Source organism: Pleurodeles waltl, chromosome 2_2 (genome assembly GCF_031143425.1).
Source record: "Pleurodeles waltl isolate 20211129_DDA chromosome 2_2, aPleWal1.hap1.20221129, whole genome shotgun sequence".
Classification (NCBI taxonomy): Eukaryota; Metazoa; Chordata; class Amphibia; order Caudata; family Salamandridae; genus Pleurodeles; species Pleurodeles waltl.
The window spans coordinates 645,565,330-646,718,762 of NC_090439.1; the positions used below are offsets into that span (position 1 = coordinate 645,565,330).

General features: G+C 45.1%; 2 protein-coding genes across 4 annotated transcripts; one reads left to right on the forward strand and one right to left on the reverse strand.

Moving 5' to 3' along the window:
* Positions 1-277: 277 nt before the first annotated feature.
* LYN (LYN proto-oncogene, Src family tyrosine kinase) lies at positions 278-266,054 on the forward strand. 2 transcript variants are annotated; one of them, XM_069220197.1, is made up of 13 exons: positions 278-495; positions 112,656-112,726; positions 159,481-159,529; positions 159,619-159,724; positions 172,161-172,259; positions 172,371-172,474; positions 176,257-176,406; positions 179,068-179,220; positions 204,937-205,119; positions 212,543-212,619; positions 241,811-241,964; positions 249,349-249,480; positions 264,093-266,054. In XM_069220197.1, exons 2-13 carry the CDS (start codon positions 112,661-112,663, stop codon positions 264,293-264,295), a joined length of 1,476 nt encoding a protein of 491 aa, XP_069076298.1. In that variant the 5' UTR covers positions 278-495; positions 112,656-112,660; the 3' UTR covers positions 264,296-266,054. The 2 variants fall into 2 exon arrangements, with proteins under 2 accessions (XP_069076298.1, XP_069076296.1); XM_069220195.1 differs by having other exon boundaries at positions 282-495; positions 112,656-112,789.
* A 115,216-nt stretch (positions 266,055-381,270) lies between these two features.
* Positions 381,271-912,951, reverse strand: LOC138282516 (kinesin-like protein KIF20A). Of its 2 annotated transcripts, XM_069220198.1 has the most exons (19): positions 912,707-912,949; positions 851,122-851,205; positions 834,754-834,873; positions 821,100-821,238; positions 820,803-820,987; positions 809,501-809,591; positions 686,873-687,064; positions 686,681-686,792; positions 626,489-626,560; positions 605,822-605,968; positions 589,257-589,422; positions 563,956-564,126; positions 555,776-555,915; positions 499,612-499,777; positions 493,565-493,661; positions 491,995-492,105; positions 476,686-476,753; positions 390,223-390,354; positions 381,271-381,799 (listed from the first exon to the last, which is right to left on the reverse strand). In XM_069220198.1, exons 1-19 carry the CDS (start codon positions 912,824-912,826, stop codon positions 381,518-381,520), a joined length of 2,595 nt encoding a protein of 864 aa, XP_069076299.1. In that variant the 5' UTR covers positions 912,827-912,949; the 3' UTR covers positions 381,271-381,517. The 2 variants fall into 2 exon arrangements, with proteins under 2 accessions (XP_069076299.1, XP_069076300.1); XM_069220199.1 differs by lacking the exon at positions 626,489-626,560 and having other exon boundaries at positions 912,707-912,951.
* Between the last annotated feature and the right edge of the window lie 240,482 nt (positions 912,952-1,153,433).

Consider the following 1,153,433-nt stretch of genomic DNA (forward strand, 5'->3'; position numbering starts at 1 on the left):
CTGTCGCCCTTCGGACCAGGTGCCATCTAAGTCTAAAATGGAAATGTTTATGAACGAGATTAGGGGTAAATTATGTTTGGTTGAGAAGTGAGGAATTCCTACTCGCAGTGAGAGGGGGTACCAGCCAGCACTAAAAACTAAAACTCGGCAGTAAAGTGCCCAACTAATCTTCGCATACAGACGTGCCTCCCTCGGGCATTAACTATGCAAATGTCCATTGTAGGTATCACACCAGGAAGTAGAGCTCAGAAAATATCCTGCCCAGCTCAAGCAACTTCCTCAAAGTGACCGGTGGCAGCAGAAACCCAGCCTCGGACTGACGCTCCCCATTCTCCCGCTTTGGTTTATTTTTCTATTTTTTGGTGCCACCACTTTTAAAGCCCGGGGGTCTCCAGTCGTACTTCCTGAGTTGTGCTGGAGGGAGAAGAGGCAGGCGCTGGGTCTTGGAGTGTGACGCCGCAACCAGTCTGCAGACTTCACAGAGCAGCTAGAACAGTAGGTGTTTGTTGTCTCTTTATAAACTGCGCCTGAGAGGAGAAAGCAAACACCAGAGAGTGGGCGCTCTCCTCAAGCAACTTTCTAGCATTAGAAATGCTCTTTCTTGGCTGGGCGGGCGCATGTGTGCCGGTACTGTGTCTGTCTGCCGGGGTGTCTGCTTGTGTTGGGCGGGTGTGTATATGTCTTCCAACGCACAGGGATAGCAGCGGCTGGAAGAATTTGAGAACGATCGGCTTTGCGCTCAGATTTGTTTCGTGCGAGTCGTCTTTCACCGGTGTCATTGGCAGGCCCTGCACTCTGCCCCGGAGCCGGTTCGGTGCCCCAGGTCCCCAGTGGCGGGGGCAGCCCCTGGCCGGTCAGATCCCGCTCGGAGCAGCTGGAGGCGCGCACAGCCCCGACCCCCAAACAAACAGCGAGCCCTTTCATTCACAGCGCAGCAGCTCCGCGGACTGTCAGTACCGGCCCTGGCTGAGCGCCTAGCAAAGGCAGGTGCGTGCATAGGGGGTGAATTACAACAAAGTGAGAGCGGCAGTGCCCAGCAAGCTGTCCTCGCGCAGAGGAGGGCATGAGCTGTCTCGTTTCACGGATCTATAATGTAAGGCACCAACCCAGTTCAGCTTTGGTTTGCATTTTGGTACTTTCGGTAAACAACGGACCACAAGCCATAGAAGGCAAAGTAGAAATCTGGACTGGATGCGATTCCAGAGCATGGATTTCAGGAACCCGAGATGCTCTATGCAAACAGCGCCTTGGCCTGGGGCAGTAGGGCACACGAGCACTTTTGAGTGCGTAGAGGAGATGTGACAAAAGGCAGTACATGCCTTCTGTGAAAACTGACACTACGCACCCGCTGTTTCATGAAGCGTCAGGATAACGTCGCGCTAAACTTGCCCTTGGCCACGCATTGTATCGTACATTGTGAAGTCAGCCTAAATATATCTTATATTCGTATCATACCATGCACCTGCTTCCAAATCTGCCTGGCTTCTGTTCTATTTGGTACGACTGAAATATGTGGTGCCAAAACACTTTAAAAAAAACAAAAAAAAAACTTAATGTTTAATCACCTGGCGGTGTTTTCGCCTTCTTGTTCCGAGGATCAAAGCTGGAGGCAAATGTTTAAAGTTATGGTCTCAGATCGGAGTCACAGTGGTTAGCAAAGCCTCTCAGCCGATAGGGGAACCACAGAGGGGTCCGTGACACCTGGACACCACCTATCTAACCTTAGACTTTGCTACTATGGGAGTAGTCCTAGTCTATTTTGAGCCAATTGGACCAGCCCACCAGAAAACGTTATGTGAATGCAAACTCCAGGAATGGAAAGTGCTGTTCACCCTAGTAAAGAGCAACCTTGAGTTTGGTTAACAAAAAAAGTATACATATAAATTAATGTGCCAAAACCCACTTTGACAGAGCTATAAAAGGGCTGTTTACTTTCCTGCAACCGTATCTTGACAACCTACTGCAGACCACCCCGTGACTGCCAAGGGTTTCCCTTTCTCTCTTCCTGGGTAGTACTGTACAGCTCTCGCTTCCGAATTAACCGCCCCTTTGTGTGTTCGAGGATATCTTTTTTTAACCTATGGAGTCTGGTTTGACATATGTGAAGAACATGTCTGCGAGTATAGGTTTTTGAGCGGAAAAGGGCGAGTCGACAGACTTCCCCTAAAACGGCGCTTACCTCAGGGGCGCGTGCTTAACCAAGGATATTGCGCTGAATTCCCAGAAGGTGCTCCACGGTCCTTCTGAGGGTCTTCAACTCCATGATATTGCCAGGGGGATTTTAGTTAGTGCCGACATAATTGTAACTATTTTTAATGTTAAAATATCCGTTGCTTTTTTTTTTTTTTTGCATCGTGAGGCTTCGCTGTGTACCCTTTTACTGATTTATATTGTGCATTTTAAATGTTTGCGTTACGTTTTCTGAGTTTGACACTGGTATTTTCATGTTGACCGTGTTTCATTTTTCCGTCGGTAATACCTGGCTGTCACTGAAGTGAGAGCAGCTACAGGGCGAGGTCCTTTCACCTAGATGCACTCTCTTTCTCTCCCTCTCCCAACACTGACCGCAGCCACAGCACTGTCCCGATCAGCTATGCACTGCGAGCAAACAGAACAAGCAACCAACACAGGGATAAGCCAACAAGTGCCACACCTAGCAGGCGTGGGTAGAAACAAAAGCAACGAAGGCTGCAGTAAAAACAACATTGGAACACATTTTAGATGGACTTCAACGGTCGGTAGTGTGGGAGCAAATGGAGGGTACCCCAAAACTTAGACACCCCAAAATTTACATCAATCAGGATTTCCACCATTACTGGATTGGAGCCTGTGCTAAAACCTCAATTTCATGAAGCAATGTGTCCCTGTTTTAAAGCACTCCCCACACACACACCAAAATCAAGCAAAATACAGTACATTAATAGTTTAGGGTGAAATTGAGTGGACCCACTCAGTAACTTTATAAATCAATGAAAAGGTAAAGGGTTTCATTACAATATTAAAAAAAGAAGTGGTACAGGGTGAGTGCCATTAAGGCTTTAAAATGCAGAGTTATATTTTAAATCTCAATGAACAACAACACCAGAAAATAATTGGACAGCATTCCTAATAGAACAGAAATGTCTTTTTACCTTTCCCCTAAAATGGAGGGTTGAATACACAATTCTTGCATAAAAAATTAGAACTCTTGCAATTTAATTGTGGTATAAGTGAATGTATAATTTCTGCAGCGAATCGGAACACAAGAAAAATAAATGTCACTTTACCTTAACACCTAAACACAATCACACTACATGAATAATATGTCAGCACCCTCAATGCTAATGTCATCCAGAAATGTTTGAACAAACAAATTACATTCAAACGCTCACACTAATTGAATGAATACGTCTCAGTAAAGAAACAGAATATGGCAAGCACCGCGGAGGTGCTAGGAGAGATGGGACTGCTGCCTTCCCCTCATTGGCTGACCTTATGTGAGCCAGTGAGGGGAAGGCAGCAGTCCCTTCCTCGTCACACAGTGGGATGGATTCAGTGATACTGCTGACCCCACCCCAGTCTGTGACGAGGTGTCACTGATTGACACTATGCCCTGGGCTGCTCAGGGCGTATAATTGAAGCACCTAGGTCAAAGGCAATCAGTGACGCTCCCCCTTGTCACAAGGGAGAGGGCCTTGAGGCACTTTTACCAGGCTGAGGAGGTGAAACCCACAGCTCTGTGAAATCCTGAGCCTGGCAGAGTTCAGCTCAGGAGTCAGGAGCCGTCACATTTATCACCTGTAGAGCTTCTGGCTGCCTGACCTAAACAAGAAGGGTGTCAGGCTGCACTTTGCTCAGCCTGACAGACACTCTGTCTGCCGGGTGAAAAACATACGAATGAGCCACAGCTGACTCATTTGTGTAGTAATCTGTTACATTTAGGCTTTTCCAAATGTGCATGCAGGTCACAAAGAAGTCAAGAAAAAGCTTCCTGTTGAATTGTCTACAACTATATTGGCGCAACAGGGTTGACATCGCTAATGTATTTGTGTGGCCCTGCTATAAAAGTAGTAAATGAGAGCGAGAGAGCCTCTTTAGAGAAGGTTGCAATTACAATCCTTGAAACGAAAACCAAAGTACCCTATTAGGTGGGAAGAAGTTGACAGAGATGTGTCTTTAGCTGTTTCCAGAAGGTGAGGAGGTCTTCTTGTGTATTGAGTAGTGCTAACCGGAAGTTTTTTAAACTGGCAGAATAGTTTGTGCCAGGTTTATATTCAGCTTTGGTGTTTCCAGTGGAAGTCCCATAATTCTTTCAGAGATGAGCAGTCATAACTGGTGAGGTGGAATCAGTGTCTCTTAAGGAGTTTTTGGCCCTTTGTGAGATAGATTTTGGGGTCCCCTGTTCGGAACAACTTTGAATTTTGATACCCATTTTCAGCTCATTTAAGCCCGCTTGTTGCCAAACAAACTTCCAGAAATGGGGGGTCAATCAAAAACAGTCTAACAATGCCTTGCCAGGATCCCAAAAATCCTCTAGATGACATTGGGCAAAGAAAGGGAGAGGTAGGCAGAGAGGAGGAAGGTTTACATACAGAAATGGACAGAGGTGAGAAAGTTCACTTTCCCAGGGGACCCCTTGGAAGGTGCGGGCCCTATAAAAGTTGAGGACCCATGGTAATTGTCCACTTTCCCTATGCCTTGTAACGTTTCTGGGTGGAGTTCCCAAGTTGTGGGTTTTATATGTTGTCCAGCACATCTCAATTTTTATTCTGGCTTGGATAACAAGCCAGTGTGCTTCATGTAGCGCTGGTGAGATGTGGTTGAATTTTCTCTTTGTAGCTGTGCGTCTAGCCATAGCATGATAGATGACCTTGATCGGGGTTAACAATAACTGGGAAGCGTAAGGTAAATTTGTGTTGTCAGGATCTAAAACGGAGATAAGCACCTGTTTTCAGCTCATTTATGTGTTGAGGGATGTTTAATTTTCTTTGGACTCTAGACCATTTGGTACGGGGTTCTAATTTATAGATGTGTGGTTTTAATGATGGCATGTGTTCAATAATTGGTGAAGCCAGAGATCTGACAAATGAGGAAAAGGATGGATGGAAATAGTCTAATTTGAATTGATTCAGGAGAACCATATCCCATTCGTGTGTATTGTTGGAATGACCACATCTGTGTTGTGAATTTGTTTTTTGTGTTTGACAAATTATTTAATATAATATTGTCCTTTGTGTAAACACCAAAGTGTAGTGTGCTGTTTAAATTTGTTACTATGTCACTCATCGTATTCCTCATCACATTTATGTACTTTAGGTGTAGAGTGTTGATGGTACGGATTGTTTTAAAGTTCAATCTAAAATACATAGATCAGGGCCAAAAGACTTGAGTGGTGGCCCACTAGTTGTTAGAGATATGAAATGTGAGTTTAAGCAACTGAGTAAGCCCATTTCAGGTACATTTTGGCCTGACTAAAATCCTACCCCCACCTTCCAGTCACTGCTGACCATAATGAAGTGTTGCTTCATGTGGGGCCTCAGGACAACTTAAATGCTCGAGGCCCCAAATGCAATGAGAGCTAAAGTATAGAAGCACAATTTACCAAAAGGGGAAATAATGTGATGGATAAAGGGGAGATGCCCAAAACCACAAAATGCACGCTGTTATTACAAATATGAACATGTTTTTGTCTCTAAAATCAAATAATGCCTTAAAAAACAAGACAGGCATTTGGCCCAAGTATTCACTAAGCCCTTGTGCAATTGAGATGCAGGGTATACAAACTGTCCTCAGACTGCAGATCAAACCTAATATTCCATTTGCTGATGAGATTCTGGGGTCTAGGAATGCTTGCAAGTATACCCGGAGTTCGCAAGAGAGCCAAACTGTTTTATTTTTATTTTTAGCATCAATCTGTATGAGTAAGCCCCACTTTGGGAGCAATGTGGGCATCTTGCTAGGCTAAGTTTGAGATTATTCTCGTGTGTTGCCTGAAGGTAGAAAACTGCCTTTCTTTATGAGAGTGGCAGACCAAGTGATGTTTCAAATTCCCGAAGTTTCCAATTCCTTTAATAAATAGCCAACGAACTAGAATTGAAAACATTTACAGCACCAAAATCTCCCATCACTGTTTGAGGCGTTCCGGGTTGCTTGAAGGCGAGAATTCCTCAAGGTGCCTGTAAGTTGTGCCTTAGTTACGTCAGACATCCTTATCCAGTGATCGTGCTGAGAACGAAGATACACCAGAGCCCCAGTCTCATCCCAAAATGCTCATTTGCTTGTCTAGCAAAGTATCGAACTAAGAAAGCCAATTTATGTGGCTCATGAGTGTGCATCCTCCCATAGACTGGCTGCTCAACCTAAAACAACCTGCTTCCAGAGGCAGTTCCTGCATAAGGGCACTGCCCCTGGCTTTTTGTGTCTTCCCTTTATAAAAAAAATATATATATGTATATTAACTACCTTTTAAAGTAAAATGTTAAAAATACAGTTTTATTTAATGGCAAATTGCCAGATGCTCGCTCAGTTAGTGTCAGGCACTTCCAGGAGCTACATGCCGCCCATGTTAGGTGTACCTGACGCTGCACTGCGACATCAGTAGGGCTTGCCAACCCATAGCCCTTCTATTTAATCTTAGAGCAGGTGTTGTCACCTCCCTGTCTCCTCCTCTTTTAACCGGCACAGACCGAAGACAGCTTTGGGCATTTTACTTTAAAGCCCAGGCTTTTCAGAACAGCATTGTTAGTCAAAATAATGTTTTCCCACACCGTTTCCATTCACATGACGGAGTGGGGTGAGTTCAGAATGCCTCACCGACTCCACCTCACTTTGTGACGAAGCGGGAAAGGATGCGATCAAGGAATTTGTAACCAGGCGTCAGTAATAATGAACTCGTGTTAGTTTCTGATGCCCGGTCGCATCCAGCTTCACCTTTCATTTATGCATACACATGGCACTGGTTCATAGCTTAGGCGCCAAGTGAAGGGAGGGGAGTTCAGGCTCGCGTGTCTGGATTGCAAAAATGGATGTGTCGAGGCGCTAACTGTTGGAATAAAGACCTCATCGCACCGCTTTGAAACGCAAAAGCAAGAGATTTTGCCTCAGAAGTTTTGAGACTTCATTTGCCAACAGACTTTTTAGTGAAGAAAACATGTAGGAGGGCAAAATCAATAAATGTTATGGTCTGTAACAATTTATTTAAAAAAAAAGGGAAGTTTCGCGTTTGCTAGATTACTTTAAGAGTTCGATGCAAAATGTGATGCAGATCGTGTTAGCACTAAGGTATTACTTATTCGATGTAATTGACATTTTTCAGGGCAGAGACCCTCCCATGCAGGCACTGGATTGGTGTGTTTCTTTTCTTTTCATGCAGTGCATATAATGTGGCTGCTCAGTGAGCAGTGCTCACTAGTGTGATATGCTGTAGAAGCTAGGTGACGCTGTGGAAGGTGTAGGCCTGAAGGCTTGTCTTCCTACCCAAATTGTGACACATTTTTTATAGTGGCATCTCTGTGTGTGTTGAGATGTGTCTGTATTGCGCTGAGATTGCAGGCGTAGTATTAAGATAGCACTTGGGAAGTCCTTTCACTTCTGAAACTGTTGACTGTACCGGCTACTGCATTGTTGTTGCATATACTTAAAGTTAAATTTTTTCTTCTGCACACCATGGCACTACACGACCCAAAATGCATTCTAGTTTTCTTTTTAGTACAACTTGTATACATGTTGCATATGGTTTTATAGTATTCACTGCTTGATATGCGCATATGTTGCCTTCCTTGTGACCTATCTGTGTAACTGTACTTCTATGTATATATGTTTATGCACACTTACCATGCAGACCATTTTTTATTCAAATGAGCTCACTTTAAAAACATTTCTAAGCTTGATTTTCTGTTACATTTTGTTGTTTTTTTGTTGGACCTGTCCCTTGTGGAAGGTTCACCCCCTGACTTTGTGCCTAATCCATCCTATTTTTTCTGACCTCTCGCTGTCGGCTCTAGGACTCTGAGCACTCTAGCACTGCTGACCAGTGTTAAAGTGCAGGTGCTCTCCCATCTAAAGTTGGTTAGATTGGCTTATACCTAATTGGCATATTTAATTTACCTGTACGTCCCTTGTACAGTGGTATCTCTATACCCAGGGCCTGTAAATTAAATGGTACTAGTGGGCCTGCAGCACTGCTTGCGACACCCACTGAAGTAGCCTTTCAAACCTGTCTCAGACCTGTGTGTGCAGTTTTCTGTCACAGGGACCTGGCATCTAAATTTACTTGCCACCCCCAGAACTCCTGTTTTACTACATGTAAGTCACCCCTAAGGTAGGCCCTAGCTAGCCCTATGAGAAGGGTGCCATGTATGTTGAAGGCAGGACATGTGCCAGGTTGTGTGGCCTGTCCTAGTAGTGAGAAACAGCCTAACTTGGTGTCTCACTGCTGTGAGTGCTGCCTTCTCCTAGGATTGCATTAGAAATGCCCTGCTTTATATGTAGGGGGTATTGTCTGATTTATGAGGGGTAGCATTGGCATGTTTGGTATGGTTGTAATGGTGGTAAGAAATGCTGCTTACTGGTGTAGGTGTATTTTATTACTATTACAGAAATGCCACTTCTAGAAAATGAGCATTTCTCTGTGCTTATGACTCTGGTATTTTGCAGCTTGACTCCAATCCACGTGTGAGCAGAGTGGCAATTGGGCTTTATCCATACTTTTCAGACAGCCTGTCACAAGGAGGGTGGAGGTGTCACAGAGGTGCATCTCCATGCTGAATATTCTTTCTGGGCTGAGAGAAGGGAGAGGCGGGGCACACCTACATTTGTAAAGGTTGTGCCCTGGCCTCACACAATAGGGTCGTTTACCACCAAATGGTGTTTGGAGCCTGTGCTGGAGGAGAGAGAGGGCACTCCCAGGACCAGTTGTAACTGGTTGGAACCTCCTCTCCCCTACCATTGTAAAACACTGTAAAGACTGAGTATAAGTACAGGGGAGTTTTACCCACAATTTGGAGACATCTTGGAACCGGACACAGAATGCTGGAAGGACTCACCAGGGACCGCCATGGACTGCTGCTGCTGTACTGACCTCTGACCCCTGACCTGCTTGGTCACTGTAAGGGACTGCCACTTGCTTGCATCCTCCTTGTGCTGGCCTTGAAATTTGTCCCCCAGGGGCAGGGTGCTGTGGCCCCTGACCCCTGCAACCATGGTAAGCAAGAGGAGTGCTTCAGTACTCGACCCTAGCACCTGGAGGGTGCTCTCCTCATTTCTTAAAGAATTGGCGCTTTGGAAAAGAGCTTCGCCTTTATTTCTTCAGCGCTTGAGAGCACTTATTGCTGCCGATGGATTCACCACCGCGACCCAGCTTTGTTTGGTTGAGCGTGCCGGAGTTGCGCTGTTTCTGTGCCCTCAGGGCACCATCGACTGAAGATCAGGAGTGAGTGCGCGTCTGTTGTGCCCCCGGGGTGAAACGCACTCTCAGAAGAGCCCCCAGGGCACAGGCAGGCACCTACTCTGGTGCCTGCCCTCTCTGGTGGCCGGGCGGGCCGCCGCGTGCACCAGAAGCTGGGCGGGGGAAAGGAAGCCTCATCAGAGGCTCCCCATGCCCAACAAAACCCTTGGCCTGTCACCAGAGACCTTGGGCGGGGCGGAAGCCTCGTCGGAGGCCCCCCTGCACCACAGGTCTCCCTTGGGTGCCCCGCGAGAGTCGGTGAGCCCCCCCCCACCGGTGGCCCCACAAATTGTTCTTGGTTTAGGGACCCCCTGGTTGAAGGGCCAGTTGAGGCCCGGCAGGGCCCACAGTGATCGCGGGCCCCAAAAGGGGCCTGTCCTTAATCCCAAGGGCGGTGTGTCGTCCCCCTCAACCCCAGAACTCTTGGGAGGCCCCCGTTTGGCACAGAGGAGTGTCAGGAGCCACATTTTCCGTTCTACAGGCACTGGAGGTGCCTTCATCTTAAACAGGTACTTTCTATAGGATGTACATATGGCATATGTTCTTTTTAGAGATTTAGTGATTGATATGTTGCCTACCTGTTTTATGATGTTTCATATGTGTATGCAAATGTTCCTTTTATGGGCATAACATGCTAAAATGTTTTTCTGACTTGCCATATGTTTTATAATGTTCCTAATATGGGTGTTTATGATATTTTATGAGAAGTGCTTTGGTGTAATAACGTGTTTCCTGACTACTGATTATGTTGTAGATTACTAAGTAACCTGTGTGTTATATGTGACTATTGTTAGTTTTGCAGAGTAACTAACGTGTAACGTTGGGACAACTGCTAAGGTAGCAGGATATTACTGATATGTGATGTTTGGTCTAATAATTGTGTTGTGTACAATACAGTATATTTTCATAAAACTTGGTGTTGTGTTTCGTTTGTGGTGGGGATAGTGCGTCACGTGTGTTGTGCAAACGCTTTACACATTGCCTCTGGGTTAGGCCTAGCTGCTCGTTCCAAGCTACCAAGGGAGTGAGCAGGGTTTATCTTGGACCTGTAACTCCCTTGCCCTGACTAGAGTGGGTGGGTTCTGCCTGACATAGTTGCATACCCTAACCAACCAGAAACCCCATTTCTAAAAGTGTTAATTATCCTGCATCTGAAACCAAGATGTGCTCCTAAGTGCATTATTCAAATCTGCTGAAAGTGACATATGCACTAGCAGTTGTCCAAGTGGGCACCACCTTACTAGAAAAATCTTCATTTATCAAGTACCCCTTAAGAATTGCTTTTCAAAAATTCAGTCTCCAAGTCAGTATGGTAAATTCTGGCAGAAAATGCACCAATTTTCAAGTCCCCGCATCCTTCCCCCCTCGGGACCGTCTTTGATAGAGTTGCGCTTTGCTCGGTTCAGTTTCAGGCATGTGCTCGTCAGGGGTGGCACCTCCAAGAGGGTGGAGGAGCGTCACCCCTCTCTCCCCCGCCAGCAGCGGCAGCTGCTAAACATTTCCCCAATTTCCACCAGTTTTTGGTGAAAAGGGGCGGGGCCACGGGGGTGATGAGCAAAGAGGGGGAGTGCTGAGCGTTCTGTCTCACAGTGCATGTATATTTCGCCAGCTGGCTCAGGCTGGCCAAACACACATGGGCAGAAGGGTCTCTCCAGCCCAGCAACACGGTTGCTAGGCTGGAAAGAGCCTGCACAGGCTCCCAGTTTGCATGGGAGTGCCCTGGCTGGGTGCTGATCTGAGCAGCATCAGGATTGGCTTCAGGGCAGGCTGGGAGCTTGTGAAGGAGCAAGACAGAAGAGGAGAGGTACGGTGCACGTGGCACAGGAGCGGAGGTAAAGTTTTTCGTTTATTTTTTTTATATATATATTTTTTATGTTGTGCCGCCCCCTCGGAGACCCGCAAGTCGCGACTGGTGCTCATGCCCCACCACTTTGAAATTTCACCGGCCGCCACTGCCTGCTTCTGAGGAGCACACTGAAGGAAGAGCGTGGAGTTGGGAATCCTCCCCTGTTTGATCCGATCTTACATTGCTAGTGTGACTGCTCCTGGAGGTTCTTTCCTTCTTCATTTGGGAGCCTATGCCCTGTGCATTCTGCTCAATGTGGAGCTCTCCGCCACATATCCAGTTTCCATGCGCAGCAAATTGGACTCCCATAAGGGGTAGCCTGATTGGCTATTGAAGCTGCTCGAGCAACGAAATGTCACAGTAGTTTAGTTCATGCCCCTTGTACCACATAGTACGTTTACATTGGACTGGCACCATGATTTGGTTTTAGTCAATCTTTTACTTACTTGTGTTTTTATCTGACCTGCAACCCGTACCTTATTTTATTATTTTGTTCATCTTATATTATTCGAAGACCAGTTCGCTGTTTATAATTCTTGTTACTGTAAGTTTGCCTCTTGAGGTACCGTAGCTAATACTCTTGTATTTCTGGCTATGCACCAGGTATGCCAACATTGCTATTTCTTTGTTTCAGTTGTTTTGTTTTATTTCCTTCAATGGGATCTTTTGTGCTGGCCCAGCTACCAACATTTTCACCCTTTGTGACTGTAAAGAAGAGATTGTTTTCCTTGTGCATGTGATTGATGTCTTGGGCGACGCTCCCCTGCTGACTCACAGGTGCCCTCGTATACAAGCGCTCTCAGTGCCTTGGTGCACCCAATCATGTTTGCATTTCCCTACCCTGCCTCCTAGGCTTGCAGGATATGCCTTGTTACCCTGCTTCCACGATACCTCAAACGATGAACTGTGAACCATACCGTGGAACCCAAGCTCGCCCTCTTGTCACGCGCGGCAGGTTGCAGGCTTGCTCACTGCACTAGTTCAATGATGGCTGTTCACTGTCTTCATACTCTGTTTCTCTATGATACAATTAAATGTCGGAAGCCTGTAATCTCCAAGAGTAATGGGCCAATTTTTGTGCAGTGTTCCGATGCCCTGAAGCTCTGATCTGTGCTGTAACCTATCTGAATTTTGGAATGAGTCACGGATAAGGGCGTACAAAGACTATTTCAGTCCTATTACTGAATGGAGTTAAGGAATCCCTTTGTTCCGTGGGGACACGACTGCTACAAACCACTCACCAGCTTTACTGCTGGGTACCACCAGGGAATCCCTCTGACTCTAGCTCCCTCTCTCACTGCTCCTGCCCAACGAGTATCTTCCTTCTTCGCTTGGACATGCAGGATGTGATGAGGAAGTGCACATACACATCACGCCCTATGTTCTTCATTCCTGCAGGTATCCTTCAGCCTTTCCTGAAACGAATGAAGAGCCAAGTTTACACGCTGAAAGGCGAACAATAGTTTACCTGTGTACACCTTTATCCTCCCAGTATAAATTTCACAAGCAGAGATTTCAGTGAGTTTTTCTGGTGTCCGGTTAAAAAATACAAAATGAAACCTCCAACACGTTTTTATATTACAAACATTGGGAAAATTGATTATATTAAAAACATAAAATGAATTACTGGTTAGTGGAAGCCACATGAGGAAATCAGAAGGCAGGACAGTTGAATTTAATTTAGTTTTTACGTTCACTGCAGAGAAGGTCCAGGAACCGCGAGAAGCACCAGCACACTCTCCCTGCGGTACAGCAGCCTTTAGATCATCTTTCCTAACCAGGAAAGGTGAATGTTTCATCTTCTGTTGAATGATGCACTGCTTATCGCCAGGTTATTCTTATATTCCTGCAAAATTAAATACATTTCTCAAGAAGTGCGCTTGTTGATTTATTGTACAATTTTAGCATCAGCCCCAACAGTACTGATGCTCATGGTACAACTCCCTTTCAAGAGAGTAACAAGCGCAGGAACAACAGGACTCCAGCGCTGCAAGAAGGAGCCTTTCATGGAAGATCCGAGCATACGCACTGGCTCCTGCTCACTCATCCGCCATGACTGAAAAGATGCCATAATATATAACTGCCAGTGTGTGTGTGTGGCCTTTAGTTTAGGTGTTAATCTCCTTGACATAGAATGACCAACCATAGCCGTTCCTGAGATTGAAGATCGCATGATGGGTCTTCGTGGAGTTTGAGCTATCTCGTTTACCTAGGGCTTTAATTGGGATGACAAAATTGAGGTGGGGGTGTGGGAGGTCCCTAAGGGGAACATGTAACTAGGAATCTATTCCAAGGGACCTGCCTTTGTCATTAAGAGTATGGCTTGGAAGATGTAAAGTAAAACCCTGTGCTTTTAGTAATACCACCAAACCAGTGTTTTGGCGTGCCTCTGAGATTCCATCATACATATCACACAGTAACAGACATACACCTAACACAAGCCAAACCTATTGGCTTAACCAATGGCTGTTACCAATATCTGTTAAATTAGTAAAAACAATAATTGTTGTTTATAGCTAGAATTGAAAAATGTTTACATTTTGAAAATATGAGTGAATAAAACATACGAATCTCCGTGGAGGGGTTGTTGGTCTTCGGAGGATCTCAGCTATGCCCGTCCTTTCAGTCACACCATTTTCCTCGGTAGTCTCTCGTGGACACCTATGCCTCTTCTCCTCACATCTTTCTGAAATCCGCTGTTTTCACCACATCTTCTTTCCTCTTCAGCACCCTCTTGTCAGTCTCTCATACATGTATTAATTTGCATTTCCTTCACTTCACCGTCATCCTACAGACACAATTCTCCCATTCACCTGTCGGCACCCCATTCATTTTCCTTGACTTTTGCAGTTTGCGCTATCATTAATTCCTCAGCTGTGTACCTCCTCCCTACACTTTCACATAGAATGACAATTGGCACATACCATCATTGCTCAGTGGTTACTGCAGAGAGGCCAAGGATTGGATGCGTAGACTGAACCCCTTTATATCTCCCTAACAGGCACTATGAGAAATTCGTACTGCATTCAGCCTCCGCTTCAGAACTCTCAATTGTGGTCTGTTATGAACACCCATCCTTAAGCTGAACTCACACAGTCACCTAGAGCGAACTCGGTTCACATTAAGCACTATACAAGATTAACGTGCTGCGCAAAAACACATTATTAAAAAGAAAAAGGGGAATGCAAGATTAAGTAAAACCCATGAAATGTGAACAGAACTACAATGCTGACGTAGATTACTTAACCATTTTTACAGTCATTTTTCACCCGATCGATGCTTTTTGCCTGCAAAGTTAAGAACATTATATTAGGGCTCGATAGGGTCTTGTTTGAATGTCTCTTTTTAATTACTACTTGGTCTAAGACACAAAGGGACCCTGCTCGATAAAAGCCCTGGGTGATCCTAAATGGGCATGAGTAAAAATACTGATTTTGGTCCCCAAAATGTGTCTGAGAACAAATCATAAGTGCTGTATATCAGGAGAGGCGCGGAAGGGGCTGGGTGGGGCGGGGTGGACGGTGTGAAATAAATGTATTAAATAAAAAACAAAACACTTACCTTCTCTGTCGCCCCTCCGTTCCTCTGTCCTCGTCACTGCAAGCACTGGATCACAGCCTGCCCTGCAGCCAATCTGGAAGCTGCTCAGACCAGCGTAAGGATTAGCTGGTAGTGCCCGGCCAGGGCGCTCCCAGCAGACAGGTAGACTGGGAGCCTGTGCAGGCTCTCTCCAGCCCGGCAACTGTGTTGCTGTGCTGGAGAGAGCACACTGTGCATGTGTGTTTGGCCGGCCGAGACGGCCAGCCAGACATACATGCGCAGTGAGGGAGACTGCTGTGCACCCTCCCTCACTGCTGGTAACCCCAGTGGCCCGCTCTTTTAAACGAAAACGATAATAAAGTTTATTATTGTTTCTTTTAAAGGTTTTGCAGTTACCGCTGCTGGCGGGGGGCCCACTCCTCAGCCCTAATGGAGGAGCTGCCCCTGCTGTATATGTACATCCATTTCAGACACTCAAAGGTTCCCCAGTTTGCTTTTTTGTAAAAAGTTATTTTTAATAGTCGCATCTTTGTACTACTATGAATGAGCAGTTGGATGGCACTGACGAAGCACACTGCCGCATTATTATGTGGTATTTGCGCTTGTAGTTGCAGTAGTGATTGCAGGAGTGGCTCCTCTGGTGGGTGGATGTAGGAGGATGCAGAACTAATCATTAAAAAAATAATTTGAAGCCGCGGCCACCACTGCACAGCTCCTCTTTCCTTTGCCGTAGGCACAGGCTCCCCGCCTGCCCTGTGGTCAATCTGAACGCTGCTGTCAAGCTGCCGGATTGGTCGGAGCACCCAGCCATGGCGCTCCACGGCCGATTGGGAGAGTCTGCCTGCTCTGTCCGACCCGGCACTGTATTGCCAGGTTAGACAGAGCTTAGTGGGCATGTATGTTTGGCCGGCCTGAGATTGAGATGCGCACTGAGGGGGGAGTGCTGAGCACTCCTCCCTACCCACCCTGTGCTCATCACAGCCCGTGGCCTAGCCCCTTTTACAATACAACAATAATTAACATTGTTTATTATTGTTGTAGAAGTTTGGCAGCTGCTGCTGTTGGGTGTGGGGGGGGCAACTCTCCTCCGCTCCGCCCTGGTGGAGGAGCCACCCCTGAGTGATTTAAATTCCACAGTGAAATTACCAGAACAAATTGTGTAGCGTGTTGAACTGTCACCAATACAAATAAACTTTGTTGGGCAGGCACATACAGTGATGAGTGAAAAAAGCACAGGTTCTTAGTGCTGCACTGTTATCTTTCGTAATCGTTGACCAATATGTAGTTTGACACATACTGTGTGTAGCATTGCAAATCCTATCCTTGGACACTCAGTGTGCACATTTGTGGGTGAATTCTGAGACTAGTTCTGAAAAAACTACATTTTCAGGCCAGTTGCTCAGCACTCCCCCCTCAGTGCGCATCTCAATCTCAGGCTGTCGATGTTCCTTTTATAATTAATGCAAAGTGTGATTATGGTATGCAGAGGAAAATACCATGAGTGCAAGACTTCATGCTGTCTTGAAAATGGGACAAGCATTGGCAAAGTCAACGGGTTTCTGCTCTAAAAGACTTGGCTACTGGATTTCCTAATGCTTTTTTACCAACCTATGCACACATATGGCTGGCAATGTTGGAACGGGGTTTGTCTTAAGGAAAATACATTCCAAGATGACTGCCAACATACACAGATCTGTCTTTTAACATGCTTACATATGTGTGGTGAGATGATCAATCATTTTTAATTTATTGATCAAATGTGGTAGACATCCATGGTAGAACTGTAAATTAAAAGAAAAAAGTCATACCAAAAAGGAGTTAGCGGCCTGACAGCACTTTGCAGCTGCTGGAACGTTGTTTTATATATATATATATATATATATATATAATATAATATAGTTACATAAAAACCCTTCTGCACAACAAGTAGGTGAGAAGTTGGATATAGAGCAGGGAAGGCAGCACTGGAACGCAGGGGAGGGGCTGAACAGAAAGTGAACTGAGATGCGAGGGGGGCTGTAGGAAAGACGACCACTCCCATGGATCATTATATGTTAAAAGGGAAAGAGCCCCCTCTGGTGTGTAGCAGAAGGATACAACTCAATCAATCAGAGCACTGTGAGAGCAAATGCTCCTGGGTTGGACAAACACGGCAATAGAGAGGAAAGCCATCAAATCAGGAGCAGGGAAATGGGATAGACAAATAGCTCATCAAATCTTAAGAAACCGGCCGCCCCAAAGCTCACTCTTTGTATATGTAATGTATTAGAAACGACAGGTAGACCAACAGACACGTTTTTTCTGTAAATGAGACCTAAATCTAGTGCCTATGTCAGTCGAGATCACATGCACTGTTTTGAGGTGATACAGGCGATCCAGTAACCATGACATTAACCAATAGACTGATATTCTCTTAAATCCACACTGAAATCATTGGCTCGGCCTCCATTTAAATTGTGCAGCTTCCTGAACCTGCATGATTAATTCTTAATTTAGCATTGTAGGTTAGTAAGTTATGATATTTGGTTTCTGTGCCCAAGAAACCACGCTGGGAGCTTTGACAAGGTTACTCTCAGAAGGTCACATTGTGTCCTAAATTCCCCATCAGAACTTCCTTCGTGCAGGTGTTGCGTTTTTGTCCAGTAGTGCTGAAAACCAAAGCACCACCCTGCACGTCTGAACATGGACTTGTGACAACTAATTCCATCTTTCACTCAATGCTCCCATGTCCAGCTTATTCTACAACCACTCTTCTATGAAGTCTGCCAGGTGACAATCTTGTGGTTTTTGTGGTTTTTTTATGTTTTTTTAATCTATACTTTATGGACAAACCTGTTAAGCCAGCGCTGAATTCTAGTCCTGGCCCTACACAATGCTGTGGGAGATGACAACTTGGTCTTGGGTAAAACATGTTTTTGCCTAACGTTTGTGGACCTGTTGCAAGAGTCGACGCCGGCCAGCCATGTTTTATGTGGTAGTTTATGCAGATAATGATAACTCAGGCTGGGTAGTTTCACTAATTCCTAGGAGGCTACCAGTTTGTTTTAGAAGGGATTTACAGGGCTCGTTATTTATCCTCTGTGGTGTTGTACGTAAGGGGTTCTTCTCCCATAGGCTTTGCTAATCACCAGATAGGACCGCTTAGCCTATGATATCGCTAACAATACTCACCACTGAGAAACATGCCGAGTGGATTGTGACTGCAGTGCTGGCTTCTTTTCCTAGATGTATATGGTAGTTAACAGAGGAGAGATAACTGGGTGAACTGGTTGAACTTGAATGCCTCCTAACAGCAGGTGTTCTAAATTGGCACAGAGTCAAAACGAAAATCTCTGAACACCTAGAACTAATTTATCATGCGATGCCACGTCACTTGAGATTAAAGGTTAGGAAAGCATTTGAAATATGTCTAGGAGAGCTCTTTAGCACTGAAGTTTCAATTTACTGCACTACTTCAATTTGGCTTTTTTCCAACCTCCCTTTACATTAACTTATACATGGAAAAGCAGCACGGAAGAGAGAAACATGCGCACCGAAATACAACAAATGACACTTGTTTCCTCAGCATGAGTAAATATACCTTCCTGAACTTTCGGGAATGATCGTAGAGTGTTGAAAATGCCAAAGAATATTTACATTGTTGCAGGTCAGTGATGGTGAGCTGCTATCATTCGTTAAAGCTGCATTGAGGAAGAAAACTGGAGAAATCAAATCTGGGTTATACAGAACTATATTAAATATCCTGCTGCCTCCTGAAACCCATGGTCTGTCTAAAGCAGATGACGTCCACCTCGCTTCCTCTATAAATGTAGGAAGCTTTTGCCTGTAAAGGATGTAGATTTTTTAATTGTTGTGCGACTCCTCAAACGAGAGACCTATATGGGATTGAAGACTACTAATTTACCCTAAAGAAGGGATGTAAACTGTTAGCTTGATATCCTGATTCCTGCATTCACTGCACCCTAAAGATGAAGCAGAGGGCGTGTGAGGGAGTTGGCGTGGGTTGTGTGATGTTGGAAGTGGTGATGCCTGACGTTAGAAGCTACTGTTGGTAGCTTTTCACTAATCCTATATCCAGACCCTCCTTACACTTTGCTGGCAGGCTGGCTAGTCCATGTGTGTTCAAACAAGAATATGCCAGCGCTTCATGATCTTGACAAGCGCTAAACATGCCAAGGCTGTTAACAGCTAGCTGGAGTACGAAGAGGGAAAACTTGTGGTTCTAATCAATTGATCTCCATGTACCATAACTACACAGTAAGAGAGGACATTTTATCATTCGATATAACAGATTAAAAAGTTAATCTAATACCGTCATTAAAAGTATGACTACCTGTTCTGCATAACAGGCGACATCTGAGCCTGCTGCTTCAAACACAAGTTCTGTGGTACTTGTCAAAACAGAATGAATTAGCGTGCAAGCCTGGCAATTGAGAAAAAGACCTACTCATAAAAAATGCATTGTTCACCCTCTCGGAATTTTAAGATTATAAAAGGAAGGATTGTGAAAACTGTTCTGATATAAATTAACCTTGTGGGGTTGTGACTGTCCTACAAATTAACACACTACCCAATGTATTTACCCGTTGTAATATTTGTTTACTATAAATTTGAATAACAACACATTTGACTTTGTAGTAACCAATGCAATTGTCTTGCAAGTTCAGATTGAGAAGTGACTGCTTGGATTTCGTGGTACCCTATATTTATTTATCATATGTTACGTGGCAACTCTACAGTTCAACATAAACATGCTCTTTCGGAATACCTTGATATCTTGAGACATCATCTATCCTTGTCGATATAGATATTGTCACTATGCAGTATTTAAACTTGTTAAAAAATGTATTCGACCTAATGAACAGAGAGGGACAAAGATTTGACATTTTGAAATTAGTGATTGCAGACCTGCTGAAGCCCTATTTTCGAATAATCCTACTCTGAATTCTGGTTATGTGTTATGTTTCTGTGAAATTATATATTATTGCATTATGCCATTGACGTTCACTTATTTACAAAACAGAAGGATGAGTGGTCCTCAGAAATGAGTGAGCACGTAGGGCCTTAATGTTGTAAATTTAGTTTCAATATTTTGTTTATCACGAGTTATCTCTCACTCAACAAACATGCTCTTCAAAGTGTTGGTCCTAGCTAAATTTTACCAATTTGGCATCCATGAGTGGAGTCTACAGTTTTCCAAATGTCTCCTTTGTACATTTACTTTAGTATTGTCTTTGGATGTATATAGTCCTATGAAAAAAGATAGAAGATGCACATGTTCTAACTGATGAATGGGAGATAAATTAGGGGTTCCAGGAAGTTGTGCTTTGGAGGATGAACAAAACCATGGCATACTTGTGTTTGTCACGTTGTTAGAACGGTTCTTTCAGTAGCGAGTACAACTATTTTGAGAGTTTAACAATACAAATTCTTAGACCGCAGGCAGCTCACTCTTTGACCTGTGCTCGCATGTGGCTCGGTGAGACTATAAAGTAGTTATTATGAGTTTATTTCCTTGAAATTTCCTTGAAATGTATTCCAACCAAGTATTTCTGTTGTTAACTATGTATTTTTCGTAAATTGTCTGTTTTCCCTTTGTTTCCCATTTTTCTGTTTGGATGATGGTTTATAAGTTTTATGTTACTTTTCATTCCTGTTTAAATTCAGGTAGAATTTAGACTTAGGGTTTAGACCTCATACATTAAAATCTTTATTGATCTAGATAAATCAATTGTATTTTTTTTTGTAATGTTATTTTAAAATGTACAATTGAATGAGCTATAAATTAAGATGAAGTTGTTTTTGCACTTATTATAAGTTGTTATTCGTTTACTCTGATATTGTCAAGGTCAAATGTCATTTGATGACACTTCTGCTAGGCCTATAATTTAGACTCCTGCTAATTAGATGTTTTGGATCTTAATTTGAGGTTAATTTACAAAGAGTGCGAGGGTCTGAACATAAGTATGCTTTATAGATGACAGAGAAGAGTTTGAACTGTACCCTTCGGAATGGAAGAAGTGGGAGGCTCCTTTTAGCTTTTTTTCCCCAAGATGGTCTGCTTTTCTAAAGCCCTAGAGTTGGTCTGCCTACTTTATATCATGCTAATCAGTTGTTCAATGTGGGTTTCCGGTTTGGCATGTGATGGCATTTGCACCATTTGTGGTGGACATATTGTATTCCTTCAATAACATAAAGACTTTTAGTTCCTGAGCCAAAGAAGCAACTGTCTTGAGGACACTGAACCATCAGCCATTGTCTTGAGACACTGTCCGTATTTTGGATTAGGCCACAGAAGTAGTTTAATCTCAACTTCTTTCTGCTGACTGGGTCTGTGTCCTTCCATTTCCATTGGAATGCATGAAGGTACATTTTACTGCTGAAAAGCTCGTTTTTCATCATACATTTATTTATTTCTCATCCATACACTGTAAACACAAAGCAGTCCTTATTTTATTGTTTTGCACTGCACAAGGGTTTTTTTTTTTTAATTGTTTTGTGATGGCTCGAGTTCAAGTCAAAAACGTATTCGTTTTGCCAAAGCAAATTTCTAGTACATTGGATGCATGTGTGCATTGTATGTTACTGAATGTTGGAGCTTTACCTCTGACAAATGTATGGTCTAGGTGAAAAATGACCTAATTTTTCACAATATATGAATTTTGGAAGTAACTATATTAGTCTTTTATGGGAAGGATAACGGTGAGTCAAAAAAGTCTCCAACTTTTCAGACGTTTGACTGGCACAGTTTTTGAAAAGGAATATAAACTTAAGGGAAACATCCTTAACAATGCAGACATTTCCCACGCAAGTGTAACCACACTTGCTGAAACAACGTATGGCTTTCTCTGTGCCTTACCCACGCATGTGCTAAACTACGCATATGCGTGGTTAAGGCACAGAAAAAGCCATGCGTTGTTCGGGAGAGGATGTGGAAGACGCTGTGAAGTAAGTAGGGCTGGGGCAGGGGTGGGGTGGTCAAGACAGGCTATATATTTTTTTAAGGGGCCGGAGTGGGGCGTATTTTTTTTTTTTATTTTTTATTTTTTTTTAGGGTTTAGGGTGGGGTTCGGGAGATATATATATATATATATATTTTTTTTTTGGGTTTGGTTGGGGTAGTTTAGGTATTAGGGGTGGGGGTAGTTTTGGGGCCCAGGGCGGGTGGGGGGGATGCATGAAAAAAACAAGCGGGCAGGTTCCGCACATGCCTTTATTAGACAAGCTTTATAATGAAATTCGTTGCAAAGGCATGCGTGGAAATAACGTGGTCGTTCCAACCGTAGTGTTAAGGCATGCTTTGTTCTGGCATGCGTGGAGCCATCATACAACCAAAACCTAATATTGCTGGAAGAAACAGTTCATGCTACTATCATTATCTGACCTAATGATTTAATAGGATTTTAATAAATTAGTCTTTGTTCAGATCTGCCACTTAAGGTGCACAAGACCTAGAAGCAAAATCCTTTACTACAAAGCCCATTCCCAACTTTTCATGCCATCTACTCATGGGACATATGGTTATCTCCTATCTGTATTTCAACAAGCAGGGGGCTTCAACCATATTTTAGCTAGGGTTTGTATTGAGCAATGAGAAATAGATATGATTTTATGGGTGCAATAGGGATTGAAGACCTTCAACAGAAGGTGGTGGTTGCAAACACTTGCTTTTATTAATTATATTTTTCTGTGCTGTCAGCAAAGTTTTACGTAATTATGTGAATGACATCATGTTTCATTCTAGTATTTCAAAACTGAATGAAAGAAGGTTAATGGGTGGATGGGCACAAAAGATTCAGTTAAAGATACCAAAACTAATCTCAAATAATCTAACAAACATACCATCAGAACTAAATGCATTTGCGGTTACAGCACAATTGCCACTTTCCCCAGGCATACCGCAATAAAAGGGTATGAATACAAGAAACAATAGAAATGGTTTTCTTGTTTTAGAAGCCAAGAAAGTGAATTAGGATGCTCAAGGGCTCCATAATAATATTGTTTGCTTTACTCTGTATCTGTGATCATCTTTGAAGTAGACAAAGGGTGGAAAGGGTGTGACTTGGCAGGAGCTTTGAGACTCTTGCTTATAGAGTCTGGAATGCCAGCAGCACTCTCTGGATGGGTAGGTAAAGCTCAATTCTTGCAATTATGATTGTTGTTTGGCTCTGTGGACTTCTGTCCAAGTATGGCTGGATATGTTTGATTTCAGATGAGAGCTGCCGTTATTGTGGGTATGGGATTCGCATCTGCTCTGTTTTTATGAGCAATTAATTACCACACACTAGTTTATACTTGTTATTTTGAAATAATCGGAACTCATAGACGTTGGGACAAATTGTCCTCCCCAGCAGAGGATACACACCACCCGTAAAGAGAAACCTTGATTGTGATGTTTTTCCCTTTATATTGGACTTCAGGCTTCACCCACTTGCAGGGAAAGTCTTTGTGAATTTAGACTGCCACACTGATAATACAGCCTTTGGATTATTATGCACAGGGTGCTCTGCCCTGATTTGACCACACATCTTCATTTGGGTCTAAGTGCCCCAATATAGTTTAAGCAGTGCCTACAGAACAGCTGCAATATTGTGCCAGCCTGGGGATAGCACATTATTGTAATGCTGACCTGCTATCTGAAGCTGTCTGTGAGAAATTTGGTTGTTGGTTGACTGGAATGTGAGCCCTGGTCAAGCAGCAATCCCAATCCCTGTCCGGGTATGGCACAAGCAGATACTCACCTGTACCTGAACATAGTGACAAGCTTAATGGAATGCAGGTCGGCTACAAGGACCCAGTTAGGCTTGCTGAAGATAGTGCCTTAAATCCTGGTGGATCCCATTGGTGGGGCTTGCAATGTGAAGACTGGCATCGAGGATGCAGCGTGCACTCGGGGCAATGTGTCGATTCAGCGGTGCGATGATGTGGATTTTGACGTCCTTGTTGAGGCTGCCATCAACAAGAGATGTGAAGGCTTGAGCTGAGGATGCATCACACAGTGGTAGTTCTGAAGGTGATGTAGGCTGTGCCGGCAATGTGGATCTTTGCTACAGGTCCAATCCACGCATCATCTGAGATGCATCGGTTCTGTTTGGGGTTACGCAGTGCAGCAGAAGAGATGCGTCATTTCACCTGGATCCACAGAGGCTGGCAGAGCACCTTACACCCGCTTCCAAGGGTCCAGGACTGGGGTGGCACCATTTGGCAGGGTAGACTCACAGTTGACAGAGTCTAGGTACAAGGCTGTTGGAAGCCTTTATGTCCCTGAGGCTTCAGATCAGACGGCCAGCCAACTAGCTACTGGAGTCACCTTGGATTTTGGTTCAAGAGATGCAGGTCCAGTCCTTCTCACCCATGCAAGAGGGCAGAAGGCAGCAGATCAGCACAGCAGGTCAGAAGTTACTTCAGAGTAGAGTATCCACAGGTCTAGAAGTGTACTGAAATGGTGGTGTCTAGGATTCAGTATTTATACCCAGTTGTGCCATTCAAGAGGGTGAGAAGCTTCTAGAGATTTTCCTTTGAAGTCTCCAAGCATTCTGCCTTCCCGGTCCTGGCTCCAGGCCAACTACAGGAGGTATGCAGCTCTTTGTATGGTGACTACGACTGGATCGATAATTTGCCAAGGGAAACCTTAACATGTCTGTTTTATTTGCTAATTATAGGGACACATTACATAAATGATATTTTTTATGATTAAAACAAATACTACTCCACCATGCTATATCACAGTTTTGTATGATATCTCCAGTTAAGATTTATTTGTGCAACAGTGAAAATATATACAAATTATTTAACCTTTCGATTAAAGGGTATGCTGGTCTTAATGTAGAATAAAATAGAAAGATTGCTTTCATAGGATTCATTTAGTATATATAGTATATTGATCCAACTTGGATACCCAGCAGTTTCATTCCAGAAATAATGCATTCATCACTACAACATGATTAAATAATCTGTTTGCTCACACATGCAAACCCCTGTACTAGGGCATATAATTGAGAGGAAAATCTCAACAAGTATATGCATTCCTTTCAAATGGAATGTAGATATAGCATCGACTGTGTACAAGTGCGTAAAACACAGAACACAGTGAAAGGTGAGAGAGAAAAAAAGAATATGCAGCGTGAGACCTAGAGGGAGGAACAATTACAAGAATTATGGCAGGAAACAGTCTCAGTTTTACACGGGGATTTCCTAAAGCTCTCAGCAAACTCACTCCTGTAGATGGAATTGATGTTTGATCTTATTGTGGCAAATATCCTATGGTCTTATCAGGACATTGGGCTTGCACCTGTCAATATATATCATTATTTAATAAAGGGGAAATCAAATCAATGAATGTACATGAGACACACCCCAATGTGTTATCAGGAAATATGGAAGCATATCATTAAATAGTTAATAGAGTGCACATTAATACTTTTTTAATTGTCCTGAGGATCGATGTGGCACAGGCAGCGTACCATCCCTGTTCTTCACATAGAGATGTCTAAAATTAGATCTACTAATCAGATATTCCTCAATGATACCTAATCATTAGATTTTGGAATAACATGAATATAGCTCCAAACTTGAATAAAAAAATAGACTGCCTACACAACATTCAAAACACGTGTGGACTAGACTTCCAATGTGAGAAGAACCTGACCAACATTGCTCAGATAATGAGACATTTATTTTATGAAGAGATAATGGAGAACAAGATAATTTAGAGTACAATAAGTGTAGTGTTGGCAGCGGGAAGTAAACAGAATTTTTTTTAAAGTGTTCTTCCACAATTGAAGAGGAAAACTGACATTGAGATCTTCTTCCCATTCTAAATTGATTTGAAGATTATCCTTACTAATGAACCTAGATTTAACGTGTATTCCACTAACATCAAAGTAGGTTCATTAATGCAGCTATTTCACATAGCAATGGCTTGACCATCTTGTAGGGCATTCGAACACTGAAAGCACTAGTAGCAGGCACAGTCACATCAGTAGCAATTATCGTACATTATACAAAAACATAGTGGCGAAACATTAGCCCCCCCCCCTCCCGACCTCCATGAGGAATTAGCAAGTGCAACCAGTTAATTTTTTTTTACACAAAAGCATTTTATGTGACATCCCGACTGACCCTCCCTTTTTATCAAATGTTCAATTAGTGGATTAAGACAGCAATTACTGCACATCATAAAAAAACACAGTGGTGTAACTTTAGCCCACGCGGTGCAGAGGTGCAGGGGGTCCAAAGCTCCACGGGGCCCCCTGAGCAGCACAAAGTCTTGCACCGCACACTGGCCGGCACTGTGCACGGGTTCCTGACTAGGTCAGGGAGAGCCCTTCATGTACTTCACAGGGGGACCCCCTCAAGTTTTGTTAAGCCACTAGAAAAACACAGCTTGGCTCATGATTCTACATACAAACAATTGTGAGACTGTACAGATTTCTTTTTCTATTAAGAAGTCTACACATTTAAGAAATATTTAAATTAATTTATTAACCTCCATCATAGAGCACGAGGTCTGAACCCTGGATGATTCAGACAAGAGCTTCATCCACTTGATGGTCCAGATCTCACACTCATAAATGACAGTTGGCAGAGCTGCATGTGTCCACAGTAGCAGAAGCAAAGTAGGGCTATTTTACACCATTAACCAATGTAAAATACTCTCATCTTTTGTTAACACATCTGCAAAATACTGTGGTCAAGTCTCAAAACTGATGGACCACCCCAAATGCCAATACCCGCAGAGTGCTTGCTCAAACAAGTCAATGGCTGTCAGTGATTGAAGAGGCCTGTACTAAAGCTTAATGCTGTATGTATGTGTGTATATATATATATGTTTGTGTGTATATATGTTATGTATTGGGTGGTAAAATTAGGTCTTTCAGACATCAAGAGCTGCCTGTAGTAAGACCTTAAAAGCAGGATACACACTGCTCCCCAATGAACGTTGAGTACATTAGATGTTCCAACTTTTACAATCCTTTTTCACATCTTAATGGATGAAATCTCAATGGTGGTATTAAACAGTCAAGGATTTTTTTTTCCAAGTCAGCTGGCCATCACTCCTCTAGTGTCAAGTCAGCACTTTGCATCTTTATCAATAGTGAGCTGAAGTATACAATTTAAAACACCAAGTTTACTGCCCATTCTTGTGGCAGGGACCACTGAGACTGTGTACTGTGTGAGGGTCTTTATTTGAGAATATGGAAACAAGTTATCCTTTCCCTTTTGTTGCTGAAGATAATTTTAAGATTTAGTAGACAAAGACATTAAGTTGTCCGACCTGCCTGAAACCAACTTACGCAATTACCAAGTTGCTTCTGTTTTCTAAACATAGCTTACACACTCTAATAATACCTCTTTGCTTAGCATGAGTGTCAGGACAGAAAGGATTGGCCATATCGTAGAGCTCTCCTTTTCATGGTATGATTTGACAGCGCAGCTGTCGCAAGGCAATTATGCAAGGAAAGCTACAGAGGGGCGTTGGCTTCACTCACATGACAGGAGTTTGTTTTGTTTCAGCAGAATTATTCTCCCAGAAAAAAGTGTTTGCCCTCCACACAGATGTAATCATTTATCTATTCAGCTTCCTGAACTTCAACATTTAGAGGCACATACATGACATTGTCGAGCTATTAAGGTGTCTTAGATAATGAGACACTCTGCTAAGGGCGCTGGTTTGCAGAGTTAATAAAAACTAAAATGGTAATAATGTTTATTACTATTTTATTTTTCATCAGGAGCATTTTAATTAGTGGGGTGTGATGCTCCTTTGCCCTAATGGAGGTGCCGCCCATGCCTCAACAAGCTCCATGGTTTCCAAATAAAATAAAGTTTAGGTTCCCCAGGCGTTCAACTTTTTAGAGTTCTCCTCCAGTGACCACACCGCATCCATCAAGTGGTACAAGCATAGCCAGGTCATTGGGAGCCCACAGGTACATGCTATAGAAGGGGGCTGTAAAGAGGCCACCTTTCATTTTGGTCCCTTTTGACAGTCCTGTAGAAAATTGTTCAAAGTACTATGATATCTCTTGAATAGTTTCAGTTCATGAATCTTGCACCTCCCAGTTCTAGAGTCACTCAAGGGCTCAGCCGAGCATCTGTTTTTTAAGTTGAGGTTCCTTAGTGTAAAAATAAAATATTTACATATCCATGTGTTAATGAGATATGCTCTGTTATGACTCCCTAACAATTATATTGAAAAGGTAAACTTTATACCAGGGAAGAGATCCACCCGTCGAGGCTATTGTTAAGTGTGTATATATATATCATGAAATAGTAAAATAGAGGCTGTCTTGCTTGTGACTAAAATTTGCAATAATCACAAAGCAACTATGTAAATAACCCAGTTATGTGAGCGGACACTGAATTTGAAATACAAATGCTGTTTTATGATTTATACTACAAAAGCATTCATAATAACTGAAAGGTGTTGATGTTCTGGCTCCTTTTTGAGGGTAAAGGTCAATGTTGAACTAATAGTAGTGGAATGTTGTGGTACAGTTTAAAACGGTTATTTTTATGATTAGTCCTCTAGCACCGAATTGTGATCCCTGTCAGGTGTATATATCGAGTGTGTTAAATATGGTAAACATGTTTGCTTTTTGGGTTGCATTGCCTCTAAAAAAAAAACGAGTTTGAATACTGGGGACAGCAGACGTTTTGATGGCTGGTTTGATTTACCGATGAACTGTTACAAGCGGAAGGTACTCTGACTTTGGGGAATAACGATGAATTGCAATGAAGCACATTACTCCTAAATTGTTACCATCCACTATTTTAAAAACGTCATGTGTTCTCCCAAGCTCTACCCCCTCGCCTCATTTTCTAAGTAAACCTCGTTGTTAGAATAGTATGGGGTGTATCCAAAAATGTACAATTAAAAGGGGGAGTTCATATTTGCTTTCCACCTATTCCAAATGGGCTGCACATTGTATTGTGATGGCTTTCACTAAAAGATTCCTAGGGCAGTGATCAAAATAAGAATGCAACTACCTATTACAGTTAATATGGGTAAATACTTCATTGTCACTTCTGCCAGCCATACATAACTTGTTCTGGGTAGATATAATGCGCCTTTTGAGCTATTTTGTTTGTGTTTCCTCAAATTCACTTTATGCTTTACTAGTTTGTTCCCTATTTTTTCATATGTTCCCCTATTTTAGTAAAGGTTTCGTCTGAGTATTTCGTATTACAAACCCAGGTGTATTCAGATGTAGTCACTCTAGTTATACCTATAGAATAGGATTCATTGCTACAAAAACGTTTTCTGCCTCCTACATATTCGGGCATAACTTATTGAACATATTTAGAATAAAAAAAACTTTAAAAAGCTGAATTGGATTCCCATCAGTATAATACATGCCTCGAACTAATATCACCCTTATTACTACTACCTGCTGACATTACAAAACGCGTTACCTGACTCCCGAGTCCCCTTACGAGTGCACTTGCTATTACCACCAATCCCTGCTTCTCTGGAGGTGGTACATTTAACTTCAAGTAAGTAAGAAATTGAGTTGCATTTCAGGAGAACTCATTCGGTTTACTAATTTTGGGCTCGGTTCACAAAACCATTGCTTGAAAAACGGGAAAAATGTACACATTCAGATTTTTCTAATATGAAAAGGAAAAACACATCTCTTCACACTTTGAGTAAATATGAGAAAGTTCCTTCCAGATTCGTATCCTGAAAATGCCCAAATTCCTTCCATTCCCTAACTTGATCAGATGAATGCCTTTTCAGCATTGGAAGCAATCTACAAGGAGTATGTGGATTCAGTGGCATAGCGTGGGTTGTCAGCACCCGGGGCAAGGCAAGTAATTTGCGCCCCCTAACCCGGGGCAAGGCAAGTAATTTGCACCCCCTAACCCGTGGATTTTAGCACTCAAGTCTCTTCCAAGATGTTGCGCCCGGTGCGGCCGGCCTCCCCTGCACCCCCCACGCTACGCCACTGTGTGGATTCTCTTAAATATACAAGTTTTTGAGAGTTTAATTGCATTTGAAAGTGCCCCACCCTGCAGCAAGCCTCCTCCCTAAATATGCAATGAGATAGTTCTGCCCTAGTGGGGTTGAGTGCAAGTTATACATCTAGAATTGTGAATTGGACCCTGTAAGAAATATTGGAAAGATGAGGATACTTAGCAAAATGACTGAGGCGTGCTATGTAGGGATGGGTGAAGAATTCCACTCCACTGGCAGAGTTTGCTGAGATTTCCCCAATCCACATGGAGTTCTGAAAAACTCAGCAAAGTGACACAGAGCGGAGACTTTAATCTTGCAACGTTAAGTTGGCAAGCAAGAGAAATCGCTAAGTTGGTGAGCGAGATTTCTGAACGTAGGCGGTCACAGCAGATCACGGCCGTTCATGTTGAGAAAAAAATAGCACCCTTTGGTACTCCGCGTGATGTCATTCGCGCAGATTTTTACAGTGCAGAAGAAACTCCTTGTGCTATAAATCAGCACGACTTATCCAAACTCCGCCGCTCATGGACCTCCACTTTGTAGAGTTCTGCGTAGCAGAACTCTGCAAACACCACCCAGGCCTAGTACTATGTAGGGAGTAAAATGCCCTTATGTGTTGCTGTGACTGACGCTACACAAGTCAGAGATGTATCCAAAGATATATTTACAAAGAGATAGGGCCTGATTTAGAGCTTTGGGGCGGGGTTACTCTCCCACAAATGTGATGGATATTCCGTCTGCCTTATTACGATGTCCATAGGATATAATGGCATCATACTACGTTGGGCCGGATATTCGTCACGTTTGCGACAGAGTAACCCCATCTGCGAAACTCTAAATCAGGCCTATAGTATTTGTCGTATGAAAGACGCGCTGTCCAACGAAAGTGAATTAAATACCTTGCGATATCTGATCTTCTCAGAAGGTGGATATAATTTTTCCTATGGGTCCTTGCGCTTTATCTATTAATGCTATGAAATTGTAGGATTATTTGGTTTGCCCATTATTCAACTCTGTTTGCATGAGACTAGCTGATAACGTAAAATTATGATGGTCATGTTGAAATGTTTGTGTAATTAACTATCTCGAATTCCTGCTCAACATCTTTTTCCCATGACTGGCTCCCAAAATGATTAATTTTGCAGTATGTACAATGCACGTGTAAACATTCTGGCATAATTCACAAAGCATTATCAATTAAGAGACGTCATTTAGGCCCTGATTTAGAGTTTGGTGGATGGGTTACTCTGCCACAAAATGACGCCTATCCTGTCCACCGTATTACGATCTCCATAGGCTATAATGAGGTTGCAATATGGCGGATCGGATATCCGTCACGTTTGTGATGGAGTAACCACCACTGCCAAACTCTAAATAAGGCCCTTAGTCTTGTATTATATTTGAATGTCTACTGGTTATGTAGACCTGATCCACTCAGCATTTATTTTCAGGGAGTATTTTAGTCTCACTCGGGGTTAGGTGTGTTTTATGCATGAATTTCTTGGATTAAGACTGCTTACTTACAGAAAAAGGTTTTGTGATTCACAACATTTTTCATATGAGCCTATTCCTAACTTTAGGAAATACACCAGCGAGGCACAACTAAGAGGAGTAAAAAACAACTACTAATAGCAAAAGCTCAGTGAATCTCCTTGTTTAGATCTATTTATTTTATTTGGATCAAGTCAATTTTTCTAGCATTTTGCGTTATTCACTCAACAACAATTTTACCCTTTGGCTTCTGCTAAGTTGTCACACTTTTTTTTGACCCACTTATAGATTAAAATCCTGTACATATCTTCAGTTGCATGTAATTTGATAGACTTGGTTTCTTCTATTCCCTACACCTTTCCTTTTGTCCCTTTATGGAGGTGCTGGGTTTCTGGGTAGAGTGTTTGTTCAAATATCTAGCAGATCGTGCATTGCGAGTCTGCAGTTGGTATAGTTTTGGGTAGTTCACTCATATGATTCTGAATACTGACTTTTTTTTGCCAAATCTTCACTAGTCTGTGAATGCTCAGCAGCTCGTCTGCTACAATACACCAGTAGGAGGCCAGACTTAGTCAACAGTTAGTGGTCCATGACCTGAGACCGTGTGTATTGTAACCCACAGGCACAGCATTGTTCAACCTTTGTGATTCAACCCCAGTCTGTGGGATCCCAGTTATTCTACTTCCTCTTCCCAGACATTTTCATAAACCCTTTTCAATGCACTTTCACTGTTGCTGTTTGTTGAAAGTGCTTTCTGACCATTCTGTCGGGCGAAGGAATTCCAAAGGCGCATTTGGTGGGACAGTTTGCATATTCGCTGCCGTTGCAGCTTAATGTATCTCTGGGGTGCAAGAACTTTGAATCAATCTGCTGCTAAAGGTTCCTATAACCCTAGTGCTTTAGCATCTATAGTGGATCCCTGTCAGAAAAGGGTTGCGTTGGCACATACATTAGTTTACGACAATGCATCACAACTCTTAAGAGTGGAGGGAAAAAAATCTCATGCTTTGGAAACGATTGAGAGCCAGCAGTGACAGAGGCCCGAGTGTGCCTAGATCAGTGGGTCCAAGCAGTGGGCATGTCCTGATCCCTTGATTGCATTCAGTGTGGCTGCCTTCAGAAAACTGGAAGATAGAAAATCTCATTAGCTTTAAAACATTTGGGAAGACCCATTTGTTTTTAACTTAACATCTATGTAATGTTAAATACTTACATTTTAATTGCCGCATTTTAGTACTGTACAGAGTCATGCACAAAATTATGTTTTTAAGAATTTGATTCCCTTTGCCCACATCACCGCTGTAAGAGGTGCTTATTCGAGGTTTTTCTGTTGCACCAGAAACGCTCTCTGGGTCTACAATACAGATGTGAAAAAAACAATTTGGGGGTGTTTAACATCACAGGATTGCTTGGCGCTTGTACGCCGTGGCACGAGCGAAGGTTGGTGGAGGTGTTACTTCATCCTTAGGAGTTTTACACTAGTTGGTGGTGATGTTGGGTTTAAAAATAAAATATTTTTTTCTGATTTTGAGTGAGAGTTTAGACCCATTTGAGGCTGTACACCAAAGACGAAAGTCTTCACCAGCCTCGGTTATTGACATTAACCCGAGTTTTGGATGTAGGGCCTCCTTATTTTTTTAGCCACACAAGACCTGTGTTGTTTAAAACAGTAATTTTCATCCGGTTTTTAGAAAATTGATATGCAGATCGTCACAAAGTCTTCCGAAAACAATTCACCTTTATTGCTCTGTCAGGCTATTTCTTCTGCCAGTCAGAGAGATGCCAGGCTGTGACAGTTTTTATCTGGGGTTATGGCAAAAGCAACACATATTTGACAAATTGTAAGAATTTTTAGTGGCATCCAAATTAATGGGACATTTATAGCTTTTCTTGAGTTGCAGTTGAAGTTTTGGTGTAACTATTTCCATTGTGGAACAGTGCGTCGTTTATGATGACGTAAGCAAGGTCGGATATAATGCACCTAAAAAACACAAGTGCATACCATATTTCTCACCCCTAGGCTGGGGTTACTATGTTTAATTCTATTTTGTGGGGTATGGTAAGACTAATATGTGGCTGTGTATTTTCACTGCGAGACTTGTAAGTGCTACTCCGAGAAGCTAGACAGAGAGACATTGTTTTTGAGAATAAATCTACAATTGTAGAAATTGTTTCCTACTTGTCCTCGTTCGATTTGTGAGCTCAGATCAGTTGGCAGAAATGTCATGCTATTTTGGTAGCTGAAAAAGAGGTACTTTATAGACTTCCTGATAAGCAGGTTTAGTTCCTCTTTTCTTATTGTTTCTTTCCACTTACTCCCCGGAAAAGACTCTCAAACGAGGTTTCAGTTACTGTTTGATGTTTGCTTATGTTGCTAATTATTGTCAAATGATGCCCGACGACCATGTTTAAGTTAGAATTTAGGTGTTGTCTTCTTTCGAAGTGTATAGATACATGGATGGTCAGTCGTAAATATGTATTTCTCTCTTCGTAACCCTCCAACCAAAGCTCCAGTTTGTAGCTTGAGAAGAATATGTATTCAGATAGCGCAAGCAAAGCGCATGAAGATGGTACTATGTACTACTTCAAGAAGAGGCTTATACATTTGAACTAGATTTCACAAATTTCGATTATTTTTTTGGTGCTGGTAGATTGTGATTATCCTAGATTCACCTGCTCATCAGTTAAGTGCCTGAGTCGGGATTAGAACCCCAAGTAGCGACGTAGCCACTAGACCACTTCTGCTGAGTGGTAGATGTTTGTGGCCCACTGCAACTTAGATGAAAAACATTATTTCTAACCTTCTAAGTATGTGTGCATGTGTGAGGGTGTATGTAAATACACACACACACTTATCATCAGTGTTATAGAACATGCAATGAGTAATGTAATGTGTGAGCTAATAAGCAATGCATGGTGAGGGTACAAGTTAAAGTTAACAATAACTGATGAATTTCAGTGTTTTATTGAGTTTAAAATATAAAATTGTAAATTATGTTTTCACCCAACTGTCACTTTAAATTTTGTTTTTTTTCCAGTGAATTTCTGAGTTTTTTTTTTTAATGCAAAGTAAGATATTATTGTCATACCCAACTATGACATCACTCTAATCTTTGTTTTCAGTGACTTTGTGTTTTTTTCTTCAACTTAATGTAATATTTCATTCCCATACATAACTATGCCACCGCCCCAACGAAGCAGGGCACGCGCCTATGTTAAACAGGTGTGGTACAGTTTAATAGGCAGTATATAAGGAGGATATGGAAAGGTGTGTACGTTTGTTATCAGAACTTCACAGTCAATTTTGATGCACTATAGAGTATTCAACAAAGTAGAAATAGGGGTGTCCCAAATAGTGGTGGGTTATCTCACACTGTTTAAACATGGCTATAAAGTAACAGGTCATTGTACCCCCTTTGGGAATGTGTGTGGTGCATTTGTCCAATGAACTTTGCAGAAGAAATACAATACCTGTCGATTTCTTGACTTACAATGACTGCTCATGTGACATCTTTACAAGGGGTGATCATGTTAACTTCAATAGAATACAAATTAATTTTTGCATGGACTTTAAGAATTAAGAGGGGTGACATCTATAGAGACATTTTGTTTCTTAGCTTAGAGAATATGAAAAAAAGTGGATAACATCTACTGAACGCAGATAATTTACCAGATATGCTGTGTGTCCAGCATGTGTTCAAAGATTATGTCCATTATCATGATTGGTGATACAAAATTGCCCATAAATACAAGTCAAATAACCTTATGGGATGCTGTCCGATTGACTAGATGATCTCATCAGTAAAGTAATCTATGATGTCATTAGGATGTCATGAGTGATATATATCAATGATGTAATTTAACATGTCATGAGTGGTGTAATATGTGAGATTATGAGCAGCGCAAGGCAGAGGCGTAAACTATTGTTAGCTCAGTAAATTATCATTGGTGAATTTCAGTGTATATCATCGCTTTTACCTTTTTTTTTTTTTCTATGAATGTATATAAGTACACACATACAGATGTAATCTAATGTTCTGCCACTTAAAAGCATAAAAAAAGATTTACCTACAATCTAAACGACCACGGTGTAAAGCGTGATCCTAGATGTGCTTACTTGCCAAGTAAAAAACAAATGATTTAAATCAAAATCAGAGCAATCGTGAAATGATTATAAATAAATATGAATAACTTGCACTAAGTAATTAGCGATTGGAAGTTTTTTTCTTGTATTATCCATTATACAGATGATGAGGAGAGAGAACTACATGGGACACACCTTCGGAAATGTAGGCTTGTGAAACAATGCCACTTGTCCTTAGCTGCACATTTCTGCAAAATTGCATAATTAAATTTCAATTTGTTTCAACAGTAAATGTTCTCGTAGGCCTTTTCCTCTTTTAGGTAAGTCTACGTTCTTACTTCCATATTTACAGAGTCATTTTGTAAGCAACCACAAGTGCCCTATTTCTAAATTCTGGCTTTTCATTTCTAGTCCCTAGGTGTTTGCAATAATTTACTTGAAGCTACCTAGAGAGATTCTTTAAGTTTGCTACCTCTTAGCCACTTTATCTTTTTCAAAAACACATTTCCAGATTATTTTGGTCTATGACCGTCTCAATTCACTGGGCAACCTTTTTAACTTGCCAAAGAACCACCAAGTTGTGTTGTCTGATAGCCCCCTTTCCCTTTATTTTCGAGAAATTATTTTCCAGTGGGTGAATCTGAAGTTCAGACAACATGGCACTTGAATATTTTGGTGACATTCACATTACATTTGACAACATAATATATCAAATGTTTAAGCGTGTAGACCAAGGCACCCTGGGAGTTGCATGGTGTAAGAAATTCCTGCTTCAGTAATACAACACTTCTAGTTTCAGGTTTTCGGCCATATTCCTGATTTATACTTTGTGTGTTGTCTCGAGTATCTTTGAGACATGCTGAACAAGGCTCAAAGATGAATGTTCTGTTTAAAATGATACATGCTTCAACTCACTTTGAATCCAGCTCCTCTAAGGTGCCGGGTTTTCACAGGCTTGACGTCAGGCTCGGGAATATATCAAATACATGTCAGAAAACTATTCCAAGCTAGCCAGAAAAAGCAAACGGCCTAGCTAGTAATGTGAACATTGTGACTTGGTGCAGCAGGACAAGGTTGTTCCTCAATGAAGATGTCCGTTAATTCGGATGTGACAAGGCTGGCAGCTTAAACTGTAGTCCCATCTCCTAAAACTGTCACATCTAATTGCCAGAGGGATTATTCGTTTTCTAATGGTGGCTGTTGATGAGACTCGCTTTGTGGGTAGATACACTTTTGCAGGTAGATACATTTTTGCAAGAAAAACGGAGAAAAAATATATATGGTATCTATTTCTTACTGTTTGTGAGATGTGGGAAAAGTTTGTTCACCTCATTTTTCAGCTCAGGGAGTAATAAAGTGAATTGATACTCGGCCTGGGTGAGGAAACGTTATTATGGAACGCACATACTCCATGCAGCATCTTTCAGGAAGACCCATTTGTGCAAGTTCAGGACAGCGAGGAAGACTAGTTGGCGTTCTGTTCAATGGACTCACTAAGTGCAGCCTTTCCTGTGTGTGCCATTCTTATCCAATGCCAGCAGCAGGCATGGGTTCTGGCTCCAACTGACAGGGAGTATGTAAAATGTCCGTCTTTCAAGAGGTGCCATGTCAGAGGGTACGGACACATATATTCTGTTGCAATAAAGGATGGAGTTTTGTGGGATGGGAGTTTTGGAGTGATTCAATAGTAGGTTTCAAATGGTGTATAAGTTTGCACCCTTTTTTCCCGGGGCTAGGCCGCAGCTGCAGTACAGTGCTTGAAATGGAAAAAAGAGTACCTGCTTGTTTCTGAGAAGTGCCGATACTCTCCAATGAAAAGTATTACGTTTTTCTTCAGAAGTGCAGGTACTCTCCCTCGAAAAATAACAAAAGTTACGGGACACAGTACCAGACAGTACCTGCCCATTTAAAGCACTGAGTACAGTTCACCATTAAAATTGCAGTTTCAGATTTGTGCTAATGGCTTCAAAAAGGTGTGCACACAGAAACCACTGCCTGCCAGTAAGGTTCAAAAGTCCATTCTGTCTCACCCCTTGCTCAGGGGCGAAGCATCAGGGGGTGTTTGGGGTGTTACAGCCCCTAATAAATTTATTTTCTGATGAACAGTTGGGTACAGGTGCTTTTAGTGGGGTATGGCGAGATGTCTGTCGGATTTCATCATGAACTTTTACATACACGCAGACAAAAATACACACACACACTCCCTCTCTGTTTTGAAAGTCCTCAAAAAGGTTGGTTGTTTTACAAAATATTGTGTTTTCTTGTACTTAGTACTCCCTTAATTCACGTTTCTTTCCCTTTTTGCTGTCCCTTAGGCCTTCTCATGCAACCTGCTTGTCATATATTGTATTTTAATATTGTATGCCATCATGATTGTTGAAATATCTGAAACTCATCCCCCAACCCAGTCTTACTGACCAAGCTACGCCCCTTCTGTTCCTGGGAGAGAATGAATTCCAACACTCTGAAGATCACCCGCTCTGGAGATACTTAGGACTCGAAGTTATCTACTTGACTGCGGTCAGTGTATGGATGCTGTTTGTGTGGCAGAAAATGACTGCTAATGGTCGCCACACACCAGGGGTGTCTTAAATAGTGACTGACAAACACAGAAGAATAACCCGCCCAGTGCCACAGCCTGACAAACACTAGTGGACATCCTGCTGGAAGCAAGTAATCCCACGTGAAGAAATACATGCATCCCTTCTGAAGTTGCCATTGATGAGCTGGGCAGAAATACAATTTCTGTAAGCTACAAAATGGACGTACATAGTGAGGTGTGAGTCGTTCTTCACTGTGTAATCTGTGTGGTAAAAGCCCACATCTGCACCTTTTGAGCAGTGCATTCTGTAGGAGGCAGCACAGTAAACCTGGCAGTCTGGTAAGAGTAGTGTACACAGCAAAGTAACTGAAGCAACGAGGTCATATTCTAGAATGGAAGGTAATAAGCATGCATTGGCATTGGTTTATTTTTATTTCCTGCAACAATGGAGATTTTAATTACTGGTTTGATTTTGTCACGAAAGGCCATCACAGAAGATAATAACCATTTGTCTTTTACTTTGTCCTACAGACCACATTTCTGTGTATCCAATGCCGGAACCCACATAATGTTAGATCCCAATTTATGGTACTGAAAATGTATTAATGTGCTGATTCAGTTCTACTGAACCAGGAATTGCTCTGTAGGTGGAAGGCTCACCCTTCCATCTCAACGTTATAAATAATAGAATAATGCCTGGTGAAGCAGTGTAGAGTATATAGCGCTTAGAAATGGCAGAAGTGTAGAGTGTATAGCAGATTCTCCATTGCCTTACGCATGCAAAACAACCTGAACCTTTGCATGCTTACCACCAGTCCTTCTGCTAGTGATCCTGCCCACCCATTCTTCCCAAGCATACAGGATTCATCTTTCAAATAGGGTTGTATGACACAACCACGGATGCTTTAACAACGCGGTCAGAACCACAACCGTGTCTTTACTACGCATGCCTTTACAACAAATTTTGTGGTAAAAGCGTGCTTAATAAAGGAATTTGTGGTAAAGGCATACATCGTTGTGTTACACAACCCCCCCTTCTTACCAAAAAACTACCCGACCCTCCCCACCTGCCCTGTTGCCTAAAACTACCCCCACCCTCAAAACCTGACCCTAGCCTCTCCCCGCCCGAGCCCTAACACCTGACCCTCGTATTAAAAAAACTACCCCAACCCCCAAAACTCTGTCCCCTGTTATTAAAAAAAAAAACTACCTTGAATGATCCCTAAAACCTTCCACCACTCCTAAAAAATAAACTACCCCGACACCACCTCACCCACCCTAAGCCCTAAAACCTCCCCTACTCCTAAAAACTCCCCCTTCCAAAAACCTGGCCCCAGACCCTCCCTGCCCCCTGCCCCGAGCCCTAAAACCCTGCCCCTATAAAAAAAAAAAAAAAACTACTCCACGGCCTCACCCTAACCCTTCAATCCACCCCACCCCTAAAATATACTCACAAACTCTGTCCCAGCCCCACTTACCTCACCGCGTCCTCTCCCGATCCTTTTTTCTCCGCCCATTCGCACGACTAGACTGCACTTTGCCTTAACCACGCATATGCGTGATTTAGGCATATACATGGTTAAGGCAAGCGTTGTTGCGCGTAAATGCTAAATGTACGCATGGCTTAGCCTGCGTTATTTAGGCCGTTCCCCTTCAAATAGTATGCTGGTGATCGCAGAGGTATCTGTGGATTAACATTATCATTTAGTTTTCCACAAAAATGTCAGTATACGTTATCAATGTTTGGGTGGGAAGTAGGTAAACGTCTTCGGAAAGCCAAGGTAATTGTAATTAATGCATGTGCACAGCACATTAGTGTGCATTAAAACATTAAAGCCAGACATGTTGGTTTTTCCAGTGCTTGTTCATATTTGCCTCTCCAACGCTAAATTCGTCGATCATTGGAGATTTACTGTAGTGGGTAGTGTTAGCTCTGGTTAATTAATGTACAGCATGATGCAATAAAGGCTAATGCCCTCTCAATATGTCTTTCAAAGAAACTCCGAGGAGGTTAAAAAGATGGACGAAACAAACCTCTGGCTCCTAGCACTTTCAAAAGCAAAGGCAAGAGTTTACAAGTTTTGCACAACTTGAGTTACCGCTCACCTGGATTTTCAGTCTTTGGCCTCACTGTATGTCTTTTGGAAGTGATAACAAAGGCTCCACATTTTCCAGATGTTGTCAGATCCCTAAAAGCCTGGATATTCTTTGAAGAAACTCTAGTATTTCGTTCAGAGATGTGCCAAGTTGCAGCAGTTGTTTCAAAAGCCACTCAGCATTTTAACACATTCAAAATTGCAAATGGTAGACACTTTGGAAGAATGAGCATCCTTTAACTAAGTTGGTTGAAGATATGTCATGTGCCCCAGACCCTCCGGACTCGCAGTAACTGTAGTGGACATTGGTGCGGGTCTAGGAACCAGCAGAGTTTAAATCGTGTCTGGATTCAGTGCATAGTGTCAAGTAAGATGGATTATTTTTTCACCTAGGCATTTGGCTCTCAAGGATTTTGATGGCCATCAGGACAGGTATGTAGGTTCTAACATGCTGCAGTGAACCTTTTCTGATGCCAGAGGATTCCCTTGGGGATGGAGGCATTCCCAGGCTGGAAGGAATCTTAGTTCCAGAGTCTAGTTTCCCCAAACATTCAACCAGCAATAACATAAAACTGATAGGTTTTAGAGGTCGTACCACATGGATTGTGTGTTGTACAATTTCCTTATGGCACGGCATCCGCCAGTTCCTTGGCCGCATCGCTTTTGGTTCACAACAGCATGCTATGGTCTGCAATTTATGGATTTTTCAAGTTTATATCTAGGAGTGTCAATTATCACTAACTTCAAACATACTCTGTGTCAGCGTTAAATATAGCTTTAATTTTTACTGCTCTAAATGGTGAAAATGAATCAGGTGTTGTGAAATGGGCTGCAATTTTTCCAGTACTTAATTTGTGCCGGTAGTGTGGTGGCATATGTTGAATTAGGTATGGTATCATGAAGTGGGTGTAGCATATTGTGGTACAGCGTGATGGTGTATTCAATGGTGTGCATTCAGAGCACACAGGCTGTGTACTAATGACTTATAATGACTTTCAAAACAAGGGGGGTTCCTGTCTGAAAAGTGTCTCAAGTTCTCGTGAGGCGGTCCACCGTTTTGTTTGTCACAATGTCCCACACAACGTAGCCATAAGAACTGAAAGTACCGCAATTCTAGTGAACTGAATTGATTTTACCTATGGGACCAATAGACTTCTTTAGCCAGGGTGCAGCTTATAAGGACCATACCCAAGGCTAAGAAATCACTTGCATCAGCTGTCGGTATCTACACAGCCTGATGGCAAGGAAAGTGGGAAGCAGGGCTCCCTAATTTTTTGTGGGTGGGTTAACTTTGGTGTATTTCTTGTCAAGCAGAGTGGAGAACTGCTGGGAAAAGCAAATCTCTGCAACCAGCCTGTCAGGACTCTCAAATCGAGACCCCATTAGTGCCAAAGCATTCCTAAATCAGTTAAAAAACTGAACAATGATTCACAGACATATCCGAGCCTTTTACTTTTCTAATACCCTCAGATAAAGTGTTACATCAGAAAGTTAGCGCTTGATGGCTAGAGATGTTATCACAGGCGACTGTATAAGCTGTGATGGGAAGAAATCCAAGTATTCTTGTATACCCGTATGAAGTAAGGGATGGAAAGGTTCAAGTACCTCATGCATAAAAAAGGTGTGCCTGTGAAGCCATCCACACATGCCAGCGAAGTCCCCATATGTTGAATTTACAGTTGCAGTACGGAGCTCTTTTACACTCCATGCTGATTGTTACTTCTTAGACAGGGTGTATATAGTCATGATATGGTTTTAAAGCTGGGACAAAATAGCTATTGCATTAAAAAAGAATATTGCAGAAGAGTTTGAGATTTAGTAAAAGAAAATACTTAGGCCATCATTAAGAGTATGGCGGGCGGCAGAGGCCCCCGCCCGCCAAATCTTTTACCGCCCTCTGACCGCCAGTGCAGCCAGAACACCACCAGCCCTATTACAAGTTTCCTGCTAGGCGGAAACAGCGTTACCGCCCAGCGGAAAACAGGGCCTTAACATTGGCGCCGGCTCATAATCGAACCAGCGGCAAAGTGGCGGGTAATTTGGGCAGTAGAAAGTGCAACAGGGCTGTCCATCAGGGCACTGCGCATGCCACGGCCTCCCAAGGGGGTCCCGACACCCCCATTCCGCCAGCCTTTCCATGGCAGTCCAACCGCCATGAAAAGAATTGCGGAGTGGGGAGTCGTAATCCCCAGGGTGGTGATGCATGCAGCGCCACCCTGGCAGATTACAACTGCTGAGGCCGCCAGGCCATCGACTGGCAGTGTCGGCGGTTGTAATGTGGTGGTCGGACCGCCACCGCGAGACCGCCAGACTCTTAATGAGGGCTTTAGTACCATATTTCGGTTCTTTTGCTGTGCAGTAATGTGTTCCTTGTGCTGACAATCCAAGCATTTTCAACTGTATGTTTTTATTCCTCAGGCCTTTAATTAATATTGGCTTTTCAAATACAAGTGCCTGCATAGCAGCAACAAGCAATCATGTAATCTAGTGTCATTAACAACAAACATTTGCTAAGACTTTGAAAGCGTATTAACTTCAAAGTAAAAATGAGCTGGGACTCGCTTTGTCTTTGTTTTAATAAAGCTTTCAGTTCTTGGCCATTAAAGTAAATGCGTGTCATTGAATGACGCTGTGTAAAGCCCTATGAAAAAAATCACAGTAAATTCCTCTTGAAACAGGAGGATGTCAGCATGTTTTGTACGAACTGTCAAAATAAACAATTTCTTAGAAGATGATAAACAGAAAATTTAAATACATTGAAATCCAGCTGGGGTTATCCAGAGAGCAGGGCCTGCCCCACTGTTATGTATGCTGCAGACACCAAGAGGGGTCATGTACTACCAGGAAATGATATCCTCACAGGGTGAAACTAGTGAGACCTACAGGCTAAACAGGAGAAGGCCTGTCCAGGAAAGGCTTTGTTGTTTGGCACGACGCTTGGAAGAATGCACCTCGCTGGATACCACACCAGGGCACGCACCCTAGATGTGAGGGTTCATGATGCACATTCTTGTTCCAGTTCCCCGAGAGCCTGCTTCGGTCTGACGTCTGCCTTTCCTGAAAAACGAATTTGTTGAATGCAAAGATGAAGAAGCCAGACTGACGAATTTCAGGCACAACGAAAAGTCATAAGTAGAAATGCCAACAAGACGGGAAAAAAAGAAATAATTACCCAGGCCCAGCTTCAACCAACATCTCAAGTCGTCTTTTTTTTCTTAAAAACGTTTTTAAAAAATAGTAGCACAAAGAAAACGGGCCAGCAAAAAACATAAAGAAGAATACCTTTGGTAGTCAGTCTTCCATTACAACGGAGCTTAAAGAAGAAAAAAAAATTCAAATAGCAACTGTTTTAGGTGTTAAGCAGTCCGTTTTAGCAAAAAACTATTCAGTTTAAATACATGAAGAATCTGCAAATAGCGTCGTTTCCTCTAACATTTTGTATTTGCATTGAAGACTAAAACACCCATTTTTCTACCAAAAGTTTACTCTTTTACTATTGAGGGGGATTTAAGTGACAGAGGAGATAATTCTGAGGAACAAGATGCCAGACATAGGTTGGGGATTTCTGTGATTTTTCTTTTGTCATTTTAAGATTAAGCTATAAACAACAATAAAAACCTGTGCTTTCCATGGCATTTCTGGAAACCGCTTATGTCATATCTGCATTAGTATTGACAAGTACAATTAAACCCTTCATTCTACAATGAAGCCTGCTTCTTTGGGAATTCAAAAATTCTTATACCGAGAGCATGGGGGTACAGGTGTACCTTTCCTGTCATAAAGGTAGAACGTTAATACTCTAGTTATTTAATGGATGTTTGTGCTTTAGCTAGAGTAGAACAATGATAAGTCAAATTACAGACTGCCACTGCTGTTGAATGTATATATTTCACCCAATCTTGTGTAACTTTGTTTTTTAACATGGATGAGAAAAATATTTATTAATTGATAGAAAATGTGTCCACATTTCAGTTTTCTGGAGCACCAACCATAGTTCTAGGAGGAAAATTTGAGATGCGAATGTATCCTCGCAAAGACTCATCAAATCCCAGTGGAGGTCAGCTTTTTTCACATGGTCCACCACAATTCTCAAATTGTGGTACCACCAATAATTAACTTAATTTGTGACCAGATACGGATGTCACTCATATACATTTTCCTATTTCTAAATGACAAAAACATACATTCAGGCGGAACAAGAGTATGGCCTCATCACCAAAAATAATTCAGCAGCTATGATTCATTTAACCTTCCACCTTTATTGCATTCTGAAAATGCACAGCAGTTAACAAATTATTGTGTGACTTTACTCCTCGAATATCAGAATAAAAATAGAAACACAAAGGGAGGTGTAAAATCATAATGTACTGATTCTGCTGTTGTTGCTGTGTTTCCTCTGCCACACTTGGTTTCTTGGATTTGTGGGCATCATTGTTTAGAAAAAAAACACTGGTTACGCTGCTATCTTTTGTCCTTCAGGAATAGTAAAGAGAAAGACTAGGCCTGAGTGGAGTTCCACTCCATAGAATTCTGTGGAATTAAATATGGAATTCCACGGAGGCGGAGTTCTGTGACCCGCTGAGTCCTGAATGCACCTGACCTCTTAAGCACTAAGCAGGGTCGGGCCTGGTTAGCCACGTCTGACCCTGCTTAGCGCTTTAGAGATCTTGCACATTCAGGAGAGGGCCGTAGGCAGTGAAAGCTGCTGTTTCAGGCCTCTTGTGCACCGGCCGGTTCTGTATGCAGTACACACGGTGCAGGCTGGTGCACAAGAGGCCTGAAATGGCAGCTTTCGCTGCCTATGGCTCTGGCCTGAATTCAGGCCAGGGCAGTATGCAGTAAAAGCTGCCAGGCCTCTTGTGCACTGGCCTGCTCCGTGTACAGTGCACACAGGACAGGCTGGTGCACAAGAAGCCTGAAATGGCAGCTTTTGCTGCCCACGGCCCTGGTCTGAATTCAGGCCAGGGCCGTTTCTGTCCTTGTTTGTGCACCAGTGTGCACAAACAAGGAAAAAGAAGAGACAAGGACTTAACTGGGTCTTCCAGGGGGTCCTCCTCTCCTCCTTGTCCTCAGAGTCTGAAGGGGCCTGGGCTCCGGTGCGCACTGCAGCGCAGTTATGGGCTACACAGTGCAAGCGCAGACTGTCTGTGCTTCCACTGTGCTTCAATGTGCACTGGGTGAGCTCTGCTCTGCTGGCCAGGCTAGCTGAGTTTTTGGACGAACTCTACACTCCAAGCTGAGCATGGAAATCCCAAAACTCTGTTAGCTCCGCCAGTAGAGCAGAACTCCTCGTACACTCTTAATAAAGACTTCACATCAATCAAATTACATTTTGCAATAGCACAAAACAGTGGCAACCTCTCCTCCTCCAAGTGTGACCTTAGGCTAATTGATCAAGCCATTTTCCCCAGACTGGACTATTTTTGCAAAGGTAGCCCCGGTCTTTGTAAACCTGTTTCTCCTGATGTGCACACCAGTCCACCCCCAGCGCCATTGGGAGATGGTGGGAGAAGGAAGAGTTTTCCAGTGAGTGGCAATGTTGGCAACGTAAGGTCCGTGCCCAAAAATCGGCTGTCGGCCCTCGTACCCCCAGAGCCATCGAGGACCCTAGCAGAAGCACCAAAGGGGGAAGGTGGACCTTCCACCCAACACCTCAGTCAGCTCTCCCATTGCTGCGAACCAAAACGTTTTAATCCTAGGACATAGCCAAACCACATGATAGAACCACAGTAGCGTCGGCACAGCAGGGGCAGGTGGGTTCAGGGAGGAGGTCCACTCCGTGCAGTCTAACTGGGGAGAGGTAAGCGCTGTATAGGTAGTATGTTTTCGATCAGGTGCAGTTTAGAAGATATGATCGTAGTCATAGGCGCCATAAGAGCATACCTCCAATCATTATCTCCAAGGGGACCTATCAGTTCTCCCATCTAGCTCTAAGGTGATCTAAGTTGCCCAGGGCCTTGATGATCAGTACGATAAATTATGGAGACCCACGGGCTGAGTTCAGGGAGAGGGCTGGTGTGGGAGATATGGAATTGACGAGAGTGCCTCAGTTGGAGATATTTGTAAAATTGTGTGTTGGAGAGGCCGTAAGAGGTCTGGAGTTCTTGGAAGGACTGCATGTGTGTCACCGTGCAGACGTCAGTCAATAGTGAAATCGTAATATGATCCCACTTCCCAAAACCCTGCAGTGACACTGCCTCCCACAGCCAGGTGCCGTGCCAGAGGGGTGTTTGTTGCGTGAGTGTCAAGTTCCAGCACATGTGGCTTAGGGCTACTCTCCAAGCCAGAAGAGCTGTATTGGTCACTGGGGTGTGTCCTGGGGGATCGGAGAGCCGTACAGCATGGCTAATATTTGGGAGAATCCTAGTTGGGAGAGTTCCATCTGGTAGGCGGGATCGACCATCTCCCATTGAACTAATCAGGGATTCCTAGGAGGTGGGAGGCCAGACAATAGAGATGGAGGTTGACCATACCCAGGCTGCTGTCATATGGGGTACGTTGACAGTGAGTAAGGGTGAGGTGGTGCCTGGATCCGTGCCACAGGAAGGAGGTTGCAACCCTGTCCTTGGCTTGAAACGAAGGCTGAGGTATGAGGTATGAGAAGTGGAAGATTTTGGAAGATGTACAAAAACCTCGGCAGAATCATCATTTTATATAGCGCTATACAACCCATAACATTTAAGGGAAGTGACTGCCATTTGATGAGGTCGGCCATGGCCTTTCGCATCAGAGGCTTGATGTTAAGAAGCCAGGTCAACTCAGGGTGTAGAGCCACCAAATATCCAGGTATTTGAAACTAAGTCGACGGATGGGAATGGTCTCTTGCCAATCAAAAGAATCACAAGAGGGGGCCAGCAGCACCAACACAGATTTGGAGGTGTTCATCCGGAGTCCTGAGGTCTCCCTGAAGCACTGAAGAAGGCAGAGACAATGAACCTACGGGCTGTGGCTCAGGATAGTCGGGGCGGGAGTTTCTCATTAAGGAACCAGGAGGAGGAGTCTGTGTCTTTTGCAGGGGTGGCTGTATATAAGTGGTGATAATATAGGGTGGATGCCTGTATTATTACAGGGAAGGTATTGAAGGTGTTACCGTGCTCTTCACCAATTTCAGGCACAATTCTGGTTGCCTAACTGCGGGAGGCTAGCCAATACAATTGCTTCCTGTTCTTGTCGCTCCACCCGTAAACTCTGGACGTTGTGGCTCGCCATAGATACTTGGCGGCTTCCAGGGATTGAAGACGGATTTCTGCATGTAAGAGACCAAGTTGACGGGAGGTGTCACCACACGATGTGTCACAAGGCTACCCTCCAGTCAGAGGGCACAGGCCTCTAGTTGAATAATCTTGAGTGAACGGGCACAGCCCTGTGCATGGATGCACCCCTGAGCAAATCCCCTCATGGTTGCCTTCGTGGTGGCCGATAGGGTGCCAGTGAAGGTGACTGAGCCGTTGTTAATGTGAAAATATGCTTGGGGCCTGAACAAGGGCCTGTACATAGGATTTTTCTTGAAGATACCAGGCGTTGAGGAACCACATGGGGCATGGACTATTCAAGGGGGAGCAGGGGTAAAGAAGAAGGGTGGCATGGTCCGATATCCCACAGAGATGCATATGAGTTTGGGAGATGGCAAGACACTCAAGAATAGGCATATAGAAAAGATCTATATGCCAGTGGGTGTGATGTGCAGCTGAAGTGTGTGTGAAATGGCAACGCCGAGGGTTCCATAGCCTCCTCGCATCACAGAGGCCAAGAGTGTTTAGTCCAAACAAGGAGGCAACGAGCCTCTGAATGTCCAGATGCAGTGGGGGTGCCCAGTGGAGTCAGCCTCCACCTCAAAAACTGCATTAAAATTGCCACCTATTGCAGTTAGCCCATTTGGGAGGTCTAAGAGGATCTTGGAAAGATCATGAGAAAGGTGGTGAGGGCTGCTGGAGGAGCATATACACTCAATAGATTAATGGTCTGGCCCTCCAACATTCTGGTGATTGTAAGGAAGCGACCTTTTGGGTCCTGAACCTCACCCGAAACTGTCAAAGGGCAGGAGCGCCACTGCAAGACTGCCACCCCTTGAGACCCACAAGAGTAACACAAATGAAAGACCCTGCCGCAGCCCTTGTGTGCCAAAAAGTGTACAGCGGTTACCCAGGAGATGGGTCTCTTGGAGCAGTAGGACTTCTGGAAGATGCGAGTTAGCGAAATTGAGGACTGACTGCGGTGCTCTTCACATGATCTAGTAGACCGTTAACGTTCCAAGACCTAATTTCAAGGGCGTCATCGTAGGGGTAGAAGCACCTCAGGAATCAGGGGAAGCAGTCAGGATGAAGGAACGCAGGCTGTTTCTTTGTGATTGGGGGCCCATATATGTGCCTGTCGTTTAAGGTATTAAGGTGTCTCAGTTCTCGTTGCTTGGGATATATTACAGATGTGTGTCTGAGTCAAATAAACACAATTGAGCAAATGTGAACAAAACTAGTAATAAAAATTAACATTAACATTGTACAGAGTCCTCAACACCCACTCCAACCCATACGTCCACGAAAGAAGCATCTGTTTCCCTGAAAAAGAAAATGGCTGTACAAAGCAACACAAAAAGGAAAATGGAGTATTGGGTGCCTCCTTAATCAAGGGTAAGTATCGGCCATCGAAGTTTTTGAGAAGGTTATGCTATGGATGCCTTTGTGCCCCATTAGAGTAAGTGGCTTATGACCTAGAGCGGGACTTTGAGAGAGGTCTGTAGCCGCATGTTCATCAGTGGGTAGTGGTTATACATCGACCAGAAGGTCTTCTTGAACTGGATGGTGTTCTTGAACTCTGGAGGCCTGGTAGGGGTGTGATAGCGAAGAAGATTGACCTTGTGCCTGTGGTGATTGCAAGGGAGATTTAGAGTGGTTAGGGTGTTGATTTTTCTGTGAGCGAGTGCAATACCATCATGGTTTGGGTGCTATTGTGTTTCGGACAGTCTCTGTGTTTTTGGACCCCTCGAGGAGAGATCTCGGTTTGAGCGTGGAGCAGATGTTCCTCCATAGGCCACAACCTTATGGGTTATCGAAAAAGTTGAATTTGTTAGCCTGGATTACACAATGCCTGATGGGGGTATAGGAGGTGATACTGAAGTCCCATCGCCCTGAGCATCTGCTTGATCTCTAGGTACAAGCGGCATTATTGCTGAACCTCCCGTGTGTAATTAGGGAAAAGGAGAACCTTAGCATCTCCACAGCAGAGGTCTACCCGAGAGTGGGCCTCTTCAAGGATGGTGTCACTGTTCCTGAAATTGAGGATATGAGCAATCACTGGTCTGGGAGACATGCCTGGGGGAGGTCTGTGGGTCAAAGCCCTGTGAGCCATATCTATTGTAACCAGGATGACAATGGGTCTGGAGCATTCATGATTTGGTCCAGGTTTCAAGGCAGCCAGCAACTTGTTGAGGTTCTGTGCTTTCAGGGATGTTAGTCACTTGCATGTTATTGCGCTAAAAGCGATTCTCCGCATCTTCGGCACGGTGGTGTGACTCCTTCATGTGCATAAGGATGTCAGATACCTAGGATTTGGGAGTAGTAACTTCATCCTCCACTGTGGATGTAGCGTTTTGGAGGTCTTAACACCTCTCCGATCTTGGCCTCCACCGTGCCTTGGAGAATCATCGCAAGGTCACTGTCCAAGGAGAGGGACTATGTGTGTGCCTCTTTCAAATAACTAGTAACGAAAAGGACACTTGTTCACACTCTAAAACCATGTGCTTTTATTTGGAATTAGCATTATACCACTCCTCCAACATGTCTCTTTAAAAAAGAAATCACTCCCCTAACCCTATGGCAATACCACGGTGATACCCCCTATCGATTGCGTTCTCCTAACTCATAGCGCCTTACACCTACTCTATTCCACTAATGTATGCGCTCCTGATTCGCCCCTTACGCATGCAGCACTGTCTCTTTCCAGATTTCATGCTTTATAAATACAAATACAATTAGTCCCTGTGAATGGCAAAACATAGAAACAGTGAATTGTGTCCTATTCAAAACCGCACAGAACGATTAGAATGATAACAAAGGCCTCCATAGACAAACTCTACGATACGTCTGAACAAATCACACAGGGAGAACAGTCCAAATACGAGAAAATGAAGCAGCCATCAGAAGAAAACGAAGTGTTGTATTGAAGCAAACATGCAAATGTGGCCAGGTGCACCAGCTGCGGCCGTCAAGGGCTTAGTATAATGCAATAAACAGACAACAATTAAAGTTCCTTGGTTGCTTGCAAGGAATACAATTTTCAAGAGTATTAACTTTTATATTCCCTTTTTTCCTCCACCAGTAAAATGTTTTCCTTCGTGATGAAATCAGTCCGTCTGCTCTCTATGCGAAATGGGGATGTTTGAGTGCCTTTCTCACTATATTTGTGAACATAAGTCTAGTGGTTTTTGGTAAATGAGCCGTGAACCCCAGTGTTAAAGATTGTTAATGACCACAGCCTACAACTTGTTGGGTCATTTTCAAAATCACCACCACTTACAAGTTCATTGAGAGCACCCATGATTCCTTCCATAATTATAAACTTACTAAAATATAAAAGCTATTATACTGTTCAATATATAATGCTACTGATTGTGATTTAAGGTCAGAAGCATGTTGAAATTCTGATTCCCAAAAATAGAATTTGAGACATACAACCCCATATCCATTTTTTGTGCATTGTTACCCACTTTTGTTGAGGGCATACTGGCTGCTCTCTTCCTTTTTGAGCTTTCAGCCGCTTTTGATCTGGTTTCTTATACAGTCCTGATTAAACTGCTGTACGAGATAGGACTTTCCCCTTAGGCCCACAAATGGTTTTGATACTCCCTATCTGGAAAATCCCAGTCTCTCCATCTTTCCTCCCATTAAAATCAGTATCTGTTTTGGCTGCTTGTGGTATTCGCCAGGGCCCCTTCCTGAGCCCCACGTTGTTTAATATCAGTGGACCCTTTGGCAGCCGTTGTACGAGCTAATGGTTTTGACCTAGTTATCATACGTAGATGATAAGCAATTAACAATATTGGTTGCCAGTAATGTTGAAACTACCAGATGTAACTTTGTGGACTATCTAACCAACATAGCCACATGGATGCAGGACCACTTCCCTAAACTAAATGGTGAAAAGACAGAGGTCAGCCTTTTTGGGAAAGTTAACTTCATTTGATTGGACAACTGGTTGCCTGTCAGTTTTGGTCTTTCCACAGGAGCAGTAACCCTGGGTATCATCACTCACCACACAATGTCAATGAAAGTGCAGGTTACACTGTTTGTGGGCCCTCCTATGGGATTTTGGGCTTGCTTTGCAGAATGATCAACTGGCTTCCGTTATGTTTTAGGAAAATTGTTATTTGTGCACTGATCACTAACAGCAATGCCCAGTATGTTGGCATGGCAGAATATTTGTCTACATGTCTCCAAATTATACAAAACAGAGCTGCCCACATGATACACAATCTTCTGCCCAAATCTCCTTCAACTCCCACTTTGAGATGATTACATTGGCAGCCAGTCTGTAAGTGGACAATCTTCAAGCTTCATTGCCACGCATAGAGCTCTTCACTCTTCTGGAACCTTAGGCCTCAACAGACAAGTGACTTTCTATAGAGCTTCCAGGACCCTTCAATCAGTACATCGGACCCTGGCTCATATCCGGTGTGCCCACCTGGTCAGACTGGAGGGCCATTCTCTCTCCTACCTTGCTGCTTACCATTGGAATACTCTGCATTTAAATTTGCATCTCACTAAAAGCATGCCTGTTTTTAAAATATTACTCAAGACCTTGTTGTTTTAATTTCTCATTGTTTTCTATCACTTCCTCATACATAGTACCTTAGATCTTCTGATTGCATCAAGATACCCCTTCAGGGATGGGTTGATGCATTATAAATTCTGTTGCATAACACAATCCATGTAACTGTAAACTGCTTGTGAAATGTGGTACTTCTGTTAATCCTATCATTATAATTGTTTTCTATCCATATTAAAATATAGTGGGCGCACTGACATTCAGAGTAACATTTGAGCCTTTCAAAGTCAAACTGCCTGTCAAAACTCCATTAAATTACGTTAAATTTCCTAAATCATAAGTGCCTTAAAGCAAACCATTTAATAGACGACACTGAATTATCCTCTGAAAGAGACCTTCGTTCTCTGCTTGCTTTCTAGACCCACGCGGAAAGATGAATTTGTGGTTGTTGTCTTTAGAGACTTTGCGATTCCACTGATCCCTTGTTCTGCATTCCCAATAAATATTACGGGATTAGGTGGTATTCTCCCGATGAATTTCTTTTGAGACCCCAGCATGTCCTAAGCAATTCTCCTCCTTGCCTCTCCTAATGCTACACATGATTGACAGAGTTCTATAGAAAGGAGGCAAATATTCTCTGGACAAGCCTAAAGTGCATCTGGGATAAGTGGCCACTTTGACTTCTCAAGGTCCACTTCCTTTCCTCTAGGCCAAAGCCCTTCTTGCAGGTGAAAGTATTGACCTCTCTTTGCAAATCAACCTGGCTGTCGTACTTTCGGCGACCATGCTGGATAGAGCATCTTTAAGGTCAAGCCTGCGACTGCATGCAAGACTCTGTAGTGTTCAGTAAAGGGCTTGGAGTCAGCCTGGCGCTCACCATTCATTGGTTTGCGTGGGACTCTTCTTTACAGCCTCGTAATTAGTCAAGTCATGTCTGGCATCATTTCTGTTCATCTGTGTGGAGCAGGGATCAAGCACTAATTGTTTTCAATTAAATCAGTGCCCATCCTCTGCTCCCAACATGATTGAGGTACTATTTTGATCTAACTTCCAGTGCCCTGCAAACAGAAGGCTTGTGACTGGCAAAAGCAGGCCTAGCATTTTTTAAAGCTAACCTTATTTTATTTTGTTAAGTCGTCTTTCCTCAGTTTCCACTCATGTTTTTTTTTTTTTTTTTGCTCGTGGGCACTGTTAACAGATGACAATTAACTTGTTTGAAATATGTGAGACCCATTGCATTGCAAATGCTTGTTGTTCTTGACATGTGATAGGCCAACGGTAAGTGCTGCATTTCTGATGTCCTGAGGCACAGTGGCATGTAGGTGAACATACTAAAAAGCACTTCCTTGGGAACTGTTACTGAGTTATCACCTACTCACCAAAAAAGGACAGGTGCTGAAACACCCAGTAGATAGTTGTAGAAGAAAGTATTTACGTCCATTCGAGCAACAAGTAACACTAATATTAAAGTAAATCAGAAGTGCAAGGACTCTGTCCTCAAAATCCTGGGTCAACAAAATATGGAGTGAAAATGCCAAAGACCAAATATTTATAACTCATCTGAGTAATGAGGACAAGCACGTGTTTTTAGAAGCCCAGGGACTGGACCCTGTCTTCACGATGCAACATTCCTCTTAAGTCGCGAGAAACTTCTGGATGGTCCGTCTGAACTAGTTTTCATTGGCACAAGCCTCAAAATCTATATCTTAAGTGTACCGTCCATGGTGAATCAAGATGATGGAACGGGCCTGTGCTGATTTTCCGATTTGATTTTGATATCCTGAGTGTATGGGACTGAACATATCCGTTCATTATTATACTGCATTAATAAACCCTACCTGGCATCTATAGTCCTTTCACACCCTGAAATCAGGAGACGGGGGACTGCAATTAAGAGATACCTGGACTACAGTGAAGGGAATAGGAACGAAACACAAAAATCATATGAATGAACGGAATGTTAGTGAAAAAATTGTTTGTTTCCCTTTTCTTACAACTTTGAACAAAACGAGCGTAAATTGACTGCTATTTTACTTAGATTTTCTGCAAGAGTTGTTTTTGGTTTGTCCTCTTTGTGTTAATTGTGAAGATTAAAATCCAGGTCAGGTCCTTTACTGAGGTCCCCATGGATGAGTTTATTGAAAGAGACTGTATTACGTGGCCCAGATGTAACCTTTGTATTCTGGTTGTTAGTTGGCAACCATCAAGCACCACACTGTGTGGTATCCTCTTACAGTGAAGCGAGAAGCCGTTCTTGAAACAGCCTCTCTCGGTGGTTAACATTATGAGGAGACATTCTTGAATGGCTTTATCAAATACAGATGTATATTCCTTCCTCCCTCATCAACTCACTTCAAATCTTTGTCAGCCCCACCTGGTCAAAGTGTTAGATGTAACAGAAATGGCTGAAGTTAGGTGCAGGTAAAATGGAGTTTTTGATGCTGGGAGATAAGGTCAGTACACATTTATGAAAAGAACTGTAGGACTTTCATTACCCAAAGTGCAGATCCTCACATTGCTCTTTGACTAGAGGTGTAGTTGCTACCTCAGTTGCTGCGGTGGTGAGTCCCAAGCACCATCATGACCGTATAATCGTGAGGCTGGCCACTTGCTTGTCGGGTTGCATGGGTTCATGTCATACATTTGGAAGCTGGAGTATGTACTACATGCCAACAGGTCTGCCTTTTGAACTAGTGCTGATGTCCGGCTAAGGCTGAGCATGGCGCAAATGGTACTCTCTGTGGAGAACATCATCATTTCTCAATCGTATTGGCTCCAGTCTGGTTTTGCTTTCAGTTTGACTGTAGCCTTTATGTCCTCTAAAGTCCTGCAGTATCTACAGCAACAATTACAGCTATGAGTGCATCCCTGTATGCTGCAGGATCTTAAGAGTGGGTTTGCGTGTGTGCAATATAGATGAGGCCGTTGTCGAAGGGACCTTCATGGCATGCAGGGCCTACAGGATAAATCGCCCGCTTAACGGGTTGTCCAATGTGCCTTGGATGACCATCAATCCAACAAACATTTCAGGGCTCGTTTTTCCACCGTGCCTTCCCTAAACAATCTTCACCTTCTTTTAGCCTAAAAAGGGAGCACCAGAGCATTTCATACAATGCACTTACATAAAACGGATAATTTAAAAAAAAGTACAAATACCTTGGCAATTAATTACATTTCATAAAAAATAGATTTTGTTTAAATTGACGTGCAAAATATTCCTTCGCGTTTAAAGTTAAATGATTACTTTACTTTGTTTTCGAGCTACTTTCCTGGCAGGGACTGTTTTTAGGTTACAGGACATCTTCTTTTTTAACCTCTTCATTTCTTAATGTGAAAAGGATCTTCATCGCACTGCACTTTGGTCTGCCCTCACCACCAGCTTCAACAACAAGTTTTTTTGTTTTTTTAACTCGAACAATTAAGGATACTTTCTCACACCACGTGCCTAGACGCTGATTCCAGAGGATCTCTGCCATTCCACCCTAGCTGCACCCCTGTATGAAGTCTGTTTCGTCACTTTGCTAGTTAGCATGTTGCCTCTGGGCTCCTCTTTTCTTTCATGCTTACAACCAGCAAGTCAATTTGGAGATTTCTGCCTCTTAAGGTCAGCTTACTCTGTCATCTTCATGCACAGAGGTTCTTTATTCAGGTGCCTAGAAGACCACCTTCCGGTTCTGTTGCTTTTCAGGGGCCGATCATACATTCTGATATGACCATATTGTTTGCAATAGTCATATATGCTTTAGTGCTATTCTGTAGTTCCTTAGGAACAGATGTGCAAATTGTTTTCACTGTATTTTGCTTGGCAGTATATGTGAATAAACCAACCTCTGCAGGCGCACACTGCCCACAAGCTCTACTGTTTAACGCAAGGCCTCTGCTGATGGCTTTGGGACACCAACAGCCTAGAGAAGTCCCTCCAGTGTGTCCAGTGTGTACGCTGCCTCTGGTGGGAGGGGTGCGGGACACCATGGAGACTCAAACAAATATGTTTTTCCTATATGCTGTCTACAGTGGATAGATGCACGTTCATGGGCTCTTCTACTCAAAAAAGACATCTGCCCCTGCAGATCTTCATTTCATGTCATTAGCATGGTAATGGTTCCACCCACCAAAGCACAGAGAATGGGCCGATGGGTCCGCCTACTTCAGCTGTTGGCTTTCTTGACCTGTGAGTGACTTAATTTTCCCTGATGCATATGTACATCCCACAAAAAAGTGCACTTCAGTGCCAGGGCTGGTGTGCCAATACTCTGCTTTATTTTTTTCTTTACATTCTTCATACTTATTGTTTTTTTGCCTATTTTTTGTTGCTTAAGTTATGTCTTAAGTTTGTGGTATTTGAAAACGTGTAACACTTCCTTATTCACTAATAATATTTTTGTGGCATATTCTTGTAATCATAAAATAACCGTGCAACACTTTGCCACGGCTTTATCAATGCCTGTTCTTATTTTGGTGACGGGGAGTAGCTGTTTTCTTTCTTTTAAATTGATTTCATTTTTTGCTTTACAACTATATATAACAACAAATAAACACAATATGATTATAACAGCTCCTGCATTTTATACAAAAAAATAATGATTTACCGCAGCCGATACATATTTACTTCTAAATCTGATCCTCTATAAAGATGTGCAGTAACGAACCCTATAGCAGATATTCATTCTAGAAATCTAGTTTTATATAATTAATTTACGTCTGTCTCTGACCCAGGCTTTTAAAAATATCTTCAGTATTCAGTACAATACAAGTGCAAGAGCCGCCATGGGTTTCAGATGTGAAAATATAAATGAGATTGGCCTTGTATCAGCTGGAGACTTAGTCGCCTCTTTGTCGTGTTGGAGTAAACGGTCTAAATGAAAGAAAAGATAAGATTGCATTGGAGCAGGGGTGCCTCCTCCGCTCTGGCAGAGGAGTCGCAAAGCCCCCTAACCCCCTCCCCCGCCAGTAGTAGCAGCTGCAAAACCTTTACTATAAAACAATAATAAACTGTTTATTATTGTTTTATAGTAAAAGAGGTGGGCCATGGGGCTGTGATGAGACAAAGGGGGAGTGCACAGCACGCCCCTTCAGTGTGCATGTATGTTAGGATGGCCGTCTCGTGCTGGCCAAACACACAATGGCACTGGGCTCTCTCCAATCCAGCAATGAAGGCAGTGCGTTGCTGGGTTGGAGACAGCAGGAAGAGACTTCCACTCCGGCATCAGATCGCCAACACTAACACTGCTTTCATGCTGCCAGCAGCATAAAAGCAGCGTTAGAATTGGATGCCGGGCAGGTTGGGAGCCTGTGCCTGCAGTCCCGTTGAGGAGCGGATGAGAGTAGCGCGGCGGAAAAGGCATGTTGTGTTTTTTTTAATTTTATTTTTTTTAAGTGCAATTTTTTTTTTTTTTTCGTTTCTCTCCTCCCACCACGTGCCGCCCTGCCCCTCCCTCCCCCCTGCAAGCCACCACTGTATTGGAGACGGAAAGCAAGAAAGATGCACAAAATAATGCCAGCAAAAGATGGAGCAATGCAGAGACTGTGTCAGTCGTTAAAGGCTTAGATGTTTTGGGGTCCCCAGTCCAGATCTTTGCAAGGCTCCAGTTGGTCCAGAATGCAGTGACCAGGCTGCTATTGGCCCGCTGAGAGTGAGACCGCATTAGCTCTATGAAAAGTGTGCACTAGTGGCTGATTGTGAAGCTGAGAGTCTTATTTAAAGCTTTGGTTATTAATCATGGCGTGGTATACCAGGGTACTTCTGAATTCACACCATTTAAATTCAAACTTTTCTCAACTGTTAATTTAGCTCTGTGCTAAAATTGAGGCTGTAGTTGCAGGTGGGGCCCACCGGCACTTATGTTTAGGCACCAGCACTTTTCGTCAGCAGACTTAGACCCAGATCACGAGACCACGGGAGAGAAAATCATAAAAAGGGGAAAGAAAGAAGACTACAAAACAGTGACAAGGGGAGCAGTGACATCTTAAGGATTTGCGTGGTCCTGGCAAGATATAAATTTGGGACCCCCTTTTTGAAACATTTAAATTAATTATTCTTTGTTGCTAATTCAAGCCATAGTGATGCCAAACTATATTGAATTAAACATTTATACTTTCAGAAAGGCCGAAAGTTTAAACTCCCTCTTGTCCACAGTCCAAATAGTAGCAAAAGAAAGCATGAATGAGAATAGAATAAGGTATTGATTTTGGCAGCTGGATCTAGTATTTTTTTAAATGGTGTTAGCCAAAGACTTTTGATTTTTTTTTTTTTTTTTCTTCTAAAATGATATGTATCAAGTACTTATAGCAGCTTTCAGGCATCCTTCTTCGGTGTTTGATCAGACTAGCAAAGAAAAAATATTGCGTGACAAAATTATAATTGCAAAAATATCAGAAACAAAAATATTGTGAAGGTAAGTTTATATCGGTAAGCAAGTTTTACTACACTTAACCTATATGTAGCTTCATTATTTGTATGTGTATATATATATATATATATATATATATATATATATATATATATATCTTGAAGGAACGTAGATGTAGAGTTAGGAATAGTAAATCTATACTTCTCTATATGCACTTATCTTAGATTGTCGTCTTTGATATTCTTGCACCTTTATTTTTGTCACATGATATTTTTATACTCGTAGTTCCCTTTGTGCCAGGGGCTGCTATGGCAATGTGTATTGTTTGACACCAAAAATATCTTTGCTTATTGGTTGTTCCATTTTAAGATTTATGAAGGCTTTGCACCTTCCCATACCATAACTTTTTGCAGAACTCATGACAAATCAAGAACTTACAAAGCAAAAAGGCTGGCAGCCAGCAACAGACTTGCTGACATTGCTAATGCTTGTTTTAACTTGCCTTATGTTTTATGGGGAATTTAGTGTTTAATTGGTCTGTCCTTTGCATCGCAGGAAAGACACAGTAATGGTGACTTAGAGGATGTTTAGTGGATTCATACACACTATTACAATAATATCTGTGCAAATAGCCCTTGAAGGTGTAGCCTTAATTCCGCAGAATGTTTGTAATCACAAATTAAAAAAAACCTTCACAACTGCTGTTAATCCACAGTACTGCACTGATGATTTGTACCCGTTCATCAGGTGAAGCCCGATAACTTTATCCTTATTTCTCTGCAAGTGCCTCGTCCTCATCTCGCGTTTCTATGTGTGAATGTATTTGTGCCCCCAACTCTGCTGAGTAAGAGAAGTTGGAGGACTTGGGAGACGGGAGAAGGACAGAGATGCAGAAACAGAGTAGCAAGAGTGATGGCATAGAAGTAAAAGGGGGTTGGAGGTGAGGAGACCGATGAGGTAGGGAGAGACATAAGGTAGAGTGAAAGGTGGGACACAGAGCGCTAGTAAGAGGAAGAAGAAGGTGGAGCAAGGGCGCAGCAGTTTTCAGGTCCCCCCACTCGCCTCCAAGACTGAAGGCGGGAATGGCTTTCCGTATGCACTTGCACACACTGATGGTTTTTGGGGATGCTAATTTACTCCTATCAGCAGAAACTGAGCGCACATATGGTTTTAGAGTGCGGTAGAGGGGGTCAGGGATGACTAGGAAGAAATGTCGGGATGGTGAAAGGACTGACTGAGTTTGAATGAGGGATGAAGTAAAGACAGAAGGAAGAGAGAGAGTTGCATTAGAAGTAAGTAAAGACAAAGCAAGGTTGAGAGATACCCGAGGTGTGCTGGGTGATCCATAGAGGGAGGCAAGGTAGAGAGAGCTGTGTGGGAGAAGGTGGAACAATGCAAGAGATGCTTTCTATTTTTAATTTAATTTACATACATTTAATTTCCTGAGTCAGACCTGCACACTACATTTCTGTGAAGCATGACCAGTTTTAAAATTAAAAATGTAAATTTTTTATTTTTTTATTCAGTCCATTATTATGAAGGAAATTTTGACTGAGACCTTGTGTGACTTCTTCTTACAAACACACCCTGGTAATTAATCTTGGCATCTATGAGTTCATAATTATGCCAAGGTTGCTTTAGTTGTGCTATATCTTCTGCGCTACAAGGACAAACCCCACTGGTCAAGGTTTGTGAGTACAGACTCCATTCATGACTGTACCCTTGTGCGCTCTGTTGCCCTTTGCATAGGCATGAGCTTTACTGCTTTGTAAAGCATGTTGAAAGAATATACTTTTTGTACAACCTATTCATTTGTATTTTTTTATTTTTTTTATTTATAGTAAAAGTGCCACCTTTCACTGCCTGTGAAAAACAAATTCTAATGAAGTTACTATTGCAACAGCTCCCTGTTTGACTATCATATTCCGTTTAGGTCATTGGTATATTTTTCTGTGCATTTTGAGTAAGATAACTCTCCATCAGGATGCTCCTTCAATGAGCTGCTACGATTTTACCTATACATCTGTGGAGACAATCAGTAAATCAATTAAAGCTTTACAAATTGTATGGATTAGCTAAATCTTATATGGAACAATTTGACTTAAAAAAGGCACTCTAGCTTAAGGAGTGCTTCCGATTGTGAAAGTTATTACTTTTGGAATAGATTTATAGATCAAAAAAACGATTTTGAGCTCACAACTATTCCCAGGGTAAGAGCGCGCAGGAGCACATTCTGTAATAAGGGGCTTTTGACTTTCCAACCCACTTTGTCACTGCGGTCTTTGGATGGTTAGGGCCTGGGCAATTGCCTTAAAACAGAGGTTCCCAAACGTAGGACTTCTGTGGACCCCCACGTTGTCATTACTAGAACCCGGGGACCCCCACTGAGTCATTATTGGAACATGGGGACCCTCCACTGAGACATTAACTGGTAGCCTAGCCAGGGGCCTCGAGCTAGACACTACCCATGATTTTTACCGCAAAACAATACACAAAAATACATAAACGAGCATTTCATCAAACACATAAATGATAACACATTTTATTTAATTTGCAAACAAATATAAATAAAACAATAACATTTTTAATTTTAATATGCAGCTAGTAGTTTTTCTAAATTCAATTGAAGCCACACATCGAACATACTATATTCTGTTTGATGCACCTGCGCTGCTCCCACGAATGAATCTGAGGAAACTAATTTCATGTTTAGCCTCCAATTTCAAATTCCTTGACACTTAGTGTACGTTTTAAAATTCTCAGTTGTGTACTTAGCTACTTTATTTTTATACACTTTATTAATCTGTTAATATTATTTAATTTTCTAAGTAGTCATAGACCACCTGAGGAGGCTTTGCGGAACCCCAGGGGTCCCCGGACCACAGGTTGGGAACCTATGCCTTAAAAAATCTCTGAAAAGGAGAAAGCAGGATCGAAAAACAATCTACATGGGAGTGAGACAGAGGGGCAGAGAGCGTCAGGGTGTGGAGTTATCTTGACAGCCTGAAAGCTGGAAGCAGAGGGAACTCTGCACCAGGTGCTTTTAAATCATAAGTTTTTGCTAAATACAGCCCCTTTGAGGCCCCACCATCCAGGTCCGCTCCTAGTGTGGCCGCCCCAGTCGCACCACCCTAAAGCCAGCCTTGCATGCAAGCTCTGTGTCCCCAAGGCCTGCACTGAGACTCTTTGCAATCGAGCCGTTTTCATCACTACTGCAAAGCTCTGGATTACCCAGCCCCTGCAATGAGGGTAGTAAGTCGTATTTACTTCTGCTGCAATGTCAACCGAGCTCTTCACGTCGCCAGAATAAATTGGGGTCACTCAAAAATAGCACTTTAGACTCGAACTCCGTTTTCACCCGTATTGTTTGTTTTTTTGCAGTTTTTTGCAGGTTGTTTTAACTAGTGTCGTGGCACTTTTAGGCAAGGCCAATAAACTTTTGTATGTGGGCGCTATAACAAAACACCCCCACCGATTTTCATATTATACGCAATCAACCTAGAAAATGAAAACTCAAAGTACATGGTAACTTAAAAGATTGTGGGTTGTATTCAAACTGTATTATCTGTTTATGCCTTTACGATATTACATATGAATATACTGGGTAATCGCTGTTTTGTCCTCTGTCATTCCCAGTTTTAATGGTTTGCATACAACAGGGGCTGCATGAGTCATCCAACATCTTTTTATATTATTGTAAAATGTCTGGGACGCGTGACGTCAGTCAGTGGAAGAAGGTATTTTCACTCATCATTTGACACCCTGTGGATGGTGATTGGCCAGAGGCAAAACTTGTTCATGTGTCAGTTGACAAATAAGGAAACGGTTAAGATAGTGGGTAGCTTGGGCACAAAGTACTTCATGGTTTGTGATAGGCTACAGCTCTTGGCCTCTTGTGTGGTTACAGGTGTGGACGCCCTTAAACGTCCTTGTAGTTACCGGAAACTACGCAGGTTCACGGTTGAGTTCCTCATAACCAAGGCATTTAGGTTTTCTTTGTGCTACTTTGGTTCTCCCTATTTCTTAGTTTTGATAATACACTGATGTAGTGTTTATTTTACTAATACAGTCAGTATTTCAAACTGAAGGCCTAAGGAGCGATCACGCACGTCTGTCAAACTAATCACTATAAGACAAGAAACCAGGTGAATGATCAGACAAACAGGGTGGCCTTGCTGTCTGTTTCCGGAGCTCCATGAATATGTTCTCTAGTAAGTTCTGGTCAAGCATTTCGATCAAGGCAAACACGTAGGGCCACACCAGTAATTGTACTCTATACCAGACAGACAAAATCATTTGCGATGACAGCCGAAATGCAAACCAGTCCCTCTGCAGAGAGGACAGTGAGTGTGAAAGGTAATTTTATTCAGAACCTCTAAACCAGATGGTCTATGTGGTTCATAAAATCCTGTAGAGTGCATGTGTGGCCAAATATTTACGATACAATTAATTCTGTGGATTACAATGCCTATGAAAAGCCTATACATGCATTTTTATGTGTAGACTACAGACACACTTCGATGTTTAACCAGACTTCTGTTTCCTGAAAAAAACATAATAAAAATACATACAGTCATATATAGAGAAAAGCTTTTGGTCAGCCCTCATGATTTGTCTATTTAAGTATTATTCACATTTTCCTTCTGCCTACCACGGCCTTGAGCATCATGGGGCAGTGGGTCAGTCCACTTCAGCCATTGGCTGTTTTCAGCGTGAGTGACAGCATTTAGCTCTTGCAAATGTGCTCATCCACCTAGAAAGTTGTAGATTTCAGTATCAAGGCTGGTAGATCAATCTCCTCTTTTAATTCATTTTCTAAATTGTTTCACAATTTTTGTGATGGGTTATTTTTTATTTAAGTTTTTATACTAACACACTGTTAAAAATTGTGTTACTGGTTGACTGGGGTGTGAACCCTGGTCAAGTAGCAACCACAATTCTAGGCAAGGAGCAAGGGTGTGAGCAAGGCACAACCAAACCCCAAATGAATCTGTGCTCACTGCCTGGTAGCTTGGCACAGAGCAGTCAGGCTTAACTTGGATGCAATGTATAAAGTTAAGTGAGCAACACATAAAACAGTAAAAGATTGAAAACACCACACACAAAGATCCCACACCAGGTTAGAAAATAGAGAAAAATGTAATAAATAAAACAAGAGCAAAACAACAAAAATCCAAGAACCGGAGTTATGAATTTTTAAAGAATAAATTGTAAAATAGCACCTAAAAGCATAATGCACCAACCGCGTCCTTCTGGTCGTGCTGGACCTGGTCGAAGTCAAAAGTTCAAGCCGACCTTAATGGAGCATGGTTCGAGAACAGTCCCAGATTAGTCCAGCTGAGTTTTACCTTGTCAAGTTTTGTGCCAAGAATCCCTTTTGCTTTGAGTAGGGTCGCAGAGAACAAGGAGAGCATTGCAGGTCGTAGTTGTCATGATGCAAACAGCAGGGACTTGCGGGAGGTTGGGCTAGAGCTTCCTGGTGGTGTTCCTCCATGGGCGATTGATGCTTGCCGTGCAAAGAGACGGGCTGATGATGGCTTGCACTGAATTTTGGTGCGAGCTGCAGGGTTTCTGGGGTGAACAAGCCCATTCACTGTCTCCAAGATCACAAAAGCTTGATTTTCAAGAGGCCATTAGCCACAACAAGGGTCTAGGACCTGAGAGCCACCACTTGGGGGTCAGGATCTTGCTGCAGCTGGATCCAGGAGATACTTGGAGGAGCCTTTTATGTCCCCAAGGCTCGGATCAGGAGGCCAGCACACTAGCCCTTTGAGTCACCGGGGGTCCTGGGTTCAAGAATCGATTGTAGGTTTAGTTCTTCTTCCTCAGGCAAGAGGGCAGCAGGCATCGGGTCAGCATAGCAGGACAGTCATTTCTTTAGGGCAGCAGTCCAGCAGAGTGGCAGAACTTGTAGAAGCACAGCAATCCTTCTTCCTAGCAGAGTATCCACAGGTCCAGAAGTATACTTAAGAGTTGGTGTCTTAAGTCCCTCTTTTATACCCCAGAGAGCCCTGGTTTTGGATGGTGGAAGAAGCTCCTAGAGAGTGGCTTTGAAGTGCTAGCAATTTCCTGCTTTGCCTGCCCTGGATCCAAATTGGCTGAAGTGACAATGCCCGTTGTGTGAAAGCAGAGCACAAGCTATTCAGGTGTAAGTAGGGCTGTGCTATGCTCTGCCCCCTTCCTGCCAGTGGATGGCCCATTCAGGCACACCAAATTCCTCTACTGAGTGATTGTCTGGGAACAATTCACAAACTTTAACTGTCAGTTACACCCAGTCATGTGACTAAGGCCACGCTGTAGGCACAAAAGGACTAAGGACATAAAAATGGCAACATTCTAAAAGTGTGATTTTGAAAATAGTGATAAAAAACCTGACTTCATTACGAAAAAGGGCTTTTCACCCCAATTCCAAAGACACGAAACATGAACCGTGGGATATCTTTCAATTTGTAAATTACACTTATAAAATGTAATTAGGCTCCTCCAATGTTACTCTATGGGAGAGCTAAGTCTTGCAGTAATAAAAAACACATTAAGAGTTTTTTACTACCAGGATATGTAAAACCTAAAAGTACATGTCTAACATTTTATATACACTGTACCCTTCCCTTGGGGCTGTCCAGGGCGTACCTTAGGTGTGACTTTTATGTATTTAAAAAGAAGGTTTGGGCCTGGCAAATGGTTTGCTTTGCCAGGTTGATAGGCAGTTAAAAAAAACTACACCCATATGGGCAGCAGTGGCATGCCTGAGAAATGTTTAAAGGGCTACATACATGGATGGCATAATCAGTGCTGCTGCCCCACTAGTAGCATTTCATTTACAGGCCCTGGGTACATGTAGTACCACGTTTTACTAGGGGCTTACCAGTAAATTAAATATGCCAATTGGGTATCAGCAAATCAAACCTGTTTTAGAGAGAGAATAGAAGCATATTATCACTGGTTAGCAGTAGTTAAGTGCCCAGATTCCTGAGACCAACAAAAATAGGTTAAGCAAAATGGAGGAGAGGCAAAAATATGGGGGAATTAACCAAACACTTATGCACACCAACGTTAGACGTTTATTCAGTTAAAATTTGTATACGTTTGTTTCTGGTGAAGTCTTGGTTTCTGCAGAGGAGTCTATGCAAGGCTCTATTTTTAAACCATTTACAACTTTAATTGCAGTGTGGCCAGGTTTTTCATATGCATCCCACCTAGGAACTGCCTATAGCTCTGTGTGGATGCAGTATTTTGATTGGGTTTAATAGAGAAAATGTGGCTGCCTGCATTGCACGCAGTGTGAGAATTTGGGCAGGCGGAAACTTGGCACAGCATTTTCTTGCCAGGCTGCCCTCCTCCGCTATGTCCCACCCATAGGACTTTGGGGCAGGATTCACATCCAGGATTGCTGGCTAAGCCTCTCCCAGTTAAGTCCTGTCCGGGGCAGGGCTGGGCTCCCTTAATACCCTGTTTCTTCCTCTTTGGGCAATCCTGTTCAGCGGAGAGTTGTATGCCTCAGCAACTAGGGCTCGCACGGTAAATCTACACCACTGCTTATGGGTTTCAGACCACATCTGGACTCCATAGTCCAGGAAAATTAACTCAAAGGTTCAGTATAAGGTATTGTATATTCTTAGCTAATCAGTCAAGCATGAGGCTTAGGTCATAATATATCATCGCTGGCTGCCCTTTGATTGCCTATAAGTTAGCCCCTTACCTTACCAAATAAACCTGCAACATAATTTTCTCCTAACAAAACTGGTCTTAGCCCCATGCATGTGGACTTTTCATCTGCATGTTCTTATTCAGTGTGTTAGGTCTGGGTGCAAGCCTGGCTATGGGATATCATGCTAACCAAAGAAGGGAATGATCTTCAGCTTTGAGGGTGGTGTTGCACCCTTTGAATATTTCAGCCCTTTTAATTTTTAGACCCAGGATTTTATAGCTGCTTCGAGCAATTGTTATTCAGTTTTAAAGGCAAACTGAGTGAAAGTGCCTGCTACAAAGATTATCACCTTTAGTAATGTGATTAATGTACATTATTATCATTGCTGGATATATTAACTTTTGGTATATTATTTTGGTTACTATGTCACCATTGTTGTTACATGAGGCATTAGCATTATTAGCTTGAATTGGGTGTGTGAGAACTGTGTAGGCCACAATGGAGACCCCAATTAGAGCTGGCAAAATACCCATGATAGCCAGGATATTGGTGAAGATGTACTCCCAGAGGTTTTGGGGGTTATTCCTCTTCTAAAATTCTAAACAAGCAATGGCAAAGTCAGTATATCTTGCATCAACTGTGTCTTTTATAGGGCAATATTGAATACATTATAAATATGATAAATGGAGGATAATTTTTTATGTTTCATATGTAGTGGTGCTTGCATCATTTAGGCAAACATTGTATTGAATACATACTCCATACATATAAAACATAGGCTGCAGGTTAGCCTTCATCCATTATTGGCTTGAGACATTGTTTAACAAAGCTTGGATCATCACTAAGGAGCATTTTATTATCGTGTTTTTCTATTAGCTTAGTTGTGTCATTTTGGTTTTTTGTGGAATGCAAGAGGTACTATTTTATATCTGAAAATCAAACTTTCTTTTCACACATTTAATTCTTTATTTCATTCATCTATTCAATTTTATATAAAATTTTGCTTTTGTTTTATACTGCAGTAGGATTCTTTTTTTTAATTCGCTTTAGTCATCCACGGACTAGGGGACCGGAGTCTCTACACAACCCAAAGATGTAAATGATAGGTCCTTAATTTACCCAGAGTGCCATTTAAAGTGGCAACCAGCCTAGAGCCAAATAAGATTTAGTTTTACTATACAGCTGACAGGTGTCCTTTAAGGGAAATGCAATTGCCTAAAACCTGAAGTTGCACTATTTATCCAAAAGAAGTCCGCACAGAAGAATACAATAGGGATAGAAGATTGCAGTTTCACTTTACTACCAATAGAGGTCCTCAAAGAAGAGTAACATGGATATAAATATAGAAAGCCGCAGTTGTGCTTTACTACCAGGCTAAATCCTCACAGAAGGGTGAAATCGAGAGGGAAAGGTACAGTTGAGGTACTTTGCCCACAGTGGGCCTCACAGAAGGGTATAATGGGTATCATACCCCTTCCGGATATTTACTTACACTGTGGAAGAGTGAGTTATGCAAAAGGCACACAACGTTCACACAGTATGAGAAAATATATACAGCATTGCTTCACTTGTAGGCCCAAGTTTTCCTTAAGTGCAAAAACAAATATTTTGCCTTCTGCAAGATCACATGTCCCATGAACTCACTTCTGCCATTCAACTGTGCCTTCCTTTTTATGAATTAGGATGTGCATCCCAATGGAGAATGGCAACTGAACAATAATTCCCTGATAACTCAAACATCCTGGAATTGTTTTCACACTATGAATACATGTAACAGCAACACCACTGCATTTGAAAGAAGTGCAAGGGCTGCAGGCTGCTGTAGTTCCTCAGTTTGCTATTAGAGGTCTTTCTTAATACTTATTCAATTGTTTCAAATGTCAAGCACAAAGCTTGAGGGTGTGTGGCTTCAACCTAGAAATTTGCATATACACTCTTGTTACTCTAGTGCCCCGTGCTCATTTTTTTCATAGGATAAATATACCAACATTGGTTGATAGTGAGGAGTCAACATTGTAATGTACAACATAACTTGAGTGTTATGTAAATAGCCATTGACACCCTACCATACTTGGAGTCTAGCAGTTACTGAGGAGAAAAGCTGCCTAAAGTTTATTCTTGTGGAACTATTTTTTAGGTGCATACATGTATACATGCTGCGCCATTCTGCCAACAGAGATTTTCACGGAAGAGAAGTACAATGTAGATGGACATTTTATTGCACTCTACTACCAACAGAGGTCCTCGCAGAACAGTACAATGGGGATGGAAGGCTGTAGTGGCGCTATACTACCAGTAGAGGTCCCCACAGAAGAGTGCAATTGAGATGGAAAGATGCAGTTGTGTGATAATACATATAGAGGTTTTCACAAAAGAATGCAATGAAGATGGAAAGATGAGGGTGTGTGGCTACCAGCTAGAAATTTGCATATACACTCTTACTACAATAATGTCTTTTACTTTTTTTTTTAGAGGAAAAATAAGTATACCAAAGCTGTCTGATAGTATTGAGTCAACAGTGCAACTTACAATAAATATCTTGAATGTTAGATAAATGTTTGACACCCTACCATGCTTCGGGACTAGCTCTAACTGGGGAGAACAAGTGTCTAAAACGTTTTATTCACGGGAACTGTTTTTAGGTATATGCATACATGTGCAAGGGAAAAATGCAGTCTCTCAAAATGAAGGTATCCAATGACTGACGTGGATTGGCCAATTACCTATATGTTGTACTGTTGTAGGAGGGAGCGTGATATGAGTGAAATTTGAATGGACCAATTGCAAAAGAGTGTTGGCTGAGAGTCTCTGTATATGTATCCATATTTGTATAATATTGTTTTGGAAAACATTAGGCTGGCAAACAGCTAAAGCGGTCTTAAGCCAGAGATTAAAAAAGAGGCATATTTAACAAACAGTTGCTTAGTTTTAGTGCTAACACAACTATAAAGGATGCCACATCATTCATAAGACCAGCATGCACGCAAAACAGTAAAGTGAGTTTAGAAACTCAGATAATCTGTATACTTTTAACTCAAAAGTGATCAAACGTTACAAAGTGTTGTTGATGAGGTTGATGAACACTTCTGTTATATTATGCTGATAAACACATACAGAGCATCCTATATAAAAGAGGTCTCTAGGGACATGTCAAGTTCAAGTCTGCAACTGTCAAGCTTGTGAGAGAGTTGAGCAAATGGTGTATAACAATTGCAACCTCCAGTTTTCAGGCTCCTGTGCCATTAGGATAGCTTAGAGAGTTCAGCGTCTGCAGTAGTGATCTGTGTGTAACCTACAAGCCAGATGTTCCAGTGACAAGTAAGATGGTTTGGTTTGCAAATTCACTTGCTGCAGAGATGTGTGTATAACACAATTACAAATAGCATTTTGAGTAATGCACCTACTGCACGCTTTGTGTGCGTAACTCCCAAGTCATACCATCTGAGGCAGTTTGCGCATGCACACTTGTTATAATAGAACTGGAGTGGGGCTTTTACTTTCTGCTTTTGTGGTTAAGCCAACCTGAGCCCTTATTAATGATGCCAGACACAATGTCTTTAGAATCAAATGTTTTCATTATGCTGAAAGACTGATTAGTGAAATTCCTCCAGTATGGTTGTGTATACCTAGGCACCAAATAGACAAACAAGCAATTAATTTTAACTGAATTATTACCTTAGACCTATGCATCTTTCAGGATAATGAAAAACTGTGCATACCAGTTCAATATGGTGTAAAAGGTCCTATTTCATTCATGAACAAAGTAACACCTGTTATTCACTTGAATATTCTTTAAGTAAAATATACCAGTAAGATCTCTTTAGATGTATTATCTCAACAATTCTATTTTTTTTCAAACTAAATGAATGTTTTAACTTACTGCTGTTTGTATATGCAGAAGTAAACATCTCTGGTTTTTCTGCGAGGGGCAATCCCGTTCAGCCCTGAGGAAATGAAACTACACTGAATTAGATGTACTGTATCCACCTTCCAATATGGGTTTACATTAAAGCAGAATAACTTTTTATCTGCCATGGACTAATCAAATCAATCAATCGGGTATTTGTTGAGCTAGGCTGGTCACCCGCGAGGGTATCCAGGTGCTTTATGTGGACCAGGTTTTGAGCTCCCTTCCTGAATTCGGTCAGCGAGGAGAAGGTGTGAAGGTGGAAGGAAGGGTGTTCCAGGATTTGGTGGCAACATGGGAGAAGGCGTGTCATCAGGTTAGGCAGAAGCGTGTGTGAGGGATCTGTTCGAGGGCTAGCTGAGCAGAGCAGAGGTTCCTGCAGGGGCAGTGGAGTGTAGGTCCTGGGTCAAGTAGGCAGATCCTAGGTCGTGGGGGCTTTGTAGGCATGGGTTATGAGCTTGAAGTGGCATCACTTCTGGACAGGGAGCCAGTAGAGGTCTTTTAGGTGCTGGGTGATGCGGGTTTTCTTGGGCAGGTTGAGGATCAGTCTAGTGGCTGTGTTCTGGATTGATTGGAGCCTTTGCATGAGTTCGGTGGTGGTGCCTGCATGTAGTTCATTGCCGTAGTACAGTCAGTTGGTTATGTGGCAATTTGTTACCATCTTCCTTGTGTTGGTAGGTATCCACTTGAAGATTTTACAGAACATGCAGAGTGTGTGGAAGCAGGCTGAAGAGATAGCATTGACCTGGCATTTCATGGAGAGCTCTCTCTCTAGGATGATGCAGAGGTTGCATATGTGGTTTTTCAGTGTGGGGGTGGGTCAGAGCTCAGACAGCCACCAGGAGTCGTTCCAGTGGGCAGTGTGTTTGTCAACGATGAGAACTTCTGTCCTCCATCGGATGTCATCTGTTGCAGTGATCAGGGATGTCATGGTGCTGTGGTTGGTCCTGAATCCAGATTGGGAGGAGTCTGGTAGGTTGTTTTCCTCCAGGTGTTCAATGAGTTGGAGGTTGGTGGCCTTCTCCAGGACTTTGGCTGGGAGCATGGAGATGGGTCAGTAGTTCTGGAGTTCATTGGGTTTGCCGAACTTTTCATGAGGAGGGGTCTGACCTCCTCGTGTTTCCAAGCATCGGGGAAAGTGGCCGTGTGTTGATGATGGTGGTGAGTTGACGGCTGATCTCGTCTTTTTCAAGGTTGAAGAGTTGGTGGGGGGAGGGGTCGGTGGGTGCTCCGGAGTAGATGGAGTTCATAAGAGTGGATGTTTTAGATGAGCTGGGTTGTTTCCAAGCAGTGAACGGGTGGACGGTAGCTGTAGATTGGAGGCTGGGAGTATTGGAGTCTTTGGGATCGAAGTTCTTATATAAGGGTGCTATCTTGTTGTGGAAATGGTCGGCGAGGGCGCCGGAGTTCCTCTTAAGCAGGCATTGAATTTTCAGTGATTGTAATCTGTTGATGTTAGTCATTGAGGGCCGATTTCAAAGAGGCTCTGTCGCTTTCGGTCCTGCAGTTGTGCCATCTTCTTTCAAGTTGTTTGCATCTGCGTTTTGACGTGCTGAGCTCCGGGGTGTAAAAGTTGGCATGTTTGGAGGATCTTTGCCTTTTGACTGGTCTGGTAGGGGCAATTTATTTGGCTGCGTTGGTCATCCATTCGTTGAAGTTCTGCACTGTGAGGTCTAGGTTGGGGGAGTGTTTGGGTTGTGTGGTACATGTGAGTAATAACAGCATGCTTAAACCACTAAGGCCCTCATTTCAAATTAAGGGATAAATCGGGTGAGACAGCGCAGTCATAGACTACGAGTCAGTATTAAATGTGAAAAAGGTTGCTTTAATTAAACAGCTGCAAAATCTTCAATTAACCAATCCTTGGCAATAAGCATACAAACGACCATTAAAGCCCAGCCTCACTCGACAATAAAAAATCCTAACCATCCATCTTACCCCACCCCTGAATAACCCTTCACATCCAAATCATGTATGACCTTTCTTCACTCGCAACTTTCAACATCCATCACTGTGAATACTCAATGTTGCCTTTCTCCTGGCTTCCAAATTCTACCCCTCCCCCACTCAATTTTTAACTGGTTCTCAACCTTACCAATTTTCTTTGGCATAACTTGAAACCAACCCACCTATTCATCGGTAACAATCAAAGCCCTTCCGATAAAAGTCTGCTACCTGTCTCACAAAAAAGGCCCAAAAGTTCAAAACAATCATCCCTGACTGTTTAAGTCCCCGCACTAATTTGACTGGAAATATGGGGGGTGGATCTCCAACTGTCCTGCTGCCGGCGTGCCTAAAGACCATTGGAAGTAAAAAAAAAAAATAAAAAAAAAAATAAAAGGGGGGTCACAATCAACTGTCCCCTCCCTTGGTGGTCCTGCCCCCGTCCTGCGCCCTGCAATCATTTCCCCTGTGGTCCACAGTCTGCACCACTTGTCCGACAAGCCTAGAGGGTAGGGCTCAAAACGTCCACCCACCCAAACCACCATTCAGATCCTTTTGAAAACTCGTGTTTGCACAGAGATCGAAATTTCGATTTGTGTGATAATCATCACACACAGGCAGTTTTCCTCTCATAAATTCTCGCATGTCAAACCAGCTGAAATTCGTCAGGGAAAAGGCCCGAACAAAAGGGCGAAACCTGGGGGATTCCATGAGTTAAAAACAGATTCCGCAGCCTGGGCATTGTTTTCCGGCATTAAACTTGGAATAGAAGGTGTTTACTACACATAGTGAATACCTCACCCTGGGGTAATGGTATTTACAACATGTGGTAAATACCCCATCCTATTCCAACAAGCTTTTAATGAGGGCCGTAGTATAGCTATTGAGTCTAATTGCACCACCACCTCAGGTTCTGAAGCATTAAATGCACACACTAAACGTCATGTCTTTGCTAGACTGCATCTACTTTTACATATTCACCATCATTCAGCTTGCACCAATCTGGTGCATCTTTTTACAAGGCCTATCCTATTTCACGTACAGCCTGTGTGTTTTAGGATCGTAAGGACTATCTCTTTGTAATATGTTCTACTAAAAAGACAAACGTAAAATATATTGCACTGAAAAGCAGTACTCCATTTTCTTCAGCAGTTCTTGTAGTAAGTTACAACTTTTTGGCCAATATACCGAGGGCCAAACAAAAAAAACTCTGCCGTATGTGAATCATGGTGTTCACTTACTTCATTTTCCCTCGGGGTAGTATTATGTAGCAAAAACTATTGTCTCCTATAAATTGTAATCTCCAATGCTAAGCATGCCCCGTTTCCAAAAGACAACATAGACACAATCCATTCTCTCAAATATTAAGCCTGGAGGAAATAATGCACTGTAAAATGACATTTAACTTGGGATCTTGTAGTTCACGAGTTATCCTGTGATGACAGTGCCCAGCTCTCTCCTCATAGTGCCATAGTGATGTAAGGGGTTTGACTCTGTCTAATTCAGGTCAACACAGGAGCCTGGGACAGCTATCCTCTCTATCTTTTCCTTTCCAGCTAACTTCCGGACATAAAGCTTTAAGTACTCTGCAGCCTCAACTTCTGTGATTACATCACAGGCACTCTGCTGCTGTGGCTGGCACTGGAATGAAAGCGCAAACATCATTAAAATATGCAGTCCCCAGCCTCACCCAGTTCCTCTTCTGACAAGCTGCTCTTGGACAGGAAAAATCTAAATTTACACATTCTATTAGCTTCAATTGCAAGCCCCAATTTTTGTTTTTGTTTTTGTTTTTGTACTTTGTGTTTTTTCAGATCTTTGTTTCAATAAGCCCTACTCTTGCACCAGTATTAGCACAGGTCAGATGAGTTAACCCCTCATCATCAACCAACTCATGTACAGGTTGTTAGGTTGGTGGAACAACAGCCCTCTGTGAACACATCCTTGTGTTTTTGAAATTACCACCTAGTCATTGATACTGAATCTCCATTTCATTTGATTTCAATCAAATTTGATTTGATCTAAAGAATTGGTAACCCTGATTTGGAATAAGCTACAGGAACACACATACATTTGTGCACTACATAGCCTGTAATTAGATCTACTACATTTGTGATAACCAAAAATCTATTGCTGACGCAAACTTAAGGTGTCATAGAACAACACCATGAAGAGTTCATGGTCTATAAGGCTCGCAAAAGGCAAAGAAGTATTGCTGATAAAAGGTCTAGACTTTCTAGATAGTAGTAACCGTGTAATCTGTGGAACTGGCAGATATGGCCATTTGCCTTTTTTATCTTGCCCAAAGATCAGGAACAATTTGAAGCGAGAAGAGAACGATTGGCACCACTGTTCTGAATGTTGGTGTATGTACCAGTGGACTTTGACCATTGTGAGTGCTGCATTTACAAAGATTGTCAGTCAGAATGAGATGCTCCTAATTACCAACTGAACACAGGCTAAAAAAAAAGTAATCTGAACAAGCTTGGATACCAAACAGACACTTGACAAATTCCACAATACAGTGTTGATTAGAGGGATGACAATGTTAGTAGAATGTCTGTGAGCCTTGAAAACCCCGACTGGGCTAAAAATCACACAAAGGGAAATGGTGTTTGTTGTAAGTACTAGGAATAGTCAAAGTAGAAGAGAAGCTGTGATACAAAAAATGGTTCTAAGAAAATGAACCAGACATTTGAGTAAAATATGCAAAAAATGGAAACTAACAGACTTGCTACTAAGTAATATGTACATCAATATTAAACAGAGTGTAAGCTGAGTGTGCAAACAGACAACTGAAAGGGACTTTAAAAAGCTCTGGTATTTTAGAGGCCATTCAACCTCAACTTCAAAGAAAAATGAAAGCAGGGAGGCGATCCAAACAGTGAAGTGGAGTGAGGCCTGGAGCGGGTGTTACAGTACTCAAGTAACTCCTCTGAGTCTGCCTTAGTTGGATAGGAGGTCCTCTGTAGTCATGTGGCATGTGTGTGTGACAGACATTGGTCAGCAAGTCAACAAAAGTGTGGCCTGCCATTACCCATACTCTCTCAATGGATGCAAGCTCTAGTGCACTGGCAACATAATATAATGTGTCCTTCAATAACGACATCGACTTTACTAGACTCTCATGTACGTCAATTCAAACCCCACTCGCCCAGTGTTGCGACCCTAAGTATATGTTCTAAGAAACAGTCCTGTGCTGGGCCTTGCTTCTCTAGAATCAGAAATGTTGATTTCTATAACTAGACCAATCACTCTAGCTGAAGTCTTCAAAGCAATCGGGTGCATTGCCACATTGTGCCGCAGATTCTGCCTTCCCCTGCAGGGCTCAGACATGCATGGCTTGGACCACCCTTCTTGACTGTACAGTTCAGTATGCCATTCTGGAGGCCAAGTGGCTCATCAGACTGTTATCTGGAATCAACCACTTTTCACCCAGGATTCCTGAGATCTGGCACATTGCAAAGATATGCACATCCGTTCTTCCACATTAGCTGTGCAATGCCAGTAGTGTGTTTTATTTAATGGAGATACTTTTTACCAAAGGCATTCAGACTTCTCCATGAGCTAGAAGTATATCCGTAACATTGGGAAACGGCTCTAGCGTGCCGCTCTGCCCGCCAGACTTCCAATCCCATAATGTCTCTTGGTGGCTAGTAGCCAGTATAGAAAAGGCAGAAAGAACAGTTGCTTTTCAATGTCGAGTGTGGTCCTGCTCACTACTTTGGTAGCAGCACAGCAGTGTTTGGCAAAGAATGTATCTATTATAATGACAGTGCGGGCACACTAAGGTCCTAAACGCAGGAGCAGAAGTCCCCACAGATCTCTCAAGCATGTCTCATCCACCGCCCTGGCTACAGCAGAAATTTCAGCATTCCCTAAGAACAGGCCTGCCACCACAATTCATCACCAGCCATGCAGTCCACAACAACGGGAATCAGAAATGCATTTCTGGCAGCTGCACCGACCCACATCCTGCCAGAGAGAGAGGCCCCACCAAAGAAAGTATCTTCAGCAGTGAGAAACCGCTGAAGTCCTCGGGTTAATGGTATCAGAGCACTGGAGGAGGAACACTTATTTTGGCCACATTAATTGAGGTACGCCTTTTAATGGGGGGGCATCTGGTTGATACAACAATTAATGCTGTGTGACAATTTTACCTGTTTTTTCCAAAGAATTCTGCATCTCACGGTCGATCTCTGTCCCTTATAAGTAAGAAATGTCACAGTTCACTGAATTCATTAACCAATTGCCCAGAAGCCCAATTTGTAGGTACAGAGAAATAAAAAAAAAAAAGAACAAATTAATTTAAGATTTATCTATACATTGCATTACAAAAAAGGAAAATGTATATTTAGGTGTTGGATCAAGGCCGTATAACCACTGCTTAAAGTGAAACATTCAGGCAAAGAATACTACCTAAAGAAATGTCTTTAAAAAAAACCTTGCTGTAAAAGGGAAAGCAATTATTAAATATTTCTAGGCTTCTTTGGATATAAAACCCTAAAGAGGCTGGTAAAATAAATGGACCACTTGCAGGGATTGGAGTGTAGCCACTTTCTTTTGATTGGTTCAGGAAGAGCTGTGGGGGCATCTTAGCTACAATGGAATTTAGATGCTGTGCCCATAACACATGACATGCACTCATATCGCAGGTGCGTTATGTCAATAAAACTACTACTTTCACATGGCAGGTCTTAATTTTGAGTCTGGCATATAGTCTATGTAACCTTGAGCATCCGCTATTAGCATCAACGCCTTGCTTGCCTTTTGGTACTGTGTAACTGCCCCTGCCATCCCTAGAGTCCAGGGTCGACAAAGTGAATGGGTCTCTTGAGTCCTGCTTACTTTCTGTAGGTTCTATTCTTTGCTGTCCCCCTAACTCCTCAGAAGAAAATAAGACAGTTGAGGGATCGACGTAGGAAATGGGGAAAACTATAGGATGTTATCAAGTGTCACAGGATGAATGATGTCACTTCTACTACCACTGGCGTTTTGGTAAGTCAACATTTGTAAATTCAATGTGGTTTGTCCACTAGCCTATCTTGAGAACCATTAGTTTGAATTCTTTGCTCATAGCCTTCCCAACCCACAGGCTGTTAGTCTGAACGATGGCCTGGCAGGATGAAAAACATTACATTTTCATATTACACTTACCATCCATTTTAGATTAACTATAAGACGCAATACCCACTTTCCCAATCTAGTATTCCTACTGATGTACTGTTGATTCAGGGGCCTAACTCTTTAAGCATTACACCATGGGTGAGAGGAGTGTGACTTTTGCTTTAGGTTAACAAACGTCTGTCACCACTGTTTAGTTGATGTCTTTACAACAGCAATTTCTGTCCCGTCAGCCTGTGCTCTACTCAGAGACTGCTTGCTGGATTCTTACTTCTGGATTACATCTGTTTCTACTGGTCATCAAAACAAATCCACAGTTCATAAGGTAATAGCAAATGTAAAACTCAAAGGAAGTGATAAAAGAATCCCCACAGACCCTTAATACGGAGCATAACCAAACCAAGCATTCCACTCAAATGTAAAGCATCAGATGGATATTTTGGAAGGATGTAGTTAGAAAACACATATTTGGACTAAAAAAAAAGAGGTTAAAATGAGGGCCAGTCTAATTAAATAAGGCTGACTTCAGGGCTACTGATCATCATGGACACCTAATGTAATAATATCTGGGACTGGAACTTCCAAAAATACCTGTCTGGGGGCTGCCCCCAAAACATTTTAAGATCTGGAAGGACTGGACGGATTATAGGGGGATACAACTGAAGCCGTTTGCTAGAGGGCCTTAGACACTTCAAAAGGGGTCGACAGCGCAGGGTTGGGGGCACCATGTACAAGATACAATGAGTAAGCAGGATATGCATAGATCAACTGTTCTATATGGCCCGAGGGGTCGGTATGATGTGAAGCTTCAATGGACTTACAGGGGACTGTGAGGGAACCATGGCATTGTACGTTTGATACTGTTTGGCACCCCTACTTGCTCGTGTGTTGTAATATTGATGAAATGCCTTTAAAATAAAAAAGAGTATACGTTAAGAGCTATTCCTAAATTATATTTGCCTTTTTATTAACACAAACCTATGTTACTCCTGATATTCCGATGTAGTAGATCTGTTTGCATAACAGTGTAATTATTTGGGTGTCCTATTACATAAAGACTTGCATCTGCTGGAGTGGGGATTGTTGTATCTCAATCGTCAAGTATATTCATCAAATAAGCCCCGCCATTGGTTGTATGGATCTTTATTAATTGACAAAGAGAGATAGTAAGGAGCTATTGTGTACATCAATTCTCATGAACATTGGAAGCCAATTGGGTTTTAACAAAAATTGATAAAGAGATTTAGAACGAGGGTAAGGGGATTTATTAACAAAATTATTTCAAATTAAATCATTAGTGCAATAGGAATTTCAGTTTTAATCACCAATGTTAAAAATCTAATAACCCAGAAGCTATTCTTTCAGAGCAGATAATAGCACATAGTTAAGAATTACAAGCAAAATGGAGAATATGCAGCAAGTGTGTTTCGTAATGTGCAATCTCTAATATAAATAAATGAATTTTAGGCATAAGAGCATTTGATTTCAGCAAGCAGGGTCAGGCGTCAGTTTCAAGAAACCGAAATGGAGGGTTCTGATGAGAGAATAAAAATTCATTGGAGTGAAGCCTAAGAACTCAAGCAGTGGAGGCCAGTCAGAGACTGGAAGGGTATACTCGACTCAAAGTCAGTAAGCATCCCTAAGGTCTGCTTCCTAAATTCTGCTGCAAGCTCTCTCCTACCTAGTCTAAGAAACACATGTTAATATAATTACCAAAACATTATTGACAACACTTTCCCATTCCCACAATGGATTGCACAACCATGTCCTTGGTTTGTTTCTTTTAACATATCTTGTGGTCCAGACAGGTCTTCCCATGAGTCATGTTTCCTGCCATCTCCTCTCCTTCCGGTAAGAAACTCACTATCTGTTGTGTAATACATAGCATGCATATTCCCTAGCTAGCAGAAGACTTCTGGAAAGTTGCAGCAACTGCAGTAGGAAGAAAGAGAAAAACATATTGTGTAAAACAGTTTAAACCCCAAAACAGGCCTCCTAGCCCTAATATGTACAGTTAACATTCAAAATGGCACCAGCAGTTAGGCTAACTAAATTCATTACAATATAATAATTCATATTTTTGAAACGATTGTAGTAGATAATTTATATTTAGGTATTATAAGCACTGTGTGTGCATATGTTTTTGAGCATTGAAGTTCGCACTTTACAGTTAAATGCATTTAATTTGTAAAATGAGGACATTGGCTCTATCATGCCTGTCAGAAACCTTGGAACCACTCCTTCATTGGGCTTTGAAGAGCATCCCATGTGATGACCCTGACTCAATCACTGTGGGGCATCAATCTGTCAACATATATGTCGAACAAAAAAATCCTAAACCAGTGGGCATAAGCTGGATACTCCATCCCCTTGATGATAAAGGAAGTGATTGCATCATAATCAAACAAGTGAATAAGGCTTCTCTGGTATGCACACTATATCATGCCACTAAATACAACCGAGTTATGCTTTGAGGGAATTAATGTAAGTGTACCAAAACAGAAAGCGGATAGCATTTCTATAGCACAATACCACCCCCAGTCTCTCTGGCAGCTTTAAATTAGCACTGACAGAAACAATACAATAGATTTGATATTTTCCAGTTGAAGTTTTTTTATTTTTTTTATATGTAAGTGAACCATGCAAGAGAGAACAAGCTCGCTACTGCCCAAACTTGCCATCAATAATGTCATCTACTCATTTCACAAAAATAACCTTTTGGCTTTCTTAAAAGAACCCACCTACCAACCTACTTGGTGGCATGCATCATCATCGGGTGACCACCTCTGATGCTTAATGCATCTAAGGTGTGCTACAATGAGTGGGTTAAAACTACCTCTATGGTGTAGGAATAGTCATTTAAGTTAAGGGATCCTTAAACATAAGCTGCTGCACTTATTTTCAACAAGAAATAATTGCTGACAGGCAGAGGCCCAAGTGTCCTCCCAGCTGCCTCTCTTGCCCTTTGTGTGGTAATTTGCACGTTCCAGCTCATCCCTTCTTTGGTTTCACTTCCTTTTTAATGGTCTGTTTTACTGCTTTTGCTTACTTCAAGGGGAAGGCCAGCCAAGACTATTTTCCATGTTGCAAAACATCGTACAAAAGTCTACAGCTCTGCAAAGTTTAGAAGAAATATTTTAGTTGTTTAACATATTGCTTTTGACATTCAGTGAATTTTCCCAAAAGGTCCCAGTGTGATGACACCCGTAGAGCTGGCATTTTTTTAAAGCAGAAACCTTTGAAAAAAAGAAAGCAATGTGTCCCATTACAATAGTAGCTGATATTTTAAAATGATACAGATTTACAGAAAATCTTTTCAAATGCCGAAGCCTCATCCAATCTGTTGTATTAGTCAAACCAGCAACATTCCTGCACCAGTAATCTTTATAAAATTACTTATTTTGCCTTTAGCTGCTTGTCAAGTATAGTTAAGATGTACTTTTACTTAGGAATGGCGTTTTGTTTGCTAATAACGTTGGTGCAGTTTGTGATGGATATACACTACATTTGTCAGATTGCTTTTCAAAAATGAAACATTCTCTTGTTTTAAAGCAGCTCAATTTTCTTTAAATGAAATGGGGCGTTTTTTGAAGAAAAAAATAAAACGGTTTAAACTTTTTTTAAAGTTTTGGTGAGTGTTAGCAGTGGTTCCCTTGAACACGGCATGCTCTCTCTCTGAAGCAGCCACCCCAATTTGCAAAGGTGAAGGAGTTCAAAGGGGACTGTTACCCTTTTGTAAATTAATTACAACCCCACCTTGAGAGTCAGTAACTTTTTCAATAATTTGCAACTGGAATTATGGTCACAAACCATTGATAAATCTGAGGTTGATCCCTCTTTGCAATGGGCACCGAAAAGCACCCTTTCTAAATAACGATTCGGAAACAGTTTCTAAATCTACTTAGCGATTCAGAAAAACGTTTCCGAATTGCTGAATGAGTTTGGCACACAAGAAATTGTTTCTGTGGTAACAAAACCTTAAATTTAACAGTTCACAGTTTGGCACCACTAAAACACTTAGTACATCTGGCACTTAATATCTTCCTACTTCTGATCACAAAAATATAAGATGGTCAAAATGATTCATATTAACTACATATATATTGTATCTTTCTGTATTTTAGCAATCAACGACTGCATGCAAAATTGAAACTTCGACTGTGCTAAAGTTGTATTCTATATTAAACAAAGTATTACAAGTGCAAATGGTTGTTGTTAATCGGACAAGGCTATGGGACTAAATTTGAAATGTGGTAACAATCCGCATTCTGCAGTGGTGTGAGAGCATATTTCAGTCATAGTTTGGCAGGTCACAGCTGTGCTGGAAGATGATGCATTATGCTTGGGATATCAGTGGATGACTCTTGTTTCAGTGCGGGTAAAATGAGCACAATTTTGACTCTTCCACATGGTGACCATGGAGAAATCAAAAGATGCTCTTCATTCTCTCTTTTTTTTTTTTAATTGAGAAAAAGTGGAAAAAGAATTGCAAATTAAGTACAAAAATATAGTTCTGATAGTGTGTTATTGTATACATGCATATTATTATCTCATTATATCGTAAATCCGTAAAAGGGGCCTATATGGACACAAACTGACACTGCCCCTAACAGACATTACTCAATATACGGCAGCTGTAAGAACAAAACATGTACATAATAATATCCCCCATTGCTACATGTTGGTGGTCATAAGTAATGTGTTGACTAGCAACAGACAATAGAGCAACTAACATTACGATCGTACAAAGCCCAATATGTGGATACGGAATGTTATTGTCTGTTTGAAACATAATTCTGGGTGTTGTCAGTATGATGTCATGTTGTGCAACATTAACCAACTTCTCAGTCATTGAGTCCCGTAACCCTTTCAATGGATTACAGTTGGTAAACCTATCTCAATTGCTAGCTTCCTTGAGCCATATATTGGGTATTTAGAATCGTTTCAGCATTTCCAGATAAACACTTTTAAAAGAGTATAATTCTATAATACAGGTTATGTAAGATCTTAAATGCTATAGCTTTAAAATCAAAGATCTAAAATATAATGGCCCACATTTATAGAAGAAACATAGAGCATATTTTTCAAGATCTCTGTATTAAAAGTATCAACTATCTGGTGGCGAGACAATCGAGGCCTTTGTCAAATGTTTCCAATAAGTAATATAAGACCTTTTTAGTGAATTCCCTGTATTGCCTTGAAGAATTTCCCAAACAAGATCATATTCATATAAAGAATCCATGGGTTTATTTTATGTAAGAAGTATCTCCTTAGTACATATTTGAAGAAACCGGTCAGAGTAAATTAATGTTCTTCCTGTAAATCATTTAATGAGCAAAAAGTTCAATTGTTATACAATTTGCCAATTGTGCCCATGACCTACACATCCAATCTCAAAACGACCGATTTGCTATCGGGGAAGTGGAAGTTTTTCTTTGCGTTTCTGTTTGGAAAGTTTTACAATCAAGATGCGCGCACCGAGATGGATTATTAGGATGACGAATTTGGAATAATTCCTCGGACGTGCAGACTTGGTCAAGATAATGATCTCTGTGTAATGAATGATTTGTGTAGCTAGAGGCTCCACTCCAACAGATTAATTGTGTTTTGAAAGAAAGTTGAATGTAGTTTAATTAGCTCTGAAGAAAAGTAATAATAACCGCGAAACACGTGTTGGCACTAGCTGGATTAATTTGAGGTCAATTACTTTCAAGCAATTCATGTATCATTTCAGTACCAACATTAATGGAAGGATTTATATAAACGAAATGGAACTGGGAAATAAATATGATGCTGTACATCTACATGTTTCACTCTAAATGTGGTGCTTCAAGATTATTGAACATATCAGTAAATGTTTTAGAACGTATTTGACTTTGCTTTTTGTTGTTTGTTTGTGATTTTTAGATTAAATTCCCGCTTCCCACCCCCCCATCTCAGTACTAGATGTTGTAACTTGTATGCCTGATGGATAACTAGCATTGTGAATTGAGAGCCCAGTGCCATTTTCCTGGATTATCCGTAACTTTATGATGCAATAAACAAATGACACCAGTCCTGTCAAAGCTGGAGCCCAGTATGAATGGTCTTATACTTCACAGTTTTTTCATAGTTGGAATCTTTAACTGTAAGAATGCAACCAGAGGCATTTTCTTGCTGGAGTATGCCAGATAAAATGCCTAGAATCTTTTGGACCAATAGTCACATTAACAGTGTCTTCCTGCTGCCCAGAATTAAATTGATAGTCCGGTAGCGTCACAGCACCCTCTGTAGAATGGCAAAATGCCCGTTTTGTTTTATGTAATGGCCAGTCTTGTTTTTTTTTTAATAGTTCCAAATAAAGCAAACTGCAGAGTCTAAACTTCAAAAAGCTAAGCTTGGAACTAACAAAGGGAAAGAGAAAAAAAAATACGAAATTTAAAAGAATGGTCTTTTTGACAGTGTTAGGGCATCCAACCAGGTTAACAGGTAACAATAAAAATTCCAAATCAATGCAATACAATCTTTCCAAGGTACTTAGTAATTCCTTTTCACGACCAGCCCTACATCACTGGTTATTTTAATGACCAAATAGACGGCTTCATTACCAATGCAATAGTCTTGTAAACATACGTGGCAGCATTGAATTGGTAACTTCATTTTACAGCCTCATCTTCATTGTATGAGGAACCTCGTGTGTGCGACCCGCCCGCCACCCACAGCAGGTCCTGTCTGAGCCCTGAGGTGCACTGCACCAAACCAAACCACATCCTATGACTGCGGCCTGACTAAACCATGTCTGGTACTTGGAAAAAAGTCCGAGAGGACGAAACACGTGTTGGCTGTTTTGTTGCTCATCTATGCCTGTTCATTCTGAGGAGTCAGTTTGTTATTGTAACCTGCTATATACTTTCTCATATGTGGATTCAAACAATTTTGAACTATGATTCAACGACCAATTACTGAGGATTAAACTTTTCCACACTAAGTCACCCGACTTTTGGACTCTCTTTGTTTGGAGTGCCCCGGTTTGCTCTTTTCTTAAACTAGGCCACATCTAGTGTACTAACGGGTTGCTGTTACTTGGTGCAAGAATCTGTGGCTGAGGTGGTGTCTCCATTTATGGAATGAGGTTTGCTGTCTCTGTGAAACTGAGACCTGGGGCCAGTCACCAGCTTGACCGCAATCATCTGCGCTCCCTCACACAACTCGAGAAGGAGATTTTTTTAAGTCCTTTATTTGTAATTTTCAACCAACAAACAACCATTTACATGTCTACAATAAGTCAGATATACATGTGAGCGTGTAGCACAATACAGGTGAATGATTTGAGACATGCAGTGAATCATACATTAAAGCACATCACGGTGATATTTTACATGTTTTGAAACCGAGTCCCCTCAGCTACTGTGTCTTCATGCCCTACTGACTAATCCCTTCTCCCTCATCTGACCGAAACCTTTCGCTCTCATTCTCAGAGCCACTAACTTCTGACCGACTCTGCACATTTTCTTTGATGCATTTGCACAGCTCTCCCCAAGCTTCTGGGTTTGCCTGCAACTTGTTGGCCATTCTCACCTGCTTAAGATGTATTTCCTTAGCCAGGGACCATAATGAGACTTCCTGGACCCAAGAGCCTCGCTGGGCAGCCCCTCGCCCATCCAAGTGATGGTGATCCATCTCTGGGCCAGCACCAAGGCCAACACTTAAAAGCGATATGACATCTTATGCTTATTAGGTTTTGGTATGCTACCCAAGAAGCAGTGTTGTGGCGTTCGCTCACATCTCAAAGTTGTGGTCCTGTGTAATCTGTCCACCACTGCCAACCAGAAGGACCCCACTACTACACAGTTCCATGCCAAGTGCACAAAGTCTGCCTCTCCACTCTTACTGAGGGGACAGGGTGAAGCCCGATCTGCATCATACCTGCATAACTTCACTGGAGTCACATATGTGCAATGTAAAAAAGGTAAAGTGTATCAAATGGAAGCAAGCATTGCTAAATATGTTTTTTAGTACAGTGCAAATCCTAGCCCACTCCATGTCTGTGAAAGGTGCACCCAAGTACTCCTCCCAGCTCTGCTGTACTCTCAGATGTCCACCCATACTATCTGCATGGAGCACTCCATACACCTGGGAGACTAAGTGGTGGCCCGTGCCCATCTTCAACATTGTCTCTAGCACTGCAGATTCTGCAGGCGGAGCCAAAAAGGAGACTAAAGCTGTCTGACTATCTCTGCAAAAAATGCCAAGCTCCCAAGCCAAACTGTCCTCAAGGGCCCTCAAAGGATATGAAGGACTCTTCAGGATACAGCACCACCCTCATGCCATCCCTTGAATGTCATGGCCTCTTCCTCTTGATGGACCAGGTTCAGCACCCACAACAGAAGCTCCCCGTGGAACCGGGCCCTCCTGATCACAACCATAACCACCCTCTGCTTGATTGGTGCAGTATGCAGCACAATGTAGCCCTCGGGGCACTCCTGAGCCTGCCATCGGCATCTGTGGGAGGTCACCATCCTGCTCGGAGGTCCTTTTCCCAATTGTCCCCCCTCAGCTAACCAGTGGGCTGCCTGCTGGAGATGGGATGCATAATAGTAATGCTCCAGATTAGGGGCCACCAGACCCCCCCCATCCAGATAACCCCACATCATGGTCATCCAGGCCACCTTAATCCTCTTCCCCCTCCCACAAAAGAGATGTGAGAAGGGTACTCATCGGCCAAAATATCCCCACCCAAAGCGGAAACAGTGCGTTCTGAATAGTATAGAATCAACCTGGTAGTAACACCATTGTGGCCACCGCTATTCTGACCATAACCAAGAGTGGAAGAGTGTTCCAGAACTTCACCAAACTCTGAAGCAAAGTCAAGATACGCTCCCCGTTATGCTGGCGTTGTTCCACGTCCGTATGCACCACCATTACTCCCATGTACCAGAACCGGCCTATTTCCCCAGATCCTGAAGGATCTCCGCCAGCACCCCCACCCGCGCCAATAATGGGAACAACAATATTTTCGCCTTACTGAGCCGAAGGCCAGAAATCTCCCCAAAGTCTTCCAGAAGCCACAACAGTATTGGTAAAGATTCCCTTTGGAGCCCTCAAATAGAACATTGCATCTTCAGCATAGAGGAAGACTACATTTGTGCTGTGTCCCAACGTTATACCATAGTCATGCATGACCCACCGAACCTGAATATCCAATGGTTCCATGGCCAGGGCAAACAATAATTGTGACAGCGGGCAGCCTTGTCGGGTCCACCGCTCAATGGCCCACCAGATGGTTGGACAATACTTTACACAGGATCTTGATATCAGAACTAATCATTGTCAGAGGATGATATGTTGTAGGTTCTGACCAATACCCCCAGCCCCCGGTTTGAACATCATGCAGAGGAGCCATTCTCTCATACTAGGTGGAAGTTGTCCCATTTCCTCCACCTCCAAGAACACACCTCAAGAAATTCCTGAGTGAGAGCTGCTGGGAATGCCTGAGGGAATTCTGTGAGGAACCCATTGCCGGGTGCCTTCTCCCATGGGAACATCCGAAGAGCTGCACGCAGCTCCTCGAACATAATGCTAACATCCAACACTTCTGCTATAACACCTCCCACCCTGGCAATCTCTACTCACGATCGATGCCTCCACCATGCACCCTCTCCAGATGACCCTGAAACACCTCTACTACAGCCATATGAGTGCTTGCAAGTGCTCCTGTCTATCCCTCAGATGAAGAACCAGAGGTACCCCCATTTCCCTATGAAGCAGCTAGACTAGGAGCCTGCCAGGCTTGTACCTCTTATCAGCAGTGCTCATGCGCAGACTCAGCTTTTCCGCTTGGACACCCCAGTCCACCGCTGCACGACCTTGCAATCTCTGCAGCTCCATCTCTTCCTGATGCAATTTCCACTGTAACTGCCTACGCACCCTGATGGTCAGCCCAGGACAACCTCTTTCACAACTGGCTCCCATTCTTCTTGACATAACCCGGCTGTGCCCCAGTTACCCTCCAGATAGTCTGTGAAAGCTTGCAGCAGTGTGTCCTTGCCTACTGCATCAGTTAGGATTTCGGCTGGGAGTCTCCACAGCCCCAGCCACGCCCTCCCACCCCAAAGCCAGAACACAACACACCAGTATGTAATCTGACAGAAATTGTGTCAGCAGAGTCACCCCCTGAAGATCACCCACCTTCACATCCGCCAATAAAATCATATCCAGCCTACTGTGTGTTGTGTGTGGACGAGTAGCAGGGGAAGTCCTCATCAGCCGCCCAGTGAGCACTCCAGGCATCTCAAAGCCCCAAGTTGTCCATCACCTCTCACATTCCCTTCGGCATGCAAGGCTTTGTGTCTGACCTAGGGTTAGGTCGGTCTACTTCTCCTTTCAGGACACAGTTATAATCCCTCAACCACAGCATCCGACCCTCCAGCCCCGCTCCCATCACTTTGTGGAGCTTATGATAAAGTTTGGGATCATCCACATTGGAGACATACAGATGGACTAGGGTGCTAGGCATTCCATCCAGTCTCAATATAGTGCTCCTCAACATCCACCTCCACATACATAAGCATAAGCGGTGGTAACTGGGCCACCCGTAAGATTATCCCCCTAGCATAGGTGGAATAGGATGTGTGGAGCACCTGCCCCTTCCACTTCTTCCACACCCTCTTAACTCCCTTGTTACTTCGGTGGGTTTCCTGGAGGCATGATATGGACACCTCATGGTGCTTCGAAAATGACAGAACTTGGTGTCTTTTGATGTATGTACCCAGACCGAGGACATTCCAGCTCAACATTTTAAGCCCTACACTCATATGTGCACCTTCCATAAGCTGCTCGTTTCACTTCAGCGTCATGCAGGATTATCACACCATGCATCCATGGTACTAAGAACCAAACCTACTAAAACAATTAACAGAAAATGGTGCTCCCTACCCCCTAATAAGCATAGAGATAGCATTTTGCTATGTAAATCCATATTACCTATGCTGGGACTACACACAAAACCCCAATTGATCCAACCGGGCTAGCAACCCTCCAGCCTCAACACTCACATTTAGGGACAGCCGCTACCCCCAGCTGCGCTGCAGTACTGTGTCCATGCACTGCCCTCTCCGAGGGCCTTAGCAGTCTCTGCTGATGGGTAGGGTCCCCCAATGCCCCACACACAGGGGAGTGCCCGTCCACACTTAAGTCTGATGGGGATCAAATGTTGCAGCAGTTTCCCGAGGTCCTGCACTCCTCAGTGCTGCTCCAAATATTACTGCAGACTGTGGGTCTTCTCTCAGCTCCCTGGCACTGAAGTGCGCAGAGCCCCAGGGAAATCCTGTGGTGACTGGGCTTCACTGGACCATTTGTGGAGAGATAGGGCCCCCTGTATCCATTTGGAGGTGTTGGGGGCCCATACCAGCACCATGAGACCTATGAGGAAACCTGGGAGAGTGCGCAGGGCCGCAAGTGCGGCGGCATGGGAAGACACGGCCTGGGTTCAGTGGCCATGGATCTGGGCCAGCAGTGCGACGTTACCACTGCACTGAACTGATCTTCATGACCCTCTGTGCACCTGCCAGAGCTCCTGCATGTATACTCACCTGCCATTGCAGCCTGCGTGAAAAGGTGCTTTTTTTTTAATTCAATGATCAGAGCTACTAGCAACTTCCTAGTCGCTGCTTGCTTTTCCCACCTTAGGAAGCCCTATCCACTAAACAATTCAAACTATTTACCCAGCAATTCTGTTTCTTTCATCATAATTTGGTAAATCTTTGTATAAGATTGATTTACCCCTGTTGTTTTCAATGCTGATGCCGACCAAAAGTTTGTAGTTATAAAACAAAGCAAATTACCATTCCATTTCTTATACCGTCTTTTTACACTTTAAACTGCAGTATGCAGAAGGATCTCCGAAAAGGCAGCAGGGATATTTACTTAATATACAAACGGTTATTAAATATCTCTTATTTGCAGTATGAGAACAGACAGTAAAAGCAAACATTACTTAAAAGTTCACGTGTATGAGGAATGGGATCAAATGCGCCAGTGTTGAGACTGGCTTTAAATTATGCTTGGCTCAAAATTGCGTACATTTTGTTCAAGGGAGTGGAAATTCGTCAGTCTGGTGAATTTTTCACTGTTGTGTATAGGTGGGAAAACTGATCCCCGAAAAAGGTCAGGAAAATGGCCATCAGTAATGTTGGTAACATCCTCAAAGTTGTGATTTTGCGGGTATTCACCAATGCTCGTGTGCACGTAGCACTCACTACTCTAAAACGGCAGTAGTTGTGCTTATATGGTGTGGATGCACCTCAATGCAAACCTGTATTTCTGGCGCGTATGGGCAACAATTCTCACCATGGAAAAATGATTTCCATGTCTTAAGGAAAACATGTTGGGGCTGTGTGCAAGTGGGCATTTCCCTCAGTGCTGACCTGCAGACTATCCATCTTCACACAAGCTGGAAAGTAGGTTTGCCCTGTGCCTTGGGACTTCGGTGACTTTCCAAAAAAGAATAAGGCCCTCATTCTGACCTTGGCGGGCGGCGGAGGCCGCCCGCCAAAGTCCCGCCGTCAGGTTACCGTTCCGCGGTCGAAAGACCGCGGCGGTAATTCTGACATTCCCGCTGGGCTGGCGGGCGGCCGCCTTCAGGCCGCCCGCCAGCCCAGCGGGAAAGAGGCTTCCACAATGAAGCCGGCTCGGAATCGAGCCGGCGGAGTGGAAGCTGTGCGACGGGTGCAGTTGCACCCGTCGCGTATTTCACTGTCTGCGCAGCAGACAGTGAAATACATTTAGGGGCCCTCTTACGGGGGCCCCTGCAGTGCCCATGCCAGTGGCATGGGCACTGCAGGGGCCCCCAGGGGCCCCGCGACCCCCCCTGCCGCCATCCGGTTCCCGGCGGGCGGACCGCCGGGAACTGGATGGCAGTAGGGGGGGTCGGGATCCCCTCGGCGGCGCAGCAAGCTGCGCCGCCTTGGAGGATTCAAACGGGCAGCGGAAAACCGGCGGGAGACCGCCGGTTTTCCTGCACTGACCGCGGCCAAAGCGCCGCGGTCAGAATGCCCTGCGGGGCACCGCCGGTCTGTCGGCGGTGCTCCCGCCGACCCTGGCCCCGGCGGTCTAAGACCGCCGGGGTTAGAATCACCCCCTAAGTCTTCAAAAACCATATGAGCATTGACTCAATGGTTCTGATTTTTCGGATGAGGCAACCCCTCTTTTAGCTCTTCGCTGCCCTTGTATGTATGTATGTATGTATGTGTGTGTGTGTGTGTGTATATATATATATATATATATATATATATATATATAGATAGATAGATATCGTTTATACTGTTAGTCATGTCACCTAAAACAATAAGTAGTAAAGACCTGCAAAATCAAAAGCTGAACTCTTGCCTCTGATGTAAAGGCTCCAGATCCAGCTGTTGTGAAGACATTTAAATAAAAAAATCTTTGGAAGCGGCTTTAATATATATCAAAACGTTTTTGCAGGACGTTCATATTTATCAGAATTCAAACTGCATGGTTTTAAACTGCAGACAAAAATAGGGGACTGCACCAATACACTTGGTGACCTTCCTCAAGAGTGTGCTGCCTTTAAAGCCTTTGTGGAACCTGAGTGGAAATGTGACTAATAGAAATTGCGCAAATGCAGCAGTTGAATTTGTTTTTTAGGTCTCGCCAGTTACAAGGGGCTTGGAGCCCGTACATTGCTTACCATTCATTGGCTTTGTTGTCACTCTAATTTTTTGCCTCCTAATTGGGCAGCTCCTGCCAGCTTCACTTTCTCTTCTTTCCTCAGGAGCATGAACAAAGCACAGAACGATTTTACGATTTTCTTTGATTAGTGGCCTTCCACTGCTGCTTGTGCTGGGATTTAGGCACTTATTACTTCCCTCATGTCAGTCTTTCCTGTGTTGTTCTCTGTCGTCTGGCCCCCATCCTATTGTGCTTGCCGCTGTGCTTCTTGGTACCCGTGTCCTCTGTGTCTTTCCATCCTCCCCCAAGTGGATTTTTTTTTAAACTTTTTGTTTTTTTTAGAGTCTTATATAGTGCAAACTTAACCCAAAGATATTGGGGTGCTTTGCATTCGCAGCATTTCTATTACACAAGGACACTTTCATTGTTTTAGGACATGCTCATTTGCCCAGAATCACAGGATGTTAAGCCATGCCAAGACTCAAACCGGATTCCCCAGTTCTAAAGTCGCAGCTCTGGCCATAACACAACATCCTCTCCACAAACTTGCTTTCGCGTCCATCCACATATCCGTGCTCATGTTACTTCCACTTTCTTTCCCTTTGTACTCCCATCCCCTATTATCTCTTCCACTCCCATTTCCTTTTACAATTCCACTTAATTTCCCCCCCCCCCCACCAATGCCACACAATTTGTGCGAACCCCTGTAGGTGAGACCTATTGGGCTTGCCATGCTTGTTTCACAGGTCACCATGTGAAGGTCGGATTAAAAATCAGCTCTTCAAATATGTTTGCTCATTTTTTGCTGCTGTTTACTTTCGGAAGCGTTTGATTTTAATTTATCTTTCTTTCTGCATTTTAACATACAGTCGAGTTGTGAGGTTGCAGTCTTGACTTTGTTCTTGGAGCATGGAAACAGAAATCTTTTACTTATTACAATTATATTGTGGACGTTCCCCGCTGCGCTGTAAATCTTGGTCGGTTGTGCATGAAACATACCTTTTACCTCGGTCAGCCACTTTCTGGTGGTTTGGAACCAGGCGCCAAGCCTTGCGGGTGGGTTTTTATTTTTAATACAATTGAAGAGTCTTGAGATTGAGTCTCCCACCTCTGGATTTTTAGCCTCCCATCTTTAACTCCCTCCACGACTTTTACTGTCTCTTTCTCCTCTATGGTTACACTAATGTCTCTTTTTCCTAGTTGTTAACATTTCTGGATCCACGAGAGCGTGTCCTCCTGTCTCTGTTTTCTTTTTCTCTGGATCCTCCTGTGCGTTTGCGAATTCTTGGGTAGTGGTCGCTGCCCCGCACACGCTTCTTTGCCCCCCTGTAAAGGGCAATGCGCTGAAGACAATGATCTCACCTTTGAACTGTTCCGTCAGTGGCCACCCTTCTTCCTGCAGCAGGAATTGTGACTCTCTCAAACCTTTGGCATCCAGAACCTGGTGTTAGGTGGGAGAATTTCTCTCTTGGACCGAAGAAAGGAAAATGTCCCTGGGAGGCATGGAGGCGACAGTGGCCAAAGTTGCCATTGTGGTCACCTTTCTATAAGGGCTGATGCTTCTGGGGCAACATTTTGCACAATATAAGATGTGGATCGACCAATGCATATATGAGATGGGCATCACATAAAACTTCAGCAAGCCTTCTCTGCCATAAGCCTCTCCACAAAACTCACAAGCAACCTTAAAACGTTGGCAAAGAGAATACTGTACAGTCAAATACTATGCATTAAATAAAATTACGTTGTTCCTTTAAAAAAAAAAAACATACATTTAGAAGTCTTCATACAGCTTTAATAAATGGAAAACTATGTTTTGGATACTCATAAGCATGGCGATATCCCTAACCGTGACTCCTTCACTATTAAGCTTTGATCCTCTGACCATCACATATTCTGTTTAAGTAGTATGTAAGAAATTTTTGGAAATAGCATGTTAGAGCAAAAACTCTTATTTGATAATAGAATAAAAAAACTGGAGAAAAATAAAATAGCTCCTAATTCTCTGTTACAGCAAACAGGCTCTAAAAGCAATAACAAAATAAGATACTGCCCTAGCGGGTTCTTTGCTTTCAACATGTTAGTATATTTTATATAAATTGGTAAATAAAAATAATTCAGTCGAATTAAAAGTATTTAGTACATTTTTGAGTAGTAATCCATAATTATGCCCATTCAAGCCATTTGAAGTGTCCCAAATGTAAGCCAGGTCAGTGCCGTGTTCTACAAACACCTTTAATTCTGTGATGATGTCCATCCAAATCTACCTTAAACTTCATGAGAGTGCGGGAGCCTATCCTTCACAATTTATTTCTAGTGATTTACCCAAACTCATGTGTAACGTAAAGGTATTCTAGCGTTCTGGCCAATTACCACAGTATTTTTTCTGATCTCTCTACCCCAGATTGAAAAAAGGCAAAGCTGATAAACTGGTCGAAATCCCAAAATGAATGTATGCCTATGCCAAAATGTACTACACAATTGCAAGCAGCCTTGCTGGAAATTTTCAAGACCATCTTAATTTTTCTGACAAACGCGTAAGCCACAAACACAGATCATTGGAAGCAGATAGGTACAGGTAGAGGTATTTAATCGCATTTCACTTGGTTGAGTACACTGGCTAGGTAAACTGGTTCTTAGAGTAGTGCCCACCTGGAGAATATTAATGGTAGATCAGTACCTGGAGAGCTTCTCTGTGGCCCCGTAGTGCCGCCCTACTAAAGTGAAACTCCACACTCAATCACTGGACACAGAATCAGGGCAAAGGAAGGACTACAGTGACCATCAGACAGAAGCCACAGCACAGTGAATCCGTCACTGCATTTTTACTATTATGTAGAATGTCTTTATTTACATAGTTTTTTTTTTTTTTTTTTAGCCTGTTTCTTATTTAAAAGAGGAGAGTGTCCCCATACTTTTTATACTTAAATAAATCAATTTTGTAAAAGGGGGTAGGTAGAAAGAAAAACATCTCTGACATGAACTTCTGGTCGGCTCTAAAATAGCAAAAGGTGTACCACTGCAGCATCTTCATTCTGTTGTCTAAACCTTTGTATTTTTTTTTTCTTATCCACCATCTCAGGGGCTGAGCATCTGCCATGGCAATGAAGCCATGATATAGTCTCATATCTAGTGTTCATATGTTTTAGCTTGTATTGTGTTGTATTGCTATAGGGCTTGTCCCTTTTCTAGCTTGAAGCAATTACATTAGTTTTTTTCAGGGGTATGAAATGACGTGATGTTTGAATAAAGAGATTGGTACAATGAGAGTATTTCAACCACCAGGTGATATGCATTTCTGTTTCATATCATATGATATTGAATAAACTATTAGTTTTTGTTGAAGGTGGAGGTGAGATTGATTGGTTTTGATAAGTGAGTTCCTGGGTCTTTTGAAGCTCGTCATACAATCTGTGGTTTTACACGTATGATAAGCAGTGGGCGAGGTTACTATGATGAAATATTTCTAGTGCTGTAAAATCAAATAAGATTACACAGGCACTTTGAACAGCTCAGTGAAACATGATGACCTCAAAGAGAAAGTATTGTGAAGTTTTCTATTGTGCCAAGTCGACAGATTGTTGTACAAAGATCTAGCATACCTAAGGGACAGTGAAAACTGCAAAATGACTCGCACACCATGGGAGGAAGCTCCCGTGGTGCAGCGGGTAGTCATTAGTTTTTGTATTTTCAAAAAACAAAATCCTGCTCTTCGATTTTGTTTTTGAAAATATCAAAACAAGTTAGACTTTAACAGATGGTACCATCACGTTAACGGAGCCGTCCGTCAAACTCATAATACATTGACAGAAACTGCTGTGACAGTGGTTCCTGCCAATGTTAAGAGACGTCAGCTGATCTAGCAAACATCCTTTAATTTACAGTACGGTTACTCTGAACTATAAATCAGGCCCTGTGATTCTAAGGCACTTAGAACTGCTTTGTCTGTCTTGCTATTGCCCAAATTGGAGTCTTAGTAGGGCCAATTAATGCTACTGTATTACCAGGCTGTTGGTGGACACCCTGTGATTTCAGATCAGACAAAGTAACAACAATATGCAAATGTATGACACAAACATGAAATGGTAATTCCGAGCTCTTAACTTTGCATTATTTAGAAATATGCTTTTCCAAAGTATTTCAGAGCACCCATCACCTCGTCATCATGAACCTTCATGAAGGTCTTTGTTGCATTGACAGGCACCAGAAGTATCAGTGGAAGATGTTAAGTAAGGGTGACTCCTGAGGAAAGAGTGCAGAACAGGAAGGGGTAGAATAATGCTTTGCATATTGAAGAACATAAATTAATGTCAGCTAATGGAAATCAAGCTGACATCTCTGTAATAACTAACACATTTCAATATATGTGGCAGGATCAAGGCAATCAAATGAAGTGCAAGTGATTGTTTTGAGCATTTAAGTAAATAAATGTATGAAGTGAACCTCTGGTCCTTAATGAATACAAAATTGTATTTGTGTGTGTGTGTGTATATATATATCACTGAAATAAACAAGGGTTACAGGGACAATATAGTTGAGTTCAGATTTTACACACATAAAACCATAGAAATTCAGCAGTTATAATCCTGGTTATCAGAAGAACCATACATCATGCCCTAAGTTAACTGATACTCACACCCCTGCCATGCACAGTTTTTTCATCAATAACCTTGCATTGCAAATATTGCAGTGATATTCTCAATTGTGAGAAATTGGGTTGTTGATTGACTGGTGTGGGAGCCCTGATCAAGCAACAACCACAATTCTTTTCCGAGCAAGGCACAAGCAAACCCCAAATTCACCTGTGCTCACCCTTTGGTAGCTTGGCCAGAGAAGTCAGGCAATCTAAGGTATTTTTTGCAACACTTCAAACAGTAAATCAGTGACAACACCATACAAAAAGGATCCCACCCTAGGTTAGAAAAATAGAACTTAATTTAATAAATAAAACAAGACCAAAATGACAAATATCCAATGAGTAGAATTTGAGGTCTGATTTGTTTTAAAGAATAAACTTTAAAATAGCCCTTAGAAGCCTAAACGCCAACCGGGGATATCTGGTTGCTCTGGACTGGGACAAGGCGAATGTTCAGGCTGACCATGATGGAATGTGTGTTGGTTACATGGACCCACCTGGACCTGCTGAACCAAAATACCTTAAATCAAGGTTCTGGAGCATGCGTTGGTTCTGAAGCATGCAGTACAGGGGATATGTTGATGTTCTCAATGCAACAGTGTTATACGTGGGTTCTGATATGCAGTGTGGCTGCAGTGTGAGCTACTGATGTGTTGATGTTGAGGACCCAGGCTCCAGGGCTTGTGATGCGAAAGCCAATGTTGAGGATGCAGTGGGCAGTCGAGGAGATGCGTTGGTTCTGATGATTGCAGAAGCTGTGATGCAGAGTATCGGCGCCATCGTAGAGGCTGCTGTTGATGGGGTGCAAGGACCATGCACTAAGAAAAGCGCAGTGTCTGTCCCAAAGATGATGCACTGGTTCAAGATGCGAGGTACAGCAATGATGTGATTCTGGGTGCGCTGGTTCTGACCTGTGTTGTAGAGGTGGTATCGATTTTTCTCCACGCACTAGCGGTGATGCATGGATTCTGCTCCCATAGCAGAGGATGCATTGGTTCCACTGGAACAAGCATCTTAGTCCCACTTCCAAGGGTCCAAGGCTGGGGTGGTCCACTTGGCAGGAAAGACTCACAGATGGCAGAGTGCAGGAGCAGGGTGGTTGGAAGTCTGTACTGTCCCTAAGACAGATCAGGAGGACAGCCAGCTAACCCTTGGAGTCACTTTGGGTTCTGTGTTGTGGAGATGCAGACCCAGTCCTTCTACCTCCCAGGCAAGAGGTCAGCACAGCAAAGCAGGAGTCCAACAAACAGCATTCCAGCAGAGAGGAAGGCCTTCGGCAGCACAGCAGTCTTTCTTCCTGGCTGAGTATCGACAGGTCCAGAAATGTACTGATGTGGTGGTGCCAGAGATCCAATACTTACACCCAGGTGGACCTTTGAAGTGGGGGAGACTTTAAAGCCATGCTTTTGAAGTGCACAGAGTTCCTGCCCTGGCTACAGACTCACTACAGTGGGTTATGAAGCCCTTTGTGCATGGACAGGACACATCTTATTCAGGTGTAAGTGAAGCTGTGCCCAGCTCCCCTCCCATCCTGCCCCGGGTGGCCCATCAGGACCCATCAGGTCAGACATAATCTCCCATTGTCTAGGGCTGTCTAGGAGGAATACACAAAGTCCAGCTGTCACCCTACTCCAGACATGTGATCAGAGACAGTCAGTAGGCACGAAATAGGAAAGTAAGAAAATGCCACCTTTCGAAAAGTGGCATTTTCAGAATTGAAATTTAGAATCCTAACATGGTTTAGTCAGATTTTAAATTGCAATTCCATGCACACCAAACTCTAAAAGCCTGTCTCATCCAGTTTTTGAATTGCAGTTCTAAGATGTAGTAAGGTAATCTGTATGTTAACCTACAGAAAAGATGAGTCTTGCACTGGTGAAAAACAAATGTAAGAGTTTTCACCACCAGGACATATAAAACTTAAACGTACATGTCCAACATTTTAAATACATGGCAACCTGCCCTTGGGGCTTCCTAGGGCATACCTTAGGGGTGACATATGTATTAAAAGGGAAGGTTTGGGACTGGCAAAAGGTTTACTATGCCATGCTGAAATAGCAGTTCCAAACTGCACACACAAGCTCTGCAATGTCAGGCCTGAGGCATATTAAAAGAGCTAGTTAAGTGTGTGGCACAATCCGTGCTGCAGGCCCACTAGTAGAATGTAATTTGCAGGCCCTGGGCACATGTAGTGCACTTTATTTTAGGATTATAAGTAAATTAAATATGCCAATTTGGTGGATGCCAAGGTTGCCATGTTGTACGGAAAGAGCACATACAATTTAGCTCTGTTTAGCAGTGGCAGGAATGCTGAACAATGTCAAACATTCACCCCCAGTACAGAGATCTGGGCATAAATCCACTATTTGCTTGTTGCACATGCCATTCCAGGACCCAGCCATATGCAAATCAGTCTTGACCATGTTCCCCATGGGAACATTCCAGCCCGAACTGCCAGACCAGGTCTTCCCTGGACTGGAAACAAGCATCCTGTGACTGGTTTCGGGTTATCACCCCTCCTCAGCCAGGCTAGCTTGATTCCAGGGGCATGGGGAGCACGGCACCCACGTCTGGGCATACCCTTCCCACATAGGGCGACAAATGCAAAAAGAACAAGTGATTGACATTGTTCAGCATTCTGTCCAACATTCACCCCCCAGTATAGAGATCTGGACCTAAATCCATCGTTTTTTTGCTGCCCATGCCATTCCAGTTTGGACCCAGCCGTATGCAAATCAGTCTTGACCCTCTTTCCCATGGGAACAGTCCAGCCTGAACTGCCAGGCCAGGTCTTCCCTGGACTAGAAACAAGCATCCTGGGACCGGTTTCGGGGTATCACCCCTCATCAGCCAGGCTAGCTTGAATCCAGGGGCATGGGGAGCACAGGAGCCACGTCTGGGCATACCCTTCCCACTTACGGCGACAAATGCAAAAAGAACAAGTGCCAGAGTCCTAAAGGCAACAAAAACGAATTCAGCAAAAAAAGGGAAGGAGAAAGGCAGTCTGGGGATGACCCTGCATATAGGGCCATTTCCAACATCAATGATGTCATGAGTAATGTAATATGTGCGGTAATCAGCAGTGCATGGCAAGGGTGCAAGTTAGTTACCTTAGGGCATGAGCTGTAGTTACTTAAGATAACTGCAACTGCTGAATTTCTATGGTTTTGTGTGTAAAACCTCTGAACCTATCTATAACATCCCTGTAACTTTTGTGTTTTTTTTCAGAAAATTTCTATGGTATAATGATATTTCCGAACAATAACGTCCCTGTAACCTTTGGTTCTTTTAGTGGATTGCGCCATTTTTTAAAATAAAAATTGTACTACAATTTGACCCATTAAGTTCAATTTACTAATCTACATTTTCAGACGTTTAGAAATAAATTTTATTCACACATTCATTCTTATTGTATATTTTAAAACTAAACATTATGGTAAGGTAACTTATGTGGTCTTTCTATAAACGCAAGGCACCAAGTCTTTTTTTCTTTTATTCATTTTATGGCTCTGCAGATCCATTCCCAACCAAAAGCATACATTCAATACTAAACAACACATTTAATACAAACTATTGCTATTGCAATTTCTATGAGTTTATCACTGCCTGTGTGTGTGAATGGATGTGTGATTGGGTGTATGAGTGGGTGTATGGATGTGTGAGTGGGTCAGTGACTGGCTGTGCGGGTCTGTGAGTTGGTGTGTGAGTGGTCTTGCGGGTATGTGAGTGGCTGCATGGATATGAGAGGTGTGGTTGGGTGTGTAAGTGGGTGTGGAAGTGGCTGTATGGTTGTGTGTGAATGGGTGTGCAAGTGGCTGTGGGTGTGTGAGTGGCTGCATGGGTGTGTGAGTAGTGTGGCTGTGTAATAGGGTGTGTTCATGGGTGCGTCAGTGGCTGTATGGGTGTGTGAGTGGGTCTGCCACTGGGTGTATGTTTTTCTTTTTTTATTGCTGTCTGGAGGTGCAGATCTGCCATGGAGCACAATGTGGGGTCGCGCTGAGCGCCGCAGTAAATCCGCGGATCCTTGTGCGCTCAAAAAAATAATCATTTTTTTTGACAATTTCTTGCCTATGAGAACTCGATCATAGGCCCGTTCATCAGTGCCATGGGTTAAGGGTACTTCTACCCTGACCCCTTCTATCACTTTTAATTTTTTATTTTACCCCTTAGAACCGAGTCCTGATGCACAAAATGGCAGGCACAACTTTCCAATCAGGATGTGTCCAGCCAAAAACAGCATTGCTTTTGGTGTATGGATCCACGGGTCTGCATTTCTAGATATACATAAATATTTTTACTTTAATAACTCAAGAACTTCTAAACAGATGTGCACCAAATTACAAAAAGCACTTTCTCTGGACCAAGAGCTAGCTTTTGGCCAAATTTAATGTAATTCCGTTCAGTGGTTTGAGCTGTAGTTGTGCCTAAAATCCCTATGAGAAATTGCATAGGGAAAACACTTTTGCACCCCCCACCCTTTAATTGGTCCCCGCTTGACAGATCACCCTGAAATTTTCTAGACGGCTGCTGAAGTAATTAGCAAACTAGTTTTGAAAATTTTGTGAAGATTCATCAAACAGTGCAAATGTTATTAGCAAAATAAAACAGTTCTTCCTATGGAAAGTAGGTCCTAACTATAACTACCTACTGGCGAACGGCCTATCTATCTCTATATATCTGTTTGTCTATCTCTTGCCCCATCTCTCGCTCTCTCTCTCTATCTCGCTTTATCTATCTATCCATCTACATGTAGATCAAACGTGCATATCAAAATAAATACATAGGGTGCACTGAAGTGTTTGACTGCTAACTATAAATTATAATGCATTTGCTTCTTACTTTTCTTATGACTTCAGTAGATCTATAAAACGAAGTAGGTTAGGCTATTACATATTTCAGATATTGTTCGAAACGTTGCCAGGTCTTCAATGGCAAGTGCCTGTCTCCAAACAACATCTAGGGGTACCTTGTCCTCATACAGGAAGTAATTGGAACACGGAGGAATTTAGACTAAAATACTCTGAATAGTTCCAATGCTGTCATATTCTTTAGTCCAAAAGTCCTTAATTTGCTCCCACAAAGGAATTTTACTGTCGTGCCATAGACCAAGGTACAAATATCCAGACAACTTTCAGTATATGATACCTCCGATACCAACTCTACTCGAAACAGTGGGAATCGGAGTTGTAGGTTTTTCTATGAAAACAAGGACACGTGTGTTGCGATCTGATTCTTGAGATGCCTAAATCGTATTATTTCACTGATGCGCTGACCGTTTTTTTGTAAACGACCTAGCAGAGTTGGTCGAGTAAAATTGCATCATCTGCAAATTGTATAACCAGGACAAGAGGTTTAGCAACATCCGTGGCTTCGTTGGTTTTTACAGAAACAGGAAGGCTAACGTCACGGTTTAATGAAAACTTTATCAGTAACCTTTAAGAACCTCAAACATTTTTTGATAGTTTGCCAGAAAAAGACAAGGGAGCTTTCATCCAGTTTTCAGAGTGAATATTAAGGGAACCTTTATTCAGGTTTCGGAGTGAATACTAAGGGAACTCTGAACCAGGTTTTAGAGTTACTATTGAAGAAACTTATATCCAGGTGTCGGAGTGAATAGCCGTGATAGGAATCAGTAAGTCTGGAGGATTTTCTAGGTTACAGTTTTAGCCCACACTCTTTCTAATCTGATCAGCAGAAGCGCAGCATTAACATCTACAAAACTCAGTATAGCAAGATCCTTTTTAGGTCGAGCGCGCGCAAGCGCTCTGACGTGTTGTAATCTCTGTGGGCCTTTAACCACGCCCACCGCACGCCCATCACTATCACTTGTTCATGGGCTTCCCTTTAAAAATCCTTTATCCTTGATAAATGCTTTAAATGTGTTACTCCTTGGGGCAGTCTTGTTACCGCCTTGGCCATCGACCCTCTTACATGGATGATTTCAAGTTTACTGATATGTTTGGCTACGAGCGAACTTCTTTTCAATTTTTCGTCTCTCCTTTGCACTCATGTTCTTTGGATTGCAATTACAACTGGTATTTAATTCCCTGGTTTTGCGAACAACATAATTTATGATGAAAAAATAGTTTTCCTGTCAGTTTAGACACACCTTGTATGAAGAGCGCATGCGTGGTAGAGCACCATAAGTACTTCAACCGAATGCTAGAGACAATGTTTGGTATTTGGGTAGCATAGAGACCTGATAATACATTATACATTAGATGGCATTTTGAGCAGTAAGGTATATGTATTGTAGCCTCCAATTCCTCAAGATCGGCATAGTGCTGAAAGGGGCCTTCTTGTTGGCACCAGTAACTTTGCTTGCTGTGGTAGCACTGAGGATTGGGGTGGCCAACCGAGGGGAAGGGAACCTAACAGAAAGACACCTGAAATTACAAAAGGGGGTTGTTATTCTCGTTCCTGTCTAGATTGCCCTGGCAAATAGGACTGAACAGTGACTGATGACAGTGTACCCCCAAAATCCCCACTCCCAGGGGCTCAGACGTGAGCAATGCCACCTTCAGGAGTCGTGAAATTAGTGATAGGTAAAAGAAACAACACGCACAACCATACTCCATATTGTGTCATTGAACTCTGACTTTATCTCATCAAATCATCATACCTCCACCCATAGCATAACAGAGGGTTTCTTGGGCAAGGCCCGGAATGTGGATTCAGCAACATCAGTGAGTTTCTGCAGCATTTTCTCCACCTTGCTTAAGAAGCTTATAAAGTAACACTGATGCCCTCACACCGTTAAACGCACAAGTGCCTGGAAACCCCTGTTTTACCACAATGTTCGCCAGGTTGCTCTTAGTGCTTAATTATAATCGCAATTTCCTGTTCTCTTCCACTTCTCTGTCACTGATCGTTTAACAACCACCGATACATGGTTCAGGACACAACATTCATGTCCCAATGTCAACAACAGGTTTCATAGTCCGTTACCATGGCACAATGCATGGGGTACAGGCTGGGCTGGCTTTAGCGCTGGTGGCGCCCTGTGCGACAGTCTTTTTTGGTGCCCTCCACCCCATGACCACCTCCTCAGACTCCCTCACTACCATCCCCGAATGAGCCCCTCATTGCTTCATAGCCCCACTTTCACATACTTTCATTTGTTTCGAAGCGCTGGTAAAGACTGGCTACTAATCCTCTCAGGTTCCCATAAAATATAGTCCTGTTCTTTGCAGCCGGCTTATTAACCCTCTACCCTACTTTATCGCGAGTCAAAGTTGCCAATAGACAGAACCCACATCTCGCTCCCTAGCAGGAACATTAATCATAAGAGGTATCTTGACATTTGAATTACCTGCTGGAGGCTGGACGCACAAGGAACTTTTCAGCTGGTGCTTTTAAATCGCAAGTTTTTAAATTCTTGCTAAACACAGCGCCCCCATGAGGTCAGTGCCCCCAAATTCAGGCCAGCACCCGATGCAGACGCACCACTCGCCCTGCCCTAAAGCCGGCCCTGGCTACAGGGTTCGTAGCTGAATGTAACTAGTAGGTTTCTCCCACACAGCAAGGTAAACGGCTATCAAGCTTGTATGTGAGCAAAACATGGCCTTTCACGCCCCTACTTGTGAAGGCCAATAAACTTGAATATCGGAAGCAGCAGTTCCCTGTCCTCAGGACCTAGTGAGTGCAACTCCGTGGCTAGACTGCAGAATACTGAGGAAGATTTCTTAGGTGGTGCTCCCTTTATAGCTTAACCTGCCCAAGACGGCCACTGAACGCTGCAGTCTGGGACCTGTAGTTTCCAGGCTTGTACAGGTTATTGCAGTGGTCTCCAAACTTTTTAATGCCGCGCTCCCCCAGTGGAAAAATAAAAATCATTGCCCCCCTCGGAATTTTTCACAATTATTATGTAAAGATGGCAATGTTTAAATATGTCTAGACCTATTTAAACATTTCAGTTAAGAAATGTTGCCTTTTTAAAAGGGCAATTACATGTCTCTGCTTAAAATAAAGGCGTTGTCTCTGTATAATGCTTCTTTTGGCCAGAGTCTGGCGCCAACCCCATTTCCCCCCCCCCCCCCCCCCACCACTTGAGGGCCCCTAGGGGGACCCGCCCCCCGGTTTGAAGACCTCTAGGTTATTGTGTGGCACCCTGCTTGTAGCACCGTCACTAGTGGTGGCCCCAACCTGCTCCCAAACACGGGCAGACCTGTAGCTAGGCCCTGGTGTCTAGGACAATGAGATTGAAGCACTGCAAAGAGCGTTGATTGTGGTCAGTGTGGTTTAATGTGTTTCTCTTCCAGACCTTTAGAGCATGGCGGCGAGAGTTTTAATGAGTCGTATATGTTGGAAGGATGTTTTGTAATACAAATGGTAATGTCTGACTAGAGTTAGTGTAAAACCTAATTTTCCCTGATCCATTCGATTTCAGTAGGTGAAGACAAGAGCTTGAAAGTAGCTCTATTTAGAAAACAATACACAATTTAAATTTATTATAGCTTTATAATAGTCTTTGTTTTGGAAGTTTTTCTAATTGTGTTTTCCGTGGAAATATAGATTTTATGCTCGGATAATCGAAGCGACATTATCATACACGGCTGGTCAGTTAGTGATCATTAACTAAACTGACGGCCTGAACAAGGACCACCGGCGTACCTGCTGATGACGCTGCACGTGCACACTGCATACACACTAAAGTCATCCGGGTCACACCACAGACCTTCCCCCACCCAACCGGACTGCATGCAGCGTGCACTCCAAACATTTTGCCTGCCATTACTGAGCCAATGACACACTAAACCTCTTTCTTCTCTGCTGCTTCACAGAGGGGGTGGGACTAGGGTAAGGTACGATTAGTATGAGCTGTCATGACTTGGCAGCTTCCGCATTTCTTGCTGCCATGCTCCTGCTGGGCCTTTGACTCAGAGTCCAAAGAGCACTTGCAGGAGCAAGTGGGAGAGACAACAAAGGAGACTGAGAAAAAAAAGTGTTTATGTCACCTTTTGTGACTGGGGTGGTTTGGGTGAGGTCGGGAGGGAGGTTGGTTTAACGGTGCCTCAAACTGATCTTGCTTGGCATTGTAGTCTGTCCCTGGTATAGCTGTTGCCAGTTTTTTAAAAACAATTCTTCATTGGTTTTTAGAAATTGAAAGCCCCTTAAGGCGCACCATCAAGAGTATACACAAAGCTGCATGACATCATAACACACGGTAAAATCTGAAAACAAAAACAGGGGAATAACATTCACCACCCCACGGACTTATTAGAAAACTGGTAGCCATTTCACCTAGTATGAGGCTTCTTCCCTTTATTAAACATTTTCCCTTCCCTCAACTCCACATACAGACATCAACATGCTAAAAATACACAGCCGGCTTCAAGTTCTCAAACCCACTCAGTATTTCTTCAACTTTCATTACCCGATCATTCAATTTATAAATAAATCTCTCATATGACACCATATTGACCATGTCTTACAACCGTGAATTATTGGCTGGTACTGTTGATGTTTTCCGCAGTCCAATACAGGGAGTGCAGAATTATTAGGGAAGTTGTATTTTTGAGGATTAATTTTATTATTGAACAACAACCATGTTCTCAATGAACCCAAAAAACTCATTAATATCAAAGCTGAATATTTTTGGAAGTAGTTTTTAGTTTGTTTTTAGTTTTAGCTATGTTAGGGGGATATCTGTGTGTGCAGGTGACTATTACTGTGCATAATTATTAGGCAACTTAACAAAAAACAAATATATACCCATTTCAATTATTTATTATTACCAGTGAAACCAATATAACATCTCAACATTCACAAATATACATTTCTGACATTCAAAAACAAAACAAAAACAAATCAGTGACCAATATAGCCACCTTTCTTTGCAAGGACACTCAAAAGCCTGCCATCCATGGATTCTGTCAGTGTTTTGATCTGTTCACCATCAACATTGCGTGCAGCAGCAACCACAGCCTCCCAGACACTGTTCAGAGAGGTGTACTGTTTTCCCTCCTTGTAAATCTCACATTTGATGATGGACCACAGGTTCTCAATGGGGTTCAGATCAGGTGAACAAGGAGGCCATGTCATTAGATTTCCTTCTTTTATACCCTTTCTTGCCAGCCACGCTGTGGAGTACTTGGACGCGTGTGATGGAGCATTGCCCTGCATGAAAATCATGTTTTTCTTGAAGGATGCAGGCTTCTTCCTGTACCACTGCTTGAAGAAGGTGTCTTCCAGGAACTGGCAGTAGGACTGGGAGATGAGCTTGACTCCATCCTCAACCCGAAAAGGCCCCACAAGCTCATCTTTGATGATACCAGCCCAAACCAGTACTCCACCTCCACCTTGCTGGCGTCTGAGTCGGACTGGAGCTCTCTGCCCTTTACCAATCCAGCCACGGGCCCATCCATCTGGCCCATCAAGACTCACTCTCATTTCATCAGTCCATAAAACCTTAGAAAAATCGGTCTTGAGATATTTCTTGGCCCAGTCTTGACGTTTAAGCTTGTGTGTCTTGTTCAGTGGTGGTCGTCTTTCAGCCTTTCTTACCTTGGCCATGTCTCTGAGTATTGCACACCTTGTGCTTTTGGGCACTCCAGTGATGTTGCAGCTCTGAAATATGGCCAAACTGGTGGCAAGTGGCATCGTGGCAGCTGCACGCTTGACTTTTCTCAGTTCATGGGCAGTTATTTTGCGCCTTGGTTTTTCCACACGCTTCTTGCGACCCTGTTGACTATTTTGAATGAAACGCTTGATTGTTAGATGATCACGCTTCAGAAGCTTTGCAATTTTAAGAGTGCTGCATCCCTCTGCAAGATATCTCACTATTTTTGACTTTTCTGAGCCTGTCAAGTCCTTCTTTTGACCCATTTTGCCAAAGGAAAGGAAGTTGCCTAATAATTATGCACACCTGATATAGGGTGTTGATGTCATTAGACCACACCCCTTCTCATTACAGAGATGCACATCACCTAATATGCTTAATTGGTAGTAGGCTTTCGAGCCTATACAGCTTGGAGTAAGACAACATGCATAAAGAGGATGATGTGGTCAAAATACTCATTTGCCTAATAATTCTGCACTCCCTGTATGCCTAGTTTTGCCACGACAATAGTTTCAGAGCAATCTCCTCCATTGTTGTGTGATTTCTGGGATGCATAGCTGCAAAGGTTTTAGGTTGCTATGTGTGACATTTTCATAATTTCAGTGTAATTATGAGTGACATTTCAGTGACTGTGAGTGACACTTTCTCGCAAGCAAAATCAAGCAATGAAGACGAGGCTAAGCGCAGACGCACTGGGAAAGGCTGACAGCGAGAGGCACTCATTTAGGTCACAGCTAGGCAGGCAGATTATTTAAAAAAAGAAATTAGCTTGCCCGGTGCTGGGGAGAGCATCGTTGTCAGTCTGGCGTGCCACCCGTGGTGCTATAACCAGACGAGAAGTTGCACAGTAAGCCACAGTCTGCTCAGTAGTAAGTCGTACCCTCTAGACCCAAAACTCCTCAAGTTAGTGTGTTTGTGAGTAAAGCAGCTGAAAAACTGAGCAGAGACTGCATGACTCTGCGCAGGCAGCACAGCCTAATAGCAGCCTGATAGCAAGTTAGCACTACACATTGTGCCATTGACACTCTCAGTACACTTCTTTCGAGGGAGTCACTGGGAGTAGGCTCCTGACGACCTGGTCTGACACTGTGGCAATTGGCAGGCCTACACTGGCCGCAAGCAATGACTGCCTCCGTCTCCTGCAGCAGTGGTTCTGCTGTGCTCAGCCATAAGCTGCACGCTGACGGCTCTGTGTCAGAATACCACAGGAGTGCCAGTAGGGAACTCTGGCAATCGATGCCTGCAATGATTATGTGCCCAGGCAGCAAGTTCACAGTGAGGCCAGTGGGAGTCAGGTCTGTCGCGGATTGTATACCGCACGATGCACTGTAAGCAGCGAGCTGTGCTTCCACAATCCATTGCCCAGCAGCACAACAGTCAGTACACTGCCCGCCCGCTCACAGCCAACCCTAGTCACACTCCGTAGCCATTGAGCACACCGACTCCAACCTGTACTCCTGATGTCATATCGTTGGGCGCAGTATTGGGTGTCCTTTGTTGCACTGTAGCACTATGGTGCAGCTGAGCTCAAGCAGCTGAGCCAGACAGCACTCAAGCCCGCTGGGAGCAGCACGCACCGCACGCGGACACTGCAGCTTGCAAGGTGCTTTATTAGAGCAGCGCTCAGAGCTTGACAGCTGACGCGCTGTGATGCGTGACACTACATTTCAGTGCAGTGATGCGGACCACCACAGTGAAATGCGTTAGTCTAATGCCTGATGTGTGGTACTTGGCAGGGCTGGGAGTGTTCTGATAGATAGGCATCATGTAGTAGTACTGACTCAGAAAATGGGGTCCTTGAATCTCCCATTCCTCCTTCATTCCATCCTAGGTGTGTGCTCTCAGTATTGGCTCAGCTATTAATGTCGACATTCGGACAGGATAGTGGGTAGAATTTGCAAGCAATATTCTCACACAAACGTGACTTCTCCTTGAGATATAGTGGTGGTATTTTCTGATATATTAGTTGCCCATCCTTGAAATATAATAGACATTTTTGATTATTGTCTGGATAGTCATGACCTAGCCTTGACATATTGTGGGCATTCCTAACGACATTTTGGCTGTTCATTAAATAATATTGTGTTATGGTGGCACTAGCAAAATGGACGATTTATATTTGTGTCCTTTCTTGAGGGACAACTGTCTATATCGCTTGCATAATAATGGGGAAAACTCTGCCATATGATAGTATTTGATGATGATAAATAGACATGAAAGGACGAGTCCGTTTATGTGCAACTATAATAAATGTGAGTGCTTGATTTAAGATTACATGCTGTTGCTTGGGGAACCACACATCAATTTACTACACATGTAAATCTAGCATTTCAGAACAAAAGTGCAGTTTTTCTTGAAAAGAAAAAAAGCCTCGGTTTATGTGGTTTGAGATTATCCAAAATAAAAAACCTTGAATTTCATTGTAATATGTCTTTATTTGCAAAAAATTACCAGGCGGATGTTGTTACATTTTGTCAACAACATCAGCTTGACAATTTTTCAGAGCTCAGAACTCAGTAACACATAATAAAACTACATAGATCACTGGCTAGTCTGTACTTTTACTTGAAAATAAAAGGAAACGTACTTAAATGCACACAGAGCCAAATACTACACAAGATCACAACATAAATTACAGGTATGTACAGTATATATAATTTGAAAAACAGTCAATCAAATTGTGAATTCGTTTTTAGTGGGAATAACAATTTTTAAAACTGTTCGTAATGGAAGTTCTTGCAGAACAATCAAGATGTAAATCAGCTACCATAGATAATTTTCCTATGCTGGATCCTACCCTTCCATTCTAGTCTACTGGCATTATCTCCTCGGTTACCTAAAACACATATTGCCAGGACTGGTATTTTATCATGATTCATCATCTTTATTGAAAAGGTTTTCAGTGATATTATCACTGCTGCTATTTGGTGCCCCAACGTTGATGAAACATTTTTGCAGTTCTATTCTGTACCCTCTGCTTTCTATTGTCTGTTTGTGAAAAATGAAGAACATTGGAATTTTAATTTGTCAAAATAATTGGCCACATAACATTAGAAAATTAGATTTATACATTATATGTTATGCACGGAAGTCTTTGTGTATGGATGTGTGCTTATGTGTGCTAGTATTTCTGAAGCGAAAACGTAGCTGGCTAGAAACTGTTAAAAAGGATGAAGCACATTTAGACAATTTTTAGGGCAAAGGCGTTGGAAAAATCCAGTTATGTCTTCATTTTCCTATGTTTTCTTAGAGAGGGCAAATCACCAACACCTCTTGGGAGAGTTTGGTGTTACATTAATTAAGTATAATATTTGGTTCCGTTTTACTCGGTTGTTTTCTAAGGGTGAGAACCCCCGAACCTCCACAATTGAAGTTCCCGCCATTCTCTTTATTTGTTTACTTTAACATGTCAAGGCTAATATTTATTCTTTACCACTTCCAAAGTACATCGGCTTCTGCCAGACTGTGTACCTTTGCACCCAATGGCACGTTCTGACAATTAACTTGGCAGTCTTAACTTTCTCCCTGGGTCTGTCAAAGGGTGGTGTTTGTGGGTTCTGTCAGAGAAATTCAATTACCCAGGACTTTTCTTATGTGGTGCTTGGTAACATTCTACATAGGAATACACTTGAATCAATATGAGCTGTTGCAGTGGGATTTTATTCCCCAATTTATTGTTTTTCCCAATCATGACTTAGACGTAGTTGCAAGTATGTTGTTTCAGAGGCTATAACTTTGTAGGCCGCTCTTTCTTCCAGTCACACTGCACTGGTTTATTCGGATATCTGATTATTAGTCTACCATGTCCGATCAGGCTCCGAGCAGCAAGAGTTTAAGATGAAGATTTATAGAGACAGTTCTATTTATTGTATTGGGAGCCTACATCCCAATTCATAAGTGTGTGCATTGAAAGTGGGTTTATTTGTTATTATATTTTCTTGCTTATTTTCTTTGTGCATCTCAGAACTTGACATCACGTTTAAGATCTTTCATTGTCACTTAGTACTTTAGTCCTGTCTTCTAGTTTAGCATGTTATACTTTTCTTTCCACTAACGCGGAATCTTTACTTCACCCTTCTCTTTAATATCACCATGTTGAGGGAAAAGGCCTTAACTTGATTCTTAAACCGATAAAGGTATTTCCAGTAAGCATATTGTAGATACTATATAAAATATATAAAATAGCCAAATGGATGGACTACAGAAGGTCTAACCTCACTGCAGATGAAACATTTATTTTTTACTACCAGGTCACCACCTAAACTGAAATCTCCGCAGGATTCACTCTGTCCACTTCTTCGGCAAGAAAATGTATATAGTTTGGGGGCATTTGGGACAGCTAATTGAGATTCAGTGTGCAAATAGAATCTGTGACTGTGAGGTGAAATGTGTTCTTCCTTTTATTGATACGACTGTCATGTTGTGATTGTGAAGTTAATATTGAAAGTGACTTTTGAATGCCATTTCCACGAGCTTCTGACATTTAAAATGTCTTTTCTTCAAGGGGATTCAAAATGTGGCCATTGACCGAGTCTTGGGGTCAGAAAGATTGACTGTATTTAAAAATAAAATTGGGAGAGGTTCACTGGCATCCAGTGGCCAAATGAGTTGTCTTCAAACTGCTGTGCCTGATTTCCTCCAGAAGCTGGGACTTCATCTTACATCTGGCTACCAGGCTCGCCTTTCGTTTCTCAAGGCCAAGGTGAAGTGACGGGAACATCAGTTTTAAGCCAGCGTCATCACTCCCCAAATTAAATTGGATCTTGATTTTTTGACCTTCCAGTGAAAACTCTTTGCTACACACTTCTCTTTAATTAATCGATGGTGATTCCTCATCTGTCTTTTCAGTGGTGTGGTATGTCAATCTTGAAATGTCTAGTTTTTGCTGACTTGCTACTATAGCATGTTAAAACTTTACCGTGCTTCTCACTGCCAGAATGTCAGTGATGAGGTCTGTAGTGAGGGTTACAATTTAGAATATTTTTGTGATGTGTTGTATAGTTATTGGATGCCTCTTTTCTGTGTTCTAGCTGGGTGTTTAGTGGTTACTTACGGGTTTCCATATTTTTGTAATCGGACCACTGTGAAGTTAATTGTCTTGTGGCACCAGTTGTTTCTACCTCTGTTGCTGTTTGTTTAGTTGTGATCAAATATGTGTCAAAACTGGACCCTCTATGCACTTTAAGTACATGGGACCTGAGTCAGTGTCCAGATCCATGGCTGTATGGAGCCTAAATCACATTTAATTACTAAAGATGGGTTTTGGAAGGGAAGACGTCACTTCAAATGTGCAGCCAGGCCATAGGGTAGGTTAAACTCCTGTTTGATTCACTCTACATTAATGTTTTTGCTACTTTGTAGCCTCTTGCTGCATTTTTACTCAATGTGCCCAAGGTGTGTTTGTAAACTCAGTACGACTCGTCCATGGGACCTGGGGCCAGATGTAGCAAAGGGTTTTACCCATTCTGTGTCTATGGAAAATTTGTTGGTACATATGGCCGCTAGTGACCACTAGGTCACATACCTTTTATAAGGGCCCATATGAATCATATGCCAATGAGGGTACCAGAGAAAACTCTGGCTGTCTTAATGGCCCATAATAGATTTTTATTTTTCCCCTGAATAATGTAGAATGAATTGTAAAACTGATCTTAATCCATATTTGGTTCTGGCATCTGACTGTTAATTCTCAGACAAATTATGAAAATAATGTCCACTGAACAAGTATTGCCAGGGTCCATATGTTTATTTTGTAAATATACAGTAAGTGGAGGAATTTGCAAATATTTTGTTTCATATTTACTCTTCACATTTTGCGTCAGCATTCGTGCTTTCCATTGAAAGTAGCTTTATACATACTTGTATTTATGTCCCATGTTCAGCTACTCAGCATGAACAATCAACCAAAACCAGAGAATTTAAAATACCTATTGCAAGTACTGTTGGTATTAACTTATAAAAAATCTCCACAGCTTTCATCTATGCCTATTGAAACAGATGAACTAAACAACATGTGCTGTTACTGCTTTTATAGGTATAAATTGTACCTAGGAAAATGGGAATGTACAACATAAAACCAAAAACAGGTTCGGCATTTGAGGGGATGACATATCAGTTGTTACCTGTGCAATAGTTGAATCACGATAAAATAGCCATAGTCTTATCTGATTTTTCAACAAATGCTTCTTCATCGCATTAGTGTTTTGTAAAGGCAAGTTTAGGGTTTTTTCCTTCTAGCTCTTAGACTACGAACTAGTCTTTTGGTCACAGTCCTGTTTCATCACTTGGCTCAGTACTTTCACAGGGCTGCTATGTCTATTAAAAGTGTAGAGAACTTGACATTTTACAGGCATCCCAGCTCTAGGTACTCCATTACATCAAGAAGTGAAGAAAGCATTAGTTGACAAGCAACGCCTTCAAGAATTTTAGTCATAAAAACAATTATTGTTATGGCTCACTTTTTTGGGAGTCAGTCTCGAGGGGGTTATGTAGCAATACTTCCTGTATAGTTGTTATGTATATATGTGTAATACTAGATCGGTCATCATTAACATTTGTAGTCCTTCACCAATGGAAAACTCTTGTCTCCCATTCGCCAGGCAATATCCAGAAAATGCTGTATTCAAAGGCAGACCGACAACACATCCAATGGCCCAGAGTCGCCTCCATGCACAATGCTGAGCCCTTTTGAAGTTCACGTCTTTTCTTAGCGACTGTGGCCGAGTGTTTCTTCATTGGAACTGACACTATGTATCGGGTACTATATATACACTCCCATTTAGGAGTTTGTCCCCAAAAAAGAGAATAACATGAGGATTTTGGTGTGTAGGGCTCCGAAAATCGGCATTTCCTGATAATTATGGAGTAATTCTTACCTGTTACATTTTGGCAGGATTGACCTCTAGTTGAATTACCTGTAGGATGCGATGTTAGCCGCCAAACTCTTAATTGCCAGAAAGTTAATGCAGATATTGCAATTGACCAGGCAACTTGTAATGATGGCTTTAATGTAAAGAATTGTGTTCTCCAGTAATGTTTCTAATGCTTTAACGTTTAACCGATCTTCTCTTTGCAGAAAATATGGGATGTATACATTCAATAAGAAAAGGTAACCAGCAAGAAGACGGGCCGAATAAGACTGAACCAGTACGTAAACCTGAGCGAACTATTTATGTCAGAGATCCAACGGCCAATGCATCAAAAAGGCCAGTAAGTAGCTAGTGACCTGGGAGCAGTTCCTGCTGCCAGATGAAGGCATGACTGGCATATCCTCCCTCCCCTCTCCCTGATCCCACATACATGCATGCATGCAAAGAAGCTATTACTGTGCAGTGGAGAGTGCTGCCGCTTGGATGCCTGGCAATTGTCAGAAATGTTTGCAACGTAGAAGACAGCACAATTTTGTCTTTTTAGGAGACCCTTGTTTTTAATCTTTTTCATTGTACATATTAAACACAAAGAAAGACACTTTCAAGTATGATACTGGAGAATGATCCCCCTTCCTAAACCGTTGTAGATACCTCTGCCTCTAGTCATATATGCTCCAAAGTATGTGAATCAGTGCCAACATATGACCGTCAATGTTGGAACACAAACATATATTGGGACACTAGACCACTCCATGTCGCAGGAGGTACAAAGTTTTGATACTTGGAAAACCCTTTGTAACCTATGAGCCCAAAGCAACAAATTACAACCACTCTACTGCATCATAAGGACTGCAGTTCTTGTTCAATTGAAAAGTCAGCCCTGGAGCATTGTGGTCCCTCTAATGTGGGCTCGTCTGGTAACCTTACCTTAATGTATTTTACTACCTCTTTGATAAACCAGTCATTATAGCTGGTAGTTGTCCCTGAGAACGCATGACTAAGGTCCCATGCATCACAACGGCCTGAAGTTCCTGCCCTAGGATCAATTATTTTAGATGTATTTTCACTAGACGTACAGTTCTTTGTCTCTGCTGCGAGAAACCTTGATGGTAAAGATGTTAAATTGGTGCATCTAGGCAGGGCTCATTGTTTCCAGTCCTCACCTTTTACACATAATTTTATCAAGTGACTGACAGCCCTATGTACTAAGCTTTAGTCGCAAACGGAGGTGATTGTGCCAGCAAATGAAAAGGGTAAGCCAAGGCTCCGGCTTGCCTCTACAAGACTGTGTACGAGTCACACCATGAAACCATTTGCAATGCATATTGTGCAACAAGTATTATGCAAAAATATGATGCACTCTCTTCAAAATAAAAAAAAAGTGTATTTCTTTAAAATGCAGCATTTCACCTTCATACTTCATATTATATCACTGCATAATCAGATATTTATTAAATGTGGTAGTTTTTAAACATGAACTTAGAAACATGAATGACTTGACCCCCGTCCCCCAAACGACATTCGCATTAGTGAACCAAGAGGCAAATGAGTAGTCATGTAAATCTTAAACGTGGCCTATATTCTAATTATAGATTAACTAACATTACTGTCTATTCAATCAAATGTTTGTGAAGGGCACATCCTGAACTCAAGTATTTAAAAGTAATCTCCTTTGTGATAATAAAGAAAAAGGGGGGCTCTGTGAAATAAAATATGCCCTTAGTATCGCACAATTATGACAAGCAGGGAAGCTAACATTTCTAGGTCCTCTGGTTTCACATTTTGAAATTCAGACACCTGTTGGGTATCTGTCTGTCTCGCTCGATCATGTTTACACAAAAGGTCACTGTTTGGACTTTTAATATTGAACCATGCCAAGAAAAACTGACAGACATAGCAGACCCAACTCAGGGCTCTCAGACCCAACTACCAAACCAAGAATGCATTTATTTGGGGGCGTCCCACCTCAAATACCTACTCAAAGCTAGACCTTTGGGTGTACAGGTACATTTTGCGGCGATTCGTTATACGGGTAGAAATATCACAGCCATCACATAAATGTAGATAAGTAGATTTTGGTGGGAGAGCAGGAACCAGATGATGGTGACCAGTCTTCAGTGGAGCGTGGACCTTCACAAAGGAAGAGTATCTGGTGTCCACTGCAATCCCTACATGTTTTGGTGGTGTTGGAGAGCTACTTTTTTCACCTTTCATTACTTCACCTTAGCAAAGCATGAATTATGCCCCTGTATTTAAGGTACACTTTAAAGTAGTTACAGGAGATGGTTAAAAAAATGTCAGTGGATTAAGCTTCTAAATACTCAAGATGGTGCAATGAGTGAGTTGATTTCTGTGCCTGACCTGCAAGTCATAAGTCTCAGCCTTCACTGTGGTTGGTTCTTTTATAAAAGTCCTTAATAATAATAATAATAATAATAATAATAGTAGTAGTAATAACTCTGCCTTTCATTCTTTTGTAGTCGATAAATTGGGTAACAGTGACAATTGTTTATAGGGCTCAGATACAGAAAAGGTGAGTTATTAAGTGATGTACAACAAACAAGTTAGTCTTTTATACAGTGGTAAATACAATGCAGGAGCATTTGGGTTTTCTCACCCAAAATGTGTTTCCCTAGGTGGTGTAATGCTCGCCTGACCGCAAGATCCCTCACTGACCCTAAGGGTAGCTCATCTGAGCACAAGATTTATTAGTATTTATCGGCCGGTAAATTTTCATGTAGATCGGGCAGGGACACAAGCAGAGCCTGGTCCACACTCAACCATCTTATGCTGCACGTGCTGCCCTTTGCCAGCCCACAGCCTTCCTTTCTCCCTGATATCCTACCCTACATAGGTCACCTCACCTCCCCTTTAACAATTTTCACTTTACAGAAGCTGATGAGTGGCAGCAGAATTTTCTGCAGAATCAGAAATCCACATGCGGACAAGTGCCCATTAATTCCTGGTAAGTATGTTTCTTCCCCTTTCCCAAGACAATAGCTCTTAATTACATGGTGCAGAAATACCAATCAAAAACTAGTAGGCTTTCAAGATCTTTCATTTTGGGGGCTGTATGGTGAGGGTGTGGGGGAGTTCTCATGTACTGGATTTCTGAGAATACAATACAAATGGTGCATTATTAGGTAAATTAGGCCAATAACGTTAATTAAATGTTTGTATGATTTAAGACTACTTTACAAGGGGCTTTAGATATGCTTCCTCTGGGATATATTTTTAAATGTAGTGGCACATATTAAACACAGTATGGAAGTAGTATTTAAAGACCACGTTTCATGAGAGCTTCTGTGGCCTATTCTTCATGTCACAGAGAATCCCTGTCTCGACACAGCAAGGTCTCAAGTGCCCCTGCTTTCAGCTCAGCTGTCATTGTCTTGTCAAAAATGCCTGGCGCTCCGTTAAAGATTGCGCACAGCAAAGAAAAAGTTTTCATTCAGTTCATTGTACTTCAGTGGAATTTGCTAGTTGGACTAACATTTCACTATCGAGGACCGTATCATTTTTCTGCCCTTCTGCTGTTGTGTACAGCAGTTTTCAAACTGACTAGCGGGAATGCAGGTCCTATTATTCATAGAATTGGCCAAGCCCTACTGTTGCATCACATATCTGATATCAAACAGTGGCCAAGGTTGGGAACATGTCTTTACAATCGGCGCGAGAAGTTATGTTTTGGGAAAGATTGAGTTTCACAAGCGTCTTTGCAAAGCTTCTATCAGAGAAAAGTTTAGGACTGGCATTACCATAAAGCAAGTCGCTTCATGGACCCATAAGTATAGGGCAGTTGGGATCCTCTGTTTATGACACCTCAGAGTTGAAAATATAGGCCCTCATTACAACCCTGGTGGTCGGTGATAAAGCGGTGGTAACACCGCCAACAGGCCGGCGGTAAAAAAAAAATGGATTCATGACCACGGCGGAAACCGCCAACACAGACAGACACTTTAAAACAAGACTGCCAAGGCGGTAGCAACAAACACCGCAACGGTAACCGCCAACAGCCAGGCGGAAGACAGTGTACCGCCCACAGCATTACAACACTCCTATCCGCCTGCTTTTCCGGGGCGGTACCAATGCCATCAAAAGCACGGCAGAAACAGAACACTGGAGGGAAACGACTCACCGCTCGACACTCCAGGAAAAACCACGACGCCATGGAACCCGAGCTGCACTTTTTCCCAATGCTGGTGTACCTTTTCATACACCAGGAACACGAATGCCGACGAAGACGACCACTGTGAGTACTGCACCTAGCACACAAGGGAGGGGGGAGGAGAAAGAGAGTAACACACACACACGCAACACGCAACAACCCCACCCCCAACAGCATACACACAGACAGATGCAACAACATTACATATACACCCCGTAACCCTCAGGAATAACGCAAGGACAAAAGGAATGGATTAAAATGAGTGTAATAGTACAATTTTAGATAAATACGTCTTTAAACAATAAACAGTATGTACAATATATACAAAAGGAGGGACAATACCCACTCCAAAATGTCCGTGGCCCACTGGGCCATAACACATAGGCCAAGGCCACACTTGATTCTTGCCTCAATACGGAGAGAACACTGCAGGTACCTCAGGGGGATGGGGAATGAGGGGGGCACCTCAGCCGGAAGATGGTACAATGCCACTGGCCTGGAGGGGGCTCCATGCCCACTGCTTGGTCCTGGGGAGTGCAAAACCACAGTCTCTCTAGTGGATGGCTTCTTCCATTGGTTCTGGAGGGGACCTTTTGCCTAGTGTGCTTCATCCAGGATGGGGCAAGGTCACAGTCTGTCACCTGAGTGTCACACCGACAGGTGTTGCAGGGGCCAGGATGCACTGCAGCCCATTTAGCCACCTCTACACACTGCTCACCGGCGGTGAAGGCTGCTCAGTGGATGCCAGTTGCGCTAGAGGTGGCGGTGCTGGCAGTGGAGGTGGTAGCCTCCAGGCCTTCACCTGCAGCCTCGGATGGCTGCCCACTGGGGCTGCTGGTGGCGGTGCTGGCCTCGGTGCAGGTGGCGGTGCTGGCAGTGGTGGTGGTAGCCTCCAGGCCTTCACCAGCAGCCTCGGACGGCTGCCCACTGGGGCTGCTGCTGCTGACAGTGGTGCTGCTGGCGGTGGTGCAGGTGGCGGTGCTGGCCGCGGTGCAGGTGGCGCTGCTGGCAGTGGTGGTGGTAGCCTCCAGTCCTTCACCTGCAACCTCAGACGGCTAAAGTGCCATGGCTAGTGTTGTGTGCCCCTTCCTGCCCTTGACAGATGGTGGTGCCTCCTTGCTTCTGCCAGCTGGTGACATTTTCTTCCCCTTGCTGGCTGGTGGTGCCTCCTTCCCCTTGCTGGCTGGTGTCCCCTTCTTGCCCTTGCTAGGTGGCGGACCCTTCTTGGCCTTGGCAGGTGGTGCTGGCACACTAGCTGGGCTGACGGGTGCCTCCCTGGAGCCTCTCACACCTGCAGTTGCTGCAGAAACCACAGTGGCGTGTACTGGGTGGCTGAGGTGCTGGACTGTGTTCTGGCCAGCCTGCCCTGAGGTGAAGGAGGGGGGGAGAGGTAGGGAATAGGTCAATGGTGGTGAGGAAAAGCTTCTTAGGGACACTGGGGTTGGAAGAGGGTGAAGGCTTGGGTGTGGAGGAAGAGGGAGTGGTTGTAGGAGGTGTCAATCTGCTGTGTTTGGGTGCAGGTGCATGGCTGGATGCAGTTGTGAGGTGGATGGCTGTTGGGTGTCTGAGTGCTGCGTTTGTGTAATTTGGGAGGAGGGGGCACAGACACAGTGGGAGAGGACACAGGGGACGTGTGGATGGATGTGGGGTTGGTGACTGCCAGTGAGGGGCGTGTCATGATAGGCGTGCTAGTGATGGAGGTAGTGGATGAGGATGTAGTGCATGCAGGTGTGAGTGGAGACGCTACTGGGAGGGAAGTGGATGACGAGGAGGACAGGGGACACAGTGGAGGCAGTGGATGTTGGTGTGGCTGCATGTGGATGGTGCTTGTGTGAGTGCCTGTGAGATGAAGTGTGGTGCTTGTGTTTGCCTGAGCCACTTCTTTGTGTTGATTTGGGTGATTGCTGTTCTGAAGGTGTGCTTGGGATAGGCTGGGGTTGAGGGGATTGTGACTGGGTAGAGGAAGTTGGAGGGGGGAGGCTGGAGACAGGGACAGTGGCTGCCATCAGTGAGTTGGCCAGCCCCTGAGATGCTATTTGTTGGGCCACCACGCCAGAGTGAATGCCCTCCAGGTATGCATTTGTTTGTTGCAAATGCCCTGCTACACCCTGGATGGCATTCAGTATGGTTGACTGCCCAACAGAGAGGGATCTCAGGAGGTCAATAGCCTCCTCACTGAGGGGCGCAGGGCTGACTGGGGCAGGGCCTGAGGTGCCTGGGGCGAAGGAGATGCCCGCCCTCCTGTTTGAGCGGGCACGGGAAACATGCTGAGGGGCTGCTGGGAGGGCGGTACTGGTACGGGGTGGCAGCTGTACCTGTAGTTGGGGTGGACACAGAGGTGTCCGCCACTGCCAGGGAGCTGCCATCAGAGGAGGTGTCGCTGTCGGTACAGTCCCCTCATATCTCCGTCATGGTGCTCCCCTTGCACTGTGTCCCACTGGTGCCCTCGCCGTCGGTGGATTCGGCCTCCAGGCCCATGCGGGATGCAGCTCCCTCCGTCGCCGGTGCCTCTGCTCCTCCGCCAGATGATGCTAATGCACACAAGGACAGAGTGACAAAACAAAAAGGGGGGGGGGAGAGACAGAGGATACACTTGGTCAATGCCAGCAACAACACTACAGTTGGCGTACACAACTCACAGGGAACAGCCCTATGCACTAAGCCATGCACTACCAGTTACAATGCTAGTCACCAGCCCATGGGGTACAATGCCTAACACCATTAGCTGCACACTTGAAACCCACAGGACCCTGCCCAGTAGTAGATGCCCACTAACACTATTGGGGTTGGAGTGCATCTGAGTTTGCCCATCATTGAACATACCCTGCTATGTTCGCCCTGGCCTAGGGGCAATCACAGCCCACATTCCCCCATCCAGGTAATACCTTAACGCGCGCAAAGTCATGATTCTGAATCTGTACTCACCCCCTTGTGGCTGCTGTGATGCCTTCAAGCACCCATCCAACTCTGGATAGGCCACCGCCAGGATGCGGAACGTCTGGGGGGGGTCAGGGTACGATGGGGACCCCTTCCGCGTTGCGAGGCCAGCACCAGCTGGGCCTCCGCTGTCTTCCTTGCCCAGTGGTGCAGGTCCTCCCACCATTTGCGGCAGTGGGTGCTCCGCCTGTCGAAGACCCCCAGGGTCCGCACCTCCTTGGCTATGGCACGCCAAATACCCTTTTCCTGATGGGTGCTGACCTGCAGAAAAAAACAGCAGAAAAGGTATTAGTTATACCGTCCGGACTGTTATACTCCTGGCCCAACATATCTCCCCATCCCCTTACACACATACATTGACCACCATACATGCAGTACTCTGCCCAGACCCCCCTACACAAGGCTTACAAACACAGCAATCCATACATTCATGACCCACGCATCATGCTCACAGTGTACTCACCTGTTTGTCTGGAGGACCATAGAGTAAAGGGTACTGGGGTAGGACCCCATCCACAAGTCTCTCCAACTCCTCCGAAGTGAAGGCAGGGGCCCTTTCCCCAGACACTCGAGCCATTGTTGCTTCCAGACACAGGTCACAGCAGCACTTGCAGTGTAGGTCCTCTCCTGTTGAAGGTCAGTTAGCAAGTGAGTGCACAGGTAGAAAATGGCGGCGATGTCCACGGCGGTGTGTACCGTCACCGCCGGCGTACATGGCCATTGGCTCCTGGAACCCATAGGGCCTAATGATAACCAATGCGGTGTTGCACGGGGGTCATCGACCGCCGACCGCAATGGCGCACAACGCCAGCGGAATTACCTCATTTCCACTTGTCCCTCCTCACAGATCAGGTAGCCGCCATTTCAGGGGGGCACAGGCCATGCCACCTAACTGCGTCACAGCAGACACTTGCGTATCAACTGACTTACGAGTTCACATACTGTTTCTGTAAAGCAAAAATTGCATATTAATGTTGAAATATGTGTGAATATGACCTTCTGCTCACCGTTTTTCATCCTAGAGTTCAACCACTGAGGATGAATAGAGATGGAGACATCCCCCCGTGTACAGACCCCTGGTGGACCTGGCGATAATGGAGGACAGGCACATTATCCCGACCTACAGACTTAATAGGGCCACAATCCAAGAACTGTGTGCCCAATTGGAGCCAGACCTAATCTCAGCTATCCGCCAACCCCGCAGGTATCCTCCCTCTAGTGCAGGTCCTGTCAGTGCTCCATTTCCTGGCAAGTGGTTCCTTTCAAGCGACCGTGGCCATGGCATCAGGGATGTGTCAGCCTGTGTTTTCAAACGTGCTGACCAGAGTGTTGTCTGCCCTGCTGAAACACATGCACAGCTACATCGTATTCCCCTAGGTGGAGGATTTGGCCACAGTGAAGGCTGAGCTCTATGCACCGGGACATATCCCCAACATCATTGGTGCCTTTGATGGTACACATACTGCATTTGTCCCCCCCCCCCGGAGAAATGAACAAGTATTCAGAAATAGAAAAAGCTTTCACTCTCTGAATGTGCAGATGGTGTGTTTGGCGGACCAGTACATCTCCCATGTGAATGCCAAGTGTCCTGGCTCTGTGCATGATGCCTTTATCTTGAGGAATAGCAGCATCCCATGTGTGATGGCTCAACTCCAAAGGCACAGAGTGTGGCTAATACGTGAGCCCAAGGTCCCCACCCATTTTATGTAGGTATATGGGTGTAGGTTTGGCCTTAAGGGTGAGTGTGTGGCTAACAGGTATCCCTCGATATTTGCAGGTGACTCTGGTTACCCCAACCTCTCATGGCTACTGACCCCAGTGAGGAATGCCAGGACATGGGTAGAGGAACGTTACAATGAGGCACATGGGTGAACAAGGAGGATCATTGAGCGAACCTTTGGCCTCCTGAAGGCCAGATTCCGGTGCCTCCATCTGACATGTGGATCCCTGTACTACTCACCCAAGAAGGTGCGCCAGATCATCGTTGCATGTTGCACAACCTAGCCGTGAGACACCAGGTGCCTTTTCTGCAGGAGGATGAGCCTGGGGATGGTCGTGTGGCAGCGGTGGAGACTGTGGACAGTGACAAAGAGGAGGAAGAAGATGTGGACAACAGAACTACACTAATTCAACAGTACTTCCAGTGACACACCGGTAAGACACTGTAACTTCACCTTCCATTGCAGTTTTGTGTTGGACATTGAACATGGAAGCCTGATTTCCCTATTTCTATGGCCACTTACTGTACCCTTTGGCATCTCTGTTTTCAGATCTCTGTGCCCCACTCTGGCTCCTGGTGTGTTTACTGCTGCCCATTACAGGTCATACCTATGTAAATATTACAGTACATTTGAATTGCAATGTTTACAGTTTGTGAAACTAATACATTTGTCAAACAATTGCCAGACTCCATATTTGATTTTGTTCCAAGGGTGTTTATTTAGGTGCTAATAAGTGGAGGGGATATTGCAATGGGCCGGGTTGCTGGTGGAGGAAAGTCCAGGGTAGAGTCCAGTCTATTTGTATCACAGGTGCATTGTCCATGGGGGCATAGGAAGGGGAGCAATGGCAGTTTAAGGTGGTCAGGTGACCGAGTGGGACAAAAGGGTGACAATCAGGAGAGTCTTATTTTCTGGCGGGGGTCTTCGCAATGTTCTCTGGCTTCCCCCTGGATTGCAGGGACCGTTTGCATGGTGGTTCTCCTTCTGCAGGGGGTGGGGTGCCAGTGGCCTGTTGTTCCTTTGGCAGGGCCTTGTGTCCAGTAGCGTCAGCGGAAGTGAAGGGCCGTTCTTCTGTGTGGCTAGTGTCAGGGGCCCTTTGATGTGCCACTGCCTTCCTCATGGTGTTGCCCATGTCTGCCAGCACCCCTGCAATGGTGATCAGGGTGGTGTGGATGACCCTCAGGCCCTCCCTGATCCCCAGTTAGTGTCCCTCCTGCAGCCGCTGGGTCTCCTGCAGCTTGGCCAGTATCTGGCCCATGGTCTACTGGGAATGGTGGTATGCTCCCAGGATGTTGGTGAGTGCCTCGTGGAGAGTCTGTTCCCTGTTGTCCTGTGCCTCTGTGCCCTGAACCCTGTGCCCACTGCCACTGACCCCAGGTCCCTGATCGTCCTGTGTTTGAAGGGTTGCCTGGGTTCCCTGTAGTGGTGGACACACTGCTGATTGATGTGTCCTGTGGACAGAAGGATGGGCCCGCTTGGTGGGTGCTGTGGTGGTGTTTCCTGAGGGGGGAGGCTCTGTGGTGTGTTGGGACTGTGCCTGGGTAACCGACTGTCCAGAGGTCCCTGATGGGCCATGTTGGTTCTCGTGATCCGGGCGTGCAGAGCTGCTGTCATCACTTTGGACCTCTTCTAAATGCAGTGTCATTGTGTCTGCGTGTACCATCTTGTGCATGGGTATATTTCCCGCTATGGTTGTAATTAGCAGGCAGTTTTGGCTTTTGTGAGTTGTGACTGGTTTGGCTAAGTGATTGTCACTAGTGTGCAGGCTGTGGTGATGGGTGTCCACCAATATTTCCTGAATAAAGGACAGGTAGGGATACACATTAATAACTGGACAGGACGAAGGTCCTGATGAAGGCCTTATGACCCGAGTTGGCAGATTTAAATGGCCGAAACATGTTGACCCTTCACAGACATTGAGGTGTACAGGTAGTTAGTCCCTGGTAGCACCACCTCTGATATACTTTTAATCCTGCCCAGGCTACACAGGAATAAATTTGATAAGTGATCAGCCTGAGACAGTTTTATACATTTTCTGTTGTTCGTCTTCAGTCCCTGTGCAATTTTGTTGTTTATGTCTGATGTGTTTCATGTTCCCCTACCCTCACTGCTCCACTCCGTATTGAACATATGCCGGAGCGTGTTAGCAGGGCCCTATGATGAAGCATGTCACAAATTGTGGGTGAGGGCTGTTTTTACATATGAGTGTATTACCCTATGGGATTCTCACTCAGTATTCCTTTTTTCTGTCCTCTAGTGTGGTTTATGAAAGAGACCTCAGACACCAACTACTCAGTTAACTTCTGGACCTGTGGATACTCTGCCAGGAAGAAGAACTGCTGTGCTGCCCTGTTGCCCTGCCTTTTTACTGCCTTCTTCCTGGGTACAAAGACTAGATCTTCATCTGTCCCAGGACTTCCAGAGTGACTCGCAAGGGATAGTTTGCTGGCCTCCTGCTCAGAGACACAGGGACATAAAAGGCTTCCTCAATCTTCAACCCACACCTGGACCCAGCCTGAGAGTCTTCCAAGTGAGGCTTCTCCAGTCCTGGACCCTTGGAAGTGGTGCTAAAAATGCCCAGATAGTGAAAATCCCAAAATAGGAACAAGTTGGCTAAAAACTGCTCTGAGAACCAATAGGCAATCATGACCAACCTGCTTGTCTATCCACCCGCAGTGCATTGCTGGTCGGATTGACTTTGTGGGTTCTACTGCTGTGTTCTTCTCCGCAGCAGCAAATCATTTTCAGCAGTCCTTTGCCAAAGGGGTATTTAGCCTCATGGAACTGTCTTCAGCTACAGCCCTTTGCTCGTCCCGCAGGACATTTTTGACTTTCAGTTCAGTGACTAATGGCCCGAAAAAGTGTATGGTGGTCCTAGGACTGGCGTTCTTGCGGTGGCAGTCTGACCGCCGCACCCTTGGCGGTCCGATCACCAGATTAGGACGCTGGCCGCCGGACCGACACACGTCTGCCGCCATTGCAAGGATCATGGATCCTGCTGTGGGAAACGCCATGGTTAGCCGAGGCGTTGCAGCGGCTTGCACTGCTGTGCAGATTACTACATGCCATTTCACCTAGCTTTTCATGTCCGGGACCCACCATGAAAAGCTAGGCAGAGTAGCATGGAAGAGGCCCCAAACAGCACCCCTGGGTGGGTTTGCCCATTGGGCAGTGGGCCTGGGGGCACATATTGTCCCCCTATGCCTGTACTGTTGGTGCTCACTGTCTGCCATACACAACATTGTGAATGGCACACAGTGAGGCAGAGTGCTTCTGGTGCTACACTGCAGCAGCAGGTTTACGAGGCACACTTAATGTGCTGAATCATGCTGCTGCAGTGCTACCGCCGCAGGTTCTCTGCCAGCATGGCGGTGAGATCATAATAAGAAAATTTACCTCCTCAAAACATTCTCAGAAATGTTTTCGTCTGAAGATATTCTCTGACCGGACTTAATCCACTTCTTGTATCTGAACCATGCTCCGTCGCGTTCAGCCATATTTTTCGGCTTTGGCCCAGTCTCGCATGACTAGATATCCATGTTTGGAGCTTTGATCTTGCAGGCACTATTTTTTACTAAAAACTTTTTAAAAGATCAAACTTGGGTTCTACTGGTTGGATGTTTGTTCTTTTAGTGTCAAATACTTTATCAAAATGTACTCTATTTTTCCAAATTGGATTGGGATTTGTATTATGTTGTGTTCTCACATTATTACTGCTTGTGTGCTGCATAAATACTGTACACATTCCCTCTAAGTTAAGCCTTCCTACCTTTTGTGCCAAGCTACCCAGGGATAAGCACAGGGTACTTTAGTGACTTATTGTGGTTCACTCTGCAAGATATTGTGTCTGTTGCTTGAACAGGGTGCATACCCCAGTCAACCAACAACCCAATTTCTCACAATACCATTATATGTTAAAAGCAGACCTACAGCTAGTATGTACCTAGTGTTGCATAGCTGTTGGCTTTCCTGTTTTCAGTGTTAGTCTGTGGATTTCAATGGTATTTTCCAATTTTTTTTAAATTGGTGCTTCCCGGTTTTTATTCATCTGCCCCCTAAATAAAACTGTGTTTTTCCAGTGTTTAGAAAAATTTTGTTTTTTCACAGTGATTGTTAAAAAGCACACATTTAAGTTAAAGCAGAAGAAATGCAGAGTATGTATTGTCTTCCCATTGACAGTATGTCCAGTGAAGTTCTATTAGGCAAGGTGTCTCCAACCAGTAGCTCACAGGCACCTTCAGAGTAGCTCACAGCCCTAAGTTCATTTTAAAATAAGCACTGGGTCACATTTTCCTTTTAAAGTTAAGGTAAGGATGTGATCTTTTGACATTATTATCTTCACGCTGCTGACAGCACAGCCTGGTAATGAGCAGTGCTGGAGTCAGATTTATGACTTGGGGCACAGCGGTGAAGAACTGAAGTACTGAGCTATATAAATCTTAAATAAAAGTCCTTGTCAACTTAATTCTGGAGCATGAGAACAAAATGAGGTTTCAGAATGCTTTTAAATAGGAGAAAATGAAGAATTAACAGCAGGCCTCTTATTCTCAGTGGCCAGTAGACTGTGCCATATTTATAACTGAAATACTACTGTCATGGTTTTTCAAATGGGAGAAATCTAAAGTGAATAAAAATATTTCCATACAACACATAGAAGTTGTGGTTCTGCCGGCGTACACCTGACTGCTGGGGGTGCATGTAAAGGCACCGATTGCTGGTGCTTAAGAAATCTAAACTGTCTCCCAACTCCCTTAGGAAGAGAGCACACACTCGGAGGCTGGAGAAATAGACCTGTTTAATGAGGTGGGCCTCTCATGACCCGGTAGCTCAGAGATATGCATTTCGGCTGTACAACAGCCTTTTTCAATCTAAAACAATGCCATTTGTGCACCCTCTTTATACATACAAATATCATAAACATAGAAGAAATACTTTTTCTTTAGCAGTTGTAAATATGCCTGCAATGTCATAGCAATAAAAAAAATCACATTTCAGCCTACTCAATGACAATATCCACATGGTTGTGTTAATTAGAAAATTAATTAACATTTGCATGCAGTCTCGCTAAAATGCAATGAGATCATGCACTGTTTTTTTAATACAAAAGTGGTTAACACTAACTCCAACCGTTCATGCAAATGTCTGCGCTGGTTCTAATAATCGTGATTCTGTCCATGTAAAAAGTTTATATAAACTTTCACAGCTCAATGGGTTGGGTCTATTGTTGGTATATGAAACTCTATGGAAAGGAGAACATATTTCGGCACGTAAGAACAACTGCATAGAAAGGCACCTTAAGTCTTAGGAAGTGATCAGCGGTGAGTCATGCTGTGCCAAGCCGATAGTCAGAATGAAAACAGATGTAGTGACAGAGGGATGTCTGCAGATCTTCCTTTCAGACATACCTCTGTCGCTGTGCCTGTCACTACCTTCAGAAGGCTGGGTGCATACTGAAGGAAAGTAAGTGCAGTGTCTCTGTCAGGGGATAGAAGGAGGGAAGCTGCAGTAACGGGGAAGCACACCAAAGAATGGCAGTTGCATCCCAAAGGAATGTGGACAGATATAGGGCCTGATTATGACCGTGGCGGGCGGCGGTCGCCGCCCGCCATGCGGTTCCCGCCAAATGACCGCACCGCGGTCACAAGACCGCGGCGGCCATTCTGGCTTTCCCGCTGTGCTGGCGGGCGACCGCCAAAAGGCCGCCCACCAGCACAGCGGGAAAGACCCAGCAACGATGAAGCCGGCTCCGAATGGAGCCGGCGGAGTTGCTGGAGTGCGACGGGTGCAGTAGCACCCGTCGCAAATTTCAGTGTCTGCTAGGCAGACACTGAAATTCTTTTTAGGGCCCTCTTACGGGGGCCCCTGCAGTGCCCATGCCATTGGCATGGGCACTGCAGGGGCCCCCAGGGGCCCTGCGGCACCCCCTACCGCCATCCTGTTCCTGGCGGGAGACCCGCCAGGAACAGGATGGCGGTAGGGGGTGTCAGAATCCCCATGGCGGCGGAGCGCGCTCCGCCGCCATGGAGGATTCTCACGGGCAGCGGAAAGTCGGCGGTACACCGCCGACTTTCCGTTTCTGGCCGCGGCTGAACCGCCGCGGTCAGAATGCCCAGCGGTGCACCGCCAGCCTGTTGGCGGTGCTACCGCGGTCATTCACCCTGGCGGTTTTTACCGCCAGGGTTAGAATGACCCCCATAATGCCAAAGAGCTATCTAGAAACAATGGACGCAAGCAGTGCCAGGCTTGTATCACCAAACAAGACTAAAGGTCTTACTTAGTTTGGTGAATGGGATACTCCTTTGCAAAAAAAGTACATATATTGTCCACTGTATTACAAGTTATTGGACCTGGCCCTCTGTGCAGGGTCACCCCCAGACATTTTGCCTTCTTCCTCTATTTTTTGCTGAATTCAGTTTTGTTGGCTTTAGGACTCTGTGTACTTTACCACTGATAACTAGTGCTAAAGTGCAAGTGCTCTGTACTCTAAAACATGGTGATATTGGCTTCTCCACAATTAGCATATTTAATTTACTTGTAAGTCCATAGTAAAGTGCACCATGTGTGCCCAAGGCTTGTAAATTAAGTGCTACTGGTGGGTCTGCAGCACTGATTGTGCCACCCACTACAGTAGCCCATTAAACATGTCTCAGGCCTGCCACTGCAGAGAATATATGTGCAGTTTTAAACTGCCATTTCCACCTAGCAAGTGAACCCACTTTCAAGGCCCAAACCTTCATTTTTAGTACATATAGGTAACCTATAAGGTAGACCCTGGTTAGCCCCAAGGGCAGGGCACAGTGTATTTAAAAAGTTGGACATGCACTTTTAAATTTAACCTGTCCTGGTAGTGACAAACTATTACATTCATTTTTCACTACTGCAAGGCTTATCTCTCCCATAGGGTAAACTTGGGGTTACCTTGAAGCAACCTCTAAGTGTAACTTTCAATTCAGACAAGATAGAAATCGTGAGTTAGGTGTCTCTGGACTCACAATTTAAAATCCCAACTTATGGTGAAGTCAGACTTTAAATTGTAAGAATGAAAATGCCACTTTTAGAAAGTTGGAATTTTCTTACTTTAACCATTCTGTACCTCTGCCTGTCTCTGAATATATGTCTGGGGTAGGGGACAGCTGGGCTTTGTGCATTTCCTTTAAACAGTCCCACACAAAGGGAGCTGGGGTGTGACATTTGTATCCTGATGGCCCTTCACCAGACTGATGGGTCTTCCTGGACTAGATGGGGGGAGGTGCTGACACGCCTGAATAGGGCTGTGCCTCTCCCCACACAAAGGGTTCCTTAGCCCCCTGTAGAGTGCCTGGAGTCAGGGGAGGAAGGGTAGGAACCTTGTGCACTTTAAAGGCCTCTCTTCAAAGCAATCCCGTGTCCCCCCACCAAACCCCACTTCAAAGGTTCAACTTGGTATAAGTACTGGGCCCCAAACAACATCAAATCAGTAAACTTCCTAGTCTGAAGGACACACTGCCAAGAAGAAGGACTACTGTGCTGCCAGGAGGGACTGCCAGTCTGCTCAACTGCATTGCTGTGTTGGCCTGCTGCCTCTTGCCTGCGAGTGAAAAGGGCCAGACTTTGCTCTCTACATCCTCTATAGAACCTAGTGACTTCAAGGGCTTACTGGCTTGCCTCCTGTCCTGCAAATCGCAGGCCCATCAAAGAATCCCCTTCAACTCTAGTACAGCGCCTGTACCCACCTTCAGCCAGCACCTGACCCCCTAGACTTTCCTCCAGTCCTCGGCCCTTGGAAGTGGTTTTTGGCTCCTGAAATCAAACTTTTGGGCTCTTAGTGAACGGGCCCGCTGTCAATGGACCTCGCCGCTCACACAAAGGATCAGCGCAAGTTAATCTCTTCACATAACAACGATCATCACTCATGATGCAAGGTTCCAGCTAGTCTGGCCGCGACGCCGGGCAGCTCTTCTCACCCACGGACCACCGCCAGGGATGCTCTCCTTGCTCCCGGCGAACTGGACTCTTGCCACAATTCTTGAGAGGATAAAACTTCAGCTGGGCTTTTTTTGGGACTGTGTCTGACCTGCGCTTCATCGCGGTCAGGCTGCACTTTTGAATTTAACTTAGGTTAGCATGACCAGATATCTCTGTTTGGCAGTTTATGTTTCTAAGTACTATATTTCAGTTTAATATTTAAAATGTCCTATCTTCAATTCTACTCATTGGAGTTTTGTTGTTTTGGTCTTGTTTTACTAAGATTAATATTCTTTATTTTTTGTGTGGAGTGTTTTGTGGTATTTTCACTGTGTTACTGTAATTTAGGTGTTGCACAAATACTTATTACATTGCCTCTTAAGTTAAGCCTGACTGCTCTGTGCCAACCTACCAAAGAGTGAGGACAGGTTAATTCAGGGTGTAAATCTGACTTACCCTGACCAGGATTGTGGTCCCTACATGGACAGGGTGCATACCTCTGCCAACTAGAGACCCAGTTTCTAACACAAGTATACAAAATGTGATGGATGGATTGCTTGAGCTAAGTCCATCATTACTTTGCACACCATGCCACCTCAGTTTGGACCCAGCCATATGTAAACCAGTCTTGACCCTGCTCCAATAGGAACAGTCCAGCCCTAACTGCCAGGCCAGTTCCTCCCTGAACCAGAACCCAAGCAGCCTAGGGCCAGTTTCTCCCTAGATTGTGAAGGAGGTTCTTGACATGGAAGATATACTCAGAGATTGTGTTACCTTCATGTCTGGTGACGAGTGGTAGGTGTGACATTTGTTTGAAAGTGTATGTACAGAGAGGCCATAAGTCCACATATCAGTTCATGCAAAATGGGCATATCTGACATAATATAGACCTTTATTTAAAAGAGATGGGACTTGAGCGAGGTACAGAAACTAAGCTTTTCAGGGATATCTGATATGGTCTCCCTCACATGGTGTCTAAGGATAGGCTTTGCAGGGGAGCCCAAATTGGGAGGAATAGGTCAGCTCCAAATCCTTCTTGACTGGCCCCAGGTGCAGTTTGTACAGAAACCGTTCTGATGTTCTTATCACTGATGTTTAGCTAGAGGTAGGCTATGCTCTTGTATCACAATACAATTCCAGAGGGGTACAGTAACTTGAGTTGTGTATTCTCTAGCACTTACAGTCAGTGCAGACTTCATAGTCCTTCATAAATATGCTGTTTTAAGATTTGAAATGGATCTTGCTATAATTTGCCAAGTTAACTAGAGTTTTTGCAAAAACCCCAGAGACAGCCCTTCTTACAGGACAATTCTATATCAATGATTGACCGCCTGATAGCAGGTGATGGCAAAGCTTGATATTCTCCTGAGGACAAGAAAGTAGTTAGGATTCTAAAAAAAAAAAAAAATGGAAGACCAGCTATCTACAGAAAAGAAGAACCCCTGTTACTCAAATAAGACACGGAAGCCCTAAAATTACTCTAGCATTACTGGGGCAAGTGCATTGTCCAACATGCTTATCAAAAATGAACTACAAGAGAGTCTACATGTTCCGAAGTCAATTCCCCCTAATTCCCCATAATTCTCCATAATTAATTTATAGATTTGAGCTGGAAAGGCCTGACTGGATTGGAGAGTGCACTGTCTACTTATAACCTCTTCAAAGACTACATGTGACTTAATGTAAAGAACAGAAAGTGTCAGACTCTCCCATTTATTTGGACAACAAATCTCTTAGGTAGAGGAAATGTTCTTCTGGTGCTGCCATGGGTTTGGTGGGAGGTGAGTGAAGCTATGTGGATAGGGCTTTCTCAGAGAAGCTTTCTTCACGATCTGATTCTTCTCCTAGGTGAGAGTACTCACTAGGCTAACAGATTTAAGGACTGTCATTGCTGACCTGCGACCAGGGTAGCAGATTTGAGACTACTGAGGTGAGTCAATTCCCTAGACTAGCAACTAGCGTCCTGGTTCCATTTGGTTTCCTTTGTTTCCCAGCAATAGGACTACTGAGATGTGCTTATGTTTCCCTAGACTAGCAGCTAGCATCACAGTCTCATTTGGTATCATTTGGATCCTAGCTACATGTTTTGTGTAGTGCCAGATACACAATATAACAATAGTGCATCCAGGCATTTATACTTGGTACTATATTTCTGGAACAAAATGTAGTGTTTCCTTGTTACACAGAATCCATAAATGCCTAAATGCCAAAGTACATAGTAACCGATATTAAAACTATTCAACCACGGTACCACATAGGTAATGCCATCTTAATTATTTACATATTTGAACCTAATCAAATAACAACAAAATCTGAAATAATCACTAAATTGCTTTTAACCTCTTAGCTGCTGGGCCTTCCCCCAAAAAAACACGGGGGATGCTGGGCCCTTTTTTTGGCTATTTGGGGTAGTTCGAGCTTAGGCCTTCATAATTTTTTGTCCATATAAGCTATCCACGCCACATTTGCGTCCTTTTTTTCCAACATCCACGAGTTTGTGGTTTCCCCTGGATGAGACCAAGAAATTAGCCAAAGTACAGTGAAAATTTCATTTGTTTAAAAAAAATGGGGAAAAAGGGCTGCAGAAGAAGGCTTGTGGTTTTTTTCCCCTGAAAATGGCATCAACAAAGGGTTTCTGGTGCTAAAATCACCATCTTCTCACCTTTCAGGAACGGGCAGACTTGAATCAGAAAACCACATTTTCCAACACAATTTTGGCATTTTACTGGGACATACCCCATTTTTACTATTTTTGGTGCTTTCTGCCTCCTTCCAGTTAGTGACAGGAATGGGTGTGAAACCAATGCTGGATCCCGGAAAGCTAAACATTTCTGAAAAGTAGACAAAATTCTGAATTCAGCAAGGGGTCATTTGTGTAGATCCTACAAGGTTTTCCGACAGAAAATAACAGCTGAAATAAAAAAATGATGAGTGAGCTGAAAAAAACAGCCATTTTTCTCCACGTTTTACTCTGTAACTTTTTCCTGCAATGTCAGATTTTTTAATGCAATATACCGTTACGTGTGCTGGACTCTTCCGTTTGCGGGGATATATAGGGCTTGTAGGTTCATCAAGATCCCTGGGTACCCAGAGCCAATAAATGAGGTGCACCTTGCAATGGGTTTTCATTCTATACCGGGTATACAGCAATTCATTTGCTGAAATATAAAGAGTGAAAAATAGGTATCAAGAAAACCTTTGTATTTCCAAAATGGGCATAAGATAAGGTGTTGAGACGCAGTGCTAATTTGCACATCTCTCAATTCCGAGGTGCCCATACTAGCATGCGAATTACAGGCCATTTCTCAATTAGACATCTTTTTTACACACTGTCTTACATTTGGAAGGAAAAAATGTAGAGAAAGACAAGGGGCAATAACACATGTTTTGCTATTCTGTGTTCCCCCAAGTCTCCCGATAAAAATGGTACCTCACCTGCATGGGTAGGCCTAATGCTCGCGACAGGAAACGCAACAAGGACACATCACATTTTTACATTGAAATCTGAGATTTTGGCCTCTAGCTCACCTAGGGAAGCATACCAAACCTGTGCATTTTTTTAAACTAGACACCTATGGGAATCCAGGATGGGGTGACATGTGGGGCTCTCACCACGTTCTGTTACCCAGAATCCTTTGCAAACCTCAAAATGTGGCCAAAAAACACTTTTTCCTCACATTTTGGTGACAGAAAGTTCTGGAATCTGAGAGTAGCCACAAATTTCCTTCCACCCAGCGTTCCCCCAAGTCTCCCGATAAAAATGGTACCTCACTTGTGTGGGTAGGCCTAGCGCCCGCGACAGGAAATGCCCCAAAACACAACATGGACACATCCCATTTTTTGACAGAAAACAGAGGTGTTTTTTTGCAAAGTGCCTAGCTGTACATTTTGGACTCTAGCTCAGCCGGCACCTAGGGAAACCTACCAAACCTTGGCATTTTTTAAAACTAGACACCTAGGGGAATCCAATATGGAGTGACTTGTGGGGCTCTGACCAGGTTCTGTTACCCAGAATCCTTTGCAAACCTCAAAATGTGGCTAAAAAAACACTTTTTCCTCACATTTCGGTGACAGAAAGTTCTGGAGTCTGAGAGGAGCCACAAATTTCCTTCCACCCAGCATTCCCCCAAGTCTCCCGATAAAAATGGTACCTCACTTGTGTGGGTAGGCCTGGTGCCCGCGACAGGAATAGATCACACAACGGTCAATGTTGGTCCTTACATAAGGCAGCTGTTGACCCTGGGGTGATCCATTCCTGACGCAGGCACTAGGTGTAGGCACTCAAGTGGGGTAATGTTTTTATCAGGACAGGTGAGGAATCACTGGGTGGTAGGAATTTTGTGGATCCCAGCATATTCCTGTAGTTTGTGTGACAGAAATCCGAGAAAAATAGTTTTTATTCAACATTTCAGATTTGCAGGGTATTCTGGGTAAGAAAACTTTGGGGAATCCACACAAGTCACACCTCTGTGGACTCCCCCGAATGTCTAGTTTCCAGAAATGTTTGGGTTTAGTATGTTTCTCTATATGGCCGCCAAACCCAGGAACAAAAACACAGGTGCCTGCCTTACAAAACCAGTTTGTTTTGTGATAGATAATTTTGATGTCTCCACAATACGGTTTGGGTGGTGGAATTTGGGGCTGAACTAAATTGAGGAGTTCCCAAGAGAGCACTCTCTCTCTGCTTGCTGCCACATTCACCTGCTCTCTGGGTTGGGCTAACCCACTATTACACCGTTGCGCAGACTGTGCTTGCGAAGGGACAGCAGAACTGTCCTCATCACCTCCCTCATAATTTACTGGAAGAGGAGTTATTGAATGGGACTCCTCCGACTAAAAAATCACTCCCAGAGTCTGCGCCATTGTCCTATCCCTCAGATGCTGTCTCAGTATCGGATGTCTCAGTCTCTGATCCTATGTCAGAGCTGTTCTCTATAACCCGAGTGACGGCAGCAGTCATCCATCAAGATGCCATCTCTGCTATTGGCTAGACTGTTGCTCTAAAACACTAGCCTCCGTAGACAGTCACAAAATCAATGGTGTGTGTGAGATACGTGCAACAGTAGAGGCCACCTTACCTGCACTTCTTCCCTCAATGAGCACGTTCTTTCAAGACACTCAAAAAACACCTTGTCACATACCATTCGTCAGTCTTTAGCACCTCCTGCGCCCAGTCTAACAATCATTATTGGTGCTCCCACTCCCTGCTCCTCGGATTCCCTCATTACCACCCAGCAAAAGTGCCCTTCATCTCTCCATAGCCGCCCTCCACCCCGCACATACATTTCATTTGTATTATAGCGCAGGTAATGGCTGACTTTACTAATGTACTCAGCTATTTACATAAAATTCCGATTTGCTCTTTGCAGTAGGCATGTAAACCTTCTGCGCTTCTTTATGGCACTAAAACTGCCACTAGACAAAAGTCTGAAACTTTTGTATCAGAAACATAATCACAATACTTACTTGACTTTTTTATTGCTGCCTAAAAGCTACAGTAGAAATGCGTCAGTTGAAGTATGTGCATTGCTTTGAAGACGCAAGCTGCAACTGCAAGACAACTGGTGGCAAATATATATACACACATATATATATATATATATATATATATATCACTTTTATATGTGGGTCTGGTTTTCCTGGGGCCCGATCGCAGCCCTCAGGGAAACCACACATGTATTGACATCTATATATATATCTCTCTATATATATATATATATATATATATATATATATATATATATTTTTTTTTTTTTTAAATAGTTGTATGGTTTCCTTTGGGGCCAAAATGGCCCCCAGGGAAACCCTACAACTAAAAAAAAATATTGCCCCCACAGGGGGTCGCCCTGCCCACGGGCGACCCCCTGTCCATTTGTTTTTATTTATTTATTTTTAAATAAAATTTAGCCCCGGGGGGGGCGCTCGTGATCGCACAAACCCCCCCGGGGAATACCTACTTTTTTTTTTTTTAATATGCCCCGGGGCCGACCCCCCCAAGTGAAATCCCTGGTGTCTAGTGGTGTTTTCTGCCCCCCGAGCCTCGTCGCACACTGACGTCACAAAGGGGCGGGCGGGGGGAGACACGGAAAAGCTTCCGTGTCTCCTGGAGTTTAAAAAAAATAAAATAATAAATTATAACCCCCTCCCTGGTGTCAGCCACTGGTCGTGACCCGCACCAGGGGGTTAATATTCCGAGAAGGCAGAAATTGCCTACAGTTCATCTCTAGCCAACTATTTTCATAACTACACACCCGTTCAGTCTTAAGGAATGCATAGTTTACATACAAGTATAAATGTCACCTCCACTTCATATAGAGGACACTCGGAGTACTTTTGAATTATAGCTTTGGTGGATGCATAGCCACACAAACAAAATTAACCCTCTATGGAAAGTATATGCCCAGTCCTAGCAGTGTCTGACTTATTTGATAAATATTCACCGGTTTTCAGATGTATACTAGGACCTGTGTGTTTTTCTGCAGTTTAAAATCTTTATTCATAAGCTAAGACAATCTATTTCTTCAATATAAATATTTACAGAAAAAAGTAACTGCCGAAGGACACTGCTTTGGTTTCATGAATCCAACTATACAGGCTGTTTTCTCTTGAATAGGGTGTTACCTCATTGATAAGCCACCGAAGGCTGAAAGCGAGTTATTATTTGAGGAAATGGAGACTATGTTTTAGACTAGTAAGCAAGTTATTTGGTGCTCATTTAGGAGGTCTAGCCTCTGTACGATACCCCATCATAAGCCATGAAGAACCTCATGTTTAGGTTGACCCTACCAAGAGGTGTAACCTGTCTGGTTGCGAAGGCCTATTGTGAACTTGCAGTAGGCTTACAGCCCACCCATTGGTTACTATTAGGTTGTTTATTGTCACTCTCATTTGCTTGCTTCTTATGTGATGGCTTGCCTTTCTGCCCTTGTTTGTCCCGCCCTGAAAGCATTGCCTCTTTATCACCCGCCAACTTGTCTTGCCTCCGTTCCCTCGTACGAAACTTCTTTTTCATTCAGCACTGCATTAGTGTGTATGTGTATTCTAGCTCTCTCATTGTGGGCGGCTTCCCATCTCACGTACATGCTTTTTTTTTTTTTTTTAGCTCTCACCCTAGTTTAATGCTTCTCTGCTCAAACCCATATCCCCTGCAGTCTGTTGGTCTCCCCCCTGCTCCCAACCACCACTCATACCAGCTGTTCTAGGTAACTTTTGTTCTGTTGTAAAGGCCCTCTGACAGTCATGTCAGTTGGTCATGCACCCGTTTGTCCACACAAAGTACAGCTGCTGCTGATTTTGTCCACCTCATCTTCTGAAGACAATAAAAAGAGCAACCTGGGGTCAGAGCAAGTTGGTACTGTTTACAAACATTTGCCCTCATATCCAAACGAAGTGCCCAGATCACATTGTGTAGCAAGGATATAGGCTCTAAAACATAGCTTTAGTATTGGTCACAAAAACTCCATCATGGGTTTATACGCTATATTCCAAAAGTCACAGACCCACCTGTTGGACTTTTTGCCTTACGCAGGGTCATCCCCAGTCTTTTTGCCTCCTTCCTCCTGGTTTTTTCTGACCTCTCGTTGTTGGCTCTAGGACTCTGAGAACTTCATCACTGCTGACCAGTGCTAAAGTGCAGGTGCTCTCCCATCTAAAGTTGGTATGATTGGCTTATACCTAATTGGCATATTTAATTTACCTATAAGTCCCTTGTACAGTGGTATCTCTATACCCAGGGCCTGTAAATTAAATACTACTAGTGGGCCTGCAGCGCTGCTTGCGCCACCCACTGAAGTAGACTTTTAAACCTGTCTCAGGCCTGCTAGCGCAGGGCCTGCGTGCGCAGTTTTCTGCCACAAGGACCTGGCATCTAAACTTACTTGCCAGGCCCAGGACTCCCCTTTTACTACATGTAAGTCACCCCTAAGGTACGCCCTAGCTAGCCTTATGGGCAGGGTGCCATGTATGTAGAAAGGCAGGACATGTGCCATATTGCATGGCCTATCCTGGTAGTGACAAACAGCGTAACATGGTGTCTCACTGCTGTGAGTGCTGCCTTCTCATAGGATTGCATTAGAAATGCCCTGCCTTATGTGTAAGGGGTATTGTCTGATTTATGAGCTGTAGCGTAGGCGTGTTTGGTATGGTTGTGATGGGGATAATAAATACTGCTTACTGGTGTGGGTGTATTTTTTATTACTTTCACAGAAATGCCACTTCTAGAAAGTGCACATTTATCTGTCTTATGACTCTGGTGTTTTGCAGCTTGACTCCAATCCACGTCTGGGCAGAGTGACAGTTGGGGCTTTGTGCATACTTTTCAGACAGCCTGTCACAAGGAGGGTGGAGGTGTCACAGAGGTGCATCTGCATACTGAATAGTCTTCCTGGGCTGAGAGAAGGGAGAGGCGGGGCACACCTGCATTTGTAAAGACTGTGCCCTGGCCTCACACAATAGGGTTGTTAACCCCCCACTGATGTTTGGAGCCTGTGCTGGAGGAGAGAAAGGGCACTCCCAGAACCAGTTGTAACTGGCTGGAACCTCCTCTCCCTACCATTGTAAAACACTGTAAGAACTGACTATAAGTACAGGGGAATTTTCCCCACAATTTGAACACTCTTGGAAATTGAACCTGGACACAAGACGCTGCTGAATGGACTCACCAGGAAACCGCCTTGGACTGCTGCTGCTGTGCTAACCTGTGTCCCGCCTGGTCACTAGGAGGAACTGCCATCATCTGCACCCCTTGTGCTGGCCTGTAGCTGGACCGACCATCCTTGTGCTCCTTCCTGCTTCATTGTTCCCAGGGGCAGGGAGCCGTGGCCCCTGACCCCTGTAACTTTTCCCTGCACAAGGAGTGCTGCCTTGATATCCCCTTTGCGCTGAGAGGGCGCTCTTCTGTGCCCTCAGGCTCTTCGAGGCACCTGTTTCATGCTGGAATCACCGCCGCAACCCGGGCTATAAGTATGGCCTTAGCGCTTTGAAAAGCGCTTCCTGGATGGCCCCCAGTAATCACGGTCCCCGGAGGGGCCCGTCAATGGTCTAGAGGAGGTGCGTGCCGCCCTCTTCTCCTCAAAAGGATGTCAGAGGCCCCCATTTTGCGCATAGGAGCGCCCGGGCCCCCATTGTTCATCTTCTAGGCACTGGAGGTGCCTTCATCAAGCCAGGTACTGTTAAAGGAACAATATATAGAACATAAGTTCTTACTAGAGACTTTTTCTGATTTATATGTTGCCTACCTGTTTTTGATGGTGTTTCATAGGCATATGCAAATGTTCCTTTTATGGGCATGGCTTGCTAATATGTTTCCCTAACTTGCCATATTTTTTCTAATGTTCCTACTACGGGCGTTTTATGATATTCTTATGACAAGTGTTCTAATGTGATAACGTGTTTCCTGACTACTGCTTATGTTGCAGAATACTGAGTAACCTGTGTGTTATGTGTGACTACTGCTAATTTGCAGAGTAACTAATGTGTAACGTTCTGACAACTGCTAAGGTAGCAGGATAGTACTGATATGTGATGTTTGGTCTGATAATTGCGTTGTGTACAATACAGTATATTTTCATATAATCTGGTGTTGTGTTTCCTTTGTGGTGGGGATATTGCGTCACATGTGTTGTGTGTGTTGTGCAAATGCTTTACACATTGCCTCCAGGTTAAGCCTGACTGCTCGTGCCAAGCTACCAAGGGGGTGAGCAGGGGTTATCTTGGACATGTAACTCCCTTGCCCTGACTAGAGTGGGTAAGTTCTGCCTGGCTGAGGTGCATACCCTAGCCAACCAGGAACCCCATTTCTAACACCACCCAATTCCAGATGTATGTATATTCATATTAATGCTTTCATCATCGGTAAATAAAACTGTATTCAGCAGAGAAGTGCACATTTAATTTTCCAGTTAGCTTGAGGCCCTCAGAGCGGTTTGTGCCAAGCACTGATGAGGGTAGCAAAATAAATCAGAAACCAAGGTGGCTTGGCCATTTTACTTGGCAGAAAGTCCACTTAGCCAGCAGTTCACACTGGAAGCAGACCATCAATTTCAGGGAAACACACTGCCATGGCAAAAGAACCTCCACTTTGGCAATCGGAGAGGCAGGAGTACAAAAGCAGGTTCAAGCAGGAAGTTCCACTTCGCTACATTGAAAAACACAGATTGTGTAACAGTATCATTGCTGCTTGAAGTAGTTAGAAATGGCAGAAAATACGACGTGAAGAGCTACATGAAAACACAAGTTGCTATAGGTGGATTTTGCAACGTTGCATTGAATTTCATGCCCATAGTGCTCAAGAATTAACACAGAAGGGCTTTAATCAATGTAACAAACTTAAACTTCTTATAAAGGATATATTGGAATTTAATGTGAAAGAACAAAATCACAGGACCATAGAGAAAGTTCGTTAACAAAGGTAAAATGACAATATGGAAAAAGGAATTTTCTGCAATCCATTATTTATCCACAATTTTCAGTAAACACCTTTTCAGTGCAATATGGAAGACAAAAATGTCAACGAGGAGTGTGGATATCTTTGAGTGATTTTGAGAAGAAAAGTACCTGAATACTAGATTTACAGGATGGATGATTTTTTCCTTGCCACATGCAGGTGTTAAATGGAGCACATTTTGATTACATGCCGTTCTAAAGTGATTTTTATGTGGATTTACTTGGTTGATGGGGCAGTTGAGCAAAGTTATTTGTGCTGAGAGCTTCATTCCGCTATTGGGTTTTCCAGTGCTTGTTATTTTTATCTTCAACAATAAATTGTTCGTGGATTTTTCAGTATCTGCACTAGTACTACACCTGGGATTTTTTTATTTTAGTCAAATACATTGCCAGATTGAACACAGCATTTCTGCTTTCTTATTTAGGAACGTATTAATGTTGCTTCTTGTTTGGGTGACTTCCTGTCTCATCGTTTCATTGCTTAATCATTCTCACAGCTTTGGTCCATTTTCCTGTGTTAAAGGTTTGGCAACAGAGTTCTTCCTGTCCGCAAACTATCACGCAGCTGCCTTTTGTTCTCCCAAACCATATTCATGTTACCTTTGAATATTTGAATTATTCATATTAAGTGGAACTGCAAGTTGCTATCTACCATGGTTGTTCCATAGTTTGGTAGTGCTATTTTCTTAATCATAACTATTGAAGGTTTTGTTCACTCAAAGATGAGAAATTCTTGAAGGAGTTATGAGGAGAAATAGTTGGGTTAAAGATTTTCTTAATAGCTGGCAGCCTTAAAGCGGTCTTTTATACTCCCAACATAGATCTTGCCCTACTGTTGCTAAGTAAGAAGGTTACTTTGCTCCAGTAAAGGACGAGCTTAGGTGTTGAAGTCTTCAGCACACGACTGTAATAAACTTGAGGATCCTGTATTTGCTAAAAGTTTTTTAAAGACATACGTCCCTTACAAGCCGTTTGAGTCATTTTAGAAGAATCTTTGCAAGTAGTCATCTACCTTAGAATTTCCCTTGATATACACTATATTTCCATTTCTTTAATGAGCAAAAATATGGATCCCCTTGTTTTTTTTTTTTTTTTTTTTTTTTTTTTTTTTTTCCACTGTAGGAGGCTAGCCTGGCTTACAGTGGGTACCTGATGGCACTTACACCTTGTGCCAGGTCCAGTTATCGCTTATTTGTAGAATAGAAGTGTTCTAGCAGCTTAGGCTGATAGAGATAGCTATAGCAGAGTAGCGTAGGCTGAACTAGGAGACATGCAAAGCTCCTACTATACCACTTATATCATTTAGCACTATATCATAAGACACACATTACTCGGAGTTACTAAGAATAAAGGTACTTTATTTTAGTGACAATATGCTAAAAGTATCTCAGAGGATATACTCCCTTAGGAGGTAAGTAAAATACACAAAATATGCACACAAACCAAAATCAGGTAAGTAAACAGTTAGAAAAGTAGTGCAAACACTGTAGAATACAATAGGATGCAATAGGACACAATAGGCCTAGGGGCAACACAAACCATATACTCCAAATGTGGAATGCGAACCACAAATGGACCCAGGCCTAGTGTAGTGTGTAGAGGGTCGCTGGGACTGTAAGAAAACACTAAGGGTGTCCAAGATACTCCACCCCAAGACCCTCAAAAGTAGGAGTAAAGTTACCCTACTACCCAAGAAACACACTAAAGTTGTGATGGGGGATTCTGCAAGGACAACAACTAAGTGCAAAGCACTGAAGACGGATTCCTGGACCTGTAAAGGAATGGGACCAAGTCCAAGAGTCAAGCAAGTGTCCGGGGGGGGCAGGAGCCCACTAAACCCCAGATGAAGGTGCAAAAGGCCTGCCTCCGGGTGGAAGAAGCTGAAGATTCTGCAACAACAGAACATGCCAGGAACTTTTCCTTTGCACAGATGTCCCACAGTGTGCTGGAGGATGCAGAGTTGATTCCACGCAGAAAGACTGCAAACAAGCCTTGCTAGCTGCAAGAGTTGTGGTTGAAGGAAATGGTTGCTGCCCATGCCCAGGTAGGACCAGGAGGTCGCCCCTTGGAGGAGGAGACAGAGGGGGCGCTCAACAGCACAGAGAGCCCAGGCAGAAGCAGGCAGCACCCGCAGAAGCACTTGAACAGGCGTTTAAGAAATCTGAGCACGGTGGTCATCTCAACACTACAAAGGAGGGCCCCACGAAGTCAGTGGTCAACCATGGATCATCAAGCGAAGAAAATATCCTCCTCCTGTTTTGGCATATTCAGACATATAAGATTTTCAAAATACTTCCGTTCATTGCAAAGAGGCTCATCATACAGGCCTTAATAATCTCTTGGCTGGATTATGGGAACACCCTGTTTCTTGGTGCATCAAAATATGTTATGAAGAAATTGCAGGTGGTGCAGAACACTGCTGCCCGCCATCTCTTCAATCTACCCAGGTATGAATCGTCCAGAACAGCTTTATCAACGTTGCACTGGCTTCCTTTGGAGCAACGGATACAATTTTAATCTTTGTTACATTCATAGAGCACTATATGACAAAGGCCCACCAATATTGCGAACCCTGGCTTCTTTTTACAAACCTACCAGACATCTTAGGCCAAATGGGGAGGAAGATCAATATTGTATCTTGGAGCTAGACTGTGGAATTCATTACCACTGAATCTACGTCAAACCAGCCACGAACTGTTGTTCAGGCGGCTATTAAAAACTTGGTTATTTTAGTTTGTGTCCCAAAGCCTTATATACAAAGGTTTTTCTGTGTAGCGCTGGGAGGCCTTTGGGTAGCTATGCGCTCTATAAATTTTCATAACATAACATGGGTCCTCCTTAATAGGATGGGTGGAGGTGTAGTTGTCACCTATCAACTTTGCACTTCAATAGGGGGCCACCTTCTGCACTCACAAAGAAATTAACACTAGCCTTTTGGCACCCCCAGACATCTTGGCACTAGGGAAGGGAAGGAGGGAATTCCCAGAAACAGATGTGGGAGAAGTCTAGAAGTTTCTCCCATTTCAAAACTGGCCTCAGGTTTAAATTTTGGACCCTAAGACTAACTCTTCAGATCATTTCTGGATCTTTGGAAGACTTAGAAGGAGGACTCCTCTGCTGCCCTGCTTCTGGAAGCACTGCCCTACTGTAAGAAGGACTGACCTGCTGCCTGAGAAAGGAAGACAGGATCTGCTCCTTGAACTGAGAACCACCAGAGTGACTCCAAGGGCTAGCTGAATGACGGCCTGTTCTGAGATGCAGATATATAACCTACTCCAGAAACTTGTTCTGCATCTGCTGAGCTTCCCAGATTCAACTGGATCTGCCTGTGTCCTGCTGCTGGCCTGCTGGAATGAGTCGTGATCCCCCAAGAGGTTCATCCCTGGTCCTAGACCTTTGCCTGGCATCAGAGTGTACTATTTATTGGCCCAACTGTGGGTTTCCTCAGAACCGATGCATTCAACACAGGGCCTTACAATGCAGCACTTCGCAGCTTACGATTGACGGCCTAATTGGAACTGACACACCGTGACATATCTTGATGCAGGAACTCCCATTGCACAACCTCGTAGTTTCTGATCAGCATTCTCATCGGAACTAACGCAACTTGGTGCAGCATGATGCAGGACCTCGCATTTCACTCCAAGTACAAGCAGGTACATTGCCCAGCAGGCTGAACTCTTCTGTATCCCGACGCGCTCCATTATGGTTGGCTTGAACTTGTGACTTTTTCCTGTTCTGGCACGATCAGGTAACCCCATTTGGCACTTTGCACTTTTTGGTGCTACTTTTAGCTAAGACTTTGTAACTGCATATCTCTAGTTCTACAGATTGGATTTTTGTCATTCTGGTATTATTTTATTTATTAAAGTGTACTCTATTTTTATACTAGTATGGGCTTTTTCTTGTGTTGTTTTTACTTTTACTGTTTCAGTGTGGCACACTTCATTACACATTGCCTCTAAGTTAATCCTGACTGCTTTTGTGCCTAGCTACCAGAAATGTAAGCACAGGTTAATTTAGTTACTTTATTGTGGTTCACTCGGATGAAGGTTGTGGTTGTTGCTTAAGAAGGATTGCAACCCCTCTCAACCAATAACCCAATTTCTCTCACAAAGACTGAGAATAGAATTACCAGGATGTCTACTCCCAGACAACTTTTGTAGACTCTTTGGGACTGGCGCTCACAAAATGCAATGCCAAATTGTGAAGAGTTTCACAATTTTCCATTCTTTGATGGCACATCTTGAAAAACAGGTGAATGTTTCTGCTGGTTTCCAAAGTTTGGTTGCTACTGTCAGTTTACCACCTGGTGAGTATTTTGAGGAAATGTTAGAGAAGCACTAATGTTGAAGCATAGGACTATAATTAATTTATCTTGTAGAGTCACAAGTGTTTTTCTCTGGTTACTCAAGCCACTACAAAGGACAGGAGCATTATTCTCTCATATCAGTGTGGGGTTACAAACAGAAGTTGATCCCACTGAAACCAGTTGGAATGTGCACCTAAGTCTTACACTCATAATTTTATCCCTGCAATAGTTTTTAGTGATTGGAATAGTGGCAGGCAGCTGAGAAGGAATACGCCTGTCAATGTGCATGTATGCATGCAAATGTGGTTTAAATTTGATAGGTATTTTGTAATAATAACAGTGAACAATAGTTTTAGCAAGTAAGTTGGGTGTCACTAAAACAAGTACTTCTTGCAATAATGAAGTGCTGGTACTGAGTCACTTGGTTAGCTTTGACAACTTTCGCTTACAGCCTGCAAGTTAACTTTCCTTTGGTGAGGACTCTGACATCTCTGATGGGACAAAGGTGGAGGTAATTGACTGGCTTGATTCACAATACTCTTCAAAACAATGAGGAGGTGGGGTTGACCTTATGACCTGGTAGAGGACCTATGTCCCAATACACCATCCTGTGGCCATCGCTATGTGTTGGCTGCAGGCATTTCTAGAAAAATGATGAGAAATAATTTTCCCCATTATTTCTGCCCTGTTGTAATCTGGGCTTAGCCTTCTCCTGTGTTCACTAAAGAAGGCTGAGGCTTTCCAAGTCAATGTGTAGCATTATTATGTAGAGTGTCAAAGTTATTTTCTCTTAAATATTTGCTCCTTTTAAGTGTGCAGTGTAGTTGGGGCCCTCTTCATTTACATTCTTTATTGCATAAGTGCTGCCTACTATAGCATGGGATATTTGGTCTACAATGTGGAAGTGGTTTCTGTTAGAATCTTATGGGGCATCAGTTGGCACTTTACCTCACCTCAGACAGATGCAACATTAATATGGTGACATGACCTGCCCATCTCAATCTTCCTCTGTTTTGTTGTTTCTGAAAGCATATTGTAAAGACTTTTGGTTGCAGAATTTCCATGATTAGCATACTTCTGTAGACTTCCCAGTGTGAACCTTAAGCTACAGAGATGCAATATTTATTGTCACAGTCTAGGTGAGTGGTTTCTCTGAGTTACTTGTTATACCATCTTCATAAACATTTGTGAAGGGTCCTAAATGAGTCATTTTCTTATAAATGCTTTGCACAGCTATGGTTAGCGCTTGTAGTTGATGTCTTCTGTGCCAAAGTTTCAGGCCACTTCAATAGATTTAAGTTACGTGCAGCCTGCAGGGTAATCTATACAGTCAACAACATCATGATGGTCAGGACACAGTGGTATGTGGGTTGTAGTTTCAGATTTTTTTACCTGGTATTGTCCTTCAGGACTACCCCCAACTCAGTCAATCAATCAAGGATTTATAAAGCACAGCAAATCACCTGTGAGAGGGTCTCAAGGCGCTGGAGTTGCCAACTGCTTCATGGTGATGTATTCATTCGAACAGCCAGGTCTTGAATCCTTTCCTGAATTGCTGGAGCAATGAGGTGGTCCGGAGGTGCAGGGGAAGGTAATTCTAACATTTGGCCTCCAGGTCAGAGAAGGAGTGTCCTCCGCTATTGACTCAGTGGATCCGGGGGGTGTTTGCGAGTAAAAGCGAGGTGGATCGTAGGTGACTGGTCGGTTGGTGGAAATCCTGCATTTGCTGATGTATGCTGATCCTTCATTGTGCAGGGATTTGTATACCTGGGTCAACATCTTGAAGTGCCATCTTTTCCGGATCAGGAGCCAGTGTAGCTTTTTGAGGTGGGATTTGATGTGGGTCCATCTGGGGGAGGTCGAGTATGAGTGTTGCCGCTAAGTTCTGTATAGTTTGTAGTCTCTTTAGGAGGCGTGCAGTGATTCCTATGTAGTGTGTTCCCGTAGTCCAGCCTGCTGGTGACAAGGGCCTGTGTGACGGTCCTTCTGCTGTTAACTGGGAAACACCTGAAGATCTTGCTGAGAATGTATGGGACTTGGAAATAAGTGTATGAAACTGTTTACCTGTTTCTTCATAGATAGCTTGCTGCCCAAGATGATGCCAAGGATGCAGGAATGGTCTGTCGGGGCGGGGGACGAGCTGAGTTCAGCAAGCCACCATGCGTCATTCCATGGCAGGGTGTTATTCCCGAAGAGGAGGGCTTCTATGTTGAGTTTGAGATAGTTGTCCTTCATTCAGTCAGCAACATTCATCATACATCTGTGAAAGTTGGCTCTGGTGGTGGAGGGGTCTTCTGACAATGAGAGGATGAGCTGTGTGTCATCGGCATGGGAGATGATGTTGAGTCTGTACAATCTGAAGGTGTTGGCCTGGTGGGGGGAAGGAGAGTCATGTACGTATTGAATAGGGTAGGGCTGAGGGACGATCCCTGGGGAGATGCCACAAATGGTCTCCTTTAGTTCCAAAATGAATGGTGAGAGATGGATTCGCTGGGTTCTTCCGGTGAGATATGAGGCGATCCATTTGAGGCGGACTCAAAAAGAAAGTTTCCCCTGCATTGTGTTCTCATGTTCTCCTTTATGCACTAAATAAGATTGTGGCCTTATTTAAATCAAACCTTTTCACAAATTTACAAGCGTTTCTGTACGTTCCTGTGGAGTGTCTGGTGTGGCCCAACACCCACCACATGTCTTGTGCACTTCACTTTCTCCCACACGCACTAGATAGTCAATTTACATGGTTACAGGAACTTTTATATTTTGTATGCAAGGTAGTCATGGAAGCTAAGCAGATATGGTCTCACAAACGCTTATGTCTTTGCAGTATGTCTGTTGCCACATTTTTTCCATTCCTAAAAGTAAGACCTAAAACTCCAGCAGACAGCAAAAAAAGTTTTAAAACCAATACGACAATATTCACACACTAACTTTCAACACTATAACAGACCTGCCAACCTTAAAGAAAAAATCACTGTGTGAGGACGGGGCGTGGGCTGGCAGGGAGCGGGGTTTTGTGCCCAGAACTACCTAGGAGGCACTTATGCGCTGTCCCCCACCGAACACCCTCCTCCTAAACACAGCCTGCTGAGGCTGATGGCGATGAGGTTTTGACACCCCATAATGGACGTCGGATTTAAAAGCCTTCAAAAACAAAAAAAACAAGCTGGAAATCCAGTCTTTGCAGTGGTTTCCAGCTCGCTTTTTCTGCCACCTTGTGATAGGCTCCTCACCGGGTGACTACGTGAAGGTAACCGATATCGTGTGACACACGGTGGCACCACCATGTAAGTTGTCAGGTCTCCTAGAAGTTTGTCATATAACTGAAAAAACTGCTGTTGACTGGAATGATTTGAAAGAATTGCTGCTCTGGCCATTGAGCGTGGGACTATTTTTAAACAAAGTTCAAATGAGTAAGTAAAGTTTAAGACATTAGTAGGGTGACCGTCAAGGCCTTGCATTGGTGAGATTAGATAGAAAATACCGCGATACAAAGATTATAACAGCTGCAAAGAGCTCCTCGTTGAGGAAGTCAGTAGCTCGAAATACACTTGACAGGAATGTTGTTAACCACGTTTGCTGGAGATTAAAACAAACGGCAGAGAGTCAGCTACAAACTTGAGCTGAGCTGATATGGTAAAGAACACAGTAAGCAAGTTTAGCCTGAAAATGAACAACTACGTGACGTAATTATGGGAAAGGCAAGAATGTCTCTCTCACGCTTTTTTCGGGAACTAAGACCAAAATAATTTATTTTGGTAGACCAGTTTTCATGATTTTGAATTTCAGGTTTGCAAGTGTTGCAGAAATAACTTCCTCCAGCAGAAAATAGAAAAAAAGATTCCTCTTTTCATATTTGTTGACAGAAACTTGTAGTAGGATATCAGGCGCAGGCAGGAAAGCCGATCCGTAATATGACTTCCCGCTCTCCGGCCTCCCTGGCTTTGACAGTAGCTGCCCGACAGCGGATGTCTGGAACCGGGGAAGGAAGAGGGAAGACGATACATCATTAAAATCAATTTATACAAGTTTCCTCACCTTGGTTGTGAATCAGTCTATATGATTAAATATAGCACCTATTTCTAAACACATTGTAAATACAATGCGTTATGAATGTAGAAAATTACAGGGAACTATTCCATCTTCTCTCTTTCATTTATTTTGCATTTCTATACAACAGTTCTCTAACAGAACACTGTCAGGATGCTGTACACATCATCAGCAATGGGGGTAAAGTATCCTATATAGCGAAACGATACATAATAACAAGCAAAGCCATCAACGTCTCCACACAGCAAGCATTTGCAAAGTCAATATGTCCCACCTTCGATACAGGGTGCCGAACTATTGCCTTTGTGTTTTTCATGTGCATGTACGGCAGTCTCATGAACACTCATCGGTTATCAATCAATTAATTTTTAAGCTAAACGAAAAATCATAACAACGGCTGCCCTGTATGTATGCTGACTTTTCAAAAAGCTATAGAAAAATCTTTACAGGTTAACACCACGCAGGCGTGTGGATGCTTGGCAGCCATCTTGGGATGATTATGTTTTATTCATTCCAGATGGCTGAATGGCGCTATTGGCTTAACAGGTCTTGTGAAGCAATCAACCAGTCATTGGTGTAGTCAAATGCTTGAGTGCTAGGAGTTGGAGGGGCCCTGCCTTGCATGAACGGGGCACAGGCAGCAAGGAGGTGCACAATGATCTGTTGTGAGAAGGCGGTTCCGACTATCTGGTCCGCCCTGATTTGATTTGATTTTTTATTTTTTTTGCTATTGGATCACCTGGCTTTTGACCTTTTACTTGGGGGAGCCTCAGGGACTGGGTATCACCCACAGTAAACTCATGGTAAAATGGACTGCACATGTATACTGCCAGTGCAGCCTGGCTAAGATGTGGCAATGCTGCAGGGGTAGGAGGCCCAGGATTGGTTGCACGTGAACCCATGTGCACATGCATGTCCACCCGTGTGGGGGGCTGCGTAGAGAAGATTCCTTTCGTGGGCAAACCAAGAACCGCGCCCAGATAGCCTAGCGCAGAAGGGACAATGTAGAGTGGGTGGTGACCTGGAGTAGGCCTTATGAGATGGGTGTACACATGTAAGGGATAGATAGTGTGCTTACTGTCGTTTCATTGTAGTGGCAGTCCAGTAAATGTCGATGGGAAAGGCTGGTCAGGGCACAAATTCACTTCCCTGGGGTCTACAGACTAAAGATTCGCACTAATGTACACTGTAACCTGTATGAAAAGAAAAATGCAGTAGATTACAAATGCATATTTGTACAACTTATGGGTCATCCAGGAATTACATTTTTCTGTGACTCAGCTCAGGATTAGGGCCAACTACTCTGTCCAGTTGCTTGAGCAAGGCCTTGCATCAATCAGCCAGCTGCCATTCCATGACAGGAACGGGCCTGAGAGGCCCAGAAAGGAATGTCAGGGAGAAGGGGTCGAGACTTTCAGAGTGCATGTGGCATCCAACTCATGGATGACGCCATTTTGAGCTACTGCAGAAGACTGTGCAGGAAGGAAGGGAAGGGGGCAAGGAAATGATGTGGCATATCTGGGTATGCCATAAGTACAGGCCTGCTGGTCACTTCTTCACCCACTTAAAAGGACTTGCACAAGGGAGGGCTCTCTCTCTCTCGGCTGTGCTTCTCTGCAGGACACTGGGACTGGAGGCTGACGCCATGTACAATTGGAAGGAGGATTCCCCTAACTGTACCCAGGACCAAGGACTCTGACTTTAATTGACCCCAGGGTGGGTGGGGAGAGACTGGGCTCTACACCAGGAGGTGAGAGGCCCACAGGCAGAGGAAAGTGGAATCTGGCACAAGGAGCCTGTAAAATCAGCTCTCTGCCAAATTCATCATCCCTTCAGGCCAGGAAGGCCTGCTGAAAGTATTCATGGTGGCTAGGGCTTGCCACCGGGAGCAAAATGAGCCAAAGATCATTGAAACTGGCACAACCGGGGCCTGAGAAATCTGCATTTAAAGTTTGGTGACCTTTGACCCTTGATCGGCTGGCGACAAAGTGTGTGGGGCTCTGCCGCCAACCTACAGCCTGCCACCAGAGTGGGCCAGGGCCTGGGGGCTGCCCCAAAAACTACTGGCATGAGGGAGCTCTGTTGCGCTCCCTTGAAGGTGTGCTAGAGGGCCACCAGACCCTATCTTTGGGCTCCACAAGGAAGCTAAGCTGAGTGATGCCATCGAGCCCCCCCCCCCATGAAAATGCAGAGAAGGGCCTGGACCCCATCCCTGGGACCTGCAAAGAAGGTAACCTTGGGAGAGCTGTTGCTCTTTCCACGAAGATTGCTGCCAGCTGTGGGCAGGGCCAGTGGCCGAAGAAGAAGCCGGGAAGCGCCATTGCGCTCCCCATGAAGATGTAGAGGGACCCCATCTCAGGGCCTCATGCAGAAGTAAAGTTAGGGGGCTCTGTTGTGGTCTGTGTGAAGATTTGTGGGGGGGGGGGGGGGTAAGGCCTGGACTCCATCTCAGGGCCCCGCGAAGAGGAGAAAGTTGGGAAGGTAGAGGAGGGGAGGCCAGGACCCCATTCCTAGGCCTCGCTGGCCAGAGGGAGGAAGGGGGAGTGCCACTGCACTCCTCCCTCCTCCCCCGCATCCAGCCCAGCTGCAGCAGATCACGCATCTCCCTTAGGAGCAGGCAGACACCAAATGCAAGTCCGGCTCCTGCTGCAGTACGTGGAGGCTCTGGCCGGGTGGAAAGCTGGCGGAAGCGGCCAGGGATGTTCTTTCTGTGCCACTCCCCAACAGGGAACCACTTACCTTGTGTGTGAGGGTGTCCAAGTGGGACCGGGCACCCCCAAGGTGGCGATCCATCCAGGCAGCAACGTGGATCTCCCAAGCACAGAGGGAGAGCTGCCCATTAAAGATGCATGGTCTAGAGGGAGGGTCCCATAATGCTTTGCAAGGCCACCTTTCCTGATGCCTGGAAACATGCAGATATCAGACCCCTCCTCAACAAATAATCAGCTGACCCCAACAAATACCAGAACTAATATCCCGTCACTCTGCTCCCATTCCCAGCCAAATTCCTGGTGAAGGCCATTAACCTCCAACTCACCAAACACTTGGAAAGAAACAACCAAATGGCCCCCTAACAAATAGGATTCAGAGCCAAACACAGCACGGAGACTGCCGTAATCGCCGCAACTGATGACATTCGCACCCTGCTTGACGGAGAAGAATCAGCAGCCCTGATCCTGCTCGACCTCTCCGCAGCCTTTGACACCGTCTCCCACCAGAAACTCATCCATTGACTGAGAAAGATCCGAATTAGAGATGACACGCTCAAATGGATGTCATCCTTTCTCCCTCGGTGCACCTAGAGAATCCATCTCCCTCCCTTCACCTCGCAACCTAAGCACACCATCTGCAGTGTCCCTCAAGGTTACCCCCTCAGTCCTACCCTCAGCCCATGACATCAACATAGTTTCCAGCTCATCCTCTCCATTTCAGCGGATCCCACCATGACAAAAAACAATTTCCTCAGCTGCAAGAACAACGTCTCAGCCTGGATGAAGAACTACTGCTTGAAGCTCAACATGGACAAAACCAAAGTACTGATCTTCGGCAGACACACCTCCTTCCGGGATTGACGACTGTGGCCATCGGAACTCAGGCCCACACCCAAGCCAAAAGACCATGACCACAACCTCAGCATCATTCTGGACAGCGAAATCTCTATGGAACGCCAGGTCAACGCAGTTGCTTCATTCTGCTTCCACACCCTCTTCTTGCTCCACAAAGTCTTTAAGTGGCTCCCAGTCAACACTAGGAAAAAGGTGACGCAAGCTCTCATCAAAAGCAGACTGGAGTACAGCAACACACGCCACCAAACTCATGAGGACACTCCAGACGACCCAGAACACTGCAGCCAGACGGATCCTCAACCTGCCGAAAAGGACCCACATACCCCAGCACCTGAAAGATGTCTACAGGCTCCCCATCCAGAAAATATGTCAATACAAGCTCCTGACCCATGCCTACAAAGCCAACCATGACCAAGGACCCGCCTACATGAACAATCGCCTGAGCTTCCACCTACTTCCCAGGAACCTACAATCCACTCACCTAACCTCGCTCAGATATCACTCATCAGACACAGCCACACCGGAGGTCTTTCCTTGTCCTATCTCGCCGCCAAGTACTGGAAACTCCCACCCCCTCACAGGCCCATTTCAGAAAGGGGCTCAAAACCTGCCTCTTCAACGGACTCAGCAGTACAGTGCCTGGATACCCGCTTGGGTGATAAGCAGCAGTATATAAATACAGTTTTATTAACGATTGATAAGTGGATAGAAGACTACTGTCTGTGTCATGGGTATGATGCATAAAGTGATTATGGCACAAAACTTTGTATTTAGTAATTGAGAGTGTGACCAGACCTCTTTATATGTGTTATTGAGAGTGTGACCTAGAGGCCCCTCTTGTTTACATCTCTATGGCCATAACCTTATGGTGGCACCTAGTGTGCATATGGAGTCCATGTGGATGTGTTGTTTGTGTGGTGCGACACAAAAGAATGGTGCACCAAGGGGAGACCCTACTCTCGAGCGAGAATGTACAGAGTTATAGATTGAGGGTAGTACAAGTGCAGCAGCAAGGCTCTGTGTGTGAGTGAGCCTAAGTACTGGTGACAAGGGCTCTATTTTGAATGCCTCTAGCTTGGCATAGCACAAGATGGAGGTTGAGTGCAGCTGGCCCAAACAGTGGCATGTATTGCAGCATTCCTGTGGCTGGAGGGTGGAGATGTAAATGTTCAAGAGAGGGCTCTAGAAATAGTGTTCTCTTTAGGAATTCCATGAGTTTGTTGTTAACAGAAGGCTGCTGATTAATTCTTCATGAACATTGTTATTTCGTTGATGAGAGGGACAGGAATGTTTTTTCTGTTGTGCAAAGAAGACATTTCTAGGTTAGGCTAGCCCTTTTGTCTGTCCCTAATTAATGCTTAAAAGAGGCTGGTGATAGCCAGATACAGAATCTCCATTCTTCCTTGTCCTTTTGTTGTGGGTGTTCGTTTTGACATGTCCCAGTTCTGCCTGCTGTGAGAGGCATTACTTTACACAATGGGTGTGTATGGAGAGCAGCATAAGAAGGACATTTAGATGAGAACCACTCCAAATGGATTTTTGAAGTCTGAAGCAGTATATCTGCATGCCCTTTCCAGAAGTTCTGTGTAAAGGCTGGCCCCATACCACCCCACTTTGTTACAGTAGCAAGTCCTTCTTGACCAAGGAAGGCAGTTCTCTGCAGAGTTCTCGAAGACCTGTTTTGTGACCAGGTTTGGAGTATGCCTGACAGTCAGTCTCCCAGAGGTGAGGAGTCATCACCTGAAGTCGGTTCTTTCTGCTGGAGGAGCTGAGGGCCTGCCCTGCAGAAGCAGAGACTGTCTAGGAGGAGAAGCCCAGCATGTTCCCAGGGATCTGGGACATCCACAGGAGCTGGCTACCTGATAGCAAGCTAGAAGGAACTGAAGCTGCAGAAGGTCCCCTTTTTCTGATGATCGTATTTTCTGGCAGGGAGTGCTTTAAGCACTTCCCATTCTGTCCCAGTAAGAGCTTCACCTACCATATTAACCATATTAGCCTGATACGGGCTGCAACTACCTGTACCGGGCTGATCAGACTGCACCTGCAGTGTGGATGATATCTAACCAACTATGATTGCATTTGCTGTAATCACTATCCTAAGTGGAATCTGTAGTATTTAGTATTCCTATCCGATTAAAAAGCGCTTTCTATTCCTGAAAGACCGGCACTGGGCAGGAAATTGAAGTTATTGTGCCTCTTGGCCTATTGCTGAGTTCTGATTGCTTGTGCACCCTACACTTCCTCCTTGAAAAGCTGGTGGCTGCTCCCTCTCGCTACCCTCAGAGTCAAGTGTGGAATGGGTTGTACTTGGGCCAGTTTCCAGAGCCTTAGTAGGTGAGTCGCAGGGCATCAGTGGCACAAGACCCCAGCCACCATGGTAGGGGCCCAGTCATCCATCTCAGCTCTGAGCAACTCTGCCCCCCACCAATGAGGGGTGACAGAGTGACATACCATGTAAGCAAGGGAAGTGGTTTCCCTGACACCCTAAAGAGAAGCAGAAATGTCTCTTAAAATCCAATAATCTATTCCCAGTTTGAAAACATTGTGTGATTAAGGGCTGTCTCCCTGAATCTCAGATTGCAACCATAGCTACAAAGTATGATGCCAAAACTAAGTGTAGAGTTTAGTGCCTAGTAATGTTTCCTATAATAATTTACTATCTTCCATCCCCTAATCACTTTCTTCTGTTTATATTCTGGTTTCAACTAGTCTTTGTACATACAATACTGTTAAGTGGGGAACAGCCTAAATTTGAGATGCTAACTCTGTTGATAAATGTCATCTTACAACCCGCCATTGCTCCTTTGGTTAGGTTTACACTCCATCAAATAATTATATTGATAATGACCGTTTCCACAGCTCAAAATGCAAATTGGACTGTTTTTGGCAACTACTAGTCATACATTACTACTGAACCTAGTGGCAAACATTTTACCAACTTTAGAAGGTTTCATCAACCTTCACGTATTCAAATCTATGCTGTGCTGGTTGCATGTAGATTTTTCCCCTGAGTCCACTGAATTGAGTAATCGGCTAGGAATGTTTGATCTACAGGCGACAAAAGGATGCTCTCAAATAATGCTGGCACCTTTTGTTCTTTATGTTAGGAGTTTAAAATTTGACCTGCAAATTACAGGCAATGCTGTACCAAAGGCACATGAACCGTCGAAGATATTTTATGATTATTCGGACCCATGACCAGATTATTACACACAGTTCTCTGTAACAATTACACTGTATGTGTCCTATAATGCCGGTGCAGATATTGAATAGTAATTAAAGTTAAATACCCTGTCATTAATGGAAAAACGCCCCTCCATTTATTTATTTTTACAGCACAAAAAGTATAAGCAGTAATAAAAACTTGTTTTAAAAGCTTACAAAACACCGGAAAAACACCCCAAGAGTTCACAAAAAAGAATAAATTAAAACTCTAGTCATTGTGTTCCAACTTTGAAAATCTGAAGGCTTTAGGTTGCATGCATAATTGATAACATTGACAGTATTTGATTTGAAAGAAGCACCAGGGCATTCAGCGCATATATCTGATTTAGGCTCTGATCCTGGTAGTGCTTTAGACACGTAAGGATATAACTATTGGGTCACATGATTGGAATGGACAACTGCACAGTTAGTGCCCAATAAGTGCCTTATTTCTGCAGACGGGCGCATTGAGCTGAAACAAAATCATGGATGAAGCCGGTAGAGAATTCTGCCACATGACCTGGTCCTGGGCATATATGCAGGAATTTTGAATGGCAGTGGTGCATAGGTTGAATGCCACACTGAACCGCAACATACCCTGCACCCTGGAAGTGTGTTTCTTGGTCCAGTACCCCCGCCCACCACCCAAGAAAGTAGATAACTGCTTCATTGACCTGTCTCTTATATTGACCAAGAGGCAGATGTCCATGACATGGAAGTGTGTATGGAGGGGACAGTGCTGATAAGATGGAAAACCACTGTTAGAAGGTGGGCCAGGATGGAATTTCAGTCTCTTCGCACAAAAGAAGCCCAAGGCATTTGAAGGTGGTCAATAGCCCCGCTATGGACGGAGGTGATGGAAATGTTTGATTGAACCTCCCCACCCCAGAGAGATGAACCCCGCCACCCCCTCCCCCCCACCCCCCAATTTCCCCCATATGGAGGGCTAGGGATCCAGGGATGGGCGATTGAGAATGTGCATGTAGAACCGCCTGGACTCCTGGGGAATGCCATTTTCCTAATGCGTGCTTGCCAGTAGCCATGGTTGTATGATGTGAAATGGGTACCACGTGGGACGCAGTTGAGACACAGGCAATGTTTTCTTGCTGGAGGGGGGGCGCCGACCACCCCTCACCTCCCTCTGCACACTCCTAACTGAGACACCAGAAGCCACCTCACCTGGAACCCACTGTTTAACCAGTTAAATGTGTTCATAAGTCACTGTAACTCCATTATTATAGATATTTGGAAAGAAGTTCATATTCTTTAAAACATAACAAACATCTGTAGCTTAATTTTTTTTAAATGCATTATTTTCTCAGTTTTAATTTAGAAAGAAATTTCATCCTGATTGTCACCCTCATGACAATGATAGATCTTTTGGTTTAAGCAAATGATTTATTGTTGTAACTCGGAATTTGTGGCAGCACCTGATGGTTCATTTTTTAATCAGTTTATAACTTTCTAAGGCACAGGTTTTATGCTGAGTAACTGTGCATGGTTGCCTCCATCTGCTTTCTTTTCTTTGAAGTATAGTCAGCCCTTTGCTCAGAGCTTTCAGGGACATTCTCAGAAACATGTTTAGCTTTCAGAGCTTTATGTGAAGGTGTATGCAGACAGGTCCTTAATTTGTTCTCAGAGTATGAACCAATTGTGGTCACATTCAGTACACGTGGATGAATTGTCCCAGATCTCAGGATCTAGGATCGTTCTTTGTAAGAATAAGATCCATCACTGCAAGACAGTTTTCTTGCCTATAAACTGGGATACCCTGCCGGACCTATCTGGGTCTGAACCAGTTTGGGCGTTTGGGTATTATTACACAAACATGTAACAATTCATTGAAAGCTAGTTCTGGTTTAATTAATGCAGGTACCGGGAATTGTTAATCAAACGCATTCAATTTTAGTTTGTTTGAAAACACGCATTACTTGAAATAGTAGCTTTACATAAATTTCTGTTTTGTTTCAGAACCTGAATCTCTTTCTAATAAGAAGGTTCAACAGATGCAGTCTGCCAAACCTACATTAATGACCGAGTAACACATGTTTTTACGTAAATTGATGTAATGAAAAAGAAAGGTGTGCAGGACTCTAACTTTTAGTCCTATCTTATGCCAATATTTTGTCTCATATCTGGTCCCCATGCCGTCCCAAGTTTGGAAGTCCAAGTTAGTCTGACACTATTGCTTCTAGATAACCTGCCTTTTGAATTGGCCATCTTCATTTTTCATCATAAAATTCACATATAGGTTATTGGTTGCCTGATCACATTTCACGTTATAACATCATGCAACATTTACAAAAGGGGATATGTAATTCTGAGATAAATTAGATCCTGCTGTATATCTCATCAAGGTTGGGAATCTTGTTCAGGAAGTGGAGGTTACCCCATTTAGTTAGTTCCTACTTGCCTTATAATCCAAATCGTCTTTATGGGCTGTTCCATGACAAGGGATTTTTGTGAATCACTTTGAGTACTTTGTACAAGAACGGATTTCTTCCCCAAAAAGCTAATTACATGGACACAGTGCTTAATTTGTGTTTATTGTTTCCTGTGCTGAGCACCGGCATTTATTTTTGCAGGCCGGGGCTCATTCTTCTGCCTCAAACATTTGTTGCGCGCTCTTGTAGCAAAAGACACATATGGGAAAGACCGAGGAAGAGAAAAGCAAATAAAGTCACAAAGTTAGAAAGCTGCAAGAGTGAGCTGGAGTGGCAGAGAGTGCCTGTAAGTAAATTAAAGAGGCCCGAGATGGCTTCAGGATTACTCTTCCTCCGTATCTGTGCACATTCAATTGCAGCAGCCGTGTATTTCAAAGGAGAACTTTGAGCACCGGCACGTTTTTATTTACAAATTAAGCACTGCATGGACACATACACCCAGGTACTCTGATGTTTTGAATGTTTTTGTTAGTATGATTAAAAAATCACACGAGTTGTTAGTTGTAGTCATCCAAATTAAATCTGATTTAGAGGTTGCAGTCCCACGTATGGTAGCACGAAAATTGAGAATTCTTTTGCATAATTATTTGTTCTACTGTATTTCAGTAGTGCCTTCCTTCTTTCTGCAGTTTTCTCCCATTTGTAAACTGCAAGTATTTTCTGAGATGCAATTAATTGTTTGGGTATTGACGTGGATACCATGAAATGGCGTGCTTTTTTCTTTTTGTTGTTAGAATTTGAGATAAAATTACAAATGTTGTTGATTCTTGGGAAATTGGGTTGAGGAGCAATCTGTCAGGCATTTGAGAGAAATATTGTTATAAAACATGGGCACTTCTAAACGCATATTGTTGAAATATAAATACAGGGAATTAACTGGCAGAGTTTTGCTGTGTTTAAAGTTAGTCAGTTTTTATCTATTCTAACATGAATTATCATTTTTGTGGTGATTCGTTCACAATTGTATATATTTTTAAATAAAAATGTAAACAAGGCTGATTCTGTATATTGCAGAAGAGTAATTCAGAGCATAGTTGTATTTATTATTTCAATCTGTAGCCATGAAACTTGAATGTTACACGATTCCCTTTACCAATTGTACTATAGCATAGCCTTAATATAACGCTCCATACTCCATTGTGGGGTGCGAAGCACATTATCGGATTTGTAAAGTCTGCTCATATGCGACTGAAAAAAGCAATTGGGATTTACAAAGCCCGGATTGCTATTCGGTAACTTGATACTGAATCTCAACTTAGGTTCGCGAAGGGTATGTTGAGGACTTCCCTTCCTAATACCGAATCTGAAAGGTATGTACAAGTGTTTTGCAACCAAACTGTGGTCCAAAATGCGGTCGCAAAACATTCATAATTTATCACTAATAAAAAGTTTTTGGTAACCCATGCGTAAATACGACCCCTTCCCCTTTGTGAATGGTTGGGAAAATATTTTCCTGCCTACTCTTAAAAAATGTAACTTAAACTTTTCCTTTTTTCCTTTTTAAATGCATCCCATTTTCCTTTCAGGAAAGCGGGCTGCATTTAAAAAACAAAACAAAAAAAAACGATTGCTTTATTTAAAAGCAGCCCCAGACATGGTGGTCTGCCGATCCCAGCAGGCCACCATCCCTGTGATATATTGTGAATACCAATGGGTCGCAAATTGAGACCTACCTCATTAATATTTGAGGTAGGTCTATTTGCGACCCACTGGGAATCACAAAAGAAATTCAGTGGAGTTTCTTACTTTTGGAACTACGATTTCCTAATTGCGATTTGCATGGAATCGCAATTAGGAAATCACAACTTCTAATGTATTTACATGTGGCCCGAAGTCTTATGATACACTCAGTTGAAACTACCTAAACACACTACAGGAACGGTTCCTCATAACGCACCAGTCCTCACAAGGATAATGTTTGTCTGGGCCCAACAGTGCGGATGCTATGAGGACCGATCCGATCCACACATACAGCTATTTTTTCCATCCCATAAATGAGGCACAACTGTGGTTGCCATTGGCAATAATTAGCCAAGAGACTTGCGTCTTTCAAATAGACTTTAGGAATACAAACGTATTTTGATTTTGTCGAAAAACATCAATGGCTGATTTGTGTAGGTCTTGTCTTCTATACCTTTAAAGCTTGCATTTACAACATGTTCTGTTCAGCAGACCAGTAATAGAAAAACATTGCAGAAAGGACATTCCATATTACGTTAATAAGACATACTTTCTTTTGTTGTAGACTCAAGGTTCAAACCTTTTACCGGGTCAGAGGTTCCAAAAAGATGAAGGTATGGTATATTTCTTTACAAAAATGTCTGCAACCTCTGGTATCCCACTAGTGTACTTTAATAGGTCTTTCTCACCTCATTCTGTGCAGAAGTAGAAGAAACTGGAACCATTGTTGTAGCCCTGTATCCGTATGATGCAATCCACCCCGATGATCTGGCATTCAAGAAGGGAGAAAAACTTAGGGTTCTTGAAGAGTAAGTATTGTGCCGGCAGATAAATGTCATCTTGCATTTGTTGTTGTTAATTTGTTTCCTTCATTGCATTGTAGGTGCATTTGGTTATTTACTTTATAAGAAAACTAGGTTGAATTTTTGCAAGATGCCATGAAGAAAATGGTCTTTGTTAAAAAAAAAAAACAAAAAAAAAAAAAAACAATTACATCCTATAGTCTTCCCTTTCACAATACCTGTACCCCAGCGAGATTGTCAAATAATTCACTTAACTTTTCTTTCCCTGAATGCAAATTTAGAGGAGTTTGTAAACACCTATCCCCATGTTAAAAATAAATAAATAAATAACCAGCAGTTTGTCAGAAGGCATAGCTTTACATTCGACCCCCGTCTTTGACTTGAAGCAAATGTGACATGATAAAAACAGAATTTAAATACAACATGTTTATTTATTGCTTTGACTTTTGCGATCCACTAAATATCCGCTCATGGTCAACCAGTGGGTCACGACCCACAGTTTGGAAATCATGCATGGCTTTGTTATCATATAATTGTAGGTGAATATGTAGACAATGCAAAGATCCTGAACTTAGAATTACACTAGTTGCTAGCAAAGCCGGGCTGCTTGACAACCCTCGAGTCCTGTCTGTTCCATGTATCTGTTTGCTGTTACAACACACACTATGCGTGACCATCAGTTTTAGCTTTACTACCTAAGTAGCATTACCCTTCTATGTCTTGTTTTTGCCTTTTTCAGTTATTCTATTGTTTTTGTTGCCTGCATCTCTGCTGTAGAGTTTTCAGTGTATATTGTACATTTACTTTAAATACACATCGTCAGATGTTAGTTCAATGACAGGATAGGCAGACGGATCCATGGAGCAGTAGTGCGTAGTAGTCTCTTGTGCAGGTCCACCTGCAGGAGTAGCACTCTCCAATGTGCCAAAAAGAGCCAGATCATTCACCAAAGGCAACTCATAAGTGGCCTCATGAGTCAGCCTTAGTCTCAAGGGGCACGACCGTGAATGAGCCCTCATCAGGGACATCAGCAGTGCTTGGTTCACAGGAGGCACTGGCGTAACAGCAAGACACACTGTAGGCAAGTGTTTGAAGAGGCACCATACACAGCGAAAGACTGGTTGCATGCACCATAGGAGTGGTCGGAATGACAATGACAAATCATGCTCCAATTCATCCAGCAACGGAGCATTAAAGGCCTGAACCATGCGTTCACGGCACAGTTGAGCTAGTGGCAGTGGCTCCATTGCTTTGCATAGCTAAGAAAGACACAACCACTGCGAAACAGAAGTAGTAGCAGTAGTATTCTGCCTATTAATGCTAATATTATAGGAAAGCCACCAAACACACTTGAAAAGAGTGAACGGCTGGCCAATGGAATGACTCAGAAGACAGTCTGGAAGATGGTCACAAATTCAGACCCAACAGCATTAAAGAAATGGACAATCCACGTAGTGCTCGAAGCATTGAAAATTCTGGATACCAGCTCTCCAAAGTGCTTGGGGAAGTTGGTATTTAATAGTGATTATATCTCGGCTGATGATCTCACTGTCTGGAGAGCATACGTCTCTCTAGCTGATGTCAACGAGACTTGTTTTTGGAACAGTAGCGCCTTTTAGTCTGCTCAGCTTGTCATAAATTACATTAGCAGTATCAATGCGAGGCCACATTTCTGATACTTTTATCTCTTTTGTGGGGGCGTGGGAATAAAACTTGTCCACAACACGTATCAACCTTAGGGACTGAAATTGCATAGGCAATTCCTGGTCCCATACCGCAACAGCTTTGGTCGCACAGCACCACATAACTTCCATTTGAAAGTACATGAACTGCTGGACAAATCAAAGGGTCAGAGTACCCTTCAGAAAACAGGCCAAGTTTGTGACCCCTGAATTGCAACGGACGTGAAGGGACAGCTGCATGCAGATCATTGAATGACTAACAGTAGTCCCACATTCGCTTCCGCTGAGAAAGATCTCTGTTTTGCCGTTCAGACATTTGTATTCAAAGGGCAACTCCCACTCTTCTTTAATATAGCTATCGCCTAGCTGCTCGCACCTGCCAATGGCAAGATGTTTCAGGCATTTCAAAAAATGAAAAGCGGAAATGGGCAGATGTAGGAGGTTGGCCTGGCTTATAGTGGGTACCTGATGGTACTTACACCTTGTGCCAGGTCCAGTCCCTTATTAGTAGATTAGTAGTGTTCTAGCAGCTTAGGTTGATACAGGTAGCTATAGCAGAGCAGCTTAGACTGAACTAGGAGACATGCAAAGCTCCTACTATACCACTTATATCATATAGGTACTATATCATAAGAAACACAATACTCGGGGTTACTAAAAATAAAGGTACTTTATTTTAGTGACAATGTGCCAAAAATATCTCAGAGGATATACTCCCTTAGGAGGTAAGTAAACTACACAAAATATACACACAAACCAAAATCAGGTAAGTAAACAGTTAGAAAAATAGTGCAAACACTGTAGAATACAATAGGATGCAATAGGCCTAGGGGCAACACAAACCATATACTATGAAAGTGGAATGCGAACCACGAATGTACCTCTAGGCTAGGGTAGTGTGTAGAGGGTTGCTGGGAATGTAAGAAACCACTAAAGGTGTCCAAGATACCCCACCCGAGACCCTGGAATGTAGGAGTAAAGTACTACTATTTCCACAGAAACACACTAAACTTGTGATAGAGGATTTTGCAAAGACCACAACAGACTGCAACGCACTGAAGACGCATTCCTGGACCTGAGGACCTGCAAAGAAAGGAGACCAAGTCTAAGAGTCGTGGAAGTGTCCGGCGGGGCAGGAGCCCACTAAACCCAAGATGAAGGTGCAAAATGGCTGCCTCTGGATGGAAGAAGCTGAAGATTCTGCAACAACGAAAGATGCTTGGAACTTCTTCTTAGCGCAGAAGATGTCCCACAGAGTGCTGGAGGATGCAGTGTTGTTTCTTTGGCGAAAGACCGCAAATAAGCCTTGCTAGCAGCAAGAGTCAGGGTTGAAGAAAAAGGGTGCTGCTCAGGCCCAGGAAGGACCAGGATGTCGCCACTTGGGAGAGGAGACAGAGGGGGCCCTCAGCAACTTAGAGAGCCCATGCACAAGAAGGTAGCACCCACAGAAGTACTTGAACAAGGGTTCAAGAAGTCTGAACACATCGGTCGTCTCAACACTGCAAAAGAGGGTCCCACGAAGCCTAAGGTCAACTCAGGGAGTTGAGCAATGCAGGACAGAGTGCTGGGGACTTGGGCTTGGCTATGCATGAAAGATTCCATGGAAATGTGCACAGGAGCCCTAGCAGCTGCAGTTCACGCGGTGCACAGGATTACTGTCTGGAGAGGGGAGACAAGAACTTACCTCCTCCAAATTTGGACAGTTGGACCACTAGACAGTCTGGGTCACTTGGGTCCACCACCTGTGTTTCAGGGGCCACGCTCGTCAGGATGAGAGGGGTCCCAGAGTACCGGTGACGCTGAAGTTTGATGTCTGCTGAAGCAAGGGGAAGATTCCGTCGACCCACAGGAGATTTCTTCGTGGCTTCCAGTGCAGGATGAAGGCAGGCAGGCCCAAAGCATGCACCACCAGGAAACAGTTGAGAAAGCCAGCAGGATTAGGCGCTACAATGTCACTGGTAGTCTTCTTGCTACTTTGTTGCAGTTTTGCAGGCGTCCTGGAGCAGTCAGCGGTCAATCCTTGGCAGAAGTCGAAGAGAGAGGTGCAGAGGAACTCTGGTGAATTCTTGCAAGTCGTTATCTGAGGAAAAGCCCACAGGAGAGACCCTAAATAGCCCTCAGAGGAGGATTGGCCACCTAGTCAGGGAAGCACCTATCACGAGGGGTCTCTGATGTCACCGCTGGCACTGGCCACTCAGAGGCCTCCAGAGTGCCCTCACACCTCTGGATCCAAGATGGCAGAGGTCTGGGACACACTGGAGGAGCTCTGGGCACCACCCCTGGGGTGGTGATGGACAGGGGAGTGGTCACTCCCCTTTCCTTTGTCCAGTTTCGCACCAGAGCAGGGACTGGGGGTTCCCTGAACCGGTGTAGACTGGCTTATGCAAGGAGGGCACCATCTGTGCCCTTCAAAGCATTTCCAGAGGCTGGGAGAGGCTACTCCTCCCCAGCCCTTAACACCTATTTCAAAAGGGAGAGGGTGCAACACCCAGTCTCAGAACATTCTTTGTTATGCCTTCCTGGGACTGGGCTGCCCAGACCCCAGGAAGGCAGAACCCTGTCTGTAGGGGTGGCAGCAGCGGTAGCTGCAGAGAAAACCCCAGAGAGCTGGTCTGGCGGTACCCGGGGTCCATAGTGGAGCCCCGGGGATGCATGGGATTGGCACCCCAATACCAGATTTGGCATAGGGGGACAATTCCACGATCTTAGACATGTTACATGGGCATATTCGAAGTTACGATTGTGAAGCTACATATAGGTATTGACCTATATGTAGTGCACGCGTGTAATGGTGTCCCTGCACTCACAAAATCCGGGGAAATGGCCCTGAACTATTTGGGGGCACCTTGGCTAGTGCATGTGTGCCCTCACATTTAGTAACTTTGCGCCTAACTGTCAGCAAGTGAAGGCTAGACATATAGGTGACATATAACTTAAGTGCAGTGAAAATGGCTGTGAAATAACGTGTGCGTTATTTCACTCAGGCTGCAGTGGCAGTCCTGTGTAAGATTTGTCTGAGCTCCCTATGCTTGGCAAAAGAAATGCTGCAGCCCATAGGGATCTCCTGGAACCCCAATACCCTGGGTACGTAGATACCATATACTAGGGTATTAAAAGGGCGTTCCAGTGTGCCAATTAGAATTGGTGAAAATGGTCACTAGCCTATTGTGACAGTTTTAAAGGCAGACAGAGCATAAGCACTGAGGTTCTGGTTAGGTCAGTGACCCAGTTAGTCACTACACAGGTACACACATTCAGGTCACAACTATGAGCACTGGGGTCCTGGCTAGCAGGATCCCAGTGAGACAGGCAAAAACAAACTTACATACATGTAAAATGGGGGTAACATGCCAGGCAAGATGGTACTTTCCTACAGCAGATTAATAATGCCATGTAGGAGCCATACTGCTGATGGACTTTCTGCAACTGTGAAAGGCAACTTCTCTAACTTTTCCATATGAAGCATGGTGAAACTCACTTCCCTCTTAGCCATCGTCTGTTGTTCCTTGGATAAATTAAAAGCATTAAACAAGTCACTACCATAAATGTACCTCCATGGAACTCAGCCATTTTTCAAGGTCTGTAACGTCCAACCTAACTGCATGATGGAACGCAGCAGACTTTGCCAAGATATAAAAGGGACATGTCTGTCTGAATGATATCAATCGTAGACGACACTGTTTGTTAGGGAATAAATCCTGTTGGACAGAGTGTTCATGCAGTTATCGACAACAGCTAAAGCCTTTTCTAAGTTGTCCTTGTCTGTCTGCCTTAAACGCGCAGCAGCTTCTATCTGGGAAAGCTTCCAGATCTCAACATATATTGCATAGATGAATCTTTTAGAGAGGCAGGGAGTGTCTGTAAATGGATTAAAGAGGCCCGAGTTGGCTTTAGGATTACGCTGCCTCAGTATTCAGTGCTTGCACATTTAAATGCAGCAGCTGCGTTTTTGAGGACAGCTTTGGACACCAGCACATTTTTATTTACAAATTAAGCACTGGCTTTTACTCATCTTCGACCTGTACCACGTCTCTACATTCATAGTATGTGGGAATCACACCCTGAGGTTATTGCAGCACCAACTTAAAAAACAATCTTAAAATGTGAGGGTATTTTAATAGTATGCACATTGAGGAAAAACTATTGTTAGTTTTACAATAACTTCCTATAGCAAATGAATTGATTGCTTTCTAGATGCTTTCTCAGTTCCGATTCAACCCAGATTATTTACTCCAAAACAACTGACCACTAGATGGCATTATCTCAACATTCCATACAACTTATGAGAAAAGTGGAGCAAGCATTGACACAGCCAAAATGCTGCACCTTTAAAATTCAAGGGCTGAGCTGTTGGCTTTGCCATTGTTTGTAAAGTATGGCTTCAAAATGGTGTCTCAAATTGTACATTGAATTAAACTTTTCAATATTTGTAATGGCATGGTTTATTTTTTAAATACATTTCACTCAGGAAACTCTTTACAGATTTTTTAAAGAAGTCAGAATTATTCAAATGTAAAGCGAAATACTCGCCAAGGTGTAGTTTACTTTCCACATGATTCAGCCATTTGATCCTTTGTAGCAGCTCAGGGACCTCCATTAGAATTGCCATGTTAAGTACACCAGATGCCTCAGACACCAGCAGAGTGAGAGCAGCTGTTGGCTTTTCCCTAAGGGACATCAAAACCTAACTTTTGTGTGCAAAGGTATGCACTTTCATGCAATATCTAGAATGCAGGAGATAAAACAAAAACAACCCTTAAACTCCTCTCTTTAGTCATGCCCTGGCAAAAAGATATTTGTTGCTATGCTTTTACAGACAAGCTAGGAGGGGTGGGAAACAATATTGAGAACACTGGGAGCAGGTATTTGGGAGGGAAACAGGACACAAGGGAGAGAGGCAGATAACTCATGCTCTCTTGTGGAGTGCTGAATGAAAAAGTTGACTGAATGTGAGCAAAAGAATACAAGACGTCCATTAACATCTGCTGATCAGCCATCCCCCAGCAAAAAGATCCCTGTTGTAGTGCTTTTATTGACTAGGAAGGGTTAGAATTTGGGTGAGGGGTTAAACAGTGTGGGGGTGAGGATTGTTTTGAAGGGGGCAACATTCAAGGGAGAGAGCAAGGAAACACATGCACTCTCATGGAGCGCTGAATGAAAAAGAAATAAGCAGTTCCATAGATGTGAGCAATGGAAGGATACAAGTCATTATATCAAAAGGATCACAAAGAGACTATGCTATTTAGAAAGACAAACACACGAAGAGGAATGTAAACCATTAAATAAGAAGCAAGCAAATGACATAGACTATAAAGCCACCCAATAATAAGCAATGGGCAGGCTGAGTGACTGCTTAAAATTCACAATAGATCTGTGGTGGGCAGACACCTTACACTGTCTGGTATGTGAGACCTACAAACCTGGCAAAATAATTCTTATTTTTCTTACTTTTAGATCAAACAATACTTTTCCTGGAAAGAAGTGTGTTGGATTTGGTTAAATCGAAATATATTATTTGTATTGTGTGTGTGTTTTTAATTGTTTTCATTGAAGTTTAAGTCAGTACTGGAAGATGCAGCATTCAGTCCATGGCGAGAGAAAGAATACATTAATTCAGTGAGGTATATCAAGTATACATTGGCAGATAAGTTGCATTGGATATGTGGTTTTCTCGAGAGAGAGAGAGGGAGAAAGGAAAGCGAAAGGAAGCCACTCAGCAGAAAAAAAGGTCTGGCTAGTGATCAGCTGCTTCTGCCCTGGAATAGCAGCCACTTCTTCTTCTGAGGAACATCTCCAAGGGGGACCATAAATCTTTGGGATGCAATCTTACAGGCATCGGTTCCCAAAAAGCAGTCAGTTGTTCCTGACAAAAAACTGCATTGCAAAGCCATTCCATCTTCTACAGCAATGGCCACCACCCCAGAGCATTGCAACCTGACACTTTGCAAGAAATAGTAAAAGCGCAGTCAGCTTGCTCACTTCCTGAGGGACAGTCTTGACATACCCAAGTAGCGCAACTCTTGGGGAATGCTCTAGGGTGTGCCCTATGATCTTGTCAACAGTATCATAGGCAGTTAACCAAAGGGACCTCATTTTTGGGCAGGTCCATGCTAAGTGAATAGTCGGCGCAGCGCATACAGCGTTCATCCTCAGTCAATCAGGCCCATTCTGGAATGCGGTAGCGCCTGTACAAACACTTGAAATGGACTTGGAGCAGCTCGTAGTTAGGAGATAGCACCTGAGACCGAGGGCAGCAAAACCTCCACTGGTCTTCAGTGATGGTGATCCCAAGGTAATTGCATGTGTTTACTTCTGAGAAAAGCAAAAAGTGCTTGCCAGGAAATTAAGGGCAGGAAAAAAGAGACATCTTCCTCATAACAAAACCGCTAGGGCTGATGACTGAAATTAAAATGCATGATACCAGACATATTTAAGAACAAGAAGGATTTTCCTAAGGTGTGGGTCCATCTCCTCGTAGTTGCAATATGATACTTTGGTTAAACGTCAATTGTAAGATTCACTGATGTGCCAGCACATTTGGGAGCATGCATTTGTTCACAAAGGAAATGGTAAAGCATTTTCACTGATTTATGAAGAGCTCTGCCAAGTTTGCAGGAATGCCCAGTGCACATGCAGGTGCGGGAAATGTGGAAAATTCCCTTTTGCGCTTCGTGGTTGAAGCCAGCAGGGAATCCAGTATTCAACTACAAATATCTGACTGACATGCGCAAACAGTTTCTTAGGAGACGAGGAACAGTGGGTAGTGATATCAGATAAGGGTAATTTCTCTTGCTGTACACAGGTCTGGCCCTACACTGACAAACCTAGACATTTGCCTGGGGCCAGGAGATAAGGGGCATAGTTTTAAGAAACGTTAATGGTTTTGTTGTCTATCTCTCACTCCTACGGCGCCAAATATTACCTTTTTAAAAGTCATAAACAGTGTTTTTTTATTTACACATTTTACTTACTCACGGACACTGAAAAGTGTAAGTTTTAACCAAGGTAACATGATGTTTTGACTTGAAGTGACTTCTGAGCTCAATTTTTTTTTGAAGTGTGAAATATATAGTTGTGACTTCCAATAGGCGAACATGCAATTGGATCTGTGTGTATGCGTTGTGCGCGTGAGCCAGTGGAGGGGAGGGGAGGAGATGTCTGGTCTTACTTGGGCATTTTTGCTTAGGGAAGCAAAATCTCTAGGGCAGAGGTTAAAAAGTTTGGGGACCTCTGCTCCAGGGCCTGGACAGGCTGTGCATTCATTTTCTGTACTTTAGAGAGCAAAATCCTAAAAGACATCTTTACAGATGGTGTAAAAGTTATGATGCCCAGGAAAGGTTTCTGGAAGAGGAAACAATCCATTTTACTATAGGTGACCTTGAGCAAACAGACAGGTGAGAAACATCCAGTGGATACTTTTGGGCCTCTAATCAAATAGCAGGAGGAGGGTAGAAGAATAAAAGTGCAGCAAGATGTCCTAGTAAGAAACACTTCTATGGTGCTTTACATCTTGACTTTGCGGGCAGTATGTCAGTGGTATGTATGTGCAAATGGTCAGGCAGTTGCTGTTGTGTTATAAACGCATTTGTTGTATAGAACAATCTTTTGTTTTCTCTCCGACTACATAAAATCTGTACAATATTTTTGCCGCCTGACTTTGCGTGCCCCACAGCTGCGAAGTAAAGCAATTAACAACGACTTTAAACAAAAATAAATACATTAAAAACCAGCTCTGGACTGATCGAACTACTTGTTCAGCTTCTATGCAGTGTTCAGCCTTGCCCAATTAGCGAGTCTGGAATATGGCGGTTCATGTTCCTTTATTATGGAGTGTTACTGCACACCTGTCATTTGGTGGGGGGCAGGGGGCGGGAGGGGGTCAGTTATGCTATCATTCACCAACCGTTTCCAGCTTATGAAGATTTCAAGCCAGTCTCCTTTGATCAACAATGAGCAGAGGTCCTGCGATCTCCTGGGGCCTCTCATTCAGGACTCGTACCTCTCTTATAAGAGGGGTTCACCCTGAAAGAGGAGGAGGGGGAGGGCATACATGCAGGGTCCCTCCCGTCCACTGAATGCCCCTTTTACTACTTCACCTTCAGAGCCAGGGCTTCTTCTACCCTCTTCCATACCGGTATCCATGGGAGGGAGAGCAGAAAGCTTGAATCGGTGAAGGATTTCTCAATTCCAGTGCATTCCGGTCACGGCGGCTTCTCTCCTCTCATGTGCTCTTAGGGCTGTTCTTTGCCCGCCATAAAGGATTGGTTCTGGGCACTTCATTTCCCACCCCTACATCCAGGGATTGGTTGTGGAAGGATCCCTCTATTGCAGGCCACGCTATCTTGAAAATCCATCCCTGCCCTTCTTCTTCTTCTGTCATGATGATTGTTGGGAGTGCGCCTCAAACTCTTTGCTGATGCGGTGAAGAGGGCCCCAGACAAATACTGGCACTTGCTCCAGTTGCCCATCTTGTGTCTGCAGAACAGAGTTGTTTACCATTTTGTGGCAGGAGCAGCCAAATTGTTCTCCGCTGTCCAAAAGCTGTATCCTAGCTACTTTCAGGTGTGTGGCAGTCTCATCCTGCATTGTTCTGCAGTGGGAGTTGTATCATGTAGGAAGTGTGTGTGTGCATGTTACACTCTCCCCTGCCATGTCCCCTGTCACTAACCTGACTGTTACTCTGGCCTGCAATGGCTGTCTGTTCCAATGGACCTAGATGTGCTTTGAAATCATCCCACAACCTGTCTTCCTCAGTCTTTCTAATGTGGTCAACACGTAAGTTTCAGACATCCGCAAAAATATGGATTAGGACCTGAGAAAAACTGTAACACACCTGTTTGTTGGAGAGGCTCTCTGTTGTTTAGTAGGTAATTTATGGAATAGACAATCAATTGAAGCTAAAGAGCTCTTCTAGTGATCAGCTTGAGCTGACAATTCAGGCATTGGAATTGTAGGATAGAAAGGACCTTTGAATGTGCAACATTTCTTTTTGGCTGTTTGTTTGGCGAGTGCTTCGGGTAATCTATGAAGATACGAGCATACGGAAATAAAGGTTCAAACTGGATTATAGGAACGATGTCTGAACATAATTAATACAGTTCATTTTGAATCGTTGCTACAAAAGAAAACAACATTCCCTGATGAAGTCTCATGTTGGGGATAAAATGCGTTGGCTGGTCTGAAATCTCTTTTGATCTTATGTGAAGAGAAGATCTAAGAATAAAGGATTGAAAATATCTGTCTTGGAAAGCCTTTTTTAATCTCAGATGGACTAAATATGGACATTCTGTGTGACCATCACCTAAAGTACAATATATCAATCATGATATAGGATACAAAAACTATTAATCAATAGGTTGAGCTTTCCCTTGATTTTATAGTGAATTTAAAGGTATTAGGTAGGTTTTTGCAGGCGCTCAGACCTCTGGGAGCTAGTACCCCTAGGTATGGAAATTACTGATAAACCAGTGCAGTGAAATATGACCATTGCTGCCGGTTCCTCTCATCATTTAATTCGTTCAACACTTCCAGTGTATCATCGAATGAATTCTTGCACCATAACATGTTTCAGCTTCCTTGTCCCATGGCTCCTGATGTCAATGAATGAAACACTTTGCTTGGCTGTGCATGCAGTTGTACCTGGCCAAGGCAGAAATTGTAATTCAAACACAATAGGTGCCGTGGAAGGAGGGAAGCGTAAAGCTATTGCAGTCACTACCTCTTTCTCTGCTTAACAAACTGCTTCAATCCTTAAATGTGGCATGGCAACTGGAGAAGCAAAGTCCTCTCCATCTCCTCCTTTTTCCTCCAGTAGTCACTTGGGTCACTGCATAAGAGAGACAGCGGGAAGTGCTATTCTAGGGAGTGGGAGGCTTCCTTGCCCCTTGTCAGACTGGTCAGCCTTGGGGTGGTCTTCCCCTAAACATTTTGCCTTCATCCCCTTATTTTTTCTGCTCTCGTTTTTGCTGGTCTTAGGACTCTGCACACTTTACCAATGCTAACCAGTACTAAAGTGCATGTGCTCACTCCTTAAAACATGGTAGAATTAGCTTATTACCAGTTGGCATTGCAAGTCCATAGTAAGTGACACTACCTTTGTGCATGGACTGTAAATTAAATGCTACTAGTGGGCATGCAGCACTCATTGTGCCACCCACTTAAGTAGCACTTTAAACATGTCCTGGGCTTGCCATTGCAGCCTGTGTGTAGAGTTTTAAACTGCCATTTCACCCTTGAAAAATAACCTGTTGCCAGGCTCAAACCATCCTTTTTATTACATATGTCACCTGTAGGGTAGTCCTTGGACAGCTGGAGAGGAGGGTGCAATGTATTAAAAAAGCAGGACATGTGCATTTAAGTTTTACATGTCCTGCTAGTGAAAAACTCTTAAATTACTTTTCAGAAATCTTGCAAAATTTAGATCTGTAAATGCATAATTAATTGTGTTTTGGTTAGTAGGCTATGTATTGAGAGTTAAGACTTTGCTCTACAGCAGCTTTCTTGTTTTAAATCATATTTTGCCACTGGCAGGTCGTTTTCTGATTGTTTATGATTATTAGTCATGAATATACAACTTCATTAAACAGACACAATGCACTTCTCTCCATGTGAAAAATTTAAGTGTTGGTGGAGGGGGATATGATCCCTTCTCAAACAGCTACAATCCTTGTCAGGCTGAACCTCAAAAGTGACTTAATTAACCTGTTCTTACACCTTTGGTAGCTTGGCACTTGTTATAACATTTCTTCTCTATTTTTCAGGCATGGTGAATGGTGGAAAGCAAAATCGCTGTCAACAAAAAAGGAAGGCTTTATTCCCAGCAACTACGTCGCACAAGTAAACACGTTAGAAACAGAAGAGTAAGTACTTACTATAGAACGTTCAAATCAAGTGAATTTTCAACTTGGCTTTGAAAGCGAAAATGCATTTTAATGCAAATAAATATATGTTTTTTAACTTGTATATTTCAGATGGTTTTTCAAGGATATTACCAGGAAAGATGCAGAAAGGCAACTCTTAGCACCAGGAAACCGTGTAGGTGCATTCCTTATTCGAGAAAGTGAAACATTAAAAGGTACTGTAATGCTTATGTCTATAATGGTTTTACTTATAGATGCCTTTATCAGAGGCAAATGTTCACATGCAGCCCAATTTGCATCTTTTTTTTTTTTTTCTTTTTTTGGAACGCATGTCCAACTATTTTGTGTGTGTGTGTGTATTATTTATATATATGTATATATATATATATATATATATATATATAATACACACACAAACTTCCGGTCATAAAAGCAAGATTTGCATTGGCAAAGTCAAGATCTGTGCACATTTATGTATGCCCACTGATGGCCTTTGGTACCAGTGTGGCAATAGGTTTGCTGATGGGTAACGTAGCCCTTCTCATGGTGGCGTTAAGAAGTGGGGGGGAAGGTGAGGAGGGAGTAAGTCTTTGTGAAGGTAAGTGCCTTGCTCTGTTTGTGGGGATTCAAACGCCTTCCCAGCGGTTTTTCTCCGCCTGATTTATTTTATGTGCATAAATACACTCGCAAAAAACAAATAAATGTGTAGCTAAAGTTGTCCATTGGTTTCACGTGCTAATGTCCATTTTTATCATAATACTCTAACAGATAGTATGCAATGTGGGCAGTGCATAACCGTGGTCATTCTCGTTTTTTCCAATATTTTTATTTGAGTTTTACATTGTATACAACTTACAAGTAGAGCAACACGACGTCAGCAGTAAGACATCACGTTGAGGGTTAAGCTGTAGTCATGCTTTTACATAACATGCATTCATTTACTGGGGTACCCCTGGGGATTTTAAATCATCTCCAAAAAGTTTAAAAACTGTTCACTAATTAGAGGAGACCTGCGTTGAGTATATTTATTAATCCTCTTTTAAGCAATCAATGTGATGATGTTTTTTTCCTAAAAATTTACCGCCATCGACCTAGTGTGCCACATCTATTGGTGTGAACCCCAGATATGACGACCTTTGAGGAACTTTATCCTTTCATTGTCTTGCAGCTGTGTTTGCGCACCTTAATACACATGCCCTTTCTGCTAGAGAAAAAGCATATACACTCATGGAGGACAAGACTGACTTGAACGATTAGGCTCCAGTATTTGGGTGATCCTTGGGCAAGTTTAACAAGCATATGCAATGCAATGGGTCTGACGTTTGCTCGAATAAGAGCTATTCGTGTTGTAAATTCTGAACTAGACATTTCTTGCCACATAAATTGAAAATAAAAAGTAAAACAGAAGTTTGTTTGCATGTCAAACGTGTGATTGGCAAAAATGCCGTTATCCATGTAACAGGGTCGATGTGATGCAAACCTTTGGACTACTGCCCAGCGAGATCACGCTGCATAGGAAAAAAGTAGAAAAAGTAGTCCAGAAACCATACGGAAAACATGGAGCCTCGTATGTTTTCAGTAGTTGGCCGGTGCGCTTGAGGCTGGGTAAAGACCGGAAAAGGCATGACGTATGCATGCCTTTCACTAATGAAAGCAAGCAAATTTTAAAAGGCAAGCCCACAAACCAACCAAACTCATTGGCATGCGGTGGGCGTGATTACAAGCCCATAGAGAGATTACAGCAGGGACATAGCGATTTGCGCTCAACCCTAAAAATTAGCTCAAGCAGAGTAGCGTTACAAATGCACCCGATAATTGTAAGAGTTCTGAGTCTAACGTGTGTGAATATATTTTAATGGTCTCAGATTTGTGCCTAAGGGTCATGTGTGTGCGTTGGTGCTGATCTGAATTCATAGCGCTGGAGGGATAGCTCAATGAGCTGAACGCTCACCCCTGCACTCAAGCAGTGAGAGGCAGGTCACAAGCTTGACAAGGTCTTCCAACCTTCTGAAGGTCCATAAATTGAGTATCATAAGCGGGTAGTACTAATACATGTTATTTAAAGCACTTAGAGACTGAAGATGTGTGGTATGTAGTGCTACATAAAAATCTTATTATCTGTGTTGAGATTGGTGTCAAATAAAAGGAAGTTGTGGCGCTTTAAGCAATTACCAGGTTATTGGAAATCGGGCACTGCTTACTATGGCTTCTGCCTTTCGAAACCGATTTCACATAATAGTGAGGTGATTCCGTGCAATGGGAGTATGGGCTAGATGTAGCAACATTGAGAATTGCAACCCGCAAATTGCGAGTCAGAGTGACTTGCAATTTTCGAGTCGCAATTCTCAATGTTGGATGGTGTCCCTGACACCATCTGCGATTCGCAAGGGGGTCGCAAATGCCCACATCATGAATAATCATGAGGTGGGTTGCAATTTGTGACCCCCTTGCGAATGGTGGCCCTCACAGGGATCGTGGCCTGCTCTGGACAGCAGACCACCATGTCTGTGACTGCTTTTTAATAAAGCAGTTTTTTTTTTGTAATGCAGCCCGTTTTCCTTAAAGGAAAATGAGATGCATTACATAAACGAGAAATGAAACGTTTTTGTTTCATTTTTATAGAGCAGGCAGTGGTCCATAGGACCACTGCCTGCTCTGAATTTTTTTTTGCATTGCCATTCACAATGGGGGAAGGGGTCCCATGGGGACCTCTTCCCTTTTGCAAATGGGTTACCACCCATATCAAAAGGATGCAAAATGCAATTGGTTTGCGACCGCGTTCGCGGTCACAAACCAATCCTGCTTTGCACTGCGACTTGCAATTAGGAAGGGAATACCCCTTCCTAATTGCGACTTGCAAAACGAGGTTTGTGCATTGCGATGTGCTTTTTGCATTTCGCAAACAGCGAAATTCGCTGTTTGCGACTTGCAAAAAGCTTTATACATCTAGCCCTATGTGTATTGTGCAGAATAACAAATGTGATAGCTTGTGTAATCATACTCCTCTTTAAATTTAAGTCATTCGGGCAACTCTGTCAATGCTGACTGCATTGCGAAACTTCTAATGGTTTTAATCACCTTTAAGTATTGCCTCTCTGCCATTCATTGAAATATGATGCTGGACACTTTAAGACTGGTTCCTCTCAATTAATTCAGTGCTTAAACATAAAGTCAAAACTGCATCCAGCTTTTGCCAGAATTATTCCTTGAACTTGAAAAGCCCAAACCTCCATTTAGCATTTCTATGCACCGTGACCTGTATTGGGTTCTTAAAAAAATGGTAGTCTCTGCAAATTTAAAAACATATTTACCCCTGTCCTTCAAAGGAGTACATATCGAACAATCCTGACGATGGGAATGAGGTGCGAACAACTTTATAACTACTCACAAATATGCATGTTTGTAACTGATACACATTTCCCTGCCCGGAAGGTGCACTAACCGTCTGTTGGAGGAAATGTAACCACCCACATAGAAGTATGCACAAGTAAAATCTTTTTACAAGTATAGAACCGTGGTTTTTAAATTTACTCTTTTAAAATGGTGATTTGCACACTAACACACTATCCGGCTCTCAGTCTCACAAATAAGTGGCTAGCTATTTCTTGTTCTCGAGGACTCCCCCTTGTGGAGAGGGGGAGGGTGTGGCGGGATGGGAGACTGCCCTGAATGTGAATGGCTACGAAGAGCTTGCAAATTTGTAGGCACACTTTGTACATCATCTTAAGCAAGTTGAAGGGTGTCACTTGTATATGTTCATTACTTTAAGGCACCATTAGCTTCAGATCGCCATTTGTCACCCACTTCTTCAAGACCTCAGTTTGTTCTCTTTTTAAGGAAATGTTGTAAGCGGCGACAATCTCCTATTTACTTAGCACATTTACACCTAAGATGAAGAATGCTTTTAGGTCGGTCTTAAATATGGTCATATAAACCCAAAGTATGAACTATATGTCTAAATAAAACATGCATCAACTTGTTCCTTCTGTCTTTGCAGGAAGCTTCTCGTTGTCCGTCAGAGATCAGGACCCCGATCATGGTGATGTAATCAAGCACTACAAAATTCGATCTTTGGACAATGGAGGTTATTATATTTCACCAAGAATTACCTTCCCTTCCATTAGTGAAATGATAAGACATTATCAAAGTAAGTTAAAGCTGGATTGTGTTATTTATTGATTTTGTATTTGTGTGTAAATAAAATAAAAAGGAAAAAACGTTTTTAACTAATTGTGATCCAGCATCTGACATTCTTTTTGAGCTGGTCCTTGCTAAACAAAACCTGCTTTGAGAATGACAACGAACAAAACCTTCCCCCCTTCTCTATAATTAAAAAAGAAAGCATGCAATATTCAGATTAGCTTGGGTGTAGACCATATTGTTTCAGCTAATTTCAACCTAGCTTTTGAGAAAGCTCCAATCTCAAATGTTCCTGCGGGATCAAATCATTAATGCGCAAAAGATGTTTCCAAAGAGAGCCTGGATTTTATCCAGGTCTTGAGGAAATGAAGGGATCCATTCAGCTTCTTCATACACAAGAACATGATTAATCATAACATGATATGCTTTTTTTAAGAGCTGGAATTTGGAATCTGCCAGGTTGTGTAGCTTCACTCTCCAGAACACTCATAGTTGTAAACTCGGATCACTTCTTTTCTTCACCCATTACCCCAGTGGAGTTTGGAATCATTCAAAATCCCAAAATATTGAGAGGTTGTTACAGCCTTAAATTGACAATGCCCAATATGAGATCCTCTACCCAGAGTACATATTAAAACACATGACATACATTTTGCTCGTTGTACTCCAGTGAATTCTTGCTAATGCTATTAAGACGCCGTTGCATCCCCTACTGGAGGTAAATTAATCAACGAGCATTGGCAAAGTCAATATATCTAACTTTAGCAGCCTATATGCTTTGCCAGTGATTTTAGCCATGCTGGACAGCATTGGTAATGCGCAGTGCAGCATGACAAAAAGATAAGGCATGAGAATGTGGCTTCATCATTTGTAGGAGCATGCATGATCTATTACACATGTGCCTACAAAATGACAAGGCACCTTTTTCTTATTCACCAATCCGAAAGGGGATTTAAAATTTAAAAATAAATTAGAATTGTCGCAGAAGAGTGTTACCAGTAAACATGGCAGGTATGTTATCATTCACCAGTTATGGTGGCATGATCTTTCCACATCAGTAATAAAGATGTCAAACATAAATCTGCACACACCATCTCTTCTGAACGTTTTGTGCCTGAAATCTTATCCTCTAACTATGTTCTTCTAAGATGGTATCATCCCATTTAAGAGCTCCTCCCATGTTCCTATTAGTCCGTAACTCACCTGAATGCTTTTAATAAAAGTATTGGAGACGTCTGCATTGGCAAATGCAAGGGCAGAAATCTGGGTCTCATATTGTGCCTAGTAGACGTCACCACTTAGAATCCGGTCTCTGTTTTAGGGATGTTCGTATTTAGTAGCCTACTCTAACATGCAAGTTCTCTCAACTTTAGTAAATAAATTGGCACATGCACAGAACATAGCAAATAGCCTTTTGTTTCCGTCATCATCCTTCCACCATCTTTTGTGAATTTCAACCAATATTGCACTTATCCAAATGGTCGGGATCTGACTTCTTGAAATGACAGCTGTAAACTGTAAAAAAAAATACAAAGAAAAAAACAAAACAGCGCTGCTCACTGTCCAATGTGGTCTTTCATTGAGTCAGTCAAATCACTCATCAGGCTACAATGATCATTAATTGTTGAAACTGAACAAATTCAATCATTTCTCCTTGTTCTGAATACTTAATTCTCTACTATCATCTAAACCAGGTAACAGTCCAATCCTATCATGATTTTCATTTTTGGACAACCATGTCGTACAATATTAGGACGGTATGAAGACAGTAAAGTGGAAATAGTTATTGTTCTCTTGTCTACTGTATTAAGAAATACGAGTATAGAAACACTTTGCACTCTACTGAGCTCATCCATCAGGCCACTGCTCCTAACGTGACTGATGTATCTGCCATAGAAGAAGAAGAATCTCACACCCTCCTTGCTCATATGAGGTGTATTCAAGAGAGCCTTTTGCCGTTAACCCATGAAAAAATTAGAAGAGTATTAGCAGCCCAGCCTTGATGATGCATCAGTTTTATTGTAAAACGTGATCCATCACCATCTCTTCTTTACAGTACATGACCATCCCCTTGGTAAAAACGTCCTTTGGTTGCTAGATTCAGTTTGTTGCTAATCACTGAATTCACATCTGTGAAATGCAACTCTGCTTTGTACCACAGAGACAGAATTGAACATTTATCCAAATGATTCACACTAATCGTCTTGTCTAGTCTGTGAGTGAACCAGTGTCTACACAGAGACACGCTGCCCACCACACACCCATCATACAGGCTTTAAGTGATGTTAAAACACATTTTCCACCATCCGCTTACCATTTTCTGAAATGCACTAAATTCGTCTGTCAATACCAGCTTTAAATAAATGGACTCATTTCTTACCAAATACCAGCTCATCATTTTCAGTAAGTACACTTTTACTACTACTCCGTGTGAGCTGATAGCCTCCCATGCCTGTGCAAGGAGCACATGAGGATGTGTGTCCACCTTATTGCATGGATGGCCATCATATGCCAGGAAAATATTATCATCAGCCAGGGATGGCCACCGGATATCAGCTATGCAAATCCATCAGTCGTGATACATACCTTAATTGTGTAAAAAGACATAGCAATCCTAATCCTCAATCAAACAACATTTTCGAAATCGTTTTTATTTTTTGCAAACCAGAGGCTGCAGATGGACTTTGTAGAAAGCTTGAAAAACCGTGCATCAGCCAAAAACCTCAAAAGCCATGGGATAAAGATGCATGGGAGATTCCTAGAGATTCAATAAAGATGGTGAAGAAGCTTGGAGCTGGCCAGTTTGGAGAAGTTTGGATGGGTGAGTTTATACATTTCTTACTTAGCATTGTTCCCATTAGTAGACTATTATTATTTTTTTTTTAAAATATTTGCACTGTAGAAGAAAAATATATGTATTTAAGGAATTCAGCCTGAACACCTCAACACTGTTCAATTATGGCATTCAAACATTATCACAGAAACGTCTTAAACTTGGTAGAATTCGAGGTTGTGTTTTTTAGGGTAAGTCCCCTTCCACTTTGAGACAGTGTTGATTATATTGTCAATCAGCCTAAAGGAGTAATTCTGCTCACTGCCATGCAAATGATTGTTAGATGCACTACAGGGAGTTGTTCCATCGCAATCCATGAGGAGCAGGTGAGGTGCAGCATCGGCAGCTGCTAGCGATGCATTGCAAATTCAGAAGTAATCTTGAGATGAAGCCTTACAACACTAGAAGCAACTCATGCGTATCAACCAAAGCATGGTGTAGATAAGAAGGTAAACTCGCAATAATATTTGGCAGGTCCTATTTTTCAAGAAAATATTTTTGTGTGCAAGACAAACATATAACAGTTGATCTAATTGAAAAAATAGATCCAACAGTCTTTATTGTGTGTTTCCATACTTCTGGTGATTTTAGTTTAAGTAAAAAAAAAAAATCTTATTTTACTGCTTTTGCCGCTTTTGCGTTTATTCCGGTGGGGCATATGGTGAGTGCTGAACAACAGTGAAAAGGAAACATCAGTTGCATTCACGCAGCAATGAAAGATTCACTCTGTGATGGAGCTGAAGCAATGGCATTTCCCTAAGTAAGAGCAGTGTCAAAAAAACACAAATCCTTCCCTAATTTCAAAAGATGAGAAAGGACCTCAGTCCTACTTTGATTTCCATATCACCTGTGTCTGAACATGTGCAAAGAATATGCTCAACAGTGACTTGTCAATTGCTTTCAATGCCATGCCACAGTGCATTCTTAAAATTGGAACACAACTGTAAAGTCCCACACCAACAACAACTTATATAAAGTTACTGCTTGTGCAGCTTCCAAACACAGCTTTTCTAGAAGCATGGAGGAGGATGCCAAACATTTATGTTAGACCTGCCATCTACTTACCACTCCAAGGCAGAGAGGATTATTACCCACTGATGGAGCATTTTCGCAGAAATTAATGCTCATCAATGTCAACAGATCTTTGGACCCTGCATAGGATGTGGTATAACCGTACACCAAAATTTAAATACAAATCAAATATGTTACACAGTATGAACAATGTGGCCAGGAAAACTCCAGTCAGGAATAAAGTTAAGGGGTTTATTACAAGCCTCAGTCATATAGACAGTTCACAAGACAAAGTTATAAAGATACAGAATTACCAAGGGTTGGCCAGGGTGACAAAATATATTAAAATGCACTAACATTAGGAGAATTAGACATTTGACAAAGATTATACAAAACATACGAAAGATAACTTGATGTACCAAGAATAAATGTTGATCAGTTTTAATAAGCATTAAGGCAGTTCAAATCATCAAACTTCAATTTAGCTGGGCACAGGGTAACCCTACTGTTTAGCCAAATCATGGGAAAACATGTGTGAGGCGGAACACGTGGAAAAAGGGCAAAAAGAATTTGGAAAAAGGTAATCTCAGGCAACAGGTTACTAACTAAGGTGGGCAAAAAGTAGGTAAGAAGTGAAGACGTCAGCATGTCAGAAGGTCAGCCAAGAGTCTCCTGTGGGGGCTAGGGAGACAAATATATTTAAAAACAAATTCTCTAAGTCTCAAAAAGTCATGCCAAATGGGCAAAGGCAGAGAGGAAGATACCTCTCCAAGGGGCTCAGGATTTGAGGTTCTCCATGTGCAAGGCATCTGTCTTGATCCTGATGGCAATTTGATCATCTTCTCTGACCAAAGTCTAGTTGGGCACTGTCATATCAAAGTTCATATGGAAATCTGATTTATCAGGGCAGCCGTCCATTTGACGTTAAAGGGCCATCATCCAATAAAAATCGATCACATGACTCCAAGTTGAAACATCCTCAGGTTTGCCAAGTCTGTCATGAGAACATCATCCACCCAAGTAGCTCCCCGCAAGATTGAAACAAATTTTTAAATTGCTAGTCCACAGTCTAGGATGTTCCACACCAAAGGTCGAATTCTTAAAACTCTCTATGTGTAAAACAATAGACATCTATTACCAAAGTAGCCTTCTAATGGGAAAGAAGTCTGAAAGAAAAGTACAAGTTAACAAGATGACTTGCCATTTTCTGCACAGTCACGAACTGCAGGGGTTAGCATGCCTCACTTAGGCTAATGCAAGTGAGTTACTACTGCATGTTAATACGGTCAAATAAAACACATTTTAGTACACAAACTGTAGTTTCTGCATTAATAATTCTTCATTACCATTCATGTTAAAGTAACTTTAAATGAAATTATTCTGTTAATACAGGTCAGTGATTATAATATGGAACTGTATTTCTCCATTTTTTGTATCTGTATTTAAAACATTAATCAATTGAAATTCAATATCATTTCAATACATACTATTAGGTTAGAGTCTAAATTAGAATATAATGTCAGTTTATTCCTTCAAACATTTAGTTAAACTGCAATACCACCAAAGTGCAAGTCATTACTCTAAATCAATGCACATTTAACAAGCATTTGCAATACAATGGGTCTCGTATTTGCTTGAGTTTGAGCTATTGGCGTTGTAAATCCATAACTGGACTTTTCTTTCCACTTAAACTTGTCAATCCAGCCTCATAATTTGGTAATTTCCTGCCACATAACTCCATTGGCCCTGCATATAACTAAAGCACTTCCATTTTCCTTAAACCTCTATGTGCAGCCAAAAATTTAAATGTTGCCATTTAGTATCCTAATTTAAAACTGCAATGGTAATTCCAACAGAATACCACTTTCACTACCCCACCATCAGAGTTGCTGACTGGCTAATACAATTCCCCCAAAAAAGACAAAAGACAGCCACGAAGAAGTAATGAGAGAAATAAACTAGAAAGGAATAAGGATGTTAAGTTGGCCTGAATCATGGCCATAATTGCAATAAGGAGAGATTAATAAAACATACAATGATCATATACACCCAATAAAAACCTTTATCAGGAAAAAACGTTTAGCATTAGACTGTAATGCTCAGAACAGCCCCTAGAGGACACCACAATGAAAATAGCACTTGTAAGAAAAAGTCATGTAACTGTATAGTAAGCCCCTAGAAGGCATAACCACCTAAAAACAAATGACCAAAAGTAATGCAGTGTAACCATAAGTGTAGCCTCATAATGCAGTACACATTTTCAGGGCTAGCAGGATTATTACAATATTACAAACATTATCCGAAAAACACAATTTACTTTTCGCTGTAAACCTAAGCATCCAGCCATGAAAGAGGTTAAAAATACACTGAATGGTGGGAGGGGTTATTATTTTGGGATCCCCACTAACCTAGTGTGGGGACCCAAGGATGTTCTTGAAAGAAAGAGCAGGTTGTGGTGAACATTTTTAAGGTGGTCCCATTGTCCACATGCTGAGGTGTGAACAACATTTTGTTGTGAAAGAATACTCTGCAAAGCATTATGGGACAACCAAGTGCAGCCTATATTGTAATATGTTGACGGTAATGCTCAGAACAGCCCCTAGAGGACACTACAATTAAAATAGCATTTGTAAGAAACATTGTGATGTAACCATATATTTAGCCCCTAGAGAACATAACCACTAAAAACAGAATATAATGCAGTGCAACCATATATTTACACCTATAGAATGTAAAGCCTTATTCAAGTCAGACCTAGCACACTTACTGCAATACTAAGACCCTTAAAACACAAACAACTTCCAGCTGTAAAACAAAAGCTCTAGCCATGAGAGAGGTTAAAACATGCTGAATGGGGGGATGGTTTATTATTTTGGGGTCCCCACTAACCTAGTGTGGGGACCTGGGCATGACCTAAACAGAAAGTGTGTTGTGCTTAATGGTTTGGTGGTGGTCCCATTGTCCAGGGACCACATGGGCTGAGTTATGGGCAAAAATGTGAAAAAGAATGCTTGCAATGCATTATGGGTTGAGTTTTGCCAAGTGCAGTAAATACTGTAGTATCAGCTCTACTTCTGTGCCAGGGGAGCCTCCTTACAAATTTTTGTTTTTCAGTAAAGCATTTATCAGCTTTTTTTGGGGGGGAAAGTTATGGAGCAGAAAAGGGGAGTGCCAAAATAAATGACTGTAATTAGGTAACAGTGTGACTAATGTGACCAGCACTCCAATATCGCCTTGGAGTTCATGCTGTTGGTGCTATGAGCGCCATAGCTGCCATGGAGCACGAAGAGGAGAGACAAAAGAAAAAAAATAGTTTTCCCACACTGAAGTATATCTGCAATCATGCAATTATCCATGTAACCGGGTCAGTCTGCAAGGCTGTAATAAAACTGCCCCAAGGCGGGACAAACGTAAAGCATTTACCAATGACATCACAGGATTTTTGAAAGGCAAGCCCATGAACGAGTGAAGGTGATGGGAGTGGTTAAAAGTCCACAGATAGATAACAACAGGTTGGAAATCGCTTGCGCACTCGACCTAAAATGACTTCACAGTGCATCACTCTACAATCAAATTATTAGTACTTTGACTAATATAATGCATAGATTATCACTTATAGATGATACCTGTTTGAGGGACAGCACTGACGTTTCTGCTGCATGACCACTAAATCTACACTTGGAGACTGCTGATGACAGAAATAGAAGTTCAGTTCTCTAGCACTCAGTTCATCACAGTACTTAACTCTGGCGACTTCCTTGTAGCCTCAGATACCTCCAACAAGGGGGTCCTTTCCTCAGCAGCCACAAGTCACATATTATTTCACTGCAGGTGTCTGTCTGTCTGCTGTTCGGGTGCAGGAAAACTGGTGCAAGTCCCTAACGGTGTCCCCTGGTGCATGTTTCACTTCCATTATTAACAATAGCTCCCTTGTTACTTAATGCATACACACTCTAGTTAGGACTCTACTATGACTGTACAAAAGCAACTGTAAAAAAATAATAAAAAATATCATACAGTATACTTCGTGCTAGTTGAATACCATTTCTCTTTTATATCAGTTATTATAACATTGAAATGTTCCCATTCACTCACAAACATAGGAACGTACTATGACAAAAACTGTGCAAAGTTTGTCGTTTTAGTCTGACAAAATAAAACGAGATCACTTTATCATCCGTAATTTACAGTTCATTTTCTCCACCTTCTTCAGGACTAAAGATACACACTAATGCACTCTCAGCCGCAGGGTGCTCTACTTTTTAAAAGAAGTAAGGTAATTTCAATAGGACCTCTTTTTGTTCAGAAGCAGTCTCTTTTAAGGCAGAAATATCCTAAAACGGACAACTAAAATGTGGGAACTGTACCACCCCCCTCCACCCCCTACTGGACTTTCTTTGCTGTGTAGTGCTGCACAGGCCATGCACCAAGAAGCAACACTGCAACTCTTCCACTGGCGTAACGAAACTGGAGGGGACCCCACTGCAAAGAACATGGAGGGCCCCCCCCCAGCTGCCTCAGGAGCTCCCAGGCCAGGGTGCTGTGCTGAGGGGGGCCCCTGGAGCTCTGGGCCTGACACACCGCTGGGACTGCAGGGACCTTTGTTATGGCACTGAACTCTTCCATGTATCTTAGCATTGTTCACGAGAAACATGCGGTACATATTGGTGCGCACTGTCGACTAGTCTGTGGTCCAATAAACCGTCTGCCAACCCCTGCTTGCAAACTTCAGGCGCACGAGTCAAAACCCAGCGGTATCCCACTCCGCCTTTTATCTTCTTTTGAGGCTGATAACATAAATATCTTTTAGGTGCGCAGCCGTAACACCCTATTACTAATGCTGCAATGCAAAAAGCCTGTCAGTGGCGTAACAAAACTTGAGGGGGACCCCCCTGCAAAGTACATGGAGGTAGCCCCCGCCTAGCTGACCCACCACCTGCCAATTTTGTTGAGGGGGCCCCTTAGAGCTCGGGCTCCCCCCTCTCACTGCAGGGGCTGCGGGGGAATTTATTTTACTCCACTGAAGCTTGTGTAGGCAAGCACAATATAGAACTAATTATTAATTTAACATCTCAACTAGCAGAAAGCCTAGAAAGTGAAGAGAAGCGATGTGACTTCATGGTTGTTACCAAAATCCCCTTATATTGATTAAGCATGCAATTCTCATTTTGCAGTGACCTGATCCTTAGAATAAAAAATGGTCTTCAGCATCCTTGTATTAAACATTTCTCTTCATGAGTAATAATGAGTAATTAATGTTACCTAATGAACCCTTTGAACTGGCAGATCATAATTGTTATTAATATTTGTGTCTTTTACTTTGTTTGGGTAGATCCCCTGCATTTATGATTAGTTCTGTATCGGTGCTATGTGACTTAATGTCACAATATTGCTCTTAAACTGCAATAGATAGGTGCCACTGCCAAACACAAAATCAGAAACTCACACCAACACAGTCACACACCTGTCCACACAACGCCACACAATCACAACATATTACACTGGTAGTAACCGTTAGACTGGAGAGCTCCTCATAACTTGATGGTTATTATTATCAAACTCTACCAGGACACCGGGCAATGGCGAGACTGTGGCCTTGTTGGAAGGTCACTGGTAAAATTGTGCATCGTGTTGATTTGAAGCACTGACGAATACTTGTACACTTGTTCCGTTTATATATCAGTGATTTTGGTAAGGAGCTAGCCTTGGCTTTATATATCCGTGATTCTGGTAAGGAGCTAGCCTTGGCTTTATATATCCGTGATTCTGGTAAGGAGCTAGCCTTGGCTTTATATATCCGTGATTCTGGTAAGGAGCTAGCCTTGGCTTTATATATCAGTGATTCTGGTAAGGAGCTAGCCTTGTCTTTAATATATCAGTGATTCTGGTAAGGAGCTAGCCTTGTCTTTAATATATCAGTGATTCTGGTAAGGAGCTAGCCTTGGCTTTATATATCAGTGATTCTGGTAAGGAGCTACCCTTGTCTTTAATATATCAGTGATTCTGGTAAGGAGCTAGCCTTGTCTTTATATATCGGTGATTCTGATAAGGAGCTAGCCTTGTCTTTATATATCGGTGATTCTGGTAAGGAGCTAGCCTTGTCTTTATATATCGGTGTTTCTGGTAAGGAGCTAGCCTTGGCTTTATATATCCGTGATTCTGGTAAGGAGCTAGCCTTGGCTTTGTATATCGGTGATTCTGGTAAGGAGCTAGCCTTGGCCATCTTCGGTCCTTGATGTTGATGGAAAGCCTCATGTCTGATTATACTGGTGATATTGTGCTCTTTGGGTATTCTCATTTGCCTTCAAAGGTCCGACCAGTGCAATCAGGCTTGCCAGTGTACAAGAAGAATGGCTGATCCAGGCTGTGGCCCATGATGTGAGGTGGAGGTATGATGAAAATTGTAGATTCTGGGGCACAATGGTGTCTGTGAACTTGTAGTCCGGTTGGAGTAGGAGGTAACTTAAGAGTTGGCTGGAACCAGGATTTGGCCAGGAGTAAGGCTAGATTTCTTTATTTCATTGAGATAGAGTAATTTTCCACTTCATCCAGGATTGATGGATATAAGAGAAATGTAGCTGTGCGTGCAATTATGAAATGCTGATAGGTAATGTAGTGGACCGAAAGACAATTATGTAATATCCACGAATGGCACAATTTCATGTCTGATTTATGTGCTGCAGCTTTAAGGTATGGTGAAATGCAACAGCTCAGGCTGAGAGAAAAGGGTACAGTCCATAACTACAGGTCCCAAATGCCTGCGGCGAGTCAGTGAGAATCCTTTTGGACGAATTACCCAGCAAAACAGCGACAAACCTGAAATGCATGACCTCTGGCACTTGATTTTTAAATAGAGAAAATGTTGTTTTAAGGCTGCAACGTTGGGATGTTCAGTTGCTTGGCAGTACTGCAAGCTGCTAGGTTATGCTCCTTTTTTTTGTTCTTTTTTTTTTTTGGTTCACCTCTTATCAGTGCTTAATTTGTAAATATGAACGTGTCAGTGCCCTGAGCTCCCCTCTGAAACACTCGACTGCTGCAATTGAATGTGCGAGCACAGCCATCTCTGGCCTCTTTAAACCATTTACAGTCACTCCTCGCCCCTTCAGCTCACTCTTGCAGCTTCTCCTTTTGCCCTTTGTGGCGCCCTTTCATTTTTCTCTTCCTCCCTCTTTCCCATATGTGTCTTTTGCTCACGGTAAAGGCAGAAAAATAAGTGCCAGACCTCAAAAATAAGTGCCAGTGCCCAGCACCGGAAATCACCAACACAAATAGAGCACTGCTTCCCATATATTTTGTCTTCATTTTCTGCCTTGTCCTGGCAGCTGCATGTATTGGTGTGTGTTTACGTACCTGCCTGCCTTCCTTTCTTTTCTTGCTTTCTTTAGACCCTTGTATTTTTCATTCGTTCTTTAGATCTTTGGCTCTTTGTTTTGTGCCTAATTTCTCTTCTTTCATGTACTTCTGTTCTTTCTCTTCATTCTATTATTTATCTAAATTGTAATATTTCTCTTCATTGACTTCTTTTCTTCTTTTCATTCTTTACACGCTCAAGCCAGAACATGTCCGTCTTTCTTGTGGTTGGTGGTGCTAATCCGTGCAAATGCGTTGGTCTTCCAAGATAAAATCAGTCTCCTAACTAGCAAATCCTGCCTGCATACAGCAGCATGTTACTATATTCTGGTCTCCTACAGTCCAATCAGTTTACACCCCTGCTTGTAGCTTCAGTGAATTTTAACAGAGTCAACCTCTTCAGTGCTAAGTTTCAGAAGGGCGTGGCCAGGAATGGCACCAGTACGTTTCCTTTACTTAATAGCAATACTTTCCTTGAGGTAAGATAGTTATGTTGATATGCTGTAGGACGAACCGCAAGAAACCTAATCTGGAACTAGTGAATGGAGACTTAACACCATGAGCTGTCGCCATTGGAAGTGAATTGTTACAGCCTGCGAAACCCAGAAGTCATTCTGATGGGTTCCAAAGTATTGGTATTTGTAGAGCGCCCTTCTGGCTACAACAGAGGGTAAGGAGGATGAGGCAGGCTTGGAGGGAGCCAGTTTAGTTTTATACGCATGATGTGTTTTCTTTTTATTCTTCTCTGTTAGGGTCATTCTGTTTTTCAATAGCCAAACCCGTAATTTGTATTGAAGTAAACTCTTGTTAAGCTCTCATGCGTTGACTGTTACTAAATTGCAAAGTAATACCACAGGCATTTCTGCGAACAAATGCTGGCCCTGAGACAGTGTGAGCTTGCTGAGTGCAAGGTTATGTTTTAGGAAGTTACTGTATCTTTCCTGACCAAAAAAGAGGGGGAAGCGATGGAACAGTGTCTTTTTTTCTGCTTCAAGATGTTTCCTCCTCTTTGTGATCTGGATGACGTTTCTACAAAGAGAAAAACATTTTCCTCTGACTGTTGTTGCATGACGCAGGAAGTTACTGGACTGTGAAGCAGTGTTAAGGTTTTCCACTCAATATTTGTCTCTTGCTTTGACACGGCAGCTGCTGATCTGCATGCTCGTGATTCATCGTGCTACGCCACAGTGCCGGTCGGATTCTGTATATGAATTTTGCAGGTTGCCTGAGAGATCTGAGAGCAAGAAGTCCTTAGAGGGGGTGGAAATTGAAGTACCTCAATGAGTGGTGATTGACTGCACCCACCTGCAGGGGTTTGTCTAGGGGACCAAGGGCCCTTAGGCCGCAAAGCACAAATGCAAAAAAAAAAAAGAAAAATCGTGGCTCACCAACTATTTGTTGGAACAAAAATATGAACTTATGGTTGCCTTGAAAAATTATAAAAAGTTGATTAGATCCACAAAAGAAGAATTCTTCACTAAAGATATTTTAGCAACCCCTAAGGTGACAACGATAATTGTCTCTATTGTGCCCACCCTGATTAACCTACCCAGCACTTAGCAACTGTTTATTTGTGTTGGACTTGGCCCTTTCTGCAGGGTCATCCCCAGACTTTTTTTTGCCTTCCTCCTCCTGTTTTTGCTGGATTGTTCTGTTGGCCTTAGAACTGTGTGCATTCTAACTTTGGCCCATGACACCCCCTAGCTGGGCATCTGGGACAAACAAAAACATGGGGTAGGCTTCTGTTTGCCCAATATGTCGCAGAGGGTGAAGGAGTTTTGTAACTCATGTGTCACCTGCCAAGCCAGTGGTAAGGCAGGTGGCCACCCAAAGCCCCCCCCCCTCATTCCACTTCCTGTGGTGGGGGTTCCCTTTGAAAGGGTTGGTGTTGACATTGTGGGTCCACTTGAGCCACCCACAGCCGCAGGGAATCACTACATACTTGTAGTAGTGGATCATGCTACCAGATACCTTAGGTCTACTACAGCTCCTGCAGTAGCCAAGCCCTGATTGGTATTTTTACCAGAGTGGGAATTCCTTAGGAGGTGTTTTCTGATAGCGGTACAAACTTCATGTCAGCTTAACTAAAACACATGTGGAATGAGTGTGGGGTGACTTATAAGTTCACCACATCATATTATCCACATACCAATGGACTTGTTGAGAGATTCAACAAACACTGAAGGATGGCACCCGGAGCAAAAGAGAAGATAGCATTCACCACACCTGACGGGCATTATCAGTGTACTGTTATGCCCTTTGGTTTAAAGAATGCCCCTGCCACCCTCCAAAGTTTGGTGAATCAAGTCCTTGCTGGCTTATTTAGATGATATTGCTGCCTTTAGTTCCTTCTGGCAGGATCACTTGATCCACCTGAGGAAGATGTTGCAGTCCTTGCAATCAGCAGGCCTCACTGTTAAGGCATCAAAGTGCCAGGCAGGGCACTGTTGTATACTTGGGCCACCTTGTAGGTGGAGGCCACATGCAACCCTTACAGCCCAAGATCCAGACCACTCTGGACTGGGAAGCTCCAACATCCCAGACTCAAGTCAGGGCATTCCTTGGCTTGACTGGTTATTATAGGAGGTTTGAGAAGGGGTATGGATCCATTGTGACACCCCTCACAGTATTGACCTCAAAGAAAATGCCCAGAAAAGTAAACTGGACCCTTGACTGTCAAAAGGCCTTTGACCCTTTGAAGGAGGCAATGTGCTCAGCACCAGTTCTCAAAGCTCCATATTATTCTAAGCAGTGCATTGTGCAGACAGATTCTTCTAAACATGGGATAGGAGCAGTCCTGTCCCAAAACAATGAGGATAGCCATGACCAGCCTGTTGCTTTCATTAGCAGGAGGTTACTTCCTAGGCAGCAGTGTTGGAGTGCCATTGAGAGGGAGTCCTTTGCTGTGGTTTGGTCATTGAAAATGCTGAGACCATACTTGTTTGGTACTCACTTTATTGTTCAAACTGACCACAGACCTCTCAGATGGCTGATGCAAATGAAAGGTGAGAACCCTAAACTTTTGAGGTGGTCATCTCCCTACATGGAATGGACTTTTCAGTGAAACACAGACCTGGGACCGCCCATTCCAATGCAGATGGCCTTTCCAGGTTCTTCCACTTAGACATTGAAGACTACCTTGGAAAAGGTTAGTCGTATCCTCTTTTGTTTGGGATGAGGTTATGTAGGAAAATGCCTCTTTTGGCAAGGTTACCACCCACTTTTTGCCTGATATTGATGCTGACTTGACTGAGAGTATGCTGGTATCCTGCTAACCAGGCCCCAGCACCAGTGTTCTTTCCCTAAAAATGTACCATTGCTTCCACGATTGGCACTCCCCTGGCACACAGTTAAGTCCTATGTAAAAGGTACCCATGGTACCAAGGGTCCTGTGGCCAGGAAAGGTCCCCAAGTGCTGCAGCATGTATTATGCCACCCTGGGGGACCCCTCACCAAGCACTTGCACACTGCCTTTGCAGCTTGTATGTGCTGGTGGGGAGAAAAAGGCAAAGTCAACATGGCATCCCTCTCAGGGTGCCATGCCTACAAGCCACTGCCTGTGGCATAGGTAACTCACCCCTCTAGTAGGCCTTACACCCTAAGGCAGGAAGCAGTATGCCACAGGTGAGGGCATAGCTGCATGAGCAGTTTGCCCCTAAGTCAATTCTTAGACACTAAGTGCAGTGTGGCCATATAAAGTATACGGGCTGGGAGTTTGTCATTACGAACTTCACAGCTGCATAATGGCTTCACTGAAGTCTGGGAAGTTTGGTATCAAACTTCCCGACAAAATAAACCCACACTGATGCCAGTGTTGGATTCATTGAAAAATTCACAGAGAGAACATCTTAGAGATGCCCTCTGTATTTTGGCCAAACGTCTAGCCACTTCCAGATGAGTTTCTGACCCCATGGGGTTGAGAGCCTTTGTTCTATCTGTGGCCAGAAACAAAGCCTGCACTGGGTGGAGGTGCTTCATACCTCCCCACTGCAGGAACTGTAACACCGCTCCCCTGGACAAAGCCCCATTTTTGGCAGCAAGTCCGGCAGGAAATTGGGGAAAACAAGGAGGAAGGGACCACTTCAGCTCTGGACACCTTAGGGGTGGTCCCACCTGAAGTGACCCCCTCCTTGCAAAATCCTCAATCTTGGTTTGGAGGACGGGGACCAATATGGTAAGGTCTGTGTCTCACTTACCAAAGGGAGTGGACACCGGAAAGGTGTAGTCACTGTGAGGGACAGCTGCCATTGACTACTGCCCTCTGACCCCTGTAACACCCCTAAGTCCAGGATTTAAGGGCTCCCCTGAACTTAGCTCATCATATTCCTGGTGACCTCAAGAAGAAAGGAAGGACTGCTAAGCCGACCCCCAGCAGAAAAACCTAAAGATACCAACTGACTTGGCCACAGCCCTAGGCCTGTCTCCAGCTTCTGAAACCCTGCAACCAGAAGGCGATGCATCCTGCAGGACCAGCAACCTCTTAAAAGCCTCAGGAAGACGGCCTGCACCCCAGAGGACCAAGAATTCCCATGGACAGCGGCTCTGTCCAGAAAAAGCTCTAACAAAGGACTTGAGAAACGCCCTGGATCTGCGAGTCCTGCCCGCTCTGCACCTGACGCCCACGGCCGGTGTTCAGGTGGCCCAACCGATGGAGCTGGTCCCCAGGCGATTTCGACCTAGTGTCCATCCTGGGTTGACCCCTCCTGTTCAACACAAGGATGCCTTCAGACTGAATCCAGAGGACCTCCCCTCACTGCGACAGAACCAGACGAAGAGTCCCAATGTCAAAAGGTATCCCCACAACTACAACCCCCTTGCCTTGGGGAATCAGAAATTTGGTGGAGCAACGTCCAGCAGGCGGCCCTCCTCATTGTCCAGCCTCTCGTTTCACGGAACCAACCCCCTGGACTTCACCTGCAGCATGTTTGTGACCCCCGGGGTGCTCCTAAAGGAAAGCATTGGGAACCCAACGCTGTGGTTGCTCCCTGCACCAGGCCACCCCTGCACTGCTGAGGGTGTGTTTGGTGCCGCCCTGTGCCCCCGGTGCTCCTCTAAACCTCCCAGGTCTGCCCTCTGAAGACACAGGTACTAACCTGCAAGCAGGCCTGATTCTGAGTGCCCCCAGTCTCCATAGGAGTCAAGTTAAATTGACCTCAAATTTGACCTCTGCACCCGGCCGGCCTGTGTTGCTGGTGGTGGGTGTTTTGGGTTAACATGAAACCCAACCTGTGGACATCCTAAACCCCAGAGATTGGAACTGTAAGTCTTGTGCTTAACTTGAACCTGTGCTAACTTTTCTCCCCCCACCCCCCAGAACTGTCTTTGAAAATTGCACTGTCAACTTTTAAAACAGATTATTGCTATTTATTCAAAAACTGTTCAACCTGCCAAATTAAAACAAAGTGGTATTGATACATATGTTGGATACTTACTAGCAAATGTATTTACCTGCAATTTAAATCTTGTGGTTCTAGAAATAAATTAACAAAATATAATTTTGCTATATAAAAACAATTGGCCTTGAGTTAGTCATTGAGTGTGTGATTAATTTATTGTCTTTGTGGTGTGTACAACACATGCTTTGCACTACCCTCTGATAAGCCTAACTGCTCGAGCACAATACCACAAAAGAGAGCATTAGTATTATCTACTTTAGCCTCTGTTAACCCTCTGGGGAACCCCTAGACTCTGTGCACACTAGATTTCATTTTGATATAGTATATACAGAGACAGCTTCCTACAATAACCAGTTCACGTTTGGTGTCTTTGGAAACACAATGTAAAATCCTAAAATGGTGAAGTCGGATTTTAAATTGTAGGTCTGAAAAAGCTACGTTTAGAAAGTTGTCATTTTCCTGCCTCAGCCATTTAATGCCTGTACTTGGGTCTCATCACTGGGTGTTGCTGACAGTTGAACTTTGTGAATTCCCTCTAGACATCCAAACACAATAGGGAGCTTAGGTGTGCCTGGGATGGGCTATCACTGTCAGTATGGGAGGTAGAAGCTGGGAACACCACCACTTACACTTGAATAGGCTGTGTCCTACCTGTACACAAAGGGCTGCATAACCCTTGAAGTTAGTCTGGAGCCAGGACAGGGGAGTCAGGATGCCTTGGGACTTCAAAGGGAAACCTCTAGAAGCTTCTCGTGCTCTTAAATCACGTTTTGGGCTCTTCAGAACCACAAACGGCCCATTTGCACTAAGGAGACACCGCTCGCACCAAAAACATGCACAAACCGCCCCAGCCCGTATCTTTGCACAACAGTAACTAAGTGTGGCATACTTTGTGTGATGTTTTTACTGTCTTACAGTTTGAAGTGTTGCACAAATACTTTACATATTGCCTCTAAGTTAAGCTTGACTGCTTTGTATCAAATTACCAGGGGGTTGAGTAGAAGTTAATTTGGGGATTGCTCGCGCCTTACCCTGGCAAGGATTGTGGTTGCTACTTGATCAAGGCTCACACCCCAGTCAACCAGTAACCCAGTTTCTTACAATACTACCATACACACGCTATGTGACAACTTGCCATTTTTTTAAAATTTTGTTTTAGAATGAAGTTATTTCTACTTTTAATCCACAAACAAACATACTCCTCCCCTGTTATACTTCTGCCATATGTTTGGCTGATGACAATTTTCTTTAATGCAAGTATTATCTTTGCAACATTGGAAGACCTGGGTCAAATGTCATAAGTTGACTTCCTCACTATTGCAAACGCCATCTCACCTGGCTCTCCTCTAGACTGGCTTACCTCCTAGGGTCTGGAGGAAGCTATCAGACCACTAGGCCATTCCCTTATTATCAATCTGTAATCATTCTTTGGATGCGGTGGTCGTGCATTCTGAATGGAAAAACACCCTGGTGATTCCTCTTCAAAAAAAAAAATACTGCGGACCCCTCCATTATTAGCAATCACAGACAGATTTCCCTTTTGCCTTTTCCTGGTAAAATCCTAGAAAAGCATGTCAACAATAGATTATCTGAGTTTCTTCAAGAACGTTCTTTCCTGGATGAGTCTCAGTGTGGGTTTGCCTGCTACTCCACCCCAAATCAGCCCTGGTCATGATGCTGCACGGTCTCCAAATGACAATGGATAAAGAGTCATAAGGTAGCCGTTGTACCTCTAAACCTATCTGCTGCCTTCAAGACACTTAGCCATGACATTGACATCTTAATTTGTAGGTTAGCTGAGGCGGGAGTTGGAAGAAGGGCCTTGCACTGATGCAAGTCCCATTTAGAGGACAGATTTCAGCAATTTATCTTCTCCCCTTCTGCTCCCCTTTTAAAGCAGCCAGCTAGTGGGTTTCTCAGCACTTTTTTCGAGCCCAACTTGTTTGTCTACCTCAGACCACTTGCTCTTTTATTAACTATGTTGTTGATACTTAGCTAATTTGTACAATGAATCATTCATTTCAGTCATCAACTGTGCCTTTTCACAAATGTGCATGCATCATCTTCAGCTGGCTGTGCACAAATTCCCTTAAATTCAACAGTGACAATACCAAAGTCATATGCTATTTTATAGGAAAACCCACGCACCCACTGCTGATGAACATGTGGTTTCTTGAGGGCATTTTGAACCCAGTAGTAAGCCTTAATGTCTGGAAAGACTAACTTCCCATTGTAGGGGTTAGGTTAGGGTGAAGTGTGGAGAGGACTATTCTGGGGTGCCCACCACCTCTTAGCAGGGAGTGCAGATCGCTCTCTAGCTTAACAAACATTACCTCAGGGAGCAGCTAGTAGCTGTTCTGCATGGTGTACAATAGCTTTGGGAGTGTAATCATTTTAAACAAGGTAGCCCGCCTCAACAAGGTGAGGGAAAACGTACGCCATCCCTCCACATCATCCCGAAAGGGCTGCATCACCCTTCCCATATTTCTACGGAAACACTGCTCTTGGTTAGGTGTTACATATAAGCCCAGGTATTGAAAGCCTTCAGTCGCCATCTGAAGAAGACTGGCAGTGTCCAGGGGAGTGTAGGGATGACAGAGTGCCGACCTGTTTCAATTGATGTGATAGCCCAAGTGAGCCTCGTTGGACTCAAAAGTATGAAGGATTGCAGGAATAATAACCTTCGGTTTGGCGAATGTCATCCGCAAAGAGAGATTTTTTTTCCTCCTCCCTTGCCATGTCTGAGACTCTGAACGCCCGAATGTCTGGGTGGGAGCGACTCACAGCTGACAAGTGTTCAATACTGAGAGCAAATAATAAGGGAGACGGGGCAGCCCTATCGGGTGCCTCGCTCAATTGGAAATGTTGACGAGAGAACCCCGTTCACTGGGACCACTATTCTTGGTGCCTTATACAGTAGAGAGATCCATTGTTGAAAATAGGGGCCAAACCTCAATTTTAGGAGCGTCTGGTGGCGGAAGGGCCAGTGGATAGCATCAAGCACCTTTTCTGCATCTAGTGCCATGATAATGTGGGCGTCCTCTGTGGACAGCCTCCGACATTGTTATGGAGGCGCCAAAGGTTGAGTATCATAGAAATGCCTGGCATGTAGCCAGACTGGTCTCTATGGATGAGCGGAACAATAATCTCTGGAGTCTCGAGGCTAAAATGGTAGCCAGTACTTTCATCTCAATTTATTACAGAGAGATGGGGCGGTAGGAACCGCAGTCAGTCACAGGCTTATTGTGCTTACGGATCACGACAGTGGTTGCACATTGTAGATCCAGAAGCAACACACAATGATCTCTTACCTCCGGAAAGAGGTCACATATATAGGGGGCCAGTAAACCCATTTATTTTATGAGGAGTTCTTCCGGAAGGCTATTGGGCTCTGGTGTCTTTCCCGTTTTCAGCTTTGCAGTGGTCTCCGTGATCCCCTCCAGGTTGATGTCCTCATCAAGTGCCATGAGGCCTGCAGAGGGCACCACTGGCAAGTCCACCATCTCCAAGTACTTGGCTATTTGGGAGTGTTTGCAAACGGATGGGCCTTATAAAACTTGGTATAGTAGTTGGTGAAGGCCCCAGCAATGGCTTCATCGGCAGAGTGTGGGTTTCCCATCTCTTCTGTAATGCTATGTATCGAGCGAGACACAGTTTCCTGCTTAGCCAGAGAAGCAGCTTGCCCGCTTTGTCTCCTGCATCATAAAAGCGATGGTGCGTAGCCAGAAGTTGCCTGTGGACCTTCCCTGCGGCCAGGTCCCAATATTCTCTCTGGAGTACCTCTAGGGAGCACAAAACTTGAATGTCCTTTAAATCTCCGGTGGAGCATTCAAGGGCTGTGATCTGACATTCTAAGCATTCTATTTCCACCACCTCCCTTCACCTTTTATGGGCCAAGATATTCTGCACCTTATTTCTAAGTACTGCTTTATAGGCCTCCCAAACGACAACCACCAACTCAGCCGTCCCCTTGTTCTCTTGGAAGTAGAGCTCCGAATCAATCTGCATTTTGGTGGGTGTTCAGTCACCAAATCACACCTCATAGACAGCCCGTGCCTGTATTGTAATTTAAAGGGGGGAATAATCATACAAGCCTAGATCAAGGTATTCTGCTCAGTGGACCACAGTCACATCACTTGCAGGCAAAAACAGGTAATCTAGCCCAGAGAAGACCCTGTGGACTCTGGAAAAAGTAGGAGCAATTCCTATCTTTGGGGTGCTGGTGTCTCCACAGATCGCAGAGGCCCAGGGAATGTGCAAACTGTACAAGGGCGTGACTGCCAGACTCGAGTAATATAGCTCAGGGAGAATAATGTTGTTGAAATCCTCACCCACAACATGAATGGCTGAGTCTGCCTCCATGAGTCAAGGACAGGCTGCTGTCGTGGAGGTCGCATAGACATTGATCAGTGTAACGGACGTCCTGCCCAATTGGCCCTGGACTCCCTCATAACGTCCGCTCTTGTCTATTCACGTTCGGGATACCAGGAACAGGAATTTTTCTTAATCAGAAACTCCACTCCCCTCAAGCTGGAAGTTTACTCTGCATGTGCTAGCACCATGTAAGTCCCCCTACCTAGAAAATGACATTGAGTCCCCTTCAGGTGTGTTCCTGAAGCGGGACAACATCAGCTGCAATCGTCGTACCTAGTGCTTGCCCAGGCCGCCTTAACCTTACAACTTAGCCCGTTGATGTCCCAGGATGTTATAATGTATGGGGCTTCTGGAATCCTATCCCGCATCATATGGTGGAGGCCGAGCAGTGCAAACGACCTCATCTATTCTCCTGATAGGTGTGCCCATCTGTACCCCTCCTTCTGAGTGGACCAAAACTAACTAAAACACCACCAAGTGAGTTCAACTTATGTCATACCCACACCACACCACTCCCCTCCCCCTACCCCACCACCCCAACGAGTGTAGGAATAAATGTCAACTGGACAACTACTCATGTGTGGGGCAAGAGAGATCTGTCGCTTATCTGCAAAACCCTAAATTACCAACTGGTACCCAAACTCACACACACTCCGCTCTTGTCTCGCACACACCCATCCATGATGCACAGCAAAAGGCTTGCTATTGTGTTGCACAGAAACATCAGTGTCCAAAATGCACAGTAATAAGCAGTCAAAGATTGAGAACCTCCTCTATAACAAATTAACAAAACCCAGAAAATGGAAAATTGCAAATGCAAAAGGAAAACCAATTATTTGGAGGGGGAGCAAGTGGGCTGTCCCATGTTGCACAGGACATGCCACCCATCTGCCCACCTTCGCAGATCTTACTCACACCATGTTGTCAAGTTTATTAGTCTAATGCAGTGGGATCTCCAGGGAAGTCAGGCACAACCTCATGTTTCTCCCAACTCCCAATTTTCATTCCATTTTCCTGATCCACAGGGGGTTGGGATCCAACCATCACCCTGAATATCCAGCCAGTCCCACCCTGCCTCAGGCTTAGTGGAGAAATGTGAGCAGTCATTGAGGGGCACTTTTATTTTTGCTTGGGAGGGCATGCCCATAGCTTTCAACTTTTGTTTCATTCCCCCCAAAAGACATCTGCTGCACATGCCTTGTATAGTCTTGGAAAATACGGATCACATGGTTTTCATTTTTGTGGTCTCCACCTTTTCTGACCATGCAGAGGATAGCATCTCTGTCTCTATAGTCAAGTATTTTTGCTATCATAGTTCATATGGGGGCTCCCATCGGGGCCTCAGTGCCAGGGCACAATGAGTCCTTCCAACCACAAAGAAGGGGGACAACTGGGCTGAGGGGATAGTTTCTACAATCCTTCATTCAAGAAAGAGCTCTGGGCTTTGTCCCTCCATGTCTACTGGGAAGCTTACAAAATGTAGATTGTGTCGGCGGGAGTGGCCCTCCACATCTTCAGCTCTGGTTTCCAATGCGAATGACCTTATCAAGAGATCATTCAGCTGGGCAACCTCTCCCTGCAACTTTGAAGCACCCTGTTCTGTGGCCAGGGAGTGCTCCGCCACCTTACAGAGGTCCACTCGCGGTAGGCCAACATCTTGCAAGACTGTCTCAATCTCTGCCTAGGCTACCGCACTGGAGGCCTCTATTGCTGCCAATATCTGGGCTTCTGTCAGGCCCTGTGGTTCCTGCTCTTTCTAACCATTCTGGCAGGGGGGGAAGGAGGAGGGGAACAGCCCTTGCACCCATCCTCGGGGCCGTAAACTGGTCCTTCTTAGTCTGGTGAGCCCCTCATTGCAGCCTGTCCTTCCCCATGTCGGCTTTTCCCTGGCAAAAGTGTAGGTGTGAAGATCACCTACAGCTCCCAGCAGTCCACCTCCAAGAAGAAAGAAGGCACTATCATGGGCGGAGGGTTTTGCTACATTTTGAGGTCAGCCACCACCCTGCTGAGCCATAAAAATCCACCACAAAGCAACTGGTGATGTGAACACCAGAAGGGCAAGAGGCCTCAAATTCCGGTCCAGGCACCCTTACCTCCCTGTCATGTGTGTACTGGTGTGCTGGGCATCCGTGCAGCCCTAATATCCAGTTTGCACAGGGCCACTCAGCACACTACCACGTTACATGGAGCGGCGTGCTCGAGGCATCGACCGCCCCAATGCAGGCGAATGTTGGAATGATGAGTCGAGCAGCCGAGAGGGCGGGCACCCACACAGTTCGGCTGCCGGGCACTAGGCACTAGGCAGTGGGCAGCCACAGGATCCAGTTTACTCCTGATGGGGGAAGTGTCATTGCCAGGGCAGAGGAGGCAAGAAACAGCCTCCGAGCCAAGGGAACAAGTCCCTTCACCCCCCCAGCCAGCCGTATGTAAGGCCAGCTTAGCAACAGTCACTCGAGTGACCTGCTGACAATAGATGTGGGCAGCAGGTTGCCTGAGGCAGTCCAGAGCCATTGACCCAGGTACTTGTCCAAGTGGGCCTGTATTGAGGACATCAGACAACAGTCGCTCGCTTCCCTAGGCAGCAAAAGTGGGCGGCAGCAGGGATGGGTAGAAAAACCAGCTTCTATAATGCTGGTAATCAGACAGGGATTCTGCCACCATGACCACCACTGCGGGCCCAGCTTCCCCTCACCCCTCCCGGTGCCACCCCCACCACACCCTTTGCCACTGCCAAGTGTGGCCACTGGGGCCCCAGGATTGCACTAGTCCAGACTTCGCTACCCTGACATTTGCCTCACTAGATGAGGCCTCCAGGCAGTCGCTGCAGTTGCTGGCTCTCAGTCGCTGGGCTCTTCTCCGATCCCGTTCTGCTAAGCCTCGGACTCCCCCAGTGCACTTCAGTCTCCTACAGCTACCAGTCACAGGTGCAGGGCCCGCTGTAATGAAGACAGAGCCACCCTTGTGACACTCAAGACCTTGGCTCCGGCCTTGGGCTCCCAATGAAACGACGCTGTGTGGCCTGCCGGGGAGCAGGCTGCGGATGTGACCCAGTTGTCGGGCTCCGACTATGGCCCAGGCTCCTCCTAAGAATTCCACATGGAGCAGCAGTCACCCCAGACTGCATGAGAAGGCCCCAACAGCTGCTCCCCTCACTTCAGAGGCTGGTTCACGGGGGGCCATAAGGATCACCACTACATCAGCTGTTGATTGAGTGGTGTTTCATGTGGCTACTCACATGGATGTTGCAGGATTTTCACAAGCCAGCCCAGGAGCTAAGCAAGCTACGCCCCGGCGACCCTGATGCCAGGTCACGCCTACTGTGGCATACATAATCAAATATGAGTACTAGATTGTCTGTTGGTTTATATGCATAGTTGCCTTTATGTATGTTGATCTATGTGCAGGTTTAGCCTTTGCATGATCAGTGTATTTGTGCGTTTGTGTTTGCACATTTGTTGTTGTGTTTTGCATAAGTGTTGGAAAATCTGTCTTTTTTCCTAAAACGTGCATTGTTGCTTGGTGTTTCTTTGCCACATTATGTCCTCCACACTGATGATTCCAAAACCCATATATTTCTGTATGGTGGGTTGCTTCTTTCCGACAAAACACAAATAACAATACGCTTTACTTGACACAGCATTCTACAGCATGCAACATGGCAGGTTTGGCGAATGGTTGGCTACAACCATGGTACAAACACCCAATTCGAACATACACAACACACTCCCCCGTCAGTTTTCAGGTGATAGGCTCTACTGCATGCACCAAATACACCTCCAGTAAGCCACAAGTTGGTAATATTTACATCAAAGATCACTTTGTACCCAGCACTGCCTATTGAACGTTACTGTTCCAATTACTCATATAACCTTATTTTCCAAAAGGGAACATGCAAGATGGAACCCTAGCATAGTCATGCATACTACAAGGCATCATGTCCCAATAGTTGCCAAAGTGCTGTCAGCTCAATTGCACTTCCCCATACCACACTAGCATACACCATAGAACTAGTTAGATAAAGTTAATTTAAATGTACCACCTCCTCAAAAACACAACTTGCATCATAGCTAAATAGCTAGCTAACAATGCCTGTCCAAAGCATTCTTAAGTGACTGAGCAATGGACAAACGATCGCCAACCACAACACAAAATGGCGGAGTGTTTCAGCAGAACCTTCCACTCTACTAACAAACTCCAAAGGGCCAAAGGGCCAGATTGATAGTTTGACAGACGGGGAACTCTATCGCAAATAGGACAAATGACCTTGTCTGCCAAAGTGATGGTCCATCCACCTCAAAAAGAGTCTGGCTGACCATCAGCTTTTCATTGATGGTTCCCTCACTCACTCAAAAAAAAAAAAAAAAAACGGACACCCACTCTATAGGGGAAAAAACATCTGGGTGTCATTGGTTAGTTTTGTTTCAATGCAAACTCCCACATTGGGAACTTTAGAAAAAAAAAAAAAAGAAAGAAAGATAATGTTTGTAAAGTTTGGAAAATGGCTGTCAAAACTGACAGCAGCTGACCATCAAACGTTTTGTATCGTAACAGAAAGCATCATGACAGAGGTTTCTGTCAAGGTACAGAGATCACCAGTAGGCTGGCAGCAAGCTCTAAATGTGACTAGCAGTAGTCCTTCAGGTTGGTTTGTATTTTACTCCGCCACCCTTATACACTCTACTTTGTCTGTCCAACTACAAATTTGGTCCCAAGATATTTATCTTGAGCAAACTCATTTTACTTGCACATTAAACAACATGAACCATTAGTAAACTAAGGGCCTGATTTAGATCTTGGCAGTCGCACTGTCAAGCTGCGTCAGCCGCGGACTTAAGAAGACAGTCGAGTGAACGATCTTCCATCTGCTGTATTTAGATGTTACAGCTCTGCAAGAGGATTGACTGGCGATGGATTGCTGACAGAGGGAGACGACGATGAGACCCAATGGACTTTGTACAATGGCAGGGGCTGTGGAAAAGATGTAAGTGATACATACACACACACACACACACTCTGTCCCTGAGCCATATGTGTACCCCCACACTACACACTATACAACATTCACACAATAACCCAGTCATTCTGACACAACACAACCCGGACATGCTGGAAACACATTGACATACATCAATGCCACAACATAAACACAGCATTAACACTGCACCCACACATGAAACAACCACAACAACCAACACACGTATACACACACACAGAGGCAAGCACAACTACACACATCACAACAATGTCTGCCACACAACAATATTCACCTGAATGTTCCACACAGTAACACAACATACACAACAACATTGGTCTCACATTCAAGTGACGCACATACAGGCCACACCACCCACTCCAGCTCCCTCCCCCTCAACCAACAAATCCACACACACAGACACGCACTCACTCGCATACACAACAGATAGAACAAACCTGCCCATACAGGTTCCCTTGCAATGCACACACATGGACACCATTGTCCAATGTGAGTGTACTGTCATTGTGGTGTCAACATGCATTTTACAATGAATGACACCACAATAACAGTTGTGTATGTGTGCAATTGCGTATGTATCCTCTGCCATGTGTGACACCATTGTGTACTCCACATATGCATGTCAAAGCAATTTTAAAAAAAATGACTGTGACATGTATATGCCTGCAGTGTTCCCAACCTCCCATGCAGTGCCCACCCAATGTCCACTGGCAATGTGGCGTCCCTACCTTCGAGTCCGGCAAATGAGGGGGTTGTGTTTTCTCCAGGGGTTGGTGGCAGCAGTGACAGCAGCTGTTGTCCAGTCGTGTCCAGTTGAAGACGCGGGTGGAAAGTGGAAAAAAGGTGAGTTTTCAATCCCTTTGCCCCCCAATCCGCCAACTCAGACAAGGAGGTCTGACTGCTGTTTTTTTGCTTGGCGGTAGGGCACATCCAAATCTACGCGGCGGAAAGGGCGTGTTTGGGTTCCCGCTGGCATCCACTTTTCCCTCTGCCGCCGTTGACGCAGGCAGTATTTCTTGCAGAGACGGCATTTCTAATGGGGACTTTCATCTATGGGTCTACCAACATCTAAATATGACAGACATACCGTCATGGCAGCAGACGGGTTTTCAGTCAGTCGATGGTGGGACTGTTACCGCCAAGATCTAAATCAAAACAAACAAATCACTACCGAATGTCCACAATTCAAATAACCATACCCAACTGCTTGATGGAATTCCCACAACCCTACAATGAAGGTCCCACATCAAGAAAGTGCAACATTGTCCAGTTGCTAGACAAAGGCATATTACCAATGCCATAAAATATGCTCTGTGGTTCCATGATGTAGGATGAAAGGCTCATTTAGCAGCAGAGTGCCCATATGTCTACTATCGATAACACACATATAGGTTTTATTTATCCAATAGTTAGTCTTTTTGTACATATAAATTCTTTGCACTGAACATGTTCCGAGGCTATAAACCTCATCCTTCAAAACGGACTTCTCAGCCGACTGTTGCTTATCGCCCTCTTTGGGAAGTATTTCAAGGTTCACCCTAAACTTTAAGTCCTTTTAAACAGGATACATTTTTAAACAATAGATTAAAACAGCTCCACAAAGGGCAACTTGTGGTCGAACAAGGACTTGTGATGAAGACACCTGTACATGTTTGATTTTCTTTGGATACAGGAGAGAAACTGTGAATTATAAAATATTTTCTCAGTGATATGCAGCTGTTTGGAAAAGTGGGCGGTCTCTGCCGACCGGAACAGCGTTAAGCAAACAGCAGTTATCTTGGTGATTTTAAACGCTGCCTGTCGTTGTTTACAAAGAGTAAATCATTTATTGAGGAACAGACGGATCCTCCAGACAGGTCAGCTGAGACAGCACTTAACTTGTGTTTTCACACCACCAATTAATATCTACTTTAGGAACCAATGAACAAACGACATATACAGGTGTGACAAACCAGCAAGGAAATTGGCAAAAGCGACGGGGGGAGATCAGGAGGCTTCTGTACTCCAAAATGACGCGGAATATAAACGTAATAATCTGCCGACACACGGAAAAGAGTTGGAACTGAGTTTATTCACACCTTTCTCTCCCAGTGTTACTCTTCCTGCAGGGAATGTGCCTTGGCCAAAGATACTACAAGCAAATGCTCGATACAAATTATTAATACAGTGTCTTCTACAGGTCAGATACAATTTTTTTTATGCAAAAGTGATTATTAGGGCCTCGATCTGAGATGCCTTTTTATTTCAATCCAATGTTACCACCCCATGAAAAAGTGAAAGGCCCTCGGATTTATCGTGGACATGTTAGTGTCCCTAGAGTATTCAAGCTGCTAAAAGCAGTCTAAATCCGTGAATAAAACTCTTCGGGATAAATAAAGAATTGGCATCTCTTGGGGGAGTCTCAGGGGTCAACCTTTAACCCCCAGTAATTCAGGATCCTTGGATTTACTGGTGTTACCAGTATCGATAACACCAACAGTTCAGAATTGCAAAAGACATATTTGGGAAACTTTTAATGGGGTTTTGAGGAGATTGTCAGTGTGCTGTAATCCTGTTACATTGAACTCTATTGTTTTTCAGGTTTCTACAACAACAGCACCAAGGTAGCAGTGAAGACCTTAAAAGTGGGCTCTATGTCAACTGAAGCTTTCCTCGAAGAAGCTAATCTCATGAAGACCCTTCAACATGACAAGTTGGTGAGGTTGTATGCTGTGGTCACCAAAGAGGAGCCGATCTACATTGTAACGGAGTACATGTCTAAAGGTGAGTAGTGCTCTTATTTGTGTTAGTCAACACTTGAATACACAGGTTAGAAGTATAACTAGGTAAATCCTGCATTCAGTATCTGCTTTGTTTTCAGTGTAAATCAGTTGTATCCTCTAGCTGTAGTGTCATCTTATGGTCTACCCACTTTATGGCCATGCAGGAGAATGTTAAAGACTTGTGGCTGATAATGCAGTCCTATTGCTGCACAGTGCAATAGTAAGTCCACAATCTCCACAGTTGAGGCAGAGCATGTTAGTGAATTTTATTTGCATCTCATCTGCCTTAGACCTAGCATCCTTAGGGTGGTGTCTCCCTGTCTTTTTGCCTCTGCCGCCTGTATTTTTGACTGTATGCTGAAATTAATTTTTGCTGGTTTTGCTACGCTGGGCACTTTATCACTGCTGATCAGTTCTAAAGTGTAAGTGCTCCCTGTGTAAGTTGTGATTATGACTGGTTATCCATGTTTAGCATACTTGATTCACTAGTAAAACACAAGTAGGCTGCACCCTGTGTGCCCAGCGCCTGTAAACCAAATGCTAGTAGTGGGCCTGCAACACAGGTTGCCCTGTAAACATGTCTTGGACCTGCCATTGCAATGTCTGTGTGTGCAGTTTTAAACAACCATGTTGACCTGGCAAGTACACCCACTTGCCAGGCCCAAACCTTCCCTTTTAGTACATGTAAGGCACCCCTAAGGTAGCCCATGGGCAGGGTGCAGTGTATTTAAAAGGTAGAACATGTACTGGTGTGTTTTACATGTCATAATAGTGAAATACTACCAAATTGGGTTGTCACTATTTCCTACGGCCTATCCCTCCCATAGGCCAACATTGGGAGTGCCTTGAAATATCTTTTAAGTGGAATTTCCAGCTGGGACCAGATAGAGATATGGAGTTTGGGGTCTCTGAACTCACAATTTGAAAATACATCTTTTAGTGAAGGTGGTTTTTAAATTGTGTGTTTGAAAATGCTACTTTTAGGAGGTGGGCATTTTCTTGCTTAACCATTCTGTGCCTCTGCCTGGCTGTGGAATAGACGTCTGGGTCAGGATGACAGTTGGGCTGGTTGTGAATTCCCTCTAGACAGTCACACAAAAGGAGCTGAGGTGTGCCCTTCTTATCCTGATGGGTCTTCCTGGGCTAGAGTGGTGGGAAGAGCAGACACTTGCACCTAAATAGGGCTGTGCCTGTCCTTACACAATACAGTCTCCAACCCACTACAGTGTTTCTGGGACCAGGGAAGGAAAGGCAAGATCTTGTGCACTACAAAGACTTTCCTTTGAAGTTTGCCTGCTTCAAAGGCAGAAATTAGTATAAGTATTGGACTCAAAATCCCAGACTTTAAGAATACTTCTGGATCAAGAGGACACTCTGCCAAAGAGAAGAGCTGAAAAGCTGTGAGGAGGAGTTCTGCCCCTTTGCTGTGGGTACTTTGCTGGGTTGGCCCGCAGTTGTTGCTTCTGCTTTGAAGAGAACAAAGACTGGACGTTGTTGTGTATAATGCTTGTGAAGTTTCTCAAAGGGTTTGGACTGAGCTTGCCTCTTGTTAAGAAGTCTCAGGGACATCAAACTTCACCTGCCAGCCCCCTGGGTTCTCCTGCTGAGGACCCTGACTTGCCAAGAGGTGCCCACTCCAGTTTCTGGGCTTTTGGGAGTGAAGTCTGCCAGAAAAATAAGAAGAACCAGGCACACCGACTCAGGACGACTAGAACTGGCACCGCTGTCCAACTCTCCGCCACTGCCTGCACTGGAAGCTGTGGTCCCCACTGAAGTGAAACTACTGCGACCTATGCCACAGGCTCGACGCTGCTGCAGTGCCTCTGAAGTCCCACAACATCGTGGTCGAGAGTGTTGTGTCACTAATGTCCGTGACACCTGACTCTGCCACAGCACCTGTGGCCCCGTTGTGTGACCTCAACACTGCAAAGTCACCTCATCATGTCTTGACCCTCTGGACTCATCGACCCCCGCTGGATCATAAAAACTGGCGCCTCGCTGCCATCGCCATCTCACTGCCGCCGCCTTCATAAGGAACCAACTCCTCACCTTCCCTGCTCAGCAGTAAGAAACTGGCGCCTCACTTCCTGCGTAGCAGTACGGAACCAACGCCGTACCAGTTGCAGGGACACCTCACCTCCCCAGCTTCGTGTCACGTCTTTGACTCTGCCTTGTTTCTAAGGTATTGTACCTTGGGGCCGTGCAGCTCTGTGACAGGCACCGCACTCCCTCGCAAGTGCCGTTGGACTGTTGGGAGCGACTCCATCATGACGCTGTGATAATACCAGTTGGAGCTATTGCGATTCTAACTGCTTTTATTCAAATGTAATCTTTTAAAAATTCATATCCTTGCTTGTGTATGTTGGGTTTTTGTCATTTTGGTCTTGTTTTACTTAGAAATATATTGTCTAAACGATGGTGTCTATTTGTAGTGTTTTCACTGTGTTACTGTGTTTGGGTACAAATTCTTAACACACTGCCTCTGAGATAAGCCTGACTGCTCGTGCCAAGCTACCAAGGGGGTGAGCAGTGGTTATCTTAGGAGTGTGACTCCCTTACTCTGACTAGAGTGACGGTCCCTACTTGGACAGGGTGTTAACTGACTGTCAACTAGAGACCCACTTTCTAACAATCAGGCTTTTAGTGAACTGCCAAGGCGGATCGATTCAAAGGATATTAACGAATATGGCTTGCAGTTTTGATTATTTCATGAGGTTCAGATATAAAATTTATGGAAGCCTCACTAAGGAGGCTATATATTGCTTGTATTCAGAGAAAAATATATGAAATATATGTGCAGGAGGTATAGCTGAGGGTTGTGTACCACACTCTCATAACCTTTATAAGTATGCATGCATGCGCTATTTGTATAAAGCATACCTAACTGGAAGTCAGTGGAACACTGTATAGAGTTAGAGGTTACGATACAGTCAAGGATGATTGTCGGATTAGTGGTTTCTAAGAGTGAGGAAGAATGTTAGTGAATCATTCTGGAGTGCTCTTCAGCTCTTTCTTAAGCAGGGTTGAGGATGTTGTTTCAGATCTTGGGTGCAAAGAAACAGAATCCCTGTTGCAGTGAGTCTTTTTTTTCAGCTTCTTCAGTCTGTGTCCTGGTTGCAGGTGTGCCTAGAGCCATCAGAGTTGGTGAGCTTGTTACCCTGTTGGGGGTGCTGGTCATATCGGCTTATAGATGAGTCAATGAGTTCTGAAGATGGTACAGGCTACCAATTCGAGCCCTTGGAGTTGCATTGAGTGAGGGTAATGTCATGTTCCTTCAAGCCCTTGATGAGATATTCTACAATATTTCGGATGCCCACAATTGTGGCCTGGGTGGAGTCTGGGAGGCCGGGGAGCATTGTCACTATCCAGAGATGCACCAGTGGGAGGCTTGATGAGCAGTTTTGAAGTGACTTTCTGGGAGGAATTGTTTCACTTTCTTTAATAGAAAGAGCTGGTGCCAGACTTCTTGGTCAAGTGTTTCTTGACGGGTGATGTTGATATTCATTGTGAAACAAGGGACTTTGCATACTGTTGTGATTCAAAACAACCCAGGTTGCCAAGCCAGCTTCGGCGTTTGCTGGCCACTTTTATATGGATGTGTTCCACTCTGCACTCCGTGTAATATGCTGGTTTTAAACCGAAGGGCTGCAACTGTGCCTTTATCACTCTTTTGTTTGCTTTTCATGTTTTCTACCTAGAATGGGAGGTGAATGACAAGGAGAAAGCATGAGTAGACACTGCTTCTTTTAGCTTGTGAAGATTCTTTCTGTCTTTTCAAAACTGTGGCAAAAAGATTTCACAATGTGTGCCGGACATTTTGTCATTTCTCAAGACATTCCCTATCCATGGTCCCATCCTGCCTCCATCCCTCACAATTGCTACTGATCTTTCCTGGCTCCACCCAATCAATGAAAGTGTAGCATATCATTTGTTGGGGGGGCAATTTTACTTTGTTTTGACGCTAGACACGATGGACAATTCACCCTTCAGGCCTTCCCTTTCCTGCTTTTACGGAATTCCTGTTTCACACCATATCATAACAAAATGTATATAATAGATTTAGAGGGGAAGGAAAACGGAGGTATATACATGAATCAAGTTTACTGGTGACAGATGTAACCAAGACTGCTTAAATTGTTACTTAGTAAGAAGGTCTGTGGAAACAGGAAGTTGAGAAGTGGGCTAAATCAAAATGAATTGTGAGGTGAAAATGACTGCTCATTCGCAATAACTCAGGAGGAGTGGAGCAATGAGAAGGCATGTTAAAATGGGTCAGCAGGGTAATCCATGCAGCTAGAAGGTATACACCTACATTGGTACTTCTGGTAATTAGTTACGCTCGCACTAGGAGCTGTATATTCAACAAGGATTTAGGCTGCTGATCCTAACGGTGGTTCAGTGAGGCTCCCTATCCTGTTAAACAGTAAAGGCCCAGAGACTGTGTCTAGCACACAGAACTAGACATAGTAGGTGACTCAGACAACTGTTTGACCTGGGCTGGGCTGTTTACATCTGCAGCTTTGTTTATTATGCTTAAAACTACAAAGGTGCACTCCATTCCTCTCTTAGATCTGCAACTGATTCTCTTGATTTAAAGACTTGTGATTGCAAGGCAGTTTGTAATTGCACATTCTACATAGCTTCCAAGACCCTGTGTGGTGAGGGAAACCTCAGCCAGTGCTGGCTTTTACCCATCAGCACTTTGCATGCTGGAATTTGTGAGCCAAATACTATAATCCTAACTACAAAGTACATGTGCAAGAGTGCAGCGTGTTGTTGCCAGAAAAGAATGACCGCTGAATCAATAGGTATACCGTATCCTGGTTTCTGAGTTTCATTTGGAATATACTTCAGTGTTAGAAGCAAGAAGTGGTATATTCAATAGTAAGACAAGTTACTTTCTACAGTGGAATGAACAGTTTTCACCGATGATTTGTAAGAACATGACATTTTGGGTGTGGTAGACAGCAATAAACTGGCCCACATTAAAGAAAGAAGGTTCTAGAAGGGTTGGATTTGATGTGTTCTCCAGTTGAGCTTGTCTCTCAAAAGATTTCATTTTCTTGTAACAATGAACGTGAAAATATCTGGGCGGCTTTTTTAGAAGGGCGAGATGATGCCTCCTTATGTAAACTAGAAAGACCATGGATCTATGGAATGTAAAGGAAGTATCGGGCTCGCTTGGAGGGATCAGCACAGTAGATTCCAATGGGCCTACTCAGTTTTATCCGGCCAGGTTAGCATGTTATTAAGTGCTACTTGTCTCACACTCACACTGGGTATGGTCTGAGGCATGATCTCACTAAGGATCACTTGACTGCCACTCATCTGTCTTTGGGAGCCTTCAGGACCTTAAAAGGGACTTGGGACACAAACACCTGCTTAGAATTTGGCCTCCTTCAGGCTAGGTGGAGAGGTCAAGGTCTAGAACTAGCTTCAGCTCAGGTGGCATACTTTGACTGCTCTTCAGCTGCTCACTTTGCTCCTGACATCTATAGATAGAGCAGTAAGCACTATTCCTGCCCTTAAAAAGGCTGCGCACCTGCTCAAGTCAATAGCTTTGGTTGCTTTCACTCAGCAGTATTCCTGCCTAGTTCCTATTACCATAGGGATTATTGGACCTTGAGTTATTACCTCCCACACAGCTCCCCCTCTGGCAGAGTTGGTGCTCTGTAGATGCCTACATGTTTTAAACACCCCCCCCCAACTGGATAGCTCAACATCAAGAAGGTCTTAGAATTCGGGGTTGTGCCTCTTTTTGCTTCCGACTGGCCCCAAAATGACATATACCTTGGTTGCTTAAGTGCATCCAGGGGTTGAGTCTCTCACCTCTGGCTGTACTCATATAAAATTCGCCTTTTCTGGACGATTCAAACCCTATGCAGCTTTCCCTGTAGGATAAGGATCGCAGGTATGCATGGCTGCATCTATTCTTACACTCCTGCAACACCTCATGCCTGGGTAGGCTCACTGCCATTTGACACACCCCATGTTTAAAGAATGTCTTTGAACCCCAAGGCCCTTAATCAACACCTCCCGAATAGAGCAGCCTGCATGCAACACCCTGCCAACTATGCTGTCCGAAATGGCATCAGGAATCCGATGAAAATGAGAGCGCCTCGTGACCTTATCAGGGGCATGAAGTGCTACATACCTATGACAATACAATGCACCATGCATCTGTGCCCCAGCCTTACTTCTACTACTTAAGTGCCACGCTTTTCTTAAGGTTGCTGGATAGAGGGGCCTGTCACTTTGTCAGAGGGAGAAAGCATAGTCGCGCACAGTAGGTATTCAAACATTTTATCAGTGTTCAGCATCAAGTCGTTCACATGGTGGTGACAGCTGAAGAGAGCAGCTCATGGGGAAAATTATGGTACGTCATTTTTATGGATGAGCGCAAAGCGCTCCGTCCCATGCTGTAATCTCTCTGGGCTTCTAACCACACCTATGTCACGTCAGTCACTTTCATTGGTTCGTGGGCTTGCCTTTTAAAATCCACTGGCTTTCATTTGTGAAAGGCATGCATAAGTCATGCCTTTTCCGGTGTTTAGCCCACCTACACAGCACCAGTAAACTACTGAAACCATTTGAGGCTTTATGTTTTCAGCATGGTTTTCGGACTACTTTATCTTTTTATTTTCCACGCAGCGGTTTACATAGCGCAGTCCCGCTTGGTTTTTCCGTTTTCAATTTCAGCGCAATTGTGCTGCATTTTACATAGCGCAATTGCGCTGTGTTTTTTTTTCTTGTAATTTGTGTGGCAACAAAAATCGAGTTAGGAGTTTACAATGCTAATAGCTCTAACTCGAGCAAATGCGAGACTCGTTGCATTGCAAATGCTTGTTTTGTTGAAACCTATCAGGCCTGTTCTTCAAGGGTTTAGGGATTCTGTGGGTGAGTGTTTAACTGGTTAGCAAGAGGCACTTTTCATCCCACACTAAACCAAACTCCTCACCCCCTAACACACACATTCGTTCGCAGCTGCCCTCGCTGGCCATGCCAGTCCTCATACGTCAGATCTCCAGCGTCCAGTTCATTGACGTTTGTTTCTTGGGATGTCAAGTGGGAAATTAACATTAAAGCTATTTTAAAAATGCATCCATTGAGAGCGAGGTGGGGACAAACAGGAAAGGGATGTAAGTAAAAGAATAAAGGGCCGGGAGCAGGCAACGTGCCAGCAATACTCACACTGTAAACAGGAGTAACCATGGGGTGCAGATCTGCGACGCATATCACATTCGACTGCCATTTGTTTATATTGTCTGGCCTATGACGTCACGTAGATGGCAGATTTGTCATGCACAACCTACCACTTATTTATGATCTATTCCAATATAAGCTGTGTTGATAGCTTAAACTGTGTTCAAAATGAGGGATTTTTATTTTCCTTATCTCTACACATTTTTCTTGTTCCTAACCAGGCAGTTTATTGGATTTTTTGAAGAGTCCAGAAGGACTGAAAGTGCAACTTCCAAAATTAATCGATTTCTCGGCTCAGGTAATCCATTTCAAATTGAGATTTTGCAATTTATGTCTTATTTGTTTTCAAATGTGGTTGCAGTTTTTCACAGTTCACATTTAATTAAATATACAAACTTACTTTCCTGGTTTCATTTTGTTCAATAATGAAGTGAAATGTATAATTCTGGAATTAAAACCAGTCCTGCAGTTCCACCACGCAGCTTACACTGTCCACCTTAAAGGAATTTCAGAGAAAGGAAAAAAGACTGAAGAGAAAAAAACAATTATTGGTAAAGGCAATAGGTCTATCCTTTTATAATGCAAGTGCCGAGCAATTGACCCTGTAAATGCTTGCTTGTAAATCATTGTATAAAAAAGTAAAACAAAAAGAAATACTTCGAGACACAAAAGGAAATGTAAACTCCAATTAAATAAATTTCCAAACTGCACATAAAATTCAATATTTTGAATCTTCATAAATGGTCTGCCTTATTTTCAAATATGTTTTATTCAGGAAACTCTAAACATAAATGAAAAAGAAAAGTTAAGTATCAACAGTTAAAGATAAATGCTTGCAAATGCCAAATGTACTTTCCACATGTCTCAACTGAAGCCTGCTCCAGTCCTTGTCCTGTGCAGTAAAGTAATGGGCCTGCAGGAGAACATCTATCTCCTTTTCAGTCATGATAAGTACACCTTCTGCCTCAAACACCATCTTCGGAGCCATGAAAGTCTTTGTGTGCCAAGGCCTGTGTATTTATGCTACATGTAGAATGCTGATGACAACAACCCTTAAACTCCATTCTTTAGTTATACCCTGGCACAAACATACCTGTTGCTGCGCTTTTATAGACAAGCTGGAAGGGATGGGGCGCAACACCAAGAATGTAAGTATTTGGGGGAAGAGGGACATCGCAAAGAAAGATAGTCCAAAAATGCGTCTACCTTCAGGAAGTGATGAATTAAAAAGAATAAAAGTAGCTGCCTGATTGTGAGCACAATAATACAAGTTATTCAATCAAAAGGATGGTGGAAGGGCTACGCTCCAGGGTAGGCACAAAGACAAGAAGAGGAAGGAAAGCCAAATAAGAAATGAGCAAATGAGAGTGACAAGAAAGCCAACCGATGGCAAGCAAGGAGCAGACTCTAAGCCTACTGTAAGTTTTTTGTATGGTAAGCAGGAGCTCTTTTGGCAACATGCACCTAAAAGCTATCTGTAGAAGAGTCCTGAACAGTTCTCTTTAACCAGTCTGAAGTAAGCGAGGGAAGCCGAAGTTGTAGGCAACACGGTAATTTTATTTAATGTAAAATTGTCCCCGATCTCCAAACGCGTACCGAGGCGGCACACGAGCAGCAACCGTTTCATCTATCACGGCCGCGCTCGCTCCGGTCTTCTGGTGTCGCGCTGGGCAACACCAGAACGGCCGCCCTCGCTCCGCTCTTCTGGTGTCGCGCTAGGCAACACCAGAACGTCGCGAGTACAACATTGAGTTTTTTTTTTTTTCACAAACAATACAACCCCCATCTCAACACAAAAAAATACCCTTATTTACAAAAGCTATAAACCACAATAAAAAAATAAACACATAAGAAATTAACGTTGCCAGAAAATACATCGAAATTACCCGTTGTCTAATAAATGCAGTTTAGAAGACACAACTCATACAGTAACTCATTGACGCAGTTTCCAAGACAATTTTCTTACTCTGTTACTCCTGCGCACGACCAAACCTTCACCAGTACTGTCACACAAATCAGACTGTTTCACTAAACCAGCCCCACTTACATTCGAGTCAGACTGTCTTACTAAATCACCCTTAGTTACAAACTGAGGATACGATCTCCCTTTCAGTTTGACAACCTTGGATTTGTTCCACCACTTATCGCCCTGAACCCTTACAGCATTACCCAAAACAAGATCAACCCTAACCGGTTCAGAAAATTTGGGATTGCCCTTTTTAACAAAAGTAGGCAATTTTACTGCAACCCAATCGCCTACTGCAATAGATGACTCTTTTGCCCCTTTCTTGTTGTCAAAGTATCTCTTTTGTGCACACTGTTTGTTATCCACGTTAGTTTTGATAATGTCAGTACGGTCCCCAACATGCATATTTTTGAAAAACTTGGACATCCACCCAGGTTTGATTTGCGTATTAGGCTTTCTTCCTTTCAAAGCTTCAAAAGGAGATACCCCCGTGGTGGAATGAGGAGTAGTTCTATAAAACCACAGCATTGCTTGGACCGACGCCTGCACATCACACCCATTCTTCAACGCCCACCTGACACAATCCCCCAACACACGGTTGAATCTCTCCACCAAACCATTCGTTTGGGGTTGATAAAGAGAACATCTCAGATGTTTAACATGCCCTTGCTCCAAAAATGTTTTAAACTCTTCAGACATAAATTGAACTCCACTGTCCGAAATGATTTCCTCTGGAAACCCTTCACTCATGAACACTTCCCTCAGGAATAGCACAAGAGTCTTGGCATTCGGGTCCTGAACAAATTTGACATAAGGCCACTTTGAAAAATAATCAACAATAACATACGCATAGCGCAACTTACAATTTAGTGAGTGAAAAGGTCCTACCATATCAACCCCCAATTTACGCCAAGGACCATCAGGACACATTATGGGCATTAAGGGTGGTGTTACAGGTTTCAAACACTTGTCAGAGTTGGAACACACTACACAATTCCTTACTAATTGATCGATTTCATTGTCCATGCGAGGCCACCAAAAACTGTCTCTCACTCGTCTTTTTGTCAATGTGGCCCCCAAATGACCATCATGCGCTTTCTTCAATAGAGAACACCTCAAACCTTCCGGGGGAATTAATTTGTCGTTCCTCAAAAGAATACCATCCTCAATTGTCAACTCATCAGAAACCTTCCAAAATGGCTGAATGGCCGACGCCAACTCCCTCTCATACGGCCAACCCTCAACTATACACTTCATAACTGTTCACAAGTCAATATCATCAGCCATCTTCTCCTTTCACTCTGACTCAGAACATACACATACTTGTTCAACCTCAACTGCTGCAATCATACTACATTCGTCATCCACAAAATCATCAACCAACGGGCTACGCTCACTGGGAAATCTTGACAGAAAATCTGCCCTCACGTTACGCCCCCCAGGTATATGCGTCACTTCAAAATCATATTGCATCAATCTCGCTACCAATCTAGCAATTCTGGGTGTACCTGTTTTGTCATTAGTCCCTTTCAAAATTGAGCCTAACGGTTTATGATCTGTTTTCAACAAAAAGTGTCTCCCCCACACATAACACCTGAATTTTTCAATGGCCCAAACACAAGCCAACAGCTCCTTTTCGATAACAGAATAATGCACTTCTGGTGTTCTTAATACTCTAGAGGCAAAACCAATGGTGTTTTCAACACCATCAATCATTTGAGTCAACACTGCACCCAAACCAACATTGCTGGCATCCACCGTAAGACAACATTTAAACCGAGGATCATACGGCTTCAGTACCTTAGCCTGTGTCAATAGGATCTTGATGTCCTCAAACGCTTTATTACATTCTGAACACCACACAAAACTGGTCTTGTCTTTCAATAAATTGGATAAAACTCTCACTCGACTCGCATACTCCGGTATAAACCGAGAGTAAAATTCACACATACCCAAAAACGCTTTAACTCCAGCCTTGTCTGTAGGCTGAGGAGCGACTGAGATCGCATCAATCAAACCGGGTTTGGGACTAACACCCTCCTGACTAATTACATGACCCAAATACTCAACTGACGACTTCATGAAATTACATTTCTCTCTCCTAAGAACCACGCCATGAGTCATAAATTTCTGTAAAACCTGTCGTAAAACATTGTCATGCACTTGCTGGTCAGGTGCATAAATTAATACGTCATCCTGGAAAACCACCACGTTGGAAATCCCTTTTAACAATGTACACATGATTCTTTGAAACACAGAAGCCGCCGATGCCAACCCAAATGGCATACGGCAAAACTGGAAAACACCAAAAGGCGACACAAATGCTGTTAAAAACCTGGACTTCGGATCAAGTTCTACCTGATGGTACGCACTAGCTAAGTCTAACTTCGTAAAAATCTTCGCACCTTTGATAGTGGACAACATTTCATTGATATTGGGGAGGGGATGTGAGTCTACCCAAATTTCCCTGTTGAGTGCTCTCAAGTCCACACAAATTCTTAAATCCCCATTCTTTTTCCTAGCCACTACTAATGGAGAGAGCCACAAAGAGAATTCAATTGGTTCTATAATCCCCTTGTTCTGTAAATTTTCCAGTTCCCCTTCTAAATCTTTGTGCTTGACTGGAATAGCATTGGCTTTCACTTTTATTTTATGTTTAAACCCATGCAACTTTCCCAATTCACCTGAAAAAACCTTAGGGAAATCATTAAGAAGGACCTCAATCTCCCCCGAATCTCTTAATACTGCAATCTGCTCAGAAGTACCCGGTCTCAACACCATTCCAAACAGGCCCTGATGGAACCAGCCTAAAATATTCAACCCTCTAGCCGCTACATAGACTTTACCAAATATGCGTCTCCCCTTAAACTCGAGAATGTCCTCAAAGAAACCTTGAAGTTCAATCTTTCTCCCTTCATAGGACATTGGAGCCCTGTCTGGCGGTTCAAGAACACGCTCTCCCCAATTCAACTTGAACAATTCCAAAGTAATCATGGTGATCCTAGCCCCTGAGTCCGCTAGCAACCGCAACGACTTGTCTCCCACTCTGATGCACACATAGGGATCCACACAATTATCCGGATCACCAATCTTAACCGCTCCATCAACCACACTCAAAACCATGTCCTGAACCTCTCCCATAAGATGCTCCACCGCTTCATCATTCTCTTCCAACACCGTCATGACAGAATCTCGTTTACCACCTTGACAAACTTTTGCAAAATGCCCCAACCTGCCACAATTCCTACATTGGACACCCAAAGCTGGGCAACTCCTAAATCCTTTTTGATGCATAGAATTACCACATCTAAAACACACATTTTTTTGTTTAAAGAACACATTGGAATTGGCAAACTTGTTGTTTTTCTGTCCACAAGACTTGATCCCAGTCTTTTTGTCATCCTTGTTGACAACCACATTGACTCTGCTGGACATTGCCAATTCTATTTCCTTAGAAGACTTGATAGAAGATTCTATGCTCTTAGCAATCCTTATCGTCTCCACCAATGTTGGATTGTCCAGTGATAACAACTTCTGTCTGATAGACTTGTCTGTCCCTTGACAAATAAACTGGTCTCTAATAAGTTGATCACCCAGTACTCCAAACTGGCATTCTGCAGCTAGAACGCGCAACGCCAAAATATATGTGTCTACATCTTCACTTGAGCGTTGTACTCTTTTAAAAAACTTGTGTCTAGCCACTACCAAGCTGGGGGGAGCATCAAATCTGTTGCTCATTTTCTTCACTGCAGATTCATACTCATCCATTTCATCATCCTCCATCAGTACTTCAGGTAGATGCTTGAAAATCGCTCTTCCCTCAAAGCCAATAGAATGGAGCAGCAGACATTTTTTCCATTCTGGCCTGTAACGTGATGCACCAATTGCCCCTAAATATGTTTCGAAGGCATCAAACCATTGTTTCCAACATATAGCTGGTTCACCTGGACTGTCTAGAAATGGCGGTGGGGGCAGAACCGATTGCATGGTGAGGCTACTCAAAAATATTTACAAAATAAACAATATAACTGTACTGAAAAAATTATTTTGCTGAATTGTCCGCAACACACCAAAATGTAAATGTTTTTTTTTTTTTTCTCTCTCACATCAAAAGTTAGATTTCCAACAAATGTTCGCTACACAATCTATAAACCTTCTGAGAACAGTTGTCTTAAGTCTGTAAAACGCTGTTTGTAGACATATACTGTGACAACGTAAAGTAGCGTAGGTCAAATCATCAGTAGACCAGGTCCATACCTTGTTTTTTTTTTTATTTAGTAGCAAATAAACTCCTTAGTTTGCGTTTGGCTTATTTTTGCGTGCAGTTGGAGTATTTCCTTGAAGCAAAACCACTCCCCCGAGTGCTGAAAACTCTTTTTTTCTGATTCCAACGTCGTCACAGCCTCAAACATAGAATAGCCACCGACAAGAGACTTTCCGCGCAGGTCCGCAGCGTCTGGAGATAACCCTCGTCGCCAAATGAAGTAAGCGAGGGAAGCCGAAGTTGTAGGCAACACGGTCATTTTATTTAATGTAAAATTGTCCCCGATCCCCAAACGCGTACCGAGGCGGCACACGAGCAGCAACCGTTTCATCTATCACGGCCGTGCTCGCTCCGGTCTTCTGGTGTCGCGCTAGGCAACACCAGAACAGCCGCACTCGCTCCGCTCTTCTGGTGTCGCGCTAGATAACACCAGAACGTCACGAGTACAACACAGTCCTTCGTCCCTAACAATCGCCAACAATAGGCATTCCAGAATGCAACTTTGTTTAACATTTGCTTGGGTTTCAACACATTCTGGCATCCTTCGCCAGATGGCTCTTTAAGGTATTCACAGAGCTAATCTTTGAAACTCTAACCCCTTCATTTGAAGAGTGATCCTTGTTAGTTATATCAAAATCCACTATTGTGAAACCCGTCCTAAGGAACTGAATACCTTACTGTGGCCAGAATTTTGGCATGTCTGTTTGTCAGGGGTGAGCTTTATTAAACATTCCGAGGTACTGCTACTGCCTTCTAAATGGCCTTGCTCCACTGGGAAGCCACATTTGATTAAGGTCCTCCCCCACCATTGAGTGCTTCCTCCCTCATCCACACTTCCCTTGCTCTTCCTCGTCACTATGCCCTTCCGTCCCTCTATACCCTGACTTGCCTCTATACCCTTCCTCCCCATGCTCCTCCTTCCTCCTGTGCTGCTCCTTCCTCCTACGATTCTCCTTCCTCCTACCCTCAATCTCCCTTTGCTCCCTCTTCCACATTCCACTCCTTTCTCCCCAGTTCCGCAACCTATTGTACTAAACCCCCAAATGCATCTTGTCGCTCCACAAATGCTTGCTGTTTTATCCTTCTGCAACTGTGAGCTGCTTGCCTATTACAAATTAATACAGAATAATTAGGGAGTGCAGCCCTCCCGAATCACATACGCAAACACCCCCTCAACTATAGTAAAGGCCAGCTTGGACTATTTTAGCACATCATTTACAGCTGACTGTCCAGTGGATAGGGAAACTACAATTGTTGGACTGAACTGGGTTGTAAGGCTCCAAGATCAATGTAGCTAAAGAGGAAGATAAAATGGGACCTATTCACCGAGAAAGTACGGCCAGAGATGTCCACTCCCATCTGCACATATTTTTCTTAGTTTGATATTCATAAACATTCTCCAAACTACGCCTGAAATGCTGCACCAGATAGAGGGTTTCCAGGCTTACTCTTCGGAGGAAGGTCATGGGACTTTTCATGGAAGGGCCTATTCTCTATCTACTGAGTTCTTCATAACGTTGACCTCCTCACAAGGGCAATATGATCCCTTGTGTGAATGCATGCTTTTCTTTTCTCTGCTGGAAGAATGTTTCCTCTCTGAAAAATGTCTTCCCCCTACAGCCTGAGCAAATCCAGGAATGATCCATTTCCTTACATAGCATAGAAACAGATTTAAACTAGCCCTTAGCTGGAGTAAAAATCTTATCATTTACATGGTGGAAAGTGGAATTAGAGGATTTTGTGAATGCCCACAAACATACATGCTTGTGAGCATTCACAAACTTCCAACGCTAATCATGCTTCTGTCCTTTTCCCAGCACAAACCTAATGGGTTAAGATGAAATAGACGGTTATCAACAAAACGCCTCACCCTGTAGCCAATAGAGAATATAAATGGACTTCATCAAAGGTAATGTTGGTTAAGGAATTTAGTAACCCCGAGAAGAATAGCTAAACATATATTATACTCCAAAACTCATTAAGTCATCCAGCTCCTGAGAATAGTTTTTAAAGTATTTATTCCTAAAAAAAAAGTCAGATGTAACCCTCACCAAGGTTACAAGTGGCCCCATTATAATGGTGTATGTAGTAGGTATGAATACAGCACTCAGTAGTCTTCCACACCAAACATGAGAAATCCATTAGTGATGTAAACTGCAGTTTATTCCAAAAACAGACCCACAACTCTTTAAGCGTCCGTCAGGTTCTCAATTCTCAGGCAACTGTCATTACTACAGAATTCCAGAATCCACCAGCAATTCCAGAGAATGCATAAACCATCTGTAGAACATAAGTAATACATGGCATTACCGTAAGTGGTACGAAGAGAGGTAACAATACCATAAATGATGTAAAGGAAGGTTATGTAAAAAAGTACATAGATAATAACATGCAGCATACTACATCACCACCCTCCTTAACACATAAAACAGGAAAGTTCAATATCCTGCAGTTTGATAGGTAGTTTAATGGCCCGGGAACACCGAACCTGTGTGTGGACACATTCTTTTTCCACAATAGCCTGCTCTTGGTGTACCGCTACTGCCCCATTTTTAAACTTGTTGATGCACCTCAGACTGAGGGTGTGCCATTTGGACTGCCTGGACATGATTAGGTTGAACTGGAATGTGTACCTGTAGGGAAATCTGCTTTGAAACATCTGTTGTTAACATAGTCAGAGTCATCTTTACCAGAACACGTGTTAAAATAAATTTTCACTTGAGTATCATTACTTGGTATTATACTACTTCTATTCCACCTCCCTCTTCCAGACACCAAAATAGAAGCTTAATTTACTTTGAGAATTCTTACTGGTTCAGAAAACTTAGTCTCCCCTTTCATAGTTCTGACCGGTTTTTAATCAGTACCCATCTACCTTCCTCAGACTTTTTCTATTTCACATTGTTTTTCTCATAAAAATATTTCTTTTGATACTCTTGTTTCTTTAACAATCTTTTTCTCACAGAACTCAACCCTTCATGTTCTACTTGGCCTTCTTTTTTTAGGTACCAAGTTAGACCTGGCTTTCCTTCCCCTCATCAAAGTAAAAGGAGAAATTCCTGTGGTGCACTGTGGGGCTGTTAAATATGCTTAGACCTTTCTTTCTAGAATTTCATATGCATCAAGACCTGATGAGAGTTCAGTTTGTACTCCCTCCTTTAACAAGTGAGATGCCCTTTGTACCAGACTGTTGGAAGAGGGACTACACAGTGCAACTTGCAAATGTAGAGTATCAAAATCATCTAGAAATGTTTTAATCTCTTTGGAAACAAAATGTAATCCATTGTCTTTAACAATGCACTTGGGAGCTCCTTCCACTTTAAAAACTCTTGTAAGAAACAGTAGTACATTCTTGGTGTTAGGAGCATCCACAAAGGAAAAATATATCCAATTTGAGAAATAATCGATTAAAAAAATGAGAAACTTCAAGTCCAACGATAAAAGATAGATTGGACTAGCTAAGTACACTGCAACTTTGTCCCAAGCATTGAAAGAAAATGACAGCGGACAAATAGGTTTCTTACTTGACTTCCAATGCTTATCCAACACAAGACAGTGAGGACACTCATTGATATGACCAGCTACCTGCTTGTCCGTCCCTGCCCGCCAATAATTCTGGTGAATCTTTTTACATGTGGCAAATATGGTCAGGTGCACTTCATGAGCAATCATGACAATGCAGCAATGCAAACCTGAGGGAGGTATGAACAACCCATTTTTCAAACAAATTCTGTTTTCACATGATAACGTGTGAAATCTGAAAGAAAGACCACAGTCAGCCATGGACTGTCCTTTAGGGTGGAGGGGCCCCACCCCCCACCTTTTGCCTCTCATGAAGAGAGCCAGTCAAGCTGACCAAAGGTCAGCCTCTCAGACACTCTTCATTTTCACCTCAGGCAGCCAGGAGCGATACATGTACGATGTGCGCAGACATCTGGCTGCCTGAGCTGAACTTTGCTGGGCTGAAGAGGTGACAGCTCCTATGGGCGTGACGTCCCCGGCTCAGCAAAGGTGCCTCGAGGCCCTTCCCCTCGGTGATGAGGGGAAGTGTCACCCATTGACTTCGACCTGGGCGCATCAGGTTAAAGCACCTGAAGCGCCAAGGGCGAGTGTCAATCAATGACACCTCATCACAGAGTGGGGTGGGGTCAGAAGTCTCACTGACCCCATCCCACTCTGTGACGAAGTTGGGACTGCTGCCTTTCCTCACTGGTTGACCTAAGGTCAGCAAGTGAGGGAAGGCAGCAGCCCCAACCCTCCTGGGATCTCCTTGCTGAAGTTAAGTGTGTGTGTTTTTTAAATGGATGTGCGTGCGTGCATGTGTGAATTAATGAGTGTGAGTGTGCTTCCCACCTGCCCCCTCCCTCCTAAAAGTACCAGCCACCACTGATCTCAGTTATCCTGATAAACCCTTTTCACTATGCCAAGAGTGTAGTAAAATAAAATGCATAAAACTAGATCCTTCTCTGAGGCTTCCAGTCATTCACTCTCAGATATGGGGCCCACACACCCCTGGATAGCAGCAATTGTTGCAAAAACACACTCACCTTCAAGTTCATCATCCCTAGGTTAAGAGTAGTAAACAAGACAGCTAGTCTACCCTAACGTTTTTACACCCTTGGATGTACTTCACTGTCACATTATACTCATGTAATTTGGACAAATGTGTCATTAGGCAGATACAGGCTTTCCCAAATCCTTTGCCACTTAATAAGTACACTGAAGGTTTGTGATCTGTAAATACATCAAATGCTGTTCCCCAAACATATGGTTTGTATTTTTGTATCAGCCAAACTCATGCAACGGCTTCTCTCTATGGTACTGTAGTGTACCTCTACTTCCTTCTTCATCCTCAACACAAACCTCACTGTTTCCCTTTCCCTTCACCCATTACTCAAACACTGCACCTCTACCTCTCAAACTGGCATCCACAGTGATAAAAGATTTACCATTAGGTACTTAGGCATTCAGTATAGAGGCATTCACCACCAAACTTTTCACTTTGTCAAACTCTTCATTTACCTGAGATGACCACTGAAATGCAGAACCTTTGTTGGGCAAGGATCTCATAGATGGTACTATTAATTAGCACATACCCTGGAACAAACCGGCATAATATTCACACATGCCTAAAAAGGAGCACAAAGCATCTTTGTCACTATGAGGAGGTGCTTTAATGATGGCTTCCACATTGCTAAATTCTGGCTTGATACCATCTCCAGGCACGGTATGCCTTAGATATTCAACCTGTTGAATCACCATTTGACATTTTTCATGCTTAACTGTCATGCCCCTTTCCTTGAAAATATCTTATACTTGGTGTAAAATCTCAAGATGATGATCTTTAGTTTTGATGAAAATGAGAATATCATCTTGGAACACTTGAACATTGGGAATAGTTCCAACAAAAGCATCCATCATTTTCTGGAAAACGCTGCCCACTGATGCCAGGCCAGACAGCAGCCATAAATATTTAAATGCCCAAAAAGTGTGACAAATGTGGTAAGGGCTTGAGAGTCCTAACTCAGAGCAATCTGGTGGTAAGCAGCACGTAAATCTATTGTGGAAAAAGTTTAGATTTTCCAATATATCTTTCATCCCTTGTATGTGTGACAAAGGATGGTAGTCCACAAGAATGATCTGTTTAAAAGATCACAAATCAACACATGGTCTAAAATCGCCAGAGCATTTTCCTTTTTGTGAAAACGACTGGCGAAACCCAATCTGATAAGTCAGTGGGCTGAATTACTCCTTCAGAGCATAATTGGTCTAAAAGAGAATGAGACAAACCTTATATATCACACATAGTGCATCTTTCTTGAGTTTAATTTTATGTTTGAAACCCCTGACAGTCTCAATTTCATTTTTGAACATGTTGAGAGATTTGGACACCAATGCCTGAAAAACATCATCACCATTGGAACTAAAGGACAATAGAGGCAATTCTCCCAAAACTATAGGCGCATCACATCCTGGAAGCAGGTGGATGCCTAACTTAGCTAGGTCCACCCAACCCACAGTATTGCCTCTTTTACTGCCACATAAACCTTGGTCCAAATTTGTCTTCCCAGACATTCTAAACTGGTTTGAAAATAGCCCAATAAATCTATGTCCTGTTCACAAACGCTTTTGGGCTTCTATCTGGTTTAAGTAACTTCATTGAATCAGACCATATTTTATAAAATGTGGTGTCTGCTAAAAAGGTAACTGGTTCACCAGAGTCGTCTTAACCATCAATGGTCACTGACACCCTGGCCCTTTGATTTTCTTTTCTTTCCTTCCAAAGTCAGGAGTGTTGATAGTCAGCCAAACATTGGTGAACCTATCCATACACTCCTGCATATCTCGATCCTCAATCAGACTCACATTGCTGATCTTGACCTTGTCACCTTCACTCAGATTTTTGCAAACTGCTGGAAAATGACATATTTTCCGACAGTGGTTGGCCAACAATGAAGGCCGTAGCCGACTGGATGAAGGACAGCAGACTGAAGCTGAACTCAGACAAGACGGAGGTCCTCATTCTCGGACCCACCCCATCAGCCTGGGACGACTCTTGGTGGCCCACTTCACTAGGCACAGCCCCGGAACCCACGGACCACGCACGCAACCTGGGGGTCATCCTCGACTCCACTCTCTCCATGACCAGGCAAGTCAACGCCGTCTCCGCATCCTGCTTCAACACCCTCCGTATGCTCCGCAGGATCTTCAAATGGATCCCCCTCGACACGAGAAAAAACGTTACCCAGGCCCTCATCACCAACACACTCGACTACGGAAACGCCCTCTACTCAGGAACTACAAACAAGCTCCTGAGACGATTCCAACGCATCCAGAACGCCTCGGCCCGACTCATCCTCGATGTCCCCCGCCGCAGCCACATCACACTCCACCTGAGAGGCCTGCACTGGCTCCCCATCAACAAAAAGATCAACTTCAAGCTCCTGATCCACGCACACAAAGCACTGCACAACACCGGACCCACCTACCTCAACAACGACTCAGCTTCCACACCCCCACCCGAAGCCTCCGCTCAGCCAACCTCGCCCTCGCTACACTCCCTGCATCCGAAAAACCACCGCCGGTGGCAGATCCTTCTCCTACCTCGCCGCCAAAACCTGGAACACTCTCCCCACCATCCTACGACAGACCCAGGACCTGCTGGCCTTCAGAAGACTCCTCAAGACCTGGCTATTCGACCACTAGCACCCCCCCTCCCCAGCGCCTTGAGACCCTCGCGGGTATGTAGCGCGCTTTACAAATGCAGTGATTGATTGATTGATTGATTGATTGGTTATATTTCTTGCCCTGTGCAGGGCAAGATACCCTGTTCCTCAGTGCCCTTTGGAGCCCCACCTAAAATAAGTGTACAGATTCCAACTAGGTTTAACATTTGTAAAATTCACTGTACAAATTGGCCTTTTTGTGAAACATAACTAACTGGAGATGTACCCTCCTGGCATGAAATAACGTATGATGATAAAAATCGACCTTTCAGTATTTTTAGCAGTATCTATCACTTCAATCAGAAGTAAATGCTCCTGGACCTTTCAGTAAATTAAGGGCAAAATTTATCAAATTAGAGAGATTAAAAAAGCAGGAGGTATCTAAGTGGTGGGATGGGGCTACGCTCAAACACTATATCAAGCTTAATAGAATACCCAGGGGTTTGAGGTCTCATTTATTTCCCACATTTGATGACTTAGACTCAGATCTTTTGGACAGTTGGGAACAAGAGTTAATTTCCAGTTCGATGAGACTCATGAATATTCTAATTGAGAACTCCGAAAGGAAAGTGAACCTACTACAGAGAGATATTGAATGCTTAGAAACTGAGATTAAGGCTATGAATTTGGAAGAGGCAACCTCTAAAAACTATGCGATTTTAAATGAAATTGTGAACCAACATCAGTTGGAGGTTACGAGGAGAAAATCCCGGAAACTGAAGCGGGACGAGCTTGACTACAGTAGAGGGAGAGTCTTTACATTTTCTCGAAGATATGATCATTTAATTCAAAATATACAGAGTCAACAGTCCCAACGAATAAGTGCTCAGTCATCACTTAACAGTATTTCAGCTACTAGCAGTGAATCCAGTGACGTGTCTAGTGTCTCAGATCAGAATATATCAAGTGAACAGGGACCATCATCTTTTTTAGCCGAAGTACAAAGAATAAGACAAGGACAGAGAGAAGTAAACAGACGTATAGAAGACCCCGGAAAACAAGGAGAAGTAAGAGAGGAGGGACCCAAAGAAACAAGAGTAGGGGTCCAAACCAGATCATGGAACAGGCGCAAATGAATAATATGGAGAAGAAGACAATTAGCATTGTCAACCTATCGGATGTAGAATTATCTGAACAGGCCAATGCATTACTCACTAAGGGGCTTGGTTTTTGCCCATTTAGTTCAGGGGATTTTCAAAGGACCAAAATAGACTTTTTCAAATATGTGAGGAGACTTAAACTTAGGAAACATTTCGGTATGTCTAGTAGCACTTCTAACAGGGATATCCTTTCTTTGTGCACTAAAGATTATTACCCTCTTTCCATTCGGGACATACAGGATACAGCTGTACTGCTCTCTATTACAGACTTTGAACAGGATCCATCTATAGTTTCCAATATTTTGGATGACTTGGACATAATGCCTGATACTGTGTCAAGTGGTTTGAAATCCAAATCTAGATGGACGCCTGTCCTTAGTGGTGGTAATTGTGTGGATACTTTTTTCAAACTAGTGTGGCAGGACCTTCTTATAGCGGAAAACAAAAACAAGTTTTACTATTACAATTGTCATAACAATTTGTCGGCTGGTGAACTTGAATGCCTTAAAAGTTTACGCACCAATAAGGACATTATAATTAGGGAGGCCAATAAGGGCGGCAATATTGTGGTTATGAATATTGCAGATTACGAATCTGAAATCATTAGACAGCTTAGCGATTCTGAATGCTATGAGCAGATTGAGAATAACCCTATACCTGCTCTCTCCAATAAAATTAACAACTATTTGAAACTTTGTTTTGATCAAAGATTGCTTAAGGAGGATGAATATATGTACTTACGGGTTTTCAGACCCAGATATCCCTGTATTTACACGCTGCCTAAAATTCATAAAGACTCTCGCTCGCCTCCTGGCAGACCCATTGTATCTGGAATGGGTGGCCCGACTGAAAAACTATCAGAGTATGTAGACATTTTTCTACAGTCTTTTGTCATCAATCTTCCTTCCTATATAAAGGATACCAAACACATCTTAGGTATACTTGGTGATATTACCTGGGAACAGGGCATGAAGTTAGTAACTCTGGATGTGACTTCATTGTACACCAGTATTAAGCACGATTTGGGTATGATAGCGATACGTCATTTTTTACATAATCAATCAGCTAGTCTATACCAACACACTTCGATGATTTTAGATATGATTAGGTTGATTCTGGACAACAATTTTTTTCTCTTTAAGAATAAATGGTTTCGACAAAAAAGAGGTGTTGCAATGGGATCCCGCTTTTCACCATCTTATGCGAATCTGTTTATGGGTTACCTCGAACAGAAATGGATATGGGGGCCTGAAGCAAGGACCTGGAACTCTAGTATTCTTTATTGGGGTCGATATATAGATGACTGTCTTATGATATGGACGGGGGACCTTATCCTATTGAATGAGTTTGTTAATTTCCTTAACTCGAACCAATTTAACATAAAGTTCACATGGGATTATAGTGAAACTTGTATATCCTTTTTGGATGTTGAACTTTTCATCCGCAACAACAAGATTGAAAGTCGTTTGTTTAGAAAAAGTACAGCCTGCAATTCCATACTGCACGCCAGTAGTGCACATCCGAAACACCAAATCCATTCCATTCCCTATGGTGAAATGGTACGTGCCAGAAGGAATTGTAGTATTGATAATGATTTTATTAATACCATTCAAGATATGTCTTCTAGATTTGAGCTTCGAGGTTACCCTACAGATACTGTGACCAAAGCACGCAATAGAGTAGGTCGTTTGTCCCGGACTGACACTTTGAGAAACAGGGATAAAGTATCTGATAACAAAATAAGATGTATAGTCGATTATACCCCGGCATCATCAGCCCTGCGTAACAGTATGAAGAAATATTGGCATATATTACGGGCTGATACTACTCTGAAGGGTTCACTATCTGAATCACCAATGTTCACTTACCGTAGGGGCAGAACCCTCTAAAATATTTTGTGTCCGAGCTATCCTACACGATTGCAACAAGAGAATTGGCTCTCAATCCACAGTAAGGGTTTCTTTAAGTGTGGTCGATGTGGTATGTGCAGGTTGAGCAGATCGGGGATCTCATCGTTTGAAAGTATGTCGGGTGAGAAATTTCATATTAACACCCACATAACATGTGATAGTTGTTTCGTGATTTATATGATTATTTGTAAATGTGGTCTATACTATATTGGTAGTACAATTAGACCCTTGAAAGTGAGAATTAGTGAACATTATAGGGCTTTGAAACACCTTGATGAACGCTATCCTATTGTTACACATATGAGTCAATGTTCTAGGCAGACTAAAGTACAGAACTTTGAATTCTTTGGTTTTGATTTGGTACATGCTAACTCTCGTGGTGGAAATAGAGAGTTACAATTAAGAAAGAGGGAATGCCTATGGATTCTTAAACTTAGAGCGGTGGAAACAGGACTCAATTCGAACTACGAAATGGAATATTTCTTGGATTAGTTATCTAATCAAATACATAAACTGTTGTGTTGTATTACTACTAATTATTGAACCATGGAATATGGGTTATATTTTCAAATATTTGTAGTATATAGTTATACATATTTATGATATCGTGTATTCCATTTACACTTGTATAAGATGCTATTCCCAACTTGTCTTTGTTATAAACTATATTATTTTCTTTATTATGTAGTCTATTAGTTTGTAATACCTCGCATCCTGAATTGGGAGGTGGTCACCATGACGCGGACGTGCGTTTGACTGCAGGGTGATGGATACAGCCTTTCTGATCAGTTACATTTTTTTAATATAAAATTATGTATTTCAATTATTGTTACCTTTTGTGTAAATTGCATGGTTAATTGCTGTTCGTTTATAGTTTCTCACATTAATTAGCATTTTCATTGTGTTGTTTATGGACAATATGTCGTCTATTGTCATTGTGTTAACGTATTATATATATTTGTCAATATATAGCGTCTCACTCTAAGATGGCGCCCGTGCTCTGCCGTAGGTTAGCAGTAGTGCTGATCTGTGGACGCGCTGTAATTCACATGCGCGTACCAGTTTGCTTTAATAGCGTTTACCAATGGCGGCAGCGGTAAACGCTTATCGGGCAAACGCGGGACCGAATATTCGGACTCCTGCTCTTTGAAAAACTTATGTGGGTGAGTTTGAGAGGGGCATTATTATTTCAATTAAACCCCGTTTTGTCTGTAGTGGTGGTGACTTGAGTGCTATGTTTGATTATTTCAGGTTCATTTTAGGTTTTGAATGGATTTGCGAGCCTTATGTTTTGATGATAGTAGTTTGCGACGTACGGGTAGGTTATTTGAATATATTGCACTTTGGGTTTTTGGTGGTGCACATATAATCCTATTTTGTTTTTTATTTCGATTAACTTTTTATATGGTAAGTTTGATATTAATTACATCTTTTTTGCACAACAGTGTTCCTCTAAACGCCTATTGGTTGGTGTATTTGAATCAATTTTGAATGTCAGCGAGGTATGTTTTCTTGTATTGTTGACTTTAGGTGATGATATGGGGATACACACATTATTTGGTTGCTGGTGATAGTCACTTGTTAATATTGACAACTATTTATTGATATTCACCATTTTGCAGTCATTCGCGCTTTTTTTTGTGGTGTGGTTGATCACTTTCACCTTTCGGATGTGAGGTTTAATTATCAATTTGTACATATAAGATATAATTAATTACAAAGTGGTGTATATATAACTGCTATTGATGTAAATTTTGACACCATTGAGTTTTGGGAGATACCTATTTTCAGTTGTCTGTACTATGTATATGGATGTTCTTTCTTATCATTATTTTGTTTTCAATGGTAAATGTTGCTTTTTGTTATGTTTTATAGCCTTGAAAAAGTCAAAGGGAGTATACTCCCCTCGACGAAACACGTGTTGGCTGTTCTTCGCTGCTTTTCGCCATATTAAAGACGGATTGATTATGCTTATGGGATCTTTTTTGTTCTTTTTTCTATAATGTTTCTTTATCCATTATGTATTGTTGGATTGTGTATTTCTAAAAATGTAATGGTTAGTTTATTGTTATAGTGTGCCTAGGTCCTTTCTTTTACAAATTTTGTTAGCTGTGTCTTCACAGATTTTGGAGGAAGGGAAGAATCCTCTGGGGCCGGGAGCACCTAAGTTTATACTATAGGGGACAGTTGGGAGCGCTTTCTTTTCCCCTTAAATTGTTCTTCCCATTCTGTTAATCCTTTCAGTAAATGCACCTGGACCTTTTAGGAGAAAAAACAGAAAATAAATTTACCCCTCTTATATATGTCAATGTTATTTTCTAACTTGCATGTAGCTGCCAGTACCTAAAGGGCTCCACTATATTCTTCTACAGATTCGTCATTTGACTGTTTGCACTTAATTTTCTTTCCAAAAGAACGGCAGACTGCTCCTAAATCTGCTTGGCCAGTCTTGCTTTATCTTCCAAGTACACATTCCATGCTACTCCATCCTGAGCAGGTGCTGGTGCCCTGCTGTTCCACAAATGATTAAAAAGCAGTGCTGATTTCCTTGAAGGATTGTAGCTTCTTATGTCAATTGCAGCAAGGTAATTCACAAAGATGTAGATCCATTCTTTCCACTTGATTCTGGTTTGCTCGCTTTCTGACAGAAAGGAGGTGGTTGTATAGCCCCTTGCACTGCTGCCATTATATCACAAATTAATACACCTGTCGTAGTTTGACTCTTGCTCTAGGCAAAACTGCTGGTTTAAGGATAACAGTACTTATGTTTGTAGGCGACTATGCCAATCCGACAACAGTTTGCAACTGTCGTCCCAGTCAATACAAAGACCCCCACCATCTTGCAATGACATAACATGACCTGAGATGTGAAATATGTCCTAGTACCCTAATAATGGGAACCTAATCTCTAACCTAAACGAGAACTAGGTGTGTTAAACCTAATCTGCCAATGCTATGTCCATGAGAAGAGCCCCCCAATGCTCGTTAACTTGGAATGAGGTCTCTAGCTCAGACTCCCTAGGGGCACGAAGACTCGGTCAGCGTCAAGGTGACGTGCAGCAGTGATGGCATATGGTCGGAATCCCTCTGACTATCTGTCTAAGTGAGGTGCATTTATACAGATCTGCTCGGACCCCTGTCGTATGTCTGTTCCCAAGCAATAGATAACAATACATGCTTGGGACAGCAATTTATGTAAACAATTCCCTGGAAGGCGTGAAGAGGTAAAGTGCCCAATGTGAACACCTACAGTTTGTTTCTTTGTCGCTTGATATTGACGCCTTAGTATGGTGGCACTGATAACGTGAAACTAAAACATTGGCCTAACTAGAAACAAGGCAGCCATCTTGGAAAAGTATATAATTAAATAAATGTGCTAAAGCAGAGCAAGCTAAGTAGGGTAAAAGTCAATGGGCGACGGGGCACGAGTCTGCAAGCTAAAGGCTAAGCTAACTCCTGTTTCCCATTAAAACAAAATAGGATTCACTACACACCCACCTGAGACTCGAAGAGCCAATCAGGATACTAATATGAGTTTGAAATTTGATATATTATTAGAACATCTCATCAGGCTGAGAACAAGGACTAATCAGTTAATTCCCTACACAGCAGGAGCTTTAAGACTGCAAGTTGAGCTAACTTTTCACATTCAGCATAAAGGACATGAGCTTATGGCTACTATGCCTAATCCAATATGGTGCCTACAGCCACGTTCGACGTAGTGCATCGATTTTCCATAAGACCGAATGAGAATGCGAGGTGCTTTCCCTTTGGCGTGTCTCCAGCATCACAGAGCACATTGATTCAGCTGTGACCGCTGCTGTGGTGCTCGAGTCCAACATCTCCCACTCACACCAAGCACGCTCAACCTGCTTATTTTATTTTTAAAAAATGACTGTGAGTCCAAGGGATTTACTGCTTCAGTGTGACAGAAACAAATCTTGACAATGCAGTCTGAGTCTTGTGCTGCGCCCGTGCACAGGGTTCTATCTGAGCTTCACCATGCGGATGCAAAGCAAGTTGCTGCCACCTATTGGAAAGTCAGGTGAAGCTGCCTCCAGATGAGCAATGTAGGGGCAAATTCTGAGAGACACAAACCAGGGGTTCAAGCACAGGCTTCGTCGGCTGATCAAAACACGACGAATGCATTTATCAATTTCAAATTAATCTGCCTCCATTCTTTCATGTATATAGCTGGATATATGGTTGCGTGGGCCGTTAGAGTAGATTATTTCTGTACAACCTCTACTCCACCAATGACTTTTTAACACCCAATTACACTGCTTTAGACACTAAGAAAGCAAGGGCATAGGACACAATAAAAGAATTTAAAAATGAAATAAAAACAAATTAAATTCTCTTAGCGTGCTGGTCTCACTCAGGGGCAGTATGAGGTGGCCCTCGCTGAAACAAGAGGATTACCTTCAAGTTAACTAGTGAATTACAATTGGAGGCGCATCGACAAAGTTAATATAGGAAGTAATCATCCAACTATGTTCCTCTAATGGGATCTTTTATTCGCTTCAATATAACTGACAACAGCCAACGCATTTTGTTCACCACCTGTGAACTTCCTCAGGGCTGTAAAATAAAACATACATAAAGTATACATACTTCTCATTTAACACATCAAAAATATGATTCCAATACATAATAGAGCATAGAAACATGACATCTAAAGCTTTGAGCTCATCATGCTCATAGAAAAAAGTGTCTGTCAAATGCAATCATTACACTTTTAAAAACATGTGCACATGTATCTTTTCCCCTATGTATTGTTGGTTACTACTAAGAACATTAAAAAAGCACCATCTAAAGACATTAAAAAGGAAAGGAAAGGACTGAACCCTGCCCCCTTTTCCATAATGCTGCAGGAGCAATCCAAATTACGACCAAGACCTAGGTATAGATAAACTCCTAAGTTCACTTCACAATGAAATATTCTGGTTTTAAATATTGTTCCTCTACATGTTGAAATCTTACCATACATATTAATAAACAGTTCTTCAATGTAAGCGTAATATTTAACAAGCATTTACAAAGCAATGGGTCTCGCGTTTGCTCATGTTAGAGCTGATCGCGTTGTAAACTCCTAACCCGACTTTTCACCTATTGGGCAAAAGTGCATTTATGTACATAACCCGAAAAAGTGAAATCAAGTATGTAAAGCGCCCGACTTCTGCCAAGCGAGATCGCGCTCGTAAATTAGAGAAAAAAAAGTCCACGAGCCCGATGGAAAACAGCTAGCCTCGCATGTTTTCTGTACTTGGTCGATGCGCTCGATGAGGGCTAGCCACCGGAAAAGGCATGACATATGCGTGCCTTCGACTAATGAAAGCAAGCAGATTTTATTAGGGAAGACCACGAACCAATAAAAAACACTGACGTGAAGTTGACAGGGCTCCGAGCCCTTTTCTAAATACAAAAGAGTCTTGCTGCGATACGCATGCGAGAGCGCATGCAACTCAGGCTCGACCCTAAAAATGTCTCCTCCCTGTCATGAACATTTTTATGTTCCATTAGGAATATAAGTCGAACAGGGATTTAAATACAATACCATCAGTATTTTTATTTGCGCAGAAGGTTGAAGTTTCCCATTACACCACATGCAAGTTCGCAACCACATACATTCCATTGTATTATTCCTTTGGTCAAAGTATATTAATTTCTAAAAATGAATCTAAAATATGTGGACATAGTAACCGCTAGCAAAATATTGTTGCAGGCAACCACAATTAAGGCCAAACTCAAACATGTTTGTACCCATACATGTTGAAATCATGTTCGTAATTGAAAGCAAAATGATAACAAAAAACTCCCCTAGCTTGTAGTTTGTTAAAATGAATTTTGAGCTGAATCAAAGGCCAAGACAGAAAAGTCAAAATACGGATGCCAGTCCACAGTTAAATTTGCGTAAATTAGTTAATTCCCCACCTAACATTATCCCTTCCAGTTTAAGAATTAAGAATTGAGAAATAGAGATAATTACAACCTTGTGAGCATGCAGGATAAGGAAGGTCAAGAGGTGAAGACCAGCAAATACATTACACTACTTCAACAAATAAACCCTGAATCTCATTTAGCCAGAAACGTATTCAAGCTTTTAAAGAAAGAACCCCTAACTTCATGACAGATTACTTACAAACATAATCACCGCTACAAAAATAACTCACCAGTTCCAATCAAATAACAGAAGTAGTGTTGCAGAGTGGCTTATTATGGCTGTTTCCAAACACATAGACAAATGCCATGATGAGTTGTCCTTGCCGCCAAATCTACTTCTATTTGAATACTCTTCCAGGGTCACAAGGCTAGGGCCCCTTAAAGTGAAATGCACATGTCCTTATTTAAAAACAATCCAACATCTAGTGACAACACCATAATTTAGCCTGCCCTGGAGGAAAAATTGGTCTTTCTGTATCATAATTTATTGTATGTCATATTTATAGTGACAAGAACTCATCTTACCCCTTATCAGTCACAACAAAAAATGTCCATTTCCTTCATGGAGGTTTAATCCAGTTCCAAATCAGAAAAAACGACAGAAAGATGTGATCCAAAAATCGAGTATAATCCCATGCATAATTTATACCTAAATTGGTCCAATTTACATTATAACGGACTTCTCCCCGTGACGTACCCAATTTTTAATTCACAAAGACATACAATGTGACATCATAATCGTACGTCAGATTCAAACCCAGTGCTATTATGGGAATCCAACCTGGGATTACGGATGTTAAGCCCACTACTCCACTGAGTCCCTGAGTGTTTGTAGTCAGGTGCATGGTGACAAGTATGATTTAAAAGGAGTTGTTTGAGTGGCCAATGCGTGGTTCTATTTCAACATGTTTCAAAATATTATTAGTAGCCAGGAATGAATCGCAAGGTTGCAATTAAAATGTAGCAATATTTGTTAGTCCAAAAAAGGAAAAACCAAAATGATACAATTGGAAATCAAATATAGCCACACACCAGATTCAAACCATGTGTTGGTTCAACAGGCCAACACTAAGCAACAGGCGTCTAGCCCACACCTCCACGTGGTCCCTGAATGTTTTATAGCCAAGTACACAGTGACAATGAATCATCAATTAGAACCTACCCTGATGTAATTTGACAGGTGTTATTTCCATGATGGACAAATTATCCTGTATTACATATTTAAAAAAATACCACTTAAAATTATAGTTGGTATGGTAAGTGTGATCATTTGTCCTATTCAAGTTATATATAAATCTCACAATTTTAGCCCAGGTTGGAGAACATCCCAACCACCGTTCCACTGGAATCTCTATGTGTAGGTATATAAATATATCCATTTCTCAGTCATAAAGCACCATAAGCACTATACAACGAGAAGCACCAAAAATCACCTCAAGCAGGAGCAGGTGACATATTTAAAGAAAATACCTTCAAGTTAACTAGTCTTAATAAAATCTGCTAGCCATCTCTGTTCTGCGTGGGACCTTACAAGAGTGAGACATTTTTAAAAGTTTTTCGGCAGGTGTGCAGCTGCTTGGAAGTATATGGACTTGATGTGCCTTCAGGATCTGGGGAATGAGTTTATCCATAAGCGCTCAGGAATCGCTATGGAAGTAGTACATGACATTCCCCAAAAGAAGATCAAAGTAACCATTTCAAAGTGTCCGTTCAGCTTCTACAAGGCTTCGAAAGTCCTTCCATGAGGTATAAGGTTTAGGTGGGTTGAAGTTAGTAACAGTCGCAGATGGCAGCTTGGAAAAGTAGCAGGGCGGAGGGGATAAAAATAAATCAAATATAAATTTACAAAACAAATAATACATCAACGTTGCCGCCTCTCTTTGCTGCACTGCAGGCTCCCAGCCTGTCATGCGGCCAATCATGATGCTGCTCAAAGCAGTGTTATGATAGGCTGGAGCGCTCTGGCTGGGCGCTCAACACAGACTGGGAGCCTGGGACGGCTCTCTCCAACTCGGCTACACAGTGCCGAGTTGGAGAGAGCCCTTGTGTGCATGTGTATTTGGCCAGCCCGAGTCGGCCGGCCAAACATACATGCATACAGAGGGGTGTGCTCTGTGCACTCCCCTCGGTGCTCATGGCCCCACCCCCTTTAAAAATAAAACTATAATAAACAGTTTATTATAGTTTTATTTTTAAAGGTTTGCAGTTCCTGCTGCTGGTTGGGGGGAGGGAGGGGGACGCTCCCCTGCCCTAATAGAGGAGTTGCCCCTTGTTAGTAAAGAGGTCGAAGGTTGGGTGATGCATTTCTTTAAATTTGAAGGTTTTATTCAACCTCAGCATTTGATCAATTAAGAATCGTCAGTGCTTAAAACTTTTTTTTTGCACACTGTACCCAAGGGTGAGCTGACCAGGCAGTTGAGATTAAGCATTCTTTAGCCCAGAGGGGTGTCCTGCATGCAACACTCACATCCGGGAGACAACATAGGCATCAAAAAACAAAGCAAGAAACTAATTTCGAAACAAATTTGGTTGAAGTATGGGAGGTGTAAAAACGACGTAAGAAAGGGCTGAAGTTCATTTTTTCAATATTTTATTTTCAGTTTTCCTAAAAATGGCACTAGATCGCACAGAGCAGTGCAGCATACATTATTGCAGTGCTACAGGTAGCATAAACATTGTCGAGGTTAATTTGTCCGAAGACCACTTTGTCTATTTGTTTTTTTCCTGATTTAGGAAAGAAGCTGCCATTTCTTAATATCATCAATAATTGAGTGGCCATTCTTTGAGAAAGTCCCTAAACTGTGAATGTTTTCTTTCTTTCCGTTACAACAATGTAACTATTTCTTTCTTCCTCTTTGGGTTCATTGGCCTCAAGGCTACAGAAAACTATTACAAAATCTGTGTCGGTCTCAACCAAGGTCCCGTAAATAGATTGTCTGTAATCGACCAAGAGACTCATAGTGATTGTAAGCACAGTTGAGAGCGAGAGAGATGGAAGAAAAGACTTTTGATGCAGTAGACTGATATTTAAAGTTGCAACAGAGGTGATCTACCCTGGGAGAACTGCCGGTATAATGAGCGGGGGGTAATGGCAAGAAGAGGCGTACTGTTAAACATGGGCATACTTACTCTGTCCTTGCTTTGGGTAAGCTCTCTCTCTCTCATCGATTCCTATATTCAAGTCAACAATGTGTAATGCTGATACATTATTAATAAATCTTTCTGTAACCAAGTTTTCCTGGCCGCATATTTAAGTGCCACCAAAGGACAATAGTAATTGGCATTTAGAGGAGAGAGTCTGTAGTTTTTTCGGGAATTGGAGGAAATTTGAAGTGGTTCGCAAGTCAGCAGGAAGCACATTCCATATATAGGAGCCAGTACAGAGACAGTCTACACCTACACCTTTTCTAAGTAAGTGTGTTGAATAATCGGGGCTCAAGTAGTGACCACGATGCCAACGGCTACAAGGTGGCAATTTGATCTGTCACAGTCTAGGCACATAATCTAGGTGGTGGTTGGGGGGACTAGTACAGGCCGTAGCAGCCCAAGGCCGTCTTCCTCTTTTCAAGCCCCCCCCCCATCTATCCTAAGGCATATATATTTATTTGAAATGTGGGAGCCCCAGAGGTCCCTCAGTGCATTCTGCCGAAGGACGCACTACAGAATATAATGACTGGATTCCTTTAGTGATAGTTGTGAAACAAGTCTTGTGGTGATGAAGAGGGAGTTGATGTCTGTGAAGCTACGCTGCCTCTTTATTATCTGCTCTTATAGGAAAGCCTCTTGTGCAAAGGGCCTGCACTGTGTGCACTGCACATGGGGCAGGCTGGTGCATAAGAGGCCTAAAACTGCAGCTTTCTTTCGCTGCCTATGGCCTCAGCCTGAATTCAGGCCAGGGCCATAGGCAGTGAAAGCTGCTGTTTGGTTGTCTGCACAAGAGACCTGGGCAGGCCGGAGCACAAAAGGCCTGAAACGGCCCATGACTGATTTAAGGCATGGCCGTTTCAGGCCTTTTGTGCACCACTGTGCACAGGCAGCACAGGAAAAAAACTAAAAAAAGGACTTACCTCCAAGGGGGGTCCTCGTTGCCACGTACCCATCTTCATAGCTCCTGATTGTCCTGGCACAATACTCACTAGCCCCCCTCCTTCTGGTAAGGATTCTAGGGACATTATTAATATCCCATGAAATAGTGGGGTAAGTATTCATCTGAGACACCTTAATGCTTCTTGCACTTTATATATCGGATAGTGTTGCCGTTTTCACATGTATCCCCGAGGTAGGATTCTTCTGTCCAACCAAAGGTGTTTATTGGTTTGAACAGTCCATGCTGTGATGAACATCTCCTCCTCCAAAGACACACTACTTCATGTTAACTACTTATCTAAAGAAACTACCTGCCAGAGGAACAACTATAAACTAGTGTTAGAATGAAATATAAGGCTAACATTTTGACCTTATGAAGAAATCTTTTGGAATTATTTGAACAATAATATTAAGTTATGCATAAGGCTTCTCCTCAGAAGACCACTGAGTGTCAATGATTGGTACATGCTGTGCTTTGGAGTAGTCTGTCACTTTTAGAAGAGTGAATTTTCTGAGTGTTCCCTGGTTGGTCGGTGGGACTGCTGATGTCTGAAGTGCACTGCCTGGTTATGGGGTAGCCATTGCATATCGCTTTGAAACTGAAGGGAGGGAAGTAAGCGACTTCCTAGCTGGGCTTGAAATTAGTATGGGTGTAGAGTTGTTCATAGGGAGGGATAGGGGGAGAGAGTGTGAGAAAGGAGGAAAGAGAGGGAAGATGGGGAGAGGAAGCGAGAGAAAGTGAGTGAGTGTGAGACTGAGACTACCAGCTGTCTGGAGAAATCTTTTTGACTCTGCTAAGAGAGATGTGACCCAGAGTATAGTTCCCTGGAATTAGGTTAGAATGGCAGCTTGAATCCTTTCTAAAGGGCTTAAGTAGATGGCAGGAGATTTCCAAGAGCTGAACAAATGCTTCCCTTAGCCTCTGGATGTCAGTAACCTGCAGCATGCCTACAGCCGCCAATTGAAAAGGGCTATGCAAGGCCTGGGCCTGCTGGCTACAAGAAGCATAGCAATCCAGGACGAAGTCTCTCAATGTGATTCTCGAATATTAAGCCTTGTGAAGGTTAAACAAAGCATTTGTAGCAATTATTCACAGTAGTGAGAGACTGTTCTCCTGCAGTGAGATATCTTGATCCGTGCTGGACTATTCACCTGATCCTTACTTCAGGCCAAATAAAAAAAACCTTGCCCAAATTTGCCCCAATGCACCAGTGAATTTGAACCTTCACAAAGGCTTAACAACGCTTAAACCTCCGGTTAGGGGTACTGAGCTTATGGGAAGTTAACAGACCTCAGGTAGACTCATACCTTTGTCCCGGTAGCAGCTTGCCCCATGAGAGGCAACAGCTACCTGACTTTAGCACATAGATTCCCCAGGTCAAGGGTCTTAGCACTTAGTTTTGAGTACACTCCAATAATTGTTGTGAGGGAAGGGCATCTTTTAGGTAACCACAGATCACACAATCTGGGTTCTCGTACTTGTTGCAAACCTAGCTTTTGCATTGAGCGACCACACGTTTTAAGCGCTATATGTGCTTAACAGGCATGTATGAATCCTACTTTATAAGGTGGGCAAAGGGTAATTTTCTTTCTCTCTCTTTCCAAGTAAAAGGTCAAAAGCCAGAATGTGTGACAGCACGGCTGATATCCATCTGTGAATAATAGGGCATGTGGTGGGACATATGTGCTCCTCATGTGATTCATGCTTGCTACGAGACTGAATTGAATCTATTGAAGCTGAACCTCTTAAAGTCTGAGGTGAATGCTTCCTAGGAGTAACGAGTCTTGAATAAATGAACAGCGCTCTCTATGATGTGCATCTGGTGGTTTCCAAGTTATATCATCTTCTGAATTCTCTAAAGGGAAACGCACTCCATTGATTTGTTCTCACAGGCAGAAGATTAATGATGTTTGCAGCATACTCTACATTCCACAGTTCATGTGTATACATGTTTTATGAAACGGACTCTTGTTTAGCATGCAGATTGCGCCACGTCTTGCTCTGTCCTTGTAGGAAGGGATAAGCACCCGTCTATGCAGTCAGTTTTTTGACGCTGACCTACTTATACATTTTTCTTCAGTCTTGCGAAAGAGAGAAAACCACTGAGACCTATTTCAAATAAAAATTCAGAGTAGCAAAAACAAAATATAATAATTGCCAGACTAAGTGACCAATAGAACAACCAAAATGTGTTAGCGCATTGAAGGCATCCCAGCAAGAGCACGCGTCTTTTAATCTGTGCATAACCTGAAGAATGTTGCAAACCTAGTATATTTGTCTGTGTATGTGTATCGAATACTGATTGTTCAAAATATCCCTACTAAAATGTCGTCCTTTGAGTGCCATCTTACTTATTTGTGTACAGACAGACTGGGACAACGAATCGACATTCCGCACCCAGTAAACAATACTCCTGTGTTGTTTTCCAGATTCCATTACTGACAAGGTCCTCATTGCAATCCTAGTTAAGCTTCTGTAGAGGGACAGTGTTTGCTTTACTACCACGCCCAGCACCTTAGCTCTGTTTCCTACTTGCTCCCTTTAGGACCACAGCATCCGTCCTTATTGCTAAAGTACATTATAGTTACTTGAGGGATGTAACTTGGTCTGGACCACGAATTGAAAACATTTCAGTTCAGTAACTGTAATACGATGCACTTATCCCCATTTTTTAAGCCTGGACTTGAAGGTCTCTCTTAGGTCCCTTCTAGCATGTCGAGGACACACACAATTGATACTTCACTCTGTCATCTTCTATACCTCGTCCATGTCGGGCACGGCACCCTGTTTTAAATAAATGATATATATATCTTTCCTAAAGGTGTTACATTTGTTAATCTAGAGCCATTTATAGTTCCTCGCTACCTTAAAGTGTACACACTCCAGCTTTTGATGCCCTCAAATACCATTTCCTTAGGTCTATAAAGCATGATTCTGCAGTGCTAATGACTTCTAGGAATAAACACCTACACTTTACCCTTTTCCTGTTACAGATTGCGGAAGGGATGGCCTACATCGAGAAAAAGAACTACATACATCGAGATCTTCGGGCCGCAAATGTTTTGGTTTCAGACTCCTTGATGTGTAAAATTGCTGATTTTGGTCTGGCTAGAGTAATAGAAGACAATGAATACACTGCCAGAGAAGGTAGGCACAAAGCGTTGATGATACAACTCATTGTAACTCTGCACTTTCCCTTGTGTGTAACCTCACCGAGTCCAACGAATTAATGCTCCTCATCTGATTCTTGGGCAACTAACTTTGTTTGTTTCTGTCTCTGATTTTCTCTGCAAACAACTGTTGCATTTACCATGATTTCGTTACGTTTGTTACTACCAGGATGGAAGGTTGAAGGGATTTTCCAATCCTAGTTTTTCCTATTTATATAAAATATTTTTCAGAGCAATCATCACATGTGATATTTAAGTAGTCCCTATCCATGTAATCAAATATTTATCTACTTAGGCTGTGCTAACAGATTTAAACTTTTCTGAAGCGTAATAATTATTTGAGGCCATTCAGGATAAACTTCTTGTAAAATGAGGCAACATATCATCTAGAGCATTTTCAATACAAAGAGGTAAGCGAGTGTGAGGGTTGTGGCCCATCAACCCTCTCTAGTATTCCAGCCGAGAATGAAGCAAGAATGGAGTCCAAGCTCCCAGCCTTTTTTTTCTAAAGCGGTGTTCAATTTAGAGTAGATGTTTTCTCCCTTTCAAATATCTTCTGAACTACCAGGCATTTTTTTAAATGTTCTGGTTTCTCTGGAGCAAATGCTCTTTGCACCGCACATGCCACTTTTGGTGCTTGCAGCGATCTTTGAACTGAATCATAAATTAACATTTTGTCAAACCATCTAGTTCTGTTCTGAGGGAGAGAAGACCATGTCTGGACGCAGCAAAGGAGGACAGGATCCTGGCAAAGGGGACGTCAAGGGGCACATGAAGATATTTCAGGACAAGATCTAGGGCATCACTAAGCCTACCATTCATCAAAAAGTCATGCTCCCTAAAAATGTTTGGTGCATCGTGTTCCGCAGTACATTAGCGGAGTTTGTATGAAATAATCACTTGCATTGTGGAATGGGAGAATAACAATTTCAGATATCATACCCAAGTTTCCAAAACAATTTACTAACAGGTGACTTGTAGCCTCTCCAAGTAGCTGGTGGCTCTCCTTTTGCTTACTGGGTCAAGCTTCAAGCTCGATCTGCAAGAATAAATGAAGATGCAAAACACAACACTGTTCGAAATTGTCAAGAGATAAAGGGCTAGATTTAGCAAACTTTCATCAGATGTAGGAAGACAACTTGCTCTACTGCATAAAATGGAGAGGGCAGGAATGTGCCATATTTACCATTATATGACACAATCCTGCTCTCTGCTTGAGCTGGCGTGCAGTCTTGTGACTGACGCTAACACAAGCTCCTTTGCATCAAGGAAAACCCATGCTCCACCCATGGAACACCTTTCAAGGCAGTATCTGTCTGCAAGGTGGCCTTGCATTAGTTGGTAAATCTAATTTGGAGATTGCATTACCCTTGCAACACACTGCATGCTGCAAGGGCAATGAAATCCCTTGATAAATCTGTGCCAAAGTATATTGATTTAAAACTAGCTGAAAGACACTGAACTATGCAAAAGGGATATGTAGATGGGGGCCCAAAACTCAGTGGAGGAAGAAATATGTTCCACTTTATTGTTAGTTGTGTTTGCAGCTGAAAGACACTGAACTATGCAATAGGGATATGTAGATGGGGGCCCAAAACTCAGTGGAGGAAGAAATATGTTCCACGTTATTGTTAGTTGTGTTTGCAGGAGTTTAACAGTGTCAGGCTCTGAGGCTTTGCTCAGCTCGGTGGCACACTTAACTGAAGTGCTAAACAGGTATGTATTGCTGACAAAAATGAACTATGCACTTTAGGTTTCTGGTAGAAAAGGAAGATCTCAAGTGGAGTAAGTTGCAGAAGTGCCCATTAAAGTCTCATTATCCTTTCAATGTGATTTCTTTCTAGTGGTGAAGAACTCTAGCCAGTGCTCAATTTGAGCAGGTGTTTGCCTGGGCTCAAACTCTGAACTTAAGTGAAATGCTTGTATTCATGAAAGCACTGATTGTAATGGCCAGACAGTTGGACACTTTACACAAAGTAAGTTTTGGCTGCAATAGCATTGCAAACAGTGAGCCAAATAAACACCCATTTGTATTTGAAGGATGCTACTGGTACTACTGCAAAGGGACGGTAAGGTCAATGGCACATATGAGACCTTTCCCATCTGTGCCATGCATTCAAGCAGGAAGAACCACTGGCTTGCTTCCCATTTCAGAAAGTCATCTGGTCCAGTGCTCTGCTTCCTGCAGGCCTTGCACTATACACTGCTTGGCTAGTAATTAGGATCCAAGATTTAGATTTACAACATCAACAAAAACAAATTATAACATTGGAATGTTTGGATCTCCATTGCAGACAATGGAGTGCTCCAGGCTTTTACTGGCCGGTAAAAGTCTGGAGCATCAACATTCCAGTGTTCTCTTTGTTCACAGCAACAGCAGTGAACAAAGGCCTCGCGTAGCTCCGTGAGGACTTTGTTTTATTTATTAGAATATTCTGACCTCTAGCGGCAGAGTGTTGTAATAGCCTTAGAGCACAACATACTGGGCTCCACTGGCCATTAAAAGCCCGCTCCCTTGTTAAAAGCCCTTGCCTTTGGTTCTGGACTTTAACGCTGTAGCAGGCCCTTAATGGCCGATAGAGCATGCTGCAGCGGGCTGTAAGGCTATATAGCAGCTCTCAAGTTGATTCATGGCAAGCGGGTAACCTCTACGGTCATACGTTTGTGTCTGAATTCCAGTACTTGTAGTTTGTTTTCTATTATAAATCCTAGATGGTCATGAACGAGCTACTCAGACCAAACATAAGAAAGCTCCAAATCCATCTGCCTCTGCATAAATGTTCAGCACAGATCTTTTAAAACATTGTCAAGATGCAATGTAGATAATGACATTTCTAAGGTGCTGCACAAATCCAGCTCTAGATAAATGAAGAGCCGCACATAGCAATGGAGCTGACATGGAAGCTAATACAGATGACAGGCTGACACAAAGCTAGTAAAGGTGCCCCCTTCCCCCTCCACAACTACCTTACAATCCATTATATTGGAGGCACTACATTGTAGCTTCCACTTCTGGGGATGCCACTTTATCAAATACAATAAATTCAGTACTGTTCAATTTAAATTCGAGGTTATTTAGTTTAAGTTAGGGATTTATGGTTAACTTGAATCAAAGGTTATGGTTGACATTAGGGCAAGGTTAAAGTTAGCGTTTATATAATTTAATTGAAATAAAAATAAAGTGAGAGCATAGTTAGGATTAGCATTCGGGATAAATTAATGTTACTTAATTTGTTTTAAATTGCTTAGGGATTAGGCTTTGGGTTTATATCAGCATTAGGTTAAGGTTAGGTTGAAATCAAAGTAAATAATGGGGTTAGGTGCTGCATTAGTATTAGGTTAAATTAGTTATTACACGTACTTAAGTTTGCTGTAAGGGGAGAGCTTTGTAAAGATTAATCATATGAAATAGTTTAATTCAAGTTTAATCTAGGGTTAGGTCTAGGGTTAGGTTTGCTATTACAGTTAATACAATGAGATCCAAGAAGCTTTGAAATACATTACAAACTTACCTTATCAATGTAGTTCTTGTCCCAGTTGTACTTTACTTGCAGCAGGAGGTCGAGATTGTGGACATTCGGGTTGTAACCTTGGGCCAGATGTACAAAATGTCTAGTGTTTGTAAATCAAGGGGTTAGCAAAATTACACCACAGTATTTGAAAATGGAAAAAGGGTTTTTAACAATGTAATAAGTCTGGAACGTTTTTCCATTTGGCAAAAATGGTTTAGTGACCCATACCGAGTGGCAATTTAGAAGGGGTGTAAAAGGGATGTTCCTTCCCAATTTTCCTTTGGAGAGTATATGTCAATGGTTTGACACCGCAGTTGTGCAGGAAGACCATTGAATGTTTACCAACACCTCAAAGGCATTAATGACTGAGTCACCAAGGGATGTCGTCACCTAGACACACTTTTCCCCTTTGAGAGTCTTGCCTGCTTCCCCAAATGGGCAACTTTTTTTGATATTGTAAACACAGGGATGGTGGTCTGCTGTTCCTTCCAGGCAATATCTGTGTTTGTAGCCAGTCGCAGAGAGTCGGAAAAAGTGACTTGCCTAATTAATATTAATTAGGCATGTACTTCTGTGACAGGAGAGTTAGCAGTGTGACCGGTTAGTACAAAGGTCACATTACAAAATCAGACAAGTCTAAAAAAATTGGTGCACCATTTGTGGCGACTTTTTGGGACTTCTCGTCATACAGTTGGCCCATAAAAGCCTATATCAGATAACACAACAGAACGATATGGGCAGCACTAGTAATTCCAGTGAACAGTACCCCAGTGTTTGGAATTGGGAGATACACCTTAAGAAGAAAATCTTAGTTTTTTGGGGTGTGCCAATTCGAGCTGCAAACTGGCTATATATATATATATAGTGCAAGGGTGACACTGTTGAGCAAGGGTGACACTGTTTATATGGGCACTGCCTTCAACAGTATTCTTAGCAGACATTTCATCAATAGTGTTCCTAAAAATTACCTACCTCTTTTATGAAGAGAGAGTCTAATTTTCAAATAAAGGATCAACTGGAAACGTGTCTTCTATATAGGATTAACTAAGAATAGAATGGGCGGAAGTCCTCCAAATTATTTACTTCCTACTACTAATTTAAACTGTAAAAAGCCTGCATCTCACGTTTGTTGGTCAGCTGTTTCTAAATTTAAGCCCAGCTATTGCATCTAAATGATCATAAGAACAGAGAAACTCAAGTTTATTTTTTATCAAGTGTTACATATGAAATTATCTTAAAGGTTCGTACATTTTTCACCGAATGTACCACAATTGTGATTATATATATATATATGTGTATATATATATACACGGTGTATAATGTATTAGTTATTGTAAAGCTAATTGTGTTAACATTTTAGAACTGCTGTACTGCAATGCATTATGGTAGATTGATGTCTCTAGAATGCAGCCTAATGTGTTTGTGAATCCCTAATGTGCAGTACTGGGTAATCTACTGGTGTCCTAGGATGTCATACCGTGGCTAGGGAATCTAAAATCTAGTGCAGTGAGGTGTGTTCATGTTTCTTATTAGCAGTGTGGTGGTGGGTGTCCCTATGAAGCCATGCAATGTACAATTTTAGTGCCCTTAAAGGGCAGCGCAATGGGTTTTGTATCTACAGTGCAGTGTATTAAACTGGATTAAGACCCCTTGGTTACATTGCAGTATGATGGGCTATTGCTCCTTAGGATGCAGATATGTGTGGGGAGCTAGTGGTCCTGTATGTAGTGTTATTGGCTAAAGTAATAGAGGGCTAATAATTCGTAAAACACTTAAGATGCATTCAGTGTCCTTGGATAGTTTTCCAAAATGAAGTTCAGGATGTTGGAGTGCGATGCTAAAGCACAGTTGGGGCAGAAGTGGTTACTGCACCTATGGTGTACTTCAGTGTGATAGGTGCATGTGTTGAATTAGTTTCTGTAGAATGAAGTGATTCTAGTATCCCTAAGACACAGTGCTATGCAGTGGGTGAAAATCTCTGGGATTATAGTATCTGTTGGTTAGTTACCCCTTCTAGGATGTAGTCTATTGTGGTGGGATAATATCCCTAAAATGCAGTGTAGGGTGGTGGCCTAGTGCTCTTAGGATACTGCGTAGTCAGTACATTGAGTGCCCCTTGATTTGGAGTTTGATGGTTAGGTATCTCTAGTGTTCCTTCAAGAGTGTGGAGTTATTGTTCCTTGGCTGTGCAGTGATATTGGATACTGAACCTAGAATGCAGTGTTGATGCAGGAGTGGCCCTAGGCAGGAGTGTAGTGTAGTGTTCCTGGTAGTTGCTGTGCCTAGGATGCCATGTAGTGTTGGATTAGACATTTGAATTAAATGTATTTGGTTGGCAAAACTACATTGTAGATCATTGTGGAGAGGTAGTTCCACCAATAATGCATTGCAATTGAATGGAAGTAGGAAGCCAGGTACTCATTTTATTTGGCTTGTTGGGGAGAAGTAGTGGTCAGATGGGTGGTAGTGATAGGTAGCAGGACACCATGTGTAAGATGGGGCAAGGGGATGAGACATGCGAGGTGATTCTGTGCATGGCTACCCCATAGCTCACACACTACTGCATAGTTGCTGAAAGCAGGGCCTGAGGACTTGTCTGGGCCCTACATAACATAAAATTGTAGATGGGTAACAGTGGCCAATTAGGATGTTTTTCGCCCTGGGGGTTCTAAGTATCATCATAGACAACCACAGGATCGCTCTTGTTCTCTAGTCCATGTTATTCAAAACTCCTTGGTGAAAATCATATCCATTATTCACTGTTACCCGTCTGTAATTCTGTATATTTCCACCACCAAGGAGTTATGCGTGACATCGCAGACAATCATTGTGACGTTTGAGCTTTCTATGATATCACTGTGATATCCACGGTAGAAAGCATTGGTGTGTTGATACTAACCCAGATGGAGCATGTTTCTGTTCCTTCATAGGCTACTGATTTATTGAATAAAAATATAGCAAATATATGTCCCAAAAGTTATATGAACCTATGAGTAGACATAGAGAAAGACAACTGTATAAAGCTGGGAATCCCTACATGAACGCCGCAGTTGTCTATTCTTATGTGCAGTCAGCACTGATTCTGATTGGATAATAGCTCTGACTTGTCCACTCTTACTTAAATGTAAGCTTCAGAGAACTGTGCGCGTGTACATTCTAGTGTTCCTTCTGTGCCTGAGAGAGCGAGTGTATTTCATGTTAACGTGGACATTGTATCAGGGCCAGGAGGATACATCAACCATTCCCAACAGTTTCTTAATCATTTGCCCCAGATTGAGTTGGAGTGCTTGGCAAATAATTAATTCTGAAAACTGAGATTTGTCAATCTATTGATTCATTGTCCTGCATAACAACTGCAGGTGGCTGTTCTTGAACCGGGAGTCAGTCTTGGACTTAGAGGTCAAATGTAGCTCCTGGTATAGTACATATAAATCATGGTAAGACATCTTTGCCCCTTGCGTGGTTTTTCACAGAAACATCTTGCTTTGGTCACTGATGGTTCCCAGGCTTCCTTTCCTAAAGTATATCCTTCGAACATTTTGTCATTTGTAATCCAAACCCATCTTACATTTCTTTTGCAGTAATACGCATTATTTATTTCAGTCTTTCAAGTTTTGCTGTAGTTTACTACCATGTTCGGGTAAAATACGTTTTATGCGAGGCGAACCACAACTGCCAAAAGTGTCTCAATTGAAGAATTCTTGCTTTCCAATGGTAAATCGGTACAGCATAATATTGCACCACGTCAGAGGCTTCTGACTTTGTTTCGTTAGGCGCTTCTTTTAAATGATTGTCAATTCCGACGTCTTGGATGTAAAGATTTTTTTTACTTTTTATTTTTTGTTGTAGGTGCCAAATTTCCAATCAAGTGGACAGCACCGGAGGCCATCAATTTCGGCTCATTTACCATTAAGTCTGATGTATGGTCCTTTGGAATCCTATTGTACGAAATAATCACCTTTGGAAAAATCCCCTATCCAGGTACAGCAAACTGATTTAAGTTGCATTGGAATAAAACAGCGTTCTTCCACTTAAACGGAATAGCCTTGCTTATTGACTCTCTTGCGTCCTTCTGTTGGTATTTATCTGTGGCTCAAATATATTCCAAATTGTTTATGCATTCGAAGTGACCTTTTTTTTTTTTAGAACTGAAAATGTGCCACTTGTGTACTGTCAAGGATCCGCGTTTTTAAAGGTGTTATTTTACTGGTTCATGCTTTAGGTCTAGTCAGTGCTTTCAGAGCTATAGGAACAAGGTTTACTGTGTTGCTCAGGAGCACCATGTTGCATTTGCACCCATAATGCAAAGGGATTCAGCATTACAAGGTCACCAGATTTGACCTGGTAACTCCACCCCTGCTACCTTGCAGTTACAATTACTGTAGTACCAGTAACTCCAGTTGGGTGAGGAGGTTAATTGAGGATTATGAGCTGAATTTAGAGTTATCGCGGACCTTCTAATTTCAAAAGGGCCGTCAACTCTTACTACTAGTCCATTCGGAATTCATGAGCAACTTATAATGAGGTTGTTAGAGGGGATACCATTGATAATGATTTTAGAAGAGTAAACTGAATACTGTTATTGCTCAAGTTAAGTAATAGTTGACTAAATGACTAACACCTTTTACGTGTGGTATAAGATGGGTTTCCACTGGACCCTGCACCTCCCTGTATTCTCTTCCAGGGTTTGGACATAATTGCCCCATCCTAACTGACTTACTTAATTTATCATTTACAACTGGCCTGATTCCTCATCAATGGAAACACGCAATGGTTAAACCTCTGCAAAAAAAAAAAACAATCTTGACCCTGCTCTTCTGAATAATTACAGGCTGATTTCCCTGCTTCCTGTTGCCTCTAAGCTCTTGGAAACGCACGTTAACAAATACCTCTCTGGTTTTCTTGAGGATCATTAGATTTTACATCCCACTCAAATGGGATTTAGACATCAACACAGTAATGAAACAGCTTTACTGGCAGTGGTGGAAGAGCAAAGGTGTTATCTTGATCTAGGAGGCTCTGCTGCCATCATTCTCCTGGATCCTAGTGCAGCCTTTGATACTGTGGACCATAGCATTCTTATCCAAAGACTTTCCAAAGCTGGTATCAATGGCCTGGTATTAAAATGGCTTACTTCTTTTCTGCAGGATTCACACCTTTCAAATTCTTGATTGGTCATACCTTTCTGACAGTTTCTGTCTGAATTGTGGGGTGCCACATGGGTCTTCCTTCAGCCCCACACTTTTTAACCTTTATATGCACCCACTGGCAGAGATGGTGTGTCCTTATGGATTGTCATTGGTTTCTAATGCCTACGACACCCAGCCGGTTATTTTATTCTCCTCAAATTCTAACACAAGTCAATCTCAACTAATGCCTTGTCTTCAGTACATAGGCAGATGGATGGTGGAATGCAAGCTAAAACTGAATGAAGACAAGTTGGAGGTTATGTTATTGGCAACAGCTTTCTGCATAGGTCCCTGACTCTCGTTCGGGAAAGTCTGGAGTCTTTACAATCTCCTTAAATGCAAAAAAAGAGTCTGGGGGTGTGGTTGGACTCCAGCCTTACTATGGACCATCAAGCAAGAAAGTGTGCTACCACCTGTTTCAAAGTATTCAGGTTGCTGAAGAAAGTCTTTGGCTTTCTTTCTTAGCCCAAAAACGTATTGTTCAGGCCCATGTCATCTCACATTTAGATTACGGTAATGCCCTCTACTTTGGCTCACCTCAGTATGTGGTGAAGACGCTGCAGGTTGTGCAGAACACTGCTGTTCACCTCATGAAAATCCCAAGGCATCATTCTGCTAAAACCTCCATACCTTCCCTCCACTGGCTTCTGGTGGAACAACATATATGATTTAAGGTCCTCTGCATCATGCACAAAGCTCTTCATAACAGAGGTCCAGCCCTTTTAAGGCCCGTGGCCTCCTACTATAGCCCTCATAGGATGAAGAGACGTAATTTTCAGAGATCTCAGTGGGGTGGACAATCTATGGCCTACAGAGCTGCCAAACTTTGGAACTCTCCCCTACTGGAGCTTTGCCAACATAGCCAGGAATTTTCCTTTCGTAAGGATTTGAAACCATGGTTGGTTGGGGCCTAATTAGATGATCCAGCAGTCTACACTTTCCATTTCAGAGCTGGGAGGCCTTCCGGTAGCCATGGGCTATATAAATCTCATAAACTAAACTAACACAAGCCAAATGACTTGTGGGGGAGGGGGAGGTGGAATGAGAAAAACTCTTGAAATAATAAAAAAAAAAAGGATGACCGATTTAACAAAATGCATAGCATGCACCAAAAAAGGGAATAAATCCTGAGAAAAAAATTGAAACCTAAAAAAAAAATAAACAACGGGCAATGTAGAAAGATTAAGAGCTACTTCTCAGACAAGGGCAGCTACAGCGAATCTTTTCACTTTAGACATTGTGGGAGGTGTAAATAAGTAAATAAAGCAACTCTTTTGTCTATGTCCACAATAATGCAAAATGGTGTGTCTGGGAGGGTGAGGCCCATTACAGATACCAGAGAGAACAAGCATTTGCAATGCAATGGGTCTCTCATTTGCTCGAGTTAGAGCTGTTAGCATTGTAAACGCCTAACTGGACTTTTCTTGCCACATAAATTGAAAATTAAAAGTAATACAGTTTCACATAAGCAAGCCAATTCAAAGCTCCACGGCATCAGCGTGAAGCAGCACACAAAAGGAAAAAGAAGTTCGCTTGCAGTCAAACTAATTGGCAAAACTGCAATTAGCCATGTAACAGGGGCGATGTCCAAGATGTAACTAAACCTCCCCAAGGAGGGACAAGTGTAAAGCATTTGCCAACAAAAAGAAAGGACCTTTGAAGGGAAAGCCCATGAACGAGTGATAGTGATGGGCATGCAGTGGGCATGGTTAAAAGCCCAGATACATAACAACACGTCGAAAAAGAAGCGCTTGTGCGCTGCAATGCTCGACCTAAAAAACAGATGTCTGCCTAAATAGGATTCCCAAGGGTGTCTTTGCTCTAACTAGTCATGCCACCAATGTTTGTGCTTTTCTACTATGGTCTTCTGTAAACAAACCCTGGAGATCCAGTAGTATTTAGAACCAGTCTGCTTATTACAGGTCTGGCACTGTTGAAAGAGATATTCTCTCCTTCTATTCAGTCACCAGCAATTGCGTTTAAATGCAAAATGTACACCTTGAAACTTGGAAGGTAGGAGAACCATGGTAGCCTCACAGAACCACATTTCATGCACAAGAATGACCAACACAACCATGGTATAAAGATTTTGTGCAGTACAAACAGTAAAGTGTGCTTATTTTTGTATAAGGAGACGCTTTCGAATGACAGCTGCTTGTGAAACAAATGAAACTTTTCTTTTAAAACATAATCCTTTCTTCCAAAACCCTTGCAACCCAAAACATCTGTTGCAATTACACAATTTTGAAAGACTGTCAAATGGCTTGTGAATTGAATTGTACACACATATTCCATTCACCAACCAAAGTCCACCGACCAGTGAAAGTAAACTACTAATTTGATGTATGAAGATTCGAGCAGCACATGTTAATAATATCTACCCTCTGTTTAGAGATTTGACGAGTAACTTGGTGGAAAGTCATGTGTCTTTCGTGTTCTGCGTGTGGTTGCACGATCATGCAAAAAAGAGTTCCCAATGAGAAATTCAAACCACGTAATGGTCTGCAATGAAAATAGCAGTGTACACTCAATCACTGCATGTCAAGTACAAATGCAAGTCCATTCACACTGCTGCCACCAATGATAGAAATGGGGTCTCTGGTTTGAAGTAAGTTTGCACTCTGTCCAAGCTGGGACCCTCACTCTAGTCAGGGCAATGGAGATACACAATTAGGATAACCCCTTGGTAGCTTGGCACAAGCATTCAGGCTTATCTCAAAGGCAATGTGTAAAGTATTTGCACCAACATACACAGTAATACAGTGTAAAGTATGTGCACCAACATACACAGTAATACAGTGTAAAACATTACAAAATGGACACCACATCAGTTTACAAAAATAGGTAATATTCAACTAAATCAAACAAAACCAAAACAACAAAAATCCAACAAACCCAGTTAAAAATATGCCTTTTTGCAATTAAAAACAAATTTGATGCTAAACAGTGTCGTGACTGAGTTGTTTTCCACAATGCAACACAATTGGTGCCGTTTACGGAATCGTTTGGACCCCCAGGTACAGTACCTTAACGAGTGTGTAGAAAACAAGCCGGTGCACGGAGTCTCGGAGCAAGGCATTGCTGATTCCAATGCGGCATATGTTCCGGTGCTGCGGGGCGAAAGAGCGGAGGCTTCATGAAGAGGCATCGGGTCTTTGCTGCAGAGCGGTAAGGGTGAAGTGGCGTCGGTTGCGAGGCTTCGCTCCCGGGACACCTCTGGTAAAGTTGAAGTCCAGCAAAGTCACAATGCTGTGGGGCGAGCTCACGGGGTCGCGGTCACGTCACTGGGTCACAAGCACTGCGATGGAGTCGGGTGTCAAGAACGTCTGGTGTACGACACTCCAACTCATGAGTTCCAGTGGATGTCAGTGGCTGCAGCGACGTCGGGCCTGCTTTGATGGCGAGGTCGTCGCGCCTCGGTGAGGTCCAGGTCCAGGCAGCACTTTCGGGCAGCGGTGTCTTTTGTGAAGTCGTACAGTATCATCCAGCATCGTTTCACTTGATTTTCACCAGAAATTCACTTCCAGGAGCCCAGGAACTGGAATGGTACTCTCTGGCAAGCTAGAGCCCACAGCAAGCAGACTCAGAGACTGGTTGGTGAAGTGTTTGCAGTCCCTGAGGCTTCAGAACAAGAGGCAAGCTCAGCCCAAGCCTTTAGAGACACTTCTCAAGCAAGAATATACCACAAATTCCGGCCTTTGTCCCCTGGCCACAGGCAGAAGCAGCAACTGCAGGATAGCCCAACAAAGCACAGTCACAGACAAGGGCAGCAGTCTTCTCAACTCTTCAGCTCTTCTCTCCTGGCAAAGGCTCCTCTTGAATCCTTGAAGTGATCTAAAAATATGGGGTTTTGGGTCCACTACGTATACCCCTTTCTGCCTTTGAAGTTGGCAAACTTCAAAGGAAAGTCTCTGTTGTTCACAAGTTCCTGCCTTGCCCAGGCCTGGCTCCAGACTCGCACCAGGGGGTTGGAGATTGCATTTTGTAAGGGCAGGCACAGCCCATTCAAGTGTAAGTGACCACTCCTCTGTCCACACTAGCCCAGATGGCCCATCAGGATATGCAGGCTACACCCCAGCTCCTTTTGTGTCACTGACTAGAGGGGAGTCACAAACAGCCCAACTGTCGGTCTGACCCAGACAGGAAATACACAAGTAAGCAGAGTCACAGAATAGTTTAAGCAAGAAAATGCCCACTTTCTCAAAGTGGCATTTTCAAACTGACAATCTAAAAACCAACTTTACCAAAAGATGTATTTTTTAATTGTGAGTTCAGGGACACCAAACTCCATATTTCTATCTGCACCCAAAAGGAATCTGCACTTAAATATGATTTAAAGGCAGCCCTCATGTTAACCTATGGGAGAGATAGGCCTTGCAACAGTGAAAAACAAATGTGTCAGTATTTTACTGTCAGGACATGTAAAACACATTACTACATGTCCCACCTTTAACATACTCAGCACCCTGCCCATTGGTCTACCTAGGGCCTACCTTAGGTGTGCCTTATATGTACAAAAAGGGAAGGGTTGGGCCTGGCAAGTGGGTACACTTGCCAGGTCGAATTGGCAGTTTAAAACTGCTCACACAAACTCTGCAGTGGCAGGTCTGAGCCATGTTTACAGGGCTACTAGTGTGGGTGGCACAGTGAGTGCTGCAGGCCCACTAGTAGCATTTGATTTACAGACCCTCAGCACGTCTAGTGCACTTTACTAGGGACTACTAGTAAATCAAATATGCCAATCAGGAAAAAGCCAATTACTCATACAATTTACACAGGATCACTTGCACATTAGCACCAGTCAGCAGTAGTACAGTGCCCAGAGTACCAAAAACAGCAAAAACAGTCCAGCACACAGTCTAAAAATGGGAAGCAGAGGCAAAAAAGACAGGAAGACCACACCAAGGATGCCAGGTCTAACAGTGAGGCACAAGCAAACCCCAAATTAAACCGTGCTCAATCCTATGGTAGCTTGGCACAGATTAGTCAGGCTTAACTTAGAGGCAATGTGTGTTTATTCAGCACTTCCAACAGTATTAAAGTGAAAATACAGCACAAGAAAAATCCCACACCAATTTAGAAATATAGGGTACATTTTAGTAAATAAAACAAGCCCAAAACAACAAAAATCCAAATCCGTAGAATCAAAGATATGCAATTATAAAGACTTCAGAGAAATGGTGTCAAAAGCACCAAGTGCCATCTGTGGATATCTGCTCTCACAGGACTGGGACAGAGTCACAAGTTCAGGCCAAAAGTGATGGAGAATGGACCAGCTACAGGGACCCTTTTAGGCCATCTGAACAAGAGTACCTTACGTCCTGGTTACAGAATGTTGCGAGGTTCCATGTTGAGGATGTGTGGTGCAGCAGAGCTGAGGCATCGGTTCTGAGGAGCTGGAATGCACAGTCCTGTATTGTCAAGGATCCCAACAATGAAGGCTTGTGATGCGAGAGTGTGGCATTGAGGATACATTGTGCAGTCAGGGCGATGCTGTAGTTCCAAACAGCTGCCAGGCTGTGATATGAGGTCCTGTTGTCAAAGCTGCTGTTGACAAGAGGTTTGCAATGCAAGGGGACCTGCGTCTATGAAGTTTCTTAGAGTTGTGGTTCTAATGCAGTCTGTGTGGTCGATGCGGAGTCCTTGCGCTGGGAGAAGACTTGCAGATGCATTGGTTCTGCTCGGGGTTGTGCCACAGAGGAGATATGTTGGTTCTACTGGATCCACAAATGGGCTGGCAGAGCACCTTCAGGCCCACTTCCAAGGGTCCAGGATTGGGGTGACACCACTTGGCATTGTGGGACTTATGTATGGCAGAGTATAGGTGTTTAATTCAAAGTTGTTGGAGCTTTTGTCCCTGAGGCTGTAGTCAGTAGGCCAGCCAACTAGCCATTGGAGTCACTTTGGGGCCCTCGATTCAACGGATGCAGATCCAGTCCTTCTCACCCAGGGAAGAGGGCAGCAAGTCAGCACAGTAGGGCAGCAGTTCTTCAGAGCAGTAGTCCAGCAGATTGGCTCATCTTTCAGCTGAACAGCAGTCCTTCTTCCTGGCAGAGTATCCACAAGCCCAGAAGTGTACTGATGTGTGCTGTGTCTGGGGTTCAATATTTGTACTTGGGCCGTCCTCTGAAGTGGGAGAAGCTTCTACAGGCTTCCCTTCAAATTCCACAGGCATCCTGCCTTCCCTGACCTGGCTTCAGACTAAGGACAGGGGGTATGCATTCCTTTGTTTAGAGGCAGGACAAAGCTTATACAAGTGTAGGTAGGGCTGTGTCCAGCTCCAGCATTCCATCTTGCCAGTGATGGCCTATCCAGGCACACGTAAGCTCTCTATTGTGTGTGGCTGACTATGAGGAATACACAAAGTCCAGTTGTCAGCTACACCAAGACATGTGATCCAGAGACAGGCTACGGGCACTAAATGGCGAGGAAAGGAAAATGCCAACTTTCTAAAGTGACATTTAAAAAATGTTATTTAAAATCAAACTTCACCACGAGAGAGGACACCAACATTAACTGGTTACATGCTTCAATTTGGAAATGATCACTTGTTAGATGTAATAAGGTAACTCCACTATTGGCGTATGAGAGAGGAATTTCTTAAAGTAGTGAAAAAGAAACATAAGAGTTTTTTATTACCAAGACTTGTAAAACAAAAAATTACAAGTCACATTATTTAAATACACTGCACCATGCCCTATGAGCTGTCGAGGGTCTACCTTAGGTGTGACTTACTTGCATTAAAAGTTTTCAGCTTGGCAACATTTTTATTTTGACAGGTCGAAATGTCAGTTTAAAAATGCGCCCACAGGCGGCAATATCAGTCCTGAGACACATTTATAGGGACATACAAGTACATTAAATATACCAATTCGGTATGAGTCAATACTACCATGTTTTAAGGAGACACCACAAGCACTGATTAGCAGTGGTAAAGTGTGCAGAGTCCTAAAGCCAGCAAAAAAGGAGAGTGGAAGACAAAATGTTAAGGGGAAAACCACGGATAGAATGCCAAGTTTAACAATGATATTAACATAGTATAATAAGGTATTTTTACACTGGAAATGTCAACTCTTGAAAATTACTACTTGAATTTTCTTTCTTTATTTAGGTCAGAAGGTAACTTTTGGGAGAGAATACTGAAACAATTCTCTGGGCTCTTTATTTTAGGCTACATACATGAGATGTGTAATGATATCCATTCAAAGGCTCCAGTTTACTTTGTTTGCAAATGTGCTCACACTATGAATAATAGTGCTTATTAGTGCAAGTAGTAGCACTAATTGACGTGTATGGAAAAAATATTTAGCACTAAAATGTGAAACACACAGCATTGAAATGGCTTTTTGCTGTAGAGCAACCCTCCATGATCTACCAGTGAAGTAATGAGGCAATAACAGGGCAAAACACCCATAGATGTTAGGCAAAACCAGATATACTAAAACCACGTGTCCTGGCGATCCATGAAATTCTAGACTAAATGAAACGAGGTTCGATCAAAGAGCAAGCAATTGTGTTTTATTCCTACACTTCACATGTGCAATTACTGAGTAATTACATGGTATATAGCTTATGCTTGGGCAGTTGTCCTTGTGTTGAAATTTGAACTGAGGGAGTACCGTGGCTAAACATTTCACACCAGCCATGACTAGCTTATCTTAGTTTCCAAGCTCAATGTTTAGCCACAAACTACTATGGCTTTTTCTTAATGAATGCATGGTCTATGATTTCATCGACATATGACTCATGCCAAGTCTGGCACTGAGTACTGTTTTCCCTCTCACACACAGCACTGCATGAATGTTAGTTAATGTGGGTGAAAGTTTTCAAAGTTAGCACACCCTTTAGATGAAGGGGACTCGACATACAAGTAATGTCTTAACTAAGATGGCTTGAAGGCACTCTGTAGTACCTCATTTCATTCCTGGTGCGACTCCTGACTTTCACTCTGTAGTGACTGCTTGCAGGGCTCTGGCGAGGCACAGGTCAGATGATGTAGGAAGTTTGACCAACTTGGAGTTCTGTACCCTCCTGTATAATGAAGCCGAAAGGCACTCCATGTAAACGAAGGTTCCAATCAACACTCTAGATGGTAGGCAGAGGCAACGATAGGGAAGGAAGAGAGCAAAGTGTAGGTCTTCCCTTAGTGCCGACAAGATGCCATACACCTTTCCTATCAGGTCATCCTCCCACCAAAATTAATATATTTTACTTTAAACTGTTTTTTTTGAGACACTATAGGTTATTTTAGAAGACACATTTGGGCTTCCAGTTGCTATTCTAGAATCACCTATAGCTTGGCGAGGAGTCTATTTTAAGATAATTTGAATTGGTTTCTTTGCTGGATGTAGTGCCTATTGGGCATCTAACTGACTGTAGTCCCCTGTTTCAAACAGAGCACAATTTAACCCCTTGGGTGCGGGCGTCGGCCACTGGCCGACGCCCGCACTACCTCCCTGATGCGGGTTACGACCAGTGGCCGACACCAGGGACGCACCTGAGGATTTTTTTTTTTGTCCCCGGGAGACACAGAAGCTTTTCCGTGTCTCCCCCCGCACCCCCACCTGCCCCTTTGTGACTGACGTCATCATGTTTACGGCCGCTTCCTGCTCCGATGGGGAAAACGGCCCCAAACGGCCTTCCCCACATTCAGGAAGGCCTCGTAAGAAAGGGAGACTCTTCCTGAAAGTGTTTCCTGGCCCCCCCCCGGGGCTAAATTTTATTTTAAAATAATAATAATTTAAAAAAAAGAAATGGACAGGAGGTTGCCCACTGGCAGGGTGACCCCCTGTGGGGGCAATATTTTTTTATAGTAGTTGTAGGGTTTCCCTGGGGGCCCCCAAGGAAACCATACAACTACTAGTAAAAAAAAAAATATATATATATATATATACATATGTATGTATATATATATAGAGAGAGAGATAGATCTATGTAGATATATCTACATGGATATATCTATAGATAGATCTATATATATAGATCTATCTATGTAGATAGATATATCTATATAGAGATAATTATATATATATATATATATATATATATATATATATATAGATATAGATCACTTTTGTCAATACATGTGTGGTTTCCCTGGGGGCTGCGATCGGGCCCCAGGAAAACCAGACCCACATATAAAAGTGATCTCTCTCTCTCTCTCTATATATATATATTTTATATATATACATATATTTGCCACCAGTTGTCTTGCAGTTGCAGCTTGCGTCTTCAAAGCAATGCACATACTTCAACTGACGCATTTCACCTGTAGCTTTTAGGCAGCAATAAAAAAGTCAAGTAAGTATTGTGATTATGTTTCTGCTACAAAAGGATCAGACTTTTGTCTAGTGGCAGTTTTAGTGCCACAAAGAAGCGCAGAAGGTTTATATGCCTACTGCAAAGAGCAAATCTGTATTTTATGTCAATAGCTGAGTACATTAGTAAAGTCAGCCATTACCTGCGCTATAATACAAATGAAATGTATGTGCGGGGTGGGGGGCTATGGAGAGATGAAGGGCACTTTTGCTGGGTGGTAATGAGGGAATCCGAGGAGGAAGTAGTGGGAGCACCAATAATGATTGTTGGACTGGGTGCAGGAGGTGCTAAAGACTGTGACGAATGGTATGTGACAAGGTGTATTTTGAGTGTCTTGAAAGAACGTGCTGATTGAGGGAAGAAGCGCAGGTAAGGTGGCCTCTACTGTTGCACGTATCTCACACACACCATCGATTTTGTGACTGTCTACGTAGGCTAGTGTTTTAGAGCAACATTTTAGCCAATAGCAAAGATGGCTTCTTGATGGATGACTGTTGCCGTCACTCGGGTTATAGAGGACAGCTCTGACATAGGATCAGAGACTGAAACAGCATCTGAGGGATAGGACAATGGCGCAGACTCTGGGAGTGATTTTTCAGTCAGAGGAGTCCCATTCGATAACTCCTCTTCCAGTAAATTATGAGCGAGGTAAAGAGGACAGTCCTGCTGTCCCTTCGCAAGCACAGTCTGTGCAACGGGGTAATAGTGGGTTTGCCCAACCCAGAGAGCAGGTGAATGCAGCGGCAAGCAAAGAGACAGAGTGCTCTCTTGGGAGCTCCCCAATTTAGTTCAGCCCCAAATTCTACCGCCCAAATCATATTGTGGAGACATCAAAATGATCTATCACAAAACAAACTGGTATTGTAAATCAGGCACCTGTGTTTTTGGTCCTGGGTTCGGCGGCCATATAGAGAAACATACTAAACCCAAACATTTCTGGAAACTAGACATTCGGGGGAGTCCACAGAGGTGTGACTTGTGTGGATTCTCCAAAGTTTTCTTACCCAGAATACCCTGCAAAGATGAAATGTTGAATAAAAACTCTATTTTTCTCAGATTTCTGTCACACAAACTACAGGAATATGCTGGGATCCACAAAATTCCTACCACCCAGTGATTCCTCACCTGTCCTGATAAAAACACTACCCCACTTGAGTGCCTATACCTAGTGCCTGCGTCAGGAATGGATCACCCCAGGGTCAACAGCTGCCTCATGTAAGAACCAACATTGACCGTTGTGTGATCTATTCCTATCGCGGGCACCAGGCCTACCCACACAAGTGAGGTACCATTTTTATTGGGAGACTTGGGGGAACGCTGCGTGGAAGGAAATTTGTGGCTCCTCTCAGATTCCAGAACTTTCTGTCACCGAAATGTGAGGAAAAAGTGTTTTTTTTAGCCACATTTTCAGGTTTGCAAAGGATTCTGGGTAACAGAACCTGGTCAGAGCCCCACAAGTCACCCCATCTTGGATTCCCCTAGGTCTCTAGTTTTCAAAAATGCACAGGTGTGGTAGGTTTCCCTAGGTGCCGGCTGAGCTCAAGGCCAAAATCTACAGCTAGGCACTTTGCAAAAAACACGTCAGATTTCAATGTAAAAATGTGATGTGTCCATGTTGCGTTTCCTGTCGTGAGCATTAGGCCTACCCACGCAAGTGAGGTACCATTTTTATCGGGAGACTTGGGGGAACACAGAATAGCAAAACAAGTGTTATTGACCCTTGTCTTTCTCTACATTTTTTCCTTCCAAATGTAAGACAGTGTGTAAAAAAGACGTCTATTTGAGAAATGGCCTGTAATTCACATGCTAGTATGGGTACCCCGGAATTCAGAGATGTGCAAATAACCACTGCTTCTCAACACCTTATCTTATGCCCATTTTGGAAATACAAAGGTTTTCTTGATACCTATTTTTCACTCTTTATATTTCAGCAAATAAATTGCTGTATACCCAGTATAGAATGAAAACCCATTCAAGGTGCACCTCATTTATTGGCTCTGGGTACCTAGGGATCTTGATGAACCTACAAGCCCTATATATCCTCGCAACCGTAAGAGTCCAGCACACGTAACAGTATATTGCTTTAAAAAATCTGCCATTGCAGGAAAAAGTTACAGAGTAAAACGTGGAGAAAATTGGCTGTTTTTTTCAGCTCACTTTCAATATGTTTTTATTTCAGCTGTTATTTTATGTAGGAAAACCATGTAGGATCTACACAAATGACCTCTTGCTGAATTCAGAATGTTGTCTACTTTTAAGAAATGTTTAGCTTTCCAGGATCCAGCATTGGTTTCAGACCCATTCTTGTCACTAACTGGAAGGAGGCTGAAAGCACCAAAAATAGTAAAAATAGGGTATGTCCCAGTAAAATGCCAAAATTGTGTTGAAAAATGTGGTTTTCTGATTCAAGTCTGCCAGTTCCTGAAGGGTGGGAAGATGGTGATTTTAGCACCAGAAACCCTTTGTTGATGCCATTTTCAGGGAAATAAACACAAGCCTTCTTCGGCAGCCCTTTTTTCCAATTTTTTGGAGAAAAAAAATTTTTTTCACTGTATTTTGGCTAATTTCTTGGTCTCCTCCAGGGGAAACCACACACTCTGGGTACCATTAGAATCCCTAGGCTGTTGGAAAAAAAGGACGCAAATTTGGCGTGATTAGCTTATGTTGACAAAAGGTTATGAAGGCCTAAGCACGAACTACCCCAAATAGCCAAAAAAGGGCTCAGCACTGGGGGGGTAAAGGGGGGGGGAGGCCCAGCCTCTAAGAGGTTAACAAAAATGCTTCATACAATGAATAATTGCCATATTGAACATCTCTTGAAAGATTCACATCACATGATGCGCATGCAGGGAAAACGTTTGATCATTTTGTTTTATAATTGCAGAATTGTAAACGATTACCCAGTGGAATGAATAGAAGAGATGCGAGTAGGAAATGAGGGAATGGATCAAAGATCGAGCTCGGATTGTAAACAGTGGTGGAGAGTAGAAGGGAAGCATGGAGGATCTAGCAGCGGTGAAGGGATCTCTGTTTACAGGGTTGATATGGAGAGAGTGAGATCTGGGTTGAGAAAGCCGTATTATAAATAACACTACTCAGTGATGACTCCTAGGAAAAGAAGACATCAGACATCTGGCATTCAGCAGCATTCAAGGAAAGAGAAGGCAGAAGTACCATACTTCCAATATATTGGAATTTAAACTTAAGGCTATTCATACCAATTGGATTCTGAAGCCCTTACAAGATTTTGATGAGGCACCCTTGGAAAAGACATATATCAGTTGTCACTATTATCTGGAGAAGTCCAGACATCTTTAGGCTCTCCAATAACTGCACCTGTACCAGAGCGTGTGGCTAGGAAACAAAATGGTAGATGTTCATTAGCAACCGCCGTATTTTTTACTGGTCTCTGTCGCATATTTGGTTGTGAAGTGTGGCAGCCTTTATTTGATGCTTCAGTCTTGGGGCCTAGGCGTTTAAAGAAACATTCAAGGTTGTGTAGCCAGATTACCCAATTTTCTTAGAGACAAATCTGCAAACCAATGTTTCCTAAACATTGAGATTTCCTCTGGATATCATCCCATAACCGATTTTTACATTTTTATTTGTGTTCTTCCAGCAGGTGCTCAAGCATATGCAAGACAGTACAGGCCCAACCAAAAGGAATCCCCAATTGCTAGGATACATCCCTCATTACAGAAACGTAACAAACTCATGGTTTGTGTAAAAAAAAAAAAAAAAAAGGCCTGAAAATAAGTTTAAGTAGAGTCCCTAGGCATGACAAGCTTAGGCTCCAAACCATAGAGAAAAAGTGCTAAAAGGATTTGCTTGTGCTAGTTCTTTGAAATCGTGTTATGACCTGTAATTGCCACTGTCTAGTGCTTAATTTATAGGAAAAAATTATTTACTAGAACACATACGGTTAATTGTAGCCATTTTGACCAACTACCCAATGTTTGCTGAATGTCTAGCGCAGGAACTGTAAGAACATGCGTATAAGGTGCAGCACTATTTCACATCGGTCTATTTGTGGAGAGAAGGTTGGACATTGGTCATTTTCTAATGATGTGTTTGTTTTCTTCGTAGGCATGAGCAATGGTGAAGTGATGACCGCCCTTCAGCGTGGCTATCGGATTCCACGCATGGAAAACTGTCCAGAGGAGTTGTATGAAATCATGCACTTGTGCTGGAAGGACAAGGCTGAAGAAAGGCCCACGTTTGACTATTTGCAGAGTGTGCTGGATGACTTCTACACAGCGACAGAAGGGCAGTATCAACAGCAGCCTTAGGACAAAGACATTCAGCTGAAAGTCACTGCAGGGTGTGTCTGCAGACCGGACAGACAACTAACTTCCTAATCTGTGCTTCATGTACTTGAAGACTTTATGGATTGTGCTTTGTGGAAAATTCAACATGAAGGCAAACCATCCTGGCAATTAGAACTGCTTTTCTTCTGGCAAAACTAGCTCTTCCATGAAAAATTATTTCTGCACTAGTGTTCACGTCCAGCTCTTTAGTATGACCATACCTGGGTGAGTAAAAAGTACATTTGTCAGACTAAGAAGTGACCAAGTACACCTACAGCATTGTTTAGGACCTTATAAAGTATCCATCTCCATGTGGGCAAAGCCTTACGTCCCAGCTGACCAGGTTGATATGGAAGCCCTAAGCAGCCATGGCTACCATTGTATCCCATTTGAAGGCCAGAGGCGACTTGTCCACAATAAAGGAGGCCCCTGCAGAGGAGAGTATTGCACTAAATCCATATTGGATCTGCTTCACCAAAAGCAGGAGCTCCGGCGTGCTACCCGGGGTGGTCCCCATTTCATCAGCAGATGAACTAATACGGAGGTTGTGGCAGAAGAATGGTGCATAGTGAAGGAGTCTATCTATGCCAGAAGCGATAAACTGCACAGTACTGCAGTAGGATAGCTGTTCCAGCACAGGGCTGATATGTGCTTGAGTAACTCAGGCATGACGTGCGTGACTCTGTAGTAAGTTAATTTCGACAGGTGCTGTTTCTACAATTCATATAAAATGTAAGATTCAATCTAGGCTTTCATGTAAGGCAATGAACACAAACACGAGTAGATGTGCACATATAGATTCATATTTCGACTTGGGAGAAATCAGAGAACGTTTCAGTGTAGTCTATCTTTATCCAAATAATTTTTTTCTCTTTTACTGCAACAAATTGAACCAGCCATTTTTATATGATTTTTCTTAAAGATTTTTAGACTATCACTTTGTTAGTTTTTGACACCTTTTACAGAGCAACCAAAAAAAACACATTTCACAAATTTTCATGTCCTCAAGTTTCTTTTTACGACTGTCGCAACAGTGGTGTTAGCCTAAAATATTCCTATACAGTAACTCCTTTCTGTTTTGTAGGCCTTCTCAAAGTATTGCTCAATCCACAATAAAATAATTTTTATTGAGCGAAAGTAACTGCAAACAGCCTTTGAGTAGTCTAAGCAGTGACAATATTTTCACTTTAGTCAATAATCTTTTTACATCTTTGTAATGAACTGGGGAGGAGTCACGCAGTGATTCGTGATTGCAATGAGCTAGCATACTTAATAAAATGTATAATTACTATATAGTGGTGGGAAGGAAGCGACTCCTAATGTAGATGAGTGCTTTAAGTGAGAGTTCATGCTCCCTCGGTACAAAAAGAAACCGAACCTGCGGATCCATAGACTACTCCGAAATTTATTGAAGGATGTCTAACATTTTTAAACACAACACCAAATGTTGGTTCGAATGTCTGCACAGAAATTTAGCGTAATGCTATATTTCTAAAGGCTGTGCAACCTTAATTTACAAAACAACACAATTATGATTATATATTACATTTTATTGTATTGTTTAGACTTGAAAAAATTCCAGTGGCTCACATTTGAGTGTTCTATCAAATTTTCTTTTGTGGCTTTTGAGAGAAAAAATGTTCAGGTACAAATGGCAGAATATTTATAGCCGTAGTTTCTATTTTGAAATTGATTGGTTTTTAAACATGTTTTAAATAAAGCAATACTGAAAGAATAATGATTGTATGTCCCTTTTGTGTAGAAAAAACATTCTTGCCTGAGTATAACCAAAAAAAAGTTTAATAAAATAAAAATCTTCTAGGGTTTCATTTAATTTATATTTAGGTGCCTTACATAGTAGTCCCAAAATAGAAACGTTTTCTTTAAGAAAGTCGTCTTCATTTTATTGTAGTCCACTTGAGCTAAAAGCCAATGGCTTATGGTGCGATTTTAAAACGTATCACTCAGACATAAGTTAGAAAGCTGTATCATGATGCAACAGTAAAATTGGTGCAGGTTCTGGATTGGGTCACATCGGAACAAAAATACTTGGATCACAAAACTGTACATGGAGGAGTGGTGCACAGGTGTGGCACATAACAGAATTTCCCCCTCTCCTTCCTCGTGGAGGTGCCTGAACCCCAGAAGGGATACCCTTTGGTTAGTGGACCTTTCTCTATAGACTAAGGTGCTGCAGTTGTTGATTTACAAGCATTGCAGTTCAGAGAGGGGCCTTCAGTGCCTCTGTGGGCTAGAGGAGCTGGACCTTTGGCAAGGGCAAATAACTATCTGAGGTTTTACAGTAACCATGGGCTATTCTTTACTTCCCTGACACTGTTCCATCAGAGGAGGAGGATTTCTTCTTCTTCCATTACCAGAAGAAGTAGCCCAAGAGCCTGACCTTGTGAGGTGCTGTATCGAGGGTCCTCTACTGTGAATGGATAACGGTGGATTTGGAGCTCCCTGTCATTACTCTGTGGCTGCTTACCAACATATTTTAATGTCATGGAAGGCAAATAATTCCCAGAAGTCCATTCTGATGCACCTTTAAGTGGGGCTTCAGCACCCATTTGGAAGACCTGTGGAAGAAATTGCCTGAGAATCCAGACTGTTAACACCAGTTAGCCCTTCTGTCCTGTGGGGTCAGGGGATCCTTTTTTGGCATCCCTCAGCTCCTAGGGGTTCTGGCAAGGAGGGTTGGAGCAAGAGGCCATGACCGGGGGCTCCATTCACTGTCAGTTTCTCCTTCAAACCTGCCAGCTGTCTGTCCACCTCCAGATTTTCCAAGGCGAGTGGGGGCTAACTTTAGGATTCCTTTAATGTTTGGCATGCCTCAATCTCGGACACCAAGGTGCTCTAGACAATAGAGATTGAGCACAAGACCCAATTTCAGAAGGCCCCCCTGGAATTCTTCCACTCTGCTACATCTCTTCAGTGCCCATATTGTCAATGTATTCTTCTGTAGAGCATCCAGGACTTATTGGACAAGGTGACTGCAATTCCAGTGCTATGTTTAAAAGGGAAGCTAGAGTGCTACTTCATCTTCAACCTTGAGGCAGGCATATCCTGAACTTAAAAGGGATACAAGTATCCTTGCCACTTTCCTCCCTCAAGATGGAAACACTGAAGTTCAGACTGGCCCTGATCTTCAAACTCTCAAGGTTTATGCTAGTAATTGGCAAAACGTTGAAGTCTGAGGTTCTTTTAAGGGAGGACGAGATGTATCCATCCGTGGGTGAGTGGCTATTCAGCCTTTTTTTTTATTTATTCTGATAGCTAGCCACTGGGTGAGTGGGTTGTCTGCCTCCTTCAAAGTTTTTTTTTTTGTTCCTTTCCGAGTTAGATCTTGGGATCATCCTTTGATCCTTCACAGACCTCAGCTCCATGCCTTTCAGACACTTGATTCCAAATTTGAAATTTCTATCAGCCAAAGTTATTTTTCTGGTGCCCATCTGTTCTGGAAGTGAGATAACTGAAATATGTGCTTTGCTCTGCAGTGCACCCTTTCTTAGTTTGTCCCAGAGACGTTGATCCTTTGCAGTTTAGGTAGAGTACTAGGATCTGGACAGTCAGATTGCAACTGCTTGCAGAATATGGTTCTGACAGTTTTCTTTCTTCTCTTAGATGAATATGTGGAGCCAAATACTTTGGATGTGCACAGAATACACTCCATTTATTTGACCTGAACGACTCTTTCCCATACTGTTAGAATGGGATCTCTAGTTGGCAGTCAGTTTATAACCTTCCCAAGTAGGGACCCTCACTTTAGTCCGGGTATTTGGGATACCCAACTCACATAACTCCTGCTCACCCCCTTGGTAGCTTGGCACAAGCAGTCAGGTTTATCTCAGAAGCAATGTGTAAAGCATTTGCACATAACACACAGTAATACAGTGAAAACACTACAAACGGACACCACACCAGTGTTAGAAAAATAGCCAATATTTATCCGTGTAAAACAAGACCAAAATGAGAACAATCCAACATACAGTAATAAAGATATGCAATTTGCAAGAATTAACTTAAAAATACAGTTCCTTGAAGTCGATAGCTCCACCAGGGGCTATCACGGCATCATGAACAACAAATCCAACAGTTTAGGCTGACCACAGGGTTGCAGGTCAGCTACGGGAAGCCCCGCAAACAGTACCTTGGAAATGTAGGGCTTTGTGATCCTTGCAATGAGATCCGGAGTGAGGCGTCACCAGCATCGGCAGGCGTTGGCGGGCGTTGGTTCCAGAGGCCAGAGCAGGGGTTGTTGGGCCCTTGAAGTTGCATTGCAGCTTGAACTTCAGGCTGATGATAAAGTCAGGGGCGCTGGTGGTGTTAGTGTCTGGGCTGCGGTGCGAAGCAGGATGATGCGACATGCGGTGCTTACAGGTCCCGGTACAGGCAGCAGCTTGGTGACAGCGTTCTGCAGCATCGTTGAGACCAGGGCTGTGGTGTGAAGCGGGGCAGTGTGACGTGCAGTGTCTCCAGGGCCATAACCAACACACACTTTATTATCTGTCACTTTTAGAAAGGCAGACAGAAGACGGTGTTTAACAACAGCAAATCTGAGCTGTTAGATCGGTCGTGCCCTCTTCCATTTACCGAAGGGAGGATGTCCTATTGCCAGTTAATATCAAGGGCAAATCCATGGCAGGTGTGTGTGTGGGGGTGGGTGAGGTGTGAGGAGTTGTCATTTACTTGGTTGCTACAAGGGTGCTTCCTTGAAGGACAAATGCAGTGCAGCCACCTGAATAACCTGCCACCTATTGACTGGTGGAAGATGGTGATTGTCCTATATTGGCCACAGTGGGCTCCTGAAATTTTTAGGTATCCCTTTCTAATATTTCACTTTGTCCTGCAGTATCCACTTCACTTGGTCCAGCCTCTTAGGGTATTTGTTTTCACGGCCCAGTTGTTGTATTTGTACTTTAGTACATCTGGTAGAACAATGATGAGGAAGGTGAACAAGGAACTAATAGTCCACTTACTTACAGGTAATCATTTCTTCGAGTCCTAGTCTTTCTGGTCATAGTCCCAGATTCTTGCCATTCAGAGGCATATAGGCTGTGCGGAGTTTGGTGAAGCTGCCCTGGTTTTAAGCATCAGAAAAAGGATCAAGTGTAGGGTAGGAGCAAGGGTAAAAAGCCATTTTCCTGTTTTTTAGGTTGTGCTTGCTTAGGTAAATCGTGTCTCTAACACAAAGCAAACCTTGGTTTGTTAGGACAAGAAAGACCAAGACTTTTAGTAGCGAAGATTACCAGTGAATAACCAGGTTATTCATGCATGGGGTATTCTGGGTTGTCTTATTCAGTGCTCTGGTTTCGTTGGGTCTTACCTGACCTTACGCTTTCTTCACTTGTTAGATCTATAGGGGCATATTTATACTCTGTTTGCGCCAGAATTGCGTCGTTTTTTTTTACGCAATTCCGACGCAAAACTAACTCCATATTTATACTTTGGCGTTAGACGCGTCTAGCGCCAAAGTCCATGGAGTTTGCGTCATTTTTTAGCGTGGACACCTACTTTGCGTTAATGATATGCAAGGTAGGTGTTCCCGTCTAAAAAATTGACTCCGAGGCATGTGTGCCGTATTTACACTCCCGGGCAAAAATCACGCCCGGGAGTGGGCGGGTCAAAAAAAATGACGTCCAGCCGCTTTTGCGTCGTTTTTTAGCACCTGGTCAGGGCAGGCGTTAAGGGACCTGTGGGCTCGGAAGGAGCCCAGAGGTGCCCTCCCATGCCCCCAGGGACACCCCCTGCCACCCTTGCCCACCCCAGGAGGACGCCCATGGATGGAGGGACCCATCCCAGGGAACATAAGGTAAGTTCAGGTAAGTAATTTTTTTTTTTTTTTTGGGTGGCATAGGGGGGCCTGATTTGTGCCCCCCTACATGCCACTATGCCCAATGACCATGCCCAGGGGACAGAAGTCCCCTGGGCATGGCCATTGGGCAAGGGGGCATGACTCCTGTCTTTGCTAAGACAGGAGTCATTTCAATGGGGGTTGGGAGTCGAAAAAAATGGCGCAAATCGGGTTGAGGCGATATTTTTGCCTCAGCCTGACTTGCTCCATTTTTTGGCGCCCAAGCTCCATATTCCCCTACACCGGCGTTGCCTGGTGTAGGTCATTTTTTTTTTACTCACACCAGGCAGCGCCGCCGGCTAACGCCAGCTAACGTCATTGAATAAATACGGCGCCCGCATGGCGCTTCAGAATGGCGTTAGCCGGCGTTAGATTTTTTTGACGCACAACTTCGTTGGCGCAGTTGTGCGTCGATAAGTATAAATATGGCCCATAGTGTTCTGGGAGAAAACGAAAGATTGAACATCGCGGTAAGGGTTTCTAGCTAAATGTCCTGCCAGTTCAAGGAGAGATACTTTTCCCACAGCCTATGGCAAGTCGTGATTTGTGACATTCCCTTTCTCTGATCAGGGTCATTTTTATGGGTTTCGATCTTGGGGCCTCTCAAATCCTGCTTTTACGTAGCAATACTAGAGTCTTATTCCTGAGCGCGTCCCTGGGGTCAGTGGCGTAGCGTGGGGGGTGCAGGGGGGGCTGGCAGCACCGGGCGCAACATCTGGGGGGGGCGCGCTCGTACTCGCGAGTGCTAAAATCCACGGGTTAGGGGGCGCAAATTACTTGCCTTGCCCCGGGTGCTGACAACCCACGCTACGCCACTGCCTGGGGTTGTACTTTTGCACTTTGGGAATGTTCATAATCAGTATATTTTAAATGAGAAACCGTAATTTGCATTCTACACAGATGGCAAAAAGCCCCTTGGATATCACAGAGAGATTTCTATCGGTATCAGAACATGGCGTGCTTTGGTTAAGTGGTTGAAGAACGTCAGGGAAAAACAAAAAGGTGATGAATGTAATAGTTACATTAATTTCAGCGAATGGTAATTACTCTCAGCCGCATCCCAGGCCATGCTTTTCTTGCTCACTGTCATTTCTGTCAGACACCAACCACACATTTACGGGCATCTTGCTAGTAAGCTGGCTCTGACCTGCTGGAGGTTATAGACACAGTGGGCACTTAGCCATTGTTTTGTTACTAGAGACCCTATGTTTTGTTTAAAGCCTTTAGCTCACATACTAAAGACTTGGTAAGGGGAGGTTTTACAGACCTTCGGTTAGAATCATTTGGGTCGTCTCCTGTTTGCAAGACATGCTTTCTTCTTTGCTTAGACTTTTTAGGCTCCTAAGAGCATGCAATCTTTGCAATTCCACTAGGGGAACCTTCTCCTGTTTCTTCTGTGCACTCTTTTCAGGAGCGTTTGAGTCTGAATCTATTCCTTGCATGTACTTTCCTTTGCCCCGATGGTCTAGCTGCCTCCCAGACTGTCTTGGAGAACTTTATTGGCTTCATTGTTGGTTAAAAGAACATTCTCAGTCTAATTTGTGTTCTGGAGCATAATGCTTGGAGTGTTAAGATTTGGTGCTTTCATTAGCCATTTTCCCGATTCTCTTCCTATCTTTCTCTTCTACTCTTTATCCACCATCCCAAGAATCCAATGTTTGCTCCCTTAATCCTTAATGCACTTAAATCCAAACTAGGAGGCTCTGCTATTCTGAAAAGCTCCCTTGACTTGGGTGTATTCCCACTTTTGAGGAAGCTAAGAAAATGAGAGATGTAGAGTTCAGTGCCACCTTCCCACCATGGGTGTACATCATCCTGAAAAGGACTTTCATAAGCAGATCATACTCTGCACTAGGGTGGGAGACTGGCTAGACACTAGCAATAAATGCATTGTTATCATTTTGATTCTTTTTTGGATTCCTTACTCTACTTTTAATCTATGACCTCACCCAGATCCTTCTTAGATTTAAATCTGTTTTATTAGTTTTTAAAGAGAATCAATACAACACTCATATCGCCTACATCCATTGGCTGGTGAGGGACAATAGGAGGCGAGGTGGCAACAAACAAGGGTGATGGGAGTGCATGGAAGGAGAGGGGGAGGACACATGCTTGACAACCCCCCAGTGAGAAAGTATGCAGGATGCCTAGGCCATTGACCAGGAAGTGTGTGAGAAGTCATAAAATGGATATCTCAATCAGCATTATATTCTGCGTGGATAAGGCATAGTATGCACAGATATCCTGGGCATGTTAATTTCCTGAGTTCATGGGAGAGGAAATGTACACACGGCCCCCAACATTTATCAAATTGTGGCATCTTTCAGTCCATGACTGCCATCAGTGTTTCCAAGCCAAGGAGTTCCCATTGCTTACACAGCCAGTTGAGTCGGCATTCTGGCCGTTCCCCACCTAGACAGTATGACATTTTGTCTGCACAGAGGGCCAGGGTAATAGCCGAATTCAAGGTGTAGGTCAGGGCTCTGGGGAGACCTAGTAGTATAGCTGGGGAACCTGGGGTGGTCAGTATCGTACATTTCATAAATGTCAGCTAAGACCTCTGTCCAGTGTTGTTGTAGTTTGGGGCAATGCCAGAAAATGTGTCAGTGTACCCAATTGACCGCATTTCCCCCAACAATTAACGCCTCTGCCCGGTTTCCACTTAGCACGTCTAGCTGGGGTGTAGTATCAGTAGTGTGTGCTTTTGAGTAATGTCTCTTTGCCCAAAACACTGCAAGCAGAGGTACGAGCTTAGTGTATGTCCGATGACTCTTTAGGGGTAAAGGGGCATTCACATTCCAATTCCCATTGTTGCTGTGCCGTCAACTTGGTGGGAGATGGCGGAGTATTGAGGATAGCGTAAACGTCAAAAATGAGGTTTTTGTCTGTGTTGCAGGTGAGAGGTCACTTCTCAAATGGTATGAGGTGTCGGCTAGCATGTGAGCGTATGTGAGGCTCTGTAACCCAGTGTCGAATAGCAACATATTGCCAGTGTGTGCTGGGGGGATGTCAAAGTTGCAAATTAGCTGCGCAAAGCCCATTAGTCCATCCTGGTTGAATAAGTTCCCTATTCTCTTTCAGTTGGCAGTCTGCCACGGTGCAAATGCAGTCTCCTGGTGAGTGGGGGGGGGGAGTTAGGGTTCCCCATTATTAAGGTTTGAGGTGAGATGTGAGTGGAGTGCTTCTGTGATGTTTTCACCTTGTCCCAGGTTCCTATCTTCGCCCTGACTACAGGTGAAATATAGACGCTGGTTGGTCTATCAGGTTTGAACAACCACAGGACTTTCAAGATATAAATCTCAGCCACTGCCTGATCTAAAAAGCACCAGAGCTTCTCTGTAAGAGGCCTAGACCACTCCACCAGATACCAGAACTGGGCTGCTTGGTAGTACCATGTCAGAAGTGGAATGCCCTGGCCAACCTCTGCAGGGGCTAGATAAGCCAACTTTTTCACCACAAAGGCCTTTTTACCAGTCCAAATGTAGTCTTCAATAAGGTGTGGCAATTTACTAAATATGTGCAGGGGAGTTTGTAGTGGCAGCATCTGCATAACAGATTATCTTGGGCAGGAAAGTCATTTTGGTTGCCGTGAGCCATCCCAGCCAAGAAAGTGTGTGACCCTTCCATGAAAGGAGATCTGACCACGCAGTGGAAACAAGCGCTGAATACTTACTTTCTGCAAAGTGTGCTGGTGTAGGATGAGTGTGCAAGCCCAGCTATATGAACGGTTGGGTAGCCCAGGCAAAAAAGTAAGAGGTGCGCAAGTTGAAGTTGGTCAGTTTTTGGGATTGCAAGATTAAGTGCTTGGCATTTCTGGGGGTTGACTTTGAACACAGATGCTCTTCCAGATGCCTCCAATTCCCGCATCAGTGGGGACAAGGAGTTGTGTGAATGTTTGAGAGCTATCATGACATAGTTGGCGTATAGGGCAGGTTTGTGCTCCCTTCCCTCTCCATCATGATGCCCTTTATGTTAGTCTGTCTGCGGATTAATTCTGAGAATGGCTCCATGCTCCAGAAGCGCAAAGAGGAGCGGGGATATGAGGCAGTCCTGTTGGGTACCTTGGGCAATTTCAAAGGGTTGCAACATCAGTCCATTTACTCTGACTTTCGCTGTGGGGCCAATATAGCTACACCAGATCCAGCGGTGGAACCCCTCCCCAAGGCCGATCTTATCGAGTACCAAATGTTGATACAGCCAGTGCACTCTATCAAATGCAAGTTCGACATTGAATGATAATAGAAGAGCGGGTATGTGGGAACACTGGATTTTGTCAAGGAGATGGCAGAGGTGTTTGCTATGGTCGCTGCAGCTCCTCTCGGGTAGAAACCCAGCCTGGAAGGGGTCCACAAGGCCTTGCATATACAGGGCAAGGTAGGCCGCCAAGATACTGATGAAGACCTTGGCAGTCAACATTTAACAGGGAGATAGGCCAGTACAATGAACAGAGCAGGGTCTTTGCCTGGTTTAGGGAGCACCGTAATGGTAGCTGCTTCATGAGTATCCATGAGGGAGCCACGAGTGCTAAATTAATTGTAAAGGCGAGTAAGGATAGGGGACAGGGGAGCGGCAAACCTTTTGTAAAAGTCAGAGGAGTAGCTGTCTTGACCAGGTGCTTTGCCTGGTTTCAGGCGATGGATGGGTGCAAGTACCTAGTTAGTGTGGATGTCCCTATCTAATTGGAAAGCATCATCTTGAGAGATACGGTCCAAAGTGACATGCGTCAAGTAAGATTCAGGGGCATATCTATAATTTTTGGTCCAAAACTGCACTAATGCAGTTTTGCATCAAAAAGTTTTGCACTGGCCTGCACCATTCTTGAGCGCCAGCCAGGCACCATATTTATGGAATGGTACAAGCCGGCGCAAAGGGTAGGCCAGCGTAAAAAAAAAAAGACTTTAGCCGAGTGGGGGTGGCAGTATGGGAGAAGGGTGTTTTGCACCAAAAAGTGACGTTACACAAGTTAGAGTAAAAAAAAATGACTCAAACCAGCCTAGTGTCATATTCTGACGCAAAAACATCCATACACCATGACTCCTGTCTTAGAAAAGACAGGAGTCATGCCCACCACCCCAATGGCCAGCACAGAGACCCAGTGCCATGTAGGGGGGCCCAATTCAGGGCCCCCAATGGCACTAAAAAAAAAAAACACTTACCTATACTTACCTGAGATGGGTTCCCCATCCTCCGGTGTCCCTTTTGTATGGGTGTGGTTGTTCCTGGGGCCTGGGGAGAGCACCTGTGGGCTTATTCCCACAGTTCCCCTAACGCCTGCCCTGACCCAGGCGTGAAATAATGGTGCAAAGCAAGTTTTGCACCATTTTTTGATCCCTCATCCACCTTGCATGATTTTAGCACAGTGGATAAATATGGCGCTAAGGCCATAGTCATTTTTTGCACGGGAATGCCTACCTTGCATCTCATTGATGCAAAGTAGGTTTCCATGTCCCAAAAAATGACTTTAATTCCATAACTTTGGTGCTAGACGGGTCTAGTGCCAAAGTATAAATGTGGAGTTAGTTTTGCACCGAATTTGCATAAAAATAATGATGCGAATTCGGTTCAAAACAAGTATAAATATGCCCCTCAGTGTCCCCAAGCTCAAGGGCATCCGCTGTGTATAGGGTAGAGTAGAAGCATTCACATTCCAGAGCAATTTCCTCAGCTTGGTATACACTGTTGCCTTGCGATCCCTCTATTTCAGCCACTCTTTGTTTAAGGACTTGGGCCCGTAGGCAATGTGCCAATAAGAGGTCCACTTTATTGTCCCCTGCATAGTATTTTTGTTCCATACACAGGAGGGCATATTCCACCCTATTTGTGTCTAGGCCTTAAATTGTCTGTGCACCATCATAGGCTGACACTCTAGTTTATGGGAGCCTGATTGTTTGTGTGGTTCCTCGAACTCCCTTTCCCGTCCACCTAAGCAGGTTCACTTTCTCTTCTGTCCCTATTGAGTCGGTCTGCAACAGCTATAAAGCAGTCCGAACCACTGCCTTCAGGATGTCCCATAACAAGGCTACAGGAGTATCAGGGGTGTCATTGGTGTCCAAGATGTTATGAATGGGGTCAGTAATTTTGGATATGGTGGAGTTTGTGGTTGAGGTGTGAGCCTGGCAAATGGAGTGTGCCGCAGACAGGTGAATGATCTGAAAGAGCAGCTACATGAGGAAGAAATCAATCCTTGTGTATGTTTGGTGTATCGCTTAGAAAAAGGCGTAGTCTTTCATGGTTGGGGGTCGCATTTACCACACATCTGTTGGCACCAAGTCTACCAGCCACTGACGGCTTGTTGGTGTAAACGCTCCCTTCTGTCCCATTCTTTGAACTAACTGTCTAGGAGTGTGTCAGGACCGGATTATAGTTGCCCCCTATAAAAATGTCTGCATCAGTGGTGGCCATCACCTGCCCCACAGCATACAAGACGAAGGCCTCTAGGTGTTCATTTGAAGCGCCTATATTAGCTAGAATGAATGTATAGTTCTTCATGGCAATGCGCAGGGACAGGAGCCTGGCAGGTGACTCTGTGCCTGTGTCTGAATGTCTTTTCCCAGGTAAGTGCTTGGCCAGTAGCATGCCACCATCACCCGCTTCCCCAGACCAGATGGTAAATACTGTGATCGAATCTATGGGATCACAAGCATTTCCAAACTGCCTTGAGGAGGTCTGTTTCTTGGATAAGGCAGATATCACAGTTCAATACCATAAGCATGGGGAGGGCTGCCAAGAGCTTCACAGGGGGATTAAGGCCCCTGACATTGTAACTGATTATTTGAATCATTCATTAGAGCATAAAAGCAAGTTTGGAAGACAGGAGTCCGATGAGAGCTGCTGCAGTGCCCCCAGCAGGGCAGAATAAGCCAGAGTGTCGAGAAAGGGGGTATAACATAGAACAACACAACTTAAGCTTTCCCCTCCTGGGATCAGTTACTAAAGTAGGCAGGGTCCATGTCATTGGCAGTCAGGTGCATCTGTGCACAAGTCGAGGTACATGTGGAGCTCCGCTGCTAGAAGATGAAATGACCATGTGGGGGGAGCAGGACAACTGGGATTACCCACTACTGAGTCACGAGAACGCTCAGTCCTGTGCATATCAGATTAGGGAACGGTGAGGCAAAGATATGCTATCTGCTCCATCTTTAGTCATTCTGTGGATCTAACGTGGTATCCTAGTGCTGAAGCTGGTGCATAAGGGCCGCCATGTCTTTACTGCTCTCTGTCTCTGTGGGTTGGCTAAGCTGTTTTATCTCTGGCAGAGAGGAGCACTGCACTTCAGTTGAAGAATGTGCAGAGCTCCATGGAGTGGGTAAGGTGTTGTCTTCTTCCTGCAGTTTGTCCGTGGCCAGTATGGAGCGGGCTTCTTCCAAGATGTGCACACTGAGGCCCATATTTATGCTTATTTAGTGCCGCATTTGCATAGTTTTTCGACGCAAAAGTGGCGCAAACTTACAAAATACAATTAGATTTTGTACATTTGCACCACTTTTGAGTAAAGAAATTACGCAAATGCGACGTGAAAAAAGTATAAATATGGGCTTGAGTTTCATTGTTCTACACAAAAGTGAGTCTGAAAGGGATCCCCACCTGTATCGGATTCCTTGTTCGCATAGGAGCTCTGTGATGGGCTGTATGATTCTACAGCATTGGAGGGTGACCGGGGTTCGATCCTGATACAGCCACACCTTTGCACCCTAAAAGTCAATGGCACTTCGGTCTCACAGAGCTGACATGATGGCTTATTTTTGTCAATAGTTGTGGAGGCAAATCAGGATGTCTTGTGGCATGCCAGGGAGCATCACTGGTTGGTCTGCTCTGTGGGTTTAATCCAGTATAATGCCCTGTTTCGCAAGATTTGGGGCATGTGGCAATCAGTCTGACATAATCCTCCAGTTTTCCTGAGTCTGCCTGGAGAGGGACCCCTTTAATACTTATTTTGGAGCGGCGGGTTCTGTTTTCAAGGTCTTCCAGCGGATAGCACAGTTCAGCATTTTTGCCACTTAGTTCTAGCAACTTGTGCCGGTGTTCCAATTCCTCCTCGCATGAGTCACTGGCTTGTTCAAGGGTGCTGTCCCTCTGGCTCAATTCTCCCATGTCTTTCTTGATGTCCTTGACATCTGCTGCCTTTTCATGTTTGAGGGCAACAATGTTGTCCCTCAGGGTACCAAAGAGACTCTCTAGGAAGATGTGAGTCTCGAGGGCAATCCTCATCCTCTGGGCCTGAGGCAGACACAATCACAGAGTAAGGCACTGAAGGGGAAGCGTCCCTGTGCTGATCAGTCTTTTTATCCTGGAGCTTAGTGAGCATGTCTTTGATGGTGTTGTTTTTTTAATTGCTGTGGTGGGTGGCCATATTAGCCCCAGATATCTGACCAAGGCCATTGGGGGAGTAGTTAAAAGTCTATGATCACCAACCCCTGTCACTTGATTCAGTCGACCAGCCTATTTCTTGTGGAGAGACACCTCCAGTGTGGTAGCTCCCCACAGACATGAAGGGGGTGGCAGCGAAGGAAGGGGCAGGTCCTGTGCTTCTGGAAAGCCAAGAGCCACCAATTAATGCCTGGAGTCGAAGTGGCCACTAGACTCAGTCAGGACTGGGGCCCTCATTTTATACCGTCGGCATCATGTGTGTTGTCCTTGTAAGGTGGCTTAGTCCCAGCTAGTGCATTTCTCCGCTGTTCAAGTGCCCCGATGCCACAGTAGTTGCCTTTCCCGGGGCCGCACAATGGTGAGGTACCATTACAACACAATACAGAGAGGCCACAGAGTGTATGCCACAGGAAGGTGGGAGCCTTAAATCATCTCCTGTTGCAGCCCTCACCTACTCTCAGAGCACCCTCCGGTAGGTTCCCACTCACCTTTGGGAACAGCTGGGATCAGAGGACAAGCCCTAGTGTTTCTCCTCTCTTGTCTGGGTTGTGAGGCCTGTTGCATTCCCAGAACCACCACCAGACATCTTCCGGCCCTGATTAGTCATGTGTCACTTCCACTGCACCAAGGATTCCAACTTGGGGCTGTCCCTGAGTGCCAGGCCAGAGGGCAGCGGTAGCACATGGCAGTCCAAGTCCAGCAAGGCCACCTCAGCCCCACAGTGCTGCTCCTCCCACTCGGGGCCTGTAGCAGGTCTGATGCTGCCGGTGCGCTCCTGCAGGTGTTGCAGCTATTTGTAATGAGCAGTCCTTGACACAGGCTGCCCTTTGGTTACGGATATGGTAAACAAATGAATTGGAGGCCTGCCACAGCCTCCCTCGGTCCACCTGATCCCCAGACATAGAGAACTGCAGCGCCTGCCATTTTATAATTGGGTGCTCCTGACCTCGTGGCCGCTGCAGATACTACCACGAACTCTGCTGGTTAGCGAATCCTTATTCTGCATGTCGGGTGCTCCTCCAGCAAGGTTTGGTTTAAGAAACAGTCTGTGGCAAGCCACATCACCCGCTAATATCAAAACAGACAGTGGAACTCCGTGAGGACACTACTGCTTGGGCACCATCTTGGACACGTCCCCCTCCATGCTTCTTAGAGAAAAGAAAAAGAGAGCATGTCAGAAATTTGATCCAAGGTGGAGATTTAGACATTTTAGCCAACCTACCACAAGCTTTTAAGACAATTTACAAAATAATTCATAGGTTCTGGCAAATTGATTGTGCACTATTATTCTATGCATCCCCTCCTCCAACGTTTCTCCTTAGGATAATTCAAAGTAATACCAATATGTCCCTCTGGCAGTGTGCATGAGTGAAATAGCCCTCCCAAGTATCCAGCAGGGTGGAAAGTGGGTGCCACTAGTGCCAAGTTGTGGTGGTTTCCCACAGTTCGAGTGCTAGCAGGACCATCAGACCTGTATCATTTTTAGAGGACCTCCAAGAGCCAGGCCCATATCCTCCTTCTCTATTGCCTCAATGAACATGCTCGAGCCTGGCTTAAAGTAGGATAATACTGTTAGATTTTTTTGAAATTTGAAAATTAAGGCACATTTAGGGTGTTTAAACCAATACCATTGATAAACAGTGCATTCACAAAACTGGTAATTTTTGTGACATAGCATAGGGATATGCTTGCTTAATTATTATATTGCAAGATTTACATACTACTTGCTAACCCTATGTGGGACATTGAAGTGCTTGCCTACATGAGTGGCATGCTACACAGTGCATCCTATGTGGGAAAGTTTCCATGTTATGCGTGATGACCACTGACTGAGGTTAACGTGTCATGATACACAGCACTTAGCAGTGTGATGGATGAATAAGTGTTAGAGGCACACAGTTATGTTTTCAGCAGATTGGCAGCTTTGAACAGCTCTGCAGGTCCCTTTACGGTATTTCTTATGATCCTACACCATATAGTTGGTTACTGCACCAAGATATCCATTGTGAGATTTTCTTTATATAAAATTTATCGTTCTGAGTCGGCATAGGTTGGATAAAGTGATACATATTGGAAATGAAGGTCCAGATTAACAAACATATTGCACTAGGTGTATTTCACAAAAGTAACAAACCTACACCCATGGTTTTTACACAAACCCCATCTACTAACGATAACAGCACCTTTAAAGCAGGCGTTAAAAAGGATAAATACTTTTATTTGACCTAATATTTTTCGCTGTGCAGCACACATCCGAAGTGGGAAAGATTTTAAAGTCTGTATAGGCATAGCATTTTGTACTGGCACGGTACCCTTCCAGTACAAAAGTTATGCTTGCCATGATGAAGACACGTTTAGCACTATGATGCAAATATGTGTGCGTGGCACTCATCAGCCTGATTGTGTGCCAGCGCTATGGAGAGAGAGAAGGACAGTGCCATATCTTTGTAGATATGATCCTTTTCTGCTCTCTCCCACTTACACAACACAGCAACGTTTGGTGCTGCACTGTGTTGTGTGAAGGTTTTGTTATCTGGGACTAGGAATAAATATGATCCCAGCTCATTGAGGAAGTCCCTCTGTCTTTACCTCCCGGCTTTCACACCTGATTCAAGATGGCCCTTCGCTTTCTCTCACAGCATCTTATCCAAACAATTACTCAGGAATCCACAGACCTTCCAACTTCCAAAAAAAACAAAAACTCAGAGTGTAAAAGAAGAGGTCCTGGGGAAAGGTCAGTACTTTGGGAGAGGTAGGGCCTTGATTCCATTACCTCCCTGGTCATGAAAGTGCTTCTGAGGGTGGGGCTTTGTGGAGGTCAATCCCCCTGAGTCACTCTAAGCCCACCCCTAAAAAAGAAAAAACAAGGCTTCAAACGCTGCAACTGATATCCTTAGGAGATTAACAAAACCCTGATGGACATTATCTGTGCTCCTCCACAAAATGTGTATGGAAATGCCCATCTGCAGAGGTTTTCAACTTACATTGTCAGCAACCATGTGATAATGGCTCCTCACCGGGTAATGTGTGAAAGGTGCTAATATTGTGTAACACACAGTGGCATCGTGTGAGTTAGCAGGTCTGCAACCATCTCTCAGACATACGCAGGGAAAGACAGGATTTCCTCTACTGGTATTCCAGACATCACAATGAGCCCAGTCCATGAATATCCTGTGTGAGACCACTCCATAAGGCCCAAATAGCTAAGAGCTAAAAGCATCTACCTAGAATCCAACCAGGCTCCAAAACTGAGAGAACCATTGGGCGATCACAAACTGGAACGTCAGCTCACCACAACTGACAGAGCCTATCTAAGAGTTAACCCATGTGACCAAGTGTATTGGTGACAGGATCGTCATTTTGACTGAACACAAACCATGTGAAGCTGGGAAAAAGCATGTGGCACACTGGTACCATGTCTGGACTAGGGAGACAAAAGCAAAAATGCTCAAACCAGATGCTCCCTTCATCTCCTGTCACACTCACTCTCTTTCCATTGTACATTCTCTTCTTCTCTGGTTGCTTTCGCTCTACCTCACTCTCTCTGTTTTGAAACGTCCTTATGCCTGGTGCAATTGACTTCAGGGAGTTGAAAAAAGTGACATATGCGCATGGGTACATTGGAGTGGGGGGGCAAGGGAACATAAGATTTTCCCCTCACACTTCTATGATTTGCAGAGCCATTTCGTCCTGATGTATTTTGACATTTTCAGAAGCACCTGCACACACTTTCAGAAGTGCTTTCATTCCTTCTGGGCAGCATGGGAGAGGGTTTCTGATTTTAAATTTCTGCTGGCCCTGGACAAAGGTTGAAAGTAAGGGGCCATCAGGCCTCCTTTTGTTTGATTATTCTAGCTGGAAGCTGTCTGGAACCTCACACGTAACTGCTATTTAGGAAACAAAAGCACACAGCTTGCTATTACTTCAAAGGTATCCAAGAGAGACATGGGCCAGATGTATCAAGAAAGGCCTTTGCGAATCGCAAATAGCGATTTTTAAGAAATCGCTATTTCCGAGTCCCAATATGCGATGTAACATATTTGCAGTTCGGAATTAGCGATTTCCTAAAAATCGCTATTTGTGGTTTGCGAGGCCCAAATATCGAATCGCAATTTGCGAGAACGCAATTTGCAATTCGGTAATTGAAAATCGCAAATTGCGAGAAAGCACACCTGGCAGAGCCTGATGACATCACAAGCAGGAAGTGAGTCATCCCAGGCAGTTTGCAGGTGCCACACCCAAAGGAGCACTGAGAGAGAGACAGACCAGCCACAGTGAGCAAGTCTGGAACAAGGCAGGACTGCACAACCACCATGGACACCTCTGCACAGGGAAAGGAGAAGGGAGAAAGGAAAAGGAAACTCCGGTTTAGTGAGCAGGAACTGGAGGTGCTCACTGAGGAGGTGGTGAGGAGCCATGACCGTTTGTTTGGGAAAAGCTCACTCCAGGTCCCTGAGAGTGAAAAGCGCAGACTCTGGGCAGACATTCAGACAAAAATATGCGATGTGGGAGTTGCGCAGCGCTCTGTGGTAGAGATAAAGAAGAGGTGGTACAACCTGCGTTCCCGTGCAAAGGAGAGGGTGGCAAGACGACTGCAGGAGGCAAGGAGCACAGGAGGCGGCCCACCCACAGACACCCTCCACCCCGATGGAAGACCTGGTGGAGTTGACACTCCTCCCAGAAGCTGTCAGTGGGGTCACTGACATCAACACATCCGGCACACCAAGCACCAGTAAAGGTAAGTGCAACACTGAAATGTAACCCCATATGTGTATGTACAAATGCCCCTTAGGAATTAGCAAGTAGTGCAAAGCATTGTGAGAAGTAGTCCATTCCACATCTTAGAAGCGACACAACAATGCCTTTTGGGACTGGTAGTCCACAACCCAGAGCTGAAGGTAGCACATAGAATGTAAATATGCTGAGCGACACCCAGAACACAACACCCACAACATTGTGATATGAAGTAACTGTACATTTATTACCATTGTGTGACCTTTGGTGATACATACATAACTGACATGCTGCACATTGTCGTTGCAGGTGGCCCAGGCCCAGCAGCTTCTGCAAGTGCTGTTGCAGGGGGTAATGAAACCCACCCTGCATCTGACTCAAACACCAGAGAGTCACAGAATATAGCGCCCATCAGATGCAGGGCTATGGCTGTACCGCTACCTGAATTGAACCAGGACTCTGATGACATGCGGGATGACGGCCACACACCTTCCCCAGATGGCAGATGCACTGGTATGCAAGAATCCCAGCCCCAGCGTAGCACAACACCCCGCAGGAGGCCTATGTATGCAGGTGCACAGCATATTGAAGCAGGAGAGGGACCATCAGTCTTCGTGGCCTGGAATCTGCTATGATGAAGCAGCAGCGCCTGCAAAACAAGAAAATCTCTGCTTTAGAAAGGCAGATGCAGGCACACAATTCAAACATGGGGGGGGCTGCATCAGCAGTTGGAGTGCCTCAATTCCAACCTCACTAAACTGCATGAGGGACAGATCCAAGCTTCTGAGAACACCAGGGAGCTGACAAGTGCAGTGAGGGAACTGTGTACTGAGCTGCACCACGACAGTGTCAGCCACCGCAGGCAGGAGAGGCGTTTTATTGGGATGTTTGTTGTTTTTTGTCGCTCAGTCAATCGCCTTGCAAATTCAACAGTCCTCATATCGTGGCGTGCTGTGGCCGCACAGGTGGAGGCAGCGCACAGCTGTAGGCATGTAGCACAGGGGCTGGTGCAGATCACAAATGTGCTTGACAATATGCTGGGTAACCGCTCCGCCACACCCAGTGAACTGGGACTGGGGGACACTGAGGACACATCTAGCCTCAGCAGCGTAGCAGTGCCCACAACTGATGCTAGGCATCGCAGTGCCAGGTACAGCACTGCCACTGAAGCAGAAAACAGAGGTGCCAGTGAGGCCACTGTGCACTCGAGTGGCTTGCGTAGCCGTAGAAAGTGACAGTAATGGCCACAGGGGACTGTTTATCTTTGTGTCATACAGTAAACTATGATTGAATAGTGAGATACTGTTATCTGCTTTTGTTTTAAGTAACATAGGGGCATATTTATACTCTGTTTGCGCCGAATGTGCGTCAAATATTTTGACGCACATTCGGCGCAAACCCTGCCCAATATTTATACTTTGACGTCCGACGCAGCGGGCGTCAAAGTTCCACCATGTGCGCCATTTTTTGGAAGGGTGAACCAGCCTTGCGTTAATTATATGCAAGGTAGGCGTTCCCTTCCAAAAAATGACTTTAAGGCCTGTGCGCCTTATTTATACTGTGACGTCATTTTGACGCACAGGAGGGGGCAGGCCTTAAAAAACGGCGCCCAGCCTGATGGGTGCCGTTTTTTAACGCCTGGGTCAGGGCAGGCGTTAAGGCACCTGTGGGCTCAGAAGGAGCCCAGAGGTGCCCTCCCATGCCCCCAGGGACACCCCCTGCCACCCTTGCCCACTCCAGGAGGATACCCAAGGATGGAGGGACCCATCCCAGGGAAGTTAAGGTAAGTTCAGGTAAGTTTTTTTTTCCGTATTTTTTTTGTGGCATAGGTGGGCCTGATTTGTGCCCCCCTACATGCCACTATGCCCAATCACCATGCCCAGGGGACATAAGTCCCCTGGGCATGGCCATTCGGCAAGGGGGCATGACTCCTGTCTTTGCTAAGACAGGAGTCATTTCAATGGGGGTTGGGCGTCAAAATAAATGGCGCAAATCGGGTTGAGGCCAAAATTTTGCCTCAGACCTGACTTGCCCCATTTTTTGACGCCCAAGCTCCATTTTCCCCTATGCCGGCACTGCCTGGTGTGAGTCATTTTTTTGGACGCACACCAGTCCGCAGCGCCGGCTAACGTCATTCAATAAATAAGGCGCCCGCATGGCGCTTTGGAATGGCGTTAGCCGGCGTTAAAATTTTTGACGCACAACTGCGTTGGCGCAGTTGTGCGTCAAAAAGTATATATATGGGCCATAATCTTATTTTTGCTGCTAGTGAAATTGATGTTACCTGACATTAAGTTAATAAATTTACTAACTACAAGTACAAATGTCAGTGGAGATGTGTTGTTGTTACTTACATCTGAAATGGTTGTGCGTGATGTCAGCACGCCTTTGCCTGCCCTCTGCTGCATTGGTCCTGTCTGCTGGCTGTAGGGGGGGGTATGGGATCATCATCCTCATCCTCATCAGAGTCAGAATCAGATATTTCCACAGATATGCCCCTGGTGGTAGCTGTATAAGATTGCACAAGTAGCCACTATTCTACGTGTCGTCTCGGGCTGTACTGTAGTGCCCCTCCACTTTTCTGGAGGCACCGGAAGCGACTTCAGCAGCCCAAAGGTGAGCTCCACCACATTGCGGGTTGCCCTGTGTGCTGCATTGTATCTCCGTTCAGCAGGTGTTGTAGGATTGAGGTAGGGCGTCATCATTTAGGTGCGCACTGCGGAGGCACTGTCTCCTGGAAGGAACAGAGGGTATGATGAGTAAGTGAGCCATCTGACGTCACCACGCCATCAATGCGCCACTGTACAGAAGGTCAATACCTAGTAGATATCCTTCTCCAAAGTCCCCAGCTAGCAGTCTTATGTGAATCCCGCTGTGGCAAAAGATGTATGAATCATGTGTGCTCCCTGGGTACCTGGCCACGAGATCAGTTATGATTAAGAGGCATTGCATATCACCTGTATATTCAAGGAATGTTGGTATTTACGGTTGCGGTACATATACTCTGTGGCTGATGGTGGACAGATTGCAACATGTGTCCCATCTATGGCACCTAGGACGTGGGTGAACTGTGCTATCTGGTAGAAATCAATTTTTGTCTGCTGTATTTCCTATGGGGTGTGGGGGAATCGGATGTACTGGTGTATTCTGCTCAGCATGGCGTTGATAAATGCATTGAAAAATCTAGAGAGGGCACTCTGTGATACCCCCCAGCTGCTGCTATGACCCCTTGATAGCTCCCTGAGGCAAGTAGGTGGAGGGAGCATAATACCTGCACATGGGTGGGTATGCTATTTGTCCTCTGTGTTGTGCGCTGCAGTATGGGTTGTAACTCAGCTATCAGGTCAAGTATCATTGCTGAGTTCAACCTGTACTTTTCAAATATTTCCTCCTCAGTCTGGTCAAAAAGGGTAATGCGCACTCTGAAAATGCACTCCTGTCTCCTCCTCCCTCTCCTCAAACCTGCCAAGATCCTCATTCTTCTCGCCATGACGTAGAGTGCAGCCATTGTGGAAAAGAGTCTGGGGCATTCTGGGCCTCTTTATATAGGCTGCACCTCGTTACCACCTGGTTTCACTTAGTGGTATTTTGCATGTGCAAAAGGCCATTCTGCGAAAAATCGCAATTTGCGATTTTTTGGTGCATCGAATTGTGACTTAGTTTTGCGTGTCGCATTTTGCGTCTCGCAATTTCCGACTTGAAATACCGAATCGCTAATTGCGATTCGGTATTTCATGCGCAAATTGCAAGACGCAAAATGCGACACGCAAAACCAGGTTGCAACGCAAAAAAAATCGCTATTTTTGCAATTTCTTATTTTTGGTCTGCGAATGCCTCTCATGCATCGCAGACCACGTTTTTGCATTCGCAAACGGCCAAATTTAGCGATTCGCACCGTTTCCTAATGCAATTCCGTTTGATACATCTGGCCCATGATTTTAACTTTGTTCAGTCCCTACATATAAGACATAAGTACACGCTGTAAGAATGTCAGATGTGTTTGGATGCCCCAGTATTTACACAAATAACATTTTAAATACCACTATTTTGTTTCATTTCTTTTATAGTGCTACTTAATCCAAAGCAGGGTGTCCAAACGCTTCACATCATATACATTATTAATAATTATTCACTGAGCTATACTAGGCACACAAAGTTCACTTCAGCAGATACCTTAACCCCCAAGAGATGTTTTAAAATGCAGACCTTGCACCAATTAAGCAGACCTGATTTACTACCACATTCCTCCCTTATGCCAATTTCTTTGTGGTAGAGCGTCTAAAAAATAAATTTATAAATTGAGGCACAGATTTTGTGTCAAGATTGCCTAACTTTTTTGGCACAACCCCAAAGCAAAATCTCATTTGTTAAATATAGTAAAGCGCTCAAATGTACTCATGATAGACCTGCTAAACATATGTCTTGAGGTGTTAAGATCTGATGCCACTTTCTTTGAGGTCATGGGTTATGATGCCAAGTGCAATGTCACACACCATGATGTCATGTTTTTTTATGTCACTTGCATACTGCCTAACTTGGTTGGTCCCCCCACTTTTTTTTTTTTTTTTTAGGACTTGTGACCTGAGTATTTGCAGTTGCCTAGGATCACACCATTTAGTGAAAATGGGAAGGTGAGATCTTACTTTTTCACACTATACAATTTAGCTACTAGAAGGGTATCTCTTTCTAACATTTACACGTAACGGAGATCCGCCCTAAATGCAGACGTAAAGATGCTACTTGTAAATGCCCTTCGTGAATTCCCAAAAATTGTAAAATGAAGCGTTTGGTCTAAATTTAGACCAAACGTCTAAGTTTACCTTTGTGAATCAAGTCAAATATTTTATGTAAGTAATGAAGGGTTAGATTACAGTGTGACTAACAAGGAGAAGTCATGTTTCATTTTAGGCAGTTTACCTAGCGTTATTAGTTATGTTGTTATTGTCACATACTTAAGCATATTGAAGTATATTATCTTACTGTATTTAACATTCTCGTTTGACTTGTATTATATATATTTTTTAATTAATTTTTAATTTTAATGAGTAGAGACAGAATAAATGGCAAATACAGAATAAAAGTTACATGAGGATACATTGGTGATAGGGCCACTAGAGTTATGGGCCAAATTATGTGGCAGGGTTGACTACTTTATGTAGGCAGAAGAGGCAAATTATGCGACATAATGTGATAGTATTTCATTATTTTGTCATTTTTATACTTGTTAACACACTCTGGGCTTAGGTTTTGCCTCATCAGTACCAGCTTAACACCTAAATATAGCAACAAGCAAAAGAAAGGTTAACAAAGGGGCCTTCCACTGTGCACCAACATGTCTTGTTGTGCAGATTATGCAGCAGATGTTAGATTTTGTGGCAAATGTGGCAAATCCATAACTATGCGAAAAACACTGCAGTGCACAATCGCATATTTCCAGTGGCCCTGATGATAGCCAGCCCAGGCATCAGAAATACAGTGTTCATTTAATGTATTTGCATAAATCTGCACACATTTCATAATGTTACAGGACAATACAGCAGTCCTGGCCCATAAGAGCCTGTGTAAAAGGCCCTAAATTGCAAGATACAGTTTGACTGTCGCAGTCACAGAGGAGTTTCGTAACAACATATAGGAACCAGGCTGAAGGCTGAGTTCATTAGATTGAAGATGTCTGGTTTGCTAAAGTCATTTGGAAAGCTTCCCTGGTAATGTATTCTACCCATTGCCTACCTTTGGCTTTGTAACTTACATTTGCTTGGTTTCTATTTGCTAGCTGTATTTGATTTAGGCTGTCCAGCTTTAGTTTGTCCCTCTGGTAGAGCATCTCTTGTATACTGTATCCTTCCACCAGTGTTCGATGTCTGTAAACAGGCCTTTATATATTGTTCTTAGTTTGTCTCATTTGCTCTGCATTCAGAGACCAAGGTCAAATTACAGTCACTGTTTTCCCGTGGAGCTTGGTGTTTATCTCTCTTTCTCTGGCTTCAAAGTGAGAGAACTTATGTGACAATCATGCTATCTACTGGAGGTGTGGTGGAGGAAGGCTTTAGGATGCTATTTTTATCTACCACACAACAAACTTCAAATGTTTGTGCATGAAATGTGCAGATACTTAAGAATATAAGTGCAGTGGAAACAAATATTTAAAGATGATCGAAACAAATCAATACACTAGGTAATGACATTTCCACACATTAACATTTGTGTACTGTATGTTTTTATCAGTAAAACTGTAGTTGTTTGCAAATGTAATGCTCATTTCAGTTGAAGATGTGTTGCCTACAATGTAGTGCGCTACCACACTATGCATACTCCACTTTGTCACTCCACTCTACTCTGGATCACTCCATGCCTCTGCATTCTACTCTGCAGCACTCCATTCTGCACCTCTCTACTCTGTGCCACTCTACTCTATGCCAATACACTCTACCCCACTCTAGTCTAGGCCACTCCACTCTGCACCACTGTAGTCTACATCAATGCACTCTAAACCACTCTAATATACACCATTGTCCTTTACTGCAGCACTCTACGCCACTCTATTCTACTCTGCACCACTGCACTTTACACCACTGCTCTCTGCATTACTCTACACCACTGCACTCTATGACCCCCTCTGCTCTGCAACACTGCACATTATGCCAATCTATTCTACTCTGCACAACTGTACTCTATGCACTTTGTGACTGCATTCTGCGCCAATGCACACCATGCCACTCTACACCACTGCCCTTTATTACACTCTACTCTGCAACAGTGCACACTTTGCCACTGAACTCTACACCACTGCACTCTACTCGCCACCGTTCAACTCTGTGCCACTCTACTGCAGTCTTCACAAATGCACTCTATCCCACTATACTCTACATCCCTCTATGCTGCATCACTGCACTCTACGTCACTCTGTCTTGCAGCACTGCACTCCACCATGCACCACATCACCCTATGACACAGCATTCTGCACCACTGCACTCTATGCCACTGTAATTTATGCTGTACCACACCACTCTGTGGCTCTACTCTTCACCACTAGAGTAGTGCACTCTACTCTAAACCAGTGCACTCTACACCACTTTACTAAAAACCAATGCACTCTCTGCCAATCTACTCTGCACCACTTCATTCTAGACCACTCTATGACATTACACTCCATAATACTCCGTTCCAACACTCTACTCCATTAAACTTTACTCCACTCTGTACCACTATACAATACTTTACTCCACTCTCTGACTCTCTACAGAATTGCCTCTACACCACTCTATGCCACTTTACTCTACTCTATTCTATGACACACTACTCCACTCTATGCCACTCCATGACATTCTATTCCACTTTAATCTACGATACTCTACTCCACTCTGACATTCCATGCCACTGCACCATACCACAATGTACTATGCTCAACGACACCCTATTCAACTCTCTTTATGACACTCCACATTATTTACTCCCACTCAACTCTTCTTTATGCCTCTCCACTCTACACCACTCTGACACTACTCCATTTTACGACACTCTACTCACTCCTCGACACTCTATGCCACACCAATCGACAACACTTTGACATGTCCTTCTCCTTTATGCCATTAACTTTTAGCCATGCTGAACAGCAGCCATGCTAGTTTACAACATGGCTAAAACACACTAGCAAAGCCAATAGCTCTGCCTAGGTGCGACCTACTGCCTTTGCCAATGCCTGTTTATAAAGTATGGAACTCCAAGATGACTTGGAGTATCCTTATTATCTACGCCAAGGGGTACAATAGCCCATATAATACATGGTCACACCATCAACTTACCCACAAGCCACTTAAAAACTTAGTGTAGCAGTTCCCAAACTGTGGTCTGGGCCAGCAGAAAGGCACTTCTCCAGCTGGGGCCCCTAGAAACACATGTGGTTTTATATTTATTACTTCCTTTGTGCAGCAGATTTAAAAGCACTGTAAAGTTCTTTGTACATCCAGCAGCAGTGGCTCCTCCGCTAAGGGGGAGGAGCGTTGCCCTACTGCTCTGAGCAGTACATAAAAGGAAAAATAAAATGATAATAACACATTGTTATTATGATTTTATTTTTCAGTGCAGAGCCAAGTTAGGGCGGGGTGGACTGGGCTGTGTCACATGGAGGAGTGGCATGTGCACCATAAGTGCGCATGACGGTTTAGCCGGCCATATTGGGCTGGCCAAACAGACATGTGCACTTAGGCCCATTTCTATACTTTTTTAGTGCCGCATTTGCATTGTTTTTTGGCGCAAACTTACAAAATACAATAGTATTTTGGAAGTTTGCGCAGCTTTTACGTAAAAAAATTATGCAAATGCGGCACTAAAAAAGTATAAATATGAGTCTTAGTATTTCCTCACACTGCTGTATTGCACAGCCAGGTGGAGAACATGAACAGGCTCTCACTCTCTGTCTGAGTGCTGAATCAGTCTGCTCAGACCAATCACGATGCTGCTGTCATGCTGGTGACAGCAGCATTTTGATTGGCTTAGGGGAGTCTGGGTGCTTCCGTGCTGCCGGGACTCAGGAAGAGAAGAGGACAAAGGAGATACTGCAGACACACACAGATTGTGTTGTTTTTTTTTTGTTGTTTTTTTTTTCCACCCCCTCGCCTCGCAACCCCTGTTTCTTAGCAGTCACCAGTGGCTTTTGGAATAAAATAAAAGCATCAAGAAAACTCTGGTGATTTATGTACCTGTGGGAGAGATGTAGGGATTTTGTCTAGTGGCAGTTTTGACTCATCTAAGGTAGCGAAGATGGTTAATATGCCTGCTGCAAAGAATGTGTATCATGCAAAGAACAGTATTTTATGTGCCTAGCACAGTGGGTTACTACTTTTGTCACATAAATTATTTTGTTACTGTGCAGGTCATGAGTTACAATCGTAATCTAGCACAGTGATCTATGAACTACATTCAAAGAGCTGCATGCAAGCTGCATGGCACAAATTAGAAAGTTATGTTTTGTTTTCCCAGTCTTTAATTTTTCTTATGCTGCTAATAAAGTTGTGCTTACTTAGAAATATTTTCTTATTATTAAAGTCAGAGCTAACCATTGTGTTATGTTCTGAATCAAGAGTGTTTGCTTCTCCACACCAAGCACTCTTAGAAAATGCCTACCAGTGTGGGTGATGTGAATCCTACACCTTGTAGTCCCCTATTAAGTGCACCAATGCCCTACACTGGTATGAGAGGTGCTATTAAACAAATGAATTACACATGACAGAGAGGCTATGGAGAGATGCGAGGCCCTTATGGCTTACCTCCTTTCCTCACCACATATTTATATGAAAAAGCCTTTTCATATCTTACCTACATAAAAATAAAAAGAGAAATCGCTTGGGGAAATGTAGAATCTGACCTGAGGATTCAGCTTTCCTAAATAAGACCAAACATTGAAAAGTTAGTCACCTGAGATGCAGCGCCAAACTTCCCATTAACATTTTTCAGTTCTTGGATATTTTTCAATATAAAATAATTAGATCTTTAGTAATTAAAGTATTTGTTTGGTGTGAACTTGCTTGTGTATATTTTGTGAATTACTGAGTTTTCAATGTTTGAAATTTAAATCATACAAATTGCTTGGGGGTCCCCGGCTTCCAGTGGAGGTCCTCAGGAGTCAAAAGGTTGGGAATCACTGCCTTAGTGCGTAGCTTCAGACATTTTAAGGGAAAGAAAAGCAACGTTCCATTTGTTGCTTTAAACAGCTGGGTTAATTATGTTCCATTTCCTGACCTGCCTTTCACCTTGGCTCTGGCAGAAGGCAAGTCAAAACTGGACTGTAATAACCATATAACAGTTGAGTTCTGAGTTGTCTTTATAATGGGTGGCTTGATGCATCAGAAGTAGCCGATTATATAGAAATTAATGTCTACTGTTTATACACAGATGATAGAATCCCATGTATTAAATAGTCTGTAACTCCAAGAGCTTCTTCAGTGTAAATGCTCCCAGTTTTGACTGATGTGGAGCCGACCTTCCCAAGATTGCACAGAAGAGCAGAAGTGTTATTAAAACTACGTTTCAGAACACAGTTTAGAATTATTGTACCAGATCGCTTTTGATATCTCTTGTCCGGTTTCAATTTGCATGAGGTGAGAGGCATGATCGGTGTGGGGTATGTTCTTCCTTTTCTCCCTCCTACCTTTATTTGCTTCCTGCATGAAGATGCAAGATTAATTAACATGTTTTTTCACATTTGGGTCCATATTTATACTTTTTTAGCGTCACATTTGTGTCATTTTTTTACGCAAAAGCAGTGCAAACTTAGTTAGCACTGATTTTGCGTGAAAAGACGACACAAATGCGGTGCTAAAAAAGTATAAATATGGGCCTTGGTCTAAATACTTTGTGAATGTAAATAACAATAAAACATACTTTCAAACTGTGACAACATGCCTTCTTTTCTCCCTATATTTCACGTCCAAACTATATGACTGTGTACATTTATCGGAGCCTGCATTTCGCAAATGGGCGATTTGTCTATGGTCAACTGAAAAGTCCCCAAGGCAGTCGCTGCATCCCCCCCATGCAACACCTCCCCCCCCCCCCCCCCCCCACCCCCTGACGAGGTACGTTTGTGTATTCTGCGTGACTGTTTCATGGATATCAATCAATATTAAAAAAACAAAAATGAGCGAAAGAGGAGGATATTCTCTGGTCGTTCGTAGTCGTCGTGAGTGCTGTGAGTTAATATAGTCGTGCATCAGAACATTAGCCGTTTGCTGGTACATAAATGAAACTCCCCTCCCATCTAGCGGTGAATTTTAAGTACTACAAATTACATTTTGACAATGCATTAGCGTAATGCTCTTGACAGTAGATTAGTACTAGATGCCAACACCCTTTATCACCATATTACGAAGGCTGATTTATGGAGCTAGTAAAATGTGATAACAATATGAGTGCATTGTTGTGCACTCTAACTGAGGTATTACGACAAATCAGCAACATTATACCACCCACACAAGAGGACACCACAAGCACACAACAAAATAACTGCAATACAAGAACACGCAAAATACAACTGCATAACAGCAAGCACAAAGCTATAACTCACAGAAACCAAACCCCTATAATGCAAGAGCGAAACCATGTTTCTATTTTTGAATTGCAATGTTTTGTTTAGTGGTACATTATTGTGTTGGTATAGTAGTAGTCGATTTTTCTATGATTTTTTTTTATTTTTTTTTACATCTTGTTGGTGTTATGGCAGTTTAGTTCTATTATGTTTCTTTGTTATATTGTGTTTTTCTGATGCGTCACATTAGGGTGTGTTGCATTGTGTTTTTGTGTTGTGTGCTAGTGTGTTGGGTTGGCATTGCATTATGCATAGCCTTATGGTATTTGTCTTGTATGATGCTGTTTTATTATTGTGGTTTGAAGTGCTTTTATTGTACTGTGGCTATGTTATTATTATGTTGTAATTTTGCTGTGCTGCACTCTGTTGAGGTTGTTTTTGTTGTGCTGATTTTGTTGTCTTCGTTTTTATTTTGTTGTGTTTGTTTTATTTTGTTGTGCTATTGAGTTTTTGCATTTCTTAAGTCCTTTACAGCTTTTAACAAATGCTGTAAGTCTTCAGACGAAAGCAATACTGTCCACTTTGGAGGCCAATGAAAAAAGACAATTTACCACTACCAAGGGTGGTAACATACTATGTCCCTACCACTTTGTTTGACACCACTCATTCCAAAACCATAGGTTATGCTATGCCTATTCACTAAAAAACACAGGGGAAAGTAAAGGTGTGATTTTAATTTGTAAATTCCACAGAAATACAACAGCAGTCGTTAACTATAACTCCTCTCCAATGCACTGCTCAAGACTCTACACACAGGGATATACACAGGGCCTTATGCAAGGTCCTCTGCATACCGACAAAGGCCTTGTGCATAGGGCTCCGATAACAGCCCTCATGAACCATAGTTCGCTGAACATGGCCTTTGCCTGTGTGCATCAGGTTCCGGAGGTGGGCCCAGCCCTAGCCTCATGTCAATGAGTCAGCTACTCACTTCAAAGGCTGTCCACATTAGTTTAGGCATTCAGGTCTTGTTCCAATCGCAGCACCTCCGTGTCCACTGGGCACGGGCTTTGGGCACACTTTAAGTGTATTTTTTTAAAGTAACTTTATTGTTTTTTTATTAAGCATATGTCTATGTGTTTTAACCAAAGTTGAACACGACTTCACCTTATCCTCTTTTTTCCAATGAACTTTTGGGGTTTTCTGAACATATTCTACAGTTGGTTGAGGGTCCATGATCCCAACGTGCAGCAGTCACCCAACACCTGCTACAAACTGTCAAAGGTCATATGAGTGAAAGTGCAACAAGTCCTGCACCCAACATGCCACAGGCTGCCTGTCCTAGCTGCCAAATTCAAAGGCCATATGGAGTAGAGGTTGACGGCAAAAGGCCAACCACTGTGAGACACGCAGTGCCCCTTGTATTGAGTTTCGTAACTATCCATGGCCAAGAAAGGTTCTAAGTACCCAGCCTCTGTTGTCTGCAAAGCCCATGGCAAAAACATTTTGGGGCATATTGACAGGGAACGGGCTCGGCGCGGCTCTGCGTCAAAATTGGCAGCGCCGCATTGCATCAGTTCTGAAATGCAGGGTTGAACCGTGTTTACAAAAATACAGCGCACCCCTGTGTTTCCACTGACACTAAATTTAGCTACAAACGCAAGCATCCTTGCACCCTATACCAGGTATCCCTTATTAATGCAGTATAGTCAGTGTCTAGGAGCCTGGCTTTCTACAGGTAGCTGTAGATGAGCAGCCAAGGCTTATCTAGGAGACATGCAAAGCTCGTGCAATACCACTGTAGTCACACTTAGGCCCATATTTATACTTTTTTAGCGCCGCATTTGCGCTGCTTTTTAATGCAAAAGCGGTGCAAAGTTACAAAATGCAATTGTATTTTGTAAGTTTGCACCGCTTTTGCATAAAAAAATGACGCAAATGTGGCGCTAAAAAAGTATAAATATGGGCCTTAGTACTTACACACATGAAAGAAAACACTCAGGTCCCTATTTATACTTTTTGATGCAAAACTGCGCCGGCGCAGTTTTGCGTCAAAAATCTTACTGCCGGCTAACGCCATTTTGGTGCGCCGTGCGGGCGTCATATTTATACTTTGACGCACAGCGGCACAACCACAGGTGGGAGTCATTATTTTTGACGCACACCGCAGCGTCAAGTCATAAAGCAAAACGACGTTAACGCGGCGGAAATGACTGTGGGTCGATTTACGACATCGCAAACCGGATATGCGCTGTTTTTTTTTTACGCAATAGCGTAAAAAAAACCAGCGAACACTGCCATTTCACCAGAGGAGAGCCAAAATGGATCCCAGATGCCACTACAGACCCCAGGGAGATGACAGCAGACCAGGAACCAGCCAGGATGACCCACACAAGAACCAGGACACTTTTAAGAAGGAAAGAAAGTGTCGCTTCAGTGCAGAGGAACAGGAAATTCTGGTTAAAGAGGTGACTGAACACCAGCACCAACTGTTTGTCACCTCGAAGTTGCCAATCAGTAGGAGAGAGGCTATATGGCAACACATTGTCGACAAGATTAAAAGTGTGGCTGAAGTACGCAGAACTGTCATTGAGTGCAAGAAACGCTGGCATGACTGCAAGCGCAGGACCAAGGAAAAGATGGCCAGGAACAGGAAGGCAGCACTGCAGACTGGATGGGGGAGTCCAGCACACCAGGAGGCCCTGGACCACATGGAGGAGATGGTCGCAGCCGTTATCCCTGAGGAGATCGTCACAGGGATTCAAGGACAGGACAGCGTAGACTACCAGGAGACAACGCACATGCAGGGTAAGTCGCATGGGGAATTAAAATGCAATAATGTCAACTGGGGGGGGATACCGACCACAAAATGCATGGAAGTCATCATATACATGGAGTGGCATGGGTAAAGGGGCACGGCATGGGGGCATGGCCTGCACAAACAGAAGCTGGGGCACACCATTACACTACACCAACCACAGTCCCATGGGGCATGCTGTCATGCCAACGATTGAGCAAAGGGAAAGCAACGCCTGGAGGGAAGGGCACAACGTCAAACTGACATCCCTGCACACGTCAGCCACCATACCCCCTACATTAACCAGGGCCCTATTAACAACCTCTAGCCATACTGACAACTGGAATGTTACTGCGACAACAGTTGCCACTACCACCTCTGCTCTGTGTGCAGCTCAAGTAGCCAATGGCAGTAACCTCCCCATGGATCATAAACACCTAAATTAGGGGGTGAGGATGACAACTGCAACAATCCCTAGAAACAAGACAAATGCCCCAGTACTCTCAAATGTCAATGCCCATAGTTCGTCGCAAACATCAGCCAATGTAAACAACAACAGGAGCTTCACAGCACTAAGGACACAACCATGCTGCATATGTCAGAGTCCATCCTGTGCCTGGGTAACAATGCAACATCCCAAATGTCATACTGCTCAGACAACAGCATTGAGGGGGGGGCACATGTAACTAGTCACTGAAATACACCTGCACAGTCAGAGGAGGAAATAGGACACTGATACGATTATCAGGGCAATCCAATGTAACACACATTCCCCAACATCAGCAGGACACATTACCAATGTCAACATCCATATCGGATCATAACATTACCATGCATAGGATATGCCACATGTCAATTACATTTAAGTGGATGTGAAAGATCAGAGATTGGGGCAGGTCCAGATTGTTAAGTGTGCTGCCTGGGCCATCAGTACACCCACAGCTAGTGAAAGGTCTCACCATGAGAATGGATGTACACGGAGGCATGAGTAGGAACAGAAAGTGGCAATTCTCTATTTGGCATAAACCAACACCTAGAGGCGATGAGGCTGACAAGTCTGATAACTCAATAACATACATGTGACACACAGGTGGGCCATAGGCCTGGCAGGATGCTCATCTGAAGGACTGGAGAAATTAACACAAAACAAGATCACAAAGTGAATTCATCAAAAGGCAGGCACGTGACATCAAAATTGCCACAAGCCAGACACACTAATGCTATCCTGTTTCATTGCAGAGGAAGATGGATCTCCTGCCGATATGCCTGTCCCAGATTTCCGTGATGACATGGATGAAGAGCCGATAAACATTCCCCAAGAGACTATCCAAAAGGTCCTTGAAACCCTCCAGACCTCACCTTCAGTCACAAGGAGGAGCACAGAACAAGCAGCCATCGCAGAGGATCCACCCACCACCCCAATTGTAAGACCTGCCAGCTCCAATACAGCTGAGGACTCAGACGACACTGGCACCAGCTTTGAGAGAACTTTAGTTGGAGTATAGCAGGAGCTGGCCAAGGAGGTGAGGGTGGGGATGCAAACTATGGCAGCCAGCCTTGAGGGGATGCATTCGTGCATGATGTCATCTGCAGATCAAGCAGCAGCTATGCAAGCCCTAACATCCATACTGCAAGGACTACAAGAAACTGTCAAGGAATTCACCACTGCAGTTAGGGAGTTGCCACAACACCTCGCACCCCAAACTTTCCACTGCATGCACAAATGCAATCATGACTCCCTCAGGGCCGACCTGGCTGCCTACCATCGTGATGTGGCTGCTATTCTCAAGAACCAGCAGACCCTCCTTGCTGCAGTACTGCCCGTAAGACCTTCACAGGGAGCAGCGACCGGGATGTCTGACTCCACGTCTTCTAACACTGAGGTGTGTGTTGCCCCTTCAAAACCAACAACAAGGACAGAGCAGGCAACACACACATCAGAAGAAGAAGACATGGAACAGATCACATTCACAAGGAAAATGACCCGGAAGCACTAGTCCCTGCATCATGGCCCACATTTACCAATGTCCTGCGCTTTGTAACTTGCCAGTCTTGCAACAACTTTACTCAAGCACTGTTCTGCAAACCACTGTATATCTTGTCACCCAGCCCAGTGATTGTCTCTCTCCTACTCATTGCCAAATCCTGTCCCTCTGCACTGTCTGAAACATCAACCCCAGCATGTCAAAAGCATTTCCGTAACCCCTTGTGTTGGATCACAATGTAAGATGTCACTATAATAGACTTACAAACATGGACAATGTACATATAGCACTATAGCACGTTTCAGTAAATAGCACTTACACAACAAATCTGTCTCTGGGTAATGTGACACATCAACTGTGAAGTAGATAACTGAAATGTGCCTACTGTCACATTACGTAGCGTGTCAATACAACCGTCCTGATAATATGTAGTCAGAGAATTCTGCACAGTGCCCATGATTGCATCATACTCTGCCCATCCTGAGGGACAAATCTGATGAAGTGGGAAACCATACACCACCATGCTGTGTTGGACAGAAGAATGCTTCCTCAGGGGATAACTAAGTCATCAAATAGTGGCCGCAAAATGTTTTCAACATGCAAAAATAACACAAATAACATGCCACACTAATCTAAGTAAACACTAAAAAAAACTGAATAAATGAAGGTGTCTGAGTTAACATACAAATAGGTAATCATGCCGAACTGTGTCACAAATGATGTATGAGGGTCATGAAGACAAGAATACAAGATTGCCAATGAGAACTCATCTTATAAGGGTGTGCATGATCATCACATTGCAGTCAGACCTAAAACTGTTTCCCCAATATCAAGTCTGGAAGCACTGTTAGTGACTTTCAAAACACACTCATCAACAGAAACACATTGGGAGCCATATTAACTGTGATTGGTGGTTGCAACGAAGGGTCGACACTTTGCAAGGTAGCTCTGGGCTAGCTGGCAAACGTACAGCTCAGTTGGGATTTGTTTGTAGTATAGGACACAGATGTTATAGTACAAAATTGATGTACACTGAATCCAAACCCACGATCAAGTACCATTCAACACATACTATTTAGGGTTAACCAAATATTTATTAAATGCTAATCACAGATGAGGAAACTGAGGGAAAAATCTTACCTACCCTAATCCACCCCGACTACTCATTACCCACAACTGTCCCTAAATAACCTAAGCTACACTTAATTTTTACATGTAACGAAACGTTCTAAACCCCCCCCCGTCACCCCTTATGAGACGGGACACATGGAGGACAACACATACTATACTATCCTATACAAATATATATATTTTTGTATTTTTTGGAGATTCTTTTTTGTTTTTATGGATTTTTATTTTTTATTTTTTAAACACACAAGAACCCCAACATAGCCTAACACATGTAATAAGTAAAAATAGAAACAAGCAGGACCCCCACTAACACTAACTAAACTAACAGCCTATACTAACCTAACACTAAGCCCCCTAAGCCCACTTACTATAAGAACAAGGAAAGAGGAGGGAATCATGTCCATAGCAAAAAGTCTAGAGGTTGGCCCTCCGGAGGGTCCTCTTAATGGACTTAACCCGCTGGTTAATGTGCCGCACATCCCGGCTCAGGTGGCTCAACTTGCGCAGCACTTTGTCCATCTTACGTTCCATTTGGTTGAAGGCTGCAGGGTCAACAGATGGAGCAGTGGCAGTCTGGGTACCGGTGGAGGAGGTCTGTGTGGGAGTGGTGCCAGGCCTAGTGGGCTGTCCTGCACAGGTGGCAATGCTGGGGCCTGGAAGTCAAGCAGATGTCGGACCAACAGTGGCAGCTGTGGGTGGGGCCACCTGGCTCTGATTGGTGGTTGAGCTGGTGGTGGGCAAAGTAGGCCCACCCTGTGGGAAGGCTCTCCATGCCCCGGAGGCATGTTCATGGCGATATCGCCAGGCCATCCTCCGGAACCCTGACTCCACCAGCAGGATGTGCTGATATATGCGATGGAGTGGCCCAGCGCTGAAATTCATGGACCTGGTCTGGAGTCATGTTAGCAGCTGTGAAGACAAATGCAGATATTCTACATTAGTAACTGCATTGTGTGAAATGGCACAGCAAGTTTATCAGACATTACATCTACTGTACTTGTAACAGCTCATATCACAATACAGATCATTGAATGTCCCTGAGGAAGTACATGGCAGGCCAGACTACAAAGGTCACATCACACAAAGCACATCGATAACCTACAAGATGGGTAACAACTGGCTTTGACTTGCAATCTGAGTTCTGCCAGTTATCAGCTAAGAATCATGCTGCAAATCCTCCGCCAAGACCTGGGCTACAAATGTCAGTGTACGGAAAGCAAAACTAAAGCCACATGGTCTGCAAGTTGTAACTGGACTTGCCAGTATAGTACCAAGTGCCAAACCTGAGTGTGTATACTAGTTTGCAACCAAACCGTCACTTATTCACATGTATGTGTAACATACTGGTAGCATCAGTACTAGGTACCCCATTCACAAACCCATGCCCGTGTTTGAGGGGGGGGGGTGGATACACAACTATAAATTGCCAACAACATGTACACCGAGGAGTGTATAGGAAACTCCACACATGTTTGTCTCTACAGACACACCACAGGTGAGGTCTATCTACAATTAGGAGTCAGCAAACCCTAGAGCACTCCTAGGGTCAGACATGTCAGGAAATGCAGAACTTGGTACACAACATATACTTCCAGTGAGGCCTGACGTACATCAGACACAGAGTTGCTAGAACACCCATGATCATGAATTGCATGCACACCTAGGCCATTGCACTCAAGTTCCACATACTTGTAGCACTACATGTGGAAGTACATGCTGCTAGGAGGCTCTACCTACTGTTTCAAAATAACGTAGGTAAATAGGGAAGCAGATGTCTATTGGAAAGCTATTTGCTGTACCAATCTTAGAGAATGTGGGTCTGACAGGCTGACTAAATCGGGGCTGACTTCCATTGCGACTCTTGGTGATACAAGTGTCATACACATGACTAACCCCTGTACTCACAGTGGGGCCTACAGGAATGTCCTACAATCCCTACATGATACAATTGGATATGCATTGGCCAACTCAAAACATGTGAGAACTGCATTCCCACTCATGGAACAAGAGAAAAGCTTGCCCAGCGCATCACACCTTGCTATGCGTCCAACTCACACGAGTCCATAACCAGCAAACACAACACATAACAGACATATCAACACTTACTGGAGAGGTCGGGGTCCTGAAATGTCGCCATCTCTCCCACAGTGTAGGGTGCCGGTCCACCTGTAAGGTATGGAAGGAAGAAATGTGCTAAAAATCTGTGCACAGCGCAACAATTTCATAAACATATACAATGTGTAGGATGAATAAGGAAATGGCAGCCATTCAGACATGATGGTACTGCATCTGATATATCACGGCCAACTTGTACATAGCATGGGTCTCCTGTGACAGTTACACACATATCTGCACACATACATTGGACCTAACTGTCATGTGGTTGCAAATATGCCCCGTAATTGGTGACCAGAAAAAAATATGGAGTGTAATCGTCTCATCATGTGCATCCAAGAGAGACATCCAAAGCCTGGTTATTTGAGGACTGCATTACCAGTCAAACATGCCTTGTGGCCATTACACATTTATTGCACATAGGTCCAATGTACAGAGGGAGGGGCATGGACTTTTGTAAGCCATCCTGTTGTTACAGTTTATTCAATTGATGTGGCCCAGCTATGGTGATTTGCACCAACCATGGAGATGTGAGGCCATGTGCATACACTTGGACTGCCATCCATATTTGGATTGTGGCACAACGAACTACAACAAACATTTTAAGATGTTAATTGAGGGCACCTTACACCTTTTCACAATGTTTTCAAATCCAGAACTGACATGCATCAAAAAAAGACCAAGGAACACAATAATCCCACACATTCATAGTACTTCCGTGAACGTTTTCCTTCCACACTCACCAGACTCACATGAGACATATGTCTGAGCCACTTTGCTATTATTAATTGACGTGAAGCCAGCACTCATTTTCTGCATCATGTAGTTAATCTAAAGTCAGTCTAGCAATTGCGTCAACAAAGTTGGCCTAAATGTTGCTACATCTGTACTTCTCTGTCAATAGTACCCTATATAGACATTATTGGCTCCTATTTTGTTAGTTTTTATGACAAAAAGGCCGCACCAATTTCCTTCATGGAAAAGTAACCTGTAAGTTTGCTGAGCACGTGCTCCCTGACAGCTAGCAATTGTGATCCTTGCCATAGTGCATCAATGATCCCTTTATATTTCCCCAGAATTACACACAGTCAGCAAGTTAGCTGGCAGACATTGTACTAATCCCCTTATGTCACTAGAGAGCATTTAATTGTGCACATTAACATGATTCGTACTCACCAATAGTGCCACCAATCAAGATTCCCAGGTGGTCCAAGAGATACTGCTCCCTGGTGATGAGGTCAGCCCACCGGTGCTTCACCTGGTGGTCACTCCTCTGGCTGGCATACACACGCTGCAGGTGATGCAGCACCTTTCCCCACCGGATTCTGCGCGCCTCTGTTGGATACCCCTGTATCACCCTGCCCCCTGCCTGGATCATGAGCGGCAAGAAATGCGTCACAAGCCAGATGAAACCCCTCAACTCCTCTTCCCCCATCCTGACAAGATGTGGCCTACCATACATACTTGGAAGTGAAATGGAATAGGGGTAAAAGAAACAGAAAGGGGAAAAGGGGGAAAGTAGGGGTACAAAGACAGAAAAAAAGTAAACCTAAACACTAAAAGAGACCAACTATCCCCAAACTAACACTACCCGCAACAAACTCCCACAAACAACAAAAACACAAGATAAATGGACAAATGTAGACAAAACACAGTAGTACAGTATACACCAACAATATTTAGTTCACAAATTGACAACACAGATAGCACACAGGACAAAAACAGCACAAAATCTCAGGACAACACTCTCTACACAGGCACACTGTCTAGAAGGATCATAGACTGCAAAGTGAAAGTGAAAGTACAACCACTGTACATGATCTGTAAACAGGATATCCTATTACATCACTTCCTGTAGGAAAAGTCCAGCCTTTTCGCTTTATGCGTAATTGTTTGTTTACTAAAACTGTATTTGCGTCATTTATTTTGACACACAGAAGTGAAAATTAACCTGCATCCACATAATAGTACATGGACTGTACAAATATCTGGATGCGGGCCAAATTTCACTCCTCTGCTTAAAAAAAAATGACGCAAATACAGTTGTGGTAGTAAAAAAATGACGCATAACGCTAGGGACGTCAAAATTCCAGTGCATTGACTGGTTTTGAGCATTTTTACTTATTTTTTGGTTATGTTACATTTGGGACACATGAGAGATAGGCTGATTGAAGACAGTATGGTGTTGATGGGGTATGTTCACATGTGTGACATCATACTGCAGCGGAACATGATCCACTACTCCCGTCACAGTATTTTTACGGTTGGCTGATGCAATAGATGGTCATAAGTGTGGCCTACATATATGTGTTGCACAAATTGTGCATGTTTGGCATAAGGAGAGGATAGCAATGTGACACACATATGTGCAATACCTAAATGCCTTTGGCTCAAATTGTGTGCTTTGGCAAATAATGTGTTCGTTGACCAAGTGTGTGTATCACACGAAGCATAATTGTACATATGCTTGTATGAATGTGACGTCCATGTGTCCAATCCTTAGATGCAAGTCATATTGGAAATGAGCGAGGGCATGTGTTAGTCATACATGTAACAACACCTGTAAAGTGTACTTCCAAGTTTTAGGGTCAAGTAGACACCACATGTGACATAGCATGCACCAGATGGATGGCAGACGCTTGTTCATGTCAATGGTCCACATTTTCTACATCCTATGTCCTACAGTATTGGTGAGAGCTTCCTAGGCACTAGTTGGTGAATCCCACAGTGAGTCATACACATGCATTGAGGAAGGGGGTACCATGTTGTTTGCACAGACAGACAAGGGTGAATCTCAAATGTATGATGACACCACAGTTGAAGCCATAGAAGTGAGCCCCAACTATCAAGTGGCTGTGGAGGACCAGCATACAAGACAGCACGTGTCCACTTATTTCCAGTGATCAATTGCACATAGGTGTCTTGTTCATGTGTGTGGGCCAATAATGATCCTGTATATTTTTTGGGGTGTAATTTGTCACAGTTCGGTCCAGGACTCATCATGAGTCAGTGGCAGCTATTCCTGTATCCACTGAGTATCCTTGGTTGATCAATGTGAGTAAAGTGGATGTGGACATGTGAACCAACATGTGGATGGTCCCATCCTGTCACTAAAGACGTGTAATGAGACACTCAACAGGGCAACCTTGGTGTGCTGAGTAAGATAATGTCTCAGGTGTCATGTTCCGGCAGGTGTTATTACAACATTTGTACACAGGTTGGCCTCTGCACTTCCCACTGCATCTGGGAACATCATAGCCTCTGTGCTGATTATTCTCGCAGCTATTCACCACACATGGCCCATCACTATGTTGTGCGCACTGTGATTCTGTGTGTGAACTGTCATGGTCCTGACATTTGTGTATTATTCATGGACAGTATCAGAGGTTGCTGGTTGTGCTGAAAGCCCCGTACCCAATCCCTGCCTACGGCCCTGGGACACTGTCACACTTTGTCATTCATGCATAAATGCAACCCAGACAAGGGATGGGCCATGAATTTAGCTTTTCCAAGAGGATGTAACTCAAATGGTACAGTTAAAAGGCAGATGATGCTATACAATGTATTTGTGTATGCATGGAAGAAGCCCATGCCCAATGCCCCCTGATGAATGAGAGGTTTGCTAACGCAAGTGTGGTACATATGTAGACACAGGGATACTTTAGTTGCCAGTCAGGCTGACAGAATGCAAGGTGATTCAGGATCCAGCTACTTGACAAGTTACGTAATCAGTGGTCTGACTGAAACTGTTTGGAGGACAAACTAGATAGTTGACATATAAAACTGTATGTCCTGTGTTTTTTAAGGTGACAAATGAACCCAGTGGCTGTGTTACACAGCTTAATTAGTATCAATGCTTAGCGGTGTATTTGACAGAATGGCAACTCCTATGCTGTTCCAGGCATCATCAGGGGCAGTGCTTTTTGAAATGGGTGGTGAGCATGGAGGTGATCACAGGTGTGGGCTGCATCTGTTTCTCACCAGTCCTGTAGGTGAGACTTGCATTCTAAGGGCCAACAGACATTTTCACAGGGGAAGCAATCTACAGGTGCTAACAGGGCTTTGAAACTAGAAGACAGTGTATAAATTGACCTGACGTCCTTGCAGTCAGATGTTCTAAGACAATGGCATACCATAGGAAAGGGTGTAGCACACTGGTTTGCTAATGTTGGTCTGTGTGTTTAGAGGAGGGTATATCAGGGTACACATCTTAGTATTCCAGGGACCTATTCTGACAGGCGGGTTGTGACCAGGTGCATGGGTGTGTCAGGAGTTAGGAAATGGGCTGACATGTACATGGAATGTCATGTGTGCAATGCTGCTCATATGTGTGGCACTTGTGCTGTCTCTGTTCTGCTTGTATGGGACTCTGGTCACAGATATTCCTTGCAAATATTGGATGCAGTTGGACTTACTGCTGTCAAGGGTCTGGTCAGGCATTGCTGTTACTGATGCCAAAGCACATGGACTGCCTCATGAATGAGGCTTGTTTTCCCCTTATTGAGTGATGGTGTCTTAGTTGTGTGCCATATGCTGCGTTGGAACTTGATTTCAACTTGTATGTGTGAAATAGTTGTTGTCCTCTGCTATTGGCCTTCAAAGGAGAAATTTACATGATATATGTCATTAAGAGTGTGTGTGTATGTGACCACTGTATGTTAGGCATCACATTAGCTCTGGGATGTTCAGTGTCCTACTCAGTATCTCAGCAATGCTCCATGAAGCAACACTCTTATAATGATAAGTTGAGATGAAGTTGTGCAAAAAGGAATAGCCAGACCATGATATGGTGATTAGAATAAGTGTTTATTTAAATTAGTTAACTAAAGTGGTGAAGGTGATCATATTCAAAAGAAATTGTTGACGATCTGTTGCCGCCTGCGTCTACCAGCAGCCGTGTTCTGTAGTTCCCCCTCCTGTTGCAGGCCAGCATCCTCCTCTTCCTCCTCTTCAGGCATGTGTGGCTCTGATTCCAGGAGGGGAATGTTTCTTTTGATACAAATGTTGTGCAATATTGCACATGTGAGGATGATCCTACAGACCATCTCCGGGGAATATAGGAGGCTACCACCATTGATGTCGAGGCACCGGAACCTTGACTTGAGGATGCCGAAGGTCCTCTCGACAATGCTGCGTGTCCTCCTATGGGCGCCATTGTAGGCACACTCTGCAGCAGTACTTGGGTTGCCAAATGGTGTCATAATCCATGGCTGGATGCCATACCCCTGATCAGCTGCAAGAGAAAATGATTGGGATCATGTTGATGTAGGTGGCACTATTGAAATGACCTTGCATGGCAGTAGTTGTCTTGTGTTGTTTGTGACTCTTTTGTGTAATAATGTGGCATCCTATTCTTGTAGGATGTACCATCTGCATTGTGTAGTTTCCTTGGCAGAACGAGTGTTTGTCTGCTAACCGTTTGTCAGCAGTATGTTTTGGGATTTGCAGTACAGTGTGCCCTCCCTAGCATTGTGACTTGTGATACAGGTGTCCGTGTGTCTTCACTGGGGGTGAGATGATAGTTCCATGCACAGTTAAAATTGACAGTGTTGTTAACACGTTCATATCAATGTACCCTGGACATCCCATACCTTTAGACTTAGGCAATGGATTAATTTAAAGATCATTGGGACACTTACATTTTGCAAGGTGACATTTAGGCAACCCACTCCACACGTTGTGATCTTTGACGTCTTAACATTAGACTGTACACTAATTTCCAATGTGTGACAGGTTCAATGGTGACCTAAGAAACATGGCTAGTGATGTCACGACCTCAGAGTCTTCCTGTTCACATGTTGCTGTTGTGGTGTATGTGTTGTGTGTCCTAGAGGGTTGCTGTGCAGTGTGTATATAAGTAGGTTTTTGTACTTACCAACAAGTAGTCCATTGCCATACCGTCCATCCTGGAAGTGTTCATTGATGGTGAAGTGATGGATGATGTATGAGTCATGTACACTCCCAGGATATTTAGCCACGATGTTGGTGATCAATCCCTGGTGATCGACAATGGCCTGCACGTTGATGGAATGTGTGTGCTTCCTGTTGCGATAGAGGTGTTCAGTTGCAGCAGGTGGCACAAGGCGTACATGTGTGCAGTCGATTGCACCAATGACGTGTGGGAAGCCACTGATGAGGTAGACCCCTGTTTTGTTTCCTGCTGCTTCTGCAGTGTGTTAGGGAAGCAGATGTGGTGGGTGTCAGTCCAATGATGGCATCCAGTACTTTGGGCAAAAAGGCGGAGAATGATGGTTGTGATATTCCGCCAACCAGGGCACCAGTTGTTTGGAAAGAGCCACTTGCCAGCATATGAAGTACGGCAAGCAGCTTTGTTTCTGTTCGGATGGTGCGGGGTGTCACCAAAGTGGGGGCCAACTGCTGTTCAATGTTGCGCAGCAGCAGCTGAATGGCCTGCCAGTTCAACCAGTACCTCTGGATGATGTTGTGTTCCCTGAGGCCCTGAAGGGTGGTTCTGGAGCGGAATATCCTCTCCTGCCTTCTGCGCTGCCTTTGGGGTCCCTTCTGGTGTTGTTGTTGCTGCTGGGCTTTGCGTGCATGCTGGATTAGTATCACCTCCATGGCTCCCTGTTGCTGCTCTGCTGATCTGCTGTTTGTTCTGTGTGTTCTGATTAAATACAGGTGTGTTTGTCCCATTTTAACGCCTGCCCTGACCCAGGCGTAAATTTTTGATGCAAATCGGGCTGTGCGTCATTTTCTGGCTCCGCCTCCCGGCCGTTCATCATTTTTGCCCGAAAGGATAAATACGACGTACTGCCGTTTAAGCCATTTTTTGGACGGGAATGCCTACCTTGCATATGATTTACGCAAGGCGGGTTGCCGCATCAAAAAAATGACGCACACAGCGGAATTTTGTCATCTGCGGGCTCGGGCGTCAAAGTTTAAATACGGGGCAACATTTGCGCTGATTGTGCGTCAAAATGTTTGACGCACAAATGGCGCAGACAGAGTATAAATATGCCCCTCAGTGTTACAAAAACCTTAAAGTATGCCGTCTCCCATACCATGCAAAATACATACAGCATGTCTTTACAAAATCATAACAGCCCCAATCTGCAAACATAGGCACTCTTTTAGCTTTCTAATTCACTAAGGGGACACTTTTATTTTGGTGCAGGGGCCTATGTCCTGCCCCAGACCAACCCCAATGTACCTGGCATGGCACTTCAATAAGAAAGACGGGCGCAGCCCTCGAAATTCACACGGCCTTATTTATTAGGAAATGGGGCAGCTCAGTGCTGCAAGCAATTTTGCTGCGCTGAGCTGCGTAGTTTTCCAGAATGCAGGGATGCACAGTATTTACAAGAATATGGCACATCCCTGGGTTCTCCCCTGCATTAGCACTAAATTAGCTGCCTAGTGCCAAGCAGGCACCCTTGCACCACAGTGCAAGAGTGCCATTGTTGCATAGAATGATTGTTTATGTGCAGGAAGGGTCACCTTCACATAAACAATCAATAATGGTAATCTGTTACTTCTATGTGTGCTGCAAGATGCAGCACACATAGAAGTAGAGTAGCAAATCTGCATTATTTAATGATTGTTTATGTGCAAGAAGGGACACCTTACTGCACATAAACAATCATTAGTGGTGTTTTGCTCTTTCTATTTGTGCTGCAGAATGCAGCACACATAAAAAAAAGCAAAAATGAAGAGAAATACGTGTGTCCCTCAGGTGGCATTACTTTTTGGCGCTGCCTCAGATTTACGATTTCTCAAAAATCTGGGACAGTGTCAAAAGCAATGGGTAGTGCATGGAAACACTCACAGCTACACCATTGCACACCCCTCTGCCGCAGAAAACTCCATTGAGGGGCCCATATTTACAAGGTGGGCTAAGACACACAAAGTGGCTTTGTGCTGCCTTGTAAATGTGGAAATGGGCGCAGCGCCACCGGAGTGTTGCTGAAAGTGACACTCCCATGGCGCGAGGGGCTTGTAAATAAGCCCCACAGTGTCATAAGCAGGATTCCACTGCCATGCGAGATCAAGCAACTAGGCAATATAAGCAAGCAAACACTTACTCACTAAACAAAAGAAAGAAAGAGATGATCAGGGCTCTTATATGCCAGTACTATGCAGGTGTACACTCCCCATGTGACTAGTGCTGTTGGTACATGCATTGGCATCTTGGACAACAGACAGTATTAAGGGCCAGATTTACAAGGCTCTTGCGCCACCGGAGCGTCACTTTTCGTTACACATCGGTGGCGCTCTGCAGTGCACCACATTTAAAAGGTGGCGCTAAGCCACTTTTTGTGGCTTAACGCCACCTTTTATATATAGGCCCCTCTTATGCAGTTTTCTGCATCAGAGGTGTGTGCCATGGGTGTTGCTGTGGGCATTCCACCGCAACACCCATTGCTTTTGATGCTGCCCCAAATTTACAAGACTTCTCAAATATATAGTAGTGCCAAAAACTAACACTACTCTGGGGATGGTGTTAGCATGGCTAAACGAGGAGGAATACTTTTACTCATCCTAGTCTTTGCTTTTTCCGTGTGTGCTGCATTTCTGCAGCACACATAGAAAGAGCAAAAGGCCATGAATGATTGTTTATGTGCAGGATGGGACACATTCCTGCACATAAACAATCATTCAAAAATGACGATTTGCTACTTGTATAGGTGCTGCATTCTGTAGCACACATAGAAGTGCAAATCACCATTGTAGATTGTTTATGTGCAGGAAGGGACACCTTCCTGAACATACACAATCATTCCCTTCAACGCAGACACCCTTACACTATGGTGCAAGGATGCCTCCTTTGGCGCTGGCAGCTATATTTAGCACTGGCGCAGAGGGAAACACAGGGGTGTGCCGTATTTTAATAAATATGGTTCATCCCTGCATTTTTAAAGTGGTGCGACACAGAAAATTTTGGCACAGCACAGCGCAGCGCCACTTTGTAGTAAATCTGGCCCCTAGTTCTGTGGCCGCTGCAGTGACGCATGAGAAGAGGAAGGGCTTGCTGGTGATGGAGCATCACGCTGAGTCTTAGGACCATGAAGAAGTAGCCTGTAAGGGTTGGTGGTATTTAATAGCTCAAAAGATGCAAGGCCAGGCTGGGGTAAACAAGTGTAAGAACATTGGTTTGGACCATATGACAGGTTGAGATGCCGGGATAAAGGGCGGGTGAAGCACAGAATTCTGAAATACAACAACCCTCTAGACCATGTTATAATAAACACAGCAGTTTGACAGTCTCGGTTCAGGTCTGGAGGTAATTCTAGGGCAGATGGTCTAAAGCCCGTAGAGAAACAGGAAGCAGGGGTTCCTGCTATAAAAGCCAGTCTTTGGATGAGCTGCAGCAGAATGCAGGCAGGATTAGGACAACAACCAGTATACACACTGAGGGAAGAAGGAGCTCTGCCCGTAGGAGGTGAAGGAGGAAGAGTGTCCTATCACAATACTGAGAATGCCCTACCCTCCACAGGTATCCTTCCAGCTTCTGGATAGCAGCATCAGGAAGCCCTACAGCACAGGGGAGCAGAAACACAGCTTTCTGCTGAGTGAATCCTTTAAAATGAGCACAAACTCATCTCACCCTCAGGTTGAGTACAAATCAACACTGAGGCGCTTGTTTAGATTTTGATGGAAGGGATACTCCGTCGCAAACTTGGGTAATATCCCTTCTTCTATTTACCAAGTTCATCATAGGCTACAACACTTGTAATGCAGCAGATGGATATTCATCACATTTTGACAGAATATTACGTTCCCCAAACTCCAAAGCCCAAAATCATGATTTAACACCCTTAAAATACTCCATATAAAATGCAATAATTTCAGTGTAAACGCCTCTCTTGGGCGAGTACAGAAAAGTACCCTTCAGTCCAGGAACAATGAACCAGATATGTTAAGTTCACCCTAAACTTAGAATGTGTCTTCTGGCAGACAGTTTACCAACTGATTCCAAGGGTTGTCTCCATATTTTACCAATTACACAATGTTTTCACTATTTTACGTTCTTCACAGAATGAACATGGGTGAGTGAGCATTGGCATTAACCAATACTGTATTTCTTGTTTTAATTCATCACTTCGTATATTTCATCCAATTATGCTTATTGAATGCCCCAGTGCATTTCAGGATTTTGGGGGTGGGGGGGGCTTACAATTAACCAAAGGGACAAGATATCTCTCCTGTCTTTAAGAAAATCTTCTTTGAGCCAGTCATTGCCATTTGACTAAAGAAAAGGGCAAGAGAATGGTGTGTTAAAAGCATATCTCCATCCATACACATCCTTGACTTGGGGTGGAAATTACATGCAGGTAACAAGAGTTTGAATGTTCAGGGTGAAAGAGGTCTTCTGACAATGTATCTTTTCTTGAAGCGATTATGGTTAACATTTAAATTCCATGGGAGAGTTATTCACAAAAGCTCGTAGTTAGGCATGTTGCACCGTGGTGAGAATGGAAATCCTTGCACCATGTTCACTGAAATGTCCATAATAGTGCAGGTCAGATGCCATTTCTTCTCATCCTGGTATAAAACAGGAAGAGCAACCAAGGAAACGAAGGCCAATCCTCAAGAAAACCTGGATGCCAATTTCTCAATCCCCATTTCCCATCCTTCCCAGTGAAGGGCTCAGAAAAATTCTGCTATTGAATTCTATCCATGGTATGAAAGATCACCAAGCTTTAGAAAATAATCGAGGTCTTAACCTCCCCTTTCCACTCGCTAACACTAAAATTGTGGAAAATAAATTATACTGGCAGACATTTCCCAGTAGTAAGTGGCATTTATGGTCGGGGGAAATACCAGAGCGGTGAGGCAGTTGTACTCCTAAGTCAGTCTTCACTGAGTTCTGCTTCTGTAGCCTCATGGTGCTAAAATAAAAGAATACACTGGAATCTCTAATAGGAGGTGTCATGGGTGAATAGTACAACAGATGAGTGATTTAAGAAGTCCATGCTGCATTCAGGTAAGCTAAGCACTTTGAGGGCCAATGGCCTGAAACACTGGGAATTGCAACTTGATTGACCGGTAGACACAATGCTCCCGAACTCAGGAAGGTAACAATCTTAGGAATTGCTGAAGACTCAGGATGTCTTTCAGCAAACAAGATTCCTCATGATTATAGATCATGGGGCACCAATAAGCATGAGCAGCTATTAGCTGTGAAGGGAGGGCCTCTTAGTACCGGGTGCAGGTTTAGGTTTACACTACAAGTCCTTCCCTTTTCAGTCAGTCCATATTTCTAGAGTGCAGCTTATCACCCAAGAGAGTATTCCAAGCATTGTACTGTGGGTCTTAGGCGAAGAGCCAGGCCTTGACTCTGTCAGCGACTTGGATGTGCAGAGGTGGAGGGGAAGGTGTGTTCGAGGACCTGTCGGCGAGGTGGGAGAAGGAGCATCCTCCGGTGTGGCACCTGCAGATGTGCGGTATCTGTGTGAAGGCAAGGTGAGTGGAGGTTTCTAGATGGTAGGTAGAAATTTAGGCAGTGGTTCATGTAGGCAGGTACTTGGTCATAGAGGCTTTTGTAGGTGTGGATCACTAGTTTGAATTTTCATTTGTCTTCCAGATGCTGGGTGATATGGGTTCTCTTGAGCAGGCTGAGAACCAGTCTGGCTGCTGCATTCTAGATCATATGGAGTCTTCTCAAGAATGCGGTGATGGTGCCTGCTTGCCATAGTCCAGCTGGCTGGTGATGAGGGCCCAAGTCACTGTTTTCTTGGTGTTGGTGGATAGCCACTTGAAAATTCTGTGGAGCACGTGGAAAGGGTGGAAACAGGCTGAGGAGGCAGCTTTTATCTGATGTTTCATGGAAAGTTTGCTGTCCAGGATGATGCCGAGGTTGCGGGTGTGGTCTTTCAGAATGGGGTGGGTCCAAGTGGGTTTACAGACTAGATCACATTTTTGTAAGGAAGAGAATTAATCTGCCACAATCAGAATAAAGGTCAGTACTTGGGCCGTGAGAGGGCACAGTAGAGACTGCTAGCTAAGATAAATAATTGAATGTTCTGGGAGTCACAATGTATGAAAAAGTCCATCACATCAAGATGCAAAGGGTATAAACATGAAAGGAATCAAGCTAAAATAATGCAAATGTACAAATTCAACAACTGTATATACTCTTCTGATGTAACCCATAATGTGGATCTTCTGCACCACAGCACAATGTACTGCAAGGGTGTCTGAGGTCCGTCAAAGTACTGTATTGTGGAAGCTGGATTCAGACCCAATTCCTTAGAAAACACAAATTGGTGCCAGCCCTGAGTGTCAGATGAAGAGACTGCTACACTTAGGTTATCAAGTTTTTGTGGAATGGAAATTAGCAACAACAAAAAAAAGATGGAGTTATATATTGTTTGATGGCCAGCCTGTCAGGTTGGCTGAAGCCTTTGCCTCTACCTACACCTACACCGCCTCACCCCCAGTGGAGGATCAACTGTCATATTTAGATCACCCGCAGAGAGGTCTATGAGGAATGTTCATCCGTTGCTGCCTTTTCATCGCTGTTGAATGCACGGTAGGCCACGGTGTTGTTTTGTCCTGCTCATCACCTGCTTTGAAGCAAAGGAAAAAAAAAAAGAAGTTCCACAAATGTAAAATCTGTGATGGTAGCCTCACCCTAAAGAAGCTGGAACTACTGTTAACATTACCTTGCGGCCAGTAAGGATTTCAGTCAAAGGAGCCAACTGTCATGAGGCCCAGGCAATCCAGTGCCTAACAGTCACGGTGCTAGGCAAGAACTGATGCAAGGGCCACCTGAGTGGGAAACAATGCAGGAAGTGCATGTGTGGTTCATTCCATCTCCCTGCAAAAAGGCAGGCAAACTGCTGTGCCTCCCAACAATGTTTCTAGTGCTAAGCAAGCAGCTGTATGCGTTTGTATGATCGCACAGGAACAAACAAAAGCCTTGCAACACAGGAGCAAATCAGCCATTTCTAACACAATAATGTAAGGTACCCAAACAGCTTCATCTCAGTGTTCCTAGCGAGCGGTTCGGTTTTTCAAGTGTTGCCTTAGTATCTCTTGCTCAGCAAGGTGATTGCCCCGGTTTGATGGAGTTTGGTTTCTTGACCCATTTCTTGGCATATGCCTACGTTTCCGAGTCTGTTATGGCGTGGCAGTTCCTTTTACTTAGTATTTTACTTTGCTTCTAACTTGTGTTGCCTTTACTACAATTTTGACTTTCTGGCCATGTTTGGTGGGCGCTGATAAAGTTTGAAGTCTGCACCATAAAACGTGTAGCATCACTGTGTACACATAATACACCAGAGAAGGTCAATGTTCATCAGTCGTTGTGTAGCACGTAACACAATAAAAACACACATTGCAACTCTGTTAGTGTGCTGTGAAATCAAATGCACAGTTTAAAGTAGCACTGCTCAGTGTCTGTAAACGGAGCTCGAATGCAACTATTAACGCATAAGTGAACATTTTACACCTTTTGTTATATGTAAATTGGGTAGCCGTGATGTAATCAGCAAGGATTTAAGTAGATTACTTCGCGTGAATAACACAAGCACACCCCGCTTTGAAGAGTGGTTATCAACACATGACCACTGCCTACCAAGAAGTAAGAATTGCTATTGACCGTGAATGGTATTAGAGTGGTCTTAATGCTTCTATCAACAAACATTGATCCTGTGTCTATCTTGTTCCAGATTTCCTTACTCACTGCTCGCTCCATGAGTCCCTCCAATCATTTTACCATTCTAATTATCTGTACTACTACAGACCAAGGGGCATATTTATACTCTGTTTGCGCCGGATTTGCGTCAAACTGAACGCCATATTTATACTTTGGCGCTAGACCCAAAAATATGTTGTTTGCGTCATTTCTTGGATGCGTGAAACCGCCTTGCGCTAATGAGATGCAAGGTAGGCGTTCCGTCCAAAAAATGACTCAAACACCCGTGCACCATATTTATCCATCTGGGTGAAAATGGCGCACAGGAGGGAAATGGAGCTAAAAAATGACTCAAAAGCCAATTTGGGTCAAATTTTAACGCCTGGGTCAGGGCAGGCATTAAAATGGGGCTAAAACACCACTACTACTAAGGGAAAACTCACACAAGCAACATCATTGACCAAGAAGGAGGACATGGAGGTGATATTCATGCAGTATGCCAGAAGACGCCGAGTACAGGACCAACAGCAGCAGCCACCACCACACCAACATGGACCCCAAAGGCAACGCAGAAGGCAGGACAGGATATTCTGGACCAGGACAACACTCATGGGCCTCAGGGAACGTGAGATCATCCAGAGGTACAGACTAAACCGGCAAGCCATACACCAGCTGCTGTACAACATTGAGCCACTGTTGGCACCCAGCTTGCAGACACCCCACATCATTCCACCGGAGACCAAGCTGCTAGCTGTTCTGCACATGTTGGCAAGTGGCTCATTTCAAACCACTAGTGCCCTGGTTGCTGGGATCTCACAGCCCTCATTCTCCGCCTTCCTTACCAAGGTACTGGATGCCATCATCTCCATCACACCCGCCACATCTACTTCCCCAACACACAGCAGAAGCAGCAGGAGACCAAACAGGGCTTCTATCAGATTAATGGCTTCCCGCACGTGCTTGGTGCCATAGACTGCACACATGTCCGGATTGAGCCACCTGCTGCAACGGAGCACCTATACCGCAATAGGAAGCACACACACTCCATCAATGTGCAGGCCATTGTGGATCACCAAAGATTGTTCACAAATATCATGGAAAAGTATCCCAGGAGTGTCCATGACTCATTCATCTTTCGCCACAGCACCATCAACCGCCACTTCCAGGATGGACGATATGGCAATGCCCTCCTTGTTGGTAAGTACAGAAACCTAATAACTTACACACAGCACAGCAACCCTGTACGACACACAATACATACACCACTACATTGACATGTGGCCAGGAACACACTGAGGTGTGATACTGCTAGTCATCTGGGATATCCTGACCCATTGGGACACACACACCTATGGACAAATGATGGATGCAAATAACAATCGATGCCACACTAGAGCCACACAGGACCAATCTCAAACCACACTGTGACAATGACATGGCCTTAACTGGCAGTACAACTTGGAAGATGAGTCTTTCAATATCACATAAGGCTACAGTCAATCCCACACACTTACAAGCAATACGTCCTGTGTTAGGGCTGTGTAATGTGTGTTGCTGCAGCTCAAACACCATGACACACATAGTATGATGACATTGACTCAAATGAAGGTGACATGGAATGATGCAGGCATTAACAAGATCTCACATCACTCCTGGGGTGACATTGCCAGGTAGCAATAAGGGAGTGGACTGTGCCATGAAAATCTGTGGATGTGACACTAATACAAAATGCACACTGCTACGCATACTGATTGCGACAATTACCCATACACATAACAGATGTACAGGGAGATGGACCTCCTAACACTGAAACCATCACCCCCACAACCAAGTGAGCCAGTTCACCTGGAGCAAGTTCAGGAGTGTAGGCGCACGGTTGCACATGAGCCAACTGGCTGAGGGTACTAAAATAGCTTTGCAGAGAACTTGTCACACATGGGATAGTTGTGCATTATGAACAGTGAACACTTCTGTGCTGCCAACGTATGGACATGTGTCCTGCATTGTCAGCTAGCCAGATCACAGGTCCTCACTGTTGCATTCCACCTGCAATTACATATGTCGAATTGGATGGGATGTCCAGACTATATAGTGCAACCATGTCACCACCACAGTGGAACCTTTTGTGTGTTTGGACGTATCGTGTCACCTCCAGTGAAAGCACACAGACACATCTTCCTCACTACATAACGCATGGGAGAAACACACTGAATAGAAAGTTTACAAATATAACACGGATACTAGCCCAATCTCCCAAACTCCAGTTTTGCCAGTCAAACAACCCAACGCAGAAATCACATCACAGAAGCCTAGGATCCCACACAATACCACAAACACATATGAGTCACAGACTATACAAGATAACAACTGCCATGTGACCTGACAATCACTGTGCAAACAACAACAAAATACTTACACACAGTTTCTGTTTCAGCTGATCAGGGTTACCGGATCCAGCCATGGATCATGACCCCATTTGCCAACCCAAGCACAGCAGCAGAGGGGGCCACATCGGAGGACACACACCATTGTTGAGCGGGCCTTTGGCATCCTGAAGTCCAGATTCAGGTGCCTGGACATCACCAGAGGCAGCCTCCTATACACCCCAGAATTGGTCTGCAAAATCATTCTGACCTGTGCCATCCTGCACAACATTTGTGTGAGGAGGAACATACCCCTCTACGAACCAGAACCACAAATGCCTGATGAGGGGAAGGAGGAGGATGCTGTTGGGAACATGAGGGGGACCAGCCAAACACAGCTGCAGGAATGCGGCGCAGACAACAGATTGTACAGAACTTCTTTGAACTCTGATCACCATCACCAATTTGTCATCATATGTAATTAAACACCTCACTTCATCACTAAATCATGCTCTGGGGAATTATTGATGCATCACATGATCTCTAGGAATCAGAATCAGGGTATTACCTCATGGAGCATTGCAGGAATACAAATTTGCATACTCCAGATGCCACTTCACATTTGAGGGGTATGGATGTACAGCAAACATCATACACAGCTTCAATGACATACATCATCTCCATATCACATTTGAACGGCAACATCATAGGTACACAGCTATGAGACACTTCCTTGTTGCCAACATGGTCCATTGCAGCATATGACACCCAACTAAGACACCATCAATCCTAAGGTAGAAAAGTACATCATACATGAGGCAGTGGATGTGCAATAGCATTGGCAACAGGAATGTATGACCAGACCCTTGACCACAGTAAGTGTGACATCAGCTATCTCTGCAAGGAGCATGTGTGACAACAAGTGCATCAAACATGGAAATGGTTAGCACAAGTGCCCCAGGTATGACAAGCATTGCTCACAACACATGCCCTGTACAGACCATCCCAGGTAATAACTCTGGCCACTTCCATGTATTAAGTCCCTGACCACTCTTCTCTAGGGTGAGCTGCAAATGGACTATCTGGACTCTGAGAATCATCACCTACACTCACCCAGACTCCCATTCTCACTCCTGTGTGCTTACCTCTTCAGTATGGCATGGTATAGTTAGAGCACATCAGTCTGCATGGACTTCAGGTCTGAGAATGCACTGCCTGGTAGTTGGTAAAACCTGTTATCTGCTGTCCATTGCTTCCCATGTGAAAGGTCCGGTTTGTCCTTTGAACTGGATGATCAACTCCAGGACTTCCGAGAGAATGAAGCTACACACATCTGTGAGCACTCTCATGTAGCCCAGTCATTAGACACTGCCCTGCCCATGTTGATGCCTGGAACTGCTCAGAGGCTGCCATTTCTTCAATCTCCTTGTTGTGCATTGCCGTTCAAATCATTTGTGTACCAGAGTCCTTGGGGGATTGCGTAAAAGTGCAGAGTCATGTACAAACTGATCTCAGTACCCACAGTGTTGTTCCTGCTTGTCCCTGTCAGACTCTGCTCACTGTGTATTTGCCTTCTCCATGTTCCTACCTGACAGAGCCTGCATCCTGTTAGCCAGACTGCTCCCAGTCTTTGCGTGAACCAGAGACGTTTCCTGTGGGTACATTTGCCTCATAGTTGCATACCATGCCTGCTGTTTCCTCTTGGGGCATTGGGTCTGGTAGGTCTGCAATGATCCCACAAATGTATAGTACAGTTAAATTAGTTAGCTAATTGCATCATGTTATGGGACATGTATTCAAATGGGCTGATCCTGCCCCCATCCCTTGTCTGGTTTAACATGTCTTCATGAGTGCCAAACAGTGACAGTGTGCAATGGCTGTATGCATGGATTTGGTACTGTGCCTTCCCATGTATGCTTTCTGCTGATCTTTGGCCATATCTGCTTTGAAGGAAACTATGATGATTCAAGGTTTGGCTCCACGGGCTCATGACTAGAACTGCACGTAACTGTGACACCAGGGAGGCCAATGATGACACAGGGTACACATGGCCACACCCTTGAACTGGACACCTTTGTGAAAAGAACCAGTGCAAATATGGGAACACATGCATCATGGTCTGCTGGTGCTCCACACCCAGAGGACAGACATTGGTCAGTTACATGAGTCAAACTGTGGTGTACATAACTATAGGATTGGCTTTGTGACTCTGTGTCACAAACACTGTACCTATGTATCATGGTCAAATGCCTGACTCATGGTCAGTAGACACACAAGTGACCATGAAGTGGTAGTCAACATTTCATTATGTGTGTGGGTTAACATATCTGACATGGCCATAATCAACCGTCTCCTATCTAACATGTGTAAAGTCAGTCATGGGAAATAATATGTCCATGATATCCAGCAAGTACATACAGCATAAGAGGCAACAGATCTTACAAACACAGATCCTGACTGATGTACCTCATTGAATGCCATCTGATGGTTATACCCATTTGTAACACATACATACCTGCACATTACGCCAAATGTACAGTATGCTGGTCACAGCGAGTCACAACAACAATTTGAACAGAAAATACACACACATAAACACACAGGCCATGAGTCTATCTCATTAGCAGCGTAGCCTTGCTGTCCTCTATTGATGCAACACCTGCTCAACCTTCAAAAATCTTTTAAATTTTGAAAGTTTTTGCTGCTGTCGAGTCACTGAAGAGAGCCCATTGTGCCCAACAACATGAGTATCATGGGCCGCAGTAGTAAGGTCTGCCACATGTGCCCAAACACTAGAACACACACTGTAGGTCAGACCATCATAATCATGTATAGTAGTAGGCCACATGCATGTTAAGAAAATAGTAAAGTCACTCAAACACAGTGTAAGTCAGAAAATTTGACGCAAACGTGTCAAAATTAGATGCATATGCGTAAAAATTTGACACACATACGTTAAAAAATTACGCTTGCACACATTAACCACCAATTGGTCCCTAGAGTGATTTCCACCAACGCACACCAGGCATGCGGTCAACCAATGCTAATCTATTGAACCTTGAATGCGTGTGGATTTTGACGCATATGCTTCAGAATTTATTGACGCGAACCCTGTTAGCGTAATTAAATTTTTACGCAATACAAAAAAACGGACGCGAATGAGACAGGAAGTGATGAAATAGGATATCCTGTTTCCTGAAATGGTACAGTGGGTGTACTTTCACTTTCACTTTGCAGTCTCAAATTATTTTAGACTGTGTGGCTGTGTTTTGAGTTGTCTCTGTATGGAAATTGTGGATGTGTCTCCTGTGTGCCCTCTATATTGTATTCTTGTCTTTTTGTAAGTGTCTCTGGTAATCTGTGTAAGTGTATATCTGTAATTATTGTATTTGTGTTTGTCTTTGTACTGTTGGGAGTTTGTTTGTGGGTAGCATTAGTTTGGATAGTGTTGGGCTGTCTTTGTGTTATATAAGTTTCCTTCCACAATCCTTCTTTCCCTGTATCTCCCTCTTTCACCTGTCCTTTTATTGCTAGAAATGTTGCGTGGGCCACGTCTGGGGAGAATGGGTGAGGAGGAGCTGGGTGGTTTCATTTGGCTAGTGTGCCACTTCCCCCCCCTGATGTTAGAGGCTGGTGGCAGGGTGATAGAGGGGTATCACATGGAGGCGAGGAAGGTCAGGTGGTCCAAGGTGCTGCATCACCTGAAGCGTGTCTACAACACCCAGCGCAATGACCACCAGATCAAGCATCACTGGGCTGACAGTGTTGCAAGGGAGCAAGACCTGCTGGACCACCTGGGTGTGATGATTGGTGGCCCTGTTGGTGAGTACAATGCAGACTAAGGTGCACATTTAAATGCTCTGTACTGACAGTAGCAGATTTGTTGATATGCAGCATGCAATTTTTGGGGACATGTGGAACGCAAGTAAAACATTTAGCCCCTGATTCATAATTATTTTTGCGCCGCATTACCGTCATTGGTTGATGCAAAAGTTGCACAAAATTACAAAACACGACTTGATTTTGCAGTTAGTGCTGCTGTGACATCAATTGATGATGGTAATGCGTCTCAAAGTAATGGTTTCTTCATGGTCTGTGAGTGTACCAGGAATGAGATGTGTTTCACATGCCATAACAAGTAATGAATGTAGTCCACAATATTTCAAATACTTGTCAGAACTGTATTCATGGACATACTTACAAAGTTCTCCCTATCCTCTGGTAAAATCCCAGGCAGATATCTCTACTTGGTCTGTGCAGCATTTACATGAGAATTCGATGGCAAAGGAATGCACACGGGCAAAAAGCTAAATGCTTGCTGCTACTTTCCATAGCTGTAGTGTAAAACATGAATCAAGTGCTACACATTGAAGGATAAAATATAAGTACTAGGCCTCTGTTCACTGTTTTTGTGTGTTCAAATTTGCATTCGGCACAATTGCTGGGACAGAGCTGATGCATTTGCCATCTGTGTAAATTAATAGCCGTGCAGTTCTCATGAGTCTATGGGTCATCATGGGATACCTGAATTTTGTGAATGCATGGTCACAATTTCTTACTTGCATGATGTTGTGCAAGTGACCCCTGCCACTTCCATCATATATATTAAGTGAGGAAATAGTTTGCTAGGTTACGTTTGGTACACCCCTGCTGAACTAGTGCAGCATATGTACAATGGTAAACTTCACAGTATGTAGGGTATCACAGACATGGGTGTACGCTAAGGTCAGCAGGTCAGCATTCCTGACACTGCAGCCATTCCGAAGGGGCATAAAAATATAGACCTCCCTGATCAAGATTGCCGCTGTAGGACTTTCGCGAAACCATGTTTCAATTATGGGACAGTGTCAGTTACTTGTTTACCCACAGATCACCCAACTTGGCAAATGTGAGATGATGGATGTGGCTAACTGTGATTTGCAATTCCTGATTTAGGTACACAGGGCAATGAGTAAAACTTTTCTGGTGCAATGATTACACCTGTGCCCCTGCATTCTGTAAAGGATGATACACATAGGCACTGTCAGCATATAATTCTATGTCATCTAGATGTAGATAATTGGCCAATCCATGTCTAGCTTAAGATTGTCATCATGTAACACAGAGGATCCCTGCCATCATGGTGTCATAGGGGGCATATACGGCTCTGGGTACACTGGCAATGTGGCATATGTAACCAACAGACAACACAGGCACACATATTATGGACCATGATAAGCGTAATAAATCATCTAAACTCAACCCACATGAGCAAGACACAGTAACTGATTGTCCCTTGTTGCACAAGCCACAAACCCTGAGCGACTGGTAGAGCAGTGCACCGGGAATGTGGCTTTGCATGTCTCTCATGACAACAAATGGAGAAATGGAGTACCCTCTATCAATGATTCTGCACCCAATGGAGTCATCATGTTTGCCACCACATGATTGTTAGGCCCACTACATGTGTGCTTATGTGTGTGTATCACTCACTGGAGTGACAGAGTTAATACATGTGTGCAGTGGTAGGTCTGTTGGGGTGTGTACATGGCTGAGGTGCAGCTCTACCATGTACAATGTCACACACAGTGAGTTTTTTTTCCAAGTGTTGTACAGCGCGCAGACATTGATCACATTTCATCCTTCCATGTTTTACAGGTGGACCAGCCCCCTACACAGTCGGAGAAGTGGCTCGATTTGTGGACCCAGACACATACAGTAAGTGTTAATTGTTAGTTCTGTGTTGTGTTTGCAGCTGTTGTGTGAATGACTCCTGTGTGTCGGACACGTAGCAAGGTACGATGTGCTGGGGCATGATCTGAGATGTGACTTGACTGGAGTGTGACTTGTTTTTCCATATGTGATTTGGACAATCTGTGGTGTGGAGTCATATTTAGGGAATCTAGTGCTGCACTGTAGGCATGGGCAGGTGAACAGGGTGATATTTGTTGCTACATCTCTGCCAAAAGAAGTTTTGGAGCTAGCCATTTTAATGATTCCGTCAGCAAGTCATGCCCTGAGTGACACAGACCAGTGATGCCGAAGTATGACCCACAGACTCGGCCCTCCCTGTTTACTGATGAACATGTAGGACTGTATGCTTGACTTCCTATCAGCATCTAGCTTCACATGTGGTGCCACATTTATGTGGCACTTGAGTAGAATGTCATAGGTGTACATGCAGCTCAAACCCAGATGGGTGCTTGCAGCTATGTGCTTGTGTTTTTGGAAGGTATTAGTGATATCCAATGATGTGGACAATTGTCCGTAACTGGGAACATAACTGTGGATGTGATTGTCCAATTTTTGTGTCTATCCTAGTTGGTAGCTCTCCTTAACTGTGGTGGACTGACTAAACCCAGGGACAGATGTCCACAGATCCATGGCTGTCCTTGATGTTTGAAAGTATGTTTTGCATGTCCATCACCCCCTGAGGCACAGGGTTAGGCTCATGAAAGACAGACATGTAATCCCAACAATCATTTCTTCCAACCTAGGATACCCCTCATGCTTAGGAAATGCATACCGTCCTGCCAATTCCATATTGCAGTCACAGATGATGTGGCCTTTGATTGTCATCCATAAGTCAGTAATTAGTTGGCCTGTCACATGTGGACTACTTGCAACATTTGTTGTGTGACTAATATGCCGAACAATGATGCCTAGATCATTTATGTGGATACACACCTTTTAGAGCATTCCTGTGCTTTTAGATAGGAGATGTGTAGGCTGTGTTGGCATGTAATTCCTCATGGACAATTTATGATCTGTACTGTGATTTGTACAGTTTAAGCGGGTTTGAGGAAGTGTTTGAACGTCATCAGTAGATGTATCACACAATGATGGAACTAATGTTTGGCTTCCTCTCTTCTTTACAGCTGCCAACATGGATGCCCCACAGATAGCCCAATTCCAGAGGAGGGCAACGCGTTACCGCCACATTCTGGAGGTTGAGTCTGGGTTCCGCAACATGGCACGGCGTCATCGCCATGAGAGAGCCACAGGGGGTCTGAAGGGCATTTTCCAAAGGGGCGATATCTGCGCCCACAACAGCTGCCACCACCAGCACCACCACCACCCAAGTAGCACCAAGGATGGCAACCAGCATTGCAGGTCCCTCAGCCTCATCTGCTCCTGATCCACTGACAGCAGCTCCTGCACCTCCACCTCCAGCAATGGCACCAGCACAACCAGCCATTAGTGGCACACAGACCACCCCTGCTGCAGTCATTGACAATGGGGATTGGCAGGACATGAGCCGTGACACAGAACAGATGTTGCGCAGGATGGACAGGCTGCAGCAGGAGGTGGCCAAAAATAGCAGGCGACTGCGTGCAATCAAGAAGATCCTGCAGAGGGCCAATCTGTGACTCTTGGACCCTCAGCCATGATTCCCTCCCCTCCCTCCTCTTTCCTGGTTTTCAAATTTTGTGGGTTTAGGGGGCATAGTGTTAGGTTAGTATAGGCTGTTAGTTTAGTTAGTATAAGTGGGTTGGGGTGGGGGTATAATATTTTTAGCTGTGTAGTTTTTTGTGGGTGGGTGGGGGATGATGTTGGGTTTTTTGTGTTTAAAAAAAAATATATATATATATCAAAACAAAATATCAAGAAAATATATATTTGTTTAGGATAAGATAGTATGTGTTTAGGTTAATATGAGGGGGTGGGGGGTTGATGTTTAGAGTGTTTAGTTAAATGTGATAAGTAAATTTAGCTTAGTTTAGTTAGGGCCAGTTGTGGGTAATGTGTAGTTAGGATAGGTTAGGTTAGTTAAGGTGTTTCCCCTAGTTATTGTATCCTTTTTTACTGTTAAATAAATATTTAGGTACTCCTTTGCAGTATGTGTCATCTGCTTGGGGATCAGGGCCTTGGCATGGGTGAACAGTGTTAATTTAGTATTAGCAATAGTGTTCCATCCTGCATCCAAATCCCATGATTGACATGGTTATTCCCAATTCCAATTGAGCTGTCACATTGGCAGCTACACCAAAGCAACTTCTCATCGCATCTGCAATCCATTGCAGCCACCACTCAAGGTAACTAGGGTTACCACTGTGCTGTTTAGTTTGGATGTGTGTTTTCAATCTGTCATCGTTGGAAACCTGATTTGGAATCTTGGGCAATGTGGTACGTCTGCCTGCAGCCTGATGTTCATGTGAACCCTGATAAGGTGAGTGATGGTATAATCTTATGTAGTATTGTATACATTACTCACACCTATCATGTCTTACATTGAATTTCCAGGACAAAGTTTTATCCATACACTCATACACATCCATTCCTGCTGTATGGTGTGTGTGTGATGAAAGTTTATAGTCAGATGTCACATACATAAAGATTGTTTTGAAGGGATTTTGGAACACATTGATTTTCACCTTGAACAACCCTTGAAGCCGAGTGTTTCTGACCAACACAGCATTATACAGTTAGATTCCTGTTTACTACAGAAATGTCCCTCATGGAGCACAAATGATGATACCATCCAGACCCCAGTGCATAGTTATCAGCCCACATTGTTTCAACACTGTTGTATGGACATTCTATAGCCCTCGACATGTGACATACATCACTCATCTCCTACACAGTTGATGTGTCACATTACACAGAGACAAAGTGGTTGTGTAAGTTCTATTTATCGTAAAGTGCAGTAGTGCAATATTTACAAAGTCCAGGATTGTGAATCCATTAGTGTGACGCATTTGATTGTAATGGGACATATCATTGGACATGGTGGGGTGAAGTATCATACAGTGCAGAGGAACAAAAATTGCCAATGAGGTAGTGAGAGACAATCACAGAGCATAGTGTCAAGGTAAACAGTGGGCTGGAGAACAGTGCATGTGAGCAGCTGTTGCATGACTGGCATGTTAACAAGCACAGGACCTAGATTGTAATTGGCCATTTGGCATGGTGTTCGGCTACCGGGTACTTTTACGAGTGATTGTGATCTGTTCCACGTCTTCTTCTTCTGATGTGTGTGTTGTCTCCTCTGCCCTTGGTGGTGGTGGTGGGTTTGAAGTGGCGACACACACTTCAGTGTTTGAAGACGTGGAGTCAGTAATCCCGGTAGCTGCCAACTGTGGAACAAAGTAGGGCATTACTGCAGCAAGAAGGAGCTGCTGGTTCTTGAGAATAGCAGCCACATCACTGTGGTAGGCAGCCAGGTCGGCCCTGAGGGGCTCAATATTACATTCGTGCACGCGTTGAGAAGTATGTTGTTGGAGGTCTTGTGTCAACTCTCTAACACCTGTGCTGATTTCCTTCACATTTTTGTCAAGTTCATGCATGATTCTAGTTAGCCCTTGCATGGCTGCTGCCTGTTCTGCAGCTGACATCATGCGCGAACGCACCCCTCTAGGCTGGCTGCCATATTTTGCATACCCACCGCACCTCCCTGGCCAGCTCCTGCTGTACTCCAACTACCCTCCTCTCAAAGCTGGTGCCACTGTCCTCAGAGTCCACATCAGGGTTGGAGCTGGTAGGTCGTACAATTGGGGTGATGGGTGGGTCCTCTATGATGGCTGCTACTTCTGTGCTCCTACTTGTGACTACAGGTGGGGTCAGGAGGGTTCCAAGGACATCATGGTGGGACTGCTGACTGATGTTTGTCAGCTCGTCATCCATGTTATCAGAGAAGTCCAGGACAGGCATATCCCCCGGAGAGCCAGCGTCCTCTGAAATGGAATAGGGCACAATTAGTGTGTCTGTGTTGTGGCATTTGTAATGTGACATGCCTGAGCTCCTATTAGTTGCGCATTGTGATCTTGGTTCCTGTTCATTGCTACTGTCATTAAGATTAGCAGTCTCCCAGTCCTATGCCCCACCTGCATGTCACATGTAGTGTGGGCAGTTTAGTGAAATGTGTGCCTCACATCCTCTAGGTGTATGTTTTGGCCAAGTTGTATGTTGCCACCTGTTGTCCTACTCAACCCTCCGTCTGCTTCCATTATCATGGTGTGGCCTTGCAATGGCTGTGGGTGTTCTGATGTCACTTCCACCACACTTCACAATCTGGAAGTGACCCAGTCTCTGATATTTCACATTCACCTATATGTTGCTGAGACCTAGCATGTACTATGTACAGTATAGCATTGGCATGGCACAATACAGGTGGTGTCAGCATTGGTAGTGTGTACTGCTGATGTTGGGAAATGTGTGCTAAATTGGATTGCACTGATGGTCCTAGCAGTGTTCCATTTGCTCTTCTGACTGTGTGGGTGTGTTTCACTTGCTACACACATATGCCCTCCCACTCAATGCTGTTGTCTTGGAAGTGTGAGAGTTGAGATGTTGAAAGGTGACATTGCAGCTATTGTGACGCAGGCACGGGGTAGACCCTGGAATGGGCAGCATTGGTGTGACATTACTGCTGTGTACTTCATCATGTTAGTGGCAATAACTGATGTTTCTTGCACCTATTGAGATGTGCATTTGACAGGAGCTACACTTGGTTAGGAATTGAAGGGGGTTGATCAGATAGTCATCCTGATACCTCATTTTGAGTGTGTTTGTTCCATTGGCACCTAACTGGTTTTTCAAAATGTACCTGCACACACAGCACAAGGGGCATGGGCTGTGCAGGGCGAGTCAGGGGCACAGCACACCACTACACCTACAACCTTAGCATGGGGGTACACCGCCATGCCAAGGCTGCTGGTGATACGGTAGCAAACCATGAGGGTAGGGTGGAACGTACAAATGGGCTGCCATCACAGGACTGCATGTATTGTGAGGATGTGAACACAGGGACAGTACCCAGGACCAGGCCATTGCCTCAAGCGGCATTCACAGGCAAATGTTGTGAATGGTGGATGGCGCTTGAGGCGATGGCCTGGTCCTGGGCATTGTCCCCATGTTCACATCCTGCCAATGCCAGCTGTCCTGTGATGGCAGCCCAGTTGTACGTTGTACCCTACCCTACTGGTCTGCTACTGCATCTCCAGCAGCCTTGGCATGGCGGTGTACCCCCATGCAAAGGTTGTTGGTGTTGTACTGTGTCCCTGAATGTCCCTGCACTGCCCATGCAACCGTGAGGGCCCCTTTGCCCTTTCCAGTGGCTGATTTCCATGGCTGACATGCATTGTGTAGTAGGTATATACCTCCCCCTGCTTGCAATTACATTTAGGCATTTTTGTCCCCCATGCAACTTACCCAGCATCTGTGTAGCTTCCTGGAAGTCTGCGCTGTCTACTCCTGCAATCCCTGTGACAATCTCCTCTGGGATGACAGCTGCAACCATCTCCTCCATGTCATCCAGGTCCTCCTGCGGGGCTAGACTCCCACCTCCAGTCTGCAGTGCTGCGGCCCTGTTCCTGGCCATTTTCTCTTTGGTCCTGCGCTTGCAGTCATGCCAGCATTTCTTCAGGTCAGTGACTGTTCTCCTGACCTCTGCCACACTGTTTACCTTGTCGGCAATTTGTTGCCAAATTGCCTCTCTCCTCCCAATTGGCAATTTGGAGGTGACGAAGAGTTGATGCTGATGCTCCGTCACCTCCCTGACAAGTATTTCCTGCTCCTCTGCACTGAAGCGACACTACCTTTTTTTCTTCTGTCTCCCCTGTGTGTTGTTTTGTTTCTCCTTGCTCGGTCCTGCTAAGTTGGGGTCTCCCTGTGGTGTCTCCTGTCTTCTGGTATCTATTTTGGCACTTCTTGGTTGTTTATGCCAAAATTGCGCCGCTTTTGACGCTATTGCGTGAAAAAATGGCGCATATCCGGTTTACAACATTTTTTTCTGTCTTAAACCGGATTGGAGTCATTTTTCCCCACGTTAACGTCATTGTGCTTTACGACGCGGCGCAATGTTTAGAGCCAGAAAAAATGACTCTAACAGGTTCTTAGCTCCACCGTGCGTCAAAGTATAAATTTGACGCACAAGTGGGGCTGAGAAATGATGTTAAGCCGTGGTAAAATTTTTGACGCAAAACTGTGCTACCGCAGTTTTGCGTCAAAAAGTATAACTATGCGCCCAAGTTGGTGCTTCCTTAAGGTGGGCTTCTGGAGGTGTGCTGTTCCAGGAGATCATGAGTCGGACATAATACCAGACCCATCCATACAAGCCTCCTGAACAGTACCCTCCAGAATGTCCACCACTAAACACTTAGTTAAATGATGGCTGTTATGAAACAGAACTTAGCAGCCACGAAGCCAGATACAGCTGCTTTGACTACTTATGTCTCCCAAATACAGCTGATAGAATCCCACCCACTGCACAGTCTATTTAATATGTCAAGGTTAGGTCCTGGGAGTTGAATGCTCCCTATTCATTACAAGCTGTTGGTCTCAAGCTGTCTGTACACTGCCCACCACAGTCCCTCTAGATCTCCCAGAACAATTTTAGGTTGTTGTTAGAAATGGGGTCTTTGGTTGGCAGTCAGGTTACCCCAGTCCAAGCAAGGACCCTCACTCCAGTCAGGGTAAGTCACACACAATCCAAATTATCCTGTGCCCACCCTCTGGTAGCTTGGCACTGACCAGTCAGGCTTAACTTAGAAGGCAATGTGTAAAGTATTTGGGCAATAAATCATACAATAACACAATATAGCACCACAAAGATACACCACACAGTGTTTAGAAATATATATAATATTTATCTGGATAAATGCAGGTCAAAACGATCAAAGATGCAGTAAGTAAATGTAGAGATATCACTGAAAAGTGATATAAAGGCTCATATTTATACTTTTTGATGCAGAACTGCGCTGACACAGTTTTGTGTCAAAACTTTTACAGACGGCTAACGCCATTTACTTGCGCCACTCGAGCGTCACATATATACTTTGACGCAAGGCGGCGCAAACCACTGGCGTGAGTCATTTTTTTTTACTCAAACCAACGCGTCACATTGTAAACAAAAATGATGTTAACGCGGCAAAAATGACTGTGAGCCGTTTTACGACACCGCAAACCGGATACGCGCCATTTTTTGGCACAATAGCGTTAAAAAGCGGCACAAACACTGCAAAATGTGCTAAGGAGAGCCAAAATGGATCCCAGATGCTTGGACAGACCCCAGGAAGATGAAAACAGACCAGGAACCAGCCAGGAGGACCCACACAAGACCCAGGAGAGGGAGAAGAAGAAAATAAAGTGTTGGTTTAGGGCAGAGGAGCAGGAAATTCTGGTGAAAGAGGTGACGGAACACCAGCACCAACTTTTTGGTACCTCAAAGTTGCCAATTAGTAGGAGAAAGGCAATATGGCAACAAATTTATGACAAGATAAACAGTGTGGCAGAAGTACGGCGAACAGTCATCGAGTGCAAGAAACGTTGGCATGACTGTAAGTGCAGGACCAAGGAAAAGATGACCAGGAACAGGAAGGCAGCACTGCAGACTGGAGGTGGGAGTCCAGCAACGCAGGAGCCCCTGGACCACATGGAAGAAATGGTGTCAGCTGTCATCCCTGAGGAGATCGTCACAGGGATTCAAGGAGAGGACAGCGTAGTCTACCAGGAGACAACACAGATGCAGGGTAAGTCGCATGGGGAATTAAAATGCACAAATGTTAACTGCGAGCGGGGGGGGCATACTACACAATGCATGTCAGCCATGATATTCAGGTATTGGAATGGGTAAAGGGGCACGGCATAGGGGCATGGGCTGTGCAGGGTAAACCTGGGGCACAGTACTACACTAAACCAACAACCTTTACATGGGGGTATGCTGCCATGCCAAGGATGTTGGAAAGGTAAAGCTAGTCCAGGAGGGTAGGGTACAATGTAAAACTGGCCTGCTGTCACACACCAGCTGGTATTCTCTCTACATGAACTAGGGCTCAATTAACAGTCTCAGGCCATATCTGCAAGTGGAATTTTTAACACCGACAACAGTTGCCACTACCACCTCTGCTGTGTCTGCCGGTCAAGTAGCTAATGGCAGTAACGTCCCCATGGATCAAACACACCCAAATTAGAGGGTTCAGGATGACAACTTTATCAATCCCCTGGAATCAATACAAATGTTCCAATCCTGTCAAATGTGATTGTCCATAGTTGCTACAAACATTAGCCAATGTCAAACATTATGAGGTACACAGCACTAATTTCATACCCATGCTGCATATGTCTGGGTCCACCCTGTGCCTGGGTCACAATAGCTGCAATGACACCATGCAACATCCCAAATGTCATACTGCTCAGCCATCAGCATTGAGGGGGAGGACATATGTCACCAGCTAGTGAAATTCACTCTCACAGTCAGAAGAGGAAATGGAACACTGCTAGTACCATCAGTGCAATCCAATGAAGCACACATTCCCAAACATCAACATTACACACTACCAATGCTGACATATGTGATGTGCCATGCCAATGCTATACATAGTATATGCTAGGTCTCAGCAACATATAGCTGGATGTGAAATATCTGAGAATGGCTCAGTTTGAGATTGTGAAGTGTGGTGCTAGTGCCATCTGAACAACCACAGCCAGTGCAAGGCATCACCATGAGAATGGAAGTAGACGGAGGGTTGAGTAGGACAAGAAGGTGGCAATTCACAATTTGGTCAGAAACAACACCTAGAGGATGTGATGCTGACAAGTCCACAAACTTACCACAATATATGTGACATGCAGGTGGGGCATAGGCCATGGAAGAATGCTAATATGAAAGACAGGAGTAATGAACCGGAACCAAGATCACAATGTGCAACAAATAGGAAGGCAGGCACGTCACATTACAAATCCCACAACACAGACACACTAATTGTACCATATCTCATTGCAGAGGACAATGGCTCTCCCTGGAGATATGCCTGTCCTGGACTTCCCTGATGACATGGATGATGAACTGACAAACATCAGCCAGCAGACCCTCCAAGATGTCCTTAGGACCCACCAGACCCCGCCTTCAGTCGCAAGGAGGAGCACAGATACAGCAGACATCACAGAGGACCCACCCACCATCCCAATTGTATGACCTGCCGGCTCCAACCCAGCTGAGGACTCTGACGACACTGGCACCAGCTTTGAGAGAACTGTAGTTGGAGTACAGTGGGAGCTGGCCAAGGAGGTGCAGGTGGGGATGGAAAATATGGCAGCCAGCCTAGAGGGGGTGCGTTCATGAATGATGTCAACTGCAGAACAGGCAGCAGCCATGCAAGGGCAAACTTCAATCTTGCATGAACTCAAAAAAAGTGTGAAGGAAATCAGCACAGCTGTAAGCGAGTTGACACAACACCTCCAACAACAATCCTGTCAACGCATGCACGAATGCAATATTGACCCCCTCAGGGCCGACCTGGCTGCCTACCACAGTGATGTGGCTGCTATACTTAAGAACCAGAAGCTCCTCCTTGCTGCAGTACTTCCCTTAATAGCTCCACAGTTGGCAGCTACCAGGATGTCGGACTCCACGTCTACAAACACTGAGGTGTGTGTTGCCCCTTCACAACTACCACCACCAAGGGCAGAGGAGACAACACACACATCAGAAGATGAAGACGTGGAACAGATCACCTTCACCAGTAAGAGTACCCAGTAGCACTTGTCCCTGCCACATGGCCACCTATAACCAAGGTCCTGTGCTTTGTAACATGCCAGTCTTGCAACAGCTGCTCACTAGCACTGTTCTCCAGCCCACTGTTTATCTTGTCACCCTGCCCTGTGATTGTCTCTCACTAACTCATTGGCAAAGCCTGTCCCTCTGCACTGTCTGACATTTCACCCCACCATGTTCAATGACATGTCCTTTTGCACTTGTGTAGGATCACAATGGAAGGTGTCACACTAATAGACTCACAATCATGGACAATGTACATATAGCACTACAGCACTTTCAAATAAATAGCACTTACACAACAATTTTGTATCTGTGTAATGTGATATATCAACCGTGATGGACATCAGTGATGTTTACCTCAGGTCAATCATTATAGATTGTCAATACAACTGACCTGAAAGAATGTTGGCTGATAACAATGCACTGTGGTCTAGATTGTACCATCATCTGCCCTTCCTGAGGGTTAATTCTGAGGGAAATAGAAACTATACAGTATAATGCTGTGTTGGACAGAATAACGCTTCCTCAAGGGATGTCTAAGCCAAAAATTATTGCCTTCAACTTTTTCTTCGAGCCAATATTTACGTATGTGACATTTGACCCAAATTTTACCTAACACACACCATACAGCATGGATAGATGTGTATGAGTGTACGCACAAATATGTAACTTGGCTGAACAATGTAACAAATGATAGGTGTGAGTTATGTATACCATACTACATGAGATCATACTACCACTCACCTTATAAGGCTTCACTTGGACATCAGGCTGCAGGCAGATTTAACACAGTGTCCTCAATATAAATTCTGGTAGCAAAGTATGTGAGATTGAAAACATACATCAAAAATAAAACAACACTTTGGGATACATAGTAACCTTGAGTGGTGGGTGCAATGGATGGCAGATTCTTAGCAAAGTAGCTTAACAGCTCAATTGGGATTTGGTTGCAGGATGGGACACAAATGCAAATACTAAAGAGACACTGTTCACCCATGCTAAGGCCCTGATCCCCAAGCATGTGGCACATACTGTAAAGGATTACCTAAATATTTATTTAACAGTAAAAACAGAAGCTAAAACCAGGGGAAACACCTTACCTAACCTAACCTATCCTAACTACACATTACCCACAAGTGGCCCTAACTAACCTAAGCTAAACTTACTTATCACATTTAACGAAATGATCTAAACATCAACCCTCCTCCCCCTTATAAGACGGGACACCTGGAGGACAACATCTACTAACCTAAACACATACTATCTTATACTAAACAAATATATATTTTTTAGTATTTTTAAATTTTATATATATTTCTTTTAGTATTTTTTTTAAAACACCAAAACCCCAACATCATCCCCCACCCTCACACATAATAAAAAACAGATATTAAAAGTATCATACTGCCACCCCCCCAACCCACTAGTATTAACTAAACTAACAGCTATTCTAACCTAACACTAAGCCCCATAAACCCACTAATGAAAAGAACCAGGAAAGAGAGGGGAGGGAATCATGGCTGAGGGGAAAATGTTTACAAGTTCGCCCTCCGCAGGGTCTTCTTTATGGCACGCACCCTCCTATTAACTTGTGCCACCTCCTGCTGCAGCCTGTTCATTTTCCTCAACATACGGTCAATGTCCCGTTGCATCCATTGAAAATCTGCTGGATCCATGACTTCAGCAGGGGTGGTCTGGGTGCCAGTTAAAGATGTATGTCCCATTGTCGGTGCCATGCATGTAGGAGGAGGTGCAGGTGGTGCTGTGATAGGTCCGGGAGCAGTGGAGGTTGACGGTTCAGCAGTGGTGCCTGCTATGGTTGGTGCCACCTGGGTGGTAGTGGTGGTGCTGGTGGTGGACACGGGAGGGCCCCCCTTAGGCAAATGCCCTCCACACTCCGGAGGCTCTTTCATGGCGATAACGCCTTGCCACGTTGCCGAACCCAGACTCCACATCCAGAATGTGGTGGTAACGCATCGCCCAGCGCTGAAACTCCAGAATCTGGATGGGATTCATATTGGCAGCTGTTAAAAAAGATATTAAACCAAACATTAGGTACTTCATTGTGTGCTATGGCTCCAGAAGTAAATCAGACAATACATCTAATGTACCAGAAACAGGCCATATCGCCATACAGATCACTGATTGTCCCTGAGGAAGTACATGCCAATGCAGCCTACACATGTCCTATCGAACAGCACAGCAATGCTCTGAAAGATGTGTAATAATTTAAATGACCAATGCATCATTGTTCAGCCATTTGTCACGTGACAAATGCTGCAAGTCCTCCACATGTGACAGGTCAACTAATGACTAACTTCTGGATGACAATCAAGGGCATGAGTGGGTATCCTAGTTTTGGACAAGTGATTTACAGATTTGCATGCCTGTGTACTAAACTTGGATAATCAGTCCTAGGTACACATTTCATAAGGATGTCCAACTAGGATACACCCAAACTTTGGACAATCCCATCCACATTTATGTTTGGAAATGCAGACAATTGTCAACATAATTTCATACCAGTAATACATGACTTACAACAAGCAGATAGATGCAAGCACACATCTGGCCATGAGCTGCATGCACATCTATGTCATTGTACTCAAGTGCCACATACACGTAGCACAACATGTGGAGCTACATGCTGCTAAGAAGTCAAACATACAATCAAACATGTTCGTTAGTGAACAGGGATGCTCACGTCTGTGGGTATGACTTTGGCATCTTTATTCTGTGAGATTCAGGGTCTGACTTGCTGACTAAATCATAAATATGGTCCTCTGCTAAATTTTCTTAATAAAAGTTTTATCCACAAAAGTCACCCTATTCACATGGCCATGCCTACAGGGCTGCACTACAATCCTAAAATATGACTATACGCTAATGATTGCCCAACTCAAAGATGGAAAAAAAATGATACTCCACTCAAGGAACATATCCGATCTTTTACCAGCGCATCATACCTTGCTATGTGTCTAACACATAGGAGTCAATCACACAACAGCAGCAAACACAACACAGAACAGAAATATCAACACTTACTGGAGATGTCTGGGTCCGAAAATCGAGCCACCTCTCCGATAGTGTAGGGGGCAGGTCCACCTGTAAAGCATGGAAGAGAGAAATGTGCTCAATGTCTGTGCACTGTACAACACTTCCAAATACAATTACTGTATGTAAGATTAAATCAGAAAGTCAAGCCTCTTAGGCATGATGAGACTGCAACTGACATACCACTGCAAACATGTACAGACCTGGGCACTCCAGTGAGTGATACACACATATCTGCACACATGCAGTGGCCCTAACTATCATGTGGTGGCAAACATGCTCCATCATTTGTTTGCAGACTCATTTATGGAGTGTATTCCTCTCATCATGTGTATCAATGAGAGACATGCAAAGTCACTTTTCTGGAGGACTGCAATACCAGCCACTCAGGTATTGCGGCTTGGACATCAAAGGACAATCCTTCATTGTGTGAAGCACCTGTGGGTTGAATTAAGGGCATAATGTATCATGCTTTCTATGGTCCCTTACATGTAGGGCCTGTGTTGTGTATAGGTTACATATGCTACATTAAAAGGGTACCCTGAGCCACATATGCCTCCTATGACACCATAATGGCGGGGATCCTGTGCATTATTTGGTGACAGTTTGAGGCTAGCCATGGATTGAGCAGTTTTCATATTGGGATACAACAAGGAGATATATGTTGACAGTGTATATTGTATTCATCCATGACAGACTGCATGGGCACAGGTGTAGTCATTGCACCTGAAATGTGTTTCTCATTGCCCTGTTTACCCAATATGGGTTTTGGAAATCACAGGTGAGCCACATTCATCATCTTACATTTGCCAATTTGGTTGATCAGCAGATATATAGCAAACTGACACCGTGATATTATTAATACATGGTTTAGCAAATGTACCAGTGTGTCAATCATGGTGATGTAGTTTTCAATTTGTGTGTACCTTCGGAATGAGAGCAGTCACAGGAATGCTGGTCTTAGCATACACCCATGTAATTGATAGTCCCCATACTGGGAGGTTAGTTATTAAACATATGCTGCACTTGATCAGCATGGGTGTGCCAAACCAAACTAGCTAAGTATTAGTCAACTTTATATGTATGATGGAATTGGTCAGTGGTCCCTTGCATGACATCATGCACTTAATCCATTGTGATCATGCATTCCCCAACATCATGTATCCCATGATGATCCCATAACTTATGAGAAGTACATGGCAATAGAGTAACACAGATGGCAAATGCATTAGCTTGGGCCCAGCTATTGTGACTAAGACCAATCTAAAACACACAGGTACAATGTACAGAGGGCCATGGATATTGCTTCATTTTATGTGCCACAGCTATGGCAAGTTGCACCAAACATTTTGATATGAACGCGTGTGCATTACTTTTGGCATCCATCCCTAATTTAATTGTGGCACAACCAAGTCCAAATATCAGCCTAAGATGTTACCTGAGGTCAGATATAACTTGTTACGTATGTGTCAGAATCCAGTTCAGACATGTATCAGAAATAATTGAGGGACACATTATTTCTTGAAAATATCTGGATTAAAAACATGTCTTTCCTGGTACACTCACAGACCATGCATAAAACATATGTTAGAGCCACATTTTTATCATCTATTGACGTGAAGGCTGCACTAATTTACAGGCTCCTGTTGTGTTTTGTAAGTTAGTGCAGCTGTTGCGTCAACAAATGACAGTAATGTGTAGTAATTATTGTGTAACTCACGGCAACTGTATGTTTAACTTGCATTCCACATGTCCAAAAACATTGCCTGCAGCATATGAACAAATCTGCTACTGTCACTACAGAGTATTTAAATGCGCACATTACTCTGAATTGTACTCACCAACTGGGCCACCAATCACAATCCCCAGGTGGTTCAGCAGGTCTTGCTCCCTGGCAACCATGTCAGCCCAACGGTGTTTCAGCTGGTGGTCATTGTGCGGTGTGTTGTAAATTCTTTTTAGATGATACAGGACGTTTGCCCACTGGAGCCTCCTTGGCTCTGATTGATACCCCTGTATCACACGGCCACCTGCTTCAATCATTAATGGGAGGAAGTGGCACACCAGCCAAATAAATCCCCCCAGCTCCTCCTCTCCCATCCTACCAAGATGTGGCCTACCCAACATGCTTGAAAAAAAGATGTAATAAAGGGGTACAGAGGATAATGAAGGGAAAGTAGGAGAGGGAAATGAAAACTAACAGTAAAACAGCCCACCTATCCCAAAACTAACACTACCCACAACAGACTCCCAACAGTACAAAGACAAAATTAGACACCAGAAATGACAAAAATACACTTACACAGGATAACACAGACACTTAGGAAACACCAAAAGACAATTTAAAGACCACACAGGAGACAAATTCACAATATGCACAGAGAGACAAGTCCAAACACAGCCACACAGTCAGGAAATATCACAGACTGCAAAGTGAAAGTGAAAGTACACCCACTGTACCAATTCTGTAAACAGGATATCCTATTACATCACTTCCTGCCTCAAATGCGGTGTGTTTTTATTCTTATGCATCAAAATATTATGACGCTTACAGTCTGGGTGTCATTTTCTTTTACGCACATGCTTAGAAATTACCCTGCATCCATATTTTCAATTATTTTTCATACTTAACCAATTTCATGAGGAACAGTGTGGGAATTACCGCTCAGGGCCAATGGAAGTATCATGGCAGTGAGCGTTATTTTTCCATGCATATGCAGCATTTTTTGATGCATGTGTGTCTTTTTTGACGCGAATGCTTCAAAACTTCTGTCTTTTACTGGGGTTGGGTAATTTTTCAATTTTAATAGTACATGACAGGTGTGACTATACAGAGATAGGCTGTTTGCACCTACATTGTGCATTCCGGTGTATGGGCACATGTGACAGAACATACTACTGCGGACCATGATCCTCTAGTTGTTGTACCGGATTTGCACTCTTCACTGACGCAATAGATGGCCAAATGTGTGGAATACAAATTGGTATTACCCAGTTTGGGCATGTTGTGCGTCATTAGAGGATAGCAAGGCTACGCAACTGAATACAGTAACTCATTTCCTGTGTGTCAATGTGTGTGAATTGGCTCTTATTAATGTAGTTGTCCCACTGTGTGACCATCACAAGACGCGTTTTCTTAAATGTGCCTGTAGGCATGTGTTCTCAATGTGGCCAACCATCAGATGCTATTCAGTGTGGAAATGAGAAAGGAAATGTGTTTGTCATACACGTAGCAACAAATGCTGTGTGAACTTCCCAGGTTTTTTGGGACATAAGCATCGCCAATGACAAACCATGCACAGGATAGATAGAAGACGGTTGATCATGGCAAAGTTCCAAGACTAGGCCATCATATGTCCTGGAATGTTGGATACCACTTCCTGGGCACTTGCTTGTATACTACCCATGAGTCAGGCTTTGGAAAATGCTATGTGGGTACGATGTTTTTGACACAGAGTCCCAAATCCAATCCACAAATGTAATGTCACGCCACAGTTTGAGTCATATAAATGACGTACGTTTCTCCTGTGGCAGTGGAGGACCAGCAGACCAAGCAGCACGTGTGCACATATTTCCAGTGGTTAATTGCACAAAAGTGTCCAGTTCAAGTGTGTGGGGCCATGTGTAGCCTGTGTCATTATTGGGGTCCATGTTGTCACAGTTACGTACAGGTCTACTCATGAGTCTGTGGAGCCATTTCCTGCATTTACAAAGTATCCTTCACAGCTGAATTGAAGGAAAGCCAAAGAGGAATTGACAACACACATGGGGATAGTCCAGCAATGGCAATGCAGACATTTTATGAGACTGACAACAGGGCATCCTTGGTGTGCTGACAAAGTTAATGGATCAGGAATTTTAAACCAGCAGGTTTCATCACAACATTTGTACACAGGGTGGCCTCTAAAATTCCCACTGCAACGGGAACATCAGTGCCTCTGTGCTGATTAATCTCGCAGCTATTCACCATGCAAGCCCCATCTATATGTTGGGTGCAATGTGAATCAGTGTGTGGACTGTCAGGGTACAAACATGTGTTGACATTTCATGCACATTATCTAAAGTTGTTTGTTGTGCTGGGGGCACCATACCCAATCCATGCATACAGCCATTGATAAACTGTCACTATTTGTCACTCATGCATACATGAAATCCAGACAAGGGATGGGCCATGATTAGGCTATTTGAAGACAAGTTCCACCCCATGATACGATAAGTAAACTGATTATGCTATATAATGTATTTGAGTATTCATTGTAGACCTACATGAGACAATACCCCAGGAGGAGAGTGAGGGCATGGAAAGCAATACGAGACCAATGTAGCCACAGGGAACCTTTATGGTGATGCAAAGACAGGAACCAGTCAGGCTAACAGGATGCAGGGTCAATCAGGAACAAAAACGAACAAGGCAAATACACAGTAAGCAGACTGAGACTGGTCAAAGCTGGAACAACACTGTGGAAAATGAAAACTGTATTTGTCCTGTGTGTTGGAACCTAACACAATAACCCAAGACCTGTGTTACCCAGGTGATTTATACGGCAATGTATAACAGTGTTATACATAGAATGGCAGTTTCTATGCCGTTCCAGGTAGCTGCAAGGGCAGTGCATGTTCAAATGGCTAGTCTGCATGGAGATGCACACAGGTGTGTGCGGCTACAGTCTCTCAAGTCCTGAAGGTGAGAATCAAGTTCAAAGGGCCAACAGTACCTTTCACATGGGAAGCAATGGACAGGTGATTACAGGTCCTACAGACTACAAGTCAGTGCATTATTCGACCAGAAGTCCATGCAGACAGAAGAACAATGACTATGGCATACCATACTAAATAGGGAAGCACACTGGAGTCAGAATGTGAGTCTGGGTGTGTGTAGATGAGGGATTATCTGGGTACAAATATTCCATTTCCAGGGCCCTCTGAAGAAGAGTGGGGTGAGACAGGGAACATGGCAGTGACAGGACTTATGACCTCAGATGGCATGTACAGGGGATGCCTTGTGAGCAATGCTAGTCATACCTGGGACACTCGAGCTATCCATTTGCTGCTCATATGGATTTCTTGTCACACATACTCCTTGCAAAGATAGCTGATGTCACACTTACTGCTGTCAAGGGTCTGGTCATACCTTCTTGTTACCAATGCTATAGCACATTCACTGCCTCATGCGTGAGGCATTTTTTTTTCCTTAGTGAATGATGGTGTCTTAGTTATGTGCCATATGCTGCAATGATCCATGTTGCCAACATGTTTGTGTGAAATAGCTGTGCTCCTCTGCTATTGCCATTCAAATGTGAAATGGACAGGATATATGTCAGTTACAGTGTGTGTGAAGTTGGGTGTACATTCATACCCATCAAATGTGATGTGTTTTTTTTCTATATCCTAATATGTATTTCTGCAATGCTCCATGAGGCTACACTGAGTATGATTCTTAGGGATAATGTTATGCAAAAATGATTACTCAGACCATGATATAGTGATTAGAATAGGTGTTTATTGACATATGGTAAGACAGTGGTGATGGTGAGTAGAGTTAAAAGAAACTTTGGACAATGTGTTGTCTCCAACGCAATCCTGTAGCTGTGTTTGGATGGTCCCCCTCATGTTGATAGACAGCATCCTCCTCTTCCTCCTCTTCAGGCATTTGTGGGTTGGGTTCATATAGGGGAATGTTCCTCCTTACACATATGTTGTGCAAGATGGCACAGGTCAAAATGATCTTGCAGACCATTTCTGGTGAGTATAGGAGGCTGCCTCCAGTGATGTCGAGGCACCTGAATCTTGACTTCAGGATGCCAAAGGTCCTCTCGATTATGGTGCGTGTCCTCCAATGTGCCTCATTAAAGGCACGCTCTGATGCTGTGCTTGGGTTTGCAAATGGGGTCGTGATCCATAGCTGGATCCCATACCCCTGATCAGCTGAAAGAGAAAATGAGTGAGAAAATGTTGATGTTGCTTGCACCATGATTATCACTTTGCATGGCAGTTGTTCTCTTGTGTTGTCTGTGACTCATCTGTGTTTGTGTTATTGTGTGGAATCCTAGGCTTCTAGGATGTACCATCAGCAATGGGTTGTTTCATTATCTGAACTGGTGTTTAGCTGATTGACCGGATGTCAGCGGTATTTTTGTAGAGTTGCAGTACATTGTGTACTCCCTTGCATTGTCATGTGAAACTGGGGGTGACATGATACTTCCGTACACGGAATTAATTACCACAGTGGTGGTAACACGGTTGCATCTATATGGCCTGGACATCCCATCCAATGTAACATATGCAATAGAATTAGTTAAACATCAGTGAGGCCCTTAGATTTGGCAAGGTGACAACGTACAACACATCTCCATAAGTTGTCAGCAGTGACGTGTTGACAATTGACTATGCACAAATATCCCATGTGTGACAAATTCTCTGCAGACCTATTTTTCTGCCCTTGCCAAGTCGATTCAGGTTCAAACGTGTACCTATACTACTGAACATGTTCTAGTTCAGCTGGCTAACTTGGTTGTGAGGTTGTCATTTACAGTGTCAGAAGGTCCATATGCTTGTACATCTGTTGTGTATATGTGTAATTGTCTCAAACTGTATGTGTAGGAATGTGCACTTTTAATATTGTCACATCAATATGTGTTCTTAGCACAGTCCACTTGCTTATTGGTAGTGGGCAATGTCAGAGCAGGAGTGATGTGAGATATTGGTACTGCCTCAATGAATCCATGTCTCCTTCATTGTAGTCATCATCATTATGCTATGTGTGTCATGGTGTTTGACCTGCAGCAAAACACATTACACACCTCTTACACAGTACTTATTGCTTGGAAGGGTGTTTGATTGAGTGTTATTGATGTGATATTGAAAGATTAATCTTCCAAGTTGTACTGCCAGTTGAGGCCATGTCATTGTGTTGTTTTAAATTGTTCCCTTGTGTCTGTGGAGTGGCACCTGTTGTTATTTGGATCTGTCATTTGTCCATAGGGGTGTATCCAAATGGGTCAGGATATCACACATGCCTAGCAGTGTCACAACCTGAGTGTCTTCCTGGCCACATGTCAATGTAGTGGTGTATGTGTTGTTTGTCCTAGAGGGTTGCTGTGCAGTGTGTATATAAGTAGGTTTCTGTACTTACCAACAAGTAGGCCATTTCCATATCGTCCATCCTGGAAGTGTTGATTGATGGTGCAGTGGCGGAAGATGAATTAATCATGTACACTCCCAGGATACTTTGCCACGATGTTTGTGATCAATCCCCGGTGATCGACAATGGCCTGCACATTGATGGAGTGAGTGTGCTTCCTGTTGCGGTATAGATTTTCGGTTGCAGCAGGTGGCACAATGCGTACATGTGTGCAGTCAATGGCACCAAGCACATGTGGGAAGCTGTTGATTTGGTAGAAGCCCTGTTTGGTCTCCTGCTCCTTCTGCTGTGTGTTGGGGAAGCTGATGTGGTGGGGTGTGAGGGAGATGATGGCATCCAATACCTTAGGTAGGAAGGCAGAGAATGAGGGCTGTGAGATCCCGGAAACCAGGGCACCAGTGGTTTGAAAGGAGCCACTTGCCAACATGTGGAGTACAGCTAGCAGCTTGGTTTCTGGTGGAATGGTGTGGGGGGTCTGCAAGCTGGGTGCCAACTGTGGCTCAATGTTGCGCAGCAGCTGCTGAATGACTTGTCAGTTGAGTCTGTACCTCTGGATGATATCTTGTTGCCGGAGTCCCAGAAGGGTTGTCCTGGTGCGGAATATCCTCTCCTGCCTTCTGCTTTGCCTTTGGGGTCCCTGCTGGTGTTGTAGAAGCTGCTGTTGTTGGTTCTGTGCTCTACGTCGGCGTGCTTGCTGGATGAAAAGCACCTCCATGTCTTCCTTTTGGAGCTCTGCTGTTGGTTCTGTGTGTTTTCCTTAAGTACTGGTGTGTTTGCCCCATTTTAACGCCTGCCCTGACCCAGGCGTTATTTTTTGACACAAATCGGGCTGTGCATCATTTTCCGACTCCGTCTCCCAGACGTGCGTCATTTTTCCATGGTAGCATAAATATGGCACATGAGTGTTTAAGTCATTTTTTGGACGGGAACGCCTGCCTTGCATGTCATTAACGCAAAGTGGTTTCCTGCATCCAGAAAATGACGCACACAGCGGACTTTTGGCGTTCACGGGCTCGGGCATCATTGTATAAATATGGTGCACGGTTTGCGTCAAATGTGCGTCAAAATATTTGACGCACATTCGGCGCATACAAAGTATAAATATGCCCCTTATAGTGTCTTAAGCCTTTTTAAAGCAAAGTCTCTTTCAAGCACAAAGTACCTGGTTCGCGTGAAAAATCTCCGCAAAGGGCCGCAGAGGAGGAGAAGCGTGGAAACAAAAGGGTGTGTGTCGATTTCTCAGGCCGCACACGGTGATGCGTCATTTAGTTTCCATGCAGGGATGGCTGTGCGTCAATTTCCGGTGCTCGGTCGTGGATCCTCTTCGTGTTGCGGGGTTTTCAGACGCCTCAGGGTCTGTGTGTGGAATCCTGGGCTTGCGAAGCGAAGTCACAAGCGCTGCGTCGATCTGGTGGGCATTGCGTAGAATTTTCTCCTGCATGGCAGGCGCCATCAATTCCCCTCTGGAAGTCAGGTTGCGTCATCCCAGGTCAGCTGTGCATTGATCCGGTGGGCCGTGTGTCGAAGTTCCGGTCGCAACGCAAGCGCTGCGTCGATCTTCTCCTTGCGAAATCGCACTGCGTCGTTCTGGTTTGGCGTGTGGTGAATTTCTCACCGTGGGGCAGGCTGAGCATCGGTTTTAGCAAGCTGTGCGTCTCATTTTTGCCGCACAAGGAGTCCAGTTGAAAGAGAGAAGTCTTCAGGCTACAGGAGGCAAGCTCTATCCAAGCCCTTGAAGAGCACTTCTTCACCACAGCCAAAGAGCAGAAAGGCATCAGGGCAACAGCAAGGCAGTAGTCCTTCACAGAAAGCAGTCAGGTGAGTCCTTTGGGCATCCAGGCAGTTCTTCTTGGCAGGGTTCAAGTTCTGGTTTCAGTTTTCTTCTCCAGGAAGTGTCTGAGTTGGAAGGGGCAGAGGCCCTGATTTTATACCCAATTGTGCCTTTGAAGTGGGGGAGACTTCAAAGAGTGACTTAGAAGTGCACCAGGTCCCGTTTCGGTGCAATCCTGTCTGCCAGGGTCCCAGTAGGGGGTGTGGCAGTCCTTTGTGTGAGAGCAGGCCCTCCACCCTCCCAGCCCAGAAAGACCCATTCAAAATGCAGATGTATGCAAGTGAGGCTGAGTATCCTGTGTTTGGGGTGTGTCTGAGTGAATGCACAAGGAGCTGTCAACTAAACCCAGCCAGACATGGATTGTAAGGCACAAAAAGATTTAAGTGCAGAGAAATGCTCACTTTCTAAAAGTGACATTTCTAAAATAGTAAAAATAGTAAAATAGTAATATTAAATCCAACTTCACCAGTCAGCATGAGTTTGTATCACCATTCTAGCCATACTAAATATGACCTTCCTACTCCTTTCAGGTCAGCAGCTACCACTCCAACAATGTGTGAGGGCAGCCCCAATGTTAGCCTATGAAGGGAGCAGGCATTACAGTTGTGTAAAAAATGAATTTAGGTATTTTACACTACCAGGACATGTAAACTACACAGGTACATGTCCTGCCTTTTACCCAAACAGCACCCTGCCCTAGGGGTTACCTAGGGCACACCTTAGGGGTGACTTATATGTAGAAAAAGGGGAGTGTTAGGCTTGGCAAGTACTTTTAAATGCCAAGTCGAACTGGCAGTGAAGCTGCACACACAGGCTTGGCAATGGCAGGCCTGAGACAAGGTTAAGGGGCTACTTAAGTGGGTGGCACAATCAGTGCTGCAGGCCCACTAGTAGCATTTAATCTACAAGCCCTGGGCACCTATAGTGGCTTCTACTGGGGACTTATAAGTAAATTAAATATTCCAATTGGGTATGATCCAATGTTACCATGTTTAAAGGGAGAGAGCATATGCACTATGGCACTGGTTAGCAGTGGTAAAGTGCGCAGAGTCTAAAAAACAGCAAAAACAGTGTCCAAAAAGTGGAGGGAGGCAGGCAAAAAGTTAGGGGTGACCACCCTAAGGCTGTCAGGTCTAACAATTGGCTTACATGAAAAAGTGTGATCACCTTTGGCAAACAGTAAGCCCTAGAGCAAAGCACCACGTTGTCAGGATAGATCAACAGACATGTCTGCGCACCATGCTACAAATTTATTCTAATGATGTGTATAACATTTTGGTGGAGGGATGCCTGAATGCCAAGATAACGTTACAAACTTCAGGCAGAAGGTCAAAAGCTGTCAACTGCCACCGCTCAATCCCCACCCAAGAAGGCCGAGACTGGACAGGTTCAGTGGAGAACCCTCCCCTGCTGCTGAAACAGAGGATTCTCCCAAAGAGGCAGTATGATGGGATGATTGATGGCCAAGCTCAACAGCTCGGGATACCAAACTCTTCATGCCCAATCCTGAGCCACAAGGATTACTTGGACCTGGTCCTTCTTGATTTTCTTGAGAACTCTGGGCTGAAGTGGTATGGGCGGAAAGGCATACAGGAGGCCTGAGCTCCACTTGTGATGAAAAGCATTGCGAGCAAGTGCTGCCTTGAAAACTTCAAGACGGAAAACTGCTGACACTGCATGGTCTCAGCAGAGGTAAACAGATTTAACCACCGCTCTTCCCACTGCTGAAAAAGGCCTTGCACCACACCTCCAGATGGAGATGCCATTCATAATCAACCAGGCATTGTCGGTTGAGTTTGTCTGCTTTGGCGTTCAGAGAGCCCACCAGGTGTTGAACCACCAGGGAAATGTCCTGAGTTTCCAGCCATACTCAGAGGTGCAAAGCCTCCTGACCAAGGGTCCACGATCCCACCCCACCCTGCTTGTTGCAGTACCACATGGCGGTGGTGTTGTGCATGAACACCTGCACTACTTTCCCTTTGAGAGAGGAAAGAAATGCTTTTAATGCCAGTCTGATTGCCCAGAGCTCCAAAAGATTGATGTGTATCCCAGACTCCAACGGCGACAAGATTCCTCTGATCTCTACCTCTCCCTGGTGGCAACCCCATCCCAGGAGCGACACATATGTCTCTTCTGTCAGATCTGGTGGGGGAAGAGAGAGGGATCTGCCTCTGACCCAATCGTGGTGTGTTAGCTACTACTGCATATCTCTCGCAGCTCCCTCCTAGATCTAGCCCAGAGATTCCCCTGATGCTGCGCCCACTGTAACTTCAGGTCCCACTGCAGAGCCCACATATGCCATTTGGCATGATTCACCAACATGATGCAGAAGGCCATTATGCCTAGCAGCCTCAGAGTCATTCTCACCGAAATCCAGGATAGAGGTTGAAACATCGGCATAATGGCCTGAATATTTTGGACTTGCCTCTCGGGAAGATAAACCCGAAACTGTACTGTGTCCAGAACAGCTCTGATGAAAGGGAGCATGTGAGAGGGAGTCAGGTGTGACTATGGCACATTTATAGTGAACCCCAGTGAATGCAGGAGGTCCTCCATAGTCTGAAGTTGGAAGGCGGCAACCTGGGGCAAGCCCGCCTTCAACAGCCTGTCGTCAAGGTAGGGGAAGACTGAAACCCTTAATTGGCGCATATGAGCTGCAACCACCCCCATCACCTTGGTGAAAACCCGAGGAGTGTTGGCAAGGTTAAAGGGGAGCACGGTGAACTGAAAGTGCTTGTGGCCCACAGTGAACCGCAAGTAACAACTGTAAGCAGGCAGGACAGGGATGTGAAAACAAGCGTCCTGCAAATCCAACACTACCAATTCAGCCTCCTGGGTCCTGGGCAGATGAGAACTGAGCCAGAGTGAGCATTACAAACTTCTCCTTTTTGAAGAAGAGATTGAGGGAGTGAAGGTCTAGGATAGGGTGCAGGCCCTTGTCCTTTTTGGGAGCCAGAAAGTAGCGGGAACAACAACCTGTAACAACTTCTGGCACAGGGACTCTTTCTATGGCTACTTTGGCCAAGAGGGTAGTAGCCTCCTCGCAGATAAGTGCCAAGTGATCCTCAGTCATCCGATGGTGGCATGAGTGGAGAGGTAGCTTCAAAGGGGAGGGAGTAGCCACTTCGGACTATTTGCAAAACTCACCTGTCTGACATGATGTACTGCCAGCAGAGCAGGTGAAGGCGACTCATGCCTGACTGGTCCCTGGTGGGGAATCGTCAGACTAGGAAGGTTTGGAGGCAGCTGCACAGGGAGGGCGTGGAATAGGCCACTGGCTCCTTGATCCACAGGGATGGTGGATCTCATGTCCCCGGCCACACAGAGGCTGGGCAGCATGCATGACACTGTAACTGGAGGGGAACGGATGTGATGGGATGCCCCTTCTGTGGCCATGAAAAAGGGTGAAAAGCAGACTGAAGGGGTTAGGGGCAGCTGTGAGGTCCAAGGAACTGCTGTAGCATGAGAATCCTTGAAGTGCATGAGCACCGAGTCTGCTTTGTCTCCGAAGAGATGAGTGCCATCAAAGGGCATGTCTATAAGGATAGATTGGACATCCCCCAAAAAGCCAGACGTTCTCAACCATGTGTTGTGCCTCATGGCCACTGTCACTGTAACCACTCTGCCCACTGAGTTGGTCATGTCCAGCCCACATCTGGTTGTGAACTTCGCTGCCTCTCTCCCATCAGCAACAGGTTGGGAGTGAATGGCCCTGGCCTCCTCCGGGACCTGTGGTAGCACTTACACAACTGTGTCCCGTAGAGTATGGGTATAACAGCCCAAAAGACATACAGTGTTTGGAATGCAATGCCAAGCTGGAGGAATAAACCATTTTATTACCAAGTTGGTCCAGCCTCTTGGATCCCCTATCCAGGGTTGCAGAAGGGAATGAGCCCTGGGACATAGAGGCTTGGATAAACAAGCTTTCAGGGGTGGGGTGTTGCATCAGGAACACTGGGTCATTTGGAGTAGGTCTATGGCAGTGGGGGATTGTCCTGTTCACAGGAGCCCCTGTGCTGGGTTTGGATCAGGTACCCAGCAGGACATCTGTAAGGGCTTCATTAGAGGGCAAGAGGGGTTCAGAGGATACAGCCCCAGGTTGAAATATCTCTGTCAGGAGGTTAGTCCTGACGATCACCAAAGGTAACTCGAGGTCAAGGACCTCGGACGCTCTTCGCACCACCATTACTGGTGACTCTGTAGTCACGGTAGGGGGAGAAAGCATGCCAGTGTCAGGGGGAAATATCTAAACCACTGGCCTCACCCAGGTCCACCACTAGTGCAGAGGGTCTTGGAGCGGGAATGCTAAAGGGTCCCTCAACCCCTACCATCCCACATCATGCTCCTACCCACAAGAATTAGGACCAGGATCTGACATAGGGGGCAAGGCCCCTGCCAAAGTTGGAGTTGGCATTGTGCGATGCCGACCCAGGTCCTTGTCAACAATAAGGATATGGCTAACGCCACACAAGGGGTAAGGGTGGCGTTGGGAGCGTTGATGTCAGAATCGGCATTGGGGAAGGTTGAGGTGATACGACTGTCACCAGTTCATATCCAGGAATGGATTTATGAGTACCCCCTGGAGTAGAGGCTGAAACTGCCACCATGGCACCCAAGGGGGTCCCCTGTGCCCCCACTGGGCCCAAAGGCGCTCCAGTAGAGTCGGACAGCCCAAAGATGAGATGCCAGGCCTCAAACTTTCTCAGTTGGGCAGGGGTCGCTCTGGCTTCCAGAAACTCGAAGAGGAATGGAGCTGACCCAGATGGAGGCTCCGAGGACAGAGGCCTATAGCGAGGATGCTCCCTTTCCCTCATCTCGTCAGCCCAAGGACGGGGTGAAGTCTAAGAATGCCTGTGCTTCAACTTTTTCTTGTGCCTCAGTTTACGCAACCGTCCTGAGGGCTTGGAGTGGGACAATGATGAATGGGGGGCTCAAAAACCACTCTTGACGGAGATCAAGAGCGACACGGAGCCGAGCACCGGGCCGCAAGGAGCATTAAGGAAAGATCCCTCAAAGGTTTCGGATTCATGGTCTGACACTCGGAGTACAACTTTGAGTTGTGGTCACGATCCCAACACCACAAGCACCCGAGGTGCGGCTCCATCACAGACATCGCCCAATGACAGGATCTGCAGGACTTGAACCCAGTCTTATGTGACGACATCCTCGATGCACCAGGAGTCTAGAGACTCACAAATCTTCGACAAAGTCGAAAAAGAGCAGTCAAAAAGTGACTGAGGGGTAACTTTTTTGGATCAGAGCTGGCTGACGTGAAAAGAAAAGAGCTGACATGAGTGCGCCGCGGTGGCATCTATATAGGATCCGCAAATCATGTCTGGCGCACACGTCAATGGACGTGGAGATGATCAACGCCACCTGATGGCATGCAGGGGTACTGCTCGAGAAAAATCTCCAGATCCAGACTGACACCTGGGGAAAATTCTAAGGTAAGGAATCTGCAACTAGAAGTCTCTGTCAGATAGGGACTGTTGAGGTAGATGGCTTTCTAAACCATGCAGCAGTGTTTAAATTGAATCATAGCCATGCTAGAAAAAATAAATTAAAAACAATTAAATCATAAAAGATTAAGAGGAGCGTTAAGGGATGGGACTCAACAGATAGATAAATACAAATAAAAAAATATTGTTGGGGATTATGGTTAGAACAAAGACAAAAATTACCTTTCATACCAATTAAGGTGGAACCATGAAAAACACAGTAAAGCAGTATGGCTACAATTCATTTAAAATAATATTTTTTATTACAAATAGTTAAAATAAATACAGATGTAAAGTAATGGTAGATTTAATGCACTAGGGTCAAATAGTGATACATTACATTAAAAACGTTTCTTGACGATGTAGTGGTTAACCATGCAGTGCCCGTGCTTGCACACTGACATGGTAATATATAAATACTGGAGTTAGAATACACAGATAAACCACTGATCTATACTAGCCCAAAGAAAACCCTGCTAACAAAGGGATGAAGAATAACGCTAATGCAGGAGAATGCCAGGTTAGGGTCAAGATCGGAAAATCTACAGCCAAATATCGAGGTTTGTTTAACCAAGCGATAGACAGCAGAGCAGGTGAAGACGTTTTTAGTATACACGAATGACTAGAAGACTGACGTTTCCTGATAAAGCAGGATAAAACCCATACTCGGATCTTTAAACCGTTCTGGCACATTAAACAAACATCCCTTTTGAAAGAAAGTCGGTGGAACGCGGTTAAAAGAGGTGCAGCGTGCGAAGTTGAGGGGAACCGGTGACTTTATTGTCGGCTTGGCTTTGTCACCAGGAGCTATGGAAGTTGTTAGCCATCTACCCTTCTGACAGATTATCATCTAAAAATAGAAAACATATCGGGCTTCAGGTTTGCTTATGCTAAGGATTACCTGGGTCATTTAAAATTGGTCAGGTAGAACTACATAGAACAGTGAAGTACTGAGGAAATGTTTTGAATGATTAATGGTAACTACACTAAGCTCTTTGAGGATGGAGAAAGGAGGGCGATTCATAGGATAGCTCTATTCAACCTAGCTAAGGGGCCAGGGGTCAGTTTAAAGCCTGAAGTGAACAGAAAGGAGGTGGGAAATCTCACTTTAGGATAAAGCTGAAAGCACGATTTAATCTAGTGACAGATGGTAGTGATCTTCTTAAAAAGCAACTAATCCAGTTCTCATACTCCAGACAGGAGTAATAGCAGGATAAAGGAGGGCCAGTAAGTTATTCTGCAGTATGGAGGAGAGTTTTCCGTTTTGTAGTGGCAGGGATCTCTTTATAGATGGATCAAGGGAAGGAGGCATTATGTCACCTAAGGTGCTCAATTGGTAAAACGTTAGTTTTTTTTCTTTCTGCAGTTAGAGATTAAACTATGGGACAAGGCTGTCTGCACCATTATTCTGTTTCAGCTGGGCAGATAAAACAGCATCATCAGCTCAGGTCATCCAGGTTCTGAAGGTGTGGTATACCTCGGACAGTGGAACCTTCTGTAAGCTGAGCAAGTCCACCCTTGTACTTAGCTCCTTGAAGCTGCGGAATGAGAAGGCTACACTTACAATCTGACTGTGTGTCTTTGTTTTTAAGCTTCCACATGTTAAGGAGGTGGGGGGTCTAAAAAGCATTTACATTTGTTGTTGACATGGATTTTTGGGGGATGTTTAGGAAGGTGGAAGCTGAAAAGTATTAGCCATGCAGCTAACAACCATATGGTCACTCCATGCCATCGGAAGGATATTTAAGTGAAATAGACGAGTCTTTGCTGCCCAAGGAGGGTCTGGAGAGTGACCTTTCATATTATTGTACCGTTAGTCCACTGAAGCATGTTCAGACCAGTTACTAGTTCGATGAGGGATTCAGATGATGAGTCAGTTAAGGTCATCACATTTGCTAATTAAATTAAATAAGTGCCACTATCCAGTCAGAGCAGAGCTTTAAAAGAATATAGTTTTTTATTGCAACAGGTCTTACTTTTTAAGATGTTCTTTGCATATATGCAGGGTAATCGTCATTGTGGAATCAGGTATTTTATGGTTCACACTAATCACTCTGTTGCATCTTTTGTTTACTATAGTGCCTATTTGGAACATCTGAGCTATTACTACATCCATTGACACCTAAGCATGCATATAAAAAATACATTACATTTTGAAATACAGAGGATCCCCTCTATTGCCAACTTAGTGAGGAATCCAGCTTATGTTCCATACTTTTTTTTGGTATTTTTACTATGAACGAAAAGTACACTTATGTGGTTCCTTGCTGTGCAAACATACTCAATTACAAATGTAAATTTATGTTAGTGATTCACAAATTGTGAATATGTCGCATACGTGGTTTGCAGATATGTATAATTACCAGTATGGTGCACTTATGCATGAAAGTAAATCTCCTCAAAGGGTGGCTGTGGTCATTTCATTACTGGGACAACTGCATAGGATGGTGCCCACCAACATCTCACAAGTTTATGCATACTCACAAATCTCTTCTATGCAATCTGCCACCCTATTTTGATTGGATTTAGGATGTGTAACGTGTTACATACACCCGAAAGACTTCTTGATGGTGTAGAACATTACAACATTGCACATCCAGAGGAAGAAACGAAATAAAGAACCTGTAGAAAACAAAATCAGCTAATATGCAAAGATTTGCAAAAACATAAAAGTTTTCAAAGGTACCCTATAAGCAGGATGTTTTTGAATGAGCAGCCAAATGTACAACACTGAAAATGGTTACAAATATACTCCCACATAGGCATAAGGAAATCCGAAAAGGGTCGAAAGCACCCTAACATTTGGTGAGCGAGTACAGGAAACCACGTGGTGAAAGAAAAAGAACATTTATAACCAGATCCCTTTTGCGTTACGTTGCGTTTCTTATCAAGTAAGCATTTAAGTATACTATTACTCTTCTCTTGAAACCTGTAGCAGCTTCTCAAGATTACTAAACAGAATTGTTTGATAAATCAAGACTCTAGGAAGCTTCCTTCAAATGTAGAAGAAAGCCTGTAAATCAACATTTAACCTTGTTTGTCAATCTTGCCCTTAGTGAAGGCTATAACAGCATTATTAAGAATGTACAATGCATGTCAGAGAAGCCCTTGAGCATGCGCATGCACTTTCAGAGAGCTCCCACTGAGCAGACCTAAATCTATCAAACCAATCACAAGAGATGTCATCTAACCGTGAGGCCCAATCCAAAGGCCTCGGCAGACGCTGGGGGGTCACAATACTGGCTCTCTTCAGAAGCAATAAAAAAAAATGAAAACATGACTCTACAGGCTTAGTGACAATATCCACGGGCTCAAAACACACAGAAAAAGTCTGAGGAGTTCATTACGAGTTCAACGGTCTCATGACCGCCATGTTAGTGGTGGTGGTCATACCACCAACAGGCTGGCGGAGAAGACCACCACATTATGACCATGGCGGAATTCCCAACAGAATAAAGCCAATCCACCGCCGGCACTGCCAGTGCGGTCAGGCTGCCATGCATGACCGGTAGCCACCTGCAGGCTGAGGGAGACCATGTTCCCACTGGACAGATTATGAGGTTGCACACCACCAAGGTTTCCGCCGCGGTCGCACCACCATGGAAACTCTGGCAGAAACCAACTCTATAAAAGGAGACACCCACCTTCAGGAACACATACCCATTTGGAGCCGCCATGGAACCTGAACTACAAGTCTTCCAACTTCTCCTGCTCGCTCAACGACTCTGGAACCCGCGACGACGATGACAACAGCAACCATGAGTACACAGCCTTACATGTCACTGTTACAAAATGCCAATTTACCTATGCATACACAACATACATATCCAGAACAGGTGGTCAGGGCAACACACACAAGTAACCTCACACTGACACACACCCACAGACTGCCACATAAACCCACGCACATACATAGTACACACACTACGGCCATCACACACACACACACACACGCCAAAAACACACACTAATCTCCAGATACACAGCACCGACACAGTCACACACAATACACACCACCAAACGACAACTACACCACAACCGCGACACCTCAAAAGCACCCTTAAGCATCCACAATACACACCGCAACTTGACAAACCATACATACAACACAACATAAATACACAAGAGAACGAACACACACAATCACACATCCATACAATGAGGCATACGTCATACTCCGCAAATACATATCACAACGGATCTGACATACCAATCACCATAACACACTCATGCACACAGTACAACTGCACAAAGGTACACAACACTGCAAATAACACATGTCGACACAATCACAACACACAATACAAACACAAATACATGTCCCCAACTTATACATGCCCCTCACACGATACACACCCATCACTGCAGAACAAATGCATGGCACACACCCACATGTGCTGGCCAGACACAACTGGTAGCACAACCACCACACACAGAAAACTTACTCACACACACACAAAAGCCGCCAAGACCTAATCAGCCCTAAGAAAAGAAAGACAGGACAAAGATGTAACCTTCAAAACAACAACAGATTGGCCCAGATATATGTAAATAAATAAATATACATAAACATTTACACAGATTAAGGCCATAGGCCAGTCCAAACACATTTGTGAAACATGCACATATGGCACTTCCAAGTGACCAAACTTGACTACTGACTGCCATGTAACCTCTATAGGTAGGGGCATCAAGGGGGCAGGCAGGCACCTCAGGGATCGGGGTGGAGGTGGGTTTCAGCTTAGGTTTGGGAGTGGGATCTTTGGGCTTGGGCTTTGGGAGGGGGCTTAGGTCAAGGCTTAGGGGAGGGCCAGAAACTCTTGGGAGGGGTCACCTTCTTGGCTGGGGGAGGGGCATGGGTACTTGCAAGTGGTCAGGGGAGGTCTTTGAGGTGGAAGGGGTGGACTTGGGGAGGGACACAGAGCGTTTTGGGGTATCACGGGTGGGAGAGGAGTAGGGAACAGGGAAAACTCCTAGAGGAAAGCCTTCTTTGACACACAGGGAGGGTCATGGCAAAAGGGTTTGGGAGTGGAGGGAGTGGTTGTAAGAGGTGTTTTGGTGGATGTCTTGGATGCATATGTGTACAAGGTATGCCTCTGGGTGTTGGGTGTCTGTTGGGTGGGTGAGTGTGGGCGTTTATGTGTCTTGGGAGGACGGGGGTAGAGGTGCTGGGAGATGCCATGGTGAATGGGTGACTGTCTGTTGGGATGGTGACTGCAGGTATTGTGGATGTGCTGCATGTCGGCATGTCTGTGATTGTGTTGTCTGCAGATGTGGTGATTGGGATGGATGTCTGATGGTCTGCTATTCTGCTGACTGTGGGTAGAATAGGTGCAGTGGCTGGATCTGTGAATGTTGGTGTGGTGTCTGCAGGTATGTCCGGTGTTGTGTCTGTGATGCTAAGGGTGGTGGGGGAGTCAGTTCAGGTAATGACTGTTGGTGTGTCTGCAGGTGGGTGTTGTTTTTGTGCATGCCGGTGGTGGGTCTTGTGGTGCTTGTGTTTGTCAGTGGTACCATTGGATGTTGAGGTGAATGTGTGCTTGTCTGTTTGTGTGCCTTGGCTGGGGAAGAGGGGTTTGGGAAGAGGAAGGTGGAAGGGGGACGGAAGACAAAGGGTGACTGGCTGCCATCAGTGTGGAGGCAGAGCCTGAAAGAATCTCTGTAAGCCAGCCAGTGCACCGGGAATGCCATTCCGAAATGCATTACTCTGCTGGACTTGAGTTTCCAATCCCTGGATGGCATTCACCATTGTCGACTGACCCACAGAGATCGACCTCATGAGTTCAATAGCCTCCTCACTGAGGGCAGCAGGGCTGGCAGGGGCAGAGGTGCCTGCCGCAAAGGAGACGCCCACCCTCCTGGGTGAGCAGGCATGGACAACTGGGTGGGGAGCTCCTAGGAGGGTGGTGGTAGTAAGGGGAGTGGTGGACAAAGATGGTGCTGGGGTGGTCCCACATGGGTCCGCCACCTCCAAGGAGTGTCCACTGGATGATGATCTTGTCTCCCCTGTGGCACTCTTCTAGCCCTCCGGGCTACTGGGCCCCTCGCTGTCAGAGGTATCAGCGCTCAGGGTACCGTGGCCAGCAGCATCCTGACTCGTCTGTTCCCCATCTTCTTTACCTGCCGATGCACACAGATAGAGAGGGTCACCATTTTCTTCACATACACACATTACAACATGCACAGCTGTAGGTATACATCTCCTGGCTAGGCAATCCCATACAGAAAACCACATACCCTACATCATGTCACAACCTGTCACTTCTATCCACCGCTTAATGTCATCTCTCTCACCAACATCATAATGCATGTAAGGTAGCACAACTGGAGCATTCCATCAAATCACTTGTAAAGCTATGTCAGAATGCTCATCATGTCTTGGCTAAAGCTGAAATTCTGTCCTAATCCTGGTCATAACTCTCCGTACACCTATCACCTTTAGGAAAATCAGTTGACTGATCACACCATATTATGCATGTTCCAATTCAACACCTGACATGACCTGTCCATGTCCATAAGTCATGTCCCATGCAAGGAAAGACAACTCTATTCACAGATGAGACAGCATCTGCCATTCCAATCACATGCCTAGCTTAACCCTCTGTACATATATGCCATTATGGAAACAATCTCTGATGAAGACACAACATGTGGCAGTCCCATACAGGTGCCATCTGATGTTTAGAATCCATGTCTGGAGAACAGCCATGTCACTACATGTACCAAATCCCAGAGGAATATCTGCAATCACTATACACAGATACACCACATCACACTATACATGCATGTACAGCTATAGTGGCCTACATAGCACACAAGACATCCACTGACAATCAGAGAGCAGTGTAAGAACAACTAAACCAAGACCACCCATTTAAATCCTAATGTGGCACATTAAATTCCCCCTGACATGCAGATACAGTTCCACGACACAGCAACATGAGTAAACCAAAACTCTCACCACTCCTGACGTGATTTCCTGTACCTAAATCCAGACAACACACATCCCACTCAAGAGACATGTACACATGATGATGGTTCTACATGACTGCCATTGCACTTATCCAACAACACCTGTATAACAAAAAGTAGTTCAGCCAAACCATAACATCTCAAAGTAAGAAGTGACCCAAAACCATTTCCAGTCCAACCTGTCCACATCAGCTAGGCTAAGGGCGGCAATGATTGTCCCACTCAAAAACATCTGCCCCCCAGGTAACCATTGTGACATAATGTATGTGGCTAATACCCTATGTTGCACCAATATTGGTAGGCTATTGGCACTTATAGAATGGACATTGCACATCGTCAGATGGTAGGACAGCCTAAACACTTACCTCCTCTGAAACAAGGGCATTGGGATGATAGTGAATCACCTACGGTACAATGACTTGGCAAAGAATGGTAAGGCCAAATATGAACAATCAGACAGCCACAGTTGGGTGTCCTTCCATTACAACCTTCACATACCCCATAGTATGAATATGAAGGGACAATGGGGACACCTCCACAAACCTATATGTAGAGTCCTATACTGGCCATATCTGTTGACTGACTGAGATGCCAGCCACACATGGAATCAATACCTATACCAGGACAAAAGGTAACTAGGTCCTGTACCAAATATGTCAGGCACTCAGTAGCAAATACAGGTGATCTACAGAGATGGGAGTGGTCTGACACCTTAGAGCTACATATTCACAAGTATGGACCTGGAAATACTAGATGGGTAGGATGATACAGCAGCTTACATACATATAAATGGCTGGGTTGGGTCACACATGTGGCAATGTCAATTGTGCATCTCCACATGCAGTCATAAATAAACATTGACATAGTTGACCTAAACGTACACATGGCCAACCCAATTGCCAGATCTCCATCTATTAGTCAGACAATGTGAGTACTATGTATTCCCACTAGTCTACATACATATAGCACCTCCTACATTGTCACAGCCGCTAAAGTGTGACAGTAGACACCATACTACAAAAGCCAAGTACAAGGATACAGTCAGTACTTACTCCCCTTGTGGCTGCTGTGCTGCCCTCAAGCACCAATCCACCTCAGGGTAGGCCACCGCCAAAATTCAGCCCATTAGGGAGGAGTCAGGATCCGACAGGCACCCCTCCCTCTTTGGGAGGACATCCCCAGCTGGGCCTTAGCGGTCTTCCGGGCCCGGCATGCAGGTCCTCCCACCACTTTCTACAATGGGCGCTTTGCCGGCTGTGAACCCCTAGGATCTACACTTGCTTTGCGATGGCACACCAAATCCCCTTCGTCTGATGGGCTTTGACCTGCTTGGATGACAGAGACAAAAGGAGGAAGTCATGTACACATGCACAATACCAATCAGAGTGGTCAGTACACAGCAATCACAGCAAGTAGGCACACATACCCATCCTCTCTGCTCACATGCCGTCACATTATGCCATCTGCATACATCTACACCCTCACAAGTTCACATGCCCGATGCAAAGTCACACACAACAACTATCACACATGGCTAGGGCACTGGACTCACCTGCTCCTCTGGTGCCCCGTCCTGTCCATCACCTGGTGACCATCTCCTTCATACAGAGGCAAGGGACCCAAAACCTGGTGCTATCAGGAGACTGGTCATTCCCTTGCGGTATAGGGAATTCCTCCTAACAGTGGCACATGACATTCCACTTGTTGGACATTTGGGGCAAAGTAAGACTTGGGACCGACTGGTCCCTCACTTTCACTGGCCTCACATGTCAGAGGACACAAAAGAGTTTTGTTGCTTTTGCCTCACTTGCCAAGCCAGTGGCAAGACTGGTGGCACTCCAAATGCCCCCTTGATCCCACTGCCTATGGTTGGGGTGCCCTTTGAAAGGGTTGGGGTTGACATTGTTGGCCCCCTTGACTCTCCTATTGCTTCTGGCGATAGATTCATCTTAGTGGTAGTGGACCATGCCACTAGATATCCAGAAGCCATTCATCTAAGGACCACTACAGCACCTGCAGTGGCAAAGGCCCTACTGGGAATATTTCCCAGGGTGGGCTTCCCTAAAGAGGTAGTATCTGACAGGGGTAGCAACGTAATGTCTGCATACTTAAAGGCAATGTGGAAGGAATGTGGTGTAACCTATGAATTCACCACACCCTATCATCCACAGACAAATGGATTGGTTGAAAGGTTTAACAAAACTCTCAAAGGTATGATCATGGGACTCTTAAAAACTCAGGATGAGATGGGATGTCCTACTACCATGCCTCCTTTTTGCCTACAGGGAGGTACCCCAAAAGGGAGTGGGCTACAGACCATTTGAACTCCTTTTTAGTCACCCTGTTAGGGGTCAACTTGCATTTGTGAAGGCGGGGTGGGAGCAACCGTTGAAGCCCCCCAAACAAGACATTGTGGATTATGTGTTTGGCTTAAGATCAAGAATGGCTGAGTACATGAAAAAGGCCACAAAAAACCTTCAGGTGAGCCAAGAGTAACAGAAGCAATGTCATGACCAGAAAGCTGTCCTTAGCACCACCCAGGACAGAAGGTGTGGCTATTGGAGCCAGTGGCACCAAGAGCACTCCAGGACAAATGGAGTGGTCCACAACTGATAGCGAAAAAGAAGGGTGAGGTCACTTGTTTAGTGGACCTAGGCACTCCCAGAAGTCCTCTAAGAGTACTTCATGTGAACCGCCTAAAACCCTATTATGATAGGGCAGACTTGATCCTACTCATGGCCACTGATGAGGGGCAGGAAGAAGAAAGTAAACCTCACCCTGACCTCTTCTCAAACACTGCAGCTGATGGCTCAGTAGAAGGGGTTGTCCTTGCAGACTGCCTTACAACAGAGCAAAAGGAGGACTGCAGGAACCCCCAGGTAAATTTTCTGAGCTCTTTTCTCTGACACCTGGTCAGACAACTTGGTGTGAACACACCATAGATACTGGAGACAGATTGCCTGTCAAAAGTAAGATTGATAGACAGCCTGACCATGTCAGAGACTGCATTAAATCTGAAGTTCAGAAGATGTTAGACTTAGGATTGATTGAACACTCAGATAACCCCATGGGCCAGCCCATTGGTGCTAGTGCCAAAGCCTCATTCTCAAAATGGGAAAAGGGAGATTAATTTTTGTGTTGATTATAGAGGGCGCAATACAGTCACAAAGACTGATGCTCACCCTATACCCTGTGTAGGTGAGCTGATAGATACACTGGCATCTGCCAAGTATCTGAGCACTTTTGACTTGACTGCAGGGTATTGGCAGATCAAGCTATCAGACAATGCTAAACTCCATTGGAGGGCATTACCAATGTACAGTTATGCCCTGTGGTTTGAAGAATGCACCTGCCACTTTCCAAAGGCTAGTGAATACAGTCCTCCAAGGCCTGGCAGTTTTTAGTGCAGCATAGCTAGATGATATTGCTGTATTTAGCTCCACCTGGGGTGACCACCTGGTCCAACTATGGAAAATGTTAGAGGCCCTGCAAAAGGGAGGCCTCACTATCAGTGAAATAAAGTACCCTCTTTTTGGCATATTACCCCCAATTTCTGCCTGAAGTCTTTGTGTTTTTGACTGTGCCACTGGGATCCTGCTTGCCAGTATGTTTTACTGTTTTCTAAATTGTCACTGAAGTCTTGCTAACCTTGACCGCAGTGCTCATGCCCTCTCGGGTTCCAAATATGTCCTTACATACTGGTAACCCACTATTTCACTCCAAATTGGCATACTGATCAACCCTTATAAGTCCCTAGTATATGGTACTTAGGTACCCAGGACATAGGGTTTCCAGGGGATCCCTATGGTCTGCAGCATTACTTTTGCCACCCATGGGGAGCCCATGCAAAGGCTTCTATAGGACTGCCATTGCAGCCTGTGTGAAATAGTGCATGCACTATTTCACAGCCATTTTCATAGCACAAAGTCACTTATAAGTCACCTATACGTTAGGTCTTCCAACCCTGAAGGGAGGGTGCAAAGTACCTGTGTGTGAGGGCACCCCTGCACTAGCAGAGGTGCCCCCACATCATCCAGGCCCATTTTCCCAGACTTTGTGAGTGCGGGGATACCATTTTACATGTGCACTGGACATAGGTAAATACCTATTTCCAGCTTCCGAATGGTAACCACAAATATGGCCATGTAAGGTGTCTAACAACTGGGAATTGTACCCCAATACTGATTCCAGTATTAGTTACACAATCCCATGCACTCTGGGAGCTCCACAGTGGACCCCCAGTACTGCCATACCAGCCTTCTGAGGCTTTCCAGGCAGCCCCAGCTGCTGCCACATCACAGACAGGTAGACCAGGGAGGCAGAACAAAGGATTTCCTTTGGGAGAGGGGTGATGCACCCTCTCCCTTTGGAAATAGGTGTTACAGGCATGGGAGAGGTAGCCTCCCAGAGCCTCTGGAAATGCTTTGAAGGGCACAGATGGTGCCCTCCTTGCATAATCCATTCTACACCGGTTCAGGGACCCACAGTCCTTGCTCTGGCACGAAACTGGACAAAGGAAAGGAGAGTGACCACTCCCCTGTCCATCACCACCCCAGGGGTGGTGCCTAGAGCTCCTCCAGAGTATCCCTGGGTTTGCCATCTTGGATTCCAAGGTGGTGGGGCACTCTCGGAGCATCTGAGTGGCCAGTGCCAGCAGGTGACGTCAGAGACCTCCTCTGATAGGTGCTTACCTGGTTAGGTGAACAATCCCCCTTTCAGGGCTATTTAGGGTCTCTCCTCTGGGTATTTCTTCAGATTCAGATTGGAAGACTCCAGTAGGAATCCTCTGCCTCCTTTTCTTCATCTTCTACCGACAGAACCGCAGCTGAACCCTCCAGGAACCCTACAAACTGCAACAAAGAAGCAAAGATGACTTCTGCAACATTGTAACTTCAGCTCCTGCCAGCAACTGCAACAGCTTCCAGGTCGTGCATCCCCAGAGGACTGTCTGTCTTCAGCCTGCACTAAAAGAACCAAAGGAATCTCCCGTGGAGTGATGGAGTCACTTCCCTGCTTCAGCAGGCACCTCTCTGCAGCGACGACCAGTGGTGTTGGTCCCCTCTCCAGATTACGAGCATGGAGCCAGCAACACGGGTGGTGGACTAAAGAGACTCCCTTTGTCCCAAGGTCCAGCTGTCCAACTTTTGTGGAGGTAAGAGCTTGCCTCCCCACGCAAGACAGTACCCCCGTGAACCGCGTGACTTGCAGTTGCCAAGGCTTGTGTGCGACCTTCCAAGAAGTTCTTCATGCACAGCACTGCTTGGGCCCCCAGCACTCCATCCTGTGACGCACAGCTTCCTGAGTGGTTCTCCGGCGGCATGGGATCCCTTTGTGTCATGCTGCGTGGGCCTCCATTTGCACCTTCTTTTTCCCGTGCTGTGGGACTCCTGTTTATGCTGCCTGGTCTTCTGAGGGCTCTCCGAGTTGCTTAGAGCCCCCTCACCCTCCTGGGTAGAGGCCACCAGGTCCCTCCTGGCCCCGGGCAGCGCCATTTTCCGCTAACTGCGAGCTTTGCGTGTGCCAAGGCTTGTTGGCAAAATCTAGCGACGCAAACCAGACTGCAATCATCCTTCCGGCGTGGGACATCTTCTGCACCAACCAGGAATCCGCATCTGTCTTCTTGGGTGCATAACTCACTTAGGCCATCATTACAATCTTGGCGGACGGCTGAAGCCGCCCGCCAAGGTTGGACAGCCGGGCGGCCGCCAATGCGGCTGCACTCCCGCTGCGGTCATTTTTAGATCCCCGCTGGGCCGGCGGAAACCTGGTTTCCACCCGCCGGCCCAGAGGGGATCACGGCCGCAACACAGGAACCGGCTCCAAATGGAGCCGGCAGTGTTGCGGATGTGTGACGGGTGCAGTTGCACCAGTCGCGCTTTTCACTGCCTGCATAGCCGACAGTGAAAAGCTGCATGGGGCCGTGTCAGGGGGCCCCGCGATTCCCCGTACCGCCAGCCTTTTCCTGGCAGTGCAAACCGCCAGGAAAAGGCTGGCGTAGGGGGACTCGTAATCCCCTGGGCTCTGGGCACTTTACCACTGCTAACTAGTGCTAAAGTGCATATGCTCTCTGTGTAAATTGTACTGTTGATGGGTTTATCCATGATTGGCTATTTGATTTACTGGTAAGACCCTAGTAGAGTGCACTATATGTGCCTAGGGCCTGTAGATTAAATGCTACTAGTGGGCCTGCAGCACTGGTTGTGCTACCCACTTCAGTAGCCCCTTAACCGTGTCTCAGGCCTGCCATTCAAGGCCTGTGTGTGCAGTTTCACTGCCACTTCGACTTGGCATTTAAAAGTACTTGCCAAGCCTAAAACTCCCCTTTTTCTACATATAAGTCACCCCTAATGTGTGCCCTACGTAACCCCTAGAGCAGGGTGCTGTGTGGGTAAAAGGCAGGACATGTACCTGTGTAGTTTATATGTCCTGGTAGTGTAAAACTCCTAAATTCGTTTTTACACTACTGTGAGGGCTGCTCCCTTCATAGGCTGACATTGGGGCTGCCCTCATACATTGTTGAAGTGGCAGCTGCTGATCTGAAAGGAGCAGGAAGGTCATATTTAGTGTGGCCAGAATGGTATTACAAAATCCTGCTGACTGGTGAAGTCGGATTTAATATTACTATTCTAGAGATGCCAATTTTAGAAAGTGAGCATTTCCTTGCACTTAAATCTTTCTGTGCCTTACAATCCACATCTGGCTAGGTTTAGTTGACAGCTCCTTGTGCATTCACTCAGACACACCCCAAACACAGGGTACTCAGCCTCACTTGGTTATATCTGCATTTTGAATGGGTCTTCCTGGGCTGGGAAGGTGTAGGGCCTGCTCTCACACAAAGGACTGCCACACCCCCTACTGGGACCCTGGCAGACAGGATTGAACTGAAAGGGGACCTGGTGCATTTCTTAGCCACTCTTTGAAGTCACCCCCACTTCAAAGGCACAATTTAGTATAAAACAGGGCCTCTCCCCTACCTCATCAGACACTTGCTGGAGAAGAAACCTGAACCAGAAACTACATCCTGCCAAGAAGAACTGCCTGGCTGCCCAAAGGACTCACCTGTCTGCTTTCTACAAAGGATTGCCACCTTGCTGTTGGCCTGCTGCCTTGCTGAACTTTTGTCTGGCTGTAAAAGTGCTCTCCAAGGGCTTGGATAGAGCTTGCCTCCTGTTCCCTGAAGTCTCAGGACCAAAAATACTTTTCTTTTTCATTTGGACTCTTCGTGCGCCGAACATTTCGACGCACAGCTTGCTGCTTGATGCAACGCCTACGTGGCGGCCGGAACTTTGCCGCATGGCCTCGCATGGACAACGCCGCCCGACTTCCAGAGGGGAAATCGACGCAACGCCTGGCGTGAGAAAGAAAATTCCACGCATAGCCTCGCGGAACGACGCGCAGCTGGAAAACAAGCCGAAGAATCCACGCACAGACCCTGGGGCATCTGGTAATCCCGCGAACCACAGAAAGAGACTGTCCGCGTGCCGGGAAACGACGCACGACTTCCCCGCATGAAAAATAACGCAAGTCCGTGTGTGCAGGGGAGAAAACGACGCACACACCATTTTTCCATGTATCTCTTCTTCTGCGGCCCTTTGCAGAGATTTTCCACTCCAAACCAGGTACTTTGTGCTTGAAAGAGACTTTGTTTACTTTCTAAAGACTTAAGACACTTTATATCACTTTTTAGTGATATCTTTACAAATTCATATTGCATCTTTGATCGTTTTGACCTGCAAATACCCAGATAAATATTATATATTTTTCTAAACACTGTTTGGTGTATTTTTGTGGTGCTATATTATGTTATTGTATGATTTATTGCACAAATGCTTTACACATTGCCTTCTAAGTTAAGCCTGACTGCTCGTGCCAAGCTACCAGAGGGTGGGCACAGGATAATTTTGGATTGTGTGCGACTTACCCTGACTAGAGTGAGGGTTCTTGCTTGGACAGGGGATAACCTGACTGCCAACCAAAAACCCAATTTCTAACAGTGTGCTAGTGATGTGTGTATTGTGTGTAGTTGTGCTGATGTGGGGTGTGTGCTGCGTGTGATGTGTATGTGTGCCTATTGCGTAAAAGTGCTATATATTGTTGAGCCCCACCTGTTCCCAAAATTTTAAGACATAAGATGTTCATGTCAGCATCATCCTTCTAAAGGCTCTGGGTGATAATCAAGGCAGGGAAACAGCCTTTTCTTCACGCGCAGCTTCACACGTGTCATAAGTACGCCAGCGTTACCACGCATGTGCCTTAACCACACAAATGAGTGGTTAAGGTACCATGCACATGCGTGGTTCAGACACACAGCAGGGAGAGAACGGAAGCTCCAGATGCAGCGGCCAGGTAAGTGGGGCTGGGGTGGGTTGGGGGGTATTTTAAGGACAGGGTGGGGAAGGGGCAGTTTTGGGGGGGAGGGTCTTTTTTTTTTTTCTTTTTGCAGGTGTTCGGTGTTAGGGCTCAGGGTGGGGGGAGGTCAGGGTAGTCCGGGATGGGTGGGGTTGGAGGGCGTGGAGGAAGTGGCAGTTTTGTGGGACTGTTTTAGGGCTCAGGGCTGGGAGGCAGGCAGGGGGGTGAAGGAGCAGTTTTGCAGGGCAGTTTTAGATGGCAGTGTGGAGGGGTGGTCGGGGTTCTTTTTTTGACAGGGGGTCTGTTTTACGGCTCAGGGGGAGGGGAAGGTAGTTTTAAGGGCAGGGTGGGGTTAGAGGGGGCAGTTATAGGAGGCAGTTTTAGGGCTCAGGGCGGGTGGGGGTTGTAGGTATAATTTAGTTTTTAGGGGTGGGGGACATTTTTAGGGCTAAGGGGGGGAGGGTCTAGGGCCAGGTTTTGGGTGAAAGGAGACGTTAGGGGTGGGGTTTAGGGCTCAGGGCAGGTGGGGTGGTGGTATAATTTAGTTTGTAGCGTGGGGGAAGGTTTTAGAACTCAGGGCAGATATAAGAGGGTGGAGTTTTTGTTTCAAAATAGGGGAGAGGGTTTTAGGGTGGAGGTTGGGATAAGTTTTTTTTCCTTTCAGAGGCAGGGTTTTAAGGCTTAGGGTGGGAAGGGGCTTGGGGGTCTGGTTTTGGGGTGTTAAGTTTTTAAAGTTAAGAGGGGGGTTGTATGACAGAACCACACGTGTTAACCACATATACCTTTACTAAGCATGCTTTTACAATGAAATTGGTTGTAAAGGCATGCCTGGTAAAGAAGCGGTTGTGGTTTAGACTGCGTTGGTAAGCCATGCGTGGTTCTGTCATACAACCATCAAGGCCATAGAAAGAAAATTCTTGTGCAACTGTAGCATTTTCCAGGTACATATGAATTTGTAGCTCTTGCAGATTTCTAGCTCAAATTATTATATTTGTAGCATGTGAACTGCAACATTGAGACAAACAATTTGCCAAAATTAACAGGCCACTTTTTAGGCTGTTGGTAACAGTAATCAGGCACTTAACCTGTTCGCTGCATCGGGTGGCTAGGAGCCATCCGACCACATGCTGCCCGTGTGCATTGGATGGCATCTGACATATACCACACTGGAATTCCCTCTGGTGCGGGCACCAGAGGGATTTCCTGCAAAAAAGAAACAGCCTCAGGAGGTGGGAGAAAGCTTCCCCGCCCCAAACGCTGTTTCTGTGTTTTCAGGGAAATTATATGAGCATGCGCAGCACACTGAAGTAATTTTCCCAGAAAACGAACGGCTCATTTCATTTTCTCAGCCCCTGAACACCGATCCAGAAAGGAGAAGTAGCATTGGAAAGGGGCGAATTCCCCCCCCCCTTTGCAATGGCCCCCCAAGTGGATCCCTGCTTGGGGATTGCCCAAGGAGGGCGATTCCCAGGCAGAGATCCACACCACTAGATACCAGGGAGGGGGATGGGCCCTTGAACAAAGGCTTTTTCTCCCCTATGTTTTTGCTACATTCAGTCTATCTGGACCCCTTGATGGGCAGATGGGGGATATAGCCCCCAATATGCCCCCCTAGGGGGCAGAAAGCCCACAAGACACCAGGTATTTTTATTTCAAACTTAAGCAGGGGAGGATGCCCAAAATGGGCCTACTGAAGCAACTCCCAACCACCCTAAATATGCAAAGTCTTTCTGCACCTCAGAGGGCATATGGGGTAATTACCCCCGATCTGCCCCTCCCCAGAAGGGCAGACAGCCCACAAGACGGCATGGAATTAAACAAAAAAAGAGGGATGGGCGTGCCCACCACCATGGGGGTGTGCCCTACCCCAACTGAAGGGGGTAGCAGTATTTCAGCCGCCCCTTGTGGACTAAAGCATCTCATACCAATGGCAATCAAGAGGATACTTGATTCTTTTTGGTTCTGGTTTTACATATTGCCCAAGAGAGCTTTGCTAGCTCTCAATAACGTCCCATTTGCAAAGGTGAGCAGCTGCACTTTATGGACTTGGCTATGCTGCCACCTGGAAATACCTACCAGACCCAGACACTTCTGAAAACTAAACATCTGGGGGGAGTCCAGGGTGGTGTACTTCACATGTACCGCACAACATTTTCTTATCCACAATGCCCTGCAAACCTCCAACTTTGCCTGAAATTACACATTTTCCCTACATTTCTGTGATGAAAGCTTCCGGAACCCGCAGGAATCCACAAAATTCCTATCACCCAGCACTGCCCCATCTATGCCATTAAATATTCTGCTGTACTTGTGTGGGTGCCCAAAGCAGAGTCAGACTAAAAACATATGAAACAAAAACCTGCCCATTTGGACCCGCTTTGGTTCCCCCTCAATTTCTACTTGTTTTGGCACTTCCCTGCCCCAGGCACTTGGCCCACCTACACAAGTGAGGTGTAATTTTTATCGAGCGACTGAGGGGAACGCTTGGTGGTAGAAAATGTGTGCCTGTTCGGTGATCTCACACAGAAATATGAGGAAAATTAGATTTTTTAGCTCAATTTGAGGTTTGCAGGGGATTATGGGTATGAAAACGCTGGGGGACCCATTCAAGTCACACCTTTGTGGACTCCCTCAGGTGTCTAGTTTTCAGAAATGTCTGGATTTGGTAGGCTTACCTAGATGGCTGCTGAGCCCAGGACCAAAACCATAGGTGTCCCCCTGCAAAAACAGGTCATTTTGTGATAAATAATTTTGATGGCTCCACAATACATTTTGGGCCCTTCCCTGTCGTGGGCACCAGGTCTATCCACACAAGTGAGGTACTAGTTTTATCAGGAGACTCAGGGGAATGCTGGGTGAAAGTAAGTTTGTGGTTCCCCTCAGATTCCAGGACTTTCCATCACAGAAATGTGAGGAAAATGTGTTTTTAGACACATTGTGAGGTTTACAAGGGATTCTTGGTAATAGAACCTGGTGAGAGCTAAACAAGTCACCCCTTTCTGTGTTTGCCTGAGTGTCTAGTTTGACAAAATGTAGAGGTTTGCCAGGTTTCCCTAGATGCCGGCTGAGCTAGGGCCCAAAATCCACAGTTAGGCATATTGCAAAAAAAAAGGGTCAGTTCTGGATGGAAAAATGTGATGGATTCTGGTTGCGTATTGGGCTGTTTCATGTTGCAGGCACTAGGCCTATCCACACAAGTGAGATACCAGCTTTATTGGGAGACCTGGGGGAACTATATTAGAAACAAGTGATATTACCGATTGAGTTTCTCTCTATTTGTGCCTTCCAAATGTAAGATGTAAGATAGTGCCCCACCAGCCTCAGGACCACCCAGGACCACTCCGCTTTCCAGAGACTCCTAAAGACCTGGATGTTCGAGCAGCGTTAACCCCCCCTTTTTTCCCCTAGCGCCTTGAGACCCGCACGGGTGAGTAGCGCGCTTTATAAATGTTAATGATTTGAAATAAGTCATTTTGAGAAATGCCCTTTAATTCACATGCCAGTATGGTTATCCACTTCATAGATGTGCAAATAACCACTGCTTCTAAACTCCATATCCTGTGCCCATTTCGGAAATACATAGGTATTTTTCACTGTTTATATTTTACCTAATGAATTACTGTATACCTGGTACACATTGAAAAACAAAAACATTGGAAGGTGCAGCTTAGTTTTTGGCTCTGGGTACCTAGGGTTCCTGGTGAACCTACAAAGCCTCTGGAACCAGAAGGGTCCAGCAGAAGGAACAATTTATTTCTTTTGAAAATCTGCCATAGTTCGAAGAAGTTACAGATGAAAAACGTAGACACAAATGGGTGTTTTTTTCCAACACAATTTCAACTTTTTTTACTTCAATTGTTACTTGTTATAAACCTTGAAGGATCTACACAAAGGACCCCTTGCTCAAGGAATTCAAAATTCTGTCTACCCTTTAGAAAAGTATAGCTTTCTGCGATCTACCATTGGTTTTATACACATTTCTACCAATAACTGGAAAGAGGTTGAAAGCACAAAATATAGGAAAAATGGGGTATGTCCCAGTAAAAAGCCAAAACTGTGTTGAAAAATGTGTTTTTCTGATTCAAGTCTGCCTGTTCCTAAAAGTTGGAAAGATGGTACTTTGAGCACTACAAACCCTCTGTTGATGCTATTTGCAGGGAAAAAACAGACACTTTCTTCTGCAGCACTTATTCCCATTGTTCCCCCAAAAAGCTAAAATGGAGTTGTATTGTGACTAATATCTCAGTCCGCTCCAGGGAAATCCACAAACCCTGGGTACCTTTATAATCCTCGGGATGTTGAAAAAAAGACACAAATTTGGCATGGATACCTTATGTGGACAAATAGGGTTGGGGGCCGAAGCGTGAACTACCCCAGATAGCCCCAAAAGGGCTCAGCATGGGGGCTATCCGCGAAAGGGTTAAAATGTGACAATGGCCAGAGTCTGCAATCATCCCCATTTGATGAAGTGGGGAAAGGGCTTTTGTCTGCAACGGGAAACTAACGCCTGTATAAATTAAATAACATTCAATGAGGATGGAGTGAATGATTGTTTCCTCATCATTTTTCCTATTACATACAAATGTATGTTCACTTCAGATACTGTTCCCAAAGGAGCAGTTATTTCAACAAATATTGGAGCAATCTGAAACATGTCCCTTCTGTTTTTAGTGTCTTGAATGATAACTTACTTCATAAAAAGACATGCATAATAAGTAGAAATGTACTAAAGTGTTCTGCATAGCTATTTTTATGGAAATGGGTACTTTGTGAAGACCTATAGTGTGAGCACAGAGTTAACCAAAAACAGATGAAGAGTTTTAGACCATAAGGGGAATACACCAAATACATGGGGCACACCTTCTATTACAAGTAATGTGCAAATGTAGGCTTCTTTTCTGCCTAGGGCAATTGTGAATTAGTTTTACACAATCTCTTTTACTATGCAAGATGGAAAGAATAGTTTTAATTAAGTGGTGCTCCTGTGCTTCCATGCAAGATACAATTATTAATCTGTGATGAATAACATTTTAAAAACGATCTGCCAAACAGCTCTTGATTACGAAACCTATCAAGTTGTTCAAGGATTCGCTATTGTATTGTGATAAACTGTTAAACTTGCAAAATAGCTATACAATAAAACCAGTGAATATGCTGCATACATTTATTTTAACATTATGAATGCAGAATAATTTTTCTTTTGACAACTGTTTGTAGGAAACTGGTCCTTGTTGCAGTTATACCCCCTCACTTTTTGCCTGATATTGATGCTGACTTGACAGAGTGTGCTGAGATCCTGCTAACCATGCCCCAGCACCAGTGTTCTTTCCGTAAAAATGTACCATTGTCTCCACAATTGCCACACCTCTGGTACACAGGTAAGTCATTTGTAAAAGGTACCAGTGGTACCAAGGGCACTGTCACCAGGGAGGGTCCCTAAGGGCTGCAGCATGTGTTATGCCACCCTAAGGGACCCCTCATCAAACACATACATACTGCATTGCAGATTGTGTGTGTTGGTGGGGAGAAAAAGGCAAAGTCGACATGGCATCCCTCTCAGGGTGCAATGCCCCCAAACCATTGACTGTGGCATAGGTAAGTCACACCTCTAGCAGGCCTTACAGCCGTAAGGAAGGATGCACTATTCAACAGGTGAGGGCATAGCTGCACGAGCAATATGAACCCTACAGTGTCTAAGTCCATTCTTGGACATTGTAAGTGCAGTGTGGCCATGTTAAGTATATGGTCTGGGAGTTTGTCATTAGGACCTCTGCAGTTCCATAATGGCTTCACTGAATACTGGGAAGTTTGGTATCAACCCTCTCAGCACTATAAACCCACACTGATGCCAGTGTTGGATTTATTCTAAAAAGGCACACAGACGGCATCTTAAGAGATGCCCCCTGTATTTTACCCAATCCTCTAGTGTAGGACTGACTGTTCTGTGCCAGCCTGCCACTAGCAGACAAGTTTCTGACCCCATGGGGTATGGGCCTTTGTGCAGATTCCTGCCGTCCTCACAAGGAGGACTGCATAGCTGAAACCCGCCCGACGCAAACTGACTTGGCCCCAGTCCTACCGACATGAATCCTGCTTCAGAGAACCTGCACCAAGAAAATGATGTATTCAGCGGGACCAGCGACCTGTGCCAAGCTCCAGATGACTGCCCTGCACCACAGAGGACCGAGAACTCCTGAGGACAGTGGCCCTGTCCACAAAGAACCAACACCCAGGGACTCCAGCACCCCTCCGGATGTGCGAGTCCTGGCCACTCTGCACCTGACCCCCACGGCCCATGTCCAGGTGGGCCAACCAGCTAGAGAGGATCCCCAAGTGATTGCGAGCAAGTGCCCACCCTGGATTGACCTCTCCGCCCCTCCACGACGACGCCTGCAGAGGGAATCCTGAGGACCAACCTGACCGCAAAATCTTTGGACGAAGATATCCAACGTCCAAAGACCCACTGCGCCCGCAGCCCCCCGGCCTTGGAGAACCTGACCTCCAGTGGAGCTACATTCAGCATGTGGCCCTCCTCCCTGTCCAGTCTGCGGTTTACCCGAGATGACCCCCGGACCTCGCCTGCAGCATCTGAGTGACCCCTGGTATTACCTCATAGAGAACCATTGGAAATCCGACGCCTTGTTTGCACCCTGGACCTGGCCGCCCCAGTGCCAGTGAGGGTGAGTGTTTGGTGCCTACTTGTGGTCCCCCCAGTCCTCCTCTAAATCCCCATGTCTGCCCTCCAAATACACAGGTATTTATCTGCCTGAAGATCTGATTCTGAGTCCCCCCCTGTCTCCAAAGGAGCCCACGTTAAATTTGCTTCACTTTTGACCTTGGCACCCTGCCAGCCCCCTGTTGCTGGTGTTGGTTGTTTGGGGTTAACTTGAACCCCCAGCAGTGGACTTCCTAAACCCCGGAGACTGGAACTGTAAGTCACGTACTTACCTGTAAAATGTTCTAACATTTCTTTCCCCCAGGAACTGTTTCTGAGAATTGCACTGTCAACTTTTAAAACAGATAATTGCCAATAATTCAAAAACTGTATGACTTATTGATTTCAAACAAAGTACTATTGATATAGGTGTGTGAAATACAAATATATTGAAGTACTTGCCTGCAACTTGAATCTTGTGGCTCCAAAAATAAATTAAGAAAAGTTATTTTTGCTATGTAAAAACCTTTGGTCTGGAGTTAAGTCATTGAGTGTGTGCTTCCTCTATTGTCTGTGTGTGTACAACAAATGTGTTGCACTACCTTCTAATAAGGCTAACTGCTCAACCACACTACCAGAAAAGAGAGCATTAGTATTATTTACTTTAGCCTCTGTTAACCCTCTGGGGAACCACTGGACTCTGTGCATGCTATATCTCATTTTTATAAAGTATATACACAGAGCCAGCTTCCTACACTGTTGCACTTTTCTTGCTGCATAATTTGGTTCTCCACTGCTGCATAATACCTGTGGCCCTGGTGATATTGTATCCAGAGCATTTCTGGACAAGATCACAAAAGGGATTTGATAGTGTGCAATCTAGAAGCACTGATGGATGCTGGTCTTACAACGGAAGAGGGGTTCAGAAGTGTGGTTGAAGATCTTATTTACAGAAGGCTATGCAAGAGCCATACTTTAGAACTCAAAGAGGAATTAGCCTTCTATCAGGTGGCAATGAGCGCATCACAATGGGATGGATTTTACATAAGCTGTGACTGGTGGCAGGGTGGAATGGTTTGCATTAAGAATTTAAGAGTTGGGTCCCAAGGGCCATAATGGTATGTAAGAAATGTAGCAGGCATTGAGGGCTGACATTTAGTGGCCACATCTGGTTAAGTCTGTGGACCAACACTTTTTCAGGCAAGTGATTGTCACGGAGCTCCCTTCATGTTTTTGATCGAAACTGGCCTCCTATATTACAGGTCAATTTAGTGTCTTGGGTGGGAGCATACAGCATGTACTGGTAATCACAGTATTATTTTCATCATAACTCTCTCTCTCTCTCCTCTCAGGCTTCCGACTTTTGAATTATACATTTTGTTTATTTAGGTGCACTTTTCAAATATAAATGCACGTTTTATTGTTAATGATTTGCAACATGATGCCTGCTTGAATATATTCATGTTTTTTCTGTGTGGTTTGAATTTATTTCCAGTGACTGTTTTAAACAAACAAGGCTTCATAGAAATTAATATCTTGACTTCTCATTTTTTAAACAGGAAGCATGGTTTCACAGATTGCAAGTGTAAAGTTAGGAGAGCTTTACTACTGTTTATTTTGAAAATGCTCAAAGGAATAGCTAAAATAGAACAGACTTATTAGACAGAGAAAAACTCCGTACCAGGGATTCAAGACATACAAACATAATTCACAATATCTGCCAATTTGCGGGACCGGAATAGCAGCTGCTGTTTCTTTGCTAAAAAGTGGTTCTGTAGTTCAGATAAGGTATGCAGGTGTGAACAATTTATGAATATCAAATAGGCCTAGTACCGTGTTAGCTTGGTTAGCCAAGAGAAAGGATGGGTTGGGGACATGTAAGTAAGGAATCTTTATGAAACAGTCAATGTTGCAATGTTTTTTATTATTATGACCCCTTGAAAATATATTCTCGGTTTCATAGTGATATTGATTGCGCCTATTCAGGATGAAGGAGGGACTTTTGTTACACGTTTGTAAAAGAAGGCTTGGATTCCACTAACTATCAAAGTGAAATCTCACAGGACTGATCATTGCCAAGAACAGACCTCTGTAAAGTAATTCTCAGTGGATTATAGTGTGGCTGTAGTCCACTATGTTCTCCTTCTTGGGTTGGCTTTCTAACTAAGTTCTTCAAGCCAGAGCACCTAGAAAACCTATTTGCAGGCAGTTTTCTGGAGGAAATCCAGGGAACACTTCAATGGAGTATAATTTTAATTGGCCAGAACGGAGATTTGTGGCTTCAGTGGTAACACATTTGGTAGTGCACTTTTTAAATATTGTCCTAGATAATGCAGTGCAAGTTACTTCTACACAAATAAGATATTTGATAATTGAAATTGGAACCCAATGCATAATTATATCACCCTCAGACTAATGGCAAGGTGAAAAGGTTAACAAATTGATAATCAAGGAAATTATAGAGCTAAACTTGGTTAAAAGAGTAAACTGGAGAAAGACTGTGTGAGTTATTGTGGGCATACGAGACAATGATGCAACTGTGTACTAGAATTATTCCACATAATGTTACACAGTCCTGTTCCAGGTTCAAGTGGAATCAGTCACTGATAAGTGTAGATCAAAATGCTAAGCATTAATGGGGAGAATACAGTGTATGTGACACAAGAGAACATGTAATTCTAAGAGAAGTGGTGCCTGTGAAGTATGCAAATCTGAAGAATGGAATTTCAAAAATGTTAAAGCTGTTGTCGGTGAGGTAAGAAGAAATATGGCTGTGGTCAATCTTGCTAAGGTTTGGAATGTGCATAACATGGCAGAAACTGAATGGAAAAGTTGATGGTGATCATGAACTAAAGTTAGAAACAGTCAACAGTTAAAGAAAACAGATTATTTGTGGGTAATTTGCACAACAATTTCCTTTTATTTGCTTTTTGTTTTGTTAGGGGTTTTAAAAGAAGGTGGGGTGTGTATTGCTTTTTTCTGTGGTAAAGGTTAGGTTCTATGGTGTAACTTGGAATGTCACATTCTATGGGATGTTTTCTGGGAGCTGAGTCTATGTCTGGGATTTGCATTACTTGTCTGCCTGGTGAACAACAGCTGCATGGTGCCCTGGTCTTTACAAAAAATCCTAATATTAGGTCTACTTCTGAAAGTGATTTTTTCCACTAACTTACCCTTCTCTTTAAATTCTATATACTATGTATGATAAGTACAAATGACTTACCTTTGGTAACAATATATCTGGTAGAGACATATTCTAGTTGCAGATTCCTTACCTTAGAATTTCTCCCAGGCGTCAGACTGGATCCAGAGTTTTTTCTTCGAGCAATCAACTTGCGCGTCGTTAGGTGGTGTCAGTCGACTCCGCAGGTGTTGTAGGCAGGGAGTATGGGTGGGTCAGTAAGGAATCTGCAACTAGAATATGTCTCTACCACACATATCATTACCAAAGGTAAATAACTTGTACATCTGATAGAGAATTCTAGTTGCAGATAAATACCCAAACAATGCCAATCCTCTGAGGTGGGCTGCAAACCAAGATCATACTAGAAAGCCCTGCAGGACCGAACTACCAAAGTAGCAGTCCCTACGGACCTGATTGTCTAAGGAGTAAGGTTTAGTAAACATGTGCAGGGATGCCCACATTGCTGTCTGGCAGATATCCAGGACAGGAACTCCCCATGATAACGCTGTAGAACCAGCAGTTGCTCTTATGGAATGAGCGTGCAAGCCCTCGGGGTTGCTTCTTTGCCAAAGTATAGCACATCCTGATGCAAAGAAAAACCCATCACGTGATAGTAAGTTTTTGCACCGCCTTCTTTTCTTCCCACCCAAAGAGTTGATCAGTAACCCGGAAATCTTTAGTACGATTGAGATAGAATGCAAATGCTCTTTTTGGATCCAGGTGGTCGAGTCTCTCCTCCTCATGAGAAGGATGTGGGGGTGCGCAAAAAGTAGACTAAGTGATGGACTGGCCTACACGAAAAGGTGTAACAACTTTGGGAAGTAATGAAGCCTTAGTGTATAACACCATTTTGTCAGAGTAAACAGACAAAAATGGGGGCTTAGAAGACAGAGCCTGAAGCTCACTTACTCTGCGAGAAGAAGTGATAGCAACAAGAAAAAGTTTTGAAAGTAAGTAGCCGTGAGGGACAATTGTGCATCGGCTCAAAGGGAGTACACTTTAATTAGTTTAGGACAAGATTGAAGTCCCACTGAGGCATGATAAATGGAGTGGGAGGAAACAAATGGGTGGGACCCTTAAGGAATCTACTAACAATAGGAGATTTAAAGAGTGAAGGCTGATCAGGCAACCTAGGAAAGGCTGAGATATCCAATAAATAATCTTTAAGGGTGCCCAAAGCAGAGCCCTGCTGGGCCAAAGAAAAATGAACAAAAGAACCTCAGAAAGAGGAGCAGAGAGGGGATCAACAGATTTGTTGGTAAACCATGCCACAAATGTATGCCAATAACTGACGTATACCATTTTGGTGGAGGGACGCCTGACTGCCAAGATTACATCACAGACTTCGGGGGTGGAAGGTCAAAAGCCGTCAACTGCCACCACTCAATCTCCATGCATGAAGGCAGAGATTGGACAGGTTCAGGTGGAGAACCATCCCCTGTTTCTGCGACAGAAAATCCTCCTGAAGGGGCAGTCTGAGAGGAGGATCGGTGGCCATGCTCAGTAGCTTTGGATACCATACTCTCTGTGCCCAGTCCGGAGCCACCAAGATTATCTGGGCCTGGTCGTTCTTGATCTCCTTGAGAACTCTGGACAGAAGTGGTAGAGGCAGAAAGCTAGAAAGGAGACCGGAGGTCCACTCGTGACGAAAAGTGTCACTGAGCGAGTGCCGCCTTGGAAACGCCAACGCACGAAGCAGCTGACATTGCACATTCTCTTTGGAGGCGAACAGATGTAACCAATACTCTGCCCACTGCTGAAAGAGACCTTGTGCCACTGCTGGATGGAGACACCATTTGTGATAGGCTATGCATCGAAGGCTGCGTTTGTCCACTCTGGGGGTCAGAGAACCCACCAGATGTTGAACCACCAGGGTGATGTCCTGATGTGGCATCCATCTCCAGAGGCGCAGCGCCTTGTCACAAAGGATCCAGGACCCTACTCCACCCTGTTTGTTGCAGTACCACGTGGCGGTAGTGTTGTCCGTGATCACTTGCCCCACTTTCCCTTTTAGAGAGGGAAGAAATGCTTTCAATGCAAGCCTGATTGCCCGTCGCTCCAAAAGATTGATATGGAGTCCAGACTCCACCGAAGACCAGAGGCCTCTGATCGCTGCCTCTCCCATGTAGATGCACCATCCCAGAACTGACACATCTGTCACTATGGATAGATTTGATTGGGGAAAGGGGAGGGATCTGTTGTTGACCCAATGCTGATTCGAAAGCCACCACTGCAGGTCTTTCGCAGTCCCCTCCAAGATCTGGACCACGTCGGAAAGATTTTCCTGATGCTGTGGAACTTCAAGTCCTACTGCAGAGCCCGCATATGTCATCTGGAATGTGTCACCAGCAGGATGCAGGAGACCATGAGGCCCAGCAGCCTTAGTCATTCTCACCAAAATCCAAGATAGAAGTTGAAAGAACGGAATCATAGCCTGAATATACTGGACTCGCTTTTCGGGAGGATAGGCCCAAAACTGCACTGTGTCCAGAACAGCTCTGATGAAAGGGAGTGTCAGAGAGAGTCAGGTGTGACTTTAGCACATTTATAGTGAACCTCAGCGTGTTCAGGAGGTTCAACGTAGTCTGAAGGTGAGAGACAACCTTCTTGGTGAGTCCTCCTTCAACAGCCAGTCATCAAGGTAGGGGAAGACTAAAACCCCCAACCTGCGCAGATAAGCTGCAACTACCACCATCACTTTAGTGAACACCCGAGGGGCGCTGGTAAGGCCGAAGGGGAGCACGGTAAATTGAAAGTGCTCATGACCTACCACGAATCGTAGGTAACTTCTGACCAGGCAGGATGGGAATATGGAAATAAGCGTCTTGCAAGTCCAACACTACCATCTAGTCTCCTGGGTCCAAGGCAGACAGGACCTGACCCAGGGTGAGCATTTTGAATTTCTCCTTCTTGAGGAAGAGATTGAGGGCCCGAAGGTTTAGGATAGGACGTAAGCCCTTGTCTTTTTTGGGGCACCAGAAAGTAGTGGGAATAACAACCACAACCTACGTCTGGCTAAGGGACCCTCTCTATGGCTCCTTTGGCCAAGAGAGCTGCGACTTTCTGGTGAAGACGTGACAAATGATTCTCTGGTATACAGCTGAATGATGGAGGCATGGCTGGTGAGCAGTTTCGAAGGGGAGGGAAGAGTCGTTCCAGGCAGGCCGAAGGCGGCATGCAATTGTCCTGTTCACAGGAACCCCTGGGTCGGGTCTGGATCAAGTACTCAAAGGGACATCGGTGAGAGCTTCACTGAATGGAAGAGGCGGCTCAGAGGTGGCAGCCCCTGGTTGAAGCCTCTCCGTCAGGAGATTAAACCTGAACAGTAGGCAGCTCAAGGCCGAGGACCTCAGCCACCCTACTGACCACCATGGAATAAGTAGTTCCCTCCACAGTAGCCACGGTAGGAGGAGGCAGCATGCCAGTGTCTGGAGAGGTTTCCAGACCACTGGTCTCACCCACCTCCTGTGCCCATTCCATGTTAGGATCATCCTGGTATTCATAAGGGTCCAGGGACCCCCCCCCCAATCCTTCCCCGTAGTCAAACACATAAGAATAAGGGCCAGAATCCGACCTGGGGTGAATAGGCCCCATCGAAGGAGGCGGTGTCGGCTGACGCCGTTCCGACTCATCAGGATTAAGACTGGGTTGACATCAATAGTGGGCAGATTTGGAGGGGACTTAGGTGGCCGGAGCTGCTGGCATGGAACCCGAAGGCCCTCTAACCTAACCCCTTTGGTCCGAAGGTGCCATAGCCGGGTCAGACTGCCCAAAAATAAGGTGCATGGCCTCATAAAATTTCTTTAATATGGCAGTGGCTGCTCCAGCTCCCTGAAACTCGGGATGGCATGGAGCAGACCCAAAAGCAGGCTCAGAGGACGAAGGCCTAGAGCATTGACACTCCTCCCGCGTCACATCAGCCGAGCAACAGGGAGAAGTCAAAGGATGACAAGAATTCTTTGACTTCTTCTTACCTTGACCCGAAGACAGAGGAGGATGAGTGGTGGTGGCTCCGTGAACGGTCTCGAGACCTTCCTCTCGAGTGAGACCGGTACCAATGTGGAGTCGAGCGCCGTGCCACCATAAGCTTGAGGGACCGCTCCCTCAAGGCCTTCAGGTGCATGGCCCGGCACTCGGAGCATGGCTTCGGGTCCTGGGCCGCTCCAGGCACCACAAACAGACCCAATGCGGATCTGTCACCGACATCATGCGGTGACAGTCCTCGCAAGGTTGAAGCCGGTCTTTGGGGACATCTTGACACACCAAAACGTAATAAAAAAATCTGACAAAAAGGTCGAAGCAATCAAAAAATGACTAGGGTAGCTCTCTCCAGATCAACGTGTGGCGCAGAGAAAATAACTGACGTCACTGCACTGAGGCGGCGTCTATGTACCACTCTCGATGTCATCACAGTGACTGTGATGCCCACGGAGTCGACCGATGCCACCTAACGACGCGCAAGGGTTTTGCTTGAAGAGAAATCTCCAGACCCAGTTTGATGCCTGGGGGGAATCCTAAGGTAAGGAATCTGCAACTAGAAGTCTCTACCAGATTATAGCAGCACAATCATCACCTTAACGTCTTGTTTCTACCTGTTAAAATTCTTTGTTGAGAATATATCCTTGTGTGCCCAGCTGATGCTAAATTTTGCACAATATCAATGATCAATCTGAAGTTTCTAATTATGGTCCAACTGTTTTGTGCCATTAATACCTCCTGATTTTAAGATATCAGTAAATTTAAATCTTAATTCCTAATACTAATTAGGAACACTACCGAGCACGTACAAGTTTGTGTTGATATTCTTTTATTTGTATCAAAAATAATTTAAGATTTACTGCAAATAAGTACAAATGTACGACGCAAACTGTGACGATACATATTTACATCCACATTTATGCTCAAAACACTAATGTATCAATGTTAAAGTTTCGTAAGTACAATGACATGGCTCCATCGACAACTTGATTACAAAGAACAGTAAATGTACAATTGTCTAATAAAGTATGTCCACAATGTCACAGAATACATTGCCACAAATTCAAAATGCATGTTCTTACAGTGTCAAATTGAGGTTTATTCCTTCAGTTTACGTGACAACTTTGATCGTTTCCTGGATGATGATTGTGATGATTCTTCATCAGGCTTGTCCTTTATTTTGCCATGACCCGACCTTGGAGAACCAGTCACTGTCGCTTTTAAGTTTGAAAAGAGTCCTTTTTTAGGTTTTGGCGGCTGGCTGTCTGGATTAGAGGTATGCTTTCTACTTTCATTCTGCTCTTCTTGAAAGTCTAACACTATATTTTCAAGTTCAAGAACACGCTTTCTACAATGTTGAAGGCCTTCTATTTCCTGGTCCTAAAATGTAAATGTTCATGAAAAGGTAACATTACTTAGCTGAATTTGCAAAATAATTTGATTTTGATCACCCTCAATAGACCCCCTCATTCAACAGGCCACAAAGCACTGAACAGATAATAAACATCCTCTCAACACTCATTGTCTACATTTGAGGAATACCAAAAGTATTGGTCTGGTGTGGCACCTCAGGTAGCTAATGAATCTACTGCATGTGCTTAGTTTCAATCTGTATCCTTACAGTCAAACGTAAGTCAGATCCCCTCAGGAGGTCTTCCTTCAAAGGGTTTAAAAAAACAGCACTATTGAGTTGCGTCAGCATGAACTTTGGTTATTTGTCAAAGATAATTCCCTGGGTGAAGAAATACTTTCATTTGGTATAAACCAAATCATAAAACTAATTTGCACACTTATGAATGCAGTAGAACATAACTTATTTTATAAAGAACATTCATACATTCAAATAATTAAGTACTGATTTTGATTTCAGCATATAAATATTCTATCAAGATCCACTGACATAGGCAGCACGACGTGTTTGCTAGGCACTTACAAGCAAACAACATGTGCACAGGCAGTTCAAAGTACACACAACACAATCTGCACGCTCAGCTCCTGGAGCACTTGCACAACAGCAGTCAAGCAATTGCAGATGTTCTCACATGGGATCCATGGAAATCCATCACTACTACACTTGGACACTGTGCAAGAGGGTAATTCAAGAAAGCCTCTTTGAGATTGTTTTTCAAATGTACACAGGAATCTGAGCTTAGTGATATGGGTAATTCACACCACTCCAAATGTTGTGTTTCCCGTAACGCCAGGTTATTCTGAGGGTGTGTTTTCAAAATGTGTTTTTGTGGAAAATTTCCTACTGTTCTGTGTTCTCACACTTACTTATAAAAAGCTGAACATCCAATGGCTGGATGGGCTTATGTAATTGAGTAGAAAATGACCAAAAGCACAATCATGTTAAAAGGAAGTAATGTTTGAATAAGAAAGACTTTTAAAGTAGTGTTTTCTTGTCGTATTTGTAACTGGGGTCAGGGTCGAGCTAGCCTTTAAGGCAAACAGGTGGTGTCCAGTAGACCGGTCTGACAGATTAGTGCGTGGAGGTTTTTTTTTTTTTTTTTAAGGTTTATTTTTAGCAGTTGTGGGCCAGTTTTATGGCCAGATGGACCGGATTGTCCTGTTGATTTCCCTATTACCACTTTTTTTTTTACTGGGGAGCACTTTTATTTTGGTGACTGGGTCTACTTTTTGTCCCATTCTGACGCTGGCTAGAGTCAGTCTACACCCAAAGAATCCAACCATCCCGGAGATTTCTGAAAATTAGTAACCCTGGGATGTACATGGTGATATGGCTTGTGCGGACCCCAGTGCTTTTTCTTACTCAGGGTGAAATTCCACAATTTACTCACATTTCTGTGCAAGAAAGGGAATGAAAAATCTCTTCCACACAGTACCCCCGCACACATCAGGAATTTTGCTTTGCAGTTACAGTGATTCATGGTATGTGTTTAGCTGAGATATTTGAGCCCAGGATTGTCTGGCACCCAGGGAAACATACTAACATTGGACTTTTCTGAAAGAAAAAAAAAAACAGACACCCAGGGAAAACCATGTTGGTGTAGGCTGCCTGGATCTCAGTAGAATTTTTGTACCATGAAAATCCAGCAGACACCATAACTAAAATACCCAATTTCAACAGGCTGCAGTGTTTGGTGTAGGGGTTGACTAGCACCCTCTGAACATTACCAACTCCAGGAAATTTACCCCTAATATCCCAAACCCAGGCAGTCAGGAAGACCACAAGGCTACCAGGGAAAAAAGCAAGAAAAGGAACAGGGTGGGGCAGTTACGTATCCTGGCACTGGGATGCTTCTCCCAATTCCAGGTACCAGACATTCTTTCTAAAACCATTAGTGGGGCAGATTGGAGTATTTACCTCCAATTTATTCTCACTTGCCATTGGGATGGCTACAGTGTTCATGCTTTGGGATCCATGTGGCAAAAAGACTATCTTGAGCCCTGAGTTTGGGGTGGGGCAGGTGCCCAATACCAGAACGGGCAGGCCCTCAACCTCATTCCTTTTCTTTTTTAAATTCCCTCACCGGTGTTTTGGTATGTTTTCAATCCCTCTGGGGAAAATAGATTGGGGGTAAACCCCATATGGGTTAATATACTGTTGTTGGCTCTGGAGCCCAGAGCGGTTCAATGGCAGAATGGGCCAGCCCTCGAAACCCATTATTTTTCTTAACTCATTCTTTCTTCCCATGATCTTTAATGGGCTTTCTGCCACCCTGTGGGATAAGTTAGATTTGTCCTAGGTAGCCTTGGCCCACACCGAGGACTGTGTTACCTACTTGACAGCATCCCTGGTAATCTAGTGGAGTGGATTCCTGCTTGGGGATTGCCCTATTCCAGCAATTTGGTGCTCAGGGGCTGAGCTGTGACCACGAACACCAATCAAACTGAAAGGAGATGTAGCTTTTTCACTCCAGTTGCTTTTAGTTCTGCATTCACTGATGTATGCAAGGCTAGGAAGACTGCAGAATGCAGAAGCAAATAAGACTATATGTGACTATCTGCCTGACCTTTAGTTATTTTTCGCTCAAGACAAAGCATAAATTCTCTCCACTTGGATCACCACTTTGCCAAACTTGGTAGGATGAAAGAAGGCTAATTTGGAGAGAGAAAGTAGAGCTATGGAAAAGGGTTGTGAAGGAGTTCAGCGGTAACAGAATTATTTTTTTTTATCTAGCCTTCTTAGGTAATCATCTGAATAGGCCCATACCTAAACCTTTTTCTCCCTCAGTCGTGCAGGTGCCATTGTCTTTTAGCTTTAAAAATGCAACCACAGTGCTCTGTTCTTCCTAAAACAACGAGATGCTTCCAAGTTATTTATCTGTTTCGTAAAGCATTGGGTTGTGGAATATTACCAATTGTAGCATTAAATAGGGCAAAAACAGCAGTTCATATTGAATCTGTATTTCCATATTTTCTAGGAACTTCAGTCTAAGTTGTGAGAGTTAGTGCCACCAGACATTTCAGCTTAGATGCTTTTTGGGGCCAGAAGTGCACATAGAGGAGTATTGGTCCCTCCAACATGCGATGAGTGAGCTCTCGATATGGTAATGGGTGGTTGGGAAGAGCTCTTTAAAGAGGTTTGTTGTCAGATATTTTTGAATGTTGCTATATTGATTCGAAAGATTAGGATACAAAACATTTCATATCTAGGCATCTATGATGCAAACTGATGTCACTTCAGACGATTTGCCTTATTGGTTTTCAGAGTACACCTAGGAGGATAGTTTGCAAACAGTGACTGAATATGTTTTGGCCAATGTCTCCTCATGCTTTGAGGACTCTACATAGAAGACGCAATGTAAATCAGTGTGCTAATGGCAGACAGTCTAGTTCTTAATTGGCCGTTATTTTGTGGGAAAATTTGTTAGACCTGGCACCCTTAGCGTGGTACATCCCTGTCGTTTTGCCTTTGCTTCCTGTATTTCTGACTGTGAGCTGGATTTCGTTTTTGCTGGGTTTGGTGCTCTTGGCACTTTACCACTGCTGTTCAGTGCTAAAGTGCAAGTGCTCCCTTTGCAGATTGTGATAATGATTGGTTATCCATGATTGGCATATTTGATTTACTAATAAGTCCATAGTAGAGTGCACCCTGTGTGCACATGGCCTGTAAATCAAATGCTACTAGTGGTCCTGCAGCACTGATTGTGCCACCCACATGAGTAGCCCTGTAAACATGGCTCAGACCTGCCATTGCAGTGTGTGTGTGTGCAGTTTTAAACTGCCATGTCGACCTGGCAAGTGCACCCACATGCCAGGCCTAAACCTTCCCTTTTAATACATGTAAGACAACCCTAAATTAGGCCCAAGGTAGCCCCATGGGCAGGATGCAGTGTATTTTAAAGGTAGGACATGTAAGGTTGTGTTTTACATTTCCTTATAGTGAAATACTATCAACTTAATTTTTTACTATTGCAAGGCCTATGCCTCCCATAGGTTAACAACATAGGGATTGCCTAGAATTATCTTTTAAGTATAATGTCCCATTAGGAGCAGATAGAGATCTGGAGTTTGGGGTCTCTGAACTCACAATTTAAAAATACATCTTTTAGTGAAGGTGGTTTTTAAATTGTGTGTTTGAAAATGCCACTTTTAGAAAGTGGGCATTTTCTTGATTAACCATTCTGTGCCTGTGTTTGGCTGTGGAATACATGTCTGGGTCAGACTGACAGTTGGGCTCTTTGTGAATTCACTCTAGACAGTCACACAAAGGGAGCTGAAGTGTGCCCTGCATATCCTGATGAATCTTCCTGGGCTACTTTAGTGGGAGGAGCTGACACTTGCACCTGAATAGGGCTGTGCCTGTCTTTACACAATGCAGTCTCCAACTCCCCCATGGAGTGTGTCTGGGCCAGGACAGCGGAATGGTCTTGTGCACTACAAATACTTTCCTTTGAAGTGTGTCTACTTCAAAGGCAGAAATTAGTATAAGTATTGGAGCCTACAACTTCGGAACACTTCTGGAATAAAAGGAGCCTTTGCCAAGGAGAACAGCTGAAGAACTGTGAGGAGGAGTACTGCCCCTTGATGAGTGTGCTTTGCTGGGCTGGCCTGCGGTTGCTGCTTCTGATTTGGAGAGGACAAAGACTGTACTTTGCTGTGTATCCTGCTAGTGAATTTTCTCCAATGGCTCGGACTGAGCTTGCCTCCTGTTAAGAAGTCTCAGGGACATCAAAGACTTCACCTACAGGCCTCTGGGTTTGCTTGCTGAGGACCCTGACTCGCCAGGTGGTGCCCACTCCAGTTCCTGGACCCTTGGGAGTGAAAGCTGGCCTAAAACCAAGAGCCAGGCACGCTGACTCTGGACGACTCCAGAACCTGCACTACTGCCCGACTCCTCACCACTGCCTGCACTCAAAGCCGTAGTCCCAGCTGAAGTGTGATGACCTTGACCGACTCTGCTGGCCGGATGCCGCCGCAGTGCCACTGAAGTCCCACAACATTGTGAGCCCCGAGTGCTGTGTCACTGACGTCCGTGACACCTGACTCCACCGTGGCACCTGTGGCCCGTGGTGTGACCTCAACCCTGTGAAGTCGCCTTATCGCGTCTTGATCAACGGGACTCATTGACCCTGCCGGCTTGTCAGGAACCACTGCCTCGCCACCGCCGCATCACCTCCGCTGCCTCTATAAGGAATTAATGCCTCACCTCCATAAGGAACCAACACCTCACCTCCTGCGTAGCAGCATGGAACCGACTCCCTGCTAAGTCTTTGACTCTGCCTCATTTGTAAGGTACTGTATGTGGGGTCCGTGCGACTCCGTGACCAGCGCCACCCTCCTTCGACAGTGGCGTCAGACTGTTGGGAATGACTGTCAATGACACTGATGGCCCGAGTTGGAGCTATTGTGTTTCTAAGTGCTTTTATTGGGATTGAATCTTTTAAAATTCCTATCTTTGCTTGTGTATGTTGGATTTTTGTAATTTTGGTCTCGTTTTACTTGGATATTGGCTACGTTTCTAAACTGGTGTGATGTCCATTTGTAGTGTTTTCACTGTGTTACTGTTTGAGTGGGTACAAATACTTTACACATTGCCTCTGAGATAAGCCTTACTGCCTGTGCCAAGCTACCAAGGGAGCGAGCAGGGGTTATCCTAGGAGTGTGACTCCCTTACCCTGACGCGAGTGAGGGTCCCTACTTGGACAGGGTGTAAACTGACTGCCAACTAGAGACCCCATTTCTAACAGTCTGGTTGCTTAAGCTGACAGTCTCTGGATTTTCAACAGAGTTCAGTTCAGTTTAGTTACACCAAGGCTGTAGTCAATTTAATGTGATGAGGCAGTTGAAGAAGCCAAATGGTCTTTCGCCGCAGCATGAGATGAAATAGTTTTTTAAAATTATTATTGTGACATGAGGACAAAGAAAGGCCAAACATTAATGTGGTATTTTGCTGCTTTGCAAGATCTCTCTGAAACACCCAGTTCCTCAGAGTGTGTAGGGGAAGCTAGCAAGAGAAGTGTCCCAGTCTTCATGAATTTTTGATTTTACTCATTGAACCAGACTTCTTTCAGGCAGGCAACGATGTTTTAGCACTGTTCATTTGGATGACTCAAATGAAAAAGAATCTGGAGATCAGAAGCATAGATCTGGAACTGATGATGATATTGTGAGAAGAGCTCTGTGAAATACCTGTAATTTGCTTTCCTATAATTATGTGAAATTTCACAAAATTATATGGAAATGAGCTAATTGCAAATCCAGCATTTAGTGGTATATTATGGAGTAAAATGCATCCTTTTGTCCATTTTGGACTCAAAGACGCATTTCATGTGAAAAGAATAATGGCAAAAATACAACAGCCGGAAAAGACAGCAACTAACATTGTGGTTGTTCACGCTGTTCCTGTGCTATTATTTTGCTGCAAATGTGGCATAATTATGTGCCATGGTATAATGCTGTAATTTCAGGAGTTTCACATAACAAGTGTAAAGTGAAATTTTCAGAATTACCCCAAAACTTCCAGAGTAATTACAATTTCTTCCAAGCCTAGAGGTGTGAGGTGAACTGTGCTGTGTAATGTATAGTTTAACTGAAAGGGGAGACAAGGAAGGTATCCTTGGGAACCCACATAAGATGAACGTCAAAGTTCATAACTAACAGCCAACTATAATTTGAAGGCTACCGTCTGACAAGAATATCGCCACCATTTGAAAACCTTTCAACGAACCCTGCCCATTTCTCTCAGTGCCCCATTAAAGTGTTGCCAACCATGGTGCAACTGCCCACTGACAGATCACACCGGATTAAAATCTTTGATTAACAGTGTTGAAGGATGCTATCTTGTCCTCCACGATGTCAACATTTGGGGATCCAGATTGACTATTATGAATAACTGAATTATTTTTTTTAATTCTTGTAATTGTTGTGTTAAAATAGTGAAGCACTGAGTGTTGTGGAGGTTAATGTTCTGTTAAATGATGAAATAACTTCTTTCCCTCTTCTTTTTTGAAAATGTACTAAAAATGAATATTAATATGTACTAAAAGGATTAATAGTTTAAACATTATGAAATGTCCTTAACTGTCTTAGCATTGGTTTTAAAAGGCCTCCTGTTTTAGTCATTTTCCAGAGGCAATGTTTTAAAAGTGTTAACTCTGCAAACTGATGTTTCTCTAATCATCCTATGTGACTCTTGCTCACTGTGGAAAAGTTATGTTCTTATGTTGTAACATTTGTCTGTCTTCTGGAGATGAGATAATGTGTACTTGGGAACAATGTATGACCTGCAACAATTGTTTTCTACTGCGGAAACTGGTGACTGCATTGAGATAAGATGGTCCAATTGTGAACAGAGAAAAAGAAGAAAAGATACTTCTGAAACGTGGAATAATTATAATTGGTTCTGACCTAAACCATCCCATAGTCTGACAATAGAAACTTAACTAATTGCTTTCCAGGGTTTTAATATAGCAAAGTTTAGGTGATGTAAGCTCAGATTTTCCTTTTACTAAGCTAGTGAAATGATCTGTTCCCATTTCTTAGCTCTTTGCCTATGATTCTGTCAGTTCAGATGCATTAAAGCCAAACATTACTGAACTGTTCCTTATTATGCCATTGCCCAATGAAGAAGACCACAAGATGCTCCACTGATGAAGATATCGCTGCTTGCTGATCCACTTAGGAGAGGTGTAACCAAATGTGCATTTGTCTTTCTTAAAGATTTTTTTATTTTCTCTTTTTAGAAAATTCAACTACTATTTTTGGTTAGCGCCATAATCAGATATTTTCCAAATTAATTTTTGTCCTCTTTTCTTTTTGCATATAGCTAAACATGCATATTGAATTAGAGTAATAGGATGCCAAGTCTAAAATCAACTGTTTCATATAATTTGATTGTAAACAATTTATCTGTGATAACTAAATGTATTAAGTTTCTATCATTCATCTGTTATTGTTGTTATTCTGCATGGTGGTTCTTGAATGTTTAATGACAAATATTCTGTCAAGGTTAAGATTATTTCGAAGATTTGGTTGGCCTGTATTATTTTCTGTATTTTTATCATTTGGTCTGCGTTTGATTTATGTGATCTTACCACTGTTATGCTAAATGGCAATAAAAGTTTGAACTGTGTTAAATTGGTGTGGTCATTCATGGTCACATAGGTCATGGTGTGTATAAATTAATCACTCCAAATTGAAAGTGATGTTTATTGATTTAATATTGTTAATGCTGTTTGTTAGGACGTTATCACACTCTTATCTGAGTGCAAAGATTTGTGTCGACCTCCAAGAGTAATTGATGGTTACCCTATACGTGTCACCTTATAAATAAAATATCAAAAGAAATATAAGGCTGGACATGCCCACAATTTTTTTTTAGAGGTTGGACATACCTTTAGGTCTAGCAAGTGTTTTGCTGACTGGATTTCTCGCTGCATCGATTGGTTTTCTTCTTTCAGTTTCCTAAGGACTTGATCCCTCTCCTCTTCTATTTTCTGCATCTGAAGCCTCAAAAAATTCACCTGCTACTCCCAAAACAAAAAATGTGAAATCATTGTTTGATTTTCACATCTAAAACAAAATGTTTTTCGAATAAATATTGTATGATGCAAATTTACATGTTAAGTATCATAATAGGACTTCTATCAAACATCAGTACGGAAGTCACTAATGTGAACAGTTGAGAACGTGTTGAAATTATACGTAGATGTGAGGTCTCATAAAAAGCACTCTCATTGGGTCAATAATAGAGGCAGATGTTTTTGCTACCAAATAATCGATGATGAAAGACAGAGCTTTTTAATCTGAGTTATCTCGAAACAGACATTTACAACACATGCAGAGGCGGGGAAGGTGGGCAGAGAAAAAAGTGAAAGAAAGAAGATGCTATATACCCACCATGAAGAAGAACTGGCACAACCATTATGCTGGGATTTTTCCCAGGGGAAGTGTTTAGTAATTATTGAGCAACTGTGTGTGTTCATCTGTCCAAGGAAGATAGTCGCATAATAAAGCAACATCTTTGGCTACAACATTATAGATGCCTGAAGCCGGACCCCTTTAATCAACAAACTGCATTAGCTGACGTAAGATCTACCCGCACAAAAGAGTGCTGTGAAAAAGATTCAAAAGTTAAAGATTGAGTTGTGGGAGGTGAAGTTAAAGGGCATGCAGAGCAAAATATAACACAGTAGTTACTATTTTTGGAAACAGCCATCCAATGAGATCCCCACCTAAGGTAATGCGCATTGGCAGTGAAAATAATTTTATACACGGTGGGTCTTCTTCAGTGTTCTTTTAACTCTGTCCTGCAGCATGGTTTTATGGATACCGGAGGTGTCAGCAGCTCTAAGAGGACAAAGTTAATGGGGGGTTATGGGTGGGACCCTTAGACTTCCCAGAGAAATTAGGAATTACCAGGGGAAATCAGTAATTCTGTATCAGATTTCTCTGGTAGCTCCTGGTTTGACCCCGTTTTCCTTGTGGAGATTTCAGTTGCTTGGAGTAGGTGAGATTCCTGATACAAACATGGGTACGTGGTAAATCCACAGGTGTTGTAATTCAAATGTATCTGGTGCGAGGGGTTACTGGCCCCATAGGAAGTCACTGGACGCTCCGAATGAGGTCCTGCCTGGTGAAAACTGGGTACCCAAAAACATGAATGAACTAGTTTGCCAATTACATGCTATAAACAGGTTATGTCCACACTGTCCTTCGGTAGCTGTTACTAATATCCGTACAGGCCTGTTTTTATGTGCAAGGCTATATCAACATGTTTTAGCTTTGCAGAACTCTGAATAGACATTTGAAATGAAAATGAACATGAAGCACACAAGACGGCAAATAACCTGTGAATGGTTGTCATCAGCATGTGGGAAACATGAGAAAATAATGTGCAGTGTGCAGGCAGTAGCAAGCAAAACAGGGTTGGGTGAGTTTGCAAACCCATCCTCCCCCTCCCTACTTCACAATCCTTTTTCAGAAAAGAATGAAAGGGCATATACTAATATTGAAACCTTGCCCTGCAGATGTTAGTATAGAGGAGTGCATCACAAACAAATTTGCTATTAGGATATTATGCAAAGGTATATAAATGTACCAAGAAATACTGTATACCACATGTACATGAACAGGAGTGCTTCTATTTTGTAGTCAACAGATATAGTGGTCTGCGCTACAAAGTAATATCTGATATATAAACAAAGAAAAACAAAAAAGCTAATAGAGTTGGTTTGTAATTTATTGTTTATTGTTTTTTTAAATTGTTACCTCATTTGACATATAAACCCATGTGCACGGTTTCATTAGTAGAAAAAAATTCAAAAGAAAAGTGACACCTATACAAAATAAATAAAAAAAAAGACATTTTGAAAGAAAGGGTGGGTAGATACAGTATTATGTAATTCTTCAAATATGAATGCATATAGGTATATTAGTGAGAGGACTTTTTAAATTAAATGTCATATTAGTATGAATGTAGTGGCAAAGCAGGGATATTAGTTTTAATATGAATTTAATACTCTGTTATAATAGCATGTGTGCAAAAGAATGGAGGTAGAGATAGATAATGATTTGTTAGTGTACTTTACAAAGGTTGCCTGGTGATGTGGTTAGCATGCGAGGGCTTGTGGCGGTGAGCTCCCTCGATTGTCAATGCCAGGTTGTGGTCCAGGCATTCCAGCCCCTTCAATAGCAAGTTCAACAGCTGCTCTCGAGTAGCGAAACACAGATTTTCCAGAACTCAAAACAGGGGAAGTAAGCCTGGAATGACGTTTGTCTCACGTCACCCACACTCCGCATAAAAACTAGAACTGATCACCTATAGCTGTAAAAATAACTATAAGGTATCTCTGTGTAATTAGTAACTATCCTCATCCTCCTTCACTCCTATACCTTGTCTGTGATCCCCACATAATTCGCTACTGAAAAACGTTATTTATTGATGTCCATACTTCTTTATAGGTAGCAATGACTGGTGGTAAATGTGTGAAAGGAACTAAGGAGGTAAGAAAATCCAAATCTGCAGCTCACAACATCTTTGCCTAGAGGCACGGATTAAGCTCCAGAATAACCGGAGACATTAGGATTTAAAACTAGGGACAATAAGACAAGTATAACAGAGCTATTCAACAAAATGTAAACATTATTAAGAAGTCAAAGAGAATAAAAAGACCAGTGAACGTGCAAGCCGCAACACCTATACCAAATATACCCCTAATAGCACTCCAGTGCTCCGTGATTGCTCAAAGAAGCCATGCCTCAATTCCACTAGGAGAGGAAGAAAGTGGCAAGCACAGCGAACACATTCAAGGAATTAGATTTATAGATGGAAAATACAGTCCCAGCAAGAACACACTACTATACCAGCATTTTATGAGAAATGTAAATGTAATGCACTCCATGCTTGAGAAGACCTGGAGAAAACAGAGACGAGTCACAAGGAGGGAGACCCAGAGGTATCCTAACTGAGCATTCAAGAAACGGAAAAAGGGACACTTGGCCGAAACTATTGTTGCCTTGGATTACCAAAAGTGGCACGATGTACTGGAGAAAGGCAGGATGTTAAGGCCTCAACCTTGGCTCTGCCAATCCCAAAAGAGGCCCATTATGCGCAGAAGGAGTGCAGGCACATCCCAGTACCTGTTCTATGCAGTGGCAGCTTGTGGCAAGGAAAAGGGGCGGTGGGAGTACGGGGGTAATAAAATACCGTCCACTGCAGGCACACGCTCCCCAGCCTGCCCTACGGCCAATCCTGACGCTGCTTAGAGCAGTGTCAGGATTGGCTGGGTGCACCCACCCAGCCAGTTCGCTGCCAGGCAGACTGGGAGCCTGTGCCGGTTCTCTCCAGCCCGGCAACAGTGCCAGACTGGAGAGAGCCTACTGAGCATGTGTATTGGGTCGTCCCAAGTCGGCCGGCCAAACACACTCCGCTTTGAGGGGAGTGCACAGTGCACTCCTCTCAGTTCGTGTCACAGTCTGTGGCTCCACCTCATTTAATACAAAACAGTTTATTACTGTTTTGTAATAAATATACTGCAGCTGCTGCTGGCGGGGGGGGCAATGCCCTTCCACCCTAGCGGAGGAGCCACCCGTGGATCTATGGCAATTTTGGGGATGCATTATGGAAAGTGCCCCACCTTCTGCATTTTGGGGCACTTTGGTATTACAGGAGGGGCACATACACTTGCACATCCCCTTCTGTAATTTAGATAGCACTGGCGAAAATGTAGGACTAGTATTATCATACACTGCAGTTTCTTAATTTGCCTGGTGACGTGACCCCAAGCAAATATGGACGACCATTTGCCTCTACATTATGGATGTGGATGCAAAGGCAAAAAGTCTGTTAGGAGAGGCACTGTCTGTGTGCATAAGGATGTGGTCACAGTCAGGGCGGCACCCATGGGCGACCCTCTGGAAGGGTGAGAGAGGTTCCCATGGACCTCTCAGACATCCTACTGTAGGCGCGTGCAGTCACTCACTGCACCCACCCTCAGGGGGATATCTGTCTCCCCTGGGTGCGGGGTTGTTGGAGGCTGGCCTGGTTTGTAGTGGGTACCAATGATACTTCTACCTTATAACGGGTCCAGTTATCCCTTATTAGTGAAATGTAGGCAGTGTCTAGAAACCAGGCTCTCTAGAGGTAGCTGTAGCTGAGCAGCCAAGGCTTATCTAGGAGGCATGCAAAGCGCATGCGATACCACTGTAGTCACACAGTACTCACATACAAAAGAAAATTCTCAGTATTCCAAAAATAAAGTTACTTTATTTTGGTGAAACAAATACCAAACGTACCAGTGACTATACTCCCGTAGGAGGTAAGTAATACACAAATGATATACACTAGTGTGGAGAAATAGGCATGAAAACAGTTAGAAAATAGTGCAATTAGTGAAAATCACCATAGTTAGAAATGGGCCTGAGGGAACACAAACCACATACTAAGAAAGTGGAATGCGAATTTTGATGTCCCACCTAGGGAAGTGTAGTGTGTAGAGGGGTGCTGGGAGTATTAGAAAACACTAAAGGTAAGTGCTAGAACCTACCCCGGAGCCCAGGAAAACAGTAACTTTCCTAGGAAACACGAGAAAGAAGATTATGCAAGAACCAGAAGAGACTGCAAGATACCAACAGTGGATTCCTGGCCTGAAGACTTGTGGAAGAAGGGAACCACGTCCAAGAAGCACAGAAGACTCCAGGAAGAACAGGAGCCCCTACTAACCTGGATGAAGATGCAAAAGAAGAACCACCGGTGAAGAAGAAAAGTCAGTACTGCATCCAAGAAGACGGATTTGGGTTCCTGGACGGGGCAAGTGATGTCCCACGCCAGATGGAGGATTGCAGTCTGGATGGCGTCACTGGAGTTCACCAACAAACCTTGGCACATGCAAAGCTTGCGGTTAGGGGAAAATGGTGCTGCCCAGGACCAGGAAGAGACCAGGTGGGCTCTACTCAGGAGAGGGAGACAGAAGGGGCTTCTCAGCAACTCAGAGAGCCCACAGAGGGCCAGAGAGCAAACACACAAGTCCCACAGCACGGGGACAAAGGAGGTGCAAAAGGTGGCCACACAGCACTACGACAACAGCTCAGGAACCACTCAGGAAGATGTGCGTCACAGGATAGAGTGCTGGGGGCCCAAGCTGCACGGTGCATGAAGAACTTCATGGAAGGATGCCAACAAGCCTTGGCATCTGCAAAACACGTGGTGCAAGGGGGGGTACTGTCTTGCATGGCGAGGCACGCTCCTACCTCTACCAAAGTTGGACAGTAGGACGTCAGGACCATCGGGACCACTTCAGTCCACCACCTGTGATGCAAGATCCACGCAGCTCAGCAGGAGAGGGGATCCACGCAGCCAGTCATCATTGCAGTAGGTGCCTGCTGAAGCAGGGGGGTGACTCCTTTACCGCAAAGGAGATTCCTTTGCTCTTCTGGTGCAGGCTGAAGACAGACTGTCCTCTGAGGATGCACGACCGGGAAACAGTTGCAGTTGCTGACAGGAGCTGAAGATACAATGTTGCATAAGTCATCTTTGCTTCTTTGTTGCAGTTTGTAGAGTTCCTGGAGGGTCCAGATGCAGTTTCTTCGATGAGAAGGGGAAGTGGAGGATGCAGAGGATTCCTGCTGGAGTCTTGCAACCAGAATCTGAAGAACCACCCAAAGGACAGACCCTAAATAGCCCTGAAAGGCGGATTGGTCAGCTAAACAAGTAAGCACCTATCAGGAGAGGGCTCTGACATCACCTGCTGGCACTGGCCACTGAGATGCTCCCAGAGTTCCCTGCCAACTTGGAATCCAAGATTGCAAAACCCAGGGACCCAGGGACCCTCTGAGGGTGGTGATGGACAGGGGAGTGGTTGCCAGAGCAGGAACTGGGGGTCCCTGAACCGGTGTAGACTGGATTATGCAAGGAGGGCACCAAATGTGTCCTTCAAAGCATTTCCAGGGGCTTTGGGAGGCTACCCCTCCCAAGCCTGTAACACCTATTTCCAAAGGGAGAGGGTGTGACACACCTCTCCCAAAGAAAATCCTTAGTTCTGCATTCCAGCGCTTGAACTTTAAGCAACAGGAAAGCAGAAACCTTCCTGAGAGCTGGAAAATCTCAGAAGGCTGGAATGGCAATACTGGGGGCCCTACAAGGAGCCCCCAGAGTTGAAGGAATCATACGACCAATGCTTGCAAAGCCTTGGGGTATGATTACAACATGTTTGATACCAAACATGCCAATGTTCGGAGTTACCATTATGTAGCTGGACACAGGTAGTGACCTATGTCCAGTACAAGCGTAAAATGGCATCCCGCACTCACGAAGTCAGGGGAAATGGTCCTGGAGGTCGTGGGGGCACCTCTGCTAGTACTGGAGTGCCGTCACACACAGGTACTCTGCACCCTGCCCTCAGGGCTGGAGGACCTGCTATAAGGGTGACTTAAAAGTGACCTGGTTCAGTGTAAATGACAGTGAAAAGGTGTATGCACCTTTTCGCGCAGGCTGCAATGGCAGTCCTGCAGAAGCCTTTGCATGGGCTCCTTTTGGGTGGCAAAAGATATCACCTGGAACCCCAATGCCCTGGGTACCTAAGTACCATGTATTAGGGACATTAAAGAGGGCACCAGTATGCCAATTGTGGGTGAAATACTGGGTTACTGGTATGCAACAACCATATTTAGAGGAGAGAGAGCATAATCACGGGGTCCTGGTTAGCAGGATCCCAGTGAACACAGTCAAGCACACTGACATCAGACAGAAAATGGGGGTAACTATGGCAAAAAGAGGGTACTTTCCTACATGGGTGCTACCTGCACTGTTAAAGATGGACCAGCTATTCAATCAGCCAGTACATTTTTCACTAATGTGTCTTTCCCCAGGGCACCATGCCCCAGAGGCAGTGCATTATCATTAATTGGGCACACTGTCCCAGTTTTGCATTGTAGGACACAGTTAAATGTGTCCTACAATGCAAACCCCGACAAAGCGCCCTTTGTATATATAATATGGGTTCTGTTAACCATAGAACAGGCATAATCAAAGGGTATTGCCTGCTTCCTGGGTGAATAGTCGAGTGTGGCAGAATTATCATGAAGAATTGGCTCAAGGAGCTAAAATGAGCCACCACCGGCATGTAAACCTAGAACTAAAAGAAGTGAACTGCGCAACCTAGATTATTTTAACATGATGATAATCAAAAAATATCTATATTGAAAACAGCCAAGGTTATAACCCCTCCCACCACATACTGATATCCTATCAACTAATATGGTCATATGAGTGACTTGGACAGGAGAGGTAATGCTCACTTCAATGTAGTTTTGATCCAACAGACAGACCTGTCTGTGAGAAGTGAAGCAAATCCCAACTCACTGCATCTCTGAAGCAAAGTAGCTTCAGATATCTGTCTTCAAAAGACCAGATAAGGAAAAATACAGATTGATGACAGTTCACTGTCAAGAATAAAAGATAGAAAGCCCACACACAGCTAACACACTTGAACACTTTTTCAGAGCCTCAATATCAAAGCAAACAAATCCTCTTATTGGAGTGAGTAAGGAACAAAAACCATCAGAGGGATGATCAAAATATGCATTTTAATATTTGTAAAAGTGTCAGAAGTGAAGAGTCAAGCCTAAAAACTGTATTAAAATGGTATGTGGGAGAGAACATTTTAAGGATACACTAAAGAGAAACCAAAAATGTAGCTAGCATAATCCATGCCCCCAAGAATTCAAGCAATTCTTAATGTCTCTATTCTGGTCCCATACAAACAAAACTCTAGCTTTTTTGCCAAGTTCTTCATGCCCATACATAAGATCTGCTAAAATGATAACATTTACATTTTCTTTTTAATCCTGAAAAAGTCATCTGGTTGAGATCTTTCACTAGAAGATTAAGTGAAAACTGACATACCATATATTTTTCAATGTGTACTTTTTCAATCTCATAGATCATGGTACAAAATATAAAATAATACTGCAACAAAAATCGGTGTTTAACCACATGCAGCAGTAAGAAAATGAACATTCACAGACATCAGCTGTCACTGACAGACCAAACAAAGCCTTTACTAGATTAGCAGCATCCCCAGTCCAATCTATACATTTCTCACCTAAAGCGGTGAGCCCTTTTTTAGGTCCCAATATGCAAAAGACATCTTGGAGAGTTTCAGAAACTTGACCTGGGAATGCATTCTGCACATTGCTTGCCATTGGCTTTGTGGTTTTTAACTCACATTTTTTTGCTTTCCATTTGCTGGCTTAGGCTTTCCAGGTTCACTTCCTCCCTCCCATGCCGAAACCTTATTTACCAGTATTGTTTTGTGAGCTCCCTTTCTGTGAACAGGCCTGTAAGTCTTTTTCTTATCTCGTCACATTTGCTGTGCATTCAAAGATAGAACTCAAATATCAAGCTGTGTATTGGAGGGAGCCTAGCATTTACTTTGCTTTAGGCTGACTTCACATGAGTGTGTTTCCATGAAAGAGGAATGTAGATTACTCTCTCGATGGAGTAGGGATGTCACAGTTTTTTTAATGGTTTTCCCATTAGAGAAAAACTTGTTGCCCTAGGCAAATCGCTTTTACCCATCATCTGGTTTATTTAATCTTGTCGTATATTGGACTTGGCTCGAGTTGGCAACCTGGGAGGAGCAGTCGGATGCTTGAGATCTTCCGTGGAGAGAAAGGAGGTACAGTCAGCATTGGGAGTCCTGACACCAAATTTAACGAGCGGGAGGGTAGGGACTGTCAGGGTGACAAACATCCCCCATGGATTCATTGCAGTGATAGAGGAGTTCTGCACTCCACTCCACTATATGCCCCAACACTCTACCTGATGTTTCTCTATTCCATTCCATGGCACTCCACAACATGCCATGCCACTCTACAACACTACACATCCCTCCACGCTATTCTGCAACACTCCACTTTTCTCTATGCCAGTCTATGCTCCCCCACCACACTCTAGTTCTCCCACTCCAGTCTACCCAATTCCACTCCAATCTATCCCACTCCACTCTATTTCACTGCAATCTACTCCACTCTACGCCAATCTACTCTAATCTACCCCAATTCACACCACTCCAATCTACCCAGTCTACCCCACTCCACTACAAACTACCTCACGCCACTCTACTGCACTTGTCTACCCCACTCCATTCCAATTTACCCCCACTCCACTGTCTACTCCACTTCACCCCAATCTACCCCACTCACTCCAGTACAGTATGCCCCACTCCATCCCAAAATAACCCACTGCACCCCAATCTACCCCAACCCAAACTACTCCACTCCAATCTACCCCACTTTATTCCAATGTCCCCAATCTGCCCCACTCTACTCTAATCTAATCTACCTCACTCCAGTCTACACCAATGTACCCCAATTTAAACTATTCAACTCCAATCTACCCAACTCTACTTCAATCTACTGACCTCCACCTACCCCACTCCACTTATCTCCAGTGTACCATAATCTACCCGACTCCAATCTACCCCAGTTTATCCCGCTGCAATCGACCTAATCTACTCCACTCCACTGTAACCCATTCTCCCACAATCAGCCCCACTCTAACCCACTTCACCCCAATCTACTCAAAGCCAATCTACCCCACCCCAGTCTATCTCACTAACTCCCCTCCAACCTGCTCCATTCTACCCCACTCCACCACAATCTATCCCACTACAATCTACATCACTTCACTATACCCCACTCAATCTAATCCACTGTACCCCACTCATTCCGCTCCTATCCACTCCAATCTACCTGACTCTACTCCAACCTACCCCTCTCCACTCTTCTCCAATCTACCCCACTCCATTCCAATCTGCCCCACTTCAAATATCCACAGTCTACCCCACTTCAATCTATCACAATCCACTTCAACCTTTCCCAGCATAACCCACTCCAATCTACCACAATCTATTCCACTCCAGTCGAATCTTCCCCACTTCAGCCTACCCTACATCACACACCCCTTTCTACCCCCACTCCATCTCAATACACCCCACGTCTCCCTATCTCACTCCAGTCAACTCTACCCAATACAATATATGCCACTCCAGTGTATCCCACCCCAATCTACCCCACTCTGCCCCAAATTTGCCTGACTCCATTCCAATTTAATCCACTCAGCTCAGTTACATCCATCTCAACCACTCCATTCCATACTATCCACACCAGTCGACTCAATCTACCCCGCTCCTCTCCACCCAACTCTACCCCAACCCAAACTACCCCACTCCAATCTATCCCACTCCACTCCAATTTACCCCACTCCACCGACTCAAATCTACCACAACCTAAGCCACTCAATTCCAGTCTACCCCACTCCAATCTACTTCACCCTTCTCTACCCCACTCCATTTTACCTCACTTCACTCCAAACTACCTCACTACACTCTACTCCAATCTACCTCAATACACTCCCAATCTACCCTGCTCCAATCTACCCCATGCAACCCCAGCCTACCACAATCTGCCCCATTCCAATCTGCCCCACTCAATTCCAACCTTCTCTATTCCACTCCACCACTCCCCACTCTACTCCACCCCGTCCCACTTCAATCTAACCCACGCAACTCCACAACACAACTCTACTCTACTCTACTCCACCTCACTCTACCCTACTCTACCCCAATCTACAACACTCCACCCTACCACTCTCCATGCCACTAACTTTAAGCCATGCTAAACAGCCCCACTGGTGTACCACATGGCTATAATACATTGCCAAAGCCAATAGCTCTTGCCTAGGCGAAAGGTATTGGCTTTGCCAAAGCTTGTTTCACTTCTTATTTAAACGTGCATCCTTCCTGACTTCCTACAACTACTCCTAGTTTAATGTTATAGCCTCAGAACTCTGAGATTGTGCTCACCCTGTTCTATTACTGAGGAGGCAACCATGGCTTGGCTGTCCAATCCCTAGCCACCATTTTCTCAGGCTCTCCCTTCTTCAGTCGAATCGATTATCTGCAGCTTTTCTGGCACCCGGCCTCTTCCCGATACCTCATCACCAGTTTTTACGTTGACACATCCAGTGCTTACATTTAAGGTGGTCTAGTATCTGGGGGCCACTTGCCTGTTGAATTAACACTATCCAATTTACTAAAACCTCACAAGTCTCTTAACACTTCTTCAAAGCTTCAAATGAAGGTTTATGCCTGCAATTCTTTCACCCCAGTCACTGAGCTGTGATTCTCTTAGCCTTGTCCAGTGTATGGCTATGCACCTTTACTAGGACTGGAAACAATGACGTGGGCTTACACTGCATCCAGTGACGTCCTCTGTGGGTCCGGAGGAGTATTGCCCCCCCCAACACTGCTATGCAGAAAGCGTAAAAAATAAAATAGTAATACAATTATTTTGTTACCATTTTATTCTTGACACTTTCTGCACTACAAAGTGCGAGGGCAGGGCAGGGCTAGTGCCTCACTGCTGCCGAGGAGTAGACACTTTGTTTGAAGTGCACATGAATGTTTGGCCGGCCACCTTCCTATGGCTAAACCGACATGCACATTTTAAACCTCTCTAACCCGGCTGTCTTGGACAACTTGGTTGGAGAGAAGACACAGGCATACAGTGCCTTTTGAAGCGTGGAGCCGATCCACTCCAGCCAATCAACCTTAACAGCATGAAAACAGTGTTTTGATTGGATGAGGAAGCTGGCTGTGGGATTTGCGATCCGAGGACGTGCTGCATAACAAGGATGTGCTACAGGACATCGAGTAAGTTAAGTGGGTTTTTAAATATTTATATTGGTGTGCATGCTATGTGTGTATGTTATGTGCTTATGTTATGTATGTTATGTGTGAATGTAGTACCTTTTTGCGATCCTGCAATTTATTTTGGTGCCAGCCACCACTGACAGCATCTTTCTTTTTTTTTACATGCAGGATTATTCCTAGTAAGCAGTGGATGGTTGTCACTTGTGTTACTGGTCGCATTTTATCTAGACTTGAGAGTTCAGTACCTCTGTAAAAACTAGTACAGCCAGATTGTGTGCAAAAAAAAAACTCTTCTAGAACACCCAGGTAAATCTGAATGTTGTTCTGGATACGTCTTGTGTAATTTGACAGGTCAAATATGTTCTGCGGGAGGCAATTAAATTGTACTAGCTTAAATTTGCCATAATTCACTGCCTTCCTTACTTGAAGACACATCACCTTCCACTCTTTATCCGAGAGTATTTCGGGACAGTCCTCTTCCAATTTCTCCATAATCTTGAGTAGGTCCTTGTCTTATCTCTCTGGATGAGTGGATTCCCAACTCTGCTTCCACACATAAGTTGCAAGCCAACACTGATGAAGGTTGTGCATTGATAAAAGTTAGCAACGCTCAGGAGAGAGTCATATCTCCACAAGGAGAGGGCTGCACCAGGAGTGAAAAGGTCACTTCTATTTATTACACTGTATGAATATAAATACTTAATTGGAACCAATAGATTTTTATTCTTTATTTGGAACTGCAAAAAGATTCAAGGAAAAATAGTAGGGCTGAGGGTTCACAGCCAATAGCTACTGCTTATTGCTTTTCAAAACAGGAGGAAAGTTCCACTACTCCGCCCAGAGAGATGTGCAAGAATTGTGCTTACTTTGAGGACAATGAGGATTTTTAATAGGAAGCCCTGGTTGTACCCCTCAATGATATTTGAGTGGTTAAGGGTTTTACAGCCAATGTTGTAAATGCACAAAAAAATCAACGATCCTCATCAGTATACGTGTCTATGGACCTTTCACAAAACTGGTGACTTAAAGTGAAGGCATCCATAAACAGTGAATTGATAAATGCTCAATTGTCCTGCTATGAGTCCAAAGTAATAGGCATTGTGATAGGCAGGAGCCTCCCAATCTTGCTCAGTTAGATTGGAGTGGGGGAGGCTTCAGACTTTCCAGCAATCCCACCGGCATAGAATGTTAAATTATATTATACGCCAAGCAGGGTGTATGAGAGGAGATGAAGGAACAGTGGAATGGAGGGCAATGCGGATTGGAAGGGGTACAAAGTGAGAGAAACACTATTATAATATTTGAACATTTTCGAGAGAAAGAGAGAGAGAGAGAGAGAGAGAGCGTGCGTTTTCGTCTGTGTGTATGGAGCAATTTCAGGTGAATTCTAACAGACACCTCACCATATGCGACAAAGAACCTGCACCCAGCTATTTACCAGAAATGATGGCCCTCATTACAACATTGGTGGTAAATGCCGCTTACCGCCGTGCAGAAGACCACCAACACACCGCTACGTCCGCGGAATTCCGCCACAGCTATTATGACCCACAGCTCGGAATCTGCCAAAATCTAGAATCCCACACAAGTATGCCACACCAAAGGTCAGTGATAAACTGGCGATAACAAAACCTCCACCGTCACGCCAACAGGAATACGCCCACACTATCATGACCCACGAATCCACGCAGTGGTCTTTCAACCACGGTAAACCATTGGCGGTACACACCTCCGCACTCAAAATCCACACACATATACAAAACACAACCACATTGTATGTGTATCAGGTGTGTGTATTTGGAATTGTCCACACACCACTCCCACACACCCAATACAATAAAAAACACCTGCCCACATCACCCACAAACCCTTAATACCAAAAATGTTGACGAAGGCCAGAGACAGCACAGCAAAGACAACACCAGCGCACAGAGACACACAACACCATCACACATACACATCCACGCACAAAACACCACACACCCCTAAACATCACCCCACACATCACAACACACAGCACCTCACACATCACCCACACCACCCCATGGCACCGCAAAGACACCCCAGGTTTTCTGAGGAGGAGCTCAGTGTCATGGTGGAGTAAATCATCCGGGTAGAGCCACAGCTATTCGGATCACAGGTGCAGCACACCACCAAAGCTAGGAAGATGGAGCTATGGCGCAGAATTGTGGACAGGGTCAACGCAGTGGGACAGCACCCAAGAACACGGGATGACATCAGGAAGAGGTGGAACGACCTACGGGGGAAGGTGCGCTTGGTCTCAAGACACCACATCGTGGTTCAGAGGACTGGCGGCGGACCCTCACCTCCTCCCCCACCACTACCAACATGGGAGGAGCAGGTCTTGGCTATACTGCATCCTGAGGGCCTCGCAGGAGTAGCAGGAGGAATGGACTCTGGTAAGTCAAATGTGAACTATTACATCCCCACCCTACCTGCAAGCTATCACATAACCCCACCCTCACCCTCACCCCCATCACTCCAACTCCTTACATATGTCCCACTATCACAAACAACACATCCCAACACCAGCCCCGCATGCAACAACAAAGCATCGACACCCATCACCAATTACACATACCACAAAGACCCCTAAACAATTAGCACTCAAGGTCCTACACAGGAATGCAAGCACTGGGGTACAGGGTCACCCACCCATTGCACACCATGGCACACACACATGCAATAATCATGCCTTTATATCCCTGCAGGACCCCTACCCAACGTCACCGGACAGGAGGTTCCAGACATGTCCACTCCACCCAAAGAAGAGGCCCACAGTGATGACAGAAGCTCTGTCCAACTGGATCTTGATGACCAGCCCGGCCCATCTGGGACCTCTGGACAGTCGGTTCCCCTCACACTGGCACAAGCCACAACAGAGCCTCCCCCCTCTGGAAACACCAGCACAGCACCCACCCAGCGGGCCCATACCTCTGTCCCCAGGACACGTCAAGCTGCAGTGTGTCCACCAATACAGGGAACCCAGGCTAACCTACCACCCTAAGAACAGCAGGGACCTGGCGGCAGTCGTAGTGGGCACACGGTTCAGGGGACAGAGGCCCAGGAACACAGGGGAACTGGGAGGGCTGCTGTGTGACAGGGATAGGACAGGCCCAGGGAACCCACTCGCCACGAGGCCCTCTCCAACATCATGGGAGCCTACCACCATTCCCAGGAGACAATGGCAACAGTACTGGCCAAGTTTCAGGAGACCCAGCGGCTGCAGGAGGAACAGTATTAGGGGTGCTGAAGGAACTCATGAAAACCAGGAGGGACACTGTGGCACAACAAGGGGCCCCTGACACTAGCCTGGACGATGAACTGCCCACCACCTCCACCTGCGCTAGAGGACAGGAGGCACTGCCACAGGACCACGACACTAGCACCCCACCTCCTGCAGATGGAGAGCCACCCCGCAAGCGGTCCCTGAGATACAGGACAAAGACAGAGAACAATGCCAAGACCCCCGCCAAGAAATTAGACCACACTGACTGTCATCCTTTTGTCCCACTTTGTCACCCTGTCCATCCTTAAACTGCCCCAGCTCCACTTCTTATGCCCCTTTGGACAATGCACCTGCAAGACTAATAGACTGGACTCTGCCATGGACATTCCTCCACCATCATCCCTGACCATTTTACAACCCCCTCCACTATTTAGCACTTAACTAAACACCCTTAAATCACAAAACTATCTAGAGTCAGTCTGTGCTTTCACAAATGTGTATTTGCAATAACTGAGGGAAATATCAATGTCCATTGTATTGTCAACATACCTATGTCACACAGCTCTAGTCCATGTGGAAACATAGCAGAGGTAACACAGTAGGACCCACATCTGTGAAATCGAAAGGCAAAGTGACAAACCAGGGTCCATACACTGGGTGAAAGTGATAGACAGATGAGACGTAGAACAAATGTATCAGATGTAGGAGGCAGTGATGTCTTCTTACCTGTGTCTCACTGGAAGTATTGATGAATCACGGTATTTGTTGTCGATATCCTCTTCTTCTGCCTCCTCTTCTTCACTGTCCACAGGCTCCACAGCTGCCACAACACCTCATTCTGGACCATCCTCCTGCAGAAAAGGCACCTGTCGTCGCAAAGCCAAGTTGTGCAGCATACAGCAGGCCACGATGATCTGGCACACCTTCTTTGGTGAGTAGAATAGGGAACCACCTGTCATATGGAGGCACCGGAACCTGGCCTTTAGGAGGCCGAAGGTCCTCTTTATAACCCTCCTAGTTCGCCCATTTGCCTCACTGTACCGTTCCTCTGCCCTTGTCATGGGATTCCTCACTGGGGTCAGTAGCCATGACAGGTTGGGGTAGCCAGAGTCACCTGCAAATGTCGAGGACAACTGTTAGACACACACTAACCCTTAGGGACAACCCCAGACAAATATTTACACTGTATAGGGTCCATGTCCTCACCCAATAGCCACACACAGTGCCTCTGGAATTGCCCCACCACATAAGGGATGCTGCTATTCCTCAGAATGTAAGCGTCATGCACTGAGCAAGGAAACTTGGCATTCACATGGGAGATGTACTGGTCAGCCAAACACACCATCTGCACATTCATGGAATGGTAACTCTTCCGGTTTCTGTGCACCTGTTCACTCCTGCGGGGGGACCAGGGCCACATGTGTCCCATCAATGGCACCTATGATGTTGGGGATATGTCCCAAAGCATAGAAGTCACCTTTTACTGTAGGCAAATCCTCTACCTGAGGGAAAATGATGTAGCTGCGCATGTGTTTCAGCAGGGCAGATAACACTCTGGACAACATGTTGGAGAACATAGGCTGGTACATCCCTGATGCTATGGCCACTGTCGTTTGAAAAGACCCACTTGCCAGGAAATGGAGTACTGACAGGACCTGCACTAGAGGGGGGATACCTGTGGGATGGCGGATAGCTCACATCAGGTCTGGCTCCAACTGGGCACACAGTTCATGGATTGTGGCACGGTCAAGTTGTCAACACCAGAGCAGTACGCGCTCTATTGGCGACAACAATGCAAAAACCCAGCACGCTCAAAACAAAGTAATTTATGCATTGTGCTGATATGTTGTGGTTTAACCTTTTGCATTGCAGAGTTTAATCCTGAAAACTTATTTTTAATATGCTTACAAATACTGTTCCTTTGCAATGTATTGCTGCAGGTTTTCAGAGTGTGTTAGGGTGTGGCCCCTTTTCAGGGCCTTCCAGAGACTTTCCCTGCAACATGCCTGGGCGTGGTTCTGGGCTGGGCCAAGACTCTTTAAAAGAGAGCCAGCCCAACTCCCAGTGCTCACTATTCAGAGGTCCCGGTGCAGAGCAGCAGCTTCTTCCTGAGCTCCTGTCCCGGTGGCCTATTTGGATCTTCCAGTCTTCTGCCCTAATCCTTCATTGGTGATCATTGTTCCAGGCGGTAAGACAGTGGTTGGACTGTCCCGACACCGTTATTTGTATTTGTTATTTAGAATTTTCATATTCTTGGTTTAAATTCTTAAATGAGTAACAGATTACTTGCGCGCTACCATTTCTTGACATTTATATGGTAGTTTACAAATAGGCAAGACGCGCAATTTATTTCATAAAGGTTTGACTTTGTTATTCATTGCGCGCTACCATTTCTTGACATTCACATGGTGGCTTAAGAATCGGCAAGACGCGGGATTCGTTTTATGGTGTTTAAACATTGTTGTCCATTGCGCGCTACTATTTCTTGACATTGACATGATGTTTTACGAATTGGCAAGACGCACAACTCGTTTCATGAGCATTTAACTTTGTTGTTCATTGCGCACTACCATTTGTTGACATTTTACATGGTGGCTTAAGAATCGGCAAAAGAAGCGCAATTCGTTTCATTGTACTTTGATCTTGTTATTTATTGTGAGCTGTTATTCCTTGACATTTACATTGTGTTTTACAAATCGGCAAGACGCGCAATTCGATTAATGATGATTTGACTTTGATATTCATTGCGTGCTACCATTTCTTGGTATTTTACATAGTAACACTCGAATTGGCAAGACGCACGATTCTCTCCTCAAGTTTAATTCATGTTGTTTATTGTATGCTACTATTCTAAGATATTTATTATGTAATATTCGAGTTGACAAGTTATGTGATTTGTTTCCTGAATCCATATTGTGTTATTCATGGTGCACAATCCTTTTATGGTCTTTAATATATATATATATATATATCTACAATATGCGCAATTTATGTTGAAACATTTTAAGAGTACACAGAAGGCCAGAGTTTCTAGATGCAATATTGTATGGTCCTAGCATACATTCTCAAAACAGGATTTATATGACTAGTTTAAAATTTAGTCAGAATGTTTTTTCTGATTCTCATGTAAAGGAAAGTACTTGAATAAGAAAGTTTTCATTTAATTCATCTCGATTCCCCTACAGGTATCCGGCCATCTTGAAACTTAGTCATTTTAAACTTAACTCTTAGATTGTTCATGTTTTCAGAGTGACTAGGCTTAGAATCATAGTCTAGTATAGATTTCAGGAGATATAATTTTCATATTGTGTGTTCTAACCTTTTTCTTACTACAGGTCTCCTTCCCAGCTGTTCCCTTCCTAATCCCCTCGTCCCCTCTTGAACTCTCTCAGTCTCTGTGATTTATCTATCAGAGTCTTGGAGCTGTTCAGTGGTGGATGTGTTGGGAACGTGCACAGACCCCGAGGATCTGGTGACTCTGACACAAGTCTGTAGGTGACAATTACATGTCGCTCTTCCATGGTCGACAGGTCCACCAGCGGTCTGTACACCGGAGGATGCCGCCATCTCCTCACCTGCCCCAGCGGACGTGCTCTATGGATGAGAACAGCGAGCAGAGGGTCAGCCAACACTGAGGTACGAAAACACAACTTTATTCCACACATTTGTCAATCCGCTATGTGCCTGTCTTAGTGTGTATGCAAGGCCTAGATATGTGTAACGCATTTAAAATTAATGCCATGTGGCCCCCTGAAATGGCGGCTGCCTGACCTGTAAGGTGGGACAATGGGATATGAGGTAACTGCACTGGTGTTGTAAACCGTCGCGGTAGGCGGTCGAAGACCGCGGCGTAATCCTGAATTGGTTAACATTGGACCTTATGGGTCCCAGGAGCCAATGATGATGTACGAAGGCGTTGACGGTATGCACCGCTGTGGACGTGACCGCCATTTTCTCTCTGTTCACTCACTTGATACCTGATCTTCGACAGGAGAGGACCTACACTGCAAGTGCAGCTGTGACCTTAGTCTGGAAGCGACAACGGCTACAGTGTCTGGGGAAAGGGCCCCTGCCTTCACTTCAGAGGAGTAGGAGAGACTGGTGGATGGGGTCCTCCACCAGTACACGCTACTCTACGGTCCTCCAGACAAACAGGTGAGTAAACTGTGAGCATGCTGTATGGGCAATGCCTGTTTGGAGTGGTGTGGATGGGAGAAGGGGTGGGGGATGAGGCCTGCAGGAGCAGACGGTGAGTTTATGTGCATCAGAGCAAGGGTGGGAACGTGGGCCAATGACAGTGATGGTCCGGACAGTTATATATTCTCCTTTTCCCCTGTACTATTCCTCTAGGTCAGCGCCCACCAGAAGAAGGATATTTAGCGTGCCATCGCTAATGAAGTCCGGACCCTGGGGGTCTACCACAGACGGAGCACCCACTGCCGTAAAAGATGGGAGGACATTCGCCGCTGGAGCAAGAAGACGGTGGAGGCCCAGCTTGGGATGGCCTTCCAACGTGGGAAGGGTGCCCGTCGCACCATGACCCCCCTGATGTTCCGGATCCTGGCGGTGGCGTATCCGGAGTTGGATGGGCGCTTGAGGGCATCAAAGCAGCCACAAGGGGGTGAGTACACTCTCATTCAGCTGATTCAGCGTGCATAGGAGGTGTCTGGGTGGGGGAGGTGGGCAGTGGGTTACACTAGGCCAGGGCGAGTTTTGCAGGCAAGGACCCTTTGTGAGGCAGGCTCAGTGGCACCTCATCCCCACCAGTGGTGAGAGCCATCTACCCCTAGTCAGGCTCCTGTGACTTCTATGTGTGCAGCAATCGGGCATAGGCCTTGTACCCCATGGCCCTGTGATTAATTAGGGAACTCTTAGTGCATGGCGTAGTGCAGAGGGCTGCTGTGTCTGTAGTGTCTGCCAACGGTAGCGGTATTGCATGCACTGAACATGTCTTTCTACTTTCTTTCTCCCCCTTTTTGTGGTCTCCCTGTTCTTGTGTGCATTAGCATCACGCGGAGGAGCAGTGCCACCGGAACAGGAGGGAGCTGCATCCCACATGGCCCTGGAGGGCAAGACTACGGACTCCGAATTCACCAGTGGGACGGAGGACGAGGGGAGCTCCACGGCGGGGACAGGAGCTGAGACCAGCGACACCGACTCCTCCTCTGATGGGAACTCCCTTGCGGTGGCAGGCCAGTCTGTGCCCACCGCATCTACAGGTACAGCCACCACCCCCGTACCAGGACCGCCCTCCCAGCAGCCCCTCAGCATGTATCCCGTGGCCACTCACCCAGGAGGGTGGGCATCTCCTTCGCCCTAGGCTCCTCAGCCCCTGCCCCAGTCAGCCCTGCTGCCCTCAGTGAGAAAGCTATTGACCTCCTCAGATCCCTCACTGTTGGGCAGTCTACCATTCTGAATGCCATCCAGGGTGTAGAGAGGCAGTTGCAACAGACCAATGCATACCTGGAGGGCATTCATTCTGGTCATGCAGCCCAACAGCGAGCTTTTCAGACTCTGGCCTCAGCACTGATGGCAGCCATTGTCCCTGTGTCCAGCCTCCCCCTCCAACTTCCTCCAAGACACAATCCCCAGTACCTCAGCCTATCCCAAGCACACCATCAGACCAGCATGCACACGCCTCAACACACAAGGGTAGCTCTGGCAAACATAAGAACCACACATCCCACAGGCACTCACACATGCATCATACCCATGACAACATCCACTTCCTCCACGTCTCCCTCCTCCCTGTCACGTCTCCACTCACACCTGCATGCACTACATCTTCAGCCACTACATCATCACCAGCACGCCCATCACCACACACCGCTCATGTGCACTCACCACCCCCACTACCATTCACACATCCCTAGTGTCCTCTCTGTGTGTCTGTGAGCCCTCCTCCCAAACTACACAAACGCAGTCACACACCCACCCAACAGCCATCCACCTCACGACAGCCTCCAGCCCATGCACCTTCACCCAAAGTCAGCAAACGTACACCTCCTACAACCACTACCTCTTCCTCCACTCCCAAACCCCCTCCATCTACCCGTCCCAGTGTGTCTAAAAACCTTTTCCTGTCAAACCTTGACCTCTTCCCTACACCTCCCCCATCCCTTCTGTCCCCTAGGGCCCGCCTGTCCAGGTCCCAACCCAGCACCCCAGCCACCACATCACCGGGATCAGTGGTGCCAGCAGTAAACAGCTTCTAGAGTGCGCCAAGCAGCAGGGCAGCCAGTGTGCCAAGAATCCAGCACAAGGACATCCCCACACCTCAAAAAGTAAAGAAGTTGGCCACAGCCCGGAGGGAGAAGGCCAAAACACCTGCCACCAAGGGCTGTCCCAGGACTACAGTTGTGAGTGGCAAGACAGCTGCGCCACCATCCAAGGTAGGGAAGGGCCAGAGGAAGAAAGGGAAGTCGCCGCCAACCTGCACGGCGGACAAGACCGCCACCGGCACCTCCACATGCACCGCTGCCATAGGCACCGCCGCTCAGGACACCGCCGTCCGCAGCATGCTCACAGAGCTAGCCACCAGCACCGCCGCCCAGGACACCGCTGCCAGCAGCACGCTCACAGAGCTAGCCACCAGCATCGCTGCCCAGGACACCGCCGCCAGCAGCACGCTCACAGAGCCAGCCACCAGCACCGCCGCCCAGGACACCTCTGCCAGAAGCACACTCACAGAGCCAGCCACCAGCACCGCCGCCCAGGACACCACCACCAGCAGCACGCTCACTGAGCCACCCGCCAGCACTGCTGCCCAATGAGCGCTGCAAGCACCGCCGCCACCAGCACCGCCAGCGGCCACGCCACATCCTGTGCCAGTGGCACCACCGCAGACATGGCTGCCATCCCCATTGGTCAGTCGTGCGTGGCTGGTTGTCAGTTCCAAGGGCCTGGACAGCTTCCATGTTGGCCCACCGTCAGTGGAGAATGACATCCTCTACCTCTGTCCTTGGCAGGATGAAGCACTCTGGCACAAAGCCCCCTCCAGAACCAGTGGAGAATGACATCCACTTGAGAGACTGTGGCTTTGCACTCCCCAGGATGCAGCAGTGGGCAAACCACCCACTTGAGAGACTTGAGACTGTGGCTTTGCACTCCCCAGGATAAAGCAGTGGGCAAACCACCCACTGGAGAGACTTGAGACTGCGGCTTTGCACTCCCCAGGATAAAGCAGTGGGCAAACCACCCACTGGAGTGACTTGTGAGACTGTGGCTTTGCACTCCCCAGGATAAAGCAGTGGGCAAACCACCCACTGGAGTGACTTGTGAGACTGTGTCTTTGCACTCCCCAGGATACCTCAATGGGCATGGAGCCCCCTTGTAGAGCTGGCGTCATGCACTCACCCGGCTGAGGTGCCCCCCTTCCCTTCCCCTTTCAGGTGCCTGTTTTATTTCGATCTGATGCCCCAGCAATGTTCTCTCCGTTTGGATCGGATATCTTGTGTGGTCCTCGCCCATGCAGTTTGGGCCCAGTGGTCCACGGACTATATAGGTGCAGTACATGGACTTGAAATCTTGGTGTACATATTTGTTAATAGTGTATATATATATATATATTTTTGACTAATGGATTTTTACTCATTACAATTGTTCAAATCATTTCCTTTTGTCCTTGCGTTCTTCCAGGAGGGGTTGGGGGGTGTAAATGTAATGTTTCAACATGTATTTGTGTTGTGTGTGAGGGTGGGGGTGTTTCGTGTTGCGTGTGTGTGTCACTCTTTTCCCTCTCCCCCTGCCCCCCTCTCCTGTGTCGTAGTTGCAGTACTCACTGTGGTGGTTGCCGCCGTCGGTTGTGCTTCTGGCAGAGGAGCAGGTAGAATTTGGAGTTCCGGCTCCATGGCGTCCTGGTTCCTCGTGGGGTGTGTAGAGGTGAGCATTTTCCCTTTCAAGTCCTGTTTCTGCCGTGTTTATGTTCACATTAAATCCGCCCCAGAAACTGTGGCAGATTGGCCTCTCATAATGATGTGGGCGGTACATTGTCTTCCACCTGTCTGCTGGCGGTGACCGCCATGCTGTTTGTTTCTACCGCCATGGCGGTCGGAGTGTTAAAGTGGCTGTCTATGTTGGGGGTTTCAGCCATGGTCATAATTCCATTTTTTTTTTTTACCGCCAGCCTGTTGGTGGTCTTACCGCCGCTTTTGGTTGTAATGGGGGCCTATATTTATTAGTAGGGCGTAACATCATAAAACACCCCTTCTGGAAGCTATGCCCCTGACAAGTATATGAAAAGCTAGTAAAAAAAAAAAAAACATGTAAATAGTGAGTTTCTGATTATTATTTTGCATTATCTTTATTTTTAATGATCTTACACACAATGGTCTTTCTTTTAGTGGGTTGCATGTGTGAGTAACATGGCGGATGTGCTGTTCAGAAATATTTATAATGATAAGTAAGGGGTTTGAAGTTTTTGAGGTTACGCTTCGATGTGTCTAGGCTGAATAGAGCTTGTTGAAAAAACTCTAATGAAGGAGTGGTTATCTGTGGATGATCTGTATTCTCTATCTAAACCTCCTCTGAAATGATTTCAGCGAATACTAACAGTGGCGAACACCACAGACTATCAGTGAATGGCAGATCTAACCAGCCTTCAGAATTCTGTTAAGCATATTTATGCGGCAGACTTCCATAGATGTAATGTCCAAGTACACCTTTGCAAAGGCGTTAAAACACAAGACCGGTCCCAGAGCCACTGCCCTTCAGCAAAGGACGAACATCTAAAAAACTGACAGATATTGGGATAGAATTTTTAAAACAAGCCCTTTCAGAGATTGATGAACTAGTACGTAATTCACACAGCAGTAAAAGTGCCAGTAAAAGAGCACTTTAAAAGAACCTTAAAATCTAACATATGGAAAGTATTTTCCAGCTTACAGTACTTCCAGCTACATGAATGTAATACAGCCATTTATAGGTATTTATAATGCTTGTGGACACCTGGCTATGAAAACTAGACCTCATTTAGATATACAGCAGAATTATTTAGCTGCATGTAAGACGTGTACATAATCTATTCCTGGAGGAATAGATAACTCTTTCCAAAATAAAGCGAGCAGGTTACTTACTAAGGTGAAAGATTTATTTCCAACAGAATATGAGTAGACTTTTGATGAGATTTATAGTGACAAAAGATGAGCTTACAAAAGGCATTTATATTCACCCTTACAACATTATGATGGTGAAGCAATTTCGGGGTGTTTACAAAAAACCTGGATGATCTGTTGCATACCTACAGGGTGGAATGATATCAAAATCGAAGGCTAAAGGTGCAAAGAAGCAGCTCTAACGAATTTGGTTGAACCTCCCGATAGGTTTAACAGTTGGGTGGAGGCTAGCTCTCTGAAAGGCAAGCAAGACTTTTTTTTATTTTTTAAAGTTCCTTTATTGATACAGAAATTATATGCACAAACAAACATAGTAGGAATTTAGAACCAGTACATGTAACAAGCATTGTTAATTTTTGTTGTAAGTTGTAGCTCGGTGAGCATTTGAGCAATATATGTTACTGAAATTCTGTTAAACTTTAATAACTTGTTTATTGAGAAAGGCAATATATTGTGCTGCTACGAGTGGTACTATAAAGCAGGGGTATTAGGTGAAGGGTGGAGGACAAAAAAATAAAATAAACATTCATCCCACAAGTAAGCTTGAAATGGATCCTGTGGTTCTAAAAATTCTGGACCCATGTAATTTACTTTGCCACAGCAGTACGATTTTAGTATCAAAAGACCGATAATGACTAGTACACTAAGCATGAGCATTTTCGCTCAATTCCAGCAGCGTTTTCACCTCGAAATCGCCATTTTCGTCTTGCACTCGTGGCTCCCATTTTATACACGGCAGCCATTTTAAAAGTTGCCCTCACATAGGCTTATAATACAGTCGGATTTGATTCCAAGGACACGTACACCTTGATTGACTTTTCTCTGACCTGGGCAAGCTGGAACCATTGCCTCAGGCCAAACCTGTTTGGTCAGTCCCTCTCCCAGTGGCCGAATCAGATAGCATCAAGGCACACCATGCCATAAAACCCTTATTATCGCTCACACACCCTGCCTAATCTTGCTCACACTTGCGCCTGCTCTTTTCTTCTTCTTACTTTACAAGGGGGAGGTGCCCGTTTTTATTGGGGGTCCACACTTATCTGATGTGAAATTCTAGGCCTTGCCGGGTAATTTATTATGGGTTGGATGACATGAAATATGAGGTTTCATCATGTCACTGTCTTTTCCTTTGTAGTGAAGACATGTGAATGACCAACCAAAATTTCAAGAATGTTTGCCTGAAGCTTAAAAAACTGTATATAAGGAAACCTGATTTTGCATTGACACACAGTCTCCTGAGAACATACAAACCGTGCTGTTGTACTTCTAGGACGCTTGTTACTTGGTTGCAGCCAATAAATTTGATCTTTGACTTCACCTAGAAGACTCTGAGTTTCTGTAGTCTGAATCAGGAAAGTACCCGAGGTCTTTGGGTGTACCCTGGCACTGCTGGGTTACCGGATCAGTACCGGTTCTGAAAAACCCAGTACCTCAGTTGGCGCCCAACGTGGGGTGATACCAGCGGTACCGGTCCAAGCCTGAGGTCCGTGGGGAGCTTCGTGTGAAAATTCTGGAGGAAGGCCGCCACTTCATCGACCCCTGCATGTCAACGTGGTCCGAAAGTCTTTGCTGCGAGGTTCCCCGCTTCCCGACGGCTACGAAGGACTGCTGCCCTGGCTATCGCCCTGATTTGGACCCTTGATGTTTGGTAGAGCGAAACGATAAGACGAGTCTTCTGGTGACGTCATCGATATTTTCAGTTAAGTATAAGTGGAGCGTCTCCCAGTCCTTAGTTGGACACTTGGTTTGGTCCTTAGTTGGACATTTGGTTTGGTATCCCTTTGGGATCACTTTGATTTGGAACTTGCAAGTACCAAAGCCGAAGGACTCGTGTATTCACGAGACTATCGTAAACTATAATCCTTTGAAGTTTGAAGCTAGACTAGTGAGCGAAGATGCCTGGTCTTAACAGACTTGGAAATTTGTTTTGTCTTGGTTGTAAAAGGGACTCCCGGTTGGAGGACTCATGTCCGGTTCCTCCGATTGGAACTCCAACTTATGAACTATATGTGAAGCACAGAGTAGGCCCCATCACATATAATGAAGTATGGATCCGTTACACCAGAAAAGATGGTGTTTTAAAATGGCCCCAAAATGGTAGCTTTGACACAGAAATCTTAGATAACCTCGAAGTTAGACTTTTTAAGAAGAAAGCCCGGCCGGCAATGTTTGATTCTTTCCGCTTATGGCGTAAGGAAGCCAAGCAAAAGGAAATTAAATTAGCTAAGAAAAATAAGAGAGAAAAAGGTATTTCGATTATGCAAGCTGCTATACAGTTTAAAGATAACGAGGTAGAACAGTTGAATGAGCAGTTGCATAGGCGACATAAAATGACAATAGATAAATGCTATCCAGTTTTGCCGCCTCTTCAGCAAGATGCAGCAAAAGACTCTGAAAAAGATCCCCTAATGTCGCATTTGCTAAGTTCGCCACCACCCTATGCGCAGAATGCAACGGCACCTCCGCAACCTCTAGTTGCACAAGCGGTGGTTGCATTGCCTCCTGCTCCTCCCCAGCACCCACCAGCTATTCCTCAGTTGGTTCCTATTTCTCCGGTGCAGCCTCCTCAAGGGCCACCAGCTTTGACATCTGCTCTGCCTTTACTTCCTACAACTTTGACTACTATAGCGACTACTACTCCTGGTATTGTTTCTGATACTGCTTCTGTCTCTGCCTTGTCTCATTCTGTTTTTCCTCCTGTTCATTTGTCAACCTCTCCCTCTATCCATCAGAGAATGACAAACACTGTGACTAGTCTTTTATCCCCTCTCTTTGGGTCATTAGCTGCGACCCCAGTTACAGAGCGTAAACAATTGCGTAGCCAATTGCCTGATGGTATGGAGAAAGAGACACTGAATTATTTGGCGCATAAATGGGTTACTGAACCAGCGAGATATGAACTAGAGTCTGTTATGGATCTCTTCCATCAGTGGGAAGAACCGAAACAGAGATACGTTTTTGAGAAAATGTGTACTTTTCTTTCTGAGGATTTAGAGGAAAATGGTTTGGAGCCCAATCCGCCTAAGTTGTGTCGTGTACGGTTTGATTTTTCGACAGGTTTGATTGTGGGTTCAGATGTCGAGAAAGCAGTTTCGATGTTATTGTCATTTAGGACTGAAGGCGTTTCCAGGTTATTATTTAAATATGATTCTTCTGCTAAAAAGAAAGTGAAACAGTACCCCATGAGAGAAGTTCCCCCACAGTGGAGGGAAGGGGACCCAAATGCTAATCCACCTGTCCTGCCTCATCTCTAGCGTGTATGGGTACACGTTCCATGGAAGCGAGCTGAAGTTTTAGCCCTTAAGCAGACATTGCCTGATCCCCGTAAGAATCCTACAGGGTATTACAAGGAATTGTCACAGACTGCGGGATCTTGCCTTATGAATTTAGCTGACAGACATGTTGTTTGGGAATGTTGTTCCACAGCCTTTATGGGGAAAGATTCGCCATACAGACCATGCTCAAGAGTTAGGTGACACATGGGCTAATATTGCTGCTGCAGATGCCCGACAAATTGGTGGTGCTAAACCTGAGCCTTTAGTGACAGAGCTTCCTGGTAGGATTATTGATTACATGAAAACCATAATGCCTGCGATGCGTGTAAACTGGGATAAATTGTCTGCATGTAAGCAAAAGAAAGAAGAAACGGTATCAGATTTCTTCACCAGGTTTGAAGAAACGTTTGTGGACCACAGTGGTCAAGATATGAGCACGGAAGGTGGTCAACGTTTGTTCGTCGATAAATTTGTGCATAATCTGCTTCCTGAGTTGTGTAAAAAGTTAAAAGACTCAGAAAGTTCTTGGGCAGTTTCCTCTTCAGCACAGATATTGGCTACTGCACAGTACTACGAAAATAGAGATAATGATGAGAGAGATAGAGTAGAGAAGAAAACAAAAGAATTGAAAACGAAGGTTCTGTTACAACAAGCGTACCCGCCACGTGGTGGTCAGAATAGTGGTGCACAGAACAATTATCAGAATAACTATCAGCCCCAACCGTTTCAGAGAAACTCGCAAAGAACCGAGTATGCTCAACCACGTATCCCAGTAGGTCCCAATCAGTGTTCATATTGCAAGGAAGAGGGTCATTTCAAGTATAGTTGCCCTGCTTTGCTACAGCGCGCAAATGGTACTTCTGGGTTAAGAGGTCGAGGTGTTCCACAAGCACCTAGAGGAAGAGGACGTGGATATGTTCCCCAGAGCGCGCGCCCATTCCTCCCTCAAAACTCAATGAACAGATTTGATCAACAGGTTAATGCATCTGGTAGGACGACTCAGTACTATACTGATGATTACTATACAGAGGATGAGCATTTGGACAGTAATGATTGCTAGGACAGCCATAGACAAAGAGAGGGAGTTGTTTCAGTTCCAGTAGATCAGAGTGGGCCTTATGTTCAGGTGATTGCATCAGGTGTGTCAGAACCTTTTCTGTTGGATACTGGTGCTACCAAGAGTTCTATTATGCACTCAAAACTCCCTGGCGCACCTTTGTCTGGCGAAACAAATGTATCAGTAGGGTTTTCCGGCGCCCCAGTTAGAAATCCGATTTCTAACCCTATATCTCTTTCTGTTGGACCTTGTAAATTTGAAACACCCCTTATTTTGACGACAGGTTGTGGCGAGAACTTGTTAGGATTAGATTTGTTAAAGAGATTGTATGCAACACTGTATTGCTCTCCTTCTGGAGTGCAACTCACATTGGGTAAGAAAGTGGTTTCACCAATGTATTTGTCAAAGGACAGATTTCCACCAGAATTTTCGTCTCTTCCTAATACTCTTTGGGCTACTGGACCTAATGATGTAGGTCTTTTGGAAATTCAGCCATATGTGATAACATTAAAAGCCAATGTTAAAATGCCACGTATTCCCCAATACAAGATCTCTAGTGAGGGGGAAAAAGCGTTGTTGGCAATTATTCGTGATCTGATTGAGAAAGATGTAATTGAAGAGACAAGAGGCAACGTTTGCAATAGTCCTGTTTTGCCTGTCTTGAAGCATACTGACCCTACTGAGCCACCTGTTTATAGGTTTGTAATTGATCTTAGAGAGGTGAACAAAATAGTTGTGCCACAGTTTCCAGTCGTCCCCGATATCACTGCATTGTTGACAATGATTCCAGCTTCAGCCACTTGGTTCTCAGTAATAGACCTGAAAAATGCTTTCTTCAGCATCCCTATTGCAGAAGAGAGCAGGGACATTTTTGGCTTCAATTTGGGAGGACGAAGCTTCAGATTTAAGAGAGCTCATCAAGGCTATTGTGAAAGCCCATCTATCTATAGTCAGGCTTTGAAAGCACAACTTGACACTCTTATGTTACCTGATGGCGCCACTCTCATTGTCAACATTGTCATTATTGCGTCATTTGTCTGATTTACACCACAAAGTGTCCCTTTCAAAGTTACAGTATTGTCAAAAAGAAGTGACCTATTTAGGTCATCTCTTTTCGAAGGAGGGAAGGCAACTGACCCCAGAGAGAGTCAGGGCTGTTGCAGCAATAAGTGTGCCAAAAACACAAAGAGAAGTGCGTGCTTTCTTGGGTATTACATCATATTGCAGACAATGGATACCTAATTTTTCGTTAATAGCCAAACCCTTGGTGGCATTAACTTGTAAAGATATACCAAATCCCGTCCCATGGTCTGAAGATTGTCAGAAAAGTTTTGTCGAATTACGTGATGCATTATGTTCAGCTCCTGTGTTGGGTACCCCCAACTACAGCAAGCCTTTTACATTGTATGTCCATGAGAAAGAAGGTTGTGCGTTAGCAGTTTTGACACAACAGTTTGGAGACAGGGAGCGTCCATGCGCCTATTTCTCTTCAACCTTAGACCCAGTAGCTAAGGCACTACCGAGCTGCTTAAGAGCGGCAGCAGCAGCTGCTGTTTCTATCCGTCAGTCTGCTGGTTTAGTGATGAATAACACATTAATCGTAATGGTTCCACATGCAGTGGACACGTTGTTAAACAGAACCAAGACACAGCATTTAACTAGTGCTCGATTGTCAGGTTACGAGTTGACATTGTTAGCAAGCCATGTACATATAAAAAGATGCACTACACTTAACCCAGCTACGTTATTGCCAATTGTGACGGAGTTAGATACTTCTGAACAACATGATTGTCTCCATAGAACAGAAGAAGAAACGAAAGGGAGAATAGACCTTCTTGACACTCCCATTGCAAAGAGTGATGGTACTTTGTGGGTGGATGGTTCATGCTTTAAGCTCCCGAATGGTGACACGACTGCGGCGTATGCTGTGACAACTTTGTGTACGATTGTTGAAGCTGCACGTATCCCACATAATTCAGCCCAAGCAGCTGAGTTAATAGCCCTAACAAGAGCATGTACAGTATCAAAAGGAATGAAAGTGACTATCTATACCGATAGCCAATATGCGTTTGGTGTGGCCCATAGTTTTGGGCGTTTGTGGAAGGAACGTGGGTTCCTGACCTCGCATGCAACTAAAATACAGCATGGTCAGTTGGTAAATGAGCTTCTTGATTCACTTACTTTACCGTTGCAAGTTGCGATTGTGAAGTGTAGTGCACATAAAAAGGTGACTGATGATGTTGGTCGTGGGAATGCATTTGCTGACGAGGTCGCAAAAGAAACGGCAAGGAATGTGATGAGCCGAATGTATGTCGCGGGCCCTGCAAGATGGATTGGTGATGTTGGAATGTGTGAAGACACGATAGAAAGCGTGAAATCGATTCAAGCTGAAGCCACAGAGAGAGAATTGAGTGTGTGGAGAGAAAGTACGGGTAAATTGGATGTGAATGGTTGTTGGGTCCAGTTGTCAGAACATCAAAGATGGTTGCTACCCGATGCGTATGTGCTTGCAGTAGTTACAATGGCTCATGGAATGGCTCACATCAGTGTGAAAGGGATTTGTAAGTTGTTGGCCCCAGTATGGCAAAATGCAGGAATTCCCAAGTGCGCAGAAAATGTGGTTAGAAATTGCATGGTATGCCTGAAACCCAACCCTGGTAGAGGAACCCCAACTCCAGCTGGTCATTTTGCACCTCCTACGTATCCGTTTGAGGTTTTGCAGCTAGATTTCATCCACATGGAGAGGTGCAACAACTTAAAATACGTACTCGTTGTTGTTTGTGCCTTTTCAAGATGGGTGGAAGCCTATCCCCTAAAAGACAATACTGCGCTATCCACAGCCAAAGCCCTTGTGAAAGAGTTCTTCCCTAGATTCGGAATGCCGAGAATGATCTGGAGTGACAATGGAAGTGAATTTGTGGGTCAAGTGATGAAGAAAGTATGCGAAGGGCTAGGCATAAACCAAAAGTTTCATGCTGCAAATCACCCCCAATCAGCTGGATTAGTGGAATGCTATAACGGCACTCTAAAGCTAAAATTGGCCAAGATACAAGCGAGCTCTGGTCTCAAATGGCCTGACGCTCTACCCTTAGCACTCCTATCAACCAGAATGACTGTGCATTCACGAGTGAAACTTAGCCCTTATGAAATAATCTTTGGCCGCCCGGCCAATATATGGGGAGTGCCTAGGCCCAAGAAGTTCAGCGAGATAGAGCATCCTGTCTTGCTTGACTATCTGTATGAATTGACAGCTAAATTGCGTGTCTTACATCAACAGGTCCACGACACCCTGCCTCCGGTCTCTGAATCTCCAGGTCATACCATTGAGCCTGGATCCTGGGTTTTAATAAAGAACTTTCAGCGAACCAAAAACGAGCAGCCCAGGTGGACCGGACCGCACCTCGTTCTTCTCTCCACAAGATCAGCTGTTCGAGTAGAAGGGAAGAAACACTGGATCCATGGGACCCATTGCAAAAGGGTACCCCTACCTCTGCCATATGACCGGTGGGTTCAGGAAGGTGTCGCCGACTCAGAGACTGAAACCGTGCCACGTTTTCTGCCTTTCAGCGATGCACGAATAAAAGGAACACTCACTGAGAAAGAAAGTGATGACATTTTACAATCAGCAGTATCACCGTCAGTTCGATTGGACACTACAGAACCTGAACTCCTTTTTCAGGACCACACGATACCTGGGACTAACCGTTATAATCTACGACCAAGAATAAAGGACAAATAAAATAGTTTACTTTTCTTCCCTTTAGCAAAGTTCTCCAATATGGAAAATTATTTTTGAATGACTTTTTGCTTTTTTTGTATTTTTTGAACCTCCATCCGGGTTCAGCTGTAGGATTGTGGCTGAAAAGACTTAGGGGGGTAGCCTGTGGACACAAGGTCTACAGGTCTAGTTTGTTCTAGGGCGGCCTGGAACATTCAGAACACTCCTAAGTGAAGTAAACCAACCGCCACGAACGGCAACGGTTAGAGGATGGAATCTTTCCAAAATGGAGAACATGTTAAAAGACTGAGTTTCAAGAAGAGAATATGTGAAACGATAACCAGGAAACAGTTTTTGCTGCTGTGCATTTTTATGTTATTTAGTATACTTATGTTTTTTATAGGATATATTTTATTCTGTTTTAACGTGATATTGGCACCCACTACCTCGTCTACACCTCCTCCTTCCACTGTTTCCCCACATTCTTTTCAACTCCTCCCTAAACATGAATCTGCTAGGAGACTAGAGTTCATTAATAACTCCTTCATCCAGCTTTTGCACCAACACTAGCTAGTGATAAATACAACTAACTGTTGGGTGTGTGGCCTTATGCCTCACACAGCAGATAAAGGTATCCCTTATCTGATCCTGCCTTTCAGCCACAATGGTTCCGTGTGGGCATTCAGAACGATATTCATCTATGCACACTACCCCCTACGTTTTGCGGAAGACAACCCTAAGAAAAATGCTTTAGTTAAAGGTATCATAGACATGATGAAGGACAATATCCTCTACGAGACTATCCCCAGAGATGAGACAATGGCATATATAGGATGGAACATGACCGGATATGAAGCCACAATGAATGAGAAACAGCAAGCTAAGATATCTTCCCTGATTTGGGTTGTACCCCATCAGGGTCACCTGTGTCTGCAAGGTACTGGCAAGAATCCCAGAGCTCAGCTAGGGGAAAGCGTCTGCACTGAGACATATGTCTTCGCATCTCAGACCTCCCCTCCGCTCTTGGCAGCTAAGGGCACCTATTTCATCTGCCATGATAGAGCCTTTACATGATTGCCCCCTGACTTTTCGGGCACATGCTTCGTTTCGTTCCTGTTGCCCCCTACCTACACAGCAGCGGCAGATTACCACAAGACAAGGATAGTTAGAGGCGTCTTCAGTGAAGAAGACACTGCAGGACAAGAATTTGGGGACTTCGTAAAGGGTTTTCTGCCGTTCTGGGGACAAATAAGTAACAGCAGGAGCATAAGGCAATTAATAAGAGTGGTTGAATCCACCGTGGCTGAAACCGCTGGTGCCCTTGGTAACTTGACTGCTGAGCTCCAGTCGGATCGTCTTATGACCCTTCAGAACAGGGTCGCATTAGATGTCATACTTGCAGACCGGGGTGGAGTATGTACATTGATCCAGTCGAGTTGCTGTGTTTTTGTCCCAGATAACGCTCCAACAGTATACCAGGCCATCTCCAAATTGCATAGAATTTCCGAATCTATTCATTTAGATAAAGGAGATTGGTCATTAATGGGATGGTTCTGGGAACTGATATCAGCATGGGGATGGAAGATTCTGATGGTCATTGGGATGATCTTGGCCATTATTTTCCTGTTCTGTCTATGCGTGCAGTGTGCTCCTGCGATATGTGGTTTCTGTGTTACATCATGCATAAGGAAACCTGCACCAAGAGACGAGCTAAATACTAGGATGATGTTACAGCAACATCTCAACGACTTTAGAAACATAGACCTGGACTCAGATTAGCATGAGAATAGGTATATTGCCTATGTAAGGGCAAAAGGAGGGTTTGTGGTTCTAAAAATTCTGGACCCATGTAATTTACTTTGCCACAGCAGTACGATTTTAGTATCAAAAGACCGATAATGACTAGTACACTAAGCATGAGCATTTTCGCTCAATTCCAGCAGCGTTTTCACCTCGAAATCGCCATTTTCGTCTTGCACTCGTGGCTCCCATTTTATACACGGCAGCCATTTTAAAAGTTGCCCTCACATAGGCTTATAATACAGTCGGATTTGATTCCAAGGACACGTACACCTTGATTGACTTTTCTCTGACCTCGGCAAGCTGGAACCATTGCCTCAGGCCAAACCTGTTTGGTCAGTCCCTCTCCCAGTGGCCGAATCAGATAGCATCAAGGCACACCATGCCATAAAACCCTTATTATCGCTCACACACCCTGCCTAATCTTGCTCACACTTGCACCTGCTCTTTTCTGCTTCTTACTTTACGAGGGGGAGGTGCCCGTTTTTATTGGGGGTCCACACTTATCTGATGTGAAATTCTAGGCCTTGCCGGGTAATTTATTATGGGTTGGATGACATGAAATATGAGGTTTCATCATGTCACTGTCTTTTCCTTTGTAGTGAAGACATGTGAATGACCAACCAAAATGTCAAGAATGTTTGCCTGAAGCTTAAAAAACTGTATATAAGGAAACCTGATTTTGCATTGACACACAGTCTCCTGAGAACATACAAACCGTGCTGTTGTACTTCTAGGACGCTTGTTACTTGGTTGCAGCCAATAAATTTGATATTTGACTTCACCTAGAAGACTCTGAGTTTCTGTAGTCTGAATCAGGAAAGTACCCGAGGTCTTTGGGTGTACCCTGGCACCGCTGGGTTACCGGATCAGTACCGGTTCTGAAAAACCCAGTACCTCAATCCAGCCAGAGCTGACCTTTGCTGAAAGAGCGCCACAGGCCAAAACCACACTTGGTGCCCCCTCCACATGTATTTTGACTGAAATCATCATAGAGAGCCAGCTGCAGGGACCTCCAGCATCCCTCGGGTGGACTGCGCCCTGGGTGTCGGCCCAGCTTCCACATGCCAAAGGCTGGTCCTGGGTGCAGCTATAGGGAGTTTCGCTAAAGGGCAAAGGAAAAACCAAAGGAGCACAGCGTAAATGCTGTGCAGGCAAATCCTACAGCCCAGGGCTTTCTGAGGTGGTTTTTAAATCAACTCACTCTTATGAAAAAATGACAAAAGTTTTAAAAGCTCACTGGTTTTTCTGTGAACATCAGGCTAATGTCTTTTGGAATGCAGCACAAAAGATGAAACCTATTGGCTTTGCCAATGCTTGTTTTATTGATTCTGCTTCTCGTGCTGTTTCACTTCTAGCAAAATCTTGTCTTTTGTGTAATCTTTCGAACTTTTCTTACTACCTTTTAGCTCTACTGCTCTTCTTTAAATAGACCTCTAAGTCATTTTCAAAGTTCTACATCAAACAATACACCTTCAAGATGAGTGACAATTACACTTTATTTGTTGAAATTTTGTTAAAAATGCTTATATTAATACTAAGAAAATAGTCCACATCAATAGATTTCGCAGAAAAACATTCCTTTCACCTACATATGACCACCAGGCATGGACAAGCTTAATAAATTTAATCTTCCAGAAAAAAAGTATGAATGCATTTACTCCTGTGCATAGACATGCCATGCATAAGGTAATACTCTACAGAGAAAGACTACATATATGTTCCAGCTTTTACCGAGTGAACACCATACATCCATGCGCCAGGAAGAAACACTTTGGCACCAGGTGAAGGCCTTCTGGCGGGTGCGGGGTTTCACACTCATCAACGTGTATATCCTCCTGATCGGCTCAGTCTCCAACCGCTGTCTGGATACAAGACCCCCAGCACTACCGATCAGGCGCTCTACAGTCGGCACCGCCTTGCCGGGGGGAAGAAAACGTGTTCTTCATGATGTGGGCTTGAAGGCTCAAGCTACACTAGGAATGAAGTCAGTGGGGTGTCAGAGCGTGAACCACCTGGAGGGTAATTGAAGGAGTTTTGCATCGATCTGTATAGGAGGGCGCCTCACAGCTAATATATACCCTGCCTCACATAGATTTATACACAAGTGAAAATACCCAGTAGGTTTTCTCTATAGGTTCTGCTCAAGAATGAGAGGTTCCTTAAGATCTACCAGGAAATAGGTGGGTGCGACCCGATAAGCAAATAAAAACTAGGCAGGAATAAAATAAGTAGTGAAGTGGATGCCTGCTTGTGCCTCGGGGAGATGGTAGAGTGCACATGATGACAAACGCACTCAAGTGGGTCCTTGCTTGTGCCCGGGGGCGGGCGGGGGGGGGGGGGGCACTAAGTAGTTTATGCTTCATCCAGGGCGTGGAGAAGAAACAACAGCACACTGAGACCACGGCACTCGGGCAGCACTATAACTTTAAAGCAAGGGTGTACCTCTGGTTAGGTTTTATTTTGGTTTCCGAATTAAAGCTTGAGACACTTAAAAGAAGTTCCACCAAAGCGGATTAACACAGTAGTTTGCAGATGGGAAACTGATAAGAGAAACGTACACCGAAGAACAGGAAATAGAACACCTACAACCAAAAAAAACAAGGAAGAGTAAAGTAACAAGCACAAGTGTATATTTAATACTATATATTTCACATGCACAGCACAAGCACTGTGCAGGTGAAACCTAAAAAGCACGATACAATTAAATCCACCATGCCCAAATATTAACATTGGCCTCTATACTATGTGTGTAGTGATATTATAGAAGTGCACAGGGTTTGTAAAAAAGGACTCCACTTGCTGAGTTGTGTGCAAGTGAAGTGAGACAATAACACAATTGCTAATACGCAATGTTAGACTTTTCATCCTTGGCATGATCTCCCTTAACTTTTTGACTCTGTTCCCCAGGTTGTTGATGTGTGCTGGACTCTGATTTTACTGGTCTTGTTACTCTGAGCACTTTACCATTGCTAACCAGTGCTAAAGTGCAAGTGCTCCTTTACAAAATGTGTATGTAATTGGCTTATCCATGATTGGCATATTTGATTTACTAGTAAGTCCCTAGTAAAGTGCACTGGAGGTACCAGGGCTTGTAAATGAAATGTTACTAGTGGGCCTGCAGCACTGGTTGTGCCACCCACATAAGTAGCTCTGTAGTCATGTCTCAGACCTGTCACTGCAGTGTCTGTGTGTGCAGTTTTAACTGTAAATTCGACTTGGCAAGTGTACCCACTTGCCAGGCCTAAACCTTCCCTTTTCTTACATGTAAGGCTCCCCTAAGGTAGGCCCTAGGTAGCCCCAACGGCAGGGTGCAATGTATGTTTAAGGTAATGTGTTTTATATGTCCTGACAGTGAAATATTTCTAAATTCGTTTTTCACTGTTGCATGGCCTGTACCTCTCATAGTTTAACATGGGGGCTATCTTTAAATTGGATTAAAGTGTAGATTCCCTTTGAAAGCGATGGACATGTGGAGTTTGCGGTCTCTGAGCTCACAATTTAAAAATACATCTTTTAGTAAAGTTGATTTTAAGATTGTGACTACATAAAAACAGAATATATATATATATATATATATATATATATATATATATATATATATATATATATATATATATATATTACCTACTGGCAGTATGGTTAAGACCATGTAACCATAGGAAAACTGTTTTTTGACATGCCTATATCTTTGCCCCTTTTGACGAATCTTCATGAAATATTCCAAAAAAAGTGTTGCTTGATTCTTGTTGTGCAAGGAATGTTTCGGGGTGATGCGTCAAGCATGGTGCGAGAAAAAGGAGGGCTAAAAAAACGCTGCATTTCCCATGTTAATTCCCTTAGGATTCTTTAGACACAACTACAGGCCAAATTTGGCAGAAAGATAGCTGTCGGCACGCAGATCATGCTTTTGCTTATTTGGAGTAAATCCGTTCAGCAGTTTGAGAAATTTAGGGAAATTCTAATTTGTATAGCCCAGGGTACTGCCACCTTCCAATGGCTTCAAGTTTTATATATGGGGGACCCACAGGCCCCTCCCCACACCCTGAGGACCACCATCTCTCAGGGATTGTACTGTATCATATGCGGGGGGCACATGCCCCACCACGCTGCCCCGGAGATAGCCACCTCCCCAGGGCTGCCTTGTTTATAATATGTGGGGGGCCCACAGCCCCCCTGTGCCCTGGTACCACTACCTTCACCCCAGGGGCATTGGTGAAAGCATATGCAGGGGCCCTGGCCACCCGGGGACCACCCCCCCCGGGCAAAGTGTAAACAACAGAAAGGGGGTCTCTATGGGATCCCTGTGCCCCAGGGACCCCCCACCCCCTGGGGTTATGTCCTGTTGGAGGATGGGGCCACGCAGCCCCGCTCATGAAGCCTCGGATAGCCCTGGGGACCGCCACCCTTGGTGTCACTGTTGGGGGTGCCAACCCCCGGGATATAGCTGTTTGCTGTGACTTGGCTGCAGCCAAGCCACAGCAAGCACTTCGGGCTTTAACAGCGAAACCTTTAAAGCAGGGCCTGCTGTCAAAATCCTAAGTTTCATCTCTGTCGACAGAGACAAAAGGCTTCAGCAAGCACACAGCTGTTGTCAAAGCAGCTCCGTGCTTGCTGAAGCATTGGCACTTAAGGCTTTTCCGCAGTGCCAGGTAGCCCATAAAGGGCATTTTATGTGTTAAAAAATAATAATATTAATTATTAATAATTAATTAAAAATATATATATAGGGAACGCGGGGGAGACCTTAATGCTTCCCCGCGGTGCCAGACAGCCCAAAAAGCACTTTTGATGAATTTGTTTTTAAATTATTTTAAATACATAATATGAAAGCCCATATAGGGCGACAAAAAGAAACAAATGAACCCCTATAGCTCAGTGTGAAGGTCACTGAGCTATGTGTGTTTAAGTCCAGCTGGACTAATTTCCACTTTTTGATTATTAACTATATTTTTGAAAAAAAACAAATACATTTTTAAAATTTTACATTTGAGACAAATAACTCATTGTAAGTATATCAGACATCAAAGCCTTAAAAACTCTCCCCCTCTCATTTTCTTTCTCCCACTCACTTTCTTTCTCTGACTCTCAATCAACTCTCCCACTCAGACACTTATGCACCCCACTCACAGACCAACTCATCACTCGCACACCAACCCACAGACCCACTCAGACCCTCATTCACTCACAGCCCCAGTCACACCCTCATGCACCCACTCAGACACACACTCACTCACCCACTCAGACTGTCCCACAACCACTCACACACCCACTGATACCCTGATGCAACCACTCACAGACCCACACACATATTGACACACCCACAAAAACACTGATGTACGCACTCTCACACCCAGTCACTCTGACAGCCACTCTTACCCTCAGATACAGCCTCTCAAACCTATTTTCACACCCACAGAGGCCGTGGCTAACTTGCACTGTGCATCTGCAAAGGGCCGTGCACAACATCAGGTTGGGTAGTTGGGGGGCAGAGAGAGTTGGCTGCAGGGACTGGCTGCAGGCCAGCCTTTGCATGCAACCCCTACTGTGCACGGGAGAAGGCAGTGCATGGTGCAAGGCTGGGTGCTTATAGGGGGTTGGCCCTGTGGCTAACCGTTTCAGCTGTGTGCAGCGGTGGTTGGATTCATGTATAGCAATTAAAATTAGCATATGTTAAAAAAAAACAGAAATTCACTGAAAAAAAAAACAAAGGTTACAGGGACGTTATAGTTAGGTTCTGAATTTACCCGTACAAACCATTCAAATTCAGTAGTTATATTTAGAATTCTTTCAGGTAACTAAAAATCGCGCCCTAAGGTAACTATTAACTCTCACTTCTGCCATGCACAGCTAATTACTCTGCATATTATATCAATGATGAAATATTCTATGCCATCTTTCATACTCTCAATGTAACATTTGCAATAACTTTTTGATGAGACTACTGTGCATGGCGAAGGCGCTAGTTAAAATCCCAGCAATCTAAAAATACAGGTGACTCTGTCAAACGTCTTTTCTGCATCTAAGGCTACAGCTGCAGTTGGGAAGTATGGAAATGTAGCTCTTTCCAGGACATGGCAGAAAAGCCAATCTACTGTTAAGAAAGCCAGATCGTGGCGAGTAATATAAATTGCAACAAGATTCTTTCCAATCTTGTTGCGAGTACTTTGCCATGTTATTTACAGTCAATATTTATTGATGCAATTGAGCACTAGTTCTTGACATACAGGTAGTATTGATCAATCTTTGATATTAGAAAAATTATTGTTTTAGCTGCCAAGCCTACTCTGGTGCCTGTTTTTTGCAAAATGTAAGAATAGGTTGTGGAGTGTGACCAGAAGACAGAGTGCAAAGCTTCTGCAGAATTCACTGGTGAATCCTTCCAGGCCAAGAAGCATTCCCTATTTTTAGTTTAAGGATAGCTTTTAGTATTTCTGAATGGGACATGGTCTTTTTTAGATCTTCCATTGGTTTTCTTCTAAAGAAGAAAGGTAAAGTTTCCCTAGGTAGGCTACGCACTCATTTATTTTTATTAATTTCATTTCAGGATTGTAAAGCTTTTCATAAAATTTCCAAAAAGCCTCCAGGATATTATTTGACGATGTAATAAGCACACCATCCTTATTTCTTTTGGAAGAAATTGTTTTGCTTTAATTTAAATAGTTTGCAAGGAATCGTCTACCTCTTTTTTTTTTTATTTCAACTGTTTTCTTGGCTTTTTTGATGGAGGCAACATTATGCACTTTTTCACTTACTAGATTATTATTTTAATACGCAAGATTCTTTAGTTCTGACATTTTTAATTTTAATGTTTGTTTAGATGCACATGGTCCTTTATATTTTTAGCCACCATTAGGTTAATCATTTAACTCCTTATTGAAGCTTTTAATTAATGCATTCCAGTAGATTTCTGGAGAAGGTAAGTCTGTTTTATTCTCTTTTGTATGGAGACTGAATTTCTTTTTTTAATCTATTCTCGGACTTCTTCAGTCTACCAAAATGTTAATTCTGTGCTGTTTAAAGATAGAGCTAGGCACTCCCAAGTTCCAGTTCAAAAGAGATACCTGCATGGTATGACACTATAATATAATCTATTTTAGGGTTGGATGAGTAGTGCATGAGTCGACAGTCACTGAGTAAGTAATTGATCTTAGAAAGACAGTTGTGTGGATTTAAACAGAATAGAAGTCAGTATCTGTCAGATAGTGAATACGTTAAACATCTATCAAGCAATGCATTTTACAAAAGTTAATTAATTGGTCATGGGACTTGTGATGTCTGTATTTTTCTTTAGAAATTTTATCAAGGTCCCCATCCATTGGTATGTTAATATTGCCTCCAAGTATTATACCCATGTCCATGGGTAGGTCTGCAATGATTTTAAGGGAGGACCAAAATTCACTCTCTTCATCTTTTTTAAAGTGTCATTATTGCCATTTTTCAATGTGCATAACATAATATTGTGCACTTTAAGGAGTAATTTAAATCAATGCAACAGATATGCCCAACATCAACCTGCACACTCGAATTTGCCACAGATTGACCCTCATACAAGTACTGGGGCCTCCTGGACTTCTAATGGCACTGGAGTAGTTGTAATTGTGGTTGTGTTGGCCAATCCAGTGAGGGATCACCATCTTGTTCTGTCGATAGTCTGACCCATATTTGTAGGATAGGCCCTATATTGAACTTTAAACTAACTCCAACTGGGTAGGAGTTAGTTTAGTTCAGGATTTCAGCGGTTGCACTGGTGGGGTCCCCCTACAACGGATGTCTAAGGGTGAAAAGGAAAGAACGGGGGTACAACCCTATGAGAAAATCTGGCAACCTCTCTCCCATTGGCTGCAAAGGAAAAAGCAGGACCATCTAATTTGGGTATCGCAGGTCCCCACATTGGAGGGAGACCTCCTGTACCCCTGGCCATAGCAGCCCTGTAATTTCCCCACCCCCCACGGCCTATTCCAGAGCCGGATCCCCAGGCCTGCTGCCCTCCCGTGAACTGTCAGCTAAGCTCTTCACATTAGAAGGCGTTTTCCATTTGTCCACTGCCTCCGACCAGAAGAGCAGCTATCGGTCTCCTTCACAGCCCACAGACCTCTTCCCTCTGCAGGGCTCTGTCTTCTACATGGGCCCATGCAGTGACATCTCTCTCCCTGATCTCCATGCCAGGCCTCCCACTGGTCTTTCAGGCCAGCGCTATGCACCTAAATCCAGAAACCAATTTCATACCTTCTTCGGTTTAGGGCAAAGGAAGACTCCCAGTATGCACACCTTAATGATGTTCATTAAAGTGTGATTCAGGGTCACACCCAGCTGCACCAGGATCACCTCCCAGTACAGCTGGATTTGAGCGCAACCCCATTTCATAGGACTAAAGCCTGCATCCAAGTGTGAGCACTGGGGACATCTTGTGAGCTCACCCCATATATAGCCACAATCCTATGCGGGGTCAGGGATGTTGTGTGTGGTTTAATTGAATGTTCTGAAGGTGACAATTGTGGGACACCTTCTGCAGGTATGCCAGGATTCTGCTCTGTTCGGATTGGGGATGTCTCAGCCCATCACCCATTCCCACTTTGGTCTAAGGGCAACCAGGGGCTTCCTAGCAGTGATTGCAACACCACATGGGTCAGAGATTAATCATCGTTCATGCCCAGAGGTCACAGAACAGTGCCTCATAGGTGAGAAACAGGCCCAACAGCAGGTCAGTCTGTGCGGTCAAGTCCTCTAGCGACATTTGGGTGCCAACTGGTAGCAATCGCTTACCCTCATGGTCTCTACTCCGATCCATGCGGCAAGCTGTCCTGTTGTAAAGTAGTCAGTGGTTCAATGTGTGGGAAGCACACCAAAGGGGAGCATAAAGAACATTACTATGCAATCACCTGATGCAGCTCTGCCCCCAGTGTAGTGCAGTGGACAATAGAAACCCCGGCTATTGAATCCTCAGCACCGGTGCAAGCATCTTGGCCAGCAACACTCCCGGATTTGACTCTGACCCTAACCGGCCCAGTTCCATCTGATTGGTCCTATTGACCCACTGTGTAACCAACTGGAATTGCGCCACCGTAAAATACAACTCGAAGTCCAGGACTCCCAGCATGCTCTCTAATGGTGGGCAGCAGAGAGTCTGAAGAGAGACAATGTGGCAGCATTCGTCATCCTAGATTAACTTCCAAAGCATGGAATCTAGCTGCTTGAACCATGGGGCAGGTACCCCCACAAGAAGATTTGCGAAGTAATACAGGAGCAACAGGAGCATTACTATCTGTTTGAGACCGCTATGCGAGCCCTGAGGCGAGTTGAAGCGATCTCCAGAAGGGGACGCAGGACCTAAGGGATCGCAGCATCACTCCCCAATTTCCAGTGGCGGCCCGTCCTTTAGGGCGGAGGGGCCACGCCCCCTCACCTTTTGCCCCTCATGAAGACTGTGTCAGGCTGAACAAAGGTCAGCCTGACAAACACTTCTTGTTCAGCTCAGGCAGCCAGGAGCAGACATGCGTGATTTGCGCAGACTCCTAGCTGCCTGAGCTGAATTTTGCTGGGCTGAGGAGATCACAGCTCCTATGGGCGTGACCTCCTCGGCTTGGCAAAGGTGCCTCGAGGCCCTCCCCTGGGTGACGAAGAAAGCGTCACCAATTGACACTCTCCCTGGGCGCTTCAGGTTTAAGCCCTGAAGCGCCCAGGGCGAGTGTCAATCAGTGACACCTCGTCATAGAGTGGGGTGGGGTTAGCAATCTCACCAACCCCATCCCATTCGGTGACGAGGCTGGGACTGCTGCCTTCCCTCATTGGCTGACCTATGGTCAGCCAATGAGGGAAGGCAGCAGTCCCACCCCTCCTGGGACCTGGAGGTTGAAGGTAAGTGTGTGTGTATGTATGTATGTGATGTTTTAAACTGAATGTTTGGTGCGTGCGTGCATGTTTGAGTGTTATGATTGTTGGTAATGGATGTGCGTGAGTGTGTGTGTGAAAGAAGGAGTGTGTGTGATCTTTTAAAATTAATGTTTAGTGCATGCACGCATGTTTGAATGGTATGAGTGTTAATGGAAGTGCGTGCGTGTGTGAAAGAATGAATGTGTGATGTTTTAAAATGAATTTAGTGCATGCGCGCATGTTTGAATGGTAGGAGTGTTGTTAATGGATGTGCGTGCGTGCGTGTCTGTGTCAAAGAATGAGTGTGCATGTGTGTGTGTGTGTGTGTGTGTGTGTGTGTGTGTGTGTCTGTGCTTCCCGCCCGCCCCCCCCCCTAAAGCTGCCGGCCACCACTGCCAATTCCCCTCCTGCAAGCCTTCGACATCATATAAGTTCTGGATACCCAAGTACCTAAAAGTGTTGGGCACCCACAGCACTCTCCAGTGGAAGCCCAGCAGGGCATCCAGGGCACCGGTCACCCACATCTTTGACAAGTTCACCCTGAGTCCCAAGTAAGTTCCGAATTCTTCCAAGAGCTGCACTGTGTAGACCACATCTGCTTCCCAATTCACTAAGAAGATCAGTAGGTCAGCAGAATAAAGGGATGTGATGTGTCTGCTTCCCTCCACAATGTTTCCTCTGTCCTCACCCATAGACCGAATCTTCTCTGCCAATGGCTCAAGTGCTCAATGGTGATGCCTTGCGCCCCGGTGAATGTCACAAAGTTCTGATATTGTGCAACCTGTCTTTACTCTTGCTGTGGGGGCTAGCACATAATAGCTGCACCCATCTGGTCCAGTGCTTGCCCCAGCCTCATACATAGCATAACCTCCTTGTAGAAGTCTAACCTGACCGTGTCAAAGGCATTCTCCAGGTCTACTGACATAATGACAGCCGAGAGTTGGATTGCAGTTCCTGGTTATAGATAACATGATATAATCGACAGAGGTTAAGGGAAGTATCACGGGCTGGGATAAACACATTTTGGTCTGGTTGCATCAGTAACTGCATGTATAGGGCAGACGTCTGGTTGCCATTGCTTTGCTGAGTATTTTAAAGTCCATGTTGAGTGTGGTTTCCCATTGGGAGCAGATAGAGACATCGTTTGGTAGATTTGTTTTTTAGATTGTCTATTTTAAAATGCCACTTTTAGAAAGGTTTGAGGAGGACCTGCCACTCTGCCTGTTGCTTTGCTGTGTTGGCCTTCTGCTTCTGCCTAAGGGGGAAAGGAACGGACTCTGCTTTCTGCAATTCCACTTGTGAAGTGTCTCCAGGGACTTGGACTGAGCTGGCCTCCTGTTAAGTCTCAGGGACATCAAAGACTTCCCTTGCCAGCACCTGGGTTCTCCTGCTGAGGACCCTGACTTGCCAAGTGGTGCCAATTAATTTCCTTGGCTCTTGGAAGCGTGTTCTGGTGAGAAACAAGAAGATCCAGGAACACAGACTCTGGCCGACTCTAGAGCCGGCACCGCTGCACAACTCCGTGCTGCTACATGAAACCCGAAGCCGTGGTCCCCACTGGAGTGCGACAACGTTGACAGACGTCTCAGGCCAATTGCCGCCACAGTCTCGCTGAACTTCTGCGACTCAGTGATTCCCTAAGTGCTGTGTCACAGACGTCTGTGACACCCGTCTCCTCTGCAACATCAGAAGCCCCATGGTGTGACTGCTACCCCGTGAGGTTACCCAACGTGTCTTGACCTGTTTGATTCATCAACGCCAACAGATCGCCAGGAACCAACGCCTCACGCTGACACCGCATCACCTCCCCTGTTCCGCAGTAAGGAAGTGACGCCGCACCAGATCCAGCGACGCCTCACCTCCCCGACTCCATGTACCGGCTTTGCTTGTGTATGTTAGATTTTTGACGTTTTGGTCTTGTTTGATTTAGATAAATATTGGCTATTTTTCTAAACTGGTGTGGAGTCCTTTTGTGGTGTTTTCACTGTGCTACTCTGAGTGTTTTTACGAATACTTTACACATTGTCTCTGAGATAAGCCAGACTGCTTGTGCCAAGCTACCAATGGGGTGAGCAGGGGTTATCTGCGCTGTGTATTTCCCTTACCCTGACTAGATTTAGGGTCCTTACTTGGACAGGGTATAAACCGACTACCAACTAGAACCCCAATTTCAAACAGGGGATATTATTGGAATGTACTAAGATGTACCATAGTTTGCTTTCTTTAGATGGTGGACTTGCCCTTGACCTTGCCCTAAGGCAGGCACAAAACTGTCATCCAAATAAGGTTCAACTGTGTCCACATCGATGATAACTGAAAAATATTTAAGATTTTGTTGTTGCAAGCCAGATTTTATAGAGGAATAGTGGTGGTGACCATTCTGTGAGCAGCTCAACATATTGCACTTCACAAAGCTCTATCTTGATCTGTATCCCACCTGGTGAGCAATTTGGTCATTGGTGCTGCTTACTCTAAATGATATGAATGTCTTAGCGACACAAACATGGGCCATTACAGGTCTTTCAATAGTATACTGAAGGATGAACAAGTTGTATTTTCTTGATGGGTGGTGAGACATAGAACCCCCTTTGTTTGGCAAGTAACAACTGATTACTGAGCAGCTTGTGTGCTACTTGAGCCTGGTGAAACAAAATTTGCCTGGCACAGTGATATCGCATGCATTACATAGTCTTACAATTGGGTCTCAGATAAAAAAATCTCTGGTGTCAGTCATCATTTTGTGTCAGTCTGTGGGTGCCCGATCTTCCTTTTGTAAACCAGAATACTCCATTTTAATTGGGAGGGATGTTGGATCTACTTCTTGTCAAAAGTGTGCAGGTTAGCCAGGTCGACTCTTCATATTCTTGCGGCTTTGCCTTGTTAAAAACTCACTGGAGCGTCCAAACCTATCTGGCGGCCGCATTGCACATATTGCTGTGTGGTTCAAGAGTGCAAAGTCTTTTGGCCTGCAGCTGGGTTCTATGCACATTGAAACTCCTCAAATAGCAGGTCAGAATGTTGGCTCTGTATCAGCTAATGCTGTTTCAGAAACTCAAAGGCACAGAATAATATCTTTAAGCAGCCATCTTGCTCCGGCTCTAGCCACACTAAGCTTTTTTAACAAGATGACACTTCAGAACTGGGATTGGATGAATTTATAACTAGGACAATAAGTTTTTGTGTGTCTAGAAACCAATTAAATTGAGGCCACTAAATCACTGGAAGCAGAGCACAAGATAGCCTTTCTTTGCTGTGGGCTTGCTGTGACTAACAGCTTTAGAAGGACTAGATTTAAATATAGTGGTCTTTATGTGATGTCTGGATTGGAAATGCTGTTACAGACTCTTAAATATTTTCATAGGCTTTAGGCTTATTTTTCAGAATGTGGTTCAACTGCTGGCAAACTCCCAGGTTTGCAGGAGTCTTAATGTACAGCAAGATCATAGACCAATATTGAGTTCAGCACATGGGCCTTCCACGGAAGACCAAGAAAACAGCAGTAAAACCCATTGTCTGAACCCACCAACTGGCTATACATTCACTCTAAATTAAAACCCCTGGGAACCCAGCTAGTCAGGGAAAACCGCAATAATCAAAAGATGAACACAGCAATGGGCTATGAACTCACCATGAATTAAGATACCCATGAACTTGGTTTGATGCCAGTAGCCAAACCATCCAAATAACACTCTGCTTGGGAACAAAAAGACAGTACAAGTTCAATTACAAAAACTAATTGCCAACAATTGAGTTTTCTCTCACTCTAAACTAGACAGCACCAACTTGGGCTCTCTCCATAAAACATGGTAAAATTGACTTACATTCAACTGACACATTTAATTTACTTATATGTCTCTAGTAAAATGGTACTACATGTATCCAGGGCCTGCATATTGAATACTACTACTGGTCCTGAAGCACATATTATGCCATCCACTTAAATAGCCCTTTAAATCATGTCTCCAGTCTGCCATGGCAGCCTGTGTGCAGTTTTAAGCTACCAATTCTACCTGGCAAAATAACCCTTTTGCTAGGCCTAAACTCCTCTTTCTAGCACATATACTTCACCACTAGGTTAGGCCCTAACCAGCCCTTAGGGCAGAGTGCATTTTATTTGAAAGGTAAGACATGTACTTTTAAGTTTTCACGTCCAAGTAGTCAAAAACTCTTAAATTCATTTTTCACTACTGCAAGACCACCCTCTCCCATAGTAAAACATTGGGTTACCTTAGCACATTTTTGGGAGAAAGAAGGAATGTTGAGTTTGGTGTCTAAATATTTGTAATGTAAAACTCTGTAATGGTAAACTTCGATTTTGAAATGTCAGGGTAATTTAGAGACTTTTGTGGTTCACCTTGAAAAGGATTTTGGTTGTTGCTTGGATAGGGATCCCACCCCCTCAACCAATAATCCTAATTTCTTACAAACTCTTATCAAAAGCACTGGCAATTAACTGCTGCTAGTATACCTCTACAACTCCTACGAACAAGAGGGAACGGAAAGGAATTTCACATAGTGGTAACTATGCTGATTGATTATACAGACTTGAATTATCAAAATGTCTAATTTCACCAACTCCTTCACATTCACCAAGCACTATCACTTCTTTGCTGGTGGTTCTAAACAATCTCTTAATTTTGACTGTGGAAAACATACAAATGCATATTAATGAATATTTTTTTTACTATTATAATACTCTGGCCCAACACAAAGATGATAAAAACAAGTTATGCTGCAAAGCACCGATAAATTAATGAATAACTGATGAACCACCAAGCTATTTTTATAACTTAGTTTAAGTGATACAATAGAGACTCACAATTCATACACAGTTTAAAACTGCTTGAGTGGGTCCTTTTGTCTGCAGTAGCATTTCTTACTGAGAATCCAACCTACCCACCACCGGGTTTTTAAAAGTGCCCCATCCCATTTCAATCCACTGTCAATACCCGTAGGGCAGCATTTTGTAGTCTTCTGTCCGTACCCAGTTATCAAACTACACTTAGGTTCTGGTTTTAATTTCCCATTGTTGTTTTAACCTAACAATACCAGCCTACTCTATCACAACATATTAATCAAATTTATGGGTAGAGGCCCTTTCAGGAGCATAACTATCGAAGACATCCTTTATGCTATCAAAAGTAATTTTGATTCTATTGTTAACATTCAGTCACTGCCTCTGAATTTCATGTACACTACATGTTTGGATAGTCAATCAATCAATCAAAAATATTTCTTTCTGACTCCAAAGTGATCATAAAAGCATACATTAAAAACAGCTAAAAAACAAACTAAACATTCTCTGTTGTTACAAAAACATGCATAAAATTAAAAAACAAAGTTAAAAAAGTATCAATCTATTATGTGAGATGGCCAGCGAAACCATGTGTTAAGCAAACACCCTAACAAAAATACAATCTAAAATTCTGCATAAAACTTGTGACTACAAGGTGAATGGTTGATCTGTCACTTAAAACATTAAAGAATTTCTTCTAGTAATTGCACATTTAAGAAAAGAACACATACTGGCACAGTCAGATGGAGAATGAAGCTGTTGTAAATACACCAGGGCTAGTCTTGAAGATCTAAGCCCTTGCTTACATAAAATTGGGATTAAAAACCTATAGGTAAGATCATTATAAAACTTGCAGAAAAGAACAAAATGCAACAGACTTTGTGGTGTAGACTCATCAGAAGGGCATAACAGGACTTTGAGGATCATATTCGCCAAGAGGAAAACCAAGATGCCACCTTACGAGGCCTAGCCTAAACACAGTGAGTAATAACCTATCCCAGGAACCTTCAGTCCACTTCAGATATGGTTTCAGAGATGGAGTGGTTTGAATCTCCACATGCTTATGTTGGACCTTTTAAGTTCTATACCCTAAGAGCAATCGACCTTTCTTTAAATGCAGGTTTTACCCAAAGCATGTCCACTTTACAAATTGACAAGGTATTAGTAAAGAACGCCGGCCTACACAGCTTTGTAAGTTCAATACATATATTTTCAAACCACGAGTTGTTCATGCCCTTCTCACACTTGAGGCAGTCGATTATAATCTCTCCATTTAGTGAAGCATGAGGGTTCTCCCAGAATGAGCACCACAAAGTCAAGGGGGCAAGTTTAATAATATCTTCGACAAAATAAATCCCTAGCTCCTGATGTAAAATATAAGTGGAGCATGATGGAGGGACACCCAGAAGACGCCTGAACACTATTTTGTTCCACCTGGAGCAAACTTATATTCTAATAGCCTCAAATCCCTGCGCCACAGGTGAGAGACAGATGACACTTCCTTGTATACATTTCTAAGAGGGGGGGGGACAAACATTTTTTATTAATACGTTTGACCAGGTTAAAAATAAAGCCCACTGCATCTAGAAATTTCTACCTCACTTTGGCTAAACAGGGGCCCCAATTACCCCAAGCGTCCATAACAATACTCAGATATGAGAAGTCCTCGGTCCGGGCAACCAGCTGACCATGCAGGCAAATTCTCTGCATCTTACAATTTCTGGGTTTACATACCATAAAAAACGTCTTAGCTTGGTTGGTGGCCAGGCCGAGGGTCCCCATTAAAGACACAAATTCTTGGAACAGCATGTTAAGGCCATTTGGGGCTTGGGATAAAAGAACTTCATCGCCTGCGTATATCAATACGGGGGACCTTTTTCGTGCCCACAAGTGGAACGTCCAGAACTGTTTCAGGAAGGGCTGCGCTTAAACCACTAATATACAAAAGAAACCAAATAGGGTCAAAACACAACCTTGCCATACCTCCCTCCCAAGCTTGAAACTCCCCGTGCATTCACCAGATGGACTAAACCTCACTGATGCTGACAAATCATAATGCAGTGCCCTCAAAAACTGCACCAGGTCAGCCTCGACTCAAAGGTCAGCAAAAATCTCCCATAATTTTGCCCTGACCATGCTTTCGAAGGCGCAAATGAGGTCCATGAAGGCCAGGCAGATGGTACCCTGCCTTGCAACAGTGTATTTACTGACAAGCAGATGGAGGTTTAGGCATTACTCCATTGTGCCAAGGCCCTCAAGGAACCCATATTGCAACTCAGATAGCTTGTCGGACTCCTTGATCCAGGTAGAGAGGCGCACAAGTACAGTTCTGCCACCACCTTAACCGCTGAATCCAGCAGGGAAATGGGTCAGTAACACCCAGGGGACTGTGGGCTACACTTCTTGAAAATTGGTACAATAAAAGCAGAGTTCCAGCTCTGCAGAAGGCCCGCTTTGCACATGGCATTAAAAGCATTAGAAAGAAGAGGCCTAAAGGTCAGGAACAGATTTATAAAGATCCATTGGGACACCGTCCGGGCCCGGGGCTTTATTTGGGGGGACTCTTATTAATTGCATCCAGGACCTCAGTGAAAGATAATTCCAGGGCTAAAGGGAATGTCACCTCCCTCCTTCCTCTTCATAAAAATGGTTGGCGTTCAAGCAATAAACCACCTAAAGATGACCTACTCAGATGTCCGGGCTGATGGACAAGACAACAGAATTGGAATTGGGGCATACTGATCTAATCCTATTAGCCTATGTCCAAAAAGCCATAGTATCCTTTAGCCTACAGGCCCTAATTAAATTTCCCCAGGCCTCATTTTGCAATTCCTTATTCCTGTGGCACATAGGTGCCTTGTACTCCAGCATATATCTACGTTTTTTATGTAAATCTCTGGGAACCTCCTTCAGGGCCTCGTGCAGCAATGAGGATGCCTTTCTACACAGCTGGTCAAACCACCAGGTCTCTGGGGGAACGGGCCTACATGGCTTCATTAGCAAATTATTAACCTCCTGGTTCAGCCACACGAATGAGTTAACCCTTTCCTTATAAAAACAATATTAATGTCCTGCGGCCATCTTAATAGAAGTGCACGGAAGGAACTAAACTGATACCTTAGTTGAGTGAGATTCTGGCCCAGGACAAGAGCCCAGCCCTGAGACTGCCTGCCAAGGATGGAACAGCAGGTACAGAGAAAGTGTTACCCATCAAGACAATTTTTACACGTTGATGTCTCCTGAAAAAATACATCATAAGTCTGGTAAAAATTGCCCCACTCCTCACAATCTATTTTGTTAACAAGACCAACAATGTTCCAAAAAAGAACCTTAAACTCATCAGGCGGCAATGGGAACCCCCTGTGAGGTAATGGTGACAGAAGGATAAAACCACGCCCAGGTGGCCTTCCATTCTCCAGGGTTACTGAGTAAGGGCTAGGTCTAGGGGCTGGTGAGGGCTCTTTCAGGCTCGGTTCCATAGCTAACCGCCCTTCAGACATTCTGGGGTCTTCAACATGGTGCTCCTTAGGCAACCAGTGATTGCACAGTCAATAATTGTCAGATGGGTCTCCCAGTGAAGAAAAGCAGTTGTGAACCGGCATGCTAAATAAGGAGGACTGAGTTGGCTTGAAAAGAGGGGGGCCTCTCCCACTAGTTGGGTAGTAATAGCAGGTCCCTATAGAAATATCCCAAAGGGAAAACCTGAACTCTGCCATATTTGGAATGACCTTGTCTTGAGGCCCACAAAAGATCAAAACCAACCCTATGGTTTTGAAAAGTAGCAATAACACAGTCCCCCTCAAAGTCCTTACTCATCTTCCCCATCTAGCCGACTCACCTAGCCATCAAAATCTCCGAAGATATATAGTCTGTACATCTATTATTGACTTGGTCCCAGTGTGCCGTTTTGGATAGACTTGACTGCAGACTCACTGACTTCTGGGCGCAACACCAGGACATTAGCCAAGATCATTACATACTGGCAGGTTGCAGGCAGTACGTCACAATAGAAAGAGTTTTATTGTTGGGGATAGCCTTGGTACAGCATTGAGGAAGGGTATTTCGCACCTTTCTGGTCTTTACAGAATGATCCTCAACCAAAGGTGCGTGAGGGAAGGGGGACAGGTATACAGTGCTCAACCTCAGCCTATGGGACAACATGGGGGACAACTGCCCCTATGGGATTGCTCTTACAAGAAACCCTCACTTCCTTCATGCTCCCCCATAGAGGGTATCACTGGAGAGTTATTAGCTACAAGTGGAATAGTTAAGCAGCTTATTTTTGCCTTTATAGCATACAGGCTAGAAATAATAGAGTCAAGCTTACTTAAGATAGAGGCCTCAAGGTCACATTAAAGAGTATTCATTTTCTCAATTATAGCATCTTCCTCAATGATCTTCCATGCAGGCTTAACAGGCTTTGGGGCAGGGGTAGGGGTAGGATTAGACTCACACAGCCTCTTAGCTTTAGTGTTAACAGACACCTTTATTCGTTTAACGGCCTGCCCCCTGGTGACCATATCACCATCACTATTGTGGATTGTAAACTTGTCCCCCTGCAATTGGGTAAGCGGGGAAACATCAACATAGACGTCTACACCAGCATCAGCAACTTCCCGCATCTCTGCATCAAAACGGGGCTCCATAATGGAGGTGGCCATCTTTCCACCGCTAACAGGGCGTTTGTCAAAAGTTAATAGAGCTGAGGCAAAGGCAAGACTAGGACTAGAACCAGGAACAAAAGTCAGGTGGTGAATAAAGGGATAATCAGCGCTCAGCATGTTTAATCTCATTGGATATACCATTCATGGCTCACTTTGAAAAAACATCAATAGCTGTACCAGGAACCCTCATAGGGGCTGCAGCAGGCTTACGCTTGCCCATGTTAATCAGACAAACTCTTCTTAGGCAATAATAAAATTAGATGCAGCTATGACAGTAACAATGATAGTAACAGTACAGTGCCTGTGAGGGGCTAGATGAAGAAGAGCAAAAACCATTGGTTGCTTAATGCAGCAGCAGAAAGCAGAGCAGTTGAGGGGAGCCCTCCTCGCAGGGCTAAAATGCAGACCATACAGTACTATAACACTGTAGCACTCCGGGAACCAACACTTACCTCCCCTCCCGGCCTCAGTAATGGCCTCCGCCTTCACCCTCACGTCCACATACAGGAGCAGCAGAAAACAGCACTTGGTGGATTGCAGATTAATTGTAGTAGGATTGTAGGTTGTAAACAATAGGTGCATGAAAGCATTAAGCAAGGATCAGGGTTCTAGAACACTCAGTTGAATCTACTGGCCATTGTTGAGCCTGCTGGCCATTTTTTAAACTATTGGTAGTTTGGTGGGCTGCAGAAGCACTCTCAATGGCTCCAGGGCTCAACTGCGCCCTGGGCCCAGAGCTAACTCAGGACCCACCAGCCCTCTAGTCTCCATTAGCCAGACTGCAATAATGTACAATAGTCCTCCTCCTTCAGCCTGCACCTATTGGCCCCCACTGCAAAGTGCCCTGCTGTTTGCCAACACTCACCCGGCTCCCCGCGAGAGTGTAGCACAGTGGCAGCTGCAGCACAAGCAGTTAGGCGTTAGTTAGCCTCAATTGGGCATTGGGCGGCATCAGGGGGCATCAGGAGGCCATCAAAATACCAAAGGTCTTGAGGTCTAAGCAGCAGGCCCTCTGAGAGCTAGAGGCAATGAGAGACCTCCTCCTACGGCAGATTAGCAGTATCACCAAATGAGTAAAACTCCCACCAAAATCCCATGCTCCAGGCTCCCAAAGTTTGGTATCCGACATTTGGTCATGTAGCCATCCATCCAACCGAGTCGGCATGCATGCCATGTAAGACATGGTGTGGCGTGTGGGTGAACACAAGCATGGCACTAGGGGAGGGATCCTGAGCTAAGGAAAGTCAATATGAATATGTTTTAGGACTTGCCAATGCAAATTCTCAAATGTGTTTATCAGGATCTAACTTGCAGGACAAATCACACAAATAATCCCCATGTTGAGGGTCTTCATCCCTAGGCCTGCTAACTGACTGAGTCAATATTGTGGATGATCACTTTGTTTATCCATAACTTTGTAAAGCTTTAAACAATGATGAGGGGTTGTGAAGCATACTATAAAGATACTTATATTGTTACAAGTGGCCAGTACTCTGACTATTTTTCAACACAAATAAGCAGTTTCATCATCCATGAACCTATAACTGAAGACCTCATGACATGAGCCCTAAAGGTATTTATACAACTCATAAGGATCGGTGATGATCTTAGTGCTTAATGTTTCTCCGTTGTACAAATATTCTGCATAGAGACTTGAGAATGACTTCAGCTAACTCAACTCTAGCGAGGTTAACTTAGATGCAATCAAGCACCTTTGTGCATTAAGTAACCATAAATATAATTTTGCTCTGTGGCCTCATTGATACACCAGTTTGAAAATTCTGAGGCCTCCTGCTCATCTCTGAGAAATGATATAATATACTTAGACACAAGTTCAATTGTAGGAAGCTCAAAATGCTATATTGGCTGTACTTTTCCAATCTTGTAAACTTTCTCGAAGGCTGCCTTCACCTCTGTAACTGGGGTTGCTCTTTCCTCATCAGTGCGTGCAAACATACTAGCCTGTTACTTTAATCACACATCTGGCAGGAGGAGAACATTAGCTTTTTCCCATTTGTGTGGGAGAACAAGAACATAATGCCCCCTAGGAGGGTAGACCTGGCATTCAATTAGGTTGCATTATTCATTGAGGTCATTAAAATCCTAATACAGGATGCACAAGTGTCAGGGGTTGAGGTAGATATGTTTTCATCGTGTTCACATAAAGATGCAGACTTGTGAAGCCATAGTTGTGTATCTTTTTACTACTATGCAGAGTCATGTAACTGTACAGCATTGGGAGGAATCCCTAAATAAGGCAATGGATTATAGCGAACACAGCATCCATCAGAACCAACAATGCTAAAAATAACTTTATTGTTAGTGATTAGTGTTCACTTCAGAGATTGTTGGTAGACATATTAGCCAGTTATACCAACATCTTGAAGGGAGGTTGTCAGATAACCCCAAGTATGTCAGCCTATCCACAAATGGGTAGAAATACTGAACATGCAAATAGTGTAGACAAATAGGACCTTTGGACAGAAGTAGGCAGACTGCAAACATCTTCCAGAGATACTTACTCAAAAAGAAAGCAATAGCTTTAGAAAATGCACAATAATCCATTTGAGAAGCTTCTTACAGGCTGCTTCACAGAGATAGCTGATGCAAGACAATACAATAAACGCTAAATCCCAGGAAGCACTAATATAGGCAACAAAGAATGGTCTGTCCCTCCGATACTCAGATACTCATCATTCCTGATGATGTAATGGCCAAGAATCCTCGTTAGATTGCAATAGAATGTAATAAGTCCCAAGTCAGACAAAGGCTTTCTTTGCTCTGAAGTGCTGATTTAGTCACAGGTGTCACAATATATTGACAGTTCTTCACAATGTGGCAGCCAACACGTGTTTTGTCCTATGGACTTTCTCAAGGCTGCAAATACACATACACAATAGCTCATATGAATAAAGATGTACTGATGATAAACATTGTGATAAAGTCTGAAAAGAAACATCCAGCCACATCCTATGTCTGGTTTGTATAATAAACAACCGCAGATGCAAGGTTGTAAGGAAATGCCTCCTTGGCATGGTTACCCCCTAACCTTTTGCCTTTGCTGATGCTAAGCTATGATTTGAAAGTGTGCTGGGACCCTGCTAACCAGGCCCCAGCACCAGTGTTCCTTCCCTAAACTGTACCTTTGTCTCCACAATTGGCACAACCCTGGCACTCAGGTAAGTCCCTTGTAACTGGTACCCCTGGTACCAAGGGCCCTGATGCCAGGGAAGGTCTATAAGGGCTGCAGCATGTCTTATGCCACCCTGGGGACCCCTCACTCAGCACATGCACACTGCCTCTCAGTTTGTGTGTGCTGGTGGGGAGAAAATGACTAAGTCGACATGGCACTCCCCCTCAGAGTGCCATGCCATCCTCACACTGCCTGTGGCATAGGTAAGTCACCCCTCTAGCAGGCCTTACAGCCCTAAGGCAGGGTGCACTATACCACAAGTGAGGGCATATATGCATGAGCACTATGTCCCTACAGTGTCTAAGCAAAACCTTAGACATTGTAAGTGCAGGGTAGCCATAAGAGTATATGGTCTGGGAGTTTGTCAAACACGAACTCCACAGTTTCATAATGGCTACACTGAAAACTGGGAAGTTTGGTATCAAACTTCTCAGCACAATAAATGCACACTGATGCCAGTGTGCAATTTATTGTAACATACACTGAGAGGGCATCTTAGAGATGCCCCCTGAATACCTACCCGACTTCTAGTGTAGGCTGACCAGTTTCTGCCAGCCTGCCACACACCAGACATGTTGCTGGCCACATGGGTAGAGTGCCTTTGTCACTCTGTGGCCAGGAACAAAGCCTGTACTGGGTGGAGGTGCTTCTCACCTCCCCCTGCAGGAATTCTAACACCTGACGGTGAGCCTCAAAGGCTCACCCCTTTAGTTACAGCACCCCAGGGCATCCCAGCTAGTGGAGATGCCCGCCCCTCCGGCCACTGCCCCCACTTTTGGCGGCAAGGCTGGAGGAGATATTGAGAAAAACAAGGAGGAGTCACCCACCAGTCAGGACAGCTCCTAAGGTGTCCTGAGCTGAGGTGGCCCCTGCCTTGAGAAATCCTCCATCTTGAGTTTGGAGGATTCCCCCAATAGGATTAGGGATGTGCCCCCCTCCCCACAGGGATAGGCACAAAGAGGGTGTAGCCACCCTCAAGGACAGTAGCCATTGGCTACTGCCCTCCCAGACCTAAACACACCCCTAAATTCAGTATTTAGGGGCTCCCCAGATCCCAGGAATCCAGATTCCTGCAACCTGAAGAAACAGGAAGGACTGCTGACCTACAAGCCTGCAGAGAAGGAGGAAGACGACAACTGTTTTGGCCCCAGCCCTACCGGCCTGTCTCCAACTTCGAAAACCTGCTCCAGCAACGCATCCGACAGGGACCAGCGACCTCTGAAGCCTCAGAAGACTGCCATGGACTAAAGGACCAAGAAACTCCAGTGAACAGCGGCCCTGTTCAAAACCAGCTACTTCTTTGCAACAAAGAAGCAACTTTCAAAGACTGCACGTTTCCTGCCGGAAGCGTGAGACTTCACACCCTGCCCCCGGCTCGAGATCCAGAGAACAAACACCTCAGGGAGGACTCCCCGGCAACTGCAAGCCCGTGAGTAACCAGAGACGACCCCCCTAAGCCCCCACAGCGAAGCCTGCAGAGAGAATCCAGAGGCTCCGCCTGACCGTGACTGCCTGTAACAAGGGACCCGACGCCTGGAACCAACACTGCACCTGCAGCCCCCAGGACCTGAAGGAACCCAACTTCAATGCAGGAGTGACCCCCAGGCGAACCTCTGCATAGCCCAGGTGGTGGCTGTCCCGAGAAGCCCCCCCCTGTGCCTGCCTGCACCGCTAGAGTGACCCCCGGGTCCCTGCATTGTTTCCTACCTGAAACCAGATTCCTGCTTTGCACACTGCACCCGGCCGCCCCTGTGCCGCTGAGGGTGTGTTTTGTGTGCCTACTTGTGTCCCCCCAGTGCTCTGCAAAACCTCCCTGGTCTGCCCCCCGAGGACGCAGGTACTTACCTGCTGGCAGACTGGAACCGGAGCACCCCTGTTCTCCATAGGCGCCTATGTGTTTTGGGCACCTCTTTGACCTCTGCACCTGAACGGCTCTGAGCTGCTGGTGTGGTAACTTTGGGGTTGCTTTGAACCCCCAACGGTGGACTGCCTATGCCCCAGAACTGAGACTTGTAAGTGTGTTACTTACCTCCTAATCTAACATTTACTTACCTCTCCAGGAACTGTTGATTTTTGCACTATGTCCACTTTGAAAATAGCTTATTGCCATTTTTACAAAGACTGTACATGATATTGTTTTCATTCAAAGTTCCTAAAGTATCTAAGTGAAGTACCTTACATTTATAGTGTTTACTGTAAATCTTGAACCTGTGGTTCTTAAAATAAACTAAGAAAATATATCTTTCCTATTGGCCTGGAGTAAGTCTCAGAGTGTGTTCCTCATTTATTGCCTGTGTGTGTACAACAAATGCTTAACACTACCCTCTGATAAGCCTACTGCTCGAACACACGACCACAAAATAGAGCATTAGAATTATCTAATTTTGCCACTATCTTACCTCTAAGGGGAACCCTTGGATTCTGTGCACACTAATTCTTACTTTGAAATAGTATATACGGAGGCAACTTCCTACAAAGGTGTAATAATATGTACGTAGTTAAATGATACATAAACCGGAATATGCACAAATCAGTGCACACCATATCAGGCACTAGAAGTTACACGAGTGAATTTAAACCTGGAGCACATATTCATGCACACCATGGTGTGCGTCAACAACTATCAGATGATATATATCACAGAGTGATCGATCACACATCCAAAATATCACAATACCAACAAAGCCAAGAGAAAGTAAGTATGTGACAGGTGAAACGAGAACCAAATTTAAAGCCCAGCAGTTGAGTGGAAAGCTGCCCCAAGAAGTGATAAATTATGAAGAAAACGATATTGAGTACCTTAAAGTACCGTAAATCAAGGTACATAGTAACACAAAATAGAAACCAATTTATGGCCATGGTAAGCCTAGAAATTCAAAGTAAACAAAGGATCAGTATGAAATGCGGGGTAAAGGGCACATTTAAATGACCCTTAATGAATGGGGATTCTCATCTAGGATGCTAGGATGTGGGATACTGAGAAATCCCCTTCTCTATGGAAATGAGCAATGCAGTAAAGTATCAAACCGTGTATAGAAACTTGGGTAGATAGAGGTCTAGGCTCAGACCATGTTAAGCCTGGAATTTCAAAAACAAAACAGTATTAATCCACCTATAAGAAACCTAAATACCACAGGATATTAGCCTATCAAAATGCAAAACAAAGTGACACATACCTCCGCCGAGCAACGGTAATCCAGTAAGCATAGGAACCGAGGAAAACGCCTGTGCATTGCATTTAAATATGCTGCAGAGAAAGGTATAACAATAAAGGATGACCTGAAAATATAAGGGGAGGTGTAAAGGAGAAAAAGACGGACGGCCATATTTAAGAGGCCTGCCCTATGGCGTGAAACACAGACAAGTGGGACATCCTATGGAAAAAAGTAAGCATGGAAATCTCCCTGCCGTGAGCCCAAAAATGGGCTAATGCTTATCCGATGACATAATGTCTAATGCCCAACACATGTCGGGCAAAGAGAATCCAACAACATAAACCCCACAGGACACCCACTGCGGTGTATTAGTCCCTGGAAACAGAAGGTGGGCAGCTGAGGGGGATAGCCCGAGGGTAAGGAGCATGCAGCTTTCTTATTGCAATGGTCATCAGTGTAACAAGACAACCAAATAGTAACTATGCATAATCAGAAAGAGGCAAAGGGGAAAAGCAAATCACCCATTAATCAAACAACCCGAAATATGTAAAAGAACAAGGAAGAACCATAAATGATAACCGTATCCCAGTACTAGTAAGATAAATCATAGAATCCAAACTCATTCCATAATCATTCAAGACTAAGTAAATGGTACCGACAAATTAGCATAACAATGGCATGAGCGGGAGACACTTGGCAGAAACCTGACGGAAAGAGAATGGTGCAAATGGAACAGTTTCTAAAGGCAGCAGCTTTTCTTAGCGTGGATAAAGGGAAATTGTCGGAGAGGCCAAAGAGTGCTGTACAAATATTAATCGTAAAGGAGTCAAAAGAAAAAGGAAATATGAAAAATAGAAAAAACAAGAAAACAAGACGTAGTAAGACCAGAGAGTAAACATCATAGATCTCATGAGAGCCCTTGGACGCATAAGAGTGATAAATCCACATGGGTATTCAACAAAAATCTACTGCCAAGGGAATGTTGTATTAAATGATCAATCAATGCTTCAGGATTTATAAAGTGATGCTTATCACCAGAAAGGGTATTCAGGCGTGTGTCCAGCCGTACAGGCTTATTCGAACAGCCAGCCATTGAGGGCCATTCGGAATTCTGAAAGGGAAGTGATGGTCCGGGGGTGCGCGGGAAGACCGTTCAAGGTTTTTGATGAAAAAGAAGAAGCATACTCCTCTTCTGCTTCAGTAGATGCAGGGAATATGGGCAAGAGAAAGGGAGGCAGGGTATAGTCTGACAGTTGGTGGAAGTTCAGGCCGTGGTGAATGTAGACGGATCCTTGGTTGTGTAGAGCCTTCTATGCATGGGTCATTAGCTTAAATTGGCATCTCTCCTGTACAGGGAGCAATTGGAGATACCCGAGGTGGGGTGTGATGTGAGTTTGTCAGGAAAAGCAGAGGATGAGTTTGGCTGTGGTGTTCTTTATGATCTGAAGTATCTGGAGGTGTGTGTGCTTCCTACATAGAGGGCATTGCTATAGTCCATTCGGCTGGTGACGGGGGCCTGTGTCACAGTGCGTCCCATGTGTATCAATCAGTTTTTGTAGAGTGCAACTAATCACCCGTGAGGGTCTGAAGGTGCTGGGGGGGGGGAGAGTGGTCAGGGGCGGACAGAGCCTTATTCGAAGAGCCACATCTTGAGGTTCTTCCTGAAGATGGTGAGCCATGGGCTTTGTAACTTGTTCAAGCACTTTGCTGGGGGGGGGGTAGGTGAAGGATCTTCCTCCGGAGGTGGTTTTCTGTATGCGTGGCATGGTGGCCAGTGCTTGCTGGGCGGAGCGGAGGGATTTTGCGGGGTTGTGGAAAAAGACACAGTGGGTCAGGTAGGCCAGTCCGATGTGTATGGCTTTGTACATGGGGGTGAGTAGCTTGAAGGTGATTTGTTTTTCTATCAGGAGCCAGTGGAGGGTCCTCAGGTGCTGGGAGATATGTTCTTGGCATGGGAGGTTGAGGAAAAATCTGGTGGCAGTGTTCTGGATGAATTGCAGCTTTCTTATGTTTCTCGTCATGGCGCCAGCGTAGGGAGCATTGCCGTAGTCAAGCTTGCATATGACTAAGGCGTGGGTGACTGTCCTGCGGCAGTCTGCAGGGATCCATTTGAAAAACTTCCAGAGATTGCAGAGTCTGTGCCAGCAGGAGGAGATGACTGAGTTTACTTGATGGGTATAGATAGGGAGGAGTCGAGGATGATACGTGCTCAGTCAGTGAGGGTGGGGTGCTGCGAGATGTGGGCCACCAGGAGTCGTCCCATGCTGAGTTGCCGTTTCCGAAGATGATGAGCTCTGTCTTGTCAGAGTTGAGCTTGAGGAAGTTTTCTCTCATCTAGCTGGCGATGGCTTCCATTCCCCGGGTGGAAATTCCTTTTGGCCGTGTCTGGGTCTTCAGTGAGGGAAATGATGAGTTAGGTGTCATTGGCGTATGACACAATGACCATTCCGTGGCTTCTGGCGATGGCTGTGAGTGGGGTCATGTATATGTTGAAGAGAGATGGGCTCAGAGAGGATCCTTGGGGAACTCTGCAGCTGACTCCTGTGGGTTTAGATGTATAGGGAGGGAGCCTGACCCTCTGAGTTCTTCCAGAGAGGAAGGAGTAGATCGATTGCAGGGCTGATCCACAGATTCCTGCGTCGTGGAGTCTGGTGCATAGTGTGCTGTGGGAGACCATGTGGAAGGCTGCTGAGTGCGTATGAGTGCTGCGGTGTGGCCGCAGTCTAGAAGAGATAGTATGTCGGTGGTGGCAGCAAGAAGAGCTGTCTCCGTGCTGTGGTTGCTGTACTTCGGCGTGTTTCCAGTCCTCAGGGAAGGTGGCAGTGTTGATGGAGTGGTTTATCGTGTTTAAGAGCTTGGGGGCGATGGATGTGCTGGCTCTGACATAGATGTGGTGTAGGGAAAAGGGTCGCTGGGGGCTCCGGAGTAGGTGCTGTTTATGATGCCCTCTGTTTCCTCCGTGGTGAGCGTGGACCAGCTGTGGATGGTCTGGGTGGGTTCTGGGGAGGTGGGTTGGTCATAGGTTCTGGTGCTGGGTTGATTTTCTGGGACGAAGCTGTCGTAGATGTCTTGGATCTTGCGGTGGAAGAAGGTGGTGAGTTTGTAGCAGAGGTCTTGATACAGGGGGATTTGTGAACTCATTGATGACTGAGTAAAGTTCATTTGTGATGTGTGAGGAGGAGTTGATGCATTCCCAGAGTGCGTTCTTTCTTGCATTCTTGATGTGTCGGCAGTGGATGGTGGTTGTGGCTCTGAACGAGGTGAGAACTTTGCTGGTTTGGCTATTACTCATTTTTTTCTGTATGAGCCTGCGGGTGTGTTTGGATTCTTCGAGTTCGGTGGTGAACCAGCTGGCTTTCTTTGGTATTCACTTGGCCGATGTCAGACGAATGGGGGCTTGAGTGTCGGCACATTCGGTGATCCATGCTTTGAGATTGTGTTCTGGGGTGTTGGCGTCATCGGAGGTAGAGATTTGGCAAGAGTTGTGGTGAGTTGCTCACTGATTATTTTGTTCCATTTCCTGTGGGGTCTCCTGGGGGCACGGATGCGGCTCCTGGGTGCCGTGATGGTGAAGTGTAGGCAGCGGTGGTCGATCCATTCTGGGGTGGAGATGGTCTTGATGGTAATCTGGATGCTTGAGGTGAAGTTAGGGTCCAGTGTGTGTCCTGTGATGTGCGTGGGCGCGGTGATCAGCTGTCTGAGGCTGAGGGTGGCAAGGTTGGTGAGTAGAGCGTTGGTATCATTGTGGTCCTCGAGGAGGAAATTCAGGTCGTCGAGGAGGAGATAGTCATCGGACGCCAGGGCCTACGTGGCTGCGATGTCTACAATGTTGTAGATGAAAGCTGGAAGGGGGCCGGGTGGCCTGTAGACCAGTGTGGCACAGGTGGAGGAGTTGTGATCGGTGTGGAACAGGAAGTGAAGGTGTTCCATGGTGGTGCACTGTTCTTCTGACTTGGCCTTGATACGTAGTGAGGACTTGTGTACAATGGCAAGTCCTCTGCCCAGGCAGGAGGGCCTGTCCCTCCTTAGGATGCTGTATCCATCCAGGATGGCGATGGCAATGTCCGGTCCCGAGGTGGGGTTGGTCCAGGTCTTTGTAAGGAAGGCGATGTCCGGTTGGGTGGTGTCGATCAAATCCCAGAGCTCTGTGGTGTGCTTGTGGAGGGAGCAGATGTTCAGCAGGAAGCAGTTGATGGTGTTGTGGTGGGTCTTGGTGTTTCTGGGTATGGGGAGTGCCTTCTGCTTGTTATGGCCGGCACTGAATTTGCAGTTCCTCCACGAAAAAGGTCCATGGGTGACCTTGAGTCATGAGGTGCAGCAGTTGCTTAGACATTCGGTGGAAAAGCGGTGGAGGGTCACGGCATCGTAATGGATGCTCGCCAGGGGGTGGCTTGATGGAGATCCAGGGTTTCTGGCGCAGGGCGTGGTCAGGCACACCTTTGTGGGGTGGGGGCACAGGGGCAGGAGCGGGAGGGAGATGGTCAGAAAAACAAAAAAACAAAAGTAGAAAAACACGTGAAAGAAAAAAAAGGTAGAATATAGAAGCAGGAGTAAGGGGGAGAGTAGAGGAGAGATAGAGAGGGATACTTACTTGTTGATGGCCACTAGACCACCAGGGATGAGGCGCAGGCAGGAGCCTGTGGGTGGAGGAGGGCCTCAAACTCGAACTGAGAGTCAGGCAGACTCTCAGTTCTTCCCAGGCATGGCAGAGGCAGCAGCAGCCAGAGGAGCTGGGGACGGCAACAGACGCTGACCAGGTCAGCCACTTGAAGATCTTACGTAACCGCATTGATCTAGGATTTCATTGTGAGCTTCTTGTCAATGATGATTTCGAGGTTTCTGGTGTGGTTGGAGGGAACAGGTGCAGGTCCTAGGTCTGATGGCTACCAGGAGTCATTCCATGTGTTGGTTGCTGCTATTGTCAAAGATCACTACTTCTGTCTTGTCTGTGTCCAGCTGCAGGCAATTGGTTCATCCAGTGAGCAACACTTGTCATGCATCTGTGGAAGTTGGCCCTGGTGGTAGAGGGGTCATCGGTGAGTGAGTGGATGAGTTGGATGTGGTCTATGTAAAAACAATTATGTTGAGACCATGGGATCTGAAGATGTTGGCCAGCGGGTGTCATATGTGTATCAAAGAGCATAGGAATGAAGGATGAGCCCTGGGGGACACTGCAGATGATCTCCTTGGGTTCAGAGGTGAAAGGTGTGAGGTTGATCCTCTGGGTTCTTCCAGTGAGGAAGGAGGTGTTTCATCTGGGCGCCCCTCTCAATCACCATGTAGTGGGATTCTGTGTTGAAGGCTGCCAAGAGGTCAAGGAGGATCAAAGCTGCTGTTTCTTCTCGGTCAAGGAGGATTTGGATGTCTCGATGGCTGCCATCAGGGAATTTGTGGTGCTATTATTGCTGCAGAAGCTGGATTGGGAAGCTATGAGTAGCTGATTCTGCTCAGGTATGTCATGAGTTGCTTGTTGATGATCTTTTCCATTACCCTGTTATAATCAGGGGCTAGTGAAGCCCTACCGGCCACTCATTCCCTCAGAACCTCAAATCAATTTCTGTTTGCAGTACTGAGATTTCATCTTGCACGTATGAAAGGACGAGCCTTCTCGTTTTTGGGCCCCAAAGTTTGGAATACTTTGCCAGAAGCCCTAAGGAACTGTAACTCCCCACTGTCCTTTGCAAAGGCCTAAAGACCTGGCTATTTTTTTTTTTTTAACCTTTTCTTCTAAATTAACTGCCCTCTTAAACATTAGATCTGTTCACCCTACCGTACGTCCACCTGCGCCCTGAAACTCTTTCAGGTAGATGTGTGCATTATAAAACTCATAATAATAATACCTTTGCTGGGAATGGGATATGGGATCTGGCCGGTAGATTTTAGGTTCACTGGGGTTGACAGAGGTTTTTTTGAGTAGTGGTCTCACTTTGACATGCTTCCAGGCATCAGGATATGTTCAGGTGGTGATAGAGGTGTTTGAGCAGGGCAGCGACTTCCTGAACAATCCTTTGGTTTTCAAGATTGAAGATGTGGTGTGGGCATGGTCTCCCGAACGTATGGATTTCATGGTGGAGGTGATGTGGGTGGAGCGGATGTTCCAGGTGGACAGTGTTTGGTTTGTGACGGTTACAGTAGTGGCATATCTGTCAAGGAAGTTCAAAGGTGTGGGTTGGGGTTCGAAGTTTCTGTATATAGTTGCGACCTTGGCATGGAAGAAGTGTGTGAAGTTGTCGCACAGTTCCTGTGAGGGTGTGATGATGTTTTCGCTGGCAGCCGGGTTGGAGAATTTCTTAGCGGTTAAAAAGTTCCTTGGTGGTGTTGGCACTGGTTTTGATGCATGCGGAAAGGGCTGTCTTCTTTGTTGCCCTCAGGAGGTGATAGTAGAGGTTGAGTGAGGGATTCTTGCTGGCACCCCATCTCCTCTTCAGCTGTCTGCGGTCTAGTTTCTCTGTTCTGAGTTATTGGGTGTACCCGCTCAGCCTTTTTGAAGGATTTTCTCTGGATGCTGCTCTTGATCAGAATAATGCTGTTGGTGTAATTGGTGATCCAGGCATTGAAGTTTTTCCACTCCCTTTTTGAGGTTGGTGGTGGTAGCGGGGTTGGAGGTGTTGAAGGCGTCCGCCAAGATGGTCTCTGAGATTTTGTTCCACCTCCAGTGGAGGGTGCTGGTCATCTTGGAGGTGGAGGTGCAAAAGTGGACAATGGAGTGATCGGTCCATGCATGTTTTGTGACATGGCTGTAATTGAAGTGGTTGCCAGAGGTGAAAATAGGGTCTAGCATGTGTCCTGTGGAATGAGTAGGGTCATGGGTGATCTGGGTCAATCTGAGGCCTGCTCATACCGTCGTGGAGGTGTGCAGTGTTGTTCTCACTGGTGTTGTTGATGTGGAAATTTAGGTCACTGAGTAAGATGCAGTCTTTGGAGTCTAGGGCTAGGGGCGCAACGAAGTCAGCAATGGTGCTGCAGAAACTGAAGCGTAGGCCTTGGGGTCTGTATGCAAGGGTGCCTCTGATGGTTGTTTTGTTGTTCGTGTGGATCTTGAAGTTTTGGTGTTCCATGGGATGGAGGTATTGTCGGTGGTGCACTCTAAGGTCTCTTTGTGGATAATGGCTGTTCCTCCTCCCACCTTGTTGGTGGGGTCCTAGTGAGTGATTTTATATTCATCAGGGAACACTGTAGTAATGTCTGGGGTGGATGCGGGGTTGAGCCACTTCTCAGTGAGTAAGACGATGTTGGGTGCGAGGGTGGCGATGAGGTCCCATAATTCGGAGGAATACTTCCATAGTGAGCATGCATGTTTGGGGTGGGGCTGGGCAGTGGGCTGGTGTGTGTGCTGTGGCAGGTAAAGTGGCAGTGGTTGCAGGTAAAAGGCCCTAACGTAGAGTGTGGGTCAGCACGGTGGCGGTGTTTGTTGTGGCATCCCGGGTCAAGGGTGTAGAGCTCTTCGATGGTCTATCTTAGGGGTAAGGGATGACCAGGTGTCGTGGTGCTGGGTGCGTCCCAGGCATGGACAGACACAAACAAGCTTGCCTTTGGTGCACCAGTGGCGCTGTAGCACTGCAGCCTGCATTAAGTAAGTCCTGGGATGGGTGGGGCTTCTGCTAGCGGAAAGAATGGGGAGTAGGAAAACCCGGTCGGAAAACCGAGTTGGCTGCAGTGTCACTCGATCACTATGGAAAAAGCAGGAACTGGAAGCCACAAGCAAGTGGCAGGCTAGGTGTCCAGGTGCCTACTGTTGTGGTTGTGCTGAGGCCTCTATCAAGGAAGTTCTGGGGTGGGCAGGGCTCTTGTGGGTGGGAAAAATAGTGAGTGAGAAAACCCCGGCGGGAAAAGCCAGGCAGCTGCGGTGACACTGGATAAGTCTGGAACAGGCAGGAACTGGAAGCCACAGGCAAGTAGCAGGCTAGGTGTCCAGGTGCCTGATAAGTGAGCAAAAATACTCGCATATAAAAGGTTGACAGTAGTGTGCAAATGTGAGCTACAGTCTATTCGAACAAACATGTAAAAACGTCTGTCAGTATTGTATTGAAAAACTGGTAATTTTGTCTATAGCTAAACAGCAAACACTGCAACGGCCACACTTGTAAAAGCCCTTAGGGGGGTGGTGGTAACCATGTATTGTTATGAGGTTGTTGAAAAGACCCACACAAGATGTTTCCAATGGTTTTGCCTCTGCTATGTGTAGTAGTTAGTTTCGTAGCAGTATAGCTACAGAGAAGGGGATTTCTCACTATCCCACATTCCAGGTGAGAATCACCATTTTTATGGGTCATCTATATGTGCGCATTTCACACAAATCTTGTTTACTTTGAATTTCTAGGCGTACCATGGCCATGTATTATTTTCAATATTATGTTACTTCGTACCTTGACTTACAGTACTTTAAGGTACTCCATTCATTTTCTTCAAAATGTATCACTTCTTTGGGCAGCTTTCCACTCCATTGCTGGTCTCTGAAGTTGGATCTAATTTCACCTGTCACATACTTACCATAGCTTGGACTTCTAGGGATTATGGCACTTTGGATGTGTGATCGATCACTGTGTGATACATATCAATTGATTTGTTTTTGGACGCACACCATGGGTGTTAGAAATTGGGTTTTTGGTTGGCAGTCAGGTTACCCTCTGTCCAAGCAAGGACCCTCACTCTAGCCAGGGTAAGTCACACACAATCCATATTATCCTGTGGCCACCCTCTGGTAGCTTAGCACTAAGCAGTCATGCTTAACTTAGAAGGCAATGTGTAAAGTATTTGTGCAATAAATCATACAATAACACCATACAGAACCACAACAAATACACCACACAGTGTTTAGAAAACTATAGAATATTTATCTGATAAGATGCAGGTCAAAACAATTAAAATGCAATAAGTAGATGTTGAGATATCACTGTAAAAGTTCCCTCACTACAACCCTGGCGGTCAAAGACCGCCAGGGCTGTTTTGTCGGATTGCACCGCCAACAGGCATCCTGTGTATTACGTATAATCACTAAAGGTGTGGGGTAGTAGGAACTGAAGGTAGGACTAGGTCAGTCTTCATTCAGTGCCCGTTATTAGTTAGGTCGCTTTAGATCCTAAGGTGGGGAAATCATGGTTGGAAAATGTCCAAGCAAGGGTGTTGCGGCCCACATCCCCGCCGGCCCAGCGGGGATCTCGTAATGGCCACAGCTGGAGTGCGGCCGCACAGCGGTTACAACTTGGCAGGCGGCAGTTGCCGCCTGCCAATGTTGTAATGAGGACCAAAGTGTCTTAAGTCTTTGCAAAACAAATAAATGTTAACCTGCAACTGGCTTTCCAGCATGGGGTTTTTACCTTCAGGTTGGATTCGGGCTAGAGGTGAGGTTTCCCTCCCCCTGCCCTCCCTTTTGGGGTCCTGCACCCCCCAACTTGGAGTGGACCCCCAGAGGACAACATGGTAGGGGCACTGTTAGCAGTAGCCCCTTCTTCCAGGTCGGGGGGACACCCTGAACCTGGCCTTCCAGTCCAGGGCCTGTACCCTCAGACTGGACCATTGCCTGCAAACCAGGACTTTCTAGGGGGTACACTTACCCCCCACCAGGTCAGAGTTTACCCTCTGAACCTGGTCCTTCAACCCAGAGTCACCACCCTGAGGTTGAACTATTGCCTGGCACACCAGGACTTCCTGGGGGCGCATAGACCCCCCCACAAGGAACACACCACCCCAAGGGCAACACAAGAGTCTGGTCGGCACAGGTCTCCTGATCCCTGCCCGTCTGGCAGAGTCTGGATCCCCTCCAAACCAGAAATGGTCTCACTGAGGTCATTCCTGGAGGGCTCGGCTCTCAGAACTGAGCCCTGACCGTCCAGGTCCTCCACTGGGGTCAGTAGCCCCCTCTCAACCCTCTGTCTGGACGTCTGCACCCCCTCACTAGGAGTGGTACTGCCAGACACCATAACTGGTGGGATGCTGGCTACAGCCACCCCCCAAGTTCTCCTGACACTGTGGGATCCCCCTCAACAAACGGCCCTACAGTGCAGGCTAGGCTCCCTTCCTGGCGTTCCCTCATGGAAACCTCCAGGACCTGGACTGGATTTCGGGCACCCTGGGCCCCAGCCCATCCCCATTCCCTATCCTCTGAGACTGGACATGGGGTCCCTCACCCATTCCACGACATTGGGGCCTTCCTGGGACACTGCAATCCTTTCCCACCTCCCCTGGTTGGGAAACACCTAGACCACTCCCTTCAGGAGCACCCAAAATGCCTATTCAGACTCTCTGGTACTCACCCAGAAGTCTGCCTCCATTGTAAGCTCCCTAGGTTCAGAGAACTCACACTCCACCTGGTGTTGGCGTAGCTCTGAAAAATAAGGACTAGACATATGCTCTCCAGCAATTACATCACTGAGCCCCTCACATGTATTAACCAAAGTACCCTTTACCCAACCATCTAGTAACTCAACCTTGAAAAAGCACCCCATACCACCCTCCTGAGACTGGTGAGACAGTGCACGACTGTCCCGGACACTCAACCCGCACTCTTCTGGGATGTCTCCACACTCCATAACCAGGACTTCTACCTGGGGGGAACCCTGCTCCCTGTCACTCTCTCCTAGAGCCAGTAAAGTGTCCCTCCCCTTAGTTGGAATATGACTCCCTCTGCCAGTTCCTCAATCCTCCTCAGGGACCTTGTGCATTACGGGAACTACCTCATACTCCTGAACCTCCTAGTGTGTCAACTCCCTCCTTCAAGTAGGGCACCACATCTCTGGGCATGCACAGGTCTTCAGCAGTACTGGATACAAGATTTTTGCTGCCACCATCTGAACTGGACTCAGCCCTTATGGCTTCCAGTTTCAGCTCTTCACAGCTCAGCTCCTGAGCTGTAATCCTTTCATTTTCCTCGGCTAAGGTTCTCTCTGCCTCAGCCATCTCAATCTCTTCATCTAGCTCTTCCATCTACCGCTCCTGAGCTATGGGCCATTCATCTCTCACTGGTTCCCTTTCCTCATCCGAGTAGTCCTCCTCAGACTCATCTGTTAGTGTTGCTTGCCAGCGTACCAACACATACTGAAACAGGGCTGACTCAAGAGCCTCCCTTCTGGATTTCCTCATTACAGCCCGTCCCCTTTCCTTACAGAATACTGTTGGCTCCTTCTGTTTATAGATAAATAGGTGCCAAAAGTTGACTTCCATTCTGCCAAGGCCTCACAGGTGCAACCCAAAACCAGAGTTAAAAAATATCAACAATATAATCAGGGGGACATCAGAGAACCAAAAGCAAAAAGATGAAAAATCAAGTTGATCTTCAACTGTGGGTAGGTAGTGAATATTTAGCTACTGTATGTCACTGCACAAATACAAGTCCTATCCTCACCGCTGATCACCAATGTTAGAAATGAGGTCTTTAGTTGGCACAGTCCGGTTACCCTCGGTCCAAGCAAGGACCCTCACTCTAGTCAGGGTAAATCACACACAATCCAAATTATCCTGTGCCCACCCTCTGGTAGCTTGGCATGGAGCAGTCAGGCTTAACTTAGAAGGCAATAATATAGAAAACTTGTGGGATGTGTTGCTAGGAATGGCGCTCACAATGCTTCCACCCCAATATTTTTTATTGTAATAGTGTCTACAAGGTGCCCCTGGAAGGACACACCCTACTCCCCCACAAAATCCTAAAGGAGAACGCCAATAAGCAGTCCAAGGCACTTGTGTAAAATAAAAAAAAAGAGAAAATAGTTTGTATCTCAGTGTCCAGTCAATCCACTTGTTTTTATTGGATATCTTCTTCAATCTCAATCAATCCTGTTCATCCAGCCAACACGTGTCATCAAGCGAACAATACTCGATTTGACTTTTTCAAGGCTGAAAATTGACAATTCAGTATAATTAGGACGCAAACCATAGTTAATTTTGTAATAAATGACACTGATAACCGATCTGAAAAGGTATATAAAAAGGAAGCACAAGAGCCAGTGTAAAATAAAAACTTAACCTTAGAAGCCAATGTGTAAAGTATTTGTGCAATAACTCATACAATAACACCATACAGAACCACAAAAATACACCACACAGTGTTTAGAAAAAGATATAATATTTATCTGATAAGCTGCAGGTCAAAACGATTAAAATGCAAGAAGCAGATGTTGAGATATCACCGTAGAAGTAATATAAAGTGTCTTAAGTCTTTGCAAAACAAATAAATGTCTCTTAAAAACAATAAAGGTCTCTTGCAAGCACAAAGTACCTGGTTCACATTAAAAATTTCTGCAAGGGACCACAGAGGAGGCAATGCGTGGAAAACATGGAGGTGTGCGTCGGTTTCGCCCCTTGGCACACCCGAATTGCATTGTTATTTTCCACGCAGGGGAAGGCTTTGCGTCAATTTCTGGCACGCGGAATTGGTTCCTCTTCAGGTTGTGGGCTTTTCTGGCATCTCCTGGACGGTGCGTGGAATCCTGGGCTTAAGGAGCGAAGTCACAAGTGTTGCGTCGATCCAGTGTGTGTTGCGTGGATTTTTCTCCCGCCGGCACGCACTGTGTCGATTCCTCTCTGTAAGTCAGGCTGCGTCGTCCCGGGTCAGCTGTGCGTCGATCCGGCGGCCCGTGCATCGAAGTTCTGTTCGCACCGGAGGCGCTATGTCGACCTTCTCCATGCGAAGTTGCGCTGCGTCGGTTCGGCATGGGGTGACTTTCTCACCGCGGGGCAGGCTGTGCATCGTTTTTAGCCAGCTGTGCGTCAAGTTTTCGCCGCACAAGGAGTCCAGTTGCAGGAGTGAAGTCTTTTTGGTCCTGAGACTTCAGGGAACAGGAGGCAAGCTCTATCCAAGCCCTTGGAGAGCACTTCTCAGCACAACCAGAGAGCAGCAAGGCAGCAGGGCAACAGCAAGGCAGAAGTCCTTCTCAGAAAAGCAGTCCCAGTGAGTCCTTTGGGCAGCCAGGCAGTTCCTCTTGGCAGGTCTGGTTCAGGAATTCTTCACCAGCAGGTTTCTTGTCCAGAAGTGTCTGTGAGTGTCTATCCCAGGAAGTGTCTAAAATCTGTGGTTTTAGGTCCTGTTCTTACACCTATTTTGGCCTTTGAAGTAGGCTTACTTCAAAGGAAAGTCTCACTTGTTTGTGAAATCCTGCCTTGCCCAGGCAAGGCCTCAGACACTCACCAGGGGGTTGGAGACTGCATTGTGTGAGGGCAGGCACAGCCCTTTCAGGTGCGAGTGGCCACTCCTCTCCCTCCTAGCACAGATGGCTCATCAGAATATGCAGGCTGCACCCCGGCTCCCTTTGTGCCACTGTCTGGAGAGAGGCGCACACAGCCCAACTGTCAAACTAACCCAGACAGGGAATCCACAAACAGGCAGAGTCACAAAAATGGTTTGAGCAAGAAAATGCCCAATTTCTAAAAGTGTCATTTTTAAACACACCATCTTATAATCAACTTTACTAAAAAATGTATTTTTAAATTGTGAGTTCAGAGACCCCAAACTCCAAATGTCTATCTGCTCCCAAAGGGAAGCTACACTTTAATCATGTTTAAAGGCAGCCCCCAGGTTAACCTATGAGAGAGATAGGCCTTGCAACAGTGAAAACCGAATTTGGCAGCATTTCACTGTCAGGACATATAAAGCACATTAGTATATGTCCTACCTTAACTATACACTGCACCCTGCCCATGGGGCTACCTAGGGCCTACCTTAGGAGTGTCTTACATGTCGGAAAAGGGAAGGGTTAGGCCTGGCAAGTGGGTGCACTTGCCAAGTCGAATTTACAGTTAAAACTGCACACACAGACACTTGCAGTGGCAGGTCTGAGCCATGATTACAGGGCTACTTATGTGGGTGGCACAATCAGTGCTGCAGGCCCACTAGTAGCATTTGATTTACAGGCCCTGGGCACCTTTAGTGCACTTTCCTAGGGATATCCCAGTAAATCAAATATGTCAATCATGGATAAACCAATTAACAGTACAATTTACCCAGAGAGCATATGCACTTTAGCACTGGTTAGCAGTGGTAAAGTGCTCAGAGTTCAAAGGCCTACAAAAACAGGTCAGGAAAAATAGGAGGAAGGAGGCAAAAAGTTTGAGGATGACCCTGAAGAAAATGGACAGGTCCAACAATAGGGTTCCCTGAATATGTGCTCAGAGTTCAAATTCACTCTTGTACCGTCTGGTGCCTGATATGGTGTGGACTGATTTGTGAAGATTGCTGTTTATGTACAATGTATCTATGTACACATTAATACACCTTGCATCTACAGCTGTTTGTTACACAAGCCAGATATAGGATGTGGCTGGGCATATCTTTTCAGACTTTATCACAGTGTTTATTATCAGTACATCTTTATTCATAATGGCTAGAGTGTATGTGTATTTTCAGCCTTGAGAAAGTCCATGGGATAAAACATGTGTCGGCTGTCACTTTTTGAATAACTCAACATATTGTGACACCTTTGAATAAATCAAAACTTCAAAGCAAGGAAACCTTTTGCCTGACTTGGGACTCTTTAGATATTATTGTAGTGTGCTTTGGGTTCCTTTTATGCTATTGGCTTCTAATCCTGTTTCCAGGACAGGTTGTCTTTCACGCACAGTGGCAGGGTGGTTGTACCCTAACAGCACCTGTGTTTTATAGACTTAGGACAATTGAGGACTTCCCCAAATTATAAGGTCATTGTTTAATGTGCAGGCATTGACACCATATTTACCCTTGTTAGATTATGAAGGCTCTTCTCCCGTCTGCCTTTGATGGGTTAGGCAAAGGAAAAAAGAAAGCAAAAGGCAGATTTAAGTGAAGCACCATCAGTACACCAGACAAAAAAAAAGCTTCAACTTCAAACGTTCTCCGTCTCTTGAAAAAAATATCTACACAAGTTAAACAATAGGGCCTGCAATGCACTGATCTTTCTAGCCAAAGTTATACCCACCAAAAACATCTTTCATGGTCAGGAATTTAAACTCACAACAAGCCCAAAGTACAGATAAATACATTTAGACAGTACAAAATTTAGGTTCCACAGTACAGAATTGCAGGGCACAGGTGGAGCCTTCTTCAAACCCTTAAGAAGTTATAAAACTACTGCAATATTAAAAAGAGAAGGCTTTATGAGTTGTAACAAGAAATCATGCACCAGAGGAAAGTCATTCTGATCTCATCCATCTACAAAACATTGTGCTTCAATAAGGGAGCCTAGTGCTCTGACTGGCACCCACCATGACATCCAATTTCTCATCTGATGAAACATGTCCAGCAGACAACAATTTCTTAGGAGCCGGAATTAACAAGAAACAACCTAGATAGAACACTCTGCCTTCTTCCTGGATCAAAAGCAATGAAAAGTCAAAGTAGCAGACCACCCTCTGCTGAGAAGATCTGAATAAATAGGTGTTACTAGTGGTCAACTTAATGATATGAAATATCAGGGTTGAGCACTTACCTCAATAGATTTAAAAAAAGTTTTAATTCCACATAGTTTGATTACTTAACAACAGGCATAGACATAATTTAGGGATTTCTAGGGGTCACAGCTGCAACACATGGCTCGCCTCTTGTGACCCCTGGCACTGCCTTTGCAACCCCTGGCCTCAGAGGTGGCAAAATCAGTTGCAAGAGCACAGAAGCAGGTCTGTATTTCTTATTTTCGTCCTGTTTGTCATTATAATAATAGTATGCTCCAAGATTCACTATTAGTGTAATAAAAATAGAGCACGCTTTGCTGAATTGGGATCTTAGCTGTCAGCTATGGTAAGTAAAAATAGTTTTAAATCTATGTTGTGTGCATGTTTGTGGGGGACATTGTTTTTATGTGAGAGATCATGTGTATGTGTGAGAATGCATGTATAAGCATGAAATGCTTGTATGAATGAACATGAGTGAGTTAGTGACAGGCACCGAGTGAGATTGGTTGAGATTGGGCCCAGTTTTACTATTCTTTAACGCAAGACAAAACTGCACAAATGTTGCTGCACTACCTTCCATCAAGGGGAGATGAAGATATCTTGCATTATTTTCTCTACCTCTGCGCTGGAGCACTTTTGGCAGTCACATGCCAAAGCACACACCCTTGCGCCATAGTGCAAGAGCTCTCTGAAACATAGGTATAGTACTTGAAAGGCTCTCTTCCAGCACAAAAACTATGCTTTAAGGCTTTTCCAACTCTGTATGTGTGTTGTACAATGCAGCGCAGAAGCAAAGTTTAAAAAAATGAGGAGAAATTAAAACATTTATCCTTTTTATGCCTGCCTCAAAGTGTTGTATGATTTTGGCATCAATTACAGTCTATCAGTGTTTGTAGGTAAGGATTTGTATCAAAACTCATTGGTGGTTGCACGGGAAGGTACTTGCACTTCCCATGGAACATCCCCTCTGGATGTAAAATAATGCAAAGCAGCTCATAGCACAATTTTGCGTTACTTTGGGATACTATCTAAAGCAAATCAGGAATTGCATTGGATAGTAAAACCCAAACTAGCACCTTGGTCCAGGATTTACAGATTAAATCTAGGCATGATTATCAGTAAGCATCAGTGAGTATGAGTGAGATTAAGTGTGAATGCAAATGAATGAGTAAGAATCAATATGAATGAGAGTAAGGGGGTATAAGTGTAATGTTAGGGTCATTTGATAAGCCTCCTTGGAGAAACCCAGGGTCAAAGGTCATATGAAAAAACTGTGTGTGATGTCATTAAGGTCAAAAGATATGCAATGTCACTTCTGTTGCCCAACATCCATATATAATGCAATACTGAGTTTGAAAAAGCATGTCTCTTATGATCAAATAACCTATATGCAAGCAAGGATTTCTGAAAGTGCATCATCAACATCTATCACTAACAGCATCATTTTGTATACTTTTTATGTGTATCTGCAACAAAAACAAATACAGTAAAGCCCCAAGAAAGTGAGGTGGAAGATTTAGAAAAAGTGTTTTACAACAGTATCAAACAAATTAGTTACTTAGTATAGGTGTAGATATTTTTTCTAAATGTGCAATTTTAGGTGATAAATAATTTTTGAATACTAATAATGTTTATGATGAATGTAGTCATAGCAAATGATGTAATAATGTTCCACTTGAAACCATTTTAATAAGGTGTTGAGAAGTGTCCTTATCAATGTAGCTAAGTTATGTCGCATTTTTGCGGAGACTCCATTTTATTAAAAGTAGTTTTGGTGTTCCTTTGATTTTTCTCCTACTCATTACCCCTACCAATGTTCCCTTGTGTCTTCTTCTCTCCCCACAGTCTTGACGGGGCACTTGATACGGTGATCTAACTGGTTGTTTTTATTCAAATGCATGTATTATGAATAGACTTTTCTTTGTGTACTGAAATTATCAACTTTAGAAGGTCCTTCCGCAGGAAACTGATGTGGGCCTGTTAGGATACTTGTGTGTGGGTCTTTGCTTGAAAAATATTTCATATTGTGTTGTGCTTCTTCAGTCTATGCTGCGGTCAGTGCCGGAGTGGATACGTTTTCCTTTCGGTAGAAATGGGTTAGTGTTATATGTTTGTTAGTGGCAACTTTTATTCTCATTTACTCAATATGTGTTATCCCTAGTCCTGTCATTGTTTTGCAGTTTTTGCTTATTATTTATTCATAAAATGTGTATTTAAACCCCTTGGTTTTGAAAGTGAGCTAGAGACCTTCCCCCGGCTTTGAGGGATGCTGTCCGTTCCCATTTATGATTTTGCTGCTTATTGGTACTTAGAATAATTCTGATTTTCTGACTAAGTACTCTGTATCTGAGCCTCCATGACAATTATTTGCATTTTTCTGTAATGCTGATTAAGGCTTTTGTAATTGTAATAGTAATAGTATTTATATAGCGCTTACTACCCCTGACGAAGCGACTAAGCGCTTTTCGGCGAGAAGCACGCTACTCCGGAACCCAACAAGAATTAGTGATGGATTAGTATCGGGAAATATGAGTACAGTTTTAGTATTATTATGAGTTAATTTGAGCCATGGATATGAGAGTTTGTTAGTTAGATTGACTGGAGTAATGGAGGGGTGGAGGAGGAAAGAAGTCCAGAAGTGTTAATTGGGAGTATATCCCTCATTTACTCATCCCAAAGGCTTGTGATGAGTAAAGGGGGATGGAGGAGGGAAGAGTCTGTGGAAGGGTTGGGGGGGATCATAATAGCAGGGTAAGATAAATGAGGGAAAATTTTGTAGGGTTGTTTGGGAGGTCATGGTGGTAGAGTGAGGTTTGGTGAGTTAGATGTGGAAGCGGATGGAAGAGCTTAGGCAGAGGTATTTAGGAGGTGAAAGTAGTAGAATGGATTTGGGATGAGTCAGAGTTGGAATGGAGGATAGATTGATAGAGACAGGACATATGATGATGGGTAGATAAGTGTGATAAGATGAGAGCAGGGATTCATAGATATCTAGTATATAACAACCCACCCATTAGCCATGCAATGACCCACGAACATGCCAAGCACAGAACAACATACACACACACATATATATATATATATATATTACACACTTCTCTTCCGTGGATATAGGAAAAAGGCAGCACTCCACAGCCATAACGAATTCAATCATGTTTATTCACCTACAGGGACGCGTTTCGGCGTTGCCGCCTTCATCGACCTGTGAGCCGCCATTTTAGCTCGGTTTTTATACTCCAATTACAATGAACTCAATTATCATATATCATATATCATGCGAAAAACTGTTTTAGTCACAAATTTTCACCATACATTTCAATTAAACAGCAATTAAATACAATTAACGTGTTAATGTGTTTAACACATTTTATAAACACTGAAGAATTGACACTCGACAAGCTAATGCATTTTTACATTGTATATTTTCTAATTGTATTTAATTGCTGTTTAATTGAAATGTATGGTGAAAATTTGTGACTAAAACAGTTTTTCGCATGATATATGATAATTAAGTTCATTGTAATTGGAGTATAAAAACCGAGCTAAAATGGCGGCTCACAGGTCGATGAAGGCGGCAACGCCGAAACGCGTCCCTGTAGGTGAATAAACATGATTGAATTCGTTATGGCTGTGGAGTGCTGCCTTTTTCCTATATCCACGGAAGAGAAGTGTGTAATATAATACGCGATGGCGTGCGTATGAGGAATAGCACCGTTGACGTTCAGGTGCCGAAAGGGAACGCCTCAAGTGGAGTGTTTATATATATATATATATATATATATATATATATATATATATATATATATATATATATACACACACACACACGAATACACACATATGCACACATATATATACATTCAATACAAAATTAGAAACATGGGTAAATATACTTAGTCAAACAGGTTTAAAGAGTGTGAGTGTATTTTATTGTTATGACATAGTAGCGATACATATTTTCTAAAGAACTATAAATAACTAGAAATATACACATAATCAGAAAAAATATTTATTTATCAATATAGGCATATGCAGTCCATAGTAGTTTGAATATGGTGGTTATGAAGGAAAGAGCCAACTCTTGAGTAGTTTTCTGAAGACAAGAAAGTTATCTGTGGCTCTTATAGTTGGGGGTAATGAATTCTATAGTTTGGCTGCTTGAACGGAGAAGGATGTACCACCTATAGTCTGTTTCTTGTATGGTGCGGGGTGCCAAAACCACCCTTTGCAAGGACAATTATCCTTTAGCTTATCTCCTACACTTGATTATCGTGGAGGTTAACACTCTAAAATATAGTTCAAAATAACTTTTTAGGGGGAAAAAAAAAAAACCTTGTACTTTAGGTAAACATCCAAATACAGCAATTAGCAACAGAAAGGTGCCCGGTCAAATGCGTTAAGGGCCTTCCACTGTCAACCAACACATGGTGCTGAGTGTTTAGTTACTTTTCATCCCACTGAGGTAGAAACAACATTCTTAAATCTAAAAATTATACATCAGACGATTGTGGCAAATCAATTGTTAGGTGGAACACCACAACTGTAAATAAAAAAAAAATAGAACACAAATTCCGACACAAATGTATTTTTAGTCAACCAGATAAATCTCGTTAAAGACTCACTACCTAACCATACTTCTTGGTCCTCTCCAGGACTAAAACTTCAAACCCACTACTTCACCCATAGTCTAAACTTTGAAAAGCACAAAAAAGGTCAAATCTCTATACAGAGAATACTTTGAGAGCACCAGAATGTGAGGGAAAGCTGTTTTTTGGGAGCTCAATCAAATTAGACATACCATTTCATACATTAAACACACTACTTAAAAAAAGAAAAGATAATAAAGCAAGTTAACGGACTACCTTAATGATATTATATGTTACAATTCTAGACTCCATCCAACAGGAATCAGACAACATCCTCAAACATTTACAGATAGATCAATCTCCTGCAATGAAAAGAGCGGGTTCCTTAATGCTTGCGCTTTCGACCACAATCCTGTCTAGTGAAAGGTCTTGGAAGAATCAGATCTTGTAGGTTTCATCAGGCGCTCAGTGAGAGAGTTCAAGTTACTATCATCATACATCCCAATTCTGAAAGTGAACACTACCAACAGAATAATTCTCTCACCTGATGAAGGATCTGCACAGGCAAGCTTCAGAAATCCTCTGCTCCAGACTACCAAGAACTGACATTTTCACCAGCTGGCCCTTTTAACACCTGGCTCATCTGTTTTCCAAGAGTCACAAACAATGCAGCCTTGTCCTGCAGAGTACCCCATGCGCCATTAAGCGGCGTCAATTGGCTCAGCGTCCGTCATCAGCGGGGGGTATGACGATGCGGCTCCCACACAAATGCCACCCCCAAGTCAGTTTCTCTTCATGACTTTCTATGCCAGAAGCTCAGAGCCATGAAAAACAGACTACTGGAACGCTAAATCTAAGGCTCTGAAAGGGGAGTCCCTGCCCCTAGAAATCAGTTTGCAGCGAGGGGAGGATGGGAGGGTCAGTAAGGAATCTGCAACTAGATACTGTTTCTGTCAGATAAAGCATAACAGAAGTTAAGTAACTTGTTCATCTGATAGAGACTTCTAGTTGCAGATTCCTTACCTTTGTATCCTCAGAGATGGGTCTGCAGACCAAGATCATACTAGAAAGTCCGCAGGACAGAACAGGAAAAGTGCCCGTCCCTACAGACCTGACTGTCCAGGCAGTAGTGTTTGAAAAACGTGTACAGAGGAGTTCACGTTGCTGCTTGACAGATGTCAAGGCCTGGAACTCCACATGCTAATGCAGTGGTCAAGCTGTATCTTGGGTAGAATGAGCACAAAATCCTTCAGGTGGTTGCTTTTTGGCCAGTGCATAGCAGATCGTAATGCAGAGTACAACCCATCTGGAGATGGTCCGCTTCTGAACTGCCTGACCTTTCTTCATACCCACATTACAGACAAAGAGTTGATCATCCACCCAGAACTCTTCATAAAATCAAGGTAGAACGCCAATTCTCTTTTTGGGTCCAGGCGGTAGTCTCTCTCCTCTTCCTTAGAAGGATGCAGGGGTGCGTAAAAAGTAGGCAGGGTGATGAATTTGCCTACATGAAAGGGTGTAACAACTTTTGACAGAAAAGAAAGCCTAGCGAAACACCACTTTATTGGGATACATGAAAGGGAGGGCGGCTCAGATGACAATAGCTGCAGCTCACTCACCATACGGGCAGATGTAATAGCTACAAGGAGGGCTGTTGTTTTCAAAGTGAGAAGCCTGAGAGGACAAATATGGAGAAGCTCTAAAGGAGCACACATCAGAAATGTCAAGACCAAATTCAGATCTCATTGGAGCATAACGAATGGGGATGGAGGAAAAAGATGGTTAAGACCTTTGAGGAACCGATGTACAACAGGGGACTTAAACAAAGAAAGTTGATCAGGCAACCTCAAAAAAGCATATATAGCAGTTAAATAACCTTTAAGTGCACCCATAGCAGAGCCCTGCTTGGCCAAGGAAAGGATAAACAATAGGACCTCAGGGAGCGGGGAAGAGAGGGGTTCAACAGACTTGTCTGTGCAACATGCTACAAATTTCTTCCAACGGCAGGCATTTACCATTTTGGTGGAGGAACACCTCTCTGTCAAAATTAAGTTAGACTTCAAGAGGACGGTCAAAAGTTGTTAACTGCTGATGCTCAATCTCCACGCAAGAAGGCGGAGAGTGGACAGGTTCGGGTGCAGAACCCTCCCCTGCTGCTTCAACAGAAGACCCTCCCGAAGGAGCAGTCTGATCAGATGATCCATGGCATGCGCAGCAACTCAGGAACCCAGACTCTCTGTGCCCAGTCCAGAGCCACAAGGACTACTTGTGCCCAGTCTTTCTTGATCCTTGCAAAAATATAACCCTTTAACTAGTTCCTGATCTAGAAGTCAGAGTTGAGTGGACCAATTAATTCTTTCTCTACTTTTTTGTTGGGCCTAATGTTGAGGATGGTGGTGACTCATTGTAAGAACAGGGGTGTAGGAGCTGAGCAGCCAAGGGTAAATTGTGGGATATTCTAAAATATTGGGGTGCATTGGAATATTGGGGTTTGGCTCCTACAAAGGTTTCAACCAATATGCTTGAGTTCTTTTACAAAAGTGTACTTTGGTCTCACTGTTTTCATAGAACTTTATTTTTAATCCAGTTGCTAGTTTTCTCGGTTCAGTTTTTGAGTACTATTGCTAGAGTTAAACATTTTCCTTGCAAATATCATTGGCTGAAGGCACCATGGAGTCACTTTTATTTTACCTGTTTAATCATATTTTCTTTCCATTCATCCACCCATCTGCTTACTAGTCTCTGTCATGGTGTTGGAACTCCAACCCCTTTGTTCTGGGGACTTCCAATAACGTGGCAGACTTAAGCTAAATTATATATAGCCATGGAAGGGCTAGAACGAGGCTTAATAATTATGTTTTAAGGGCTTTCTGAAATGGGCATATTTGATTGATTAAACTATCACAGTCCTTCCCCAAGAGTGGAGGACTGAACCTGGTTTCCTTGTATATTTATTTAGATATTTAAAATAATGGGGGTATACTTGCCCTGGTGGTCAGTCTGTCAACTGTGAACCTGTGATCCTTGGTTTGAATCTTACCCTTTCATGCTTGATTGAAAAACACATGAACCTGGGAAAAACACTTACTCTGCATGTGCCTAAAATCTAGATATTTGAAATGCATTTGTAGATATTTGAAATGTAATCTAATTGTTTAATTCTAAGATGTAAATCCGCCTTTGGTTTACACAATCTTGTAGGTTCTCCCTAAACCATTTAGATGAACAGCCCTTCCTTTGTTTCCAGGTAGATTTGTTCTACATAAATATTAACATCTATGTGCAAAATTATAGTTTTAGGTCAATGGCCAAATAAACTTCATACAATAAACAAAGTGTGAAATAATACTGTTGAATGGAGCTGTAGAAGGAAAATACAAAATTGATAGTTAAAACATTATTTTAAAGCATTTCTTAAAAACCTTCCCACAGCTAGAGGGAGACATTGAGGGTAATTCAAGAGTAAACAAAAATGTAATAACATGAATAACTCTCCTCACCACACCCATTGAATAATGTCTTGGCTTTCTTCTTTAGTCAGAATGATTTAAGCTTCAGAGTCAGACAGTCTAATTTTTAATAAGAGATGATGGAGACTTGTATTTGGGGCAAATCACAATCAGACAAACTTAGAATAGCCCTCATTTCACTCAGTAAGTGGTCTGATTTCTTGTTCACAATGAATTAAGATTCCCCGTAAAATGAGTTAACTACAGACATTTTTTAAATCAATCACCTATGAAGTATAGTTAGTTAATTTAGCTCCCAAACATTGTCTTTAATTCTTTGTTTGTAAAACCTATTTAACCTTCATAGAATATTACAAGTTCTATTATAACACCCTTCTAGAATCTACTTCATACAGTTATGCTGTCTGGGAGACCTTTCCTTATGGAAGTATAAAAATGGAATTTAATGGCAAAGTGTCAGCTACAACACTAAAGGAACAAACCAAAGCTCAAGACGTAATGCTTTTAACATTGAGCTGAGCATGGGAGAAAGCGGCCTTGTCCAACATTTATCATCAATAGTGGAATTGAAAGATTTGAGATTTGCAACAAGACAGCTCCCTTGGTTCCACTTTCACAACTATCGCTCCTTCTGTGGGCTTCCCTCCCATCCCCCAAGGCAGGGATGGAAGGGGAAGCCCTTCCCCTTCCACCCTGACCCACCTGACCACCCCAGTGACGTCTGATGAAGGAAACACTTGTAGGATCTACACAAATGACCCCTTGCTGAATTCAGAATTTTGTCTACTTTTCAGAAATGTTTAGTTTTCTGGGATCTAGCATTGGTTTCTCACCCATTTCTGTCACTAACTGGAAGGAGGCTGAAAGCACAAAAAAATAGTAAAAATGGGGTATGTCCAGTTAAATGTCAAAATTGTGTTGAAAAATGGGGTTTTCTAATTCAAGTCTGCCTGTTCCTGAAAGCTGGGAAGATGGTGATTTTACCACTGCAAACCCTTTGTTGATGCCATTTTCAGGGGAAAAACCACAAGCCTTTTTCTGCAGCCCTTTTTTCCATTTAAAAAAAAATAAAAAAATTGTTTGCTGTATTTTGGCTTATTTCTTGGTCCCCTTCAGGTGAACCCACAAGGCATGGGTACCTCTGGAATCCCTAGGATGTTGGAAAAAAAGGGCGCATATTTGGCGTGGGTAGCTTATGTGAACAAAACGTTATGAGGGCCTAAGCGCGAACTGCCCCAAATAGCGAAAAAAAGGCTCGGCACAGGAGGGGAAAAGTCCTGGCATCAAAGGGGTTCAAATAAATATCCATGTAATTTTAATTGCTCACAACCATGAACTTCAGATTCAGTCAATTATATAGGCTTCTGATGATTATTTACAATGACTGCCACTTCTGTTACTCTCATCACAAAACTTAGTTAAGCAGATAACTTGACATTGACAGCTGTATCTTCTTGTGTATTTAATTGGAAGCAAAGTTCAGAAAGAAGCAGCTTGAAAAAAAACATCTTGATATACCTCAGTATGAGGGCTTCATTCAAAGGATGGCACTGTTAACTACGCCAAATGCTAACAAATCCAGAACGCAGATGTATAATGCACTTTGCTAAGTACCAGAGAACAAATGCATGAGCGGTCATGTTCATGTTTAGGTGAGAGCTTTCTTATTAATGCACCAATACCAAGCACATCATTACAGGCTTCCTACAGATGAAAGGAACCATTCAAAACATTGTCATGGAAAATGTATTTTTTAAGGCTACAGTCTTTTCGACATCCAGCTTGTATACAAAAATGATGAAATTTAAAAGAAAACCTGTAGAATATTGACTATGCATTTCTCAAACATTCTAGGAATGTTCCTGAGGTTTGTCCTGCCTTTCTGGTGTCTGAGGCAGAGGACTCATAAGAAAGAAAATTGACCAAATTAAGGATGAGAGGTGACTAAGAAGCTACTCACAGAGATAATAACCTAGAATGTTTAGCATTCGGGGCACTGTATTTCAGGGGAACTGTCCAGGGATTAAAGGCAGAATAAAACAACCAAAATGGTATATGAGACTTTAAGCCCTAATGCACCAACACACAATCACTTGCAACTGATAAAACCCAGGGAATTCCAATCATCCAAATTATGTTTATAAATGGGTAACAGGAAAAGGATGTTGACAAGAGCATTACCCATTTCTCCCAAATTGAGCTTTTTGTTGATTGGAATACAATCATTTTAAAGGATTAGGAGGCCTTTGTCCTAAACTGGATCCAACCAGTTCCTATAGCAGGGGTATCCAACCTTTTCTGTATCAACAGCTAATTCTGATAAGTAGAAATCATTGTGAGGTACCGAAGGCTAAACAACTTGCGCATTATTATAAAACATCCCCAAGCCCAGCTTCCTTGGCTTTAAGCCTAATGCCCATAGAGGCAGATACTATGTTTTGAACAAAATACATTAACTAGGGGCACTGTGAAAGGGCTGTTATGTGTGTCAGTGAGAGCATGGTCTTTGGGGATGTATGAACATGTGTGCATATGAATGGGCTATATGTGTATTGGTAACTGAGAGCCTGTGTCATATGTACTTGTGGTAAAGGACATATCTTTTGCCATTTGTGGCACTGTTACATGTATAGCACAAACATACAACCATTTTCCTTTAAATGGGAGAAATTTTAAGTACAAAAATGTTCATAATGTGGAACTTTTTATCACACTTCAATTTTCTCCCATTTAAAATGAGACACTATTTTTCAATTATAAATATGGCACACTGTTCTACTGGCCACTGCGAGCAAGTGGCCTGTTTGTGAATGCAACACTTCAAAAACATTAAAATGTGACCCTGTGCTTATTTCAAAATGAACTCCAGGCTGTGAGCTACTTTAAAAGGATCTGGAAGCTACTGGTAGCGCACAATCGACTGGTTGGAGAAACTTTTGCTTCAGACTAGATCAACATATCTGGCTATTCTCCCAATGTGAGTACATCATTCTACATTGCCAACAAGATGTGGGCTTTCTGTTCTTGCCATATCTCTGGTGTATTAACCTTTTATTTTTTCCGCATTGGACTTAGTACCTAATTTCATGTATATAACTTACTGCTCATTTTCCTCCATAAAAGTGACCTCCTATGGTGGAGGACACAGCCCTTCCACAGAGCTCCAAGTGCCTGCTCCTGCTGTGCATTTCTATGAAGGACTGTGCTTCCACTGGTTAAATATACACCAAAGATGTAATCTCCAATCACATTTGCTGATTAATGTTGTTTTTGTGTCTAGCAACATCTGATAAAATAATTTGGGTTCAAGAAGATAGGGTATACAAACATGTATATCTACCTCTTCTTTCTCCATGCACTGCTTCTTCGAATCCTCCAGCAGACTAGCCATCTCCTTGTTTTGACGATCTAGACAGGATTGTTTAAAAAAATATATATATTATACTTGGGCAAAATGCAAGATATTGATCACTGTTAAGATTCCTAGTTAATTGTCGTCTTCAAACGTCTTAACTCATTTGACTATCTTTGTGCCAAATATCTGGAAATCATCATGAATTGTGAAAATGAGTAGCGGGCTACTTTGGCAGGAAACTTCAGCCAACTTAAGTACTTAAAAAAAAAAAAAAAAAAACTTAGAATATTGGAATGTTGGGAGCTCCATTGAAAACAATGTAGTGCTCCAGGCTTCTAATAGCCGGTAGAAGCCCGGCGCTCCAACATTCCAATGTTGTCGTTCACAGCTGTTGTTTGAACAAAGGTCGCACAGAGCCTGTGGGGATTTCAATCTCCTTGGTCTCCATGATGCCTTTTTCCTATTTATTAGAACATTCTGCCCTCCAGTGGCAGCGTGCTCTAATAGTGTTACAGCCTTTCGCAGCTGGGGCTATACTGGCATTAAAGTCCTGCTCCCTTGTTAAAGAGACTCGCCTTTGGCGCGGACCTTCAGTGCTGGATCAGGCCTTTAATGGGCAGTATAGCCCACTACAGCAGGCTACAAGGCTATATTGTTTTGGGGCTTACTTGTGTTAATGAAAATATATGCACTACTATAAGCACATCATCTGATATAATAATTACCTAGCTAGAAAAGATAAATAAAAAACTATTCTAATTAAACTCTTTACTGCAAATGTGTGGCTTATGAGTAAAGCAGATGCCTTACACTAACAGAGCAAGTTTACATAAGTCAGTATACAAATTCTCTTCTTTTTTAGACAAGCAAAACAATTCCACAAGGATTGTACTCCAGGTATAATTCAGAGTGATGACTTTGTAAATATAAAAACTTGAAGCAACTGGTTCCAATCGCAATGATACATGGCATGTATGCAAAATCACACAGAAGCAAACTAATAAAAGAAACAAAGTGGAATTACTTAAAATGACAAGGAAAACACTTCAAACAGAATACATCAGATTATTTAGGTGAGCAATACCTCATGAAATAAATGTTTAACATATTCAGATAAATCCAAATGAGTCAATTCAGTATATTGCACATTATTTTTCACAGTGGGGTTATCTTGTGTTCTGTTTTCATTTTATTACTGGTTGTGTGCTGTATAAAATCTTTACACACGGCCTCCAAGTTAAGCCTGACTGCTTTGTGCCAAGCTACACGAGTGTTAAGCACAGGTTAATTCAGTGGTTTATTGAGGTTGTTATCTGTGTGAGGCTTCCACCCCCTGAACCGATGACCCAATTCCTTACAGCAGCTGACAGCTTACTTTTTACAAATTATTGTGCCAATGGTAAACATGCTGTTGAAAAGTGCAAACCACATGAAACTAGAGCAGTGACAAAGACTAGCTCTCTGTATATGAGTTAAGGCAAGTGTAAACGTTTATGTAGTTAAAAAGGTGTGTTTAAATGTGCATGCAGTAAATACTTGGATTTCTGTACAGCTGCTGTGTAATTATACTAGGGAAGCTGAATCACAGAAACAATAAGCAAAAGTCAGCACATCTTCAAGTTACTCATGGGACGACAAATTTGATTCTACTTTGAGGTATTCAAGGCTGTCAGTGCTAAACCGACACATTGTTATTCTTTAAGAAAATACAGAAAACCTCAGCTTTCTCCATAGTGAAATTTCAGACTACATCTCAGAAATGGGCCAAGACTTGCTGCAAAGAGGTTAGAATACAAGATACTCCAAGACTAGGCCCTGGGAAGAATTGAGGAGACAGGTGTGATACGAATGTTTCTTTCAGCATCTTTCCCTGAGCATGGAACTATATAGCCTGTGGTTGAGGGCAACACACTGTTACTGTACGAAGGACTACCCTAGGGGTAGCCAGGATCCCAGTTTTAATGCGTGGAATGACAATGGACAGTGCTACTGGAGGGTGGATTTTGGTGCCAATTCTGCTGGATGCCCCTCTAACTCTATGTATTGTATCTAGGGACAGACAAGTGTAATTGCGGGACATTTTAAATATACCAGTCAGGAAAAATAATCTCACTAGCCTGTGAGCACACCACATTTTATTTTCCAAACATAGATCTAGCTACATCCTAGGACTCCAGACAGTAAACAGGCAGTGAGTCTCAAGGTCGTTGTTGATGTTCTTAGTTACGCCGGGGCAGGTGTTGGAGACTTTGGAGAACTTGACAGTGGAGGATAGGAAGAAAGGCTAAACCAGTAACTGATGAGAATCCATTCTCTTTGGTATTGATAATGAAAGCAAGAATATTTAAGTCCTGTCAAAGAAGAGGACTCAGAGGAGGGAGGATTGGGACTCAGTCTGGGTTTAGGGTTGCTGTGCTCACAAGCTACTGCAGTAAACAGGGCCCACACTTCAAATGATTGGAATCCTAAAGTGCCGATGCACATATACAGGTTTGTGGGCCACATTTTCAGTAAATATAAATATTCGGTAGATGAAACCATCCGAGTGCAAAACAGGAACACCGGTGAATCAAACTCAAAGCTTGACAGGCAGGTCATCAACACTGTAAAAGATTTTGTGACTTTGTGATATCATAGGGTAAATACGGGAACTCCAGGGGTGATTGATTCCTTTATTCTGAGATACTGATCCATGAGAAGAACAAGTTACGTACCTTCTGCAGCAACATTTCTGGAGACTGCATAATCTTACTACAGATTCTTCGCCTTTAGACTATTCCACAGGCATCAGAATGGTCTGTGAAAAGTTCCTTCCAACAGGAGTAGTACACAGCCATGTGTCACAAGGCAGCTCCACCCATAGCTCCACCCACTGGACATGATGCCAGGGTTGTACAAAATACACCGACCTGCATGCTGACATTTTACTTTTCCACATCTCAGCAAGGTATGCAGGAAGCATTTGAGAGAGCATCAGCGACAGCAACAGTATCAGCACAAAGAACATTTGCATGCCTTGGGTTCTTGTATATGAAATACAAGCTCATCAGAGAATGATGGAAACTAGTGTTGAATCCACATGAAGATTAAATGTCCACAATAATTATCACTACCAAAGATAGTTCACTTCTACTTCTAATGGATACATCTTCCTGAAGATTCCTCACCCTTACATTCAGTCTCAAATTAACCAAGTCAGGCATGTGTCACAGCCCTGTCAAAGTATTCATCACTGTGTGCATGGAATGTGAGGCAGTAATCTGTACCACCCATACACAGGGGTGACCACATAGCTACCCAGAGATTTCAGCCACTAGAACATTTCTGGTGCTGGCTGTGGCAGGTGCTGCGGCCCCAGTGGAGTATGAATGCCCTACTGAAGGTCAGTCTTGGCCAAGGCGTTAGAAGACTGATACAGAGGATGATCCAGGAAATGGCGTGTTCTGGCAAACCCCACAAAAAGCCAAACATCCACTCTATCCTTTTGATTGTGGTTGACCAGGTGCCTAGAATTCAGTCAATGGATTCAGTCCTCTTTGTTCTTGGGATGATGGTAAGGAAAGAAAGTTGAAATATTAATAACTGGGTCCTTTGAAAGCCTGAAACCACCTTGGACAGAAGACTGGACCAGTATACAGGGCAAACATGAGTAGAAAACAGCAAAAGATGAATTAATCCTATGTGCTGAAGTTATTGCAATCAACAACGTCACTAAAGTAAGAAGTTGAATGGAACAAATGAGCATCAAAAGGAGGTGCCATGACAAAAGTCAAGGCAAGATTCAAATCCCGCTGAGGAATAATGTACAGACGGGGAACAGATAAAAGACACTTCAGAAGATGAACCACTAAAGCAGTGATACCTATCCTGCTAGCCTTCTCTGGGATGAAAAACAGGCCTGGGAAACCGTGAACTATGACTGTTGGACTTTTTTGCTTATGCAGGGTCATCCCCAGTCTTTTTGCCTCCTGCCTCCTATTTTTTTCTGACCTGTTGCTATTGACTTTTGAACTCTGAGCACTTTACCACTGCTAACCAGTGCCAAAGTGCATATGCGCTCTGTGTAAATTGTATGTAATTGTTTTATCCATGATTGGCATATTTGATTTACTGGTAAGTCCCTAGTTAAGTGCACTAGAGGTGCCAGGGCCTGTAAATCAAATGCTACTAGCGGGCCTGCAGCACTGGTTGTGCCACCCACATAAGTAGCTCTGTAATCATGTCTCAGACCTGCCACTGCAGTGTCTGTGTGTGCAGTTTGAACTGTAAATTCAACTTGGCAAGTGTACCCACTTGCCAGGCCGAAACCTTCCCTTTTCCTACATGTAAGGCACCCCTAAGGTAGGCCCTGCGTAGCCCCAAGGGCAGGGTGCAGTGTATGGTTAAGGTAGGACATATAGTAATGTGTTTTATATGTGCTGACAGTGAAATATTGCTAAATTCGTTTTTCACTGTTGCAAGGCCTGTCCCTCTCATAGGGTAAACATGGGGGCTACCTTTAAACATGATTAAAGTGTAGATTCCCTTTGGGAGTGGATGGACATGTGGAGTTTGGGGTCTCTGAGCCCACAATTTAAAAATACATCTTTTAGTAAAGTTGATTTTAAGATTGTGCGTTTGAAAATGCCACCTTTAGAAAGTGAGCATTTTCTTGCTTATACCATTTCTGTGACTCTGCCTGTTTGTGGATTCCCTGTTTGGGTCAGTTTGACAGTTGGGCTGGTTGCACCTCACACTAGGCAGTGACACAAAGGGAGCTGGGGTTTAGCCTGCATATCCTGATGAGCCATCTGTGCTAGGAGGGAGGAGAGGAGTGGTCACTCACACCTGAAAGGGCTGTGCCTGCCCTCACACAATGCCGTCTCCGACCCCCTGGTGAGTGTCTGGGGCCTGGCCTGGGCAAGGCAGGATTTCACATTCAAAAGAGACTTTGCTTTGAAGTAGGCCCACTTCAAAGGAGAAATTGGGTATAAGAAGGGCACCCAAAACCACAGACTTTAGAACACTTTCGGAAACAAGAGGAACCTCTGCCTGGAGAAGAGCTGAAGAGAAGTGCTGCCCTGCCTGTGACTGCGCTTTGTGGAGCTATCCTGCTGTTGCTGCTTCTGCCAGAGTAAGAGGGCAAAGACTGGACTTTGTGTGCATTCCATCTTGTGAAGAAATCTCCAAGGGCTTGATTTAGAGCTTACCTCCTGTTGTTTGAAGTCTCAGGGACAGCAAAGACGCTGTGACCTTCGCTGGAACGTGACGATCTTCGCAGGCCTAACGCCGCTGAAGTCTGCGAGTCCGTGGAAGTCGCCGCACTACGTCATGACTGACGCCACCCGAAGTGCGCGGAATCAACGTTTCGCACCGACGCCGCGATCCCCGACTTCGCGCATCGACTCGTTTTCACTCTTCACCAAAGGTACTGTACTTGGGGGTCTACGCGACTCCTGTCCGGCACCGCTGGTGTCGGCTTGTTGGGAACGACTCCGTCACGACTCCATGTTAACACCTCATCGAAGCATTTTGTGTTTCTAAGTGCTATTTTTGAGTTTAATCTTTAAAAATTCACAACTTGACTTGTGTATGTCGGAGTTTTGTCATTTTGGTCTTGTTTTGTTTAGATCAATATTTCCTATTTTTCTAAACTGGTGGTGTGTCATTTTGTAGTGTTTTCATTAAGTTACTATGTGTGTTGGTACAAATACTTTACACCTAGCACTCTGAAGTTAAGCCTACTGCTCTGCCAAGCTACCAAGAGGGTAAGCAGGGGTTAGCTGAGGGTGAGTCTTTTATCCTGACTAGAGTGAGGGTCCTTGCTTGAAAAGGGGGTAACCTGAGTGTCAACCAAAGACCCAATATCTAACAATGACTATCATGGCAAGGCAAAATGATAGACATGGCAGCGACACAACCCTTGACTGTAGCCACTGCCAACCTCTGTTGGGCAAAGGAAATGCATAATGTCAAAAAGGTGCAAGTTAAAGGCATATAAGACTTCCGACACTCACAAGTGCACAAATTTGTATTAAATTGATTTTTTAGTGGTTTCTGGCAGCAGTGTTAGAATCTGCAATTTCAAAACAGAGACAAAAGGATTCTAGCTGGCACTGTTCAACCTGCACATGTGGGCACACTATGTGGGGGCTGTGGTGGAGGATCTGACCATACAGCTGCAGGAGCAGATTTGTCCTGTCTCAGAGAGGAAGGCGTCGTTCAGTGCCAAAAGATCAGATTATGAGATTCACTTAACCCAATCAAGAACAATGAGGAACAAATGTATTTGATCTTCCCACACGTTTGGCAGGATTTTCAGCAGAAGTGAATGGGTGGGAATGTTTACAGCAGGCCTTAAGACCAGCTAACCCTGATGGCATCCTCCAAGGATCCCTTCAGACCAGAGTATTTAGCATAAAACTAAGCGCTATAACAAAGACGTAAGTAGATGCACACCTGAATCTGGAGATACCTAGGTCACTTTGGGCGTGGTTTCCACTCACTGTCCTTCAGTAAGAATCGTTTAAGAACATCTGTTCTCGTGTTGAGAGATCTGCCTGGACTGGCTCTGTCCAGGAAAATTCCCCTTTACTACACCCACTGCCAGTGTTGAATTGCTTTCCCTTAACAAAGCCCACAACCTCACACCATCGTCTCTGCTGATATGGACAATGGTGTCGTATGACAGGATCTAAATAGCATATACCAATACTGAAGGGAGGTACACCTTTAGAGCAAGGAATCGTGCCCACCGCTCCGGCACATTTATATTTAGACAGTGGTCTGATGCAGACTAAAGAGCCTGCGAGGTCATAACACCCAGATTAACTCTTGAGCGCAGTGAAGAGGTGTTCCTGTCCTTGGTAGCCTGAACCTTCAGAGGACACCAGCATCCCTACATTAGAGGGGGTTCCTTCCACCACTGCAGATTTGGGTGCACAGTCTAGTACATTTTCAGCTGAGCCAAGAAACTCATTTGCTATTGAAGCCACTGTTGTTGAAGCAGCACTGCAGGGCCTTCTTCTGCTCTCTGGCATGAGGAACTACGAAGATGCATGAGGCCATGAAGCTGAACCAATGTACCCGATCTATAGGACTAGACTATAAACTTGTGTACGAAATATGGAATAATCTATTGAACATCCATTATACTCTGAGGGGGAGAAAAAACTTTCAAGTAAGTCATATCGAACACCACACCTATGAGGGACAACCTCTGCACTGCAGTGAGGTGAAAGTTTGGACATTGGTGGTAAATCAGACATCGTGGATGAGTCATTGTGCATCAAAGACGTTCCTTGAGTAACACCGTTGACTCTGCTTCCCTAGCCAGTTGTCCAAATAAATGAACTGAGGACCACCTCAAGGAAGCCTTAATCACCAACACGATTTAATGAAGTCAAAGCACAGCCATCAGCCTGATCTTCAGGACATCAAACTGGTAGTATTGGTAACCCACAGTAAACCTTGAAAATATCTTTTAATTTCCTGTGTTCAAAGCTAGTAGGGCTCGACCCAGAGGCAACATTTTGACCATGTCCTGTCCTAGCGAATGAACAAATTAATTGAGTGGAGAATTAGAATGAGTCTCATATCTCCATCTTTCTCAAAGACTAAAAAATAAAGGATAGAAAAACATGTGCTCTTTTCCTCCAGAGGCAATGCTTTCATGCCATCTTTGCTCAACAGCGTAAGAACTTCTACCTCTAGAATCAATGTGAGGGTCAGACAGCACGTCCTGATGGAGGAAAACAGTGAGGAGAAGTGCATTTGCCGAGTTGTCCAGGCCAACTGGTAAGGCAGTATCTACCAGACTGATTGGCACTGGAGTAGTCTCTGAAGCTTTTGTATTGCTGACGGAACAGCCTTGCAAGTAAAGCCAAGGTGGCAAATGGGCCATAACTTTCCTATTTTTGAAGTTCACCATGCGGGAGTCAGTTCTTCCAACAAAAAGCCACTCACCATAAATTAAGCATGCCTTCAAAGAAATGCATCCAAGCATGCTGGCCTCACATAATGGCCGTGCCCATGGATTGGGTTATCGTATCTGTAGAATTGATCCACCCTTTATTATATGTGTTGAAACATCCATGCCACTGCTACCCAATATTGAAAAGGGTTTCTAACCGAGTTGTGGTATGCTTACAATTTCCAGTTTAGCCAATTAGGACAAGATAATGGCAGAGTGATCCAGCAGACAAGTGTTATTTGTTGTACGAACATTGAGACTGCCTGATACAAAAAAGTTCCTTATTTCTCTGGAGGGGACATAAGAAAGGCATTGCGGTTCCGTTTGGAAGATGAAGCCTGAACCGCAAGGTCTCAGGAGGAAGATCTGAGGACAAGACCAGAGTGGAACATAGGAGGTCTGCTTACTTGTTTGTGAACTGCTGGACCTGAGGAAGGTGTCTCCAAAGATGCCAGGACAGGTTCCAGAGAAGCCTAGTTAAATAGGAACAAAACCTTTACAAGTGAAGAAGAGTTGAACATTTTTGTGAAAATGTTACAATTGGGAACCTCAGAAGGCAAGGTCAACTTTAGAGCAGCATTGTGTATAAGGATACTTCCCCCGATTGGACCTCAGAGGGGTAAAGGGTTGGGCCCATCTGAAGACATACCAAGGAAATGGCATTTTGTAAATTAATGTAAAGGTTTGCATCAAAGTAAGAAGACTGGCAGCTTTAACATTGTCATCTGTGTGCCAGTAATCATTATCAAGCAAGATAATCGTGTCTGAATCTGAATAAAACAACTCCTCCATCCCAGAAAATGTCTAGGCCCTTGGAAGAGGTTGTTCTTGGAGACAAGTCATGTTCTTTTCCTGCCCCTGGATAATTTCAGCCAACTCTGAAGGGTGGTGTAGAAACCAGTGGCACTGTGGTCATAGCTGGCAAGAAAGAAAGAATGTCTCTGCCCCTGAGAAGTTTCCTGCGGGTAGTGAAATGGTCCTATAGACATAAAACATGGGTTGGCAGACACTCGGAAATTTCAAGTTCGGAATCCGCACGGAGGAAAGACCCAGTTTCTGGGAATGGTGCCATGACTCTGAATGGTCCTGGGACCGAGACTGTTCACTCAAGAAAGAAAAGTATTTATTTTTAAATGCTGCTTTTTGTGTATTTCCTGGAAAGATCTTTTGGGAGAGAGTTCCCTAACAGGAGAATTACTTGTAGGAGAAGAGGTTCACCTCAGAGTGACTCTCCACGCCTTGTCCTAGAATACCTTGGCCTCCCGTTCCCTGATGGCCTTCGGGTGTCTCAGAGAGCATGAATCTCTGTCAGATACAAGATACAACATGTAGATTTCTGGAGGATCCAATAAAGACATCCACTTGCAGCATTTAAGGCACAGCTTAAACCATCAGACCATTGACGAGGCAGTTTAACTAGTCACAGTCAAAGCTGAGAAACAATATGTAAGTGAAGCACTGAGAGAGCTCTGGACCACGTTGATGAAACTAGGAAAACAGGAACTAAGAAAATATCCAGATTGGCACCTTTTATCATCCAACAGTTGGAGTGGTGTTGTAAGCCACATGACTCCATCTGGTAGTGCTGAAGAGCTACTGTTGGGAAATCTTCTTTTTAGAGCAGTCTGACACCTACTGGTGAGCAATCTACAAAAAGATAAATGAGTGGAAAGCTTTTGTACACTAGACTTCGTGTCAACAGTTGCCAATATTTACTTGACCTAATAAGATCTCTTTGTAGTGATTCACTGTAGAAATAAATATAGACTTGACTACATTTACTAAACAACAACAGTGCAGGCGAAATGAGTTCATAAATGTTGCTTGCATTCTGTGGCCAAACCACAAGAGTTTGGTAAAAGGCATATGGGATACAAATTTGTTACTGTGTTTTTGAAGAAACAAAGATGTTTACTCTCTGCAGATAACGGAAGGCTTTATTTACTTAGCAGCAATATGTGCTATTGAACATTGTTAAAATATCCTCAAGGGACTTGTGATGTTTTCAATGGATATCAAAAATAGAAACGGATTGTTTTTTATTTCCTAAGTGAATAAAGAAAGTATAATAGAAAATATTTTTCAATTTGTTGTTCTGGTCTTAGAATTATGTTTGAAATGTGCTAACATGGCAGAACTCTTATTGGTCTTGGATCGCTAGAATAGAGTGGGGCCTGTTACTAATGTAAATGTGGTTCTACACATGAGCAAATTTACCTCACGTTCACTTTACATCTGCTAGGAATTCCCAAAGCAATTCCTGGCTTGTGCAAGCTCTTTTATAGGTGAAGCAATTTGCAGCCTTGTGGCGAGAGTATTCTTGGGCATTTCAAACTGTGGGTAACCCATGGAATTTGTGAAAGTCCACAAACAAAACATTTGTGCCTTTCACAAACCACTTTATTTCACCTTTCAAGGCTAGAAATGGCCTTATTTTTACTGCAGACAAGCGCTGGTGTAAAAACATTTTCCAGGATAAGAATCCCAGGGGATTCTCCACAGGAAAATCCTTTTCTCTCATCACCGAGAATGCTGTACACAGGGAATGTTTTCCCATCTAGGAACCATGTGATTTCTCAAGGAATGTGCATGGAACTCTGCACCAGGTACAGCTTTCTTTGCAGATTCCCTAGAAAGTAGGTTATCTACACTTGGATGCGATTATCTATATTGGAATACAGACTTGCCAATGCTTGTGCATATCTTGTGGATTCCAGTGAGTCAACCACTGGGATCTTAAAACGTGGAGGGTAGAGTGCTTTGATATTCACCCTTAGCTAACTAAGTGTGGACATTTGCATAGGAGAGAACCATAGGGTTCTTCTCCATAAATTTGCATCGGACCAATCCCTCGTAAGTAAGATATATCAAACTCACCTGCCCCCCCCCCCCCCAATCCATGTAAGAAAAGTATATAATTCATCCTCAAATCCACCCTCATCTATAAATAAATCCTTAACAGTGTTGTCCTTGGGGAATGAAAAACCCTGTTTGAATGTCCCCAAGGTAGACAGGAGCTACTGGGCTCCTATTGTGGTTTGTTTGTTGCTGGTGTCCTGTGTCCATCCTATCATGTCTTTGCAAACAGGGGCAAGTACGGTCTATCTGCACTTGACCCTCAGGAGTAGTGAGGGCAAAAAGTCAAAGGATTCTCAGGAAGGTAGTGTGGGGGGCAAGACCTCAAGAGTCAACCAACAGACACAATATTGTATCATCCAATATTCATCTTTTATTATCACTTATGTGTAACACAGGACAAGGCACTGGTTAGGCACAGGAACAGTTCACCTGAAACACTCAAAGGCATATATGTGCACAACAATTCAGTTCACTTACACCTCTGAGCTCAATTGATAAAAGTATTAATTTAATATAACAGATTTTTGTCTATTTTCTCAGTGTCGTCTTTTCCACTCATTTTAAGGCATCATGGTTACCGGTCTTCTTTTTACAGTTTGAGCAGTGCTGGACTGATGGATGCAGCGGTTCTGTAGGGAAGGCAATGCTTGTAAATACAGCTGGGAGAGGTCCACATTGCAGCGGACACCGCAGCACTCATCTTCAGATAGCTCCTTGCAGCCTCCAAGTTGATCAGGGCTCCCACCTTAGTAGAGAAGAAGTAGCCAGACTCTAATGTTGGCAGTGGCAACACCAGTCTTTTGATAGCACAGCAAGTGAATGTGTGCACAAAAAGCCTGGCCCTTTCAGAATTCTTTGTGAAGTTCACAGCAAGAACTACTCAAGGATAATGGGTAGGGCCCTCCACACACTAGTGGTTCCTGGCTTCACTCCCTCCTTCAAAGACATTCACTTTCTCTGGTTGTTGTCCACTGTGCTAATGCTTCTTCTGGACAGTATCTACTGCTGCAGGGGCACTCATTCACTTTCTCAAAAAGGCAGGCAGTTTTCTTGATGTCTTACCAGATCACTTGCAGGACACCTAGCCACTTTAGGGAGACCCTCAGCTCCTGCAGCATTTAAACTTTAGGTGATGTTCCATCACCTCTGGACGTCCGATCACCTCTGGAAGACTTGAAGTCATGCAGTCACCAGCCCTAATCACACAGCAGCCCTAAAAGAGCACTATGGAATACTGCTTTCTTCAGGCATAAAGAATTTGGGACTTGAACTAAGTGTGGTGGTCTGGATCCTACTTTTATATGCATTTTCCAGACCGCAATGTGTACATACACTGATTAAGACTCTAGAATCAGTTAAGGTTGATTCTTTTTCATATAATTTTCTGGCTGGTCTTCAGATACAGTCTTTGTGCAGGCTGAGGACTTCACAGCAAGTAGCAATGACGTGGACGCTAAGAATCCAAAACAAGACCATAATGAAGCATTAGGTATCTGCACCCGATATCATCAGGCTCCTGAAACAGTAATCTGGGGATAGACAAGATTGCAGGCCTTGCCTAGACATCTGCTCATCTTGAACAGAAAGTGCTAGAAAGTGCTGCTCCACCTCTCATCCCTACCATTTACCAAATGGCACTGCTCAGGAAAAAATAATCATGAGCCCTTTGCTGAAAAGGCCCTCACTGGATTTTTAAGAGAAGCCCGGTCTCCAACCTTCTGTGTTTGGGCCTCCACTCTTTAGCCACAGGAATGCAGTCAATACATTTCCATAGTCTGGGGAAGCTGTATCCACTCTCCATCATGTGCCATGCTAAACCAAGGACCATCTACAAAGGATCCAACTAGTCCTAGACTCCGCACACACAACTTTGGATTTAATATGATTCAATCTTATAAAATAAGCTCCCAGAGAAAAGGCACTAGGAGAATTTTCAGCATAGAGCTATCCGCACAACAATCTATTAATGCTTTAGGATGATTAATGTATTTGATCATATAACAACCCAAAGCTATAACTTTAGGTTATGTGCTTTAACTATTGGAATATCATTATTCTGAATGAATTATTGACACCATCTAGGCAACCCTTTGTTCAATGTAACAAGTCTGTTATAATCATGTACATGTTTAGTTACAAAAGACAACTAAACTGTCTGCACTAATTTCACTAAGAGTTACTTTGATGTGTATTTTTAATATAATATGAGCAGACTGCACCTGAACAGTGGATCCCATGTGTGTTTTCCAACACTTCCATAAGTGAGTTTGCTCAATGTGTTTAGGAATGAAAGTGCAGTTGCTTGATAAACATCATCTAAATGATTCTCACATAACCCTTGTGAGCCTACTAATGTGTACAACCCAGATTCCGATATAGATTAAGGTTTTGTCCTATATTTCATCCTCAAACTCAAATGAGCATCCTGAAAGTCTGCAAATGTCTCAATGCTGAAAGTCATCTCAGGGGCTGTTTTCTGGGAGTTAAATGGTTTATGAGGAATGATAGAATTAATCATCACTTGATCTCTTGGTACTTAAGCATGCCCCATAATAGAGTAGAGCTTTGTCCTAATCTAGATCATGAAATGTTCCTTCTGCACTGTTTTAAGATTATTCTTGAATGCTGTGGAAAAGCATATAAATAGAATCCTTCTGGAAGCCAGTTCACACCCCTTGGACAGACTTCAGGTCCAATTTAATTAGGACCCATGTATCCAACTTTTATATCTCAAAACACAGGTAACGATTAAATTAGGCTAGAATATATACTTGTCCTGTAAATTTATCATCAATACAGGCCATAACCAGGGTTGCCTTCTGGCTGCCCTATTTTACCTATATTCAGCGGATATGGGAAATGTCATCACACAAGCCCAGAATTTTTGTGGGGCTCTTTTTGCCCATCTTCCACATTCTGCACCACAATTCCATATATGGCTGGAATTTAACTTATTAAAACAATCAGTGGCATTGAAATTGCACTACCTTATGTATTAGGCAGCAAAAGGCAAGCAAGGGTTCTATGAAGTATGTTATGGCCCTTGTTCTTAAAATCTTTGGGTTTAATTTTTAAAAAAAACATTGGAAGCACTTAATAATGGCCTAAAACAGATTCAAATTTCAAATTAGAAGCAACTTTTGAGAACTCAAGATTGGGTTGCCTTTAATCCGCACAACAAATCTGTGTCTTATAATGAATGCCCAGTCTCATCACTATATTATTTAAAAGAACATCTTCGTTAAGTCAAATTAGGGAAAAGTATCTATCGAACAGGTATTGCCTTCTGAGTGTTCTTAAGTTAAGGAGACATTGGAAAGAAATTAAGGACATATCGAGTGATTGTTAGCTGTGTGGTCAGATGCCTCTAATATTACCTTCCCAGAATTGTTGCAATATAGTTTTCTAACACGAGCAACTCAAATGTCCATGTGAACATGGGTATCTAATGTAAGTTTTCACATGGAACTCATACACAAGGAAAATATAATAAGATAGACAATAACTTTCTTAAATAAATAAGAAGAAAAACATATAGATAAAATACAGTTTTCATGTTAAGTGTACTGCGGTAAGCACTATTGCACCTTTCCAACTCAACATGCCACTCACCAATTGAGATATATAGCTCTTGTGCTAACTTTGGGATTTCCCCAGTGTTATTGTATTTCGCTTATGTTTTGAATGAGTGAGGCTGTCTATTTAATATCAATGTACTGGTTATTTCACATACTTTGCCACTATTTTCCTTTTTTGCTTATGGTTCTTTTAATTGGGGCTCTTTCAAAACTTCCCACACCTATCACAACAGTGCGTATTTTTGCTCATGCATTTTGCCTTCGGATGAATTTCCTGCTACTACTTCATACTGGTTGTTATCTATATGTTTTTCGTCAGATTTATTCTCGACAGTTATTGTCTGCCTTATTATATTTTTCTTGTGTACGTACTCCAGAATTGTTGCAAGCCAGAAGAGATTACCAGGTCTTTTTAAACCTGGGTACCTGTACCTGCCAAGAGACACTGGGTTTGGTATTCACTGATGAAGATTTGAGAGCAGTAAGCTACTTTATGAAATAAGATGATTTTATGATTAGTTGCAAACGCAGGTGACCACTTACGTAGACTGAAAAAGTGGTATTAGTTATTAACTGCATTTCAGCTTCTGTATTATTAGGAGTGAATCACAGTTTTTGGTCAGTCTACAGATTTATTCATATTTTCATCTAGATCTCCAGATAGCTGTTCAGCTAATATCAGGACCATCAAGTTACAGGTGTAGTATGCCATCATACCATCGTGTTCTCCAAACAAACACATGCCAACTGCTCTCAGTATTTTACAGAAATATAACAGTTACCCAAGACAGAGTGAAACTTCAGGCTACTGTAACAAGTTACAGAGTCCACCCTTTCCTCAGCAGACCTCACAACTCAAAAGAAGCAAAAGCTGGTAAGCAACATTTGGATAGCAAGTTCAATTACCTGCAGCTTGAACTGTATAGATATCATCTTCATTGTCTCTGCTCCTTGGATCCGGCGGGGTGGCAGGACAAGAGAAAAAGGTGCGCTGCAGTGAGCCAGAGGCAGGGGTTACTGTGCAAAAAAGAAAGAACAAATAAGTGGCAACAGTTCCTGAAAAAGAAAAAAGCATTGCTAACAACCACTCTATTGTGCAGGCAATGTATCACCCAAAAGATTGCAAGGGGGGATCAAAGGAAGAGGTGGGAGCCCCGTCAACTAGTGCAGGACAAAGTGGGCTTGCACTCATAGGCAATCACATGGGCTTCCCAAAGTTTGACAGGTGCAGAATGACTCCTGTCCAATCCCGACTACCAATTTACCTACAATGTCAACCCTCACTCTCGTATGCTGATGTAGTTTGTTTACCAAACACAGTAGCACACGCCACATTACCTCATGTACAGAAGGTATGAATGAGTGGGAGGGATCTAGAATTTGTGGGTTTGGTATAACAAAGTACTGAGTATGAGCTGCTGTGAGCACAACCAGAGCAGATGCCAGCAGTGCACTATGCGAGGCCAGAATCGGGGTTTGTGGATGAGGTTCCCCAAGATACGAGGAGTGTAGCAACCCTCAAAGATTAGTTAACACGCATGCACACGATGAAATTGTCATTTACAGAAAGAGACAAAGAAGAAAAGAATCATACAGCAAGTGAGCCAGCATCCATGTTTTAAGGGAGGCCATTTAAATATTGAAATGATTTTACATCAGCTAGTTGGGTTTGGGTACCAGGCCAAAACAGCCACCAATGAAACAGAAAGCCTTCCGTGTCACACATTACATGAATCCCGAAGTATAAATAAGTAGTTCTGCTTAGACTCATAAATCCTACTGAAAAGGCAACTGGTACATAGTATTTTGCTAGAACTTCTCCGTTACTGAACTTCAGGAATCTGTTCAGAAACATATAAACATACCTGTAAATCTGAGCCAATATAATTTGCTTTAGCTTTCAGACCTCCATGCCGCACTGGAGGCCGCAACATTCAAAGATTAAATAATGACCAACTGGAAGACTTTGTTAAAAGGCTAAACCTCGTCTTCTTTATGGCTTATCATTAAAAACGATTTCACAAGTAGCTATGAATCCTTACCGACATGTGTCCTCAAGGACTCACCGCATTGGTGTAAAATGTGCACACACGGACTCCTAACGTTTCAAGCAATATCCTTGAAGCATGTGTTAAGGCTGGCCATGAGAAATGTTTGTGAATGAAATAAATGTTACAACTTTGACAGTGTTCAAAACTCTTGGCATGCCTATGGGTTCTGTCCAGCCAACACTTCCTAATCTTCTATCCCTGTCACTACCATTAAGAGTACAATTGCAAAGTAACGTGCCATAACTGCATACGTTTGCATATAATGTGGGGGAAATGGAGTTTTAAAAAATCCTCAAATTCTTACTCTTTTAATTTGGGTTTTCTGCATGCAAGCTCAACTTTGGTGTACACAGAAACACGCAGGTCTAAATATTTCTGGTGGAATTAATAGCCAAACTAAGAATAAAATAACTTTGCGGTCCTACCTGCTGCAATTTCTGTTGAATTGAAGAATGACAATTCTTCTGGCTTTCTGGGAAGGTTTAACGCCATCTCCAATTCCAGTATTCGTCTATCTCTATCCTACAATACAAAAACAGATGTGCAGTAAGACAGAAAAGTCCATATATTTGCTTTGCTCAGAAATGACAGACGATATCTGTTTTGCATGCAAAATTACTTTTGGGCATTTAATTGCCATCCAGTCGAAAAAGGGAAACTCATGAATTGCAATGTGCAAGACATTTTAGTATAGATGCAAGATATTACACCCCAAAACAATCTTCGCAGAGGCTCGCCATGCGCGCAGGCGAAAACGATGGGGGACCCTCCGGGGGGAAGACACTGTGGAGCCCACAAGAGCAGACGATGCATGCCATTCAGTCTCTGCTCAGCGCTGGAACAACAGATAGATAATGTATCCATCGACATTAACTTACTGAGAGCAGACCTCCGCAAAGTCTCAGAGAAAGTCGACAGGGGAAACTAACATAGGGTTCCTCCAAGGGGAAATAGCCTCACTGAAGAAGCAGATGACCACTGTAAACGCTGAGGTGGCCGAGCTTGGCAGGCAGGCGGAGGATGCAGAAGGGCTCTCCCACCGCAGCAACATTTGGGTGTTAGGATTCACGGAAAAATCAGAGGGGACCGCAGTGGAGCATTTCCTAGAGGATTGGATCAGATCATCACTGAGGCCCGTGGTCTGTCGGAGTTTTTTGTCATTGAGAGGGCGTATAGGGCCCTTGCCTCTCCGGGGGCCCCTCCGAGAGCCATTATCGCGAAAGTCCTTAACTACAGAGATAGAGACTGTATCCTGAGAGCAGCCCGTGGGCAGCAAGTCCCGCAATGTGGAAATTGCACTATTGCCATATTCCCTGACTACACCAAACAGGTGCAGGAACAGCGCAAATCTTTCTTGGCAGCAAAACAGAAACTAAAGGCCATGGGACTGACATATATGTTGTTGTATCCTGCCAAATTGAAAGTCCTCCACACTGGAAAGGCACACTTCCTTGAGATGCCGCAAGAGGTATGGAAATTGGGGTGTGGGAAACCGTGGGTCACGGTCGAGAAATCAAGAGAGGGAAAAGGACACGAGATGAGCGACCAGCTAGAGCTCCTACCGATCCAGGCGGTGAATCCCACAGGCGCGAAGCATCGACCACGCATGGGATCCATATAGAGGAGGATGACGCTATGCACAGGTCGCAGTGGAGTTCACAGGGGAAGACGAGCTGGTCGCCAGAGCGGGGGCCCTTGGGGGAGTCTGCCTCATGCAGCCGGAGCTCCGGCCCGATGATGGCATCAGATGTGGGCACCCGTGGGCGTGTCCTCCTGGAGAACTGAGGGCCACGGCGCTGGAGGATTAAGGTTGCCGGTTTGGAGCACTGGGGAGTCAGCCCCTCAGTAATGAACAGGAGCGTGCCAAGCAGCCATAATGGAATGGCTTTTCCTGGGTTTGATGGGTCGCGAACTGCCACACTGCAATGCTGAGATAATAAGTAGAGTTTCATTTATGAACAGGTCGCCACAGTAAGCAGACAGCAGGATGTCAATGTTGTAAGAAATCGGTTTGGGGGAGTGGACACTTTAGTGGAAAGGTCCCGGTTGGACCGGTAAGGGGTGTGTCAATGTCAAGACACAAAAGTGGGTGGGCTCTCATAGACTCACGTTCATGCTACGGGTGTCCATGGGATGGGGGAGGTTATTGGGAAGTTTTGGTTTCGGTTCTCGATGTTACATAGGTTGGTTCCACTTCTTAGGGAAAAGGTATTTTATAAATATCGCTTTTTACCTGCTTAAAGCCTCAAAAGCATATTTGTAAGTATTCCAACTGGCTCACCTGCAATGGAGGTGTTAATTTCTCTCAGGACTGGGACAAAGGGCCTTGGATGCAGCAGGTATTGTTGTTCCCTTGACAGGATGACCTGGAGGCTGTACGCAGGCACTTGAACTTCAAAGGAGGCCTACCCTGTCATATGCAGAGATAGCTCACATTTGGACCTGCACCCTCTATTGTGCTTCTAGTCAGACTGGCACCAATCCCTGTAGGAGAGGGACGGCCCACAGAACCAGTTGTGAGTGACCCCATGAAGGGTTTTCCAACTATCATAGCCACACCTGTAGGTGGGCAAAGGGAGCTCTGCACAAGGGAAGAAAGGTTTTGCTTTGTTGATTTTAAGGACAGGGAGCACTGTGGGATACTTTACAGTAAAACACACAGCAAGTGTTGCAAAAGTCTGGCCTCAAGAAGCACTGTTCGGCTACAACTTGTAGCATATTCCTGCAGGAGGAATCTGAGCTCCAAAACAGTAAGTAGGTATTAAGGTACAAATGATTACCAGCTGAAGGCACCAAAAGTATCCAGCCAATGAGGGACCTTCCTTTGACGTGAATTTTCAGTTTCACTCACTTAGAGCATTCTGGCCAAAACGCAAGGCCTTCAAAAGGACTCCGACTGACGGCTATCTGGCCTCTTGTAACCCATCTAAGCCACAGCCTGCTGCCTTGCACTGGTGAAGATTTTTGGCTTCTATTTCAGAAGGTAAAACACCCAACCGGATCAAACCTGGTCTCTGTATGCAGGCAGCCAGCCTTAACTTTCGACTTTGACCTGGTCTAGCGTGACCAGTTACCTCTGGGGGGCACTTTGTTTTTTTTGGAAACGTAATGTAAAATTGACTAATTCAGATCGCAGGTTGCCCTTATTCGATCTTTGCAATCTTGGTATCTGCTTGTTCAGTAAAATGTTCTCTATTTTTATTAATTGTAGACCAGTTATCTGTTAAAAAGAAAGCCTACACGCTGTCAGACTAAGTCAAGACTAGCATTCAGGCAGAAGTTGCTGCCTGACCTTCAGAAATAGTTTGTGGTCCATACAATTGTAATGTGGGATTCAGGCATTGTTGTCACACCTAAATGATGAGGACAGGATCAGCCAGTTGTGTTTATTAGCAGGTAACTCCTTCTCAGAGAGCAGCATTAGAGTTCCATTAAGAGGGAATCCTTTGCTATGGTTTGGTTCCCAATGAAGCTGAGACCCTACCTGTTTGGGACTCACTTGAAGATTCAAACTGACCTCAGGCCACTGATGTGGCTAAATTGGAAGAGAGGGGTGAAATCTTCAAACTGTTGAGGTGGTTCATCTCCCTACAGGGGGTATACTTTACAGTGAGAAAAGGACATGCGACTGACCCTGCGACTGAACATGGACTTTCCAGATTCTTCTGCTTAGATGATGAGAACTACCAAGGGAATGGTTAGTTGCTTCTCACCTTTCCTGTGGAATGGGGGCCATTTAAGAAAGTGCCTTTTTGCATGATCACCCCCATTTTCTATGGGCTGATGCTGTTGGTGTCTGGACTATGTGCACTGGGACCCCGTTAATCAGGCTTCAGTGCATGTGCTCTAAAACCCCTGATTAGCATATTTAACTTGCCAGTATGTCCCTAGTGTAAGGTTTCCCTCTGACCCAGGCCCTATAATTTCAATGGCAATAGTGGACTGCAGCACTTGTTGGGCTACAACCAAAGTGACCATATAAAACATGACTCTAGGCCTGCCACAGCAGCCTAGATAAACAGTTTCAAAAGTGCCAAGTCGATGTGGCAAAATAACCCCTTTGCCAAGCCACAACCTTCCTTTTTAATACTAATAAGACACCACTAAAAGCCCTAAGGGCAGCGTGAACAGTGATTACAAAGCAGGACATGTGTACTTACTTTTTACATGTTCAGACAGTGAAACCTCTTTCACTGTGACCAGATTGGCTTTTCCATTGAAAAGAACTCTGCTACATTATAATACCTTGTAATGCATCACTTACAATAAATAGCTAGAAAAATGATTCAAGGGCTTAGTTAATAGTAATTTAAAATCCAAGCTAATGAGAAAGTCAGATTATAAAATACTGTTTTGAAAATGACACTTTCAGAAAGTTGGCATTTTCTTGCCTATGCGAAATGTACCTTTCTGGTAGTGTTCAGTGTCTCCTGACTGTTAATGTCTCTCTTGTGCTGAGATGTGTATTGCTCCCAGACAAAGGGCATGGGTGTGAGGAGGTGTTTTCCCCCTTACAGGATGGCGGTCTGGGCTGTTGCCAGGAACTTAAACATCAGACGGTGCCTATCCTGTCACAAGTGAACGTAACTCAGTTATGTTTGCCCCTTTCATTGTCCTGCTAGCCAGCCAGGCACCAATCGCAGTGGGAGAGAGGCTGTCTCCAAACATTGTTTTGAATTACCACAAGGGTTTATTTTCCTATTATCACAGCCGCAGCTCTGGGTGGGCACAGGGAGCTGTGCATGAGGAAGAAATGTTCTGCTATACTGGATTAGAGCGTAAGAGATGGGCACTGTGGGATAGCTTACAATAAACAGCGATGACGTAGGAGGGTCAACCCTAGGAACTTTTAATCCATAGGTTAGTGAGCTACCAGGGGTTCTCCCCACCCACAGTCTGCCATTGGGATTTTAAAAAAGGCACAGGCAGGGCTGTCTACTTGTTCATTACTGCTGATACTACTACATACTGATAAATGCTTTACACATTTTTCCTAAATTAAGCCAGTCTTCTCTGTGCTACAGTTACCAAGGGTAGAAGTCAGGTTTAAACCTAACTGGATCTGGAATCCTTCTATTATCCCTCTACTTCAGGTGATACATTTCTGGTGTTAAACCAAACAATGGCTTCCTTCAATGGGGCATATATCATCTGGTTAGCTTTCTCAAAGGCCAATAAAGGAAAATGGGCCCTGTGGTCACTCTAAAATAGTTCTGGGGCAGCTCCCTTCCCAGATAGATTGTGCCAGCCTGATTAAGGGGACAATAGAGGGGGTATGTCCAGATGTGAGCTACATCTGCCTGCAACAGAGTAGACCTCTTTTGAATGCCATCAAATGCTGGGCTATCCTTTAAGGGAAGGACAACACCTCCCCAACACCCGAGACCCTTTGTCACTGTACTGGGAGCAATTCACATCTCATTGCAGGAGAGCATCAGCTGCCAGGTGACAGATAGAGTACTTACCAAAAGGACTTTAAAGCTTTAGGCCGGGAAAGGGTGATTAGAATGAAATATATTTTCCTTACTATTTGGATACAATTAGACTTTACCATTAAATTGGATTTTGTCTATCAAAAAAAAGCCCTTCAAATATTTCTCCAGCTGTTACCAAACCAAAATTAGCATTGTAAGGGGTAATACTGTAATGCATTGTCTATGGAAGCAGATAGCCTTGTCATAGTGAAAACATTTTAGGCACTTTCATTGTAAGGACATGTGGAACATTACATTTTGTATACATTATACTCTTAAATACCATGCATGAGGCCCTTATAGGCACTAAAAGGAAGGTTTAAGTGTGTCAAAAGGATTTCTGTTGATAGGTCGAATTGGCAGTTTTAACCTACACTGCAAGGCTACAATGGTAGGCCTGGGGTCTGGTTTGCTGTGTCACTGCTATGGGGGGCACAATGAGTGCTGCAGCCCACTGCTGACATTTAACTTGTAGGTCTAGAGCACACGTTGTACAATACACTAGGAATGTATAGGTATGTTAAATGTGCCCAACGGGTTTATACCAATTTCACCATTTTTAAAGGGGAAGAACAAGCACTCTACCCCTGCTAACCGCTGGTAAAATATACTGACCTCTAGGGCCAAACAAAAACAGACAGACAGGGCAATAATCTGGAGGAACACCACACAAAAAAACCCACTTCCAACAGCTAGAAAACAGAAAATACAGTTTAAAGATCTGAGTTTATCAGGGAGAACCCATTTGTTGAAAAATGTTAACTGAGACTAAAAAACAAAAGTACAAGCACAAATGTACAATATTTTACTTTATTTTAAAATATATAGGTGTGCCTAATAAAAGGGCATGTTTGCTGTACTAGTTTAGGAGTAGAGCAATACTTTTGAACTATCCTTGTTTCAGATCAGGAACATTTCAGTTTTGCCCATTTCTATGTATCGGAGATTAAAATCAATGGAAAACAATTACTTTTAAAGTGGACAGAAGGTGACCATACCTTGACTTTTTCTTTTTCTGCTTCAAGCTCCTCCACTGGAACATGACTGTCCTCCATTTCTTCCAATGCACAATTATGTGCATGCTTTTGGATTGCCTTTTTGTACATTTCAAACCGATCTTCAAATTGTTCTTCATAGGTTTCCTTCAAACCCTCACAGCGTTTACTGTAAAAATTAACATTGAGAGGGCAGAACATTTAGATGAGTTGAGGGTGAGACATACACAATTAAAACAAGTTAAAATATTTAGCTGAATTTAAAAAAATAAGGCCACGTGAGAAGAGAGCTGTAGAGTTGACGTTGCATGTCAAATGAGCACTACAGAAAAATGAATAGAGATGAAATCTAAAAATAAAGTATATTCCTTAAGCATGTCCATGGTGGTAGGCAAGAAACTGTAATGTAGATATTCACCAAGAGCAAAGACCAGTGCATAACGTCTTCACTCTGAAATATCAAACTTTCTTGCTCAAAAAAAAAAGCTTGCTATGCATATATTACGACCCCCGCAAGATGCACACACATGGATTCTCTATCCATTTTTATAGTATAGCCCCAGAAGTTTACAGAACAAATAAGCATCTAAAATGGCTTAGTGTTCCGAGCTTAATAGGTCAACTTGTTTAACACTCTCTTATCAAACTATAAGAAAACAGAGACAATGAACCTTTGACCAAACCTGTTTTCTTCCTTCTCTCACTCATTTTATCATTCTCATAGAAACATAGGGTTCCTTAATGTTCACTTATGTTTTTAACACTGAGATCTCTTGAGATAGCCTGCTTGCCTTTTCCCCTATACTTTGGATGTTCTAGGCCTTACTGAGACACGCCTTAAAGAATTGAACCATTTTAATTTAGCTTCCAACAATTCCAGATTATATCATTCTAAAGTATCGAGAGACAAACAAGGAGAATTAGCGTTAATTTATAAATAAGCCTTTAAGCTCTTAAAATTCCACACTATTAGCATTGCAAGGGCTAACATATTGATTACTTCATTATAGATAGCCAATAAACATACTACAGCATTTATTCACATATCTTCCTCTAGATATACCTGCTGTATTTCAATATGAAATCACTGATCTCATCTTTACCTTCCCTACAGATAACTGGCCAGTGATATTAAGAAACACCAATCCGTATTTTGATAATGAAGCTGATATAGTACCAGTCACTAAGTAAACATTGCGAAGACTGAACCTTCATAGGTGGTTAGCGATGCTACCCTTAATGCTGGTCATACCCAAGACATGACAGGGACTTTAGCTCTGGGTAAACCATCTACTGCCAAACACTGTCCTTTGTCTCCATCTTTATTTATTAAGTAGGACAACTTCTTAACTGCACTTTGGGCTCTGCGTTCAATCAAGGTACAATCACTACACACTTCTAACTAAAGCTATCTCTAATATCCTCCGTCTTTTGACAAATACCAGTATTGTGCTGATAGAACAAACATGTTTCGCGTCTATCGGTCCAACCGTATCCATTGACGCTTCATCAGGACCAATCAATAAATCACCTCTTCACAAAGGTCTGACCACCTATAACCACATTCTGGGTATTTTTGGTGTGTTGTTTGTTCTACATGTTTGTTTTCTAGGGTGACCTGGCGTAACCAGTGTACTTAAATGTAAGTGACCGGTTTCTCTACCCTAATAGAGGTGGTTTTTCTTTTCTTTTTTGTTTGTGAAGAGGTGATTTATTGATTGGTCCTGATGAAGCGTCAATGGATCCGGTTGGACCGATAGACGCGAAACATGTTGACCCGCTCTTAAAGGCCCTATAAATATTTGGAGTCCTTAGAGATTGTATTTTGTGAAAGTAACATGAGCATTATACTCTACATATGACTTTCAATTTTTGTTTTTAATCTTGGTCTTCATCTTCACTACACTGATTAAATTATGATGTTGACTGTGAGATGAATAATCAATTTTAACCATTTTTTGACCTCTCTTTTTGTACTGGTGCTTGAATGTAAGCATCATTGACTGCACAGTAGATTTTACCTGTCATGATTAGATGAATATGGTCTAGAGCCCCCCGTTTGGGGTGCCCACCTGGTATTGCAGTACCAGCCTGGTGTGGAGCATTTCCCGATGATGATACTAGTCATCCATTGTGATGCTTGAGGGCTCTCGCTCCTGAGACCAGTGGTCCCCTAGGACGATAGTTTAATTTTTGGAACAGTGTACCTTAAATATTTGTATCTGTTCAATAACCGAATTCTTAAAAAAGATCCACATTTCCTTTCGATATTATTACACATTTGATTCTGTGTGGATGAGTGCCTGTATATTTGCCCAATTGTGTGCATTTACGAATGGCTGTTTACTCTGCATGAGTGTTCATTGTCATGTGTGCATTGATGCCTGCCTACATTTCTTTTGGTGTATGTACACAGTGCCTGTATTTAGATTCTATACTGCTTATGGATGTCTATTTAATTGATGTTGCACTTTAGGTGCGTGCATATTTGTTTGTCTTTTGCATCAATGCTAGTATGCATTTTGGTCCATATACAAATGTGTCTGCATGTTTCTTTGTTGGAGTGCATGTTTGTATGTTTGCATGAAACAGAATAGGTCTCTTGGTGTGTGTGAATGCAAGCTCATATATCGGGCCACATCATCTACGTTTATGAACGTATGCAGTGTATAACTACTTAAACGCAGTGCAGAAAATCCTGATCTGTTACCTTAGTCATGGCACAAACGAAGAGTTTTCACCTCGTCAAAACCGCAAACAGTAAGCAGAACGATCGAATAATCTAGCAATTTGAAAGCAGTTTCACTGAAACCTCTATGCACGTTTGTGCATTAAAGCTTAAGGTTTCGTCTGTATGCAAAGGTGACATATATTTGTCGTACGATTCCCAGTTATTTTCTTGTGTGGTGTTTCACGTTATTATTGTTTAAGTGCTGTATAAATATTTCACACATTGCCCGACTGCTTTTGTGCCTCTGCATTTGTGGGGTTGTGTGCCTCTCCATGGTTTTTAGATACTTTGTGGTCTAATGTGTGCGTATAGGAGGCTAAGTATATCCGTATGTCAAGGACATGATGCTTGTATGAAGGCCTGTATGTCTGTTGGCAAATGCGAATGGGACCTTCATGTTGGTGCATATAGGTCTTGGTGTATGCGCATATTCTGTATGTGATTGCTTTGGATCAACACAGAAAGATTATACCTGGCTCATGGATTATTGTGAAAACGTTTTATCTAGCAATAACTGAAAGCTGTAAGCAGAATATTTAAGGTAGTATCTTGAAAGCAGTATCATTAAAACTACGTGACTGAAATATGTAATCAAGATTTAAAAGGCATGTACAACAGTTATACAGGTCTTTAACCTTAATTTCTAATTTGGCGAAGTATATATGTTAAGGACTTCATCCTAGTAGTCAGTCAGGAAGCGGGGCTGGAGATACTGCTTACTGCTTGGTCGATCGTGAGTGGGGAAATGGTACTGAAAACCCACTAAGGCTAGTTCCTTCCAGCAAAATAAAGGCTGGTTGTCATCACTTTGTAATGATGCGGTCTAGGCTGAGGTTGCACACAGAGATCGAGCTACTAGGCAGCATGCAGACAATTAGCTACGATCCCCAGCAGCCCCCTAGCTCTGACGTGTTCTGGACCGCCGGCAGTCATCTTGGATTAGTGTGTATATCTTAATTTATGGTTCACAGTGTCCCTTGCAGTCGCGATACAATATTGCTGAAAGTGAGACTTTGCTAATTGGATCTCGGATTTTTCTTGTGAAAGATCTATTTCCCTTAAGGTTTTCTACTGATGGACATTAGAAATACAGCATATTTGTGGTCTTGGTGAAAGCAAACTTTGAACTATTTTGTTGAAAATGTAGCTCAACTCTTCTAGGAATGGTGTTGGTACTTTATACTAAGGTTTCCTCTGATGAAACAAAGTTTTATTGAACAAACTGGGGTTTGTGTACGCCATGCATAAACACATATGCAACAATGTACTGAGTCCAGTTTCGGCCACTTGTCAACGTGGGTGGCGGGGCATAAAAAAAAAAAAATAATAATAATAATAATAATAAACACCTCTGTGTTGGGAGAGACCGTTCCGTCTCAGACTCCCGGAAGCACAAGGCTTCCAGACTCCCCTCCAATCATGACACTGCTGTCAAAAGCATGATAGCAGCATCATGATTGGTCTGAGCACCCTGCTTTGGCCCTCAGACAGGGAGTAGGGCCTTGTGCACTTCCTCTTCCCGGCTGTTCAATACAGCCAGGTGGGAGAAATGCAAAGTGCACATGACTGTTTGGGGGCCGAACATGGCCAGCCAAAGCGTCATGCGCATTTATGTGCACTCACCACTCTGCCTCCAGCCCTCCTCCTCCTCCTCCTCCTCCTCCTCCTCCAGCCCCACCCCAACCTGACTACCCTAGGAAAAATATAATGGTAAAAACGTTACGTTTTTTAATAATTTTATTTTTCCCTTTTGTCCACGGCATAAAGCAATGGGGCAACGTTCCTCCACCTTAGCAGAGGGGCAGCCGCTGCTGGAGTTCTAGAATACATAAATGAATTGCTAACAATAGAGAATGGTAGAACGTTAATATTGTTGGCTAATTTCCAGATCTACAGAAGTCAAGCAGAAACAAAACTCATATTCAACAAGACAGTGTATAGTGACAAAGCTTGGACTAGTTATTTCAACTATAGGGCGAGGTGCTCAAATATATATGTATGTGTATTTTAGGAACTCATTGTTTGAATGTTTAGTTTTCAGAAACCATCAGTCATATATCAAAGTACAGAGAGTCGGTTGAAAAGAAATATAGCTAAGGTACCCCAATGCACAATTATAGTTAAGCATAGAAACCTAAATAACACGTTACTTAAGATATCAGTTTCTCTCAAATATACCCCCTTCACCCTCCAGACATCCTTCACCAAGGGAGTGACAAGTCAGAGTGATTAACTTCTCTCTCTGTTTTCTCTCATCCTATTCATCTTTCCCTGCTGGCCCTCTTACCCCTGTATTTGGTGTCACTGAAGTGGGTGGTGAGAGACGGAGAAGTGCATTGCTCCTATTGGATCCCATGTACAAGGTAAATCAAGCAGTCTCCTTTTTATAGGTTTTTGCACACTGCAAAAATAAAAAAAAGACTTCTGTGTTGTATGAATCATTTTGTGTGCCATTGGTTAAGAGCAGAACATGAAATGTCTCTTGTGCCTTGACAGTAACTCTTAACAAACATATTTTAGGTATGTTATTAGTCCTGACCCAATACAACAGATTATCTTGTACATACTAGATTGTCTTGGATAATGTGGTTTGGGAGATTATAGGGGTTTAATAGTAGATCAGTACTAGCGACAAGCTAGTGCTACTAAAGAGGTATGATTATGAAGTATATTTCACAGTCAACTATACTCATACACAGCCATACTTTAAGGACGCAGGCTTCTTTCTACAATTGTGCTGCAATTAAAGTGTTTTCTTCTTTGTCTACGTGTGCAGAGATGGATCAGATCACATGGATCAGATATCAGTTGACTGTGTAGCTGGATTGCTAGCCTTTTCCTATTTTATTTAAAGGTGGACATTCCAGGTTTTACTTAAAAATCAATGTCAAGCAATGACAAATACTAACTTGTGCTGCTTGATCCTGCTGAAGCGAGAAGGGGCATGAGATGCTGGCTCCCAATTCCACTCTGGTCCTCCTGCCACCAGTGTCTAAACCTGTATTTAGAAGTTACATGGCAAGAGAAAAGGAAATTGGAAGAGAGAGGGGGCGGGAGAGAGGGACAGAGAGAGATAGACCTGGTGCCTGGGCTCCAAAAATAAAGTCACTGGAGATGCTGCTCAAGGAACTTCTGTCACTACTTCTCATAAGCAATTTCTCCAGTTTAATTGCAATGAACAAGGCTCATTAACTTTTAGGACAAATCGTATTATTGCTAGCTTTAGATCTTAAGTCTTCAATCTGTTCCACCTTTACCCTCTGTCCTCCGTTTCCCTGCTCTTAGAATGTTCTTGCAGCCCTGTGTACCCAAATAGGTTGTCCAAACCCTTGCATTACAAATGCATGACTGGTGACTTTGTACTACCTTCCCAATGGCTACTCTCCAGAACATCTTACCCAGATGACCTAGTTCATCAACTGTGGCTCACTGAGATTCCTCCGTGAAATCTGCGTTTACAGCACAATCAAAATGAAAATGAACACACACATACCCAGTTTTTGCCACTTACAATTTTCGATGCTTAAGGCTTTGTCTCTCAAAAAATCCTCAGAAGAGTCTAAATCACAGCACTTTTGAAAAAAGGTCTATAAACTCTTGTGCACTCGCACGGCAACACTTTATAGTGGGTCTAGTTCATTTTTTAGGTGAAGTCTGGGAAGCGTGCATGCACTGTCTGGAAGACATGTTGTACTGAATGAGGGACTTTGCTCCCGCCTGCTTCTTACCATTGTCTTCATTGCTGACTCCGAACAGGTTTGCAAACCCCATAACTCACTTCCGGCTAAATACAGTTTCCTTATGCTTTCAATTGTTTATCTGTAGTTTTTGGTAACTCATTTTTTAATTGCTTCCTGCCTTGGCTCCTGTTGGTTCTCATTTGCACAGCTGTTCCTCCTGCCTTTGGAATTCCAGTGTGGAACGCTCACAAATGTACGTGTATTGTTCCAATTTTAGTATATGTGCTGCCAAAGCAAGCACCACTTAGAATGGTAGCATGCTGGTATATATAGGATGAATATCAGATGATTTTAAAGTTAGACTGCTTTTAGAATATCAACATTTTCAGTTAATACAGTTCTCCTTTGCCACTTTTCACAAAGTAGTTTCTTTGTATCAAAAAGAAAACAAAATGCTGTGGAATAAAATTGTCTTGTCAAGTTTATGAAAATTGCGGAGGTCGAGGATATTCAAATCAAGTCAGTGACGTCATCGTTCGTGCTGGACGTTCTTTACCGCATGCAAATCAAGTGCATTTGATAGACACATATACAGGACTGTCTCTAGAAGAAGCGTTAGTGAAATAATGGGCATCTTGTAAATGGATGTGTTCGGGCTTACACCAAATGTAACGAAAACAACTAGAACCATTTTATTGGTATTTTATTCACCGATATTTGTGTTTGAAGTGATCGGGTTGACAATTATGTAGGAATGCTGGCTGCAGAGAGCGGTTCTGCAAGTGGACACTTTCAACTTTTAGAGCGAAGGGAAAACATTTGTCTCATGGAAAAAAGGGGAAGGAAAAGGGAAGCAGTCAGATGCATGTTTTCTAAGTAGATCAAGGTTTCATTTCCTAGTGGGGGCGATTTACTGCATTTGCCATTTGTAGGTGCACATTTCAGATGCTTGTGCAGTAAGGAAATTGCTTCAATAAAATTGTATTTTCTGTAGTTTCTTACTACTCATGTATGGTACTTTTTTGTTTCTTTTAACAGTGTACAGTTGGAGTACTGTCTATTTACCTGTTGCAGTTTCCACTGGTGTTGTGGGGGAACATTCTTTAATTTATTGATTAGATTTGTGAGCAGCATAGCCCCAATTTTGTCCACTCTTTTGGAGCTGTGCGGTAAAGTATCAACACTTATTTTTTTGTGGTGCATTTATACCTCATGGAAACAGACGCTCTGTAACCATTTACCACCATTTAATTTTTTTTACTGATGGGAATATGTGCAAAACTTCTGATGAGTTAGATGGCCATGCAGTGGTACCTAGACGGTCGCAGTTGTGACAGGCAGCAGGTTCGGTGCCAGGGAGTGATGACCTGACCTAACCTGATTGTGTCCTAGAGGGGAGCAGTTCTTCGTCAGTGCATCACCATTCACCGGGAAGCTACTTCAGCAGCAGATGACACAAAGCAGCCAGGAGAGTGAGACACTTGAAATCAATCACATTCGGCTTTACAATATTTTCACAGCTTTTCATTTTTCTACATTTCAGTATCATGCTAGTGGCAGCAACGGGCTGACTTGCTTTTCAGACTGCTGCACACCATTCTAAGCTGGTATGTACATTGCTGACGTCACTGATATGAATCCAGTGTATGTGAGGAAATCAGCATTGCTGCAGAACGTCCAAGATGCAAGAGAAAATGGGGCTGTTTGCGAATCCCCTCTAGACAGTGATATAAAGGGAGCTGGGTTGTTGCCTGCATATCCTGATGAGCCATCTGGGCTAGAGGGGAGTGAGGAGTGGTCACTTACACCTGTATGGGCTGTGCCTGCCCTAACACAATGCAGTTTCCAAACCCCTGGTGTGTGTCTGGGGCCTGGCCTGGGCAAGTCAGGATCCTGTAAACAACAAAGACTTATGTTTGAAGTTGGGCAACTTCAAAAGGTAGAAAGGGATATAAGTATTGGACCCAAAACCCTAGACTTTAGATCACTTCTGGGTTCAAGAGAAACTGGACTGTACTTTGTTGGGCTATCCTGCAGCTGGTGCTTCTGCCTGTGAAAGGGGACAAAGACTGGACTTTGTGGTATATTCCTGCTTGAGAAGAATCTCCAAGGGCTTGGCCTGAGCTTGCCCCCTGTTCTGAAGTCTCAGGGCCATCAAATACTTCCTCTGCCAGCACCTGGACCCTCTGCTGAGGCTCCTGCCCTGCCAACTGGTGTCTAATCCGGTCCCTGGGCTCTTGAAAGGAGAAGCTGGTGGGAAAACCAAGAAAAAACAAATGAACCGACTTCAGATGACTCCGGACTGACACCGTTGCTGAATCCTGTGACGCCGCCTGCACTCGAAGCCATGGTCCTCGCTGGAGGGCAACAACCCCACAGGCCCGACAACACTGCTGCAGACCCACTGAAGTCCACAACTCCGTAGGAGTCGCCATACCACGTCGTGACCGCCAGACATCGACCCCGCCGGAAGTGCACAGATCCAATGTTTCACACCGACGCCTCCTCACCTCCACCACTCCACAGCAAGGACCGGACGCCTCTTTGCGACACCTCTGCTCCTTTGCTCCGCAGCACTGGAAACAATGCCGTCTTGGATCCAGCGACCCCACGATCCCAGGCTCCGTGCACTGGCTTCTTTCCTCATTTTCACAAAGTACTGTACCTAGGGCTCCATGTGACTCTGTGACAGGTGCCGTTGGCGTCAGATGGTGGGGAATGACTTTGTCACGATTCCGTGATATCACCTAGTCGAAACATTTGTGTTTCTAAGTGCTATTTTTGTGTTTAATCTTCTAAAAATTCAATAACTTGACTTGTGTATGTTGGCTTTTTGTCGTTTTGGTCTTGTTTTGTTTAGATACATTTTGGCTATTTTTCTAAACCTGTGTGGTGTCCATTTGTTTCACTGTATTACTGTGTTTGTTGGTACAACTACTCTACACATTGTCTCTGGGTTAAGCCTTTCTGCTTGTGCCAAACTACCAAAGGGGTGAGCGGGGGTTAACCAGGTGTGTTTCTCCTTTGCCTTGACAAGAATCGGGGTCTTTGTTTGGACAAGGGGCAGCCTGACTACCAACGAAGGACCCCATTTTTAACAGGCTGCATGCCAGAGGAATGTTCCCTCTCTTTTTTCCCCAAAGAGATTTTCATGCAGAAGGTTTTACCCTATGCAAGTTTGTCTGGCATGAGGTCCTCGCATGTACTGAAAAAGATGTTGTGGGTCTGCCCTGTTTGCTGTCTTGCTTCACATTTTTACCTTGGTGCACTAAAAAACATGCAAGTTCTCAGGAGCACATGACACTAAAGCATATGCTGTATAAGTTAGGAGGTGCACTTAATGCATACCACGCCCCTTCACTGCACCCTACTGCCTTGTCATGCTACGCCATATCTGACTGTTTCAAGCCTTCTCACATGCACTTCTGATGGGAATCCGTTCATCTCTGTGCAAATTCTAACTTGTTCTTCATTACTGGTGTCCTTGTCTTCCAAAGAGTGGGTGTGGTGTGTTATTTGTGGTCCGCTTGCTTGTTAAATATATGCAGAACTAGGAGAACACTAGGAGAACACTTGCAGGGCACGCATAACACTATATGTGGTCGGCAATGAATGGTAGTTCTCCAGAGCTGACAAGTTGCATGGTTTGTTTTCATATAAATACTTTCATTAATGTCATGTGGACTCAAAGGTGCGGTAGCCCTGTACCATAAAGCACAACAGAAAGGAACAAAAAACCTATTGGTAAGTACTATTAACTCATAAAAACAACACAACACAAAATAAAAAAAATCACCAAGAAAAATCATCCTGGATAAACAATAAATGCTGTCTTTTCAAGTTTTTATGGTCAATCATTAGAGAAACTTCCAGTCTCCGAAACATTGGTAGAGAATTCCACACAACGGTGGCCATATCCATAAACAAGTGTTTCAAAAACTCTAAAATCTCAAGGCCTAAAATTCGGTTATTTATTTTTTTTACTTTTCATTTCAGGTCAGTGAAAGTGGTATTCTGTTCTAATTAGCATGCCAGATTTAAATTAGGATGCTAAATGGCAATATTTGCATTTTTGGAGTAGATAGAGGAAGAAGGTAAATATAAGTGTTTTAGTTATATGCAGGGCCACTGGAATTATGTGGCAGAGAGGATCAAATTATGCAGCAGGGTTGACCAGTTTATGTAGCAAGAAAAGTCCAGTTATGCATTTACAACGCCAATACCTCTAACTCTCGCAAATGTGAAACCTATTGCACTGCAAATGCTTGTTCTTTTTGTTTACAGTTCTGCCAACGACGAGTGCTGCTGTGCGAGACAGAGGAGCTGTCCAGTGCTGAATCTTAGGGTGCCATTGACTGCGATGCGTAAACTCTTTCCCAGGCAAGGTCTCCAACAGGAGGCACCTTTAGCCACGGTATAAATAGTACCACACTCAACATGGCCGCTTCTCTTGTGAACTTTGGTAATCTCACTTAGGGAGCCCACAATATTGAAACGCAAAGGGCATTTTCAAATGCCGCACTGATTCACATTAATCCTCTAAATTGGGCGGGGAGCATATTTAAGGTAGGCATTTAATTAACCAAACACGAAAAGAAGTATCGGGGGCATCTGCAGAGAGATTAGAGAAGAAGTATGGAATGAACAGGGTGCCAAATGAGCATCCTTGACAGTAAACCCCTCCCAGGGGCATGGATAGAGACAGAGCGTCCCCACGTCCTATTTCTAGGCCTCATCGTTCCAACTGGGGCAACAGAATAATCTCCTGCGTACAGTCATGGAATGAAGAAACGTTTTACTTCGTATCCACGCCGCGGCACACACTAGATTTAGAACCTTAAAAGATTCACTTGGCCTGAAATTTGGTCTAGCCTTTCAACATAGATAGTAGACAACCAAGCTAGATCTCCAGGCTGAAATTGTGTACCGTGACAATGAATACCTGCATTGACCTTATGCTTTTGTCTGGGCAAAGTCGAATTCTCTTGAACAGATATTTGAATTTTCACCAACCTTCTTGGTCCTTTACAAACTCTACATTTTCCATTCATTTTTTACTTTTCTTTACTCGAGACATGAAGTCAGCAACAGTAATAGCTCATTAAACTCTTTCTTGTGAAATAATTAAAGGTGGCTAGGATTTTACCTCAGCTGCTACATTTCCATAATAGACAAGGCATCTGCCTCTCCTTCCTTTTACCAGGTAAAAATGTAAGTCATAGTTACTGAAGAATTGAGCCCAGTGTACGCGGCTTCCATATATGGCTGGAACGGCTTTAAAAAAAAATCAGGATCTGCTGATCTGTCAGAATCGTTGCTGTGTAAAGGGGGCCCAGCAGGTAATGCATTCATTCCTTGAAGATCACCATAATTGCTAACAGCTCTCTGTCTGCCGCAGCATAACTTTCCTTCTGTGGGATTCATTTTTTGTGAGAAATATGCCACAGGGTGAGCTCACAGTCACAAATGATGCTGCGACAGAAAGCCTACCAGAGACACGTGTGAAGCATCAGCTTTTACAAGGATGACTGGGCCCTCGAGGGGGCACTAATTAATTTTTTGAACAGCTGAAAGGTTTGCTTTGATTTTCCACCCCATTTAAGTTTTACCTTTTGTATAGTATTCTTTATAGTAATTCTATTATAGGTGCACCTGTGATGGAAAAGTGGTCAATAAAGCACCTATAAGATTTTATGAACTCCAAAACTGTATCGCTCGGACACCTTGCTGGCTCTTTTAATGTTTAATAGCCTCAACCGTTTTACATTCATGTAAATTCTAGAGCTATTATGAAGCTCAGAATTTCAACCTATTTGGCATGAAATATGCACTTTTCCAACTTCGCACACGTAGTTTTCACATAGTTTTTTGAAGAGTTAAGTGCACCTGGATAACATGTTCAGATTTTGAATTGAATTAGATTAAGTGTATCAACTATGTAAATTACAGCACACCAACCTTTGAACTCATCAGTTACCTCTTATTGAAATTCTGGAAAGCTGTAGGTGCGTTGTTCAGTCCAAAAGGCATAACAAGGGTATCTGACGTGTTTGCCTGGGAAGTAGAGTGAATGACACATGAAATGTATCTGACATTGAATCAGAAAGGTGGCAAACCCTTATGGCTCCTTAAAGAAGTGCTGGGGGCGGAGGGCGCTGGGGCATTGTGAATGGAGTAATGACGTGTACCACCGAGTACTCACCCGAGATCCCACCAAGGGAAGTGTGTGGCACTGAAGCTCTTGGAGAATGTGAGAAGACCCCTGGTTTGTGGAAAGTTCGAGGGCTAGCCACTAATTAGGATGGCATTTCCAAAGGATTATTTGACTTGGAGGTTTATATTTCTGTAAACTAACCACTTGCCGAGAAAACAGACGAGTTTTGTTTTCCAAGGCCACTAGCATTTTTGCCAAGTCCACTAAAGCGAGATCTTGTGGATCCAGCTGGCATGGACAGGATTCTAAAAACTGACATGTTATTCTGTCAAGCTATGATAAACACTCACTTATGGCACTTGATCTAGCGGAAGCGAGCTGGGTGCACAAGATGTTGGCTCCTAATTCCACTCTGGAACTCTTCCGTCTTAATAACCAGTAGTTGCAATGTGCCCTATAGGTGAAAGGGCATCACTTGAGATACTGCTCAAGGTCCTTCAATCCCTATTTTTCCAGCAACACTCTTCATCCTACCTGCAATGAAAAAGACTCATCAACGTTTAGGGTTTAGTACTGTTATTATTCTTAGCCTTAGATCTTAAGAGATTTTTTTCATTTCTTCCTTCACCTGGCGTTCCCTCTATCTCCTCTCAGTAATGTCTTTGAATTTTGGTTTGCAGGCCTTTGTACCCAACTAGCTTTCCCAAGCCCCTGCAATACAATTGCACAGCTTTTACTAAGTTTCTGGTTCTCCACTGCTACTCTACGGCATATCTTATCCATATCACCTTGTTCGAGAACTGTGACTCAATGAAATTCCGTTTTTGGTAACAGCTAGACTGCGCTTGGAAAGTTCTTTGAGACTGTTGGAGTGTGCCTTTTAAAATTAATATTAATTACGTAATCTTGCAAATATATTGTGTGATGAAGCTGCATAGAAAATGTGTTAACATAGAAAATAATGCACACGTTTGAAATGTGTCCACGGGGAGTGGCTACCAATGTATACGAAGACTAATGAAAAGCTTATTAATTACTGTGCAATAATGTTTTGTATTTGAATTAGTATATCATAATTAGAGTTATATGTTAAGAGTTTTGCTTTATTAAATTAGAGGGCCTTAGCTTAGCGAGGGTTTGGGCCTAGCTGCCTGGCCCCATATTGAATTGTATTTTTCTAACGTGTAAATGTGCTGTTTTCCTGAAGGACACAAGGCTGTATTTTTCCAGGGGCTATATGTGTGTAGCCGTAGTAAATTCTTTCTCATGAGAACCAACTTGCTCAAGGCGACATTCTTGCTGGATGCAACAGTGTAATTCGCAACAGGTGCAAGGTTAACTGTACTAGGAGAAGACAATGAAGACACTGACTGGAGCATAAAAGTGTAACATTTTCTACCTGACTTTCCAACCGTTGAAGACTTCAATAACATGGACCAATCCACGACATGGGAACTGTAAACAGGGGAAAATTCTAGTAAGGTGCGTACCGAATTATTGGACAGAGATAACGATGCACCAAATTTTATCCAATGAGGAATTAGAGAACAATTAGATGGTTTTTGATTTAACAGTGTAACCCAAGGGAAACACACACTTTTCTCCTTCTTCCACTTTGACGGGGACATTTGCCATTTTCCTTTGCCATAAGACTTTTGTCATTTGCCATTCTTCCGGACACTTCAAACCCATACTTTGGAGTTAAATTGTCCTTCCACTTCAAACCATCCTCTACCCCATTCTTGTCTGATATTAACTTCACCTCTATCTGAGGGAAGAAATTTGTTTTCTGAACTATGCTATGTTGAGACTTTACCCCGTCCTATCTCTGCTGATGGTGAATCGACTGATGTCTTGAGGACGAAGACTGACGCTGTTTGCTGATCTGTTGGATTGGTAACTATCCTATGCAACATTTGTGATTGTCTGTGTGCCTTTTCTTTCTAGGTACCAACTGCTATTTTGATAGAGGCCTTAGTTTAGATGTTTTCCAAATTTGTGTTTACTAAAAAGTTTTGTATGAGGTCCAACATGCTAATGCTAATTTGTGGTTGTTGGACTTTTTGCCTTACGCAGGGTCATCCCCAGTCTTTTTGCCTCCTTCCTCCTGGTTTTTCTGACCTCTCGCTGTTGGCTCTAGGACTCTGAGCACTTTATCACTGCTGACCAGTGCTAAAGTGCAGGTGCTCTCCCATCTAAAGTTGGTATGATTGGCTTATACCTAATTGGCATATTTAATTTACCTATAAGTCCCCTGTACAGTGGCATCTCTATACCCAGGGCCTGTAAATTAAATACTACTAGTGGGCCTGCAGCGCTGCTTGCGCCACCCACTGAAGTAGACTTTCAAACCTGTCTTAGGCCTGCTAGCGCAGGACCTGTGTGCGCAGTTTTCTGCCACAGGGACCTGGCATCTAAACTTACCTGCCAGGCCCAGAACTCCCCTTTTACTACATGTAAGTCACCCTAAGGTATGCCCTAGCTAGCCCTATGGGCAGGATGCCATCTATGTAGAAAGGCAGGACATGCGCCATATTGCATGGCCTGTCCTGGTAGTGACAAACAGCCTAACTTGGTGTCTCACTGCTGTGAGTGCTGCCTTCCCATAGGATTGCATTAGAAATGCCCTGCCTTACATGTAAAGGGTATTGTCTGATTTATGAGGGGTAGCGTAGGTGTGTTTGGTATGGTTGTGATGGTGATAATAAATACTGCTTACTGGTGTGGGTGTATTTTTTATTACTATCACAGAAATGCCACTTCTAGAAAGTGCACATTTATCTGTGCTTAGGACTCTGGTGTTTTGCAGCTTGACTCCAATCCATGTCTGGGCAGATTGACAGTTGGGGCTTTGTACATACTTTTCAGACAGCCTGTACACAGGGAGGGTGGAGGTGTCACAGAGGTGCATCTGCATACTGAATAGTCTTACTGGGCTGAGAGAAGGGAGAGGTGGGGCACACCTACATTTGTAAAGGCTGTGCCCTGGCCTCTCACAATAGGGTCGTTAACCCCCCACTGATGTTTGGAGCCTGTGAAGAAAGGAGACAGGGGGCACTCCCAGAACCAGTTGTAACTGGCTGGAACCTCATCTCCCTACCATTGTAGAACACTTTAAGAACTGACTATAAGTACAGGGGAATTTTCCCCACAATTTGGAGACTCTTGGAATCATCTTGGAACTGGACACCAAAGGCTGAAAGGACTCACCAGGAACCACCATGGACTGATGCTGCTGTGCTGACCTGTGACCTGCCTGGTCACTGTGAAGGACTTGCCACTTGCTGCCTTTCCCTTGTGCTGGCCTGTAGCTGGGCCCTCCACCTGAGGAACTTGTCCTAAGATTCTGCTCCCCAAGGGCAGGGTGCTGTGGCCCCTGACCCCTGCATCCATTTCTTCACGAGTGGTGCTTCTCCATGGTTGCGGCTGCCATAGCGCTGATTGCAGCGCGCTTATGGAGCCTTGGGAGCTCGTAGGCTCCATGCTGCATTGTGCCCCTTTAAATAAGATCACCGCAGTAGCCCGGGAAGCTGGAAGAACACTCGCGCACCGCATCGGGTGAAGGCGAGTGTCTGCTCGGGCCCCAGGAGGGGTCTGATCTTCTTGTGGATTCACGGCAGGACCAGGGGAAGGCGCGGGGAGTGCCCCCTGGCCTCTGCGTTAGGAGCAGGACGCTCCTTTTCTGCTGTTAGGTAAAACGGTCATTATTGTGGGCCCCCCCCTTGATGGAAGGGCCAGTGGAGGCCCGGGGGGGGGGGATGGGGACAGAGATCTCGGGTCCCAGGAGGGGCCTGTCATTAAACCGGAGGGGGTGTGTGGTGCCCCCCTCCTGCCCTAAGTTGTTTTTGCTGGCTTTGGCCCCCCTCATGAGGGCCGGTTGAGGCCCTGGGGGGGCTCCAGTAATCACAGTCCCCGGAGGGGCCTGTCTATAAAAGAGAGGAGGTGCATGTCGCCCTCCTCTGACCCCAGAGTACAAGGGAGGCCCCCGTTTTGCGCATAGGAGCGCCGGGGGCCCCATTGTTCGCCTTCTAGGCACTGGAGGTGCCTTCATCCAACCAGGTACTGTTTAAAGGACCAATATAGTTGCAATCCAAAGTTCTTTCTACAGACTTTTGTTTGATTCATATATTACCTACCTGCGTTTGATGTTTTTACATATGTGTATGCAAATGTTCCTTTTATGGACATGCTTGCTAATATGTTTTTCTAACTTGGCATATGTTTTCTAATGTTCCTACTATGGGCGTTTTATGATATTCTTATGACAAGTGCTGTGATGTAATAACGTGTTTTCCTGACTACTGCTTATGTTGCAGAATACTGAGTAACCTGTGTGTTAATTGTGACTACTGCTAATTTGCAGAGTAACTAATGTGTAACATTCTGACAACTGCTAAGGTAGCAGGATAGTACTGATATGTGAGGTTTGGTCTGATAATTGTGTTGTGTACAATACAGTATATTTTCATATAATCTGGTGTCGTGTTTCCTTTGTGGTGGGGATATTGCGTCACATGTGTTGTGCAAATGCTTTACACATTGCCTACGGGTTAAGCCTGACTGCTCGTGCCAAGCTACCAAGGGGGTGAGCAGGGGTTATCTTGGACATGTAACTCCCTTGCCCTGACTAGAGTGGGTGGGTTCTGCCTGGCTGAGGTGCATACCCTAGCCAACCAGAAAGCCCATTTCTAACAGTGGTTAGTTAAGGAATTTACAAATATCCTATGCAAATAGACAAATGACTGAGTTCTTGCTTTGTTGAATCAATGTACTAATGAGAGTCTGCTAAGTTGCTTCATATTAATGATGTGCTTAAATATTGAATGAATATAACTGAGGCATTGATCAAAGTCGTGTTTGATTACTAATTAGGATTGTTTAGCGTGGTTTATTGTTATTAAGATTAACAGACATGATGTTAGATTGTAACCAATAGGGAAATAAATATCGTAACTTTTGACTAAACTGGTGTGGTTATTCGTGAACTGAGGAGGTATGGTGAGTTCAATGATTAAGTTTTATTAAATGTTTATTGATTAGATTTTTGTTATTATTGATTGTTTATTGATTCAATGATTGGAGATGCCAAGAAAATGTTTCGTGCTGGGAAGTCCCCAAACGTGGTCAAACGGTTTGTCGACCTAAACGCGTCTCCTTGTAAGTTTACTTATTAAGGTACTGACGCGCTAACAGTTTTTTGTAGTAGAGGTGATGGTTTGGGCCTTTGGGGCCCCAATACGAAGGATTATGGTTTGATAGAGTTGATGGTGCAAATTACAGTTTGGTAGTAGAGGTGCTGGTTTGGCTTTGGGCCCGGCGTGAAGGGAGTGTGGGTTGGAGGTAGGCAAGGTGTCCCAAATATATTTTTTTTCTTTCAAGGATGCAAATTGGAGAGATGAAGTGTCCCTAAGTCCCATGCGACTTTGCCGGAATCTCAGAGCTTGCTGAAGGGAGTTCGAGTATGTTCTCGGCGTTCTACTGACAGTGTGAATTAAGTAGGGTTTTGCGCTTGCACAGCTTATGCATATCGCAGGTGAATTGTGATGTTTGTGAGGGTTTTAGGCCAGATGATGTTTTAGTAGGAGTGGGCGTACTCCGCAGTATGAGAGTAGGGAAGTCGGCGAACTTCATGTGAGTGTGGCGCTTCGTGCTCAAAAAAATTGTCCACCACGTGGTGGTTGTTGATGTACGGACCCTGCGTTGTCTAAGACTCCGGAGTATATTGATATGTGTTTGAGACACTTGGTTTATGTTGTAATTTGTGCAGTTTAATAGGTCGATAGTGAAGTTGACTAGTCGAGTTTGAGTCAGTGAGTGAATGAAAACTTCGATGGAGATTTGGCGAGTTCTAAAGTGCACTAGAACAATAATCCATTGACAAGTCGAGAGTAGAATTTGCGGGTCAAATTTTGCTTGCGGGTGCGGGATCTGAGAAAGAGAGAGAGTAGCGGCCGAGGCTAGGCAAAATCTCTGTAAAGTTCTGAAGCAATTGTGTTACCCTTTCCTGTAGTAAACCGGCAAATTTTGAGTTTATTTTGGTTGGTGCTCGCAATATATTGCATTAATTTGTGTGAAGTGAGTGTGGGAAGACAAGCCGCAAGACTTTGTCAGCCGCAGTGTGTGAGTGTGACGTCATTTTGAGCCGCGCTGGGATAGGTTTGTTAGTGAGAAGGGTCGCACACGGATTGGCAGCCGTCCGTGAGAGGCAATTGGTTGAGAAGGTAGGCGAAGAGAGATCTGGGAACCAAAGTCACTTCCTGATTTGATTGTGAACACAATAGAACACGTGAAGATGAAATGTTTCAAGGCTTTGAAGAGCACTTTGAGGAGAGACGTATATATTACCGCGAGTGTAGGGGAGGTTACACCGCCAGAGGGTACACCGGCTTCTATTGTAATGGAGGAAAAGGGTGTCGCGCCATGTCTTTGGCTAAAGCAAAGGTGCAAAGCCACCAAGAAAGAGGGGTGCTTAGCGTTTCCTGAAAACGAAACGTTCAATTTGGGGGTTTTAGAAAATTTGCGGAGGGTGCTAAATGATATGAAGCCACCTCCGAGACCAGCACAGTTTGAGGCTTTAGCAATCTGGAACTAATGGCAATACGGCAACAGCAATAGAAATTTGAGAGGAGAATGAGGAAAGCAGAAAAGACACTAGCGGAGGCTAGGTGGGATAGTGGGAGAGTTTGGAGGAGAGAAACAATAGATGGAGTTAGGCTGTTTCCAGCGATAGCTCAAGAAGGTGAAGACAAAGGGAGGAAAGCTACTTGTAAGAATGACAAAAGTCCTTCCCAAGACAAAGAGATCAGGAAGCCCTGGTCAGAAGTAGATGACTCAGATGATGATGAGTTCCTTATTCAGTTACAGAATGATCAACCACTGCCTTATGCGATAGACGAAAATAGACCGAGTGCCAGTGCATGTCCTACAGGTTTGACACAAGAGAAGGTGACAACAAATCCACCACAGGTTAGTCCTGTCTCGACACAAGTCCGGGTGCAGAGTAGTTTTGGCGTGTCCACTGCCCAGGTTATTCAACCTCAGCTGCAACCGCCACAGGTTCAAAGACTTTACCCTGATGTACCCATTTTAGAGACTACCACTAATCTGATGGTGCCGACAGAGCCAGCATATGGAAGACCAAAGTTGATACAGACGGAGCCAACTCCACCTTTACTGCCCCAGGTGCAGCCGCAAATGATTCCGAGATATACTTCGGTCGCAGGACCACAGTCAGACATGACACCAGTGATGAGCCAGAATATGGAAGTTAATCCTCCATAGGTTTTGGGGAACAGACAGACATCATTTGTCATATCTTTGCCTATTACAGTTGGTCCACCAGTGCCATTGTATGCACAGGCGAGGCCTAGTGTATGTGATCAAGGAGTAATGACACAAAATATGACAAGAGGAGGGTTCGTAGGAAGCTCCCAAGGAACAACTCCAGTGGAACCGACGTTTGAAGGATGTAGGTCTTTGTTAGATTTCAGTCCGATTGGGGCTCCTCCAGAGGCCATGAGACAGACAGGGTTGAGACTGCTGACACCGCAAATCTCAAGTGCGAATGTACCACAGACACCTTTAGTGCAGGCTGGGAATATGTCATTACAAGGTTTAACAGCACAACAGCTGACCGATTGGTTAGACAAGCTTAATACTACACAGACTGCTCCTGTAGCCGCAGGGAGGGCGGAAGGAGAAGAATACCTGAACCTTGTGAGGTTGGGTATGGAAGCCAATGAACTTGTGGAAGGGAGCATGGGTGTGAACAGGTTAGAGTCATACATGGAAGCAGAATTTAGGTGTGTGTGTCCAAAGATAACAAGAGAAGTGAGCAGGGTGCACCAGACGTTGGCAAATTTGGCAGACAAATATGGCGTAGATTTAGAAAATACCAAATATTTGAAGAGAAGTTACAGGTTAGATTTTGAGCCCAAGAATTTCGAACACATGAGGTCTACTGGAATGAAGGCGCACCTCAAGGAGATACTGCAGAGTGCACAAGTTTGGGGAGCCTTAGAAAAGTGGGAAGGCAGATGGTCGAAGAAAAGAGACAAGAGGAAGAGTGATTGCATAGAGCAGTCAGCTAAAGCATTACCGGATGCAGGTACGGTAAAGATGTTACCAATCAGAGAGACTGCAGGAGGGGTTCATGTCCGTGTACCTCGGACTAGAGGGGATATTCTGTCTTTTACAAATGACTTCCCCAGGCTGAGGCAGAAGCCAATAGAGTGGTATCAGCAGACGGACAGGTTTGTGAAACTTGCGAAGTTTCTTTGGGAAGACCTGAATACTCTCTTTGAGATCATAGTTCCAGCTGATATGTGAATTGAGTGCAAAAGGAGCGTAGATTGGCCAACCGAGGAACCGGCAAGGGACAGAAACACAGGGGGACCGTCTCCTGATATGATGAAGTATTATTATAAGGTGATTGAGTTTCTGAAAACGAGAGTTTCGCCTAAGAATAATGATTGATCGAACGGCTCAGGAAGTTAAGGAGTCAATACATGCCTATTATTAGAGGTTGTTGAAGGCGTTTAAACATTACAGCGGTACAGAGGTTATTGAGGCAAAGGACATGAATCACCTTGTGTCAGGTTTGTGGAAGTGTTGAGACCTGAGATTGGCCAGATGATTAAGAGTCACTGGACTTGTTGGCAAGCAAAGCGGATTGACGAAGTAATGCAGTATGCGAAGTACTACAGCAATGAGATTGAGTTGAAGCAGAGAAAGTTGAAGGAGAAAGTGATGGTGATGCAAATTAAGGCGGCACAGACGGGGATGCAAGGAGGTTGTCTACAGCAGACGGTGCAGCAGCCGCAGGGAAACAGGATGTTTCAGGCGCAAGTGCGAGGTAGAGGTCGAGGAGGTTTTGTGAACCGCAGTCCAGATTTGAACACTGTAGTAGTTCAAAACGATGCACAGGGAATGAAAAGGATATTACCTTGTCATGCTTGCAGGGTCGTTGGACACTGGAAGCGGGAGTGCCCAATGATGGTGCAGGATGGTGTTAATCAACAAAGCAATGATGTCAGTACATTCCAAAATGTGAAAGGACCAAGACTGAGGGGTCCAAAACCCAAATTTTCAAAATTATGTGAATCTAGATGGAGGGTTTTCAATCCATGCAGCAGGTGCAGATGCCACGTATACAGCCAATACAGTTACAACAAGCGCAAGAGCAAGTCCCCATGGTACTTAGACAGCAAATGCAAGTGCCCTTAGCAGGTCACAGGTCAAAGAGTGAGTCAGAATCACACAGTGCAACAGTACGCATTGCATGGTGAGAATGGAATAAACGATGAATGGTTAGATGAGAGTTCAGACAGTGAAGAGTGTAGGCTTGCAACGTCCCTAGAGGTAGATCAGAGAAGACCCTATGTTCAGGGGAAGGTAATGGGTCACAAGGTCTCTTTCTTGGTTGACACAGGAGCTACACGCTCTACAGTCAGAAGCGCAGAGGTTCCAAAATTGCCCCTTTCAGGATGGACAGTTAAAGTAGTGGGAGTAGCAAACCAACTCCTGACTAACCCGATCACAGATCCGGTTCAAGTTGAGCTTGGCACTTTCCAAGGATTGCACAGATTTGTGGTTTGTGATTCAAGTCCTGTATCCTTACTGGGAAAAGACTTATTGTGCAAGACAAGGTGTTCAATCACCTGTTCCAATGAGGGAATTGAGGTCCAGACAAACAGTGATGATGAAGGGGAGGAACAGGGTTCAGAGCCTGAAACAGACAACGGATGAGGAATATCCTCTGATTAACTTCTTTCCGATGTTCACAGTAGCTGATCTCCCGGCAGACTTACAGGGAACAGTTCAAGAAAGGGTGTGGGACCTGACAGGGAAAGAAGTAGGGTTAATAAAAGGAGTAGAACCAGTAAAAGTCAGTGTGAAGCATAACGCTGTGTTCCCCCAGAATCATATGGCGCAAGATGTCCTTATAACGGTTGCGCAAATCATTGCAGATTTTGTGAAACAGGGAGTCCTGAAAGAGGTGTTGAGTAGTCCGTGCAATTCACCAATAATGGGACTGAGAAAGCCTTGTGGGAAGGTTCGGATTGTCCAAGATTTGAGGAAGATCAATGACATAGTAGTGAAGTGTTTCCCAATAGTGCCAAATCCAGCTGTGATTATGTTTCATATCCCACACGATGCAGAATGGTTCACAGTAATTGATCTGTCCCAAGCGTTCTTTTCTATGCCTCTTCATGAGGACAGCCAATTTCTCTTCAGTTAAATTTTTTTGGACAAGGTCTACTGTTGGTGTCGAATTCCTCAAGGGTTTTCGGAATCACCTTCCATATTTAATCAGATATTGAAGAGGAATTTGGAGTAATTGGAGCTGCCTTTCCAATCGACTCTAGTGCAATACATTGATGATTTATTGATTGCATCTAATACAAGGGACGAGTGCAAGTACGATTCGATTGCTTTGCTAAATCACTTGGGAAAGAATGGGCACAAGGTGTCCCCGAACAAATTGCAATATTGTCAGAAAGAGGTGAAGTATTTGGGTCATCAGATAGAGAAAGGGTCCAGGAAATTGTCCAGAGAGCGAATAACGGCAGTGTTACAGATGAATCCCCCAACAACACGGAGAGATGTTAAGGTGTTTCTAGGAATGGTGGGTTACTGTCGTCTATGGATCCCAAATTTTTCAGTCATTTCTAAGCCATTGCAGAGGCTGACGGTCAAGGAGGACCAGGATGCCATAGTTTTGGGAGAGAAGGAAATGAGGTCGTTCACTGAGTTAAGGGAGAGCATGTGTAGGGCTCCAGCTTTAGGTATGCCTGATTACACGAAGTCCTTTTTTATGTTTTGTCATGAACGTGATGCATGTTCTTTGTCTGTCTTGACAGGTCCATGAAGGTGTGAACCGACAAGTAGTATATTTTTCAGATACTTTGGACCCAGTTGCAGCAGCCTTACCAGGTTGTCTGCGTGCAGTAGCAGCAGTTGGACAAAGCCTCACACAGTGTGAAGGCATAGTGATGGGACATCCTTTAACAGTCATGGTCCCTCACTCAGTTGAGATCCTCCTAACGAAGGAAAACACAGCACATGACAAATGCGAGACTGACCAAATATGAAACAGATATATTGGGGTCACCAAATGTAACGTTAAAAAGAAGTACAGTGTTGAACCTGGCAACTTTGCTTCCAAGTGAAAATACAGAGGTTGAAAATGTGGAAGATGTAGAACATGACTGTCTTGAGATAACAGAAATGTGCACCAAACCAAGACCTGATATTAAAGACATCCAATTGGAGGAAAATGACCAGATTATCTTTGTTGATGGCTCATGTTTGAGAGACTCAGTAGGAGTACTCAGAGCCGGATATGTAGTATGCACGATTTCCGGTATCCTGGAAGCGTCCTGGCTTCAAGGAGTATATTCCGCTCAGGTAGCTGAACTGGTAGCTCTTACTAGAGCTTGTCATGTCTCTGCTCAGATGAGAGTGACTATCTATACTGATAGCAGATATGGATTTGGAATTGTCCATGATTTTGGCCAACTATGGTCACAGAGGGGTTATTTGACCTCTTCTGGTTCGCCAGTGAAAAATGGTGAAAGAATTAAGGAGTTTTTTGCACGCGATTCAGTTACCTCATGAAATTGCCGTGGTGAAATGCAGTGCACACCTGAAGTCACAAGACTTTGTTTCAATGAAAAATGGATATGCGGATCAACTCGCAAGGTTTTGCGCATTGAACTGTATATTGTTTAAGGATCAACGGGAATTGTTGCCTGAAAAGGAAAGTGAGACATGTACAGGGTATGCATTGAGGGCGATTGATACGTTAGAAGAGCTGAAATTGTTGCAGGGTCATGCCAGCAAAGATGAGAAGCGTTTTTGGGTCAGGATGCAATGCGTACAAAGACCAGATGATTTGTGGGTTTCAGACGAGGGGAAAATGGTCTTGCCGAACAGTCTCTTGTCACAATTTGCAAGGCTTTACCATGGCCAAGCACACATTGGGAGGGATAGCATGATCAGGTTGTTCAAGATTGACTGGTTTAATCCAAAATTTAGACAAGCTGCAGAGGTGATATGCCATTGTTGTATCATCTGTCAACAGATGAATGCGGAGAAAGGGACAGTGGTGAATTTGAGCCACATTGGGAGAGCCCGAGGTCCATTTAGCAGAATGCAATTGGATTTCATTGATATGCCTGTGTGTGGAGGTTTGAGATATGTGTTGGTGATTGTGTGTATCTTTAGTCATTGGATTGAAGCTTATCCTACACGCAGGAATGACAGCCTCACAGTCGCAAAGCTGCTGCTTAGGGAATTGACACCGCGTTTCAGTTTTCTGATCTCTTTAGAATCAGATAGGGGAAGTCACTTCAACAATGAGGTGGTTAGGTTACTGTGTGCAGCACTGAACATTGAGCAGAAGTTGCATTGTAGCTACCGCCCTGAGGCATCAGGACTAGTGGAACAGATGAATGTACCCTGAAATCGAGAATGGCGAAAATGTGCGTGGCCCCGAATTTGAAATGGCCCGAAGCATGACCTTTAGTGTTAATGTCAATGAGAAATACCCCTAACAAGAAGACTGGACTGTCTCCGCATGAGATTCTCATGGGTCGAGCTATGAGACAGCCCGCAGTGCCTGCAAATGCTCTTGTGAATATCACAGATGATATGGTGTTGGACTACTGCAAGGGTCTGGCTGATCTGGTCCGCTCTTTTTCTCACCAGGTGGAAGCTACCACCCTGCCACCAATAAATGATCCAGGACGCAACCTGAAAGCTGGTGACTGGGTTGTCATCAAGAGACACGTAAGGAAGACGTGCTTGGAGCTGCGTTGGAAGGGACCCTACCAAGTGATACTAACGACTACCACTGCTGTGAAGTGTGCAGGAGTTCCGAACTGGGTCCATGCCAGTCACACAAAAAAGGTGACGTGTCAGACTGATGAGGAAGTTGAGTTGTTGAAAGTACCAACAACAGAAAAGGAAGTCTCAGGGCCGGAGAGTAATCGAAGGGGAACTGAGACAGAAGCAGAGCCCGTTGAGGACGGCTTGGTCACCCCAGTAAGAGACAAGGGAGAAGAGATCCAGAGAGGTGACTGTGAGCCTATCTCAACAAAGCAAGAGGGGAACCTAGTCAAAGAGAGGTTCTCTCAGAAGTCGACGATTTTGAGAATGAGCCAGAGCACTTGACAGACCCAGAAGGTAAAGGAGTTGAGGGAGAAGAGAGTCAGAGTGTCCAAACCCCTCCTGAGCAGAATGCAGGTCCATCAAGTGAAAACACCATAGAGTCAAGAGAGAAAGAAGGGTTGCCACAGGAAGGATCAAAGGCCAGAGAGATACTGAAAGGAGACAAGTGGCCAGAGTTGCAAGTGAAAAAGGGGAAGTGGTTGTCGAAGATGCTATAGAAGAAGAAATTGACACAACAAGGAGAGAAGATCTAAGTGAAGGAGAGTTGCAAGGTGGTCGCAAGTTGAAAAGGAAGAGAGTAGCAAATAGAAAGTACGCAGGTCCTGAATGGGCGTATGCAACGACAGCTGAATGGCAACAGGAGTTCCTGGCGTTCTGTTTTGATCGAGAGATCCCAGGTCAATATTTTGGCTCCCGAGTCTGGCTGAAGGATCTGAAAGGGTGTAAAGATGAGAGCTAAGATCGAACTTGATAAAGAGACTGAGACATTACCGGGTGGGACTTTGAGAACCTGAGCTGACTTTTGAAAAACGATTTAGACAAGATGCTAACCTGAATTGACAAAGGAAGTTGTAAATAATTGCTGAAAGAAGATTTGCTTGTTCTGACTTTTGCTGCGGGAGATAATTATTAACCATCCTCTGTTGTTGTTGTTTTGAATTAACTATCCTTCCCTTTGATTCTTTACAGATCATGGCTAACATTAGGCAGGAGAATGAAGGGAGTAGGCATTGTAAATACTTGAGTGTTGGTTTAGGTATTGTGTGTATGACATTGATTGTGGTTGTGATTGTGATTGTGGGTACGACACTAATGGATAAGAGTGGGACTAACAATGCTACAATTCCTGAGACCACCACTGCACTAACAGCTTGGGAGAGGTTTGAGCTGGATGAGAGATATTTGCATGAGGGAACTAATGCAAAAGGGGAACTTTCTACTAACGTTTTCTATCGCTTCCTGAATGAGTATGTTGAGACAATGGAAGCAAAGGATTGCTTTGTGTGCACACAGATTTCTGTTTCGGTACAAGAGGGGGGTTACCTATCATAGCTTGCCGTTAACATATGGGATAAGCTGTAGTCTGCTACTAACAAGATCTTATAATCAGGAGGAGGTCCAATAATTCTATTCTAATCATGATCTGGTGTTTTCTTATGTACATATAATAGAGGATTTGAGAAGTGTAGCTAGATACTACAGTATAAAGTTAAAGGATTCTCTGAGCCGACATTGACAATTAGTACTTCTTATGCACATCGCAATAATATGACATAGTTGCTTACACCTGTAGAGAAATGCTTTTTAGATCACACAGAGGATAGAAGGAGGGCATTAAAGGGTAAATTGGAAAAAGGATTGCAGCAGCGAGCTTTTGCTAGTAGTGAAAGTTATGGTGCAATTAGAGAGCAAGGGAAGCTAGCTTTAGATGCATTACAAGTAGGGAAGCTTTGTATATCTAGGCCGAAATCATATTATGACGATGTGTTTGTGGAAATGGGTGAATGTAAGCATGTGTTTTTGTTTCAGAGTAAATAGACGTTCATGTTAAATGGGCAGGATCCAGCGATCCCAGGGTTCTATTACATAAGTGGGCTTAATGCTTATTACTGTCTTCCAAAGGGATGGTATGGGACATGATACTTGGGGATAGTTTTCCCAAAGATATATCAACTTGATGATTTGAAAGGGTTTCTGAAATTGTCTGAATTACATCGTATTAGACAGAAGAGAGAGACCGCCGCTGGTATAGTGGGAGACATATTTGGGGCGATAATTCCTTCAGTGGGAGTTATCTTAAATTCAATAAAGATTCGAAAGTTGTCTACTATTGTGGATAACATGCTGACAAATTTTTCGGGAGCTATACTCCTAATGGATACTGAACTTGCTGCGGAGAGGGCGATGACTCTCCAAAACAGGCTTGCCTTAGACATTCTTTTAGCAAAAAATGGCACAGTTTGTAGGATGCGTAATGAGCGTCATTGTTGCGCCTATATACCAGATAATAGTAATGAGACTGGAAATATGCTTACTAACTTGACTAGGGATAGTACAGACTTGAAGGATTTGAAAGAACCTGGTGTTTGGGAAAAGGTTGGAAGAGGTTTTGCTTCAGTGGGGAATTGGCTTAGCAACATTTGGCATGGGATATTGTCTAAAATAATACAGGGGATATTGATTGTTATAGCTTGCCTAGTTGGATTATGGGTGGCATGTAAAATTAGCCAAAGGATAAAATTGAATAAGGCGAAAAATAATAGGAGGAGGGAAGAAAAAGAAAGGGAAAATTTGTTTAGGGAAAAATCAAGTGAAAAGCCAATAAGTGAAGAGATTGAAATGACTAAATTCGGACTGTGTTTTGTGTGATAAGTGTCATCAGAGGAGCGATTGTTGGAGTGTGTCTTTTAAAATTAATATTAATTACCTAATCTTGCAAATATATTGTGTGATGAAGCTGCACAGAAAATATGTTAACATAGAAAATAATGCACACGTTTGAAATGTGCCCACGGGGAGTGGCTACCAATGTATACAAAGACTAATTTAAATCTTTTTAATTCTGAATTATTGTGCAATAATGTTTTGAATTTGTATCAGTATATCATAATTAGAGTTATATGTTGAGAGTTTTGCTTTATTAAATTAGAGGGCCTTAGCTTAGCGAGGGTTTGGGCCTAGCCGCCTGGCCTCATATTGAATTGTATTTTTCTAACGTGTAAATGCACTATTTTCCTGAAGGACACAAGGCTGTATTGTTCCAGGGGCTATATGCGTGTAGGCATAGTAAATTCTTTCTCATGAGAACCGACTTGCTCAAGGTGACATTCTTGCTGGACGCAACAGTGTAATTCGCAACAGGTGCAAGGTTAACCGTACTAGGAGAAGACAATGAAGACACTGACTGGAACATAAAAGTGTAACATTTTCTACCTGACATTTCAACCGTTGAAGACGTCAATAACATGGACCAATCCGCGACATGGGAACTGTAAACGGAGGAAAATTCTAGTAAGGTACTTACTGAATTATTGGACAGAGATAACGATGCACCAAACTTTATCCAATGAGGAATTGGCGAACAATTAGACGGTTTTTGATTTAACAGTGTAACCCAAGGGAAACACACACTTTTCTCCTTCTTCCACTTTGACGGGGACATTTGCATTCTCCTTTGCCATAAGACTTTTGTAATTTGCCATTCTTCCGGACACTTCAAACCCATACTTTAGAGTTAAATTGTCCTGCCACTTCAAACCATCTTGTTTGATATTAACTTCTCCTCTATCTGAGGGAAGTAATTCGTTTTCTGAACTATGCTATCTTGAGACTTTACCCCGTCTTATCTCTGCTGATGGTGAATCGACTGATGTCCTGAGGACAAAGACTGGCGCTGTTTGCCGATCTGTTGGATTGTTAACTATCCTATGCAAAATTTGTGATTGTCTGTTTAACTTTTCTTTCTAGGTACCATCTGCTATTTTGATAGAGGCCTTAGTTTAGATGTTTTCCAAATTTGTGTTTACTAAAAAGTTTTGCATGAGGCCCAACATGCTAATGCTAGTTCGTGGTTAGCTAAGGAATTCACAAATATCCTATGCAAATAGACAAATGACTGAGTTCTTGCTTTGTTGAATCAATGTACTAATGAGGCTCTGCTAAGTTACTTCATATTAATGATGTGCCTAAATATTGGATGAATATAACTGAGACACTGATCAAAGTCGTGTTTGATTACTAATTAGGATTGTTTAGCGTGGTTTATTGTTAATAAGATTAATAGACATGATGTTAGATTGTAACCAATAGGGAAATAAGGGCCATATGTACGAACAAATTTTCCCATTGACACAGAATGGGAAAAACCCTATGCTACATCTGACCCTAAATATCTTAACTTTTGACTAAACTGGTGTGGTTATTTGTGAACTGAGGAGGTATGGTGAGTTCAATGATTAAGTTTTATTAAATGTATATTGATTAGAGTTTTGTTATTATTGATTGTTTATTGATTCATTGATTGGTGATGCCAGGAAAATATTTTGTCCTGGAAAGTCCCCAAACGTGGTCAAAATGTTTGTCGACCTAAACACGTCTCCTTAAGTTTACTTAAGGCTCTGACACGCTAACAAGACATGTTGTATAGACATGTAATGATTTTAATTACACGAACAGAAAAAAAAATAACTGACTTCAATTACACCACTTGAGGGTCGGATCTGAATTGATCTGCAGCCTATGATCATTTGGGGGATAGAGGGGCCACTGTCACAGTACTGTCAGCCCATTACCATGACTAGAAGACGGCACATCCCTATTATGTACAGACATCGCATTACACTGTTCGGTAAATATACATTTTTGTTACGTTACTTCTCAGTACCTGAAGCCAGCCCCTTTTAATTACTACTGTTGAGAAAACAAATTGTAACCATATCGTATTTTACCATTGGCATTTGAAGAGCAATTTGTTGCGTTGATTTTTGATTTCAGTGAATTACAGAGAGCTATATTAAAATGTATCGTCCGCCTTAATGGGCCAAATGATGTTGTTGAAACGTATTAGTAGGAGGTGTGCTGTAGCTCTCAAGCACCACAACGTTGCGCAGTTTACTTGTCACCCTTTTTTACTGTTCAGGAATGATAGATTATTTCATTTGCACTATGTATTATTCCAAATCAAAAAATATGAATGTAAATAAAAAATGTAAGCCTATTATTTGTCAGCCAGAAATGCCCGATTATCGGTTGTGATGCACTTGTGTTTTTATACATACGGGTCATATTAGCAGCTGCAATAATTTAAGTGAGTTGTGTGCTGCCTTGGTAATCGGACATTCAGATTGCACTGAATTTTAAAAGCAAGCTATCTGGCTTTTACGCATTCTAGACTGTGAGATGTTGTAGGAGGCTGGCCTGGCTTATAGTGGGTATCTGATGGTACTTACACCTTGTGCCAGGTCCAGTTATCCCTTATTAGTAGATTAGCAGCTTAGGCTGATAGAGGTAGCTATGGGAGAGCAGTTTAGGCTGAACTAGGAGACATGCAAAGCTCCTACTATACCACTTATATCATATAGCACTATATCATAAGAATCACAATACTCAGAGCTACTGAAAATAAAGGTACTTTATTTTAGTGACAATGTGTCAGAAATATCTCAGAGGATATACTCCCTTAGGAGGTAAGTAAAATATACAAAATATACACCAAAAACCAAAATTAGGTAAGTAAACAGTTAGAAAAGTAGTGCAAACACTGTAGAATAAAATAGGATGCAATAGGAGACAATAGGCCTGGGGGCAACACAAACCATATACTCCAAAAGTGTAATGCGAACCACGAATGGACCCCAGGCCTAGTGTAGTGTGTAGAGGGTCGCTGGGAGTGTAAGAAAACACTAAGTGTGTCCAAGATACCCCACCCCAAGACCCTGAAAAGTAGGCGTAAAGTTAGCCTACTTCCCCAGAGAGACAGTAAAGTCGAGATAGGGGATTCTGCAAAGGCAACAACTGACTGCAAAGCACTGAAGATGGATTCCTGGACCTGTAAAGGAAGAGGACCAAGTCCAAGAGTCACGCAGGTGTCCAGGGGGAAGCGGGGGGTGGCAGGAGCCCACTAATCCCCGGATTAAGGTGCAAAAGGGCTGCCTCAATGTGGAAGAAGCTGAAGATTCTACAACAAAGGAAGGTGCCAGGAACTTGTCCTTTGGTAAGAAGATGTCCCACGGCGTGCTAGAGGATGCAGAGTTGTTTCCACGCAGAAAGACCGCAAACAAGCCTTGCAAGCTGCAAGAGTCGCGGTTGAAGAAAGTGGGTGCTGCCTGGGCCCAGGAAGGACCAGGAGGTTGCTCCTTGGAGGAGGAGACAGAGGGGGCTCTCAGCAGCACAGAGAGCCCATGCAGAAGCAGGCAGCACCCGCAGAAGCACTTGAACAGGCATTCAAGAAATCTGAGCTCGGTGGTCATCTCAACACTACAAAAGAGGGTCCCATGAAGCCGGTGGTCAACTCAGTGAGTTGAGCAATGCAGGACAGAGTGCTGGGGACCTGGGCTGTGCTGTGCACAAAGGATTCCTTGCAAAAGTGCACAGAAGCTCTAGCAGCTGCAGATCAAGCAGTACACAGGATTAATGTCTGGCATGGGGAGGCAAGGACTTACCTCCACCAAATTTGGACAGGACCACTGGACTGTGGGGGTCACTTGGATCCAGCTCCTGTGTTCCAGGGACCACGCTCGTCAAGATGAGGGGACCCAGAGGACCGGTGATGCAGACGTTTTGTGCCTGCGTTAGCAGGGGGAAGATTCCGTCAACCCACAGGAGATTTCTTCTGGGCTTCCAGTGCAGGGTGAAGGCAGACGGCCCTCAGAGCATGCACCACCAGGAAACAGTCGAGAAAGCCGGCAGGATTAGGCGCTACAATGTTGCTGGTAGTTGTCTTGCTACTTTGTTGCGGTTTTGCAGGCATCCTGGAGCAGTGAGCAGTCGATCCTTGGCAGAAGTTGAAGAGAAAAATGCAGAGGAACTCTGGTGAGCTCTTGCATTCGTTATCTGCAGAGAAACCCACAGGAGAGACCCTAAATAGCCCTCAGAGGAGGATTGGCCACCTAACCAGGTAAGCACCTATCAGGAGGAGTCTCTGACGTCACCTGCTGGCACTGGCCACTCAGAGGCCTCCATTGTGCCCTGACACCTCTGCATTTAAGATGGCAGAGGTCTCGGACACACTGGAGGAGCTCTTGGCACCACCCCTGGGGTGGTGATGGACAGGGGAGTGGTCACTCCCCTTTCCTTTGTCAGGTTTCGCGCCAGAGCAGGGGCTGGGGGATCCCTGAACCGATGTAGACTGGTGTTGGACCTGGCTTTTTGACAGGGTCATCCCCAAACTTTTTGCCTCCTTCCTCCTATTTTTTCTGACCTGTTGTTGTTGGCTTTTGACCTCTGGGCACTTTACCACTGCTAACCAGTGCTAAAGTGCATATGCTCTCTGTGTAAATGGTACTATTGATTGGTTTATCCATGATTGGCTATTTAATTTACTTAAAAGTCCCTAGTAGAGTGCACTATATGTGCCTAGGGCCTGTAGATTAAATGCTGCTAGTGGGCCTGCAGCACTGGTTGTGCCACCCACTTCAGTAGCCCCTTAACCCTGTCTCAGGCCTGCCATTGCAAGGCCTGTGTGTGCAGTTTCACTGCCACTTCGACTTGGCATTTAAAAGTACTTGCCAAGCCTAGAACTCCCCTTTTTCTACATATAAGTCATCCCTAATGTGTGCCCTAGGTAACCCCTAGAGCAGGGTGCTGTGTAGGTAAAAGGCAGGACATGTACCTGTGTAGTTATATGTCCTGGTAGTGTAAAACTCCTCAATTCGTTTTTACACTACTGTGAGGCCTGCTCCCTTCATAGGCTAACATTGGGGCTGCCCTCATACACTGTTGAAGTGGCAGCTGCTGATCTGAAAGGAGCAGGAAGATCATATTTAGTATGGCCAGAATGGTAATATAAAATCCTGCTGACTGGTGAAGTCGGATTTAATATTACTATTCTAGAAATGCCACTTTTAGAAAGTGAGCATTTCTTTGCACTAAAATCTTGTTGTGCCCTTCAATCCACGTCTGGCTAGGTTTAGTTGACAGCTCCTTGTGCATTCACTCAGACACACCCCAAACACAGGGTACTCAGCCTCACTTGCATGCATCTGCATTTTGAATGGGTCTTCCTGGGCTGGGAGGGTGGAGGGCCTGCCCTCACACAAAGGACTGCCACACCCCCTACTGGTACTCTGGCAGACAGGATTGAACTGAAAGGGGGCTTGGTGCATTTCTTGGACACTCTTTGAAGTCACCCCCACTTCAAAGGCACAACTTAGTATAAAACAGGGCCTCTGCCCTACCTCATCAGACACTTGCTGGAGAAGAAACCTGAACCAGAAACTACATCCTGCCAAGAAGAACTGCCTGGCTGCTCAAAGGACTCACCTGTCTGCTTTTCTACAAAGGACTGCTGCCTTCCTGTTGGCCTGCTGCCTTGCTGAACTCTTGTCTGGCTGTAAAAGTGCTCTCCAAGGGCTTGGATAGAGCTTGCCTCCTGTTCCTTGAAGTCTCAGGACCAAAAAGACTTCTCTCTTCCTCTTGGACGCTCCGTGCGCCGAAATTTTCGACGCACAGCTTGTTCCGCGGCAAGAAAAACGCCGCACACCGACGCTGATCGACGCGACGCCTTCGGGACGACCGAAACTTTGACGCACGGCCTCGCAAGGACAACGCCGCCCGACTTCCCGGGAGAAATCGACGCAACGCCTGCCGCAAGATCGAAACTGACGCACGGCCTCGCAAGGACAACACCGCCCGACTCCCCAGGAGAAATCGACGCGACGCCTGCCGTGAGATCGAAACTTCGACGCGCAGCCCCGCAGAACGACGCGCAGCCGGAAAACAAGCAGGAAAATCCACGTACAGACCCGGGACATCTGGTACTCCCCGCGAACCCCAGAAAGAGACTGTCTGCGCGCCGGAAAACGACGCACGACTCCCAGCGTGGAAAATAACGATGCAAGTCCGTGTGTGCTGAGGAGAAATCGACGCACACACCAGTTTTCCACGTACCTCTTCTCCTGTGGCCCTCTGAGGAGATTTTCCACCAGAAACCAGGTACTTTGTGTTTGAAAGAGACTTTGTTTACTTTCTAAAGACTTAAGACATTTTATAACACTTTTCAGTGATATCTTTACAAATTCATATTGCGACTTTGATCGTTTTGACCTGAAGATACCCAGATAAATATTATATATTTTTCTAAACACTGTGTGGTGTATATTTGTGGTGTTATGCTATGGTGTTGTATGATTTATTGCACAAATGCTTTACACATTGCCTTCTAAGTTAAGCCTGACTGCTCGTGCCAAGCTACCGGAGGGTGAGCACAGGCTGATTTTGGATTGTGTGTGACTTACCCTGACTAGAGTGAGGGTTCTTGCTTGGACAGAGGGCAACCTGACTGCCAACCAAAAAACCAATTTCTAACAACTGGTTTATGCAAGGAGGGCACCATCTGTGCCCTTCAAAGCATTTCCAGCGGCTGGGGGAGGCTACTCCTCCCCAGCCCTTAACACCTGTTTCCAAAGGGAGAGGGTGTAACACCCTCTCTCAGAGGAAATCCTTTGTTCTGCCTTTCTGGGACTGGGCTGCCCAGACCCCAGGAGGGCAGAAACCTGTCTGAGGGTTGGCAGCAGTGGTAGCTGCAGAAAAGAAAACAGAGAGCTAGTTTGGCAGTACCCGGGGTCCATGCTGGAGCCCCAGGGATGCATGGGATTGGCACCCCAATACCAGATTTGGCATGGGGGGGGACAATTCCATGATCTTAGACATGTTACATGGCCATATTCGGAGTTACCATTGTGAAGCTACATATAGGTATTGACCTATATGTAGTGCACACGTGTAATGGTGTCCCCACACTCACAAAGTCCAGGGTAATTGCCCTGAACAATGTGGGGGCACCTTGGCTAGTGCCAGGGTGCCCTCACATTTAGTAACTTTGCACCTAACATTCACTAGGTGAGGGTTAGACATATAGATGACTTATAAGTTACCAAAGTGCAGTGTAAAATGGCTGTGAAATAACGTGGACGTTATTTCACTCAGGATGCAGTGGCAGTCCTGTGTAAAAATTGTCTGAGCGCTCTATGGGTGGCAAAAGAAATGCTGCAGCCCATAGGGATCTCCTGGAACCCCATTACCCTGGGCACCTAGGTGCCATATACTAGGGAATTATAAGGGTGTTCCACTGTGCCAATAAGAATTGGTAAAAATTGTCACTAGCCTGCAGTGACAATTTTAAAAGCAGAGAGAGCATAAACACTGAGGTTCTGGTTAGCAGAGCCTCAGGGATACAGTTAGGCACCACACAGGGAACACATATAGGCCACAAACTATGAACATTGGGGTCCTGGCTAGCAGGATCCCAGTGACACAGGCAAAAACAAACTGACACACAAGTAAAAATGGGGGTAACATGCCAGGCAAGATGGTACTTTCCTACAGATGTCTGTTAAAGAACAAGTTTCTCTCGTAAATTCGCGCTGTCCTGCTGGTTTTCAATACGACCCCTTGGGTGCCTTCATTGAAGGGTAGGACGACGGTGGACCTGCAGCCCAAACTGTTTAGTATACAAATATTTGAAACTATTTCGATATACAGAAGTGATTTGATAGTGAGGGGGGGCTCCTGTGTTTTAAGACATATGCCTAGCGACTTTGAGGAAATGCTGGTAGATCTCTACAAGCATGCAGATCTGCCATGCACGGCCAAATATGAACTAGATGAGGGTTTATTTTTTCTGAGCCAACTTCCAGCCAAGGAGCAATCCATTGCAAGTGGGCCACCGGGGAATGGCGTTCAGAGCCTAGGACTCCAATGCCTCCACAGTGGCGAAAATAGCTTTCTAAAAGTGGCGCTCTTCTTTTCCGTGTCACACACTAGTCCCAGCAATAAATAACCTATTGTGCCAAAAAAAACATCGGTGGCACTATTGTTATATTAACAAAATAATAGAGGAGGCATGCAAGCATAGCCATCTTTGATAACACCACATACAACTCTCTACACAGGGCACGAGATGCCACCCAAATGAGCACAAATCATAGCAATTCTGATAAAGTCCTCTTTCTCCTTGCAGTCTTCGACAACAGTGTTTTGCGTCCGGCCATTCCACAATAACCAGTTTTCCAATGTTGTGTTACTGCGCTGTAGTTCTCCATTTAGAACGGCGATCAGTTCCATGTTTTTGTTTCTCATTTGTTTTTAATGTGAATTCAGCTGAACGTCTAACGTTTATTCTACTAGGTTTACCGTATTTTATTATGATTGTTTTTACTGCAAACCAAAATAATGGACTTGTAGGTCTCATTTTCATGACTAATCAGTGAAGCACACTGATAAACAGGCAACATTCTTTCTTAGCCTCCAAAGGTTAAAAGGCTAAGTTAACCCATAGCTATTATAACCAGTGACCTACAAGTTACCCACAGCGACAGATGCATTAACCGCAATGAATTATTCACATTTTCTAAAATTACATATATTTTTTTATAATTCTTTATAGTGTTGCCCACTTTGCACTTTCATCATCCATCTGCACAGGAAGTGACATCACTCCTCTCACTTCCCAGGTCCTACTTAATTCAATGGCTGTCACAGCATGGACGCCCAGCCAAAAGAGCAAAGGCATGCCCGTTGGGCCTGTCCGTGCCTGGACTGTGCACAGTGCCAGGAACCCTGGTCTTACCCACTCCCGCAGTTACCATGCGGAGACCCTCAGCACCCTTAATTCCGGGTGCTGCTCCACATGCTGCTGCATCCCACAACACCGAGGGAGCATTTTCCTGCATTTATTTTGTGTTTTCATGCACTTACAGCCAACACTCACTGCAGTGACAGCACCCAACACCCCACTCTCCGACACTCACAGTCCTGCAACCACTCATAGAACACTCCACACTTTCACGCATGCTCCTCAGCATCCGCGCACTCACCAAACACACCCCAGAGATCTTGGACCTGCTGCACAACAATGCCCCTGAAAGACTTTCTCACGGAAGCCTGGGCCTCACCTGATGAGTAAAGGGACCTACCCACATTGCCGGACACCTCCTGGACCCTATTTTCACCAACTTTGCCAACATCCGAATCGACAAGCCCACACTAGTTGTGTGGACAGACCATGTCCTCGTCCAGTTCAGCATCCCCGTCCCATTCCAATGCACACACACCACCACCAGACCAGACCACCAAAAGTAGAAGAGTATCACTGCCACGGACTGGACCACTGGTCTCAACAACCACTGACCCCAACACAGCAACAGCCATCCTAAAGCCATCAAGAAGTTCAACAACTGGATCACCTGCTGCACCAACACCACGGTTCTCCTCAAACTCAATAAAAGATCAGACGCCAGCCAGTTGATAGACAGACGAACTCTGAATGATGCAACACCTCTGCAAACAATTAGAGCGCAAATGGAAAATAAGCCAAGACAATGAAAGTAGAGGCATGTTCAAATCCGCATTGAGACGCTACTACTAAATGATCTGGACCAACAAACGTGCTTCTCTGGCTGACCACATTGATGCTAAAAAAATTAATACAGAAACAAAGAATTCTTAACCATTTTAAAAGATTTCAGCTCAATATCAGTCACCTCTGACTGGATCACTCTTTGTTGAACCTCTGCAACAATCTCACAGTACTTCAGCAACAAAAACTGCACCATTTATAGCAATTTCAACACGCAACCAGACATGACAGACCTCACCAAATACCTCCCGGTGTTATCCAACGAGCCAATGCTAACCACATGGCCTGTCATCACTCCAGAATCTTCCAGCACCATGAATCCAATCACAGGACCCTTTGGAACCCTACCCCCACCATGCCTACTCTAGAGGTCTGCAACAAATCAGTGCCATGCTCACACACATTCTGAATGCCTCCACCTCTTCTGCAACATTACCAGATGCTTGGAAACACTGACTGTCCTCCCATTGCTAATGAAACCCTCTGCAGACCCTTCAACTCTAACCAACTACAGACCAATCTCCCTGATACCATTCCTGGCCAAGGTCTTAGAGACAATCATCAACAGAGACCTCACTGAATACCTCAACAACCACCAGCTCCTTGACACCTCTCAGTCTGGTTTCAGACCAAACCACAGCACAGAAAGTGCCCTAATTGCTGCCATGGATGACATCCACAAGGACACACACTCCGATATATCTGTTCCTTCCTGACTTCAATGACCCAGTCAGTCAGCCTGGCACCTTACAACTCGGATGCCCGTGACCTCATCTGAGGAGCTCTGCAAGGATCCATCCTGAGCCGAACCCTCTTTAACGCATACATGATCCCTCTAGCCCGCATCATCAGCTGTCAGGAAATAAATGTCTTCTCCTACACTGCCGACACAATTCATTCTCTCCCCCACAGCCTCATGCTGGGATCAACAAAAAAAACTCATCATTCAACACCTACATGACATTGGAATCAAGGACACACACTTAGATACATCTGCTCCTTTCTGACTTGAAGGACCCAATCAGTCAGCCTGGCACCTAACAACTCGGATGCCCGTTACCTTATCTGAGCAGCTCTGCAAAGATCCTTCCTGAGCTGAACCCTCTTCAATGCATAAATGATCCCTCTAGCCAGCATCACCACCTACTCCAATAACCTCTGGATCATCATCAACAGCAAGCTCAACATGACCGCAATACCATCACAGCCTCATGCCGGGATCAACAGCCTCATGCTGGGATCAACAAAAAAACTCATCATTCAATGGCTACATGACATTGGAATCAAGGACATACACTTCAGTACATCTGCTCCTTCCTGACTTGAAGGACCCAGTCAGTCAGCCTGGCACCTTACAACTCAGATGCCTGCAACCTCATCTGAGCTCTGCAAGGATCCTTCCTGAGCTGAACCCTCTTCAACGCCTACATGATTCCTCTAGCCAGCATCATCAGCTGTCAGGAGATAAAGGTCTTCTGCTACGCCACCAGCACTCAATTCATTCTCTCCTCCACAGACAAGATGCCCAGTACCCAGACCAAGTTTAATGCCTGCATGACCAAAATCACCAACTGGATGAAGACCAACTGTCTAGAACCAAACAGTGGCAAGACTAAAAATTGTGATCTTCAGTAAGAACACATCACAGTGGGACTCCAACCGGTGGCCCACAGAGCTGGGACTAACATCCACCCAACCACTTACTCCAAAAACCTCTGGATCATCGTCAACAGCAAACTCAACATGACCGCAATACCATCACAGCCTCATGCTTCCATACCCTGAAGATGCTGAAGAAGACTTTCCAATGGCTCCCAATTAGCACCCGGAAAACGTATGTACACCCTGGTCGCAAGCAAGCTGGACTATGGTAGCACCCTCCATGCTGGGATCAACAAAAAACTCACCAGAAGGCTACAGACCATTCAGAACTCAGCAGCCAGAATCACTCTCAACCTCCCACACCGCACTCATCACACACCTGAAGGAGCTCCTCTGGCTCTCCAATTACAACTGAGCACAATTCAAACTCGTCACCCACACTTCCATAGCACTACATAAGACTGGCCCAGCATACCTCAACAATCTCCACTCATCCAGACTGCTACTTGCACAAGTCCCACACATATGAAAAACCAGACCTGGCAGCTGAGCCTTCTACATCGAACCTAAAGAGTGGAACGAACTGCCACTGAACATAAGACCCACCTCCTCACTTCTTAAATTCCTTAAGAATCGGAAGACCTGGCTTTTCGAGTAGTCCCACTAGGCTCTAGATGTGCCTAGATTTACGCCTGCTCAGCACCAGGATACCCTACTGGGTGATAGGGGGTCTACTTATCTGCATAAAATAAAATAAACAATGTTAACTACTTTATAACTTACAGCAGAGGCTGTCTTTTGGTGACCACAGAAAAAAGTATCATTCTTTCTGTGGACCACAGTAAGAAATAAATTAATAAGGTCAATCTGTGACCTGCAGGTGTTTGTATGAAAGGTGGACAGGACGCCAAGTAGGTTTTAGGGTGGCTTTAGTCCATGAGTACCAGCCACCAACCAAAGTGCAGTCATCCCGCCCTGAAGATCCACAGCAAATGCCTAGCAGCTATTATGGAGAACCTTCACGAGAGAATGTTCTATGCTCCAGAATGTGTGTAAACCATCTACAGTAAAAGAATGCTTCACTGCATATTGAAGAAATAAAAACATTAGAAAATGTGAATGCTCGGAGCTTTATTGGAGGATGTGAAGTGGCTCAAGACCAATTATATCTGGTATTAACCTTCTGCTTCATCATTCCAATGTTTGTCTTTCTATTTACCCCCTATTAATTTAAATAATTCGACCCCCAGTGGGTGAAATGTTCTAATAACCGTACAACCCTTCTGCCTCGGGCTATACCGGTTGTTAAGACCCTCTCCCTCATTATAGACCCTCACCTGCAGGTCAGGCCTATAACTTGGGTTCGGGGCCATAACCGCAATAGCCCTCATCAGCAGGCTACAAGGCTACTACAGAGCAAACTATAGAATAGAGTAACACATCACTTATAACAAGGTTAGCAGCAGACATTTGCAGCTTTGTCCTAGCACAACTTGTCATTTTGCTATGTACAGTTTTCATTCACAATTGCACTAGTGGTTGGGGTTGGAAGGGGGAGAGCGGCATATATATCCCAATACTAGTAACAAGAAATCAACAACAATGGTTCTAACTTTAACAATGCCCTTAAAATTATTGTGCTCCTTCTCAATACATATTTCTTGCAGATTGTTTATAATACAGAGGAAAAAATGTAAATATTATGACCAAAACTATCCTGCATTTCACCACTGTTGACCACTGCAGCCCTCCTCTAAACTAAAAATACCAGAAACCGTCTTTGCAGATACTAAAACATTTCACAAAACAAGCACTGACAAAGCCAATCGGTTTGGTATTGGCTGTGAACCTTTTGGCTTTGCCAGTACATGTTTGTTTCACCATTGATTTTGTAAAATTCTATCATTGAAGGAGATTCCCAGGCCCCTCGCCAATATAAAGAAAATAACTCAATGCAAAGGTATGAAAGGTTTTATTTTTTAATTATTTATTGACATGGTTAATTGAGACCATTGCAATTCCAAAATACATGACATAAAACTTTGCCTTCTCATTATGTTAATGGAGACCAGTAAAAACATAAAAGCTTAAAACTAAAAAATGGCATGATAAAGAGTTGTGCATAACTAAAATGTTCTCCACTGATTCCAAAACTTGGTCTTAAACTTAACTTTAGGACTTTCTTGCTCCCTTGCGAACACTATAATAGTAGATGAGTGAAGCTGAGCGAGCATCTTAAATAGTGCCTAGGGCTGTTTCCTGGCTGTAACAAAGCTTTTGGAGCTTTACTAATCATAAAATGATGGCCCTTGCACACTCTGCTTCAACTTTGTTCACTAATTCTTTCTGGGCCTGTACCATGAATTTGGTCCCTAAACAAGAAAACGGGATTGAAAGTCAGCTGAGCCAGCTAGTAATGGCCGGTCTACATGAGCGTAAGTTCAGTGTCTTAAAAATATTTTTCAGATAAAATGTCCTGTGGTTTTGCAAGGCCAGGCACACACACAAAATATGTTCTAATGACTCTTTACTGTACCCACACAGTCGACAGGAGTGTGTCAGGTACTGCTTTTTCCATGAAGGGACCATATCCTTTGTTTCCATCAACCCAAAGCGGAAAAGCATGAACCGATGTTTCAGCGACTGGTTGAAGGTTGCTGCTAGATATTCCTGTGCCTGTAAAGTTTTGTATGATGTTATTGTCCAGGCGTGCTGTCTACTTGCCAGTTTTTGTTTGTCAGAATTTAAAGATTTCTTCTTAGTGACAGCGTTTGCCTTTTGAAAAAAACTCCTTTTTGTCTGAGTTCAGGTCCCAGGCTTCTAGCAAACCTAGTGCTAAGATGCATTTATTTGGTCCTGGAATTCATGCTGTTGTGTTGGTTATGTAAAGGTGACATCTTAAATCGATGTGTGCAGGGTATTCTGGATACAGCTCATACAGATGGGGCGTGAGGATACCTAGCTGATGGACATCTATGCACTTCATAAAGATTTGTGGATTTAGGTTTAGAACAATAGGTATGTATGGTTCCTCGTAACATTTAAATGGATGAAGGCCCAGAGGAGGCTGGCAAATTCTGAAAGGGGTGGAGTGTGTAAAACGTAAATGTGCTCATAACGGATGGTAAATGCTTTATAAATAGAATGTGCCCCGATCACTTCCGGAATATCAACTCCATTTTGCAGCAATATGAAATTGATAGTGCAGAGGTAATCAAGGCACATTCTATTTATAAAGCATTTACCGTCTGTTATAAGCGTAGACACTGAAAAAAATAAACATAATTCATACCTTTGTGCCTGGATTCTCCCTTGTCGTGCTGTCTGGTTGTTAATGTGCGCATGCTGGTCCAACAGAAAATAAGCCCCAACCATGGCAGCCAATCCAAGCGCTTCTCTAATTGTTTACAATACTAAATAGCATAAGAGCAGTGCCAGGATTGGCTGGGTCAGACAAAGACAACGTTCCATCAGAGACTGATGGGGCTGTGACTCAGCTGTGTCACCTCCCTCATAACATTGCTTCTGGATGCCTGAACTGCGCATGTTAGGCTGGCCACAGTAAAAACACCGGTCAATCTGACAAGCGCAATTCAGTTTAGAGTGCCTCAGCTTCTAGCGGACATCCCTGCCTGTCCTTGCTGGGAAAGAGCAATGTAGCCCCTCCCCTAATAGGAAAAGAATGACTGCCGGTTCAGGGGAAAGATTTAAAAGGAAGGAAATGTGTTAAAAAGGACTGTCTCAGGTGCGGTGGCACGGAGTGGGGGGCCGGGGGTCAATGTCCCCATGCTCCCATAGAAGAACCGCCCCTGTGAAGTTCAAAGACAGGAGTAATTGCTTGGTTCAAGTTTACCCAGCACCTTGCATACCTAACGACCCAAAGTCACACATGCTAGACAATATGGCTGCAGATAAGATGCTAACCCCAAATAACAAAAGGTAAATTACGTTTTTTTAAAGACCGTGGATAATTCAAACGATCTTATTCCCATGAAGTGGTTCCTTTCCATGCTGCAATTAATGAGCACACACTTGCATTATCCTTATCAAAAATAACTGAAATGAGAGGACCTGTTGGGCAGAAACCACTTGGGGCTCTAATGAAGACATACAAGAAAATGATGCCACACTGATCTTATTAGAAATGCAGACTACTCCACGCAACAGTTATCTGCAATAGTTGTAGCAGAGATCATTCCTTTGGTGCAGTTGCTAAATGTCTCTGCGTCTGGAGAATCCAGATATAAATCCCCAAACCACTTTGTAAATAAAATTGTAATAACTGATGAAAATACTGCCTTTGTGAAAATAATGGCTGCGAGCCTCAGTCACGCGGTTAAGCTTGGAGTATCTGGGCAAGCTGTGCTCACTGAATATCACAGTCATTCTAAGACACAAAATCCTTCCCTGGAAAATGTTGTTGAGATATTAACTAATTATACTTGAAGAGAACGCAAATTAGTTTCGTTTGCATACAATTATCCTTAATATAATGAGTATTTGGACAAGAAACTACATACATTTTGTTAGACCTGACAGCCTTAGGGTAGTCACCCCTAACTTTTTGCCTGCCTCCCTCCTCATTTTTGGATACTGTTTTTGCTGGTTTTTAGACTCTGCGCACTTTACCACTGCTAACCAGTGATAAAGTGTATATGCTCTCTCTCTGTAAACATGGTAACTTTGGATCATACCTGATTGAACTATTTAATCTACTTATAAGTCCCCAGTCATGTGCACTCCAGGTGCCTAGGGCATATAGATTAAATGCTACTAGTGGACCCGCAGCACGGATTGTGCCACCCACTTAAGTAGCTCCTTTTCCTTGTCCCAGGCCTACCATTGCTAGGCCTGTGTGTGCAGTTTCACTGCCACCTCGACTTGGCATTTAAAAGTACTTGCCAAGCCTAGAACTCCCCTTTTTCTGCATATAAGTCACCCTTAATGTGTGCCCTGGGTATCCCCTAGAGCAGGGTGCTGTGTAGGTAAAAGACAGGACATGTACCTGTGTAGTTATATGTCCTGGTAGTGTAAAACTCCTAAATTCGTTTTTGCACTACTGGGAGACCTGCTCCCTTCATAGGCTAACATTGGGGCTGCCCTCATACACTGTTGAAGTGGCAGCTGCTGATCTGAAAGGAGCAGGGAGGTCATATTTAGTATGGCCAGAATGGTAATACAAAATCCTACTGACTGGTGAAGTCGGATTTAATATTACTATTCTAGAAATGCCACTTTTAGAAAGTGAGCATTTCTTTGCACTTAAATCCTTCTGTGCCTTACAATCCACGTCTGGCTAGGTTTAGTTGACAGCTCCTTGTGCATTCACTCAGACACACCCCAAACACAGGGTACTCAGCCTCACTTGCATACATCTGCATTTTGAATGGGTCTTCCTGGGCTGGGAGGGTGGAGGGCCTGCCCTCACACAAAGGACTGCCACACCCCCTACTGGGACCCTGGCAGACAGGATTGAACTGAAAGGGGACCTGGTGCACTTCTTAGCCACTCTTTGAAGTCTCCCCCACTTCAAAGGCACATTTGGGTATAAAACAGGGCCTCTGCCCTACCTCATCAGACACTTGCTGGAGAAGAAACCGGAACCAGAAACTACATCCTGCCAAGAAGAACTGCCTGGCTGCTCAAAGGACTCACCTGTCTGCTTTCTACAAAGGACTGCTGTCTTGCTGTTGCCCTGCTGCCTTGCTGAACTCTTGTCTGGCTGTGAAAGTGCTCTCCAAGGGCTTGGATAGAGCTTGCCTCCTGTTCCTTGAAGTCTCAGGACCAAAAAGACTTCTTCCTTTCACTTGGACGCTCCGTGCGCCGAAACTTTCGACGCACAGCTTGTTTCGCGGCGAGAAAAACGCCGCACACCGACGCTGATCGACGCGACGCCCTCGGGGCGATCGAGGCTTCGACGCACAACCTCGCAAGGACAAAGCCGCTCGACTTTCCAGGAGAAATCGACGCGACACCCACCGTGAGTGCGAAACTTTGACGCACGGCCTCGCAAGGACAACGCCGCCCGACTTCCAAGGAGAAATCGACGCGACGCCTGCCGTGGGACCAAACTTTCGACGCACGGCCTCGCAAGGACAACGCCGCCCGACTTCCAAGGTGAAATCGACGCGACGCTTACCGTGAGATCGAAACTTCGACGCGCAGCCCCGCAGAACGACGCGCAGCCGGAAAACAAGCAGGAGAATCCACGCACAGACCCGGGACATCTGGTAATCCCCGCGATCCACAAAAAGAGACTGTCTGCGCGCCGGAAAACGACGCCCGACTTCCCCGCGTGGAAAAGACCGACGCAAGTCTGTGTGTGCTGAGGAGAAATCGACGCACACACCCCTTTTTCCACGCATCTCTTCTCCTGTGGCCCTCTAAGGAGATTTTCCACCAGAAACCAGGTACTTTGTGCTTGAAAGACACTGTATTGCATTCTAAAGACTTAAGACACTCTATATCACTTCCCTGTGATATTTCTACAATTTTCCATTGCAACTTTATTCTTTTTGACCTACAATTATCCTGATAAATATTATATATTTTTCTAAACACTGTGTGGTGTATTTTTGTGGTGCTATATGGTGGTATTGTATGATTTATTGCACAAATACTTTACACATTGCCTTCTAAGTTAAGCCTGACTGCTCGTGCCAAGCTACCAGAGGGTGGGCACAGGATAATCTTGGATAGTGTGTGACTTACCCTGACTAGAGTGAGGGCTTTTGCTTGGACAGGAAGTAACCTGACTGCCAACCAAAAACCCCATTTCTAACATTGGTGATCAGCGGTGAGGATAGGACTTGTATTTGTGCAGTGACATACAGTAGCTAAGTATTTCACTACATACCCACAGTTGAAGGTCAACTTGGTGCTTATCTCTTTTTGAAAATCCGTTTTTTTCCTGACAATTTTCAAAAACTAAATCCTCACTCAACATGTCTCTGACTGGGTCTCAGACAGGGGACTTTGACCTAGTCCAGTTGGATACATACACGGTCAAACAACTAAGAGGATTCTGCAGGGCATTAAGGGTACCCACCCAAGGGGCCTCCAGAAAGGAGGACTTTCAAGTGGCGCTGAGGGCCTGGGCAGAAGCCCATTTAGAGGATGATGAGGAAGAGGAGCCAGAAAATGGCCCCTCAGAAGGATTACCACTATCTATGGATGGTGGTACCACTGCAATTGTGCACCCTTCCAGACCAGGGAGCAGTGTCTCCATGCAAAGCCTGACCGCAGAGGAAAGGAGAGAAGAAAGGGAGTTCCAATTGCAAATGGCGAAACTGAAAATTGAGGCACAACAGGAGGAGAAGAGGGCAGAAAGAGAAGCCAAACAAGCTGAGGCTGAAAGAGCAGCCAAACAGATTGAAGCTGAAAGAACAGCCAAACAAGTGGAAGCTGAAAGAGCGTTGGCTGAAAAGAAACTATTGTTGGCTCATGAACTGAGTCTCAAGGAGCTGGAGATCAAGGCAAGACAGTCTGAATCCAGCAATAATGGTGGCAGCATACAGACAGGACCTGCTGGAGAAAAGAAGGTTCGTATACCCAAAAATGTGGTGCCCAGTTTTGTGGTGGGAGATGACATAGATAAATGGTTAGCTGCTTATGAAGTTGCACTAAGGGCTCATGAGGTTCCTGAAGGGCAATGGGGGGTAGCTATGTGGGGTTATGTGCCGCCATTGGGGAGGGACACACTTCTCACATTGGATCCACCGGATCAAAACACATACCCACTCCAGAAAGCCACTTTAATTGCCAAGTTTGGGCTGACCCCTGAGGGATACCGTCAGAGGTTCAGGGACAGCACCAAACAATCCACACAAACATGGGTAGATTTCTTTGATTTCTCTAGTAAGGCACTGAATGGATGGGTGCGGGGCAACAAAGTAGCAGATTATAAAGGTTTATATGACTTGATCCTGAGAGAGCATATGCTTAATGTTACTTATACCGATTTGCGCCAGCACCTAGTGGATAGTAAGCTGACTGATCCCAGGAAGCTTGCTGAGGAGGCGGACCTCTGGGTTAGCACCAGAGTGTCCAAAAAGGTACCTGGGGGGGGACTCCCACAAAGGTGGTCAGGGTTCCCAACAGAAGAAAGAGGGGGGAGATAAACTTACAGATAAGGAACTCTCTAAAGGCCCCCAAAAGAATTCCCAGGGAGGGGGTGGCAACCCTTCCTTTTCCAAATTTGGGAAGAAACCAGGGACATTTGACAGGTCAGGAAAATCTAGCCCCAAATGCATGGAGTGTTACCAATATGGTCACTACAAAGGCGACCCACAGTGCCCCAAGAGGGCACCGTCCACTACCGGACAGGCGCCTGGGTTGACTAGTGTAGCACTCGGGGGGGAGATGGACCCCACTAGCTTTGGGGAGCAGGTAGAGATTTCCCTAGTGTCCCTGGGGGAAGGAGAAATGATGTCCAAGGTCCACATGCCTAAAAATACTTCCAAGTACCGGCAGTGGGTCCTCATTGATGGGCAGAAGGTGGAGGCTCTGCGTGACACAGGAGCCAGTATGACTACTATCAAGAGTCAGCTGGTGTCCACAGAGCAGATAATCCCGAATACATTCCACCAGGTCATAGTCGCTGACAACCGCGAGAGTCACCTACCGGTGGCTCGGGTTCCCTTTGAGTGGGGGGGGGGTCTCTGGTACTCTGAAAGTAGCTGTGAGTCCTGCCATGCCTGTAGATTGTCTGTTAGGCAATGATCTAGAGCATACTGCTTGGAAAGAAGTAGAGCTCAGATCTCACCTGGAAATGTTAGGGTTACCTGAGTGGGTCTGCATGACCACCCGGTCCATGGCTGACCGAGAGGGAAGTCAAGGGCCCCTGGAGCCTGGAACGATGGCCCAGAGAGCTGCCAAGAGGAGGGACGAGGGGCGCGGGAAACCGGCCCCAGAAGTTCCCACAGTGGCTGACGGGGCTCCTGAGGAGGAGACTCCCGAGCCAACTGGGGAAGACATTGCCACCCTAGGTGACTTACCGGAGCTTGCTGGCTGGCAAGTTGAGGGTGGACCCACCAGGGAGGAATTCTGCCAGGCGCAGAAAGAGTGTCCCACTCTAGAAGGGTTGAGGAAACAAGCCTTAAACCAGGCAGCAGGTGATGCCTCTGGCAATCACCACCTATATTGGGAGAATGATCTCCTCTACAGTGAGCCTAGGGTTCCGGTCTTTGGGGCAGCACGTGTGCTGGTGGTCCCCCAATGTTACCGAGCCTTCCTACTGGGTCTGGCTCACGACATTCCCCTGGCAGGACATTTGGGACAAGACAAGACCTTCAACCGGCTTGTCAACCACTTTCACTGGCCCAAAATGAGGACACACTCAGACAAATTCTGCAGGGCTTGTCCTACCTGCCAGGCTAGTGGTAAAGCAGGAAAGAGGGTTAAAATCCCCCTGATTCCACTTCCTGTCGTTGGCACCCCCTTTGAAAGGGTGGGCGTCGACATTGTTGGCCCCTTGGACCCCAAAACTGCCTTAGGCAACAGGTTTATCCTGGTTTTGGTGGACCATGCCACCCGGTACCCAGAGGCAATCCCTCTGAGGACCGTAACTGCATCGGTGGTAGCCAGAACCCTGATGGGGATATTTACCCGTGTGGGGTTCCCCAAGGAGATAGTGTCTGACAGAGGCACTAACTTCATGTCCGCGTACATGAAGCATCTGTGGGATGCGTGTGGTGTAACCTACAAGTTCACCACACCCTATCACCCCCAGTCTAATGGGCTTGTGGAGAGATTCAACAAGACCCTGAAAGGCATGATTGGTGGCCTCCCTGAGGCCATGAGGCGTAAATGGGACGTCCTCTTACCATGCCTTCTCTTTGCTTACAGAGAGGTCCCCCAGAGGGGGGTAGGGTTCAGTCCCTTTGAGCTTCTCTATGGGTACCCCGTCAGGGGACCCTTAAGCATTGTCAAGGAGGGATTGGAGAACGCTCCAAAGACACCCCCTCAGGACGTGGTCAGCTACATGTTGGCCTTCCGCAATCAGATGACCCGCTTCTGGAAAGAGGCCCAAAGTAACCTGGAGGCCAGTCAAGAGGTGATGAAACAATGGTATGACCAGAAGGCCACTCTGGTAGAGTTTCAACCTGGAGACAAAGTGTGGGTAATGGAGCCAGTAGAGCCCAGAGCTCTCCAAGACCGCTGGTCTGGCCCATTTGAAATAAAGGAGCGGAAAGGGGAGGACACTTACCTAGTGGACCTCCAAACCCCTAGGAACCCCCTAAGGGTGCTCCACGTGAACCGACTAAAAGCTCATTTTGAGAGGTCGGAGATCAACATGCTTCTGGTCACAGATGAAGGAATGGAAGAGGAGAGTGAACCTCTCCCTGACCTCCTCTCTGCCCAAGAAGGTGATGGGTCCGTAAGCGGGGTCATTCTGTCTGACTCCCTGACTCTAAACCAGAAAGGAGACTGCTATGAGCTGTTGGAGCAGTTCTCCCCCCTCTTCTCCCTTACTCCGGGACTGACCCACCTCTGTGTTCATGATATTGACACCGGTGACAGTCTCCCTGTGAAAAACAAAATTTACAGGTTGTCAGATAAGGTGAAGGCCAGCATCAAGGAGGAGGTCTCCAAGATGTTGACGCTAGGGGTTATTGAGAAGTCCAGTAGTCCCTGGGCCAGCCCAGTGGTGTTGGTCCCCAAGGCTACTGCCCCAGGCGCGAAGCCAGAACTCCGGTTCTGCGTGGACTACCGGGGTCTCAACTCAGTCACACGGACTGATGCCCACCCCATCCCCCGAGCTGATGAGCTCGTGGACAGGCTAGGCGCTGCCCAGTTCCTGAGTACGTTTGATCTTACTTCAGGGTACTGGCAGATCGCCCTGACTGAGGGGGCTAAGGAAAGGTCCGCCTTTTCCACCCCTGACGGCCATTACCAGTTCCGGGTGATGCCGTTTGGATTGAAAAATGCCCCCGCTACCTTCCAACGGTTGGTTAACGGGGTCCTGGCTGGCAAGGATGCCTTCTGTGCAGCCTACCTGGATGACATAGCTGTCTACAGTTCCAGCTGGGAGGAACACCTGCTCCACCTCAAGGAGGTGCTTCAGGCCCTGCAACAGGCAGGCCTGACCATCAAGGCTAGTAAGTGCCAGATTGGGCAGGGTTCCGTGGTGTACTTGGGACACCTAGTAGGTGGTGGCAAGGTGCAGCCACTCCAGGCCAAGATTGAAACTATCAAGGCCTGGCAACCACCTCGAACCCAGACTGAGGTGAGGGCCTTCTTAGGCCTCACCGGCTACTACCGCAGGTTTGTCAAGGGCTATGGTACCATTGTGTCCCCCTTGACCCAACTCACGTCCAAGAAGCAACCTAGGTTGGTGAATTGGACAGAGGCTTGTCAGAAAGCCTTTGACGCCCTAAAGGAAGCCATGTGCACGGCCCCCGTGCTCAAGGCCCCTGACTACTCCCAGGAATTTATCGTGCAGACAGACGCTTCAGAGCATGGCATAGGGGCAGTCCTAGCACAGCTAAATGAGGAGGGCCAAGATCAACCGGTAGTCTTTATTAGCAGAAGGCTATTACCACGGGAACAGAGGTGGAGTGCTATTGAAAGAGAAGCTTTTGCTGTGGTCTGGGCACTGAAGAAGCTGAGGCCCTACCTGTTTGGGACTCACTTCCTAGTTCAGACAGACCACAGGCCCCTCAGATGGCTCATGCAGATGAGGGGTGAGAATCCAAAACTTCTGAGGTGGTCCATTTCCCTACAGGGGATGGACTTTACGGTGGAACATCGCCCAGGGGTTGACCACGCCAATGCTGATGGTCTCTCCAGGTACTTCCGCCTTAGCGATGAGAGCTCCCAGGAGGTCGGGTAGCTCTCCCCACTTTCAGCTGGGGGGGACACATGTTAGACCTGACAGCCTTAGGGTAGTCACCCCTAACTTTTTGCCTGCCTCCCTCCTCATTTTTGGATACTGTTTTTGCTGGTTTTTAGACTCTGCGCACTTTACCACTGCTAACCAGTGATAAAGTGTATATGCTCTCTCTCTGTAAACATGGTAACTTTGGATCATACCTGATTGAACTATTTAATCTACTTATAAGTCCCCAGTCATGTGCACTCCAGGTGCCTAGGGCATATAGATTAAATGCTACTAGTGGACCCGCAGCACGGATTGTGCCACCCACTTAAGTAGCTCCTTTTCCTTGTCCCAGGCCTACCATTGCTAGGCCTGTGTGTGCAGTTTCACTGCCACCTCGACTTGGCATTTAAAAGTACTTGCCAAGCCTAGAACTCCCCTTTTTCTGCATATAAGTCACCCTTAATGTGTGCCCTGGGTATCCCCTAGAGCAGGGTGCTGTGTAGGTAAAAGACAGGACATGTACCTGTGTAGTTATATGTCCTGGTAGTGTAAAACTCCTAAATTCGTTTTTGCACTACTGGGAGACCTGCTCCCTTCATAGGCTAACATTGGGGCTGCCCTCATACACTGTTGAAGTGGCAGCTGCTGATCTGAAAGGAGCAGGGAGGTCATATTTAGTATGGCCAGAATGGTAATACAAAATCCTACTGACTGGTGAAGTCGGATTTAATATTACTATTCTAGAAATGCCACTTTTAGAAAGTGAGCATTTCTTTGCACTTAAATCCTTCTGTGCCTTACAATCCACGTCTGGCTAGGTTTAGTTGACAGCTCCTTGTGCATTCACTCAGACACACCCCAAACACAGGGTACTCAGCCTCACTTGCATACATCTGCATTTTGAATGGGTCTTCCTGGGCTGGGAGGGTGGAGGGCCTGCCCTCACACAAAGGACTGCCACACCCCCTACTGGGACCCTGGCAGACAGGATTGAACTGAAAGGGGACCTGGTGCACTTCTTAGCCACTCTTTGAAGTCTCCCCCACTTCAAAGGCACATTTGGGTATAAAACAGGGCCTCTGCCCTACCTCATCAGACACTTGCTGGAGAAGAAACCGGAACCAGAAACTACATCCTGCCAAGAAGAACTGCCTGGCTGCTCAAAGGACTCACCTGTCTGCTTTCTACAAAGGACTGCTGTCTTGCTGTTGCCCTGCTGCCTTGCTGAACTCTTGTCTGGCTGTGAAAGTGCTCTCCAAGGGCTTGGATAGAGCTTGCCTCCTGTTCCTTGAAGTCTCAGGACCAAAAAGACTTCTTCCTTTCACTTGGACGCTCCGTGCGCCGAAACTTTCGACGCACAGCTTGTTTCGCGGCGAGAAAAACGCCGCACACCGACGCTGATCGACGCGACGCCCTCGGGGCGATCGAGGCTTCGACGCACAACCTCGCAAGGACAAAGCCGCTCGACTTTCCAGGAGAAATCGACGCGACACCCACCGTGAGTGCGAAACTTTGACGCACGGCCTCGCAAGGACAACGCCGCCCGACTTCCAAGGAGAAATCGACGCGACGCCTGCCGTGGGACCAAACTTTCGACGCACGGCCTCGCAAGGACAACGCCGCCCGACTTCCAAGGTGAAATCGACGCAACGCTTACCGTGAGATCGAAACTTCGACGCGCAGCCCCGCAGAACGACGCGCAGCCGGAAAACAAGCAGGAGAATCCACGCACAGACCCGGGACATCTGGTAATCCCCGCGATCCACAAAAAGAGACTGTCTGCGCGCCGGAAAACGACGCCCGACTTCCCCGCGTGGAAAAGACCGACGCAAGTCTGTGTGTGCTGAGGAGAAATCGACGCACACACCCCTTTTTCCACGCATCTCTTCTCCTGTGGCCCTCTAAGGAGATTTTCCACCAGAAACCAGGTACTTTGTGCTTGAAAGACACTGTATTGCATTCTAAAGACTTAAGACACTCTATATCACTTCCCTGTGATATTTCTACAATTTTCCATTGCAACTTTATTCTTTTTGACCTACAATTATCCTGATAAATATTATATATTTTTCTAAACACTGTGTGGTGTATTTTTGTGGTGCTATATGGTGGTATTGTATGATTTATTGCACAAATACTTTACACATTGCCTTCTAAGTTAAGCCTGACTGCTCGTGCCAAGCTACCAGAGGGTGGGCACAGGATAATCTTGGATAGTGTGTGACTTACCCTGACTAGAGTGAGGGCTTTTGCTTGGACAGGAAGTAACCTGACTGCCAACCAAAAACCCCATTTCTAACACATTTTTAATAATTCTAGATAGTAGGCGATTATGTACTGAGGCCCTAAAGCAGTTTCATTGTTTTGGCTTCACCAGCGCTTTGTGATCGTGCTGTGCAGCACTGCAAAAACAGAATGAAAAAAGCGGGCATGTGGACGAGAGAGAAAGAGAGAGAAAGAGAGAGAGAGAGAGAGAGATTTTGTTTACTTTGTATTTACCTGTTCCCAGATGGAGTGCCAAGCACTTTAAAAAAAAAAAACGTGGTGGATCAGCAACAAACGATCGTAACAGAAAGGTTGCAGAAGCAAAGAAGAGAGGGTGGGGGAGAAGAAAACATGGGAGGGGAGGGGGTTGAAGAAATGTGGAGTGAAGTGGCTAGGAGAACAGCAGAGGAACTTGTGGAGGAGAGATATAAGAAAAGAAACAAGAAAAAAGTCAAGTCGAGGAAAGCCATGTACCAGCAAGGATGAGTGAGAGGGAGCAATGTTAAGCTCATGGATCTGGGCTGTGGGGCTATTCGCAGAGACGCGCAGCACCAGAGGAAGAGAGCAAAGAATATACACGAACTCTCATGGAATGCTGGTGGCAAAAGAAAAAAAAAGCTCCCAAAATGTGAGCAGTTGAAGGATCCAATTCTCCAAACAAAAGGATCGTTAAGAAGGTATGCTCCCTGAGAGAGGCAAACACAAGAAGAGTAAGGGACATTATTGAATAAGATGCAAACAAATGAGGCTGACAAGAAAGCCAAGCAGTGGTATACAGTGGTCTGGCTGAAAGCAAACTAAGTTTTGGTATGGTCCACAATAGGTCTATTTGACAACAGACAGCTAAAGGCACTTTTAGGCAAAAAGTAAAACCATGCTTCTAAAAGAGGACAGACATACTTCTCTGGAAATCCCACACGCTGCCCCAGCAAAGCAGCAGAAGAGCTTGATCCATTTTATCTGCATTTCAGCCAGTCCTGGAGCTTACTAGCCTCCGGTCGCCATTTGTAATGCAAGATGCAGCTTCCTAGTCACTGCACACAAACAAGATGTGTAACCTTGCTACATACATCTCTTAAACACATTATTGATGCACGCAAGAATCGCCTTACAAATTTTATTTATACTTCTGAGGATGTGGCCAAGCACCAGGCCAGCAGATGCTTTTCGCAGCTGTACTGACCAGGGACCTCCTCAAGTAAAGTCCTGACAGCAAACGTAGGATGCTGTCCAACTGCAGAGTGTCACTTTCATTTTTGAATCCCCCCTCCCACCCTTTCCCAGACATCCAGCTACCTGTACAAAAGTTCAAGGTATGAGTGACTGGGCAGATTTACCAAGATGAACCAACTGGCCCCAGGTACCCAGCACTACCATGCAGGTTATTTCCAGATCCCTTAAACAGTAATGCTGAGATTTGTAGAGGTAAATGTACCGATGGAATCACGAATCAGGAGGGTTCCAATGCTGCCTTTGTGCCAAGCTCCATTCCTGGACCATTCAATGCTCGAGACCTGCTGTAGAATGTATGAAGGGCACTGCTGCACTGTAGAAACTGATGGCTGCGTGAGAGGAGTGACCCTGCAGGAGGCTGAGAAGTCAACGAGCGTGGCCAGGTGGCCTTTTGCAGCTACCATGCCATGTTTTAAAAAACAAATTAAAAAAAAACAAGCAGGCGAAGGACCACCAGAGTTGCCCAGGCGGTTTTGAGGGTCGAGGAGTCTATTCCAGATACGAACTAATTTTTTAAGCTGTTCACATCTTCAAAATGCCATGGACTGATGCTACCAAGACTGATGGGTAAACCTGTCAGCCAATGGGTAGAGTAGGCTGTCAACATAGAGAGTGGGGGTGAGAGAGTAAGTGAAGAGTGACAGAGAAAGAAGGAGAAATATATAGTGTAAGTGTGTGTGAGTGAGTGTGTGTCTCTCTCTCTATCTCTCTCTCTCCCTGGTCCGACACAATAGTTAAAGTTATCAATAGAGGAGACCTAAAACAAAAATGGCATAGTCACTGCTTATTCAACATTTGGTCCATTGCACATCCCTAACAACCATTTCAAAATATCTGCGCTGAGGGGACGGACGGTGGATATGCAATCTTGCACTTTACAACGTTAATGTTGTGAACCACAAAATCTACATCAGGCCAGTAACCAATAAAGCCGTGGATTCCAGGGTAGCCACTCACTGGCCTAATTCTCACCCAGGCTGTGTAAGAAACAACTCACTCATGGTTGTCCAATAACTACTCAGAACACAAGACTTCAGCTGCTCACCAGCACACGTGCTCCCTGGAAAGTGTGCCACGGTCTGTCCTCACAAAACTTGTTAATGGCAAAGTGTAGAATTAGAATTTCAATTCAGAAAGTAAAATTTTGAGGTGTGTCACTTAGAAAAATGGCAGGCTGGAAATGTGAAAGTCCGTTCCTGGATGCAGGCTTAATCTTAAGGTCTTGCAGCTCAGAAAATATACAGGAAACACTTTTCACATATACTTATAGAAGGTATTTCATTACCAATACAAATGTACTTTTACTGATTTCATTACAATGTAGTGCAATGCTCTTCTGTTTTAGGGCACTGGGTGGGGCCCCAGGTACTGGATTTAATATTCTGTGAGCCCCACCAACAGATATACATTTAGGAAGTGCAATGATTCATACCTCCAGGTTTCTTCCAAGTCCACCAATTGCTGTAGCATTTCTTCTCCAATTTCCTTTCGAATTTGAAGCTCAAGAACAAATTTGCTCTGTCTTTCAGCCAACAACTTCTCTCTTAAATTTGTGATCTTTATCAATGCATCCTGTAAAATATATATGTACATATATAATCCGTAAATGCAAAAGCATCTGACAATACATGGACTCAAATGGCCTCACCAGCTACCAGCTACTGGGTGTAAGTGCACCACATAATATTTGTATCCCATTTAAAACTATAATATTCACTGAACACCTTTAACTTATCCAACGTACAGCTATTATTTGACTCTGCTTCCATTCTGCAGGTTATGAAAGGGAGAATTTAAGACAATATCTTCTGTAGTAGGTCTACACTCAGGGGCTACAAGGCAACAAACTAACATGCACCTATGTCCTTGTTCAATACATTCTCATTTTAAAGGGACGAGCCACAGAGGTGAGATTATGCTCAAAGGCACGTGCTGATAAAAGAAATCAAATGCTTCAGGACGCAGGAATGAATGCAAGAGTACAAAAACAGACATTACAGGCCTAGTACAAATGCGGTACAATCAGGGATGCACTATTTTTATTTTTAAAGTACAATGCAGTACAAATGTTATCAGTAGGAAGGCATAGTGCTGAAACCAAGTAAATGTTCAAAAATATATAGTGCAGTGGAACCTGCTGGATGGGCACCTATGTTTTTCCTTCATTCAGAAAATATTGATTCCATGCGGTGACAAGGATAGGCAAGGCTTCTGCACTACAGTTTACCCTGGCTAAACAGTGGCAGAAATTCTATTGCGAAAATGGTGTGGCACCAACTGGGCCTGGTAATGACAGTTCACAACTTTTACTCACATTCTGTTTGTTGCAGAAGTGCACAACAAACTAAACAAACTAGTAGTGGATGGGGGTATTCAAAATCTATGTTAGAGAATATTGAATATCCTAGGCAGTTGAAACTAAGAGGATGCCCAGCTCTGCTGAAGGGAGAATCAAGAGAATGGAGGTAATGATTCAACATCTGAAGGAAGATAAAGTCAACAGTTTTTGAAAGCTGTGCACTGATATCAATTTTCCAGCTGATGAACAAGTGGAGGGCCCAGAGAACCGACATAGGACCAGAACCATGAGAGCACAGGTGTGGGAACTAGGGGGATAGTTAATTTGATCTTAAATCCTAACTCTAAGTATTTCTTTGCCATGAAGTTCTACCCAATTTTGGTGAGTGTTCCCAGAGTAACAACAGTGACAAGAATTCAAACTAAAGGAACTAGCGCCAGTGAGAAACATCAGAATCACAACTCTAGCGACCTTACTGGGAAAAGATACATGAGAAAAGCTTGAAGGCTGAGCACGTAAAAATGGAAATATTTATCAAAAGAACCAATAAATTTATATTTCCAGGCTTGATCCCAATGAAATTCAGGAGTTACGAATGAAAGCAGAGACACTGGAAGGCCAGGCCTAAATCTTATAACTTGCCCAGCTGAAGGTTGCCGTGGGAGAAAGAAAAAGTAGATACTGTGTTGAATTATGTAGCGTGTCTTGAATGAGTAAGAGATGCACATTCAGGTTTGAAGTATCTACAGCACGAACCCTGACGTTGGTGTTATTTTGGTACTGTTAATATTATTGCCCTGTGCCTGCTTGGACTGATGCCTCGTCATCAAGAGCTCCTGTTGCCCTAAATCACTGTAAGAGTGGTGCTTCCTACATGTTGAAGCCGTATGCAGCTATGGTCACCGCAAAGACCAAGGTAGGGACATTAGAGATGCCCACTGTCTTCGGCACTATTTGGACTAAGGGTGCACCAACAAGTTCAAGCACAAAATGAGGCACAACATGGGGTCCACAGTAGCAATAAAAGCTTGCAGGATAACGAAGATCACAGCAACTGCAGTGGGGACAACAGGAGCGGCCCCAGATCACCCTAGCAAGGACAATAACACAAACATCATCTGTCAGCAAGGCAACCAGAGAAGGACAACAACAACAGCATTAACAACAGCAGCAATCATATCTGATATTACATGTGCAAGCACAGCAATAACCACATCTAAAATGACAGCAGCTTCACTTAGAATAGTGCAGATGTGGTCACTCCTGTGGTCCGTCTACCACAAAAGGGACAACCCGTGATAACAATTGTCAACCCCTCTTGGCTTTGCTGAGCCTCTTAATTACAGGCCTGCACTGTGTAGTTATTTGTGTAGTTTTGTCAGGATACTGTTTTACACCTGGTCTGTACTTGCTGTAATAGAAATGCCTGTAGTAGGCTTCTGGCACAGCATTTACTTGTGCAGAACTGACCACACTGAACTTGGCACATCCCAGGATCCTTGATTAAGGCACTGTGAAGGGGATGATTGAGGTCTCAGTTTACACAGCAGCTGGATAGCTAAAGACTCAATGGGAATAGTGCTGGATGACTAGTCCAGAAACTATGTAGTGGCTTTGGCTAAACTGGATGATCTCATGGAGTCAAGGAGAAGCAGTTTATCACGAGACCATGGCACAATTTTAGACAAGCGACAAACACGAGACACCTCAACACCATATCCATGCCATGGACATAATTATCATACATAAAAAACAGATTTCTCAAACACTCTCGTATGCTTAATGAACTACTTGCTACATAAACTGCTAGATATATGAGGAAGGGACAACACCTGTACCTACTGAGATGCGTTTTCAAACCGTTCTGTTATTCCTTGCATGAAAACCGTTAACAATACCGAGAGATTTACAAACCACTCTGCATTTTCTTGTATAGAAAAATGTTAAAGACTGTTCTACAAAAAGGTCTATTTCTTTACATTAGCTCAAAGTAAGAAGCATGCCATTTGGTGTATGCATCCTGGTTATGGTAAATGTATTTTGGGAGACTTGGCTGATGCATACAATTATGGTTAATCATGGCTGCCGCAACAAGAATGTACCCGAGCACCATACCTTTTTAGTCCAATATACTGTGTATTCAAGTGAGAACCACCTTGTTGTAACAGACGTAAGATAACCTGAAACTAAACTCAACTCAACTAATTTACTAACTTTTTTTTGTGGGGGGGGGAGAGAATGTACATGTAGGTGATTATGTAGATTTGTGCAGCAACCCACCTCCATACGAAACACCCTCAAAATCACTAGCACACATTTTATGTAAGAGCAGCAGCCCTTACAGGTATTACGGTTTATGACTGTAAAAGTCTCCCCACAAATAACATTTTCCACAGTGGCTACCGCAGTTCGCAATACAGTAGGAGTTGCCTGTAGTCTTGTTAAGGGATAAATACAGTGCTTTTGACTAGTAAACCATGATATAAAAACACACTCTTCACATCTGAATATAAAACTCACTGGTGGTACAGGAATGCCCCCTGCTTGTTAAACAAGTGCAGTCCCCTGGCCTTAGCACTTGACTGCATGTGACATTGGTATTCTTATTTTTATCTTTGACACTGGCATTACACTAATCTAGCACACTAATCTAGCACTGGTGCAGAGGGCTAGGCATGTCCCTGACAATGTGAGGTCATGGACCAGTCCTCATAGTAAACAGTGGACTGCTGTCACTTTCCTGGGTGAAGTACATCAAGCGGTGGCGTCAGAGTACCCTGTTTTGTGAATCTTTAGCATTATCAGTCCTTTCTATCTGTGTCGTTCAGGGTGGGGCTATTGACCCATCTAGCGGCAAGCTCTGCTGTTAGACAAAAGAGAGAAACCTTTCCTTACATCTCATGCACATGTCAAGTGCCTGTGCATGTACTGGCAGCGTGTCAAGTGCATGTGATGCATATTTATGTACGACTCAGTGGGTTTATTAGTCTGAGTACTGAAAGCAGTGTGATCTATTTTTGGTGCCTCTGGTTGTAGCATGGCAAAAGATGGAGGGTGAAAATAATTTCCCAGACTGCGGAAGTGCGTTGCCTGCATTCCTGTGGCTAGAAGATGGAGACTGACGCACTGAAGAAAGATAGGTGTGGATAGGGCTGTCTTTAGAAATTCCATAACTGCTTAGTTAGCAAGGGGTTATTTATTCTTCCTAAGCACTGCTATTTGGTAGATGGTAGGGGTTACACGTGGAACAATAGCTTCTATTGTTTAAGGTGTTGTTTAAGGTGAGGAAGTTTCTAGGCCGGGCATGTTCTGTTGTATGTCTCGGATTACTGCTTCGGGGAGGAAGATACAAGCCAAGTGCAAAAAAAAACAAAAAAAACTTCATTATGATCATGATGTGGTTTCTGCTTCTTTAAGCCTTGGAGAACCATCACTTTACAGAAAGGCTGTGTCCAAGAGCAGCCAGAGAGGACACTTCAAGACAACCAGCCTACACCAGTTCTGAAGCTTGAGACAATGTATCCACCTTCCCTGTTTGGAAAATGTATATTGAAGTTGAAGTTATATCACCCCACTTTGTTCCAGTCCCAAGTTCTTCTTTCTAAAGAAATGAAGTGCTACACAGAGTACTCAAAACGCAGCTGGAATCTGCCCGAGAGCTAAGGGTGAAGGAATCACCTCAAGTCTGCACTTTTTGCTGGAGGAGCTGAGGGTTTGTCTAGATGTCTGTCAATAGGAAAGGAGTGTGCCTAGCTCTGCAGTACTGTCCTGTAGCACTGTCCAGGCGGAAAGGCTCTTTTGTTCCCAGCAAGGGGAATGTCATAGAAAACTGATAACCCAAGAAAGGGTTCCAGGAGACCCATGCTGTGAGTAGTTCAATAAAAAAAGGTGTGTCAAGGTTGTGCTATTTGGTTGCAGGTTTAATCACCTGGTAGACTGTCTCACCCAAGTCTGCATGTTCTGTATGTTCCCTGTTGTCACAACTATTTTCCAAATAAGCAGGCGTCATGTACTTTTCTATGTACTTTATTTTGCATGTTATGCTAAACTCAGTTTAAAAGGCATGCCATGCACACTAGTTTGTGCACACTGTAAACAAGTCTCTTTAATGAAGCATGTGCATTCCATTTATTGTTCAAAGAAAATGCACTTCTGAGCAATCAATTAAAAGTATGTTTCCAACTGCACTTACTTCCTGCCTGAATACCTAGCATTTTGTTTGTAAAATGGCTAATGATATATTGCTGAGCAATTAAAGATCTGTTTCCTGCAGGGCCCCATTTCATTCTGGAGTGTCTGGAATGCTGCTTTTATTTGTACAGTGGCTGCTGACTAATGCCACACTGCTATGCCATTAAATACTTCCTTCTGCTGCCTTCATTTCCTGCCAGTGTCTGATATTTTGTTTTGATTTTGACAATGATGGCTGACTAATTAAGGGCTTCTCTTTCCCGATGGAGACCGTCTACTAATTGACAGACCGCACCCTCCATGTGCATGACAGACTAGAAATACCATATTCAAAGTGTGGCTTCTAGCTTGGCTTCATCAATCCCACCAGCACCAATAGTGGGCTTGAGCCCTGCCAACTGTGATAAAATGAACCCAGACAATGTAGTTTCTTAGTTTGGGGCTTGCAACCTCTCCTGGAATTCCTGCCTTTCAACAGGACTTTCTATAGCCTTGAACCCTGGTCCTTCTGCCTCCGCCTCCTTAGCCTTGACTCCAACCATTATTCTCTCACCACTGCTCAGTACTCTAGCTACTTTGGTCCATTACACAGACGTCATGTTAAAGCACTAGCCGTGTGTCTCTTGTTTTTGACGCCTCCTTTCTTCAAGAACACCCTTACAGGTTGAATGTAATGAGGAAGTTTAAGCAGAAAAAAAAAAAGACAAACAGTGTGAGTTAAGCGAAGTAACATAATGTAAAAAAACAGTTAATGGGATTGTTATCATAGGTGAAGAAACAAAAGATTAATATTTAGGAGTTAGTGCAGGGGTCAGTCTTCAAAGGAAGCCCAAGTGGACTCATTGTTTCAGTAATTCTCAGTTTTATCCTTTCTCAAGGAATCACACTAAAAAGAAACTCTCTAAATGAACCTTTTTTTTTTCCTTTTACAAAAAGGCAATTTTTCACCCAAGTTTAATTTTACCTTGCAGAAAGTAGAAGGGAAAACCCGATGGTGGTCTTCACAAGTGGGTTTAGGGACTGTGAGCGTAAGCCACAAATAACTGAAAGGGGGCAAGAAAGCCATACACAAGCTGACTGTAAGGCATTCATGAATGGTTGCCTAAAGTGATTGTGTTCTTTTGTTACAGAGTATTTCTCCTAGAAGAATCAGCATGCCTTACCCTCTAGAACTTAAAGAGCCCTGCTCAAAAGGTTCAACACACACCATTGTTCTTTTTATGGGTGCTCCCGGCACACCAGAACCACCACTCTTTCTCTCACACCTCGATCCCACTTAATCCCAGGGTCACTTGGGGAATCAGTCATCTCTTCTGATACGAAGGGCATATTCACAAGCCCCCTGCACCGCTGGTACATCGCTTTTCTTGACGCTCTGGCTGTCCAGAGTACAGATCCATATTACAGGGCCATGTAAATTCACTTTTGCATGGCTAATCATTGCTTTGTATATATGGTATAAAACAACACAGCACAAGTCACTCCATTGCATTTCACTGCGTCGGGGGGCATTCCATGGGCGTTGTGGTGGGTTTTCCCATGAAACACCCATGGTTTTTGATGCATTCCCATATTTACAAGACAGTGTGAATCTGGGAATGCATCTAAATCTTACACCTCCCCAGGGTGGGCGCAAGGAGGAGCACTGTCTTTCTTTCTCCTAATTTTTTCGTCTTTCAATGTGTGCTGCATTCTGCAACACACAAAAAGAGGAAGCTGCCTTCATGGATTATTTGTGTGCAGGAAGGTGCTCTTCTCCACAAAAACAATCCTACTTGCAACGCAGGCACCCTTGCACCATGGTACAAGGGTGTCTGCATTGGCACTAGGCAGGAAATTGTGCACCAGTGCAGGGGGAAAGGACAGAAATGCACCATATTTTGTAAATACAGTGCACTGCTGCCCTTTCCCTGTGGCACACGGCAGCAGAGCAAGGTCACTTTACCGTAAATATGCACCTAAGGACTAACCCCAGGGAGAACTTGAGGAAGAGCTTTGGTTCTCCACAAGTTCATCCGCATTCATGTGAGTGACCCTTAGTGTGGCACTGATGCCACTGTGGAGGAATAAAGAACCCCTGACCAGAGGGCGCAATCTTCCCAGAAACTGCCAGTGCTCAAAGATATTGCTCTAACAGTTTGTCTGGAGGCTGCAACAATTGCTGAGCGTGTGCTCGCAGCCAACCAACGGGCCTCTGCTGCAGAGCTGGGCATGGCCGCAAAGACCCACATCCTTGAATTAATCTTGCAGCATCCTCCAGAAATGTTGCAGCCACAGTCCAGTAACAATAGAGTTCACACTGCAAAGGTGTTAAGGTATACTGGCTCTGTTGAGAGAAAAGCTATGGGGGCCAATCTGCCATGCCTCCTTGAGACTGTTTGATGCTAAAGGATGAAAAACTGTTGAACTGCGCTACACCCGATAACAATGAGTTAACTGCATCTGAGCCTAATCCTTCTGAAATGCAGAGAACCGTGCAGGTGGTAATAATTGCAATTCTGACCCTAGCAGGAAGAGGACGATTCCCACAAAGAGAAGGGGTTTGTTGCACCTCACTGATAGAATGCAGCATTTTTCAACTCTGTACGTCGCAACCATAGAATTGTGAAATATTTTTGCTGCGAGATTACAAACACTTTCTTTGTCAAAGATATTCTCTGGACATGACATACAATTTACTTTTATCTGTTAACTGATTGTGGAGTTCTGAGCTTGTGCCACTACATTACCCCCTGGAGAAAAGTGACTGCTTGCCCATCAGCAGCCAGAGTGTTAAGTACATAAAGGGTTGCTCTTGGCCCAATTTGCAGAGCCATCATAAGATAGGCCCTAGGACACTAGTTCATCAGGATAAAAGTTCCCCAGCCACCACTGCCGGGGCCCAGTAGCCCCTGAACCCCCATTTTCACTTTCAGCCCCATAATCCACTGAACCTCTAAGAAGTAAGTGTTTACATGGTATTTCCTGTAAAGAAAGTAATAATCTGGTGACACTTCTAAAGGCTCAATATGCATAAATCCTAATAAATTAGAATTTGAGGCCTACAAAACACAAATTTGAACAACAATGGAATAATCAACATTCTGTTGGTTTGTAAATATAGGCAAAATGTTTGCGAATACCTCTTGACTCAAAGCCATAACATCCAGTTCTTCTTCATCTTCAAGGAAATCTTCATCAGAGAGAAGATCCTCAATGGACGTGTTGGGGTCGACCTTTATCGACTTGCCGTCCTTTCCAACCAATTTTGGTGTTAGAAATTCCAACACTCTAGGGTTGATTGTTTGAACCACCTAAAAAATGAACACTGTAAAAATAAACTGAACTGCAACATATACTTCCTCAATTGAGATTGCTCAAGCTTATATCAGTTTGTGCTTTCTCAAATAATCATCTATGAATATTCTTAGAAACAAAACTTTACTCATAAGATTAATAACAATGTACATTTTTAATCATGTCTTGGCATACTCAGATTTTTCTCAATACTAGAAAACCTCAGCCAAGGGGTCATGATGCTGCAGCTACTTACTGGTTGAGAAATAAAGCTTTGGTAATAAAATAAAAAAAATTCTAATATTTTATTTTATCATGGTGAAGAATTTAAAGCATTTCTTATCAAAATCATAAAAACGTGAATACACAAATATTTAAATTGCTTGAATTGGTCATAGTATACAATCATAAAAACCATCATATTTCTGTGATAAGTGCTGTTTTTAATTTCTCGCATCTCACTTTGCAAGATGTTGAGGAAAAGCGGTAACATCCCCAAAAAAATACATGAAGCTCAACGCTAAAGATGCCAGTGACATTACAGAAAATTAAACAAAAGAAATGTAGTAGATGGAAAAAGGGACTGGGAAATGGCATCAGTTAGATGTGTTGAAAGTATTTACTTTATGGCTTAGCATTACCCTGTTAGTCTAAAGTAGTTGTGCAACCAGAACCTTTGCTGTTACTCGCTGCCATTTCAGTAATCTAAAGACCTTTCAATGGTGAAACAACATGTACAATATTATATGTATCTATGACGTTATGGGCGAGCATCCAAACCAAAGAGATACAAACTCAAGGCTCTTCGATCAATGACTCCTCTAGAATAGCAGCTTTCTGCTCATAATGAGAGGCAATTCAAGTATAATAATATGAGGATAGGCTAGCAAGGAAGGTACAGGATAGATGGAGAGCCATTAAGATGCAGTACATATGAAAACTCTGCAGTGCTCTCTTCACCTAGAAGACCACGACGGACGGAATTAAGAACTTTATTCATACACTTGTTCACTCTGATACAGGAAAGGTCTTAAATTCTACTAAGGAGGTAGAGGGGGATATCATGAAATACATGGGATTGCTGTATAGAGAAAACATTTATCCAGAAATACATGGCATTAAAAATGTCTGCTAGATAGAGAGCTCCCAATGTTAAAGCTAAAGGTTTAAGCTCTGGGCTCGGACATCACCGAGGAGGCAATATGAGGAAAGGTCATGAAGTCAGATTGGCAAAGCAGCTGGGACTGATGGTCTTCCCACCCTTGGTTCAAGTGCTAACAGTATTGTTTAACTCAACTTATCTATAGGGGGAGAACATCCCATCTGCTTGGTCGGAGGCACCATTGTAATGGTGTTGAAGTCACCTAAGATCCAACAAGAGTGGATTCTTACAGACCAATATCGCTGTTAAACTCAGACTACTAGACCTTTGCAGGTACACTGGCTAACATAGTTGCAGTTGTAGTTAGAGCTTTAGTGCACTTTGATCAGATAGGCTTCATACCAGGACAACAACTGAATTAACTGGCTAATCTTCTGATTGGTGCCATTGATTTTGCGGTTGCTCAGAATACACCTTTGACAGTAGCAGCACTAAATGCTGCCAAGGCTGTTGAGAGGGTGAACTGGACGTGTCTTTGGGAAGTCTTAAAGATACCTGGGGTTAATCAAGTAATGGTCAGGACATTACAGAGCTTATACAAAGCGCCAGTCAAGTCACCAGGATCTTAGTGAATTACATCCTAAGAAAGAGAATTCCAATCACCAGAGGTACTAGGCATGACTATTCCCTTTAACTGGTATTAATGAACTTCTATAGGGAACCTTTCACCCAATGAATAAGATGTGATAGCACATGGTCCTGTTTCGTGACCTGGGTTTTGAGGTAAAAACGACCCTGTATGTAGATGATATTTTGTGGTACACTAGCAATCCAGCCTACTCAGTACCTGACATAGGAGGGGGGGGGGGGGGGGGTGGCCAAGATCGTGCTCATGTAGGAACAATTTCATAGAGCTCTGCTGTCGGACATTGACGGGGAATGAAGCGGGCCACCTAACCACTGTTTTTTGTCAGAACTGGGAGCAGCAAAAGCATGTAAAGGGACTGGAGTCCACTTGGAGCGCCTGTGGGGCCGAGCTGTGAGGTGAAACACTGATCAAGAGTGCGGCCCTGGCAGCCTCGGAACGTTGAGGGCTTGGTGGCCATGTGACGTGGGGAGACTCGGAGTGAGGTAAGCCCAGAGGAGGCCCTGCGGTACTGCCTTGGGTGTAGGACGATCAAGGCATTGCTGCTGCAGGAGAAAGCACAAGAGTGGACCAGGTGGGGGCCCTCTGTTTCCTGCGGCCCCCAAACACAGCGACAGCCGGAGAGTGGGGAGTGCAGGCTGCACACACTGGACTGGAGCACCATAAGGTGATGGAAGTCCATGTGGAGCTAAGGTAGGCCGTGATATTGGAGACTGAGCATGGGGATGGCCTGAAACGAGCTGCAGAGAGGACATAATGCACAGAGGAACACACGGACTAGCGGCTGCACCCTCTGCAGGGACCTTTCACTAGCAACTGGCCTCCCCGTGGCCTATTTAGTGTTGAGGTGAACTGCGAGCCAGGTGGTGGTGCAACTGTGGGGAAGACCTCCCCTCATGCAGTGGTGGCACTGTTAGACATTCATTGGTGTCCCGACCGGCTACGGGTACAGTACCTGGCCCTGAGAACACATGGCAGAAGCAAGATAATGGCCGGGGGTGCTTAACAATGGTGACTACACCACCATTTTGATAGTGTGACTGCTGGAGCCTGCTCGTGGTGCTGGTGGGCTGGGCCGGGAGGACCAACATGTGTGCTGAGGTCTAGCACCAGGAATGGCGCAGAGCCCCTTCTACTTTTGGCGAGTCTCTTCTCTCGTGGTTGGCTGAGTCAGCCCAGGAAGCTGGGGGGAGCTCTCTGAGATGTCAGTGGCCACCTTGGTCTAGCATAGTGAAGTTTTTGAATTGCTTCCTTGCCGGCTGGGCTCTCCCTGTCCCAGAGACATGACCTCGCAGCACCACAACAAAAAGGAGGGCCCCCTTAAGGGCCTCTTCAGCAAGACCCCTGCAAACAAAATGGATCCCCCTCAGGGAAGACCACTGGATGCCAATGGGACAGAAAGCAGAGGGTGCCCGGACTATGACACCATCCCTATAACAAAGGCCTTTTTGGAACAACTGTTCGGGGCACTGCGTGAAGACTTTGCCACTCTTAAGCAAGAAATCACGGCAGATGTGAATGGCCTTAAAAGGGAGATTGCAGAATTTGGGCAACGAACTGACACAGAAGAACGCACCCATGATGCCCAGGAAGAAGAGATCGACCACCACAGGAGGGAGATACTAGCCCTACAGGACAGCAATAGAGAGCTGCAGTACCACTGGGAAGACATGGAAATCAGATCGAGACACTCCAATATCTTCATTAAAGGGGTGCCGTTGCAGGCGACTACCAGTAAGCTGGAGGACTTTGTGATCCACCTCTTTCGCCATATCGCTCCAGAGCTCAAAGATCAAGAAATCATGCTAAATCGCACCCATAGGGCAGGCCGGCCTGCTCAATTCCTAGGACAAACGCAGGATATACTTATGTGCCTCCACTACTACCATCAGCAAGAACTTATTTTAGCTGCAACCAGAGACCTGAATGCAATTGAATTTGAAGGGCAAAGACTATGGGGGTCATTATGACCCTGGCGGAAGGCGGAGAACCGGCGGCAAGACCGCCAACAAGCTGGCGGTCTTACTTTGTGGAATTATGACCATGGCGGTTACCGCCATGGTCATCCGCCAGTTCTCCGTTCCGCCCGCCAGGGCGGAGATCACCGCTGGGGTGGAGACCTGGGTCTCCAGCCCGGCGGCCGTCACTATACCGCCGGCGGTATTTGGACCCGGCTTACCGCCGCGGATTTCCAGCGGTTTGAACGGTAAGCACTATCAGTGCCATGGAATTCCTTCCCTGGCACTGATAGGGGTCTCCCCGACCCCCCCCCACCCCGACTCCCTCCCCTAGACCCCCCACCACCCCCCAAAGGTGGGATGACCCCCCCCTCCCCACCCCGACCCCCAACATCACATCACCCATACCCACACGACACGCACGCAGGCACCACCTACACACTTACACGCACACACGCCGACATACATGCCTACATCCACACACAGAGTCAGACACGCACACCCACATTCAAACATACACGCACACATCCATACAGACATACCCACAGACATACACGCACTCATTCCCATACACACAACACCCCCGCAAGCATACACGCACTCACACACCCCCTCTACATACACACACGCACACCCCCATGCACCCACACAACACTCCCCCACCCCCCTCCCCTCACGGACGATCGGCTTACCTGGTGCGACGATCCTCCGGGAGGGGACGGGAGCCATGGGGGCAGCTCCGCCAACACCACACCGCCAACAGAACACCACCACGGCGAATCACAGGACGTGATTCGCTGGGCGGTGTTCTGTTGGCGTGGCAGTGGAGCGACCTCCACTTCCCCACCTCCTGCCAGTATGGCTGTTGGCGGCTCTCCGTCCGTAAGAGGACGGAGAGCTGCCAACGGTCATAATAGGCCGAGCGGCAAACCGCCACCACTGGTTGTCTTCCGCACGGCGGTACCTCGCCGGTCTTCAAAAAAGACGCAAGTATATATGCGCATCCCTAACAGGCCTACCAGGAGATGGTATAGATCTCTCCCTACACGGACAGATAGGACATTCCCAGACTACTTTAAGGTACATATGTGACTATCACCATAGTTAGTCTTAATGTAAGAGGACTTAATGTGCAACTGAGGAGGTTGGCCCTTCTTTCCCACCTTAAGGAATCCAAGTGTGACATATTTCTGTTACATGAATCACACCTAGCTGGGGCAGAGTGGAGGAGATTGAGATCTGGATGGTTTGATAGACCGTACCACCGTGCGGACCCTGGGTGGAGGGCGTGGATAGCAATACTGATGGCCCTGCACTTCCCGGGGAGGATATTGGGAATACAGGCTGAAGTAAAAGTATTAGCTCTACGTGTAGACACATATGAGTTTAAATTCAGATTAGCATGCATTTACGGCCCTAATGACCACCAAGAACAATTTCTTAGAGTAGCAACTGGTCAAGTACTTTAAACAGCTGACACTGATGTACTTATAGGGGGTGGACTTCAATATAGTCCCAGACTCCCATCTAGATAGATCAGCTCAGCGCCACGGCCAGGCCGGAGCCTCCTCCATTGACTTTTGGGAATGGGTGGGGGAGATGGGTTTGATGTATGTGTGGCAGGTGAGGAATTCCACAGTTTGAGGATATACTTATTTTTCAGCTGCCCAACAGAATTATGCCCGCTTAGACCTTTACCACGCCACGCATTTTTAGCATGGTGGCCCAGGTATAAATTGGGGTGGCGGCAGCATCAGATCACACCCCAGTCACACTGTGCCCCCAAACACCTGGCCCCCACTCAGGTCTGAAACCCTGCCGCCTGAATGTTAAACTCCTTCAGTAGGAAGACATAATAGTAGAAATTCAGAATACAATAGAGGCATACCTTACTGTTAACATCTTGACAACCCTGGTGGCTCTTGTGTGGGACACAAAAGCAGTTATTAGGGACCAGTTTATTGCCATTGCACTGCGCTTTAATAAAAGTAGGCGTGACAAGAGCCAGCAACTGAAAGACAAGCTCAGAGAATTAGAGAGGACGCATTGGAATACTGGCTCGATGGTGATGCGCCAAGAGCTTACGGTGACCCGTAAACAACTAAAGACCCAAGACAGACAAGGCGGAGTATGCTTTCCTGCCACAAAGCAAAAGTACATATGGGGGGAAATAAAGCAGGGCGCCTTTGGGCATACCGTCTCCATGCCCAAACAGCGCAACAGAGGGTAAATTAAATAGGATTGCAAGACAGAACTGTGTCGGGCGAGGAGGATCAGATTCTTAAGAAGTTTGAGTCGTTTTATACCTCCCTTTATGCAGCAGAGGTGTTGCACCCTGCTGAGATTGAGAACTACTTGGAGTCAGTCCCACTGACCTGTCTCTCACAGAGTCCCCGTGACGCATAAGACAAATGTGTCACCCCCACTGAGGTGCTTATGGTCATCCAACGCCTCCGGCCAGGGAGGGTACCAGGGCATGATGGTCTTGGAGCAAAATCTTATAAATCATTCAGGGTCCTCCTAGCGCCTATTTTGGCTTGACTATAAAATGACTTTGTGACATCCGGCAATCTCACCCTTATGATGCAAATAGGCATGATTATAGTGCTCTCTAAGCCAGGGAGGGACCCCCAATTGTGCTCATCTTACTGACCGATCACACTGTTAAATACTGATGCTAAGCTCATTAAGGCAATCTTAGCATCTAGGGTTGGGCCCTATAATCAGGGCCGGTTGGACCCAGACCAAACAGGCCTTATCTCAGAATGAACATGCATGGATAACGTTAAAAGGCTCTGTCATAATTTGGACAAAACCCAGCATGCTAAGAGGTCTTCTCTGCTTCTGTCTTTAGATGCAGAGAAGGTTCGACCGTACATTGGGGATTTTTGTGTGCAATCCTCCCCCACTATGGGCTTTTTTGGACGGTTACGCCGCTGGATCTTGTGTAATTATAAATCTCCATAGGCAATGGTAAGTGTGAATGGCTCCGTATCTAAGCCAGTTCTGATCTTTAGAGGCACGCAACAGGGTTGCCCCGTCACCACCTCTATTTGCTTTGTATATGGAGCCATTTGCCGAACTTGTTCGCTAACATCCGAACATGCATGGTATTCCAATGTGCGGTCGGTCTCGCCAGATAGCACTTTACGTGGATGACGTGCTGCTCTCTGTGTCTCAACCGCAACAATCACTCCTGACGATTATGGAGGATCTGACAGCATTTGAAACAGCGGCAGGGTTCAAAACAAATTTAAATAAGTCCTCTATCCTAAATCTCACAGTGCTGGAAACGTACGGGGCACAGCTGCAGAGGGATCTGCCCTTTGCCTGGGCTACTCAGGAGGTAAATAACTTAGGCCTACTTAGGCTGAATGCAATTACTCCAGCTGCAGAGGGATCTGCCCTTTGCATGGGCTACTCAGGAGGTAAATAACTTAGGCTGAATGCAATAACTTAGGACTACTTAGGCTGAATGAAATTACTCCATGTTGCTAAACAGTGCACGTATGGACTTGACTAGATGAAAAGGGTATGGCCTCTCCTGCCTAGGCTGTGTGGCAGCAATCAGAATGACGCTATTTCCCAAAGTGCTTTTTATTATGCAAACCCTCAAGCTGCAGCCCCCTTGTGGACTCTTAAACTGTAGAACCTAATCTAAGAGTTCATCTGGGTAGGGAAAAAGGCAAGAATGGCGAAGGCACAGGCCTACCTGCCAGTGTCTGAGGGAGGGCTGGAGGTACCTCACCTGTGGAGCTACTATCAGAGAGCGCAATTGCAGTATTTAGTGGAATGGTCATGTGTGTGCACTGAGAAGTACTGGTTCTCCACTGATCAGGCAGTGGCAGGGCAAGATATATGGAAAATTTCTTGGCTTCTAAAGGCATCCTGACCACAAGGTGTTTACACATCCCCTGTCTTGCGCACCATGATTGAGGTGTGAGACAAGGTGTTTGTGAAACAGGGATTATCCGCTCCTATATCTCCACAAAACTCACTCATTGGCAAACCAGATTTTCTGCCAGCACTCTCTGGATCCTCATTCCAGATCTGGCCGAACTCCAACTCTAAGACAATTGGAGACTTCTTTGACTCTGATGGCGTCACAGACTTCCGGCAGCCTCAGGAGGAATATGGTACACCAGCAGCAGCGTTCTGGCAATATCTGGCCATTCACCACTGGGTGACTTTACCCACCATCCGTCCGCATGCGAGCAGACCCCGTGCCCCTTTTAAGAGATGGTTGCTTACCTGCACATCTGATAAAAAGCTTACTTCAGATCTCTACGCCTTTTTGGTGATACCTTCACTCCTGGTAAAGACCTCAGCGAGACTGAGGTGGGAAAGGGAGTGTGGACGCTCTTTTTCTGATAAAGAATGTTGAGATGCCCTGCACCGTGCAAGGGTTTCAGCCTGTAATATGAATACCAAGGAACTTTTCCTAAAAATAGCTCATTACTGGTACTGTACACCCGACGGGGTTGCCGGATGGAAGTCATGTAGCACAGATCGCTCCTGTTGCCAATGCGGTCAGCAGGACACGTTAACACACTCTGTGGCACTGCCCTAAAATTGCTTCCTTCTGGGACTCTTGTTCTACGCACTAGAGATGAAATCTAGGAAACTACCATTCCACGGGTTCCCATGCTATGTACTGTTAAGGCTATTGAACCCACTGACTTATCCTCTTAAATTCCCGAAAAGGAGGGCCATCACACTGGTGATAGGGGCAGCTAAACATTTGTTACTGACACAGTGGAACTCGAATGACATCTCCACACACATGGATTGGCTACATAAATTATGGGACATTCTGGGCATGGAAAAGATCACGGCGAGAGTTGCAGGCATGATGCTGCTGTTTGCTAAGACCTGGGGCCTCTGCGTCGACTACCTCTCCGTTGAGTTTAAATAGCTCACCTGTTTCCATTATCTACGCATCCTTAACTTGACCGCTCTCAACGCCACCTCAACAAGACGGCACTCACCTTTATAGAGCTTCATAGCTAGTCCCTATTCGCCCCCTGGTAAAGGACCTGTTGGTATGACCTGGAATAGACATAGGTATCTTATGTTGTTTTGCCTTGTTTTTTCCCCTGTTCACTCCGTCCCCCTTTCTATTAATGATGACCACCTGCTGATGGTTGTTTGTGACGTTTCTGTACTTGTCTTAGCTCTAAATTCAATAAAAAGATCTTAATCCTAAATTAGAGGAGTATGCTGAGGAGTTTGGCAAAATCTCTGGGTATCAAATCAACAAGGAGAAAACAGACATTATATCATAGGGGGTGAAGAGCAAAGTTCAAAGAAGCAGATGAGATATCTGTGAATTCAAATAGTACAGGAACTAGTGTATCCCCTCGTAAATTTGAAAAACGTTAGCTGTGAAGTGGAGAAGTTTCCTATGAGATATGATAATCTGCCACTGAGAAACTATAAGAGGGTCAATTCGTTTAAGATGATGGTGCTCCCAAAAGTCACTTGCTTATATAACACCATACCCCTTATGTTCCCAAAGGAGTATATGAGTAAGATACAGGACAAAGCCTAATGCCCAGACAAAGCTACTTAAAACTTTCATGAAAAAACTTAGGAGGAAGCTGGCTGCCTCGGGCTTGGCACTACCAGTCCTTAATATATATCACTACGCCTTTCAATTAAAAAATTGTTGAATATTAGTTAATGAGCCAGATAACTCACTAATGGGCATACTGTGCGCAGAAATGTTAACTGGCCTTGCACAAAGTCACTTCCTGTACAAATCTGGGACTTAAAAAAATAAAAAATAAAAAATTAGACCAAAGATCCTAGTCGCCGCATTAAAGGTATGAGTACACATAAGAACCTTTAATATCCCCTGTTGTACATCTTTGGTCCCAATTTTGGATTTGCTTGGGACTTCAGAATGTTTACAAGATTTCCTCAGTAGGTTGCCGAGACAAGCAGGATTAAACTATTAGGGAGACCTAAGGGAAGGGATGGGCCTGGTAGATAATGGCAGCACTTACAGGGGTTAACTCTCCATTTTTAAGTACCTTCAGTTGAAATTGTGATGGTGATGACGCAGAAATGAAGGTTTTACATTTATTAGCGCTTAAACGTAGTACTGCAATAATCAAGTGTGACTTTAATCGAACGAATAAAGATTGTACGGGGACAAATGTGCCCTCAGAGTAGTTTGCCAACATTTATAAGCGTGCTTTATATAACGTGATGTATTAGAATTGTACGAATCTGACATAATCGTAAACGTGTGCCATGATTTGCTTGTTAGAAATGTTTTAGCTTAGCATAACTTTAGTGGAGGCTTCGGCCTAGTTGCCTTGTCTCACGGTTTAGATGCTCGTGTTTTTCTAACGTGCTAATAAAACGTGTATTCTTGCTTGAAGCTGTACTTTTCCAGTGAGATCGGTTCACATGCTTATCTTTAAGGTTTCGTGCCAGCCTGGCATCTTCTTCTTTGCTCCAAGGTCAATCTGCAGGTGCAGACAATGGACGCTATGAAAGTGAGTTAATTGGTCAAATATGTTGCAACTTACGTTCCCGACTCCAAGGATTATGTATGCTTAGGTAGAAGCTTGTGAACTGTAGTTTTGATTGGACAATTTGAAGCCAACCTATGAACTCTCCAATGGAAGACCCTACTGGATTTGAACTGTTGTCTATTTAAACCTGGTGCACAAGAAGGAAGTACGACATGCGCCTTTACCAGCCCATTACCCGCTATTGCCGACTTCGTCATTTTGCCATCTTCTATGATGCCAATTGATGTTCGATGAGACTTTGATGCTTTCTCTAATCGAGAGAAAGAGACTTTAAGTAATTCTCGCCCTAGAGTCTTTAACTTTGATTCGTCCCTTTGCATGAAGTAATAGTTTTGTCCTTTTGCCGCTGTGAGGCAATTGCCCCGTCCACCCTGCCCCTTTGCCCCGTCCCATGCTGATCGAAACCGGTACCTGTGAGACGAAGACTTCCTTGAATGCTGATTGAACTTGGTAAATATGAAAGAAAATGTACAATTGCATTGTGTTTCTTTTTAGGTAACCAACTGCTGATTTTTTATAAGAGCCCTAGTTAGGAGTTTTCCAAATTAATGTTGCTAAATTGTTTTTGCATGAAGTCCCACATGCAGATGCTAATTTGAGGTTAGATGAGGATTCATCTGTTGCACGATTAAATTTGAGACCTTGTTATGCTGACCAATGTATGCAATTAGCTCATTACAGATTATAGTTTTAGTGGTTTGCATTGCTATTATCGAATGCATTGTTATTCAAATGCTGCATAGATTGAATCTTTTTCGCCGTTATGGACAGCTATTAATGTTCATTTACATATATCATTTGGTGTTGAGACACATTTATATTGTGCTAGCTTTGTTAATATAGGGAAATAAATTCATTAACTTTGAATAAACTGGTGTGGTTATTCATGGCCGAAAGGTCATGGTTCGCCGAAATGTTTTCTGGATTAATTGTGAAATGTTATGTTGATCAGGGTATTGCTTCTGTTCGTTATTGATTATTGATTTGATTAAATTGATTACTCTCAGGTGAAGAGAGCCCCACTTGGTCAAAAGATTCATCGACCCAAGAGCGTCCAAATACAGGTAATTTATTAGGTCGGAACGCTCAATCAGTAGATGGTAGCAGAGGACGGTTACGCCCTTTGGGACCCCATTCGAGAGGTATATGGTATTGAATTAATGGTTTGGCATTTTGGGACCCCACTCGAGAAGTATATGGTGTTGAATTAGATTTTTCTTGGGTAAAACAGATTGAGAGAATGATGATGGGCTAAGTCCCCCGCGACTTTCCCGGGATCTCGGAGCTTGCGAATGGAGAGAATGGAGGTGTGAGATCGGCGTTGGCGGTACTAGTGACGGTATGAGTGAAGTTAGGATTTTGCGCTTGCACAGCTTATTGCCGCAGATTGTTTGAAAAGGTTGCGAGGATTTTAGAGAATAGCGGAGGTGCGACTCAGAGTGTGAGAGTAGGGAAGTCGTCGAACTTCATGTGCATGTGGCGCTTTGTGCAGAAAAAGGTCCACGTGGTTGTTGTTGTTGAGACGGGCCCTGCGAGGTCAAGAGACTCCGGAGTATGTTGAAAAGTGTATGAGACACTGGTTTTATGTTGTGGTCTGGTCGGTTTAATAGGTTGACCGGGCGTGGTCAACGAGTCGGTACGTGTGTTAAGGGAGTGAAAGAAAACTTCGACTTCGGGCTTTGACAAATTCTAAGTGCACTAGAATAGATCACTGACAAGTTGAGAGCAGAATCTGCGGGTCAGATTTGCTTGCGAAAGTGGGGACCGAGAAAGATGGAATAACTGCCGAGGCTAGTGAAAAATCCCTAAGGTCCTGAAGCGATTGTGTTACCCTTCCTGTAGTAAACCGACAGATATGTTTTATTATTATTTGGTTGCTCGCGATACATGCTAGAAGTTGTTACGAGAGGAGCTGAGTGAAGGAGGACAAGCCGCGAGGCTTTGTCAGCCGCAGTGTGTGTGAGTGTGACGTCACTAGGAGCCGCGCTGGGATAGGTTGGTTGCAGAGAAGGGTCGCGCACGGATTGGACGCAGTCCGTGGGGCTCGATTGGAAGGGGAAAGGCAAGCGAAGAGTATTCCGGGAATTAAAGTCACTTATTGATTACAAACTTTGTGAAATAAAAGACGAGAAAATGACATTTTTTAAAGCATTAAAGAGTGCGATGAAGGGGGAGGCTTACATTAAAGCGAGCGTAGGAGAGGAGACGCCACCCGAAGGTACACCAGCTTACATTGTAATGGAGGAAAGGGGGGTAGCTCCATGCCTTTGGCTAAAGCAATGGCACAAGCTGACAGAGAAACATGGGAGCGTAGCGTTCCCGATCCATGGGACATTCAATATAAGGATCCTAGAGAATTTGAGATTCGCGATGTACGACATGAAGGTACCTCCAAGGCCAGCACAGTTTGAGGCTCTAGCGATTTGGGAACTAATGGCTAGACAGCAACAGCAAAAGAAGTTCGAGACCAGGATAAGAAAGGCAGAAAAGACTCTAGCGGACGCTAGGTGGGATAATGCACAGAAGGTGTGGAGGTCAGATATATTGCAGGGGATAAAATTGTTTCCCGCAATTGCTAAGGAAGAAGAGGCGACAGGCAAGAAAGCTACCTGTAAGACAAACAGGAGGTGTTCCAAAGATAGAGAAGACGAGTCAGATGATGAGGAGTTCATCATGCAATTGCTGAACGACCGTCCACCACCTTATGTAGAGAGTGAACAAGGTCCAAGTACCAGTTCTGCCCCTCCGGCACCGGTACAGAATAATGAAACTCCGAATTCAGAAACGCCATCAGGATCTAAGGACCCGAGTTTACTGTTCACCCCGCAGATACCGCAGGTTAGGAGAATATATCCAGATGTGCCTATATTGAAAACAGCAGAAAATTATCAGCCGCAGGTCCCAAGGTACTACAGCAGTGACAACAGTACGGGAATGATTCTAGATCCAACCGTAATGGGAGTACAGAATGGTCGCAACCCAACATTGGCACAAGCTGAATAAACCCAGTTTTTGATGCCTCAAAATCAGATGCAGGGGGGAACCGCACATGCTAAGATGACGGGGAGTCAGACGGGCATGCCGGCAATGATGACCCATAGTGTGGGAATGAACATGCCTCAGAACCTGGGGAATGGACAGAACGCAGATGCGATATCCCTACCCATTACTGTAGGTCCGCCGGTACCTTTGTACATTCAGCCTAACTCAGGTATGAGCGGTCAAGGATCAATGGTGCAGAATGGGACGGAAAGGAGGTGCATAGAAAACCCTCCAGAGACAACTCCGATAGCGGCTCAGCCAACTGGATCTGGGTCCTTGATGGAGTTTAGTCCCATATGTGCTCAGTCAACAGTGGTGAGGTCGAGTCCCCCACTGATGATACTGCTATCATCGAACACTGAAAAGTTGCCGCAACCATCAATGGCAGTCAATGTGAACGCTACACTGATGGGGTTGAATGCTCAACAGCTGACACAGTGGTTCAACAGTCTGAATTCCACACAAAGCTCAGCCAGTGGGAAGGGAGAAGACTATCTGAATAGGGTAAGGTTTAACATGGAAGCAGAAGAATTGGTGGAAGGGACTATGGGTGTGAATAGGTTAGAGTCCTACTCGGAAGAAGAGCTGAGGTATCTATGTCCCAGGATTACGAGAGAAGTGAACAAGGTACATAGAAGCTTGCAAGAAATAGCTGACAAAAACGGGGTTGAGATAGACAAGACAAAACACTTGAGCAGGAGCTATAGATTGGATTTCAGGACCACAGACTTTGAACACATGAGGTCAGCAGGCATGAAAACGCACCTTAGAGAATTGCTGCAAAATGCACAAGTGTGGAGGTGCTTAGACAAATGGGAAAGCAGGTGGGCAAAGAAAAAGGAAAAGAAGAAAGACAGTGTCCCAGAGCACAACGAGAAAAGACCACAGAGTAGTGATGCAATAACCATGTTACCAATGAGGGAGACAGCAGGGGGAAAATTAATACATGTACCGTGGCACAGAAGCGACATTCAGTCTTTTACGGATGATTTTCCCAAACTGAGAGAGAAACCGATTGAATAGTATCAACAGACTGATAGGTTTGTGAAGCTTGCAAAATGTCTTTGGGAAGACCTGAACACCCTCTTTGAGATTGTGGTTCCGGCAGATTTGTGGGAAGACTGCAAAAGGGCTGTAGGTTGGCCGACAAGTGAACCAGAGAGAGACAGGGATACGGGTGCACCGTCACCTACGGTAATGAGCTTGTACTATAAGGTGATTGAGCATTTGAAGACGAAGGTTGCCGCGAAAAATGTGGATTGGCAGAAGATTGATCGAACTGCCCAAGAGGCTAAAGAGTCGATTCATGGTTACTATGAGAGGTTGTTGAAGGCGTTCAAGAACTACAGTGGTACGGAAACAATAGAGGCAAAGGACATGCTTCATTTTGTGTTTAGATTCGTGGAAGGGCTGAGACCAGAGATAAGTCAGATGATAAAGACGCATTTGATTTGTTGGCAGTCAAAACCGATTGATGAGGTGTTGAATTATGCGAAATACTGTAGCGACGAAATTGAAGTGAAACAGAAAAGGTTGAAAGAGAAAGTGATGATGATGCAACTTAAAGCAGCTCAGACAGGTCTGCAAGGGTTGCAAGGGTTCCAACAGCAGATACCGCAGCCGCAGGGAAATATGGTGTTTCAGCCACAGGCGAGAGGCAGAGGCAGAGGAGGTTTTGGGAGTAATGGTCCGGATTTGAACACTTTTGCGATTCCGAATGGTGTGCAGGCAATGAAAAGGGTGATGCCGTGTCACGTGTGCGGAATCGTCGGACATTGGAAACGCGAGTGCCCGATGGTGGTGCAGGAAGGTGCAGGTGTTGGTCAGCAAAACAATGATGTCAATGCATTTCAGACAATGAGGGGACCGAAAATGAGAGGTCCAAACCCAAATTTTCAGACCATAAATCAGCTGCAGGGATTACAGCCCATGCAGCCACAGCAGATGCAGATGCCCCGTATGCAGATGACGCAAATGCAGCCAATGCAACAGCAGTATCCCATGGTACCTAATCAGCAAATGCAAATACCTTTGGCACCAGTGAGTCAGCAGCAAGTGATGGTTCCTCCACAGGTCTCGGGTCAGGTGATGAGTACAAATGGCACAGTACAACAGTTCCCACTACACAGTGAGAATGGAATAAACAATGTATGGGAGAGTGAAAGTTCAGATGAGGAGGGAAATTGTGTGCTTGCAGCATCCTTGGAAGTTGATCAAAAGGGTCCATATGTGGAGGGAAGAGTCATGGGTCATCGTGTTTCATTCTTGGTTGACACAGGAGCCACACGTTCAACTGTTAGGAGCATTGAAGTACCAAATTTGCCACTCTCAGGGAGGACAGTTCAAGTAGTGGGAGTAGCGAACAGGCACCTGACGAACCCAATCACAGATCCAGTACCAGTCAGCATTGGTAACTATCAAGGGTTACATAATTTTGTGGTATGTGACTCAAGCCCGATAGCACTGTTAGGGAGAGACCTATTGTGCAAATTGGGATGTTCGATCATGTGTTCGCACGATGGAATTAGAATTCAGACGAGCAGTGATGGGGAAGAAGAGGACAGTGTAGAAGGGGATGAGATGGAAACTGTTGATGAAGAATATCCTCTGATTAACCTTTTTCCGATGATAACCGAAGCAGATATTCCAGCTGAATTACGGGAAACAGTCGGAAAGGAAGTGTGGGATATGACAGGAAAAGAGGTGGGATTGGTGAAAGGAGTGGAACCAGTGAAAGTGACCGTAAAACCCAATGTAACCTTTCCCCAGACCCCACAATACCACAAGGCACAAGACACCCTCATGAAAGTCGCCCAACTCATTGACGAGTTTGTAAAACAGGGAGTATTGAAAGAAGTGTTAAGCAGTCCATGTAATTCACCAATCATGGGACTAATAAAGCCGAGTGGAAAGGTCCGAATTGTGCAGGACTTGAGAAAAATAAATGACATCATAGTTAAATGCTGCCCTGTAGTACCAAATCCAGCTGTGATAATGTTTCAAATCCCTTGCGATGCCGAGTGGTTCTCAGTCATCGACTTGTCACAAGCATTCTTTTCGGTGCCTCTTCACGAGGACAGCCAATTTCTCTTTTGTTTCAAATTCTTAGACAGAGTTTACAGTTGGTGTCGAATTCCTCAAGGGTTTTCTGAGTCACCGTCAATTTTCAATCAGATTCTAAAGAAAGACTTGGAAGCGTTAGAATTGCCATTCGAGTCAACCCTAGTACAGTACATTGATGACTTACTGATTGCATCTAAGACAGAAGGTGGCTGCACAGCCGATACCATTGCTCTATTGAACCATTTGGGAAGGAATGGACACAAGGTGTCTCCTTCAAAGTTGCAGTTCTGTCAGAGGAAAGTGAAATACTTGGGTCACCAAATAGAGAAAGGGTCACGGAGAATAATGAAGGAAAGAATAACAAGTGTACTTCAAATGAGTCCACCAAAGACGAGGAGGGAGGTGAGGAAGTTTTTGGGGATGGTGAGCTACTGTCGCCAGTGGATTCCCAACTTCTCAACTCTAGCAAAGCCCTTACTGAAACTGACCCAGAAGGATGCCTTGGATGAAATTGAGCTGAAAGGAGATGAGATGGATGCTTTTATTGAATTGAAAGAATGCATGTGCAGGGCTCCAGCTTTAGGTATGCCTGATTACACAAAGCCTTTCACATTGTTTTGTCATGAACGTGATGCATGTTCTTTGTCTGTCTTGACCCAAGCCCATGGTGGCATAAACAGACCAGTAGCGTATTTTTCAGCTACTTTGGATCCGGTCGCAGCAGCACTTCCAGGGTGTTTGCGCGCCGTAGCAGCAGTTGGTATCAGCCTCACTCAGAGTGAAGGAATAGTGATGGGACATCCATTAACAGTCATGGTCCCTCACTCAGTTGAGATACTTTTGACCCGCTCCCGAACGCAACACATGACTGGAGCAAGACTCACAAGGTATGAAACAATAATTCTGGGCTCACCGAATGTGCAGCTGAAAAGGTGCACTACGTTGAATCCAGCAACCTTGCTTCCCGGTGAAAATGCTGAAATTGAGAACGCTGAAGACGTCGAGCATGACTGCTTTCAGGTGACTGAATTTTGCACAAAACCCCGACCTGACATCAAGGATACTAAGCTTGATGAAAATGACCAAATTGTTTTTGTTGATGGGTCATGTTTAAGAGATGCATTGGGAATATTGAAAGCAGGATATGCTGTATGTACTGTAACAGGTGTCTTGGAAGCGTCCTGGTTTCAAGGAGTCTATTCCGCACAAGTAGCAGAGCTTGTAGCCCTTACAAGAGCATGCCAACTGTCTACATTGATGAAGGTTACCATTTACACTGCCAGTCAGTACGGGTTTGGAATTGTGCACGACTTTGGGCAACTATGGTCACAGAGAGGTTTCCTGACCTCTTCAGGGTCCCCAGTGAAAAACGGGGAGAGGATAAGGGAATTGTTACATGCCATTCAGATGCCAGCCGAAATTGCAGTAGTAAAGTGTAGTGCTCATACAAAAGGACAGGACTATGTTTCCCTGGGAAATGCATATGCGGATCAAGTCGCAAGATTTTGCGCCTTGAACTGTATATTGCTCAGGGATGAATGGAATTCGATAAATGAGCCAGAGCTCGAACCAGCTGAAGCTTTTGCCTTGAAGGTCGTGGATACAATGGATGAACTAAAAGCATTACAGAATAGCGTCAGGGAGGATGAAAGAGTTTCCTGGATTAAGGCACAATGCACAAAGAGACCAGATGAGTTATGGGTTTCAAATGAGGGAAAATTTGTCTTACCAAATAGTCTCTTATCGCAGCTAGCGCGGTTCTATCATGGGCAGGCTCACCTAGGGAGAGATGCCATGATAAGATTGTTCAAAACTGATTGGTTTAACCCCAGATTTCGTCAAGTTGCAGAAGCAGTTTGCCATTGTTGTGTCATTTGTCAACAGATGAACCCGGGAAAGGGAACGGTTGTGAACGTGAGCCACATTGGTAGGGCGGGTGGCCCGTTCAGCAGAATGCAGATGGACTTTATTGAGATGCCTGTGCATGGAGGTCTGAAGTATGTGTTAGTGATTGTGTGCATTTTTAGTCACTGGATTGAAGCATACCCCACACGTAGGAATGACAGCCTTACAGTTGCAAAACTATTGTTGAGGGAGTTAATACCACGTTTCGGATTCCCGATCTCTTTAGAATCAGATAGGGGAAGTCACTTCAATAACGAGGTGATAAAGTTACTTTGCGCAGCGCTGAACATTGAGCAAAAACTGCATTGTAGCTATCGCCCAGAAGCATCAGGACTGGTGGAACAAATGAATGGTACACTGAAATCGAGAATGGCGAAAATATGTGCATCGACAAATTTGAAATGGCCTGACGCATTGCCCTTGGTGTTAATGTCAATGAGAAACACCCCTGACAGAAAGACTGGATTGTCCCCGCACGAAATTCTCATGGGCAGGGCCATGAGACTGCCTGCAGTTCCCGCAAACGTGCTTTTGAATATTACAGATGATATGGTGTTAGACTACTTCAAAGGTCTGGCTGACGTGGTTCGCTCTTTCTCTCACCAGGTGGAAGCAACCACCTTGCCACCGATCCAAGGTCCAGGACACACACTGAAAGCAGGTGACTGGGTCGTGATAAAGAAGCACGTGAGGAAGTCGTGTTTGGAACCCCGTTGGAAAGGCCCTTTCCAAGTGATCCTGACGACCACTACCGCTGTGAAATGTGCGGGAGTTCCCAACTGGATTCACGCCAGTCATACAAAGAAAGTGTTGTGTCCCACAGATGAGGAAGTTGAAGCGCTGAAACTGCCAGTACCTGATAACAAAGTGCCAAGCGCTGAGACAGAGCAAAACAGAACTAGAAGCGAACAGGCAGAAATAGAGGAGAGAGAAATATTCTCCGAGGACGAAACAACCGATTCACTTGGGGAAGACCAAGGAGAACCCTCAGACAGTGACGAAGCAGCTGAAGGTAACAAAGAGCCTGAAGCAGCTGAAGGTAACAAAGAGCCTGAAGCAGCTGAAGGTAACAAAGAGCCTGAAGCAGCTGAAGGTAACAAAGAGCCTGAAGCAGCTGAAGGTAACCAAGAGCCTGAAGCAGCTGAAAGTGACATAGAGCCTGAAGAAAGTAACGGTGACAAAGGGCTCGAAAGAGGTGAAGAAGCAGGAGAGCCTGATCAGAGGAGGGCTTTCCCAGAAGCAGACGGTACAGAAAAAGAAAAGGAAAACGTGATTGACTCCCCAGGAGGAGGGGACAAGGCAGAACGGAACGAAACTGTTCCAACTTCCTCAGAAGAGATCGCAGGTCCATCAAGTGGACACAGTGCAAAGAAAAGACAAAGTATATCACCAGTAAAAGTAAGGACTAGAGAAAAGTTGAATGACGGTGAAGGGCCAAGAGTGAAAGAGAAAAGAAAGGAAGTGTCTGTCGTGGTACCAACATCAAGTGAAGAAAAAGACTTGGCCAAAGAGGAAAGTACCAGTGAGGCAGAATCAAAGAGAGATGCAAAATTGAAAAGGAAAAGAATACCAAACAGGAGATATTCCGGTCCAGAATGGGCATATGCAGTCAATGACGATTGGACCGACAAATTTGTATCTCTTAGCCTCGAGAACGAAGAAGAAGAGATACCAATAGAAAAGAAAAGTTTTATGGACACTATTGACTGAAAAAAAAAAAAAAAAAAAAAAAAAAAGCTGATAAATGACATTGCTTGCTATAATCTAACGTGATACAACCAGCTGAGACATTGCTAAACCGGATGAGACATTTGCTAACTTGATAAGACTTTGATAACCTGATTGACTCTTAAACCCGATTTGAGACAACGTTGCTAACTTTGAGAGAAAAAAAAAAAAAAAAAAAGAGACTGAGTTATTGCCGAATTGAGACAAATGCTGCTAACCGATAAGTGTCTGGGCTCCTGAAGAAAACTGTGTGAACATTGCACTTGTTCAAGCTTTGTAACTAATTGCTAAATCGTTTCTTTATAAGTGCTTCTAGCTCTCTGATTCTATACAGATCATGACACAAAACAGTAGAGTGAAATATTGTAAATATGCGTGTATAGGCTTGATAACTGCATGTGTACTAATAATAATGGCAATAGTGCTTGCAACGCGTGGTAAGGGTGAGAATGAGAAAATTGATGCTTCTACTTCTGCTCCTGTTACTGTCACTGAACTAACCGCATTGAAAAGACTAGAATTAGATGAGACACTTGCATGATAAGAAGGAACTTTCGTATAATGTTTTCTATCGCCTACTAACAGAATATGTTGAGACTATGGATGCGAAAGATTGTTATGTGTGTACACAGATACCGACATCGGTAAAGGAACGGGTGACTTATCACCACATGCCTCTTACATATGGGATTACATGTAGTTTAGTAACTTCTAGATTTTATGGTCAAACTAACATACAGTATTTGTACTCAAATTATGATGTTACCTTTGCATATGTTCCTATAATAACGCAGCTAAGCCAGATTGCTAAAGATTGGGATGCTAAAATAATGAGGGAATTTTTCGAGCCAATGCAACCTTTTGAAACAGCTCACGCTCATAGCGAAAATCTTACCTGCTCGCTCACTGCAGTAGAAATAAGCTTTTTAGATCGCACCGATGATAGAAGGGCACAAATGAATGCGAAATTAGAAAAAGAGCTAAGTAAGAGGACTTCAGTAGATCATTATGCTTTTGCCGCAATAAAAACACAAGGGAAAATAGCTTTAGATGCTTGGCATGTAGGAAAATTTTGTATATATCGTGGTGAGTCTTATTATGACAACATTTTTGTGGGAGCGAGTGAATGTAAACATACGTTTATCTTTAAGGCCAAATGGACATTCATGCTGAACGGACTTGACCCTGTCATACCGGGTGTATATTACATTTGTGGGCATAATGCCTATTATCGTCTTCCAAAGGGATGGTGGGGGAGATGTTATTTGGGTATAGTGTTCCCAAAGGTTTATCAACTGGATGACCTATCGGTGATTCCAAAGACGTCTGGATCTCATCGTATCCAGAAAAGAGAGACCGCAGCTGCTGTGGTAGGAGATATATTTGGAGCCATGATTCCTTCATTGGGAGTTGTGTTGAATTCCATCAAAATAAGAAAGTTGTCTACTATAGTGGATAACATGTTGACAAAGTTTTCAGGTGCTATAATCCTGATGGATGCTGAACTTGCAGCAGAAAGAGCTATGACTCTTCAAAACAGGCTTGCCCTACTCATTCTTTTAGCAAAGGATGGCGGCGTTTGCAAAATGCTTGGTGCGCGTCACTGTTGCACGTATATTCCAGACAACAGTGTGAAAATTAAAACAATGCTTGCAAATTTAACGAAAGAGAGTGCAGACTTGAAGGAATTGAAAGAACCAGGAGTTTGGGAGAAGGTTGGAAAGGGAATTGCTTCAGTAGGAAATTGGCTTGGTGGCATTTGGAATGGAATATTACTAAAAATAATACAGGGAATATTAATAGTACTGATTTGCATCTTTGGAATTTGGGGAATAAAGAGGGGAATAATAATGATTATGGCAAGAATTAAAAGAAGGAAGGAAGAGAAAATGATGAAAAGAATGGCAGAAGAATACAAGGCAAGAACAAGGGGAACTAAAAGGCAAAGAGAACTGACAGAATTTTAATGGAATAAAATTTGTGGAAATAGTTTTGTGTGATGACAAGTAGTCATCAGAGGAGGGATTGATGACGCAGAAATGAAGGTTTTACATTTATTAGCGCTTAAACGTAGTACTGCAATAATCAAGTGCGACTTTAATCGAACGAATAAAGATTGTACGGGGACAAATGTGCCCTCAGAGTAGTTTGCCAACATTTATAAGCGTGCTTTATATAACGTGATGTATTAGAATTGTACGAATCTGACATAATCGTAAACGTGTGCCATGATTTGCTTGTTAGAAATGTTTTAGCTTAGCATAACTTTAGTGGAGGCTTCGGCCTAGTTGCCTTGTCTCACGGTTTAGATGCTCGTGTTTTTCTAACGTGCTAATAAAACGTGTATTCTTGCTTGAAGCTGTACTTTTCCAGTGAGATCGGTTCACATGCTTATCTTTAAGGTTTCGTGCCAGCCTGGCATCTTCTTCTTTGCTCCAAGGTCAATCTGCAGGTGCAGACAATGGACGCTCTGAAAGTGAGTTAATTGGTAAAATATGTTGCAACTTACGTTCCCGACTCCAAGGATAATGTATGCTTAGGTAGAAGCTTGTGAACTGTAGTTTTGATTGGACAATTTGAAGCCAACCTATGAACTCTCCAATGGAAGACCCTACTGGATTTGAACTGTTGTCTATTTAAACCTGGTGCACAAGAAGGAAGTACGACATGCGCCTTTACCAGCCCATTACCCGCTATTGCCGACTTCGTCATTTTGCCATCTTCTATGATGCCAATTGATGTTCGATGAGACTTTGATGCTTTCTCTAATCGAGAGAAAGAGACTTTAAGTAATTCTCGCCCTAGAGACTTTAACTTTGATTCGTCCCTTTGCATGAAGTAATAGTTTTGTCCTTTTGCCGCTGTGAGGCAATTGCCCCGTCCACCCTGCCCCTTTGCCCCGTCCCATGCTGATCGAAACCGGTACCTGTGAGACGAAGACTTCCTTGAATGCTGATTGAACTTGGTAAATATGAAAGAAAATGTACAATTGCATTGTGTTTCTTTTTAGGTAACCAACTGCTGATTTTTTATAAGAGCCCTAGTTAGGAGTTTTCCAAATTAATGTTGCTAAATTGTTTTTGCATGAAGTCCCACATGCAGATGCTAATTTGAGGTTAGATGAGGATTCATCTGTTGCACGATGCAATTTGAGACCTTGTTATGCTGACCAATGTATGCAATTAGCTCATTACAGATTATAGTTTTAGTGGTTTGCATTGCTATTATCGAATGCATTGTTATTCAAATGCTGCATAGATTGAATCTTTTTCGCCGTTATGGACAGCTATTAATGTTCATTTACATATATCATTTGGTGTTGAGACACATTTATATTGTGCTAGCTTTGTTAATATAGGGAAATAAATTCATTAACTTTGAATAAACTGGTGTGGTTATTCATGGCCGAAAGGTCATGGTTCGCCGAAATGTTTTCTGGATTAATTGTGAAATGTTATGTTGATCAGGGTATTGCTTATGTTCGTAATTGATTATTGATTTGATTAAATTGATTACTCTCGGGTGAAGAGAGCCCCACTTGGTCAAAAGATTCATCGACCCAAGAGCGTCCAAATACAGGTAATTTATTAGGTCGGAACGCTCTATCAATGGTCTTCACTAACATTGATTGAGGCAACTGGGGAAGAGTGGGAGGGCTGTATGAACACTAGTGCAAGCTTGAAGAATGAAGTAGCACTATGGTACGGGATCTTCTTGAAGATGAAGATAAATGTCAGCCAGGACCATATCTTATATGGAAGCATGATCTTCTAGGGACCAATATAAAACAATTTTGGCAAGTATCTCTCCATACTCTATACTCAGTTGTAAAATCTGCACCATTAAAGAGAAAAACAAATTTAAACTATTCATAGGGCCTATTGGACTCCATGCAAGCTAGCAAAAATGATAAGGTGCGAGGATGTTTGAAACACGATGCTCCACAGGCAGATTACATGTTTCTAGACTGTCCTGTGCTGAGGCGTTTCTGGTGTGAAGTGAGTGGAATCTTAACTGAAATCACTGGTTGCCAGGTTAAGGTAAACTGACCATTATTTATTTTTGGTAGCGATCCGGAGCTTACCACAATGGTTAAATAGACCCTGGCGAAGCTTATATTCTATCTGGTTTTGTTGGCGAGGACAGAAATCTGTAAAGTGTGGGTGTCATCAGGCCCAACATCTCACAAGGAATCGCTGATGTATGCTAACTATGTCTCGCAAATGGACATGGCGTGTGATCCACAAACCGACGAGAAAGTTTGGAGGAGCTATGTCGATTGGCAATAAGTTTTGATAAGTCCAATGCTTATCCTTCACAAGCTGGGTTATCAAGCTACTGGCAGCAAACTTACTTAGCCAGTTTCCTCGATAGAGGAAGCCACGATATGAGAAATGGATGGTGTAATGAGAACAATAAAAAAAAAAAACACATACATTACCGTATCTAGGACCTCCAGGCTATGATTAATTTGACTACACAGTACGACTTGAATTCTTTAAATAGGCAGCGACTGGAGACCTTGGTTCAATATTACTGAGGACCAACTAGGATATACATTAACTGGGCCTGAAGTTGTTCCACAATGTGGAAACGAAACAAGTTGGATGCTATCTTTCTACTGTGATTAAGGACAAATATGAAAAATATATTTTTTAATATAATCAACCATCTGAATCGTCTCTGAGCAATGGACACTTTGTACCTATTTTCGAAGCCGACTACTCTATGTCCATAGCCTAATTAAAAAAAAAAAAACTTTGCTTCTTCTTTTTGAAGTTTAATTTATTATATAAGGGCTGTAGACAGCCGGCCAATGGGGGTGGGGAATGCATGTCATGTAATAACTATGTACTTTGATGAGTGCGATTTTTCATGACACAACTACCTTTGCGTTTGCTTATACTATAATTCAGTGTTTACAATACAAGATGTAAATTACATATCGACAGGTTCCACTATAATGCACAATGGAAAAGAAACTTCCTTCTGCAAAAAACACACATACAACACAATCGTATATGCTCCTGAGACACCAATATGACCACAAAGAGAACTACTACATCGCTGTCAAACAATGAAGGCTGTCAACTGAAACATGATAAACCAAATACGTTATATTGATAGTCATGAAATCGAGACTAAAGAGTCCACTTACTTCCTTGGCCACGGCTGAAAATTTCATGACATGTAAAGTTTCATCATAGTTGGAAGCACACTGGTTTATGTTCACTATCATGCAAGCTTTTCCTTTGCCACAAAAGAATGGCTGAAATAAGCGAGTCAGTTTACTCTCTCTGAAGGGAATATAATTCTGCTTCATTCTGTATGGATAAAACCAGAGAGCAATTGCTGAAAATACTCTGTTAGACTGGATTCATTTTGCTATCACTTTGCATCTTTTAATTAAGCCCTTTGGTGCTCATACCTTGAGTGTACACTTCACATTTCATTTTAATGAAACAGACACATTCTACAGGCAGTCGGCTTCAATTGGGTTGCAGGTCAAGGTTAAGCCAGGTTTCTCTGATACACTAAAGTATTTTTTGTGTACTTTAGTGTGCCACCCTAAATGGAAAGGCTATTCCCAGATGTCTTTTTTTTTGTCTACTTTAGTGTGCCACCCTAAATGGGAAGGTTTTGCCCATACGTGGGTCCTGTGCATACTGCGTCACTAGAATCAAGCTATACCTGGCTGATGAGCCCTACATAGAGTGAAACTGGTCCTGGGTTACTTATGTTCAGGGAGGATTTGGGAGTTCAGGCTGGACTCTTCTCATTAGAGCAGGGTCAAAACTGATTTGCATATGACTGGGTCAAAACTTAGTGTGGAGAGAAAAATAACGATTGGCTGGGATGGCTGCCCTAGTAATTACCAGTGGCTGATGTTATTAATTCAAGTATTCCATCCATCACACGTTTGTATACTTTAGATTTCTCCAATAGTCAGATCACAACTGAGATAAAGAGTGGGAAGCTGAGTTTCAGAAGGGCAGCTGACCATGTCACGAGAGGGGTATACGTTAGGTTACGTGAAGTAACAATAGAATGTCAGTGTATGTGACAATTAGCTATTTTGGTTAATAGGACTTTTTCCTAGGTGGCAATATGGAGATGTGGCTAGGTGCTTGTGTGGGAACACCTACTACAGACGAGTCAAAGGTGGACACAACTGAGGAGAAGTGAAGATGTTGTCAAGGTGGGTTTCGTATTCTTTAGTGGCAACAGGGGTGGTTGGTTATGAATGTCGCTGGAAATATGTTGGTGTTGTAGCAGACTCCTGCAAATGAATCCTAGCAAATTGAACCATCTGCAAGGTTTTAGTTCACATTTGATGGGTTGTCCGAGAATTGTTTGTAGAGGTTATTAAAGATGTTTAACACATCGAGGTACAAAGCTGACCTTGATCAGTTACCTGTTCATACAGGGGCAGATATTTATTCTAGTGCAGAAACAGCGAGTCACTGCGGGTATAAACACTCAGCTCCACACTGAGATATTGGAGGTGATACTGTCATTTCATAGACTTAGAGCTCTTTCCTCCTGTTAGACCTAGCACGTTTGGCATGGTCTCCTCTAACATTTTGCCTCTACTTCCCAGTTTCTTGCTGTGCTGGACTCTGTTTTTGCTGCTCTGTGAACTTTACCACTGCTGACCAGTACTAAAGTGCAAGTGCTCCCTATGTGAAATTGTATGCGTAATTGGCTTTTCCATAATTGGCATATTTTATTTATAGGTAAGTCCCTAGTAAAGTGCACTAGAGGTGCCTAGGGCCTGCAAATCAAATGCTACTAGTGGGCCTGCAGCACTGGCTGTGCCACCCACATGAGTAGCCCTGTGAACATGTCTCAGACCTACCACTGCAGGTGTCTGTGTGCAGTTTTTAAACTGCCAATTCGACTTGGCAAGTGCCACGCCCAAACCTTCAGTTTTTATACATTTAAGGCACCCCTAAGGGAGGCCCTAGGTAGCCCCATGGACAGGGTGTAGTATATGTTAAAATTGGGACATGTACTGATGTGTTTTTCATGTCCAAACACTGAAATATTTGATTTACTAGTAAGCCCCTGGTAAAGTGCTTGAGAGGTGCCAGGACCTGTAAATCAAATGCTACTAGTGGGCCTGCAGAAATGATTGTGCCACCCACATGAGTAGCCCTGTAAACATGGCTCAGACCTGCCACTGCAGAGTCTGTGTGTGCAGGTTTAAACTGCCAATTCGACCTAAACCTTCCCTAACAAGTAAGGCACCCCTACCCTAGGCCCTACATAGCCCCATTGGCAGGGTGCAGAGCATGTTAAAGGTAGGACATGCACTGATGTGTCTCTACATGTACTGATGTGTCTCTACATGTCATAACAGTGAAATACTGCCAAATTCGTTTTTCCACTGTTGCAAGGCCTATATCTCTTATAGGTTAACATGGGGGCTGCCTTTAAGTAATCTTAAAGTGCAGTTTCCCTTTGAGGACAGGCAGGAATATGAAGTTTGGGGGTCTCTGAATTCACAATTTAAAAAACATATTTTAGTGAAGGTGGTTTTTAGGTTGCTATTTTGAAAATGCCACTTTTAGAAAGCAAGCATTTTCTTTCTTAAACCATGCTGTGACTCTGCATGTTTGTGGATTCATTGGCTGAGTCAGACTGACAGTTGGGCTGTTTGTGCATCTCCACTAGACAGAGACACAAAGGGTGCTGGGGTGTAGCCTGCATATCCTGATGGGCCATCTGGGCTAGGCTGGAGGGATGTGTGGTCACTTACACCTCAAAGGGCTATGCCTGCCCTCACACAATGAAGTCTCCAACCCCTGGTGTGTGTCTGGGGGCCAGGCCTGGGAAAGGCAAGAGCCTGTAAACAACAGAGACTTTTCTTTGAAGTTGGGCAACTTCAAAGGCAGACAGATGTATAAGTATTGGACCCAGAAACCCAGACTTTAGAACACTTCAAGGATTCAAGAGGAACCTATGCCAGGAGAAGAGCTGAAGGAGAAGTGCTGCCGCTGCCTGTGAATGTGCTTTGTTGGACTATCCTGCAGTTGCTGCTTCTGTCTGAGAAAGGGGACAAAGACTGTACTTGTGGTATATTCCTGCTTGAGAGGTATTTCCAAGGGCTTGGACTTAGCTTGCCCCCAGTTCTGAAGTCCCAGGGCAATCAAAGACCCCCTCTGCCAGCACCTGAGTCTCTGCTGAGACTCCTACCCTGCCAAGTGGTGCCCTATCCAGTCCCTGGCTCTTGAAAGAAGCTGGTGGAAAACCAAGACCAACCAAGTGCACTGACTTCGGATGACCCCGGACTGACGGCGCTGCGTGGTCCTCGCTGGAGTGCAATGATCTGGCAGGCCGGACGCTGCAGCAGTCTCGCCGAAGTCGCGACTCCAGGAGTCCCGAAGGCTGTGTCACAGATGTCCATGACACCCGACTTCGCCGCACTACGTTGTAACTGCCAGATATCAACACAGCCGGAAGTGCGCGGATCCAACGCTTTGCACTGGCACCGCTTCACCTCCACCGCTCTGCAGCAAGAACCCGACGCCTCTTCGTGACGCCTCTTCTCCTTCGCTCCGCAGCACCGGAACTGACGCTGCATCGGATTCAGCAATGCCGCGATCCCCGACTCCGTGCACTGGCTTGTTTCCTCGTTCTTACAAGGTACTGTACCTGGAGTCCGTGTGGCTCCGTGACCAGCACCACTAGCATCGGAGTGTTGGGAATTACTCGGTCATGATGCCGTGATATCACCAATTCGAAGCATTTGCATTTCTAAGCACTATATTGAAGTTTAATCTTTTAAGAATTAATAACTTTGCTTGTATATGTTGGATTTTTGTAGTTTTGGTCTTGTGTTGCTCAGACAAGTATTTCCTATTTTACTAACCTGGTGTAGTGTTTTCACTGTATTACTGTGTGTTGGTACAAATACTTTACACATTGTCTCTGGGTTAAGCCTTTCTGCTCGTGCCAAGCGGGGTTAACCAGGTGTGTTTCTACTTTTCCCTGATTAGAGTGTGGGTCCTTGCTTGGACAGGGGGCAACCTGACTGCCAACAAAGACCCCATTTCTAACACCTTCTTATTCACTAATGGGAATGTAAAAGCATGCATCTTGTAAATTCAATGAACAAAGCCAAGTACTCTTTTAGAAATCCTCTCATGATTTGTGGTAGACACTCCACTGAAATTCTCTGAAACTAATACCTTCTTTTAGTGTGACCAAATCCAAAACTGGCATTAGTTGGTCTTTTCATTTTTAATTACTGTGAAATGGAGTGGACGCCTCTGAAATTAGTTCCAACTGGAAGAACAGGGGCAGCACTAGGACCATGTCGAACCTTTTTGAGCTATGGGGAATCAGGCTAGGATATGGTGCCAATCAAATGTCCCGACACGAGTTCTATTATGGTTTTAATCTAGTAAGATGTGAATTTCCTCATCTACTTCTCATTGAAGGTGAATCCGAATACTCTTGTCAATTCATCCGCAGGTTTTACTGTTTCATTTAGCGTTATTTGAAAAGATCTGAATTTTCCAAGACAGTGGCACAGCTGTAGATACTGTCTCATAATATATGCTATGCTATGTAATCCTGGGATTCATGGCAAAAAGCCCAATGATTTGGGCAGTTAAATTGCTGAGCAAATTAACCTCATACACGTGTATCTCTTTTCATGAACTTACATATATAAAAGTGATAATTTCTTCAAATTTCGCCAACTTTTCTGCAGGATTGCGTGCTTCCCACCTGAAGTATGTTACAGTTGAGTAGTTTAAGCATGGGCTCACCCTTTGTTTTGTCATACTCTGCTACACACATTATTCTGCATATTGCCCACAATCCATTAAAAAAGATGGAAGATGTTTTCTTACCTGCAACTGTTCTGAGGCGGTTTCTTTAATCTATTTTTTTCTGTCCTGAGAATTTATTTTCCCAACCTCTTTATCATCGATCATATACATGCATTTTATAATCTGTTGAAATTTAATCTGCTTCTTCAATGCCTTGTTTTGCCATTTGTCAGACATCTGATTATGGTTCTTCAGAGTTTTTCAGTATCTCCGATTTTCCACTCACTCTAAGATTGTTCCTTTTGGCATTAGAAATCAATACAAAGTCATTATGTTTTGTGCTTTTGCAAGACTTGACCTTGTAATGCACAGGTCCAGAGATGTGGCACATGTAGAACAACTTTGTTTCCAGCGTACTGGCTTGCCATCTTTTCTGTCTCAATTGTTCCTTTCAACGGGTTTTCATATGTAGTATCTGGTTAGCCATTTTGTTTCTCGTAGACTCCATGCCTAATGCATGAGCTTTTACTCTCAATTCAATCCTTGACAGTGGCAAGATTTGTGATAAAACCTCTGGTTCTTTTAGTGGTTTGACTCTAAATTCAGCTGAAAACACCCTTCCACTACTCGCAACCTCACAGCTTCTTCATTGTCGAATGAGTGGTAATCACAACATCACTAGGTTGCTTAGACGTGTCACAAATAGTCCATTTTGTTTTCTTCATCTTTGGGATGTTTTGAACATCTAACTTTTGTAGTCCATTTTTCTCTATGGATCAAATTGTTCTTTCAATTTGCTTTCATATGTTCTCCCTTTGTTACTCTGGGCAGGCTATTAACAATTCCTCCACATCATCCTCCTACTAAATTCAAGTTATCTCGACCTTGTTCAACAGGGTGCCTTTTAGACGTTTCTTGAAAATAGTGCTAGAAAATCTATACTATAAACTGCTGTCACAAGCCACCAGGACCTGGGAAAAGTGGATGAGGGGGCTACATCTTCCACAGTGGGGGTTGGTCCTACCTGCCGATTCTTGGGCATACCAAAGTTGTCATTCTTACAGGTCACTAGAGCTGCAGTCTGGGCAGTTCTTTGGCATTGTTCCCAGACCAAAATGTGCTACCAGAAACACCCTCTCTTCTCTTTAAAGATCCACTGTTATGAATCAAGTTCCGTATATTCCTGTATCTGGCTCCTCTCAGTTTACTCAAGCATTAAAAAAAACTGCAATTTATTCTGTGAATAGGTCCTGTCAGTGGTTGCAACCTTCTTTTCCTTAGGAATTAAAGGAAATATTCAGGGACCATTTTATGTATGCTGCTGTTTGTTTCACAATTCCTTAATCAAATATACAAGAATAAGTGGAGCACAAACATACAATAAGCAATACAATGCTACAAAGCAGCGACCCCAAGGCCATCAGAGCGCAAGGGTACATACTACAGAAACAGTGCAAAATACAAGTGGCGGAGAGGACCCGTAACAATGGAGAGAAGGTGGGTGACCTGAGGGTGGGCTCGTGGGTATCTAGGGGAGACAGGTGATGGGTAAGGAGCATAGGCAACAGGGAAGAAGGGACAGGAGGTGACAGGGAGGGGAAAGGAAAAAGAGGGGGAAAAAGAAAGTGAAGAGGGAAAAGGAAAGAACAGAAAGAGAAAGGGCGGAGAAGAGGAGTAAAGAAGAAATAAAGAGAAGAGTAGAAAAAGAAAACAAACACAAAAAAAGGAAAGGGTACGTTGGGAAAAAGTGGCGGGACCAGACCACGGGAAGGGAGTAGGGGAAGTGTGGCAAGAGTGTAGAAAAAGCATGAGTGGAAGTAGAGGGGAGTGAAGTGACTGGCGGGTTTGGTGAGGATGATGTGGGGCCCCAAGCAAGGTCCAAGGCAAGGAAAACGAAAGGGATTGGGGAGGGAAAGGATAGGAGGTCCCTGTCACAGTGGAAAGACGTGGGCACCCCCAGCAGAGCTGCCAGGACGTCATCCAGGCCGGCAGCGCAGGGCACCCCAGGACACCCAGCCTGATCAGCCCCCTGTCCCATGTAGGAAAGGGGCCCAGGTGTGAAGAAAGGTCTCAGCGTTATCCTGCAGATTGTAAATGCCACATTCATAAGAGGCAGTCTAATACAAGATTGTGAGCCACTCATCATGCATGGGAGATTGCGGGGAGCGCCAGTGACGAAAGACACAGATTTTAGTAGTTGCCAATGCTGTATGAAGCAGTCAGCACTCACATTTGGGAAGGCTCGGGAAGCCCAGGAAGTCATGGAGAAAGATCGTGGGGCGTGACCATGACTAAGGGATCGGTACAGACTTGCCGAGTGCTGTGCCAATCACCTCCCAAAACTGGCGAACAAAGGGACAGTTACAAAGAATGTGCACCAAGTCACAGTGTGTTTCTCTGCACTGCCAACAAACAGAATAGGACCACATTGACAGTAGCTTCGCCGGGGTCCAATGAAGTGACTTGAAGAGGCAGAATTTCAGCCGGGCTTCCCTGGCACTGTCGCTGAGGGCCACCCGGAGCGATGTCCAGTCCATGGGTTCATAGTCTGTCTGGAGATGGCCTATTTGGTGTACAAACTGACTTACAGGGGTTTGGAGTAAAGATGATGTGTCAAAATGCTGCAGAAGACGGACATCACCCCGCGGAAGTGAGCCCACGTCTTGAGATACAAGACTGCTGGTGAGGGCCAAAAGGGTTCAGGGCCGCTTGTCAAGGTGTGGGTGAGGCAGTGTCGCAATTGCAGGTACTGCCAGTGTTGACCAGGAAGGAGGCCAAACTCCTCCTGCAACACCTCAAAGGGTTTGATGGCTCCCTGGGCATAGGCCTATTGGAGTGTGAATATACCCGCTGTCTGCCACCACCCCAGTCAAGAACCTTGCCCCAACCCGGAGGTTGGTGTTGCCCCATAAGAGTGCTCTGTGGAACATGTAAACAAGCTGTGCCAGCTGTAGGGCCAAGGCATAGTGGTCCACCGAAGGTAAACCCAGGCCGCTACTAAAAAGGTGCTCCACCAGATGACTACTGGCCAGACGGGGTAGTGAGGAACCACACACGAAGGACCGAACAGTCTTCTCCATGGAGAAGATGAGTGAAAGGGGCAGAAGGAGGGGTAGCATGCCCAGGATGTAAGAAAAAAAAACCACAGGGTCAAAATCTTGACTGCTTGCACCATGCCCTATGTCAAGAGGCCAAGAAGGGACCACTTCTCTAATTCCAGCCCCTTGCAGTCTAAGAGCGGATCAAGGTTATCTGCCACCATGCGATCCATGCCCTTGCAGGTACTTGAGGAAAGGGGTCTTCCTCTGAAAAGGGTAAGCAGAGATGACTGTGCAGCTGGACACCCGTGAAAGTGGAAGGGCCTCACTCTTACCCCAAATAATTCTATACCCCGAGATCACAGCAAAATCAGAGATGACAGACATGAGCACCAAAAGGGACTGGAGAGGTCAGAGAGAGTGAGCAAAATGTTGTCCGCATAGAGATAAAGGGCTGACACTCCCACAAGGCAGGGAATGCCCCCCCAACAATGGGGACTGGCAAAGGGCCGCCGCCAGAGGCTCCATGGCCAGCAGGAAAGGAAGAGGCAATAGCGGGAAGCCTTGGCAGGTTCCCCAGCGGATCGGGAAGGGATCCGAGAGAAACCCTCCACAGTTGACCTGCATGGAAGGGGAGTTCTAGAGCCATGGCAATTAAATCTTCACCGGGGGTGATCGGCTGAAGCGTCGCGAATAGGAAATCCCACTCAATGCTGTCAAACGCATTTTCAGCATCCAGGGAGAGGGCCACTTCGGGGAGGTCCCTTGCTGAACACAGCATGTGGACCAGTGTGCAGAGATGGTTGTGCGATGAGCGCCCAGGTATGAACCCTATCTGCGAATGATAGATGAGGATTGGGATCACCTTCAGAAATGGGCCACCAGTACCCCTGCAAGAATCTTGATGTCCTTGTTTAGCAGGCAGATAGGTCTGTAACTGCTGCAGAGGGGGAGCTAGTTCCCTGGCTTGGGGAGGACCGCTATCAGGGCCCTGTCGGAGATGAGGCAAAGGGAGCCCATCTGTTCTGCCTCCTAGAAGGCCTCGTGGAGGTAGTCCATTACCTCCTCCTTTGTCCACATGTAGAACTTTGCCTCTCAGGTCTCAGACTTGGTGATTTTACCTTCAAGTAGATCTCTACCGGGGTCATTGAGGCAGGGGAGGCGCACCTTATCAAAGAAGGTATGGAACCCTGCTGGGTCTGCCATGGTGTCTGGGGTATACAAGTCCCAGAATAAGCTACAAATCTGTCCTGGTGTGTGGCTCTCATGCCGCGGACTGAATGGCTCGGATGGCTAGCGCCGCCTTTTTTTGATGCAGTTGAGCCAACAGTACTCTCCCCGCCTTCTCCCCTTGCTCATAGTGGCAGCCCCACACATGTTGCAAAGCTTACGCCGCCTTGGAGGTGAACAGTGCATTAAGATCCATGGAAGCCCCCTCCAGATGATGCTGGAGGGGAACCAATGGAGTCTCCATCTAGATGCAGGTGAGGGAGGCAATATCGGCCTCCGGGGCCTTTTGCTGATCAGCTTGATGCTTGTTTGCGAGGGCCATGTCCTGCATCAGTTGACCCCAGATTATTGTTTTAGCCCAAACAGTACATGAGGAAGCCATCATTCCCCAGTTGTGCTCCAGATAGTCAATGACGTGAGACCAAAGCAGTGCTTTGCCCGAGAGGGGAGTGATACAGGTAGATATTAGGATGCAAGGGCTTTTGACCTGGGCTGGCGAGCTCCAGAGAGAGCATTACAGGGGAATGGTCAGAAAGCTCACACTCAAGGATCAAAGTTTCCCAGGACACAGCAACCACGGTGTGTGAAAACACAAAGTAGTCTAACTGAGACTGTGTGGCGTATACCGGCAAAAGGCATGTATACTCCCGATCCACCAGATGAAAGAGACACCAGACATCCATGAGGACATGGTCAGCTGCAATGCCCTCCAGGAGGGCATAGTCCACATTGTTGCCCACATCAAGCGGGCCAGGGTGATCCAAGACTGTCTTGAGCCAGGTTCCAGTCCCCTCCCGCAATCCAGTGGGTAGCATCAATGTCCGTGAGGACATGGTTAAGCCGGTGGAAGAACAGCCATTTGGGCCCTGTTGGCTCAGACAGAGCCTTTTGCTGCCAAGGAGGATTTTCACAAAGGCATAGTGACACTCCTCGCTGGTCCACATCTTGAGCACTATAAATGGCAGAGATTTTCGCAAGAGGATCGCCAAGCCACATTTGCGGGGCTGCGTGGTGTCATCAAGCAATAAAGGGTGGTGGCTAGGCTGAATAACCCTCCCCACCCAGTTTCGGCTGATCTTCTCTGACTCTGCCGATGAAAGATGGCTCTCCTGGAGGAGGGCAGTATCCACACGCTTGGACTGGACATACATCAGGATGGTATTGCGTTTGATAAAGCATGTGAGGTCAAGCACGTTTCAGGAGATGGCGCGGAGTGGTATCGGGAGGCACTGTGCCTTCCTGGGTAGCACGGAGCAAGCTAGAGGTGGCTGGGGTCAGAAAGGTGCAAGAACCATGGGGGGGCAGGGGAGAGGAGAGAGAGCTAAAAGCAAGGGGACAGCTGAGAGGAAAAGGATAGAGGAAGAAAAGAGAAACCTCCTTGTGCAGGGGTAGGAGAGGGTGAAAGGGGCAGTAAAAGACTGATAAGGAAGAACAAAATGACAGGAGGAAAGGGGTGGGGGGGAGAGTGGCTTACCTAGTGGCCAGGCCTAGGACAGAGGGGGATATCAAAGGCAACGGGGTATGCAAGGGCCAGTCGGAGGGGAGAGTCCTTGACTGAAACCATGAGAGATCTGGACTGGTAAACCTTGAAATGCGGGTCCGAACGACGGACCCATGTGGCTGGGGAGGCCTGCAGCAAAGGCAAGACCGAATCAGGAGCCGTGGGGACCACCGGAGGAGCCATAGGACGAGAGCGACATGGGAGGGGTATAAAGGAAAACAATGAGGGAAAATAGGCCTCCGAGCCCGGGAGATCAGGGAGCAAAAGCTGGAAATCTGAAAGACTGAACGTACTGCTGTTTGAACTGCAACATTTAGATCCTTGGAAAAGGTTAAATGAGACTGTTCTTGTTCTTTCAGTTTGCCATACACGCTCCTGACTCTATCGCCTCTAGGGTGACCACCCGTCCGTAAATTTCACGGACTGTCCGTAATTTCGCCCTGCTGTCCGTTGTCTGTGATAAAAGCTTTAACGGACAGCATTTGTCCGTAATTTTAGCCTAGGGCAACGGAGGCAGGGCGAAATTACGGGCAGATCAGTTTCCCCAGCTGGACTGGAAGGCAGGAAGTCTCCAGTGCTCAGAGGGAGGGGCAGACAGATAAGAATCAGACCTTCTTGCCAGGGGGTCTCCTTCCCTAAAGACATGCAAATGTGCCCAACTGGTAAATCTGCAAATACAAAAGGGCTTGAAAACCTGCATTGACTTTACTAAAAAAGAGTTACTTGAAGTTTTCTGGTGGCAAAGTATTTCTTTTAGAGAGGTATTGTAATGGTGTTCCAAGGTGAGCTGTGGACTGTCTGGTTTTAATGGAGTGTTATAATTTTTTTTAGTACTAGGTATAAACTGTATATTATTCAAATCTGTATTTGAGAAGCACTTTTTTTTTAATTTAACCGAAATGTATTTGCGCATTTTGTAGCAGCCTTTATTATGATGTAGTTGTATTTCTCACAGTTCTTTCAGGTACTTCGGTACCTCATAGTACTAACAAACATTGGCAAAGCAATAGGTCTCACCTACGAAAGAGTTATTGGCTTTGCTAATGTGTTTTAGCCATGTTCTACACCAGAGTAGCTGCTGTTCAGCATGGCTTAAAGTTAGTGGCATAGTGGTGTGGAGTGGAGTAGAGTAGCGTAGCATAGGAGCAGTGGCGTAGAGCCCAGTGGTGCAAAGTACAGTGCAGTGGGGTACAGTGCAGTTGTTTAGAGTGCGTTAGCGTAGATTGCAGTGGTTTAGAGTGCAGTGGTTTAGAGTGCAGTGGTTTAGAGTGCAGTGGTTTAGAGTGGCGTGGGACAGAGTAGAGTGGCAGAGTGCAGTGGAGTAGAGTGGCATACATTAGAGTGGCAGAGAGAGCAGTAGTATAGAGTGGTGCAGTGGCATAGATCGCAGAGTAGACTCAAGTTGCAGGGAGTGGAGTGGCGTAGTGTAGAGTGGTGCAGAGTAAAGCAAAGTGCGGTAGAGTGGAGTGATAGAGAGTAGAGTGGCATAGAGTGCAGTGGCATAGAATGCAGTAGTACATAGTACATCGGTGTATAGTACAGTGGTGGAGAGTGCAACGCTGCAGAGTAGAGTGTCCGGCAGTGATGTAGAGTGGAGTAGAGTGGCACAGAAAGCAGTGGCGTAGAGTACAGTGGTACAGAGTAGAGGGCAGTGGCGTACAGTGCAGTTGTTTAGAGTGCATTGGCGCAGAGTGCAGTGGCATAGTGGCATGGGGTAGAGTTACATAGAGTGCAGTGGAGTAGAGTGGCATACGATAGAGTAGCAGAGAGTGCAGTAATGCAGAACGGTGCAGTGTCAGAGTGCAGAGTAGACTCATGTGGCATAGAGTACAGTGGTGTAGAGTGGTGCAGAGTGGAGTATTGTAGAGTGGTGTAGAGTAGAGAATAGTGCCTAGAGTGCAGTGGCATAGAGTAGAGTTGTGTAGAGTGCAGAGTAGTGTCAGTGCAGTGGTGTAGAGTGGTACAGAAAACAGTGGCAAAGAGTACAGTGGTGCAGAGTAAAGGGCAGTGGCATACAGTGCAGTTGTTTAGAGTGCACTGGTGTAGAGTGCAGTTGCATATAGTGGCACTGGGCAGAGTAGAGTGGCATAGAATGCAGCGGAATAGAGTATATTGGTGCAGAATGCAGTAGTACAGAGCAGAGTGGTGTAGAGTATAGTGGCGGCCAGTGCAGTGTTGCAGAGTGTCAGCTTGCAGTGGTGTAGAGTGCATTGAACTAGAGTGCAGTGGTCAGAGTGGTATAGAGTACAGTGGCGTAGAATAGATTGTTTCAGAGTAGAGTGCAGTTGCATAGAGTGGAGAGGTGCAGGGTAGAGTGCAGTGGAATAGAATGCAGTGGCACAGAGTGCAGTGGAATAAAGTAGATTATTTCACAGTAGAATGAGGTGGCTTAGAGTGGAGAGGTGCAGGTTATAGTGGAGTTGCATAAATTGGCATAGAGTGTGATGGCATAGAGTAAAGTCGTGTAGAGTGCCGTGGCATAGATTGCAGAAGTACAGGGTAGATTAGAGTGATGTACAGTGTATTGATGTAGAGTGCAGGGGCATAGAGTTGAGTGTTACAGAGTAAAGTGCATTAGCATAGAGTGTATTAGCTTAGAGTGCAGTGGCGTACAGTGCAGTGGTGCAGAGTGGCAGAGAGTGGAGTTGTGCGGATTAGATTGGTGTTGCCTAGACTGGAGTGGTATGGCGTGCAGACGAGCAGAGCGCAGTGATGTAGAGAGGCATAAAGTGCAGTGGCATAGAGTAGAGTGGTACAGAGGAGAGTAGAGAGGCATAGTGTGAAATAGCATAGAGTGCAGTGGCATAATGTGGAGTGGTTCCGAATGGAGAAGAGTGCAGTGGCATGGAGTGGAGTAAAGTAGAGTGATACAGAGTAGGGTGCAGTGTCGTGTAGTGGTGCAGAGTGGAGTGCAGTATGGATGATGTGCTAACACACTGCCATTACAGACAACACATTTTTGATTGAAATGACCATTACATTTGCACACATATACAGTTTTTCAAATCAAACTATACTGTGCACAGACGATGATGTGTGGAAATTGCATCACCTAATGCAATGATTTGTTTTAATCAGGTATTTGTTTCCAACATAGTTCAGAATTAACAAAAATGTGCTTGATTTGTACTTCTAATTCTGATATATTCTGAACTTTATTTAAATGTTGTCATGTGATAGAAAAAACTCTTTCCTAACCCCAGTATCCAGCAAGATTGTCGCATAAATCCTCTCACTTTGAAGTCAGAGAAAGGAAAGTAAACACTAAGGGCCAGATGTAGCAAGCAGTTTTGCCCATTATGTGTCTATGGGAAAATGTGTTCGTACATATGGCCCTAAGTTACCACCGAAGACAGAGCCTGACATTTGACTTTGTTCTTTGAATGCACAGCAAATATGATAAGATAAGAACAAGATTTACAGGCCTGTTTACAGAAAGGGAGCACTCGGCAGGATACTGTAAATAAGGTTTTGGCACGGGAAGGGACGAATTCAAGCTGCATAGCCTAAAACAAATAAAGCCAGCAAATTAAAAGCAACAAATTGTGAGTTACAAACCACAGGTCAATGGCAAGCAACGGGCAGAATGCATTCACAAGGAAGCACTATGTATTTGCTTAAAGTGACAGCTGTGGGATACTTTGTGGGGAAAGTCCAGTATTTTAGTCCATATCTTGCAGAGGTTTGGCTACATCAATCACCCAGGTAGTATGACGAGAAGACCTGGAGTGGTTTCCATGTTGCAGGATAGGTCTGTACACCCATTCTATCAGTTTGCCACCATTTCCTATGGTACCGAGCTTCTGTAGGGTTAGTGCTAGGTGGCAGACATGAAATAGGGCATTTAATGATTATTTAAGGTGGTTGTAAGTAAGGAGTTGACCGGGGTGAAGATGGTAGTCTGCCACAAGGGTTTGGAAATTTAGTAGCTCACTGTTCAGAAACAAAGTCCCCAATTTTAAGACATCTGTAACATGCCACTGATGGAGTTGCTCTGAGCACAGCCATCCCGTGCGAGTGAGAAGGCTTAGCAAAGGTAGTGCAGGAGCATAGGGTTTCTTTGTGTCAGTTTACAGGTTCTGGCAAGGCAAGAGAAAGCCGTGCATGATAACCCCGGATGGTGATCCGTAGAATGGTCAGTAGGAAACAATGAGCAGTGCATTAAGCCTTCCTTAAAAGTCTTTACTGCTAAACCCTATCTCATGCAGGGAGGTGGGCAGAAAGCCAGTGAGCCACCCATTGGACCTGTGCAGCTGAATAATAGCATTCTAAGTCCAGAAGACCTAATCCACCCGCAGTCACAGTTAGTTTTAGAGTGGAAAGAGCTCCCGATGGCGCCGCAGTGACCAAATCAAATGTGTGGCCTATCTGAAGAAGGAATGAAGGACGAGCAGGGGAACGTTTGCAAAATAATACTATCATTGGGGTAGCACACCATCTTCACTAGTGCCACGTGGCCTTTACAGAAAGCAGAAGAGAAGACCAAAAAGCTAACTGGGCTTGGAGGGACCGTTCGCTCTGCCGAGATTTTCATCCTGGAAATCAGTGTAAGAATGGTAGATATTAATCACTAGGTATCAAAAGGTAACTGGTTCCCAGTTCAATCTGAGACCTAATTGTATATGAAGGCAAAACCAGTCCCATATGTTAAAGAAACACTAATTAAATTTCAAAATTTGTAAATTTTGTTTGTGCAATTTACATCCCAAATATTTTGAAGATTCTATGTGTACTTGACACTTAGGGATAACCCAGATCTCTAGTTTGGCTTTTGCTCAATTTCAAACCCTTATAAAGACATGGACAAAGCGGGCAATTGCCTTGCACAACCTTGCAAGGGGTCTGGCCCCTGCTCAAACTTCAAAAGCACTAACAGCGGACCATTGCACCAGAAGAGTTTGCCAAGGTGGATGGGTGTTCCTTGTTTAACCACTTGACAGTGCCCCTTCTGTTTCGCTCCTGTGTGCAGAGACAACTTCCCAGGTACCCAATACCTTCGAATAGTCTTGGTGGACCCATCTCGTATGATTTTAGGAACTATCCCACTTTGTTCTTCTCTTCTTTATTTATCCAGTTTTTAGCAACAACCCTTTGAATTACTTGCCGTGGATCTCCCATTTGATCTCAATTTCATCCTCCTCTTTTATTATCTTTGATTGGTAGTCCGGGCTCCCGTTTCTGAGATAAATGTAGAGTCCCATTCATACACTCTAGTGCAGTGAGACTACAGACAAGTTATGGGTACATCACATCCTGACATTAGGTGTGAGACTGTCGCCCACACCATCTGCCCTGCCTCTTTAAAAATAAAATTAGGTTGAAAGTCCATGGGCTGTTGGGGTAAGCAAGATTTTTTTGTTAAATTTGTTTAAACTAGCATAAGATTAATTACCTTAATGTGTCCTGAACTGTTTGCCAGGGGTTTTAAAATGTTCAGAAACATAATCAAAATGTTGCTGTTACTTTCTCTTCAGGAAAGATCGGGTAGATTTGGGTAGCGGTGATGGCCTTGCCGCAGTACTGAAGGGCATTAATTTACTACTGAACAAGGACGTAATGTGACACCTGAATGTAGCATACCAGGAGGCAATCACAAAAGGTCCACAGTGAATAAATAGTGCTCTGTTAAAAAAAGAGTAAATAAATGCACTGACAACATAGTGAGGCATGGCCTCTCTTGCGTGTGTCTGTAAAACTGACGTTTGTTCTTGAATTTTTGTCCTGAATTTTGACCCTTTGTCCTGATTTTGTGTCCTGAATTTTGACCCTTTGTCCTGAATTTTTTAACAGTCCTGTCCAGAATTTGCCTCAATGCCAGTTGGTCACCCTAATCGCCTCCCAACTGTTTCACGTGCCATCATTTCTGAGAAGGGCTAATAGGAAAATTGGAACTGCATAGTAGTGGCCACATCACGTGTGGCACATTCAGGTTGTCCTGGCTTTTTATTCAGCAAGACTTTGTGATTAGAACTTGTTTGTTATATATTACAAAGGGGATGTTTTTTCCACATTACGAGATTTTTTAAAAGTATTTGTTTTGAGGACATTTTAGATATTTACTAATAATATCTAAAGCTGGCTAAAAACGCTAGTATTGGCTGAAGGTGTCAAAATGGTATGGGATTACACCGTAAAGCAGTCAATAGTGAGAAAATCAGGAACAAAAACTCACTTGAGATTCTGGTTGTGCTTCAAAGCTGCAATGCATTTTCCAAGAATTAGAAGAGAATTATTGATGTTTCCAGCTTCTTTTAGCCTGTCGCCAACCGAATCAGTTTTAGTGCACCGCTCGGACCCAGCTAAATCACACAGAGACATCCTGCATGAGAAATCAAACAAAAAAAACATCTGTTCAGGCACAAGCAGACCACTTAATGTTTCAAATGTCTGAGCATTTCGCACCATTTCATTTTTACGAGTTTAACATTCAAATATATCTTCTATTTTAAAGAGAGGAAGCATCAAGTGCACCAAGAACAAAAGTAAGCTCCATTAATGTACTCCTAATAATTCTATAAGGAGAAAGCGTCAAAGGTGTTATGTTGCACGATGGATTAGGGAAGAGGAACGATGATGTATTGGAAAGCTCAGATCCAGCAAATGTCTGCGATCTAATTCAAATGTCATCAAGTGCATGTGCACAAAATCTCCGAAGAAGCTATTCCAGTCTTTGAAGCCGATTTCCTGGGATGCGTCTGAGCGCTAAGAAATGTAAGATGGCCTCAAACAGGCCCAAATATCTGGAGATGTAGCTCGGCTCCTTTCTAGAGCGCTATTATTTTGCACTATTATCCCAGTAGTAAAGCTGCAGACACTCAAACAATGAATGGTGTAGAGGGCTAGTATTATTGATAGAAAATCACTATTAGACAGAGTCTCTGGAATCATCAGATTCTCAAATATACCAATTGATTCCGAAGGGCCATCAAATTCTTACAAAATTGTATACGATTTTTTAAAGAAACAGCATGTTTCACGAAATCATTTTGTTTTCTCAAGGCTGTAATTACAATCAGGTCAACAAACTAACTTCAGTGGTACGTATGCAACTATTATTTGGTTTCACGATGTATATCAGTTTACCATTAAAACAAAATGCTATGGTGGGATACCACTGTCACATAATGCCCATCATGATTTATCGAGGAGGGCTGGCTCAGGCAGTTTAGGCTCCATGGATGGCCAGTTTGTCGTGTCCACAATCCTAATCAACATGAAGCACTACAGAAGTGGACCACCACTGCGTCCATCAGTTGCCAAGCAACAGACTCACCCTCTTCTCTGGCTGAATGGTAGTTGGACACTGGGCCCACCGAAATATTCTTTATGGTGCCTCTCAGTTTTCGTTTTTGACTCCCAAGACTCTCGCTAGAAGCTAATAAACGCACGACAATACTGTGGGAGAGCTATATGACGGGGGCCTGAGAGCTACAAAAGATAAGCAGGGTGGAAGAAAATAAATTATAAAACTGTCAAATAAAATCGCGAGAGAGGCAAATGGAGGTAGCGTGTGAAAGGAAGACTGAAGGAAGGAGATGAGATTACATTTCAAAGGAAGGAAGGACGGCAGGAAAGATTCAGGATAAAATGAAAGATGGAGGGGAAAAGAAAAAAGGAAAGGCAGAATAAATAAAACGGAAATAAAGATGGAAGAAAGGAGATGAAAATACATCTGCAACAAAAGAAGCAAAGATGGAATGGTGGAAGGATAGATGAAAGCACGAGGGACCCAGGTAAGGAAGGATGTCACAAGGGAAGGAAGGAGGAGAAGAAAAACAAGAGAATTGAAGAAAGTATCCAAGGATGGAAGGAAAATACAGCAGGAAAGATTTAGGCATGTAACATGCATCATATTGTGCACAAGGTGAGGCTTGTTCACTCCACTTACTCAAGGAATGTCACTTGGGATTTGATTCAGAGTTGGGGTATTTTATTTTTCCGGCTACTCCCTTGTTGCCAAAATAACCATCTAGATAAAGGAACCAAGTCTTAGCTCAAAGAGCAGAAGACACGGTTTTGGAAGGAAGGCAGGCCATTTAGTGCAAGGATCTTAGCAGTGCAATCTGCTAGTGAGGCCAGCCAGTGCCAATCTCTCCTAGAATGTGGGATGCTTGCACTCATGCTGCCCTGCTCAGTGGCACTCCTGACCAGGGCTCCCCTGGCTCTCTGTGTGAATAGAACATGCACTGCTACGGGTAGTGCAGCACCTGTTCTGAGGAAGCCTAATGAACTATTCCATCAGCACCCAAAGCACGGCAAGAGACCCTCACATAGAATAGTAGCAGCAATGAAGGAATGTACCAGAGCATTGACACTTGCAGCTGTATTAAGTTAATACTGCCTTTGTTCTCTGTCAGAAGTGTATTAACCAGTGTTCTTGGCCGTGCATCTCTATTTCTGAGAGACTGAGGTTTGCCTTGCTTTCATCTGTGTTGTTCCTGCTCTGTGTGTAGCGGTTCTACTGTAGAGGCCCATGTACTTCAAAAGGGACTTTGGCACTACTGTCAGCGCTGCCCGGTTCTTTCTGGAACAAACACTTGAACTTTCTCTGTCAGTGCTATCCCTGTTTTTGGTGGGGAGAACAATTGCACTACTAGTGCAGGTCTGCACCTGTTCTTTGTGGGAGGAACACTTGCACTTGTTGTGTCAGTGCTGCACCTGTTCTTTGTGGGAAGAACATTTGGACTTCTTTTTGGTGCTGCACCTGTTCTTTGTGGGGGAGAACACATACTACTAGTTCAGGTCTGCACCTGTTCTTTGTGGGAGGCACACGTGCACTTAGTGCAGGTCTGCACCTGCTCGTTGTGGTGTCGCGTAGGCTCTCATACAAATGAGACTACTGGATTTTGAGCGGCAAAATCGCCTGTGGTGTGGGAGATTGAGTCTGACCCACTACAGGTGACACCTGTTGCCCCAATCTAGGTTTTGCTTCGACTAGCAGTGCCTCACCTGGACCCCAGGGCAGGGATGATTGGGCAGCCGAGCGCATGACATAATTGATTTTTCAGGGAAACTGGGGTCACTCAGGTCTCATCCTTTTCTCTCAGTTACATTGGTCTCACATACACGACAAACAGACGCAGTATATGTTTCAATAAGATTTTAATGAAGCAACTGCACCTAAGATAGCAAAGCATGTGCTGCAATAACCAGGACGATACAGCATGACAAGATTAAAATTGGGACAAGGAGAGTAAAGCATAGAAACAACACTACCATATTGTCACTAGAGTCAACTGACTAATTCCTACATAGGTTATGATAGAGCACAGTGTGTTAAGCTCTAATTCTGCCCTTCAGGTTCCCCTGGGAAGACATCATCCCCCATACCTGAGCAAAGGCCTGAAGTCTGCATCAGCAGCCATAGCAAAGCGCTCAGCAATCAGCATACAGTTGTGGTTCTCTGGTTGGAATCTCCCTCTAATGTATAAGGGACAGGGAAGTGTTTTTATAATAAAACAGCTGATGTTCTGAGAAAATGTGCCTACATAAGAATGTGTGTTTTTCTATGAATGTCAGAGACAAAACCTGTACCACGTTCACTGGCAACCTATCTTACTACAGCCGTGAAAGAAGCACAGAGTGAACAAGAATGTCTTGTTTGAGAACGCAGTGCTGGCCTAAGTAAAAACAGCTAGATAGAGAGAAATAAAACAAGACCGCAAAAGTGGCTATTGTAAGAATAATAAAATGAAGCTGAATAAAATATATCTAGGGTAAAAGTGCGCAGCGGCAGGCCTAGTATGCTGAAACAACGTGCATGGAGCTAGAACTAAAAAGGCTATACAACACCCTCCCTTTGTCGGTTGAAGGTGGTTCAAAGCCTGAATGTATCACAAAGCTACTAAAACTCAACCTAAGATATGTATGTAAAAAATATCAATGATGAAAAGTTAAAGGGACACATGAGCATAAATAAAAGGACAGTTTAAAATATTAACATGTGGTTTAAAAAGGGACCGAATTTCAAGAGTCAGTGATTTTGAAAATTGCCAATTCAATCCGAGACAATGGAGGAAAGGAAATCTTCCACTTCGGCAGGGGTTAAAATTGGAAAGTCATCGCCGAAAGGGACCAAGGAGCAGTCATGTTCCATAGCCTGAGCCTCAGCCAAGGCAGCAGAGTTATGTGGAGTGCCCAGTAATGAATTAAGAGTCGCATCCTCCAGGAAGGGAAATTCATAAGCGGCTTCCCGTAGCAAACGCACCCTCAACTCACATGTCCGGTAATGAACCCTCAACGCGAACATCAACAGATCAGCGTCCGATGAAAGCAAGCTCTGCGTAGAAAGACAAACTTTCAGTGCATGTTCGAAAGAGCACCAAAGGCACCGAAACAGGGACTGCACACAATGCAAAATCGGTCTGAATGGCAGGGACTAGTCACACTCCAATCGCTCCAGGAGTGTTGCTCCAAAATACTGTATCATGCGTTCACGACATAGCTGCGCTGATGGGAGCACTCTCATTCCTCCTGTTGCGACAGGACAGCCACTGCACATGAAAAGTAGCAACCGCAAAATGCTAACTATTATAGACAAAGTTATTCGAATTCTCCCGAAAATACTGGAGAATATTGAGTGGATGGCTGATGGTATCAAACTGAATATGGAGGAGAAGGTGTGAACGAAACCAGAACCAACAGCTTTAAAGAAATGTGCAATTCCAGTTGTACTGGACGCATTAAATATTCGTCCCACGAGTTCACCAAAGTGTCTCGGAAAGTTAGTACTTAAAAGGGCCTGTATCTCTGCTGACGACTTTGCCCCCTGAAGTGCGTAGGTCTTGCGTGGAGATGTGAGGTGCCACATGTTTTTGAAACAGTAAAGCTTTGAGTCTGCTCAACTTGTCAGAATTCATATTAGAAGTAGCAATATTGAGCCAAATGTCAGCTACTTCTTTTAATCTAGTTGGTGGAAAAAGTACGTTCCCGCAGCATGTAACAATCTTCGAGACCGAAACAACAAACTATTTCGCATCGCATACCACAACAGTCTTCACCATTGAGGAGAACATAGCTGCCGTTTGAAAGCACCTGGAACGTAGGTCTAATCAAGGGGACTGGAACTCCCTTCATATAACAAGCCACATTCCCCTGCAGACCCGTTACACGCCCCATGCAAGGACAGCTGTTTACAAACCATCGAATGGCTGACAGAAGTCTCGCATTCACTACCGCTAAGAAAGACCTCTTTCATGCCACTGAGATTTGCACGAGAAGGGTAGCTCCCACACCTCATGGATGTAACTATCTCCCAGCCTTTCATATCAACCCACCGGAATGTGCTTTAAAAAGGACGTGAATTGTAGTGTGGAAATAGGCAGATTAAAGACCCCGTGTATTAACCACTCAGCAGATGGTATTTCAGCCACAGTAAAAGGCAACTTCAACTTTTCAATGTTTAGCATCACATACGTCGCTTCTTTCTTAGCTATTAGTAGTTATTGTTGCATTAAATTAAATGTAGAGAATATTTCCCTTGCGCTGACATGTTGCCAGGGAACGTGACCCACCTTCAGTGTTTGAAGTGTCCAACCCAACTCTATAATGGACCTTAGTTGACTCTGTCCATGGTGTAAGGAAGACATATCTATTTGTATGATGTCTATAGCAGAAGAGACAATGTTATTTAAGCTGTATATCCGGTCAGACAGGTTATTAATCCCATTATCTACAACAGCTAATGCTTTCTGTAAGTTTTCTTGGTCAATTTGCCTTAACTGAGCAGCGGCTTCCTTTTTGGAGAGCTACCAAATTTAATTATATATAAGAAGCGCTTTCTGCATTGTTTTCTGGGGTCTGACAGGATGTCCTGTAAGTCGGTGTTATTGGACAGGAGACTGAGGTGTTCTCTAACTGCATCTAGTGAGGAACTCTTTAACCATTGTGGGCATAGTTTCCCTACACTGTATGTTGTTACTATACTCGCATGTTCGGACGATATATAGCGAGGGTCTAGTGTAGGAGGCTGGCCTGGCTTGTAGTGGGTACCAGAGGTACTTACACCTTGTGCCAGGTCCAATTATCCCTTATTAGTGTAGAAGAGGTGTTTCTAGCAGCTAAGGCTGATAGAAGGTAGCCTATATCAAAGCAGCTTAGGCTGAACTAGGATACATGTAAAGCTCCTACTATACCACTGGTGTCATATGCACAATATCATAAGAAAACACAATACACAGATCTACAAAAAATAAAGGTACTTTATTTTTATGACAATATGCCAAAAGTATCTCAGTGAGTACCCTCAGTAAGAGGATAAGTTATATACACAAGATATACATACACAAACCAAAATTATGCAGGTAATAGCAAAAGGAAGTAATGCAAGCAGTGTAAAGTTACAATAGATTGCAATAGGAGCACATAGGTATAGGGGCAACACAAACCATATACTCCAAAAGTGGAATGCGAACCACAAATGGACCCCAAACCTATGTGAGCTTGTAGAGGGTGGCTGGGACTGTAGGAAAACAGTGAGGGTTAGAAAAATAGCCCACCCCAAGACCCTGAAAGGTAGGTGTAAAGTGCACCTACTACCACCAGAGAGCACAGAAGTCGTGATAGGGGGATTCTGCAGGAAGAACAAACACCAGCAATGCAACAACAGTGGATTTCCGGACCTGAGTACCTGTAAGACAAGGGGACCAAGTCCAATAGTCGCGAAAGTGTCGAGAGTGGGCAGGAGCACAGGAAATGCCAGCTGAGGGTGCAAGGAAGCTTCCACTGGTTGGAAGAAGCTTGGAGTTCTGCAAGAAAGAAGAGGACTAGGAACTTCCCCTTTGGAGGATGGATGTCCCATGTCGTGATGAAGCTTGCAGGGGTCTTCCCACGCAGAAAGACTGCAAACAAGCCTTGCTAGCTGCAAGGGTCACTGTTAGGGTTTTTGGGTGCTGCTGTGGCCCAGGAGGGACCAGGATATCGCCACTTGGAAGAGGGGACAGAGGGGGTGCCCAGCAACGTAGGGAGGCCTCACAGAAGTAGGCAGCACCCACAGAAGTACCTGAACAGGCACTTAAAAGAAAAGTGAACCAGAGTCCACCCGAAGTCACAAAAGGGAGTCCCACGATGCCGGAGGACAACTCAGAAGGTTGTGCACTGCAGGAAGGACTGTCGGGGACCCAGGCTTGGCTGTGCACGAAGGAAATCCTGGAGGAGTGCACAGGAGCCAGAGCAGCTGCAAATCACGCGGTACCCAGCAATGCAGTCTAGCATGGGGAGGCAAGGACTTACCTCCACCAAACTTGGACTGAAGAGTCACTTGGACAGAGTTGCTGAGTTCCAGGGACCACGCTCGTCGTGCTGAGAGGGGACCCAGAGGACCGGTGATGCAGTCTTTTGTTGCCTGGAGTTGCAGGGGGAAGATTCCGTCGACCCAAGGGAGATTTATTCAGAGCTCTTGGTGCAGAGAGGAGGCAGGCTACCCCCAGAGCATGTACCACCTGGAAACAGTCGAGAAAGCCAGCAGGATGAAGCGATACAAGGTTGCTAGTGGTCATCTTGCTACTTTGTTGCGGTTTTGCAGGCGTCCTGAGCAGTCAGCGGTCGATCCTTTGGCAGAAGGTGAAGAGGGAGATGCAGAGGAACTCTGATGAGCTCTTGCATTCGTTATCTGGTGAGATCCCCAAAGCATAGACCCTATATAGCCAGAAAAGGAGGTTTGGCTACCTAGGAAGGAGGATTGGCCACCAAGAGAGGTAAGAGCCTATCAGAAGGAGCCTCTGACGTCACCTGCTGGCACTGGCCACTCAGAGCAGTCCAGTGTGCCACAAACACCTCTGTTTCCAAGATGGCAGAGGTCTGGGACACACTGGAGGAGCTCTGGGCACCTACTCTGGGAGGTGCAGTTCAGCGGAGTGGTCACTCCCCTTTCCTTTGTCCAGTTTTGCGCCAGAGCAGGGCTGGGGGATCCCTGAAGCGGTGTAGACTGGCTTATGCAGAGATGGGCACCATCTGTGCCCATCAAAGCATTTCCAGGGGCTGGGGGAGGCTACTCCTCCCCAGCCTTCACACCTATTTCCAAAGGGAGAGGGTGTTACACCCTCTCTCAGAGGAAATCCTTTGTTCTGACCTCCTGGGCCAGGGCTGCCTGGACCCCAGGAGGGCAGAAACCTGTCTGAGGGGTTGGCAGCAGCAGCAGCTGCAGTGGAGACCCCGGAAAGGCAGTTTGGCAGTACCCGGGTTCTGTGCTAGAGACCCAGGGGATCAAGGAATTGTCCCCCTCAATGCCATTCTGACATTGGGGTGACAATTCCATGATCTTAGACATGTTACATGGCCATGTTCGGAGTTACCATTGTGACGCTGTACATAGGTAGTGACCTATGTACAGTGCACGCGTTTAATGGTGTCCCCGCACTCACAAAGTCTGGGGAATTTTCCCTGAAGGATGTGGGGGCACCTTGGCTAGTAACTTTGCACCCAACCTTCACCAGGTGAAGGTTAGACATAATGGTGACTTATAAGTTACTTAAGTGCAGTGGTAAATGGCTGTGAAATAACGTGGACGTTATTTCACTCAGGCTGCACTGGCAGGCCTGTGTAAGAATTGTCAGACGTCCCTATGGGTGGCAAAAGAAATGCTGCAGCCCATAGGGATCTCCTGGAACCCCAATACCCTGGGAACCTCAGTACCATATACTAGGGAATTATATGGGTGTACCAGTATGCCAATGTGAATTGGTAAATTTAGTCACTAGCCTGTTGGTGACAAATTTGGAAAGCAGAGAAAGCATAACCACTGAGGTTCTGGTTAGCAGAACCTCAGTGAAACAGTTAGGCATCACACAGGGAACACATACAGGGCGCATACTTATGAGCACTGGGGCCCTGCCTGGCAGGTCCCAGTGACACATAGACTAAAACAACATATATACAGTGAAATATGGGGGTAACATGCCAGGCAAGATGGTACTTTCCTACATGTAGTCTACTATTTCTAAAACCCTGTGGAGTTTATAAAACATTTATGACACTCATTGGTATCTATTGGCCACAATAACCACCCCCATGACATGACAGTGAAGCATTAAACAAGCCATTCTGCACCCATTCATCGAGCTGATCTTCAGTTGCATTTATATATTTTTGCCATTTATAAAATTTTGCAGGGGCAGGAATACTGGCCGTGTTTAATTCCTTATTCTTTGCTAAGCCGAAACAACTTGTTTGTTGTACAGTTTCATTTAAAAATATCATTTGAACTGGTATCAGGCATGCATAAAGCTTCCTTCCCCCTTATTTGCCAATGTCTAGTTCCCCACACACTTTTTAAGTCAATCGACTTCAGCCAATATTCATAGCCTTCTATAGTCAATCGGGAAACAAAGGAATCTGAATAAATAAATTTCGTATTTGTCAATAGAATGCGTACATTTGCTGTTGGTGTCAATTTCAAATAATATGACACCGCAATTTTAACATTGTGCCCAGAAAAATATGTAAACTTTTCAGAATATATTTTAGAATTCCCTTGCGGTGGAGTTGGACAATGTTCCCATTGTGTGTAATTAAAAACTGTCTTTGGGGTACTTGCTCTGTGGATGAAATCGTGCCCATAATAATTACATCAAAACATATCACCATAATTCTCTTTAGACTGATAAACATCTTCGTTTTCAAAGACAGTGTAATACTGCAATTCAGTCATCATAGAATCAATTGTTTTCACATCCCAATCATCATAAATAACTCTGTGTATTATTATATCGTTCATTGAAAGTTTAAACACATGGTATTTGAATGACTTCTGGGGAGCCGCATATATCAAATGTTACTTGATCCCAAACAATCCATCCAGGAATTGGTATGGCAGAAATGTTCACAAAAGACAAGTCTCTACGGACCTTGTGAGAAGAAAAATGTGGTTTTAGGATCACATCCACCAGTTCAACGGCTGATTTTTCAGGAAGAAAATGACCATGTATTAATAAAAAGAAAGTTATGACAAACCCAATCCAAAGCAGGAAGGCTCGTACAGTGAAGGAAAGCCACAGATAGTTCCATGGAAGAATAAATTAAGTTATTTTAAGCCAGTTTATCAGCTTACAGGTTTTTGACAGTTAAGGTGTCGAAGAGGCGAAGGAGTCCAAAACGTTGTTGATGTCGGCAAAGTATCCAGAAGCAGTTTGTGCATAAACTGGAGCCGTATCCGTCGCTGGCGTGGGTATTTCCCTCGGTGGCTCAGAATAATTGGTGCCATCCGTCTGTGTTGAAGTTGTGTCAAATCGATCAGTAATTTCTGTATTATTTGATGTTAATGGAACTAATGCAAGATCATTTTCCACCCTCCCCAAGCTCGGAGAGGTACCAGTGTTGCTGCTGCTGGTAGAGGAACTTCTTTACCGGTAGTGAGAGGGATTCTGAAACTACTGCCTGTTCATTTTGGTCTGCTGTGCAGGATCGGCCACATGGTGTAGTTTGACACTGTTGATAGATACAAAGCGGTTTTCTTTGGCACCAGCCAACGGTGGTAGAATGACAGTTCTGGTGCTGTGTATTCCCAAGACTGGGACTGGTGCACGATAAGAAGGGCCAAACTCCTTTTTCACAGCAACCTTTTCATGTACCACATCCCCAACTTTAGGAATCCAGCCTGTAGGCGTTACATGTGCATCCTTATTTCCTGTGGAGGTAGCACTGGCAGAAGCGTTGTGGTCACGGAACTGTTGCAAATCCTGTAAGACAGTGACACGTTCATTTATGTCAAAGGGTGTTTCAGCCACCTCCACGCCAGGACCATCAAGATCTGGAACATACATTTGAGTTCCAAACAGGCATGCATATGAAGTACGACCCCCCCAGGGACCTTCTAGGCAGATTGTTAAGTGCTCTGGACTCCATACAGGTGGTTAAGCCAACTACGACCCGTACCTAAGACTCTGGCTGTTAAGGGGTGTTATAAATCACGGTTTAATAGCTCCACAACACTATTTCCCTCGGGATGAAATGGAGCTGAGTACTAGAGTTGGACCCCCAACAAAGCCATGGCGTCCCTGAATGCCACTGAGGCGAAAGCAAGGCCCTGGTCTGAGTGGAAAGCCGCAACTGCATATGTACCGATAAAGACTCGCAAATCTTTAATAATAGTCCGAGCGTCAGCCGAGTGTTGTGGCCACACCCATAGAAATCTGGAGCAAGAGTCAGTGACTAAGATGTATTTGTATGCACTGTCCGGTGTTAGGGGACCGCAATGGGCCAAGTACACACGCTGTAAAAGTTTGTTGTAAATTAGGAGGGGTGTCTGTGGTGGGCGCCTAGCAGTGTAAACTTTAATTTGTTGGCAGATGAAACAACTAAGGACATACTGCTTCGCCTCTTTGTATAGGCCTGGCCACCAAAAACGGGCTTGTAGCAATGATATTGTAGCCGCCACACCAGCATGGGCAGATGTTGCCCCCTCATGCGCTGCTTTAATCAACTCTGGTCTTATATCTTTATTGGGAATTTCTCGAACCCCTATGTCTGGTATCTTAACCTCAGCGTTTAGGCAGCCTCCCATTAGGTAGGAATATTTAGCCGGAAAGGCTTTTGGATAGGGCGTACTATCAGCCGTAGCTTTCACGGTCGCCCATATTTCTTCCTCCGGTTTCACACTTAAGTGGGTTACTGCAGTAACAGTGGCCATATCGACTGCTGACTTTGCGGCTTCATCAGCCACTGTATTCCCAGCAACGTGTATTCCAACGCGCTGGTGTCCAAGTGTATGTACAACATAGACATTTGGTAGCATTTCCTTAAGATCTGCTACTTTCCCCCACAGAAGTCTGTGTTTTATGGTGTTGCCTTTAGAGTGTCTGAACACATTCTGGCACCAGTAATGCAGGTATTCATTGAAGGACTGGACATAATAGTATGAATCGCAAACAATCAGTGTTAACTGTGCAGGATCCATATGTTACAGTGCCATCATCAGATCCTTTAGCTCTGCTAGCTGTGCTGTGCAATCCCCTAGGGTTTGCGTGTATGTATGTTGGGGACAAAGTTTATTATCCTCCATGTAGCCACTTGCGACTGCGCAAGCAGCGGAGTATTGAAGCTTTATGCCAATTGCAGGTTGCGCTGAGCCATCCGTGTGCATGACTCTTTGATGCTGATCAATAGGCAGTGTGTTTGCCAGAACTGGGTATTCTAGTTCATATTGCAAAAATTCTTGAGTTTGTAATTTTGGGTCAAAAACGTAGTCTACATCAGTGGCTGTCAAAGAAGTAGCCCACTGTTTCCAATGTGGATGTAATGCTTTAGCGTTTGGAACGCTGGCTTTGGTGACAGACTCAAGGGCTAGAATTGGGGAGACAATAATGCGTTTGCCCTGAGCTAGAGGTCTTTCTTTAATGACAGCCATCTGCACAGCAGTGAGATTTTTCTCAGTGGGAGCAAAGCGTTGTTCTGCTACTAAGTACAAGTGGGATGTATGCAATCAGGACAGTATCACCCTCATTAAAGGTTACATAGGTGAAACCAATGGCACCAGCAATTACTCTGATGACCAAATGTGTTTTGTTGTCCCTTGTTTCTAAACGTTGTGCTGCAAACATGTCTGTCTGCAGGTCTCTGAGAATGCGTGTATGTTCGGCACGAGATTGGCATGTTTAAGTATATTGATATCTGTCAGGCGTTTTTATATTATCTCTATTTCTGAGATTATATCTATTCTACGGGGTCCCCGTACGCGGAGATTCTCCCCTTTCTTTTTTAGGAGTTTGTTACTTTTTATCCCAGCATTTATTACCCTCAGGAGCTTGCTTAGAAAAATCTTTATTAGATTTACCCTGAAATTGTGGTTTTGTTGGTCTGACCCCCAGACTATCTCGACCAATACTAGAGTAGGCCTCTGCGATAATCTTTGGCAACTCATGTTCATGATCCTTTTGAGAAACATCCCGGAGCCGCATGTGCACCGCTAATGCGACAGCTTCCCCTTTAAGGTTACTTAAAATAATTGAGGATACAGTGGCAAATTTGTCCATAAACTGCATCCCCATGTCTAGGGCTGGGCAGCCCCGTATTCATCTTGAATTTATTTCAACACTTTCGGTAAGTTGGCAAGTGTCGGTGTACCGTGTGCAGTAGTATAGAGCGTAGCAAATACCATGCCCCATGAATTACAGTTATCTACTATGGGAACAATCCCAAATGGCAAGCACATTGTTAGTATTCTATGTTTTTCCTGAGGTCCCATATGGGACAATACTGCTTCCAGGGCATTAATTTTTTGAGCTACCCAAAATGGAATTTCTTCTCGTTTGGCGGGTACTTTACCCATGACGGAATGTACAGTTGCAGGGTTTATGCCTGGTGTTACTGCATGTGGTTGTGCTGGGTTTGTATTTATTGTTTGCATTACAAACTGTAATGAACCTCTGTATATTGCCGTCAGCTCAGTATGTACGTGATAGACTTTAGCTACTGCTTAGTTTGCTACTGCAGGGTGAGGTGTATAACTGCCCAATAAAGGGCAGGTAGGACCATCATTACTTAGAGGACCTAACCTAACAGGTAAAATCGTGTGGGGTAGGGCGCCATCAAGCCAATTATGTTCTTGGTAAGATAAAGGTATTTCTAAATATGCGTATGCCCTGTATTGTCCAGGTACGTTTGTAGGTATATACTGCTGAAATGTATTTGAGTTCCCATCAACTGCTAGAAAAGTGACCCAAGATGGTAGATTTGTTCAGGGATGAGCACACCAAATGGGGATTTTTCTTTTAGAGTTCGAGCTTGAACAACCTCCAGCATCAGATAGGTATTCCCTACTTAGCTGAGGAGGAAATCCTTAATACCACGGACGTCTCTGTATATAGTACTGAGGTGTCTTTGTATGTAGTAAGACCGAGATACTCAGGAGGACCCGAAAATTAGAGCCTGACCAATCGTTGGCGGCGCCATGTCGTGTAGGCTCTCATTATACTATTGAGACTACTGGATTTTGAGCGGCAGAATCGCCTGCAGTGTGGGAGACTGAGTCTGACCCACTACAGGTGACACCTGACGCCCCTGTCTAGGTTTTGCTCCGGCTAACTAACAGTGACTCATCTCGACCCAAGGGCAGGGATGATTGGGCAGCCGAGCGCATGACAATTGATTTCTCAGGGAAACCGTGGTCACTCAGATCTCATCCTTTTCTCTCAATTGCATTGGTCTCACATACACAATGACATACCGAGGCAGTATATTTTTCAATAATATTTTAATGAAGTGACTGCATCTTACATAGCAAAGCATGTGCTGCAATAACCAGGACGATACAGCATGGCAAGATTGAAATTGTGACAAGGAGAGTTAAGCATAGAAATAACACTACCATATTGTCACTAGAGTCAATAGACTAATTCCTACCTCGGCTACAATAGAGCACAGCATGTTAAGCTCTAATTCTGCCCTTCAGGTTCCCCTGGGAAGACATCACCCCCATACCTGAGCAAAGGCCTGAAGTTTGCATAAGCAGCCATAGTAAAGCGTTCAGCAATAAGCATACAGTTGTTGTTCTCTGGCTGGAATCTCCCTCCAACATATAAGGGACAGGGAAGTGTTTTTATAATAAAACAGCTGATGTTCTGAGAAAATGTCCCTACGTAAGGATGTGTGTTTTTCTATGAAAGTCAGAGACAAAACATAGACCACATTCACCAACAACCTATCTTACTACAGCCTTGAAAGAAGCACAGAGTGAGCAAGAATATCTTGTTTGAGAATGCAGTGCTGGCCTAGGCAAAAATAGCTAGATAGAGAAATAAAACAAGACCTCAAAAGTGGCTATTGTAATAATAATAAAATGAAGCTGAATGAAATATATGTAGGTCAAAGTGTACAGCGGCAGGCCGAGTGTGCTAAAATAACATGCATGGAGCTATAACTAGAAAGACTATACAACAGTGGGAGGAACACCTGCGTCGGTGCTGCGACTGTTCTTTGTGGGGAGAACATCTTCACTTCATGTCGTTACTGCATCTGTTCTTGGTGAGACGAACACATGCACTACTAATGCAGGTCTGCTCCTGCTCTTTGTGGGCCGAACACTTGCACTACTAGTGTAGTTCTACAATTGTTCTTAGTAGGAGGTGCTGCACCTGTTCTTTGTGGAAGGAACACTTGCACTTCTTGTGTCTGTGCTGTACCTGTTCTTTGTGGGGGAAACATATGCACTTCATGTATCGGTGCTGCACCTATTCTTTGTGGGAGGAACACTTGCACTACCTAGTGTAGGTCTGCAACTGTTCTTAGTGGGAGGTGATGCACCTGTACTTTGTGGGGAGAACACTTGTACTTCCCCTGCTGGTGCTGCATCTGTTGTGCATGTTCAACTCTTGGACTGTTGATGCTTCTGTTGTATCTGTTGCATGAGGGACCCATGTTCCAGAGGCTTGTGCGACCAATAGATGTGTTGTGAAGGAACTAAAAGTGACGGATGTTTCCAAAGTCAATTTTTACATTTGTATACATTGGATGAGCGCACACATAAGGAAATCTCAATTGATATTTGGAGGCAAATTTATGTTATCTGCTGAAAATGTCAAGTTGGTATTTCGAAGAAAAATGATGAATTTTCAAAATATTTCAAGCATATGTTTGCTTAAAAATTCAAGCATGCTAGCCGATTTAGGTATATCCATTTTAGATATAAAGGACCCATTTGTAAACATTGGTGTACTTCCAGAAAATGGCAAGCTAGTACTTAGGGACAAACAAAACACTTTTATAATATAATAAAGCTGGGTTTTGGGATATAAGACAGTATTTTCAGGAAGTAAGCTAATATGTGGGGAGTTGGTAGGTCTATTTAGGAAAATAGAAACGCTTTGCAAAGTGTGGTTCTACCCAAAATAGCTCAAGATGTATTTTCAGTAATAATTCATAGTGATATGAGACACTTCTTGTCAGTGGTGGCTGTCTCGTATTTACAATTGGGGGGTGGGGCGTTTGGGGGATACAATAAGAATATATATATTTTTTAAAGGCACTTACCTAACGACGATCTTCTCTCCTCTTGCCGTCTCTCCCAGCTCCGACATGCAATTGTCACAGAACCCAGGAAACTGCACAAGCCAATCCTGATGCTTGTATCATGCTGATTACCAGCATGAAACCAACATCAGGATTGAGGGAAGCGGCCTCTCTGCACTCACCAGAGCGCTGTAGACCATTGCTTTATCTAGCACAGCTGTCTTAAGACAGCTGGGTTAGAGCTTTTTAAAGTGTGCATGTCAGCTGGCCGTGGCAAGATGGCCGGCCAAAGGGACATGTGTACTTTAAACAAGTGCGCAGCTTCCTGCTGCCACTCGGCAGAAATTGCCCTGCCTTGTCCTGACACATGGTTCAGGTCGAGGTGCTGAAAAATAAAAAGGTAGTGAACAAAGGTTATTACCATTTTATTTCTCCGTTTGAGGGTAGGGGCATTTTTTTGGCAGGGCGATGCTCCTCCACCCCTGTCAAGGGGCCTCCCCTGCTTCTTGTCGATGTTAGGGCACCATGTACTTACTCCAGACGTTTTTAGTTATGCCACTGAACAACTACTACTGCCACTGCATGCCTCTTACATGTCATTTCATAATGCATATTACTAGCTTTCAAAAGGTCTTATTGCTCTATACACCTGGGCTAACACCCATGCCAGTTCATAAATTAAGTAGGCCTGCAGTATCAACATGTTAGAGCTTTGGTGTCAGCTTAGAAAAGCTTTGCTGCCTGATGCAACAATCTGGGTAACTTCATTTTCCTATCACGTATTTTTAAAGTAGACTTTCACTCGTGATGCAAGTTTAAAAAAAAATATATAACGCAAACTTGACCCAAAGGTTTTAGGGAGCTTTATATGAGCACCAGTTACATAACACAAGATCAGATTGATGTTTTATGTTTTTAGGCACGGGGAGATTAAGTTATTTCCCAAGAATCAATGACTGCAGTCCATGTACGATGTAGGCAGACCAAGTCACTTAAATTATCATACCCTTACCTCTTGCTTCAAATAGTTATAGAAGACGAGATAACCAGGTAAGTCTCTTCAATGAAGGTAAAGTCTTCTCATCATTACAATCAGTGATTACTTGTTACAAAGTCTGCTCTGCTTTCCACTCACACGCTTTCTCCCTATTCCGCCTTCCTAAGCCCTCGCACCCCCTTAAGCACTTTCCCAGCACATGGGTGGCTCCTCGCAGCACTAGGAAGTGACACCCAGGTCAGATGGAAGCCATGACACTAAAAATTATTTTACTTTCACCATAGGACAGTCTACTTGAAGGATGTTGGATTCAAAAATTGAAGAAAGTAGGCTGCACATGGAGGGCTGAGATTCTTTTACATTTTGAATGTATTTACATTTTGAAAAATGTACAGAGTGGTGATAACTTAGCAGGCAGTGGGCCATTTAGAACAATGATTGTTACACTCAATGGAATTATGCAAGTCAAACTGAATACTCTGAAGACTCTGTAGTTCAGGCTGCAGTTAATGAAGTCACCAGTTTAGCTATGATGGGATCTTGAAGCCTGGTCAAATACTACATCAGGACAATGTGAGATGGGGGTCTTTTTGAGAGCACTTACACAACTATATGAGGTTGATGGCCCAGCTACAGGTGGCACACACTCCTGAAAAAGCATGCATTGCACAGATCTGACCACATCGACTTACAGTACCGCTTTCACTTCTGGTTCAGAGAATGGGATTTCTAGGTCACATTCAGGATCTCAACAAGAACATCCACACTTCTTTGTGCTGCACGCCTTGACCTCATTCTCTGTAGTTCATCCAGTGGCCTTTGGCTCCTTCTCTTTTTTGGGTTTTCCTCCCTATAAGACCTCGATTCCTGACATAAGTATTCTTGCACTTTGACCTTGTCTGGTTTTCTTCCTCCGGCTTACTCTTTGCAGCTTACATGCCTTCTGATGTAGTTACTATAATTTCACTGCTGTCCTCAAACAGATTGCCATTATCATACTGTGGCTACAGGAAATGCACTTTCCACTGTTATAGAATACGTCTAAAGCATACAAAGTAAACCCAAATGTGAAAGTTGGTGTATTCCCAGGCTGGAGTCATGCCACGCTCCTAAGAACACAGTAATTACGAAAAGTGAAGCATTAGTCTGTCAACACGTTTTCATCCTTCGCAGGAATCAAACACTTCACTGAGGTCCATGGACCTTTTGACCCACAAAAAAGTGTGGCAAACCATACACAAATTTACATCAACACCACCCCAACAATTTAGACACCATGACCAACGTGTCCACAGAAGGAAAACTCCAATCAGGGATAAAGTTCAAAGCTTTATTTTACATCCACGAAGTTAGTGGCATAAAGATAATGCACAAAATCAAAGTGTAAAGATAAACGAGTTAGCATTAACACAATTAGGTATTCGAGAAAAATCAGATATATTAATGAAATTATTTGAGATACAGAAACATATCTCAAGTCAGACTGTATCAAGATTTGTCAAGTTCAATTAAACAAAGCATGCAAATTTAGCGCGGGACAGGTGTAGTTCCTACACCTAACCAAATTAGGAAAAGCATTTATGGGGACAAACAAATGCGGGCAAAAATACAAAATAACACAAAAATAATCTGAGAAAAATATATATCTCAGACTACAGAATACTGGCTAAAAAATTAAAAAGAGTGAGTGTCAGCATGATAGATTATATCCTAGGAAAAGGGACATGTCAACAAGGGTCAGGGGTCTGAAGATCTGCAGAGAGACTGCACTAATCTGTAAATGTCCATTCCTAACATAAAACACACAAATCTAATTGATTTGTGTCGGTTTATTGGCATCATGTCACGCAAAAGGGCCGTCAGCCAATCAAATTGTTAGGCAAACTTCACATTGCAACAGTCCGTTAATTTCCCAGGTCTAGCATTAGATCATTTCCTCTTTCTGTAGGACTCCAAACAGTTGAAACATTTATATTCCTTTGCAACAGTTCATTTAGTTCCCAGGTTTTTACCATGGGATCTTCTCAGTTCCGTGTGAGTCCATACACTGCTAGCAACAATTTATTCCACCGGCTTGGATGTTCCTTTCCAAACTCAATAAACTAAAAGACTGTGCAACTGAACAATGAATCTATTGCTACTTGCAAAGCTTCACATGTGAACAGAACCTAAAGAAAGCTCACATTAGAAAAAACAATGATTCCTCACTTTTACATGACTGCAAAATACGAGCTCTGCAGACCCAAGTTATGTTAACAAAAGAAAAATCAATTGCATTGCTGTAAATCATTGCAATTCAATAAAACATATGAAACATACACTTAAAACTCATTTACATTAATAGTTCATTAGTATGAGCAATACATTTTACTTTAAAAACTTTGACAGTACATTTCAATAAGTATGACAGAGAAGTGCAAGTACTTCATTCTGCGCAGAACTTTAAATTCATAAATCTAACATTAAACATTAAAGAATACAATTTGTTTTGATACTAGTTTAGGGTTAAAATACACTAACATTCCTTTTTACAAGCATATTGTTTAAGAAGGAAGGCACAATTGTGTTCACTGACCAATAAAAACATAAGCACATTTAAAATACATGTTAGTGCAGCTATCTAGGCTAGGCTGTCAAACATGAGACATAAATGGTCACCTTATGCTGACGTCTGGGTCAATAAAAGCCTTATTAATTTTACACTCCAAAAGGCTCCTAAAGAAACTTAAAGATTTCCTGTGGTGTTCTGCAAACCAAAACAAGAAATTAAACTACAGTCAAAGGGCTTAGCGGAAATTGCGGTTCACAAGATTGCGCTTTTTGTTTCCTATCCCAAGCTGGTACGGTTAGTAGTTCTGTTTGATTTTTTTCTTCTTACCTAGCATAGGGAGGGTGATTATCTGTAGTTTGACCTATGATCAGGGGACACAATTTTGAGATGGCTTTACAGGAGTGTCTGCTCCATGTTTACAGAGCTTCTGCGACTTTGTTTATGTATCCCTCTTCTCACTCACCAAGCCTTTGAATGAGAGAGTAGTTCTTGTGGCCCCAAGGCACCATTTATGAGTCATAAAAGGAAGATGCATAGAAAAGAATGTGCAGTTTTATCTATTATTGTGTGTAGTTTGCGTAGGATTGTGTGTGAATACTTTTCTTTACATTGATGTGATATTTTACTTTGACTATGAGATTTCCTTTAAAATGCTGCTCCAGTTAAGGTTATTTAAAACTAGAAAACGCCTTTGTGTCACATTTTTCCAAATATTTCTTGGAGAGGGAGGAGAAGAGAGATCAAACACTTAGAGTGGGTCCCACTCACTTTGCTTGTAAGGTGCTATGCATCCTATGATGAGTGAAGCAAGTGTGTGATGCGTAGCAATGGTGACCATGACAACATGACAATGTGATGATAAGGGCTGTGAGACCGTGATGAGTAGTAATGTAGAGAAAGATGAGGGTGATAGCCGGAAGTCTGCCTGTGCATTTTCTCAAGGTCCCTTCGGCACCCCCAGAAGTAACCAGGAGAAAGAAGACAGCAGGCATATGCTCTACTCTTGCCCCCTTGACGCGCTAAACAGAGAAGGGCAAACATTATGAATCTCCTAACACAATCAATGTAAAGGCATGTATTCCCACGAGTGCTGCAAAGCCAAGGCCCTAAGTGGCCTGCACAGAAAGAAGGACGGTTTAAACCAAAGAATAACTGACCCAATGCCTGAAGGTGCTCCCCCATAAAAACCAATAGGTCAATAATACTGATTTCAAGTCACATTCTAGAAGTGAAGCGTTGTGTTTGCATGAAGTCTTGCAAAATGTTAGGCTGACCACAGCCAGACAGAAAACCTTCCTTTTGCCAACATCTGATAGTAGAACTATACATTTTTGAAATATAGAAAAACTTACTCAGAAATGCCAAGAACACAAGGTTCTTCATCATCACTTATTCGAAGTAGTCGTACTGAAAATATACTGTGACTAAAAAAAAAAAAAAAAAAAAAACATTAATTAATCACTTAAAATATTCATACAGCACAGATTTTTTCCTGTAGAGGAATTTGCTATTTTTTTTATATAAATGCCAATCTTCAATAAATCTTTGATATCAAACATATATGATCCACCTCTATGCAGGTAGCTTATAGTACACCAGAAAGTACATTTTTCTTATAGGCTTTCCATCTTCTTTGAGAAAGAAAACAAGTGGGAAAAGTAAAGTCATTTGTTACTTCTCCTACAAGGACTCACTTTGTTTGGGGGGGGGGGTATGAGGGTGGGGTTGGGAAGCAGTGTTTAAACCAACTAGGCCACCCCTATGTCTTTGGTTTTATGTGTAACAGATTTCCCTACAACCATTATCGGTCTCAAGTGCTGAGTGTGGTAGACCCTGTCAGGCGTGGGCTCATTGAATGGATGTAGTGCCCTTTAAAACTTGCTGCTAGTTTACTAACCTTATTGGAGAACTTATCTAGTGAAGGAGAAGTGTGATCCTAGGAGAAATGCATGTCACTGGGTATCCTGCTTTGTGAGTTTGGTTACTTCGTTCAACCCATGGGGACCTAAATGAAGCAACATGCACCCACAGGGATCAGCCTTCACATTCACATTCCTCTGGATATAGTGGATCTGGAGGAATTGCAAACCTCATGCAAGTTAGGTCCATCACAAGACCCTTTGTGTGTTTGCCTGTAAGAAAAAGTTCACGGTGTCCCTCTTTTTAAAAAGTTTGTTTTTGACTGACAGTTTCCACACACAATACGTTACCAACAGATGTTGTAGAGAAAATGCACAGAAGGAAATTATAACAAAAGACAATCAAATAAATTCACATATTCATAATAAGCCATATAATATCACATTGAGAAATAATACATAGGCCCTCATTATGACATTGGTGGTAAATCCCACTTACCACCATGCCGAATGCCGCCAACATACTGCTGCCGCGGATATCTGCTAACCATAATATGACACACACACACACCAATCAGTCACTATTCAGACACACACACAAATCCGCCAGCCCAAAGGTCAGTGATCAAGTGGTGGTAGCAAAACCCACACGTTACGCCAACAGAACAACACCCACAACATTATGATCCACGAATCACCACGGCAGAAATTCAATGTCGGTAAACCATTGCCGGTACATACCGCCGCACTCAAAATGCACACACACTAACAAAACAGCAACACATTGGACAATTCAAACTACACACACGTGACACACACACACACACACACACACACACACACCACAATAAAACACACCCACAGTACCCACAAACCTTTACGAATACAAACCATTGCCAACAGACTGACATCACGACTACTGACAAGACCAGACCCACACACCACCATCACCTATACACCACCCACGCACCTTACAACATACACCCCAACACATCACCCTACACACCCTCACACACACCACTCACGGCACCACAACGACACCCCAGATTCTCTGAGGAGGAGCTGTGGGTCATGGTGGAGGAAATCATCCAAGTAGAGCCACAGCTACATGGATCACAGGTGCAGCAGATATCCACTGCTATGAAGATGGAGCTATGGCAGAGAATCGTGGACTGGGTCAACGCTATGGGACAGCACCCCAGAACAAGGGATGATATCAGGAAGAGGTGGAACGACCTACGATGGAAGGAACGTTCCATTGCAGCAAGACACCAACTCGCTGTACAGAGGACTGGTGGTGGACTCCCTCCTACTCCCCCACAACTCACAACATGGGAGGAGCAAGTCTTGGCAATCGTGCATCCAGAGGGCCTGGCCGGAGTAGCAGGTGGACTGGACTCTGGTAAGTTAACACTTTACTACTATCACCCCCCCACCTGCATGCCATCACATACCCCAACCCTCACCCTCACTCCCATTACTCCACCACCTCCCACACATCACTCATCCCAATGCCAAGCCCTGCTTGCCATACCAATGCATGGATACCACTCACAGACCTGCATGGACACCTATCACTAAAGCAGCACACTAGAGCGAATCGGCTAGCCCACCACATACCAACTTACAAAAGTGAAAGCTGCCAGGGCAAATACAACCAAACAGGTCAACCCCACTGATGCACAAGATGTCACACACAGAAACAGTAACACTGCATTTGCATCCCTACAGGTACCCCTAGCCAATGCCAGTGGCGAGGAGGTGCCAGCACTATCCAGTCCCCTAACAGAAGAGGTCCACAAGGATGAGAGCAACTCTGGTCGCCTGGATCTGGATGACCAACATAGCCCACCAGGGACCTCTGGACAGTCGGTTACCCAGGCCCAGTCACAAACCACCACAGTGCCTTCCCAATCAGGAAACACCACCACAGCACCCACCCAGCGAACCCATGCCTCTGTCCCCAGGACACGTCAATCAGCCGTGTATCCACCACTACAGGGACCCCAGGGAAGACCGCATCCCCAAGACAATCAGGGACTTTGGGTCAGTGGCAGTGGGCACATGGTTCAGGGGACAGAGTTGCAGGACAACAGGGAAACTGGGAGGAATCCTGTATGCCAGGGTGAGGACAGGCCCAAGGAACAGACTCTCCAGGAGGCATTCACTGAGATCCTGGGAGCATACGAACATTCCCAGGATGCGCTGGGAAAGATCCTGGCCAACGTGCAGAACAGGCGGCTGCAGAAGGGACAGTACCAGGGGATCAGGGAGGACTTGCAGGCCTTCAACAACAACCTGGTCTCCACTGCAGGGGTGCTGGCTGACATGGCCAACAGTATGAGGGAGGCAGTGACACCACCGGGCCCCTGCCACTAGCCAGACATCTGAACTGCCATCCACCTCTGCTGGCGCTAGTGGACATGAGGTCCTGCCAGAGCACCAACAGGCCACCAGCACCCCTCGCCCTGTAGAAGGAGAACCACCCTGCAAACATTCCCTGCGATCCAGGCAGAAGCCAGAGACTATTGCCAAGACCCCCACCAGGAAATGAGACTCTCCTGATTGTCACCCTTGTGTCCCACTCCGTCACCCTGTCCACCTTGAACTGCCATTGCTCCCCTTTCTATGTCCCCTTTCGACAATGCATCTGCGCTACCAATAGACTGTAACTATACCCTGGACTTCCCTCCATCATCACTCCAGCCCATTGCACTTGCCCCGCTACTTCTTAGCAGTTAAATAAAGATTGTTTGAAAAAAGTATGGAGTATGTCAAACTTATTTTAGTATATATTCTTTAGCCAGGTTCAAACATTGAATTTTAACTGTAGAGTAATGTTCAAATAGGAAAGACTTGTAGTTGGCTGCAGTTATCACACCAGCAGCGATAGTGGGGCACCAACATCTGCTAAATGAGTTGCCAAAGGGTACAGTGAGTGGGCATAGACATGGGAAAGAACAGCATGCCGTGACAAAAATAAACCATAAAATGACAATGAAATATGAAATAACACTGTCTTACCTGTGTGTCATTGCAAGTATTGTCAAAACACTGCAATTCTGTTGTCCTCATCCTCACTGTCCACAGAGTCCACTGCTGCCACACGGCCATCTCCAGCCTCCTCCTCCTGAAGAAAAGGCACATGATGTCTCAGGGCAAGGTTGTGCAACATGCAGCATGCCAAGATTATCTGGCAGACCTTCTTGGGTGAGTAGCACAGGGATCCACCTGTTAGACGGAGGTACTGAAACCTGGCATTCAGGAGGCCAAAGGTACGTTCGATAATCCTTCTTGTTCGCCCATGTGCTTCATTGTAATGTTCTTCTGCCCTTGTCCTGGGATTCCTCACAGGGGTAGGTAGCCATGATAGGTTTGGGTAACCAGAGTCACCTGATAATATCGAGGGACAAAATTTAGCCACACACTATCCCATATGGCCCACACCATACCGATACACCAACATATACTGGGTGGGCAGGGCTCACCTCTTAGCCACACCCTGTGCCTCTGTAGTTGGGTCATCACATTTGGGATGCTGCTATTCCTCAGGATAAAGGCATCATGCACCGACCCTGGATACTTAGCACTGACATGGGAGATGTACTGGTCCGCCAAGCACACCATCTGCACATCCATGGAGTGAAAACTCTTTCAAATTCTGAACACCTGTTCACTTTGTCGGGGGAGGGGCAAACGCAATTTGTGTACCATCAATCGACCCAATGATTTTGGGGATATGTCCCATTGCATAGAAGTCAGCTTTCACTGTGGCCAAATCCTCCACCTGGGGAAAAACAATGTAGCTGCGCATGTGTGTAATCAAGGCAGACAACACTCTTGTGAGCACTATTGAGAACAGTGGCTGTGACATTCCTGCTGCCAAGCCCACTGTCACTTGGAAAGAACCAGTTGCCCAGAAATGGAGCACAGATAGGACTTGCACAAGAGGCGGGATCCCAATGGGGTGACGGATTGCAGATATTAGGTCAGGCTACAATTGTGCACACAGCTCTGTGATTGTGGCCCTATCAAGTCTATAGGTGAGGATGATCTGCCTGTCCTCCATTATTGCCAAGTCCACCAGGGGTCTGTACACAGGGGTATGTCTCCATCTCCTATTCATCCGCAGCTGTAGCAATCTATGGGGCAAAACAGTGAGGAGCCGGTCACAAACTGTAAATCATAGCCACAACAGTGCAATGCATGATTTTAATTTTTAACGTATAAGTGGCGTTTGTCCTGTATGTCCAATTTTGAACTGTAACGCAGTTACTATCCAGGGCCACCCCCCCACCCCCCGAAATGGCGAACGCCTGTCCTGTGTGGAGGAACAGGTGGAAGTGAGGTAATTCCACTGATGATGTGCGCCATTGCGGTAGGCAGTCGGGAACTGCCGTGCAACTGCTCATTGGTTATTACTGGGCCCTATGGGTTAAAGTGGCCAATGGTGATGTACGCCCGCGTTGACGGTATGCACCGCCGCGGACGTGACTGCCATCTTCTATCTGATCACTCACTTGCTACCTGACCCTCAACAGGAGAGGACCTACACTGCATATGCTGCTGTGAAATGTGTCTGGAACCTACCATGGCTCGTGTGACTGGGGAAAGGGCAGAGTTGGAGCAACTGGTGGATGGGGTCCTTCACCAGTAAGGACAGCTATATGGGCCTCCACACCAAAAGGTGAGTACACTGTGAGCACGATGCACGGTGCATGAATGGATGGAGTGGGGTGTGTGAAGGCCTTGTGTAGGGGTGGGTTGGTGGATGTCCCCTGTGCAGCGTGCAGCTTGTGTGCTGGGCCCTGTGTGCGCAATTGGCGATGTGAAGGGGTATGGTGGGCCATAAGTGTAACAGGCAGGACGGTCCAAGTGATACACACAGGAAAAGGTATTTCCCTGCAGGTCAGCACCCATCAAAAGAAGGGTAGAAGACGTGACATCGCCAAGGACGTGCAGACCGTGGGGGTCTACGGCAGGTGGAGCACTGACTGTCGGAAACGGTGGGAGGACCTTAGACACTGGGCACCGAAGACGGTGGAGGCCCAGCTGGGGATGGCATATGAAACGAGGAAGGGGTGCCTGTCGAACCCTGACCACCCTGATGGCCCGCTTACTGGCAGTGGCCTATCTGGAGCTGGATAGGCGGTTGAAGGCATCACCACAGCCACAAGGGGGTGAGTACAGTTCCCATCATAACAACTTACGCATGGTAGAGGGGTACCCTGGTGGGGGATGTGTGTCAGTGGATGCCTCTAGGTCAGGCCAGACTTTGCAGAGTAGGTCCGATGTTGGGCACGGTTCTGAAGTAATAATCCTGCTACCTAGCTTGTAGGCATCCACTACTGGTCAGGGCTGTGTGGGTATCAGGTGTGCTGCAGTTGGCGGTATGTGCCCCTCTCCATGCCCAGGTGGCTAGCATTATTACTGGTAGTGCATTGCCTAGTGCGTAGGGCTGTTATCAGTGTGTGACGGTGGTGTTGGTGCTGCAACTGACCAAGTGTATCCTTTGTCTCCCCCCCCCCCCCCCTTTTTGTTTTTTTACCCTGTCCTGATGGTCATTAGCATCATCTGGCGGAGGAGCAGAAGCACCGGTGACGGAGGGAGCTGCATCCCAAAGGACCCAGGAGGCAGAGTCCACCGACAGTGAGGGCACCAGTGGGACGGAGGGCGAGGGGAGCACCATGGCGGAGACAGGAGGGGACAGTTCAGACACAGATACCTCCTCCGATGGAAGCTCCCTAGTGGGGGCAGACACTTCTGTGACCACCCCAGCTACAGGTACAGGTACAGCCGCCACCCCCGTACCAGCACCGCCCTCCCAGAAGCCCCTCAGCGAGTTGCCCGTGCCCACTCACCCAGGAGGGTGGGCATCTCCTTTGCCCCAGGCACTGCCCCAGTTAGCCCTGCTGCCCTGAGTGAGGAGGCTACTGACCTCCTCTGATCCATCTCTGTAGGTCAGTCAACCATTATAAAAGCCATCCAGGGGCTTGCAGCCCAAATGCAACAGACCAATGCATTCCTGGAGGGCATTCACACTGGCTTGGCGGCACAACAGAGATCAACCCAGGCTCTGGCCATGTCTCTGATGGCAGCCATTGTCCCGGTTTCCACCCTCCCCCTCCAACTTCCTCTTCCCAGTCCCATTCCCCTCAACCCCAACCTATCCCAAGCACACAGGCGGACTAGCATGCACACAAGACAAAACACAAGACTGGCACAGGCAAACACAACCCCCCACATCATACTACAGGCACTCACACAAAAAACATCCAGATGCAGACATACCAACATTCACAATTTCCACTGTCTCCCCCTCCCCCTCCTCAGCCTCCTCCTCCTATTCCTCCTCCTCCTCCTCCTTCCCCCCAGTTCAGTGTACACTCATGGTCTGTAGTCCTGCCTCCATAGGCTGCTGTGTGGCCTGCCCCCTGCAAATCCTGTGGGAATGACACCAAGCTGAGAGAGTGTGACCTTGCACTACCCAGGATCAGAAGCACAGGGCACGATGCCCCCTCCAGGACCAGTGGTGTATTTCCATCTACCAGCTAAGGTGCCCCCCGTTCCCTGTCCCCCTGAAGTGCCTGCCTGTTTTCCAACTGATGCCCCTGCAGTGTTCTCTCCGTGTTGGTGCAGGTGACAAGTGGGGCCTTGGGCTTTGGCCCACGCACATTGAGGACTGGGCAGTGTCCCTTGAACAGTACATATGTATATACCATTAGATAGAATTTTTGTATTTCTACTGTATTTGTATTATTACACTCACTTTCAGCAATTCCTGTTGTCCTTGCATTATTCCTGAGCGGTATGGGGTAAATATGTTGTATTACTGCATCTGATTGTGTGTATGGTGTTGCGGGTGGGGGGGTGGGGGGGGGGGGGTGTTGTGCGTGTGTGTGTTCACTTTCTTTTCCTCCCTCCTTCCCCTGTGTGCTAGGCAGCTGTACTCACCGTGGTCGTTTTCGCCGTCGCTGGTGTTCGTGGTGGAGCAGGACATAGAAAATCACTGGAAAGATCTGAAGTTCAGGTTCCATGGTGGCGTGGTTGTTCCCTGTGTTTCCAAAGTGGAGTCCTTTCCCTTCTGTGTTCTGTTTCCGCCGTGCTTTTGATGTCGTTGGTACCGCCCCGGAAAAGGTGGCGGATTCGTGTCTCTTAATATGGTGGGCAGAACATTGGCTTCCGCCTGGCTGGAGGCAGCTACTGCCGTGGTGGCTGTTGCTTCTGCCCTGGCGGTCAGTGCGGTAAAGTGACTGCCTAACCGATTTCGCACCGCCATGGTCATAATTTGGTGGTAGTTACCGCCAGCCTTTTGGCGGTATTACTGCCACTGTATCACTGACTGCCAGGGTTGTAATGAGGACCATAGTGTATTTCGTTTTCATACCACTGAAGTAAGTAATCAGTGCAGAAATCGCTTTCATAGATAAAGTGCGTAATTAACACATATGATTTATAACAGTACTGGCGCCTCCCCAGCCTCACTCAAAAAAAAAAAAAAAAACGATGTATCTCAATTTCGAGCTCTTCTTAATCCTGTACAAATTCATTCAACCTGCGTCAAACTTATGCATAAACTGAGTTTAGGAAATAAAGTGCATTTTAAAATTCCGTTTAAAAAAATCACAAGCTTCAAGCCACATTTATTACCGATCTGTCTGTTGCACCAGCTGATACTCAATTATCTTATCCAAATTAATTTTATTGAAATCCGTAATCAAATACAAACTCGTTTTGGAAGATAAAGTGCACAGTGAAGTTCTTTTTATAAAGCGCATAGTCAGAATTTGTTTCTAACATAATACAGCTTGTCCATTAAAACATCACTCAAGCAGATGCACATCCCCTGTCCAAGATAGTTCCTGTGGCTATGGTGAGTTTGACAAGGGAGCGTTCAGAAAGTCACAATACTTAATAGAGATCCATGTGTGTCATGAAACGTAAGGAAGTCAAGATAAGCACTCACGGACCCTGGGGAAAATATATAATCCCATATAGTCATATTAAGCAGGGTGACATTGGTGCCACATGTTACCCAGACTCAAGGAAGCAGCAAAATCAGTCAGGGGTTATGGCCTGTATGTTTCATGTAGGGCGAACTGTCCCTATCTAGTGACACATCCATTACTCTGTTAAATTCCCCATTAATGACAGTAAAATCGGGAAGGCATCCCCAAACTCTCCATCCTACGTCTCCGATCATGGAGGTGAGGCATATACTTTCGAGACTGTTGAAGGCTGTCACCGTAAGAAACCAGTAAACAATAGATTCCTGCCCTGCAGAACGGCTACCCTCTAATGAGGCTTGCTTGTAGAACTGTGGAGAACCCATATCTACCAAGGAAAAATAAAATGAATATCAGCAAATGCATTTTCAGAAATAGCGGTAGGTTGCCTGTTGCCTTAGAAAATGCCCCTATTTTGATTTTGTCTTTCATACTGTTATCATCCCAGGAGAGGATATGGAGTGATTGCAAATAGATTTCATAACCAAACTATTACAAAATTCAATAACCACAAAAATGCCATTGCCAAAATTATTTAAAAAAAAAAAATATCGGATCACAGTTAAACAAACAGAAAAAACAAACAAAAAACAACAAAAAAATTTGCTCTCCCCCAGCCCTACGCTGAATTTTCTGACGCATAAGTGTTCACAAGTAACTACTCAACCCCTGAAAGGGGAAAGCAAATGATCAAGTAAGCTAGAACACAACTCCAAGAAATCACCTTACGGGTCAACATAAAAAGGGTGTAAGCAGCTACTGCAGGGCACCTACAAATGAAACGGCCAACCTGTCCCTAATAAGTGTGGGCACATCAAATACAGGGATGCTGACAGACAGATAAGTACTCCTGGAACCGCATTCAAAAACAGATCCGGTGCAGTGGTACACTGAGCAGATACGTAAGACCTTGCTAGCCACCAAATATGCAGCTAATAACAAAACACACAAAGCTATTCAGGAAGCATCCGTTTGTCAGATTTCCAGATTTGAACTGTTCCAGGGTTCCTCAGAGTTAAGATACATTTGTTCTTTAACCATGAATTCCAATGGACCAATCTGGACTACAGCCTCTAGCTCCAGGATTCTTCTCAATGGGCCTCTGTGAGCCTAAGTGAATCCTGGGGTTCTGCAGCTGCCAGTGCTTTGCACAGAAGTGCTTGTGCTAGTCCACCAAATTCCACAATTCCTCTAGAGATGAGAAGAAATATTTTTTAAATAATGATAACCTTCAGCTTGGCAGTAAAAAGAAGCATGTATTAGAGTATCGTCTTCATTGCTGCTCACCCAGCTTTGTGCAATCTAAGATGATCATGGCAGAAGAGGATTCAAATTTCACTCACCTGGATGATGTACAGCTTTCTTTCAGTAGGGTATCACAGTATTTGTAGCTTAGACGTCTGGCGATGAAGTCTCGGAGGACCCTCTGGAGGCAGCTCCTCAATCAACATGAGGTGGGCATTTTCAATTGTAAAACATGATTCTTCTCTTCAAGAGTATTAAGGCTCTAAAAATCGGTTTTAAAGCACCCATTCAGAGACGTTCCCATCAGTACAATAAGGGACTCAAAACGTTGGTTAATCTTCCACATCTCTCTGCTTGAGGTGGAGAGGTGAATCAACAACCCTTGACCAACAGTCCCCTCCTCCACTGCTGGGCCAGCTTTTTCACAGCAACAGCCATTCAAACCACCTCTCTCCCCCGATACCGCCTCACTACCCTCACGGGGACAGCTCAATATCAACCACAGGCTTACAAGCTCGGCTGCATATAGCTCCCACAATGTTGCAAAGCTTTGTCACTAGGAGGAACAAATTCAAGGCCCCCAGCAATGTCAGAGCCCACCAGCTCTGTATACAGCACAGCACCACCAGGTAACTCACAAAGCCCAACAGACCAGGTATCATGGGCTCATGTGCCTTGCACACCCATCAAGACAATGTTAGCCACTGCAGTAAGGGTAACCTCCTCACCCTCTCACTCCAAATACCTACAGCATTGTTTGAAGCCTGAGCGATTGTTAGCGCGTCTGACCTTAATAAGTAAACTTACAAGGGGACACGAATAGGTCGATGAACCTTTTGACACATTTAAGATGTTCTCGTCATAGCTCCAATACATGAACAATAAACAATAATCAATACACAATAATAAATAATCATTAGTCAAAATCAATAAACAATGGAGTCCGTAAATATCACGCACCATGACCTCATAGCCATGAATAACCACACCTTTAGAATAAGTTTAGTATTTTTATTTCCATTATATTAACAATGCTAAAGTCATGTAGATTAATCTCAATATCAAATGAAACACATAAGAACAATACTTGTTGACCAAAGCGGCGGAAGAAATGCAATCTAATCAAAGCTTGAATCACGACACATTCTAAGGCAACGGTGCAAATCAAAAGCAGAGTCATCTGCAATAAAGATTAGTGATACATAGAATTCAGCAAAGATAACTCATCAAAACAGTAGTCCCCGTAATTCGGCAGTCGTCATGTGAATACCTCATCTAACCCAGATTAGCATCAGCATGTTGGGCTTCATGCAAAACAATTTTAGAACACAAATTTAGAAATAAATCTAGCTAGGGAAACTATCAAGACAGCGCAGTTGGTACCTAGGAAGGAAAGGCATAAAAATGCAATTCAGTCACATTGTCATATCTACCTATCCACGGTATGGGTCAGCAAGCAGAATCAGTCTTCATCCTGTTGGCGTGTCAGTCCTTGATAAGTAAACTTACAAGGGGACACATATAGGTCGATTAACCTTTTGATTTGTACAGGGTGTTCTTACCATAGCTTCGACACAGAATCAGAAATCAATGCACAATAATCAATAACCATCAGTCAAATCAATAAAGTCAGTAATTTTCACACACCATGACTCTTCAGCCATGAATAACCACACCTTTAGGTGTAAGTTTAGTAGGTTTATTCCCTATTCGTTAACAATACTAAGTCATGAATTATAATCATCAACTCTAATCGAAACAATTCTCATAACACTTGTTAATCAGCAAGCCGCAAAAGATGTGATCTAATGAAAACTTGAATCAAAAGACATTCTAAGGCAACAACACAAGACATTAATAAAAACCCAATTTAGTAAAACTATGACATCCATCAAGTTCAGCAAGATAGTCCATCAACTATTTGTCCCCGTAATTTGTCAGTCGTCATGGGAGTAACCTCGGCAAACACCAATTAGCATCAGCATTTGGGGCTTCATGCAAAACAATTTAGAACACAGATTTGGAAAACATCTACCTAAAGAAAAGTATTAAGTCAGCACAGTTGGTACCTAGAAAGAAAAGGCATAAAAATGAAATTCGGCCATTGTCATTTCTACCTATCCACGGTATGGGTCAGCAAGCAGAATCAGTCTTCGTCTTCAGGTCAGCAGTCGATCAGCAAATCCTCAGGCTCTCAAAGAGTATAAGCCCAATGACAGAATCTCAAATCTCCTCTCCTCAATATCGCCTCACAAAATCAGGATAAGTCTGACTAGAATCTCCTCAAATCTGAGTCTGGTCTCCTCTGTCACGTTGTTGTATCAAAGTTCCCCAAACCATCACCCAATTTCCAATTGGTCAATTAATCGCACGTTTTTAATCTATCCAATAATGTCCCTTTACCAAATCTATGAATTCTAATATTTCACAGTTCACATGTCGTTGATTGGTCTGCTTTACAATGTTCTCATCATCCGGCTCGTCAGGAATCAATTTTGTTGCATCTTCATCTCCAGTCAGTGTCTTCATTGTTCGCGTTCTGGAAAAGAACCCTTTGCACATTTTACACACATTTAGCTACTTTACTAGAGACCTCATCTCCTGTCCGTCGGTTCCACAAGAAAGCCTCTGCTAAGAAGTTTATTAAAACAATGAGCATTTTACAGTTAGTTCACTATGACAGAGTTTTTCATTAAACACTAAGAAATACAGCTCCTGCATGAGGCCTGGCAAAACTAGGCCAAGACACTCGCTAAGTTAAGGCCTACAATTAACAAGCTAGAGCATACTTCAAAACTCCAAATATGACATGTTACTACATTAATCTAATACATTTTCAATATTTCATAAGCATTAATCATTAATTAGTACATTTTATGAACATAGGTGGCCATTCTCCAAGGTCACATTTTCCAGTCATGTGCATTATTTTCCTCTACGTTATTCATTTTCTACAAAATTCAATGTCCAAACACAAACATTCATTAACACTTTCTAATTAATACAACTGCTTCAGCACAGTCGAGTGCTTCTTTGTGTGGTTGCAGCTGTAGTGTTGCCCCTTCCACTGCTGCCAGAAATCCTCCTCAGCTCCACTTTGCTGTCGTCCTTAGCAGGCCCAGCTAGGAACATCCATAGCAGCCAATACAGGCTCCCGCAACAAGGCCACTCTTCAGCACCGCACTGCTTGAAATGGCCTATACCCATCACAGCATGGTGTAGGCATGTTGGCTACCACTCAGGATTAAAGCTCTTCAAGGACATCTTCAGTGAATGCCATTGTTATCTCATCTACGCTATGGCATTAAGCCAAGAGCAGAGGGGAGAGGGAAGGCCGGAGTTTGGGATTTGAAGATCAGTGCAGTCCAAAAATATAGAGCTCTTACACAAGCTTATCAGGCCATAGCTTCCCACTACAGGAACTCAGATGCCACACAAATACCACCACTTTGGAGGTTCTCATGTTACAAAGACCAAGCAAATCTTGGATCAAGACTACTTATATCAGCTTTTGGACATGGGAGGTGGCCAGTGAGTGACACCAAACTAAAGGCATTCATGTAGGCCCTTCAGATAGGGAATATATGGAGAGAAGGAAGTCAGAAATTGGGCCACTTGCATCACTTCAGTACACATTCATAGTGTTATAAGCTGGACTACTCTTTTCATGGTCAGAATATGCAAAGCGTGAAATGGTTTGAATTATTGATTTTCAGGCATTCGTTGTCTGCCATGATATTAGACATGAAGGGGACCAACCTCAGCGCCTTTTGACAGGTCAAATTCCATTCATGGATCCACAACCATCAAATACTTGTAAATAGTGACAGACAAATGTACCTGGAACAGAATGTGACAAACATACAGCAGGAAAGTCCTCCAACAAGCTTCTAAAACAGGCCATGTCCTTTGCCATAAAGTAATGGTCTTCATTCAAGTTTAAGCTAACACTAATGACAGAAAAGTAGTTTAAGTATAAAAGCACCTTAGGAAATGTGAACATACTGTGTTCTTAACCACAAAAATGGCAGGTATTTTAACTGGGTATTGTTTGAAAATGGGTTATTGGTAAGGGCAGGTAAGTACCTACACTTAGCAATAGGCCACTAACCTCCACTTAGGTCCAGATAAACCTCAGTAAATTAAACTCAGCTCAACCCTTGGTAGCTTGGCAACGAGCAACAAGGCTTAACTTAGGAGACCGAGTGTAAAGCATTCAAATATCACAAAACAGTAATTAAATAAAACACAGGAAACAGTTTAAAAATCCAAAACCACTTTATACAAATAGATTATATTTTTATCTTTGAAATGACACAATAACGAATAAAATCAGATAAAAGGAACCGAAGATATGAATTTTAAAAGAATTATTGTTTTCTAGTGCCTAGAAACAAAAAGCGCCAATCTGGTCGCACCTTGACCGGGGCAAAGTCAAAGTTTAAGGCTGACCACAATGGAGCCCGGCTCGGCTACAACCCGCGGGAGGCCTCATTCAAAAGTTTACCTTCGCACTTAGTCGTTGTTCTGAAGATTTTCTTCAGCTGGATGAACCTGCCAGCCAAACAGACTTCCTGGAACTCTTCTCCGGATATGCATCGCGGGAGCCCTCGTGGAGATTTTTACCTTCGGACTTAGTTGTTTTTTAGAGGTGAAAATCCTTCGACCGGGGTAAACCTGGATTTTGAGCCGACGTCCTTAGAGCCCTCCTCGGATAAGCTGGGTGGGAGGTCCCAGTCAACTTTCTACATTCGGGCTTAGGGGGTCATTACAACCCTGGCGGTTTTGGCAGATTTCACCACCAGCAGGCTGGCGGTGAAATCCTTGGTATTACGACCACGGCGGAAGCGCCGCAGTCGCACCGCCGGGACCAGCGGTTACCCGCCACTTTAGTCCCAGCGGGAGTAATCCTCCAGGGCAGCACTGCTTGCAGCGCTGCCCAGGGGATTACGAGTCCCCCTCCCGCCAGCCTTTTTATGGCGGTTTGCACCACCATGAAAAGGCTGACGGAAAGGGGAGGCGCGTGGCCCCTGGGGGCCACTGCACTGGTCCCCTGCCACGGCCCCGTGCAGCTTTTGACTGTCTGCTATGCAGACAGTGAAAAGCGTGACGGGTGCAACTGCACCCGTTGCACGGCCGCAACACCGCCGGCTCAATTTGGAGCCGGCTCCTGTGTTGCGGCCGAGATCCCCGCAGGGCCGGCAGGCGGAAACCAGGTTTCCACCCGCCGGGCCAGCGGGGATATCATAATGGCCGTGGCGCGAGTGCGGCCGCATTGGCGGCCGCCCGCCCCCCCTTAGTCTCTTTTTTTTTGAGATTTTCTTCAAAGGGACAAACCTGCAAATCAGGCCAGGTCGCGGTTGAGGCAAGCCGGCTAGAGTTGCCGCGGCGGGTCAGTCCTTCTATGGAGCTTTTTTTCAAAACTTCTCCAAACTCCTGGATCTTCTCCCAGATGTTCTTTTAAGGTTCTTTTGGGGTCACGATATCGATGGTCCAAAAATTCCCTTCCTGTTAAATGCCCAATTAGGACAAATAATTGAGTGGGAACTCAGTGTTTAAGGGGTATGGACCATAACCCTTTCATAAATTGATCCAACACAAGTAAAGGAATGAGAACCCACGTTCATCAATTAAGTGTGTATAGTCTTTATTTAGAATTTCATAAGTCCAATTTGGTGCAAAGGACAGAAATTGAGCCAAAAGACGATCACTGTGGTAAGGTAAATCCAATGTGTTTAAAGAGTGTAGAACAGATTGCAACAGCCAACACGTGTTCTGCCCCCTACGGTAGTACCACCTGTGGCTTTTTCAAGGCTGGAAACAATTCAAAGTAATTAGAATGAGGCCACTTATCGACCTATGAAGTCTAATTTGTTCAATAATTAGAATCTGAGCATGCAGAATGTTATGCAAGGCTGTGACCATTCGATTCTTCCAGTGGACTGAATATAAAGAGGAAAAAAATAGTTGAAATGAAAGGTGAAGAGGCACTAGGGATCCCATTACCCCGGTGTATAGCAAAGAAAATGTAATTATTTAACGAAAAATAGGAAAAAAGGAAGATATAGTGAAACAATTCTAGTCCAAAATAGACTAGTTGTGACTATTTAGTCCCGCAGTTGAAGCGATAGTTCAATAAGATCACCAGTAAGAGAAGTGCAGTTCTAGAACTCGTCTAATTATTAGTAAAATGCTAGTATTTGAAAGATCAATAATTAGTATTTTTAGTGGATTATAATCAAGCCTGAATATTGATGAACATTTTATAAAGACCACCAAGAGAATAACGAAGGACATAGATTAATCATACCAATGTAGTATTCATATTCATTCATCACATCATCATGATCATTGGTCTGAGTTTAAAAAGAAAACATTTGGCTAAATAAGGAACTTAGTAAAAATCGTCTCCTAATTTAAAGGCAAATATAACATTTGTACAGATACCTGGCTTATAGTGCAACAAATAATATGCAGTGTTATAGAATTGTTGAGAAAGATAAATACGAAAAGTACAAGTCAAATGTAGCAAAATCATTTAGCAATATATTATGTAGTTGTTAATTTGCGATTATGCATTTTCCCCGAAGATTATTCATTAATATGTGAGTACCCGAGTACTCGACATTATGAGTGAAATATTAGAGGTATGGTGTAGAAATTAATTAAAATACGGGTAGCAGTGATATCCAAGGCTTTCAAGGACAGAGTAAGTGAATATGATCATGATGATGTGATGTAAAATGTTCATCAACATTCAGTCTGGATTATAACCCACTAAAAATACTAATTATTGATCTTTCAAATACTAGCATTTTGCTAATAATTAGTCGAGTTCTAGAACTGCACTTCTCTCACTGGTGATCTTATTGAACTATCGCTTCAACTGCGGGACTAAATAGTCACAACTAGTCTATTTTGGACTAGAATTGTTTCACTATATCTTCCTTTTTTCCTATTTTTCGGTAAATAATTACATTTTCTTTGCTATACACCGGGGTAATGGGATCCCTAATGCCTCTTTATCTTTCATTTCAACACATTTTTTCCTCTTTATTTTCAGTCCACTGGAAGATTGGAATGGTCACAGCCTTGCATGACATTCTGCATGCTCAGATTCTAATTATTGAAAAAATTATATTTCATAGGTCGATAGGTGGCCTCATTCTATTTACTTTGAATTGTTTTCAGCCTTAAAAAAGCTCCAGGTGGAACTACTGTAGGGGGCGAAATGCGTGTCGGCTGTTGCAATCTGTTCTACACTCTTTGAACCTCCAGAATGCACCCAGCGCAAACTCCTTTTTGGCCACTGGACAGTGGTCAGCTGGTTGATTTCTTCAGGAGTTTGTGCAGGGGGGCTCTGGTTAGCAATTTTTCACCTGTAGCAAACAGGGAGTCCCTCCTTGCACCAGCTGAAGCCAGGCAAAGTCCTTCTTGTGGTGAAGCCCAAGTGTGCAGCTAGTGCAGTCCTTCAGAGTGCAGGGTCCAGGTGCAGGCCAAGGGTCCAGCAGGGCAGTCCTTCTCCTTTGGTTCTTCCTTGTTGGAATCTGATGGGGATCTGAGGTGTGGGTGCAGGTCTGCCAGTTTTATCCTTGCTCCTGGGTGAAAAACAGGGGAGTCCTGATTCTCCAATCAGGTGCAGGGTCCTTCCCCCCTGAGATGACCACTTCCTGGGAAGTGTGGCAAAAATCAATCCCAGGGAGCAACATTCATCAAAAATCCATCAAGCTGAAAGTGATTTTTGGAGGTTACATCTGGCTGAGCCCACCCACTGGTGTGGCTAAAAATCCTAAACACACCCCTCTCCTACTCTTATCAAGGGGGCACCTAGTTGTCTGGGGTTGCAGGATGTGGGGGTGTTGCTGGGTTGCTCCAAATGGCCTTCTCTGCCTTTGAAGACCAGTTTGGCAGCCCTCCCCCTTCCTGCCTCACCATCTGTTGAGGGAGAGATCCCCTCCCACAGGCACATCTCTTTGTGTGAAGCCAGGCCACTTCACACCTCATCAAGGCAGCCTGGCCAGGGTGCCAGAGGCTGGCCAATCAGAGCACAGCAGCAAAAACAATGCAGGGCTGAAGTTGGCAACTTTTCAGGTAAAGTTTAAAACTCTTTACCTGAACAAGTTATATTAAATCCAACAACTGGAAGTTGTGGGATTTATTATAACAATTAATTTGATACCAAACTCTCTGTATCTGTCATTTAAGGGGACTATTAAAATTAAAATAAAGCCTCCCCATTTTAACCTATGAAGGCCATTCACTACAATGAGGGAAAAACAAATGTGGCTGTTTTTACCTCACCAGGGCTTATAAAACTATTTTATAAGGTCACTGCCATGGGGGCACATAGGGCACACCTTAGGGGTGATTTATATGTAAAAATAAGGTAGTTTAAGACTTTGGAACAACTTTTAATTCCAAAGTCGAATTTGCATATCACTTTAACTTAAAAGCAGCCAGCAAGGCAGGTCTGCCTTTAAAATGACACTGGGCACCTCAGCAGTGCACCTATGGGTGCACTACCTAAGCTGTGGTCCCTAAACCTACATGCCCTACCATATACTAGCGACTTATAGGTAGGTTGACTTAGCCAATTATAATTAGCCTAATTTGCATATCCACTTTACACAGAGCACTGGCCCTGGGACTGGTAAGCAGTACCCAGGGCACAGCCAAGAGTCAGTAACCACCAGTACCTGTCCAAAAAGTGTGCGGGTGACCAGGGCAAAAAGGAGGACTTTCCTACAGGTATTTATTGGTAAAATCAACAAACATAATGACTAAGTAGGCAAGCTCCTCCCCTGTCTTGTCATGAGGGAGAACTAATCCAGGAATGTGGTCAAGACTACCAAGAACAATTGTAATCTTCCCAAAAATTCTACGATAGGGGACCAGCAGAGGAACCTGTACACATTTCATAGGGTGTAAAGATGCATCTCTCACCATCTGGCCTGACTTATAAAGGAATCAAAGATTTCTCCTAAAGGTCTTGAAAATAGACTAGAGTCACTGCTCTAAATATGATGGGCTCATACTAAGGAAACTTTGAGCTTCATTAGGAGTTCGGCAGACAGGAAGATCCATTCGCCAAACTTCCTACAGGGAGGTTGCTGCCACACTGACAACCTCCCCGCCAGACCCATTAAGAGTTTCCCGCTAGGGTGACAGGCAGAAAGCAAGGTTTCCGACCGTCCGCCTAGCAGGCAAGTGGCAGCACCATTGTCTCCGACTTGTAATCGAGCTGGCAGAAATGCTGTCGCCTGCAGGGTGCACTAGCACCCTCGCAATGTTTGCAGTCTGCAGACTGATATATTTTGAGGACCTTTCTAAAAGGGATCTCTTAGGAGATGTTCTTCAAAGCAAGAAGCAGCATATGCCATTCTATTCAACCCAACACTGAAAAGGAACATTCACTGCATCTAATGTGCTGTAAGCATGGCACTCTAACTTTGAGCACCCAATGAATAAAAGCACAGCTTAAAAAAAAAAAAAAAAAAAAAGATCCCTTTCGTAACAGAAAGCCAATGTAGATTGTAAAGGTATTGAGTAACTTAGGGGCCAGATGTAGGTAGACAGCAAATTGCGACTTGCGAGTCCGAGCGACTCGCAAATTGCAACTTGCTATGCAGAAAGGTGTCTCAGACACCTTCTGCGACTCGCTATGGGGTCGCAAGGACCCACCTCATTAATAATAATGAGGTGGGTCGCAGTTTGCGACCCCATAGCGAGTCTGGGCACTCACGTGGATGGTGACCTGCTGGAGACAGCAGACCACCATGTCCGTGACTGCTTTTAAATAAAGCAGTTTTTTTTTTTTTTCCTATCTGCAGCCCGTTTTCCTTAAAGGAAAACGAGCTGCACATAGAAAAAAATACCGAAACCTTTTGTTTCGTTTTTTTTCCAGAGCAGGCAGTGGTCCATAGGACCCCTTCCCGTTTGCGAATGAGTTACCATCCACATCAAGTGGATGGTAACTGCGAGTTGATTTGCGACCGCTTTCGCAAATCAACTTACATCACGGTGCGAGTCGCAAATAGGAAGGGAACACCCCTTCCTATTTGCGAGTCGGAAACGCATTTTGCGAGTCAGTTCTGACTCGCAAAATGCGTTTCTGCATCGCGGGCGGGCATTAGCGCCTCGCAAACAGCATTTTTCGCCGTTTGCGAGGCGCTAATGCCTTGCTACATCTGGCCCCTAGCCCCGTTTGTGAATCTGGTGAGATTCTGCATTTTGTACTTTTACAATCTTTTGACCCATGTGTTCAGAATCCCCAGATAAAATATATTCCAGTATGCCAGCCTGACAGTAATTAATGCATAGACAACTGTTTTGAGGGCAGATAAAGGGATACAATCTATACATTTTCTGATTGACTGCAATACACCAAAGCAAGTGCCAGCTATAAAGAGGACCTAGGGATGAAAAATCAAGCTTGTTGTTAATATTGACCCCGAGATTCAGCATATTTGCTTGGCATGTCTGAATGGTGGAGCCTGTGTCAGTTTACTTGGGGTTGAACGTCAAGACTATCTGGGTGACATCAGATAGGAAATAGTAACCACATTAAAGGATTCAATAAGTTTTTCCAGGGGTGCCATTTAGATGTTTAACAATGTGGTGATAGGTGATGAGCCCTGAGATACTCCTAATCTTAACAGCTTGCAAGCCGAAGTATAGGGTGGTAGCCAGATTACCTGACCTCTTTCCTCCAAAATATGTAATCCACAACGCCAGCCCTAAGATCCCAAACTCCACCGCCAGCTGAATGAAAATTGGGTAGGAAATGATGTAGAATGCTGTAGATAAGTCTAGCAGTACAAGTGTAGTACTCTTACCTTAATCGACTGTAAGATTAATAGTCTGAGATACTTCAAACAAAGCTGTCTCCGTACTATGCTGTGGACAAAAGCCTGATTGAGTGTAGTGTAAATGGTGGTTCTCTTCCAGCTATTCAGATAACTGCGCATCAGCCAATTTTTCAGCAATTCTGTGCAGGCTGGAAGAAGCGAGAAAAGGTGAAAATGGTCAGATGACTATTTCTTTAATAAGGGGAGGACTTCAGCGGTTTTCCAACTCAAGGGCACCACTGCAGACTCAAATGAGCTGTTAAAAAGCTTCGTAAAAAAAAAAGCCAGAACAACTTCAGCCGAGGCGGCCAAGATGGCAGAAGGGCAAGGATCACTAGGAAAGATTTACACTGTCTCAGGATTTGTTCCATTTAAGTGGTAGAGAAAGACCAAATTTGTCCAACCGGACATCAACCTGCCTGACGGGTACAATGGTTATGTCCTCTGCAAGCAGCTGGCCTGACATCTCTTGCAATAAACCCCATTTGGATCTTGAGACTTTTTCCCTTTAAAAAAAGGCTAATGTTTCACAGAGTTCACCCTAGGCTGGGTTGCCCAGAGTGATAGCCCAAAGATTCATAAACAATTTGGTAATTTTGAAGATCTTTTTACGGGAATTCTCAGCACTACTGATTTGAGCAATATAGCATGTGCGTTCTGCACTTTCTTAATTTCCCTACGATGGTGTCTCACGGCTACTCTATAGTTTTCCTTCTCAATCAGGCTATAATTTGCGCGCCATTTGCACTTCCACTGTTTAACGTATTTCTTAAGAGAATCCGAAGCTCAGGATGAACCAAGGCGCTGGGGGACTACTTCTCTTCTAAAGGCATTTCCTAGTAGGGGCCAGAGCATTGCTAGACTGAAGTACCCAAGCATTAAAAGACTCGGCATCCTGGATAGTGTCTCCTGTAAAGTGAGGCAAAGAGTTTCCCATGTAATTACAAAAGTCGGACAGAGCATCTTTTCTCCAGGCCCTGAATTCCCCCTGTTTTCGAATGCTGGCATTACTCACCCTCTCACCAAATGAAACAAAGCCTTCCTAGAATAGGAGTGAAGAATCACCTTATGAGAGGTGCAACAAGCAAAGTGTGTGGTATCAGATGCGGAAGGAAGGCAGATGGGCACAGATGGGATTGCCTTCCGCGTGCCAGCAGTGAATCCACTGCTCGTCCTCACTGCGACCTGCATTCAATAGGTTAGGAAGAGCTTGAAAACTAGAGCGAGCCCTTGCACAAAATGGTGCCTCCGGTGGTCCAAAAAGTCAAAAAGGCGCACAGAAAAAAGCACTCCCTTCACAGAAAGAATTAGAGGACCAAAAAGTGAAAAACAAAGCCTAAAGGTAAATTAACAAAAAGCTCTATCTAAAATGCTCTAGAAATGCTAAATATTTATCACACAGCCTGTCCACGAGGTGCCAGTCCACAGTAGTACAAAAAGAGAAGCCGCCCGCTATCTATATAATAAAAAAGGAAAAGCACTGTAGATCCAACAGGGTTGGTGGGAATCTGTAAGGCTGTTTGCGCAGCCTGTGTGTGTGACTGCATTTATGGTTTAGTGAGCATGTGTTTTCGTGTGTGCTACGGACTGCCTCTGTTTAACTATGTGGGTTGTCAGTTTAAGGGAGAGAATGCGAGTGTGAATTCCTCAATCCAGTGCATGCAGTATTTTCAGTCTACCTCTGCATCTATTTTAGTTTTACTTTCCCATTGATACCTTTACCAGTCCCTTCTTTCTTTCAGCCTCTTTGCCACTCATCACTTCCCTCTTCTACTTTCCTTTTCTTGCCTGAACTACTCAACAAAAGACAGCCCCCGTAGTCTATATACATCTGCCACTGGAGGGTGCAGCAAAGGATACTGTGGAGGTACTGAAGTGAGTGTGGATCATGGAGGCATCCAAGATAATTACAATTGCCATCAACGGGAAAACTTCACAAATGGTACAGCTATCAGTGGCAGGGGAGGTGCAGTGGCACCGTGGCCCAGGACTGAGTGGTCCTCCGCACACCAATTATGGATCTTTGTGACCACCTGACAGGGGATAAGGGTCTTTTTACGTTTGCATTAGGGTCTAGCACCCTTGTTATGCCACTGACTCCAACCACCACCCAGAGAGGACATCATCCCCGTAATGCACCATATTGGGATGGTAAAGTCCCCTGCATGGATATAGACATGCACCCCTGCTCTGAGTGCCCAAGCTGCATCGATGTCTGGATCGCTGGTGAACACAAATGATGAGTGTGCTCGATGACTGTCTTCTTTTTTTTTTTTGTTGATAAAGACATTTTATTAATTTTCGGGAAAGAAAAAGGTAAATGATACAACAATTTAACAAGGAGCCAACGTGGCACCTGACATTGGTCCGTCCCGATTCCCAGCTCCCAGGCATCACAATATAAGTAAGGTCAAACACTACTTAGGCATCCACAGCTGCCTCCCACTTCCCCCATATCTTGTCATATTTATTCGGGTATCCCCTGGCCTCATATACCAATTTTTCACGTTGTGCACACCAGTCCATCCCCCGCCTCCACTTAGCCAGAGCTGGGGCACCCCTAGATTTCCAATCTGCCATTATATCCCTCTTAGCCACCAGGCATGCCACCCCAAGGAAGGTTCGGTCTGATCTTCTCAGTCCGGTGTCTCCCATGATCCCCAAAAGGAGGGGCAGTGGGTCCCTTTCTATGTTTTCCTGTAGGGCTCCCGAGACCTCCCGTAGGACCATTCCCCAGTAGGTCACTATGACTGGACACGTCCATACCATGTGAAAGAAGTCGGCTGCGGGGTTCATGCATCGCGGGCACTCCGCTGTAGGTTGGAGGCCCACCCGGTGTAGTTTGGAGGGAGTGAGGTATGCTGTGTGGAGGTAAAAAGTCTGTACTAACCGGAAGCGGGAGGCCATTGATAGAGTACGGGGGCCATCAGTGCTTCGTTCCAATCCATCTCTTCCATGGGGCCCACCCATCCCTCCCATCTCTGGCGGAGCCCCCCTAGGGAACAGGCGGTGTGAGTGATCAAAGTACGGTATACCTGGGAAACACCACCCCTACCCAGGCTCCCCATCAATACCTTCGCCTCCATGGGGCTATATTCGGGTATGTTGTCTCCTACTTGCATGTGTACTAGTAGGGCGTGTCGGAGCTGGAGATACTTATGAAATTGTGTCCTGTTTAAAGAGAAGAGTCTCTGTAGGTCCCCAAATGATCGCATGTGGGACCCTTCCCAAACATCGCCCAAAGTGGAGATTCCTATACTGTCCCACTTCTGGAAACCCTCCAGGTTCGCTGCTTCCTTTAGGTGCTTCCCGTGCCACAGTGGGGTCCGCTGGGTGAGGCGCCCCCACCACCCCGACAGTTTCTGGGCCGTCCGCCAACCCACCAAAATCACTCTAGTCACTTCCGGGATGTCCCGGGAGATCGGGCCCCCATATAGGGTGTCAAAGATCCGCGGGTAGCCCAGCGACCGGAGTTCCAACCGATACGCCGGGTCCGACCACCCGCCCCCAACCCAGTCATTGATCACGAGCAGGTGCATCGCAAGGAGATAATAATGAATGTTGGACATGCCCAGTCCCCCGTCGTAAACATCTCTTTGACAGGTTTTCAGCGCTAGGCGTGGGCGGGTGTCGTTCCACAAGAATTGACGTGCCAGTGAATCCATCTCACCAAACCATCTCTTAGGGATGGGATGAGGGAAGTTTTGCAATAAGTAAAGGACTCTGGGGAGGATCATCATCTTGTAGAGTGCTATTCTGCCAAGCAGATTTAAGGGGAGAGTCTTCCAGCGTTGTAGGTCGGATCTAATTCTTTTGGTTAGCGGCGTCACGTTAAGCTCCCAGGTCAGCTCAGGGAGTAGTGAAATATATATTCCCAAATACTTAAAACTGTTCCTTCGCACTGGGATGGTGTGCTGCCAGTCCACACAGTCCCGGGAACAATGTAAGGGGACCAAGAGGGATTTATTAGGGTTTAGAATCAGACCCGAGGCCTCTGTGAAGAGGCTCAGAATTTGTACGACGCGGGGACCGCTTTTAGCAGGGTTGGAAATGTACAGTAGGACGTCGTCCGCGTATAGCGCTATTCGGTCCTCTGGGCTGGCGGGCCAGGGCCAGCCCTCAATCAAAGGGTCTTCCCGTAGCAGTATCGCCAGGGGCTCTATTGTTAGTGCGAAGAGCAGTGGGGATAGCTGGCATCCTTGACGGGTGCCGCGACCAATGGGAAACGGGTCGGAGACCACTCCATTCACTTGCACCCGGGCCGTCGGGTTAGAATAGAGGAGCTTCACCAGGCCTCGGAATTTAGGCGCGAACCCATTTCCATGCAGCACTTGGTGTAGGAAGGACCAATCTACTGTGTCAAAGGCTTTTTCAAAGTCGAGCAGGAGTAACGCCAGGGGGGTGTATGACAAGGTCTTGCGATGTGCTAACGCCAGATGTAATCGTCTAATGCAATGTCGGGTACTACGGGTAGGCATAAAACCGCATTGGTCAGGGTGAACCAGGGTGGGCATCACCTCCCTCAATCTGGATGCAAGGATCGTGGACAGCACTTTGATCTCTGTATTCAAAAGTGAAATGGGCCGGTATGCCGAGCAATGTCGCGACGGGGGTTGGGTCTTGGGGATCACTACAATTGTGGCTTGGTCGATCTCAATGGGGAAGCGACCCTGCCTTTCGGCTTCTTCGTACATATTGAGCAAGTGGGGACCCAGAATGTCGCCGCATCTATTGTATAGCTCCGCAGGGAATCCATCCGGTCCCGGGGTCTTGCTCGGTGCCAGGTTAGCGATCGCGTTTGTAACCTCCGCGAGGTCGATAGATTCATCTAGTCTGTTCCTCATCGCAAGGGGAATTTTTGGAAGAGCTATGTCGTTTAGGAGGGGGGACTCTCTCTCGGCACTAGGTCGAGGGTGCTCTGCGTATAGGCGCGAGTAATAGGAGGCGAACCTTTGCGCGATTTCAATGGGTGTTTTGGAAAGCGAACCTGAATCCTCCGCAATTTCAGGTATGACCCTGTTGGCCAGAGGGCGGGTGGCCAGCCAGTGTAGGATTTTCCCGTTTTTGTCCCCCCAGCGATATATATTCGTGCTGCCGAGGCCCTCCAGATATGTTTTGCTGATTCTAGTGTTATGTGTTTAATTTCTTCTCTAACCATAGTGAGCTGTCTTAAAGTAGAGGCCGACGCTAAGGTCGTTTGTTGGCGTTCCAGGGTTAGCGCCCTGGCCTCCAACTCAACCAGTTGTGAATCTCTGGCCCGCTCGCGTGAACGCAGGAGGTATTTGGCTTGTTCTCTGAGAGTAGCCTTGTAGGCTGCCCATATTGTACCTGGAGATCGGACCGATCCCACGTTCAGCTCGAAATATTGGGTAAGGTGTTTCCTGATCTCCTGGGTATAGTCGTCGTCCTGTAGGAACCATGCGTTCAGGCACCACATCGGGCATCTAGCGGGGTCCGTACCACCCAACCGGACGCGCACTGGTGCATGATCTGAGACCCCGCGGGGCAGCAACTCCGCACCCGTAACGCTGGTAATGTCTAGGGCGGGCATAAATACAAGGTCTATTCTGGACTGTGTCGAGTGAGCAGCCGAGGTGTGTGTATAGCGGCGTTCCCTAGGATGCCAGATTCTCCATACCTCGCATAGGCCAAGGCTCTCAGCCCAACTGTTAAGACTCGAGGCCCTGGCGGATCTACTAGCAGTGATTTCGCCGGATACATCCAGACTAGGGTTGAGAACGGCGTTGAAGTCCCCTCCCAGCAGGGTGATACCCTGGGGGAGACCCGTTGCCACATGGCGGAGCGAAAGCAGGAATGCGTCAAGTCCTGCCGGAGGCCCGTACGCACAAACCAGGTTTATCGGTGACCCGTGAAGAGTCCCCTGAACTACTACAAATCTGCCCTGGGGGTCGGATTGTGTGGCGGTAACCACCATGGGTAGTGAGCGGTGGAGCAGAATGGCCACTCCCCTGGATCCTCTAGAGAAGCCCGCATGAATCACCCTGTCGTACCCTCCTCGTGCGAGCATGGGACACTTGGTCCCTAGGAGGTGGGTTTCCTGTAGTAGGACTACTGAGGGGGAGTATCTGCGGAGAGTATTGAATACTGCGGATCTCTTGATCTTATCTAGTAGGCCATTTACATTCCATGAAATAATCTGGGTCAGTGAGGGCCGGGCGTGGGTTGCATGGGTGTTACAAGGTTTTGAGTGCCTGTCTGTGGACCCCGGGACGACTGTTTAAAACACAACAATGAAATGTTAGAGTAATAGAAAAAACTAATCAACATTTTACTATCTAAGCCCATTTTAAACTCTTTACCCCCCAACCACCCCCCTCCCCATACTCCCTCCCTAGAAGCATCTGTCGCCCAAATACCCAACCAGAACCTAACAGCCAAGAGGACTGTCGTTGGGGTGGAGTGGTGGACCCCTCCATTTAGTCGGATCAATTACAATTTAGCAGACATGGTTCAAATTCAGCGCGGCTTGCGCTGAGGAATGGTAGCGCCAACCTCAGTGGCTCCTCCAGGATCTCCAGGCGCGCGCCGACGCCCAGGACCTCCTAATGTAACCCAATAGGGATCCAGTGGTTCAGTCAGCCGAGCACCGGGAACTGGCTCAGGCGGTTGTCATCCGTGGCTTGTGTTGTGTCCCGGGGTCCCGGGGGTCCAGCCGGGGCTTTCTCGGTCTGCACATCGGAGTCGCGAGCCATCCCGTCGTTAATGGGAGTGCCCGAGTCTTTCTGCCCCCCTCTGCGGGATCTGGTGCGCCTCCGGCTCCTCCGGGGCTTCCCCAAGGGGGGGGGGGGCCTTCATGGGGGGTCCCCCCTACTGGTTTCAGGGGACCCCTCTGGGCCCCGAGGCCTTCCTCTGTTAGCCAGTCCCACGCATTCTCAGGAGATTCGAAAAAGTACGCTTTTCCGGCCATGAGGACCTTAAGTCTCGCGGGGAAGAGGAGCATGTATGAGAGCTGCATTGCTCTGAGCTTTTGCTTTACCTGCTCATACGATCGGCGGCGAGTCTGAACTTCTCGGGTGTAATCTGGGAAGATCAGGATTTTATGATTCTCCCAATGGAGGTCTTCGGTGCGTCTGGCTTCTTTAAGGATATTGTCTCGGTCTTTAAAGTTAAAGAAGCGTGCAATCATCGGGCGTTTAGGGCCGCCCGGAGGGGGCCGCGGGGCAAGAGCCCTGTGTGCGCGCTCAACTGCGAACCAAGGTGAAAGAATTTGATCCGGCATCCAGGTCTTAATCCACTGCTCCAGAAACTCGGAGGCCTTATCTTCTTCCACGCCCTCAGGGAATCCCACAAAGCGCAGGTTGTTGCGCCTCGAACGGTTTTCCGCATCCTCTGCGCGGCGGTGCAGCTCACTAGTTCGAGTTTGTAGCTGGGCTACCCTGGTTCTGAGATCGGATAATTCGTCTTCCGTCTGGGAGACGCGGGCTTCCACATCGGTTATTCGGCTCACCGCATTTCTGAGGTCCTGACGAATAAGGCCCATGTCTTCTCGCACTTCCCCAATTTTGGTCTCTACGGCTACTTGCGATGATTGGATTGCAAGGAGGATGGCAATCACCCCATCCGGCGCGGGACCTCCACCAGTCGCGTCTCCTCCTCCCCGGGAACCCGCCGGTGTCGTGAACTGGTCGATCTTTTGCTGGGAGGCCGGGAGTTGTTTGTTTGCTTTGTCTTTCCCCATTTTGGCGTAAGAGACAAGGGTCAGTTTTGTAACTTATTGGGGTGTTCCAGGCCGTGTCTCCGCAGGGCTTTTTGTGGCGGCAGGTTTGTGTGGTCGCGGTCTTTTATTTGGGGCGCAAGGACGTAAGTCCACTCCTCCCCCCGGGGAAGCTGGGTCGTCGGTGCAGCGGGGGGACCCAGGGGGCCTACTCCAATGTGCCTGGGGCCTCGTCCAGCGGCCACCAGCCCAGGATCGCTGAGGCGTGAGCCAAGGGCGCGGCGTCCCGGCTGTAGGTCCGCCACCGCTCCAGCCGGACTACTGGTCCCAAGGCTGTTGGTGATGAGTATGTGTTAGTTGCGTTGCGACCGCACAATCTGATGAGGCCCAAGGATTTGATCTTGTCTGTTGGCTCGATCAACACCTATGAGGTGCTCTGCAGTAGGCCCCACCTGTTCCGGGGCCCAGAAGGCAATCCGGATCGCCGGGCTCCCCTTTCTTTTGTGCCTCTTCCCCTGCCTTTTATTGGGGGTGTTTCGTTTTCAGTGCCTGGGTCCCATCACATCTGTCTCCTCTCCAGCCCGCCCCGCGCTGCACTATTAAGGTGGTCTTCGACGTTACAGAGCGAAGCTGAGCATATTTAAAGTTTACTAAGATTAGGTGCTGAGTCAGACAGAGGGGCAGAGAATGTCTCAGTGGAGCGTCCGAGCCCCCTCTTGGCGCGTCTCTCAGGGCCCAAGCTGATTTGGTATCCTGCTTACTGCTTAGTCACCGTACACGGCCCACTGTGAACCCTTAGCATCGGAGTTGCCTTCATTCAGGGGGGCCAGGGGGGGCCTCGTTACAAGGATGCCTCGTCTGTTCCCGTTCGGGCAGGCCCCGGGGGGGCTCCCTCCTGGAGCATCTCGGAGCCTGGGTCCTAGCTCCACTGTCGCCCTCGCGGCCTGCTGAACATTGCTCACCTCATTTAGGAGCCCGGGGGGCCCCCACCGCAGGGGGCGCTCCCATCGCGGCTCCTTCACCCCCCGGGTGGATCCGGCGGCGATCAGCTCTTCAAAGCGGCTCGGACGCCGCAGCTCCCGCAGCCAGCGCCGCCGGACAGGCGCGCGGCGCAGCCCTGGACACCGGGAGCCCCGCTTACCGCCCAGGGCCGCGCGGTCCCTCAATCCACCGGGACCCGCACTCCAGGGCCCAGCGCCGGCTCCCCCTCGCCACCGCCGCACCCCCGGTCCAAGCAGCTACGTCAAGGAGCAGGCAGCTCCGAGTCAGTTTGCCCGGGGGGTTCCGGCTCCGACGCCCATTTTCTTGCTCCGGCCGCGTCGCGTGAGCGGGGCTCCGCTTCACCACCACTCACCACCCTGGGACCCCAACGGGACGGGGAGATCACAGGGATGGTCGGCACCGCACCGTTGGGTCGCTAAGTCGTGGTAATCTCGGGCGGATGACGGAGGGGTCCAGAGCACTCTCAGAGTGCGACCGCCATCTTGACGCCCGAAGCCACGCCCCCGATGACTGTCTTCTTAGATCAGGAGGGGCTCACCAAGTGTTACCCTGGTGAAAGTAAAGGGCAACTCCTCTTACCTGAAACCAAGCCCACACAAGCTCAGTGGTGGCAGCATACATGTTTTGTGTTCAGTAAAATCAGTAAGGGGAAAGGCTTTTCTACCTGTGTCACTGGAGTGGGGCCTTCTGGCCCACTCTGTAAAGGTCTGTGGCCACAGACTCAACTCATCCTTGGCCTGCATGGACTGCTTGCAGCACTAGGCACTTTGTGATACTTGGATTTGTGTGCTGGGTTTCATGTGTATATCTGTAGATGGTACATAACATGGAAGCCTGTAAGTTCCATTTTGGAACCAAAGGGCCTGGAGAGGTGGGGACTACATCCCCCAGACAGGAAAGGTGTATTGTTAACATTTCTGAGGGCTGGGGTGGGACACACAAATTGAAGGAGGAGGAAGGAACATTCTCTGTGCACATCAATGGGCTCTGATTTCAGGAATAGTTACTGGTCAGTGTGATCTGGGCTTGTTGTCAGGGGGCTGGTATGGACTAATGAGGTTGGCACTACCAAGGAATCTTAATTCTTTGACCCTTTAGGGGGCACATTTCAGTGGAGGCCGACAGCCAGGTGTAATTCTGGTTTGCTTCCTTATTCTTTGTTGTGGATCACTCAGAATCTGAGCCAATCCTGCCGTGGAAGAATGTCCCTTTGACAAAGGGAAGTGCAGAGGAGCGAGCAGTTCAAAGGAGCTGACACACCCAAAATGAATTTCAAAGCCAGAAACTATACCACATGTTTCTGGGTGTGGACTCTAAAAGTGGGAGGAATAACTCTAGCTCCATCTCAGGAAAGGGAAGATCCCCAAGAATTCTTACTGTTGGAACTAGGAAGGGGACTAAGGTTGGCTAGTTTCCAATATGTGTGAGGGGCCGTCACCTAGTGACCAAGAACACAATCTGTGCCTAGAGCACCAGCTTTCTACCTCCCTGCCAAGACCAGTGTGCCCTGTGAGGAGGAAAAAGCCCAAAGAAAGAGAGGCCTAGAAGTGATTCTGGCACATGGATCCCAGTGAGCAAAGTGAGAGACCTGGTCCAGTCGGGACAGTGTTGTGAGAGAGCTCTATCACAGACATCGGAAACCGCCGTTGGGGCGGTTGTGAAGTTGTGGACTGTCATTCAGGGATGCAGATCTCTTTGGGGCAGTCGATGTCTGTGATCCACATGTGCCTGGAGGGGGTCACTGGGACAGTTTGAGCTGTTACCCGTTGCCACTTAGACTGTTGTTGCTTTGCAATTGAGACTACTGGCCGCCATCAGTGTCTGTGATCCCGTTTGCCAGGGGGAGGTCAATCAGGCAGTTGGGGCTGTCACCTAGGGGATCTAACCTAATTGGGAATGACCCCTATATGCCAGGAGAGGGTCATTAGGACCACTGGGGTCATCTCCGTTTTGGAGCAGTCCGAGCTACCCGTGGAGACTCCGGAACAAGTCCAGAAGTCACCTAAAGCAGTGCCAGTGTTTCAGACCAGTCAGCTTTTGGCATGGTTTCCCTGGTCATTTTGGTTTCTGACCTCCTGTTTTTGATCCTGTGCTGAATTTAATTTTTACTAGCTTTAGGAGTTTGGGCGCTTTACCACTTCTGACTAGTGCTAAAGTGCAAGCGCTCTTTGACTAAATAGTATTGGTGATTGGCTTATCCATGATTGCCATTTCTGATTTACTAGTAAGTCCCTAGTACAGCGCACCGTGAGTGCCCAGGGCCTGTAAATCAAATGCTGGTAGTGGGCCTGCAGCACTGATTGTGCCACCCATGGGAGTAGCCCTATAAACATGTCTCAGACCTACCACTGCAGTGTCTGTGTGGGCAGTTGTAAACTGCCATTTCAACCTGGCAAGTGCACCCACTTGATATTCCCAAACCTTCCCTTTACTACATGTAAGTCAGCCCTGAGGTAGGCCCAAGGCAGCCCCATGGGTAGGGTGCAGTGTATGTAAATATAGGACATGTACTAGTGTGTTTTACATGTCCTGATAGTGAAATACTGCTAAATACGTTTTTCACTATTGCAAGGATTATATCTCCCACAGGGTAACATGGGGATCACCTTAAAATATATTTTAAGTGCAATTTCCTACTGGTAGCTGATAGAGATATTGAGTTTGGGGTCTCTGAACCCACAATGTAAAAATACATCTTTTGGTGAAGGTGTTTTTTAAACTGAGTATGAAAATGCCACTTTTAGAAAGTGAGCATTTTCTTGCTTAACCATTCTGTGCCTATGCCTGTCTGTCTGTGGAATACAAGTCTAGGTCAGGATGACAGTTGGGCTATTTGTGAATTCACCCTAGAGAGTCACACAAAGGGACCTGAGGTGTGCCCTGCATTTCCTGGTGGATCGTCCTGGGGGAAGAGTGGTAGGAGGAGCTGTCACATGCACCTGAATAGGGCTGTGCCTGTCCTTACACAAGCAGTCTCCAACCCTCTTGATTGTGCCTGGGGCCAGGGCAGGAAAGGCAGGGTTTTGTGCACTACAAATTCTTTTCTTCTAAGTTTGCCTACTTCAAAGACAGAAATAGGTATAAGCACTGGACCTCTGACCCCACAAAGTTAGAACACTCCTGAACTGACAACATTCTGCGAGGAAGAAGAGCTGCATGCCATAGGAGGGACTACCTGTTGCTTTGCTGCGCTGAGCCTGCTGCTTCGTGCTTTCTTGTAGTGAAAGGTCTGGACTTTGCTTTCTACATCCTACTTTCCAAGGTTCTCTAAAGGCTTGAACTGAGCTTGCCTCCTGTTAGAAATCTCAGGGACATCACAGACTTCATCTGCCAGTGCCTGGACTCTTCTGCTGAGAGTCCTGAATTGCCAAGTGGTACCAACTCCAATCCATGGGACCTTGGAAGTGTAAGCTGGTGACCTGAAGGAGAAAATCCATGCACCAAAGAGACGCAGCAGAAAAATCAATGCAGGGCCTGTCTCATGGTTGCAGAATCGACGCAGCACCTGTTTCCCCATGGCTCCATTGACACAGCACATCTGGATTTTCCATGCATCATCCCCGGGGCATCAATTCCTCATCGACCCTGCACCACAGTAAGGGACTGAGATGGATTGCCCAGAAATCAACGCATCGCCTTTCATGCCAGTAAGGAACTAATGCATTGCCTCTCCTGTAAGGCAAAAATAGACACATCATCTCCCCGTCACAGTATGTAACCGATGCATTGCTTTGCTTTTTGGCACCTCCCTTGTGGCCTACATCATCTTTGTTTCTGATGCATCCCAGGTATTTTGTGGTGAGGGTGGGTGAGGGTGTGTGTGTGGGGTGTGGTGTGTGTGTGTGTGTACAAATACTTTACACATTGTCTCTGAGAAAAGCCAGACTGCTTGTACCAAGCTACCAAGGGGGTGAGCCGGGGTTATTTTAGCTGTGTGACTCCCTTACCCAGACTAGAGTGAGGGTCCCTACTTGGACAAGATACAAACAACTGCCAACTAGAGTCCCCATTTCTAACACACTACTTGGCTGACTTACCATTAGGAACAGAGAGGGAGCCACTGCACCCAGAATCTGATGCAGTCTGCGACAGCCTCAGCACACTAACCCTGACAATGGTGGGAAGAGCGTGGTGCAAGCTGCTCATTGTGGGGGGGAGAGAAACAGCCCGGCTCCTGGCCTCTTTTCATGGCAGCGTTTGGGGTAAGATGGAAGCAGGGCCCAGGACCGTGTGAGTCTTGGTCATGCTCTGTACTTTACTGCCTGGAGGCACCAAAGGTTTCAAAGACAAAGCTAGACTTTGATGCACATAACAAAAACAGGGCAATCCAATAAACCTTGTGAGCTTGGGTATCTATAAACAACAGCAACAAGGTGTGGACAAGGGAATCACTTAATACATTGCTTTAAAGTCCTACTTGTCATGAAATGAATTAGGCATACATCAGAAAACACGGATGAACAATTTACAGAACAAAAAATACAAAGGAAAGAAAATTCTTTAGAGCAGGCATACAAAATCGAAAACCTTCTTCCACAATCGAACCAACTCAAAACAATTGGCTTAAAAAAGTTAAATAAAATGGAATTGGGAAAAAGGTGGTTAAAAGGAACCAAATTAGTAGTTACATTAACATATTGGCAAAGGTGGATTTAACCTATTTTGGAAAATTAGCTTTAGAATCTTTACTTTTCTACATTGCCCTAAAGGCTATTAGTAGCTTTTCCAATTGGCCCAGCCGCTAGGTCTGCCTTGTGATTAGATGTGTAATGTTCTCAGGAGCGGAGAACAAAGAAGCCATATGCTAAATTTGTAAGGCAAGTAGCCCTTCAAGAACAGATGTCATGGAGCCAGTGTCTGCCTAGAGTCCTTTGTTGGCCAACCTTTACAGCTGCACTTTATCCTAAAGGTAGGAGTTGTGTCCAGGTAGCCAAACCTCTGGGGTGGGCTAGGGAGCTCCACACGGGGAAGGCAGTAAATGCAGTGGGCATAATAGTGCATTCTGGGATACTTAAATGCCACAAGTCCCAGGAAGTAGTCACAATGTGGGTTACTACTGGGTGAATTACACAGGGGAGCAGTAGCTATAATGTCTGGTCAGTCCTCCCTTTCCACAAGCTTGTGCAAAGGATAAAATTGGCAACCTTACCAGGAGAACTCAGTTCACTGATTGATTTGTACAAAAAAAGGACTGTGCCTGCTAGACCTCTGACCTGCGTCTAGAGATACCGCACCAAGAAGGACTGCATTTGCTGCACCATTGATTTCACCAAGGAGGACTATGTCTGCTGTCTGACCTGTGAGAAGTAACCTCAGGGCTTGACCTGCTCCCACTTGTACTGAGGGCAGAAAATTGTTCTCCAAGGACTAGTTTGCTAGTCCCATGTACAGCCTGAAGTCACCTGCAGCCCAAAGAATAGGAATTTTCAGTAGACCAGTTTCAACTGGCTTTGCACTGAACCCTGCTGGTGCATCTTGGGAGAGTGTGTCCTGACTACTAAGTGGTGTCCGGGCGGTCCTGGGGCACCAATAAAGAAGTCACATTGGAATGCCTCCAGTGTAACCCTAAAAGTTAGAACTGAAATGTTTTCAAGGATTCTGCCAATTTATGACAGCTTGATAAAAAGGAGCACATGGAGCTCTGTGGTGAATTAAGAATGACCCCCAGTGCAGACCACTGCCAGGTGATGAGCATGTTTTAAATGCCCTGCAAGGGCTTTTATTGGGTCTGATTTATTCTTCATGGTCCCCCATTGAGGGGCAGAAGGACTAACAACAGAATTACAAAGTGGTGTGGGGTTGCAGGAGGTGCAGCAGCTGTCAGTAACATTTATAAAAATGTAGAAAGTATCTGGGGGTCAGAAAAATTATGACCCATAAACAAAATAACCTAATTTTCAAACTCTCTCAGAGCTGGGGCTTAGTGCTCTTCCACTCAAGAGTATAGGGACATCCAGTCATTGGTCCTAGGAATGCAATATTTGTTCTGAATTGGGGAAGGACAAGGTACTTACCTTCTGTACTGTGCTTCTTCGTAGGTGTTGTTGGCCCACTTAGAATGTGGGGTTTAGAATGTTTGGGGAACTGTGTGGGAGAATGATGCGAAGATTCGGAGGGCTGAAGGTTGTGAAGATAAAACCGGGGGAGTTAGCCATTTTGTTTGGTCTGTTCCTGTATTTATAAATAAACATACTTTTCCATTTGATTTCTACACATTTGGCAATGAGCAGGAACAGACAGACGAGAAACCAATGCTGAAGTATCTCGGGAAGCGGTGACAGAAGCCTCTAAGCGGATAAGATGACAGAACATGGATGTTCATAAATAAAATTTAAATCTTGCTCATGCACGCTTCACAATAAGATTCTGTAATGCACGTCCATCAGCATAGCAGAGGGTGATCCCATTTTACAGGAGCAGTGTGGTTCTCCTGTTCAATGGCCATATTAAGTTGAGTTTGTCGTGTTGTAACAAGCCCAACCAACCTTACAAGCTGACACACTTACAGCAGGCATGGCGGCCATCTTAAATCAATAGAAGTCACTACGTCAGAGTGTGGCCATTTTAAAGGATGTTTGTGTTACAGAAAGCCCAACTATCTTAAAAAGCAAACACATAGGAATGAAAGGCTGCCATCTCAGAATTTCTGGGAAAACTGATTTCAGGCATCTGTAATGTAAAATACCTGCTGTTTTTTAAGTAACATCGCTTTTTTGATTTATGGAACATTAGAAACTGAATCAAAAGTAAGTTTTGACAAGTATGCATGTGAAGTGGCAGTGAGATATCTCTTTGGGTGGTATTTATTTGTGTGCTGGTATGCATTTTTACTTGTCCCACCACTAACAGTTTATAATTAAAATGGCCAGCACTGCTCCACCACTACTATTCCTGCAATCTAAAAGGAGATATGCCAATGGAGTGGGAACTCTGGCATCCAGTATTTTTAGCTTACACAGATGTTCTGGAAGGCGATAATTGTCCACCCAAAAGGACACTTGCCGTTTTCAAATATAACTTGAGTGGGGCAATGTCCGTGTGTGACTGTGTCACTGGGATCCTGCTAACCAGGCCCCTAGTGCTTATGCTCACTTTCCTCTAAATGTTGTCACTGCATATTGGTAACCCAGTACTTCATCCCAAATTGGCACACTGGACCCCCCCTATAAGTCCCTAGTATACAGCACCTAGATAACCCATGGCATTGGGGTTCCAGGGGATCCATATAGGCTGCAGCATTTCCTTTGCCACTCACAGAGAGCCCATGCAAAGTCTTCTACAGGACTGCCATTGCGGCCTGTGTGAAAAGGTGCATTCACCATTTCACAGCCATTTACACTGCACCAGGTCACTTATAAGTCACCCATATACCAGGCCTTCCAACCCTGAAGGCTGGGTGCAGAGTACCTGTGTGTGAGGGCACCCCTGCACTAGCAGAGGCACCCCCATGTCGTCCAGGACCATTTTCCCAGACTTGAGTGAGTGTGGGGACACCATTTTACACGCGCACTATACATAGGTCACTACCTATGTACAGCTTCACAATGGTAACTCCAAATATGCCATGTTAGGTATCAAACATGTTGGAATCGTACCCCAAGGCTTGTGCAAGCATTGGCTGTATGATTCGATGCACTCTAGGGGCTCCTTGGTGGACCCCCATTACTGCCATTGCAGCCTTCTGGGATTTTCCAGGCAGCCCCAGCTGCTGCTACCTCACAGACCAGTTCCTGCCCTCCTATTGCTTGAGCAGCTCAAGCCCAGGAAGGCAGAACAAAGGATTTCTTTTGGGAGAGGGATGTTACACCCTCTCCCTTTGGAAATGTGTTACAGGCATGGGAGGGGCAGCCTAACAGAGCCTCGGGAAATGCTTTGAAGGGCACAGATGGTGCCATCCTTGCATAATCCAGTCTACACCGGTTCAGGGACCCCCAGTCCCTGCTCTGGCGTGAAACTGGACAAAGGAAAGGGGAGTGACCACTCCCCTGTCCATCACCACCCCAGGGGTGGTGCTCAGAGCTCCTCCAGAGTGTCCCTGGGTTTTGCCATCTTGGATTCCATGTTGGCAGGGCACTCAGAGCATCTGAGCGGCCAGTGCCATCAGGTGACGTCAGAGCCCTCCTCTTTACCTGTTAGCTGACCAATCCCCCTTTCAGGGCTATTTAGGGTATCTCTCCTGGATTTTTCCTCAGATTCGGATTGCAAGACTCCAGCAGGAATCCTCTGCATTCTTTACTTAACGTTCAACTGACAAAACTGCACCTGGATCTTTCAGGAACTCAACAAACTGCAACCAAGAAGCAAAGATAACTTCTGCAACATTATATCTTCAGCAACTGTTTCCAGGCCGTGCACTCCCGAGGACTGCCTGTCTTCAGCCTGCACCAGAAGAACGAAGGAATCTCCGTGAAGGAGTCACTTCCATGCTTCAGCAGGCACCCCTCTGCAGTAATGACCGGTGGCTTGGGTCCCCTCTCGTGATGAAGTGCGTGGATCCAGCAACACGTGTGGTGGACTGAAGTGACACCGACATTACTGAAGTCCAGCAGTCCAACTTTGGTGGAGGTAAGAGCTTGCCTCCCCACGCAAGATAGTACCCCGTGCACACTGTGTTTTGCAATTGCCAAGGCTTGTTGCCATTCTTCCACGAAGTTCTTCGTGCACCGTGCAGCTCTGGCCCCTAGCACTCCTTCCTGTGATGCACAGCCTCCTGTGTGGTTTTCCGGCGGCATGGGATCCCTCCGTGTAGCGCTGTGTGGGCCTCCTTTTGCACCTTCTTTGTCCCAGTGCGATCAGACTCCTGTGCACTCTGCCTGGTCCTCTGAGGGCTCTCTGAGTTTCTGAGAGCCACCTCTGTCTGTCACTCCTGGATAGAGGCCACAAGGTCCCTTCTGGTCCCAGGCCTCGCCATTTTCCGCTAACCTGAGCTTTGTGTGTGCCAAGTCTTGTTGGTGGAATTCAGCAATGCAAACCAAACTGCAATCATCCATCCGGCGTGGGACATCATCTGCACCAACCAGGAAACCACATCCATCTTCTTGGGTGCAGTACTGACTGTTGTTCTTCACCGGTGGTTCTTCTTTTGCACCTTCATCTGGGTTAGCAGGGGCTCCCGTTCTCCCTGGACTCTCAGTGATTCTTGGACTTGGCCCCCTTCTTTCACAGGTCTTCAGGTCCAGGAATGCATTGTTGGTGTCTTGCTGTCTCTTCTGGTTCTTGCAAAATCTTGTATCACATGTTCTTGTGTGTCCTAGGAAAGTTACTGAGATTTACTCCTGCTTTCCTGGCCTCTGGGGCGGGTTCTATTACTTACCTTTGGTGTTTTCTTACACTACCAGCACCCCTCTACACACTAGACTTGCCTAGCTGGGAAACCAACTTCCGCATTCCACTAATTTAGTACATGGCTTGGGTTTCCCCTTGACCCATTTCTAACTATAGTGATTTTCACTATTTGCACTGTTCTCCAGCTGTTTTTACAGCTATTTCTGCATTCTGGTGTATATTATTTACCTCCTAAGGGAGTATATTCCCTAAGGTATTTTTGGCATTTGTCTCACCAAAATAAAGTACCTTTATTTTTGTAACACTGTATTTTCTTTCACGTGTGTGAGTACTGTGTGACTACAGCGGTATTGCATGAGCTTTGCATGTCTCCTATTTAGGCCTTGGCTGCTCATCCATGCTACCCCCTAAAAAGCTTGGCCTTTAGGGGCGTGGCCTGGCCGCCGGGCAAGATGGCCGACACCGCGTGAGGCTCTGCTGGGCCCCAGGCTATTGATCTTATTTAATTTATCCTACAGGTGGCTACGGCGGGTGCGGACCCCCGGGACGTTGCCCGGAGACCCCAGCGACTTTTTTGTGGGCCAGGGAGCGGCCAAGACAGACGCGGGGAGACTAGTTCCGCGTGAACTGACCTGACGCCGACAGATTCCCGCGCGCGCTAACGCTGGTTGCACGCGTGGGAGAGAGGAAGCGCTGAGGCTGCTCCCGGCCAGAGAGAAGTGCCGGGAGTGTGGGGGAGTGCCGGAGGGCCTGTTCGGTGGCTGCATCGAGCCGCGTCCCCCCCCCCCTCCCTGGTGTGTATCGCGGCTGCTGATACTGGCCCCCCCTGGGTCCCTATCGTCCTGCGGCTGGAGGACTTGCCTGGGCCTTCCGGTCCTCGGGCTCCCGGCTGGTGTGTGCTGCTGCGGGGACTGGGCCTAGACGGCTCCGAGGCGTGCAGAGAGCGCGCCGGAAGTGGAGAGCTGCCCGGCCTCGGGACGAGGAGACGGCCGGAGGGGGTGATGGCCTGGAACTCTTTGCCTTGGTGAAGTGACTGCCGGACAGGGCTGCGGCTTGGCCCTGAGGTGCTTCCCTGCGGATTCTGCTGGAGGAGGCCTGTATATCGTACTGGAGGCCCTGAACTACCTCTGGCTGGGAGGATCGAGTGGACACTGGTGCAGGCGGTGAGACGGGGGTCGGAGGCCCGGGCTGGTGCAGCGGAGTACTCTTGAGGGGTCTCCTGGTGGCTTGGGGCTGTGAAATACCCTGGCTCTTGAATTTGGAGCCTGCCTGGTGACCTTTCCTCCCCCCTCTTGTGCTGCGCGGATCACTTTGCTGTTGGCAGTGTCGGCGGAGTCCCTGTAAAGGAGGCTGGTTTGGTCTGGAGGGGCTGGGCGGCGGGCCGGGGTGCCTGGAAGCTGTCTGGTGGCCCTGCGAGGTGAACTGAGCTGCCAGTTGGGTGATTTTCAGAGGTGTGGACCTGCAGTCTTCGTTCCTTTTCCCAGAGTTGGCGCTAGCTGCGATCACACGTGTCGTATTGAATGATGGGCAATGCAGATAAGCGACAAGCTAAACTCACCTTCGCGGGTGGAGGAAAGCGTGGTACTCCCTCCGCCTCCCAGCCTGGAGACGCAGAGATTGAAGAAGAGACTCCAGAGATGTCTGTGCGGTCCATGTTCTTGGAACTTAAGACCAGCTTGGCAGGCATTGATGCTAAGCTGGACCATGTGTCGGAATGGCTTGATCGCATCAGAGCCCGGGTTGATGACCATGATGCCAGGTTTGAGGTTCTGGAGTCACGTACGTCTGAAATGGAGGATGCGCGCAGTGGTGACAGAGAACAGATTGCGCAAATGGAGCGTCTCCTAGAGGTGATACGGAATAAAAATGAGGACTTGGAGGTGCGGTCCCGGCGCAATAACATACGCAGTGTGGGGCTGCCGGAGTATGGAAGACTTCGTGGAGAGTATGTTGCAGGAGCTGTTTGCTGGCGAGCTCTCACGGATGTTGGTGATTGAGAGGGCACATCGATCCTTGGGGCCTCGGCCCCCGCCGGGAGCACCTTCACGTCCAATTATTGCGAGACTATTGAATTACAGGGACCGAGACGCTGTCCTCCGTTTGGCTAGGGAGAGAAGGCCTCTAGTATACAAGAATTCAGAAATAAACTTCTTCCCTGATTACACCCCAGGAGTACAGGCCCAGAGGCGGGCCTTTCTGCTGTCGAAGCGTCTACTGAGCCAGGCTGGAGTTGGGTTTGCCCTGTTATACCCGGCCAGACTGAGGGTGCGGCACGAGGGCAAGGTGCTGTATTTCTCGGATCCAAAACAGGCGATTAAGTTTGCTAGACGATTACCAAGACAGCCGGGGGCTGCGGGATCTGGAGGGGCGGGTGCAGAGGATGCCGCTCTTAGCGACAATGACTAACCGGCTTGTATGGGATACTGCTTTGTTTGGGGCTGCGGGTGCGCGCGGGTCTGCTCCGTGATCGGGCCCCTGATGTGTAGCTGCTGCTTGGCCCAATGGCCCCTCTTCCCTAGGATATTCTGGGTGGAGAGCTGTCAGGCAGGCTTCTGCCCCTAGGATGAGTCCGATTATTGCTTGCTTTAAGTTTAGGGGGTGGGCTTTGGGGTTGGGTGGGAGGGTCACTGCGAGGGTCCGATTGGGGGGCCTGTGTGGGTGGTGGGGGGCTTGGGCCAATCTGGGAATGTTTCAGGTTACCTTTTCGTTAAGTTCAAGGCAGGTGGAGAGGTGTGTTTACGTGCAGCGTTGTATGGCTGTAGTTCTGGATGAGGGGTGATGTTACCTCTGCTGTTAGATGCTTGACATGGAATGTGCGGGGGCTCAACGATAATCCGAAGGTTCGGCTGGTGACTGCTTATGTTAAGCGACATGGTATTGACATCTGTATGATACAAGAGACGCATCTGATGGCGTCTGCGGTGGGCAGACTGAAAGTTGGCTGGGTTGGGGAGGCTCATTGCTCTACATATTCTAGCTACGCGCGCGGGGTAGCAATTATTATCCGCAAAGGATTGCAGTGGCGTACGCGCGAAATTATTATTGATCCTAACGGCAGGTATGTGCTACTGAGCGGAACGTTACTGGACAGGGCTTGTCGACTTGTGGCTGTGTATGGGCCGAATGATGATGACCCAGAGTTTTTCCTGGAGGTGTGGCACCTTGTGGAGTCGTTGGGTGCCGGAGCTGTGATCTGGGGCGGTGATTTTAATGTAGTCCTAGATGCTAAGTTGGACCGCGAGAGTGTGGCCAGGGTGCAGCATGTTTCTTCGGCGAGATCTCTGGCGGCAGTGATGAATAGCGGAGCTCTGGTGGACTTGTGGAGGCAGAGGCATGTAGGCGTGCGAGAGGGCACCTGCTTGAACTACGTCTATAGCAGTTGGTCTCGTATTGATCGATGGCTGGGCACCAGAGATGTGGAGGCTTGGACTAGAGCGGTAGACCATCTCCTCCGTATGCTATAGGACCACTCGCCGGTGCTATTAGAATTGGCGATACCTAGTGAGCTGCAACCGATGGTTATGTGGCGATTGTCCAGTGGAGCGCTCCGAGACGAGATCTTTCGGGAGGAAGTACGGGAGGCGATTCGGCTGTTTTTTGCTGAGAACCGAGGATCGGTGGGGTCTCCCGGCACCGTTTGGGAGGCATTTAAAGTGGTTATTCGTGGGGTGTGTCTCGCGAAGCAGCATGGGATTGTGAAAGCCTTAAGACGGGAGATGACCGATATTGAAAGGAGGCTCGGTGAGCTGGAACAACGCTTGGCGGCGACATGGTCAAGTGAGGTCCTTGCGGAAATTAGGCGTGAGGTGTCCTTGTATGAGGAGGCCTCCCTAAGAGAAGTTTGTTTCCTTGGGAGATATGCACAGGCTCGTAGGTACGGGGAGGGCGAGAGAGCCGGGAGAACGCTAGCGGGATTACTGCGTAGACCCTGGGCCAGTAATTATGTTACTGAGGCGACTGACGCTGAGGGCGGCAGGGTGACCGGATTGAGTGGTGTGATGCAAGTATTTACAGAATATTTCACACAGCTATATGCGTCCCCGGTGGGTCTGAGGGAGCTAGATATGCAGGAGTATTTTGAGAATATTGCGCTGGTGTGGTTTGAGGAGGCACACAGGGCGTATCTGGATATGCCGTTTACAGTAGAGGAGGTGGCAGCGGCGATTCTAAGTTTACCTGGGGATAAGTCTCCAGGCGTCGATGGACTGACCCCTGTGTTTTATAAAGAATATGTGGATATCCTTGCTCCGTGTTTGCTGGAGGTGTATGCGGAGTCTCTAGAGACTGGGTCGCTCCCAGCCTCCCTTCGGGAGGCTTTAATAATAACAGTTTTGAAGCCTGGGAAGGACCTGACACAATGTGATTCGTATCGCCCACTCTCCATGATAAACATTGATAATAAAATTCTTCCAAAGATGATAGCGGCGCGCTTGCAGCCACTTCTTTCCAGGTTGGTGCTTCCGGATCAATCAGGTTTTGTTCCTGGGAGATCCACATGTCATAATTTGCGCACCTTCTTCGCGGTGGCGGGTTCATTTAAGGCTGGCGATGATGTAGCTGCGGTGTTTCTTGATGCAGCCAAGGCTTTCGATTCCCTGGCCTGGGAATATATGTTTGCGCTTTTGGGCCGAGTGGGACTCAGCGCGCGCTTTGTGAACTGGATTAGACTGCTATACACTCTGCCCACTGCCAGGTTGCGCCTTAACGGAAGTGTATCAGCTCCATTTCCTGTTTCGCGGGGTACACACCAGGGGTGCCCGCTGTCTCCGCTTCTTTTTGCGGCTGCTATGGAGCCGTTGGCGGGGGGACTGCGGCAGAAATATAGCAGCAGTGGCTTACAGTTTCGGCAACGCCCGGTCTTGATATCTCTGTACGCGGATGATGTTGCGTTATACGTGCGAAACCCAGGGCAGAATCTAGATGTTTTACTAGATGAAATTGTGCGCTTCGGGAATTTTTCTGGTGTCACTATTAACTGGTCGAAGTTGATGATCCTGCCTCTGACTTCCAGCGTGGAGAGATTTGATTCTCAATATCCTCTGGTTTGGGCGGAGGGCCCGGTGCGCTATTTGGGCATACACCTGTGTTGTGATGAGGATGAGTTATGTCTTGCTAACTATGGGGCAGCGCTGACATGGCTGGAGGAAAAGGTGGAGGTCTGGAGTACTTTGCCGCTTTCACTAATCGGGCGCATCGCCATTGCGAAGATGGTGGTTCTCCCTAAATTTCGGTATCTGTTCATGAATCTTCCCCTTCCGCTTGCTGGGGGCTACTTCCGACGTCTCAGATCTGCGCTCATTCGATTGGCGTGGGCGGGGCGTCAGCCGCGTATTTCCTGGAGAAAATGACGTTGCCATTTGAACTGGGCGGGCTGGCGGCCCCGGAACTGGAGCTATATTATCACTGTGCTCAGGCGCATTTTGCGTACTACTGGCTGAATCCGACTCGCTATATGCCGCATATGGCGCCTGAGAGTGACTGCGTGTGGCCGGACGGCTTGATGCGTGTGCTTGGAAGTCGGGTGCCATCCCGTTCTAGGGGAATTGACACGGTGGCCTGCACGGCAAGAGCGTGGAGGGCGCTGATGCAGCGTTCTGGGGTTTCTGTACCATTCGCCCATTCGCTGCCTGTTATGGCGATTGCTGATGCTCAGATGTTCTGGGATGGTGGGGTGCGTGGTTTTCTTCGAGACGCTGGCCTGATGGTGCTGGGAGACTGGTTAGTGGACGGCCGTTTGTTGGATATTTCTGAGGCACTTTCGGGCTGTGATGGTACTGCGTTGCAGCGATTTTATGCTCTCCGGGTCCATGCTTTGCTGCGAGATCTACTTTTTGGTGTGCCTGGAGCTCCCTTGGAGTTTCGAGCCCTGGAGGTGCTCTGTGGTGCGCGATCCCCTTCTAAGCTGATAACAAAGCTGTACAATTCTATGCAGGAGCAGGGGGGTGGCCTTGGGGTGTCCTCTAGGACTGCATGGGAGAGAGATGTGGGAGAGCCTATCCCGGAGGCAATGTGGCGCAGCTGTTGCGCTCACATGAAAGCATTGTCCCCAAATTATAGGTTACGTCTGTTGCACTTTAAGTTCTTGCATCGACTATATTATACGCCCAAGAGACTTAATTTCATGGGGCTGCTGGCGGTTGCTCGCTGCGGGACTCAGGATGCGGGTTTTTTACATCTGGCGTGGGAGTGTGCGGAAGTATATAATTTTTGGGTGGAGGTATGGCAGTCGATTGCTGAAATGGTAGAGCTGGAGCTGCCTCTCTCCCCTAAGGTTGCACTGTTGGGATGTATGGATGAGATCCAGGGGCCGCATAGGCGTCTAGTAGGCCTCCTCATGTTGTTGGCTAAGCGCAGGGTTGCTCTGTGTTGGGGTCGGGGGAGAGCTCCGCGTAGGTCTGAATGGCTGCGAGATGCGGCTTTCTGTCATGATTAGCTGTCGGTCTTTTGGGGACTTATGCCAGAGGGGTCCCGTCCCAAGGGTATTTGGGCCCCTCTGAATGAATACTTGGCGGCACGGAAGGAGTGTGCGTCGTGATGGGTGGCTCCCATCCGCGAGGTTCATCCCCCTACGGATCATGTGTGTTACCATGTTGTAAGATAAGCCTGCGCGATGTGACTGCGTGCTCCACCTGCCTTTTTAGTAGTTTTAGCAATTTGTTTCTCCTGTAGTTCTTTCCCCTCGACTATGATATGTTATGACCTTTGGTGTGTACGTTTTTCTCCTGCACCGGGGCTGCGGATCTCTTCGCTCCGCCGGTGTGGAGGATTTCTGAAGATGGATCCCTTGATATTGCAGCATATAGGGAGAGACTTTAGCAGAGAGCTTCTTGTGACGTGGGATATCGTTGAAGCTGTATGGTTTGCAATTTTTCTCTTCTCTCTCTGATTTTTCCTGTCGAGGGACTTGTTTTGTATTAATGTATGTTTTTGTTTTGTGTTTAAAAATTGAATTTAAAAAAAAAAAAAAAAAACCTTGGCCTCTAGACACCAACTTCATTTCTCTAATAAGGGCTAACCTGACCTGGTATAAGGTAAGTACCTTAGGTACCCATTACAAACCAGGCCAGCCTCCAACAGGCGAGCCTCAAGGAATTAAAATCTTTACGACCATCGGATAACCAGGGAAATATTAATGTTTTTGATTATGTTGTCGAGCTACTAAGTAACATAAATGGCAGAAAACTTCATACAGTCACGGAAAGGTTTACATTCTATTCAAGAGCACAAAGATAATGATAGTATTGAGGGATATGTATTGTCTCTAAGGGAACTAGCATCATCTTATGAATTTGAAACTAATCTACGATTAGGCTTTGAGAGATCAGGTCATGATGAAAACTAAGAGTAAAAAAAGTTCAACAGAGGTTTTGAGTAGTAACAGAAATGACACGTAGTGATACGATTAGAAGTTCCAAAAGCATTGAGCAATCAGAGAAGTTTGCACAAGTGATCAGAGAAAGTGGTGGCAATGGTGGTGGGGGCTGGCAACATTCAAAATCTGATGTAAGCATTAATGGCCTGAAGAATGATAAGGAAAATTAATTTGGAACTAACAGGAAAACGTTTCCAACTAGTTGTTATAGGTGCAGAAGCAACTTTCACTTGGGTAACTTTAAAAGGTGTGCCACAATTGCAATATCCTGTAATCGCTGCACGAAAAAGGGACATTTTGGCTGAGTCTGTAAAAGTGAAGTTCAAATGAACATTAACTGCGTTGTGAAAGGGGATGGTGAAGGATTTAATTATAATGGAATACTTTGTTTTAGAGGTGTGGAGGGGAGGGATTAAACAGTTTTCCTAAATGTACAAATTATATTGATGGAAAAATCATGAAATTATGGTAGATTCCTGTGTTTGGTACAGCGTAATCAGTAAGACCTTATGGAAAAGCAAAAGTAGTTATGAAAGACTGATACCTCCTGATGTACATTTGGGGGGGGGGTATGGGTCACAAGACTAAGTTATCTCTGGGCCATCATTCCATTTGGTGATAGAGTAACTCATGGTAAAATATATGCTGCTAAAGGTGATACTATTGTGGGGTGGCCTCATTAACGGTAGTTAAACAATGATAGGCCCCACTGCTGTGCCACCAGTGTATACCATGTGAAGTATTAATGACAAACAATTTGTGAGCAACTTTAAGAGTGAATTTCCCATTTTCCCAAATTTTGTATAGGGTTTAAGCACAAAGTAGTTTTACTAGACAATGCTGTCCCAGTTAGGCACAAAGTTCCTAACATATCCCTCATGTATAGGTCAAAATTGAAAGCAGTGTTAAAAGATGTATGTGACAAAAACGTTATTCAACCTGTTGAGCCATCACTGTGGGTTTCTCTAGTTGTTTTAGCATTAATAATTAATAATTAAGGAGAGCTCAGATTGTGTGTGGACCTTAGGAGTCTAAACAGTGAGATATGGATTGATAGGCATCCATTGCCAAAGCTGCATACATGTGTTTCTATGTTGTCTGGGGCTACTGTTGTCTCCATGTTAGACCTAGTTAGTGCTTATTACCAAGTTGAATTTGAAGAGGGGTCTCATCAGCTAACTCCATTTGTGACCCCAAAAGGTATGGTTCATTTTTGCAAAATGTCTTATGGATTGGCCACCGAGGTGTCAGTATTTCAGAAGGTAATGAAAGAAACCCCTGTTGGTGATAATGGGGCCATCACATTCCAAGATGACATACTGATCTTTCGGTGAGATGAGGCAGAATATTTATCTAATTTGAGAAATGTTCTTCGTCACTAAGGACAGAAGGGTTTAACGCTACAAGAGTCGAAAAGCAGCTTAAACTGCAAGAACGTTAACAATTTGGGACACTGCATTTCCAAGAATGCTATTAAACCAAAACAAGATCATGTAAAGGCTGTGGTGAATGCTCCAGTTCCGAAAACCAAAGAGCAATCCCTGATGTTTTGGATTTAACAGAATTCTATTAAAAATTAATTGATAATTATGCTACCAAAGTTGAACCTTTAAGGAATAAAAGTAGAACCACTCTTTGGCTGACCACAAGGCTGAATTATTCAGTGCCCTTTTCTTAAATACTCTGAGTTGAACAGTGAGTGTATTATTGCTGTGGATGCAAATGGTTGTGGGTTGGGTGCCGCTTTGTTGAAGAGATAAATCCAAAGAGTAGGTGGTGGTGCCTACTAATAGTAGGAGGGTCTGTGATTGGAGTCAAACTAATATGTCTTGCAGGACTGAGTGGGCACAATGCCTCTCTGCAATCTAGCTGCTTCATGAGCTTATGGAAGGATGCCCAAGTAGCTGCCTGGCAGATGTCTAGTACAGGGACTCCACGTGCTAATGCAGTAGAAGCAGCTTTGATTCTGGTGGAATGAGCCCGCAGCCCATCTGGAGACTGCTGCTTTGCCAGTGTATAGCACATCTTAATGCAGAGCTTGATCCAATACAGGATGGTAGACTTCTGAGTGGCCTTGTCTTTTCTGCTTCATCGAACACCACAAAGAGCTGGTTGTCCATCCAGTGTTCTTTGGCATGATCTATGTAGAAGCTGAGTGCTGTCTTGGGATTAAAGTGGTGGAGTCGCTCGTCCTCCTTAGAGGGGTGAGGCAGAGCATAGAGCTCATTCAGGGTGATGGTGTAACCGACATGGAATTGAGTTACAACTTTTGGGAGAAAGAATACCCTTATTCACAGAAACAGCTTATCCGAGAAGAAGTAGGTGCACAGTAGATGAATAGACAGAAACTGAAGCGGAGTCACATGCTGTGCTCAGTGAATGGAAGCTAGGAACACATTTTGAGGGTGAGGATCTGAAGGGGACAGCTGTGGTGTAGCTCATATGGGGTACACATTAGAAAATGAAGGACAAGCTTGAAGTCCTATTGAGGCATCACAAAAGGAGAAGTGGGAAACATCTCACAACTGGTGATTTAAATAAGGGAGGCTGATCAAGCAATCGAATGAGGCCAAAAGGGCCAAAAGATATTCTTTACCCATGCCAAAGCAAGGCCCTGCAGGGAAAGGAATAGAAGTAACCTTACATCAGACAATTGGGCCTGGAGGAGATTCAACGTGGTGTGTGGTGCACCACACCACAATCCCGTCTCAGTGACAGGTACATACTGTCTTAGTCGAGGGATGCCTGGCTGCCAAGATGACATCCACCACCTCTGGAGGGAGATCAAAGGCATTCAGCTGTGCTGCTCAATCTCCATGCATAAATGTGGAGATTGTGAAGGCTGAGGTGGAGAATCTGATCTTTCTGCTGCAACAGCAGATATTCCCAAATGGCAGCCTGATCACTGGACAGATGCTTAAACCCAAGAGTTCTGGATACCATAGTCTCAGTGACCACTCCGGAGCCACTAAAATTAACCTTCTTGAGATCTTGATGCAGAACGAACTGCCAGAAATGCATAGAGGAATCCAGAGTTCCACTCAAGGTAGAATGCATCTCTGACCGAAAGAAGTCTTGGAAACCTTAACACACAGAAGAGCGGACATTGTGCATTTCTTAGCATTGGCGAATAGACCAAGACAAGGTCCTTCCCGTTCACAGAAGGGACTCTGACCCACCTCTGGGTGTAACTGCCACTTGTGGTCCTCAAGTCACCGACAGCTCAGCTCTTCAGCCCTGGAGTTAAATTTGTCTGCCAAGTTGCTCACACTGGAAAGATTCCCTGGTGGTATAGCCATTTCCAGAGGTGCAAGGCCTATTGGGGGTCATATACTCCCAAATTACCCTGTTGGCTGCAGTACCAAATAGCGGTGGAGTTGTTCATGAACACCTGTACCAGCCTTCCCTTGAAGAATGGAAGGAAGTCTTTCAGCGCCACATGGATGGCCCTCACCTTATGGTTGATAAAGAGCCAGGACTCTGATGGAGACCAAGGGATTCTGATCTCCACTTCTTCCAGACAGCCACCCCAACCAGGAAGTGACTTATGTCACCACTGTCAGTAAGAAAGCGCGAGGAGTCTGCCGCTGACCTAATCATGGTACAGAAACCACCACTGCAGATCTTTTGCAATCTCCTCAGAAATCCTGACATTGTTGGAGAAGTCCTTTTGATGTTGGGCCCACTAAGACCCCACTGGACAGCCTACATATGTCATTTGGTGTGTTCAACCAGCAGGATACAGGAGGCCATTAGTCCCAGCAGCCTTATGGATGACCCCACTGAGACCCAGGACCAAGGCTGAAAGATCATGATCATAGTCTGAATGTCCAGGACTCTTTCCTGGGGGAAGGGATGAAATCAAAGCATGTAAAGAACAGCTCCTGTTAAACCTGGCATATTTGGTGTGATTTCTCCGGACGACTGCTTGCCTTCAGAACTTCTGTTTAGCTGACCTCAATTTTGATGGTTTGGGCACTTACCACTGCCAACCAGTGCTAATGTGATATGCTCTCTACTTAAACATGGCAACATTGGCTTATCCACAATTGGCATATGTAGGAAGCTGTCCCTGTATGTGGTATATGGCTACCATGTAAAGGGTCCAGGGGTTACACAGTGAGTGGACGGGTCTTGCAATGCAATTCCACAATTTGGGCTTCTTAGCTCATCAGAATTTGCTTCTCTGGTGCCAGGAGCTCCCCTAAATACTGAATTTAGAGGCTTTAGGGGGCATGTAGGGTATTAGCCAATAGGCTACTGACCCTTGGGGTCGCTAAGCCTTCTATATAACCACTTTCTGTGGGAAGTGGGCATAACTGTGTACCAGAATTCTTAAGTATGCCATCACCAAGATGGCTACTTCTGTAAAGTCGTGTCTACCTCCCAGTAGCCTGACTTAGGGGTGATACTGGCCTGGCGGTGGCATGCCTACCTGACTAGCTAATTTTCCCACCTGTCCAGGTGTCAAATGGGCTCTGGGCTGGGGGGATGACTTCTACTCGTGAGGAGAGCCAGATTTGCATTTCAAAAGTGTCAGCCCTTTGAGGCTTGGTGCTTTAGGAAGACTAATCAGCAGGTCTTCCTATGGGTACCATTTACTAGGGACTTTGAGGGTGATAAAGGGTTTGCCAATTGGGCAGTTTTGGTGGAAAGCACGCTGGCTCTGGGGACCTGGATGGCGGGGCCCTGGTTGGCAAAGTTGCATCAAATACCAGGCAAAAAACATGGGGGTACTGCAACAAAAAGCCAAGTTCCCTACTGCATATTTAATTTACTTAAGTCCCTAGTAAAATGCACATGTGGCCAGGGCCTGCAAATTAAATTCTACTAGTGGGTCTGCAGCACCAGTTGCAACTGTGCCACCTACTTAAGTAGCCCTTCAACATGTCTCAGGCCTGTCATTGCAGAGTCTGTGTGTGCAGTTTTAAACTGCCATGTCAACTTGCCAAGTTAACCCTCTTGCCAGACCCAAAACCTTTTTTAATACATATAAGCCACCCCTAAGGTAGGCCCTAGATAGTTCAAGTGCAGGGCACAGAGTATTTAAAAATTAGGACATGTACTTTTAGGTTTTACATGTCTTAGTAGTGAAAAACTCAAATTTGTTTTTCACTAGCGCAAGGCCTAGCTCTCCCATAGGACAACATAGGGATTGCCTTATTACATTTTATAAGTGTAATTTCCAATTGGGAAGAGATGGGACTCCCAGGTTTGTGTCTCTGGAATCACAATTTAAAATGGTGAAGTCAGATTTTAAATTGGAATTTTGAAAATGCTACTGTTTAGAAACTTGGCTTTTTTTTTTACTTCAGCCTTTCAGTGCCTTCTGCCTGCCTCTGAATACACATTTGGGGTGGGTGACAGCTGGGCTTGTGTATTCTCTCCAGACAGCCACACACAAAGGAAGCTTAGGTGTGACTGATGAGCCATCCACAGCCTGATGGGCCATCCTGGGCAGGACGGGAGGGAGGAGTTGACACTTACATCTGAATTGGCTGTGTCCTGTTCCCAAACAAAAGGCTACATACCCACCCTGTAGCGAGTCTTGAGCCAGGGTAGGGACTTCTCTTTAAAGTCTCACCCACATCGAAAATTACACCTGGGTATATGTACTGGACCCCAGACAGCACCAACTCAGTAAACCTCTACCATTGTGGGAGTCTGAACTGGTGAATCAACACCATTGAGAGAATCTGAACAGGCATATCAATTCCACTGTGTGGATCCATCCCAGCGTATCGCACTCAGAACCACTGCATCTCACTCAGAATCTACGCCTCTTCTGCTACAGGAGCTATAGCAGTGCAGAAAATTCGGACCCAGTGCATCCCACTTGGAACCGATGCATTGCCACTATTGCGAGAACATAGATGCATTGTGTCCACTAAATGGCCCAACACCAATGCATTGCTGTAGCTGCACCACACATCTCCTCGACAGCAACGCAACTCAGATCACAGTACTTGTTCAGGCGGCCAAGGCTGGTCCGTGTGTCTGACCTATGCTCCACTGTGGTCGACCTGAACCTTTGACTTGGTCCTGGGCTAGCACAACCAGATACCTCATATAGGAGCTTATTGCTTCTAAGTGCTATATTACAATTTACCCGTTCCACAGGTCTTGGAGTTGTGGCCTGACCGCAGACACCACAGGAAAGTCTGATGGGTGAGGTCTTTATGTGGATATCTGCTTGTGACAGTCCTTAGAGGGTTTAAAACCGGTCGTCTTAGGAAGTGACACCTTGTACAATAGAAAGGTTTTTGGAAGGAATGAGGCAATCGAATGTCAGAGATGAGGGAAGCTCCAGCTCCTCTTCTGGTGGCATGGAAAGAAAAGAGAAGACGTCAGCACATGGGAATGGTGTTGATATAGGAGTGGATCAGCATCAGTTCAGTGCAGCATGGCACCAACTTCAGGTGTGCAGAGATATTATGGAAAAGTTTCCTGATCTTGGCTGACGCTGGGGGGATTATTCAAGAGGCGAGGAAGCTGTGGCTAGCAATGTCACTCAGAAAGATAGATTCTAACTCAGTTCAATGTTGTTCTGAGTACAAGAGATTTACTGACAATTTTGCTGAACAATGCAATTCTTATCGATTATGAATGCACTTAAGTATGGCTATTGACTTCATTGATGTGGTAATGACTTGTAATCTGTGATTATCATCCTTGTAATATTGTGACCCCTTAACATAGTCAATAGGCTTGCCTTATGTATTATTGTGGTGAACCCTTGTCAAAGCCAATAGGCTTCCTTTATTTGAAATGACCCCCCACCATATATTGATGTTACATCTGATATGAATGGGGATATTATGATTATGGGGTTAGGGACCCACTAAGGGTCTAATGTGATTTCAGCATGTTACCAAAGGTATTTCCATCTATGTTAAGTGTATATATGCAAATTAATGCATAGTATTTAATGGAGTGTGAGTAAATAATGTACGTTTCCTTTTTCAAAGGCTGAACAATCATTTCTTGAGTGTTGCTGTGTGCCAGTGAATGAAGATTACTAGCCCACACCACCTTCCCATGAGTAGTCCTTGGAATGCTCTCCTTCGCTACTGAGAGACCCAAGCGTTACAATGGGGTACTTGGTTTTCACTCAGGTCTTATTTGAGCAGGCCTCACATCCTGCACAACTATTCACTCAATTTCTTACAATCAGACATTCTTTGGGTGTAAGAACACCATTATTCTCTCCAACCTGGCAGTTATACTCTGTCCCAAACCCTGTGAATGGATTCAGTCACCATGGCGCAATCGTCAAAAGCACAAGCCCATTTAACTAACAGTCTTCATCAACAATGTCCCTACCACAGACATGCCCACTAATTCTATCACAGATGACATTTCAGACCCTTAGACACGGCCATTGTTCAAACAGAAGAAAAGCATTTCCCACAGGGTTCATGCCATGAACAGTACACAGATTTTCAGAGAAACTATTACTTTAAGTATTTATGGAGCACAAACCAAGCTGAAAGGGCAATGGAACGCTTAACAAAAGAGAGAGTAACGATAAAGATAACAAATAACAATCCAAGAATAATGTAATTAGAAGGAATAGAAAAGCAAGATGGTCTTCGCATGAAGAACACGGGGCTATTGTTAGTTTGAAATAGACAGAGAAGGAGGCAGTGACTAGCTTGGAAAATGTATTTTGAACAATATGTCTTGGGGGGTTTCATGGAATACAGCAGGTTCTGGACAAGTATTATAGTCCAGGGGATGAAGTTCTAAAACCTCGGGGCTTGGCAGGAAAACGTTTGATTTGCGATTTTGATTGTTGTTTAGCATCCTGTAGTGTGAGGTTTTCTGGCTGACCTGGGAGGCTTTTGGGTTCTGCAGGTAACTTAATTTTTTGGTGCCTGTAAGGGAAGACAGAACAGTTGCCAGCATAGTAGCCATGATGTGGTTCGATTTTTTATTTAAGTACAGTGGAAGCAACATGCTGCTACAAGAATGGTTACTGTGCCAACACAGAAATGATGAAATTCAAGTACTGATTGAAGCCATTATTGGTAAAAATAACTTCCACTACCTGTATGGTCTGGATCTGAGATTATCTGGTTAGACAAACAGTTTCATTATATTAGAAAATATATCCCCTTGGGGGCAGATCAGCAATATTTTTAGGCCCACATGGCCCCCAGGGGGACAGAAAGTCACTAGACACCAGGGATATTATTTTTATGTTGGGAAGCATCCCCTTTAGCAAGGGTCGCTCCCCTTTATTGGGAGCATGTATTTTGGCTGTTTCTGCCCCCCCCATCCCTCTTTAGGAGCAGATTTGCCATATTTTTAGGTTCATCAGTCTCCAAGAGGGGCAGAAAGCCACTAGACTCAAGGGATTGTATTTATTTATATGTGGTTAGCGGACTCTTTGGCAAGGGTTACTCCCCTTTATTGAGGTATGTAATGGGCCATTTCTGCCCCCTTGGGAGCAGATTAGCCAAACATTTAGGCCCATGTGCAGGAGGTGTGTTTGAACTGGAGATTTTGTTGGCAGTGTGTCAACTTGGAGCTGGTTGATGGTGAGTGCTGACTGGCTTCTGGCTGGTGATGTGTGTGGCTGGCATTTGGATAGTGATGGGCAGACAAAGTGTTTTATCATGTTAACCTTTTATTTCATGTCATCATTTGCATTTGTGATCATAATGTATTGTTTCTCCTTTTTATTCTAATGCAAAACTTTTGATTTTCTTTGCTGTGACTCCTGATTGCAGTTTCAGCACTGGTAGATCTGCAGTTTGTGCAGATGCATGCCTTTGGTAAGAAACCCTGTTTTATACTGGTTACTCAAAATGAGTATCATTGCCTGGCATGAAGGCATTTTTGTAAATGGTATAATAGCAGGATATTTAGCTTCTGTTTTTTGTGTGTGAAATTCTTCTTGGATTTGTGCAGGATGTGTAATGTGTAGTCTTGTGTGAAATTTTCTTTTGTTTTTCCTTTCTAATGGGATATTGTTGGTGCTTGCTGTGTCTGTGCAGAGGAGGTGCAGGTGATTCTGAGGCTAGCTGTCTGTGGCAAGTGAGCGATATCGTCTGTGAGTATATAGGTATTTGTGTGTTCTGTACTTATTGAGTTTTCCTTCCAGATTACAATCTGTATGTAGCTTGACTTTCTGTTTGATAAAGCCACAGTTTGTTTATTACTTATTTTAAATAGGGTTGGTTACTGTTGACTTATTTGTTGTGTTACTTTTATGAGTTAAGAATATGGTTTGCCGCAGGTTTATCACTCAGCAGGTTGTTGGTATGTTTTTTGATTCTTCTTCTGACCATGACTATGAGACGGAACCTGCATCTGAGGCAGAAGAGAAAGTCCAAGATTCTAGTAGTGAATTTTCTCTCCGAGAAGAATCATCTAGTAATGAAGTTATTCTCAGTGCAGAGGAAGTGCCTCTTTTAGAGGAGAGCACTGATGTGCTATTAGTGCAGCAAGAGGCATCTGGTTTGCAGCCTAAGGCGGAAAGGGTTTCAATTGGAAGTGCTGAACTCTGTGCTGCCTCAAACATGGTATAGTCGGTGATGACTGCCTTTACTGGTGTCACAGGGTGGAGAGTGAATACTGAAAACTTTGTAAATTTATTTCAGCTGTTTATAGACGATGTATTTTTGGATGAGACTGTTGAGCAGACTCATTTGTAGGGTAAACAGTATTTGAGGGACAACAATTCAAGACTTAAGACCAACTCTAGCGCTATCCAGTGGGCTTCCACAAATCTGGATGAGTTGAAGAAATTCTTGGGTTTAATTTTGATGATGGGCTTGATAAGGAAGCCGCTGCTGTCTTCATATTGGCCTATTAGCCACTTGATGGCAACAGCTATATTTTCTGCAGTCATGAGTAGTGATTGGTATATGTTTCTGCTTCAGATGATGCTAATACTTCAGCAGTGCCACAAAATCACCCTGGTTGTGACCTTCTTTTTAAGATTTGGCCTGTCCTTGATCACTTTGTACTTCGATTTCCAGAGATCTATGACCAGTGAAAGAAATAGCTGTGGATGAGTCTTTGGTCCTGTTCAAGGGACGTTTGGTTTTTAGGAAGTACAGTCCCAGCAAGGACTTTATGGAAATAAGATGTATATGCTGTCTGAAAGTAGTACTGGATGTGTCTATAATTTCAGGGTGTACACTGGTAGGGATTGTTCTAGTTACCCCCTCGGTTGTCCGTCCACTTTGACTTGTGGGGAAAATTGGTGGAGAATTTTTTATAACAAAGGTCCCAATTTATACGTAGATAATTTCTATACTGATGTGCAATTGTTCAGGGAATTGTACCAAGTAGACATTGTTGCTTGTGGAACAATCCACCCTAACTGTAAAGGTTACCCTAAAGAGCTTGTAAGTAAAATGTTTCAGAGGGGACAGTGCCTTGCATAGTGATGGACTTTTTGCCATGAAATTTGCAGAGAGGAGAGATGTTGACATGCTGACAACCATTTATGATGAAGGTACTTTATCTGTGACTGTTTGGGGACAGGTTGCTGAAGCACGCAAAGCTGTGTGCATTTTGGACTACAATAAGCACATGGGAGGTGTAGATAGAGTAGATCAGAAGTTGGAGCCTTACACTGCTTTTTGTAAGGCTTACATCTGGTATACAAAGTTGGCTATCTATTTGTTCCATTAAGTAATCTTTAACGCTTTTGTTGTATTCAAGGATTGCTTACCAGAATCAAAGATGAAATGTGTGCAGTTTCAGCTGTCTGTGATAGGCAGCCTTGTGGTAGTGGAACAGGCAAGTGTTCCTAGAGTTGGAGTGGTGGAGGATGTGGATTGAAAGATCTCCACTTTCCTGAGTACACTCCTCCAAAGCCCCCAAAACAATTATCCCTGTAGGAGATGTAGAGTCTGTGTTCAAAGTGGCATGTGGAAGATGAGTCATATGTACTGCCCCGAGTGTCCTTCTAATCCTGGGCTATGTTTGCCACGTGTTTTAAATTGTATCACACGCAACTGAGTTATTGGGAGCAACCGTGAGCGTAAAAGTGAATTGAATGGTCTGTATGGCTTTATATTTCTTTGTTCAGATTTCACAGTTGGGATCAGTGGTATGTATTAAGTTGGAGCTGTTGTGTTTGTAATTAGTTTTGCATCTACTTCCAATTGGTTTAGATTTTCTTTTTTGTTAAAAAAAATGCAATAGTGGTGTGCATGGACTGGCGCTTGGTTAGCAGTGTGCATGAACTGGTGCTTGTCTGGCGGTGTGCATGGACTGGTGCCTGGCTAGTGGGGTGCGTGGAATGATGCTTGGCTGGCAGTGTCTGTGGACTGGCGCTTAGCTGGTGGTGTGTGAGAGCTGGCATTTAACTAGCAGTGTGTCAGTAATCACTTGCTGTTGGTCACTACACACAGACAGCCACCAGCCAGTGTGACTGCTGTGTGAGTCATGTGGGTGCAGGAAAGTGAAGGGTTCTTGAATAGTGCTGTCTGTTGATGCGAGTGTTCTAATGTGTGGATGGGGGTGTGAATGGTCTTGTTTGTGCCATGCCTGAAAGGTGTGTGAATGGCCTGTAAAGTCGTTGGTGCCTGGTTACAGCTTGACAGTTCAACAGTTCATGAGCTGTGAATCATTGGTTCTGTTTTTTTTAACCTTTCAATTGTTAACACTGTATTTAATTTTTGTTAAATCTGTTGCTAATATAATTTACATTTTGAACCTTTCCCTCACTCTGGTGCCAAATCCAACCAGTATGTGTGTGTACTTGAGGAATATATGGTTGTGCACTATTTGTCTTTTCTGTATTTTTCTGCCAGTGTGCACATTGACTCTATGGAAAATCTAGCAACTCTATATATTTTTGCAAACTAGACATCAGGGGGCTCCAGGGTGGCTCACATAGATCCCTCAAAGTACTGGAATCTACTGGGAGCCTCAAATGTCCTGCAAGCCAGAGTTTCCACATACCTCCTGATAAAAATGGTACCTCACCTCTGTGGGTGGGCCTAGTGCCCACAAACCTGTGGGGTTCAAGAAGCAATGTGGCAACATCAACAAAAGGGGTAGCTGCAGTTTTTTCAGCTTGGGTTTGATAGCCACCCAGGGAAACCTACCAAACCTAGGCATTCCTGAAACTAGACACCCAGGGGACTACAGGGTTGTGTGTGTGTCATGGATCCAAACTCGTTTTTGTACCCACAATGCCCTGCAAACCTCAAAATGTGCCTAAAATCACACATTTTCCCTTGCATTTCTGATCCTTTTTCTTAACGAAACCAGAAAATTCTTACTGCCCAGCATTTCCCCACTTGTTTCAATAAAACTGCTTCCCCACTTGGGTGGCTGGGTCTAGTGCCCACGACGGGAACTGATCAAACTAACATCATGGGAGTCCTCGCAAAGGGACTCTCATTGACCTTGGTTTGGTTTGTCCTGGTGCATGCACTAGGCCAAGCCACGCAAGTGATCTCAGGAGACTTGCAATGCCAGGTGGAAGGAAGTTTGTGGCTCCCCACAGAATCCAGAACTTCCCATCACAGAAATGTGAGGAAAAAGTGTTTTTTAGTCTAGGTTTGCAAGGGTTCTGGGTAAAGAAACATAGTGAGAGCCACGCAAGTCATCCCACTATGGATACCCTTAGGTATCTAGTTTTTAAATATGTACAAGTTGGCTAGGTTTCCCAAAGTGCCAGCTGAGCTAGTGTCCAAACTCTACAGCCACCCACACTGGAAAAAGAGTGTCAGTGAAAACAAAATGTGTTGCCTCTATGTACCCACAAATTCAGAAATGTAGAAATAATCAATGTTCCTAAACTCTATATTTTGTGCCATTTCATAAATACATACGTTTTCTTGATACCCATATTTCACTCTGCCTATTTTGCTATACGAATTGGTCTATACTCAGTACTCAATGAAAAACCATTGTACGGTGCAGCTCAGTCGTTTGCTCTGGGTACCTTGGGTTCTTGGAGAACCTACAAACCCTATATTCCCTCAGAACCAGAATGGTCTGGCAGATGTAATGGTATATTGTATTGGTTAATCAGTCATCGTGACAAAAAGTTACAGATGAAAATGTCTCAAATATCTGTTCCTACTCATTTTCAATATTTCTTTATTTTAACAGTGTTTTTCCTTGGGAAAACTTTGAGGGATCTACACATGGCCCCTTGCTGAGTTTGGAACTTTGTCTAGTTTTTAGAAATGTGTAGCTTTTCTGAATCCCCATGGGCTTTACACTGGTTTCCACCAAAAACTGGAAGTAGGTTGAAGGCACAAAAAAATAGGAAAAATAGGCCACCTCCTATTAAAATGTCAAACTGTGGTAAAAAATTAGGGTTTTTGATTGAGCTCTGCATGTTCCTGAAAGCTGGGAGGATGGTGGCTTTAGTTCACAAACCGTTCATGGATGCCATTTGTATGGGGAAAAACCAGACATCTTTATTTGGAGCATTTTAAACCTATTTAAAACACACTACTCAAAATATTGTTATATTTTGCCTATTATCTCGGTCCCCTCGAGGGAAAAACCACAAAATCTTTAGAATGCTCAGGATTTTGGGGGGGTGGGTGAAGGGAAAGGACACCTTATCTAGAATAAAAGTCATGGAGCCAAAAAGAGCTCAGCGCTGGGGGTTGAGGGAAGCCCTAGCAGCGAAGGGATTAGGAGACTCTGCTCACCTAAACAATTTTCACAGGTTTAGCAGCAGTCATTTGTTACTCATGAGGATAACTATTTGAAGGCTTGAAAACCGGATGTTACCCTGCTGTCACAGTCTGTTGGAAGAATAATTAATAACAGCACCAATTATAGGAAGCAACTGCTGAAAAACCTATCTTACAAAAACGTAAATAAGAAGATCTGTTATTTATGTTATCTGAAGACGGTATGTTGTACCCGAGACTTACTAAGCAGAGGAACCCTTAGCAGCCATCTTGATTACTGTCCAGATTTCACAACGAGACAGTGGTTGTTAAAATAGCTCCTGCATTACCACAATGTGGACATGGTGACTGTTGGCCACTGGCTAAGCAGTGAAGCATCAAAATAAACTAAATAACATAGTGCCTGGATAACAAAAAACACGTAATCATTTGGGTGACCCTGACCTGAAGCTATAAGCCTGAGGTATAGGAGGCGTGATGAAACAACCTTGTATGAAAAACGGAATGAAGAAAATCATTTTTAAAATGTAACCACTAAGGCGTGTTATTTTTTTTTTTTTTATGTACTTGGAAAAATTATCAGTGCAAAAAATACTAGTCTACAGCGATGGATTAAATTACGTACCTTCTGCTTGACTGCTGGTTCATTCTAGTGCTTGCCAAACTCCGGTTCTTGTTCCCTATTTTTAAAATCTTACACGCTTCTTCGGTGCTGGAAACATTAAACCACTTTAAGTCTGTAAAAACATTGTCTTATTATAAACAGAACCACGGGTAAATTGTGCCTTCTAAAGGATGCAGAGACGCTGATAGTTACCTTTCAAATAACTGTTGCCAGCTTGATCATCACAGACCTTTAAAACAGGACGTTTTTGCTGTTTTGTAGAAGAAAATACATCCAGCAGGTCGTAGACATATTCATTGTAAATTTCACAAAAAGACACCCACACTGAATACAGGCATTTGCTGATCGCGTCATCGTTTGATGAAATAAGGTTTTCCGACAGTTCTAGAACAGAAAGAGGTACAAATAGTGAATTAAGTTTCCAAGGAATCCGTATTACTTGCAATCACGTTTTCAGTAGCCTTAATTTGAGTCACAGCTTGGGAAACTTGAGTACATTTTGTACTCTGGGGAAGTAGCGACTTACTCCTATTTAAAGGGGTTGGGCGGGACATTTAATATAAAAAAAATTAAATAAAGGGGTAAAAAAAAAAACAAAAAAAAAAACACCTCCTCCATTGCCACCGCTCCTCTGTCCCTCGATGCTCCAGCTGCAGGCACAGTCTCCCAGCCTGCCCTGCAGCCAATCCTGATGCTGCTTTGAGAGTGATCCTAGGCAGACTGGGAACCTGTGCAGGCTCTCTCCAGCCCGACAACTGTGTTACTGGGCTGGAGAGAGAGCTGCGCATGTGTGTTTGGCTGTCCCGAGACGAAAGGCCAAACACTCACGTGCTCTCAGGGGAGTGCTCGGTGCACTCCCATCCAAGGCGGTCATCCCTAATTTCCCGCCCCTTTCACCACAAAGAGATAATAAACATAGTTTATTATCCCTTCGTGTTGAAATGGTTGCAGCTTCTGCTGCTGGCAGGGGAAGGGGTGTTGGGGGGGTTGACTCTCCTCTGCCCTTATGGTGGAGCTGCCCCTGCTCTGGGACCCTCATTCAGACTGATGAGACATTGACTAGGGTTTCCTCACCACCCCGACCCCCAAATGACCAACACCGGGGGTACCAGAAAATCGAGATGTAGGGAAAAATCCAGGTCCTTATAACTTGGACCTTGAGGGTCCACTCATGGACATCAGTCATTCTGGGAGCGATTTCTCAGTTTGCCCCAGAGTTTCACCCCATCTGAAATCTCTGGGTGAAAGTAAACAGATGAGCGCTGTTCCTGCAGATCTCATAGTTCCTATGGAGGCAGTAAATGCAGCTACCAGATCATCAGAGTCAAGTGCCCACTTTTAACAAGAGCCTTGGTCTTAAAGACCTTCCGGTAGATGGAAACGGGCCTCAGCACCTGTCACAGAAGCAGTTTGGAAACTAGAGCCTATGAGTGGCCCTAGCCTAGAAAACCATCCCCCAGACCTGCTGCATCTCGTACTCCGTTCTGTTTTTCCACCATCTAACAAGATGGAACCTTTATGTGCAGTCTAGTAAAGAGAATGGGAGTAGCATTCATTTATATTTGTGAGAATCAGAGTGGTGAAGTACACATGTGACTTTGAGGCAGTAAGGTAGGTATACCCATGCATGGTTACTGCAATAAAGGAGGCCAAGTAAGGAGTAAATAAACTAATAAAAGAACATCACAATACGTTTGCATTTTAGCAATAGATGTATTTACAGACATGGATGTATCGATAAACCTGAAATTTAAAAAGAGAGGAGCAGAGTCTCATTCAACACCAAACTCAGGGATCCGTCTAGCCCCAGTGAAAAATACTCCCAGCTTAATTGCCAACACAGGGATACAATTCAGCAGTACCCGCATGTTGTATGCTTTGTGGTAGGTGCAGCAACATACAAGCAGTGAGGGGGGCTTTCTTATTTTAGATACCAGCTGGACCCAAAACAAAGCCCGAATTTAAAGGGCCATCAGCCCTCCTTTTGTTCGAGTATGATTCTGTCTGGGAGCTATGAACAGCCTAGCACTTAGATGCCACTACAATGGAGTGGAAACAAAGTCATAAATCTTATCATTTCACAAGCACTTTAAAGAAACTACGATTTGGAGGCAGCCTGTTGACTTTGATTAATCCTTGCATATGCACTGTTCATGCATTCAGAATCTCAGATATATTGGTCTGTACAAGTATTTACACAAATAGCAATTTAAGTAGCATCTACTATTTTTTTCTTCATTACAGAGCTATCCCAATGGAGGATGTCAGAGCGCTTTACATTACTCACAGCAGAGCGTAAATCAATGTGTTGGATATTACATAAGACAATGAGGGTTAAAAAGAATAGGAGTCACGCATTGGCTTTACATGTTAACAGTGTATGGCCAGGCATGGCCAAGACGGCGGAAAGGTCAGATGCGTAGTTAAATGCTCTGCCACAGCCAGCAGACTTCCTGCAAAGATATTCTGAGCAACTCGTTGTGGGGATGCCAAATTATCATCCCTAAGACACCCCACCAGCAGTGCTTAACTCCTTAACGCTCCAGATTCATACCATGGACACAAGATTACATTGTCCATGAGGAGTGACTACCACATGGGTAGGCTCAGTAGCACCTGACCTGCGCAAGTCTGAAAGGTGAGGTCGTTGTGGAGGCCGCGGCCAAGACGAGAGAGCTTAACTTAGTGCCAGCACAGCTGGACAGGGAAGCTGTGGAAGCTCTGCTCCCTGAAGACAATGGGGACTGCACCCGAAGAACCCTGGTGAGGATACACAGAATGGCGGAAGCAGTGCTCTCCTTGCCTGGAGGAATCCCCAAAAGGGACCGAGCATGAAGGCTGTGGTGCAAAATAAAGCTGCAGAGTGCGGACCAGCCTCGGAGCCCCAGGCATTCGTAGCATGAGGGGGAGGAAATAAATCAGGCCACGGCCTTCCATTGCGTTCTCTATGCCTGGCAGGTATGATCCCAAGTAACGCAGCCTAGCCAGCCTATTGGCCCAGATAGAGATAACCAGTTTAGGAAGCGCAGAGGCTGTATAAAAATCAGAGGCCAACAGCAGTTCCATACACCTAAGCGCCTGCGGGGCATAGCCCATACTGCAGGCAGAGACTGAGTGGATTGAGGCCCTCTCTCTCCCCCCGCTTACCATTAAGAACCCATTTTCATCGGACCTGCTCATTGTACCTTGAAGGAAGAACAGACTTGCTTATTCAGATGCAGCACTTGTGCTACAGATTGCGCACATGATCAGCGACCCCAGAGGGACAGCCATGTGGAGTGGGGCTTCCACTCCATAATTGAGCCACCAGCGACGACCTGAATCGTCTTAAAAGGAACCAGGTTACAAGTGACTAGCACACAGGGGATATCCTGAAGACAAATTCAGCACCCACAGGGTGGTCCCTGGCCTGGGGTGGGCCGCTGTAGTGGACCTTCATGAGAAGCTGACAGTGAGTGGTGACTCCACACCCAAGTTGGGCACACCTAGCTGCAGAGCTAACCAGCTGTCCCACTGAGAGGAGCTGATCAGTGAAACCCAATAATACCAATCCTATTCTACGTGACTGCAATATACCCATGGGTAAATACACCAAATGAGGGACCTGGTAGCTGAGCAGCCTCCAGATCCGGGGGCCTGAGATGAAAGAAAAGCCACTAACAGAGAGATTGAAATCCTCAGAGGGCCTCACATTGCACAATATACTTCAGGTGCAACCAGGAAAGTCCTAGAAACCAACATTGATACCTTGGGGGCCATATTTGAGATACTGAAGGACGACCATCAATGGCTTGTAGACCGCATCACAACTGCAGAACAAACACTTTCGGAGATCCCCCATGACCTTCAGGATGTCTGGGAAAGGCTATCAGGCATGGAGAATACGGTCCGCATCTTCAAACAGCCAGTGGAAGATGCTGAAAATAGTTACAGATGGAATAACTTACATATCATTGGGCTTCCTGAAAAGGTGGAAGGATATAATACGATAACCTACCTAGAGAAACAGATCTGGGAAGAATTAGCCCCAGAGGACCTGTCGCCCTTTTATGCCCTGGAAGGGGCAGATAGAGTGCCATCCTAGCCGCCCCGACCTGGAACCCCACCACGCCCTATGGTGGCAAGATCACTTTACTAACAGGACAGAGACTATATACTAGTGCAAGCTTGTAAAAGAGGATACCCTGTAGTAGACACTAGTAAAGTATTGATCTTTCCCAATTTTACTGGGGAGGTACAGAAACAAAGAGCCACCATCCTAGCTGCGAAGCACTATCTCTGACAAATGGGGATGTCCTATGCTATGCTCTTTCCAGCCCGCCTCAGAAAGCTAACACCAGGAGGGACCCAATTCTTCAACTTCTCACAAGATGCATGGGATGGGATGGGACTGAGTGGCAACCGCAGGTGGGACTTCACTGGGAAGCAGTGGACCAGTTGGCAAAACAGCAAAACAGAGGACCCCGAGGAGCAAGGAGAAGGTCTCCATCAGCAGCGGAGGCACAGCAGGGCCAACGATAGGCACTGGAAGCGGTAGCTGCCCTGAGTAATGATAAACCCCCCGCCCCCCCACATCAGGGAAAGAAGAAGTGAAGGAGGACGAAAGCAGCTCCGATCCAGAAAATGATCTTGTCTCAGCTGTGCACTCAGACTCTGCTTCTAAATTGCCAAAAGTAACACCTAGAACAGGGGACGACCTGATCTGAGTGAATAGTGCTCTGTTGACCAATTGAATTGCAACTGAACACACCTGTTGAAGTAACCAGAGTTGTGATGTTTACTGGAGCCACAAAAGGTCATTGAACAAGTGGCACCTGACATTAAGGGTCCCATACGACCCTACCCATACTCTTTGATGATGGGTGTTGTAATGGGTATCCCAATAGCTAAAAAGTAGGCCAAATTGATTGCTTGACATGCCTGCTTTTGTTTTGTGGTGGATCTACCCACTATATTTCCACGTTTAGTAAAGGTTTGGACAGGTAGGGCACTCTTACCTGTCCTGAGGTTGGGGAGTTGTGAATTTAGCTTTTTGCATATTGGGGTACACTTGGTTCATCAGGCACTAGGGAATTACATTCACTTCTACTACAAATGATAGTGGGTAGACTCAATTGAAGAGCCCCATAGGAGGCACCTGAGATCCTCCTTTACACAACTACAATGGTTGCTCCGGCACATTACAAAATAATATTTTAGCATGTGAGAGGGATACACACTACATCCACAAGATACAAGGTATTTTCCTATTTACCCAGGCATGGAGTACGGTTGGCACTCCTTCATAAGACCCATATCATAGCTAAGAATGGGGCTACATTACACCACCGATGGCAGGGCCAAGCATATTACACAAGTTATTCAACGTTTGCTTGAGGGGCTCTGATTTGGATCCTGCCAGGGGTACCATTTCAGCATATGAGACATCTCACTGATCCAGACGGTCGATATGTGGCTGTTTCAGGCTGGCTGAACGGTAGAGGCATTACTATAATAAATATCTACTGGTTTAATGTGCGTTACAAATACAAACACAGATCAGGTGGGATTCTGATGGACCTATCCAGACACCTTGCGCCCTACCTAGTGGGGGAGGTAATAATGGGAGGGGACTTTAATTGCAAAGTGGCCCCTGCAGAATACCACTCTCACGCACCGTTAGATGACTCACCAGTCCTAAGAATTGCCTGTTTCTTCTCAAGACAAGACAGGTCAGCTTTTAGCATGATTTGCAAACCCTACTAGGTAAGGCACTTCTATAGTTGAGTTACAACCAGACCAAGGCACAAGGATGAATAGGCAAATTGACATCAACCAGGAATTTCATACTAACTATTCGACCCTCTATAAAAGCAAGGTTCTGGTCACCGAGGGGGAGGTAAGGGACTCTCTACAATGACAACTGATAAGTCAAGCACCTAGGGAATGACATAACTCCAAAGAAGCTTTGAGCGGCAATGAAACACGTAGCATATGGGAAGATGCCAGGGACCGATGGCTTCCTGGTAAAGTTCCATACCACAGATGCAGACGTTCTAGCTCTGAAACTGGTAGACATATACAAGGAGGCTCAGAATGGGTATTCTTCCTGATACTACACATAAAGCTCTTATAGTACCCCTTTTGAAACCAGGGAAATCACCCCAAGACATGCAAGCATACCACACCCAGCCCCCATCCATATTGAATGTAGACTATAAAATACTTAGCAGGATCTTAGCTTCCAGATTCCTCCCTCATATGCCCAAACTGATCCAACAGGATCATGCAGGATTCATTCCTGGCTGTAACACAGCCTTAAACATCCGTAGGCTATTGACGATCCTGGAATTAATTCCTAACACAGATTTACACTCTGCAATTTTTGCAGTAGATATCGAAAAAGCATTTGATAGCCTGGAATGGGGTTACCTCTATGGCGTCATGGAAGGCTTTCACCTGGGTGAGGGGTTCCTGAACTGGGCCAAACTATTCTGCACCTAGATCCAGGGTCAAAAACGGGGTAAACACATTTTGGAGATGATATAGCATTGCTGGCACAGATGCTTGCAAAAAACAAGAACAAAAGTCCCGTACACCACTGACCTACCGATAGACCTGCAAAAGGTCCTCCCAAATGGAGGAGATTGGAGGACAATAGGAGTCTTCAAAGATGCAGGAGTCATCACATTGGGAACCTCTATAAAGATGAGACGCTCCTACCTTTTGAGGACTATAGTGCAGAATACACTACACCCCAGACACTTCCTTTTACATAGGGCTAACAAATGCAATACCAAAACACTGGATTTTGGGAATGTCAGAACCCCCTCCTCACAAAAGCTGCACTTATATAGCAGCCACAGCAGCAGGAACGTTTACCCCAGTCACTTGCTTATATAGAGCAATAAGAGGGGATATCAACAAGCCACTGACCTCTTAGTGTGCTAGGTGGGAGGAGGACATAGGGACTCCAATAGATGACAAGAGCTGGACAACCATATGGGAAAGAATACTCAACATTTCTAGGAAAATCAGGTTCAAACTAATCAACTTTTACGTACTGCACAAGGCATACCTCATGCCTCAGTGACTTATTACATTTTTTAAACATGACTGATGCGAAATGTCTGATGTGGGATATTAGGGGCCGAATTTCTCCATAGATATGGACCTCCCCGGTCTTTCATACATATTGGATGTGTGTCATAGAAACACTTGCGAAGGTAGTAGAAAACATTATACCCCATGACCCTGCCTATTGCTTACTGAGCAACTTCCCACACACAGCTAGGACAAAAATCACAGTACATTTCAAGATCTGGGGTTCCCCCTGGCAAAGAGGCAAATTACATGTAATTGGAAGTCAGAGGGTGGGCCGAGACTGGCCACTTGGAGGTGGGAATTGGAAAGGTGGGAAGGTTAGGAGGGGGAATTATTGCTTTGCGAGGCCCACCGTGGCCAGTGACCCCTCAAAATGGCCAGGACATAGTAAGGGCTGGTGGAGGTCCTTAAGCTCCCTGATACCCCCATGACATGATTCGCATCCAGTAAACAATGAGAATCTGATACTGGGGAAGAATTGACACCAACTCAGGCACAATTGACAGGTGGCAATCACTTACACGGTACTACATTTCCACAAAGGAGAGGACAAAGGTCATAAGGAGTCAGTGACTTCCCACCTTGCGCTACTCATGATTCCCTGGAACCGCGATAGGGTGGAGGAGAGGGGAGAGACCTTTTATGATAGCATTGCTGAGATGATGTTTTATTTGACATATTGACAGCTCCGGCTTTGACTTAGGGATATTTCTGACAATGCTTGTTGAGTTTTGTGAATATCAAAACCATTGGTTTACAACAACAAAAAAGCGCACAGCCAGAAAAAAAAAAAAAAAAAATCAGGATTTAAAATTCAACAGTTCCTGGGGTTGTCTGTACTTATAAAACGTTATTACTACAAAAACAATCCCTTTTTGGCAGCCTTATAACAGATTGAAGAACAAAAAGGTTCTAAACCCATGCCTTGCTGTTTGCACACAGGTCGTTCATGCTGGTTCATAGCTGCTATATTAGAAGATTGCAATTCATGAACAGCAAGTAAAAAGATCTGTGTCAAAAGCAGTAACCCAAATACCTATGGACATGAAATTAGTGTCATCTGCATGTTACATGATTTTCTTTGCAGGAGACACTTTAACTCCCTAACTTTGATGCAAAACGGTGACTAGACAAAACAGATCTCTCCAGCAAGTGTGTTAACCACCAGAGTTATTTTACCATTATTATTATTATTCTGTCAGATTTACTGGGAAAACACAAAGCTCTCTGCAGCAGGTGCATTAACCTTATAAGGTGCTTTAAAATGCAACATTTGAAACCAATTAAGCCAGAACAAGTTTACTGTGACTTTTCTCCTAGTTGCCAATTTCTCTGTGGCAGAGATTTTAAACAATAAATGTGCAAGTTAACGGCCAGACTGCTGTTCAAGACTGCCTCTTATCTGTATGCCCTTTTTCTTGCCACACCTTAATCGCCAATTTTTGGGCTCCCGGTGTAAAATTTTGCCAGTTCCAGCACTGACACTATGAGTGAAACATGAACATACACAGGACTCGCACAAGTCCAAGTCATACTTTCCTGGTATCTCTTGGTACACTGCCAATGGGTTCCCAAATGCTGCTCATACCTGTTGGCCAGTCATTGACACAGACTCTCCCCAATTCTGAGGTTGTCTAGTGGCAATGGCGTCCATGTGCCTGCTTTCCATTTCAATCTGGGCTCCTCAACATTGTGTCTTTTCTGTTTTTTGTTTGTGCCTTTGGTTTAAGGTCTGGCCTACATACTGGTTCAGATGTCTATTGGTAAACAGAACTGTTGATTCAAACATATGTTTAGAATGGTCTTTGTGTCCAGCCCTTGCTCAAGATTCAATGGGTTTCGTCTCTATTCTTGAGTTTGTCCCAACTGAGGAGCATTTCATCCCTCCTACTACCATCAAACCTTGCACTGCAATCCATGAAGGACTGTTCTCTTCTTCTGTCTCCTTCTTTGCTCCTCCAACTTCTTTCCAATACCTGCTCTCTTTATGAAATAAACAGCTGCCTCCGTCAGTCTCCATCCAATCACTTGCGACTTTATCAACACTCGCTGCTGTATTGGCAGCAGGCATCTTAAAATGTTTTTAAACCATTCCAAGATGGCTGTTCACACGTGCAGTGACCATCTTACAAAAATTTCTTATGCTTTTAGAAAATTATTCAAAGAAGGTTGCTGTACATGCATCTGTAATGTCCCTGGTACAATTGATTTCTTAAAGCATAAGAAAAAAAACATTCCAAGATGGACATGTGCCTGTGTGGACATGCATGTTGAGCATCTTCGAATGATTTCATTTTGCTTGTAGAAAAATCTTTCAAAGATGGCCACTGAGCCTGCATATGCTCGCACAGTGTCCATCTGGGGGGAAAAAAAAAAACACTGCCAAAAAAAAATAAGTTTTACAGTAAGAACTTTTGGCTTCATGGATGCTTGTTTTCTTTAAGGGTGAACGTTCAGCCAATCACATCCAGTATGCTGCACAGCATATAGAAGTAATAATGCTAGAGTGGAGAGGGAAAACATACCCTTTCTTGAAAGGTCTGGTTTATGGCCCCAAGTGATCAACATTTTAACTGGAGGGATGTGCAGGACATTCTAAATCAGGCAGTAATTGTGAAAATGATACTAAGGACTAGGACAGGGAGTGGCTCTGTGGGTGGTGGTGCAGGACCCTCTCACTTAACAAGCATTGACATTGGCATTGCCAAAAGGTCTGTTTTATTGCGTTAACTCATCCATCTGTCACTCATCTATCCATCCTTGCACTCAGTCATTCATCCATCCATCCATCCTTGAGTTCATCCACACACAAACTCACCAATCAATGAAGAGACATCCTTAGATATTAGCCATAACTGTTGGCTTTGCTGTAGTTTGAGAAGGGTCTGAGATCATTGTTGGTGGCGTCAGTCTGCTGATTTGAAAGGGTTTTGAGTGTTGTCAGTAATAGCAGATTAATATATAAATCAGGGAGACAAAAATATCTGTGTTGGCATTCTTCAATCACAGTTTTCCCTATGGGGCTGTAACCCCACCTGTATCTGGTGCAACAGCACAATGTAAGGGGGTGTCTCCTAAACAAAGCAGGCCTACGGGCTCTGTCAAGGGGTCACTAAAATACTAACAAGAATAGTCACATATTCCGAACAACTATAAAAAAAAAAAACAGATCTAATAATCACATTTAAATGCAGTCTTTTAAACTAGGCATTCCATTCTTCATCAACAAAATTAACAATACAGCATTTTAATCCAAAATGATGTGTCCGAGTCTTTCATTAACCACTTCAGGCCCCATAATGTAGCCATGGGACCCATCACCAGGGGGTCCCTGCATCAGGAGCTGAAGAACCTTAAGCCCCAGCAGGAATGCTTGCAACCTGTGCAGTCTTGCCTGGGGGTCAGAACTTCACGATCCCCAGCAACTAAGGGTGCATTTATAAATCTCAGAAGCGGTAGGAGCTACTGCAAGTAATGGAGTATTCAACAGTCAGTCCTTAATATTCATGTTGGTAATGTCACTGCCACCTTCCTTGGGGCACACTAAGAGGGTGGCCGAAAGTGATAGCAGGCCCATGCAGGGCATTGAAGATGAGCTCCATAGCCCAAAGCAGTGAATAATTGAGCAGCTTTGTCAAAGTCTATGGCCTCGCACAGCAGACATTCTTTTGTTTTAAAGCTACCCCAGTCCCACACAGGGCACCCTAATGCATGTTTGATGTTGGGGGTTGCTGGGGGAGCCCCAAGGCCCCTGCAACCCTGGCCAGATCCCCGTATGCAGCACCTGTGCTGCGCAGGATCGGACAACCTCCAATTGGCTCTCACTGTGGCACAAATAGCTCATTGTCTGCTCCTGCGGTGGAAGCAGCAACTGTTGTTGGCCCCACTCTACCAGAGTGGTCTTCGGTCTCTTGGAACTGGGGGCCCCCGGGGACCAGAAAGAGTCTTCAACTGCAGCACTTTAGTTTGCTCTTTCAAGCCTGCCCTTGGGGAGATGCCCCCCCCCCCCCCCACCGACGCTTAGACTTATATAGGGAGGGAGCCATCCCTCCCACCCCCACCCCCACCCTGTTCCCTCAAGAACTAAAAATAAAGACAAGCCAACCCCTGGGCCTTGGCCCACACTGGTGGTATCAGGAGGAGATGCAGCAGAGTATTACGTGCTCCATTTTCTGTCACAGGCAAGTTAAAATGGACAGTTTTCAAAGGTGCATAACCCAACTCTGCTGAGCTGATTTTCCTGATCTTGAGCATATTTAGCTTCTGGTTGCAAACTATAGCGACCAGGAGCTTTTTTTCCACAGACCTTCTGGCCTCTAAAAGTGCACGCTTTCCAAAGAGCTGGTTTTACTGGCTTTCTGCACTAGTCTTTTCTGTCCTCTCTCCCTAAGCCCCGAGGCTATCACTAGCCCTGAAGAGACCCATTTAGTATGGGGGGCTGGCGGGTGAACTATAGACAAAGACATTAGTAAATCAGGGTGATACTTCTTCCAGCTCTCAATGTTTCTTTCATTGATGCTCTCCACATCCAGGGTCGTGCAGTCTGGATCCCTCTTCTGCAGGGGTTCATATGGGTGGTAGCAAGTTCTCGATGCTATGGCACCCCTAACCAATCCTAGGAGGTCAAATCATCCCTGCACCCCTGCCCCAACCACACTGTACAGCATTCTGGGACACTCTAATATGGCAGAACCCTACTTCCCCGTGCCCACCCTTAGGTGTGGGTATGATAATGGGCAAACCTTGTGGTTACTTCAAAATCTGTCCTAGGTCAGCTTCCCCTTCCCACTGGTTTTGGCGCTAAATTGTCTAGTAAGACAAAAGGGTAGCAGGCCTCGGTGCGAGATACATCTGCAGGTGACCAGGTAGGCATCTTTTGAAGCTCAGAAAGGGTCTAACCCAGAACAGGCAATCCTACTCAAAGAAGAAAAACGTCTCCACACGCAAGCCCTTTAATTTTTTTTTATTGTATTAATTGTTTAAATTATACTAAATTATTTTTTCAGAAGTTTAAATTAAAAGCAAATTTCCACTTGAAGAAAAACATCTTTTTTTAAGAAAAATATAGAAATATTTTATTTTTAAAGATGCCAAGACCAAACTCAGAGCTACTCGTAGATATGTCATGACCTAAATGGCACCTCGAACTCTAGATATCCACCCTTCTCTTGTACATGTAAAGTATGAGTATGTGTTCCATTACCTCAATTTTTTAAATTAAATGGACAGTTGTACCAAAAATGGCTACCACTGTAAGTTTCCATATCATGAAGTCACGTGACTAAATAAAAAACTTGATCTTTGCATGATTCTATTTCCCATCAATGGAAATGTAATATGCTACAAGGCGGCATCTTTAGACTATCCAATAAAGAATTATAATGAATGAATATTTTTTTTTCCTTTTTTTATTTTAACACATGAGGTGCAGTACACACAAACAAATACTTATCGATTACCTAGCCATGTGCCCAGTACTCCCCAGATATCTTGACCTTTCCGTCTCGCCTTCCTCCCCTTACGTTCATACAGTGCATGTTCGAGCTGATAAACCGAAAAAAGTCGACCCAACCACGACTGAAATGTTGGAGGTTGCTGGTCGAGCCACGCTGAGGCGATGCAGAGTCTATATATGGCCATGGATACAAAAATAAACCTAGACGCTCGAGGCCTGGTTGCATCCGATACCCCAAGCACTATCACCCCGGTGGTCAAATCCACATCCTGATTAACTACTCACCTGATAAACTGTCCGACATCCTGTCTCAGGGATAATACTGTGCATGTAGCAAACATATGAATATTAGATCTGCACAGTGTACCTGACATCTTGGGCAATTTGCCTCTGCCCTGCCCAACTTAGCTATTTTCCCTGGGGTGAAGTATAAGTCAAATATTGTTTTATAATATTGTGCCTGAAGTGCAGCAGACAACAAAATGCTACAACCCAGCCCAAAGGATTCATAAAATTCTGCCTCGCTCACATTACGTTGCGCTTCCCACTTCTCACAATGCTTATGCAGATCATCTGTCAGCTCATCGTTGAGTCTGGCATAAGCTGTCTTTATAGTAAACCTATCTCCATTTACCAACATCTCCATCATGGGGCATTTTACAAATCCTGCTTCCCCCCGTTATCTTATGTGTAAAATCCCTAACTTGTAAGTATTTAAAGAATCCCCTCTGCTCTAGACCGAATTTCTCCCGCAGGTTCTCAAATGTACATACTGTGGATCCAACAAAGAGGTCCCCTAGCCTTTGTACCCCTTGTCTACTCCACCGCTCCATGTAGTTGTCCCTAAATATCTCAGGAAGCGATGTGTTATTTGCAATCATCGTATAATAATTATATCTACCTAGTCCCATTCTTTTCTGCCAGGGGATCCAACATTTATATGCAGCATTTAAGACCTTAAACCGCATCTTCTTATAATAACTGGGTTCCGTGAATGTCAAGAGTACACCCCTAGCCAAAGATCCAATTAGTAATTTGTATATATCTGGGATATACCCTTCACTACTCGTGGGTCTTCTAGCGTTAAACAGAGGATGTATGAAATATAATGCAGCCGCCAACTGGTATAATTTAAAGTTTAGAAGGGACCAACCCCCTTCTCCCTAGATAACGTCATATCTACCCGCCCTCCTGAACTTACCATACGACCAGATGAACCGCATCACCATTTGATCCAGCATGTTAAACCAAGATTTCTCAAACTCCAGCGGGATAGCCCGGAATAAATATAAAACCTTACGGAGAAACATCATCTTCACCAAATTGCACCGTCCCACAATTGACATATACAAGTTATTCCATCTACCAAAATTATAACTAGCTTTTCATACAATCGGTAATAAATTAGACTGAACTATCTGCTCCACATTGGGTCTAATATCGATCCCTAAATATACTGCGTGGTCGACACTTCGAGTATCGGTTGTCCTAGCATACTCATTTACCACTATGTGGGTCTTATCTTTATTGAGCAAATAACCAGATACCATCCCAAAAAGATGTGCAACCTCTTCTATTTCTTTAAGGGCCACGTCTGGATTGGCGGTGACAACTGCAACATCATCAGCATAAGCTAATATTTTGGTGCCCCTATCCATTACGAATCATGGGCTGAATGGCTATATTCTTTTCAAGTTGCTGAAGGAATGGATCAATATATAAAGCGAAAAGCAAGGGCGAGCACGGGCATCCCTGCCTTGTACCGCGTTCAATCCGAATATCACTGGATTGACCGCCTAACATTTGCATTCTAGCACTTGGGCATCTATACAGCGCCTTGAGTGCTATAATAAAGCTGTCTCCCAAGCCATAGACCCGCAATATTTCCCACATATATTCCCAGCTGACTCGGTCAAATGCCTTCTCTGCATCTAGCAGAATCATTGCCATATGCTCCTCTGAGACATGGGTGGCATCAAACAAAGCAATGACTCTTCTGATGTGATCGATTGTATCTCTCCCTGGGACAAACCCATGCTGGTTCTGCGTTACCAATTTACATATGCAAAAAGACAAACGAATAGCTAGGATTTTGGAATAAATCTTTACATCACTATTGATGAGAGTAATGGGCCTATACGCGCCCAGGTTAAGGGCATCTTTACCCTTCTTAGGAAACACTGCTATAGTAGCAGTGCCCCAGGATGGGGGAGGATTGCCCCCTTGCTGCACTTGGATGAAAAGTTGTAGCATCACTGGTAACCATAATGTCTTAAAATGCTTAGATAATTCTAAAGGGATACCATCCGTCCCTACCGCCTTACCACTTGGGAGCCCACACACCGCCCCTTCCAACTCCTCCACTGTGATCTTTCTAGCCAATGCCTCTTGTTCCTCAGAGGTAATCTTACCCCCAATGGTCTCGTTCAAACAACTGTGATGAGCTTGTTCCCCTTCTGTAGGAGTAGCTTTGTAAAGTTCAGCGTAATACTCCCGGAAAACTTCCCTGATTAGGTCGGGGTCTGACTACCTTCCCCAGCCTGTTTTTAATCTTCGAGATTGAGCTACATGTGGCCCTTTGGCGAGCCCATAAAGTTAATAAATGACTCACTTTCTCACTGACTTCATAGCACACCTTCCACCTTGCTAAATATTTTTCCACCGCACTTTCCACCAAACGTTCATTGATTAGCATTTTGGCTATTGCTATTTGCTGTAGGGCATCCTTAACATCGGTACCACCCTCAACCGCCACAATAAGTTGTTTTTCTGCTTCGTAAAGCTTTTTGTGGAGCTCCTGTATCTGACCTGCTTTTTGTTTCTGTCGCCTCATACTAAAGCTGAGCGTTTCCCCCCTTATTCTAGCTTTCAATGTATCCCACACTATCTCCGCTGGGGCGGCCCCCTGTTGACTTCCAGAAATTCCCTCAACCATGTTTTCATATGCTGTAAATAAGCGGGGTTATTCAACAGTCCTCTCTCGAATGTCCAGCCTTTGCTATCACTCCACCTGCCCATGCTCTTAACCCCCAAAAGTAGAAGGTTATGATCTGACATAAATCATGGGAATAGCTTAATTTCCGCCCCGCCAAGAGTTCAGGCGAAATTAAAAAGTAATCTAGCCGGGCCAATTTCCTATGAGGAGCAGAAAAGTATGTATATCCCGGATCCATCCCCTTCATTGTCAACCATGCATCTACCAGACCCACTTCCTTTAACAAATTCCTAATGGCCTGAAATACTCTTGGTTTCCGTCCCGAGTACTTTTCAGTCTTAGCATCCTTCTCCTTATGTGATCTATCCCATGCCCCATTGAAATTCAAATCCCCACACACAATGTACGGGGCAGGCCATACTGCTAATTCCGCTGAAATGAAGTCTAGCAGAGATGGGTCATCAAACAGCGCCATATAGTGAGCAAAGTGTAAACTTTCCTTTATCCAGCAAGCACTCCACTATAGCCCATCTTCCTAGCTCATCGACCCTCCTCCTGGTAACTTTACATTTGGGTATTACTTGCTAAGATAGCCACCCCTTTCGTCTTAGTCCTCTGTTCGGTACATGCCAGAAGCTGCAAACCAAGGGACTCCAGCAATTTTTTATCAGAATATTCTATGTGTGTTTCTGGCAGGCAATATATGTCTGCTTTTAATGTTTCGAAGTCTTCTGCTACTTTCCTTTTCTTCCTGCTATTGCTAGAGGCCGGACATTCCACACCCCCATCAATATTGGGGGGTGGGTCAAGCTTGGAAACTTTCTCCAATCCCATCAATCTGGTCCCTGAGTAGTCCCATTTGAATGAGGGCTCTAGTCCCCCCCATTGATCTGGACCGGGTTTTTAAGCATCGATGATGCCGTCGCTGAGGCCGCACTGTGGACCCTTCTGCTGAAGAGGCACTCTCGGACTCTGAAGGTGTGCTACATTCCCCTACACTCTGGTTGCAACCACTGCTGGAAGCTTCAGAGTCCTCAGTTAACGAATAGAACTTATCTCCACCGTCCCTCAACGAGTCAGGGACCTTTTTGCTCCTTCCGGTTTTCCTGGCTTCTACATGTAGCAATTTACCATCGCTAATACCCTCCATTAAGTCCTTTGAGCATGATGCAGGGGATGTGTCCGTGAGACTATGATCAGCCTGAATCCCACGGTTTGTCTCCACCATTGGTAATTGTGCACTGTCCCTGCTGGATACCAAAGCATTTGCGCAGTTTGCCACCGTTTGCTCCTCGCCATACCCTGGTTCTGGTATTGACTGCTCCTCAGCATTTTGTGGCCAGATCGGGGGAAGATTACTCAGAGGGCCCTTCCTTGTTTCCTTTACCTTGCTCAGTCTCTTCTTTAACTGCATTGGGAATCTCTTTGGTAGAGTCTGTCATACCTTGAGGAAGAGATAGAGAGCTGTCGACACCATTCTCTTGGGCCCCGCTGGTTAGAAAGTTTCGTTATAGTGGGCTGTGACTTGCCCTTCCCCCTGGAATCAAGCGGGGCGATGCTGGTAATATCCTTGCCATCTTTGGTATCTTTATTGGTTCCACCTCTGACTCTACCACCCAATTTAGTTCCTCCTGAGATAGGCCGCCTGTTGGTCGGGCCTGTATCCCGCTGTCTTTTCAAGTGCGTGTTGGCCGGGCCCCCTCCCCTTTATCTCCAAGGTTCCGTACAGTTTTGGGAGCCATAACTCTTATGTGCCACGGGAGAGTCCCAAATGTTTTAACAGGCCTCCAGTACCAGCAAGCTGTACTCCTTGCGACAGATTTACTAATATTCCTTAATAATATGGCCAGTGCGCGCGATGAGCCATCACGGGAGCCAAACCGCTCTCCTTCAAACCCACCTTCCTTATCCTTATAACAAAGCCCGGTCGGCATTAAATCTACCAACCAGAGAACCCCTTGCTCATTTTCACTGCCCGAATAGTCACAGTTTACAGTCACACCTTACGATTCATTACTGTGCCTAGAAAGCAGCTCTTCCTACCTTCCGTGGGCTTTCCATGACATCACCATAAAATCCCAACTTTGATACAAGCGTAGCACTGCAATGCCTCTACTCCGCAGTGCCTCTGTTCCGTAGTCTGCCGCCTGTGCCGCTTCCCAAGAACCGAGTGCCGATTCAGGAGTCTAGCCCCCAGCGCCTGGCGCTCTCAGCCAGAAAAAAGGGGGGGGAGGGGGGGAGGTTTGCCGGCACTCTGCGCTGCATCTGCTCCTCCGCCGACAATGCACCAGTCTCACCGCCGGCGTCCGGGATGGCGGGGCTTAACGGCCGTCACTTACGCGGCCACCATCTTGCTCCCGCGCATCGACACCCGATAGATAGATAAAATTGATTTAATCATTAAATTGGATTTTGAATAGCTATAAAAATGAGTCATTGAAGTGTTTCTCTAGCTGCTACCAAACCAAAATTTGCATGTATTAAATGTAACAACGGAGCCTAGTGTTTCCCCTTGAAAGACATCAGCCTTCCAACAGTGAAGATCACTTTTAGTAATATTTCACTGCAAGGACATGTTCAACAATCATTTTTACATGCCCTACTTTTAAATATAATGCATCATGCCAAAGGGCAATGACGCCTATTTGGGACTGCCAATATGATTTACAAGAAAGGATTAGGTCTGTCAAAAGGGGTTATTTTGACAAGTCGAGCTTGCAGTTTAAAACAGACACAGGCATGTCACACCTGTGTGCAGCTACCAGGTTGTGCACAAAGGGAGTCTCTTATGCACAATCTACACATGTTTGTGCACACGTTTACATGAAACCAGCTCAATGCCCCTTTACCCTAGCTGCTCTGCAAAGGCCTCATCGGAAAAGGCGGACACTGGTGGTAAACATGCTCAGTCAAATTACCATGAATTTAAAGCGAGTTACATCCAGGAATGCAGCTGGTAACATTATAAGAGGTGGAATTCCTTATCTGCAATCCCCAATCTGGAGATTAAGGACAAAACTCCCCACCCTCCACCCAGTCACCCCCCCACCATATACCACTCTCCACCACAAATAACCTGTTCAATGTGGCCAGTTAAGGTCGTGAAAAGACATACTAGACAAAGTGTTTTCATACGAGGGTTTTGCGGTCATTCAAGTACAGCCTAAAAGTCTAAATACTAAAGGACTTCACTCCTTGTACTGGGCGAACTAAAGTACAATTCCCGAATTAAAAAACAAAGCACAAGCTTTTTAAATTCCACAGACTGCTCCACGGGTAATATATCAATGGAATTTTAAGAGCTCACAAATTAGGCTTGAGTTAGAATATTTCCAGTACATCACAAAATCATAAAGGCCCTGCACCACCATTAATCAGTCTTGGGTAGGAAATTATGTTTGAATTTGTTGGCAGTTTGCAGGGGTGTAGCTTCAAGGGGGCACCTGGGGTGTGACACCCCCCAAATAAATGCATACTTGGTCTGGTATTTGGGTTAGACAGGGTCTGCTATGTCTGTGTTGTTTTTTTATTGTGGCCCAAGAATAAAAGAAAAAACAGTGAACTTTCATAAAACAAGATTATAAACATATATAGACATATATCTTCACTGAAAAAAAAAACAAATGTTATAGGGACGTTATAGTTAGGTTCTGAATTTCCTAGTACAAAACCACAGAAATTCAGAAGTTAGAGATCTTTCAAGCAACTATAATTCGCTTCCTAAGGTAACTATAACTTCTATTTTTTTTTTTATTCTATTTCCGGACTATAACATCCCTATAACCTTTGTTTTTTTCCGTGCATTTCAATATTTTTTTTTAGTGAATTTCTATGTTTTTTATGTCTATTTGTGCCACTCTCCCCATTTTGTGAGCATATATATATCACATAAAGGAAGTCCTGCTATTCTTCCTGCGCTCGCCTGTCGAGGTGGGTGCTCAGAAAATGGGCACAGGACCCATTCAATATATGCTCCAAATAAAATTCAAACGCTGGCACTCCATGCAGATTACTGTCCTTTATTTATATCCAAAATTCCATAGAAATCCATATGACTCAACAATCACAGATTTAGGGCGACGCGTTTCAACCATCACGGTCTTCCTCCTTGGCCCTACAAGTATTCAAGTCATGTGATCCATCCTACTCTTTATATAACCACTAATCCATTACATAGACATAGAAAAAATATATATTTTGTTGTATATTATTCCTAATTCTAAATTTTGTTTTTACTTCCAATTTTTTCCTTCCCCCAGTTACCATGTACATTCTATGTCTATTTTGGTCTTGAAATATTAATTACCCAAATCATCTCTGGTATTTGTAATTTTCATCCAACCGTCAAAATTAACCTGATAAACAATATATCAATATTTTCATCATTATTATCGAACTAGTAAATTTCAAAATAAACACTAAAAAATACAAAACTCTGAAACCCTAACCCAATTCTCCCATTTCTTAACAATATCTGACTATCCAATATGAACATGAAGTTCTTCATCCTTGTTCAATCCCCAAGGGAATCGACAGTTTAATCGAATAATGTATTCCAATTCTAACTTCCTCAATTGTTTCTCTCTGTCACCCCCCCCACTCGGGGTACCCACTACCCTGTCAATACCAAAAAAAGTCATCTTATCCAACTTCCCATCATGTGCTAAGTTACAATGGCGCGCTACTGGGTACGGGGTGTCCTTATTCACTATTGCTCTCCAATGTTCTAGAATGCGTTTTTTGAGGGGAAAAATTGTGCTTCCAACATATTGCAGCTCGCATGGGCACTCAATAATATAGATAGCAAAGTCTGAAGTACAATTAATGAATTTCTTAATGTTCTCTTTTTTGCCCGTGGGTAATGTATACTGTTTACGACTGGTGCTGTATCTGCATGCTTTACATTTGGAACATTTGTAGAAACCTAGTTGTGTGTCTGAGAAGGTTGCCTTCTTTCTCCTTACATAACTATGTACCAGGATATCTCTCAAGGAGCTGCTTTTCTTATATGTTACCATTGGTAGAGGGCTGACTAACTGACCAATCACTTTATCAGCCTTACTTAGATGCCAATATTGAATAAGAGTCTTTTTAACTTCCAATGAGTATGCATTAAAGGTTGTCACAATCTCGGGGAATTAAGGTCGCTATCCTTCTTTTTTGGAACTAATAGCTTTTCCCTTTGGACTTCTCCTGCCTTACGGCAGGCATTCTTAACAATTTTATACGGGTATCCCCTAGATCTGAACCTCTGTATCATTGTCTCTTGTTCCCTGTCAAAACTTTGTCGTGTACTGCAGTTCCTCTTTGCTCTAAGCAATTCCCCATAGGGAATGCTTCATTAGACACTGGGTGGATGGTGACTTGCGGCATGCAGGATGCTGTTTCCCGCTGTAGTTTTCCTGAACAATCTAGTGTGTAAAGTACCTAACCTCTACATCTAAAAATTCCATGATCTGTCTGTGTATTTTATATGAAAATTGTAAATTCAAGTTATTTGGTAAAGAATTCAGAAATTCATATAACAATGATTCAGGACCATCCCAGATCATGAATATATCATCAATATATTATGTCCAGAAAATAATGTGCTGGAACCATTTCAAATTCTCATCCGCCATCACCCATTGTGTTTCCCACCACCCCATAAACAGACAGGCATAGCTTGGAGCAAAGCAACTCCCCATTGCAGTCCCGGTTGTTTGTTTGAACCACTGATCCTCAAATATAAAAAAATTGTTTTCCAAACAGAACCTTAACATACTCAGAAGTAACTCAGAATGTTCCAAGAGTCTAATAGGTTTGTCTCTGAAAAAATGTCTACATGCCTGAATTCCCTGCTCATGTGGAATACACGTATACAGTGATACAACGTCTATAGTCACCATAATGTAATGAGTTTGCCACGGGATGTCCTGTATTTTTGTCAAAAAGTCTGTAGTGTCCCTGCAATAAGAACTCAAACTAAATACATAAGGACTTAATAAATGATCTAAATAAATAGAAGCATTCTCTAAGAGGCTTCCTCTTGCTGACACTATAGGTCGGCCTGGAGGATTACAAATATCCTTGTGTATCTTAGGTAACAGATAAAAGCAAGGTGCCAATGGTTTCTGTACCAGTAAAAACCTATACTCATCCTCAGAAAGCAGGCCTCTGCTGACATTATCAAACAAAAAATCATGAAACCTACTTATAGATTGCTGATACGCTGAAACAGTGGATATCTCATAGCAATTTGAATCTAACAATTGTCTCTTGGCTTCTTTTTGATATTTAAGTGCATCCCAGAACACAATATTACCCCCCTTGTCCGCTGGTTTAATAACAAAGGAAGATGCTTTGTTTAGGATATTAATGCTGACCTTTTACCTGGGGTTAAATTTTGTGCAAATACATTGTTCGCTTTCTTCCACAATTTAAATAGATCGAAAATCACAGCTTTGTGAAAAGCGTCAATATTATCATGTGGCAAAATTGGATTATATCTTGATTTAGCTTTGAAGCTACTACCACTGGTACTGTCTGTTTGCAACCCCAGATCATCCAATAACTCAGTGTCTGTTGCCCATGTTTTTTCACCTATATCTAATTCTCGTAGGGCAGCTAGACCTTCTATAGGATATGACTGATCATTAGTCCCAAAGCACCATCTGTATTGTCAACTCTCTCTGTCTGTGTTGTGACTGCATCTTTTTGTTGCGCAAAGATTTTCCTTAACTTCAATTTCCTAATTAGATGGAACATATCAATTTGTGTTTTTGTATAATCAAAATTGGCTGTGGGGCAAAAAGATAACCCTAATTCTAATATACTACGTTCATCCTGCGATTAAGTGTGAGATGAGATATTCACAACTGTCAGCTTTCTGTCATTCATTATTTCTTCCTCCTGTTCTGACGTGTATTTTTGCCAGTTGGTGTTTCACTTCCTTGCTGACATGCCACCTCTCCTGATCTTTCTATTCCTACGCTTTCTCCCCTGCCTCGCGGGGGGTTTCTCTGTGGTCTTGAACTCATTTGTAAAAAAAACGATATTCCTCCAAGGTTGTAAAGGGTTGTCCCGCCAATGCACTTGGGCCCGGTGCCTCTTCAATATCTGAAATGTTCTCCACACTAGATTCCGATGAGGACAACTCCTGTTGCTGTAGGGCTTCACCCTGTCTATAGTCCTTTCTAGCTTGATCAAATCGCCTACTAAATGTCAGAATACGTCCCATTGCATAGTCATTTTTATCCCATAGGAATTTTCTCCTCTTCCTCAGTTTAATTTCATCTTCATATCCTGTGCCCATTTTATGAGCACCCACCTCGACAGGCGAGCACAGGAAGAATGGCAGGACTTCCTTTATGTGATTGATTTTCCCTGGAGCTTGCCGCTCACATTGCTTACTGAGCTACTTTGAATGGTGGATGTGAACTGAAGCGAGCAGAAGTTCCGTTTCGTTGTAAATGGCAGACGGCGTGCAGTTTGATTTTCTGTTCTTTTTACAACAAAGACATTTCATTTTCTGAACCTCTGACAACATCTTCCCTCTAATGTTGTTTGTGAATGTCTAAGACTCAGGCTGTTTATTTAACTTGGAACACAGCCAGTAACTGAGGGTTTGCATTCCCTCGAGGGTGCCTCTGCCCTGGAGCTACAAAATCGGAGGCTCCAGATGAAAGCAATTTGGTTTTGGAGCCTTTCCGACCGTAACCGACATAACAGGTCGTCACGCACGAGTGGCGGTTTGTGTTTTCTTTGCCGCAAACGTCTCGGTTCACGGAGACGATATTGACATAAGTGGAGAACAACTGGATTGTTTGGAAGTGCCTTACTGCCGCAGCCAAGGTAAGCTAACTTATTTTGGTTTGGAGTGGGAAGATTATTGATTTTTCAACCGCAGAACAGTTATTTGTCGGTGCCGGTTCCCACTGCCGTGTGATTTAAGAAGGGACACAAAGGTTTACGGGCACATTTTTCAATACGGATTGCTATATTCAGAGAGAATATTATGCAGCAAATGTTAAGATGGACAGCACTGATATTTCTTTAGTAATTGGAACCTCAATGCAGTGACTCGAAACTATGTCATAGGCTGTGGAGTCCTAATTTATATAAACAAAAGGAGGATAACCTTTTATTGGCCAACAAGACTTGAATGTAGTGATCAGTGCAAGGCTTTGGAAACAATTATAAATTATTTTTTGTGCTGCACTCATGGATATGTATTAATTGTGTTTTCTGAGGTGTGCCTGTAATGAGGGGTTGTTAGGGTTGGTTGACAACAACCCAACATTAATCAAGTACTATTGAGAATAATACAACAAATGTTTTTGCTTAAAACAACTACATATACGGCATAATTTTCAGGGGATTTAGCGTGCTGCAAATATGAGTGAGGCCATGCGCCAGAGGATGGAGGAGGCAAGCAACTTATTTGATGAAACTGCGACGAGTACTGTATCTGAAATGTATGGTAATAAGGATGGGGGCCCTAAAGGGACGGTGCCCCTGAAGCAACAATTGTGGCATTTTGAGAAATTAAGGAGGAAAGAAATTAATAGAGCTGGGGAAGTAATCTCATTCAATAATTATATTGAGGTTGGTCGGGTCCCACGGGGCCTAAGAATTTTGATCACCCCAACACATATTAACCCACATTCCAAACTACTGGAAGAATGGTTGCTTCTGATGGCATCAACATGCAAAAGTATGTTAGAACTTTTATCTAAGTATGCAGCGATAGAAAATAACACAGACTAGCAAAGAAATTGAGAAGTTAAAGGCTAGTTTGGAACAGCATGAGGCACAGGATGAAATCAAGAAATTTTGCTAATCAATGGAGGAACGACTTAAAAAATATGAAGATGAAATTAAACTGAGGAAGAGGAGAAAATTCCTACGGGATAAAAATGACTACAATGAGACGTCTTGACATTTAGTAGGCGATTTGATCAAGCTAGAAAGGACTATAGACAGGGTGAAGCCCTACGGCGACAGGAGTTGTCCTCATCGGAATCTAGTGTGGAGAACATTTCAGATATTGAAGAGGCACAGGGCCCAAGTGCGTTGGCGGGACAAACCTTTACAACCTTGGAGGAATATAGTTTTTTACAAATGAGTTCAAGACCACAGAGAAAACCCCCGCGAGGCAGGGGAGAAAGCGTAGGAATAGAAAGATCAGGAGAGGTGGCATGTCAGCAAGGAAGCGAAAAACCAACTAGCAAAAATACACGTCAGAACAGGAGGAAGAAATAATGAATGACAGAAAGCTGACGGTTGTGAATATCTCATCTCACACTTTATCGCAGGATGAACGTAGTGTATTAGAATTAGGATTATCTTTTTGCCCCACAGTCAATTTTGATTATACAAAAACACGAATTGATATGTTCCATCTAATTAGGAAATTGAAGTTCATGAAAATCTTTGCGCAACAAAAAGATGGAGTCACAACACAGACAGAGAGAGTTGACAATACAGATGGTGGTTTGGGACTAATGAACGGTGATATAGAAGGTCTAGCTGCCCTACGAGAATTAGAAATAGGTGGAAAAACATGGGCAACAGACACTGAGTTATTGGATGATCTGGGTTTGCAAACAGACAGTACCAGTGGTAGTAGCTTCAAAGCTAAACCAAGATATAATCCAATATTTCCATATGATAATATTGACGCTTTTCACAGAGCTGTGATTTTCGATCTATTTAAATTGTGGAAGAAAGCGAACAATGTATTTGCACAAAATTTAACCCCAGGTCAAAGGTCAGCATTAATATACCTAAACAAAGCATCTTCCTTTGCTATTAAACCAGCGGACATGGGGGGTAATGTTGTGTTCTGGGATGCACTTAAATATCAAAAAGAAGCCAAGAGACAATTGTTAGATTCAAATTGTTATGAGATATCCACTGTTTCAGCGTATCGGCAATCTATAAGTAGGTTTCATGATTTTGTGTTTGATAATGTCAGCAGAGGCCTGCTTTCTGAGGATGAGTATAGGTTTTAACTGGTACAGAAACCACTGGCACCTTGCTTTTATCTGTTACCTAAGATACACAAGGATATTTGTAATCCTCCAGGCCGACCTATAGTGTCAGCAAGAGGTAGCCTCCTAGAGAATGCTTCTATTTATTTAGATCATTTCTTAAGTCCTTATGTATTTAGTTTGAGTTCTTATTGCAGGGACACTACAGACTTTTTGACAAAAATACAGGACATCCTGTGGCAAACTCATTACATTATGGTGACTATAGACATTGTATCACTGTATCCGTGTATCCCACATGAGAAGGGAATTCAGGCATGTAGACATTTTTTCAGAGATAAACCTATTAGACTCTTGGAACATTCGGAGTTACTTCTGAGTATGTTAAGGTTCTGTTTGGAAAACAATTTTTTTATATTTGAGGATCAGTGGTTCAAACAAACAACCTGGACTGCAATGGGGAGTTTCTTTGCTCTGAGCTATGCCTGTCTGTTTATGGGGTGGTGGGAAACACAATGGGTGATGGCAGATGAGAATTTGAAATGGTTCCAGCACATTATTTTCTGGACACAATATATTGACGATATATTCATGATCTGGGATGGTCCTGAATCATTGTTATATGAATTTCTGAATTCTTTACCAAATAACTTGAATTTACAATTTTCATATAAAATACAAAGACAGATCATGGATTTTTTAGATGTAGAGGTTAGGTTCTTTACACACTAGATTGTTCAGGAAAACTACAGCAGGAAACAGCATCCTACACGCTGCAAGTCACCATCCACCCAGTGTCAAATGGAGCATTCCATATGGGGAATTGCTTAGAGCAAAGAGGAACTGCAGTACACAACAAAGTTTTGACAGGGAACAAGAGACAATGATACAGAGGTTCAGATCTAGGGGATACCCGTATAAAATTGTTAACAACACCTGCCGTAAGGCAGGAGAAGTCCAAAGGGAAAAGCTATTAGTTCCAAAAAAGAAGGATACTGACCTTAATTCCCCGAGATTTGTGACAACCTTTAATGCATACTCATTGGAAGTTAAAAAGACTCTTATTACATACTGGCATCTAATTAAGGCTGATAAAGTGATTGGTCAGTTAGTCAGCCCTCTACCAATGATAACATATAAGAAAAGCAGCTCCTTGAGAGATATCCTGGTACATAGTTATGGAAGGAGAAAGAAGGGAATCTTCTCAGACACACAACTAGGTTTCTACAAATGTTCCAAATGTAAAGCATGCAGATACAGCACTAGTCGTAAACAGTATACATTACCGACGGGCAAGAAAGAGAACATTCATAAATTCATTAATTCTACTTCAGACTTTGCTATCTATGTTATTGAGTGCTCATGCGGGCTGCAATATGTTGGAAGCACAATTTTCCCCTCAAAAAACTTATTCTAGAACATTGGAGAGCAATAGTGAATAAGGACACCACGTACCCAGTAGCGCGCCATTGTAACTTAGCACATGATGGAAAGTTGGATAAGATTACATTTTTTGGTATTGACAGGGTAGTGGGTACCCCAAGGGGGGGTGACAGAGAGAAACAATTGAGGAAGTTAGAATTGGAATACATTATTCGATTAAACTGTCGATTCCCTTCGGGATTGAACAAGGATGAAGAACTGCATGTTCATATTGGATAGTCAGATATTGTTGAGAAATGGGAGAATTGGGTAAGGGTTTCAGAGTTTTGAGTCATATGTATTGATATGGAATTTTGGATATAAATAGAGGACAGTAATCTGTATGGAGTGCCAGCGTTTGAGTTTTATGTGGAGCATATATATACATACACACACACACACACATATATATGACTCAATGTGAGACGAAACATTAGCTTTGCCTATGTTGTGCAGTATTGTAAAAATTGGCTATGATCCTACAATGATAGTGAATAAGTCAGTCCAGTTTAAAGTATGCATAGTGAGCTAATGGCACACTCCTTTTTACTCCCGGGCCCGATCTTCCATCTCGGATAAAGGCTGGGTCCTGCATGGTAGTCTGTAGCATCCGGGGCAGAAGCAAACTAAACCTTCTCAGTTGAAGACTGGGTCCTACATGACCCTCTGTAGTGTCCAGGGAACACTTCATTTAAAAATGACCTTCACCCCTGAGACTTTAACCCCTCGCGTGCCCAGTACGAGCTGGTCTAGTCCTCGGCCAGGGTTGCCATGTGCCGAGACCAGCTCGTCCTGCACCCGACCCATGGGTCTTCCACCCACACCCCCCAGCAGGAATGGAAGGGGAATTGCTTCCTCTAGCACCCCGATCCCCACACTCGCAAACTGAAACCCACTAGGCCCCAGGGATTGTGTTGTGTTTTTTGTGTCTTGGGGCACCCCTTGGGCAAGGGTCGCCCCACCCCAAAAGGGGGCACATTAGTGACGGCCATTTCTGCCCCCCTTGGGGGCAGATCGGCTTATTTTTTTAGGCCCATTTGACCCCAAGGAGAATCCACTTAGGCACCAGGGATCTTGTGTGTGTGTGTGTATGAGTGTGTTTTGCGGGGGGCACGTCACTGATGGCCATTTCTGCCCCTCTTGGGGGCAGATTGGTCTACTTTTGTTTGGCCCATCTGCCCCAAGAGGGGCAGAAGCCACCAAGACACTAGGGATTTTTTTTACTGTGTTTTTTTTGTGCTGGGGGAGCCCCCTTTAGCAAGGGTCGCCCCCCCAAAGGGGGCACAGAACTGCTGGCCATTTCTTCCACCCTTGGGGGTAGATAGGCCTATTTTTTGTAGGTCCATCTGCCCCCAAGGAGGGCAGAATCCACTTAGGCACCAGGGAAAATTTCTAAATGCTTGGTGGCGCGGTGTTTGTCAACTGGCGAAGTACTTGCATTTGTGATTATAACAGTAAAAGCTTTGAACTAGAACAAAAAGGAGAAATTAACTTCCTTTGCTGTGGCTCCTTACGGTTTTGGCAGGGGTTGACCTGCAGTATGCTTCATTGCATGTTTTAGGTAAGTAAAATCAATTTACTCTAAAGGAGTATTGTTGCCATGCATGAATGACATGTTTGCAGGTGGTGTACTAAATGCAGGTTTGTGTGTGAAATTGTCCTTGGATTTTTGCACAATGATATTTGTGTTGTCTTATGTCTAATTTGCTTTTCTTTTTTGTGGGATATCATTGGTGAATGCAGAGTCTAGCTTTTTCAGGCAAGTGAGTGGTATAGGTTTTGAGTACATAACTCTTTGTGATAAAGCCAAACTATGTTTAACACTTATCTTAGACAGTGCTGGTTGCTGTTGGCACATTTGTCAAGTTACACTTCTTAGAAAGGATCATGGCTAGTCGCAGAGTGACGGCTTAGCAGGTTGTTGGCATGCTTTTTGAGTCATCTTCTGACCATGATTATGAGACGGACTCTGCATCCGAGGCAGAGGAGGAAGTGAGAGATTCTGGCAGTGAGTTTTCTGTCTGAGAGGAATCTTCTGATGAGGAAGCCACTCAGTGCAGATGAAGGGCCTGTTTTAGAGAAGGAGACTGATGTGCCAATAGTGCAGCAGCCTGGGGCTGAAAGGTTTCCCATTGGAAGACCTGACACCTGGGTTGCCACAAACATGGAGCCGCCACAGCCTGCCTTTACTGGTCTCCCAGTTTGTAGAGTAAATATGGAAAAAGTTTTGCCTGTCAATTTCTTTGAGTTGTTTATGGACGATTTAATTTTGGAAGAGATTGTTGAGCAGACTAATTTGTATGCAAATCAGTATTTGAGTGACAATGCTGCCACACTTAGGCCTCAGTTTAGAGCTATCTGGAAGAGTTGAAAAGGTTCCTGGGTTTGACTTTTTTGATGGGGTTGATAAGGAAGCAGTCACTGGCTTCTTATTGGTCTACTAGTCCCTTGATGGCAATGGCTATATTTTCTGAAACCATGACTCATAATCGGTATTGGCTTCTTCTTCGGATGCTTCATTTTGTTGACAATGCTTTAGCCTTGCCTTGAGATCACCCTGATTGTGACTGTCTTTTTAAGATTAGGCCTGTCGATCATTTTATAGATCGGTTTTCAGAGATCTATGTTCCAGGGAAAGAATTATCTGTAGATGAGTCTTTGGTCCTGTTCAAGGGGCGTTTAGTTTTTAAGCAGTACATTCCTAGCAGGAGTGCACGGTATGGAATTAAGATGTACACTCTGTCTGAAAGTAGTACAGAATATGTGTATAACTTCCAGGTCTACACTGGTAGGGATTCCAGCATTGATCCACCCCCCCCCCCCCCCCCGGTTGTCCGCCCACTTTTGGAGTTAGTGAGAAAATTGTGTGGGAACTTGGTAGACAACAGTTTAACAAAGTCACCCTTTGTACGTAGATAACTTCTACACTGGAGTGCAGTTGTTCAAGGAACTATTCAGAGTGGACACTGTTACTTGTGGCACAATCCGTTCTAACCACAAACCTTATCCAAGAGAGCATGTCTGTAAAAAACATGAGTGGGACAGTGCAGTGCCTTTCATAATAATGAGCTGCTAGCTCTGAAATGTGCTGACAGGAGGGATGTGTACATGCTAACTACCATTCATGATGAGAGTACTTCCCCTGTGACTGTTTGTGGTCGGGTTGCTGAAGTGCGCAGACCTGCGATAATTTTTTGACTACAATAAGCACATAGGAGGTGTTGATAGAGTACATCAGAGGTTGGAACCTTACACTGCTGTTCGTAGGTCTTACATGTGGTATAAAAATTTGGCCATCCATTTGTTTGATTTAGCAACTTTTAATGCTTTTATTGTGTTCAAGGATTACTCCCCCAAGTCAAGAAATTTGTTAAATTGCAGAAGTCGGTGATAGAGAGCCCTATTGTGGTGGAACAGGCAAGAGTTCCTAGAGTAGCAGTGGAGGAGGAAATGGGTAGATTGAAAGATTGCCACTTTCCTGATCACATTCCACCCACTCCCAAAAAAAGACTTGCCCACTAAGAAATGTAGAGTCTGTGCCCAAAGAGGTATCCGTAGGGAGCGCCGGATGTACTGCCCGGACTGTCCTTCAATGCCTGGGCTGTGTGTGGCTGGCTGTTTCAGGAGTTACCATACCCAGAAGAATTACTGGGAACTACCGTGAGCGTAAAGTGCCTGTTTTATATTTTCATATGTTCAGTTTCACGGTTGGCATTACTGTCATGTATTCAGTTAGAGCTTTTGTGTTTGTAGTTTTGTCCTTATTTATAATTAACTAGTGGTTTCTTTGTTTAAAAAAAAAAAAAAGTGATGGAGGTGTGCATGGAGTGGCGCTTGGCTTGTGGTGTGCATGGAGTGGTGCTTGGCTGGCGGTGTAAATTAGTGACTTGCTGTTGGCCACTGCAACACACTGCCAGCCAAACGCCAGTCCACACACTCCCATAAGCTGGTGTGATTGCCATCTCAGGCATGTGGGCGTATAAAAGTGATGGGCCCTTGAATGGAGCTGTCTCTTGATGCGAGTGTTGTAATGTGCTGGACCCACGGCTGCCGGCGTGAATGGTCTTGTGCATGTCATGTATGAAAGGTGTGTGAATGGACTGTAAAGCGGTTGGTGCCTTGACGCAGCTTTACAGCCCACGAGCTGCAAGTCACTGGTTCAGTTTTTTGGCCTTTGTTATTAAGAGTGCATTTCATTTTTGTGAAATCTCTTGTAAATAAAACTTGATCTATGGAACCATCTCTCAACCTTGTGCCAAATCCAACCAGTATGTGTGGTAAAATTGACAAAACCTGCTCCGCTGTAATCAGGTGTAGCAGCACACCCATGACATGTTCGGTGTCTTGTGTGGGATGATTAAGCATGCCACCAACTTTGTTGGTGAGTGAGGGGTCTTTTTAACATAACCTAAGTGCGTTTCTTTTCACAATTTTAGTGTTTGGAACATCACAGAAGGATGTGGCTACATCAAAATAATCTATTACAAAACTACCTCTTTTTCAGGGGGGGGCACCTCTGTTTTTAGTCCTGGGTGCAGCCTTCATCTAGGGAAACCTATCAAACTCAGACATTTTTTTAAACTAGACACCCGGAGGAGTCCAGGGAGGTGTGCTTGCGTGGATCCCCCAATATTTTCTTACCTAGACTCCTCTGTAAACCTCAATATTTACTTTTAAAAAAGCATACTTTTCTCACTTTTCTTTGTAGGATCACCACGCCGGCACAAATTTCCTAGAGTCCGGGAGCCCCCCAAGTCACCCCATTCTGAATTCCCATGGGTGTCTATTTTTCAAAAATATCTAGGTTTGCTAGGTTTCCCTAGGTGTCGGCTGAGCTAGTGGCCAAAATCCACAGCTAAGCATTTTGCAAAAAACAGTTCAGTTTTCTTTGGGAAAATGTGATGTGTCCATGTTGTGTTTGGGGCCATTTCTAATTGCGGTGTTGGAGTGTATCTTTTATAATCAAAATTAACATGAACTACTTGCTAAATAATGTGTAATGAAGCTGCATAGAAAACGTGACAGACTAATATTAACATACACGTTTGAAATGTGCCCACGGGAAGTGGCCACTAATGTATGCGATGATTAATGAAATTGGCTAATAATGAATTATTAATGTACTAATGTATGATTCTGTTTTAGCATCAGGAGTTATATGTTAAGGTTTTGTTGAATTAATCATTAGGCCTTAGTTAGCAAGGGTCTGGGCCTAGCTGCCTGGTCTCATATTAAATGTGTTTTTCTAACGTGCAATGTGCTGTCTTCCTGAAGGACATGAAACTGTACTTTTCCAGAAGCTAGAGATGTGTGTAACCGTAGTAAATTCTTTCTCATGAGACCGACTTGCTCAAGGAGACATTCTTGCTGAATGCAACAGTGTAATTCGCTACGGGTACAAGGTTGCCCAAACTGGTAAAGACAATGGAGCTACTGACTGAAACGAGGAGTGTAACTTTTCCGTATCTGACATTCTACCTGGTGAAGACGTAAATCACAGGAGCCAATAAACTGCATGAGAACTGATTTAAGTGAAAATTCTAGTAAGGTGATCAACGGACTATTGGATAGCGATATTGATGCACCAAATACTGACCAATTGGAAATTAGAGACTTGTCTGGCAAATTTAATTTAACGACATGTCACAAGGAGAAATCAGCCAATTTTCTGCGAGCCATTGCGTGCCTTTTATCCCGCCATTCTGCCCTGCCTTGGGACTTTGTTGCCTGATATAGTAAACCATCCAATCTTCCCTTTTGCCCTATAGCGTACTTCCTCTCCTTATGGGGGAAGTGTCCCTTTCTGCCCAGTCTTACCAAGACTTTGCTGTACTGTCCTGACTGATAGCGAATAGACTGCTGTCCTGAGGACAAAGACTGATTCTGTATGCTGACCCATTACGGAGGGTAACTATAGGATGGTGAAATTGTAATTGACTGTTTGCCTTTTCTTTCTAGGCACCAACTGCTCTTTTGATAGAGGCCATAGTGAGATGTTTTTCTAAATTTGTGTTACTAAATTGTTTTGCATGAAGCCCAACACTCTGATGCTAATTTGAGGTTAGTTAAGTTGTTCACTAAAACGAATGCAAATAGACAAATGACTGAATCTTTGCTTTGTTGAATAACGTGCAAATGATACTCTGCTAAGGTTAATTCATGTTGACTTCGTGCTTTGTTCTAATGTTCATGATCTTTGCTTGTGTTTTCTAGTATTGAGACTAATAAAATTGTTAGTAGAGTGTAACTAATGGGGAATAAATCTCATAAATCTTACTAAACTTGAGTGTGGTTATTTATGGCTGAAAGGCCATGTTGTGTTTCAATTCTTATTAATGCAATTAACTAATTTGATTGATCTATTATTGCAAATATTGATGAGGTTATTGATCTAGTGATTGAAATGAAGAATAGATACCTCGTCTTAAGGTGTCTCCAATCAGGGTCAAAAGGTTCATTGGCCTAAAACGAGTCCCTGTGCAAGTAAAATACCTAGATCGGGACTCGTTATCAGTTCTGGTGGCAGAGGATGGTTTTGGCCCTTTGGGGCCCTAAGACGAGGGACCACTGTTTTAGAATTGTTTTTGAAATAATGCAATTTGGAGAGATGATGCACCCCTAAGTCCCAAATGACTTTCCCGGGACCCCGGAGCCTGCCGGAGTGAGTTGGGTATGTTCTCGGCATTCTAGTGATGGTATGAGTGAAGCAGGGTTTGCGCTTGCACAGCTTATGCATTACCGCAGGTGAATTGTGAGGTTTGTGAGAATTTTAGGCCAGGTGGTATTTTAGTAGGAGTGTGCGTACTCCATGGTATGAGAGTAGGGAAGTCAGCGAACTTCATGTGAGTGTGGCGCTTTGTGCTCAAAATTGTCCACGTGGTTGTTGGTGATGTACGGACCCTGTGTGGTCTAAGACTCCGGAGTATATTGATAAGTGTATGAGACACTTGGGTTTATGTTGTAATTTGCGCAGTTTAATAGGTCAATCAGGCGTGGTTGACGAGTCGAGTTTGAGTCAAAGTGAGTGAATGAAAACTTTGATGGAGATTTGGTAAGTTCTAAAGTGCACTAGGACGAACCATTGACAAGTCGAGAGTAGAATTTGTGGGTCGAATTCTGCTTGCAAGTGCGGGATCTGAGAAGGAGAGAGTAGCGGCTGAGGCTTAAAGTGAAATCTCTGTAAAGTTCTGACACGATTGTGTTACCCTTCCTGTAGTAAACCAGCAAATTTGAGTTTTGTTAGTGCTCGCAATATATTGCATTAGTTTGTGTGAATCGAGAGTGAGGGAGACAAGCCGCAAGACTTTGTCAGCTGCAATGTGTGTGGGTGTGACGTCATTGGAGCCGTGCTGGGATAGGTCGGTTAGTGAGAATGGTCGCGCACGGATTGGCAGCCGTCCGTGAGAGGCAATTGGTTGAGAAGGTAGGCAAAGGGTGTTCGGAGGGTTAAAGTCACTTCCTGATTCAGTCATAGACTAAATAAAAGACGCAAAAATGAAGTTCTTCAAGGCTTTAAAGAGCGCTTTGAGGGGAGATGTGTACATTACTGCGAGTGTGGGGGAGCCTACATCGCCAGAGGATACTCCGGCTTATGCGGTAATGGAGGAGAAGGGAGTTGCACCATGTCTTTGGCTAAAGCAATGGTGCAAATTAACAGAGAAAGACTGGTGTTTGGCGTTTCCAGAGAATGGGACGTTCATCATAGGGGTTCTAGAGGATTGGAGGAAGGCGTTAATTGAGCAAAAGCCGCCTCCGAGTCCAGCACAGTTTGAGGCGTTAGCAATTTGGGAATTGATGGCCATACGACAACAGAAGTTTGAGAGGAGGATGAGAAAGGCAGAAAAGACACTAGCAGAGGCTAGATGGGATAGTGAAAACAGAATGTGGAGGAGAGGAATAATAGACGGTGCTAGGATGTTTCTGGCGATAACCCAAGAAGCTGAGACGCAGGGAAGAAAGGCCACCTGCAAAACAGACAAGGGCTATAATAAAGGAAAAGAGAATAACAAGTCTTGGACAGATGCAGATGACTCAGATGATGATGAGTTCCTTAACCAGTTGTTACATGATCGTCCACCGCCATATTCCATGGATGACAATAGACCAAGTACGAGTGCAGGTCCTGTAAATTCAACACAGAACCAGGGGACAGCGAATACAGCACAGGTAAATGCAGTCGCACCACCAGCCCCAGTACAGAATAGTGTCAGTGTGTCCACTGCTCCAGAGATGCAGACCCAGTTACAGCCACCACCCGTTCAGAGGCTCTACCTTGATGTCCCAGTATTAGAAACCACTACGAATTTGATGGTGCCGCCAGATCAAGCATATACAAGATGAAAGCTGGTACATGTGGAGCCAACTCCACTTCTGCTGCCCCAGCCGCAGCAGGGATGGTTCCGAATTACACTTCGGTCACAGGACCGCAGTCAGTCACAGCACCTGTAATGATAAGAGGAGGGTTCGCAGGAAGCTCTCAAGGGATGACACCGGGAGAACAGACAGCAGAGAGATCTAGGTCCTTGTTGGATTTCAGTCCGATTGGGGTTCCTCTAGAGACAATGAGACAGGCTGGGTTGGGACTACTAACTCCACAGATACCCAGTACGAACATGTCGCAACCACCAATGATGCAGTCTGGAAATATCTTGTTGCAAGGTTTGACTGTGCAACAATTGAATGAATGGCTAGACAAGCTGAGTTCGCCGCAGACTACTCCTGTGACAGCAGAGCGGTCGGAAAGGGAGGAATACCTGAATTTTGTGAGGTTGAGCGTGGAAGCAGCTGAATTAGTTGAAGGGAACATGGGAGTGAATAGGCTAGAGTCATACAATGAAGCAGAATTGAGGTATCTGTGTCAAAAAATAACTAAAGAAGTGAGCAAGGTGCACCAAAGGTTGGCGAATCTAGCAGACAAATATGGCATAGACTTAGACAATAGTAGGCATCTAAAGAGGAGTTATAGATTAGACTTCGAACCCAAAGATTTTGATCACATGAGGTCTACTGGGATGAAGGCACACCTTAAAGAAATTCTACAGAGCGCAAAGGAAAGAGAAATGGGAAGGCAGTTGGGCAAAGAAAAGAGTTAAAAGGGAAAGTGACTGCTTGGAGCAGCAGCAGGCAAAACCAGTGCTGGATACCGGTACCATAAAAATGCTACCCATGAGAGACAGCTGGAGTGGTTCTTGCACATGTACTGTGGTCTAGAGGTGACATTTTGTCCTTCACAAATGACTTCCCCCGGCTGAGGGAAAAGCCAATAGAGTGGTACCAGCAGACAGACAGATTTGTGAAGCTTGCAAAGTGTCTTTGAGAAGACTTGAATACATTGTTTGAGATCATAGTTCCAGCTGATTTGTGGCTCGAGTGTAAGAGAAGTGTGGATTGGCCGACGGAAGAACCGGCAAGGGACAGAGTAACAGGAGCGCAGTCTCCTGAGGTGATGAGGTACTACTTTAAGGTGATTGAGTTTTTGAAGCAGAAAGTGTCGCCACAAAATATTGATTGGCAAAAGATTGATCGAACGGCACAGGAAGGCAAAGAATTGATACATGCTTACTATGAGAGGTTGCTGAAAGCATTCAAGCATTACAGTGGTACAGAGGTCATAGAGCCGAAAGATATGAATCACCTTGTGTTCTGGTTCGTTGAAGGGCTAAGACCAGAGATTAGCCAGATCATTAAGAATCATTTGATCTGTTGGCAAGTGAAGCCGATTGATGAGGTGTTACAGAATGCAAAATACTGTAGTGACGAGATTGAGTTGAAGCAGAGAAAGCTTAAAGAGAAGGTGATGGTGATGCAAATTAAGGCAGCGCAAGCAGGGATACATGGAAACGGAGTACAACAGATGGTACAACAGCTGCAGGGAAACGGAATGTATCAGACGCAAACGAGAGGCAGAGGGCGAGGAGGTTTTGTGCACCGTGGTTCAGATTTGAATACAGTAGTGGTTCAGAATGATGTACAAGGGATGAAGGAGGTGTTGCCATGCCACGCATGTGGGGGCGTGGGACACTGGAAGCGGGAATGTCCGATGATGGTGCAGGAGGGTGTTGTTCAGCAAAGCAATGATGTTAATGCATTCCAAAATGTTAAAGGGCCAAGAACAAGGGGTCCTAATCCAAATTTTCAGAATAACATGGTTCAGATGTAGGGTCTCCAACCCATGCAACAAGTGCAGATGCCACGTATGCAACCAGTGCAGATGCAGCAAGTGCAACAGCAAATTCCAGTGGTACCTAGACAGCAAATGCAGTTGCCCTTAGCGCCCATGGGACAGCAACAGGTGATGCTGCCTCAACAGGTCACAAGTCAAGGAATGAGTCAAAATAACACAGTACAAAAGTTCCCATTGCGTGGTGAGAATGGAATAAACGATGAATGGTCGGATGACAGTTCGGATAGTGAGGAGTGCAGGCTTGCAGCGTCCCTAGAAGTAGATCAGAGGGGACCCTATGTGCAAGGAAAGGTGATGGGTCACAAGGTCTCATTTTTGGTTGACACAGGAGCTACACGCTCTACAGTCAGAAGTGCACAGGTTCCGAAGTTAGCCCTTTCAGGACGTACAATAAAGGTAGTGGGAGTGGCAAACCAGCTCCTGACTAACCCGATCACAGATCCAGTCCAAGTCGAGATTGGTACCTTTCAGGGATTGCACAGGTTTATGGTCTGTGTTTGAAGTTCCGTGTCCCTACTGGGAAGAGACTTAGGGCCAGATGTAGGTAGCATTTAGCATGGTGCAAACTGCGAAAATCGCAGTTTGCGCCATGCAAAATGCGCATTGCGATGCTCATTCCCATTTTGCGAGTCGGTACCGACTCACAAAACGGGAATGCGACTCGCAAATAGGAAGGGGTGTCCCCTTCCTATTTGCGAGTCGCATCGCGATGCTAAATTGCTTTGTGACCGCGAACGCGGTCGCAAAGCAATTCGCAGTTACCACCAGGGTCACACTGGTGGTAACCCATTCGCAAAAGGGAAGGGGTCCCCATGGGTGAATGTTGCCAGAAATGTTTTTTCAGAGCAGGCAGTGGTCCAATGGACCACTGCCTGCTCTGAAAAAACGAAACCAAATGGTTTTGTTATTTTTTTTGTATTGCAACTCGTTTTCCTTTAAGGAAAACGGGCTGCAATAAAAAAAATTTAAAAAACTGCTTTATTTAAAAAGCAGTCACAGACATGGAGGTCTGCTGTCTCCAGCAGGTCACCATCCCTGTGAGTGCAAGGAATCGCTATGGGGTCGCAAAATGCGACCCACCTCATTAATATTAATGAGGTGGGTCTTTGCGACCCCATAGCGATTCGCAGACTGGGTCAGACACCGTTCTGCATCCGATATTGCGACTCGGAAATTGCGAGTCGCACCGACTCGCAATTTCTGATTCGCAATATCGGACATTGCTACATCTGGCCCTTACTGTGTAAGACGAGGTGTTCTATCACCTGTTCGAATGAGGTGCAGAAAAACAGTGATGGTGAGGGGGATGATGGTCAGATCTCAGCGCCAGAGACAGAGACCACAGATGAAGAGTACCCCTTGATAAGCTTCTTCCCGATGTTCACGACTGAGTTGCCCACAGAATTGCAGGGGACAGTCACAGAGAAGGTGTGGGACTTGACAGGAAAGGAAGTGGGATTGATAAAAGGAGTAGACCCGGTCAAAATTGATGTGAAGCCAAATGCAGTGTTTCCCCAGGTACCGCAGTACCACATGGCACAGGATGTACTCATACAGGTGACGCAGATAATTGCAGACTTTGTGAAGCAGTGAGTTCTGAAGGAAGTGATGAGCAGCCCATGTAACTTACCTATAATGGGTCTGAGAAAGCCCTGTGGAAAGGTCCGAATTGTTCAAGACTTATGAAAGATTAATGACATAGTGGTGAAGTGTTGCCCAATAGTGCCAAATCCAGCCGTGAGTATGTTTCAAGTTCCATGTAACGCAGAATGGTTCTCAGTTGTTGATTTCTCCCAAGCGTTCTTTTCCGTGCCTCTTCATGAGGACAGACAATTTATTTTCAGTTTAAAATTCCTGGACAAGGTTTACAGTTGGTGTCGAATCCCTCAAGGATTTTTGGAGTCACCATCTATCTTCAACCAAATTTTGAAGAAGGATTTGGAGTCATTGGAACTACCTTTACAATCGACTCTGGTGCAGTACATTGACGATTTGTTGATTGCTTCCAAGACAAGAGATAACTGCAAGTACAATACTATTGCCTTGTTGAACCACTTGGGAAAGAATGGGCATAAGGTGTCCCCAAAGAAGCTGCAGTACTGTCAGAAAGAGGTGAAATATCTCGGCCATTTGATTGAAATGGGGCCGAGGAAAATATCTAAGGAAAGAGTAACTGCCATACTGCAGATGAATCCCCCGACATCTCAGAGAGATGTTAGGATGTTTCTGGGAATGGTGGGCTACTGTCGTCAGTGGATCCCAAATTTCTCGGTCATCTTCCAAGCCCTTGGTGAGACGGACAGTTAAGGAGGTTAAGGATGGCCCAGATACTCTAGTTATGTCCGAGAAAGAGATGAGGGCGTTCATTGAGCTAAGGGAGTGCATGTGCAGGGCTCCAGCTTTAGGTATGCCCTATTACACAAAGCCTTTTTTCCTGTTTTGTCATGAACGTGATGCTTGTTCTTTGTCTGTCTTGACCCAGATCCATGGAGGTGCAAACCGACCTGTAGCATATTTTTCAGCTACTTTGGACCCAGTCGCAGCAGCCTTGCCAGGTTGTTTGCGTGTAGTTGCAGCAGTTGGTCAAAGCCTCACACAGTGTGAAGGCATAGTGATGGGACACCCTTTAACAGTCATGGTCCCACATTCAGTCGAAATTTTGCTGACTAGAACCGAAACTCAGCACATGACAAAGGCCTGACTAACAAAATATGAAACCATTATATTGGGGTCACCAAATGTGTCATTGAAACGGTGTACTGTATTAAACCCGGCAACTTTGCTTCCAAATGAGAATACAGAGGTTGATGATGCTGAAGAGGTAGAACATGGTTTGGTGCACAGTTCTGTTACCTCTAGACAAAGACCTGACATTAAAGATACCCAATTGGAAGAGAATGATTACATTATCTTCGTTGATGGCTCGTGCTTGAGAGACTCAATAGGAGTACTGAGAGCCGGATACGCTGTGTGTACAATCACTGGTATCCTAGAAGCATCTTGGCTTGAAAGAGTATACTCTGCTCAAGTGACTGAATTGGCTGCTCTTACTAGGGCATGCCACGCCGCTGACAAGCTGAAAGTGACTATCTATACCGATAGCAGATATGATTTGGAATGGTCCATGATTTTGGCCAGCTATCGTCACAGAGGGCTTATGTGGCCTCTTCTGGTTCTCCAGTGAAAAATGGCGAAAGAATTAAGGAGTTGTTGCACGCGATTCAGTTACCTCTTGAAATTGCCGTGGTGAAATGCCGTGCTCATGTGAAATCACAAGACTTTGTGTCAATGGGAAATGGATATGCAGATCAAGTCACAAGGTTTTGCGCATTAAACTGTATATCATTCAAGGATCAGTGGGAATTGTTACCTGAAACACAAAATGATACATGCCCAGGTTACGCATTGAGGGTGGTTGACACAATGGAAGAATTAAAATAGTTGCAGGGACGTGCCAGCAGAGAGGAGAAACGCTCTTGGCTAAAAATGCAGTGTGTACAAAGACCAGATTTGTGGGTTTCAGATGAGGGGAAAATGGCTTTGCCGAACAGTCTTCTGTCACAATTTGCAAGGTTTTACCATGGGCAAGCACATACTGGGAGAGACGCTATGATCAGGTTGTTCAAAATTGATTGGTTCAATCCAAAATTCAGACAAGCTACAGAAGTGATTTGTCACCAGTGCATCATCTGTCAGCAAATGAATGCGGGTAAAGGGACTGTGGTGAATTTGAGCCACATTGGGAGAGCAGGAGGTCCATTTAGCAGAATGCAATTGGATTTTATTGAGATGCCTGTGTGTGGAGGTGTGAGATACGTGTTGGTGATTGTGTGTATCTTTAGTCACTGGATTGAAGCTTACCCCACACGTAGGAATGACAGCCTCACAGTAGCGAAATTGCTGCTTAGGGAATTGCTGCCACGTTTCGGGTTTCCAATCTCTTTAGAATCAGATAGAGGAAGTGTCAGAGTCACCAGATCCTCGGGGTCCGTGCACGTTCCCAACACTTCCACCACAAGACAGCTCCAATACTCTGATTAGATTTATCACAGAGTCTAAGAGAGTCCAAGTGGGGAAAAGGGGATTAGGACAGGAACAGCTGGGAAGGAGAACTGTAGGAGGCAAAAGGTTAAAAAACAACATCAAAATTACATCTCATGAAATCAGTACCATGCTACAACACTAAGCTTCGTCTTTTCTGAAAAAACATGAACAACCCTGGAATAATCCTAAAACTGACTAGGCTTTAGATGACGGAATACCTGAGGAGGAAACAGGAAAAGTTAAATAGGACTTTCAGATTCAAGTACTTTCTTTAGCATGAGAATCAGGAAACACTCTGAGCAATTTCTAAACAACCATATGAATCTCCTTTTATGAATACATATCAGGAACACACAGCATTACATCTAAAATTCTGGTATTGTTGTGTTCATCTCAGAAAAAACATTTGGAAGTAAATTGCGCACATTGCAGATTTTTATATGAGTATTAAACACCATAAAGGTTTGTGCACCATGAAATCACACAACGTAGATTCAAGGAATAAATCATGCAACGTGTCAACTTGAAATGCTACCAAGAAAATGTCTTAGAATGGTAGCGCACAGTAACTTACATTATTTACACACGAGGAAAGAATTGCGCGTCTTGCCGATTCAAATGCCACCATACAAATGCCAAGAAATAGTAGCACACAATGAACAACATGAAAAAACACTCAAGGAAAGAATTGCGCGTGTTGCCGATTCGAATGACACCATGTAAATGTCAGAAAATGATCGCGCACAATGAACAGCATGAATTACGCGCGAGAAGTGAATCGCGCGTTTCGCCGATTCGAATGCCACCATGTAAATGTCAAGAAAAGATAGCGCGCAATGAACAACAAAGTTAAATGCTCATGAAACGAGTTGCACATCTTGCCAACTCGTAAAACATCATGTAAATGTCAAGAAATATCAGCGCGCAATGAACAATAATGTAATAACGAAGTCAAATCTTTATGGAATAAATTGCGCGTCCTCCCTATTTGCAAACCACTATACAAATGTCGAAAAATGGCAGCGCACAAGTAATCTGTTATTCATTTAATAATTAAAAGCAAGAATATGAAGATTCTCAATTACGGTGTTGGGAAATGTCCAAACACCGTCTTACCGCCTGGAAACAGTGATCACCAATGAGAGATGAGTGCACAAGACTGGAAAATCCAAATAGGCCGCCGGGACAGGAGCTCAGGAAGAAGCTGCTGCTCTGCACCGGGACCTCTGAATAGTGAGCACTGGAAGTTGGGCTGAGTCTCTTTTATAGAGTCTTGGCCCAGCCTAGAACCACGCCCAGGCATGTTGCAGGGAAAGTCTCCAGAAGGCCCTGGAAAGGGACCACACCCTAACACATTCTGAATGTCTGCAGCAATACATTGTAAATGTACAGTATTTATAAGCACCTTAAAAATTAATCTTTTGGATGGAATTCTGCAATGCAAAAGGTTAAACAATAACATATCATCACAATGCATAAATTACTTTATCTTGCAAGTGTTGGGTTTTTGTATTGTAGATGCCCGTAGAGCGCGCACTGTCCTGGTGTTGACAGTACTCCCCTCTCCCAGGCGTGCTCTAGGGCCTGGTTTATCTGGATTGAGACGATTAAAGTGTCTCACAAGTACTGGAGCATGAACATCAGATGCGGAAACCCATGAATTACTCTTAGGGCCATAACCTTTCCATGAGATTAAGTACCATAGGTTACGCCCTCTCAGTTTAGAGTCCAACACTTTCTTGACTTCATATTCTTCTTACCCCCTGTACTAGAACAGGAGCTGGATGAGGGCGGACCTTTTGGACTGCCTTTTTTAAGAGGGAAGTATGGAACACTGGATGAATCCGTAATGATTTTGGCAATTGTAGTTTATAGGTCACAGGATTGATTTGCTGAAGAACAGTGTAAGGACCTATACATTTGGGGTTGAACATGTGCTTCGTCTTGAAGTCTATATGTTTTGTGGAAAGCCACACTTTGTCACCAGGTTGATACTGCGGTCCCTCACAATGTTTCTTGTCATAATGCTTTTTGTATTTTTGTTTGGCTTTTTCTAAATGTTGTTTAATCGATTTCTGAGTTTGATGCAAATGTTGAATGATTTCTGACACAGCTGGAGTGAGAGAGCTTTCTTGAGGAATTGTGATGGGCAAGGTGTCAGGATGATAGCCAAACAAACCAAAGAAGGGTGTAACGCCAGTAGACGTGTGGAAGGAATTGTTGTATGCTAACTCAGCTAACCAGAGCATTGATGTCCATGAATTAAGTGCTTTTTCAGCGTAAGCATGTAGGTATTGCTTCAAAGTCTGATTTAGTCTCTCCGTTTGACCATCTGTTTGAGGATGGTGGCTAGTAGATAGGGTAGATGTCACTTGGAGTGTTTTACACCATGTCTTCCAGAAGTTGGAGGCAAATTGAGATCCCCGATCGGAGAGGATCACTTTTGGCAGTCCATGATAACGAACCACTCTATTCAGTAAGATAGTTGCCAGTTCACTAGAGGTGGGTAATTTCTTACAGGCAATGAAATGTCCATATTTCGTGAGACTATCTACTACCACCAGAATTACTAAATGCTGTTGAACCACTGGCAGACCTGTAATAAAGAGATGTGTTCCCACGGACGAGTTGGGGTTGGGAGTGGGTGTAACAACCCTTTCGGTTTTGAATGACTTGTTTTAGTGCGAGCACAGACTTCGCAGTTGTTAACATTGTTTTTACATCCTTTGTTAAGGTAGGCCACCAAAAATAGCGTTGGATTAACTCAAGAGTTTTAGGAGTACCAGGGTGACCTGCTGTAGGTATAACATGCAACCAATGAAACACTATCTTGCGAAGTTTGGTAGTGGGCACGAACAAACGAGCATTGTAAAAGGGTAATCCTTGCTTGATTTATCTTTTTGGATCTGCTTGGGCCCACGCCTGCCATTTTTCAACAGTGAATGAATTGCGGATGTCTTCAAAGAAACGTTCTGTGTTTATGATACATAGGACCTTGTCAGGAGCAATGATAGCTCTGGAGGTTTGAACTGCAGGCAATGTGGTAGACTCTTGGCGGGACAAGGCATCAGCTTTGCGATTATCTTTACCAGGCCGGAAGGTTACCACAAAATCAAACTCGGCAAAAAACAGCATCCAGCGCAATTGCCGAGGAGTCAAAAGTCTGGCAGAACTCATGAATTGAAGATTGCGATGATCAGTATATACTGTGACAGTATATTTAGCTCCCAACAAATGATGTCTCCATTCTTTAAAGGCGTCACGAATCGCCAGAAGCTCTTTTTCAGCAATGACATAATTCTGTTCGGCTTCGTTCAACTTCCGAGACATGTAAGCTACAGGATGAAGCTGACCAGTGTCTTTGTTTCGTTGTGACAAGACTGCTCCTATCGCCACATATGAAGCATCAGCTTCCACTATGAAAGGTCGATCCGCATCTGGATGAATCAAGACTGGGGCAGTGGAGAAAGCTTCTTTCAAAGTTGAAAAGGCTTGGTCTGCTTCTGGGGACCATACAAATTTTTCTTTTTTTCTTAATAACTTAGTAATTGGAGTTACTGTCTGGGAGAAATGATTGATGAACCTCCGGTAAACATTTGCGAAGCCCAGGAAACATTGTACATCACGAACAGTCTTTGGGATGGGCCATTCAGATACGGCTTTTACTTTCCTTTCTGCCATCACCATAAATTGAGGGGTAAGGATAACCCCTAAAAACTCAACTGTGGTAACATGAAACTCACACTTGGTTAGCTTGCAATATAAATGGTGTTTACGAAGGGCTGTCAAAATTTTCTTGACATGTTCAACATGTTCATTCTCATTGTCTGATTAGATCAAAATGTCATCAATGTAAACTATGGCAAAGATATCGAGGTACTATCTAAGAAAGTCATTTAAGAAAAATGTAAATGCTGCTGGAGCATTGCACAGACCAAAAGGCATGACAGTGTACTCAAAAAGGCCATATCTTGTTTTGAATGCCGTTTTCCATTCGTCACCCTCTCTCATTCTGACCAAATGGTAAGCACCTCGAAGATCAAGCTTCGTGTAGATTTTTGCTTTCTTTACTTGTTCCAGTAAGACCGGAATTAGAGGCAAAGGATATTTGTTCTTGATGGTGATTTTATTCAAGCCCCTATAGTCGATACAAGTTCGAAGCTCTCCGTTCGCTTTTGAAACAAAAAACAAAGGAGAAGCTGTGGGAGACTTAGAGGGGTGGATGAAACCATTCTCTAAGAATTTATCCAAGTATTTTCGTAAATGTTGATTTTCAAATTCTGACAGGGCATACACACGACAGTTGGGAAATATCCCCCCTGGGACTAGATCAATTTGACAGTCATAAGATCTATGAGGAGGTAAGTTCTCTGCTTCCTTCTCATCAAATACATCTTCATAAGACGAATACTGTTTGGGCAACTGAACTTCTTTCTCTGCGGCCATAGCTACGTAAGAATGGCGAACTTCCGATTCTTGAGTCCATTGGAGACAATGTTCTTTACATAGCACTGATGAGAACATGATTTTTCGTTCAGCCCAATTAATCTCTGGATTGTGATGAGACAAGACAGCTCCAATACTCTGATTAGATTTATCACAGAGTCTAAGAGTCCAAGTGGGGAAAAGGGGATTAGGACGGGAACAGCTGGGAAGGAGACCTGTAGGAAGCAAAAGGTTAAAACACAACATCAAAATTACATCTCATGAAATCAGTACCATGCTACAACTCTAAGCTTCGTCTTTTCCGAAAAAACATGAACAACCCTGGAATAATCCTAAAACTGATTAGGCTTTAGATGACCGAATACCTGAGGAGGAAACAGGAAAAGTTAAATAGGACTTTCAGATTCAAGTACTTTCTTTAGCATGAGAATCAGGAAACACTCTGAGCAATTTCTAAACAACCATATGAATCTCCTTTTATGAATACATATCAGGAACACACAGCATTACATCTAAAATTCTGGTATTGTTGTGTTCATCTCAGAAAAAACATTTGGAAGTAAATTGCGCACATTGCAGATTTTTATATGAGTATTAAACACCATAAAGGTTTGTGCACCATGAAATCACACAACGTAGATTCAAGGAATAAATCACGCAACGTGTCAACTTGAAATGCTACCAAGAAAATGTCTTAGAATGGTAGCGCACAGTAACTTACATTATTTACACACGAGGAAAGAATTGCGCGTCTTGCCGATTCAAATGCCACCGTACAAATGCCAAGAAATAGTAGCACACAATGAACAACATGAAAAGCACTCAGGGAAAGAATCGCGCGCCTTGTCGATTCAAATGCCACCATACAAATGCCAAGAAATAGTAGCACACAATGAACAACATGAAAAAACACTCAAGAAAAGAATTGCGCGTGTTGCCGATTCGAATGACACCATGTAAATGTCAGAAAATGTTAGCGCACAATGAACAGCATGAATTACACACGAGAAGTGAATCGCGTGTTTCGCCGATTCGAATGCCACCATGTAAATGTCAAGAAAAGATAGCGCGCAATGAACAACAAAGTTAAATGCTCATGAAACGAGTTGCACGTCTTGCCAACTCGTAAAACATCATGTAAAAATATCAGCGCGCAATGAACAATAATGTAATAACGAAGTCAAATCTTTATGGAATAAATTGCGCGTCCTCCCTATTTGCAAACCACTATACAAATGTCAAAAAATGGCAGCGCACAAGTAATCTATTATTCATTTAAGAATTAAAAGCAAGAATATGAAGATTCTCAATTACGGTGTTGGGAAATGTCCAAACACCGTCTTACCGCCTGGAAACAGTGATCACCAATGAGAGATGAGTGCAGAAGACTGGAAAATCCAAATAGGCCGCCGGGACAGGAGCTCAGGAAGAAGCTGCTGCTCTGCACCGGGACCTCTGAATAGTGAGCACTGGAAGTTGGGCTTACTCTCTTTTATAGAGTCTTGGCCCAGCCTAGAACCACGCCCAGGCATGTTGCAGGGAAAGTCTCCAGAAGGCCCTGGAAAGGGACCACACCCTAACACACTCTGAATGTCTGCAGCAATACATTGTAAATGTACAGTATTTATAAGCACCTTAAAAATGAATCTTTTGGATGGAATTCTGCAATGCAAAAGGTTAAACAATAACATATCATCACAATGCATAAATTACTTTATCTTGCAAGTGTTGGGTTTTTGTATTGTAGATGCCCGTAGAGCGCGCACTGTCCTGGTGTTGACAGTACTCCCCTCTCCCAGGCGTGCTCTAGGGCCTGGTTTATCTGGATTGAGACGATTAAAGTGTCTCACAAGTACTGGAGCATGAACATCAGATGCGGAAACCCATGAATTACTTTCAGGGCCATAACCTTTAAACAATAACAAATCATCACAATGCATAAATTACTTTATCTTGCAAGTGTTGGGTTTTTGCATTCTAGATGCCCGTAGAGAGCGCACTGTCCTGGTGTTGACAGGAAGTCACTTCAACAATGAGGTGGTTAAGCTCTTGTGTGCCGCCCTGAACATTGAATAGAAGTTGCATTGCAGTTACCGCCCTGAAGCCTCAGGACTAGTGGAACAGATGAATGGTACCTTGAAGTAGAGAATGGCAAAAATGTGTGCAGCTATGAATTTGAAATGGCCTGATGCATTGCCCTTAGTGTTAATGTCAATGAGAAATACACACAACAAGAAAACGGGACTGTCTCCTCATGAAATTCTCATGGGCCGAGCTATGAGATTGCCCGCAGTGCCTGTGAATGCTCTTGTGAATATCATGATGATATGGTGTTGGACTAAAGCAAGGGTCTGGCTGACGTGGTCCGTTCTTTCTCTCACCAGGTGGAAGCAACCACTTTGCCACCGATAAATGATCCAGGTCACAACCTGAAAGCTGGTGACTGGGTTGTTGTCAAGAAACACGTGAGAAAGTCGTGTTTGGAGCCACGTTGGAAGGGGCCGTCTCAAGTGATACCGACAACTACTACTATGTGTGGGAATTCCAAACTGGATCCATGCCAGTCACACAAAGAAGGTGACATGTCCAACTGATGAGGAAATTGAGTTGTCAAAAATAACAGCTACAGAAAAGGAAGTCTCAGGGCTGGAGAGTAATCAAGGGGAACTGAGACTAGAGGAGAGCCCGTTGAGGACGGCTTGGTCACTCAAACAGCAACAGAAATCCAGAGGGGTGACGGTGAGCCCATCTCAACTGAGGCACCAGGAGGACCGACCCAAAGAGAGGTTCTCCCAGAAGCATACGGATACAGGTTTGAAGTTGAGCCCCTGACAGACCCAGAAGGCGAAGGAGTTGAGGCGGAAGGAAGTCAGAGTGCCCAGACTCATCCTGAGCCGCTTGCAGGTCCAGCAAGAGAAGGCACCATAGCACAAGAGGAGGGCGTTGAACCGCAACCAGGAGAGCTGAACAATAAAGGGACACTGAAAGGAGCTAAATGGCCAGAATCACAAGTGATAAAAGGAAAGGTGGTTGTTAATGAAACAGTAGAGGAAGAGGTCGATACCACAAGGAAAGAAGGCCTGAGCGAGGGAGAATTGCAGGGTGACCGCAAATTGAAAAGAAAGAGAATAGCAAACAGAAGATATGCAGGTCCTGAATGGGCTTATGCAACGTCAGCTGAGTGGCAAAAGGAGTTCTTGGCATTCTGTTTTGATCGAGAAGTTCCAGGTCACTACTATGGTACCCGAGTTTGGCCACAAAGAAAAGAGACTGTGTTTGAGTTGAAATTGAGTTAAGAAACGTGAGAAAAGAGACTGATAAATTACCGGATGTGTCACTGTTAACCTGAATTGACTTTTGAAAACTGATTGTGACAAGCTGCTAACCGAATTGACAAGGACCCTGTGAGCGAATGAAAAAGCTGTAAATACTTGCTAAAGAGAGACTTTGCTTAGCCTTGCCAAAAAAAAGAAAGGGAAAAAAAAAAGGGAGCTTTTAACCATCCTCAGTTGATTTGTTGTTTGCGTTTGTAGCACTTTACCTTCTGATTCTTTACAGATCATGCCTATTACGGGAGATGATAGTGAGGGGAGTAAGCTTTGTAAATATTTAGGTGTTGCTCTGGGTGTTGTGTGTGTGATATTCATTACAGCTTTGTTCGTGGAGATACAGTTGGTGGATGAGAATGAAGCTAACAATGCCACAGTTTCTGGGACTGCTACACTAACTCCTTGGGAGAGGTCTGAGCAAGATACGAAGTATCTGCATGAGGAAACTAACACAAAGGGGGAACTGTCTACTAATGCTTTCTATCGCTTGCTGAGTGAGTATGTTGACACTATGGATTCAAAAGCTTGTTATGTGTGTACACAAATTCCTGTTTCGGTGCAAGAGGGGGTTACATATCACAGTGCCACTAACTTATGGGATAAGTTGTAGTTTGCTACTAACTCGTTTCTATAACCAAGAAGTGCAATATTTTTACTCTAACTATGATCTTGTGTTCTCTTATATGCCTATTATGGAAGGCTTGAATAGTGTAGCTAAATATCATGCCATAAAGCTGATTAAAGGATTCTTTGAACCTAGAGTAACAATTAGTACGTCATATGCACACCGCAATAATTTGACATGCTTGCTTACACCTGGAGAGAAAAGCTTTTTAGATCAAACTGAAGATAGAAGGAGGGTTTTAAAGGGGAAATTAGAAAAAGGCTTGCAGCATTGATCCTTTCTTAATAGCGGTGGTTACAATGGAATTAGGGAACAAGGGAAACTAGCTTTAGACGCTCGACATGTAGGTAAGCTTTGCATAACACGGCCAAAGTCATATTATGATAATGTGTTTGTGGGAACGAGTGAACGTAAGCATGTGTTTTTGTTTCAGAATAAATTTACATTAATTTTAAATGGAATGGATCAAGCGATACCAGGGGTCTATTATATTTGTGGACTTAATGCTTATTACCGTCTTCCAAAGGGATGGTATGGGACATGTTATTTGGGAATAGTTTTCCTAAAGATTTACCAGCTAGAGGATTTAAAGAAATTCCCGAAAGCGACTGAATTACTTCGCGCTAGACAAAAGAGAGAAACTGCCGCTGGTGTATTAGGGGACATATTTGGAGCGATAATTCCTTCAGAAGGGGTTGTCTTAAACTCTATTAAGATTCGGAAGTTGTCTACTATTGTGGATAACATGTTGACTAATTTCACAGGAGCTATACTCCTGATGGACACTGAACTTGCTGCGGTGAGGGCTATGACTCTTCAAAACAGGCTTGCTTTAGACATTCTTTTAGCGAAAAGTGGCGGAGTCTGTAAGATGCTTAATGAGCATCACTGTTGTGCCTACATAACTGACAATAGTAATGAGATTAGAAGTATGCTTACTAACCTAACAAGAGATAGTGCAGATTTGAAGGAACCAGGAGTTTGGGAAAAGGTTGGAAAGGGACTCGCTCATGTGGGAAGCTGGTTTAGTAGTATTTGGCATGGGATATTGGGAAAATTAATACAGGGAATAGTGATTATTCTGGCTTGTTTATTTGGACTATGGTTATCATGCAAAATTAGCAAAAGAATTAAAGCAAATTTGGCAAAAAGTAATGCGAGGAGGGGAGAAAAGAAAAGGGAGAAAATGTACAGAGAAAAATATGAAAAGACAAAACAAAGGGAAGAAATAGAAATGAAGGAGATAAGTAATTGAAAGAATTGTGAAGGAAGGATTTGTGTGACGACATTTTATAATCAAAATTAACATGAACTACTTGCAAAATAATGTGTAATGAAGCTGCATAGAAAACGAGACAGACTAATATTAACATACGCGTTTGAAATGTGCCCACAGGGAGTGGCCACCAATGTATATGATGATTAATGAAATTGGCTAATACTGAATTATTAATGTACTAACGTATGATTCTGTTTTAGCATTAGGAGTTATATGTTAAGGTTTTTTTGAATTAATCATTAGGCCTTAGTTAGCCAGAGTCTAGGCCTAGCTGCCTGGTCTCATATTAAATGTGTTTTTCTAACGTGCAATGTGCTATCTTCCTGAAGGACATAAAACTGTACTTTTCCAGAAGCTAGAGATTTGTGTAACCGTAGCAAATTCTTTCTCATGAGACCCGACTTGCTCAAGGAGACATTCTTGCTGAATGCAACAGTGTAATTCGCCCTGTAAGGTCGCCCAAACTGATAAAGACAATGGAGCTACTGACTGAAACGAGGAGTGTAACTTTTCCATACCTGACATTCTACCCGGTGAAGACGTAAATCACGGGAGCCAATAAACTGCATGAGAACTGATTTAAGTGAAAATTCTAGTAAGGTGATCAATGGACTACTGGATAGCGATAATGATGCACCAAATACTGACCAATTGGAAATTAGAGACTTGTCTGGCAAATTTAATTTAATGACGTGTCACAAGGAGAAATCAGCCAATTTTCTGCGAGCCATTGTGTGACTTTTATCCCGCCACTCTGCCCTGCCTTGGGACTTTGTTGCCTGATATCCTAAACCATCCAATCTTCCCTTTTGCCCTATAGCGTACTTCCTTTCCTTATGGGGGAAGTGTCCTTTACTGACCTGTCTTGCCGAGACTTTGCTGTCCTGTCCTGACTGATGGTGAATCGACTGCTGTCCTGAGGACGAAGACTGATTCTGTATGCTGACCCATTACAGAGGGTAACTATATGATGATGAAATTGTAATTGTCTGTTTACCTTTTCTTTTTAGGTACCAACTGTTTTTTTGATAGAGGCCATAGTTCGATGTTTTTCTAAATTTGTGTTACTAAATTGTTTTGCATGAAGCCCAACATGCTGATGCTAATTTGAGGTTAGTTAAGGAGTTCACTAAAACAAATGCAACTAGACAAATGACTGAATCTTTGCTTTGTTGAATAACGTGCAAATGATACTCTGCTAAGTTTAATTAATGTTGACATCGTGCTTTGTTCTAATGTTCATGATCTTTGCTTTGCTAAAGTCATATTCAAGCTGCCACATTGTGACATTGTTAATGTGTTTTCTAGTATTGAGACTAATAAACTTGTTAGTGGAGTGTAACTAATAGGGAATAAATCTCATAAATCTTACTAAACTCGAGTGTGGTTATTCATGGCTGAAAGGCCATGTTGTGTTTCAATTCTTATTAATGCAATGAACTAATTTGATTGATCTGTTATTGCAAATATTGATGAGGTTATTGATCTAGTGATTGAAATGAAGAATAGATACCTCGTCTTAAGGTGTCTCCAATCAGGGTCAAAAGGTTCATTGGCCTAAAACGAGTCCCCGTGCAAGTAAAATACCTAGATCGGGACGCATTATCAGCGGGCACTAGGCCTACCCACACAAGGAGGTACTATTTTTATCGGGAGACCTGGGGGGGAACACCGGGTAGAAGGAAATCTGTGGTTCCTCCTAGTTTCCAGAACTTTCCATTACCAAAATGTGAGGAAAGAGTGTTTTTTTTTTGCCACATTGAGGTTTGCAAAGGATTCTGGATAATAGAACCTGGTGAGAGGCCAACAAGTCACCCCATCCTAGATCCCCTGTAGGTCTAGTTTTAAAAAATGCACAGGTTTAGTAGGTTTCCCTAGGTGCAGGCTGAGCCAGAGGCCGAAATCCACAGCTAGGCACTTTCCAAAAGGCACATCAGATTTCAATGTAAAAATGTGATGTGTCCATGTTGCGTTTCCTGTCGCAGACATTAGGCCTACCCACACAAGTGAGGTACCATTTTTATCGGAAGACTAGGGGGAAACACAAAATAGAAGTGGTATTGCTACTTGTCTTTCTCTACATTTTTTCCTTCCAAATGTAAGACAGTGCGTAAAAAAGAATTCAGAGATGTACAAATAACCACTGCTTCTCAACACCTTATCTTGTGCCCATTTTGGAAATACAAAGCTTTGCTTGATACCTATTTTTGACTCTTTGTATTTTACCAAATAAATTGCTGCATACCCAGTATACAATGAAAACCCATTGCAAGGTGCAGCTCATTTATTGGGTCTTACCTAGGGTTCTTGATGAACTTCCAAGCCCAGAGGAATCCAGCAGACGTAACAGTATATTGCTTTTGAAAATCTGACCTGGCAGGAAAAAGTTACAGAGTAAAACGTGGAGAGAAATGGCTGTTTTTTCCTCCTCAATTTTAATATTTTCTTTAATTTCAGCTGTTATTTTCTGTATAAAAACCTTGTAGGATCTACACAAATGACACCTTGCTGAATTCATAATTTTGTCTACTTTTCAGAAATGTTTAGCTGTCTGGGATCCAGCACTGGTTTCACACCCATTTCTGTCACTAACTGGAAGGAGGCTAAAAGCACAAAACAAATAGTAAAAATGGGGTATGTCCCATTAAAATGCCAAAATTGTGTTGAAAAACGTGGTTTTCTGATTCAAGTCTGCCTGTTCCTGAAGGCTGGTAAGATGGTGATTTCAGCACCGAAAACCTTTTTTGATGCATTTTTTTTTGGATGGGTGGGGAGGGGGCGGGCGGGAACACAAGCTTTCTTCTGTAATTCCTTTTTTCCCCCTATTTAAAAAAAAAAAAAAAAAAAATCACTGTATTTTGGCTAATTTCTTGGTCTCTTTCAGGAGAACCCACAAACTCTGGGTACCTCTAGAATACCAAAGATGTTGGAAAAAAAAAAGACACAAAATTGGCGTGGGTAGCTTATGTGGACAAAAAGTGCCTAAGCGCGAACTGCCCCAAATAGCCAAAAAAAGGCCTTGCACCTGAGGGGGTGAAAAGGCTTGGCGGCGAAGGGTTTAAATGACACATTGACAGAACATCGTGAAGGGGCCGTTTCCATTTATAAATCAGCTGCAGTTTGGGGTTGACACTGCAGTGATTATCTGTAGCCTGCTGCAACAAAACCGCTTCTCAATCTTGCTTCCAGAAACACAAAACTAAAATGATATAATTAATCATCTGTGTGGCTAGTTGGGAGGGTAAAACAAAACACTGAGGAAACGAGGAATGTTGCTCTTCTAGTGCTTTCTGCAAGGTATATGTTCTGGCCAATGTTGCAGCTTTTCTCTGCGCAGCGTTCACAGGAAGCAATTGTTATGATACTGCTAATGTGCTTTTTATTCTTAGAAAGACCTTGCTATGGGAAGCCGTTCATGTCAAAATTACAGCTCCCTATATAGGACACCAACTGGAATGCATAGCATGTTGCAAAATGAATATGACATATACCAGAATGAATGTACTATGTGTCAAAATAAATATGATACTTGGCAGAGTGAAGCTGACTTGAACCAAAACAAATATGAAACAAGGCAAAGTGAATATGCTACTTAGTGATTATGAATAACTCACACTCATAATTGAATAAGAGATATACTGAAATATATATCAATCATACTGAAATAAATATGTCCCTCACTGTAAATAATAAAGCAATCACTGAAACACATACAATATTTGTCAAAAAGAATGAGACATTTCTTGAAATGACTGACATATGCCAAGAGGAATATGACACACATTGGAATGAATATGACAGCTTAAAATTAATATAAGGTACTGAAATGAAAATGCATTATTCTGAAAGGAATATAATGTGCAATGAACATTACATTTATAAAAAAATGAATATGGTTTGCATTGAAAATAATATGATACACATTGACATGATTATGATGTGTTGCAATTGGTATGAGTCATGAAATCAATATCATGCGTTAATATGAATGAGATCTGTTGAAAGGAATATGACACATGCTAAGCCGAATATGACATGAAATGAATATGAGCCCTTTTGAAATTAATTCCACATGGCTTAAACTGAATATGACCAATGATGACATTAAAATGAAACTTGTCAAAATGAATGTTATGCTTCGAAATCAATATGATACACATCGGCATGAATATTGCATGTATTGAAATGAATTTGACCTATGTTGAAATGGATATGACCCATGTTAGAATTATAATGTCAGGTGTTAAGATGAATATGACATCCACTGACACGAATATGCCATTCATTTAAAGCAATATGACACATGCTAAGATTTATATGAACCATTTTCAAATGAATATGACATCTGATGAAGTTGATATGACTCATATCAAAATGAATATGACAGTCATTAAAATGAATATGACACTTATTGAAATGGATATGAAACTATATGAGATAAATAAAGCAAGCTTTGAAATGAATAAAGCACATATCGAAATGAACACAAGCCATGTGTAAATTAAAATGCTCACTGTTTAAATATGGCTTGCCTTGAATCAATGTGGATTTGCTTTAAAATTAACAATACATATTGAAATTAATATTACATATTCTGAACGGATATGATATGAACACAAATTAACTAAAATAAATATGTGTTTTCGACTATGTGCTACATTTAGTTTTTGCCGGCTTTCAGACCCTGAGTACTTTATCACTGCTGGCCAGTGCTAAAGTGCAAGTGCTCTCTGTCTAAATTGACCGGATGATTGGTTTATCCATGATTGGCATATTTAATTTTACCAGTAAGTCCCTAGTATAGTGCAACATGTGTGCCCAGGACCTCTAAATCAAATGCTACTATTGGGCCCGCAGCACTGATTGTGCCACCCACATGAGTAGCATTACAAATGTGATTTAGACCTGCTACTGCAGTGTCTGTGTGTGCAGATTTAAACTGCCCTTCAACCTGCAAGTGCACCCACTTGCCAGGCCCAAACCTTCCCTTTTACTACATGTAAGGTACCCCTAAGGTAGGCCCAAGGCAGCTCCATGGGTAGGGTGCAGTGTATTTAAAAGGTAGGACATATACTGGGGTATTTTACATGTCCTGATAATGAAATACTACTGTGGAAAGTACCATCTTCCTTGGCATGTTACCCCTATTTTTACATGTATGTCAGTATGTTTTGCCTGTCCCACTGGGATCCTGCTGGTCACGACCCCAGTGCTCATAGTTTATGGCCTAATGTGTGTGTCTGTATAGTGCTTGACTGTGTCACTGATGCTCTGAACCTCAGTGCTTATGCTCTCTCTGCTTCTAAATTTTTCACTGTAGTGACTTCATTTACCAATTTCAATTGGCACACTGGACCCTCCTTATAAGTCCCTAGTATATGATACCTAGGTACCCAGGGAATTGGGGTTCCAGGAGATCCACATGGGCTGCAGCATTTCTTTTGCCACATATAGGGAGCTCAGACAAACCCTTGCACAGGCCTGCCATTGCAGCCTGCGTGAAATAGTGCACACACTATTTCACAGCCATTTTCACTGCACTTAAGTAACCTATAAGTCACCTATATGTCTAACCTTCACTTGCTGAAGGTTAGGTGCAAAGTTACCAAGTATGAGGGCACCCTTGCACTAGCAAAGTTGCCCCCATATAGTTCAGGGCCATTTCCTGGGACTTTGTGAGTGCTAGGACGCCATTACACGCGTGCACTACATATAGGTCAATACCTAAATGTAGCTTCACAATGGTAACTCCGAATAAGGCCATGTAGCATGTCTAAGATCATGGAATGTCCCCCCATTCTAAATCTGGTATTGGGGAGCCAATTCCATGCATCCTGGGGGCTCCAGCATGGACCCCCAGTACTGACAAACCAGCTCTCTGAGGTTTGCACTACAGCTACAGCTGCTGCCACCTCACAGACAGGGTTCTGCCCTCCTGGGGTCTTAGCAGCTCGTCCCAGGAAGGCAGAACAAAGCATTTCCTCTGAGAGCAGGGTGTTACACCCTCTCCCTTTGGAAATAGATGTTACAGGCTGGGGAGGGGTAGCCTCCCCCAGCCTCTGGGAATGCTTTGAAGGGCACAGATGGTGCCTTCCTTGCATAAATCAGTCTACACCGGTTCAGGGACCCCTGCTCCTGTGGGTTCTCTTCAGATTCTGCTTGCAAGTTTCCTTCAGGAATCCTCTGCAACTACTACTTCATCCCCTGACCTCGGATCAACCTCAACCTGCTCCAGGAACCGCTGTAACAGCAACAAAGTATCCACAAGGGATACTTTTCTTCTGCAACTTCAGCTTCAGCCAGCAACTGCAACAGTTTCCATGGTGTGCACGCTCTGGGGACTTCCTGTCTCCATCCTGCACCAGAAGGACTGAAGAAATCTCCTGTGGAGTGATGGATTCACTCCCCTGCTCACGCAGGCACCTTCCAAGACTATGACAGGTACCCTTGGACTCCTCTCACAGTGACGAGCGTGCTCCTAAGGACACATAGGGTGGACGCCATTGACATAGGCTGTCCTGAGGTCCTGCTGACGCAATTTGGAGGAGGTAAGACCTTGCCTTTCCTGAGAGCGACGGTACCCCTGTGTACTGAGTTTTCTTCACCTCCTGAGGCCTCTGTGCATTATTTGCAAAATTCCTTTGTGCACAGCATGGCAGCCCACCATCCTGTGACGCTCAACTCACTGAGTTTTTCTCTTTGTAGGTTAGAAACATATGTTTAAAGGAGGGTTTTGTGGTACAGGTACATACCACCGAAACCTACTCTGAAGTGACATGAGTCTGCATTTGGTAGGCCACATGTCCACACATGCACAGGGAAGATACTTTCCGTTCCCACCATGCCAGCCCTTTCATTGTCACTCAAGTGTAAGAGTGAAGTCTGTACTATGATAGTTGCCTGTAGGGACTGTATGCATTGAGTCAGTGTTGCAGAGTGTAAATGTGTTTGTCCAGTCAGGCCTAATGCGTTTACCCTTCAGAAACCACATTGCTGTGTGGTGTTTCGTTGTGGCTCACATCACAGTACATGTTGCTGGAGAATCGAATACCTGATGTCATTAGGCTTGCTCAGTCATTGTAGGCCTTGAGCAGGGTAGTGGGTTAGTCTGCAGATGAATCCAAAAGTGTGTACTCATGTCCCTGTACTTATTGGCATGTACTTCACACTTGTGGTGTGTTGACAAATTGCCCATTTTATGCTTGGTGTTTCTGATGTGTGTGACACAACCATTTGAGCAAATACTTGTGTTTGTAATAGCTTGATTTGTCTCTTGCATCCAGATAGGTAAACACCCATCAAAAGAAGGAGCTTTGGAGAGCCATCGCCAAGGAGGTGCAGACCCTGGGGGGTCCATAGCCAGCAAAGTGCCCACTGTTGCAAGAGGCGGAAGGACCTGAGGTTCTGGGCCAGAAGATCTCAGAGATTCAGATAGGGCTGTCCTCCCAACGTGGGCAGGCACACCTCAGAGCATGACCCCCTTAGGGGCCCGCATTCTGGCAGTAGCATACCCGGACCTTGATGGGCATTTGCAGGGAGCACAGCAGCCACAATGAGTACAGGACAAATTACTGCCTGTCACACAACCAAATTAATGTGTTAGGTTTTGACATCTCCTCCTGATGACTGGGGATGGACCATGTGTGACACACAAGATGAGTAACTGTTTGTGTAGATATGTAACTTGGTGCATATTGATGTGCCTTGCCTAGTAGCCCAGGGACCTAGGACACAACGGAGTACAATCCACAAAACAATTGCTCTCTAGGAACAACACATTGCTTTGTACAGTGATCAATCAAGGAAGGTTTGTTGTTGTAGTGGGTCTAAATTCTACGCAATAGACCACTACTCCTAAGTGATACAGTCCAAAGAAAAATAAGTGATGGATCACTGTCCTCAGCCATGTGATTGGTCAAGTAAGTATATTGACATCTGCTCCCAAGAGGCCACTTGTTTTCAGTGTGTGAAGAGTGCTGGTGCCCCACTACTGTCTGACATGTGAAGGTGGCATCACACATGTGACAGTGCATACATTGTTCTTTGGGTGCAGCTACAGATCAAAACTTTCCTTTGGTAAGGGGGAATGTCCATTGATTGACATGATTTATGGCCCATCACGGTTGCCAAAATTCCTTGTGCTGACATGTTAGCATGTGTCCCATTCTCATTTAACAAAATGTGTACACTGCTGTTTCATGCTTCGTCGGCCTGTGTTCACAGGAAGATTTCTGTATTCCCTCACAAATAGTTGCATACCAACCTGTCTTTGGAATTGGACACATGCAATAGGGCTACAGACAGGAGTGTGTCACCATTGATTGTTGGCTCATACATACTCTCACCCATCATTACATGTCATTTGGCATGTACAACTTCAGTAGCAATGAGAGATATGACATGTAGGACTAGAGTTTTTATACACAATGGTGGTCATACAACCCTGGCGGTCGGTGTTAAAGCGGCGGTAAGCGCCAACAGGCCGGCGGTAAAAAATGTGCAATTACGACGTGGCGGAAACCGCCAACAAAGACAGCCACTTTAACACTCCGACCGCCACGGCGGTACAGACAAACAGAACGGCGGGCACCGCCAACAGACAGGCGGGAGACAGTGTACCACCCACACTATTATGACAGGCCAATCCACCACCTATTCCGGGGCGGATTCACCGTGGAAAAAAACACGGCGGAAACAGGAATACCGAAGGGAAAACGCTCACCTCTACACACCACACAAGGAACGAGGACGCCATGGACCCAGAACTCCAAATTCTCCCTGCGATAGTCTTCCTGCTCCTCTCCTAGGAGCACGAACGCCGGCGGCGAAGACCACGGTGAGTACTGCACCTACGACACAGGGGAGGGGGAGGGAAAAAACAAGGACACACACACGCAACACCCCCACCCTCACCCACTACAACACACACACTAATGCATATCAACATATCACAGTTACACCCCCCAAAGAATACAAAGACAATAGAAAATGAGTGTAACCATTGTTATATTAAAAGAAAGTAGGCAGAAATATGTATATACATCATGTACATAATATATACCAAGCATAGTAGTCCAGGTAGTGCTCTAAGAGAGTCTGTGGAACACTGGGACCACACGGTATGGGCAAGGCCCACACAAGATCCCCGACCATGACAGAGAGAACACTGCAGGGGCATCTGACAGCAACTAAACAGGCACCTCAGGGGGAGAGAAGGGGGGGGCACCTCAGCCGCTAGAGTGCATGACGCCAAATCTACAAGGGGCCACATGCCCACTGTTCCATCCTGGGGAGTGCAAACCCACAGTCTCGCAAGTCTGTACAGTGGGTGGTTTGCCCACTGTTCAATCCTGGGGAGTGCAAAGCCACAGTCTCTCAAGTCTTTACAGTGTGTGGGTTGCCCACTGTTCAATCCTGGGGAGTGCAAAGCCACAGTCTCTCAAGTCTCTACAGTGGGTGGGTTGCCCACTGTTCAATCCTGGGGAGTGCAAAGCCACAGTCTTACAAGTCTCTACAGTGGGTGGGTTGCCCACTGTTCAATCCTGGGGAGTGCAAAGCCACAGTCTCTCAAGTCTCTACAGTGGGTGGGTTGCCCACTGTTCAATCCTGGGGAGTGCAAAGCCACAGTCTCACAAGTCTCTACAGTGGGTGGGTTGCCCACTGTTCAATCCTGGGGAGTGCAAAGCCACAGTCTCACAAGTGGATGCCTTTCTCCACTGGTTCTGGAGGGGGCATGGTGCCCAGAGTGCATCATTCACCCCGTGACGGACTCAGTTGCGTCAGTGCCCTTGCCGCTCATGGGCCAGCGGTGATGGAGACGGCCGTGCCCTGTTCAGCGGTGACTGAGACGGCCGTGCCCTGTTCAGCGGTGACTGAGACGGCCGTGCCCTGTTCAGCGGTGACTGAGACGGCCGTGCCCTGTTCAGCGGTGACTGAGACGGCCGTGCCCTGTTCAGCGGTGACTGAGACGGCCGTGCCCTGTTCAGCGGTGACTGAGACGGCGGTCTCCATTGCAGGGTCTCAGCTGCTGGCGGCCCTTCATGGCCCAGTGGGGCTAGTGCTGGCGGTGGCCTCCTGGGCAGGTGGGCTGGTGCTGGCAGTGGCCTCCTGGGCAGGTGGGCTGGTGCTGGCAGTGGCCTCCTGGGCAGGTGGGCCGGTGCTGGCAGTGGCCTCCTGGGCAGGTGGGCCGGTGCTGGCAGTGGCCTCCTGGGCAGGTGGGCCGGTGCTGGCAGTGGCCTCCTGGGCAGGTGGGCCGGTGCTGGCAGTGGCCTCCTGGGCAGGTGGGCCGGTGCTGGCAGTGGCCTCCTGGGCAGGTGGGCCGGTGCTGGCAGTGGCCTCCTGGGCAGGTGGGCCGGTGCTGGCAGTGGCCTCCTGGGCAGGTGGGCCGGTGCTGGCAGTGGCCTCCTGGGCAGGTGGGCCGGTGCTGGCAGTGGCCTCCTGGGCAGGTGGGCCGGTGCTGGCAGTGGCCTCCTGGGCAGGTGGGCCGGTGCTGGCAGTGGCCTCCTGGGCAGGTGGGCCGGTGCTGGCGGTCCTGTCCTGGGCAGCTGGGCTTGTGCTGGAGGTGGACTCCGGGGCATCGGGGATGATGGCGGTCTTCTCCGCTGTGCTGCTCTTCCCAGACGTGCAGGGTTTCTTGTGGCTCTTCCCCACCTTGGAAGGTGTCACAGCTGACTCCACACTCCCACCGGGACCCCTGGGAGCGGCTTTGGTGGCTGGAGTTTTCCCCCTCTCCCGCCGGGCACTGGCCAACTTCTGATGCTTCACAGGTGGGGGACTGTATGTGCTGTGGCTCCGTGCCACACTGGCTGCTCTGGTGGCCGGTGCACTCCAGATTCCGGTGACTACAGGCACCACTGGTCCCGGAGATGATGTGGCAGAGGTGCTACTTCGGGACCTATGAGACGGTGGGGGAGGTGGGGGAAAGAGGTCAAGGTTGGACAGGAAAAGTTTTTGGGAGACACTGGTACGGGTAAGCTGGAGGGGGTTTGGGAGTGGAGGAAGAGGTGGTGGTTGTAGGAGGTGTACGTTTGGTGACTTTGGGTGAAGGTGCATGCGCTGGAGGCTGTCGTGAGGTGGATGGCTGCTGGGTGGGTGTGTGCCTGCGTTTGCGTGCCTGCGTTTGTGTATCTTGGGAGGGGGCGTCACAGACACACTGGGAGAGGACACAGGGGACGTGTGAATGGTAGTGGGGGTGGTGACTGCACGTGAGCGGGGTGTGGTGATGGGTGTGCTGGAGAAGGACGTAGTGGCTGTAGAGGTAGTGCATGCAGGTGTGAGTGTAGACGAGACTGGGAGGGAGGAGGGAGACGAGACTGGGAGGGAGGAGGGAGACGAGGAGGAGGGGGACACAGTGGAGGCAGTGGATGTTGGTGTGTCTGCATGTGTCTGATGCTTGCGTGAGTGCCTGTGGGATGTGTGGTGCTTATGTTTGCCAGAGCTTCCCTTGTGTGTTGACATGTGTGCATGCTGGTCTGTAGGTGTGCTTGGGATAGGCTGAGGTACAGGGGTTTGTGTCTGGGTGGAGGAAGTTGGAGGGGGGAGGCTAGAGACGGGGACAATGGCTGCCATCAGTGCTGAGGCCAGAGTCTGAAAAGCTCGCTGAAGGGCCGTCTGACCAGAATGAATGCCCTCCAGGAATGCATTGGTTTGTTGCAACTGCCTCTACACCCTGGATGGCATTCAAAATGGTAGACTGCCCAACAGTGAGGGACCTGAGGAGGTCAATGGCCTCCTCACTGAGGGCAGCAGGGGTGACTGGGGCAGGGACTGAGGTGCCTGGGGCAAAGGTGATGCCCACCCTCCTGGGTGAGCGGGCACAGGGCAAAGGCTGAGGGGCTGCTGGGAGGGCGGTGCTGGTAGGGGGGGTGGCGGCTGTACCTGTAGATGCGGGGGCACAGATGTTGCCGCCACCACAAGGGAGCTCCCATCAGAGGACGAGTCCGTGTCGCTGGTGTCAGCTCCTGTCCCCGCCGTGGAGCTCCCCTCGCCCTCCGTCCCACTGGTGAACTCTGAGTCTGTAGTCTCGCACTCCAGGGCCATGTGGGATGCAGCTCCCTCGTGCTCCGGTGCCACTGCTCCTCCGCCTGATGATGCTAATGCACACAAGAACAGGGAGACCACAAAAAAGGGGGGGACGACAGAAGACAGACATGTTGAGTGCATGCATTACCGCTACCGTTGGCGGACACGACAGACACAGAAGCCCCCTGCACTACGACGCACTCTTGGGGTCCACAGTTCAATTCCTGGGAAATGGCCTACAAGGCTATGGATGACATCTGCACACATAGATGACACAGGGGCATGACTAGGTGTACTTGGCACTCTACAGAGGTGGGTTGGGGTGCCACATGGCCTGCCTTAAGGAGGGGCCTTGCCTACGGAACTCGCCCTAGCCTAGGGAAACCCACAGCCCACCTCCCCCACCCAGTCACCTCCACTGCGTGCAAAGTCAGCAGAATGAGAGTGTACTCACCCCCTTGTGGCTGCTGTGATGCCCTCAAGCGCCCACCCAACTCTGGGTAGGCCACTGCCAGGACTCTGAACATCAGGGGGGTCATGGTGCGACGGGCACCCCTTCCACGTTGGGAGGCCATCCCCAGCTGAGCCTCCGCCGTCTTCTTGCTCCAGCGGCGAATGTCCTCCCATCTTTTACGGCAGTGGGTGCTCCGTCTGTGGTAGACCCCCAGGGTCCGGACGTCCTTGGCGATGGCACGCCAAATATCTTTTTTCTGGTGGGCGCTGACCTACATGAAATGTACAGGGGAAAAAGAGAAGTTATTACCAACTGCACCGTCAAAGTGATTGGCCCCCATCCCTAACCTTGCCATGTGGCACATGCATTCACCGTCTTTCATGCACGCAGCACTCTCCCCCCCTTCCTTCTTACATCCAGCCCTCTCCACACAGGCATGGCCCATGCAACATGCTCCCTATGTACTTACCTGTTTGTCTGGAGGACCGTAGAGTAGCGTGTACTGGGGGAGAACCCCATCCACGAGCTTCTCCAACTCCTCCGATGTTCAGGCAGGGGCCCTTTCCCCAGACACTTGAGCCATTGTCTCTTCCAGACCGAGGTCACAGCAGCACTTGCAGTGTAGGTCCTCTCCTGTCGAAGATCAGGTATCGAGTGATTGAACAGATAGAAAATGGCAGTCACGTCCACGGCGGTACGTACCGTCACCGCCGGCGTACATCGTCATTGGCTCCTGGGACCCATAGGGTCCAATGTTAACCAATGCAGCATTGCGCCGCGGTCTTCGACCGCCTACCGCGACGGTGTACAACGCCAGCGCAGTGCCCTCACATCCCATTGTCCCACTTTAGAGGTCAGGCAGCCGCCATTTCAGGGGCCCACATGGCTTAATTTACCTCTGCGTCACACATACCTAGGCCTAGCCTCAACACACAAACAGGCCATATTTTGTGTATGAATGGTGTTCTGTGTAAACTGTGGGTACGTACCTCTGAGTTGTTTGACTCTGTGCTCGCTGTTGTCCTTCATAGGCACCGTCCGCTGGGACATGTGAGGAGATGGCGGCATCCTCCGGTGTACCGACCGTTGGTGGAACTGTTGACAATGGAGGAGCGACATGTGATCATCACATACAGGCTTGACCGTGCCACAATCCAGGAACTGTGTACCCAGTTGGAGCCAGACCTGATGTCAGCAATCTGCCATCCCACAGGAATCCTCCAAGTGCAGGTGCTGTCAGTGCTCCATTTCCTTGCAAGTGGGTCTTTTCAAACAACAGTGGCCATAGCATCATGGATGTCCCAGCCTATGTTTTCCAACGTATTGTCCAGAGTGTTGTCTGCCCTTCTGAAACACATGCGGAGCTACATCGTTTTTCCTCAGGTGGAGGATTTGCCTACAGTGAAAGGTGATTTCTATGCCTGGGACACATCCCCAACATCATAGGTGCCATTGATGGGACACATGTGGCTTTGGTCCCTCCCCCACAGGAGTGAACAGGTGTACAGAAACCGGAAGAGTTATCATTCGATGAATGTACAGATGGTATGTTTGGCAGACCAGTATATCTCCCATGTGAATGCCATGTTCCCTGGCTCAGTGCATGACGCCTACATCCTGCGGAATAGCAGCGTCCCTTATGTGATGGCTCAACTCCAGAGGCACCATGTGTGGCTATTAGGTGAGCTCCTGGAAGCAAGTCAGTGGGAATGGTTGTCTGGGTCTGGGGATATCCCTCCAGGTTAGTGCATGTCTAACAGTTGTCCCTCCCCATTTGCAGGTGACTCTGGTTACCCCAACCTGTCATGGCTACTGACCCCAGTGAGGAATCCCAGGACAAAGGCAGAGGAACGCTACAATGAGGCCCATGGGCGAACTAGGAGGGTGATCGAGCGGACCTTCGGCCTCCTGAAGGCCAGGTTCCGGTGCCTCCATATGACAGGTGGATCCCTATTCTACTCACCAAAGAAGGTGTGCCAGATCATCGTGGCCTGCTGTATGCTTCACAACTTGGCTTTGCGACGACAGGTGCCTTTTCTGCAGGAGGATGGTCCAGATGGCGGTATTGTGGCAGCTGTGGAGCCTGTGGACAGTGAAGATGAGGAAGCAGAGGAAGAAGACATGAACAACAGGGACTCAGTCATCCAGCAATATTTCCAGTGAGACACAGGTAAGAGTACAGACCTGCCCACTACATGTACTTTAACACTACTACCTCTCTACTGTCTGTCGTTTTCACCCAGTGTATTGTCACTGAGTTGTCACTTTCCCTTACGATTTCACAGATGTGGGTCCCACTGTGTGACCTCTGCTTAGATTCCTCATGGACTAGAGCTGTGTGACATAGGTATGTTGACATTACAATTAAAAGAGCATTTTGCCACAGTTATTGCTAATACAGCATTCCGAAATCACAGACAGACTCAAGATTGTTTTGTGCTTTAAGGGTGTTTATTTAAGTGCTCAATATTGGAGGGGGTAGTGAAATGGTGAGGGGTGATGGTGGAGAAATGTCCATGGCAGAGTCCAGTCTATTAGTCTCACAGGTGCATTGCCCATATGGGCATTGGAAGTGGAACTGGGGAGGTTCAAGTATGGACAGGGTGACAAAGTGGGACAGTAGGATGACAATCAGGGTGGTCTCACTTCTTGGAGGGGACTTGGCATCGTGCTCTGTCTTTGTCCTGGATCTCAGGGACCGTTTGCGGGTGGTTCTCCCTCTGCAGGGGGTGGGGTGCTGGTGTGGTGGTCCTGTGGCGGGGCGTCCTGTCCACTAGCGCCGGCGGAGGTGGTGGGCAGTTCATCGTCCATGCTAGTGTTAGGGGCCCCTTGTAGTGCCACAGTGTCCCTCCTGGTGTTCACGAGTTCCTTCAGCACCCCTACGATGGTGCCCAGGGTGGAGCTGATGGTTCTGAGTTCCTCCCTGAAGCCCATATACTGTTCCTCCTGCAGGCGCTGGGTCTCCTGAAACTTGGCCAGTACCGTTGCCATGGTCTCCTGGGAGTGGTGGTAGGCTCCCATGATGGAGGAGAGGGCCTCGTGGAGAGTGGGTTCCCTTGGCCTGCCCGCCCCCTGTTGCACAGCAGCCCTTCCAGTTCCCCTGTGTTCCTGGGCCTCCGTCCCCTGGACCGTGTGCCCACTGCCACTGCCCCCAGGTCCCTGTTGTTGTTGGGGTGGTGGGTTATCCTGGGTTCCCTGTAGTGGTGGACACACAGCTGATTGACTTGTCCTGGGGACGGAGGTATGGGCCCGCTGGGTGGGTGCTGTGCTGGTGTTTCCAGAGGGGGGAAGCTCTGTGGTGGCCTGTGACTGGGTGAGGGGGACCGACTGTCCAGAGGTCCCCGATGGGCCGGGCTGGTCATCTAGATCCAGTTGGACAGAGCTGCTGTCATCACTGTGGGCCTCTTCTGTTGGTGGTGTGGACATGTGTGGACCCTCCTGTCCGGTGACGTTGGGTAGGGGTCCTGCAGTGGTATAAAAGGATGGTTATGACATTTGTGTGTGCCATGGTGTGCAATGGGTGGGTGACCGTGTACCCCAGTGCTTGCATTTCTGTGTGGGACCTTGTGAGATGATGGTTTAGGGGGTTGTATGGGTATGTGCATTGGGCATGCTTTAGTGATGTGTGTCCATGCTTTGTTGTTGCATGCAGGGCTTGGTGTTGGGATGGGTGGTTTGTGATGTTGGGACATATGTGAGGAGTTGAGGTGCTGGGGGTGAGGGTGGGGGTATGTGCTGGCAAGCAGGTAGGGTGGGGGATGTAATAATTAAGATTTGTCTTACCAGAGTCCATTCCTCCACCTACTCCTGCGAGGCCCTCAGGCTGCAGAATCGCCAAGACCTGCTCCTCCCATGTTGTTAGTTGTGGGGGAGGAGGTGGGGGTCCACCATCAGTCCGCTGAACCGCCAGGTGGTGTCTTGAGACCACGAAATGCACCTTCCCCCGCGTAGGTCGTTCCACCTCTTCCTGATGTCCTCCCGATTTCTTGGGTGCTGTCCCACTGCATTGACCCTGTCCACTATTCTTTGCCATAGCTCCATCTTCCTTGCTATTGAGGTGTGCTGCACCTGTGCTCCAAATAGCTGTGGCTCTACCCGGACGATTTCCTCCACCATGACCCTGAGCTCCTCCTCCGAGAACCTGGGGTGTCTTTGCTGTGCCATGGGGTGGTGTAGGTGATGTGTGGGGTGGAGTGTGTGGTGATAAGTGTGCTGATATGTAGTGGTGTGTTGTGTGAGGCGCGTGGAAGTTCTGTGGATGATGGTGTTGTGTGCCTGTGGATGCTGTTGTTCTTGCTGGTGCTGTCTCTCTCTGGCCTTCTTTTGGAATTTTTGGTCGTAGGGGTTTGCGGGTGAGTGTTTTATATTGTAATGGGTGCGTGGGAGTGGTGTATGTATGTGTATCAGGTGTGTGTATTTTGAATTGTCCAATGTGGCTGTGTTTTGTAGATGTGTGTGTATTTTGAGCGCAGCGGTGTGTACCGCCAATGGTATACCGCGGTTGAAAGACCGCCGCGTGGATTTGTGTGTCGTGATAGTGTGGGCGTATTTCTGTTGGCGTGACGGTGGAGGTTTTGTTTTCGCCAGTTTATCACTGACCTTTGGTGTGGCGGACTTGTGTGGGTGTCTGACTTTTGGCGGATTCCGAAATGTGGGTCATAATAGCTGTGGCGGAATTCCGCGGCGGTGTGTTGGCGGTCTTCTGCACGGCGGTAAGCGGCTTTTACCGCCAATGTTGTAATGAAGGCCAATGTCTATTTCCATGCCATTGATGTGGCATCAAGTGGCAAAGTGCACTGCACATGTGAAATGGGAAAGATGTGTTGCCTGACTGTTGGCACACATCATGGAGTGACTTGCAGTTTTGTTGGAATCACATGTGGTTGTGTAGAACCATTCATCCACGGACATCTGGGTTTGCAGGACCAAAATGGAGACAGTGATGTAGCTTCCCATTGGGCAACATGTCTAGGGCCTTCTACAAGTGCTTGTATATCCCTGGGCCTATCCAATATACAAATAACTAAAGGCTTCTACTGATGAAATCAGATTTTGTCATTGTAAGGGGTGCCATATAGTAGTGGTGATTTTCCGGGGGCTAACTGTTTCATTGTGTTATGTATTTTAGCAACATATCTCCCTGTCAATTTGCACATTTTGACTACAGTGTACATTTCCATGCCAAATATGTAGTGTATCTGAGCAACATTAGTACTACCTTCATGACTCAATTAGGACAATTTACACATGATGAATTGTGCATTGTTGACATGTTTTCAGTGTGACGTGAGTATTTCCATGTCACCTTCTTCAGGATACTGTACTGCTGTCAGCAACATGGCAGGATATGGAGCATCATTTCTTATTGTTGTGTTATTGCGTATGTGACAAATAGATGTCTGCATGACTATGCAATCCAGGGCCAAATTCCCGGGCATCGTGAGTGCAGGGACCCCATTACACACATGCACTACATATAGGTCAATACCTATTTGTAGCTTCACAATGGTAACTCCGAATATGGCCATGTCAGGTGTCTAGGATCATGAAATTGTCCCCCCATTCCAAATATGATATTGGGGGGCCAATCCCATGCATCCTGTGGGCTCCACCATGGACCCCCAGTACTGCCAAACCAGCTCTCTGAGGCTTGCCCTGCAGCTACACCTGCTGCCACCTCACAGATAGGGTTCTGCCCTCCTGGTGTCTGAGAAGCACAGTCCCAAGAAGGCAGAACAAAGCGTTACCACTGGGAGGAGGGTGTTACGCCCTCTCCCTTTGGAAATAGGTGTTACAGGCTTGGGAGGGGTAGCCTCCCAGAGCCTCTGGAAATGCTTTACAGGGCATAGATGGTGCCCTCCTTGCATAAGCCAGTCTACACCAGTTCAGGGACCCCCTGTCCCTGCTCTGGCGTGAAACTGGACAAAGGAAAGGGGAGTGACAACTCCCCTGTCCATCACCACTCCAGGGGTGGTGCCCAGAGCTCCTGCATTGTGTCCCTGGCGTTAGCCATCTTGTTTTCCAAGGTGTAGGGACACTCTGGAGATCTCTGAGTGGCCAGTGCCAACAGGTGACGTCAGAGACCCCTCCTGATAGGTGCATACCTGGGTAGGTAGCCAGTCCCCCTCTCAGGGATATTTGGGGTCTCTCCTGTGGGTTCCTCTTCAGATTTGGCTTGCAAGTTTCTACCAGGAATCCTCTGCAACTCCTGCTTCATCCTCTGACCTCGGATCAACCGCAGACGGCTCAAGGAACCACTGTAACTGCAACAAAGTATCCAGAAAGGCTACTGCAACTCTGCAACTTCAGCTCCAGCAGCAACTGCAACAGTTTCCATGGTGTACACACTCTGGGGACTCCCTGTCTTCACCCTGCATCAGAAGGACCAAAACAAATCTCCTGTGGAGTGACAGAGTCACTTCCCTGCTCCAGCAGGCACCTTCTAAGACGACAACCGGTTCTCTGGGACTCCTCTCCTGATGACGAGCACAGGTGGTGGACCCCATCGACACAGACTGTCCTAAGGTCCAGCTGTTCAAATTTGGAGGACGTAAGAGCTTGCCTTCCCCATTTGCGACAGTACCCCTGTGCACCACGTCATCTTCCCCTCTTGAGGCCTCTGTGCACTATTTGCAAGAATCCTTCATGCACAGCCTGGCCCAGGTCCCCAGCACTCTATCCTGTGACGCTCAACTCGCTGAGTTGTTCCCGGTGCCGTGGGACCTTCTTTTGTAGTGCTGCAGCAACTGGAATTTTCACCTTCTTTGTCCCCGTGTCCTAGGACTTCTGTGGGTGCTGCCTGGTCATCTGTGGGTTCCCTCCAGTGTTGGGAGCCCCCTCTGCATACGCAGTCTGAGTTGAGGTCCCCAGGTCCCTCCTGGGTCCAGGCAGTGCCATTTTGACACAATCCGTGACATTGCTTGAACTGAGGCTTGTTGGAGTAATCCAGCGCAACAACTCGCCTGAATCCAGCATCTCCATGTGGGACATCCTTTACATCATGCAGGAACCCACAGCCATCTTCTTTGGTGCTCTTCTGCAGACTTCTTCCAACCTGAGAATCCTCTTTTGCACCATCTTCTAGGTCGGCAGGGGCTCCGGTCCTTCCTGGAATCTTCTGCGACATCTGGACTTGGTCTCCTCTCTTTACAGGTCTTCAGGTCCAGGAATCCACCATTTGTTGCTTGCAGTCTTGCTTGGTTCTTGCAATAACTCCATTCACGACTTTTAGTGTGTCATGATGAAACTTGCAATACTTTACTCCTCCTTTCCTGGGCTCTGGGGTGGGGTATTTTACCAACCTTTGTGGTTTTCTTACACCCCCAGCGCCCCTCTACACACTACACTTGCCTAGGGGGGGGATTTGTGATTCGCATTCCACTTTCTTAGCATATGGTTTGTGTTGCCCCAAGGCCTATTTCTTCCTATTGCATTCCATGGTATTTTCTATTGTTTGCACTATCCTATGACTATTTACGTATCTGATTTTGGTGTCTCGTGTATATATTGTGTATAATACTTACCTCCAGAAGGAGTATTGCCTCTAAGATAATTTTGGCCTTGTGTCACTAAAATAAAGAACCTTTATTTTTGGTAACACTGAATATGGTCTTTTATTGTGTACAGGCTCTGTGTAACTATAAGTGGTATTGCAGGAGCTTTGCATGTCTCTTAGTTCAGCCTAAGCTGCTCTGCTACTGTTACCTCTATCAGCCTAAGCTGCTAGAACACTACTACATTTCAATAATAAGGGATAACTGGACCTAGTATAAGGTGTAAGTACCTAAGGTACCCACTACAAGCCAGGCCAGCCTCCTACAACAGCTCACAACCCACAGCCCCACACACCTCAGTCACCATACCCCCAGACACCACCACAACACCCACAGACACATCCACCACATTTGCTGTTGTTTTTCAGTATCTGACTTTGTGGGAAGTGTTGGTCACCCAAGACAAGGGTAGATGTTCACTGTATGGATATGTGGGAGTTGATCCACTTGGGGTATCATTGCATTGTGTTATGCTTGCTAGGGTAAGTATTGCATCTTATGTTGGCCAATGTCAGCATGTATGGTGTAGATTTGTCCCCTGATATAGATTGTACTTTCGTCTCATGTGTGGGAGCTAGAGTTTTGTTTGTCCACACATTTAAAAGTGTTAAAGTGTGGTAGCTTCCTTTAGATTTGACTGAACATGTGTCCACTTTGATGTGTGTAGCTTACAGCTACATCATCTAGATGTCTGGACCATGCTGTTGCCGTTGTATGTGCTTTCTTGACTTGCGCTTACACATTTGGCAGCTAGGCATATCACTTGGCTCAAATATTGTTTGTCTGTGAGATACATGAAGGGTCAGTTCCTATGCAAGTGCTGTTTTAGGGGCATGTGCAAAGTGAAATGTGTCCATGAATGCTCCTGATGTCGCCATCACTACTATGCAGGTATTGTTTGCGTTGTGAGCTTTGGATATTTGTTTCACAACCGATTGTGCATCCCATTGACCTTCCATTGTGTTACAATGTGAGTGCTGTGTGGGTCCATCGATGAGCAGCACCTGCGGCAGGACGTGTGTGTGATGGGCTCCATGGCGGCACAGGTCATGTAACTCTGCATTCAAGTGAGTTGCTTCCTTTATGCTTTCCGTTTCCACCTGCTGGGGTCTGGTGGTTGGACTGCCACGGTCACGCTGGCGGTAGGCAACATAATAATGTTTCCATCCGAAACACTGGCTCCGTCGGCCTTTTTGACCTGCCTTGCCATCGCGGTGGTCTGCGCTGCCTGGTGGTGCTGGCAGGACTGCAGCAGTCTTTCCCTATGGGACTGCCAGCATCGTAATACTGTGGTCTGACTGCCAAGCAGATGGCGGTCACACCACCACCATGGTTGTGCACAAACCGCCAAACTCGTAATGCGACCCTTTGAGAATATGTAACATTAATTTCAATACGTCATATTAACTTTAAAGCAAATCAACATAAGTTCAGAGTAAGCCATATTCATTTAAACAGCAGTCATATTCATTTAAACATGGCTTGTGTTCATTTCAATATTTGCCTAATTCATTTCAAAGCATGTTACATTTATCTCACAGTTTCATTTCAAAAAGTGTGATATTCATGTTACAGAATGTCATATTACTTTGTATGTGGGCCATATTAATTTCACCACATATCATATTCATTTCAAAGTGGCTCATATTCATCTTAACATGTGTCATATTCCTTTCTATGAATGTCATTCATTTCAATGGATGTCATACTCACCTAAACACCTGTCATAATAATTTTAACACGGGTCATATCCATTTCAACATAGGTCATATTAATTTCAATATATGCAGTATTTATTTTGCTCTGTATCATATGAATTTCAAAGCACCAACATATTAATTTTTACAAGTTTCATTTTAATTTCATTGGTCATATTCAGTTTAAGACATGTTGAATTCCTTTCGGTGGAGCTCATATTTGTTTCAATGCATGTCATATTCATTTTAGCATGTGTCATATTTCTTTCAATGGATGCTTCATTCATATTAACACATTTTAATTTTAACATGAATCATATCCATTGCAACATATATCATATTCATGTCAATGTATATCATATCACTTTCAATGCAAGCCATATTCATTGTGATAAATGTCATGATCATTTTAACATTACTCGTATTAATTTTAAAACATGCCAAATGTATTTCAATGAAGGGCATATTCATTTCAACTCATGTCATTCATTTTAACATGTGTTATATTCTTTTCAATCAATGTTAAGTTTATTTCAATGGATGTCATATTCATATTAACACTTGTCATTAATTTTAAGATGCAACTTATCAATTTTAACATATATCATATTAATTTGAATATGTATCATATTAATTTGAATGTGTGTCATTTTAATTTCAAGGTGTGCCTTATTCAGTTTAACAAATCTCTTGTGAATTTCAGCTGTGATCATACTCATTTGAAGACATATCAAATTCAATTCAATGGGATTGCATTAATTTCAACACAAGCCATATTCATTTTCAGTCATCTCCTATTCATTTCTGTGCGTCTCATATTCATTGCCCTCTCGGTAATATTAATTTCAACACAATTCAAATTCATTGCAACATGTTTAATGTTCATTTCAATGTACATTGTATTAGTTTCAATGTGCATTGTTTTCTTTTCAGAATATAATATATTCATTTCAATACTTTATATTATTTTCAATCTGCCATATTAATTTCAATGTATGTCATAATTCTCTTGGCATAAGTCAATCATTTCAAGAAATGCCCCATTCTTTTTGGTGAATATTGTATTCGTTTCAGTGATTGCTTTATTCTTTACAGTGAGGGCCATATTAATTTCAGTATGATTTATATATATTTCAGTATATTTCTTATTCATTTTGGTGTGTGTGTTATTCATATTAATCACTAAGTAGCATATTCATTCTGACAGGTTTCCTATTTGTTTTGGTTCAATTCAGATTCACTCTGCCAGGTATCATAATTATTTTGACACACAGTACATTCATTCTGGTGTGTGTTATATTCATTTTGCAGCACGCTATGCATTTCAGGAGGTGTCCGATATGGGGAGCTGTAATTTTGACATGAACGGCTTCCCATACCTTGCTGCCGCAGGAGGAAGATTTGCGTAACTCTCCACGATGTGGATTGGTGAAGATGTCTGTTCTGAAATAGGACGACGTGCCCTACTCCATTAATTTGCACACTGTGATCCTCGACAAATCATATGTCCTTGTACCTCCTGCACTCCCTATCTTTTAAAATCTAATAGCATATGTAAAATAATTAGAACTGTGCAGAAAACGGATCTGTATATTTGGAAGTATTTATTTGTACACACATCACGGGAAAGTTGGGATTTGAGCTACACACAAGCCTGCACTAGTAGCCTTTAAAAAAAAAAAAAAGTTTCGGTCACTGTAAGAAGGTCACTACGCGAAAAGCACGAGTATGCAACAAATTAGGCAAAGTTACTTCATACTGCATCCTGTCTCTATGGCATGCGTTTGAGCAGTCGAAGTCAGGTGAGCCCCTGAGCCAGGTACAGCCATTTGGAGCTGATCAATGGCACTTACACTCCAAGACGCTCACACGTGTTGAGACTATAACTGGGCAGGAAGTGTATGCGATCAAAGATGCGAACATTCATCCCCGCACCCGAGGTATACACATGCCGAACACGCAAGCAAAGTAGTTTAGAGAGACAGAGGAAGGAGTAGATTGGGAAGGCAAGGGCAGAGGTCAGGAAAAGAGAAAAGTGATAATGAACAAAAAGAGATAATCATGTGAATAGGACACATGGAAACAACCAAAGGATGATGAAATGTGGATCCACCTGCAATAGAGGAGCACCCCAGAAATAGGAAGAGGGACCTGGCCCACCTGGGGGCTTCAGTACAACCAAGCACTGGAGACCGTGCATTTTTTCTGAGACTCAGCTGAAGCAGAGTCACAAGATGGCTGCCAATACTTCCTGGTTTCAAGTGTTGGCAGCCAACCAGAGCTGTGCATTTCCCTGCATGAGCTCTTAATCTTCGCAAAGTCATCGTGATGAATCTGCTGCTCTAGATATGCAAATGTATTTTCTCTTTATTATCTCCAAAACTATAAAATGGATTTACACCAAATAAGCGAAAGCATAATCTGCGTACCGAAAGACAGCTTTCTGCCAAATTTTATGTAATTTCGTCCAATGGTTCAGGCTGCAGTCGTGCCTAAAGGTCCTTTGGGAATTAACATGGGAAACACAACCTTTTTACCCCCCACCTCCTTTTTATCAGCCCTGCTTAACTGATCACCCCAAAACTTTCCATGCGCAGCAAGACTCTCCAGCACACTTTGTTTTGAAAAGTTTCATGACGATCTCCAGCACACTTTTTTTTGGAAAGTTTCATGAAGATCCGTTAAACAGTGCCAAAGATATAGGCAAGTCAAAAAAATGCATTTTCTATGGAAATATGGCTAAATATCAATGTGTGAAACCATTAACCTGAAATCAATGGCAGCTTTCCTGCCTGTCCAAATTGTGGGATTGTAGGTAAACATTTTATTTCAGAGCCTCCTTTTACTTACATATGAGAGCACTTTTAAATACTCAAGTTTAGCATGTGCGCTTCACATGCACCTCTATGAATACTTTAATAGACTAAAATGTTGCTCCATCTGCGATGAGAATCTAGGACACATTTAGGATATACAATACTACTTCTGGGTTTATGTAAAGGGTCTGGGGGCTATTCAGAAACTGCATTTTGTAGTTCTACAGTAGCAGTACAATCATACTACAAAATGCTACTCACAATCTGCACTTTTTTTAGTAGTAGTTTAGAAGTGCAGTTTGTGAATAGAAGTTTGTAGTATGTGTATAACACTACAAAACATACTACAATATGCAGTTTGTGAATAGCCCCGAGCCCTTTAATCTGGTGTTCACATGTAAGGTACACTTAGAGTAAATTTACTCAGATTTTGTAAACAGCCAAATAGTAGTTAACGTACTCTAAAGTATAATAACTCAAAAGTGTATGCTAAATTTGTGAATCAAGACAATATGCTCACTGGTTTACCAGAAAATAGTAAATTTGCACCAATAGAAGTACTCCTTGAATGAGTGCAAATGTACTACTTTTTGGAATTCACAAAAATTGGCAATAGTAATCTTGGAAAGCTTCTCCAGTCTCAGGTTTCCAGGCATACCACTTGCAATCAAACACCCAAAAGGCGATGGGATAAATGCATGCAAATAGTCTAACCAGCTGCAATCGTATGGAGTATCATTCCACCCCATCATTTCCACCTACTGTGCTACTCTAGACAGAGGACCATCTAAAGCAAATCAGTACTGACCCTGTTCCTCATGGAACAAGTCCATGTCGTGTCTTGGTCATCTCACCCCTCCACCCACCCTCCACTGTGTTTTTTGTTGACCAAGCAACACTGGCAGCTTGACTGAATCGCATAAACCGAAAGGTGCTGCCACTGCTTGAGTTGGTGGTAGTGCAGGTTTGTAAACTGTATGTGAGTGGTCAATACTGCTGCCCTGCACTTCAGACTCTCTCATGCATGAGTTATGTCACAGATGGTGCGCTGCCGCCCACCAACCCCTCCCAGAGTTAAATATTTTTTACCCTCAGAATCAGCACTGACAAAGAAAATGGTCTATCCGGCAATGGTGGCCGTTTAAATCACTTTCCCTGTATCTAGGCCCCAATCTATTATGAATCTCTGGCCAGAAGAACACAGATACCTATTTCAGACTAAATAGAAATTACTCCTCACAATGTCTTTTCACCCCTTCTAAAACAGTAAGGGCGTGTAAAAGATACTGATTTACAATCGCAAAATAATTCTGCCTTTCCTTTAAAAGCAACAGCATGCATCATTAAGTGTCTCAGCAAGTCTGACAGAATAAGCTATGCTCAAAGATAACCACTGGCTCTTCCTGCCTACCCTCATCCTTTGCAAACTCAGCTGCATCATCTAAAAGGATATCAACAGGGGTACAACACTATGACTTGCACCAAAACTGAAGACATCAAGCAGGTTCTGGCAAACCTGCAGCAACAGCATACGCAGACTTGGAACCAGGAGATGCAAGTAAGATAAAACCAGGTGTCATGTCTTCTCCTGCTACACTTAAATAGTCTAACCAGTCACAATCATTTGGCGTATAGTCCTGACACATTTTCACTTCACAGAACAGGATCCCCTCTTGCTCTCCAAAATCCACCCTCAAAGTGTAATCTCTGACCACATTTACCCAAAAGCAATGCCTTCTTTATCCTCTCCTCCTCCTTTCCTGTGACCAATTGGGTTACTTCAATGTCTTCCTCCTTTCAGCCTTTTCCAATGATCCTCCATACTCTAGCCTCACCAAACTACTTCATATGTACTGTACACCCTTTTCTGTATAGCATTTTGTTGCTTTAGCAGACTAGAGAGACGGCTTACTGCCACAGTTCCACTGCCAACCAGCAGATCTGTAGCGAGTGAACAAATCCTCCGTTTTCTGACAAAGAAGAGGGCAACAGCACTACTGGTGGGAATCATGACCACCTTGCACCCAAACAATGAGAGAAATGTCTGGGTCAAAGAAGAAGCCTTCAACAAGAATATGTGGCAAATGTATTGGCGGTATCTTATTAAGTGCCTCTGAAAGGGCCTCAGTAGGTCCTACATTCATTCTCAGGTGAGACTCCTAACAAACCAACAAAATGAGAGAAAGAGATGCATATACCAGAGCAGGCTCAGACTGACTGTCCATGAACTGATTCCAGCGTTCCACAAGGTACACTGGCAGAGATTTTTGCAAGACAGCTTAATGAGGGACAGCCCCCATTCAGAGCTTGTATTTCAAAAACCCACTAATACTACAGTCCTTCAGGAAGAGTTCCACATGATTCTCTTTCTGAGGTTTCTGGGGCAGTGTAGGAGGCGGCCTGGTAAGTATTGGGTACCTATGGTCCTTACACCTTACACCTTATACAAGATCCTGGTAACCCTCATTAGTGTAGTGTAGTCAGTGTCTAGAAGCCAGGCTCTCGTTAGCTGTGGATGAGAAGCCAAGGCTTATCTAGGAGACATGCAAAGCTCATGCAATACCACCGTAGTCACACTTAGTACTTACACACATGAAAGTAAACACTCAGTGTTACAAAAATAAAAGTACTTTATTTTGGTGACACTAATACCAAAAAAAAACATAGAAACTACACTCCCTTAGGAGGTAAGTTATACACAAATTATACACACTAGTATGCAGAAATAGGTATAAAAACAGAACACAGTGCAAATCGTGAAAATCACAATAATTAGAAATAGGCCTAGGGGGAGCACAAACCAAATACTAAGAAAGTGGAATGCGAAAGTCGGTCCCCCACCCAGGTAAGTGTAGTGTGTAGAGGGGAGCTGGGAGTACTAGGAAAGCCCAAAGGTAAGTACCACAACCCACCCCAGAGACCAGGAGAGCAGGAGTAAATCACTGTAAACTCCCCTGATCACACACAGAGAAGAGAAGAATTATGCAAAGCCCAGAAGAGACTGCAAGAAACCAACAGTGGATTCCTGGACAAGAAGACCTGTGGAAAGAGGGACCAAGTCCAAGAAGCATAGCAGAGTCCATGAAAGGCAAGAGCCCCTTTCCACCAAGATGAAGGTGCAATAAGTGAACCATTGGTGAAGAAGAGTCAGCACTGTGCCCAAGAAGACGAAGTTGGGTTCCTTGAGGATGCAGGTGATGTCCCACGCCAGAAGGAGGATTGCTGTCTGGTTTGCGTCTTTGGATTACCCCAACAAGCCTTGGCACATGCAAAACTCGCGGTTAGCGGAAAGTGGAGCTGCCAGAAACCAGGAAGCACCAGGTGGACTCTACCCAGGAGGGAGAGTCAGAGGGGGCCCTCAGTAACACAGAGGCCAGAGAAGCCCAGGCAGCACGTACAGGACGGGGACAGGAGTCGCAGAAGAGGCCCACGCAGCACTACGAACAAGGCTCCTACACCGCTGGAGAACCACTCAGGGAGCTGTGCGTCGCAGAAAGGAGTGCTCAGGGGTGGAGCTCCAGGATGCCTGAAAATCTTGGAGAAAGGACGCCAACAGACCTTGGCAGCTGCAAAGGACGCGGTGCACAGGGGTACTGTCCTGCTTGGGCAGGCAAGGGCTTACCTCCACCCAAGTTAGATAGTTGGAAGAGAGGACCATCGGGACCACTTCAGTCCACCACCCGTAATGCAGGAACTACACAGCTCAGCAGTAGAGGGGATCCACATAGCCGGCCGTCGTTGTAGTTGGTGCCTGTAGAAGCAAAGGAGTGTCTCCTTCACCCCAAGAGAGATTCCTTCTGATGCAGGCTGAAGATGGGCTGTCCTCAGAGGATGCACGACCGTAGAAATGTTGCAGTTGCTGAAAGGAGCCAGAGATACAATGTTGCAGAAGGCGTCTTGCTTGTTTATTGCAGTTTGTAGAGTTCCTGGAGGGTCCAGATGCAGTTTCTTTGGTCAGAAGTCGAAATGGAGGTTGCAGAGGATTCCTGAAGGAGTCTTACAATCCAAATCTGAGGAACCACCCAAGAGAGAGACCCTAAATAGCCCTGAAAGGGGGATTGGTCTCCTGGCTGGGTGACCACCTATTAAGAAGAGGCTCTGACGTCACCTGCTAGCACTGGCCACTCAGATGCTCCCTGCCAACCTTGAATCCAAAGTGGCAAAACCCAGGGACCTGCTGGAGGAGCTCTGAGCACCACCCCTGGGGTGGTGATGGACAGGGAAGTGGAGTGGTCACTGACCTTTCCTTTCTCCAGTTTCGCGCCAGAGCAAGGACTGGAAGTCCTTGAACCAGTGTAGACTGGTTTATACAAAGAGGGCACCAAATGTGCCCTTCAAAGCATTTCCAGAGGCCTGGGGAGGCTACCCCTCCCAAGTCTGTAACACCTATTTCCAAAGGGAGAAGGTGTAAGACCCCTCTCCCAAAGGAAATCCTTTGGTCCGCCTTCCAGGGTTTGAGCTGCTCAAGCAACAGGAGGGCAGAAACCTGTCTGGGAGGTGGCAGCTGCTTGGGCTGCCTGGAAACCCTCAGAATGCTATAATGGCAAAACTGGAGGTCCTCTAAGGAGCCCCCAGAGTGCCTGAAATCATGCAACCAATGCTTGCAAAAGCCTTGCTGTATGATTCCAACATGTTTAATACCAAACATGCCTATGTTCGGAATTCCCATTATGTAGCTGGACATAGGTAGTGACCTATGTCCAGGACACAAGTAAAATGGCTTCCCTGTACTCAAAGTCCGGGAAAATGGGACTGGAGCTTGTGGGGGCACCTCCGTCACTGCGGGGGTGCCTTCACACACAGGTACTTTGCACCATGCCCTCTGGGCTAGAAGAGGGCCTGCCATAGGGGTGACTTATAAGTGACATGGTGTAGTGAAACATGGCAGTGAAAGGGTGCTTGCACCTTTTCACGCAGGATGCAATGGCAGTCCTGCAAAAGCCTTTGCATGGGTGCCCTATGGGTGGCAGAATAGCTGCTGCAGCCCATAGGGATCCCCTGGAACCCCAATGCCCTGGGTACCTAGATACCATATACTAGGGACATATAATGGGCCACCAGTGTGCCAATTGTGGGTGAACTACTGTGATAACAGTTATCAACAACTAAATTTAGGGGATAGAGCAGAACTACTGGGGTCCTGGTTAACAGGATCCCAGCAGACACAGTCAAACACATTGACCAACAGGCCAAAAGTGGGGGTAACAGGCTAGAAAGAGGCTACTTTCCTACAGGAAGTGAATCATTCTTTATGGAAAAAGAGAATACTCTAGAAAATTCATTAAGACTCCTAGATCACAAATGATCCAGAGAACTAGGGTCAGAATTGACTCAGTTTGCTCCTTAGGAGATGTTTGTTCCACACAGTCATTAAGGTAGGAGATAGTAAGGGACAGTTTTCAGTCATTTTCAGTTAGAAAATCCCCACTACAGTAGCTAAAGACCCTTTGGGCTCGGTGGAAGCTATAAGGCATTTTTCCATTTAAGTAAATCTTTTCTCTCAGGGTAAGCCAAAAATTCAACCTGCGCTCACAAATGACTGTCAAATTAAAGGGCAGTAGTCTACAAACTATAATCCGTCAGTTTTTTAAAGAAATGCCAGGACATGGACCAAAGTCAGAATTTACAACTTCTCACAAGAGAGAAGCTAGTTTTGATATTATAAATCCAGTATGGGTTGAAGGTCACTTTTCTTTTCTTCACTAGGAAGCAGATGCCCTGCACCCTCTTGGGGAGTGGGACGTACATGATGCTTTCTAAGAGAAAGTTAGAAAATATAAAGAACGACTGAGGCAGAGAGACTTCAAACAACAACTGTGGAAGCTGGACCTCATTAGTTTCTGATAATGGATGGCCCCTCCTCCCATAAGAATCTTTGTCATCTGGATCAACTTATAGCTTGGAAGAGAGACTCTTGACATTAATTGGAAAAAAAGTGTTACCTGAAGGTGTGTGGCCCATCAGGGCACTAAAAATGTTACTGAAAATGTATAGCCTCTTTCAAGGCCTGTGGGAAATCTGCTCTTGGACTGTGATGCCAAGGTAAAGGATGAGGAAGTGCTGGCCAGATGTTTGGGGCACACACTGTGATTTTTCCTGAATGGCTGAAAAGCCTTGGCTGATTGGAAGACTGGGCTCGGACAACTACCGTATGGATGAAAAAATCGTCTGTTTGATTGTGTTCATATCGGTTTTGTAATTTTGCACCATCTCATTAACTGAGGACACCAAAGAGATTTTTCCAGTCAAAGTGAACAGTTGATGCATTTGTTCTGCCTCAAATCTGAATACTTCAACCATGACTTTTGGAGCACTACAGAGCCCACAGCAAGATAGCCGCACTCTAATACAGCTCTGACAGCCAGGAGACAATATCTGTCACATATCCCTCCCTTTGGCTACCATCCGCCTTGCAACTGGGGGACCCAATATGTAGGAAAGACTCTGTGGGACCGTGTTCCCTAAAAACAGAAACTGGTGCAGAGGTGTGACCCCGATCTGGCCCATGAGAAAAACCAGTGTGTGAAGCCTGTCATGGAGGAGAAGGTGGCTGCGTGATCTGGTGTGGCACAGGGCCGATCAGCAAGAGAGCCCTACGTATCCTGAAGAGGACCTGCGGCTGTGGCTCATTGTTGCGAGGGGTCTCGAGAATGCTTTCAGCCGCTGCCAGGGGCCATGTGAGGTGTCGGCAGAAACATGGGTGGCCTGCGGTGTCAGAACCTTGACACTAGAAGCCATGCTTATAGCCATGAAGCGGAGCCTACAATCCATAGATGGCAAAATCAACAAGCTGAGCCTGCGCATGGATCACATGATGGCTAACTTAGACAAACAGGCAGCACGCTTCACGGCGGTGAAGCAGCACACATCGACTGCCGAAGATGACCTGCAGTCAGCGAATACGAAGTCTTTGAACATGGAGAAGGTGCCGGCAGTAATACAGGCTAAGAATGAGGTCTTACAGGCATGTTCCCACCATAATAATTTGTACATTACCGATACCGGCGTTCACAAACACCAATAAGTTGGAACACTTTGTGGAAATTATGCTGAGGGAGATATTTGGAGTTGAGAACCTGTCAAACGTGCAGATAGTGGAGAGGGCACATAGGTCTCCCATGGTTCCGTTGCCCACGGGAACACCGCCAGGCCCAATTGTAGCCAAGGTACTCAATTACTGAGATAATGATACGGTGCACCGTCTATCACAGGAGAAGAGCATACAATATGAGGGAAGTTATATTGCCTGCTTTCCTGACTTTACAGCGGCAGTGCCAGACGCTCACAAGGAATTTCTCTCTGTTAACCTAGCAAGATTTTCTGGGGCGCAGAAAATGTTCGCCACAACCAAAGCAGTGATTCATTTTGTCAAAAACATTACCTCAAACCTCTGTGAACAGTCAGAGTCTGAGCTGAGGTATAATGGTAACTGCTCCCCATATTGATAAGGATGTCTGAAAAGATTTGGCGGGCATCTGATGCACCTGGGAGGTTGTGGGATGTCAATGATGCATATAAGGATGCCTCTCCATGCTGCCAGAAGATCACTATACCTGAATGGACCATGTTTGACATAGCCTGTCCTATGACCTTGCAGGTTACTTGACGCTCTGGTCTGTGGGGCTTCCAGTGTCTGGGAGGACTGTGTGATTCTTCTTGGTGCAACCAATCTTCTACCCTTCCTATGAAATACTATTGCTCAGCCATTATCTTGATGTTCTCCTTGCCACCTCCAGCCACCTGGAGGGGATTCAGACCTCTAGTTGCCACCACAAGGGTACATCCCAAATGCCTTTACACTGTGATGTCGCACTTCTTGTTGTGCTTTTTGATGTTTTGTTGGTACATATGTCATTTTTTTCTTTTAGGCTGTCGGGATGTCTTTGGCATGATTGGAATGCTGAAGTGGGTAGGGGGTTGGATTCTTATTAACTGTACTGCCAGCAATGTGCTAATATTTGCTTTTTTCATAGGAAGTGGTCTCAACATCAGGTCCAAACTGCACTTCTACACGAGACATCTCACACACCATTCAGAGAGTGTTATTAGTGCTCGATGGTCCGGAGTTTGGGTGGCCTCATCCTACTCCTCATATTCCATGGGGGTATTTTTATTGGTCAAACAAAGGAGTGCCATTCACTATCACCCACTCAGAGACTGGTGATCAAGGCTGCGATGGGATAGTGCAGGGAACTGTGTGGCACCTTGGTGACCATCATTAAATCCTACGGTCCAAATATTGACAATCCTGAATTCTACACCCAGCTTTGGCGCCACCTGCATACAATACAGCCTTCTGCCATCATGTGGGGAAGAGACCTCAACACATACTTAGACCCAGTGCTCGACCGGTCTGCCACAGCAGACTGGTAGGGCAAACATTCCGCACAAGCCCTCTGCGAGGTAATGGACGATCACGGCTTTATTGACATGTAGAGACTGCAGAACCCAGTGAGGAGGGAGGGCACTTACTTCTTCGGTGCATGGCTCGTGGTTCAAGTCGGACTATTGGCTGCTGACCCAAGAGGTGAGCACTTGGGCAGTTGATGTACGACATATGCCCAAAACACAATGTGACCCATGCACCACTGCACCTGGTAGTTTTGATCCCTACACTCACCTCAGCACAATTTCAGTGGAAGTTCCATGCCATAGCCCTGTTAGATTCAGCATTACAGAAGGGCCTACACACGGTTATCCTTGAGTACCTTGAGAAAAATATGGGCTCTGTGAATCATCCAAGGTGTGTGTATAGGAATACAGGCAGAAGTTGTGAGAGCCATACGTTCACAGTTGCAGACTCACTGCGCAAAATATGCTCACTCTTTTTGCGGTATTACATCAACTAGACCCCCTCCACACTGGCAGCAGCAATCCTATGGGTTGCCAATAGAGCCTTTGATTCCATTGAGTGGACTTATATGTTCACAGTCCTACATTGCATGGGAACCCCCCAGACCTTTCTGTGGTAGGTGCCCCTGTTGTACACTAGTCCATCGGCACAGGTGCAGATAAAAAGCAACGCATCTGGCATACTACATATATACAGGGGCACGCAGCAGGGGTGCCCTTTGTCACAGATATTATTTGAGCTGTCTCTGGAACCCCTGGTGTGTATGATTTGCCAATGAGACACTGCCTCCGTAGAACGCTTTCGTCTGTGACCGCTATCCATATAGTTATACACAGATGTTTTGGTGCTGTATGTCCCCAACCCAGCCACACACTTGGCACCAGTCATTCGTGAATACATCAGATATGAAAGTTATTTGGGACCAAGCATCAACTGGTCGAAATTGGCTGTCTTTCCTCTGACCCCGAATCCTCTGCCACATTCGTTGGACTCTCCTCTGGAGTGGAGCACAGAGCCTACTAAGTATTTAGGAATTTATGTACATAGAGCTTCAGCGTTGATCACTAGATATTTTTATGGTAGGGCCACTTTAAAACTTGAGGATCAAGTGACAGCTCATATACATTAATCTATTATTGAGTTTCTTGATTTGAGGTTGGAAGTTCAAGGTTCAAAGTTGGTGAGCTCTCTATTCCGTAACAAAACAGCAGGAAATAGTCGACTTTGTGCAAAGAGTTGTCATCCTAAGAACCTGATACAGAGAATTCCATATGGGGAATTGCTCAGAGCCAAAAGGAATTGTAGTGCAGAGACTGATTTTTTACAAGAAATTGAGATTATGAGGATTAGATTTCTTGAGAGAGGTTACTCTCGAAAAGTCATTGAGAGTGCATGTAATAAGGTCACGACAATCGATCATGAAAAGTTGTTGATATCACAAGTAGAAGAAAAAAAGTGATGAGATCTAATCTATAAGGTTTATTACAACCTTTCACAATCAGGCTTGGGAAGTGAGACACAGTTTAAATAAGTATTGGGATATATTAATAACTGAAGAACATTTGGTTACATTCATAGGAGAGAAACCGCAGATGACTTTTAGAAGATGTACCTCATTAAAAGATAAACTTTGTGAGAGCTTAGTTCAATCTACACAAATTGGTAGACAAACATCCATACAAAGTTTTTTTACATGTGGTTCATGCAAAGCTTGTAAATATAGTAGCAACTGCCATGAAATTCAATTTTCTAAATAAATAAGACCATATATTTAAAAAAGAAAAAAACATTTGACTTGCAATTCGGAATACAGTATCTATGCATTAGGCTGTCCATGTGAAAAATACTACAGCGGCAGCACAATCCATCAAGCTAAAAAACAAGGGCTTAAACACATGAGAGCCATAGTGAATGATGAAAAACAGTAACCATATTGCTAGACATTTTGCTATGTACCATCATAAAAATACCAATTTGTTAAAGTTCTGTGTTTTGGAGATTATCCCTATTTGTTTGAGAGGAGGAAATAGGGAGCAGGAATTAGGGAGATTGGAATCTAAACTCATTATCAAATATAGAACTCTTCATCCAGGAGGATTGAATCTGGATGAAGAATTATCCGTGCATTTAGGTTGAGTTTTTAATTGCAATCAAAATTTCAGGTGTAAAAAGGGTATTTTTTTTTTAATGGATAGGAAATGTGATTTTTTTAGATTTAAGTTTGAATATGAATTTCATATTTTTCATTTATCAGGGTGAAGATGAAGCTGAGATTGAAGCACTCTAATACAGGAGAGCTATTATAGCTGAACCCTTTTGTTGGTCTGTGTGAGTTCAATAATTTTGATTTAAAGAGTGATTTTGAAGTAGGAACTTCTTTAGGGGAATTCCCTTACTATAGTGTGAAATTGAACGACATTCGTTTTTGGAATATGAGCAATTAAATTGTATGGAGATGAATAAGTTAAAAAATGCATTCATAACTTTGTTAAATAGTGCAGGCTATACAGCCAAATTGGATGTATTATAATTAATGTAGTAATAGACTAAAATGTATTAAAGAAAATAGTTAAATGTAAAGGATGTTGAGCGAAGATTGAATGCCTTTATTCGTGGTGATATGAATGAAATTTCAGAATAATGTTAATTTATAAACTGATTATTTGAAGTTGTTTAAAAAATAATTGCACTAAGATAAGAATTCAGATAGTAAGAGCATATATAATGAAATTATATACACATTGTTTTGCTAGTCAAATTTATAACAGAATCCTAAATGCTCCAAAATGGCCAACATGGTTTCCATAAATGTGTGAGTATTTGTTTGTCATTTATATTAGTCATCACATCGAAGTTTACTTTTAAAAAACGTCATTAAGAGGAAATGTTTTGGAATTACTTGAACACGTGAGCAAGGAGCGAGGACTCCTAAACGCGTTGAGTAGTTTGCGGATACATGCTGTCAAAATAAATACGCTGTGTGGACTCGAGCCACGGTGCGTTGTCTATGTGGCGCTTGCACTGTACTCACGGATGTGATGCGTTTGGTTTGATCAAAACGCTCCTGTCTCAGAGCGCTCAACAGCTGGTGCTCGCGTCCGAGATGGACCATTTCTCTGTAGTATAGTTTTTCACAATGGACAAGCAAGTCAGAAACGTGGCACTCCCAGGGTATGAATTGACTTTTTCTTTATTGCATGAGATTCTGCAAACAACCTACGCATTTCGAACACCAGGGTCTTGTTCACGGTCATATGTCAATGACAACATTAACGTTTTAAACTAGGAAAAAAAAAAAACACAGAAATTCACTAGCTATAGTTAGCAGAGCTAACAATAACTTGCACCCCCGCCATGCACTGCTTGTGACCTCACATATTACATCACTCAACACTTCCTATGAAATAATTTATGACATCTCAATTTACTTCAATGAGGACATCATCCAAAAGTCTTTTTTTATGCATTACTCTACAAACTAGTATGTCATTAGAGGCCTGAAAGTAAGTACAAAATCGCTCAGAATAATATAGAGCATCATTCATGCCATCACAGATACAACTCTGTTAGGTGTAGCAGGCATGTGTTATGTGCAACACTGACCCTACACCATACACTTCACAGGTAGACTAGTTCACATTTACAATCAACCACAGATATATGGGGAAACCCTCACTACACACAGTGTTTCATATGTATATAAAAGTTCCTCAAGCTACTCAATGTCTGTTCCAAAATGAATGCCCTACTATAGGACAGCTTCTTTCTGTATCAAACCCCTCACAGAATCTACATTGAGAAATAAAGGATGGTTTTACAGGACAAGCCCTGCAGCCAACCCTCCGGCATGCACATAGAAGGTTGTGTGTGGTGAGGGAGCTTAACAAATGGTAATAAACATTACTTTGTTAAAAAAACACTAGAAATTCACTACCAAAACAAAGATTAAAGGAATTGTATAATTAGGTGAATAACTTGCAGCCCTGCTGTGCACTGCTTATGGTTGCACGTATTACATCACTCATTACATGTTCTATGGCATAATTTAAGACATCACTGATGACTTCACCCAACCAGTGTGCTACTTTATTTTATATTTTACATAGTGGCAGGTAACTACCATATTACTTTACTACCTAATTTTCTACAGCCTATGACCAGCTAATGGGTGTGTCTACCAAACACATGTGCTCCTAATGCATCATAGGTGTGTAGAGGTATTGGGCACTTATTTAAGAGTAACCCGGTGTGCAGGTGACAGCTGGCAAACATGTGTTCAGCATGCCCCACACAATTTTGTTTTGGATCTAGAGAAAAAGTTTCCAAAAGGGCAAAGATTCTATGTTGTAGGTACCAAGTATTAAAAGCAGCCTTGAGTTATTAGACAAAATCACAGCGTGACAATTTCTACATAACATACTAACCTATGTAAATGTACTTCATTTGCTTCAGAAGATGGGCTATCTGTAAAAATGTCACCACAGTATAAAGGCTGCAGGTAGTATGATTCTTAGCACCTTCAGACCTTGGCTCTTTTAAATGAAGAGTGTATTTTTTTTTTTTTTTTTTTTTTACAAGTGTTGCATAGAGTGTATAATATTTGTTTAACCCCTTCTGTGCCCAGGACGTAATGGTTACGTCCTGAGGCACAGTGCTGCTGTGCCCAGGACGTAACCATTACGTCCTGTGCACAGAGCCCAGAGGGTGCGCTAGCGCTCCCTCTTTGGGGTTCCCCCCCCACCACCCCAAGTCAGGGATGGAAGGGGAAGCCCTTCTCCTCCCACCCCCGACCCCCCCCAACCCCCCCTGTGACGTCAGCGCGCGAGCGCGCGCTGATTAGTCACAGGGTCTCCCCCATGCGATTGAAAGAGAAATGCTTTTTCATTTCTCTTTCTATGCCATGGGGGAGGCCCGAGAGGCTTCAAAGGGAAGGAAATTTATTTCCTTCCCTTTGAAGTCTCACAGGTTTCAAAAGCCGGATTGCTTGCAATCCGGCTTTTGAAACCCCACTAGACACCAGGGATTTTTTTTTTTTCAATGAAATTGGCAAAAGGGAGCAACCCCTTGGGCAAGGGTCGCTCCCAGGGGGGGCATTTTTTTAGGAAGGCCTTTTCTGCCCCCCCCCAGGGGCAGATTGGCCTATTATTAGACCGATCTGCCCCCAGGGGGGGCAGAAACCTCTAGGCACCAGGGACCTTCTTTTTTTTTAGGTGGGGAGCGACCCCTTAGGCAAGGGTCGCTCCCCTAGGGGGAAAATTATATTTAGGCCATTTCTGCCGCCCTTGGGGGCAGATTGGCCTATTTTGATGAGGCCAATCTGCCCCCAAGGGGGGCAGAAACCATTAGACACCAGGGAGTTTTTTTTGCGCGCGAATTTCACGCAACGGGAGCGACCCCTTGGGCAAGGGTCGCTCCCAGGGGGGGCATTTTTTTGGGAAGGCCTTTTCTGCCCCCCCTGGGGGCAGATTGGCCTATTATTAGGCCGATCTGCCCCCCGGGGGGGGCAGAAACCTCTAGGCACCAGGGAGCTTTTTTTTTTGTGATGTTCTCTTTTTTTTTAGGTGGGGAGCGATCCCTTAGGCAAGGGTCGCTCCCCTACGGGGCAATATATATTTAGGCCATTTCTGCCCCCCTTGGGCCTATTTAGGGGGGAAGAAACCATTAGACACCAGGGAGTTGTTTTTTTTGCGCAAATTTCATGCAACGGGAGCGACCCCTTGGGCAAGGGTCGCTCCCAGGGGGGGCATTTTTTTGGGAAGGCCTTTACTGCCCCCCCCGGGGGCAGAAACCTCTAGGCACCAGGGATCATTTCTTTAATTTTTTCTTTTTGTTATGTTTTCTTTTTTTTTTTTAGGTGGGGAGCGACCCCTTAGGCAAGGGCAGAAACCATTAGACACCAGGGAGTTTTTTTTTTGCGTGAATTTCACGCAAGGGGAGCGACCCCTTAGGCAAGGGTCGCTCCCTGGGGGGGGGGGGGGATTATTTTAGGCCATTTCTGCCCCCCTGGGGGGTAGATCAGCCTATTTTGATTCGGCTGATCTGCCCCCAAGGGGGGCAGAAACCACTAGGCACCAGGGATTTTTTTGTTTTTTTGTTTTACAGATGGGGAGCGACCCCTTGGACAAGGGTCGCTCCCCTGGAGGGGCAAAATGTATTTAGGCCATTTCTGCCCGCTTTGGGGGCAGATCGGACGATTTTAGGTCAATCTGCCCCCAAGGGGGCAGAAACCACTAGGCACCAGGGATTTTTTTTGGCGCCATCACGCAAGGGGAGCGACCTTGTAGGCAAGGGTCGCTCCCCGGGGGGGGGGGGGGGGGGAGGGAGGGCTTAGGGGGGGTCAAAATTATTTTAGGCCATCTCTGCCCCCCTGGGGGCAGATCGGCCTATTGGTATTAGGCCGATCTACCCCCAGGGGGGGCAGAAACCTCTAGGCGCCAGGGCAATTATTTTTTTGTTTCTTTTTTGTTTGTTTGTTCTTTTAGAGATGGGGAGCGACCCATCAGACAAGGGTCGCTCCCCTGGGGGGCAAACTGTATTTAGAGCATTTCTGCCCCCCTTGGGGGCAGATTGGTCGATTTTACGTCAATCTGCCCCCAAGGGGGCAGAAACCACTAGGCACCGGGGATTTGTTTTTTGGCGCCAATGTCACGCAGGGGGAGCGACCCCGTAGGCAAGGGTCGCTCCTGGTGGGGGCGTGGGGGTTGGGGGGGCAAATTTATTTTAGGCCATTTCTGCCCCCCCCCTGGGGGCAGATCGGCCGGGGCAGAAACCTCTTGTTGCCAGGGCAAATAATTTTTTTGTGTTTTTTTTTTTTTTGTTTGTTTTTTTTAGAGATGGGGAGCGACCCATCAGACAAGGGTCGCTCCCCTGGGGGGCAAACTGTATGGTCTATTTTAGGTCAATCTGCCCCCAAGGGGGCAGAAACCACTAGGCACCGGGGATTTGTTTTTTGGCGCCAAAGTCACGCAGGGGGAGCGACCCCGTAGGCAAGGGTCGCTCCGAGGGGGGGGGGGGGGGTGGGGGTTTTGGGGGGCAAATTTATTTTAGGCCATTTCTGCCCCCCCTAGGGGCAGATCGACCTATTATTAGACTGATCTGCCCCCAGGGGTGGCAGAAACCTCTAGGCGCCAGGGCAATTTTTTTTTTGTTTTTTGTTTGTTTGTTTTTTTAGAGATGGGGAGCGACCCATCAGACAAGGGTCGCTCCCCTGGGGGACAAACTGTATTTAGAGCATTTCTGCCCCCCTTGGGGGCAGATGGGTCGATTTTAGGTCAATCTGCCCCCAAGGGGGCAGAAACCACAAGGCACCGGGGATTTGTTCTTTGGCGCCAATGTCACGCAGGGGGAGCGACCCCGTAGGCAAGGGTCGCTCCTGGTGGGGGGGGTGGGGGTTGGGGATGCAAATTTATTTTAGCCCATTTCTGCCCCCCCCTGGGGGAAGATCGGCCTATTATTAGGCCGATCTGCCCCCAGGGGGGGCAGAAACCTGTAGGCGCCAGGGGAATTTTTTTTTGTGTGTTTTTTTTTTTTTTTTAGAGATGGGGAGCGACCCATCAGACAAGGGTCGCTCCCCTGGGGGGCAAACTGTATTTAGAGCATTTCTGCCCCCCTTGGGGGCAGATGGGTCAATTTTAGGTCAAACTGCCCCCAAGGGGGCAGAAACCACAAGGCACCGGGGATTTGTTTTTTGGCGCCAATGTCACGCAGGGGGAGCGACCCCGTAGGCAAGGGTCGCTCCCGGGGGGGGGGGGGGGTGGAGGTTCGGGGGGCAAATTTATTTTAGGCCATTTCTGCCCCCCCTGGGGGAAGATCGGCCTATTATTAGGCCGATCTGCCCCCAGGGGGGGCAGAAACCTGTAGGCGCCAGGGCAAATTTGTTTTTTGTGTTTCTTTGTTTTTTTAGAGATGGGGAGCGACCCATCAGACAAGGGTCGCTCCCCTGGGGGGCAAACTGTGTTTAGACCATTTCTGCCCCCCTTGGGGTAAATTTTAGGGCAATCTGCCCCCAATGGGGCAGAAACCACTAGGCACCGGGGATTTGTTGTTTGGCGCCAATGTCACGCAGGGGGAGCGACCCCGTAGGCAAGGGTCGCTCCTGGGCAGGGAGGGTTTGGGGGGGTGGGGGTCAAATTTATTTTAGGGCATTTCCCCCCCCCCCCCCCCCCCCCCCCGGGGCCGGCTGAGCTAGAGGTCAAAATCCACAGGTAGGCACTTTGCAAAAAACACCTCTGTTTTCTGTGAAAAAATATGTTGTGTCCACGTTGTGTTTTGGGCCATTTCCTTTCGTGGGCGCTAGGCCTACCCACACAAGTCAGGTACCATTTTTATGGAGAGACTTAGGGGAACGCTGGGTGGAAGGAAATTTGTGGCTCCTCTCAGATTCCAGAACTTTCTGTCACCGAAATGAGAGGAAAAAGTGTTTTTGGGCCAAATTTTGATGTTTGCAAAGGATTCTGGGTAACAGAACCTGGTCAGAGCCCCGCAAATCACCCCATCTTGGATTCCCCTAGGTCTCTAGTTTTCAGAAATGCACAGGTTTGGTAGGTTTCCCTAGGTGGCGGCTGAGCTACAGGCCAAAATCTACAGGTAGGCACTTTGCAAAAAACACCTCTATTTTCCTTCAAAAATTTGGCTGTGTCCACGTTGCGCTATGGGGCGTTTCCTGTCGCGGGCGCTAGGCCTACCCACACAAGTGAGGTATCATTTTTATCGGGAGACGTGGGGGAACGCTGGGTGGAAGGAAATTTGTGGCTCCTCTCAGATTCCAGAACTTTCTGCCACAGAAATGTGAGGAACATGTGTTTCTTTAGCCACATTTTGAGGTTTGCAAAGGATTCTGGGTAACAGAACCTGGTCCGAGCCACACAAGTCACCCCATCTTGGATTTCCCTAGGTCTCTAGTTTTCAGAAATGCACAGGTTTGGTAGGTTTCCCTAGGTGGCGGCTGAGCTAGAGGCCAAAATCTACAGGTAGTCACTTTGCTAAAAACAGCTCTGTTTTCTGTGATGTGTCCACGTTGTGTTTTGGGGCATATCCTGTCGCGGGCGCTAGGCCTACCCACACAAGTGAGGTATCATTTTTATCGGGAGACTTGGGGGAACATAGAATAGCAAAACAAGTGTTATTGCCCCTTGTCTTTCTCTACATTTTTCCCTTCCAAATGTAAGACAGTGTGTAAAAAAGACGTCTATTTGAGAAATGCCCTTTAATTCACATGCTAGTATGGGCACCCCGGAATTCAGAGATGTGCAAATAACCACTGCTTCTCAACACCTTATCTTGTGCCCATTTTGGAAATACAAAGGTTTTCTTGATAGCTATTTTTTACTCTTTGTATTTCAGCAAATGAATTGCTGTATACTCGGCATAGAATGAAAACCCACTGCAGGGTGCAGGTCATTTATTGGCTCTGGGTACCTAGAGTTCTTGATGAACCTACAAGCCCTATATATCCCTGCAACCAGAAGAGTCCAGCAGACGTAACGGTATATTGCTTTCAAAAATCTGACATTGCAGGTAAAAGTTACAGAGTAAAACGTAGAGAAAAAGTGATGTTTTTTTTCACCTCAATTTCAATATTTTTCTTTTTCAGTTGTTATTTTCTGTAGGAAACCCTTGTAGGATCTAGACAAATTACCCCTTGCTGAATTCAGAATTTTGTCTACTTTTCAGAAATGTTGCGGTTTCTGGGATCCAGCGTTGGTTTCATGCCCATTTCTGTCAATGACTGGAAGGAGGCTGAAAGCACAAAAAATCTTAAAAATGGGGTATGTCCCAGTAAAATGCCAAAATTGTGTTGAAAAATTGGGTTTTCTGATTCAAGTCTGCCTGTTCCTGAAAGCTGGGAAGCTGGTGATTTTAGCACCGCAAACCCTTTGTTGATGCCCTTTTCGGGGGAAATACCACAAGCCTTCTTCTGCAGCCCATTTTTCCCATTTTTTGAAAAAAATGAAATTTTCACTGTATTTTGGCTAATTTCTTGGCCTCCTTCTGGGGAACCCACAAAGTCTGGGTACCTCTAGAATCCCTAGGATGTTGGAAAAAAAGGACGCAAATTTGGCGTGGGTAGCTTATGTGAACAAAAAGTTATGAGGGCCTAAGCGCGAACTGCTCCAAATAGCCAAAAAAAGGCTCGGCACAGGAGGGGGAAAAGGCCTGGCAGCGAAGGGGTTAAAACTTTCTAATACTTTGTGATGTATTTCTCATGAGAGTTTCTCTGTCTGCAAACAGCGTGATACAGAGTAAACTCTATACATAGCGTAAATACTGTTTACCATACCCACTTTTCTACTTCTATCAACTTAATTTCTCTTTTGCATAATTTATGAGCTACTCTATGCCTGAAGGGATATTGTTTTGACTTATACTGGGTGCTCCCTTGTGTCTGGACAAAGCTAAAACTCTCTGAAGCGCTTCAATAATAGGGAAACACATGTCACGGGTTGCCTTTGCTCATTCTAGGTTGGCTTGGATGGTATTTTACCAATTCAAAGCTGTAATATTGTGCCCGGAGTGATGAAATGCTTTTGTCATTTATAGTTCGGCAAGAATGGCACTGTGCTAATCCTATGCCTGAAGACTTTTCTGTATCAATGACAAAAAACTTTGTTTCTTTTTAGTTTGGCGTGAATGGCACTGTGCTAATTCTATGCTTAAAAACTTTGCGAGAGAAGCAGACATTTGAGGTGAGCACATTTTGAGTGTCATTGATGTTGTAGAGTGCTCTATACTGGAGTTGCTCTCCTCCTAAACCTGGTAACTCCTGGTCAGTATCTGTTGCCCTCCCCTGTGCAGCTCCACCTGTGAACTGAGAGCCTGCCTGACTCAGTTCGACGCCCACCTCCACCCGCAGGCTCCTGCCTGCGCCTCATCACTGGTGGCCTAATGGCCATCTTCAAGTAATTATCTTCTGTCTCTCTCTACTCCGGTCTTTTACTTCTACTTCCGTTTTCACTTCCGTTTTCACTTCTGTTTTTATTCCTGTCTTTTATTCCTTTTTTTCCTTCTTGTCTCTTTTTTCTGTGTTTCTCCCCATGCCGCTGCTGCCCCTGCAGAACACCCTCCTCCCCCGTGAAGCGCTTTTTCTGCCTGCCCACTTCCCAGCTGACTGGACCCCCTGCCTCCCTCCCCTTCCTAAAGGCAGCTACTGCATGGCTGCACCGCTCCAGCACCCTCCAAGGACCAAATTGTGATCCCGCATCAAGCAGGGACAGCCACCTCAAGTGCATACTCCTCAACACGCGCTCCCTCATCAAGCATGCAGTAGAAGCCTGGGACCTCCTTCCGCTCCTGCAGTAACTGGAATGGAAATGGATGATCAGCAAATCAACCGAAGACCACACAGCCTACAAGAATGCAAGCACCACGCACCACCAGAATATCAGAGCTGCCAAAACAGCTGTCTTTCAAGCACACCTCAACACCAGCACTCACAACAGCAAAGACCTCTTCACCATCATCACGGAGTTCACGAACCCTGGGACAGGCATTTCATCCATCCTTCCCAAGACCTCTGAAATGAGCTCGCCACCTTCTTTCACTGAAAAATCCAGGACATTTACGAAGGCTTCAGGAACCAAAACCCACTAGCATCCCTCACCACCACAGACCTATCACCTCATCAGATAATGAACTCCTGGACTTCCATCACCAAAGAGGACAAGCAAAGACTGATGAACTCCATCCACTCAGGAGCACCCTCAGATCCGTGCCCTCATCGTATCTTCACCCTGGCCAGCACCAACACAGCACAAACTATCAACCAATCCTTCGAGACTGCCACCTTCCCCTCAGGCTGGAAGCACACCAAAATCGACCCGCTGCTCAAGAAACCTACTGCCAACCCTAGGGAGCTGAAGAACCGCAAACCCATCTCTCTGCTCCCTCTTCCAACCAAGGTAACAAAGAAGGCCGTCAGCCAGCAACTCACCGAATTCCTCAAAACACACCATCTCCTGGACCCATCCCAATCTGGATTCATAAGCAACCACAGCACTGAAACAGCACTCTTAGCAGCCACCAACGACATACACACACATACTGGACCACCAAGGTACGGCCGCACTCATCTTCCTTCACCTCTCCGCAGCATTTGACACCGTCTCCCACTCTCCCCCCTGTGACAGAATACATGATGCCATCATCCAAGATAAAGCACTGGATGGGATCAAGACCTTCCTCACCGGAAGAGCACAGTGTCAGACTACCACTGTTCACGTCAATACCCAAAGACATGTTGAAGAGTGCCCTAAGGATCTTCACTCAGTGCAACGCTTTCAACATCTACATGGCCCGCTTGCCAAGATCAAACAACACAGGCTAAACATAGTCTTCTACGCCTACGACACCCAACTGATCCTCTACCTGTCCAAGGGCTCTGAAAAGGCCAAGAGAAATTTCCACAACAGTCGCCGCCTGGATGGAGACTAGCTGCTTAAAACTCAACACGGACAAGACAGAGATCCTTGTCATCGGCTCCACCCCTTCTGCCTGGAAAGATTCCTGGCGGCCCACTGCTTGGGAAACACCCCTGTGGACCACACATGCAACCTGGGCATCATCCTGGACTCCTATCTCTATGACCCGCCAAGTCAACGCCATCTCTTCGTCATGCTTTCACACCCTCCAACTCCTGCTGAAGATTTTCAAGTGGATTCCCTCCGACATGTACAAGACAATAACCCACACACTCATCAGCAGCAAACTGGACTACGGGAACACACTCTATGCCAGCATCAATCAAGACTCCAAAGAGTCCAGAATGCAGCAGCCAAGCTCATCCTGGACATCCCCTGAAACAGCCGCATCTCCTCCCACCTCCGAGACCTACACTGGCTCCCAGTCACCAAGCGCATCACATACCAACTCTTGATCCACACCTACAAGGCACTGTACAACATAGAACTGGCATACCTCAACCAATGCCTCACCTTCTACCTACCAAATAGACAACTTCATTCCTCCCAGCTTGCCCTTGCGGCCATCTGTTAAATTTGGAAAAGCACAGCAGGAGGAAGATCCTTCTCCTACCTGGCAGCCCGGATACGGAACGCGCGACTTCTCAAGCTCAGGCAGATTGCACCACTGAAGCGGTTCAGGAAGGACCTCAAGACCTGGCTCTTCAACTGAGCAGCACGCCCACAGACAGCGCCTTCAGACCCTATGGGTGATTAGCCGCGCTCTACAAATCTATGATTGATTGAAATACCCAGAGTTCTCATTCGCTCATTTATAGATATATATATTATTACACACACATACACCTATATAAACACATATATACATATATATATAATTAAATATTCACTGAAAAAAAAAAAAAGGTTAAAGTAACATAGTTAAGTGTGATAAAAAAAAAAGAATGGGTTTTCCTTAGAAATTCACTGGAAAATAAAAGGTTAAAGTGACGTTATAATTAGGTTATTATCTCAGTGACAACATTAACATTTTGAACTCAAAAACAAGACAAATCACAGAAATTCACAAGTTATAGTTAGTTAGCACAGCTAACTATAAATTGTGCCCCACCACGCACTGCTTAGGACCTCACTTTTTACTGCACGCTGAATTTTTATGTATTTTGGTCCCACAGGGTCCTCTATGTCCCCCTAAAAAGGCCTTGTGTGGATGAGTGGATTTGCACCAAAACATAAAAAGCACAATCTGAGGACTAAGATCTAGCTTCCTGAAAAATTTGGTCTAAGTCTGTTCAGCACTTTAAGCAGTAGTGCTTCTTGAAGAAGGCTCTGTAAAAATGCATGGGGAAATTTGCTTTTGGGATCCCTCGTAACGGATCACCCTGAAACTTCCCAGGAAGAAGCTCCACAAATATTCTTTGGTTTTTGAAGATTCATCAAGTGGCGCAAACGTTATTAGCAAAAGAAAGAAAATGCCTTGTCCATAGAAGTACAAGTTACTTACCTTCGGTAACGAAATATCTGGTAGAGACATATTCTAGTTGCAGATTCCTTAGTATTTCCCCCAGGCGTCAGACTGGATCTGGAGATTTTTCTTCGAGAAATACCCTTGCGCGTCGGTAGGTGGCGTTGGACGACTTCGCAGGCGTCGTGGTCGCCGTGATGACATCGGGAGTAGTACATAGACGCAGCCGTCACACAATGACGTCAGTTTCTTTGAACGACTTTCCACGCCAGAGCGCAGAGCCGCTAAGAACACCGAGATTGGTGCGCCAGAGCTAAGGACCTAAAAGGGGGAATCCCTGTCCCTAGAAATCAGTTTGCAAGCGGAGAGGATTGGTGGGCGGTAAGGAATCTGCAACTACAATATGTCTCTGCCAGATATTTCCTTACCGAAGGTAAGTAACTTGTACATATGATAGAGACTTCTAGTTGCAGATTCCTTACCTTAGAAGAAAATACCCAAGCAATGCCATCCTCGGTGGTGGGCTGTGAACCAAGATCATACTAGAAAGTCCTGCAGGACCGAACGACCAAAGTAGCTGTCTCAACGGACCTGACTATCCAGACAGTAATGCTTAGCAAACGTGTGCAGGGATGCCCACGTAGCTGCTTGACAGATATCTAGGACAGGAACTCCGCGTGCTAACGCAGTGGAAGCAGCAGTTGCTCTGGTGGAATGAGCACGCAAGCCTTCAGGTTGCTTTTTAGCCAAAGCGTAGCACATTTTGATGCAAATTAGCACCCATTGAGAGATGGTACGCTTTTGCACTGCCTTCCCTTTCTTCGCACCCACATAGCCAACAAAGAGTTGATCATCCACCCAGAAATCTTTAGTACGATTGAGGAAGACCGCCAATGCTCTTTTTAGGTTCAGACGGTGGAGTCTCTCCTCCTCATGGGAAGGATGTGGGGGTGCGTAGAAAGTAGGCAAAGTGATGGACTGGCCTACATGTAATGGTGTAACCACCTTAGGAAGGAAGCTCTAGTGCTTAACACCACTTTCTCAGGGTGTACAGACAAGTATGGAGGTTTTAAAGAAAGGGCCTGAAGCTCACTCACCCTGCAAGAAGAGGCGATAGCGACCAGAAAGACAGTTTTGAAGGTGAGGAGCCGCAAGGGACAATTATGCATTGGCTTAAAGGGGGTACACATCAAATAAGTATGTACAAGATTAAGATTCCTCTGAGGCATGATAAATGGAGTGGGAGGAAATGAGTCGGTGAGCCCTTTTAAGAACCTATCCACAATAGAAGATTTAAAGAGTGAGGGCTGATCAGGTAGCCTAAGAAAGGCAGAAATGGCAGACAAATACCCTTTAAGGCTGCCCAAAGCAGAGCCCTGCTGGGCTAAAGAAAGAATGAATAGAAGAACCTCTGACAGAGGGGCAGAAAGGGGATCAACAGATTTGTTAGTACACAATGCCACAAATTTATTCCAACGACAGGCGTATACAGTTTTAGTTGATGGACGCCTGGCTGCCAAGATAACTTGCAGACTTCGGGTGGAAGGGCAAATGCCGCCAACTGTTGCCGCTCAATCTCCACGCATGAAGGCGGAGGTTGGACAGGTTCGGGTGGAGAACCGTCCCCTGTTGCTGTAACAGAAGATCTGACCGAAGAGGCAGTATGAGTGGAGGATCGATGGACATGCTCAGTAGCTCTGGATACCACGCTCTTCAAGCCCAGTCCAGAGCCACCAAGATAACTTGGGCCCGGTCGTTCTTGATTTTCTTGAGAACTCTGGGCAGAAGAGGGATAGGCGGGAAGGCGTAAAGGAGGCCGGAGCTCCACTCGAGACGAAAAGCGTCTCCGAGCGAGTGTCGCCTTGGAAACTCCAACACGCAAAACAGCTGACATTGCGCGTTCTCTGCGGAGGCAAACAGATCTAACCAAGGCTCTCCCATCTTGAGAAAGAGACCTTTCGCCACCTGCAGATAGAGAAGTCATTTGTGATCGACTGTGCGTCGGCGGCTGAGTTCGTCTGCTCTGGCGTTGAGAGCCCGCCAGATGTTGAACCATCAGGGTAATGCCCTGATGTTCCAGCCATGTCCAGAGGCGTAATGCCTCCTGACAAAAGGGTCCAGGACCCTACCCCGCCCTGTTTGTTGGAGTACCACATGGCGGTAGTGTTGTCCATGAACACCTGCACCACTTTCCCTTTGAGAGAGGGAAGGAATGCTTTCAACGCAAGCCTGATCGCCCGGAGCTCCAGCATATTTATGTGGAGCCCCGACTCCGCCGGAGATCTCCCCCTCTCCCATGTGGCTGCCCCAACCCAGAAGTGACGCATCTGTCACTATAGAGAGATCTGGTTGGGGAAGGGAGAGAGATCTGCCATTGACCCAATTTGGATTTGAGAGCCACCACTGGAGGTCTTTCGCAGTCCCCTCCGAGGTCTGGAACATGTCAGAGAGATTTCCCTGATGTTGTCCTCACTGGAACTTCAGGTCCCACTACAGAGCCCGCATATTCCACCTGGCATGTGTTACTAGCAGGATGCAGGAGGCCATGAGTCCCAGCAGCCTCAGAGTCAGTCTCACCGAAACCCAAGACCGAGGCTGAAAGATTGGAATCATAGCCTGAATGTCTTGGACTCGCTTGTTGGGAGGATAAGCCAGAAATTGCACTGTATCCAGAACAGCTCCAATGAAAGGCATCGCCCGAGAGTGAGTCAGGTGTGACTTCGGCACGTTTATATTGAACCCCAGCTTGTGCAGGAGGTTCACCGAAGTCTGAAGGTAGGAGATGACTGTCTGGGGCGAAGGCGCCTTCAACAGCCAGTCGTCGAGGTAGGGGAAGACTGAGACCCCTAACCTGCGCAGATGAGCTGCAACCACCACCATCACTTTCGTGAACACCCGCGGGGCGCTGGTAAGGCCGAAAGGGAGCAGGATAAACTGAAAGTGCTCGTGACCTACCACGAATCGCAGGTAACATCTGTGGGCAGGCAGGATGGGAATGTGGAAATAAGCATCCTGCATGTCCAACGGTACAATCCAGTCTCCTGGGTCCAAGGCAGACAGAACCTGAGCCAGGGTGAGCATTTTGAATTTCTCCTTCTTGAGGAAGTAGTTCAGGTCCCAAAGGTCTAGGATAGGACATAAGCCCTCGTCCTTCTTTGGTATCAGAAAGTAGCAGGATAACAATGACGATCTACTTCTGGCACAGGGACCCTTTCTATAGCTCCCTTGGCCAAGAGAGCTGCGACGTTCTGGCGGAGAAGTGCCAAATGATCCTCTGGAAGATGGTGGCATATGTGGTGGTGCAGATTCGAAAGGGAGGGAGTAGCCCTTCCTAATGATCTGCAAAACCCACCCGTCTGTGGTGATATGTTCCCAGTGGGGCAGGTGATGGTGGATCCTGCCACCAACTGGGTGGGAGTGAGGGGACGGACTAGGAGGGTTTGGAGGCTGCAGCAGGGACAGAGGTGGACTGGACAGACCTCTGGTCCCCTGTCCCACGGCCACGTGGGATTCCTCATCTTTGGTCATGCACAGACTGGAAAGCGTGCGCGGCACGGTAGCTGGGTAGAGGATGCAACAGGGTGCACCTTCTGTGTCCACGAAAGGGACGAAAAGCTTACTGTGGTGGGCGAGTGGCGGAGGAAAGACCAACGAACCGAGCCATAGCCCGGGAATCCTTGAATCTCTCCAAGGCCGACTCCGCTTTGGCTCCGAAGAGATGGGTGCCATCAATGGGCATGTCCATGAGTGAATGTTGGACATCCCCCGAAAAGCCAGAAGTGCGTTACAAGGCATGGCGCCATAAGGCTACTGTCACTGCAACCGATCAGCCAAGAGAGTCGGTCGTATCCAGCCTACAACGGATAGGGAACTTCACTGCGTCTCTCCCATCGTTCACTGCTTGGGAGAATATAGCACGGGCCGCCTCCGGTATCTGCGGTAGGACTTGCGCAACCATGTCCCACAGGGTATAAGGGGCCAAAAGGCATGCGGTATTCACAGACCGCAGCACGAGGCTGGAGGAAGAAAACAACTTCTTGCCAAATTGTTCCAGCCTTTTGGATTCCCTATCCGGCGGTGCGGAAGGGAACGCACCTGAAGAAGATGAAGCCTGGGTAACAAGACTCTGAAGTGTGGGGTGTCGGGGCAGGAGTTTTGGGTCATTCGGTGCGGGCCGACGGCGGTGAGCGATAATCCTGTTCACAGGAGCTCCTGTATTGGGTTTGGACCATGTACCCAAAAGGCCATCTGTGAGGGCCTCACTGAATGGTAAAAGGGGCTCTGAAGTAGAAGCCCCAGGCTGAAGCACCTCCGTCAGGAGATTAGACCTGACTTCTACAGTAGGCAGCTCAAGGCCGAGGACCTCAGCTGCCCTACTAACCACCATACTGTAAGTCGCTCCGTCCGCCGTAGCCACGGTAGGAGGAGACAGCATGCCAGCATCAGGAGAAGTATCCAGACCACTGGCTTTGCCCAAATCCTGTGCCCATAGCAGTGTCATCCTGGTATTCATAAGGGTCCAGGGACCCCTCCAATTCCTCCCCATATTCGTACCCATAGGAAAAAGAGGCCGATCCGACCTCGGGCGAATAGGCCCCACCGAAGCCGAAGTCGGCTGACGCCGCTCCGAGTCGTCAGGATAAGAATTGGGTCGATGTCGAATGTGGGCACTACTGACGTCGGGAGCGTCGATAATCGACCTGGCGCCGGGGAAGGTCTCAAAAGGTGCGACCGGCACTGATCCGCGCACTGATCCAGAGGTGACCTTGTGGCCGGGGCCAAAGCCACCGGCGCAGAACCCGAAGGCCCCTCAGCCGAACCCTTTGGGCCTTAAGGCGTCGTATCAAGGGTCGGCCCACCAAAAGATGAGGCGCATGGCCTCGTAAAACTCCTTCAGTTGGGCGGGGGTCGCTCCGGGAAACTCGGGGAGTCGACCCAGATGCAGGCTCCGAGGACGGAGGCCTAGTGCTTGGGCACTCGTCCCGCGTCACATCGGCCCAGCGACGGGGTGAAGTTCGGAGAGCGATGGGACTTCTCCGACTTCTTCCTACCTTGACGAGTGGTAATGACTCCGCGACCGATCTCGAGACCTTCCTCTCGAGTGAGACCGGGACCTACGTGGAGTTGAGTGCCGGGCCACCATTAGCTTTAGGGACTGCTCCCTCAAAGCTTTTGGGTGCATGGCCCGACACTCGGAGCATGACTTCGGGTCGTGGTCGCGCTCGAGGCACCACAGACAAACACGATGAGGATCCATCACGACATTGTCAGATGCCAGTCCTCACAAGGCATGAACCCCCTCTTCGGGGACATCGACGCACCAAAGTCGTACACAGAAACTTCGAGAAAATGGTTGAATTCGGCCAAAAAATAGCCAGCGTAGCTCTCTCCGGATCAGTGCGTGGCACGGAAAGAAAAGAACTGACGTCACTGCGCGAGGGTGGCATCTATGTACTACTCCCAACGTCATCACGGCGACCACGATGCCTACAGAGTCGACCGACGCCACCTACCGATGTGCAAGGGTATTGCGCGAAGAAAAATCTCCAGATCCAGTCCGACGCCTGTGGGAAAATTCTAAGGTAAGGAATCTGCAACTAAAAGCCTCTATCAGATAAGCAATGATAATTACCCACCCACTGGCGGCCGCCAATGGATAACATATTATTTGGGGACAATACTGACAGCATGACAACATCCTCTGTTTCACAGAGAAGTGAAGACAACACTGAGCAAAATGCTAGAAGGACTAGAACAAGTACGATTATGAAAATAAACAAGTGGTGGGAGCTGACCACTTTAAAAAGATACACTGAATGGGAAAGAATCCCAAGAGGACTTGGGATTTTTGTGCTGAACGATATGGATGCAGATCTATTAAAATAATGGCAAATGGACACAGATGAGTGTTCAGTGAAACAGATGAGCACATCAGTCACAAGTTAAACGCAAATTGGCAGTGTCATCAGAAAAGATAAGAGATTGCACAAGCTCTGGAATAAAACTGAGGAGATGGCAGATGCATTAGTGGATATGGAAAGAAATGGAAAAGCAGGAAAATGAAATACAAGGTTAAAAAAAAGCTAGGAAATTCAATAGAGACCAGGCGGATTACACAATGAGAAGGGTGGATACCTTTGCAAAAAGGTTTAATTCTCTCCACAGCAGACACATAATGGATAAGACATTAGAAAAGAAAAGATTCCTTAGAGTGTGGAGAGATCGGAAATCAGTTCAGGGGACAAGGGCCCCTCTACATCAATGCCCAAACTAAACCTCTCAGGGGAAATTAGATTATATTAAATGAACATGAGGAGGTAGGGCAGAGGGGCCCCAAACACAACGTAAACCCAAAATGACAAGGCGATCCAAGAAAGGCAGAAAGAGGAGGGAGAGGAAAGAAACAACAAGAACATCAACAGTTAATGATGATTTGGTAATCAATCTCTCCTCTAAAATAAACTGCAAGATAACATACTAAGTTGTTAAGTAAGGGACTAATATTCTGCCCTGTCATAAGTATGGATCTCGCCACTTCCAGAAATGACCTATATAAATTCTCCAGGAAGCTTAAACTTGAAAAATATTTTGCACATATACAATGCAAGCAAAAAACTGGGGAATTTCAAAACACCTCAACGATCACCACTAAAGACGTGGTGCACCTTAGATCTCTAGCTCTAAACGACCTTCAACAAGACCAGAATATAATAATAAAGGCCTTTGATAATGGAGGAAACATCATTATAATGGATCAATAAAATACATTAAGGAAGTGAAAAGACAGTTGAATGTGAAAAGACATTATGAAATGCTGTCAAAATATCAAGCTGAGGAATTCATTAGCATCTGTCAGCGAAAAATTAAAGAACTAGCATGAAAGATGCCTTGCAGATGATGAGATGTCTATCTTAAAAAAAGATTGCCCAATGAGATCTAGTATAAATTTTTGTACCAAAGGTGCACAAGAACATTGAACAGCCCACCCCCCAAAAAGGTTGGTCAATTGTGTGCTCAAGAGGCTCACTTTGGGAAAATACAACTAGGTTTGCTGACATTTTCTTATTCCTTTATGTTTCAAATCTTCCATCATATGTGAAAGATTCTCATGAAATGTATATGAGATTCAAAGACAAGCGATACCCCACAACGGTACTGTGGGAAGCTTTTAAAAAAGAGCTAAAGAAAGTCAAAGAGAAGACCTCTTGGATTTAAATACGTCAAATTATGAGATGAAAAAGCTTCTAAAAAAATAGGAAAATCCTTAAGATGGATGGAATCCTAAATAAATTGCTTACAGAACATCTAAATGTAACATATAAAAAGAAGGCATCCTTGAGAGATTGGCTAATGAGAAGCTTTATGATGAACCATAAACTGGAAAAATCACACACATTGAATTGGTTGACAGGAAAAAAAGAAGGGCTTCTGGAAATGGCAAGGATGTAAGGCATGCCTGCATGGCCAAAAAAAAAAAAAAAGCATTGAGCTCCAACATGGACAAAGAAAAGAGATAAAGGAATGGATTATATGTGAAACTACACGTTGTTTATGTGCTTGAATGTGGATGCGGAAAGACATAAGCAGGAAGTATAGTAAACAAACTAAAACTTTCCATCCTACAACATCTATAAGCCATCACAAATAAAAGCTTTACGTACATGATGGCTAAACATGTATGGGAAATACACAGTGGAAATAAGAGGTAAAATTTTATGAAATACAACATGTAAAAAGAAAGCGCAGCGGAGGTGATGGGGAACTATCACTGAGAAGATCCAAATCCACATGTATTGTCTTAAGGGGGATGGAAACCCGAAGGGGTTTGAATGCAGATGCAGAACTACATGTCCATCTATAGATTATCCCTATGTTTTACAAAGGGCAGAAATAAGACGTGGGACTTCAGATACTCCGTTTGACAGTAGGAAGAAACTATATGCCTCTGTTAATGCGATTGAATGGTTTATATGGCAACTATGGTTCGAATGTCCTTTTTTAAACCTATTGAGCTAAGAATAATGTATACAGAGCCTATGTTTTTTTTTTTACTTTTGGCCACGTTCATCTGATCCTACTGTAACATAGGAAGCTGCTAAAGAAAATTCCTGATAGCACTTTAGAATTTATAATCCCTTCACTTGATAGGAATATACTGTATATATACGATATATAGTTTTTGAACTTTGAGAAGTCTTTATGGGATTTTATTGTGATATTTGATGTTATTAGAAGAACCTCCCTGGGAGGCATAACAGCCCTTTAGAATCAATAATCCTGCAACAAAGGGTACAATATTCTACACATTACATTAGGAATGTTTTGAAAAATGGATGGGACTAGGAACATGGGTCAAAAAAATCAAAGTGTGATGAGGTACATACAAGGACTCTGGTGATTGCATAGATGATGAGAACAATGACATTACATGTGTGATTAGAAAGAAAGATCCAATGCACAATGCACTTTATTGATGCTGTTTATAAAGTTTGCACTTTATGACGGATGCCACATACTTTACAGGCATTCACGTAAAATGGGCACTTGCACTTTAAATATAAGTGATGGCATACTGCAACTTATGGTCGCACTTCATAAAACATCATGCCATACTATGTACACCGTTCCGTTTACAGACAAGCATGAGAACAAGGCTTTTGAACTTTAAAAATGAAAATAATTTCAAGATTGTTCCTTTAAACCGAGCTGGTTACAAGACATCTAAACCATATAAGTACAGAGAATTCAAGACCCATATGCCAGACTTGGGAAAGAATATGAAAGGTGTATAACAGCATACTTGATGTTACAATAATGCTCGTTTTAAGAATGTGAACTGAGGTATATGTCATGTCTCCACATAAAATGGGCTGTATATTACAATAAGTTGATGACTGGAAATGGGATAAATTGGAAAATTTGCACTTTTCAATGCCAACACATGATTTTGAAATGAAAACAGTATTATGTAATCTTTGTCCACCATTTAAATCTCTACATTGTTTTACGGCTTAAACTATGTGTTGAAAGTATCAAAATAGCTGATGATGTGAGACTGAATGACAGGATACTGAGCAGTCGGGTTGTTTTTAAGTAGATGGTAATTAATGGGCTTTGTCCCTTTAAATGGACACTGCACATGCAAATCTTTCGACCCAGCAGAAGGCTCAAGCCGAAACGTGTCAATCATGAACACACAATTCACACTTTAGTAAAGGAGAAAATAATGGTTTATCAGAATGAAATGCTGTGGCACTTACTTCTTCAAAGTCGATATTGCAACCAGGGTGGCTGCTGGTGTTACTGGTGCTTGCCTCTGGGTAGTTATAGCTGGGATCACATTTCCTTTCAAATTGATTTTCTGGTTTGCTTATAACATTGCCTCAGTTTCTCATCTACCCCCTCTCCTTCCTGGAAAGCTTCAGGATTATCCGTCAAGCGGTGGCAGAGAAAAAGGGGAGGAGGGGGGGGGGGGGGGTCGCAAAACAAGTTTTACCCATTCATTTTTCCATAGGAAATTAAGATGCATGCACAGCCCAAATGACTGAACAGACTTCCAACAAATTTGTCAGAAAGCTAAATCTTTGTCCAGAAAGTGTGCTTTTTAGGAGTAGGTGTAATTGCGTTCGGTGGTTTTCTGAGAAATTAGGGCTTCAAAATATAGATATTTCAGATCGTGGATGATCCGTGGAGCCGACAGATCTCAAGATGAGATCAGACTAGCTACCACCTTATCAACAAAGAAGTGGCAGCAGCCATTTTAGGACCGGGAACAGAGTCTCCAATTCTGACAAAAACCATAAAAAATATACAAGGAAGAACCCCTCTCACCCTGGTACCAAAAACATATATATTTTTTTTAAACACTGTTCCAGAAAATTTGCCAATCTGCAGCAAATTTTAAAAGAAGTGTAGCCTCCCTTGTTCTGAAAAACTGAATCCCCCCTAGGTGGGCGAGGGCCCGGAGGTAGGGGAAACAATACATTTTATTTTAATATTAGGGGAGGGGCTCATGCAGCCACCTACCTGCGCCTCTTCAGGGCCTGGGGACTCCATCCCTCAGGGCTGTTTAAAAAAATATATATATATCAAGGTGAGGGGGCACAAACTTCATTCGGGCCGGAGAACCCCATCTCAAGGGACCATTTTGAAATATAGGGGAGGGGGGTTATGGCCTCCCTCCCCAAGAAGAGATCAGCTCAGGGACCCCATCCCCTGTGGCCTCATACTCTAGTGTCTTGGGGACCCCCTGCCCCAGACACTGTAATTTTCTACACAGGGACAGTGCAGGCATAACCAGCCCGCACTCTCCTGGTCAGGGAACAGAAGTTTGCTCCTGCCTGGTGGGCGCAGTTAAAAAAAAAACTATGCTGCCCTAGGTGTCAAGTGTCTACTCACCTTAAACCCAGAATCTGCAGGAGCAAAGGTAATCGTCCCAAACCCTCCTAGGAACAACTCCAAATACCCAGTAAAATTAATAGGCGTCTGTGGATTATGCTCAAGGGAAAACAGGGGGTTAGGGAATGGAAGTGGTAGGGAGGAAGAGAAGACAAAACTCTTGAACTCAACACTTCAGCAGATATGCAACTCAGTCTGAGGACCCTATCTCCCAAAGTCTGTTGTTCCTGTAAGAAAGCATGAACACAATCAAGGGTTTTATCAAAATAGAAAATCATGCATTCAAAAGTGTGAACCTGGTTACTTAGTCTCTGTAGAGTTACGCAATTTATGCAATACATTTTGTTGGTGCCACAGGCTCAGTGCACTGACCTGACTGTATGATGGTTATTGTTGTATTCTTTGTTGTAGATGCAGTGTTGTTGTATAAAAAAGAAGGCATGCCGATTACAGAACTCCCAAAAACAAAGCAGAGCAATCTGTGGAGCCAACTGAGGAGCTGAGAGAAGGTAAGGGACTCCAGGTAGGTACTGGTTGTTGAGTAAAAATAAGATGTGGGAGGGGAGCCAGCTGAGAGAAAGCAAGGGATCCCAAGTAGATATTGACGGCTGAGAGAAAACAGGATGCAGGGAGCAGAGCCCATCTGAGGAGCTGATAGAAGGTAATGGACTCCAGGTAGATACTGGAGGTTGAGGGAAAACAGGATGTGGAGAGTGGGGCAACGAGAACTGGACTTAGTAGGGAAAAAGCTCAGAGCAGAGCCTCCTGCTGTAAGACTTGAAGTCAAGCACAACTTCTGAATCGGACATGGCATGTGAATACTGCTGCGTCAAAGGTGGATGCGTGTGAGAACGTATTCTTGCGATGACTTGAGCATGATCTTGGCACTCGACCTGGAAAGGGAAGGAATTCCTTAAACCAATAATAGACCTAAGGCCAGCGAACAGTGCAAGCACAGCTCGGGTGGGCTCTAACAGTATGAGAAAAGTTTTTTTTTTTTAAAGTACTCCGAGCTGGAGCTCTATGCTGTTTAGCTGGAGCTCTATGCTGTTTAGCTTAAAAAAAGAGTAAAGGGATGTTAAAGTTAGGTGAAAACGTCAGTTAAATCATATTGTTTAAAACACACAGAACCTATTAAATTCACCAGTTATAGTTAACTCAAGTAACTGAAACTCATGCCCTAAGATAGCTATAACTTGCGCCCCTGCCATGCACAGTGCTGTCATGAATTATGTCATTTCGGATGTTGCAGTGATGTTATCAATGATGTCACAGACATTTCACAAGTGATGTAATATGGGAGGTAATTAGCAGTGCATGGTATGCGTGCAAGTTATAGTGAATGGTGAATTTCAGCAATTTTGCTCGTTTAAAACAATGTTTTAACTGACATTTTCACCCAACTATAAAATCCCTTTAACCTTTGTTTTTTTAGTGAATTTTTAAGGTTGGTTTTTAATGCAAAGTAAGACATTATTGCTGTACTCAACTATAACACTTTAATATTTACTTTTTTTTGTGAATTTCTAGAGTTTTTTCAATGTAAATTAAAAAAAATTATTATCATACAAACACCCAACCCTTATGGCATGCCTGGGGTTAGCCGCAGGGCTTGACCTGCAGCCAGACCCCGATTCCAAACCCTCACAAGAAGCCAAACCCTTGCGAGCATGGCCTACAGCCATGTACAGAGCCACACCCTACTGGAAACCCCATTGGTGCCAAACACCCACCCCTCTGTGCACAAACCATGCACAGCGAAGAGTGGCCCAGCGCCTAGATGTCATTTTAAGTGAGCCATACCTTCTGACTTTGTTAAAGGGTCAGTTTGCAGTTAAACGTTTCTCAAAAAATATGTTTTTGAGATTCTTCCCTCCCTCCCCCCCCCCCTCCAACAGGTCTGGGTGGGCAGGGTATCCCTACACTGCTCCTTGTATCTTTTTTTCGTGTTTTTCCATGACAAGGGACTGAGTCCAGAGTCCTGGGATGGCGGCCATCAAATAATTTTGATGCAGTGGCTACCAATCAGATCTTATCATATTGCAAGATCTGCTGGCCTGTGGAACCTCCATCACGTGAAAGTTTTTGAGCCTTAATATTTCAAAAACTACCATATGTATTTACACCAAATCACAAAAAGCATGCTTTCTGAACCAAGGTCTAGCTTTCTGGTATAGTTGGTGAACATCAATTCAGCCGTTTGGGATGTAGCTTTGTCTAAATTTCATATGGAAAAATGAATGTGGAAGACAAGTTCTCTGACCCCTCCCCCCTCCTCTCTTTTTTTCCCCTCAGTCCCAGCTTCACAGATTACCCCAAATCTTTGCAGGCATGAGCAGAGGTTGAGGAGTCTTTTTGTGTAAAGTTTCATGAAGTTTCGCCAAAGGGTGCCAAATTTATTATCAAACCGAAAAATTTATTTCCTATGAAAATGTGTGTATAATATATAGGAAGGTCCTCAGAACACAAGGAAGTATCAAGATTTTGCATTTCAAGATCACTCATTTTGGTGACATGGGTAGCTGCTATATTTGAGTCAGGGCTCAGGCATCACCAAGATCTTTTTAAAATATATTTTATTTATATTCATATACATATAAATAAAATATAACAAAGTTACATGCATCGAAACCCACATTCCTTGAATACATTTAAAGACAAAAACAATGACGTACACTGGTTAACAGTTCCTGGGAGAACCTACTTACGGGGTAGGAATCTTACGGATGCCCGAAGATGCCAGAACTGTCCCTTACCAAAGTATGAGGAAAATGTGTGATTTTAGCCAAAGTGTGACCACACAGATCACACCGCAATGGACTTCCCTTGATCTCTAGTTTTTAGAAATGTCTGGGTTTGGTAGCTTTTGCTTAGAACTGCCTGAGCCCTGGCCCAAATATAGCAGACATCACCAAAATGAGTGAGCTTAAATTGTAAAATCTCAATACTTCCTTGCTGTATTTTGGGGCCTTTCCTCTCACACTTGATAGGCCCAGCCACACATGCCAAGTACCATTTTTAACCAGAAGAAGTTTGGATACAATAGTAGAACATTTGCTATAATCAATTTAATGTATCTTTATTTTAGGGGTCCAAATGTAAGCCAGTGCAAATAAAAAAAATAAATAAAAAAAACAACATACTGCCCTCTGAATTGCATAATATTGTGGGGAATTCTAAATTCAGATTTGTACAAGTAACCACTATTCATAACCTCGATATTTTGGGCACATTTAAAAAATGTACAGATTTTCTTTATACCCCTTTTTCATTTATTATATTTTACCATGTTAGTTGATGGATAGTCTAAAGACGAATGAAGACATTGTAAGATGCAGCTTATGGCTATCGGTATTGTGCACTTTTAAACAACCAACAAAAATTATCTATCTATGCAACCAGAAAAGTCTGAAAGACATAACAATATATTGTTTTTGTAAATTGGCCATTAGGGAAAAAAATTACATATGAAAACGTAAGCTATTTCTCTGTTTTTGCCAACTCATTTTCATTCATTTTTTATTTCAACATTCTGTATTTCTTCTACATTTCAGAAATGTATACCTTTATGGGTTCACGGTTTGGTTTTACACTTGCTCAATCATAAACTGCACTTAAGGAGAAAACACAAAAAATAGAATAAAAAAAAACAAAACAAAAAAAACAACCACCACATACAGTTTTTTTGTTTTTTTAAACAACTGTCTATTGCTGAAAGATGTTAAAGAGGATGATCGTAGCACAGCAAACAGTTTGCTGAAGATACTAAAAAAAAAAAAAAAACACTTTCTTGCAGAGCATGTTTTCTTCATAAGACCTCCATCCGCACTCCCCTAAGAAAAAATAGTACATTCTGACTATTTTTTTGCTTGTCCTTGGGCGAATCCACAATCCTTGGGTACATTTACAACACCAAACATAATGGAAAAGAGATGCAAACTTGCTCTGAATACATTTTGTAGAAATAAAGTTGTGGTTTAAGTGCAAACTGCGTCAAATATCAAAAGAGGGCTCAGCACTTAAGGGGTAATGTTCTCAATTGGTGGCATGGAAGGAAGCTAACTGTGTACATTTGTAAATGTTAGACCCCTTCCCTCTTCCTGTCTAGCTTGACCTCATTCAGACTGTTGCATGTGGTACAGTTCATGGTACACATATTTGGATTGTTGATAACTCCAACATTTCCTCTGTATTCCAAATAAATGAAGCATGTGTAACCTAAAACATCTTAGATCTACTGAGAAGTTGACAAGAAGCCTCTTGGGTATTGTGGCCTTTTATAATCAGTGAAACTACCTATGCTGGCAGAAGATTGGTGGAACTTCCATTTAAGCAGAAAATGTTTTTTACTTTATTAAAATACTTACTCAACATCAAGAAGGATCCAGACCCTTGCAGTGATTATCCACCAGCCTCTGCTCACATGGACTTCTCCAAGATAAGTGAGCGTGAAGCAATTGTCAGTGTTTTCAGGACAGGGTGTGTATAATCACGGAGATGATCAGTGGCAAGGGAGGGGCAGCATTATCTCAATCCAGAAGAAGGTCTGACAAGACCCATTCCAAAATATCCTCAATGGAGGGAAAACTCACAAGGCTAGGGTATGATAAAATTTAAATTCTTGCACCAAAGAACTTCTAAGAAGTTGGACTGCAAATGCTGATGAAGTGTTAGAGCACGTGCCCACGGGTATTTGAGAAACCAAGATCTGCGAGGACTGGGGTTAGCATCTGAAGTCTGGTGAATGATAAACAGAATGCACAGTCATGCAATCACCACTATGTCAAAGTTGCAGACAAAATTATCACAAATCTGGACTAGTCACAATGATGGATGAATGGAATTGGCTTATCTGCTTCCAGCACTTCATGTCTCATGCACATCTTCTAATGGTGACTTTATACAAATGGGCATCATTTGCAGTTACAAATGTGATATCCATAAAAACAGGCAGAGATGTTGTGTGTTCCGAATGCAGCAGGCACGTAGATCTAATATTGCCAGACATTCATCAATGGAACAACTCAAATGGGCTCAAACATTAACAATCAGCAGCATGATACATCTACAAGCAGCACCTGAGTGATTGCAGCAGCATATGTAAAAGACCGTGGCAAAAACCAGACCATGGAAATAAGTCACACCACAGACATCCTAATCAATCTCTGCACCAACACAATTTACTTTTAATAAATAAACCAATGGTGGAACCATAATTATTTAAAGTAATGTAGCCAGTTCAGTTCACAAACTGTATTCGGCTAATTCAAGATAGCCATACAATTATGTAAAACATATAAAAACCAATCCACACAACAGGCATAAATACATATTTGAAAAAATAGCCCATCATTTCCATATAATCGATATAAAATTATAATACATGACACTTTTCTGCACATTAACAGCCTTCAGAATATAAAGTGCAACATTAAAACATACACATGGATCATTTACTGCAAGTAGAAACTTCAAAGCAGCTTTGTAAGATCTAATATTCTAGGTAATAAAGGTGGATTTAAGATAAAAGCACCTGTAATGCAAATAAAATATGCAAAACAACAAAGTGTGTCATGCTACATTTACTCAGACCATCACACAGGCATGGGACCGTATACGCAGGGCAAGACTTCCTGTTGAGAAAGAAACCAAATGATGCACAATACGAAGTCTATATCTTGTCAAAACAAAAAGATGCTGCATATTGGTAACACAGGATAAATAGCTTGTGCCGCCCTCCTCATGAGGGAGAGACATATAGAAGACAACTGTTGCTTCATCATTTTAATACCCATTTGGAATTCCATCCTATGCTGCAAAAACGTTTCTTTAATGGACTTCTTGGTAAGTGATAGCACTTGGAGGGGATCTGACCGTACTGCTAATTTAAACACAGTGCTAAAAGAGGAGTTAATATAAACTAGCAAAGGGATATGCAAGACGTTATCCAGTTTTAAACAATCCAGGATAATCAAATTAGTAAAGCTAGTTTCCTCTTTTGCCCATACGGAAAACCATAATAACAAAGGTCTTACCAAAGCACATCCTCCAGATGCTGTAAGTCAACCTCCTTGTGTGTTATCACAGTCGATGCAGAGTTAGGTAGGCAGAGTAAGCATTTGAAAAAAAAAAAAAACCTTCAACTTGTAGAGGTGTGCTTACAGTAGAACACCATAGACCAGACCCATAGGTAGCAGTAGCCACAACTCTAGCCTTCTCTACAATTTCTCTAATGAGTTGACATAATTAGCTTGAAAACCTAAAAATCTCAATCATTTCTACTCATTTTGGCTTTACAAACTGAGATCTGATGTGCCCAGGACCTGTTGCACAAAAATGAAACCCCCAGATAATAAAAAGAGTTTACATTAACAATTGGTGGGTTATCGATAAACAAAAGTCCACAAATCATTGTAAAAGTTTTATATTCGTTCATCACCATTCCCTTAGAGGACAAAAACTCCCTGAAGGCACTCATCAGCTTCTGTAAACCGTCCGGAGTCCTAGATAGCAGGACGACGTAGTCAGCATATAACACATGTATAGGATTCCTTGCAGCACTAGAGGTATCTGCCTGCAAGAAATTGTCCACCTTATTAATAAATAGTGAAAACAATACAGGGGCTACAACACAGCCTTGTCTAATACCCCTCCCAATTTTAAAGGAGGGTGAACACTCCCCCAGAGGGCCAAAAATGAACTTTGTAGGATAGATACATTTTCATATAAACATGCCAGAAAACTAATAGTTTCCCTCAGGGCACCAAGGTTAAGCAGCGAAGACCAGAGTATAGTATGGTCAACTAGAACAAAGGCAGTGCATAAATCTGCAACAAAGAGATAAAGGGCACCTGGTTTGGTTCTAGTATATTTACCAATCAATAGATCCAAGTTGACACATTGCTCAATAGTACCAAGGCCCTTTCTAAAGCCAAATTGAGGCAGCAATGAAATAGAGAGGTCTTTAACCCACTCCTCCAACCTCTTCAATAGGATCCTACTGAACACCTTCAAAGAGGAGTCTAAAAGTGAAATGGGGCGGTAATTTATAGGGTCAGATTTCTCTCCTTTTTTTATAAATAGGTACACTTATAGAAGTACACCAGGAAGGTGGGATCGCACAGGCAGCTACTGCATTAAATACCCTAGTGAGAATAGGTCCCCATAGTTTAATGGCTGATTTAAATACATCTACAAGCACCCCATCCGGACTAAGGCCCTACACAAAGCGCTACCATGCAAGGCTGAGAGGACCTCTTTGTTATAGATAAAGGGAGGGATTCCATTTACACATCACCTCACAGCCTTCTAATCCACAAACCCTATTACTTTGTTTAAAAATTTCTGAGAAATCTTCAAGGCCTCGTTATTCTTCAGACGAAGGAACTTGTTACCATGGTATCCCGAGGGGTGCTACATAAGGCCAATTTTAAACCCCTGGCAGCCTGGGAACATGCCTGAACAAACATCCCCTATTATTTGACCTGGTGGCCTTCAATCGACATGTCAAAAGTGTCTCAATAGAGCAAATATTAAGATCAAAGCTTTCCAGCAACATAATAGGAGTCACTTCATCCTGTAGGGGTTCCTAGTAACTATTTTGTGTGGGATAGTCTCTGGTTCAATATCTGCCCACTTAATCCGTACACCACTGGGCATAGCAGGAACAATAAAATTGTAGAAAATACTACACTCTTACCCCAAAAAGAAAATGGGAGTACAATGGGCTCCTGGTCACACAATATGGTTTTTAACAATGCTAGGGGTACCACAAATGCCACTTGCAGAGGTAGACACCTATACACGGTCTATAACAGAAGAGGCATTTTTCCCTGTAAGGGCTGGCATCTGTTCTCTACTGGCATCACATTCGCACTTTAGCAACAGTAGGTCATATTTAAAAATAATGGAGTTAAGGGTGTCCCCATTTTTCATTATGACTAAAGTGTACATGGCCCACCTCATCTTGATTAGAATATCCACAAACCTGTGTCACTGAGAAGGGGCAAGTCTGGATACTGAAATTGCCTGCCCATAATAATAAAACATTTGTGTGGCTAGAACAAAAACATTTCTAGATCATGTTCAAGTGCATTAATTACTCTACTATGTGTAGTATCAAAGACATTATATAAACGTTAAGCAGCAGCAACTTACACCCCCTTTAATAGTTAACCACAACAAGTTTATTAGGAATGAAAGTCTGGAGCCCATCCTTAGCCATCCCAACTTGAGAAGGAGTAGCACGAAGGAAGTAAGATGAAAACCCTTGCATATGTATCTGATTCACACACCAGGTTTCTTGGGTACAGATGATATCAAAACCGGATATGGTGTTGGACCAATCAAGACCCTAGCTTGTTCATTAACCCACCCACATTCCAGGTTCCAAATTTATAGCACCCGTCCAGAATCGGGTTAGTATTACCCGTACTAAACTCATTAATATGCGGGCAGGTAGTACCAAGATTCTCTGCAAAAACATTGACATTAAGCATATTGTTACCGAGATTAGGGACTTTTACCAGCCCAGGAGTACCCAAAGAGTCAGCAGAAAGCAACCCATCAGTAGTAGCCATCGTGATACCCCCACATTTATCAGCACCACCCCTCAAGTTATTGTGCCTGCATTGGCTTGGTCAGTCATTATCATGTAGATAGCTCAGAACCTGGCACCTATTAGACACGACCAATGGAGGGTAAAGATGGTGGCTACGCCAAGGAAGTCTATGTAGGATAAATGTAGCACCATACAATTGTACAGGAGGCCGTAGATGATGGTAAAAAAAGCCCAAAGGGAGACTGAGCAAACAGAGAAGGTGGCACTGCTCTTGCAAGGATTTTCCCAACAAAGCTAGGGTGTTTAAAGTTAATAACTACACAACCCCCTTTAGACTTTTTATTAAAGGTCCAACCCATCCCACTGTCCTTGTGAGCAAAATTTGATGTACTCCATCACATGGAAACATACGATTTGAACTAAGCCAACGCACTACTTTGTTCTGCAAAGATTCAGGAGTATCACTTTGACCCGGTTTCAGAGGGGGAACATTAACCAGGACAGCTGCATACAAGGCAGCAAGCTGGAGGCAAGTTAATTGTGAGGGGATCACATGGAGGCATTTGGACATTAGATCCAGCATGACTCACTAAAAAAGACCGGGGCTAACACCAAAGATAGGCAGAGGCCATAGCCACGAACTGTGAAGGATGCCCATAGTCCACCTCCTGTACATGCCCTTCCCTAGAGCCCTCAAGAGCGTGCCTGGGGCAGGACAAGTCCGTGGTACGTCCAGTTGGAAGCCTGGGTCTGGAATAGTAGTAGAATTATCCTGCCCATGATATAATAAAGGGGTCCCTGCAGCGTTGGAATTTTTAAAATGCATGTTAGTCATTTTCTGGCAGAATGAGATAACTTCCAATTTCACCTTCCAGCCTATCCAATTTTTCTCTAAGAGGTAGTAACAAATCTTTAATAGTGACTAATAATTTGGTTCTAAATGGACTCCTGAGAAATTCATCCAAGGGGGAGGAGTGGTTAGCAGCCCTTGAACAGACCAGCGCAGAGGAAACTGGGGGCCTGAGTTAATGGCTACAACCTTTCTGCATTTCCTCTTACGTTCAGCTACAGGTGAATGAACTACGAAGGTAGTAGCCACAGTTTCAGATAGTTGATAGATATTAGGAGCATCCAATGTATCATTAGAAGTAATGCTATGCCTTATCACAAGCCCCCCCTCCTTATCCTTGTCTGTGCCAGGATCTATTCCTTGATAGGCGTCACAGTTTCACAAGGCCGAGCCATTACCAAGGATAAACAACATTCAGCCAAGTCTATTTTCTTGGAGGGGACACCCACAGCCTGGGCTACGGAGTCGTCGATGGTGGTACAGTTTGTGTGACTATTTGGCTTAGCACTTCCAGACTTGCGCTTAGCCATACTGTCAAATAGAACTAAAACAGAACATTGGAGTACAAAGGTAAGAGCCCCCAGCACAACAAACCTCCCGCAGATTAACGAGTAATGTAGCAAGGCTAAATATATAGTTCATCTAGGCACGCATAACTAAGCTCAGTTACTTGGATAACCAATGTAAAATTTGGCCTGATACAAAGAGAGTAAAAAGTTGTCAAAATACCCAGGCCTGGTAACTGGCAGCAAAGCCAGAGAGAATCAAGACCAAAAGAGTGGGCCTGGCCCAGCCCATCCTTCTCCAACCACGGACGGACACAGACAGGCCCGCTCTTGGCCTGGTCTTCTCCTGGGTACGTACCCAGGCACATCCTGCAATTTGGGACCCCTGTCCTGGCTTTAGGTGCCTCTGGGCACAGTGATGTTGTCTGCGGCATTTGCCGCAGTTTCCCAATGGTTGCTGTAGGCACCTCCCCTCTTCAGCTAGTGCAACCTGTGCTGCAGGAGACCCAGCCTCGCTTTATGCGCCTCTAGGTACAGTGATGTCATCAGTGGCGCCTGCCTCAGTTTCTCACTGGTTGCTGTAGGCATCTCCCCTTTCCTCAGCCAGCGTGTCCTCTGCTGTGACGCAATCCTCATGCCTGCCACGCTTGGAAGTGTCCTCAACTCAACTCAAATGTGGTCTAGTTTTTTTTCTTTCAGTATGTATGTGTACAAAACAAAAATCCACCTATGCCCTCGCCAAGAGATTCCCTCTCACTGTGCTCTTCTAAACCAACCATGCTCACTTTGTGCTTGGTAAAGGGGACAAGGTGAAAGAAGGACAATTTTGTCCTCTGTGTGGCTACTGGGTTTTCCATCTTGCAATCGGTCGCAGCTTTGGTGTACTGCACAGTAACCTGAACTTGCATGGGGGGGTAATGAAAGAGGTAAGATGCTGACTCCCAGGTGCATGGACTCAGTCATCTGCTTGACTACCTATGTGCTAATTTCAAATGCGCCAAGCAATACCAGGCTCATGCTAACTCCTTGGGAGTACCTCAGCTATAAAAGAGCACCCATTTTCCAGACATTTTAAGTTGGTAAGCTGTTAGGATGATGCTTGTGCCCCCGCCCCAAGGGGTTTTCATGAAGGGCCTTGACAAACAGATATGTGCCTGTCACAAAATCACCACTTAGAGCACCACAAAGACTGCATGCTACATAACGAGAAACTAGAACAGTGACTAAGGCAACATCTAGGTAATGAGACGTATTGGTTTCTTTGGGACCATGTCATATTATAGGCTTAATGCCCCCAGTGGTTTATGGACCGACTAGTCAACCACTCATGGACATCAAAGAGACTTCTCTTCAGGCTGTTTGCTCCATAGATTGTTGTTAAATATATTATTTTCACTTGCCTCATCCCATTTATCATGATTTTTTTACTGAATATATGTACGTAAATTATAAAGCCAGATCTTCTGCATGAAAGCCTGTTGCAGCTCAATGCATTTCACTAATAGGTGACCAAAATTCAAAACTAGTCTCTCGTTCATCAATTTTCAAATAAATGTCTTTGGGTGGTCCAAAGTGTATCCTTGACACTGCTACTAAGAGAAGAGTTGCAAAATGCTGGGTCAGTCAATTATTCACATTTGTGGCTGCAGCAGGCTTAGATAGCCACTAACTACGGTTCTCAACGGTTGGCAAAATAAAAACAAATGCATGATCCATCCAGACAGATGCGTAGTCACTACAATACAGTTTGACAAGTCACAAAGCCTACATTTTTGGGCTTTTTCCTTGGGTGAAACACTACATACTTCTAAACTGGATAACTAGCAACAACAGATAAATTCTAATAAAGTGTTCTGGGTGATTGTTTCATTCGTTTGAGACGATTTAGGAGTGAAATGTTTTCTAACAACATTGTATCCAAATAGTCCTACCTTGCCACATGTATTCATCCATTTCTAGCCTCCTTGAGGACACTTACCCTAAATCAGTGTCAAGCGTCACATGGTGGCCGAATTGTGAATTAGCTTTTTATCCCTCATTTTCCCTCATGCCCTTGGTCTAATTGTGTAGTACTGCAGCATTTGTATAGTGCATACTTCTCCTATGTGGAGCACTGAAGCACTTGCCTACAAGGGCTGCAAGCTATGCCTTGCAAGGTGTGTGGTTGGAAGAGTGATGTCATTGTTTTTTTATCCTATGTGAAAAGTGTTTCCATGTTGTGTGTGATGACCACTGAGGTGCAGTTATATTATCAGATGCAGAACTTAGGAGTGTTGTGGATGACAAAATGAGAGAGAGATGTGCAGTTTATGGTTTTCAGTAAACCAGCAGCTTTACGGGTACCTTTACAGAATTTTGGATCATCATAGTCAATTTAGCTAGTTACTGCACTAGGTTGTCGAAACACCAACATTCTATTACATCATTAACTCTCAGCATTCCAGACACAAGCTCAGATATGCAAGAAAAGGAAACTCCCACAATATTAGAAAAGGAAACTCCCACAATATTACAAAAGCATTACACATCTAAAATAATAATCCTCCAAAATCCATATCTTGGTACACACGGTTTCATCTCCATGCCAAAGTGCTTCACAACTACTTTACAATACAAACAGTGCTGCTGCGGCCATGAAAAAAGTCAGCTTTGAAAAGACTGAGCATGCTACTTCAACTAAGAACACAAAACAACAATGCAGTGAAAGGGAAATGCAGCCTAATTACTTACATACAATAAAGAACTGCCTGTAAACTTTTATTTGAGTGTAGCAGCTATAGCTAAAAGGACTCGTTATGCATACGTTGGACACCGGATTTGTTGGTATATTGATATCCTTAAAGGGATTGAGGTTATGCATATGTCTTGTTCAGATATGGCTTTGGCTTTACTTCTCTTGGGAGAAGAAATGGTTTCCCTTGTCACCTGCACCGAAGCCTGAGTTCCTACACTGCATTTCGGATGGCTCTGAAGAGGAAGGACACAGACTAGATTGAGTGTGTCACCAATAAATCTGAACTATGCTCACTAGATCTGGAATCAGAGTCTAGCAGCAGCCCTAGTGCTAAGCTTGGGACTTAGTTTACAGCAAAGACCCTGCTATACTATGAGGAATAAGTTTCAGAGACTGCAGTCTCACCATCAGGGGACATCACCTCTGATTGCCTGTGGATTTAGATTTGAGCTGCCCCATCATGGTTCATAGTAAAAAATAAAAAATAAAAAAAACAACGAGTACAGGTCTTTGTTTTCGTATCCTTTTGGCGTATAATATCCATGTTCCACCTCACCCCTTTCCCTGAATGCACGTCTGGGTAAAAGGCAGTGGTAGATTTATTTGAAATGACGCAACTGACGAAAACAACAGTGTGCTCAAAGTTTGAAGTGGGGAAGGGCATATGTTGGTGTCCTCTAAGCTGGGGACAGTCATGCATTGTCAGTTACACACTGAGCAGCTCATCCTCATCACTGATTTGATGATTGTAATTGTCAGTCATGGTAGTTTTTCCTCTTCCAAGTATTTCATTGCAAAAGCATCCCCTAGTGTGCATAGTAAGAAGTGCACTTTTTACTTTTATGCCACACATGTATTATCAATAGCAATGTGACACCAGATCACATCACCAGCACAGGAGGCATGTATTACACCATCTGTAGTACACCCATATGAGCTTCATGGAATGCAGCGACTGCAATGCAATGCTCTCAGTCAGACACATTGATTCAGCAACTCTGAGATTGGGAAGACAGGGCAGCTTGGAAGCAAAGTGGCAACCAACACTCCATGTTTCCTAGCTGTGAGATCTGCAGCGCATGAGTGAAATTCTTGAGTTACTGACTTGTGCATGCTGCAGATGAGGTGATTCTACTTAAAACAGCTTTGTGGGCCCCTTGTGCACCTATTTACAGGCACAAAACATGATCGTGATCCAAACCCCTTATGGGCCCAGGTCTAGGTTGCGTAGCCACGCAGAGGGTTGCACTTAGTCAACGGTGCGTTGTGTTTGAAAGGCTCAGAACAGTGGCCCCACTCTTCTCATCAATGTGGGTGACTGGACACTTAGCTCTTTGCTGGTAAGAGCTGTGCTTGTTTGCAGATGCAAGGCTCACTGCTGCGTAGGGGAATTGATTGATAGTCATTCATACCTGGGGCCAATACTGGTGCTTAATACGCTTTGGCCCAATTGAGACTTGCTAATGCCCTGGACAATATTTGTAACATGAGGTGTATTTTGAAGCACAAGTTCACAACTCGAGGTATATTGGTGCAGAATAACAGATGCTTATGTTTATCTAACTGAAGGGTAATTATTTAATTGACCTAAAACAGGGAGAAAGACTGAGTGGACCTGCTGAAAATCAAACAAGTGACAATGAAGGCACGCATATATCCTGGAATGGATGCACTAGTCCTTTTAGCCATTAGACACAGCTGACTGCCTAGGGCCCCTGAGGACATTACCATTCGGAACCACTAATGATTGTTAAGCCTTGTTAAGCCTTGTTAATAATTGGGAGCCCCAAGCACGTTGTTGGTGGGGGCCACTGAGGTTCATTACTGGTGGGGGCCACTGAGGCTCGTTACTGGCAGGAGTTATTGAGGCTCGCCGCTGCCTGAAGTCAATGTTTATGACTGACTCTAGATATGTGCATATGGGTATTTTGAGGAATTTTGGTCTGTGTGCATATGGATATCTGTAGCTCTTGCTCTGTGCATAGGGGCCGAATTTTTTTTTAATCTATGCCCATGTATGTGTTGATATTGTGTTCCAGTGTACATGCAATATAAAAAGTGAAACATATTGGATTTGTAAAGGCTTATTTTATTTAAAGACAAGATACATTTGAGAAAAAGCTGCAACTGGTTCCAGCGCGGGGTGCGTTGTATGACAAAGTAATTATTGGCTCACATACTAAAAATGAAATGTAATTTAAAATGTTTAAAGTTTGAGTTACCCAGTTCTCCAGGCTGAGTCATCGACAATGTAGAGGACTTGTTAGAGTGCAGGCTACTTTGGCTAGCCGATCTTAAAACGCGATAAGTATCCTGAACAAAAAAAAAATGACAATTTCAAATTAGAAATATTTCACAGACTTTTAATGAATATGTTCTGGTTCTTACTGTTAATGTCATGCACATTTTAAGAAATCAGCAATTATATATTAGAAAAATGCGAATGAAGCCTTATTTATTAACTGTTTTTAGGAAACTACTCTGATATATATATATATATATATATATTTATTTTTTTTAACGTGAAGCATCTTTATGGACTACTTTCCCCATATTTATTTGGAACACCTGATCTTATCTTAGAGATTCATTCCTCCGTTGTATGTGTTTTCATAGAAAAAAGACTTCATGGAATACGATTACTGAGAAACTCTTCCATCTAAACTGCTTAGTGATCATTCGCAGGATGAATGGAATTTACGATTTCATGGAAACCCATTCAAAGCATTTTTGTATTGACTTTTGCATTCTCAGTTTTTCAGGTGTAAATGCAATTGTTGTAGGCGTTACTTTCAGAAACATTTTTGTGAGAAGTATTTCAGTGCTTTACTTGATAGGACATTATTTTGGATTTAAATCGTGTGCACTGTCCAACAATTACTTTGTATGCTTTAATTTCACTGACCCCTCAACCACTCCTAAACACCACCCTCATCCCTCAAACCCACACAACCCCTAAAAACCATCCATCCCTGCTGCCAAAAACCCATCACTACGGGTAAACTTCCATTTCTGATCCCTAAACTGCACCCATCCCTGAAACCTAAAAACCCAATTCTACATCTAAACTGCACCCATCCCTGAATATTAAGCTCTACTCATTCATAAACCCTAAAACTTCACCTCTAAACTATACCATCACTGAATCTTAAAAACCCTCACAACCCTAAACTCTGCCCATCTATGAACTCTTAGAGCTCCTCAACACTCACATGCAGCACCTCTAAATTCCACTCGTCCATGAACTCTGAAAACCCCTCACCACTAAACTCCACCCATCCATGAACCCTAAAAATCCCTTTCTACGCTTGAACTCCATCCATCCCTGACCCCTCAAATGCCATCAACTCTGAACATCACCTATCCCTGAGCACAAGTACCCTTCACTACCCCTAAACTCCACCCTCATTGAGATTTTCCCCTAAAAATATCTTTCCTTTAAAATGTTTTTCATTTTTTATTTTTTTTATTTCCTTAAAACTGGCTTTACTTAAAATAGGTTTTCCATGATTTGGTTTCCTCTGATGTGGTTTCTGGTTTTCATTGTTCCATTAAATCACATAAATCATCATCTCTCTGGGTTCCAGTCAATCTCGATTCATCTGGTAAGCAAGTCATTCGATACATTGCTTCATCCATGTGCAGAAAAAAAACTCTACTTCTTCCTATTTCTAGGATGCACCCTAAGAAACAAATCAACGTTTGTTTTTGCTTTCTCTGGACTTGACAATAAACATGCTCCAATCGAACATGTTATAAAAAGTAAGCTGGGTCATTTGCCCTACAGTGAGTTTTCAGGAGCTTCCTTTTTGCACCAACTGTAGTTTCAGAAAATCTCAATGTTATAATGAAGATTGTTTTCAATTGTTTATCAAGAGATTCGGTAAAAATAGCGCTATGTAAAAAAACTAAAAACTCAAAGGATGGTAAACATAAATGAACTCAATCATACCAAATAAATATGTTCACCAACACCTTATCATCAATATACGAAAAATGTATAAAAAATAACCTCAGATTTCAATTATATACAGATGACATCAGATCTTGTTCCTCATTAAGACCTGTAGAGTTTATCAAGTTTAATTCAATCAATCAGGACTCAGCTTGTGCAGCCATTATCTGCTGGCTCCACTGGTGGTTGTATTATTATATGTACCATTACAAACCAAATATATGCATTCAGCACTGTTCTGATACTTTTCCCTTCTTTTATGTGAAAAAATGTTTTGGTTGAAAAAAAATCAATAACACTATTTACAAACATCCCATATGCATTTTTTTTAATTGATGGATTTGATTTTAGCAATACATAGATGAACACTGCATTTTTTTTATCTGGGCTGAGGTCTCAAAAGTTAGTCTTTTTTTACTGTCACAACCCTGTTATCACTTTAAAATGAAACAAAATCAACGTAGTCTGTACGATTTTTAAATTCATTTTCTTCATTCCCACTGTGAAAGTTTGCTCTTTGGATGTCATTATCATTCTATTTAGTCACTTCGATCAAACTAAATGTTAGTTGACATTTCATATAATTCGTCTTCCTTTAGAAAATGTGTACACATTTGCATTCTCTTTGTACATTTTAATATCCAAAACGTATCTTCATTTCTTTCATATAAGGATGAGAAACACATTCTTCCAAGTATTATATATATATTTTCACACACTTCGGTAGTGTATATATTTAAATATACATCAACTCTAGTTATGGTTTGGTCGGTTTTCCAGTGTAAAGCTGTTTTTGTGTTTATAAAACATTAGTGCACTTTCATAAATCTGCAGGCAACATTGAAACTTTCCAAATAAATAAATGGTTCATGTATATCTGCCCATAGAGAGAATAACCGGCACCGGGTTCAAAAAAAGATTCTCAGTTTAACTCATGTAGGTCACCTCACGAAAAGCATACACTTTAACAGGTAAGATTATGAATTCTGTAGATTGTATGACCAAAGGATTTAAGGACGTACTTGCCTCGTCCAAAGAGATTACACATGAGCCCACCATGTAATTGAGGTATGCTGGTGATGAGAATGAACCCAGTGATTCTGTAGGCCACGTAATGAATTACAAGTTCTCTAGCAATAAGAAGGTTTGCCCATTCTTTGAATATTTTCAAGAGCTTCTGGTATGTAGGGTGTCAGTTATGCTAGTTCTGGGAGATATATCAGAGCTAGATGAAGATTCAAATAACCACTCACTCACTCTCCCCTGTGTGGCTACATAAGGTCACCAATTAAAAAGAAAAGGAGGGTGAAGTGAGGTTGGGCAGTCCATCACATCTTCTATAGACATGAAACACCAAACTGAAAGTGTGACATTTGGAATCCTGAAGTTTGTCTGGCTGCTTCAGTGAACCTGAACAATAATGATGTGGTGGAATAGTCCTAAAAATAAGGAGCATACTTTTTTAGCATACATGGACCATCACCCACCAAGGTTGTGTGCTTTATCACTGGGTCCGGCTCCTTGTCGAAGAAGGGGTGCATTACCTGACTATCATTAAATGAGCTAGTTGAAGAGATATTTTATCCTTCGTTCTCTACCTAGACTGCAGGTGCTTTCCCCACAGTGAGATGATCTCTTGCGTGCAGATGACCTACTGGATTGTAGATTTGGCAATGTGAATTGTTACAAGTCTAAATTACCTATGGAAACCCAAGTGACTAGTTTATTCGGCAAGTAGGTTCCATGCCACGTTTTAAAATAAGGGGACTCTCTGGACACAATCATTCTTAAAGTCACAAAAGGGTTGACATATTTTTTGACTTCAAATGGCCCTGAAGTGTCCATGGTATTCCTCAGGACGGGTAAATAGCCCTAATCTATCCGTAAACAGGAGGCACTATAGTAGTGGCAAACCCCTAAACGCTTGATGTAAAAGTGTGATACTAACAAGTCATTTACATGTAGTATCCATCCTGTCTGGTCAAACAAAAAGAGCAGACAAGACAAAAAAATAAATAAATAAATATTTGATATTGTCCGTAGATACAGGACTTTTTAGCCCTGTGCCCTGAACCGCATTTAGGGAGTGACAGTGTCTGTAGAAGACTGCCTGACAATGGACTTTTAAAAAATTCCTTCTTATTTTTTCTTTTAAACTGATTGACTGCTTTCCTTCAGTCAGTCTAGTAAAGGCAGTCTAAATACCAAAGCCCGAGCTGGTTAACAAAATCTTCATAATAATCCCATTTTATGCATGGTGAGGCCTTTTTTTACTTCTTCGTTCCTTCCATGTGTAATTTAAATGTAATGCACACTCCAGGAATCTAATCAAACAAAGCCACCACATCCAAATAATGGCGCTCACCGACTCAATCAGCCTACAATATAAAGTACACAATAAGCTCCATGTTGCATGTTGTTCATCTAGAGTCAGGTCTCTATTTTGAAGTTTCACCTAAATGAAAAAGTCTAGTTCTGTAAAGTCTCTGTGCCTGGGTATCCAGTTGAGCACTGGATGGCTAGGTGTGATGGGGACACAAAGGTGTAGCATTTGTCTGGCTACTCCATTTTCTATACTTTGAACAGTCTTGAGCAAGCAGAGTGGTGCTCCTTTCCATAATACAATTATTACAGAACTACGTCAATAGTACAAATCAAAAAGATACACTGTTCCACATGAAAAAAAATAGTCCACAAAGCCCTTCTAAAGCTAGAAGCAAGAGCCCTCACACATCCATTTGGATGCCATGCTTCATCATAGGGCTTGCTCCTTGTCAGACTGGCGCTGCAATGTCGGACGGGCCCCACAAGGGGGCTCTTTGCCAGAGATCTTAATTGGTAGTGTGTGCTGTGGGTAGAATATGTAGGGATAAATTTAAACCTACAGGCAAAGAAAATCTGAAGAGAAAAAAAATAAAATTGACTCAAAAACCTCCAAAACTTATATTTTATTGATTGTGAGGGTCTCGGTCGAGATTAAAAACAATAGGGAGAGGAATGGAAATAACACTCTACCAAAACACAAGGGGGTAAAGGAAAATTCTTCCTTCAACCACTAGTCAAGGTCAACTAGTCCAGGTCAACACAAAGTCACTAAATGAACCTGTCCTTTTCTCTCCCCTGGCTTGGCACAAAGCAGTCAGGCTTAACTTAGAGACAAAGTGTAAAGTATTTTTGCAGCACACAAACAATAATAAAGTGAAAACAACAAAAGAAAAATCCCACATCAATTTAGAAAAATAGTAGACATTTTTGTAGTATAGTACCCTCTTTCTTGGCATGGTTATCCCCTTTTTCTGCCTGATGTCGGTGTGTTTGACTGTGTTTGACTGTGTTTACTGGGATCCTGCTAACCAAGGCCTCAGTGATTATGCGCTCTCTCCCCAAATTCTGCATTTCACCCCAAAATTGACACACTGATGCCCCATTATAAGGCCCTAGTATACGGTACCCAGGGCATTGGGGTTCCAGGGGATCCCTATGGGCTGCAGCATATATTTTGCCACTCATAGGGAGTCCAAGCAAAGGGTTCTGCAAGACTGCCATTGCAGCCTGCTTGAAAAGGTGCAAGCACCCTTTCACTGCACCAGGTCACATATAAGTCACCCCTATGCAGGCCTTCTAGCCCAGAGGGCATGGTGCAAAGTACTTGTGTGTGAGGGCACCCCTGCACTAGCAGAGGTTTCCCCACGAACTCCAGGCCCATTTTCCTGGACTTCGTGAGTGCGGGATGCCATTTTACATGTGTACTAGACACAGGTCAATACATATATTCAGCTATATAACGGTGACTCTGAACATAGGCATTTCTGATATCAAACATGTTGGAATCATACCCCAATGCTTTTTGAAGCATTGGTTGTATGATTCCATACACTCCGAGGGCTCCTTAGAGGACACCCAGCAGTATTGCCATTACAGCCTTCTGAGGGTTTTCCAGGAAGCCCAAGCTGCTGCCACCTCCCAGACAGGTTTCTGCACTCCTGTTGCTTGAGAAGCTCAAGCCTTGGAAGGTAGAACAAAGTATTTCCTTTGGGAGAGGGGTGTTACGCCGTCTCCCTTTGGAAATGGGTGTTACAGGGTTGGGAGGGGTAGCCTCCCCAAGCCGCTAGCAATGCTTTGAAGGGCACATTTGGTGCCCTCCTTGCATGATCCAGTCTACACCAGTTCAGGGACCCCCAGTCCCTGCTCTGTCGCGAAACTGGACAAAGGAAAGGGCAGTGACCTCTCCCCTGTCCATCACCACTCCAGGGGTGGTGCTAAGAGCTCCTCCAGAGGGTCCCTGGGTTTTGCCATCTTGGATTCAAGGTTGACAGGGAACTCTGTGAGCATCTGAGTGGCCAATGCCAGTAGGTGATGTCAGAGCCCCCTCCAGATAGGTGGTCACCCAGCTAGGTGACCAATCCCCCTTTCAGGGCTATTTAGGGTCTCTCTCTTGGGTGGTTTCACAGATTCGGATTACAAGACTCCAGCAGGAATCCTCTGCAACCTCTGTTTCGACTTCTGACTGAAGAAACTGCATCTGGATGCTCCAGGACCAGACAGGCTGCAACAAAGAAGCAAGACGCCTCCTGCAATATTGTATCCGTGGCTCCTTCCAGCTACTGCAACATTTCCCCGGTCGGGCATTCTCTGAGGACAGCCAGTCTTCAGACTGCATCAGAAGGAAGTAAAAAATCTCCCTTGGGGTGAAGGAGTCCCTCCCCTGCTTCAGTAAGCACCAACTGCAATGACCACCGGCTAGGTGGATCCTCTCTCCTGCTGAGCCGATTGGATCCTACATCATGGGTGGTGGACTGAACTGGTCCCGATGGTCCTCTCTTTCAGCTGCCCAACTTGGGTGGAGGTAAGCCCTTGGCTGCCCACAAAAGACAGTACCCCTGTGTACTGCACCCTTTGCAGCTCCTAAGGCTTGTTGGCAACTTTTCCACAAGATCTTCAGGCATCCGGAAGCTCCAGCCCCCAGCACTCCATCCTACGATCAACAGCTCCCCGAGTGGTTTTCCGGCGGTGTGGGAGCCTTTTTCGTAGTGCTGTATGGGCCTCTTTCTCGAATTTCACGTCCTCATCCTGTGGGTGCTGCCTGGTCTTCTGTGGCCTCTGTGTTGCTGAGGGCCCCCTCTGACTCCTTCTCCCGGGTAGAGTCCACCTGGTCCTTCCCGGTCCCCGGCAGCTCCACTTTCCGTGAGTTTTGCGTGTGCCAAGGCCTGTTGGTGGAATCCAAAGACACAAAGCTGACTGCAACACTCCTTCCCACGTGGGACATCACCTGCATCCTCCAGGAACTCAACTTCGTCTTCTTGGGTGCAGTGCTGACTCTCCTTCACCGTTGACTCACCTCTTGCACCTTCAGTCTGGTGGATAGGGGCTCCTGCCCTTCCCGGGCTCTGCTGTGCTTTTTGGACTTTCTCCCCTTCTACCATAGGTCCTCTTGTCCAGGAATTCACGGTTGGTGTCTTGAAGTCTCTTCTGGGTTTTGCATAATTCTTCTCCTCTTCCCGGTGTGTGATCTGGGGGATTAACAGTGATTTACTCCTGCTCTCCTGGTCGCTGGGGTGGGTTGTGGTACTTACCTTTGGGCTTCCCTAGTACTCCCAGCTCCCCTCTACATACTGCACTTACCTAGGTGGGGGACCAACGTTGGCATTTCATTTTTTTTTTTTTTTTTTAGTATACAGTTTGTGCTCCCCTAGGGCTATTTCTCTCTATTGTGATTTTCACTAATTGCACTGTTTTCCAACTGCTTTTATGTCGATTTCTGCATAGTAGTGTGCATAATTTGTGTATTAGTTACCTCCTAAGGGAGTATAGCCTCTATGGTATTTTTGGTACTAGTGTACCCAAAATAAAGTACCTTTATTTTTCTAACACGGAGTGTTTTCTTTCATGTGTGTAAGTACTAAGTGTGACTACAGTGGTATTGCATGAGCTTTGCATGTCTCCCAGATACACCTTGGCTGCTCATCCACAGCTACCTCTAGAGAGCCTGGCTTCTAGACACTGACTACACTACACTAGTAAGGGATACCTGGACCTGGTATAAGGTGTAAGTACCATGGGTACCCACCACACACCAGGCCAGCCTCCTAAAATTGTAATTAATAAAATTATACCAGAACTACATAAATACCACCAGTAGACCCAGAGATATGTAATTTCAAAAGTGTAGATAAATATAGTGCCTAAAAGCACAAAACGCCAATTGCCATGCTATACGCGCATGTAGTTCTGGAAAGTTCTTCCCTTTCCCCGTCAAGGCTCCAAAGAGTCTGGTGTGATGAACGTCTGAGAAAGCGTGAGGTCAGATACCTTTGTGTGGGCAGGAGGCAGGGTCGTTAGAAATTTAAGTGAGGCAGGGCACAGCTCCGCCCCAGCCTTCCTGGTAGAATGGCCCATCCTCCCCCAGCAAGTCCCTTGGTGTTCACAATTGGTGCCCAATAAGCATTCTTAATAGGGAAGGTCCTAGAAGCTGGAAACTCTCCTGTTCCAAAGCTAGTGCTTATTAAATGTAATAAGGTGACCCAGTGATTGGGAGTTTTTCCACTGCTAGGACATGCAAAATGTAAACAAATGTCCTAATTTTTAAATCAAGTGCAGCCTGCCCCATGAGTCCTTAGGGTCTACCTTAGAGGTGACATATAGGTATGAGAAAGGAAGGTTTAAGCTGGCAAAATATTTATTTTGCCAGGTCGAAATGGCAGCTTTAAACTGCACTACAGGCTGCAGTGGCAGGCCTGAGACAATGTTCTAAAAGGCTCTTTTAGTGGGTAGCAAAATAGCGCTACTGATCACTGGTAGCATTTTATTTTATTTGGGTACCCACAGTAGCATACACCAGGGACTTGTAAGTAAATCAAATGTACCTATCAGGTGTAGGCAACTTTTCCCATGTTTTGTGGGGAGAGCAAAAGCACTATAATACTGGTTAGCAGTTGTAAAGTGCAAACAGAATCATAAAAGTCAAAACAATGCAGGTCCAGCAAAACAAGGGAGTGAAGTAAAATAGGCTGGGGGCCACTCGGAAGAGAGGGCCAGATCCAATAGTGGGCAAGGAGATCCTGCAATTTGAAGGACTCACACTGAGAAGAACCTTCCTATTCTACAGAAACTCAAGTCCCAAGTAACAGGTAATGTAAATCATTCATTGTTGCTCACTCTACTGTCATGAGTGTTATATGCAGTGCTTCATTTTAACCGGTGATTGCTGGTTGGCCCCACCCGCAGCCACTTGGAGGGAGCTGGATTTATTTTCCATCATTAGACCTTAACCCAGAAAAAGAGAGAGAAATGTGAATAGAGAAAGATGAGAAACTATGAGAAGAGAAAGATGGGAAACCATGCCAAAGAGAGAAAGCAGGGGTAAAAGAGAACATGCAAGAGTGAGATAAAGGAGCATGGAGTGTAGTGTGGTGGATGAAACAGGGAGGTAGTGGATTCAAAACTAGACAGTCTTGATAGTCAGTAACAGTGATAATTGGTGGCAAACTCCTAAGTAAACCCTGAAGTCCCTGCACTTATTTACTTACAAATTAAGCACTGAATTTATGGGTAAGGTAGAGCCAGTTTACAATGGTTTTAGGAAACGAGTAATGGCCATTCCTTAAAACAAAACAGACAAGCTCACCACATTAAGGGAAACAAGCAATCTTCTTTCTTTCATCCTTACAACAAAATTACCACCAATTTCATTGGGCGGTCTAAATACGTTTAGGATGTGAATAATACAATACGTGTGTGAGCAGTAGCATCTGAATGATAAACCAATTATACTGAAGCAGCTCTAATTAAAAGGCAATTCAAGACAAGTGCAGAGCAAAGGTTTGAGAAATCACAATCGGCGTCTAGTACCCAAGAGGTCAGATTATGGACAAAGGTGGGGGAGGGGGAACACCATCTCCGCTACGTGCCTTCTGCAGACTTGCTGGCAGTAGAGTGAGAAAAGTGATTTCCTGTGCTCTGCCCCACCATAGATATAATTAGAGGAATAGGTAGTTCTCGTGTCTCTACAATGCCCCTCTGCCACTCATGCTGGTGTGACGACACAACTTAACATGGACAAAAGGAAAGAGTAAATGCAGCAGCAGAATGATGCCAGAGGAACAAGTGGGATGATGAGAAACAAGAAGATACTGGCCTGGACCTATTTTTATAGCGTCCTCACACAAAATACTGTAAGAGGAAGAGGAAATAAATGTAAACTTTCAAATAAGGTGCGCGTGACTCGAAGAAGTATGTTTAGCCTATGAATTTGAGAAGCTGTAGCTTTCCACTAGAAGTTATGGCTTCCTGAACACAACCTGTTAAGCAAGATTCTACACATGATGAGTCTTTGAAGAATATGAATTTAAGATGGTACAGAAATATTGAACGCACCAGGTGGGGACCTTAGGAAAGTTTCAGTTAAGGTGGGTTGACTTGGTGGAGGGGTCCATGGTGCCAAATTGCGGCAGGTCAAGAAATTAAGTGCAAGGGTAGGTTGGTTTGCTAAAAGGTAGGGGTTCTGACCTTGCTCTCCAACAGGGACTATGCCAGAGGAAGTTCCCACAAGAAGATGCGCTTTACCAGGACTCTAGGGTTGGATACCATTGGTGGAGGGGTTAAATGGGGCCGGGTTTACATGAAAGGTCAGAAAGTCACATGACCAGTTGCTGGGCAGCTGCAGCAAGAGACTAAAAAAGAGCAGGGACCTGTTGTAGTTCTAAAGGGATGAGGAGCTGCTGATAAGAAGCCAGGACCGGTGGGGTGGGCCCAGAGAAATAGAGGTTTTTAGTGTGCTTGGATCTGATTAGAAGCCACAGCTTAACATTCCAAGTCAAGAAGGATGAGACAATGGATAAATACAATGAATTTGTGAAAAACGGGGAACGCAGATAGTGCCACACCTAGCAAAACCAGCTCACACACAGAAAAAAATATATATATATATTCACAAAGAACAAGTGCACCCTCTTACCACAGGATTTGGGTAGTGTCCAGATCAGGCAATATTGTGTGTCTGACCAGTCCAATCAGGGCTACCTCAGGCAGTAAGCAACTTGCTCAATAATAGAATCCAAATGCTTAGGGGTTCATAAACCCAGTTGATTCAGCATACGTTTGGCAGTGCTTTTCTACTAGTGAACTCCCCCATGAGGCAACACACATTCATTATACTGTATTGTGTTAAGTACTTTTGTTCTTGGACTTGCAGTCTTCTTACACATTAGTAAATGCACCTTAACTTTACCACTGAAAGGAATTCCAATTATCAAATAGAATACCATTATATGCTCGTTACTGGATGCTTTATTCAAAAGCGAATTGTACAGCCATTCCAGACTGAATTAAAATGAATTAAATTATAGCACCCTTAAAGATGCACCAAGCAGAGATACTAGCACAGTAAACCCAAACGACTACTACTGAAGATAGTCTCGCTGAACATAACTGCCCATATCCGGGAAAGTAACCCCGGACTACACAGGTAATCTTCATAAACTAATCACAAAGTTTTTAAAGCCATGCTTCACACTTCACAGAAGATAATCAAAAGCATGTGAATCTAGTATGTAGTAAACAATACTACTAACCTCTTTCAGTGAAGCAAGAATGCTAGCTTTCAATGCTTCCTCCTGCTTTACTTGTGCATCATCCAACTTCATTACATGGCTGCTGAGGAAAGGCTTAAAATTCATCTTCAAATAATTCTTTCCTCTTATGCGATTGAAGATTACATCAAGCGAACGGGGTAAAATTCCACCATCCTTTGGAGTACCTTGAACATTATAACAGAAAATTCTGAGCATATTACAAAGTAAATACTTGAGTGTATTTACGAGTGCATAGGATATCTGGTGGTGTACTAATCACATGCCACCATGTCTTACCTTGAATAGTGAATGTTTTTCCTGAGTTGGTCACGCCATAGGTAAATACGAGAGCATTTTTTCCATCAACCAAATAATTCACCAGGTCATTTACAGTACCTTCAAAAAATTCTTCTTGGGAAGTGTCTGGTCCAAAGATCTAGACAGTCATAAATGTTTTAAGAGACATTTTATAAAGTGAGGTCATAATTACTACACATGTACCAATATAAAAAAAGAAGGCCAACTTTAGGAAAAAGGGAAATTATATCCAAATATAAACATTTTAAGAGAAGACATGGCCAGCACATATGGGAAGAATAGTTTACGATCGAGCATAATTAATTTCTTGTACTCCTACAACTCGGAGCTCTCATTTCCAATATATATTGGATTACGCCTACCACTTCAAGCTCACATAGGGAACGCGTGAGCGGCTACTGGATGGCGGCCTAGCATAAAACACACTACACTCTCCGGTAGCAATCAGATTAATTTAAAAGATGCCAACGGTAAGTGTGCAGCAAAACTGTAGCTCGATTTAAGTAAGTTTATTTAATAGCGAATAAAAACCGTAACGGGGATCAACAGTCTGCCTACAAGACAGAACATTCAAAGGTTCAGTAATCACGCAGTTAGTGTTACTGACAAGTCACGAATGATTACAATCATGACTAAATTGCGTTAAAAACATCTATTCTATATGGCCAAGTGCTATAACACAATGCCAGTTGACACAATGCTTATCATAATCATATCTTGACCGCTTTGCATAAAATGTACTACCTAACTACAAACTGTGATGGTAAATGTGTTTACTAAGGGTTTCAGTAGCTTTTTAAATTTCTAAAAATGCATAATTTGCGTGTCAGGTTCGCTGTGAACTGTATGTGTGGCCTACAATTAGATCTAGCTGACAGCTTCTCTCTAATCTCTTCTGTGTGCCCACATAGATAACAATAGGAAAAATACTCAAAGAAAAGCTTTTCTTGTAGGTAGAAAAATATTTTATTAGTTAATAAAAACGCATCAAAAAGATACAATACAAATAAGTATTAACCAAAAATATATACAAACACTAAAATGCGAGCAGAAAACTAAAGTTGAAACGAGACCCTCATAATTAGGGCAAGCTTTTCTTGTAAACTTCCTGACTGGGGAGTATAAGTATGGTGTAAACTGCTGGTGGCATAGGACATCTCAAGGTATGTGGCACCCTTCTTCCTGCTAAAACTTTTGAAATCGCCAGTGTGATCGAAAGCCTTCTGGTATTATTTCGCAACAACCTTCCAATCCAGAGTAGACCTTACAAAGGACCAGGTCTTGTCCAGTTTCAAGGTAAGCAAAGAGTCTGAAAAATTGGTGAACAACAGAAAAGAGATCTCTGCGGAAAAAGACAGTGACTTTTACCACAATGTTTGGAGGGATTCAGCGCAACATAGCTACTAGAAGTGTTAAGTCCTACTAAGATTTTAAGAGGCTATGTTGAACATTAGCCATAACCTGTCATGGGAAGTCTATTGGAGGTGGTTAAAAAAAAAAAATCTCTTGAAGTCAAGTACTGTGCTCAATCCAACCAAGGGGCATATTTTGATGGGAAAAATACAAAGCCACACAAAGTAGTTGGGATGAATTTTCCTTAAATAACTGTCAGGACTGGGGACACCTTTGGAGATTCGAGGCAGTCATAAAGTCTCCTGAATCCAAATATCAATGAACTGAGTTTTGGTCTGAGGCTGTTGAAACGGACAACACCCAACCTGCCTTACAACGCCGCACAGGATGAAAACCACATCAACTGACTGAGTTATTAACCCTATTTAGTAAGTGGTTTAGCATCCTTGGGCACCTCTGAAATTAGCATCTTTTGAGATAATCAAGGATCACATTAGAAATAGTTCACAACATTTCAGTACACATGGGGTTCTCCTGGTTGAAAAACAGCAGGCGTGCCACTTCTGTAATATTGAGTTATAATGGAATACGGGTTAGTGATGGTCTTTCTTCTGCAGAATCTGTTCTTTTTAATTATTTACAAATAAAAAGATCAAAGTAATCTTCATATATTGTCAAAAATTGGTTTATTAATTTTTTATCAATACGAACATATACAAATTAAATATACATATAGGCATAGTTTATGTAAAATGTGTGTGTGGAATATGGACAGTGGAGCCTTTTGGGAGCAACAGCCTCTATAGTGTATTATACCGATTTAAGTAGACGTACTGTATATACTCTGCAATGATACAGTGCAGAAATGGAACCTTATGAAACAAGAGCAGAGATTTCTGAACAGTCCTTCGCGGATATATATATTTACACACACACACACACACACACATGCGCACACACACACGCGCGCACACACACACACACACACGCGCACACACACGCGCGCACACACACTACTGGCGTTTTGTCTTGAAACTTTCAGGGTGATTTGTCAGGTAAGGGCCTAGAAAAAGGGGGTCTCAACATGCTTTTTCCCCATGCAATTTCCCATAGGGATTTTGAACACAATTATAGCCTGAACCCCTGGACGGGATTACACCACATTTGGCAGAAAGTTATCTCTTGGTCCAGAAACAACCATTTTTAGGGTTAAGCATGCAAACCGCTCTGTCTCTGGTGTAATCTCTATGTGGGCTTTTAACCACACCAATCAGTTTGGTTGGTTCACGGGCTTGCCTCCTAAAATTAGTTTGATTTGATTAGTGAACGGCATGCATACGTCATGCCTTTTCCTGTGTTTATCCCACCTCAAGCGTACCGGCCAACTACTGAAAACATACAAGGCTCCATTTTTTTCTGTATTGTTTCTGAACTACTTTTTCTCTTTAATTCGTAGGCAGTGAGATCTCGCTGGGAAGCAGTCGACATCGACTCTGTAACATGTATATTTGCACTTTTGCCAGTTACATGGATAATTGCACTTTTGCCGACACGTTTCTCTACAAGCAAACTTCTGTTTCCTTTTGTGTGTCTGCTTTGTGCTTATGGCGGCCGTCAGCTCGCATATGTGAAACTGTTTTACTTTTAATTTCCAGTTCATGTGCAAGAAAAGTACAGTTAGGAGTTTACAACGCTAACAGCTTTAACTCGAGCAAACGCGAGACCCATTGCGTTGCAAATGCTTGTTATTTGGTGTCAATCCTTTCAGTAGTTTCTGAGATATTAAATATCTAGGGATGTGGAGGCTTGGCAGATCAGACAGTTCCTGTGGTGATATCTGATTGCCTGCCACCACTTTAACCAGGAAGTGCTGGCAGCAAATTTGGACTCTGACCCAGCAGAGTCCCATAAAAAAAAAATCATAAAGTAAAAATGAAAAAAATAAACAAGGGGGCCTGGTGCTGGGGTTCCTCTGGGATCTGGCTGGGGGTCAGAAATCTTATTTTTTTTACCCAATTTTGATGCAAAATTGTGGAGGATCTGTGAAACTGCTGGAAAACTGAAAGAAGGGAAAAAAAAGTGCAGTCTTTCCAGGGCTTGTTTACAGCTTAGCCCCCATGTGGGCTAGGTCCCGGGGTCATGCAGGATATAAAAAAAAGTATGGAGGAGGCGTATGAGCCCCCCCTTTAAGTTTTTTTGAGCCCCAGGGACTACCACTTCCCCGGGGCTTTATTTACACATAGCCAGGGGAGGAGGGCTGCAAGGACCTCCCTCCATAGGCTCTTTAAAGCCCTGTGGACCGCCACCTCCTCGGAGCTTGATTTACGTACTGGAGGGGTGCCACGTGGACTCCCCCCTCCTGTGGATCTTTAGAACCCCATGGACAACCACCTCCCTGGGGCTTGATTTTAAAAAGTGATGGCGGGCTGCTTGGACCCCACTATTTAGCTCTGTATGGCCCCGGGGACCACTACCACCCCAGAGCCGGAAATCAATTAAAGAGTGAGGGGGGCCATGTGACCCCCCCCACCCCTTCCAGGGCATATACGCCCCTAGGGACCACCACCTCCACGAGGCGGGCCCATGCAAACTGAAAGGTGGGAGTACATGCCCCCCCCCCCCCCCCAAGAGTCATTAAAGGCCCTGAGAGCAACCCCTTCCCCCTCACCACAGGCCAGCTCCCTATCTCCCGAAATGCCCACCCTCGGGAAATAGTTTGCTTTAGCTTGGCGGAAGCTTTGATAGTTCCCGTCGAGCAAGAGCAAACTGTAAATCTGCTCACAGTGGGCGGTGGCAGAACTACTGCTCCCGCTCTTTGGGAGTGGACTTTTCATCTGTTTTCCTGCCCACTGTCAAGGGGACAGAAAACAGATGAAAGGATTGCTCTCCCAAGCAGGGAGCAGCTTTTCTAGCTGCTCCCTGCATGCAGGAGCAATGCTGGCTCCCACTGGAGGAGGGGAGCCAGCAAAGACGACAGGGTCCTTGAGGCTCCCCCACTGTTCCCATCTGAAATCTATAATGGAGGAGTTTGCATTGTTACTCTTTCAAGCAAAATATTTATGCAGTGACTGTACGGAGTGGGTTCTTTCATGTATTCTGCTGTTGAGACTAGAGATTGTTGTTCTCACTTTTAACCACTACAAGTATGTAAAATGGCCTGAACGGCCCGCCACATATACCTTAGTGGGATGCAACATCTTCCCGCCTTTTTCCAGGATGATGGACAGCTTTCTAAAAAGCTCCAGTAGTGCATTTCCTGCTGATTTTGGAGATGCGTTCTTGATGCACAGGAATATGACACATCTCCACCAAAGAAGCACTACTTATTATATCAAATTAAGAGGACATTTCCTTGTCTGGTGGAGATTCAACTCTTTGTAGTCTTGTTGTCTTCTCTACATGAGGATTCATGTTTTTGGAGACTTCTGTATGAAGACCCTTGAGGAATATTCACATTGACAAAATTACAGGCACACAAGGTTACTTGAGACATAACCACATGGTCCTTGACACAGCTGTAGTATGGAATGTGCACTATAAATCTGACCAACAAGGTATCACTTACTAATTAGGCAGTGAAAAGTACTCCAATTGAGTAGACGTTTTGCCCAAAACTGTAGCCTCTTCTTGGATAAATAAGCAGTTCAGGATGCATTCTGGCACAATGCTCATTTCACAGAAATTATACCTCAACCATCATATCGGGTGCCAAATGGAGGTTGGCTACAGGGCCTCACCATAGGCCAGGCCCTGCGACCGACCCCCCGCTCTTAAAAAAAAAAAATAATAAGAAGAAGAAATAATAATAATAATAATAATAAACATATGGAACTATGCTAATCCTATGCTTAAAAACATTGTTATATAAATGGCAAAATACTTTGTCATTTTCTAGCTCAGCATGGACGGCACTGTAGGTATCTTATGCTAAAAAACTTTGCCAGAAAAGCAGACATTTGAGGTGAGCAAATTCAGAGTGTCACTCGTGTTGAAGGGTGCTCTATCTAGGAACTCCTCTCCACTTAAACTTGGTAACTACCAAGAGTTCTTTGCTTCTTTTTTTGCATAATTCATGAATCACGTAAAGGGTGATGCATAAATTATGCATCGCCCTGAAAGGGTATTGCATTGATATATAAAGATAGCCCATACAATTGACCCTGGTGACTGTTTCAAGGGTCTTCATCAGGATTTGGATCCAGAATTGTTTTAGGAGAAGGATGGAACGCATGGTGTGATAGACAGAAGAGGATTTTTTACCACGGCTGATGTGCAAGAGTGGTGGGTGCATTTCTGAAAGGCTTGTAGAGTCTTTGCATGATGAAGCATCAGCAGGTTGGTTAACAATGAAGACTTCTGCATTCAAGCCGGATTGTGGTTTCAGTCAATTATACAGGTATGCATGCTTGTGGTTTCCTTCAAAATGGGGCTGCAGTTTGTAATTTCTGTGCTTCATGTTTACAGTCCAAATGACAGTGGGGGGGTATATCTTAATTTATGCTTTTTTTAAAATTAAATTTGCTGATCAATAAATGTATCACTCTCTAAACACATTTTGGAACATATAAAGCCATGAAGCAAATTGCATCTCTTTGACCTTTCTTTTTGTAAATAAATGTAAAGAATACTTATTATAACGATGAAGGATCACTATTAACCCATATACCCTTTTCTTTTTGTCACAAGGTTTAAACAACAGTTAAAAAATACACACAATCATAAATAGGCCACACCTTTTGCCATAGACCTGGAGCACAATTTTCATATGTAGCAAGCAAAGTTGTGTCTTCTCACTAGAGGTCTGTTAGTAGGCCTTTATGCAGCTCATATTTACTTAAGGTGTTGGAGAACGCAGGTGCAAGATATATACCACCCTGGGAAACAACCCAACACTAATTATTATGGTTATGACTGGCATGCAGTATTTTGTGGCTCAAAAACAGGCACATATCGTAATGCTTGACGGTAAAGGTATCATCCTGCCATGGAAATGAAATTTGTCCCATAGATCCTCTAGAGCCCAAGACTAAAGTGGCACTCTCACTTCTAAGTGTTAATGAAAATATTTTGTGGTCGTATGAGACAGAAGCAATATTCAGGAATGAAAACAGTGGTAGAAACCCAACACTACTACACTGCATGATAGACAAAACCGATGCTGTTAAAAATTGGATAAACTTTTATGAAGGGCTCCAACCACATGGATCCATTAAGCCGCACCCTTCCATCCCTGTCAAAACCAATCCCACATGCACCTCCCCAGTTATAAAATGGTGGTTGAAATCTGGCAATTCTCCCACCCACACTGTGTTCCTTCCTTTCCTCTCCCTACCTGTAGTCCTGTTCTCAGAATCTCAATATGAGGCAGAGTTAAGACACCACACTGACTATTGACCAGTGAAAGTCTCTTGTCAGAGTAGCTTGGTTTTCCACATCGGCATGGGCCTTCAAAGACCCAGTGTGGTAAAGAAGATGATGGTTCATGGTGCAAAGGCTCCACTCAGTATACCATGACTACTTCAGGTCGTCAGAGACACGGGGGATGCAGTTGATCATGAACTGCCAGTCTAAAAAATAATGTAGGTGTCTCAGAAGAGTGTAGGTACCCCAATATTAAGCTTCCCAGCAACTCTGTTGGTGACCTTATAGAGGGAGAGAACATTACTTATTGGTGAAATCCTATGAGGAGGGAACTCTGGCGATCTTGCAGACCATTGTACTGGACCTATTGGGCCATCCAGATACACAGATGACAACACAAATACATTTAGGAGCACCACAGTAATGGATTTATTGATTAGTGGGTGTTCTTTAAGTCTATGGGTTTCAAAAAGAATCTTAGGTAGCGCAGCTCAGGAGTCCACTGAGATGGTGCAACCCATTATGGATCATACAAACCAAAGTTGTGGGTGTAGGTGGGCTGTCTAGATGGTGGAACTCCATATGATGGACAGACACCACAGTAGTGAGTATATGGTGTCCACTCAGAAGCATAGTCTATGGCGTTGGTCCAGAAACAAAGATAGTGCTACCCATAATGAGCACCTCACACCACAGTAGTGGATATAGGGATAAATTAGTGCACCCTGAGTTTTATGAGGTCCACTAAGAGAGGAGTGTTGCACCCCTTGTAAACCAATGTAAGTGTGTGAGGAGTTGGGTGTTTTATGTGATGTGGCTGTGGGGCCTTATTGTGCAGTACACTCAAATACTCTGTTGGGTCCAGTCAAGCTTGTTTACTTAACCTCAAGCTTAACCCTGAGTATCTGTGCTGGGAGCAGTAGAGCTTAGTAAAGGAACTATGTGTAAAGCATTTAACAGCACCAAATGACAAAATAAGAAAGCAACAAAACACAAACTAAGACATCAATTTATACAAATAGATTGTATTTTTATAAATTTTTAGAGACCGGAGGGTTCTGGAAATACAGATTTTAAAAAAGGTATTATCACTTTTAAATGCAACAGCAAACAAGCATTACTCAACAATAATTTTGGAAACTTTAAAAAAGTTTGAAAGAGTTAATTTTGCTACTCTAGTCCAGGTTGGGTGATCAAGTACAGCAGGACAGAGGTCTATGAGGCCAGAGTAGACAGTTCTATAGCCACCAGAGCATTTCTGAAGAAAAATCCAAACTTTACAAGACAATTGCCATAGACGACAATGTAGTGGTCCTGAGGCTGAGGGATGCAGGCAAAAGATGCTCCGGTTGTGGTGCGGTTGATGGGGGGTGTCTTTGTGGGTGCTTCTCGGTCCGCAGGAAAAGGGGGGGAAAACTTGGCCAAAGAGACTGGGGTATCTCAAAGTTCTCTACATTGATGCAGCAGGCCAGCCAATGCTGGGCTACTGGTCAGTCTGCACCGCGGTTGGGACAAAATCTTTTGGTGGGGCTTGTGTCCCTTGGGTACAATGAATGCAGACTTGGATAGTACTCCCGTGTAAGGCAGACTCCGGTGCAACTTTTGGCTACCCGGGATTTGTCTTCCTGGGTGCCCGGCAACTGGTAGCGGCAAAACATCTGCGGTGGCTACTGATAGAGCTTACATTTTAGTGCTGTCTCTCATGTCACAAAAGTCATCGGACTGTGACAAGTATAGGTTTATGAAAAAAAGAGAGACAAACTAACATAGAAAACTTCACTGACACGCATTTTAAATGTGCAATTGCTTTTATTTCAGAGGTGCCTTTAAAATTAATCACGTTAGTCTAGATTCTAAATTATATTTTCACATCAGTTTTATCCTTCTAACTGTGCATATAGAAACAATATTACATTTCTTGTGATTAATGAAAGTTTGAGTTTGAAAATATGTCCAACCAAGAGAAACGCTCTTCTCGGTTATACTTAATAGAAACAATAACAAAGCTTTATCATTTGAAATGAAATGTATTGCTCAAACTAGTAAAATATAAATGATGAATTTATAAGTTTCCATATTATGTGTTTAACTAAAACGTGTTAATTAAATTCATTTTATATTTTCTCTTGTGTTAGCTTAAGTAAGGCCTATAGAGCTTGCATTTTGTAGTACTGTACTCATGCAAATAGTCTGCGCTGAAATTATAGCATATGCACTGCATATACTAGTACGTTTCACATGTGCAGTGTTGCAGTGAAATTTCACAAGTATGCCCACCCGACACACCTTTTTATATGAATACTCGCATAGGGAAGCCTTAGGATAGTTCGCTGGAGGAGGACAGATTTATTTAAGTAATTCCCTCTTATTTTCTGAAAATTGACTGGATAATTTCCAGTTCCTGCACTCTGGTAGGGCTCACATGGGTTATTTTGTTATATCTAGCTTTTTTTTTTTTTAAACTCGGCACTAGTATGCAAGAATAAACCAGGAATCCACAGCCCTGATGAATGCCCCAGACCTGCTAATGCTAGATAGATGGGCAGAAGCATGTTGGCTTAGGAGGACTGATTGAGTCATTGACCTCAATAACTGTCCCAATTTGGTTTTTAATCATACCGGAAAACCCCACTATTAAAAGGTGAAATACATGGATTTCTCAAGGCATTTTTTAGTAACCTGGATCCTGCATATGTCCAGTATCCTTTACATAAGAACTCCCTTCAGTCACAGCCCGCCTGGAGGTTTGAGTCCACCCTGGTGGCATTGTCCTACCAGGGTGAGGAAAGGTTGCAAAGGATGAAGCATGACACTATTAAGTGCATGAGGCTTTCTCTTCCATAAGGATGCTCCTGGGGGAGGAGGTAACACCTCACTTTACGGCAACTGCCTTTGTTCCCGAGCTGGGGAGTCAATCACACATCTCCTTAGGTGGTCAGAAAGCTCTGTGTGTGCCAGAGGGAGGCCACTGGCCAAGCTGGGGCACAAAGTGGCAACTTTCTAAAAGTTGCTCAACTTTAAAAGTGACATAAAAGTCGACTTGACCATTAACTTGCATTTTATTTCACAATTTGAGACCATACATAACCCAGTTAGGTAGTCCCATTCAGGAGTTAACCAGGTTGGGGTGCTAAACGCTAAACATGTGTTAGCCAATGGGCTATTAACTTTATCCACAGCAAAATGACAACTGCTGTATTGCTGTTGAACATAATAAAAAGTAAATCTCTTAACAAAATATCTCTCCCCGTCATTAGGCTCTATAGACCTTCCTTTAAGGAGACTTACATATAGTGTCAAGGGATAAGGTGGCATTGCCATTAGGGTTAATGGCAAAATCAAACTGGCAGTGCAATACTGCCCTTACAGTCTGCAGTGGCAGGCTGGGAGCCATTACTTTTTCACACACAGGGTGCCACAAACAATGTTCCAGCCCTGAGTGAACACGGTCTTACACGCCTTGGGTACCCTATGCACCATATACTAGGGACTTATAAGTAAGTCTACATAACTTTTGTAAAGGGACTGAACATGGCCACTGAGGTCTGGGCAGCAGACCTTGGTGCGCTCTCAGTCGAAAAAGCAGCAGCTAATAGTCCAAATGGGTCCAAAAGTGGGGAGAAACCTGCAAAGGACCAGTTTCCTTACACACTGCAGTTAAGATTTGGGGGAGTCCACATTGGAGCCATGGTACAACAATCTAGCAATAACCACATTAATGGGTATGTGAACTTGGAAGCACTAAAATGCGACCCACAAGATTGGGTGGACTATGAACAGACATGGAAGGTGTTAATCTGTAGCACTCTCCTGTGGGAGAAGATACAGTTAGATTTGAAGGGATGATTTGGGACAGGAAGAACAAGGATTGATAGAGAAAAGGACATGGGTTCTGGCCCTCTGCCCAAATAGGATATGGTCAACAATTAACAGTATCATACTTGATCAAATCCTATAAAAATGTGAAGCTCAAACTACAATAACCTAAAAAAAAAAAAAAAAACATTTTATTTCTGCTTGTATTGCGTGACCTCCACTTAAATATTGAGAGTAGATGTAGGAGATCATCTTTCGTTTTGTGAAAAGATGAAGTTGAAAAACATGGAACATGAGAATGTAAACATTTTATGTATGCAGTCAAATGTTATTGTGGTCTATTTCATGTTGTAATGACAGCCCATAAAGGTCCAGTGGAACACAAATCACAAATATTTAACTGAAAATATGAAATCAACAGTCAGGCATTTTAATCAATTGCCACATAAGCAATCAGAGATTTGCTGTCAAATATGGAAAGTTTTTTTAGAGTAGGGAAGAAGGGATTGGAAACTCATTTAAAGAAGAAACTTTCTTATAGAAATGCCAGAATCCGTATACTCAAGAGGTTGAATGAATCTCAAAGTTTGCCATAAATCTTTGTAAAGTTGGCTACCTATGGGAAGTGAAGAAAATCTACAAAAGTGGAAGATGTGACATACACATAGCATTTGAAAAAGACGAAGGCAGGCTTTACTCCTCTGTCAGCTGGATCAGCTTAAATTAATTGTACTGAGAAAGCAAGTTTAAAACATTCATGGGAAGCATGTTGGACCCAAGAGAACTTATTTTGCTCTTCAATACAAAATGGAAATTAGCTTTAGTAAAAAGCCTCCTGTTTATGTTACAGAGAAAAGACATATGCGTTTCCTCCCGATGAAAGGGTTTTATACTTTCAAATCCACTGAGGAGGATACAAATTTTTATTTTAGGTGTAAAACATTTAAACAAGTTAAACAAAGAACTATGAATATGATTAAATAATTTGATCAATTACAAATAAAGTGACTCTGTAATTCTTACTAATTAGTAGGATGACAAGCCCAAGGGGAAAAGAGAATTGACTCCTTTATAAGCTGCCTTTCCCTTACCTTGATCCCTGGTTTGGACACCCTGGGAGCAGCGGTACAGCCAGAGTAGGAAGGAAGGAAGGAGTGGGGCAACTTCTTGATGCACCTAGGGGCAAGAGGCTGATAGCTTGGTTCATAGGTCAGACTAGGCGAAGGATCAAAGTCATCAAGAGAGGAGAGCAGGATCATGATTGGGTGTTGGCAAGAGCAGTGACCATGGCCCAGACAATTTGTGTAGAGGAAATGGCAAACATATGGCACTACAAAGTAACAAGCCTGCTCAGGATAGGCACAGTGACAATTCAAATAGAAATTGAAGCTTGTCTACCCAGAAGATACAGTTATCTATGTGTGGGCTTGAGTCTGTCAGATGATCTGAGTGTGTAAGGTGCATCCGGTGTCTCTTCCTCACCTTTCAGATTCATTCATCAGGGCCATTGTGACTAGGAAGTGACATATATCCATCCTCGGAAGTCATGTCAACAACTGAACGTTACTTAGGGGGGAGAGAGAGAGAGAGAGAAAAATTACTCCTTGACCGATTTACCTAACTATCCAATGAGTGGCCTTATCCTGCATGAAGATACTTTGTGGTCCTCACGAGTCCAAAGTTGTAGCAACCTCACTATATGTGCTGCATGTTGGATAGGTCGCGACTTGTTTTCTGGAGTAATTCACAATCTTTCCATAGCAAATGTGTGCATTTTTATGGGGTTGTGTATACACTTTCCGTCCTATAGATGGAATCAGTTATGTCTGCAAGAAGGGGTTGTGCATAAACATAAAGAGCTAGAATTTTGACTGGTGGTCCAAAGGCACCATGAACTACTAGGCTAACTGAGCTTGTAATGTGTAAGACATACCGGGAGCATCTGGAGAAAATTTGGAAGGAGGCTATATATGGATTATGTCCTGTGGTATTAACTACTCTGGTGCTTTCACCCAGTGCTCTCTTGCACAGAAAGGCAAATGGCACAATCTCCTAAAGCACATACGAAAGCAGCATTGTTTGCTGGGAGCCAGAAAGCGGACTGAATGTTGTAATCCATATGGCGTTCATAGAACATGTTTCATCAGATAAATGTAGGTATATGTAACACTGAAAACATAATGAATCTCTGTAGTGGCTAAAAAAAACAAGCCTTGTTCCTGTACTACAGAACAAATAGGCCAGAAGAACAGTGGAGGCAACGTGGCCTGTACAGGGGGGGATGCATAAAGTCACATTGCACATCTTGAATCGTTTGAACTACTAAAGTACAGTTTTTAGTTCAGTCAAAAGGTGGTTGAGAGCTTCCCAAAGAATATGTTAGCATTAGGCTGCGGGGTGAATTGTAATTATTCCGGCGTAATTTTGCATTACGATATTTATGGAAAATTAAAGAGATAACAGCATGCTTAGTTTCAAGGAGAAATTGTAGTGTGACATGTACTCCTTGGCTAATTGACTGTGAGCGGCAGTGTTTTATGCGCGAAGGCAGTTTCGTTACTGCAGCCAGTCAACAATCATTTTAGGTGTACTTTCTAACCAAGTGGACCGTTCAGGTAACTTTTAAGCTTAAAACTAGAAATCTGAATGTGGGTGGCTGTGTTTTGAATAAGAGTGACCAGAAACCAAAACAAAATTACATTTTCAAGTTGAAATGCTGCCCTTAATGTACCGATCGTCTATTTTTTTTCAGTGAGATGCATTTCGCACAATTAGACATAATTTCACAGTAATTTTGCGAGCTACCCCAGTAAAAAATAAATAAAATGCTGTGAAACGGTGGCAGTTGAGAACACAAAATCTAGGCAAAGAATTCATAATAGCCAAAACTTAGGAAAAAGATAAAAGCTATCACAAACGTATACGAAGCAGACACAAGCATTTTTAAATTCATACGAGTAACATAACACTGGAATGATCAACGAAGCTTATGCTTGAATAAATGGAAAACTTAAATATGGTGTAAAATGACATATGGGTACTTCCAGGTAAATGCTTCCTATGAACTTGGTGGCCTTAAGCGAATGCTAGAAGACGCACATACCTTGGTGAATGTGAATTTGTGCATAGACTGGCCAATTCCCTTCTCACTGTTTTTCATTGCACTGGATTCCTTTGGTGCCTGCAGAGTTACCATCTCAGAATGTTCTATAGTAATACAATCCTAAATGTAAAATGTTCAGAAAAATGACAAATTAATACACCTTTTTTTAAATTTGAAACTACTGTAATAAAACTGCAAATTATTTCACGATCACAAAGAAATAAATGAGGATGTAGATTCAGATGGATTTAGATTTGTATCTTGGAAAAAATGGCATGTGATTTGAAGCCATCTCCAGAAAGTACGCAATGCCCATTATCTTAAGATAAATGTAAACCAATAACCACATAGAAGAATTCAGTTCGATAAAAAAAATGCTTTATTTAAAATATATTGTACGAACTAAAACATTTTCCTAGATCCGGAAAAACTACCTCCACAGTCCATCCACTCGAACACAAGACAAAAAAGTGGAGGGTATAAAACCACAGACAAATGAATAGATCAAGAGTAGACGGAGACAGAACTGCATTCAGTTAGTAAAAAAACAATTTCTAAATCTTTCCTGAAAGCAGAGTCTGATTGAATGAGCGCAAATAGATTGGCAACGAATTCGAAGCTGGATCGGCAAACAAAGAAAATATCCGACCCTCTATTCGGGCCCGAAAAACCATGGTATCACAAGAAAAGGAGTGTTCTTAGACTAAAGGCTGCATGAGGAAAGGTAATGGTGAAACTTCATTTGTAGATCAAAAGGACCAAAGCTCCGGCTTTGGGAGTTTGTTTTAATAAACGAAAAAAAATGCTGGAAAAAAATGCATGACGGAGTCATCCGTCAAACTTTTCCTGCTAATGTATATCGATGTCCACTGAGCCAGCAGACAAGCTTAAATTTGGTATGTGGGGTAAAGGTAGGGTAGTGGCATTAAAGCCCTGCACGACCCTGTCTGTTGAGCTGTAATCAGGCCCTTTGTCTAGTGTAAAACAGTGGGCGAAAAGCTATGGTTTGGATCACGACCCCAAGTGATTTCCAATGGTTAGGCTACTGGCATGCATTCAGCCCGTCAACTTTTGAGTGTCTGATTGCGGGCAGTATGTCTGAAAATCAGACTGGCACAGCTTTCCAAGCTCACTATTGACAAGTTCATGAATTTTAAAAAGTTGTGAATTTGCATCTGTTAAAGGAGTACTTCTACGGATGAAAACTGCTACATCTTTGCTAAACTAGTCACAATATATTTTAGTGTCTGATCCAAAAAATGAACAAGTTAAAACCACTTAGTGAAAGCACAATGAAGAAAGAAAAACAACACAGACATAGCAGACCCAATTCAGGGTGCCCAGATTCAACTACCAAGCCAAGAATGCATTTATTTAGGAGTGTCGCATCCCAAATATCCACGTGAAGCTACACCCCTGCTTGGAACCCGAAAGCCAATTGAGATCTGTTAGGATGGATGACACTGAGGAACGTGGAGAAAGATTAAGGACCAGATAAATCACTGCATTTTGAAGAGGCCAAATGGAATGTTACCTTTTTGGCAACCAGGATGATTGCTGGTACAATGGCATAAGAGAATAAAAATGACTTGCTATCTAATTGGTAGGAAACTTATACGTCTCCATTGGGTATAAAAGGGCTTGAGGTAGTGAAACTAAAAGTAAATATGAAAAATTAAAAATAATGAAAACATTGATTTCTACCCTTGCAGAAATAAACAATAACATGGATGGCAGTAAGCAATTCGGAAATCAGATGTCATCATAACACAATAAATCAGTAAGTGTTATGAGATTTTCAAGAGAATGTTACTTCAGGGGCTTGCGGGCACTTGAAAGGGATAATAGTAAATTAATTGATCACCATAAAAGTACTCTGGGACTCAATAGAGTAAACCCAAATAAACATTGTATTTGTAATAAAGATGTCCTGTTTGTAATTTAAGGAATGGAGAGATTGTTTGGGCTGATGTTTAGCCGTTGTTAAACCCTAGTGTTATATAATATGGGTTGTAATACCCAAAACATTTTTTTTTCTTTTTAGCGATTCGTTGTGTATAAAGTATTCTTTGTCCTGTTGAAGGTGGGGTGAACCATCGAAAAGACCACTGAAATGCTGCATCAACACTTCTATATAAACACTTGTATATGAGTAATTGTAATTTTTTTTGCATAATGAACTGTGCAATAGGTTTTATTAACAAACGTTTTTATGCAAAAATCAATTAAGGACACATATAAACATTTTTGTATGAGCAATTGAAATTGACTGTGTAGTTTTTATTGTATAATATTGTGCATGAGGTTATATAAACAAAAGGTTTTATGTAAATAATTAATGGAAAAAGTAAAAAATATGGAGAGACTGATTTGTGTATATGTGTGTATATTTTATTAAGCTAATGTACGAGTACAATAATAAATGAAAGTATTATTATAAATAAGAAAAGGGTTGAAACAGGTGTGTTTATTACTGTATGAAAGGTTTTAATATGGGTAGAACATAACCCCTACATTACAATTGATAAATAGTAGCGGAGTGCCAGCAATGCTCTTTGGGTTACATACCAAAACATCCATAAAGGGAGCTTTGTGTTTGTGTATATAAATTAACTCTGTTCCTTTATTAGTATGGGGATTCCGCTCTTAGTTTTTGGTGAAATCTTTTTCCAGTCATTAAGATACAAGTTAACCATGTCTGTGCATGGGTCAGCCAGGAGCTGACCCATGCCACGGCGCATATGTGCGGCAGACGGCCCATGGCTGTCCAAGCACACGGTACAGGAAAAGCCTCTGGTGCGGGCACCAGAGGGATTTTATTCCGCCAATAAACAGCCTCAGAAGCTGGGGAAAAGCTTCCCCAGCTCCTGAGGCTGTTTTTGGTTTTCAGTGAAATGACAACCAATGTGCATGGTGTGCTGACAGAATTTTACTGAAAACTAAAGTGTAATGAGCCGATCGGCTAATTTCACTTTCAATGCCTCAGTGATCAGGGGGCTATCTCAGCCTCCCCGAGTACCGAGGCAGTCAGAAGAGGGATCACTGGAAGGTGGAGAATCTCCCTTTGCAATGGTACCCTTCCCTAGTGGATCCCTGCTTGAGGATCGCCGCAGGAGGGCGATCCCCAGGAAGGGATCCACTCCACTAGATACAGTGGGGGAGATGTTTGCTCCCCCAAAAATTCAGTCTTTCAGCCCCTTCGGGGGTCAGATGGGGGCAATAGCTCCCGATCTGCCCTACCCTGTTGGGGCAGAAAGACCACTAGGCACCAGGGATGTTTTTTTAATACATAGGGGTGAGGCTGCCAAAAATAGGCATGCCAATGCCCCAACCTGCACCCCATAAACTAATGGGAACAGTCTTTCTGCCCCCCGGGGGCAGATGGGGGTTATTACCCACGATCTGCCCCACTAGGGGGGGGGGGGGGGGAGGTGGGTGGAGTCAGGAGCAGAAAGTCTACTAGGCATCAGGGATTTTTTTTTTTATATACATAGGGGTGGGGGTTGCCCAAAATGAGCATGCCAGTGCCCCAACCCACCCTCAAACTAACTGGAACAGTATTTCAGCCCCTCCCCCCCAGGAGGCAGATGGGGGTTATTACCCCCATAATGCCCCAGGGTGCAGCAAGCCCACTAGACACCAGAGATTTTTTTATTTTTTTTTATACGCAGAGATGGGGCTGCCCAAAATGGGCATGCCAATGACCTCATCCCCTTTACACAAATAGGCACAGTCTTTCTGCCCCCCTTTGGGGCAGATGAGGGTTATTGCCCCTGATCTGCCCCCCCCCCCCCCCCGGGCCAGAAAGCCCACTAGATACCAGGGAGTATTTGTTTTGTTAGAGTAGGGGTGGGGGTGCCCGAAACTGGCATGGCAATGATTTCACCCCCCATGAAAATGGGCACAGGCTTTCTCCCCCTTCCCACCAAGGGGCAGAAGGGGATTTGTACCCCTGATCTGACCCTCAGGGGAGTAAAAAAGTCCACTAGACACCAGGGAAGAATATTTAAAAAGAAAAAAAAAAAAAAAAAAAAAGAGAGAGGGATGTGGGGCATGGCCATTTCCCCTACCTTCAATAAATAGGGACAAAGTCTTTCTGCCCCCTGTGGGGCTAAATGGGGGTAATTACCCCCCAATCTGCTCCCCAAGCGGGAAGACAGCCTACTAGGTGGCAAGGTAGGGGATGCCCACCATCATGGGCATGGTTATACCCCCACAGGGGTAACAGAATCACTGTTGCCCTGAAAAGGGGGGGTGGGGGGGGGGGGGGAAACAGTGTTTCTGCTTCCCCTGCAGACTAAAGCATCTCATCCTAATGGAAAGCCAGAGGACATTTGACTCTTTCGGGTGTTGATTTTATATATGGTCCAGGAGAATTTGGCTAACTCCCAGTATTGTTACACTTACAATGGTGAATGGCTGCACTTTCAGGGTGCTTCAGTAACACCCCACAACATTTTTTTTTATCCACAATGCCCTGTAAACCTCCAACTTTGCCTGACGTCATGCATTTTCCCTACAGTTCTGTAATGGAAACTTCCAGAATCTGCAGAGCTCCACAAAAGTCCTACCACCTAGCATTGCCGATAAAAACTCTGCCCACTTGTGTGACTGGGCCTAGCTCCAGTGACAGGAACTGACGCAACAGAGGTCAATAGGAGTCACCACGCTAGGGCTCCCATTGTCCTTGGCTTGATCCGCTCCTACTGCAGCACTAGGCCCAGCCACACAAGTGGGACAGCAGTTTTATCAGCAGAGGAGCGGAATGCTGGGTGGTAGGATTCCGGAAGTTTCCATCACAGTAATATAAGGAAACTGCGTCATTTCAGGCAAAGCTTGAGGTTTGCAGGGCATTGTGGATAAATAACCTTAGTGGGATCCATGCAAGTCACAACATCCTGGATTTCCCTAGGTGTCTGGTTTTCGAAAAGGTACAGGTTAGCTAGGTTTCCCTAGGTGCCGGCAGAGCTAGGGTCCAGAATTTAGAGTGAAAAAAAATAGACACTTTCAATTGGAGCACCTCTTCCCTATTTTTCTAAAAAAAAGAAAGAAAAAGAAACTCTAAATTTTGCGTGTTTTCTCAGTCCCCTTCAGAGGAATTCACAAACCCTGGGCACCTTTCGAATCCCCAGGATGTTTGGAAGAAAGGACACAAATTTCGGTGTGGATAACGTGCACAAAAAGTTGTGGAGGCAGGGATATATAGATCTCCTACCATTTACCTTGGCGTGAAGAGAAATATTTCTTCAGAATACTTTGTATTCTACTTAATATTCTAGGATAAGGTAATATGTTTTCGCTCCTTTGGGGTGGAAACTTATCCTTGACTAGCCCATCCCAGGGGATTATTTTGTTACTGAGGAATCAGTCCCCCATTTTCCGAGAATGGTGTTTACTCATTCTTGTATTTCCACTTGAGGTATTGCGGACAGAGGAACTTAAGTGGGGTTGCCGCATGGTAGACAGGAATTTTCAAATATCTCTGTAGTTGATGCTGTTTTTAGTGAAACATCATTGTGGTTCTATAACCAATCAGTTTAGGATTACAGACAAGAGGAACAAGAAGCTCTGGTTAGAAAAACTGATCTTTCATTTTCCCAAAGGAGGAATTATCAGAGAACATTTCTGCACTAATGTTGTAAAATCTATAGGAAGCAATTAGGAAGAGCACAAAATAGTATTTTCCAGTAGAAACGGGCTATACCCTCTCCTTTCCATGAACGATTTAACTACAAGGTTTTAGCTGTGGTCCCTTTGTATTCCAAATAAAAGTGATGATTTTAGAACTATTTTGTCAAAAAGTGAGTAGTAAGACAGGAAGTTCGTGCAGTAGAAAAGAACATTATTTAAGGGTAAACCATGCATGTTAACAATTGCTACTCTTCCTATAATGAATATGGGCAGCATCTTCCATCTATTTAGTATAGACTTAAGCTTATGTATTAGAGGGGTGTAGTTTATTTGTGCAGCGTAGACCTCTGTGATTTTGATCCCAAGGTATCGTAATGATTGAGGCAGTACTGATTTGTTGGTATTGGAAAGTAAGGCTTCGGTTTTATTGGTGTTCCCCTTGTAAACGTTTAGGGCCATCATTTAAGCTATGAATTCAAACACTTTTGCAATCACGAAGTTGTCGGATTTGAGGTACAACACTGGATCATCTGCATAGAGTTTCCAACTAGGTGCCCCTGGAATTGCCTCTTCGGTATTCTCAATAGCTCTTAGTGCACACCGCTAAGGGTTCAATAAATATCGCAAATAAGGTCAGAGAGAGAGTCACACCTGTCTAGTACCTCTTTTTGTTGCTGTAGATTCTGTGACCTTCTGAGAACTAGGGTTGTTATTTACCTGATGGGTTGGTCAAGGAAACACATTCTTTCCATAACTTTCAAAAGACATTTCTAACCCACCAGGTCAAAGGCCTTCTCTTCATCAAGCTATATAACTGTTGGAGGGAGTTTTGCTGATTGTAAAATAGTCTACTGGTTCAATCACAATATGTACATTACAATGTAATTGGTGAGTGACTATGAGCCCATTCCAATCTTTGTTCATTTTTTTCCCCAGTTTTATTTATGCAATGTAAAACAACTTATACATAATCACACCATACATTAGCATCACTTCATAAACAATACATCTCGTCTCGCCCTACCAGATATGATATCTATTCCATGTCAGCATTTCAATCCGCACCCTTTTACAGAGTGCTATAGTACAGTGCGTATGTTCGAGCTACACAGAAGTGACTGCATAATAGCCCATTACAAGACGTAACATATTTGAATGTAGTAGAAGTGAGCAAGTCTATAATATCAATCATAGTGCATAGTACATTGAATTTTAACAATTAAAGGGTGATACTGCAATGCATGTTACCAGGTTCAAAACATGCAGAGAGAACAGCTGTCGCGTTCCAACGGACCAGACAAAAGCATTCGTGCGGTACTTGCTCTTAGAAGGGTTAGCAGACATCCAGCACACGGTTATACATGGTAAATCTATCGAGGAGGGGCAGAGGTCCCATAAAGGAGAGTAGAGCAGAAGGGAGAGGGGCAGGTAGTCTTCCAACCACATTCAGCCTCACATCCACCACCACCACCAATTTACCGCCCAAAAGGGCATGTCTGCATCTGCACCCAGCTATTGGGATTCATCTGCTGAGGAGTCCCCCATCTTTCCCCACGGGCTCTCCATGCAGCCCCTCAATCATCCCACACCAGGCTTCCAAATCCCGCTCAGCGTGCTCATCCATACGTATCTTATGGAAGCAACATTCCTCCGCAGTCTCCCACTCAATGAGATCAGACAGCCATTATCATGCATCGGGGGGGGGGGGATTGGGTTTGCCCACCGGATCGCAATGCGCACCTTGGCCAAAACAAGCCCCAGGTGCGCAAATCTGTACACCATTTTACACCCTTTTTTTAGGAATGGGGAGTAGTTCCAGCAAGCAGTGACTCATTATTACCTTCGCTCTCATAGCCGTCACATCCTTCAGTGTCTGCACTATCTGGCACCAAGAGGGTAGGATAGAGTTACATGCCCATGTGACGTGCCCAAAAATGGCTGGGGACGTGCCGCAGTGAGCACATCTGTCAGGTCGTGTTGGGAATAGTCTGAAGGCATTGCGGTGTCAGGTATGCTCTGTGCAGATAGTAAAATTGTGTCAGTTTCAATCTAGCATTGCTAGTCCAATCCCACACTAGTGAGCAGGCCCTGATCCATTCCCCATCAGTATGTGAAGTTCCCAGGTCCCCATCCCACATAGCTCTTGTCCCATTTATGTTTATCTGCCTATCCCTTTTTAGAGTCTTGTAGATGTGGGAGAGTAGACCATTGTCGCAACCCGTGTCAATAAGAGCTGTCACGAGGTGGGATTCAGTAGGCTCTGCATAAAAATTCTAATGGAACTAATTTCATATTAGCCTGTGTTTCCTAGCAGTGCATGTAAACACATTTTGGGACAACAATGCAAATGAATAACGGTTTTCATGAGAGAGGGTGAGGGAGGTACTAGCCCAGATGAGAACTATTTGAAATGAAGTACAGACTGAGAAATAATTCCAGTGATATTGTAGACAGCCAGTTTGGTCTTTTGCCTGGCACTAGGTCCCATCTGTGGTGTGACTTTTGCCTCGGTCTTTAAGAACTTGTGCTCTCATCCTTTAAAGGGTGCTGCTGGAGGTTCTGCAATGCTGTTGCTCTGGGTTTTGGTAACAAGTGTCTTTGAAGTAGGGGCGTGAACTAGGCATTGTTAAAATGCTTCTGTTGTGTCCTCACCAGACCTGGTATGGTGCTGGGCTGCAGCTTGGCGCAGGGTTTCGAGAGCTAACAATAAAGTACACACATGTGGCACTTTTTAGGGTACGGGGCATGCCTCATTGGCCCCACCCATGTATTTTACTTCCTGGGGTCAGGTGACCCTTTGGGCAAAACCACGTTTTTTTGCATACACTGTGGTGTGGGTGGGGGCGTTGGAAATCGAAATATCCCCCTCTGGCTTAACCAATACTACACTTCTCCCCACCTTAGATAGAAAGAAAGTCTCTGTAAGCAAGCCTATCATTCAAAAATGTTTGGCATTTTTCGGTTGCAAAAACATTTGGATCAATATCAAAACATTTGTATTACACCATTTAAAGGATATAGACTTTCACCGGCTGGAGTTTTCGGCCTGCAGTGGTCATCAAACTACCATTACATAGTTCTGGAACATCTATGGCTGGCGGGCCTGGACTGCGGAGTGTCTGCCGGGACTTACAGCTGCGTACTCACAGTTCAATGATCTGGTGTCTTCAGGGGCACTATGTAGAGTCTGGACCGAAAACAACAGTCTGGGTTTGCTCAGGCACCTGTAGGGCAAAGCGAGTGGCACATCAGCTCCTTCCAAATGATCATAGTCTGGATAATGTGAATCAGCCGGAGGTAGTCCACTTCCCCACACATCCTGTCGTCTGTCAGGGTGGCACAGCATTGTTTAAACTATGAAGCATTACGGGTGACTGTTTCCTCGCTTCTTCCAGCAATCAGTATGGTTCCTTGAACATGGGTGATGCATCACTGCCGGGGTTTGAGCGAGAGTCAGAATTTTCTTCCAGGGTGACTGTCTTTTATGAGCACCTGCTCCCCTGTTTGGAGGGTGGTAGGGTTGGCACTCTGGCATTTTGAAATATTTTGATTCTGAGCACACCTCGGAGAGAGAGCTTGATTGCCCAGTTGGTGTGCCTCTGCCTATATGAGGTGGTGCTGGTTGGCGTCTTTAGCTCACCGCTTGAAACAGAGCAGGCTGGGGGATAGACATAGGTTGGTGAGGGGGCAGTCAGGCAATAGTCTTTCAGGAAAGCATATTTTGTTTCTCCACACAGTTTTGTTCTGCCTGTGCAATACAAATTGTCTTGATAATAGTCCTCATGAAACTTTTCACTTCCCCATTTGTCTGGGGCCATCAATGGGTAGTTTTGCAATGTTTGGTTCCTTGATACATGAGGTGGCTGGCAAATTCTTGCTCATGGTCTGTTCTTTGATAAGGCTGTGGGTGGCCATGATCTTTTCTTGCTTGGTACTACGCCTTCGGATGAGGTTGATCCAAACCACCTCCACTTCTGGGTATTTGCAATGGTCATCAATGAGCAGGTGATGACCATCGAGGAGGCTTTTGAAGTCCAATATTGCATGGTGCATGGGCATATCGGGGATAATTTCTGTGATGAGTGGAGGAGGGTCGGGCCCGCCTGTCAGTGTTAGAGACTGTACTGCCTGACAGTTTTCCAATTGGTCATCCAGGCCTTGGAAACACACCATGGGGTGGAGCCAATTCTTTGTCTTTACTATCCGCTGGTGGGATCCATGCACAAGGTCAGTGACTGGTTGTGTTAGGCTAGACAGTATGCGACTAATGTGAGATGTAGACAAGTGGCTGCGCCAAATGCATATATCTTCGTGGTTGTGGGGTGAAGTATCGGCAGCGTGGGTAGAGCTTGGTGCATTGTTAGCAGCATTATGTTAAAGGATGCTCAGGTATCGATGAGGGCCATGAGGGTGTAGCCTTCAATGGTGAATCAGCAGCAGGGTGCTGTGTGAGTGCTGCTTTGGGTTGGCTCCACAGAATGGATCCCATGTACCATACCTTCTGAAGGGTCATAGTCAGTATTGTCCTCCTCCTGCAGCATGACGTCGACTTGGTTGGCTGGCTTCATGTTGGGTCCTTTAGGAATGGGGGTTAAGCACATCCTCCTTTTTGTTGGACAGTGCCCTGTGGAAGAGGCACCACTTGGGAGATATTTCTGGTAAGCGCCTGGGTGACCCGATAGACGGGGTCAGTCTTTATGGTACATTGGAGTGCTGTTTCCATATGAGCTGCTCTGGATTTCCAGAGCTCCTTGAACCTGCCCAGTGTGAGGATGTCTGCCATAGTCATTCGGGGAACCTGAAGAATGTGTTCCCAAAGTTCGGCCGATGAGCACCCCCAGATGAACTGTGCTCTGATTTCGTCCTGGTCATCTGGGAAGTTCAGGTGCTTGTAAGTTCTCGTAGCCAGGTGTGGACTCATCTACGGACTCTTTCAGGGCATCCTGAGCTTGGCGGATTAGAAATTGCTTGTAACGTGGTTAGTGAGTGGCTAGAAGTGTGCAGTGAGCACTGCTTTGAGGGCGGACGGTGGGCCTGCTTCCACTACTGTCTTGCTGAGTTTGTGTACGGTTTTGCCACCTACCTGTAAAAGCACTGGGCGTCTCATGTCTGCCTCTAATTTCACCGCTGCAAAGTATGCCTCAAGGCATTCTATCCAAGACTTCCAATTGGCTGCTTGGGATGAGAGGGAGTTGGTAACAATGAACCATTTGAGGGCCAGGACTGACATCTTAGAGGCACATTGGTACTATCCAAAACACGTTTTTGCCAACAAACAGCCAAAAGCTATCTATAGATAAGACCTAAAATTAGGCTGACAGGAAACCGTGGAGTTGTAAACTTCAGAGAAGTCAGAAGGCTTGAAATGGTTTATTTTATCTACTGCATCCACATCAGGGGAATATAAAGCCTTGCACCAAGGTACCCACCAATGGGCAGCAGTACCCTCCAAAAGGAAGATAATAGGTCTTACAAATGAAAGCATTAGTATTTCGTAAAGGGGCAAGGGATTATTTCCTGCCACTTTACAGGCGGGAAATGAAGAGATAGACACAGGAGGAGAGTGCTAATAGTGAGTCAGGGTGAATGCAGGATTTAATATGCCTGAAATCAACATAAGGCATTTAACTCAGGACTTCCAAGATGGTTGCCGATTATGGTCAGTAGAAGAGGATATCCAAATTCAGTAACTTCCTCTAGATGTAAAGTTAAGGAAGGCTGTCTGGTTAAAAACATGCATGCAGTGCACAGTTTCAGGCCCTAGTGCAATAGAAGCACTAAGGAAAACTGGGCTCTTAAGAGAAACACAGAAGTCAGGAGGAAAAACTTTTATTGAAGACAAAGGATACTATAGAAGAGGGGCAGGTCCTCCCAAAGCTGAAGAAGAGTGAACGGCACTTAAGGGGTGTAGATGATGCCAGGCCACAGTGAGCACTTACAGAGCATACCTTTAAACTTCCTAAACTAGCATTGGCAAATCCAATAGATCTCCTCTGTTTAACCTATTAGCTTTAGGGACAGCTTTTAGCAATGCTCTACAGCATCCTCGAGCCTGTACAGCATGAGTAAAGAATGAAAATGCTACGACACAGCCACCTGCATCAACTTTTGGATTTTCTTTGTGGGATCAATAACTATAAAAAAACATACAAAAGCATTTATTTTTTTAAAGAAACGAGGACAGCAAAATGGGGAGGTGGGAGCAATGCAGGGTATGGGATCAAAGCAACATGGATGGCTCACATGAGAGGTGGAGAAAAGCAAGCAGGAAAGAAAGTACCATGGAGCACAGGCTAGCAGAAAAGCAAATGGGCAAGAGAGCGCAATGTTGAGCTTAGAGAGAAAGAGGAACCAGGACAAGAAGCAACACCAGAAAGAAACACGCAAGCAAATCACAGAGGGGGCAGGAGAGAAGCACATGGATGAGATCGCAACACAGCATGGGGGGAAGAAGCACACTTAAGAGACAGCTAGAAATCAAGGAAAATACAAAAGTATTTCTTAAAACTGAGCAGTGGAAGAACTACAATTGGCAATGCTCCAGTGGAGGGACAGACGAGATGGACAAGACAAGCCATCCAATAATGTAACAGACAAATGGGTGGCAGTAAAGTCATGGTAAGCAATGGGAAGACTGTAAACCCCCTCTAGGTTTATGGTAAATCTACAATTTGTCTTTCACAATCGGACAGCGGCGCGGTGTGGTAGGCTCGACCTAAAAATGGTAGTGAAGTAAGGTATTTAAGAATTAAATAAATACTCTTTTTGAGGGTTATAGAGATTTGCAAAGCAGGTGATCCCATTAAAGTCTATAAGGGTATTCACAAAGGCAAACTTACACATAAGTAAATCTAAAGATGTAAGTTTACCTTTACATTCTTTACTACTTTTGGCTAGAGACTATGTACTACTTTTGACTACCAACCATTTGTGAAAGCAAAGCTACTCAATAGTATAGACTGGCATGACCCCACTCCCTGAACTCAGGGGGTTGAACTTAGTTTGCAAGTGTAAAGTTGCCACTTGTAACTATTCACACGTGGGTGGGGGGTATCCTCCATCGGGCTGCTAATCTCCCTATGTAAAATATGGGGAACATTTTATTAAACTTAAAAAGATAAATTAGTATCCAACAGTAAAAAGGGCTTTCACTTATGCATTTTTTTAATATTAAAAAAAAATAGTGTTTAATTAAGTATTTACTTTTAAATATTAACAATTTTTCTTAAGATTTAAATAAAAGAAAATTCCATCTCAAGTATAAAATTCGTTTTATGCAGTAAAACAATTAACGTTAGGTATAGAATTTATTTAAAATAATTAAATATTTCTTTTTTTTAAAGTTACATTAGGGGTTAAATTTCAAACAAGGTTTCAAACGACAATTAATAAGAAAGTGACATTCAAGTTTTATTTATAAATACTTCAAAATTAAATGCATTTATAATGTTAAAATAAGTTAATTTAACATTAGTTGTTTTGGGCTTTTAGCTTAAGTTCTTACCGCTGTTATTTTCTATAGGACAGTGTTGTAGTACCAGTGGTTGGTGGTGCTGGAATTACTCCAGTTGTTAGCTGTATTATATGTACAAATGATTTTGGTCTTTATGGCTGTAGTAACTACATAAGTGCCATTTGTGAACAGCAATGGAATTATTATTTGGATGCATGTCCCTTCCTAAATCCCCTTTTTAGCCCTTTATCAATCCCTCCTTATTGCTTTCTAAACCCCTTCCATTTATTTGTAAACATTCCCCATTTTCCAGCCACTCCCTATGTCCCTCCCTCATTTCCTACTAAATCATATATCTACATGCATGGAGATCTCAGCAGTCAGGACAGAGATCTCCGCACATAAACGAAAATAGAAGAGGCCGAGACATAGAACTAAGCATCAAGATTAGTGAGTAGCATTTTATAGTAAATTAGTAGTACTATCTTAGTACTGTTTTGGTCAGAGTTTGTGAATAGGATCCTATGAAAGCACTTTGATTGTCAGCTGGGTGAATAGAAGTGAAAAGAGGAAGACACCCACCAATTGTGGGCAATTTGAGCGATATAACAGAGGCAGCTAGTACTTCTATTCGGCAATGCTGAGGGCCAATCCAGACTTCAGAAGGTGGTGATGCACTGCCACAAACAGCAAAACCCCAGCACTAGGGAGATCAGGTTTTGACAACTAAAAACAAAGGACATTCCATAAACACAGATGTAGGACTGCTATTTTATATCCATCAGGGAGCACAGAATGACTATTGACAGCACTCCTCAACACAGAACCTCTCTGCCATATTGGCTGTGTGTTAAGTATCTATGTTAAATAAATTGCATTCTGTGTTAACTAATCATACACCAGAGCACATGACAACTTGCATTCCTCTATGTTCGTTATCTGAAACCCAGGGCATATGTTAATTTTATTGAAAACTGTCTGGGAAAAAGAGTGAAACTTAGAACTGTCCTGGCTAATCTAGAAAGGCTGGCCATCCCTACCTAACACATCAAGCATCAAGGAGAGGGCAGCTCTCCAAAAGCAGGAGCTCAGGCCCAGGGATGACCGAGCCCACAATGCTATTAAACAGGAATGTTAGTGAAGACCAGCAGCACAGAGTCAAGTGATTCCTAAGTTGGGGGAAAGCTGCATTGCCACAAGCTCCTCTCCACACGGTATAGACAGCTGCTTATATGGTCTTCCCAGGTAGGTAATTTAGCATGCAACAGGTGCCCTAAAGTGGGAGAATGATCTCCTTAGTTTCCGCCAGCACAAAGCAAGGAAAGTAAAAAAAAAAAAAGAAACTGGTGTAGGGCTTATGTTGGGTTACATGAATAAGGTTGAAGATGTGGAAGCCAGAGGCAAGGCCGATCAAACAAACACTGATGTAAAAACCTTGGGATTAAATAGGACCCTTGGAGATTATCTGCTTTCAGTAATGATAAAATACACCAGCCTTTTACAAAGAAAGGGGATGTGCTAGCCCCGGGGCAAGTGAGGCCTAAGTAGCAAAGGAGCCTGGGGTGGAATTGGGCCCAGAAGGCACTAAAGGAAAAAGCAGGGCAAGGATCCTGTGGGAGATGAGTTAAATTCATTTTCTTCTTTTTAAGTCACTGGTCCTTGATTCTCTCTGATTTTGTATCTTTTGGACCGCACGGACGTAGCTGCGGAGATTCGGAATTCTCTTGCCATTATGTATTTTCAGTTCATACACAGATAGCTTGCTTAGGCCCACTACAGCTCCTGGTCAAGGCTCAGTCAATGCCACTAAGTGTGTCTCTTCTCAGGTCTCTTTGCCCAATACATCCTTCACTGACAATCTTATCTCCTTGATCTAATCATGGAATCATTCAGAGTTAACCCCACTACCTCCGTATTCAGAATACTTTAGATTATCTCCTTCAGATCACTTGTGTCTGTGGGAAACATTGCTCCCACAATCTATACAAACCTGTCTTACTACTACAACACTCGTTAGCTGGGAAACTGAAGAAACTGCACATTCATCCTGGCTTTTACAATACTGGAACTCTATTTTAAACACTTTCGCAGATCTTGTGATTCGTCAGACTAACTTCAGGTTTATTTTTTTGCAATATTCCCTTTAACTTCTATCAAAGTGATGTGCACAGAAGCCATCTGCATACTTAATCCTCTGCATTACCTTCTTCAAACTGGTCACCGTCACTAATAACCTGGACTTCCCTGTTACAGCAGGACTACCAGAATCAACGTCCTCTTGACTATCCTTGTGCACCCCCACCAGTTAGATGATCTTGAGGTGGAGTAAGAAAATCCTGTATCTCCTTTGCATTTTTTGTCTACTTCCTTAAGGTGAAATCAAAAAAAAAAAAAAAAAAAGAGACGGTCAGAATCACTGCTTTGCTGAGGAATGGCGCAGCTAATTTGGGCCGCAAATGTCACTAACCAAATGCATCATATACAACTCCCATTAAGTGGCTGTCATTGTTCATTCTCCGAGGGATGATTTGTCCCAATGCAGCCAGGGGGGCCTGCTCCTAATAGCCCTAGCATGAAACTCCCCCCCCCACCTCTCGGGTGCCACTGCCTTGTCAAAACATCAAGGCCCTCGCACCAGTCCCAGTCCCATGCACAAGGACCCCATGTTATACCTCCAGTCCCCTTACCAGATCACTCGATATTGAAGAGAAGAATGGAGTGGCATCTAGGAACTAAAATTAGAAAATGTAGAAAAACAGACTGACATTTCAAGTGGACCTGCCCAGGAGGATTTTGAGAGGCTCAAACCCTCAGGAAGTTTTTTAGGCCATCCTGTGCCTCCAAAAAGCAAAAATCCCCAGGAAGGCTTCTGCTTTTGCCCCTGGGTATATAAAATTCGCCAATCCCCCTTATGTTCACGGTGCGTAACACACTGTAATTGAGGTAAACTGAAGCTCACAGAGATGGGAAATGCCCATCTCATCTCTGTAAAGTATGATAAGGCAATTGTTGTTTTAACTGTGCAGGTAATATCGAAAGTAATAAATGCTATTTTCATTCAAAAGCAGAACCGAATGGTTTTAATGGAAATACGAATGCATGCACATATATCAAAATAGGCAGTTTTAATTTCAACACATTTTCCATCAACAAAAGTCCTTTCTGCCTTCCCCAGGAAATGCTCCGTGTGAGGTAATATTATAAACTTGAACATTTCATTTTAGTATGCAGCTAAAATTGAAGTTCACACTAAAAAAAAAAAAACTAAAAAAAACACAACTTACCTGAGATTCATTATTTGCAATTTCGTTCTTTGAAAACGGCCTCACTCTCAAATACACCTTAAGTGGCTGACTTATTTGTTCGTTCTGCATTAAAAAAAGAGAAAGAACCTTAATTTAGAATTAATAAAGTAAAAAGAATTAAATCTCGATTTGCAATAATTACCTTAAGGTCAAGGTCTGTGTTTCAGAGGTCTTCCTAATAAAACAAATTTAAGAACAGTAATTTATAGTTTCTAAAGCACTACTCCATACAAGGATGCTTATTATAACAGACTGAAATACTGGGTTAAATTAATCAGGTGTTGGGACGAAGAGTCCCTTTCAGGGTGAGGGGCTGTTCACATGCCTTGAGTTCCAGACTGCAAGCATCTGGTATTCTGTTTTGTAATCTCGCCCCAGCCTCACATTAATCAAGCGCAGTGGTCTTCAAAGTTTTTAAAGCCACGGCCATCAAGAAAAGAAAAATACATACCCCAACCCCCCCACTCCCGGCATTTTTCACAATTATTTTGTTAAACTGGCAATGTTTAAATGGGAAACATCCCCAACCACGACTCCAGAAAAACAAAAGTGGAACGCCGCCTATGTTAACCACGACTTCGTTGTTTTGTGCCTTAACCACGCATGTGCTGAACACACGTGTGGTTAAAGCACAGAAGAAGGGACTCTGCTTCGTCAGAGGAAGTGTTCAGGTAAGTGAGGCTGGGAGTAGATTAGGTTTTAGGGGGGGCACGGTAGTTTAAGGGGCTGGGGGTAGGGTTATTTTTAGTTTTTAGGGGTGTGGCGAGGGGGTCGGGGTAGTTTAGGTTTTAGGGGTATAGGGGATTGCAGTAGTTTTAGGGACAGGGTGAGGGGTGGGGGTGGGGTCGCTGTAGTTTTAGGTGCGGGGTGGGGTGCATGGTATTTTTTGTTTTTAGGGGCCGGGTAGTTTAGGTTTTAGGGGGGGTGCGCAGTAGTTTTAGAGGGCGGGTTATTTTTGTTTTTCAGGGTGGGGAGTTGGGATAGTTTTAGGGGCGGGGGTCGCTGTAGTTTTAGGGGTGGGGTGGGTAGGGTATTTATTGTTTTTCGGGACGGGGTGGGTGGGTTGGGGTAGTTCATGTTTCAGGGGGTGAGCAGGTTGCAGTAGTTTTGGGGGAGGGGTAACGGGGTACTTTAAGGTTGGGGGGGTGACATACTTTTGTTTTTAGGGTGGGGTGGCTTGCGACAACCACGCATGCCGTTTCCACACATGCCTTTACTAGGCATGCCTTTACAACTGAAAATTGTTATAAAGGCATGCTTGGTTGCTGCATGCCTGGTTCCATCATATAACCTGTTTAAATGTGTCTTAAACATATTAAAGTATTACAGTTAAGTTCGGTTACCCCTTTCAAAAATGTAATCAATACTTGATTGCCAAAACTACTATTCTGGTCTGCGAGGCCTCACTAAAGTGTAAATGTATCCACAGTGTGATTATCAGTAATAGTGGGGGTGAGGTATCAATGACAAATGAGGTATCAATGACAAATGAAAGTGATTAACTGACGATTATTTTTTCAACTTTAAACACTTATCAGCATGATGTTTCTTCAAGTCAAAGCCTAGCCCTGCTTCCCCCCACCCACCCCAGTTTGAAGACCTCTGATCTAGTGTGTCGGCAAAGTACTAGGCCGGTCCCTTGAAATGAGTGAGTTCCGGCACCCGTCTTGGACCACAAAGAGGTGTGCCAAGTTTGTCCTCATTTGCTGGAATGTGGACTACTGTCCTAGATATCGTTCTGGCATGTACAGAAGGTGTGGCAGCGTACAAGTTTTTTTAAAATCAGTTGTTGTGAGCAAACCTTTTTCTCTGTATCCCTGAATGGAAGCCTTCTGGCCCACTCAAAGTTCCTCGTCTCTGCGCTAACTCAGGTCCTAACGCAAACATCATAGTGCATGGTATGCATACTCATATGCATGTAGCCAGTGTGATACAATGACTGCATGCATGAGTGAGCCCCAGTAATAAAGGCTTGTGGGATCCATTTTGGAAGCCCCTAGGCTGTCCACGGGCACAGGATGGATGTGAGGTTCATTTCACAGACAGGATGTCATTCCTTAAGTTGGAGGGAGGAGACAAAGAGTTGGGGAAAGAGGAGACGGTCTCCCTTTAGAAATTCCATTCATTACAGCCTTTTGCTGCGAAAGGCTGCTGATTAGTCTTCTTGAACACTGCTATTTGTAAGATGGTGGGAATGAATTGTGGGACTGCAGTCTGTAATGCTCAGGGAACGAAGGGTCCCTTAGGTGCAGACAGCCTTTTATTGCTTTCCTGATCACTGTTCAGTGTGGTTGGTGATCGCCAGATGCAGAAAGCTCACATATTTTTGTCCCTGTTGCAGGTGCTTCAAACTGGTGATAACTCAGCTGTTGTGTAGAGTGATGGTACAAACAGCAGAGTCTGGAGAAAAGCCAGGAGAGGACACATGAAAGAACCACCCTAAAACTGGTTTTGACTGCTCACACAGAGAATCCACATTCCTTGTCTGCTTTCACTGTATAAAAGTGGGAGCTGCTGGCCCACTTGTGCCAGTTCCAAGTTCTCTTTGATCAATGAATGGAGTGCTCCTCAGAGTAATCGGAGAACAGCTGTGCAAGCAGAGCAGGTTTCTACCTCGTGGTCACCCCTCTAAAGGTGAGGGGACTTCACATGGAGTCAGACATGAAAGGAGTTACCCAATCTTGCTGGAGGTGGATTGTATGGGACGAGCTAAACATAGCTGATCCTGGATGAGAGGGTCTGTCCACTCACAGAGACTCAGGAGAATGATCTGCATGATCCCAGATCAGAGCATTGTCTCCCAATCTGAGTAGCCTGCACGAAGCACGGTCCTAAAGTTATACCTAAGCACAACATGCCACTGTGAAGTTCTGAAGTTGTTCTCAAGCGAAGTTGGTCACTATAACTGAATTTTAGCAGACAGCACCACCATCTAAACACTGTGACCAGAGGTGGGCTCATGCAGTCTTTGGAGTAGCATATCAAGGCTGCCCTGTGCTCTCTCTCTGGATCAACACTCAACTTACCTGAAGGCCAGAAGCAGGTTGTTAACCAGCGATAGACCTACATTGACCCCCTATGCCTGCACCAATGCAGACTGTGGGTTGCGGCATCGGTTGCTATTTTCTGTGAACTTGACCCAAAAGCTAGAACACTTGCAGCTGGCCTATCTCCTACCAGAAGAGGGAGGGAGAGTCAGCTGTATGCTGTGGGTGCATGCCGTTGACAGAACTTCAGTGAAGCTCCACAATGGTGACATAAGCAAACCGCTGGGCTTATTAAGAGTAACTGAGTGTTGGGAATGTCCCATGCTGGTCTACAGTCATCTTCCCTGCCCAGAGTGCCCAACTGAGAGTATGTGGCATCCCAGTGTCTGGATTTTTGGCCTCAGTCCATATTTTCACGCAAATGCCTAGGAATGATCTTGACATGAGACTGATTCATGACATGGACGGGTGCACCAAGAAAGCAGTCAGAAGTGACAATGGTCTACTGCCACGGGTTCATGCGTGTAGATCCTAGTGTGACCAGGTCATCTAAACTGGGTTGCAAGAGTGGGAGCATACTGGCCCCCTCGTATAAAATCTTGCAGATAACGACGAACACGGAATCATAGTGCCAGATTACTAAGCATATAGATGAATGTTGTGTGAGAAGCATATTTCACACTCTTGAGTGAATCAGTGACACAGGTCTGTGGATTCCATTTCAGAAAACCCTGGCCTATTTGTGTGCACAAGATGGAGGTGAGACTTATTTTCCGAACAGTGAAAGTGTATTGCTGCCATTCCTGACACTGAACATTCCAGACATTGAAGAGGGGAAAGACGAGACAAACTTCCTGTTAGAAATGCAATTAGATAATTTCTGATACAAAAGGCTGCTAAGTTGTCTTCTGGAGCTACTTGATGGATAGAGTCATGCATGAGCAAGAAGGTGGGGTTGGCGGGGGGAGAGGGAGCACGGCAAGCCAACTCAGCAGGAGGATCTGGCAGTTGGTGTGGACAGAAGAAGTTGATCCTGGTGCTGTGATCTTTCAAACAGAGATGTGTTACTACCATGCATTCTGTGGCCTGGACCCCGTCACAGAATTACTCAGAGTAATAGCAGCACTTCCGAAGAATGTCTAAGCAGCATCCTCCACCCATCCAATTGTCACAGTCTTGGCATTTGCCCAAGTGTGCTCACTGGTCTTCCAAACAAGAGATTGATCCTGCTGTGTGGCACTTGCTGAAAAACCAGTGACTGTGGCACCAATTAACTAGTCCCCGAGAGGTCCCTGTCATCCAGGAATAAGAATCATGCAAAACTGTCATGCTCAGATCATCGTACTCCACCCTCCTGTCTCAGTAGCTAGCCTAGCACTGTACCAGTGTGTGCCGAATGGACTATGCTGCTCTGAAGGACAAAGCTGTTGCCACATGCCACGTTGTGCCAAAGCACAGATTGGCTAGCTTTGCGTGTCTGATGACCACCATCAGAGGCCAGCCCATCCCACTGCTGTGTTCAGGATCCTACTGGGCGGTCTGCACCAGTCCGACCAGAGTGGTTCTGTTTAGTGACCCAACAACAGCCCAGTACAAAATCAATAAGCCAGACTGAGTGGAAGGCCCACTGCAGCTCGCTGCTGCTCAAAATAATGGGTTAGAAATTATTTGGCTGTCCCATCCAGAGAGGATTATTAAATGCTAACTGAGGGTAGGGGGGAAGGAAGGCACTGCCCCCACTAACTATTATTGTACCAGGCCCTAGACTCTAGGAGAAGGTCCGAGTGAGGAGAAGGGGACAAACTTGAAGCATAGTGGACTTTTACTCGCAGGTATAACATTTTGTGTAATGTGCCGTACTACAAAATCAAGTACTTTTTACTTCTAAAGACAAGCACTGAACTCGACAATTACATTATTGTGCTGCTGAGTGATCTCTGAGCCTGCTACATTTACGAACTAACTTTCCAGAGAAGCCTGTGACCGCTTGTCATCATTAACACTCAGAACAACTGTTGAAGGGGAGTTGTACTTGGCCCAGTTTACTTCTACTCTCCTTGGGTCATCCTCATATGGATCTGCAAACAACCCCAACCTCCACAGCTGTGACCTAATAGCCCCTGCCTGCCCGGTGGCCTCCCGAATGGGGTCTGACACTGAGCACACACACTCAGTGGGGGGCAGCACTGCACCTGTGCTGTTGCATTCACCTGTCCAAAGACAAACTCAACCTCTGGAAATTCTCATATCCTTGTAGTATTATATTTTCTGTGCATATTAAAGTACTTGGGTTGGACATTCTAATTCTTGTGCTGCAGGAAGTGAAGCACCCCTGCACAACCTCCCTGAGGAGGCTGAGACTGCTGACCATCATCTCCATTGACAGTCAAGTGCCGAAGAGATTTCCTTTGGCCAGTTTCTACAGCCATAGTATGACAGACCCAGGGTCATCAATTGCAAATGACCCCAGCCCCCTTCGCTGAGGCCCAGTATCCCCAGCTTGTTTCTTTAAAACATGTACCTTTATAGTATTTTAAGAAAATAAAAAAAAGACTTAAGTGAAACCTTACTCAAACACAGAGACCATCTTAAAGCAAACCCAAAGAAGCTTGACACTAGACCACGGACTCCTGTAAAATCCAATTATGGATGCTGAGCAATAGTCATTAACTTAATTTTTAAAAACAAAGATTCTGATAAGCAAAGACTGGAAGAAACACTAGAATGATGATCTGTCCTGGAAACTTACATGTAACACAGACATGGTGGCATAAGGGAGAAACTTTGGAAAGGTCATAAACGTTAACCTAGTGCTTGATTTGTTAAAATAAAATAGCACATCAAGGGAAACAAACTTTTTCTTTGGAACCCACCACCTGTGCTGACCAATGTGGAGGTAACTGATTACAAGGAATGCCTAGCTGATATTCCCTCGCATGCCTCATTCTTCCACCCATCTACACTCCTGCCTCTTTCACACTCTTGCAAGTTATTTTCATCCCTGCTTTCACAATGTTTCCCTATCTTTTTCATACTCCCTCATGTGTTTCTGCCTCTCTTGCTCTAAGTTAAAGCTTGATAAAGGAAAATGGCACTGGTTCCATCTAATGACATTGAGCAGTCTTAGCGCTGACACATAAGAACCAAAGGCCCATGATGACCTAATCCATGGATGGAGTTTGGCGCTCAGGCACTTTGATAAGCCACACACAGTTTATGATCCCTCCATGCACAATTCAACCTAAATTGAGGAAAAAATGTCCCATTTTAATGTTTACCACTGGCAATGTTTGAATACTGTACAAGTGCAAATGCTTAATCTCTGGTGTTTTATTGTGAGAAAGTGTAATTGTTTAATTAACTATGCACATTGGTAATACAAATTAATGAAAAATAAATCCTAGTTTAAAAAAAATAACAAATAAAAAAATGGAGTGCTGGTGTCCACCACCGGCAACCACAGACCTTTCCCTGGACCCCCAAGCAAAAGTGCTCTCTACACAAAACATATCAAAGGAGAATTTACCCATCACTAGGCTTCCTATAGAAGGCCTAGAGTACCATGTCCCTCATCCTATCTCATGCTAACTAGGCAAACAGACAGCGTGTGTGCTCTGAAAATTTGACTACGCTCACCAGTAACCCCAAATGCTCCACTTCTAAAATATTGATTCTTTAAGACTCTGCATAAGTTTCAGGGACATCCATGACAAAGGACATTCATTCATCCACACACACTGGCAAAGATACTTATAAAAGAGAACCCTCCATGCAAGATGGGCGTCATATCTGATCATTTCTCCTTACAAAAGGAAATACATTATTGGGACCACCTCATGCCCCGCAGAATCTGCAAAACCTTGGTACCATTCCATTTGCCTTCAGTTGTTTTATTTCAGCTACTTAAATGTGGATGTTGCTTTTTTGCTGCCTGCCACAGTCTATTTGTAACGTGTTGGTAGGTTCAGGTTTGGCTTGTGTTTTGGATCTAGTCGTTTTTGTTCACTATAGATGGTGTACTTTCTCTGGCACTTTCTTGGGCCTCTTTCGTGGTCTTAAATAGTCTTTTTTGGCATCCATGGGACAAAAATGTTTCTTGGTAGCCCTTTCTTTTATTCTCGACTTTCACTCTCTTGGGTCAAGTCTTATGCATCACATTTGAGTGCACGGTCTTGGTGAGTCTCTGTGCTATTGGGTTTTCACTTACACTATGCATCTTTGTGGCATTAGGATGTTGCATTTTTACAATATGTATGTATTCTGATGTATATTCTCTGTACTTTGCAGCCTTGAAAATGTCACTTGTTGTGACAAAACACGTGCTGGCTATCAATGAGTTGTTTTATGAAGGATTGGTCTTCCTTGATTGAAACTGACAATACCAATGGAATGTATAAGAAGAATATGGCATTCATCAATTAAAGAGTCTGGAACACGTCACGTTTTCATTATGGATTGTACTATAGTGCAACTACATTGAAAGCTGTGGTTCCATCTTGATTATTGTTCTGTATGTACTGGATCAGTACATGGTTATGCCTTGGGGTAGAACCTTTTCTTTAAAAAAAAAAAAAAAAAAAAATTTTGGATAAACCATATTGTGTACCATGTATGTACTGCTTGACACCATATAGGATGTGTAGTCAATATACTACAACTACTCTGCTTGGTTTGGTATTGCATTATACCTCGAAAGGTGTTGGGGATAGGGAGTGGTGCAGTAGCAGTTCGAAGTTTGGAAGAGAGTGTAACAAGATGCGGGATCATCCCTGCAGCAGAACTATAACTGGCAAGAAGATGATAGAAGAACAAGATGTGCAGGGATGGAATGCATTAATCAGACAATGCACAGATACGATTTGGGCGCTCAGGGGCTAACAGTGAGGGGAATAGGCAGCTATAGGTATTGAGGGTGGTTTCAATAGGTGTCAATTTGGTGACAATTCACTGGATGACAAAGGAAGGGGGATGCATAGGGAGTTGGAAGGAGGAGGGGGGTCAAGGTTTGTTAGGGCAAGAGAAGTCAAAATCTGATACAGGAAACAAGAATAATACGGGGTACTGCAGAGTTGAGGACATACTGCCCTGCACTTACATTATGTGCCCTACAGCAAGCACCAAGGTGTTGTCTCTTTACACATAATCTGTATAAGGGCCCACAATTCAACTATATCCCAAGCCCCAGTCCCCCCGATTACTGACTGTTAGTGGGAATCGATTGCCGATAGTCCTCCTATAATAGCAGGAGTTGCTTAAGGAGGGATGCTCTGACAGAGAAGAGCTTGGCAAGCACTAGAGTTTCCCATCCTAGCCAGTCTTTGCATAGAAGGGTGTTTTGGGATGGAGGATTGTTTTGCACAGACCTATTTATCCCAGGACCCTGGGGTGAGTCAGAGACTGGTATTAACAGGATGTCAAAGTTTTAGTGCCCTATGCATGCACATACCGCCAATTTTTCAGGGCACCCTTCAGTCAAGCAAGCCAGTAAAGGCTATCCCTGAGTTTGTATTAGCCACGTAGAGGGGGGCAATGTGGATAAGTTCTGTTCCCATTTGCCACATGTCTTGCATGTCTATAAGACCATACTTCTCATGGTGCAACTGCCAGTGGCCAGGTTTCCCTTTGAGAGACTTGGGCAGGGCATTGTTGGCCTCTTGCGATAGGCCATGCTACCAGGTACCCACAGGCAATTCCCCTTAAAAAGAATGACTAACCCTGTGGTGGCCAGTACCCTAGGATGCTTTTTTCACTCAAAGTAAGTTCTATTGGTATAGATCAGTCTGAGAGCATAGCTAGCCAATCAGCATATCCACCTTACCATTCAGAAAGCACTTATTTGTGTACTGGTTACTAACAGCCAGGCTATCGCAGCTCTTCACCCCTGTTCCCTAGGGAGATCCTATTGTTATTTCTTTCCCCTAGGCAGAGCTGCGCAACAAAGCCTGATCATATGCAGTTCAAACAAAGACATATTGTATTAATGGATGAGAAAGTGTCAACTGCCCTGCAACATGTAGAAAGAACAACTAAAACTAAGACGTTAAAACAATTCCCAAAAGCTCCAAGTGGTGACTTTTATAACCATGCAGTGGAGCAAGCAGGAGACATAATATTAAGTGCTGATAGCCCACAGACAGAGTTTTTTTTTCAAGCGGGCCGAATGCAATCTCTTTCAGAGTTGCCACTTCACAGACCAACCTATGGAATGCTGCCATATAGATACCTCTATTATAGAGAGATACAGGATGAACCTCTAACAACTTAACAGTATTTTTAGCATGGTCTCACGTTGACATTTGAGGGATGCACTAGAATTCATTGTACTGAGAAGAAGCTGTGAGAACTAGATGAAGGACAACAATGTTGTTACTTAAATGTCCGGCATAGAGCACTGTCTGACCCGTGGCAAATTGATACCAGTCAACTTCCTAACTTAAAACCGCAGGTCATGTGAAGTCTCCAGGAGGGTGACCAACTCTTTTTTTGGAGGCTTTTCAAGATTTAAAAGGGCTATGGCCCCATCAAAAAGTCTATGGAGATATTTTTGTTGTTAGGTGGATGAATAACAGTCTAACTTCCACCAAATGTGGGTGACCTGACACATTATGTGTCGAGCATGTGGCCAAAAGGTATGCTCTTTATATCTTGATTGGCAATATGAAATTGAGCACAGGTGTAGCTTGTTGCATTACTTTAAGACTACAAACTCTACAGAACACCGACACAATGGCTGCATGTTGCCAGTGATGTCACCAATGATGTCATAAGTGATGTAATGTGTGAGGTCATAACTAGTGTATGATGTGTGCAAATGATAGCTCGCTAAAATATAACTGGTGAAGTTCAGAGTTTTTTTTTTTGAAGTTAGTTCTTAGCTCATTCAAAATGGATACAAATATATCAAACTGTAGCTGCTGCTCTTTGAAGGACTAGAGTAACTGACATAACAGTTCCTAATTTTTGGTATGGAAATATTATCCCAGCATTCAAATCCCTGTAAATTGTGAACCTGCCCCAGCATGGTTCCCACCCATAAATGGGTTTCTCGTGAGCTTACCCCATTATCAAATGGCTAGGACAAGATTTGCGCCATAACCTTTGTACCTTGGTGGTACAATGGATACGTCTCACTCATCAACCACCTTTCAGTTGCGAAAAGGGAAACTAATCTTGAAACCAATCATTTATCATGGTTAGATGACAGGCACAACAGTAATGTATAATGTCAGCAATGACTAGGCCTCTGTCAAATGGGAAATTAATGTGTTTATTCTTCGCATTTCTAGAAGAACCACCATTTCATAGGAACTTTTTCAAGGATCAATACAGAGATTATGCAGAAGTGAATATGAAACTGGTACAGGGGTGTTAGGAGGGAGACTATCCTGACAATGGCATTCAACCCAATCAGCAACATCAGAAGCAGAGACCAAAATACCAGATTGTTTCACTGTCTGTCTAGCAATTGAACCACAGTGTTCTGCCAGCATTGGGTGTCATCTACTGCAATACAGACATCCCATTATGGAAAGCCTTCAGTTGTTATTTTGATACCATAAGCCCATTTCAGAGCCATTATCCCAGTATCTGTTAAGCAGATTGCAGAAATGGACAGATTAACCTTAAGGCCCAAGAATTAACACATTTATCCCACATTCATAGGGTATGATGTCCCAGTCTGTTGGGGTGGCTTAGGAAGATTAGTATGTCATCTGCATAGAGTGAAACAGCTTTCTCTATTCCTGGTGACCACACAAGCCCAGGCATTTGAAAACCTATCCTAAACCATTCTGCCAGAGGCTCAGTGGCCTGGGCAAATAGAGGGACGCACAGGGCAAAGTTGCCCAGTGCACCTATCTATAGGGGAGCGATCAACACGCACATCGTGGACTCGGGCCTTCTTCGCCTGTAAGTCTGTGTAGAGGACAAGTTTGTTCAAAGTAACTTTTGAGTGTACATTGATTTTCCCCCAAGGACTGTAAATATGTAGTCTCATTTGACTAGGTCAAAAACTCTCAGAGCGAACCATAAAGAGAGAGCACAATGGCCATCTAGGCCACCTGGCAGAAGAAGGTCATTGGACAGGCACCAGATGGTGTATCTACTGATCTTTGAGACATAGAACCACTTTAATCAGGATGCAGCAGGAAACTTATGGCTGATTCACTGAGTGAGGAATTGCGCTATGATCTTGGTCTCTGTTTTTCCAAGGCAGATTGGATCATATGAAGTGCACAATTCTGGGAGCCCAGAAGCCATAGGAACTACTGTAATTTCAGATTTGTACAAGTAACCACAAACAACCATCCGGTCAGACATTCTTTGAGAATAGCCTGAAAAGTGACTAGGGTTTTCTGCAAAATGTGCTTGAAAGACTCAACCATAAACCTGTTTGGGCCTGGGCTTTTCCGTCATTATACTAGAATAGGTTTGTCTGAAATTTCCTGCTACAAGAAATATCACATGGGGAAGGTCTGTAACAAATTTGCTTATTGCAACAAGAGTAAATACTTGGCCCACATATCTGTTCAGTCGATCTTGTTGACATAGCTGGTATAGCAATTTCCTAACCTTATTTTCTAGTGGTGTATTCAGCTCTGCATACCAAGCAAGGTGATCATGGCTTCAACCAGAAGAGTCTGTTTTAGTACAGTTTTAATGCTCTGATATGCCAAGGCAAGCCTGGCACAAGTACGGTACTGAATTGCTAGTTCTGGGAGGAGGCCTTCAGTCTCAACACTTTCTGTTGGCTCTATGTGTGCCCTCCATTTCAGATCATAGACTTGCCTCTAGTGGAAGCCTTCCAACCGTGTAAGAGGTGATTTCAGTGTGCCATGGATCATCACAAAGTACAGGAAACACTCCTTCTCAACATATGCCTTAAAATCAAAAGTTGGTTAACCACCTTTTTTCTGAGCCACTAATTTCCTCACCCCTACACTTTGCCTGTCACCCCCAAACAAATCCCCTTTGACCTCACCCCGGTGCTCTCCCTTCACCCCCAACCAATGTCCCCATCCCCTCCAGGACAGGCTGTCGTTTGATTTTGTCCAGCAGACCACTTACACTCCAAGTTCAAAATCGGAGGATAAAGGGTGCGGCTATGCGAATGTCCATAAACATTGTGAGGTATGTATATGAAGAATAAATGAACCAAGACTGTGCCAATTTCCAAATTAGAACAAGCTGATATAGCTTAAATAACTCCTATTAACATTTAATTCTCCCACCTCCTTCCCACCCTCCAATTCAGAACACCAAGTATCTGTCGATTAATAGTGGAGTGTTGCTGGTTTAGGGACACATCACATTGCCCATAGTTGGGACGCTAGGTTAGAGATACTAACAGCAGACTGTATGGATGAATCGTCCATGACTCCCCCATTTTGTATTACGCAGTTAAGAGTATTTTTTATAACATGATGCACATACCCTACTGATGTAACTAAACTTCAACAGACAGACCAATATGCTCACGAGCCTTCCTTATTATGAAAGGTTAACCTGTTAACTTGTACACCTCTAGACCTATAAAGATAAAGTTAAGCATTTTACTTTTACATGTTTTTGAAATGCTGGAAGAGTTTTTGAAATGCTGGAAGAGTTTCTAATTGCAGGAAACCTTGTTCTTCGCTTACCTGTGAAGCTGTGAAAACTGTTTGGACAGGGAACACGATGAACTCATGTTCATGGAAATATGTATAAATACTGGCTGTATTCTCAGTCCTGGAAGGAGTCTGGAACACTTTCTCGGGATGCCTACATAACATTTGCTTTCTAGTATTATTTGATGAGCTGAGGAAAGTGTGTTTTTTTCTTACCACAGAACAGTGCCATGCATTTAGATAACCAGGAACAATCTGTTATAAGGGCTGCAGAGAAGGGGATTCTCCTCTGAACAAGTATGCACATCTTGAAAAGATAAAGCACCTTTTTAAAAAACCCTAATCAGTCATTTCTGGGGAGAATTGGCTGTGTCTGCGAGCTCATGTCCTACAAATGGAGGGGACTCTGGCTGCAAGAATACATGTGGAAAATATGGCAAGGACATGTAATGAGTAAAATTATTTTGCAAACATACAAACAGTTTCTATGTTCCAAGTAGAAGGTATAAAGTGCTAGATTCAAAGTGTTAGTCTCAAGGTTCTGAGTTCTACAGATCCCAAATTATAGTGCATCAGATCTAATTTAGGAAACAGATTGTGAGAGTATAGATAATACAAGGTGCGAGACTGAGATACAGGGCATCAGGTATACATTCTGATTACCTAATGTGTGTGCATCAAGCATGAACTGAGGACATAACCCGAGGTCTAAACTCAAAATTCAGATGCCCCAAGGTTCTCAAAATGTTGAGTTGCTTTAACACAAGGGGATTCAGTGAAATCATGACCCAACTAAGAATATTTGTATCCACCCCCAAGTGTTCAGTATTGTCTTTTTCTTTCTCTTTCTACAATGCATTGTGTTTGAGTCTTGAATCTAGACTGAAAGTCTGTGCTGCTCTTTAGAAAGAAACATCATGGGAAAACAATCACTGGCAAACCCAACAGGTCTGGTGTTGCGGACAGCTTTTTGACTTTGGCAATTCTTGTTTTGTTCTATCTTAGTTTTTGCAAAATGTTTTATTGTTGAGGGGAAATTACCAGACCCTCATAAATCTTGGAAAAAAATAGCTAAAGACAAAAATATTTTAAGGTCTCAGAAGAGGGTCACATTACCATAGTAGTCCTTGGCACTAAACTGAAGTACTTAATGTGGGGATGCACTCCCTATGAAATGGCAGCATACTATAACTCACTGGGCTGAAGTAGGCCGACAGTCCATGCTAGAGCGGGCGGAAGAAAACTTTGAATGACGCCACAACAGATTAATGGATGAAGTCTGGCTGAAAAACCTTTAAAAGCAGCAAAGGCCTTGGCTAACTATAGACCTATAAAAGCCAATTGGTTTGGCATTGGCTGCCAGTCTCTTCCCTTTGTAAATGTTTTTTTTGGAATGTTTTTATAAATCTTTGTTACAAATAGAGAGGGTTGAAAAGCAAGAGAGAGGGACAGAGATTTGAAAGGAGAGAGAGTTGGATAGAGAGGTTTGAAAAGAGTGAGTGGTAATGAGGGTTGAGAAGCGAGAGAGAAAGAGAGACAAAGAGAGAGAGAACGAGAGAGAGAGAGAGAACGAGAGAGAGAGAGAGAACGAGAGAGAGAGAATGTAAAGAGAGGGTTAAAAAGACAGAGAGACCAAAAGGGAGGCAGACAGACAGAGAAGGTTGCAAAGATAGACAGATCCAGAAATAGCACAATAAATGTTTAATATCATAGGTGCATGTCTATGTAAGCATGATATACAGGAGAACTGAAAGCAAACTAGAAAGACATTCAAGAGGGACATAAAGGAACCAGGATAAAATTTAGGGGCCTGTGACAATTTGGAGGCAAAAATGGGTGAACTTTTAGAGAAGTGTGTGTAGGATGGAGCCATCTATTAAACTTTTAAGTAAAGAAATTGACCTCAACCGGGGAGGGGGGAATCAAAGCATTAAAATCCAGTGAAAGACAATTGTGCAATAAAATAGAGATAATGGAAAAGAATCTAAGGAGGAATAATATTAGAATATTGAATGTCCTGGAAGGTATGGAAGGAGGAGATGTAAAAGGATTTTTGGGTTGATCTGATAAAGGAATACATTCCATCAACAGCCTCAGTGGACCTAGAAGTAGACATTCAGAGGGTGACCAAGACCCCTTCAAAAGAAAACCGAACAGGGAAATATGAGGAAGATATTGGTGCTAGTGCAGGTGTTTTAGTAAAAATTATAGATGTGTTTATGTATTTTGAAAAATAAGTTTATGTATTAAATAAAATAATGTAGAAAAATAATGCACACATATGAAAGTGTGATTACGAAGAATGGCCACCAATGTTAACAAAATATACTAATCAATGACTTAATGATGTGAAATATTGAATATATGTTAGACGAATGCAGTAATATGTCATATTAAGGGTTATGAGTTAAGCTTTAGCTTTATTAATTGTAGGCCTTAACTTAGCGGGTGTCATGGCCTACTTGCCAGGCCTCAGGTAAAAGCTGTATTTCTTAGCGTTCATAAAATAGCTGACCAAGGACGAATAAACTGAATTTCTATTGTATTGTTTGAATGTGCTCATAATGGCAGCTTTCCATGAGAACCGACTGCTAGAAGATGATGCTCCTGCTAATGCAACATTTTATGTGTAATGTGTGTGGGACTAACTTTCCCAGGACAAGAACATTGAGGATACTGACTAGAGTTAAAGCTGCAACAATATTGTTACCTGACAAGCCGGATGATGAGGAAGTCACAGGACAAACCAATCAACTAACTTTCCCAGGACAAGAACATTGAGGATACTGACTAGAGTTAAAGCTGCAACAATATTGTTACCTGACAAGCCGGATGATGAGGAAGTCACAGGACAAACCAATCAACAACATGTGAAGGAGTAATAGTAGAATTCATAGATTTGGGATTTTAGTTTTATTGGACAGAGTATGAACATACGATTAACGGACCAATAGGAATTTGGGGGATATTTTTAACAGTTTTGACTTATCAAGAGTGCACAGAGAGAAGACACCTCATTCATTCATTCTGAGAACACAGTCCATGGTCCATTTTTCATGACTGAGAGATTACTATTTTCTTATGTGTCTTGACAGGAGGCACGCTTAACTTTAATGCTTGGAGACTTTGTCTTTTTAAATTCAGATGCTGAATCCTGAAACCTTGCTGATTGACTGACGTCCTGAGGACGAAGACTGACTCTGCTTTGCTGATCCATAATGAGGATAGGTATATCCAAAATGTGATTATTATGCATATTTGCTTTTTCTTTCTAGGTACCAACTGCGCTGTTTTGATTGAGCCATAGTTAGATGTTTTTCCAAATTTGTGTTACTAAATTGTTTTGCATGAAGCCCAACATGCTGATGCTAATCTGATGTTAAAGAAACTCACTAATAAAATTATAACAGGGACTAATGTTTGATGAATTCCTCTGCTAAACTTCATGTATGTTATCACCTTGATACAGTTGACTTTGTTATTGATTTGCACCATAACCTTAGAATGTGCTGTAGTTCAAGCTTTGATTAGATTGTGTTTCTTCCGTCGATTCGGACAACCAGTGTTTCTGTATGTGTTTCATTTGATATTGAGATTAATTTACATGACCTTAGCATTGTTAATATAGGGAAACAAACATTCTAAACTTTTACTAAAGGTGTGGTTATTCATGACTGAAAGGTCATGGTGTGCGACAATTACGGACTATTGATTTTGATTGTTAATGATTATTGGGTATTGATTGATTATGTACTGGATCTATGGTAAGAACATCTTAACTGTGAGTCAAAAGGTCCATCCACCTATGCGCTTTCCCTTGTAAGTTTACTTAAAGGTAAAACGCGCTAACATTGGTTAATTTCAAGATTTATTCTATAAAGAAGCAGATACTCTCAGAAGGTTTACCAGTTAACGGTTTTAAGAAGGGTGAGATATTCTTTCGGATTAGATCAGATGTTTCCAGAGAAACACAGGACAGTCAATGGGAATTAGGTAAATATATACAGGAGCTCAGATCACTCCGGCTGTTGTCAGTTTGAATTTTCCAGCGACCCTCAAGATTATGTGGAATAATAAAATGTATAATACAAGGGAGCCTACCGAGGTTCAGAGCTTAATTCAGCAAATGAAAGGGAACTGAGTGTACCTACTGTGGAGATGGAGCCCAAGGGTATTGGAGATACCCAACAAAGGAGGTGTGGAGGGTTCCCCAGGGATGGTTAGAAGGAGGGTAGGAGGGGGTGGAGGATGGGTCATACTTGGTATAGGTTCGGGGGGGAAGGTTTGCTGCAAAAGGTGAGGTGCATGTGGGATAAAAAGAAAAAGAAATCCTCATATGAGACAAAGGCTATAAAAAGGTAGAGAATACAGGGTCAACATGTTAAATACATGGAGGTTAAGGGTCCTGTGAAATGTAAACAGGCTCAGGGTGCCGGACTCGAGAGGAAAAATATTAGAATATTTAAAACACTCAGAATACAATGTTATAATACTGCAGAAAACGCACTTACTTCAGGAAGAGTGAAGCAAGATTTTAAAACACCAGAAATGGATTAGACAGTTTGCAAGCACAAACTAAAGATGCATTGTAAAAGGCATCACCATTCTTTTGAAGACCTCGTCATTAGTCAGGGTAGAGAATTATGTTGAAGATCTGGGGGAAAGGTGGCTGGTGGGTAGGATATACCCTCGTGGGAAATTGCGGGCCAAATATTGATGACCCGACCTCCCTTCAGGAACTATATGAACAATTAAAGAAGGTAGAGGTGGGGCAACACCTAGTGACTGGAGGGGACTTTAATGTTCTGTTGGATTCTGTTTGAGATAAATCTACGTCAAGACAAGTAGTTGGTTACCCTAAGATGAGGGAGGATGTCCATTGTCTGATAGGTGATCTGGGTTTAATAAATGTTTGGAGGCAGAGATCGGGCCAAGAGAAGGGTTACACATATCACAATAAAAAATACAGGCACTGTTCTAGAATAGATTTCTTCCTGAAGTGGGTATTTGGCCCTGAAAGTAAAAGAGGCGGCACACTTACCAGAACACCTCTCCAACCATTCGGCTGTAAAACCAGAGGTTGTTTTAGAAGGAGGGACGGGCCGGTGTAGGTGAACTGCAGACAGGTCACTATTAAATGATCAGGCTGTAGCTAGCTAGTCAACTCAAGGAAGATAAATTAGAGTTTTCGGGTGAATGAAGGGTCTGCTCCTATTAATGGGGGTCTGGGACACTTACAAAGGTTTTATCACGGGGAGAATAATTAGAGGTGCAGCCTTTCGTAGGAAGCTTCACAAGTCTAAAGTAAGACATTAGAGGACAGGGTCGAAGCATGTCAAAGGGAACTGGAGTTTTGCCATAATCAGGCACAGGTTAACTGCACAAATAAACTTAGAGGGGCAGGAGAGGAACTGGCCAATTACTTGGAGGTCTGTGTGAAAAAGAGATGGGTGGCGAGCAAGCTGGCTCATCATGAGTATGGGGAGGGATGTGGAAGGTTGCTGGCTTGGAAAATGAGGGCAGGAAGGATAAAGAATGTGATTACAGAGATGGTTATGAAGGTGAAGGAGGAGCGCTGCTTAGATGATCAAAGTATAGAACATGCTTTTGCGATTTTTTTCCAGTCTTTATATTCAGATGAGAACTCAATCTCAGAAGAGCAGACCGCTAGTTGGCTGCGAGAAATAAACCTCCCCACTCTACAGCCAGATCAACAACGGGGTCTAAATCAAGAGAAGTGCAGAGGAAGTAAGTAAAGTAATTAAAGAGTTGAAAAAGGGCAATCCCTCAGGACCAGACTCCCTACCAAGTGAACTGTACATGAAACTAAGGGAGGGGTTAACGGTGGTCATGACTAGGCTGCTGAACGCTATCTATAAGGGTAACAGTGCTCAACCAATTTCATGGGACAATGCTGTAATTAATATACTTTTAAAGCCCAGGAAAGATCCCAAAGCCTGTGAGTCATACAGGCCTATCTCTTTGTTAAACAATGATTATAAGATTTACACACAGGTCTTGGCTAGAAGAGTGGAGAAAGTGTGGGGGGGGGGTTGATACATGTGGATCAAAAAGGGTTCATGAAGGGGAGACAGCTGCAAGAGTTGACGCACAACTTAATATCACCTATAGATATGGCAACAGAAGGATTTTTTTACTATAATGACTTTTGATGCTGCAAAAGCTTTTGACAGGGTAAGGTGGCCCTGTCTATATGCAGTAATCAATCATTGCAGGCTGGGTGATAGCTTTCTTAGTGCAATCAAGGGCATCTACAGGCAGCCGGGGGTAAGGGCTTTGATTAACGGTAACCAGAGGAACGCAGCAGGGCTGCCCTTATCACCTTTACTTTTTAATCTATATATTGAACCCTTAGCGGTTCAGTTGAGGGAGTAACAACAGATTACCCCAATTAAGAACTGGGATTTGGAAAAGAAGGTAGCATTATATGCAGATGACCTGATGATCTACATACAGAATTGCAGAGGCTTCCTCCCAGTGATAAAAGGGATCATGACAGAGTTTGGACAGTTATCTGGGTACTAAAGAAATCAGAAGAAAACTGAATTGATGTCCTGGAACACCGAATCGTTCTGGAGAAAATGAAATCAGATATCTAGGGGTGCAAGTTGTTAAGGATCTAAATCAGAGTGCACAAATCAATTTTAGTAAGCTTTTTGTAGAAACAAAGAGGCTCTTGAATTCCTGGGGCTGCCTTTCACGGCTCGAAAAATCATAAAAATGCTACTAGACCTGCAGGTCAAGTAACTTAAATAATCTACTCGACCTAACTGTAATGTAGTTGACCCGTAAACTGGTCTCAAATTGTGTGATCCTAGGCAAATAGTTTACAGAGTCACCTTTTTCTTAATTCCCATATATGATTGCATGTGCAAATAAGTAAGCTCAGCATTTCTGCAGTACAAAAAACCTCTTTTGTTTGATTAAGTGTACTAAAGTTTTCTGCATGCATCACAAGAATCTGGCCCACATACCCATGAGATCTAGCTCACATAACCTTGGACATTTTAGTTTAGTGACAACATTGCCATCAGGGCAGGAGTGTTTCTCAGTTTGTTTAAACACTCAATTTTTATAAATATATTACTAAACCACGATGTGGTAACATGGTCATCTACACACAGTAACTTTCCAAGAAATGTCCCAAACCCTCCTCACTAACTTGCAGCTTTACTGATAAAACTATATAGTGCATGAACAATCTGTGAAAATTGGGTTTCAGAAAACATATCCCTTGCACATCAACATGTAAAGTATTCAGATTTGTTTTCATCCTATTAAAATATTTTTTCATCACACAGAAATATAAACAAGCATTTGCAATGCAACCGGTCTCGCGTTTGCTCATGTTAGAGCTGATAGCGTTGTAAACTCCTAACCCGAATTTTCACCTATCGGCAAAAGTGTATTTATGTACGTAACCGAAAAAGTGCAATTAACTGTGTAAAGCGCTCGACTTCTGCCAAGCGAAATCGCGCTAGTAAAATAAAGAAAAAGTAGTCCACGAGCCGGACAGAAAACAGCAAGCCTTGCATGTTTTCTGTACTTGGTCGATGCGCTCAAGGAGGGCTAGCCACCGGAAAAAGGCATGACCTGTGCATGCCTTCGACTAATGAAAGCAAGCGGATTTTAATAGGCAAGCCCACAAACCAATAAAAAACACTGACGTGATGTCGACAGGGTTCCAAGCCCTTTTCTAATAACTAAAGCGTCTCGCTGCGATACGCATGCAACGCAGGCTCGACCCTAAAAAGGGCTTTCACAGCTACTGAAACATATTTTGAAATGTTTGCACAGTTGACTTATGTTTTTCCTAACACACAACATTTGAATAACTGACACCCTTTATCCTTTTATTTTACATTCTAAGCAGCAGGTCACACAGTTCACCTTACAAAGTCCTGGAACTCTGCAGCCAGAGGGAAAATTAATTTTAAGAACAACAGGCTTTTGACCTCTGTCTGTGAACACAGAGCATTTGTGACATAAGAACAAGATTTAAAGGCATCCTTTGTTACCCCTCCCCTTTTCAACTGAAAAGAACACACCCGTTCAGTTTCAACTCAACAGAAGGGAGGAGTAAGTATTAAAAACAGCTCAACCTGATCAAATCAGACTCGCCAATGGGAGTGGTTGAGTGGATTTTTCGAGCCCTACACTGTCACTTATTGGAGGGTGTAACATAGTAAAAATGTTGATACTACCTAAGTTTACATTCATCTCTATAGTTATCCTACTTGAGTTTAAACCACAGTGGTTTAATAAGCTTCAAGCAGAAATAAACAAACAGTTTTTTATGGGCCCATAAAGGGATGCGTATTGCATGGGAAAAGCTACGCAAGAAAAATGACTGATGGGGGAATTGCGTTACCAGACTTTCAAGTTTACCTCTGGGCCTTTCAATTTAAAATGTAAGGTTACTGTTACAAGGTGATTTTAAGCAGATTTCCCTCTTATACCGAGCTGTAACTGAAAGTCATGAGGAAGGAGGTGCATATTTTTTTATTTAAATTCGGTCACCCAAAGTATTTCAAGAAGCCCAGGCTAAAGATACTGATAGCTGCTTGTAAAATATGGAGGCATGTTAGGAGGATGTTGAAAATTCCACTACAGCCAGTCTGCCCCAATATGGAATTCTTCGGGTACATCAGAGTGTTTACAGGATGCTTTAGCACTTCCCCTAAAAGATGCTGGGATAACAATGTGAGAACAGGGACAAGAAGAGAGGGTGCTGATAACTTGGGATGAACTTGATTGGCTTACGGGAAAAGAGTATATTGAAGTTTAAATACTACCAACTAGTAGCTGGACAGGAACAAAAATAGACTTCGGAACCCAGGAAATTGAAGTAGAAAAGCAACTATTGGAGCCGTTTTTACAGAAGAAGAAAGTGTCTAAGTGGTACTGGATGTTGGTAAAGGAGTAAGATGGGCCTTTAACACTGCCAGAGGAGAAGTGAAAGTCGGACCTGCTAGAGCTAATGAACATCTAGTAAGTATCAATGTCTATACTTTGGCACGTGGTCAAATTCATTCCATTAGGGAGAAATCACTTGTTTAAAGTTCACAGGGCATATTGGTCTCCGAAGAGACTGATGAAGCTAGGAGGACCAAGGAGAAGGTGCTGTCTTAAGTGTGGTCTAGCAGAGGCAGATGATGTTCATCTATTCTGGCTGTGTCCGAAGGTCCGACTCTTCTGGCAAGAAGTGGGTAAGATCTTATCAGACATATTCGAGAGGGAGATTAAGGCAAGCCTGGCTTTGGTCATATTTGCTATCCTAAGTGGTGAAGGGCCCAGAACTAAATTGGGGAAGCACCAGTCACGGTTAATTTTTATCTCGGTCATGGTTGCACACAGGGAAATTTGCAGAAAATGATTATCCCTTGAGGCATCAAATGTGTTAGAGTGGGTTAGGTCGGCAAGAAGTATTTGTAGATTGGACTGTGCATGTGGGACACAGAAGAGAATGAGGTTGTGGGACTGTTTTCAAGAATACTTTCCGGGATAGAGGTCCAAGGATTAAAGACAAAGCAACAGGGATAGGAGTACAGAGTGGGACTCTAGAAACCCCAATATGTTGAAGGAGGCCTGATGCAGGGTAGGGCCGCATATGGAAAAAGGACCTGGTCATACCAATAGTGCTTAGGTGCCTCTTATGAGGGCTAAAAAAAAAAAAAAAAAAAAAAAAGAAAGAAGGAGGGACATACAGACTGAATTGGTTAACAAGTTTAACTATAGTTCTCAATTAGAATGTTTACCAGCATGACATGCAGGAGTGCAGTTATAAATGATTTTCATTGCATGCATTGTGAAGAAAAAAAGAAAAATAGCCTATCTTTAGAAAGAACAGTTTTCAATGGGCACAATCTAGTATGCAGTGAAACAGCAGTCAGATAAACAAATGCCAAAAGGAATTTACACCATCACTAGCAGGAGACCGGAACTAATAAAGCTGTAATGTGTCCTGTGCTCACATCACAAACATGGAGATTTGATAGAAGGTGTCCTGCTGTTACAAGGGCAACACTAATGTAATAATAAAGCAAAAACAAACAAACAAAAAACTGAAGGGAGCTACTGTGTGTGTGTGTGTGTGTGTATGTATGTGCTCCCTGTAAGAAAGCAAAATGGAGTCACTCAAAATTATGTAAGTCAGAGGCATAAGTAGGACGATCCATTGCCTCATGCTATATGTTGTAGTTGGTGGAAGCAAAATTTGAACGTAACAGGCCAATTGATTAAGAGCTGCCTGAAAGACCCTTTAAGTGAATATATTATAAACATATTTTAGTAACATTAAAAAGTCTAGGCTAACGCCAGATCAAAAAAAAAAAAAGTAAGAACTAACCCCAGCCCTTTCTCTATCTTTGTTGTGAAAGTGTCTTGTATGGATTGAACTATGGGGATACATGACTAACTAAATTGTCACCCACCAAAACGGAATGCAACTCATTGCATGTATTATGAGCACAGAACCAGTTTTTTTATTTTATTAAATGACATTGGTACATGAAATTAGAACCCTCCTGTCATTTGTACATAACAGTGCACTTAAGGGGAGTTCTGGAAACAAGGAAAGGTGGGGTGCCTGAAGATGAATGAAATACATATCTTGATTGGCATGAAGAAACATCTAAGAGTGTCCATGGGTCTTTAGCGTGGAGTCTTAAAGATACAGAGGAAAAATGAAAGTTACAAGTGAAGAAATTAAAGAGAGAACTGTACAATGATCTGATTGATAACACAGTGACAGAGGAATAACAACGACTTGACAGTTAGATGTACTATCCTGATGTATCTGAAGCTTACCCACTTTTTTCCAACTTCTCACTGTTACAACAATGAAAGTAGCAACATCAGACAGTGCTACAGAGCATATCAACAATCGCACAATGTTGCAATACAATGAACCTGTTACAACACAACAGATAGGCATTTGTGCAGGCATAGTTAAATCCAGAGCATTGTGACCTGAGGAGCTTTGTGAGGACAAAGACATTTTCTGGAGTTCCGCCCTGTCTACCAGTTTAGGATGCTTGTGGGGGGTCACTGCCAGAATCCATTCCCATTTCATATAGGTTTTGAAAAGTAACCAGATTGCTTAGAACTGGTCCATTCTGCTGTGCACCAATGTAGTTAGTCTCTTGAGGACATAGTGCACATTTTGCGCCACCATACATGCACAGGGGACGTTTTCAGACCTGAGAGATGGCCAGATGTGCAGCAGTTATTAATTGTGTGATGAGTTGGTCTATTGGTGTGGTCAGGGGATATAAGCTGCCTTAGGTGTGGTCACCCAAGAGAACCAGTTGTGGGTCAAGAGGGAGGGCAACACCCATTATATTTAGAAGGCGAGACAGGATTTCTTTCCAGTACACCTGGATATGGCTACACAACAACCACATGTAAAAATAAGAACCCCTCTCCCTGCATTCCTTCCAATAAGGGCGCATGCCACCGAACATCGCATGCAGCGTGTGAGCTTATATGCATTTTTTACCCAGGGTGCCGATAAATGTCTCTTAACCATATCTTCTCCCATGTGTCAACTGGGATTTCATGACGCAAGTCCCCTTCCCATGCGGCTATGTATCTATGTTTAGTATTAATACCTGGGTCTGTGGTAGCACAATGTCGTAGGTATGTGTGTTAATTTATCTGCAAATATGCCTTTCAGAGCGGTTTCTTTCCCATACTGGCCTTGTCTTTCACTCACCATGTACCCAGCCAATGAAGTTATTTTTGTGAGGCGAAAGTCATCCTCTTTAACCAGGAGTCATTGCGCCTGAAACTCTTTTAAAGAGCAGAGCTCACCGTCAAAATACAGGTCATCCAGCCACACTGATGCATGGTCTGAGTGTGTTTTGGGGTCTATGTCAGTGGAGACAATCTGTGGCTGGAGAGATATGGAAGTTAGTAAATGGTCGATACCAGTGTAGGACCTATCAACATTAATATAGAAAGTGAAGTCCCTGTTACCTGGGGGTGCACTTGTCATATCTTCTAAGTTCAGATCTCACAGGCTTCGGATTAGTGAAGGCAGGGTTGTTGCCTGGCCAGGGCATGCTGGTGATCTATCAAGCTTGGAATGAAGGGTAGTGTTAAAGTCCTCTCCCATGAGGATGTGGCCTGTGGATGAGTATGCAATCTTAGGCATTGTACCTGCATAGAACTGTTCCCTCTCATCACTGGGAGCAGATAGTGACGGAGAGGCCAGAGTCTGCCCTAAATCCCAATAGGCTTTTCCCTTGTCCTCAAATTTTGACTCCAACTTAAAAGGTAAGCCCTTTTAAGCCATTTTAGACGTGGTCACCACATAATATTGGGAGGTGGACCAATAACAACAGATTCTGGGGACATCTTTTAGGAGAGGGTGAGTTTCTTGGAGAAAGGCTATATATACCTCCTTAGATTTAAGCCATTGGAATAAGGCTCTCTTTTTGACTGGGGAGCTGAGCTCTTGTACATTGAGGTTGACTATAGCTGTGACTCATGAGGAAGGAGTTATGTGCTCAGGTGAGTGGACCCCCTGGACCAGCAAATTTTCCTCCAACCAGACCAGAGGCCCTTAATGGAAGCAAATGGTACTCCATGTGTCGATGGTTGATTAACACTGCTAGTTTGTAGTAGTATGTACAGTGAATGAGTAAGGAACAGAACAATATGGGGACAAAAACAATAACGAACAGAGAATGCAAAGAATTCTCAAAACAAAATCATACAAACGTGTCTGTAGGCTGAAAAGTGGAGTATGAGCCACATGGGATGTGGGGCTATCTTCAGGATCATCTTTAGTAGGGCAGCAGAGTTAGGACCTTGTAAACTGGTTAGCAGGCCCGGGTGGACGCCGGCATGTGACCACAGGATCCAAGTGATGAAGTCCTCAGGATTGCCCAAGCCAGCCTGGGTGGTCTGGACTCTGTCCCGTAGCTGTCACAGTCTTTTCTGCTCTTTATGGGCATTGTTGGAGTTGTTTATCAGGCTCCTTAGATGCACATTTTGTAGGGTGCCACTCCCTCTTTGATGGTATTACACATGCCATGTTGTGTGCCTTTATAGGTGAAGAGCAAACACAGGTGAATTGTGATAGGAGCAAATTCTCTCTAGCCAGCGCGAGTGGGGCAACATACTGGAATAGAGACACCATGGTGTCACAAAAATGGACAGGCTCCTGCTGCCAGGCGGTAGGCAGAATAGCTTCTTCTTCTATTTATATCTGCCATTGGATCCTTTTCTGTTGGTAAGTGTGTAGCACGGAGTGCATTATAGACGAGGCAGGCCTGCCAACGGGTTCTCAGGAGGAGCTGAAACAGGGCAGATACAGATTCATTGAAGTCTGTTTGGGACAAGGGGGAGGAATTTTCTTTGGTACGCCCTGGGCACAGATGTTATTTCTTCTGGAGCAATTTAAAATATCAACCACTTTTTTTGAGGAGGTCCCCATGGTGAGTTTCCATAGTGGTCAGTCTATGGGCCAGTTTATCCTGCTCATGGGAGGTTACAGCAACTTCATTTGTTTTTAATTGATCAAGGTGCAATTCTGTCAACTGAATGGAATGACCCAGGTCCATGATATCTTTATTAATGTCCTGGTGCCAGGCTGCATTGTCCTTGCTGAATTCAGCTAACAGGGCTTGGATTTCCCTATTGGTGGCTAGGGCCTGCAAGACGTCGTCGGAGAAGTCAGTAAAATCATTTGTGCAGGCTGTGCCCGTTGGCTCCTATCTATTCAAGACACTGAGAATGTAGCATATCGTGTATGGTCATCCTCTTAGATGCCTCCATTTCTGCTGCTGCCATGGCATGATGGCAAAGAGTGAAGTTAAGTAGTGTACCCGGGTAGTCAACAGTGCACCAGGTTGAATTCACAAGTCTCCAGTGCTCCTCAGTCACTCGTGTATACTGTTGCGCGATGTATTATTGGCAGCGCCATGTAAGAGTCTCCATAGTGATGCAACTGCAGTTATTAAATGTGTCCATAGGCAGGAGACTGGAGACAACTTAATGACTTATGCACAGAAATTGTGTCAAGGGGGAGGAGGGACGTGGCGATATTCAGCCAGGCTGTACTTTCCCCTGCTTGGCTATCTCTGCCGTGTAAGGGTTTGGGACTCTTGACGTGCTTCAGGCCTAGCCCCTCCCCTCCAGTATGTATGTGTAGTCGATGTTACTATGACCGAGGTATGCTTTTCTCATTCCTTGCAGGGAGTCACTTGCCTGCCAGCATGCCACCACAGGCTGGAGTAATTCAGTAGATCAGTGCTTATCCACGGTGAACTGCTGGAGCTGAGCCGGTTGTGCTCACAAGATAGTGGCTGTCATCTTGGATTCCTCTTTGGAGCCGCTTAAGATCGCCATCAGTGAATTCACATTGATCTGTGCCCATCCTAAAGTGGGCAGTAACTCCCACCACTTCACAGGAGTTTCCATATCAGGAAACTGGGTCGGTAGCCACAAACATCACCTTAGAATGCCCTGGCGGGATCTCAAATCGCAAAGCTCTGCTGATCACACTCCCTAATCATGTAACCGGGTCCACAGCTTAAAGAAGCCCCCATTGTGAAGGCGAGACGTCTGAAGATATTGTAGATTTCTTTGCAGGGTTACCTCCTCCTCCATTCGTTCCTTATATCCCTACACACACTAGTATCACCTAAATGATCCAAAGTTGTCACATTCCACCCTACAAACCTGAGAACCACAAGACTACTATCACACATAGTTTACCACTCCAAAGTCTGTAAGTTGTCCAAAGGAAGGGATGGTTTGAAAGTCACACAAGACAATGTACTTTTGTGACTTTAGTGAAGTCTGAAGAGCATCCCCCCCTCATAAAGCAACCACCAGTTGCCAAAAGGTGCTTTAGTGATGGTCTATGTCTTTTGAACTCCACAGGACCCCAGGAAATTAAAATGTTTCCCCAATATAAGACAAGAATCTCAAAGGGTTTGAGTGGAATAAGTGTGTGTCTCCAAGTGCCTCAACCCTAATCAGGCAGATGCAAATCAATTGCAAAGAGCAGCCTTGCCCCCTCTAGAGATGAGCCAAAGACTCCTGACTGTAGTCACCTGGTCAGGTAAGGCACCACAGAAGGGCTACAAAATTCATACACCAAAATAGTTAATTCAGAAACTGCTGTGTGGGTGTAAAAGCAGGCTATGGATGGATAAATAATTGCAAATTAAACTCAAATGAATTGCTGGCAGATTACTTAGCTCACCTTCGGGAGGTTTTGAGCAGCAGTAAGGGGAGATAGACCGATCTAAGAATGCCAAACAAGCAATAGAAGCTGCTTTTGTCCAAGGGTTGCCATGTAGGATGTAGGAATAACCATATAGTATTTGTGTGGGTTAGCAGAATAAAGATCTGAATAAGTTAGTCGCAGTTGCAAACCACTTTGTGAGTTGCCTGATTAAAAAGAGATGCCGATGGTTCTACATGTGCAACATTTTCAGCCTAAAAGATGAGGAACAGAGTTGCCAGGCACGAGACAGCCTTGGGACGCAGAAGAGGCATGGGACATATGGGGTCAGAATGCCTGAGTTTACCAAGGCAGTTTGGGCACCGGAAGAATGAATGCCTTAGCAGACCTAACGTAAAAGGACTGAATAACTTGGTCCTTCCATTTGTACCAGCTCAGCCAAAACTGGCAGCTTCTTCCTCTGCCTCCAATTACCGCCCTTTCCTAGGATGGCTTAGGATAAATAATTTATCATGGCCCCACACATCCATTAATCTGGAAGGATCCTAGGTCTCCTGCACATTAAATGGGAAAATGACTGAGTACCTAATAGGCAAAGGGGCTACCAAGTCTTCCAATTTCCCTACTTTTCTCCTCATGGATATCTCCATTAATGCAGTGGGAGCAGTCTACATTGTGGTATCTCAGTCACTCAGCCTGTCACCACTACTCTTTGCCTCATCTCAGACCAACATGCCTTTCTCCTCAGCCTATCTGGTCCTGTTAACCTACCTGGAAGAGACTGGCACTGGCTTTGTAAATTAAGGTGCACATTACACAGCTCTCCAGGTGGTGTTTTTCCTCAAAGTGTCATAATGGCTGTGATGTCCGTCAGTGACCGCCATCCTCAAATCATGGCTGCTGATTTCCAAGAAGCTCTCCCGTCGCAGATTTTTTCATCCCTTTGGTCCACACATGCTAACGATATAGGTCAGACTCCGTCTGCCCAGGCAGTGTGGTCGAGTTAAACCCAACAAAACCCCTATCCAAGAAATGACAGTACCCCATCTGCCCTGAAGCTGAAAGCATTCAGCTAGTAGTAACCTCATTGATTTTGCAAGTATTGAAGTCCCTCCTTGGAGCCCATGAAACACCACCATTCTACCTGGGAAGGATTGCTGCATATGTGTGTACATTACTTTAGGGCAGAAAATCCCATTGTCCTCCCAATTTTCCCAGCCATCGCCAACCCAATCAATGTCCTTTCATGTATGCCAGCAAAAGCAACCTTTTTAACCATGGTATATCTATGTTCTGCATTCTACTCTACCCTCCTACACCCAGACTGCCACTTTCTATTTGCTTTCATTTTTTGGAATGTTCAGTAAACCTTTGCACAGGTCCCCCATAAAAATATCTGAGTCACAATCCAAGCTTTCCCTTATTTTGAAAAAAGAGTTAGAGGAGTTTACTTTCACAAGAGACCATGTTCATATAGCATGTGGATGACTTTTTCCTAGCCTCAGCGCCACTTGAAGCCTGCAAGGATTCATCATGGACACTGCTTGACCCACAAAAGGCATAAATCATCAAGAGAAACTGTAGCTTTGTGTACCAAAGGTCTAATATCTGAGACACAATATATCAGCAGAAAATGTGCATCTGCCTGCCTCTAGAGTTGAAGTCACTCTTAAAACTTACACATACAAAAAAGGTGGCTATGCCCTAATGTTCGCACATACCATATGAATGACAGTTAGGGTCCCGATAACGAACAAGACTATTCCATGCTAACTGGTTATGCAACCCCCAGCAAGTCCTGTAGACTAAACATGTGTCTGCTGCCTTGCGAAGAATGTACTATTCTGATGTACTGAAGACGATGAAAGAATAAAAATCAAGAACCTTACAAAATGGGGTACAGGCATTCGGTTTACTTATGGTTTAGTCGCACAACAAATAAGACATCCTTGAGTGCTTTGGTACGTTCCTTATCCATACTTAAAGTTCACCAACCCACCACTGTCGCCCAAATGAGAACAATCCTTAGAACAGCAGGTTACTGGTAGCAATGGATTTTGGGATGCACCTCCCTCCTCAAGAAAGGTGATGCCCCGTAATGATCTCAAAGACATCCCATAGCACAATTCCTTTGTGAGTAGCTCTTGTTTACACAATAGTAGTTCTTTAATAGCTGGTTATACTATGTGCTTTCAGCATGAGGTCAGAGATCAACACTTGTCTACTGCCTACTCCATTTAGGTGGCTGAACTTTGCCCTCCCACCAGCGATAATATTTTAGCCAAATATAGCAATCAATATCTTACTTGACTGTTGGCATGCCTTTGGCGCTGAGCCAGCAATAGGGCTTCCTTATTTCCAGCAAGCTGAGGAGGGCAAAAAAGGCCCCTATGTAGTCATTCTGGTAGACACTTTTTAACAGCCTTCTGAAATTGCTGCACGAGTGCAGTCCACCAGTTTGCTCATGATTAGTTTATTTGTGGAAATACCCTTGCTAATTTAGCAGGCCCTTCACTTTCCCGGTATACTCAAATGCTTCCTCTCCACTTAGACTGTGAATCTCTACTTTCAACCTTGCAAGAGTTGCTAAGCTCCAAAATAATTTATCAGAAGGGGGAAACAGCAGTGGAGGAAGGAGGAATGTAGGTTACATTTGAACCACTTAAGGCATTCGTTAGATGGCTGCTAGTAATGCCAGTGGTTATACTCACATACCTTGCCCATCATCATATGGTGCATGTAAGCAAGGAGGGGGGGAGAAATAGGGGGGGGGGGTAATTACTGCTACAAAAATTATTGGTTTGCCTCCTATTTCCCCACGATGGCCCAGCAGTATTGTTAACACCTGTGCCATTTGTCAAGCCAACTATATAGGTAAAAGAACCAGAGCCACACCAGGGGCCCATTTATAAATACTCAAGTGGACTTCACCAACATGCTTGAATGTTGCAATTATGCATATGTTCTTGTCATATGTTTTGGGGGTGGGTAGAAGCCTATCCTTTGTCAAAGCTGATGTAAAGTCTAACAAAAATCCTACTGAATGGCTTTAGAGCTTGGTTTAGAGTTGTACTAGCCATGAACCGAGACAGTGGATTTCATTTCACTGCTCAAATAATGCGTGACAGCTACAAGGCCCTTAAATACAACAGAACTTTACTGTGCCCATCCTCCCCAGTTGGCGGGAAGTCTCAAGAGAAACGATGGTGTACTTAAATACAAACTAAACAAGATCTGTACAAAAACTGACCTTAAATGGCCTAATGCACTGCCCACACTCCCATCAGCACGGAAGCTGCTGCAATCAGGGAAACTGGCATTAGCCCCCAAAAGGTCCTTCTAGTTAGGCAGATAAGACTCCTGGTTTCTGCAGAACTACCCCTATCTGCATTAGATATACACTTGGCTGAAGTAATTGTCTTTGATCACAGACATACCCTAACAGATTTTGTAAAGACCATCCATTCAAGACATCAAAAACCTTGCCAAAGGAACCACACCATCAACTTCAGCCAGGCGACTGGTTGCATCTGAAGGTGCATTAGAGAAAGACAGCACTGCAGCCTCACTAGAGGGCTCCCTTCCAGGCACTACTCACCACTAATATTGTGGTCCAGTTGCAGGGCCTTCAATCATGGATACATGCATCTAACTGCAAAGCTGAACTATGGAGGAAATCTCAGGGTGCAAGTAAAATAAATCACTACCATGAAAAAGAAGAGGACTTGCCGTAACATGTCAAAGAGGATTTGCTGCTACAAACTGAAGCATTGTGAAGCTGGCTCATACCACCTCTTACTAAAGAAAACAGCTCTATGTGGTCGGGCCCACATGGAGCCAGGTAGCACGACAGTTCTCTTCAATAGTAGAAATAACCATGCAAATACTATGGTGCTACACTGAACTGCTCCTCCCCAGTCTGAGAGAATGCATTTGCAAGTATTATGGACAGCTGAAAATGTAGCTGACTGAACAGTAAGTAGCTGGCTGCGACTTTCACCCTTGGGATGCTGTGGAGTTTGTATTAGGCATCTTGGACCACTCTAACCTCCCACAACCCCTCCCCAAGACGTCCATTTCACCTGTAGCATAGAATGTTTATGTACTGATAAAAGAGTGATGAATTGTAGATAGCTGGATGGAGAAGTGGTGGGCACTATATATGTGCAAGTAATAATACTGCAATTATTCACTCTAACATTAACTCTCTCAACCTGGAGCAGCAGGGGAACATAAACAATATTTGCTGTGCATTAGAAAACCACACTTCTTTGGCATCAGATCCAGACTCACCAGTTTTGGACTCCAGCGTCTTTCAGGTATTGTCATTGTTCTTCAGCTATGCATAAATGATGCAAGCGTTCGGTTGAGCCACTGAGCTTTGCAAACTTCGCAATCTTGGCTTTGTGGCATTTTTGACTCCACTTATCTCTGGCCATTGTGAAGGAGAAAAGAGAGGAGAGGCTAGAAGGAGGTGAGAAGCCTCCACTGCCCCTTACCGCCCAACCATTATCCAATGATACCTGGCTCCTCTTCAGCAGGTTAAAGGGCCTCCCAGCAACCAGTTGATGGAGGGGTGAGCTGCCGAGTAGCCTAAGACCAACATTCAGAATGAGGTTACTGTGTTTTCCATTTTATTGATGGCTGAAAAGGAAATTACATTTTTCTTTTAAAACATGACCCTCAAAATCTGGAGTAGGTTAGCTAGGTCACCAGCAACTAGGTCTAAGTGTGCTGTGAATTTTATGACAAGACCGGAGGCTCCTATTATGCGTTTCTTTTCTTACTTTAATAAATAGCAGCAGTCAAGAAATATACTACAATTCCCAGAAGGCAAAGGAACAACAGACAATGGGAATAAAAACGTAGTCAGAACAGAGTACACCAATCACATGTAAACAAGGGTATTATGACATCACTTGACTGCGAACAGCCCTCTTTTCTTGCTGCTTGCAGTCAAGTTAAGTACCCTTTTAACCTTGTCTCTGTAAAAAATGTAATTGTCTGATAGTTATTTCGTAGTTTCAATAATATTTCTTAATGTTTACTCATTGGTGCTTGCGCTGCATTAACGCTCTGTTTTTCATAGTTTATTTCCCCTGTTGTCAGCCGGCAGGTTGCCGCATTTTATTCAGCGCTCCGCGCGCTCAGTTCAATGAACATTTCCTTTCTGCGCGTGTCAGCCGCGCGCTCTGTTTTCATTGCCGGGTTCCCTCAGGCGTTTGCATCGCCACGCTTGAGGAATTCCGGCACCTCACATTCCTTTATCAGACTTTTGGCGTTCTCCTGCGCTCGTTGGCTCCAGCGCTCGTTTCTACATTTATTAGGACAGCTTTGCCCTGTAATTTCTGTGTTGCCCCTTACCTGCTTTGGGATATTGAGGCTCCGGTCTTTCCTGCTCCTTTCTTCCATCTCGACTGGCAGGTTTGGCAACGCCCACAGGCAGAGCTTTGGTAGCTTGTTCCTTCCTGTGTTTTCTTCCTGGTTTTTGTTAACCCCTCACTCCCCAGCCCTTTTTATCACCATAATGGATTCAGAAAACTCTCCTTCACATGATGTTGAGGACATCAGGCAGGAATTGTCTGCTTTTATAAAATCCTCTGTCCAACAGGCAGTATCATCCTCTATGCAAAAAATTTCTAAGAACCTAGAACTTTCTTTTTCTGACATGATATCTAGGTCCATGTCGGCCAGACTGCGGGGGAATGCAGTCAGTGCCTTTCTCCCAATAAAAATCCCCAAAAAATCAAAAAAGTTGGCACAAAAGAAAAGTGAGACCTTCTCACATGTGGCAGAGGATGTGGTTCCTCAAAAGGCTCCCACCAAGGAGTATAAACATTTGGACATTGGGAAACCAAGTTTAAAAACACAACTCCAAGCAAAATAATGTTATTGCTCCATTGATAATATCGTCCATCCCCGACACGGATGACGATCTTCCTGACTTGGTCTCCATCCCCATTAGAGGATCATTGGAGTCGATGTTTCTCTTTCTCCCCCTCCCCCCAAGAAATCCAAACCATCCTCCCTTCAAACTTCCAATATTTTAGACCCCGAAGGTTTCCCGATGTTTGACCCTTCCAATATACTTCACCCCAACTCTACTTAGTGGGTTCCTGCTGACCATGTCGCACAGTATGTCTCGGCTAAAATGAATTGTCCCTTAGATAAACAAACTAGAGCGAAATTAAAATCAGAGTGTCCTCGCCCCTCTCTCGTAATCTCTCAGTTACTCCCTCTATTGACCAACCCCTCTTGACTTTCTTCACGAAATTAGGCAAGGATCCACGCAAAGGAGTGGATAAGACGTGGGCTTCTTGTCAGGACAAGCTTCTTGATATTATGGGTCCTCTAACTCGTATTTTTGACACTGCGGAGGCAGCTAGAATTGACGGCTCTTTCATAGACCCTGAAGAGCTTACCCTTTGGGTTCAACGTACTTTATGCCTTCTAGGCAATGCAAATTCTGCTCTTACGCACGAGAGATGCAAGGGTCTACTCCTGAAACTCGACCCTAAACTAATCAACCTGGCGTCTGTCCAACCTAATGCTCACACCGACGGTGCTCTATTTGGAGAGTCTTTTATCAAAGACTTAAGTAAATACGTAGCAACTTTCACATCGCTGGATAAAGCACAACAATCGCTAAAAAAGATGTTTGCCCAGCGGGTTTTTGCAAGGGTTGGCAGAGGAAGGAACCGCTTTGCCGGCCATCCATACTACTACCAAGGTTCCAGGGGATACCACAACGCGTCCTACCAAGAGTATAGGCCGCAATTTTATCCCCAGAGAGCAAGAGGTTTCCGCTCCAGACGCTTCAGGAACTCGAGATCCTCTTCCCAGCCAAGTAAGTATACCTTCTTCTATACCTGTAGGAGGGCGTCTCTGTTTTTTCCTACCAAAATGGTCGGAGATCACGGCAGATCCCTGGGTTCTTTACACTGTTCAAGGTTATTCCATAGAACTTTACGCAACCCCTGTTCAGACTCAGTTACCCTCCCTCCCACGTTTTTCCTCAGACATGGCATCTCTCATTACCTCAGAAGAACAATCCCTATTGCAAAAACAAGCCATTGCTCCTACCCTTCCCGATCCAACAGGTTTTACCAGTTCAATTTTCCTGGTTCTAAAGAAAAACAAAAAAATGCGGCCTGTGATAAACCTCAAGGGTTTCAACCATTTTGTAGTCTATCACCATTTCAAGATGGAAACCATCCTCCATCTCAGAGATACTCTTCTTCAACAGGATTGGATGGTACGATTGGATCTTCAAGATGCGTATCTAGTAGTTCCAAATCCACCCTCATTTCAGAAGTTTCTCAAATTTCAATGGTCAGACCAATATTCTCATTTTACCTCTCTACCCTTCGGTCTCTCTTCCGGCTCGTGGTGTTTCACCAAACTCATGAAACCAGTGGTAGCTTTTCTCAGATCTCAAGGTGTCAGACTGATCATCTACCTCGACGATATCCTAATAATGAACCAGTCTCCACAATCCCTATTGTCTCATCTATCCCTCATGTGCTCACTCCTTTCAGATTTAGGTTTTATCATAAACAGAGAAAAATCTATCCTAACCCCTTCACAAATTATAGAATTCTTAGGTTTCCAAATAAACTCAATTTCTGCCACTCTTCTGCTTCCCTCTGCAAAGATCAAGACCATAAAGTCGGAAATTATTCAAGTCCTACGCAGTTCTCTCTGATCTCTCTCAGAACTTTAGCGCAAATTGTGGGTCTCCTCTCCTCCTCAATCCAAGCCATTTTTCCAGGCCCTCTTCACTACAGAGCCCTTCAAAGGTTAAAAATTTGTCACTTAAGGAAAGGACTCTCATACGCAAATATCATTCCATTAGACGTCGATTCTCGCACGGAACTTCAGTGGTGGATAGACCATTTAGAGGCCTGGAACGGAAGGACTATCTAAGCATCAGCCCCAGATCTAGTATTAGAATCAGATGCAAGCCGAACCGGCCGGGGGGCCCGTTGTGGACCAATCTCGACTGGAGGCACATGGTCGTCAGAGGAGTCCAAAATGCATATCAATTGTTTAGAGATGCTTGCCGGTTCCTTTGCGATCAGAAGCCTTGCAAAAAACAGAGTTCGCTGTGCCATTCTCCTCAGAGTGGACAACATCTCTGCTGTCCGTTATATAAATCACCTCGGGGCACAAGATCCAAGCCTCTGGCGGTACTAGCCAAGGGGTTCTGGTAATTTTGCCTTTCAAACCACATTTCGGTTCATGCAGAGTACCTTCCGGGCTCTCAAAATTCGGTGGCAGATTGGCATTCTCGTCATCTTCGAGATTCAAGCGACTGGAGACTCCACACTTCAATTTTCCAGATCATTTGGAACAAATGGGGTCCTCTACAAATCGATCTTTTTGCATCTCGCCTCAATTCTCAGCTTCCCCAATTTTACAGCTGGTGTCCAGATCCATTGGCCTTGGCATCAGATGCCTTTTTTACAGGACTGGTCCCTTTCCCTAAATTACGCCTTTCCCCCTTTCCTCATGATCAGAAGGGTGCTGGCCCATATCAGGCGTCAACAAGCCTCTTTAATTCTGATAACTCCCTTTTGGCAATCACAAACTTGGATCCCGGCTCTTCTGGAACTTTCAATAGATTTCCCGGTTTTGATTCCTTCCTTCCCGGATCTGCTTCTCGACCCTCTAGGCCGATCTCATCCTGGACAATTTATTAACTCTCTCGGCATGGAAACTCTCAATCTTTCCTGTGCATTTCGACAGAAGCTTCCCAATACATCTCACGGTCCTTGGTCCCAGGCACAAAAAAGGCTTACACGTCAGCCTGGTCTATTTGGCACAGCTGGTGTCTGGGAAAACACATTGATTCCTTTTCAGCGGATTTGATTTATATTATCAACTTCTTAGCGGCTGAAGCCAGCAAAGGCAAAGCCTTCCGTACGATCAACCTATATCGATCAGCTATATCTGCCAAGCATGCCCTAGTCAATGGAAAACCCGTGAGAGAACATCCTCTGATTTGCCGCTTACTAAAGGGAGTAAAGTTTTCCAATCCTCCTTTGCCTAAATACAGTCAATTATGGGATGTTAACATTGTTTTAAAATTTATTCTGTCATGGCCTGATAATCTCATGCTTTCGTTAAAAATGTTATCTGCAAAGTTGACTGTGTTATTGTGCCTTGTTTCTATAAAACGTCTCTCAGATGTTAAAGCTCTGGATATTTCTAATCGACAATTTACACCTACAGGGGTTTTGTTTACTGTGGTTCGTCGAACCAAAACCAATTTATCCTCAGTCTTTTATCCATATTTTCCTGACCATCCGAAACTATGTGTTGGACAATATTTAAAGGCGTATGAATTAAACACTGCAGATTTAAGATCTTCTTCTCATTCCCAATTATTAATCTCATTTAGGAAACCCCACTCTCCTGTTTCGGCTGCTACCCTAGCTAGATGGGTTAAATGGTTGATGTCTCTGGCGGGCATAGATACTTCTATGTTCGGAGCTCATTCCTCCAGAGGGGCAATGGCTTCTAAAGTGTTCTGGGCAGGCTCCCGTCTAGAAGATATTCTTAAATCTGCAGACTGGTCTAATGATAATGTATTTAAAGTTTTCTACTGCAAACCTATCAATAACGGGTCTCTAAATGTAATTAATATGCTTTAAACTCGCATAATAGGAGCCTCCGGTCTTGTCATAAAATGTAGATTTTCCTAGTCCCATGACAGAAAGTCTTAATTTTATTAAAGACACAGAGGCGAGTATTATCCCTCCACTTTTATTAACTTTGTTCTTTATTTTTTCCCTTCCCCTTTTTTTCAGCACCGCTGGCCATCACTCAACCTTTCACTTAAGGCTCTGACTTCAGCTTGGTTTTCTACTCTTCAAACTTCCATGACACCGTTCAAAGCTGGTCTTTCCGCTGGAGCTACTTACCGGAATCCGTTTTGGCTTCCTTGGATTTTGAACTTTTGTTCCGATGTTTTCTCTTTCATTATGGCAATTCTCATTTTGTTTTCCATTGTTCCATTGTTTAATTTTAACTGACTCTCTCGCAAGAAAAGAGGGCTGTTCGCAGTCAAGTGATTTCACAATACCCTGGTTTACATGTGATTGGTGTACTCTGTTCTGACTACGTTTTTATTCCCATTGGCTGTTGTTCCTTTGCCTTCTGGGAATTGTAGTATATTTCTTGACTGCTGCTATTTATTAAAGTAAGAAAAGAAACGCATAATACTCGCATCCGTGTCTTTAATAAAATTAAGACTTTCCGTCATGGGACTAGGAAAACCTACATTTTGCCTTGCAACTTGCCCTTTAAGGTAATTCTCCTGGGAGTGTGCGACTGGAGATTTGATGTTCATTTTGCACAGTGTTTTAAAGAGCACCTAGATTCTAGCGATGAAAAGGATGCCAGCATTAGCCATTGATGAGGTGTGTGTCGTGCAGAGTTGTAATTGGGGGTGCCACTGCTTCTTTTGCTGGAGTCGGATGACATTTTCAGTTGATGAGTTCCTGCTTATATATCAAAAAATGGTCGATTTGGCTTTCACCATGCAGCAGTAAACAGGCAAAAGGTTAATTAAAAAAAAGGAAAAGATCATCTTATAAAAACAACACGGTAAGTTGTAAGTCTGTGATAATGGTGGAAGTAACGTTTTTTTAACCACCGAGCGGATTAGGAAGGCTTTATGCTAAGGAAGAGAACGGATCCTTGTTGGTGGTGGACACACTTGACTTGCAAATAACGTAACACAAAAAGTTAGGAAGACAAGCACTGAGGGGAGTAAATACTGTGAATGTTCAGGTTGTTTCTTATCTTGTCATTTAGAGATGGGTATGAGTTCTTATTTTTTGTAAAAGTTTAAGAATATAACATATCTGTCTTGAAATGGGAAGCATATCTTGTCCCTAGGTGCGATTGGGTATAAACAGTCCCTATGCCTACTGGGTGCAAACTTGCAAAGTAGGTTGACATTGCTCATGAAGACATTAAACAATCATGCACAATTTCCATGCCCGGTGCTCAGGACATATTGTTTGGTTCAAGGACAACATGTTTTCAGGTTTATTTTGTCACTGGGACAAGTAGGCCCAACCCCCTGCAGCACAAACCCTTTGGCTGCCAGTTTATAGTAAAGATAACTGCAGTTGAGGATTTGTGTCTATATGTTGGTACTGTTCAAACTTGTATGTATGGTCAATTAATGCTAAGCCTTTATTACTGGAGGGAGCACTCTAAATAAACGTTTTAAGGTCACCCTGCACTACTGACAGTGGTTCCAGAAGAAAAAGAAATGTGTACGTATGAAAAGGTTAACAATATGAGGCTGCGGATAATGCTCCCAGAATGCTCGGATTAGATGCTAATGTTTGCAGAAGTTTGTAAGCAAGACTGATGATTCTTTGCTTTCACAATAAAATTTTCAGAAAAAATGCAAATAGGAAAAGAAAAGTTTTGCTAAACGACTGTGAAATTTTGGGTACTATTGCTTTGAAGCATCATTTAGTAAAATGTGCAGATGCATGCTAATATTTCCAAAAAATATTCATAATGGTAAAACAGTGTAATAATTTTCAGCAAGATTATGGGCAACATGAAAATAAACAAGCACTGGGAAAGCCAACCTATCCAACATTGCTTTGGTTTTGTCACTGCATGCCTTATTTTCACATGGATTTTTGTAACACTTTATTGTTGTGGGAGCTGGCAGGCCCTCACTATTGTAATAAACATTGGCAAAAAAGTAAACAAATGTTTTTGGTCTCAAAACGCACACACAGTCACAGTAGTTCCTGCCACTGAACAAAACTACTTTGTGGGCCAATATTCTCCTTGTAGAAGAGCAGAATACGTTCACTCATAGGAAAGCCAGTCGATAGATGGATAGAGAGAGATAAATCGAATTTTAATTAAAACAAAATGCCTTGGTTAATGCCAGACCTAATTGGGGGCCCAATTCTTCAAGAAAGTCACAAAAGTGCACGTGTGGTATATGTCTTTGCATTAGTGGCATTCATTAATTCAAAAGAATTTACAGAAGTGGAGCAGGAAATTGTACTCCTAGAAAATATTTAGGAGCTGTATTTTAGCATGAGCAAATCAGCATATGTAGATTTGCTCATGCAAAACTCTGTCGAACATTTACAAGTTCACTTTCTCTCCAACCACTTTGTTCTCAACCCTGGAACAACTTCTTCTTCTGCTTCTGCCCTTGTCTGGAGTAAATTTCCAACCTTTTCCAGTACGGGAAAAGATATGGGAACAGTTTGTGAAAATCCATAAAACATACAAGCTAGTAGGTTTGCAAAGACTCAAAGGCATTCCAGCCCTGGAACTATTGCTTATTGCTTCCTCAAGCCCCAGCATGTAGATCTGCAGAAAGGTGGCAAAAATAAAAAAATTGCCATCGCAGGGCTTGGAATTGCTAGTAGTTAAGTCCTAATATAGTATTAACCCTAGCATAATTAGAGAGGCTGTTATCAGAGCACTTACATAATGAGATTGCTGCCATACTTTTTCACCACAGTCCATGGCACCAAAGGAATTTTCTCACAGGACAAGTAGCTTTAAGAAGCAACCTGTCCCATGGACAAGTAGCTATTTAATTAAATTCCACACCCCTGAAACCTAAACACTATGAATATAAAACTGCCTGAAAACATTTAAATATTAGAAGGCACACAAATACGCTAGTCAATCCATTTGGTAGGCCCTGGAGCTGCCATGCAGGTAGGATGGCAACAGTGATACTTGTTTGCTACCTGTCACACTGGTGGGGTAAGATGGTGTTGGGATGGTCTAGCTGGGCCTTGGGTCGATGGAAGGTGCCAAGACACTTTGTTGGCAGGTAGGGAAGGAGGAGAAGAATGGCTGTGCAAGGGGACTCCCTGAGACATGCTATTTGGAGGTGTGCTGCTGAAGCAACATTTAACAAGTTGGGTAGTGTATCTGATACAGTGGATTTAGTTTAGGGGGGGTGGAGATAGTAGCAAAGACAGGCCTAAAGCAAGGTGCGGGCCAGACAGCAATGCCAGTGTTGGTCCTGAGAGCCTTAGGGTGGTCTTCCTTCCAACTTTGTCTGCCTCCTCCACTTTTCCTACCTCGTTTTTTGCTGCTGGTATTAGGACTATGTGCACTTTACCACTGCTAACCAGTGCTAAAGTGCTTGTGCTCTCTCTCTCTCCCTTAAAACATGGTAATATTGGATCATCCCCAATTGGCATATTTAATTTACTTAGAAGTCTCTAGTAAAATGGTACTACATTGCCCCAGGGCTGTAATTAAATGCTACTAGCGGGTCTGCAGCAGTCATTGTGCCACCCACTTAAGTAGTCCTCTAGCCCCAGCTTAGGTCGGCCATCCCAGAGCCTGTATGTGCAGTTTCACACTGCCATTGTGACCTGGCAAAATGGCCCTTTTGCCAGGCCCAAACCTTTTTTTTACACATACGTTACCCCTAGGGTAGGCCCTGGGAAGCCCAGAGGGTAGGATGCAATGTATTTACAGAACAAGGCATGTACTTTACGTTTTACATGTCGTGGTAGTGAAAAACTGCCAAAATTGTTTTTCACTACTGCAAGCCTATCTCTCCCATAGGGGAACATTGGAATTAATTTATGACATTTTATAAGTGTAATTCATAGTTTGGAAGAGAAACTTTTCAAGTATGTGGTATCTGCAAATACAATTTAAAATCACAAGTTATTGTGAATCAGATTATAAACTGCAATGCTGAAAGTGAAAAACTTTTAGAAAGTTGGCATCCTCTTACTTTAGCCATTTGGTGCCTGCTGCCCGTCTGACTGAATGTTTGGGGTGTGTAACAGCTGGGCTTTGTATTTACCCCCTAACCAGCCACACACAATTGGAGCTTAGATGGGACTTGATGGGCCACCTTGGCAGGATGGGAGGGAGGAGCTGGACCCAGCCTCACACTTGAATTGGCTGTGTCCTGTCCCCACACAAAGGGCTGCATACCCCCTGTAGTGATTCTGGAACCAAGGCAGCGAGGGTAGGACCTGTGTTTGAAGTCTCCCCTACTTCAAAGGCCCAATTGGGCATATGTGCTAGACCTCGAACACCACCACTTCAGTTCACTTCTAGACCTGGGGATACTCTGCCAGGAAGGAGGACTGCTGTGCTGCTGAAGGACTGCCACTTTGCTGGACTCCTGCTTTGCTGCGCTACCCTGCTCTTCCCACGCTACCATGCTGTTCCCCTGCCTGGATGAGAAGGATTGGACCTGCATCATTTGAACCCAGAGTGACTCCAAGGGCTAGCTGGATGGCCTCTTGATCTGAAGTCTCGGGGAAATAAAAAACTTCCAGCCACCCTACTTCTGCACCTGGACTCTGCCATCTGTGAGTCTACCATGCAAAGTGGTGCTACCTCAGTCTTGGACCCCTGGAAGTGGGCCAAAGGTGTTTTCTCAGCATAGCTAAAACATCCTTTGCTGAGTGACACATCTTCAAGCAGAACTGATGCAGCTCCTCGGCCAAGCAGCACATCCTATAGCAGAACCAACACATTGTTGCTGTTGTGTAGATTGGACCCGTTGAAAAAGACTCACATCACAGCCACATCCTGCATCTTGGGTTCGATGCATTACCTTCAGAACCACAAATGCCCAACTCTTTTCCCGCCACAACCTCTTCACATCTCCCATAAAGGGCAGCCTTGGCGACAATGCCCAAACTCTACATCACAGCTTCATTGCTCATCGGAACCGATGCATTGCCCCAACTGCGCAATGCATCCTCGACATCGACTTTCGCATTGCATGCCCCGTCGTCAGTATCCTCAACATTAATGCAACAGGACCTCGCCCTGTCACGCCTCGGAACAGACGCATTGCCTGGGATGCATGACGCATCTTCAGTGCGGATTCACTCAATGCACCGTAACAGGATTTAAGGTATTTTGGTCCAATGGCCCTAACTGGGAGACTGTAGACAGCCTGTGCTCCATTGCGATTGGCCTGAACTTTTGCCTTGGCCCCGGTGGGGCGTGGCCAATTACCTCCAAAAACAATATGCAATTCTTAGTGCTATTTTTACTTAAACTTTTAAATTCAATCTCTCCAGTTCTGCTTTTGTCATTTTGGTCTGGTTTTAGCTATTAAATTCAGATCTAAGTTTCTAATCTGGCGTGGAATGTTTTTGTTTCACGTTTTCACTGCTTTACTGTTTGAAGTGTTGCAAAAGTACTTTACATATTGCCTCTAAATTAAGCCTGACTGCTGTTTGCCAAGATACCAGGTCAATTTGGGGTTTACTTGTGCCTTAACCCAACAAAGATTGTGGTTGCTCCTTTATCAGGGCTTAAAACCCAGTCAACCAACAACCTAATTTCTAACAGCCAGCAAGATGTGAGAGGGGTTTTAAGCAACTCCACAAAGCATGGCACCTTAAAAAAAAACAGCATTCAAAAGAGGGGCACATTTGAGATTTGATGGGAGAACAGTGGCACTAAAGTCCCTGTAAAGACAGAGGTGAAAAGCGGACAGACAGAAGGAATGAAGAGAGAAAGAAAACCACCAGGCTGGTGAACCATGCCAGATAGGAGTTAGACGAGGAAAGGCTGAGGCAGAGAGAGCAAGGGATTGCTATGAAAGGCAAGAGAAATGTCATAAAGATGTATGTTGTTGGTACATAGGGGACAATAAGAAAGAGTTCGAAGCATTGGGGCAATGGATGGGTGGTGATAGGAGGAGTGTTGGTCATAAAAAGGGTTGATATAGCTGGAATCAATATAACACTTGGGATGCTCCTCTAAGAAGGAGAAACAAATGCCAAAACAATGCATCTGCCACTCAAATGTGGCATCTCCAGGCACCCTCTTCAGAACACTCCTGGACCTGTGAAAGATCACAAGAGGACTGAATCTGCTGATCGGGACGAAGAAGTGGATTTCAAGAGCCATAAAACTGACCTCCTGGTAAAGCTACAGGAAAACAGCAAGCCACAAGAGTTCCTATACTGCAACTGCTCCGCTGACCAGTGGCAACTAGCCATAGACTAGACTCTCCTGTTGGTCTCTGCTTAGTGTATCCGTCTGCATTCCATTGCGGTCAGTGTCAAATTGCACCTAGGTCCTGTTCTACCAATGACTATCATTGGCACTTTGTGCTTCCTGGTGTTATTTCAACATAAAAATGAAAAAAAGACATACCTCCAGTTCCCCAATTAGGTTTTTTTAAATGTAATTTTGTTTGTTAATTTCTAAGTTCTAATTTTTCTAAGTCATTTTGACATTTGTATTGTTTTGCATTACAACTTTCTTACTGTTTTAGTGTGGCATAAATACTTTACATATTGCTTCTAAGTTAAGCCAGTCTGTTTTGTGCCACACCTACCCAGAGGTTATTTTAGCGACTTTAGTGGTTCCCCCTAACAAGGATTGTGGGTATTGCCTAAGGTGGGTACCTACTCCCTCAACTAATACCCCAGGTCCTTACAAGTAAGTAGTCAGGCAACTCTGCATATTTAAGTTGTGTTATAAAATGCACAACACTGTTTTAGGCAAGACACATTACTGTTCTAGTGTAGTGAAAATAGGTAGCTTTGACCACGGACTGTGTTTCCCCACTGTGCATATAAGTTGTTCAGTGTTCACCAGTTGCAGATTACATTTTGTATTCAGTTTAACTACCTATTGGCTTTATTGTGCCGTTAGACCTTGCAGATAAGCTGTGTTTTTTCACATGGTAAACTAAGCTTGTGTTTTTCGTATTTTCTCTTACCGATCACAATAGCATGATAAGAAAGCACATATTTTTTTTGTTTTTCTTCAGTGCAGGGAACAGGTCGGCCTTGGAAGGGGAGCCTTGAAAGGTTGGCCAATTTTCAACGTTTTTCTTCCAAATCTGACCTACAGTAGCCAGCATGTCTGAATATTTCCATCTGAGAGGGGAGGGCCTTTCAGAAGGCTTTTTCCATGATTGTTTAAGCTATAAAAGAGGTGACCCTGCTCAGTAGCAAGGGAATTTCCGAGACCTCAGTCAGGATTGGACATCAAATGCCTGACATTTTCCCATGAGGGTGGATATCTCTTTCTCGCAGTTGACCAGGGGTCATCAACTTGCTGGCATGAGAAAGATGAAGAGCTTGGCAGGCCCTACTGTGATGAATTTTTACTTTATTCTTTGCTTTGCAATTATGCTATAATATAATCACACATATTTGCCGTGTACATTGCAGTTGAGAATCATTTTGATATATTTTCCTTTCATTGCTGCAACTATTTTTAAACTTGTGCCTCCGACCTACTAATCTCCTTCATTTTTTAGGAACCTCGTGGAGGAATAATAATAAATGTCTTCTTTAGAACTAAGAAGTGCATTCCAGAGATTTTTGTCAGCTCAGTCATTAGTGAAAGCTAAACATTTTGGCGTGCATCGTCAGTCGGAAAAAAAAAACAAAAAAAAAAAAGGGATGAAGAAGGAGTTGGAAGCGCACGATTTAAAAGTGTAAATATCTTTTTTTTTATTTTTTTTTTATTTATTTTTTGGAGAATTAAAGGAAGCACCGCAAACCATGTTTGAAAATGCATGTGAAGTTAAACTGCCTTATGGGGTTGTAACAAATATGTTTTCTTGTTTATCAGGACTTTCTAAGTTTTGGGATGGGTGCTCGGATAAAACTAAGGTGTTTTCATATTTAGAAAAGGTGCTTTTTGAAACAAATGATGTCCCTATTGTTCTTGACAGGAGGGTTTAGATACTTTTGTCTGCTTACAGAAAAATACATGAGAGATGTAAACAGTTATAATATGAAAATAAGAATTTACGTGAGCAAATTAGTCAGAACAAATTATTGCAAGATAAAGCTGAAATATACCAAGCTGTTACAGGAGAATCTGCCTTTTTCCATTCCAGTAATGAGGAGGTTAAAAAAAGGTGGGGGCCAGTGTGAGCATCATGAGAAGATCGTAGATCTCCGTGCGCAGAGCAGCCCACAGTTTTTGGCAGGAGTTGAAATGCATTCTTTAAAAGTTTACACTGAGCAAGAAGTTGACGATGTTACCGGTATATTCCGACCACTTTTACAGAGTACGATGTGTAAAATTAATTCAAGACAAGATACAGGTACTGTCGCAAAATGTGCAGTTTCTGGGAAATCAGTGGAATCCAGAACATAGAGAGATGTTGTTACAGGTAAAACAAAAGATTTTGGAGTTTGCTACTATTTGCACTAAGCAAGAGACATCGAGTTTCATGAAATGGTTTGATTTTTGGAAACAGTATAGCCCTCATCTGAGCAAAATCTTAAGCCTTTCGTACAAAGTAACTAGGAAAAAACATGGGTTTGAGTGGAGTGAAGAGCATCTGTGTGCTTTTGATTTGGCAAATGAAATAATCCAACAGACTTTAGATTTGTGTGCAGTGCAAGAGGGAAACATTGAGTTACATGCAACTGTTCAGGGACAATATGCAAACTGGAATATGTGGCAGTAACAGGGGAGGACAAGGGTGCCCCTGGGGCTCTGGACTAGAAAACTACTTGACTTTGTGGAGCGCTATACTCCTTTTGAAAAAACACCTCTTGACTTGTTATTGGGCTCTAACGAATACTGAGCAAATCACACTAAAGTATAATGCAATTCTGAAATCTGAACTACCAATCATGCAGTAGGTGATGAGTTCACCTAAGTTTCACTGTATAGGACATGCACAAAAGGCTAGTATCATACACTGGATCTGGTACATACAAGACAGACACTGCAGCCCTACATGAACAGGTGTCACACGCCCCTGTACAGAGTGAGGAGAGGGTGCAGGGAGTACCACAGGTAAAAGAGTCACCAGTGAAATGGAGTGCACCATTTGAATTCGTGTCCCCGGAAAATAGAAAGCATGTTTGGTTTACTAATGATTCATTGAAATACGTGGGTACTAAAAGACAATGGAAAGCAGTGTTATACAATCCAGTTACTGAAAAGTTGTCTACCACAAGAGAAGGAAAAAGTAGCCAATATGCAGAGTTGTACACTGTGTGTCAGACTCTAAAGCAAGAACTGCCTGAGACGTGTTATTTTTACACAGATTCTTAGTTCACTACCAATGGATTAGCCGTTTGGCTTTCCACATGGCATGCACATAACTGGTTCATTCAAAGGACATGTGGAGCAAAAAGTTGTGGCAGGAAATTTGGGAAATGTTAAAACAGAGTAAAGTCATAGATGCTCATTGTCTCATTAACTGACTAGAACGCTGGTTCAATTCCCTTGCAGACGTCAAACACAAACGTTCAGAGGCAGAAGGGTCAACCCAGAATTCTGACTTGGTGGGGATGGCTAAGTGGGCGCACCAGAAATGTGAACACGTGGGAGAGAAAGCCACTTACAGGTGGGCAGAGATTAGAGGGATGCACATTCACCTAGATTTGATGAAAACTGATTTTGAAATGTCCTGTTTGTCAGCACACACAACAGAGATCTGTCCCACAAACAGTCAAAGATCAGTTGGGAGAGGAAAGTTACCAGGACAGATATGGCAATTTGATTACATTGGGCCACTACCAATTAGTAGCGAGTATCAATATGCCTGCAATGTAGTGGACACTCAATCTGGATTCTTGATTGCTATCCCTTGCAAACGTACTACTCAGCACAATACAATCAGAACTCTGTACTTGTTAATGTTATACTATGGAGTACCACTCCAGATCCAGAGTGACAATGGGTCATACTTCAAAGGCAAATTGGTACAGAACTACTGTTTCCAGCACAATATTGAGTGGATACATCATATTCCTTATTATCTACAGGCCCCAGGACTAATTGACAGAATGAATGGTTTACTGAAAGCTCAATTGCGAAAATTATCTGATGGAACTTTGAAAAACTGGAGAGAGCATTTAAATGAAGCCCTCCAGATTCTGAACAATAGACCATTAACAAATGCTGAAACACCTTTGATGCGAATGTTAACTCCAGTTTTGCAAATACAACCACATGTGGCACCAATACCATCACAAACTGGGAAATAAAACCTGGAGCATTAGCTCCTTACAGAGCCACACCTGAATCTGCAGGTCTTGACTTACATGCTTCACAAGCTTATAGACTAAAATTCCTAGACGCAACGTTGTGTGAAACAGGTGTTGGAATATAGATTCCCCCAGAGCATTTTGGATTGATTTCTTCCAGATCTGTGTTGGCCCTTAAAAGGTATTCAGGTTTTAGAGGGAGCGATTGATGCAGATTACCAAGGAGAAATCTAAGTTACTCTGTTAAATAGTGGAGAAGTTGACTTATTTATTCAAATTGGAGACAGAATTGCCCAACTTGTCATATGTGCAGTGTATGGAGGTTTGGTAAGGAAGGGGACTGCCCCAGCCCTTCTGACAGTGCTAGGGAAGGGAAGCTGTGGTGCAGCAGAAAAACCTCAGTGCTAAGGTGTGGGTTGAATCCCTAAATGGCCCTCCAGAACCTTCAGAAATTAAAGCAAATGGCCCCACTAACGTCCTGCTGATTATAAAACAAGGAAAGGAAAAAGAAGAGCACATTTCAGATGACAAATGTTATTTGCAAGAAAAGTCATACTTGTTTCTTTTACAGATCTTACTACGGCTTGCCACTGACCAGGAGTGTGCTGTGTGGTCTCTCTTCGGGCATATGCGTGTGGGGTCGGGGGAGGGACCGCACCCCCAACCTTAACCTGATTGTTAACCTTTGTGCAACGCTCCTGCTGCTTTTAAAGTACAAAACCTATGGATCCATTTAGCGCTAATTGTGTCTCTGATTCAATTTCTACATGGGAACAATACAGATGTTCTGTCAACTTGTTTGATTACATTCTTCCACTGGAACTAACTCATGGCTTGTTATCATCTGATGACTTCTGCCAGTCTCATTAAGCAAAATTGTCAGTTAGCTGGCTGTTTTTCGTGTGGAAACCCGACTTATACTTACATTCCAGAAAACCTTTCAGGTAGACCGTGTACCTTTTCATGATTAGAACTCATGATGTTTTCATCCAATTCTATAGCAACTTGCTATCCTAGAGACACTATTCAATCAGTTATTATCCCAATTAGAATATATAAGCTTCCGTCTTTTCATCGTAGATGTGTCTGATTCAAAGGTTTATAAGATCAATATGTCAATCCTCTTCCATTGCTTTCTGGTGATTGCTTTAATCATTGCATTATGTTGCTGTATACAATGCAAACCTGATTTGCTTATGAGGGTTTCTTTTTCTTTGAAATAAGAGAAAAGTTCACAAAGTCATTGGTCAGAGGGTGGAGATGTAGTGAAAATAGGTAGGTTTGACCACTGACTTTGTGTTTCACCACTGTGCATATTAGTTGTTCAGTGTTCACCAATTGCAGATTACATTTTGTATTCAGTTTAGCTGCCTATTGGCTTTATCGTGGCGTTAGACATTGCAGTTGATCTGTGTTTTTCTACATGGTAAACTAAGCTTGTGTTTTTCGGATTTTCTGTTACCCAACACAATAGCATGATAAGAAAGCGCATTTTTTTTGTTTTTCTTCAGTGCAAGGAACAGGTCGGCCTTGGAAGGGGAGCCTTGAAAGGTTGGCCAATCTTCAAAGTTTTTCTTCCAAATCTGACCTACAGTAGCCAGCATGTTTGAATATTTCCATCAACTTGCTGGCATGAGAAATGTGAAGAGCTTGGCAGGCCCTACGGTGATGAATTTTTACTTTATCCTTTATTTGCAATTATGCTATAATATATTCACATATTTGCTGTGTACATTGCAGTTGAGAATCATTTTGATATATTTTCCTTTCATTGCTGTGACTATTTTTAAACGTGTGCCTTCCTCCTACTAATCTCCTTCATTTTTTAGGTACCTCGTAGTAAAATAATAATAAATGTCTTCTTTAAACTAAGAAGTGCATTCCAGAGATTTTTGTCAACTCGGTCATTAGTGAAAGCAAAACATCTAGGTAACGACTTAACAAAAAGAAAACTATGTTTGTGGGCATCAACGGATTTTTTTGGGAGCATAGAGGTCCAGGAGCAGGTGGTGGAAAAGGGGAGAAAGGGTGTGGGCCCAAATATCAAAGATTTCTTCCAAATACAAATGAAGGAAAACTGGCAGGTTTGTGCTTTATTGTAAGTATTTTTGGATGAGATAGAAAAAGATAGAGAAAACCAGCATGGCTGCCACCATTGGACAGGCTAGCTCCCTAGAAACTTCCAGGGTCAAAACTGAAGTTGTTATAAGCCACAGAAGAGGAAAGGAAAAGGCGGTTCTAGTCCAGAATGGGAAGAGGAGAAGTAACAACCACCAAGGAACGACAGACAGTGAGAATACTGGAATGTGAAACAGAAAGGAGGAGGAACAGAATCATGACTTACAGCATATGGGTCAAGGAGCAGATAGCCAAAGAGAACAGCTGGTTGGAGAGGGTAATCTAGATAACTGTGACAACACAGTCATTACTAAGAGAAGTGGCTAAAGGCAAGTGCTGGTGATACTTTTCCCCCTTGCCTCGTTTTGGTGTGAGTATTACCACCTATGACAAGTGTATGGGGCTAACACTGAAGCTGGGAGAGGGTAACAGGAACATTTCCTTGTAGCAAGACTTTAAAATTGTAATCAGGATTGGGGAGAGAGAATAGTGAAAGGTGTGTAGTTAGGCAGCAGATGGTCAGCCATTAATGTGTTTTCAGACGTTGAGAGTTTTCGGGTTATGTTTGAACAATCTGGGTTGATAGTATGGGAAGCATTCATTAAGTGGCCAAGGACAGTTTTAGTTGTCTGTTGTGATAGCTCATAATCAGTACATGAAAAAGTATAAAGAGGAATATAGTGAAAGCAGGCTTATGGTCAAGCCTCTTCAGCCCTTGGCTTTCGTGTGCTTTTCATGGTTCCCTATTGTTTGGTTGATCTGTCCGTCAAGGTATTGCATTTTAAGGATGGTTACATTAAGTACATGTTTTATTAATCTGCAGATGCAATATGATGTTTAGCTTTACCCAGGATGTGTTCTTTATGTATTTACTTTACATTTTAATTGCTGATTTACAGCGTTACTGCTTGCTTTTGGGATGCCTAAACTTGCAATCACAATGCCACTCAGTATTTGCCTTATGATGTTTTACTCTGCAATCAGAACACATTAGATTTACAGTTTTTTTTGGTTTGAAAACTAAAAGATGAGCAGGTACATAAGCCTTCTTAAAGAAGAAACATTTTGGCCAAAAGTTTTCAATATGCAATATTTTTTCTGACTACGTCTTAATTGCACCACATGCAACCAAGACCAACTACAGCTTCTATCTCCGTTCTATAGTACTCTTCTTTGAGTGTATTTCATAATTCTGCTAAACAGGGCCAGCTTTAGGGCTGGTGGCGCCTGGTGAGACAACCTTTGTTGGCGCACCCAATGACCTGCTTCCTCATGGATTCCCTCACTACACCCTCCAACAGTGCCCTTCATCTCTCCAAAGCATTTCTCTCACATGAATTTAATTTGTTCTATAGTGCTATATCAGAGCACCTTACATCATGTTCCCTTTATAAAGAGACAATGAATCACACCTGTGTAAATCAGTGTATTTGAAATGTTGCATAAAACAATGAAGACTAAAATGTATAGGAATCACATGTAATCCATACTGGTAAATTGTGTATTTTAAGAGTGCTTAGCCTGAAGAAGCACAAACTCGGGATTTAAAATGTAACACAGTGGTTAGGAGTTGGCTTTATTAAAATGTGCTTCTACCTAAACCAACCTTTCTTAAGCAACTTTACGGTTGCTCCAGCCCTAAAGGTAGGCCTGCTACTAATGCAATCTATGCAGCAAAGGTGCCCTTTTTAAATCATCATTATGAATATGATTAAGATTAATATGACACCTACATGCATACAAGCCAATCACCTACTAGCAAAAAATAGGGTTTTAAGCTCAGGTACTGCTTAACCCCCCCCCACCCTGACACAAATTGCCCTTTATCTACACATCATTGGCCATATGCACACATCAGACTCTTCCCCCGACTTACAAGCCACATGGACGAAGGCCCTTACTCAGACGACGATGGCTGGCAAGAAGCCTTGAGCTCTCAGGAAAATGGCGAGTGTCACAATTTCAACTTGCACAGAGTTTACCTCACAAGCCATAAACTTTGCAGCATGGGGGTGGCGAAGGTGATCACTTTGCCGTTGTGTCTGCACATAGCTTCCTACCATGGGGATTTCCTACATACAGTTTGGGGCTGTCTGGTTCTTAAACCTTTATGGACAGGGGTTGTAGCCTGTTTGGGCAGAGTCCTGGGGGTGACCACTGGCCCAGGACCCCAGGCTGGCACTGCTACATGGAAGGCGTTGGTGGCAATAGGTACAAAAGAGCCATACTGTGGGATAGACTAGTGATTGCAAAAAGCATAGCTAGACATTGAAAATCAGTGATTGTCCCATCACTGGAACAATGGAAACTGGATCTAGATAGGTGCATGGCCCTGAAAAAGCTGATTTACATGACCCCGGTTGTCCACAGAAGCATGAGAAGGTTTGGAGGAGTGGGCCAGTAATCATGGGATCCAGCTTGAAATACACACTAAGGGTTCCCAGTCTCTGGCATGGTCACAGCACAAGTTAGTGGGCCAAGGGAGGGCTTGTTGGGGCAAAAAGGAGACTGGAAGCCACCCGAGCAGTCGGAGAAGGGGCTAAATGTGGCAGTTGGGAGGACCCATTTGCAATATCCCTCATCCCCTTTTCTGCCTTACTACATTCATAGTATTCACAGAACTAATAACGTTTTACTCCATGGACAGTGTAATGTTATTCGTATATTTAACATGTTTGAAAAGCCAATACAGTACGTTATTTTTAAAAAAGTGAGATTTTTATTTTTTTTAAAGAATGTTTTTGCTTCTTGTTAAAGCTATGGTTTGTAAACAAGCAGTCTGGAAAATGAATAGTACATATCAAGCAGAAATGTTATGCCCAATCGTTGCTAACCTACCATAATGAACCTACCACATCTGTTCTACTTTACCTAAAACACCCACCTTAGCTAGCCTACCTCTTTCATACCTAACCTACAGACCATGAGTAAACCTGCATGCCATATCTATCTTCCACATCTAATAAATAACTTACATAGCCCAAGGAGGTCAGGCACTGCTGCAGAGATGCAGCAGGAAAGTATGTGTGATTTGCGGCATACGTGGCCAGAGTATGCCCAGAAGTAGGTCCCTTGCTCGCTGCACCACTGGATTCAAGCTAGCCTGGCTGATGAGGTGTGATACCCTGAAACCGGTCTAATGATGCTTGTTTCCGGTCCAGGGAAGACCTTGTTTGGCAGTTCGGCCTGTGCTGTTCCCATGCGGAACAGGGTCAAGACTGATTTTCATTTGGCTGGGTCCAAACTGGGGTGATGTGGCAAGCAAAATAACAATGGATTAAACCCAGATCTGTGACTGGGGTTGAGTGTTTGAAAAGTTTCAACACTCCGTCCATCATTTATATTTGTGGTGTTGATCTAAAGTTTAGCCCGCTGATTAGGTTTTGGGAGTAAATCATTTCACATTTGAAGGGATACATTGAATATATATATATTACCCAGTGGCGGTTGCCATTGGGTAGTAATAGTTAGGTCAGTGTCTTCATAGGAAATGACTTGTTTGAGTTGCAAATACAGTTTGTGCTGTCTGACGAATCTTCAAGAAACTTTTCAAAAAATTGCTTTTCTTTGCCTAATGTATGGAACAATTCGAAGTGATCTGTCAAGCAGAGGGCAGGAAAAAGGGTGGGTTACAAAGCGCAAAATCCCCATTCATTTTCCACAGCAGATTTATTTTTATTTTTTTAAGATCACGCAACTGCAAATACTGCTGCATGGAATGACACCAAATTTGGCAGGAAGCTAGATCTTGACCCAGAAAGTGTGCTTTTGATAATCTGTTGCAAATCTGTTCAGTAGTTTTTGAGGAATTAAGGTTTAAATATCTTTGTGTATCTGGACCGTTAGGTCCAAGGGACTCCGGTGAGAGCCTTGCAGGAGCGTCAGTTCAAAAACAGAGCATTCAGATTGGCCCAGGGAGCTTTTTCCCCCTTGGGCCAATTCGCTCCCCCAGGAATCAGACTCCTGCGGGAGCAAACACTCTCTTTGGCTGACAGCAACATGACGAAAATGTTACTGGAAGCCATTACAAGGCTTGGGAGCTTAATCCCTTGTCCTGAATTAAAAAAAAAAATAATAATATAAAAGGGGCAGGGTAGAATCCAGAGGAATCCCACCCTGGCTCACAAATAAAATTACTTTTTTTTTTTTAAAGCAGTCAATCATGTGGGACTCCCCACCGAGGTGGTCTGCCATTTTTCTAATATTTTGAGGAGGCGGTGTGAGTGGGGGTCCTGAGGGCCCTCACCTTTTCAATTCAATTTGGCCCTGGGGCCGACTGAGATGGGAGCTATGTGCCCCCTCCAATTAATATAATGTTGCTTGGTGGGTTCCCTGGGTGGGCAACTTGCACCCACATTTAATTTAGAGAGACCCAGGGGATAGGGTCCCTGGGGCCACAAAAGGCTTGGGAGGGGGACAACAAGGTTTCCTTTCCCTTTTTAATGAAACTCTGGCCCATGGGATGGGGTCCAGGGGCCTAGTAAGGCTCAGGAGGAGGGCCACATGCCCCCTCCCCTTAATATATATATTTTGGGCTAGGGGGATGGTATTCCCCCCCAACCACTATTGGATCATGGAGGGGGGCATATGCATATGCCCCCCACCTTAAAGGCTCCATGGGATATGGTCCCCAGGGCCCTTCTGGCTCAGGGAGAAGGTGCCAAGTGCCCCCTCTTCTTTACAAGTATCATTTGGTCCAAAGGAACGGGGTCTCCAGGGCCTGAAGTGGCTTGAGGAGGGGAGCCACTCGTACCCCTTTCCCTTTTAAAAACAAAATTCCCTGGGGTATAGGGTCCTCGCTGTCCAATGGCCAACTCAATTATGTGCAAGCCCAAAGCCATGTGCGGCGTGGTGTTGGCAGACTGCGGCAAACCCCCGTCTCACATAGTCGAAGGTCGTGTGCAGGGTGGGGTTGGCTGCCTCGGGTGGGGGCTTGGCCGCAGGGCCTGGCCAAGCCTGGCCTTGTACCAACCCCCACCACCCCTGACAACCAAAGGCCATTTGTAGCAGGATTTGGCTTTACATATGGTTACAAAATAATACTTTACGTAAAAACAAACATTAAACTAGCATTTCACTGAAAATAAGGTTTTCAGTATTTTTTATTATACCTTAGAAATTCAAAAAAAAATAATAATAATAATAATAATAAAATCAAAATAATAACAAAAAACTGAAATTCAGCATAGTTACTATAACTTGTGCCCCTGCATGAACTGTTAATGGATTCACATATTACATCACTCATGACATGCTCCATGATTTCACTGATGACATCTCAAATAATATGGATGAAATCACTGATTACATCATCCAAGCTACTTTTGTACACATTCTATATCTCAGAATAACACAAAGCATAAAAAATGCCATTGTGCATATACAACCCCCTTAAACGACGCAAGCTAGTGTTTTGTACATCATTGACCTTATACCATACACTTCATGGGTAGCCGAGTACATACTGACACTGGGTCACACGTAGATGAGTAACCTGCACACTGTGTTCAATCTGTCCACAACTGCTCAGAGAAAAACGGGGGCCAGATGTAGGAAAAATCCAATTTGCAAGTTGCAAATTGCGAGTCATTCCGACTCGCAATTTGCAACTCGCAAATTGGTATGCAGAACGGTGTCTCAGACACCGTCTGCAACTCGCTATGGGGTCGCAATGACCCACCTCATTAATATTAATGAGGTGGGTCGCTAATTGCGGCCCCATAGCGAGTCTAGGCACTCGCAAACATGGAGGCCTGCTGTAGTCAGCAGACCTCCATGTTCGTGACTGCTTTCAATAAAGCAGTTTTTTTTTTTTTTTTTAAGTGTAGCCAGTTTTCCTTAAAGGAAAACGAGCTGCACTTAAAAAAAAAAAACGAAACCTTTAGTTTCGGTTTTTTTTCAGGGCAGGCAGTGGTCCCTTGGACCACTACCTGCCCTGAAAAAAATGTTTTGGGTCCATTCACAAACTGGAAGGGGTCCCGTGGGGACCCCTTCCAATTTGCGAGTGGGTTACCATCCACTTGAAGTGGATGGTAACTGCGATACCCTTTGCGACCGCATATGCGGTCGCAAATGGTATTGCATTCCACTCCGAATCGCAAATAGGAAGGGAACACCCCTTCCTATTTGCGATTCTGAAATGCATATTGCGAGTCGGTACCGACTCGCAATATGCATTTCTGCATAGCAAAGAGGCATTTGCACCTCGCAAATGGCGATTTTCGCCGTTTGCGAGGTGCAAATACTTTGCTACATCTGGCCCCAAGTTCCTCCAGATACTCAACTTCTGTGATGTAACTAATGGTCTACTATGGACATCCTTTACCTGTATCAAACCCCACACACAGTCCCTGAACCTACAGTGAGAAGTAAAGTGGATATGAGTAGAAGAGTGGGTAATAAAAACAGTGTTTTCTCTATGGAGTGTCCTCTGTACCACAGTGTTTGCAGACAGTGAAACTCATGAGAAATACATCCCAGAGTATTAAAAAGGATCTAGTATGAACAGTGTTCACTAAATGCAAAACTTGCTCAAAGAGAATATTCCCTTAAAATACCAAGGTCTGAAAGTGCTAAAGGTCATACTACCTGCAACCTTCATACCGTGGTGAAATGTTTACAGATAGCCCATCTCCTGAAGCTAATCAAGTACATAGGTTACTACCTAGTGCACACAGTCTTCTATCTTAGTATCTACTACATAGAATCTTTGCACTGTTGGAAATTGTTTCTGGAGAGCCAAAAAAACTTGTGTTAAACATATTGGACATAAGTCATCAGCTGTCACTTGCACACAGACAGCTACGTCTGAATCCAAAGATGTATAATGTGCTCAATACCTCTATACACCTATGATGCATTAGGAGCACCTGTTTTGTAAACACACCCACACAGGTTGTACACAATTAGGTAGAGAAGTAATATGCTAGTTACCCACCACTATGTGAACTACAAAAAACAGTCACTGGATGATGTTATCAATTGTCATTTTGTAATGTCATAAATGAAGTCATATAACATGTCACGAGTGATGTAATATGTGCGGTCATAAGTAGTGAGTGGAGGTGGCACAAGTTATATTCAACTCTGCAACTATAACTGGTGAATTTCTGTGTTTTCTTTTTAGTTCAAAACGTTACGTTGGCACTAAAATGTTCACCCACTATAACCTCACTTTAACCTTTGTTTTTTTTTTAATACACACACATGTATTTATTATTGTGAAGTCACCATAATTATAATTGCACCAGCAGCGGGACGTTACCTTTATATCTGCATGTTACACAGACCTATATCTCACACTTTATAAAAGATTGCACTGCTGTGGTTGTCACAACCAAACTAGTCATTTTTATTAATACACAACATAATTGTTTCTCACTTATAGTACATCTAACAGGGCTTGAAAAATCTAGTCAACCACTCCCTATGGCAAGTTATAATTGATCAGGTCCAGCTATTTTTAGGATTTACTCTTCTGATGAGTTGACAAAGGACTGGTGTTCTGTTCAGTCAGAAAGTGGAGGGGCAATAAAAGATGCCTTTAAATCTTGTTCTTATGTCACATTTGTTCTGTGTTCACAGACAGAGGTAAAAAGTCAGTTTGTCTTACAATGAATTTCCCTTCTGATTGAAGAGTTCCAGGACTTTGTAAGGTGAACTGTGTGACCTGCTGTTTAGAGTGTAAAATAAAAAGATACAGGGTGCAAGGCTTTTCCTAACACACAACATTTAAATGACTAAGTCATACAGAACTGACATGGTGCAACACTTTCCTTACTCTATTTAATAATCTAGGTCACTTTCAATCTAACCTCTATAAACTGCAAAGGGTCTGCACTAAACTAAAAAGAACAACACTGGTGTTTATCACTTGTAGTTGATTAGTTTGTTTTGCTTGACTTCTTTCTGCTGAGATTACTTTTTCACACATTATATACTTTTAAGACCTGCTGCTGCTTTTGCTTTGTTTTGAATCCTTGGGCAGGCACACTTGGCATTTTAACCTGATCACTCACTGCTGTTCAAACAGCCTGCACACTAATATTAAAAAAACACTCCTAAGCATTCTATTGCAGCACAAGGAGAGAAATAATTAAAGAAATCACTGGGCAGGAATGTCTTTCTGAAGAGTGAATTAGAAATATTTTATGACCTCGTTGTCATTTCACTGAAGGAATTTTTGAAAAATTGGCTAAAAGGATTCTGATCTTGAAATAACTTTGCGAAAACTGTTTCTAAAGACCTTTGTACTGAAATCTGTAGAAGCTGGGTTTTAGCTGTCAAATCACAAACTCCCCTTTTAAATATCAATATATGTAGCCTAGAAACATTGCCAAATCCTCTTTGCTGTAATCGTTTGGGATCTGAACAATGTTTAAAAATACACTTCATCACTATTGTATTGGCTCTAAGGATAGCTCCATCCCATTTCCTGAAGAGTTAGCCCTACACCCCCAAACATCAAGTCTTGCTGCGTCCCTGGATAACCCTGACTTCTAAGTGTTACAGCACAACCATATGTCTTTGTATGTTGAAATTCATATACCCTCAGAAAGAGGTACAAAAATACACCCCAGGGCAGGATAACATATTACTCTAACTCCAGTACTTGAATATGTGTGTGGAAAAGTCTCCTTCCAGGAGTTCTTGCCAAAGTGTCAGCAAACAAGGAGACTGAAAATACAAAAATGTTAGTACACATGTGAAACCGGTCTACATACTCTATATTGTTGTTAGGGTGCAGGATACCTTCAACAACAAAGGAACACCAGCTATGCTATAATTTGCGAAAGAAGATCTTGAAATATCAAAGACATTATTTGGCAAATGGCAAACAGAGGAGTCAGATTTTACAGGAGCCACAAAAGGAAATAAAACCAAATTCTGAATAAAAGAATACACAAAAGCTTCTACTATGATTAACTACCAGGGCAGTACAGTCTGCTTTGGCACATTAAATCTGGCACCCATACCATTTTTTTATGTAGCACTGACTAGAAAGACTAGAAACTAGAAAGTTTAAATAGGGTGTTTCTAGGCTACGAAGTATTCTTTCGTAATCTTGAAGCAGGCTCAAGAACAGGGGTGGTTTCCCCTCCAGGGCTAAGGGGCTGCACCCCTCTGAAATTCCTGCGCATCAACATTAAAAAAATATTAAGTAGATTAATTTGTTTAGAGATGTGATCATATCTCTAAACAAATTGATTTATTTAACTCTGGGGTGTCTGTCCCAGGCTGCCTGCCCCACCTCACTTTGAAGTTTGGAGACAGAAGCCAGCCAGTAAATCAACTTTTCTGCACTGTGACACACGACGCAGGGCTTAGCTAAAGGCCAGTGACGATTTTAGCATCATGGTTTCGGTCGACGGAGTGTTCATCCCTGCGTGAGCGCAGGCATCTCTCATTCACTGGCATTGATCCCACCCTTTCCCTTTCATCATGCAGTAGGAGTACATGAAAGCACGTCTGGTTTAGTGCCTTGTCCTTAGTAATGGTAAGTGTTCTAATTCTAACCTTGGGTTATTTATATTGTGCTGAGACCCCTTGACACCTTCACCTCCCCCACTTTGACACCCCAGGCCCTGGCTGCAGATAGCTGTCCCCCACAGAAGTGGAACTGCTGTATTTTTTCCTCCACTAAATTGTTCCAAAAGACAAGCAGGGTTCTGATTTCCCTTGCAAAGTTTATCTACATATCCAAGTCAAGCTCAAAGCAAGAAATGTGTGTACAGGAAAGGCAGTTATCTGTTGTATGGGTTAAAACAGGCCCTAAATCCATGCCCTTAACATTAATGCCAAAGACATGGATCAATTTGTGAACAATGAATGTTAAAAACGTTAAGGTAATGTGCGTCAGTGATTTCACGCCTGTATTTTTTCACGTTTTACTTAATGTTGCATTTGTAGCTGTTCATCATGCTCTGTTTCTGTATTTCTTTTTGTGCATTTTATTTCTCTTGCATAGTGCATACTTTGACTTGAGCCAGGTGTTTATGAGAGGCTTTGATTGAGAGCGCTGGTGGGGAGACTGAAGGCAAAGCAAAGTGCCTGTCAGTGTGTTGGCGCTTCTGCACAGCACACAGAACAATGGTCATGTATTCCAGCTACAATTGAAATTCAGTGTAAATGTGTGTGAAGGTTGTGTAAAGAAGTTAAAATATTTAGTAGGCAAAAAACTAAAGGAAATAAAGTGCTCAAATGTGTGAGTGCAGTGTAGGTTTGCGATGGTAAAAGGAAGTAGATGCGAGGAGGTGCATTCAGGCGACAGTGAAAAGAGGGTGCTAGAGAGGATATTGAAAACATGCCGTAGAGTTAGATGTGCAGAGAAAAAGGGCATAAATATCTAACATAAAGCACTCATAACTGAAGGCCAGACTCTTTCCACAGGCCTCAACAATATTTAATTCAGTGTCTCACAATTTCAGAATTTAAACATTTCCAATGTTAATTATTTATAGGAAATCATTGTTGTTACTCATTTATCTTAAACAGATAACAACCATTGACAACGCCAATAGGACTGACAAGTATTAGGTGTATATCATTTGTTGTGTTATATTTTTGGCTGCAATAACATTAGGGAGAAACCAAAATACAGGTCAGGTGGCACACTAGGTATTCAAAGAAATATATTTGACATGTCCCTTTTAGAGAGCCCTCACTTTCTTCATCCCACTTAAAGACCTGTCTGCACATATTTCTGTATGACTGATTGCAGCCAGCAGCTGTGGGTGCTTCCCGATGCCTGGTTAAAACATTTTCTTTCAAAGTTGATGCCCCATGCAGTGCAAGACACTGGGCAAGCACAAGCTTTAAAAGGCCTGAACGTGTCACGCTGTACAATTCGCACATTAAAATAACTGTTGAACTTATTATTGCAGTAAGATATGGGGCAGTTTTTAATGTGTTTAATATTTCAAGGCTGTACATTGGCACTGGTTTATAAACCTTGCTTTCTCACTAAATTCAGTTGCTTTCAAACTCACCATTTGTTTCAATTTTTTCTTGGGAGGAGGACCTTTTCATGGGAGGAGGACCCGCCCTTGACCCCACATTTGTCCATTACACTTGCTCGCTTCACAATAGTCATACCCAACTTTAACGCCCTACCACTTTTAAATGTAACCATTGTTCAAGAAACAAGTATGCCAAACCTCCATGAAACAGAGAGAAAACGAGGGAATAAAACAAAAAAAATGTTGTCACGTGCTATAGTTTATTTGCATTTTAACATTCTCTAAAGCTAACATGCCCCCAAACCCTGATCTTTTAGCCTCAACCTGCACATATCTGAACACTCAAAAGTTAAACAGCAAGACTCCAACAAGTTACAATCAATTCGTGTTTGCATTCATTTCCCTAGAAGTAGTTGCGGCTCTCGAGTTTTCCAAGGGGCCCATCAATGACAAGGTGTTCACTAGGATTCTGGGACTCGCCGTGCCAGAATGCAACAGTAGTTAGATTTTAGCGCATTATAAAAACAGGACTACTGGAATGTTTGGACAATTTTGGAGCCCAGAGTCCCTGCCTAGCCCACTTCGATATATAGAGAATGTTCAGTGTATGCTAGAGCGAATGGTAAAACTGAATACTGTCGTTTATGTGGAACATGGATGGAAAGTCAGTGCGTAGTAAAACACCGCTCACGTTTTCCTTTGGGCCTCTGCCCGGGGTGTTCAGCTGCGGCACTGGTTCAGGATAGACGAACATCTTGGACACCTCGCCATCGTCCACAAAGGGGCTGCTCATCAACTCGTCCTGCTCCATCAGTCCTCTAAAGGTGATCAGGGTTAGGGAGAACGGGAAGTGCCACCTACTCCATATCAACCTTCTCCCCTCATTCGCCTCGCCCCGCCCACGCCGCGGACTGCGTTCTCCCGCTGCTTCCCATGGGTCACCTGCAGGGTACAGGAAACTCTTGCATGGAGCACAAAGAGGTAGGCGCAGATACGTCACTGAAGCTGGGCAGTCCCCGCTACATTTAGTTGTACTGTCGGTATCCGTTCAAAAGAGCTAGGTCCCCGCCCTACGCATGTACCTCATTCACACAGTAAGTCTTCTGTCCCCCTGCAGGCCTCAAATGCACTCAGCCCAAATTCTGCCGGCGAGCAACGTTCCCTCGCAAGTGTTGCGTTTCTAACCTTGCTTTGGCAATGGCAGTGTTGGGCGCGACGTAAACAGTGTTTCCTTCTCTGTAAGGTCAATTACGCTCGAGGGTAATACCTCTTTATGGACCGAAAAGGACACTACACTCTACTCAGAACCTGCCACCATGTACGTGAATTCTGGGTGTCAGATATGGCCCCCCACGATAACAGCCACATCCTGTTGTCCCAGCAGGAGTAACGTTAACGTATTTAGTCCGTCCGGCCTTATGTTGCAAGAACATGGTGCATTTTGGTAGTTGTAGTCCTGCTCACGGTTTTAAGTGAAATGGAAGAAAAAGTTTTGTTTTTCTCCCGTTTTTTTTTAGTGGTACTGAATCCCATAGTGTGCCACTCGACTGTTATTTTGGTTCATCTCTAAGCTTTATGTTATTGCCACCTGATATATACCACTGCATACATCGAAAACCAGCCGGGACTATTGGCGTAATCACTGGTTGTTAGCTATTTAAGATAAATGAGTAACAACAATTATTCGGTTGAATAAAATAGAAAATGTTTCAATTCTAAAATTGGGAACTAGCACTACTTAGCCTGTGGAAGGAGCAGTGGTCTTTAGGGTGTCCCATTCACTCCTGTTAAGTTCAATGAATCAATCAATGTTAAGACTTATACACTCTTTTTCTTTCCATATTTTGATTACATGTGAGCTTACGTCTCATCTCTTTCCTTTTCAGCACCCTCTTTTCTCTTTCTCCTAAATGGGCTTCCTTGCAACTCTTTCACTTCCACAGCTCCCAGTGCTTTATTTGTTAAAATAGAAGATCCAGGGCCCAAGGTATTTGACCCACAGCTGCTGCCGCCGTACGGCAGGTTCATTGTTACCTACTAACCAATACACTTAAAAAAGTGTGATATTTTGACTATTACAGGTCATCCGAAGCTGTGGTGATGGCCTGAAAGTGAGAGTTTTTTTTATTTTTATTAATTGACACTAAATGAAATAGGTTGAGAGTGCCACCATGTGATGTAGCCTCATAAATAGGTGCTGGTGTTTTAAAAATAAGTTCAAGTGCTAAGCACCAGAAAACACCAGCACAAATTTAGCACTGTCACCCCCCCCCCCCCCCCCCCCCGCACACACACGCACACACACACAGACCAAAGTTCTTCAAGAAGAATTCTGTTAACCCCACCCCCCAAACAGGTGAAATACACAAAATTCAGCCCTGCCAAGTTTCCCAAGTCCTTGCGTAATGTGCTGCTCCAGTCCAGGTTTTTCCCTTCAATCCTGGGACCTGTAGTTTTATTTATTCCATTATAAAACAGCACTACAAGTCCCAGAATTCAAAGGAAAAAACCTGGACAGGAGTAGAACATCACACATGGACCTGGGAAACTTGGCAGCTATGACAATTACGCCATTGTCTCACATGAAGACTAGGCACCCAGCCCAGGGATATCCCTCCCTCTACGGTACTCACGTACCGTAACATCTGGGGACATAAAACCTTGGTTACACTGTTAACATTTCAAAAATCCCTGAATGGGAAGGCTTTTGGCTAATTACTTTGGTGGAAGGCATCACTTGACACGGGACACTTGTTTGTTGATAGTGCAGAGACATTTTAAGGCCGGGACAACATGGGCAATTGCCCAGGGCCCCTACCTTCCAAGGGCCCCCCTTCAGCTTCATCTCTGTCTTTGTATTCAAACTTTTCTTTTCTCTGCCTTCCTGTACATTGAAGCTCTGTGGTCCCGACAATTGGAGCTCGCCACCTGACTATGAATCAGACCCGGGATATTCGTCGGAGCAGCAGCGCGCTTTATGAGTCCAGGATTATTCAATCACCCATTCATTCCTTCACTGCTTGCCTCCTCCCTGCCATCCCTCTGACACGCCTGACAGAAGTTATGGTCAGTGGGATGTATGGCTACCGATGTGCCTCCGCTTTTTTAAATTAAAAAACTCTTTCCATACTTTTTCTGAAAAACAGTCGTCCGTGAATGGTTAATGGGGACCTTGAGTTGGCTGTTGGTGAAAGCGAGGGTGCCTAAAGTACCACCAAATGAGGGATAGAGAGTTAAGGAAGAAATAGGCCTTCTCACAAGAATACCTGGAAGAAATTTAAATATGTCAAATCGGCCAATCACCGAATGTAAAGGCTGCTGGGAGCAATTATACGCTTTAAAGTATGGAGTTAATTGACGCTTGAGTGGTTTTATAAAAATATTTGCTCTATATACACCCTAATAACTTATTAGTAAAATGTATTCTTTGAAAGTACTTGTTTCATCTTAAACACTAAATCATCTTGTGGTAGAAATATCTTACACTGCTAAAGCTTGCCATTTTGCGTTCCTGCAGTATCGTCTGCAGTCAAGCCTACGCATTGGTCCTCGGGTGATGCTCCGCTACAATTTGCTCAGATGTTGAATAGAGGCTTAAAAAATGAATACGCAGAGTAGGACAACTGCCTTCCTTCTGGATTGACTCCCCATGTCAGAGGTTTTCTTGTTGGATTGCAGTAATTAAGTACACAGGCTCGGCCTGTAAGAGCAGGGCAGTGCCTTTACATTTACTTTTCTTTTTTTCTAACATACCTACCTTTGTGCCTGTTGATCGATATCTCACATTTTATGATAGCCTGAGAGGAGCTGACTGCCCTGTAAACACTTTGATTACAATAGACCAATACGGGTCATGCATGCAATGTGTTATTAATGGAGAGCCCACCTCCTCCCTTATTGGCACGGGTACTAGCTGCTGTCCTTTGACAGCCTCAGAATTCCCTTCTATTCCTCTTTTGGGCATGTCCAGTGATGCAGCTGGTATTTTCAATATCCACGTAATTCACCACATTAACGATACCGTCTCTGTACCCTTGGCTCAGTTGCTGATCAACACGCTTTTCTGTTGAGTTTCACCTCACTGACAGACCTTTCATGGAGAGATCTTTTGTGCAGACTAAATTATAGTGGACATTGCACTATTGATGGTGTTTATCTAGATGTGGCAAAAAGCAAGGAAAATTAAGCCTTTGATGTGTTGAATGAAACTACTTATTGTACTGACAAGATTGAATGTAAAAATGACATTTCGATATTTAACCTTGATATGCTTCATCAGGTACCCTCCTCAAATGGTCTGAACATACAATGGACATGGTTGCATTATAACAGCAGAGCTGGTAAAGATTGAAGTGAATCCAATGAAGAAACTCCCTTGTAACCCCTATACCTGTTACATCCTAAGGTGGAAGCCGGAATCACACCTGTTATCAGTGCTTTGAAAAAGCAAGGAGTCCTAATACCGTGTTAGTATATGGAACACTGCAGTTTTGATGATCAAAAAGCCTTATAAAGACAGATATAGATTTGTGCGAGACCTAATAGTTATTAATGCTGTACTTTACAGTATTAGATTTCTGCTCAGCTTTCTTCTCGATTACCATAGACCCAAAAAGGCAGTATATTTTTACTTTCTCATACTGGATGGGGGTGGTTGGCAGCTTACGTGGTGTCATTTGCCATAAAGTTGTACTGAGTCACGCTACCTTCTTTCAAGCACTTGAGAGATTGGGACACCCTCGTGTCCCAGGGAAGATCTTATTTAGTTCAATATGTGGAAGATTTGGTGGTTGCACCAGACTCCTAGAGGAAATGTAGGGTTGACTATCTCTAACTTCTCACTGCATTAGCGAAGAAAGGGCATGAAGCCTCTAAGGAAAAATTACAATTCTGTCTTGTCTGGGTTCCCTATCTAGGTCGTCTCTGTGGGTGAGAGCACCTGTCAATGGACCATATCAAACTTATTTGTAAGATGCACAGACCACTCACTGTCAAAAATGTGTATTATTGGGAAGGGTGTTTTTTTGCGGACAGTGGATACTGCGATATTCAAATATAGTTAAGCTTATCCGAGACTTCACAAAGAAAGACACTCCAGATCATTTGCTTGGGACAAAGGAGGAAAACCAAATATGTGTGACTCAGAAATAACCACTATCCTCTGCCTCTGTCTCCTTAGGGCTGCCTGATTATACCAAGCCATTTACTTGTACTGTCATAAAACAGACGGATTTGACTGGCTATGTTGGTGCATAATCACAGAGATCAAAAGAAACCTGATGCATACTATTCCTCCTCCCTTTTTGCAATTTCACCAGGGCTTCCACCTTGCCCACTAGCAATGGAGGCTGCTACTTACTTTGTGGAGGCCTTTGAAAATATATTATTCTGCCCATACTGTACTTAATGCTGTTGTTGCCCTTTTGCTCACCACTACAACACTTGTCTATAGCAAGGATGGCTCAATACAAAATTATTTCGCTGAATGACCTGAATAGTAGAAGGGGATACCTTTCCTCATCCACTGGAAAGTGACAGCTGTCCCGCCCCGGAAGTGACGTCACTTCTGTTACTGGGACTTCCGGTGCTCCTGAGAGCCTGCTCCGGAACTGACGTAGGTGTAAAGGTGTCACATGGTGTGTGACCTCATGGTGTCACATGTTAGCCTTGTGCCAGGGTCCTAGCCCCTGGGTATTGGTCTATGGGCTATGTAAAATGAAGGCCTTGGTGTTGTGCAACTAGTTTCTGAGCCTAAGAGGACAGTTCCGGACATGTCAGACATTCAGGACCAAGTGGCTGCTTGGGGATCCCCTCACAGGCCGGAGAAGTGGGCAGACAGGCCAGACCTCCCCACTGTTGGCTAATCTAAAAGAGGGGCTGGTCAAATGGTGCTTTTGGTAGAGCCAGCCTATCAATTTAGAAAGGCATATCTAAAACAGATGTAGCCCGAGTGTTCCCAGGACAGGCCTCAAAGGGTGACAGGCATTGCAAATCTAAAACAGATGTATGCCCCCAGGATTTGCCTGGGACACAGTAGAGGGTAAATTATAAACTGACCATGCAATTAAAAGTTTGAAACAAAACAGTGGACCAGTAATGCAGACCTAAAACAGATGTATGCCCCCCAATGACTTCACAGGACAGGCCTCAAAGGAAGCCAAGAATTGCAAATCTAAAACAGATGTATTCCCCCAAGGACTGGCCTCAAAGGATGACAGACATTGCAAATCTCAAACAGATGTATACGCCCCAGGACTTTTCCAGGACATGCATCAAAGGGGTTCAGTAGAGGTCAGATTATAAACTGACCATACAATTTAAAGTTTGAAACAAGCAGTGGATAGCCTAGAACAGATGTCTATTTCCAGGCCACACCCACTGCAAAGCCTAGGCAGAAGTAGCACAGTGAGTCTGGTATAAAAGCCCCCACATTCACAGACCTACCTCTTTTTTTCTGAACTACATACTTGAAGTTTGCGGAGAGCAGGTACCATCAGGTCATCAAGGCTGAAAAACATGAAGGGCAGAGCACAGACTGGTGTTGCTAAACCTCTTCTACTTAAGGTCTGTAACAGTGTGATGTTTGTATGTGTTCTACTGTAGTTTAACATTGACATTAGCCCCAACCTGTTTAACTATACATAGCAGAGTAAAATGCACATGCTTTTAAAATGATATTAATGTATGTTGGAGGTGGCCGGCGGCAAGCTGTGGAGTACAATGTTTAATTTGTGCAAATTGGTTCTGGTGTTGAGCATTTACGTGTATTTTTGAGGGTCTGCGTTTTATTTTGGGCTGTAGAAGACATGCTTAATTTGTACTTGAAGGTTCAGGGGCGGTGTTTTTGTATGCATTTTAGAGGGTCTTCACCTATTTTGTAGGGTGGAGGCAATGTTTAATTTGTGCATAATGGTTCTGATGTTGAGCATTTACACGTATTTTTGATGATCTGCACTTATTTTATAGGGTGGGGGCAATGCCTAATTTGTACTTGCAGGTTCTGGGGCGGTGGTCTACGGGCGCTGGGCGCCTCAGTGACTCTATCAGATCTGTTCTCAGAGGCCTCGCAGCGTCTGAGAACAGCTTTGTTAAGCTGATTACGGAGGTCTCTAGCGCTCAAAGACCTCGGGGATATTTACACTGCAACTCTGCTCTCAGAGGCCGCGGGGGGCATCCCTCGGCCTGTGAGAGCATGTCGGAAGGATTAATAAGCAAGAATGGCGAGCGTTTTGTAGCTCGGTATTCTCACTTATTAAACCTTCCGACCGGCTCTCAGAGGTCGCAGGTGTCCCTTGCGGCCTCCGAGAGCCGGCCTCGTGCCACCAGATGGTGGCTGGAAAAAAAAGACACTACTGGCGCAAGGTGAGGGCCTGGGGGCCTGTGCCTCAGGCCCTTACAGTTTTTTAAAAAAGAAAGTAAGTTTGGGCCTTTGGGGTGCCCGAGCGCGTGGCTCGGGGCCCCCAGGGCACCATAGGGCAGATTTTTTTTTAAATAAATAAAAAATAAGTAATGTGTGACCCTGGGGGCCCCGAGCACGAGGCTCAGAGGCCCTATGGGGCCCACAAGGCAGTTTTTTCAAAACAAATAAATAAAAAATAAAAAACGAATTGTGAAATAAATAAAAATAACAGCAATAAAAACAACAACAAAATTGCCAAACTAAACCTGCAATTACTGTGTGGGTATTGAGCAGTAGGCCTCAGGCTTCCAATATGCCAGCCACACTGGTCCCCACATATACTGCCACCACAGACGGCCATTTAAAATAAAAGACTGTGTCTGGGTTGTTGGAGCTGGCTCAGCTTGTCAGCTCCACCATGGAGGCTGGAGTTTAGATTGAGCTCCGCCCCCACACATGGTTCAGAGCCTTGTTGAGCTAAGGCGAAAACACAGCTTGGATCCTAGGGTTCGGCTTCCAGTCTATTGTATATGTATAAATTCTAGGAACTGTAATGTTTTTAAATAGTGCGTTGTTTTAGATTTTTATAACTGGTGTAATCATATGGCGTTATAAAGACCTTAGGGCGCCTTGTAATATGAGTAAAATAAGGTTGTGGAACTCTTAGAATTATATAAATAATGCCTTAGAGAGAGAATCTTAGAGCTTATGTTGTGCAAGAGTGCCACCCTGTGGACTTTGTTCATTAAACAGTGTATAGTTTTTGAGAAAAGGTCTACAAATGGCTCTGTGTATTATACTTCCAGAGCATAGGGGCTCAACAAGTGGCATCCTGAGAGACTTTTTTTTCCAACACTTTGCATGGTTTTATGAAGGGGTTATGCATGTAACATTAAATGAGTTGTGCCTAAAGTCAATTCTGTCTCTTTTGTACGTAGGACCTCCAAGAGCTTGCAGCGTCCTCAGAGGAAATGGAGACAGTGCAACAAGGTGAGTTACGGGTCACAGGCCATTCTAAACAGAGCTGTCATGATTGTTTTATTTTTATTTTACTATTAATGGTTTCCCATGTGCTTGTACAGGTTATGATGCAGAACAACAGCTTGCGGTTGACTCTCTGCAACAGATCCTCCAGGTTCAAGACGGTCCAAGCACAATGTCTCAGGATACCGCTTTTGAAGGTAAATAAAGGAGTCCTTGTGTGAACGCCTTGAAAATCTAAAAACCCCCATAAACACAGCATTGTGGGAGCCCTCAGAGAGCTCGTATAGTCTATGTATTATATTGTAAATGTAACATTTATTTTTTTTATCCTGAGGTCCCCCTGCGGGGCAAGCGACTCCAGGGGTAGCAACCCAGAATGTGGATGGGAACGTTAAAAACAGTGTTCGCAAGAGGAAGACCCCAGCGTCAAAGGACGGCCCCCCTATTAAGAATGGTCCCTCACGACAGAAAACCCCAGGTGAGTTTTTAGAAACTGTAGAGCCAGATGAATACAATACTTAGTGTGTCTCAAACCTCTTTCACCCCAGCGGTATAGCGGCTATAACAACCCCTAATATGTATTTTGCTATCTTTACATCCTAGAGTCATCACATAAGAGTTCTGGAGGAGTCAGTTATCAGACTAAACGGTCAATGTCATCTTTAAAGGTCAACAACAGGGCCTTTCAAAACCCCATGGCTCCAACCGCATTCGTGAACAACGCAGGACCCCAGAACCTACCATGCAGCGGTTCTACAGACATCGATCATGACCCAGGTACAGCTCTTAACTACACTGAATCATCAGTCATAAAGGGTATGTCCAATACCGCGAACACTTCTACAGCACCTACTTCCTGGCAGTGGCTTGGACACTCTGACATTGTCATGCTTACAACCCCAGACACACAGCAGCTTGTACCATGTGAAACCCCTGGAGGGGCCCCTAAGCACTGCATCAATCCTAAAATAAATCGGCTGTCCTTAAAGAATCGTAAGAAGAAGTTACAGACCCCTGAGCTACAAGCCTTGCCTTTAGATCTGTCTTTTTAAAAAGTTGTTAAGGCTCAGACTACACCACCCGGCCGCCAACGTTCTAAATGTTCAACACAGACGGAGTCTAATATGGGAGGGTCCGTCAGCGACCTACCACAAACAAGCAGTGTAACGTTCCATCATAGTCTTTGGGATACAGACTTGGAAAATGAGCACCACCTAGAGCAGTGGTTCCCAACCTGTGGTCCGGGGACCCCTGGGGATCCGCGAAGCCTCCTCAGGGGGTCCGTGACTGCTTGGAAAATTGTATAATATTGACAGATTAGATCCCCAGCTTTCAGTAATGACTCACTGAGGGGTCCCTGGATTCCAATAAGGATTCAGTGGGGGGTCCCCGGCTTCCAGTAAGGATAAAGTGGGGGTCCACAAAAGTCAAAAGGTTGGGAACCACTGACCTAGAGGATCCTTATTCCTATTGTATAGGACTTCTTAAGGTGCTATCTGGTACTGCAGTGGGTTCTGAAGCCACAGCAGCGCCCCGTGACACTTCTAATGTGTCCCCCTCAAGGTTGCAATCAGCCGGGTCACAATCATCATCACCCATCCACAGCACTTCCTGTGCATCCAAGGCCATGAGTTATTACGATAAGCATTTAACCTGCCGATGTCTGAAGTCACCAGTTACACCACCGGGGGAATACGACCCCACCAGTGGTCTTCACCATCCTCCCCAATATACCCCGCCAGCAGTATAGGATATAGCGGATCACAAAATCAGAGTTTTGGAAAACCGTCTAGCGACGAGCAGGCCTCTCAAACCCTGGGGTGTTCACACTGGAACCCTGTTTTACCGACCCGCGCCAGTCCGTCCACTCAGAAAGGGGGTCATAATGTTAACCATGGTCATATAGCAGGGGCTGCTCAGGGAGCTGTCAATCAGACATATAATGTCTCAAATAATGACCCAGAAACCGGCCCGTCGGACCGTACTAGAGTCCTGGACACCTATAGAAGAGAAATACATCAGTCTGTTAGGCAGCTAAAATTCAGACTCCATCTAAAGACTTTAAAACTGGGTAAGAATGGTTACAATACTGGTGCCTCAAGAGCTACTGTGAGGGCTTTAATACAGCGGTTGGCCCAGTGTAGAAGCGAGGTGGTCCAAGCTTGTGATTCAGTAGTTGCGGACATGAGTAACATACCAGTGTGACTACTGTCCTTAGGTCTAAATATAAAAAGAAGACCCAGTATGTACTCAGTAAAGCTTTTTTACGAGCGCTCAAAACTCAAAAGCAATGCGAGCCTCAACACCTAAAACACTCCCCATAAGGCCTTGAAATATAAAGTTAGGAGAGGCTATGGACATTTACAGGTCCTCAGGGGGTAAAGTTCAGAGCAGGCTCAACCTAAAACAATCTGACTGACCACCTCCCTTATTAGGTGAAATGTCACGGTCACCACTCGTAAACATCCCAAATGTTGTTGAGATAGGCTGTGGCCGGCTGCCAAAAACCAAGTGGGTTTGTAAGAAACAGAAGTGGGCTAGTAGCGCTAGAAACCGCAAGCTTTTAATAAGGAAATTAAAGAAAGCCAGACTAAGCGTTACAAGGAGGTATAAAAACACACCAGCAGCTAACCTTAGTCAACTACCTGCGGATGATACCCCGGGGTGCCCTCCAACCACCAGCGATTCTCATGCTGAGGCTTCAGAACAGGTGTTTTTGAAAAGTGTGAGAAGGTATAGTCGTACTGTAGAGCGGTTTAACGCTACAGAGCACTATGAGGAGTTTAGGTTTGTTAACCTTGACCGCCTAAACTCCTCCGATCATGGTGTCATAGCTATACACCAGGCCGCGCAAACGCTCATAGAACGATTGTTACACGATGTGGGGCCTAAAGATTTCTTTCAGATGCATTTTCAGGGGCAGGGTCTCAATATTCCTATGTTCACCAGACGGTCGTCTCGAGATGTGTTTGACGCTGTGATGTTTCTAGAAAACCTGTCTAAGCTTTTACAGAGCAAGGCTGAATTACTGGCGTACGGGACCTTTAGAATCATCGCCCTCGTTGTTATCTGTGCCGTATCTTCATTATAAGTCATAATCAGTCTAATTCCATCAGTATCACCATCCTTTGTTTTGGTTGTATTATCAAATAGCGTCTCTACTCTGTTTAGTCCCTTGATTCTTTCAGTAGCTCTCCTGATCACCCAATCGGGATATCCCCGTTGTTTAAATCTCACAATCATATCTTTTTGCTCCCCCTCAAAAGCTTCAACAGTATTGCTGATTCTCTTAGCCTGAAATAATTCTCTGTACGGGATGCTTCATTTCAAGCTATCTGGATACCCACTCGAGGCATGTAATAAACTACTGCCTGCCGTGGTTTTACGGAAGAGTTCTGTACTGATCATTTTATCACTGATCTTGACTCTAGTATCCAAAAATTCTATTGATGACTTACTCATATTAAATGTTAACATTATATTTAAATCATTACTGTTCAATTTATCAATAAACTTTTTAACCTCATCCTCAGTTCCTTTCCAAATGATAAATAAGTCATCGAAATATTGAAGCCACAAAACAGCCTGATTGGTTTCTGGATACCTTTCCTCATTCTTAAAGATCTCCTCTTCCCACCAGCCTAAGAACAGACAGGCAAAACTAGGAGCAAAACAAGTACCCATAGCAGTCCTGAGAATCTGTTTGTACAATGTTCCATTAAACAAAAAAATATTGTTGGTAATACAATATCTAATCCTATCAATCATCATATCGGTATGTGCTAGGTATTTTAGTGACCTTGTATGTAGAAAATGCTTGCATGCTTGTATATCTTTATCATGATCTATAATAGTGTATAGGGAATTAACATCCAGAGTTAATAATATAAAATCATCTTCCCACAAGATACCTTCCAATTTTCCCCAAAAATCTTTGGTATCACAGACATATGATGGTACGTTTACTACAAATTCCCTAAAAAAAAGTCAACATACTTTGAAAAATTCTCCAATGCACTGTCACAAGAAGATACTATTGGTCTCCCCGGAGGGTGGTTCCAATCTTTATGAATCTTAGGGAGGATATATAGAACCGGCAATTTGGGAAAATCTTTCTTAAGTAAGCAGTATTCCTCCCATATTAATAGACCTTTATCCCTCCATTCAGTCAAAAGTTGCCAAATTCCTGTAATATTGTTAGTATATATATATTTAGGAACCGTCATATAGAATTGTGTATTGTCTAACTGACGCATAACTTCATCAATGTACTTCTGTCTTTTCATAAGTACTATATTGCCACCTTTGTCGGCCGGACATACAATAGTATCTTTATCTTCGGCCAACAATTTAATCATAGTTCTCTGAGCCTGTGTCAAATTTTGATTATATCTTGGCTTAAACCATGTTCCATGTCAAAATTGAATAAGGTTTTGAACCACCATATCATGAAAGCTATCAATATTATCATGATTCATACTTGGAAAGAAAGTAGACCTAGGTTTAAATCCCGACGGTGCAGAAAGATCATATGAAACACCTAAATCATCCAAGTTTTGGTATACATCCTTAATGTTGTCACATGCTGCCTCATTATTTTCTAACTCATGCAGAGTTATCAATGAATCAACATCATTAATACACAACACATCCTGTAGATCAAAACTATTAGAATGTTCAATACTGCTTCTTGTATGATTTTTGAATTTAAACCATTTCCTCAATTTAAATTTTCTAATAAACTTCAAAAAATCAATCCGAGTCTCAGCATAATTAAAACGTTCGGTAGGGCAAAATGATAGACCTAAACACTATGTCAATTTATCACTTTCTGATAAAACATAATTTGACAAATTGACAATTGTCTTACTCACCATATTGATATCCATTATATCTGTATGTTGGAGCTTCTTGTTATTTTTCCCATTTGCCCCATATTTGGATCTGTTTTTGTTGTGATTTCTAAGGCCCTCATTACAACCCTGGCAATTGGTGTTAAAGCGGCGGTAATAACGCCAACAGGCCGGCGATTAAAAAAAAAGTGGATTCACCACCATGGCGGAAACCGCCAACATAGACAGCCACTTTAACACTACGACCGCCACAGCAGTAGAAACAAACACTGCGGCGGCAACCTCCAACAGACAGGCGGAACACAATGTACCGCCCACTGTATTACAACAGGCCTATCCGCCACCTTTTCCAGGGCGGTACCAACGCCATCAAAAGCACGGCGGAAACAGGACTTGGAACGGAAACCACTCACCTCTCGACACCCAACAAGGAATCAGGATACCATGGAGCCCGAGTTACAGGTCCTGCCCATGTTGGTTTACCTCCTCTTCTACAAGGAGCAGCAAAGACGCCGGCAACGACCACGGTGAGTACTGCACCTAGCACACAGGGGAGGGGGAGGAAAGAGAGAGTGACACACTCACGCGCAACACGCAACACACCCATCCCCACCCTCACCCACTACAACGTACATACAAATATATGCAGCAACATTACATTTACACCCCGTCACCCCCTGGAAGAACGCAAGTACAAAAGGAAATGATTGTAACAAGTGTAATTATCGAAAAATCAGACAGGCCAAGATAACTTTACATCATCAGTATATACAAATATGTACAGCAACTACACAAGCCCGGATAGTGTTGCAATCATTGTCCGTGGACCAGTGGTCCCAAAATGCATGGGCGAAGCCCACACATGATACCTGACTCAAAACGGAGAGAACACTGCTGGGGCATCATATCGAAAATAAACAAGCACATCCGGGGGAGGGGGGCACCTCAGCCGGATGAACGGATGACGCCACTGCTCCACGAGGGGGCTCCATGCCCACAGTTTGGTCCTGGGGAGTGCAAAGCCACAGTCTCTCAAGTCTCTCAAGTGGGTGGTTTGCCCACTGATTGGTCCTGGGGAGTGCAAAGCCACAGTCTCTCAAGCTATTGACATGTTTCACTGGTTCTGGAGAGGGCTTTGTGCCCAGAGTGCTTCATCCTTCCAAGGACTGTGTGAGTGGATGTTTTTCTCCACTGGTTCTGGAGGGGGCTTGATGCCCAGAGTGCTTTATCCTGCCAAGGACTGTGTGAGTGGATGCTTTTCTCCACTGGTTCTGGAGGGGGCTTGATGCCCAGAGTGCTTCATCCTGCCAAGGATTGTGTGAGTGGATGCTTTTCTCCACTGGTTCTGGAGGGGGCTTGGTGCCCAGAGTGCTCCACATGCAGTGTGACAGGTCCCATTCCCTCACCTGGGTGTGTGTGCCACGAGATTGCCTGGGAACAGGCAGCATGATACTCCATGGAGGCAGAGACACACTCCACCCTGCTGCGACTTTGCCTGCCACCTGCTGATACTAACAGTGCTGGGTGTCGTGCCTTATGTACGCTGTGCAGGGTCCAGGACGTCTCCTGCAGCTTAGGATGGCTGTCCACTAGGAATGTTGTCCATGTCGGCTGTGGTGGCACTGTCTGAGCACGTCGCGGGGCTGGTGGCGGTGGTTGCAGCGGTGTCTGTGGTGGAGATGCTGCCGGTGGTGAATGTCTCAGCACCTGTGGAGGGAGACAGCAGGATGTCTCCTGCAGCCTCGGACGGCTACCCACTGGGGATGATGCTGGGGACTGTTGCTGAGGCAGCAGACGTGCAGGTGGTGGTGCATGTGGCGGTGCAGGTGGCGGTATCCACCGCCGTACAGGTTGCTGTTCTGGTTGCCAGAAGTGGTGACTCTAGTCCCTCAGCCGGAGGCTCTGTGCCCTGTCCTGACTTCCCCTTAGCCTTGTGTCCCTTTCCCACCTTGGATGCCGCTGCTGGTCCCTTGGCACTGGCCCCTTTTGGCTTGGAGGAGGCCTTGCTGGGTGGTGCTGGTTTTCCCTATGGCATGTGGGAATCTTCTTCACCTTGGCAGGTGGCGGAATGGGCTGATCCTTGGCCTCGCTAGGTGGCACACTGGCAGCCCTGATGGGTGCCGCCTGCGATGTGACAGGACTTGCTGAGACCACGGTGCTGGAGGATTTGGTGGCTGAGGTGCTGGGCTGGGACCTCGACATCCTGGCCCTAGGGGAAGAATGGGGGGGAGGTGTAGGGATGAGGTCAATGTTAGCCAGGAAAAGGTTTTTAGACACAGTGGGACAGGAAGATGGAGGGGGTTTGGGAGTGGAGGAAGAGGTAGTGGTTGTAGGAGGTGTATGTCTGCTGAATTTGGGTGAAGGTGCATGGGCCGGAAGCTGTTGTGAGGTGGATGGCTGTTGGGTGGGTGTGTGCATTCGTTTGTGTAGTTTGGGAGGAGGGCTCACAGACACACTGGGAGAGGACACAGGGGATGTGTGCATGGTAGTGGGGGTGGTGAGTGCATGTGAGTGGTGTGTGGTGATGGGTGTGCGGGTGATGCAGGTAGTGGCTGAGGATGTAGTGCATGCAGGTGTGAGTGGATACGAGACAGGGAGGGAGGAGGAGGAGGACGTGGAGGAGGGGGACACAGTGGAGGCAGTGGATGTTGGTGTGTCTGCATGGGGATGGTGCTTGTGTGAGTGCCTGTGGGATGTGTGGTGCTTATGTTTGCCATGTCCACTCTTGTGTGTTGATGAGTGTGCATGTTGGTGTGCTTGGGATAGGCAGAGGTATAGGGGATTGGGTCTGGGTAGTGGAGTTTGGAGGGGGGAGGCTGGACACAGGGACAATGGCTGCCATCAGTGCTGAGGCCAGAGCCTGAAATGCTCTCTTTTGGGCCACCACACCAGAATTAATGCCCTCCAGGTATGCATTTGTTTGCTGCAAATGCCTCTCGACACCCTGGATGGCATTCAAAATGGTTGATTGCCCAACAGAGAGGGATCTCAGGAGGTCAATAGCCTCCTCATTGGGGGCAGCAGGACTGAATGGGGCAGGGCCTGAGGTGCCTGGGGCGAAGGAGATGCCCACCCTCCTGGGAGAGCGGGCACGGGAAACTCAATGAGGGGCTGCTGGGAGGGCAGTGCTGGTAAGGGGGGGGGTGGCGGCTGTACCTGTGGTTGCGGTGGGCACAGAGGCACCCGCCACCGCAAGGGAGCTCCCATCAGAGGAGGAGTCGCTGTCGCTGGTGTCTGCTCCTGTCCCCGTCGTGGAGCTCCCCTCGCCCTCCGTCCCACTGGTGCCTTCAGACTCCGTAAATTCACCCTCCCGTACCATGTGGGTTGCAGCTCCCTCCTGCTCCGGTGCCAATGCTCCTCCGCCAGATGATGCTAATGCACACAAGGACAGGGTGACAAAACAAAAAGGGGGGGAAAGACAGAAGAGACACATGGTCAATGCCTGCAACACCACTATCGTTGGCGGACACAACACACAGGGAGCAGCCCTATGCACTAGGCCATGCACTAACAGTGCAGGGGAAAAGCACATTCCCATGGGGGACTCTGCCTAGACCCATTGGATGTCCACCTGGAACCCACAGGAGCCTGACTAGGTGTAGAGGGCAACTACCACCTTTGGGGTTAGGGTGGCACTGAGCCTGCAATACAATGGATGTACCTTGGCGCGTCCGCCCAGGCCTAGGGGAACCCACAGCCCACTTCCCCCACCCATACTCCTTGTCGAGCGCGCAGAGTCAGCTGAATGAGACTGTTCTCACCCCCTTGTGGCTGCTGTGATGCCCTCAAGCGCCCATCCAAATCAGGACATGCCACCACCAGGATCCGGTACATCAGGGGGGTCAAGGTGCGACGGGCACCCCTTCTACCGCGACGCTGCACATTGCCAGCTGGGCCTCCACACTCTTCTTGCTCCAGCGGCGCAGGTCCTCTCATCTTTTCTGGCAGTGGGTGCTCCATCTATGGTAGACCCCCAGGGTCCACACTTCCTTGGTGATGGCATGCCAAATACCCTTCTGACCGAGAGGAATAGTGAAGTAAAAATGGATGTTACTCTCCCGTCCGGTTCTTCTCACTCATTGCCCACAAACCTCCCACCCCGGCCCAGATAACCATACACTCACCATCATCACATGCTGGCCTGTGCCCCCCCCCCTGTCTCTTCCATCCACGACACACCATACAATCATGTGCCATCCACCATGCACACAGTTTACTCACCTGTTTGTCTGGAGTCATAGAGTAGCGTGTACTGGGGGAGGACCCCATCCACCAGTTTATCCAACTCCTCCGCAGTGAAGGCAGGGGCCCTTTCCCCAGACACAAGAGCCATTGTCGCTTCCAGAAGCAGGTCACAGCAGCACTTGCAGTGTAGGTCCTCTCCTGTTGAAGGTCAGGTATCAAGTGAGTGAACAGATAGAAAATGGCGGTCACGTCCGCGGCGGCGCGGTTCCGTCACCGCCGGCGTACATCATCATTGGCTCCTGGAACCCATAGGGCCCAATGATAACCAATGCTGAATTGTGCAGCGGTCTTCGACCGCCTACCGCGACGCTGCACATTGCCAACGCAGTTACCTCATTTCCCCTTGTCCCTCCTTACAGGTCAGGCAGCCGCCATTTCAGGTGGCCACATGGCAGGCCAACTAACTGCGTCACAGCACTTTTGGCCAGGAATACGGACAGACAAAGGCACACAACGATTATATCACGATTGTGCTAAACAGCCTTGTGAAACCTATGTGGTGTATGACCCTCTGCTCACCGTTCTCCTCCATAGGGCACATCCGCTAGGGCAGGTGATGAGATGGCAGCATCCTCCGGTGTACAGACCCCTGGTGCACCTGTTGACAATGGAAGACAGACACATCATTATCACCTACAGACTTGATCGTGCCACAATCCAGGAACTGTGTGCCCAGTTGGAGCCAGACCTGATGTCAGCTGTCCGCCATCCCACATGGATCCCCCCTCTAGTGCAGGTCCTGTCAGTGCTCCATTTCCTGGCCAGTTGTTCCTTTCAAACAACAGTGGCCATGGCATAAGGGATGTCACAGCCAATGTTCTCTAACGTGTTGTCCACAGTGTTATCTGCCCTGCTGAAACACATGCGCAGCTACATCGTGTTCCCTCAGGTGGAGGATTTGCCCACAGTGAAAGCTGACTTCTGTGCCCTGGGACATAACCCCAACATTATTGGTGCCATTAATGGTACACATGTGGCATTTGTCTCCCCCACAGGAATGAACAGGTGTACAGAAACCGCAAAAGCTACCATTCTATGAATGTGCAGATGGTGTGTTTAGCAGACCAGTACATCTCCCATGTGAATGCCAAGTATCCTGGCTCTGTGCATGACGCTTACATTTTGAGGAATAGCAGCATCCCTTTTGTGATGGGGCAACTCCAGAGGCACCGTGTGTGGCTAATAGGTGAGCCCAATGTCCCCACACAGTTTAAATAGGTGTCTGGGTATGGGAGAGTCCCTAAGGATTGGTGGATGTTTAACAGTTGTCCCTCGATATTTGCAGGTGACTCTGGTTACCCCCAACCTGTCATGGCTACTGACCCCAGTGAGGAATCCCAGGACAAGGGCAGAGGAGCACTACAGTGAGGCACAGGGGTGAACTAGGAGGATAATAGAGCGCACCTTCGGCCTCCTGAAGGCTAGATTCCGGTGCCTCCATCTGACTGGTAGCTCCCTATACTACTCACCGAAGAAGGTGTGCCAGATCATCGTGGCATGCTGTACGTTGCACAACCTGGCTTTGCGACGCCAGGTGCCTTTTCTGAAGGAGGATGGGCCTGATGCTAGTCTTGTGGCAGCTGTGGAGCCTGTGGACAGTGAAGAAGAGGAGGCAGAAGAAGAAGATATAGACAACCGAAACAACATCATCATGCAATACTTCCAGTGAGAGACAGGTAAAAGGGTGGCACTGCTTCTCACATCTCATACTACTGTAGGACATAGCATGAATCTGCTTTTTTACCTCTCTGTATGGACCCCGACATGTCACTTTGCCTTTCCATTTCACAGATCTGGGTCCAACTTTGTGCCCTCTGCTATGTTTACTGCTGCCCAACAACTGTGTAACATTGGTATGTGAACATGAATTTTGACATTGCTATATTTCAGAGAGGTTGCAATTACACATTTGTGAATGTACAGACTGACTCCAGATTGATTTGTGATTCAAGGGTGTTTATTTCTGTGCTAATAAGGGGAGGGGTCTGTGCAATGGGCTGGGGTGATGGTGGAGGAATGTCCATGGTAGAGTTCAGTCTCTTGGTCTCACAGGTGCATTGTCCAAGGGGGCATAGGAATTGGAGTGATGGCAGGTCAAAGTTGTCAGGGTGACAATTTAGGACAAAAGGGTGACAATCAGGAGAGTCTTATTTCCTGGCGGGGTCTTGGCAATGTTCTCTGTCTTGTTCCTGGATCTCAGGGACCATTTGCGAGGTTGTTCTCCTTCTGCAGGGGGTGGGGTGCTGGTGGCCTTTTGTTCCTGTGGCGGGGCCTCCTGTCCACTAGCGCCCGCAGAGGTGGAGGGCTGTTCATCGTTCAGGCTAGTGTCAAGGGGCCAGTTTGAGTGCCACTGTGTCCCTCATGGAGTTGGCCAGGTCTGCCAGCACCCCTGCAATGGTGACCAGGGTGGTGTTGATGGACTTCATGTCCTCCCTGATCCCCAGGTAGTGTTCCTCCTGCAGCCTCTGGGCTCCTGAAACTTGGCCAGTACCGTGCCCATGGTCTCCTGGGAATGAAGGTATGCTCCCATGAGGTTGGAGAGTGCCTCGTAGAGAGTGGGTTCCCTGGACCTGTCCTCCCCCTGTCGCACAGCAGTCCTCCAAGCTTTCCTGTTATCCTGTGCCTCTGTCCCCTGAACCGTGTGCCCACTGCCACTGACTCCAGGTCCCCGATTGTCTTGGGTTGGTGGGTTTGCCTGGGGTCCCTGTAGTGGTGGACACACCGCTGATTGACGTGTCCTGGGGACAGAGGATGGGCCCACTGGGTGGGTGCTGTGGTCGTGTCTCCTGAGGGCGGAGGGTCTGTGGTGGTTTGTGACTGTGGCAGGGGACCCGACTGTCCAGAGGTCCCTGATGGGCCAGGCTGGTCATCCAAATCCAGGCGTGCAGAGCTGCTGTCGTCACTGTGGGCCTCTTCATGGGGGGGGGCTGGATATGGCTGGCGTTGGGTTTGGGTCCTGTTGGGGTGTAAATGCATAGTTATTGTATCTGTATGTGCCATCTTGTGCATTCAGTGAGTTACCCTCTACTCCTGTGCTTGCATTGTTGTGTTTGCCATTGTGTGATTAGTGTTTTGGGGTCTGTGTGGGTATCTGTACTGGACATGCTCTGGTGATGGGTGTCCATGCTTTTGTGTTGCATGCAGGGCTTGGTATTGGGATGGCTGGGTTGTGATAGTGGGGCATATGTGAGGTGTTGGAGTGATGGGGGTGAGGGTGAGGGTGGGGTATGTGATGGCATGCAGGTGGGGTGGGGCAATATGCTAATTAAGATATGACTTACCAGAGACCAGTCCTCCTGCTACTCCTGCGAGGTTCTCAGGATGCACTATTGCCAAGACTTGCTCCTCCCATGTTGTTAGTTGTGGGGGAGGAGGTGGGGGTCCACCGCCAGTCCTCTGTACAGCAATCTGGTGTCTTGAAACCACGGAACGCACCTTCCCCCGTAGGTCATTCTACCCCTTCCTGATGTCATCCCGTGTTCTTGGATGCTGTCCCACTGCATTGACCCTGTCGATGATTCTCCGCCATAGCTCCATCTTCCTAGCAATGGAGGTGTGCTGCACCCGTGATCCGAAAAGCTGTGGCTCCACCCGGATGATTTCCTCCACCATGACTCTGAGCTCCTCCTCAGAAAACCTGGGGTGTCTTTGAGGTGCCATGATGTGGTGTGGGTGATATGTGAGGTGATGTTTGTTGTGCTGTGTGAAATGTCGCGTTGGTGTGTGTTGTTTGAGGTGCATGGATATTGTATGTGTGATGGTGTGGGGTGCTTGTGGATGCTGGTGTAGTGTTTGCTATTCTCTCTCTCTGCTTCTTCACAAAAATGTTGTTGTAAGGGGTTGTGGGTAATGTGGGTGTGTGTTTTATAGTGGTGTGAGTGTGTGGGTGTGGTGTGTGTATATGTCTCAGGTGTGTGTATTTGGAATTGTTCAATGTGGTTGTGTTTTGTAAATGTGTGTGTATTTTGAGCGCAGCGGTGTGTACTGCCAATGGCTTACCGCGGTTGAAAGTCCGCTGCGTTGATTCGTGGGTCGTGATAGTGTGGGCGTATTCTTTTTGGCGTGACGGTGTGGGTTTTGCTATCGCCAGTTTATCACTGACCTTTGGTGTGGCGGACTTGTGTGGGTGTCTGTATTGTGGCGGATTACGAGATGTGGGTCGTAATACCTGTAGTGGATTTCCGCCACGGTATGTTGGCGGCCTTCAGCACGGCGGTAGGTGGGATTTACTGCCAGGGTTGTAATGAGAGCCTAAGTCTCTCTCGCCTCTTCTGGCTCCGCCCCGTCTTCCTCTTCGACCCATTGTCCTGCCTCTGTATTTTGATGTTTCTCCCTTCTGGTTTTTGGAAACTTTCCTGCCCCGTCGCAGCAGGCGATACTTGTCTAAAAAAGTCACTGGTTTATTGATTACTTCACCATTCGATAGTTCAGTCTCTGTTGAACTCGGAGTATCCGTCTCCCTCACACTTCCCAAGTCACTTTCCAAAGTTGATAACTGACTATCTACTGTATGGCAGGTGGTAACAGATTTGTACAGATGATCAAATTTTCTGCTGAAAGTCAAAATCCTTCCACCTTCGTAATCCCCTATATCTCTATGTAGTTTGTTGTTTCTTAATTTTGATGTCGTCCTCATACTGTCTCAGCCTGATATTCATTGTCTCCATAAATTTAGAAATAACTCTTTTTCTGATCTTAAATCAAGAACATCTTTCATTTTCTTAATATCCAGTAATAAAATCTTTCTATCTCGTCATGCATATTTTATCAGTATTTCCAACATATGTCTTGAACTGGTAGCCAAATTATCTGCCCATTCCTTTAACATCTCTGGATTAGGAGTCTCATAGGATGGTGTGATACAAATTCTTAAACCTCTTGGCACCATTTGTTGATCAACGTAGTTCTGTAGGGATGTAGCCTCCCACCATTTAGATACCTCTGATTTACATGTTTTTGCCAACTTGTGTAACATTGTATTTAAATCTCTGCTACATTCTTGGTCCCTTACAGAAAGATTCCTTTTAAACAAAGTCTTAGAAAATAATGTCTGAGCCGCCAATTTTCTTTCATTATCAATATCATCATTCATGGTACTGGAGGTACAAAAATAGCACAAAAAATGATATTCAAAATTTCTAATACAAAACGGAAAAATTAAGTGTATACAAAAATTGTTACCTAAGAGTTCCAATAATCCTGAAGTCCCCTGGGTAAAATGCCCAGTTCCCCTTGCCGCAAATTAAACGGGCTCCGCGGTATTCCTTTTTTTTCCTGAAGTCCTGAGTGTGCGAGTATTAGTGGTTTCCAAACAAATAGTGCTGCACTCCCCGAGGCTTTAATTTGGCAAATTCCATTTATTCACAGAGCAGCTTTACAAACACCACAATGTGTTTCAAATTTCCATCTTTCTCAAGTGACTTCAGTTTATAGGCACACGTTCTCATTAACATGCCTTTTACCATCTTAGTGGCATTCTGGGAATTATAGTACAAGTCACCTCCTTTCAGAGTCCTTGCTCTTCTGTGGCTAATTAACCATATGTCCACCTTCTGCTGATTTGACTTAACATTCAAACTTATGAGAGTAAATAACATTGTCTTTGTTTTATTTGCTCAATGCATTTAATCTCCTACTTGCACTTTTAAAAGCAACACTCCCACAAAGTTGATTTTATCAGCAGAACATGTGTTAAAATATTTCAGTGAAGTTTTCACGGCAAACACAACATTCAGATTTTATCTGCCCAGCCCTCTTTAGTTGTGTTGTGTGTGACAATTTAAGATTTATTGCACTGCCTCTGGGCCCTTTCTTCTTTGAATAAATATTCAGTTCAGGGTTGCATCTCTATTTGTGAGTATGTATTTACAGGACACCTACTCACCAAAAGCCTTGACAAGGATGTCCTGTTAGCTGCAGGATAGCGCAAGGCGCATTTGAAGTACACACTCAGGAAATTAGTATTTCCCCATCACCTGCGTCCATTCATGATGTTTTCATACAACAAAACCGGGTGCTTCCACTGTATTTCAAATCCTAGCAAAATGGTCTAAAAAGTGGAGCACTTTGACTGGCACCGGCCTTTTGTTGATATGAAGATATTTATAGCTCTTAATTCTTAAATATTTTAATATATACCATTAATATAATGTAATCAAATAAATCTCAATAATACTTAATATAAACATATACTAATATAAACACTTATATAAACTCATACATATATATGTGCAGCCTTAACAAAGAAGGCAAAACAACAAACTACCTTTACAACGAAGGTTCTACAATGAAAAAGCCTTTACCATGAAAGTCTTTTACAACAATTTTCTTACACCAGATATGCATTTACCACGGATGCTCTTCACCACAAAAAGCATGGGAAATGCAAGTATTTTGCAGGTGTGTTTGTGTATATATATATATATGTAGAATATTTAGGGTGGGTATGGGTATGGATTTTTGGGTGGCAAGAGAATTTTTAGGATTTAGGGTGGATGTGGGGTTTTGGGTGGCAGGAGAATTTTTAGGATTTGGGGATATGGGTTTTTGGGAGGCACAGGAGTATTTAGGGTTGGGTATGTATTTTGGCGTGGGAGGGTCATTTTTAGCATTTAGGGTGGGTATGGGTTTTTGGGTGGCAAGGATATTTTTAGCGTTTAGGGTGGGTATGGGTTTTTGGGTGGGACAGAAATTTTGAGGATTATGGGTGGGTATTGGTCTTTGGATGGTAATGGAATTTCTAGGGTTTAGGGTGGGAATGGGTTTTTGAGTAGCAAGGGCATGTTTAGGGCTTAGGATGGTTATGGGGTATGAATATATATGTAGATATATACATACATATGTGTGTTTATATTGCCTATATATAAATATATATACATACACATATGTGTGTTTATATTGTCTATATATAAATATACAGTTTACATTTATTTGTTATTTTTCTACCATGCATATGCCTTTACCCAAAAAAATTGTATTTACAGGTAAGAATTATCCCAATATATATATATTATATATAAAAAGGGTTTATACTTAACCTGTAAAATACTTACATCTTCGTGGTAAAGGCATATCCATTGTAAGAAAACACTTTGTTGTAAAAGAAAAATATAAAAAAATGCTATAAAGATAAATTATGAACAAATATTAATAATAAAAAATACATTTAATCCATATTAGGAAGTGTATTAGAGTCTGGGAATAATAGATATACTATTCCCACTCCAGTTTATGTAATGGTGGATAAATTGTAGGATTTTGGCAGGGCTAAATATATTATTACCACTCCAGACAGCATAACAGTAGGGAAAATGTTGAACTTCAGGAGGGTTAAATTTACTATTCCTACTCCAGTCTGTAATAATAGGGAAAGCTTTGGACTTCAGAAAGAAGAGGTGTACTATTTCCACTCCAATCAATGCAACAGTAGGGAAAGTGTTGGACTTCAGAGGGGTTCATTTTACTATTCCTTCTCCAGTCTGTGCAACAGTTGGTGAAAAAGTTGGACTTCTGAGGGGTCAAATTTACTATTCCTATTCTAGGCTTTGCAACAGTAGGGAAAGTGTTGGACTTTAGAAGGGTTAAATCTATTATTCCCTCTCCAGTCTGCGCAACATTAAGGCAAACGTTTGACTTCAGAAGGTTTACATTTAAAATTCCCACTCCAGTCTAAGCAACAGTAGGTAAACTACTTCACTTCAAACACATTACATGCTTGAATAATCCTATTATCTAGGACGAAAAAAAACCTCAAAATATAAACATTATTTCTTATCATAATACATATATACTGTACACACATATATAACTCACACAAAACCAGATAAATTCAGCAGTTATAGTTAGTTATTTCAAGTAACTATAACTTGAGTCTAAGGTAACTGTAACTCACCCCCGCTACGCACAGTTTTTTCTTCAATAATTTGACTTTTAATGTTTGATTGATATTTTTCATGACATTATGAAAACTGTCATGAGTGCTGTAATATCTGGAGTAATTAGCAGTACATGGCAGGAGCGTGAGTTATAGTTCCCTTAGACTACGAGTTAGTTACTTGAAATAACTCTAACTATAACTGTTGAATTTCTCTGGTTTTGTGTGAGCAAATTCAGATCCTAACTATAATGTCCCTGTAACCTTTGATATTTTTAAAGTGTATTTCTAAGGTGTTTTAATTCTATTTCCTAACTATAACGTCCCTGAAACCTTTGGTCTTTTCAGTGAGTTCCTGTGATTTTTTTAATGTTAAAGTATTCTTCATCAATATACGTTAATCTAACCACTGCCACACATGGTCAAAGGCCCTGTGTGGCGGGTTGGCCGCAGGACCTGCAGCCAACCCTCCTAACCAGGGCCAGACTGGGAACCCAAAGCATCCCTGGCACCTTTGTCAGACGAGCCCCCAGGTCTGGGTGGTAAGTGGGAGGACGAAGCACTGCTGCTTTTGTTACTGGGGGTGAGTTCGCACCACTGCTGCAGAAACAGCCCCCATTAACAAAACTGACCCCCACTTCTTTAAAACTGACCCCCACCCTTCCAGCCTCCCGCTATGGCAAGTCTGGTCCTGCCCCTAACCACCCAGCCACACACTGAGCCTCAGGGCCTGTTTATCTGGGTGTGAAAATAGGTGTGAAAGGATCTCTCTGGGTTTGAGAGTGGCTGTGAGAGTGTGTGATTGCACAACAATAGATGAAACCTGCATTCACCTCCACAAAGGATTTCAGATCATTTTTCAATATGGAATCGCATAGTAAACATAATTGCTTTGCCTTTGGAGCTTCAACTGGGGCACCTGCTATGTTTATATCTGTCAGTGAGTGCTTCCTGTTGAGGTTTAATTTCTGTGAAATGTGCATCATGGCCAGACAGAAGCTAACCTGCTCGTTTATCCAACAAGAGACTACAGTCCAGCTGGAACACCATTTACTGGTTAGATAGTAAGTGCTACCTTGTTAGTTTAATGGCCAGTGTGGGAGAGGGGGACTGATTTCGGCCCTACGGACACATCCCCCACAGCCCACTAAAATTCAATGGGGGAGGACATGCGGCCCCCCCTCCAAGGACCGATCTCAGCCCTGGGAACCCCATTCCCCTGGGGCGTGGCCTTCATTAAATGGATGAATGTGGGGTCGCGCGGCTCCCTCCCCTGGTTGATTTCGGCCCCAGGACCCTATCCCCCAGGGCCAGCTTGAAAATATTTTTTTTGTGGGGGAGGTGGGGTGGCCGCATGCCCCCCCTCACTGGGCCAATCTCGGTCTAAGGGACCCATTTCCTTTGGCCCGGCCATCTTTCCTGGTTGCACTCCAGGGGACCCAGTGTGCAGTGGGATTGTGGGGAGTGCCTCCTGCGGGAGCCGGCGTTGCTGTTACAGACGGGGAGCTGCCAAACATGCAGCTCCCGGTCTGTGAGGGCCATCGTTTCCTCTGTTTCCCTCCCTGCATGTCTGGAAGCTCTCACTTACTGGGAGCGGAGTGTTTGTTCTGACTTGGTGAGAGCTGGCAAAGCTGCCACCATGCCAGAGCAAACCACTATTTTCCGGGGGTGGGCCCTGGGGGGTGGCGGTCGCCTGGGGTAAGCAACGGACCCTCTTAATTCTTACAATTTAATCCCAGGGAGGTAGCAGTCCCTGGGGCTGCAGGAAGGGGGGGACAGGCCTGCAGCCCCCACCCCATTTAAGGTAAACAGCCTCTGGAAGTTGGCGGTCACCAGGGCATATAATTACGGCAGTTTGATGCGGGGAGGTGGTGGTCCCTGGGGTGCGCAGGGACCACGCGGCACCCAGCAATTTATGTAAATTAAGCCTGTGGGAATTGGCGGCCCCAAGGGCATTAATAATCCCTATGAGGGGGGCCTTCTGCACCCCCTCCTTCATTTTTCCCATGCCCCCGTGACCTGGCCCCCCCGGCGGCTTTCTTAAAACAAGCACAAGAGACAGTTTGTGCCATGGATTCGAAACCCCATCAAAGTTTAAGAGCAACAATTTTTTGCTTTTTTGCCCTGGGGTATTCCTCTGGGGCCCCAGCACCAGAGCTAAGGGGTCAGGGAGTACCTACTTTGGCCCCTTTTCTTATTTTTTTTAATCTGTTTTTCTGGCAGTCGGCTGATGCTGAGTGCCAAGATGGCTGCCAACACTTCCTTGTTAAAGTGTTGGCAGCCAGTCAAATCTCAGGACGAGATCGGGAGGGTTCGCGGAGCCTTCGCGTCCCTATAGCTATACAAATTTGAATTTCGTTTAATATCTTAAAAACTACTAAACAGATTTACACAAAAAAACACAAAAAGGGTGCTTTCTGGACCAAGAGCTACCTTTCTGTCAAATTTGATGTAATGGTGTAATTCTGGCCAGCGGTTTGGACTGTATTCCTCTTCAAAAACCCAATGGGAATTAACATGGGGAAAACAGGTTTGCCCCCCTCTTTATTTCTCGGCCCCCACTCGACGGATCACCCCGAAACTTTCAGGGCAGCAGCTGACGGTAGCGTTAATCTCTTGGGGAAAACTTTGTGAAGATCCATCAACAGGCCCCAAAGATACAGGCAAGTATAAAAAAACATTTTTTCTATAGAAACTATGGCCCTCATTACAATCCTGGCGGTCTGTGGTAAAGCGGCGGTAACATCGGCAACAGGCCAGCGATAAAAAAAACAAAATTGAATCATGACCACGGCTGAAACCGCTAACACATACAGCCACTTTAACACTCTGACCGCCATGGCGGTAGCAACAAACACCGCAGTGGTAACCGCCAACAGTCAGACGGAAGACAAGGTTCCGCCCACTGTATTATAAGAGGCCTAGTCGCCACCTTTTCCAGGGCGGTACCAACGCCATCAAAAGCACAACAGAAACAGTGTTCTGAAGGGAAACAACTCACCTCTCGACACTCAAGGAAGAACCAGGACGCCATGGAGCCCGAGCTGCAGGTCTTCCCCATGCTGGTGTATCTGCTCATATACCAGGAGTACCAACGCCGGCGACGACGACCACAGTGAGTACTGCACCTAGCACACAGGGGAAAGGGGAGGAAAAAGAGAGTGACACACACACGCAACACCCCCCCCCCAAAACCAAACACACAAACACATGCAACAACATTACATATACACACCGTAACCCTCTGGAATAACGCAAGGACAAAAGGAATGGATTAAAATAAGTGTTATATTAGAAATAGTTAGAAATAAGTTTATAATTCAAAAAACGTATTTACAAAATATACAATATTTACAAAAGGCGGGACAATGTCCACTCAAAATGTCCGTGGCCCACTGGGCCATAGCACATAGGCCAAGCTACACTTGACTCCTGCCTCAATACGGAGAGAACACTGCAGGGGCATCAGGTCGAAAACGCACAGGCACCTTAGGGGGACAGGGAAGGGGGGGCACCTCAGCTGGAAGATGGTACAACGCCACTGTTCCTGGAGGGGGCTCAATGCCCACTGCCTGGTCCTGGGAGTGAAAAGCCACAGTCTCTCAAGTGGGTGATTTGCCCACTGCCTGGTCCTGGGGAGTGCAAGGCCACAGTCTCTCAAGTGGGTGGTTTGCCCACTGCCTGGTCCTGGGGAGTGCAAGGCCACAGTCTCCCAAGTGGGTGGTTTGCCCACTGCTTGGTCCTGTGGAGTGCAAAGCCACAGTCTCTCAAGTGGATGCCTTTTTCCACTGGTTCTGGAGGGGGCTTTGTGCCCAGTGTGCTTCATCCTGCCAAAGAGGGGCTGAGTGGATGCCTTCTTCCACTGGTTCTGGAGGGGGCTTTGTGCCCAGTGTGCTTCATCCTGCCAAGGATAGGGTGGGTGGATGCCTTCTTCCACTGGTTCTGGAGGGGGATTTGTGCCCAGTGTGCTTCATCCTGCCAAGGAGGGGCTGAGTGGATGCCTTCGTCCACTGGTTCTGGAGGGGGCTTTGTGCCCAGTGTGCTTCATCCTGCCAAGCAGGGGCTGAGTGGATGCCTTCTTCCACTGGTTCTGGAGGGGGCTTTGTTCCCAGTGATGCAGCACATGGGGTGTGCAAGGTCACAGTCACTCACCTGGGTGTCAGATCCACATGATTTTCTGTGGGCAGGATGCATGACACGCCATTGATGCAGGACTACAGTCCATCCGCCGGCAGGGATGGCTGTACAGTGGTTGCAGTGCCGGTGTTGGTGCTGCCAGTGGAGGGGGAGGCTCCAACCCTTCCCCTGCAGCCTCGGATGGCTGCCTACTGGTGCTGCTGCTGCTGGTGGCGGTGCTGCTTGCGGCAGTGCAGGTGGCGGTGCTGGCCGCGGTGCAGGTGGCGATGCTGCCAGTGGAGGGGGGAGGCTCAAGCCCTTCCTCTGCAGCCTCGGACAGCTGCCCACTGGTGCTGCTGCTGCTGGTGGAGGTGCTGCTTGCGGCGGTGCTTGCGGCGGTGCTTGCAGCGCTGCGGGCCGCGGTGCAGGTGGCGGTGCTGCCAGTGGAGGGGGGAGGCACCAGCCCATCCCCTGGAGCCTCGGACAGCTGAAGTGCCCTGGCTGGTGTTCTGTGCCCCTTCCTGCCCTTGGCAGATGGTGGTGCCTCCTTGCTTCTGCCAGCTGGAGTCTTTGCCTTGGCCTTGCTGGCTGGTTGTGCCTCCTTTTCCTTGCTGGATGCTCTCCCCTTTTTGCCATTTCCTGGTGGCGGAATCTTTTTGGCCTTGGCAGGTGTTGGTTGCACACTGGCTGGGCTGATGGGTGCCTCCTTAGAGCCTCTCAGAGCTACAGAAACCACAGCGGATGTGGACTTGGTGGGTGAGGTGCTGGCTGGGTCCGGCCACCCTAGCCCGAGGTGAAGGATGGGGGGGAGGGGTAGTGAAGAGGTCAAGGGTGGCGAGGAAAAGCTTCTTTGGGACACTGGGGCTAGAAGAGGGTGACGGTTTGGGAGTGGAGGAAGAGGGAGTGGTTGTAGGAGGGGTCAGTCTGCTGTGTTTGGGTGCAGGCGCATGAGCTGGATGCTGTTGTGAGGTGGATGGCTGTTGGGTGGGTGTGTGCTTGCATTTGTGTACTATGGGAGGAGGGCTCACAGACACAGTGGGAGAGGACACAGGGGACATGTGCATGGATGTGGGGGTGGTGACTGCCAGTGAGGGGTGTGTAGTGATAGGCGTGCTGGTGATGGAGGTAGTGGATGAGGATGTAGTGCATGCAGGTGTGAGTGGAGGCACTACTGGGAGGGAGGTGGACGAGGAGGAGGAGGGGGACACAGTGGAGGCAGTGGATGTTGGTGTGTCTGCTTCTGGATGGTGTTTGTGTGAGTGCCTGTGGGATGATGTGTGGTGCTTGTGTTTGCCTGAGCCACTTCTGTGTGTTGATTTGGGTGAATGCTGGTCTGAAGGTGTGCTTGGGATAGTTTGGGGTTGAGGGGATTAGGACAGAGTAGAGGAAGTTGGAGGCTGGAGACAGGGACAATGGTTGCCATCAGTGCGGAGGCCAGAGCCTGAAATGCTCTCTGTTGGGCCGCCACACCAGAGTGAGTGCCCTCCAGGTATGCATTTGTTTGTTGCAAATGCCTCTCGACACCCTGGATGGCATTCAGAATGGTTGACTGCCCAACAGTGAGGGATCTCAGGAGGTCAATAGCCTCCTCACTCAGGGCAGCAGGGCTGACTGGGGCAGGGCCTGAGGTGCCTGGGGCGAAGGAGATGCCCACCCTCCTGGGTGAGCAGGCACGGGAAACACGCTGAGGGGCTGCTCGGAGGGCGGTGCTGGTACGGGGTGGCAGCTGTACCTGTTGTTAAGGTGGGCACAGAGGTGTCTGCCAGGGAGCTTTCATCAGAGTAGGAGTCGCTGTCTGTAGTGTCCCCTCCTGTCTCAGTCGTGGTGCTCCCCTCACCCTCCGTCCCACTGGTGCCCTCACCATTGGTGGATTAGGCCTCCAGGCCCATGTGGGATGCAGCTCCCTCCATCGCTGGTGCTTCTGCTCCTCCACCAGATGATGCTAATGCACACAAGGACAGGGTGACAAAACAAGAAGGGGGGGAGAGACAGAGGTTACACTTGGTCAATGCCAGCAACAACACTACCGTTGGTGTACACAACACACAGGGATCAGCCCTATGCACTAGGCCATGCACTACCAGTTACAATGCTAGTCACCAGCCCATGGGGTACATTGCCCAACGCCAGTGGCTGCACACCTGAAACCAACAGGACCCTGCCCAGTAGTAATAGAGTAACACTATTGGGTTGGAGTGCTTCAGAGTCTGACCAACAAGGGACCTAACCCAGCCAATTCGCCCTGGCCTAGGGGCACCCACAGCTCACATCCCCCACCCAGGTACAACCTTAACGCTTGCAAAGTAATGCATCTGAATCTGTACTCACCCCCTTGTGGTTGCTGTGATGCCTTCAAGTGCCCATCCAACTCCGGATAGGCCGCCAGGATGCAGAACATCAGGGGGGTCAGGGTACGACGGGCACCCCTTCCTCGTTGGGAGGCCAGCCCCAGCTGGGCCTCTGCCATCTTCCTTGCCCAGCGGCACAGGTCCTCCCACCGTTTGCGGCAGTGGGTGTTCTGCCTATCAAAGACCCCCAGGGTCCACACCTCCTTGGCGATGGCACACTACATACCCTTTTTCTGATGGGCGCTGACCTGCAGGAAAATATGCATAGAAAAAGGGGATTAGTCATACCCTTCGGACTGTTATACTCATGTCCCACAATATCCCTCCCATCCCCTTACGCACAGACATTGACCACCAGACATGCAGCACTCTGCCTAGGACCCCCTAGCCCCCCCCACATGAGGCTTACACACACAGCAATCAATACATTCATGGCCCACACATTATGCTCAGTGTACTCGTCTGTTTGTCTGGAGGACCATAGAGTAAAGTATACTGGGGTAGGACCCCATCCACCAGTATCTCCATCTCCTCCGAAGTGAAGACGGGGGCCCTTTCCCCAGACACTCGATCCATTGTCGTTTCCAGACACAGGTCACAGCAGCACTTGCAGTATAGGTCCGCTCCTGTTGAAGGTCAGATAGCAAGTGATTGAACAGATAGAAAATATCCGTCACATCCGTGGTGGTGTGTAACGTCACCGCCAGCGTACATCGCCCTTGGCTCCTGGAACCCATAGGGTCCAATGATAACCAATGCGAAGTTGCGAGGCGGTCATCGACCGCCGACCGCAACGGGCTCACAACACCAGCGGAATTACCTCATTTCCACTTGTCTCTCCTCACAAGTCAACAGCCGCCATTTCAGGGGGGCACAGGCCATGGCACCTAACTGCGTCACAGCAGACACTGGCACATCAACTGACTTTCGATTTCACATACTGTTTCTGTAAAGGAAGAAAATATATATTTTTTTTCACATGTGTGAATATGACCCTCTGCTCACCGTTTCCCATCCTAGAGTTCAACCACTGAGGATGAATAGGAGATGGAGACATCCCCCATGTACAGACCCCTGGTGGACCTGGCGACTATGGAGGACAGGCACATGTTCCTTACCTACAGACCTGATCGGGCCACAATCCAAGAACTGTGTGCCCAATTGGAGCCAGACCTGATTTCAGCTATCCACCAGCCCACAGGTATCCCCCCTCTAGTGCAGGTCCTGTCAGTGCTCCATTTCCTGGCAAGTGGTTCCTTCTAAACAACAGTGGCCATGGCATCAGGGATGTCTCAGCCAATGTTCTCCATCGTGTTGACCAGAGTGTTGTCTGCCCTGCTGAAACACATGCGCTGCTACACCGTATTCCCCCAGCTGGAGGATTTGGCCACAGTAAAGGCTGACTTTTATGCCCTGGGACATATCCCCAACATCATTGGTGCCATTGATGGTACACATGTAGCATTAGTCTGTCCTAGAGAAATGAACAAGTGTTCAGAAATAGAAAAAGCTTTCACTCTGTGAATGTGCAGATGGTGTGTTTGGCGGACCATTACATCTCCCATGTGAATGCCAAGTATCCTGGCTCTGTGCATGATGCCTTTATCTTGAGGAATAGCAGCATCCCATATGCAATGGCTCAACTCCAGAGGCACCAGGTGTGGCTAATAGGTGAGCCCCAGGTCCCCACCCAGTATATGTTGGTGTATGGGTATGGGGTTGTCCCTAAGGGTGAGTGTGTGTGTGTGGTATCTTGGCATTTCCTGTGTTGGTTCATCCCTGGCCCAGGTGTCCTCTCTGACCCTTATCATAATGGTCTCTCCCACCAAGATTCCAGGAGGAGAGCTGAGGCTGTTGTGGAAGATCTGAGGGTGACGAGGACTGTGATGTGAGGTGGCTGAGGTGTTGCTTTATTAAACTTATCATTTCACTGCCATCCCTTTCCTTTGTGATCATTGGTCATCTCTACACTGGCGATGAGGGGATGGGATCCTGTGATGCAAAAGAGAACACACCCCAACACGGCAAGTTGTGAACAGCACATACGAACTGTGGAGAAGGATTAACTGAGCTCTGTGGTCCTGAGACAGATTCGGGTGAGGCATTGTCTTTTACTTTTCACAAGGGATGGTGAAATTTAAATGTAACCCTGCAGTGTAGCGGCAAAGTCATCGGATGTGAAAGCTTGCGTAACGACACAAGTGAACATCTGTCCTTTTAGCCAGCACTCTCGCACTGGAACATTTAGGCAGTCTTGCCACATTTAATTAAGGGACATTACTATTACTGTTCAGCTCAGTGTGTGAGGAAAAGTGTAGTGGCTACGAATGTCAACTGTTTGTTACCTGGAAGTCTCTATATCTAACAGCTAAATCGTGGTAGTACAGCAAGGCAATAACTCTCCAGCTAAAGATTAAAGGTGTAAAGTGGTTTAAATCTGAACCGGCTGTGAGGCATGCCGATTATTTCAATAATTGTGCCTCAGGGACTCACCACAAAGGCCAGCAGCTATAAATCTGCAGCGCGCTCTGGGTGTTTCATTTAGAATGTTCAGATCCCCTCAGGGAATTCCTCTCAGCTGAGGCAGAGCGCTCTCACTTTGCATGCATAACCAACGAAGAAACAAATAGTTATCTTATGTTATGTTACACAATTTATAGAGCTCATGGCTACCCTCGGGTTTCCCAGCGCTACTAAACCCTAACCACAGAGGGGATGAGAATGATAGGCAACGAGAAAGGAATAAGAAAAACGGACCTAGAAAGGCCTTTCGAAATTCCAGTTCTTGCTCCATCAGCTGAAGATTAAGGGGAAGCGAGTTCCACAATTTAGCTCCTAAAAACATCAGAGAGGACCCACCCCATCTTGCTTTCTTTATTTTCGGTACGATTACCAAAGCTAGAGTAGTAGATCTCAAATCTCTATTCGGCCTATAAAAGTTGGCCAGATTCCTAAGGAGCATAGGTCCTCTATCATGCAAAGACCTGTGGATATGACATAGAGCCTTTAATTTGATCCGCTGTCCAACAGGCAATCACTGCAAAGAGGCCAATCCAGCCTTTACAGAGGACCTTCTCGGGATGTTCAGTAATAAACAAGCTGCAGCATTTTGAACTCTCTGTAATTTCTTTTTAACATATACTGGGGAACCTAGGAAAAGGCCATTCCCATAGTCTAGCCTTGAAAGAATAATAGCTTGCAGAATAAGGTGGTCATTACAACCCTGGCGGACGGTGTTAAAGCGGCGGTAAGACCGCCAACAGGCCGGCGGTAAAATTTTTGCAATTACGACCGTGGAGAAAACCACCAACAAAGACAGCCACTTTAACACTCCGACCGCCACAGTGGTACAAACAAACAGCGCGGTGGTCACCGCCAACAGACAGGCGGGAGACAATGTACCGCCCACACTATTATGACAGGCCAATCCTCCACCTTTTCCGGGGCGGATTCACCGCAGATAAAAACACGGCGGAAACAGGAATCCCGAAGGAAAAACGCTCACCTCTACACACCCCACAAGGAACGAGGACGCCATGGATTCGGAACTCCAAATTCTACCTGCAATAGTCTTCCTGCTCCTCTACCAGGAGCACGAACGCCGGCGGCGAAGACCACGGTGAGTACTGCACCTACGACACGGGAGGGGGGAAGGGGGAGGGAAAAAACAGGGACACACACATGCAATACGCAACACCCCCACCCTCACCCACGACAACACACACACTAATACAGCATGATACATTACAGTTACACCCCCCCAGCCCCCTCCCCCGGAAGAATGCAAAGACAAAAGGAAATGAGTGTAACCATTGTAATATATTAAAAGCAAGTAGGCAAAAATATATATATACACACTGTACAAAATATATACCGAGCATAGTAGTCCAGGTAGTGCTTTAATAAAGTCAGTGGAACACTGGGACCACACGGTATGGGTGAGGCCCACACAAGATCCCCTACCATGACGGAGAGTACACTGCAGGGGCATCAGAGAGCAATAAAACAGGCACCTCAGGGGGAGGGAAAGGGGGGCACCTCAGCCGGTTGAGTGCACGACGCCAAAGCAACGAGAGGGCCACATGCCCACTGTTCCATCCTGGGGAGTGCAAAGCCACAGTCTCACAAGTCTCTACAGTGGGTGGTTTGCCCACTGTTCAATCCTGGGGAGTGCAAAGCCACAGTCTCTCAAGTCTCTACAGTGGGTGGGTTGCCCACTGTTCCATCCTGGGGAGTGCAAAGCCACAGTCTCTCAAGTGGATAACAGTCTCCACTGGTTCTGGAGGGGGCATGGTGCCCAGAGTGCTACATCCTGCTAAGGACAGAGGTAGTGGATGGATCTCTCCACTGGTTCTGGAAGGGGCATGGTGCCCAGAGGGCTACATCCTGCTAAGGACAGAGGTAGTGGATGGATCTCTCCACTGGTTCTGGAGGGGGCTCTGTGCCCAGAGTGCTACATCCTGCTAAGGACAGAGGTAGTAGATGGATCCCTCCACTGGTTCTGGAGGGGGCACTGTGCCTGTGACGGACTCAGTTGCGTCAGTGCCCTTGCCGCTCATGGGCCAGCGGTTCTTGAGACGGCGGTGCCCTGTTCAGTGGTGCTTGAGACGGCGGTGCCCTGTTCAGTGATGCTTGAGACGGCGGTGCCCTGTTCAGTGGTGCTCGAGATGCCGGTGCCCTGTTCAGCGGTGCTTGAGACGGCGGTGCCCTGTTCAGCGGTGCTTGAGACAGTGGTGCCCTCTTCAGCGGTGCTTGAGGCTGCAGTCTCCATTGCAGAGACTCAGCTGCTGGCGGGCATTCATGGCCCAGCGGGGCTCTTGATGGCGGTCCTTCATAGCCCAGCTGGGCTTGTGCTGGCGGTCCGGTCCTGGGCAGCTGGGCTTGTGCTGGCGGGCCTGTCCTGGGCAGCTGGGCTTGTGCTGGAGGTGGCCTCCTGGGCAGCGGGGATGATGGCGGTCTTCTCCGCTGTGCTGCTCTTCCCAGACTTGCCTGATTTCTTGTGGCCCTTCCCCACCTTGGACGGTGTCACAGCTGACTCAACACTCCCACCGGGACCCCTGGGAGCGGCTTTGGTGGCTGGAGTCTTCCCCCTCTCCCGCCGGGCACTGGCCAACTTCTGATGCTTCACAGCTGGGGGACTGTCTGTGCTGTGGCTCCGTGCCACACTGGCTGCCCTGGTGGCCGGTGCACTCCAGATTCCGGTGACTACAGGCACCACTGGTCCCGGAGATGTTGTGGCTGAGGTGCTAGTTCGGGACCTAGGAGACGGACGGGGTGGGGGAGGTGTGGGAAAGAGGTCAAGGTTGGACAGGAAAAGTTTTTTGGACAGGCTGGAGGGGGTTTGGGAGTGGAGGAAGAGGCGGTGGTTGTAGGAGGTTTTCGTTTGGTGACTTTGGGTGAAGGTGCATGCGCTGGAGGTTGTCATGAGGTGGATGGCTGTTGAGTGTGTGTGTGCCTGCGTTTGTGTATCTTGGGAGCGGGCGTCACAGACACACTGGGAGAGGACACAGGGGAAGTGTGAATGGTAGTGGGGGTGGTGACTGCACGTGAGCAGGTGTGTGGTGGTGGGTGTGCTGGTGATGGTAGTAGTGGCTGTAGAGGTAGTGCATCCAGGTGTGAGTGTAGACGAGACTGGGAGGGAGGAGGGAGACAAGGAGGAGGGGGACACAGTGGAGGCAGTGGATGTTGGTGAGTCTGCATGTGTGTGATGCTTGCGTGAGTGCCTGTGGGATGTGTGGTGCTTATGTTTGCCTGAGCTTCCCTTGTGTGTTGAGGTGTGTGCATGCTGGTCTGCAGGTGTGCTTGGGATAGGCTGAGGTACAGGGGATTGGGTCTGGGTGGAGGAAGTTGGAGGGGGGAGGCTAGACACAGGGACAATGGCTGCCATCAGTGCTGAGGCCAGAGTCTGAAAAGCTCGCTGAAGGGCCTCCTGACCAGAACAAATGCCCTCCAGGAATGCATTGGTTTGTTGCAACTGCCTTTCTACACCCAAAATGGTAGACTGCCCAACAGTGAGGGACCTGAGGAGGTCAATGGCCTCCTCACTGAGGGCAGCAGGGGTGACTGGGGCAGGGCCTGAGGTGCCTGGGGCGAAGGTGATGCCCACCCTCCCGGGTGAGCAGGCATGGGGCGAAGGCTGAGGGGCTGCTGGGAGGGCGGTGCTGGTAGGGGGGTGGCGGCTGTACCAGTAGATGGGGGTGGCACAGATGTTGCCGCCACCACATGGGAGCTCCCATCAGAGGACGAGTCCGTGTCACCTGTGTCAGCTCCTGTCCCCGCCGTGGAGCTCCCCTCGCCCTCCGTCCCACTGGTGAACTCCGAGTCCGTAGTGTGGCCCTCCATGGCCATGTCGGATGCAGCCCCCTGGTGCTCCGGTGCCACTGCTCCTCCGCCTTATGATGCTTATGCACACAAGAACAGGGAGACCACAAAAAGGGGGGGGACGACAGAAGAAAGTCATGTTGAGTGCATGCATTACCGCTACCGTTGACAGACACGACAGACACAGAAGCCCCCTGCACTACGCCGCGCTCTTGGGCTCCACTGTTCAATTCCTGGGAAATGGCCTACAAGGCTATGGACGACATCTGCACACATAGATGACTGAGGGGCATGACTAGGTGTACTTGGCACTCTACAGAGGTGGGCTGGGGTGCCACATGGCCTGCCCTACGGAGGGGCCTTGCCTACGGAACTCGCCCTGGCCTAGGGGAACCCACAGCCCACCTTCCCCACCCAGACACCTCCACTGTGCGCAGTGTCAGCAGAATGAGAGTGTACCCCCCCATGTGGCTGCTGTGATGCCCTCAAGTGCCCATCCAACTCCGGGTAGGCCACCGCCAGGATCCTGAACATCAGGGGGGTCATGGTGCAACGGGCACCCCTCCCACGTTGTGAGGCCATCCCCAGCGGAGCCTCCGCCGTCTTCTTGCTCCAGCGGCGAATGTCCTCCCATCTTTTCCGGCAGTGGGTGCTCCGTCAGTGGTAGACCCCCAGGGTCCGGACGTCCTTGGCGATGGCACGCCAAATATCTTTCTTCTGGTGGGCGCTGACCTACATGAAATGTACAGGGGGAAGAGTAAGTAATTACCAACTGCACCGTCAAAGTTATTGGCCCCCATCCCTACCCTTGACATGTGGCACTTGCATTCACCGTCTTTCATGCACGCAGCACTCTCCCCCCTTCCTTCTTGCATCCAGCCCTCTCCAGACAGGCATAGCCCATGCAACATGCTCCCTCTGTACTTAACTGTTTGTCCGGAGGACCGTAGAGTAGCGTGTACTGGGGGAGGACCCCATCCACAAGTTTCTCCAACTCCTCCGATGTGAAGGCTGGGGCCCTTTCCCCAGACACTCGAGCCATTGTCTCTTCCAGCCCGAGGTCACAGCAGCACTTGCAGTGTAGGTCCTCTCCTGTCAAACATCAGGTATCGAGTGACTGAACGGATAGAAAATGGCAGTCACGTCCGCGGCGGTGCATACCGTCACCGCCGGCGTACATCGTCATTGGCTCCTGGGACCCATCGGGTCCAATGTTAACCAATGCAGCATTGCGCTGCGGTCTTCGACCGCCTACCGCGACGGTGTACAACGCCAACGCAGTTACATCACATCCCATTGTCCCACTTTAGAGGTCAAGTAGCCGCCATTTCAGGGGCCCACATTGCTTCATTTTCAACTGCGTCACACATACCTAGGCCTACACTCAACACACATACAGGCCACTTTTTGAGTATGAATGGTGTTCTGGTTAAACTGTGGGTATGTACCTCTGAGTTGTTTGACTCTGTCCTCGCTGTTGTTCTTCATAGGCACCGTCCGCTGAGACATGTGAGGAGATGGCCGTATCCTCCGGTGTACCGACCGTTGGTGGACCTGTCGACAATGGAGGAGCGGCATTTGATTATCACATACAGGCTTGACCGTGCCACAATCCAGGAACTGTGTACCCAGTTGGAGCCAGACCTGATGTCAGCAATCCGCCATCCCACAGGAATCCCCCCTCAAGTGCAGGTGCTGTCAGTGCTCCATTTCCTTGCAAGTAGGTCATTTCAAACAACAGTGGCCATAGCATCAGGGATGTCCCAGCCTATGTTTTCCAACGTGTTGTCCAGAGTGTTGTCTGCCCTTCTGAAACACATGCGGAGCTACATCGTTTTCCCTCAGGTGGAGGATTTGCCTACAGTGAAAGGAGACGTCTATGCACTGGGACATATCCCCAACATCATAGGTGCCATTGATGGGACACATGTGGCTTTTGTCCCCCCCCCACCACAGGAGTGAACAGGTGTACAGAAACCGGAAGAGTTATCATTCAATGAATATACAGATGGTATGTTTGGCAGACCAGTACATCTCCCATATGAATGCCATGTTCCCTGGCTCAGTGCATGATGTCTACATACTGCGTAATAGCAGCATCCCTTATGTGATGGGTCAACTCCAGAGGCACCATGTGTGGCTATTAGGTGAGCACCTGGAACCAAGACAGTGGGAATGGTTGTCTGGATCTGGGGATATCCCTACAGGTTAGTGCGTATCTAACAGTTGTCCCTCGCCATTTGCAGGTGACTCTGGTTACCCCAACCTGTCATGGCTACTGACCCCAGTGAGGAATCCCAGGACAAGGGCAGAGGAACGCTACAATGAGGCCCATGGGCGAACTAGGAGGGTGATCGAGCTGACCTTCGGCCTCCTGAAGGCGTGGTTCAGGTGCCTCCATATGACAGGTGGATCCCTATTCTACTCACCAAAGAAGGTGTGCCAGATCATCGTGGCCTGCAGTATGCTTCACAACATATCTTTGCGACAACAGGTGACTTTTCTGCAGGAGGATGGTCCAGATGGCGGTGTTGTGGCAGCTGTGGAGCCTGTGGACAGTGAAGACGAGGAAGCAGAGGAAGAAGACATGAACAACAGGGACTCAGTGATCCAGCAATATTTCCAGTGAGACACAGGTAAGAATACAAACCTGCCCACTACATGTACTTTAACACTACTACCTCTCTACTGTCTGTCGTTTTCACTCAGTGTATGGTCACTGAGTTGTCACTTTCCGTTACGATTTCACAGATGTGGGTCCCACTGTGTGACATCTGCTTAGATTCCTCATGGACTAGAGCTGTGTGACATAGGTATGTTGACATTACAATTGAAAGAGCTTTTTGTCACTGTAATTCCTAATATACTATTTCGAAATCACAGACAGACTCCAGATTGTTTTGTGCTTTAAGGGTGTTTATTTAAGTGCTCAATATTGGTTGGGTTAGTGACATGGTGAGGGGTGATGGTGGAGGAATGTCCATGGCAGAGTCCAGTCTATTAGTCTCACAGGTGCATTGCCCTAATGGGCATAGGAAGTGGAGCTGGGGCAGTTTGGGTATGGACAGGTTGACAAAGTGGGACAGTAGGATGACAATCAGGGTGGCCTGATTTCTTGGCGGGGTCTTGGCATCGTGCTCTGTCTTTTGTCCTGGATCTCAGGGACCGTTTGCGGGGTGGTTCTCCCTCTGTAGGGGGTGGGGTACTGGTGTGGTGGTCCTGTGGCGGGGCGTCCTGTCCACTAGCGCCGACGGAGGTGGTGGGCAGTTCATCGTCCATGCTAGTGTCATAGGCCCCTTGTGGTGCCACAGTGTCCCTCCTGGTGTTCACGAGTTCCTTTAGCACCCCTACGATGGTGCCCAGGGAGGAGCTGATGGTTCTGAGTTCCTCCCTGAAGCCTATATACTGTTCCTCCTGCAGGCGCTGGGTCTCCTGAAACTTGGCCAGTACCGTTGCCATCGTCTCCTGGAAGTGGTGGTAGGCTCCCATGATGGAAGAGAGGGCCTCCTGGAGAGTGGGTTCCCTTGGCCTGTCCGCCCACTGTCACACAGCAGCCCTCCCAGTTCCCCTGTGTTCCTGGGCCTCCGTCCCCTGGACCGTGTGCCCACTGCCACTGCCCCCAGGTCCCTGTTGTTGTTGGGGTGGTGGGTTAGCCTGGGTTCCCTGTAGTGGTGGACACACAGCTGATTGACGTGTCCTGGGGACAGAGGTATGGGCCCGCTGGGTGGGTGCTGTGCTGGTGTTTCCAGAGGGGGGAATGTCTGTGGTGGCCTGTGACTGGGTGAGGGGAACGACTGTCCCGAGGTCCCCGATGGTCCGGGCTGGTCATCTAGATCCAGTTGGACAGAGCTGCTTTCATCACTGTGGGCCTCTTCTGTTGGTGGTGTGGACATGTGTGGACCCTCCTGTCCGGTGACGTTGGGTAGGGGTCCTGCAGGGGTATAAAAGGATGGTTATTACATCTGTGTGTGTCATGGTGTGCAATGGGTGGGTGACCGTGTACCCCAGCGCTTGCATTTCTTTGTGGGACCTTGTGTGATGATGGTTTAGGGGGGTGTATGGGTATGTGCAGTGGTCATGCTTTAGTGATGGGTGTCCATGCTTTGTTGTTGCATGCAGGGCTTGGTGTTGGGATGGGTGGTTTGTGATGTTGGGACATATGTGAGGAGTTGGAGTGCTGGGGGTGAGGGTGAGGGCGGGGTATGTGCTGGCATGCAGGTAGGGTGGGGGATGTAATAGTTAAGATTAGTCTTACCAGAGTCCATTCCTCCACCTACTCCTGCAAGGCCCTCAGGATGCAGTATCGCCAAGACCTGCTCCTCCCATGTTGTTAGTTGTGGGGGAGGAGGTGGGGGTCCGCCGCCAGTCCGCTGAACCGCCAGGTGGTGTCTTGAGACCACGGAACGCACCTTCCCCCGTAAGTCGTTCCACCTCTTCCTGATGTCCTCCCGATTTCTTGGGTGCTGTCCCACTGCGTTGACCCTGTCCACTATTCTTCGCCATAGCTCCATCTTCCTTGCAATGGAGGTGTGCTGCACCTGTGATCCGAATAGCTGTGGCTCTACCCGGACGATTTCCTCCACCATGACCCTGAGCTCCTCCTCCGAGAACCTGGGGTGTCCTTGCCGTGCCATGGGGTGGTGCAGGTGATGTGTGTGGTGATAAGTGTGCTGATATGTAGTGGGGTGTTGTGTGAGGTGCGTGGAAGTTCTGTGGGTGATGGTGTTGTGTGCCTGTGGATGCTGTTGTTCTTGCTGGTGCTGTCTCTCTCTGGCCTTCTTTCTGAATTTTTGGTCATAGGGGTTTGTGGGTGATGTGGGTGTGTGTTTTATATTGTAATGGGTGTGTGGGAGTGGTGTGTGTATGTGTATCAGGTGTGTGTATTTCGAATTGTCCAATGTGGCTGTGTTTTGTAAAAGTGTATGTATTTTGAGCGCAGCGGAGTGTACCGCCAATGGAATACCGCGGCTGAAAGACCGCCACGTGGATTCGTGTGTCGTGATAGTGTGGGCGTATTTCTGTTGGCGTGACAGTGAAGGATTTGTTTTCGTCAGTTTATCACTGACCTTTGGTGTGGCGGACTTGTGTGGGTGTCTAGATTTTGGCGGATTCCGTACTGTGGGTCATAATAGCTGTGGCGGAATTCCGCGGCCGCGGCGGTGTGTTGGCAGTCTTCTGCACGGCGGTAAGCGGCTTTTACCGCCGATGTTGTAATGACCACCTAAGTCTTCTAGCCAGTGCTGGAAGAATAACAAAAATCTTCTTAAGAAGTCTCAACAAGGCAAAACAAATAGTAGATATGTTCGTAGCCTGCAGGTCTAGTGTCAGAAGGGGATCCAAACTGATCCCCAGGCTCTTAACATGCTTTTTAGGAGGAGGGAACTCACTAAGTGCCAAAGGACAAGTGCAAGAAATTCCAGGCCTTGGTTCAGGGCCCAGTATCATGACTTCCGTCTTCTCCTCATTTAGTTGCAATTTACTCTGAGTCATCCAGCTTGAAACCGCTTGCATACAAGTAAGGAAAGCGGCACCTTCTGAGGTCTCATTAGCAGATAGGGAAACCACAAGTTGGGTGTCATCAGCATAGGACACTAAAGCTAACCCAAATTACTCCACCAAAGAGGCCAAGGGAGCCATATAGATGTTAAACAGTGTCGGACTGGGGGCAGAGCCCTGAGGTACACCACACCTGCACTGCAGTTTGTTTGATAGGAACGATCGATCTAGGACCTGAAAGGACCTGTCCTGTAAGAAGGAAGTAAACCAGGCAAGTGCCTGTTCTTTAATTCCGAACTCCCTCATTCTCTGGATCAAAACCTGGTGGTCTACAGTATCAAAAGCTGCGCTCAAGTCCAGCATGATAATCACTGTGGTAAGACCCTTGTCTACCCTCTGTCTGGCCTCTTCCGTCACCGCAATTAATGCAGTTTCCGTGCTGTGACCAGTTCTAAAGCCCATCTGAGTGGGATGGAGCAACCCATTCTCTTCTAAAAAAGTAGAAAGTTGCCAATTGATATATTTATCGAGAATTTTAGCGGGGTGGGCAAAAGGGAAATGGGTCTAAAATTCTTCAACACTGTCGGATCAAGAGAAGATTTTTTTAATAGCGGTTTCACTATAGCATGCTTCCAAGAGCTATGTACTACTCCTTTGGAAAGAGAATCATTAAGTAAATGTGTCAACATCGGGACTATAACTTTCGCCCCCGCACCAGTATGTGAGGAGGGGCAGGGTCCAGGGGGGATCCTGATTTCAGGGCACTCAAGAAATTTAACACTTGAGTTTGAGAAAGAAATCTTCATGCCAATACGACTTAAACAACTGCTGTATTTCAAAAATGTGTAACATTTTGTAGAACTGAACCGCAGTAAGGGACATCAAGTCGTTTTTCTTAAGATACAGCTGCCATTTCTCCAGATCTTATGTGCTATTAGCACCATCTAGTGGACAAACTTGAAAGGTGTCAGGCAGCAAGAAAATAACATAGGAGGTTTCAACAGACCTCTGTGTCTGAATCAAACACATTAAAATAGTGGGTACTAAAGAGATACAGTGATCCACACACTAGAAATATTCAGAGTACAGAGGAAAGAAATGTTTGCATAGTTAACAACAGTTGTGATACTCAAATTACAACCAATAAGATTGAAGGCACCCTTATATATTATAATAATACAATTACATATGCTGTGTGTATTGATTACTTCAGAATTTAATAATAGAATATTAATATGAAGTACAAATAAATGTAATCAATATGTATTTTTAAAATCAAGTGAAGAGCTACAAATGGATAAAATATGAGGTTGTAGGTGCATATATCTGTCAAATAGCTTAGTACGCAGGGGTTTGACCAAGCACATAACTCGAATAGCATCTAACCACATAGTCTCCCACCATGCAAAACATCACTCAACCTCCATTCTTCTTAAACACCCCAGGGGAACCATCAATGACATGGAATAAGTGGAAAAAGGTTTTTAATAACTACCTTATGGTGTCTGGTCCTATTATAAATGTCGAGAGAAAAGTTGCACTTCTAGCACACTGCTTGGGAGGGGAAGGACAGGAAGCCTTAGAACACCTTCCAGATTTGTCAGATGAGGAAGGAAACAATTTGAATGCATATGAAATATGTATAAAGAAGCCAGATTAACACTACCTACCCAGGATTAGTACAATTCTAGAGAGGTCTAATTTTGGGAAACGCTCACAGAGGGAGGGGGAGAGCATAGAGGACTTTGTGTCTGAGCTAAGGAGATTGGCTGCATCCTGTAAATTTGGTGCAACCTTGGAAGAACGCATTCGTGACTAGTTCTTATTAACATACAACATTGAGATGGTCTGTGAGGAGTTATGGCTCAAGGATTACCCCACCTCAATGAGATAATAATAGTATCAAAACAGGTAGAACATATGCTTTTGTGTGTAAAGGAACTTAGAGTTGAGAGTAAAAGTGACATCTGAGAATAAAGCAGAAGTAAATGTGGTGAAAGAGAAGAAGAAGGAAACTCAAAATACATCCGATAAAAAGTTTAGAAGACAGTGTTTCAGATGCGGAATGACAGGTCTCGTGGCCAACTGGAAAGAGTGCCCAGCATGGAGGGCAGTATGTAAAGGGTGTGGCAAGAAAGGTCATTTTGTTGCATGTTGTAGATATAAGAAAAATGATAAAAGAAATAACACTGTCAAAGTTTCTGAGGTTTATGATGAAATTGTGTTGCAAGTGAAGGTAATCCCAAAGACATCATAAAAATAGATAACACTGAGGTTGAAGCAATGTTTGATTCATGTTCACGTCTAACAATCATTTCTGACCAAGTATTTTGTAGAAATTTTGCAAACAAAGTAAAATTGTATGAAATGGACATACAACCTGGAGGGTATGGGGGTCAGCCAATAGCCATGAGAGGATACTTTTGGGGAACTATTCAATATGGAGAAACAGAAACACAGACTAAAGTCTATGTAGCAGAAAGGGGTGACAACATTTTAAGCTGGCCTGTTAAAAAAAACTTAGGAGTTATCTTGGACCCTAATGCATCACCTCAAATCAAAATTCAAGAAGTACAAGAAAATTACTTTGTAAATACATTTCCAGACGTTTTCACTGAGAAACTGGGATGCCTCAAAACATACATTCACAAAATAAAACTGAAGCAGAACGCAATCCCAGTTGTTTCTAAAGTCCGATGACTACCAATAAGTATCCTAGATGCTGTGAGGGATGAGTTAGAGAAACTTTGTAAGCAAAATGTCATTGAACCTGTTGAAGCAATGGAGTGGCTTGTTCCAATTGTAGTGGCTCACAAAGCGGATAATAAAGTGAGATTATGTGTGGTCTTGCGTGCACTAAACAAGGAAGTGGCCCTAAAAGGAGCAAAGATCTTTTCAACCCTAGATCTGGCCTCAGCATATTACCAAGTCAGATAACACCCAGATTCCCAAGACCTAACCTCTTTTATCGCACCTGTGGGTGCATATAAATTTAAACAAATGCCTTTTGGATTAACTTCAGCATCCTCGGTCTTCCAAAGAGCTATGACGGAAATCCTAAAAGGTATTCCAGGCGTTTTCTACCACCAAGATGATGTGCTAATTTGTGGAGCAACCAACATGGAACATCAAGCTAGGGTTGAACAAGTCCTCAAAAGATTTAAGAAATTTGGCCTCACAGTGAGAGCGGACAAATGTCAATTCGCATGTCCAGAGATATCCTATCTAGGACACAAAATTTCAGGCAAAGGGATTGAACCGAAGGGAGATCTTGTGAAATCAATAATAGATTTATCAACTCCATCAAACAAAGATGAACTTCGATAATTTCTTGGGATGGTGGAATTTTACAGTAAATTCATTTCTAACTTCTCTGAAAGAACATTCCACATCAGATCATTTTTAAAATCCAAAACAGAATTTATGTGGGACTCCTTGTGTGATAAATAATTCCAGGATGTGAAACAGTGCCTCAGGAATGCACCCAACCTCAGTGTCTTTATACCAGGAAGGAAAGTGATAGTGACCACAGACACCAGCACAAAAGGTCTGGGAGCTGTCCTATCCCAGGATGATCGTAAAGGAGAAGTCACCATAGCGTTTGTCTCAAGATCATTGAGAGGAGCAGAAGCCAACTACTTGGTGGTAGAAAGAGAGGCATTGGCTGTATATTGGGCCCTTCAAAAATTTAAAAACTTCATTTGGGGTAGTGAATTCAAGGTCCGAACTGATCACAAACCGCTAAAGGAGATATTTGAGAAGAAAGGTCTAGATGCTATATCAAGTCGCATTAGGAAGTGGATAATCAATCTGCAGGAATACACATTCACAGTTGACTACATCCCAGGTATAAAAAAACAAAGCATCAGACTGCCTATCCAGATTACCTCCCAGCACAGATAGTTTCGAGGATGACAAACAACTTTCAGAGGAGGAAGATGTTGTGTTCTATAATGTCTGTGTAATATCTGAGGGGGTGATAACATAAGCAGTATGGAAAACAAACCTCAAAGAAGATGAGGATCTGAATTTGGTCAGGCAGTACTTGAACAGCAAATGGGCATCTAAAACCCACATCAAAGACAAGTTGAAGGCATTTTGGTGTGTGAGGAATGAATTAGCAGAACATGATGACTGCTTGTTTAGAGGTACAAAGCTGATACCCCCAAGTAATCTAAGACTGAAACTTATAAACAGAGCACACAAGGGTCATTTTGGTGTGTCTAAAACCAAAGAAAGAATACAAATGGACTTTTGGTGGCCTGGTATGGATATTCAAATTGAAAGATGCATAAGGGAGTGTGTACTGTGCAATGAGAGTGACAAAATTCTAATTACAAGAAAACCACCAATGCAGTTGCGTAAACTCCCAAAACACCCCTGGGATGGAACTGGCACTGGACATTATAGGGCCCCTACAAGGTGAACAGGCCACACCATATATCATAGTTGTAATCGATTTGTACTCCTGGTGGCCTGAAATAAAAATCACAGCTGACAATCAGCTCCCGTAGTGTCATAACATTTTTAAGCAAATTATTTGCAAGAGAAGGATTACCATCATCAATACAAACGGACAATGGTGTCCAATTCTGCTAAAATGAAATGCAAACATATATAAAAGTGAATGGCATAACACATTGTTGTTCAGCTTTATACCACCCAAGAGACCAATGGAGCCGTTGAACGATTTAACAAAACTTTAAAAGAGATCATTCAGCTTGCTAAAGTAAATTCCCTCAACTGGAAGATGGAAATAGCCAAAATAATTATTGAATACCGCCTGACTCCACACCAAAGCACTCGAAAAACACTTTATGAACTACTTAAAGGGAGAAAGCCCCATTCACACCTACTTCCATCATGGAAGAAATGGGGAAAAGGATGGGTCACGATAAACATGAAACAGCCATGGAAACAGCAGGAAATCCAAAAACAGGAGAGGAGAAAGGAGAAATATGACAGAGATAATCACACAAAAGGCAATAAGGTTTCGGTAGGTGACTGGGTAAAGGTCAAGGCTCCCACAGGAAGCGCTAAGGACTCGAAATTCACAAGAGCATTGAGAGTGGTCAAATTGCTCCGCAATGCTGTGAAAACTGATGATGGCAGAATATGGAACCTAGGGAGGATAACACTAATCAATTCTTCCTCAATTGGATATACAACCCACAATGCCTGTGGAGGAGGATCAAATAAAAACAAACCACATGGAATTGTGGAATCCTCGTCAACACTGCATGAAAGTGAAGGCACCTCATTGTCAGGGAGACCAGATCCTTGGGGTCTGCGCACGTTCCCAACATGCCCACCACTAGACAGCTCCAAGACTCCGATAGATAAAATCACAGAGCCTGAGAGAGTCCATGCGGCGGAAAAGGGGATTAGGATGGGAACAGCAGGAAAGGAGACCTGTAGGAAGCAAAAAGGTTAAACCACCCAATATCAAGATTATATCACATTGATTTTCACTGGACTATGATTCTAAGCATTGTCATACTGTAACCATGGATAACTTAAAAAAGGACTAATAACTAGGCCTCAAGACGTCTGGGTACCTGGGAAGGAATCAAGAATGATTAATACAACTTCTCAATGAAACTTTTCATGAAATGTTAAACATTGTCTAGGATTATAAGAACCTTCTAGAGTTATGTTTTCAGAACAAACATGGTCTTTTTACATGAGGACAAAAAGTAATCTGAACATTTCCTGGAACACAATAGGAATTGTATTAAGGACTTAATATGCACATATAATGTAACATCTTGAATTTTAACACCTAGTTTTAAATGCGGGAAATGAATCGCGCACACTGCCGATTTCAACAAGGATATGTAAATGCCATGAAATGATCGCGCACTCTGCAAGCGATCTAAAACATCAGTTTTAAATGCGGGAATGAATCGCGCGTCTTGCCGATTCGAATACCACCATGTAAAAACCAAGAAATGGTCGCGCACAATGATTATCAAAGTTTTAATGCAAGGAATGAATTGCGCGTCTTGCTGATTCGAATGCCACCATGTAAATGGCAAGAAATGGTCGCGCACAATGAGTATCAAGGTTTTAAATGCAAGGAATGAATCGCGCGTCTTGCTGATTCGAATTCCACCATTTAAATGCCAATAAATGGTAGTGCACAATGAGTATCAAGAGTTAAATGCACAGAATGAATTGCGCGTCTTGCCGATTTGAATGCCACCATATAAATGCCAAGAAATGGTAGCGCACAATGAGTATCAAGAGTTAAATGCAAGGAGTGAATCGCGCGTCTTGCCGATTCAAATGCCACCATGTTAATGCCAAGAAATGGTAGCGCACAATGAGTATCAAGAGTTAAATGCAAGGAGTGAATCGCGCGTCTTGCCGATTCAAATGCCACCATGTTAATGCCAAGAAATAGTAGCGCATAATGAGTATCAAGAGTTAAATGCACGGAATGAATCGCGCGTCTTGCCGATTCGAAAGTCAATATGCAAATGTCTGGAAATAGTCGCGCACACTGTTGCTGACCCGAATCTCAAAAGTCAAATGCCAAGAATGAGTCGCGCGTCTTGCCGATTCGAATATCAACATGTAAATGCCAGAAAACACAAGCACATTCACACGCACAAGGAAAAATCTTCCAACATGGAAACCAGGCCCAAAAACTCAAATGCCTTCGAAAACGGGATCGGGGGCCCAGCCCGACCTCCGTCTTACCGCCCTGATCAAGGATCACCAATACAATGAAGGGCAAAGGCCTGGAAGATCAAGGTAGGCCTCTGGAACAGGAGCTCAGGAAATTGTTGCTGCTCTGTACCGGGACCTCTGAATAGTGTGCACTTGGAGCTGGGCTGGCTCCCTTTATATAGAGTCTAGCCCAGCCCACAAACCATACCCAGTCATGCTGCAGAGAAAGCTTCTAGAAGGCCCTGGAAAGGGACCACACCCTGACACACTCTGAAAGCCTGCAGCAATACATTGCAAATGAACAGTATTTACAAGCACCTTGAATATAAGTCTTCAGGGTTAAACTCTGCAATGCAAAAGGTTAAACAATATATCAACATAATCCATGAATTACGTTATCTCATATGTTCCGGGGTTTTTGCATTCCAGTCGCCCGTAGAGTGCGCACTGCCCTGATGTTGACACTCATGGAGATATCCCTGTAGAGTACGAATACGACCCGTTCGACCACCGAAATATTTAATGGACTATGTCTGTAACTAAAAAGAACCTCAGATTATTCTCTGATTTGTGCAGTGTGGCGTTTGTATGTTTTCCTTCATTCTTCATTATATGTTAACAGCTGTGGTTATTTGATGTATTACACATATAGTTAAAAAGCGTCACATGTTCCTTTCAGATTTCATTAAGTTCTAGTTCTTTCCCCTGTTCACCCCTTTTCCCTACTCTGTGATCATCGGTAACTAACTTGTTTCTGTAATGAAAGGGGGATGTGTGGTATCTTGCTATTTCCTGTGTTGGTTCATCCCTGGCCAAGGTGTCCCCTCTGACCCTTATCATAATGGTCTCTCCCACCAAGATTCCAGGAGGAGAGCTGAGACTGTCGTGGCAGATCTGAGGGTGATGAGGACTGTGATGTGAGGTGGCTGGGGCGTTGCATTATTAAACTTATCATTTCACCGTCCTCGCTTTCCTGTGTGATCATTGGTCATCTGTACAGTGTGGCTAACATGTATCCCTTGATATTTGCAGGTGACTATGGTTACCCCAACCTCTCATGGCTACTGACCCCAGTGAGGAATGCCGGGACAAGGGCAGAGGAACGTTACAATGAGGCACATGGGCAAACAAGAAGGATAGTTGAAAGAACCTTTGGCCTCCTGAAGGCCAGGTTCAGGTGCCTCCATCTGACAGGTGGATCCCTGTACTACTCACCCAAGAAGGTGTGCCAGATCATTGTTGCATGTTGCACAACCTGGCCTTGAGACGCCAGGTGCCTTTTCTGCAGGAGAATGAGCCTGGAGATGGTCTTGTGGCAGCAGTGTAGCCTGTGGACATTGACGAAGAGGAGGCAGAGGATGAAGATGTGGACAACAGAAGTTCCCTCATTCAACAGTACTTCCAGTGACACACAGGTAAGACACTGTAACTTCACTTTACATTGCAGTTTTGTGTTAGACATTGGACATGGCAGCCTGATTTCCCTATGTCTATGGCCACTTACTGTTCCCTTTGGCATCTCTTTTCAGATCTTTGTGGCCCACACTGGCTCCTGGTGTGTTTACTGCTGCCCACTACAGGCCATACCAATGTATATATAACAGCACATATGAATTGAAATGTTTACAGCTTGTTAAACTAATACATATTTCAATCAATTGACCGACTCCATACTTGTATTTGTTCCACGGGTGTTTATTTAAGTGCTAAGAGGTGGAGGGTATGTGCAATGGGCTGGGGTGATGGTGGAGGAATGCCCAGATAGAGTCCAGTCTCTTTGTATCACAGGTGCATTGTCCAAGGGGGCATAGGAAGGGGAGCATTGGCAGTTCAAGGTAGACAGGGTGACATAGTGGGACACAAGGGTGACATTCAGGAGAGTCTTATTTCCTGGCGGGGGTCTTGGCTATGTTCTCTGGCTTCTGCTTGGTTCGCAGGGACCGTTTGCAGGGTGGTTCTCCTTCTGCAGGGGGTGGGGTGCTGGTGGCCTGTTGGTTCTGTGGCGGGCCTCCTGTCCACTAGCGCCGGCAGAGGTGGAGGGCTGATCTTCGGTGTGGCTAATGTCAGGGGCCCGTTGGTGTGCCATTGCCTCCCTCATGGTGTTGGCCATGTCAGCCAGCACCACTGCAATTGTGACCAGAATGGTGTGGATGTGTTTGAGGTCCTCCCTGATCCCCAGGTATTGTCCCTCCTGCAGCCCCTGGGTCTCCTGCAACTTGGCCAGTATCTGGCCCAAGGTCTCATGGTAATGGTGGTATGCTCCCATGATCCCTGCAAGTGCCTCGTGGAGAGTGGGTTCCCTGGGCCTGTCCTCCCCTTGTCGCACAGGAGTCCTCCTGGCTTCCCTGTTTTCCTGTGCCTCTGTCCCCTGAACCGTGTGCCCACTGCCACTGACCTCAGGTCTCGGTTCGTCCTGTGTTTGTGGGGTTGCCTGGGGTCCCTGAAGTGGTGGAGACACTGCTGATTGACGTGTCCTGGGGACAGTGGTATGGGCCCGCTGGGTGTGTGCTGTGCTGGTGTTTTCTGAGGGGGGAGGATCTGTGGAGGGATGGGACTGTGGCAGGGTAACCGACTGTCCAGAGGTCCCTGATGGGCCAGGTTGGTCATCGTGATCCAGGCGTGCAGAGCTGCTTTCTTCACTGTGGGCCTCTTCGGTGGGGGGACTGGATGTTGGTGGCACCTCCTCTCCGGTGACGTTGAGTGGGAGTCCTGTTGGGATGTAAATGCAGTGTTATTGTATCTGCGTGTGCCATCTTGTGCATGGGTGTGTTTCCCTGTATGGTTGTGATTGCCCTGTCAGCTTTGCCTTGTGTGAATGGTGATTTTGTGGGTTAGATGATTCTCTCTAATGTGCATGCTTTAGTGATGGGTGTCCATGCAGGTCTGTGATGGGTGTCAATGCATTGGTGTGGCATACAGGGCTTGGTTTTGGGATGGGTGGGTTGGGATAGTAGGGTATATGTGAGGTGGTGGAGTAATGGGGGTGAGGGTAATGGTAGGAGTTTGTGATGGCATGCAGGTAGAGTGGGGGATATAATAATAAAGGTTTGACTTACCAGAGTCCAGTCCTCCTGCTACTCCTGCGAGGCCCTCAGGATGTATTATTGCCAAGACTTGCTCCTCCCATGTTGTTAGTTGTGGGGGAGGAAGTGGGGGTCCACTGCCAGTCCTCTGTACGGCTACCTGGTGTCTTGCAACCACGGAACGCACCTTCCCCTGTAGGTCGTTCCACCTCTTCCTGATGTCATCCCTTGTTCTGGGGTGCTGTCCCATGGCGTTGACCCTGTCCACGACTCTCTGCCATAGCTCCATCTTCCTAGCAATGGACGTCTGCTTCACCTGTGATCCGAATAGCTCCTCTGAAAACCTTGGGTGTCTTTGGGGTGCCATGGATGTGGTGTGAGTGGTATGTGTGAGCGATGATGTGTTGGGGTGTATGCTGTGAGGTGCATGGATGGTGTGTGGGTGATGTTGTTCTGTGGCTCAGATTGAGTGGGTGCTCCTGGCTTGTCTCTCACTCAGTTAGCAATCGTTTTTTTTGTTGAAAGGGTTGTGGGTAATGTGGGTGGGTGTTTTTTAGTGGTCTGAGTGTGTGGGTTTGGTGTGTTTATGTGTGTCAGGTTTGTGTATTTTGAATTGTAGTTTTGTTAGTGTGTGTGTATTTTGAGCGCGGCGGTGTGTACCGCCAATGGTTTACCACGGTTGAAAGACCGCCGCAGTGGTTCATGGGTCCTGATACTATGGGCATATTTCTGTTGGCGTAACGGTGTGGGTTTTGGTAATGCTAGTTTATCACTGACCTTTGGTCTGGCGGACTTGTGTGGGTGTCTGTATAGAGGCGGATTTCTCTGTGTGGGTCATATTACCCGTAACGGCATACTGCCACGGTCACGGTATGTTGGAGGCCGTCAGCACAGCGGTAGGTGGCATTTACTGCCAATGCTGTAATGAGGTAATACTGTGAAAACAGTACAAAGGGACACCACACCAGTTTAGAAAACTAGGCAATATTTAAGTAAATCAAACAAGCCCAAAATGACAAAAATCCAACATACACAAGTCAGGATAAGAATTTTCAAAAGAATAAGGGGGTCATTACGACCCTGGCGACCGGCGGTAAGGTGGCGGTAACACCGCCAACAGGCTGGTGGTGTTCCGCCAGCAATTATGACCGTGGCGCCAATTATGACCCCGACCGCCAGCCTGCCGTGGCGGTAAAACCGCCATGGAACGGCTGGCGGTAAGGGGACTTGGGGTGCCCCTGGGGGCCCCTGCACTGCCCATGCACTTGGCATGGGCAGTGCAGGGGCCCCCAGGCATAGCCCCGCCGCGCATTTCACTGCCCGAATTTCGGGCAGTGAAATGCGCGACGGATGCTACTGCACCCGCTGCACATCAGCATTGCCGCCGGCTCTATTACGAACCGGCAGCAATGTTGATGTGACTTTTCCGCTGGGCCAGCGGACGGTAACACTGTTACCGTCTGCTGGCCCAGCGGAAATGTCATAATAGGGAGCCAGGAATACCGCCGGCAATGGCGGTATTCTGGCTCCCGCAGCCTCGGCGAGGTTGTAATGAGGCCCTAAGAGTCTTACTCCATAGAAAACACTAGAAACGTTGATTTTACACAAAGTACCTGGGTATTGTAAAAAATAAAGCCGCACGGGCGATCGTGCATCAGAAGAGTCAGTGAGCATCGATTCCTTGCTTGCAAGTGAGGCCGTGCGTCATTTCTTCTCCGGTCAGGTCGCCGATGCGTCATTTTTTTCCACCTCAAGAGAGTGATGCATCGATTTCCATTCAGGGCACCTTGGATCCACGCAGGTTCACAATGACTTTGATGCCCAGGGACGATGGGTGAAAAATCAGGTCGCACTGTGTTAAAAAACCATGCTACATGGGGTTTGCATTGTGATCAGCAGCTGCAAGCAGGTGTTACATTGTTTCTTCAGCTGCAGTGCATTGATTTCCCCACCGCGATGCAGGTGGGGCGTCGAAAATGTTCCTACATGGTGTTCTGTGCGTGGATTTCAGTCTTTGTTCTGCCAACTTCACCTTTCAAGGGCCCAGGGACTGTACAGGGTATCACTTGGCAGGGGTCTCGGCAGAGAGTCCAGATGCTGGCAGAGGAAGTCTTTGATGGCCCTGAGACTTCAAAGCAGGAGGCAAGTTCAGTTTAAGCCCCTGGAGATTCTTCTCAAGCAGGAATGCACAAAAAAGTCCAGTCTTTGTCCCCTTTCACAGGCAGAAGCAGCAACTGCAGGATAGGCCAACAAAGCACAGTCACAGGCAGGGGCAGTACTTCTCAGCTCTTCAGCGGTTCCTCTTGGTTCCAGAAGTGATCTTGAAGAAATCTAAATTCTGGGGTTTGGGATCCACTACTTATACTCCTTTCTGCCTTTGAAGTAGGCAAACTTCAAAGGAAAGCCTCTGTTCTTTACAGGATTCTGCCTTGCCCAGGCCAGGCCCCAGACACACACCAGAGGGTTGGAGACTGCATTATGTGAAGGCAGGCACAGCCCATTAAGGTGTAAGTGACCACTCCTCCCTCCACTCCGGTCCAGATGGCTCATCAGGATATGCATGCTACACTCCAGCTCCCTTTGTGTCACTGTCTAGAGGAGATTCACAAACAGACCAACTGTCTGTCTGACCCAGACAGGGAATACACAAAAAGGCAGTCACAGAATGGTTTAAGCAAGAAAATGTCCACTTTCTAAAAGTGGCATTTTAAACCGACAATTTAAAAAACAACTTTACCAAAAGATGTATTTTTAAATTGTGAATTCAGAGACCCCCAAACTCCACATTTCTATCTGCTCTCAAAAAGATATTGCACTTTAAGCATGTTTAAAGGCAGCCCCCAAGTTAACCTCTGAGCGAGATAGGCCTTGCAACAATGAAAACTGAATTTGGCAGTATTTCACTGTTAGGACATGTAGAACACATCAGTACTGGTCCCACCTTTAACATGCCCTGCACCCTGCCCATGGGGCTACGTAGGGCCTACATTAGGGGTGCCTTACATGTATAAAAAGGGAAGGTTTGGGCCTGGCAAGAGGGTACACTTGCCAGGTCAGATTGACAGTGCAAGACTGCACACACAGACACTGCAGTGGCAGATCTGAGACATGTTTACAGGGCTACTCTTGTGGGTGGCACAACCAATGCTGAAGGAAAGTACCCTCTATCTTGGCATGGTTACCCCCATTTTCTCCCTGTTTTCAGTATGTTTCACTGTGTCTACTGGGTTCCTGCTAACCAGGACACCAGTAGTTTTGCTCTCTCCTCTAAATTGTACCTTTTCCCCACAATTGGCATACTGGTCCCCCCATGTAAGTCCCTAGTATATGGTACCTAGGTAGCTGGGGCATTGGGGTTCCAGGGGATCCCTATGGGCAACATCAGTTATTCTGCCACACATAGGGAGCCCATGCAAAGGGTTCTGCAGGTCTGCCATTGCAGCCTGCGTGAAACAGGTGCATGTACCCATTTTCAGTAAAGGTCACTACACCAGGTCACTATAAGTCACCCCTATGGTAGGCCTCTCAGCCCAGAGTGCATGGTACAGGTCCCTGTGTGTGAGGGCACGCCGGCACTAGCAGAGGTGCCTCCACAAACTCCAGATCCATTTTCCTGGACTTTGTGAGTGCGGGGATGCTATTTTACGCATGTACTGGACATAGGTCACTACCTATGTCCAGCTACATAATGGTAACTCCGAACCTGGGCATGTTTGGTATCAAACATGTCGGAATCATACCTCAATACTGTTGGAAGTATTGGAAGTATGATTCCATGAACTCTGGGGGCTCCTTAGAGGACCCCCAGCATTGCTACCACCAGACTTACAGTGTTTTCCAGGCAGCCCTGCTGCTGCCACCCCTCAAACAGGTTTCTGCCCTTTTGCTGTTTGATCTGATCAAGCCCAGGAAGGCAGAACAAATGATTTCCTTTGGGAGAGGGAGGTAACACCTTCTCCCTTTGGAAATAGGTGTGACTTGATTGGGAGGGGTAGCCTCCACAAGGCCCTGGTTTGCTTTGAAAGGCACATTTGGTGCCCTCTGTACATAAACCAGTCCACACCGGTTCAGGGACCCCCAGTCCCTGCTCTGGTGTGAAACTGGACAATGGAAAGGGGAGCGAACACTCCCCTGTCCATCACCATGCAGGGGTGGTGCCCAGAGCTCCTCCAGAGGGTCCCTGGGTTCTGCCATCTTGTTTTCGAGGTTGGCAGGGAACTCTGGGAGCATCTGAGGGGCCAGGCCAGGCAGCTGATGTCAGAGCCCCCTCTTGATAGGTGCTTACCTAGTTAGGTGACCAATCGCCCTTTCAGGGCTATTTAGGGTCTCCCTCTTGGTGGGGTCATCAGATTCGGCTAGCAAGATTCCAGCAGGACTCCTCTGCAACCTTTGCTTTGACTCCTGGCCATTGGAAACGTGACTGGACCCTCCAGGAACAGACAAACGCTGTTACAACAAAGAAGACTCTTCTGCAACTTTGTTTCCACGTCTCCTGCCAGCTTTGCAACATTTTCTCAGCCGTGCATCCTCAGAAGACTGCAACTCTTCAGCCTGCACAAGCAGAAGAAGGAATCTCCCTTGAAGTGAATAAGTCACTTCCCTGAAACCACAGGAACCTACAACAGGCGAGGACCGGCTGCGTGGATCTCCTCTCATTTTGAGCTGCGTGGATCCTGCATCACGGTTTCTAATCCAAAGTAGTCCTCTTGGTCCTCTCTTCCAGCTGAACAACTTTGATGGAGGTAAGCCTTTGCCTCCCCACGCAGGACAGTACCCCCATGCAATGCGTCTCCTGCAGCTGCAAAGGGTTGTTTGCATCTCCTCCAAGGGATCTTCAGGCACATGTAGCTCCGGCCCCCAGCACTCCATCCTGCAAAGCACAGCCTCCTGCGTGGTTCTCCTGCGGTGTGGGATCCTCTTTTGTAGTGCTGCATGGGGTTCCTCTGCGACTCATGTGCCCCTGTCCTGTGTGACTCCTGTGGGAGATGCCCCTGATACTGTGGACTCTCTGCAATGCTGTGGGTCCCTTGTGACTCCCTTCCTGGGCTGAATCCTTCTGGGCCTTGCTGGTCCCTGGCAACACCTCTTTTACATTAACCGCAGGTTTGCCTTTGCCAAGAATTGTTGGTGGAATTCCTGCACCGACACCCATCTGCAATTTTCTTTCCAGCATGGTCATTCATCTGCATCCATCAGGAACTGGCTCCAGGGCTGCAGTGCTGATATGTTCTTAATCAGTGTCAACTAACTCCTGCATTCACAGCTGGGTGGGTAGTAGCCTCTACTCCTCCTGGACTCCACTGTGACTCTTGGACTTGGTCCCCTCTCTCCACAGGTCTTCTTTCTTCAGGAACTCACCACTGGTTTTCTTGCAATCTTGTCTGGATGTCTTCCTTTTCTTCTTTTCCTCCTTTTGGGTGGTTTGTGAATAATCCAGGGTTTTACTCCTGCATTCCTGGTCACTGGGGGTACTGTGTTAATTACCTCTGTGGTTTTCTAGTACCCCCAGCTCCCCTCTACACATTTTACTTACCTAGGTTGGGGTACCTTATTCGCATTCCATTTATTTAGTATATGGTTTGTGCTCCCCAGGACTATTTCTCTCTTGTGCTTTTCACTAATTGCACTGTTTTCTGTTTTATGCCTATTTCTGCATACTACTGTATATAATTTGTGTATTACTTACCTCCTAAGGGAGTATAGCGTCTATGTTTTTTTTGGTATTTGTGTCAGCAAAATATAGTACCTTTTTTGTAACACTGAGTGTTTTCTTTCATGTGTGTGAGTACTAAGTGTTATGAGCTTTGCACATCCCCTAGATAAGCCTTGGTTGCTCATCCACAGCTGCCTGTAAAGAGCCTGGCTTCTAAAATACTGACTATATTACACTAATAAGGGTTCTCTGGACCTGCTATAGGGTGTAAGTACCAAAGGTACCCACCACATACCAGGTGAGCCTCCTACACAGGCCTACTAGTAGCACTTAATTTACAGGCCCTGGGCACCTCTAGTGCACTTTACTAGGGGCTTACTAGAAAATCAAATATGCCAGTCATGGGTAAGCCAATCAACAATCTAATTTACACTGAGAGAATATGCATGTTAGCACTGATAAAGTGCCCAGAGTACCAAAAACAGAGTCCAGCACAGAGTCAACAACCTAGGAAGCAGAGGCAAAAAGTTAGGGGAGACCACACCAAGGATGGAAGGAGACAGACAGACACACACACACACACACACATACCACTATAATCCAATTTACAAAATTCATAAACAATGCAGTGATTAATTGTCTGTTAAAAAATAATAGAAATTTAAGGATTTCTTAACTAACTTTCCACCCTATGCCCCTACAAACCCAGTGGCCCACACCTTAAATATAATGTAAATTTAAATGTCTAAAAAAATGTATATAATTGCTAATCAGTTACATCTTTAATTAACAATTAAATAGTAGTAAAACATTAATTATTACTAACCTTCCCACCCTAAAAACCCAACAGCCCACACCTAAAATACAGATAAAACATATAGGCCCTCATCACAACCCTGGTGGTCAGTGTTAAAGCGGTGGTAATACCGCAAACAGGCCGGCGGTAAAAAAAAAAGGGATTTGGACTCTGCCTGTTACCGCCATCCAACACCGCCACTTTAACACACCGCCAGGGTGGTAACGGCCGCTGTGCTGGAGACTTTGGTCTCCAGCCTGGCGGCTGTCAAATTCCCACCCTCGGGATTACGATCCGGCCTACCGCCATGGTTTCCATGTTTTTTTTACTGACACGAAAACCATGGTGGTAGGCACTATCATTGCCAGGGAATCCCTTCCCTGGCACTGATGGGGGTCTCCCTCGCCCTCCACCCCCTCCCCAGAGTCCTCCCCCACTCTCTCCCACCCGCTCCTGCCCCCGCAAATATACATACCCACACGCGCAGCCATATACACACATGCCCACACGCATACTCACCTCCACCCACGCATGCACACAACATACCTTGTCACACACATGCATCCACAACACTCACAATCACTCATTCACGCATGCATCCAATGCGACTCACACCCGCATGCACGCATCCCAAAACATACACACACACACCCCCACTAACACACAACACCCGACACTAGGTAACACCTGTCCACATGGGATCCTGGGGCATACCTGCCACCTACCTCTGATGTTTTAGTACTTCCCCAGTCCTTAGGATTCTTGTGTGTTAGTGCTGTTTAACTGTGCCTTTACTTACGCATTTTTTTTTAGTATATTCTTTGTGTGTGTCCCCCCGCATAGCGGTCCTTGTTAATATAGTCTTGTACATACCTGTTTTGAAGTATATTTTTGTGTATTCACATCTCCGGTTAGGAGATATACCAAAGTTAGCTTAGTGCCTGTGTGTTAATAAATAGTACTTTGTGGTTATTGAAATTGCTTTACACATTCTCTGATAAGCTTTAGCTGCTCACCTAAGCTTTGAGAGCTTTGGTTATTTGAGACCTCTAACATTATCACCAAGGGTTGCCTGGACTCAGTGCAGGGTGCCTCACCTATAAGTGCACATCTTATACTGAACCAAGCTCCTACATTGGTGGTGCAGCGGTAGGGATAAAGACTTGCATTGCTTTACCACTTGATCATAAGTGAGTTTCTGCAAGAAAACCACTCTTTACTTAGGTATGGTGAGGTTATTTTAGTAAGCTTTTTATGGGGATGTTATTGTAGCCACAGGCTTGCCGCATTTGCCCTTTGGCATAATAACTATTTTATTCATTTTATTTTCTGAGCAGAAGCTTCATTTTGCGGTGATGTTTTATTTCTTTTATCTCATACACTTTTAGCCTAGGAACTGTTCTTATTCTTCCTAGTAGGATATTCTCGTTCTGTACCCTGCTCAAGGCTGTATCCGATATTGTCAGTACAAAGTAGTAACACCACAATCTTTGCCACTTCACAGGATACATATGTTTTCTTACGTTAGGACAGTTTTCTCAGAAAATGACCTGTTTTACTATAAAACATCCATTTGACCCCTATACATTGGAGGGAGAGTTCCAGACAGAACACTGTCACTGCATGCTGTAGCTTTATTACAGCTATCTGCTACGACTTGACATCTTTTCCACCTCACAGGAGAGAGCTCTCATTAGACCAACAGCGCTCTTCGCTACTACTGTATTCATGTATGAGGGATTCCTATGATTCCTATGAATCCTGAAGGGCAGATTAGGACTAACACTGCTCTACTCTAGTAGTACCTTAGTGGCATAGGTAGGAATTCTAACCCATAGAATTCTGTCACTATGGTGGGGCTTTGCTTATGTTTCACTTTCTTTGTCACTGCTTTGCTGTTATTATGTTTTATCATCCTAATCATTGCAGTACATGCTATTTTATCTAGAACGCAGTTGATTCAATAAAACACATTGAATCAATTTCTGCTTCTGTTTGTCTTTGCATGTGTGACACAAATGCAACTGAAAGAAAAAAGCTGAGATCTGTACACATGATTTCCCTGAGAAAAAAGTATGTCATGTGCACGGCTGCCACAAATCACCACAGCTTTCAGGTGTTGGTGAGGTACTAATAGCTGTCCGGAAGGGTTTGGCCAACAGTTGTCACACAATGTGGAATTGGACTCAGTTCCCTTCAAATTTGTGGTGCTGCCCAAATCCAGCAGTCTCATTTTATAAGGAGAGCCAACACGACATGGCACCCAACGTTTGGTCAGGCACTGAGTTACGGATATCCCCAAGTATCTCTAACTACGTGCTGAAGGTACCCCAATACTACATATGGATGCGTCTATGGTATTACGGATTTCCTCCTCAGCTAGATAGGTAGCACCTATTTTAGACTAAAGGTTCTTCAAGCTTGAACTTTAAAAGGATTAATCCCCAATATGTGTCCTTATCTCGGAACAACCACATTTACTACAGCAAACCCGCAGTGGGTGGTAACTGCAGTAAATATGAGCTCCCCCCCACTAATCATTTATTTGAAAAATGGCCTTACAGCCTAGGGGGGTGCTGTCACATTTGTGATTGAAGCTCATCCAGCCTATAGAACAGACATTTTCTACTATTGGGTCCATTTCCCTGCAATTGATGGGAACACTAATACATTTCATCATTATACATATGCTAATGCGCCTGCACAATACAGAGCATACGCATTAATATTAGATTCTGGAAACAACTGACGGTATTCATGACATTTTTATTGGCCGAAAAGGATTGGCCACCAGAATTTGTCAGTGAAGTACCACGAGGGGGTGGGAGAGATCCTTAAACCCTCCTTTTTGCCCCTGGTTCCTATAGAATTAATAGAGTCATACTCCTTGATCAGGCATTGGCACAGACCCCAGGCTGTATCGCAATCAAGTTGGGTGGGGTGAAGATTCTTCCTACCACATATATGAATTAGGTCCCAACCACAGCCTCAACATCAATATCTTAATGAGCATGAGGCTAAAACACCTGTGAGAGAAATACTAGCACAATTAGTATACCAGGGGGTAATTGAGCCCTGTGTCTCACCAATGAATAATCCTCTATTTCACGTTGCTAAACCAGAATATTCATATAGAATAGTCTTAGATTACAGACATTTTAAATAGTCATACACGCACATTTGCTATTCAAAATGCACATAGCACAGCACTCATTAACAACATAGTGCGCAAAAAATACAAAATTATGTTGGATATTTCCAATGGCTTCTTCCAAATATAGCAGCTGATAACAGGGATTTAGCATCATTTAGCGCTTTAGGTGCGCAGAAAACTGTGTAGGCTCCCACAGAGGTATAAAAACAGTCCTGGGCTGTTTTCAGCCCATGTAACATCCATTTTACCCCACATTGACCCTGAGGCGCGGACCTATGTTGATGACAGGTACCTAATGGATGATGATCTCTTTCACCACCTGAAGTGGGGGGCCTGCATTCTTGGGGGATTTGCCAAATTCCACTCCATTTTCAATTGTAGGAAGACAAAAATTGCCTTTTTCAGTGTCCTTTTTTCGGGATACGAGTTATCAGATGAAGGGAAGAGCCCAGTGCCGAACTTTATAAAAAAGTGCGCACAATTGCAATCACCAAATACCATAAAAAAGCTGCAGTCTTTATTGGGCTTCCTAAACTTTGGCAGAACTTACATTCCAGATTAGGCACAATTCATTAAACCAATTTATGATTTAATATGACCCGACTTTTCAAGCAAATTTTGGACAGTCGAACACACGCATTCTCGGAGCATTAAAACAAGACATGCTTGCAGCAAAACATTTACATGCAAGAGGCAACAAAACATATTTGGTCAGAGTAATTGCTGGTGCCATCGGTTTCACCTTTGAAGCATTTAATGTTGGTGATACTGTCCCTATTGCATAGAAATCACATGTATACTCCACAGCTGAACAATGCTTTGCTCCCACAGAAAAGATTCTAACTGCTGTTCAGATGGCCGTCATTAAAGAGAGACTTCTGGCTCAGGGGAAACAAATTATTGTCATCTGTCCTATCCCAGCCCTCAGAGGTGTCACAACAACCAATGTCTCTAACGCTAAGGCATTCACATTGGAGCCAATGGGCTACGTCTCTGACAGGCACTGATGTTGACTATGGCCCTCATTACAACCCTAGCGGTTGGTGATAAAGCAGCGGTAATACTGCCAACAGGCTGGTGGTAACTACCGCCAAATTATGACCATGACAGCCACTTTAACACACAGACCACTAGGGTGAAATTGACAGGCACCACAGTGGTAGCTGCCTACAGCCAGGCGGAAGTCAATATTCCACCCATTGTATCATGACACATCAATCCACCACCTTTTCCGGGGCGGTACCAACGACATCAAAAGCCTGGTGGAAACACTGCACGGAAGGGAAACGACTCACCTGTGGAGACTCTACGAAGAACCACGCCGCCATGAAGCCTGAACTGCACATCTTCCCAATGCTCTTCTACCTCCTGCTCCCCCACGAACATCAACGCCGGCGAAGACGACCACGGTGAGTACTATCGCCTAGCACACAGGGGAGGGAGGGAGGAAAAAGAGAGTGACGCACACACGCAACACACACACCCACCCCCAACACCATACACACAAGCTGATGCAGTAACATAACATATTTACCCCGTTACCCCTCAGGAATAATGCAAGGACAACAGCAATAGATCAAAGTGAGTGTAATAAGATAAATATACTAGAAATACGTGCATCCAAATCCAAAACTATATACATATTTACAAATGAAGGGGCACTGCCCAGTCCTCAATGTTCATGGGCCACAGGGCCACATTACAAAGTCCAAGGCCCAACTTGTCTCCTGCAACAACACGGAGAGAACACTGCACGGGTATCAGTTCGAAAATAGGCAGGCACCTCAGGGGGATGGGGAACGGGGGACACCTCAGCCGGAAGATGGAACAAATCCACTAGTCCTGAAGGGGGCAACGTGCCCTGTGTTTGGTCCTGGGGAGTGAAAGGCCACAGTCTCTCAAGTGGGTGACTTGCCCACATGCTCTGGAGGGGGCATCGTGCCCTATGATGATCCTGGGGAGGAGGGGAGAGTGGATGGCTTCTCCACTTGTTTTGGAGGGGGCATCGTGTCCTGTGATCTTCATCCTGGGGAGGATGGGGTGAGTGGATGGCATCTCCACTGCTTCTGGAGGGGGCATCCTGCCCTGTGATCTTCATTCTGGGAGGATAGGGTGAGTGGATGGCTTCTCCACTGGTTCTGGAGGGGACATGGTGCCCTGTGATCTTCATCCTGGGGAGGATGGGGTGAGCGGATGGCATCTCCACTGGTTCTGGAAGGGGCCTTGTGTCCTGTGATGCAGGTCTTGGGGAGTGCAAGGTCACAGTCTCTCATCTGGGTGTCATACCCACAGGATTTGCAGGGGCAGCACGCACAACAGCCCATGGGATACAGGACTACACACTGTCCACCGGCAGTGACGGCTGCTTAGTGGTGGCAGTGGTGGTGGTGTTGTTGCTGCTGCTGCTGGTAGTGGTGGGGGGAGGCTCGAGGCCATCCTGTACAGCCTTGAACGGCTGCCCACTGGTGCTGCTGCTGCTGGTGGTGGTGTTGCTGGTGGAGCTGGTGGTGGGGGGAGGCCCCAGCACCAGGCCCCTTGTCCTTTCTGCGTGCTGGTGCAGGCCCCTTGTCCTTCCTAACAGCAGCTGGGGATTCCTCCTTCCCCCTCCTGGCAGCAGCTAGGGATTCCTCCTTGCCCTTCCTTTCAGCAGCTGCGGGTGGCACTTTTCCCTTCCTTTCAGCAGCTGGGTATGGCACCTTTCTCTTCCTTTCAGCAGCTGGGGATGGCTCCTTACCCTTCCTGGTAGCCCTTGGGGCAGGCACCCTTTCAGTGTGGCTGCCTGGTGCCCGGGATCCTTTCCCACCAGGAGTTGCTGTGGACATTACTGGGCCCATGGACTGGGTGGCTGAGGTGCTTGCCTGGGTTTTAAACACTGTGGCCAGATGTGAAGGACGGGGGAGAAGGGGTAGGGAAGAGGTCAGCGGTGGAGAGGAAAAGCTTCTTAGGGACATTGGGGCAGGAAGAGGGAGAAGGTTTGGGAGTGGAGGAAGAGGGAGTGGTTGTGGGAGGTGTCTGTCTGCTGTGTTTGGGTGCAGGCGCATGGGCTGGATGTTGTTGTGAGGTGGATGGCTGCTGGGTGTCTGAGTGCTTGCGTTTGTGTCCCTTGGGGGGGGCACAGGCACAGTGGGAGAGGACACAGGACATGTGCATTGCTGTTGGGGTGGTGTCTGCAGGTGAGGTGTGTGTTCTGATAGGTGTGGTGGTGATGGTGATAGTGGATGATGGTGTAGTGCATGCAGGTGTGAGTGTAGATGCAACTGGGAGGGAGGTGGAGGGGGAAGAGGAGGGGGGACACAGTGGAGGCAGTGGATGTTGGTATTTCTGCATCTGGATGGTGTTTGTGTGAGTGCCTGTGGGATGATGTGTGGTGCTCGTGTTTGCATGTGCCACTCTTGTGTGTTGTCCTGTGTGCATGCACGTCTGCCTGTGTGCTTGGGATGGGTAGGGGTTGAGTGGAATGGGACTGAGTAGAGGAAGTGGGAGTGTGGAAACAGGGACATTGGTTGCCATCAGAGAGGAGGCCAGAGCCTGGATTGATCTCTTTTGTGCCGCCAAGCCAGTGTGAATGCCCTCCAGAAATGCATTAGTCTGTTGCATTTGGGCTGCCAGCCCCTGGATGGCATGCACAATGGTTGACTGCCCAACAGAGATGGATCGCAGGAGGTCAATAGCCTCCTCACTCAGGGCAGCAGAGCTCACTGGGGCAGGGCCTGAGGTGCCCGGGGATAAGGAGAGGCCCACTCTCCTGGGTGAGCGGGCACTGGCAACTCGCTGAGGGGCTGCTGGGAGGGCGGTGCTGGTACGGGGGATGTAGGCTGTACCCGTAGCTGCGGTGGGCACAGAGGTGGCTGCCACCACCAGGGAGCTTCCATCGGAGGAGGTATCTGTGTCTGAACTGTCCCATCCAGTCTCCGCCGTGGTGCTCCCCTCGCCCTCCGTCCCACTGGTGCCCTCACCGTCGGTGGACTCTGCCTCCTGGGTCCTGTGGGATGAAGCTCCCTCCGTCGCAGGTGCCACTGCTCCTTCACCAGATGATGCTAATGCACATAAGGACAGGTTGACAAAACAAAAAGGGGAGGATAGACAAAGGATACGCTTGGTCAGTTGCTGCACCAACACCACCGTTGGCATACACAACACACTCACACATAGGGAACAGCCCTTCACACTAGGCAATGCACTACCAGTAGCAACACTACTCACCAGGTCATAGGGAGGGACACATACCGCCAACTGTAGCATACCTGGGACCCACATAGCCCTGCCCAGTAGTGGATGCCTAGAAGCTAGGTTGAAGGAAATTCACATCAGAACCCTGCCTAACATGGAACCTACTGGCAATGTCAGGCCTGGACTAGGGGCACCCACAGACACACACCCCCCACCTGGATACCAGCCCACCAGGCGTAAGTAGTGATGATAAGCACTGTACTCACCCCCTTGTGGCTGCTGTGATGCCCTCAAGCGCCCATCCAGCTCCGGATAGGCTACCGCCAGTATGTAGGCCATCAGGGTGTTCAGGGTTCAACGGTACCCCTTCCTCTTTGGGAGGCTATCCCCAGCTAGGCCTCCACCGTCTTCCATGTCCAGCGTCTCAGGTCCTCCCACTGTTTCCAACAGTGGGTGCTCCGTCTGCTGTAGACCCCCAGAGTCCGCACCTCCTTGGCGATGGCACACCATATACCCTTCTTTTGATTGGCGCTGACCTGCAGAGAAAATATACACAGGGAAAGGTATTAGTTAGACCGTCCTGCCTGTTAGACTCATGGCCCACCATACCCTTTCTCACTCCCCTCATGCAAGGACATGGCCCAGCATCAGTGCTGCATGCTGCATGCTGCCCAGGGCCCATCCACCAACCCCTCGCAACACGAGGCCTTCACACACAGCACTCCATGCATTCATGCCCCATGCTTCGTGCTCACAGTGGAGCCCCATACAGCAGTTGGCACTGGGGTAGGACCCCATCCAAAGGTCTCTCCAACTACGCTGAGGTGAAGGCAGGGTTCCTTTCCCCAGTTACATGAGCCATGGTAGGTTTTAGACACAGGTCACAGCAGCACATACAGTGTAGGTTCTCTCCTGTTGAAGGTCAGGTAGCAAGTGAGTGTACAGATAGAAAATGGTGGTGGTGTCCATGGCAGTGCATACCGTCACCGCTGGCGTACATCACCATTGGCCACTGTACCCCGCAGGGCCCAATGATAACCAATGAGGAGTTGCACGGCGGTTCCCGGCCGCCTCCCGCAACGGCACACAACATCAGCGGAATTACCTCACTTGTACCTGTCCCTCCATACAGGAAAGGCGTACGCCATTTCAGGGGGGGCAGGCCATGAATCCTAAATGTGTTACAGTTCACAATTGTACATTCAGGACATATGCCACTAATAAATTATAAAAATCACATCATGCATTGAACTGTAGTGGTTACAATCTACAGATAATGACCAGCTCCTCACTCTTTTGCCCCATAGATTGCAACCGCTGCAGATGAATAGGAGATGGAGACATCCCCCAGTGTACAGACCCTGGTGGACTTGGCAACAATGGAGGACAGGCACATTATCCTCACATACAGACTTGACAGGAACACAATCACAGAGCTGTGTGCCCAATTGGAGCCTGACCTGCTATCTGTCACCCCACTGGGATTCCCCCTCTTGTGCAAGTCCTATCTGTGCTCCATTTCTTGGCAACTGGTTCTTTCCAAGTGACAGTGGGCTTGGCAGCAGGAATGTCGCAGCCAATGTTTTCAATCGTGCTGACCAGAGTGTTGTCTTCCCTGATTAAACACTTGTAAAGCTACATCGTTTTCCCCCAGGTGGAGGATTTGGCCACAGTGCTTACTTCTATGCAATGGGACATATCCCCAACATTATTGTTGTTATTGGTGGAACACAAAAGCATTTGCCCTCCACCCCCCCGGCGAAATGAGCAGGTCTTCAGAAATTGAAAAGGTTTTCACTCTATGAATGTTCAGATGGTGTGTTTGGGGGACCAGTACATCTCCCATGTCAGTGCTAAGTATCCTGGGTCGGTGCATGATGCTTTTATCCTGAGGAATAGCAGCATCCCAAATGTGATGGGCCAACTCCAGAGGCACAGGGTGTGGCTAACAGGTGAGCCCTGGTTCCCACCCTGTGGATGTTGGTGTATGGGTATGGTGTGGGCCATGAGGGTTAGTGTGTGGCTAACAGTTGTCCCTCGATATTTACAGGTGACTCTGGTTACCCCAACCTCTCATGGCTACTGACCCCTGTGAGGAATACCATGAGGATGCCAGGCAGAGGAACGTTACAATGAGGCACATGGGCGAACAAGAAGGATAATTGAACGTACATTTGGCCTCCTGAAGACGAGTTTTCAGTACCTCCATCTAACAGGTGGATCCCTGTGCTACTCACCCAAGAAGGTCTGCCAGATCATCGTGGCATGCTGTATGTTGCACAACCTTGCCTTGAGACGCCATGCCTTGCCTTGAGGCACCATGTGCCTTTTCTGCAGGAGGAGGAGGCTGGAGATGGCCATGTGGCAACAGTGGACCCTGTGGACAGTGAAGATGAGGAGGTGGAGGATGAAGATGAGGACAACAGAACTGCAGTGATACGTCAATACTTCCAATGACACACAGGTAAGACAGTGTAACTTCACATTTCACTAACATTTTAAGGTTTGACATTGTCACTGGCGTGGTGTGACTTCCTACTTCTATGGCCACTCACTGTACACTTTTGCATCTCTATTTGCAGATATTGGTGCCCAACTATTGCTCCTGGTGTGTTCACTGCAGCCAACTACAGGTCTTTACTATGTATACATTGCTGTACAGTTGAATTGCAATGTTTAAACCTTGGTAAACAAATACATGCATAAATCATTTGACATACTCCATACTTGTATTTTTTCAAAGTGTGTTTATTGCAGTGCTCTGAAGAAAAGTGGGAAGTGCAATGGGCTGGGTTGATGATGGAGGAAAGTCCAGGGTAGAGTCCAGTCTATTTGTAGCACAGTTGCATTGTCCAAGGGGGCATAGGAAGGGGAGCAATGGCAGTTCAAGGTGGACAGGGGGACAGAGTGGGACACAAGGGTGACAATCAGGAGTGTCTTATTTCCTGGTGGGGTTCTTGGCATTAGTCTCTGGCTTATGTCTGGATCGCAGGGAACGTTTGCGGGGTGGTTCTCCTTCTGAAGTGGGAGGGGTGCTGGTAGCCTGTTGGTCCTGTGGCGGAGCCTCCTGACCACTAGCTGCAGTGGAGGTGGAAGGCTGTTCAGTAGTCTGGCTAGTGGCAGGGACCCCCTGGTGTGACACTGCCTCTCTCATAAGGTTGGCCATGTCTGCCAGCACCCCTGCAATGGAGACCAGGGTGGTGTTAATGAACTTCAAGTGCTCCCTGATCCCCAGGTACTGTCCCTCCTGCAGCCACATGTTCTCCTGAAACTTGTCCATGATCTGGCCCAGCGTATCCTGGGAATGTTGGCATGTTCCCAGGATCACGGTGATTGCCTCCTGGAGAGTCGGTTCCCTGGGCCTGTCCACCCCCTGGCACACAGCACCCGGTTTCCTTGTTGTGCTGTGCCTCTGTCCCCTGAACCGTGTGCCCACTGCCACTGACCCCAGGTCCCTGATTGTCCTGGGTTTGTGGGGTGTCCTGGGGTCCCTGTAGAGGTGGACACATAGCTGATTGACGTGTCCTGGGGACAGAGGTATGGGCCCACTGGGTGGGTGCTGTGGTGGTGTTTCCTGAGGGGGGAGGCTCTGTGGTGGTGTGTGACTGGGCTTGGGTAATCGACTGTCCGGAGGCCCCTGATAGGTCAGGTTGGTCATCCAGATCCAACTGAGCAGAGCTGCTGTCATCACTGTGGGCCTCTTCTGTGGGGGGACTGGATGTTGCTGGCACCTCTTTTCCAGTGACATTGGCTGGGATACCTGTGGGGATGTAAATGCAGTGTTATTGTTTCTGTGTGTGACACATTATGCATGGGAGGGTTGCTCTCTATGGTTGTTATTGCCTTGGCAGCTTTGCCTTGTGTGATTTGGTATTTGGTGGGCTGGCTGTTTCCCTCTGGTGTGCATGCTTTAGTGATAGGTGTCCATGCAGGTTTGTGAGTTGTGTTCATGCATTGGTGGTGCATGCAGGGCTTGGGATAGGTGAGATATGATGGTGGGTGTGTGGGAGGTGGTGGAGTGATGAGGGTGAGGGTATGTGTTGGCATGCAGGTAGAGGGGTGATAGAAATAGTTGAGAGTTGACTTACCAGAGTCCAGTCCTCCTACTCCTGCCAGGCCCTCGTGATGCAGGATTGCCAAGACTTGCCCCTCCCATGTTGTTAGTTGTGGGGGAGGAGGTGGGGGTCCACCGCCAGTCCTCTGTACAGTGAGTTGGTGTTTTGCTGCCACAGAACGCACCTTCCCCCGTAGGTCGTTCCACCTCTTCCTGATGTCATCCCTTTTTCTGGGGTACTGTCTCACAGCGTTGACCCTGTCCAAGTTTCTCCGCCATAGCTCCATCTTCCTAGCCATGGATATCTGCTGCAGCTGTGATCCAAATAGCTGTGGCTCTACCCGCACCATGACCCTTAGCTCCTCCTCAGAGAATCTGGGGTGTCGTTGTGGTGCCATGGGTGTAGTGTGAGTGGTGTGTGTGTGGGTGTGTAGGGTGATGTGTTGGGGTGTTGTATAGGTGATGGTGGTATGTGGCTCTGGGTGTGTGGGTGCTCTTGCTGTCTCTCTGTTGGCAATGGTTTGTATTCGTAAAGGGATGTGGGAAATGTGGGTGTGTGTTTTATTGTGGTGTGTGTGGGTGTGGTGTGTGCATGGGTGTCAGGTGTGTGTAGTTTGAATTGTCGAATGTGGTGTTGTTTTGTTTGAGTGTGTGTATTTTGAGCGCAGCGGTATGTACCGCCAATGGTTTACCGCGGTTGAATGTCCGCTGTGGTGATTCGTGGGTCATAATGTAGTTCTGTTGGCGTAATGGTGTGGGTTTTGATACCGCCAGTTTATCCCTGACCTTTGGTGTGGCGGAGTTGTGTCTGTGGCTGTATAGTGACTGATTGGTCTGTGTGTGTCATATTATGGTAAGTGATATCTGCCGCGGCGGCGGTATGTTGGCGGCAGTCAGCCTGGCAGTAAGTGGGAATTATCGCCAATGTCATAATGAGGGCCTATATTCTCAACCCAAATTACAAACTTAAGAATTCCTTCATTACGAAATGGAATATCCAATACCAGCAAACACTTCGCCAATTGATCACTATCAAACAATTATTTACACTGATGGTTCAGCCCAACCAGCCATAGGCACTAAACACCAGTAATCCACCACTTGTGTGGCTGTGAGTGGCTACATGAAAAATGGTGAATTCCATCCACAAAACACTTACCTGCAGACCTTAGGAGACTGCACTGCAACTAGCACAGCTCAAGGCTCTGGTCATGGGACTGGAACACACAGATCCAGAACAACTTACGTTAATAGTCCGTGATTCATACTACTGTACCCAGTCCTTAAATGAATTTCTGCATTACTGGTATCACAATGGGTTCAGAGATTCAATAGGCAACACCATGAAACAGGTTGCTGTGGGGAAAAGTAGTGGATCCGAAGGAAACGCTACCTAATGACCATGTACTTCATACAATGGAACATCAACGATTAGGAGTACATGTTGCAGGCAATACCTTGGCTGACGAAGCAGCCAAGTCAGCAGTAACTACAGCTTCTGTTGCTGCAATAACTCGTTCATGGACAAGGTTGGATGATGAAACACTAGCTGCTGTGCAAGCTTCTGCTGAAAGCAAGCCCATGCCAAAGGCGTATCCTGCCAAATATTCTTCCAGCATAACTAGCCTAAATACTGCCTTAGTAACAATACCAGGGGTGAGTGATTGTGTGATCTCCAACCAAGATCAAAGTTCTGAGCTGATAAAAGAGGCACATGAGGGAGTTGCTTCTGCCCATACAGGTGTGGTGGTTACTATTTCTTTACTTCAAAAACGCTATCTTTCAGCAAATAATAGGGTCCACGGTTAAACTCCCAGTGCAGACTCCCCTTCTAATTTCAAACAAACCACTGCAATGTGTGTACCTTGACCATTGTGGTCCTCTGACACCAGATGGTTTATACAAATATACTCTAGTCGCTGTTGACTCATGCTCCAGATTTCTATGAGTATGGCCACAATGATCAGCTGACGCTCAAACTGTTATTAAAGCTTTGCTAGTCTTTATCAGTACATATGCAGTTGTGGCTTTTCACTCGGACCAGGGCCCTGCTTTTGCCTCAAGGGCATTCAGGGACACCAGGGCTTTGTTAGGGGTCAAACTACTTTTCTAGTCCCCTTACTATCCCAAGGCTAACAGTGTAGTGGAGCGGAAGAATGGAGACTTAAAGCAATCCTTAACAGTGAGAGTATTGGGCACAGGTCGTAGTTGGCTTAGTCACGTGTATGGAGTCCAGAGATCACTTAATAATCTGCCCAGAAGGTCCTTAGGAGGGCACCCCATATGAGGTGCTGTTTGAGACACAAATGTATGTTCCAGATCTTGATGGCTCTGGTGCAGAGGCGGCAGACCAACTCTTTGACATAAATTAATGTGTCATTGTCTTGCAGGAAATACAACAGTTCTGTGATGAAAGCACGTCTGCCTGTGCCGCCTCCTTGGGACTAAGGGATGCACCAATAACATCGACTGACGGGATTCCAAAAGTTGGGTATCTAGTATGAAAAAGGATTGCTGTGAAAAATGATTTTGGTCCATCATATCATGCACCGGTTCCAATCCTGCGAATATACGGCACCAGAACTGTTATTCTGCCATTGCTGCCTGGATCAAAAGAAAATCGCTTTGTCTCTATTGATAATGTCAAGTTACACCATATGGCCGATCCTCCACAGCAGACTTAGTGGACTTCTGGGTAGTTCACGAATTCCTCTCACTACAGACCAGGATGTTCCTCTACAGGTTTTGAGCAGCAATGCTGACACTTCCTCAAGCTTAGGGAGGGTGGTAAATGATCTTTCATTAGCACCACTATCTTCATCTGCAACAAGAAATGACCAAGGCCATGAACACTATTACCTAAGTGCAACTCATTTGGATTGCATTTTCTACTACCAACTACCAAGGGAGACTTCTGCTAGTTGTCCACTTTCTAACATGGCTCCAGCTTTTGTATTAACTGCGTCTGGATATTTTGCCGATCAAGATGAATCGAGAGGACTCCTTTTCTGCAATACCATCGTCAAGAGCATGTAAGCTGATAAATTGGCCGAAAGAAAATTATTTCATTCGTCCATGGAATTATAGGTGGCTTTTAAGTGTACTTGCCTTTCTTCTTTGGATGTTTGTCATCATCTTTTTCTAATTGATACATGGTCATTACCTTCCTGAACACTCTGCATTCAAACTGGTGGATGAGGTCCTCAAACCACATTTTTCTTCACATAAGATCAGTTGAAACTTGTCCCTAATGAACATTTCAGCTATACCAGTTCCTGATAGGATTGTTTGGGATAAAGTACCCTTTGATATATTTGGCCCGACGGAGGTCCTCCAAATTCCATATGTTTTTAGACTTTCTTTAAATGATGTAAAAATACCTGGGGTTGTTTCTGATGACTGGGATGCAAAAACTGTTGAATTAGAGTACTTTACTATATTTGAAAGTGAAGACATTTACAAAACAAAAACAATTATTGTGATATGTTCTGTTACAATTATTGTGGACATCACTTCATGCATAGAGTGTGTACCCTAAATAGTATTTTTAGTTATACACCATGGGAACATTGTCCTACCCCGCCATTGGGTAGTTCTAAAACATATATGGATAAGTTTACATATTTTTCTGGGCATAATGTTCAAGATGCTGCATCCTATGACTTTAAATTGCCCTTAATGGAAATGTACAATGTATAATAACTGATACAAAATTGATTTCTTCTGATTCCTTTTTTTCCCGGTTGGCTATAGAAAGCTATGAATTTTGGATGAAGTCGATTGACTTGAAGAGTTTTTGGAGAACTAACCATTGACAAATACAGGGAAGGGAAGCTTTATTTAGAGCATGCCTTATACCTTCACAAATGATATTTTTAAAGGACACAGTGCAACAGACAAGCTGTTTAGGCTTAGCGAAACCACTTTCAACTCCTGGTGTGTGATTACTGTGGCCAAAGGACACAAATGGTTGCACTATGCACTTGGTAATCTCCACAAGGGATTTTAGTGCGAACAGACCAAACCCTTGCTATGTATCATCAGAACATTTGGGTTTTGTGACAACATACAGTATAGGAACATTATGCCAACAATGGCTAAAAAGAATTCTCTCTAGATGCTGTAAAAGAAAACCTTAGTCCCCTGTCCGATAACTCAGACTTACAAGATTTTCTGTTAGGCCCCAAAAGACAATGTAGAAAGCACTTTTTACATGCAATTTACAATGACATTTTGAATCTTTTCAACAAGAAGCCACATATAAGATGTTGTAGATAATGGGATTAGCACCTTGCCCGGCCGCATATACACTCTTAATAACATAATTTCTTCTGCAATTGATATTATTCAAACTGACACGTCATCTTTACAACATGGACAGAGACAACTTAGGTCCATTATGCAGTTGGGTTGGACACTGCAGGCATTGAAAAATGGTCATGTTCCATGGCATTACGTCAAGGCTAAGGACCTGTTTGCTGCATTTAATTTTACCCAACAATAACAAATAATGGCTTAGAAAGTTGCTACTTATATTATGCTGAATATTAAAAAAATTGAAAGGGTGCCTTTTACTGTGGTGGAAATACGATCTACAGTCTGGCTAATTCATGGGGTTAATTATCTGCATATATTGAAAACACTCCAATTCACATCCTGCTTGAAACACATTCCTGTAGGCAAATATGAAAGGCTAGGAGATAGTTACATTTATAAGGTGTGGGAGCTACCCTGTTCATACAAAAGTTTCAATGGCATGAAGGAGGTCTTTCTTAGCAGCAGCAAATGCAAGACTTCTGTGAGCCATCCGATGATTTGTAAACAGCTTTCCTTGCATGCAGATTGGAACGCTGCTACAGCGAATTAGGCTGGCTATCTGAAGGGAGTTCATGTCCCCTTGATTCGGCCAGCATTCCAGGTGCTCTCAAATGGAAGTTATATACTTCGAAACCGCAAGAGCTGTTGTGGAATGCGAGACAGGATTGCCTATGTATTGTCAGTCTCCCAAATTGTAACTTGTTGTGATAATGCACTCCCCCCATGCAACTGATGAAAGAAGCAGACATATGGCGTCATATTGCTACTTCTAATGTAAGTTTTGCCAAGCTGAGCAGACTAAAAGCTCTATTGTTTCAGAAACATGTAGTGCTGATATCTGCTCACGAGACCCATGCGGTCCAACTACCAAGGTCATCCACGGAAATACAGTGTCTTTTAAATACAGACTTTCCGAGACACTTTGGTGAGGTCGTGGGAGGAATATTTAATGGATCCAGCTGGTATTGTACACTTCTTTAAGGCTGTTGGTTCTAGGTTCATAAGCACCTTTTCATCTATATTTGGCATTATACCCTCAGCTATACACTCAATATTTTCTGACATTTTGGGGGCGTCTCAATAACTTTGGCCTTAATTGGTGGCATTTTGCTGTTGCTATTTTTTTTATTTGCAATGGCTGCCCAATCTCGACAAGGTGGACTGACTGCGCCTCCACCAGTGCAACTGTGTTGTGAATGCATGATGCAGTATTTCGGAGCACCACTCCGTGAGGAATTGGAGTGCAACAGGCCTCTATCATTTAGACTGGTACTGGACTGTGTGCAGCCTGTGTTTTATTGCCTTTGGTGCCTCTTTGAATGTGCACTACAACTATGTCTTTCTACGCATCGCTTACTTTCACTGGACGCTGATCTGTTGATGTTCTTCATGAGTTCTCATTACCAGACATGTACTTTGAGGGTGTGTTTGATATGGGAAGCCTCCTACAACCTGCCGTTCATGGATCAAGTGGCTCTGAGCACTTTAACATCTGGCACTACATGGAATTCTGATGCCTGGTGAAGCTGAGGACTTGGAACACAAGTGCTCTTTGGTCTTCTGTAGCATCGATTTGGTTGCAATAACATCTGCAGCAGTGGGAACTTTCCTTGATTCTGTTATCATGTATATAATTGGCACTTTTCAAAATGACAATGACTTTTAAAAATAATATTCAGTTTTTAACTACAAAATAGTTCTGTTTTAAATGGACCGTTTTGATTTGGCCTGCTTTAGTATGCTATGCTTGTCAACTTGGACATTTATATATTTGCTTAATTTTTCATGTAGTATTGATTGGGTTTGAACTGACAAGGGGAGGGTGTTGTGAGGGTATCTTAGTGAGCTTTTTAGGCCTGCCGCTTGTGCTCTTTAGCCTAATAACAATTTATTTTATTCATTTAATTATTCAGTTTAATTTCTGAATAGAAGCTTCATTCTGCTGTGATGTTTTATTTCTTTTATCTCACACACTTTTAGCCCAGGAACAGTTTTCATGCTTTTTAGTAGGACATTCTCGTTCTGTATCCTGCACAAGGCTGTACCCGATATTGTTTTCAGTATGAAGTAGGAACTCCACAATCTTTGCCACTTCACAGGAACATATGTGTTCTTATATTAGGACAGTTTTCTCAGAACACCAGCTGTTTTATTATAAAACATCCTTCTGCCCCCTATAAGTTAGAGAGAGTTCCAGCCAGAAAACTGCCACTGCATGCAGTCTCATTACTGCAGCTGTCTGCTGAGACTTGATGTCCTTTCCCCCTACATGGGAGAGGACTCTCAGTAGACCAACAGTCCTCTTCTCTACTACTGTATTCAGATATGGGGGATGGTGTCTTCCAAGGGATCATGAAGTGCGGATTAGGGCTAACACTGCTGTGCTCTAGTAGTATCATAGTGGTGTAGGTAGGAATTCCAATCCATAGCATTCTAACGCTGTGGTGGGACTTTTCTTATGTTTCACTTTTCTTGTCACCACATTGCTATTATGTTTTATCATCCATGCTTTTTTACCTAGAAGGCAGTTAAATCAATAAAATACATTGAATCCATTTCTGCTTTAGTTTGCCTTTTCATGTGTGATACAAAAGTAACTGAGAGAAAAAGGATGATATCTGTTACATCACGATTTCCCTGAGAAATCAGAATGTCATAGGCACGGTTGCCACAAATCACCACCACTTTCTGGTGCTGGTGAGATACTGCTAGCTGGCTAGAAGGATTAGGCCGACAGTTGTGAAACAGGGTGGAATTGGACTCAGTTCCCCACTGTTGGACTTTTGCTTATGCAGGGTCATCCCCAGACTTTTTTGCCTCCTGCCTCCTATTTTTTTCTGACCTGTCGCTGTTGGCTTTTCAACTCTGAGCACTTTACCACTGCTAACCAGTGCTAAAGTGCATATGCTCTCCTGTTTAAATTGTATGTACGTGGTTTATCCATGATTGGCATATTTGATTTACTAGTAAGTCCCTAGTAAGGTGCACTAGAGGTGCCAGGGCCTGTAAATCAAATGCTACTAATGGGCCTGCAGCACTGGTTGTGCCACCCACATAAGTAGCTCTGTAATCATGTCTCAGACCTGCCCCTGCAGTGTCTGTATGTGTATTTTTACACTGTAAATTCGACTTGGCAAGTGTACCCACTTGCCAGGCCTAAACCTTCCCTTTTCTTACATGTAAGGCACCCCTAAGGTAGGCCCTAGGTAGCCCCAAGGGCAGGGTGCAGTGTATGGATAAGGTAGGACATATAGTAATGTGGTTTATATGTCCTAACAGTGAAATACTGCCAATTTCGTTTTCACTGTTGCAAGGTCTGTCTCTCTCTCATAGGATAATATGGGGGCTACCTTTAAATATGATTAAAGTGTAGATTCCCCTAGAGAGTAGATGGACATGTGGAGTTTGGGATCCCTGAACTCACAATTTAAAGATACATCTTTTAGTAAAGTTGATTTTAAGATTGTGAGGTTGGGAATGCCACTTTTAGAAAGTGAGCATTTTCTTGCTTAAACCATTCTGTGACTCTGCCTTGTTTGTGGATTCCCTGTCTGGGTCAGTTTGACAGTTGGGTTGTTTTTCCCCTCACACCAGACAGTGACACAAAGGGAGCTGGGGTGTAATCTGCATTTCCTGATTAGCCATCTCTGCTAGGAGGGAGGGGTGGAGTGGTCACTCTCATCTGAAAGGACTGTGCCTGCCTCTGACAATGCTGTCTCCAGCCCCCTGGTGTGTGTCTGAGGCCTTGCCTGGGCAAGGCAGGATTTCACAAGAAGGTGTGAGTCCCCTTTGAAGAAAGGTGACTTCAAAGACTAAAATGGGTATAAGAAGGGCACCCAAACTTACAAACTTTAGAAACACTTCTGGAATCAAGGGGAACCTCTGCCTGGAGAAGAGCTGATCGCTGAGGAACAAGTGCTGCCCTGCCTGTGACTGTGCTTTGTGGAGCTTTCCTGCAGTGCTGCTTCTGCCAGAGTAAGAGGGCAAAGACTGGACTTTGTGTGCCTTCCATCTTGAAGAAGAAATCTCCAAGGGCTTGATGTAGAGCTTGCCTCCTGTTATTGAAGTCTCAGGGATAGCAAAGACTTCTTCCTGCCAGCACCTGGAGTCTCTGGAGAGACCCCTACTCTGCTCTGTGGTGCCCTTCCAGTTCCTGGGACCCTGAAAGGAGAGGCTGGCAGCCTAAGGACAAAAATACACGCACCGAGCACCGTGCGGAGAAAAGATCGACGCGAATCCGATCGCGGCTGAGAAAACGACGCGACGCCGGCTCCGCAGCTGAGAGACGACGCCGCAGGAAACGCGACCGGAGAATCGACGCCCGGGGCAGGAGAAACGACGCGCAGCATCGCTGACGAAGGCTGAGAGATCGCAACCAGCGCCGCGGGACTTTCGGACCGTCGCGTGGCTGGCTTTTTCGACGCGCCTCGCCGTGCCGAGCTGTTTTCGACGCATATACCCGTGCAGGGTTATTTTCGACGCACACCGCCCGTGCGGGGTTATTTTTGCCGCAAACCAGGTACATTTTCACGCTAGCAGCGCTAGTGTGTTGTTACAACTACCTAAAGACTCTTTTTATTTTTAACCTTTAAAAAATCATAACTTGACTTGTGTATGTTGGATTTTTGTCGTTTTGGTCTTGTTTTGTCTAGATAAATATTTCCTATTTTTCTAAACTGGTGTTGTGTCATTTTGTAGTGTTTTCATTAAGTTACTGTGTGTGTTGGTACAAATACTTTACGCCCAGCACTCTGAGGTTAAGCCTACTGCTCTGCCAAGCTACCAAGGGGGTAAGCAGGGGTTAGCTGAGGGTGATTCTCTTTTATCCTAACTAGAGTGAGGGTCCTTGCTTGAACAGGGGGTAACCTGACTGTCAACCAAAGACCCCATTTCTAACATTGGTGACCAGCGGTCGGGATTTGGACTTGTATTTGTACTTGACATACAGTAATTGAGTGTACACTACTGTTTTGATCTCAGACCACTACGTGACCACATACTACTTGTCTTGTGATTCTGCTTTTTGTTCTCTGATGTCCTCCTGGAAGTATTGATAATATTTTTGGACTTTGTTTTTTGGTTGTGAAGCCTTTGCAGAATGGAAGTCAATTTCTGGCACCTATTTATGTATAAAAAGTGGCAGCTTAAAGCATTTTGCATGGAAAGGGGACTGGCTGTGAGCAAGAAATCCAGAAGGGAGGATCTTGAGTCAGCCCTGTTTCAGTATGAATTGAAACGTTGTCAGGCAACACCACCAAATGAGTCTGAGGAGGATGACTACTCCGAAGAGGAGGGAACAGAAAGAGATGAGTGGCTCCTAGCTCGAATCCGGAGTCTGGAAGAGCTAGATGCAGAGCTTGAGAGGGCTGAGGAGGAGAGAGCCTTAGTCCTGGAAAAAGAAAGGATTGCAGCTCAAGAGCTGAGCTGTGAAGAGCTGAAGCTGGAGGCCATGAGGGCTGAGTCCAGTTCAGATGGTGGCAGCAAAAATCTTGTATCCAGTACTGCTGAAGAAGTGCACATGCCCAGAGATGTGGTGCCCTACTTGAAGGAGGCAGTTAACACACACCAGGAGGTTCAGGGGTATGAGGTAGCTCCAGTGATGCACAGGGTCTCTGAGGTAGATTGGGGAACTGGCATGGGGAGTCATATTCCTACTGGTGGGAGGGACACTCTACTGACTCTAAGTGAGAGTGACAGGGAGAGGGGTTCCCCCCAGGTAGAAGTCCTGGTTATGGAGTGTGAAGACATCCCAGAAGAGTGTGGGTTGAGTGTCAGGGACAGTCAGGTACTGTCTCACCAGTCTCAGGAGGGTGATGTGGGGTGCTTTGTCAAAGCAGAGTCACTGGATGGTTGGGTGAAGGGTACTTTGGTTAATTCATGTGAGGGGCTGAGTGATGTAATTGCTGGAGAGCATATGTCTAGTCCTTATTTTCCAGAGCTATGCCAACACCAGGTGGCGTGTGAGTTCTCTGACCCCAGGGAGCTTACAATGGAGGCAGACTTCTGGGTGAGTACCAGAGAGTCTGAAGAGGCATTTGGGGGTGCTCCTGAGAGGAGTGGTCTAGGTAGTTCCCAACCAGGTGAGGTAGGGAAGGATTGTAGTGTCCCAGGTAGGTCCCAGTGTAGTGGGATGGGTGAGGGACCCCATGTCCAGTCTCAGAGGAGAGGGAATGGGGATGGGTTGAGGCCCAAGGTGCCCGAGATCCGGTCCCAGGTCCTGGAGGGTTCCCTGCGGGAACCCCAGGAGGGGAGCCTAGCCTGTACCATAGGGCCATCTGTTGAGGGAGACCCCACAGTGTCAGGAGAACTTGGGGGGGCGGCTGTAGCCAGCGTCCCACCAGTTCTGGTGTCTGGCAGTACCACTCCTAGTGAGGGGTTGCAGAAGTCCAGACAGAGGGTTGAGAGGGGGTTGCGGACCCCAGTGGAGAACCTGGAGGGTCAGGGGTCAGCTCTGAGAGCAGAGCCCCCCATGAATGACCTTGGTGAGACCATTTCTGGGTTGGGGGGAATCCAGACTCTGTCAGATGGGCAGAGGTCAGGAGACCTGCGCCAGCCAGACTCTTGTGTGGCCCTTCGGGACCGTGTGTCCCTTGAGGGGGGTAAGTGTGCCCCCCTGGAAGTCCTGGTGTGCCAGGCAATGGTTCAACCGCAGGGTGGTGACTCTGGGTTGAATGATCAGGTTCAGGGGGTAAACTCTGACCTGATGGGGGGTAAGTGTGCTCCCAAGGAAGTCCTGGTGTGCCAGGCAGTGGTTCAACCGCAGGGTGGTGACCCTGGGTTGGATGACCAGGTTCAGAGGGTAAACTCTGACCTGGTAGGGGGTAGGTATGCCCCCCAGGAAGTCCTGGGTTGCCAGGCAGTGATCCAGTCTGTGGGTACAGACCCTGGATTGGGAGGCCAGGTTAAGGGTGTCCCCCCTGACCTGGAGGAAGGGGCTACTGCTAACAGTACCCCTACCATGTTGTCTTCTGGGGGGGCCGCTCCTAGTTGGGTGGTTCAGGACCCCAGAAGAGAGGGCAGGGGGAGGGAAGCCTCACCCCTGGCCCTGGTCCAACCTGAAGGTACAGACCCCAGGTTGGAGGATCAGTTGCAGGTTAACATCCCTGCACTGATGGAAGAATTGTGCAGGACTGCTTCTACAAGCACCCTGACAGTTTTTGACTCTGGGGGTGCCGCTTCTGCAGGGAGGGTACAGAGCCCCAGAGGGGAGGACCAGGGTCAGGTTGTCATCCCTGACCTGGTGGAAGAGAGAGTGGTCAAAGGGTGCCAGGCACCTGGGGCTACCACCCCCCACTCTCCACAGTCACAGTGGTTAGAGAGGCCTGAGGTCGGGCTCTCATCCCTGACAGTTGTCTGGGGCCACTGTGGCTTGCTGTCCTGGTGGACAGAGTTGCCCCTGGGGGGGGGAGGACGAGAGTCACACCCCGGGGGTGGAGTGGGCAACACCACTGTGTTGGCCCTGGTGGTACTATCTGCCCATTGCAATACATCTGTGAGCAAAGTAAAGTTAGGTGTTGCACAGATGGTGTCTGTAGATGTGGAGAAGGGTTCCCCATGGGTTAGCTTAGTGGGCCCTGAGAGTATGGACAGAGGGATCCAACTGGAGTCAGGAAGGCGTAGAACTGGAACATGCCCCTGCTGTTGTGGGCCTGGGTCCTTGTTCTATCGCCCCAATCAGGGAAGTACATCAAGGTATTGATTGTTCTCCCCTGGCTTTAGGCTGGTAGGGGGTCGTGTTGGACTTTTGCTTATGCAGGGTCATCCCCAGACTTTTTTGCCTCCTGCCTCCTATTTTTTTCTGACCTGTCGCTGTTGGCTTTTCAACTCTGAGCACTTTACCACTGCTAACCAGTGCTAAAGTGCATATGCTCTCCTGTTTAAATTGTATGTACGTGGTTTATCCATGATTGGCATATTTGATTTACTAGTAAGTCCCTAGTAAGGTGCACTAGAGGTGCCAGGGCCTGTAAATCAAATGCTACTAATGGGCCTGCAGCACTGGTTGTGCCACCCACATAAGTAGCTCTGTAATCATGTCTCAGACCTGCCCCTGCAGTGTCTGTATGTGTATTTTTACACTGTAAATTCGACTTGGCAAGTGTACCCACTTGCCAGGCCTAAACCTTCCCTTTTCTTACATGTAAGGCACCCCTAAGGTAGGCCCTAGGTAGCCCCAAGGGCAGGGTGCAGTGTATGGATAAGGTAGGACATATAGTAATGTGGTTTATATGTCCTAACAGTGAAATACTGCCAATTTCGTTTTCACTGTTGCAAGGTCTGTCTCTCTCTCATAGGATAATATGGGGGCTACCTTTAAATATGATTAAAGTGTAGATTCCCCTAGAGAGTAGATGGACATGTGGAGTTTGGGATCCCTGAACTCACAATTTAAAGATACATCTTTTAGTAAAGTTGATTTTAAGATTGTGAGGTTGGGAATGCCACTTTTAGAAAGTGAGCATTTTCTTGCTTAAACCATTCTGTGACTCTGCCTTGTTTGTGGATTCCCTGTCTGGGTCAGTTTGACAGTTGGGTTGTTTTTCCCCTCACACCAGACAGTGACACAAAGGGAGCTGGGGTGTAATCTGCATTTCCTGATTAGCCATCTCTGCTAGGAGGGAGGGGTGGAGTGGTCACTCTCATCTGAAAGGACTGTGCCTGCCTCTGACAATGCTGTCTCCAGCCCCCTGGTGTGTGTCTGAGGCCTTGCCTGGGCAAGGCAGGATTTCACAAGAAGGTGTGAGTCCCCTTTGAAGAAAGGTGACTTCAAAGACTAAAATGGGTATAAGAAGGGCACCCAAACTTACAAACTTTAGAAACACTTCTGGAATCAAGGGGAACCTCTGCCTGGAGAAGAGCTGATCGCTGAGGAACAAGTGCTGCCCTGCCTGTGACTGTGCTTTGTGGAGCTTTCCTGCAGTGCTGCTTCTGCCAGAGTAAGAGGGCAAAGACTGGACTTTGTGTGCCTTCCATCTTGAAGAAGAAATCTCCAAGGGCTTGATGTAGAGCTTGCCTCCTGTTATTGAAGTCTCAGGGATAGCAAAGACTTCTTCCTGCCAGCACCTGGAGTCTCTGGAGAGACCCCTACTCTGCTCTGTGGTGCCCTTCCAGTTCCTGGGACCCTGAAAGGAGAGGCTGGCAGCCTAAGGACAAAAATACACGCACCGAGCACCGTGCGGAGAAAAGATCGACGCGAATCCGATCGCGGCTGAGAAAACGACGCGACGCCGGCTCCGCAGCTGAGAGACGACGCCGCAGGAAACGCGACCGGAGAATCGACGCCCGGGGCAGGAGAAACGACGCGCAGCATCGCTGACGAAGGCTGAGAGATCGCAACCAGCGCCGCGGGACTTTCGGACCGTCGCGTGGCTGGCTTTTTCGACGCGCCTCGCCGTGCCGAGCTGTTTTCGACGCATATACCCGTGCAGGGTTATTTTCGACGCACACCGCCCGTGCGGGGTTATTTTTGCCGCAAACCAGGTACATTTTCACGCTAGCAGCGCTAGTGTGTTGTTACAACTACCTAAAGACTCTTTTTATTTTTAACCTTTAAAAAATCATAACTTGACTTGTGTATGTTGGATTTTTGTCGTTTTGGTCTTGTTTTGTCTAGATAAATATTTCCTATTTTTCTAAACTGGTGTTGTGTCATTTTGTAGTGTTTTCATTAAGTTACTGTGTGTGTTGGTACAAATACTTTACGCCCAGCACTCTGAGGTTAAGCCTACTGCTCTGCCAAGCTACCAAGGGGGTAAGCAGGGGTTAGCTGAGGGTGATTCTCTTTTATCCTAACTAGAGTGAGGGTCCTTGCTTGAACAGGGGGTAACCTGACTGTCAACCAAAGACCCCATTTCTAACACCCACAATCTGGTGGTGCTGCCTCCCAAATCCAGCAGTCTCATTAGTATAGTGAGAGCCAACACAACATAGGTACATGCTGTACTTCTAACAAATTGGATTAGATTTTGTAGATTAAATTGTTAAGGGTGTAGCATAGCCCTATCCCCAATCTCTTAAGCATTTAGAACACTAAGGTAGTTGTAGACACACTTACACTACACTAGTACCATGTCTACATTTGAGGAAGCTGAACAGACTTAGTCTTGGTATAGTGTCCTTAAGATTCAGGAACTTAGATCACTTTGCAGAGCTAGGAAATAGAAGACGGGTAGTCACCCTCACAAATCTTTTTTTCTAGAGATGCTCATACAGGATGGGGGGTCCCATTAGTAGGCCCACTTTTACTACTCTAGGATTGGCAAAAAGGGTTCCGTTCCAAGAAGGAATAGATCCTCCTCATCGTCACCCCCATCCTCAACCTCGTTTTCCTCAGCATCTTCTACTTAGTCTACCCACTTTCATTTAGGAAAGCAGCATTAGGTAGAGGGTACAGCTTGCTTGCTGAAACTTGAGAAGGCTAAGCTTAAGTTGAAAAAGGAGCAGCTGGCCCTTGAAAATGAACCCCTAGAGGTGGAGAGAGAGAGGAAACATTTGAGGTTAGAAAGCCATGATGGCAGCATTAGAGAATCCAAAGTCAGGGCGGAACACTTTGACTTTAGGAATCTCAGCATTATAGTCCCCTCTTTACAAGTCTGGAGATGATATCCACAAGTGGATTACTGCTCTGGAGAGGGCCTGTAAAGTCCAAAAGGTCCCCTAGAGACAGTGAGCGGCTATCCTGTGGCTCTCCTTTATTGACAAAGGTAGAGACAAACTTTTGACAGTCAGAGAAGGGGATGCATACAAGTACCAGGTCTTGAAGGGGGCACTGATTGATGGGTTTGGGTTGACTACGGAAGAATACAGGGTAATGTTCAGAGAAACACAGAAAGAGTTCTCTCAAGCCTGCGTTGATTTTGTGGACTGCACAGTTAAGGCTCTGGGAGGTTGGTTACATGGTAGGAATATGCATGACTATGAAGGGCTGTACAATCTAATCATGAGAGAGCACATCCTTAATAACTGTGTGTCTGACAAACTGCACCAATACCTGGTGGAACGAATCTGAGCTGACATCTCCCCAAGAATTGGGAAAGAAGGCAAACAAGAAGGTGCGGACCAGGGTGAGTAAGAAAACTCATAGTGGAAATGACCAGAAGAAAGGGAATACTTCAAAGCCACAATGGAAAGATGGTGAGAACCCTAAAGATAAAGAAAGAGTCTTCTTCAGGTCCACAAACATCTTCTTCTGGGGGTGGGTCCAAATCATCCTCTTCCTCTGGTAAGAAATCCTGGTGCTATGCTTGTAAGGCAAAAGGCCATAGAACAGCTGACCCCAGTTGCACTATGAAAAACACCAGCACTATTACTACTTCCTCTAGTGCCCCTAGCAGTAGCACCAATAATATTATTACAACCAAGGGTGTAGTTAGTTTCACTTTAGGTATTGCAGTGGACTCCGGCCAAGTCAGAGAAACCAGAGTCAGAATGTGGCATTGACCTTGCCTCTTTGGCTACCTGGCCTCCTAATATGAGGAAATAGAGGCAGCACCCTCTCATTAATGGAATTGAGGCAGAGGCTTACAGGGACACAGGTGCAAGTGTCACTATGGTGGCTGAAAAACTGGTGTCACCTGAGTAGGTCCTACCTTGTCACACATACAAAGTTACCAACACAGGCAACATCACTTAGTGCCACCCCATGGCAGTGGTTAATTTCAGCTGGGGGTTTACTGGCCCTAAGAAAGTTGTGGTATCCTCATCTATGCCTGTAGAATGTCTAATGGGCAATGATTTGGAAACTTCAGCATGGGCTGAAGTGGAATTGCAGGCTCATGCAGCCATGCTGGGCATCCCTTAGAGTGTTTCTGTGGCAACGGAGCAGTGGAGTCTCAAACAATGGCCCAGGCAGCTCCCAAGAAGAGAGGTAGGAAGGGTAAAATGTTCTCCTAAGACCTCAAGTGAGGATCAGTTTCCTCAGTGAAATGATCTTGCCCCTTGCGAGGAAACTGCCCCAGAGGTGCTTGGGCCTGACACGGCAGAGCTTTTGGGGGCAGGGGAAACCTCCAGGGAGGAGTTGAGTCCGGGGCAGAAATTCTACCCCTCTCTTGAAGGTCTCAAGCAGCAAGGTGCTGCACAAGAGGCAGGGGATGTCCGTGGATCCCATAGGATTTACTGGGAAGATGGTCTTCCTCACTCCGAGACTAGAGACCCCAAGCCTGGCGCTACCAGGAGGTTGGTTGTGCCTCAGAAGTTAAGAGCATTTCTGTTGACCTTAGCACATGACATACCCCGTGCAGCACATCTTGGGCAAAGACGTGGGACAGACTTGTTCTTCACTGTCACTAGCCCCATATGTCTGAAGATACAAAGGAGTGTTGTTGCTCCTGTGTCACCTGCCTAGCCAGGCAGATGGCACTGAAAAGGTCCCTTTAATTCTGCTTCCACTTCCAGTGGTTTGGGTTGCCCTTGAGGGGGTTGGGATTGACACCTTTGCTCCCTTAGACCCTCCTACAGCCTCTGGGAACAGATTTACTCTGGTGGTAGTGGACCATACCACCAGGTACACAGAAGCTATCCTCCTTAGGACCACTATAGCTCCTACAGTGGCCAAGGCTCTCTTAGGATTTTTTTCCAGAGCGGGCTTCCCTAAGGAGGTGGTGTCAGACACCTATGCAACCTTCATGTCTGGCTACCTGAAGGATATGTGGAGAGAGTGTGGTGTAACTTACAAATTCACAACACCTTTTCATCCACAGGGTAACAGTCCAGTTGAGAGAATCAACAAAACCCTTAAAGGTATGAGTATGGGACTATCTTACAAGCTCAAGAGGAGATGGGATGTCCACACTACCTTGCCTTCTGTTTGTCTACAGGGAGGTTTCCTCAGAGGAGAGTGGGCTGCATTCCCATTTGAACTTCTGCTTGGACATCCAGTTAGGTGTCCTCTTTGTCTTGTGAGTAAAGGATAGGAAAGGCTGTTCTGACTGTTTATCAGCTAGGGCAGAAGGTGTGGGTTTCAGAGCCTGTGCCCTCCAAGATAAGTGGAGTGGCCCCCATACAGCTGTGGAGAAGAAAGGCGAGGTCACCTACTTGGTGAACCTGGGTACTCCAAGAAGCCTTTATTGGGTGCTTTATGTGAATGGCCTAAGGCCTTACTTTGACAGGGCTGACATGAGCTTGCTGATGGCCACTGATGAGTGACCATCTCCCTGATCTCCTCTTACACCAACCCGTTGATGGTTCAGTAGATGGAGTAGTTTTTGCTGGCAGTCTCACTTACCAGCAACAAACTGATTGCAGATCTGTGCTTAGTTAGTTCGCAGAACTCTTCTCTCTGACACCCAGTTAGACTACCTGGTGTGCCCATCATAAAGACACAGGTGACAGTCTGTCTTTCAAGAGTAACATCTACAGACAGCCTGACTATATTAGAGATTGCATCAGAGCAGAAGTCTCTAAAATGCTTGAGTTGGGGGTATAGAGCCTTCAAACAGGCTTGAGCTAGTCCTGTCGTCCTTGTACCCAAACCTCACTCCCAGGGCAGCAAGAAAGAAATGAGTTTCTGTGTAGACTACAGAAGCCTCAATGCAATCACTAAGACTGATACCCATCCTATCCCCAGGGCAGATGTACTTATTGATAATCTGGCTGCTGTCAAATATCTCCCCACATTTGACCTGACTGCAGGCCATTGGCAGAGCAGGCTAACCGGTGCTGCAAAACCCAAAACTGCATTTTCAACTCCTGGGGGGCACTTCCAGTTCACTGTGCTGCCCTTTGGGTTGACAAATGCACCAGCCACATTCCAGAGGTTGGTGAATCAAGTTCTGGCAGGACTGGACAACTTCAGTGCAGCATATCTAAATAATATTGCTGTCTTTAGCTCCACCTGGCAGGATCACCTCGTCCACCTGAGGAGTGTTCTTGGGGCCTTGAAAAAGGCAGGCCTCACTATCAAGGCCAGGAAGTGACAGATAGGACACATCAGAGTTATATACTTGGGCCACAGTGTAGGTGGGGGCCAAGTTCAACCTTTAGAGAGCAAGATCCAAACCATAATGGATTGGGTTGCTCCCACTACTCAGACTCAGGTCAGAGCTTTTCTGGGCCTGACTGAGTAATATAGGAGTTTTGTAAAGGGGTTTGGGTCCATTGTGATAGCCCTGAAGGATCTTACCTCAAAGGAAACGCCTAAAAAGATAAACTGGACAGTTAGCTGTAGAGAGGGCTTTGATCCACTGAAAAATACCATGTCCACAGCCCCCATTCTAAAAAGCCCTGACTACTGAAAATAATTCATTGTTCAGACAGACGCTTCAGAGACAGGAATAGGAGCAGTGCTATCCCAACTTAATGAAGACGGACAGGAACAACCAGTGGCTTTTATCAACAGGAGATTGACCCCCAGAGCGAAAGGTTGGTCAGCCATAGAGACGGAGGCCTTTGCTGGTGTCTAGGCCCTACAAAAGTTGAGGGCATACCTGTTTGACACTCACTTCATTGTTCAGACAAATCACAAGCCCCTATTATGGCTCAATCAGATGAAGGGTGAAAACACAAAACTTTTGAAGTGGTCCATTTCCCTAATGGTGGATGGACTTTTCAATGGAACATAGACCTGGGAGTAACCATGCCAATGCAGATGGACTTTCCAGATATTTCCACTTAAAAAATGAAGACTCAACTGGGCAAGATTAGTCTTATCCTCTTTCATATGGGGGGGGGGGGGGGGGGAGAGGGTTATGTAGGAAAGTAGGATCTTTCTGACTTGCTTGCCCCCACTTTTTGCCTGGTGTCGATGTGTTTGACTGTAGTACACTGGGATCCTGCTAACTAGGACCCCAGTGTCAGTTTTCTTTCCCCTAAATCTGGTTGGTAAGTACTTCCTACACCCCACAGTTGGCATACTGGTGTACCCTGGTGAGTCACTAGCATGTGGTACCTTCGGCATTGGTACACCAGAGGTCCCTCATGGGCTGCAGCATGTATTATTCCACCCACGGGGGCCCATACAAACTGTGTCCACAGGCCTGCCATTGTAGCCTGTGTGATATGGTGCATGCACCTTTCACTGCAGATATAAGGTTTACCTTATATCGCGGTTCCTGAACTTTGACCCTATAAGTCACCCCTAAGGTAGGCCCTTAAGCCCAAGGACAGGGTGCACAGTTCTAGGTGTGAGGGTACCCCTGCACAAGCAGAGGCACCCTACAAACCCCAGATTCCATTTTCTGGGCTTTGTTAGCACGGGGAAACCATTCTAAGGTATGTAGTGGACACTGGTCATTATGAGATGTCCAACTACGTAATGGTTTCTCTGAACCTAGTCATGTTTTGTATCAAACATGTTGGAATCATGCCTCTACACTGGTTACAGTGCTAGTTGCATGATACCTTATACTTTGGGGGTTCCTTAGAGGATCCCCCATTTCTACTTGTTCAGGCTTGCAGGGTCTTCATGCAAGGCAGTGCTGCTGCCGACCCCAGACACTATTCTTCCCTCCTGCTGCTGATCTTAACTCGGGCACGGAAAGGCAGAACAAGGGATTTTCTTTAGAGGAGAAGTGTTACCCCCTCTCCTTTAGAAATAGGAGTCTGTAGGCTAGGGTGGGGGTGCTCCTGAGCGCCTCCAAAGTTCTTTGAAGGACTCATTTGGTGCCCTTCTCCCAAAACTAGTTCCTTCCAGTGCAGGAACTCCCAGGCTTCCACTCTGGTGCAAAACACACAAAGGATAAGGGAGTGACCACCCCCCTGTCCAGCTCCTCACCTGGGGTAGGGAGGGGGCCCAGAGCTCTGACAGGTGATCACTTGATTCTGCCATCTTGGAATTAGGATGAGCAGAGGCCCCTGGGAGCAGCTGACTCGTCAGTCCAGTTGAGTAGCATCCCTGGCCCTTCCTGATAATTGGGTCACCACAGTAGTCGTCCAACCCCTTCCTGGGTTATTTAAGGGCTCCCCTGAGGGTGGGTCCTTAGATTCATCTTCACAACTTCTACTGCGACCTGGACACCGGATCCTGCTGCTGGACTTTGACAGAAACCAAGACAAGACTGCAGCTGGAAAGAGGACTCCTACTGCAAATTTGTTTCTGAGCATTGCAAGGGCTCTGCAACTTCCATGGCCTTGCATCCTCCAGAGTCACAAAGACTTTGCCTGCATTAAGGACATTCAGAAGGAATCTCCCTTGGAGTGAAGGAGTCACTCCCCTGCAACTACAGGCACCTCGATGTCTACGACTGGTTTGTGGATCCTGCTGTCCCATGGACTCCTCAAGGCTCTGCAACACAGGTGGGAGTTCTGTGGCTCTTTTGCAACTGGGAAGATGGTGGTCCCTCGTTGGAGCTGCTGGGACGGAACTCCTGTGCACCTCGTTCATTGTCCTCACCAAGGCTTGTTGGCTCTTCAGCTCGAAGACCTCCTAGCTCCAAGAAGCCCCTGCCTAAAGTATCACACAGCTCCAAGACTGACATTCTCCCTGCAACCCCTACAACGTGGGCATCCATCTTCTTTGTGCTGCTGAGGCCTCCTCGCAACTCTCTGTGCTTGGTGCCAGGGGGTCCTATTGGGGTCTCCTTCAACTCTTTCTGGCTATCCTTACTGCTGAGGGCCGGTTCTGGCCTACCCGTAAAAGTTGAGTCTCTTGAACGTTGCTGGTCCTAACTACTGCAACTCTTTTTGAAACAATTCTTTTGCATTTGCCAATGCTTGTTTGCGGTCCTGCTGACCACTGATCCCTCTGCATTCAACAACCAGTGTGGGACAGTTTTTGAACGACTCCTGGGATCCTTCTGCTTCACCGGGAAGGCGACAGCTTCATCTTCACGACAACCGTCACACAGAGAAGCATCCATAGCCTGGGGGTGTCCTGGCGGTCTGGACTCTGTCCTCTCTGTTCACAGGGCTGCTCTTGTACAGACTCAGATCTACTGGGTGAACAATGACAATCAAGTGGAGATGTATCTTAGACCTAGTGGGAGTGGACATTTAACGACTTCCTAGAGGTAATGCAGAGATCTTCTGTGACATGGGCCTGGCAGAGCAGGAACTGTGCAAACTTGTGGAGGATAGACACCCAGACGGAGACTGAGATTGACTTCTCCGCTTGATGGAGCCCCTGAATGCACTCAGTCGCCACTGTATAGCTATGGTGAGGAGCAGGACAGGACTCGGAGGTGACACCAATAGAGGGGTATGGACACGGACTTGTTGGGCAACCCCCCCCCCATTCCCAGTTCCACTCTCCCTTCCCCTCTTTTTCTCTATTCTTTACTCCTCTTCCCCTGGAGTGGTGTGGTAGTTGACCAACTTAGTGTGAACACCTCGGGGTACACAGGTGCGGGACTGCTAAATAAGCCTCTCCTGGAGGATGGGCCTGACTGCTCTCTGCCCCTGGATTATAACCTCAAATCAAACCACTGCATTTATATTGAGATTGTTAATTGTGTGAGCGAGTGGGTGATGCATAATGATTGGGAAGGCACTAGTTAAATTCAGAGGTGTTTACCCCAGGAGGGATGAAGAAAGTTGCTTATGGTTTAGAGTTACTGTTAGTCCAACTTCAATTATGAATCAGATAGTCATGAGGGTTCGAGTGGGGGTGGGGCATGAGCGAGCTGGTGCGGAGGTGGAAAGAGGTAGGACTTTACATGATGTGTGACTCTACATGACTGCTGATGCGGAACGTGAAGGGATTAAACTCCTTCTTGAAAAGCTATAGAGCTCACGCCTACCTTAGAAGGACAGAGTTACACATCGCCCTCCTCCAGGAGACGAATTTGCTGGAGGCAGAGACCCTGAAACTTCACTAAAAATGGAGGGAACAGCTTTATTCCTCCACTTACTCCACCTGCACCAGGGGAGTGTCAATGTTGGTGGCTCGAGGGGTCCCATTCCAGGTACCTGGTCAAGTTGCAGATGTGGCAGGACACTATGGCCCTCATTACAACCCTGGTGGTCCATGATAAAGTGGCAGTAATACCGCCAACAGGCTGGCAGTAAATACTGCCAAATTATGACCATGGCGGAAAGACCTCAGACAGACAGCCACTTTAACACACCGACCGCCAGGGTGGAATCAACAGGCACCACGGCGGTAGCCACCTACAGCCAGGCGGAAGTCAATGTTTCGCCCACCATATTAAGATAAACCCAATCTGCCACCTTTACTGGGGCGGCACCATCGACATCAAAAGCCTGGCAAAAACAGTGTACAGTAGGGAAACAGCTCACCTGTGGAGACTCAGGGAAGAGCCATGCCACCATGGAGCCTGAACTGCATATATTCCCAATGCTGTTCTACGTCCTGCTCCACCACAAACACCAACGACGGCAAAGACGACGACGACGATGACGGTGCGTACAGCACCCTAGCACACAGGAGAGGGGGGGAGGAAAAAGAGAGTGACACACACACACACACAACACCCTCACCCCCAACACCATACACACAAGCAGATGCAGTAACATAACATATACACCCCATACACCTCTGGAAAAATTCAAGGACAACACAAATAGATAAAAGCGCAATAAAATAAATAAAGTATTAATAAGTGCATGCAATCTTAAGGTATATACATATTTACAAATCAAGGGACACTGCCCAGTCCTCAATGTTCGTAGGCCACAGGGCCACATCACAAAGTCCAAGGCCCCACTTGTCTCCAGCAACAACACAGAGAGAACACTGCAGGGGCATCAGTTGGAAAAAAGGAAGGCACCTCAGGGGAACGTGGAACGGGGGCACCTCAGCCGGCAGATGGAACACCACCACTGGTCCTGAAGGGGGCAACATGCCCTGTGTGCTGTCCTGGGGAGTGCAATGCCACAGTCTCTTAAGTGGGTAACTTGCCCACATGCTCTGGAGGGGGCAACATGCCCTGTGCTTGGTCCTGGGGAGTGCAAGGCCACAGTCTCTCAAGTGGGTGACTTGCTCACATGCTCTGAAGGGGGCAACATGCCCTTTGCTTGGACCTGGGGATGCTGGAGTAGATGGGTGTCTTACCCACTGGTTCTGGAGGGGGCATCGTACCCTGTGCTTCTGATCCTGGGGAGGATGGGGTGAGTGGATGGCTTCTCCACTGGTTCTGGAGGGGGCATCGTGCCCTGTGCTTCTGATCCTGTGGAGGATTGGGTGAGTGGATGGCTTCTCTACTAGTTCTGGAGGGGGCATCGTACCCTGTGCTCTTCATCCTGGGGAGGATGGGGTGAGTGGATGGCTTCTCCACTGGTTCTGGAGGGGGCATCGTGCCCTGTGATGCAGGTCTTGAGGAGTGCAAGGTCACAGTCTCTCAGGTGGGTGTCAATCCCACAGATGTGCCAGGGCAGCCCGCACAATAGCCCATGGACGCAGGACTACACACTGTCTGCCGGCAGTGACGGCTGCTCAGTGGTGGTGATGGTGATGTTGCTGCTGGTTGTGGGGGGAAGCTCCTGCTCATCCCCTGCAGCCTCGGATGGCTACCCACTGGTGGTAGTGGTGCTGGTGCTGTAGGTGGTGGTTGTGGGGAGGAGCTCCTGCCAATCCCCTGCAGCCCCAGATGGCTGCACCACCTTGGTTGGTGGTGGGGGCTCTGACTGAGTTCCAGCACCAGGTCACTTGTCCTTTCTGCCTGTGGGAGCAGGCCCCTTCCCCTTTCCTGGCAGCAGCTGGGGATGGCTCCTTGTTCCTCTTGGCAGCAGTTGGGGTTGGCTCATTGCTCCTCTTGGCAGCAGCTGGGGATGGCTCCTTGCTCCTCTTGGCAGCAGCTGGGGTGGCATCTTTACCTTCATAGTAGCAGCTGGGGGTGGCACCTTGACCTTCCTGGCAGCACTTGGGGCAGGCACTCTTTCCGTGTGGCTGCCTGGTCCCCGGGATCCCTTCCCACCATGAGTTGCTGGGGACACTAAAGGCCCGTGGACTGGGTGGCTGAGGTGTTTGCCTGGGATTCACACACCCTGGCCAGACGTGAAGGACGGGGGAGAGAGGAATGGAAGAGGTCAATAGCAGAGAGGAAAAGCTTCTTAGGGACATTGGGGTGGGAAGAGGGAGCAGGTCTGGGAGTTGAGGAAGAGAGAGTGGTTGTAGGAGGTGTCTGTCTGCTGTGTTTGGGTGCAGGCACATGGGCTGGATACTGTTGTGAGGTGGATGGCTGTTGGGTGTCTGAGTGCTTGCATTTGTGTACTTTAGGAGAAGGGGGCACAGACACAGTGGGAGAGGACACAGGGGATGTGTGCATGGCTGTTGGGGTGGTGACTGCCAGTCAGGTGTGTGTTCGGATAGTTGTGCTGGTGATGGGGGTAATGGATGAGGATGTAGTGCATGCAGATGTGAGTGCAGACGCAAATCGGAGGGAGGTGGAGGAGGACACAGTTGAGGCAGTGAATGTTGATATGTCTGCATCTGGATGGTGTTTGTGTGAGTGCCTGTGGGATGAAGTTTGGTGCTTGTGTTTGCCTGTGCCACTCTTGCGTGTTGTCTTGTGTGCATGCTCGTCTGCCTGTGTGCTTGGGATAGGTTGGGGTTGAGGGGAATGGGATTGGGTAGAGGAAGTTGGAGGGGGGAGAGTGAAACAGGGACAATGGCTGCCATCAGAGAGGAGGCCAGAGCCTGGATTGATCTCTGTTGGGCCACCAAGCCAGTGTGAATGCCCTCCAGAAATGCACTGGGCTGTTACATTTGGGCTGCCAGCCCCTGGATGACACTCACAATGGTTGACTGCCCAACAGAGATGGATTGCATGAGATCAATAGCTTCCTAACTCAGGGCAACAGGGCTCACTGGGGCAGGGCCTGAGGTGCCTGGGGAGAAGGAGATGCCCACCCTCCTGGGTGAGTGGGCACGGGCAACTCGCTGAGGGACTCCTGGGAGGGCGGTGCTGGTATGGGGGGGTGGCGGCTGTAGCTGGGGTGGGTACAGAGGTGTCCGCCACCACCAGGGAGCTTCCATGGGAGGAGGTATTTGTGTCTGAACTGTCCCATTCAGTCTCTGCCGTGGTGCTCCCCTCGCCCTCCGTCCCACTGGTGCCCTCACCGTCGATGGACTCTGCCTCCTGGGTCCTGTGGGATGCAGCTCCCTCTGTCGCAGGTGCCACTGCTCCTCCGCCAGATGATGCTAATGCACATAAGGACAGGGTGACAAAACAAAAAGGGGGGATAGACAAAGGATACACTTGGTCAATTGCTGCACCAACACCACCGTTGGCATACACAACACACTCACACATAGGGAACAGCCCTATGCACTAGGCAATGCAATACCAGTGGCAATGCTAGTCACCAGGGCATGGGGAGGGACACATACCGCCAAATGCAGCGTACCTGGGACCCACATAGCCCTGCCCAGTAGTGAATGCCTATTAGCTAGGTTGAAGGAAATTCACATCAGAAGCCTGCCCAACATGGAACCTACTCTACGGTGTCAGGCCTGACCTAGTGGCACCCACAGGCACACATCCCATACCCGGATAGCAACCCACCAGGCATAAGTAGTGATGATGGGCACTGTACTCACCCCCTTGTGGCTGCTGTGATGCCCCCAGGCGCCCATCGAGCCCCAGATAGGCCACCGCCGGTATGTGGGCCATCAGGGGGGGTCAGGGTTCAACGGGCACCCCTTCCTTGTTGAGAGGCCATCCCCCGCTGAACCTCCACTGTCTTCCTTGCCCAGCGTCTCAGGTCCTCCCACTGTTTCTGACAGTGGGTGCTCCGCCTGCCGTAGACCCCCAGGGTCCGCACCTCCTTGGCAATGGCACACCATATACCCTTCTTATGATGGACGCTGACCTGCAGAGAAAATATACACAGGGAAAGGTATTAGTTAGCCTGTACTGCCTGTTACACTCATGGCCCACCATAGCCCTTCCCATTCCCCTTACGCACAGAAATGGCCCAGCGTCAATGCTGCATGCTGCCCAGGGCCCATCCACCAATCCCCCTCCAACATGAGGCCTTCACACATACCACTCCATGCATTCATGCTCCATGCATCGTGCTCACATTATACTCACCTGTTGGTCTGGAGGCCCTTACAGCAGTCTGTACTGGGGTAGGACCCCATCCGCCAGTCACTCCAACTCCGCCGAGGTGAAGGCAGGGGCCCTTTCCCCAGTCACACGGGCTATGGTAGGTTCCAGACACAGGTCACAGCAGCACATGCAGTGTAGGACCTCTCCTGTTGAAGTTCAGGTAGCAAGTGAGTGACAAGATAGAAAATGGCGGTGATGTCCGTGGCAGTGCATACTGTCATCGCTGGCGTACATCACCATTGGCCACTGTACCCCATAGGGCCCAATGAGGAGTTGCACAGCGGTTCCCGACCACCTCCCGCAACGGCGCACAACGTCAGCGGAAGTACCTCACTTCCACGTATCCCTCCGTACAGGACAGGCGGACGCCATTTCAAGGGGGGGGGGGAGTAGACCATGGATCCTAATTGCGTCACAGATCAACATTATACATTCAAGACATATGCCACTAATACATTAATAAATTGCATCATGCATTGAACTGTAGTGGCTACAATGTACAGATTATGACCGGCTCCTCACTCTTTTGCCCCATCGATTGCAACCACTGGGGATAATTAGGAGATGGAGACATCCCCGTGTACAGACACTTGGTGGACTTGGCAACAATGGAGGACAGCCACATTATACTCGCCTACAGACTTGACAGGGCCACAATCACACAGCTGTGTGCCCAATTGGAGCCTGGCCTGATATCTGCTATCCGTCACCCCACTGGGATCCCCCTTCTTGTGCAACTGTTTTTTTTCCAAGTGACAGTGGGCTTGGCAACAGGAATTTCACAGCCAATGTTCTCAATAGTGCTGACCAGAGTGTTGTCTGCCCTGAGTAAACACATGTGCAGCTATATTGTTTTCCCCCAAGTGGAGGATTTGGCCACAGTGAAGGCTGACTTCTATGCAATGGGACATATCCCCAACATCATTGGGGCAATTGATGGAACACATATTGCATTTGTCCCCCCCCTGCCAGAATGAACAGGTCTTCAGAAATCGTAAAGGTTTTCACTCAATGAATGTGCAGATGGTGTGGTTGGCGGACCAGTACATCTCCCATGTCAATGCTACATATCCAGGCTCGATGCATGATGCTTTTATCCTGAGGAACAGCAGCATCCCAAATGTGATGGCCCAACTCCAGAGGCACAGGGTGTGGCTAATAAGTGAGCCCTGGTTCCCACCCATTGGCTGTTGGTGTATGAGTATGGTGTAGGCCATATGGCATAGTGTGCGGCTAACAGTTGTCCCTCTACATTTGCAGGTGACTCTGGTTACCTCAACCTCTCATGACTATTGACCCCTGTGAGGAATCCCAGGACAAGGGCAGAGGAACATTACAACGAGGCACATGGGCAAACAAAAGGGATAATAGAACGTACCTTTGGCCTCCTGAAGACTAGGTTTCGGTGCCTCCGTCTAACAAGTGGATCCCTGTGCCACTCATCCAAGAAGGTCTGCCAGATAATCCTAGCATGCTGCATGTTGCACAACCTTGCCTTGAGACGCCATGTGCCTTTTTTGCTGGAGGAGGAGGCGGGAGAAGGCCGTATGTCAGCAGTGGACCCTGTGAACAGTGAAGATGAGGAGGCAGAGGATGAGGATGAGGATGAGGATGAGGACAACAGAACTGCAGTGATACACCAATACTTCCAATGACACACACGTAAGGCAGTGTAACTTCACATTTCATTGACAGTTTTGTGTTTGACATTGTCACTGGCAGGCTGTGAATTTCCACTTCTATGGCCACTCACTGTACCCTTTGGCATCTCTATTTGCAGATATTGTTTCCCCAATATCGCTCCTGGTGTGCTCACTGCAGCCAACTACAGGTCTTTCCTATGCATACATTACTGTACAGTTGAATTGCAATGTTTAAACCTTGTTAAACGAATACATACTTAAATCATTTGACGTACTCCATATGTGTATTTTTTCAAAGGGTGTTTATTTAAGTGCTATGAAGAAAAGGGGGTAGTGCAATGGGCTGGGGTGATGATGGAGGAAAGTCCATGTTAGAGTCCAGTCTATTGGTAGCAGAGGTGCATTGTCCAAGGGGGCATAGGAAGGGGAGCAATGGCAGTTCAAGGTGGACAGGGTGACAGAGTGGGGCACAAGGGTGACATTCTGGAGAGTCTTATTTCCTGGCGGGGGTCTTGGCAATAGTCTCTGGCTTCTGCCTGGATCACAGGGAATGTTTGCGGGGTGGTTCTCCTTCTGCAGGGCCAGGGGTGCTGGTGTCCTGTTTGTCCTGTGGCGGGGCCTCCTGTCCACTAGCAGCAATGGAGGTGGAAGGCTGTTTGGCTAGTGGCAGGGGCCCCCTGGTGTACACTGCCTCTCTCATAATGTTGGCCATGTCTGCCACCACCCCTGCAATGGAGACCAGGGTGGTGTTAATGGCATTCAATTCCTCCCTGATCCCCTGGTGCTGTCCTTCCTGCAGCCACATGTTCTCCTGCAACTTGTCCATGATCTGTCGCAGCGTATCCTGGGAATGTTGGTATGCTCCCAGGATTGCGGTGAGTGCCTCCTGAAGAGTTGGTTCACTGGGCCTGTCCTCCCCCTGGCGCAAAGCAGTCCTCACAGCTTCCCTGTTGTCCTATGCCTCTGTCCCCTGAACCGTGTGCCCACTGCCACTGACCCCAGGTTCCTGATTATCTTGGGTTGGGGGTGCCCTGGGGTCCTTGTAGTGCTGGACACACTGCTGATTGATGTGTCCTGGGGACAAAGGTATGGGCACGCTGGGTGGGTGCTGTGGTGGTGTTTCCTGAGGGGGGAGGCTCTGTGGTGGTGTGTGACCGTGCCTGGGTAACTGACTGTCTGGAGGTCCCTGATGGGCCAGGTTGGTCATCCAGATCCAGGCGAGCAGAGTCGCTGTCATCACTGTGGACCTCTTCTTTGGGGGGACTGGATGTTGCTGGCATCTCTTCTCCGGTGACATTGGCTTGGATACCTGTGGGGATGTATATGCAGTGTTATTATTTCAATGTGTGACATATTGTGAATGGGTGGGTTGCCCTCTACGGTTGTTATTGCCCTGGCAGCTTTTCCTTGTGTGAGTTGTTATGTGGTGGGCTATGTGATTCTCCAGTATTCATGCTTTAGTGATTGGTATCCATGCAGGGCTGGGAGTGGTGTCCATGCATTGGTGGTGCATGCTAGGCTTGGCTTTGGGATGAGTGGGTTGTGATGGTGGGGTGTGTGGGAGGTGGTTGAGTGATGGGAGTGAGGGTGGGGTGGGGTATGTGATGGCATGCAGGTAGGGGGGGTGAAAGAAACAGAGTTGACTTACCAGAGTCCAGTCCTCCTGCTACTCCTGCCAGGCCCTTAGGATGCATGATTGCCAAGACTTGCTCCTCCCATGTTGTTAGTTGTGGGGGAGGAGGTGGGGGTCCGCTGCCAGTCCTCTGTACTGCGAGCTGGTGTCTTGCAGCAATGGAATGCACCTTCCCCCGTAGGTCGTTCCACCTCTTCCTGATGTCATCCCTGGTTCTTGGGTACTGTCCCACATTGTTGACCCTATCCACGATCCTCCGCCATAGCTCCATTTTGCTAGCAATGGATATCTGCTGCACCTGTGCTCCAAATAGCTGTGGCTCTACCCATATGATTTCCTCCACCATGACCCTTAGCTCCTTCTCAGAGAATCTGGGGTGTCGTTGTGGTGCCATGGGTGTAGTGTCAGTGGTGTCTGTGAGGGCGTGTAGGGTGATGTGTTGGGGTGTGTGATATGGGGTGCGTGGGTGGTGTATAGGTGATCGTGGTATGTGGCTCTTGTTGTGTGAGTGGTCTTGCTGTCTCTCTCTGTTGGCAATGGTTTGTAGTTGTAAAGGGCTGTGTGTAATGTGGGTGTGTGGTTATGGTGTGTGTATGGGTGTCAGGTGTGTGTAGTTTGAATTGTTCACTGTTTTGTTGTTTTGTTTGAGTGTGTGTATTTTGAGCATGGTGGTATGTACCGCCCATGGTTTACCGCAGTTGAATGTCCGCCGTGGTGATTCATGGGTCATAATGTGGTGGGCATTGTTCTGTTGGCGTAACGGTGTGGGTTTTGATACTGCCAGTTTATCACTGACCTTTGTTGTGGCGGGATTGTGACTGTGGCTGTATAGTGACGGATTGGTGTGTGTGTGTCATAATATGGTGAACGGATATCCGCTGCGGTATGTTGGCAGCAGTCAGCGTGGCGGTAAGTGGGATTTACCACCAATTTCATAAGTAGGGCCTATATGCTTATACATGGCCTGCTAAATGGCAGTGAGATTTGCATTCTTAATATATATGCACCTAATACGAATGATGGCGAGTTCTTCAGGGCCCTGGAGACTGAACTGCTGCCCCACATTAGGACCCCCATAATTTGGGCAGGCAACCTAGATTGTGTACTGAATGGTTGACTAGAATGACACCTGACACCTGACTCAGGTGGGCACAAAACCCCGCATGGTGGCTAACTTACAGGAAATTATGGCTAGATTACAACTTCTAGACATATGGAGAGAACTTCACTCCACTGCTATGGTGTTCTCATGTTATACCCCCATTCGCGGAGCTCATAGCTGACTGGACTGCTTCTTCTTAATAAACGAGGGTGGCCTAAATGTCCAGAGAGTGAGTTATTAGGTGTGGTTCTTGTCGGATCATTCACGACTGCTGCTGGAATGTAGAGTGCGGGGTGCGGGGTCAGGGACCCCGCATCCCCCTGTGGTGACTGCATCACGCGGGGATGGAGGATCCAGGGTACACTGTGGATATGGCAAGATCGCTGCAGGGATTCTTTGCCATGAATTGGAACTTCTCCCAAACACGTGTTACGGAATGGGGAGCACTTAAGGTAGTGGTCTGAGGCAAGACCCTTGGAAAAGGAAACTGGATTGAGGATTACAGGAGGGAGAGGAGGGCCCAGCAGGCCTGCAGCAGTGAGCATGGGACCAGGAAGTAGATGAGGCCGACCTAGTGGAGGCCCATAGGTGGGTGGAGGCCACATGGAACAGACTGGATTGTCATGCTTAAAAAGAGTATCGGCAATGTCTTCATTGTGTTGGTGACAAATCCGGCCACATGGTGGCATGGCTAATCAAACAAGAAAGACCCCCACCGCTCATTCTTGCCCTCCATGGCTCAGGCAGTACAATGGCAGTTGGCCAGGTGGAAATTAACATGACACCTATACCTGAGTCCTGGAGGGCTGCTATTGTAGTCTCGATTTTTTAAATCCCTCCCTTGTAATTATAGACCAAATAGACCAAATAGATTATTAAGACTGTGTGCAGAAATTGTTTTGTCACTGCCTTCTGGGCAAGATCCAAGATTAGATGACTTAACGTAATATACTTAGTCCACTACAGGCTGGTTTTCATAAGAAAATATCCACAAAGCCTTCAGGTTCTTGCTTTGATACTAGAAGACTGTTTTCATTGGCAAAGGGAATCTGTATGTCGCCTTTGTGGATTTGAAATCTGTGTTTGATCCAGTGCCTCGTAATAAGCAGTGAGAAGTTCTTTCTGTGATGGCAATCCCCAAGCATATTCCTGCATTATTAGTACGGCTTCATGAGGATAATTATGCACGTGTTAGGTGAGGCTTCAAGGGGCAGCTCACTGACAGAATCCAGATGTCAAGGGGAGTACCTCGAGGGTGTGTCCCTACCGCCACTTTGTTTTCTTTATATATTAATGATATTGTTTCCTCTCAACTCAGAGTGTAGGCTGACACACCATCATTAGGCACACTCAAAATTCTGGTCCTGCTATTTGCAGATGATACTCTCCTGATATCTAAAACCCCAAGCGTATTACGAAAACTCCATACGTGCTTTGATTAATTTTGTTCAGCGCAGGTCTGGAAATCAACACTTCCAAAACAAAATTAATGACGCTCAATCCTCACAGATCCTTCAAAGGGAAGTTGATGCTCGAAGGTACTCCACTTGAAAAGGTGAACACATTTAGTTACCTGGCCTTAATGTTAACAGAGACAAGTTCTTGGAAGTCACATATTGCAAAGCAGGCGTTAAAACTAAAGCAAACTACAGGGATTTTAATGAAAGATTTTAATCTTTCATACACTAAGCCAATATGCCCTGCACTCCAGATTTACAAAGCTAAGGCTGTGAGCTCTATATGGGGCCGAACTATGGGGCTATGCCAAAGTTCAAGAACTATCAACTTCTGAAAACGTTTTTTTAAGAAATCTTGTTTCTCTCCCGTCAAGCATTCCACTGTTTCCCCTCCTCAAGGACCTAGGCATGAAGTGCATAGTCTACAAGGCTTACCGATGTCCTCTCTTGTATTTGCGGCATCTTTTGACTACCCCAGAGCTCGCCTCCTTTACTGCAACCCTGCAGGTCATTTTAGAAACTGACCGCTGTCTTAGTACCCTTGGCTCAGAGATTTCAAAGAGTTACTTTATTGGCTTGGGCTTAACGAACTCTTGGATCCTCCAACGAATGCCTCCTTTCCATCAAAATCAACCTCAAAAAACAGTATTGGAAGATGGTAGACTCTGAGGAACTCTGTAGCACTTCACTCCACACTGTCAAGGGATTTCACTGAACGAAAAGAGATATGCAAATATGAGGTTTTCTGGGATATAATCCTGGTGCCTAGAGAAAGGAAATTGGATTTCCAGTTTCTCATAGGTACTTTGCCACTAAGACCATTCACCAGCGGCTGGTCACCTGAGGGTACAGTCACTTGTCCAGCTTGTAAAGCACCTATTGAAAATCTCCCTCATGTTCTGTTTGCTTGCCCTTCCTATGCTGCCTCTCGTAGGAAATGGTTGGCCCCCGCCTGTAGATTGTTAGGAGTCTGTAGGCCCAGCGCAACCCTTCAATTTCTTAGATCAGACACTCGTTCGACCCTGGTAATCGCTGTTGCCAAGTTCCTTGGGCAAGTTGGATTCTCAGAGCAAAATTTTTATCTGCATGATGGGTTTAGAAACAATGTATCAAAATTACCCTAGGAGACCACTTAGGTATTATTCTTTTAACATGTACTGTATATATTTTATATATTTATTGTGTATATATTTTCTCGCTGGTATGTGCTTTTATGGCCCTTGTGGCCGAAATAAAGTTCTTTTGATTGATTGAATTAACATGACACTCTACGACCACTTGAAGGCAGTGTATTCAGCCCCAGCATTGGTGGATGCCCCTGAGGTTGGGAATTTTTTTAGACAGGGTTGCCCTTCCTCGAATTACGGAGCCTTGGCAGAAGGGGTTGGGGAGCATATCATGCTGGAGGAATTGCAAGAGGCCCTCAGAGATATGGCTAGAAGGAAATATCCAGGACCGGGTGGTCTCCCGGTTGAACATTTCCAAACCTATTTAGTCCCCCTGCTCCCTACTCTCCTTGAGACCCTACGTGAGGTACACGAGGTTGGCGCATTGCCAGACCATATGCGTGAGGCCTATATAATCATGCTCCCCACACTTGGAAAAGATCCTACAGGCCCCTCTCCATGCTTAACGTCAATGTTAATTTGCTGGCTCAGGTATTGGCATTACGGTTGAACTGAGTAGTTACTCATCTAGTCCAGGATGACTAATGTGGCTTTATGCAAGCTAGAGCCATGCATATGAATCTAAGACGTCTCTCCCACATGATGAATGCAACTCGAGTCACGTCAGCTTGCGGCACTCATAGCATTTGATACAGTAAAAGCCTTTGACACCTTGTTCTGGGTATACCTGTAGGAGGTCCTCTGTCACATGGGCCCGGGAGAGAGTTTTTTGGCATGGGTGCGACTCCGGTATACGGAGCCAACTGTGAGCGTGTGTACCTTGGGGAAGTCTCAGAAGCTTTTTGTATCAAAAGAGGAACTTGATAGGGATGCCTGCTGTTGCCGCTCTTATTTTCACTTGCTATAGAGCCATTAGCGATCCACCTCAGAGCTGAACTGTGAGAGTGGTGCCTACGTGCAGGTGATGTAATGCATATCATGTCCCTATATACCACTGACACGTTGATATATGCAATGGAGCCAAAACAATCTGTGCCTCACCTCCTGCAGCTGATGGAGAGTTTCAGAGCAGTCTCAGGGCTCTGTGTTAACTGCCAATGGACAGTGCTGTTCTACCTGGCAGCACTGGCTAAATTAGGTGCCCCGACCTCCCTCCACTTGGATTGTCATGGGAGCCTGAGAGTTTCTGCTATCTAGGGATGCTGATAACCCATGATCACCAACTGCAATATGACCTAAATATTGGCAATGTGATAGACTGACTCACTGCCTCCATGGAGTTTTGGACTACCTGCCGCTGTCAGTCATGGGGAAGGTGGCACTGAGCAAGATGGTCTTACTGCCCCGCTACCTGTACACAATGCAGAATTTGTTTTGCATGCTACTGCCCTCGCTATTCCGAAGAATCGATGGGCTGTTAGTGTCACTGGTGTGGGTGGGAAAGAAAAGGAGAGTTCGTCTTGAGATCCCTTTGTTTGATCCCAGCCAGGAAGGCCTTGGTCTTCCAGACCTCAAACTCTACTGCTTGGCAGGTCTGCTGCAATACGTTGCTCTGTGGTGCAAGGATTTCGTTAACTGGGAAAAGAAACTCCTATTGGGCTCCATCGCATTAGTCAAACTCCCTAGGATGCTCATGTGAGGTTGTACACTCTTTGTAGGTGCTCCCTTCATGCTTACACAGGTGGCACAGGCATGGGAGAGAGCTGTTCAGTAGGTGTTACGCTGGGCATCCTGTGCCAAACTCCTCTCAGTTTGGTGGCGAGGCCCATTTGTGCGCATGTGGGAATATATGGACGTCTCAAAGTGGCTGGACAGAGGCTGCCACAGAACAGGAGACCTTTTTCTGAATAGAGTTTGTATGTCCCAGAAGGAAGTGAGAACCCACTTTGGAATAGACAGGGGACAGTTCTTACAGTATGCCAGTATCTCACGCATGGCCCGAGACATCTGGACAACATTCCCAGAGGAGCTGGGAGAATCACAGGTGTTACAATAGATATTAGACTCTGGATCCACAAGATGGATCATTTCCTGACTAAACGCAGCCCTAAATAATGACAGACAAAACAATATTGCCCCATAACGCGCTGCTTGGGATGGGTACCTAGAGACCCCACTTGCGAATGGTGGATTGAAAAGGACACTGGTGCAGGTACAGGAGGTGGCTAGTAACAACCGATTTAAGCTAACGCACTTCTATTATGAATATAGGGCTTATATGACACCGCAACCCCTACACAAAGTCTACCCAACGAGGCCCGCGAGTTGCGCCTGTTGTGGCGCACTGTGGATTTTGTGCGCGTTCCATGGAATTGTTAGCTGCTACAGCCTTTTTGGAACGAGGTACTTCAAAAAATGTGCAGAGTAACAAAAGTGAATGCAGAACTCACAATCCGAGAGCCATTGCCTCCTGGGGTTGCTGCTTCTTCCCAAGAAGGGTACAAAAATGCAGTATAGATTTGCCCAGTTAGGATTAGCCCGTATGCGCACAGCCAGTGCTTAATTTGTGTTTGTGGTTTCCGGTGCGGAGTACCGGCACTTATTTTTCTGCTTCAAGCATTTAGCGCGAGCAAAAGACACATACGGGAAAGATGGAGGAAGAGAAAACGAAAAAGCGTCACAGTAGGAGACAGCAGAAAGCTGCAACTGTGAACTGAAGGGGCAGGGACTGGCTGTAAATGGATTGAAGAGGCTCGGGATGGATTCAGGATTACGCTGCCTCATTATTCCGTGCTCGCATATTTAATTGGAGCAGCCGCGTGTTTCAGAGGAGAGCTTTGGGCACTAGCTCGTTCTTATTTACAAATTAAGCTCTGCGCACAGCTATATATGGGGCTGGCCCGACTACTCCGGGACGGGTCACATGGCTTTTGGATCTCCTAGAGTGGGCGATAGCATAGGAGTGCAGGCTCCGAAGAGTCCTCACTGATGACAATGCAGAGCGGGATCTCAAAATCTGGGGTAGTATGATTACTGGATTGCACGACCATGATGCTTTCGAGGAAGATCACTTGACATTTATCTGAGGGAGGATCTACTGACCCACCTGCGCTGTCTGTTGCCCAGTCGGCTTTTCCCGAACTCTTAGACCACATCAGCCCACCCTTTCCCTGGGGTCTCCCGCTATCCCTTGGGAGATGGGGGGGGGAGGGGGTGGGGTGCACGCGGAACTCCTGGGCTTGAGGCCCACATGGAGGGACAACTCTGGAAGTCTGAATGTTTGAAGAGCGAGGGTTACTGCGTGATTTTGCCCCCTTCCCTCCACCCCATGGCCTTGTTGGCCTTGCTTCTCTCTCGCTTCATCCGGTTTTCTTCTCCACCTCCCTTGAAAAATACGTAAATGCCCTCTTACCCTGTGCGGATGCGCGACGATGGCAAAACTGCACGGTTTACTTTCTTGTATTCTACATTTATTTATTTATTTCTTAGGTCATGAGCTGGCAAAAGCTGGGTGACTCCTTGAAGAGTCACTGTTCACGTGTTTTATATATTTGCATAGCTATATATGAACTGACCTGTATTGTTCAGTAAAAATGAATAAATACATTTTTTTTAAAAGAGAATAAACAAAGCGCCTTCTGCCCTTTAGATAAGGCAGTCCCTTTTTGAGGTGGAAATCATTTGGCATGGGAAGGCTAGTTAAGGTGCCTTGGCGAGTTAAACTCTCACTACTGACGTACGTATGTATGTGTTGATCTGCTGGTCATGAGTTAGGATCTTGGTACGTCTGGTTCAGTTCTTCTGAGATCAGTAACTTGAGGACCCTTACATTGGATAACTTATTTGTAGCGCTTTGAAAAGACAAAGGTGTGGTATGAAGTACTGTATTAAAAAAAATCCAGCTCCCTGTGCTCTGGTGTTAAACCATAAATGTAAATGTCTTTTATAGCCAGATAGCATTTTACGTTTTAGTTTTATCATGGTATTTTACTAAAATAAAAAAATAGTACCTTTGCTATTTATAACTGTATTTTTATCTGCTTTTAAATTATGATACTGCATAGATCAATAAATCACCGGCTAATGAGGCAGCCAAACCAGGGACGATTTCACAGTGCATTTCTTAACATTTTATCAACATCCAGGATAACCTTAAACTCCATCCTTATTTTTTTGCATCTATATGGAAGCCAGCATAAAAGCAGTAAATAGAGTACTTTGATGGTAGCGACATCTGTGCGAAGAATGAATGGTTATGTGATCTCTGTGGTCGCTGTATTTCAGCGTTGATACAGGCATTGCTCCAAGTCTGCAAAAGCTTCTTTGTCCTCTGTATGTTAGGATGTTACTACTGCAGCGAGACTGTCAAAGGAGCTCACCTGAATATGAATGAGGAAAGAAGATATAACAGTAATTCACTCATCCCAAAAAGGCACTTGTATAGCCTAGTGGTATCACGTATAGTCTGTATGTAGAGTTGCATTTGTAAGAAATTGCCACCTAGGACATATAACAGGGATAGCTCCAGTGTATATGTTATGGACTCAACAAGTGCATACCTACATAAGTAGTGTTCATGCATAGTACTTGATGCATGTGTCAGTGGAAAGCAGCAGGCACTCAATTGTGCCTGACTTTAAATTGATACAAACACGGCACGTTGAAAAAGCAGTTGTATTCCGGTTTGACAGTCAGTACTATCTAGCCCAGTGCTTTTCTTTGCAAAAACAGAGCTATTTTAATTATACACCAAAACAAAAGAATACACCTAGGAAATGGTAATCAGCTATACAGTTCTAATACTGGAGCTACGGAGTTCTAAACGCGCAGAAATATTCTGGTGTAGATCTGGCACAGGTGTAAGTTTACTGTAATATGGTGCAAGCAACTTCTCAGTTTCTGAGACCCACAACCGTAGGGTAACCACCCGTCCGTAAATTTCACGGACTGTCAGTAATTTCGCCCTGCCGTCCATTGTCCGTGATGAAAGCTTTAATGGACAGCATTTGTCCGTAATTTTAGCTTTCACCAAAAGGACAAGGGAAGGTAGAGCACAATTACAGGCCGATTAGTTTCCCCAGCAGGTTTCAAAGGCAGGGAGTCTCATGTGCTCTGAGGGAGGGAGGGGCAGACAGATAAGAAAAGGCCTTCTTGCCAGGGTGTCTCCTTCCCTAAAGACATGCAAATGTGGGCAACTGGTAAATCTGCAAATGCAAAGAAGCTTGAAAACCTGCATTGACTTTGCTAAAAGGAGTCACTTATAGTTTTCTGGTGGCAAAGATATTTCTTTTAGAGAGGTATTGTAATGGTGTTCCAAGGTGAGCTGTGGAGTGTGTGGTTTTAATGGAGTGTTATAACATTTTTTAGTACTAGGTATAAACTGTATATTATTCAAATCTGTATTTCAGAAGCACTTTTTTTTATTTAACCAAAATGTATTTGCGCATTTTGTAGCAGCCTTTATTATGATGTAATTGTATTTTTCACAGTTCTTTCAGGGACCTCGGTACCTCATAGAACTAACAAACATTGGCAAAGCCAATAGGTCTCATCTACGAAAGAGTTATTGTCTTTGCTAATGTGTTTTAGCCATTAGCCATGTTATACACCAGAGTAGCTGCTGTTCAGCATGGCTTAAATTTAGTGGCATAGTTGTGTGGAGTGGAATAAAGTGGCATAGCAGTGGCGTAGAGCCCAGTGGTGCAAAGTACAGTGCAGTGGGGTACAGTGCAGTTATTTAGAGAGTGTTAGCGTGGAGTGCAGTGGTTTAGAGTGCCATGGCATGAAGTGGCGTGGGATAGAGTGGACTGGCATAGAGTGCAGTGGAGTAGAGTGGCATACAATAGAGTGGCAGAGAGTGCAGTAGTGTAGAGTGGTGCAGTGGCATAGATTGCAGAGTAGACTCGCGTTGCAGGGAGTGCAGTGGTGTAGTGTAGAGTGGTGCAGAGTAGAGTATAATGATGTAGAGTGCAGTTGCTTAGAGTGGATTGTTGTAGAGTGGCATAGAGTGCAGTGGCATAGAGTGCAGTAGTACATAGTAGATTGGTGTATAGTACAGTGGTGGAGAGTGCAACGCTGCAGAGTAGAGTGTCAGTGCAGTGATGAAGAGTGGAGTAGAGTGGCACAGAGAGCAGTGGCGTAGAGTACAGTGGTACAGAGTAGAGGACAGTGGCGTGCAGTGCAGTTGTTTAGAGTGCATTGGCGCAGAGTGCAGTGGCATAGAGTGGCATGGGGTAGAGTCACATAGAGTGCAGTGGAGTAGAGTGGCATACAATAGAGTAGCAGAGAGTGTAGTAATGCAGAGTGGTGCAGTGTCAGAGTGCAGAGTAGACTTGTGGGATAGAGTACAAAGATGTAGAGTGGTGCAGAGTGGAGTGGTGTAGAGTAGAGTGCCTAGAGTGCAGTGGCATAGAGTGCAGTGGCATAGAGTGGTGTAGAGTGCAGAGTTGCAGAGTAGAGTGTCAGTGCAGTGGTGTTGAGTGGTACAGAGAACAGTGGCATAGAGTTTAGTGGTTCAGAGTAAAGGGCAGTGGCACACAGTGCAGTTGTTTAGAGTGCACTGGTGTAGAGTGCAGTTGCATAGAGTGGCATTGGGCAGAGTAGAGTGGCATAGAGTGCAGTAGAATATAGTGTATTGGTGCAGAATGCACTAGTACAGAGCAGAGTGGTGTACAGTATTGTGGCGGCCAGTGCAGTGTTGCAGAGTAGAGTGTCAGCTTGCAGTGATGTAGAGTGCATTGAACTAGAGTGCAGTGGTCAGAGTGGTATAGAGTACAGTGGCGTAGAATAGATTGTTTCAGAGTAGAGTGCAGTCAGAGTGGTATGGAGTACAGTGGCGTAGAATAGATTGTTTCAGAGTAGAGTGCAGTTGCATAGAGTGTAGAGGTGCAGGGTAGAGTGCAGTGGCATAGAATGCAGTGGCATAAAGTAGATTATTTCACAGTAGAGTGAGGTGCCTTAGAGTGGAGAGGTGCAGGGTAGAGTGGAGTTGTATAGAGTTGCATAGAGTGTGATGGCATAGAGTAAAGCGGTGTAGAGTGCTTTGGCATGTAGTGCAGAGTAGATTAGAGTGACGTACAGTGTATTGATGTAGAGTGCAGGGGCATAGAGTTGAGTGTTACAGAGTAAAGTGCATTAGCATAGAGTGTATTAGCTTAGAGTGCAGTGGCGTACAGTGCAGTGTTGCAGAGTGGCAGAGAGTGGAGTTGTGCGGATTAGATTGGTGTTGCCTAGACTGGAGTGGTATGGCGTGCAGATGAGCAGAGCGCAGTGGTGTAGAGAGGCGTAAAGTGCAGTGGCATAGAGTAGAGTGGTACAGAGTAGAGTAGAGAGGCATAGTGTGAAGTAGCATAGAGTGCAGTGGCATAATGTGGAGTGGTTCCGAATGGAGAAGAGCGCAGTGTCCCACAGTGCAGTGGCATGGAGTGGAGTAAAGTAGAGTGATACAGAGTAGGGTGCAGTGGCTTGTAGTGGTGCAGAGTGGAGTGCATTATGGATGGTATGCCAACACACTGCCATTCCAGACAACACATTTTTTATTGAAATGATTATTACATTTGCACAGACGTACAGTTTTTCAAATCAAGCTATACTGTGCACAGACGATGAGTGGAATTTGCATCACCTAATGTAATGATTTTTTTTTAATCATGTAAAGGTATTTGTTTCCAGCACAGTTCAGAATTAACAAAAATGTGCTTCATTTGTACTCCTAATTCTGATATATTTTGAAGTTTATTTAAATGTTGTCATGTGATAGAAAAAACTCTTTCCTAACCCCAGTATCCAGCAAGATTGTCGCATAAATCCTTACCCCTTGAAGTCAGAGAAAAGAAAGGAAACATTAAGTTCCCACCGAAGACAGAGCCTGACATTTGACTTTGTTCTTTGAATGCACAGCAAATTTGATGAGATAAGAACAAGATTTACAGGGCTGTTTACAGAAAGGGAGCACTCGGAAGGATACTGTAAATAAGATTTTGGCAAGGGAATGGACAAATTCAAGCTGCATAACCTAAAACAAATAAAGCCAGCAAATTGAAAGCAACAAATTGTGAGTTACAAACCACAAGGCCAATGGCAAGCAACGGGCAGAATGCATTTACAAGGAAGCACTATGAATTTACTTAAAGTGACAGCTGTGGGATACTTTGTGGGGAAAGTCCAGTATTTTTTTGTCCAGATCTTGCAGAGGTTTGGCCACATCAATCACCCAGTTAGTATGATGAGAAGACCTGGAGTGGTTTCCATGTTGCAGGAAAGGTCTGTACACCAATTCTATCAGTTTCCCACCATTTTCAATGGTATAGAGCTTCTTGCTCACCTTTTGTAGGGTTAGTGCTAGGTGGCAGACATGAAATAGGGCATTTAATGATTATTTAAGTTGGTTGTAAGTAAGGAGTTGACCGGGGTGAAGATGGTAGTCTGCCACAAGGGTTTGGAAATTTAGTAGCTCGCTGTTCAGAAACAAATTCCCCAATTTTAAGATACCTGCAACATGCCACTGATGGAGTTGCTCTGAGCACAGCCATCCTGTGCGAGTGGGAAGGCTTAGCAAAGGTAGTGCAGGACCATAGGGTTTCTTTGTGTCAGTGAGTTTACAGGTTCTGGCAAGGCAAGAGAAAGCTGTGCATGATAACCACAGATGGTGATCCATAGAATGGTCGGTAGGAAACAATGAGCAGTGCATTAAGCCTTCCTTAAAAGTATTTACTGGTAAACCCCATCCTATGCAGGGAGGTGGGCAGAAAGCCAGCGAGCCACTCATTGGACCTGTGCAGCTGCATAATAGCATTCCAAATCCAGAAGACCTAATCCACCCGCAGTCACAGGTAACTTTAGAGTGGAAAGAGCTACCCGATGGCACCGCAGCGACCAAATCAGATGTGTGGCCTGTCTGAAGAAGGAATGAAGGACGAGCAGGGGAAGGTTTGCAAAATAATACTATCATTGGGTTAGCACACCATCTTTGCTACTGCCACATGGCCCACTACAGAAAGCAGAAGAGAAGACCAAAAAGCAAACTGGGCTTGGAGGGACCGTTCGCTCTGCCGAGATTTTCATCCTGGAAATCAGTGTAAGAATGGTAGATCTTAATCACTAGGTATCAAAAGGTAACTGGTTCCCAGTTCAATTTGAGTTCTAATTGTAAATAAAGAGGAAAACAGTGCCATATGTTAAAGAAACACTAATTACATTTTAAGATTTGTACATTTTGTTTGTGCAATTTACATCCCAAATATTTTGAAGATTCTATGTGTACTTGAAACTTAGGGATAACCCAGATCTCTAGTTTGGCTTTTGCTCAACTTCAAAAACATTTAAAGACATGGACAAAGCAGGCAATTGCCTTGCACAACCTTGCAAGGGGTCTGGCCCCTGCTCACCCTTCATAAGCACTAACAGTGGACCATTGCACCAGAAGAGTTTGCCAAGGTGGATGGGTGTTGCTTGTTCAACCACTTGACAGTACCTTTTCTGTTTCGCTCCTGTTTGCAGAGGCAACTCTCCAGGTACCCAATACCTTCGAATTGTCTTGGTGGACCCATCTTGTCTGATTTTAGGAACTGTCCCAACTTGTTCTTCTCTTCTTTATTTATCCAGTTTTTAGCAACAACCCTTTGAATTACTTGCCGTGGATCTCCCATTTGATCTCAATTTCATCCTCCTCTTTTATTATCTTTGATTGGTAGTCCGGGCTCCCATTTCTGAGATAAATGTGGAGTCCCAGACATACACTCTAGTGCAGTGAGACTACAGACAAGTTATGGGTACCTCACATCCTGACATTAGGTGTGAGACTGTCGTCCATACCATCTGCCCTGCCTCTTTAAAAAACAATTAGGTTGAAAGTCCATGGGCGGCTGGGGTAAGCCAGATGTTTTTGTTCAATTTGATTAAACTAGCATAAGGTTAATTACCTTAATGTTTCCCATACTGTTTGCCAGGGGTTTTAAAATGTTCAGAAACATAATCAAAATTTTGCTGTTACTTTCTCTTCAAGAAAGATCGGGTAAATTTGGGTAGAGGTGATGGGCTTGCTGCAGTACTGACGGGCATTAATTTGCTACTGAACAAGGACGTAATGTGACACCTGAATGTAGCATACCAGGAGGCAATCACAAAAAGAGCACAGTGAATAAATAGTGCTATGTTAAAAAAGAGTAAATACATGCACTGACAACATAGTGAGGAATGGCCTCTCTTGCGAGTGTCTGTAAAACTGACGTTTGTTCTGGAATTTTTGTCCTGAATTTTTACCCTTTGTCCTGAATTTTTGTCCTGAATTTTGACCCTTTGTCCTGAATTTTTTACAGTCCTGTCCAGAATTTGCCTCAGTGCCAGGTGGTCACCCTACCCACAAGACGGTCTGTATATGTTGCACTACTAAGGTTCGTTCGGGAAATTCATTCCCAATAGTTTAAATAAGCTACATGAGTTCTAGTAGGAGACAGTTAATTCTGAGGTTCAGTTTTATAATGCTTGCTTATCTGGTGCCTTGGCAGAGGGGTGATCCGAGGACACCCTTATTGATGTGCCAACATAGTTTGGTTGTGTGCGCTACACACGTGTTACAATAAAATGGCTGCTGACGTGGCTGCTCAGAAGTCACGCGTCAGACCTGGAAAGCGCTGACACCGCATCCCCGAGTGTTTCTCTGTTCTGCACGCAACATGCTGCCCGGTGTGATAGCCCAGCACTACATTGGCGACGAGGCCGGAGCTCATCCTGCACCTTTGCCGACACCTCGGCACCAGCATCGCTGCAATGCTGATATCCCTCTCTGCTCACCAGCGATGGCATGACCTGAAGCAGACTAATTGAGCTGCGCCCTGCACCGAGACCAGTATTCTTCAGCAGTGCAGCCCACATCTGGGCCCCACCCTCATGTTGAATCGAAACGCGGCCTCAACCTCAGATCTCTGACTGAACATCCTCCAGAACACCTGCAGAGCATTTACTGGCCATAGCACCAAGCACAAGCATAATAGGTACAGCTGGCAGTACAGCAGCAAGTGCCCCCGCTAGACCCCAGACATATCATCAATGAAGCACCCCCTTCAGCCGAGCATCCTGGTGGGGCCAAAAGCAGTCACGGATAATCTGTCATCCCTTGGCCAGGCTGGCGTTTGTGCATCCACTACATGAAAAGTGCTTGTGCCACTAGAGGAATAAGCACTCTGCCAAGGAGTCTGCAAGACCACCCTCACCACAACACGCCCATAGCCCATACTGCTACAACAAAATGGCCATTTTCCCTGCTGTAGAGTCATTCGTCATCAAAGGCATGCCCTCATCACAGGCACCTAAGTGGAGGAACTGGCTGGAACGCCTCCAGTTCTAGTTTGAAGGCCCAGATTGAGCAGTAGAACGGCGTTGTACTCTCCTATTGCACCTGGGAGGCAAAGACATTCACAAAATATACAAAACCCTCATGGAACTGATGCCCAAGACATATGCAACACTTGTCGTGGCACTAAATGCGCACTTTGAATCAATGGCAAGCAGAGACTACAAGAGGTTAATTTCCAGACAAGTCTTCCAGAAACCAGATGTGTTTCAAGGCAAACTTAAAGAACTAGCGAGAACATGCGGGTTCCATGATGAACAGGAGATCAGAGACCGGATAATCCAAGGCTGCACGTCATCCAAACTCCGAGAAGCCATACTCCAAGAGTCAGGAAAATCACTCCAAAACATCCTTACTTTAGGAAGATCAAAGGAACTCTTGAAAGCTCATGCATTGCATATGGAAGCTGCTCTCCATCAGACAATCAAAACTAAACCAGTTAATCACCCATGATGCAATAACGAGACCCAAAGAAACCACCAATGACTAACAGGGGCATGCAGGTATTGTGGAAGACAACCCCCACAAACCAAATGACTGTCCCACCAATGGCCGAAAATACACAGCCTGTGGCAAATACAACCACTTTGACAAGGTCTGCAAGTCAACCAAGCACTAATCTTCCAAAGAAAACGTCCACACAATTGCTGAACCTGTGGGTGGGCCAGAGGACATGGACGATGAAGATGAACACTCGGTTCATACTGTTTTCACCACAGGGCCTGTCTGCACCTCATGCCACACGCTATCACAGTGCGAACTCCAGGTGGGCAAACATACTGTCACCACAAGGAACAACACTGGATACCTCCATAGATCATGCACTGCCAAACCCTGCCTTCAGTTGTGAAAGCCAGTCAGGATTTTCACATATGTCCAAACTCAGCCACTGCTCATGCTTGGAAGCTTCAAGTTGTCTGTATCCCACAGAGATGCCAGTGTGAATACCACCATCTACGTAGCAGATGGAGGTCCTGGCATGCTAATCAGTGGAAACACCACCAAAACATAGGGCTTGATCTCATTTGCATTTGGTGTGCTTTTCACAAAGATGTCAAGTATACTAGCAGAGTTTGAGAGTGTGTTCCAAGTGTTTGGCTGCCTGAAGGACAAAGTTGTGTGGCTGCACACTGACCAGTTCATAAAGCCAATAGCGCTATGACATTGACACATTGCATTCCAACTCTGGCCAATGGTAGAGGAAGAGTTAGAAAAACTGGAATTCGCCAGAATCATTAAGGAAGTCTCCAGCCACACACCATGGGTATGCCCCATTTTGGTTGCAAAGAAACAAAAACAACCCAGAGAAGTCTCCATCTGCATGGAGATGCAGCTCCCAAATGTCGCAATCAAACAGGAATGCCATCTGCACCCCCCGGCATGACATCATAGGGGAGCTCAACAGAACAAGATGGTTTTCCAAAGTTGATCTACACTCGGGGTACCACCAGCTGCCTCTACACCCCAATTCAAGGTACATAACCACCTTTTTCATCCAAGTAGGCCTCTGCTGATACCAAGGACTGAACTTTGGAATATCGAGCGCCTCAGAGGTGTTCCAAAATGCCATCTGAGAAATGCTCACAGGGTTACCTGGCGTCGTCAACCTCAGAAAAGATATCCTGATATTTGCTAAATCCATGAGGAAACACCAAGAATGCTTGTGGGGAGTCTTCCAGAGAATCCGTGACTCAGGATTAACACCTCACAGAGAGAAGAGTGAATTCCTAGAACAGCAGATCAGCTTTTTTGGCTACACCTTTTCGTTTTATGGGCTATTTCCTGATCCAAAGAAGGTATACATCATCTAGGAGTCCTCTGCCCCAACCACTGTGTCTGAATTAAGAAGTTTGCAACGGATGGTGAACAACTGTGGGCAGTTAATAATTGACCCCACAGGCCTTACTCAGCCCCTCAGAGAGATCACAAAGGCCACAACACCATGGACATGGGGTGTTACACAGGAAAATGCCTTCAAAATACAAAGAAAGCTCTCTTAGCAGACACCACATTGTCATATTTTGACCCAGTGAAGCCAACCACCATCGCAGTTGATGCCGGCCCAGAGGGATTAGGGGCTGTCCTCACCCAACAGCACCATCAAGGAGCCAGACCCCTGTGGCGTATGCCAGTCGTTCACTCAGCACCACGGAACAGAGATATTTGCTGACTAAAAGGGAGGCAATCACCATGCACCGGGAATGCCAGCATTTCCGTCTACACATCTATGGCCAACCCTTCATAGTCACCACTGACCACAAGCCTCTCATACCCCTATTTGAAGGCTCAGCATTTAAACCCCCACTCATATAGAAAAGTAGATGCTTTAACTACAGGAGTATGACTGCTGGGTGGAATATTGACCAGGTGGCAACAATCCAGCAAGCCATCTGTTCTGGCATCCTGAGCTGCCACCCCAAAGGACCCGGAAGATGTGGGAGAAACTGAAGAGTATGTCCAGTACATCATTGAAAGATAAAGGCCACTTCCCCTCCCCTCAATGCCCTTTGAAATGCAACAGAAGAGGGCAAGTGTCTGCAACTAGCCATCCAGTCAGGAAGACAGCACTCACTCAAATAATCCCTTTTATCACAGAACCCCATGAAAGGTTCTAGAATTTCTGTTGAATGAACATCATGAACTCATGACTGATACCAGCATGTGTTTGCTTCTAGGTCCCCATCTAGTAATTCCCACCAGCCTGTCAGAGCGAGCTGTACTGTTTGCACACCATGGCCACCAAGACATAGTAAAGACCAAGAATCGGCTCAGAACAAATGTCTAGTTCCCCTGGATGAACAAGATGGTGGAAACTTTGGTGAGATCCTGTCAATGGTGCCAAGTTTCAGGGCCCCCAGAAGCTGCAGCCCCTATACTCACCAAACCTAGCCCTCAACCAGCCATAGGTGTGTGCTAGCCTGGACCTTGGGTGCTTTCTCAACTGGTGCTACATTCTTGTCTTAATAAACAATACCAAGTACCTGAAGATAGAGTTGGTGGTGTCTCAAACTGCCACTGAAATCATCCCAGAGAAGATGATAGCAACACACTGTCTCATAAAATAACTAAAAACTGACAATGGTCCACCATTTCAGAGCCAAGAGTTTGCAGACTACTTACAGTGCTAGGGCATCCACCACTGCAAGGTAACTCTCCGCTGGCCCCAAGATAACGGAAGGTGGAACATTTTATACGCACCCTGAACAAGATAATATGCATTTCCCGTGCCAATCAACAATGGAATGAGCCATCCATGCTTTCCTAAAGGAGTATCAACAGACTCCTCATTCTACCACAGGACCAGCACCAGGGCATGTTAGCATCGGGTGGGTTGTCACCGATACAATCCCACATCACCCAGAATGGACGCTAGACCCAATCAACGATGCCAGAACTTTTCAGAAGAGGAAAAGCACCAATCACCAAGCAAGTACCACTTGAAAGGCTTGTTAGTCCAGTATTTGCCTTGGTGACCTAGTATTCATGAAGGACCGGCATCCGGGAAGCAAATTTAGGCTGCCACTTGAGCTCCTTCCCCGAGTTGTCATGCAACAAAAGAGCACCACGATCACGGCCAGGGGACAGTTCACATTTCATTTTCATGCAGGCTGGAGAAGACTTTAGTGATGAATACACACACTCCCCATGTCTACCTCTCCTCTGCCCGAGAATGATGTCTCCAAATTCTCATAGCCTACTGCACCCATCCAAAGCGAGAACCCCAATGGCCCCGGCCCAGCAAGAACATCCCCAGTTGCGTGATGTGGAGCCCTTGATGGAGGTCACACACCTGCCTTGTCTCCTCAGGACTCTGAAGGAAGGAGTGGTTTCCTGAAGTACTGTCTGCGGAGCAATCCAGTGCTATCCGCCCGCTTAAAGAACTACCTAATTTGAAAGCCCCGTTATGCTACAAGCCATCAGAACGAAAGCTTTACACACTTGATATGTTGTGATTTTATCAAATATTTTTGTTAAATTAAAATTAAGGAGGAATGTAATGTTTGCTTATCGGTGCAGCGGCAGACCTCTGATCCGTGGACACCCCTGCCGATGGTCCAAAATAGTTTGGTTGTGCGTGCTATGCACCTATTACAATAAAAAGATGTCTGACATGGCAGCTCACCTGTCAAACGCCAGACCTGACACCGCATCCCACGTATCTCTGTTCTGCATTCAACGTGCTGGTTGGAATGAAGGCCCAGTACCACATTCATGAGTCTCAGGCTATCTTACGGATTGAGCCCTTGGAACACACAAATATTCAGCAGCTGGTAAAGGAACCATGGCTAGGCAGTCAGCTTGCAGCCCCCAAAAATATAGGTGAATACGGTTGCTCTAGGTAGGGCAGCACTGGTCTGGCAGTGCCCCAAGGTCTCTCAAGTATCTGAATCCAGACACGGCTCGCTGCGCTCTAAAGGAACGGGGCGGTGCACGAAGGGGGGGGACAAAAACATATAATAAATAAATAAAATAAGAAATAAAAATGAACCTGCTCTGCCGCCATGCTGCGCCACTTCCCTTTTCCGCGTCACTGCAGGCACAGGATCCCAGCCCGCCCTGCACCCAATCCTGATGCTGCTCAGAGCAGCGTTGGGATTGGTGGGGAGTGCCCAGTCAGGGCACTCCCAGGCAGACTAGGAGACTGTGCCTGCACTCTCCAGCTCAGCAGCACAGTGCCAGGCTGGAGAGAGCATAGTGTGCATGTGTGTTTGTCCGTCCCAAGGCGGCCGGCCAAATATACATGCGCACTGCAGAGAGTGCTCTGTGCACTCCCCTAAGTGGCCCCCTTCCCTTCGTCCTCGGCCACGGTTGATGTGTGCCAAGGACGAGACCAGTTTGTCCTGCACCCAGCCCACGGGGGGCCTCTCACCCCCCCTTCCATGGGCAGAGATGGTCTCTTCTCAACACACGACAACCGTGGCCGAGGGCGAGACCAGCTCGTCTCAGGCACCCAAGGGTTTAAAGGGACGTTGCCATGGCGGTGACGAGCACTGAGGGGAGGGCACAGATTTTTTTTGTTTTTTACAGATGGGGAGGGACCCCCTCGGGGGCAATTTTATTTTAGGCCATTTCTTCCCACCTTGGTGGCAGATCGGCATATTTTTCTTAGGTCAAGGGGGACAGAAACCACCGGACACCAGCGATTTTTTTTGTGTGACAATTTCACGCAAGGGGAGTGACCCCTTAGGCAAGGGTCGCTCCCCTGGGGGGCCAATTTATTTTAGGCCATTTCTGCCCCCCTTTGATACAGATCGGCCTATTTTAATTAAGCCGATTTGCCCCCAAGGGGGACAGAAATCACTACGCACCAAGGATTTTTTTTTTTGTTTTTTTTTTAAAATATGGGGAACGACCCCTTAGGCACGGGTCACTCCCTGGGGGGTAAACTCATTTTAGGCCATTTCTGCCCCCTGTGGGGGCAGACCGACCTATTTCTTTTAGGTCGATCTGCCCCCCATGGGGGAAGAAACCACGGATTGGTGAGTATGTGTGTGTGTTTTGTTTGGGGGAGGGCAACCGCTTGGGTGAGGGTCGCTGCCCATGAGGGCACATAACTGTTGGTCTTTTCTGACCCCCATAGGGGCAGATCGGCCTATTTTTGTAAGGCCCATCTGCCCCCAGGGGGGGCAGAAAGCCCAGAAGAGACCACAGAATTTTTTTTTCAAAAAAAGAGGGTGGGTGTATGCTCATACCCCACCCCCAAAAAATGGGGACAAAGTTGTTCTGCCCACTGTGGGCAAATTGGGCAGTTACCCCCGATCCACTCCCCGGGGGGAGAAGAAAGCCTACTAGATGCCAGGGAAGAATTAAAAAAAATATATATATTGGTTATGCCCCCACCCCAACTGAAGGGGTAACAGTCTTTCAAGTCTTTCCCCGCACACTATCAGATCTTATCCCATGGCAAGCAAGAGGGCATTTGATTAATTTGGGTTTTCGTTTTACATTTGGGCCATGAGAGCTTGTCTAACTCTCAAAATCGTCCCATTTGGAATGGTGAGGGCTGCAGTTTTTGGACTTTGGGACGCTGCCATCTAGAAAAATCTACGAGACCTAGACACATCTGAAAACTAAACATCTGGGTGAGTCTAGGGTGGTGTGCTTCACATGCACCCTGCACCATTTTCTTACCCACAATGCCCTGCAAACCTCCAACTTTGCTTGAAATCACACATTTTCCACACATTTTCTGAAGGAACCTTCTGGAATCTGCAGGAATCCACAAAATTCCTACCACCCATTATTGTCGCATCTATACCGATTAAAATTCTGCCTCACTTGTCGGCCTAAAAACTTTTTTTTTAAACTGCCCTTTTGGACCTGCTTTGGTTCCCCCTAAATTTCAACATGTTTTTGACTCTTTCCTGTCACAGGAGAGGTATCATTTTTATTGGGAGACTGAGGGGAATATTGGGTGGTAGGAAATTTGTGCCGATGCCGTGACCCCACACAGAAATATAGTGAAAATGTGATTTTTTATTTTTTTTTAGCTAAATTTGAGGTTTGCTGAGGATTCTGGTAAGAAAACACTGGGAAGATCCACGCAAGCCACACCTCCCTGGACTCCCTCCGGTGTCTAGTTTTCAAAAATGTCTGGGTTTGGTAGGTTTCCCTAGATGGCTGCTGAGCCCAGGACCAAAAACACAGGTACCCCCTGCAAAAACTGGTCGTTTTGTAATTGATAATTTTGATGTGTCCACATAGTGTTTTGGGGAAATGCCTGTTGCGGGCAATAGGCTTACCCGCACAAGTGAGGTACCATTTCTATTAAGAGATGTGGGGGAATGCTGGGTAGAAAGAAGTTTGAGGCTCCCCTCAGATTCCAGAACGTTGCAGCACCAAAATGTGAGGAAAAAGTGTTTTTTTGTCAAATTGTGAGGTTTGCTAAGGATTCTGGGTAACAGAACCTGGTGAGAGCATCACAAGTTACCCCAACCTGGATTCCCCTGGGTGTTACGTTTTCAGAAATACCTAGGTTTGCTAGGTTTACCTAGATGCCTGATGAGCTAGAGGCCAAAATCCACAATTAGGCACTTTGTTAAAAACAGGTCAGTTTTCATACGAAACATTTGATGTGTCCATGTTGCCCCAAAACACATTTCCTGTCTCAGGCACTAAGCCTACCCACACAAATGAGGTACCATTTTTATCGAGAGACTTGGGGTGGAATGCTGGGTGGAAGGAAATTTGTGGCTCCTCTCAGATCCCAGAACTTTCTATCATCGAAATGTGAGGAAAAAGTGTTTTTTGCCACATTTTGAGGTTTGCAAAGGATTCTGGATAACAATACTTGGTGAGAGCACCACAAGTTACCCCATCCTGGATTCCCCTAGGTGTCTAGTTTTCAAACATGTACAGGATGGTAGGTTTTCCTAGGTGCCAGCTGAGCTAGAGACCAAAATCCACAGCTAGGCACTTTCCAGAAAAATGCGCCAGTTTTCAATGTAAAAAGTTGATGTGTCCATGTTGCGTTTTGGGGCATTTCCTGCTGCGGGCATTAGGCCTGCCCACACAAGTGAGGTAACATTTTTATCATGAGACTTGGGGGAATGCTGGATGGAAGGAAATTTGTGGCTCCTTTCAGATTCCAGAACTTTCTATCACTGAAATATGAGGAAAAAGTGTTTTTGTTTGCCAAATTTTTAGGTTTGCATAGGATTCTGGGTAATAGAACCTGGTGAGAGCCCCACAAGTCACCCCTTCTGAATTCCCCTAGGTGTCTAGTTTTAAAACATGCATAGGTTTGCTAGGTTTCCCTAGATGCCGGCTGAGCTAGAGGCCAAAATCCACAGCTAGGCACTTTGCTAAAAACAGGTCAGTTTTCTTTGGGGAAATGTGATGTGTCCACTTTGTGTTTTGGGGCATCTCCTGTTGTGGGCACTAGTCCTACCCACACAAGTGATGTACAATTTTTATTGGGAGACTTGGGGAAATGCTGGATGGAATGAAGTTTGTGGCTTCTCTCAGATTCCAGAACTTTCCATCACCAAAATGTGACGAAAAAGTGTTTTTTTGCCAAGTTTTGAGGTAACAGAACCTGGTGAGAGTGCCACAGGTCACCCCATTCTGGATTGCCCTAGGTGTCTAGTTTTAAAAAATGCGCAGGTTTGCTAGGTTTCCCTAGGTGCCGGCTGAGATAGAGGCCAAAATCCACTGCTATGCACTTTCCAAAAAACATGTCAGATTTCAATGTACAAATGTGATGTGTCCATGTTGAGTTTCCTGTTGTGGCCACTACGTCTACCCACACAAGTGAGGTACTATTTTTATCGGGAGACTTGAGGGGACACAGAATAGAAGAACAAGTGTTATTTCCCCTTGCCTTTCTCCACATTTTTCCCTTCCAAATGTAAGACAGTGTGTAAAAAAGAAGTCTATTTGAGAAATGCCCTGTAATTCACATGCTAGTATGGGGACCCCCATATTCAGAGATGTGCAAATAACCACTGCTTCTCAACACCTTAGCTTGTGCCCATTTGGGAAATACAAAGCTTTCCGTGATATCTATTTCTACCTCTTTATACTTCACCAAATGAACTGCTGTACACCCAAAAACCAATATCAAGGTGAAGTTCATTTATTGGCTCTGGGTACATAGGGTTTTTGATGAACCTATATATCCCCGCAACCAGAAGAGTCCAGCTGACGTAACGGTATATTGCTTTAAAAAATCTGCTATAGGTGGAAACATTTATAGAAGAAAACGTGGACAGAAATGGGTCTTTTTCACCTCAATTTCAAGATATATTTTTTTAATTTAGCTGCTACTTTCTGTAGGAAAACCTTGAAGGATCTATCTTCACAAATTACCCCTTGCTGAATTCAGAATGTTGTTTACTTTTTAGAAATGTTTACCTGTCTGGGATCCAGCATTGGTTTCACACTCATTTCTGTCACTGACTGGAAGGAGGCTGAAGCACAAAAAATAGTAAAAATTGGGTATTTCCCAGTAAAATGCCAAAATTGTGTTGAAAAGTGTGGTTTTGTGATTCAAGACTGCCTGTTCCAGAAAGCTGGGAAGATGGTGATTTTAGCACTGCAAACCCTTTGTTGATGCCATTTTCAGGGAAAAAAACAAATGCTTTCCTCTGCAGCACTTTTTCCCATTTTTGTGAGAAAAAAAAACGAAATTGTAGCTATATTTTGGCTAATTTCTTGGTCTCCTCTAAGGCAACCCACAAACTCTAGGTACCTTTAGAATCCCTAGGATGTTGGGAAAAAAGGACGCAAATTAGGTGTGGATAGCTTATGTGGACAAAAAAGTTATGAGGTTATGAGGGTCTAAGCTCAAACTACCCCAAATAGCCAAAAAAAGTCTCTGCACCTGAGGGGAAAAGGCCTGGCAGCAAAGGGGTTAAAGGCTTGCAGCTGCTGCTACTCACGGGGGGGTGACACTCCTCCACCATAGCGGAGGAGCCGCTGTTGTCTGAATCCTTCCATTGGGGCTGTTTCAAATACTTGATAGCAAAAGCTCAATGTCACACACGAGTCAACATTCTCCAGCCTCTGGCAGATAATAAGCATGTTGCTGTCACACCGGCTGACATGTACTGGGTGATAGGATTATTCAGCTCCCTTGGCCTATAGTGGAAACACATATGGCGGTCCAAGACTCTCCAAAATCAGGTCAGCCCAAGGTATGATTTGCTGTGAAGTCTGCTTCTTCTGTGCTGCCCCACCCTCCGGACAGAGCAGATAGTCTTCTCTTCAAGCAGTCTCTTTCTGTAAGGTCAAATGCTCCTTCCTCTGTCTTAGCAAGCTAGGCCAAAGGCAGACCCACATGCCTTCAGCAGATGCACAGTCTTCAGGTAATTTCTCCTCACTTCTGGGAGACTTGCTATCAAAAATACCAGCTCTGTATCTCAGCAGTCCTTTGATAACTCAGCAGTGCACACCCTCCTTTTGTCAGTAAAGAATTTGGGTCTGGAGCCAAGTGGGATTGTTTTGGCCCATTTTAAACACATATTCCATGCAGAGGATGCTGATCCAGCTTGGAGCGATCCCTTTTCATAGTTCCTTTTCCCTTCTGAGGGCAGATATATTGTTTGTCAAATGCAATAGCCCTCACAGCAGCTGCTAACAAGGCTGCTCCAACTGAAGCACCCAAGCCATGAGCACAGTGAAGGGTCAATACTCTGCACTTGGCTATCATCGGTTTTTTGGAGCAGTACTCTAGGGACAGAGACGGGCCCTGTCTAGAAGATTCCCTCTCCTTCACATCAGGATCTGTTGACTCGCCTGTCCTTCCCCGGTATCGGCCAAAATGGCAGTGCTCAGAAAAAGATCATCAGACCCTTGTTAACAGTGCATAATTGAATAAATAAGGCAACCCTGTCTCCAATATCCCACACGTCATTGTCTGAGGTTACACCCTCTAGCTCAGGGGGTTGCAAGGAATAAACTTCCATGGCATTGAGTAACTTTACTCTCGCAAACAATAGGAAGTCCAGCTACTTGTCATCAGTCACACCATTCACACAATACACACACAGAGATAGTGCAGAATCTGGGCATTACATTCAAGTTGAACTTTGCACAGGTGCGGCTTATAGGCACCTCCATTTTCCATGAACAGAAAAACGGACGGGCCAGTAGTATCAATCAGAAAAATAGTACCCTGCTACCATAGTTGACTAGAGAGCACACTCGGTATCCCCCTTCAGAACCACAGAGCTGGCCTGGGTCTCAGAACCTTGTTGGAAAGTCGACGCCTCAGTGCACAACCATGACTTTTATTTGTGCTACGCCACAAAGAACATCAGGATACTTGATAACCTACGGCTGGGATTACACAGGGCCTTTCCATCCCAACACATACATAAAGGTATCAGCCAGTATCGTCTAGCAAAACCCATCTTGGTGATGTATGACACATTATCGGGTTTGGTGAACAAAGTAAAATGCATTGCATGTGTGACAAAATATAAAACCTAACTGTCCATTATTAAATAGCATAACACATTTTATTCTGGCCCCAAATTCATACAGCGCCCCCTCTCTGGAGGCTCTATATAACCTAACCATCCTACACCCTTCCACCAGAGGCGTCGCCAGTCAGTCAACCCTGTCAATAAAAAAAAAAGGCTGACACGTGTGCCTGGACCCAATTACCTACTTAAATATTGTGTCCATGTCGCATTATTTATATAGCATGTGGGCATACGACCTACCATATAACAACATAAAAGTGCACCCAGATTGGTTTTATTTAAACAGTTTTCTCAACTTTGGGAGTAGAATCATTTCAACAGCTAAAACCATAGCACTGCTGCCTCCTGGTGGCCGTTTTGAGTTTTCTGCTTCGAATACGTGCAGTTGTGAGGAATTGCTTTTGTTACGTGGATATTTTTTTCTTACCTTTTTTTTAAACCCGTGTATCTACTTTTGTCTTGAGGGTTTTTATTTCATTTAGTTATTTGTAGAATCATTGCATTTTGCTTGGTTCAGTTTTTGGGAATGTACTTAAGTTCACAAAAACTTTATTCGTCCAAGATGGCCATAAAAGCAAGATAATATTAACATACTTTTTTACGCAATAATTAAAATACAAACGATGTGAGATAAAATACAGTGAGTAATATAAAACATAAAATATTGTACATCTTGCTGGAACCCCTATGTCATACCAAATCAGGAAAAAAGAAAAAAACATGAAAATTAAATCCAATGAGACACGCTAAATCTAGCCAATATGCATTCAAGCAAAAAACGTACAATGTTATCTAGGGCACCAGTAGTGTAAAGGATATTATACAAACAGTTGTGAATCAACAAGGAACAGGTATCCTAATTTGTTTCCGAATCCAAAGGGCATTACGCTGAAAGCTAAAGGCGGCATAACAGATAATTTCCGTAGGCAGAAGCTGCAGCATTTGAAAGCATTGCCTAGTGAATCTGCAGCTAACAGACCGCAAAACAGGGTGAATAAATTGGTTTCTGGGGATAATATAAGATTTACAAAAAACATAAAATGCAAACAAGATTTCTGACTCGCATGGAAAACAGGGCAGTGAGGCAGAACAACCCGCCCATTTGTGGGAAGGCCACCGAAAATGGCCAATACTCAAACTAAAACTGGTAAGGTAAAAAAGATGCTCCTGATTGAGGATCCAAACTAAATAAGGCTCGACCTTTCTCACAAGAGGTAATCTCTTTATGATTGCGCACAGTGTCCATCCCTTCGTATTTATTAGACCTCATTAGGTCGCTCTTAGGCCCTGATTTATACTTTTTGACCCATATTTATACTTTTTTAACTTTGCATTTGCGTAATTTTTTTACGCAAAAGCGGTGCAAACTTACAAAACACTTACTAAAGCCTATATTTATACTTTTTTTGTGCCGCATTAGGGACGCTTTTTGACGCAAAAACGGCGCAAACTTACAAAATACCATTGTATTTTGTAACTGTGCGCTGTTTTGCGTCAAAAAGCGGCGCTAAAAAAGTATAAATATGGGCCTTTGTGCGTTGCATCAGTGTCATTTTTTGCCGCAAAAGTGGCGCAAACTTACAAAATACAATTGTATTTTGTATGGTTGCGCTGTTTTTGCGTCAGATAATTGTAGGCAGACACAATTTGCATAGCCCCCCAAACACCTGACCCATAAACAACGACGGAAACACATTTAGCTTTATACAAAGAGATTAAAGCCCATATTTATACTTTTTTAGCACCGCATTTGCGTCGTTGTTTTACGCAAAATCGGCGCAAACTTCCAAAATACAATTGTATTTTTTAAGTTTGCGCTGCTTTTGCGTCAAAAAATGACGCAAATAGGGCGCTAATAAAGTATAAATATGGGCCTAAATCTGTGACCGGTTTCTGTTTAAGCTACCTGGCAAATTTAAATACTGCGTCAACAGCTGTACCCATCCTGAACACCCTTTGGGCTAGGAGCATGTTCCTGTTAAAATGTGTATCTAGCAAAGTAGTTAAAATTGGAAACTTTCATAATATGGGTCTCATCGATGACAAAAGTACATGTGCGGGTGCTTCTTGGGCCACAGATCATAATAAAAGATTTCTTGAAATTAACCTTAAGTGGAGGTCAACCATAAAATCATTAAAAGAGTCCAAGATCTGCAGCTCCTTTGCTGTACGCGATATAAACGTCATGTCATCCACCTACAGGAGTATGGGGACAGATCAGTCCCCAGTGTTAGACCGATCAGTTCTGTTTTGGTGCAAGAATTGTTCAAGAGATTTAGGCCCATATTTATACTTTTTTAGCGCTGTATTTGCGCCACTTTTTGACGCAAAAACTGCGCAAACGTACAAAATACAATTGCTAAAAAGTATAACTATGGGCCTTATGACCCCCCTTATGAACTAAAAAAGGTTATGTACATTCGCCATTTGGCCCAAAGCGCACCTGGGCTGAAGTGACCAAATGTAGACGCCTTAATAGATCAAGGAGACAAAAATCAACCGGCCTTTGCCATAAGGTCCCACAGCCTGCCCCTGTCCATGAGGTCAAAGGCACTGGAAAGGTTCATAAAGGTCAGGTGTAATGAGCCGGCCTAAGCCTGTACATATTTCCCCGTAATCAGGGGCAGGTCGAGGGGACTGCTTTACAGTGCCCATGCCTGGGCGAAAGCTAAACTGGACTTCAGAATGGAAGCCCTTCTCCCCTGCACAAGACTCCAATTTCTGGTGGATGACCCTGCCGAGGATTTTGATGGAGGAGTCCGAAAATTAGATTAGGCGGCAACATGCTGAATTGCCTCTATCGCGCTTCATTTAATTAGGCAAATGATAGACTTCTTCCATGAACTAGAAATCTCCACTTGAATTGTAGCGCGGAACACGTTAGTTCAAAAGGGGTTCCAGGAGGGAATATTATGCCTAAAGATGTCTATCAGGACCCCGTAAGGGCCGGGAGCCTTGCCGGGGATACTATTTAAAATGGCCAGGATGAAGTCACTCACGTCAACGGAGAGGAAAGGCAGGTTGCTGCCAGATACAATAGAGGTGGGGACATTCACACTCAGTGTAGTAGTATTGGTAGGGACTACATCAGGGTAACAAGGGGGAATTTCCACAAACATATTAGAAATGTGCTGCAGCCAATCATGGGGAAACATGACATGTCATTTTCGGGTTGTATCAGCCAAAAAATAAGTTTGATTAACCATTTCCCAGAATGCCTTGGAATCCCTAAATTTGGCAGCAAGTAAGAGATCTTCCCAAGCCTTCTCTCTCTGATTTCCCTCCTCCTGGATTCAGATGTCACTTTGTAGGCCCTTATGGCATGCCTTATATCCTCACTGTTTTTAGGGATGGACTTCGACACTTCAGGCTCTTGATGGCGACCGAACAGGCTTGGTTGAGCTATTGATGAATCGGAAGGTCCGTGATTTTTTTTTTAACTACCGTAGAAATAAAAATTGAGTTACACATATGATTAAAACTATTCCAAATCGATAATAGCTTGATAAGTTAGGAAGGCAGCAAAAAAAGTCCTCACTCCTGTCAGTTACTAAGTCAGCAAGAAACTTGTCCGGGTTCATGTTTTTCCAATTTAGGTGAATCCCCTTATTTTTACTATATTCTAGACCTGCAGAAGGGGCAGGGGCATGCTGTGCAATGGTAGGGCAGGACAGGAAAATGTTTACTGCATTATGGTCACTCAAACTACAGGGTAGAATTGACGAGTCTGTCACAGTGGGGGACAAATGCAAAGAAAACAAAGTCAATAGTTGACACACCATCTCTCCCTGTAAAAGTAGGCAGACACCCTGTACAATCCTTAAAATAATCAGAATATAAAAATAAATGATTTTTAAAAATTATATGGTTAAACGCGTCCCCGTAAGGATTGTGGAATGTATTAATTTTTAGGTTTTGCTTGACATAGCGCACATGCGCTGTCAGTAAAATCTATTGTTTGAAAAAAAGCTTAAAATGGGATTGGAGCCCACCTATTACTTACCATTGTTTGTCCTACATGCCACTCTTGTTTCCGTGCTTCTGATTGGTCCGCACCTCCTGCTGCTTCCTGCTTCCTCCAGGTGCTTACACTGTTGGTCTCAGTCTCTGACAGGGAGCAAAGACCTAGGTACAGTTTACTGTCTGTGGGCAGTGTGCCTTTCACTGGCGGTGTGCTCCTGCAGGTACTTTATTTGTTACTTTTGGGCATGCACTCCTAAAGAGTGCATGTCTCCATTCTGTATCCGCCTCTACCTTGTATTGTTTGTCACCCCATTGCCCTCCTCCCGCTGTGCCTTGTGTTGCTGCTCCCACCAGCTTCCAACACACTGCCCTGATGTTGCTTTGGTTTTGTTTTGTTTGTTTTTATGCAATTTTAAATAGCGCCAACTCGACCAAAAGTATTAGAGCGCTTTACATGAACACCAGCTACATTACATAAGGACATTTCGTAGGCAGGGGAGATAAAATTAGCTTTCCACTTCTCCCATTGTTGTTGCTCTCACCCTCCTCCCCTCCCTTGTACTGTCCCCCCCAACTGTCCATTGTTGCTGCTGTCCTTTTCCTCCCCTGCACCTCCCTTCTGCACTTGCAAACCCCATGCTTGCTTATTAAAAAAACATTATGACATAGTTGACACTAACTGCATCATAGCAATTTTGTTTTGCTCTACTTTAAGCCAAAAGTGCTGCTTTGTGGCCAATCCAGCTGTACAATGTCTAAAAAAACTATTGACAAAGCCAATAGATCTTGCATAGGCAAAACCTACTGGCTTTGACAATGCTTGTTTGCTGTATTATTGCAGCACATGTTGTTCAGTCTAAACCTCCCCACACACATTTATGGAGGATGACGTAACACTGTACCTTTGCTGTAAAGGAAAGTAAGATGTTATTTTATTGGTAAAATGTGTCTGCCTCATAGTTATCCTTGCCGTAAATCTTGTGAGAGTTCAAGTGAAATGTTGCCCCTTCCACTTTCCTAAATTTTAGGTGTCTGCTTTCCATTGTTTAGTTTTCATTCAGCCACTTTGATGTAGTCTCAGAAATTTGGCTTGCAAGGTTTGTTTTAATGTAAGTTTGACGTTGTGTGTTTAGGAATGATTGTCTGCAGTAATATGTGGAGCCTATCCAGTGCTTAATTTGGGCCGTTTGTTGCCCTTGGTGGGAATGGGGGGGGCAATCGGCATTCATTTTTAGGGACCAGCTCTTTTTTTTCCTCATCAGATATTGACTGTGAGCAAGAGGGAGAAAAACACACAATCAAAAAGGAAGAAGAGTGTCGCAATGAAGGTAGCTGATCACAGTTAAGTAATAATCTGTGTCTTTATTATACAGGTTGTAAGTTCATCCATAAAGAAAGCATCCCAACCTCCGTCTCCTGCCGCAACCGTCCGCTCTCTCACTTGCATTCCACCCTATCCTCGAGCCTCTCATTCTACATTCCTCCCACACGCACAGAAGTTCTAAGAACCTAGATATAACACCTCTCCCTCCCTTAATGTGAGACAAAACATATAAATATTTGAAATACCAACTCATAACAATAGATTATAGTATTTGAGAAATAACCTCTTTACAACAGGTCAAACTCCTTGAGATGTGAAGGTAGCTTGACGGACCTGTTCGATCTCCTCACCCCCAAAGTCCTTGGGAATTCTTTAGTTGTATCTCCCAGTCTCCTTGAGTCTGGGTTCTGCAAGATGTTGGGGTCTCCACAATACTTGACAACCCTATTCAAGTTCCAAATTCTATTATCATCCGTTTTCACAGCATTGGTAAATAGTTCCACAACCTTCACGAGACCAGAGAGTTTTTTATTTTTTTACGAGAGGATTCTTGATAAGAACCCATTCATCAACCTTAATCACAGTTTTCTTCACAGCATGAGTCCTATCAAAATTAATTTTACTCTTCACCTTCCTAAGCATCCAATTATCATCCACCACCACTCTACCTCTACCATCAAGAAGATCATTGACCCAATTGGGCTCCAACTCAGAGTTACCACGCCTACCTCTAAACAGAGCAAAAGGTGGCTCACCCATAGATGCGTGAGGAGTGTGTCTATAGACATAGACCTTTTTCAACACCTCCTCCTTCCAATTCAATTGATTGCTCTTAGCAATGGAGATAGTTTCTTTGAGGACTCAATTGAAACGTTCTACCATACCATTACATTCAGGATGGTACAGAGCGCACAGTTTGTGTTTAATTCCACACCCATTCAAAAGACCATCCATTTCCCTGGAAACTAACTGCACCCCATTATCTGTGAGAAGAGTAGAGGGTATGCCCTCTTGGATTTTCAAATCCTTAATGAATTCAATGACTTTGTTCATCTCGATACTTTTAGTAAAACCTACCTCAGGCCGCCTCGAAAACATGTCAATTGCCACAATCACGTATTTGGCTATGCCACTCCCATGAATGGGTCCTAAAATGTCTAAGGCAATGTCCCGCCACAGGCCTTTCGGCATATCCCTAGTGACCATGAGTTGGACTCGAGGTTTCAAAGCCTTCTCACTCACAGCACAAGGTAAGCAATCTCTCACTACCCTCTCAGCCTGAATATCCATACCCGGCCACCAATAGGAGGAATGCAACCTTTCTTTCGTTTTTGAGATGCCCATGTGGCTGTCGTGAGCTTGATTAATTAACTGACTTCTCACCTTTGAGGGAGGGACCAACACATACCAATTCATTCTACACATTCCAAAATTCTCCACTTCCACCACTACTCTGGTTTTTTGTCTTCCAACCATCTTGTAACAACTTGATGACTTCTTGTGACACAACATCTCTCAAGATTTCTTCGCGCCATTTGGCCTCGGGGACTATTTCAAAATTAATCTCACACACACAATCAAAGCATTCTGCATCATCATCATCATCTAAATTCACACCTTCATGGCTTTTACCTTCAGTCGGAAATAATCTTGATAAGACGTCAGCCGACAGATTGTGCGAGCCAAGAACATATTACATGACAAAATCATACTTCTGTAGTCCAACAATCCATCTAGTAATCCTACTAGACACAGCATCAATCCCCTTGAAATGGAAGATTTGACATAATGTCTTGTGATCAGACCTCACAACAAATGTACCTCCCCACAAATACTTTTTTAACTTCTTAATTGCCCAAAAGACAGCAAGTGCCTCCCTCTCAATTACAGAATACTTGGTCTCAGCACCTTTAAGACTTCTAGAAATGAAAGCAATGTTTTTTTCCGGATTCAAACCTCCTTGTTGTAGGACAGCTCCTAAACCTTTACCACTGGCATCAGTTGTCAAAATAGAACGCATGTTTGGATTAAAATTCTTGAGAGCAGGTGCCATTGCAAGAGACTCCTTGAGACTACAAAATTCTCTTTCACATTCATCATTCCAAGTATAATCAGCTCCATTCTTTAACAGACCCCACATATTAAAACAAGAACTGGCAAAATTCCTGACAAACTTACTGTAAAATTCGGCCATGCCAAGGAAACGCACCAATTCTTCTTTCGAAGTGGGAGAAGATAGGCAACAAATGGAGTCAACCAGCTCTTTCTTGGGTAATACATCTCCACCAGAAATGGTGTGTCCTAAATAATCAATAGCATCCACACCAAACTTGCACTTCTCCGCCTTGATGGTCAAACCGCATTCTGTTAATTTCTCTAGAACCCCTCTGAGTCTCGCCATATGTTCCTCAGCATCTCTGCCATATACTAATATGTCATCTTGATACACACACACACAACTCTTTCAATACACACTCCATCAACCTTTGAAATACAGAGGCAGCAGAAATTAGGCCAAAAGGTAGACGCACAAATCTGAAAGTACGATATGGAGTAATAAAGGCTGTATAGTTCCTACACAACTTATCTCATTGAACCTGAAGGTAAGCTGATGTAAGGTCAATTGTAGAAAAGACTGTAGCTCCTGAGACCATGGACAGCAATTCAGAAATATTGGGAAGGGGATACCTGTCAACTACAACACACTTGTTGAGCTTGCGAAGATCCACACAAATCCTAATCTGGCCAGTGGCTTTTCTTGCAATAACAATGGGGGCCAACCATTCTGTGCCCTCCACTTCTTCGATTATATCTTGACCCTTTAATTTCGCTAGTTCAGTTTGATGATCATCCCTTATGGAGAAAGGCACACTCCGAACCTTACTGCAGAAAGGAATGGAACTGGGGAGTAGTTTGATCTTGTGTGAATAGTCTTGCATGAACCTTATTTTGTCACTAAAGAGATCTCTAAAGCCACGATGAAGCGTAGTAACCAAATCAGGGCTTCCTACTGCATTGCCCACATCTCCAACACACAGCTGTTCTTTAAGAATGATAGGAGGAGAACTGTTAGGGTCAAGCATCACCCCCAAATCCTTTTGATGCCACCAACTAATTATGCTGTCCCCATTTTTGAGACATAGACTTTGCCTGAAGCGAGACGTTGACTATACTTAAGCAAGCCTAGAAAGTAGCCATGTAACTCTATTGGTTCTCCACCATAAGCGCATGGTCTGATATCAGGTTTAAATAATTGGATCTTCCCCCTTAGATGCTCCTGAAAAAAATGATTAGATACTATTGTGATTTTGGCACCAGAGTCAAATAGCATCAAAGTTCTTGCCCCTTCCACCAAAACATAATCTACAGGCCCCTTAACCTTGCAGTCGGAAACCTGCAAAACAATCTGGCCACACGGAAAGTCATCAACTACTTGAGCCTCATTAGTGTGGTTATGGAGTTGACCATCTGTTTAGACTTCCTTTGATTACACACCACAGCGAAATGACCCTTCTTCTTACAGTATGAGCAGGAACTGCTAATAGCAGGACACATCCTATCGTTAGCTAAATGCCCTTCTTTGCCACATCTAAAACATCTTTTCTTTTTTGTGCAACCCTGGTTAGGATTTTTAAGTTTACCATCCCTCACCACCGACACCTCCTTAGAATCATGTTTCCTCATTAACTCAACACACTTCAAGGAGTGTTCAATTCTTTTCGCAAGAAGAATGACCTCATCTAGATGTGGATCATCTAATAACCATAACTTATCACGCACTTTATCTATTCTACATCCTAACATAAATTGATCACACATTTGTTCATCAAATGATGAACCAAACTTGCATGAAGAGGCTAAACGTCTCAAATCAGTTAAATAGTTCCCAACAGTTTCTCCTTCTACTTGTAGTCTTCTACCGAAATAGTACCGCTCCAAAATGGTGCTGACCTTCAGTAGATAATGTAAATCCAATTTTCTAATACAAACTTTGTACTCATTTAGACTGATGGCTTCACTATCATTTATGCCAGGGAGATGGTCAAAAACCTCTTGTCCCTCTGTACCGAGGCAGTGGAGTAATAAGGCGGTCCTCCTTTCGGTACTAAGTGAAGTCCCACAAACTCTAGCGTATCTCTCGAATACTTTCTTCCACTTGCTCCACTTGATTGGAGGATCTCCCGGCATGGAGAGGAAAAATGGAGGAGCAGCAACATTCTGCATTGTTAGAAAAAAAAAAAAAGCAAATGTAATGAAACAAGTCAGCAATAGGAAAAAAAAAAAACTGTGCAGCAGTAATGTGAAAGTATTTGGTCTGACACAGTAGGATATAGTGTCTCTGTTACAGTAGATGCAGATCACCAGGAGAAGAGAAGCATGGTTTGATGATTGCTAATGTTGTGTGCCAGTCGCGGTGGGTACAAATAAACTGGCTCAGAAGAAGAGAAAAGCGGTGTAGTAGTTACCAGGACACCGTAGGATATTGCGTGCCTGTCGCAGTAAATGAAGATCACCAGGCACAGGAGAAGAGAGACACGGCTTGCCAGTCACAGTGGATATAAATGAACTGACTCGGAAGAAGAGAAGTGCGGCGAGGTGGTTGCCTGGGAGATGGAAGCAGGCGGAAAGTAGCGTGGGGTTGCCCTGGGAACCTCCTCAGTGACGTGGTAACGTTGGAGTCGATGAAGGCATCGGCGCGCTGAAGAACAAGTGCGCAACAGCGTGAAGATTGCCTGGAATGTGATGATGCCAGGACCGTTTGTACTGCCATTTGATAAAGTTTGTTTTGACCAATGACTTTGTGTTTCACCACTGCGCATATTAGTTGCTCAATGTTCACATTGTATGTTTTGTTCAGTTTAGCCGCCTATGGGCTTTGACATTGCATTAGCCATTACTTTCTGTATTCAGTTGAGCCGCCTATGGGCTTTGACATTGCATTAGCCATTACATTCTGTATTCTGCCTATTGGCTTTGACATGCTGTATCCAGTCTAGCCGCCTATTGGCTTTGACATTGCATTCCTATTGGCTTTGACATGATGTATTCAATTTAGCTGCCTATTGACTTTGACATGCTATTAGATATTCTGCCTATGGGCTTTGACATGATATTATATATTGCATTTTGTATTCAGCTTAACTGCCTATTGGCTTTGACATGATATTATACATTACATTTTGTATTCAGCTCCGCTGCCTATTGGCTTTGACATGATATTATACATTGCATTTTATATTCAGCTCAGCTGCCTATTGGCTTTGACATGATATTATACATTGCATTTTGTATTCAGCTCAGCTGCCTATGGGCTTGGACATGATATAAGATATTGCATTTTGTATTCAGCTCAGCTGCCTATTGGCTTTGACATGACACTAGACATTGCATTTGATATTTAGGTTAGCTGCCTATTGCCTTTAACATGACATTGCATTTGATACTTAGGTTAGCTGCCTATTGCCTTTAACGTGGAGTTAGATCTTGCAGTTGAGAATCCAAGCTGTATTTTTCCAAGCTGTGTTTTTGCACCAGAGAACCAAGATGTTTTTCTCACAGTAGACTAGACATGATAAGAGAGAGTACATGGGTGTTGTTTTTCTTCGCTTGAGCTTGCGAACAGGAGTAGTCTTGGAGACCTGGCCAGTCTCCAAAAGGCTTGCTCAGTTTCCCAGGTCTGAGAGGAGGGGGCACACCTTTGTAACGAATGTAACAGGCTGCAGAGAGTCAGATTCGAATCTGCCGGACCTCGTGCTGGAGCTTGGCGCCAGCTGCCAGCAATCCCGTGTGGGTAGATGAATCTCTTTCTCGCGGCTGACAGGGGTCATCAGCTTGCAGACCTTAGAAAGATGAAGCTGTAAATAGTTTCCCACACGGTGAAGTATTTGTTTTGCTTTGCATTCAATATCTTATAAATATAACCTGCTGTGTATATTGCAAACTGATATATTTTGTTTGATTAACGCGGGCTTGAAAGCTACTAATTCGTCATACATAAAAATTGTGGTTGGGGAAGAATTAACAACAATAAAAGTCTTCTTTGAACTCAGAAGTGCATTTCTGGTGTGTTATGTTAGTGCTTAGAAACTAGATAAGAGAAAAAGCACTACAATTGGTACCAGAAGTGGGGTCGATAATTAAGAGTTGATTAAGGGGTATTGACGAATTAGTAGATTTCTAAGTGCACACTTTAAAAGTGTAATTGTTTCTGTTGTTTGGAGAATTACAGAAATTGTTTTTTTGTTTGGAGAATCACAGTAGCACGGCAGACCATGTTTGAGAATGCATGTGTTGTTAAACTGCCCGATGGTGCTAAGAAAAACTGTGAATTGTTTTCTGTTTGGAGAATTACAGAAGCACAGCAGACCATGTTTGAAAATGCATGTGTAGCTAAAATGCCTGATAGTGTTTTGAGAAATAATTTCTGTTGTACATATGTAGAAAAAGGGTCTTTTGGAAGTAATGATGACAGAAAGGTCTGGATACCTTTATCTGCTTACAGAGAAATGCAGGAGAAATGTAGGAAGTTGGAACATGAAAATAGGAATTTACGTGAGCAAATTAGCCCGACTGAAAGTTATAAAAAGGCTGTTTTAGAAGAATCTTTCTTGTCCCATTCCAGTAATGAGGGGGTTAAGACAGCTCCGAGCTGCACTGAGTTTTCGTGTGAGCCAGGGTTTTTGGCAGTGAAAGCGCATTCCTTAACTGATAAGATGGACGAGAGAGACCAGAATGTGATTTACGAGTTACCGTTGCAAAATGCACAAGTAAAACGAAAGATTTTAGAGAAAGAGCCGACTTTCATTAGCTTGTTTGATTTTTGGAAAAAGAATATCCCTCATTTGAGTGAAATCCTAACACTTTTGTATATGGTCACTGTGAAAAATTATATGCAGCTGCGCGCTTGTGATTTGGCAAATGAAATAATGCAGACTTTAGGTTTTTGCGCAGTGCAAGAAGGAAATACTTATGTACATTTAAATCAAGAACAAGGAAAGAAAATAGTGCCCCTAGCTAGAATCATACATTGGATCTGGTACTTGCAAGACAGGGCTAGAGTACCACAGGTAAAAGAGTTATCAATGAAGTTGTGTGCACCATTTGAATTTGTGTCTACTGAAGATAAAAAGCATGTTTGTTTTACTAATGATTCATTGACTGAAATGTTGTTTTCTGGCACAGGAGAAGGAATGGAGTTGTATAATGTGTGTCAGATTTTAAAGCAAGAGCTACGTGAGATGTGCCATTTTTACGCTGATTTTTGGTTCATTGCTAATGTTTTAGCACCTAACTGGTTCAATTACCTTGCAGATGTTAATGAGAAAAATTCAGAGAGAGAAGTGTACACCCAGAATTCTGCCTTAGTGGGGATGGCTAAGTGGGTGCCCCAGAAATGTGAACAGCTGAGAGAAAAAGCCACTTACAGGTGGGCAGAGATGAGAGGGATGCACATTCCCCTAGATTTGAGTAAAACTGTGCAGCACGCACAAAAGCAATCTGTCATGCAAGCAGTCACAGAGCAGTTGGGGAGAGGAAAGTTACCAGGACAGGAATGGCAAAGTGATCAGGTTTTAGGGAGAGTGATTGCTGCAGATTACCAAGGAAAAATCGAAATTATGCTGATACCTAGAAAAGAATCTGATTCATTCAAACAAATTGGAGACAGAATGGCCCAAATTGGCAAAAGTGCAGTGAATGGAGGTTTGTTAAAGAAGGAGTCTGCCCCAGCCCTTCTGACAGTGCAAGAAAAGGGAAGCTGTGGCGCAGCAGATAAAAACCTCAGTGCTGGTGTGTGGGCTGAAGCCCCAAGTGACCCTCCAGAACCTGCAGAGAATATAACAAAGGGCCCCAAAAACGTCCTGCTGATTATAAAACAGGGAAAGAAAGAGGAAGGGTGCAGTTTAAATGAAAAATGTTGTTTTCAAGAAAAGTCATACTTGTTTCTTTTGCAGATCCTACCACGTTTCGCCACTGTCCCTGAGTGTGCTGTGTGGTCCCCCTTCCGGTGTGTGCATGTGGGGTCGGGGAAGGGACCGAACCCCCAACCTGAACCTGGCTGAGTAAAGTGCCAGCACCATGGATCCATTTTGCGCAAACTGCGCCTTCAGTTCAAGTTCAACTTGTTTGATTGCATTCTTCCACTGGAACTAAGCTGTGTTTTTTTGTTTTTCCCTCTCGTATGGAACTCTGACTTTTGCTTATCTTCCAGCATACCATTCAGGTGGACTGTGCACCTTTACATGAGCAGAACTCATGCCACATCAAATTGCTAACACTGTTGAATTAGAGACTCACTCAGAGTATAAAAATTGCCCAGTCTTTTCTGTGTAGATGTATCTGATGTGAAAGGTTATGAAATCAATGTGTTAATTCACTTCTATTGCTTTACAGGGATTGCTTTGATCATTCAAATCTGACTTGCTGATAATGTTTTTTTTTTTGTGCTGATGTTTTTTGTTTTTTGCTTTTGTTTGAAACAAGAGATATGTGAAACAAAAATTCATTGGTCAAAGGGCGGAATGTACTGCCATTTGATAAAGTTTGTTTTGACCAATGACTTTGTGTTTCACCACTGCGCATATTAGTTGCTCAATGTTCACATTGTATGTTTTGTTCAGTTTAGCCGCCTATGGGCTTTGACATTGCATTAGCCATTACTTTCTGTATTCAGTTGAGCCGCCTATGGGCTTTGACATTGCATTAGCCATTACATTCTGTATTCTGCCTATTGGCTTTGACATGCTGTATCCAGTCTAGCCGCCTATTGGCTTTGACATTGCATTCCTATTGGCTTTGACATGATGTATTCAATTTAGCTGCCTATTGACTTTGACATGCTATTAGATATTCTGCCTATGGGCTTTGACATGATATATATTGCATTTTGTATTCAGCTTAACTGCCTATTGGCTTTGACATGATATTATACATTACATTTTGTATTCAGCTCCGCTGCCTATTGGCTTTGACATGATATTATACATTGCATTTTATATTCAGCTCAGCTGCCTATTGGCTTTGACATGATATTATACATTGCATTTTGTATTCAGCTCAGCTGCCTATGGGCTTTGACATGATATAAGATATTGCATTTTGTATTCAGCTCAGCTGCCTATTGGCTTTGACATGACACTAGACATTGCATTTGATATTTAGGTTAGCTGCCTATTGCCTTTAACATGACATTGCATTTGATACTTAGGTTAGCTGCCTATTGCCTTTAACGTGGAGTTAGATCTTGCAGTTGAGAATCCAAGCTGTATTTTTCCAAGCTGTGTTTTTGCACCAGAGAACCAAGATGTTTTTCTCACAGTAGACTAGACATGATAAGAGAGAGTACATGGGTGTTGTTTTTCTTCGCTTGAGCTTGGGAACAGGAGTAGTCTTGGAGACCTGGCCAGTCTCCAAAAGGCTTGCTCAGTTTCCCAGGTCTGAGAGGAGGGGGCACACCTTTGTAACGAATGTAACAGGCTGCAGAGAGTCAGATTCGAATCTGCCGGACCTCGTGCTGGAGCTTGGCGCCAGCTGCCAGCAATCCCGTGTGGGTAGATGAATCTCTTTCTCGCGGCTGACAGGGGTCATCAGCTTGCAGACCTTAGAAAGATGAAGCTGTAAATAGTTTCCCACACGGTGAAGTATTTGTTTTGCTTTGCATTCAATATCTTATAAATATAACCTGCTGTGTATATTGCAAACTGATATATTTTGTTTGATTAACGCGGGCTTGAAAGCTACTAATTCGTCATACATAAAAATTGTGGTTGGGGAAGAATTAACAACAATAAAAGTCTTCTTTGAACTCAGAAGTGCATTTCTGGTGTGTTATGTTAGTGCTTAGAAACTAGATAAGAGAAAAAGCACTACACCGTTTGATCGAGCTCAAGGGTGAAACTTTGTGCTTGAGCGACAAGGAAAAGAAAAACAAAAACAACGGCCGCGAAGAACCACTGAAATAAGCAAAGAGGAGTCCCACTCGGGTATGGGTGAAGTGAAGAAGAGAGTCTCAGGGTCAGGATGCCTTCTAACATACGCGTAGGAGCCCTCGTCGCCAGTGTCGCAATGAAGGTAGCTGATCACAGTTAAGTAATAATCCTTGTCTTTATTTTACAGGATGTAAGTTCATCCATAGAGAAAGCATCCCGACCTCCGTCTCCTCCCGCAACCGTCCGCTCTCTCACTCGCATTCCACCCTATCCTCGAGCCTCTCAATCCACATTCCTCCCACACAGACAGAAGTTCTAAGAACCTAGATATAACAAAGTGAAAGACGGAAAATGGGCACAAAGGAAAAGCTAGACCGGCAAGAGTGAGATAAAGAGGTGGCAGTGTCTGATTGCGTGAATTAAAGAGGCCTGAGGTGAATTCAACACTAGGTAGTGTTGGTATTCTGTGTGCTGATCATTAATAGCGCTATCTGAGCAGAGCTTTCAGCGTCAGCACTCACATAAATTAAGCACTAAATATATCACCAGAAAAGACCATTAAGGAGGACTTCCATTCCGACCACTATCATAGTGTGCTCATCCTGCAGGAGATTTATCCCCAACATCCTAAGAACATGAAGATGGTGAACATTGCCTATATTATAAATAACAAGGGCCGGTTCCCAAAGTTTCTCTCAGTAGCCCTTAGTGCTGTTGAATGTGGAAGTTGTCTAATACCAAGACTGTCAATCTTTATTTAACCTCATGACTCTTTCATTTGCTGCCAGCCACTCCCGGCCCCTTTATCTCCTGTGGAATCTTTTTCATCTCCTGTTTCTCCTTTGTCACTGTTGCTCTGTCATTCCCTTCTCCGTTCTTTCCCATGTTTGTGGCTTCCTCTCTCTATGCCTGGGTCACAGTGTTATGTTGTTAGTCCTCAAAAAACAGTAGTGGTGGGCCTGACCTTTACCCACCGAATCAGATTAAGTACTGTTGGTGAACAATGGTTAAATGGTGTAACATACATTCGGCATCTTCAAAGAGTTAAAGTTTGATCTCCGTGCCCATATGTTTATTTATTTTTTGTATAAGGGAAGTGCCCTGGCTTCTCATTTGTTTGTGTTTTATACTTTTATTGAGGTTTTTGGTTGCAATTATGAACAATCTACATTCTCAGTGGGCTCGAAAAACAGATTTGCTCCACTGATAGCTGTTTATCACACTGCTGACAGCTTTTTAACTCTCAGTACCCTATCACATCACCCTACTCTTGCTACCTAAACTGGCTCCCAAGTGGACCACAAAGCTAGGAATAACTTCATACCTTACTTACAAAGAATTAAAACCCAACACTCAGAGATAACTTACTCAGATACTATCTGCATTGATGTATCAACATACTCTCGCATCCTGGGATGGAAAGATGAAAGATCGCTTTCCACTCCACTTTTAATCTCTATTCTTTATGCTTTTTACTAAAATTGTACCAGGAGAACAATTGCTTTTGTTTAACACGATGTGAACCATTGTTTCACACTACTATAAAAAAGTAGCCCTGTTTTTATTTACGCTATTTACATCTCAGAAAACCACCTGCAATTCTGCACCTTTGCTGAATTCTCCAGGCACCAACTCAATAAAAGCAAAAGGCTTTCTATGAATTTACTGCTGTGTATTTTTTATGGTGGCTTAAATTAGTAGGAGTTAAGTGTGATGGGGATGGGGGGGCGGTTATTTGAGTTCCTGCCGAGGGTTGGTTCAACCTAACAGAGTATGACTTTCAAAGAAGGACAGGTTGCGATCTTTGAGATGAGGTGTGGACAAATTTGCAAAAATACCTGAATAGATATTAAGGCACACATGCATTTAACTGCTGTACTTCAAGCGTATAGAAAGGATGCAAAGTAAGCAGAGGATGACTCAAAGAAACAATAGGAGGCAACAATCAGAAGTTCTATGTCAAGGTTAAAACTTTCATGCAGGGATTTAGGGACTTCGGGCCACATGTATCAAAATGCAATTTTGCATTTCCTGAATAGCAACTCCATAGAAATCGCTATTTTGGAAATGCAAAATGATATGTATAAAATTACAGATTTCCTGATAGCGATTCCTACAAAGTAGGAATTGCTAATAGGAAATCGCAGTTAAGAAATCCCATGCCATTTGTTACAATGAGCCGATGTAGCATTTCCTTAATGGCGATTTCCTATTATTTTGGAAATGCAAAACCAAGGATGGCCAAGAGCAAATGGGCCCCCGTGATGCACCCCAGAAATAGTGGTGCACATGTAGAGCACACATATGCCCAAGGGGAATGTGTGTGGTCTATGGCACTTAAAAAAAAAAATCTTTTTTTTTTATTATCAAATGTCACATGGTTACTATCGACATATGTAACAATATTTAGTAAATGCTTTGTGCATGTGAATGGGAATCGCAAATAGGTAATCCCAATTTGGATTCCCTATTTAGAGGATAGGAAATTGTGATTTCTACTGGGTAGAAATCACAATTTGTGATGCCCTAAAGAGCGCTGTACATCTCAAAAGTCCATTTAGCATTTCTTAACAGCCCGAAATAGTGATTCAGGGCATTAAGAAATACTAAATAGCTTTGTGCATCCGGCCCATAGAGTAGAATTTTGAGTTATCATGCACTTCAAGGATGTAACAATATAGAAAGAAACTTTATTATTTGCGTGTGAGCTAGGGCTATATTAGGTACTTTTGATAGGCACTAGAATCAGACACACAGGACACATATATAGGGAAATATTGATAACTTCAGGTAGCACTTGAAAGAAGCAGTAAACTCATGATCAAAGCAAGATTAGAGAATATACAGGGTCAATAATGCAAACAACCAAAACAGAGATTTGCAAATGCTGGATCATTTGTCTCCTGTGATGTTTACGCTTAAAGTTTATCTCATGGTATTAATTACTAAAGCAAAGTGGGATCCATGTGAACGCCCCTGCTTTAACGTGGCACACAGTGGGAGTGAGGATAACTTCCCAGACAGTGGAAATGTACTGCCTGCATTCCTGTAGCTGGAGGGAGGAGACCTAGACTTTGAAGGGATTAGTGGGTGATCGAGCTACCTTTAGTAATTCCATGAGGCATTTTGTTTAACTAGGAGATGCAGATTAGTTTTCCTGAGAATTGCCATTTGTAGATGTTGGGGTTGACAGGTGAGAATGCGTTTTTAGTTTTTCAAGGTGATGAAGTTTCTAAGCCAGGCCTACCCTTTTGTCTTTTCCTGATTACTGCTTCAAAGAGGCTAATGATAGGTAGGTGCAGAAAGCTCATGCTTCATTGCTCTCATGTAGGGAATGCTCCAGTTTGAAGACAGCCCACGTACTACCTTCTATAAGAAGTATCACTTTGCACAAAGGTTGTGTCTGAAGAGCAGCTTGACAAAGAGACTTGAAAGAGAATACTGTGCACTCGTTCTTAAGTTTGGGACAGTGGGTACACAAACTCTATGTAGTAAAGGTGTAAAAACAATCTATGTAGTAAAGGTGTAAAAGGAATTGGGAACCAAATCACTCTATTTTGTTCCAGGTCCAATTTCTTCATGACCAAGCAAAGGGAGAGATCTGCAGTTTACTGTAAGGACTGCTGTGTGTTAAAGGCTGATGTCTGTCTGACAACCCTTTCCCCAGGGGTTAGGGACATTGTTTGTGCTGGTGGAGGTGAGGATTTGCCTAGCGCCTAGAAGGCATCTCCCTGTAGTAGTACCATGCTGCCAAGTCTACAATATCCGATTGAGAAGGACTAATAAATGAATTCCTACTTTCGTAACCACCAGAGGGTCAGAATTCAAGCAATGGAGTTAACTGACTGCACATTTGGCATGAAGGACGCTAGTAATATGTACTGGAGCGTTACTCATGCTTCTGCTGTAATTTCTGAGGGACACACTTCACATTTCAGAGGCGTCCTGTGTGCTCTTTCCAGCTGTCAATGAAGACTATACAATAGTAGTTCCTCAGTCAAGCCAGATTCACATCCTGCATAGGGAGACTGTCACATTTTTTGAAGTGCATAACTTATAAACTCGTAGATGCCTAGAGAGTTCAGAATGCATTCCTCTCCTCAACTCCTGGAGTTCTGTGCTGTCTGTCTTTAGCCACTGGACAGAAAAATGGTATTTGGGGAATTTTACTGTACCTAGCTTGACCACATAGTCATACAGAATAGCATATAACAGGAGGAAATCTATGTATAATGCTCAGTACCTAGAAGCTACCTACATCAATCCTCATTTACGGACTATGAATAATGTGCTGTCCACTTAAAGGCCTTTGTGAGCTCTTCTGGAGTTTAGTAAAACATAGGGGAGGAAATAACTCAGTGGTTGCAAGCCAGTCTCAGACAGGAGCAACATTTTCCTTGCTATCAAGGGACAGCAAGGTTTGAGGGGGACTGCAACTCCAGCCAGAACCAAAAAGATTTCTTTCAGATTGTGTGGATGCAGGACTACGTGCAGCTTCGTACGTCACCAGCCTATTCAGTCTGGAGCAGCTATACCAGGTCACCGCTTTTTTCTCAAATTAAAGACTAGAATATTAGTGGGGGGTGGCCAAGATGGTGCTGAGTGCAGTCGCACTGGCCTCTGAGGCTCCTGCTGGGGCTGCAGAAATCCACCATTATTTATATCAGCGAGGCCCGCTGGACCCACACCAACTAACACAACCCATCCCCCCAGAGCCCTTGGGGGATGGTTGGTGCCTTCTGCTCTGAGCCAGTGGCAGGGGCGTGCTCTCCAGGGATGTATCCTGGCTTATGTGGATGATGCACCACAGCCGTGCAGCCTTCTGGCCTTGGGGTCTGAGGAGTGGAACGCCGGAAGAGCGAGGACTGTGGCTGCCAATGGCAAGAATTGCGGTGGTGGTGGCAGAGTTGTGAGGTGTAGGTCAGCACTGGGGACCCACAACAACTGATGGGAGGAACTGCCAACCCCACCCAAAGTACAACACATGCCAGTAGTGCAGAGATAAACAGGGCCAACTGCATGGTGGGCTGCAATTGCGAAAGAGAACCGAGAGATGACAACCAGTGTCGGATGAAAGATGTGACAGCGACAGGAGCCACCCAGACACCAATCTTGAGGAGGGTCTTGGCTGTGGTGCAGAACAGGCAGCTGTGAGAGAGGGATGGCTTGGCCCAGGTAAGGTGCTCGAGAGGGAGGACGGAGCTGTGCCTGCAGAAGGCTCTCAGAGACAGGGAGCTCCTGTGACAAATGGGCAAGCTGCCCCCAACTTCTCATCACCATGCCACAAGATATTAAATGCCTGGGTAGTTGGTGTGAAGGCTTGTCTTCAGCCCAAGGACTCCTGGAAGACAGTAACCGGGGCACAGAGCTGCAGTGCAACGTCTGAGGTCCTGTGGAGTTGAGTGAAGTGTGGAGGTGGCACCTACCTGATGACCTAGGGCTCTTCAGCTGTGAACATTCAGATGAGCAGAGCCTGGGCGTCTGAAACTACCTAGTGACTGCTGCAAATGGAGGGTGTCCTGGGGGTCTGCCTGGCAGAGGCCAAACTGGTACACATTTAGGGCTCATGCTGGGGTGGCCCGAACAATAGAAGACTTTGGTTTAGTATTGGCTTCTGTTTGGGCCCCCTCGCATGGACAGTGAGACACGGCGCAGGAGTAACTGAGCTGTCTTCGTCCCTCCTGGTGGGCACTAGGGAGTTGTATCTTCCACTGGAAGGGCCTGTGTCTCCCGGGAATGGTGAAGAGTGTATCTCCACACTCACCCACCCATTCAAGCCATGCGGAAGACCTAGGGGCTGTCAGTATGTGGTCATGGTTCAGCCTAAGGTCTCCAAAGCACCACCTCCAGAAATGATCATGGATATGTTGAAAGCCTCCCTGTGTCAGCGGATCAAATCTGTCAGCTATAGGCTACAATGGAGAAGCACACAGGAATGTTTGCTAAAACCCTACAAGCCATTCCTGACTCAAAGGCTGCCATGCAGGTCCAGCTGGGTGCGATATAAGTGGAAACAGGTTTGCAGCTGGTCTGTTCACCCAAAGCTGGTGGATAGAATGGGCGATGCAGATTTCTCCCTGATATCAATACATGCCACCATGGGAACCAAGCAGGAACACCTAAAGACTCTACAGGTGGGATGCAGGAGCTAAAAGCTGGCGTGGAGGCCACAGAGGGGTGCTCTTGGCACAATAATGTCCACTTTCTTGGTTTTCCCTCAGAAGTCAGAGAGCCCCAACATGAAGTTATTCTTGGAGGACTGGTTGACTTTCACAGTCCTGGCCAACTGGATCCCAAAGTTCTTTTCCATTAAGAGGGCACACAGAATCCCTGGCTGGCAGTTCCCCTCCCCTTCCCCCCCTCACCTGCCACCCACTCTTACCTCCCCCCCTTATACCTGGTGATAATGCAGCTGCTGAACTTTAGAGATAAAGGCACGTTTTTGCAAATGTTCTGAGCAAAAGGGCTCTGGAGGTACAATGGAAGCCTCATTATGGCATTTAGAGATTATATGGCTGAGGTTCAAAAGAAATGTAATACCTTTGGGGCAGTTAAGGCACAGCTCTGGACCCTGAGGCTCTCGTAAGCACTGATCTTCCCAGCGGGAATTTGGCTAGTGGATTCTGACATCTCCCATATCTTTTACACGCCAGAGGAGGCCTGGATGTCGCGGTGGTCCAGGTAAACCTCTTTACTGTCACTCACGCTGCCACGGCCCACCTGTCAAAGGAGCAAGCAGCTAGGTAATGAGTGCAGTTTGTGGCGGAAACAGGTACGAGGTCCTTACCCCTGAGGCAGACCTGGAAACGGTGGTGGGGCTACCAGCGAAGAGGCCTCTGTGGAGAACAATATGTCTCCAGAGGAATCGCTGCCACGGCAAATGCCAGAGCAATAACTTAATTGGAGTGTTAAGTCCTGTGAGGGCTAATTGTATTGACCTGGTGGGGGGTTTGCATCGTGGTTCCCAGACTGCTCTGAATGGCCTGCACACCAGGGTGCAGCTGCATGACGAAGGGCCAGAGGTAACTGACTGGTGACTTGTTTGCTCCCAAAAGGACCTTGTTTGCGCACTAGGTCTAAGCTTTGCTGTTGGACATATTGTGGGGGTGGGGGTTGTGGCATGGTGCATGTTTGCGTTCAAGCCAAGGGTGAGAGAGTTATGGTTCAGTTAATGTTATATGGTTGTTGTTCAATATGGGGGGAGCAGCACTAGTGGGAGGTGAATGGGATGGGGTCGGGCATGATTTCATGCAGAGGGGTGGGGTTGGGGGCATGATTGCATGCCTCTTGACTTCGACATGTGGCAATGGATGTGACATATAGGCCTTCATTACAACCCTGGCGGTTGGTGATAAAATGGCGGTAATACTGCCAACAGGCCGGCGGTAACTATCGTCAAATTATGACCATGGCGGAAAGAGCTCAGATAGACAACCACTTTACCACACCGACCGCCAGGGCAGAAACAACAGGCACCACAGCGGTAGCCACCTACAACCAGGCAGAAGTCAAAGATTCGCCCACCGTATTAAGACCCTGCAATCCGCCACCTTTTTCCGGAGCAGTACCAACAACATCAAAAGCAAGGCAGAAATAGACCTCAGTAGGGAAAGGACTCACCTTTGGAGACACAGGGAAGAACCACACGGCCATGGAGCCGAGAGCTGCAGATCTTCCCAATGATCTTCTACGTCCTGCTCCACCACAAACACCAACAACGGCGAAGACGACAACAGTGCCGCCTAGCACACAGGGGAGGGGGGGGACGAAAAAGAGAGTGACACACACACGCATAACACACACCCTCACCCCCAACACCATACACACACAATCAGATGCACAAGAAAACATATTTACCCCGTACCCCTCAGGAATAATGCAAGAACAACACGAATAGGTGAAAGTGAGTGTAATAATATAAATACATCAAAAATACGTACATCAAATCTAAAAGTATATACATATGTACAAATCAAGGGACACAGCCTACTCCTAAACGTGCGTGGGCCATAGGGCCACATCACAAAGTCCAAGGCCCCACCTGTCTCCTGGAACAACACGGAGAGAACACCGCAGGAGCATCAGTTCGAAAATAGGCAGGCACCTCAGGGGGACGGGGAACAAGGGAGGGCACCTCAGCCGGCAGATGGAACAACACCACTGGTCCTGGAGGGGGCAACATGCCCATTGCTCTTTGTCCTGGGTGTACAAGGCCACAGTCTCTCAAGTGGGTGACTTGCCCACATTCTCTGGAGGGGGCAACATGGCCATTGCTCTTTGTCCTGTTAGTGCAAGGCCACAGTCTCTCAAGTGGTTGACTTTCCCACATTCTCTGGAGGGGGCAACATGCCCATTGCTCTTTGTCCTGAGGAGTGCAAGGCCACAGTCTCTTGAGTGGGTGAATTGCCCACTGGTTCTAGAGGGGGCATCATGCCTTCTGATTTTCATCCTGGGGAGGATGGGGTGAGTGGGTGCCATACCCACTGGGTCTGGAGGGGGCATCATGCCCTGTGATGATCTTCATTCTGGGGTGGATAGGGTGAGTGAGTGCCATACCCACTGGTTCTGGAGGGGGCATCATGCCCTGTGCTTCTAATCCTGGGGAGTGCAAGGTCACAGTCTCTCAAGGGGTGTCATACCCACAGGATTTGCAGAGGGCAGGCCGCACAACAGCCCATGGATGAAGGTGTAATGAATGTCTGTGGGTGGTGACGGCTGCTGGTGGTGGTTGTGGGGGAAGCTCCAGCCCATCCCCTGCAGCCTCAGACGGCTGCCCACTGCTGGTGGCGGTGCTGCTGCTGGCGGTGGTTGTGGGGGGAAGCTCCAGCCCATCCCCTGCAGCCTCAGACGGCTGCCCACTGCTGGTGGCGGTGCTGATGCTGCTGCTGCTGCTGGCGGTGGTGGTTGTGGGGGGAAGCTCCAGCCTATCCCCTGCAGCCTTAGACGGCTGCCCACTGCTGGTGGTAGTGGTGCTGCTGGTGGTGGTGGTGCTGCTGCTGGCGGTGGTGGTTGTGGGGGGAAGCTCGTGTCCTGTCCATCCCCTGCAGCCTCGGACGGCTGCCCACTGCTGGCGGTGGTGCTGCTGCTGCTGGCGGTGGTGGTTGTGGGGGGAAGCTCCTGTCCATCTCCTGCAGCCTCGGACGGCTGCACAACCATGGTTGGCAGTGGGGGCTCCGACTGTTGGGTGTCTGAGTGCTTGCGTTTGTGTACCTTGGAAGTTGGGGCACAGACACAGTGGGAGAGGACACAGGGGACTTGTGCATGGCTGCTGGGCTGGTGTCTGCCAGTAAGGTGTGTGTAATGCTAGGTGTGGTAGTAATGCTGGTAGTGGATGATGGTGTAGTGCATGCAAGAGTGTAGACGCAACTGGGAGGGAGGTGGAGGAGGAGGGGGACACAGTGGAGGCAGTGGATGTTGGTATGTCTGCATCTGGATGGTGTTTGTGTGAGTGCCTCAGGGATGAAGTGTGGTGCTTGTGTGTGCCTGAACCACTTGTGTGTTGTCTTGTGTGCATGCTGGTCTGCCTGTGTGCTTGGGATAGGTTGGGGTTGTGGGGAATGAGATTGGGTAGAGGAAGTTGGAGGGGTGAGGGTGGAAACAAGGACAATGATTGCCATCAGAGAGGAGGCCAGAGCCTGGATTGATCTCTGTTGGGCCACAAAGCCACTGTGAATGCCCTCCAGAAATGCATTGGTTTGTTGTATTTGGGCTGCCGCCCTGGGATAGCATTCAAAATGGTTGACTGCCCAACAGAGATGGATCTCAGGTGGTCAATAGCCTTCTCACTCAGGGCAGAAGGGCTCACTAGGGCAGGGCCTGAGGTGCCTGGGGCACAGGAGATGCCCACCCTCCTGGGTGAGCAGGCACAGGCAACTCGCTGAGGGGCTGCTGGGAGGGCGGTGCTGGTATGGGGTGACGGCTGTACCGGTAGCTGGGATGGGCACAGAGGTGTCCGCCACCACCAGGGAGCTTCCATCAGAGGAGGTATCTGTGTCAGAACTGTCCCCTCCAGTCTTCGCTGTGATGCTCCCCTCGCCCTCCATCCAACTGGTGCCCTCACCGTCTGTGGACTCTGCCTTCTGGGGCCTGTGGGATGAAGCTCCCTCCATCACCGGTGCCTCTGCTTCTCCGCCAGATGATGCTAATGCACATAAGGACAGGGTGACAAAACAAAAAGGGGGGGAAGAGACAAAGGAAACACTTGGTCAATGGCTGCCCCAACACCACTCTTGGCGTACACAGCAACCTCACACACAGTGAACAGCCCTAGCACTATGCAGTGCTCTACCAGTAACAATGCTAGTCACCAGGGCATGGGGAGGGACACATACCGCCAACTGCAGGATACCTGGGACCCACACAGCCCTGCCCAGTAGTGGATGCCTACTAGCTAGGTGGAATATTACATCTGAACCCTGCCCAACATGGGACCTACTCTGCTTAGGGGCACCCACAGACACACATCTGCCACCCAAATAACACCTTACCATGAGTAAGTTGTAATGATGGGCACTGTACTCACCCCCTTGTGGCTGCTGTGATGCCCTCAAACACCCATCCAACTCTAGATAGGGCACTGCCAGGCCATCACAGGAGTCAGGGTTCGATGGGCACCCCTCTCTCGTTGGGAGGCCATCCCCAAACGGGCCTCAGCCATCTTCCGTGCCCAGCATCTCAGGACCTCCCACTGTTTCCGACAGTGGGTGCTCACCCAGGGGGCATCCACTAACCCCCCTACACGAGACCTTCACACACACCACTCCATGCATTCATGCCCCATGCATCGTGCTAACAGTGTACTCACCTGTTGGTCTGGAGGCCCATACAGCAGTCTGTACTGGGGTATGACCACATCCACCAGTCGCTCCAACTCCGCCGAAGTGAAAGCAGGGGACCTTTCCCCAGTCACACGAGCCATGGTAGGTTCCAGACACAGGTCACAGCAGCACATGCCGTGTAGGTCCTCTCCTGTTGAAGGTCAGGTAGCAAGTGAGTGAACAGTAGAAAATGGCAGTGACGTCCGGTGCATACTGACACCGTCGGCATACATCACCATTGGCCACTGTACCCCATGGGGACCAATATTATCCAATGAGACGTTGCACGGCGGTTCACGACCGCCTCCTGCAGTGGTGCACAACATCAGCAGGATTACCTCACTTCCACCTGTCCATCCACACAGAACAGGCGGACGCCATTTTGGTGGGGGAAGGCCCTGGATTACAACTGCGTCATAGTTCACAATTGTACAATCTGGACAAATGCACATATACATTTCAAAATAACATCATGCATTGTACTGTTGTGGCTACAATGTACAGTTTATGACCCCCTCCTCACTCTTTTGCCCCCTATGTTGTAACCGCTGCAGATGAATAAGAGATACATACCCTTGTGTACAGACCCCTGGTAGACTTGGCAACAATGAAGGACAGGCTCCTTATCCTCACCTACAGACTTGACAGGGCCACAGTCACAGAGCTGTGTGCCCAACTGGAGCCTGACCTGATATCTGCTATCCACCACCCCACTGGGACCCCCCCCCCCCCTCTTGTGCAAGTCCTATCTGTCCTATTTAGTGGCAACTGATTCTTTCCAAGTGACATTGGGCTTGGCAGCAGGAATGTCACAGCCTATGTTCTCAATAGTGAAATTCCTTTATCCTGAGGAATAGCAGCATCCCAATACATCCCAATTACAGAGGCACCGTGTGTGGCTAATAGGTGAGGCCTGGTTCTCACCCAGTGGATGTTGGTGTATGGGTATGATGTGGGCCATAAGGGATAGTGTGTGGCTAAATGTTGTCCCTCGATATTTGCAGGTGACTCTGATTACCCCAACCTATCATGGCTCCTGACCCCTGTGAGGAATCCCAAGACAAGGGCAGAGGAACGTTACAATGAGGCACATGGGCGAACCAGAAGGATCATTGAACGTACCTTTGGCCTCCTGAAGGCCAGGTTTCGGTGCCTCCATCTAACAGGTGGATCCCTGTGCTACTGTACATGCAATGTTTGAATCTGGTCAAACGAATACATACTGAAATCATTTGACATACTCCATACATAGGAGTAGGGGGGCAAGCACAATGAATGTGAACTGGTGCTCATGTAAAGTGCTCCCATGCATGTGGGTCGAGGCCCGCTACATAAAAAGTGCAGAAAAATGCACAGAGATAAAAACAAATCCTTAACATAAGGAAAGACAAATAGATATCCATTTATTGGCTGATTTGTACAAAGTGAACGAGAAAACATGGATAAATCACGGCTTCTTCTCCTAAATTGTGTTATCTTAGGCAAATATTTTATCAAATCTATTTTCTTCATCATTCCGTATGCAAAGACTTTGAAATATGCAGGTTCAGTCTACCAGTTGCACAAAAACCTATTCTGTTTGATTTAACAGACAACAATGTTTCTCTACAATAATCTTACCCACTTGCAGGGGTTACAAGACAACAGTTCTTACCTCATAGTTCACTAATGGTGCATGTTTAAAAATCATCATTTTTAATAAGTACTTCTCAATGCAGTATTATTATGTGACCATTACTGTCAAAAGTTCAATATGTTTAAGAAATACACAAATACACACTTTTGAATGTTGATGAGGCTTCACTTTACTTTATTTGATGTTTGTTGTATGATTTACATAGCAAACATTTTCAGGGCTCGACTGGTTCATGGGCTCTAAGATCCGAGCCAGACACTTGGCTTGGCTCTACCTCAGCTCTCCCTCTTAATTGTAGGCTCACCCATCTCTAGTTTTATGTGATTTGTTTTCACAAAGTGCTTGTAGTAACCCCGGCAGCGGCCCTGACAGTTCCTGTAATTATTAAGAACAATTCTGTGGAGAAATCACTATGTGCTTAAAAGAACAGGAGTGCAGCTTTCAAATTGCATATAGAGAACAATATGTTGGCCCATTTAATTCACATTAAGAATGTAAGTAGGGAAATGTTCCTCCTAGCCAGGGACAGCGTGTCAGAGATGCAGATTTTTTATCACCTTTATATTCAGCTGGGCTCACTTTTCTTTTTCATCTCTGCATTTCTCCACCTCCCTAAATAAGTTAGCTTGACTAGAACGCTGTTTTCTTGGAATATCTTGGTCTTTTATATGCATGGTATTTCAAATATAAACATGGTTTTACCAAAACAGCTTATTCATTTGCTGTGCTTTTATTATACAAGTTGTAGTACCTGCCCAAATGTTCCCCGTTTTTCCACTTGCAGAGTGTGTAAATCATATGGGCTGCTGATGCAATTTCAAAAACAGCTCCTCCGAGAATTGAGGTGGGGTGAAGGAGTCACACCTTAAACAATAAAAGACAGAAGGGAAGAGGGAAAATATCAGGGCCCTCTCCGTGCCTTCATTAACAGCTCATTGAGAGCTCTTATCCTGTCAGCAGAAGATTCCTTTGTTTTGTGCGCTCTTCAAAGGCCCCTGTGCGGTGAAAATTGACACCGTGCGCGGCCGCCCAGGCGCACAGCTTAGAGGGAACACTGGTTGTGGGTAGTGTGGGTGTGGTGTGTGTATGGGTGCCAGGTGTGTGTTGTTTGAATTATCCAATGTGGTGCTGTTTTGTTTGTGTGTGTGTGTGTATTTTGAGCGTGGCGGTATGTACCGCCAATGGTTTACCGCCGTTGAATGTCCACCTTGGTGATTTGTGGGTCATAATGTGATGGCCATAGTCCTGTTGGCGTAACGGTGTGGGTTTGGATACCACCAGTTTATCACTGACCTTTGGTGTGGCGGATTTGTGTGTGTGGCTTAACAGTCACGGACTGGTGTGTGTGTGTCATAATATGGTGAAAGGATATCCGCCGTGGCGGCGGTATGTTGGCGGCAGTCAGCATGGCGGTAAGTGTGATTTACCGCCAATGTCATAATGAGGGCCATAATGTGTTGACCTGGAATATCAGGGTTATGGCAACACAGGTGCAGTGTCATAGGGTATATGCATATCTCAGCTGATGACACATACGCATAGCATATATAGAACAGTCACACCTTTGGAAAGAGGAACGTGTGAAGGTGGCCATGCGGTGGAATGGACAGGTGTATAGGACTGGGTACTTGGCACATGCACGTGGGGTCCTGATTTCGATAGCCCCGGGAGTGCCCTTTGTACTTAGTAGGGGGGTGATTGACACAGAAGGGAGGTATGTGCTGATCGAAGGTGTGCTAAATAGCAGGAGCGTAGGTAGCAGTGGTAGCAATATATGCCCCACCTTTGCTCAAGGACCTCCGGGGCACCAGGGATTTGGGGGAAGATGATTTTAACTGCATTCATTGTACTGAGGCAGATTATTTGGTACCTGCCCTCCTGGAGACCCAGGGCATATGGGTGACGCAGCACTTTCAGCAATGGACTACATCAGTGCAGCTCCATGATGTATGGCAGTTAGGACACCCAGAGGAATTGGAGTTCTTACTATGCCCCGGGCCACCAGGTGCATACTAGGCTCGACTACATCTTTGGGAACCCCGAGTTCTGGCCCAAGGTAGTCAGTTCAGAATACCTATGGTGAACGTTATCTGATCAGGACCCACTGGGAGTCCTCTCCCTGATCTCTACATGGAGACTGTGATCAAAGAACCTCCTGGATACGGCTTTCCAGGAGCCCATCGGCAAGCACAGGCAGCACTATTTTGAGGAAAACAAGGGATTGGTGGGGAGAAAGGAGACAGGGTGAGACGGGCTAAAGGCGATCATGAGGGGACATTGCATTAAACCCACGTAGGGGGTGATCGGACCATCCCTACTCCGCAGCCTGCTGATTCTGGATGAACAGCTATGGGTAGTTGAGAGGGAGGCGGTGACTGATGTGGAGGCTCAGGCATGCCTTAGGACACTAAGAAAATAGTATGGGTACGTGATGCACCAGCTTGGCAACATCAACTTCAAAACATATCTCCCTAGGCAACACGCTGAGGGCAACAAAACTGAGTGTATCCTGGCCTGGCTGTTAAAGTCAGAAATCCCCAGAACCATGATCAGTGCGAGTCACAATGTTAGGAATCTAGCTGTGAATACTCAAGTGGATATAAATACAGTGTTTGCCGATTGCTATAAAATTATATATGCTCCCCTCCCACCACCACCCCACCAGGCGGGACCAGGAAAAGGTCTGGTTTTATGGGAGGTCAGTGTGTTGGAGTGTCTAGAGATGGGACCCGAGTTACTTGGCAGGATTAAATTACTATAAACAGCTCCATAGGCTAGGGAAAAATCAGGTCACCAGATTTCGCACAAGTTTGCAATCAGCCAGGGAGACCCATCAGGATTGCTCCTTATCGCCCATAATTTTTGCCCTGGTGATGGAACCCCTGGCCTGCCTACTGTACTGAGGGCATGGGGCATGGGGCCAGGACCGGGACGTGGGCATGGGGGTAGACTTGTATATAATATCCCTGCATGCTGATGATGCTCTAATCTATTTATTTGATACCATTGTCAGGTCTTGCTGAAACTGCTCGAACTGGTAGAGAACTTCGGGGTGATGACTGGCCTTATGATCAACAGGGGAAAAATGTGTTTGTTCCCCCTGCAGCAAGTGGGGCAGGCGAAAGGGGCTGTGTTATTGGCCAAGAACCTGCTTTGGTGCATGGAGACCTTCCACTATCTAGGAACTATTATATACCACTTGGACAGGGACCTCTTTGATGGTAATATTGGTAGGGTGTTGCCAGCTGTGTGTCAATTCCTGGCCTTTTGGAAACGCCTCTCATTTCACCCATGGGCCATACGTCCATAGCGAAGATGTTAGTCCTACCACGCTTTTTGTACTGCTTCACGGCCCTACCAGCAGTACCCACTTGTTCCTTCTTTACGAGTTGCGAAGTCTGATGTCTGACCTGGTTTGGGGGGGCATCAAAGGGTGTTCATTGCCATGCTCTAGAGGCCTCTGTTGGCGGTAGACCTGAGGTTGCCGGAACTCAAGCTTTATAATGCAGTGGCGCAACTTCAATGGCCAGTGCAATAGATGGGCAATAAGATGATGCCTGAGACCATGGCTGGCCAGGACTAACTCTAGGGAACCACAATATTAGACTGACAGATGGACAGGAGCAGTTCCCTGACAGGACTGAATAGAGTGGCGCGGGTGGCTAAGCTCTGTTGGAACAGGTACATTCAAACCTGGCACCACCAGGTGCCATGTGCACTGCAACTACAGCACTGGAGTGTGGCGGGAGAGCCGTGCTAGCTGTTCACAACCAGACCCCTTAGTGGGAGACTTGTGTTAGCAAAGAAAGTGATCTTTACATATAGGAGGTTTTGAGGCCCTTTACAGTTTTGCAGTCCTCCTACAACCTGGGGGCATGCCTTTTTCTGGTGCACAACACGTTTGTGCTTGTGGTGGGGGAAAATAGGGGTGTGGGACAAGGGGAGCTAGTGCTACACAAGGGACTCCAATGTGTTCTTACTGGTGGGATGGGGAGACGAGCAGTCACAATGGTATTTGGCACACTGTTAGCCAGGGATAGAGCTCAATCACTGCATAGTAAGCTCAAGTGGGAGGATTGTCTGGGTATGGTCCTTTCGGTTAAAAAGTGAGGGCTGGCACTTGAGTATGTTAAGCAAGTCTCCTCCAATGGCCACTTGGAATTCAGGCAGTTATCTGCACAAGACTTACCTCACACCACACTGGGTACACATGATGTTCACACGCTCGTCTCCAGGGTGCCCGCGCTGCAGACACCCCAATGCAAAGTTTCTCCACATGGTGTGGTTCTGCCAGGAACTGGCACGGGTCGGTGCATATGATGCAGTTTATATCAGAAGTGGTTGATATTAGCTGGCTCCCGACACTTTGCTGTGTTTCCTGGGGATCACAAAGAGGACAAAAAAAAGAGATACTTCATGAAGTTTGTGGATCTAGCCATGATTGTATTTGTGTCAGATAGCAGTGGCCTGGACGTCGGGTGTGCCACCTCTGGAGAAAGGCTGGATCAGAGCAGCACACAAGTGGGTGGTGGTACACACTGAAGCTATGATCCATGATGTGCACCATCGGGACGGACCTGGCGCTGCCGTGTTGTGGGGCACCTGTGTGCTTAAGTGGATGGACAGATTGGGCAACACAGACAATCCCGGCTCACCCTAGGTGGGGAGAGAGGTTCCCTGTCCTGATCGGAACCCTGTGTGCCCTGTTTCCCCCCTTCCATCATCTCTCATGTATTTATGTTGTTGAATGATGATCCTCTTTTCACAGTGGTGTTGCTTCCTCAGAAGAAGTTATGATAACGTTGAGATGTGTTTGATATGTCTAGATGCACTTACCAATCTCCATTGTTAGTTGAGCCTCTGTTGGGCGCACACTGCGCCGTTTCTCCACATGGTATGGTTGTGCCTGGAACTGGCGCAGATGTGGGTACATGTGATGGAGATTGTATCGGAAGTGGTTGATATTCAGCTAGCCCCTGACCCCCCTGCTGGGCTTCCTGGGGATCAGAAAGCAGACAAAATGAGACACTTTATAAAGTTTATGGACCTAGCCATGATTCTATTCAAGTGTCGCATAGCAATGGCCTGGAATGTGGGTGCACCGCCTCGGGAGACAAGCTGGATCAGAACAGTACACAAGTGGGTGGTGGTGGAGTCTGACGCTATGTCCAAAAATGTGCACCTGTGGGGCAGAGCTGGCACTGCCACACTGTGGGACATCTGTGTGCTTAATTTGATGGATAAATTGGGCGACACCGACAATCCAGGCCCACCATATGTGGGGAGAGTGGAGCCCGGCACTGATAGGCTCAATTATGCCCCCTGCATCCCCCACAATCTTCTCTCATGTATTCATGTTTTTGAATGATGATCCTCTGTTCACAGGGGTGTCGCTCCCTCTGAACAAGTTGTGTTATTTTTTAGATGTGCTTGATAGGTCTAGATGCACTTGCCGATCCCCATTGTTAACTGAGCTTCTGTAGGGCGCACATGCTGCCGCACTTTGGCACCATCTGGTAAGATGGAATTCTGGGCTACTTGATGTATTTTGACATGCTAATTTGAATGCCGGTGCTGGTTATGCTGTGTCCCATGCTAGTGCAGTAAATGTCAATTGCTTGCTGAATGTAAAATATAAAAGAAATGCAATAAAGACATTAAAAAATAAAATAAAGACTAGAATATTTTCTACCTTATTCAGTTAATTTTAAGTAATGTTGTCCCTTGTGCTTTAAAAGGGCCATATTTAAAACTATGCAAGTTTTTTCATAAACCAATAAAAGGCACAATTTCTAGCAGCTACTGTAAGTGTTATTTAGGGTCTACATGAAAAGATGGTCAACACAGAGCTTTATTTCTTTCCTTAGTAGTCATTTTACGTTTAGTTTAAAATACACTGTATACATGCTATACCTAGTCGCAGACATCGGAATAGAGAAACAATGAAACTGGTCCTTTAAAAAAAGACTAGTGGTTATAACTTACCCATAATGCCTGGTTTTCTATGCATGAATAATACTAGGCTGTTGCGTAAATGGGTTGTCTTTGAGGCGTCCAGTCTGTCAGCCTGTTCAGTGACTACCCCTGATAGAATGGATCAGACAAAAACAATAATTAGGATGCTGCTCTCACTTTTAATTCAGTGGTCCCCACGGATCAAAGGACAAGCGAAATGATTACTAACATTTGGCAAGAATTTCCAGCTATTGCCATTTTTATAAACTAATAGGTGAATACAGTGTACAAGTTTTAGCGTAAAAATTAAACCCTACTGCATGGGCTAAAACAGCCATTATTGTTGGATTCGCAAAGCATGACATGTAAATCCTTTTTTAAAAAGAAGGATTGGCAAAGCCAACAGGACTGACTTGAAACAGACTTTTATTTGTGCAGGGAAAGATCTGGAACAACGCGTCCGGATCCACGCCTGCGTTGTTCACACAAGCAGAACAACGCTTGCCTGAAAAATGCAGGTCTTTTTCTCTGCCTTAATCAAGCATGTGCTGAACGATGCATTTGCGTGGTTAAGGCGGAGAAAAATAAAAGATCCATCGGGAGAAGACACGGTCAGGTAAGTGGGGCTAGGGCAGGGTTGGGGGTAGTTTTTGGGGTGGGGTGAATGGGTTGGGGTGGTTAGGTTATTTCATTGTTTAAGGGGCTGGGGTGGGGTGGTCAGTACTATGTTTTTCAGAGCGAGGGGTCGGGGTTATTTTGTTACTAGGGGCAGGGTGGAGGGGTCAGGGTTATTTTGTATTTAGGGGTGGGGGGCAGGATTTTAGGGGCGGGGTCAAGGTAATTTTGTATTTATTGGGTTTTTAGAGGTGAGGTGGGGGTCAGGGTAATTTTGTATTTGGGGGTGGGCTAATTATGTTTTTAGGACGGGTGGGGGGAAGGTTTTTAGGGGTGGGGATCGGGATAATTTTGTATTTAGCATGGGTGGGGGGTCAGGTTTTTAGGGGCGGGGTTGGGGTAATTTTGGATTTCGGGCAGGTTATTAGGGATGGGGATGTTGCGGTAATTTTGTATTTAGGGCAGGCGGGTTTTTAGGGGTGGAGGGTCGGTGTAATTTTGTATTTAGGGCAGGTGGGGGGTGGTTTTTCAGGGGCGTGATGAGGGTTGGGGTAATTTTGTATTCAGGGCAGGTGGGGGTCGGATTTTTAGGGGCAGGGGTTAGGGTAATTTTGTATTCAGGGCAGGTGGGGGTGGGTTTTTAGGGGTGGGGGTTGGGGTAATTTTGTATTTAGGGCAGGTGGGGTGGTGGGTTATTAGGGGTGGGGTTAGGGTGGTCGGGGTAATTTTATATTTAGTGCGGGGGTTTAGGGGTGGGGTAATTTTATATTTAGGACAGGTTGGGGTCAGGTTTTTAGGGGCGGGGTGGGGTAATTTTGTATTCAGGGCAGGCAGGGGGATTGGGTTTTTAGAGGAGTGGTGGGGGGTTGGGTAATTTTGTTTTTAGGGGTTGGATTGTTTTATTTTTGGGGTGTGATTGGTTTTAGGGCTCAGGGTGTGTGAGGGGTTATCAGGGTAGTTTTTAAGGGTGGGGTTCGGGGTACTTTTTAGGGTGGGTGGGTGGCATGTGACAACCACACAAGCCATTTCCACACATGCCTTTACTAGGCATGCCTTTGCAATGAAAAATCGTTGTAAATGCATGCGTGGAAACAACACAGTTGTTGTTCCAATCGCGTTGTTCAGGTATGCATGGTTGCCGCATGCATGGTTCCATCATACAACCATTTGTGCATGCCTGTATATCTGTGCTTTAACATATTAAAGCCATACCTGTTGACTTTACTATTTTTTATAAAAGTTAGGAAGAAACATTGTTTGTAACAGCATCAGGATACCTTTCACATGCCTCTTCCTTTTTCCATCCAAAGCCATAGTACTACAGTGTATTTCAGGGCAATAATAGCTTAGGCAGGTCTCTACAGATTGCCGTTTGGTAGGCATTCAGACTAGAGACTACTTTGTGTCTCCACTTGTTTTTTCAAAGACGACAGTGTCTCTCTTGCTCAGTTACTGGGCTCAGAAGTTATATTGGGGTATTGAGACAACTGTAAAAAAAATAATTATAATAAAATGTAACTGGAACATGGTGTGGCTGTTTTCTAAGCTCTGACGAACCCTCCACACGTTTAACTGATCTAACCATCCTATCATGACATAAATCTGATGTTTTATATAGCAAATAATCGGAAGCTGTTGATACGTACGTGGGAATAGTTTTAGAAAGTTTAAGAACAGGATATTGTTAAATTCCAAACACTCGTCTCCAGCGCCTTCAAATTAGCTAAACTTGTCTGTGTGAGTATCTTACCCCCTATTTGCCTTAGACTAATCCTATGTCTTTTAGAAGACAAAGTCAGATACTTAGCTGCCCTGAAGTTTTCGCCTCCCACACTGCCGTTCTCTTTATATGTACATGTGCAAAACTTGTGACATTGCACTATGATCCTACAAGCATGGGCGTCAATTCACCAAAATGCCAAGGGTTGCGGAAGTGACATCACATGCCCTTTGACATGCACTTTCTTTCACAGACCAATGCTTATGCATACACACAAATTCACATTTACACACACCCTCTCTCATAAACACACTCTCACCTGTAAGCACGCACACAACATACATTTAAAAGCATTTTTTCTTACCTCAGCTGCCGTGGAGGGGCATATTCACATTTGTATTACACTAATAGTGAATTATATGTTATTTTTCACTATTAGTGTAATAAAACATTAACAGAAAACAGAGAGTGGCTCCCCAATAGAGTCCATAAGGACGAGCTGCCACTGTGATCCTGGCACTAATTTTGCCACCTCTGAAGTCAAGGGTCGCAAAGGCAGTGGCAGGAGTCGCAAATCACAAGCCATGCTAGCAACCCCTAAATGATTATGTACACTCTGTGGCACCCGTTGTCCTAAAGTAAGGTCCTTAAAGTGAAGACCCCTTCTCTTGTTACCGTATAACCCACTTTACAAATACAGAAACACTCACTTATTTCAAATCATAATTATTCATATATATATATACAGTATAAACATTTCAAATGATCCTACAAAATCATTATTTACATATCTAGTTTAATGTTCACTCCCACAAACACAAATACCCTTTTTCCCATGTCAAAATTGATATAACATAATGTCCAATTCCATCAATCCATCTCCTTCCAAATAAACCAGATATCTCCCAGTTGTTCCATCTGATTCCAAAGTCCTTTGAATTTGACCTCAATCATTATCGTAATCCTTGGCAACACCTAAAATTCAAGTATAAGTCTAAACTAAATAAAAAAAATCCAAGTTCTTTATAACGACCTCACAGCCTAAACGTGTTTCGTCATTTGACTTCGTCAGGGCTGGAATTTAGTTGTGTCAATCCTTTGTAATTCTGGAACCCAAGAGCCGTAAAAAAACCCACGTTAAATATAATAATAATAATAATAAGTTTCCTTCACGGAAACATAGAGTCTCAGTACCCCGTGAGATCCCATCACCAAGAGGGATTCCGTGAAAAGATTAATGACAAGTGACTTTGGTTAGCTCTGAGAGTATTCCAAGGTTAATATATACAAACACCCCATATGTGACTTTCCTTTTCATGCACTAGAAGTCACCTATTTAGGAAACAAAGAAAAAAGATAATGCCCATGCACTCGATATCATTGTATAATATAGGACCATGTGTGTTAAAGGATAAGTGAAGTTGACTATTGAATAATTCACACCCCATTTGTTGTCTCAGTACAAATAGGCCGATCAGTGCACCTTAGATCACTAACCTTATCCCGGGAATGAATACCCAATCTCAAAATTACCTCAAAGTATTCCAAAGAACAGGTTAAGTCAATTAATTGACTGTCAATATCGTTGTCACCAATCGTATAAAACTGTTCTTTACCACTCAACACATGTAGACATCATCAAATGTTGATCTGTAATCAAGAAAATATTTATGCACCATCTTAAAATAACTCATCATAAAAAGACTCCTGTTAATATATTAGTTTAACAAAAAGTCAATCTACTCTTGCCATAGACAAAGCAGTTAATTCCCCAATTATTACCATCTTTACAAGGAACCTCCGACATATCTTCACACTCTCCTTCTACACTACCGCCCTCGAATTTACTACCCTTTTAACTCATTCCCACATATAGAACGGATGCGTCAATCGCACTCCTATATTGTGCCTCATAAATTTTTAATCATCCAACATAAAGCCGCAGTGACCGGTGTTTCCGTGCCACCTAATGTCCTGATGTTGCCAAATCAATTCTATTATCCCTTATTCATTGGTATTTAATCAGTTTACCTTTGACATAAACTTGAAACTATCCTGCCACGATGCCGTCTCTAAGATAAAAAGCCTCTCGTCGCGTGCCCCAGTACACCACGAGAGCGGATCACATCTAAGCATTCTTAATGATGTAGAATGGAAAGACGGTATGTTATTGGTTACCTTAGATGTGGTTTCATTATATACTTGTATCCAACATAATGTGGGTCTGGAAGCCACAGAGTGGTTTTTAAATAAACAACCTGTAAATAGATGGCAACATACGAGGATGATTTTAGAAATGATTTCTGTGATTCTTGAAAATATTTTTTCCATTTTTGAGCATGATTGGTTCAGGCAAAAACAGGGGGTGGCTATGAGCTCCAGATTCTCCCCCTCGTATGCAGGACTATTTATGGGCCGATACGAGGAAACGTAGGTCTGGGGCCCAGAAGGTGCCCATTGGCATACTCATATCCTCTATTGGGGTCGTTATATTGACAATTGTATCATGTTATGGACAGGGGGTGCCAATCAATTATTGGAATTTGTTGAATATTTGAAGACTAATGACATGAATGTAAAGTTTACATGTAAGTACAGTGCGACCAGTACAGAATTTCTAGATGTGGAACTTTACATAGAAAATGGTCATATTGAGAGCAAATTATTTAGAAAATCCACTGCCTGTAATGCAGTATTACATGCGGCAAGTGCACATCCTAAACATCAAATTGAATCAATTCCCTAAGGAGAGATGGTTAGGGCATGTAGGAACTGCAGCAATGACAAGGAATTTGTAGATTGTATAGAAGAAATGGCTAATCACTTTAGAAGTAGAGGCTATAGTGACACCATTATTATCAAGGCACAGAATAGAATTAAACATGTTCCGAGGCATGCAACGTTGACACCTAAGAATACTAAGGCATTAGTGCACAAGAAGGAGAAAGTTAGACTGGTTACTGACTTTACGGGTAGTACAGGGATTCTGAAGAAATATATCACCAAACATTGGCACATTTTGCTTCATGACAAAATATTGATTGAATTTATAACCAGTAAACCTATGTTTACTTTTTGGAGGGGGAGATCATTGAAAGAGATGCTCAGTCCAAGACCAATTGGTTGCAAGCAAAAAGGGTGGGATTTTACAAATGCGGAGATTGTGGTTTGTGCAAATGGGCCTGCCATGGGCGGAAAGAATTCTCTAATGTATGGGGTGAAACTTTCCCCATTAGATCTACAATGAATTGTAATACTTCCTTTGTGGTGTATATTCTAGTATGTAAATGTAAGAAATACTATGTCGGGAGTACCATCCGACCCCTTAAAGTAAGAATTGGAGACCATGCTAGAGCCTTGGCTCAGCAGGATATCAGAAACCCTATTGTAGCACACATGATTAATTGTGAATCCCAAAATGTCACTTTTTTTGGCTGTGAACAGGTATTTAGAGATAAAAAGAGGTGGGAATAGGGAATTGACATTACGAAGACGTGAAGCAATGTGGATAATGCGACTAAGGGCAGTAGAAGATGGTCTGAACACAGATAGGGAATTGGAATACTTTCTGGGTGATTAAACTTAGTATTCCATATGATAATGGAGGGTAGACTTAGAAGCAGTACTGTCAAATATGACATTGTACTCTGGTACGACTTATGTGGGGCACTGAGTAATGTGATGATGTTTTGTACATGATATGTTATAGATTTATTATGAATGGTTAACTGTGGTGAATAATAATATGATGTAATGGAAGGTTTATATATCTTTTTCATGTATAATCTTGAATCTCTAGGTGAAGTTCATGTATAGCGATATTACGGACTATTGCCTAATACTTTTTTTATTCTGTTATTTCTTCTTTCATCTATACGTACTCATTTATACTTTATTAATACACTATGTACTTTTTACGCTTTAGGTCTATACTAACTTTGTATATCCCAAAATAATAGTATTCTGTGGTCTCAGTACAAATGGATGGTTAATGCTTTATTTTTTATATTATATTATATAAGGGAACTTATTGGTTGAAGGTTGTAATTAGACTCAATTATATTTTTCCGGTTTGAATGGGATGAGGAAAGCACTACCTTTCATATCTTTACAACGATGGTGCAACGTTACATGTCTTCTCGTGTTGGCAGAGTAAATAAAACGGGTGGTGCTGCCGCGTTGGTCCGTCTTCTAGCTCTAGTTTTAGCTAGGAGAATGGTCCTTCTACAGTTTTTATGTAGGCAGAATCTTTAAAAATCATTGAGGGCAACGCCGGTTTTACGGCGGTATACAATTGTATCGAAACAACGTGTGAGGCACGGCACGGATGTGATCCGCTCTCGTGGTGTACTGGGGCACGCGACGAGAGGCTTTTTATCTTAGAGACGGCATCGTGGCAGGATAGTTTCAAGTTTATGTCGAAGGTAAACTGATTAAATACCAATGAATAAGGGATAATAGAATTGATTTGGCAACAACAGGACATTAGGTGGCACGGAAACGCCGGTCACGACGGTTTTATGTTGGATGATTAAAAATGTATGAGGCACAATATCAGAGTGCGATTGACGCCTCCGTTCTATATGGGGGAATGAGTTAAAAGGGTAGTAAATTTGGGGGTGGTAGTGTAGAAAGACAGTGTGAAGATATGTCGGAGGCTCCTTGTAAAGATGGTAATAATTGGGGAATTAACTGCTTTGACTATGGCAAGAGTAGATTGACTTTTTGTTAAACTAATATATTAACAGGAGGCTTTTTATGATGAGTTATTTTAAGATAGTGCATAAATATTTTCTTGATTACAGATCAACATTCGATGATGTCTACATGTGTTGAGTGGTAAAGAACAGTTTTATACGATTGGTGACAACGATATTGACAGTCAATTAATTGACTTAACCTGTTCTTTGGAATACGTTGAGGTAATTTTGAGATTGGGTATTCATTTCCGGGATAAGGTTAGCGATCTAAGGTGCACTGATCGGCCTATTTGTACTGAGACAACGAATGGGGTGTGAATTATTCAATAGTCAACTTCACTTATCCTTTAACACACATGGTCCTATATTATACAATGATATTGAGTGCATGGGCATTATATTTTTTCTTTGTTTCCTAAATAGGTGACTTCTAGTGCATGAAAAGGAAAGTCACATATGGGGTGTTTGTATATATTAACATTGGAATACTGTAGGCGGGTGTTGTGCACCTCGCCTACCGAGACACAACCCTGGCGCCGGAGAAGTATTTCTTCTTTCTCCATTACGCGTCGTCATGGAGACGCGTGGAGCACGAACAGCGGCGTGCAGCCGTACTTCCGGGTTGTCGGTTCCGAAGAAGAGGAGAACGCCATAAAGAGGAACGCCGGACCGGAGAGGACCCCGCAGACAAGAGAAGAAGACGAGGGAGCAGGAGAAGCCAAGAGCGTGGAGCCGCCTGAGAACGGACGAAGGAGGGAGGAGCCGGAACCCTGCCATCACGCTGGAGTGGGAGAAATCTCCTGAGAAGACGGAGAATCCAGCCACGACCCAGGAGGGTCGTGGCTAACCAAGGTACGGGGCTTGTTCAGGGGCACTCGCACAAAAGGGGAGGAAGGGAGGAGAAAAGAGGGTAAAGGAACTGGGGAGGGTGGAAGGGGAACAGGGCAGCTTGGGTTGGGGAACAAGGAACTCGAAGGGCACAGGGCACGTCAAAACCCCTGCACTATCTTGACACAGCCCCAGTAATCGCCCAGGTTTTTGATCTCTACCCCTTTGTTTTCTATTTCTGTCCCCAAACCCCGTAACCACACCAACCCCTGTCGTTCTTTCACTCACACCCCTCCCTTATACTAATAAAATAACAAAGATAGTAACTTACCAGTCAACTTACCGAAACCTGTCCTGTTGTTCTGCCGAGAGTCCACGGGCCCCGGGAAGAATTCGCAAGCAGACCACCACCTAGAAGAAGAACAGAAGGAAATATTGAGGACCTACACCACCCATCCCACCCCTAAACCAGAGACTCCCTGGAGAAAAGACTAAACGGAAAAGACTAAGGAGAAGACCAGTATCTATTTTTTTTTTTTTTAACATCCTTATTTTTAATTATTAAACCTTGGCTTCGGCCTTATAAACCCTTGCAAACTGAGTCTGAGCCTCTGTACTATCGAGCCCAAGACCCACGCCCCACTACAAATACTCTCAGAGCTAACCAAAGTCACTTGTCATTAATCTTTTCACAGAATCCCTCTTGGTGATGGGATCTCACGGGGGTACTGAGACTCTATGTTTCCGTGAAGGAAACTTATTATTATTATTATATTTAACGTGTTTTTTTTTACGGCTCTTGGGTTCCAGAATTACAAAGGATTGAGACGACTAAATTCCAGCCCTGAGGAAGTCAAATGACGAAACACGTGTTTGCTGTGAGGTCGTTATAAAGAACTTGGATTTTTTTTGATTTAGTTTGGACTTATACTTGAATTTTAGGTATTGCCAAGGATTACGATAATAATTGAGGTCAAATTCAAAGGACTTTGGAATCAGATGGAACAACTGGGAGATATCGGTTTATTTGGAAGGAGATGGATTGATGGAATTGGACATTATGTTATATCAGTTTTGACATGGGAAAAAGGGTATTTGTGTTTGTGGGAGTGAACATTAAACTAGATATGTAAATCATGATTTTGTAGGATCATTTGAAGTGTTTATACTGTATATATATGAATAATAATTATGATTTGAAATAAGTGAGTGTTTCTGTATTTGTAAAGTCGGTTATATGGTAACAAGAGAAGGGGTCTTCACTTTAAGGACCTTACATTAGGACAACGGGTGCCACAGAGTGTACAGAGGCAGTTTGACTGTTTTTCAGTCAGCATTTGGGGTCAGGGTGTATTCCCCATAGTAGTGCACCGTTGCTTATACTCAAGATAGTGTTTGGTCTACGTTGCGAAATTTCTTTGGTGTGCCGTATCTCCCTTCTCAATACACCTCTCTAGTGTACGAAACCCTAAATGATGTCCATGCCTACGAGACCTGGGCAATGCATATGGGGCCAGATGTATCATACAACCGATTTGCGATTCTCAAATAGCGTTTTTTAAGACATTGCTATTTCAGAAATGCAAAAAGGTATGTATGATTTTTGCGATTCGGTAATAGCGATTTCTTAAAAATCGCAAATGCTATTACCGAATCGCAAATAGAGAATCTGTCCCCATTCGCACCTATGAGCCTATTGGCCCATATCTGCGAATTTTTTGCATTTCCAAATTTGCGATTTCTTAACCAGAAATCGTATTTTTGGAAATGCAAAACCCCAGGGTGCTGGGGGCCTAAGGCCCCCTCTGCTGCACCCCAATGTTTTTTGGGGGACACGTAAGGTGCTCACATGCCAAAAGGGCATGTGTGCTTTACATGTACATTTTAAAAATGCATTTTAAATAAATTTTTAAATTTTGCACATGGTTACCACCAGGTTCAACCTGGTGGTAAATAGCGATTCCTAAATGCCCAAATCGCATTTAGGAATGGCTCCATACATGTGCTAAGAAATCACAAATAAGGAATCCTTATTTGCGATTTCTTATTTAGAGAATTGCAATTTGCGACTCTCTAAACAGGGTCGCAATTTTAAGGAATCGCTATTTTTGCGATTCCTTTAAATTGCATTCAGAATGTCTTTCATACATTCTGAAGTGGCTTTTTGCATTTGCAAACGGGCATTCGCACCGTTTGCAAATGCAAAAAAACCTTGATACATCTGGCCCTTAGCTGCTATTTTCTGTGCCTGGCACTTAGCGCCCTGCAGTGCCATTGTACAGACCCAAGGCAGGTCATATCTCGACTATAGAGCAGCACAGCTATCACCAACAGCTTTTCACAGCCCACCAAATAAATATGAGCAAGTGAACTCGGCTGGGGTGAGGCCGTCACTTCACTAATTTATGCTTCCTCATTTTTTGTGCTATTTGACATCCACACGCGATCCATTTTAGACTCAAGCATGTTCACATTTAAAGCTGTTGCAGTGCGCTAAACTTCCTTTGGCCCTGACTCAAGTGGAATTGGCCTGCTTTGCTCCTGGAAATCGATTTACAGATCAGGGTTGAATTTTCCTGAATCAGTAAGTCAGAGGTCTTCAAACGTTTGCAAAATGTTTTGAAGTTGGGCCCCACTTCAAAACTATGTGATAAGGATTTGGGTAAGTGGAGAGGGAGAGATGATCATGGGGGTGGGGAGGTCAGGAGATCAATTCAGGGATGTTTTTTGTAAATTCGTAATCCACACTAAATGTGGGATGTATAAAAAAAAGCAACAGCATCAAAAAGAACAGAATTGACCACAAAACCCTATTCCTCATAATTGGGGTGTTGTGGGCCCCAATGTATTCCACCTGCTGCACTAATGATGGCTGTGGCTATGAGAAGAAGGTTATCTCCTCTTCTTTTACTTCTTCCCCACCATGACTGACCATCACTTCAGTCTCAAACGAAGTCTGGTCTCTTTCTGAAAGAAAATGAGCTATTACATGCTGCTCCCCCTTTTTGTGCCAAGGGCGCCATATGCCCTAAAGCTAGCAAGGGAAATTAGCCCCCACGTCCACTTTTTATTGTAAAACATTAATAATTGTGATGCACGGGGCCCATGGGCAAAGGCATCACTGCACCTGTTTCGCTAATGATAGCTACTTCCTTGCCCTCGCCTCTGACAGGGCTCCCATCTCACACCTTCCCTCTCTCTCTCTGATGCCCCAATCAAGGTGTCTCCTCTACTTCATTTTTTCTCCTCTTTTGAACTATTGCTCCAAGACTCAAATAAACACTGGCCCAAGAAGTATGCCGTGGGCCCTGAATGCAGCTGCAGCACCAACGATACCTACAGCTATGCAAAGCAGGCTGTCTGCTCTGCCCACTTAGCAGGGCCATCACGTCTAGGCAAAAGGCCCAAGCAAGATTTCTGACACTTTTTGTAAATAAATAATTTTAAAAAGCACATTTAGCCCCCCTCCCTGTTGTTTGGACCCTGTTCCGTACGTGATAATGGTGACGTGGGACCTAATGCTAGCAAGGAAAATGCACCCTATGCTCTTTTTCAAAGTAAGACTGCCAGGTCCAGTGGCCACTCATAGAGGGCATGGGGGTAGCTCCTGTGCTGTGAAACAGATAGTTGAGAACTAACGAAGAAACCGGTCTTCTCAAAAAGGTACCCGCTACTTGAAAGAAATGTAAATGTGTGCAATGGTTAATCAACAAATGTAAAGGCTTCTTTGGAGCAAGTGAAGGTTTTAAATAATGGAGTCACAGAGCTTCATGGCGTCAAATATATATATATATAATTATTATTATTTTTGTCAGTGATATATGTATACATTAAAAGGAGTGCACCATTTTAATGGACACATATAAAAATATTTGTCACTGAATGTTTATCACTGAAATTGATTTTTTTAAAGCACTTGTTTTATCTTAAACAGGATTTTGCAGCAGCCTGTTTTATACAGAGTAATACAATTTCAAAATAATGACATTCACAGTGATTTCTGTCACAGACTGAGACCTCGTAGCACTATAAACAAGTCACTGTTCATCACTGCACCAATCTGGATTTAATTCTATGACTCTTTGGTCACACACAAAGTCATCTGCAGTGATCACATTAGCCAACTGAGGTTTCATAAGGTAAAAGTATGTTTGCTTTTGATTAGTTTAACTTGCATTAGTTTACCTTGCATTTATTTTTATTTGAGGTGTGTGTGTGTTTTTATATGCAGTTATTTGAGGGTGATAAAAAACAATGAAGGTTTTTTTTCTTCTTTTTAGCCATGCCTTTGACCTCGTCTTCACACTCGCTGACCCTGCCCCATGCCACTCAGTAGTACTGTCCTCACACTTTTCTATGGACTTCAACTGCTGCATGTAAAAAAAGACAGCCTAGAAACATGCCTTTCGCACTTCCAGGTTATTTTCATTTACATGTAATTGCAGATCCATTTGTGCCCTCCAGGGAAAACAACCACAGCCCTCCAGGGGGGGAGAGGGGGGGGCATGCTTCACAGTTAGAAGACCTCACCTGCAGGTGTTTCTATAGAAAAGGGCTTCCCCTCCAGATCACACTTACTCTGGAAAGACCGAGTCAAATCTGTGGAGCTAAAATGTCAGTGTCTATTTATGTTGCTACATGTCTTCTGCTCAGACTTACACTGACAATATAGCAGAATACAAGGATCACAAAAAGAAAGAAGTGAAAGCGACCTCAAAAGGACCAAACAAGAACTGCTAGTTCCCGACTCACGGGTGAATGATAAGTCTGACAATACCGCCACATTTGAGGCTATCTGAAAAAAACGGAACGCTGTCAATCACATTGCCCAAAGCACCGAAACAAACACAGACTTATTACAGGTAGAAGTCACTGGCATCAGAAAGGATACCAAGGTCCTAAACATCACAAATGCAGAGAGCAGGATTAGTGCGGTAGAGGCCCATTACAATGTACACGCAAAACAGCTGATGAAATCTGAATCATTTCTTACTTCCCTTAAACATGACATTACAGATCTGGAAGATCACAACAGTAGGATCAACCTTATAATTTTTGGTCTGGTTTCCCCAAAGTTGTCGAGGAGGAATGTCATTCAATGATTGCCTTTGTAGAAACATGGTTACCAGTTATATTACACATTTGATTTACTAAAGACTTTGAACTGGAGCGTGCCCGCTAGCTTCCCATAATCAAATCCAAAAATGTATCCTCCCTGAGTCTAATGATCTTCAAACCTTTACAACATCTACATTTTGAACTCATCTCAGCACATATGACGAAGATGAGGTGAATCGCATGGCAAGAATTTCCATCTCAGGATTTTTCTAGGGACACAGTAAAAAGAAGAATGGGGGTTTAGCTCTTAGGAAGAAACCTGTAGATATATCAATCCAGTATCCTTTCATTGGACCTTCTCATTTCAAGGTTGTCTCCAAAGGCACGTCTGTAGCTTTGAAGAGAACCTTCTGACTTAGAAACTTTCCTGGAGAATACATTCTACTTAAGGCAGCATTTTATTAATCACTCTTCCTCAGTCCGGAGGATACTTTGACCTTTGTTCTCACACATTTGAAGGCTATGCTCACGATGGCAACTTAATACCCCAACATTGGGGTTGCTCTGGTTGCTAGAACATTTTGCATACTATATCTCTGGTTGCACACTATGGTGGTCATTACAACCCTGGTGGTCAGTGTTAAAGCGGCGGTAAAACCGCCAACAGGCCGGCGGTAAAAAAAAAATGGAATCACGAGCGTGGCGGAAACCGCCAACATAGACATCCACTTTAACACTCCGACCGCCACGGTGGTACAAACAAACAGCGCAGCGGTAACCGCCAACAGACAGGCAGAACACAATGTACAGTCCACAGTATTACAACAGGCCAATCCGCCACCTTTTCCAGGGTAGATTCACCGCAAACAAAAACACGACGGAAAAAGGAATTGGAAGGGAAAACGCTCACCTCTACACACCCCACGAGGAACCAGGACGCCATGGAACCGGAACTCCAGATTCTCCCTGCCTTTGTCTTCCTGCTCCTCTACCAGGACCACGAACGCCGACGGCAAAGACCACCGTGAGTACTGCACCTACGACACAGGGGCGGGGGGAGGGGAAAAAAGAGTGACACCCACACGCAACACCCCCAACCACACCCCCACCCACTACAACTCACACACTAATACATATTGATACATTACAGTTACACCCCCCAACCCCCTGGAAGAGTGCAAAGGCAAAAGGAAATGATTTGAACATTTGTAATCTATTAAAATCCAGTATTTAAAAATATATATACACTACAAACAAATATATACACCAAGAATACAAGTCCAGATATTGCACCATTAAAGTCCATGGACCACTGGGCCCAAAATGCATGGGCGAGGCCCACACTCAATACCCGATAAAAACGGAGAGAACACTGCAGGGGCATCAGATAGAAATACAACAGGCACCTCAGGGGGAAAGGAAGGGGGGGCACCTCAGCTGGATGAGTGCACGACGCCAGATCCACGAGGGGGCTCCATGCCCACTGCTGTATCCTGGGGAGTGCAAAGCCACAGTCTCACAAGTCTGTCCAGTTGGTGGGTTGCCCACTGCTTTATCCTGGGGAGTGCAAAGCCACAGTCTCACAAGTCTCTCCAGTGGGTGGGTGTGGTGGGGATCAGCGGTACAGAGGACTCTGAGTCGTATGTAGAGAGGGAAGTTTTATTTCTTTATGAAGTTGAAACAATAAGTAATGGCCGTTAATGTGGTAACAAAAATCTGATAGCAAGAATTCCAGTTGGCTCCTTCTTTTCCTAATGTCTCTGTTCTTTTCTTCTCCTTTAGGTCTCTTGGGTGGTGTCGGATCGCGTAACATCCCAGTTGGAACCGAAAACAAAAGGTAAGTGGTTTTGTGGGGTTCTGGTGTTGTTTTTAGTGTGCAAACATGCAGGAGGGAGGGAAACTAGTGAGATAGAGGAGGAGAGGTATAGAGGTATGCCCGGTAGTGAGGGGTGGAGGGTTCGATGCACTTGTGACAATTCTCTTTTCCGTGCTCAGCCCAAGTTGTCACCCGGTTTAGTTTCGTTCTCCGTGAGAACTCCTCCTCCTCCCCTCTCCTGGAGTCCGTCATCTGTTTTGAAGGTGGAACCCGGAAATCCGTGTTCGAAGTGCCTGAAGGCCTTCTCATGTCTCCATGGTAACGCGCGAGTGCTCCGAGCGAGGCGCGCGAAAGGCACCAGTCCGAGGAGCTGCAAGACACGGTCGAAGAGACCCGTCTACACTCCCCATCCCATGATCGGGACTGGTAGAGGACCGAAGAGTCGGGACACTGGGACAGAAAATCGGCAGGGCCCTGCTGAGATCCCGGAACGTGGTGGACCTGAAAAGTAAAAGGCTGGTGCTCTAGAAACCAACGCAAGACCCTAGAATTAGTGTCCTTATGGGAGGCCAACCACGTTAACGGGGCATGGTCGGTGTACAGGATGAAAGGCCTGCCCAAGAGATAATATTGTAAATTCTCTACGGCCCACTTAATAGCTAGACATTCCTTCTCAATAGTGGGGTAGTGGCACTCCGTGGGAAGCAGTTTTCTGCTAATGAATACAATAGGATGTTCGTGCCCCATACTGTCGGGTTGTGTGAGAACAGCACCTAGACCGACGTTGGAAGTGTCGGTATACAAGTGGAAGGACATGGAAAAATCCGGACATTATAATACAGGCTCGGTCGTAAGGGACCGTTTGAGCTGGTCAAAGCTGCGGAGTTGAGAGTCGTTGAAGGAGGGTAATTTGGCGGGGTAGTGTTTTTTTAGGAGATCAGTGAGGGGGCGGCAATCGTGGAGTATTGGGGAATGAACCTGCGATAGTACCCCACCAAACCTAAAAAGATTCGAAGTTCCTTCTTGGTTTTGGGCACAGGCACTTGTAATATGGCCTCAATCTTATCTTTTTGCGGCCGTAGGATCCCGTTACCTATAAGGTAACCGAGATAGGCGATTTGCGTGTTTCCGAGAATGCATTTTTTTGGGTTGGCCGTAAGGCCGGCCTCAGTTAAGGTGCGGAACACCTCCTCGAGATGTTGCAGGTGTTCACTCCAGGAGTTGCTAAAAATTACGATGTCATCTAAGTATGCCGCTGTAAACGCTTAGAACGGTTTTAAGAGCCGGTCCATTAAATGTTGAAATGTAGCAGGAGCCCGTGAAGGCCAAAGGGAAGGACAGTAAAATGATAAAGACCTGACTGGGTTGCAAAAGCTGTCTTCTCTTTGTCGGAAGAGGCGAGTGGGATTTGCCAGTACCCTTTCGTTAGGTCCAGGGTGGACATATAGCGGGCACTTCCTAATTTCTCCAGCACCTCATCCACTTGTGGAATGGGATATGTGTCAAAAAGAGATATGTCATTTAACTTCCGGAAGTCGATGCAAAACCGGACAGACCCATCAGGTTTCGGAACGAGAACTACCGGGGAGCACCAGGGGCTGGTGGACGGTTCGATAACCTTTAGGGCTAACATTTTCGTTATTTCTTCTTCAATAAGATGCTTCCGTGCTTCGGGAATCCGGTAGGGCCGTAGGCGAATGGTTTGGCCCTCCGGTGTTCTAATATGGTGTTGAATTAACGAAGTTCTACTGGGTGTCTCAGAAAACAATTTTGAATACTTTTGTAACAGCGTGGATAGTTGGACTTTTTCGGCTTTGGTAAGAGAGCTGTTTATACAGGGACTTTCCCACTGTTCTAAGCTAGTGGTGGGATAGAGGTCCATACCTAATGCAGTGGTTGGTGTTATTAAGAACCCGGTAGCAGAGGGGTTAGGAGTGTCTTCTGGTGTTTCCCATTTTTTTAGTAGGTTGACATGGTAGATTTGTGTCCTCTTTGGGTGCGGATTTAGTTCGATAAGGTAGGTGACGGGGGAAACCGCTTTTATCACTCTGTAGGGCCCTTGCCATTTAGCCAATAGTTTATGTTCGGAGGTTGGTCGCATTATCAGGACTTGGTCGTTAGGGTGAAAAGACCGTAGTTTGGTCCCCTGATCATAATAAGCTTTTTGGTTTGGCTGTGCCTTCTCTAAATGCTTACGTACATCTTCCCAGACGGTCTGTAAGTGTGATTTCAACTTATGGACATACTCTAGTAGGGGTTTTTCTTCATCTCCTTCTTCTTCCCACATTTCGGCGGCCATATCAAGTAAATTACGGGGTTGCCTCCCAAACACCAGTTCGAAAGAACTATGCCCGGTGGAGGATTGTTCATGAGTCCGGATGGCATAGAGGACCAGAGGCAGTTTCTGGTCCCAGTCCTTTCCGGAGCCATCCACTGTTTTCCTCAGCAGAGTTTTGATGGTGCGGTTGTAGCGTTCTACTAAATCGTCAGTTTGGGGGTGGTATACTGAGGTTTTTATCTGAGTGATCCCTAGTGTTTTACAGATCTGTTTCATAAGGGGTGTACCCTGGTCGGTTAGGATCTCTTGGGGAAATCCTACTCTGGAGAAGAAGGTTATCATGGCTTGGGCTACTGATTTCGTGGTCATACTAGTAAGAGGGATTGCCTCGGGATATCTGGTAGCATAGTCTACCAAGACAAGTATATAGGTGTGACCTTTGGATGATGGTAAGAGTGGTCCGACTAGATCCATACCCACGCGGCTGAATGGAATCTCGATAATGGGCAGAGGTTGTAAAGGGGCCTTCCTCAAGGCTCCTGGTTCTATTAACTGACACCTAGGACACTGTGTGCAGTATTTTCTGATGTGGGCATAAACCCCTGGCCAATAGAATCGTCTTAATAAACATTCCTCCGTTTTTTCTCGACCGTAATGTCCACCCCCTGGCTGGTTATGGGCTAAGAATAGGACCTGATTCCTGTAGGGCTCAGGTACCACCAGTTGTTTCTTTTCTCCGTTTGGGGTCGTAGTGACTCTATACAGAAGGTTTTTATGAATTAGAAAATAGGGACCCACCTTCTTTGTGGATTCCATTTTGGCATTTTTCCATGCGTGACCTACTGTGGGGTCCTCCCGCTGGCTAGCTCTAAAAGAGATGGTGACGTTGTTGGTACTGGCTACAAGCTTCTCTGGGGAATTTTCGGATCGTGCAGTTTGATAGTTTTATTTCTGTTGTCTTTTCTCTTTTCTGGTCAGTTTTATACGAACTGGAGATCTCTCAATATGACTGTTAGCAAACGGTGCTTCCGACCACCAATCAGGAGATTGCACGGGTACTCTTGTTTTATCTAAGAGATCAGTGAACCGAATATAATCCGTACCGATGACGCAGACTTCTATCAACTTGTCCATAATCCCTACTGGAAGAAAATCGTGATACTCTCCCCACTCTACTCTGACCAGCTCCAGAGGATAGTTCTCTTTATCTCCATGAATGCAACAGATAGTAACCCACTGCTCGGGGTCTGGTTCATTTGGCTTAACAAGTCTTTGCGGATTACTGACTGGCTACAGCCCGAGTCGATCAGTGCTTCTATTGGGGTTCCGTTTACTTTTATGATCTGTTTGAACGTACGGTTCCCTCTACCAATACACAACACTCTACCCCGGGTGACCCCAATTTCCATAGGTTCTACCCCCTCGCTTTTCCTGGGGCACCCTCTTGCAATGTGTCCCCACTCCCCACAACTAAAACATTGGGGTTGTTGCATGGGGTTAGTCTCTCCGGATCTATGGGATCCTGGTTCCTCTGGTGGTCGTCGGGGAGGATATTTGAGTGGTCCCACAGGAGATTTGACTGTGTTCCTGGGGCCTAAAGTCTTAACATCAACAGACCGGTGATAGGCGCAGGCTAGATCTACAGCCAGTTCCGTATCTATCTTGGGATGCTGTCTTATCCAGTTCCTGGTACTGCCTGGGAGGGAGTCTAGGTATTGTTCTAGGATAACTGCTTTAATGATATCTTCTCGGTCTGTTCCTAACGGCTCCAGCCATTTTAGCCCCAAATCCTTAACCCTGAAATAGAAAGTATGGGGATCCTCACTCTGTCCCCATTTCACCTTTCTAAACTTCATCCTATAGTACTCTGGGGGTCATTACAACATTGGCGGTAAAAGGCGCTTACCGACGTGCAGAAGACCGCCAACACACTGCTGCCGCGGCGGAATTCCACCACAGCTATTATGACACACATCTTGGAATCCGCCGAAATTCAGACACCCACACAAGACCGCCACACCAAAGGTCAGTGATAAACTGGCAGAAACAAATCCTCCACCCCCACGCCAACAGAAACACGCCCATGCTATCACGAATCCACGAATCCACGAATCCACGAATCCACGAATCCACGAATCCACGAATCCACGAATCCACGCGCGGTCTTTCAACCGTGGTATTCCATTGGCGGTACACACCGCCGCGCTCAAAATACACACACATCTCCAAAACACCGCCACTTTGGACAATTACAAATACACACACCTGATACACATACACACACCACTCCCACACACCCAATACAATATAAAACACACACCCACATCACCCACAAACCCCTACGACCAAAAATTAGAGACGAAGGCGACAGAGAGAAAGCACAGAATAGACAACCCCACTACACAGAGGCACACAACACCATCACCCACACAACATCCACGCACAAAACACCACGCACAAAACACCACACACCACTACACTCACCACAACCATCACCACATACACCACCCCACGCATCACCCACACCACCCCATGGTACGCCAAAGACACCCCCGCTTCTCCGAGGAGGAGCTCAGGGTCATGGTGGAGGGAATCGTCCGGGTAGAGCGACAGCTATTTGGCTCACAGGTACAGCACACATCAATAGCCAGGAAGATGGAGTTATGTCGCAGAATAGTGGACAGGGTCAACGCCGTGGGACAGCACCCAAGAAATAGGGAGGACATCAGGAAGAGGTGGAACGACCTACGGGGGAAGGTGCGTTCAACGGTCTCCAGGCACAAGATCGCGGTACAGCGGACTGGCGGCGGACCTCTACCTCCTCCCCCACAACTAACAACATGGGAGGAGCAAGTCTTGACCATGTTGCATCCTGAGGGCCTCGCAGGAGTCGGTGGAGGATGGGACACTGGTAAGTCTAATCTTAACTATCATATCCCCCACCCTACCTGCATGCTATCACACACCCCCTCCCTCACCCCGCCCCTATCACTACAACTCCTCACTAATGTACCTGTAGACGGGTCTCGGAGACCGCGTCCTCCATACTTCGAAATCGCCATCATTCGGCCGGTTTCCTGGATACGACGTCACGTCTCCATAGTAACAAGGAGCCGCTACACCGTAGCAGCAGCGTCAACTTCCTGGATAGAGCTGATGAAAAGACGACGGACAACACAGGAAAAGAGAGAGAGAAGACGCCGACCCAAGGAGTACGCGGAGAAAGGACTGCCAACCCGGAGACACCAGAGCCCTCAAACGGAGCAGAGCCACAGACGGGGAAAGCTGCCACTGAAGAAGCGCCGAGGACGCGAGATTCCCGCCACGACCCCGGCGAGCACTAAGGAAGGGAACGAGGGGGGGGGGAAGATTTTGAACGGCGAGGCACTGAGGCACTGGAAAGGGGAAATTGCACGGACACCAAAACCCCGAGTTGTCACTGTAATACCCCCTCACCGACCCCTTTTAGTTTTTGCCTGCTCCCTTTTTCCCCCACTTAAAAGCTCCGAAAATCACCCAGCCCCACGAAGGACTTACCCGTATTTTTTCTCCTTTCTTCCATGTTCCCGGATTCCGTGTGAGAGGTCCGCGCAGTTCCCCGCCAAGACCGACCGGACAGAGAACCTAAAGAAAGAAAAGAAGAAATTACCCTGAATACTAAGAGGAACCAACTATAACAAGAAGGAAATATTAAGAAGTTTAAATAACTAACTAAATACATTCCCTGTGAAGTGTGAACAGAGAAAAAAAGTGACTTTACTGAAAACCCCAATATCCCACCTCTCCGTTTCTATTTCCATATACGCTCGTCAGACACAGCCTACCACAGTGGTGTCAGAAGTGGGATTTTAATTCCCTGGTAGGCCAACGAGCTGTATACAACATGAGCGAATCTCCAACTCTGGAAGACATGATTAAACAACTGGCAGAAGGTCAAAGACATCTGCAATTGGTGTGGGAAGCACATCAGAGAGAGGCCAAAGAGGACCGGGAGGCTTTACAATGGACCTTAAAAAGTCAGGCCACAATTCTAGCCAATAACCAGTTAGTTCATGAAACCGCATTAAAAAAATTAACCATACAATAGCGGCCAGTAAGGTGCACCCAAATGTACCTAGTTCAGTTCTACAAAAATACCAGGAAGGTGAGGATCCGGATTCCTTTTTTACCAATTTTGAGCGGGTAGCCTCCTCCGCTCAATGGCCAGAGGACCAGTGGGGTCAGTATGTGGCACCCCTACTTACTGGGTTCCTACAAACCGCATATCAATCAGCCAATCCTGATGGCACCACTCTGTATCAAGATATAAAAAATAGTATACTTGCACGTGTAGGCCATGATACAGAATACTATCGGTTAAAATTCAGGAAAATAAAGTGGACTACGAATGAAGACCCTCGCTCCTTTTATTTTCGCGTGAAAGACTTGGCTTTGAAATGGCTGGGACCCATAGGGACAACGAGGGAGGATGTCATCAAGACTATCATTTTGGAACAATACTTAGACTCCTTACCCCCGAGTACTAAGAACTGGATTAGGCAACACCCAAAGGTGGACACTGAGGTCGCTATCGACCTGGCTTGTGCTTACCATCGCTCCACAGAAATCAAACTCTTACCGCCACGCCCCTTCCAGAAAAATCCCGCACCTTCCCCAAAGCCAGTTCCTAGATATCTTCCGGAAGAATCACGGTTCCCTAAACCAGGGGAATATTCCCCGATGCAAACCCCACAGTGTTTCCACTGTGGAGACTGGGGACATATTGCCAGGGTATGTCCTAAGAAGTCAGAAGGACCGGAACCTATGGAAATAGGAGTCACCCGACGTAGGGTACTATGTACCGGAAACGGGAACGAGAAGTTTAAACACATGGTTACAATAAATGGTCAGGCCATCTCTGTGTTAGTCGACTCAGAGTGTAGCCAATCGGTAATCCGCAAAGATCTAATCAATCTTAATACCCTGGCCCCTGAGAAGTGGGTCTCTATCTGTTGTATACACGGAGACAAAGGAAGTTATCCCCTTACACTGGTCAAAGTCGAGTGGGGATCATTTCAAGATCTAGTTCCCATAGGGGTTATGGACCGATTAATTGAGGACTGCATTATAGGAACCGACTATATAAGATTCTACAACCTCTTAGACGAGACCCGCCACCAACCCACAATTCCAGACTGGTGGTCAGAAGCCCCTTTCTACAAAACTACCATCGAGGGCCCTCCCTACCGGAAGAAACTCACACGAGCAGAGAAGAGACGCGAGAAAACATGATATCAAGAAGCCCGGGAAAGTAAGGGAGACCTTAAGACAGTGGCAGAAATTAGCAGCACACCAATGTCCTTTCGGGACAACCAAAGAGAAGATCCTACTCTTTCACACGCTTGGAGCTCGGCCAAATCAGATATCACCAATGAGGTGGGGCCTTATTTTCTTGTTGAGAAAAACCTCCTTAACCGAATAACCAAGACTGCTACGGGAGAAACTAAACAACAATTAGTAGTCCCCACACCTTATCGAGCCCAAGTACTATTTTTAGCCCATAACCAACCAGGGGGAGGTCATTATGGCCGAGAAAAAACAGAAGAGTATCTCATGCGTAAATTTTATTGGCCTGGAGTCTATGCACAGATAAGGCAGTATTGCTCTCAATGTCCTAGATGCCAGTTAACTGAACCAGGAATGCCCAGGAAAGCCCCGCTACACCCATTACCCATCATTGATATCCCTTTTAGCCGAGTAGGCATGGACCTAGTTGGCCCATTGCTCCCCTCCTCTAAAGGGCACACTTACATCTCAGTTATAGTTGACTACGCGACTAGATACCCCGAAGCCCTTCCCTTATCCAGTATGACAACAAAAACAGTAGCACAGGCCATGATAACAGTTTTTTCCCGAACAGGTTTTCCCAAAGAAATTCTGACAGATCAGGGTACACCCTTTATGTCAAAACTCATGAAACAAATATGTCAGTTATTGGGAATTACTCAATTAAAGACTTCGGTCTACCACCCCCAGACAGACGGGTTGGTAGAACGATATAATGGCACTATCAAGACCTTGTTGAAAAAAACTGCAGACGATTCGGGTCGAGACTCGGACCAGAAACTTCCCTTGGTCCTGTATGCTATACGAACGCACGAGCAGTCTTCTACGGGTCACAGCCCGTTTGAATTAGTATTTGGGAGACAACCCCGTTGCCTCCTGGATATGGCAGCGGAAACCTGGGAAGAGGAACAAGACGAAGGAAAACCCCTGCTTGACTATGTCCATCAATTAACTAATCAATTACAGAGTCTATGGGAATACGTCCATAGACATTTGGAGACAGCTCAATCCCAGCAAAAAGCCTACTATGACAAAGGGAGCAAATTACGCTCTCTCCTCCCTGATGATCAGGTCCTCATCATGAGGCCCACGTCTGACCATAAATTAATCGCTAAGTGGCAAGGACCCTATAGGGTCATAAGAGCAGTCTCTCCTGTTACCTACCTCATAGAGGTAAATACCTGTCCAAGGAAAACCCAGATATACCATATTAATTTACTAAAACAATGGAGATCTACTGAAGAAACCGAGGGACAAACAGCCATTGGATGTTTTGTCCCACCAGGGAAAGAACTAGAGATAGACCTATATCCGCTAAAAGACAGAAATCTAAACGGGACACACGGTATCAATAAGGTCCTAACCGAAACTGAGAAAAATCAATTATATTCACTTGTAGAACAACATCCCCCCTTCTTTTCAGAGATACTGGGAAAAACTTCTCTGGTCTGCCATAATATTAAAACTCCCGTAGGACAGATAGCACGTCTTCGCCCTTACCACATACCCGAAGCACGGAAACCCATAATTGAAGACGAAATCAAAAAATTTTTAAAATTAGGTGTCATTGAACCCTCCAATAGTCCCTGGAACTCTCCTGTAGTGTTGGTTCCAAAACTCGACGGGTCAATCAGATTTTGTATTGATTTTTGCAAACTGAACGATATTTCTCTATTCAATACATACCCTATTCCCAGAGTTGACGACATATTAGAGAAATTAGGGAAGGCCCGATACTTATCCACCCTTGACTTAACAAAGGGGTATTGGCAAATTCCCCTTCACCCAGACGCTAAGGAAAAAACTGCTTTTTCAACCTCATCCGGTCTTTATCAATTCACAGTTTTACCTTTTGGTCTTCACGGTGCTCCCGCGACATTCCAGCGCCTGATGGATCAAATCCTAAAACCATTCCAGACCTTCACCGCAGCATACCTAGATGACATTGTCATTTATAGCAAAACCTGGCAGGAACACTTATTACATCTTCATGAGGTTTTTTCTGCATTAACAGAGGCCGGATTAACAGCCAACCCCAAGAAGTGTATATTAGGAAATACCGAAATCTCATATCTAGGGTATGTAATCGGGAATGGCATCCTTCAACCACAGAAAAACAAAGTAGAGGCCATACTCCAAGCAGCTGTGCCAAGAACAAAAAAAGATTTACGGTCCTTCCTAGGATTAGTAGGATATTACCGGCGATTTATCCTTAATTATTCGACTATTGCAGCTCCTCTGACCGACCTCTTGACTAAACAAAGCCCTACGAAGCTAGCACCATTCTCCAAAACTCAGAATCATAGTTTTGAACAGTTAAAACAGTCTCTTACCACAGACCCGATATTGCAATGTCCCGATTTCTCAAAACCCTTCCACTTGTATACCGATGCCTCAGACGTCGGTCTCGGGCTGTACTCACTCAACCCGATGATGAAAAGTTCGACCACCCGGTGGTCTTTATCAGTAGAAAATTGTTTCCACAGGAGACCCACTATCCTGTTATCGAAAAAGAATGCCTCGCTATTAAATGGGCAATAGAATCCCTGCAATATTATCTCCTGGGCCGGTCCTTTGTTTTGTATACTGACCATGCCCCTCTTACATGGCTTGCCGCGCACAAAGACTCTAACTCTAGAATATTGAGATGGTTCCTAGAACTCCAACCATTTACATTCCAGGTACGCCACATTCCTGGCTCCCAACATGGTCCCGCCGACTACCTCTCACGCTTTCCTCCCTCTTCCTCTTCGGTCCTCGAACAGTCCCGATCATGGGAAGGGGGATGTAGACGGGTCTCGGAGACCGCGTCCTCCATACTTTGAAATTGCCATCATTCGGCCGGTTTCCTGGATACGACGTCACGTCTCCATAGTAACAAGGAGACGCTACACCGTAGCAGCATCGTCAACTTCCTGGATAGAGCTGATGAAAAGATGACGGACAACACGGGAAAAGAGAGAGAGAAGACGCCGACCCGAGGAGTACGCGGAGAAAGGACTGCCAACCCGGAGACACCAGAGCCCGCAAACGGAGCAGAGCCACAGACGGGGAAAGCTGCCACTGAAGAAGCGCAGAGGACGCGAGATTCCCGCCACGACCCCGGAGGGTCGTGGCTTACTAAGGTACGGTCCCTCCTAGGGACGAGAAGGGTCACGGGGCACCGCGAGCACTAAGGAAGGGAACGAGGGAGGGGAGGGGGAAGATTGGGAACGGCGAGTCACTGAGGCACTGGAAAGGGGAAATTGCACGGACACCAAAACCCTGAGTTGTCACTGTAATACCCCCTCACCGACCCCTTTTAGTTTTTGCCTGCTCCCTTTTTCCCCCACTTAAAAGCTCCGAAAATCACCCAGCCCCACGAAGGACTTACCCGTATTTTTTCTCCTTTCCTCCATGTTCCCGGATTCCGTGTGAGAGGTCCGCGCAGTTCCCCGCCAAGACCGACCGGACAGAGAACCTAAAGAAAGAAAAGAAGAAATTACCCTGAATACTAAGAGTAACCAACTATAACAAGAAGGAAATATTAAGAAGTTTAAATAACAAACTAAATACATTCCCTGTGAAGTGTGAACAGAGAATAAAAGTAACTTTACTGAAAACCCCAATATCCCACCTCTCCGTTTCTATTTCCATATACGCTCGTCAGACACAGCCTACCACAGTACCCATGACACCAACCACCCATCCCAACACCAAGCCCTGCATGACACAACTAAGCATGGACACCCCTCACTAAAGCATGCCCACTGCACATACCCAGTACCCCCCCCCCAACCATCACCACACAACCCCACACACAGGAATGCTTGCACTGGGGTACACAAACACCCACCCATTGCACACCATTACACACACACGTGCAATAATCTAGCTCTTATGCCCCTGCAGGAACCTGAAGGACCGTCACCACACCAGAGGGTCCAGACAACACCACTCCACCCCCAGAAGAGGCCCACAGTGACGAGAGCAGCTCTGCCCTACTGGATCCTGATGACCAGCCCGGACCATTGTGGGCCTCGGGACAGTCGGTTCCCCTTGCACAGGCACAGCCCAACACCGACCTTCCACCCTCTGGTAACACCAGCACAGCACCCACCCAGCGGGCCCAAACCTTCCTACCCAGGACAGGTCAATCAGCGGTGTGTCCACCACTACAGGGTAACCCACCACCCCAACAACAACAGGGACCTGGGGGCAGTGGTAGTGGGCACACGGTCCAGGGGACGGAGGCACAGGAACACAGGGGAACTGGGAGGGCTGCTGTGCGACAGGGGGCGGACAGGCCAAGGGAACCCACTTTCCACGAGGCCCTCTCCTCCATCATGGGAGCATACCACCACTCCCAGGAGACGATGGCGACGGTACTGGACAAGTTGCAGGAGACGCTGCGCCTGCAGGACAAACTGTATTTGGGGTTCATGGATGAGCTCAGGACCATCAGCTCCGCCCTGGGCACCATCGTAGGGGTGCGGAAGGACATACAGCAGACCTTGAGGGACACTGTGGCACTCCAAGGGGCCCCTGACACTAGCCAGGACGATGAAATGCCCACCACCTCCGTCGGCGCTAGTGGACAGGACGCCCTGCCACAGGACCAACACACCAGTACCACACCCCCTGCAGACGGACAACCACCACGCAAGCGGTCCCTGAGATCCAGGAACAGGACAGAGCAAGATGGCAAGACCCCCGCCAGGAAATTAGACCACCCTGATTGTCCTCCCACTGTCCCACTTTGTTACCCTGTCCATACTTAAACTGCCCCAGCTCCACTTCCTATGCCCAGATGGGCAGTGCACCTGTGAGACTAATAGACTGGACTCTGCCATGGACATTCCTCCGCCATCACCCATCCTCATTTTACAACCCCCTCCCATTTCTGAGCACTTCAATAAACACCCTTGAAACACAAAACAATCTGGAGTCAGTCTGTGATTTACTAAATATGTATTATCAATGAAAGTGTCATAATGGGTGTACCATTGTAAAGCCAAAATACCTATGTCACACATCACAAGCCCTTGAAGGATGCAAGCAGTTGACACGTAGGTAACCACACCTGTGAAACCGTAATGGAAGGGTACAACTCAGTTACCAAATAGTGAGTTAAATCGAAAAACAGGATAGAGGTAGACATGTGAAAGTTAATGTAATGCTAAAAATGAAAATGTTCTCACCTGTGTGTCACTGGAAATATTGCTGTATGACTGACTCCCTGTTGTCGTTGTCTTCTTCATCAGCTTCATCCTCATCACTGTCCACAGGCTCCACAGGCTCCACAGCTGCTACAACACCGTCATCGGGATCATCCTCCTCCAGAAAAGGCACCTGGCGTCGCAAAGCCAAATTATGAAGCATGGAGCAGGCGATGATGATGTCGCACACCTTCTTCGGTGAGTAGAATAGGGATCCACCCACCTGTCATATGGAGGCACCTGAACCTGGCCTTCAGGAGGCCGAAGGTGTGTTTGTTCACCCTCCTAGTCCGCCCATGGGCCTCATTGTACCGTTCCTCTGCCCTGGGATTCCTCACTGGGGTCAATAGCCAGGACAGGTTGGGGTAACCAGAGTCCCCCAATAGCCATACACGGTGCCTCTGGAGTTGACCCATCATATCAGGGATGCTGCTATTCCGCAGGATGTAGGCGTCATGCACTGAGCCAGGGAACATAGCATTTACCTGCAAGATGTACTGGTCTGCCAAACAGACCATCTGGACATTCATCGAAAGATAACTCTTCCGGTTCCTGTACACCTGTTCACTCCTGTGGGGGGGGACCAGAGCTACATGGGTCCCATCAATAGCACCTATGATGTTGGGGATATGTCCAAGGGCATAAAAGTCACCTTTCACTGTAGGCAAATCCTCCACCTCAGGGAAAATGATGTATCTCCTTACGTGTTTCAGCAGGGCAGACAACACTCTGGACAACACGTTGGAAACCATAGGCTGGGACATCCCTGATGCCATGGCCACTGTTGTTTGAAATGACCCATTTGCAAGGAAATGGAGCACTGACAGCACCTGCACGTCAGGGGGGATTCCAGTCGGATGGCGGATTGGTGACATCAGGTCTGGCTCCAACCTGGTACATAGTTCCTGGATTGTGGCACTGTCAAACCGGTAGGTTACGATGACATGTCTCTCTTCCATTGTCAACAGGTCCACCAGCGGTCGGTACACCGGAGGATTCCGCCATCTTCTCATATGTCCCAGCTGACGGTGCCTACGAAGGACAACAGCGAAGAACAAGTCATTATTCCTCCAGGTATGTACCCATAGTCACACACAAGACTACACCACTCACAAAACCCTTCCTGTATGTGTGTTGAGTGTAGGCCTAGCTATGTGTGACGCAGTAGTAAATGAAGCCATGTGGGCCCCTAAAATGGCAGCTGCCTGACCTCTAAAGTAGGACAATGGGATTGTGGGGTAACTGCGCTGGCGTTGCACACCGTCGCGGTAGGTGGTCGTAGACCGCGGCGCAATGCGGCATTGGTTAACATTGGACCCTATGGGTCCCAGGAGCCAATGAACAGGTGCGCTGGCAGTGATGATGCGCACCGCCGCGGACCTCACCGCCGCGGACCTCACCGCCATTTTCTATCTGTTCAATCACTAGATACCTGACCTTCGACAGGAGAGGACCTACACTGCAAGTGCTGCTGTGACCTCGGTCTGGAAGCGACGATGGCTGCTGCGTCTGGGGAAGGGGCCCCTGCCTTCACTGCACAGGAGTTGGAGAAACTAGTAGACGGGGTCCTCCCCCAGTACACGCTACTCTATGGTCCTCCAGACCAACAGGTTAGTACACAGGGAGCACGTTGAATGGGCTAGGCCTGGGTGGAGAGGGCTGGTTGGAAGAGGGAAGGGGGCAGAGTTCATAGAACATTAATGCATGGGAATGAATGGGCCAAATGGCCAGAGTAGGGAGGGGGCCACTCACAACGACGGTGCAGTTGGTAATGACTGTTCCTCTTCCCTTGTGCATGTCATGTAGGTCAGCGCCCACCAGAAGAGGGACATCTGGCGTGCCATCGCCAAGGAGGTCCAGACCCTGGGGGCCCACCAGAGACGGGGCACCCACTGCCGTAAGAGATGGGAGGACATTCGCCGCTGCAGCAAGAAGACGGCGGAGGCTCAGCTGGGGATGGCCTCCCAACGTGGGAAGGGTGCCCGTCGCACCATGACCCCCCTGATGTTCCGGATCCTGGCGGTGGCCTACCCGGAGTTGGATGGGCGCTTGAGGGCATCACAGCAGACACAAGGGGGTGAGTACAACCTCATTCTGTGGACTTTGCGTGCAGTGGAGGTGTCTGGGTGGGGGAGGTGGGCTGTGGGTGTCCCTAGGCCAGGGCGAGTTAGGTAGGCAAGGCCCCTCCATAATGTAGGCCATGTGGCACTCTACCCCACCTCAGCAGAGTGCCAAGTTGAGGTATAGTTGCCCCTGTGGCATCCATGTGCGCAGATGTCCACCATTGCCATATAGGCCATATCCCAGAAATTGCATGTGCAGAGGGCAGGAGCGCGGCGTAATGCAGGGGGCAGCTGCGTTTGTGTTGTCCGCCAACGGTAGCGGTATGCCATGCACTAAAACTCTCTTTCTTCTGTCTCCCCCCCTTTTTCTGCTCTCCCTGTCCTTTTGTACATCAGCATCAACAGGCGGAGGTACAGTGGCACGGAGCACGAGGGAGCTGCATCCCACATGGCCATGGAGGGCCACACCACGGACTCTGAATGCACCAGTGGGACGGAGGGCAAGGGGAGCTTCATGTCGGCCACCGGATCACCAAGCAGCGACACAGACTCGTTTGACGATGTGGGTTCCCTTGTGGTGGCGGCACCATCTGTGCCCCCCACCTCTACAGGTACAGCCACCACCTCCCCTACCAGCACCGCCCTCAGCGTTCGCCCCGTGCCCGCTCACCCAGGAGGGTGGGCATCACCTTCGCCCCAGGCACCTCAGGCCCTGCCCCAGTCACCCCTGCTGCCCTCAGTGAGGAGGCCATTGACCTCCTCAGGTCACTCACTGTTGGGCAGTCTACCATTGTGAATGCCATCCAGGGTGTAGAACGAGAGTTGCAACACGGTAATGCGTTCCTGGAGGGCATTCATTCTGGTTAAGCTGTCCTTCAGCGAATCCTGCAATCTCTGGCCTCAGCACTGATGGCAGCCATTGTCCCTGTATCTAGCCTCCCCCGTCCAACTTCCTCCACCCAGACCCAATCTCCTGTACCCCAGCCCATCCCAAGCACACCTACAGACCAGCATGCACACAAGTCAACACACACAAGTAGCTCAAGCAAACATAGGCACCACACACACCACAGGCACTCATGCAAGCCTCACCCACATACAGACACAGCAACATCCACTGCCTCCACTGTGTCCCCCTCCTCCTCTTCTCCCTCCTCCCTCCCAGTCTTGACTACACACACACCTACATGCACCACATCTACGTGCACCATGAATCGCACCAGGACACCTAGCACCACAAGCCGCTCACCTGCACTCACCACCTCCACTGCCATTTACACGTCCCCTGTGTCCTCTCCCAGTGTGTCTGTGACGCCCCCTCCCAAAGTACGCAAACAGCGGCAATCACTCACCCAACATCCATCCACCTCACGACAGCCTCCAGTACCTGCACCTGCACCAAAACACCTAAAGTGACACCTCCAACAACCACCTCCTCTTCCTCCACTCCCAGACCCCCTCCAGCTACCCATCCCAGTGTTCGTCAGAAACTGTCCCTCTGTAAAGTTCACCTTTTTGCCCCCACCCCCACTCCAATTCCTCAGTCCCGTCGTGGCGCCTCAGCCAAAAAGCCTCCAATACCAGTGGTGCCTGTTCAAGCTTTTTGGAGTGCACCGGCCACCAGGGCAGGCAGAAGGACCCGGAGCCAAGGCACTGGCAGCCCACCCCCTGTAAAGGCTCTAAAATTGGAGAGTGGACGACGGGACCGTGTTAAGACTCCTGGTGTGAAAACTACTGACATGGGTTCCAAGGGGATTGGAGAGTCAGCTGTGACTCCACCAAAGGTGGGGAAGGGCCAGAGGAAGTCTCCCCAGCCTGTTGTGAGTGTCACGGCAGAGAAGTGCGCCATCATTTCCGGCGGTCGAGACACAACCGCCAGCACTGACGTTACTGGTCCAGAGACCACCGCCGGAGTCACAGCCCAGGAGGGCCCAAGATTCGACACTGGTCCAGACACCACCGCCGGAGTCACAGCCCAGGAGGGCACAAGTATTGTCACTGGTCCGGAGACCACCGCCGGAGTCACAGCCCAGGAGGGCTCAAGTATCGTCACTGGTCAGGAGACCACCGCCGGAGTCACAGCCCAGGAGGGCCCAAGTATCGTCACTGGTCAGGAGACCACCGCCGGAGTCAGTGCCCAGGAGGGCCCAAGTATCGTCACTGGTCAGGAGACCACCGCCGGAGTCACAGCCCAGGAGGGCACAAGTATCGTCACTGGTCAGGAGACCTCCGCCGGAGTCACAGCCCAGGAGGGCACAAGTATCGTCACTGGTCAGGAGACCACCACCGGAGTCAGTGCCCTGGAGGGCCCCGGCTGCCACAGCCCCGCTGGGCAATGATGAAACGTCATGCCACACACCAATCTCCAGTGTAGAGAACGTCATGCCACGCACCAATGTCCAGTGTAGAAGACGTCATGCCACACACCAATGTCCAGTGTAGAGAACGTCATGCCACACACCAATGTCCTTATCAGAACCGCCATGTCAAAGCACCGCTGAACAGTCCTGAACCGCCATGTCAAAGCACCGCTGAACAGTCCTGAACCGCCATGGCAAAGCACCGCTGAACAGTCCTGAACCGCCATGGCAAAGCACCGCTGAACAGGGCAAAGACCGCCATGGCAAAGCACCGCTGAACAGACCTGAACCGCCATGGCAAAGCACCGCTGAACAGTGCAAAGACCGCCATGTCAAAGCACCGCTGAACAGGGCAAAGCACCGCTGAACAGTCCTGAACCGCCATGTCAAAGCACCGCTTAACAGGGCAAAGACCACCATGTCAAAGCACCGCTGAACAGGGCAAAGGCCACCATGGCAAAGCACCGCTGAACAGGGCAAAGACCGCCATGGCAAAGCACCGCTGAATAGTCCTGAACCGCCATGTCAAAGCACCGCTGAACAGGGCAAAGACCGCCATGTCAAAGCACCGCTGAACAGGGCAAAGACCGCCATGGCAAAGCACCGCTGAACAGGGCAAAGACCGCCATGGCAAAGCACCGCTGAACAGGGCAAAGACCGCCATGGCAAAGCACCGCTGAACAGGGCAATGCACCGGGTAGGAATGAATGGACCGCCACATCAGGCATCCTTATCCCATGTGCAGCTGGGACAGTGACAGGACACGACCTTTCACGGGGAGACTCATCCAGTCTGGGCACCAGTCCCCCCCAGTACCAGTAGAGACCTGCATCAACTTGAGAGACTGTGGCTTTGCACTCCCCAGGATGGCACAGTGGGCAAACCACCCACTGTATAGACTTGAGAGACTGTGGCTTTGCACTCCCCAGGATGGCACAGCGGGCAAACCACCCACTGTATAGACTTGAGAGACTGTGGCTTTGCACTCCCCAGGATGGCACAGTGGACAAACCACCCACTGTAGAGACTTGAGAGACTGTGGCTTTGCACTCCCCAGGATGGCATAAATGGGCATGGAGCCCCGTCGTGGATCTGGCTTTGCATTCATCCGGCTGAGGTGCCCCCCCTTCCATTCCCCCTGAGGTGCCTGTAGTATTTCTATCTGATGCCCCGGCAGTGTTCTCTCCGATTGTGGTCAGGTATCGTTTGTGGGCCTCGCCCATGCATTTTTGGACTGATGGTGCACAGACATTGTTATGTACATATCTGCACTACTTCTCGTATTGTATATAATTAGGACTGATTTTCAAATATATATCTGTATATTTTTGTATGACATGTATATTGGCACATTACATTGTTTGACCGATTTTCGCTTTGTGTTTTCATTCTTCCAGGGGGATTGTGGGTTGTTACTGTGATTTTTGGTGAATGCATTGGTGTGTATGTTGTAATATGCGAGGGTGGGGTTGTTTGGTGGGTGTCCCCCTAACTTTTGCCTCCCCCTCCCGCGTGTCGTAGGTGCAGTACTCAACGTTGTCTTCGGCGCCTACGTAGCTGTTGGTCATAGAGGAGCAGAAAGACAAGGGCAGGGAGTATTTGTAGTTCCGGCTCCATGGATTCCTCGTTCCTCGTGGGATATGTTCAGGTGAGCGTTTTCCCATAGCAAAAGCTGTTTCCGCTGTGTTTTTATCCACGGTGAAACCGCCCCGGAAAAGGTGGCGGATTGGCGGGTTGTAATACTGTGGGCGGTACATTGTCTCCCGCCTGTCTGTTGGCGGTGCCCGCCGCGCTGCTTGTCTGTACCGCCGTGGCGGGCGAAGTGTTAAAGTGTCTGTCTTTGTTGGCGGTTTCCGTCAGGGTCATAATTCACTTTTTTTGTCCGCCAGCCTGTTTGCGGTATTTCCGCTGCTTTAACATCGTCCGCCAGGGTTGTAATGACCCCCTCTGTGTCATGACCCACCCTTTCAAGGATAATACTCTTAATATCCTTGTAAGGAGTAGTACCGCCGGGATTACAGGCCTGGTAGGCTGTTTGAAGGATGCCCGTTAGGAGGGGCGCGATATACTGGCCCCATCGTTCTTCTGGCCATTGAGCCGAGGATGCCACACATTCGAAATTTGTGAAGAAGGAGTCAGGGTCTTCTCCTTCTTGGAACTTTTGCAGTACCGAGCTCGGAACATTAGGGTGTACTTTGCTGGCTGCGATGGTATTGGTTAATTTCTGGAGCGCAGTCTCATGTACCAGCTGGTTATTAGCCATGAGGCTTGGGGATATGTCCAAGGGCATAGAAGTCACCTTTCACTGTAGGCAAATCCTCCACCTCAGGGAAAATGATGTATCTCCTTACGTGTTTCAGCAGGGCAGACAACACTCTGGACAACACGTTGGAAAACATAGGCTGGGACATCCCTGATGCCATGGCCACTGTTGTTTGAAATGACCCACTTGCAAGGAAATGGAGCACTGACAGCACCTGCACGTCAGGGGGAATTCCAGTCGGATGGCGGATTGGTGACATCAGGTCTGGCTCCAACTAGGTACATAGTTCCTGGATTGTGGCACGGTCAAACCGGTAGGTTACGATGACATGTCTCTCGTCCATTGTCAACAGGTCCACCAGCGGTCGATACACCGGAGGATTCCGCCATCTTCTCGTATGTCCCAGCTGACGGTGCCTACGAAGGACAACAGCGAAGAACCAGTCATTTTTCCTCCAGATATGTACCCATAGTCACACACAAGACTACACCACTCACAAAACCCTTCCTGTATGTGTGTTGAGTGTAGGCCTAGCTATGTGTGACGCAGTAGTAAATGAAGCTATGTTGGCCCCTGAAATGGCGGTTGCCTGACCTCTAAAGTGGGACAATGGGATTGTGGGGTAACTGCGCTGGCGTTGCACACAGTCGCGGTAGGCGGTCGTAGACCGTGGCGCAATGCTGCATTGGTTAACATTGGACCCTATGGGTCCCAGGAGCCAATGAACAGGTGCGCTGGCAGTGATGATGCGCACCGCCGCGGACCTCACTGCCGCGGACGTCACCGCCATTTTCTATCTGTTCAATCACTAGATACCTGACCTTCGACAGGAGAGGACCTACACTGCAAGTGCTGCTGTGACCTCGGTCTGGAAGCGACGATGGCTGCTGCGTCTGGGGAAGGGTCCCCTGCCTTTACTGCACAGGAGCTGGAGAAACTAGTAGACGGGGTCCTCCCCCAGTACACGCTACTCTACGGTCCTCCAGACCAACAGGTTAGTACACAGGGAGCACGTTGAATGGGCTAGGCCTGCGTGGAGAGGGCTGGTTGGAAGAGGGAAGGGGGCAGAGTTCATAGAACATTAATGCATGGGAATGAATGGGCCAAATGGCCAGAGTAGCGAGGGGGCCACTCACAACGACGGTGCAGTTGGTAATGACTGTTCCTCTTCCCTTGTGCATGTCATGTAGGTCAGCGCCCACCAGAAGAGGGACATCTGGCGTGCCATCGCCAAGGAGGTCCGGACCCTGGGGGCCCACCAGAGACGGGGCACCCACTGCCGTAAGAGATGGGAGGACATTCGCCGCTGCAGCAAGAAGACGGCGGAGGCTCAGCTGGGGATGGCCTCCCAACGTGGGAGGGGTGCCCGTCGCACCATGACCCCCCTGATGTTCCGGATCCTGGCGGTGGCCTACCCGGAGTTGGATGGGCGCTTGAGGGCATCACAGCAGACACAAGGGGGTGAGTACAACCTCATTCTGTGGACTTTGCGTGCAGTGGAGGTGTCTGGGTGGGGGAGGTGGGCTGTGGGTGTCCCTAGGCCAGGGCGAGTTAGGTAGGCAAGGCCCCTCCGTAATGTAGGCCATGTGGCACTCTACCCCACCTCAGCAGAGTGCCAAGTCGAGGTATAGTTGCCCCTGTGGCATCCATGTGCGCAGATGTCCACCATTGCCATATAGGCCATATCCCAGAAATTGCATGTGCAGAGGGCAGGAGCGCGGCGTAATGCAGGGGGCAGCTGTGTTTGTGTTGTACGCCAACGGTAGCGGTATGCCATGCACTAAAACTCTCTTTCTTCTGTCTCCCCCCCTTTTTCTGCTCTCCCTGTCCTTTTGTACATCAGCATCAACAGGCGGAGGGACAGTGGCACGGAGCACGAGGGAGCTGCATCCCACTTGGCCATGGAGGGCTACACCATGGACTCTGAATGCACCAGTGGGACGGAGGGCAAGGGGAGCTTCATGTCGGCCACCGGATCACCAAGCAGCGACACGGACTCGTTTGACGATGTGGGTTCCCTTGTGGTGGCGGCACCATCTGTGCCCCCCACCTCTACAGGTACAGCCACCACCTCCCCTACCAGCACCGCCCTCCCAGCAGCCCCTCAGCGTTCGCCCCGTGCCCGCTCACCCAGGAGGGTGGGCATCACCTTCGCCCCAGGCACCTCAGGCCCTGCCCCAGTCACCCCTGCTGCCCTCAGTGAGGAGGCCATTGACCTCCTCAGGTCACTCACTGTTGGGCAGTCTACCATTGTGAATGCCATCCAGGGTGTAGAACGAGAGTTGCAACACAGTAATGCGTTCCTGGAGGGCATTCATTCTGGTCAGGCTGTCCTTCAGCGAATCCTGCAATCTCTGGCCTCAGCACTGATGGCAGCCATTGTCCCTGTGTCTAGCCTCCCCCCTCCAACTTCCTCCACCCAGACCCACTCTCCTGTACCCCAGCCCATCCCAAGCACACCTACAGACCAGCATGCACACAAGTCAACACACACAAGTAGCTCAAGCAAACATAGGCACCACACACACCACAGGCACTCACGCAAGCCTCACCCACATACAGACACAGCAACATCCACTGCCTCCACTGTGTCCCCCTCCTCCTCTTCTCCCTCTTCCCTCCTCCCTCCCAGTCTTGACTACACACACACCTACATGCACCACATCTACGGGCACCATGAATCGCACCAGGACACCTAGCACCACAAGCCGCTCACCTGCACTCACCACCTCCACTGCCATTTACACGTCCCCTGTGTCCTCTCCCAGTGTGTCTGTGACGCCCCCTCCCAAAGTACGCAAACGGCGGCAATCACTCACCCAACATCCATCCACCTCACGACAGCCTCCAGTACCTGCACCTGCACCAAAAACACCTAAAGTGACACCTCCAACAACCACCTCCTCTTCCTCCACTCCCAGACCCCCTCCAGCTACCCATCCCAGTGTTCGTCAGAAACTGTCCCTCTGTAAAGTTGACCTTTTTGCCCCCACCCCCACTCCAATTCATCAGTCCCGTCGTAGCGCCTCAGCCAAAAAGCCTCCAATACCAGTGGTGCCTGTTCAAGGTTTTTGGAGTGCACCAGCCACCAGGGCAGGCAGTAGGACCCGGAGCCAAGGCACTGGCAGCCCACCCACTGTAAAGGCTCTAAAATTGGAGAGTGGACGACGGGACCGTGTTAAGACTCCTGATGTGAAAACAACTGACATGGGTTCCAAGGGGATTGGAGAGTCAGCTGTGACTCCACCAAAGGTGGGGAAGGGCCAGAGGAAGTCTCCCCAGCCTGTTGTGAGTGTCACGGCAGAGAAGTGCGCCATCATTTCCGGCGGTCGAGACACAACCGCCAGCACCGACGTTACTGGTCCAGAGACCACCGCCGGAGTCACAGCCCAGGAGGGCCCAAGATTCGACACTGGTCCAGACAACACCGCCGGAGTCACAGCCCAGGAGGGCACAAGTATTGTCACTGGTCCGGAGACCACCGCCGGAGTCACAGCCCAGGAGGGCCCAAGTATCGTCACTGGTCAGGAGACCACCGCCGGAGTCAGTGCCCAGGAGGGCCCAAGTATCGTCACTGGTCAGGAGACCACCACCGGAGTCAGTGCCCAGGAGGGCCCAAGTATTGTCACTGGTCAGGAGACCACCGCTGGAGTCACAGCCCAGGAGGGCACAAGTATCGTCACTGGTCAGGAGACCACCGCCGGATTCACAGCCCAGGAGGGCACAAGTATCGTCACTGGTCAGGAGACCACCGCCGGAGTCAGTGCCCTGGAGGGCCCCGGCTGCCACAGCCCCGCTGGGCAATGATGAAACGTCATGCCACACACCAATGTCCAGTGTAGAGAACGTCATGCCACGCACCAATGTCCAGTGTAGAAGACGTCATGCCACACACCATTGTCCAGTGTAGAGAACGTCATGCCACACACCAATGTCCTTATCAGAACCGCCATGTCAAAGCACCGCTGAACAGTCCTGAACCGCCATGTCAAAGCACCGCTGAACAGTCCTGAACCGCCATGGCAAAGCACCGCTGAACAGTCCTGAACCGCCATGGCAAAGCACCGCTGAACATGGCAAAGACCGCCATGGTAAAGCACCGCTGAACAGTCCTGAACCGCCATGGCAAAGCACCGCTGAACAGGGCAAAGACCGCCATGTCAAAGCACCGCTGAACAGGACAAAGACCGCCATGGCAAAGCACCGCTGAACAGGACAAAGACCGCCATGTCAAAGCACCGCTAAACAGGGCAAAGACCACCATGTCAAAGCACCGCTGAACAGGGCAAAGACCACCATGGCAAAGCACCGCTGAACAGGGCAAAGACCACCATGGCAAAGCACCGCTGAACAGTCCTGAACCGCCATGTCAAAGCACCGCTGAACAGGGCAAAGACCGCCATGGCAAAGCACCACTGAACAGGGCAAAGAGCGCCATGGCAAAGCACCGCTGAACAGGGCAATGCACCGGGTAGGAATGAATGGACCGCCACATCAGGCATCCTTATCCCATGTGCAGCTGGGACAGTGACAGGACACGACCTTTCACGGGGAGACTCATCCAGTCTGGGCACCAGTCCCCCCCAGTACAAGTAGAGACCTGCATCAACTTGAGAGACTGTGGCTTTGCACTCCCCAGGATGGCACAGTGGGCAAACCACCCACTGTATAGACTTGAGAGACTGTGGCTTTGCACTCCCCAGGATGGCACAGCGGGCAAACCACCCACTGTATAGACTTGAGAGACTGTGGCTTTGCACTCCCCAGGATGGCACAGTGGGCAAACAACCCCGTTAGAGACTTGGGAGACTGTGGCTTTGCACTCCCCAGGATGGCATAAATGGGCATGGAGCCCCGTCGTGGATCTGGCTTTGCATTCATCCGGCTGAGGTGCCCCCCCTTCCATTCCCCCTGAGGTGCCTGTAGTATTTCTATCTGATGCCCCGGCAGTGTTCTCTCCGATTGTGGTCAGGTATCGTTTGTGGGCCTCGCCCATGCATTTTTGGACTGATGGTGCACAGACATTGTTATGTACATATCTGCACTACTTCTCGTATTGTATATAATTAGGACTGATTTTCAAATATATATCTGTATATTTTTGTATGACATGTATATTGGCACATTACATTGTTTGACCGATTTTCGCTTTGTGTTTTCATTCTTCCAGGGGGATTGTGGGTTGTTACTGTGATTTTTGGTGAATGCATTGGTGTGTATGTTGTAATATGCGAGGGTGGGGTTGTTTGGTGGGTGTCCCCCTAACTTTTGCCTCCCCCTCCCGCGTGTCGTAGGTGCAGTACTCAACGTTGTCTTCGGCGCCTACGTAGCTGTTGGTCATAGAGGAGCAGAAAGACAAGGGCAGGGAGTATTTGTAGTTCCGGCTCCATGGATTCCTTGTTCCTCGTGGGATATGTTCAGGTGAGCGTTTTCCCATAGCAAAAGCTGTTTCCGCTGTGTTTTTATCCAAAGTGAAACCGCCCCGGAAAAGGTGGCGGATTGGCGGGTTGTAATACTGTGGGCGGTACATTGTCTCCCGCCTGTCTGTTGGCGGTGCCCGCCGCGCTGCTTGTCTGTACCGCCGTGGCGGGCGAAGTGTTAAAGTGTCTGTCTTTGTTGGCGGTTTCCGCCAGGGTCATAATTCACTTTTTTGTCCGCCAGCCTGTTTGCGGTATTTCCGCTGCTTTAACATCGTCCGCCAGGGTTGTAATGACCCCCTCTGTGTCATGACCCACCCTTTCAAGGATAATACTCTTAATATCCTTGTAAGGAGTAGTACCGCCGGGATTACAGGCCTGGTAGGCTGTTTGAAGGATGCCCGTTAGGAGGGGCGCGATATACTGGCCCCATCGTTCTTCTGGCCATTGAGCCGAGGATGCCACACATTCGAAATTTGTGAAGAAGGAGTCAGGGTCTTCTCCTTCTTGGAACTTTTGCAGTACCGAGCTCGGAACATTAGGGTGTACTTTGCTGGCTGCGATGGTATTGGTTAATTTCTGGAGCGCAGTCTCATGTACCAGCTGGTTATTAGCCATGAGGCTTGGGGATATGTCCAAGGGCATAGAAGTCACCTTTCACTGTAGGCAAATCCTCCACCTCAGGGAAAATGATGTATCTCCTTACGTGTTTCAGCAGGGCAGACAACACTCTGGACAACACGTTGGAAAACATAGGCTGGGACATCCCTGATGCCATGGCCACTGTTGTTTGAAATGACCCACTTGCAAGGAAATGGAGCACTGACAGCACCTGCACGTCAGGGGGAATTCCAGTCGGATGGCGGATTGGTGACATCAGGTCTGGCTCCAACTAGGTACATAGTTCCTGGATTGTGGCACGGTCAAACCGGTAGGTTACGATGACATGTCTCTCGTCCATTGTCAACAGGTCCACCAGCGGTCGGTACACCGGAGGATTCCGCCATCTTCTCGTATGTCCCAGCTGACGGTGCCTACGAAGGACAACAGCGAAGAACCAGTCATTTTTCCTCCAGATATGTACCCATAGTCACACACAAGACTACACCACTCACAAAACCCTTCCTGTATGTGTGTTGAGTGTAGGCCTAGCTATGTGTGACGCAGTAGTAAATGAAGCCATGTTGGCCCCTGAAATGGCGGTTGCCTGACCTCTAAAGTGGGACAATGGGATTGTGGGGTAACTGCGCTGGCGTTGCACACAGTCGCGGTAGGCGGTCGTAGACCGTGGCGCAATGCTGCATTGGTTAACATTGGACCCTATGGGTCCCAGGAGCCAATGAACAGGTGCGCTGGCAGTGATGATGCGCACCGCCGCGGACCTCACTGCCGCGGACGTCACCGCCATTTTCTATCTGTTCAATCACTAGATACCTGACCTTTGGCAGGAGAGGACCTACACTGCAAGTGCTGCTGTGACCTCGGTCTGGAAGCGACGATGGCTGCTGCGTCTGGGGAAGGGTCCCCTGCCTTTACTGCACAGGAGCTGGAGAAACTAGTAGACGGGGTCCTCCCCCAGTACACGCTACTCTACGGTCCTCCAGACCAACAGGTTAGTACACAGGGAGCACGTTGAATGGGCTAGGCCTGCGTGGAGAGGGCTGGTTGGAAGAGGGAGGGGGCAGAGTTCATAGAACATTAATGCATGGGAATGAATGGGCCAAATGGCCAGAGTAGGGAGGGGGCCACTCACAACGACGGTGCAGTTGGTAATGACTGTTCCTCTTCCCTTGTGCATGTCATGTAGGTCAGCGCCCACCAGAAGAGGGACATCTAGCGTGCCATCGCCAAGGAGGTCCGGACCCTGGGGGCCCACCAGAGATGGGGCACCCACTGCCGTAAGAGATGGGAGGACATTCGCCGCTGCAGCAAGAAGACGGCGGAGGCTCAGCTGGGGATGGCCTCCCAACGTGGGAGGGGTGCCCGTCGCACCATGACCCCCCTGATGTTCCGGATCCTGGCGGTGGCCTACCCGGAGTTGGATGGGCGCTTGAGGGCATCACAGCAGACACAAGGGGGTGAGTACAACCTCATTCTGTGGACTTTGCGTGCAGTGGAGGTGTCTGGGTGGGGGAGGTGGGCTGTGGGTGTCCCTAGGCCAGGGCGAGTTAGGTAGGCAAGGCCCCTCCGTAATGTAGGCCATGTGGCACTCTACCCCACCTCAGCAGAGTGCCAAGTCGAGGTATAGTTGCCCCTGTGGCATCCATGTGCGCAGATGTCCACCATTGCCATATAGGCCATAACTCAGAAATTGCATGTGCAGAGGGCAGGAGCGCGGCGTAATGCAGGGGGCAGCTGCGTTTATGTTGTACGCCAACGGTAGCGGTATGCCATGCACTAAAACTCTCTTTCTTTTGTCTCCCCCCCTTTTTCTGCTCTCCCTGTCCTTTTGTACATCAGCATCAACAGGCGGAGGGACAGTGGCACGGAGCACGAGGGAGCTGCATCCCACATGGCCATGGAGGGCTACACCATGGACTCTGAATGCACCAGTGGGACGGAGGGCAAGGGGAGCTTCATGTCGGCCACCGGATCACCAAGCAGCGACACGGACTGGTTTGACAATGGGGGTTCCCTTGTGGTGGCGGCACCATCTGTGCCCCCCACCTCTACAGGTACAGCCACCACCTCCCCTACCAGCACCGCCCTCCCAGCAGCCCCTCAGCGTTCGCCCCGTGCCCGCTCACCCAGGAGGGTGGGCATCACCTTCGCCCCAGGCACCTCAGGCCCTGCCCCAGTCACCCCTGCTGCCCTCAGTGAGGAGGCCATTGACCTCCTCAGGTCACTCACTGTTGGGCAGTCTACCATTGTGAATGCCATCCAGGGTGTAGAACGAGAGTTGCAACACAGTAATGCGTTCCTGAAGGGCATTTATTCTGGTCAGGCTGTCCTTCAGCGAATCCTGCAATCTCTGGCCTCAGCACTGATGGCAGCCATTGTCCCTGTGTCTAGCCTCCCCCCTCCAACTTCCTCCACCCAGACCCACTCTCCTGTACCCCAGCCCATCCCAAGCACACCTACAGACCAGCATGCACACAAGTCAACACACACAAGTAGCTCAAGCAAACATAGGCACCACACACACCACAGGCACTCACGCAAGCCTCACCCACATACAGACACAGCAACATCCACTGCCTCCACTGGGTCCCCCTCCTCCTCTTCTCCCTCTTCCCTCCTCCCTCCCAGTCTTGACTACACACACACCTACATGCACCACATCTACGGGCACCATGAATCGCACCAGGACACCTAGCACCACAAGCCGCTCACCTGCACTCACCACCTCCACTGCCATTTACACGTCCCCTGTGTCCTCTCCCAGTGTGTCTGTGACGCCCCCTCCCAAAGTACGCAAACGGCGGCAATCACTCACCCAACATCCATCCACCTCACGACAGCCTCCAGTACCTGCACCTGCCCCAAAAACACCTAAAGTGACACCTCCAACAACCACCTCCTCTTCCTCCACTCCCAGACCCCCTCCAGCTACCCATCCCAGTGTTCGTCAGAAACTGTCCCTCTGTAAAGTTGACCTTTTTGCCCCCACCCCCACTCCAATTCATCAGTCCCGTCGTAGCGCCTCAGCCAAAAAGCCTCCAATACCAGTGGTGCCTGTTCAATGGTTTTTGGAGTGCACCGGCCACCAGGGCAGGCAGTAGGACCCGGAGCCAAGGCACTGGCAGCCCACCCACTGTAAAGGCTCTAAAATTGGAGAGTGGACGACGGGACCGTGTTAAGACTCCTGATGTGAAAACAACTGACATGGGTTCCAAGGGGATTGGAGAGTCAGCTGTGACTCCACCAAAGGTGGGGAAGGGCCAGAGGAAGTCTCCCCAGCCTGTTGTGAGTGTCACGGCAGAGAAGTGCGCCATCATTTCCGGCGGTCGAGACACAACCGCCAGCACCGACGTTACTGGTCCAGAGACCACCGCCGGAGTCACAGCCCAGGAGGGCCCAAGATTCGACACTGGTCCAGACAACACCGCCGGAGTCACAGCCCAGGAGGGCACAAGTATTGTCACTGGTCCGGAGACCACCGCCGGAGTCACAGCCCAGGAGGGCCCAAGTATCGTCACTGGTCAGGAGACCACCGCCGGAGTCAGTGCCCAGGAGGGCCCAAGTATCGTCACTGGTCAGGAGACCACCACCGGAGTCAGTGCCCAGGAGGGCCCAAGTATTGTCACTGGTCAGGAGACCACCGCTGGAGTCACAGCCCAGGAGGGCACAAGTATCGTCACTGGTCAGGAGACCACCGCCGGATTCACAGCCCAGGAGGGCACAAGTATCGTCACTGGTCAGGAGACCACCGCCGGAGTCAGTGCCCTGGAGGGCCCCGGCTGCCACAGCCCCGCTGGGCAATGATGAAACGTCATGCCACACACCAATGTCCAGTGTAGAGAACGTCATGCCACGCACCAATGTCCAGTGTAGAAGACGTCATGCCACACACCAATGTCCAGTGTAGAGAACGTCATGCCACACACCAATGTCCTTATCATAACCGCCATGTCAAAGCACCGCTGAACAGTCCTGAACCGCCATGTCAAAGCACCGCTGAACAGTCCTGAGCCGCCATGGCAAAGCACCGCTGAACAGTCCTGAACCGCCATGGCAAAGCACCGCTGAACATGGCAAAGACCGCCATGGTAAAGCACCGCTGAACAGTCCTGAACCGCCATGGCAAAGCACCGCTGAACAGGGCAAAGACCGCCATGTCAAAGCACCGCTGAACAGGGCAAAGACCGCCATGGCAAAGCACCGCTGAACAGTCCTGAACCGCCATGTCAAAGCACCGCTAAACAGGGCAAAGACCACCATGTCAAAGCACCGCTGAACAGGGCAAAGACCACCATGGCAAAGCACCGCTGAACAGGGCAAAGACCGCCATGGCAAAGCACCGCTGAACAGTCCTGAACCGCCATGTCAAAGCACCGCTGAACAGGGCAAAGACCGCCATGGCAAAGCACCACTGAACAGGGCAAAGAGCGCCATGGCAAAGCACCGCACCGGGTAGGAATGAATGGACCGCCACATCAGGCATCCTTATCCCATGTGCAGCTGGGACAGTGACAGGACACGACCTTTCACGGGGAGACTCATCCAGTCTGGGCACCAGTCCCCCCCAGTACAAGTAGAGACCTGCATCAACTTGAGAGACTGTGGCTTTGCACTCCCCAGGATGGCACAGTGGGCAAACCACCCACTGTAGAGACTTGAGAGACTGTGGCTTTGCACTCCCCAGGATGGCACAGCGGGCAAACCACCCACTGTATAGACTTGAGAGACTGTGGCTTTGCACTCCCCAGGATGGCACAGTGGGCAAACAACCCACTGTAGAGACTTGGGAGACTGTGGCTTTGCACTCCCCAGGATGGCATAAATGGGCATGGAGCCCCGTCGTGGACTTGGCTTTGCATTCATCCGGCTGAGGTGCCCCCCCCTTCCCTTCCCCCTGAGGTGCCTGTAGTATTTATATCTGATGCCCCGGCAGTGTTCTCTCCGATTGTGGTCAGGTGTGGTTTGTGGGCCTCGCCCATGCATTTTTGGACTGATGGTGCACAGACATTGTTATGTACATATCTGCACTACTTCTCGTATTGTATATAATTATGACTGATTTTCAAATATATATCTGTATATTTTTGTATGACATGTATATTGGCACATTACATTGTTTGACTGATTTTCGCTTTGTGTTTTCATTCTTCCACGGGGATTGTGGGTTGTTACTGTGATTTTTTGTGAATGCATTGGTGTGTATGTTGTAATATGCGAGGGTGGGGTTGTTTGGGGTTGTTTGGTGGGTGTCCCCCTAACTTTTGCCTCCCCCCTCCCGCGTGTCGTAGGTGCAGTACTCAACTGTGAGAAAGTAGCCTCTTTCTAGCCTTGTTACCCCCACTTTTGGCCTGGTTATGAGTGTATGTCAGGGTGTTTTCACTGTCTCACTGGGATCCTGCTAGCCAGGGCCCAGTGCCCATAGTGAAAACCCTATGTTTTCAGTATGTTTGTTATGTGTCACTGGGATCCTGCTAGCCAGGACCCCAGTGCTCATAAGTTTGTGGCCTATATGTATGTGTTCCCTGTGTGGTGCCTAACTGTCTCACTGAGGCTCTGCTAATCAGAACCTCAGTGGTTATGCTCTCTCATTTCTTTCAAATTGTCACTAACAGGCTAGTGACCAATTTTACCAATTTACATTGGCTTACTGGAACACCCTTATAATTCCCTAGTATATGGTACTGAGGTACCCAGGGTATTGGGGTTCCAGGAGATCCCTATGGGCTGCAGCATTTCTTTTGCCACCCATAGGGAGCTCTGACAATTCTTACACAGGCCTGCTACTGCAGCCTGAGTGAAATAACGTCCACGTTATTTCACAGCCATTTTACACTGCACTTAAGTAACTTATAAGTCACCTATATGTCTAACCTTTACCTGGTAAAGGTTAGGTGCAAAGTTACTTAGTGTGAGGGCACCCTGGCACAAGCCAAGGTGCCCCCACATTGTTCAGGGCCAATTCCCCGGACTTTGTGAGTGCGGGGACACCATTACACGCGTGCACTACATATAGGTCACTACCTATATGTAGCTTCACAATGGTAACTCCGAATATGGCCATGTAACATGTCTATGATCATGGAATTGCCCCCTCTATGCCATCCTGGCATAGTTGGCACAATCCCATGATCCCAGTGGTCTGTAGCACAGACCCTGGTACTGCCAAACTGCCCTTCCTGGGGTTTCACTGCAGCTGCTGCTGCTGCCAACCCCTCAGACAGGCATCTGCCCTCCTGGGGTCCAGCCAGGCCTGGCCCAGGATGGCAGAACAAAGGACTTCCTCTGAGAGAGGGTGTTACACCCTCTCCCTTTGGAAAATGATGTGAAGGCAGGGGAGGAGTAGCCTCCCCCAGCCTCTGGAAATGCTTTCTTGGGCACAGATGTGCCCAATTCTGCATAAGCCAGTCTACACTGGTTCAGGGAACCCCTTAGCCCTGCTCTGGCGCGAAACTGGACAAAGGAAAGGGGAGTGACCACTCCCCTGACCTGCACCTCCCCTGGGAGGTGTCCAGAGCTCCTCCAGTGTGCTCCAGACCTCTGCCATCTTGGAAACAGAGGTGCTGCTGGCACACTGGACTGCTCTGAGTGGCCAGTGCCACCAGGTGATGTCAGAGACTCCTTCTGATAGGCTCCTTCAGGTGTTGCTAGCCTATCCTCTCTCCTAGGTAGCTAAACCCTCTTTTCTGGCTATTTAGGGTCTCTGTCTCTGGGGAAACTTTAGATAACGAATGCAAGAGCTCATCCGAGTTCCTCTGCATCTCTCTCTTCACCTTCTGCCAAGGAATCGACTGCTGACCGCGCTGGAAGCCTGCAAAACTGCAACATAGTAGCAAAGACGACTACTGCAACTCTGTAACGCTGATCCTGCCGCCTTCTCGACTGTTTTCCTGGTGGTGCATGCTGTGGGGGTAGTCTGCCTCCTCTCTGCACTAGAAGCTCCGAAGAAATCTCCCGTGGGTCGACGGAATCGTCCCCCTGCAACCGCAGGCACCAAAGAACTGCATCACCGGTCCCTTGGGTCTCCTCTCAGCACGACGAGCGAGGTCACTCGAATCCAGCAACTGTGTCCAAGTGACCCCCACAGTCCAGTGACTCTTCAGTCCAAGTTTGGTGGAGGTAAGTCCTTGCCTCCCCACGCCAGACTGCATTGCTGGGAACCGCGACTTTTGCAGCTACTCCGGCCCCTGTGCACTTCCGGCGGAAATCCTTTGTGCACAGCCAAGCCTGGGTCCACGGCACTCTAACCTGCATTGCACGACTTTCTAAGTTGGTCTCCGGCGACGTGGGACTCCTTTGTGCGACTTTGGGTGAGCACCGTTTCACGCATCCTCGTAGTGCCTGTTTCTGGCACTTCTCTGGGTGCCACCTGCTGCTAAGTGGGCTCCTTGTCTTGCTCGACGTCCCCTCTACCTCCTGGTCCAATTTGCGACCTCCTGGTCCCTCCTGGGCCACAGCAGCATCCAAAAACGCTAACCGCACGATTTGCAGCTAGCAAGGCTTGTTGGCGCTCTTTTGGCGGCAAAACAGTTCTGCACAACTCTCCACGGCGAGAGGGATCCGTCCACCAAAGGGAAAGTCTCTAGCCCTTTTCGTTCCTGCAGAAACCTCAGCTTCTTCTGTCCAGTAGAAGCTTCTTTGCACCCACAGCTGGCATTTCCTGGGCATCTGCCCATCTCCGACTTGCTTGTGACTTTTGGACTTGGTCCCCTTGTTCCACAGGTACCCTCGACTGGAAATCCATTGTTGTTGCATTGTTGGTTTGTGTCTTTCCTGCATTATTCCTCTATCACGACTTCTATGTCCTTGGGGGAACTTTAGTGCACTTTGCACTCACTTTTCAGGGTCTTGGGGTGGGCTATTTTTCTAACCCTCACTATTTTCTAATAGTCCCAGCGACCCTCTACAAGGTCACATAGGTTTGGGGTCCATTCGTGGTTCGCATTCCACTTTTGGAGTATATGGTTTGTGTTGCCCCTATCCCTATGTGTCCCCATTGCATCCTATTGTAACTATACATTGTTTGCACTGTTTTCTAAGACTATACTGCATATTTTTGGTATTGTGTACATATATCTTGTGTATATTTCCTATCCTCTCACTGAGGGTACACTCTGAGATACTTTGGCATATTGTCATAAAAATAAAGTACCTTTATTTTTAGTATAACTGTGTATTGTGTTTTCTTATGATATTGTGCATATGACACTAAGTGGTACTGTAGGAGCTTCACTCGTCTCCTAGTTCAGCCTAAGCTGCTCTGCTAAGCTACCATTATCTATCAGCCTATGCTGCTAGACACCCTATACACTAATAAGGGATAACTGGGCCTGGTGCAAGTACCCCTTGGTACTCACTACAAGCCAGTCCAGCCTCCTACATTGGTTGTGCAACGGTGGGATAAGTGCTTTGAGACTACTTACCACTCTTGTCATTGTACTTTTCATAAGAGAAAAATATACAAAACAAGTTCAGTGTATATACACATAACCAAAAAGTTTAGCATTTCCTCTTTTCACTACTTTTCTAGGTGCTGAAAAGTACTTCTAACTTTCTAAAAAGTTCTAAAAAGTTTAAAACGTTTTTTTCTCTGTCTTTCTAAAAGATCTGACAAACTTTTTTCTCTTTTTCTATCACTTTAACTCTCTCTAAAAATGTCTGGCACAGGCCAAAATGTTGATCTGTCCAAAATTGCATATGATCACCTTAGCTGGAAAGGAGCAAGGAGTCTCTGCATAGAGAGAGGTTTGAGTGTAGGGAAGAATCCTTCCTTGGAATTGTTACTTAACATGCTTAGAGAACAAGATAAGGCTAAAAGTGCCCCATCTGTTGAAAAAGTAGCTAATGGTTCCCAATCTGATCCAGGGACTCCCCCAGGAAAAGATTCAGGAAAGAAACTTCCTAGCCTTCCCATTACTAGACAGTCTAGCATAGTTGGTACTGATGTTGAGTCACACCATACAGATAGTGTTGTCTCACATCATAGCAAGAGCATTCATTCTCATCACAGTAGAAATGATGTTTCTGTTAGCCAAGCTGTTAGGGTGCTCTCTGTAAGGGACAGGTCTCCTTCTGTCCATTCTCATCATACTTCTGTTTCAAGGCATGTCCCTCCCACCCACCCTGATGACAGATTGTTAGAAAGGGAGCTCAATAGATTGAGAGTGGAACAAACCAGACTGAAGCTCAAGAAGCAACAGCTGGATTTGGATAGACAGACCTTAGAAGTAGAGAAGGAGAGACAGAAACTTGGTTTAGAAACCCATGGTGGCAGCAGCAGTATTCCCCATAGTCATCCTGCAAAAGAGCATGATTCCAGGAATCTGCACAAGATAGTTCCCCCTTATAAGGAGGGGGATGACATTAACAAGTGGTTTTCTGCACTTGAGAGGGCCTGTGCTGTACAGGATGTCCCTCAAAGGGAGTGGGCTGCTATCCTATGGCTATCATTTAGTGGAAAAGGTAGGGATAGGCTCCTTTCTGTGAAGGAAAATGAAGCTAATGATTATAAAGTTCTTAAAAATGCACTCCTGGATGGTTATGGCTTAACCACTGAACAATACAGGATAAAGTTCAGAGAGACCAAAAAGGAGTCTTCACAAGACTGGGTTGATTTCATTGACCATTCAGTGAAGGCCTTGGAGGGGTGGTTACATGGCAGCAAAGTTACTGATTATGACAGCCTGTATAACTTGATCCTGAGAGAGCATATTCTTAATAATTGTGTGTCTGATTTGTTGCACCAGTACTTGGTGGACTCTGATCTGACCTCTCCCCAAGAATTGGGAAAGAAGGCAGACAAATGGGTCAGAACAAGGGTGAACAGAAAAGTTCATACAGGGGGTGACAAAGAGAACACTAAGAAGAAAGATGGTGAAAAGTCTCAAGATAAGCATGGGGATCAGGGTAAAACCAAAGATCCCACTTCAAATCTTAAACACTCTTCAGGGGGTGGGGATAAAACAAATTCTTCCTCTTCTTCTCAACCTACACAATTTAAAAAGGCTTGGTGCTTTGTGTGTAAAAATAGAGGCCATAGGCCAGGGGATAAGTCCTGTCCAGGTAAACCCCCTGAGCCTACCACCACTAATACATCAAGCTCTAGTGCCCCTAGCAGTAGTGGTACTAGTGGTGGGACTGCTGGCAACAGTCAAGTTAAGGGTGTAGTTGGGTTCACTTATGGGTCCATAGTAGAAACTGGGGTAGTCACTCCCAAGACAGTTTCTGTCACACCTAGTGGCATTGGCCTTGCCACACTGGCTGCTTGTCCCCTTACAATGGATAAGTACAGGCAGACAGTTTCAATAAATGGTGTTGAGGCCTTGGCCTACAGGGACACAGGTGCCAGTATCACTTTGGTGACTGAAAACCTAGTGCATTCTGAACAACACATCATTGGACAACAGTATAAGATTATTGATGTCCATAACTCCACTAAGTTTCTTCCCTTAGCTATAATTCAGTTTAGTTGGGGTGGAGTTACTGGCCCTAAGCAGGTGGTGGTATCGCCTAGCTTACCTGTAGACTGTCTCTTAGGTAATGACCTAGAGGCCTCAGGTTGGGCTGATGTAGAGTTTTATGCCCATGCAGCCATGCTGGGCATCCCTGAGGAATTGTTCCCTCTCATTTCTACTGAAATGAAAAAGCAAAGGAGAGAAGGCCTGAAAACTCAGGATCCCTCTCCATCAACAGGTAAAAAGGGTATCACAGTATCCCCTAACCACCCTACCATTCAGGATACCATTCCTGTGGTGGGAGAAACCTCTCCTAGGGTGGCACCTGTTCCAAGGGAATCATCAGTTAGCAAAACTGTACTCCCTGAGGTGGAAGTACCTCTCTGTGGGATAATTAACATTGGTGAGAAAAAGAGCAACATGGAGCATCCCTCCAACCCTCCCAGAGAAACTTTAGTGCAGAAACTCTGCACTGCCTCACAACACTTAGGACAGCATCCCTGCCCTAGTGTGGAGCTCATAGGACAGCATCCCTGCCCTGCTCCAACTCAAGAGAAACAGCATCCCTGTTCTCTCTTCCAGCCATATGGACAAAGTTTTTGCCCAGCTATGGCTTTTCTGAGACAGCATCCCTGTCTGGCATTTCCATCACTACAAATAGGTTCAGTGGACAATTCCCACTGCTCTAAACTAAAACCTACTGATAGAAACTCTGAAAATACATCTTCACATTGTTGCTTAGCTAATAAACTTCAAAAAATGGTGGTTTACATCCCCACAGGGAAGTAACCATATAGTGCATGATAAATGGAGTAACCAGTCTATTGCAGAGCTACTCTCTACTTATCACCACTTAGACAATAAAGTCTCAACTGGCCAAGGTTAGCCTTATTGTCCTTCGTTTGGGGGGGGGGGGGGGGGGGGGGGGGAGGTGAGAAAGTAGCCTCTTTCTAGCCTTGTTACCCCCACTTTTGGCCTGGTTGTGAGTGTATGTCAGGGTGTTTTCACTGTCTCACTGGGATCCTGCTAGCCAGGGCCCAGTGCCCATAGTGAAAACCCTATGTTTTCAGTATGTTTGTTATGTGTCACTGGTATCCTGCTAACCAGGACCCCAGTACTCATAAGTTTGTGGCCTATATGTATGTGTTCCCTGTGTGGTGCCTAACTGTCTCACTGAGGCTCTGCTAATCAGAACCTCAGTGGTTATGCTCTCTCATTTCTTTCAAATTGTCACTAACAGGCTAGTGACCAATTTTACCAATTTACATTGGCTTACTGGAACACCCTTATAATTCCCTAGTATATGGTACTGAGGTACCCAGGGTATTGGGGTTCCAGGAGATCCCTATGGGCTGCAGCATTTCTTTTGCCACCCATAGGGAGCTCTGACAATTCTTACACAGGCCTGCCACTGCAGCCTGAGTGAAATAACGTCCACGTTATTTCACAGCCATTTTACACTGCACTTAAGTAACTTATAAGTCACCTATATGTCTAACCTTTACCTGGTAAAGGTTAGGTGCAAAGTTACTTAGTGTGAGGGCACCCTGGCACTAGCCAAGGTGCCCCCACATTGTTCAGGGCCAATTCCCCGGACTTTGTGAGTGCGGGGACAACATTACACGTGTGCACTACATATAGGTCACTACCTATATGTAGCTTCACAATGGTAACTCCGAATATGGCCATGTAACATGTCTACGATCATGGAATTGCCCCCTCTATGCCATCCTGGCATAGTTGGCACAATCCCATGATCCCAGTGGTCTGTAGCACAGACCCTGGTACTGCCAAACTGCCCTTCCTGGGGTTTCACTGCAGCTGCTGCTGCTGCCAACCCCTCAGACAGGCATCTGCCCTCCTGGGGTCCAGCCAGGCCTGGCCCAGGATGGCAGAACAAAGGACTTCCTCTGAGAGAGGGTGTTACACCCTCTCCCTTTGGAAAATGGTGTGAAGGCAGGGGAGGAGTAGCCTCCCCCAGCCTCTGGAAATGCTTTCTTGGGCACAGATGTGCCCAATTCTGCATAAACCAGTCTACACCGGTTCAGGGAACCCCTTAGCCCTGCTCTGGCGCGAAACTGGACAAAGGAAAGGGGAGTGACCACTCCCCTGACCTGCACCTCCCCTGGGAGGTGTCCAGAGCTCCTCCAGTGTGCTCCAGACCTCTGCCATCTTGGAAACAGAGGTGCTGCTGGCACACTGGACTGCTCTGAGTGGCCAGTGCCACCAGGTGACGTCAGAGACTCCTTCTGATAGGCTCCTTCAGGTGTTGCTAGCCTATCCTCTCTCCTAGGTAGCCAAACCCTCTTTTCTGGCTATTTAGGGTCTCTGTCTCTGGGGAAACTTTAGATAACGAATGCAAGAGCTCATCCGAGTTCCTCTGCATCTCTCTCTTCACCTTCTGCCAAGGAATCGACTGCTGACCGCGCTGGAAGCCTGCAAAACTGCAACATAGTAGCAAAGACGACTACTGCAACTCTGTAACGCTGATCCTGCCGCCTTCTCGACTGTTTTCCTGGTGGTGCATGCTGTGGGGGTAGTCTGCCTCCTCTCTGCACTAGAAGCTCCGAAGAAATCTCCCGTGGGTCGACGGAATCGTCCCCCTGCAACCGCAGGCACCAAAGAACTGCAGCACCGGTCCCTTGGGTCTCCTCTCAGCACGACGAGCGAGGTCCCTCGAATCCAGCAACTGTGTCCAAGTGACCCCCACAGTCCAGTGACTCTTCAGTCCAAGTTTGGTGGAGGTAAGTCCTTGCCTCCCCACGCCAGACTGCATTGCTGGGAACTGCGACTTTTGCAGCTACTCCGGCCCCTGTGCACTTCCGGCGGAAATCCTTTGTGCACAGCCAAGCCTGAGTCCACAGCACTCTAACCTGCATTGCACGACTTTCTAAGTTGGTCTCCGGCGACGTGAGACTCCTTTGTGCGACTTCGGGTGAGCACCGTTTCACGCATCCTCGTAGTGCCTGTTTCTGGCCCTTCTCCGGGTGCCACCTGCTGCTAAGAGGGCTCCTTGTCTTGCTCGACGTCTCCTCTACCTCCTGGTCCAATTTGCGACCTCCTGGTCCGTCCTGGGCCACAGCAGCATCCAAAAACGCTAACTGCACGATTTGCAGCTAGCAAGGCTTGTTGGCGTTCTTTCGGTGGGAAAACACTTTTGCACGACTCTCCACAGCGAGAGGGATCCGTCCACCAAAGGGGAAGTCTCTAGCCCTTTTCGTTCTTGCAGAAACCTCAGCTTCTTCTGTCCAGTAGAAGCTTCTTTGCACCCACAGCTGGCATTTCTTGGGCATCTGCCCATCTCCGACTTGATTGTGACTTTTGGACTTGGTCCCCTTGTTCCACAGGTACCCTCGACTGGAAATCCATTGTTGTTGCATTGTTGGTTTGTGTCTTTCCTGCATTATTCCTCTATCACGACTTCTATGTCCTTGGGGGAACTTTAGTGCACTTTGCACTCACTTTTCAGGGTCTTGGGGTGGGCTATTTTTCTAACCCTCACTATTTTCTAATAGTCCCAGCGACCCTCTACAAGGTCACATAGGTTTGGGGTCCATTCGTGGTTCGCATTCCACTTTTGGAGTATATGGTTTGTGTTGCCCCTATCCCTATGTGTCCCCATTGCATCCTATTGTAACTATACATTGTTTGCACTGTTTTCTAAGACTATACTGCATATTTTTGGTATTGTGTACATATATCTTGTGTATATTTCCTATCCTCTCACTGAGGGTACCTTTATTTTTAGTATAACTGTGTATTGTGTTTTCTTATGATATTGTGCATATGACACTAAGTGGTACTGTAGGAGCTTCACTCGTCTCCTAGTTCAGCCTAAGCTGCTCTGCTAAGCTACCATTATCTATCAGCCTATGCTTCTAGACACCCTATACACTAATAAGGGATAACTGGGCCTGGTGCAAGGTGCAAGTACCCCATGATACTCACTACAAGCCAGTCCAGCCTCCTACATCAACGTTGTCTTCGGCGCCTACGTAGCTGTTGGTCATAGAGGAGCAGAAAGACAAGGGCAGGGAGTATTTGTAGTTCCGGCTCCATGGATTCCTCGTGGGATATGTTCAGGTGAGCGTTTTCCCATAGCAAAAGCTGTTTCCGCTGTGTTTTTATCCACGGTGAAACCGCCCCGGAAAAGGTGGCGGATTGGCGGGTTGTAATACTGTGGGCGGTACATTGTCTCCCATCTGTCTGTTGGCGGTGACCGCCGCGCTGCTTGTCTGTACCGCCGTGGCGGGCAAAGTGTTAAAGTGGCTGTCTTTGTTGGTGGTTTCCGCCAGGGTCATAATTCACTTTTTTTGTCCGCCAGCCTGTTTGCGGTATTTCCGCTGTTTTAACACCGTCTGCCAGGGTTGTAATGACCTCCTCTGTGTCATGACCCACCCTTTCAAGGATACTACTCTTAATATCCTTGTAAGGAGTAGTACCGCCGGGATTAGCGGCCTGGTAGGCTGTTTGAAGGATGCTCGTTAGGAGGGGCGCGATATACTGGCCCCATCGTTCTTCTGGCCATTGAGCCGAGGATGCCACACATTTGAAATTTGTGAAGAAGGAGTCAGGGTCTTCTCCTTCTTGGAACTTTTGCAGTACCGAGCTCGGAACATTAGGGTGTACTTTGCTGGCTGCGATGGTATTGGTTAATTTCTGGAGCGCAGTCTCATGTACCAGCTGGTTATTAGCCATGATGGTGGCTTGGCTTTTTAATGCCGTTTGAAGGGCCTCTCGGTCTTCTTTGTCCTCCCTTTGATGAGCCTCCCACACCAGTTAGAGGTGTCGCTGTCCCTCCGCCAACTGCTTGATCATATCCTCTAGCGTAGGTTTCTCCCCCATTCTGTCTGCCTCTTTATACAGCCTAGGGACTCCAAATCCCACTTCTGACACTACTGTGGTGGGGATCGGCGGTACAGAGGACTCTGGGTCGTATGTAGAGAGGGAAGTTTTATTTCTTTATGAAGTTGAAACAATAAGTAATGGCTGTTAATGTGGTAACAAAAATCTGATAGCAACAATTCCAGTTGGCTCCTTCTTTTCCTAATGTCTCTGTTCTTTTCTTCTCCTTTAGGTCTCTTGGGTGGTGTCGGGTCGCATAACTTCCCAGTTGGAACCGAAAACAAAACACAGGAGCGAAAACAAAAGGTAAGTGGTTTTGTGGGGTTCTGGCGTTGTTTTTAGTGTGAAAACATGCAGGAGGGAGGGAAACTAGTGAGATAGAGGAGGAGAGGTATAGAGGTATGCCCGGTAGTGAGGGGTGGAGGGTTCGATGCACTTGTGACAATTCTCTTTTCCGTGCTCAGCCCAAGTTGTCTCCCGTTTTAGTTTCGTTCTCCGTGAGAACTCCTCCTCCTCCCCTCTCCTGGAGTCCGTCATCTGTTTTGAAGGTGGAACCCGGAAATCCGGGTTCGAAGTGCCCAAAGGCGTTCTCATGTCTCCATGGAAACGCGTGAGTGCTCCGAGTGAGGCGCGCGAAAGGCGCCAGTCCGAGGAGCTGCAGGACGCGGTCGAAGAGACCCATCTACAGTGGGTTGCCCACTGCTTTATACTGGGGAGTGCAAAGCCACAGTCTCACAAGTCTTTTCAGTGGTTGGGTTGCCCACTGCTTTATCCTGGGGAGTGCAAAGCCACAGTCTCACAAGTCTTTTCAGTGGGTGGGTTGCCCACTGCTTTATCCTGGGGAGTGCAAAGCCACAGTCTCACAAGTCTCTCAAGTGGGTGGGTTGCCCACTGCTTTATCCTGGGGAGTGCAAAGCCACAGTCTCACAAGTCTCTCAAGTGGGTGGGTTGCCCACTGCTTTATCCTGGGGAGTGCAAAGCCACAGTCTCACAAGTATCTCAAGTGGGTGGTGTAGGAGGCTGGACTGGCTTGTAGTGAGTACCAAGGGGTACTTGCACCTTGCACCAGGCCCAGTTATCCCTTATTAGTGTATAGGATGTCTAGCAGCTTAGGCTGATAGATAATGGTAGCTTAGCAGAGCAGCTTAGGCTGAACTAGGAGACGTGTGAAGCTACTACAGTACCACTTAGTGTCATATGCACAATATCATAAGAAAACACAATACACAGTTATACTAAAAATAAAGGTACTTTATTTTTATGACAATATGCCAAAGTATCTTAGAGTGTACCCTCAGTGAGAGGATAGGAAATATACACAAGATATATATACACAATAGCAAAAATATGCAGTATAGTCTTAGAAAACAGTGCAAACAATGTATAGTTACAATAGGATGCAATGGGGAAACATAGGGATAGGGGCAACACAAACCATATACTCCAAAAGTGGAATGCGAACCACGAATGGACCCCAAACCTATGTGACCTTGTAGAGGGTCGCTGGGACTATTAGAAAATAGTGAGAGTTAGAAAAATAACCCTCCCCAAGACCCTGAAAAGTGAGTGCAAAGTGCACCAAAGTTCCCCTAAGGACAAAATAGTCGTGTTAGAGGAATAATGCAGGAAAGACACAAACCAGCAATGCAACAACTGTGGATTTCCAATCTAGGGTACCTGTGGAACAAGGGGACCAAGTCCAAAAGTCACAAGCAAGTCGGAGATGGGCAGATGCCCAGCTGCGGGTGCAAAGAAGCTTCGACTGGACAGAAGAAGCTGAGGTTTCTGCAGGAACGAAAAGGGCTAGAGACTTCCCCTTTGGTGGACGGATCCCTCTCGCCTTGGAGAGTCGTGCAGAAGTGTTTTCCCGCCGGAAGGACGCCAACAAGCCTTGCTACACGCAAATCGTGCGTTTGGCGTTTTTGGACGCTGCTGGGGCCCAGGAGGGACCAGGAGGTCGCAAATTGGACCTGCAGAGAGAGGGGACGTCGAGCAAGACAAGGAGCCCTCACTGAAGCAGGTAGCACCCGGAGAAGTGCCAGAAACAGGCACTACGAGGATGCATGAAACGGTGCTCGCCGAAGTTGCACAAAGGAGTCCCACGTCGCCGGAGACCAACTTAGAAAGTCGTGCAATGCAGGTTAGAGTGCCGTGGACCCGGGCTTGGCTGTGCACGAAGGATTTCCGCCGGAAGTGCACAGGGGCCGGAGTAGCTGCAAAGTCGCGGTTCCCAGCAATGCAGCCCAGCGAGGTGAGGCAAGGACTTACCTCCACCAAACTTGGGCTGAAGAGTCACTGGACTGTGGGGGTCACTTGGACAGAGTCGCTGGATTCGAGGGACCTCGCTCGTCGTGCTGAGAGGAGACCCAAGGGACCGGTAATGCAGCTTTTTGGTGCCTGCGGTTGCAGGGGGAAGATTCCGTCGACCCACGGGAGATTTCTTCGGAGCTTCTGGTGCAGAGAGGAGGCAGACTACCCCCACAGCATGCACAAGCAGGAAAACAGTCGAGAAGGCGGCAGGATCAGCGTTACAGAGTTGCAGTAGTCGTCTTTGCTACTATGTTGCAGGTTTGCAGGCTTCCAGCGCGGTCAGCGGTCGATTCCTTATCAGAAGGTGAAGAGGGAGATGCAGAGGAACTCGGCTGAGCTCATGCATTCGTTATCTAAAGTTTCCCCAGAGACAGAGACCCTAAATAGCCAGAAAAGAGGGTTTGGCTACCTAGGAGAGAGGAAAGGCTACTAACACCTGAAGGAGCCTATCAGCAGGAGTCTCTGACGTCACCTGGTGGCACTGGCCACTCAGAGCAGTCCAGTGTGCCAGCAGCACCTCTGTTTCCAAGATGGCAGAGGTCTGGAGCACACTGGAGGAGCTCTGGACACCTCCCAGGGGAGGTGCAGGTCAGGGGAGTGGTCACTCCCCTTTCCTTTGTCCAGTTTCGCGCCAGAGCAGGGGCTAAGGGGGTCCCTGAACCGGTGTAGACTGGCTTATGCAGAATTGGGCACATCTGTGCCCAACAAAGCATTTCCAGAGGCTGGGGGAGGCTACTCCTCCCCTGCCTTCACACCATTTTCCAAAGGGAGAGGGTGTCACACCCTCTCTCAGAGGAAGTTCTTTGTTCTGCCATCCTGGGCCAGGCCTGGCTGGACCCCAGGAGGGCAGCTGCCTGTCTGAGGGGTTGGCAGCAGCAGCAGCTGCAGTGAAACCCCAGGAAGGGCAGTCTGGCAGTACCAGGGTCTGTGCTACAGACCACTGGGATCATGGAATTGTACCAACAATGCCAGGATGGCATAGAGGGGGCAATTCCATGATCATAGACATGTTACATGGCCATATTCGGAGTTACCATGGTGAAGCTACATATAGGTAGTGACCTATATGTAGTGCACGCGTGTAATGGTGTCCCCGCACTCACAAAGTTCAGTGAATTGGCTCTGAACAATGTGGGGGCACCTTGGCTAGTGCCAGGGTGCCCTCACACTAAGTAACTTTGCACCTAACCTTTACCAGGTAAAGGTTAGACATATAGGTGACTTATAAGTTACTTAAGTGCAGTGTAAAATGGCTGTGTAAGAATTGTCTGAGCTCCCTATGGGTGGCAAAAGAAATGCTGCAGCCCATAGGGATCTCCTGGAACCCCAATACCCTGGGTACCTCAGTACCATATACTAGGGAATTATAAGGGTGTTCCAGTAAGCCAATGTAAATTGGTAAAAATGGTCACTAGCCTGTCAGTGACAATTTGGAAAGAAATGAGAGAGCATAACCACTGAGGTTCTGATTAGCAGAGCCTCAGTGAGACAGTTAGTCACTACACAGGTAACACATTCAGGCACACTTATGAGCACTGGGGCCCTGGGTTACCAGGGTCCCAGTGACACATACAACTAAAACAACATATATACAGTGAAAATGGGGGTAACATGCCAGGCAAGATGGTACTTTCCTACACAACTCCCCCCCAAACGAAGGACAATAAGACTAGCCATTACCTGATGAGTCTTCATTGTCTAAGTGGAAATATCTGGAGAGTCCATCTGCATTGGAGTGGCTACTCCCAGGTCTATGTTCCACTGTATAGTCCATTCCCTGTAGGGATATGGACCACCTCAACAATTTAGGATTTTCACCTTTCATTTGTTTTAGCCAAAGTAGAGGTTTGTGGTCTGTCTGAACAATGAAGTGAGTGCCAAACAGGTATGGCCTCAACTTCTTCAGAGCCCAGACCACAGCAAAGGCCTCCCTCTCAATGGCAGACCAACGCTTTTCTCTAGGGGTCAACCTCCTACTAATAAAAGCAACAGGTTGATCCTGGCCCTCAGAATTAAGTTGTGATAGGACTGCCCCTACTCCTAATTCAGATGCATCAGTTTGGACATAGAATTTTTTAGAGTAACAAGGGCTTTTCAGGACAGGTGCAGAGCACATGGCCTGCTTCAGCTCCTCAAAAGCTTTCTGACAGCTTGCTGTCCATAATACCTTTTTAGGCATTTTCTTGGATGTGAGGTCATTAAGAGGGGCTGCAATGGAGCCATAGTTCTTAATGAACCTCCTGTAATACCCAGTGAGGCCTAGGAAGGCTCTCCCCTGAGTCTGAGTGGTAGGGGGAACCCAATCAATAATAGTTTGGATTTTCCCCTGAAGTGGTGCAATCTGTTCCCCACCAACAAGGTGTCCCAGATAAACCACCTTACCCTGCCCTATCTGGCACTTTGAAGCCTTGATAGTGAGGCCTGCCTTTTGCAGAGCCTCCAAAACTTTCCAAAGGTGGACCAGGTGATCATCCCAGCTGGAGCTAAAGACAGCTATATCGTCCAAATATGCTGCACTGAAAGCTTCCAGCCCTTGCAGGACTGTGTTCACCAACCTCTGAAAAGTGGCAGGTGCATTTTTCAAACCAAAAGGCATTACAGTAAACTGGTAATGTCCTCCAATGGTAGAAAATGCAGTCTTAGGTTTAGCATCTTCTGACAATTTGATCTGCCAATACCCTGCAGTCAAATCAAAAGTGCTTAGATACTTGGCAGATGCCAGTGTATCTATAAGCTCATCTGCCCTGGGTATAGGGTGAGCATCAGTTTTGGTTACCAAGTTGAGACCTCTATAGTCTACACAAAACCTCATTTCCTTCTTTCCATCTTTAGAATTGGGTTTTGGTACCAGTACCACAGGAGAAGCCCATGGACTGTCAGAGTGCTCAACCACTCCTAGTTCCAACATTTTCTGAACTTCTTGCTTTATGCAGTCCCTGACATGGTCAGGCTGCCTATAGATCTTACTTTTGACAGGTAAACTGTCTCCAGTATCTATAGTGTGCTCACACCAAGAAGTGGTGCCTGGCACAGTAGAGAAGAGTTCTGAAAATTGTCCTAGGAGATTTATGCAATTATCTTTCTGCTCAGCAGTAAGACAATCAGCCAAAACTACACCTTCCACAAGAGCATCTTGTTCTGTGGAAGAGAAGAGATCAGGTAGAGGATCACTGTCTTCTTCCTGTCCCTCATCTGTTGCCATGAGCAGGGTGAGATCAGCCCTGTCATAGTAGGGTTTCAGGCGGTTGACATGGAGCACCCTAAGGGGACTCCTGGCAGTGCCTAAGTCAACCAAGTAGGTGACTTCACCCTTCTTTTCAACAATTGTGTGGGGTCCACTCCATTTATCTTGGAGTGCTCTTGGGGCCACAGGCTCCAAGACCCACACTTTCTGCCCTGGTTGGTACTGAACCAAAACAGCCTTCTGATCATGCCATTGCTTCTGGAGCTCTTGGCTGGCGTGAAGGTTTTTACTGGCCTTTTTCATGTACTCAGCCATCCTTGATCTGAGGCCAAGTACATAATCCACAATATCCTGCTTAGGAGCTTTTAAAGGTTGTTCCCAACCCTCCTTTACAAGTGTGAGTGGCCCCCTAACAGGGTGTCCAAAAAGAAGTTCAAAGGGGCTGAAGCCCACTCCTTTCTGGGGTACCTCCCTGTAGGCAAAAAGGAGGCATGGTAGAAGGATATCCCATCTCCTGCGGAGTTTTTCAGGGAGTCCCATAATCATGCCTTTGAGAGTTTTATTAAATCTCTCCACCAGTCCATTTGTTTGTGGATGATAGGGTGTTGTGAACTTGTAAGTTACACCACACTCCTTCCACATGGCCTTTAAGTATGCAGACATGAAATTGCTTCCTCTGTCTGATACTACTTCCTTTGGGAAGCCCACCCTGGAAAATATTCCCAGGAGGGCCTTTGCCACTGCAGGAGCTGTAGTGGTCCTTAAAGGAATAGCTTCAGGATATCTTGTGGCATGGTCCACTACCACTAAGATAAACCTATTGCCTGAAGCAGTAGGAGGGTCAAGGGGGCCAACTATGTCAACCCCTACCCTTTCAAAGGGAACCCCAACCACAGGCAGTGGGATAAGGGGTGCCTTTGGAGTTCCACCTGTCTTGCCACTGGCTTGACAGGTTTCACAGGACTTACAAAATTCCTTTGTGTCCTCAGACATCCTAGGCCAATGAAACAATGGTACCAATCTGTCCCAAGTTTTCATTTGACCCAGGTGCCCAGCTAAGGGAATGTCATGTGCCAGTGTTAGGAGGAACTTTCTGTACTCCTGAGGAATCAGTGTACAAGAGGTTGTCCTCCCAGTAAACTCTGTGAGAGTCACTGACATCCCCATTAGCCTGTTTGACAGCTTGCTGTCTGAGACCCTCTAATGTGGGACAGGTTTGCTGTGCCACACTCAGCTCCTCTCTGGCAGGCCCCCCTTCACCCAAAAGCTCAGCAGTGTCTGCTTCCAGCTCCTCTGGTGTAGGTTCTGCACAGGGAGGGAATTCTTCTTCCTCAGAATTAAAATCCACTGTAGAGGGAGGGATAGTAGGAAGTGGTTTGCTTCTACTAGCCCTAGCTTTAGGGAGCACTTGGTCCATTGTTCCAGGATCCAAGCTTCCCTGTCCTTTTTGCTTTTTGGCCTGAGCCCTTGTCAAAGCAAAAATATGCCCTGGGATGCCCAGCATTGCTGCATGGGCCTCCAACTCCACATCTGACCAAGCTGATGTCTCCAAATCATTCCCTAATAGACAGTCTACAGGTAAATCTGAAGCTACCACAACTTTCTTTGGACCAGTTACCCCCCCCCCAGTTGAGATTTACAACAGCCATGGGGTGGCTTTGTGTTATGTTGTGAGCATCGGTTACTTGGTACTGGTGTCCAAGTATGTGTTGTTCAGGGTGCACCAGTTTCTCAATCACCATTGTGACACTGGCACCTGTGTCCCTGTAGGCCTGGACCTCAACACCATTTATTAGGGTTAGTTGCTTGTACTTCTCCAAGTTATGGGGGCAAGCAACCAAAGTGGCTAAATCAATAGCCCTTTCAGAGACTAAAGTAGCCTCTGTGGTCTCCCTAATCAGACCAACCCCAACTAAATTACCAAAAGTGAGCCCAGCTACTCCCTTGGATTGGCTATTAGTAGGTTTGCTCCCACCACCACTGCTATTAGTAGGGACACTAGGTGTAGCAGTAGGGGTTGTAGTGGTAGGAGCTGTGGTGCCTTTCTTTGGACAACTGGGATCTGTTGTCCAATGGCCTTTTATTTTACATAAATAGCACCATGGTTTCTTTTCCTTGTTCTGATTAAAGGAGGATATGGACCCACCACCCCCACCAGAGTGTTTTTGTGGGCCTGATGAAGACTCATTTTTAGATTTGTCCCCACCCTTGTCAGAAGACTTACCATCCTTCTTTTTGTTGCCATCTTTGTCACCCCCTGTATGAACTTTTCTGTTCACTCTTGTTCTGACCCATTTGTCTGCCTTCTTTCCCAATTCTTGGGGAGAGGTCAGATCAGAGTCCACCAAGTACTGGTGCAACAAATCAGACACACAATTATTAAGAATATGCTCTCTCAGGATTAAGTTATACAGGCTGTCATAATCAGTAACTTTACTGCCATGTAACCACCCCTCCAAGGCCTTCACTGCCTGGTCAATGAAATCAACCCAGTCTTGTGAAGACTCCTTTTTGGTCTCTCTGAACTTTATCCTGTACTGTTCAGTGGTTAAGCCATAACCATCCAGGAGTGCATTCTTAAGAACTTGGAAATTATTAGCATCATTTTCTTTTACAGTAAGGAGCCTGTCCCTACCTTTTCCAGTAAATGATAGCCATAGGATAGCAGCCCACTGCTTTTGAGGGACATCCTGTACAGCACAGGCCCTCTCAAGAGCAGCAAACCACTTGTTAATGTCATCCCCCTCCTTATAAGGGGGAACTATCTTGTGCAGATTCCTGGAATCATGCTCTTTTGCAGGATGACTATGGGGAATACTGCTGCTGCCACCATGGGTTTCTAAACCCAACTTCTGTCTTTCCCTCTCTACTTCTAAAGACTGTCTATCCAAATCCAGCTGTTGCTTCTTGAGCTTCAGTCTGGTTTGTTCCACTCTCAATCTATTGAGCTCCCTTTCTAACAATCTGTCATCAGGGTGGGTGGGAGGGACATTTCTAGATACAGAGGTATGATGGGAATGAACAGAAGGAGACCTGTCCCTTACAGAGGGCACCCTAACAGCTTGGCTACCAGTATAATGTGAGAGCACACCATTAGTATGGTGTGATTCAACCTCTGTACCAACTATGCTAGACTGTCTAGTAATGGGCAGGCTGAGAAGTTTCTTTCCTGAACCTTTTCCTGGGGGAGTCCCTGGATCAGATTGAGAACCATTAGCTACTTTTTCTATAGATTGGGCACTTATGGCCTTATCCTGTACTCTAAGCATATTAATTAACAGTTCTAAGGAAGGATTCTTCCCTACACTCAAACCTCTCTCTATGCAGAGACTCCTTGCTCCTTTCCAGCTAAGGTGATCATATGCAAGTTTGGACAGTTCAACATTTTTGCCTGTGCCAGACATTTTTTAGAGAGAGTTAAAGTGATAGAAAAAGAGAAAAAAGTTTTCAGAACTTTTTGGAAAGACAGAAAAAACTTTTTAAACTTTTAAGAACTTTTTGAAAGTTTTAGAAGTACTTTTCAGCACTTAGAAAAGAGTGAAAAGAGGAAATGCAAAACTTTTTGGCTATGTGTATATACACTGACCTTGTTTTGTATATTTTTCTCTTATGAAAAGTACAATGACAAGAGTGGTAAGTAGTCTCAAGCACTTATCCCACCACTGCACAACCAATGTAGGAGGCTGGACTGGCTTGTAGTGAGTACCAAGGGGTACTTGCACCTTGCACCAGGCCCAGTTATCCCTTATTAGTGTATAGGATGTCTAGCAGCTTAGGCTGATAGATAATGGTAGCTTAGCAGAGCAGCTTAGGCTGAACTAGGAGACGTGTGAAGCTACTACAGTACCACTTAGTGTCATATGCACAATATCATAAGAAAACACAATACACAGTTATACTAAAAATAAAGGTACTTTATTTTTATGACAATATGCCAAAGTATCTTAGAGTGTACCCTCAGTGAGAGGATAGGAAATATACACAAGATATATATACACAATAGCAAAAATATGCAGTATAGTCTTAGAAAACAGTGCAAACAATGTATAGTTACAATAGGATGCAATGGGGAAACATAGGGATAGGGGCAACACAAACCATATACTCCAAAAGTGGAATGCGAACCACGAATGGACCCCAAACCTATGTGACCTTGTAGAGGGTCGCTGGGACTATTAGAAAATAGTGAGAGTTAGAAAAATAACCCTCCCCAAGACCCTGAAAAGTGAGTGCAAAGTGCACCAAAGTTCCCCTAAGGACAAAATAGTCGTGTTAGAGGAATAATGCAGGAAAGACACAAACCAGCAATGCAACAACTGTGGATTTCCAATCTAGGGTACCTGTGGAACAAGGGGACCAAGTCCAAAAGTCACAAGCAAGTCGGAGATGGGCAGATGCCCAGGAAATGCCAGCTGCGGGTGCAAAGAAGCTTCGACTGGACAGAAGAAGCTGAGGTTTCTGCAGGAACGAAAAGGGCTAGAGACTTCCCCTTTAGTGGACGGATCCCTCTCGCCTTGGAGAGTCGTGCAGAAGTGTTTTCCCGCCGGAAGGACGCCAACAAGCCTTGCTACACGCAAATCGTGCGTTTGGCGTTTTTGGACGCTGCTGGGGCCCAGGAGGGACCAGGAGGTCGCAAATTGGACCTGCAGAGAGAGGGGACGTCGAGCAAGACAAAGAGCCCTCACTGAAGCAGGTAGCACCCGGAGAAGTGCCAGAAACAGGCACTACGAGGATGCGTGAAATGGTGCTCGCCGAAGTTGCACAAAGGAGTCCCACGTCGCCGGAGACCAACTTAGAAAGTCGTGCAATGCAGGTTAGAGTGCCGTGGACCCGGGCTTGGCTGTGCACGAAGGATTTCCGCCGGAAGTGCACAGGGGCCGGAGTAGCTGCAAAGTCGCGGTTCCCAGCAATGCAGCCCAGCGAGGTGAGGCAAGGACTTACCTCCACCAAACTTGGGCTGAAGAGTCACTGGACTGTGGGGGTCACTTGGACAGAGTCGCTGGATTCGAGGGACCTCGCTCGTCGTGCTGAGAGGAGACCCAAGGGACCGGTAATGCAGCTTTTTGGTGCCTGCGGTTGCAGGGGGAAGATTCCGTCGACCCACGGGAGATTTCTTCGGAGCTTCTGGTGCAGAGAGGAGGCAGACTACCCCCACAGCATGCACAAGCAGGAAAACAGTCGAGAAGGCGGCAGGATCAGCGTTACAGAGTTGCAGTAGTCGTCTTTGCTACTATGTTGCAGGTTTGCAGGCTTCCAGCGCGGTCAGCGGTCGATTCCTTATCAGAAGGTGAAGAGGGAGATGCAGAGGAACTCGGCTGAGCTCATGCATTCGTTATCTAAAGTTTCCCCAGAGACAGAGACCCTAAATAGCCAGAAAAGAGGGTTTGGCTACCTAGGAGAGAGGAAAGGCTACTAACACCTGAAGGAGCCTATCAGCAGGAGTCTCTGATGTCACCTGGTGGCACTGGCCACTCAGAGCAGTCCAGTGTGCCAGCAGCACCTCTGTTTCCAAGATGGCAGAGGTCTGGAGCACACTGGAGGAGCTCTGGACACCTCCCAGGGGAGGTGCAGGTCAGGGGAGTGGTCACTCCCCTTTCCTTTGTCCAGTTTTGCGCCAGAGCAGGGGCTAAGGGGTCCCTGAACCGGTGTAGACTGGCTTATGCAGAATTGGGCACATCTGTGCCCAACAAAGCATTTCCAGAGGCTGGGGGAGGCTACTCCTCCCCTGCCTTCACACCATTTTCCAAAGGGAGAGGGTGTCACACCCTCTCTCAGAGGAAGTTCTTTGTTCTGCCATCCTGGGCCAGGCCTGGCTGGACCCCAGGAGGGCAGCTGCCTGTCTGAGGGGTTGGCAGCAGCAGCAGCTGCAGTGAAACCCCAGGAAGGGCAGTCTGGCAGTACCAGGGTCTGTGCTACAGACCACTGGGATCATGGAATTGTACCAACAATGCCAGGATGGCATAGAGGGGGCAATTCCATGATCATAGACATGTTACATGGCCATATTCGGAGTTACCATGGTGAAGCTACATATAGGTAGTGACCTATATGTAGTGCACGCGTGTAATGGTGTTCCCACACTCACAAAGTTCAGTGAATTGGCTCTGAACAATGTGGGGGCACCTTGGCTAGTGCCAGGGTGCCCTCACACTAAGTAACTTTGCACCTAACCTTTACCAGGTAAAGGTTAGACATATAGGTGACTTATAAGTTACTTAAGTGCAGTGTAAAATGGCTGTGAAATAACGTGGACGTTATTTCACTCAGGCTGCAGTGGCAGGCCTGTGTAAGAATTGTCTGAGCTCCCTATGGGTGGCAAAAGAAATGCTGCAGCCCATAGGGATCTCCTGGAACCCCAATACCCTGGGTACCTCAGTACCATATACTAGGGAATTATAAGGGTGTTCCAGTAAGCCAATGTAAATTGGTAAAAATGGTCACTAGCCTGTCAGTGACAATTTGGAAAGAAATGAGAGAGCATAACCACTGAGGTTCTGATTAGCAGAGCCTCAGTGAGACAGTTAGTCACTACACAGGTAACACATTCAGGCACACTTATGAGCACTGGGGCCCTGGGTTACCAGGGTCCCAGTGACACATACAACTAAAACAACATATATACAGTGAAAAATGGGGGTAACATGCCAGGCAAGATGGTACTTTCCTACAGGTGGTTTGCCCACTGCTTTATTCTGGGGAGTGCAAAGCCACAGTCTCTGAAGTGGATAACAGTCTCCAATGGTTCTGGAGGGGGCTTTGTGCCCAGAGTGCTTCATCCTGCCAAGGACAGGGGTAGTGGATGTCTTTCTCCACTGGTTCTGGAGGGGGCTTTGTGCCCAGAGTGCTTCATCCTGCCAAGGACAGAGGTAGTGGATGTCTTTCTCCATTGGTTTTGGAGCGGGCTTTGTGCCCAGAGTGCTACAACCTGCTCGTGGCGGACTCAGTAGCGTTGGAGCTTTCTGCGCTCATTGGCCTGCGGTGCTGGTGGCGGTGGTGTCCTTGGCAGCGGTGCTGGTGACGGTGTTGTCCTCTGAAGTGGTGCTGGTGGCGGCGGTGTCCTGTGAAGCGGTGCTGGTGGCGGCGGTGTTCTGTGAAGCGGTGCTGGTGGCGGCGGTGTTCTGTGAAGCGGTGCTGGTGGCGGCGGTGTCCTGTGAAGCAGTGCTGGTGGCGGCGGTGTCATGTGAAGCGGTGCTGGTGGCGGCGGTGTCCTTGGCAGCGGTGCTGGTGGCGGCGGTGTCCTGTGAAGTGGTGCTGGTGGCGGCGGTGTACTTGGCGGCAGTGCTGGTGGCGGCGGTGTCCTTGGCAGCGGTGTCCTTGGCAGCGGTGTCCTGTGAAGCGGTGTCCTGTGAAGCGGTGCTGGTGGCGGCGGTGTCCTTGTCAGTGGTTCTGGTGGCGGTCTTGTCCGCTGAGCAGGTTTGCAGCGACTTGCCTTTCTTTCTGTGCCCCTTCCCCACCTTGGATGGTGGTGCAGCTGTCTTCCCACTCTTAACTGTACTCCTGGGAGAGCCTTTGGTGCCAGATGTGTTGCCTTTCTCCCGCCGGGCAATGGCCAACTTTTTATGCTTCTGAGGTGGGGGACTGTCCGTGGTCTGGCTCCTTGGCACACTGGCTGCCCTGCTGCTTGGCGCACTCCAGAAGCTGGTTACAGCTGGCACCACTGTTCCTGGTGATGTGGTGGCTGAGGTGCTGGGTTGGGACCTGAAAAGGCGGGCCCTTGGGGACAGAAGGGATAGGGAGGTGAGGGGAAGAGGTCAAGGTTGTGCAGGAAAAGTTTTAGGGACACACTGGGATGGGTAGATGGAGGGGGTTTGGGAGTGGAGGAAGAGGTAGTGGGTGTAGGAGGTGTACGTTTGCTCACTTTGGGTGAAGGTGCATGGGTTGGAGGCTGTCGTGAGGTGGATGGGTGTTGGGTGGGTGTGTGGCTGCGTTTGTGTACCTTGGAAGGTAGGCTCACAGACACACTGGGAGAGGACACAGGGGATGTGTGAATGGTAGTGGGGGTGGTGAGTGCACGTGAGCGGGGTGTGGTGTTAGGTGTAATGGACGTAGTGGCTAAAGATGTAGTGCATGCAGGTGTGAGTGGAGACAAGACAGGGAGGGAGGAGGGAGATGAGGAGGAGGGGGACACAGTGGAGGCAGTGGATGCTGGTATGTGTGCATGGGTATGATGCTTGTGTGAGTGCCTCTGGGATGTGTGGTGCTTATGTTTGCCAGAGCTTCCCTTGTGTGTTGAGGTGTGTGCATGCTGGTCTGATGGTGTGCTTGGGATAGGCTGAGGTACAGGGGATTGGGGCTGGGTGGAGGAAGTTGGAGGAAGTTGGAGGGGGGAGGCTGGACACAGGGACAATGGCTGCCATCAGTGCTGAGGCCGGAGTCAGAAAAGCTCGCTGTTGGGTTTGCTGACCAGAATGAATGCCCTCAGGTATGCATTGGTCTGTTGCAACTGCCTCTCTACACCCTGGATGGCATTCAAAATGGTAGACTGCCCAACAGTGAGGGATCTGAGGAGGTCAATGGCCTCCTAACTGAGGGCAGCAGGGCTGACAGGGGCAGGGGCTGAGGTGCCTAGGGTGAAGGAGATGCCCACCCTCCTGGGTGAGCGCCCACAGGGCACACGCTGAGGGGCTGCTGGGAGGGCGGTGCTGGTAGGGGGGTGGCAGCTCCCACCCCAAGGGAGCTCCCATCAGAGGAGGAGTCCGTGTCGCTGGTCTCAGCTCCCATCCCTGCCGTGGAGCTCCCCTCGCCCTCCGTCCCACTGGTGGCTTCAGACTCCGTTGTGTCGCCCTCCAGGGCCATGTGGGATGCAGCTCCCTCCTGCTCCGGTGGCACAGCTCCTCCGCCTGATGATGCTAATGCATACAAGAACAGGGAGACCACAAAAAGGGGGAGGAAGACAGAAGAAAGGCATGTTCAGTGCATGCAATACCACTACCGTTGGCGGACACTACAGACACAGAAGCCCCCTGCACTACGCCGTGCACTTTGAGTACCTTAATTAATCACAGGGACATGGGTTACAAGGCCTATGCCCGATTGCTGCACACATGGAAGTCACAGGAGCCTGACTAGGTGTAGTTGCCTCTGAACACAGGTGGGGGGGGGGTGCCACATGGCCTGCCTTACGAAGGGACCTTGCCTACTAAACACACCCTGGCCTAGGGGAACCCACAGCCCACCTCCCCCACCCAGACACCTCCAATGCGCGCTGAATCAGCTGAATGAGAGTGTACTCACCCCCTTGTGGCTGCTGTGATGCCCTCAAGTGCCCATCCTCCTCCGGATAAGCCACCGCCAGGATCCGCAACATCAGGCGGGTCATGGTGCGACGGGCACCCCTCCCACGTTGGGAGGCCATCCCCAACTGGGCCTCCACCGTCTTCTTGCTCCAGCGGTGAATGTCCTCCCATCTTTTCCGGCAGTGGGTGCTCCGTCTGTGGTGGACCCCCAGGGCCCGGACCTCCTTGGCGATGGCACGTCAAATATCCTTCTTCTGGTGGGCGTTGACCTACAGGAATAGTACAGGGGAAAAGGAGAAGATATAACCGTCCACACCGTCACAGTCATTGGCCCGCATCCCTACCCTTCCCATGACGCACATCCACTCACCTTTGTTTCATGCACGCCTCATTCTACCCCCCCTATCTTCCCTCCACACCACTCCACACAGGCATTGCCCATACAGCATGCTCACAGTGTACTTAACTGTTTGTCTGGAGGACCGTAGAGTAGCGTATACTGGGGTAGGACCCCATCCACTAGTTTCTCCAACTCCTCCGTGCTGAAGGCAGGGGCCCTTTCCCCAGACACATGAGCTATTGTCTCTTCCAGACTGAGGTCACAGCAGCACTTGCAGTGTAGGTCCTCTCCTGTTGAAGATCAGGTACCAAGTGAGTGAACAGAGAGAAAATGGCGGTCACGTCTGCGGCAGTGCGTACCGTCACCGCCGGCGAACATCGTCATTGGCTCCTGGGACCCATAGGGTCCAATTTTAACCAATGCAGGATTGCGCTGCGGTTTTCGACCGCCAACCGCGACGGTCTACAACGCCAGCGCAGTTACCTCATATCCCATTGTCCCACATTACAGGTCAGGCAGCCGCCATTTCAGGGGGCCACATGGCATTCATTTTAAATGTGTCACACATATGTAGGCCTTGCATACACACTAAGACAGGCACATAGCGGATTTAAACATTTGTGGAATAAAGTTGTGTTTTCCTACCTCAGTGTTGGCTGACTCTCTGCTCGCTGTTCTCCTCCATATAGAACGTCCGCTGGGGCAGGTGAGGAGATGGCGGCATCCTCCGGTGTACAGACCGCTGGTGGACCTGTCGACAATGGAAGAGCGACATGTAATTGTCACCTACAGACTGGACCGTGCCACAATCCAGGAACTTTGTGCCCAGTTGGAGCCAGTCCTGATGTCAGCTATCTGCCATCCCACAGGAATCCCCCCCTCTAGTGCAGGTCCTGTCAGTACTCCATTTCCTGGCAAGTGGGTCTTTTCAGACAACAGTGGACATAGCATCAGGGATGTCCCAGCCTATGTTCTCCAACGTGTTGTTCAGAGTGTTGTCTGCCCTGCTGAAACACATGCGCAGCTACATCGTTTTCCCTCAGGTGGAGGATTTGCCTACAGTGAAAGGTGACTTCTATGCCCTGGGACGTATCCCCAACATCATTGGTGCGATTGATGGGACCCATGTGGCCTTGGTCCCCCCCGCAGGAGTGAACAGGTGTACAGAAACCGGGAGAGTTACCATTTGATGAATGTGCAGATGGTGTGTTTGGCCGACCAGTTCATCTCCCATGTGAATGCCAAGTTTCCTGGCTCAGTGCATGACGCTTACATTCTGAGGAATAGCAGCATCCCTTAGGTGATGGGGCAACTCCAGAGGCACGGTGTGTGGCTAATAGGTGAGGACATGGACCCTATACAGTGTGACTAGGTGCCTGGGTCTGGGGATATCCCTAAGAGTTAGTGTGTCTCTAACAGATTTCCCTCGACATTTGCAGGTGACTCTGGTTACCCCAACCTGTCATGGCTACTGACCCCAGTGAGGAATCCCAGGACAAGGGCAGAGGAACGCAACAATGAGGCACATGGGCGAACTAGGAGGATTATAGAGAGGACCTTCAGCCTCCTGAAAGCCAGGTTCAGGTGCCTCCATCTGACAGGTGGTTCCCTATTCTACTCACCAAAGAAGGTGTGCCAGATCATCGTGGCCTGTTGTATGCTTCACAACTTGGCTTTGCGATGACAGGTGCCTTTTCTGCAGGAGGATGGTCCAGATGGAGGTCTTGTGGCAGCTGTGGAGCCTGTGGACAGTGAAGACGAGGAAGCAGAAGAAGAGGATATCGACAACAGAAACACGTGATTCATCAATACTTCCAGTGAGACACAAGTAAGAAGACATCACTGCCTGCTACATCTGATACCCTTGTTCTACCTCTCATCTGTCTGTCACTTTCACCCAGTGTATGGACCCTGAGTTGTCACTTTCCCTTTCAGTTTCACAGATGTGGGTCCCACTGTGTGACATCTGCTTTGTTTCCTCATGGACTAGAGCTGTGTGACATAGGTATGTTGACAATAGAATGGATATAGCAGTTTTCCACAGTTATTGCAAATACACATTTTCGAAAGCACAGACTGACTCCCGATAGTTTTGTGATTTAAGGGTGTTTATTTAAGTACTAAATAGTGGAGGGGGTTGTAAAATGGTCAGGGTGATGGTGGAGGAATGTCCATGGCAGAGGCCAGTCTATTAGTCTCACAGGTGCATTGTCCAAAGGAGCATAAGAAGTGGAGCTGGGGCAGTTTAAGGATGGACAAGGTGACAAAGTGGGACAGAAGGATGACAATCAGGGTGGTCTCATTTTTTGGCGGGGGTCTTGGCATTATTCTCTGTCTTTGTCCTGGATCTCAGGGACCGCTTGCAGGGTGGTTCTCCATCTGCAGGGGGTGGGGTGCTGGTGTCGTGGTCCTGTGGCGGTGCCTCCCGTCCACTAGCGCCAGCAGAGGTGGTGGGCAGTTCATCGTCCAGGCTGAGGTCAGGGGCCCCTTGTTGTGCCACAGTGTCCCTCCTGGTGTTGATGAGTTCCTTCAGCACCCCTACAATGGTATTTGAGTTCCTCCCTGAACCCCAAATACTGTTCCTCCTGCAGCCGCTGGGTCTCCTGAAACTTGGCCAGTACCGTTGCCATCATCTCCTGGGAATGGTGGTAGGCTCCCATGATGTTGGAGAGGGCCTCGTGGAGAGTGGGTTCCCTGGGCCTGTCCTCCTCCTGTCATACAGCAGCCCTCCCAGTTCCCCTTTGTTCCTGTGCCTCTGTCCCCTGAACCGTGTGCCCACTGCCCCCAGGTCCCTGGTGTTGTTGGGGTGGTGGGTTAGCCTGGGTTCCCTGTATTGGAGGACACACTGCTGCTTGACGTGTCCTGGGGACAGAGGTATGGGCCCGCTGGGTGGGTGCTGTGGTGGTGTTTCCAGAGGGGGGAGGCTCTGTTGTGGCTTGTGCCAGTGTTCGGGGAACTGACTGTCCTGAGGTCCCAGATGGGCCGGGCAGGACATCTAGATCTAGTTGGACAGAGCTGCTGTCATCACTGTGGGGTGGGCCTCTTCTGTGGAACCTCCTGTCCGGTGACGTTGGGTAGGGGTCCTGCAGGGGTGTAAAGGCATGATTATTGCATCTGTGTGTGCCATGGTGTGCAATGAGTGGGAGACCCTGTGCCCAGTGCTTGCATTCTTGAGTAGGACCTTGTGTGCTAAATGTTTAGGGGTGTGTGGGTATGTGCAGTGGCCATGCATTGGTGATGGGTGTCCATGCTTTGTTGTTGCATTCAGGGCTTGGTGTTGGGATGTGTAGTTTGTGATAGTGGGACATGTGTGAGGAGTTGGAGTGATGGGGGTGAGGGCGAGGGTGGAGGTATGTGATAGCATGCAGGTAGGGTGGGGGATGAAGTATTAAAAGACTTGCCTTACCAGAGTCCATTCCTCCAGCTACTCCTGAGAGGCCCTCAGGATGCAGAATAGCCAAGACCTGCTCCTCCCATGTTGGTAGTTCTGGGGGAGGAGATGGGGGTCCGCCGCCAGTCCTCTGAACTGCAATCTGGTGTCTTGAGACCACGGAATGTACCTTCCCCCGTAGGTCGTTCCACCTCTTCCTGATGTCATCCCATGTTCTTGGGTGCTGTCCCACTGCGTTGATCCTGTCCACGATTCTGCGTCATAGCTCCATCTTCCTAGCTATGGTGGTGTGCTGCACCTGTGATCCGAATAGCTGTGGCTCTAACCGGATGATTTCCTCCACCATGACCCTGAGCTCCTCCTCAGAAAATCTGGGGTGTCTTTCCGAAGCCATGGGGTGGTGTGGGTGATGTGTGGGGTGGTGTGTGTTGTGATGTGTGGAGTGATGTTTAGGAGTGTGTGGTGTTTTGTGCGTGGATGTTGTGTGAGGGATGGTGTTGAGTGCCTGTGGATGCTAGTTTGTAGATGGTGGTGTCTCTCTCTGGCCTTCAGTCGCAATTGTGGTCGTAAGGGTTTGTGGGTAATGTGGGTGTGTGTTTTATATTGTATTGGATGTGTGGGAGTGGTGTGAGTATGTGTATCAGGTGGGTGTATTTGTAATTGTCCAATGTGGTTTAGTTTTGTAAGTGTGTGTGTATTATGAGCGCGGCGGTGTGTACCGCCAATGGAATACCGCGGTTGAAAGACCGCCGCGTGGATTCGTGGGTCGTGATAGTGTGGGTGTATTCCTGTTAGCGTGATGGTGGAGGTTTTGTTTTCGCCAGTTTATCACTGACCTTTGGTGTGGCGGACTTGTGTGAGTGTCTGGATTTTGGAGGACTCCGGACTGTGGGTCGTGAGAGCTGTGGGGGAATTCCGCTGCAGTGTGTTGGCCGTCTTCTGCACGGTGGTAAGCTGCATTTACTGCCAATGTTGTAATGAGTGCCTATATATCTGTTGTAAAGTATGACTTTAACACCCATCTCTTTATGCTGGAAAATGCTGGAAACTCAATGTTGATTTAATGCTTCATGCTCAACTTATAGTTACTAGCAACAGAGATCACAATATTGCTTCCAATTGAGACATTTCATATTCAGTCTTACTAAATATTTTCTTCAGTAATGCAAATACAATAAGTGTACTGTTTGTGCTTTTGTCACTGTAGTCACATTATTCTGACTCTACTAAATAACAAATGGAGTTACAACAAAAATAGCATTGGTTAACTAATATATGTGATAGCATGGTGGGATTCCCCTTGCATAGGTATCCCCACAGGTCTGTGTGATAACTTGTTTGTGGGGGTGGTTCTGGGTTATACTTATTGTTTGCAGTTTTCTTTCTTTGAAGTTATTCCTCTGCTTGGGAGATGTTTTCTTTAGCCCGGTTTCTTTCCCATGTAAGTGTTCTTTTTTAATCCACTCTCTATCTCTATGTGTTCCTTTTCTGCCATGTGTCACCCTCCTCTACACTCAGACTTTTACTTTCAAAGATTGCTCTCATACTCTCCATAGTTCATCTGATCATGTACCTTATTTATGATTGAGATAATATGACCACTCTGAAAGTGATTTCGCTTTAAACCAAAGGTCTCAATCGCCATGTGAAACGCAGAAAGATTACTGAATGTTGCACTAATCATAAAAGCAACTTGGAATTTCTACAGGAAACAAAAATAGGTTGTAAAGAAACATTAACATTTCTTATGGCTGGATTGACTATTTAAACTGCTCTGCTGCTTTGTCTAAGAAAAGTCGTGTAATCACAATAATCTCTAGAAACTCGAGGTTGTCTATAACCAGAGCAAGATAACGAAGGCAGCTGGCTCATTTCTGAAAGGGAAATATATGTTATAAATATCTATATTCCTAATAGTGATGTTCCACAGTTTTGGTCATTGTGAAACTCCAAATCAGGTTTTATTCCCCCTGCAGCCCACATTATTTTTGGCGGTAATTTCAATCTCCCTATATGCACTATTCCGGACAATCAGCCTTCAAATACAGATCCCTAGTGCTCATAAAAGCAAGCACAACTTGTGCACTTCACTTGATCTACCAGACATTTGGAGATTTCATAACCAGACAGACACCAATTTCACTTTCTTCTCCCCCACCAAGATTAGCTTTTTGGAGAATTGACTATTCATTGGTGGATTTTTCCTTTCTCCATTAAACCCTATCTTTGTCAATCGAACCAATTGTGATGTTGGATCAGACTACAGATTGCCCCTCCACAACCGAAAATCTGCTCATGGTGTATGAATTCTGAACTTTTAGAACAAGTATTCACTGTCTAGGAACTAGAAAAAATAATACCTGTTCATACAGGAGAACATGACTTTGATGTCTTATCTAGGCAGCCTATGAGATGCGCTAAAATGATACAATAAGGGGCCAGATAAACCACATGGCTAAGAAACAAAATAAAAATAAATACCTCTGAAAAGTTAGCTAAAGACATTAAGAAACAAGCATTTTCAATGCAATGGGTCTCGTGTTTCCTCGACTTTGGTGTTGTAAACTCCTAACCGACTTTTCTTGTCACATAAAATGAAAAGTCAAACAGTTTCACATAACTAACCAGACTTTTCTTGCCACAAAAACTGAAAATGAAAAGTTGGCCACAAAGCACAAACACACACACAAAAGAAAACAGAAGTTTATTCGCAGTGAAACGTATCGGTAAAAGTGCAAATATCCATGTAACCGGCAAAAGTGCAAATATCCATGTAACAGAGTCGATGTCATGCAAAGTGCTTGACTACTGCCCTGCGAGATCGCTTACAAATTTAAAAGAAAAAGTAGTCCAGAAACCATACGGAAAACATGGAGCCTCATATGTCTTCAGTAGTTGGCTGGTGCGCTCGAGGAGGGCAAAACACCAGAAAAGGCATGACATATGCATGCCTTTCACTAATTAAATGAAGTGAATTTTAAAAGGCAAGCCCATGAACCAATCAAACTGATGGGCGTGCGGTGGCAGTGGTTAAAAGCCCACAGATAGATTACACCTGGGACAGAGTGCTTTGTGCTTGACCCTAAAAAGAAGCTGTCTTCAGAAATTCTAAGGACTCTTCTCTTTACCCTACTCTTAAGCACCTCAAGTACGAAAATAACACAGTCGTTAGCATGCATTCACATATGGTACATACGCAGAAAGGTAAAATACTTTATTTAAATAAAGCATGGAAATCCCTAGCGGCCTGTCTTAAATGCAAGTAAACAATAACTTAATTTCAAATATCAAAGACCCCAATGGTATAATCAAAGGAAAACAGTAGAAATTCTGGATGGTGTCAAGAACTTTTATGGATCCCTGTTACCCTGAAACTGGTCCCAGGATGCTTGTTTCCTGCCCAGGGAGGACCTGGCCTGGCCTGGCAGTTCGGGCTAGACAGTTCCCCTTATGAACAGGGTAAGACTGATTTGCATATGGCTGGATCCAAACTGGGGTGACATGGCAAGCAAATAACACTGGATTAAACCCAGATCTGTGACTGGAGGTGAGTGTTTGAAAAGTTTCAACACTCCATCATTTTATTTTGTGTTGTGATGTTTCCTAGTACAAATCAACAATAAACACATTAAAGGAGATTAGCATTGAATTCTTGAATTTGATCCCAATAAAAAGCCTCTCTCAGTCTGGGAAACCTAAATTGAATAGATCACTAGAGAAATATGAGATATTGGAAGCAATCAAACTCATTCCAGGGCCACAGCAGCATCCAAAAACGCTAACCGCACGATTTGCAGCAATCCGGGGCGGTTTCACCGTGGATAAAAACACAGCGGAAACAGCTTTTGCTATGGGAAAACACTCACCTGAACATATCCCACGAGGAATCCATGGAGCCGGAACTACAAATACTCCCTGCCCTTGTCTTTCTGCTCCTCTATGACCAACAGCTACGTAGGCGCCGAAGACAACGTTGATGTAGGAGGCTGGACTGGCTTGTAGTGAGTACCAAGGGGTACTTGCACCTTGCACCAGGCCCAGTTATCCCTTATTAGTGTATAGGATGTCTAGCAGCTTAGGCTGATAGATAATGGTAGCTTAGCAGAGCAGCTTAGGCTGAACTAGGAGACGTGTGAAGCTACTACAGTACCACTTAGTGTCATATGCACAATATCATAAGAAAACACAATACACAGTTATACTAAAAATAAAGGTACTTTATTTTTATGACAATATGCCAAAGTATCTTAGAGTGTACCCTCAGTGAGAGGATAGGAAATATACACAAGATATATATACACAATAGCAAAAATATGCAGTATAGTCTTAGAAAACAGTGCAAACAATGTATAGTTACAATAGGATGCAATGGGGAAACATAGGGATAGGGGCAACACAAACCATATACTCCAAAAGTGGAATGCGAACCACGAATGGACCCCAAACCTATGTGACCTTGTAGAGGGTCGCTGGGACTATTAGAAAATAGTGAGAGTTAGAAAAATAACCCTCCCCAAGACCCTGAAAAGTGAGTGCAAAGTGCACCAAAGTTCCCCTAAGGACAAAATAGTCGTGTTAGAGGAATAATGCAGGAAAGACACAAACCAGCAATGCAACAACTGTGGATTTCCAATCTAGAGTACCTGTGGAACAAGGGGACCAAGTCCAAAAGTCACAAGCAAGTCGGAGATGGGCAGATGCCCAGCTGCGGGTGCAAAGAAGCTTCGACTGGACAGAAGAAGCTGAGGTTTCTGCAGGAACGAAAAGGGCTAGAGCCTTCCCCTTTGGTGGACGGATCCCACTCGCCTTGGAGAGTCGTGCAGAAGTGTTTTCCCGCCGGAAGGACGCCAACAAGCCTTGCTACACGCAAATTGTGCGTTTGGCGTTTTTGGACGCTGCTGGGGCCCAGGAGGGACCAGGAGGTCGCAAATTGGACCTGCAGAGAGAGGGGACGTCGAGCAAGACAAGGAGCCCTCACTGAAGCAGGTAGCACCTGGAGAAGTGCCAGAAACAGGCACTACGAGGATGCGTGAAACGGTGCTCGCCGAAGTTGCACAAAGGAGTCCCACGTCGCCGGAGACCAACTTAGAAAGTCGTGCAATGCAGGTTAGAGTGCCGTGGACCCGGGCTTGGCTGTGCACGAAGGATTTCCGCCGGAAGTGCACAGGGGCCGGAGTAGCTGCAAAGTCGCGGTTCCCAGCAATGCAGCCCAGCGAGGTGAGGCAAGGACTTACCTCCACCAAACTTGGGCTGAAGAGTCACTGGACTGTGGGGGTCACTTGGACAGAGTCGCTGGATTCGAGGGACCTCGCTCGTCGTGCTGAGAGGAGACCCAAGGGACCGGTAATGCAGCTTTTTGGTGCCTGCGGTTGCAGGGGGAAGATTCCGTCGACCCACGGGAGATTTCTTCGGAGCTTCTGGTGCAGAGAGGAGGCAGACTACCCCCACAGCATGCACAAGCAGGAAAACAGTCGAGAAGGCGGCAGGATCAGCGTTACAGAGTTGCAGTAGTCGTCTTTGCTACTATGTTGCAGGTTTGCAGGCTTCCAGCGCGGTCAGCGGTCGATTCCTTATCAGAAGGTGAAGAGGGAGATGCAGAGGAACTCGGCTGAGCTCATGCATTCGTTATCTAAAGTTTCCCCAGAGACAGAGACCCTAAATAGCCAGAAAAGAGGGTTTGGCTACCTAGGAGAGAGGAAAGGCTACTAACACCTGAAGGAGCCTATCAGCAGGAGTCTCTGACGTCACCTGGTGGCACTGGCCACTCAGAGCAGTCCAGTGTGCCAGCAGCACCTCTGTTTCCAAGATGGCAGAGGTCTGGAGCACACTGGAGGAGCTCTGGACACCTCCCAGGGGAGGTGCAGGTCAGGGGAGTGGTCACTCCCCTTTCCTTTGTCCAGTTTCGCGCCAGAGCAGGGGCTAAGGGGGTCCCTGAACCGGTGTAGACTGGCTTATGCAGAATTGGGCACATCTGTGCCCAACAAAGCATTTCCAGAGGCTGGGGGAGGCTACTCCTCCCCTGCCTTCACACCATTTTCCAAAGGGAGAGGGTGTCACACCCTCTCTCAGAGGAAGTTCTTTGTTCTGCCATCCTGGGCCAGGCCTGGCTGGACCCCAGGAGGGCAGCTGCCTGTCTGAGGGGTTGGCAGCAGCAGCAGCTGCAGTGAAACCCCAGGAAGGGCAGTCTGGCAGTACCAGGGTCTGTGCTACAGACCACTGGGATCATGGAATTGTACCAACAATGCCAGGATGGCATAGAGGGGGCAATTCCATGATCATAGACATGTTACATGGCCATATTCGGAGTTACCATGGTGAAGCTACATATAGGTAGTGACCTATATGTAGTGCACGCGTGTAATGGTGTCCCCGCACTCACAAAGTTCAGTGAATTGGCTCTGAACAATGTGGGGGCACCTTGGCTAGTGCCAGGGTGCCCTCACACTAAGTAACTTTGCACCTAACCTTTACCAGGTAAAGGTTAGACATATAGGTGACTTATAAGTTACTTAAGTGCAGTGTAAAATGGCTGTGAAATAACGTGGACGTTATTTCACTCAGGCTGCAGTGGCAGGCTTGTGTAAGAATTGTCTGAGCTCCCTATGGGTGGCAAAAGAAATGCTGCAGCCCATAGGGATCTCCTGGAACCCCAATACCCTGGGTACCTCAGTACCATATACTAGGGAATTATAAGGGTGTTCCAGTAAGCCAATGTAAATTGGTAAAAATGGTCACTAGCCTGTCAGTGACAATTTGGAAAGAAATGAGAGAGCATAACCACTGAGGTTCTGATTAGCAGAGCCTCAGTGAGACAGTTAGTCACTACACAGGTAACACATTCAGGCACACTTATGAGCACTGGGGCCCTGGGTTACCAGGGTCCCAGTGACACATACAACTAAAACAACATATATACAGTGAAAATGGGGGTAACATGCCAGGCAAGATGGTACTTTCCTACACAACTCCCCCCCAAACGAAGGACAATAAGAGTAGCCATTACCTGATGAGTCTTCATTGTCTAAGTGGAAATATCTGGAGAGTCCATCTGCATTGGAGTGGCTACACCCAGGTCTATGTTCCACTGTATAGTCCATTCCCTGTAGGGATATGGACCACCTCAACAATTTAGGATTTTCACCTTTCATTTGTTTTAGCCAAAGTAGAGGTT

Excerpts from the sequence above, each read along its gene's own strand:
- LYN (XM_069220195.1), top strand. The coding sequence starts at position 112,661 with ATGGGATGTATACATTCAATAAGAAAAGGTAACCAGCAAGAAGACGGG. Across the intron at positions 172,260-172,370 it reads AACACGTTAGAAACAGAAGA|ATGGTTTTTCAAGGATATTA; the intron begins GTAAGTACTTAC and ends TGTATATTTCAG. Across the intron at positions 179,221-204,936 it reads GTTTGGAGAAGTTTGGATGG|GTTTCTACAACAACAGCACC; the intron begins GTGAGTTTATAC and ends ATTGTTTTTCAG.
- LOC138282516 (XM_069220198.1), bottom strand. The coding sequence starts at position 912,826 with ATGGAGCAGGACGAGTTGATGAGCAGCCCCTTTGTGGACGATGGCGAG. Across the intron at positions 834,874-851,121 it reads TTGCAAATAATGAATCTCAG|GATTGTATTACTATAGAACA; the intron begins GTAAGTTGTGTT and ends TTTTACATTTAG. Across the intron at positions 564,127-589,256 it reads TTTCAGCCGTGGCCAAGGAA|GTGGTTCAAACAATCAACCC; the intron begins GTAAGTGGACTC and ends TTCATTTTTTAG.